This window comes from Mirounga angustirostris, unplaced genomic scaffold (assembly GCF_029215605.1).
Source record: "Mirounga angustirostris isolate CCGP_5_RB_7025 unplaced genomic scaffold, mMirAng1.0.hap1 SCAF_3, whole genome shotgun sequence".
Lineage (NCBI taxonomy): Eukaryota > Metazoa > Chordata > Mammalia > Carnivora > Phocidae > Mirounga > Mirounga angustirostris.
The window spans coordinates 114246955-115303946 of record NW_026991711.1 but is presented as its reverse complement, the minus strand read 5'-3'; the positions used below and the strand labels follow the sequence as shown (position 1 = coordinate 115303946).

Sequence of the window (1056992 nt, the reverse complement as noted above, 5' to 3'; positions counted from 1 at the left end):
ATTCGCATCCTCCAATTCGCACATCCCGGGGAGGTGCGAAAGGTCCATTCCGTTTGCCCACTCAGAGCGGCGCAGATTTGCCGGTCCCGCCCGCCCCGAAAACGGTCATGCAGCCCCAGCCCTCCACCCTGCATCCTCTCTCCAGCACCTGCCCCAAAGAGCTCTTCGCGGTAATGCATCTTCACTAATCGTCGCCTTCTCCGGGAAGACGCTTATGGCAGCAGTGAGGGTTAATGTTTGAGGCTGCCAGATGCAACAAGTGCCCTTGAACCTGTCACCCAAACTTCTTAGAGTTATTTAATGGATGCTAGATACTTCTCTGATTTCAAACACAGAGTTCTTAAACTTATAAAAGTTAACCAAGGCAGCACACATTTCCGAAGTGGCAGGTGTGTGTAAAATATTGGGTATTGTGGAAGAGGCAAAGAAGTTTGAAATTAAGTTCCTGCCCTCATGGAGCTTTCACGTTAATGGGATGACAGGATGGTTGTAAAGATGAGTAACAATAAGAGACGTGAGTAGTTGAAGAACTGGACAACAGGAAAGATAAATGATGGGAAAAAATTAAATACTCAAGGCGCCTGGCTAGCTCCATAGGTTGAGCATGGGACTCTTGATTTTGGCTGAGGTCATGGTCTGAGGATGGTGAGATCCAGCCCCATCTTGGGCTCCCCCCCCCCACACACCAAGCCCTCTTGGGATTTTCTCTCTCTCTCCCTCTCCCTGCTCCCCCACCCTGCTTGTACACACTCACTCTCCCTCTTTAAAAAAAAAAAAAAAGTGTAAATACTTTACACAGGAGATGTCACATGGCAGGAGAACATGATTAGTTACCAAATGAGCTGTACAGGCAATAACTGCCATAAGAGATCAGAGAAAAGAGACATTACCTTAGCTTGAACTGGTTAGAGAAAGTTCTAAAGAAGAGGAGAAATGAAGTAGACTCAAATTTAAAAAGTATCAAGACTATTGTTGACATCAGCTTTGGTTAGCCAAGAGTTTCTTGGTTAGTCTTTAAGCATTACAGCTTTTGTACAAAATCCCTAGGAAAAGTGTAACACATTTTACCATTTTCTTTTTTTTTTTTTCCAGGAAGTCTTTGTCTGTTACAAATAATTATTTTTGTGGTTATCCCAAATGATTTTATAAATTTCATAATTTTTATATGCCTGACTGGTATCCATGAACTATCAAAAGTACAATCCCCATTAAAAAAAAAAAATGGATGTACTGAAAGGCTCTGATTAAATTGTATATTTTCAGGGGCGCCTGGGTGGCTCAGTCGTTAAGTGTCTGCCTTCAGCTCAGGTCATGATCCCAGGGTCCTGGGTTCAAGCCCCACATTAGGCTCTCTGCTCAGTGGGAAGCCCGCTTCTCCCTTTCCCATTCCTCCTGTTCATGTTCCCTCTCTTGCTGTGTCTCTCTCTATCAAATAAGTAAATAAAATCTTAAGAAAAAAAGAAAGAAATTGATTATTTTCAGGAATAAAAGTAACTATATCCTCTTTCATTAATGGTGGTTTGGTTTGGTAAAATTTTTATATTTTTAATGATTTTTCGTTTTCCATGATGTTTTCTTAGGCAACATTCCACCAAATTACAGCTTTCCAAAAGTTGTAGTTTTGTGTATAATTCTTTAGTATGATATCATTTTAATTTTAAAACCAGAATCAGGCTGAATGTAGCTTTCTTTTTGAATCTAAAATTTATGCTAAATTCTAATCTAAAATTTAAGACACTGATACCCTAGTGTCCCATTACGTTTAATCAGAAGTAATAACACTCTTGTTGAAAAGTAAATTATCAAACAATGAAACTTAAGGTTGTAGTAAAAGTGAAAAAAAGGAAAGAAAAAAAACCCTTGTCTTTTTTATTAAGGCTTTATAGAATAGAATTTGTATTTAATCAGAATGACTAAAGACACTTTTTTGGCAATGAAAGCAAAAGATGCAAGTCAAATTGTTAGAGCTCTTGTTTTTTTGTCATCTACTTATATTGCAACCACAACTACGTATATTGCATTAATATGAAATACTTTTGAAATACATAATTCTTTTTTTAAATGGAACCTATACAAAAATCACATACTGTTGGATAGGATGTTGAAATGACTGGTGTGTAATATTTTTTAAAACCTTCATTTTTGGTCAGCACAAATTTCCTTTAATTATCATTTCCAGTAGGATTTCATTTTGAGGTTTAACATGTATGAAGCCAGTATAAAGTTTTACAGTGTAGTGATTCTGGATTCCAAGTCAATATTCTGTTTGGCTCAGAGAAAAACAGGTGATTAGCTGAATTCCAGAGTGGAAGAATTGATATCTACAGTCATTTCTATATGGCATCAAAACTCTATTTCTTCCTCCATTACCTCCCCCTCATTTCTTTGTTCCCCTCTCCCTTTTTCCTCTTCTTCTCCTCTCTTTTCTCCCCACCTCCCCCTTTGAAGGCAAAATGGTGGATATGGGCTTCATGACACTGTCTACATAGTCTAACACATTTGGTCCAGCAAGACTTTGAGCATTGTTTAGCAAAGCTTAAGTGTTTCCCATCCACTTTGTTGTTGGAAACAATGGAGGTGCTGTGACTCACTTCTTGTAGGCAATACCTTTCTCAAGCTAATGGGGATGTCCTGCTCTGAATACTACCCTCTGGAGCAGTTCTAGTTCTCTGCAAAGAACAAGATCTTGTTGGTAGAGGGTCAACACTGTATTCAAGCCTGAAAGGGGGCAAAGGGAGTCATCCAGAGCTTTTATCTGCGTGCCTAGCATTTCTCAAGTTCAGAAAGGATAACTGTTTTTTCTATGTATTTATTGTTACTCTCTCTCAAGAAAGGAAGCATTGAGTATCTATACCACGCACTTCAGTAGTACTCAATTAATTGCATTCCACTTAATTCTCATTATAACCCTATGAAGAAATGTTATAATTTTACTAATAAGGAAACAGGCTCAGACAGATAATTTGCCAAGTCTCAACACTAATAATTCACAAAACTGGGTTCAAAATCCAGGTCTAGCCTGACTCCAAAACTCTTGTTTTCTCATCAGTGCCACCCTGCTATCCAAGTTCATTCAACATTCTAAAGTTGCTCTTCCAGATTACTGAGACCTTCCAACCAGTGGCTTATAGAGTCATAACCCAGAGCCGAAAGATGAAGTAGCCTTAAGGAGGGCAGGAACAGGGTGCCTGGGTGGCTCTGTTGGTTAAGCGACTGCCTTCAGCTCAGGTCATGATCCTGGAGTCCCTGGATCCAGTCTCGCATCGGGCTCCCTGCTTAGCAGGGAGTCTGCTTCTCCCTCTGACTCTCCCCCCTCTCATGCTCTCTCTCTGTCTCATTCTTTCTCTCTCAAATAAATAAATAAAATCTTTTTTAAAAAAAGGAGGACAGGAACAACATCTGCCCTGTTAATCACTATATCCCCAGTTCTGTACCTCACATACAGCAGGCTCCTAACATATATATGTTGACTGCTTTTCCCTGAAGAAATTTAGTGATACTGACCCCATTCCAGTCCAGCTTGGAGTTCACATACCCTATTGGCCTGAAATGCGACCTAGCCATTGATGACAAGATTTGCTCTTATTGGGGCGCCTGGGTGGCTCAGTCAGTTAAGCGTCTGCCTTCGGCTCAGGTCATAAACCCAGGGTCCTGGGATTGAGCCCCACATCGGGCTCCCTGCTCAGCGGGGAGCCTGCTTCTCCCTCTCCCTCTGCCTCTCCCCTGGGCTTGTGCTTTCTCTCTCAAATAAATAAATAAAATCTTAAAAAAAAAAAAAAAAAGATTTGCTCTTATTATGGCCTACCCTGAGTTTTAGGACCAATTAAAACAGTTCAAAGAAACTTTTTTGAAACCTGAAATGCTATCACAGTAACAGATTTTTGGTCTAGTTGTCATTGTTTTATTGTTCTTTTTCTTTGACCATGTAATAGATTTCTTCCCCAAATCTCCACTCTCCTCTTGCCCTGTTGGCAATGATTATAGAGCTGGTAATAAAATAGTTTGAGGCAGATAACACAATATGCTTTTCAAGTGGGACATAGCTCATGTATTCTTGGCTTCCAATTCAGTGCCCCAAACAGAATGCCTCTGTTTCACATTTGGAAAATAGCTTTTATTTGTATACAAATACTATTTTTCATAAAGTTGATTTCTAATCTATTTGTTAAATACCCATATATTTGTTAGAGCTAGAAACAGAAAATACCTTTTCAACTTTTGAGGTAAATCCTGTTATAAAATGTTTTTATCAAAACCTGTTTCAAATGATTGTGCAGCCTAATGGCCTATTTTAATTTCCACATACAATGCACTGAGTACAGTTATCCTAAAATTGGTCCACTTATATATGCTCTGGACCAATTCTAAATGGCATACATTTAGCCAACCAAGTGTAATATATAAACCTCAAGAATTAGAAATAGTTTTAAAACTGCTTTCTAAATGTAGTCTATATTAGAATAAAGGTCAAATAATTGTAAGGATTGGGATTATATTCCAGTTTCCATTTCCCTGTACTACAGTCAGGGCAGGCAGCTTCCAAATAATGAACAAATTACTTTTTGAAAGAAACCTTAAAACTAGTAAACACAGTTGCTATTCAACTATTTCAGAGTTTTGTAAATGTCACGTTCTTTCTAATTGGCTCCCTATTTCAGCAAACCCAATTGAAAGTTAATTGGGTTGGTATGTGAACTGCATCCCTCCCCTCCCCTTATGTTCCCAGGAATGAGCCCAGTACCAATAAAGCTTCGTTGTTTTCCATATGTAATCTGAATGTGGGGTCTGCATTCATTACAATCAACCAGAATCAGCCCCCTGGTCCCAGTGCCCTTTACTGAGGCAACTCTGAATCTTTGAGACATAGAGACCGAGACTGCAACTCAGAGGTGACATGCCAAACATCTACTACCATCTTTATATTTGCCACAGCGAAAAAACAAGATGCTAAAAAAAAAAATTATGCCTGTAGCTCAGTCTCTTAGCAGCATCGCTCCTCTCAGACCTAGTTGGAATCACAGGGTGCCACCTTGTGTATAAGCTGACGATGTACTTCCCAGTTCCACAAAGGATCCAGATAGACTCAAAAATAATCAGCCCCAAAGCTCTATATTTTATTAATCGAGGAAAAATGAAACAGATGTAATTAAAGGAAACCGATTTGAAAACATACAGCTCCAGACGATCCATGACCCTCACTTTTGAATCACACCACAACCTGTCTCATTTGTTGCCCAACCCTGACCAATAAACACACCCAGTGTTCCACACATGGACTAGATTGCTGCTATTCCCTCAAGCTCTTCGATGGGGATACCAGAAATTCGTAAAGCTCTTGTGGCAAAGCTACTGAATTCAACTGGGACAACTATTTGTGTTCAAAGAGCAAGCAAGCTCTGTAGATTTAATTTCAAGACTTTTGATTTTTGAGAGGAACTGGGTTCCATCGATGTGATGAATATGATCCTACTTACCTTAATAAAGTGCTGGGTTTGAAACAGGGACACACAATTGATGGAGCTAGGCCATGGAAGGTCAAATAGGATCCTTTCCAATTCAGCTAGCTACCTTGCCCTCGAGAAACTGCACACTTCTCTAAATTCAGTACAGCTGCCATTCAGCTGAAGCCACCATTACATTCATGGCACTGACTGGACTTTTCATATCATTTTCAGGGAGCCGTTGAAGAGCCTGGGGTTGGGGGGCTATAGTACACCACTCGTGTCTGTGCGGGTCTCCTGTAACATCTCTTCTTCTCAGTTGCCTTCCCTGTCCTCTTCTATCATCTTTTTCTCCTCAATCGTCTCTGAAAGGTAACTTGGAAGGTGGTTTCTCTCTCCCTTTGAAGGCAGTTTAGTCTCACTGGTGTGCTGGCACATCTCAGACAACCGAAGCAGGTTCAGAACACCAAGCCAGCTGGGGTCCAAAGTGTTAGTTGAGAGAAGTTCATTTTTGAGAAATCTGGGGTTGCTAACGTACATGTGGCTCCCCTCGCCTATTTTTTTAATCTCTCCCACCACCGAAGGACTAGTGTTTATGAACTCAGATTTGTGAATGAAACATGCATTTGGAATCCTGAATTAAAGACAATTGGTGAATTGATTTAGTAATAGCCACGCCTTATTGATCTTATCTTTGTTGTTCCCAAGAACAAAATGGCCTTTTTCCTTAGGAAAGGTTCTGGTATTAGCATATTGAGAGCCCCTCAACAAAAGCTTCTGGTGGTATTAGCATACTGAGAGTCCCCTAAGCTCCAGAGTGACTTGCTAGGAGGCAGAAAGGAAAGCAATTTTATGTCTCCCAAGTTAAAAAACAGGTCGGCTTGTCTTTCATCAGCTATTAAAAGGTGATTTGGGCAGAGGAAGAAACAGAAACCATTGAAATAAAATACACTAATTACCTAGATATTTACTGGTTTACCCACAGGCCTCACCTTATTTCAGAAAGGATTTCAGATGGCTTTTGAAAGTAGCTAAAATGTACAAGGATAGCATTTGGGCTCTCAACTTCCTGGTCACATGAAATTTCCTAGTCATGTGAAAATAGGAAACCTTGTTGGCTTCACAGTTCACAATATCTATTAGATAAAATGATTGCTCCAGAGATTTACAATTGTTTCTGGTCCTAATCGGAATATCCAAGAGTTCATAAATAAAGCAACTAGGTGGCATGACAGACATCTCAACAGTATCCATACGAAAGACACAAAAGTGGCACCCCAGGGCTATTTCTTAGAGTGATTCTCCATATAAGCTGATGGCCTCATTTGCAATCCAACACAAACAATCCTGCAGGGGTTAGAATGTCTGATGCCACGAGCCCCACCCCGTGCAGATCTGGGAGTGTGAATGAACTCCAGGGCCTCCCAGCAATCCTCCCTGAAGAGTGTTTTTCTCTCAACTGTCTCCTGATAAACTGTGTGGATAAGAGCTCAAAATTGTGTTCTATTACAATTACCTAAAGTGTGGCTCTTCTAAATGCCCACTTAAGGGTAGACCCATATGCCTTAAATGACTGTGATGTACGGTATAGGGTTAATGTCCTTTTCTTTTTTTTTAAAGATTTTTTATTTATTTATTCATGAGAGACAGAGAGAGAGAGGCAGAGGGAGAAGCAGGCTCCCAAGGAGCAGAGAGCCCGATACGGGACTCGATCCCAGGACCCTGGGATCATGACCTGAGCCGAAAGGCAGACGCTTAATCATCTGAGCCACCCAGGCGCCCAATGTCCTTTTCTGGAAAGGAAGAGGCTTACCAAGGACAAGGGCCTGAAGAGAAAGTTGTGCCTCCTGCTCTTGCAGTGAGCTGAGGGTGCATCTATTCACTGGCAGGGCCGAGAGGTAATTTTGCCTTTGCATAAACAAGGTGTGCTTTGCTGTCTCAGGTTAGATGGTGTGCTGGGGTGGGGGTGGGGGCATGGAGTACGGGCGTTCTTGCACAGTATATCCACAGAGGGCTGTCCTCTAGTTGGTGGCAATAGCTGTTCTTTGCCAGTTTTCTTTTCTTTTTCTTTTTCTTTTTAAAGATTTTATTTATTTATTTGAGAGAGAGAATGAGAGAGAGAGAGCACATGAGAGGGGGGAGGGTCAGAAGGAGAAGCAGACTCCCCGCTGAGCAGGGAGCCCCATGCGGGACTCGATCCCGGGACTCGATCCCGGGACTCCGGGATCATGACCTGAGCCGAAGGCAGCCGCTTAACCGACTGAGCCACCCAGGCGCCCGCCGGTTTTATTTTCAAGCTCTGACTCTGCTTCCAGGGCTTATGTTGTTGTGCCTTTACTTTAGAGAGCAGCCCCACCTCGGCTACTCACCCCAGGCAGCTTTTGCAGCCCCGCGGCTGTGCCAAGGCTGGTTTTGAAGGAAACGGAGCCTCAGACTATCCTCTTTTAAAGGAAGACGTCAGCTCCTCAACTCACCGCCATACAGGGGACAATTATGTACTAAGTCCCTCATCTTCCACACTCACCCGCTCCGGCGATCCTTCACAGCACCAGCCCTCGTACTCAGGCCCGTGCCTACGGACGACCCAGACCTGCCATTTTAGGTTATCGTAGCGGGACTCCATGGACAGAGGGATTCTGGAAGTTAGATGTTGGTTTGAAGGCCGATTCTTCCCCCACGCTGATGTCTTTCACTAAGCTTGGGGCCAGCTGTAGCTCAGCTACTCGAAGGCGCTACTGATTTTCCTCATCCTTTCTCCTACTACTTCTCTATTTCATGGGGATAAAATGGCCTAAGTAGTATGTTTCAACCCATGTATGCAATAGCTGGAGCTATTTAAAATGTGCCAGAGTGGCTAACCAAAGAAAACAACATGTGAAACCTATTTTAAGCATAGAGATAATTCTGGAATATTCTACCAAAATATTCCCTCTAGTGAGGGAAATGAGATTGCAGGGAAAGGGGCGGTGATAAGGAGAAATCCTTACCTCTCACTTCGTAAAGCCCTTCTGTAGGGTTAAATAATAATAATTCTACATAGATAGTTGAAAAAAAATCATGAAAAAAATTAAGGCAGATAATGGAGCACACTTGGGGAGAGAGACAAAGCTTGTCTCTACGTATTTTATGACCCTTACTATATTGCTTAACCTCTGTGACTTTATTTGTAAAATGGAGATAATGTGCCTGTCTCATAGGCTCCTGATGAGAACAAATGAGATAACATGGTACAAATTGACTAACCCGGTGCCTACAAATAGTAGAGGCCCAATCAACATTACAGCTACAGTTTCTTTTCCCTTTGCTCTGCCTTTTTATTTACAAACTTGAGATGATTCAAAATAGAACTGTAGCACATGTAAGATGAAACCTTGAGTTTCTACTCTGGTTTACAGTTTATTTTGAACTCTTTAATTTAAAACTAAACTAAATGGAACATTCCTCCCACCCCCTACCCGCACCCCCAATAACACCTCATTCCGTGGCCCTATTTCAGTTTCAAGCATGGACTGGAACTATTATTCAAATCATCATGGTCATAGGGCCCTGCCAAAGAGGCAACGTTAGATCCTTCAAAAAGAGAAGGTCTTGTCTTTATTAAGGATGGACACGCTTATATCTAAATACCTAATCAGACTCTGAAAAGTCCAATTTATTTTTCATTTTCTAAAAGTTCTCTTCGATAACTATGATAAGATGAATCACATGACCTTAAAATCCAGATTTGAGGGGAAGGATCTGCTTTTCCTTCCTTATTTCTGTTCACCTCCTATCCTCCCTCCTTTTGTCCCTTGCTTCCATTCTCTTCTTATTTTAGGAAATTCTAAAGCTAATTTTTAGAAGTTAAAGTTTCTGTCTGAACAGCAACATGATTAGCTCCTGTTCAAAATCATAAAGAGATGGGCTACTTACCCGTGAAAAATCCCATCATAATCCATGAGCTAGCTTGTCTCTGAGTCTATGTTCATCTGTAAAATAATGCTATTATGTTCACAAGTGAGATCATAAAGGTTATTAGCAGGAATAATAATATAATATACTGGAGGGCCTTCCAAAAAAATTTATTAAGTGATGTTTGAAAATAATGTTTGATTGTTTCCAACAAATCTGTCAGAATGTATCCACCCTATGACACCTATGTCTGCCCTTCTACACATCTACTTTACTTTTGTGAAGAGCCAGATATCTCTCAGAGTCAAACTGGTTTCTAAAACATGAGCCATTTGAATTTGGGGGGTGGGAGGTCCACAGAGGAAGAAGGTAGTAATCCTGGTTTGCTTGCATGATTTGTAAACTATCTCTGTGGGCCTTTCCAAAAGAAGAGTTCCACAAATACGGTAAGCTTATCCAACTTTCCACTTTGGAGGATCACTCTGATTTGGATGTTTGTATGTTGGTGTGCATATTAACCCAAGCCCATCGCCCACTGCCCTTCTCTCCTCTTTACTATCCGTTGATATAATTCAATTTAGAGGAAAATATTGGAGCATAAGACTGGTAGCCTTGGTTTTACCAACCTTTCCTGACTCCCAAGATACAAGAAAATTCTCCAGATAAGAGCTTAACTAAAAAAGAACAAACATCCTTCTCAGCGCTGTGTTGCCTGGCAAGATATTTCTTCTTTATTAATTTTACAAACTTATGAACAGCTCTAAAGGCATTCTATTTGAAAAAGATAGAGTACGCCAGCTTGATTTTATTTGTTAATTTCTATATAGCCTTTAGTCTATACAAATTTTATCACTTTTAGAATCTTCTTGTCCTAATTTGAAATAATATGAAATAGCAAAAGAGGGAATAGCCCCCAAGACACTTAGAATGGAGAATGTCAACTTCATTTCCATCCACAAACTAAAGATTTGTTTCCCACCCTAGAAGGTGATGCTTACTCTCCGTAGTACAGCTAAAAGCCCAGAGCAGGCACAATTATTGACTTCTGTGCCCTGTTGCCTGATCTATAGCAATAAATTCCCAGGGTGGCTGCGCAATTACACACAATGTGATCACTATCACAGCTGGCCCAGCTACATAAGGATACACAACATGATCACTTACCCAGTAGGCACCGTTCAATATGGTTAGACAACATGATCACTCCACAGCAGGCCCCTTTCAATATGGATTCCTAACATGGCCATGACTAATACACCAGGCAATTTGACTGCATCCAGCATCCCCACAGAAACAGCTTGATGGGAACATGTCATATAATACCTAACTGCACATACACACTCAGGTATAGACACCCCGCACAAGATTGTTTAGCACAGCAATTTCTGCCATATGGAAATTTGACCATGGACACGGTGGAAATAGATGTGGCCATGCAGACAACATGTGATAGGACTTTCCAATAGGACTGCTAAGATGGCAGGCAATATTCTGGCTTTAGCCAGGTGTCAATAAGCAAAAGCCTAATGAACAAAAGATCTGTAATTTAGAAAAATGTCATGACAAACGGGCCCAAAGGAAAAGGCAAGGATTATGCTGTGGAGTGTGGATTTTCCTGCACCCACACCGTCAGGGTCTCTGGCAGAAGAGGATGCATTTGATATTATCCTGCTACTCTCATTAGAGTACATCCTTTTGATGGAAGGTGCTGTGTCTCTGAGCTGCTTGAATATATGTGAAAATACACCAACTTCTTTGTGTAAAGTAACGTTATCAACAGTTGTGTAGAACAAAAGAGGAAAGTTTTTAGGCAAATAAATGAAATACTTCTTTTTTTTGCCAGCTTTAAAGAAGCAAATGAATTTGCAAATTTGAAATCAAAATAACAAAATTTGAAATCAAATTAAGAAAAAGGAGAGTAATTATTTTATCAAAAAGCTTTTCACTTACTTTTAAATGATGCTATTCCCAAAGATTCCAATTTGGCTAATCTGGAATGTGGCCCAGAAATGTACATTTAACAGCTATGTCAGGTGATTCTGCATCAGAGTATTTTATATAGCTTCATCCCACTGCTTCTCTTTCCTTCTTCATCTTTTCTCTAATTTTCATCTTCCTTTTGCTCTCCCTGTGTTTCCTCTCCCATTCTCCTCTTTCTTTCCTTGGCTCTATCCTCTTCCCTTAATTTTTTCTTTTCTCTAGGTATGGGCAGGGTTGGAGAGGTTAGTTGGAGGGTCATGAGGAAAAGAGAAGAAAGTAAATCCTGCCAATTTCATAAGCCTCAAGCCATGTTCCAAAACAATATGAGATACTGCTCTATTTCCTGTACCCCTTTAATTATAGTACAAAGATCATGCCACCAAATTTGCTACAGTCATGCTTCCTAGAGGGAGGTCACCAGGAGCCAATAGAAGATAGGCAGAGATCTTGGATTGAGCCTGCAATTTTCCACGTTTTGTTCCACCAACTAGAAGATGCTGCATTTAAAATACTTACAGCAAACTGGGTTTGGAGCAACTATTGTCTGAATTTCCCAGTGGTCTCTGTGAATAATGAAGCTCCAGTCTTTCTGGTCATCCCTTTCCTCTGTCCTCCACCCCCATCCTCCACCTATTTACTTGTTGTCTTGTTTTGTTTGCTTCTGCCATGGACTATTTTATTGAACATACATGAAGCAATATAGTTTGAAGAGCCCCAGTTTAAGACACAGGAAGCTGGTACCCACATCTGGCCCTGGCATTAGCTACCCTGTGACCTTGGACAAGTCATGCACCCTCTCCAGTCTCATTGTCCTTGCTGTAAAGTGAGGGGTTATCAGCAATGCTCATTTGGTTCTAAAATTATACAGAATAAAAAGAAGTAAGATTCCTCTTCTATGATGCTTCAAGATAAATGAGGCTAGGTGTAAATTATAACAATGCTTTTAGCATCCAGAAGAAGTGATTGTTTTGTCCTTAAAAACAAAAACATTAAAACTAGCAGTATCTTATCTAGAGTCAAACTTAAATGGCTGCCAAATTTCCTACTGGTTTTATTAGGATATAATCAAAGGTAGTCTGAATGGTAAAATATAAACCTAAAAAGAGGTTAATGTTTTAAATTAAACTACTTGCTTGTTAAATTTCCTTATTATTCAGGATATATTTTTATTACAATATTTTTAAAGTAACTGCTAGAAATCTTTTTTAAAATTAAACAGTTTGAATGGATTAAGATAGTGGTGTTATTATTACCACACCCATATTTAGATGCCCCCTGAATAACATAAGGAAAAAATGATTTTGATTTTTTTCTCAACACTTATAAAAAGGATAAGAATATGATATAGAATTGGGCGCCTGGGTGGCTCAGTTGGTTAAGCGACTGCCTTCGGCTCAGGTCATGATCCTGGAGTCCCGGGATCGAGTCCCACATTGGGCTCCCTGCTCGGCAGGGAGTCTGCTTCTCCCTCTGACCCTCCTCCCTCTCATGCTCTCTGTCTCTCATTCTCTCTGTCTCAAATAAATAAATAAAAAAAATCTTTAAAAAAAAAAAGAATATGATATAGAATTAAGACAAATGGAGTTCTTAGGATAGAAAATCTTTCTTCTCGGACACAAGGTATCATCCTTTATAGTAATATTCCCCAGAAGAAGAGATGGGGAGCTGCAGGGAGGGAGGAGAGAGAGGGAGGACTAACGCTTACCAAACAATATCATTTACCAGGCACTATACTAGGCACTTTTAGTTCATTTAATACATAAATATTGAATCCCTTCCACGCCTAACCTAGGAGCTGAGCATGGAATGGTGAGCAAGAAAGACATCACCATTGCCCCCATTTAATTCCATAACAATCTTTATGGAATTGTTGGCTGGCTCAGTCGGTGAAGCATGCGATGCTTGATCTTGGGGTTGTGAGTTCGAGCCCCACGTTGGGTGTAGAGATTACTTAAAAATAAAATCTTTTTTAAAAAGTAAATGAAGTCCATATTATTGACTCATGTTTTTTTGCGCTGCTCACCTTGCATTTTATTCCAATTCACAAAGTTTAAAATGTTTCCTCCCATCCCTCACAGGACATAAATATACCTTTCCTTTTCTATCCTATACCTAGTATTGGTGATAAATTGTTATTGAGTAGAGAGCTATTCAGCATCTGTAAAGCACATATTACCTCCTTTTAGTCAATTAACTACATTAATAAGAATATTAGCATCCAACTTTTACCATCTATCCAGACAGAGAAGTCAATCAGAAAAATTAACAACAGCCTGAAATTTCCTTGGGTTTCATAGAGATCTGTATTTTTTGTTTTAATTTTTAATTTTTTTTAAAAGATTTTATTTACTTATTTGGCAGAGAGAGACATAGCGAGAGAGGGAACACAAGCAGGGGGAGCGGGAATGGGAGAAGCAGGCTTCCCGCGGAGCAGGGAGCCCCATGTGGGGCTCGAGCCCAGGACCCTGGGACCATGACTTCAGCTGAAGGCAGATGCTCAACGACTGAGCCACCCAGGTGCCCCATTAATTTTTAATTTTTAATTGTGGTAAAATACACATAAAATTAATCATCTTAACCATTTTTAATTGTTCACTATATTCACATTGCTGTGCAACTGGTCTCCAGAACTTTTTCATCTTATAAAACTGAAACCCTATACCAGTCAAGCAATTCCCCCTTCTCTTTCCCCATTAGCCTTGGGCAACCACATTCTACTTTGTTTCTAAGAATTTGACTGCTCTAGGTACCTCATATAAATGGAATCATGCAGTATTGTCTTCTTGTGACTGGCTTATTTCACTTAGCATGATGTCAAGGTTCATCCATGTTGTGGTGTGTGTCAGAATTTCCTTCCTTTTTAAGACTAATCGCCCATTATATGCATGTACCACACTTGTACATTCATTCATCTGGCAATAAACACTTGGGTTGCTTCCACTTCTTGGCAACCGTGAATAATGTTACCGTGAACATGAGTGTACAAATATTTCTTTGAGACCCTGATTTTAATTTTTTTGAGTACATACCCAGAAGTGGAATTGCTAGATCACATGGTAATTCTATATTTACTTTTCCGATGAACCTCCATACTCTTTTCCATAGCAGCTGCAACATTTTACATTCCTACTGATAGTGCACAAGGGTTTTAATTTCTCCATATCTTCGCTAACACTTTTTACTTTCTAGCTATTTTTTTTAATAGTAGCCATCTTGATGGGTGTAGGGTGATATCTCATTGTAGCTTTGATTTGCATTTCCCTAATGATTAGTGATGTTAAGCCTCTCTCATATGCTTGTTGGGCATTTGCATATCTTCTTTAGAGAAATGTCTATTCAAGTTCTGTGCCCATCTTTTAAAAAATATTTTATTTATTTATTTGACAGAGAGACAGCAAGAGAGGGAACACAAGTAGGGGGAGTGGGAGAGGAAGAAACAGACTCCCCACTGAGCAGGGAGCCCGATGCGGGGCTCAATCCCAGGACCCTGGGATCATGACCTGAGCCGAAGGCAGATGCTTAAGGACTGAGCCACCCAGGTGCCCCTTGGTGCCCATTTTTTAAGTGAATTATTTGATTAAAAATAAGTAACTTGATTGTATAGCTTTTTGAAGTTTATATAGCATTCACACATTTTGCTGTGTTTTTTTATTTACAATAACTCCATGGGGTTGGTGGGTAGATATTCTGTCATGTGCAACAATAAAAACTGAGAATGAGAGAAATAGTACTTTTACCAAATAACCATTAATAAGCAGGCCCAAGAGTTCTTGAGTTAAGTTCTATATTGTTTTCGCTTCAGCATTATAAAATACATATTGTCTACACCAATAGAAAAAACACAGAATGAATTTAGAGACCACCTATTAAAAATCATAGAGAATAAAATCAAGCTGTGAGTTGGAGATAAATTTTGCAATGTCTTGTGGAGCCAATCCCAAATTCCATGCCCCAGTACACTATGCACATTGTCTTTTTCCAGGTATCAGAGCTGGGAAGCCATTGTCAACGGGAATCTTTCTTTTCTTAAACTATGATACAGACTTCTCCTGGTGGCCTTCCACCTGTGTGCTGAGGAAGGTGGAACTAGAAAGCAGTGGGAAAGAACCCTGGGAAAATCAGTGGCCGACTTTCCCTATCATGGACTAGGATCATTGTTCTTAGAGATAAGTTAAAAGTCCAAGACACAGGGGCACCGGGGTGGCTCAGTCAGTTAAGTGTCCGACTCTTTTTTTTTTTTAAAGATTTTATTTATTTGACAGAGAGAGAGATAGCGAGAGCAGGAGCACAAGCGGGGGAGTGGGAGAGGGAGAAGCAGGCCCCCCGCAGAGCAGGGAGCCCGATGTGGGACTCGATCCCAGGACCCTGGGATCATGACCTGAGCCGAAGGCAGACGCTTAACGACTGAGCCACCCAGGCGCCCAAGTGTCCAACTCTTGATCTTAGCTCAGGTCTTGATCTTAGGGTGGAGAGTTCAAGGCTGAACATGGCCTGGGGCCTATTTAAAAAAGTCTAAGACTCGCAAACATTACACTAGTTTACCATATATCTTGACCTAAGTTTAATGCTCCATGCCTGATTAACTTTGTGTAAGTAATTGGGTGACCCCTCCATAAAAATTAAACAGAAGGTACACTGACTGAGAATCTTTGAAATTTTCTATAGTACGTTTCTGCTCTCAGCTCTGGAATAAAGAAGAGATATGGGGGAGGGAGGAAAGTACCAGAAACAGTTTCTTTTCCAAAGACCACATCCTTAGGACTTTCACCTTTCTCATTTCATTTATTCATTCAAATATTCAGTAATGCCGACTCTGCTTTCTACTTTCTTACTAAGTAAGGCTTTCTACTAAGTAGAAAAGCTATGATGATTAAAGATGAGACAGTATCTGCTCCAGGTGCCTATTGCCTGGTGGAGGAGACAAGACTTGTACGCAGTTAACTATGGTGCAACATAGAAAGTGATAGGTATCTTAGAGAAACCCACACAAAAAAGGCAATGGGAAGAGCAACCATGGAGAGATAACTTCTGGCTGATTGGCTTGGCTATATGTCAGAGAAAGCTTTAGGGGGAAATATTATCTGAGCTTTGAAAAATATGTGACCAGGTGAAAATGGGGCAAGAAGTACATTCTTGGCAGAAAAAACTGTGTGAACAAAGGAATGAAGGAGTAAAGGATAGGATGCATTCCAGGATCAGGAACCTGAAGTATGTTGAGTGGAAAGATCTAGGAAACATCAGCGCATCTTCCAGTCTTAGTCCTGACTATTAAAGGCTATTTGGTCAAGGTCCTCAGTTTCTCTCATCCTCAGTTTTTGTTGTTACAGATGGCAAACCTGCCAACCCTACAAAGTTACTGTAAATGTAAAATATAGCAAAATGTGTGAAAGTGATATATAAAGCACAAAAGCTGCACAAGTGTAAGGAGTTCTTACTGGTAGGTTGGGGCCCAATGAAGGAAGGCTTAGGGAAATGCATGAGCCCTGTGCATCACACCCAGAGGTTCTCCACTGAGAGTTCCCCTTGCTTCCCAGGGAAAGTCTCATTCTCTCTTTTACACAGTGAAACATAATCTGGTATACCAGCTCTCTATACACATTTCATAACTAGTATAGGTAACATACATGTAACTCTTGTTATTAAATTAACTTGCTACAGGATCAAAGTTTTAAGTACAGCCTTCGAGGTCTCCCTGTTTTCCTCTTCAATAGGCTGACAGGCTTGTCCTTTGGCCTGGACACTGGGGTCACCATTTTGGATTTTTTGTTCTCACAACCAAATCCTCTCAGGCACACACTAGGTCATTTTTCCCAACTCCACGGATTCCTAGACAATAAAACTCAATCCTGATCTGGGGCACAGAGTCCACTATTCACCCTACACTGAAAGGAATTCCTGCTTCACATAGCAGAAAACAATCTAAATTAATTAAGGGTGAGGATATTTGTATGCCATAATATTTCAAAGATCTGCAGAAGTTTAAATGTCACTGTCCCACTGGCTCTAAATTTCTGTTGGTTTTTATTTTATGCTTAACTTTTTTGTTGTCATTAACAATGTATTCTTTGCAAAAATAAAAACATTCAGGAGTGCCTGGGTGGCTCAGTCGGTTGAGCATCCTACTCTTGATTTCAGCTCAGGTCATGATCTAGGGGTCGTGAGATCAAGCCCCATATCTGGCTCCCTACTCAGGGGGAGTCTGCTTGAGATTCTCTCTCGCTTTCCCTCTGCCCCTCCCCCCGTCTCTAATAAAAAAATAAAAATCTTCTTAAAAAGACTATTTTCAAGTGGTTTAGAGTAAAAAAAAAAATCTTCAAATCCATCAGCTATATTTCACTCTCTTGCCTGAATCAAGTTTTTGGTTATACATACACTTCGGAAAGAAATGTTTTTTTTCATATTCATTTTTACCCCTGCCTTATAAAAGAGAATTTTACCCAACAGAAGTAAAGACAGAAAATTTTTAAAAAGAAGTGATATCCAAACCAGTTTAAACTGGAAATTTAGTTCAAAATTGAGCGCCTTCTCTGTGCCAAGCTAAGTGTGAGGTAGGTCTTTGCATATATTCTTCTCTCTGAGTGACATTTGTCTACTTCAGGTTTCTCAACACTGGTAAAATTGGCAGTTTGGGCCAAATAAGTCTTTCTTTTGAGAGCTTTCTGGTGCATCTTGGGATATTGAGCAGGCATCCCTTGCCTCTCTACCCACTAGGTGCCAGCAGTACCCCTACCCCAAAGTGATAACCAAAAATGTCTCCAGACATTGCCAGATGTCCCCTAGGGGGCAAAATGAGCCCTACTTGAGACTCACTAACATAACTGATTCCTGCTCATCCTTCACATTTTAGCTAATGTGTCTCTACCTCTAAGAAGCCTCTAAGAGGATTTATCTCAGAGTGGATCAAATGACCCATTGCATATTAAAACATTGTACACCGTGGGCGCCTGGGTGGCTCAGTCGTTAAGCATCTGCCTTCGGCTCAGGTCATGGTCCCAGGGTCCTGGGATCGAGTCCCACATCGGGCTCCCTGCTCGGCGGGAAGCCTGCTTCTCCCTCTCCCACTCCCCCTGCTTGTGTTCCTGCTCTCACTATCTCTCTCTCTGTCAAATAAATAAATAAAATCTTAAAAAAAAAAAAACAAAAAACATTGTACACCGTTCCTTCGTAGTGCATATCAAGATTTGCAAGTATGCATTTATCGGTATGCTTGCTTGCTTATTCTTTTCCTATTAAGCTATAAGATCCATGAAAACGGAAACTGGGCCTTTTTTGCTCACTGTTGTACTTTGCACAGTGCCCGGTGCATAGTAGGCACTCCAGCAGCAGATGGTTTGTAAAAAATAGAGAATGGGGATGCAGAGATTGAAGATGTAATCACTGTCCTCAATAACGAAATTCAAAAAAAATTCAGAGGAAATATAGGTGTGAACCATTAGCCAGAAGTATCTAAGAAACAATGCAATTCAAGTGGATGAAAGCTTTTAAATAATAGTCTTTCTGTATGGTTGAAAGACAGTGGAGAGTAGCTATGAAATGATGCGGCAGGAAAGTCTCTGCTGAGACACTATGGGGGATTGAAGGGATGGGCATGGACAGGTGTGGAGTCATCTGCAAGAATGGCACCATGGAGGGGCGCCTGGGTGGCTCAGTCGTTAAGCATCTGCCTTCGGCTCAGGTCATGAGCCCAGGGTCCTGGGATCGAGGCCCGCATCGGGCTCCCTGCTCAGCGGGGGGCCTGCTTCTCCCCTCCTTCTCCCCCTGCTTGTGTTCCCTCTCTCGCTATGTCTCTCTCTGTCAAATAAATAATAAATAGAATGTTAAAAAAAAAAAAAAAAAAGAAGGGTGCCACGGAGCTAATGTCCAGAAGGAGCCGAGGCTCATGCAGTGGACGGCAGGAGGGATTTCGCAGTCCCATGTTCAGATGGCAGGAATCCACCCGCATGAAAAGCAACAGCAACAGCTATCAGCCCTTTAAGGGAACCCAGGATAGGGAGAAGCTAGGGGAGAATGTGTGGAATCATCACTCCCCACTTCTGATACACTATGTATCCATGGCTAAATGTAAAACAAAATAAACATTTTTTCCCTTTCCTTTAATGAATGAATAACAGACCATTCTCCTTCATGAAGATGTAAGCAAGAGAAGAACTGAACTATATCCTCTTATCTATCTACTGTCAGCACCTTTTCTAAATGAGGGGTCTTAAACTGTTCTCATCTTTCTTTTGCTCTAAACTCTTCCCTTTGATTTGTTTGTTGTTTGTTTATTAGAGGGGTGTGAGAGGCAGGGTCTTGACAGGAAGAAGATGGACTTGATACAGGAATTGTTTACAGGATGTATTGGGAAATCAAAGGATAGTGAGTGCCGTGTCTGGATCTAACAGTGAGTCACTCTTGTCACCTTTAGGCCTGAAGATGTATAGGAGGGGAGAGTGGTTACAGGAAAGGAAAGAGAGAGCTCTACAGATAGAAAGAGCGGTCTGCAGGACGCCTGGGCGGCTCAGGCGGCTAAGCCTCTGATTCTTGGTTTTGGCTCATGATCTCAGGGTCCTGGGATTGAGCCCTGCGTCCAGCCCCGCCTGGAGCCCCAGTGGGCAGTTGGCTTGAGGATTTATCTCCCTCTCCCTCTGCCCCTCCCCCTGTTCTCACTCTCTCTAAAATAGGTGAATAAATCTTAAAAACAACAACAGCAACAACAACAAAAGAAGAAAAAGCCATCTGCCATGAACTGTGATCACAGAAGAGGATGCAGCCAACTTGCAGTGGCCAGGCAGGGAGGGAGCACAGAGAATGAATTACTACCTACCCTTGCTTTCTTTTTCCTTTCTATCTCTCTGTCTCTCTTCTCTCTGTCTCTGTCCCCCTCTCACTTTCTCTCTCTCTCTCAACTACTGTCATGCCTTATTGATAGCAATCAAGTAGGCAAGGTCACCGGCTGATTAAGTCCACAAAGGTGAGCCTCCTTGGTCCCAGACAGGGAGGAGAAGGGTGCAAAGAGGATGTTGAGGGGTAGCAGAAAATATCCAGCATGGTGTATCATTACACACCATTCCCAAAGAGGGGATGATAACATTATTTCAGACTTAATACCAATGATTTGTAAAATAGCATTGATTTTGTGACATAGTTTTTTTACTGGAAGATGGAATATATACACACTTGAAAGTAGATACAATGTAGAGAAATCCTACGTGACTTGATAATTTTCATAGTCATTGTATTGGCTCAGATTAAAAACTACGCTAACAATAGCTTCAAGCCCCCATTATACTCTTAAACATGGCTGTGTGAAAGAGATTGGGTAAAACTTAATCTACCTCTGCCTCTCTCTTTGAGGAGGGTGATAGGACCACACAATGGAGCCTTCTTACCTTTCCCAATGAGGGAAGTAGAAGTGGCCGAAGTGAGAAGACCCATCATGGCCCTTTGAGGAATGCTGGGGGTGGGGAGAGAGCAGCTTTTGGGATGGGGAGGGACAATAGGTGGATAAAAAGGAATGTTAGGATGTCTGCTGGTATGTCAAGCAATATTAGATCTCTCCCCTCGGAATTTTCTGAGAGACCTAAGTAAAGATTTAAATCACTTCCTAATTTTTTATTTGAGTAAGAAGCTGTTCAGATAAAGACCCCAAGTCATCGCAGCCTTCTGTAGGCTGCAGAAGCAAAGAACAGATGGCCATCTGGACAGGGGCCCTAGAGCCAGAAGGAAAATACAAAGAGCATGGGAACTCAGAGATGCCAGCCTCAACATGATGCCTGGGTGAGCTCTCCCCTACCCTCACCCACATTTTCCAGGAGGAGAGAGCATTTTCATCAAGGGCAATATGAAAAGTTCATGGATGAAGAAAGTGGAGCCTTGCTCAGCATACTAACAGGCACAAGTATCTAATAACTGTGATCTTATTAGATCCCCTTTCAGGGTAATGAAGCCTACTAGTGATGATTCTAGTTGCCGTCTGAGACCAAGCCTTGGCTTATGCCTGCCCCATCTCTTGAGTCCTGATCTGGGCTTGTCGCCCATGCTCCCATCTGTCCTGCTCACTGCTTGGCACGCTCTCCAGTTCATAACCCAGCCTCCACCTGTCTGTGCCTTTGATGAGCCCATTCTGTAAGCTGTAGCCCTAAGCATGCATGTGAATTAAGAGTTTTGATAACTGCTTTTCTCACCAATATATTTCTTCCAATCTTCTTTGGGATTCTTGATACTGGCCTGGCTCGAGATACACACCATTCCTATCTTATAACAAGGATCACCTGGGGCCTGATGCTAAACCAAGTCTATGATGTTGCCCTTAGGGCACTTCAGCCTGGCCTCGGCCAACTACCTCAGTTCCTACAAACCAGTATTACATCACTACTACTGTTTGATTTTTATTCCCCATGAGCTTAGCACTTTGCATGAATTATCTCATGAAATCCATAGGAAATGTTTGTCTGCAAGAGCACACCACTTTCCCATTTTATAGATGGAAATACCAAAACACAGAAAGGCTGTATGTCAATTATACATCAGTAGAACACCCTCCCCTTGCCCACAGGCTGAGTAAATTCTCTGTCAGATAGCCAGCTGGTAGTCGAGCTGGGATTGGAACCCCGGAAATCAGACTTCTGTTCCTATGCTCTCAGCCACTGTGCCACATGTGCCTGGACTGTTCCTAAGCCTCCAGAAAGTGGATGATCCAAGACCTTCCCAGAGCTGTGCCTTCCAGTCTGGAACACCCTCCCTTGTTCTGCACATGATGAGCTCTTTCTCAGCCTTCAGGTCTCAGTTGCCATCTTTCCTCCTCAGAGAGGCCTCCCTGCTCACCAGTCTAAAGATGGTCTCCCTTGCTTTTAGTCACCCATGCATCCTGTTTCTTCTCCCCTTTGGTGCATTTATCCCAATAAATATTCCTTTGCGTGTTTACTTGTCTAATGCATTGTGTTGCTCTGCAAGAGCTAGGACTGGGTCTGGGGGCTCAGCACCATACCCCCAACACTCAGCTCAGCAACTGACCCACAGCAGTCAATATCTTTTGAATAAGGGAATAAATGACTAGACTTCCTTCTGGTACTCTTTTCACCCTGGAACCTTCCAAAATTCCATCTATCCCCTATGTTGTTGAGCTTGTGACAAATGCTTTTTATTGTTTGTTTACTGCTGAGAGAGCAAACATTCATCCTTTGAAGGTAGATTTTATTTCCAGAGATAGATAATTCTTTTGAGGTCAAATTTGCAATGAGCAAGTTTTTCACAATTAGGTAACCTAATTTTTATTCAAAATGCCTTGTGATCGTAAAGTAGTAGGACTGTGTGTTCATGTCCTATAGAAGCTGCATAGGGGGCTTCTAACGGTTGCCCAATGACAGAGGTCCCAACCAGCATACAATCTATAGGCAACAGTTCAATTCGTTGCATAAATTCTAGCACATCTGTTCAAGATTAGCTTTAGTGCTCTCTAATTAGATTTCCAACATGCTAGTTTAGTCCAAGTATCCTCAAACTTTTTGGACTTAAGAACCTTTTATATTTTTAAAAAATATTGAGGATCTCTAAAGAGCTTTTGTAATGAGTTATATATCTAGCAATATTTACCATACTGAAAATTAAAACTAAGACCTGTCAAAGACATTAATTTATTACATCACTTAAAAATAGTATTTCTTTTGATACGTTATTTTGGTTTAAGTGTATGAAAAAAAAATCCAGCATCAGCCAGATATCTGGTTGAAAGAAGGAGAAGTATTTTAGTAGCCTTTTCAGATAATTATGGATATTCTTTGATATTATTCCAAAACTCAACAATTGGTAGTTTCTTTCTCTCCCTTTTTAAAAAAGATTTTTTTAATTTATTTGAGAGAGAGGGAGAGAGAGAGGATGAGCAGGGGGAGGGGCAAAGGGAGAGGGAGAGGAAGACTCCCCACTGAGCAGGGAGCCCGGACATGGGGCTCCATCCGAGGACCCTGAGAACATGATCTGAGCTGAAGTCAGACACTTAACCAACTGAGCCACCCAGGCACCCCAACGATCGGTAGTTTCTTAAAGATCAGTTCAGTGTGAAATATGAAACCATATCAATGAAATTTTTGTACCTTGGGTACATTCCCCTATCTTGCACTTTGGACCCCTGCATGATTTTGTAATATCAAATTATTTGGTTTCTTGAAAAGTAGTGGCTCACTGAATTATGCACATCTTCCACATGTTCATGAATTTTGTTATGTATTATCAAAAAAATAAATGTTCTTTAATATCACTATTGCTATTGTCAGAAAATTCTTTCAGTATTAGGAAGCTGTCAAGTTCACGGTGGCAGATGCAATTTTCCCAAAATTAGTTATTTTAGTAATTTTTGTTTGAAGGTTTGAGTTTTATTATTGACAACAATATTGTCAGTTATTTTCTTCTACAATGACGGGCCCCCTTTGTTCATTTTCAAGAAAAGTTCTACAAAATAACCATGTAAAAGTGGTAGCTTAGCTGGCAATTCAAATCCTCACACAAGTGCTTTTCTTTGAGCTACAGCGCACTTCAGCACACAGAGGTGCTTTATGCAGACGTCCCATTGTATCAGAATTTTAAAAAGACGTGAACTCAAGAATCAATAGTAAATGAAATTGATAATTTTTACAGCCCCACCAAGGAAATCCGTAACTGAAACTACCTTTCCTTTTTCTTTTATTTTCTTGTTCTTTTACTGTGAATGTCTTTTTTCTTTCCTTTTCCTTTCTTTCCTTTTTTCCTCCCTGGTGCTACTATCTTGGTTTGTGCAAAGACACCAGCAGGTTTGACTGCCATTGCTTTCGCATCATCAGGGCAAATGTCAACGTGGTCGCAAGGGCAAATAACATCTTAGTATTTTAATGAAAATAGTTTTGACCTTTGTAATCCCCCCAAAGGGGCTTGTGCACTCCCAGGAGTCTACAGGGCACTCGTCGAGAATGGCTGAATCAGTCTATCGGCTATAAAACTTTCCGCAGGCCTTCTGCAGAGCTGTGGCATTATCTTCCAGCATAATGTGACCAGACAGCATACCTGTAAAACAGTGTAAGCCTGAAACTGGAAAATGGCTCTCAAATCACAAGAGGAAAAAGAAGTGGGAAATCAGAGTCAGTTATAGACAAGATAAGCAATTTTTGTTACAGTGTGTTTGGATACAAATGCATTATAGTGGAGCTGATTCTAAATCTGCTTTTCTCTGTGTATAATGTGCTTTAAGAAGAATTTCAGTGGTCACTGTGTCTTGCAGGCTTCTTCTAATTCCTAATTCTCAGAGTACACAAAAACATGAGTTTGCTTTCGAGGGAAAAAGAACAGGAATTCAGGGAGGAGATGTCTTACTTTGTAATCAGAATTTGCCTTCAGCACAAATGCGTGGCTTCCCAGCAGTCTGATCTGAGTTCTCACCTGTGCCCGATTTCACTGCATCTTCTCTCTCTCTCTCTGCAGGGTGTTTCGTGGCTCATTGATAAATGCCTATGACATCTGGGAGAGGACAACTTTGTGAGTAAGACAATTATTTGTTTAGGGGAGTGAGCTTGACTCTTTAAATGCAGAGCTTAATCGTTCTTGTAAAGAATGTTGCCAATGTAGAGTTGAGTGGAGCAAATGGGTTGTGTTCACAATCAAGGAGAGTGAATGGGGAGACCATCGCTTACACCCTTTTGTGTAACACTGAAAAGCTGGGATCCTGTTTTGGCATAGCTGGCCATAGGGGAAGGGACCTTGGAGAGGGTAATCCAGGTGGAATCTGGATGAAATGCGAGAGAGAGGGGAAGAGAACAGGCCATATGTGTCACATCACTGCAGTTTGTAGTCAGGGAAAACAAAACTTTCTGTCCTCTTCGCGTCTTCCTGGCTCTGAGTGGTGCAGAGTCCTCCTGGACAGAACTCAGGCCCTCCCTGGAGATTAGCCTCCACCCAGACTCCACATCAGCACCAGGCCAGCGGGGCAGGAGCAGGCTGGAAGAGGGTGCTGACCAGCAGGGCTTACCTTGAGACTGTGGAGGTAGAGCCCTGGGACAGACATGGCAGCGAAATCCCAGAAATGTGACAACAGCAGGTTCATGTCCCTGCCCCTGTGGTGGAGGACCTGGACCCTGCTGGGAACCCTGACCCATGAACTGGAACCACGAGGATCTTCCAGCCTGCTAGGTCAGGAGGCAGGAGGGAAAACTTTACGAAATAAGAACCACTGGGAGAAGGGCAAGGGAGCCAGAATATTTTTCTTCTTACGAGGAAAGGCTCACTGACTGGAGAAAACTCAACCTGAGCCAAGGGTTTTGTTGAAACAAAAGCAGTGGTGCCTCACGTATCAAAAGCACTTTGCTGTGAGGGAACATTTTCACATTTCACACCGCCACACTTCCACCTCAGTACGACCCAAGGAGGTAGGCAGAGGGAAAAGTGAGTGTCGCCGCTCACAGAAAGCCTGGGGAGCTTTTCTATGGTAAGGAAATATACCAGTTCTAAGAGCTGCCCATACGTTCGAGCTGCAAGGCTGTTCCTCCATGTAAAGCTCCAGGTAGAAATGAACGCCAATGTGAGGTCGTTTAGAGAAATTTCTTTTTGATGTCATAAAAAACAAGAAGGACCTAACCTTTCTCTCAAATGTAGAACATGCACAATGAGAACAGAAGGTATTCTGTTTTGGATGTTTCTGATGAGATGGTTACATTTTTCTTGTTTTTCTTCAAAACAAGAATAAAGGCTTCCGGTGACTTTCACTTTGCCTTTGTCTTTACCACTCCAAGGGCACTAAGAGTTGACAGTGCACACAATTCTAGTAGTAAGTATTTATTTGGTATCAGGGTAAAATTGCCAGTGTCTGGAGCTTTCTCAGCCTTAAGTTCCCATGGGCCTCCTGTTGGGACCTATAGTCAGAAGAACTGGGAAAAGTCTCAACTTCTTCGAGGCCAAGCTTCCCATCTGTGAAATGTGATAATAATATCTACTTCACAGGGTATAAGTACTAGATTAAAGGTGAAATCAAACGGATAAAATTGTACAGCACAATAGCTTTTGGCACATTAGTATAGAGTAGATTCGTTTGGTGAAGTGCTAAAGATTTACATGAGCTCACAGGAGCTGGTTATTATATTTTTGGGAAATTGGCGAGTCAGTCGCCAGACCATTGGCAGCTGGAAACCGACCATTGTAAGAGTAGTCATATCATGGAAAGCAGCAAACTATAAATCATGGTTCCACCCCAGCCAGTGGCTAAAGATTTACAAGCACACCACTACTGCTCAAAACATAATAAATATGTTTTTCTCATGGTTTTCAATTTCCTATTCAATATTGTTCTAAAAAATAGGATGAACTAAATATTTTTTGTGTTATAAATGTCTTGAAAATGGAATAAATTTTCTTTCACTGGTATAAAGCCTCTGTCTGGTTAAAGCATCAGTGAGAAATAATGGGATCACAAGCATTAGCAAGATTAGTGGTCATGGTAGACACTGTTGGCGACCACCCCAACAACCCCTTTCCTTGCTCTAGCCCCTCTTCCTTCATCACAGAGCTAGATTCCTTGATTTCAGGCAAGGTAAGTCCTAGTGCTAATTTATAGCTCCAGAGATGGATCACCACTGCTCTAGTCAGTCATGGTAATGGGATTCTCCTTCACCAATGATTGGTTTAGCGGTGGGCATATAACTGAGTTTTGACTTCTCAGATTAAAAAAAAAACAAAACAGACCCTGATTAGAAGAAAGCCCTTGAGTCCCTTGTCCATTCAGTCTGGTATGGGGCTGTGACGCCTTGTGACTATAGGGCAACAGGCAAGCAGGAAAAAAGTCGACTCGCTGAAGATGTCTGAGGGGAAGAGTGGAGAGTGTCTATTTCTGCGTCAGCATCACTGAGCCACTGACTGAACCCCGGACCCGTCTCTCACAATAACAGTGGTGTCAACCACAATTATATGTTTCCATTACTTACAGCCAAAAGCATTCTAATCGAATATGGGGAGAGTAATACATTATAAAAGCAGCTGTCTTTTCAAAGTTCCCTAAATTACATTTTGTAGTTGGTATCTACCTATAAAGCCCATCCTGGCTCTAATCTCAAAGGGCACAGGGCTCAGAGTGAGGAGGGACCCTATTATGGTGAGGAGAAGACAGGGATGGAATGGGGAGGTCTAGGGCCTTTCCCTTGGACCCACGTAGATTTGTTCAGCTACTATAATTGAATCAAGCATGGACGGACATCACTTTGAGGTCTTTAAAGGGACTTGTGCATCTTGAGATCCTGCTCGTGAGGTATTCCTCTAGGCACACTATCATTCAGATCTTTTTAGAATTATTTTATCCTGAGTTATTTTAAATGCTTACCAGAAAGGAACTCTGGAAAATTAACTCACTCACAGCTGCCAAATAAAGGAAAGGTTTTAAGGGAGTGTTAGAGATGGGGGGTGCGGCTAAAAGCTGTACCTATTGCCCTTTCAAATTGAAAAGAACATGTCATTATACATGTGAGAAAATAAGAACCCCAAGAGGATGAGGCTTCTCTAGAAGAGGAAAGAGTGAGCTAGCACAGAGTATAGTGGCCAGGTGTCAGAACCTGCTTATGACCCCCCGAAAGACTGGGGATTCTTGCAGCCAAGTCCGTGGATGCGGAGGACATTCCAAAGAAGTAGGTGATTTAGGTCTTGTTCCTGGAAGCAGCCTGGAGGCGGAGTTAGAGAAATCTCTGCCTGTCCTGATGGTTTCCCTGCGTGCCCCCACAGCAGGGTTTTTTCCAGACTGGTTGTAGGAGCACTGGGCACAGGAGACAGGAAGTGTGATTCAGGACGGTATGAAAATAGCCCTATGTGCTTCATCTCCCCCAGCACCACAGTTCCGGCTCATCTCTTTCTCTACACGGGCTGTGATCGTGTCTGATGGCAACTTCTTCCCATACGGCAAAGGCAATAAGCTTCAGAATGCTCAGCTGCCAGGCTAGTGCCCAAGAGGGACAATGACGATAGTGAGAAGCCACACTCAGGGCCTTCAAGACTGGGAAATGGCAGAGAATGCTAGGAAGTCTATGAATGGCCTCCCAGGCTGCTTACAGCTTATAAAGTCCTCCTTTCTCCTTTGGCTGAAAACTCCCATGGAAGTGAAAGGAATCTCTGTCTGGTTTATTTCAAAGGGGGGTTTGTAGAAAAAAAAAATAGTCAACATTATCCAAGTAGCTCCTTACTGGCTAATTTTCAGAGCTAAATATCTCAGCTGCTCCCAAACATTTCTTTTTCATATTAGTAAAAGGATTGGTGATGGGATCTGACATCAGATGCATTTTCCATTTATACATTCTAGTTCTCTCTCTTTAGGGAGATAGCCAATACTTAAGCCTTCTCAGAAACGATTTTTAGGGAACAACTGCTCGCTGATAAGAGTTCATCAGAATAAAATCAACTTCAGGAAGCTGGGGAGTAACTGCATAGTGTTCTTGTTCTTTGGGGTCAGTGAACTTCAAACCTCTTAAAGCTGTCACAGACCCAGGAAAGTAACCTGTCCCTCTGTAGAAGAGCAAGCAAGAACGTGCCAGAGCCACTCGAGAGTCATGGCCTTTATTTGGAGGGTGTGAGTGGAATTCTAGAAGACATGTCGGAGTGAGTGAGAATACGGCCACCTCCCTTTCCTCACATCCAGGAAGCAGGTCCAAAAAAGCTCTGTGTGTGCGTGCTTAATAAGCTTCAATCATACAATTACATCATTCAAAATAAGACTATAAATAGTTTTAGTGACAGAGACGCACTCAAGTTACCTCAACATATGTGTGTTGGGAGCAGTGCTTCTGCTGCTGGTGGTGGGAACCCAGAAAAAGCCATATACTCTCGTGGTAGGAAGAGCGGGAATTGGAATAGTGAGAGGGAGAGGAGGGATTTCTCCAGCTGCACACAGGTGACCTGCTGTTCGTGGGCCATTCAGCTACTCATTATAGGTCTGAGCCACCATCTTCTTCTTTTTGCTTTCTCAGAGCTTTGGCTTCCTCCTCTTGCTCAGTTTCTGTTTCCCTCTAACTTCTCTGGTCGTGTATGGATCCAGCCGTACCTCTCCGTTTCTCTCAAGGCACCATTTCAGCCCCCTGCCTCAGTCACCAAGTGTTGCCTCATTCCAGGTTCTGGGAGAGAATTTGGTGGCCCCGTTAGTCTTTGCCTATGTTTCTGGATATCCTGAAGATTGTTTGCCCTTGGGCACAGGCTGTTGGTCCTCAGGATCACGTGGTTCAAAACATAGCAGTCTTGGCCGTCTCTTGCTTGGGGACAGGAGATGAGGCAGGTAATAGGACGTTGTTAGGGGATTGCCAATAGTCCTATTAACGATGGTGGATACCATGACTGATATGTCTAATATAAATGTGTGAGTATGCATTTAAAATGGCCTCTTAATTTAAACTTACATTTACTTTTCATTTGATTTGTCTGACAGGACCAAAGTTCGTACATGTGTATGTGTGTGTTTTATCCTGAATAAGAATTCTGAGGGAAAAAATACCATAGAACACGCACCTCAGTTAAAATGGTGCCTCCTCATAGACCCTTTCTTGACCACCCAGTCTGAAGGAACCAATAAACCACTTGCACCCCAACTCCCTATCACTTTGTTTCCTCCTTAGTTCTTATTATCTGAAATTACATTGTTTTTTAAAAAATAACTTATTGTTTTTCTTTCCCTTGCCGCCTGGCTAAAAGTTCCTTGAGGCAAGCACTTGCCTGATCTTATTTACCTCTTTATTCCCAGGACCTAGAATAGTGACTGACACAAATAAATATTTGTTAAATAAATGAATAAATGGAGTGCCTAAGAGAAAAAATACCATGTAGGTTTTAGATCTCCAGCTTTAGTGAACATAGGACTCACTTGTTTCTTCTTAAAAATGCAGATTCTTTGCGGGTATTCTGATTGAGTATTTCTGGAGTTGAGCCCAGGATTTGTCTTTGTAAACAACTGCTCTGAGTGATTCTGATATGACTGGTGCAAGGACCACATTTTGATAAACACTGTTGTTGTTGAACCTGCAAGACCTTCGATTTGAAATTCCCCACCCAACTAATATAAGGACAAACATGAGATTACAGGGGGCCTCAGAGCTTACTCCCTTGGTTATCAAGGGCTGTCATGACCTATGTTCTATCAACTAGCCTGTTGCCCCCATTTAGATCATGGGCTGCTTTTACCAGAAGAAAGAGAAATGGATGCTGAGCAAGTATAAACTGATAGACGTCCACTCAAATATCTTGGCAAGACAGCATCACTCCCAAACTCCCTTGTGTCGTGTTGAGGCATGTCATGACCTGATTCCTGATGACCCACTCAGCCATACCTGTCACAAGGAACCAATCTCATTAGTAACAGCAGACATGCCGTCCTTCTGGCAGTTTCCCCTAGACTACCTGGTCCATAGTGTTTGCCACTTTCTGTGGTGTAAATACTCCCACCACGACTGATTTCGGGCTGTCAACGTGATGTCACTGAACGTGGAACTGGGAAGAGAGGCACACAGTCCCCTCTTCCAATATGTAGAAGCAGGATCCGGCACACCATTTCTCTGGATCTTCACACATTCTGTTCTTTTTGTGGGTCCTCCTGCAAAAGGTTCCTTCACACCACGTCTCCGCAACACTTTTTAGGCCAAATCCTACAGAGCTTTCACCTGTGGCCCAGCTGTAGCCACCTTGCCTAGGAGCAGTGTTCCTCCGACCTGCTTCCAAGCCCCTGGATTTTTCTCCAGTACAGACGTTCGTGTGCGTTTCCATGAGACCACAAGCTCACGGCAACCACGTTTTGCACGGTACCTAGTTCACCGTAAGTACTTCAAAATGTTGATTGCCTGAATGAGTGAATGCACTCCTTGTGGCTTGTGGAATCTCCTCCCGTGGGCAGCTGTCAACTTGATCTGGTACCAGACCACACAGAATATTTTTATTAAAGATGTAGGCAAGGGACCTGGGGAATAACTTTCCAAGGATGGGGCTGGTTGCCGGCTCCCTCTCACTTCATTAAGATACTTGTGCCCAAAGGACCAGTAATTCCCTTCTTGGTCCCCAGTCCTGTGTTTACCCTCGCTCTCCGTGAAGCCTGAGGGAGGCATTCCTACTAAATGAGCACCTCATGCAAGGATGGAAGATGTCTATGTGAGCTGAGTGCCTTGCTTGTTTCTGTTTGTCAGAAATGCTCACCAGAGGGACAATGAAGCCATCAGGATGGGGTGTGTATGGTATGGCAGGGAATGCTGGGGCGACAGTGGGAGGGAGATGGGTGCAGGGGGGCGCTCAGAAGGGAAATTTGAGAGATACGGATTCATTCTCAACATATTTTCTGAGCTTGGACGGAGTGGAACATTCTATATTCAGAGGGATTTGAAGATTGGTTGAATATTGCGCATTTTCCTGGCAAATTAAAGATAATAGAGCCTTCTGACTCTCGGCAATCAAAATCAGAGTAGCACCTCAAAGAGGGTTGGTGTCTCCTTGGATAGCAGCTAGGACATAAAGCTTTCCAGCCTTCTGGGTACCCTGTGGGAGAGACGCACATGCTCATGTCCCTGTGCTCCCCTGGGCCACCACACCGAGGGACAGTCTGGCCGGAGCGCACACACGGCACGCTTGCTCAGTCACAGAGACTGCAGCAGCGATGCAGCCACGGGGTAGGCGACCAACAGCTGCGGCCTTGTGGGTGTGCTCTTGAAGGTACGTGGACTCTGTGAAAGGGAAGGCGAATCCCTTCTTGAGCCTTTACTCCATAGCATCATTGTTTTTGGAGAGGCTTTCTCCTCCTTCTCTGCCTCACTGACTCCTTACACAACCTCCAACAGTTTCTAACGCACTTTCACGGAAGAGCAAACGTTTCCGTGTCTCCACTGTGCACCTGCCCTGTAGTTAGATGGAAGGAAACGGGGGCCTCTATCTTTGTCTTTAAGAACTTTTCAGGCAAAAGAAGTGGTTCTTTATCTGGGTCCGTGATCCTCAAGGCAATCCAGGGATGGCCCTCAGAGGTCTGGCACATGCCTTGCCCTTGTATGCAAATTCCAGCTGTCTGGTGGGAGGATCCATAGCTTTCATCGTGTCTCAAAAAGTTTCCTGAAGCCCACACTGTGAAGAGATGGGCCTTAATAAAATAGATGTGGCTTAATAGAATAAGGCTGCAGTCAAGGTGTCAGGAAAACGCTGTGCTCTCTTGACAACACCATGTGGGGGTCAGAGCTCAAGGATGATGCTCTGAAGGAGAAAGCTGGTGGGCTTGGGCCTCAGCTACGTGAGCTTTAAATCCTGGTTCTGCCACTGAGCCAGAGGGAGAGTTCGGGCAAGTTGTATTACCTTCCTTACCTCAGGTCTTCACTTGCCTTGAGAATTCAAAGAACAATGTGCAAGGTGTTTGAAATGTTGGGCCACATAACACAGATTTTTTTTTTTTTTTTAGAAAGAGAGAGAGAGCACAGGGGAGGGGCAGAGGGAGAGGGAGAGAGAGAATCCTAAGCAAGCTCCACACCCAGCACGGAGCCCAACATGGGCCTTGAACTCACGACCCTGAGATCATGACCTGAGCCGAAATCAAGAGTCGGACACTTAACTGACTGATCCACCCAGGCACCCCAACACAGATTATTTTTAAACAGCATATCAATTATATTTTTCAATACTTTGCTCAATATGTTTTTCTTCAATCTCCAGACACCTTTACAGGTAAACAGCTTCTAAAGGTAAAACAACGAGGCCAATTGTTCACCTGGAAAATTGCAGTAAGTACTTATTTTAGCTGTATTTCCAGACTTTTTTGAATGCTCTGTGGCTGAAATTTAGAAGAATTTTTACCTGAAAAGGTGACCGAGGTTGAGGAAAAAATAAGCATATCATTTAAATGCAGTAGGTACCCTGTTTAAAAATAGGTTTATCCTATACGCCCAGACTCTTCAGACACCTTCTATATACAGGTTGTTGAGACACCATTTAATTATCTTTTTTTCTGTGGAAGAAGCAAAGGTATGTGAATCTCAGAGATGTTAGCTAGCAGCATAGCTAGGATCTCCTAACTCCTGGTCTACATCTTGTCATGGGCTCACTACCCACATTCGAGTGCGCCGCTGGCCACATGCGTCTGTCCTCTGTCCCTCCATCCAGCTCTCTCAACTCCGGGGGCCTGTGGTTGTCTGGCGGTCCTTCTCCATGCACTCATCCCTGACAGATGACCACCTGGGTCAGGCCTGAGGGGAAAGACTGCTGACGAGGGAGAGAGGAATTCAGTTGCATTTTTTCATATGAACATGGTTTTTTAAAAATGATGGTTAGAGAATAAGAAGCCCTTTAGAGCTTCTTATTAGAAGGAGTCTTTGTCACTCCTTCCTCAGGTTGGGTGCTCCTGTTTTGTGCTCCCAGAGAGCTCTGCACCTTCCGTCTCAGGATTGCCATTGCTGGTTTAGTGGTCTGTCTCCCCTCTGGCGAATGTCCGGAGCTCACCAGCTCATCGCTGAGCTTGCCACATAGCATGTGCTCAGCAAGTATTTTTCAAACATTTGCTTCTTAAAGAAACTCAATGTCCTCCGGAAAATGGAAGGGGTCGTACCTTGAGATTATGGAGTTATAGTTGGAGTGAAAACTTCCTCTAATAATAAATAAGTCTTGTTAGTCAAGCCAAACATTGGAGCTCCAATTCCCCAAGTTCTTTTCTCCCAGGCAGCTGTGTCATGAACGCAAGAAGATACAGAGGAAACCCAAGAGCACGTGAATGTGCTTGCAGAGTTTATTAATGAAGCAGAGAATGTTGTGGTGCCATCTCAGAGTCCTAGATCCGCTTCAAAGACGTTTTCTCTGTGAGGGTAGCACACCAAAGATAATTCGAGGTCTGGAAGCAGTGAAGGAAGTGGTTTTCAACCCCAGCAGGTCAAAGCATCACCTAGAAGTTTTTTGGAAAATACAGATTCCCAAATTATACTCCTGGAGATGGGGATTCAGGAGGCCCGGAGGAGGGCCGGGAACCCATTTTCAGCAAATGCTTCCTGTGATCCAGGTCATCAGTCAGGTTTGGGGACTGACTTCCTTGGGACCTGTAATGAGTAGCCCTTGGCAGGTGCTCTCTGACTCACATCTAGAGCTGTGGTTGAATATGTGTAAGAATCACCCACAGAGCTTATTAAAAATGCAGACTTGACATCCAGTAGAGAGTGGGTCAAATGACACACCCAGACAATAGCAAATATTAGTAAAAAGAAAGGGGGGGGGTGCTGCTGGAACTCTCACGACATTGCTGATGGGTGTGTAAAACTACAACTGTTTTTGAAGAGCTGCTTGGCATTTTCTTATAAGGTTAAATATCTGCCTGCACTGCAATCCAGCAATTCCCCTCCTAGGTATTTGCCCAAGAGAAGCAAAAGCATACGTCCACATAAAAACTTGTGCACTAATATTTGTAATAGCTAAAAACTAGAAACAACTTCAGTGAACATACTCTAAGTGGCCTCAATAATCCACAGCCTTGTATTAATCCCTTCTCCTCGAATCTGGGTGAAATTTGTGACTTGCTTCTAATATGGCAAAGGTGACAAGATGTCACTCCTTTGGTTTCTACATTATTTATTCTTATATTTTATAAGAGTCTGCATTAGCAGACTGAAGAGGAAGATTCTCCTGCTGGCCATGAAGGAGCAGACAGCCCTGCTGTAAACTGCCTACGGAGAGCGCCACATGGCAAAGAGTAGCAGCAGGGAGCCAGGCTCCAGCTGACAGCCAGTAAGAAGCTGGCATCCCCAGTCCTACAACCACAGGAATCAGAATTCTGCTAACAGCCATGTGAGTTGGGAAGAGGACTCCAAGCTCCAGAGAGTAATGCAGTTTGGCCAATACCATCGTTGCGGTTTCATGAGACTGAGCACAGGACCCAGCTAAGTAAGCAATGACAGGACACTGGAACCATGGATATTGAGATCATCAGTGTGTGTTGTTTTTAACTGCTGCATTTGTAGTAATCTGTTACACAGCATAGGAAATGAATACACAACTCAAATGTCCAGGTGAATGTATAAACAAATTATAACACATTCCTACAACGGAATATTACTTAGCAATAAAAAGGAACTAACTACTGATGCATGTAACAACATGAGTGAATCTCAAAAACGTGTTGAGGGAAGAAGCCTGACCCAAAAGAGGGTGGTAATCTTTTGAGTACATTGAAATGAGAATAGTGATTGCTTCTGGAGAGGGGGATTAATTAACTGAAAACGGGCCTAGGGAAACTTTCTGAGGTCATAGAAGTCTTGGTTGGGGTGGTATTTACATGGGGAGTATACATCTGTCAAATCCCATTGAAAAGTGTACTTAAAAGATAAGCACTTGATTGTATGTAAATTATACCTCCATTTTAGAAAATCATAAGTACCTCTATTTCTCAGATTCTTTTTTTTTTTTTTTTTAAGATTTTATTTATTTATTTGACAGAGAGAGACACAGCGAGAGAGGGAACACAAGCAGGGGGAGTTGGAGAGGGAGAAGCAGACTCCCTGCCGAGCAGGGAGCCAGATGCGGGGCTCGATCCCAGGACCCTGGGATCATGACCTGAGCCCAAGGCAGACGCTTAACGACTGAGCCACCCAGGCGCCCCTATTTCTCAGATTCTGACTCAGTGGGTCTTGGACAGTAGGATGTAGGATTCTTCATTTTTAACAAGTATCCCCAGACAACCCTAATACATCAATTCTCGGGCCATACTTGGAAAAACCCAGAGCAGTGGGTCATTTAAGAAGGAGGGAAGGAAGAATCAGGAACCCATGGTTTCTTCAGACTCAGTCTAGCTTTCTTCCAAGGACCTGTATTCTAATTAGAACAACAATGTCTTCATTTGTTATTCAGCCAGGCAACAGGCAATTTCATTCAGTTCAATAATTGACTATTTTTCAAGTATTTTCATTAATTGAGTACTATCCAAAGAAATAATAAGACACAACCATTCTTCCAAAAGAGCTAAAAATTTAATTGAGGAAAAATGCCCATATATGTATGAAACTGGAAACCATTCAATTGCAATACAAAGCAGACAGGACAATCATCCACTTTTTCTACTTATTGAATCTAGTTTTTCTTGGTGACTTTCAAAGTATTCCCAATAGCTCCACTTCTCTTATGTCAGTGTATCTTCAAAGTTACCTTTTAATGGAATAGTTAATCATTTTAATGATCATTTGGATGTTGTTCCCCCTACTAGTTTTCCTCTGTTTTTCAACTTCTAAGGGATTATTTTTCCTCTCATCTTATCCATTTTTTGTTCTTGTTGGCCATGAATCATGCATATGGGAGATAACAGGACCTCTCGGTTAAGAACCATAGCACGAATTGGTCCCATCTATCTTCCCCAGTGTCTTGGCAAAGCTCTTGGTACTGCCCCATGTTCCAAGAACCAAGGAAGGAAACTTTTTCCTTCTGATGCCCAGCTGGACAGATGAGATTCAACATTTTCATTCCCAGATGCTGCTGATTTTCATTGAGCTTATTTCACTTGCGGAAATTTCTGTTAACTACCTAAGCATGGAATTTTAATCCTAATTAAGTATCACAGTCTATTATGTTCATGCAGATTCATACTTCTGAAACCTTCCTGACAATTTTCTACTTCATTTTCCTCAATTCCAGGTCATTCTAAATGATGCTCTTCTATTATGGACAATAGAATGGTCAATGACCAGTGAAATCATGTTTATCTTTGGTAATAAAGATGGAAAATTTCTCCTTTATAATGGAAGAGTAAGATACTCCAAATCTGCAAAGGCTTTTCAAACAGATTGTTGTTACAGTAAATTTCCATTTGTCTAGAATGTAAATACAGGGACCTAAATTAAACACAATATATTTGAGAAAAGTAATGGGTGGAAAATAAACACAGAGAATCTTTGGTTCAAAGAAGGGAAGGCTCAGAAGGGCTGACTTCACATATAGGATGCACTATCTACATGGCTCCGAAATAAAATTAGGTCTAATGGTGGAAGAAACACAGTGACAGATCTTAGTGCAACAAATAAGGAAACATTTCCTTACAATGGGTGGTATTCAAAGACAGAGCAAGCTTCTCGGGAAGGCTTATTGAATTTCTACAGCTGCCATAAGAAATCACCACAAATTTAGCAGCTAAAAACAACACCCATTTATTACCTCACAGTTCTGTAAGTTTTGGAGTAATTTGTTACAAAGCAGTAGAGAACTATTACACAGAGCTTTTCCTTAATGCCTCTTAATTCTCACATTCCACACCTAAGCCATCATAAAATCTCATTGGCTCCACTTACGATACGTTCAGAATCTGACCATCTCTCACCATCTCCACTGCCACCTCCCTGAATCATCATCTTTCTGCTTCCACTCCTGCACTACTTCAGTCTCTTCTTTTTTTTTTTTTTTTAAAGATTTATTTATTTATTTGAGAGAGCGAGAAAGTACATGAGAGGGGGGAGGGTTAGAGGGAGAAGCAGGCTCCTCGCCGAGCAGGGAGCCCGATGCAGGGCTCGATCCCGGGACTCCAGGATCATGACCTGAGCCGAAGGCAGTCGCTCAACCAACTGAGCCACCCAGGCGCCCCTTCAGTCTCTTCTTAATGGCACATCCATGATCCTTATAAGACATTAGATAACATCACTCCTCTGCTCAGAGCCCTGCATTCATTCTCATTTTACTCATATAAAAGCCAAATTCTTAATGACTCTATATGATGTTCCCTCCCCACCCCCATCCTGTCGGATGTCATCAACTACTATTCTATGCCCATCCCATCCCTATCTCCCAGTCCTCCCCAAAGCTCCACACTCACCTCTTTGCCTCCATTTAAATTTATAACCCCTTGAACCCTCTACCCATCCCTACATCCTTAGCACTCATTATTATCTCGCACATTGTTTACAGCCCCACGTCATTTCTGCCTAGCCTGGGACTCTTCTGATGGGCAGTCTTGCCCAGAGTTCCCCAATGGGTTGGCAGAAGTGCCATCAGATCTGCATCACAGTCCAAAGGCTTTCCCTACCCAATCTTGCCTCCTTTTCCTTTTATCTTTTATGGGCATTATACCCAACAATCTTTTGCAATCCTAATTTCACCTCAGCGTCTGCTTCCCAGAGACCAAAACTAACACAAGTACTCTTAGAAGCACTTTACCTCTATTAACTCACTTAAATGCTTGGCTTTTCCCCTTTCTAGCTTCTACTCGTAGAGCTTCCAAAATTTCCTACGATATAAAATCCCAGCAGCATGGGAATTAAATAAACTTCCTAAATCCTTACTTTTATTAGCAAAATTCTCCTTGCTCTTAACCTGAAATCATGGCAAGATTCCCCCAGTTTTCTTTTTTTGGAAAGAAAAGAAACCTCTGTTAGATCCTTTTGCCCCCCCTCTAATTTTCTCTGTCTCTTTACGGCCGCACTTTCTAAATGAGCTGTCTCCTTTTTCTCCCTGCCCAGCAGCACCGTGTACCTGGCGGTCTGACATCCCACAGCCCAGCAAGCTGCTGTCCTGGACATCCGGCTGCGGCTGTCACCCTCAGTAGCCCCCGGCTTGCAACTCTTGCCTCCGTTGGCTAGTAACCCATGTCACTTCTCCCCCCTTCCCTGCCACTCATCTCTTTCCTCGGGATTTTCTTTGCTTTCTCATCTCCTCCCTCAGTCTCTGATTTAGATATTCCCGAAGGCCCAGGACTTGGCCCTCCTTCTGTCTGTCTCTGCACACTCTCTTCCGGAGAACTCATTCATTCTGAGGGCTTCAGTGATCACCTACAGATATCTCATGATGGTGATCTGTATCACCTCAATCTCCAGACACCTCTTCAGGTAAAGAACTTCTAAATGTAAAGCAACGAGGCCAGTTGTTCACCTGGAAAAATATAGTAAGAACTTACTTTTTCTGTATTTCCAGAATAGGCAAAGCCATAGAGACAGAAAGTAGAGTAGTGAATAGTGTGCTTGGACTTTGGAAATAAGACGTCTCTGCTAGGGACTGGGGCAAGGGGGATGGGAGTGACTGCTAATGGATATGGGGTTTCCTTTTGGGATGATAAAAATGTCTTGGAACTAGGTAGAGGTGGTTGTTGTATAGTCTTGTACATATACTAAAACCACTGAATTGTATACTTTAAAATGATGAATTTTATGGTATGTGAATTATATCTCAAAAAATGAAAAAAAAGCAAGTGGCTAATAAACATGGGAATAGATGATCAAACTCACAGCAATCTTGAATATGTGAATTAAAACAACACTCAGGATTCATTTTCCCATTTTGGATTGGCAAAAACTTAAAAATCTGTAACATGCATGGTGTTTCATGATCATAGAGATTTGGAGGAAATTTTACTTCCTATCATCATTATTTAAATTTTTAAAAATGAATATATTTGGATCTGCTATAATCAGAAAAATTAATCACTATTTATAAAAATTAGTGAAGATCTCAAAAACTCAAAATATAATATGTGTGCACTATGGCATATTTTTAAGGTATTTTAAAGAGACCGTTTTAGAGAAGAAAATAAAATTTCTTAGAATCTGCAATTTAGGATATCCTAGAATACTTTTTCTTTTGAATATTGCTTTATATATCCTTATCATCAGTTAATGTTTTTTTTTTTCTCTCCCACAGAGTTACTAAGAGTTTTTATCTTTTTCTATCTAAAGAGGAAAGAGGGGCACCTGGGTGGCTCAGTCATTAAGCATCTGCCTTCAGCTCAGGTCATGATCCCAGGGTCCTGGGATCGAGCCCCGCATCGGGCTCCCTGCTCAGTGTGAAGCCTGCTTCTCCCTCTCCCACTCCCCCTGCTTGTGTTCCCTCTCTCGTTGTGTCTCTCTCTGTCAAATAAATAAATAAAATCTTAAAATAAATAAAGAGCAAAGAGCTGGGGCTTTGCAAGCTAAGAGGTTTCTGCTCGTGGACCATAATCCTGCCACATAGAAGCCCCTATGCCTGCAAGGAATGATTAATGGCTAGCATTACCACAATTATCAATAACTTCATGACTAACAAAGAACTTCCGCACATCTCACCTCATTGCACTGGGGGCCTAATGCTATTCTCTGTACCTTAAGAGCAGGTTCCTAGTTAATTCAGCACTGTGTCCCCAGGATCTAGCTCAGGCAATGTGCACAATAGGTGTTGTCTAAACTGAACTGAAGCTGGAGAGAGAAAGAGGCCCAAGGATCGCAATTATCCACTCGCATTAGGGGAAAAACAGAAAGTGAGGAGAATGTTGAAAATAGGAATAACACTCTTAATGGGATTTCAAGTTTCTGCCTCCCACCTCCCTCATCCCACCCTTGAAATCTTGATAGGAAAGCAAGACGGGAAGGCCAGAGGAGAGTGACAAATGGACAACGGGACATGACAAAGGCAAGTTTCACCTACTCCTTATTTTCCAGAGCCAGTCAGGACCCTTGAACTGCAAGGTAAAGAGTGTGAAGCTAGCCTCGATTATTACCGGCCACTGGAGCTTTTGTCCTCCAATCACAGTGAACTGTTTTGCGTTTTTGTGTTTGTTTGTTTTTAAAGCCAAGGTCTGGTCCATTTCAGCATTTAGCTGAGTTATCCCAGGATATCACTATTTGATGTCATCACACTCTTCATACGCCTCAGTTGGTGACAAGCAGGAATGTAATGCCAGTGGTCCAGAGTCTCCTTTGAACCTGCCAAACTTGAGGTTTGGGGCTGTGGCTTGCAGTAGCTTTAAATTCTCTCTTTGCTCTGAATTCTGCTCCATTCAAATGAAATTCATGCTTCCTGCATCGAGAAAGACAGGAACCATCTGAAATTTCCTGAAACACCTGGTGCCAGGCAGGTTGAGGCAGGTGATCCTGTCATGCTGCCCTTGACAGGTTTGTGATAACATCTTTTTTTGGTCTTTATGTTATTTACTGGCAAATTCCAAGTAATGACAGTGCAGATGAATGCAAAACAGCCACCATGACTGTGCTATCACTACCCCCTAGAGCAGACTTTGATTGATCTCGAGCAGTTTTTCAGATCGGAGGTGGTATGACCCACTGGTGAGTTGGAAAAACAATTCAGTGGGAAACTTATGTGACACTGTATTATGTGTGTGTGTGTGTGTATGCATATATAAATGGTTTTAGATATATAAACAGTTCAGTGGATTGTGACAGCATTTAAAAATAAAACCAAGTAGGATAAAATGAAAAAAAAAATCAGTTTATAGTTCACAGAAAACATAAGAAATAAGAAACTGAAACTTGAGTTTTAATCACATATGTGTATGTAGGTTGACATATGTTGTAGGTTATAATATAATATTAAATGCCTTTCTTACGGGCATGGTCAAAAGAGGTTGAAAGCCATCAATCTAGCGCAGAAGTTAGCAAACTATGATTCCCAGGCCAAATCTAACTCACTGCCTGTTGTTCGTATCGACTGCAAGCTAAGTGTGGCTTTTACATTTTTAGATGTTTGGAAAAAAATCAGAAAAATATTTCATGACACATGAAAATCATGTGAAAATCAAATGTCCGCGTCCATAAGGTATTATTGGAACGAAGCCTGACCTGTTTCTGTATTGTCAGTGGTTGCTTTTGTAAGAGTTGAGCAGTTGCAACAGACATTTTATGGCCCATAAAGCCTAAAATATTTACTATCTTTATGGAAAAAATGTTACTGACCCTGACCTAGAGGAGTTATTTTTATGATGCCTTTTTTCAACTCTGTGTATCTGTTTAAGTTGGTTTATAGAAGAAATAGGGAAACTACCTGACAGGATTGGAGTATGGTAATTTGGGAGTTGTAGTGGACACTGTCACTGCTTCCCACGTCCCCTGGGATCCCCTGTCAGGTTTCGTGTGACCTCCTCTGGTATCTGCATGTTCCGTGGCCTGCACCTGCCCTTGTGCTCCTGGAGCAGTTTTGCCGACCTGCATGGGAACTGGAGGTGCCCAGGAATTTCAGCTCTCACAAGCAGGCCCTTGGCCAAAATGCAATGATCTTGCCTAGAGTCATGAGGACAAAACTGTGAAGGGTCACTACCACTCCACGGGTGCCCTGTGGGATCAGGCAGAAGTTCTCCTCCTTCAGACTTCGCCAGAATCACACTCTTGCTTGATTTCTCACCCTTCTCTGTCCTTCTTACTCCATTCCCTTTCAGGTTTCCTGGAGTACTGCTTAGCACTGGGGTCATATGAATCTCAGTCTCAGAGTCATCTTCTGGGGAACCCAGACTCAGAGACAGGGAGTAGGGGGAGAAGTTTATGAAAGGCAACTATTTGACAAAACTCTGGCTCAGTGGGTGTCACCAACCTCTCTTGCTGAATGTGGACTCTTTGCATGCTGTTGGTGTTTTCAGAAAGGGGAAGAAAGGTGGTTTTCTCACTGAAGATGAATTTGCAATGTGTTGTGCTTTCAAAGAGCTCTGGGATAAGGCAAGAGAATTGGATTCCAATTCCAACCGATCCACTGGGCAAACAGTAATCTCTATAAGACTCATTCTCCCCGACTTGAAAAAGAGTTGGACTAGCCAATTTTTTTAAGGTTTCCTCGAACTTTCTGAGTCTCCTTGTGAAGCAGGTGGTTAAAATCATCTTCTTGACGCTAATACTGATTGGGCCATCTAGCCCACAAACTGGGCTGGTCTCCAAAATTCAGACTTCAGCATATTACCCATATTACCCATGCAGTGGAGGTGTTAGACCTGTCATTCCCAAGTGGGCACCCACAGTACAGCAGAGCCCCCTGGGGGCCCAGGGCTCTGCCTATCGCAACCTAGACTTTGGCAGCCAGCCAGCAGCACTCAAGACTTTGCTTTTCCAACATGGAGCCACTGTGTGTGGTTTTTGGCTTTAAAACTATGAACTCTCAAAATAAAATAAAATAGAACATGGTAAGATGAAATGAAATGAAGTGAAACAAAACTAAACTATGAACTCTCTCCCATCCCCCAATCCCAGCCTGGACTCTGCTGTACTGGGCTTCCTACTAGGCACCAAATCTTTGGTCTGTTATTCTTTTCTGTTGCGGGTATGCTCCATAGTTGGCTGTTTTTGCATCAGTCCTATCAGGGTACCAAAGCTCCTACTTGTGAGACAAGAGCATCTCCAGTAGACACACAGGGGGAGGGAAAACCTTGAAAAAGAAATGGGGAGCATAGGGTGGGGTGCTGAGAAGGTAGATGACTATAAGATGGCACCACTTCATTTTTATCTTGCTCATTATAAAAACTCTAGACAACAGGGAAAAATATAAGGTATTTCTTCAATCAGGTCTAGAGACCCCTAGGGATTTTGGACATATTGTCTGAGGACTGTGAGTTCTTTACACAAAATTATTTGTAATTGTATCTATTCATTTGGATAGTCACCTTAGTGATTAAATATGAAAACACCGTCATCCAGATTCTAGAAGTTGACCGCATACCACTTAAAGCTACATCTCAATTTTATCATCTTTGTTTTCATTTGTGTTTATAATCTTCAGGAGCCAAGTGATAAAGTGACAGCATATTATCTTTCTAATTTTTTCCACAGTGAAATCACCTTTATCGTTTACTTTTAAGCTTAGGTAAAATAATCATAATCATTTAAAAACAGTCCAGTAACACATGAAAGGGGAAAAAAAAGTAAAAATCACTCAAAATCCTACTACTCATGTAATAAACATTTTGACCATCCTTTCCTGGTTTTTAACCTTTTATGAATTAGAAAATACATTTAACTGCCATAAAGTTGGCAGGTCCCAACTTCAAAATGGTAACTGTCACCTTTATGTTGAATTCTTTTCTACTTATCAAGACAAAACTTCCCTTTGGCTGTGATAATTTGCACTTGAGTGGCATTTTCATATACAAAGACTTAAGTTTTTAAAACTATTTAATAAATTGAGAATTCAAGTTGACATCCTGGAAATTAACATAAGTAAAATGAGTAATGTGCTAATTTTTAAAAAAGTTTGAATTTAAACTCCAGTTAGTTGGGGCACCTGGGTGGCTCAGTCAGTTAAGTGTCTGACTCTTGATTTCAGCTCAGGTTATGATCAGGGTCATGATCTCAGGGTCATGAGATCAAGCCCTGCAGGGGCTGTGCTCAGCGTGGAGTCTGCTTGAGATTCTCTATCCCTCTGCTCCTCCCCCCACTTGCAATTTCTCTCTCTCTCTCAAATAAATCTTAAAAAAAAATAAATTCCAGTTTGTTAACATACAGTGTAAAATTAGGTCAGATTTGCGATATAGTGATTTGACAATTCCGTACATCACCCAGTGCTCATCACAAGTGCAGTCCTTAATTCCCATCATCTATTTCACCCCAAATGAGTAATGTACTACTTTAATTAATAAAAAATAATGAGAAAAGACCAGAAGCAGACTTAATATGAAGATGGCATATTTGGGCTAGCTGAAAGCCATAGACATCATACTGGTAGTAATTTCAACATTTCACTTGCAGATAAATAGCAACAAGGATAAGAAATTTTGAATTGCAGTTGTTTTCTAAATGATGTAAATGACTTATTTTTGGTTTTTATCATTTTCTTTCCAAACTTTGTGAACTCTGTGTTGAAACTACATTTTAAAAAATATCTATAAAACACAGAGCAGATTTAGATATTATTTTCTTGTTCCCCCAAATATTTGATACTTTTAAAAAAGTTACAATAATAACCTTACTTTTAAGGGAATAAAATCAACTAAAAGTTGTCAAGTGTTGACAAGAAATAACAAATGTTAGTGAAGATGTGGAGAAAAAAGAACCTGGATGCACTGTTGGTAGGAATGCAAATTAGTGTAATCACTGTGGAAAACAGTACAGAGTTTCCTCAAAAAATTAAAAATAGAAATACCATATGGGGGGTGCCTGTGTAGCTCAATCATTTAAGCGTCTGGCTCTTGATTTCAGCTCAGGTCATGATCTTGGGGTTGTGAGATCGAGCCCCCGCATCAGGTTCTGCACTGGGCATGGGGCCTGCTTAAGATTCTCTCTATTCTCTCCCTCTCCCTCCACCCCTACCCCACCTCACTTATACAAGCTCTCTCTCAAAAACAAAAACAAAAACAAAAAAACCATGTGACCCAGTAATTCTACTACTGGGTATTTATTCAAACAAAGCGAAAACACTATGTTTATTTCAGCATTATTTACAATAGCGAAGATATGGAAGCAACCCAATTGTCTATCAATAGATGAATGGATAAAGATGTGGTGTATATATATACAATGGAATATTACTCAGCCATAAGAGAATGAAATCTTGCCATTTGCAATACCATGAACTGACCTAGAGGGTATTATGCTAAGTGAAATAAGTCAGTCAGAGAAAGACAAATACCATATGATTTCACTCATATGTAAAATATAAGAAATGAAAGAATGAACAAAAAATAAAGAGACAAATCAGAAAACAAACTTTTAAATACTGAACAAACTTGCAGTTGCCAGAAGGGAGGTGGGTTAGGGGATAGGTGAAATAGGGATTAAGAAGTACAAACCTCCAGTTACACAATAAGTAAGTCACAGAGATGAAAAGTACAGCATAGGGAATATCATAAATAAGATTGTGATAATGTTGTTTGGTGACAGATGGTGACTACACTTATTGTAGCGGACCCTGAATAATATATAGAATTGTTGAATCACTATGTTGTACATCTGAAACTAATATAACATTGCATATTAATTATATTTCAATAAAAAGTTTGACAAAGAAAAATAGTTATCAAGTGTCATATCATTAAAAATTGATCTATAGTTTGGTAAAATGTGGTCTGATAATCTTGAATTTCAAATACAGACATGAAGTTTTTAATATTTTTAAAACATAATAGCAATACACAGAGTATTACCAAAGTCAAATGCAAAAAGATTTAATATAGACTTGTACCTTTCTACAATTCTTTCTTTCTACAATGATATTTCATCAGAGATCTCATATCAGTATAACAACATCATCTCTCTGTTTTTTTAATTACATAGAATTTTTTGGCATTTAGTTTATAAATTGCCTTTGGGTTTATATTTTTACTAATGCTATAAGGTTCTGGGATCCTCTAGTTGATGCTAAAAGCACAAAAAGCATACTGATTTCCATACTTATACCTATTTTAAATAAAACTTAGGATTAAAAATTTTAAGCTAATAGTCAATAACCAAAGAGCTATTCCCTTTCAGGGATCCATATATTACTCGAATTTGAGAAATCCTGGCGTAAGGTTAAAACAATTTTTTGAGTATATACATATACACATATACATACATATATATGTATATATGAATTGGGTAGTATTCTCATGTAGACAAGAGCCCCAAGTAATTGCAGGCTTCCAAACATATTTTACTCTGAGCATTCTTTTTTGAAAGAAACAAGAAATTATGTATATACATAATTATATTATGTATATATACACATACATAAACATATATATACATACAAGTATATGATTTTGTTTTTCAAAAGAAATGTATATATATGCATATGTGTGTATACATATTTACATGGTCTTTTTATATCAATGAAATCCTTCCACATATGCTATTCTACAATTGAATTTTTTCTAAAGATTTATCCATTTGTTTGAGAGAGAGAGAGAGAGAGAGTGAGAGGAGGGCAGAGGGAATCTCAAGCAGACTCCCTGCTGAGCACAGAGCCTAATACATGGCTCAATCCCACGACTCATGAGATCATGACCTGAGCCAAAACCAACTGAGCCATTGAGGTGCCTCTGTAACTTGAATTTTTACTTAATGTCACAGACCTCATTCTTTTTAATGACTATAAAGTATTCCATTATGTGACTGGTTAGCCAGTTCCTCCTTAGGACAATTTTGTTCCCAGATTTCAAACTCTCCTAAGGAATGTTGGGAAGAACATCATTGTGCATTTTGTAATCTTGTGTAGGGTAATTTTATAGAAGTGGACTTGCTGAGTCAAAGTGAATGCATGTTTAAATTTTTGATAGATATTGCCCAATCACTTTCCAAAAAAGGTGATATTAATTTTCTATCCAACCCACAGGGTATGAAGTTTGGCCACACTTTCATCAACAGAGTGTCACAGAACTTTTAAGTCTTCAGAAAACTGATGCTTAAGAAGAATTGTGAGTAAACTGAGTCAATGGTATTTTAGGTTTCGAATGTATATAATGCTGCTATGATTGTTCAAATGCAAAATCATTGGAAAATGTTACTGCATTAACATATCATTGTGCATTTTCTCAGTAACAGCTACTTAAACCACTATCATGCAGGCGTTTATGATTTTGTTTCTTTCAAAAAAGAGTGCTCAGAGCAAAATATGTTTGGAAGCCTGCAATTACTTGGGGCTCTTGTCTACATGAGAATACTACCCAATATAATGCAGAGAAAATGGCAGAGCAAGGCCTGGGATGGGACAACAGTAGCAATTGTCCTTAACCTTTGTCCTGACACAAATACCACCTAGTTGTCCCTAGATTCAGAGGGGTCCCAAGGAAGGAGGGGGTTCTTCTCTAAAAAGCTTTTTTTTTTTAAATTATTTGAATTTTAGTTAACATACATGGCAATATTGGTTTCTGGAGTATAAAAGAAGTTTTTTCTTTTCTTTTTTTTTTACATTATTTATTTATTTATTTGACACAGAGAGAGAGAGCACGCACAAGCAGGGGGAGTGGCAGGCAGAGGGAGAGGGAGAAGCAGGCTTCCCACAGAGCAGGGGGAGCCTGATGTGGGACTTGATCCCAGGACCCTGGGATCATGACCTGAGCCGAAGGCAGTCGCTCAACCAACTGAGCCACCCAGGTGCCCTAAAGATATCCTTTGTCTTTTTTGTTTCAAAGTTCCAGAGTTTTGATTTCCACTCTTGTGGAATCACCGTAAGTAGACAATACCTTTAAAAAAAAAAATGCAACCCAGCTCATGCACCCAGATGATATAAAAGGCAGCTCAGTTTGTACCGATGCACTTGAAGTTCTTTGATGGTACGCTATGCCCACTCCATCCTTGTTCTTATGTTGAACATAAACAATTTCACAGAACCCTGGCAGAATTCCTGGCATGCAAACGAATGAATGAATATCATGATGAGCATCCTTGTCCATTCTGTAAACCTGGGCAAAGTGACATGCTTTCTAATACCTTTATCATTCTCACTCTTACTTGGGTTTTAGCTTTTAGAGAAAGCCTTTTAGAAACTACTAGAATGGGCGCCTGGGTGGCTCAGTTGGTTAAGCGACTGCCTTCAGCTCAGGTCATGATCCCAGGGTCCTGGGATCGAGTCCCGCATCGGGCTCCCTGCTCTGCGGGGAGCCTGCTTCTCCCTCTCCCACTCCCCCTGCTTGTGTTCCCTCTCTCGCTGTGTCTCTATCAAATAAATAAAATTAAATCTTTAAAAAAAAAAAAGAAAGAAACTACTGGAATGTGCTTTTGATTTAGGCTTGTCGCTGGAATTGGTGACAAAATATTTAAAAAGACAACTACAAATTCTCTCTGAAAACACAACTAACTGACTTCTTAAAAGTGAAGCTTCCTATTGCAAGTGCAGAATATAACCTCCTACCCTGGTTCAACTGACACCATTCGAAGAAAAAGTTTATACCCCTATAGTGTTATGGAGACTATGTTAACCACTGTTACCAATTTTACTAGTTACCTTCATTCAGAGAGGAAAGTTTTGATTACTAATAGCAACTCTGTTACTAAGTGAATTGATCATATCAAACATCAGATTTCTGCCTACCTTGAAAACTCCACAATTTAGGAGACAAAAAATAAAAAGCAAACCCAACCATAGCCAACTCTAAGAGAAGTCTCTCTGAAGTATTATCTGACTTCTCTTGCATTTTGGTTCCTTTAAAAAATTTTTAAATTGAAATATAATTCACATACCATAAAGTTTACCCTTTCAAGTGTAAAACTTAGTTGTTTTCAGTGTATTCACCCATAACTATCTTCTAATTCCAGAATATTTCATCACCCCACAAAGACATCCCCATCCTCCAGTCCCTGGCAACCACTAATCTACCTTGATCTTCTTTTATTTACCTCTAGTTGATAGTGTCTCTAGCCTGGGAGAGCCAGTGGCCGCTAGCATCAGAGGCCTTGGGAGAGTTCTGTTTCTCAAGATGCTTTTCTCTTTCTGCCACCATCAGTAAATACTATTGACCAAGCACAGACATCCCAGGGAATTCTCCATAGGGCAATTACTCTTTGTCATATATATAATAAAAAGTGTGGTGTGTGTGTGTGTGTGTGTGTTGACTGGGGAAAGATTAACTGATGAGCACATGCATTATTGCCTTTGCTGAAGTAGAGTATTGATTGTCATGGATGGTTGAAGATCACATTCTCTCAAAGAGATAAAATAGCAGGGCAATTTCTTTCAGAGTTAAACAAAGACATTTGCCATCACAGAGTCCAAGACTGGGTCTTAAATTTGTGAATGTAATACAAAACTCTTAACTTGCTAACAATTTGTGTCTGGCATTTTGTCTGGAAATGGAGCAAGGTGGCTCAGGAAAGAACTACATAGGAAGGTGTAAGAAGAAAAGCAACCTCGAGACCCAGGAGTTGATGTGGCACTCACAGCTAGGTCTTGTTCTTATGTTGAACATAAACAATTTCACAGAACCCTAACAGTGGACAAGGCCATTCTCTGACCATGATGGATCAAGACAAAGACCAGAATACTATGTGATTATGTCTGAACATGGACTAAACATGAATGCTGCCCAGACTACAAAGATGGCCAAACATCCTCCTACCCTGGCTAATAGGAGTGCTGCTTCCTTACCACTCCCCATTTTAGTTTACCTCCATTTGTCTCACCCTTGAGATAAGACTTATTAAAATGTCAAACCACAGAATTACTTTTGCTTTCTGACAGCATCCAATTTAGAGCAAGGCTCCACTTCTTTGACCCTCCTCAAAAATCATATAATGCAAGCCAAATCCTATCATAAGTCCTTTCCAGTATCTTTTGCTGAGATGCCCCCACAGTTCTCCCTCATTGAAATGAGTAACAGACCCAACTTTTCATCTACAGATGTCTTCCTGTTGGTCTTTAGCTGAAGGACATTGACAGGGGTAATAGGTCATCTTCTACAAGGGTGATTTTAGGGGACTGTACCAGGGTTCCTGCCTGAAACTATTTCACCTACTTACCTGCCACAGGTAATACCTCAAATTCCACCATGAAAATGTTATTCCTTTAGGTCAACACTTTAATGACTATTAAAGCAGAAATGCTCAGTCATAGATGTTTGACTTTGAGGAACCCACTTCCATATTTCATTTATTCTTTGAATTTCCTTACATTTTAGCCCCTTGAAATTAGGACATATCCTATGATTCATGGCATCTTAAATTCTCTAAAACATGGTGATACTTCTGATCTTCAGTTTCCTCAGTTGTGAGTTCTGGTAGTAGGTTAAACTCTACCTCCCAAACCACAGTTATTTGCATAAAACTCTCACAATTTTTTCTCTATGTCTGTGCTACAGTAATGATATTCATTTGTCTTTACAGCAACTCATTTGGAAAATTTAAGTAAATGTATCTTTCTCCTAATAGTATCTATGAAATCCTGGGCAAGATATGCTAGTTATAACTTTCCCTAAAACATACTAAAAACGTACAACTATAACAAATTATAAGATTGTTGTTTATGTTCCATATCTAAACCCATCCTACTTATTCCCCAGGGGTAGCTGCACCATGCTTGGACAACCCTGAACTAGCTGATTCCTAGGGGACTTCTTGGCTCCTTTGTTTGGTAGTTTTTATGGTTCTAAGAGGGCCACAGTCTACCCCTAATGTTTACAATCTAAGGGTCAAGACTGACATGAACAAATAGAAGGAAAACATACAATCATACATATTTTTATTTTTTTTATTCTTATGTTAATCATACATATTTTTAAACAAAAATAGGTCCTATTAACTATTTATATGGCTTTTAAGTAAGGACAATTGTGTTGGAGCCCTGGAGCTTTATACTGGCAAAAGCATCAGATCTCTTACTACCTGGAAACACACCTGACAAATTTCAGATATGATCTTTGTTTCAGATATTTTGGAGGAGGATATTGTTTGGAAAATAAAGAAAACAGCTTTGTTTTGGGTAGTCTGGGAAAGTCTCTTAAAGGAGAAAAGATTTTAGAAGTGATACAAACTCTTTCTTTTATTACCACCAGCCCAAGGTCCTCTAAGCCCTTCTGACTCCAGGTAATGTTTGGCAGACATTGGTATGGCCTGGGAGCTTGTTAGAAATGCAGGTTCTCAGGTTATAACTGCAGGCCTGTTGAACTGAAATCTGCATTTTTCCTGATCCAGGAAGATTCATGTGCATAGTAAGTTTGAGAAGCACTGCTCTAAACCACTCAAGACTACATTAGGCACTGCTTATCTGAAAATGGTCCTTCAGTGACATATCTCAAGTCAGGTAGCAAGGAGACCAGAGATGCCTGATAGATGAAATACATTACATTCATGTGTTTCCCCTCTACCATCTTTGAGGGACACCGCATTACACATTAGACTTAGGAAGTGAACATTTATTTTATTCAGGGAGAAAAATAAACATCAGTTAAACTAAAATCAAAACCCCAAGCCATAACTTGTGGTCCTTCAGCTAACTGAGGCTAAGAATAAGATTAAAATAGCCCTCATCTCCTTCCTTCTTCCGACCACTTCTACCATCTCACTCCCCTGCACTCACTGGCCCAGAGCCCATCTGTCCTCCATTGTAGACTTGCAAGCCTCCGTGTGAACACCTAAGGTGATAAAGATCCATATAAAGGAAAATATTTATGGGTAAATTTATTCACACGAGAAAGAAAATGCCATTTTTTACTTGGGGCCGTCCCAGGCATTTCTATGAAAAAACATTTTCCCTGGAAAGCATTACCCCAGAGGACTCCTTCATTGATCACAGGATCCCTATTCCTTCCTTCATTGGTTGAGACAATACTGAACAAGTATTTTTTGAATGAATGAATGAAATCATTTCCCCTCATGGGCAATGATTTAGAAGGCCTCCTTCCCCTCTCAGCCTCTCTGGAAATTGGATTTTTGCCAAAGGCCATGTGATAACATGTTTTCTGCCATCCCATCAACAGAATAAAATCAAAGGCATTTTAGAGGCACCTGGGTGGCTCAGTTGGTTAAGTGGCTGTCTTCGGCTCAGGTCATGATTCCGGGGTCCTGGGATTTGAGTCCCACATCGGGCTCCCTACTCAGGGGGGGAGTCTGCTTCTCCCTCTCCCGCTGAACCCCCCCCCACTCGTGCTCTCTCTCTCTCTCTCTCAGATAAATAAATAAAATCTTTTTGAAAAAAAAAGCGTTTTAAAAATTTTTAGTGACTAAGCAGAACTTGTTTATTAAGAAGGCCAAATGAAATGAGCCAATCAGAAAACAAACAGCCAATGGCTGCACAGATTCTTTTTAAATGAGCTACGTGCTAATATTTAGATATAAGAGAAAATTGTTTTATTTTTAGTGAATTCAAATTCTTTATTCCTAGGTTTCCATTCTGAACCCAAATATACCAGGCTCTAATACAGTCAATGTTAGGGCGCCTGGGTGGCTCAGTCCTTAAGCGTCTGCCTTCGGCTCAGGTCATGATCTCAGTGTCCTGGGATCGAGTCCCGCATCGGGCTCCCTGCTCCTTGGGAGCCTGCCTCTCCCTCTGCCTCTCTCTCTCTCTCTTTGTCTCTAATGAATAAATAAATAAAATCTTTAAAAAAAAAATACAGTCAATGTTACAGTTCTCTGCCATATTTTATCAGCATATTCAAAAGTTTTCCCAACGAGCCTGTTTTCTGTTGGGGGTGATAAAATTGGGGGTGGAATATTACCTCATGTAATTATATATGATAATGAACCTTGATATATCCATATGAATAAGAGGACAATCATTTATTTGAGCTTAAAGCTCCCTCGATATGAACATTTTGGCATGTACATTTCAAACCCTAAATATTCCTCTACTTTAGTTTTCTCCAGGTACTTTCTAGCAAGAAGGAAGAGTGAAAAGGAGTAGCCAATTACTGTGTCCCCATTCTGTGCCAGGCACTCTGCTGGGAGCCTGGTAAGAAATAAAGGTGAACAAAATATTAGAATGAAAGATATTGTTGGTGGTCTACTATGTGCCAGGCATTGTTTCAGACTTGAAGTGCCTAAGGCAGAAATTCTAATGTAATGGTTCTCAGTCCTGGCTGTATAGTAGAATCACCTGGAGGCTTTAAAAATATATAAGGATGCCTGGACCCCATTCCCAGAAATTCTGATGCAATTTGTTGGGGTGGGGCTGAGTACATCAGGGTTTTTTTTTTTTTTAAACTCCCTAGTTGATGTGCCTGTGGGCCAAGGATGCGAACCACTTCTTTGAAACATGTGTATTGTGATATTATATTAATATCATCCATATGTAAATCAGAGTGGTAAATTTATTGAGATTTCGGTGTAAATAATAGATACAACATTTTTAAAAATGATTCTTGGGAACATGGGCCAGGTCTTTTATCTCCAGTACCTATCACAGTGTATAAAAAATAAATGTGTTTTAAAGATCTTAACACTGGGGCACCTGGTTGCCTGCCTGTCTTTGGCTCAGGTCATGATCCCAGGGTCCTGGGATCGAGCCCTGCATCAGGCTCCCCTACTCAGCGGGGAGCCTGCTTCTCCCGCTCCCTCTACCCCTCCCTTCGTTTGTGTTCTCTCTCTCTCTCTCTCTCAAATAAATGAATAAATAAATAAAATCTTTAAAAAAAAAGTTCGTAACATTGATGATTGGAAAGCTTCTTGAAGTCATTCTCAGACTGCCTGGCCCAGCTCAAGCACTTAACATATGTTTATTAAATTAAAAAAAATGCTTCAATTAATGAAGGAATGATGATGAGATGACATGGTACCACATTACTTCCTGGAAATGAGGAAGACAGAAGTTCTGCTAGCTCCTGTTGCTAGCTCTGTGGAACTTTCACTACCCATGTCCTCAGCAGCAAATGGATAGCATGAGTTCTTTGCCACAGAGGGACTAGGGAGCCCTAGCCTGTCTCTTGGACCCTCCCTGCTTCATCTGAGGCTCCTCATTGCCAGAGTCAAGTTGTGGTCAGGCAGGGAGATCACGTAGGGTGTGTTTCTGTGGGGGGATTAGACAGGGGCATTAGCACCACAGACGAAGAAAGAGTTCCATTGACTTGGGTAGCTAGTAACTGAATTCTGCTGTGAGAGTATCTCTTTCACTTTCTTACTTGGAGTCAAACATTTGTCCTTTTACAAATTCTTCCCTCTTTGATATAACTAACTACAGTGGGACTGAGCTCTCAAGCACTGAATGAGATTCAGAAGATCAAGGGATATTATGCATGTACGTGGCCTCTAAGATAGGCTTAAGTGTCACCTCCTATGGAATGAGTCCTTTGAGCGATTAGTGATGCCAGAATCTAACATGTCTTGCTGCCTTAGTACATACCATGTAAGATGTATCATTGTGCTGTTCCCAGAGGAGCATCCCACTACATCATGATATTTTATTACAGTCTTGGGGATACATTGAGAATGAATTGTTTCATGAAGCCCATAATACTATAAAAGACATGTTCTAACGCCGTCAGCCTCTTTGGTGGATGCTAGTCTCTTTCCCCAATACGAGAACTGCCCACTATTTGACACTAATCTATGTATCTGGTGGGTGAGGCTCTAGGTAGGATATTCTAGGAGGAGGTCACTTGCTGCGGCACCAGCCATTGCAAATGTAATTAGAGCTTCCAATCGTCTCACCAGGGAAGATACTATCTCAAACGGAAGCATCCACTGCGGGCTGCAAAGAGCAACCACTGGGGATACACACAAGGGCAGCAAGAATTTCCTCAGGATTCTGGGAGTCCTGACTACACACATATCTGTTCCATGATACCATCTGGAAAGGAAGTGAGGACATGGGCACAGAGAGGATTCACTTCTGGATGGTACAACTGCAGGAGAAGGGTTCTATGAACAAATGAAACAGCATCTCTTTAGCTCTTGCCTCCTTGCTTGGTCCATTTCTCACAAATGCTCTTGCCCAAACCTTCACTGTGTGTTCTTGATTACATCTAGAAATACACCTGATTTCTAGAATGAGGAGGTAGAAAATGCGTATGTATCTATATTATACAACATATAAAAATACATAGATCCAAACATCTCATTCTTTGAAGATTACTTTTTATTATGATTCATGCCATTTCATGGCTGAATGCCTCTTTATCAACTTCTCTTCTATCACATTTCTTTACTCCTTCCTCTTGTCACTTTCCAATAGCCATTCTCTTACTGTTCCAGCATCTCTAAAACCTTCCACCACCCGTTTACCAAACCAACTCTTTCCATCTCCCCCACTAATATTTAACTGCTAGGGAATAGTTACGATGAAGACAATTAGATAAGGTGCCAGCCATATGGTTTTCATTTTCCTAACAAATCTTTCCTGGGATTTTGTTTATAAAAGACTAACCACATTGTCTATAGTCTGATCTTTTTTTTTTTTTCTTTTCATTTCACATTCCTTCAATTTCTCTGTTTCTTTACTAAAAGGAGATGATTGCAATCACCAAGGGAAATATGTCTGACAATTAGAGTTGGACACCAGAGGGGATATAATAGTTTGCTACAGCTAGTATAACAAAGTCCTGCAAACTGGGTAGCTTAAACAACAGAACTTTATTGTGTCATAGTCCTGGAGGCTAGAAATCCTAGATCAGGATGTTGGCAGGACTGGAGGCTTCTAAGGGCTGTGAGGAATCTGTTTCATGTCTCTCTCCAAGTTTCTGGTGCTCTGCTGGCAATCTTTGGGGTTCCTTTGGTTTATAGAAGCATCACCTCAGTCTCTGCTTTCACCCTCAGATGGCATCCTGTATGTGTGTCTATCTCTAAATTTCCTCTTTTTATAAGGACACAATCATGTAGAGCCCATCCTAATGGCCTCATTTTAACTGGATTACCTCTGTCAAACCCTATCACTAAATAAGGTTACATTCTAAGGTACTGGAAGTTAGGACTTCACATTTTGGGGGGATTGCAATTCAACCCTTAATAGGGGATTACTTTTTTTGTGTTGTGTATGGCTGGACTGGGCTATGTCTTGCTTCCTCAATAGCAGATTTGACAAGACAATGGGCAGTTACTCCCAGTTTCCTTCTGCCTTTTGACCACATGACATTGGTCTCACTTGGTATCATCCTTCAAAGGAAATAGTTTTCCTGGAGAGAGTGAAAATAGTGACTTGGTTTTAAAGAACCTACCCATCATCCCCATGGGAGAACAAAAACTCATTCATACTCTGCACCTCCTTGTTCCTGTCCCTCCTCATCCCTCCCCACTGCCCACTCCTTCTTCCAAGCTGTAACCCCACCTGACATTTTCTTCTGACCCCCCCTCAGAAGTCACTCTGGCTTAAGACACTACCTTGCCGTTGTGCAGAGAGCCAAAGCAGCAGCCTAGCTGGGTCTCTGTCTCAAATAGCAGAACTGCTGAGCCTTCCTGCTGGGAGCACTTTGTCCCTGTCAGCCATTACCACAGAGAAAGACCTTCTCTGACCCAGAGATCAGCAATAGGGCTCATCTGTGAGTAAAGAGTTCAGTGGGATGAGCTGAAAATGCCACACCTGGGGTTCAGTGGGCCTTATGCGTTTAAACGAAAATAATTGGAAGAGTCCACATAGCCATCCAGAAAATCCACCAAGTTTTGGATCATTTTCTCCCAGCCCCACGATGTTTCCTGTTGGCCTCCTCCTTCTTTCTGAAGAGAGCGTACCCCTTGGCCCTCTCTCAGGCCTAGGGGAAGGAAGCTGCAAAGCGGAGTAGTGGTTCAGATAGTTATGTTTTTGTTTTCCCAATAAAAAAGCTAGCACTTTGGTCACAACTAAACTATTTGCAATCTTTGTGTTCTTCTGATGCTTTGACATCAACTAAAATAAAAGGTACTGTTGCCTCAGGGACATTTGTAAGCTGAGTTACAGAGATTGGGAAAGCTTATTGAAAATCATCTCCCAGTACATCTGGGTATTAGACCTTCCAGAAAGGTGATTAGGAGGGGAGTCAGAGAGACTAGGGAGAGATGAAAGAGAGAAAGCACCTTTTGTTTGAGAAGGTTTTGACACAGGCCTTAACCTGGGTGTGGAGGAAAGGGTGACCGTTTTGGAGAAACGCTTCTTAACAACTCTGTGACTTAAACTCTCTGAACTTCACTGTGTACATTTAAACTCGCCAAATCAGGAAAATAGTCCTGCCTTACGGGTGAATATTGAGATGATGCAGAATTACAATGTTTTTGCCTCAACAGGCAAATTCTTCTGCGCATTTCACTAGAAATATCTCATTATAATTTGGATTCCAAGGCAGGAAAGGAACGGATAGGAAAGCAAGAGAAGGAAAGCAATGCGGATGCAGAAGCATGCCTCTATACAGGACTTGCCTATGCGCCCCTCTTTAGCCGACGCACCAGACTGGCCAGAGCCCAGCTGAGACACCGTGCATGCTCTCTGTCACTGCGCTGGCCTCAGGCTCCCCGTCCAGACTCGGTCTCTCCTAAAAGTGCGTTTCTGTGCACAGAAACCCATCCACCTGCAGGCACATGAATACGGACTGACAGGGAGACTGCATTATCGTTCTGGCGTGGGAGCGGAGGAGCAAGACGACTCTGGTGACTCCAGCTCGCTCTCGTGTCTCCCTCTCTCCCAGTGGTGTTCTCTTCCCGTAGCATGCTCCAACCGTTCCCTGTGTTGGCCCTTCTCCCCACCTGAGTGGAAGGCAGGGAACATGTCTTTTATTTCTCTTTTATGGACTGAAGCGCCACGAGGCCGAGCAGATAGTAGATATTTAATAAATGCTTTATTAACTGGATTTCCACTCGGGCTAAACAGTCAACTTGTATTAGGCCAACCCCGCTGAACACAACTAGCATAGCTGGATTTTTTAAAAAGATCCATCTGTTGGAAGTCATCAGAGTTACCAGTGCAGGCAGCAATTAGGACCAGGGTCCGGGAGAGAAAGGAAATGTACTGAGGGGAGAACCAGCATGGGGCTCCTTGTCCCCTCCAGGCATTTGCTGAAGCACAGGAGGGATGGGGCTGAGAACTGAGGATACAATCAGCTGGGAGGAACCCCCCACCCCTCAAATAAATGTTCCTAGAACTCTAAGAAACATTTTTTTTTTTAAAGGAGTTGGCTAAGAGAGAAGCTGAGCAGTCTCACAAGGTTTAAGAAATAAAAATTGGAGCTGTGAACTCATCAAGGAAAAGGGGCCTGGGTAGACACTTCAGGCTCACAGTTGTGATCGCTGAAGTGTTGCACCAGGGAGTAAGGAAGAATGAGAAATAGCTCTGCTGTCAGCAAGACTGCAGCCCTATTCAGTTCAGATCAGTCTGGGTCTGGGGTAAGGCGGACGGCCCTATTCTAACTGCCTTCCAGAAGCAGAAGTAAATCCGCTCTGAAGGAAGATAACATCATCTGGAACTGCTATACTTTCTCATATAGTCGTTCAATGATATTTACCTTTATATACCTGCTGTATACTTACCTTTCAAATCCTCCTGGTGAGGCATGGAAAAGGTATGGGGGGGCAGAAACCTTGGCCTCAGGTCTGTTTCCTTACTTACAGGGTGAGACAGGTTTATCCAGCTTTGAAGTTCTCTGTCTCTATGTGTGGAACTGGCCTCTGCCTCACCCTGCTCGTGCGGCCTCCTCTTTGAATCACTTCTTATTCACCTGGCTGCTGAAGGAGGATTCCTGCCTAGGGTCATGGGGATGACTGAATAGGGGATACCCAACACATATCCACCCAGAGCCACATGGACTCACCGTTCAGGGAAGAAAGATGCTGTGTGCCATGCAGGACCACACATGGGCTGCTCTTGGGAACAGAGTGAAAAACCAGGGCTGTGAGCCATTCTGTGGTATCGAGAGGGAGGAATGACCCTGGTTCCCACGGAAAGATGTGATTGGCTTGTTTGAAATGTTCTGTGGGCTGGTAGGGAACTGGAACCCACCTGTGAGGGATAAGCAGGAACTGTGCCTGGTCCCTTTGATAAGGAAGGCTGTTTGCCAAGAGAATCCTACCTGTGGGAGCAGAGTGCGGAGGGGAACTTGCAGTTGGGCCATTTGAGGCTCTCTCGATGTTACCAGTTGTCAAAGCAGCACATAACACTGAGTCTTCATTTCAGGCCTTACAGCATGCCTCCAAAGGAGACGGCCCTATACCCACACCCTGTGCCCGGCTTCTGCTCCTCTCCTTCACTGGCTGGACTTTTCACTTCTCCTTGCACCCCATACTCTTTCCTTGCACGCTGTGGCTCTCCCCAGACTTTGGGTCCTTGTTGTTTCCCATCTGTTGTGATAACATCATGTAATAGATTTCTCTGCCTCTGTTTTCCCCCTGATTGAATCTATTCTTGTCACAGCTGACACATTAATCTTCACAGAATACTACTTTAACCACGTTGGTTCCCAGTAGCTCCTCACAAACATTCGATCCCTCCCTACTGAAGCTGTGATTTCGCACCCCCGCTGTGTGAAAACATGAGTGGCGAGCACGACGGCAGGCCCGCTGAGCTAACTGCAATCCATGCGTGTCGGAGGCCAGTTCTCTGACTTTGGGTTGAAAAATTAGATACCTGCCTCTATGTTGTTACTTTCTAAACATGATCACATAATCAAACTTAAGAAGTTCAGTTAGTGCCAATTTTGTTATTGACATCGTTTTCAGTAAAATAGGTTATTCTGGTTATAGGAATATACTTTTTGCTTACCAGAGTCCAAAAGGAGCTATTTTCTTTAATTTTTTTTGGAGGAGGGAAGTGCTTTTTATTTTTCATTTAAGTAAACTCAACCCCCAACATGGGCCTCGAAGTCATGACCCTGAGATCCAGAGTCGCATGTTCAACTGACTGAGCCAGCCAGGTGCCCCAGAAGGAGCTACTTTCATTTTGAATGATTAAAAAAAGAAAAAGATGTGGCTATTAAAATTTTTAAATTTTAAAAATTTTTCCTGAGTTGATTCTTTGCAAGAAAAGATTAGGGAAGATAGGCCCATCATAAAGATTTTCATTTTCCCTGCTTACTCCCTGGATGCATTGCCTCTCACAGGGTCCACACAGGATCCTCATCACATAAATCCATCACTCATTCATCTGGCTGCCTTTTTTGAAAATAGAATTTATTTTTTTTAAGTAATATTAGGTTCACAGAAAAATCAAACAGAAAGCTCGGAGGGTTCCCATATCTGCCCTTCTTCCACACATGCACACCCTCCCCTGTATGTTCCTCCTGCCCCACTGTGGCACATTTGTTACAACAGATGAACCTACAGTGACACATCCTTATCACCCAGAGTCCACAGTTTACATTAGGGTGCATACTTGGTGTTGTAGGTTCTATGGATTAGGCAAAAATGCATAATGACCTATATCCACCAACCTAGTATCATACAAAATCATTTCACTGCCCTAAAAAATCCTCTGTGCTCTGCCTACCCACTCCTCCCTCTCCACTAACCCTTGGCAACCACAGATCTTTTTACCGTCTGCATAGTTTGGCCTTTTCCAGAATGTCAGATAGCTGGAATCCTACTGTATGTAGCCTTCTTGGTTTGGCTTCTTCTACTGCATTTAAGTTTCCTCCACGTCTTTTTTATGGCTTGATAGCTCATTTCTTTTTAGCACTAATAGTCCATTGTCTATTATTTACCCACAGTTTATTTATCCATTCACTTACTGAAGGACATCTTAGTTACTTCAAAGTTTGGCCAATTAAAAATAAAACTGCATCTAGCACACTTTTTGCTTTGTGAACAACCTACCTAGGTTGTCCAGGCCAAATAGGACTGAGATGGGAATCCCAATGAACAGCAGCTTCATTAAGTGCTGCTGTATAATGGGCTTGTGTTCGAATGAGATACCTGCTAACTACACCTGTGCACAGGGCTGCATCATAAAATTCAGGTCTGGGCATTTTTCAGGGATACTGTATTTCCCTAATAGAAATTATTCGGTTAACCTCCACAGACGTTTATACTCAATGTTTGGGGTGAGTGGGGGAGCATAATGAAATGACTTAGATGACTGTCTGCCCTCAGGATGGCTTGCAAGTAGTGTAGAGAGCCCATGATAACCATAATGTCCATAGCAATAAACATTTATAGGGCAGGTACTAGGTGCTGGGCTCTGTGTTTGGTATTTCATTTAATCCACATAGTGACCCAGCAAGGACACTTTATGTAACAGGGAGCTGATGAAAGGAAAGCCCCCTAGCTGAACTGCAGAAACTTGAAGAGCATTTAGGACAACCTGGATCTGCCCCTGTCCATTTGTTGATGTCCATAGGAAGCTGCTCCTTGGACCCTAAGGTCCAAGATTATATTTTCTATTACTTTCCTTCAAAGCCAAGGGCAGATTCAAGGATGCATTGGAAAAACTCCTTCCTTGGATTCCACACACACACCAAAATCACAAAAAGCACAATAGGCCTCTTATCCTAGGAAGGAAACTTGATGCCTTCCTGACAAACTGTTGGGTGTCCCTGAATTGGAGCAAGATGAGGACATCTAGCCAAGAATGACTACCCACCTCAGAAAGTGAAGGAAAGAAGGGAAGTCATTATGAGCCTTTGGGGCAGGTTTCTGCAGACTCTGCAGTTTTTGGCCAATACCAGACCCTAAATCTTTCTGTGATAAGCCATTCAAGGGATACACTGATTTTTTTGAAAACGATAGGTAGGGAAATTCAGAAAAAGAACCACCACCACAACAAAATAACACAGCACTAAAGCAAATCAAGAGAAGAAATTAATAAAAATATAAAGAGAAATTAATGAACTGAAAACAGTAAAACTAATATAAATAAATGCAAAAGCTGATTATTGAACAACAATAAAAAATACAATAGGTAATCTATACTTCTACTCACCAGGGCTGGTCTAGCTACTGCCACTCCTGAATGTCCAACTACCCCAAGAGGAACAAAACTAAGTCCCTAATAAAAGACCATCCCTCGATGGAGTCCAACCAACCAATTGGTGGTCAGCTGGTTACATTGGAGTCCTCCCACCCTGCAATGGTCAGTGATTCCTCTTGACTAAAATGGGTACATATTACAGATTTTGATTTGCCTTTACAGCATCACTATCCATCTACTGTCCTCTCAATGTTTTGTCCACTTACAGAATCTTGCATAGTATCACAAAGGATCAAGGGACTCACTTTACAGTCAGGGAGGCATGCCGTGGCCACATCATGGGATCCACTGATCCTATTACCCACCACTCCATCCAAAAGTTGTTAACCTGATTGAATAATGGGATGACTTAATGCTGAGGTGCCTCAGAAAGACCATTTTCTAGGATACAGCATACACCTTAAGATAATGACTGTTATGAAGGATTGTGTCCCCAGTAGGTAGAATTCATGGGTCCAGGAGTCAAGGGGCAGGGGGAGGGGTGGGTGAAGAGGGTTGTTCTCACCATCACTCCCAGTGATCCACTTGGGGATTTTATGCTTATAGCTCCTACAGCCCTCTGTCTGCATGTTTAGAGGTCCTGGCTGCCAGACAGAGAAACCCTTCCACTAAGAGTCACCAAAAAGTCCCACTCAACTTTAAGCTATGATGGCAGCTTGTTCACTTTGGGTTCCAGGAGCAGATAGACTAGACAGCTTTTACACAATGGGGCAGGGTGGATTATGTTTGGCACCCAGGTAACCCACTGGGCATCTCCTGATACTCCTCTGACCAATCATGATGGTAAATCAACAAGGTAGCCGCTCTGGCCAAAGGAGGACATGGCAACCAGGGACTCAGAAAACTTAGGGCTGAGGATCCTCATTCTCTCGCAAGAGGATAGCCACCTAGACTAGGAGAGGCGCTAGTGGAGGCTGCGAAAAATGGAGAGTAGACGGTAGGCAATGAGCACCAGTTATATCAAGATCAGCTATAGCAGTGGGGGTGTAATTTGTGCCACTAACCTTATTTTAAGTTTCCCCAGAGAACTGAGGAATCCTGGGGAGCAAGCTTCCAAAGAGATGCGTTTCTTATGCTGAAGAGTAGATCTTAATGCACAAGGGGTGGACTGTAGCACGCTGCCAAGAATCCCCGTGCAGGGCTGAGGCCCTCACTCCACCAGCTGCTCTGGGAGGGTCGTTTGCTGGAGGCTTGGCTCTCACTTGAGTCTCTCCCCAAGAATTGCCCTTGGCTGAAGGGACATATCTCACCCACAGTTATGCCTCTTGCTGGTCAGCCAGGATCTAACTGACATGAGGGCCTCAATTTGAGACATCTAGAGAGCCACCCCGGCTTCAGAGCCGAGGCCTTCGTGGTGACTGCATCACAATACAACTTCTCTCTCTGTCATCCTGTTTCCTCCATTCCCCTACAGTGTTATTCCTGAGAGCATATTCCAACCACCTACCTGCTCACAAAGCTCCACCTCGAGCCTGTTTCCTAGGAAACCCAACTCACAATACTGGTGACTGGGACATTTTAGAAGCTGATTCCACCTGCTCTTTGCGGATACCCACAAAAGGGAAGCTGAGGGTGGGGAGTGCAGAGAGGCGACAGAGAACTCTCGGAGATAGCCCCTTGCATCCACGGTTATTGGGTGGCTCCTGATGGCAACAGCAGCGGCCGGAGTGAAGCCAAGAGTTTCACAAGCTCGGACATTTCCCTTTCCTCTCATGGTTCTCACAGAGCCTGAAGCCAGGGGACCCGGCTCACTGCTCTTTTGCCCTTGTTATCCTGCCTTTCATGGCCTCCTTGAGAGGCCTCCTGTTAAGCAATCAGCAAAAGAGCCAACTACTGCCAGAAATGAAAATAAAAGTGCTCCTTCCATTCTGTTCTTAAATGTCTCTCCTAGAAGAGAAACTAAGGGATATTTCCTAAACAGGATGTGGCTTAACATCTTCCTTTTTAAAATACATTTTTAGCAGCCTACACTAAAAGGTAGTCTTATCCAAAAAGAAGCTTTATCAACCTCAAAACCATCTCTTCAACTTTTAAAAATGTGTCCTTAAAGGCTATTAGTCATCAAAAGGACATTTCGAGCAGACCAGAAACAAAGTTAGAGAGATAATGAATGATTCAGAAGATAGTCCTTGTGGTTTGGGGGCCCAGCACAAAGTGAGAATTTGGCTGCCTACGTGTTAACAGATTTTCCCCAGTCCCAATGTAGAAGTCTCCATGTTTGAAGCTCAGCGTTGGAGCGGGCACGAACGGCGAGCCGAAGAATGAAACAATGGTAAATAGAGGGGTGCTGTGCACAGAGGGGACACATAGGTTCGAAGACAGCCGGCTGCCGGCATGCTCTACCCCCTTCCCTGTTCCAGTGCCTTCTCTGATGCTCAGCCTCCAGGGCCAAGGAATCAAGGACAGGAGACTGTCCCTTGGTTTGGATTATAATTCTCTCCTCTCAGGCAGAAAGTAGGGGGTGTGAGGGGGCGCCTGGGTGGCTCAGTCATTGGGCATCTGCCTTGGGCTCGGGTCATGGTCCCGGGGTCCTGGGATCGAGCCCCACGTCGGGCTCACTGCTCAGCCAGGAGCCTGCTTCTCCCTCTCCCACTCCCCCTGCCTGTGTTCCCTCTCTCACTGTGTCTCTCTCTGTCAAATAAATACATAAAATCTTAAAAAAAAAAAAAAAAAAGGAAAGTAGGGGGTTGTGAATGCCAACTGGTAAGTGGAAGGGATGGTTGTAGGTATTTACTTCGGCCTCTCCCCGATGCCTGTCACACAGGGAAGGACGGATTTGTAGGACGGATGCTATCTGTGCCAGCTGAGATTAGTGACCAGTTCAGGTCACTAAAGGGCCAGTTTACCACAAGATGCATGGATGCAGCATTTCATTGGCTGCAGTCAATTTCCTAATAAGCTGACTCTCCTCCCCTCTCTTAACCAGCTGAGCCACCCAGGCGCCCTCTCCTCCCCTCTCTTACAAAGACTGAGCTACCAGGTGCTCTTTTCCTGCATCAGACGACTCTACATCTCAAGGCTGGAGTACGCAGTTACAGGACAAGCACCAGCAGAGTGGAGCCCTGCCCTGCCCCCTGCCTCTTGCTCTCCCTCTGTGGGGTCCCCAGCCTCGGCCCTCCTTTTTAGCCCCTGGTCTCATTCTCTGACTCTTGGCCGGAAGCTGGGGAGGGGATGTTTCCAGAAAGCCCAGGAGCCTTCTCTTATCAGGCCAGCCCCCTGGAAGAGTCCCTTTGTACCTATGAGCACTAACAAAGCCAGGATGTGGTGATGCTGAGAAACGCCACCATGCAGGGTGCTCTGGGTGGCTCGACCAGGCGGTGTGTTCACGGACGCCCACGCTGCTTCCACCAGCTCACTGGTCTGGGCCACGCTGGCCCCACAGGTGACGTTTGCTGCTGCCACCCAGAAAGCTTTTATTTTGCGTTCATTTAGAAACGGTTTTAATCCCGAGGGTGGTCACAGTCTGATACCATGCCCAGCCTTGGGCTCAGGAAGGTTTCTGGTTCAAAAGAAAAACAAAGAGGACTGTGATCCACTGTGGGCACAGATTTTTTTTCCGCGAACATTTTTTTCTGTGTTTTTACCTCATTTGCCACGTCCTTCCAGCAGAAGCCTTTCCTGTGGGTCCTGCAATCTCTTTCAGTCTTGTGGCTTCAGTCAGCTGGCCCACGAAAGAGACGGAACGAGACCATGGCTGGGGTGGAATGGCTTGGCAAGGATCACTGTAATTAGGCTGTTTCTAGAAAAATCTCTCCACCTTGACGAACTTCTCTGTGCCAGTTCAGAAGAAGAAGATGGCTGAGAAGGCATGGTTCTCAAGTCCTGCCACTGAGGCCTGGCACAGGCGACAATAAAAGTGTGTACAGAGACAGCACAGAGGAAGAACCGCACTACCCTTTCTCATGTTTTCTTTCTTCTTCTTGTTTTCCTTTGAAGGAGAGGTGGTCGGGAAGCCCCATAGAGGAGACAGCTGTGTGGGATGTTAAAGTAGAGCCCCCAGAACTGTTGCAGCACTCGTTGGAAGGAATATGACCGGCTGGGCCCCGGAGTCTCACATCGACGTCCAATTCTGGCTCTGCTGCTGGCTAGATGTGGGGCCTTGGGTAAGTGACTTAACTGCTCCTGTCGGAGTTACCTCAGCTGTAAAACTGGGGGAAACAGCAGTTCCTGACTCACAGGCTTCTTGTGAGGATGAGTTAACACATGTGAAGCTCCTGGCACAGTCCCTGGCGTGTATTTAAGTGCTCAACAAACAGTAGCTTGTAGACAATTTTAGGATATCTGCCTTCACCCTTCCTGTGACAAGAGTCTTTTCATCTGGCCAGGCAGATAATAGAAGTAGAGAAAAAACAGAACCCAAGAGATGGGGAGGGAAGAGGAGAGGAAAAAAGATGGGGCTGGGAGAGGGGTGGGAAGGGGAGAGGCAGCAGGCTCATCCTGGAGGTGGATGGCTGGGTCCCCCACGGGCCTCTATGGGCTGAGTGAGAGGCTTCTCCCCGGAGAGGGAGTGACTCATATGTTCCAAAGAAGATGCACTGCCCAAGCTCTCACAAGAACCCAAAGGAGATTTTTGAGAAAACTGAGAAGCTTTGAGACCACAACTGTAGAAGATACACACCCCACAATTTCACATGTCAGCCCAGGATCACGCAGTAACAACACAGGGAGAGAGGCGATCAGGTGCCCAGGGAAGTCAGTCCATGCACTTAACATTTGTTTTCACGTGTGTTGCTAAATGATATACAGAATTTTCTTTAAATTTCTTGATGTAGGGTTGCCTGGGTGGCTCAGTCGTTAAGCGTCTGCCTTCGGCTCAGGTCATGATCCCAGGGTCCTGGGATCGAGCGCCGCGTCGGGCTCCCTGCTTGGTGGGGAGCCTGCTTCTCCCTCCCCCACTCCCCCTGCTTGTGTTCCCTCTCTCACTGTGTCTCTCTGTCAAATAAATAAATAAATAAATAAATCTTAAAAAAAAAATTTCTTGGTGCAATTAATTATGACACAATGATCCAATAAATCATATATTCAGGAATGCTGGGGAGAAGGGCAGAAAGCACTGTCATTTGACTACATTCCATGCCATTGATGACCTGGTGGTAAGTGTATGTTTAAAAAAATGCCTTGAGGGAAGCTTGGGTGGCTCAGTCAGTTAAGTGTCTGCCTTCTGCTCGGGGTCATGATCCCAGGGTCCTGGGATCGAGTCCCTGCATCGGGTTCCTTGCTCAGCAGGGAGACCGCTTCTCCCTCTGCCGCTCCCCCTGCTTGTGCTCTCTCTCTCTGATAAATAAATAAAATCTTAAAACAAATTTAAAAAATTAAAAATAAAAAATGCCTTGAGGGGCCTCTGACTCTTGGTTTCAGCTAGGGTCATGATCTCAGAGTCCTGAGATTGAGCCCCACTGTCAGCTCTGCACTGAGCTTAGAGTCTGCTTGAGATTCTTTCTCCCTCTCCCTCTGTCCCTCTTCCTGCTTGAGCTCTCTAAATAAATAAATAAATAAATAAATAAATAAATAAATAAATAAATAAATAAATAAATAAAATCTTAAAAAAAAATTCCTTGATGTGGGTATCACGGGGGGAAGAAGAGGGGTTTCCAGGTAGATAAGCAGGAAAGGGACAGGCATACCAAGCAGGAGGAAGAATGTGTCTAAAAGTCCAAATATGAAGAACAGCTTGGAATGTACCAACATTAAAGTATTACCTGAGGATAAAGTGCAAGGAGAGGGAGATGAGGCTAAGAGCCGGGGCGAGGCAGGATATTGTGGGTCTTGCCTAGGCACTTGGACTTGATCTTTCTGAGCTGTGAGAAATCACTGAATGATGTTGAGCCTGGGAATATCAGCTTAGAACACAGTGAAGAATGGTTTCAAAGGGGCTGTGACTGGACAGTAGCAACAATATGAAGGGACCCCCGCAATAGTTCAAGCGGGACTGATGGACTGATGAAGGTCCGAGCTATTTATTTTTAAAGAGTAATAAAACCATAGATATGCTGAAAGTTATTACATACTAAATTTTAGCACATTGTGCTCACCAAAGGATTAACTTGTGCTGCCAAATTAAATGCTTTTGTGGAGACTTGGACTAAATCTTCCTGGCGTGGGGATTGTGAAGGAGAATGATTTAACATCACCTGCTATAAGGAGTATCCTACAATTTCCAGATAAGTAATTTTTTTTTTTTAAATGTAACCATTTCTTTTTTTTTTTTAATTTTTTTATGTTATGTTAGTCACCACACAATACATCATTAGTTTTTGATGTCGTGATCCACGATCCATTGTTTTCGTATAACACCCAGTGCTCCATGCAGAATGTGCCCTCCTCAATACCCACCACCAGGCTAACCCATCCCCCCACCCCCCTCCCCTCTAGAACCCTCAGTTTGTTTCTCAGAGTCCATCGTCTCTCATGGAAAATGTAACCATTTCTAATTATGTGTATGTACCAGAGTTTTCTCAATAAACTACAGAAATAAATTTGGAAGCCGAGGCTGACACGAGACAAGCTGTCATCCACAACACTCAACTTCATATTTTTGTATTTATCAAACAGCCCAAGCGATTGACTTTGAAAGTAAAGGTTAAGTTTGAACTTACAAATTGGAATTAATGAAATACTGAGCTCAGCTGGGGAAAGAAACCAAAAGGCCTGTGTACTAAAAAGAAATCTGGGAAGCACTGGTAGGGGGCATAGGATTCGTGGCCAGGCCCTCAGAGCACACGCCTCAGCCCAGCAGCAGCAGGCTCACCTAAGTAAAATGCAGAGTCTCAGGCCCCGCACCAAGCCCTCTGAATCGGAATCGCCATTTTCAGCAAGACTCTACACACATCGGAGTTTGAGAAGCGCTGGGCTGTAGGACTTCACAGAAAAGGAATCGAGTAGGGCTTAGGGTAGAAACAGACTGCAGACAAGGTGGGATTTCAGCAGGGCATGACTCCAGCTATGGAGACAGGGGAATGTGGGGAGGGCCTTCCAGGTGGGGGGAGGGGCAGGACGAGAGGCCCGGTAAGAGACCACCCTGGCCAGACGGAGGGTTCTGCGAACAGAACACTGAGGAACAGTTTGAAGAATTTGGGGGCAGAGGGGAACTTGGGGCTGGAGAAGGCAGGCAGCCAGCCAGCCGGCTCCCCTGCTCGGAGCTGCTTCTTCACGGGCTGCTTCGGCCCCCTTACCTTGTTGACAGAACAGCTCCGGTTGAATTCCGGGACAGGATCGCCAACCACTTCGCCACCATGAATCAATTAAACCCTCAATAGCCCCAAGAAGTTGGGGCTCATTATCTCCATTTTCTGGATGGGGAGCCAAGCACTTCCGAAGCTGTAATTACTGAAGGTCAAGAGGGCGCCTGAGGCAGGAAGTCTGGTCTGTAACAGCACATTCTTGGCCCTCCCAGGTTCTCCCTCTCGAGGGGCACGGAGGAGGGGCTGCTCGCAGCTGCGGGGAGCCCTTCCAGAGCTTAAGGGGCTTCAGGGAGCCCTGGCAAGGAGCAAAGGTGCTACTGACGTCTCCCCTCAGGCCCGGCTCTGGGGAAAGAACAAGACTAATCTCGGGTCAGGAAGGGGGAGGCTGCTGAGAGGGCTTGCTGGAAAGACGCTTGGACACGGCAGCCTTGGGGAGTGAGGGGGCTGCTGGGGAGGGCGGACGAGAGGCGGCCACAGGGGAGAGGCCTGCCGGAGGAGGCCTCTAGTGGGGCTATTCCTGAGAGGAGCTGGAACCCTAATAGCCCGCCAGGCCAGCAGCAAGGAAACTGCAGTTAAGAATCACTTATTTTTCTTAAGAATACAAATAGTCTTCACCGAAGCCTAGTGTGTCAGCTGAAGTCTTTACAGGACCATATATAAACCCTGGGAAATAGAGGGACCAGCTTGGCTGGTGGTCTGGAGTGTTGATTCTGACTGGGACCCCTCCCCCGCCACCAGCCCTGGTTTTGCTGGGAGTCCGCTTTCTCTTGACCTCTTGAGAACCCAGTGAGTTTTCTAAGCCAAAGCAACGGACTCGACACTCGTAGAAACACAAGTGCCCAAGGGTAAGGAGATATGTCAGGGCAAGCTAGCCCATCCCTGAGGGCCCCCTCAGCCACCCTGTCCTGAGCATGGAGAACCTGGGACGACGCCCCTCCGCCCTGCCGCACACTGCTGGGGGCCATTGGTGGACATCTAGCAGGGGCCCCTTAACTCTGCCTTGAGGCTGATTCATCAACTCCTGGAGGCTGAGTGTGTTGAGGCCCTGCCTCCCCCGATGCTGCCCTTTGATTCCTGCTTAATGACTCCCAGCTGTGCGGTCCTGAGTTTGTTCAGACCTTCTGGGAAGAAACCGCTCTGAAACCTGAGCTCTTCACTAGGTGACTGCGGACAGGTTTGGGGACAGAGCAAATGCTGCTGGTCCCTGGTGGAGGTTGCCCCGTGGCCTGGGGCGTCTCCATGAGGTGTGGGGAGACAGAGGCTGAGATTGCCTTGGGGGAGAGCAGAGAGGTCATCCCCACCTCCTGGCCTCTCAGGCCGACTGGACTGGCCTCAGGCACGAGGTGTGTCTAATCACAAGGAAGGGTCTTTGAGACAGGTCTCAGCCTAAAGAGCCTAGGACTTCACCAGAGCAGGGGGACATGGATTTCTTGCCTCTCCCCCAAATTCCTGCAACGGACTCTTCTGGGATATTAAGAAGCTTTCCTGATGGCTGCAAAAGCCCAGGGAGGGGGTGATCTTAAGCTGAGAGCACCTTACTAAAAGGAGCCTGTCTGGGACCTTCTGCAAGGTACACCTAGCAGAGAAGTTGGCAAGTGAGAGGAGAGTCTAAAGATAAATGGGGAGGCTCCAAGTTCATCATGCGTTCAGTTAAGGGTGACTTAGGAGGGGTGCTCCTCAATCGGGAGGCAGCGTGGGCACATGAGAATTCCAGGGGAGTACTTCAGGGTAAAACGGGGGCAGTAGAGAGAAAGGAAAAGAATAAAACCCGGGCACCTGGGTGGCTCAGTCGGTTGGGCATCTGCCTTCGGCTCAGGTCATGATCCCGGGGTCCTGGGATCGAGCCCCGAATCGGGCTCCCTGCTCAGTGGGGAGTCTGCTTCTCCCTCTCCCTCTGCTTGTGTTCCCGCTCTCGCTGTGTGTCTCTCTGTCAAATAAATAAAATCTTTAAAAAAAAAAAAAAAAGGAAAAGAATAAAACCCAAAGCTGAGCGGTGAGCCCAGTCCCAGGCCAGGTCCCAGTTCCTGCCTTGGAGAGGAAGATCGGCCTGGGGCTGGGCTGTATGATGGATGGGGTGACCAGACTCCGTCACTGCTGACAGCCTGACCTCTCCAGGGGCCAGGGCGGCAGCGGGGCCAGGTGATTGCAAGACCTGAAGCCCTAGGCAAGTGTAGGATAGCCAGATACCCTTCATATAGAATTACATATATTTATATGTATGTAAATTACATATGTATATCTATGCTAAGTAGCTACTACAAATCACAGTACTCTTGAAGAATATTTATATGGGGAAATTCTCATGAGACGTTTGTAAGTGAAAAGAAGCTAGTACTACAAATAGTACATACAGATTCCACTTTCTTTGCCGAATACACACGCAGACACACGTACACGCCGGAATTCCACCAACACATCCACACCGGTTATCTCTGTGTAGTAGCACTGTGAGGAGCGTTTTTTTTCTTCATGTTTTTCTATACTTCCCAAATTTTCTATAAGCAGCATGCCTTGCTTTTGCAAACAGAGAGGACAATAACTTTACTTCCACGAGAACGCTGGTTCTGTTTAAACTGGCAGGTCTATATAAAGTGTCAGAGAAAAAACAAAAAGGGCGCCTGGGTGGCTCAGATGGTTAAGCGTCTGCCTTCGGCCCCAGTCATGATCTCAGCATCTCGGGGTTGAGTCCCACGTCCCATTCTCTGCTCAGCAGGGAATCTGCCTCTGCCTCTGTGCTCGCGCGCGCTCTCTCTCTCTCAAATAAATAAATCAATAAAATATTTTAAAAAAATAATAAAGTGTCAAAGAGTCAGGGAACTGTGAGCCAACGTGACGGGGCCTTAGTGGACACTGTTCGTTGCCTAAAAGCACTATTTCCCCTCCGTCCCTTCTAACTCTGGCCAAATCAGAGGGAACCCAGGGGCTTCTCGGGCAGTTCCTTACTGCCGTGAGAGAGTCACGGGAAGAGATGGTCCTTCTGTCCCCCTCCTCCTCTGGTCTTGGGCCTGTCTGGGCACAATGCCTACAAGGGCTGGTGCTGTCAGCGAGTGAGCCGGTGACTCTGCCGGAAAGTGGTCCTGCTCTGGCCTTCCTGTCGTGTGAAATACCATATTTTTGTATGGCGTGTTGTGATTTAGGGCTATGTTATTAGTGGCTGGAAGCCTACTAAATGGTAGAGAATTAGATTGGTCATGTGTGACCTTCAGCAGGGTTGGTCTAATGGTTTAAGTGTCCCAGCACCTAATCAAAAAACTTTCAAAAGTTGAAAACTCTTGATAAAAAAAGTCATGATATATTCAATGTGCTTACACTTGGTTGTCAAATAGTAGGAAAGCAAAATGGGTAGAGATTTATAGTCAACCACCGTGTTAAACAGGGAGAGGGGCTGAAATAACAATAAGGTCAAACAAAAACAAATCTGTGTAACACAACTGGACAATGAATTCAGCAAACAACTATGGAACCAGCTATATGCTTGGAACTTAGCACGGGGGTATTAAATGGAATGAGACACTGGTCATTTTCCTTGCAGAGCTCATAGATTATTTAAAAAAAAAACACATTTTTTTTCTAGGTTATATTTTATCCAAATCATGGAAAAATAAATGCAGAACTGTCCCTCTAGCAATATTTGTACTACTCACCTCTACTGCTCTTGATTATATACTCAGTAAGAAATGGACTGTTACAGTAAAAACGAACACAATTCAGAGGCAGAAAAATAGGAAGGAATTTGATTCAGAAGGATCACATAAACAAAGTATGAGAACAACACCGATCTTTACCCCCAAATGCAAAAAAACTATGTTCTGCTGACAAAGTATTACTTGGAACTGTTACAGATATTTCCCAGGGCCCAGTTTGAAGAGAGCTGCTTGCGGCTTGGGGGGGCAATGATGGCGTGCCGGGCCGACCCACCACACTTCACAGAGTAACGCAGGGAGCCACGGAGCCCTGTCTCCACCAGCTGACACCCCTGCCCCCTAATTCCAGGCCCAGGAAATAGATGTCCCTCAGTAACATAGAGGGTTCCTCAATCAAAAACGCTCCCACAAATGTGATAGTTCAACAGAGAAACTTTCCTTTGGATCAAGTAGGATGGCTCCAGAAACCCTTTTCAAGATTCTAGTACTCTTAGGAGGGGTATTCAAATTAATTCACAACACTGGCTGATTCAGTTTTTCAACAGTGCTCTGAGCGAATGGGACACCGAGGATGAAGAAGAGAGAGATTAAGAGACTGTTGTTTGGGAAGTCTGGTACAGGTAGGACGTTCAGATGGGGGATCCCTGGCAGGCAGGAGGCTGAGCGAGGGGCCTGGAGACAAACCATCTGCTTGTTCCTCTCTCCAGGGTCCTATTTCTCCTCTCTGCTTAGCCTTCCTCTTTTGAGGAATGCTTAAATAGAAGCCATCCTCAACCAGTAAACTTTTTCAAGTTTCGCTCCATGGGACACTGGTTCTACCAGACACCCTTAGAAAATGCTGCGTGCTGAAAGTCCTCAGAGAGTTACAAATAGCTCAGCACATGGATGCCTCTGCCTCTGGTTCCTGAAGTGAGGAATCCTAATCTGTGAATATGTAATCCAGCACTTTCCAAACTTTTTTTTTGATCAAAGAAATCTTTAGTGCATGTGAATTACCATGATGTAGCAACATATTCTGAGAAATGCTTCTCTGATGCTCAGTGGCAGTGTTTGTCATCTGAGTTTTCAGATAATCTAGCCCTATACTTCCTTCTTTTGCCATTTCCCTAGCTCATTGCATTGTGAGCCGGAAAGAGAAGAGGACAAGTGCACACTGGACCCTCAGCTATTCCTTGTTTGCTTTCCTCGTAAACAATTTGGTTGGAATAGATTTAAACAATTCCTTACTTTAAAGTTAGCATATTAGCTACAGATTGCAATGATCTAAACTCTCAGTTCTTCATTAACCTGGAAGAATTAGAAGTTGGCTTTTACTTTTTCTTTAAAAGCAGTAGCCTCCCTTAGTAAGCATCTTTTCATTATTCTGTAATCTTTGGAAAGAGCCCAAACACCTCTCCTCCCCAAGGAGAGCTGGTTCAGGAAAAACTACTATTATTCCTGGACTGAACTATTTCAAATAGAATCATCACAGATATAACTGTGTATTCAGGGTGTGTGTTGCCTGGAAGCCACCAAACTACCAAGTATTTGGGACCATAAGAGACAGACCCAAGGGCTCACTCTAAGACTTTGCTCCTCAGAATGGTCTCTGAACTAAATGCTGAGAATCTGTTAGGAATACAGAATCTGGGGTCCCACCCCAGACCACAGAAGCAGATTCTGGTGGTTCAGATTCTGAACAGATCCCCAAGTGATTTGTATCACTTGTCCATCAGAGTCCAAGAAATATCAGGACTCATCCATTTATTTCTCATTTGCTCATTCATTCCACAAGGAATTACTGAGTACCCCACTATACAACAGGCTCTCTTCTAGGTATTGAGGATGTAGTGGTTTAAAAAAAAAAAGCCAAAAATTTCCCAGTTCTCATGCAGTTTACAGTCTAAGGGGGAGACAGACATAGACAAGATTAAAATGAAGGATTTCAGGAAGCAGTAAATGCTTGAAGAAATAAGCATCATGGATTAGAAATGGAGTGGGAGTTGGGGGTGAGATGAGTGGTCAGGGAGGGTCTGTCTGAACAGAGACCCGCACTGTGAGAGGGAGGGGCCTCCCCATGGTCTGGGGCAGGAACATTCTAGGCAGACGGCAAGTTAGAGCAAAGGCCCCTAGGAGAGTAGGAGCTTGGAAATAGAAAGAAAAAAGGCCAGTGTGGCTAACGCTTAGTCAATTTGGAAACTCAGAGGTCAGAGAGGTAGGGAAGGACCAGATGATCTGTACCAGTGATTGTCAAACTTAGTGTCTGAATCATCTGGAGGAGGGCTTGTTGGATACGGATTGCTGGGTCCCAGCCCCAGAACTTCTGACTCAGCACCTCTGGGGAAGGGCCCAAGAACTCACATTTCTAACAAGTTCCAGGTGATCCCAATGCTGCTGGTCCAGGGACCACACTTTGAGAACCACTGATGTAGAGCCCTGTGGGGCCTTGTAAGGAGCTCAGTTACATTCTAAGTATGATGGAATGCCACTGGAGGATTCTAAGCAAGGGAGTGATAAAATCTGCTTTTCATTTTCCCCCATCAGCAGAAGAGGAGCAGACCTGGCTTGTCATTCATTATCATCTGGACTTGCATCCCTTTCCTGCTTTGCTCATCACCTGATTTAGTGGTTTTTTTTTTTTTAAGTTTTTATTTAAATTCCACTCAGTTAACATACAGTGTAATATTAGTTTCAGGTATACAATATTATCATCACCTGATTTGACCCAATTTCCCACCCTTCCCCTCTATGTCCTCCCAAACATTTCCACTGTGTCTTCTGGAACCTCCCCGCCCCCTCATTTCCTGATCTACACAATTCTTGCACATGCTCAGCCTATAACTGCCTTCCCTGATATTCCCTGTCTTGGTCAGAGCCAGGCTGGTCCCAAGGCCCCTGTATTCCTGCAGTTCTTTCTGGCAGAGGCTGTTTGCTGTCTTAGAGTGCACAAGCTTCAAGGCCAGGAGGGAGAGTTGGTGCCTGCCTGTTCTCCATTGTTGTTCTCAGACATAACTCTTGTTCCCTCTTATAAAGCCCCTGTCTGTTAGAAGGTCCTCCTGCCTTACTCTACCACTAGGTCACATGTCCTTGTTCACTGAGGGCTACAGTCCCTGCTTCTCCACCTTCCTCTCCACACAGCTCCTTTTTGTCAACCTCAGTGAGGTTAACCAGGTTGATGCCCATTCCAGCACCCTGGCTTCTCAGTTTCCTTGACCTTTTCATCTCTAAAGGTCTTTTCTTCCTCCATTCCACCTCAAGGTTATAGTCTGAACCTCGTCCCCACCAGAAACTGTCAGTCCTCTGCAAGCCCACATGCTCACTGTCTTCCCCAGCTGCTTCTCCTTCAATGCACTGGCTCAATCCACTGCAACAGTTCTTCAGCTCTGTCGAGATCTCCTTTCCATTGGCTCCAACAATTTTTCCTCTCCATCAGCCACCTCTTCTGTTCAATCTTCTTTTCCAGCGTAAGGTTCATCATCGTGTAAACACTCCCATCAAAAACTCTCAACCGCACAATCCCCTCGTCTTCTAGTATAGAACCCTACAAAACGCCAAATGGATCCAACCATCTCTTGCTCCATACTTGCACTCAAGTAATTAAATGTTGCTATGGAAAACCATGTCTGCCCTGTAAGCAGACTGTTTTCACTTTAAGTTCATGATCACAGACCTCAAAGGAGTACTCAAAACTGCTAGGCGATATTACTGTTTTTCTGGTAAACCAGCATTCATATTTTGTAGAGCAACTTTTTCATACCTTTTCTTAATCTTTAAAACTCCTACATCCCTTCCTGCTTCTTACTCTCAGCTGATGAACCCTTCTCATATTTCATTGAAAAAAGAGAAGCTATCACATATGAACTCCCTCACTTCCCATTTTCCCTGAAATTGACACAAGTACCCTTGTTGGTCTCTTCTCGTTCCTTCTAGTCAGATATGTCTGCCCCATTAAAGGGCCACCAGTCCACTGGTGCTCAGAGTGGCCTCCCCTCATTCATGCGGTCACCCTCCGCAGTGCTTCCCCTTCCACTGGATCTTTCCCACTGGTGTACACACATGCGTTAGCATCTCCCATTTGTTTCTTCTGTGATTTATATCCATACTTCTAAATAATACAACTATTTTTAGCTTCTTCAATTTTAGACATTTTCAATTGCTTTCTTGCACCCCCCGGTACACATTTCTCCTCCTTCCCCCCTCCCAGTGTAGTTATATCACCGTTTTTAGCTAAGTCAATGTTCAGTATTTGCATTACTGTCACTTAAGTACTCACAGTTGAACCATTATAAGATGTTATTCTTATATGGGTCGACTTTGTTTTTCTCGGGGTTACTAATTACTTCATTTTCCATTGCTTAGTTTTTAAAGTACCTATTACTAAGTTTTTGTGCTAAACTTTCCAATCAAATTATAACACTCCTCTCATGAGTCACAGGTTACCAATCAAGATGGTTTCTTCAGTCTTGAGTCTGGAGCCTTGGTTGTTAGGGCTAAAGTACAGAAAGCTGGGACTGTCGACCCATGGGCTTACGTGTGGTCTCTCCAGCATGGTGGTCATAGAGTAGCTGGACTTCTCACATCGTAGCTCAGGACTTCAGGAGTGAGTATTCTGGCAAACAGGGTGGAAGCCATATAGGCTTTTAGGACCTTGGTTGGGAAGTCACATTGTATCGCCATATTGTATTGGTTGATATAGTCAAAGGTTCACCTAGAGTCGAAGGGAGGGGGCATAAACCTCACCTCTCAGTAGAAAGAATGGCAAAGAATATATGTGGCTATACTTTAAAACTGTCACAGAGACACAGACATGCATTTGAGTAGAATGTCTTTGGAGGGAAGCACAAGAAATTGGTAAGGGGAGAAACTGGTTGACTAGGGAAAGAAGCAGGAAAGAAACTAACTTTGTCCTATAAGCCATTTTGTATCTTTTGAATTTTGTGTCATGTGCCTGAACTACCTTTTCAAAAAATTAAAATATTGTTCACCATGTCACAGCTTTGCCTAGAGCCTCATCTGTCTCTAAAGGTCTGTCAGTTTCTAGGGTACTCTCGACCAGTGCTGTTCAATAGAACTTTCTGTGATGGAAATATTCTATGTTTGCGATGTCCAATATAGTAGCCACTAGCCACCTGTGGCTATTAAAATTAAAATTAAACTAAATTAAAATTTAATTCCTTACATGGTAGCCACGTTTCAAGTCCTAACCACATGTGGGCAGTGGCTGCATATTGGATGTCCAGCTCAGGAAAATGGGAGGAGCTTATACAAGTGGGATGAGGGTAGGGAGCATGAGATTCCTTGGGTCAGTGGTCTCACTTTCACACGTGTACTTCCTAAAACAACTTTAAGAATATTTGTAACCTCTTGCAGAAATTGAAGTTGACATCTACATGCTTTACCCTTAGTTGAAAAGTTTATTTTTGTTAGGAGTTACAAAATATTCAACATTTTGTAAGATGAGAACTAACTATAATTAGAATAAATATTTCATGAGATGGTTTGATAAGATAGGTTTAATTACTGAATAATGCAGACTGAATCCGAGAGAAATCGTGTAAAAAATTTAGCACCACTAACCTATCTGCTTTAGTTGTGCTAAATTTAGAGTATCTCAATGTGGGCCATGCTTCACCCTTAACGGAAATACATGCCAGACAGGGAAAGACAGGAAGTCCTAAGAGGCGAAGATGCCTTGATGAATCTTTAAAGAGGCTCTCCAGAAAGCAATATATCAATCTTCCCTTTCTTTGGCTTGAGGAAGTTTTTATACCCCAGAGCAAAGCTCTTCGGTGAGATTATCATGGGTGAGGGGGACATGGGAACTTTTGTGAGACAGTTTTAGAAATCTGTGCTTGGAAGTTAAGACTCTGGAAATGAAACCTCTTTGAATCAGTCACGAACACTTACCCCCTTGAAAGTAGACCCTCGGGTGTACTTGAACCCCGGCTTGCAGACAGCTGCCCTAGGAAGATGGAAGCTGGGCTTGGCACCCGGTTGCCTGTTGGTGTTGTGAAAGTTTCCATCGAAGCCCGCCGAGTAAAGATGATGACAGGTCCCTGGTGCCCCTGAAGCTGACATGGGTGGTCCTGTCGGCGTCACTGCCACAGCCCCCCTGCCTGCTCTCCAAGGCTTGCTTGTCACTAAGGCGGAACGAGTGCCTGGGTTTCTTCCACAGGAGCTCCCTTTTCTTGTCTGGAATCGTTAAGCCTGTTCCAAGTAGAAAGGGCCAAACTCACGGCTTGCCAGGCTTGGGAAGAATGGGCAAGGCCAGACTTAGTTTCTTTTTACCAGTCAATTCTGCTCCCACACCTCCCTCCTCACCACTGCCCCTCTTCCCCTCTCCCTCTAATTACTTCAGATGGAGTATAGCCTGGAGATGAATTTGGAGAATCAGAGTTCACTAGAATAAGGGGAACAGGAACGGGGGTGTGGGGGGGTACTGACCCATGCAACAATGTGGACGGTAGTCTGAGGGCTGATGAGAGCATCTTCCTCACAGTGCTGTTTATCTGACCTGGGGGTTGCTCATAAGATGAAAACCTCACGTAGTCAAAACTGCTCTAAAAAGTCTCTGAAATCAGCATCTAATAGAGCTCACACGGTGGTATTGACGTGCCATGCTGGAGATGAATACAGCCTCTCTCGAAACGTCCAGTATAGAAACCCCTTTTTTCTTCTGGCCAAGGAAGGAGAAATCAGGGTTTCTTTGTCAGTTACTAGATGTGTAACCGGCTTACACCTAAGAATTACATTGTGTGAAACATATATTTCCTTAAACCCAGGAATCACACCAAGTGTGTGGGGTGTGGACACCGTGAGAGGGTGGAGGGAGCCAAGACCCTGAGGGCAGCACGGAGCTCTGTTCTCACACCTCCCTCACCCCGGGGCAGATGAGCATTGCAGGAACTTGAGGGCAGAAGCACTGAAAGCACTTTTACGGCCATTTAAAAACCTCCCCCTGCCCCTCTTTCTTGACCCAGCAACCTGCAGTTTTGTAATTTTATAAGTCTGCATCTGTATATGGTAAGTCTCTACTGTATTCCCTCACTTCGGCACCATTTTTGGTCATCTCAGGAAGGTAGCAGGTACTTCTGGATTGTTGCTCCATGCCAGGCCCTGTGCTGAGCGGCCTGTGCCCATCTTTCAGACAGCGGCTAGGATGTGAGCCCCTCAAGCTCACCCCCCCACACACACTTAAGGGAGACCCTCCTCTATCTACCTGCAGAGCCATAAAAGGTATGGATGACTAGGAAGACAGACATGTTTGGCCCACTTCCTCACACACGAGGGCCCCGAGACTCCTGCAAGTGGCGGGAATGTCAGTGAGTAAATGCTGAATGCTCCAACGAGAGGAATGGAGCCTGCCCTGGGGGGTGGCAGAAGCTCCCAGACCCACAGCAGCTGAACAATTTGAGTTGAAAATGAAGACAGATAAGTGAAGTCTGGGAAAATGAAGGCCCTTCATTTGCCAACAGGAGTGACATCCAGACGATCTTCAGTGGAAGAAATTTAAGCCAGCAACACATTTCCTCTAGTTTTCTGCTTTGGGGTGATGTGTAAAACATCAATTAATAACTTCTACTGCATGCCATCAATGGACTTGTAAGTGTCATTATAAAGAAAAGCAACTGCCTACTGTGAGCATGCTTGGGTCAGTAGCTTGTAAGACTTGTCTCCGTTTATTCCATCATGTTAGTGTTGGTCGTGGATGCTCGTCTCCTCTTGGAAATTGATTCCACAGTAACGCGGCCACCACCAGTTTTCTCTTGCTGTTTTCTCTTGCTGGAGCGCATCCCCATCATGAAAATTACAATGTCCATTTCCCGAAGACCGTGTGGGAAGCTGTGCTGAGGCAAGCTCTCAGCAAGGGCCCCCTTGGTCAACTACCTAAATAGCCGTCTCACCCTGCAGATGCCAGGGAAGAAACAAGGACAAAGCAGCCAGAGAGCAAGTGACGGGAGCTCCTCAGGGGAATCGTATTTCTGGTCCAACACTACCAATGACTGCTTCCTTGTATTTTTAATAACTCGGCTCTATTTCCTCTGTCATTGTATTTTATCTGAAGTACTCATTACCAGACTATCAGATACTATGTATCCCAGTAGAAAATAGGCTGGTGTTTCCCTCTGTAACTCGGAGCCCCGCCCTTCTGCCTCTGGGTCAGCATCAGGGCACGAGAGTTCCTGAGTCGGAAGGCCCAAGCACCATCCATGTGGGCATGTCTGCCTTGGAATAATGAGCTGGCTTGTGCACTCTCTGCTCACATGTGGTCAGGACCCAACGATCTTTTAAACCTGTCCTCATGCCCAAATTCACAATTCTGCTCACACTGTGTCCCCGTGAGCGCCCTTCTGCTCCTCTTCTTCCTCCAAGGCCTGGTTCTAAGCAAGGGCATTCTTAGCTCTGACACCCACCGACTGTTCTCTCCCTCACCCATGCTGACACCTTCTTTCTCTGAGCTCCAGCAGCCCTTCCCAGCTGCCCAATTCCACAGCACCTTGTTCTGCCTTGGCGCTACTAATGCATTCCTATGGACGAGTCTTAGCTTCCTAACCAGGCAGGCTTTCACCTTCTTCAGAGCACAGACTTTGGTTCATTTCTCTTGGTATCCCCCTCATGCTCCTTACCAGCATGGCTGGCCCCGAGCCTCGCACAAGGAAGGGCTCTGGCCACTGGCGGAGCTGTGTTGCCTGGGCACCCCCGAGGGCCAGAGCTTGAGAGAGAAGAGACACTTCGGCCTCCAAGCATGCAACTTGTGGGGCTCCACAGCTCCTCCAGCCTTCAGCCTCCTGGTTCCATTCTGGAACCAAATAGATCCTCTGATTGTGCAGGCCAAGGTGACCCTTGGGGACCCCATGCCGGAGTGTGGAGTGGCAACCACCTGAGTGGGCTCTATTAGGTGGGATCACATAGAGAGTCCACACTGGGGAAGCCCTCAAGCAGCAGGGAACTTGAGATCACAAGATAGAAAACCAAGGTAGGCCCTGCCTTTGCTGTATCTCTTACTTGAATTCCTCAGATAAATGAAAAACAATCTGTTTATTCCCTGCCACCTGACCGCCGTATTCACTGTCCTAGCCCTGCCACCTTCCCTCCGTCCCCTGCAAAGGACCTTTAGCCCCTCCCTGTGGGCAGGGGTGGAAAGGTCTCGGTTCATTTCTTGATTCAACAAAGGTTTATAGAGTGCCTCCTTTGTGTCCGTGAAGAAAACAGACCCTGCCCTCATGGAGCTCCCCAACAAAGCACCTGGAATAAGGTAGGAAAACATATTTGGGCAGTGAGGGTCAACAAACCACCCCAGATTTCGTGTGTCACGGAGTTCCAACATCCGGACAATTCTTTCATTTACAGAAACATCACCCTTAGCAGCAATGAGGCAGAGATTTCCAGTTAGGAACTGGGAGCCTAGGAAAGCCCAGGGTCAGTGGTAGAAAAAGTGCACTCAGGAGTTCCTGGGGTCTTCCTGATGGTCTTTGTGCTAGTTTCCCAGGGATTCCAAAACAGAGTGCACGAGCTGGCCAGCTTAGAACAACAGAAATGTATTGTCTTATGATTCTGGAAGCTAGAAAGATGTGTTGGCTGGATGATGCTCCCTCTGAACATGTAGGGAACCCTTCCTTGCCTCCTCCTACTTTCTGGTGGGTCCTGGCCATCTGTGGGGTGACTCGGCTTGGAGCTGCATGACCCCAATCTCTGCCTTTGTTGTCACAGCGTGTTCTTCCTGTGTTTGTGTGTCTTTACATGGTTGTCTTCTTATAAGGACACCAGTCATTGTATTGGCTCCTTATAAGTAGGGCCCATCCTACTTCAGTACAATCGTATCTTAACTAATTACACCTGCAACAACTCTATTTCCAAATAACATTTCGAGGTACTGGGAATTAGGACTTCAACATATCTTTTTTAGGGGGACAGAATTCAACCATAACAGCAATGGACTGAGGAGAAATAGAGCCAAAGATAGATGTGCCCTCAGAGCTGGCAATCCGACAGGAGAAAGAGCTCCAGCAGCCCTTCCCAGCTGCCCAATTCTACAGCACCTTGTTCTGCTGACCACAGGACTCCCTTGAAAGGGGAAATATTTTCAGAACGCAGTCATGAACACAAGGGCATGGGTTAGGAAGAAAATAAGTCTTGCAGAGCAGAGTGAAGGGGAGAGAAAGTAAAGCAAGAATAAGGAGAGAGGAGGTTGCGAGAAGGAGGGGGCACCTGAGTCCAAAAAGACACATAGGCAGTGAGAGGCATAGGAAGCGAGGGCAGAAAGAACATTCTGAAGGACAGGAAACCACAGACGCAGTGTAAGAAATCTCATCTTTGCAAGTAATTATGCTGGAGGTCATTAAGCAACTTCCTGCACGAAGCTAGAAGGGCAGTAGGTATTGTGTCCGGCGAGCTGATAATCTTGCTTCATCTTGGTTTAAAAGGGGAGAAGCCCAGGATCATGGCCCTTTGAGCCAGTTCCCCTGAGCTGTGGACCCGAGACCAGGCTGACAGACACCCCAGCGAGGGGCCTGGCAGAAGTGCCTGGAGGAGCAGAGCCTGGCTGGATATTGCCTGCCCCGCCCCACAGCAGGGAGGCCCCGCCCCCAGGTCCTCCCACTTGGCTGTAGTTCGGCCTGAGAACGAATGAGTTGGGACGAGAGGAGCAGATTCCTCCATGTGGGGTTACAGGGAACCATATATCACCTCCTTCCAGACACGGGCTGTACAAAGCACAGATCTTTGTGGAACACTGATCTATTCTTCAGGGTCACCCCTCAGGTTTAGAAAGGAGGTGGCGGTTCCCCCACAGCCTCCAGCCACCCAGCATCCTGAGCTAACATACGGGACTTCCAGGTCCTCATGGTGGGCCCCCCCCCCCAGTGTCCCTCCAAATGTCCCTATCTTGCATTCTACTTTGTTTCCTAATGGTTGGCAAATATTTAATTTGATAAGGCAATGTTATGAAAGGCCTAACATGTTAATGGATTAATGTACTATTATCATCAACTGACTCTCTTAGAGATTTTGCTTGCCCAGACCAGGAAGTCACTCTAGACATATAGTAAACGTCACTTACAGAAAGGACAGGGAGAGCGTGGGCAGAAAGAATGGATTAGGTTGCTGTGGGAAGCATGGCTGAGCAGAGGTGACTCTTGGAAAGAGGTCTTCTTGGTTATCACCCTGGGGGCTCTGGATGCTTGGCGCTGTACTCTTGGACTTGACTTGGCTGTACTACCTGCGGATAATCTCCAACTGGCCTGGGCCTCTGGTCCTGGGCTGTAGCATTTGGTTGGAGGACCTTCCTAGGTCTCTCCAGCTCTCTGGAGGTAGGGAAAGACCATCCATAAATTCAGTTTCTGTGGTAGAAAGTAGTGCCCTTTTTCCTATTTGAGGATTCTTCCAAGATAGGAAGAGTGTTCTATGTGGGCAGCTCAAAAGAACAACCGTCCACTAAAATAATATGGTGAATATTCAGAAGGGTCTCCCAAGACAACACCCGAATCCAAAAGAGTGCCTCTCCTGGAGATTTCAGGCACTACCATGGTGGATGGGGAGACTTGTGTGAGTGATGGACAGAAGCCCTAGGAGTCAAAGTTCATTTCCTCTGATTATAGATCCAAGTGCTGGTGATGCACTGACCTCATTAAGTGCCTTGCACACAGCTGATGCTCAACCACTATTTGTTAAATGAATGAATGAATTGTTGGGTCTCTCAGTACGTAACCACCTGCCCCAAATACATCAAGAAATGAAGCAGGATAGAATTATCAATCAATAAAATAAAATCTGAGGGCCCTGGGGTAAGTTATTTCATTGCTCCCACACCTCACTCTCCTTATCTTGCAAGTTCAGAAGGTTAGCCGATCTCTTAAGAATTTACCTTGGAACAAACTGAAAAAAGAATCTTTGTCATCTATAAGACAATTAGGAATTTAAATACTGACCTGATAATTTGCTGATGTTAAGGAATGACTGTTAATTAATCATTGTTTAAGAAGAGAAATGATGATAATGGTTTGGTTTTTAAAAGGGCCCTTCAACATGGATGGACCAAGAGGGCATCATGCTAGGTGAAATAAGCCAGACAGAGGAAGACAAATCCCATATGATTTCACGTATATATGGATTCTAAAAAACAAAACAAATGAACAAACAATAACAACAACAAAGCAGAGAAACAGACTCATAAATATAGAAAACAAACTGGTGGTTGCCCAAGGGAAGGTGTTGGGGGGATGGGTGAAATGAGTGAAAAGGATTAAGAGGTACAAACTTCCTGTTATAAAATAAATAAATCACAGGGATAAAAAGTACAGCATAAGGAATATAGTCAATAATATTATAATACACTTATTATGGTGAGCATTTTGTAATGTATATAATTGTCAAATCACTGTTATATACCCGAAACTAATTTTTCATGCCAACAATACTGCAATTAAAACTAAAAACAAAATAAAAGAAAAGAAAAGGGTTCTTGTCTTTTAAAGATACATGCTGGAATAATTTTGGATGAAATGATACAATATTTGCTTGATACGGAATTTGCTTCATAATGAATTAGAGCAGGAAAGCAGGTCGGAAAATAGATGAAAAAGGCCCTGAGTTGATCATTGTCAAGACTTAGCAATGCGGATGTGGGGGTTGGCTGCACTGTTTTGTCTACTTTTTATACATTTGAAAATTTCCATACTGAAATGTTTTTTAAAAACTCACAATTCTCTTTTCCTGCAGCTCCTGTGGTGCCCATCTGAGCCAGAACTCGTGGTGGACCCTGGTCATTGCTGTCCCAACATCTCTGGCTCCCTGGCTCTTTCTTACAAGAACCTTCAATTCTATCCACGTGTCCACTCTTCCACACAGCCCCTGTGACTCAAGGCAAGATGACCCCATCCCCACCTCTAGCTCAATTTAGTCTCAACAGATCAGGGCAAGCCTGCTAAGTGAAATAAGCCACACAGAGGAAGCTATCTGACAACATTTTCACTAGTGAGTGCTTCTGGAAGGACAAGGGATGAAGGAGAGCTTTGCCGGGACTCCCAAGAGGTTCCTTCCTACTCCTTAAGGGCCACTGGAAGCATTTTTCTCCTGCTGGAAGGAAGCAGATGGCCCCAAATGCCCAGAAGCCATGCTGCATCCTAGAGGAAACCAGGCCCAGGAAGAAGCCAACATGCTGAACAGCAGAGCAGAGAGATGAAAAAAACCCAAGTCCCTGATGAGCGTCTTGAACTGCTGGATCAAACAAGCCTGAAGTCCACTCTCTCTCATGATTCCCTGTTACATGATATAAAAAATGTTCTTATTCTTTTTTTGATTTTTACAACCAAGAGTATTTATAACCAAGAGAATCTTAAGAACCAATGCCCAGGGAATACTCGTCTTGACAGTGGTGGAATGGGGACTGTGCTAAAGGAAGGGATGCCCCCCCGCCCCCGACCCCACAGTCACCACCATTGTTTGGGATGCAGGAAGCAGTCAGTGAAGGAGAAAAAAGAAGAGCGGTGGTTGGAGGGGTCTTTCAGAAGGTGGAGACATTGTCATACCCTCTACCATTTTCACCCCAGATAGACCGTTCTTCCTAATGTCAGGTCATCCTGCTTTGAATGATAGTCCCCTAAAGCTGCAGACACAGATCAAGGGTCACCTTTAGGAAAGTTATGCCCAGCCCATGCTGCTGTGGATAGCTTTTGGAGTATGATGGCGCCCATTCCTTGGCAGAACATTCATCACAGAAATTATGCAGATCTGCTTTTAATTGTCACGGGATGCAGAGAAGAGCCCCCTGTGGAAGGCTCTGCCTTCCCCCACATGTCAGAGATGGAATTGTGGGTCTTCTCCTCATCCAAGTGTTCTCTCTTCCTTCTCAAGTAGATTGAAATCCAGTGAATGGTGCCCTTGAATGGAGCCCGGCATGATTCATAAAGCAGAGAGTGTCTCCTCAGTTTCCAGTGGGAGCTGGTGTTGAACAGTTCCGCCCTGTTACTCCTTGCTCTGTCTCCTGTTGATTCATCCTCCCCTTTCCACCTTCTCTGCCACAGCCCCAGTGCAAATCAGCGCCACCTGTCACCTGAGCACCGACTGCAGTGGCACAACGTCTCCCTGAGTGGATTCCTGCCTCTTCCCGAATCCACTCTTCCCCCAACTGCTAGAGTGATCCTTTAAAAATGCAAATCTGATGGCATCTTTTCCTGTCCTAGAACCTGTCAATCTCATTCCACTGCCACCCGTGGTCTCCATGCCTCTGCCTCCCTCCCCTCTGCTCCCTTCCTTCTTTTCCACTCCAGAATCCTCGACATTCTCTTACCTCAGGGCTTTCCACGTAGGCTGATCGCCCCGGGTTGGAGCTGTCTGTACCCCATCCTTCCATCTCATTTGCACGTAAGCAACTCCTTTAGGTCTTATCTTAATGTCACCTTCTTGGGGAGAATGTTTCTTACTCTGTCTCTTACCTGCAGCCAAGTTACATCCTCTTTATTTGCACCCACAGTACCTTGCCCTCTCCCTCACAATATTCAATGTAATTGGAAACTTTGCTTAACATCTCTCTTCCCCATTAGATTTTAAGCATAAAGGGGGTAGAGATTTTGTCCACATTGCTCCACAGTCCATCCCAAGGACCTACCAAAGTATCTGGCAACATAATCAATGATTAGTAAATAAATATCGTTGGCTGCCTATCAGGTATAGCCACTGCTGAGGCCCCCCAAAAGTACGGTCCCAGTGACCCCTGTGGGCCTCGTTTGACCTCTTGTATCCATGGAACCTCACACCTACCAAGTTCCTGCTCTAGAGGACAGAGCACGGAAAGGGACAAATGTAGACAGACTAGAGTCCAATTTGGAACCTGAAAGCAATGTTGTTGCCTTACGGAGAAAATGGCTTATTAGAATTCAGGACATTCCCCTCCCAAGTACACTTGTTTCTTACTGTTTGTTCTAAAATGTTTTGTGTGACTTAGAGATACAGACTAAAAACTTGAAACAGAAAGTGAAGGCTGAGAGGAAGAAAAGTCAGAGCCATTTCCTGTTCATGGGCAGTACATACCACGGGGGAGGGTGTCCTTGTCCTCCTCCTGCCTTGGCAATAAGTAGAAGCCTTTAAAGTCTCCACATCACATCAGTGCTGTCTCCTGGACTGCAGGCAGAGGGCTGGCGGGAGAAGCCATAGGTATGATGTCCAGGGGGTGGGGACCACATGAAACACCATGGCTGGGAACTGCTTGTTCCTGTCCCTGGGACACTCGAGTAGTTCAACTTCCTGAAAGGAGATGTGATGGGGGTTGGGGGGATTCACTCTTCTTCCTCCACGCAAGGCTGTCAGGCTTCCCTTTTCTGGATTACATAAGCCTCATCTCCACCCTGGGCAGGAGAATACCCCATTTTTTTTCCGAGTCAGCCACAACCACTAGAAATTCATTGCAAAGTGTCCCTCTGGGAAAATCATGGAGTCATTTTATCCCAGAGTCAGATGAGGAATGGTTGAGACTGTTCTGTCAGGAAATGGGTTTAGTTGAGGGTCAAAAGAATCCAGTGGCAGTTTCCTGGACCCAGCCAGGTGCCTAAGGCATCATGGCTTCCTATAGGTGGGCTTGGCCTCAGGGACTCTGGAAGCCTGCCATATTGGAGATGGGGAAGGCCAGAAGGTGGGAAGCATGGGGATGGTTTTCAAAAGGTACAGTGGTGGTGAGATGCAGCAAGCCTAGGCTTGAATTCAGGCCATGCAACTGAGCGCTCTCCACCTCTTTGAGTCTCAGAGTCCTGTGATAGGTTAGGTCTTGCTGGAAACCTGAAGAGAAATGCAAGTGGATGCCGTAGCACACAGAAGGCTCTAGATTTGAGAGGCAACTTATATAATTATTACACAGGGGCTGAGCTCAAAAACCTAACCTCCATTCCCTCCACCTCACCATGCCTCCTTCAAAGTGGTTTTCCCAACACACAAGCTGACTGCCAATCCTCAGTGAGGGAGCTTTCAGGGCCTCCCTGGGGTCCACATCAGAATTCTCAAACTTTTCCACTAAAGTGTCCCTAACAAGAGTGGATGCATGCCTCAGAGCCGCACAGGTGAAATTTCCTTTAAGTCCCTCGTTCCATTTTAAAAATTCATGAGAATTAGGGGCAGCTGGCTGTAGAGCATGAGACTCTTGATCTTGGGTTGTGAGTTCAAGCCTCACATTGGGTGTAGAGATTACTTAAAATCTCTTTTAAAAAAGTCATGTAAATTTGTGTATCTTAATTTGTAATATAGTCAGGCTTGTTTAATATAAGTATATTATTTTCTTTAGCTATTCAATTAAAATGTACAGTTCTAGGAAGTTGCGGGGAGAAGGAGAATGGACAGTGAGGAAGTCAGGAGGACTTGACCCCTCACATCCGAACCCTTGTTTCATTCTCCCCATAATTTTATGAGGTAGAAACTTTAAAAAAAATCTTTATTCATTTATTTGTTTGAGAGAGAGAGAGAGAGAATGTGAGTGGGGGGAGGAGCAGACAGGGAGGGACAAGAAGGGGGAAAGAATCTCAAGCAAACTCCATGCTCAGCATGGAGCCCAACGTGGGCTCAATCCCATGACCTGAGTGGAAACCAAGAGTCCAACGCTTAACTGACTGAGCCACCCAGGCACCCTGAGGTAGAGACTTTTAAAAAAGAATTAAAACATTACAGCCAGTACAAAGCAGAATGTGAGCATTCCCCACAGGGTAACTCCCTAAAAGAAACCCTCTTGAACAGTGCCCGTGGCATCTCTTTCCACTGGCCTTGGGTGTTGTTGGACGTCCCTGCCCCCTGCAGTCCATGAGGTGTGTCTCGATCGTACAGTCACTCACAGATACTGTCCCTACCCTGTCAAAGGAGAGCAGCAGTGTCCTGCCCAGAACCCATTCTGTTAACTCAGTATAAGCTTTGGCCTCAAGTTAGCTCTGTCAGAGACCAAGAGAAGTGATAGGAGGGACACTAACTTCTTCAGGCTCCTGCCAGATCTTTATTTTAAAAGTAGCTGAACCCGATGGGAACATGCTGTCCGGTGGGTCGTGAGCTGGTAGCCAGCTACTCAGGGGTCAGTGTACATAAAGAGAGGTGGTGATGTGGACTTCAGTTCAGAGCCTGGTGGGGAGAGGGTGGAGGTCATGCAATCTGGGACCCCTGCCCTGTAGAGGAGGGGCTGGGATTGGAAAGAAGCTACGGGCAGGTCAATGACCTGCTTGCAATGGGGGCTTCCAAGACCCAGGTCCTAAGGACAAAATAAAGCACAGGGTTGGGATGAAGGTCTATCTCCCCATGTCTATAGTACATCTGGGGCTTTAAGAAGGAAGGCACTGCTCCCAGAGATCCTGGCCAAAATGGCCTCAAGTGGCTTCATGGGCAGCAGTCAACAGTGAGGGGCCAGGCAGGAGGGCCTGAGAGCAGGAACTGTTCTTTCACACAGAGAAGTCTCCATCAATACCCAGCAGGAGCTTTCCAGGGGATGCCAGGGCCCAGGCAATGGGCCAGTATAACTGAATGTTAATGCTTATGTGGCCTAATAAGTATTCACATCCAGGGAAGGCTTGAGGAAATTCAGTTTAGAGAAGAATTCTGTTGACCAAGCATTTAATCATGGGATCTTTTTTGCCTATATATGTTCTGAAAACATCACCAAAAAGAAACAAACTGGAACTTATATGTGGAATGAGTTTGCCCCTTCAAAGTGGTACCTCAGGAGGTTACACACACATTCTAAGATGCTCATGATGTTTGCAGAAATGATCTTTGGGAAGCGACTTCAGAGCCATCTTACGAGTGAGACCTCAGAGTCAGCTGGTTTGATCACTCAACTTATTCTTCAGGCTTGTCTTTGAATAATTTTTGATTCCAAAGATAAAATTGTTCATCAAATGATTACGCTTTTTTACCAAGTCTGTTTCTCTATAGACTGTAAATTTCTTAAACCAATAGAGTATGTCTAGTTCATCTTTGGCTACACAAGACCTGGACAGGCACTTGAGAAATGCTTGATCAATATTTAGCTCTGTGCTGGTTCACTCCACTCCATAGACCTATTTCTGCCACTGTTGTGTCTTGGACACATTGCAGACATCAAAACGTTTGACTTCTATTCTCAGGTGGCTTTTTGGTATTAAATAGTTAATATTTATCCCAGGAAAGGAAGGGTTGTTCTAAATCTGCACCCACCAAAACCCACAGTAGAAATGCCTTCTGGAATGAGCATCAACAGCATAGCTTATTCTGTTGGTTGCCGTCACAGAGAACAGTCTGTCAACATTTTTCCCTATGATGCTTTTCTTTTGGGGGGCATAGAATAAAGATGAAAAATCACAGCTCTGGGAGCACACACAACAGAGAGCTGGCACTTGAGGGATTGATTATGTATTCACTTATTTATTATAATTTTTAAAAAAATGGCCCAGCTGCTTCAGCTTACACAAGCTGGGCTGAAATATTTCACTCGATAGTATTCTCATCTGGTGGTTATAATACTGGGTGATTTAATGCGAAGGTTTTTTAACCCTAGAAGGAGAAAATCAAAATTAAGTAAAAAAATAATGTTAGTGCTTTGAACTGAGATTCAAACATTAAGTATTTGCAAGAAATGGCCACTACCTTGCTCTCCCTTCCCTGTGAGTTGATCCATAGTAGCCACACTCTCCAGTGGTACATGTGGAAACCAGCTCACCTGGGAGAATTTTCCAGTTGCTCACATGTGTCTATCACTTGTTCACTTGTACCTTGTAAAATACTCCCAGGTGATTCTGATGCAGACCTGTGGTTGAGAAGATGTGATCTATAGCCATCTGACCACTGCTGCCCTGTTATTTCTCTCCTGTGGTCACCATTATGCCTGATAAGTTATGTTTTGGTTAAATGATGGACTAGCTCAACTCTGTCTCAGATAAAAGGAGGAACTTACTGGCTTGTGTAACTGGAAAGCTCAGGGATGGTTTTGACACAAGACATTGCTTGATTCAGCTACCCAAATGGTGTCAAGATCAGGCTTCTCTCATCTCTTGGCTTGGCCCCCTCATGTTGGTGCTTTTCTCAGACAAGCTCTTTTGTGAAGGCAAGATGGCTGCTAGCTGCTCTGGCTTCGTAACTTCCAACTCTATTGGAAAATTAGCCTCTATTTATCAACTGTTGGAACGAAATTCTATGCTCTGACTCCCCTTGGTCCACTTGGGGTCGCAAGTATCCATCTCTTCTGTACAGGTAGGATTCATTTGTAGAATATAGAAGCCACCCTAGATATTTAAAGCAGAGAAGGATTTAATTCCAGTACTGAGTGCTTGCAAAATTGTTGGATGGTCTGAAGGAGTGAGTTTTGTTTTATTTATTTATTTATTTATTTATTTATTTATTTATTTATTTATTTATTATGGTAGCACTAGTGTTTGTCCTTCTGATGGTCATAGTTCTTCAAGCTGATCCGTCTTCAACCTCCACTGTCTGAAGAAGTGAGTTTTAGATTGAAGCTTTAGAAATGACTCCCAGAACACAGCAGAAATAACTTGCTGGGGAGAGCTATGACTCTTGAAACACTCAGGAAGGAAGGGGAATCAGGAGGCCACCATGAGAACAGTTGAATTCAAGACCACATGTCATATTTGCGATTTGGGGATCAGGAAGCCAGGAAGCTGGTGACATTGCCTCCAAACTGCTTCTGAAACCCAAGACACAGTTGACCAGATGTTGAACCACTGCTTCATGGGAAGTGTCCTTGAGCATGCGTGCCTACAGAAAATGTGAATGTCGTAGGGAAACTATCTCTTCTGCACTCTTGCCTTCCAAATCTAGTTTGAATGGAAAATTTTGGATAATAATTTGCATTTATATCATTGCCTGTACAAAAGTCTAGAACGGTGGTTTTTAGCTGTATAATCACTGCAATATGGATAGCACAATGGGGGGCAGTTGGAAAGGATTCTGAGGACCAGTCCACCACAGGAGGAGGCTGGGAGGGTGCAAGGCTCTCCTAGGGAAGGAGCCACACCCCCAGCTTCTGGGACTGTCCAGGGTCAAGTACACCTGTAGACCAGGGAGTAATCATGGGATCAAGTTAGTTGTCCAGAGAAAATTTAGGTTACAGGTTATGATTCAGGTTATAATATGTTGTTACTAGGAGAGGTAAAAGATGCTGGGTGACAAAACCCAAAGATGTCCCCTGCAAGGTATATGATGCTTTATCATTACAAGTACCTTCACCTACACTGTTCCATTTGATTCTCACAAAAACCCTATAACAGGAGGAAGGTGGCTGGGGGGTGGGTGGTTAGAGGGGTCCATCTTACAAAGGAGAAGTTCAGACTCAGAGGTTAAGAGCCTGCCCAAGCTAATCCCTTACAGCTGGTGAGAGGCAGTGCTTAGATTCAGACTCAGTCTCCTGACTCGAATCCCATTCCCTTGGGCTAGAGCAGAATGTGGAAGAAAATTCTTTCTGAAACAATGGTTCCAACCCCCCAGGCTTCTTATTCCAGGGGCCTTGAGGGAAAGCATTCCTCTGCTTTGGGGCAGCTATGGCCAGACTGGAGCACAGGGGCAGCTATGGCCAGACTGGAGCACAGACAATGGAACAAGAGAAGAGGTAGGAAACTTGCACAAGCGCTTGGATGCTCAGCACCTCCCTTCATTTGGTCTTTATCTGAAGAATGAAATGGGGAGTTTCATGTTTGTTTGTTTAATGCTGGGTGTTCCAAGATGCCACAGTATCATTTAAAATATCTGAATTTAGGACATAGATAGGCTCACGTTTCTCCCAAACAGCAATATTTTTAGCATTAGCCATTCCCACGTAAATGCAAAACCTTCTTTGATAATAGATCAAAGCAAATCCCTCCTCCTAGCCTTCCTTGTGGGCTGCAAAATGACTGGGTTTGCATAAACCAGATTAGAGCCACGCAGAGCTGCTACCAGTATTACAAATGCCTCCTGGTGTCAGCACCCAGGAAAACCCCTGTTGCCATATCAGCAAGAGCTTCCTCCCGTGAGTCTCGGAGATTCAGGCCCCCACCGTGACAGACATCTCCCACTGGACTGCACAACATCCTAGAGGCACCGCATTTCAAACAAGGGGACTTGCCTTGGGGCCAGTGGGTCACGAAGAATCCAGGGGCACGAAGAGCGAGCACCAGGGCCTACCCCCTGGAAGTTCTACGTCGAGGTCAGACCCCATGGGGCCTGCGTCGCTGTTACCTGCAGATAGTTCCGTCCCTCTGGGCAATGCAGCCCAAACTGTTTGTGATCAAGGAGGTTCTCCCTTTTCACATGTGTGGTTGGGTCATCACACTCCTAGAGTCCTCACCATCTGTCTTAGCTCAGGCTGCTGTAACAAGTGTCCATAGACTGGGTGGCTGAAGGAACAAATACTTACTTCTCACAGTTCTAGAAGCTGGAAGTCCAAGATCATAATGCTGGCAGTTTCTGTTCTGGTGAGAGCCCTCTTCCTGGTTTGCAGATGGCCTTCTCATGTCCTCACATGCTGGAGAACAGAGAGAGAGAGAGCAAGCTCTTGTGTCTTTTATATATATATATATATATACACACGAATCCCATTCACGAGGGCTCTACCCTCATGGCCAATCACCTCTCAAAGGCCCTACTTCCTAATACCATCACACTGGCGGTTGGGATTCCAACATATAAATTTGAGGGGAATACCGATATTCAGTCCATAGCATCATCTTGTTCTAGAGAAGGCTTTTGGTAGCAGCTGGTCTCTCCTGGGGTCCTGGCCCAAAGTGGCCCAGTTGGGTCAGTCTTCGCATCATTCATACCAGGTCTTGGTGAAGCCTTTATGACATTTCATACAGTGAGCTGGCTATTTCTTTTTTTCTCTCATTGCTTCATTTTTAACAAAGTTAAGAAAACACTTCTGTTATGGGCTGAAAAATTATGTCCTCTTCCAAATTACATATGTTAAAGTCCTAAGCCCCAGTACCATAAATATGACTACATTTGGAGATTGGGTCTCGAAAGAAGTAATCAAGTTAAAATGAGGACATTAGCGTGGGTCCTAATCCAGTATGACTGCTGTCCTTATAAGAAAAGATTAGGACACAGACATGTACAGAGGGAAGACCATGTGAGGACACAGGGAGAAGTCAGCAACCTGCAAGTCAAGGAGAGAGGCCTCCCAAGAAAGCAGCCTTGCCAACACCCTGATCCTGGACTTCTAGCCCCCAGGACTGTGAGACAATCAATTTCTGTTGTTTAAGCCACCCAGTCTGTGGTACTTTGTTGTAGCAGCCCTAGCGGACGAATACACCTTCCTCCAGACCAACTGGTAGTATGATCTCCTGCCTCTTCTCCAGGCCTTTTTCTCGATAGCACTGCTGATAATCTGTCCTCTGGATGCAGAGACGGCAATGAGGCCATCACCAGCAGGTGTGTGCTTGGAGTCCTTTCCCAAGTATGATCATGGAATCATCCACTCATGCTTTCTTTCTCTGGACCCTCTCTAGGGCCGAGGAAACAGCAAAGGCTTACCAGGTGCTCCTGGCTGGGGAACATTTCGTGGAGGGGAACTTCCAGGGGGAAAGGGCCCACATGTATTCAATGCACCTCCTCGGTCCCCACATTTACCCTTCTAGGCAACTGAAGCACCAAATATTTATACCTCCATTTCCTCTCAGCATCGGTGGTTTAATCCAGTTGGACCTTGCCTTCCTAAGTTTATTTCCAGCTACATTGGCACAACACACAGACACATGGATTTCCTGGGTTGGCTTATGTTTCCTAGACAGGTTTAGTGCCTTGTCTCATGCAGGCACGATGGGCTCACACATGGGGACTGATCAAAATGTTATCGATGATGGCAGTTGATACACTGTCTTGCTTTCAGCCCTTTACGGTATAGTTGTGTTCTTGCTACAGTATGTTTAATAAGCATTGTGAACTCATAGTTAGGAGAGTAAGAATTAACCATATCACTAATGGTTGCACAGGTCACGTTGCCTCTCCCCCTCAAAAGTCTCATAGGACCTAGTGTTTTAGCCATCCCCGTCATTCCATCTGCTCTCCAGACAATCGTATTTGTATCTCCCGTGTCCTTAGCAATCGCCCCTTTGTGCACAGGCTCTTGCTGAGACTATCGACAACCTCCCATTGTACCCAGCACAAGTCCTGACGTGCATTGGGGCTTAACTGATATTTCCTATAAGAATAAATTCTGCTTATGATTTAGATTAATTTGCACTTATTAGTCATTTTAATTTCAAAGTAGTTCTCTTTTTTCATCCTCACTGTACCCATTGTAATAGTTAAGGAATCAGAGACATGTCACCCGATGTGATTAGCAAAGGCTTAGGCCAGGGTGCATAGAAAATATTAGAACTCCTACTCCTCTGTATTTTTAATTTTATAATTTAATGTATGTTTCACCTACATTATTAATGTATTATATGGTAGAGTGTATAATATACACATACCAATAAACAAATACACATTGCAGTTGCCTGCTGGAGAAGTTTTCACTAAAGGAGTTGGTATTTTCAGGAATGTTTGGAGACTGAGCCAAGACTAAGAACCAGCCATTCCTGCCCCTCTGAGCCTCATTTCCTTCCTTGTGAACCAGGACATGAGGCAGGGCCTGGACCTGTGACCAGGGCACCCTCCCGGCTCTGCCAGTCACTCTGCACAGACTTTTCTAAGGGGCAGATTCCCCTGGAGAAAGAGAAGTTCCTGCCTCCTTGGATAGTTTGTGGACTCCCGCATGATGATGCATGTGATACATTAGCCCTGCTCCTGTCCCACAGAAACCCATGTGTGATCCCTGCCTGAGAGAGTATTATTCTGAGAGAGCCTCCGGAGCCTGCCTTATAGTCAGCACTAAATAAATGTTTGTTAAATGAACACGTGAGATGCTCTGAAGACCAAGTCCCTGCCCTGGTGCTCGGAAGGTGCATGTCCTCTGTACCCTGCTGCTTGGCAGTAGGACCAGGGGCGAGCAGGGCTGTGAAATCTCTAATTGGTGCATGTCTCCTTCTGCCTTTAGGGTCTGGGAAGGGCATGGGAGATTGAGAGTCTTTGACTTCATGAAAAGATGCAGAGAGAATTCTCCATTCTTCTTTTGCCTGATGAGTTGCTGATTTAGGGCATCCCCCTGGGATTTCTAAGGGTGGCACTGCTCTGCCTCGAGCCTGGCTGGCAGCAGGACCCCCGCCCCCTCCATCCCAGCCCCCAGTCCTGGTAGACAGAACCGAGGAATGAAAGTACTGCTGGGCTCTGGGGCCTGGAGGAAGCAGGGCCTGCTGTCTGGTACTCAGAGGTCCCTCAGGGTGGTGCTTGTTAGACCCCTTCAATCCATCTGGAGCTTGCTGGAAGGAGAACTCTTTTCTGAGAGCATCGGCAGCTAAAGAAACCTGGCTTGTAGTGACATCCAGAGGTCATGGAGAGAGGCAGCTGACTGGCAAGGGAATGCATGAGGGTGGCAATAGTTTAATCTTAACTTGGGTGCATCTACAGTTGCATTTTTAGCTGGATATCAACAAAAGCCTGGCGGCACAACCTTCCCTATGGGCACATTCCCAGAGTGCAGACAAATCCAGCTCGGGCTGCCGAAGAGAGGGGCGCCAAGGGGAAAGAGATCTGAAACCGAAGAGCAGAGACAGACAGACACACAGACACACACACAGTGGAACTAGAGAGTCTAGAGAGCTTCCTGCAGCTTTCAGACGTCAAAGTGCATCAGAATCGCTTGGGCTGGGCCGCTTGTTACAGACCTGGGTTTGGAAGCCCCGCCTCAAGGATTATAGCTCCGGGGTGCGTCTAGGAGATTCGCAGATGAGTTCCTCAGGTGACGCTGATGGGGTGATCTGTGACCCACGCTTTGGGAAAAGCTTTTTAAATGCCCGGTAATGAGAGTTTGGATTGCAAAGCTTGAGAACTAAATGATTTTGGAGGCTGGGTCACTTTTGTGGGGAGGCTGGTCTGTCCCCCACCCAATTGTTCTAGAACATTGGGTAAGGGAATGTGGTTAAGGAAACAGGGTGCCAGGAATGAATGAAGGTGGGGATCCCAGCTTAACAAGGGAGGCAAAGGATGTAAAGACTGGCCTTCCTGATCCTTCCATGTGTACTGCCCTTTTTTCCCCCTCCTCTGGATCCTGGACCACTGTTGGGGGCAGCAGGGCAAGGACCAATCAGCCAGTCAACTGACTCTTTATAGAGGCCAGGCTGGCCAGCCTCCGTGGGGCCCCCCTGTGGTGTTTCCTGCTGTCTCCCCTGGACCTGCCAGGCTCCTCTAGCACCCCCACACCTTCTCCCCTTTCCCCCCACCCCAGTCTACATGGGCCTGCCCTACATACCATCTTCTTCCCTAGGAGAGGCTTCAGTGAACACGTTTGGCCTGGCTCTCCTCTTGAGGACAAAGGCAGGTGGCCATCACTGGCTCCATCTCTACTAACTGCCCTAGGAGGTGATAGTAAATCGTTTTCAAACCCGCTTTGTAAAGCCCCACCTTGGTGGGCAAGATTCTAAAACTCGCTCCTCGCCTTCGGATCCCAGCAGCGGAGCTCACACGTACCTCCTTTGTTTCTGCTTGCCCGTAAGGCTTCTTTTGAAGACAGGCTTCTCGTGGTTTAAAGAAAAAAAATTTTTCAACCACAAATCTGGTGTGTCTGCCTCATTTTTCAGATAAGGAGGTCCAGAAAGTAAACTCTCACCTTCCTAGTTTGCAGTTTTGATTTGGACATTGGATATTTTCTTAAAGGGGGTCATATTTTTTTTAATCCAAGTTCCAAAGTGGAACCAAAAGAATAACAGGGAAACAGGTTTTTGGAGAGCCGAATTCAGGCCAGTGGCATTGGTGATGACCAGCAAACAAACAAGGAAGCGGCCGGAAACGAAGGAGGCACGAGTGTGAGCTGCTTCTCGTTGCCGTCCTTCCTCAAGTGCGTGCAGCTGGGAACACCAGGCTGGAAGCCGGTTTGCAAAGCAACCCAGGAGGCCCTGATTTCTCGTGTTAAATGTTTGCGTATCCAGAGTCTACATGTAGCCTCTAAACAGCACTCTGCCAGGCGTCCCCTGGCCACTCACCAGTCCCTCCGGCTTTGGACTGTGCGAGGCAGGACGGAGAAGAGGGAGAAACAGGAGGGCACACAGATGGGCTTTGCTTCCGGCGCCAGCCTCCTCAGCCCGTTGCTTGCCTGGTTGGCTAACCGCACCCCTGTCTCAGTCTGCTCGGGTGGCCGCAACAAAGCACCCCAGGCTGGGGGCCTTAACAAACACTAATTAATTTTCTCACAGTTCTGGAGGCTGGAAGTCCATGATCAAGGCGCCGGCCGGTTTGGTTTCACCTGAGGCCTCTCTTCTGGGCTTGCAGATGGCCACATTCCCGTCGTGTCCTCACATGGCCTTTGGTGCGGGCGGGCGTTCCTGCCCTTCTTCTCCTATGGACACCAGTACTATTGGATTAGGGTCCCACCCTTCTGACCTCATGAAAGGTGCTATGTGCCCGTCACACTGGGCAGTAGGGCTTCTGTGTATGAATTCTGGGGGACATGATCAGTCGTAACAGTCCCTCAGCTCCTGAAGTGAGAATGCTTTGGGCAGAGGCTTACCCTCTCACACACCTTGTCATGTGTCACTTGAATCGGGCCCGGTACACTCTCAGTAGCTCTTTCAACAGCCAGCTATGGGCTGGGAACACATGCCCCACAGAGAGCTGTTTCCCTTCTATTCTGCTCTTGGAGATTCTGAGATCCTCAAAATTCAGCCGGGTGCTAAGAAATGTGCTCTTGTCTAAGGTGACCCACGTGGGACCTCCCTGCCCTTTGGAGATTTAGGTTAAACTTGGCTCGAACTCTATGTGTGTGGCCTCCCTACAATTTCCTTGCCTCATTTTCTCCAGCTTCTCTCTGACCCCTCACTAAATTCCTCGGGCTTCTTGGCCTCAGACTGGATGCAGGAGTCTGCCCCTTTACAGTTCCCACACACATCCGGACTCATGCAGCATTTTCCATGGTCACTTACTTCCCTGATTCCAGGCAAGGACAGAGTGAGATTATACCTGTAGGGAACAACCTTCTGCAATCCCCTCCTGGCCCCTCTCAGCGCCCCCTCCTTTCCCAAAGTCCAGGCTCCCCTGCCCTACTTGACCCCTGAAAAGTGGGGTTCAGTTCTGGTGCCTAGGGGATGCTCTGATGTACTGCCCAGATCTTTCCTTTCAGGCCTGAGTCACACATCCCCCATCCGCAGGGGGCGTTGCTTCCTGAAACGCTCGGAGCTGAGCCTTTCACCGGGAACTGCCCTTGACTCAGGGAGCTGCCTCACCTAACAGGACATCCTAGGCCCGATGACTTCTCTGTGGGGTGGGGTACAAAGGCGCAGCCCCATGACTCCATTTGGGACAATTCTGAAGAGCTCAAGCTCCCCATGGAATTGGCTGCTGACTTTGCTGCGACTTCTCCCTTGGCTCCGTCAGCAGCACTCAGTCCTCACAGGTGTCGCTCCTGAGTGGACTCCCTGATACACTTCCTGAACCCACACCTCCATCTCAGAGGACGTCTCTGGGAAACCTGACCCAAGGTGCCAGGTCTGGCTGCCACAGAGTGATCTGCACCTTCCACGAAGTCCTGATAAGTCAAATTCTCTCCTTTTTTTTTTTTTTTTTAAATCATGGTTCCCTTCTTATTGACAGAGAAACCAAGGCCCAGAAAGGAGGAGGCATGCGAGCCCAACCTCACGCATTGTGTAAGTGGCTGAGCCCCCCAGAAAGGTACAGCCTGAATTATGTGTCAGTCTTGTTTGGTTAGTTAGCTGGCTGCCATATGGCACTGTGGGTGCCTGATGGTCAAACCAAGCCATATGGTCCTGGCTATGGGAGATGAAAAGTCTCTCCCTTGCCTGAATCCCATCCCTCTGTGCTCTCTTGTAGGTCTGCTACATTGACACTCCTTTTTTCTAACATCCCTAGGCTCTCTCGCTTGGAAAGCCTAGACCTCCCCATCTGGCTTGGTTTGGGTTATTTCGGTTGCCAGGAGCTGAAACTCATTCTGGAAGGCTTGGATGATCTCAGGAAATCCAATAAAATGAAAGTGCCTGAGCTTAGGAAGAGTTGGCCCACAGAGGCTACAGGGAGTGCCTCTCATCTCTCTTTTGAGGGGCAGTAATGCATGGTGGCTACAAGCAGGGAGTCAGCAGTCAGCCTACTTAGCTTTATATCATGGCTTTACTGTGAGTCATCTTGGGCACCACTTCTTGTGTCTTGGGTTCCTCATCTGTACAACGAGGATAATCATAGCACCCATCTCCTGGGATTGTTATGAGAAATAAATGAGGTAATATCAACATAAGGGACTTAGGATAGCGCTTGGCACATATGAAGCACCATAGTTTACGTACCGCTATCTCTTACTCATGGCTTCTCCACTTTTCTCCCTGTATCTGTTGTTCTCTTATTCTTTATTTCCCAACCACTTCCTATGGGCCTTCGTGACTTAGGTATGTTCACTACCTGATAGTAGCCTCTGTATTCTCCTCTACTTGATTTTCAGCTCAAGGAGCCATTCCCAAGGAGCATCTTTCATCTGTACCTCTTAGTTTGGGGCTCCTGAGATGGAATGTGATTGTCCCCAGTCATATTTTTGAGCCTGTCTATTCAATAATCAATTTATTTTTTTATTTTTTTAAGATTTTATTTATTTATTTGAGACAGAGAGAATGAGAGACAGAGGGCATGAGAGGGAGGAGGGCCAGAGGGAGAAGCAGACTCTCTGCGGAGCAGGGAGCCCGATGCAGGACTCGATCCCGGGACTCCAGGATCATGACCTGAGCCGAAGGCAGTCGCTTAACCGACTGAGCCACCCAGGCGCCCATTGAGCCTGTCTATTCAAATGCTATGTCATTGGCAACTTAGATTGGCTCTGCTCAAATCAGGTGCCCATCTCAGTCCAATCATCTGAGGCTGGGAGCATGGGGCTAACCAATTCCCTCTCCTTCAGCAGATCCATTGGGCGGGGGCAGGCTCTATGGGAAGGGAATGAAGGAAGGACAGAAACCCCAAATATGTTTGCTGCATTACCCTGTGAAACTGCTACAGTCTTTGATTTCCCGTGTGACCACAGTTCCTCTCACCACACGTGTTGGAAGAGTAATGTTTTATAATGGCTTTGCTTCCTCTCTACCTCCTCAACCCCTTGCATCTGACAGTCCCCTCACCCACTCACCCGGAAGCAATTCCCTGAAGACTCTGCTCAACCCTTTTTCTCCTTGCAGTGCCTGCATCATTGAGCCTCCCGATCACCCCTCCTTTGTGAAATTCTCCCCTCTTACTTTCCATGCTGCTAACCAACCTTATGGTCTTCCTGCCTCACTCATCAGCTTAGCCACTTCTGCTACTTTAACAGATACTGGGGCATCTAATCTTCTGTCTTGGACTGTAAGCTTCTAGAAGGCAGACACTGTGTCTTGTAAAACTCCATATTCCACAAAGGCTTCCATACAGTAGGCACGTAGCTTACTTTATGAGTGTTTCAGTCAGCTTTTGCTAGGTTATGCTGTAGTAACAACCCCCAAATCCTAGTGGCTTAAATCAAGAAAGGTTTATTTCTTGCTCATGTTTCATGACTCTTGCAGGTCATCTTCAGCTCCATTCTTAATGTCTCAACCACTGTGGGATTGAGAGTGAAGGAATACTCCTCATCTAACAACTACATTTGTGGATACAGAAAACTGCAAGAAACATGACAGAAACAGTGACTCTTGAGACTCTTGAGGCTCCTTCTTAGAACAGGCTCTGTCACTTCTACTCACAATCCATTGGCCAAAACTAGTCCACAGTCAAGTCTGATTATCAGCAGGGTGGAGAAGTAGGAAGACACCACAAGTATGTAACAATGAAGTCCTTTTATAGAAAGTGTGTTGTGAATAATTGGGGAAATGATACAGCATTCTACAAAGCAATGAAACAATACTGTTTAAGGGGACCTTGACAAGGAGAGACTTAAAAGTATTGCAAGGGAAGTGCCATGGTATCCACATTTCTATACAATGAGGGATCCATTTTAAGTTATGACTCCAATCAGAATATAACTAATCCCTTCCATGAGAAGGGGCATAAAGCCTTTGCTCTTATTGGTTGTTGCTATGAATGTTTATCTATCTCCACCGGGAAAACACAACAACCATCAGAGAGTACAGGTGCTAGGGACAGGAAGCTCCAGAACTCACAATACCACGGCCAGATTTTTCAGAGCTTGATGGAGAAAATGGAAGCATTCTGGAGGAAACAATTGACACTAAGTAGTCAATGACTCTGTTTTGTGCCAAGGCCGAGACTTACCACCAAGAATCTGTGGAAAGAGGCAGCAGATGACCGTGGACAAGAACAACACAGGAAACCCCAAACTGGCCTAGATCAGATGAGCTATGCCTTCAGCTAGGCAGGTTTAGAGTTATTGTCACTTCCCTAATGAAAGGGAACTAGAGACAATCCTTGAGGTTCTTTGATGTTAAGCACAAGGAATAACATTTATTTGGTTCTCACCACAGAGTGTTGGGTTAGTCTTAATGAGTACCTGGAGTTGGTTTCATAGACTTATTGCAGAATTGTTAGGTATCTGGCCCAAGTGAGACCTACCTTCCTAGTAGATTCCTGGTAACCAGAGTGGGCAAAACAAGGTGAACAACCCCTCAATCCAGAATTTAGTCTTACTGGGGTCTGTTCATATCTGGGTATGACAAGTGCTGTAGGCACTTGGTAAGCATATGCTCAGTAAAGAAATTCATTCTTCCTGGAACAGATTGGGCTTGATGCCAATTACTGGGAAGGATGAAGAGGCCCCTAGTGGGACTGAAACTAGTTAATGAATTCCATCACTCTGTCAAGGACATGAACTACTTGTTATAGGGCACAATTTAAAAACCCAGAGGTTAGTGCCCTCCTTTATTAGCATGGGCTAATTCTGAGCAATCCATGATACAAAGCTCAGCCTCTAAACTAGCTAAAACAATAAATCCAACTCCACCAAACCTACTGTGATTTTTTGCAATTTCACTGAAGATTTTCAGAGGCTTGGGGGTGGGGGGAGTTTAAATAAGTCTCTTCTCCTAAAATCTTCTGATTCTCTTGTGGGAAATGGGGTAGGTTGGAGGGTCATCCTGTTTCTTTAACCTTCTTCCACACCGTCAATACCTCTCCCTTCAACAAGCTCCCTTCTGCCCAGCAACCTGGCTAGGGAGGCTCCCTTTTGCCCCACAAAGGGGTTATCACAGCATCTTTCCCTCAAATCCAACCCCCTCCCTCCAAAAACCTTCACACAACAGTTATCAAGAAGATATTTTCTCCGTATCATTCGGAGCTGTACAAGTATATTTTCTTGTGTGAGTTTGGATACAGTTATACATTTACTTATTAACTTTGAGAAATTTATTTCATGTACCTGAAATTCATCTTCTATAGATAAAATAGAGACTGAGGAAAGGTTGACAGTTTGGCTTAAGGGACAATCTGTGCTGGGATTGCCACTTTCTACCTGGGTACCGTGGACAAATTACCTAGGATCTTCAAGTTTTAGATTCCAGAGTGATGAAATGGGGAAATAAGAGTACCTGTCCCACAGAAGAGAGGATGGTTTGTCATGTAACTCTTGCAACATGGAGAGGGCTTTGCATTCTTCCTGGCACATGACAAGTGCTCCAAAAACATTAGCAATTATTTTTTATCTTAGCAATACTTAACAGAGCAAGGAGAACATGTTCCAATCACGTATTTTGTCCCAAACTCATGTAGTGGTTTTAAATGTGTCTGCCAATTTTTGTCACTCTATCAAGAAAGGCAGTTAAATTTCGCTTTTCAAGAATATGGGCTGGCTTAAGGGCCTTTTTTCTAACCAGTTAAACTGGGCAGAAGCAATGACATGTGACTTTGGGGGCTACGTTAGAAAAGGCAATACAATTTCCACCTGGCTCTTTCTTTTGTGTCTTGAGACATTTGCTCTTGGAAGCCAGACACAACGCTGTGAAGAAGCCCAAAGCACACAGAGAAGTCATGTGTAAATGTTCTGGCCAGCAGCCCCAGTCCAGGTTCCAGCTGATGGCCAGCAGCAATCAGCCACTGGACCTGTGGAGGGGAAGCCTTCATCATGACTCCTCAGCACTGTTTGACTACAACCAAAATCTCAAATGATAGCCATCTAGCTGAGGTCGGGGTAGGCACACACAGGTGATGGGTACGTGGTGGTGGTGAGTCTTGAGAGGAGTTGCCATTTATGTTCTTTGTTCTTATCTCCTAGCTTAAAAACTGAGTGAGTTTCATAGATGTAGAACAACATATGAGTTTCATGTCATCATCTAAGTGGCATCATTTTTAGGCATGTTGACAAGTATACCACCATTTTGTTCCCTGAAATGACAGAATGTGACACTGGGATACTCCACCCCCATCTTTCCTGTCATCCTCGCGACAATTATCAGGCTGTCAGGTCATTTCTTTGATCTCACGGGGATGTTAATCTTGGCCATGGAAATTACAGACACTGAGGATGGGCTGGTAAGGGGTTTTGGTGCCCATCAAAGCTCATCCTATGTAGCTTGTTGTTCTGGTCCTGGAGAAAGCATTATCTTCCTGCCTCAGGAGTTGTGCTTCATATAATCTTTTGTAGTGAAAAAAGAGAAAGGCAAAATCCAGAGCTAATAGCCTGCTGTGAGGTATAAGGACAACATGTACACATCAGTTGGATTGTTCCTTGTAACCCCATCTTTTTGATTTAATTCCATCCAACAAGAAGGACAATGTGAAGTGCAGGACTGTGTTGGGGATGGGGGCAAGTTATATGGAGAAAGTGCTTCAAAATAAAAACTTAAATTAAAAAATAAAAATTATATATTAAAATTAAAATTAAAAAAAAAGAGAAAGTACTTCAAGAAATTGTCTCCTCATTGTCAGTCCATGGGTAGGTAGATCTGACAAAGATTAACACAGAAAGCCCTAGCCGAAGTCTCCTTTGTAAACATGAATTTGTAAACATGAATTAGCTAGAACATGGGGTTACCAGCCCTCTTCCATAGAGTCTTAGAACTTAATCTGAGAAGAACTCTATTATTCCCTTAAAATTATTAAGCCCAGTGACTGGTGTGACTCTTCACAGTTACATGGGCAAACAGGAACAGAGCTGAGAGCTATAGTACAAGCTTTTGATTCCAACCTTATGGCTCTGGGTTCTAAATGTAACCCTTCTAAGTTGCTGACCTTAACCTGGCCATTCCCCATGCCTTAATTCTGCGGGTCAATGATATCTTGATTGAGCTTCTCAGAGAGCAGCTGGGTTCTTACTTTGAGGTCAGTAGAGAAAACTTGAGCTCTTGGCATTTTCCAGGAGGATAGGAAAAATTATCTGACCTATGCTGTGGTCAGAGGGACCTTTCTAAAACAACATTATAGGGTGGCATAGAATCCTATGGCCATTTTAATACTCATTGCACTTTAATAATTTTTTGGTGTCTGTCTTTGACCCTGGGCTATCCACTCCATGAGGGTAGGAACATGGCAGTCATATTGACCCTGGTATCCTAGAGTAGTGCTGGCATATGCTAAGTGCACAATAAATATAAATATTTGTTGATATATGTATAGATAAATGGTTGTTGCTCATCTGATGTAAAATGTTTCAAATAGCTTTCCATGTTCTGCTGGCCTAGAAGATCTGCCAGCACCCCACTTCCACCATGAGCTGGCTTCTGCTTACTTTCTGGGCTTATTGTCTCACTCTCTCCTTCCTGGAAATTAAGTCAAGACTTACTGAGTGCCTCACAGCTCCCAGAAAATAAATCATGTTGTTCGCTACCCCTTTCCATCCTTCACCCAACCCCTGGCCTTCACTTCATTCCCTCTGTCTTAATGTCCTTTACCCCTGCTGGCAATGCCTGAATTTCTACTCTTCCATAAGTCACTTAACCTGATTCCCCAATATTTAAATCTCCCAGTATTCCAAAGCTCTTCCTAATTCACACCTTGCAGCGGCTCTTGTCAATGTGTTTACAGGCCTTCCTCATTCACTGGAACAGGAGCCTTTGAGGGAGGGGCCTTTTTAACTTTACCTCAGAGATAAGACACTCTATAAATACTTGATGAATGAACAAAAAAATGACATCTCTTTGAATCTTGGCATTATCTGGAAGTATGGAAATGTATCCACATTTTTAGAAGTCATCATTGTCCATTTGGTTCATTCTTTAGGCTTATAAAACCTCTACAGCTCTGAGTTCAGATGAGAAATCCACCATGAGCCAATTTCCCTCTGAGCTGGGCTCCTCAAGAGAAAGTTCCACAGGATAGTTCAGTCCAAGATTACTAGGAAAAGTTTGTCTTTATGCCTTGAAAAGACCTTAACACTTGGATCTGAATACCTTATGACTTCATTTGTGCAATGTTTTGCTATTCTCAAAATGCCTGCATAGGTATGTTCATGCAAACTTTGTGTTAACCCTGTGGGGCAGGTGGTGTGATACCAGCTCCCCTGGGGACAGATGAGAAAACTCAGGTTGAAAGAAGTTAAGGCACTTGCCCAAGGTCACACAGCAGAGCTGGGACTAGAACCCAGTTGAGCTCCTTTTCCACAATATCATAACCTTATGAACGGGCTGCCTAGAACTACACACCTTGGCTACTTGTCAAGAAAGCCCCAGAACATTCCCGAGCCTGGGAGTGCACGGAGTACATGTGCACGTGCACAGTGAGGGTGCCTGGCCCAGGTCTGTGAGCATGGGTGTGCCCTCCCATTCTACCCCGAGGGGTACAGGCAGCACTGGGCCTCCAGTCAGGCCCTTGCACACCGGGTCGGCAACTGTCCTGAGCCGGTGACAGAATCGGGCAGTGACTTGTCTCATCCAAACAGACATATTTAATAGACACTTTGAACTTATAGAAAGATGGAGGTTATTCACCTAACAAAAACATGGATTCCATGTTAGTTATCAGATACCCAGGAATGCTTTCTTTCCTTTACCAGTTAAGGAGGCTTGAGCACACAAAGTTAAAGAAGAGAAACTGGGTCCCCCTTCAGGAGCTCCCTGTGATGGTTCAGTTCCATCACTGTCTTTTGCTCACTGAAGCAACATATTCTGACTTCCCAGTATTTCGTCACTTAGGGTGATCTCTGAAGGTGGATGCTTACGCCCCAGGCATAGTGTCAGAAAATCTGCTGGGGTGAGAGAGGGGAAAAAGAAAGACTTCTATTTCTGTTCAGTTCATCTCAGTGTTTCTTAATTTCAATTTTGTGTGTTTTATAACACACATATGTAATTAATTCAGTAGTACACACAGAACACACAGACACACACACACATTTGTATATAGTATGTCCTCAAAGTTTGGAAACCACTGCTTCACAACAAGGAAATCTATGCCACACCTCTCTGGTATGTTGTTCTCCACTCAGAAAGCTATGAGCTCCCTGTGATGGCCGTCACCATGGCCTGATCTCTTCTGGCTGACCTGGTTGCCTTGTGAAGCATAGAAGCACAACGCACACACTTTCTCTCCTCCCAGGATGCCCCACCTGCTCTGTGATCGCTTCGGACATTTGGGAAGAGCTGGAAAGCAAAGCGAAAGGGGAGGGAAGGGTCTCTCTTGCCTTTGGTGGCTCTTGCTCAGACCGACAGCTTATCCAGAGCGAGCCAGTGCATTTCCCCACTCCAATTCTCGCATGCTTTCTTCTCCAGCTCCTGTGAATGTTTGCTTCCCACTCTTTGCCAAATAAACCAGAACAGTGAGACTCAGCCTGAAATCACAGCCTCCTGAACCTCCATGCTTGTTTTGAAATTTGAAGGAACTTATTCATTCTAGATAATCTCCATTTGATAGGAAAAGGGGGACAGAGCCTGGAAAAGGTCACAGAAGATCGCCTAAGGATATCTTCCCTAATCATTAAAGCTATTTAAGATTAACTTGGCAGGGAAAAACTATGTTCGGGGGGGAGTCAGTCACAGTCCAGGGACCAAAGCCCCTGGCAACTAGACCCCCTAGTCCCTTTCCCACATGCGTTGTTCTGCAGCGGCCCAGGATGCTGAACAGACCGGAAACCCTAAAGAGGCCCTGCCCCTGGGACCTAAGTATTTAGCTAAATCTACTCCATCCGTGTTTAACAAATTCTGCCCCTTCTTTTAGCAAGCGGTGACTAAGAATTCATAGTCCTGAAAAGTCTAGGTACAGTATTTAGACCTAAACTTCCAATTTAAAAATAAATAATAATTCTTTTTTTTTTTTTTTTTTATTTGAGAGAGAGAGAGAGAGAGAGTACATGAGAGGGGAGAGGGTCAGAGGGAGAAGCAGGCTCCTCGCTGAGCAGGGAGCCCTATGCGGGACTCGATCCCAGAACTCCGGGATCATGACCTGAGCCGAAGGCAGTCGCCTAACCAACTGAGCCACTCAGGCGCCCCTAAAAATAAATAATAATTCTTAATAGCACTTGAAAATACTACCACTTCAGACTATTTGTTCTTTCCTCTCCCCTTTTGAAAGCACACCTCAGTGTATTATTTCTTTTCATTTTCTTGTTAGTCCTCCGAGTACAGCTAACTCTAGGATAGTTACAAACACCTTCCTCCCACCCTGCATATTCTCAAATCTTTTAAGAACTTCCTGAGTCTTGCTTGGTTCAAAGTCTTGCTCCTCTCAAGAGCACCCATGTTTAAATCAGGGAAGACAAATAAATGGTTAAATGTGACTAGCAGGACCCTCGTAAGTGATCATCCCACAGAAGACTGGATCTTTAAGACAAGTAAGGGCTCAGTCATTCCCATCTGTGGATGAAGGAAGCCAGTGAGGCTCAGCCCATATTATTAGCAGTAATAATAATGACAATATCTAGACTTGCATAGAATTTACTCTATGCCGGACACTCTTCTAAGTGCTTCACAAAGATTGGTTTATTTAATCCTCAAGCACATTGATGATTCTATTATCCCTTAGTTTTCAGATGATGAAACTAAGGCACCAGGAGGGTAATTTGCCTGAGGTCACACAGCCCCTGAATAACTGGTTTAGCATCCTAGGAATCTGGCCCCAGGATCTTTTTAGTGATTTGTCTTAAATCATGGAGTCAGTGGTAAGAACTGGGACCCAAAATTTTAGTCTCTTAAGTTAAACATGCTCTTTCTGTACTAAGCTCTGCATTCCCAGATTTGATGGATTTTAAGTCATTTAAACGTTTCATACCTTGAGCTACTTATTTGAAGAGCCGGTCCTGACTTCACTCTGAGGCTGAGGGTTAGAAGTTCTCTTTCTGCTCTGATTGCCACAGTCAATGCAGTTCACTTCTCAGAGAAATCATTTTCCAGACCAGTTTATTAGAAAACCATTTTGTAGGTCCATGTCTGCATGTGGCGTTTTGGACAGTCGAATTCATCTAAGAAACACCCTGGGCAGAAGCTCCAGAAGCTCAGGGCTGGACCGGGAGAGCCAGAAAAGGCCCCCATGACAGTTTGCTTTGGGCCGAGCTGCCTCGGAGGTAAATACCACTCTCCTACCTTTAAGGGCTTCCTGGAGAGACACAGCAACTCTAGACACAACTCCTCCTTACGTGTGACACTTTTCATTGGCAGGAAGTTCCCTTTCCTGATCTAGATCTTTCCTGGGTCAGCTTAACAATGACCATTCTCTGAGGGCCTGCTCTGTGCCAGCACTAAGAACTTTGTCTGCATTATCTCATTCGATCCTCAACCCCATGAGGAAAGTGCTACTATCATCCCCTTTTGTAGATGAAGTTAAGCAGAGGTAGTTTAAATAACTTGCCCAAAGTTCAATGAGTTAGTGGCACAGTCTAGATTTGACTGTAGATGATCCCTCTCCAGGACCCAGTTTGTAAATGTTACAACGGGCTGCCCCCCTCTTGAGGGTCCATCTCCTGTGTGCAGGACCCCGTGCTCCTGGGAAGGGCTATTTGCTGGACTCTGGATCATAGGATCGAATGCCTGTTATTGCACTGCCTCTGTTGTGTGATTTTCTTTTTTTAACTGATAATTAGCTTTAAAAAGCCCTTATGTTCAATGTTCATTGAATGTAGGAGGTGATTAATGTGGTTGGGGATACTTTCAAGGGTATGTGCATAATAATGGGCTGGAATGGATGATGAAAGACCATTGTGGTCTCTCCTGCTGTGGGGCAAAGGTCCCCGTAGCCAGATGGCCTTGTCCCGGCCCCCAACTCCCTGTAGTCCACTTTCCGGTGCCTTTTCAACCCTCAGTGCTTCCCTGGCACGTGTGGCACCTCGTGGGCTCCCGTGCAGCTTCCTGTTTCCCGGCGGAGGTACGTAGGAGGCGGTTGGCCTGCCGAAGATCTATACCTGACCTACACTTACCTGTGCATTCTGGTTAGCAGGCCTTAGTTGCTAACACTTTAACACTTTTCAACACTTCAATGCTTGGGGATTTTAAACCTCTCCAGCCCCGGATCATCAAAGTAGAACCATTATTGGTCTGCCAATACAGCGCTAATTTGTGGGAAGGAAACAGGGAATTGATGCTGTTGGCAATAACTATAAGCATGCTGAATAGCACTAATTTAGGATTATTAAAGCGAATTTACACACACAGATGTATATACGTACCTCAAGACTGGGAGGGAACTTGCTCAACAAATGTAATATGAAGAATTATGGTGGGCCCAGAACACCAACACACTCCCTTACCCTTCTCCAGGACACACACTTCTCCTTTGCCTGAATCCTATTCATCTTTCCCGGGTCCTCACTAAGCTAGGTCAGGGGCCTGCCTTGTGCTTCCCAGCCCAGGCCTGGTCACGCTTTATCGTACTTACGTGGACCACTGGCCAGCATCTTGGGCTGCTCTGTGCGGGCAGAGAAGGGGGTCTGTCTTATTCACCACTGTATCCTTACTGCTGCACACCGGGTGTGGCATAGGGAGGAACTCAAGAATATTTATTACATGAATAAATAGATCAATGATATCTCCAAGATCTACTGAACTGCTTCCATCAAAACTTACAGGAGGATCATGCAAAAACTACTGCTTCCTGAACCAGCTGCTAGAGAGCTGTTAAAATATATACATAGCACGGTCCCCCCGCAGCCAAAGTCCTCATTTTGACCCAAGGCAGGCAACTGTACTATTGTTGAGAAGCCTTCCACTCACTGAAGCTCCCGACACACAACCAAAGTGGGTTATTAATCTTCTTGTAAACTGAACCAGGATATTTAGGTAACTTTCCTAAGCCCTACATGGGACTTCTCAAAACATGACTGTCTTGAGGCTTATGAAAGAGAGTATCAAATGTGCTCAAAATGAAGCTGAAGCTAACGGATTCACTTCCTTAATGATGGACTGAGAAGCGCTACTTTGGCGTGGGTTTTGTTTTGGATTTTGATCTAGGAATCAGTTTCCTGTTGATTACAGCATGCAAAACATGCCAGTATTTCACACAGACATATGTTCCCTAACTGATTCCGTTAAGGCAGTGTTTTTAAGTCTCACTTTGTCCCCTCCTCCCACCCTCCACTCCCCACACCCCACCCCCAGGAGACATTTGGCAATGTCTAGCATCATTTTTGATTGTCACAATTTGGAAGGGATGCTACTGGCATCTGGTGGGTAGAGACAAGGGAGACTGCCAAAGGTCCTACAATGCACAGGATAGCCCCCACAGCAGAGAATGATCTCACCCAAAATGTCAATAGTTCTAGGGTTGAGAAGCCCTGCATTGAGGTCACTCTGTAGACACCTTGGTGCACAAGAACTAGGCCCTGTTTATCTGTGTAGTGCTTTCCAAGATGTGTGGAAACAAAGCAGAAAAAAAAAAACAAGTTAAAAAGCAGTAAGAAGGCTGTGGCTCTTCCCCAGCCTATGATTTAGAAACTAAGATGCACAGCCTGTTTCTAAAGTAGAATAATTCCATTTGGGGAGGTTTCCTGGGTAGATCCCAGTCCTGGATGAAAGAATCTCCTATGGAAATATAATAAACGGCATTTAGATGGAATTGAACAGACCCCTGCGTGTGAAAAGTTTTGGTGAATTCAAAACCGTATTTGTTTTCCACACTGAATATGTTCAGGTCATTTTCTTTTCCTAATAAGATAACCATTTGGACAAAAATATCCACTTGAAATGCAGGTGAAATGTAAACTGCTACTCTTCTACACAGACAATCCAGTGTATTTATACTTAATCCATAAAGGCATGATGTTACAAAACACATTTGTATATTATGAAGCCATCTGGCATCAAATTTTCCAATTTATAGACAACTTTGTATTTACATAACAAATTATTAAATCAACCATTTTTCCGGTTTATAAAAGGTCGCTGAGGTACACACACAGTGTGTATAAAAGCAGATAAGGCTGATAATACATATTTACAGTAGATACAAATTAATCTTTCATATTTGAAGATAATGCTTTTTATATATTTTTTCTGTATCAGACTCCCCACTGTTAGCAGGATTCCCCATGCTTGAGTTGTTTATTGCTTTTTGGCTCACTGATTTAATATTCACTTCTGGGTTGTTTACACGTATGAATTACTAATGTTCTTATCTCTTTGGCTAATGCAAATGTGATAGAGTGAATGAAAGAAAAAGATAAATTAATTCAATATTACAGTTCTGGCTGGTTGATATCATTTTTTCATAGCCCCCAAATGAATCAAGTAATGCACAACTCATTTTATACACTACATTTGAAAAGTCTTGAGACTTGTGTTACACCATTTGGGCGTAAATGGGCAAAGTAAACAAGGTATCAGATTTTCAGTAAGGTCTAGAATCTTGGCTTTCTCGTCAGAAAGAGCAATGTCACCAGCATCTTAAGCATCTTAGATTTTTAAAATCTCAGTACAAAACCGCTTGTGACTTACAAGGACACATTGCAAACTGCAGAGAAGATTACCAAAGTTAACTAAAATGTGTTATCACTGTCTGAAATGAAAAAGGAGTCACCTCATGGTATAAGTCAGTTGGGAATCTTCATAAAACTTAGAAAACAAAATAACAGCCCTCTGCTGTTCCCACAATTGTGCAGTGTTATGTTAAAAAAAAAAGAAGAAGAAGAAGATTGTGTTTACTTGAAAAACAGACATTGCAAATAACTCAAAGTCAGGGTCCAAATACAAGACTAAAAGTGGCCCATGATCTCACAAGGGATGAATATTTTTAAAGCATTTACATTCACAATGAGACTGAAAACTACAAACCAAAAAATATTCCTTTAAATAAATAAAAACCCTGATAGCTTTTAATGCTACAAATGAGACAAATCAAACAAGAGCTGCTCGGTTAATTTTCATTCATTTGAAATAATCTTTAAAAACTACTTAAAGGTGTAGTTTATTCTCCTTGTGCTTCCAAAGACTGTTAAGGGACACAAAATAAAATCAGATTTTCTTTTCCAAGAGGGATATTATGTTCTTTAAAGGAGCAAAAATTTTTCATCATTTCCATTGTCAGATTTGTTGGGGAAAAAAAGAGTTTGTTTATTTTAGGGAATAAAAAATGTAATAATGTAGAAGGGCTAGCCTTCATTTTTAAAAAATGAATTGGCTTCAATACAAAGAGAAAGAAATGGCTCTATGGGCAAAATTCAAGTATGAGTGACCAATTTTTTAATTGTAAAGTAGGTGCAACATTTAAAAAAATGTTACAGCACTGCATGACCTGTAATGCTAACAATATTTACATTAACTGCTTACATGAAACCATAGAACTGTAAAAGAGAGGGGAAAAAAGCTCATGTGGACTGAAACAACACCACCTAGCATCCACATCAAAGCCGTAAGGAACCAGTGAAATCATGGGCACAAACATACTTTACATGGTCTACTGATGTAAAGCGCACATGGGTGGGGAAGCACACACCTAATTAGCTTGAACTATCTAAAAGAAGGCTTGGTGGACACAAACTCAGTCTAAAGACAGACAGCAAGGGCTAAAAGAACTTCTACATATCAACACACACACACACACACACATGCAGACACTGCAACACACAAACACACATATGCGTCTACCTGGGAGTAAAAACAACCATGTAGACGAAACAGTAGAAAAGCAGGTTGGTGGCAAAAAATTTTAAAAAAAGGACATCTATGGTTTAAACATACCGAACACACAAAGACATATCAACAAACTACACGAAAGATGACTCGGGGTGACTGCATGGGAAGGACCGGCAGGCTATCCCGCGGTTACATGAAAGACACAATGGACCTACCCCCAGAAGGAAGGGTTCCTGCCTCCAGGCCGAGAAGCCCAGGGTAGCCGGTTGCATTCCATCAGGCTTGGGGGTAGGGGTGAGGGTGGGAGTGGAAGGACAGCAGACACAGGAGACCGGGGGAAGAGCTGAGAGCTGTTGCTATCAAAAGTGAGCCCAGATGGAGTGCTCTGTGCTGTGGCCCCAAGAAACCAACTGGGAGAATGACCTTGGTCTCCTTTTTCCTGAGTTACTGGAACTCTGCTACATTGTGGGACTGGGGAGTATGGGGGGTGGATGAGAGAGGAGAGATAACAGAGGTGGTGGGCATTTGGGGGTCCGGAGCCTGCTATCGAAAGGCTCCCAGTAACTGGAGGTTTAAGCTGTTGAGTGAACCCCAGGCTAGGGGACAAGGCAGGGAGTGCTCTTGGGGGAGTTTAAGGGTTTGGGGGTGGGGGCTGGTGATTCTAAGAATAAAGGGATAATGGATCCCTTCTTTTGACAATCCATTAATGGAAGTCAGGCTGGAGGCCTGAAACTTCACTCAAGTGCATGGGAGATAGGGTTAGACCACCACCACAAAAACTGTGAAAAAAAGACGGAAGATTATGTTGTGCTACATTTCTTATTAATAACCTTGTACTTTACAATGGCTCACAGTTTTAGGTTTGTATACTTGTAATGTAGTATTTTCTCTCTACATTTGTTTCACATTTTTTTCTTACTTAATATAATATAAATAATTTGGTTAATAGATTTAACCTGCACATTTCAGCCACATTAATATATATAAGAATCTGTTAATGGTATAAATAATTCTTTAAATAAAATAAATCTGATATGTTACATAATACTGATAAAAAATTACCATTGCTAATAATTTTGTAAGCCACCTTCACTTCTGAGTAATACTGATGAATGGCTATGAAACCTGCTTTGATGATTCGTATTTCTTCTTGCCACTACAAAAAAACTGAATGAATGATAATCAACCTTACTTCTGATAATGGTTTCGAAGTGGGGCTTTTGCCTCCATGTATGGAAACAGAGAGTTTTATCTTGTCAGGTACTGTCTGCAAACAAACTCCACTCTGAGTGTCAATGGTGGTGCAGCATAAGCTAGCTAGATCAATAGGTGGCTATGAAACGTTAACTACAGAAATGACTGAGTAAAATATTCCATCTAAGATTTTTTTTTATAAAACCTATTCTACTTTAAAACTTAGGTAAAAAAAATATGCAACAAATGGTTGCAGTTTCTGAATTCTTAATTTAGACCTGTGAGCCCTCATCCCTTTAGAAATCTGCAAGGTTTTGATTTCCTAGGCACCCGAAATCGAGTCCAGTGCTGCCAGGCAAGGTTCATTCCAAACAGACAATATAAATGGACACTCGGTGGTGTGCAGTGTATGTCATCATTCAGGTACTACATCATCATGCCTTTTCTCTGCTGTTAAATACAAAAACAGCATCTGTTACATTATCATAGAAAAGCCTTTAGGTTGTATTTTTATTTATCACTTTACACTGGTAGTCTCTGGTAGGTGTACTCCATAGAAACCAAAGAATTTTGTACACTATTTCTTTGTACAATAAAAGATAAAGTGTGCATTAGGTACGCTTGTACATGACAATATTGTACAATATTTACACTTCTGATATCACCATGAAATTCTGTATTTTCTATATACAACATTGAAAAGTCTTCCGAAACATTTGGACATTTCTTATAATCACAATTTTAGCATTATAGAAAAAGTTTTTCAGTAATCTCTTGACCGTTTATCACTCTCATCAGTCAGGGGTTTTGATTGGTTTTCCAGCCTTCATTATCTTTCCTGTTCAAAAAAATATTGTATCACTGTTTCTTTTAGCACCCTGTGGTGGTGGTAGCGATCTGCCATAGCATAAATACTGATATAACAGTGGATATATCAATACCTATCTATAGATAGATTTATCTGTGCACGTTCCTTTAATAAACACTGCGCATTGGTGGAGTAGTCCCTGTTATCTGGAGATCTTCCTCCTCTTGGGTTTGGGGGGTCTCATTTGTCTGTCTCCCTGTGGGATTTGGTGAACCTGGAAATAAAGAGGTGGAAAAAAAAAAAAAAACAACAACAGAGGTTGAAAGTACAAACACCATACAGTTTCTGACAAAGAAACAGGGGAAAGAATAGAGTCCACCTTTCCTTTTCAATCACTGATATCATGGGGCATTTACGTTTTCTGTCAAGACCCCAGATCTCAGCATGCCCATGGTCACTACAGAGAAGGAGGAATCCTAGGAACTGATAAGCAGAACAACACTGTGGGAACCCCATAAATGGTGGGACTCCCAAGAGGAACCAGAGAAAATCAAGTGTGGGAAATGCAGTGTGCTTTTGCTACCCTTGCTGCCCATTTAAGACAGAAATAAAGCCTTTCCTGTTAGCGATCCCTAGATCACCAATTTCAGTAGAGTCTAGAAAAGTGGAAAAATACATACCAAACATGTTTTCTTCTTTCCTTCATCACCCGACTTATTTTACCACTACTAAGGAGGGTCAGAACCGTGGTAAGAACACGCACACAGCTTAGCCCAAGGAAGTTTATTCCCAAGAAGACTTGCGGAGTGAAAACGAGAAAACCACTATCATCTATTGGCAGATCTGAGCTTGTATAGTCTGGGACGAGCAAGTAGTACAACTCATCTGTAGATGCTAATGCAGAAACTGTAGTAATTAGGGCTGTGTGTCAGACTGAGCAGGGGTGGAGCGTGGCAGGACACGATCACCAGGTATCAGACAGCAAGTATGGTTCTGAGGGGCAGAGGACAGGTACTAGGGAGGTGATCAGGTGCCCCACATTGTATGTGGCTACTGACAGGAGAGGGCAAGATCAAGACCTGGGAAAGGCAGGCTAGTCCCAAGGCAGTGGTGTAGCTAATGCTTAACAACCAGCTCCCTATGGAGGGACAAAAGTCTATTGTAGCATTGCCAATTTCCATGGTGTAAATACTTCCACCATAGCCAATTTCAAAGCTACCAACATAATGTCACAGAACTCATAGTTAGGAGATGTGCCCAATCAGTTCTCAAGGTCCACTATAAGTTGGCTTAATTGTACATTTTAAAAATAATGTTTAGATAATAGCAGAGGCCAATGCTACTCAAAGTCAAATGTAAAAAGCTTTAAAATAATTAAATTTTGAAAGTAACGTTTATAAGTTTCTCAAACTGCCTCTTCCTCCTAACCTATCCATATACATTTTTGAAAACCACTAGTTTCTAATGAAAAGCCATAACTGAAAACTTGTTATAATTGAGGAAAGAAGACTTTATTCAAGACTGCAAGCAAATCTTGGTAATCTGTGGACCAAATGTGGCCCGAAAAGGTATTTTGTTTAGTTGTATGATGTTTTAATGCTTAAAAAATCGTTGTCAACAGTAAAAAAAAAAAAAGGGGAAATTTCAATTCCAGACTTTTAGCATCTTATGAAAAACTGGAAGAGCTTGCAACTCTGGCATAATTTCCCATACGTTGAGATCTGCTGGAGCGTGGAAGAAGGAGCTCCTTCTGGAGAGAGCATGGTCTCCAGGTTGCCACAATTCCCACCAGTCCTGACTGCCTGCTGGCCACAAAGGCCAAATGTCCTGCAGCAAAGACCAGCAAGATGCTCACCAAACCCATTTTCTCTTCTTCCTGAACAGGCATATCGTCTATTACATTTCCCAGTCCATTTGAGTTAAGAAACCCAGATGATGGGGTCAGACAAGGGAAATCAGCAGAAGTGATGAGCCTATCCTGGCAGCCCTCTGCATATACTCTTCTCCCACCTGCTGGATGGATGCATCGTGACATGAAGGAACACTCTGAGGCCCTAAGGAATGGTGCGCACTAGATGGAGGAAGAAGAACCAGAGTCTCTGAATGACTGTGTGCAGCAAGCCCTTCCCCAACCAGCACCACACTGAAGTGAGCAATAGCCTTTACTGTGTGGAGCCTCTAAGGCAGCCTACCCTGACTTCTTGGATGGCATTTCTCAATCCCCTTGAGTTGCTGTTTTTCTCACAGCTGACTCACTTTACTTATTGATAGTATTTGCCTGGCCTTAGAAGGTGTTTTAGACCTTTCCTAAATTCTATCAGGACATTTAACATCTTAGGGTCTTAATTCACCCATCTGCAAAAGGATGGGTTGGATCACAAAATCTCTAAAGCCCAAAGCAACCCCAACATTCTGTGAATCTATAAACTATATCTGTCAATCAGTAGCCACTGAATGGGTTGTTAGGATCCAGATAATCTTGTTAACACAAAGTGTTGAGTAAAAGTAAAAGAAATTAGCTTTCATTGCTGAATAGCCTTAGATAATTTACATTTTTTTAGAAATTACCAAAATTATATTTTGAGTGTTTACACTGGCCAATATGTGAATTAGAGGACAATGATTAAACTTCTCACATGCAATACTATTGTATGAACAGTTCAGTAAAAATGTAAAGAAAGAATAGACACAACCTCTCAAAAACCAGAGGTTACAGTGTTCAATAATTTAACAATAGGATTTTGTGCCAAATATTTTCCTTTTTAGCTAACAGTAGAAAGGAAACAAGAGGTCTGAGAGGTCCGTCCACTCTTGATCTTGACCCTATTGTTCAATTTCCCTGTTTTTGTTCTATGGACAAAGGAAGATTTGCATTATTGACAATTTAGGCAGCAGTTGTGACCACTGTTATTCAGAGTCAAACACAGAAACCTGTGGTTTGAACTCGAATATTGTGCTGCTCACATTTAGAAAGTATGTTATGTGGGAAAAATGAGTTATCTCAGAAAAAAAGACATAGTTAATACTACTAGGTTATTTTTTCTTAAATTACTTTGAATCTTTTCTGATATCAGTCTTTTTTTGAGCCTAGTAATTTAGTATTGCTACGTGAGTTGCTTGTCAATATTTAAGAGACTTTACCAAAAAGTGTAATACAATTTATTTTCAAAGAAACACAGTATAATGGAAAAATAAATTAACTTACAGTCCCAGACATTTTGTCCAGTTCACTCATGGCCTCATGAATAGCAGCTTCTAAATGGTTATTTAGCTTTCCACTTCTGGAATTAATGAAAACAACACACCAGATTAATAAATTAAGGAAACAAAGTCTCAATTTAATCCCCTAATCAGAAAACAGAAGTACCAATTCCACCAAAGAAAGTCAATTTATATTTACATATGAAAAAGTCAGATGACAAATGCTCTGGGATTCTCACCACTGAATATTAATAATAAAGTCACTGAACAAGGAAAAAGTGGAACACATGACAGGGGACAATGGATTCTTTCCCCTTCCACATGCTCCTTCCCCCGTCCGATGCTTTTGCAAGAAAACTGGGCCACGGGTCTCCTTTCCCGCAGATGCAGCTTGTGCTCCAGGATTCCGGCCTCCCTGCATTGCCTCTTGTTCGGGCTCGTCTCTTTTTCAGGCAGCCGGGCGGTGCAGCCGCGGGGAGGCTGGAGGGGCTGAACTGCACACTCTGGCCACTAGGGAGCCCCCTCTGCCCTCTCTGGCGCATCCTGGCTTCCAGAGCTGAGCAAGTGAAGGCTGAAATCTGGTGTGCCTAAGCACGCACGTTGCACGTTCTAGGTGGGAAACAGCTTCGCTCGTCATGCCCAAGGCTCCCTCCATGCCTGGGCCCACCACATTTCCCCCCAGACCGAAATGACTTAAGTATTTGAACAGATAAAGGATGACTATCTCAGAGTATCTATCACTCTGAATTTTTTTCTCTACTCAGCACGCGTGGCCCGAATAATACAAAAGGGTACCTCTGCCACTATTGAAACTATAGGAAGTTGTTGAACTACTTAAAATCGGGCAAATCCACACTATCCTATCCCCTTCCGTAGTTATGTACCCTTTGTCTACTCTAACTTACTTTTTCCATTTTTATGCATATAAATAATTACCCAGGTATTCTGAGTACTAAGGTGATTCATTTCATTTATCTTGTCACGACAATTACTAGAAAAGGTGCAGAGATAAACCTTTTCGTAACAGGCCGTCAGCGTAGTTTTCCAAGAGTTAAGTCCCACCTCAGCATCTCCACGGAGATTGGAAATTTGCAGTTGTGGAGGAATTTGGCTCATAGTCCCATTTAGTTTGGCTCACATCGTGTTTAAAAACATATTTGAACTTTAGTGGAATGCCTTTAGATGAGGCCTTTCGGTTTACCACAGCCCCCACCAGGTTTTACCCTCATACGCCGGGACTGGACAATTCACACATTTAGTTTCTGTGTACACCCTGAGGAGTATACTGCCAGGCACATCATGCATGCTCCACATATTTACTAACTAAAAACTTTGTCCAAAGCTAACACGACATCTCGATATTTTGGGAAACATACATGAATTTAAGTCAGTTTAACTGAAAAAAAAAAAGTTAATGTAATGCTTTTAACTAAATTACGTGGGCAATACAGCACTAACTCCTTCTTCCCACCTTTCGCTGGCCTGTAAGCCAGCCTCCAGCTTTTACATTCTTCCCATTTATTTTTAGAAATATACACAATGCAGAAAAGTGCATAGAATAAATTAACCCCTAACAAACCCACTTCGAAGAATAAACTGATAATAAATTACCTACTTTCTTTAAGTCTTTTTAATAAAAAAAAAAAAGCTGAAATTCCCATTTGTCATCAATTCCTAGTCCCATTCTCTCCTCCCCTCTTCCCCAAAGATACACAACTATGTTGTGTATCTTTCTAGTATGTTTTTATATTTTTAATTTTTAATTTTATTTATTTATTTGAGAGTGAGTGAGAGCACAAGTGGGGGGAGGGGCAGAAGGACAAGCAGACTCCCCACTGAGCAGGGAGCCCCAGCAGGGCTTGGTCCCAGGACCCTGAGATCATGACCTGAGCCAAAGGCAGACATTTAACTGACTGAGCCACCCAGGAGTCCCTGTTTCTATATTTTATATGTCCACGAACAATACCTGGTATTGTCTTTTGTGTGTGTGTGTGTGTTTTTTAATATACACACAAAGGTGTCCATCAGGTATGGTTTGGTATATATGCTATTCTGCAACTTGTCTCTTTCTCACTTATTACTGTCCAAGCACTGAGCACTGTCCAAGTTGATATTATAACCTATTCATACACTCTTTTATTTACCTACCCATTCCAGTTTTAAGGGACCATGAGCATCTTGTGGAGTCAGTCTGGGTTGCTTTCCCAGTGAGAAATTTGCTATGCCTGATGCTGAGTGACGTGAAGTGGGGGTGGGGAGCAGTCTGATCCCAGAACTCCGTAGGCCATGTAAGCTTGTCTGGGGTTGGGTTGGGGCCCCATTTATGGGCTGTTTGGCAAAGGTCTTGACAGTATCACACATCTCAATAGTTGCCTAACAATATTACACCTTGAGTAATGTGTTAAATAGATTTATCTTTACTATTTCTTTTGTATTTAAAACAACGCTGCTAAATTTCAAAAGATATTTATGTTATGGATATTTATTATAACATGGGTTTACAATCAACTACGTAAAGTTCTAAATGTCTAAAATGAAGGTAAAACATTTCAATGAAAAACCATTAAAGAATTTTGGTTTTCACACTTACCTTAATAGCAAAAATAGCTACTATTTATTGAAAATTGTCTATGTGCCAAGAATTGTGTTAAATCTTCATATATATTATCTCAGTCCTAACAGCAAGCCTATGAGGTAGGCATTATGACTACTGTTTATATGCAATACTTCATGACTTTTTAGGAGAACTGGTGAAACCAATCCTAACTTGATAATGAAGAAGATGGATATTTAACTACAAATAGTTTTTTAAAGTAATAAATTCAAAGAGGCATGAAAAAATTTTCCCTATTTATGAAAAATTGCAATAACATCACCATTAAAGTATAAAAATAATTTAATATTACTTGCTGAATAAAAAGATAGAATTTAGGACTTTGTGATCTCCTTCTTCAACAAGATGTTTAAAATGTTTGTAAACAGCTTGTATTAATTTAAGCTAAGTTAATACTGTTTTTCCTTTAACAAACTTAAGTAGTTAACAGAGGGAGAAGTGACTACTTGTGGAAGAGAGAATAGATACAGAGAGGTGGGGCATGAAATCGCTTGAATGCATCGGGAGATTCAAGAGGTAAAGGGAGATGCTCCCAGGTGTTAAAGCTGCAGACTAATTTTTACACTAGCTGGTCAGGTCAACAAAGAATGAACTTAAAAGAAGAAGAAAAATTTCCATGAGTTCATGAAATGAATAATTAGTCAAAATTCAGTCTTGCAGTACCAAGGGCCTCCCTGTGGAGTCTCTTCCACTATTTTCAATTCCCTGCTGACATTTAATAATAAACATTTTTACTAATGGACACTCTAAAACCTACTTGATTAAGCAATAGATGTTCACATAATCACATTTCTAGTTATTAATGGAGATAATTGCCACTTCTATTCTTCACTGCCTATATTGTCACACATTATCCTTATCTGCACTAATTGAGAAAAAAAGGCAGGTACACATCTGTGAATGGTATAAGAAATGAGGGAAATGAAAAATTGCATGTTGCTCTACACTTTCAATTTAGAATTTAAGCAACTCACTTCATGTAGAACAGAACAAATTTGGGTGACATCTAAATGTCAAGAATCTTAGATTCTGAAACCTAATTAATAGAGAAAGTATGAAGATTGAAGAAAATTTAACATGCTGGGGCAACTGGGTGGCTCAGTCGCTTAAGCGTCCGGCTCTTGGTCTTGGCTCAGGTCATGATCTCAGGGTTGTAGGATCAAGCCCCACTTTGGGCTCCATGCTCAGCGGAGAGTCTGCTTGGGATTCTCTCCCTCTCCTTCTGCCTCTCTCTTATGTGTGCTCGCACGTGTGTGCTCTCCCTCTCTCTCTCTAATAAAGAAATAAATCTTTTAAAAAAAAGAAAATTTGGGGCACCTGGGTGGCTCAGTTGGTTAAACGTCTGCCTTTGGCTCAGGTCATGATCCCAGAGTCCTGGGATCAAGCCCCACGTCAGGCTCCTTGCTCAACAGGGAGCCTGCTTCTCCCTCTCCTTCCTACTAGAGCTCTCTCGCTATCTCTGTATCTCTCTCAAAATAAACACATAAAATCTTAAAAAAAAAAGAAAAAAGAAAATTTAACACACTAAGAATAATTTCTTGCTTTTAAAGTGAAAGTATGATTTATTTTATCACTTTATCCCTTTCCAGCTTCACAAAAATCAGATTACCAAATTTTAAGTTTATATGTATGTATAGATAGAAGATTTGATCCTCATTTCAGTGAAAATCATAACAAATCTAAAAGCTATGGAATTTTTTTCTTTAATGGAGGCTCTCTTTAAATTATCTATAACAACGCTGCTAAGAGGTAGATATTAATATGCCCATTTTAGAAATGAAGAATTTAGGCTCAGAGATATCAAGCAACATGCGCAAGGGTACACAGCTCTACAGTGGTGGAAACAGGATTTGAACTCAGGCCCCAAACCAACCTCTTAACCATCTTATTCCAAATGCCGCCTTCCTTTTTCAGTTGCTTCTTCCTTCCTTTTCCTCTGTCTACAAAAGCAGTCAAATCTTTGTCATTTTCATGTTATTTTTCAGGAACTTTTCATATTAAGGATAGGAAGAAGCCTAATTAATTTATATCAGCTCTCTCTACTCCCTACTTATTTGCTCTTCAACCATGGACGCTTTGTTTTTACACCTTCCACTTTATTGGAAACTGTTTTCACTAAGGTTGCCAATAGCCTCTACATTGCCCAGTCCAAAGGAGATTTCTCAGTTCTTTTTTTAGTGGACTGCTGTTTATCATTCTATTATCCTGGAAGCTTTTGGTCTTTGGTTTCTAACACCTACTCTACTGCCCTCCCTGCCCCCCCATTCTCTTCCTCCTTTTTGATTTTTCTCATCTTCTTCATTATCTCTAGTAAATGTTCAAATGCCCAAATAGTTCAATCCTTAGCCCACTGTTCAAATGGGCCAAAGGATCTCTGTGTGATCACAGCCAGTTTTACACAGTCAAATACCACTTCTTCCCAGTGTTAGACACAGTCCATGGGCACCCCACAGGTATTCAACAGTCCCCCCCTGTATTCTCCACTTCAATCAGTGTTTCTACCACCCACAAGGTCACCCCAGCTAAAACCCTGAAAGTTGTCCTTGATTGCTTACTCTCCACATTCTAATCAATCACCATGACGTTCTGTGAATTTTACCTTCTAAATATTTCTCGACTGCATTCCTTGTCCTCCATTCTCATTGCTCCAATTCTGGTTTGAGTCCTCATCCTCCCTTGACTTCTGCCACATCCTCCTAAACAATGTCCCTGTCTCCAATATGGTTCCCCTAAAATTTATCCTCCATATAGCCATATCTAAAGTGAAAATCCAACCACCTGTTCCCCTCAAGCACTTCCAATAAGATAAAGGATCCTCTGGGCCCTCACTAAGCTCTTCATGATCTGATTGCTGCTTACACCTTTGGCTGCCATCTCTTACAATTTCCTGTCTGAGGGTTTATAGTGCCCCAAATCCAACTGCTGATCTCATCTAAACACTACCCCACCCCATGCCATCTTGGTCCTTATTTCCTTTGTCTGGCTATGTAGTGTGTAAGGCTTGGCTCAGATATCTCCTTTAGAAAGTCTTTCTTTTCCTGAGTTTAATGCCACTTCTCTATGATCCCCAAGTATACTATACATTTGCTGTCATTGCAATTTTAACATTTTAATTGTTTCTGGATCTGTCTCCTTTGTTCGACAGTGAGTTCCAGGGACTGCAGCACAGATTTTTGCTCAATTAGCCTCCTTAAATTAGGGAATAACGAAATGATTAAATAAATAAATACCTGATTGGGTTCAATACATCATTTGTCACTCATGTAACCTTCAACTAATTATTTAAGCTGTTTGGGTCTGAGTGTCCTCATCCATAAATGGGCTTAGTAATTCTGGCCCATTTTGTGATTGGGAGAATAAAATAATTGATTTTAAATAGTATATGCAAAATGTAAGGTATTCTACTGGGCATTTATAAGGCAAGTCAGTCTGCATAGACAGTAGCATGATAAATAAGGCTGTTTTTACTAAAGTTTGCTTCATAGTTCCTTCTTTTACATTGCCAATCCATATTCTGAGCTTATGGTTTCATGACAGTTCCTTTAGATAATGCCACTTAGGACCCATGTAAATTCACCATAACTAGTAAACTAGCTTTGAAGAAAAAAAATTTAAAATTGCTATGTATTACTTACTACCTTTCAGAAATTGATTAATACCAAATTTATGGGGGAAATACAGCTCATTTAAAGGCAGTATATTTAAATATTTGGAGGCATTATTTCATTTCTGTGTTATCAGTCGTTTTGGATATTTTGCACATCATTCAACTAACTGGAATGTCTCACTGGAGGAAAGATTTTAGGGATCTTTTACATCAAATAAACAAGTATTGTTGAATATTCCATAGCAAATGGCCCATTGCAAATTTGTGATGTAGGTAATTTTCAATTTCCCTCCTTTCATCCAAAACTAGTTTTGTGGGCCTTATCCTCCTACAAAGCTCTGCATGGTCAGAATAGAGGGGGCTGGCCTCGTCCGTATTCCTTATTGTATCTGTAGCAAATCTGGCAATTCACTCAGCCATCACGACAATCAGTGCCAACTTGCTATCTTCCAAAGAAGTCCCCAACATAGGGGCACAGGAGTTTGTCTCTTGTGGTTGGCATCTTTCTGCGAGGCAGTTTATTGAGATAAAGAGTCTCCCCCAAGAGTTGTTCAGTTCTGAAATTTTATCTCTGGCACAACTGTGAGAAAGAGTGCTCTTTAATAGGTATACTGGTATCACCATGTACACAAGATACACTACTAATCGTTCTGATCTCGTAATTCTTAGATGTTTGATAACATGAACATTTTAGTAACTGAACAGGCATGTCAGTTATATGTATTTTGAATAACTTTCCCTGTGCCTATGTAGACTTCAGCTACATTTTTATTTTTCTATTTTATTTATTTTTAAGTTTTATTTCTTTTTTTTAAATTTTTTTTTTTTAAGATTTTATTTATTTGCAAGAGAGACAATGAGAGACAGAGAGCATGAGAGGGAGGAGGGTCAGAGGGAGAAGCAGACTCCCTGCCGAGCAGGGAGCCCGATGCGGGACTCGATCCCGGGACTCCAGGATCATGCCCTGAGCTGAAGGCAGTCGCTTAACCAACTGAGCCACCCAGGTGCCCAAGTTTTATTTCTTTTAGTAATCTCTGCACCCAAGAGGGGGCTTGAACTCATGACTCTGAAATCAAGAGTCCCATGCTCTTCTGACTGAGCCAGCCAGGCATCGCTTGCTACACTTTTAGAGACTATTTAATTGCTATGAGAGTGTTTCTTTCCCAGTAAATAAGAGGGATGGAGATGGAGGGAGTGAGGAAAGAGCTCATGAAGAGGGAAATCCCACACAACAGTACAGATTGTTAAGAAAAGAAAATATTTTCTATAATAGCTGATTTGGCTTAACTATAATGGTCCTCTTGGGTGATAACTACTAAACTGTACTTAGGCAGGCCCTAAGGTGGACAAAATTAGTGAGATTTTCTTGTCCCTATGAACAAAAACCAGTACATTATATCCGTGGAAAACAAAATGGCAGAAAAAAGAATCAGTGCTTACTTTCTGTTCCTTTTCCGGGCTCGACTGTAGGCTTCTAAACCTTCTGTTAGTGTCTTCAACTTCTCGGGCTCCACCTGAGTGAAGGCATGAAGACCAAACCATATTACCCAGACCTGCAATTGTTAACATCATTTTTACTTTCCTGCTGGGGGAAGGGAGGCTTAATTTTCACTGCCCTGTCAAATGTCCTGTCCTTGCTCAAGCAGAGGTTGACTATCTGGCTCCAGGCTGTAACATCAATGGAAATGAAAGATCATTTGGCTTTCCTATTGTCAACATTTTGAAAATAACATTTTAAGAACAAAATTTGGACTTTAAATAACCTTCAATTCACAAAATCATATAAATCAGAGATCCCTGGTTTGCTTTCTCTACTGCCTGATACTCAGCAACTGCAAATCTATACTCCATCAGGGGAGGACAAGAGCAGTGGTGAGTGAAAGGGGTGGGCTGTGGAGCCAGCAGATGGAAGTTTGAATCTGACCTCCTCACTTTCTAGCATGAATAAAACACCCAGATGTTCTGGGTCTCAGTTTCCTCTTTAAAATGAGGACAATAATACCTACCCTCCTGCTAGAATTGCTGAGACAATCAAAATGCAACAAGTCAGGTTGAACACAACTAAGCATAGAACAGCTATTATTCCCTAGTAGTATTAGGCTCTGCAGAGGCCACAAAATGAGTGGGCAGTAGACCACCATAGTCCTTCCGGTCAAGGGAAGAGAGTCTGGCTACACCTTGTGTGAGTGTCCTCTCCCTTCTTGCTTTGTTACCGCCAAGGATCTTGCTACTTCATCACCCTGTGGCCACCAAATGGTGACCGGGGGACTTACGGAGGTAGGGAGGTGCAGCCTTTACCACTTTCCCCCAATAATCTCTATCATGGTTCTTGAAGGCATCCCTCCAAGATAAACAATTAATAAATAGAAAAACTTGTATGTGACTTGTGAATAAAAACACCTTTAGAAAAACATTGCTATTTTTATTGATCTTAAAAAAACAACACCACCAATTTAAGTAAAAACAGTGTTGCTTGCTATGTAAACACAGCTTCAAGGCAAGTGTCCCAGCCATCCCTTAACCCAGTTTTTTCCCCAACCCTATGCTACTTTTATATAAAAATTTGAGAGGTTGCCAAAATGCCTCAGGGGTAAGAAAATAAATACTAAGAAGCAAGGAAATTATTAACTTTTCTCTTGAAATCTTCCTGACTCATGAATATAATTTATAAATAATTTTTCTTTGACCCCTTCAAATTGAGTACTCAGTAATGAATAACAAAGGGTTTCCTTTTTCAAGTTTGAAAACAAGCATTTCTAAATATTCAATGAGAAAAACAGTCGAATAATGAAAACATTTTCCTTTTCACTATTTTTGTATCTTGTCCTAAAGGATGCAAATATCTAATTACACAAGTTCATTGGGGACACCCAATTTCTTGTGTGCTAGAACAAGGGACAATTTTGTTCTAGTAACACTTCACAGAAGCCATGAAGAAATGTGTCTTGCTGAAATAACTGGAAAAGCTTAAGATGAGTATATCCATGTGTTGTTTTTTTTAAAAAAAATGGTGCCTGTATACATTTTCACATTTTATGTTAGAAAAGAGGTTTCATCTTGTATTCACTCACATGAAGAGAAAATGAAAGATATTTCACACATTACATTTATGTAATCTATGGCTAATTCCACTTATATTTAAATGACCTCCCCCCCTTGGCAGTAGGAAGGAAGCTCTCCTGTAACATAAACTTATAGTAGACACAAATTGATGTAGTGAAAGATCTCAGAAGGGATTGATGCAAGCAACAGAAAGATTCACAGTGAAACAAAGCAAGACATCAATATGAAGACTTACCCCACTGGTCTTAATTCTTAAAAACTAAGTTAGGTAAAACTATTTTTTTAATCTTCAATTTTTATTTTTAATTAAATAAGGAATAAGGGGCAATAAAAACATTTCTTGTACATTTATTATAGAAAAGTCACTTTTATCATTTAATACGGTAATACTGCAAACTAGTATTATTTTTATTATTTTACAGATGAGACTCAGTGAATTTAAGTAACATGGCCAGCACTGAAACTCAGGTCTGACTCCAAAGTGCTCGCTCAAGCTCTCTTCACCACACCAACTACAATATACATTGAAGTATACATTTTACACACACACACACACACACACATATATATTAAAAAATTAGGTCAAATTATTTTAAAACAAATTAGATTTTTACAGAAATTTAGATAACACATGCCCCAAATTATCTTTAAAAACTTTTTATGCTTGGATAATTTCTGGTGATTTTTCTGAACTAATCCTCTACCGCAATTTTTTTTTCATTTAAATTGCCTCTAAGGCTGTAAGGTACTCTATAATGAACTATATTATTTATAAAGGATTCAATGACCTTGAAAGAGAAAGCAATGATGGTGCTTTCTGAAACTAAATACAAATAAGATACACATAACTGTTTATTTCTGATATGACAAGATCATACATATCCAGAGGTAAATGTTTAGCTTATTTTGTTTCAGAATTTTAGTACTCTATTGAATTGTGAAATACATGAAAAGCATATGTTGTTTATAGGGAATTATTCATGCACTTATGCAATATTCAAGAAACTCTTTAAAGATACCAGCACCCCCTAAGATGGTATCGGAGAAGAACAAAATAAATTCAATTTCTAGTCAAACAGAAATCATATTTAATGATTTAATGAATACTTCCTCATAAATTACTTAGCTAACTTGTAAATGAAGAAAGTACTGAGAAATCAAATACATAAATGTAACATTAAAAAGGATAAACACACAAATATTTCTATAAACCTTACACTGAAGGAGCAAGTAATTTAAAACACTTAATACTTTGATCTGTAATTATAACCTTATATTCCTGTACATTCATAAGCCAGGAGTTCCATAAATTATTTAATCCCTATCTTGGTGAGAAATCATGGGAGGACTTTATAATGTACCTTTACTCATAACTGTCCCATAGTCTCACTCTAATAATGATGATGCTAACAGTAATGACCAACATGATATAACTCCTTGCACCTATGTCATTTAAGAATTAGAAACAACTACCAGAATTTATATGTATTTATAGTTCACATATTATCTCATGTGCAAATATACACATATAATGAATATTTTTTTTACTCCTAAAACCCTCTTTCACTCATTCACATTCTTCAGGTATCACAATTCTTCAACACGCATAGTCCTATAGCCTGTTCAGTAGGGTTGGCAACATACCCAGAAACATACCCATATACTCTTGTAAGGTGGAAGTTTAAGACTTTTCTGAACAAGTCTGAATCTCTGGTTGTCTATTTTGTTCACAAGGCACATATTAAAATTCGGTAATTTTATTAAGTTTGATCTGGGGTCAACGCAGTAGCATGTAGTCTATCTTAGAAGTAACTTAAATCTACCACAAAGGGAGACGCAAACCTTTCAGAGAGCCAAACTGACCCTCTGAAAGTGAGGGAGAGTATGTATCAGAAGAGCCTGGATCAAAGATCCTAGATCACTGTTGAATAGAGCCCATTAAGTAAAGATGATGTCAAAATTTCCTGCAGGCATTAAACCTGGTAACGGGATTGAATTTCTGGGTGATTTACTTTGCCGCTACTTAGTTGTGAGGCAAAGCTGTCACACAAAGGTCAAAGGACTGAGTACAAGCCACATCCCAGGTTTCATAAGAGAGGCAGGACAGCTGAACTCAAGCCGCCTTTTCATTCTTCACGCCTTTTTTCATGTCGTCAGCTCCTGTTGTTGGGGGAATGGCACTGTGCAGAGTACTAAGCTTAGAGTTAGGAGACGAGGGGTAGGGCTTGGTTTAACTGCCTGTCAATGTGTCCTTAGGAACGCTACTTTGCTGAGCTTCAGCTCCCTCAGCTGTAGAATAGGGATGGTTGGGTGCTTTCTAAACACCAAAGCACCAAAGGGTCATTAGTGGCATGTGATACAAGGACAGACCTTTAAACATTTTTAATCTGTTTATAGTCACAATCAGTTTATATATACTCATATAAGTTTATATTAGAAAAATACAAAAAACATTACACCTATGATTTCACACGTATTATATCTTAGAATAAGACTGAAGGAGTTATTTGAAAGTGGCTTGAATGGTGCCTAGTTCATAGTATGAGTCCAAAAAGTCTTTGTTGAATGAATAAATAAATAAATAAGTAAATGAATCTGAATAAAATTTTTAACTAAGTAATAGTACAGGCAAGCACGCAACTTTATTTTTGGTTTTCATTGGGGGGAGGGGCAGAGGGAGAGGGAGAGGAAGAAGGAGAGGGAGAATCTTAAGCAGACTCCATGCCCAGTGCGGAACCTGATGCAGGGCTCAATCTCACGACCCTGAGATCATGACCTGAGCTGAAATCAAGAGTTGGACCCTTAACTGACTGAGTCACCCAGGAGCCCCTAAAGGAACATTGCATGCATTTTTTTCCTATTTTTTTTTACAGAGAGGCAGCAGGGGGTGGGGGGGTCGGGGGGTGTAGGGAGCAGGCAACTTCAGCTGAAGCCTGGGAAGTATAGCCCTGAAGCAATAAGCAAACATGAGGCATTTATTAGGTTCATTATTGTCAAACATTAATTAAACAGTAAATATTTAAAAAAATCTTCCACCTGAAAAGGTCCTGTTAACTTAAGGGCAATATTGCAATATTTTTTTAAAAGTGGGAATTAATGATAAATAAATCATTCAAAGACTTGACTCACCTGTGACAATAAAGGATGAACCTAATTTTCCATCAGTAGTACTCATGGAAAAATTCCTAAAGTGAATCCCATTTTTCTTTTCAAATGAACTAACCAAATACACATTAACGATTTTTGTCGGTGACATTATGTGAGGCTTTGTGTGCATGTGTATGTGTGTGTGTGTTTCCTTTCCTCTTTACTTTGGAAGCAGGGTTTTAAGTAGTAGAAAAGTATACTACAGGACTAGAATAAATCTATTCTAAATGTACAACAGATTTCATATTGATCCACCACTCATACATGCAATTAAATGTTTTGGGTAAGCTCCTACCTCTAAAGCAGCACTGCTTAAAAGTTCATGAAGCATGTACCTGCCTCAAACCAAACTCCAGTTGCTACTATCCTTTTGAAAACTGTACCGACGAGTTCAAGAACTCCGTGTGGGTCTCAGTTTATCTGTAAATGGAGATAGGCCTCCTTTTCCTCTTTATCTTTGTTCCAGGGAAAAAGGTTACAGTATTTCACAATTCACTTCAGGGACATTCACCGTCTTACCTAAGCTTTTATTCTGTTTAGTCATTTTGTTAATATTCACATTTTTGGTCTTACCCAGTTCTTCATTGTTATTATCTTCCAAATTTTGATCAGGCACTGACTTCGTCATCCTGGCTTTTATCTTGCACATTACTTTTCAAAAACTATTTTCCTCCCATTTCAAGGAGATCCTGTTGCTACAGAGCATCGATTGCCCCTGCCATCCCACCAGCCACAATGCAGCCCAAATACTGTGGTTAGTGATCAAATGTAGAGACAAGGATTCATTCCCAACAGTAGTTAAGGAGATACCAAAGGCAAGGGCAATACACAAAGCATACTTTCTTTTTTTTTTTTTAAAGATTTTATTTATTTATTTGCGAGAGAGAATGAGAGACAGAGAGCACGAGAAGGAGGAGGGTCAGAGGGAGAAGCAGACTCCCCGCTGAGCAGGGAGCCCGACGCGGGACTCGATCCCGGGACTCCAGGATCATGACCTGAGCCGAAGGCAGTTGCTTAACCGACTGAGCCACCCAGGCGCCCTACAAAGCATACTTTCAACAGAGAATTACAGTGCCAAAGAATACAAACAGCTAATGCTGATAATCAAGCACAGAAAGGATGTTCTTGAAAGTAGAATGTTTAAACATCACAAGAGAGCTCATACTTCAGTTATACATCCTTAAAATGCGACGGTCAGCTCTCTCTCGTTATGTTTCACACTGTCAAAACGTGTGTGTGTGTGTGTGTGTGTGAGAGAGAGAGAGAGAGAGAGAGAGGGAGAGATACTCACCTGACACATAGAAAGTGTACTGTCCCAAAATAAGTTTGGTTATGAGTTTTAATAATGATGAATTTTGTCTCATTTGAATGTCTGACTATTCAGAGAACTATTTTTATCTCTACCTATCAAATACAACCACACATAAAAAGGCAAAGTGTGATTCTAAAGAGAGAGTACCCTGCCCACTACTTTTAAAAACATGTCTTCATTTATTCATGTGGTGTTGCACTGAAATGTACAACTTTTCTGGGTAATCAGAGGTCTCTACCTGTCCAACAACAACTAGTGTTTCCCTGAAGAGAAACATGGTGGTGCCAGTCCAGAAATAAATCCTTTCCTAAATTTGGCTCAAGTCAGAATACACATTTAATATACAAGCAATGAAATATGAAGACCGGGGCACCTGGGTGGCTCAGTCATTAAGCATCTGCCTTCGGCTCAGGTCATGAAACCAGGGTCCTGGGATCGAGCCCCGCATCAGGCACCCTGCTCCGTGGGAAGCCTGCTTCTCCCTCTACCACTCCCCCTACTTGTGTTCCCTCTCTCGCTGTGTCTCTGTCAAATAAATAAGTAAATAAATAAAATCTCTAAAAAAAAAAAAGAAATATGAAGACCAATGGGAAATGTTCAAAAAGAGTAAAAATTATGTACTCAAAAAATTTTTTTTTGATTATCACTTGAGTGTCAATCAATACTCTTAGGCTAGTTAATATAAGATCAGAGAGAGCAGATGATAATTACAAAATATATTTTAGAAAACAGGGGCACTTTTCCTATATTTACGTAATTATTGAAACAAGTACATAAAGATAACCATTTTCCCCCACAGTTGCATCTGCTTAAAATGTTTGCACATTGGGATGCCTGGGTGGCTCAGTTGGTTAAGCGGCCAGTCTTGATTTCAGCTCAGGTCATGATCTCAGGGTCCTACATCGGGCTCTGTACTCAGCAGGGAGTTCGCTGGAGACTCTCTCTCTCTCTCCCTCTGCCCCTCCTCTCCACTCTCTCTCTCTCTAAAATAAATAATCTTAAAAAAAAATGTTTGCACTTTATGGTGGATAGGTGTAATGCCAGTGGAAGCCATTTCCCTTTCCAAGAATTCCCTAATACTGTGCCAAGATCTGTCAGTGCATTTCTCTGGCTGTGATGATGTACTGGAACTCAGCACTGAGGTCTTATTCTTGGCCACTGAACCTTAACTATAAAGGATTCATGGTTCAGAGAGAAACTTGCATCATTTATTTAGAAAAAGTATAAATACCTTTCAGACCATCCTTCATTAGAAACTGGTAACAAAAGAAAGGAATGTATTAGAGAGTAAGGAGATACTACTTTTGAAACGGTGTAGTACCAGACACATAATATTCTTTAGTGTTTCACAAAGCTTCAGTATTGGGACAGCATCCTATAGGGGTGATTCAGCCCAACTTTTCATGGACTGTTAAACATCTCTACTAATTATTATTGTTGTATGTGTGGGAGTGGTGTAGGAAAATAAAGGAAGAAAGTCTGAGTTGGTATTCTTTAGAAACGTTGTTGGGAGAGGGACTTTCAGGCTCACTGAACAAAGTGCTTGAAAATGCTTCCAAGTAGAACTCCTGCTTGAAATGAAAAGCTAATAATAATTTATAATCAGATATGCCAATTTGTATGTGATGTGCTGAACTTCATTAAAAAACGGTCATAAACTATTTCATTCATTAAATATATTCATTATAATCCTCTCGCCCTCAACCTGGTTGGTAAATCCTTTATTCATGGATAATGCATAGGTAAACAATAACTAAACTCAAATTACCACAATTCCAGAGTGGTGACATCCAAATTAATAAGGTTGTCTAACATAAAAAGAACAGGGGCAAGGAGGCTAATTTTTACTGAGCCTCTTTTGTGTGCTGGATAATCTATTTATGGTATCTCATTTAATTCTTAAAACATCTTCTGAGTAGGAACTGATATTCCATTCCCACCTGAGAGGTGAAGAGATTGCAACTCAGGGAGATTAATACACCTACCCAGGAGCATTTAGGGAATGGACAGAGCTGGGATTAAGCTCATGTGAGAATGTCCAAAGCCCATGCCTCTTTCTGCCACACTCTGTGTTCTCCCTAGTTTCTGTAGACTATGTTCATACAGTGTTTGATGTTTTGAAATAAAACCTCTTAGGAAGCAATCTCCAAAAATGTAGAACTATTCTAATGCATTATTAGTAATGCTGCTACACTTAATACCCCACCAAAGATTAACAATGCCTTCCTAAGATCATAAACTGACCAGGTCATTTACTATCATGACAGCTGGCTAAAGTATCAACTTAAGGACATAATGGACATCTCAGCCCCAGGCCGATATCAGTGCTCCAGTCAGTCACAGCATTGATCTGTCAGTCCAGAGACCACCCATACAACCTGAAATCAAGAGAGGTGCCCAGCTTACTTTGAATTAGAAACCTGCAATACTGCTAATACATTGCTTTTTTAAAAAAAATTTTTGCCTACTTCTGAAAAGAATTTGAAGTGGTTTGCTGATAACAAAGACTGCAACAGAAAAATAAATGATAGGTTTTTGCGATGTGGGGGGTGGGGAGAGATAAGATGATAAATCTATTCTAACACTTGAGTTACATGGATTTTATCTGGAGGGATCTGACAGAATCTTGGATTAATTTACTTTGTGGACATGGAAATAGTATGAAAAACGGAGAATCTAAGAAGGTTTAAAATGATAATGTGTAAGAAAATTGTTTACTAAACCTTTTCTTCTGAGATACTACAAAGACAAACACTAGGGGGATGTGGTCCCACATTCCACATTAGCAAGGTGGAATTAATTAGATTTTACGTATAACAAATTGTTTATGGAGTCAGTCTCTTTCTTTCTCTCTCGACTTTATTAAAATGTCAGCCATTGCCACAGTATATAAAAGAGACCCTAATGCACAGCTTACCTTTTTAAAAGCAGAAATCTGATTAGTAATGCACAGACTTTATTTATCCAGCATTGCTGAGGACTAAGGGGTTCTATGTAAATAAAATTTACATCATGACTAGTTTGTTCACCAGACTGAGAGTACAAATTTTAAAAATGTATTACTGGATATCTTTTAAAAAAGCCCATGCTTTGTCTTACACAGATACTGAATATAGTTTAACTTTTTCTTGATGAACCAGGATTACCAAGACATCAAGCAAAGGCCATCTGGCTTGAAGTCAGACAGACTTGTGTTTGAAATTTCACCTTTTCTGGTCTTCTAAATTGAGAAAACTGCTTGGCTTGCTGGGCATCATTAAATAAGGTATGAGGAAGCCCTTCCTTTGTTTTGTGAACTATAGAAGAAAAAAGAGTGCTTGTGAAATAGTACTTTGTTTTGTTTTTTTAATGTGCAAAAGTGAGGTAGGTCCTGGGAAGACCAGAGGTTTTTTAAAAATGTTAAGTGCCCTAGAGCTTTTAAGGCTGTTATACCTTCCTTTTTAATGACAGATAAATATTTCATGTGTTATCATTAATATTTTATTATATGTTTTCAGTTTTGCACCTCTAATTGTGTGCTTTAAATTATTTTTTTTGAATTACTAAAAATATTTTTAGTGTGTCATGATATCAAGGTTTTGATACTAAGGCTGTCAGAATGCAAAATTACAATGTCAGATGGTGGGGGGTGGTGAGGGGAATATTTGAGTTGATAGAAACAATTTTATGTTCCCTGTTAGAAATTCATCTATTGCCTCCAATAAGGAAGAAGAATCTGGATTTTTTAAAACACTTATTATTGTATAGTGAGTGAAAACCAGTTGCTTATTTAAATGAAGCAAAATAAATGTTTCTTGGACTCTCAGATAATGATTTTTTTTAACGTGTATCTCCCCAAACATCAGTGAGTAACTCAATCCCAGGAGTTTGCAAACACAGACTAATCAGAAGATTAGGACCATTGTTTAATGTGAAAGGTGTTAAAAGTACATGCCTTTATTCTCCTGAGGACATAAAAAGATATTTAGACAAGGCATTTAAGATAGGAAGAATGATTCCAGGAAAGGGAGGCCATAATCTTTTCTTTCGTTAAGCTTATTGTAAAATGGCACTTAAAAAAGACTTGGTTTCATTTGCACAAAAATTGTAAAATAGTTCGGTGTCTACATCTTATATTTAGAGCAGTCCATTTATATCATAAAAGCCCAATTTTGCTGTTTCTAATTACTTTTTGAATAAACTGTCAAAAATATTTAGGTTTATCAACCTAAAGAATGTTTTGTCTGGTCTCAGAGAGATTAGAGAATAAAATGTTTTGTGAATAGGGGTATGGAATTCATTTTCTTATCTAACGTAGAAACACTATGCCCAGAGCGTATCCTGACAAGTATATATTAGGCATTATAAGCAACGGTTTAAGGACCTCCTGGTCATTTGGAGAAAGACAATCTTTTTATTGTGCTGGCAAAAATGTTTTTGGTTTCCTGCCATTAAACCTAAGTGCCAGTGGAGGTATGAACAGAGTTAAAATAGCTTTATGTAATATACTCTTTAAGAGAATAATATATATTTGTAAGAGTAATTTTTATTTCCTAAGGAGATGAAAAATTGTTTCCTCATCATATGTGGAGAATGTGCATAATTATCTCGTCCTGGTCAGATATAAATTTTTCTATCTGCTTCAAACATTCTGCATATTTCTCGCCTAGTGAACCAATTCTACCAATTGTGGGGGAGGGGGGAAACCCAGAAGACCCCTACTAATTTCTTCTAAATTGAATGGTAGTCTCATGGAGAAGTTTTCATTTAATTTATATGATCAGATTGTGTTAAGTAGAACCAGACTGTGGGGTTAAACATTTCCATATGTTATAAAGGCCCAGAACTTTTCCTGAAAGCAGACACCATTCTGAACACAGACGTTACTGGCTGCTTCCAGAAATGGCTGCAGCTGCACTGGGTTTCACCCTCTCCTCAGTTCTATGTGTCCCGTGTGATGCCATCCCCCAGCACTTCCTGTTACCCTATCTCTGCCACCCTCCTGGACTCCAAAGGCCACCAGATTTTTTCCCAGTCCTTGCCACTTGCCTTCATCCTCTGTGTATGGAATGAAGAGTTAGGTACATGCAGGGAAGGAAGGCAGAATTAACAAAATTCGGGAAATCTGGTTCCTGGGTTAGAGGCCCTAGTGGGATCTACAAAGGCTTCACAACTCACCCCTTGATATGACATTTTGGTGACTATAACCATCCCCTCTTCATTTTATGCTCCAGAAGTTTGTGAGACTTCAATGAGTCATGAAGAATCCTAATTTCAAATCCAAAGAATCCAAAGTGATGACAACAAAAAATAACAATTGATATCTGAACAAAGGTTAGTATTTGACAATGGATAAAGATTGGTATACCTTCCCTTCCTCGGGGCTTTGTTGACATGAATTGTGAACGTCGTCTTCTCTTACTAATTTTCCAGGCCAAGAAGTAAGTCCTTTGATTTGGCCCCAGACCAAGTCGCCAACGTTGAACGTCCTTGGCCTATAATGTATCAACTCATTTGAAGAAGGGGAATCTGGATTCCTTAGGTCATCTTCACTACTAATGCTTTTAGCATCTGAAGGGCTAGGCACACACCCATTAATGCTTTTGGCATTAAAGTCTCCATTGTAATGGATGTAGTCTTTGACTAGAGAACTTTCCAAACTATTTGAGGAGCTTGGAGACTGTTCCTCTAGGACCAGGTCTTGCCTTGCGGTGCTCAGCAGCTCTCCAAAGCCCCGACTCTGTCGAGGTCTGTTCCCATTAATGTGTGCGCATCTTTCCACAGTGTTCTCTAGTCTCTCCTTAAAACTCATCATAGTTCTTTTGTAGTTATTATACCTGAAATTTTCTTCCAGAATTTTATCCCCTTGACAGTTTCTTGGTGGTAACAGTACTGGGTGCTGTTCCCCAGGCAGAAATGGCAGTGTAGAGACATTGTTGGACCTCTCGTGACAAGGACTACTGTGGATATGGCCTGGATGATCTAAAAATTCCTCACACTTCCACCTGTTCCGCTCCCCTCCAGGGCTTTGCTCCCCATCCCACTGTTTTTTGGATGTGTGGCAACTTGCTGACTTGAAATATTCAAACCCATCTCCTTCATTTGAGTTTTTCCCATGGTCCAGATTCCTGGGCAGCCGAGCCCCTCTTGCATTCCTCAGCCTACCATCATGATCGACACTGCCCATGTTTCGTCCATGAATGACCGCACTGACAGCACTGGGGAGACTTAATGGGTCACCAATCGAGGCAGTGAAGGCACTCATGGCACTCAGAGCTGGAATGGGGCTGATCTGAGTTGTACTGTTGACTGCAGTGGTGATGACAACCTGCATTCCTTTGCTGGCTGCATCCACAACTGCTTTGTAAATGGCATCTACAGAAGCATCACCTTGGCCACCCACAATGAGGCCATCCTTCACCTGCTGACCAAGAGATGGGTCAATCCTCGGCTGCAACTCACAAGATGTATCTTGGAAAGGTGGAAGTGTAGTGTTTGGATTCTCAGGAAGTGCCGTGAGCCCCGGCTGAGTGCTTATTCTTTTGTTTAGGAGAGCTGCATCTTCCTGCATTCTCACCTTTAAGAAACAGACAGGAAGCAGTGAGAGAGAGAGAAAAGTTTTTAAAGACCTCAAAAAGAAAGACCATAATTTTAAGATTTACCAAAAGGCAAACAAATGTAGCAAGGAGAGAAATATAAAGAAAGGACAAGGCTCAAAATGAAATAAAAAGTCACTCTGCATGGAAAAGTTTGTGTCTTGATTATATTTGGGTAGTTTCTTTGGTTGAAATCATTTCACAGATTTTTTTTAAAGAATTCATCATCGGGGCACCTGGGCAGCTCAGTCAGTTGAGTGTCGGATTCTTGGTTTTGGCTCAGGTGGTGATCTCGGGGTCTTGGGATCAAGCCCCTGGTCAGGGCTCTGCACTCAGTGGGGAGTCTGCTTCTCTCCTTCTCCTTCTGCCCCTCCCCCTGCTCATGCACTCTCTCCTTTCTCTCTAAAATAAATCTTTTTTAAAAAAACAAATAAACAATATATTTCTAAAATAGATAGATAAAAAATAAAGAACTCATCATTACCAAACATTTTCTAGAAAAGTTAAAGTTGAGGTGGTTGTACACAAACTGTTTTCAGGTAATGACTCCACATATTTTTAAAAAATATTTATTTATTTGAGAGAGAGAGCGAGAGAGCACACACACACACAGAGGGAGAGGGAGAAGCAGACTCCCCACTGAGCAGGGAGCCCAATGCAGGGCTCAATCTCAGGACCCTGAGATCATGACCTGAGTCAAAGGCGGCCACTTAACAGACTGAGCCACCCAGGTGCCCCATGACTCCACATATTTAAGTGTCATTGCAGGTTTTACAACATTGGAAATCAAAGAGAGAAACAAGTCAGTCACCAGCACTCCTCAAATTACAAAGGGAACCAAATTTTGAAAAGGAGTTCTAAGTCACTGATATTTCTACTGAAATACAACATAAGCCAAAAGAAAATTCTCTCTCTCTCTCTCTCTCTATATATATATATATATATACACTCTTAATGATAAAATATTTCTGATACAACACTGTATTTTTGAAGAGTTCAGACAGAATAGCGACACCTACTCTTTAACCTTACCAGGCTACTGACTGGGGGACACCCCCATGCTGTCAGCAGTGACAATGGGTCTCTATAGAAGTGATTCTTTTTTTTTTTTTAAAGATTATTTATTTATTTATTTATTTATTTTGAGAGAGAGAATGAGAGACAGAGAGCATGAGAGGGAGGAGGGTCAGAGGGAGAAGCAGACTCCCCGCCGAGCAGGGAGCCCGATGCGGGACTCGATCCCGGGACTCCAGGATCATGACCTGAGCCGAAGGCAGTCGCTTAACCAACTGAGCCACCCAGGCGCCCTATAGAAGTGATTCTTAACTGGGAAGAGAGGCAGGGAGAGAATGCCCAGCAGGTAAGAATATCAACGCTCAGGACAGGAAGGATGAGTGCAGTTTGAAAAAGTCCCTAAGGTTATTCTAATTGCACCAACCCCACCTAAGAATTGCTGCTCCAGATCATTGCTACTTTGGATTTTCTCCTCAGTGATTTCTCCCTTCTTGTCTTCGCATCCTTTCCCACTAAACCAGAACCTGGGATCCATCAGCACATCAACCACTCTCTTGTTATTCTCCCACTGTCCACACCTACCAGATAAAATCTCAATCTGGGATCAATTTAACTGCCTGCTATCTTTATCCACAGTGAGAATGCTGAGTATCTGTCTAGGAACTTAAGGCTTTCAACTACAGTAGGGGGCTTATTGTTTCCATCAATCTAATGATCCTCTAGTTAGGTAACATTCTCCTTCACAACTATTCAAATCTTTATCCACTTCTTCCAGCTGGCTGCTCCACCATCTCCAGCAGTATTCTTAGTGGATAACCTTACTTAACAGAGAAAATGGAGTTGATAGGTTAAGAATTCTCGTAGTTCTTATACTCTGCTACTTCCTACCCCCTCACAGCACATACTTCTCTGCAACTATACATGCCCCAAATCCTGCCCCGCTTCCCAGTGTAAGAGGGGCCTCTTCGGCTTTCTGAGGGTAAGTCCTCCATTTATGCTCTGGATCCCAAGGCACTCCTCAGGGATTTTGCCTCATCTGTCATCCCTTCTCTTCATTATGTTCAATCTTTTCCACTTTTTTTTTGGGGGGGGGGCCTCTTTCCTTTAGCATACAACCATGTGCATAGCTTCCATATTTTAAAAGTTTGCTTCAACCTACATCTGCCTTGGGGCACCACCCTTTTACTCTTATGTTCTTCATAGTTAAGTTTTTGAAAGAGTAATTCACACTCTTTAATTCCTAACCTTTTTATCCTTCCATCCATTGCAATCTGTCTTGTGCTCCTACTACTCCACAAAAACTGAATTCTACCTGTTAGTGGTGATGTCCCAAATCTAGGGGATTCTCTTCAGGCTTTATCTACTTGCTTGAAATTCTCAGTGACATGGCTGGGCACTTTCTCCTCCCTTCTAAATTATTTTATTACATAAGATGTATCTGAATAGTTTCTCATTGTCAAAAAAGATAAAAATGTTCTTTACCACTACTCCCCACCCAAACCTGACTTTCCCATCCCACTCCAATTCCATTTCCTTTCTCAGAAATAATCAGTGCTGGAGTGCATCCTTGCAGACACTTATGTTTGATATATTAAGGTGTGTAGGTATATATCTAGTTTTCTCTCCTTTCTTCTTTCACATAAATGGTATAGTATTTTAGTACTGTTCTGTAACATCACAGTATTAAAGTCTTGCATTCTTGTGGATCTTTCCATATCAGTTATGTAAATCTACCTAGACCTTTTAAACTACTAGACAGACAGATATATCATAATACATTTAACTATTTCCAGACTGATGGACACTTAAGAGGTTTCTAATTTTTGCTGCCACAAATCATGTTGTAATGAACATTCTAGCATGTGCCCTTTTGTTCACATTGGAAGATTTCTCTAAAAATAGATACAAAGAGGCTGGACTTCTGCATCAAAAGATATGTATTTTTAAAAACCTGATAAACTATCAAATTAACCTCCAAAAGAACTGTATCAGCATACAATCAGACCAACAATGTATCTAAAAGAATCCATTTCTCCACACTACTGTCAGTAAGGGATATCAATCAATCTGATGGACACATTAGTGTTGTAATCTGTATAACTCTGATTACTCTTTTCATATGTTCATTAATAATTTATTTTTCATTTTCTGTGAATTTTCTGTTCAGATCTATTGCTCATTTTTTAAATCAATTACCTTTTTTCCCCTGATTTGTAGGAGCTTTTTTTCTATAATGGATGTCAATTATTTGCCATTATTATGCAAGTATTTTTCTGCCAGGTGCCACTTGTCTTTAAGTTCATTTAGAATACCCTTATCATACAGAGATGTTAAAGTTTTAAATATTCAACCCTATTACTTCTTTTTGACTTCTTGATTTTGTGCCTTACTGAAAGAACCTTCTCTACCTCAAGATTATTTAAAAAATACTTCTATATTTTCTTTTTTTATTTATTAAGTGTTACTCTTTTCATCTCCTTAATCTATCAGGAATGTATTCAGCTTGTAGAATTAAAGAAAGACTAAGTAGTTGAAGCCAGGGTGGGTGGTAAGGGCTGGGGCTGGTGACTGAGACCGAGCCAGCAGGTGAGAGATACGGATTTCAATCAGGAGAGCAATGGAAACCACGAAAGGGTTTAAGAGGATCCTACGATCAGTTTTTACTATCAGCTCTGAAAGGACCACAGAGATACCTCAGACAAAATAAAATAACCTTCACGAAAAGACTAGAATGTTGAACAATATTCATTATCGGGAAATAATCGTAAATGGAGGTGAGAGGACACATGACCTCCTTCTCCCGTCTCTTCTCTTCTCCCCAGTTAAGTGTTTCAACAGACCTAGACATTATTTGCTATTCGAGGAACCCAGCGAAGGAGAGTACCTGAAAGTTCTGAAACAGACAAGCCATGGGGTTACTGTTAGCCGCACAAGGAATTGTGGGCTGTCCTTGAAATGCCTGCAGGTTCTGGTACCCCTGAAGAAGTTGCTGTTGCTGCTGCTGATTTGGAGGAAACATCTGATTGTTGTTTAACAGCGACTGCAGGTGAGTCAGTTGATGGTTATTCAAAGTATTGTTTATTGAGGACATGTCACCTATAGTTTGAAAGACATAAAATGTAAGTCAGTGTGACTTGTTGGAGATCCTATGCCTATCTTTGCACCTGAGGATTCCTGCAACAAAAACTGAAAACTAGACCTGACGTGGTCATTCTTTTCTCTTTTTCTCCTCAAGGTTTTCCTAAGTGGTAAATAAAGAGGAGTTTTATTACTTAATTTTATCTTTCATAATCAGTTTTTTTATTTTATATCCTGGAGACACTGCTTAGTCTTTGCTCTATCCATTAGCCAATCCCTATATGTTGAGCTTCAGTGTTACATAATTCCTTGAAATTATTTTTTCTAGAGCACTTGAAACTAAAGGTTGAAATTAGTCCTAAAATGTTTTAGTAATCATAAGTCTTTGAGCAAATTATTAAAATGAATGGGTCTGAATAGGCCTTATTTACAAAATTTAGTTCTCAAGCCACAGTCATCAATAAATACCACCAAATAAAATCAGATTTGGCCTAGAAATACATATTTTGTTTTTAAGTAAAAGGTTGGTCACCTAAAATTAAAATTGTAACGAAAGCTAACAATACAAAAGAATTCACTGTAATCATTAAAATAAATGTTATACAGACGGGATTAGTGAATGACTACGTTTATATTCAGAACTCACGTTTAACTTGTTTGGAAATTACACTGAAATGCTCTTGAAGACAATGTCATTGAAATTGTCTTGTAACTTGAAATATGTAAATCTGTAATGCTTTTTAAATTATTTAACTGTTGATTTCAATGCCAAATCGAGCTTATAAACTATAGCAACTAGTAAACCATAAAGTTAGTAAACTGTATTATAAAGGTGTCCATAAACTCAAGAAATATATTATTATTAATTTTTATGTACTGAAGATGCCCTTGTGGCAATATCATGTATATTTGCCTGTTTCCAGACTTTATGGACACCATCTCTGTACTTAATATCATAGTTGCCTGCATGAGTCAGTTGGACATACTTGACATTATTTTCTAACCTTTTGGTGATAGAATACTCTACGTGAAGGATTTTGCTTGTAAGCCACAAAGTTCTAAAGAATTACACTCTCTGAGGCAATCTATTGCCTCAATCTATTGCCTCTCTCAATCGCAGCTATTGAGACTGTCTGTTTCCTTGAACTTGGGCAGAGTTTATCTTTGAATGTTTTTATGCCTTGTTTCTTATTTTGCTGGATAAGCATTTCGTTTTATTTATTTAGGGATCACCTGGACAAAACACTTCCTCAAGCTGTTTCCATCCACAGTGCAGCTGCTCATACCAACCCTGTGATGCCACACCAACTAAAATTCAAATAAAAGTTATTTTTAAGATGGACCTGTGCTTTATTTTTTGAAAAATAAGACTCTACTTGGCTTAAGAGAATGATAGGTAGGTTAGGTTTAAGTGGCATCAGAATTAGAAGATCAGAGAAAGCAGATTAAGGTGATATTTAGTACTGCTAGAGTAGGGGAAAAGGAAAAAAGTCATTTTTGTGTTTGTATAACTATGGATGTGTGGGGGTGTTATTATATTTAGTTCCTTAAGCAAGCTGTGACATACCAAAAACATTTTTAAAAAATAGTGTGACAAAATGGAGTTTTTAAAGGAGGAGAAAATAGAATTAGAAAAACGTTTCTTTTGTAAACATTTGTGAAACAGTTTAACTTACCAAGCAGACCCGTCCCCAGTAGAGGGTTAAGTAGCTGTGGCACCACAGAGTTACTGTTGAGTTTAGCGGGACCAGGTGTACTCCCAGCATTATTAGATACATTCAGCAATGTTTCTGCCATTGACACCACTGCTGTCCCACCAAGTGTTGAGACAGTCAGTGCTGCCACTGCTGATGATGTAGTGGTTGTGGTAGTGGTTGCCTGGGAGGAAGTTGCTATGGAAACCTCTGGATGATTAGCGGTGTTGGCCGATGCTGAGTTCAGGACACCTCCCAACAGCTGGGGATTCAAGGCCATCAATCCTGAGGCCCCAGTGACAGCTGGGAGGAACAGGGGGTTAAAAGTAGTGTCACTGCCTGCAAGGCTTGGTAAAGGGTTCCCCAGGGGGCTGGCTAAAAGGGTCTCAGCTCGGCTGCTCTCGGACTGATTGCTTGGCAAACGGTCTGGTGGGGCTGTCATCTGTGTTAATGAGGGTAAAGGGGTATTTTGCTGTTGCAAGAGATCTGAGATGGTCAGATTGAAAGATGGCAGGGGAAGCATGGCAGCTGCTTGGGCTTGGTTCTGAAGCAGGGCCGCTAAGAGCTGAAAGTGAACGGGCTGCAATACCTGCCCATCCATGTCACCAGAGAGGAAAGCTAAAGCAGCGTTTACATTCGGGTTGAGAAAACCTAAAGGGTGGAGGTTGATCTCAGACTTGCCTTCTCCTGCTGAAGGCTGGAGGATATTTAATAGATTCTGGCTTAGGAGATGCTGTTGATTCACTGGCAAAGAGATAGGTAGAGGACTGAGGAGGCTGGGGTTCAAGGGGTGTGGAAGATGGTTGTTTGAAGTGCTGTTGGATGGAAAATGAAGTGCGTGCTCCTGGCCAACATAAGGAAAGTCACTCCCAATAGGCAGCTGACTCTGCAGTGGGTTTCCAGCTGCGGTGGTAACTATGACACCATCTTGAAGAACAGATGTTGTCTTGGTGATGGCAGGGTGGTTGGTGCCGGCTATGGCTATGGAGGACGACGATCCTGAACCGCCTGGAATGAAGAAGGAAAAAAACCAAACCACTTATTAATTGTGGGTGTTAAGGAAGATGACCCCATAAAAATACATTAAGATACATTTCAATTAACTCCTGACGTGTCATCTTTGAGGATTTACACCAGGTTAATTATAATCAGAGATGAGTCGGAATCTGTTAATAAAACTTAAGTCTAACATTATACTTCCTAATCAGCTTGGAAAATACGTATATTGAAGAAGTTTAGAAATATTAAAAAAATACAAAGAAATAACTGTTTCTAACTAACAAATAGCTTGTTCTTCACAAGCTGGACAAAGTGAGGATAGGGGAATCTGTGTTGTAGTTCATTCAATTGGCTAGATAAAGGTAACAAGGCTTTATTTTTCAAAATATATTTTTTATTTAAGAAAATGTTTTTGGTCTTGATTTATAATATTACCACTTGCTTTTAGTGAAAAAAAAATAACTGGAATATGCATGAGAGTACAAAACAGAAAATAAAAAATACCTATGGAGATAACTATTACTATGTTAGTGCGTAGTTCCTCAAGCTTTTCCCACCTGTATGTTTATACACATGCAGACTTATATACACATATTACACATTTTAACAAAAATGGAATCATGTTGTTTTGTAACTTTTTTCCTTTATCAATATGTTTTGAATATCTTTCCACGTTAACTTGTGTTAACTTCAGAGCCATTTTAACTATTATCATGTATCAATATACCAAAATTTAATCAATCCACAGTTGTGGATATTTGATTGTTTAAAATCAAATTACAATTACTATTGTAAGCAACACTACGATAAACATTCTTATTAACTCATCTTCGCCAATATGCTCAATTATTTTCTAAGGATAAATTCTTAAAAATGGAATTCCAGAGATAAAAGGGTTTTATATATTTTTAGAGCTTTGGATACATATTGTCAAACTGCCCTAGAGTGAAGCTGATCAATGCACATTCCACTTACATTTTTATAAACAGTGTATAGCAGTGCTCATTTCTCACCAACACTGTATTTTATCATTATTTCTTAATCTTCATCACTCTGATAGCATAAAGATACTCTGTACTTAGGATTCCTTAAATCAGACCAAATGCTACAATCCAAATAGCATTCTTAATCTTGAAAGTCTTACGCTAGAGATGAAAACTCAAGGAACTTAACATTTAAAAACATAAACTTTCAGTTGCTTAGGATTATGATCATTTTAGCTGTTCTCAATCCAAGCTGCACAATAGAATTACTACCTGGAGAACTTGAAACAAACAAAAACCATGCCTGGGCCCTATCCCAGACCAGCTGAAAACTCATCTCCTGGGGTACAGCCTGAGCAGTAGTATTCTTTGAAATCACCCCTGGTGATCCTTATGCACAAGGGATGGAGTGGGAGAATCACGTTCTGTTGAAAAGGAACCTACAATCATTTTTTCTAATAAAAGGTCTTTCCCTAAAGAGATGCATTATGTAATATATGCATTCAGCAAATACTGTTACAGGCTTATGCATTTAATTTTATATTAAACACATATATGATATAATGAACAGCATCAGTGTTATTGAAACTCTAAAGTAATTCAAACACTGTACTGCTGTGCTAAGCCCTAAGAAACTTTATATTTGACCATGTTATCATTGAGGCCTGTCCAAATACAAATATACAGAAATGTTTCCAGAGTCGTAGTAGTACCACAAATATAATTTTATATTCCTCTTGTTGTCTTCTAACAGAATAACACCAGAATTTTTCCGTTTTGATACACAGACATTTGTATTAATCTTTTTAACCTCGTATCATATGGATTGATCATACTTATTGAACCATTCTGATAAAGTTTGGCATTTATATTTTCACGTTTTCATCGTTATATATAACACAGGGATGAATATCTTCCTGCATATGATACTTTGCTACCTTTGAATTTTTCCTCAGGAAAAACTGGTATGATTGGCATGATTGCTGTGAGAATCAAAGATAGGTAAGTGAAAGGCTTGTAATGTGTAAAAGTCTATACAAATAAAAGAGCTATCATTGTCAGCACTATTATTTACATTAGTAGTTGTAGTTAGTAGTGGTGATGTAGTAATAGCAGTAAGTAGTATGTATATGCAACACACCTTCTAGAATATCTCTATATTGTACGACTTTGCAATTTTTCCCAGCTGTCATGTCTGTTTTTTAAGTTCTCAGTGTTTCATTTAAAGAATGAGATTAAAAAAAAAACCCTCTGTTTAAAAATATATAAATATTTATAAAATATTATCATGAAACAATGACTATGTTCACAGAGTAGAGTAAGAACACTTCGAAAGCTGAAGTAGGCATATGGTGTTACAATTCTTTAAATGTTAATTCACATTTGTAATAAAACAATCAACACCTTGAACATTTCATTGCTTCTGAAAGTTTGCTGCTATTTCCATAAATAGGCACTATGCTTTATTTGCATTTGGAAACCATCTTTTTAAACAAGCTAATAACAACTCTTATTTACTGGTAATCGCTGTCTGTGGCCTTTTTTCCTATCTGTTAACCAACAGTGACATATTTAAATGTATAGATCACCATTCCTCTAACCACAGTCAGAGCACAAATTTTCCCAAAATACTCTAGCAAGGCTTCATAGAGGTAGGGTTTCCTTAGAGGTCTCTGTTATTAATATTTTTGTCTTTTTTTGTAAGAGAGAAGCATCCATATTTAGGATGCAAGAAAGTAGACATTTGGGGACATTATTCTAAAAGCCCTCCATCTAAATATTCGTGAGGAATGACAATAAAGAAATATGGTTACTCTGTGTGTATTTTTGTATTACAAACAAGAAGATGGTGAACACCACAAGCTTCTTAAGGGTAATATGTAAATCAAGGCCTGTTTTTTATTTTCTCTAATTTTCAGCAACAAACATGAATGCTCTGCTGAACAAAAGGATAGAAACGGTGATACAAAACAACAACAACAAAAACAGCACGCTGCCCTTTTCTTGCAGGAAATCAGAGTTTAGGAAAAGTGATAAACGCACAAATCTCCCTGTCTTTCTTTTTCCTCTCTCAAATACACACCTTTTGAGAGCTTATATGAATCAGGAAATTTTAAAGCTCTGTTCATATAGCTAGTGTAACTATAATGCAATATGCTAAGAGATTTAACAGGTATATAACCGGAGGTGTTAAAGTAAACTAAACAAGTGGTAACATTTGATCCGGGATTTGAGAGTAGAAAAGGAGATAGAAAGGGCTTCCAAGTAGAAATAAGGTCATTAGGAAAAAAGACAAGGCGATAATAAAGTGCATGGAGGTTTTTATCCTGAAAACAAAGAAATGTGACTGAAAATATTGTAGGCTGCCTTTCCACACACCCCTACCTTCCCACCATGGTTAAACCTGCTGCCTTAAACAAGCAGCACAAAAATTTAAAATCATCTTCTAAACCATTAAAGGCAAGGATCACTTCTTATTTCCAAGACCTAACATGGTCTCTAACATTCAGTTGGCATTCCAAAAATGTTGGTTGAATGAATCTACTAAGATCGTAAAACCTGCATTCAAGTCCTAGAAATCAGAGCTTTTGGTGCTGTGTGTGTAGCATCTATGTATGGGAAGTAAGGAAGAGCACACCACCCATTTGTGGAGAAAGTGAAAACTGATTCTCCAGCATTGGTCCAAAGCCAGGAGATAAGGGACAGGAAAGGAGATGCTTAGAGGAGGACAAGTTACTTTAGACTCTCGTGTGTTCCAGAGAGTTAAAATCCCCTTACACAGGAAAAGGTCCATCTCCAAGTACTCTGAGTTCTTCAAGTCACTCAGTAATGCTTGGGGTCATCCAAAGAGGACCTTGAATTTTTATATCTGAAGCAAACTGGAGCTTGCTTATTTCTGAACCACTTAATCTTGAATAGGCACTCTCTGGCAAAACTACTTCATAGTTCTGCACAAAAACCATATGGTCTCTTGAAGCTTGTGGGGAAAAATGTTTTCTTAAAGCTGAATCTTTTTTTTTTTCCAGCCAAGATGTTTTGTGCTTAAACTAATGAAAGGGACAGTTGCTAAGTTTTTTTTTCTTTTTAAGCAAACTATTCACTAAACATTTAGTAGTTAAACAACTAAAAGGCAGCTGGAGCCTGGAACAAGTTAGTAAGCTGGAGAAGTCCTTTAACTGGAAAAAAAGAGATTATTTTACACCAGCCAGCAGCAACATGAACTGGCATAATTTCTCTTTCTCATTGTCTCTGTTGCTTTTAATGAAATCAGAGATAAGACTCGAAAGCCATCCAAATAAACTTTCGGTGTGAGATCACGTGCCTAGACACCCAATCAGAGATTGAGATAAACCAGGACAATCAGGAAACGACAGTGGTAGCTTGCCCAGTGGGGTAGATTCCTGGATATAAAGAGTACTCTTTGTCCACACATGTAATTTATGATGTGTGTGAGTGTATATGTGTCCGTACATACCAAAATAGTACCAGTAAATTTTTTTTTTAGGATTTTTAAAGGATATTTTCCTACGATTACTAGTTTCATTCTTAAGATTTTCTTCTGCCTCATTTTAAAAAAATTTGTTTTCTAAGACAAAGGTAATATCTACCCCTTTAGATTTATTTCTCTTCTTTGTCACTGATATTCTTTAAGAAAAGTCATTGTTTATATTATGCTAAACTCTTCTATGGTTGGTTCTTAAGTGTTAATATTGTTGTACACATCTTTGTATGTGCACAGAGATGACAAATGGACAAATAAGGTGTTTTAAAAATGTCATTATACCAGTTTGATCTATAATTTCCAATTTAGAATAAATACTACTTTATGTTAGAAAACTTTCTCTAAGTGAAAATACCCAAATTCTAAGTTAATATGCCCAAATACTGATTTTTATCCATAAAAAATTCAAGAACTAAGAAACGAGTCATATAAAAGATACACCTTCACCATTTGACCTTTATCATTTGCTTTGACAGTTGTACTTTAAATGCAAACAAGGTCAATGGTAATCCTTAATAAAAACGAATGCCTGTAGAAGCAAGAGAAAACATCATGCCCTAGTAAGTCTAATAAATATAATTCACTTTTCAATCCCATGGAAATAGTAAAATTTTCTCTATATTTAAAGGATTGATTTTAAAAAAATAAAAAGATAACTTGTATGAGAAGTCTAGATCTTCCAACAAGACATTATTTTAATGGCATGGTATATGTATTTACAAAAACACATCAATTTCTATCCTCATGCTTTGGATCCTGATGTAAATTCCTAGCATTCCCTTACCAGAAGTAGGCAGGAAGACCTAGGGACTAGTGGCTATTTGTTCCCTAAAAGGAAGGAGGGAGGGACCCCAAACCAAAGCACTCAGAGAAGGGGGAGAGGGGGAGGAGACTGAATGCAGCATCTAAGGAAATGTTCTCTACCCTTAACAGGACGAAGCTGCTGGGAAGGTGGAAAACCAGTGGAAGGGATGCAGCTTGAATACTGGAATATGTTTGAATCATCATCAATATCAGTCTTGTGGTGGTAATGGAGTCAGACAAAAAAAAAAAAAGAGAGCGATGTGAATTTTTTTTTTTTTTTTTTTGCTACTGATCATGTCTGTTTCCTCTCTTAACACATAGAATCACTCTGAAAACTGTTACTTGCAAAAATGCTTGAGATTTTCCATTGTTTACTCAAGTAACAAAGTTTTGGGTTTTCTTACAAATACTTTCTATCACATTTTAAAAAATATTGTAAGGAAACAAATATTGAGAAATTAGGTTAAATCCCCTTGCTTGGTGGGATTTCTGCTCTTTGAATATGGGGGTAGAGTCAGTTAAAATGCTTCAATATTCCATTCAGAACTTCTATCTCCTTATTTTGTTTAATGAGCAGAGCAAACTGAGTTTCTGAGTTATAAATACAGTTAAATTTGTATTCTTCCATTATATACTACTTTATCTATAGTGCTAAAATAGTGCTTAGCACATACTAGGTGCTCAATAAATATTTGCTGAGTTAATTACCTCAGGAATATTCTAAGACAGTTTAGGCCTATCTGGGGCTGCAAAACCAATTTAGTATGCCCCATTATATTTTGATAAATGAAATCAAAAAATAAAAATACATTGTATAACTAGGGTATTATTTTGTGCAAAATGTTATATATGGGTGCTGGGTCATGTTCCATTAGTGGGTGATAAAATCATTTCAGTGGGTCATGACTGTCTTAAAGAAAAAGAATAAGATAGGGTAAGACAGAATGGGATCAAAAAGCTCAGAGTATATCACATATGATAAGAGTTTTTTTAAAGAGACTTTTGTTATACATTAAAAACATATCTCTAGTGGATTATAATGCAACTTAATTTCTCACTGTAGGAAGAAGTACCAAAAGGTTGAAAAACACTGCCTTAAAACCAGGCCTCTGAGTTGCTCAACTTTGTGGGGAATGGTCTATGGAGTTGTGCTCCAGGAAGCATGTTTATTAGGCTCTCTAGTGTGAGAGGTATTCCTGTGGAGTTGCAGCACAAGAGTCCTGCTCTAGGGTCTCTATGATAAATATGCTCCCTTATACCTGTACCCATGGGTCTTGGACAGATAACTCTGAAATTTCCTGGAGCAGCTCTCCCCCAGGAGTATCTCAGCAACTCCTTCAGACTTCTGTGTTTAGTTCCATTTTTAATCTGTAAGAAGGTGAGTTGTTACTTTGAATTTTCAAGAAGTATAGTTCTTACAAAATAATTTTTACTCTACTCTTTGCTTGACTGGCATTAATGTTGTTTTGATATGAGTTCCTATAAAGGAAGAACTCTATGATTTATCTAGTACTATATGCATGTGGAAATTAAATCTCTTTTGATGATGCCATAGAAATATTTTTAAGCATAATTTTAATGAGTCAAATTCTTGTAGAGTTAACATTTACTGCCTAGAATTTGGGTACTTTTAAAGCTGCGTCAATGTTTTCAGACCACTTGATTTTAGTAAATAGTAGCTTAGGCATGTCCTAGAGAACTCAAGGATTTCTAGTGACTTCATAAGTGAGTTCAGTGTATTGCAATGGAATAAAATTCTCCCAATTTGCACACTGGGACAATTTATTTTTTGAAAGGTACAAAATAGATCATTGAATCAGCAAACATATCACACCACTCTGAGTTCTGTTTTCACCTTTGATTATACAGACTCAATGTCTAAAGTCAAACATATTTTAACTCCTTCTTTTGTACACAAGGAAACATTAAACCTGGAATATGTAAACAAAACAAGTGGTGTTACCCTGATAATCGGAAACCTTCTTAAACAGCAAGACATTGTTGTTAAAATATCTTACAGCAAAGAAGAAATGGCTCATTTTGCGAAAACTTAACTGAAAGAACAGACATAGATTTTTATCACACAATCAAGAATTTAATAGAGTTTTGGTATTTGGTTAAAAAACAGAGCAGAAGGCAACTTTGAACCTAGAAGCCTTGTGCATCAGATGAGGGATAAAATCTAAGCATTTAAAAATTTTGGGTGGAAATACTTTTAATAGCAACTATTATTAATTCAGTCACAACCTTAAAGGAGCCTTTGCCCTTCTTCCCTCTACATTAGTCTCTGTAAGACTAGAAAATTATTTCTACACAAACTTCCTGTATCCTGAGACGGCTAACTTATATAGTACAATCCATTCTTGAGCATTTTTATCCCACAATCTTTTTGCACCTGTAACTTCAAATGTAGGGCATGACAATGTCCCTTTATTTATTTATTTTTTTACTGGCATGTTCTGAGAATAAATAAACACATAGAACAAAAAACCAAGCTCATTACTTTGCAGTCTTTTACCCAAGGTGTTCTTTTGTGGTCTCTATTTCATTTTCTTATACCTACCATATCAATGGCTGTACTGAGTTTCAATCAAATGTATTTTGTGCTGAAAGAAAAACTCTTTCTTTTCCAGAGTTTTTAAAAAATATGTATAAATATCCATGAACATACATTTACTCATAGGTTTATTTATATTCTTGTTAGTCCATGTATCTCTAAGAGTTAAGGCAAATCAAGGTTTGAATTATTTTCTCTTCTGGTACAAACTCATACTCTGCCTCTTCAGAGGATTCTATTCGCATGTGTTTAGAAGAGTTGATTAAATATTTTTTTATTAGAAAAAATAAGAGAATATAGCAGGGCTTTTAAAGTGAAAAAGTTGTATTTCATGATTATCACAATGGAGAAGGTAAGGTTCAGTTATTAAATTGGTGAGCAGAGTAGTCTAAATCTTTTTTCTTCTTTGAAAATTGTAAAAAACCCCAGGCCACATGGACACTGACAAGACTAGGTCCTCTGCAGAGGCCGAGGTTCCTGGCATGTGTGGTTTTGTTCTCTGGCCAGCAGGCAGGCGGCACGGGCCTGATAAAATTTGCCAAGCAAGGGTACTTGCTCTTGGATTCCTCCCTAAACCAAACACCAACAGGACACGTGCTGGAACCACTTAAATGCTGAAACTTGGCTCTCTTCATAAAGGGAAAGTTGCTTTAAACGTACACTACTGTTGGATTTCAGAACATACCTGCATTCAGCAGTTTGAATGTTTGGACTGAGAATCAGGAACTTTGGGGTTTGGTTGCCAGATCCACCAGAGCTTTGCTTTACAACTTGAGGAATGTCAGCAAGTATCCTACTGGTCATTTTCTAAATCTGTTACATGGAAATATTAAACTTTACTTGTAATTTGATATCCAAAAAGTTAATAGAAACCTGTAAACGTTACAAGCAAAGTGCTCAGAGAGCTTTCATGGGAAGGCAATTTCAAAACACCAAACAGAATTAATAGTCTTGTATAGTCTTATATTTTAGAAATATTTTCTAAGCATTTTATATCTTTTATCTGATTTTTTTTTACTACCTCTGCCTCCCATTCCCACATTTGAGATGTAATACATTTTAGAATTCACATATAGGCCTAAAAAAAATCAGTATTTGGGTTGTTTACAATAGAAAAAAATTTTAAAAGAAGTGTCTGAAAATAAATTACCAATCAAATTAAGTGTTCTCAGAGCAAGTGATTTCTTCTCTTAATCAAGGTCTTACTGTAACATTTTTGAGCTGCTTAGGAGAGTGGAAAAGGCACTGGATTGAGCAGGTCACTTGAGTTCTGTCCAGGCTCCGTTACCATAGAGAAGAGTAGGACCATGTTCCTGTGGGGCTCTTCCCCCCCTGCACTGTGTGATCATGCTCGGAAGGGCAGAACTCATATCTACATAGTTGCCTCCTTCAAAGATCTACTGACACGTCACTCACTAGGAAAAACATTCTTATCTGATTAAGTGAGGTGATACAAATTCATTAAAATAAAGGTCACCAAATGTGATTCACAAACGAGGGGCAGTTCTCTTGATAAGTTTGGACATTTCATCTGTGTTGACATAAATATCCTAATCATTATATACTATGATATCAGAGTCCAGAGAGAAGGCAAAAATAACTGACTTTTGTCTAAAAGTGCATCAAAAGTTTACAAATGTGGCTTTTAACACTCACTGATGTGCTTTAATTCATGACCTGTTGGGCATTTTTAAAGATTTTGCAAGTGAAAATAGCATTTTTGACTACTAAATGTTTTAGATGAAGAACTTGTACAGCTGGGGAGAAAATGGATTTTAGGATCAGATGAACCTGAGTTCAAATCTTAATTCAGTTATGCATAATCTCGGACAGTTATTTAAGTTCTCTGATGCTCAGTTACTCATCTCTAAAATGGGGGCAATAATACCTTATATTTTGGGAAACTACACAAATTAGAAGTAATATAGGTAAATCATCTGGCACATAATAAGTACTCGATAGCTACAAGCAACATTTTAAGAGTAAAATGCATTTTTCTTCTGATGTCTTACTGGTATGCTAGGAATACCTAGCTGAACTTACAGGGATAGCTGTGATTGTCATCTGCTGGTTCACTCTGCATGCCTAGCCTTGGTACTTATTTGATGGATGAATAAATGTCAGTGTAAATAAATATTTAGGCTGAGCAATTATAATGACAGTACATTCAGTTGGCACAGTTTACTGTGTATCAAAAAGAAACATGGCATTAGAGACTTCTTCAATATTCAACTCATCAAAAGAGATACATTAATTAGTAAATCTACACATTTTCACAACCAGCTGCACATCAGATCTATGTACATTAATTAGTATTTAATTTTATTAGGTTTAATATTTTAAAAATTCTTACTGACCTAGATTTTCATCAAGTATATGCTTTCTGTTAGCTTACACATGATTGGTCACATCCATATCATTACTAGACATTTATTCTTGTCCCATTTAGCTATTTCTATGCTAACACTTTTCTCATATTAATAAATTTTTCAACCTGTGTGTTTGCCACTCCCAGCACTGTCAATCCAGATCTGACGCTTTACAGAGGTTCATGGAACAAGAAAATACATGTCCAAGACTATATAAAATAAGTCTATAAACTTAACATTCAGAAGAAACAAAAATATAAATAAGTGTTGGTCTTTTCCATTATGGATGAACTGCAATACATCATTAATAAAATATATACACTTTGCAATATGAACTCAGACCTGAAACAAAGTAAGTTGAGGTAAGGGGTATCAATTATGTAAAGATATATAATACAAGGAGACTAACAATGTCTCATCCAAATGACTGAAGGCATGCTTAATAAATACGGTATATCTTAAAATAGTTACGGATTTTATGTGGCTTTAATCTGCTAAAAGCATAAGATTAAATTTTCACTCGTGTAGAATTATTCAAAAAGGAATATGAGTCATTGAAAAGTTGGAAGCCCCTTTGGAAGAAGGATCCTGTTAAACACATACAAAATAGGTTCATGAGATTCTTTAGGTTAAGAATATCAAGAAGGCACTAATCATTTCGATTATCTTCTCCATCGTATATTCTTTTTCACAAAAGAGGGTCAATGAGTAGTTCTTCATTAAACACTGACATCCAGACATAGAACATAACACAAGTTGTGGAGGAGGGCAGGTAGTGACACCAGGAAGGAATACACTGGATTTTACTATCAGCAACACAGACATGTTGGTTCTAATGCTTTTGCAGCACGATGGTATATTACAGTCTACACATATCTACACAGTAGCTTATTAGTAAAAGCCTAGCAGTTTTCTCATCTCCAGTAGCAATCTGGTCTGCAGAGCCCACTGTTTTCGTATCTGAGTAATACTGTCTCTACAATTACCTTTTGTTTCCTCCCTGTCATTTCCTACAAACCTCTCAAATCATTAGTGCTGGGTTCTGGGTATTTTCACGGTCAGATTATCTGATGTCTCAATGAATTTACCTTTTTAGTGCTTCTTTCCTGATTTTTCTAACAATTTCTGATGACTCTATTGCACAAAACACAGTTCTTTCTAATGTGTCTACTTTTAAATAAATTTGTCTCCTTCATTATAGTGGACGAAGAGATATAATTAAATTTGGGTTCAAAACCTTAATGTCAATGGTAAAAATAATGGTTAACTTCTACAAGAAAATTGTAAAACAATTTCAAGATCAAAAATTCTGGAAATCAGGTTTTCAAGCCTTTTTTTATTAGAAAACTTAAATTATTACCTTTTTTTAAAAGGGAGGAGCCAATATCCATTTTTGAATTTTCTCAAACAAATAATAATAAAGGATAGCAAACTAGGTTAAGAGAACACATTAGAAGGCAGCTTTCTACTTCATACAACTTCTAGTTACCTTTTCCTATCCATTCACCTATTTCTGGTCAGCAGCAAGAACAAAAAAAAATCCATTTATTTTTTCTTTTTTGGGTTTTCCAAGATGAGCGTCATTTACCTGAATACAAACAAAAGCTAGGGGAAACGGCTTTTATGTTGGCATAGACCAAGTAAGTACATGTCTCACGAACCGGGAAACCCTGCCTTCTATGGCTTCTTTTGCAGTTTAGAGTCCAATGGTTATATAACCAACTGAAAGTCAAACAAAATTCAAAATGACACAGATTGACAACAAATAACGGAAACACACGGAATCCCCTTGGTTGTTCTTTTTTTCTAATAGACAAATCCCTAGCATTCTGTAAATAAAGTTATAAATACTAAAGAAATGATGACAATTTCACAACGGGGAAAGGATCATTTCTTATCATAATAAATATTTTGGTACAAATTTTAAAAAAACGTAGAAAAGTTTAGTACCTTGGGGTACTTTTCTCTAGTAAAACCATACCTGCTTCAGAACTTGTTTGATTATAGCTGCTAACAATGCTGTTTGGTATCACTGGAGTGGAGGACGTTGAGATTCTTGACTGAGGTGGATTGGGATGTAATGAGTTTCCTAAAGCCACGCCCGACTGACTGAGCATCCCACAGTTCCCGCTAGCCTGAATCTGATTTATTAAACCTGCAAGATGGTGGTTTGGGACTGGGCTGTTACTGTGGACAAAGTTAGTGTTTGCACTGTGGCAGTGCACGGCTTCCCCTCTCAAAGGTATGTTCTGTGTCAGTGAGTTCTGAAGAGCACTGGAGTTCATACTGGGCTCTGTAAAATGCAGCTGGTTAGCAGAGCAAGGCAAAGCAGTATTTGAGCCCCCACAACCCGGGGTACTATTGCTACTCAAGTGAGAGCTTTGACAACTCATAGACTGTAGTAACTGAGACATTGAACTGATGGGAAAGGAACCCTGACCCTGCTTTCTCAGCAAGTCGGGTCCAGGCTTAGGAACTGCAGAACTATCCATTTGAGACTGTCTGAGCAAACTCAACACTGTGGTAGGTGGCTGTTTTCTTTTCCGCAATGAGTCTTTTTGCTGAGACATCAGCTTATCTCTTAGTGCTGCTCGGCCACTTTGCCCTTCCCCTGTCGGGAGAAGCATGTTGGCAGTAGGAGGGAACATGGTGTTTAAAGTGCTATGTCCTTCAGTGTTGCTACTGCCAGCGACAGCTCCAGAATTGCTACTGCTGCTGCAGTTGTTACCAGCAAGTTTGTTTTGATTTGCTAGCTGTGCTTTGGCTGCTGCTGAGAGTAAACTACTTGCTGGAAAGGAGGCAGCATTGTGCTGGTTCAAGATCTGATTTAAAGGCATTCCCAGCAAACCAGGCTGACTCTTTACAGAACCACTTCCGGCAGATGCAGTAGGAAAACCTGCACTGCTTGGGGTACTTAGTACATTACTCATTCCAGCAATTAATGGGTTAGGGATATCCTTGTACTGATGATGTCCATCGGACTTGGTAGAAGGGCTTGATGGCATTGATGGCCTTGGGGACCCTATCGTTGACCTTGGTGACCTGGGTGGAACCTTAATACCACTACAAGTGGCCTGGGGTCCTAGAGGTGGCATCATGAAATTTCCGTGATCTGATGATGTGGAAGATGAGCGTGATCTTTGGGGCGATGCCTCAATCCTTCCAATTCCAGTCCCCATCATGTGCACTGGGGATGTCACTGGAGAAGGGGACAGGGAGGTTGAAGCTGAATGCTGAACTCTTTGTATGTGACTCCCATGATTCATATGACCAGGTTTTATGGTTGGCAAAGGGAGATTACTTGGCAAAGGAACAACAGCAGGAGGCATGCTTACATTCATCACAGGTACCTGAGAGTGGACATTTGAATGGAAACTAGTTGGATTAATGATAACAGGGTTCTGATTCACCGGTTTACTAGGAATAGGGTCAAGAATGCCAAGTGGATCTTTCTCGGATGTTAATGGCTTTTTCTGAAGAGCACAAGAAGGTGGAGGAGGGGGAGGTGGGCCTTGGGGTGGTTTGTGGTGGAACATTGCTCGTGGTATTTCCATATTAGTTGAAAAATTACACATTGGTTTTTTCATTACTGGACTCTTTGTAGTCAAGGTTGGGGAAAGAGGTATATTAGTCCTTCCAGCCATTGCACAGGATGACTGTACAGGAGAACCATGTAGCATTACTGAAGGTGGAGAAAGAGGAGTCCTATTCAAATGAATAGGACTAGAATTGGGAGCTCCATGAAAACCAGGATTACTTCTTGTGAAAACATCTGGGCTTCCGAGTGGGTCAGTCCTTGGAGAGATTGAGCCATCTCCATATATCTGGGAACTTGACGATGCTGGGCTGGGCAGGCCTCCATGGCTACCACGGAACGGAGATTTCTGTCCGTGTTCACTGCTGCCCAATCTCTGCCGGGGGTAGACAGGGTGGAGTTCTTGCTGCTGGCTTCCAGGCAATTCTTGTACATATAGCCTTCCCATGGCATTTGATGACCCAATCATTAACTTGAAAGGATTCTTACATTCAGGCATTACAGAATTTGTAATTCCTTCATGTGACTTATTTCTTACGGATCTTGGAGTTGCTGCCCGTGAAGGTACTACTGGAGTTGCATCTGATGTGAAAGACAAACAAAAATTCTGTTAGTACTCTCAATTCTTTTGTGTTGGCATGGGGGGGAGGGAAGGAAAGGAAGAACTGAGGAAGGGAAGGCATCTGGAAATAGAAGTTTGCAAAAAGAAGCTGTGACTCTATGCAATTAAAAAAAAAGTTCTGTACTCTACAGTAAACTTTGAAGGAAAAAATACACATTATTCTCCCTCAGTTGAACAAAGGTTCTCAGTAACTGCTCATTATGCTTGTTTACTTCTTATGGGTTGAGGAAGGATGGGGAGCTGAATCAGTATATACTCACATTAGCCATTCTAACAGTATTTATAATATGAAAAATCAAGATTGACAGCTTCTACGGAAATGGTGATGTTACTATCTTGTCAGATTTGAATTTTTTAAGAACAAGGGTTACAATAGCAAATTATAATCTATATGGCATATTTTCTTATAAATGCAATTTATATGCAATTATAATGCATTGCTATTTTTTAAAAATTTAAATTCAATAAGCCAACATACAGCACATCATTGGTTTTTGGTGTAATGTTTGATGATTTATTAGTTGTGTATTGCATTGCTATATTCTCCAGAAAATTTGTTACCCTATAAATGTTTCTGTTACCTTACTGAAACTTCCTCAGGACAGGAACGAAAACTCTTCCTTATCTCAACATTCTCACTAGGAGAGCAAAAGAGCCTTAACTTTAGTGAATTAAGTGAATGGGATTTTGATTCTTTTAAAATGGGAGTGATAACAATAGTAAGTGCTGTGATATCACAATCATGCTTAGCTTCATGAAGTCTGTAACAGTGTAACATTGCAATCTCTTTGCCCTTGATCAGCCATTATTGTAAAAACAGCCTTGGTCAACCAACTTAGGTAAAAGATTGTGACTCTTTTATTTGGATAGAATTCCTATGCAAAATTTACTCAGAAGGCTAAAATCTTCAGTACTGGGTTCCAATTGAGTATTCTCTTTTTACAGCAAGCATTGCTCCCTCCCTGGCTTTTTGGAATCCCTTCAGTTCTTTTGGAGATCAGACAGAATACAGGCAACAAAAGCAAGCTGGCTCATCATACAGAATTTTCATTCTATCATGTCAGAATTTTAGGTTTAAGTTTTTTAGCCCCTGAGGATGTTTAACAATTTATAAAGTTGTGCCTTCTAAAACAGAGATGGCAAATAAAATCAGCTTCATATGCCAATTCCCATCAACTGGTGGTGGCTGCTTAGAGAGCTACGTTGAAAGGATGTCGCACCCTGGCTGGGCTCTGTGAGAAAATGCCAATGAGTCTGCTACAGGCACAGGTGAGGAAAGTGGTACCATTTATACTATATATTGCCCACTGGCAATATATTAGCAAGTATACTTGGGTTCACTTGCAATCAGAGGTATATTTACTTAAATGGATAATCGCACACTTAAGGTAAATATACTTCTCCTACCTGCTAGATAGTATACAGGTAAAATTATATCATAACAATTTCTAAGACGGTAGTTCTCAACCTGAGATATATAGAAGTCTAGGTAGGCTGCATTAAAGAAATAAAAGAACGAAGTGAACATATATTTTTCTTGGAAAAGTGGGCTTTCTGTTTCTGGTATGGTAGAGATTATTTGATAGAGTGGTTTCTGCACATAATATATGAAAAGTTGAGAACCAATGATACAAGAGAATTGCAGAAGATAAACCCAAATGAACTTATTTTCTTATTAAAGACAGAATTTTAATATTTGGGGCATTGCACCTAGCATCTAGTGAGAGCACAGAACACATAATCATTAGCATTATTACATGATGAACTGTGTCCTTATTAGTAACAAAACCATGGAGTTGTGTTTTTTTTTTTTTTTGGTTATTTATATAATTATGTACAGTTCAATGCTTAAAAATACAGACACTGGCATTCTTATATTCAACAGAATTTAGAAAACAGCTGTGGTTTGGAAAGGATTTCTTCCATACATGGGGAAAAATTGTTACCATCTTTAAAATGACAGGAATACTGAATAAACAAACAAAAGTCATGCCGACATTGTGTTACATTTAGGAACTAAATTATTACAAGAGTTGGCAAATGTAAATGCTGGGCACTCATCAAGTGCTTTCATGTATACTCAAGTAGACCTTTCAAAAGAATAGACAGAAACTAAATATACCCGCATGTATGTAAATAAAGAGGGATGAAAACTACAACCTGAGTCTCCTTAACTTTTATTTAAATCCCAACCCTATAATATAGTTTAATATTAGGAAATTAAAATAAATGCTATGTCTGAAGCTAGTAAAAGGGTAGCAATTAATCCAATAAAGCATATCATTTTAAAAGGGGATGGAGATATACCTCTTATACCTATACTGGTTAAAGATTTACCTGTAATTTCAATAATGAAACTTGTACGTATAGAGTACAACAAAGGACCTAGATCAAGATTCTGTTAGGCTCATTAAAAAAGTGACAAGGCAGACTTTGCAGAAAGAGGTAAGTAAAATTGATACAATGTGATATGAGAATGACAGCAGATACATGCAAGGTAATATGCAAAATGAAAACGTAGTTATATCAAGGTGGCAAGATAATGGTAAATTTCAAATAATTTATTACTATTAAATGTGTCTTTAAATTGTTGCAATATCTTTTAATTTAAAAAAATGTAGCTCATTAAAAGAAAAAGAAAAATTCCCTAAATTTTTTTTTCTTACATACCTTAGTGGAGCAATTTTTTCTGATCATTCCTGTTAAAGTTCAAAGGTTAGAGGGTTATTGAAGAGGAGCTCTCTGAGACAGCTTTGTCTCTTCCTGCTCTCTTCACATGAGTTCTAAGTGTGACTCTTCAATTACCTGTATGATGTCACAACTGGTCCTTTTGTATCTAAAGCTGTTAGTGATTTGGCGCCAACTTACCTACGCAAATTTAATCTATTCACTCAAGTCAGGTTAGTGTCCACATCATTTCTTAGTTGTACTATACTCATACTGAATAAGAATTTTCTTATTTCCCTCATATGTCTAAATCTTACCATTTTCCAGGGCTGGTTCAAATCTGAGGTCTACCATAAAGCCTTCTCTGATCACTACAAGTTATACCCATTGTTCCTATTTTTTAGAACTCTGCAGAACAATATCACTTATTCTTCATAAACAAATGCTTTGGTGCTCAGCCATATTTTATCTTGAATTATTACTCAACCGTTAGTTGATCGTAATATTTTGAAGGGAGTTCACATCCTAGCTCATACAAAAAGAAGTTCCTGAGTCTCAAAGTATAGTTCCACAAATTACATATTAGTTATAAAGGGAAAAGTTACCTTAACAATGGAGAAATTGGATATACATAACTTTAACCAAGCACTTAAGCTTAATGTCATCAATATGGGATAAACTGACATTATGTGCCTCCTAATGAGGACATAACATCATCTATGCAGTATTCTATCAAACTGTGTTTAACCTGAGTGTAAAAAAAATATGAAGAAATAATCAGGCAAATCTAACTTGAAGAATATTTGTAAAACTGACCTGGACTCTTCAAAAATAGATTTTAAAAGATGGGGAAATTGGGCACCTGGGTGGCTCAGTTGGTTAAGTGACTGCCTTCGGCTCAGGTCATGATACTGGAGTCCCAGGATCGAGTCCCGCAGTCCGCTCCCTGCTCAGCAGGGAGTGTGCTTCTCCCTCTGACCCTCCCCCCTCTCATGTGCTCTCTCTCTCTCTCTCTCAAATAAATAAATAAAATTTTTAAAAAATAAAAATAAAAAAAATAAAAGATGGGGAAATTGGTGTAGGTTAAAGAAGTGTAACAATTTAGTGCAGTTGTACAATCTTTGATTGCCTCCTGGGTTTAAAAATCGAAGAAACTATTAGGACAACTGGAATAATTGGAAATTATTAGGACAACTATTTTTTAATTATATACACTGCATTTTAGATAATAAGTGTTAAATTTTTTGAATATGATAATTAGGTCATGGTTTATATAGGTGAACATCCATGTGTACTGAAATATTTAGGGATGAATTGTCATAATATTTGCAACTTTTGCCACAAAATGTTAATTGTCAAGTGAAGGGTACTTGGGTGCTCAGTGAACTGTTTATGTAATTTTTCTGCAGCTTTGAAATTAAAAAAAAATAAAAGCATGCATGCGTGTGTGTGGTTCTGTGTGTGGTGGAGGTATGAAAAGTTTCTGATAAGGTGATATCTCTTAGTAGGTGTTCAAGAAATAGCTATTAAGTGATTGAAAGAATAACACTGGGGGCACCTGTGTGGCTCAGTTGGTTAACTATCTTCCTTCAGCTCAGGTCATGATCCCGGGACCCTGGGAATGAGCCTTAGTCCCTGCTCAGCGGGGAGTCTGCTTTTCCCTCTGTCCCCCTCATTGCTCTCTCTCTCTCTCTCAAATAAATACATAAAATCTTAAAAACAAACAAACAAACAAACAAAAAACAACTAACACTGCTAACTCTGGACAATATTGCTGGTTCTCTTTGAGGACTTGATACCACACATCTAAACCAGCTCGGAGAAAGGTTACATTTGTTTCCTAAAAACCAATGGTACTTTCGCATTTGTTAGTTCAGCTCTGTGTACTTGCATAGCATTTGTATGTGTTAATTGGTGTTTATTCTGCTCAGTTAACTCAGTGACTTAAATAGGAAATTTGGGGAGACAACTTCATAGGAATTTTTCAGATTAATTTACTATTTGTAAAAAAATGATAAAACATATATAACTTTAAAAAGCATTCTGCATATTTAAAAAGGGGACTCAGAAAATGTTTAGCAAAGTGATTTCCAGTGACTCCTCTAGGAGAGAAGTTGGGGAGGAAAATTTCTAAACCTTTCACCACATTACATACTTGTTCCTCCCCCGGGACTGGTGAGCACCAGAGAAGGATGTGGGGCTTCCATGCTTTTGTGAAGTGTAGCCACTGCAATGATTTTTCTTTTATGTATGCATAGCTTTGTGACATCTTCATCTGCTTTAACATCTTCTGCAGTTCTCTGTTTCACAGCAGCTCCAGGATCAAAATTAAACACCTGGAAAAAAAATTCTGTTTAGAATGTCTATAAAAACATTAAATTAAAAAAAAAATCTCCTTGTTATAAGAAAAGTTTTGCATAGATTAAGCAATAAATTTGAGCAAAACTGTCTCAAGTTTTTAAATTTAAGAAAATAACTTTATATATAGTATAATAAATATTTCTGCTGAACTCTTGGTTTTTAGTGACAAAGTAAATAATGAAAATAAGACAACCAAGATAAATATATGGAAAGGTATAATACCTGATAATGTTTCCAATTTTAGATACTTCCTGATGTTACAACAGTACAAAAACAGATGAAGTACAGTTAAAAACCCGTAAGAGCTGACATTTCTACATGCTAACTTTGTCTTTGGCTTTATATATTATTATATTAATATTACTTTTTCATGGATTTAAAAAGTCTATTACTCTATTTTTAAAAGATCTGATTACTTATTGTGTATACACTTACAGACCGTTTCAAATGCTTTTTGGGGGGTGAATGAGGTGACACAAATAGAAGGAAAAACTATTTATTAAACTTTAGTTCTAAGATTAGCACGTAATATTCAGAGAACAATGACCTGTTCCTATTCTATTCTAAAATATTTAATTATTTAAAATAACTGTATTTTTTACCTAGCAAAGGACTAAAACAGCTTTACTTTTGGCTCGGAGGGTTCAGCTTTGTGATTTTAGAAATATTTGTGGCAAATTTATCAACACCAGTGCAAAAAAATCATATTGCAGATTGAGCAGTTATAGTAGGGGAAAAATACTATTAAACAGTGAGCATGGGTGTAGCTCAAATAAAAGGGTGCTAAAAAGATTCTGATGAAATATTTAATATGAATATAGTTTGTCACCTTTGAACATGACTGGGACTTAACTATTTCCTGCAATTTTAAGCATTCCAGAACGCATGCAAAAGATATCTAATTAGATAAAGACTTTAAAATGCATATATGATTGGAGAAGTAATATAAAAATGAAATGCCAAATGAGAAAAGCAAATATATGAAACACCTAAAAAAATACAAAACTGCCAATAGATCTATTGTTAAATGGTTACCTTGGGAAGAATAAGAGGACATTCCAAGCCACACTTGCATGTTCCGTCAGTAAGCAGGTATGTTTTAACCTGCTCCAAGCAAGATAACAAAGACCCACTGGGACTGTAAAAATAGTTTAAAAAAACATCAGGAAATAATTGCGACTGTACATATTAAATGAAAAAAGGCATAATTCATAGTCTTACTGTCCTTCACAAGATGACATTTTCCTACTAAGGAAAAACATTTGCTTTGTCAATATTACGTTATCTACTAAATTATAGCCTTTAACACTATCGCTCTTTCTTTTAACCAAACTATTTCTCAGAAAAATAGAGATTTTCATAGAAAACTAAATAAAAGTATTTTGAAAACCAAGAGTGGACTAAGGGGATGAGAAAAATGTTATTCTTAAAAAAGTACAGAAGCAGGCAGGAAAGGACCAAGAAAACTACATGAAAGTAGTTATTATTTTAAACTAGAAGATCTACCTTTAAAGCTGTTTGAGGAAAGACTGAAATTTAGGAACATGTTGGAAGTCAAACCAGAAAGTCACTAAGTCTATAAAAGTTGGAGCTAACACATTCTTGCCTTTAGTCTTGGAGTCTAGAACCAAATTACCACACATCTAAACCAGCTCGGAGAAAGGTTACATTTGTTTCCTAAAAACCGATTTCTCTTTTTTTCCCAATCCATGGGAAAAAGCAGATTTCTCTTTTTTTCCCAATCCATGTGTTTCTTTGAAGATAAACAAGTCTTGAGGCCCAACTCAAATTGTACTGAAGAACCATACCCTATTCGTAAGGAAAGAGGAGCCATGCAGAACTGACAAAGGATGGGGAACTCCTTAAGAAAATAGGGTTTTACATGGCAGAAAAGTGCCTTGCAGGTCTTCTGGTTGGTAATTGGGGTAGTTCTCTCAATGTTACTACTCTGTGGGTCAAAAAGTCGGTATAATACATGAATACTGATCAAGTTTAAGCTTACAGATTAGGTACTAATTCAGATGACAGGGTTAAGTCTTTGATTTTTATTTACAATGAGGGTTAGTTTAAAACGGGCTATCTGCACCTTAGGACTTTTACTATTAATATGTTGATTTTACAACTTAAATGCATATTATGCTTTGAAAATTATCATATATTTTTCATTCAAGAATATCTTTTATTTATGACTATTTACTGAAACCTTCACTTTAGCCTTCTGATTAAATTTATCCAGAAACTATACTCTCCATTTTGTATACAAAGCATGACTCTACTGGGGGCAGACTGCCTGTACAAAAACAGAGGTAATAGTTTTAGATCTATAAATAAACCAGCTTTAAAATGCAATTCATATTTATGGACAATCATATAAGTGACTTATGAATGTAGAAAGTCTCAATCAAAATCCTCAACATTGTTGACTCATTCTTTTGTTTAGACTAACAATTTTTTACAGATGATATGCAAAAAATAATTCCCATGTTACAGATTGAGTTCCACCCCAGTGGTAGGGGCAACCAGATGATTTTGAAGGTCTGGTAATTTTTATAAAACAAGATTACCAATCAGTTGTCATATGAAGAATTCATGAATTTTGTGAAAAGAAACTGCCTAGCATTTTATAGTTAAAGAAAGCATACGGACTGAATCCTAGAGGAGTTTAATTGTAAAATGAAACCTGAAGATAAGAATTCCTGAATTCTATTAGAGTACTCTACTCTAGATACTTTAAAAACATTTCCTCTCAATCAGTCAGTTGAGTTCTTCCCTTCAGTTGTAGCTCTTTAATTAACTTTTGGGAGTAATAATTAATATAAAAAATAGTTACAAGTCTTACGGCACAGATAAAGCTCAAAAGATTGGAAGCAGGTGGGAAATTTAATGTGCAGCCTCAATGCCACCCCCAGGCAGGAGCAGCTGGAGACTAACCTAAAAATTACAAGTAAACTGCACATTGAGAAGGGAGCTACAGAAGGAGGGCTAGCCTCCTATATATGTTTAAGTAGTAATTTTACCAGTTATATATACAAACAAATAAAAACCATGCTGGCTTAGTTTATTTGATGGTGCTTAATCTTATCTAGCAAAGTTTGTTTCCAAAATAATTCTTAGTGTATAGATCTGGATTTGGAGAACTCACAGTAACAGATAATGAAGTCTGCTTACACTTGGAAAATCATAAATGAACAAGATGAATGACAGATTTTTAGCCTTAACTTGGTTTAACTTAGTTCTCAGCAATCTGAAAAGCTGATATATCTTTTATAGGGATGGAGATGAAGTAAAAAAATTAAATTATTAAGATTTTAGACTCATTTGCTCTAAGTTGAATATATATTTGCTCCTTACAGACTAGACTAACCATAAATATAAACAGTAACACTGATATCTTGCTATATTATACTTAGAGCAAAGTATTTTTAGCAGTTTTTAAACAACATTGGCAATAGGAACACTTCAAAAAAGTTACGTGTCCTTGTCCATCTTATCTACTGTGAGATGAGCTCCATATTCCCTGCTTTCTTTTCTCTTCACTCCAATAATATAGAGCACATCTTTACTATTACAGAAATAAAATACTTATGTGCAAAACAATTTCAAAAGGTAATTAAGTTTCCCTCAAGAAACAACTTACACAAAGCAAACAGATCTGAGATAAAATCTGAACTGACTTTTGAGTTGTTAAGGTATGAAATCATTTGTATTTATACAATAGAAAAGATCTCATTTATATAAATACATCCTTGTACAAATAGAGAATTCCACTGAAGTGGGATACAAATAACCACACTGAAAGAAATAGCATTAATGTAATGTAATGTAACCATATTAATGATGCAATGTTATATCTTTTAAAATGTAATGATGTAATGTAATGTAATGATGCAATGTTATATCTTTTAAAAAGTCCTAAGTCTGTTTCTGATAGTATTTTTATTACATCACAAAGAAAGATTTATGTTATCATAACCTTTCATATACTCCCTGATAAGCTACAAAATAAGTAACTTAGGTGGCATTTGTTTAATAAGAAGACTAAAACTTGGTTAAGCATTCAAGATGAATAGTGTAGGAAAATCCTGAGCTCAACTCCTCCCATGGACATAATAAATCTACAACTACATATGGAATATTGCCCCTTAAAGACCTAAAACTAGATGAACAGAGAGCCTCCACAACAAGGGGCAGCACTGAGATGGGTGGAAGAGGCAGAGATACAGTCTCAATAAGGAAAAAACCACACCCGATGCATGAAGTTCCACAGTCAGGAAGAATCTCAAAGGTATGGAACTCTTCCCTAAAAAACAAGTGATTTAAGCTCCACATCAGGCAATCCAACCCTTAGATCTTGCACAGGAGGGACAAGCCCCCAAAATAGCTGGCTTTGAAAGCCAACAGAGAATATGTCCAGAAAAACTACATATTTATAGGAAAAAAAAAAAACTGCTCTAAAGGGCTCATGCATAGACTCAAAACTAGAGCAAAAACACTAGATTGAAAAGTGCATAGGCCACAGTGAAGAATACTTGGAGTGCCTGCTGGAGAGGCATGAGGCGGCAAGGCCTCTTCCCAAGGACTAAGACACTGGCGACAGTCATTTCTGCTACCTCATTCTGCCATGCTGATCCAGGCACTGGATCCATTTTGGAATCCTCCTACTAGACCACTAACGCCAAGGGTGTGCCTTGCTGAGAACTCTACACAACCTTGCACCTCCATCAGGCCTTGCAGCCAAGAAGACACTAATCTTGCCCACCAGCATGCCTGCAGCAGTTACCCCCGGGCCACAAGCCAACCAGGCCACGGGTCAGCCCTGCCCAGCAGTACAACCACAGCAATTGTGGCCCCACCACAATAGGAGGGTACACAATGCCCATACAAGGGATACCCTGTAGCAGCTGACTCCAGTGGTTAGGGAGGATTGCACTTTTGGCCCCATAGGACATCTTATATAGGCCACTCCTTCAAGACCGGAGTGGTAGCTGAACTGCCTAATACATAGAAACAAACACAGAGAGGTAGGTAAAATGAGGAGACAGAGGACTATGTTCAAAAGAACAAGATAAAACCTCAAAAAAAGAAAAAAAAAAGAACTAAACAAACAGAGATAAACAATTTATCTGTTAAAGAGATCAGTTATGGTCATAAACATGCTTACTGAACTTGTGAGAACAATGGCTGAACAACACATTTAGAATTTCAACAAAGAGATAGAAAATAAAAGAAACTACCAATCAGAGCTGAAGAATACCATAACAGAAGTGAAAAATACACTAGAGGGAATAAACAGCAGAGTAGATGATACAGAAAAATGGATCAGCAATCTGGAAGACAGGGTAATGGAAATAGCCTAAATTGAATGAGAAAAGATAAAAAATAATTTAAACAAATGAGGACAGTTTAAGAAACCCCTGAAACAACATCAAGCATACTAACATCCACATTATATTTAGGAGTCACATAAGTAGAAGAAAGAAAGTGTTGGAAACTTATTTGAAAAAATAATAGCTGAAAATGTCCCTGACCTGGGGAAGAAAAGAGACATCCGGGTTCAGGAAGCACAGAGAGTCCCAAACAAGATGAACCTACAGATCTACACCAAGACACATTACAATTAAATATCAAAAATTAAAGATAAAGAGAGAATACTTAAAAAAAAAAAAAAGAAAAAAGAAAAAAATTAGTTACTTATTAGGGAATGTCCATAAGACTATCAGCTGATTTTTCAGCAGAAACTTTGTAGGCCAGAAGAGAGTGGCATGATAAATTCAAAGTGATGAAAGGAAAAAGCTTACAACCAAGGATACTTTACCAGGCAAAGTTATCAATCAGAATTGAAGGAGCGATAAATAGTTTCCCAGACAAGCAAAAGCTAAAGGAGTTCATCATAACTAAATTGGCTTTATAAGAAATATTAAAGGGACTACTTTAAGTTGAAAAGAAAAGGCCATGACTAGAAATAAGAAAATATATGAAAGAAAAAAAAATCTCACTGGTAAAGGCAAATATACAGGAAAGGTAGTGATCAACCACTTATAATGCTAGTATGAAGGTTAAAAGACAAAAGTAGTAAAATCAATGATATCTGCAATAACTAAAAGATACACAAAATAAAAAGATGTAAAACTTAACATCAAAAACATAAAATGTGGGTAGAGGGAAAGCAAAAATGTAGTGCTTTTAGAATGCTTTCAAACTTAGGCAACCACCAACTTAAAATAGATTGCTATATGTATAAGTTGTTATATATGAACCTCATGGTAACCAAAAACTAAAAACTAAAATAGATACACAGAAAATAAAGGGAAAGGAATCCAAACATAAAACTAAAGAACATCATAAAATCACAAAGGAAGAGAGCAAGAGAAGAAAGGAACAGAGAAGAACTACAAAAACAACCAGAAAACAACAAAATGGCAATAAGTACACACTTACCAATAATTACTTTAAGTATAAATGGACTAAATGTTCCAATCAAAAGACACAGAGTGGCTGAATGGATTAAAAAAACAAAAACAAAAACAGAAAGAAGACCCATCTGTATGCTGCCTATAAGAGACTTACTTCAGATCTAAGGACACACACACAGACTGAAGTTGAAGAAATGAAAAAAGATACTCTATGCAAACGGAAACAAAATCAAAGCTGGGGTAGAAATACTTATATCAAAAATAGATTTTATAACGAAGACTGTAACAAGAAATAAAAAAAAGAAATCACAAAATGATAAAGGGATCAATTCAACAAGAAGATATAACATTTGCAAATATTTATGTACCCAACATAGTAGCACCCAAATATATAAAGCAAACATTAAGAGACACAAAGGGAGAAACTGACAGCAATACTATAATATTAGGGGGTTTTAACACCCCACTTACATCAATGGATAGATCATCCAGACAGAACATCAATAAGGAATATTGGCCTTAAATGACCCACTAGACCAGATGGACTTATTAGATATGTACAGAACATTCCATCTCAAGTGCAAATGGAGCATGATGTCAGGGTGCAGAATAAGTAAATTTAAGAGATTGAAATCATATAAACCATCTTTTCCAACCACAACAGTATAAAACAAATGTAAAATCAATTACAAGAAGACAAATTGAAAAAACACAAACACATGGAGACTAAACATCATGCTACTGAACAACTATTGGTCAATGAAGAAATCAAAGAAGAAATAAAAAAATATTTTGAGACAAATAAACACAACATTCTAAAATCTATGGGATGCAGCAAAAGCAGTGTTAGGAGGGACGTTTATAGTGACACAGGCCTGCTTCAAGAAACAAGAAAATCTCAAATAAATAATTTAATCCTACACCTAAAGGAACTAGGAAAAGAACAAATAAAACCCAAAGTTAGTAGAAAAAGGAAATAAACATTAGAATGGAAATAAATGAAATAGAGACTAAAAATAAAAAAAAATAGAAAAGATCGATGAAACTAAGAGCTGCTTCTTTGAAAAGATAAACAAAATTGAAGACATTTAGCTAGACTCATCAAGAAAAAAAAGAGAGGACCCAAATGAACAAAATAACAAATGAAAAAGGAGAAAAGACTCTGAATAGCCAAGCCAATCTTGAGAAAGAACAAAGCTGGAGTTAATCACAATCCCCATTTCAAACTATACTACAAAGCTATTGTAATCAAAACAATATGGTACTAGCATAAAAACAGATACACAGGTCAGTGGAACAGAATAGAGAGCCCAGAATAAACCTATGGTTATATGGTCAATTAATCTACAACAAAGGAGGCAAGAGCCTACAGTGGGGGAAAAGACAATCTCTTTGATAAGTGTTGCTAGGAAAACTGGACAGCTACATGCAAAACAGTGAAACTGGACCACTTTCTTGCACCACACAGAAAAAATAAGTTCAAAACTGAAGACTTGAATGTAAGATCTGAAACCATAAAACTCTTAAAAGAAAACATAAGCAGTAAGCTCTTCAACATCAGTCTTAGCAATATTTTTTTGGATCTGCCATGTCAGGCAAGGACAGCAAAAATAAAAATAAACAAAGGGACTATATCAAACTAAAAAGCTTTTTACACACTGAAATAAATCATCAACAAACAAAAAGACAAATATCCAATAAGGGGTTAACATCCAAAATATATAAAGAACTCATACAACTTAATATCAAAAAAACCAAACAATCAGATTTAAAAAATGTACAGATGACCTGAATGGACATTTTTCCAAAGAAGACATAGAGATGGCCGACAGGCACATGAAAAAATGCTCAACATCACTATCTATCAGGGAAATGCAAATCTAAGCCACAACGAGATATCTCCTCACAGGTGTCAAAGTGGCTGTCATTAAAAAGATAAGAAATAACGAGCAGGATGTAGAGAAAAAGGAACCCTGTGCACTGTTGGTATGAATGTAAATTGGAGCAGCAAGTTTGGAAAACAGTATGGAGCTTCCTCAAAAAATTAAAAATAGAAATACCATATGATCCAGTAATTCCACTTCTAGGTATTTAACCAAAGACAATGAAAACACTCATTCAAAAAGACATTTGCACTTCTATGTTCATCACAGCATTATTTGCAATAGCCAAGATATGGAAGCCCCCTAGATGTTCATAGATAGATGAATGCACAAAGGAGATATGGTACACACACAGAGACGCATACACAAACAAACACACTGGAATATTACTCAGTGATTAAAAAGTATGAGATCTGGCCATGTGTGACAACATGGATGAATGGAGTGGGTAGTACGCTAAGCAAAATACGTCAGACAGAGAAAGACAAATACTATATAACTTCATTTATATGTGGAACCTAAAGAACAAAACAAATGAATACACAAACAAAATAGAAACAGACCATAGATATAGAAAACAAACTGGTGGCTGATAGAGGGGAGACGGGTGGAGGGATGGACAAAATTCATGAAGGGGATAAGAAGTACAGTCTTCCAATTATAAAATAAGTAAGACACAGGGATGTAATGGACAGCATAGGGAATAGTCAGTCATTACTGAATAATTTGTATGATGATAGATGGTAACGAGACTTATTGAGATGACCATTTCATAATGTATACAAATACTGAATCGCTATGTTGTACTAATAAAACTAATACAATATTATAGGTCAGTTAAAAAAAACCCTGAAACTTCTTGTCAATAGTTGAGTTATTCCATTCAGCTTGTACACAAGATACATGTTACCAAAATTAAAAAGACCAGGCATTTGCATTTTATTTGTATGATTTTTCCTTGTGAGAGGAACAGCCATCTCCATCATGACTTTTTCTTTTTTACTATTATATGCAATGGAATAGATTAAAAACTGCACAGAAAAAAATAGGGAAATTATTTTTAATTAATATCAGGACTTAAGACTCATAACTGAAACTGCTTATAGATAAAAACACTCAACCTTACATCAGAAAAGCCATATGAAGCACTAGAAGGACAGGATAATATTGTCAAGAGATATCCGGTCTCTTTCCAGTATTTTACATTCTCCTGTGAATGTGGTAACGATGCTTATATGTTTCTTTTAGAAATCTTCATATTTTTCTTTATCCTTGTTACAGAGATAAGCGGAATGACATCTTATATAAACACAAGTAATGCATAAAAAATCTCTCTTGTAACCTAAGGCAATTCACATTGCAAAACAGTACAGAATGAAACACTCGAATATTTCTAGCACGAAGGCCATTTACTCAAATTTATGTGAAATGCTGTCAGTGATGGTATGTTGCTCCCTCAAAGGAACAGACTCTACCTTCCTAATTACAGGATTGCACACGTGGAGGTGACAAAGGTAATAAGGTGGCTCACCTGACATAAAGCACTCCATTTTGATCCACACGACGCTGCCAACCCACAGGAACTTGTATAGCTGGAAGACCTCCATCTTTGTCCCCTCCGTCACAGTCCTTGCCTCCATTCATTTTCTGTGTCTGCTTGGGACTCTCCAAAGATATCAGCAATAAGATGATATCCTTATATTACAGGGCATGATGGCCTTCAAAAACGGCCAATGCAGCACAGTTTTTCCCAGACTGTACAAAATGCATTGGGAAGCTTCGGCTCAGTTTGGAACCAAGTCCTTGAAATCTGCCATTGTGGAAAAAATCAGTTTCCCATTATAATCTACATTAAATAAACAATATTTAATTCCTAAGGATGGTCTACATGGGTAAAAATGAGTGCCTCTGACTAAGGAAAATCATATTCACCAATGCTGGTACCTGCCTGAATTGGGGGAGGGGAGGAGTGTAAAGTTTTTAGTTCAACATTTTGTCTTGAACCTTGATGTCAGACTAAAATAACCTCTATGGTCTAGAGAATGGTCTCATTTTTACAGTGTGAGTCGGTTAATATTTCCAGGTACTACCCGCCTTTAGAGGCCACATTCTTTAAATTTTCTCTTCATCTTCCAATCTGAATCCAAGATGTTGTAGGTTGGTTCATCTGATGTTTTCATGTCTTCAAAATTCCAATAATGTAGCCTGAAACATATATAAATGTGTAAACTTTATATTTAATATTGAAAACTGGGAAGCTGCACACATTTAAAAATAGAATAAACTGCTAAGTGCACCAAACCACTTTGATGTTCTCTGCCATCAAAATCACACGTCAAATTTGTCTTGTTTTCTTCTTCCAACTTGATCCACTTACTCCAGTTAACCAATTTGCCTGCTCTTCACCACGTGTAACCTTCTAATTATTAGAGATAGACATAATCGTGGCATTTCACACACACACACACACAACCTCCTTCTTACTCACAATAAAAATGCATCTATCACCTCTTATGTTCTGACAACTGGAAAGTTTTATACTAATCCAGTTACATTTTATCAGTCTTTAATTGTATATGCCCTTATGATTTACTTTGTTTTTCTAATCATCATATTGGCCTAAAGAAGAAAAGGTGTTTTTTTTTAAGAAAAAATTAAAAGAAAATATACAGTACATTTCTAAGTACAAGAGATTTTCCCCCACTGTTCTTGAATATAAGAGTGGGAGATGCTTTATAGATAAGATTTACAAATTCCTGTCTATTATGGGGTACTCTCTTAATTCCTTTATTAAGTCACAAGGTGCTGCTTGGGGAAAATATACTGGCTTGAGACAACAGCAATCAGTGCTACTGATTGAAAGAGGTCATCTTAATGGAATCGTTAAGTAAAAAAAGATAGCAAATAAAATTTTTAAAAGATTTAGTACTTAATCCTAATGGAGAATGTGATGTAACAGTTGCTAGCCTTATTTCTGGTGGTATACAAGCCTTTCTATAATCAATTTAATATGTAGTGTGTAATTACATTGTGGGACTCATGAAACTATACTAAAGGATGAATAAAAAAATCATTCTAGTGTTAAATGAGTGGGACATGTGGCTTGGGATAAAAATGTCCAGTGACAGCATTATCCACAGATTCAAAAATGCTATACTCAAACAACTTAACTAAAGGTGAAGATGATATGCTCTGGAAGACTGTGTTAAAGGACTTAAAATTCATATGAAAATATTAAAATCGTTTCAAAAGTTAAAAAAAGATTTATATTTTACTTGTTTAAAATATGTATGCATAACTTAACACATTAAACAGTGTAAATAGACACATAACTACTTTATCTACATTCCTAAAAGCCTACAATTTAAGTTAGCCCCAAACATTTTTGGGGCTGTCTTTATTGAGAAAACGGGAGAATGCCTTATATTAAAAGGCATCATATATTCGGGCATATGCTCTATTTGCAGCCTGGACTCTGAGACAGATAAAGGTCATTTAGCTGAAAGTACAAACCTTGTGAATGGGTGTTGTAAACATTCACAAGCAATGGGAAAAATAGCAAAAATTTATTGGGAAAAATGTGGGGTATAAAGAAAAGTGCCCAGGAGTATCATTCCCAATGCTGTCTCAAGCTGCTAACTTAACATTGTTGGGGCCACTCCATTGTATCTATGCTTCTCACAGAAATGACCCATTTGTCTCCCACTCACTGCAACTTAACCATGACCCCTGCTGATCATGTATGCGTTTATTCATGTTTTATTTGACAGTCAGCAGCTACTAGGTACAGGGTACTATGCTGTGGCTGGAGTACAAAGAAGGAGGCACCTCTTTATCATCCATAGCCCAGTGTAATGTTTGGCATTAAAGAGCTGTTCCGTGTGGAAGAATATAAAGAAAAGAGGGAGGAAGGATAAGAAAGGATGGAGAGCAAGGAAGGGTCAGTCCTGCCCAGTGGAGTTCCCAGTGCTAATGAAAGATGGAAAAGAGACATGAATTTCATACCATCCTGGACTCCCAGTTTTGTCAAATAGTAACAGACCCAGATTATTGAACCTGTTTTTTTTAAACAGTCCTTTTTCATGCTCATTTTATTACCGTGCTTTTCCCAATAAAATGCCTTCAGTGGCCTGTGATCATTAGATTGGACCAGCTCTCATTCTCCCTACTTTTGAGCTTTCTGACCATTTGATGCCTATTTTCTTTTTTCTTTCTTTTTTCCTTTCCTTTCCTTTCCTTTCCTTCCTTCTTCTTTTTTTTTTTTTCTGTTTGTTTGCCTGCTCTTGCATGTGACTCCAACTTCCCTGAGACAGGCTGGCTCGCTCCATTAAGTAATTTGTGGATCTGCCAGATAATAACATTGGATTGATTCCTGCCAAATACGTTTCTCTCATATTTCAGTAATGAAAAATACAAATATCTGATGGCTGGGTTTTGCTTAGACCAGCAGTTCTCAAAGCATGGTCCTGGGACAAACATCATTATTGTCAATAATGCCCAGGAACTTGTCAGAAATACAAATGCACAGGCCTGGCCCCAGACTTAATGAATTAGAAACTCTAGGGGTCACTCTGTTCTTTAAGAAACCTCCAGGTGATTCTGATGCATGCTCAAGTTTGAGACCCACTGGCTTAGACTATTGCCCCTGCCTCCTTTCCAGGACATGGCAGTTTTATATCTCCACACTATGTAGGCAGCCAGCCCTCTACTCCCTTTTGGCCCTGGGAGGGTCATCCTTTTTTTGCTGATACTTCATTCAGCCTTTTAGAAGTAGCTCAATTGCAAGGGCTTTAGGGACTCCTCACAGAGCAAGGTCCAGTAACTACACAGTCCTCATTTATTTATCTGCAAGTGGCCCTGATTTTCTCAACATTCATTTTGTGAATTTGGAAAATTCAGAGATGTTTGAAGGTGAAATTAAAATTGAACTGTAATCTCACTGTTGAATAATAACCACTGCAAACCTGAACATACTTTCTTTCAATCATTGTTTTTAGAAAATTTTAAAAGCACACTTTAAAAAAGAATTTATAATAACAAACAATAAACCACCACTCCAAATTCACAATGTAAGCATTTTATCAGTTTTGCTTATTTTTAAAAATAAAGCACTCTTGGGGCGCCTGGGTGGCTCAGATGGTTGGGCGTCTGCCTTCGGCTCAGGTCATGATCTCAGGGTCCTGGGATCGAGTCCCGCATCGGGCTTCCTGCTCCTTGGGAGCCTGCTTCTCCCTCTGCCTCTCTCTCTCTCTGTCTCTCATGAATAAACAAATAAAATCTTTAAAAAAAAAATAAAGCACTATTACAGATAGAGTTAAATACTATCTCCCTCCTCTACCCCATCTTCCTTTAGTCCTATTTCCTTCTCTTCACCTTAAAGGCAACCACCATTATGAATCTGGTCTTCATTCTTCCAGGCTATGCATTTATAGGTATACTCCCTATGTGTATATGTAAACAATATCTGGTATTGCTATATGCATTTTAAAATTTTTATATAAACACTATAACACATATATATCATTCTGCAACTTGCTTTTTAAAATCCAACACTGTTTGAGAGCTATCTCAGTTGAGAGACATAGATCTATCTCTGTTGCAGATATATAGATCAAATTTGTTAATTTTTAACATCTGAATGGTATTGTATCATATGATTATAGAACTACTCATCTATTGGTATATTTATCATATTAATGTGAGGTTGTGGGGTCTGTACATTCTCAAATTTTCAGATACTGCAAATTGCTCTCCAAAGTTGCACTGATTCCAAGTTTTTTCCATGTTATAAACGCATCTTTTTCCTTTTAATACTGAATCATTACCACTTTATACTTTATTTTCATCCTGAGCATTTTACTATGGCATTAAATATTTTTTCCAAAATATGACTTAATTGCTAGATAGAATTTTTGGGGCTATATCTATATATCTATAATTTATTTACTTCCCTTTTGTGAACATAGATTTTCTCCTGAATTTTTGCAACTACAAATAAATCTGAGATAAATATACCTATCTGTACATAAATCAATAGTCATTTTGCTAATTTACTGAGAATTATTTGCTAAAACAGAGTTGCATAATTTTAAGACCCTTGACAAATTTTTTAAAGTGACAAAAGGGTAGTTTTGGGAAAGCACTTCAGGCCATAGTTCTCAAACTTTTGAAACCCATGTATGTCCTCTTCTGCTAAATATGAAAATCTTCTCTTTGCCTCTAAGATTCTGATAATTTTATCACTTACATGGACCCATCATTCAAGATTTAGTCAAGCTTTATTTTTATAGTTGATATTATAAAAACAATAGTTTCTCCTCTTTTCTTAATTTAACATAGAAAACTACATATCCACAACATTTTTCCTTCATCTCCCCTGGAAATTCCATTATGACCTTGTTTATATGGCTTGGTTTAAGCCTAACAGACACAGGTTAAAACAGAAAAGATATTGTGATATGAAAGGTACCTCCATCTCACTAACACTCAGATCAAGGATCGATCTTACACTTAGGACAGGATTTAAATTTATTTCACAAACAATTCTGGCAGCAACAATAATATAACTCAAAAAGTGGTGTGTGTGTGTGTGTGTGTGTGCACGTTCTGAGGAGATTTACCACAATTTTACCAACATTTTTATTTTCCTACTTCCTTTCAATATGTAAATTAGTCTGAGAATTGGCTTTTGGTGAATTGAATTTAGTGGCCTGATTTACTTCTTTGCATTGGCTTCTTCTGACTGTTCGGAATTCAAATTAGATGTCACGTCCTGGAAGAGACTACACTATATACCATAGGTAATCTCTCAGACTTTAAGTCACTGATAACTCTTGTCATCCATTTGTTTGTCATCATTTATTTGTTTGTTTATTGGCTATCTCTTCCCAGCAGAATGTAAACTCCCTCACAGCAGGGACGTGTCTCTCTAGGTCCTTCCTATCTATATTTCTAGTTCCTGGTAGTACCTGGCCTGCAGTAGGTGCTTAAGTGCTTCCTGAAGACTATGCATATTCTAATTAGCCAACATAGTTTTATATTCTGATTTTTGCCATGTAGGCTTAGTAAGATTTTTTAGCAATACATGCATCTAAAATGAAAGAGATTTTTAAAAGAGGCTAGTAGAAGCCAATGAGTATTAATGTTGACAAAATATACAAAAGATTTTTCGCTCTAGATCTGTCCCTGATGATCTCATAAACTCCAAGTGATAATTTTTGTGTAGAAAGTATGATAGGGCTTTTAAGAAAATTAACAAACTGACTTTATGCTTTATTTGTAAAGTGCATCAGTTTTATTTATGAAGTAGTTTATATACACATTTTAATTGGATTAATGAAGAAACCATTAAATGAATCCAACAATATAACAATTAAACTTTTATTTCAATAGGATGCTAATTAATGCAACAGACCTTTTTTCTTCATCTGCTTTACTGACATTCTTGTCAACCTACAAATACACTCTCTACTTAATACAGTATTAAATGTATACCTTAGAAGTTTTCTCAAGACATCATGAAGACTATCAGATTATGACATCATGAAAACTAATAAGTAGCTATTCTTCATAAATCTTTCCGAATAACATCAAACATTATAAATCTTCTGAATTATATCACACAAACTTGACTAATGGTAAAAATAATAAATTGATTTTTCAGTCATGTGATATCATGAGTAAATTCTATTAAAATGTTTAAAATGACATCACACATTGCTCTTGTGCCCAGTGGAGTTCCTTGGATGTGTAGTAGGATAGAATGAATACCAGATGAACTGCTGATTTATCAAGGTAAGACTATGTAAATCAGGTAAAATACCAATGTTTCATATATTATATAATTCTAAGCCATCATTTATACTTTTTATGCTATGATTATCATCTTAGCCCTTGAAATATTTAAAGTTAAATAAGAAGTCTGTTCCATTCCAACATTTGCAAGTGAATGCTTCATGTTCTCCAACTGAGAACAAGTCTCACATAAAACCTACCTCTATACTTAAATTCCAAAATAATACGTATATACCACAATAGGTATGATTGGATTAAAAAATAACATCAGCATTAGCATTTTGGAAAGTAATGTCTGAGTGGCTACAACATTATTATCATTTGACTGGGTAATAAATGGATATACTCATAATCTTTCCATCATTATTAGTTAAATTGTGCTTGTTAGAGCAGCCCTAAATCATGTTTCTCCTTTCCAATTATCTTTCACCCTCATATCAATTATTCAAACAGCTCCTTCACAGCACTTAGCCAGCCCTCCCATCCAACCTTCCCATCTGTTTCACCTTTCACCTATTTATTCAAGCTATATGCATTTTTATTTATGAGCACACTTATCTTGCAGTTACATATTTTTATCATTTTTAAAAAACTTCCCTATAGATTATCCCTATATTCATTCTGGTTATTATTGTCATTTGGTTATCTTTACTGTACAGCCACTTCTTCTAAAACATACTTCTTAGATGCACCCGATGTAAGGCTCTATCAGGCTCTACTATCCTTCAGGCTCTACTTAGCCCAAACTACCTCAGCACATTTACATTTGTTTTATACAGTTGTGTCAGGGTACCATGAGCACATCTTTCCTGACCTGATGACTGAAGCTCTCTAGTTCCAAACGTCTTTGCACTTTTGGTGCAGAAAGGTATAAATGTTCACAACCTATACATGAGGGATCATATTTATGTAGGAAGGTTACATTTTTTCACACACTCAGTACGGGGTTAGGTTCCTCAGAATGAGGCCAGTTCTTAAAGTCAAGGTAACAGGCATCTTGGCCTATGCCCATCTATGGTTAGGGGAATTATTTATATCCATTTCTAGCTACCAATGTTAAGCAACTTATACATTCTAGCCTTCAGAGAGCTATATGTTGAGTATAGTAGACTGCAATTGGCCTGAAATACTTTGTAGCTCCTTTTATCAGGAGGTAGTATTTATTACTCCACACTTTGAATCTGGGCTGGCCTTGCGACTTGCTTTGACCAATGGAATGTGATGGAGGTACTACTGTTCAAGTGCTGAGTTTAAACCTTGAGAGGCCTTGCATCTTCCACTTGCTTCTTGGAATGCCATTGTCACAAGAACAACCTGAGCTAGCCCGCTTAAGAATGAGAATCCAGGTGGAGACCGACAAGTCCAGCTATTCTAGCCAGTCCAGCTAAAGGCTTAGACATGTGAGTACAGTCAACACCGTGTGGAACAGGGATGAGCTGGCCCAGCTGAACCTAACCTAGACTGCCAACCCACAAAATCATGACTATTTTTTCAAACAGCCCAAAATTATACAGAAAACAACTGGAAGGTCTAAAAACAGTGTTTTATGTAAATTACCGTATTGAGAAGCTATGTAGGTCTACCCTTTATTAGCTTGTGACCTGGGGCAAGTTTTAAAATTTCTTTCCTTTATAAAACAGATTATAGCCCTATAGAATTGTTCTGTGGATACAAGTTAAAAGTCTTAAACCAATGGCCGGCACACAGTAAGTATCCAAGTTGTTATTATTTATGCATGCTATTAAAATCATGTTATGGAAAATTTTATAGCACTGGAAAAGATCTGTGAATTTGTCAGGTGAAAAAACATACTACAAAGTTGCATGTATAATTATAAATCTTCATTTACAAAAATGCTGTTATATATGTAGATGGGGAATAGAGCAGCACTACCCTCTCAGTGGTTGTCTCTGGCTAGCAGGAATATGAATGATTTTTATTTTCTTCATTGCTTTTCTGTATTTTCAAAATTTTCCATAGTAAAAATGTATTGGCTTTTCAATCAGGAAAAATATTATTTCCAAAAAATGAAATATTATATCCATAGATCAGCCAATTAATGTTTTCCTAATCTTTAAAAGCATTAAGGAAACTTTTTATTGGAAATAGTCACAAGCTTTGTGCCTAGTATTATGCTATTATTTCTCCTTCTGTTTTAGCCAATTAGAGAAAAAGATATAAAATGCTACATTAACCTGGATGTTCTAAATGCTAGAAAAAAAATTAAGGTTATCCCTTTGATTGGTTCTAAAATGCTTCAGAGTGTCACTCTTAATTTTCTGCTTGGAATACATCTCCCATCCCCACATTCTTGTTCTTCATTAAACCAACTTCTGTTTATCTCGGTTTAAATGTCACTTCCTCAGAGAAGCCTTCCCTGGTTTCCCCAATCATTATTTGGTTTTCCAAGTCTAAACTGGGTACCCCTTGTAATTCCTCCTTATAATACCCAGTAATTCACATATATTACTATACATAACTGAGCTTTCTTTTCACCCTTGCCATTCTACATAACTGCAAAGAAAGAGCAATTGAGAGAGTTAATTTCAAGTTAAGGCTTCCCTTTGTGCCTTTAAAAATATTTAAGGAGGGGCACCTGGGTGGCTCAGTTAAATGACTGACTCTTGATTTTGGCTCAGGTAATGATCTCAGTGTTGTGAGATCGAGCCCTGCATTGGCCGTGGAGCCTGCTTAAGATTCTCTCTCTCCCTTTCCCTCTGCTCCCATGCTCATGCAGTCTCTCTCTCTCTAAAAAAATTTTAAAAAAAAAGTAAATAAATAAATAAAATAATTAAAATAAAAATATTTAAGGAAGTGGAAAGTGAGGGTCGGTGTACATATGTAGAAAATGCTTACTATGCATTATTTATTTGAGAGAGAGAGAGAGAGTGCGCACAAGCAGGGGGAGGGGCTGATGGAGAGGAGAGGCAGAGAATCTCAAGCAGACTGGTGCTTAGTGCAGAGCCCAAGGCGGGGCTCATCTCATGAACCTGAGATCATGACCTGAGCCAAAATCAAGAGTTAGAGGCTTAACTGGCTGAGCCAACCAGGTGCTCTCATTTTACTTTCTTAAAAGCTAAAAAGTATACAGTCACTAGCTCCCAAATATGTATTCTGTAAAAAAAAAAAAAAAAAAAAAAAAAAATTAGAGAACTGTTTTAAGTATAATAGTAAGTTATACCAGCACATCTATAAGCTAATTGATAAACTCACTATACTGCTGAGGGAAATATTATTTATGATTTCTTTCTGTATATTAGCCACCAGCAGAGTTTGCTATTTTTGTTTTTCTATAGTATAGTGAAGTTTCTCCTAGAGAATATTTATAAAAAATACTTGTCTGCATTTACATAATATATTTTAGAGTAAACTGAGCACGTTTAAGGAGTAACTTTCACATTTTATCTGTACATTAATGTATTGTGGCTACTCCAGGAACAGCTCAATATATACAGGTCAAATATTGCTGAGAAATGATGTATATCAATATTGTTTTTTTCCCAAAACTGTACTAATAATGAGACAATTATGAAAACACCAATTTGAAGAGATATATGCACCCCTATGTTCTTTGCAGCATTATTTAAATAGCCAAGATATGGAAGCAAGCTAAGTGTCCATTAATGGATGAATGAATAAAGAAGATGTTGTGTATATATATATATATATATATATATATATATACACACACACACACACACACACACACACACACACACACACACAGAATGGAATATACTCAGCCATAAAGAAGAATGAAACCTTGCCATTTGTGACAACATGAATGGACCTAGAGGGTATTATGCTAAGTGAAGTAAGTCAGAGAAAGACAAATACTATAGGATTTCACTTACTTATGGAATCTAAAAAAACATGAACAAAAACAAAACAGAAACAAACTCATAGATACAGGAAATAAACCTTTGGTTACCAGAAGGGGGAGGGATTGGAGGGTAGGCAAAATACATGAAGGAGATTAAGAGGTAAAATCTTCCAGTTATAAAATAAACAAGTCATGAGGATGTAATGTACAGCACAGGGAATATAGTCAATAATATTGTAATAACTTTGTATAGTGACAGATGGTAACTAGATTTATCACAGGGATCATTTTGTAAGGTATGAAAATATTTAATCGCTATGATGTACACCTGAAATTAATAGGATGTTGTATATCAGTTATACTTCAATTTAAAATTAAAGAAATCAGTGTTGGGAAAAAAAAAAGAATGAGACAATTACGAATTGTGCCCATTTGGGGTAGTATAACATATTTAAACAACTAATATTTATATGCTCTTTTACTTACAAGTGTTTAGCACTCCTCAATTCATCTGGCAATGGATACCCAGTTACTACTTGGAATAATCAGTTCTGTAGAGAGGTAATAGTGCCCCCTAGTAATGTTGAAAATCAGTTTACTCAAGGCGGAAATAGGAAGACTCCTCAGCCATTGTAGAAACCCACCCAAAGACACTGTCTCTAAATATTTATCAATATGTAGGAACACTCAGGCCCAATCAATGCCTCCAGCAATGTAAGTAAATGTAAAAGAGAACTAATCAGGTCTCTCAAGAAGGAAGAGGAGGAGTATCGTCTCTGTGTGGATTCTAAAAACAGAAGTCCAAAGCATACAATCTCTCAGTCCCATGAAATAAGTGAACTTTCACTGTGTTTATGTAGCTCACAGACCAGGAACAAAATGAATGAGTAGTAATATCTGCAGATGTTTTGTGGTGTCATATGAAAAGTGTCTCAAGGAAACTCCATTTAGCGTTGGACTGCCCCCTGGAATGCTGAGGGAGGCAGAGAAAATGGAGCAGCCAAAGAAAACTGAGGCACTAAGTATTCAGGTTGGAGAGGGAGGGAGTTTCAGTACCATAAAACCAGGCACAGAGTATATCTTAGAGAATGTGCTGAAGAAAAGCAAAACCTGTAGAAAATAAAGTCTCTAATTTAACAAATAGTTAAGTAAAGTACAAGACCAAGTTAGAAACAAGAGGACTCTGGGCCAAATCCCACCTGTGGCAGTGTTTGGCACGTACACAGTTTGAGAATAATAATAAAAGTGAATTAGTTGACAATATTTAAATTAAAAGATTTCACATGAACATTTGCATTTCCTGCTTTACCTGAGAACCTGGACAATGTGGTAACACTAGGTCAACATGCCCGCCTTGCAACAATTATCTGGAACGGAGCAATGGCTGCTCCTTCCGAAAGGACTTGGCTCTCCAGTTCAGTGCAGTAGCTTTCTGCTTCATTCCCACCAGCCTGGCCCCTGTAGGCACTTGGGTTTCCAACCTCTGGAATAGAAAGGACCTTGAGATAAGGCTTGAAGGACTCACTGTAGCCCTTGACAAGAAGTACAGCTTACTTTTTTTTTTTTTTTTTTTAACCACCACTTAACCTACACTTCATAGTTTCTTTGCAATGGTGGAGAATGAACTCTCGGTGGATCATCATGCATTATTAGTATGTGAAGGAGTGCTAGTAAAGCAGCTAAAACCAAGAGCAAACAGTTAATTTTCTTGATAAAATTGAGAGGACTGAAACCATGGTGATTTTTGAGTTAGAGGAGGTAGAGGGTACACAGAATTCTCACCCAACTTTAATCTTCTATCGCCTCTTCTTTTTTAGCCCCATCATCAGTAATACCACATTAGCATTATCTCAAGAACTCATCTTGGGATCAAAGAATTATGGAAGCAAATTGTACATTACCATTATTGAGTTATAAAATGCCACCCCTCGACTTTTAACATTGTTTACTTTCAGCAAATAAGAAAAAAAAATTATAAGGACTTTCAGAAGTGTACTTGAGACCTTATCACTCCTTACTCTATTTTCTCCTAGCCATCAAGGAGACATTGACAAGGTTCTTTCTCAGTCAGGGCAAAATAATCCTTGGGACAGTGTAGCTCATTTTGTTCTCTTTCCACAGGTAATGAACAACCTTCTGGTTTTTGTTGGATTTCATAGGTGCTTTGATATCATTAAGTTCATTATTTGGGTATCAGGTACAAGTACTTCAGTCAGCGAAAGCAAATAAACAGACAAATGGGTTATGTTTGGCTTATAAGTTAATTTCTTGTAAATACAGGTGATCTGTATCAGAACCTAGAGGCCCATCACCCATGAGAGCAATGGCAAATAAACTTTTTCTTTATTTTTTAAAGTAATCTCTATGTCCAACATGGGGCTTGAACTCATGACTCTGAGATCAAGAGTCGTATGTCTACTGACTGAGCCAGCCAGGTGCCCTCAACTTTTTCTTTTAATTGGAAGAGTAAGGACCACATCTGGGACCATAATTACTCCACAGGGTGCTCCCCCATCTTTGGGTATTTCCTGATAGCCAGCCTACTTGTTCTTTTTTCTTTTCAGTTTTAGGCCAGAGCAGGACAGGGGAATGTTTATAGCACATGGTGTACATATGCTTGAGCATCGCTTTTCCTCAGAAAGCAGCCAGGAGGGACAAAGGAGCAACTAAGGGATATGGAACCAAGATTAAATAACTATGTTCCTATAATCCTGATATATTAAAGGTATTCCAGACATTAGATTAAGTGTTTTAAGTATTTACTGGGCATCAACTACATGTGAAGCACAGTCCAAGGAACTGGACATAAAGAGCATATATGCCTAGGAGGTGGAGGGCAGGGAGTGGGGCAATCAGGGAAACAGGTAATTACAACATTGAATGACACTGGCTACAATAGGGCTAAATATGGAGTGCTAAAGGAGTACAAAGAAAGAGCTAGTTTAGGGGCGCTTGGGTGGCTCAGTCGTTAAACGTCTGCCTTCAGCTCAGGTCATGATCCCAGGGTCCTGGGATCGAGCCCCACATTGGGCTCCTGCTTGGTGGGGAGCCTGCTTCTCCTTCTCCCACTTCCCCTGCTTGTGTTCCCTCTCTCCCTGTCTCTCTCTGTCAAATAAATAAATAAAATCTTAAAAAGAAAAATCTTAAAAAGAGCTAGTCTAGTTTTCGGGGATCAGAGAAAGGGGGACACAGGATACATTTAAGGATGCACTGAAGTTAGACAAAGAAAGGTAGTAGGAGACCTGCAACTTCACCTCATCCATGCAAATGATCTTAGTTCCAAAAGATTAATATTAAAGATTTTACATTTCTGTCTGATAATAACAATTCCAATATTATATATATATTTTTTAAGCTGGTAAGCAAGCATAGAGGTCTCATTTTGTCAGACCTTTTAACCTTGAGATGGGATAAGTGATAAAGCATTAATGAACATTTTCCACAGGAAGATCTGGATGCCTGCCTCATGCCTGAAATAGAAAACGGTGACCTGACATCCAGATAAGCAAATACTGTTTTCTAGAAGAAATACTATCGAAGGACAATGATTCACTTCAATAAGAAAATATTATTAGATGTGAGTGCATTGGAAGCAGAAGCTAAAAGGAGCAAGATATGGATGAGGGGGTCTTAGCCTATATATAAAGTAGTTCAAAACCATTTGGAAGTATATCCTTCAATAAAAGAAGTTCGTAAGTGATGTAAATAAGATGACTACTCTTCTAAAGCTATTCTAGACAAATGTATGAATAATACTAGCTGACTTCCTACCATCTTCTGGGAACAGCATGGAGCATTTTATACATACATATGTTAACTCGTTTAATCCTTGTCACAACCCTATAAATAAGTACTATTATTTTTTCTTTTTGAGAATTAAGGAAATGGAGGCAAGAGAAATTAAATAACTTTACTTTCTCTTTTCCTCTCTGGTAATTTATATCCCCCTTTCCTATTTTATTGTTTTTCTCCTTAGTGTTTAACTTATTTTACATTTACCCTATTGTTATTTCCTCTACATTTTTAACATTTACCCTCTTGTTATTTCCTCTGACAAGAACATAAGCTCTGTGAGCACATGGCCATATAAGTCATCACAACAGACAAAATTCCCTATAATTTTTTGCTTTAGGTTCAATACTCCTTGAAAGCTGGCTGTCTCGCAACTTTTTTACTTCCCATAGCACAAAGTATAGAACCTCACACATGCTGGAGTCAAAAATAGTTGTTGAGTGAATGATGAGCATAATTGATCAGTAAGCATGTACTGAGTTCTTGTCATGCTCAGCACTGCACACATCACTGTCAGATCGGGAAGTACAAAATACCATTGGTATTCTCAGAGAACTTAACACCTAGGAACAGAAGTAGGTAGAAGCATGAGGAATACCCAGGGTACAAAATAAGAAGGCCTCACATTTCCTTACTTCCATTCTTCAATGTAATGATGTCTGAAAATGCTTATTCACCACTCCTCCCAAGACACCCTAGTAGTTTGCTGCATTAAACTTTCATGGAAATGCCAGGACTGTTCACAACTCCATGCCCATGCACATGTTGTTCCCTGGACATAAGATTTCTTTCTGCATTCTTCTTTTTTTTTAAAGATTTTATTTATTTATTTGACACACACACACACACACATACACACACATACAGAAAGAGAGAGAGAGAGCACAAGTAGACAGAGTGGTATGCAGAGCGAGAGGGAGCAGAGCAGGGAGTCCGATATGAGGCTTGATCCTAGAACCCTGGGGGCTTGATCCTAGAATCCTGGGGCTCGATCCTAGAACCCTGAGATCTGACCCGAGCCGAAGGCAGACAGACACTCAACCGACTGAGCCACTCAGGCGCCCCTTCCTTCTGCATTCTTTTTTTTTTTTTTTTTTTTAAGATTTTTATTTATTTAACAGTGAGAGAGAGAGAGAGAGAGAGCACAAGTAGGCAGAGCGGCAGGCAGAGGGAGAGGGAGAAGCAGGCTCCCCGCCGAGCAGGGAGCCTGATGCGGGGCTTGATCCTAGTACCCTGGGATCATGACCTGAGCCGAAGGCAGCCGCTTAACCGACTGAGCCACCCAGGCGCCCCTTCCTTCTGCATTCTTAAAGCAACCTTGTGCTCTTTAAACTCTAGGGTCAACTACTCCATGAAGAACCCTCTAGCCTCCTGCTCAGAGTTACTTATTCATTCCTTTCTCATTCTATAGTGCTGTTTACATGCTGACCACACTGTTTTATGTACACACATTCCTTGTTTCATATAGCTTTGTTTTTGTGGTTCCCAAACACATTACCAGGTACATGGTATGCAAATAATGTGCTTTGAGTTGAATTATTTGTTTTTCTCACCTTTCAAAATGCTAAAGAACTTTTTTACTCCCCTAAACTATAATCATAAAATAGCAAAGTTCTTGTTTAGTAATATGTTAAAACCACCCAGTGATATATAAAGGTGGCTAATTGCAGGTGTGTATTCAACCAAAATCAAATGGAGGCTGAATAGAATCTACTTTTCTCTTATTCTATTTTCAGTACAATTTCTAAATTCGGGGACTGTCTGCAGTGCCTACAAGAGTGCCTGGCACACAGAGAATAACTTGTTGAGTAAATAAAATGAATGCTTATATACAAACTAAATGTACTATAGAAACTCAGAGATGAGGTAACAAACGATAAAACAGTGAGCTAACGGTTAGGAAGTGTGGAATCTGAAACTTTCTAACTGTATATAACTTTGAGTAAGACACTTAACTGTATATAACTTTGAGTAAGACACTTAAATTAAAGCTTTAATTTTTCAATTTGTAAAATTAATGGCTTGGGCTAGATCAGTATTTTTCAAATTATTTTAGGTGTAGGTCTCTTTTATCTAATTTATCTAATGAAATCTAATGAAATCTCCATTATATAAAACAGAAAAAAGACTTACTGGTAATAATTCATTGTGTAAGACCAAATTATAATTTTACTTATTAAAATCCATCAATAAAAATAAGGCACTATTTTGATTAGTAAAAAGTATGAAGTCAAGAGATACAGGTGACAGTTGCCATTTTAAATCATCTTCAAAAGTGTCATTTTTGTACTTTGTTTTGGCTTTCTAATATTGATACAATTCTGATTACCACAGAAAAGTGATTGCCAAAGGCAACCTTTCTTTTTTTTTAAATAGTGAATTTGGGGGCGCCTAGGTGGCTCAGTCATTAAGCGTCTGCCTTCGGCTCAGGTCACGATCCCAGGGTCCTGGGATCGAGCCCCACATCGGGCTCCCTGCTCTGCAGCAAGTCTGCTTCTCCCTCTCCCACTCCCCCTGCTTGTGTTCGCTCTCTTGCTCTCTCTGTCAAATAAATAAATAAAATCTTAAAGAAATAAAATAAAATAAAATAGTGAATTTGGCTTTGGCAACATTAAGATCTCTGCAGTTAAAATGGTCTAGAAGCTTGAAGGAAGGAAGAGTAAAGAAAATCTTATTTCCAAGACCGAATGAATATATCTCATCATTACTCATGTTTCTGGGCATAAATGTGAAATATGGGCAAGAAATACTCAAAACTAAAATTAAGCAAGAAAACTTCCTTAATACAATATTATCATATTAATTTGCCATTGCAAAACTGTTAAGGAGTGATAAGGATACATGGAAGAGAGATGCCCCTATGTCGAGTCTGTATTTATTCAATGAGGCATACATGCTGCAGCAATGCTCTTGCTTAACCTAATTTGGACATATCATAATGAACTCAAGTTTTAAAAAGCTCAGCTAAAAGCTTAAAAATAAAAATGCATACTCATAAGAAGTTCAAATATGTATATGAATATTGGTATAAAACTTCAGTCAGCAGTCCATAAAAATATAAACTAATAGCATGGTTTATTTTTGTTTCATGATGTGTTTATGTGTTTGTTTCATGATGTGTTTACAACTTGGTATAACACACTTTGAATGCACATGCTACTTTTATTACAGTGTTAATATATTTTTAAAATTTAAATTTGCATCCAACATTTGGTAAACTTTGAAGAATCTCTTCTGAGCTGGATATTCTTCTGGTCCATCCAATTCTATCATTTCTACCTAAGCTAGAAAAGTGAGAGAGACTTCATAAAGATGACTTCAATTTTTTCAACTCAATCTCATATGTGTTTACTGAGGTAAGACACTCATGGAACAGGAAAAAGCCTGATTAGATTGAAGTGGAGAATTGTGTTAGGAAGTATCATGAATACAGCTTTTAAAAAATATGTCCATTTTCCTTGTATAGGGTGAATCTCTATGTACATAAGCTCAAAAAAGTTTTGGTATCATAAATCCATGACATTCTAACATAAGAATTGCTGGTCTATAGGTATCTATTTTTTTTTCAAGATTTTATTTATTTATTTGACACAGAGAGATACAGCGAGAGAGGGAACACAAGCAGCGGGAGTGGGAGAGAAAGAAGCAGGCCTCCCGCTGAGCAGGGAATCCGACGTGGGGCTCGATCCCAGGACCCTGGGATCATGACCCGAGCCAAAGGCAGACGCTTAACAACTGAATCACCCAGGCGCTCCATGGTCTATAGGTATCTTAACTTATAAATGCAATCTCATTCCTATGTAGTCATTTGCTGACAATGACATCTGTCAGATGGAGATTAACTTGTCAGTAATTTTGCCATTATTTACTTGAGGAACATATTCTGATTTGAACTACAGGGGAAACTCTCTTAACTGACCTCCACTTAAACAAATCAATCAATTAATCAAAACAGCATTTCTATTTGAAAACAGACAAATGTTTACCTCTCTTACCATTTGAGTTGTATACTTTCCAATATTAGTTGTGTTGTTTCCAAAGCTGTCTGAGTTAATAACACTTGCTGGTGTAATTTGGGAATTTAAAAAAATATTTTCTAAACTAATGGAATGTAAGCATAAAAGGAGAATGACTGTTTCTGTGAAAATTAAGTTGAAGGCATAATGTTTAATATCAGCCTCCTAAAAATGAGATCAAATAGGATGAGAGAGTGGAGAATCTTGGGTGGGGGGGGGCAACCCTAAAAATCTTGAGTAATTCTGTATTCAAATTACCTTGCAAGTGTCTTTGAATTCTCGTTCCTCTCCAAAGTTAAAAAAATAAAAACAAAAGCAAACCACATTGGTATAAAGACACTGCTGTACTCCAACAAGTAAACTCATAGGGAAAGGTTTTGATCTAAAAAGATTGCTGACTACTCTTTTAACTATAGAAACCAACTGATGGTTACCAGAGGGGATGGGGCGGGGGTGGGGGTGGGGGGATAGGTTAAATAGGTGATCAGATTAAGGAGCGCACTTCTGATGAGCACTGGGTGTTGTATATAAGTGCTGAATCATCAAACTGTATACCTGAAACTAATATTATGCTGTATATTAACTAACTAGAATTTAAATAAAAACTTAAAAAAATAAAGAGATTATTGACTGAATGTATATTTATAGATTACAGATTGAAATGTTTAATTGTAAGTATTTTTTAATGACTCTTTGCTTTAACACATCTTTTCAATTAATAAATCAACTACAGGTTCAGATTGTGATGGATAAGGGGCCTTCTCTATTACTGTTACAAAAGCAATATTTGTGACTGAGAGTATGAATTCATTTTGAAATGATGAAGCTGTTTGGGATTGAAGGTCTATTTTCTTTTGATTCTCATTATTTTAGAAACATACTGATAAAGAAGTTATTATATAATTATTGAATGAAGAATCTTTAGTGAGAAATAAACTCTGAAAACAGATATACTTAACAATATCCTAAAAATAATTAACACCAAAAAATGACAGAATTACAATCAGAAAGTAATCAATCCACAGTCAACATACATTTCTCAGAAACTGATAAATCAAATAGGCAAGAAATTAATAAAGATATAAATGATTAGAACTACACAAAATGCTCAATCTATTGATGGACATCTTGGCTCTTTCCATAGTTTGGCTATTGTGGACATTGCTGCTATAAACATTGGGGTGCCAACCCCTTCAGATCATTACATTTGTATCTTTGGGGTAAATTCCCGGTAGTGCAATTGCTGGGTCATAGGGTAGCTCTATTTTCAACTTTTTGAGGAACCTCCATACTGTTTTCCAGAGTGGCTGCACCAGCTTGCATTCCCACCAACAGTGTAGGAGGGTTCCCCTTTCTCCTAACTCATTGCATTAAATTTTCCTTTTCATTAAAAAAGAAAGATCCATATGTTATAGAAAATTAGGGAATATCTTAAGAAAGTACAAAGTTAAAATCACAACATCTAGAGAATATCATTATTAACATGCCAGTTTGTCTTTCCAGTCTAGATTTTCTAGAATAACTGTAAATTTGTCTTTATGTAACTGAGATTATGCTGTTATGTCCTAATTTTCCACTTTATATTATTATTATTATTATTTTTAAAGATTTTGTTTATTTATTTGAGAGAGAGAGAGAATGAGAGAGAGCACATAGAGAGTGGGCTGGGTCAGAGGGAGAAGCAGGCTCCCCGCCGAGCAGGGATCCCGATGCGGGACTCGATCCAGGGACTCCAGGATCATGACCTGAGCCGAAGGCAGTCACTTAACCGACTGAGCCACCCAGGCGCCCCCACTTTATATTATTTTTAATGTGGTATCAGGCCATTAAACATTTTTGTTTCTATGTAATAATTTTAATGAATATTATTATATTATTTATAACTTATTATAAATATGATATGATACGAGAATGATAAATTTATATTATTATATGTGTACATCATAATTCATTTCATTAATGTTAAACTTTTATACTGCTTCCAATTTATGCCAGGTGAATAATGCTAGAACGGACAATGCTGGGTCAATTTTCTAAATTTTTAGTGATTGGTTTTGCATAGATACCTAGAATTAAAATTATTTAATAAAGAAAAATAATTTTGACTAAGCAGTCTCCTATGGGTAGAACCAAAGGCTAGGGGATCAGCCTCATTTCTTCTCTGTTAGGTTTATCTTGTTAGATATATTGTGCATATCTGCTTTGAAATTATTTATTCACTAATTACAAATTTCTGTATAAACTCACAGATTAAACTCATAGCATTGTATCTAAGTGTCAAAAAAAGCACATTTCTATGAATTTATCCTTATAAAATTTCAACTTATATTTTGAGTTATAATATAGATGGATGGAGATTGATCACTGTTTCTATTTTGTTATAGATTTTTATTTTCATCAATTAAAACTTGCCTCATTTACCTCAATAAACACTTTTTCGCCATTAAAAAAAAAAGCTCAATCTAACGGAAATACACAGAAGATTATACAAATCAGTAAGAATTATAAATGCATATTTTAAAAAAGAGCACATGAGATGGAAAAAATTAGCATAGTATGGTGGTTGAGAACATAGATTCTGGACCCAGACTGGTGGAATTAAAATTTCAGCTCTCTTACTTGTGTAGACTTAGGGTATGTTACATTTCTGTCCCTCAGTTTCCTCATCTGTAAAATGAAGATAATAATCTTATCTACCACATAGTGTTGAGCAAATTGAATAAATAAAGATTTGTTAAGTACTTAATGCTTGGACCATAGTAAGTATTATGTAAATATTTGGTAAATAAATAAAAATAACTGGCCATAAAGACAATCTCAAAGATTCCAAATAACTGAAATCACATAGAATGTATCATCTGATTTTCATAAATATAGAAATTAATTTTTTATTAATTAATAGAAAATTTTAAGAAAATAATATCCCCAAATACCCCTGTGTTTGCAAATTTGAAAAACAGTGACTCATACATAGGCAGCCTTGAAAGTCAATATGAGGTCAGATCATAAATTTATAGCATAATCCAAAATGTGACCTTATTTGCCAGAACATGCCTTATTAGGCAAGACAGCAGTATGAACAGAGTTGGATTTCTGGGTTATTGAGTATAGGCATGGAAAAAGCAAAAACAGAAAATATCACATTTGCAATTTAATATCGAACTGTTCTTAAAAAATATACACAAATACCCACAAGGGGTGTGTGTGAGAGAGAATGATAAAGTAAATATGGCAAAATGTTAATTGTTGAATTTGTACATGTAGATAATAAATAGATACATAGATAAATAGATAATAGATTACCTAACAAATAATTTACATAAACTATAATAACTTCTTGGTAAGTCTGAAATCATTTCAAAATAAAAAGTTTTAAAAATATAGGGAAAACGGGCGCCTGGGTGACTAGGTCGGTTAAGCGTCTGCCTTCGGCTCAGGTCATGATCCCAGGGTCCTGGGATCGAGCCCAGCGTTGGGCTCCTTGCTCAGCGGGAAGCCTGCTTCTCCCGCTCCTCCCTGTTCTGTCACTATCTGTCTCTCTCTCTCTCAAATAAATAAATGAAATCTTAAAAAAAAATGTAGGGAAAACACAAACAAAAGTAAAATAGGACCAGAGTTGTGGAGATGGGTGAGCAAAAGAAAGAGGGGCAATAAAGTTTGAGATATGGCAAATGTGTTAATGAGGATATGGAAAACAGAATCTAAACTGGAATAAAGGTCTATATGAAGCTAAAGAACATGCAGTACAGGTATAAGGGAAGGAGGAAAGGAAATATAAGTAGATAAAAGGCAGGAGAAATAGTCTGACCTGAAGCAGTTAAAATGTTGGGGAGATAAAATATAGCCTCATGAAAATTATAAGGCAAAGTGATTAAATGCTTAAATAAAGGGCAAAGTAAAATTCTGCATAAGGTCAGAAAAGGTTAATATAAAGGGCTACTGTACTTTTGAATCTCTTCCTTACTTCGCCTAACTCCCTCAGCCTCATATATGGGTTGGAATAACTCAAATTTAAGGTAAAGAATATTTAGAAAGAAAGAAAGAAAAGAAGGGAGAAAGGAAGAAAGAAAGAAGGAAAAGAAAGATGTGGAGGCTATAGAAATTGAGAAAAATAACTCTAATCCATCTTGCACAATGGAGGAGGACAGAATTTGAGAGGGGGAACAGCTAGAGAAGGTAAAACCTTTTGGAGAAGTTGATAGAAATGGGCCCCTTTATAGGTATTTATGCAAAATGGGATTGGTCTTGAATATTGACTAAGGAATTGGTTTTGCATATTTAGCAAGACAAACAACTACTATATGAGATATAGTTAATAGAAATAAAGAAATAAAACTGTCAGTACTTGAAGTCAATGTGGTCATTTATTCAGAAAGCTCACACTGAAAAATTATTAGAACCAATGACAAAGATATTTAGAGGATAGTTGGGTATAAAACCAACATACAAAAACAAGAAATGGATAATTACCCTATCTAATAGTAAATTATATTAAAAAGCTGTAGTATTGGGGCACCTGGGTGGTTCTGTCAGTTAAATATCTGACTCTTGGTTTCAGCTCAGGTTGTGATCTCAGGGTTGTGAGATCGAGCCTGGTGTCAGGCTCCTTGCTCAGTGCAGAGTCTGCTTGAGATTCTTTCCCCCTCTTCCTGTCCCTCCCCCTCCCACCCCTCCCCCTGCTCTCACTCCCTCTCTCTAAAATAAATAAATAAAATCTTAAAAAAATTAAAAATAAATAAAAAGTTGTAGTATTGATGTGAGAATAGGTAAGTAGTGTAATAAACGGGAGTGGCCACCAATAAACCTATAGATAGGCAAATTTAGTTCATCATATAGATGTCACTTTAATTCTGTAGGAAAAGGATGGTCAATTCAATACATAGAGTTGGGACAATTGGATACCCACTTGGAAGAAAAATAAGTTACTTCCTTGACTCATGTAATTCACAAAACATATTCCAGATGATTCAAGACTTAAATAAAAAACACTAAATCAAACTAAAATATAAATGCATTAAGACAGTATAAAAGAATATGTTTATTTGTGCCATATTTATGGAGGCCTTCTAAAAGAGATGAAAACCAAATGCCGTAATGAAAAAGACTGCTCAATTTGACTATATCGAAATTTAAAACCTCCATTCAGCAAAAAAATCACCAAAAAACTTAAAAAATAATTGATAGACTGAGGAAAATATTCACAAGATATTTAACAGTCAAAGCCTTAATATCTGGAATGTATAAAGAGCTTCTAAAATCAGTAATAAAGAGATAAGAAGCCCAAAAGAAAAATGAACAGTAAATATGGATATGCTGAGAAGAGGTAAAGCAAAAGGCCAGTAAATTTAAGAAAGGATGCTCAATCTTAGTAGTAATCAGAAAATGCAAAATAAAGCAATAAGGAAGTATCACTTTTCACTCATAAGACATGTAAACATTTTTAAAATATTGCTAATATCAAGTTTGGTTGAGTATGGGAAAACTAGTGTCATAAACTGGTAGAGGGACAAACTGTTACCTCCTTTTAGAAGGGTAATGTATCAGTATCGATATGAATTTAAAACATGCATATCTTTTGACACAGCAATCCTTCTTCATCATGTATGGAAAAATAATCAAATTTGTGCACAAAGAATTATGTAAGATGATATTCACAGTAGCACTAATTCATTAGAATGAAAAACACAAAACAACCTGAATGCCTATTAATTAGAGAATAGGTAAATAAATAATGTAACATTTATAATATGGAAGATAATACAACACTTAAAAGAGGTAGTTCTATAAGTGATATGGAAAGATTTCTAAGACATACTGTCAAGTGAAGAAAAGCAAGTTGAAGAACATATTCTAAGTGTAAAAACATTTAGGTGACATTTAAATATCACACATAACGTTGTAGTACTTTTAGTATCTATAGATGCTGAAATTGGATTCCCTTTTACATAAAATACCATGAATTTCCAACCTTTCCTTCCTTGGGTGGTCTTAGTAAAAATAATCTTTGTATCTTAATCTTCAGAGACTAAAATTACATGTTAATTCAAACAAACATGTATTGAGTACCCACTATATAAGTTCTCAAAAACAAATAATACATGGTACAATTCCTCCAAACCTTTTTGGAAATCACTTGGGAGCTTCACTTAAGTGGCATGAAGCAATCAAGTACTTAGAAGAGAATTATGTTTATTTTCGGCAATGGACACAAAGTTCTACTTTCAAGAACTGACTTAGGCATAAATTTGAACACATAACAGAGGCGTATGAGGTTCAATTACTCATATTAAATACTGGTTTTCTATGTTCGTTACCATGGACTTTAATATTTTATAGCAAAAGGGCCTAAAATGCTAACATAAGCTTTTATAAAAGCATTTGACTTTGTTTTTATTATGTAGATTTCCTTAGCATTCTTTAGCTTATAATTCAAAGTTTTTCCTCGATGACTTAAAATGCTTAAAAGAATTTTTGGGGGACCAAGAATGAAAACAGGACAGTGACCTTAATACTAACAACGAACACATCAATGTATTATATTTGAGTTTTAAGAATACTCAGTATGGGAGAAACTTGGGCATCGGGACCAGCTGGGACTCTAAAACACTAAAGTTGGCTTAGGAGGCTTTAGGAACATGGGGAGATAAGATGATGCAAGCAATTTCATTTCTGGGCAAATCAATCTAATGTTAACGAAAAAATTTCCATGGCAACTTAAAACACAGGCAAAGGAACAGAATAAAAAAATAAAGCTGTTTTTAGTTCTATTTTTTTTTTTATTTTTTAAAGATTTTATTTTATTTATTTGACAGAGAGAGACACAGCGAGAGAGGGAACACAAGCAGGGGGAGTGGGAGAGGGAGAAGCAGGCTTCCCGCGGAGCAGGGAGCCCGATGTGGGGCTTGATCCCAGGACCCTGGGATCATGACCTGAGCCGAAGGCAGACGCTTAATGACTGAGCCACCCAGGCGCCCCAAGCTTTTTTTAGTTCTAACCATAGGTACCATTTGAAGATTTTACTCCTTACTGTAGCTTTTTGTTTTTAAACTTCCAATTAGAATATGCTTTAATATTTTTATTTTTATAGTTTTCAAGATGGATACTAATGACTCAGATTAACCAATCAGCTAATAAACTAATGACTCAGATTAACCTATCAGCTAATAAATTAGTCTCTACTGACTTACAAAGTATCTAAAAAAGGTAACATAGCTTCATGGAGCATATATTAATTTAGCTCACTAGCTGAGCAGTATTACTAGTTATTGATTCATTATATTGGTCAGAAAGATATCTAAATTAGAATCAGAAAGCAGAAGTTGACAAATAAATCATCTATTAAACACAGCAGACAACTACAAAATATAGCTATGAATTTTTACACTAAAAACAAGAGGGACAAATAAAAGGAGTTTGTCGTATTTGTAAGAAAATAATCCTGAAACCCTCAAGCAAACTTCAAATTTAGACTACCAGGTCATTTCCTACTAGTAATAAACAATTAATAGATAAATCTGAAGATATGACTGCGATGATAATTTTAATGCTTCAAGCATGAACACTTCAATAGACAACTGCGGTAATAATTTTTATATTTTAATCATGAACACTTCAACAGATGAAATCACTAAAAAAAATGCCAGGATATTATAATACAAGCACTATGATTTACCTGTATTATATGACTAATACTGAATAATAAAGAGATAAGATTCTATACCATTTCATATTTTCAATCATGGTTTTATATCAAACATTGCCAAACAGCTCACTACTACATAAGTTTTATTTTTTAAAGAAAATTCCTCAATCTACTTCATATATATAAAGATTCATATAAATACATTTTAATATATATACAAGAGCCACTGAAAATTTTCATTAATCTTACAAAATACAAAAGAAGATACCATAAAAAATTAAAAATGAAATTATATTTAGCAAAAATGCATGTTTTGAGATGATGTTGATGTTAATCTTTTTCATTGTTCATCAATAGATGCACAAGGGTAATTGGGTCACAGTGAATTAGTAATTTAGATAATGAGAATTTTACAATACCTGTCTTTTTTTCCCTCATTGGACTTTAATACTTTCGTATTAAAGAAAATCTTGGTCATAAAGTGAATTTTATTCTGAAACTTTATGATCTGCTTTCTAATATGTTTATTCATTCATTCACTCATCCAAAAACCTCAACCAGGTATGAACTCAAATGAAATTATTTAAATCCTTCCTTAGGGCCTACCACATATCAGACCTAGTTCTAGGCAATGGGGACATTGCATTTGGGAGGCTTACATTGTAGTGGTGGTGACACAACATAAACCAATAAGCAAATACATAAATAAAATAACTGCAGGTCATGTTAAGTGCTATGAAAGAAATAAACAAGGGCCTAAGAGAAAACAAGGATGGGGGGGCTGGGGTGGAAAGAGAGATCTCCTTCAGAGACAAGGGGAGTCCTCTCTGAGGAGGTGAAATTTGAGAGGCCTGAAGGATGAGAAAGAAACTGGCCATAAGAATCTGGGGCGGGGGACACAACTCCAGGCAAGGGAAACAGCATGCTGGACATGAGCTGGGTGTGTTCTAGAACGGAAGTTAAGATTGATGTCGCTGGAGTGTAATGAGGGAAAGGGGGAGTGGCACGAGATGAAGTTAGAGAAACAGGCAAGGAAGGAACAATGTAGGGCCACCTTATTCATAATCATGTTTTGCATTTTATTTTATTTTAACTGCAATGGGAAAGCAACAGAAGAGTTTAAGCAGAGGGGTGACAGACCCTAACTGCACTTGAGGAAGGTATTTCCTTTTAGCTGTGTTAAGAATGGACTGGTAGAAGCAATCTGCTAGAAGTTTTTGTGATAAAAGCTGACAAAATTTTGGATGCCTATTCACAGCGGCCTCTTAAAACTACTTCTTTGTATTTAACTGAATAATAATAGGCACAATTGGAATAATTGGAGAAATGGGTCATGTTATCTGGGGGACTCTAATAGTCTAGGACGTGCACATTGGGAGTGGTTACCTAGGTATTTTAGACTTTGGAAAGCATATTTCAAAGTATTCAAAGAGGTAAAAGTGCATTGTAAGCATCTATTATAAGGAAGGCAAAAAAGATTTTGAAGTTATTAAAAAAAAGAACATTCTGACCATAGCCATACAAACAGCCTAAGCCCAAAGATAAGAAACCAGAGAGAAATGTGTAGAAGCTCAAGGGGTTGTACAGGGAGCTTTCTATATTGCTTAGGTATAAAGAGGCTGTGTATAAAAGGCAAAAGGAAAGGCAGATAAACCTGATTCAGCCTTCAAGACCTTGTATGATTTGACCTCTGACTACCACATTTTGTGAGTGTCTTTCCCTGACCACATTTTATAAGTGTCTCTCCAGTCATGTCCTTTTTTCTGTTCCCTGAATATGTCAAACTTATTTTTTACTTTGGGCTTTTGAAGTTGCTGTTCTTTGTTCTAACTCTTCTAATATTTGAGCTCCAATATCACCTTAAAATGTCATCTTGTTTATTTTCTTCATAGCATATATTCATAACTTAAATAAAATTACTGTTTATGTGTTTATTGCCTTTCTCCCATCACTAGAATTTCAGTAAGAGAGCAAGGACTTTGTCTATCCTTTTCATGGCATTATCCTCAGTGCTTAGCATAGCATGTGGCACATTATAGGCCTTCAATAAATACTTATTGAATGGAAAGAAGGAAGAAATGTAGAAGGGAGGGAAAAATGAAAAGGCATCTGAGAAAAATATCAAAAAGTTTATCAAATCCAGAATGAAGTGGAGTTTAGAAAAATCCTAAAGATATAAAAGGTACTTTTAAAGTTATAATTGGAACATGAAGATTAAGGGATACTTGGGCAAACAACTGCAATAATAAAATGAAATTGAAAGAAAATTAAATTTCAATTTGTTTCTATTTTCTTGAAAAAAGAGAATAAATCTATGTCAAAATGAAAAAATTTATCTGATCAAGAATAAATCATAAAGTACTTTTGGCTTCCAGTCAAGATGGAATAATAGGGGTGAGACTTGCCCTCTTGCTTGAAAGAACGCCCACCCAGAAAAAAAACAGGCAAAATATATGAAACAATTTTTTTTTTTAAAGACACCAGACAGCAGGCAATCAAAGGAGACAACCGGGAAACAAAGGAGAGGAGCCCTAGAACTGCCTTAACTTATTGCCTTGAGTTGAGTTTCCAGTCTATGTGCAGAGAGGGTGAACCCAGTTGGAGCTCAAAGGGTCAGGGGAGACCAAGGCAGTGTGTATTTTTCAGGACAGAGTACTGGAGAAGAGCTGCAGAGAGAAAGAAATGCAGAGATCTGCAGAGGGTCCCCCCAACTTTTTAAATATAGGGCTTGACCTGTACTTTATTATTTTTTAAAGTAAGCTCTATGCCCAACATGGGGCTTGACCTCATGACCCTGAGATTAAGAGTCACATGCTCTACTAAATGAGCCAGCCAGGTGCCCCAGAGGGTTCCCTTTGAATATTTAGCATAGTACTGGGCAGTGAATGCAATGAGGAAACTAACTGAAGCTGAGGAAAGAATTCCCTGAAAGGATAAAGCAAATGCACTTGACACACTGGGCTGGGAACTAAAACACTTCATAACTCATGAGATGTAAGACAGAATACTCAGAAGGTCTTGCTTAGTAGTGGGGAATAGGTAGACTTAGATAAAATACTTTTTGGTATTGCCTAATGAGTTTTAAAAGCAAGACCTGAAAGGATCAAATTATTATTTCCAAGTAATTTAACTGCAATCCAGAGCAAACCTGAAAAATATTTAAATGCATACAAAAATACCCAGGACCCAACAGAGAAAATTCACAATGTCTAGCATCAAATAAAAATCATCACACATGGGGGCACCTGGGTGGCTTGGTCGGTTAAGCTCTGATTTTGGCTCAGGTCATGATCTCAGGGTCCTGGGATTGAGCCCCTTGTCAGGCTCCCTGTTCAGCAGGGAGTCTACTTGTGCCTCTCTCTCTGCACTTCCCCCTACTCATGCTCTCTCTCTCTCTCTCTCATTTTCTCTCTCAAATAAATAAATAAAATCTTAAAAAAATTATCACACATGGAAAGCAGCAGAAAAATAAAACACATAGTGAGGTGAAAAATCAGTCAGTCTTAGATGAACTTCCAGGGAACTATATTGAATGAAAAAAGCCAGTCCCCAAAGGTTATATATTATAGGAGACCATTTATTTAACATTTTTGAAATGACAAAATTATAACTGACTGAGCCACCCAGGAGCCCCTGAAATGACAAAATTTTAGAAATGGAGGACAGATTAGTTGTTGCAGGGGTAGGGCTGGGGGTAAGGTGGGGGCGAGATAGAAGGGGGCTTGGTTATAAAAAGACAAGAAGAGGGATTCTTGTGGTGATGGAACTGTACCTTGACTGTGGTGGTGGATGAAAGAACCTAAACATGGGATAGAATGATACAGATCTAAAAACACACAGGCACAAAAATGAATACAAGTAAAATTAGGGAAATCTGAGCAAGATCAGTGCTTTGTATCAACACATTCTGGCTACGATATTTTACTAGTTTTACAAGGTGTTACCATCAGGGAAAAGGGGGTAAAGGGCACAGGGGATTTCTCTGTTTGACTCCTCACAACTGCATATGAATCTACAATTAATAAAAATTTCAATTAAAAATATCAATTAAAACTGATCCAGATTGACAGATTTTAGAATTAACAGATAAGAACATTAACACAGGGCGCCTGGGTAGCTCAGTCGTTAAGCGTCTGCCTTCGGCTCAAGTCATGATCCCAGGCTCCTGGGATCGAGCCCTGCATCGGGCTCCCTGCTGTACGGGAAGCCTGCTTCTCCCTCTTGTGTTCCCTCTCTTGCTGTGACCCTCTCTGTCAAATAAATAAATAAAATCTTAAAAAAAAAAAAGAACATTAACACAGTTATAACTGTATTCCAAATGTTCAAAAATATAATGAAATATGCAAGATAGTAAAAAAAAGACTTAAACTTAACCTCCGGAGATGAAAATTATAATTTATGAGATGAAAAATACACTGGATGGGATTAACAGCAGGTTAGACATTGCAGATTAGTAAACTTGAAGACATAATAATAGAAACTATCCAAAATCAAACAAAGAAAAGAGACTGGAAAAAGAAAATAGAGTATCAGTGATATGTGGGGAATTCACATGGCCTACTATATGTGTAAGTGGAATCCCTAAAGGAGGGAAGAGAGTGGGGGACAAAAAACATTTGAAGAAATAAAGGATGAAATTTTCCCCAATTTGATTAAAAAAAAATTATAAACTCAGAGATTTAAGGAGCAAAAAAAATCCCAAGCACAAAAAGCATAAAGAAAACTACACTAAGGTACATCATAATCAAATTGTTCAAAATCAGAGAAAAGGAGGAAGTCTTAAAAACAGCTAGAGGGGGGAAAATATTATGTACATAGGAACAAAGATAAGGATGATAGTAGATTCTTCAGTGTAAACAATGCATGTGAGAAGACTGTGGACTCTCATCTTTAAAGTACAAAAAAATTCCCTCAAACCTGTCAACCTAGAATTCTATATACAGCAAAAATATCTTTCAAAAATGAAGGTAATATAAAGACTTTCAGATATACAAAAGCTGGATCACTAGCAGACCACCAGTACAAGTACGATAAAGAAGACTCTTCAGGAAGAAGCAAAATAATACCAGATTGAAATAAGGATCTAAGATAAAGTAATGAAGAGCATCAGAAATAGCAATTATATGACTAAACATACATCTCTCTCTCTTTCTTTTTCTTTTAAGTTAGCTCCATGCCCAGTGCAGAGCCCAGGGTGGGGTTTGAAATCATGACCCTGAGATCAAGACCTGAGCTAAGATTAAGAGTCAGACGCTAAACTGACTGAGCCACCCAGGCACCCTTAAACATACATTTCTTATATCTTACAAACATATTTTTATATTTAAAATTTTAAAAAGATATTGACAATTTAAATTTTTAAAATGTAGTGTAAGGTTTATAACACATGAAAAAGTAAAATATATGATAACTATACCACAAAAGCCAAAAGAGAAATGGCAGTACACTAATTATAAGGTTCTAATACTACAAGTGAAGTGATATAATATCACTTGAAGGTAGATGATGAGAAGTTAAAGATGTATATACTACAAACCCAAAACAAGCAATAAATAACAAAACAAAGAGTTGTATCTAAAGAGCCATTAAAGGAGATAAAAATGGAATCATAAAAAGTACTCAATCCAAACAGGACAGAAAGAGAGGGGGAAAAAGAACAAAGAACAGATAGGACAAATATAAAATGGGAAACATGGGACAAATAGCAAAATGATAGATTTAAACCTAACTATATCAATAACCATATTAAATGTAGATGGTCTGAGCACCAAATTAAAAGGCAGAGATTGTCAGATTGTAGGTCTACAATCAGACAGGAAAAAGAAAAAAAAAGGCCCCATCCAAATTGATGAGAAAGAAATAAAATTGTCACTATTTCTAGATGACATAATACCATATCTAGAAAACCCTAAAGACTCCACCAAAAAACTGTTAGAAGTAATAAATGAACCAGTAAAATTGCAGAATACAAAATTAATATACAGAAACTGGTTGCATTTCTACATACTAATAACAAAGTAGCAGAAAGAGAAATTAAGAAAAAAATTCCATTTATAATTGCAACAAAAAGAATAAAATACCTAGGAATAAACTTTACCAAGGAAGTGAAACACCTGTACTCTGAAAACTATAAAACATTCATTACTGAAGTTCAAGATGACACAAACAAATGGAACGATATTCCATGTTCATGGGTTGGAAGAATTAATATTTGTTAAAAAATGTCCAGTCTACTCAAAGCAATCTACATATTCTTTGTAATCCTTATCAAAATACCAACAGCATTTTTCACAAAACTAGAAAAAATAATATTAAATTTGTGTGGAATAACAAAAGACCCTGAATAACCAAAGCAATCTTGAAAAAGAACAAAGCCGGAGGTATCACAATCCCAGATTTCAAGATATATTATAAAGCTATAATATCCAAAACAGTATGGTACTGGCACAAAAACAGACACATAGATTATGGAACAAAATAGAGACCAGAAATAAACTCATTTTTGGTTGTTTTTAAGGATTTATTTGTTTATTTGAGAGAGAGAGAGAGAGCATGCATGAGTGGTTGGGGGGTAGAGGGAGAGAATCTTCAAGGAGACTGCCCATTGAGTGAGGATCCTAACTCGGGGCTCAGTCTCACAACCCATGAGATCATGACCTGAGCCAAAACCCAGAGTCAGATGTTTAACCAACTGAGCCATCCAGGCCATCCAGGCGCCCCATAAACTCATGTTTATATGGTGAATTAATCTACAACAAAGCAGGCAAGAAAAACAATGGGGAGGGGTAATACATATATATATATGTAATACATATATATATATATATATATATATATATATATATAGGATATGGAATATATGGAATACATATATATACATATACACAATGGAATATCAGTCAGCCATAAAAAGAAATGAGATCTTGCCATCTGCAACATATGGACCTAGAGGGTATTATGCTAAGTGAAATAAGTCAGACAGAGAAAGACAAATACCATATGATTTCACTTATATGTAGAATCTAAAAAACAAACAAATGAACAGACAATAAAAGCAGAAATACACTCATAAATACAGAGAACAAACTGGTGGTTACCAGAGGGGAGAAGGGTGGGCAGATGGGATAAAGGGAAGTGGGAGGTACAGGCTTTTAGTTATGGAATGAATAAGTCAGTAGGATTAAAGGTTCAGCATAAGAAATATAGTCAATGGTACTGTAATAGCTACATTTGTGGTGAGCAAAGCATAAGGTATAGAGTTTTAAAGTACTATGTTGTACCCAAAACTAATGTAACATTGTGTGTCAACTATACTTCAATAAGTAAAAAACAGATTGGGATAGATGTCCCAATAAAATAAAATGCAATAAAATACTGTGCATGATAATAAACAAATAAATAATAAATAAAAAAGCAAAGCCCAAATGTATATGGCCTATAAAAATCACAACTTAAATATAATGATATAATAGGTCAAAAATAAAATTATGGACAAAAATAAATTCTGTTAACACTAATACAAGAATGCTAGAAGGGGCATTTGTGATAGCCAAAACTAAAAACAACCCAAATATCCATCATAGGTGGACATATAAACTAATTTTCATATATGGAGAAGCAGAATATAACTCAGAAAAAAAAATTATTGACTTATGAAACAGCAAGAATAAATCTCAAAATAATTATCCTGAGTGAAAGAGGCCAAATGAAAAGAGAATGTATACTGTATTATTCCATTTATATAAAGTTCTAGAAAGTGCAAAATAATCTACGGTGACAGCAGTTGAGTGGTTGCCTGGGGACATCAAGGAGAGTGGGAAGAAAAGGGAGGTAGGACTGTTGAATCACAAACCTGTACCTCTGAAACAAATAATACATTATATGTTAAAAAAAAGAAGATAGTAGGAAGGGAAAAATTAAGGGGGGGAAATTGGAGGGGGAGACGAACCATGAGAGACTATGGACTCTGAGAAACAAACTGAGGGTTCTAGAGGGGAGGGGGGTGGGGGGATGGGTTAGCCTGGTGATGGGTATTAAAGAAGGCATGTACTGAATGGAGTACTGGGTGTTATACGCAAACAAAGAATCACGGAACACTACATCAAAAACTAATGATGTAATGTATGGTGATTAACGTAACATAAAAATAAAAAAGAATATAAGGAGGGGCCCCTGGGTAGCTCAGTCTTTAAGTGTCAGACTCTTGATTTCTGCTCAGGTCATGATCTCAAGCCTTGCATTCTGGCTCTGCACTAAGCGGGGAATCTGCTTGAGATTCTCTTTCTCTTCTCCCTCTGCCCCTCCCCCCACTCACAGGCTGGCACTCTCTCTCATTCTCTCTCTCAAAATAAATAAATCTTTTCAGGATGCCTGTGTGGCTCAGTTGGTTAAGCAGCTGCCTTCAGCTCAGGTCATGATCCCAGGGTCCTGGGATCGAGCCCCGCATTGGGCTCCTTGTTCAGCAGGGAGCCTGCTTCTCCCTCTGCCTGCCACTCCTCCTGCTTGTGCTCTCTCTCTCTCTCTCTCTCTGACAAATAAAAAAATAAAATCTTAAAACAAAAGATCTTTTTTAAAAAAAGAAATGAATATAAGGAAACTTTTGGTGGTTATGGACATGTTAATTTTTTTTATTGTGGTGATAGTTACATGTATGTTAAAACATCAAATTGTACTCCTTATATATGTGTTGTTTACTGTATGTCAACTATATCTCAATAAAACCATTAAAAATAAATAAATAAAAGAAGGAACAACTCTTCCTTACAGAAGTATTCCAATCAATAAATGCAGAAGGAATAAGGGAGGTAGAAAATTATTATTAGAATACCACACTAGAAATTGAGCCACACACAATGGAATATCACTCAGCCATAAAGAGGAATGAGATCTGGAATGATCCATCAGTAAATTCTAAAACAGTAGGTGAATGTTTAAGAAGAAAGAAGATAATTGCATGGTATCAAAGGATCTCCTTGCAAATATTTATTAATTACAAAGGGGGAAAATAGCAACTTCACAGTGGAGAAACCTGACACACACACCCTAAACCAAGTGATCAAGGTTAACATCATCAATAATAATATATATCAACATCATGTGCCACCCTCTATAATGCCCTGAGGAGGGTACATCACTTCCAATATTTGTTCCCCAAATGAATAATCTCAATTTAATCAGGACAAAATATCAGATAAACACAACTGAGGGACACAACAGAATGCCTGACTAGTAATCAAAATGTCAAGGTGATAAAAAGATAAGGAGAGACTAAGGAACTCTTACAGATTGGAGGAGACTAAGGAGACATGAAAACTAAATATAATGTGGGATCCTGGACTGCATCTTGGGGAGAAAAAGTACATTAATGGAAAAAGTGGTGATATCAGAATAAAGTCTATGGTTTGGTTAATAATATTGTAACAATATTAATTTCTTAGTTTTGGTAATAGGATGATGGCTATTCAGGGTGTTAACCTTAGGGGAGGGTAGGTAAAGGCTATATGGAAATACTCTGTACTATTTTTGCAATTCTTCTACAAGTCTAAAATTACTGTAAATAAAAAACTTTAAAGAATAAATCACAAGCTTGGACAAGTGAGAAAGTAGTAACAGATCTCTTACCTATTTTAGCAGATCTTTTATTTGTATCTTGACCTACATAATTGCCTGAAAAAAAATGAATGAGGGTGAATTGTGCAAGACTGTTGAATCTCAGATCTGTACCTCTGAAACAAATAATGCCATATATGTTAAGAAAAAAAAAAAGAAGAAGAAGGTAGCAGGAGGGGAAGAATGAAGCGGGGGAAATCGGAGGGGTGGACGAACCATGAGAGACGATGGACTCTGAAAAACAAACTGAGGGTTCTAGAGGGGAGGGGGGTGGGAGGATGGGTTAGCCTGGTGGTGGGTATTGAGGAGGGCACATTCTGCATGGAGCACTGGGTGTTATGCACAAACAATGAATCATGGAACACTTCATCTAGAACTAATGATGTAATGTATGGGGATTAACATAAGAATAAAAAAAATGCATTAAAAAAAATGAATGAGGGAAACCTGGAGATGAAATGACTAGATTGATGGTAATTTTGAAGAACTATAGAGAATAGAAGAGATGCTAGAAGACTAGATAATGAAACAGTTTCTAATTTTTTTAAAAAGGAAAACAATGTGGACATCTCAAATTATAAACCAATCAGGCTTTAAATCATGCTTTTTAGCCTTGTAAGATTTTAGAAGGAATTCATGAAAAGACAGGTTTACATGTATTTAGTAAGGAAGATAGTAGTAACTATGAGCTAGTTCAGCTTCACCAGGAACAAGTTATGTCAGACCAACCTTAATCACTTCTGAAAGGATTGCTTGCTTGGCAGATATAAAAAACAAAAAAGCTCTACTCTAGACCTAGTAACTTTGATTTCAAGAAGGTATTTAGCAAAATCACTAGAAATCTTGTGGACCAGATGGTAAAATAAGAGCTAGATAGTATTTTAAAAGTTGTATATACTTGTTATTCACTGAATGACTATTTACAGGTTTAGGACTCAATCTCTACACTCAATCTCCTATTAGAGTTCTCTACTGGCAGATCAAAAGGCTTTCTCTGCAGTCCTACCAGATAAACATTTTCCATTAACTAGGATGAAGATAAACTGAATTGGAAGAATGGCTGATGACTACAGAACAGAATTAGGATCCAAATATTCTTAAATGAATTTTGAAAAAAAAATCTTAAAAAAATAAGATTAAATGGAAGATAGAGGAGATATAATTTACAGTATATGATATAAATTTTTTTTTTTTGGCTAACTGCAAATTCACTAAGTCTTTCTGTACAATGCAGTTGGTAAAAGGGTTAAGAGGATCATACTTATCAGAGAGTAATATTCATCCTAAATCAGAATGTGAAATTCTTCTGATAAACTGGAAGCATTTTCATATTTCATTCATTAAATTTCTTTAATTCATAGAAAAAATGGGAATAAATAAATCTTTGTGAAACAAGAGCTATGAAAACAATGAGCTAGAGAAAATAAACAAGAAAAGACAAATCCTTTTAATCACTGGTAGATTGTGACGTCACATTCTTGTTATATCTTAAGTGCTAGCCTTACTTTAACTAGAACCAGTTCTACCTTTATTTTATATATTAGGATCCTATAAAATCAATCTTTTAAAATATAAGGATTAGAAGACAGAAGAATAGGGGCCATAGGATAGAGACCCATGAATTAACCAGAGAATAAAAAGCCAAATATAATCAAGTAGGCCATGTAATCAGCTTGCCAGGATTGTCAGTCTTTGCTAAATAGTTTGCTTCAGCATAAATCCTTTTCCATTTCATGCATTTATTTCACAGAGAGACACTAAGGGCCTGAACTAGAATTCTGAGAGTGAGAGAGGAGAGAAGGGATAAAATTGAGTAATATTTGGGATCTGAAATAAGCAAGTCTTAGTAAATATATGGATGTGTGGGGCCTGATAGTGATGTAGCAAAGGGATGACAAATGGGTTTTAATTCACATGCTATATCAGTTAGGGCCTGGCAGAAAAAAGACAGTACACTCAAATTGGGTAATCTGTGGAAAACTTTGCCTACAAAGATGTGGGAAAGATTTAGGGCAACTGACAAGGGATAGTGTATGATCCCAGGGCTAGCAATAGGAGACCTATTATCACCCCTAAGTCAGAAATGACCAGTTTCTGGAATTGAAGAGCTTGTTGATGGAAGTTGTGTCTTTCAGTAAAGAAATGCAGACAACCCGTGGCAACTCCTGTAAGAATAAATATCCCAACATCACTCTTGTCCCACTTTCCAATCTTCTGTGAATGCCTCTGAGCAAACCCAATTGGAAGAAAGAGGGCAAGAAATCTCTTGAAATAGTCTTGCACAAAGGTGATTGCACAAAGAGCAGGTTAGAGAATAAGCAGGTACCAATCTTGATTGATAGTAGTTGCCTGAAACACCGTGTAGAAAAGGATTCTGTGATATCATTCAACCTCATTAGAATACATAAGCATGAAAGGCATATGCCCATTATGAGAATGGGATGAGGCAGTGTTAGCATGTGTGCTCATGAGTCCTATGTTGGTAATAAGCATGGGATGGAGGAATGACATGTGTGTCATGTTTTCCAACCCTGGACTATGAAGACTTTCACACTTCTAGTTTGCCTGAATGGTAAATGGCCATACCAACAGTGAATAAAAAAAGTACAAGAGAACCAATTTGGGAGTGGGAATGATAAATTCAGTTTGGGTATGTTGACTTTGAAATGTGTTGACTCTGAGATGCTCAAAGATCATCTATAGATATATGAACCTGAAGTTCTACGGAGAGGTTTAGATTGGAAATAGGAGTTTTGGAATCAGTAGTTTATATGTGATAGTTGAAACCATGAAAGTGAAGAGAACACAGAGTAAAAAAAGTAGTAGTTATGTATGAAATCAGGGGAAAATCAACATTTTAAGCAAGGGGCATAGAAAAAGCCCATAAAAAGAAAAAGAGCAAGGAAAGTCAAAAGGTTACAAGCAGCACCAAAGAAAAGTAGATTCATAGAAACCAAGAAAGCAGAAAATTTATAGAAGAAAGTTGCCATGAATGTCAAATGTCAAAGAAAAGGCAGTGAAATATGGACTGAAAACTTTCCACTGGATATAACAATTAGAAGATTACTGGTGGCCATGGTTAGAGTAGTTCCAGGAATGTAGTAAGAAAGGAAGCCCAATTTCAAAGGGATGAGAAATTAATGAGAGATAAGAATGTGAATACAGCAAATAATAACCTTTTGAGCACAATGGATGAGGTGAAAGGGAAAATGAATTGATGATAGCTAGATGAAAACAGGATTAAAAGAGGAATTTTTTTTAGAGTGACAAACCAAATAAAATTAAACTACGAGGAGAAGAAACTAATGGAGTAAAACTGAATATATTAGAATGAGAGGAGTATAGTTTCTCACCCCTCAATACAGGTGATTGACTGAGGTAAGCACATTAGTTAGTTATCTATTATGAAAAGATGAGTTGAGCCAATTGGATTCTCTTTGTTAGGAGTATGAACTAAGAAATATGTAAATAATTGGCTGATCAGCAGTATAAAGACAGATTTAAGGGTGGTGATACAGAAAGAAAGGATACTGTACTCAATCAATACCAAAGAAAACCCCAAACAATCCAATTAAAAAATGGTCAGAGGACCTCAATAGACAATTTTCCTAAGAAGATCTATAGATGGCTAATAGACACATGAAAAGATGCTCAACATCACTAATCATCAGGGAAATGCAAATCAAAACCACAGTGAGATACTACCTTACACCTGTTAGAATGGCTAAAATCAAAATGACAAGAAATAACAAGTGTTGGTGAGGATGTGAAGAAAAAAGAACCCTTTGTGCACTGTTGATGGGAATGTAAATTGGTACAGCCAATGTGTTAAATGGCATGGAGTTTTCTCAAAACATTAAAAAGAGAAATACCATATGATCCAAAAATTCCACTACTGGGTATTTAACCAAAGAAAATGAAAACACTAGTTTGAAAAGTTATATGTACCCCTATGATTACTGCAGCATTATTTACAATAGCCAAGATATGAGAGCAACCTAAGTGTCTATCAATAGACGAATAGATAAGGAAAATGTGATGCATACACACACAAACACACACACAGGAATATTACACAGCTATAAAAAGAGTAAAATTGTGCCATTTGAGACAGGGATGGAGTAAAATAAATCAGACTGAGAAAGACAAATACCATATGATTCCATTCATAAGTGGAATCTAAAAAAATAATAATCAAACAAAAAGCAGAATTAGACCTATAAATATAGAGAACAAACTGATGGTTGCCAAGGGGAGGGGGCTGGGCAAAATGGGTGAAGGGGAGAGAGAGATACAGCCCTTCAGCTGTGGAAAAATAAGTCACAAGGATAAAAGGCACAGCATAGGGTTATAGTCAGTGATACTGTAATAGTGATGTAAAAAGTCAGATGACAGCTACATTTGTGGTGAGTATAGTATAATATATAAACATACCAAATCACTAAGCTGTACACCTAAAGTTAATGTGACGTTGTGTGTCAACCATACTAAAAAAAAAAAAAAAAAAAGATAATGTAGCAGTAATGAGCCATGTTAAAACTAAAGTTAGAAATAATAAAAACCATGAGTGGCTAAAGAAAGCATCTATAAGGTCTAGCTCTTAGAGAAACAGAAGAGGACAGAGATGTATGGAGAGAGGCAGAGTCTCCCTGAGAGATCATGACCCTCTAAAGGAGATTCAGAGAGAAAGAGAGCTTCCCTTATATCTTTCAAGTTATGGTTTATTGATGTCCTTATATTAGCTCCTCTTTTCTCTTAACATGAATGGGTTTCTGTTCCTTGCATCCTAAACTCCAGCCCTAAGACAAGGACTAAAGTAAGTCATGGAGGAGTCAAAATGCAAAGGGTTGTCTTAAACAAGAAAGGAAAATCCAACCCTCAGTGATCTTAAGAAAGAAAGTAAGAAAGAGTGTTAATGCAAGAGTCAGAAGGAAGTCCAAAGCTCAAATACATTTCTCAAAAAAAAATGAAAAAGATTAAAATTAAATGAGTTGGAAAATAACCACAAGGACTCATATTTAGGTCTTTAATCCATTTTGAAGTTATTTTTGTATATAATGTAAGAAAGCATTCTTTTGCATGTACCTGACCAGTTTTCCCAACATCATTTGTTGAAGGAACCGTCTTTTTCCCATTGGATAATCTTTCCTGCTTTGTTGAAGATTAACTGACCATATAATTGTGGGTTTATTTCTGGGTTTTCTATTCTGTTCTATTGATCTATGTGTCTATTTTTGTGCCAGTACCATAATGTTTTGATTACTACAATGAAGGAAATAACCAACAAAACTAAAAGGCATCCCATGGAATGGGAGAAGATATTTGCAAATGACAAATCAGATAAAGGGTTAGTATCTGAAATATATAAAGGACTTATACAACTCAACATCCAAAAAAAAAAAAATAATAATCCAATTGAAACATGGGCTGAAGATGGGAACAGAAATTTCTCCAAAGAACACATACAGATGGCCAACAGACACCTGAAAAGATGCTTAATAGCATTCATCATCAGGGGAATGCAAATCAAAACCACAAGAAGATATCACCTCACATCTGTTGAATGGCTAAAATCAAACACACAAGAAACAGCAAGTGTTTGTGACTATGTGGAGACAAAGGAACCCTTTTGTACTATTGGTGGGAATGCAAACTGGTGCAGCCACCATAGAAAACAGCATGGAGGTTCCTCAAAAAGTTAAAAATAGAACTATCCTACAATCCAGTAGTCACACTACTAGGTATCTACCCCCAAAATACAAAAACACAAATTCAAAAGATACATGCACCCCTATGTTTATTGTAAAATAGCTAAATTATGGAAGCAGCCCGAGTGTCCATTGATAGACGAATGGATAAAGAAGCTGTGATATATAGATATATCTCAAATGGAATATTATTCAGCCATAAAAAAGAATGAAATCTTGCCATTTGCAATGACATGGATGGAGCTAAAGAGCATAATGCTAAGTGTAATTAGTCAAAGAAACACAATACCATATGATTTCCCTCATCTGTGGAATTTAAGAAACAAAACAAATGAGCAAAAAACAAAAAACAGAGAGAGGGAGGCAAACCAAGAAACAGACTCTTACCTATAGAGAACAAACTGGTGGTTGCCACAGGGGAGGAGGGTAGGGAATACATAAAATAGGTGATGGGTATTAAAGAGTGTACTTGTGATGAGCATTGAGTAATGTATAGAATTGTTGAATCACTGTATTATAAGCCTGAAACTAATACAACACTGTATGTTAAATAAACTGGAATTAAAATAAAATAAAATAAGACATATTTGAAAAGAGATGAAATGAATAAATTCCCAGGAAAATGTGAAACATCACAATTATTACAAAAAGAAATGAAAAACTCAAATAAGTAATAAAGAACTCAAATAAGTAATAAAGAAATTTAGGGATGCCTGGGTGGCTCAGTCAATTAAGCGTCTGCCTTTGGCTCAGGTCATGATCCCAGGGTCCTGGGATCGAGCCCTGCATCTGGCTCTCCCAGCTTGGCAGGAGCCTGCTTCTCCCTCTCCCAGCCCCCCTGCTTATGCTCTCTCTGTCTGTCAAATAAATAAATAAAATCTTAAAAAAAAAAAAAAGAAATTGAAGTGGTAGTCAAAGATCACTTTTTTTTTTTTTTATCAAGTAAACACTACTCCCAACATGGGTAGAGATCAAATATCATGACCCTGAGATCAAAAGTCACTGACTCTACTGACTGAGCCAGTCAGGTACCCCAAAGACCACTTCTCTTAAGAAACCCCAGGACCAGGTTATGCTGGTAGGTTCTACCAAATTTTCAAGATATATATAATTCCTATTTCATGTAAGTTGTTTCAGAAAATATGAAAAGAGCAAAAGGTATCCAAGTTATTTATAAAAGCTAAGATAGCTATATGCACACAATGAATCATGGAACACTACATCAAAAACTAATGATGTAAGGTATGATGATTAACATAACAAAAAAAAAGCTAATATAATTCTGATCCTAATACAAGATAAAAATAATACTGCAAAAAAACAATCTAGCCATATGGTGAACTTAGTATGGCAGAAAATAAGAATAGGACCTCATATATTTGTTGATGCAAAAACGTATTTGCTATTTGCAAAATCTTAAATCAGATTTGTAACATAAAGCAGTAAAATGTATAAGTACTATACTAGACAGTAGTAATAACATTTCCTAAATTTCTACCTTAAAGTTATAAGCATGACCTTTTCCTTCCAATTCAGTGATCTTTAACAACTCCTCTTCTTACTCCCAATCTGTCAATTTCCCTTCCTTGATCCCTTAGGTGTGTTAGGGTTGAACATGAACATCATGAACATCAGCTCTGTCTCCAGCTTATTGGGGAGGAGGTTGGACTTTCCTTTCAAAGTTGGTGAACTTCAGGTTAGAAGATCAGATTTCCCAAACCAGGATAAAAGTGAGAAGAGATCAGTGTCCTGAACAAGAAAATGTCAGCTACTAGTGCCCCCCCACCCAATCTGGTATGTCTGGTTAACTTGAGTTAGAATAATTTAGAAGCACTGGTTTATAAATCATAGGAATGAATGAAATTAGCAATATGTTCTCTTCTTTTGATTTTTGGGGTGTACAATTTTTCCCATTATGGCTTCACCATCTATTTCCTGCTAATCTGTGAAGATGACATAAGGCTAGAGATGTCTTTGGAAAAGAGATGTCAATCACAAACCATGTTGCTTTTCTGTTTTGTTATTTTAACTAGTAGGAGAACCAGAAAAGTCTGGTTAATGTACTGTTTGCTTTCCTTAATTCTAGACTTTTGACTTGAGGTGATTTATTTCTTTACATTAGTATCCTCGGGGTTAAAGAGGAGATTCTGAAGCCTACTGAAAACAGTTTAGGTGGACATAAATTTAAAAGATTAGATAGGAATATTTTCCCATAGGATTGTCAAACTTCTCAGTTCCCTAAAACATGCAGGTAGTTTCTTTTTCCCTTTGTCTAGAAATTCTCACAGGAGTGAGAGCTGAATGATTTGTTAGAAGGCCTTTATATTTACCCTCTTTGGTCTCTATATAACCAAAAGGATATCAAAAGGTCTGTGGCTTATATTGTTTCTGGAACTAACGACATCCCAGTAATGCAAAACTAAAAGAAATATACCATAACTCCTAGTAGAGAATTACAGGATATATAAGAGGTGGAAGGGCAGTGAATTTTTTAAAAGATTTATTTATTTTTAGGGGGAGAGAGAAAGAGGGAAAGGGAGAGAGAGAGAGAAAGAGAGCTTGAGCAGGTGGAGGGGCAGAGGGAGAGGGGAAGAGAGAACCTGCAGCAGAGTCTCCACTGAGTGCAGAGCCCGAAGGAAGGCTTGATTCCATTACTCTGATATCAAGACCTGAGCCCAAACCAAGAATCAGATGCTCAACCGACTGAGCCGCCCAGGCGCCCTAGCAGTGAATTTTTTTAAACTTAGTTTTAAACTGCTTCAATTTGCAATTACATTGAATGAAGAAATGAAAATGAATCTCTCATTGTAAATATTATCCCATAAATGAATACCAGACTAAAATATTTCTTTAAATACATCAAGAGCTGATAATTCCTAAACTCATTGTAACAAGAAAGAATGGGACAGATTTTACAAATGCTATCTATACTCCAGGCCTGACACAGACAAACACAGGGCAGCCATCCTGTAAAGGATGAAGAGAAGTTCCTCAGGTAAACTAGTGTAGGGCAGACCATTTAGCACAGAGTCAGAGCTCAGGCTAGTTCTTTTTGCTTTAAGCTGTTTGATTTTTTTGATTTAGCCACAATATAGATATAATACTATTAAGAAGTAATTTGGAAAGATGCTCAATGTTATTAATCTTCATGGAAATGCAAATCAAAAACACAATGAGATATGACCTCATATTTGTTAAAATAGCTATCTAAAAGACAAGAAATAACAGGTGTTGACGATAATGTGGAGAAAAGAGAACCCTCGTGCACTCTTGGTGGGAATGTAAATTGTTGCAGCCATTATGGAAAACAGAATGGAGGTTCCTCAAAAAATAAAAAATAGAACTACCATATGATCCAGCAATTCCACTTCTGAGTATTTATCCAAAGAAAACAAAAATATTAACTTGAAAAGATGTATGTACCCCCATGTTCAATGCAATAATATTTACAATAGCCAAGATATGGAAATTACCTGAGTCCACTGATGGATGAATGAATAAAGAAAGTGTGGTATATACAAAATACTATTCAGGAATAAAAGAGAAAAAAATCTTGCCATTTGCAACAGCATGGATGGACCTAGAAAGCGTTATGCTAAGTGAAATCAGTCAAAGAAAGACAAATGCTATATGATTTTGCTTATATGTGGAATTAGAACAAAAATCAAGTTTATAGATACAGAGAACAGACTGATGGTTGCCAGTGAAGAGGTTGGGAAGAAGGCAAAATAGGTGAAGGGGGTCAAAAGGTACATATAAAAGAACAAATAAGTCATGGAGATAATAATGTACAGCATAGTGATTACATGGAATTGCATATTTAAAAGTTGCTAAGAGAGATCTCAGAAGTCCTCATCACAAGGAAAAAAATTTTTTGTTAACTATGTATGGTGATGAATGTTAATGAGAACTACTGTAGTGATCATTTCACAATATATACAAATATCAAATCATTATGATGTATACCTGAAATTAATATAACATTATATGTGAATTATACCTCAATAAACAAAAAGTAGTAATTTGGAGGATGAAACACAACTCAGAAGACAGGGAACAAAGCTCTTTCAGTACTCAGGCTATGGTGAACATCAGTGGTTCCTGAACTGTAGAGTGCTTAAGAATTACCACTGTCATTTGTTAAAATGCAGATGTCCAGGCCAGACTGATGGTATTCTGATTGAGAAGCTATAGCATAGCATCTAGGCATCTCTACTTTTAACAAGCACCTCCAGGTAATTTTGATAGAACAGAAAGTATGGATACAGTATATTGAAAAACACTGGTCGGACACCTGGGTGGCTCAGTCAGTTAAGCATCTGCCTTCGGCTCAGGTCATGATCCCAGAGTGCTGGGATCGAGTCCCCATCAGGCTCTTGCTCAGTGGGGAGCCTGCTTCTCCCTCTACCTGCTCTGCCTGCCACTCCCCCTGCTTGTGCTCTCTTCTCTGACAAATTAAAAAAATCTTCAAAAAAATAAAAAAAGAAAGAAAAACACTGGTCTATAACATAAAAAAGGAATAAAATATTTGGCAATTCTCCAGTTGATTTTGTCAATAAAAAACAATCGAACCCCATAACAAAGACTTGGAATTTGGATTTATGCTGTGTTACTGTGTATTGTTTACACTGCTATTATAGAAATAGCTATAGCAATAAAGAAATGCGATATCATGTCTTCCAGAAGGCCATTCTAATATGAACTTTGTCTACATTATTAGAAAAATAGATATTTTCAATAAATAGCACCATCTTTATATTCAGAAAAAAAAAGAATTTCTACTTTGTGAGAAAAAAGTAAAACAGAAATTTACATAATGTAGTATACCAGACTGAAGGAGGCTACAGAAAAAAATTATTAAATGTTCCATTTGTTTTTTAATAATTCAAGTCAGAGAGCAGAAAAAATACATATAAAGGTCAACAGAAATATTATTTTATAGAATACATGTATATTTATATTCCTTGAGGAACAAATGCAAAACCTAAGACATGAATATTAACTGTTTTCAGAACAATGACAGCTTTATCAATATGTCTATTAGCTTTCAGGCTATTAAGCTTTGACAAGATACAGACTAATTGAAGAAGTATGACTATTGGAAAAATATCTGGAAGCTTCCATTAATTCTTACTTACATGCTTACTAAAATCAGGCAGATGAACACATTAGACGGGAATGCTGTCTGCTGATAAGAAACTCGTTCTTTGTTTTGGTGACGCCCAAAGTACATTACTTATGATATATATGATGTCAAAAGAAAAGCATTCTAGAATCAAAAATTACTTTCAGGCTGGAAAAAGAGATTTAAATAGTATAAATTACATTAAATCATCTGGGTATTTGCTAAAATTCATTGCAGAGAAATATTAAGTCATTGAGTCATTCAGTCTGAGCAAAGCAAGAATATGTCAAAAATATAGCTGGGCTGCAAATGAAACCTGAACATTTTTGTTTGTTAGTGTGCTAAAATATAAACTCATGTGATTCAACTATTTTTAGATATGGCTTTTTTTTTTTTTCGCCTAATAAGTACTGCTCTTTAACATTGCTTTCTGAAACTTATTTAAAAAGTAATCAACATTTCTCTAAGCCCTTTATGGAAGATAAAAAACAACCTGAAACATACCTTGAGACTATCTAAGATTAAATAAAATATTCAGAGACCTCAAAACATTTTCTTCTCTGGTCTCTTCCATTATAAAAGAGTCCTGGGAGTTTCAATTTACTGATTTGAAATGTAGACTTTACAGACTTATGCAGACTGATTTATGAATATGCCTGTTAAGGGATATAACCATTCCTATCCTAATCAGGCTCTTTTATTTGCTTTTCTCAGAGAAATACTAAAAGGAATTCCCAAAGAGGTTAATATGAAGAACTTCTGAAAACCAAAAAGGATAACAGTGTGGGGTGCATGTTCTATTTAAATTTTTAATTAAAAATTATTGCTATGGACGGAGTTGAGTGCCCCTACAATTCTATGTCGAAGTCCTTAACCCACCCCACCCCCCAGTATGACAGTATTGGAGACAGGGCCTTTCAGGAGGTAATTAAGGTTAAATGAAGTCATAAGGGTGGGGTCCTCGTCCAATTGACTAGTGTCCTTATAAGAGGAGAAAGAGACATTAGGAGTGGGACAGCAGAGAAAAGTCCATATGAGGACATAGCAAGAAGGCAGCTCTCTGAGGCAAGCCAAGGAGAGAGACTCCAGGATAAAGCAGACCTGCAGCACCTTGGTCTTGGACTTTAGCCTCTAGAACTATGAGAAAATAAATATCTATTGTTTAAGTCATGCAGTCTGTGGTAGTTTGTACAGAAGCCTTTTAAAACTAATATAATTATATTATGTATATAACATATATGTCATATATGTGATAAAGCATAATAATAAATGCCCACGAACACATACCTAACCTCTAATCTCAAACTCACTGCCCCAGAAGGCATCATTACTTTAAATTTTGTATTCATTATTTCTTTTGCTTTTGAAAAAAAAGTTTTATCACATATTTAGCAATCTCAAAACAACATATTTTGTTCTGTTGGTCAAGTTGTCTATCCCTCTGCCAATACCACACTTTCTTAAATTCTCCACTTTATAACAAATCTTGTTATCTGACAGAACAAATTCATTTACCTTATTCTTTAGGAGTCTGTTGGCTATTCTAGGCTCTTTGCTTTCCCATGTAAAATTTAGACCCAAGTAGAGTTCTTCAAACACCCTGTTAGGATTTTTCACTGGAATCACATTGATCTATAAACCAATTTGGAAAAAACTGACATCTTGTCTATATTTAATCAAAAATATTAGTGCAACTCTCCACTTAAACTTAATGTTCCACAATGAAGTTTATAGTTTTTTCAAAAAGATCTTGCACACTTTTATTTCTTTGTATTTTACATCTTTGTGGATGTAGTAAATAGTATCTTTTCTAACTTTCTAAATGTTAGAAATATAATTTATTATTGTATATTGATTTTATAGTCAGTCTCCTTGCTAAACTCTCATTTTATTTCTAAAATGAGTTTACCTGTAAATTATTTTGAGTTTTCTATGTAAATAACATGCGATCTATAAATGAATGTAGTTTAATTTCTTCTTTTCCAAATGGTTATACTTGATACTTCTTTTCTGTTCTTGTTGTGAGGACTCTGACCTCCACTACAATGTTTAATTGTCTTCTTCTAATTTTAAAGAAAATGCCTCTAGTATTTTATTGGTAAAAATGGTATTTGCTGCATATTCTTGATAGATACCCTTTATCAAGTTAGGGAATCTTCCCTTCCTTTCCAGTTTAGCTAAGAGGTTTTTTTCTCCTCCATGAATGAGTCAACTAAAATTAAAAAAATTAAAAAAAAATCTTTAGATGCATTACTAGGTATTTATCCAAAAATGCTGAATTGAAGGGATACATGCATCCTGATGTTTATAGCAGCACTATCAACAATAGCCAAATTATGGAAAGAGCCTAAATATCCATTGACTGATGAATGGATAAAGAAGATGTATTGTGTGTGCTCATGTACATGCACACACACACACACACACTGTAATATTACTCAGCCATCAAAAAAGAATAAAATCTTGCTATTTGCAACAACATGGATGGAACTAAAGTGTATTATGTTAAATGAAGTAAGTCATTTATTAATTAAGACAACTATGATTGTATTGATTTCACTTGTATGTGGAATTTAAGAAACAAAACAGATGAACATAGGGGAAGGGAAAGAAAAATAAAATAATATAAAAAGAGAGGGAGGAAAACCATAAGAGACTCTTAGCAACAGATAACAAACTGAGGGTTGATGGAGGGGACGTGGAGGGGTGGGCTAAATGGGTGGTGATGGGTATTAAGGAGGGCACTTGTGATAAGCACAGGGTGTTATACATAAGTGAAGAACTCTAAATTCTACTCCTGAAGCCAATACAACACTATATGTTAACTAACTTTAATTTAAATTAAAAAAATCTATTGAGATGACCATGTTTTTCTCCTTTAATTTGCTATGCTAAATGACATGCATACATCCCACCCCTTTGCCAACAGTGTTAAACCATACTTGCATTCTTTTGATGCCCTTCTTGATCATGATGTATTTTCCTTTTTAAACATTGTTATATTATGTTTGCTAAAGTTTTGTGTAGGATTTGATACTAACATTGATAAATAAGAATGAATTGTACTTTTGCTTTCTCTTGCTGTTTTTCTTTGGTTTAAATATTAAGGTTTTGATATAGATGTATATAGCTGAGTTTGGGAATAATTCTTCCTTTTTCTCTTTTCCATTAAAATGAGTAAATTTGAAATATCAGGATATTTGAAAGACTGAAGGTCAGTTGTAACCATGTGAGACTTGTGTGTGTGTGTGTGTGTGTGTGTGTTTAATGAGAAGGCTTTAACAAAATATTTAATTCTTTAATGGTTATAGGAGTAACTTGGCTTTCAATTTTTTTCTTGAGTCATTTCTGGTAAGGTATAATTCTTAGGAGTTTGTGCATTTCACCTAAGTTTTCACAATTTATTGGTATAAAGTGTCCACAGAATCCTCTTCTCTTTTAAATATCTACTTGATTTGTAAATAGAGTATTTTTACTCATAATATTGTTTATTTCTGATTTTTCTCCTTAATTTTTAACTGATTAAACTTCCAGAGGTTTATCTCTTTTATATATCTTTTTTAAAAAAGCAATTTCAGGGTTTGTTGATCCCACGTGCTAAATGTACATTTTTCTTTTCACTAATACCTGCTCTTTGTTATCTCATTCTTACTTTTATTTTTTAAGGTGTTGTTCATTTTCTAACTCATTAAATTGGAAGTCTATGTCATTAAATTTCAGCCTCCCTCCTTTTTTAATATAAGCATTTAAGGTTATGTATCCTATAAATTCAATATGTTTAGCTTTTGTCTAGTTAAAAGTACATTTTTTTTTTGGTTCATAAGTTATTCTTTTTTAAAGAAAATTTCCAAATTTATAATCATTTACAAATTTATCTTTTTGCTATTGACTTTTATGTCAGAAGATGTGGTCTGTAAGACAATTCTTTGAAATTTATTGACCTTTTGGGCTAAAAATATAGTCAATTTTTATAAATGCTTAATCACTTAAGGATGCATATTCTCTAATTGTTGGGTACACAGTTCTATGTAGACAAATGTACATTAAACTTTATTAAGATATTGATAAATTTCTTCCTCTAATTTTATTGAATTTTAATATATTTTGAGGCTAAGTTATTATGTGTATGCAGGCTTAATATTGTTTTATTTTTCTAGTGAACTGAACCTTTTATTATTATTATGTAGGAAGGTCTCCTTATCTCTAGTCATGCTTGTTAAATTAAAATTGATACCCCAGCTTTTGTTCATTTGGTGTTTGCCCAGCATAGCTTTTTATTATTCTTTTATTTTCATCCTTTTCATGTCTTTATGTTTCTACAGTGTCACTAACTATATTTGCCCATGTATTTAGATTTGTTTTGAGTATCTTACCTTTGCATTTCATTTGTCCCACTTTTCCTACACTTAAAAAAGAAAAGCTCTCTGCTTGCCTTAAACAATGGACTAGTTAAGTTTTTATTTGTTTGAAACTTACTCCATTTTCTCCCTTCTATATGATTGGGCATCATATATTCCTTTTATACTCTTTTAGTGAGTGGACTACTTTAGAAATTTTACTATGCACTGATAATCCCTGCTGAATCCCTCCCTAGGTTTTTATGCTGTTATTGTCTAACATTATATTTCTGTCATTTTTCTCAACCCCTGAAACCTTTAATAATAATACCTATTATTAGTAGTAGCAATAATATTTATATACCTTTTATTGGGTTTACTCCCGTTTGCCCATTTTTTCGCTCATTATTCCTTCAAGTTATTATCAGTTACTCACTCTTTAAATATTGTCTGCCCTTCATTTCCTCTATTATCTTGGTGGGAGTGTTTGATTAGTCCCAGAATTTCACATTTTAGCCTATAAATCTCTACTTTTACTTCACGTTTTTCACGTATTTGTCTTTCTCTCTTGTATTCTGTCATTTAAAAATGTCTGTTCCAATCCACTAATTCTCTCTTCAGCTGTGACTATACTGATATATAACCCACTCAGTGGTCTACTTGTCTGTTGACTCTTACAGCCCTCATTCCCACTCTTCTCTGTTCTGCTTTGTATCACATGAGATGAGGAGTCTGCAAATGTCTGCCCCCTCTGACAAGTTTCCTAATTAAATTTTTCCAATAAGAGACACTGGTGGAAGATTATAAGGAATGAATTGCTAGTTGGACAGTAGGGATAAGGTGATTCTGGAACCCAGTAGTTGGAGAAGAGGCAGTAACTTTTTGGTAATTCCAGCTCTTATTGAGGTGATACCACTTTGGTGGATCCAAAAGTAATTACAACAGCATCTCAGTGGACTTAGGCTTGCAGGCTCCAACCAAGGAATGTTAGCAGCTTTTTTGAGCACTAAACATTACTTCTTTTTCCATTTTATTTGCTCTGCCAGTTATCCTCCCTTCATTTTTCTAGTTCTTTCTAATAACCTGTGTAGCCAATTCCCTGTATTAAATTGTCCCTTTAAGATAATTGGAATAATTTCTATTTTATTGACTAAATACTGACCAAGATATCTATTTATTAAAATTTTATTTGTCATTGGCAATTACATATTCTACTGCCAGCTTAATTTTTAAAACATTTCAAATTTGTTCTTATATATTTTATATGAGCTAATTGCAATACCTTCAGTCTTTGGTGGGGGTTTACATCTGAAATTTGTCTTTTCTGCTCTCACTCGTGGTGGCTTATTTCCATATGTGTTTGCTGGATTTTAATTATGAACTCATTTTTGGTTGACAAAATCTGTAAACAAAATAAAACAAGAGGATGAAACCCCTTACCTTAAGTGAGAATTATTTCTTCCAGCTTCTCTGTCTTGCTATTGGCCTATAGTTTTCTTCTGGAATAATTGTTGTTATTCACATTTACCATTAAGAAGACCCCACCTGTCATATGTTTATTGCTTATACTTTAGTTTTAGTCCAAGTTTTTTTCATCCTTGCTTAAGATTTTATTTCTACATGTGCAACTTAGCAATGAAGTAACATTAAATTTTATGCAGGATTTGATTATTTTGTATTAAGGCAGCTCTTCAGAGTAATCTGTTACACTGCTAAAAATAGATGTCTTCATACTGATTTTCTTATTATTCCACTTCTGTGCTATTTGAATATTTTCAAATTGGTGTTATTTTTATAATAAAAGCTCTAGTTCCTAAAAAATTTTAATATAACAATGCAGTCTTTAGCAAAAATGTATTATTTTTTCCAATTAAATATTTTCTTTAATCTTAACAATAACAATAAAGTATTAATATCATTTTCTTATGTTTAATATTTTTATATGTTTTACCTCAATTTCTCTAAGTCCTTTTCATTTGGTACAATAATACATAAAATTTAAATCTCACAAATATTAAAAATAGGAAGATGTAAGCCACAAAAAAATTTACTTTCCAAATAGGACAATAGATAGCCAATAATTATATGTTTGTAATTACCTAATCACAAATTTGTAAAAAAGTGTTTTTCCCATATATATATGAATTTCCTATATATGAAAATTTCCTATATATGAAACTATTTCCTATATATGAAAAAATATATATTATTAAAATATACCTAAGCTATATCAAATTCTAACTGAATTTTAATTAGATTAATGGACACTATGGAGATGCATTACAGTAAAGCTAGCCAAAATTAATAAATAAAAATGTATTGATTAGAATTAGTGAGTTATTTCAAGATAATATAAGATAAACATTTCTCTCTCTTTTTTTTTTAAGATTTTATTTATTTATTTGAGAGAGAGAATGAGATAGAGAGAGCATGAGAGGGGGGAAGGTCAGAGGGAGAAGCAGACTCCCTGCTGAGCAGGGAGCCCGATGCGGGACTCGATCCTGGGACTCCAGGATCATGACCTGAGCCGAAGGCAGTCGCTTAACCAACTGAGCCACCCAGGCGCCCCATTTCTCTCTTTTTTAATAACAGAAAAACCTTAAGTATTTCTGGTAAGGAAGAAAGTTCTAACACAGCTGAAGAGCTATTTATGATATAGTATAAACACTGAAACTATGCTGATAAAAAGTTGAATTATTTATTCTACTTAAAAGCAATATGAAAAGAAATTTAATCATGCCCTCATACTTGTAAAGCTATAACTTATTAAGCTGTAAAAGAAATGCTTAATGTAAGGAAATTAGATATTACTCTTCAATTTTGGAAAGGTATGCTCCTAAACTCTTAAAACAGGTTAGCAATTTTGGAGATTAACGTGAAAAAGTAGCAGCAATATGATTCAGGTCAACTTTGAAATTTATCAAGAAACCAAAGGTCATTAAACTGATTTTTTACTATTTTATCTTTGCTTAGAATAATTAAGGATTAATATATAAAACCATTTCACTTACATAAACTATCATTTTTTAAGGAATGAAAATATATATAAATTAATGAATACTGCAGAATGCATTAAAAGAAAAAGACAATTTATATGGCTTAGCTATAGTTCATTGAAATGCTCTGAATTTCAAAAGGAAATGCAGGAAGTTTTTTAAAAGAGGGTTTTCAGGCTCAATCCCAAATCCTGACTATATAATTGATAATTTCTATATTGTGGGAACATCTTTTCAAGTAAATTTAATGTAATGACAAAATGGATACTTTTAGTTCATTTGTTCCCACGATAACCTTAAGAAATATGTACTCAATTCACCAGATTTCTGAAGCACAAAGTTTAAATTCAAACTATGATCCAGCTTTGTTTTTCCTCCCTTCTTTCCTTCCTATAGGTACCCACTATCAAGACTATCCTTGGAGAAGGGAGAGGATACAGAATTTTATACTGACAGAAAGGGAAGAAGACAAACCAAAGGGAAGTACTAGAGGAAGCAAGTGAATTACTAGAGGCCTACACAGAAGAGCTAGTTTTTCAACCTCCTTTTTAGATTTATATAATTTCATACATTTTGAGAAAAGAATTTAGAGGAAGCAGTGAGAGACCTGTAATTACAACATCAATGGTCGGACTCTAAGAAGCAGAGAAAAAGTAGTCAAAGATGGCATCTATTTATTTCCATAAATTGTTCATAAGCAAAGACATACTTGCATTTTAGTGGCTTTCACCTGGCAATGATTTAGTATCCTAGGGAACATCTGTCAATGTCTGAAGACAATTCTGATTATCATTATGGGGGTGTGTGCGTGTGTGTATACGCGCTTGCAAGCATGCTACTGGCCTCTAGTGGGTAGAGGCCAGAGATGCTGCTAAACATGCACAGGACAGCCCCCAACAACAAAGAACTCTCCATTCCAAAACATCAATAATGCTGAGGGTGAGAAACCCTGCCTTATAATTGCAGATGTGCTCCTCTCTTGTAGCTCAAGCATGAATGACGGTTGAAAGAGCTAACATTTGGTAGAAGTGACTCACTAAGAAAATAATTTAGGTGCTTACTGAAGGCAAAAATTGGGATAAATTTCCCAGAGGAAGACAATGACCTGTACCTGAACTCTAGAAATTTTAAATGATGCAATGAAGATTTAAGATGAAAATTAATCTAGTATACTGTTATTTGTGGATACTGGTTACCTATGGTTTGGAACGTTTTCCTTATACAGGTAGATTTTGTCTTATTGTACTTTGTAGATACTGTGTTTTTTCAAATTGAAGGTTTGTGGCAACCCTACACTGAGCAAGTCTATCAGCACCATTTTTCCAATAGCATTTGCTGTTGTGTGTGCCCACTGTTCTAGTGATGGCTGTTTTTCTGTTTCTCTCCCTCTCCTCGGGCCTTCCTATTCCCTGAGATACAATAATATTAAAATTAGGCCAATTAATAATCCTACAATGGCCTGTAAGTGTTCAAATGCAAAAAGGAGTCAGTTGATGTGGAAACTTCATTGTTGTCTTGTTTTAAGAAATTGCCACCGCACCTCAACCTCAGCAACCACCACCCTGATCAGTCAGTAGCCATCAACATCCAGGCAAGACCTCCAGCAAAAAGATTACAACTTGCTGAAAGCTCATATGATGGATAGCATTTTTTAGACCTACAGTATTCTTAATTAAGTTGTGTATATTGTTTTTTTTGGACAGAATGCTATTGTACATCTAATAAATCATAGCATAGTATAAACATAACTTTTACATGCATTGGGAAACAAAGAAATTTATTTGACTTACCTTATATTGTACTATTTGTTTTATTGCAGTGGTCTAGAACTAAACCCGAAATATCTCTGAGGTATGTCTGTATTTTGTGAATTTTCTATAGTATGATTTCAGTTTTCTTAAGGCAGAAATCCAAAAACTAGCATTCTCAGACTGTCTTACAGCTAGGTAAATAAATACCTTAGGTTCCAGCAATCGAATTCACAGAGTATGATTTGCAACTGGAGGTAAGCAACCTGAGGATGCAACTCCTCTTGGAGAACTTGATTTGTTGGTGGAGACATCAGGTTCTTTGGGGATGATAGTGGCATTCAGACTGATGCATCTTAAGTGCTTGGTGCCAGTAGAAACAGTGTTTTGCTACAAGAGCTTCTGGAATATGCTTGTACAGTGTTACTTAATGGGTAACTTCAGAGCTGATCTCTGGTCCTGCTGGAGTCTATTAGCTACCTAATTAATAACTTTCAACATGTCTCCTTTATTGTTAAACTGACCAGAGAGGATTATATTATTTGTAATAAAGAATCTTGGCTGAACAAAAATGTATGATTTAAAAATATTTCTTCCTTAAACTCCTTAGCTGCAAATAAAATTACTAATGTATTAGCAGTAAGCCTAAGACATGCTATTCAACTATGGTATTTTGGATCTTGTGCTTATAGTATTTTCATTAATAACATGTATAATACTTTGGAAACGATGCTAAAATAAGAGAAAAGTCCAAGGCTGTGGCATTCAAGATCAATATTTAACATAATATTTATATACAGCAGGCATTAAATAATGTTAGCTAAGAGGTTACTTTGAATTCAAAATAAATTCACTATATTGGAATAGCGATCAAGTATTTAAAATAGTATTATTTTCTAGTACATCTGCATGAGAGATCATCTTTTTCAGTATCCCAGCATCCTGAGAGGATATACTCTGTCTTCCATACCTCAACCCCAGGGCAAGGGAACAGAACGGTCACCTTCAGGCTCTCCTACTATGGGAAAACACTGAAATGAAAGGTCAATAGGGGCTAAGCTTTCATTTACTTCTCTTTAACATCACTTTAAATTTTAGGTTCCACTTAGAAAGTGTTCAATAGGCACTTGCTAACTAATTGTAATTTATGGAGGTTAAAAAAATATATATAAAAAAACAGGACACCTTAGTAAGACCGGTAAAAAAGAAAATACAGAACCTGGTATCCTATTGCTTATTATGGCTCCAAGAGTTTTTTACATTGTAAATGATAAGATGATTGAGGGTTGTTAAATACCTACATATACATTCAGAATTATTCTGACTTTGTAATAAAAAAATACATGAGCACATGCAGGTTCATCTGTGTAAACACATTCACATATATAAAGATTCTTATTTCTTTGCAACAAGTAAACAGGCTGTGTGCTATGTACTAAGCTTTGCAACATTCTGGTGTGGCAAACTGGCATCTAATAAGGTTCTCCAACCCAATAAAATATTTCAGTATATTATGTCAGTAAGGTAAACAGCTAAGCCTAGATTCAACATTTAAAAGGAATCTGTGTACTGAAAAAGGAGAATGGAGGAAAGCCACAAAGCCAATAACAGTATTATGAATAATTCTAACTAGTAAGTATTAAAAAAAGAAAAAAAGGATTGAGTCACCTGATCACTACTGAGAGCATTTTACTTGGTTCATGTTTTCATTGAGTATCTTCCAATAAACGTAACTGGTTTCAGAGTCTCCAAAAAAAAGTGACTTGCATATATATACCACATCTTTACAATGGAATATTATGCAGCCATCAAAAGGAATGAAATCTTGCCATTTCCAACGACGTGGATGGAACTGGAGGGTATTATGCTGAGCGAAATAAGTCAATCAGAGAAAGACATGTATCATATGATCTCACTGATATGAGGACTTCCTAATCTCAGGAAACAAACTGAGGGTTGCTGGAGTGGTGGGGGATGGGAGGTGTGCGGTGGCTGGGTGCTAGACATTGGGGAGGGTATGTGCTATGTTGAGCGCTGTGAATTGTGTAAGACTGTTGAGTCACAGACCTGTACCTCTGAAACATAATACATTATATGTTAAAAAAAAAAGAAGAAGATAGTAGGAAGGGAAAAATGAAGGGGGGGAAATCGGAGAGGGAGACGAACCATGAGAGACTATGGACTCTGAGAAACAAACTGAGGGTTCTAGAGGGGAGGGGGTGGGGGGATGGGTTAGCCTGGTGATGGGTATTAAAGAGGGCATGTACTGAATGGAGCACTGGGTGTTATACGCAAACAATGAATCATGGAATACTAAAACCAACAACAACAACAAAAAACTAATGATGTAATGTATGGTGATTAACATAAAATAAAAAAAGTTCACTATAAATAAAAAATTTACTTGCATTTAGATGGAGACCTGTCCATCTACACTCAGGCATCATCAATATTTATATTTATATTTATATTTATATTTATATTTATATTTATATTTATATTTATATTATGTTTTTATATAATATTTATATCAATACTGTTTGTTTGAGATTTTCAAATCTTGAAGGTTCTAACACACTTTGATCCAGAAAGTCTTATGGTTTATCAGTTATTGGAAAGATAATGGATATAATGTATAATAAATGAAAGCAAAAATGGCATTCGTATAGCCTCTCCTTTCAATAACAAATACAGAAGAACATGTTTATTTATTTTCCCATATCAGAAACAAGTCAACAAGGATCATTACTACATTAAGTTATTATCTTGTTATTCAATATATACTTTTCACCATAATGAAATACTATCATTGAACAAGAGCTAATACAGCCTGAGTTGACTGAAATCTACCAAAGTCATGAGTAGAAATACAAAATAATAAACAAAAAATCTTATCAAAGATACTCTTTCGAAAGATTTAGTTGAAAGATGGTTTCTACACAGACTAGATTCTTTAAGTATATGCCCTTTCCTTATGCTTCCACACACTTTTGAAAACACTTCTTTTTCCATGAATAAAGATGTTAGTTGAAAAAAAAAGATACTATCTCTTTCTGCCTCTGAAAAATTTATATATCTGTATATTTTTTAGGAAGTATTTATTTATTATTATTATTACTTTTTAAGTAATCCAATGTGGGGCTTGAACTCATGACCTTGAGATCGAGTGTCGCAGGCTCTACTGACTAAGCCAGACAGGCGCCCCTGCTCCCTCAAAAATTTGAATAGGTAATCCTATTCAAAAATTAGGTCTGCTTGCTTTCTTGTGATATCATAGATCTAATTTTCAGTGTTTACTAAAGTCTGTTTTTACCAAAGTTAAAATTTAATTTTGTATCCATATCAACATATAATTCTTTTAAAAATTAGGTAAGGACTATATACAGCTAAACTATGTGTTTATTCCAGTATGCAACTACAGGAGGTCTTCATTACACTAGAGAGAACTAATTAGAACAACTGCTCAAAGGCTTAACTGCTGTTCCTCAGTTCCCCGGCTAGCAGAGTTGCTGGAAATCAGAGGCAGAATTGTAGGAAACAACAATGGCTGCCCAATCTCTCAACCTCAAGTACCAGTGACTTTCCACTAAGTCTTTTTGCATGATATTTAACCATCAAACTCCTCAAAATTCTTGAGCCCACTATATTTTATTACCTATTTCATTTGAGTTTTATGTTCTCTTTGCTAATTTTTCCCACCTTCTTACCTTTCATCTTAATTTCTGTGTTCCCACTTTTTCTTGTATTTAGAAATCTCTCTCTCTGTTCAAGGCTGTTTCTCTAAATTCATACTACTACTTTTCAGAAACACTGCAAAATAACGCTTTTCCTACTGGTGATGGCTGACAGTATACTAATGATTTACTGTCCTCCACACACAAGGATGAAGGTAATGATCCAACTATATTAGTAGGCCATGAGTTGATGTTGGCTTTTTAGTAGTAAAGGATAGATTTTCATTAATGAACCCATAATGTTCTTGGTTACCTCAGAATGCCAATGGTATGTATGAGTGGTATGACCTGAATTGGTGTATACCAGTTAACCAGAAAGAGCCTAACAATCAGAAGAAATAAGGCAAATATTTTCTTAGGAAAAAAAGTCCACTATTATTATTTTAGAAATTTAATACAAATGACAAGATCATATTTGTTCTAACATTTAGCATATCACAGACATTCAATAAATTGCTAGTGTTAATGAGACTAATGTTTATCTTGAAATATACTGATTTGGATCACAAAATTCAGCTCATATTTTTCTAATCCCATCTTTGGTAATCAAAATCACTGACTTCCCAAACTACCCAGTATAGGTTAGGAACTCTTACTACATATCTTGAAAGCACATCATACCACTCTTATCACATCTACTATACTGCATTGTTGTGGTTCAGTTTGCTTGTTGTGAGGAACTTGACAATGGGGATATATCTTCTATGCCTGCAACTTTAATCCAACCATAGTACTTAGCACGAATGTATGTGATTTATGCTGAATGAATGAATAAATGAATGAATGAATACAAGCCAAAGCAGCTTTTTTACCAGGGCATTCAATCACTAGTGAATTTAATACATTCTTTTTTTTTTTTTTTAATAGGAAAGTCACTAGATGAATGAGAGTCTTAATACTGGTATTATGGTGAAAAATCATTGGGAAAAAAATCACTTTTATATTCCCAATTGAGCTATTTCTTTGGAACCAAACCAGTTAGGAGATTAAAGAACCAAAAGTGGCCTTCATAGGAAGTGTAAGAAGATGATAAAATCATCTGAAGTGACACAGACCTTACCTTGAGATTCCGTGTCTTTCTTTCCCACTCTAAATTATGAATTTCTTACTAAAAGATCAGACAGTTTAGAGAAGCTTTAGCAAAATTTTGAAAATCTTTAAGTTCTGGAATAAACCTAGTATTTATAGCCTAGCTTCCTAGAGCACTCTTCCCTCCATCTGCTGGTTGTTAATATCATATAACCTTATATTCAGATTACAGAAACACAGCAAGAATGAGTTTCTCTTTTTTAATATATTGCAATAAAATTCTCGCTTCAAATCTTGATGTGAGACACTCACTAAAAAAATCTGAATAAAAAAAAGTAGGTCAATACTGGAGGTGAATCCTTTCTTATGTAAATAAGAGCTCTAAGATTTAATTTTATAAAATAATTTTACATGATGCCACATGACCATTTTCTCAGATAAATTATACAGTCATTATAAGGGCAAAAGTATTATTGACATGTTTTATATGATACATTTTGAATGTAGACTATAAAGTTCTTGGTGGAATTAAAAAAAAATAAAAACTTAGTTTATTTGCTGAAATGGCTTATATATTTACCTTTCCTTAGAAAGCGATTAAATTTTCCGTGAGGAAACAATCCTTCATCTCTTAATATTTATAACGCTAAGAGTAATAATATTCCTTCCTACACAGAAGCATCAAAACAATTTTATTTTATTTTTTTTTAAAGATTTTGTTTATTTATTTGAGACAGAGAGCACATGAGAGGGGGGAGGGTCAGAGGGAGAAGCAGACTCCCTGCCGAGCAGGGAGCCCAATGCGGGACTCGATCCAGGGACTCCAGGATCATGACCTGAGCCGAAGGCAGTCGCTTAACCAACTGAGCCACCCAGGCGCCCGCATCAAAACAATTTTAAAAGCCTGCTTCAGGGGCGCCTGGCTGGCTCAGTCGGGAGAGCAAGTGACTCTTGATCTTGGGGTTGTGAATTTGGACCCATGTTGGGTGCAGAGATTACTTAAATAAATAAAAAACTAAAAATAAAAAAACCTACTTCAAATATACTTACATGTTCACACATACATAGTCCTTCTCTCTTACTTACATTTTCACTTTTGGTTTAGACTCTTGTATTCAAAAATGAATCAGGTGATATCTGAATCTATGACAGTCTTTGCCTCTTGACTGTCTATTAAATGGTAAATAACTTCAAAAAGTTAAAGTATAATTTTGTCCTCTGGATTTTTCTTTGACTTGCCAACTCTCAATGTCAAACAACTAAAAAGTAGTATTTGACTTCTGACTAGAAAAAAATACTGATTTGTTTATAAAGACTATATATCTTATGAATACAAAGAAGGCAGAATTTGAGAAAGATAAAGGAAGTAAAATTATGTTTTATATGTATATATGTATAAATATATACATAATACATGTGAATAACATGCACACTATAAATATATAGTGCCTAGTGAAAAAATTGTGATGTACTCAAAATATTAAAAATTGAGGTTATTTTAGTAATTATCCCCCTTTCGAGATAAAATATACTATAGTAATTTGTGACACAAAGTATAAAAAAACTAGGCAATTTCTTAGTAGAAAGTCTTTTTAAAAAACATGTTTCTCAATTTAATACATAATCTATAACCTTTATAGGGTGGTGACAATGATTTATTATAAACTGTAGAAGGCAAAAAAGGTTCCTGGACAAAGCTTTTGTTACCCTTAAATTAGCCAGGTAAAGTGGGGCATGAAGAATAAGTAAATGTGTGGCAGGTGCGGTGGAGGTTGGGGAGAGAATAGATGTAGTAGTTTTATGTGTTTCTTGAAATAGCTGTCTATTGTACATCCTCTAAGTGCATTTACTTAAAATATTAATATCCTGAGTTCAAATGGTACATTTAACATAAAGAATTTAACATGCTTACAAATATACTATATATGACCTTTTCTTGAAGGAGGGGGATTATTAATTGTCATATTAATTTTGCTTCATAATTTTATCAATTTGGACAAAGAACAAGGGATACATTTCTACGGTCTGGCCTTTTCCCTTACATACTTAGAACAATTTGACCCATTATATTGAAGTAGGTTTTAACTCTCAGTGGGCATACTCAAACTCAAAGAAAGTATTACAACTTTTTATTTCAGTATAAATCAAACTTAGAGAAATGTTACAAGAATAGGATGAGGAACTCTCCAGAAACTTCATCCAGATTCCTTGATTGTTTACAATTTGCCCCATTTGCTTTGTCATCTAAGTATCTAATTTCTTCTTTCTAAAGTAAATTGGAACAATGTGCCAATTTACCTCTAAAGACTTCAATAAGCATTTCCTTAGGACATGGATATTCTTTTACATAACAACAATACAATTTTTGAAATCAAGAAATTTAATATATCCAATCCCAGTTCATATTCAATTTTCAATAACTGTCCTGTAATGCCTTTGTAGCATTTTATGCTTTTTTTTTAACCTATGGGCCACAATCCAATCCATTATCACACATTACATATAGCTGTTAAAATCTCCTTAGCTTCCTTAAAAATGGAACCTTTCTCTGCCTTTCTTTGTCTTTCTTGATCTTGACATTTTTCAAGAACACAGGCCAGTTATTTTGTTTAATATTCCTCATTTTGAGTTTGTCTGATGTTTCCTCTTGATTAGCTTTAGGTTATGCATCTTGATGGGAATACTATAGAGGCAATACTTTTTCCTTTTCAAGTACATCATATCAGGAAGCACATGAAATGTTAGTTTAATCCAATATTGGTGGTTTTGATTAGTTTCTTAATGTGACGTTCACTAGTTTCTCCACTGTCAAATTACTAAATTTCCTTTATAATTAATTTGTGGGAGTAAAGTAATTTGTATAAGTAATTTGTGGGAGAATATTTTGAAACTATTTTATATAAAATTTTACCCACTAATTTTAGCATCTGTTGATGATTTTTTAACTCCATTATCCCTTGTATTAGTTAGCATAAGGAAGAGCTTTCTCTTTTCTTTCTTTCTTTTCTTTCTTTCTTTCTTTCTTTCTTTCTTTCTTTCTTTCTTTCTTATATTAGTATGGGCTGATGGATTCTTATTTTATTAAAGGTGTTATAATTCATTATTATCATTATTTATTTTGATGTTCAAATTGTCCCAGATTTGGCCAGTGAGAATTTCTTCAAGCTGACTCCTACTCCAAATACTTATGGAAGTAAATTTTCCTTAAAAAACTCCCACATTTCACTCTATCCCTAAGGAAATAAAATACTCTTCCATCAGTTTTGGTTTTTCTTTCATAGCAGAAAGTTACTATAATGTCAAATTAAAAAATGTTCTAGAAGAACATGCTAAGGATATGATACTGATGATTACTAAATTAAGTGATGAAAACAACTGTATTCATATTTTGGAAAAAGCTCTTTCTTCTTTCTCTATTATTTCCTTAGAGTTGTAATGTGTGCAATTTTTAAAGTAAAAAATAGTATTTGCAGGATTTTAGAGTATTTTGTCTAGAAACTGTAATGACTAACACTATATAACTACCTTAAAAATCTTTAACACTCTACCCTAAATAAAAGATATACATATTATTTTTAATTAATTAAAAAGATCTAAATAAATGTGTAGTTGTTATAATGCTGCAACCTAAGACATTTTGCAAATAACACTGGTCCTTCACAAGCACACAGTTGGTTATAAATGTACATCTTTTTCTTTCCTTTTTTTAAAATATTTTATTTATTTATTGGACAGAGAGAGAGAGAGAGAGAGAGTGCACAAGCAAGGGGAGGGGCAGAGGGAGAGGGAGAAGCAGGCTCCCCTCTGAGCAGGGAGCCCAATGATGTGGGGTTAGATCCCAGGACCCTGTGATCAAGACCTGAGCTGAAGGCAGACGCTTAACTGACTGAGCCACCCAGGCACCCCTTCTTTTTCTTTTATGGGTTAAAAATGTAAATAGATAATTTGAAATCATTGAATATAACATCTCAGAATTACAAGGAAGCCTGAAATATATTCAGTCCTTTGTTTCCCAAACTATGCTCTGATAATCACTTAATACACATGGTATAGACATAGGGTAACACAGAAACCTTCAATACTATATCCATCTTTTGGAAATTCACAATACACATTGGGTATGAAAACTTGCTTAACTTTGTTTAATCCAGAATTACCCAAATTCCAGCGTGGAAGTTAGAATCTTTTTAGAAGTTCACCCTTAGTATCTAGCTGGGAAATGGTAATCTCATTTTTCAGAAAAGAACTATCTTTTATAATGTCTCCTATATAGCAGATCTAGAACAGAAAATGCAAATCTCCTGGTACCAGCAGTTTTGTTGTTGCAACATACTGCTTCCTATATTAACATAAGATCACTTCCAGATCTTTTCAGTTGGATTCCTTTACCAAGAATTAATAAGAGCAGAATACACTTATTATAAAACATGCTTTGAAGCTCTTATTAACATCTAGTCACTGCTGTCCAAAATACAGGATCAGTGGTTCTGTGTTGTGGAGTCTAGTTTCTATGACTTAACACACCGTGATCTTTAATAATAAGTAGCTATGGTATTTTTTAATTGTCTGACTATGTAAATAATGTGAGCCCTTCTTGTATCAAAGACTGGATCCCATGCAAGGGTGCAATAGCTATACTAGTAAATACTATACAAATTCATTCATTCACTCAAGCATATATTCTACCTTTCAAAAATGGTTTTGCAACCATTTGGCTTATTGAAACATTAACTAAACAGGACAGTTAGTTCCCAAACTGGTGTCATGAAGAACACAGCTCCAAATGATGGGATTTGATATGATGCAAAATAGTGTCAAAGTAAAACAAGTTTGGGAAATGTTGGGTTCACAGAATTTTTTCCCTCCAAGGTTTTATATGATTAAGGGCATTGTGAATTTTCAAGAGAGAAAAATATGAAGAATGTGTGTGTGCGCACATGATTTTAATTCCCCCAATTTATTTGACAACTGATATTTTCTCCCCACCTTCATGATAAAGCTTTTAGAAGATTGTTGTATGAAACACCAGTTTGGGAAACACTGATTTGATTAAAAAGGAAAAAAAAATAATCTAGGAACTGGAGACAAATCAGAGCTAGGTTTACTGTACAGTCATAGTAAATTTTTAGTCTTGATAAGTCTCTTATGCAAACTCCCCAAAAAAGGTATTAATATGCTCTGCCCACACTTTCTGTTCAGAGTCCTCTTCCTGGGCCACTCTCTTATACCTGTTTATGGTTTGTTTATTGCATCTCATTCTGCTCAGCTTCTGCCTCACTTAGTTGCAGCTCTTACTTATTCTTGTCTCTCCCTGTACTTTAGATTTGATTCTCAGCACTGGGTTTCCAGATTATGGCCTTAGACTCCTTAATAAGGAATCTGGCCATCTGCCCTGGTACTTTGTAGTTTTCCCTGGCTATATAAAAAAAACCTATGACGTAGTTTGGCAAGCAAATCTTTTTATCATTAAGAGGACACACAAAACTACATGGTAAATCCTTAGCACATCTTTGCTTTAATTTTATTAGCAGAGAATTGTGACGTAATCTGTTATTTTTCCTACTTTATAATATTTTTACTATGAGGAAAGAGAAAACAAATGAGATTCTTACAGTATATATCGGACTCTCTACTTGAAAGTCAGTCACCTGTGTACATGCTTTAACACATTCAGTGCTTTCCTTTCAGGGTTTTATGTTTTAAGCAGAAGTATTAAAGGGTGAACTAGCTTTCTACACTTGGAGAATATGGCTTCCTGAATGTAAAAGCTGACTTTTTGGAAGAGACGCTCTATACCAAATTGACAGATGATAAAATCAACTTCTCCTGATGAATATAATTTCATAAGGCAGACTCTAGATACTATTTTATTTTTTTAATAATTTAAAGAGTTTACCCAAAATTAGGAAATGAAAACTAATTGCACCTTATTGGGGTTAGATTTCAAAATTAGCAGATTACTATAGTGGGTAAATAATGGAGGGAAATCCATAAAGAGTCATATCTAACATGATTAACATTTAAAAATGAACAATGATTATGTGTGCATTTTTAACTGGAATATAAAAGCATTATGTTTTATTTGAATCTTTTTAAACAATATTTTAATGCCAGCTTAAAAAATAATTGTGCAGACTTTCAGATACTTTTTAAAATACCAGCAATATTAAGGAGTATGCATCCTATAATTTTAGCATGTAGAACCAGATGTTTCTGAGGTTTCACAGTAAATATCAGCAATGCAGCACACTCTACCTTGATTTTCAATATCTAGGTCACATGGACCACCCTGAATACTGTGAATAGGAAAAAAAACAAGCAGGAAGATTTCTGTAGAGCTACTAGGAAATCATAACAACATTCAAATTATGAAAAAAAAGCATAACATGGATTTTAAAATAATAATTCCTATATAAAATAGAAAATAGTGCCTTAAAATGAATTTCTGATCTATTATGTAAACTGAATAAATCCTTTGAGGAGTGCTTTTTACTTAATAAAATATGTTTTGTTTTTACTGCTTCCTCAGATGTGTGTGTGTGTGTGTGTGTGTGTGTGTGTGTGAATAGTCAGGAATGGAGAATAAGAAAATACTGATAATAAATTTGTTGTTAATCAAAAAGCATATGCAATTTAGGAAAAAATCCTGCAGTAGTTAGCAGTCATCAGAACCTATAACTTCCATTTACAATAAAGGCAAATAAGTATGATAATGGTATCTGAAATTACAATATTTATATGAAAGAGACATAGAAGGTTGACAATATATTTTAATTATGAAAAATGCACAGTGGCTTTGTAATTTTTCTTATCCATATACATATACTTGCATATATTTAGAGCCTAGAATTATCTTTACTGTAGTTTTTATTATTTTCCTTGAAATCTACTGAATTTATTAGGTTATGAATTTAAAATTCCCCTTGCCCCTTCCCCAAGTTATTATGTGAAAAACAGGAAGTAAATGTTTCTCAGTAAAACGAGAGACTCTAATAATCTATAATAAAGCTCTGCTACCATTTATAATTTTTATACACGTATAGTTCTTTTTAAGAGAGACAGAAATGAAAGCAACTTGACTGAGTGCATTTTTCTTAATCTATTCGATAACACCAGAGGGAAATCACATATGTGTCAGCACAACAATTAAGATGGGAAACATTGAAAAACTACATTTAAATGACTAGGATATATAGAGATAGAACTTTGATAAAGAGATTATTCATGTTGTAAAGACTTGGCTATAATCAATGTATATTATTTAACAACACTAAAGCTTACAAGTATCTTTTAATCAACCACACAAAGAAGCTGCTTAAGACTGCATGGAAGAAAGCAGGAAAAACACTTTTTACATATTGCATACCATTAGTTGGCAGCAGTTTTCTTTAAGGCACCAAAATTTTCATACAGATACAGGTTAGGGGATTTGGATTAGAAAATTTACTCTAGTTATGGAGCTATTTTAGAGGTGGTTTAAAAATGGGTCCATAGTCTTTATATGAAAAACCTACAGTGAACATCACACTCAATGGGGAAAAACTGAAAGCTTTTCCCCTAAAATCAAGAACAAGACAAGGACGTCCATTCTCACCACTTCTATTCAGCACCGTACTAGAAGTCCTAGTCTCAGGATCAGACAACAAAGAGAAATAAAAGGTATCCAAATTAGTAAGGAAGAAGTAAACTTTCACTATTTGCAAATGACATGATACTATGTAGAAGAAACCCTAAAGACTCCACCAAAAAACTACCAGAACTGATAAATGAATGCAGTAAATTCTCAGGATACAAAATCAATGTATACAAATCTATTGCATTTCTATATACTAATAATTGAACAGCAGAAAGAGAAATTAAGAAAACAATCCCTTTTACAGTTACACCAAAAATAATAAAGTACCTAGGAACAAATTTAACCAAGGGGGTGATAGACCTGTACTCTGAAAACTATAAAACATTGATGAAAGAAAGTGAAGAAGACACAAAGAAATGGAAAGACCTTCCATGCTCACCGATTGAAAGAAAAAAAAAAAAACATTATTAAAACGTGTACAATGCCCAAAGCAATCTACAGATTTAGTGCAATCCCTATCAAAATACCAATAGCATCTTTCACACACCTAGAACAAACAATCCCAAAATTTGTATGGAACCACAAAAAACCCTGAATAGCCAAAGCAATCTTGAAAAAGAAAAGCAAAGCTGGAGGTATCACAATCCCAGATTTCAAGTTATATTACAAAGCTCTAGTAATCAAACAGTATGATACTGGCACAAAAGTAGACACATAAATCAAGAGAACAGAATAGAAAATCCAGAAATAAACCCACAATTATATGGCCAATTAATCTTCAACAAAGCAGGAAAGACTATCCAATGGGAATAAGTCTCTTCAATAAATGGTGTTGGGAAAACTGGGCAGGTACATGCAAAATAATGAAACTGAACCACCTTTCTTACCCCATATGCAGAAATGAACTCAAAATGGATTAAAGACTTAACTGTGAGACCTGAAACCATAAAAATCCTAGAAGACAGTATAGGCAATAATCTCTCTGACATCAGCTGTAACAACATTTTTCTAGATCTATCTCCTGATGCAAGGGAAACGCAAGCAAAAATAAATTATTGAGATTACATCAAAATAAAAAGCTTCTGCACAGTGAAGGAAACAATCAACAAAACCAAAAGGTATCCTACTGAATGGGAGAAGATATTTGCAAATGACATATCCAAAAAAGGGTTAATAATCAAAATATATAAAGAACTTATACAGCTCAACACCAAAAAAACAAATAATCCAATTGAAAAATGGGCTGAAGACATGAACATTTCTCCAAAGAAGACATACAGATGGCCAACAGACACATGAAAAGATGCTCAACATCACTCATCATCAGAGAAATGCAAATCAAAACCAGAAGGAGATATCACCTCACACCTGTTGAATGGCTAAAATAAAAAATACAAACAACAAGCGTTGGCTAGGATGTGGAGAAGAAGGAACCTTCTTGCACTGTTGGTGGGAATGCAAACTGGTGCAGCCACTGTAGAAAACAGTATGGAGGTTCCTCAAAAAACTAAAAACAGAACTACCCTATGATCCAGTAATTGCACTACTGGGTATTTACCCACAAAATATAAAAACACTAATTCAGAGGGATACATGCACTCCTATGTTTATAGCAGCATTATTTACAATAGCCAGATTATGGTAGCAGCCCAAGTTTCCACTGATACATGAATGCATAAAGGAGATATGATACATATTTTTTCAGCCATAAAAAGAATGAAATCTTGCCATTTGCAACAACATGGGTGGAGCTAGAGAGCATAATGCTAAGTGCAATGTGTCTGTTAGAGAAAGACAAATACCATTCGATTTCTCTCATATGTGGAATTTAAGAAACAAAACAAGCAAAAGAAAAAAAAAGAGAGAGAGAGAGACAAACCAAGAAACAGACTCTTATCTAAAGAGAACAAACTGATGGTTACCAGAGGGGAGGTGGGGGGCAGTGATGGGTGAAATAGGTGATAGGGATTAATGAGTACACTTGTTGTGATGAGTACTGGGTGATGTATAAATTGTTGTACACCTGAAACTAATATAGCACTGTATGTTAGCTAAAGTGGAATTAAAGTATATTTTCATCTTCATAGCTGTCAATTTACTGAAAATAAAAGATTATAAGCTTCTAGAAGTTAAAGGTTGGTTTAAGACTAATTTAGTGCTATTCTATGCAAAATCACATTTACATTCAATGATAAAAGATGGGATGGTCTGAAGTGATAGATGGAAAGCACTGCTAGAGTAGAGATTTGATTATTTCTGAAGAAAGTCACTTCTGTTTTGGCCTGGGGAATAGTATATTATATAGATATATATACTTTGTTAATATATTTTATAATATAATAATACATATATTTTGCTTTTATAGAAGAAAGTATTTAACTTGTTTCTAGATGATTATATTCTATTAAATATTAACCCATTTATTTATATCTAAGAATGGACTATTTATATTAGTATTTTAATAAATAGTTTTATTACCTATATCTTTTGCTAAGTGTAATAAGAATCACTTATAATTAAATCAGGAAAACCTAGTCAGTTAGTTGATGCTGCTGTAATTTAAACTTCAGCTAGAGTGGATCTTTTTAAAATGACATTTGATCTGGTCATTTTTCTGATTAGAAATTTGCAAGGACTTCTAAAGATGGCAGGTAGACCATACATGTTTTTACTTCTTTTAAGACCTATGAAAATGGTAGTACAGGAATAAAAAATAACACCATAATGGATGGGCCATTAACAGATGAGAAATTCCAAAAAATTAATGTGAGCTAGAAAACAGAAAAACTGCAGCCTTGGACACAGGAAACCACAGCCTGTAGACATGGAGTGGCAAAAGCTAAGATAGGACCCATGGATCTGTAGAATCACAGGCAGATTCAGAGGGTGAATTTCACAGAGGCCTGGTGAGAGGACAGTGAGAGAAGGAGGGAGAGGTGGGGCTGAAAATGGAGATTAACTGAATGTTTGTATAAGGAACAGTTGGCATTCATATCCACTGAAGGAAGGCATTCCTTTTTTTTTTTTTTTTAAGATTTTTATTTATTTATTTGACAGAGAGAGAGGGTGCACACAAGCTGGGGGAGTGGCAGGCAGAGGGAGAGGGAGAAGCCGGTTCCCCACTGAATGGAGAGCCTGATGTGGGGGCTCGATCCCAGGACCCTGGGATCATGACCTGATCTGAAGGCAGACCCTTAACCCACTGAGCCACCCAGGTACTCCTGAAGGAAGACATTCCTAAAGCAACAATCAAAGGGTTCTTCTTGGAGGAAATCAATCCTAGAGCAAAGAATAGCTTTAGGGTCTGGCATTTAGGGGATGCCCCACTGCAAAGGCTAGTTCCCTGGCCTAATCACCCTAAACACCTGAAATCAGGAAAAGCTGTCTTTGTGTATAAAACACCTACTCAGCTGTTTATTGTCTGTTAAATATGAATCTCTAACCAATAATTGCCAGGTATTTAAAATAAGCTTCCTGTGTAAAGAGAAATAAAAATAAGCAAACATTAAAAGAAGCTGAACTGGAGGAAATGGGTAATTTAGTGAAAAAAGGGAACTTTTTTTTTAAGATTTTATTTATTTATTTGACAGAGAGAGACACAGCAAGAGAGGGAACACAAGCAGGGGGAGTAGAAGAGGGAAAAGCAGGCTTCCTGCAGAGCGGGGAGCCCGATGTGGGGCTCGATCCCAGGACCCTGGGATCATGCCCTGAGCGGAAGGCAGACGCTTAATGACTGAGCCACTCAGGTGCCCCCAAAAAAGGGAACTTTAAAAGGACTGATAGCTAGTATCCTCAGGGACAGTAAGCAGACATCATATCTGCAGAATAGTAATAATAACAATAACTATAATAGTAGTGATAATAGCAAATATGTATAATGCTTACTCTATTCCAGATTTTGTTCTCAGTGTTTTAGGTTTAGCAACTCATTTAATCCTCAGAACTCTGAGATAGGCATTCTATCATTATCTCCATTTCAGGTTAGGACAGAGACGCAGAACTTAAAATTGCTCAAGATCACAGAGGTAAGTGTGGGAGACTGGAATTCAGACTCAGTCTGGCTCCAGAATTTGTGTACTTAATTACCACCCTTTTCAACTTAAAATAAACAACACCCCAAGAGAATATGAAAGGCTCTTGGAAAATAAAAACAAAATTTTGTATTTCAACCCTCCTACGGATCTTTTTTAGGAAAAGAGAGCACTGCATGGAAGTAGATTTAAAAAGAAAGTATCATAGAAAAGATGAGACATTAGATGTTCAGCCATGTGGTCCTTTATAGAATAACAGTATCATATGTTCTCACTGATATGAGGAGTTCTTAATCTCAGGAAACAAACTGAGGGTTGCTGGAGTGGTGGGGGGTGGGAGGGATGGGGTGGCTGGGTGATAGACATTGGGGAGGGTATGTGCTATGGTGAGCGCTGTGAATTGTGTAAGACTGTTGAATTATAGACCTGTACCTCTGAAACAAATAATACATTATATGTTTAAAAAAGAAGAAGAAGATAGCAGGAAAGGAAAAATAAATGGGGGGAAATCGGAGGGGGAGACGAACCATGAGACTATGGACTCTGAGAAACAAACTGAGGGCTCTAGAAGGGAGGTGAGTGGGGGGATGGGTTAGCCCGGTGATGGGTATTAAAGAGGGCACGTATGAATGGAGCACTGGGTATTATATGCAAACAATGAATCATGGAACACTACATCAAAAACTAATGATGTAATGTATGGTGATTAACATAACATAATAAAATTTAAAAAAAGAAGAAGTTACAGAGGGAAAGAAGAAGAAAAAATAAAGAAGAAGAGGGTAGAAACTACTAAAGAAATAATACAAGATAATTTTCAAGGAATGAAACTCCTCAGATGAAAATGCTCACTGAATTCAACAGAAAAATATGAACAGAAAAAAGTTTACCCCAAGACACATCATCAAGAATTGAAAAGCACCAAGAAAAACAAAGACGGTGCCCAAAAGTTGCCAAGCAAAAAACAATGAGTTGCAGGCTCAGGCTGGTGTTGATGAATTTTAGAAGACTGTGGACCATCATTTTCCAAGTTCAGAGAGAAATTATCTGTGCTCTAGCATTTCAGAGAAACTAGAATTCAGATGGGAGCAGTTAAGTAGGCAGCAAGAGTTTCTCTTCAGCATATTCTTTAAAGGTGGTGCCTTTCTTACAAGTTTTAACACAATGATTGCTAAGACAAGGAATTAGTAGAAGTGGAACAAAATGTCAGTTTTTAGACAGTGTCTCGTGTGTAGAAGGCAGTCAAAACATGGCACCTCCCAATGTATTTTCTCCCTTTCCAATACTGATGCACACACACCCACCTCTCCCCTTTCCCCTCAGTGGGGCCCTCCCCCAGACCTGCACCTGGTGATGTTAGAACCTGGGTATATCTCTAGTGAGGACAAAATAAAAAACATTTTAAACATGTGAAAATTAAAAAAATTAGTCATTCAAATATTTTTTCATAGAAAATTGCTGAGGAACATGCTTTATTAAAAGAGGATGTACACTGAAAAAGAGAAAAATGTAGTTGTCTGTTGTAGTACCAATAAAAAGAGCAGGAAAAGCAAGCCCAAGAATGACAGCTGTGTGGCCAGAGGATGTAAGTCTCCAGAAGAGCAGTTCCCAGGGAAAAGGACAAAAAGAGAGAGAGATCACCAGAGTGTTTTATATAATGGAGATATGGAAAGAATTGGGAATATGATTAAAAAAATAATGAAAAAAAAACCAAAAAAGGAAATTAGAGATTTTAAGAAAACTGAAAAATTGCCTAAGTATGGACATAAACCAAAGAAGACCACTTGGGACTACAACCAGTCATTAACTGAAATGATTCTGTACCAGGTACTGTTTTAGCTGTCGAAAATATAGCGAGGGGGGAAAACAACAAACAGAAAAATCAAACAAATTAAAGTAGATGATAATCCTTGTCTTCTTGAAGCTATAGTCAAGAATGGGGAGAGAGACAGTAATTTCAAAAACTAAGTGAAATAAAAGATATAATTTGTATTAACAATAAGTGCTATGGAGAGAAACACAACAAGGAAAGTACAGTAAGAATCCCAGGTAGGGGAGTTGTTATTTCCAATAAGAGGGCCAGGAACGGCCCTATTGAGAAGCTGCCACTTGGGTTGAGTATTTATGGGAGGGAGGGATCAGGCAATGTAGTCATCTGGGTGAATGGAGTTTCCAGGTGGAGGAAGCAGCAAATGCAAAGGGCCTTTTCACACAATAACATACTTAATTATGATTATAAAATAGATGTGAATGGCATCAATTTTAGAGATACAAAAACGAAAGAAGTGAGGACAGAACCACGGAGAAGGTGGGTTCACTAATATCCTCATCTGACAAGAGGGGACAATCCCAAAGCAGCATCCGTTGTTAAAGGTCTTAGTTTATTATCCACAGTTACAACAGAGGAACCAAACATAAAAATGAAACTAACTGAAGAACGATAGAGAAAAGGTAGAGGTAGAGTGAGTGAGTGTATAATGTCTCTTTTACTTATGTGTATGTTAACATATGATGCCTAAAAGTGATAAATAAAAAATCTGAGGTGAAAGCAAATTACTTTTACCTGAATAAATGAAGATATCAGAAGGAAAAGTAGAAAGAGAAGTGAGGCTTAAGTGGGAGAAGTTGGATCACAGAACTGATTTTAACCATGTGCTCAATTTGATTTACACACACACACACACACACACACACCGTTTGGAGGTCTTCTATTACTCTTAGGATAAATATCAAAATCCTAAACAAGGCCTACAGGGTCCTTGCTGTCTCATCAGCCTCACCTCATGCTCCCTCCCCGGCATGCTCTGCTCTAGTCACAGCTCCATTCAGTTTCCTGAGCAAGCAAGGACCTCTAAGCTTCTGTCTATGCTATTCTTTCCATCTGAAATGTTTCTGGCCCAATATTCTGCACTTCTGGATTGACTTATGCATTAGGACCAGTAGTCACAAGTGTCTAGGGCCCACAATACTCTTAGGGGTCCATGAAAATGTTTTCTTTTAAAATAAAAAAAACAACCCTTTTAGGTCAAAGAAAATATTTAAATATACCATATTAACATATTTATCTCTATACCAGTATAATTGCAAAATACAATTTTTAATATTTTTTATGGAGGAAGGGGCCCACAAAAGCAAAAGTGTCTACTTAAGTTGTTGAAACATCATCCACAACTCTTTTAAACATGTTTACATAATAGATAATAAAAGGGAGGGAATTAACAAAACAAAATATTTACCTAATTTACCCAGGATATGGAATACTACTATACCATAGTATTAATACCAAGGTCATAGTGTGGCCCCTGAATCTCCCATTCCCCAATTCGACTGACCTTGTGACTCCTACTCATCTCTCAGATCTCAGCTAAGTTGACCCTTCTTCAGGTGAGTAAGGGACAGGTGTGGCTAGGCAGGAAGAGACAGGTAAGGGGGCTACGTGATCAGGCTCACAGAAATCCCAGAAATGCTGAGGCATAAGAAACCAGAGATAAGGGAACAAACCAGACCCCCTGCCCTGGGCATAAGAGATGGGGTCTTTCTATAGCAGTCACATTGTGACCACAAAGAATGACCAGACCCCACAGAAGAAGTAAGCCATTAAAGGTGTTATCACCAGTCCTTACTCAAACTAAGACATCACAAGAATGATGAGGCCACAAGCTCCCTGGTCAGTTCTAAATAAAAGACTGTCATTGGAGGTCCACATTGGCAACCCCATCGGGACCCCTCTCATTCCTGAGAGCTTTTTCTCTGTATTCTTGCTTAATAAACTTCTATCACTTTATTAACTCTCCTTTGTCCTCAAGATTCATTCTTCCACTCCATGAGACAAGAACCTCACTCTCCCGCTTCACAGGGACTCTACCTGATTCTAACAGACAATATGAGGTCCCTATATATGTTCTCCCATCACCTTGTAATACAGAAATGATATAAATAATTGCAAAATTTTGCCTTTAATGAAATCAGGAACTGTGTCTACCTCATTTACCATTATATCCCCAGCATAAAACCTTGTATTCAGTGACGTGAGACACTGAAGGACTCAGAATTTTCTACTGTGGCTCTCTCAAGTCCTTGTTCAGGTTTCCAATCCTAGATTTACTACTATTTAATCTCTTATTGACTGTTTCTTCATTTTAAAAATGGGAATAATAATGGGAGTTATGAGTTAGAATGAGTTAGAACAGTGCCTGACACATAGTAAAGCCTATGAAAGCCCAGCTATTAAAAAACAACAAAACAACAAAACCTAGTTATTCTTCATGTTATTAGATTATTAGTACTACACTACTATTTTTTATTACTATTATCATCATCATTATTATTCCATATGCTGGGTGAATTAGGTAAATATTTTAATTTCCTCCCTTTTACTACCTATTATGTAAATATGATTAAAAGAGTTGTGGATGGCATCTTAACAACTTAAGTCCCAAGTTTTTAGGAAAAAGTTAGAGCAAATAGCTATAAAGACAGAAGAGAACTAAAGTTTTAGTTACTAAAAATACATAATTATCCATGAATTCAAGACATCAGGGCTTTCAAAATATTCATACCCACCAATTCATAATTTTACATTATAAGATCAGGCTAGAAGAACATTTTTAGCAAAGAATAGTATATCTCAATTCTCTCAAACATAAATTTCCATGAAAATCTAATAAAAATGAGAGGTAGAATTTATTATCTTAAAAAAAAAACTTACCTATTTCCCTTAAATAGATGCTCTACAGAGTTGAACACAATTTTCAATAGTGATATTACTTTCTTGGAGTTATAATTTTTTATACATAATTCCTTCTGCAGGTAAATAAAAATACATACCCCAAAGCAGTAAAAATAAAATAAAGCAACAGTAACTGAAAAGCCTACCAAGGGTTTTCATTTTGGCAAACATTTATCGTACCATCTAAGCTTCAGACTCTTGAGATGACCCTTGGGATAAAATGACAGACTTAGGTTTGATTCCCACTGGTATTTCAAACAATACTGCACAACCTGAGGACCATTTTTTGAGGATAAATGACTGGCTAGGAGCACTACAGTCCTGAGGCTTTGCCTGGGGCCTATAATCTTACCTAATCATTATTCACAATCCCCCAGAAAAGCCTCCAGCTAAAATTGTGATTGCTATTTAGGACTAAACTTGCAAATTCAGTTTTGAAAATCCTTTCTTCTTTTATGATTTCATTTTTTTGTTTAATTCATGTGCACCTTTAGATATCAACTATAGCAAACATTAAAACCTAGAGCGATAGTCCGTTTTGAATGTTGCTTTCTTTACCAATTTACAAAAAAAAAAAGGTATTTTAATAGCAAAAATGCGGAAGGACTACATTGCATAATACATGCAACTAAAAATGTAAAGTCCTTACTTAAAGGGGGTATGAAAAGCAGTGGTAATGGAGAAGAGTTCTGTAAATTTAGAATTTTGTAATACAGTTCTCATAAGCCATTTTTTATTTAAAAAAACCAACATGGTTTTTATAAATGCAAAAATGAATTGAGGGATACAACAGTCTCTGAGAATCAGGGAATAAGCTAGAGTCAAATCATACCACAAATTTCTTTAGTTAGATCTTTCACTTTTTTTTTTGCTTAGGTTGTAAAAAAATATTTCTTGCTATCTGTCCTGCCAAAATGTTCCACTCTTGCTTTATTTCTAGAATTGACCATTGCAACCCTCTCTCTGTTCTTCCAGTAATTCTGTCTGCTTTAGTTGATAGCTACGTATAATTTCTTACTGATTATAACACTTAAGAGTCTCCTCTCCAAAGAACAGCAATTAAGAGTGAGGGCTATCTGTCTCAGACTGCTTGGACTAGAGTCAGATTCCTTATCTCTATAAAGGGGAAATAATTGTTACCTCAAAGTATACTGTGAGGATAAGTGAGACAAATGACTTAGGGTACTTAGTAGATTGTCTGGTACATAGTAAGTACTCAATAAATGTTATTGTTAATAATGAAACTTTTTAGAACCTTTTCTTTACTTCATAGAGGTCTTCTGAGAAAACTAAAAAAAACAAAACATTTGTGTGACTTTGGACAAAGTTGAGTTAAACTCTCTGTCCTTTTGTTTTCTTATTCATAAAATGAAATAATCTGACAATATTAATCCAAAGGTCTTTCTTAACTGTAAAAACTTACATAATTTTACTTAGCTATAGCTAAGGTTCCGACTTATTTTCCTTCTCTGTTTTTAATGTGTATTGACAATTCTGTTTCTTGTTGAGACTAACTTGCTTTTTGTATTCTTCTTCTTTGAATAAGAACAACATGTGATGATATTCTGTACTCCTACTGGCCTTAGTCGTCATGGGGTATTTTCCTAATTGCTTATGATGATTACTACATTCATTATCAAACCTCACAGAAGACCCGAGGAAGGTATTGCTTCCTTTTGAACTGATACCTTAAAAGTGAATCAGACATTAATTATATATAATATGTAAAAATTTGTGTTCTATCTAATCCAAGGATTTAAAAAAAACTTGTTATGTTTCTGGAGAGGCATAGGTAAAGTTTTACTTAAAACTGCTAATCCTATATGGCAAAAATGAAGCAGATAAAATAAAAGCAAAACATCATATTAAAACATTAAAAACTGAAAAAATAAGTAAACATAATTGTATCACATGTGATTTGTAGTGTTAAAATTCTTAATATGATTCTTGATTCTTATCAATAAAGAAAAAAACATCAAAGACACCCAAGAAAAGCTTGGAATGGGGCATAAGTGAGATAGGCATACAAGAAATATAAAGGACAAATAAAAATATACAAAGATATACATCTCAATAATCAAATAAATGAAAATTAGAATGCCATATATTTTTCTCCTTTCAGATTTATTTAACAACAAAGATAGTTAATACCAATGAAAAAACTATAAAGAAAGTGCCACTCTGATACACTGTTGGTGGAAATGCAAATTGGGAGAGCCTTTCCATATATTTCCCCTTTGATCTACCAATTCCATTTTTAAGAATATACCATAAGCTAGCATTTTCCAAAGTGTTCAGTGGGATGTTGACATGTTCTGATGTTATTTTTTTTGTGTATGTAGAAGTCTAAATTTAATTTTAAATGTAAATGTATACAATGGCATTTAAAAACTTTTCTTTTCCTTTTTTAATAAACTTTATTTTTCAGAGAAGTTTTAGCCGCCCAGCAAAATGGAGTAGAAAGTACAGCAATTTCCCATATTGCTTCCTGCTCCCATACATGTACAACTTCTCCAACTACCAACATCCTGCAGATAGATGCTATTTTAAGAAAGGATTCTACAGTCAAATACATTTGATTACTAAGGCCGTCGTATATGACTATACATTGGTATTCTCCAAGATGGAGATTAATAGATGGTGGTTCTTTATGTTATAGGCCATGGAACCCTTTTATCAGAGAGCATGCTTAGGGACTAAGGCTGTGCAACACTTACTTTTGGAAACTGTCCTAAAAAAATCACTAGACACAAGTACAAAGATGTATATAAGAGAATGTTCATTGAAATCATGCTTAACACAGGGAAAAAAAACTGAAAAGGTCCCATATACTAAATAATTGGAAAGTGGTTACATAATTTATGTTATATCCTTAAACTGGAATATTATATAACCATTAATAATGGAAATGCAGATAATATTTACGGACATGAAAAATACTGCAATAAACTGCTAAGGAAAAGAAGCAATCTAGCCAAAGAGCATTTATAATCTATTGTTCCTAATTCTAATCATAATAACTAGATAGATACATATATTATGCATTATACAGAAATATATCAATAAATTCAAAAAGACATACAACAAAATATAAAGAGTAGTTATCACAGGGTGGTAGGATTACTATACTTTTCTGTATTGTCTTATTTTTTTTTTAACAATGAACATCTATTAATTTTATAATAGAAATATTTTTTAAAGGCTATGTGTTTATAGGTCTTAACTGTCTGGGGACATCTGGCATTTTATTCTATAGGTTTCAGATGCTTTTCATATTTAATAAAAATTAAGTTCACAGTCAAGAAAACTATAACTATATAAAGAATTCATAGAGAGAAAACACAATTCCTACCTTCTGGAGAGAAACTGATAAAAACATAACAAGTGCTGTGAGAGCCAGCAGCGTAATGGAGGCAGTAAATCTCTAGATGCTCTATGCCTTTACGAGTCCCTATAAGGGAGTACCTCTTCTCTCTGTAACAGAAATAACATAAACACACACATTTATTTAAAGAAGCAGCTGAAGGAAAATCACCCTGAAGTATAGCTTGGAGCTATACAGGCTGCCTGTTTTCAAGGGACATCTCACATGTAAACAGTTGCAAATATTACCACCTACTTCTGTATGACCTTGGAGAAGTTACTTATTTTCTCCATGCCTCAGTTCCCTCATCTGTAAATGGGTATAATTATATTACCAACTATAAAGACTAATATTCATAAAGTGCTCAAAACAGTGCTGGATACAGTTGCTATATATGTGGTTTTTAAAAATAAAAAGTGGGATTGATTATATTAATAGACATCCTTTACAGAGCACCTTACTATCAGTGATATTTTACTTCTGTTACCATCTCAAGGAATTCTCACCTTGATCCTGTGAGGTATTATTATCAGCTGTGCATACCAGAAACAATTTTATCAGCTCCCTGAACTGATACAAACTCACAAAAAACTGATCAATTTAAAAGGGAATATATTTTTTGTGTTTCCAAAATGATATCCATTGGATAAAAAATACTATGTACTAATATCTGGTCTATTTAAGTACTGAACCACTTAGACATTACCTGATTAGTATAAAATTAAAGCAAGGAGAATTGAAAACTTGTATCAGACCTTAAGCCATAGTAGTGTGATATGTTTTTCTACTGTTACAAATTTCCTCTTACTCTTGATATGATACCTTGAGAAGGCACAGCATCACCAATGAAGTATTCTTGCCAAGAATATTTAATCTGAATCTAATAATAAAAAAAATTTCAGGAAAATCTAAAGTAAGGGCCATCTTGCAAACATGGGCTCGGACTTAAAAAATATCAATGACATGACACAAAGAGGCTGGTAATTTTTTCTAGATTAAATGATATTAAATGGATATGATAATGGAATACAATGAATAATGCTTAATTGGATCTGGGCTTAGAGAAAAAAAGACAGCCATAGTTACTGGACATTTGGGAAATCTAACATGCAGACTCCAGAAATCTCTATAAGTGAATAAATTTAAAATTAACTTAAGTGGTTTGTACCTACAGATAAAGTTATTAATTCATGCATTTATATTCATCACAATTTATTAAATACCTATTCATTGTGATAGGCCTGAAGATAACAAAAGTTCCTGGGAGTACTAAACACTAAAATATAGACATGGCTTAGCCAAAGATGTCAGGTGAAGGGTACTGAGGACCTTTTTATCTAAGTCTGGCAAGTTAGCAAAATAGCCAAACTGTATTTGTTATATTTGAGACTCAGGCCCTCTTCCTACTGAAGTATTTTTCCTTCTAAAGGAAGGGAAAAATTAAGAATGTTGGAGCAGGTTGCTAGTACTTCATGCAGCCTTCAGTAAAGTCCTAACAAGAAAGGGCGGCACATCTGGAAGCAGAGAAGGGAAAAAAAAAAGACAGCTTTGCCAAGAGACCTACTTTCTGTCTGTGGCTGAGAATCAGATAATCTGAAGCCTGGCAGGTTGATAAAGCCAAATTATAGGTGTTTTATAATTATCTTTTACTTATTTTTTAATAGGCTATTTTCATGATGCAGAATTTGAAAGATACGAAGGGGCAGTGAAAATTTCTCTTCCAGTCTTGTCTGTCCCCCAGACAAGACTGTTTTCCCTCCTCAGAGGTAACCTCTGCTAACAGATTTCATGTATTCTTCCAGAAATGTTTAATGCATTGCCATATCTACACTTGTGTTTACAGAAATGGAGCAGGTTATACACACTGTTCTACACCTTGCTTTCTTCATAGTATGTTTCATCAATGGGTCATTCCAGTACCATTGCCTTATTTTATATTATTATTATAAAGCTATATCATAAAAACTATAGACAAGAATACAGGAGGACATACAGATATTTTCTCAATGCAAAGGAAATAAAGTAATGGCCACCAAGAAGAAAAGAACACTGAGGTGTCTGAGTGTACAGTATTAAAGACAATCCTAAGGAGGATTTGTCTGAAGACATCTTTGGATTCTAAGCATGCTAGTGTATTGTGACAGAGCATCTCAAAAGCTGCTGAAGCCTCTGCCACGAGAGGGGTGCAAAAGTGGTTAAGACTGAGTGGGCAGACGTTAAGGGAGACCGGGGTTTGAAGAAACAGGGTGAAAAGTGCACGGTCCTTACAACTGAAGACCATGGCAAGAATCATGGCAGTAGATCCAGTATATGAAGTCCAGAGGCCAAGCAAGAGGAATTATGTGTTTGTGGATGCTGGCCAAAATGTCAAGGGTCAAGCAATAACTCAGTGGAGACAAGCAAGCAGAGAGAAGAGTATGGAAACCCACACTCATCCATTGATGCCAGGTATATAAGTCTCCCAGGAACTTGGAGAAGAGTACAAGGGATGGAGAGACTCCTTCTAAGCTAAGGGGAAGATCTTGGTTTAAAGCCTAAACTGACCCAATTTTACTTAAGAAGTAACCAAGCAACTACCCATTGGTAAGATTAATTTTTCCTTTATCTGTGGACATGGTGGTGGTGGGCGGTGCCAAGAAAAGGGGTTTGTGAGACAAGTCAATGTTTAGATACAGGCAAACTATATTTTACACATTTGAGATAAGGAACTGTAACATTTAAATCTACATAGCCAGCTTATGCAGCTGTTACAAAAATTAAATGAAATGGTTGTGTAAAAATGTACAAATAATAAAGGGGGTGATTTTCTGGTTATGATTTCTGATAGTAACTTTCCTGTAACTTCTTCCCAAGTTCTGGGAACCTTTAATGCAATCCCATAATGCCAGATTTTGTATACACATTCACTTCCAAAGAGTATTAGCTTTGAAGTAAATGAATCCTGGTTTCAAATTCTACCTTTGTGACCCACTAGCTGTATAAATATGAGGAAGTATCTTAACTTCTCTGAGTCTTGCATCTTTAGTTATAAAACAGTATGACAGCATAAAAGATATAGTCAATAACATTGTATGAGGAGTGCCCAGTAATGTACAGAACTGCCAAATCAATACATTGTATTGAAACTAATATAACATTGTATATTATACTTCAATAAAAAATATATCTCTTCTCAATATTCTCAATACAAACCCATCCAATAAATATGTATTTTCAAAAAAATGTGTGACAATCAAAAATTATTTCATACAGGTACGTGTTAAGTATAACACATTGTTTGGCTCATGGTTGGTGGACCTACTATTTTCTCTAAAGTTTAAACTGTGTTGCCCAGTTTTTGATTTGGAAAGTTTGATCATGTCGTACGTCCTTACTATACAAGATTGAGCTCTGTAAAATAAGGCTCCTCGTTATTGTTTTCAGGCTGATGGAATAATAAACATCCCCACTACCGTGAAGGAAGCAGGTCATAATAAAAGCATTTAAATATAAAATATAAACACAAACAGCAATCTTCTTAAATCTTACTCTGAGACTGAATATAGGGATTAGCTATAATTATTTCCCATTTCCTCTAAAGAGAAATTGTCTTTTTAAAAAAAGGTATTTATCTCAAATCTAACAAATGTTAAAAAGAAACTACTCAGTGGATAATAAAATCAACAATCAATACTGATTTCTGATTAAAGAGGTAGATTGGACATACACATTTAACTCCATTCCTTTTCATAACCATACTAAAATACAACATTAAAATTTTTGTTAAAAAGCATAAACCAAGGGGGGCGCCTGGTTGGCTCAGACGGTTGGGCGTCTGCCTTCGGCTCAGGTCATGATCCCAGGGTCCTGGGATCGAGCCCCGCATCGGGCTCCCTGCTCAGTGGAGAGCCTGCTTCTCCCTCTCCCTCTGCCTCTGCCTGCCACTGTGACTAACTGTGCTCTCTCTCTGTCAAACAAACAAACAAACAAACAAACAAACAAACAAAAGCATAAACCAAGGAAGAAAAGGAGAGTGAGTAATGAATGAGTGAATGATGGTAACCAAAATTTGGAAGCTAGAAGACAGAAGGATGATAGCTGACAGCAGATTCAAACAAGTTGAGTCCTAAGCCAGCAGTAGGTAAAGCCAGGAAGCAATTTTATTTGCACTAGTTCCAAAAACCTTGGGTATTGGTGGAATCTAAACTTCTGGAAGCAGGTTAAATAACAGCAAGCCTGGTTAGAAATTAATTTAAGAATTAATCTCTTGCGGGGCGCCTGGGTGGCTCAGTTGTTGGGCGTCTGCCTTCAGCTCAGGTCATGGTCCCAGGGTCCTGGGATCGAGCCCCGCGTCCAGCTCCCTGCTCAGCGGGAAGCCTGTTTCTCCCTCTCCCACTCCCCCTGCTTGTGTTCCCTCTCTCGCTGTCTCTCTCTCTGTCAAATAAATAAATAAAATCTTAAAAAAAAAAAAAGAATTAATCTCTTGCATTACCTCTCTACCATTCACAATTAGACAAGTACTCCTCCTTCTCTTGTCCTGGCAGAAGACTAAATGTTTATTCTTTGGAGTATGTAAAACAGAAGATTCCCAAACTGGGAAATTTTGAAGAATTCTGGAGGGCAGTTTCAGTAGTCTACTGAAAACAGAATTGAATGAAGTTTTACATGATAAATACTGAGACTCCCAAGTCCTCTACTACTGGGTTTGCAGAATGCTAGTAGCTCATCACAAAGCCTCTAGGCAGGAAAGTGGAAGATTCTCCTTTGGTGAATATAAGTGGAATAAAAAAAAAAAATGGGTGTTCAATGAAATGATACTGGGGGTTCCCGAACAAAACGGCATGTTCAGATCTAGGGAATTCACAGCCATTAAGCTCCAGTTATGTGTTATCCTGGCATCCCCCTTTCTTACTATCTGAAATATGAACTGACAGCCAATGACCGCTAGACATCTGGGGAAAGTCCCTAACAGGAAAGATGGAACCTAAAACAAACAAACAAACAAAAAAACCAAGCAAACAAACAGAAAACAGAACTGTTCAGGAAAAGAGAATTTCAAAAAAATTATCTTTTTTTAAAAAAAGATTTTATTTATTCATTTGAGAGAGAGAATGACAGCACAAGCAAGGGGAGAGGCAGAGGGAGAGGGAGAAGCAGACTCCCTGCTGAGCTGGGAGCCCGATGCAGGACTTGATCCCAGGACCTGGAGATCATGACCTGAGCTGAAGGCAGATGCTTAATGATCTGAGCCACCCAGGTGCCCCTCAAAAAACTTATCTTTAAAGAGAGAAAAGAAGAACTGAATCCATGAAACAAAAACAGACTGCTTAAGAAAAAAAGAAAAAAAAAATTCAGGAAACAAGAAAAGTGCTGCTGGGAAAAAAAATTATGATAGAAATGGAAGGTTGGAAGATCTCCCAGAAAGTGGAGAGATTGAGAGAAAGAACATAGGAGAGACCAATCTAGGAGATTCAACATCCAAATAAGAGAAAAAGAGAAAACAGAGAAAAAAAAATTACCTAAGAAATAACTCATGAAAGGGGCGCCTGGGTGGCTCAGTCGTTAAGCGTCTGCCTTCGGCTCAGGTCATGATCCCAGGCTCCTGGGATCGAGCCCCACATCGGGCTCCCTGCTCGGCAAGAAGCCTGCTTCTCCCTCTCCCACTCCCCCTGCTTGTGTTCCCTCTCTCGCTGTGTCTCTCTCTGTCAAGTAAATAAATAAAATCTTAAAAAAAAAAAAGAAATAACTCATGAAAATTTTCCTGAATTAAAGAACATGAATTTCTAGATTAAAAGGGCTCACTGGGTGCTTAGCCAAATTAATGAAAATAGATCCCCACAAAATTTCAGAACTCTGTGACAAATAGAAAAATATAAAAGCTTCCAGAAAGGAAAAATATATAAAACAGAAAGTAGAATATCTTTCAGCTTTTCAACACTGGAAACTAAAAGAAAATGGAGAAAGACCATAAAAACTTTGAAAGAAAATAAATTCCAAACCAGAGTTCTGTATTTAGCCACAATATCAATCAAATATCAGTAAAGCTGAAAGACATTTTCAGAGAGACAAGATTGAAGCTATTGGTAGATGTGCTCCATCTAAATGAGGGTAAATGAAGAAGGTAAAGACATTAAAAACAGGAGTTTCAACTCAAAACAGGAACAAAAGAAGCCCCAAGGTGATAATGAAAAGTAATCTGTGCTGTGTGGGACAGAGGTTACAGCTGAATCAGAAGCAAGTACATAGGACCAAGCAAATGAAAAACAAGACAATTATTAATTTTAGGGAAAACAGAGAATTAGAAATATGATGTGGTTCAGTCATAAATTAATTTTATATAGTTATAAAATGTGCTTAATTGAATGTTAAACATCAAAATCATGATACAACTATATTGAAAAGACAGTGTATTTGGATTTAACTCTATGGCTTCCATAGTAAGAAAATAATAGATTAGAGGCACCTGGGTGGCTCAGTTGGTTAAGCGTCTGCCTTCGGCTCAGGTCATGATCCCAGAGTCCCGGGATCAAGCCCCACATCGGGCTCCCTGCTTGGTGGGGAGTCTGCTTCTCCCTCTGCCCTTCACCCCACTTGTGCTCTCTCTCTCACTCTCATTCTCTCTCAAATAAATAAAAATCTTTAAAAAAAAAGAAATTAATAGATTATATGCAAAGCTGAAAAAATCAAGAAGTAGAAATAATCATATTATTTAGAGATATTCTTTTTAAAAAATATAAAAAGAAACAGCTAAAAATGAACTGAAAATGATTGCTTCTGGGAATTAGAAAAATGGTGGAAGGTTTGCAGAGCAGGGGACTGCTGCTGTTTTTTTTAAGTTTCATAGGGCTACTTCATTTTTTAAACCATGTCCATGTGTAATTTTGATAAATACAAAACCGACCAAAAACAGCATAAGATTGCCATTAACAATAATCTGTGGAAACTTAGTAGGCATTAATAAATTCTTAGGTGTCACTGTAGATGAATTGTTTTATTATAGAGCCTTATAGGGTAAGTTTCTGGAAAAAAAAATTGTTGAGGCAGACAAACATCTGCTTTGGCAGCCAGCCCATGGCAGGCATCTAGACATCACTACTTTAGTTGGTAACAAGGAAAAGCAAAAACAGGCATTGTACAGGGTCCTAGACTTTCTAGGTTCTACCTCTTTTTTAGTTATATAATCTTGGACAAGATATTAAACCTCTTTTTGCTTAAGATTTCTTAGATGTAAAATCTTTACTTCACAATAAAGTTGTGAGTGTTAACTGACATAGGAATAGTACTTAGCACAGTGCCTGAGACATAATGAACAGTTAATAAATGTTTGCTATTTTAATTTTAATCCCAAATTCCTAATTCTGGATTGTAAGGATCACATCCCCTGTACCTCCTTCCACTCCCTTCCAGGGACTTTGGGACAATTTATGCCCCATGTATGTCTTGTTCATCTACCCCACAGAGATCAGACTCAACTATTACCCTAAAATCAATCATGTCTGGTCTACTTTGAAACATAGACTAGAAATAAATGTCATACCTGGAACCACCTCTCTTTTCTTATCCAAACTGCGTTCCCTTTCTTTTATAGCAGCCAGGAGTAGGATTTGTAACCAGAAGACCTAAATTTGGGTAGGTCATTTAACCTTCCAGAGTATTGCTTCTCTCTCCTGTAAAGTGGACATGAAAATGCCTGCTGGAAAGGACATTTGACGTTTGCCTCCCTACCGTGCTTTCCTTTTACTTCTGGTAACTGTATTCTGATTTTCCTTTGGACAACTCACCCATTTCCCAGCTCTGGAGGAGGGTCTAAGTGGAGAAGCAAGTCAGCATATTACCCTATCCCCCGTCCACAGTTATGTGTTCAAGGATGAGCACTTAACCTAAAGGAGGACCAGTGACACTCAAAACTCTCAGTATCACCAAGTGTGGAGCCAACAATGCAGCCAGTTCAGCTCCAAATTAGCCTAGCTGAAGACCATTCCATGCTATGAACCAAAATATCCTGTTTTAGTCTAAGCCAGTGTATGTGTGTGTGTGTGTGTGTGGTCGGAGGCGGTGGGCAGAGAGGGAGAATGTTCTTCACTGCAATCAAATGAGTCTTAACTCCTACCTACCTTATAAGTATTATCTCCACTATTTCTAGGATCAACTGAGATGATAAATAAATTAAAAATTTGGTAAACATAAAGCAGTATGCAAATGTTAACTGTTATTACTACAGTTTTTAAGAACATAAGCCCAACTTCTTCACAAAGCAAACTATGTCATGGAATGGTCTTGCAAAAGATTTTTCACAAAAACCAAAGTATACTATTTAAAGTCTGGATGTGTTGGATATTATTTGTGAATGTATATATATATATATTTTTTAAAGATTTTATTTATTTACTTGACAGAGAGAGACACAGCGAGAGAGGAAACACAAGCAGGGGGAGTGGGAGAGGGAGAAGCAGGCTCCCCGCAGAGCAGGGATCCCGATGCGGGACTCGATCCCAGGACCGTGGGATCATGACCTGAGCTGAAGGCAGTCGCTTAACCAACTGAGCCACCCAGGCGCCCGAATGTATATTTTGTAGAAAAACGTAAGAATATGCAATTGTTCAAATCATTCCAGGTCATCCATGTGACAGCAGCTCAGATGGCTTCCTTATTCATCAAACTTAAAAGTTTAGGCTAGTAACCCCCAAATCTCTATTTTACCCTTTGATATTTATGGTTGTATGCTCCATAAACCTGTGTGAATCCCTTTGAAAATATGTATTCTGTAGTACTTTCTGAAAGCTGAATTTTATCAGATAATTAGTCAAGTATGGAGTACTTTTAATTGTTTTATTATTTATTAAAAAACACTAATTAAAGGGAAATTGAAAAATGGTACCTACTTCCTATAAAACCTGTAAAATAAAATACTTTTAAGTCAGAGCAGAAATTGGAAGTAAATGGGTATTTCAAATGAGCTCAAAGGCTTTAAAAAGGCATTTGTTTTCTTAAATAGATCTATCTCTTCATGTCTACAGGATTAATTTGACTGGCAATTCTTTTCTTTCTGGCTAAAGCAAAAGTAAACTTTAGCTCAATTCCTGTTTCCTTTCTCAGAAACTGAACAAGTGCAGTTGAAATAAATGCCGTTTTAAAGTATTTCTCCATCTGATGTGTCCTTGGTCTTATTTCCAGATTAGGTTCCCTTAGGTAAAGGATCAGCTAATCAGGTAATGAGGGTGATTTTTGGTCTCACCTTCCATTATCATTACCTGATGACAACAATGAATAGAATGATGAGAAAATCATGAGCACGAATGTACACATTTTCTTAGGAGGAAAAAGATCTAATAAAAAATGAAAAAAACTAAGCTATAATCGCATTTTTACAGAATTAAAATGATGAGGTAAGAATGATTTTCTCTAGTTAAAAATAAATTATAATGTCAGTATCGCTGGTAAAAGTTTCATACCAATTGAAAATAGTATTAGACTGATTATTAGTCAGAAAATAATAAAATGCTTAAATTCCAGTTCAGTTAAGACCAACAACTCTTCTTAATAAACCACAGTTACAGATTGGGCCTATGAAGAGTCTGGTATTTTAATAAATATACTTTAAATCAGTTGTGTCTTTCAAAATGGCTATTTTGGGAAGTTATAAGGCAAGCCCAGAAATTCTGGAATTGTTAGAAGTATTTTTGGAATTTCTGTTTTGTAATTGCCTTTACAATTTGCTTTTGTACCGCATAAGATCTCTTGTTTTTGACCCTAAAAGGCATCCATAACTTTTGACCCACTAAACTTAGTTGGAGGTGACATTTAGTTGGTTTCAGAATTCAGATGAAACTAGTGTGTGTATTCAAAATAGTGGTCACAGAACAAAAGCAATCCCATAAATATTTTGTGCAAAGGCAGTGCCCATGGAATAAGTTTATGGTTTCAAAAGTTCTACTGAGAAAGAGTCATATAATAATCTAGATTTAAAAATTTTGTGTTTGTCACCTTCCCTACAATCACATCTTAAATCAGGAATAAAACAGTCTGATTATGCAGGCATAATAAATTGTAGACCCTGCGGGCGCCTGGGTGGCTCAGTTGGTTGGGCGACTGCCTTCGGCTCAGGTCATGATCCTGGAGTCCCGGGATCGAGTCCCGCATCGGGCTCCCTGCTCGGCGGGGAGTCTGCTTCTCCCTCTGACCCTCCCCCCTCTCATGTGCTCTCTCTCAAATAAATAAATAAAATCTTGGGGGCGCCTGGGTGGCTCAGTTGGTTAAGCAACTGCCTTCGGCTCAGGTCATGATCCTGAAGTCCCTGGATCAAGTCCCGCATCAGGCTCCCTGCTCAGCAAGGAGTCTGCTTCTCTCTTTGACCCTCCTCCCTCTCGTGCTCTCTGTCTCTCATTCTCTCTCTCAAATAAATAAATAAAATCTTTAAAAAAAATAAAAAAAAATAAATTGTAGACCGTGCAATAAAGTTTTTTTTTAAAAATGAGCAACTCCTGGAAATTAATTCAATTTAACAAACATTTATTGAATGTATTTTATGTATCTGTAGTAGTGCCAGGTACAATAGGAGATAAATAAATAATACAAGGCCAAGTCCTCAGGGCACTTATAAGGTAATAGAAGAGGAAGTCATGTACAATAACCACTACAACATGTACTTCATTTAATTCTAGACTGGACTATTCTAAATGAAGTTAAAATCTTATTTGTATAGGTTAATTTACAAATGTAAATATTTTCTCATGTCAACCTTATTACCACTACCATTGTGTACCTTTATAAATACTTACCACAATAAATTGTATAAATTTGTTTATATATTTGCCCCGTCAGCTAGCCTATGGGCTCTGCCACAGTTAAGGACTAAAGGTCATTGGAATTCTAAGCTTTTGTGGTTGAATGACCGATGTATTAGAGGTATGAAGAGGATTAGTGGGAGAAACACCAAGACAAGTCAGTAGCGATCTGAGTGGGTTTGTTTTCCCATACCTGTACAACTTCGGGGCCAAAACAGGTGTCATGAAAATGGCCTTTGGGAACCTACCACATGGCTGGACACAATTCAGCTGTCTATACTGTTTTAGAACAATGTAGGGCACTGTTTACCAAATGGTATTTCATGGAATAATACACTCAGAGAAATGTAATGCATGCTTGCAGTGCCCAGTTCAATCTAGTGTATTTTCCCAAATAATCTGACCATGGAAATTCCATGGTCAAATTCCTATTAACATCTCAGTTTGGAAAATATTATTGTAATTACCCTATGTTTAATATGTATGGTATCATAATACTTTAACTCAAAATTTGAATCATCAGCTGGGTCTGTTTCAAGCCTTTTGATGCTATATTACTATTGGGAACAACTCCTAAATATCCACTAATTCTGTAGCAACAGAGGATATGAGATAGGATCATAATAAATAAGATTATCAACATAAGTTTACTTTTGTCTTATATATCCAAACCTACCTGAAATATTTAATAGTTCATGATAGATTGATCAAGACTACAGTGAAACAGTGAAATAAACATAAAGTTTGACTAGATATAATACCTTAAAAATATCAAGAAACTGGAAACAAACTGAATGTCCATAAACAGAGAAATAGTTGAATAAATTTTGGTACATCCATACTATACAATATATTACAGTCATTAAAAAAATTAGAGCCATTTCTATAAAGTATTGTAGAGTGAAAAATGCAAAGTGTGGGGCTCTGTGTGTGTGTTTGTGTGTGTGATCCCTTTTTTTAAAGTAATGAACAAAATTCCTGTCTATGTGTGTATCCATTGAATACAGAAAAGATATACAGTGGGTTAAGTTAAAAAAAGACTTCATAAAGACATGATCATAATTTTACGTAGATATAAAGATCTAAGAAAATGAAGAATATTAAAAACTCTAGAATTTACATCAAAGTTCATTATGACCAATATAATAAATTACCACCTGTTTGAATTCTTTGCTGGTTTCCCATTAATTACAGTGGGAGCTGGGGTGGGTGGGATGTCCATTCCTTAGCATGTATTATATAGCCCTTCATGATCTGGTCCCTACTTTTTTTTACATTACCAGTGTATATTCTACATTCTGGCTATTTGAAGCAACATTCTGGCTATTTGAAGCAACCTAGCATTTACTGAGATACCCTGTGCTATTTCATATTCCTGTGCCTGTGTCCTTTTTTTGCTTCTCTGCATGTTGAACTCTTACTTAAAAACTTTATGCATAACACCTAGTCATACAGATATAAAAAACACAACATATTATATAATAAGCACTAAGTAAGTGTTATAGGAATTCAGAGTCCTGAATGGGATAGTCAGGAAAAGCTATTTGAATTAGGTTTTGAAGGATAAGCACTTAAATAGAAATAAGGTGAGAAGGTATTCCAAGCAGGGAGAAAGGACAAGAGCCAAAATATATAGGTGGTATACAGTACAAGACATCTTTAGGAGGCGGAACCTGGTACATAGTGGGTATGTGGTAAATAACTGGATGATTAGGTGGATGGATTTACCAGAGGATTAACGCAGGGAAATAGCAAGTTATAAGATGGGAAGGTTGGGATGGGACCAGATAATTGGGTCTTAAGTATGTAGCAAAGACATCCAAAATCTGTTCTGTACACCCGCGCTCTTCAAACAGGAGTATGTATACTTCATGTGACACTAGAAAGACCACAGTACACATGAAGCATCTCTCTGACTCATCAATTTTCTTTGAAAATTTAGAATTAAGTTATTATATGATATCTAATTTTAAACATTATTTTTATATTAAAACAAACATGTATACGGATATAAAATTTGTGTGAATTTTTAAGATAAAACAAAAAACTTCAAAGAAACGTTGAGCTTGTGGTAAAGGGCTTTCAGTTTATGCTACCAGATCCTGGTGCATGCTTCTTTACATCCTTTCCTGGCAGTGGAAATATAGAGTCATGAAAGGGATGTGAGCAAGGTAGTGACACGATTAAAGTGATGATTTATTTCTCTTAATCTAGCAGTAGGGTGTCGGCTGGCCCAGAATGGGGAGAAGATTAGAAATCTGTATCCTAGCTAGAGAACTACTGCAACAGTCTGGAATGGCAGCTACTGGAATGGAAAGAAGCATGACAAGCTCCATTAAAGAATTTAGTATTTCAACCAATATTGCAACTCCTGCCAGTGTTAAAATTGATTCAGTGATATTAGACCTTCTTTATACTGAGAGGCAGTTTATTATTGGTTAAGTAGTGACTCTGGCGCCAGAATGCTTGGGTTTAAATTTTGGCTCAGGCATTTACTTATTGTGTGACTTCATACAAATTGTTTAATTGTTCTGTATATTTTCTCATTTGTATAATGGGGATAATGATACTTACTATTAGCTACTTCACGAGATTGCTGTGAGGTTTAAATGAGTTAATATATGCAAAGCACTTAAAATAGTGCCTGGCACAGTAAACACTATTTAAGTGTTATCTGCTATAATTACTATTATTATTTTAAAAAATTACTTATAGTGACCTCCATCTTTCCTGAGACTTTAAGTTTCTTGGAATTAGGGAGAGCTATAGTATAAGTATGTATTATCTAATTCTGTGATGGCTCTGGAAAATCCCTGAATTCTAGAATCTCAACCAAGAGGGCATTAAAAACATTATAGGCTGGGTCAATTCACTAGTATATTTGTACCATGTTGCATGTTGCCCCTCTTTACAATTAAAAAGTCTCTTTTCAATTTGATAACTTGTTTTTAAAATGGACATAGGAAGAGTTTCTGGTACCTAATAAGATTGCATTTATTTGAAAAAGTAGATATTTTCTGTTCAAATTAATTGTTGATAACAAAAAATGGAGAAAAAATGTATTCAAATCTATTCAGAATGAGCAAACTCAATGATATGCTGTATGTTGTGGTATGTCACAGTGCATTGATAGGTTTTATTAGGTTGAACCAAACGAAATTGCCCATATTCAATCATTTCTGACTAGCAGAAATGACAATTTCATATGGGTCAACCTAAGTTTCCTTAAATATACTTTGGACAAAGAATATATGCTTTTATTTTTCTTAATCAAATTCTACAATCTCCTTTGTTAGTTAAAATAACCAAGAAATAATGTGGACAAATAAGATTAACAAACCACTTATTACGGTAACAGTCTGGAATTTGGAAAGCTCTTGTCCTTGCCTTGGACCTCTGATTCCTGTCCTTGCCCCTCCTGTTGTTCTGCTGCAACACACATAGTTGGTCCCATGGGTGCCTTACAGTCTTGTTCCTACCAACTTTGCATATATTAGCCACCACATGCCTTGCCTTTGTTTGGGATATTGCTTTTTAAGTATGCTTAGAAAGATTCTCTGGAATTCAGAAATTAAAGGCCTTTGACTATACTAATGAACAAAAAACCAAATTGTCTGATTTACCACTGAATGCCTTTTGTAATGATTTGGGGGATTTACTAAAATTCAGAAGGTCATACTTACAAAAATCAGTAGCAGCTCTAATTATTTGGCTGGTCATCTGCAATCTGGCCATCTGCAATCATTATTTGACTCTCTGAGACCAAATAAAAATACAAATAGTATCTTCAAACTTAATTTTTGTTTTGAATAGCTCTTGAAAAAAGACATTAATATGTATATATATAATATATAAAATAATATAATATAAAGGCATTATTAGCATATGTTTTGGTGTGGTATATCCTTTTTTGGTTTTCAGTTTTAGTTTTAAAAGAATAAGATGAAAGCTACTCCAACTCTTCAAACAAACAAACAAACAAACAAACAAACAAACAAACAAACCCAGAACTGCTTAAATACCTGGATATCAAAAGAATCCAATGTGAGTTATAGATCTATGTGAAATTAAATGGACGTGATAAAAATTAGAGTCTCTTCATTAGCAACTGTTACTAATAACAGTAAGAAACATGGAAAAAATATTGCCCTAGCCTGTTCTGCATATCTTCAAAGATTAAAGGACTGAAAGGTGAGAGAGGAGAGGTCTTCACCTTGGAATCCCCCAACAGAAAAAATTTAGGATGAGTAGGAGGACATGGCCAGAACGCAGTGATCAGCTTGGAAAAATACAGACCTCTAAATATTATGAGCAAAACTCAAATCCAAGTAAAATCACCAGCATTTCCCCACCTCCAATTTATTATTCATGCCACAGAGGAGGTTTTTTCAAAATACAAATCTGAGCATAACATCTGCCATTTAAAATACCTCAATAGCTTTACACTGTTATTGAACTTACTAAAAATTAAAATGTCTTCATATGGTCTTGTAGAGCTACTGTGATCCAGTTATTTAATTCCTCTAACAGCTTTCTATTCATTGACACCTCTCACTAATTTTCTACAATCTTCTTTGTAGAAAATTTTATCTTTTAGGCAAAGGGTCCCTTTAGGTCTTGGTATTTTCTATGTTTCTTCCAGACACATGGCTTCCTGCTAGGCCTTCTGCCTAGAATGTTCTTTCCTTCCCTTTTGACAGTTAACCCATATTCTACTGGCAATTAACAATAAGACAGTATGATTTATTCCCATTTGGCCTGTGAATGAAGTGGTGTGGGGGCTATAGAAAGGTGATTTTTTTAGTAAGTGTCTCTGTATCTTAGTTACCAGTGATAGAAACCAACTTGATGTAATCTCAGCAGAAAATAAATTTATTAAAAGATAGGAAGGATCTCGCAGAATTCTCCAGGAAGCTGTAGAATCAGATTTGGAGGCTACCAGGCCAGGAAAAGGGGCCGCAGTGTATAATGCTTCTGCTTAGAAGCTGCAAGCTAGATGCTGCCACTAGAATAACTTCTATTGTATTCGGAAACTGGAAGTAGCTGCCCATTGCTACATGTTTACCTTCTCTAAAAATGCAGTCTAGGGCCTGTTTTCTCATGTCTCTAGTTCTTGCTTCAAAGACTGTGGTGTACATGTCTGAATTGGTGAAGTCTTGCTTAGACTCATGTGTGAGGGAGGCTGGAAAAGTAAGTAGTTGACATTTTGAGCCTCTAAAGTAGGAACTCTCTTTAATTCAGAAGCCAAGGGACCCCGTAAACACAGAAAGAGGGCTCTGATATTAATTTGTCAAGAACAACAACAAATATCCCCTAGATTAAAAATGGAGATAGAAATGAGGAAAATTTTTCGGGAAAGTAGTATTTTAGTTGGATCTCTCGCTCTCTCTCTCTTACTCTCTTTTTCCTCCTCTCTCTTTTTTGGTTTTTGTTGAGCAAGATTTTGTCAGACAAAGTGAAAGCAAGTGATAGGGAGGATACTGCAGGGAAAGAAAAGATTATAGCAATCGTTCTTAAGTAGCTTTAGAATCAACTGAGAAGCTTTTAAATAAATCATCACACATAAAAATTCTGATACAATAGGAGTTGACTGAGGCTCTGGTACCTGACATAATTATCAGAAGATTGTTGCAATCACTTGGTTAAGCATTTCTGATATCAAAAGCATGGACATGTGAAATAAATGGTATGTTTAGAGAAAGTAGTAAGTTGTTGGTCCAGTATGAGTGGAACACAGGCAGAAGATCAGAGGTGAGGCAAGAAAGGGAAGATTATGAGGTTTGTTTCACAGGCCATGAGACATTCAGACATTTTTGAAGATAGGAATGATACAATATAGAAACTTATTAATCCTGCATGTGGGAGAAATACAATATAACAAATACTTCAGTAAATAATAGGAAATGACTGCACATCAGTTAATAAACAGAAAAGAAAAATATCCCTAAGAAAATGGAATAAAAGTGGGATTTTATAGGGGCACCTGGGTGGCACAGTCAGTTGAGTGTCTGACTCTTGGTTTCGGCTCAGGTTGTGATCTCAGGGTCATGGGACTGAGCCCTGCAGCAGGCTCTGCACTCAGCATAGAGTCTGCTTGAGATTCTCTCCCCTGTTCAAGAATCTCAGGCTATTTCTATGTAACCTGGCCCTCCCCCAATGCTCTCTCTCTCTCTAAAATAAATAAATAAAAACTTTTTAAAAACCCTGAAATTTTTTTTTTTTATAAAAAACCCTGAAATTTTATATATCTTATATGTAGGTGTCTGAAAGTTTAGTCAAGCAATAGAACCAGAAGATGTTTTCTCCAGTTTTGGTGGGTGAACGAGAGTAGATGATTAGTCAATGGAGTTTGGAAGGGGATAAGTAAGAACTCCTAAAATTCTTTAACTTTCTGGAGTTAAGCTTTTAAATATTAGGACACTTAAAATTCTGAACCTTAGACAAAGTTCTTTAAACAGAGGACAAGCCAAGATCACCTTTTGCCAGGGACGCTCTGGGAAGAGCATGGTTGCTGTAGAAGGAAGGAGAACCCAGCCGGTATTAGTGTAGTTTGGTTTAACTGGGGGATAGTCTTCTATCAGAGAAAGAGAAAGTTTCCCTATCCTTGCTTTGTCACACTGGTATGGATGGAGGCAATAACATGATAAAAACTGAGACTGGCTATGACACAGAATTACTTATTCCCTTTCCTTGCAGATGACCCACAGAGTATCATCTATATAAACAGATGACCTTATGTTAGGTTGCACCTATTCCCACATGTTGATTTTAAGTCTAAAAATGTATTATTGACATTTAGGGATGCTATAATTCATTGCCCTGTAGTGTACAAAGTGGTTTGTGCCATGATGACGCTGATTTTTGGAGGTAAAACCAATAGATTTTTTTAAAAAGATTTTATTTATTTATTTATTTATTTATTTATTTATTTATTTATTTATTTATTTAACAGGGAGAGACACAGCGACAGAGGGAACACAAGCAGGAGGAGAGGCAGAGGGAGAAGCAGGCTTCCCGCAGAGCAGGGAGCCCGATGCGGGGTTTGATCCCAGGACCCTGGGATCCTGACCTGAGCAGGCAGATGCTTAACGACTGAGCCTCCGAGGCGCCCCACCAATAGATTGATAAATGATAAATCACACAGTAACAAAGATCCTTCTGAGATCAACAGAAACGTTGATGGGATACCATCCAAAAGTTAATGGCCCAGATCCACTTCTGGAATGGATGAGGAGTAAGGAGCTTACCAGAGAAACAATCAAAACCAGAAAAATTATAAAAGCACAATCATTTAAAATTTCTAGAAATCATCCTAAGGGCAAACGAACAACCTTTTGCAACTGTAATTAGTCCTTACTTATAGAGCAGAGGTTTTACTCCAGGTGAGGAGGGCTGAGAACAAGTGGCCCCAATCACCCTTGCCCCAGCTCAGTTTTAGGGTAGAAGTTCCACACCAGGAGGGGTAAGCCAAGAAGATCAGAGACTACTGTTCCACCAGTTGCCCTACTCATAAAACAGGGGTGTCACTCCAAAAAAAGTGGGCCACCGTCCCTGTCCTTAGCTTCAGAGCCAGTGGCTCAGAGATTTTGCCCAGGGATAGATGCAGGCCATGAAAACAGAGTTTTATTTTATTTTATTTTATTTTAAAGATTTTATTTATTTATTTGAGAGAGTGAATGAGAGACAGAGAGCATGAGAGGGAGGAGGGTCAGAGGGAGAAGCAGACTCCCTGCTGAGCAGGGAGCCCAATGCGGGACTCGATCCCGGGACTCCAGGATCATGACCTGAGCCGAAGGCAGTCGCTTAACCAACTGAGCCACCCAGGCGCCCCGAAAACAGAGTTTTAAAGCTCTCTCCAAAATAAGTAATTTTATTTAGAACACAGTATAGAAAAGTTCAAGATTAAGGGTGCTCTTGAAACAGGTAAGAAAGTAAGAGGAGGCTCATAACTCTCCACGAGAAACAAGATAAATGGCAGGCCACATCAGTAAAGAATTAGAAATGACTGGATTTATCAGTTATCAAACAAAACAAAACAAAACATACCCCAGGAAAATGGGATTTTTTACCAGAGAGAACCAAGGAAAGAGACAGCTAAGAAGAGTCCTTCTGGGGTAAGAACAAACTTCAAAGAATGGCCTCAAAAACCTACTGAAGCAAAGGGGTCAGAATTTAATTGGATCAGACTATGGAGTAATTTGTGTCCTTAAACCTTATCAAAAACAATAGAGCATTCCATTGGCAATTGGTGAAGCTCAACAGATGTGTGGTGTGAGACACCAACAGAGGCAGACAGCATAACAAAGATCAAGAAAGACAGTCAAAAAGAGCTCTGCTATAAATACTGTTACTACATGGTGACCATGTGCATGGACAAATCCAAACCCTTACAGGAGTATTATCAGACGCTTGATACAATGGGGGAAACAGACCTCACTAAAATAGTCTTGCTATATAATTAAACAAATAAACAAGCAAACAAAAACAAAAAGTCCTGGAAGAGAGGATCAGTACCTAGAGTTGATATGCTATTGAAAATGTCAAGTTTTCAACAACAAAAAAACTATAAGACATGCAAAAAACATTAAAGTATGACCCAAACACAGGGAAAAAAAAGTGAATAGAAACTAACTTGTGAGCGAGCCCAGATGTCATACCTAATAAAGACTTCAAAGGAGCAAGTAAAATATGTAATATGTTCAAAGAACCAAAGCAAAGTATGATGACAACATTTCAACAGATATAGAATATTAATAGATAGAAATTATTAAAAAAGAACCAAATGGAAATTCCAGAGTTGAAAACATAATGATTGAAATGAAAAATTCAGTACAGGGACTCAATAGACTTGAACCGGCAGAAGAAAAAAAATAAATCAATGTGAAGATAGATCAACAGAGATTTTGTACTCTCAAGAATAGAGAAAAAAATAAAGAGAAATTAATAGAGCCTCAGAGAAATGTGGGACACCACCAAACACACCAACATATGCCTAATTGGGAGTAACAGAAGGAGAAGGAAAAAGGACTTGAAAAAATATTCAAAGAAACAACAGCTGGAAACTTCCTGAAGTGTGCATGAAATAGTCTCCAGGATAGACCATATCTAGAGAATAAAAAATCTTCAATAAACTTAAAAGAACTGAAATTGTACAAAGTATGTTCTCTAATCATAATGGAATGAAATTAGAAATGAAAAACAGGAAAAATTGGTAAATTAAAAAACATGTAGATATTAAACAACACATTCCTCAATAACCAGTGGGTCAAAGTAGAAATCAAAAGGGATATTAGAAAATATTTTAGGATGAATTAAAATAAGATACAACATACCAAAACATATGAGATGAAGATAAAGCTATGCTTTGAGGGAAATTATAACTATAAGCATCAGTATTAAAAAAGAAGAAAGATCTCAAATCGATAACCTAAACTTCTACCTTAAGACAATGGAACAACAAAAGAAACTAGGGGTATCTGGGTGGCTCAGTCAGTTAAGCGTCTGCCTTCGGCTCAGGTCATGATCCCAAGGTCCCACTCAGTGGGGAGCTTGCTTCTCCCTCTTTCTCTGCAGCTCCCTCTGCATGTGCTTGCTCTCTCTCTCTCTGTCAAATAAATAAATAAAATCTTAAAAAAAAAGAAACTATACTAAAAAATAAAAATGAGAGTGGAAATAAATGAAATGGAGTATGGACAAAATAGAGAAAAATCAATGAAACTAAAATTTGGTTTTTTGAAAAGATCAGCAAAATTGTCAAGCCTTTAGCTAGAATAATCAACAAAATAGAGAGAAGACTCAAATTATCATGGTGGAAATGAAGGAGAAGACATTATTACTGACCTGCAGAAAAAAAGAGTATAAGGGAATACAAAGTCAAAAAATTAGATAACTTAGATGAAATGGACAAATTCTGAAGAGACATAAACTTATTTCAAGAAGAAATAAACTGACTCAAGAAGAAATAGAAAATCAGGGTGCCTGAGAGGCTCAGTCGTTAAGCGTCTGCCTTCGGCTCAGGTTATGGTCCCAGGGTCCCGGGATCGAGCTCCACATCAGGCTCCCTGTTTGCGGGAAGCCTGCTTCTCCCTCTCCTACTCCCCCTGCTTGTGTTCCCTCTCTTGCCGTGTCACTCTCTGTCAAATAAATAAATCTTAAAAAGAAAATTAGAAATAGAAAATCTGAATAGTTCTACAGCAAGTAGAGATTGAATTAGCAATTTAAAAACTTCCCACAGGGGTGCCCGGGTGGCTCAGTTGTTAAGCATCTGCCTTCGGCTCTGGTCATGATCCCAGGGTCCTGGGATTGAGCCCCACATTGGCTCGCTGCTCAGCGGGAAGCCTGTTTCTTCCTCTCCCACTCCCCCTGTGTGTGTTCCCTCTCTTGCTGTGTCTCTCTCTGTCAAATAAATAAATAAAATCTTTAAAAAAATAAAAACAAATAAAAACTTCCCATAATATATCAATGTAAGTTTATCAGTTATAACAAATGTACAATTCTGGTGGGGGACGTTGGTAATGGGGGAGCATATGCATATATAGGAGCAGGAGGTATTTGGGAAATTTCTGTATTTTCCCTTCAATTTGCTGTGATGTGAACCTAAAACTGCTCTAAAAAAATTAAATCTAAAACAAAACACTTCTCACAAGTAAAAGCCTAGGCCCAGATGGCTTCACTGGTGATTTCTGCCAAGCGTTTAAAGAAGAGTTTATACTAATTCTTTACAAACTCTTCTAAAAAGTAGAAGAGGAGAGAGCATTTCTCATCTCATTCTGAAGCCATTATTACTCTGATAAAAATTAGACAATGATATCACAAGAAATGAAAACTACAGATCAATCTCTCTTATGAATATAGACACAAACATCCTCAATTAAGTAGCAGGAAACCAAATCTAGCAACATATAGAAAGGATCATACACCATGACCATGTGGAATTTATCCCAGGAATGTAAGGTTGGTTCAACATCCAAAATCAATTAATTTAATATACTATATCAGTAGAATAAAGACAAAGCACATGTCATTATGTCAACAGACACAGAATAAGCATTTGACAAAATCCAACACCTCTTGATGATAAAAATACGCTACAAACTATGGGTGTCTGGGTGGCTTAGTTGGTTAAGTGTCTGCCTTCAGCTCAGGTCATGATCTTGGGGTCCTGGGATCAAGCCCTGTGTAGGGCTCTCTGCTCAGTGGGGAGCCTGCTTCTCCTTCTCCCTGCCCCCCCATACTCTCTCCTGCTATCTCCCTTTCAAATAAATAAATAAAATCTTTTAAAAAATACTCTACAAATTAGAATTAGAGAAGGGAGCTTCTGCAAACAATAAAAAGCATCTATTAATAACCCACAGCTCATATCATAATTAACAGTGTAACAATGAGTGCTTTCTTCCTGTATTAGGAAAAAGACAAAGGATATCCACTCTAACACTTCTATTCAACATTGTACTGGAGGTTCTAGCCAGGAAACTAGGTAAGAAAATGAAATATAAGGCATCTAGATTAGGCATAAGTAAAACTATCTCTATTTCAGATGATATGGTCTTATATGTAGAAAATCCAAAGGAATTCTCTAAGAAACTATAAAAATTTATAAATGAGTTCAGCAAAGTTGCAGGACAAGATCAATTTAAAAAATCAGTCACTTACTCTACATTAACAATGAACAATATGAAATGACATTAAGAAACAATTCCATTTAAAATTGTATCAGAGGAATAAAATATTTAGGAATATATTTAGCAAAAGAAGTATAAAATTACATTCTAAAAACTACAAAAGATTATTGAAGAGAATTAAGACTTAACTAAATGGAAATACATGTCATGTTCATGGATGAACATGAGCCTTAATACTGTTAAGAGGCAACATTCCCCAAATTGATCTTTAGAGTAAATTCAATCTCTATCAAAATCACAGCTGGCTTCTTTGTAGAAATTGACAAGCTGAACATAAAAGTTTTTTGGGGATTGAAGGGACCCAGAATAGCCAGGACAAACAACCTTGAAAAAGAAGGACAAAGTTGGAGAACTTAATTCCTTATAGTAATCATCACAAAACTGCAGTAATTAAGACAGTGTGGTACTGGCATAAAGATAGACATAGATCAATGGAATCCACTTGAAAATCCAAAAACAAACCCTCATATTTTATGGTCAATTGTTTTCAACAAGAATGCTAAGGAAATTCAAAGGTGGAAAATAAACTTTCCAAATGGAGCTATGACAAACAGATACTCATATACAACTGTATATTATTTTATAGGATTATTAGAGAATACAAGTGAAGTCTAAGAATGAAAACAGTTCTATCACTCAAACACAACTCACTGTTAAACTGTTGATTTCTGCATATCTTCTTCCAGAATTTTACCTATGCTTTTTCTTATAAAGCACTGATAATACTGTACCTAAATTTTATGCATTTTTAACAAAAAAGCCCATGTGTCAACAGTCTTTGCAAATATTATGTGTAATAATATCATAATATTGCCCTGTAATTTGCTGATTACCATTCACTACTCTTTATCATTTTGATTCTTTCCAAATTTAATTATTATAAAAAATCTTGCAAATTTCCTTGGGATAAGGCTTTTTCTACACTTCTTTGGAATGATTTTTAGAAATTGGGTCAAGGATAATAATATCTTCAGGCTTCTGGTATACATATATATCTTAACTACTTTCTAAGAGTTGTACCAATTTACATCTACCAGCAGTGTAAAAAAATACAGTTGACCCTTGAACAACATGAGGGTCAGGGGTACTGACTCCCTGCATAGTTGAATATCCATTTATAACTTCTGACTCCCAAAAAACTTTACTAATAGCTTATTGTTGACTTGAAGCCTTACAGATAACATAAAGTCAATTAATACATATTTTGTATTTCATGTATATTATATACTGAATTCTTACAATAAAGTAAGCTAGATAAAAGAGAATGTTACCAAGGAAATCATAAGGAAGAGAAAATACATTTACAGTACTGTACTATATCAGAAACAATCTGCATGTAAGTGGACCCATGCAGTTCAAATCCATTTGTTCAAGGTTCAATTGTTCCTGCTTCTACAGACCTTCACAAACATACCTCATTTTCATGAGCATTATCATCTTTAAAAGTATTTATTTATTTTTATTTTTTTAAAGATTTATTTATTTATTTATTTGACAGATAGCGAGAGCAGGAACACAAGCAGGGGGAGTGGGAGAGGGAGAAGCGGGCTTCCTGCCGAGCAGGGAGCCCGATGTGGGACTCGATCCCAAGACTCTGGGATCATGACCTGAGCCGAAGGCAGACGCTTAACGACTGAGCCACCCAGGCGCCCATCTTTAAAAGTATTTAGAGCATGAATCTCAAATACTACTTACAACCTATATTGGAAGAAGAACTCATTAGAAGTTTAGTGATGGGGGTAATATTAATATTTGCTATAAAGGTTTTACATAACAGCAAAGGAAACAATCAACAAAACTAAAGGCAACCTACAGAATGGGAGAAGTTATTTGTGAATGACATATCAGATATGGGTCTAGTATCCAAAATCTATAAAGAACTTATCAAACTCAACACCCCAAAATTAAATAATCCAGTTAAGAAATGGGCAGAAGACATGAACAGACATTTCTCCAAAGAAGACATACGAATGGCCAACAGACACATGAAAAAATTCTCAACATCACTCATCATCAGGGAAATACAAATCAAAACCACAATGAAGTACCACCTCACACCTGTCAGAATGGCTAAAATTAACAACTCAGGAAACAATGTTGGTGAGGATGCAGAGAAAGGGGAACACTTTTACACTGTTGGTGGGAATGCAAACTGGTGCAGCCACTCTGAAAAACAGTATGGAGGTTCCTCAAAAAGTTAAAAAGAGAGCTACCCTATGACCCAGCAATTGCACTAGTAGGTATTTATCCAAAGGATACAAAAATACTGATTTGAAGGGGCAGGCACATACAGTCCAGTGTTTATAGCAACCCTATTAACAATAGCCAAATTATGGAAAGAGTCCAAATATCCATCGACAGATGAATGGATAAAGAAGATGTGTTTATATTACTCAGCCATAAAAAAGAATGAAATCTTGCCATCTGCAACGACATGGATAGAACTAAAGAATATTATGCTAAGCGAAATAAGTCAGTGACAGAAAGATACCATATGATTTCACTCATGTGGAATTTAAGAAACAAAACAGATGAACACAGGGGAAGGGAAAGAAAAATAAAATAAGATAAAATGAGAAAGGGAGTCAAACCCTAAGAGTCTCTTAATTATAGAGAACAAACTGAGGGTTGATGGAGGGGTTGGGGGTGTGTGTGTCTAAATGGATGATAGGTATTAAGGAGGGCACTTGTTGGGATGATATATGTAAGTGATGAATCACTACATTCTACTCCTGAAACCAATACTGCACTATATGCTAACTAACTTGAATTTAAATTAAGTATTGGGAGAAAAACAAACAAACAAAAAACAAAAGAAAACAAAAACATAAAACAAACAAACAAAAAAAGGTTTTGCATAGTTTTATGAGATTAATGTACCATACCTTACATAAGAGTCAAGGTAATTTTTCTTATTCTGGAAAAGAATGTGTTTGTATCAGTCAGATCAAATAAATATTTTGGCCACGTCTACAAGGCACTGTAGTAGAAGTGGGAGAATGTGATGGAAAGATATAAGCACAAAAATAGTTCAATAACAATATGAGACTTAAATAAATTTCAGAAAATAGCATAAGGTCTCAAGGTTGGTACAAAATTATTTGTCAAAAAAGCAACATGTGGGTGTTTATGTAAGTGACTAACCACTAAATTCTACTCTAGAAACCAATATTGCACTATATGTTAACAAAATTTAAATCAAAACCAAAAGCAACATGGAAAACGAAGCTTCTAGAAGTTCAGAGGAGAGAGAAATCACTTCAAGTTAGGATGAGATTTATTTTCTAACCACAGAACTTAGTACATATATAGGAAACCTAGAAAAGTTTTTGTCTTAACATCATTCAAAAGTCTTTAAACAATAAATGTCAGAATTTTAAAAATTCTGATGTTTAATTAATGTTTCTAACATTTAACCATTAATATGCGCATTAATAGCTTTCATTTCTAGATTACTGTTTTTTCTCTTTTCATTATTTCTACTTCAAGACTCACTTCTAACAAATTAGCTTGTGATAGATGGTATTGAATTCACCCCTGCAGGGAGTGGTTAATTGTACCTGTGGTTCATCTAGTCCAGTCATCAGGGCTTTCTTTTCCTTGGTATGGATTTGTGCTTGGGGTATCTATTATAATGTAATAGTGAGTTGACTGGCACTGCATTCTTTAGTCTAATATCTAATACACAGAAAAATACCTTTCTTGGGAATTAGAATATTATTTATGTTAAATAAATATCACTATCAACACTGATGGCCCAGTTTAGTCAATGCTCTGGATGAATTTCCATCTTACTACTTTGAAGAAATCAATTCACTTTTATGCAATGTCTGATGTTTACACACACATGTGCACACACACAAAACACATTTTTATGGTACTTTTAAGAAACAGTTGATGAGTTTTTTTAAGATGGGGAAGCTTTTACATTAAACTTGAAAAGCTTCAGAATTTGCCACCCAGAATTTGCCCAGCCACTGTTCTATATCTGAATACAAAAGACAAAACAGAGAGTTCCCATTATCTGAATATTCATCATGCAAACAAAAGTTCTCATATCATAAAATACTGATTAATTTATACATCACTCATTAATTGTTCTTACTCAATTATTCTTCCCTCCTCAACACTAAAAAGCCTGTCTTTACCTATTATGATAAAAGTTTTATTAGTTGGTCTTTCCTTCATCATTGGATGTTGCAAATGTGTCTATTCTTTTAGGATTCTATTTATGGCTATAAATAATATAATGAAATTGACCATAATATAATATAAATTGACTCAAAGTAAATATCAAGGAAAAATGCAGGATTTCATAAGGCTAGCGAAAGTGGTATTTGAGTACTATTCAAATTGTACATAAAGCCAGTTGGAACAGTTAAGAAGTGAAATAGAGAAAATCAGCAAGGATTATGACTCAACAGGGGCTCCAAAGGAGAATAATTTGAATATCAAAGATTGGGGAGACTCTTGGGAATATTGAAAAAACAAACAAAAAAAGACCCTGAATATTTTTACAAAAAAGAATCCTCTTTAAAATCATCCTAGAAAGTTAAACATTAAGAGTTGGATGTTATATTGTGTTATCACCTGTGTTAGAAATAACAAAAAAGAAAATTAAAATGTCATTCATTCTTTATTGATTTTCATTATTCCTACAGTTAAAATTATAACCTGTATTTAAATAGCCTTTGGTTTAACACTTTTCATAATAAAGTCCCACTAAACCTTCCCTTTCTACTCCCATGCTCCTACTACTTACTACACATCTTTCGTTTCTACTTCATTTAGATTCCTTGTCCTGGTATTAATTATTCTTAGACAGCAACAATAATAATAGAGGACAGTCATAAAAAGAATTTTGATTCTTAAAAATGAACAAATAGATTATCCATAGTTCTAGTACCGTGTTAACAAAGAAAGTAATGATCATCCTCAATCTTTGTTTATACCATGAGAGATTTCAATGCAGAATATAGGGTACTGGATGAACAAAGTAACTAAAGCTCACCTAAATAAACAGAGGTCTGCAAAGTCTGGGAGATTAAAATCAATGAAAAGTTATATGGTAAGTCAGCTCATCAGCTTAGGGATCGAAATACAGAAGAAGTATGATCATAACTCTGATTAACCTTGCCATAATATTTCTCAGCAACTAAGTCTTTTTAAAGATATATATATGAAAAGTCAAATGACATGGATATGGAATAATCAAACTATCACATGAAAAGCAAGGATCATTTGGAAAGTGACAAAAATCAATGATAATTTTCCAAGATGATAGGAAAATATATTCATTTATTTAGAGGAGAAAAAAAACTATGTTAAATAGTCCCACTGTTAAATAAAATGTCAGATTTCATGTCTGTAAGAACAAATACTTTAATCATAATAACTACTTTTTTATTGAAATACTATTGGTACATACTATATGGAAACTTGAGAATATGGATAATAGAAATAAGTGTTGGCTGATGTTTAAACAATTAAAACTTTAACTGAAGTATATAGTATTCAGAAGAATAAGTGGGAAAAAAATGAGTGAAGTGGCCAGGTATAAAAATGTAGTGAATCAGATAGAGGACATATACCAATTAACAGTTGCCATACGATAATATGGGTGATTGTGGCCAGATATTCTGATTATACAAGCAATGTCAGATGTGAATTTTAATGTAAAATTCCCTAATTTTGAAAGATTATGTGACACAAATGACATAAGTCTGCTTGCTGAATCTGACTTGTAGGCCAGTGGTTTTGCAAATCTAGAATAAAGTAATGCTATTTTGGTTATGTATAGTTGATTTACATTTATAGTCAAGAAAATGTTTCAAATACTTTAGTCCAATTTTCTCATATCAATCCTATTAATATCATTCTTTCTTTTAGTAAGTTTACAAATGGAAATAGAAAATTTTAAGATCTTCTTAATCATGCTTTTATTTCCAAATGTCTTGGCATTGGATAGGAAGCAGAAAAGAGAAGTTAAGTATGCATTCAGACTTGTGAACATTTAGTGAAGAACAATTACAATCTCAAAGATACACAACTACAATCTAGGCTTCTTTTTTTTGTTTTCTTTCAGTTATCCCTTAGTTATTCAGAATGACAGAGTGCTGTAAACTGAGCTATTTGTTTCAGGAGCAGATGGGAAAAGTAGCTGCTTTAAAATGTGATTAAAATACGAGGCCTCTGTTTAGTATTTATTTTTCTTTTTAAGCTTCAGATTTTAGGCTTAAGCAACTTTAATCAAGGGAAGAAGGACCAGACAGCTGCTCTAGCCCTAGTCTAATGCTTATGTCTCTGCATGGGAAATGCTGTAACAACAAACAAACAATGAGAGCAAATAGACAATTGACTCTACCTTTTGCCAAAGCTGTGAGAAGAAGTCACTCATATACTGTTGGGGAGAGTCCAGTGTGGGTGTACAATCTTTATGGAGAGTAACTAGCCAATACTTATTAAAATTAAAAATGCATTTGCTATTTTATATTCTGGTATGGTGATGGTTATGCAAATCTATGAATGTGTTAAAATTTATAGACTGGTACATCAAAACAAAGAAGTCAGTTTTACTGTATAATAATTTTTTAAAAGAGCAAGTGAGCCTACTATACTAGTATAACCTAGTAACAGGGCTGTGGCCACTTTCAGGTTAATAATTACAGCACCTTAAAGGTGGGCAGTGCTGACAGTTCCCATCCACTATCTCATCTGATTTTATAATTACCCAATTAACATACACACTGGTCTCCAATATTTGCAGGAGAGTACACACCAAGGCCCCATGAGAGGGGAAGTGACTTGCCTAAAGCCACATGGCAATGGAATAATGAAGCCCAGGCCAAATCCAGGTCTGCCTGCACAATTTGAAACTGGCTCTATCCCTAGTGCCCCCACTCTCTGTTGCTCTGAGATGGTTGAAACAATAAAGATTTTTTTTTTTAACATATTAACTCTTTGACCCAGTAATCCTGCTTTGGAAATTTAACCTACAGATATCCTACACATGCACAAAACAATAATACTCAATTTTTTCACTGTAGCAGTGTTTATACCACCAAAGATTGAAAGTAACTCAAATGTTCCTTCACAAGGGGCTGATTAAATAAACTATGACATACTTCCAATGGAAAACCATGTGGCTCTAAACAGGAATAAAGAATATTAAACAAAAACAACAAACAAAAAGTCCCCTAGAACTCCAAGATAAGTTGTTCAGCAAAAAAAAAAAAAAAAAAAAAAAAAGCAAAGTACAAAACAAAATATATTGTATGCTACAATTTGTGTAAGAAAGGTGAGAATGTATCTGTATCTATCTGTGTTAGTATGTTGTGTGTACAAACAAACACAAAAGAGTACACAAGAAACTAGTTAATAGATTTGACCAGAATGGGCTGGTGGCAGGAGAAGATGGAGACAGGGTGGAAGCAAGATTCTCGGTGAGTTCTTTTTACTATTGATTTGAGTTTTGAACCATATGTGAAAAGTTAAGAAGACAGTTAAGAAAGAAAGGGATTATAGGCAGCTGAGTGGAGCTGTAAGTTTATGTGCTAACCTTTTGCTTTGCTCCCAGAAGCAGCAATTTTACTTTAACCTTTCTCCTGGCTCTAGCAAGAACAAAGCTTGTTCTACCTAGAGTAGTTTTTGCTACATGTGATCTGACGAAGGAAGGGGAAATCTGTATTGGGGACTTAGGTGGAGAACACATTTATTGTGACTTACAAAGAGCCATCAACTAAGGATAAGCAGCTTAGTTCCTAGATTTGTTCAGCACAGTCCGCTAAAGATACGTATTAATTTTATCTGAATAGGGAAGGAAAAACTTGCTCAACTGACTTCAGAACTAAAATTAGAATTCCTTTATTTCAGTTTCAAATTGCTAAGAACTAAATATTGTATGCTGTGTTTGAAAGAGCAAAGGATTCTAAAATCTTGGTCTCAGCAGTTAAACTGTCAAATACAAATTCTAGATAATCTATATCTACTTCACTGCCATCCCGGAAGAATCATTCTTCATAGAACCCTCACTGAGAATGTTTCCTTATTGTAGAAAGTACAGAATGATTTGTAAGTGATACAAACTTTCCAGGCTCAGGGTTACCTGCTTTCCATAGAAGCTCTGTAAAGCTGCTATAAATGGTGATAAGCAATCATAGCTTATATTTCTAGGGTGATTTGCAGTGTACAGACTGAATTCTCATATCTTATTTCATTTCATCTTTACACTCTGGTATGTGGGTATTATTAGCTCTGTTTTATAAATTAAGAAACTGAAGTTCAGAGAAGTGAGGCGATTGGATAAGATCCTACCTGCAGGGGCACCTGGGTGGTTCAGTTGGTTGAGCATCCGACTCAGGTCATGATCTCAGGGTTGTGGGATCCAGCCCCACATCTAGCTCTGCGCTCAGTGCAGAATCTCATTGTCCCTCTCCCTCTGCTCCTTCCCCGCCGCTCGTGCTCTCTTTCTATCTCTAGAATAAATAAATAAAATCTTAAAAAAAAAAAAAGATCCAACCTCCAGAGATTGGCAGAGGCTAGACTGGAACCCAGATCTGATTCTGAGATCAACTGTCTATTTTCACACAGTTTTATATATATATATATATTATATATATATAATATATATATAATTATCAATGCCTGCCATAAATACATACATGACTAGTTTAGAGATAACTAATGATAGTTATAGCTGTTGAGAAGGTTAAGTCTTAAAGTTGGTCTGTAAGGTAAAAATATCCAATAGTCAAAAATACCTTTGGAGATAATTTAAATCACCCATCAAATAAAAAACATATAGTGTGGGTAGCTTAAAAACCCTGGTTATATTAAATTTCAAAGTTCAAATTAATATATCACATACACTAGAGTATGTACCTAAATATAATATTACGTTACATGTATTTCACAAAAGAGAATGATAATAGGTGAATAGGTGAATTTCTACAACTAAATGTAAATATAATGCAACTCCATTGTACAAATAATAGCTAACATTCACCGAGAGCTTATTGTGAGTCACATATTACGCTAATGTTTTATATATTACCATATTTAATCCTTTACAGATGTGTACGACGTAGATCCAAACTCATAAATACAGATGAGGAAACAAAAGTCTTTGAAAGTTTGAGTCACACAGGAAGTAAATACCAATGCCATGATTTAAACCCATTCATCTTGAGTCTAGAAGTCAGACCCCTGGAATATGAATTGGTGTTCATATTCTTTTTTGGATGCACATAACTGTGCATTAAATAAGGCAACAGAAAGAATCATATATATCAAAGATAGTAAGTTTGACAAAGATTTATAACCTAATTTCCAAATTCTTTTTTTTTTTAGATTTTATTTATTAGAGAGAGAGAATGAGAGAGAGGGAGAGAGAGAGCATGAGAGGGGGGAGAGTCAGAGGGAGAAATAGACTCCCCACCGAGCAGGGAGCCCAATGCAGGACTCGATCCCAAGACTCCAGGATCATGACCTGAGTCGAAGGCAGTCGCTTAACCAACTGAGCCACCCAGGGGCCCCTAATTTCCAAATTCTTATGTGAAAACTATGGCAATAGGACTTCTGGTCAAGATGGCAGTGTGAGTATACATTTTAGAGACTTGTCTGTTTCAAATACTTAGTATCATAAAGTACAGAGAGAAAAAAATTAAAAGATATATGTGTACTAAAAATAAAAATCCCCATGTAACAGAACACAAAGCAGTAAGCAAGCTGACATGGGTTCCAGGTTTGGTATCAGTCAGAGGCACAGTGGCTGACAGTACACGGTAGTAGAGATTAAAAAGAACCACCTGGCAAAAGAGTTCAGCCAGTCTCACTGCATAAAATCTGCACTGAGGTATGATTCCCCCAACTCTGAAAAAGAAGTTGGAAAAAAGCTCAGTTAAAGCTTTTATAAACCCAGAGAGCCAGAGGATGTAGACAAAGCCTACCTCTTTTTTTTTTTTTTTGATGTGTGATAGTGCCCATTTATTTTTTTTATTAACATATAATGTACTATTTGTTTCAGAGGTACAGGTCTGTGATTCATCAGTCTTACACAATTCACAGCGCTCACCATAGCACAGCCTACCTCTTAAAACTCAGGTCAACCTCACCCTCATCCCCCCACCTCCCTGAGTCAGTGAAAAAAGATGAGATAAGAGAAAAAAATTTCCCCTCAAGATAAGCCTGCAAACTAATTTTCAAAGCACATGAGGAAAACTTAAAGCCAAGAAAGACAAAACCTCAACAATTAGTAGAGTGTGTAAACTTAAAAAAGAAAGAAATATGCAAAACAAATACATACACAGAACAATCCGAAAACATCTTAAAATTAAGGCTTTAAGATTCTCAAAAGAAATAGAAGAATAGCATCTATAAAAAGAACAAGAAACTATGAAAAAAATCAAAAGAAAAGAATAGATGTAGATGAAAATACACAACAAAAATTTTTGAAAAATATTTAATTAATATTAATAAATACTAAATATTTAATATATTTTGAAAAATATATTAACTGGAAAAGAAAACCCTATAAACACCAGAAATTCTAAACTGGATATAGTAGAAAAGACAGTAAACTGTAAAACAGGATTGAGAAATTCACAAAGAATAAGATAGTCAGAGGGTCACCTGGCTGGCTCAGTCAGTAGAGCTTGTGACTCTTGATCTTGGGGTTATGAGTTCGAATCCCATGTTGGGTGCAGAGATTACTTAAAAATAAAATCTTTAGGGGTGCCTGGGTGGCACCTTTGGTTAAATGTCTGACTCTTGGTTCTGGCTCAGGTTGTGATCTCAGCATCATGGAATTGAGCCCTGCATCGGGCTCTGCCGTCATCAAGCAGTCTGCCTCAGATTCTCTCTCCCTTGCTCTCTGGCTTCTCCCCCTTGTGCTCTCTCTCTCTCTCTCTAAAATAAATAAACAAAATAAAAAAAAATAAAAGTAAAATCTTTAAAAAAAGAATAAGATAGTGAGATACAAAGAGATGAAAACTGGGAAAAAGTAGTTAACAGTCATGGGGGATAGATGCTTTAACATATATCCAAACAAAAATTTCAGAAATAGGAGACAGAAGCATGGCAGTTAAGCAATGTTTGAATGTATAATGGTTGAGATATTTCCAGTACAAAAGGTCAATATGATATCTATGATAAAAAGCATCATAATCATTAAATCTATAGAAAGATACATGAAAATAAATCCACACCTCAAACTTTCGTAGAGCAAGTACAAAGGTCAAGGTTAGTAAGAAAATCTCAATACCATAAGAGAGAGAGAAAGAGAAAGAGAAAGAGAAAGAGAAAGAAAGATTACTTGTAAAGGAACAATAATTAAATGGCAGACTTCTCATCTATATCCAAAGATTCTGGAAGATATTAGAGTAATATCTCCAAAGTACTGATGGAAAAATAAGTGCAACCTAAACATTTAAAATGAGCTAAACTACCATTAAGTAGTGAGGCCAAAATAAAGATATTTTTAGGCCTATAAAAACTAAGTTATCACTGGACATGTTTGTTGAAATAACAAATTGGTTTTTTTTTTAAAGATTTTATTTATTTATTTGAGAGAGAGAGAGATAGCAACAGAGAACACGAGTGACAGAGATAGCTTGAGAGAGCATGAGTGGGGAGGAGAAGGAGAAGCAGGCTCCCTGCTATCAGGGAGCCCAATGTGGGGCTCAATCCCAGGACCCTGAGATCATGACCTAGCCTTAACCTAACTTAACCTAGTTGGTTAAGGCAGACCCTTAACCAACTGAGCCATCCAGGCAACCTGAAATAACTAATCGTTATAGCAAAAGAAATCTTGGACATTGTGGAAAGACATGGGACATAAGAGATAATTGTGAGCACGGAAATCAAACTAATGTCTCTTTAAAAATAAAATTAACAAAACACAAAGGTGGAATTACAATTCTAAACAAAATTGTTAAGAAAGGTGACAGATAAAATGTGGAGATTATTCAGGGACAGGATACTCTAAGTGTTTTTAAATTTCATGAGAAAATACTATAGTATTTATGTATATTAAAAATTTATGGGTAATAATTAAAAGAATCGAAATGTAAATTTGTAGCTTCCAAACCAGCAAAGTGAGGGAAAAAAAGGAGAAAAGGAAAGAAAAAATAAAACCAAAATAAAATGGTAAAAATAGGTCCAAATGTATCTGTGACTATAATAAGCATAAATGTATTAAATTAACTTCTTAAAAGAAATATACTAACAAAATGGGATTAGAAAAATGAACCCAGCTTTATTATGCTCAGGATGGGACACACCTAGAAACAAGTGGTTCAGTGGTATAAAAATAAAAAAGAATGGAAAAGATATTCCAAGCAAGTACTAGCGCAAAGAGAGTATGAGTGTAGAAAACTTTAACAAAACCATTAATAAGCTTTTCCAATAGTTGCATATAAAAAACCCAGCACCAGAAAACAGAGCATTCCTATGAAGCATATATATTACTGATGCAATTTCTTTGCTGTTTATTGGTCTGTTCAAGTTTTCTATTTCTTCCTGTTTCAGTTTTGGTAGTTTATCTAGGAATGTATCCATTTCTTTCAGGTTACCCAATTTGTTGGCATATAGTTTTTCATAATATTCTCTTATAATGTTTGTATTTCTGTAGTATTGGTTGTTATTTCTTCTCTTTCATTGTGATTTTATTTATTTGGGTCCTTTCTCTTTTCTTTTTGATAAGTCTGGCTAGAGGTTTATCAGTTTTATTAATTTTTTCAAAGAACCAGTTCCTGGTTTCATTGATCTGTTCTATTTTTTTTTAAGTTTCTGTGTTATTTATTTCTGCTCTAATCTTTATTATTTCCTTCCTTCTGTTGGCTTTAGGCTTCACTTGTTGTTCTTTTTCTAGATCCTTTAGGTGTAAAGTTAGGTTGTATATTTGATATTTTTCTTGCTTCTTGAGGTAGACCTATATTGCTATATACTCCCTTCTTAGGACTGCTTTTGCTGCATCCCAAAGGTTTTGAACAGCTGTGTTTTTATTTTCATTTGTTTCCATGTATTTTTTCATTTCCTTTTTGATTTCCTGGTTGACCCATTCATTGCTTTGTAGCATGTTGTTTCGCCTTCATATATTTGTGTTCTTTCCAGATTTTTCCTTGTAATTGATATCTATTTTCATACCACTGTGGTCAGAAAAGATGCTTGATAGGATTTCAATCTTCTTAAATTTATTGGGACTTGCTGGTCTAACATATGATCTTTCTTGTAGAATGTCTGAAGGGAACTTGAAAAGAATGTGTATTCTGCTGTTTTGGAATGGAATATATTTTTTAAAGATTTTCATTTATTTATTTGAGAAACAGAGAGAGCAAGAGTGGTGGGGGGGGCAAAAGGAGAGGGAAAGGGAGAAGCCCCAATGTGGGGCTCCATCCCAGAACCCTGAGATCATGACCTGAGCCAAAGTCAGACGCTTAACTGACTGAGCCACCCAGGTGCCCCTGGATGGAATATTCTGTATATATCTGCTAAGTCTATCTGGTCCAGTGTGTCATTCAAAGTCATTGTTTCCTTGTTGATTTTTTGTTCAGATGATCTTTCCATTGTTGTAGGTGAGATGTTAAAGTCCCCTACTATTATTGTGTTATTATCAATTAGTTCCTTTATGTTTGTTATTAATTGTTCTATATATTTGGATGCTCCCATGTTGGGTACATAAATATTTACAATTGTTATATCTTCTTGTTGGATTGTTCCCTTTATGATTATATAATGCCCTTCTTTGTCTTTTTTTATAGCCTTTATTTTATTTATTTATATTTAATTTTTTAAAGATTTTATTTATTCATTTGAGAGACAGAGAGAGTGAGAGGGAGTGTGAGAGAGCACAAGTAGGGGGAGGTGCAGAGGGAGAAGCAGACTCTCTGCTGAACAAGGAGCCCAACATGTGGCTCAACCCCAGGACCCTGGGATCATGACCTCAGCTGAAGGTAGATGCTTAACTGACTGAGCTACCCAGGTGCCCCAACAGTCTTTGTTTTAGAGTCTATTTGTCTTATATAAGTTGCTACTCTGGCTTTCTTTTGACATCCATTTGCATGATAAATGTTTCTCCATCCCCTCATTTTCAATCTGCAGGTATCTTTAGATCTAAAAAGAGTCTCTTGTAGGCAGCATATAGATGAGTCTTGTTTTTTTATCCATTCTGACACCCTATAACTTTTGATTGCAACATTTAATCTATTTACTTTAAAGTAATTATTATAGATATGTATTTATTGCCATTTTATTACTTGTTTTGTCATTACTTCTGGAGATATTCTCTGAGCCCTTCTTCTCTTTATCACTTTTAGTCTCCTTTGCTCTCAAAGAGTCCCCTTTAATATTTCTTGCAGGGCTGGTTTAGTGGTCATAAGCTCTGTTAGTTTTTGTCTGGGAAACTCTTTACTTCTTGTATTCTGAATTATAGCATTGCTGGATAGAGAATTCTTGGCCCAGATTTTCCCCATTCAGCACTTTGAGTATATCATGCCACTCCTTTCTCACTTGCCAATTTCTGTTGAGAAATCTCTAGTTAGCCTTATGGGTTTTCCCTTTTAATTTAAAGACTTCTGTTATGTTGCTGTTTTTAAGATTTTTCTTAAATTTTGCAAATTTAATTACAATATGTTTTGGTGTTGGCCTGCTTTTGTTGATTTTGATGGGAGTTCTCTGTGTCTCCTGGATCTGGAGTATCTATTTCCTGCCCCAGATTCGGAAAGTTTTCTTGAAATAAATTTTCAGCCCCCTTTTCTCTCTCTTCTTTTTCTGGGGCTCCAATAATATGAATGTTATTATGTTTGATGGAGCCACTGAGTTCCCCAAGTCTATTCTTGTGTTGCATAATTCTTCTTTCTCTCTTTTGCTTAGCTTCCTAATTTTCCATTATTTTGTCTTCTAGGTCACTAATTCATTCCTCTGCTTCTTCCAGCCTGTTGTTCATTGCATCAAGCCTATTTCCAATCTCATTTATAAGCATACATGAGACAATCATGAAAAATGATGACATCCTAAACTTCATAATAAGCCTCAGTGTCAAAGATTCAGAATTATTTGGAACAGACCTCTGATCATAATGAGTTAATGACTTACATAACAATATAGATGAATCTTGAATGTATTATATTAAGTGAAAGAAGACAAAATCAAAAGGCTATACATGGTATGATTATATTTAATCATCATTAATAATATGAACTACACTCTAGAAAAGGCAAAACTACAAAGACAAAAAACAAACCATTGCTTGCCAGGGACTAAAGAAGAGGGGTTGACTACAAAGGGCACAAGAAAATTTTTGTGGGTGATGGAGGTTCTATAAATTGACTAATGTGGTGGTTGAATGTACAGGTAAATTTGCCAAAACTCAAAACAGCACACTAAAAAGATGATTTTATGTTAACTATATCTTAATTAACTTGATTTCAAACACTCTGCTTAATACTTAAAAAAATGATAAAGACATTGCCTCAATGCATTTATTAAATTAGAAAAATGATTAAAAATTGATCAAATGTTTTAATCAAAGAAGTGAGAAAAAAACAGAGTAAATACAGGAAACAAGGAGAGAAATGATGAAGATAATAATGTAAACCAGTCTCTGGCCAGACTGATGAACAAAACAAACAAAAAAACATTATAGGTGAAAAGGGGACTTGATTAAAATACAGTGTATATATAAACCCAGTCTATTAATAACAACTTTAGAACATACTTGATACCTTGGATTAATTAAACAATTTATACATATATATGCATGGGTTATTACTGGTAGAATTCAAGTAAAGGAATGGGTTTTATAAAATGCTTCATAGTGTCATACTAAAACCAAATTTCAATGATCTATATTTGTCTTAAACTCTCAATTATTCAAATATTATCCATCTCTTCAGTCCTAAGGCTTTGAGCTTTTCATAAGCTTTTATCATTTCTCACAACTGGTCTCTAACTGGCTTACCTATATGATTATTGTACATTCAACCATAGCTTACATTTACTTTGTATTTATTCTCAACTGGATTTAACACAATGCTCTATAAATATTGTGAATGACAAATAAAAATTGTTTCTTAAGAGTGATATTGAAAAAAGGGAGACACAATTGTTTTTTGAAGTTTTACAGCTAAGAGTACTTCAGTTGAGTATATTAAAACTAGAGAAAAAACAAACTTTCCCTTTCCTCTTCTCTGGGTTTAAATTTTTAAAGGACCAATACAATCTTAACCAAAATTCTGAATTCCTGATACTGGGTACTTATATAACTGCTCTTTATGATGAGAAAACAAAGAAAAATCATATAAAGAAGGCGTTCCCTCTAAGGAATCATATCAAATATTTCCCTATGAAACAGATATATGTCAAGAAAGAGCAGACCACTTCAAAAAAATCTCTTACATGATAACTAAAGGCAGTGTATAATTCTTTAAAAAAAATTTTTTTTTTAAAGATTTTATTTATTTATTTGACAGAGAGAGAGAGATAGCGAGAGCAGGAACACAAGCAGGGGGAGTGGGAGAGGGAGAAGCAGGCTTCCCGCGGAGCAGGGAGCCCGATGTGGGACTAGATCCCAGGACCCTGGGATCATGACCTGAGCCGAAGGCAGACGCTTAATGACTGAGCCACCCAGGCGCCCAGGCAGTGTATAATTCTTGACTGGAACTTAGATTAGAGAAAACAAATTCTATAAAAGGATAGTATCAAAATAATTGGCAACATTTGACTAGAAGACTGCATATTAGATGATAGTATTGTATCAATGTTAAATTTTTTGAGTTCAATAACTAATTTATTGTTGCTTTCTATGCTGTAAAATATGTCATTTAAAATAAAAAAAAAAAAATCAGTTTGACACCAGACTTCTCTCATACAACCATATGTAATAGAAGACAATGGAGCATGCTCAATTAATTTTTAGAAGTAAAAAATTTCTACTCAAGAATTTAAAAGTAGCCTAGATCTATCATTCATTTATAAAGACACAAAAGTATTTCCTAGTCATGCAAGAACTCAGCAACTTTACTATTTATCCTGAAAAAAAAAAATAACCTTACAAAATGCAAAATATTTTAATTAGGAGGAAGCATCGGTAATAAAACAATTAAAACTTTAGGTTTTATGCCTAAGTTAATATGGTTCTAAGATAATACACATGTGAAAATAATCATCTAACAAAATTTAAATAATATAAAAAATAGCAATCTAAATCTAAAAGTCAAAATAGTGCATACATGTGTGCATGCATGTGGGGGGGCAATGCAAAGAATGGGAGGAAGTAAAATTATGGTGAGTCTCTTATTGTACATACAGGGAATTATTACATAATTTTATTCATGACACTGAAAGAAGAATGTAGTACTTGTAGAATAAAAATATAATATAAAACTTCCAAATGTGAGTGAGAATAAAGATCAAGAGAAACTTGGCAGGTGCAGCAAAATATAGGAAGAGAAAAAGAATAGGAAAGAACAAAGAAAGTATTAAAAACAAAGTCCAGCACTAAATACATATGATGAAAGTGAACTTCCCATATCCATAAGGAATATAGGCAAATTTAAGTACTTTCACTTTCCAGGGCATGTATGAGATGAGATAAAGAAAGATAAAAGAAATTTTTTCTAAAAAGAAGTATAAAAAATAGCATAATATAAGAACAAATATATTTTTTCCATACTAACAGTGAGATCATTCAGTTCTTGGTCTAAAAAATAAGACCCTTATTAAGCTTATCTAAAAAACAAAATCCAATTCTTTGCTGTTTTCTATAAGAAAGCAATTCTATGTTATATAAGCAATTCTATGCTATAAGACTCACATCTTAAAAATTTGTAAGTAAAGTTTAAAATTAAAGAACAGGGAAAGATAAATCAGATGATACAAACCAAAAAGCAAGAGTAGCAACATTAACTGCATACTTGTAGAAATCCAAGCCAAGTATATGATACGGGCAGAGTGAATTACTTTTTTAACTGATTAAAAAGTATAGATCTACAGTAAGAATATATATTTTATGAACTTTATACTACAAATAACATAGAATTGAAATATGAAACAAAGCCTATTTGAAATTCAAGAGGAACATGAAAATATGGAAAATAATTGTTTTGGGAAAATAACTTTTCTCACCCAGTCATTATTACTAATCAAGCATTGAGAAGTAAATTAAAGAATCAACCAACACAATGGATATGCATAATTTTGTATATTACAGAGAACATAATTTTCTTCAAATGTCCATGTAATGTTTATCAAAATTGATTATATTCGATGCCACAATGACAACTTCATACAACTTCATTCAACTTCAAAAATTAGAAAATTTATAGGCCAGCCAAAGGACAATAAAACTAGGAACTACTGACTAAAGATAAAAAGATAAATAACACTATCTAGAGACTAAAAATCATTCTCCAAAGAGGAAATAAAGCCATAAATTAGAGATTCCATATTTTAAAAATAACAGTAAAGGTAGTCAAAAGCTCTTGAGATAGGTTTCTGTTATGAAATGATAGGATGAACTCATATTTCTATCTCCTTTCTCTTGAGATCTCATTAAAATACTAGTAAAGAAATAATTTTTAAAGGGAAAAACATAAAATAAGGAAAAAGGATAAGAGGCCATCTATCAATGGAAAAGGGAGTTTAACAACTTCAGAGAGAAGGAAAGTAGAAGGAGTTCTAAGTGGTAAAGCAGAGCAGTAGAGCAGGGGGCCAACCCACTGGAGGAAGCCTGGAAAGGCAGAAAACACCAAGTATGATGGACTTTAGTAGAGAGAGACATAGGGCTGAAAGCAGGAAATAATTGAAAGTCAGAAGACAAAGCTGTGGATTTCCCAACCACTAGTGACCCTAGGATATTCAGCAGACAGTCAACTTCCACCTCTATTTCAATTAAAAAAAAAAAATGAGCTTTCTTCTCCAAAGAAATTTCACACACCATCTGGTATGAATCGGGGTGGCTAGAATGAGAGGCAATGCTCCCTATCAGAGACATCAGCATTTTACATCTAAGGTTTCTAACACACAACTATTTTCATGAATATTCAGCCAAAGTGAAGCCAGCCAATAAACCAGTCTACACAGAACTCAGAGTCCTTCTATTACTCTATTTAAAATGTAAAGAGGAACCAAAGATCACCAAATACTTGAGGTATATTAGCCACAATGAAGAGAAAAATAAAGACAACAAAAGCGGGGAAACAAAACATTATGAGAAAGTGGAGAATATTTACAGAACATAAAGTAACTTTGAAAAACTGCCAATACATCCATGAAACAAAAACAGGGTATCTTTAAGAAAGAATAAGAATGAACCCTCAGAAATTAAATATATGATTACCAAATTCAACAGAGAGTTTGGAAAATAGAATTAAGAAAAAATTTCAAAAAAGAGAATAAAAAGCACAAAAGAGGATATGAGAAAGAGTTAAGAGTTACAGAGGATTGATTCTAAAGGGTTAACATTCAACTAACAGAAGTCTCAGAATGGAAAAAATAGGGACATATACAGGTAAAATTAATCCTAGAAATAATAAAAGTAGCTCCAGAAATAAAAAAGGATATAGAACTTCAGATTAAAAGATCCTGGTATGCCAAGTACAACAGATTAAAAAAATCCATGACTAGACATATCTTTATGAAATTTTGGACCACTAGGCAAGGAGACCTTAAAGGCTTCCAGTAAGAAGAAACAAGTCACATATCAATCATCTGGTCAGCAATACTGGAAGAAACGGAGCAATGTCTTAAAAGTTGTGAGGAAATGATTTTAAATTTCAGTATCTAGCAAAAGCAGTTTTCAAAGATGGAAGTAGAATAAAGACAGATGTACTGGTATGCAAGGACTTAAAAAGTTAATCTCCTATATATCCTTTCTTGAATGATTACTTAAGCTTTCGCATCTAATCTGGCAAAAGAAGAAAGGAAACCAAGAAGGAGGATGACTTGGGGATCAAAGAAATAACTCTCACTCAGGACACTTGACTAGACGCATGTTTAACTATTAGACTAAAATTTAGCCTAGCAAATGCAAAAAAAAAAAAAAAAGTGACTGAAGGAAAGAAGAGTAATTCAAGGAAGAATATTAAGCAAACCACATGCAAATTATAGTTAAGTTGAATTGTTGATGTATGTTGTCAAAAGAAAATTTAGTAATAATCTATCATGGTTGTGGTTGTACAGAAATGTAAGAGAAAATTCAAGCACCTTAAGGTTTTTGTTTTGTTAGGATGTACTGATTACCTCTATATTTTATTAGAGAATAAAAGTTCATATATGTGGATGTAGACAAAAATTAAAACAGAAAGCAAAATTTCCAAACCATCAAAAGAAAACCACGATATAAAAGAAAATTAGATCAGTTCAACAGAAAGCAGGAAAAGAAATAAGATGAACAAACATGCAAGAAAGTAAGTAGAAAACTAAATAACTACAGGGCAGGAAATAGTGAAAATATATCAACAGTCATATTGCATCCTAGCAAATTTTATTCTTCCATTAAAAGACAAAGACTCTGACTAAAAAGAAAGAAGAAAAGGAAGGAAGGGAGGAATGTGGATGGAATGAAGGAAGGAAGGAAGGTAGAAAATCCAGTGACAAACTAGTTTAAAAAGGCACACTTAAACCAGTATGATGGAGAAATGTTGAAAATCAGAGGATAGGGGCGCCTGGGTGGCTCAGATGGTTAAGCGTCTGCCTTCGGCTCAGGTCATGATCCCAGGGTCCTGGGATCGAGTCCCGCATCGGGCTCTCTGCTTCTTGGGAGCCTGCTTCTCCCTCTGCCTCTCTCTCTCTGTCTCTCATGAATAAATAAATAAAAATCTTTAAAAAAAAAAAAAAAAAAAAAAAGAAAATCAGAGGATAAAAGAAAAAAGATAAGCCATAAAAATGCTAATAAAAGAAAGCAGGTATCGGAAAAAAACTTTTTTTTTTTTTTTTTTAAAGATTTTATTTATTTATTTGAGACAGAGAGAATGAGAGGGAGGAGGGTCAGAGGGAGAAGCAGACTCCCTGCCGAGCAGGGAGCCCGATGCGGGACTCGATCCCGGGACTCCAGGATCATGACCTGAGCCGAAGGCAGTCGCTTAACCAACTGAGCCACCCAGGCGCCCCAGAAAAAAACTTTTTAACTGAAGACAAAATCCATTAACTGGAACAAGGATATTAAATTGATAAAACTCAAATTCCAACAAAAACGTGTAAAAACCTAATAATCTTGACACCTTGGTCATATTTAGAAAAATATGTTCTATATATATACACACATATGTATACTATTAATATCTATATAAGCAGATACTATTAATATATGCTTCTGTTTATATAAAACTCATTCTTATTTGCTTATTCTTATTATGCTTCTGTTTATATAAAACTTCTTATTCTATATTCTTATTAAAAAATATTAATAGTATATATACTAATATATACATATAACATATTAATACATATAATACATATAATATTAATATATAATACTAGTATATAGTATATATACATAATAGTATACATTATATACTATTATATATAGTTTAGTATATATTATATAATATATGGTATATAATATATATTATGTAGTATATAGTATACATTAGTATATAATAGCATATGATATAATATATAATATATATACTAGTCATAGTATATATCTGTGTAGGTATACACACACAGAGATATTGCTTAATAATATAAGGAGAAATCGTCATGTACAACCACAGTAGAAAATTAGAGTTCTCTCATAAATTAACAGTCAAGTAGTCAAAAATAAATGACAGAAATACCAAGCTTCATCAACAGAAAATATGTATTGTTTTTAAATGCCCAAAGAGAATGATTATGTATTAGCTTATAAAGAAAATTTCAATAAATTTCCCAAGTAGAAATTATGAAGACCACATCATCTAAACGAAAAATTAACACTATAAATCCACAGTAAAGGAATAGTTAAACCCATATCCTCTTACAACTAAAAAAAAAAAGTATTTTCCTAAATAATGCCTGTATTAAAGAGGAAATAAAAAATACATTACAGACTATTTAGAAATAATTGATGTAAGAAGAAAACCTACAGCTTTAAGTCTATGTATTAAAAAAGACCTAGTTTGAAACATATGAACCAAGCATTTAATTCAAGGATCCAGAAAAGAAAAATAATATATACCTAAAGAAAAGAGAATAAAGAGGCAGCGATAAAACAGAAATAAAAGAAACAAAACCAGGATGGTAGACTTGGACAACCACAACAAAAGGTGGCCCTTTCTGCAGCCCAGTAAAACAGATAGTTCTGGTGCTATTTCAATATTTCAAATGATCTCAGAGAAAGAATAAAAGCCTTTAAATTCATTTTATGAAACTGATGTACTTTGCTATAAAAGATGACTTGACAAAGCAAAAATAAAAACTGAAAACTAATCTCTTATTCTTTCATTCAGTATATATTGACTGTCTATTCTACTACGGGTGTTGCACCAGGCAATATGGATAAAGCAGTAAATAAAAAGACAAATCCCTACTCCACCTCCATGGAGATTAGATTTTGAAAATAAGCAAATCAATACATGACCAAGTATAGTTTATAAGAGGAATATGAGATATGTATGTTGGGAAATTTAATAAAATATATTATTATATTAATAGGACAAAAAACCCTTATGATTATCATCATAAATGATTAAAGTTATTTGATAAAGTCCACTATCAACTTCTATTTAAAATGCTTTATGTAAATTAGAAAGTGTACAGGATACACTTATTTACATTATTCTCCAAGAATTAGCTAACATAACCGATAAAATTAGATGAGATGCAAACATTGGAAAGGATTTGGAATTATCATTTGCTAATGGTAAAATTATCTACATGAAAAAAACCCAAGTGTACTAATTAAATTAGCAAGATACTTCATGAAGTAAGATAGTTCATGGACTGTTAAAAAATAAATGTACAATAAAAAAATAAGAATAAGAAGAGTTTTATACAAACAGAAGTATAGTAGAACATGTAATAGAAAAAAAGAGTAATAGAAAAAAGAGATAGTTCAAAACAGCAACAAAAAGTATAATACTTAGTAATGTAATAAATCTCATAGAAGCTGCACTATTAAAATCAGTGGGAATAAGAAGAGCTTTTCTAGACAATATGTTATTTATATGGAAAAATAAAATTACATCCCTACCTCAAATTCATATCTAAGATAAATTCTGGGTGGATTAAAGACCGACACATGAACAGCAAATTTAAATACAAGATTATTAAAAATTAAAGAACATTATATATTATTTATTAATAATACATATATTTAGTAAAAATATTAAATTATCCATGCATATGAGCCCATTAATTTCACAACAATGGTTACCTTTGGAGACAGAGGGCAGGAGAAGGGCTAAAAGTGGGCTTCAGCTTTGTCAGTAATATATCATTATTTGAATATTTTTTTAAAGATTTATTTATTTTAGAGAGAGCGAGAGAGGGGGTTGCAGAGGGAAAGGGAGCTAGAGTCTCAAACTAACTCTCCACTGAGCATGGAGGCCTACATGAGGCTGGATCTCGAACCTGAGATCACAACCTGAGCAGAAACCAAGAGTCGGTTGTTAACCAACTGTGCCACCCAAGTGCCTGTATATATCATTACTTTTTTTAAGAAGTGGGAGTTATATCAGGATTAAGTGTTTAGGTTGATTTGAGTTATCAATTACTTTCTGTACTTTTTTAGTATGTTTGAAATATTTCATAATGAAGAATAGAAAATTTACAGCATCTATAATCCACTTACTCTTTATTTTGGTGAAAATTGTGAGATTAGTGGACTTACTCTAATTGTCACACTGTTGAATAATCCATGCTTTCCCTGTTTTAATTTGAAATGCCTGTATCATCCCTTTGCGGTCTTTTGGCTAAGATCAAGTGAAATGCCTGTATCATGCTGTAAATTTTTCTATATTTGGGCCTATTTGTCTTTTTTATCCTGTTCTTTTTTTATCTGTCTATTTTGGCCTCAGTACCACAATTTTAGTTATTAAAACTTTTACAATAAGTTTACAAATGAATAGATGGCCAAACCTGCATTACTTCTCTTCCCCACCCTTCTTTCTCTCCCAAATCAGTATTTCCCTGGTACCTCCTTAGTGTTTATTGTTCCTCAATAAATGTTAGGAATAGCTCCTGATGAAGCTTAGAATCCTTTATGTCAGCTCCATAAAGACAGGAATTTCTATTTTATTCTTTGCTGTATCCCAACAGCTTCCACAGAGTTTGACATACAGTAGTCTCTGAATATTTGTTCAGTGAATTCATTCATTAAAAAAACCAAACCAAACCAAACATAAAACCCCTGAAAATCTAGGATTATATTATATTTCTAGACTAATGTGGAGGAGAATTTGCATCTTTATTGTACTTAGTCAAACGAACATTTATCTATTTGTTTATGTGATTTTAAATATCTCTCAGTGAAGTTTTATAATTTTCTTAGCTAAATTGTACATGAAATTCCTTTTATGCTTATCCTTGATATGATTTTTGTTATGATTAATATCCTTTTCCTTTCTTTTTAAAATTGATTATTGGCTAATAGGGGAGTAACTGATCTTGTGAGTTTCTTATCCAGCAAACTTGCTATCTTCTTTTAATTCTATATAGATAATAGTAACATCTGCAAATAATGACATTTTGTGTTTTGCTAGCCAATCTGTATACTTCTCTTCTTTTCCCTTTCTTCTTGCTTTGGGTAGAACTTCTAGTATGTTGAGAAGCTGGAATGACAATAGGCACCTTTTTTTTTTTTCCAGATTTTCAATGGAATGCTTGCTATTTTATAAATTTTATTTTTAAGATTTTCATGGGTACTTTTTTATCAGATTAAGAAATTTTCCTTCTATTTCTAGTTTGTTAAGTATTTCATATAATTATTGTTGAATTTTATTGAATGTGTTTTATACATCTATTAAGATGAACACATGGTTTTTCTCCTTTAATATTCAAGGTACTAGATTACCTTGGTATTTTTTTTTTTTTTTAAATTGAACCATTCTTGAATTCCTTGGATAAAGCCTACATGGTCAGGAGATAACTTTTACACACATAAACATTATTCACTTCAATTTTCTAATGTTTTATTTACAGTTCTTGCATCAAAGTTTCCATGTGAAACTGGTTCATAAGTTTTCTTTTTTTATTGTCTTTGCCTGATTTTGATATTAAAATCAAAAGAGAGATGCTTTCCCACTTTTCCTGAAACATTTCTTTCCTTTTCCACCCTAGTCCAAGCTACCATCTGAATTATCCTCTAATTCTCCCTTCTTTTCAAATTTATATTTTCTCTTCCTTGACCCCATCTTTTTTTCTCGCCATCCTACCACCTCACACATGCTCTCAAATGTAAGTTCCAAGAGCAAGGAGCTTGCCTCTCCCCAGAAATTTGGTCTCTGTCAAGCCTATAACAAAATATCTGTTGAATAAATGAAAGAAATAAAATCCTATTTTTCATCTATCAGACTGGCAAAGACAAAAAACTTGAAATGTCCATATTGACACTTTGGGGAAAAATGAACACACATCTATATGCATATATTCTAAAGAGTAATTTGATGATATTAACCAAAAGCCTTTAAAACATGATATCTTTGACCAAGCAAATATATTGCTAGCAATTTATTTTTTTGATGTAATCTAACAATGTGAAAACATTTTTTATCAAAATGTTGTTCATCGGAAAAAATGGTAAACAACCTAATTGTTCAATGATATGTGATTTTTTAATAAATTAATAAATTATGACATCCATACAGTGGAACAGCATGTACTTCTAAAATTGTCACAGAAAGATGTTTTGGACAAATTGTAAACTTTAAAAAGATAGTAATATAATGTGTATTATCATACTATTTTGGTAAAAAAGTTTACTTCTATGCATTGAACAAAGCCTAGAAGTATATACACAAAAATGTTGCTGTTATTTACCATCAGTACTAGGATAAACAAAAGTTTTATTCTTTTCCTTTACCTATATTTTTCTACCTTTCTATCATGAACACTATGTTTTGGACACAAAGCATAAATTTAAAAAGAAAAGAGTTCTAATATCATGCTGTTACCAATTTAATGAAAAATCTCTGGCACTGGGAAGTAATATCAAATATTCAAGCGTGTGTGTGTGTGTGTGTAAATGACATCTGTTGAAGGCTGCCCAGTATTTGAACACACTTCTTTGGGGGATCTCGAAACTAATTACTAATGAGCAGTAATGTGACCTAGGTTTAGCCAAACTAACATTTCCACTCAGAGCTCTGAATTCGGTGAGAGCAATGCAGAGACACAGAAAATCATGAGATTACTCCTTACACCTGTGGCCAAACTGAGACACCAAACTCCAAGAGTGTCCAAGGGGAGCAGAGCACAGCAGCATGACAAAGAATGTCCAGTGGTACATTAGCAGCAACTTCTAAAGCAGAATTTTCTTATGGTATGATATTGGCTAGGCTTTGCCTTTTTTGGTTTCTACTATGTTCTTAAGCCTGTTTCTCCTGTGCCCTTATAGATTCTGTAGAGCTCTATTATGGTATTTTTTCAAAAAGGTCCTTTTCTGCTTCAGACAAGTTAGATTCTATTGTTTAGAATGAAGAATCCTGGTATAATTCTCAATTGGCACAATTGGTGACTGGTACAACAGCCTAGCAATTATCACCAATTATCCTCAATTAATGCTCTTGCATTTCAGAAATTGCCACTATTTTTCTAGTTAGGTCAAAAGGTTACTAGAGAGTGCATGGGTATAAATACAAGAAAGATCAGGTATGAATACCAGCCATGATATTTACTATTTGTCTGAACTCAGACAATAGATCTAATCTCTGTAGCCCATAATCTCTTCATTTGTAAATTATTTTGAGGATTCAATAAGATCATGTTAAAATTTCACATATCCAATATTTATCTTAAATTCTTAACTCTGCTTTCTTGTTTCATGGCTCACATTATACCTACACTTTTAATTCATGTATACTTCCACCATAAACACCACTTGCCAATATGATCAACTCTATTTCATCAGACTATGAAACCTATGCATAAATCTAAATGTCTGCTTTCTTCAATACTATGCATTGGTTACTGCAGTCTGGTAGAGAAATTAGAATGATCCATATAAAGTCAAACTGCCTTGTGGCCAGACTAACAATGCTATATTCAGATAAAAACAAACAAAACAGCAGCTCATATCCAAAAAAGCACTGAAAAGTGAGAAAAAGAATTTGAATCTTTACTGAACTCTCATGAAGAAGAACTAATGTAAGATTCCATTGCTAATGCATAGTAAAAAATCTTAAAATTCTCTTTTGTCATCTCCTTAAATTACAGGGTAGGGCAGTTGCCCCAGAATCTCATCTCAGACCCCTAAATCTTCCTCAAATTATCTCTCTAAACTCCATCCAATATAACTTTTTCCTTCAACACATCCCTTCCTCTAGTCTTTCTGGATTGACTATTTTCTCCCTCTAACTTGCTAATGTAAATCAATCAAGCTTTCTCAGCTTCTTTCAATTCTCCACCCTTCCCATATATATAAAACACAAAAAAATGGCCCTGAAGCTGAGCAAATAGGGAAAGATTTATTAACTTTTAAGTACTGATAATCTTTTATCCTCCCCCATGCCTTCCAACATTTCTCTTTTTTCTCTTCTTCTCTCTCCCTCTTCTCCTCTCTTTCTTTCCCTCCCTCCCTCCCCCTGCCACCACAACTGTATAGTTTTGAGCCATGATATATTTTGATCTGAAACCACAATTATGTCTTTACACGTGCTTGGCAATCCTACATTTTCCTGCTTGGACTTTTCCTCTATTTCTCAGCTCTGATCTTTTTCCTGAGCTCCAGATTCACAAATGTCTCTACCTTCTGGACATCTTCATTTGTGTGCCTTAAGGGCATGGGCATTTCAAACACAAAATTTAAAGTGAATGAAACATTCAGCACCTTTCTCCTTATATCTTTTTTTTCTCCTGTATTCTCCAACCCAACATCAACGTGCACTTGGTCAAACAAAAAGCCTCAGTGTGATTCCTACTTTTCTGCTTCCTTCCTACTCTATATTCATTAATCACCAAGTCCTGATCTCTCTAATTGTTTTAATCTCTTGCATTTGTACACTATTGTACACATTAGTTGCCACTTCCACATTTTCCTCTATCTGGTCTTCCTGTCTCCTGGTCTGTCTTATTTTAATTCATTGTTTTTACTATTGTTAAAACAGTCTTTCTAAGATGTCAATCTCATTCTGTCACTTAACTACATGGGTTCTGGAGTCTGACTGCTAAGTTTTGAACCAGATTTAATGATCAGCTAGGGAGGAGGGAAAGTGTATGCTACACAGACACTACACAGTTAAGCACACAGACACTACAATCTATTTGCCTTGGTTCAAATGTCAACGTTGTCTTTATTAATATATGACCTTGGAACAATTACTTAAATTTGTAGGACTTAGTTTTCTTAACTGTGAAACTGAAATAACAAAAGAATCTATATTACAGAGAAGTTACAAGGATTACGTTAAACAGAAAGCTCTAACAGAGCCATGTAAATATTTGCCATTATTATTATATGGCCTTACATAGATTATAAAGCCTCTCAGCACTTCAGTCGTCCTATCTATAAACAGGAATAATATGTTATGACATAGGTTTTTTGCTATTAGACGACATAATGGGACTCAATTAGATGTCACATCCTCTGTTAAAACATTCTCTGATCTCCCAATTCCCAAGGCAGGAATAAATGTAAATGACCCCACTGCACCAGTCTGTACTCTATACCATAGCATTTAACACAGGTAGTTACAACTGACTGCTTCTCTGTCTCCTTCCCCAAACTGGATGTTCTTGGATTGCAGGAGGTATGCATCCCCCAGTGGTTTTTCTATTATACATCAGAGCAAAATTTTACTGTACAAATGAATGAATGAATATATATGTCTTTCCCAATGTCTAGCAAATAACAGGTGGTCAATATATGTCAATTTTCTTTATCAATTTTCTCAGTCTGTGGTGGGGATGGTGGTAGGACAGTGTCCTACTAGAGCTCTCTTTCCTTTTAGTTTTAACCTCTACCAAAGTACCAGGCCATTTGGTGATGAGCCCTTTTATCTGGATCTAAGCCAACTGTCATTGCTGAGTTTCAGTATCCCAACCTCAATAATCTCATAAGAAATTAAGTCACTATTTCCATATCTGGGCCTTTTTCTGAAGGGCCAACAGTGAAGAAAAATGTCTCTAACAATGTTAGAGTCAGAGTACATTTTTTTTTTTTTTAAGATTTTTATTTATTTATTTGTCAGAGAGAGAGAGAGAGAGCACAAGCAGGGGGAGTGGCAGGCACAGGGAGAAGCGGACTCCCTGTGCAGAGCTCTATCCCAGGACCCTGGGATCAAGACCTGAGCCAAAGGCAGATGCTTAACCGACTGAGCCACCCAGGCATCCCAAGTCAGAGTACATTTTTCAAACACTACAGTGCCATGTGACATCGATAAACTTGATTTTTCTTTCCCATGAAACATCTTCACGGACTAGATGAGGTTTGTTAAGTTTAAAAATTTTGCCATGGAGATCCCTTAACTCTCAGAAATTTCTCATAAAGATACTTGGTATTTTATACATATTCATAGTTAGAATATGAATATGAATCATTATCCCTCAGGGTTTCTTAATGAGATACCTCTTATCATTTGATATTAAAAATCTTGGTTAGATGGAACTGTTCCATGCTCTGCAAGAAATGTGAGGCTCCTCGACCCTTCTAGTAGCACTCTCCAATGGCAGTAACTCTTTGCCATCGCTGTGACAGTCGACAATGCCTCTAGACATTTTGAAACTCCCTTTAGGGAGGGAAGTCGGAGGGAACAAAAATGATCACACTTAATTGAGAATCATTTTCAGTTAGACCATTCACCTGACCTTTAAAATATATCCATTTCTCTAATATACTTATTACTTTGCCCTGATATCTTACTGATGAAATCAAGGCAAAGGTAATGGTTACTTATTTTCTCTCTCAAGAAATGAATTGTACTTTTGACATACAGAAGTAAGATGTTAGGGGAAATCAACACTTGCATTAATTGCTGAATAGGTATACATTTGCTAAACATTATCTTTGAACTATTTTCATTTGTGCTCAGCTAAACCTACAGAACTTGGCACTCCCTCTGAAAACATGAAGGAATTCCTCTGAAAAATGACCACCACTCTTTAAGAACCATGACGAACAAATATTTTAAATTGAATGGAAATTATGTCAAATGTTTTATTTTTTAATTTTTTTAAAGATCCTATTTGTTTATTCATTTGAGAGAGAGAGAGTAAGCAGGAGGAGGAGCAGAGGGAGAGGGATAAGCAGACTCTACGCTAAGCGGGGAGCCTGATGTGGGGCTCGATCCCATGACCCCGAGTTCATGACCTGAGCCAAAACCAAGAGTGGAACACTTAACCAACTGAGCCACCCAGGCGGCCTTAAATGTATGTTTTAAATAAATTTATATGGACAGTTCTATCTAGCTTGTTAGGTATAGTATGCTACTGGGAAGTTTTTAAAAAATACTATGAATAGATATTGAATACTTTCAAGTACCTTTCTGTCATTTTCATCAAAATGGTTATACAAACTAAAAATATTATTAAAATGAAGACCAATCATTTTTTGAAGTTGGGACACCTGGTGGCTCAGTCGGTTAAGCGTCTGCCTTCAGCTCATGTCATGATCCCAGGGTCCTGGGATTGAGTCCCACATCGGGCTTCCAGCTCAGCGGGGAGTCTGCTTCTTCCTCTCCCGCTCCCCCTGTTTGTGTGCATGCTTGCTCGTGCTCTCTCCGTCTCTGTCAAATAAATAAAATCTTTTTTAAAAATAAAGAAGTACAAAATGCATGGGAGTTCTTGCTTTTCTTTTCTTTTTTTAAATCTTTATTGGGTTGTTAGGAATTGAAAGTGATTTTTTTAAAAAGATTTTATTTATTTATTTGACAGAGAGAGAGCATGAGCAGGGGTAGGAGCAAGGGGAGAGGGACAAACAGACTCCCTGCTGAGCAGGGAGCCTGAGGCAGACTGATCCCAGGACCCTGGGATCATGACCTGAGCTGAATGCTGACGCTTAACTGACTGAGCTACCCAGGCACCCAGTTCTTGCCTTTCTTTACCTAACGACATTTAACCTCACTGCAACAAGACATAAAATCAGTGAGATATATGATCCAAATACATCAATAAAGACTTCTGAAATACAATATTTCTTGAATCAAAAGGAAATATAAACAAAGTCCTAATTTATAATGCAAATCTAACCTTTTCTGCTTTGAAATAATTGCTCTGGCAGATTTCTTACATTGTTTTAAAGAAGTCAGACATTCCTACCTTTCCCCTTTGCACCCATCTCACCACTACTTTTTTTCTTTTTAAAGAATATTTATTAAGCATTTTTTTATACCCACAGCACTATATTAAGTACTCTGAATTATGTCAGGGTAAGAAATGAAGGAAAGGGGAAATGCAAATTAAAACAACAGTGAGATACCACTACACACCTATTAAAATGCCCAAAATCTGGGACACTAACAACACCAAATGCTGGCAAGGATGTGGAGGCAAAAGGAACTCTCATATATTGCTGGTGGGAGTGTAAAATGATACAGCCATTTTGGAAGACAGTTTACAAAACTAAACATACTCTTACCATATGATCAAGTAACTGTACTCCTTGGCATTTACCCAAAGGAGCTTAAAACTATGTCTATACAAAAACCTACACACGGATGTTTATAGCAGCCTTATTTATAATCACCAAAACTTGGAAGCAATCAAGATGTCCTTCAGTACATGAATAGATAGATAAACTATGGCACATCCAGACAATAGAATATTATTCACTACTAAAAAGCTATCAAGCCATGAAAGCATGCAGAAATCTTAAATGCATATTACTAAATGAAGGAAGCCAATCTGAAAAGGCTATATAGTCTAGGATTCCAATGATATGATATCTGGAAAAGGCATAATTATGGAGACAGTAAAAAGATCAGCAGTTTCCAGGGGTGGGATGGGAGTAGGGATGAATAGGCAGAGCAGAGGACTTCTAGGACAGTGAAAATACTCCGTTTGAAATTATACATTTGTTCAAACCCATAGAATGTACAATACCAGGTGTGAACCCTAAGCAAACTATGGACTTTGGGTGATTATAATATGTCAATGTAGGTTCATCCTTAATAACAAATGTACCTTTCTGGTAAGTGATGTTAATAATGGGGGAGGCTATGCATGTGTGGGACTAGGGGCTATATGGAAAATCTCTGTGTCTTCCTCTCAAGTTTGCTGTGAATGTAAAACTGCTCTAAAATAATAGTCTTTTTAAAAAAATTAAGGAAAGCAAGAAAAAAGGACACATTTTTAAAAACACTATTTTTCAAATAGCTTATTTTCTAGACAAAAAAATCTAAAGCCTTAAAAAGAACTACATGAAACAAGCATGCTGCAAGCAATAAAGTATAAACTGGCAGAGTGGAACAGTAGAAAGAACACTAAACTTGAGTTAGAAAACTCGGGATCAAATCAAATTTTTGTGTGAAACTGGGCAAGGCATTTACATTTACTTTTTCTAAGTCCCAGTTTTCTCTATTGTAAAGTAAGAATAATCACATTTCTTTTAGAATTGTTTTGAAAATTAATGACCTAAATCTCTGAAAGTACACTTAACTAGCCAACCATTAAATGTTTCTTTTCCATAAAGTCTAGGAATGAAAAACAAGATGGGATCATTACCTGGTGTGATTTTTTATAGTTTCGTTAATTTGCCTAAATGTCATAATCTACAGGGGAAAACACACTGTTATAATCTATAGAAGAACAGGAAAGCCCTAGCTGTCTTCATTCAAACCTATTTCTGTCAAGTCATTCTCCACTATCTGCACTATTCTATGGGACCCAATGAAGAAAAAGGTATATCATATGGATAGATGTTAGTTGTAGTAGCAGAATTCAGAACATACTGTTTTTTACATTGGGAAAATGGTCTACAAGGGCAAATAATGTCCAGAAGAGCCAAAAATAGAAAGTAGACAAGCATGATAGGAAAGTAGCTAGAAAGGCAGTTACAGAGCAAAATGGCACTGACTGCATTTTGGACCCCATAATTCTTTGTTGTGGGGGGCTGTTCTGTGCATTGTTAGATGCATAGGAGCATCCCTGGCTGTGTGTCATAGTCCACCAATAATGACAACCCCAAATGTCATCAGATATTGCTGAATGTTCCCTTTAAGGGGAAAAACTGCCCCTGACTGAGAATCACAGATTTAGATGGTAACAATGGAAGGGGAAAAAGAGTGAGATAACTAATAATACTGGCCAAAAGATTCACAGTTAAAACAGGCACAATTTTAAAATATTTATCAACACAAAAATGATATATGTTTATATGAATCATGTCTGGGGAGAATTATCAGCAGTAGCTCTCAAGTAGATAATGTAATGAACAGAAGAAGAATAAATGTAATATAATGACTGTGTCAAAGGTCAGAAGGTGAGAGAAGGAAATAATGAATTGATATGGCAGTGAATCAGGTTAGGGGTAACTTTTTCAGTGTGCCAATTTTAATTTTCTTCTTAATTTTTTTTCCAAAACTGTAACTGAGGAAAACATGGTAGTTGATTTTGCCCTTTTAGGTAAGTGGGCAAGTGGATAGACAGGTAAAAGGATTAGAAATAGGCATTTGACAAAATACAGCATCCTTTCTTGATAAAAACCCTCAAGAAAATAGGGATAGAAGGAACATACCTCAACATCATAAAGGTCATATATGAAAGACTCACAGCTAATATCATCCTCAATGGGGAAAAACTGAGAGCTTTTCCCCTAAGGTCAGGAACACAACAGGGATGTCTACTTTCACCACTGTTACTTAACATAGTACTGGAAGTCCTAGCCTCAGCAGTCAGACAACAAAAAGAAGGCAAAAAGAGGCATCCAAATTAGCAAGGAAGAAGTCAAATTTTCATTCTTCACAGACAACATGATACTTTATGCAGAAAACCTGGAAGACTCCATCAAAAAATTGTTAGAACTAATACATGCATTCTGCAAAGTTATAGGATATAAAATCAATGTACAGAAATCTGTTGCATTTCTATACACCAATAATGAAGCAGCAGAAAGAGAAATCAAGTAATCGATTCCATTTACAATTGCACCAAAAACCATAAGATACCTAGGAATCAACCTAACAAAGAGGTAAAAAATGCTCAACATCTGAAAACTATGGAACACTTATGAAAGAAATTGAAGAAGACACAAAGAAATGGAAAAAGAAAAAAAAAGACAGTGTCTTCAACAAATGGTGTTGGGAAAACTAGACAGCAACGTGCAGAAGAATGAAACTGGACCACTTTCTTACACCATACACAAGTATAAATTCAAAATGGATGAAAGACCTAAATGTGAGACAGGAAACCATGGATTGGAAGAAAAAATATTGTTAAAATGTCTACACTACCCAAAGCAATCTACACATTCAGTGCAATCCATATCAAAATAACATCAGCTCTTTTCACAGAGCTAGAACAAACAATTCTAAAATTTGTATGGAACGACAAAAACCCTGAATACCCAAAGTAATGTTGAAAAAGAAAACCAAAGCTGGAGGCATCACAATTTCGGACTTCAAGCTGTATTACAAAACTATAATCATCAAGACAGTATGGTACTGGCACAAAAACAGACATATAGATCAATGGAACAGACTAGAGAACCCAGAAATGAACCCACAACTGTATGATCAACTGATTTTCGACAGAGCAGGAAAGAATATCCAATGGAAAAAAGACAGTCTCTTTAACAAATGCTATTGGGAAAATTGGACAGCCACAAGCAGAAGAATGAAACTGGACCACTTTCTTACACCATACACAAAAATAAATTCAAAATGGATGAAAGACCTAAATGTGAGACAGGAAACCATCAAAATCCTAGAAGAGAACACAGGTAGCAACCTCTTTGACTTTGGCCACAGCAACTTCTTACTAGACACATCACCAGAAGCAAGAGAAACAAAAGCAAAAATGAACTACTGGGACCTCATCTAGATGAAAAGCTTCTGCACAGTGAAGAAAACAATCAACAAAACTAAAAGGCAACCAACGGAATGGGAGAAGATATTTGCAACTGACATATCAGATAAAGGGCTAGTATCCAAAATCTATAATGAACTTATCAAACTCAACACCCAAAAATTAAATAATCCAGTTAAGAAATGGGCAGAAGACATGAACAGACATTTCTCCAAAGAAGACATACAAATTGCTAACAGACGCATGAAAAAATGCTCAACATCTCTCATCATCAGGGAAATAGCAAGTCAAAACCACAATGAGATACCACCTCACACCGGTCCGAATGGCTAAAATTAACAACTCAGGAAACAAAAGATGTTGTCAAGGATGCAGAGAAAGGGGAACCCTCCTACACTACTGGTGGGAATGCAAACTGGTGCAGCCACTCTGAAAAACAGTATGGAGTTTCCTCAAAAAGTTAAAAATAGAACTACCCTATGACTTAGCAATTGCACTACTAGGTATTTATCCAAAAGCTACAAAAATACTGATTCAAGGGGCATATGCGCCCCAATGTTTATAGCAGCACTATTAACAATAGCCACACTATGGAAAGAGCCCAGATGTCCATATATTGATGAATAGATAAAGAAGATGTGAGATACACATGCATACACACACAATGGCATATTACTCAGCCCTCAGAAGGTACGAAATCTTGCCATTTGCAACAACGTAGTTGGAACTAGAGTGTATTATGCTAAATGAAGTAAGTCAGTGAGAGAATGACAAATACCATATGATTTCACTCATATGTGGAATTTAAGAAACAAATCAGATGAACATAGGGGAAGAGAAAGAAAAATAAAGTAAGATAAAATGAGAGAGGGAGTCAAACCATAAGAGACTCTTAATAGTAGAGAACGAACTGAGGGTTGATGGAGGGGAGGTCAGGTTGGGGGGATGGTCTAAATGGGTGATAGGTATTAAGGGGGGCACTTGCTGGGATGGGCACTGGGTGTTATATGTAAGTGATGAATCACTAAATTCTACTCCTGAAACCAATACTGCACTATATGTTACCTAACTTGAATTTAAATAAAATCTCCGAAGGAAAAAAAAGGATTAGGAATAGTTACCTGAAATTATAATCATATTAAATGTAAAAAGTCTTTTGTCCATTTTTCTTTTTTTTGAGGGGGTACTGATTTGCGATAATTCTTTTTCAATTATATGTGTTGAAATGTCTTCTCCAGTTTGTAACTTGTTTTTTCATTCTTTTAAGATGACTTTTGAGAGAAGAAACATCACAATTATAATGCAATAAAATTTAATAATCTTTTCTTTAATGACTTTTTAAATTTTGTATCTTAATTTTTTCCCTATTCTGAATAATCAATGAACCCAATACCATTTATTGAAAAGTCAACCCTTATCACAATACCAGCTCTGTTAAATAAGTTTCCAACCACAGAGATGTCTCTGGGCTGTGCTATTTCACTCCATTGGCCAATCCATCTATCTTTGCACCATTATAATATTGTATTAATTACTAAGGGTTTATATCAAATTTTCATATCTGGCAGTTCCAGTCTCCCCATCTTCTTCTTCTTCTTCAGGAGTATAATATCATTGCCTTAATTCCATCTTTTATTTATTAAACAGATTTGTTTTATATTGTTTAATAATTTTAGTATGTGAAATGTTTGAAATCTTATTCTTCTATTATTTCTGATACTCTTTCCTGATACCCTATATTGTAATTTTTTATTGTAATCTTGTTATTTATGTTTTTTTGAATTATACTTATGGGAATTTTTTGAGTCCTGTATTCAAAGTGGATTCCTTCGGAGAGAATTTGTGTTTTCTTCTACCAACTACTTGGAGGATTTTAAACTTGGGACCACATTAAATTCTTGGCTTTAATTTTCTTTTTCATATCATCTATGTAGTGTGAAGTTCAGTAGCAAACCCACAAGACCAGCTTGTGGTTACAAATGATCAGGGAGATATTTTATTTACGCTCAGCACCAAGATGTGAAGCAGTTAGTTATTCTTGAAGTGCTGTGGGAGGTGATAGGCTGATTTTATTATGCACTCTCACAATGAAGGTGCAGAGATTTGTAAGTCTGTGCTGAGGGGAACTTATGTTTATAAAGAACCTTGTGTTTTGACTCTTTCTTGTTCCTCTTTCAATGAAGAAAGAGTCTGTGAAAACCTTAGCCAGGGTTTACCAGGTTCAACAAATACTCTAAAGCTTCCTGCTCTGAATGGCACTTATATTACATTTGTTTATTGTTTTTTGTTTTGTTTTAATTTTTAAAGATTTTATTTATTTATTTGAGAGAGAGAGAGGGAGAGAGAATGAGAGCACAGAGGGAGAGTGAGAAGGAAAAGCAGACTTCCCGCTGAGCAGGGAGCCCTATGTGGGGCTCGATCCCAGGACCTTGGGATCACGACCTGAGCTGAAACCAGACACTTAACCAACTGAGCCACCCAGGCACCCCTGTTGTTTTGTCTTAGCCTTGTAGGATAAACAAATCATCACCATCTTTCACACCATCTTTCCAGTTCATAAATGCATGCAATACTATTTTTATATCTAGCATATCATTTTTAGTTGTTTACCATGAGATGTAGGGTATCTAGTTCACCATACTAACAAGACACAAAGGTTAAATTTTATTTTCCCCCTCATCTTTATCTTTTCTTTACCTTATTTCTTTTAAAATGTCTCTATTCTATTTTTTCCCTTGTTTTCAAAAAACCAGATACTCATTTTGAAAAAAACCTGAAGTGATATGAAGTAGAAAAGTAAAAAGTCACAGCCCCCTAATCCACCTCCCCATAACTCTAAGGAAAAGACACTGTTATAGTTTGCTCTTATATAATATATATTTTTATTTTTTTAAAAATAGTATTAATGCCTATAAATATTCCCCTATTGTTCCCTAACATGGCTTAAAAAAATAAATATATATCAGGTAGAATTTAACATGTCATTAATTATAGATCTACTTCATGAATATTTTCAAAAGAAAACACTGTCTTGCAAATATTGAATTTCTTTCTCTTTTCTTCAATTTAAAATCCTATTTTCTAAAAGACATTCTGAAAGTATATTTTAACTTGTTTTATTAAATATGCAATGTTTCATTATAGATCCACATTTCACTTATAACTATGTTATTTATCAATAAACAGATTCACCATGACATATTTTCAAAGTTTGATATTCTCATCTCTCTTTATAAAACTGTATGATCAGAAGTTATTAACCTCAATGGATTTAGAATTTTATAAGTCATTAGGAACAGTGGGCTTACAAAATATTCTCAACATGCTAAGCAAGTGTTATTTCAAATGACTCTAAGCAGATTTAAAGTAGTTGTTATACTCCTGAAAGGGACTCAATATTCTAACTGGCTTTGAGCTACCATCTTCTCTGGCTGTTCTCATATGCTATGACAAAATAGCTCTTCTGATGGATCAAATGAACAATTAGTGACATTTGCCATCTTCAATATTTTGAATGTCCACTATCCAAGAAAGGTAGATGTTACACGTATTTTTAAGATATGCTGAAAACCTATATTAATTTATTCAGAGAACTTACTGATTAAAATAAAACATTCCCCCTACTATACAAGTTATTTATTGTAGGAAAAAGATCAAAGATCTTTGTTTCAAATTTTGTCTATTTTATCAAAAGAGGTTTTAAACAAGGCTTTTGGGGGTGCCTGGGTGGCTCAGTCGTTAAGTGTCTGCCTTCGGCTCAGGTCATGATCCGGGGGTCCTAGGATCAAGCCTGCATCGGGCTCCCTGCTCAGCCAGAAGCCTGCTTCTCCCTCTCCCATTCCCTCGGCTTGTGTTCCCTCTCTCGCTGTGTCTTTCTCTGTCAAATAAAAAAATAAAATCTTTAAAAAAAATTAACAAGGCTTTTGGAAAACTTTTGGAAACAAAGGAAAAAGCTCTTTAAGAATTAAAAACTGATTTCTGGCAGGGATGGGTTGCAGAGGCTGCAACAAAACCTGCTACAAAGTTTAGCAAAGAAAACAATTGTATAGGGGCGCCTGGGTGGCTCAACTGGTTAAGTGTCTGCCTTCAGCTCAGGTCATGATGTCAGGGTCCTGGTATTGAGCCCCGTGTTAGGCTCCCTGATCAGTGGGGAGTCTGCTTCTCCCTTTCCTTCTGTGCACTCTTTCTCCCTCTCTCTCGTTCTCTCTCAAATAAATAAAATCTTACAAAAAAAAGAAAACAACTGGATAAAAATTAACATTTATACCAACCATGGTTTCAAAGAACAGTGGCAGAGATAGGAAAACAAATAGGTAGAAAGAAAAATTCTTTCTAATTATAAAAAGCTCATGACAGAATGAGAGAAAAACTCTAGACCATAAAAAGTGCTCTACAAGAAAGGAAATGTAATTATGGTATACTAGGTTTTGCAATGAACAATATTTACATAACATTAATAAGCTAAACATTTATTTTTTAAACTATATTGGCAAGATGGGGGGACAGAGAGCTACAAGTAAGCTAATTAAGTCATCATCTAATGATAATAGATTATGTTTATAACTTCTATAATTCCTATCTATAATTTCTATCTATGAACAATGTCTAAAAATGGTAAACCTAGATATAGCAGTAAAAAAACCCCACATTATTTACAAATAAGTAGCTTAATTACATTGGGAATTAAAAGGACGTAAAGATTAAAGCAGTTAAATATTAAAAGCAGTTATCTCTAGATCTAGGTGGACTCATAGGGAGGGGACACTCAATATTATTTGACTTAACATGGGCATATAATACATTTTTTTTTTAAAGGAAAAGAATAAGATCATAACAGGGACTTTAAGGCTGTATATATGTTCTCACTCCACTTCTGCATTTTAATATCCAATGGAGAGGCAACATGGTGTGACGGTGGTTGGATCTGGATCCACACAAATATGGGTTTGAATTCTGACTCTGCAACTGACTGATTCACATGTCTGTGGGGAAGTCAGTTAATATTTCTGAGACCATATTGGTTTTGTATACAATTAGGCAATAATGATTTCCAGCGTGCAGTGTAAGGACTACCAATAATCTATGTGAAGCATATGGCACATAGAAAATGTTTATTTAACAGTAGTTGCTATAATTAATCATTATTTCTTACTAATGAAAACTTACTAGCAAACTATCAGAGTTTATAATTTCTTTTTTTTTCAAGGATTTTTATTTATTTATTTGACACAGAGCGAGAGCGCACAAGCAGGGGTCGCAGCAGGCAGAGGGAGAGAGAGAAGCGGACTCTCCGCTGAGCAGGGAGCCCGATGCAGGGCTCGATCCCAGGACGCTGGGATCATGACCTGAGCCGAAGGCAGACGCTTAACTGACTGAGCCATCCAGGCACCCTGAAGTTTATAATTTCTAAAGCTACAATCTTATTTTAAAATCTGAATCATATAACTATCAGGTGAGTTTTATTATCTGTATTTTATAGTTGAGCAAAAAGGAAAAGCATACTTGCCCAAATCTATTAGTAGGAACTTAAACTTGAAACAAAACTGCAAATGCTCAATCTCTTTCAAAAATAATTCTCATTCAAACAATAAATAGGAAAGCAGAGAAGGCCTTTTCTGAGTAGAATGTTTTAATCAACAAAATTCTTTCATTATAGTTAGCAATAGGGTGATTAATGGTGGGGAAGATATAAGAAAAGTTGTAAAGAGAAAACAGCTGTGAATCTAGATATCAGTTCCAGGCCCAAGGTTTCCTAATACTCGAAAGATAGAGAGAAATTTAATTATTTTTACCTAAAGTAGCTACATAATAGAACTAACAGAACTCTAATAGTAGAGTTAGATTCAATTGTGATCATGTACTTCCTGACCTAACTTTGTTACTCATTTGTACCTAAGCCCTCATAATTTTGTAAAGCATGCTCAAAAATTTATCATTCCTTTAAAATGACAGACTTTCAGGAAGTAACTTTTCAGGTCTTATGCTGTCCTGCCTTGTTATAATTCACTGAATCAAAGAAAGAAACATGACATCTACTTCCTAGATGTAACTTTTCAGGTCTTATGCTGTCCTGCCTTGTTATAATTCACTGAATCAAATAAAGAAACATGACATCTACTTCCTAAATCTCAAGGACACTGTCAACCACCTGTGAACCACTTTTGAAGGGCTGGACTTGCAAATCCAGGTCTGTGCACAATGAACTAGAATTCCAACTAAATTTAAACTTTGATGACAGGGAAGTTGGTCAGCCTTATTCACCACTGTATCACCAGTGTTTACCACAATGCCGAGCAAGCAACAGGTGCTCAGTCAATATTTGTGAAATGGATAAAAAGTGTATGAAAGAGTTAATAATAATTACTAAGTGATTATTTGAGTTTTCATTCTGCAAAGATAAAAGGACCAAGTACAAAATTAATAATAAATTTATTTTATTCATAAATCATAAATTATTTTTCCTTAATTAAAAAATAAAATAATGTAGATTAAGTGAAGTGCCACTTTTTGGAGTAAAAATTCTGCCACTTGCATACACATAAAGTCAATATTATAGTTTCACTACTTCTGTTTCATAATGTACTTTTACCCATCCCTTAATAGCAAAAATAATGCCAACAGTCATAGTAAATGCAACAGGATTTTCTAATCTAAAATACTATGGTCACTGTACTATAGGCCTGACATACATTATCTCATTCACAGTTTACAACAAACTTATGAAACAGATATTGTCACCACATTTGACAGATGAAGTAAATGGAGTTTAAAGAGGTAATTTGTGCAAGGTCACAAAGATGGTAAAATCCAGATTTAAGAAAAAAAAAAGTCTAATTCTAAAATAACTGGTTTAGCCATAGGGACAGTTAACACACACACACAAAGTCACACCACATCTAGCCTGCTATCCAAACCCAACCATGAGAGAATATTTTATCTATTCTTTCAACATCTATTGTATACCAGTTATGCTCCTGGTGCTATGCTAGGCTCTCCTAATGATCACTTGTAATTCTGAAATACAATAAAAAATGGCACATACCAACACTGCTCCCCGGAACCATACTGTTGAGAGCCATACTCTGAAAGTTTACACACTCGGGCGCCTGGGTGGCTCAGTCGTTAAGCGTCTGCCTTCGGCTCAGGTCATGATCCCAGGGTCCTGGGATCGAGCCCTGCATCGGGCTCCCTGCTCAGCGGAAAGCCTGCTTCTCCCTCTCCCACTCCCCCTGCTTGTGTTCCTGCTCTCGCTATCTCTCTCTCTCTGTCAAATAAATAAATAAAAATCTTTAAAAAAAAAAAAGTTTACACACTCTGTTCATATGCATGTGTGACATGTGTGCTTTTGTTTGTCTTACTAAGCTACACACTTCTTTTAGGCAGGGTGGTACCAGGTTTATTTTTATATCCCCTAAAAATGCCTAGCACAGTGCTTTGCTCATAAAAAGTTTTTAATAAACACTGTTCAAAAATAACACTGTGTAAATTGAACTAAATTTCTTTGGCTGAGAGAAAATGTAAATGAAGATTTTATCTTCAAATCTTCTATGCAATTATCTTATACTTAAAAAAACCATAAATTCCAAAAACAAGACAGTTTTATTATTTTAAATATTTCATTGGTAAGCTTTAATAAAATTGTTAAATTTTCATGGAAACAAATATAAAATCTATTCTGATAAATCGCATTTAGTATGTAAATAGACTTTATTTGCTTTTCATATATTATAACCTAGGTAATGTTCTTTTTATAATGTGGTCTTCCCCTACAATCCAAGTTAGTACATATGATTGCACAAGGATAAAAAGATTCCATTTTAAAAAGGATAAATAATAATTTTTCTATTTTTTCTCAGAGCCATTATTATGATTACAGAACTATATGAATACTTGATTCTGTAAGAATTATATATAAAAAAAGAAACCACATCCTGGCAGGAATTATTTTATTTCCTTTTCTGACACTGCATTTTGCTTTAGTCTAGATAAAAATAAAATCAATTTGAAAGGACAGATTTTAATCTCAGATGATACTGAGCATTTATTTATTTATTTTTTTGGTGGAAAAAAAGATATGTGGCAATTCATACTATGCATTAGAGATCAGAATCTGGCTCTGAGTTTACATGATTGATGGGTTTCTATCCGAATAGGCATAAATGTGAATAGTAACTGTAATAATGCTTACCAAAGAGAGTGGATGTGACCTCAACCAGTTTCCCTTTTTATCTTTAGCATTAAATTGCTTCCTCTATAGTGAAATGTTTTTGAAAAGCACACACAAAATCCTATGCATTACTTGAAATATAACACATATTAACACATATACACATCCATAACTAGATTTCAGTAGACAAAACAAACAATGATGTTAACTATTCATAGAAAACCTCATTCAATAACCAATTACTGAAATTACATGCTTGCCCGGGGTACAAATCATTCATTTGTGAGTTACAAGTAAACCTAGAGGACGGAATAGTTCATTACCTAGTGGTATATTTTTTTACTATTTTCTTTAATTACCATATACACAAACGCTACTTATTTTACTAGGCCTGAGTATTCTCACTGAATATTCTGTCTGGCTCTAAAATTGAAAACTTACTTAGACTCATTCTTCTCTGATAGGGAAAAAAATACTACCATGGTTATCTTCTGGTTACCAGTTGGCTGGCTCCTAAGGGCTCATAGAAGAGAAAAGGACATCACTCAGCACACTGACCATGTAGCCTTATTGCTAGTAATCTTTGTTTTGTTGTTCCTCCTCATGGAAACAAATATAAAATCTATTCTGATAAATCTAATTTAATATGTAAATAGTTTATTTGCTTTTCATATATTATAACCTTGCAATTACAATCAGGCAGTTTCTGCTTCTTACATGGGATAATATTGAAACTGGAACTCCTGGGAGGCATAAACTTATTCTGAAGAACTGATTTAATTAATCTGTACTCCTATTATTTAGTAGTAAAATCTTAGGTAAGTCATCCACATTCCAACCTTATAGAATAATTATGGTAATAAAGGGTAGCAGCATTTACGAATGTCAATGAAGTTCTAAGCTCTGTGCCACATGTTTTACATATATTGTAAATATTTAATATTCAAAAGCCACTAACCTTATAAGGTAAATATGATCATTTCCATTTTATATATAAGGACACTAAAAACCAGAAATTTGAAGTAATGCCATAATAAATGGCAGAGCCGGGAATCAAACCTAAGTCTAAGTGACTAAAATGATCATGAAATGAAATAATATACATGAATATAAAATAATGAAGTAAATAGATAAATATAAAAGTAAAAAAATCCCAGAAACTGCAATTCCAATAATGGTGGAGTAACTTGAACCAGACTTGTTATCCCATGATAAGAATTTTAAACTGTGAAAAAATACTAAAACAAATAAATAAAAAACAACTATTTGGAGATCGACCAAAAGTAGGCAAAAACAGAAAGAGGCTCAGACCCTTGAAAGAAGAGAACATTGCTGGACAAGATCTGTATTTATATAGCTCTTCCTTTGAGGTAAAAAAGTTGTGGGAGTAGCCAGAACTGAAGCAGAAAGCCACATTCCTACTGGCTTGAGGTAATAAAGACCAGAGTTCAGGGCTGAAAGAATGGCTGATAACTGGGGGTTGGGGGAGGTAGATTTTGGAAAGTGGGGAAGTGCAGAGGGGGAGTTAAAAATTTGTATATACATTCCCACTCCTGAACTATATATACATGGGAAAGACTCCAAAGAGCCTACTGGAAAATAATAGCTGAAAGGCTGAAAGGGATTTTTGCTGTTGCCCATTGCATGAGACAGAGTTTGGAGTTTGAATTGATGCAGCTTGGTGAACAACTTAGGCTTTCCATAGAAATCCCCAAAGGGCCACATTTTAGGAGTATAGACTATTCCTGTATTAAAAGAGTCACCTGAGGATTTAAGGCAAAACCAAAAGAGACCCACTCTAACAAAACATAGAACCAAGCCTTTATTAGACAAAGATAAGCAGCCAGTAATTTAACTGTTAGATAAAAAAAAAGTCATATTCTTCAGAGGAAGGTAACAGAATCCAGAGTCTCAGAAGTATATAATATACCCAATATAGAATAAAAAATTTCTACAAATGAACAAACAGGAAAATTTGATCCAAGTTCCATAGAAAAAACAGCAATAGAACAGATTCTGTAATGACTCAGAAAGTACCTCCATGCAAGTACTTTATTATCAAGAATGTGGGGCACCTGCCTGGCTCAGTCAGTCAAGCATGTGACTCTTGATCTTGGGATTGTGAGTTCAAGCCTCATGTTGGGTGTAGAGATTACTTAAAAATAAAATCTTATAAATAAATAAATAAATAAATAAATAAATAAATAAATAAATATTATCAAGAACATTAAAAAATCATCATGATTGGGCACCTGGGTGGCTCAGATGGTTAAGCGTCTGCCTTCAGCTCAGGTCATGATCCCAGGGTCCTGGGATCGAGTCCCACATCAGGCTCCCTGCTCAGTGGGGAGCCTGCTTCTCCCTCTGCCTCTCTCTCTCTCTGTCTCTTATGAATAAATAAATAAAATCTTAAAAAAAAATCATCATGATGAATGCACAAAAAGAATCAAGAGAAATGGAAACAAAAAAGAATCAAGTACACTTAAAAATGGTTAAAATTATGAACTTTATTATGTATATTTTACTACAATAAAATTTTTCTAAAGATTTAAATTGAAATTATAGAACTGAAAATGCCATATCAAAATAAAAAATTCACTGGATGACTTAACAGCATATTGAAGATGACAGGGAAGCCAGCCAGAGAACTTGAAGACAGATAAATAGAAATTTCTGAAGAGTCTCAGTGACCCACATAGCCAAGAAACAATATCAAGTAATTTATTATACATATATATGGAGTCCCAGAAGAAAAAGAAAGAGAAAATGGGGCAGGAAAAAATATTTGATGAGGTAATGAGTAAAACTCCCCATGTTTGCTGAGAAAACATCAACCTACAGATCTAAGAAGCTCAGCAAAACTGAAGAAAGAAACACACGAAGAAACATAATCTAGGTACATCATGTCAGTTGCTGAAGAACACGGATAAAGGGTAAATCTCAGAGTAGCCATTGGGGGAAAAAAGACAATTCTGTCATCAGAGAATTGATTCTTATAATTCATATAACTCTAGAAATTCAACTGTTCATTCAGTTCTGTTTCACTTTTTAAAAGAATTTTTTGATTTGCAATTACCTATTTTTCCTTTCCTCAGAGTTATGAGAGCTGTAATAATATGTATTATATCTATGGTGGGAAAAGTATTTGTGAGCCCAAAAAAATGTTAAAACAATTATATTAATATTGTTCTGGATGCATTAGCTACTTATATAGGAGAAAGAGATATAAATATTAGAAAGGAAGAGACACTACTCTCAACAATGGACAGATCATCCAAACAGAGACTTAATAAGAAAATAGTGGATTTGAACAATACTATAGACCAAATGGACCTAACAGATGTGAAAGAACATCCCATCCAATAGTAGTAAAATATACATTCTTTCCAAGCACATATGGAACATTTCAAGGACAGATCAAGTATGAGGCCACAAAACAAATCTCAACAAATTTAAGAAGACAGAAATTATATAAGTATGTTTTCTATCACAGTGGTATGAAATTAGAAATTCTAACAGGAGGAAAGCTGAAAAATATACAAATACATGGAAATTAAAGTGTACACTACTCAACAACAAATGGATCAAAGAAGAAATCAAGAGAAATTTAAAAAATATCTTGAAACAAATGAAAATGGAAACACAACATACCAAAACATATGGGATACAGCAAAAGCAGTTCTGACAGGAAGGTTTGTAGTTATAAATGCATACATAAAGAAAAGAGATCTCAAATAAACAACTTAATATTACATCTCAAAGAATTAGAAAAAGAGCAAACTAAGCCCAAAGTTAGCATAAGGAAGGAAATAATAAAGATTAGAATAGAAATAAATGAAATAGAGAATAACAATAGAAAGGATTAATGAAACTAAGAATTGGTTCTTTGAAAAGATAGACAAAATTGACAAACCTTTAGCTAGACTAAGCAAAAGAAAGGACTCACAAATAAAGTTATAAATGAAACAGCAGGGGCGCCTGGGTGGCTCAGTCGGTTAAGTGTTTGCCTTTGGCTCAGGTCATGATCCAGGAGTCCCAGGACTGAGCCCACATCTGGCTCCCTGCTCAGCGGGGAGTCTGCTTCTCCCTCTGACCCTCCCCGGTCTCAACTCTTTCTCTCTCTCTTTCTCACTCTCTTTCAAATAAACAAAATCTTAAAAAAAAAGAAAGAGAAGACATTACAACAGAAACCACAGAAATACAAAGGAAAATAAGAGATTACAACAAATAATAATATGCCAATAAGTTGGACAATCTAGAAAAATGAATACATTCCTAGAAACATATAACCTACCAAGACTAAATCATGAAGAAACAGAAAACCCAAACAGACCAATGAGTAAGACGACTGAATTAATAATCAAAAACCTTGTAACAAACAAAAGCCCAGGATTAGATGGTTCCACTGGTGAATTCTACCAAACATTTAAAGAAGAATTAATACCAATCCTTCTCAAACATTTCAAAAAAATTGAGGAGGGAAGATTTCTAAATTCATTTTTACAAGGCCAGCATTACCCTACTACAAAGGCAGATAAGAATGCTATAAGAAAACAAAACTACAGGTTGATATACCAGCATTGTTTACAATAGCCAAGACATGGAAACGACCTGTGTCTATCAATGGATGAATGGATAAAGAAAACGTGGTGTGTGTGGATGTGTGTGTGCTTATAACATGAAATATTATTCATCCATAAAAAGAAGGAAATCCTGCCATTTGTGACTACGTGGATGAACCTTGAGGGCATTATGCTAAGTGAAATAAATCCAAGGGAGAAAAACAAATACTGTATTATCTCACTTATATGTGGAATCTAAAATAAAACTGAATGCATAGAAACAGAAAGTAGATTGGTGGTTGCTGAGGTGGGGTGGGAGATAAGGTGGGAGAAACGGGTGAAGGTGGTCAAAGGGTACAAACTTCCAGTCATAAGATGAGTAAGTCCTAGGGATTTAATGCACAGCATAGTGACTATAATTAACAGTACTATACTGTATACCTGAAAGTTGCTAAGAGAGCAGATCTTAAATGTTCTCACCACACACACACACACACACACACACACACACCCCTTCCCCAGGGTAACTATATGAGGAAGTGATGGATATGTTAACTAATCTTATTGTGGTAATCATTTGCAATATATACTTATATCAAATCATCACATTGTACACCTTAAACTTATGTTATGTGTCAATTATTACTCAATAAACTTGGTTGGGGGTGTAAGAGACAATTCTGTCCTTATTTCCATGATGATATGCATGTATACATGCATGAAACCCAAGAAAATCAATGGAAACTGCCCCCAGAAAAGAGTTTAGAAAGGTAGCTACTTACACAGTATATGAAAATAATGATTCTCCTATATATAAGCCATGCCCAATTAGAAAACAAAAACTAGAAACAAACCCATTTAATATGAAAAACACAACATAAATATATAACTCAGAATAAACAAATCCAGATATCTATAAGACATGTAGTCTGTTTTCAGGACAGATATAATCAATATTCAAAGACTCATAATTCCAACTAAATTAATCTGTTATTTTAATAGGATTCCTATTAAAATAGCAATAGGATTTTTTATTTTCAAAACTTGAGAGATGACACCAAAGTTCATCTGGTTAAAAACATGTCATTATCTACAAATATTTTGAAAAAGAAAAAAAAGAGGAGTACAGAGGAGACCAGTCCTTCCAGATAGTAAAAACACTGTAAAGATAACAGCAATTAAGGAGTTTTATACTAGAGAAGAAAATAGACAAATAGAAAATGTATACTGGAGAATCCTGAATATACTCCAATATACATAAGATTTTTATATATGATAAAGGTGACTAAAAAAAGGATTAATCAATGCCCCCCCAAAATTAAAATTAAAATTAAAAGATTCATCAGTAAAAGCTTCCAGTACACTAATAAGATGCCAGATGATTTAAAAATTTAAATATAAAATATTTTATTTAAAAAATTGGAGGATGAATAGGCACAGTAGAGAGGATTTTTAAGGCAGTGAAACTACTGTGTCGGATACTGTGATAGTGGGTACATGCCTTTAAATATTTGTCCAGATCCACAAAATGTACAACACCAATAGTGGACCCTAAGGTAAACTATAGACTTTAGGTGATAATGATGTGTCTATGTAGGTTTATCAATTGTAACAAATGTACCACTGTGGTGGGGAAATTGCTAATGGGGGAGACTAGGAATGTTTGGGGGGAGAGGGTCTATGGGAAATCTCTATATTTCTCTTACTTTTGCTGTAAGCCTAAAATTGCTATAATAAAGTCTCTTAACAAAAATTAATCCGTAAGGGTGGGAAAGAAGAAATGGTGTTATATATTTTATAATCTTGGACATAAACTACAGAAGCCCTAACAGGAAAGACTGATTATTTGACTAAATAATCAGCATGGGAAAAAAGAAACTTAAAATTTCAGCATGGGAAAAAAGAAACTACCATAAATCAAGTTGAAGTGCAAATTAAACAGCAGGAAAATGTTTGAAATACCTAAGAGAAGATACCTTTTATTAGTATACCAAGAGCTCTTAGAAATCAACAATAAAGAGACAAAGGAAAGGCCACTAGCAAAGAACAATGGATATGGTCCATTTATGTAAAAAAAAAAAGCATATACAGCATGTGCATGTGTATGTACATGTGCATGCTATATGTGTGTACACACATAAACTTGTATGTGGATAGAAGATTTCTGAAATGATACATAAAATAAGCTAATACAAGTTACTTGTGGAAAGTAGAAACAGGATGGTTTCAAATTTTACTTATTTTATACTTTTCCATATTATTTGTTTCTTATTTTAAAAATCATGAGTATGTATTGCTTCAATAATTCAAAAGCAAAACCTAACAAAACATAATCCTTCTGAAGAAACTCACCAGTAATATGCTGATTGTTTAAACAAATATATGTGGTCCCTCTCTTCACTTATTGACAGTATTACATATTGAATTCCGTTATGGAGTTAAAACATTTCAAAAAGGGAGTGACTTACTAAAATCCAGTAAAACAAAAAAAGAGTAAAACTCTGGAATAAGGAAAGTTATCTAAATATAGATGTAAACTCAATTTTACTTGTGGACTTTTTTCTTCTCAAATTGTTTTTGAAATATACGGCAGAAGAAAGGAAATAATTATTGCTGTTTTCATTTTGCTTCTTTCAAGTCAGAACTACAGAGTTTTCTCTAGAAATTCCTTTCCCTTCACTCCCGCTGGGGCTCTGGGATCAATTGAGTCCTGTCCTCCAAAGCCCATTCCACTCAGACCTTTATCTTATGGATGCTGTTTCTCTATCCTCAGCAGTTTTTATTCCAGGAAACTGGCCTCTCGCCCCAAGATTCTAGCTATTAACAAGCAATAGATGCATCAAAAACAACTTGATCGGTTGCATACTCAGTAAAGCAGCATGCAGGCAAGGAAAAATGACAGTAATTAACATTAGGATCTGAGTCTTAGCCTTTAGTAATTTGAGCGAGATACAGTATATTGCACATTGTATAGATTTTTCAAGAAGTTTCTCCTCAAACATCCTGGATCGAGATGACACTTTTCTAATCATCATAATGCAATTTCTTTCTGAACATTTAAGTATGTTGGGATTCCTAGCTCATGTATTTCAGTTAACTCCTATAACAGAAATAACCAACGCATGTATAAATGAAATACAATTATTTAAATGTTTCCATGATACTTTATCATAGTGATTATCAAACCTAGTATATTCTATTTTTTCATGTCCACAGATTTTATCTTTTGGCACAGTGTCTGGCACATAAAAGTTTTCAAAATGTATAGATAAATAAACACATGTAAAGAAAGAATAGTCGATTATTTACAAACATAGCATATTAGAGTTGTAAAGGGCCTAAGAGGTTTTCTAATCCATAAGAATTCCATAAACTGCCCCTACCCTATACCTACTCACCACCATAACTACCAATGTCATACTCCTAGCAAATATGCTCATTCATTCTCACTGCGAACATGCTATTGATGTTAAATACTCCATCTAAGAAATCAGTCCATTCCAGTTTCAGACATATCCTGGGCTTCGAATACAGACATGGAGGGCAAAAGTACAATATCCTCATATTCTCCCTAGGTATTTTTACCAGTAATACGGGGTATTTACTTTACTGTTACTGATGTCTATCAAACTATAAAGTCCTTATTTTTCAGTTCAAAGTTTTCTTAATTAGATCAGCACACCTCTAAGTAGATATTGTTTCCAATTTCTGTGAGGCACATTCTTATCCAAAAGTCCAGTACTTTTGTATCATCTCCACTTCTAGAGAATCCAATTTTATGGAATAAATAAATGCTCAGTAACACAAGTGGTAATTAGCAGAACTGAGATTAACCAGTAGAGATGGGGCAAAAACATTTACATTTTTAAAAAGCTTTCCAGGTTATGCTGGAGCATAGTCAGAGTGGAGAACCACTGCTTGATCCATAGTTTAGAAAATCAAACCTCACACTTTAGTCAACTAGTCGTTTAACCTTGCACTTTATGTTTTCTTTTCCCAAAGTTTCAAAATTCATTTGGAAAAGGAGATAAAAATATAAAACAAAACCATAAGTCCTTCAGTTTACTGAAGAATTCTAGGAAATAAAGAACACGTCTCCACTTTGCAGCATTTCAAACTCTCTAGTTCCAATGTGTGTTTATCTTTTATACCAAATTTAAAGAAAATATTTAACATGAAAGGTGTGTAACTGAGTTAGCTTCAGAGTTGCCTTACTTTCAATATCACTCCTGGATGCTGTCTATAAGCAGAGGGGCTAATTACAATGTCCTTCATTCACTTCATAAACATTTATTAAGTACCTATTATATGCAAAGAATAATTTGTAGCAGGTTTTACCTGCAAGAGAGTATGTTTTGGAAATTTTGTGTGTTTCATGCAACAGTGAAAAAACACAAGGGCCTGAAAACAGGATTTTTTTTCTTTTTCTGTTTTTTATCTTATTATTTTTTAAAAATATGAATTCCAGTATAATTACAATAAAGTATTATATTAGTTTCAGGTGTGCAATATAGGAATTAAAAAATTCTATGCATTACTCAGTGCTCATCATGATATATGTACTCTTAATTCCCTTCAGCTATTTCATCCATTCTCCCAACCACCTCCCCTCTGGTAACCATTAGTTTGTTCTTTATAGTTAAGAGTCTGTTTCATTGTCTCGTTTTTGTTTGATTTTGTATCTTATATTCCACATATGAGTGAAATCACACGGTATTTGTCTTTTTCTAACTGACTTACTTCACTTAGCATTATACACTCTAGCCCCATTCATGTTCTTGCAAATGGCAAGACTGCATTTTTTGTTATGGCCGAGTAGTATTTCATTGCATATCTATACCACATCTTCTTATCCACTCATCTATGCATGGACACTTGGGTTGCTTCAATAATTTGGCTATTGTAAATAATGCTGCAATAAACATAGGGGTGCATATATCTTTTCCATTTAGTGTTTTCATATAGTCTTTGGGTAAATACGTAGTGGAATTACTGGATCACATAAAGTTCTATTTTAATTTTTGAGGAACCTCCATTCTGATTTCCACTATGGCTGTACCATTTTGCATTCTAGCCAAGAGGGCATGAGGGTTCCTTTTTCTCCACATCCTCGTCAAAACTTGTTTTATTTTTTATCTTAGCCATTCTGACAGGTGTGAGGTAATATCTCCCTGTGGTTTTGATATGCGTTTCCCTCATGCTGAGTGATGTTGAGCATCTATTCAGATATTTGTTGGTCATCTGCATGTCTTCTTTGGAGAAATGTCTGTTCATGTCTTTGGCCCATTTTTCAATTAGATTATTTGGTTTTGGGGTGTTGAGTTGTATCAGTTCTTTACATATTTTGGATACTAACCTTTTATTGGATATGTCATATGCAAATACCTTCTCCCTTTCAATAGATTACCTTTTAGTTTTGTTGATTATTTCATTCGCTGTGCAGAAGCTTTTTATTTTGATAGAGTCCCAACAGTTTATTTTTTGTTTTGCTACCCTTACCATAAGAGACATATCTAGAAAAATGTTGCTATAGCTGATGTCAGAGAAATTACTGCCTATGCTCTCTTCTAGGATTTTATGGTTTCAGATATTACATTTAGGTCTTTAATCGATTTTGAGTTTATTTTTGTGTATGGTGTAGGAAAGTGGTCCAGTTTTTCCAACACCATTTGTTGAAGAGACTCTTTTTCCCATTGCATGTTCTTGCCTCCTTTGTCAAAGATTAATTAACCATATAATTCTGGGTTTATTACTGGGCTCTCTATTCTGTTCTGTCAATCTATGTGTATGCTTTTGTGCCAGAACCATGCTGTTTTGATTACTACAGCTCTGTGGTATATCTTAAAATCTGGGATTATGATACCTCCAGTTTTGTTTTTCTTTTTCAAGATTCCTTCGGCTATTCAGGGTCTTTTGTGGTTCCATACAAATTCTGATTATTTGTTCTAATTCTGTGAAAAATGCTTTTGGTATTATGATAGGGATTGCACTAAATCTGTAGATTGCATTGGGTAGTATGGACATTTTTGCAATATTTTTTTCTTCCAATCCATGAGCATGGAATGTCTTTCCACTTGTTTGTGTCATCTTCAATTTCTTTCCTCAATGTTTTTTTTTTTAAAGATATTACTTACTTATTTGTCAGAGAAAGAGTGCAACAGGCAGAGGGAGAAGCAGGCTCCCTGCTGAGCAAGGAACCTGATGTGGGACTCGATCCCAGGACCCTGGGATTATGACCTGACCCAGAGGCAAATGCTTAACCGACTGAGCCACACAGGCGTCCCTTCTCAGTGCTTTATAGTTTTCAGAGTACAGGTCTTTCACCTACTCCTATGTATTTTATTATTTTTGGTGCAATTGTAAATGGGATTGTTTTCTTAATTTCTCTTTCTCTACATTATTAGTGTACAGAAATAAAACAGATTTCTGTATGTTGATTTTGTATCCTGCAACCTTACTGAATTCATTTATCAGTTCTAGTAGGTTTTTGGTGGAGTCTTTAGGGTTTCTATATATCGTTTCATATCATTTGCAAAGAGTGAAATTTTTACTTCTTCCTTAGCAATTTGGATGCTTTTATTTATTTTTCTTCTCTGATTGCTGTGGCTAGGACTTACAGTATAATGTTGATTAAAATTGGTGAGAGTGGACATCCTTGTCTTGTTCCTGACCTTAGAGAAAAAATTCTCAGTTTTTCACCATTGAGTATGATGTTAGCTGTGGTTTTTTCATATATAGCCTTTATTATGAGGTATGTTCGTTCACTCTAAACCTCTTCTGTTGAGGGTTTTTATCATGAATAGATGTACTTTGTCAAATGCTTTTTCTGCATCTATTTAAATGATCATATGGTTTTCATCCATTCTCTTGTTGATGTGACATATGATGTTAATTGATTTGTGAATATTGAGCTAGCCCTTGTATCCCAGGAATAAATCCCACTTGTGGTGAATGATTTTTAAAAATGTATGTTGAATTTAGTTTGCTAATATTTTGTTGAGGATTTCTGCATCTATTCATCAGAGATATTAGCCTATAGTTTTCTTTTTTTGTAGTGTCTTTATATGTTTTTGATATCAGGGTAATGCTGGCTTCATAGAATGAATCTGGAAGCTTTCCTCCCTCTTCTATTTTTTGGAATAGTTTGAGAGGAACAGATATTAATTCTTTAAGTGCTCAGTAGAATTCACCCATGGAGCCATTTGGTCCTTAACTTTTGCTTGTAGGAAGATTTTTGATTACTGATTCAATTTCATGGTTGGTAATTAGTCTGTTCAAATTTTCTATTTCTTCCTGATTCAGTTTTGGGAGGTTATATGTTTCTAGGAATTTATCCATTTCTTCTAGGTTGTCCAATTTGTTGGCATATAATTTTTCATAATATTCTCTTATAATTCTTTGTAAATCTGTGGTGTTGTTATTTCTCCTTCTTCGTTTCTGATTTTGTTTGAGTCCTCTCCAGTTTTTGATGAGATTGACTAAAGGTTTATCAATTTGGTTAATTTTTCTAAAGAACCAGCTACGGGTTCTATTGTTTTGTTTTTTTTTTTTCAGTTTCTATTTTGTATATTTCTGCTCTAATCTTTATTATTTCCTTCCTTCTACTGATGTTGGGTATTGTTTGTTCTTTTTCTAATTCGTTTCGGTTTATTTGAGATTTTTCTTGCTTCTTAAGGTAGGCCTGTATGGCTATAAACTTCCCTCTGAGAACAGATTTTGCTGCATTTTGAAGATTTTGGACCATTGTGTTTTCATTTTCCTTTGTCTCTTTTTGATTTCCTCTTTGATTTCCTGGTTGACCCACTCATTGTTTAGTAGCATGTTATTTAACCTCTGTGTGTTTTTGGTCTTACCAGATTTTTTTCTTGTGGTTGATTTTTAGTTTCATAGTGTTGAGAATAAAAAAGATGCATGCCATATGACTCCAATCTTTTTGAATCTGTTGAGATTTACTTTGTGGCCTAACATGGGATCTATTCCAGAGAACGTTCCACGTGCACTTGAAAAGAATGTGTATTCCACTGTTTTAGAATGGAATGTTCTGAATATATCTGTTAGATCCATCTGGTCCAATGTGTCATTAAAAGCCACTGTCTCTTTTTTGATTTTGTGTTGGATGATCTATCCATTGACATAAGTAGGGTGTTAAAATCCCCTACTATTACTGTTTTACTATTCATTACTTTTATGTTTGTTATTAGCTGCTTTATGTATTTGGACACTCCCATGTTGGGTGCATATATATTTACAATTGTTATATCTTCTTGTTGGATTGTCCCCTTTATGATTATGTAGTGTTCTTTGCTTTTGTTATAGTCTTTTTTTTAAATTCTGTTTTGCCTGATATAAGTATTGCTACCCTGGCTTTCTTTTCACTTCCATTTGCATGATAAGTGCTTTTCCATCCTTTCACTTTCAATCTGCTTGTGTCTTTAGGTCTGAAATGAGTCTCTCGTGGGCAGGCAGCATATAGATGGGTTTTGCTTTTTTATCCATTCTGTTACCCTATGTCTTTTGATTGGAATGCTTAGTCCATTTACATTCAAAGTAATTATTGATAGGTATGTACTTATCGTCATTTTATTTCTTGTATTATGGTTGTTTTTGTAGTTTTCTCTGTTCCTTTCTTCTCTTACTCTCTTCTCTCATGGGGTGCTGGATTTCTTTAGTGATATACTTGGATTCCTTTTTTTGCATATTTATCACCCGTTTTTGATTTGTGGTTATCATGAGGTTTATATGTGACATCTTATGCATACAGTAGTCTATATTAAGTTGATGGTTGCTTATGCTTAAACCCATTCTAAAAGCACTAAATTTTAACTCCTCTCCCCCCATGTTTTAGGTATATGGTGTCATACTTAACATCCTTTTACTTTATGAATCCCTTGATTTTTATATATATAGTTAATACTACTGTTTTTGTGCTTTCTACTTTTCTTCCTCCTGCTTATGGTCTCTCTTTTCCACTCTAAGAGTCCCCTTGGGGCACCTGGGTGGCTCAGTCAGTTATGTATCCAACTCTTGATTTTAGCTCAGGTCATGATATCAGGGTTGTGAGATGAAGCCTTGCATCTGGCTCCATGCTCAGCCAGGAGTCTGCTTGGGGTTTTCTCTCTCCTTCTACCTCTGCCCCTTCCCCCGCTCTTGTGCTCTCTCTCTCTCTCAAATAAAAATCTTTAAAAAAAAGTCTCTTTAACATTTCTTGTAAGGGTAGTTTAGTCATGATGAATTCCTTTAGCTTTGTTTGTCTGGGAAACTCTTTGTCTCTCCTATTCTGAATGATGGCCTTGCTGGGTAGAGTATTTCTGGTTGCAGGTTTTTTTTCCTTTGAACACTTTGACTATATCACACCACTTTCTTCTGGCTTGCAAAGGTTTTGCTGAAAATCAGCTGATAGCCTTATGAGGTTTCCCTTGTATGTAACTGTTTTCTTTTCTCTTGCTGCTTATATAATTCTCTCTTTATCAGTACTTTCTGCCATTTTAATTACTATGTGTCATGGTGTGGTCCTCTTTGGGTTGATTTTGTTGGGGGCTCTCTGTGCCTCTTGGATCTGGATTTCTGTTTCCTTCTCCAGATTTGGGAAGTTTTCAGCTATTAGTTCTTCAAATAGATTTCCTGCCCACTCTTCTCCCTCTTCTTCTTCTAGGATCCCTATAATGTGAATGTTATTATGAATGATGGTGCCGTTGAGTTCCCTTAATCTATTTTCATTTTAAAAATATTTTTTCTCTTTCCTGTTCAGTTTGATTGCTTTCTATTACTCTGTCCTCAGGTCACATTGATCCATTCTTCTGCTTCCTCTAGTCTACTATTTATTCCCTCTAGTGATTTTTTAATTTTAGTTATTGAGTTCTTCATCTCCTATTGGTTCTTTTTTATGCTTTCTATTCTTTTTTAAGGGTCTCACTGAGGCCTTCCACTCTTTTCTCAAGTCTGGCGAGTATCTTATGATCATTATTTTAAATTCACTATTAGCTATATTACTTACCTAGATTTCATTTAGCTCTCTTGCTGTGATTTTGTCCTATTTTTTCATTTAGGACATATTCTTCTGTCTCATTTTGTCTACCTCTCTGTATGTGTTTCTTTGTGATAGGAAATGTCAGCTCTATCTCCTGCTCTTGAAAGTAGTGGCCTTACAAAGAAGAGATCTTGTAGTGCCCTGCAATGTAATGTTCCCTGTTCACCAGAACCTGGTGTTTCAGGGGTGTCTCCTGCGTGTGTTGCATGTGCCCTGCTGTTGGGGCTCAGCTGCATTTGTCTTCAGTTCACTTGTCAGCTATGGCTCTCTTTGCCTCTTAGGGCATGATTTGGTCCCTGTGTTGTTAGTGGTCAGTGTGCGGCCACCTCGGGCTTGAGCTGAATTAGAGCAGGCATTTGCCAGAGCTGTGTTAAGAGTGAACTGCAGTGTGCTCTCACTGTGTTGTTCCCTGAAAAGCTTTTATTGATGAGTGGGGCCTGCAGTCAGACCAGAAGTCTACCTCTAGCCCACTGGGGGTCATAGTGGGACTGGTGTGTATGGTTATCTTTCCCTCTCCTCTCAGGACAAGAGTCACTTTGAAGTGGTGCTCACCCCTGTTGTACGATGCCACACTTGTGGCACCACTTTGGATTGACTCCTCCTGAGGGCAGGTCTGCAGGAGAATGCAGGGGCAAGGCTTGTGGGGCCAGAAGGGTTTGCACTGGTGCGCCGTGGGAAAGGATCTGCTGCTGATTCAGAAAACTCCTGCCCCTGGGCTGGAGGGGATAAGTCTGTAGGAGAGCACGGGGTTTGGGGGGAAGGTGACATGCTATTAGCAAGGTCCATTGGAAGAGACCTGCAGCTGCCTGGGAAAACTCCTGCCGAAGCTAGGATAGAGGGGCTAAATCTGCAGAAAAGAGTGGGGATGGGATGTGCTATTAGCAAGACAGTGTTTATGTTGCACTGGTTCCTACAGGTGTCCATTTACCTAGGCTAGGGGTGGGGGAATGAAGTGGTGCCCACTAGCTCTTTTGTTACTGGAGAAGTCTCCAACAGATCCCTGCCCCTCCAGCACATACTCTGAGATTAGTAAACAAATCTCCCTCCCTTATACCCCACGCATTTTTTAATTGCTGCTTCTAAGCTATATTTCAGCAGGGCTGTTTGTTATTTTGTCTTTTTAAGGGTGGGGACTCAGCTTCCTCTCACCCTCCTGGCTCTCACAGAGCTGAGCTTGCTGATTTTTAAAGTTCTAGGTGTTAAGCCTCACTAATTATAAGAACTCAAAGAATTATGCTCCACTGGTTTTCAAAGCCAAATAATATGGAGACTTGTCTTCCCTGTGTGGGTTCCTGGGCTTGGGGTGCCTGGTGTGAGGATGTGTTTTTTTCCTCTATTCATGCCCTCAGCATCTTTCTCTCCTGCAGACAGTCCTGTGGGTTAACTTGGCTCCTGACCACATCTCCTACTCTCTACATTTATCTTTGGAGAGTCTGTTCTACCAGTCTTTGAGTCATTTTCTGGGTTATTTATACTGATGTGGATGTTACCTAGTTGTAGCCATAAGATAAGGTGAGCTCAGGCTCCTCCTACTCCATCTTTCTTCACTCCCAAAACAGGAGTTTATAATACTTTACATCCCTTCCTTGTCAGAAGCTCAAAGACAAGAAAACACACATAAAATACTCTCACTGAACTTCTGAAATAAGAGTGTACATCCTATGGAAGTTTTATTACATGGAAAATTTGTGACAATTATCTAAATATATGGGAGATGGTCATAAAGAAGATAAAAATGTACTGATGATCTATATACCACATACCAAATTATATATTAAAAAGACTTCACTAGAATTAGCTTTACTAAAATAAGCTGTAGAATTAATGTTAAAAATATATAGTGGCTATGTTCATTTTGAAAGATAAAGAATATTTTTAAATTTGAATTTAAAGTGAATTTCCTATTCATGAAAATAAAAAGTGGCTCTGGTTTGAATCAAAATTAGCAAAGGAAAAACTAACTCAGTTCATTTACAAAGTGTAACTATCATTAGAATTATAAATATAAATATAATACCACCTCTAAAGTCTTTAGAGAATCTTATTTGTTGATATATGTAATATGGATACAAGCCTTAATCATAAAACTGTAACTCTATTATTTGAACTCTGAGCCCAAGTAAACAAACAAAATGGTAGATATTGTTTTATAATTTAAAAAAATATAACTATAGAGTATACGGGCAAAAGTAATATCAAGAAATTATGTTCAAGAAATGGTATTGCCGGGGCACCTGGGTGGCTCAGTTGTTAAGTGTCTGCCTTTGGCTGAGGTCATGATCCCAGGGTCCTGGGATCGAGCCCTGCATCGGGCTCCCTGTTCGGCGGGAAACCTGCTTCTTCCTCTCCCACTCCCCCTGCTTGTGTTCCCTCTCTCGCTGTGTCTCTTTCTGTCAAATAAATAAATAAATCTTAAAAAAGAAAAAAAAGAAATGGTATTGCCAAATCATTATAAACAAAATATGTACATCTACTCATAGACCATATCTTGTCACAAGTGAAACAACTTCTTTCCCAGGAAAATTCTCTTGTTTTTAGAAACAATTTTTCTGCCCTAACTTTAGTCTCAGTTCAAAAACATATATTAGAGAGTGTTATTTGAAAATTGTGTCACCTCCCAAAAATGTGTTTAAATCCTAATTCTTGACACCTGAATGTGAACTTGTTTGCAAATAGGGTCTTTGTAGATGTAATCAAGTTAAGATGAGGTCATACTGAATTATGGTGGGCTCTAATCTAATATGACTGTGTCCTTATAAAGAAGAGCCGAAGAGACATAGAAACCTAGGGAGAAAACAGTGTGATGAGGGAGGCCGAGATTGAAGTAATGAGTTTATAAACCAAAGAATGCCAAGGATTGCCAGGCAACAACAGAAGCTAAGAGAAAGGCATCTAACAGATTCTTCCTTAGAGCCTTCAAAAGAGCATGGCCCTACAGACAACTTGATTTTGGACTGTTAGCTTCAAGAATTGTGAAAGAGTAATTCTTTAAAATTTGAGCCATCCAGTTCATGGTAATTTGTTACAGCACACCTAGTAAACTAAGACTTAAAGGTTAACAATAATTTTTTTTAACAACTACATTTTTAAACAGTGAACTTTTTTTAGGCTCTTTTTTTTTTTTATTTATTTAAATTTTGTTAGTTAACATATAGTGCAATATTGGTCTCTGGAGTAGAATTCAGTGATTCATCACTTACATATGACAAGTGCCCTCTTTAACCCCCATCCACCCATCTAGCCCATCCTCCATCTACCTCCCTCCAACAACCCTCCGTTTGTTCTCTGTCATTAAGAGTCATTTATGAAAAAAAAAAAAAGAGTCTCTTATGGCGTGGGGTGCCTGGGTGGCTCAGTCAGTTAAGCATCTGCCTTTGATTCAAGTCATGATCCCAGAGTCCTAGGATCAAGCCCCATGTCAGGCTCCCTGCTCAGTGAGGAGTCTGCTTCTTCTCTCCCTCTGGCCCTCCCCCCCATCTCAAATGAATAAATAAAGTCTTTTTTTTTTTAAAAAAAGGAAAGAAAACAGTGAACATATGGAAAGGAGTAGAGGAAAAAAAGAGAGAGGGAAACAAACCATAAGTGACCCTTTTTTTTTTTTTTAAGATTTTATTTATTTATTTGAGATAGAGAGAGCAGGAGCGAGGGGGAGGGGCAGAGGGAGAAGGAAAAGCAGACTCCCCGCTGAGCAGAGAGCCTGACATGCAGCTTGATCCTAGGACTCTGGGATCATGACCTGAATCAAAGGCAGATGCTTAACTGACTGAGCCAACCACATGCCCCCATCTGTTTTCTTTCTTAAACTCCACGTATGAGTGAGATCAGATGGTACTTGTCTTCTCTGATTGACTTATTCCACTTAGCATAATATATTCTAGTTCTATCACATTGGTGAAAATGGGAAGATTTCATTCTTTTTGATGGCTGAATAATATTCCATTGTGTATGTGTGTGTGTGTATACACACACACATATATATATATATATACACACATATACATATATATATACCACAACTTCTTTATCCATTCATCAGTCGATGGACATTTGGGCTCTCTCCATAGTTTGGCTACTGTTGATAATGCTGCTATCAACAGCAGGGTGCATGTATCCCTTTGAATCTAAATAGTGATTTTTTTTATAAATTGCATTTTCCCATGTTTCAACATAAACTGTTTGTCAGGAAAATTCAATGAATAAAATTTAGTAGCAGTATGACAACAAAATGATATAAAAGATATTTGGCATGAGTATAATGGACAAATTCATTATTTCTTTTGTAAGAGTTGAGCTGGCCATTAGGAAACCTGTTTTCAATCATTTTACAAAAAGTAGAATAACTATATCACCTATTTATTGAATTATGCTCTAGGCAAGTGCTAAATACCTAAGATATTTATTTAAAAGATGTACAAATTGGGAGTCAAAGAGAACCAGTAATTTGTCTAAGGTCACAAAGTTGGTAGGTGTGGCAGAGTTGTGGTTGATTAGTCTTTTTTTTTTTTTTTTTAAGATTTTATTTATTTAGGGATGCCTGGGTGGCTCAGTCGGTTAAGCGGCTGCCTTCGGCCCAGGTCATGATCCCAGGGTCCTGGGATGGAGTCCCACATCCGGCTCCTTGCTCAGCAAGGAGCCTGCTTCTCCCTCTCTCTCCCTCTGCTTGTGGTGCTCTCTGTCAAATAAATAAAAAATCTTAAAAAAAAAAAAAGATGTTATTTATTTATTTGACAGAGAGAGACAAAGCGAGAGGGAACACAAGTAGGGGGAGTGGGAGAGGGAAAGCAGACTCCCCGCTGAGCAGGGAGCCCGATGCGGGGCTCGATCCCAGGACCCTGGGACCATGACCTGAGCTGAAGGCAGACGCTAAACAACTGAGCCACCCAGGTGCCCCAACCACTGATTAGTCAGTCTTAATATGTTCTTTGAATTTGTGTTTTTATATAGCAGACTTGTAAGTCATACCTGGTATGTTTTAATTGCCTTTCTAAGTACTAAAAGTTTTTACAAACTTAGTATTCAAATAAGCCTTAAAATATGGGAAATAAATGAAATAGCACTTTTGATGAGAATTATAAGTATCTGTGGCTTATTAATGACCTGGTCATAAACAGAATGCAATTCAAAGAGAACAAAGGGCTGGTTCTTAATATAAGGTGGAAGAAATATAAATTAGAGCTATCTGACATAAGATACATTGCTGTGGTTAAAGAATAACTTAAGATCAAAATAGGATATGTGAATGAGTTAAAAAGGGAAATATTAGAGAAAAAATTTGACAAAATAGGTTGCTCATGGAGAAGCACTGTTTATAGAAACTATTTCTATTAATTTAGCAATGGTCAATTTTAAGTATTTCCTTTTTTAAAAAAATTATTTATTTATTTTAGAAAGAGAAAGCACACGAGTGGGAGGAGGGGCAGAGGGAGAGGGAGAGAGAGAATCTCCAGCAGACTGCCCGTTGAGCACAGAGCCCACCACGGGGCTCAATCCCACAATCCCGAGATCATGACCTGAGCATAAATCAAGAGCCGACACCCAACTGATTGAGCCACCCAGGCACCCCATTAAAATTTTTCTTAAAATAGTGAAGTTGATTATATCAAACTAAGAAAAGATTTAAATCGTGATTAAAGTATAAGAACACCTGTTTTAGAAACGATTACTACAACTGCGCAAAGGGTTACTAGAAAGAACTTCCTAATCCCGAGAGCTGTTATACTAGATTGGTTTGCTGAAGGAAGTAGTGGAAACTATTTCTTTAAAGATCCTTAGGAACAGAAGGCATACATTACCAGCAGCTCAGAAAGGGTTAGGTGTGTCTCTGCCAGAAGGCAGCCAGTGGATAACCACTCTTGGTTCTATAAAGACCAGTGACTGCATAATAATGCTATTCTTCTAACAGTGAGGCAAGGGCAACACAGCTGCTTTTTCCTTTCTTTGGTGATCAGGATTTGCTTTCCAAAAAGTTCCAGAATAATTTGAATGTAATTAGATGAAATTTTCCCCAACAGAAAAGCAAGAATTAATTTTGACTCTAGTTACTGAAAGAAAACTCAGAAGCTCTACACTGGGCTTTTTAAACATTTATGTTCTCCTTTACTTGGAAAAGTGTTCCTCTATGTACAACTTAAAAAGCAGACTCGTTTGCTAGATGACCTTAGGCCTATGAGTTGAAGTAATACTAAATAAAAAATTGTGAGCACATCTACAGTTTCTTTATTTGTATAAAATCCTTTGAAAAATTCAATTTTTGTGCATTCTACTTAAATTTTTATGAGTTTATTTTTATTTCATTTTATATTCATCTACTTAAGTCTTTATATTTCATGAAGGTGGAGAAGGCAGACTCCTTATATTTATAATTTTTTCTTTAAAATACAGCCAATTTCTTTCCAAGCAAACTTTCCTTTTAACTGGTAATGTAATTAATTTCAATTTTGAAGACGGCACTGTGGTCCACATCCTTGGCTGACTGTTCTTCCAAGAGTAATAAGAGCTGCTGGAAAAGGAACTAAAAGTTCCATGAGTTCTTTTGATGCAGAATTCTTACAAAATATAAAGCTGTGAGGAACGTAAAGGGATTACTTCCCAAGATTTTGGAGCACTTCAGAATAGTTGTTAAAAATAAGTGAGAAAAAAATGCTGGAATTAAACAAAAAAATTTCATAAACGGTGTGGATAATCCCAAAATAAATAGAAAATAATTCTAACTTCCCAAACTATTTAGTATTTGTATTTAGATAATTATGTGTCCAAGATGGATATAAACGGCACTGCTTTCAAACATGGGTACTTAATTTCTGTTATTTAAATTTTTATTTTGTATTTAAGGATTTAATGCAGCTCTATACTATGAAATACAATATGCAAAAAGAGCTTAATGTAGCTTTTGACATGTAATAATGCTCAAGAAAAAAGAAAAGGAAGAGAGAAATAGCTTAGCTATAGAGAAATAGCTATATTAGCTATGCTTAATATATAAAATTTCTATATTAAAGAACACTGTTTTTCTTCATTAAAATGCAAGATAATACTACCTGTTTCTACATACTTAACAACAGAAAACTCATAATATAAATATTTCATTGCTTGCCTCCAAAAAACTGTTGACATCCTCTGTGGCCATCTGCCAAGGTGGTCATTACTTTGTGTGTGATGGAATTAGAGAAGTATCAAGGTTCTATGGATTGATGAAAGAAAATATTCTGTGCTCTTGGCTTCTGGTATTTATTTCCTTGGTCCTGTTAAAAAGGAAAGAAGAGTGAACTTACCAAGTCTGAACAGATAGCCAGTTATTCTGTATTTCTTTAGATTCACATTTAAGGACATTTTGAGAGTTTTACGAGTTCTCATTAAGAATCATAGAATTTTAGCCTTACACAGAAGACTTGCTAAATTCAAGAATGCAGTAAGAAAGAGCTATGTCAATCAGATGATTCAATCCCCACACTTTTCACTATAGGAAACTGAAATCCAGAGAGATTAAACAACTCAACCAAAGTTACATTAGTGGCAGAGCTAGCATGAGAAAACAGTTCTTATTACTCCCAGTTCAAGGCTTTTTCATCTGGTTGTCTCTCAACAGGTACAAGAGAAGAATCTTTTTTTTTTTTTAAGATTTATATATTTTGAGAGAGAGAGAAAGAGAGCATGAGCAGAGGGAGAAAATCTTTCAAGCAGACCCTGCCAAACAAGGAGCCCGACATGGAGCTCAATCCCACAATCCATGAGATCATGACCTGAGCCAAAACCAAGAGTTGAACGTTTAACCAACTGAGCCACCCAAGTACCCCAAGAGAAGAATCTTTGGAAGAGGAAGGGAGACTGGGAAAAGCATTATCACGACCAAGCTAACTTCTCAGCCTTAATGCTTAGTGAAAATTCTAGAAACAACAAACAAAAAACACAATAGTTTAATGATATTTAGATTAATTCATAGCACAGGACTTGCTCAAATAAATATTTTATTAAAGCATGACTAAGATATTGTTTTGTTAATAAAATAAAATTTCACCATTAAATTTCTGAATTTCACCCACAGCCATGGTTATTTATTTTTCTAAATCCTTACTACTGTAACAATCTATCATCCACATAGCAAAAGAATGGTATTTTTATTAGAGTAACAGAGCGACATTTTTAAAAAGAAAATTGGACTTTAGACTGCCTTGCTCAAAACTCTCCAAAGATTTCCCATAGCAGTTAGGATAAAGTCTTACCCTATGTAACATGATTGGGTCTCTGTTTACCCGTCAGCCTATCTCACCACTTTTCCCTTGTTTGGTATTCTACAGCCTTAGTGGCCTTCTTGTTCTTCCTCAAATATGCTAGGCACACTTTTGGTTTATGTCTTTGGCCTTGGTCTTCCCTCAGACTGGAACACTTTTCCCCAGGTAGCCACATGTTTGTCCCAATAACTGAAACACTCTTTTCTTTTCCTCTGAGAGCTCCATTGCCTGTTTCAAGAATCTGCTCAAAAGTCACTTCCCAGAGAGGCCTTCTCTTACTATGTAGTCAAGCAACCTCCACTCTCAACCGCCATTCTTTATACCCATACCTGCTTCATTTTCATTCATGGTATTTATAATTTCTAAATGTTATATAGCCCAACACAATCCTTATAGTGACCAGATGTGTTTTGGAATTAAGTATTATTTGAGTTTTTAAAGGCAATATGGTACATGTACTGTAATTATGTAACATGCTCCTCTTCCCTCTGTATCTGAGAGGTCTAGTAGGTTAATACATCTACAGAAAAACATATATTCATTCTAAGTGGGATTTTTTAAAAAGGCAATAAATAGCCTCATATCACTTTTATTACTAAATGAGGTAAGATTAGGTCAGGTTTTACCACGATATGAATTACAAACACTTTCAATTTCAGAGCTTTTTGATTTTGGAATTGCACAAAAGATATTATGGAATATCCTACCTATTGTTTGTGGAATATTCTACATATTAATTTGTTTATTGCCTGTCTCTCCTGTATGTTTGTGTCCCATCACACACAAAGGAATGACCACTTGGTATGCTCACCAGACCAAGGATTATTTTTTTTTGCTGTATGCCCAGTGCCTAACAGATAAGTATTCAATCAGTATTTGCTTCTGTAAGGACTCGTTTTTGCATTTTACATTGTAAGTAAATCCTACCCTATAATATAGTTCTTCTCAATTGAAGGAATAGTAAGAAAGCATTTTAAAAGCTTCTTAAAATTATTTCTTCTTTTAAGGTTCGCTAAAAGAAAAAAAAAACATGATAAATGGCATTTCGATAAAACTATAGGAAACAACACCTGGGCTGTGTGATACAGTGAGCTAGAATTCCACAGATCTAGGTTTGCCCTTCTCTGCATTCTCGTTTTCTATTTAGTTCCTTATCTATCAGTCATCCATCCATCTTTATCCATCTAGCTCTTTCTCTTTCATTTGGATATCTCACCATTCTTGGCCCAATGCATTATCTGTAAAACAAGAGGACTGAACTCAGTGGTCTTTAGCAGTTCTATGATTCCACTTAACAGTTAAATAATTGAGGTAGTAATCACTCTGACTATCCCAGAAGTTGGCTTACCAATCTGAGAGACACATATTCTTGCTCATCTAATCATAGTAACAAAAATAGAGACTAGTTTTAAATTAAATTTAGCATGTGTGTTCAATGCCAAGGAAATGACACATGTCCCAAATATGTATTTTATGTAACATATATACAACACTGAACTTTTGTGTGAGTTTCTGCATAAGAGTATGCCCAATAATAATAAACATTTATCGAGCATTTACTCTGTGCCAGGCACTATTTTAAGGTCTTTACATATATTGAACTTATAATAATTGTATTAGATAAGTAGTAATTTTACCCACTGTGGTAAATTGGATCATGTTCTTTTTCCCTAGCACACCTCCATGGAAGGTATATGGGAGAGGTACTTATGTATATACCTCTGCTTTGTGACTTTGGGCCTAGATTTGCTTTGACCAACAGAGTAAGAAGACATCATGCAAACAGCCTTGAAATATGCTTGTGCAGTTGCACTTCTTCCCTTGTTATCTTGTTTTTTTTTTTAAGTAGGCTCCATGCCTTGTGCAGAGCCTAATGTTGGGCTTGAACTCACAACCCTGACATCAAGACCTGAGACCTGAGCTGAGATCAAGAGTCTGACGCTTAACTGAGTGAGCCACCCAGGTGCTCCTCTTGCTTTTTAATCTGAGGGAAAAAAATGCTTTAGTTAGCTCCAAGGAAAATGAGACATTTGGCTCAGACTTAGACCTATCCTCCACTTGGCACCATGTCCACTTGAGGCCAGCCTGGATCATACCTACTTCAACTTACCCACAGACTCCTGAGCAAAAACTAGAAGCTTATTGTGGTATGCCAGTGAGATTTTATGGTTTGTACTACAGTGAAAGCTCACTGATAAACTTATTTTTTACAGACAATAAAAACAAAGGGCAGAGACTGAGTGGTTTATCCAATCTTTCACAGTTAATTAAGTGATACGGGATATGAAGCCCTGCAAGCCTGGCTCAAGGGCCACTCTCTTAACATCTATGCCATAATGCTGTGACATTATACTGGCTGTATTATATGATATTAAGCCATTTATTAATATAGCACCAGGTGTTTTGGCACAGATTAAAATTCATAATTATAAAGGTAGTCTAGCTATCAATAGACAAAGTTGTCTTGCAGTGAAATGTTTCTTTTGGAAAAATTAGTAAGTATAAAATAAATGTACTATTTCCTAGAAGCAGATTGATAAGACTAGATAGCTCTCGAGGTGGCTTTCTAGCTCATCCTGCTAGCATACAGTAGCCCGTAGCGCTGATATCTCTACTGCACAATTCCACTATCTGACCCTGGCTAACTAATTCAGGCATGCATCTGTGATTCAAGCTGGGTCAGCTGGGTTTCTCTTCTGGTATTTTGAAATTTGGACTGATCACTGGGAGCCACCGTTAATGGCCCTATACTGGAGAAAGTTGAGTATATTCCTGTTACATTCTTTCCCACCTATCAATTCCTGTTACGTTCTTTCCCACCTGTCAATTCTATGATGGTATCTTTCCAGACAAATGTGCTTTTTGAGTAAGCTTACTAAAACCTATTTTTGTTGCAACCAAAAGAGATTTAGCAAAATAGATTTTTTTAAAAATCCATTGTTTTTATTATAATTTAGAAGTGCAAAGATTTCTTAAAGAAGAGACCTGGCAAAGCTTGCATTTGTTTTACATTCTATCAAAGTAATTTTGTAATTTATAGTTATGGATCGTGTGTTTCCTAATAACTAGTTAGAAATCCTTCCATATTTTAAGAGCCAGCACCATGGACTGTTTGTGACTAGAACTACATTTCAGTAAAGTTGAATAAAGTCAATTTTTCTTTGCAGTCCTATGTGTTTTATTCTATGCATTTAAAAACATTTTGTTTACAATGAGCTTTCTATATTCCTTTTGGTAACAAAAAGCAAGTAAACATATGGGATTATTTTCATCACTAATTCAACCCAGAAACTATACATGAGACCCAAATATATTCCAGACATTGTTTTGGGTCCTGTGGATACGGCAAGTACAAAATAGTTTCTGCTCTCACAGAATAGTATGTGGAATATAATTTGAAAATTTCATAGTACTACTAGTAATTAACCTGATAGATCTATACAATAAAAAGATAAAAGTAGCTTAAAAGTGTGAGAGTACGGAGGCAAAATGCGTGAAGAAAATTTATGTGCAATCTTTCATCTATCCCTAGACCGAAGAGGGATTTATCAGCATAGGGAGCTCTGTCCGAAATCATATGTAAGAGTAAATAAAAAGTGTAACCACCACCACAGTGGCATATTTATGTGACACTTTTTACTTTACCAGTGATTTTCATATCTCAGTGATTTCATGTATTACAACATGACCTCTTAATACTTCCTTGAGATGAGCAAGTGAGAAAATGGAGCCTCAGAAGTTTGAGAAACCTGACCACTTTGAGCAGTGGTAGAACGAGGGCTACTGTCTGGTTTCCAAGTCTCCCAGTTTTATTTCCATTACATCACATTACATCATCTTTACAAAAGACAATTCGTTTCACAGCAGGCAGGGATGAGGATTTTTTTACTTACTTCTATGAGATACTTGTGGAGTGGGACTGAGAAGCAACATTATTGGAGTCACACACAAGCTGCTGGTGACAAACTGAACATCTTTTGTCATCAGGCATATGCTCAAATTAGTAAGAACTCTGGGATGGTGTGATAGACTTGATAGTGGAGAAGCTTACGAGTTCATTACTTACAGCAGATTTTCTTAACTGGCGGATTTAACCATTTACAACAGAAGCTAGCAAACTTCAGCATGTAAAACAAATCTAGCCTGACACCTGTTTTTGTATGACCCATGAGCCAAGAATGGTATTTACATTTTTAAATGGTTCAAAGCATCAAAAGAAAAAAAATTCTATGACATCTGAAAATGACATAAAATTTAAATTTCAGTGCCCATTAATTACAGCTGGAGCACAGCCATACTCATTTGTTTATGTATTGCTCATGGCTACTTTCACACCTTAGTAACATAGCTGAGCAGAGCCAGAGACATGCTGGCCTGTGGAGCCTAAAATATTTACTACTGACCTTTTACAGAAAAAACTTATGACCCCCATCTAGAAGATCACAGTTTTCCGAGGAGTTCATAATGTTAACAGCAGTAATGACATCTATTTAAACTTGTAATTAAAAAAAATAATAACTGCATAGTTAACTATTTCTTCCCCTTAAGAGCATCCAAGGCATATGAGTGAATGACTATTATAGGGACCTTAGAAGCATGCTTCTTTCTAAGCCACTCATATATTCACATGGATGACCTCCTTGACATCATGGTGTTTGTGATTATTATAGAAGTTTAAATTGTTTAGCTCTCAGTCCTACCTTTTGAAACTTATTGTCACATAGATTGCTGGTTAAAGATAGCAAGCACAAAGAACTTTTGGTGGCATATAATTAATGAGAAGCATAAAATTACTATGAAGCTTATAAATTTGCATTAGGACAACCATCACCAAACCTGTAAACTGCACTTATCTAATCAAAAGGAACTCCTAAAAGTCTCAAATACTTTTAAAAAGTCATAACTAAAAAGAATATGGTCCTATCCTTAATTTTCTTGAGCAGCATTTTCTTATTTAGAAATTAAAACCAGCTGATTTCAAAAGCATAGAGGATGAAGAACTCTGAAAGATGAGATCATAAAATCAGTTTGGCACCTACTTTTGATGCTGTAACTTAGAGTTTTCAGTATACATTTAAATACTCATTTGGCCACAAAGTCAAGTATTATTTAAAATATTGTCATAATTTTAAATTTACTATTGTCAAATCATTTTCTCTCCACATAATTGAAGATAAATTAAATAGCACTTACGAGCAGTGAAACAACTTGAATGTCTTTATTATGTATAATAAATACTAATTTACAGGGGTATCTGGGTGGCTCAGTCCGTTAAGCGTCTGCCTTTGGCTCAGGTCATGATCCCAGGGTCCTAGATCGAGCCCGGCATTGGGCTCCCTGCTTAGCAGGAAGTCTGCTTCTCCTTCTCTCACTGACTCTCCCCCGCCCTCCCACTCATGCTCTCTTTCTCTCTCTCAAATAAAAAAATAAAATCTTTTTTTTTTTTTTTTTTTTTTTTTAGAGTCAGACGCTTAACCGACTGAGCCACCCAGGCACCTCTAAAATAAATTTTATGATATAATTTTTAACAATATAGTTTAAGTGATAATGTTTATTCACTCTACTCATTCATTCATTATTCCTTCAGCAAACAGATGAGCACAAACTCTTTGCCAGCTACTGTAGAAAAAAGTCAAGAAATAAATGACAGTTCTTGCTTTCAAGGAATTTGCAGGACAGTGGCTGGAAAATAGACAAGTCTACAGAAAGTTAAAATGTAGTTTGATTAAAATTCTCTAATTGATGTAAGGTAAGCTGCTGATAGATGTAAAGAAACTGCTATATTATAATCTAGAACAAAAATGAACTCGCTTCTCAACATGGCGCAGTTTACATCATTGAGCTGAACGTGCTGCAGCTAGAAATACTCAAGAACCAGCTGAACCAGGAAGTGAAGTTCTTGCCCACATCCATTGTCCAGCCCAGGGTGGTACAGACCAAGTATGTGGAAGCCAAGGAATGTCTGAACATGCTGAATAAGAACAAGGGGAAAGAATCACTCATCCCATGATGAGTTCTATGTATATCCCTGGGAAACTACATGATGTAGCACATGTACTCATGGAGTGGGAACAGACTACTATGTAGAAAAGACAGCTGAAGATGCCAAGGACTTTTTCAGGAAGAAGATAGACTTCCTCAACAGGCAAATGGAGAAAATCCAGCCAGTTATGCGCAGAAAGCATGCTGTGAAACAGGCTTGTATGGAGATAATGAGCCAGAAGATTCAGCAGCTCACGGCCCTGGGGGCAACTCAGGCTACTGCCAAGGCCTGAGAGCTTGTTTCAGAAATGGGGCAGAGGGACCCTGCTTCAGAAGCCTGTGACTTTGTGGGCGTGGCTTCTTGGGGTCAGGGAAGAGAAGGGTCTTGTGTTTAATGCTAATAAGTGTGCTAGCTAGGAGGAAAAAAATGAACTCAGTACCTAGAGGTAAGAACAGAAAAGAGAGAATGAAGTAAGAGGTATTAATAAGGTAGAATCAATGGGCATACTGACCAATTAGATGAGGAAAGTAAGACAAAGATTTAAAATTATTGCCAATAACAATGTCCTTTATTTAGAAATATATAAAGAAAGAAAGAAGGTCCAGTGAATGCTTACCTAGAAAAAAGGATAAATTGAAAAGTCTCTACAAATGACCAAATTCTCCTTCTCTCTTAATTTCCAGATACTACAGACAATCCCTCATCCAAAATTTCTGGAGCCAGATGCATTTTGGAATTAAGAAGTTTTTAGAATTTTGAAAGGCAAGCTTAAATCTCTTACAACTATCAAACAGACACGCAAAAGCCTTTTTTAAAACACCAATTTTTATTGTCTAAAACACATCAAAGACTGCTCAGTACCAAACTATAATTTCAGGCTTTTTGTCACTGAAGATTAATAACTGATTCAAAAAGAATGGACTCTCATGAACTGATGAATAGATACACAAAATGTAATATAATCCATACAATGGAATGTTATTTGGCCATAAAAAGGAATGACATTCTGACACATGCTACAAGATAGATGAACCTTGAAAACATTATTCCACGTGAAAGACAGACACAAAAACCCACATACTGTATGATTCTATGTATAAATGTCCAGAATCGGCAAATCCATAGTGACAAAAAGATTAGTGGTTGCCAGGGACTTGGAGTAGAGGGGAATGGAGAGTGACTGCTAAAGGGTGTAGGGTTTTTTCCTGGGGTGGTGAAAATGTTCTGAAAGTAGATAGTGGTGATTGATGTACAACACTGTAAATATACAGAAAAGAACCAAACAGTACAATTTAAAATTGTGAATTGTATAGCATATGAATCATATCTCAATAATGCTATCATTAAATTTTTTTCTTTAAAAAAAAGAATGAATTCATTTTTATCAGATAATCTTCTGCTTCTAAAGTATTTAAAATAAGCTGCCAAGATACTAGGGGAAATATTTCTGTTCATGACTGTGAATAACTACGTTGATCTTATAAGATATACCTAAAGGAAAATAGTTGTATATTTCTTCAGATATTTCACATTTAAAAATCTAAACATACATAAATAAGTCTAAACATGGAACACACATAATTAGTATAGATAAGAAAAGAAATTTAGGGAAAGAATCAAACAATAGAATAAGGCTGGGCTAGAGTATAGTATGTCCTTATCGCAATGCTGAAAATAGTTATAGAAAGTTAATCTGGCAATTTTCTCCTTAAATCTAAAGTCCAATTTCTTTTAATTCCAATATAAGTTAGAGAATGTTTATAAGATTCACCAATATAAGATTGGTGAACAATGGCTTTTGGAAACGAGAAAATTTAAAATTGAGTATTTAACCAGAAAAATGAAAGAATGAAGAAACTAGAATCTGTCTGCATTTGAACATTAAGTTTTAGCTTATAAAAGATGAATTATAGAAGAAAAAAGAAAAAGAAAGCAAAGAGAAGGCAAAATCCACCAAAATCTATGTTCATTTATTTGGGTTCCTGAACTTGATGATCATCTTGCACTGAAGATGTTACTCACTAGAACACATAAATTGGGCTTGATGACTAGGGTATTAAGATCTACTAAATGTTCCCTTCCAGTAGCATATCACAGTTAGTTAACAAAGAGTACAAAGAGAAATTTTCTTCAGTAGATTAGGAAAAGCTACACTGATCTTATACTGCATAGTTTTCTCTTGTATATATACATGTATACACATTTGTATACATGTATATATTTATACATATAAAAGGAAATAACTAAAAAATTTTTAGAATATAAATAATAAAACACAGGTACAACTGAAAATTTATTTAAAAACCCTGAATATATGTAGCAAGAAACCAACACACTTTCTTTGATATTCCTAGAAAATAAATTTTAACAGGATAAAATTCATACCCAATTACCAATGTTTATTTAGTCATCTAAATTATTTTTTATAACTTATGTGTTTTATTCACATTCAATAATATAAGTAGAATGGATAAGCTTCAATTTATAAATACAACATGATATCATGATTACTAGATTCTGTTATATAACCATGAGCTAAATTCAAGCTGCTCCCAATATTTATCCCAGTATGTGGTATTCACAATATTAAAATTTCTTTTTTGTTTTGTCCTTTTAAGATTACAATATAAGTTTAATGTTATGAAAATATTTAATAAGATAAAGTATAAAATATAATTGGATCTAGGTAATTTAGCAAAATGTGAGCTTCCCATTTTATAAAACCTGCTATTTCTTGAATAGTCTGTGTAAAATAATACGGCATGTTTGAAGTATTAGAAAAAAATAATTCAGGAGTCTTTCATAAATTGTATACTCTTAACATTGGAGGTAGAAAGAAATAATGGGAAGGGAACATATACGTTAAGATAATGTAGCAGTAGCAACTGATTTGTATAAAAATCAGTCTGTAGGTCTTATTTAGGATGAAGAAATTCAGCTAATGCTTGCAGTTGGAAATAAGTAGTTTCATGGCTTTACTTTTCTTTTTTGAAATGAAAATGATATTAATATCTATTATATAACATAAAGACACTGTGATCAAATAGTACTTATTAAGCTTCTTAAATAAAGTCCACACTAGAATTTTAGTTGGAACTGAAAAAGCAATAAAAAATTAATGCCTTCCATTAGAGTCAGTTGCTCAACCCACTGAGCCACCAGGAGCCTCTATATTTTTATTACTAAGTAATATGTGAAACTAAAAATCTCAAACAGCATAAGAATATATATAATTAAGTGGTCATGTGCAGCAAATTCAGCTATATGGACTACTATGTCACCACAATTAGTTTTAGAAGGTGATAGAAAAAAACTATGCATTCATGGTAAAATCAAATGAAGTTGCATTATATGAGGCTAATATCAATTAAAAGATAGAAGTAATAAGAAGGGTTAAAATCACATTTCGATTTGGAAAAATTTTGTATTAAATATAAAGATGTTTAATAAATCTCCATACAGAAACATAACTGGAGACACTTAATTAAAATTCAATTTGCCTCAAATAAACTCTTTTACTATAATTTATAGAATACAGGCACATGGTGACACTATTTCTATTAATTTTATAATTCATGGAAATATTTGCTTTTTTATTAAGAACTTAGTTTGAGAGTTTCAAAGAAAAATAAGAGAAAAGTTGGGGAATGAAGAGCTCATATAAGTGACAAACAGGCAAAAAGAATCTATAAAAATAATTGTAATAGTCAAATGATCTTTACGAGTAACTTAAAAAAAGATAACTAAAAATGTTGAGTAAGAATTAGGTATGTGGCAAGATCACAAAATTATTTCTAGTCACACATTTCACCTGGAAGAAATGAAGAGTCTTATAATTTAAGCCTATTAATGTAGCTATCAGGGTAAAGCAAAAACACAGTATACTGCCCTTATTTTATGTTTTCAAAATTGTATGACATGCAAGCTATATTAAAATCAATTGATTAATTAACTAATTAATGTGGAATAATGAAAGCAAAATTCTACCTTCTCCATTCTCCATTGCAGAATATTTTCAAGTCCTATACATACAAATATGAAGTATAACTGGGTATTATAAAGAAAAATTAACAGACCTGTACAACGGGAAAGAAGGCCAGACCAACCAAAGTATATACCATATGTATTTTTAGCTTATATCACCTTTCCTTCTGCTGTGCTTTTCCATTGCCTATCTCATTGTCATATTTTAAGACTTAACCCAAGCCCCAAATTTTCCATAAAGTCCATCCTAATCACTCCAGCTCATAGTTCTCTCCACTTTCTCTAGACTCTTGGTTAAGAGTACCACATACTTAAAAATCATGAGATAGAATGACAATTATTCCTATCATAGAGATATACCATAATTCATTTTAAAAATAACTTTTTAAATTAAAGAAATTTATGATTAATATAATTCAAAGTGCATAGAAGGATATGAAGTGAAAAAAAAAGGCCCCAATCTTCTTGCCACAGATAAACACCACCAATAATTTTTTACGTGTCTCATTTTACAAATTTTATATACCTCTTAGAAACCCTTGGGGACAAATTATTTAAGAATTTGTGGAGTTTTTCAGATTTAGAAAGGTAATCTGGTGCATTTACTGCATTTTACCTAACACCAGCCAATGGTATCTAGGCAGCATCTCACAATAAAATACATTAATATTTCTGGAGTGAATTTTCACACTTTGATTTAAATATAAAACATAAACAATTTCACATATTTGCAATAAAATAGCTTTTATTTTTTTTTCCTCAGAGGATGTCTTTTTTCCTCCAACTTCATTGAGGTATAACTGACATATAAGACTATTAACTTCGGGGGGCGGAGCAAGATGGCGGAGGAGTAGGAGACCTGGATTTCCTCTCCTCAGGAATTCAGCTGGATAGGGATCAAACCATTCTGAACACCTACAAACTCAATGGGAGATCGAAGAAAAGAACAGCAACAACTCTCTCACCAGAAAAGCGACCACCTTCTGGAAGGTAGGATGTGCGGAGAAGTGAATCCGAGGCAATATTTGGGATGATAGACGGTGGGGGAGGAGCCTCCGTCGGCCGCTTCTGGCAAGTGATAGAGCCGCGGAGCACAAAATCGGAACTTTTAAAAGTCTGCTCCGCTGAGGGACGTCACTCTGGTGGCTAAGTGGGGGGGTGGAACCCTCCGGGACAGTGTGGTCTCAGGACCCTCGGGGTCACAGAAAGACCAGGGGTGCCTGAGTGAGGCAGAGCTCCCAGGGATCGGAGCGGGGAAGCCGGCTGCAGAGGCGGAGCCCAGGCGCGGGCTCTCAGCTCGGGGTTGCCGTAAACTGTGATCCGCGGCACAGTCGGGCCCCTGCTCCTCCAGCAGGGACCCAACAAGTGGAAGATCCAGGGAGACTCACCTTCCTCCCCGGGGAGGAGCCGCGTGGGAGTGCACTGCAGGGATCTGCTGGGTTTGGAGACTCCACCTGGGGTCGGGTGCCAGAGATAGAAACGCGCGGTCACAGGCCAGGTGAGCACGGAGTGCAGCCAGAGACCGAGGAGTCGGGAGTGACTGATGGCTTTTCTCTGGGGGCTCACTGAGGAGTGGGGCCCCGAGTTCTCGGCTCCTCCGGGGTGGAGATTGGGAGGCCGCCATTTTCACTCTCCACCTCCAAAGCTGTACGGAAAGCTCGCAGGGAACAAAAGCCCCGGAGAGCAAACCCGAGCAGATTACTCAGCCGGGAGGGGGCAAGGGCGGGGCAATTCCGCCTCCGGCAGAGACATTTGGAAACCACGGCAACAGGCCCCTCCCCAGAAGATCAGCGAGAACAGCCAGCCAAGACCAAGTTTACCGATCAATGAAAACGGCAGAACTCCAGCGCTAGGGGACTACTGCACATAGAATTCATGGCTTTTTTACCATGATTCTTTAGTCTTTCAAAGTTAATTTTTTTAACTGTCTTTTTTTCTTTTCTTTTTTTTTTGAATTTTTCTTTTTCCCTTTTTCCCTTTTTTTAAAAAACATTTTTATTTTTCATTTTGAGAGTCATATTCGATCCCTTCATAGTAGTTACCCGTATTTTTGGCATATATATATATATAAGTTGTTCTCTCTTTAAAATTTTGAGATAGTTTCTTCTAACAGATCAAAATATACCCTAAATCACTAGTATATGGTTTTTTCTACTCCCCTGCCTGATCACATTCTCTCCCTTTTTTTTTAAAATCCTCTTCTTTCTTTTTTCAAACAACTTCTTATCAATTCCTTTTATAAAATTTTTTATAATTTCCATCTTTACAGTCATATTCCATCCCTTCATCATATCAACCCTTATTTTTGTACATATATAAGTTTTTCTTTCTTTAAAATTTTGGGAGGCACTTTCTTCTAAAAGACCAAAATACACCCCAAATCTAGTGTGTGGCACTGATCTATATACCAGCCTGATCATATTTGATCACATTCTGGTTTTTTTTGTTGTTGTTGTTGTTTTTTTGTTTGTTTTTATCTTTTTCTTTTTCTTTTTTTTCTTTTTCTTTTTTCTCTCTTTCCGTTTCTTTTTCCACTGCTTCAGGTCTTTTCTAATTTGTTTAGAGTATATTCTCTAGGGACGTTGTTATTCTGCTAGCTTTTTGTTCTCTCAATAATCTATTCTCCTCTGCACAAAATGACAAGACAGAAAAAATCACCTCAACAAAAAGAACAAGAGGTAGTACCGACTGCCAGGGACCTACTCAATACGGACATTAGTACGATGTCAGATCTAGAGTTCAGAATCATCACTTTAAAGATACTAGCTGTGCTTGAAAAAAATATGGAAGTTATTAGAGAAACCGTTTCTGGAGAAGTAAAAGAACTAAAATCTAACCAAGTAGAAATCAAAAAGGCTATTAATGAGGTGCAATCAAAAATGGGGGCGCTAACTGCTAGGATAAATGAGGCAGAAGAGAGAATCAGTAATATAGAAGACCAAATGATGGAAAATAAAGAAGCTGAGAAAAAGAGAGATAAACAACTACTGGATCACAAGGGCAGAATTCGAGAGATAAGTGATACCATAAGACGAAACAACATTAGAATAATTGGGATCCCAGAAGAAGAAGAAAGAGAGAGAGGGGCAGAAGGTATAATGGAGCAAATTATAGCAGAGAACTTCCCTAATTTGGGGAAGAAAACAGGCATCAAAATCCAGGAAGCACAGAGAACCCCTCTCAAAATCAATAAAAATAGGTCAACACCCCGACATCTAATAGTAAAACTGATGAGTCTCATAGACAAAGAGAAAATCCTGAGAGCAGCTTGGGAGAAGAGATATGTAACCTACAAGGGTAGAAACATTAGATTGGCAACAGACCTATCCACAGAGACCTGGCAGGCCAGAAAGGACTGGCAGGATATATTCAGAGCACTAAATGAGAAAAATATGCAGCCAAGAATACTATATCCAGCTAGGCTGTCATTGAAAATAGAAGGAGAGATCAAAAGCTTCCAGGACAAACAAAAACTAAAGGAATTTGCAAACACAAAACCAGCCCTACAAGAAATCTTGAAAGGGGTCCTCTAAGCAAAGAGAGACCCTAAAAGCAACATAGACCAGAAAGGAACACAGACAATATACGGTAACAGTCACCTTACAGGCAATACAATGGCACTAAATTCCTATCTTTCAATAGTTACCCTGAATGTAAATGGGCTAAATGCCCCAATCAAAAGACACAGGCTATCAGACTGGATTAAAAAACAAGACCCATCGATATGCTCTCTGCAAGAGACTCATTTTAGAACCAAAGACACCCCCAGATTGAAAGTGAAGGGGTGGAAAACCATTTACCATGCTAATGGACACCAAAAGAAAGCTGGGGTGGCAATCCTTATATCAGACAAATTAGATTTTAAACCAAAGACTGTAATAAGAGATGAGGAAGGACATTATATCCTACTTAAAGGGTCTATCCAACAAGAAGATCTAACAATTGTAAATATCTATGCCCCTAACATGGGAGCAGCCAATTATATAAGGCAATTAATAACAAAAGCAAAGAAACACATCAACAACAATACAATAATAGTGGGGGACTTTAACACCCCCCTCACTGAAATGGACAGATCGTCTAAGCAAAAGATCAACAAGGAAATAAAGACTTTAAATGACACACTGGACCAAATGGACTTCACAGACATATTCAGAACATTCCATCCCAAAGCAATGGAATACACATTCTTCTCTAGTCCCCATGGAACATTCTCCAGAATCGATCACATCCTAGGTCATAAATCAGGTCTCAACCAGTACCAAAAGATTGGGATCATTCCCTATTTTCAGACCACAATGCTTTGAAACTAGAACTCAATCACAAGAGGAAAGTCAGAAAGAACTCAAATACATGGAGGCTAAAGAGCATCCTACTGAAGAATGAATGGGTCAACCAGGAAATTAAAGAAGAATTAAAAAAATACATGGAAACCAATGAAAATGAAAACACAACTATTCAAAATCTTTGGGATGCAGCAAAGGCAGTCCCAAGAGGAAAGTATATAGCAATACAAGCCTTTCTCAAGAAACAAGAAAGGTCTCAAGTACACAATCTAATCCTACACCTAAAGGAGCTGGAGAAAGAACAGCAAATAAAGCCTAAACCCAGCAGGAGAAGAGAAATAATAAAGATCAGAGCAGAAATCAATGAAATAGAAACTAAAAGAACAGTAGAACAGATCAACGAAACTAGGAGCTGGTTTTTTGAAAGAATTAACAAGATTGATAAACCCCTGGCCAGACTTATCAAGAAGAAAAGAGAAATGACCCAAATCAACAAAATCATGAATGAAAGAGGAGAGATCACAACCAACACCAAAGAAATACAAACAATTATAAGAACATATTATGAACAACTCTATGCCAGCAAATTAGATAACCTGGAAGAAATGTATGCATTCCTAGAGATGTATCAACTACCAAAACTGAACCAGGATGAAATAGAAAACCTGAACAGACCTATAACCACTAAGGAAATTGAAGCAGTCATCAAAAATCTCCCAAAAAACAAAAGCCCAGGGCCAGATGGCTTCCCAGGGGAATTCTACCAAACATTTCAAGAAGAATTAATAGCTATTCTTCTGAAACTGTTCCAAAAAATAGAAATGGAAGGAAAACTTCCAAACTCATTTTATTAGGCCAGCATTACCTTGATCCCAAAACCAGACAAAGACCCCATCAAAAAGGAGAATTACAGACCAATATCCCTGATGAACATGGATGCAAAAATTCTCACCCAAAATACTAGCTAATAGGATCCAACAGTACATTAAAAGGATTATTCACCACGACCAAGTGGGATTTATCCCTGGGCTGCAAGGTTGGTTCAACATCCGCAAATCAATCAATGTGATACATTAACAAAAGAAAGAACAAGAATCATATGATCCTCTCAATAGATGCAGAAAAAGCTTTTGACAAAGTACAGCATCCTTTTTTGATCAAAACTCTTCAGAGTATAGGGATCGAGGGTACATACCTCAATATCATAAAAGCCATCTATGAAAAACCTACAGCGAATATCATTCTCAATGGGGAAAAACTGAGAGTTGTCCCCCTAAGGTCAGGAATGCGGCAGGGATGTCCACTATCACCACTGCTATTCAACAGAGTATTGGAAGTCCTAGCCACAGCAATCAGACAACAAAAAGAAATAAAAGGCATCCAAATCGGCAAAGAAGAAGTCAAACTCTCACTCTTTGCAGATGATATGATACTTTATGTGGAAAACCCCAAAGACTCCACCCCAATACTGCTAGAACTCATACAGGAATTCAGTAAAGTGGCAGGATATAAAATCAATGCACAGAAATCAGTGGCATTCCTATACACCAACAACAAGACAGAAGAAAGAGAAATTAAGGAGTTGATCCCATTTACAATTGCACCCAAAACCATAAGATACCTAGGAATAAATCTAACCAAAGAGGCAAAGGATCTGTACTCAGAAAACTATAAAATACTCATGAAAGAAATTGAGGAAGACACAAAGAAATGGAAAAATGTTCCATGCTCATGGATTGGAAGAACAAATATTGTGAAGATGTCAATGCTACCTAGAGCAATCTACACATTCGATGCAATCCCCATCAAAATACCATCCACTTTTTTCAAAGAAATGGAACAAATAATCCTAAAATTTGTATGGAACCAGAAAAGACCCCGCATAGCCAGAGGAATGTTGAAAAAGAAAAGCAAAGCCGGCGGCATCACAATTCCGGACTTCCAGCTCTATTACAAAGCTGTCATCATCAAGACAGCATGGTACCGGCACAAAAACAGACACATAGATCAATGGAACAGAATAGAGAGCCCAGAAATGGATCCTCAACTCTATGGTCAACTAATCTTTGACAAAGCAGGAAAGAATGTCCAATGGCAAAAAGACAGTCTCCTCAACAAATGGTGTTGGGAAAATTGGACAGCCACATGCAGAAGAATGAAACTGGACCATTTCCTTACACCACACACAAAAATAGGCTCCAAATGGTTGAAAGACCTCAATGTGAGACAGGAGTCCATCAAAATCCTAAAGGAGAACACAGGCAGCAACCTCTTTGACCTCAGTCACAGCAATTTCTTCCTAGAAACATTGCCAAAGGCAAGGGAAGCAAGAGCAAAAATGAACTATTGGGACTTCATCAAGATAAAAAGCTTTTGCAAAGCAAAGGAAACAGTCAACAAAACCAAAAGGCAACCGACAGAATGGGAGAAGATATTTGCAAATGACATATCAGATAAAGGGCTAGTATCCAAAATCTATAAAAACTCATCAAACTCAACACCCAAACAACAAAGAATCCAATCAAGAAATGGGCAGAAGACATGAACAGACATTTTTCCAAAGAAGACATCCAAATGGCCAACAGACACATGAAAAAGTGCTCAATATCGCTCGGCATCAGGGAAATCCAAATCAAAACCTCAATGAGATACCACCTCACACCAGTCAGAATGGCTAAAATGAACAAGTCAGGAAATGACAGATGTTGGCGGGGATGCGGAGAAAGGGGAACCCTCCTACATTGTTGGTGGGAATGCAAGCTGGTGCAGCCACTCTGGAAAACAGTATGGAGGTTCCTCAAAAAGTTGAAAATAGAGCTACCATATGATCCAGCAATTGCACTACTGGGTATTTACCCCAAAGATACAAAAGTAGGGATCCGAAAGGGTACGTGCACCCCGATGTTTATAGCAGCAATGTCCACAATAGCCAAACTGTGGAAAGAGCCAAGATGTCCATCAACAGATGAATGGATAAAGAAGATGTGGTATATATATACAATGGAATATTATGCAGCCATCAAAAGGAATGAGATCTTGCCATTTGCAACGACGTGGATGGAACTGGAGGGTATTATGTTGAGTGAAATAAGTCAAACAGAGAAAGACATGTATCATATGATCTCACTGATATGAGGAATTCTTAATCGCAGGAAACAAACCGAGGGTTGCTGGAGTGGGGGGTGGGGTGGGAGGGATGGGGTGACTGGGTGATAGACAGTGGGGAGGGTATGTGCTCTGGTAAGCGCTGTGAATTGTGCAAGACTGTTGAATCTCAGATCTGTACCTCTGAAACAAATAATGCAATATATGTTAAGAAAAAAAAAAGAAGAAGAAGAAGGTAGCAGGAGGGGAAGAATGAAGCGGGGGAAATCGGAGGGGTAGATGAACCATGAGAGATGATGGACTCTGAAAAACAAACAGAGGGTTCTCGAGGGGAGGGGGGTAGGAGGATGGGTTAGCCTGGTGATGGGTATTGAGGAGGGCACATTCTGCATGGAGCACTGGGTGTTATGCACAAACAATGAATCATGGAACACTACATCTAAAACTAATGATGTAATGTAGGGGATTAACATAAAAATAAAAAAAAAAGACTAGTAACTTCAAGGTATACAACATGATGGTTTGATACATGCTTATATTGCAAAATGATTACACAATAAGGTTAGTTAAAAATTTCATAAATTCACTTAATTACATTTGTGTGTGTGTGTGTGCGTGTGTGGTGAGAACATTTAAGATCTACTCTCTTAGCAACTTTCAACTATATAATACAGTTAACTACAGGTACCACGCTGAATATTAGATCCCAAGAACTTAATTCATTTTATAACTGGAAGTTTGTGCCCTTTGAACAAAATCACTTCCCCATTTCCTTCACTTGCCAACCCCTGGCAACAACCACCATTCTATTCTCTGTTTCTATGACTTGAAGCTTCCCCCCACCCAAGTTTTTATTTAAATTCCAATTAGTTAACATACAGTATAATATTAGTGTCAGGTATAGAATTGAGTGATTCAACATATATACAACACCTGGTGCTCATCACAATTTTTTTTCAAAAAATTCCACATATAAGTGTGATCATACATAAGTCTGGCTGACTTATTTCACTTAGCCATAATGCTCTCAAGGTCCATCCATGTTGTCACAAATGGTAGGATTTCCTTCTTTTTCTATGGCTGAATTTTATTTATCTATATTTTCTTTATCCATTCATTCATCCACTGATGGACACTTAGGTTGTTTCTACATCTTGGCTATTGTGAATAATATTACGAGAATAGGAGTGCAGATATCTCTTTGAGACAGTGATTTTTTTTTCCTTCATATATATATACCCAGAAGTGCAACCATATGGTAGGTCTATTTTTAATTTTTTGAGGGACCTCCGTACTCTTCTCTATAAGGGCTGTATCAGTTTACATTCCCACTAATAGTGCATAAGTTTCCTTCTTTCCACATCTTTACCAGTACTTGTATCTCTTCTCTTTGATAACAGCCATTCTTACAGGTGTGAGGTGATATCACATTACAGTTTTGATTTGCATTTTCCTGATGATTAATGATGCTAAGCATCTTTTTATGTACCTGTTGGCCCCATAAGTCTTCTTTGGGAAAATGTCTATTTGGGTCCTTTGGCCCATTTTTAATCAGATTATTTGTTTTTTGGCTATTGAGTTGTAAGAGTTCCTTGTGTTTTGAATATTAACTCCTTGTCCGTTATATGGTTATGTATAGCTTTTAAATTCATGATGAATTTAAGTAGACCTGTAATGTCCTCAGATCAGTTGGGTTTTGCCCAAATGTGCTGAGGGAAAAAGAAAACTTTTGGATTGCAGAGCTTTTTGCCTTTTAGAATTGTAATTATAAACCTGTACTAATACTACCCATAAAAACACAATATACTACATGTATAATGATAAATTATATTCTTTTGTTCATTCATTTGCTTCACTATGAATGACACACAACCTTGTTCTCAGTCACAGTGCTCAATGACTGAAATCTATAGAGAATGTTACATATTTGACTCTCACTAAATACGGGTAGTGAAATTTAGTAGCCACTAGAAGAAAGTCTTATTGCTCAATTGTTTCTGGATTTGTATATATTTCCTAGAAGGAGATCAGCAGAGAATTCAGATATTGGGTCAACTGAAGATGCTCTATCAGATGGCATTTGGTGTATTCATTGAATGTCTTTAACTACTGTCTCCAGTATCATCCCTTATATTGCTTCTGGATGTATCCCATATTCCCTTTTGCCAATGATTACAGCTTATTAATTATAGACATCTTTTATACATATTTAATTCATCCTTTGATATTTTCCTCCTTTCATCTTTAACTGTTGTGGTTTTCTTTTTATGATCTCCTACTAGCTATTATCAGTAGATGCTCATTCTGGTTGATAATCTATCTAACTCTTTCTGATATGCAGGTATGGATTTAATTTTTCTATCCAGATAGCCAACCCATTATCTGAACAACATGTATTAAATAGTACATCTTTTCCCACGGATACGTGATGCGATCCATATCATTTTCAATATTTCTTATCAAGTCTATTGCTAGAGTTTATAATCTTGTTTGTTCTGTCAATTCATATACCAATACCACTTTTTCCAACTAGGGTTCTGTGAGAGAATTAAGTTCTAAAAAGTGATATTGTTAATTATCCCACAGGTAGTACTTTTCTGATTCTCCCAAAGACGGTACATAGCTAGCACTATTTTACATTCCATAGAAAGGAAGTTAATTCATTATATACATAGGCTGAATAATGGCTACCCAAAGAAACCATGTCTTAATGCCTGGAACCAGTAAACATTACTTTACACGGAAAAAGGGTATTTTCAGATGTGATTAAAGGATTTTGAAATGAGCAGATGATCTGGATTATCCAGATGGGCCCTAAATGCAATCATAAAGGTCCTTATAAGAGAAAAGCAGATGTATACAGAAGACCAGGAAGCAATCTGGCCATAGAGCCTGATATTGAAGTGATGTGGCCATAACTCAAAGCATGCTGGTCACCACTAGAAGCTGGAAGAGGCAAGAAAAGGATTGCCCACCTAGAAACTTTAGAGAAAGAAGGCCCTGCCAACATCTTGATTTTGGCCCAGTGACACATATTTCAGATTTCTGGTATCTAGAAAAGTGAGAAAATCATTATCTGTTGCATTAAGCCACAAAGTTTATGGTAATTTGTCATAGCAGCCATAAGAAATTAATACACAAACAATGTACCTAAGCTTATTGTAAATACCCAAACAATATGCCGAGGCACAATATGGCACTAAGGCTTAAAGTTATTTTGGTATACAGGGAAGTTACCCATATGGATACATTATTAATCTTGTACCACAATGTATCTTATTATTTAAAGTAGTTACTCAGTTGATTTTATTTCAGGTGATAATTCCAGGTATATAATTATATCATCTGCATGCAGGGGTTTAACTTCACCTTACTGATTTTTAAAAAACTTCTAATATCTTTCCCATGGCTGGTTCCCTTCACTACAATGTTAAGTGATAGTCATGGCAGTGGGCATCTTTACAATATTCCTGACTTGTACAAATGCATTTGCAGTGTTTCCACTTTCCTCCTTTTCCTCCAACACCTGCTCAATCTGTCATGAACTGTGAGGAGAATGAGTAAGCTTCTCACGTCTAGTGTGTTTTTGACTATTTTCTTGTACCTGCACTGTTTTTGTTTTATAATTGTTGGTGTCATGTTATTTAGTTTTAGATATTCATAAATGATAAATCATCATTGAATTACACTCTTTACATTAAAAAATAACTTCGTTCATCTCATGGGATGTTAATGTGGACAGATTCCTCTGGTCTGAAATAAGTATTTTGTTTGCTTTTATTTGGCTTAATTTTTATCTTTAGTTTTCAACATTCCTAAAATTCTTTTATTTACTTGTGTTTCTTGCATATATCAGAGAGTAGAATTTTGCTCTGTGCTTTAGCTGGAAATCCACTTTTTAAAAAACTAACATGAATTAAGTCCATTTATATTAATTTTTCTCTTGGCTGATTCCCTTCAGTATAATGTTAAATGATTATTGTGACAAGGGGCATCTGGTAAATAGAAATGATCTTCATTCTATTATTATTTCAACTTGTTTTCTGGATTTCAAAAAAAGAATATATTTTATCATTGTTTACCTCATTTTTCTCCATGTTTAATTCCTCTCTCTGTTCCAGTAGTTACAACTTTATGCAACTTTTTATAACTTTGTTTTTCATTTCCTTATTCAAGATCTATTTGTTTACTCCCATAAGCAATTATGATATTAACATATTTTCCACTGCTGTGTCCTGCTTTTTCACTCATTCATAATATTTCAGTTAATATTTTTCAGTGTTTTTCTTTGTACTGTTCAACTCTGCTCATACTTTTATTATTTGCAGCTTTAATTGACCTAGCATTTCCACCAACAGTGAAGAGGGTTCCCCATTCTCTGCATCCTCACCAACATGTTCATTAACATACTTTCTATGATGCTTAGTTTCCCTTGTGGTCTTTCCAATTTTATCTTTGAAATAAGTACTTCTTTCATAAGTTTGGCCAACTCATAATTCATCTCTTACTATCTTTACAACATTTTCCCAGACTTCTGCTTTCTAGACCACGAGTTTCACTCTGAGGTAATTGCTTTATTCATTTTCTCTCTTCTCTCTCTGCCTCTTTGTCCATCCATCCATCTATCCCTCCCACCCTTCCTCCCCACTTTCCTCTTTCCTTTCCTTTTTTCATGGAGAAGCCCATACAATAGATTTTCATCAATATTAAGATTCAGATATAATCCTGAAACCCCAAAATAGGCAAAAGTAGCTGAGACTAGCAGAAACCACATAGAGTAGGTGAGGAGAAACAGTCTTGGAGAAATGTAGTGGTAAAGGACCCTTGTAATGTTAGGACTATAAAGGACCCCCCAAAAATGAGAGCCAAAATATGCCCTAAAGGTATATAACATACGTAAGTTGTCTTGTTTGCAATCAGGGTATGGAACAGAGGTGAGCTGAGTTGTCAGCAGAATCCACTAGACTCAGGTTTAAAGAAGCAGAGAGGGTAGGAGCTACACAAAGAATACACAGACAAGCCTACTCCTTTGTGAAGACTAGCAAACATGAACCCTCCTACCAACACACACACCCCTCTTAAAAATGCTTAGCCAGCTAAAACCATTATAATCAGCCAAATTCATTTAAAAAAGAACTACTACAGCACTGTTAATACTCTAAGAAAAGAAGATGAAAAGAATAGCAAAACATAGTAACAGGCAGCAATCACTAGAAAATGGTACTAAAGTGCAAGGGAGAGGTTGGACAATTGAATATTTTCATATGTATATTAACCATTTGCAATTCTTCTTTGATAAACTGTATGTTCATGTATTTTATACAAACAGGGTTTTTTTTCTATATTGAATTGTTAGCACTCTTCCCATATTAAGAAAATCAGCATCTTCCTTATTATACTTACCAAATATTAATTCTTAGGTTTTCAAGTAACTTCTAATTTAATTTTTGGATTTTTTCTAATTACTTAGAAATTTTTATAGTAAAAAAAATCAGCCTATTATTTTATGGCTTTTTAAGAGTTGCTTTTTAAGTAAAACCCTAAAGTTATCACTCAATATTTTGCAAATATGTCTTGATTTCCACAAATCCCATCAATCCCATACTTAAAACCCACAAATGGCTTCTTGTCATGGTTAAAATAAAACCTAAATTTAGTATTCCTTAACATGACCTCTAAGGTCCTTACATGTTTGGCCCCTTCAATCTCTTCATTCTCATTTCAAACCACTCTTTCTCTCACTTTCTCCATACCAGCACATGGGATTTCTTGCATGCCTCAGACATGTTAGTTCTTGCTGACCAACCAGCCTTTCCATTTGCTGTTCCATTCAGTTACTCTGGCGACTCTTCCCCCATTCATGGCTTCTACTTCCATCATCTGGGTGGTTTCTGCTTCAGTATCATTTCCTTAGAGTCTTTCCTGACTACCATATCTAAATTAAAATAGCACTCCTAACTCTTCATCATCTACTATCTATTTACCATATTTTATTTTTCTTTCTAAAACATGTCACTTTCTGAAATTACAGTATTTAACTAATTACTGGCTTATTGTCTATCTCCCAAAATAGGTAGTGAGCTCCATGAGGGCAGGGACTTTGTCTTCATCATTGTATATATGGGCTTCTACAATAATCCCCAGTAAATAGTTGGTGCACAAATATATTTTTTAAATGAATGAATGAATAAATAAATGATGTTTCTAATGCTTAATCTTAAAAAAATATTTTAAAGCAGCTTTAAAAAATTGCCTCTATTAGTTTAAAAAAGGCATATGAAGACAAACTGTTTAGATCAAAAGCACTTCTTTAGAAGTTCTTGTTTTTAAATTTTGCCTTTATGATGTTCTGTGTTTTTAAAACCCATCAGTACATGTATAACATATAATTCCTTCTGTGGTGAGACCAGATCATATGTGTATTTGAAAACAATTTAACTTTGATTTACATTTGCTTTACATGTTACATTTTTATAAAAACTGAGATTTTTTATCTATAACCTATTTGAGAAAGTAAGTGTAGTAAATTGCAAAATCCTTGCCTTAGTGTCATTTAGCTTCTAGTGTGGGCACACAATAAATATTACATTACATAATGCATTAGAAAATTTAAGTTTATAAAAAAAGAAAAACAAGGTAAGATGAAAAGGGTTGCAGTTTAAAGTAGAATGGTCTTACAAGAAAAAAACCAGAATATTCACAAATATGTGGAGATTAAACAACATGCTACTAAACAACCAATGAATCAAAGAAGAAATCAAAGGAGAAATTAAAAAGTATCTTGAGACAAATGAAACTGGAAATACAACAAATCAAAACTTATGAGAGGGGCGCCTGGGTGGCTCAGTCGTTAAGCGTCTGCCTTCGGCTCAGGTCATGATCCCAGGGTCCTGGGATTGAGCCCCGCATTGGGCTCCCTGCTCGGCGGAAGCCTGCTTCTCCCTCTCCCACTCCCCCTGCTTGTGTTCCCTCTCTTGCTGTGTCTCTCTCTGTCAAATGAATAAATAAAATCTTTAAAAAAAAAAAAACTTATGAGATATAACAAAAACAGTTCTAAGAGGGAAAGTTCATAGCAATAAAGCCCTGCATCAAGAAACAAGAAAAATTTCAAAGAAAGAGCCTAGCTTTACACCTCAAGGAAATAGAAAAAGAGTAACAAAGCCCAGAGTTAGTGGAAAAAAGGAAATATCAAAAATCAGAGCAGATATAAATGAAATAGAGACTAAAAATAGAATAGAGAAGAGAAATTGAACTAAGACCTGGTTCTTTGAAAAGATAAAATTGACAAGATAGATGGTTGTTAGACAGACTCACCAAACAAAGAGAAGACTCGAATAAATAAAATCAGAAATGAAAGGGGGCACATTACAACTGATACCACAGAAATGCAAAGAATCATAACTATGAAGAATTATATACCTATAAATTTGACAAAGTGGAAGAAATGCATAAATTCTTAGAACTATACAACCTACCAAGAGTGAATCATGAAGAAATACAAAATCTGAACAGGCTGATTCCTAGCAGAGAGAATGAATCAGTAATCAAAACCTACCAACAAACAAAATTCCAGGATCAGATGGCTTCACTGCAAACATTTAAAGACGAATTAATACCCAGTCCTTCTTAAACTCTTCCAAAAATTAGAGGAAGGAATGTTTCCCAACTCATTGTACGAGGTCAGCATTACCCTAATACCAAAACCAGACAAGGATGCCACAAGAAAATTATAGGCCAATATCTCTGATGAACATAGATGCAAAATCCTCAACAAAACAGCAAACCAAATTCAACAATACATTAAGAAGATCACACATAATGATCAAGTGGGATTTACTCCAAGGACACAAGAATGTTTCTACATCTACAAATCAATCAATGTGATACACCACATTAACAAGATAGAAGATAACATCATATTATCATCTCAACAGAATCAGAAAAAGCATTTGACAAAATTCAACATCTTTTCATGAGAAAAACTCTTTACAAACTGGGTGTAGAGGGAATGCACCTCAACATAATAAAGGCCATATATGACAAGCCTAAAGCTAATGACATACTCTATTGTAAAAAGCTGAGTACTTTCCTTTACAATCAGCAACAAGACAGGGGTGCCAACTCTCATCACTTTTATTCAGCATAGTATGTAAATGGGGTCCCTGTGTGAGCAATTAACCAAGAAAAAGAAATAAAGGCATCCAAATTGAAAAGGAAAGGTAAAATTGTTATTATTTGCAGATGACATATTATATATAAATACCCCTGTAGAATGTACCAAAAGACTGTTAGAACTAATTAAGTAAAGTTGCAGGATACAAAAGCAATACGCGGAAGTCTACTGTATTTCTATACATAAATAACAAACTATCAGAACGAGAAATTAAGAAAACAATCCCATTTGCAATTGCATCAAAAAGAATAAAAATACCTAGGAATAAATTTAACCAAGGAGGTGTAAGACCTGTACACAGAAAACTACAGGACATTAGTGAAAGAAACTGGAGAAGATACAAATAAATGGAAAGATATTCTGTGCTCGTAGATTGGAAGAATTAATATGGTTAAAATGGCCATACTACTAAAAGCCATTTATAGATCCAATGCAATCCCACAAAAATAGAAAAGGAATCCTAAAATTTATATGAAACCACCAAAGACCCTGAATAGCCAAAGAGATCTTGAGAAAGAACAGTCAGTGGCACCGTGCTCCCAAATTTCAAACTACATTACAAAGCTGTAGTAACCATAACAGCATGGTACTGGCATAAAAACATACACATAGATCAATGGACCAGAATAGGGATCCCAAAAATAAACCCACACATATATGGTCAATTAATTTATGACAAAGGGCCCAAGAATATATGATGAGGAAAGGACAATATCTTCAATAAATGGTGTTAGGAAAACTGGGCAGCCACATGCAAAAGAATGAAACTGGACCACCATCTTACACCATCTACAAAGATTAACTTAAAATGGATTAGACTTGAGTATAAGACCTGAAACCATAGAACTCTTAAAAAAAATAGGTGGAAAGCTCCTTGATATTGGTCTCAGTGATGATTTTTTGGATTTGACAACAAAAGCAAAGGCAACAAAAGAAAAAATAAATAAGTGGGACTACATCAAACTAAAAAGCTCTGCTCTGCCAAAATATCAAAATGAAAAGCAAACTACTGAATGAGAGAAAATATTTGCAAATCATATATTTAAGAAGTGGTTAATATCCAAAATGTACAAAGAACTTGTAAACTCAAAAGCAAAGCAAACAAACAAAAAATATGATTTAAAAGGGGGCAGAGGATCTGAATAGATATTTTTCCAAAGAAGACATACAGATGGCCAACAGGTACATGAAAAGATGCTCAACATCATTCATCATCAGGTAAGTCAAAACCACAATGAGATATCACCTCATACCTGTCAGAATGGCTATTCTCAAAAAAGACAAGTAACACATGTTGGTGATTATGTGGAGAAAATACATGCACTGTTGGTAAGAATGTAAATTGGTGCAGCCACTAGGGAAAACAATATGGAGGTTCCTCAAAAAAATTAAAAATAGAACTATTACATTATCCAGCAATTCCACTTCTGGGTAATTTTCCAAAGAAAATAAAAAACCCATTAATTTGAAAATATATCTGCACCCCCATGTTAATTGCAGCATTATTTACAACAGATAAGACATGGAAACAACTAAGCATCCACCAATGGATGAATGAATGAAGAAAATGTCCGTATTCCACTTGTATGTGGAATCTAAGAAATGAACGAACAAATGAATGAAAGAAAGAAAACAAAAACCAGACTCTTAAATATAGAGAAAAAAACTGATGGTTGCTAGAGGAGAGGTGGGTGGGTGAGGGATGGGTGAAATAGATAAAGAGGATTAAGAAGTACAAAGTTTCAGTTATAAAATAAATAAGTCATAGAAATAAAAGTTACACCATAGAGAATATAGGCAATAATACGGTAATAATGTTGTTTGGTGATAGATGGTGACTGTACTTGTTGTGATGAGCACTGAGTAATGTATAGAATTGTTGACTCAATATGTTGTATACCCGAAACTAATATAACATTGTATGTTAATTATACTTCAATAAAAAAGAACATGTTTAAAAGAAGAAAATGCATATATAATGGAATATTACAGAACCATAAAGAGGAAATGAGAAATGTGGTGTATATATAATGGAGTACTATTATTCAGCCATAAATAATAAAATCTTGCCATCTGAGACAACATGGATGGACACTGAGGGCATTACGCTAAATGAAATAAGTTGGACACAGAAAGACAAATACCAAATACCGTATGATCTCACATGTATATGGAATCAAACAACAAAAAACTCCCAAAATCATGAGCTCATAGATACAGACAACAGATTGATGGTTGCCAGAGGTGGGGGTGGGAGTGGGCAAAATGGGTGAAAGGGTCAAAAGGAACAAATTTCTAATTACAAGATAAATAAGTCATAGCACTGTAATATACAGCACAGTTACTATAGTTAATACCGTACTCCATTTTCAAAAGTTGCTAAAAGAATAGATCTGAAAAAAAAAAAAAAAAAAGAAACAGAATGGTGAGATAAGTCTTGTTGAGGAAGTGAAATTTAAGCAAATGTTTGAAGAAGATGAGGGGACTTAACAATGTAGTCAAAAGAATGCATTTCACGCTCAGAAAACAATTCTAGAAGAGCAGTTTCAAATTTTTAAGGAATGTTAGCATGAGATAAACATACAGTTTCTCAAGATGATTATTTTAGAGGACTTAACATTCATTTGCATGGTATGATATATTTGTTTAAAAGTCAAATCACTTTAGTCATATTTTAAATTATAGTATACTATATATGATATCTTTGTAGAGTTGACACTCATAGGAAATACAGAGAACTGTGTCAATAAAGAAATTCACAGACTCTATATTGATAACAAATGTTTTCCCCTTTAACACATTAGTGTATTTATTATTTGTTGTTTTTCTTTCAAATGCCATAGTTGAAAGTATGAATTAATACTGAAATGTTAAAATGTATTAATATTAAAATCACCATCAAAAGCCTGCCACACTATTTGCCTTTCTAATGGTTAGTTTTTTGCATCAGTTTGGATAAGCTAGAGTAGTTATTTAGTTAAACACTAATCTAGGTATTGCTGTGGAGATATTTTACATATTTTTTATAGATGTTAACATCTTCAATCCACATAATCTATGAAAACGTAGAATCATTACAAGTTCTCTGTATGAGAAAATCTAAGCTTATTAAGCATTCTTTGAGTGTTTAGAATAATATAATATTAAAAAACTAAGTCAAGTGCTTTATGTGAAGTATTTTATTTACTCCTTACAAGAACATGAGATAGGTATTATTCATATTCCCATTTTATGGATGAGGAAGCCAAAGCACAGACACTGAGAAACAAAACTAGGTATTCAGAAGCAGAGTTGTCATGAGACCATGAGAACCCAGGCAACTGTAGTGCTAAACAAAACAAAAAAGCATCTAAAAAGAGTTCAGTCTTGTTCGATCTTGGTACAAGTTAAAGAAATTCAAACTATAACAACTCTGCAGTACACCCTTACACTTTTAGCAGTTAAAAAGGATAATGTTAAAAACTATCAAGGCTTGGGAAAAAATAATGCAATCTATATTGATTTTGGTAATGTAAAATATTTTAACTTTTTTAGAAGTTAGTGTAGCCAGTCATTAAAAATTTCAGATGCTATGGCATGGTAATTCTACTACGAAGAATAAAGTCTCTGCAAATAAAAAGAAGGAAAAATATTTTTTTCCTGAATCACATGTTAACAGCAAAATGCTGTAAATAACCTAAATGTTCAAGCAAAGATAAATGAAGAAGCATGATGGTTTATCAATAGAATACATAGCCATTAAAATGATGACTATGGAGAAGCATTCTCCAATAATATATGAGACGCTTTATACAAAGTACTCTATGATCTTCTTGGAGAGCATCATACATATTAGCACATGAAGGCTTTCCTATAGAAAAGAAACTTCCTTTGATGTTCAATTAAGTATTTTCCAAACTTATCTGAAAACAGAATCCTTTGTGTACCAGTTACTTATTGTTGCAGAATAAACAATGGATATTGTTTACAAGTTTAGGCAGAGTTCAGCAATAATAGCTTGTTTCTGCTCAACTCAGTGCCAATGGGGCAGCTTGAAGACCTGGGAGTGGAATCATCTGAAATTTGCTTAATCACATGCCCAATATGACCTCTCATGTGACCAGGACTTCCTCACAATATGGGGGCTGGGGTCCAAAGGGTTAGCACCCCAAGAGAAACAGTCAGGCAGAGCTGTACTATCTATAATGACTAAGCTTCTGCAGCTACCTAGTGTCACTTCCACTACATCTACTCATCAAGGCAGCCAAATTTCACGGAAAAAGGAAATATTTCACCTCTTAAGGAAAGAGTGGAAAGGTTCTGGAAAAACATGTGGGATAAGAAATATTTCTGTTGTCAGTTTTGGCAAATACAATTTGCCACATATTTTTCAAGTAATAACTACTAATTTCCCAAGTTTGGTAAATGTTGATGGATGTACAACAAAGAAGCTATATAATGTTTATATCACATACATGTTATATATCTATATATTGGTATATATAGATATATATTCATATACATACTCATACATATATTCATACACACACACACACACACACAATTTGGCCTAGAGAAAAATTCCCCATGTTTGACACAGTAAGATAGTCCCAATCATTGTGAATGAATTAAGCAATTTCCCTTCAAATTTATATGAAATAACAATAGGAATTAGTTTTCCCATCGACCAGCTCAGTTTTCCCATTGACCACTTGGGTTATTGTATTGCGTACCTTCTTGTGTTTCACAAGAGACAAGTTTTCAAGATACTAAGTCTTACATTAGTGATGAAAAAAAAATCTTAAGTTATCTACACAAATGGACATGTATCTATTTTGGCAAACACAATTCTAAGTAAGGAAGTTTCTTGAAGGGAATTGATTCTTTTAATAGAAATGTCTTCTGGAATTTTCTTTTTTAACAGAGAGAGTTTTTCAGAGTACTTCCCTTCTGTAGTTACAGCCACTAAATAGAAACTATTTTTTAATGGTGGTGCAAAAACATTTTTAAACAGCTACTGTTAATTACCTTTACAAAACATGACAGGTTAAGGCGATATAAATGAAACCAAAGTGGAAAAATCTAATGTCTATGGAAATTTAAAACTTAGTGAGAATGTTGGGAATAAAAAGTACAGCATAGGGAATTGAGTCAATGATACTCTAACAACTCTGATAACAGATATGAACTACACTTATCATGGTGAGCACTTTGTAATGTACCTAATTGTTGAATCACTATGTTGTATACCTGAAACTAATGATATATGTCAACTATAATTTTTTTTTAAAATAATACAGGAGTAAAAAAAAAAAAACACACACACCAGAATTAAAATTACCTCCTATACATCCTTTCTCAAGAAACCTCTGGAAAATTCACTCCACAAAAATGAGAGAACAAAAGAAAAAAAGGTTTAAGAAACAGGAGTTTCAGGGCGCCTGAGTGGCTCAGTTGTTAAGCGTCTGCCTTCAGCTCAGGTCATGATCCCAGGGTCCTGGGTTCGAGCCCCACATCGGGCTCCCTGCTCTGCAGGATGCCTGCTTCTCCCTCTCCCACTCCCCCTGCTTGTGTTCCTGCTCTCACTGTCTATCTCTGTCAAATAAATAAAAAAAAAAAAATCTTCAAAAAAAAAAAAAAAAAGAAACAGGAGTTTCACATAGAAAAGAGAAAAAGGGAATCTCACAAACAAGGAAGAGATATCCCAGAATGATACCTGTGACATCAGGGATAGCAGCCAGACCAGAATGCAATGTGACTCAAGTTGAGGGCTTTCACCAAGATTCCCCACAGGCTATTTTAGTGGCTTTTCCTCTTTCTCTCTTTTATTTCTAGATCAGCCTAGCAAGAAGTTTATTAGTTTTATTGGTATTTCCAAAGAACCACCTCTTGCTTTCACTAATCTTTCTATTGTTTGGTATTTCCTAATTTACTGATTTCTTTTTTTTTTTTAAAGATTTTTATTTATTTATTCATGAGAGACAGAGAGAGAGAGAGAGAGGCAGAGGGAGAAGCAGGCTCCCAAGGAGCAGAGAGCCCGACGCAGGACTCGATCCTGGGACTCCAGGATCATGACCTGAGCCGAAGGCAGACGCTTAACCATCTGAGCCACCCAGGCGCCCCCTAATTTACTGATTTCTGATTTTATATTATTTCCTTGTTTCTAGTTACTTTGGGTTTAATTCACTTTGCTTTTTCTTAAAATTATAAATTTCTCTTTAAGCACTTAACTATATTCCACAAATTTTCTATGTGTTTTTATTATCATTCAGTTTAAAGCATTTCCTAACTTCCCTTAGGATGTCTTATTGATTCATAGGTTATTTAGAAGTATGATGCTTAATTTCCAAATATTTGGGAATTTTTCACACTTTTATGTTATTGGTTTGTAACTTAATCCTGTTTTTTCTTCCCCCGCAGAGAACATATTCTGGATGATTTTAAATCTTCTAAAATTACTGAGACTTGTCCTATGGTCCAGCATATAATCTATCATAATGAATGTTCCATGCAGAGTGCTAAAGAATTCATAGTCTGCTGTTTTTGGATATATGTTCTATAAATATCAATTAGGTCAGGTTGGGTTTTACTGTTGATCAAAGTCTCTATTTACTTACTGATTTGTCTACTTGTTCTAAGAACTGTTGAAAGAGGACAGTTGAAACACCCAACTATAACTGTGGATTTGTCTATTTCTCCTTTTAATACTTATCAGTTTTTGTTTCATGTATTTTTAAGATGTATTGTTAGGTATACACACATGACAGTATGTCCTCTTGATGTTGTGGTGTCTTTTATCAGTACAAAATTTCCCCTTTATCTATGGTAAAGGTGTCTTTCTTCTTGTCTAGATGTCTATTTTGTCTAATATTAATTTAGCCACTTCAACTTTTGATGATTTTTGTTAGCATGGTTCACTTTACTTTTAATCTACCTGTGTCTTTTATATTTAAAACGTACTTCCTCTATCCAGTATACTAAGGGTTGGCAAATTATGGCCCATGGGAGAACTATGTTTTTTGGTAAATAAAGTTTTATTGAAACACAGACACAACCACTTGTTTACATTTTGTCTATGGCTATTTTCTGGGGCTAAAACAGCAGAATTGGGTAGTTGTAACAGAAACTGTATGGTCCTCAAACCTAAAATATTTACTATCTATCCTTTGATGAAATGTTTGCCAACCCTTGTGAGTTTGTTTACTAGATTTTTATTAGTCTACCAAAATATACCAATTCACCAGAGTGTTTAGACAATTTACATTTAATATAATTATTATATAGTTGGATATAAACCTACCATCTTGCTATTTTCTATTTGACCCATCTCTTCTTTCATCTTCTGTTTCTGCCTTCTTCTGAATAAATTCAATTTTATTGTATCCCACTATACTCCTCTATTGACTTATTAGTCATCTCTCTGTATGTGGTTATTCTGGGATTTAGATATGCAACTTTAACTTATCACAGCATAGATTTAAATAATACCATATCACTTCCTAAATAACATAAAAATCTTGTGACATTTTACCTCCAATTCTCCCTCCCATTTTTCCCCCATTGTCGTACATTTTACCACTACATACATCAAAAACCTCACAATATTTCATATTTTTATTACTCTTTTGATTAAACAATTATTTTTTAATTAAAAATATTTTTATTTCAGTATAATTAACAGTGTTATATTCATTTCAGGTGTATAATATAATGATTCAACAATTCTATACATTACTCAGTGCTCATCACAAGAAATGTATTCTTAATTTCCTTTATCTATTTCACCCATCCCTCCACCCAACTCCCCTCAGTCAACCACCTGTTCTCTGTATTTAAGAGTCTTATTTTTTGTTTGTCTCTTTTTTTCTTTGTTCATTTGTTTTTCAATATGAGTGAAATCATATAGTATTTGGCTTTCTCTGTCTGACTCATTTCACTCAGCATTATACCCTCTAGGTCCATCCATTTTGTGGCAAATGGCAAGATCTCATTCTTTTTTATGACTGAGTAATATTGCAATATATATTTATGTCACGTCTTCTTTCTCCATTCATTTATGGATGCACATTTAGTGCATCTGTATCCTGGCTATTGTAAATAATGCTGCAATAAATACAGGGGTGCACATATTTTTTTCAAATTAATGTTTCCATTCACATTGGGTAAATACCTGTAGTAGAATTATTAGATCATATGGTATTTCAATTTTTGACTTTGAATTATCTTTTAAAAATTTTTAATGAGAAAAAACCAGTCTTTTATATTGACCTATGTATTTACTATTTCTGTGGCTTTTCATTCTTTTGTGTGAATTGTGTCTCATCTAATACCATTTTTCTTCTGCCTGAAGACTTCATTCAATATTTCTTGTAACAAACGTCTGCTGCCAATAAATTCCCTCAATTACTTTGTTGTTTTATCTGAAAATGCCATTATTTTGGATTATTTGCTGGATATATAATTTTAAGTTCATAGTTTTCTTTTGGTGCTAATCTCTTTCCAGTGTTTTCTGATTTTCATTGTTTCCGTAGAGAAGTCAGTAAATTTTTTATCTCTTGTGTTTTGTATGTAATGTGTCTTTTTTCTGGGCCTTTATGATTTTTCTTTTTATTACTGGCTTTCAGAAATGATGTCTTGGTGTGGTTTTCTTTCCTGTTTGAAATTAGTTGAACTTCTTGGTTTCATGAGTTTATGTTTTTCATGAAATGTGGAAAAAGTTTGGTCATTATTTCTCAAATATTTCTTCCTCCTGGAACTCCAATTACACATTTTTTTTTTTTAGATCACGTGGTATCAGGACACTGAAGTGTCATTCATTTATTTATTTTTTTCAGTTGTCTTACTCCCTGCTTCTGCTTGGAAAATTTCTTTAAAGTCCACTTATATTTTTACCTGCAGTGTCTAATGCATTGCTTAACCCATCCAGTGGATATTTCATTTCATCTGTGAGAATTTCTAGAGCTAAAGAACATATTTTCCATGACTGTCATCATTATTTTAATATTTTTCTTTAAATCTTGAATATGTAAACAATTAGCTGTGTTAAAGTCTTTGCTAATTACATCATCCCTGTCAATTCTTGGTCTGTTTTCCCCTGGATTCGCTACTGTATCTGGCATTACATATGGGGAGAGGCCAGCCCTCAGTCCATGCCATTTTCAGTGAGCTCAGAGGACATATGTGCCATATGTATGAGGATCCATGATCAAGTAGACACAATACCTTCTTCATAAGAATGTTAGAGTTAGAAATAGGAAGTAAAATAGTTTGAAAACATTTTAATACAAATATAAAATTAATGTTAAATATCCACAAATAAAGGCTATCTACGCAAGCCCACAAAGGTCAAATAAGCCTTCTAAATAAATAGTACAAGTCATCGTGATGTCCTCTGTTCTTTACACCTCTAAAAAAAAATGTCTGATTATTTGGATGAATTAGTTTCCTTATTTTGATAAAGCAATGAAAATTATATAAATTAATTGTTTTTTACTTCTTTCCCTCAATTTCAAACTTTCAGAAAAAAATCAAATGAACAAACAGAGAAGAAAAATGCAAACTAATGCTTGGCACATCCAACCCCCCACATTCCAGTTGATTGCTTCTGCTTTATTAAAATATAAGTATTTATTCAGTAATTTGGAGTACAAAAGCAACATATGATTATTATAGCAACTTAGGAAAGCATATAAAAGAAGAGCAAAAATAAATTCACCCATCATTTTATACTAAAAGGTAATCTCTGTTACATTTTGGAGCATGTGTATAGACATTCACTTTTGTAAAAAACAAAAATGAGTAGTGAAAAGTTAGTTATGTCAGAATAGTTTATTCTATCAATATATGTTGAACATTTTAGTTGGACATTTGTTGGCCATTTTAGTTGTTTTCAAACATCATGATAAAATAATTATTTTTTTTAAAGATGTATTTTCTTATTTTAGAGAAAGAGAGCCAGCAGGAGGAGGGGCAGAGGGAAAGCGAGAGAGAAAGAATCTCAAGCAGACAACCTGCTGAGTGTGGGGCTTGATCCCAGGACCCTGAGACCATGACCTGAGCCGAAACCAAGAGTCAGACATTTAACCGAATGAGTGACCCAGACACACCAAATAATCCTTGATAATACACTTAGGAAAAATTTTTAGAAATGTGATCCCTGGGTAAATCAGTACACACCTGTAAAGCTTTTGTTAGAGTTTCCTCCAGAGTTGTTTCTTTTGTTAGAGTTTCTTCCAGGAAGATAACACGAAGATGTTGGACTAGAACAACTGCTGAATCTCTCTCTAAGCATCAACTCCAGTAGGAATTATAGACAGAAAAAGCCAAGAATAAGAAAACTTGAAAATTCTTAGGGAAGGCAGGGTGGTATAGAGGACTGTTGTGAACTGGTGAATGTGCTTGGGCCTTGGAACCCAGGGTTCTAGGGCAGGAGGCAGCCTATCGACTGTGGAAGGACAAAACTGGAAGTGAACTGTTAGAGTTCTGTTTTTGATTCTTTTCTATCATTGCCTTGAAACAAAAATTGACTGCCCCCATATCTGCAGGGACTCAGACTACTATTCAAATGCCCGAGCACTGTGAATTGTGTAAGACTGTTGAATCACAGACCTGTACTTCTGAAACAAATAATACATTATATGTTAAAAAAAAAAAAAAAAGAAGATAGTAGGAAGGGAAAAATGAAGGGGGGGGGGAAATTGGAGGGGGAGATGAACCATGAGAGACTATGGACTCTGAGAAACAAATTGGGGGTTCTAGAGGGGAGGGGGTGGGGGGATGGGTTAGCTTGGTGATGGGTATTAAAGAAGGCATGTATCGAATGGGGCACTGGGTGTTATATGCAAACAATGAATCATGGAACACTACATCAAAAACTAATGATGTAATGTATGGTCATTAACATAATAAAAAAACTAAAAGGTAACCTATTGAATGGGAGAAGATATCTGCAAATGACACATCTAATGAAGGGTCAGAACCCAAAATATATAAAGAACTGATACAACCTAATACCCCCCCAAAATAATCAAATAATCCAATTAAAAACGGGTAGAAGACATGAACAGACATTTCCCAAAGAAGACATACAGATGGCCAACACCCACATGAAAAGATGTTCAACATCTTTAATCATCAGGGAAGTGCAAATCAAAACCACAACAAGGTATCAACTCATACCTCTCATAATGGCTAAAATAAAAAACACAAGAAACAACAAGTGTTGGCAAGGATGTGGAGAAAAAGGAACCCTCTTGCACTCTTGATGGGAATGCAAACTGGTGCAGTCACTGTGAAAACAGTATGCAGGTTCCCCCAAAAATTAAACATAGAATTGCCATGATCCAATAATTCCACTACTGGGTATTTATCTAAAGAATACAAAAACACTATTTTGAAAAGATATGTGCACCCCTCTGTTTATTACAGCATTATTTACAACAGCCAAGATATGGAAACAGCCCGTCTCCATCTATAGATGAATGGATAAGGAAGATATGGTATATATACACAATGGAATATTACTCAGCTATAAAAAGAATGAGATCTTGCCATTTGCAAAGACATAGAGAGATCTAGAGGGCATACTGCTAAGTGAAATATATCAGTCAGAGAAAGAAAAGTACCATAGAATTTCACTCATATGTATAATTTAAGAAACAAAACAAAGAAAAAAAGAGACAAACTGAAAAACACTCTTAACTATAGAGAAGAAACTGATGTTTACCAGAGGGGAGGTGGGTGGGGGGATAGGTAAAGTAGGTGAAGGGGATTAAAAGTATACTTATCGTGATGAGCACTGAAAATGTATAGAATTGCTGAATTACTATATTGTACACCTGAAATTAATATAACACTGTATGTTAACTGCACTGGAATTAAAATGATTTTTTTTTTAAGGAAAAAGAAAAAATACTACACTTATTTAAACAATGGTGTATAAAGTAATGCTGATAGAGTATCTTGGTAAAGTTTGCTGTCTTTAAAAATAGCTAGCAGCAAAGAAAAAGAAAAAGAAAAATTGACTGCAAGAGTTTTTTGTTTAGATAGTTGCAACATGATGGAATTGGGGAAGGTGAGAGAGACAATAGGATTTCAGAATGTATAAGAATCTCTTTAGGGAAGATATATAAATACTAAGCTGTTATTTTTAAGTAAGAAAAGATTAAAAAGAAGATACACAGGTGTGTGAAAAAAACTGAAATAAGATGGTAGAAACACTCAACTGTATCAAAAATTATAACCATTATATGTTTATTGACAATTTCTTGTTAGTGGGTCTATGAAATTCTTGCTTATAATCTCTACTCTTTTTTATTTTTGTAAGTGGAAATACCTTTAATTTTTCTTTTAATAATATGTGGTTACTATAAAGTTTCAAATTCTGGAGGTGAAGTGAAAATCTTCTAGGGTTAACTACAATTTGGTATATACTGTAAAGGACATTAGACCAGATGATTGCCTATCTTTTACCAATACTTACCTTCCCTGAACTTATATATTTTAGTTATTCTTTTGTCAAAATATTTACTTTTTACATAACCTTAACACATGTAACCAGAAGTACGGCAACAGTTTTAGAAGATGAAAGAAGTCAATACAGGGCATTCTTAACCAAAGTTTCTGTTTGTGGAATAGTAGCGAACTAATGGAGTACAGAATTAATTTAGGTATGTGGCAGTGGGAATTTAAGTGAAGCAACATCAGAGCCCATTGGTCAGGGTTAAAACACTGAATCCCTGGTTAGTTCAAAAGGCGGGGGGTGACCATTCCATGGCTCAGTTAGATGTGTACACTGAGACTGTCTAGGTTTTTCCCCAGTCAAAGGAAACTGGGTCTGGGCTATACATGCAGGTGAGGAGACCGTCAGGTGTCATCAGTACCTATGGGAGGAGACTGGAAGAAACAGAGGAAAAAATCTGAATAGATCAAAAACTGCTTAAAGACATCAATAGCATTCAAAAAATCTCGAAAAAATACTCAGAACTAGAGAGTTTAAAATGAGTTTTAACATACATTAAAGAAATAGCAAATTCATATCTTGTAAAGTTTTTTCAGAAAATAGATGAGTAAAAGCTGCCCATCTTATTTTATTAGGCTAGTGTAATCTTAATTGCAAAATAAGACAAGGAAAATGAAGAGAAAACAACTACAGCAGATTACACTTAAACAATGTAGATTCTAAAATCCTAAAATAAAATTTTTGCTAACCAAAAAATAACGTGTTAAAAATAATATGCCATGATCAAGTAGGATGTAAACTAGAAATGCAGGGATGGTTTCATATTAGAAATTCTATTCATATAATTGACAGCATTAATACACTACAGGATAAATGTCATGTGACTATTTCAAAGATGCATAAAAAACATTTTATAGGGTTCAATAGCTATTTATACATACCAAGCTAGAAATAGAAGAACTTTCTTAATTTAGTAAAGGTTATATATTAAAAACCTTCAGCAAGCATTATACTTAAGTGAGAAGTGAGATACTAGATGCATCCTTTTTAAGACTGGGCATAAGTTAGGGATGCCCACTGCCATTACTACTTGTTTAACATACTTCCAGAAGAATTGATCAAAGGTATTAGAGAGAAGAAAAAAGTAAAAGTATGAGGATGGGAGAGGTAGAAAGAAAACTTCCATTATTTGGAACTGATATATGATCATCTATCTAGAAAAAAGAACCTATTAAGAATTAGAGAGCTCAGCAATGTTGTTAAAACCAAGATAAAGTTTCAAAAAATCAGTACTATTTCTCTACACAAACAATAGACATCAAGAAAATATTTTAATTAAATATTTAAAATATTGATGTCTACTCAAAGAGCATCATGCACAAAATTAAAAAGTTGACATAATGGAAGCAGATAGTTTTTAATATCTAAAACTAACAGGAAATGAATATCTAGAATATACAACAAACTCTTAAAGAGCATTTATCGAAAGATAAGAACCCATACGAAAAATAAAGAGTACAAACAAGCAATTTCAGAAAAGGGAAGCCAAAAGGCCAATAAAAAGATGAAAATGTATTTAAACTCATTACTGATAAGAGGAATTAAAATTAAAACAATAAGCTATAAAATTATGCACATGAGATGGAAAATATTAGCAAGCTCAATAATGTCAAGGGTTGACAGGAATGAGAGGGTTACTGGGAGAGCAACTGGCAGGACTTTGTCAAATTAAGCATAAACATGTATCCTATTACCAGCAGTTGTGCTCCTGGATATATATCCCAAAGAAATCCTTGCAAAGTTCCATGATAAAACAAGTATGAGGCTATTTATCATAGCAGTGTTTGTTGTGACAAAAAATCTGGGTGGCAATCACTGGGAAATATAGGTAGTTAAAACATGGTAGCTACAAACTGTGGAATACTATGCAGCAGTTAGAAGCAATGTAAACATGACAACGTTAAGTAAATGATAAACACATAAGGTTAAATAAAATAAAATAGGGTACAAAACAAGATACACAGCATAATATCATATATGCATAATAAAATTTTATATATATAAAATGGGGGAGGGGACAGGGTGGAGATATAATTAACGCAAGCCCAACTGAGAGACCCATGAAGGGTCATAATATATTCTCTTTTTTTTTATTTATTTGAAATTTTCTGTTTAAAATATTTAAAAACATGTATATAAAACAATACTCATATTATGAAAATACATATAAACCAAAGAGAGCGTTTCAGTAGTTATTATAATGACTATCATATTAGAATGGTTCCCTATGGGTCAAGGTCAGGAGTATGGGACTAGAAACAAAAATAAAATGTATAAATAAATAATATCAGTACTTTGCATGGACCAATGATGACAATGTACAATGAACTACGGAGCATGTTTAGCTCTGTTTTTTTTTATGCAAAAGATCCTTTAAAAAAAAAAATCCCTTAATGGCTATTTTTTCTTAAATTGGAAGGATCTGGTTTTAGCTTGTGGAGATGAAGGAACTACAAAAATAATTGTCTAATTATTATAATTCAGAAAACAATTGAATAGCTGTTCCAAGTAACCAACTCACCATATGTAACTATAGAAATGAATTAGAAATAAGTAATGTCATTTATATTTTCAAGATAAGTCATTTCTGACAATATTCATCACAAAAAACTAGCAAATCAGTAAGCTGCTACCCACAAATTAAGAAGAAAAAATAGACTCTAAAGTACTTGCACTCTAAAAGAATAAAGAGAAATAGAACAAAGGGAAAAAATTTCCGCACCAGAGGCTGTAAACTGTTTTATTTGGTTCACACAGTTGGCAAAAGTAGGTTTTTTCACAGGCAAAATTTTGTGCTGACATTAAAAAATTAGGACTTTTCAAAATCCATATTTGTTTCTTCCGAAAAAATCTTAAAGTCAGATTTTACAGGTCTCTTATTTCCACCTAGAGAGGATTCTAGAGCTGAACAAAAGCGCCCCATTTACTGGTCACATACTCTCCAAGGTTACATTGTACCTGCCTGACATGCAACATTTTTTTAAAATACCTTTTTTGCATTTTGTACTCCTCATATCTCACTCAAAATTCTACCAAAATATATTCAAAAATTTACTTAGTAATGTAAGCATGTAAGCAGTCATGGGAGGCATGAGCAGAACATGCTAAATGAAAGGATATGATGGATCAAGACAAATCTTTGGGTACTCGAGAAATAGTGAAAAGAGGTTTGGTATTCAGAGGTAATACTGTGAGTATTTGAAACTATGACAGGGTTTTTTGGAGTGGTTAAAGAACAAGTTTCTAATGTAGTTAAGGAACTGATTAATGAATATAGTACATTAAGAAGAAAGTGCAATGGATAGTAGTTTCTGTTTAATTATTCTTTCAAATTAAACACTACCGAGTTCTGCTCACAGTTTTAATGGAAGCTACTTCATTTCTTCTCCATTCTTCTTAATTGGTTTATATACTTCCATAATAATATATCAATTTTATCAATTGCCTGTTATAAATGAAATATGATAATTCCTGTCAAGATAGTGTTAGGGCATACAAATTTGTGTCTGAATATGAATGAATGTGGTTTTGAGGTTGCTTAGGTAGGGCCAGTGATAAAGCCAGTTTTGCAACTCAAAGTACAGTCTGGAAATCCTAGTCATTTAAATGAGATTATTCATGATGTTGTATTTATTACTTACCTTGAGTATCTATGTTTTAAAGATCTTGTCTGTAAACCATATAACCTTCAATGTCTACTTGCCACATGTAGAAACTGATTTCCTCAAAAAGCATCTAAAAAAGAAACAAGAAAATATGAATTTGAAGATATATTGTTTCATTTATTTTAAATATAAAAGCAGATGTCAAAATTATTCTTTATGACTGTATTTGGTAAATTTGGATAAGGGGAAGTGTATCTCATAGGACATATTTTATATAAATAAACAGTAGTAATAATGAGATTTTTCTATTTAGAAGAATCAGAAATTTCTACGAATACATATTTTGATTCATGTCACAAAATTTTATACTTTCTACAGTACTAATTTTATCTGGCTACTTAGCTTCTATAAGCATTGTTAAGAAATATAATTTTAGGTATGCCTGGGTGACTTGGTTGGTTGAGCTTCCTACTCTTGATTTCAGCTCTGGTCGTGATCTCAGGGTTGTGGGATCAAGCTCCGAGTTTGGGATTCTCTCTCTCCATCTCCCTCTACCTCTCCCCCCAAGCCCCCATTTGTGCTTGCTCTCAATAAATAAATAAATAAATAAAACATTAAAAAAATATATAATTTTAAATACATTGATTCTGATGTCCTACATGAACACAGCCCTACCCTAGAAAATATTTCCTTATTCAAAATAGATTACAAAAATATATTCTTGATTACATCTGAGTTGCTTATAAATGCCAGTATCATGGAGATCAACTAGTTACTGTCCTCATAAAAAAAGGTCAATGTCACTTAAATTACCCAGTCAGTACTTTCCACCAACCTAGGGAAGCTTTGCAGAAGTCTTTTAAGAGAAATTGCCACTAAGAGAGAATTAGGATTATCCAGAGAAAATGTTCTTTGCTGAAAGATTTTGATTCTGACTCTCCTTGATTTTTTAAAGAAGCCTAAGACAAGCAGTTAGGGAAATAGGATTTGGAGGCTGAGTGCCATACCTTTAGTACGTGGTTTTGAGTACTATGGATTCCCAAGCCAAACATCAATAATTTTTGGATTAAACAACATGATTATTCCTTTTGGTCATTAGTGTAGATCTCTCATCTGTGTAGTTTCTCAGTCGCAGCTGCACATTAAAAACACTCGAGACACTTTTAACTATATTGAGACTCGGTATATTTCTTAGATATTGGGCCAGGGTGTAGATATATTTTTTTTAAAAGCCACTAAGGAAGGATATCTGTTCTTCAGGCAAAGAAACAATCTCCCTGCAATTATTTCATTTAATTTCTACAGATCAATAAGACTAACTTCAAAAAAATACTGTCTACAGATATCTATGAAAACTACTGAAAACTTGCTAATCTGACTACTAACAAGTATGACATAAATGGTGGTTGCAGTGAATTTCAAAGTACAATGCACTTAAGGAACGAAAGGTACTACTTTAAAATGTAGATTCCTGCCAGGTGTCATGCTGGAGATCTTGATTCAGAGAAACTAGGCTAAGGCCATGGATTGTCTATTTTTATAGACATCTCTGGTGATTATAATGCAAAAGGTCTATAGTTCCTATAAAATAGTGGTATAAGAATTTATGAACACTACTACTAGACTCATTATTAGCATTTATAAAAATACTTCTTGAGTTTTATTCTAAGGTAATATTTCTAATCTTAAAAGATAATCCTGAGATGCTCAGGATAAGAAATAACTTTAAATGTAAGACTTTAGCAATAAATCAATGCAGATAAACTAAAATAATGTTTATGGATAATATATTTTGTAAGTTGTGCTATTCTCCTAAGTAAACTGTATAGGTAATCAACAAAATACTGTGGCAAACAAGAAAAAACTAGATTATATTCTGTAATGAGAATTTAACCTAAAACTACACATATAACTACAAACATGCCCTTAATGTCTCAGAATTAAATATTTTTTGGCCCTAACTTAGCAGGGGGGAAAAGCTGTTCTAGTATCATTTGCTCTAAGAGCAAAGCTAAAATTTTTTTAAAGAAAAAGTCTTGAGTCATTTCCTTCAACATACACACTAACATAAGTTACTAAAAATAATATGAAATAGGCTGTTAACATTTTAGCTCTGAAACTTCTTATAAACAGGTCCAGAAATACTTTGGAATAAAAATAATATATTCATACGCACATATTCTTTAGATTCTTTCTGAAAAAGAAAAGTCTAATAAATAGGGGTAAATATCCAAGTCTCTGCTCTATATATGGATGGTGATCTCAATAACTACTAAACCTTTAAAGAAAACTATACTTATTTTCACTTACCTACCTAGTATGGAGGTGCTCCTAATAAAGTATTCTTTCTACATGCATGTGCTGCTAAAGACCAGGTTTTTCTATTAAGTTAACATCAATCTTTAGTTTATGACTAAAGTTGATTCTTTTCCCAGACCTAGTGCGGCTTAATAGCTAGTAAACAATCATGGACCTCCCAACTGCCTTCATGAACACAAATCTATTCCACCTCTCAAATCTGCAGGATCGGATGCAAGTCTGCCTCTGGTTTACAGCTATGCATTCAAGTCCCAATGTCTTTTGGCAAGATTCATGATCTTTTACTATTTGACCTCAGCGGCCTTTTGCTGTTTATCTCTCATCTCTTCATCAACCAAAACTTGGCTCAAATATTGCTTCCTCCTTGAAGGAAATTTCCATCAATCTGACACTAAAAGCTTTCTTTCTCTTCTGATTTCCAGCACTAATTATTGCAAATTACTTAGGTAATTAATCAGGTACTCCCTTATGGTCCCTTATTTCTATCTTTTATTATTAAGATTTGGCATGTTTGTTTTATTCCCTTAACTAAATTATAATTTCCCAACAAGCCCTAGCCTGAAAGCATTTAATAAATATGATGATGATTTTATTTGTTGGTCTTCCCAGTAACTGAGTATAGCATTTTACAATGATTCAGTGAGGCATCCAGCTTTTCTCTTTAGTATGCTTCACAACTATTAATGATTTAAAAATTATAATTTCCCTATGCTGCAAGAACTTTTTCATCTCTTTTGAGGCTACCACACCCAACTCTCTTAATGTCTCATAATCCAGGTAATTTTAGTTAACTGAGGGTAATGGTGCAATAATTGCTGTTAATAATAACAATGAATTAACAAGAATGCACATTTTAAAAAATAAATCAGACTCTATTTAAATATACTTAACACAAAAGTCGTAGGGAACAGGTTTAGTGTTTCCTTAGGGAAATTACACACTTTAATAAGAACCAATAACTCTGTAAATAACACAATATATCACAAAAGAATTCAAAGTATACATATTACACTTTAAAAATACAAACTTACAGATAATAGTGTCTGCAACATTTTTTTAAAATGCTGACACTTCTTCCTTGCTTTGAAATACAGTAATGAGAGCTAACATTTATTGATTTCTAAATCTAACTATCATTAATTAATTTTTACAACAGTCCTAAGAAGTACTATTATCATCTCCATTGTACAGATAAGGAAATTGAGGAATCGAGAGATTAACTCGTCCAAGGTGTTACAGTCAATAACTGTCAGAGCTAGATTTCAAACTCATGCAGTCTACAATTATCTACAGTATTTTTTGAAGTCACTGTCCATTAAACTAAATCTCCACTAGTTCTGGAAGCCTTACTTAATGTATCTTCATATAAATTTCTGCCTTACACCTTCCACCCTTTTGCAAGGTTTATCAGCTTTCCCACTCTAAGGAGAGTACCATGGGGGTCCACTTCCAACTCTTCTTACAAAGAGATGATTTCTAAGCCCTCATTTAGTGCTACATACATTCTATTATTTCTGTACAATTTAAAGAATAAAGTCCCTGTACAATTTACATAATAAAGCATAATAAATACTAAAGATTTATCCTAAAAACCTCAGTCTTGCTTCGAATGTGATGTTCTATAAGCCTAATGACATTAAGATTAAGTATGGCTCAATGCTGGGATTTTATATTTATGTTTTTTTTTTAAGATTTTATTTATTTATTTGACAGAGACACAGCAAGAGAGGGAATACAAGCAGGGGGAGTGGGAGAGGGAGAAGCAGGCTTCCTGCAGAGCAGGGAGCCCGATGCAGGGTTCGATCCCAGGACCCTGGGATCATGACCTGAGCCGAAGGCAGGCGCTTAAAGACTGAGCCACGCAGGCGCCCCTGTATTTATGGTTTTAACTCATTAAAAATTTTTTTATGAGAAACTATACCTTCTTAAAATAGGATAGCCCTCTCAATTTTGGCAGTTTTTACAGAAAGAAAACATGCTTTCTACTTCCCTGAGCTATGGGACTATATCAAAACCTAAACTTCCTTTTTTTTTTTTTTTTTTTAGAGAGGGAGAAAGTGTGAGTGTAGGGGGTAAGGGCAAAGGGAGGAGGAAGGAGAAAATCTCAAGCAGGTTCCACGTCCAGCTCCACGCAGGGTTCAATTCTATGACTCCGAGATCATGACCTGAGCCGAAATCAAGAGTTGGATGCTCAACCACCAAAACCTAAACTTCTATAGGTGATTGCTCTCATAGCATAAGCAGGATGTAATTTTGTAGACCTCAAGATCCCATTTATTCTAATAGGTGACTTTTTAAAAAAATCTAATGCACAAACTTCATATGTGGCTGAATGGCAACAGATCACAGCAAAACACTATGGAATAAAATAAAAGCTTTCAGTCTTTTATTTCAATAAAAATGAAACATTCAAAGAATTAAAAATGTATTTAACCCTTGTCTGCTTGCTTATTTGCCATGTCTGCTTTTTTAAAGTTTCCAAATTTCTTCAGTATGACAAGAGTTCTAATCATGCAATGAATGGAAGATTTTTTCTCTCAACTGTTTTTAGCACAGAGAATAATCTTAGCCTGAGTGTATTCAAGCCATTGCTTAGTATCAGTTAAGTCCGTTATTAGGTTTATTCCAGATCACTTATTTAGGGCACCTTCCATAACTTTTATTTATGGTTTTAATGCAACTGTTCTATTTAGTTGAACAGCATAGAATTCCCTCATTGGATACGCCCCTGTCATCGTAAACAACAAAGAACCATACGTAATTCTAAATCCTGTCCAACAAATTAGGCCTTGTCTTTAGCCCTCTTGTAACTTGTCCAGATGATCTGGCTTCAGTTAAGAAACTATATTTAAAGTCCAAAGAAACTAAAGTTCTTTCTATAAAGGTTGATAATAACCAGCCTATTTAAAGTGTAATAGTAAATGACATTTATTTTTCATTAGAGAAAGGAAAGCAGCAATCTTTGTTTCTTCTTATTTTCTTTCCCCACCAGCATTCTCTAAAACTACAGACCACCTTAATTACATCTGTTATTTGGGAAATACCAGTGAGTGATTTTTGGGCATAATAATATGCAAACACCTTGAGAGCTAACCTTTCTGGGCAGAAAGAATTATGTACAACATTTTGTCAAATATAGTACCAAGAACATGCATATTAATATTCTGGCAATAACAAATTCATTATGCTTGTTATCCTATTGGGCTGGCTGATAGATAATTAATGAACTAATAGGGTTGGGACCTAGTAAGTGAGTTGGCAGCTTATTTATTACTCTAATTCTATGTAGTGTCTCCCAACTTCAAAAATAAGGTTCTTGAAGACCACTATGGATTGAGAACTCAAGGTTGAGAAATGTTGTAGAGAAAAAAAAAGAAAAACAAAAACAGGATTTGGAGACTGAAATCATGTGAAAATGAAAGTCTAGGTTAATAGGTTTACTGTCAATAAAACAAAGACATTACAAAGAAATCATTTCCATTTATTCTTTCAAATGGAAACCAGAACTTTTCAAGGATTTCCTCTGTGGTAGTGTTATAGAAATAAACGATAAAACTATTCTATATAGCTTTATTATATATTTTAAAGCTATTTTACTTTTAGAAATGATAAATATACTAGTGACCTCGCTCTCTACGTTGCTCTCTGCCTTGCTCTAAGTGTTGGCAATGTTTTTTTTTTGATAGGATGACTAGAATGATACTGATACTCTCACCGTGTCTTCTCAGGTTCTGCCTCTTGCCTTTCTGACTCCTGACTCAGTAGTCTCTATTAGACATTCTAGCAATATATACCTGTTATCTTTCTCATGGTACCTTTAGAAATTGCTACCACTGACATCACCTCCATTTTCTTTTTAAAAACATCACGTTCCTCTTTTTCTCATTATCATCATTAACAGGAGTTGCCTACATTTCCAGAATGCTGGAAATAAAATATTTTTTCAATACTAAGAAGGTCTACAGAGGAAAAAAAAAACAGAGAGAGAGAAGAGAAGAGAAGAAAAGCAACAGTGATAATTACTGCTGATTTCATTGTTCAGGATTATGCTAAAAGCATACAGGCATACCTTGGAAATATTGTAGATTTGGTTCCAGATCACCACAATAAAGCAAATATTACAATAAAGTGAGTCAAATGAACTTTCCGGTTCCCCAGTGCATATAAATGTTATATATAGTCTATTCAGTGTGTACTAGAGTTATGTCTAAACAATGTACATACCTTAATTAAAAGACACTTTATTGCTAAAAAATGCTACCACCTGAGCTTTCCAACAAGTCATAGTCACTGATCACTATAACAAATGTAATAATAATGAAGAAGTTTGAAATATTGCAAATATTACCAAAATGTGACACAGAGACAGAAAGTGGGCAAATGCTATTGGAAAAATGGCACTGAGAGACTTGCCCAATGCAGGACTGCCACAAACCTTCAATGTGTGCAAAAAATGAAAAAAAGTAATATTTGTGAAGTGCAATAAAATGAGGTAAGGTGGTAGATGGAATTACTGGACAAAAGATAGGGGTATCAAAGAAGGAATTTCAACATCAGAAGGTATGCTTAAATTCCTTACGAAACATGGTAACCTTGAAGGTCCCTTCCAAATCCATGATTTTATGAATCTATGATTAAGAATCACAAGAAATTTTATGGGCAAACAAGAGGATGCTTTGGGGAAAAAAAAAAAAAAGGCATTCACACGTCAAATACCAAAGTTGTACTGCCCCCTTTTGGAGGCAGGTCACAGAAATTCATAAACATTTAATAGGATATCATTAATATTTTTAAGTTCTAAAGCAGGATGGTAAAATATAGGCATTCGCTGTACCAGTCAGCAATTTATTCTTTAACATATGTAACTAACCCCAGTGTTTAAATAAACAAAATAATATAAATTGATGGGGGCCCAACATGAATAAAACAAAAACCTTGGAAGTGATACTGAAATTCAGGCCACCAAATAAAAAATTCCAAAAGAACTGGAATTTAGCCCCCCCAAAATGATGTTTCTGTTGCTGTTGAAACAGAAAATGGGTCCATAACCTTGTGTGTGTGTGTGTGTGTTTATGTGTGTGTGTGTGTGTGAGACAGAGACAGAGACACTATTGCTTTTGTGCACAACAATTAGGAGTCTTTAAAGAAGTTTCACACATTTTCGAGTATTTTAATGGTGCTATGATGTAACATTTTGGGGCATTTGATACATAAGACACTATAATCCCAAATAAAAACACTACTATATAGATGGATTTCATGAAACGATCAAAAATCTACTTCAATACCTAAAAAGAAATCCATATCTGAATATAAACCATAATGCTTTATTTATATGGTGGTAATGAAGATAATAACAAGCCTAAAAGTGACTCCACTGTACTGAATAATCAAACTAGTAGAGTGTTGTAGGATCTTAAGTAGAAAATTCTGAATCAGAACTCAGAGAAAATGTTTTTAGAAAATGTTCTCTGTATAAAAACAAAAGAAAATCATGTTAGCTTAAAAAATTAATATAATATGGTAGACTTATTAATTAGTACTTGCTAATTAAGACTAATTTAAAAGAAAACGAATTAAAGGGAAGATATATTTAAATTAACTTACAAAAATTTTTAAATATAATTTTAAGTATGTGCATAGAAACTAAAACTGTTCTCATAAGATTTTTAATATAAGCAGCTTCAAAATGCAGCTATAGATTATTAACTGCTTACAGAAAACATCAAATTTATGCTATAAGACCTTTTAAATGTTCTATAATATGGAAATACCCTCCTTCTAGTATTTATGGCATTGATAATATAAAGCATAATCTTTTTATATAATGCATACTTCAGCCAAAGTGACTTCTCAAATTATCAACAAAACAAAATAAAACAGTCCTCCAAAATGCAGGGTCCTCATTAATGGAAATAAATCCTACAATATTATCCTAAGAGAAGAGATGCTAGCCAGAATAACTGACAAAAAAGCAGTAAGTAGTTGCACCTTGGGAAAATCAAATTTTCCAATAGAAACAAAAAGATATCAGGGAGAGATGTTAGAATCTCATGCAAGGAGTTGAAATCCTCACATGTCCACACGTTGAAATAATAAAATGATAAGCAGGAAAAATGCAAATAAATGCACAGAAGAATAGGAGTATCATCCTTAGTGATGTCTGAAAAGGAGGTTAATACGACTGGAATATCAAAGTCACCAGTGAGTGTTTGGGGGAAACATCAGGCTCTGACTTTCTGGGTTTTTTTGTTTTTGTTTTTGTTTTGGTGCAGGCACACATAAACAGCAAAAGAAACCATATTACATGAGAAATTTTATGAGCCAGTAGTAATGCCTGATTTTATGATGTCTGGAAACAGCTTTTACCAAAAGAGAACAATATTTCAAATCCTACCAAGATCATTTCAGTATTATGCCAACCTGCCAAATAATGAAGAGTTTTATTAAAGAAAATAACACATTGACACAAGAATAAAATCCTTATAAATGGAAAAAGATGTCTGGATTACACAAATTACCTCCAGGAGTAAACAATGATGGGGTTATTATTGACTGAGTGAGAGATAATTGAGAAATCAAAAAATGAAATCTAAATAGGAGCAAGTGCAACCCAAAAGAGCTTGAGTCACTCCTGTTTATCAGAGATTTTTCATGTTTAGAGGATTGCCTTGTCAAGTTTCTTTTTTGAGATATACAAAAGATAACTGGAATATCATTTTAGATCTTTCGAAGATAACAAATCAAAAACTATACATATAAAATGCGAAGAATTTCCAGAGATTTGCTCCATCTTCTCAGTTTATAATGAACTGAAATGACTATGCAGAAAAAGAAGTACTTAAACGTTTAAAACACAACATTACAGGTCATTGTGCTCTGTAAGTGATTTGAGTCTTAATACCATCTCTCTCATAAAGCTTCAAATGCTATTTAAAATGAATCAAATATTAAATGTTCCCTATATTGCTGGCATTTATAATGCTGTGATTTTTTTGATGATTCCTTCCTTAGCACTGAGAATATAGTTGTAGATACCAATGTCGATACAGATACAAAAAATACACCCTATGTAAATATATATAATATGGAATTTTAACTTGGTACAATGAACTGCAAATCAGTGCATGGAAGTAAAACTTAGTATGTTCAGTAAAAATTAAATATAAAACATTTAAAAATACCTACTGATGGGCTGGTTACAACAGAGAGCAATTGAAGCAAAAAATAAAATGAAATATTCAGTTGATTCAAATGGAAAATAATAAAAACAAATTATCTCAATATGTTGGGCTGCCTCTCTTTTGGATTGAACCAGGTGAAATTGTTTGTTTTATTGTTCAAAAAAGACTGAATATTGGAAATTTCATATGGTTTAAACTAAAAGCATTAGAGTTAACATATTTAATTCACTTAATTCTATGAAATATTGTAATACAAACCATGAAACAATGTCAATTCATTGACTAAAATGTATTTTCAAATAATTTTACTACTATACAAAAAAGGTGAAAAAGGAGTAAACACTGTAAGTGATTTCTGTTGCCCCTAGATTATTAAATTAAGAGATTAGGTCTTTAGCAAATCTGAGCATATTACTATGTAGATTCTTAGGTACAAAAAATCATCATCACTGTTTTATTCTTCTTAGATGTGGAAGATGTAATAAGAGGAAGGTTATAAATGAGAGCAAATTCACATTTAGAAGAGAAGGAAATCAACAAAGTCCTCCATATTTACAATAGCTTAATAAATTTTTTGGCCAAGTACTGTAAGGTGAGAACTTCTTCCACCATGTTATTGCAAGTTCATAATTAAAAAAAAAATGGTTTACTATAAATAAAGGCAATCTATGTTAACTGGTGATTGATCAATTAGTCAATTAATGTAACTGAAAAAGGATCATATATTTATGTAATAATAGTTTAGCATAAATTTCAAGGAATGAATTCTCAATTTTGCCCGATCCTAAAAATGTGTCCTAAAAAGATACCAACAAAAAAACCAAAAATTAATACAATATTTAAATTTTTATATACCTAATTATAACATTAGGTATATCAAAATTATGTATTTTGGTATACCTAATGTTCGGTCAGAACGAAGAGTGTGGCTGTACCAGTTGTTAAAATACCAAATAGTAAAAGGCTTTCATACTTGTTAGAAAATGGCCACTGCTCTCCATTTCTCTCCACATGGTCCTCTTCTCTAAAGACCTCATCCCCACCAAGAAGACTTTTCCACGTTCTAACCCCTAAGGAGATAACACCCAGAAGAACAGGGACCCACTCAAATTAGTTGGTGCCTCTGCTACACCAGTTGTTAAATGTTTCAAATCCCTCCTCTGTTAATAAAACAGGAATAGTTGCAGAAGCTTTGTATTTGGAGTCAGACAATGTTATAGTAGCTCTACTACCAGGGTAAGTCAATGGACCTTTCTGAAATTCCAACTTCCTTTTTTGAAATAGTTATTAATAACTACTTAGTAGAGCTGATTGTGGATTGTGTGAAATGACATGAAGTGCCTATGAGCAATGGTAGGCATACCACTTACTCTCTCCTCACCTTATTAGAAATATAGCACAGTTGATCCTTGAACAACAGGGGATTGGGTGTGCCAACCCTGCATGCAGTCAAAAATCCATATATAATACTTGACTCCCCCAAAACTTAACTACAAACAGCCTACTGTTGACCAGAAGCCTTACTGATACCATAAACAGTTGATTCACATATATTTTGCATGCTATATGACTTATATACTGTGTTCTTACAATAAAGTAAGCTAGAGAAAAGCAAATGTTATTAAGAAAGTCTTAAGGAAGAGAAAATGCATTTATAGTACTGTATTTATTGGGAAAAAACCCTGCATGTATGTAAGTGGACCCACACAGTTCAAACCTGGGTTGTTCCAAGGTCAACTGTAAATACTACATGGGAAAATAAGCAAAAACTGCAGTCCTTTCTTCACAAATGGGTTACGTTTCAAACATTCATTTTTGAAGTCGGTAGTCTAGTAATGTATTTTCCTCATAGTGATCATTATATAAAAGTAGTAATGTATCTCAACAATTTTATAAATTCCAATTTCATCTATAATATACTGTTTTCATACATGGAAAAAAGCTTATTGAGTATTCATATATGCTAGGCACTATTCTAAGAATTTTACATTTAAGTTATTTAATCCTCAAAACAAGCTTATGGAATAGTATGCTCTTATCATGCCCACTTAACAAATGAGGAAATCAAGACAGAGAGGTGCAATAATATAGTCTAGGTCGTATTAGCTAGTAAATGGCAGAGCCAGGATTCATCCTAAACAACCAGGCTCAAGAGCCTATGTTCCTAATCACTATATTATATTATCTTTGGAGTTATTTGAATCATAAAACACATAAACATTTATAAAAATCAAAACATTGAGAAAAATTACATGGTAGTTTCTCAAATTGTGATAGAAATCAAACTGAGCAAAAGAAGAAAAAAGTATACTGAATTTATCTTGCATACTGGTGGGCTTGAAGAAAAGCAGCCAGAGATAGATTAGATTTGTGGAGATAAAGTCTGTCTACTGTTAAAGGTTTAAATGCTATCATTGCTTCTTCATCACAGCCTAAACTCCTGAGTTATCTTTCCTTTCCTTTCCTTATTTGCATATCTATCTTTCAGAGTAAGTGTCTTTTTAAAATACAGTTTGCAAATAGGCCCAAGGCCAACCAGTATTGACCTGGGCTCCCAAGTCTGGATTATCAACAGTGACCAGGTTCTTGTCTGGCCCCTTTCCCAAAGATCAAGAGAATGGGAATATTTTTTCCAAGGAGATTAAGTTCAATTACTGCCTGACTCCCATCTTCTTCAGATATACCTAGGGACTTCCTTTTATCCTTGAGACTCTGAATTCTTCCTGTGACCATTTCTGGCTTTGAAAGCTTGTTCTTTAAATTCAGTTTTTGGTGTGCTAAAAATGGTTTCCATCTAATGCTCTTAGTACTACGTTTAGATTGTTCACAATATTTTCATTTGAGCTTTCTGCTACATTTTATTTTTAGGATCAAGGTGGCTGTTAAGTATTTTATTCGTTTATTTGGTATATTAAATGTTCTGAATACTACTTTCCAGTATCTTAGAACCTATTACTTTACTATTTCATTTTTAATTCTTTAGCATTTTAGGTATCCCTAAATATTTACATTTGAGCATTTTAAGGGTATTAAGATTTTAGTTTAGACTGTAGGTCTCACTAAATTTTTTATTAGAATTACATTCAATTTTTTTGGTTAAAATGCATTTTTTCCTATCTCCATTATTAAGACTTTTCTGTATACACTGACTTCAGTATTTTACAGTTATGTTTAGAATTTCAATAAAAGGGTGACTATGCAAGATCATTTTACTTATGTAATTTATTAAGTTTTATTCATATTTGATGGCTAACAAATCATTTTAACAGTGTGGGGTCACAAAAAGATGAAAAGGGATCTATCATACTATATATTTTCAGTCCCAAATTCAAATGGATCATCTTTATAACTGTCCATTTACTCTAAACAACATATCATAACAGTATAAAATAAATAATACCAGCCTAAATGGGAAGAATTCTTATCTTTGGGTTTGTTAAGTAGTTGTCTTAGTGGGGTTTCTAAGGAAACAGACTCTGGGACTAAGACTGAGTATACATAATTTATTTGGAAGGTTCAGAGAAACTAGCAGGGAAATGGGGAGGTGATAAGAGAAGGGCAGGCAGCTAATATAGGGTATATTATTAAGTTAGCTAAAACAGAAGCCAACTGAAACTTAGTCTCATGGGGGAAATGGGCAAATAGTGTAAGATACAGGTCTCAGAACTGTCTAAGCCAGGGCCAAGGAAGTTGAAACCTGTCAGTCATTGCTTATGGTCTAATCCCAGTGGCTTCTAGTAGCTCAAATGCAGTCTTACGGTTAAGAGGTAGGTGCTGTCCTTTGGAAGGCTAATATGCACAAAATGGTAAGGGGCTACAAGGGTGTATGGTTAGAGTACCACATTAACTATTACATTAGCAAAACTATTAGGCACCCCCCCCATCACCACAGTAATCTTTTTTTTTTTTTTTTTAAATGAGCATGGAGACCAACACAGAGCTTGAACTCATGGCCCTGAGATCAAGAACTGAGCTGAGATCAAGAGTCTGATGCTTAACCAACTGACCCACCTAGGCGCCCCAGTAATCATCTGACAAAGTAAATTTAGCCCTGAATGTTGGTGAAATTTTGGCAAATCAGTTTTACCTGGAAGCAGAAAGTATGCTAACAATATTTAAGTATTACGAATGATAAGATAGTGTGTAACTTCTCTACTCAAAATGCTAACAAAACAGAAGCCTGGTACTGAGACACTAGGAAACAAGCTCAAGGAATAATATCGGCCCACGATTTAACACTTTCAAGAAATAATATTCGTTTCCTCCCTGGCCCTTGAAGATTGGCTAACTATCATGAATGACACACCTGGACTAGGAAAGTTCAGACCAACAGACTACCTCAGTGAAAACAAATGGTCATTGATGTTCTTCACCCCAGAAAGGCAGCAGTACTGAAGACAAAAATTTGGGAAAAACTAGCCAAAATGTACAAGACCACACGAGATGTCATCTTTGTATTTGGATTCAGATCCCATTTTGGTGGTGGCAAGACAACTGGCTTTGGCATGATTTAAGATTCCTTGGATTATGCAAAGAAAAATGAACCCAAACGTTGAGTTGCAAGACACAGCCTGTATGAAAAGGAAAAGACTTCAAGAAAACAGCGAAAGGAACCCAAGAACAGAATGAATAAAGTCAGGGGAGCTGCAAAGCCAATGTTGGTGCTGGCAAAAAGTGAACTAGAGATTGAACAACAGAAGGACTAAAGATTCTACAGTGACTTTATCTGTGGTGATTATGCAGATTTTTCATGAGAGGATTAACAAACCAGGAATAAAGAAAAAAATGAAAGAAAGAATCCTTACAGATCCCTATAATGTATCAAACCATAGCAAGCAAAAACACCCACCAAAACAAGAGATGTGACGCATCATCTCAAAAAATCAATCTGTTTACCTAGTAAATGGGTCTGAAGGTACATGCTATAAAAGAAACGAACTATGGATTAAAGTCATTTGTAGAATCCACAAATTCTCTTAAGAATTGCTTCCCCAACCTGAGTATAATTTTTCTGATTTAATTCTTTCTCATCTTTGAAGTTTTTCTGGTTCCTCCCAGTATTTGTCTGACTTGAATCTTGGGGTCTTTTTTTTGGAGTGTGCCATAGCATTTATGTTTCTTGAGGTCCAGGTCCCGGCTTCACCATAATTCCAAAGCTCCTTTGGTCAGTGAAATGCCAAGTCTGATGGATTATTATTTCTGGATCTTTACTCTGTAAACTGGATTAGTGCTTGCAGCCACTGGACAAAACAGACTAGATGGCTAAGCCTTGAGTCCTATGGGCCATATAAGGGCACCTTTGGTCACATACTGCCCACTAAGGTGGGTTTATTCAAGAGTAATGATCTTCTGAAAGCTATACATAGTGAAAAATCTAAGTGTATGTAAACTATGTATCTGTACCCAAGACTAATATTTGTAGATGTGAGAGTGATTTGTTCATTATTTTTTACAGAGAATAGAGAAAAAAGGCGGAAAATGTGTGTGTGTGTGTATTTATGTGTGTGTAAGTGAAGAAATGCCATTTCGCCCTAAACTGTGCAAGGCTATAAATCATACTATTTGGGACAATTACGTATGCATTTACTTCCTCTGAATTATATTTTCACAACATAGTTGCCAAGCATTGGTCTATTTCTACTGCGGAGAGTAGTGCCTGGAATTTGTCAGGGTACCTCTGCTATTACTCTGGGTTGTGTGGTTGTCAGACTTAGTTTCAGTGTGTATGCATGGGGAAGGTGCCTGGGGTGGGTGGGAGGTGGGCAGCGGGGAGAGGTAACAGGAAATATGAAGAGTAAGAGATTCACCTACGAAGAATATTTCCTTTCTCAAAAAGAGTAAGTCTGGTAAAGAAATATAGTATAAAGCAGTAAACATTTAGGAAAAAAGAATAAAATCAAATTTTTATATATTTTAAAAGACCAATTTATAATATAAAATTATATACTATTAATAGCTCTTGAGTATAACAATTTTATGGACAGCATGACTAATTTCTTATATCAAAATTTAGTAACAATAACAGAAATTTACAGCTGGAAGGAACCTTAGCAATCTCCCAGACCTTGCCTTCATTTTCTTTTCTTTTTTTTTTTTAAAGATTTTATTTATTTATTTGAGAGAGAATGAGAGAGAGCACATGAGAGGGGTGAGGGTCAGAGGGAGAAGCAGACTCCCTGCCGAGCAGGGAGCCCGATGCGGGACTCGATCCAGGGACTCCAGGATCATGACTTGAGCCGAAGGCAATCACTTAACCAACTGAGCCACCCAGGCGCCCTTGCCTTCATTTTCAAGAAGAAGAAACAGAGCTAAAAGGTTGACTTGCCAAAGGTCATAGTCAGTGATAAAAGGGCTAGGACCCAGTTCTCCTCATTTCCTATCAGATGTCCTTTACACAAATAATTTTGAAATATTAACTTTTTTTTCAATTTGCAGAGCTTTTCATTTGAGCTCCACAGAACATTTTCACATAAATAATATTTGTAGGAAATATTATTAGCATTGCACCACATCCCAACATGAACATATTTCAAATCTGTACATCTCTACTTTTAATTCATTTTCTTACTAAGAGAACAGTCAAGAAAAGATGTTTGTATATGGGTATATATTAAGAACTATGCCTTAGACTATTCTTACCAATTTCATTAACATGAAATACATCTGAATTACTGTAATTTTTAAAATTTACAGTAACCATCAATCTCAAAGACAGAGCTATTTTCTAAGTCATACCTTCTAAAATCAAGCAAATTGTGGAAAAGAGGGGAAGTGAACATGAATCTTTTTAAAAATTACCCAGCAATCTAATTCAAAGTCTTTTCCCCTTCTACTGTTTTTATTGTTTTTCACCTTTCCCCAAAACTACATAAACTATAATATGAGAAAAGCTCTTCATCAATCCATACAAGGTTTTTAAGCAACAATGTAATACTACTTCATTAACAAGTCCACTGGGTACAGAATTTTTTGGTGTGGACATGGAACAGATTGAAGGAAGTTTCAGTCTTTAAAAAAAAGCTGGCTCAGAATAAAGGCCAACATGAGAGGATGATAAACTAGTCTAGATCCACTTGAGAAAAAGACTCATTTTCAATAAAAAATATAGTGAATACACTTGTATTCTTAAAAATGCACAACTGTTTATGTTAAGAATAAAATAGCTTTTTGGGGAAACCATAATAATAAATTAATCCAATCCATAGCACAGCTTTTATAAGAAAATATGTTTTAGTTCCTGCTTTGGAGGCTGGGAGACTGTCTTCCCTTTGCCATGGATGATGGCCACTGGCATGAAGGCAACATGGAGGCTCAAGGAATAAGCCTTCCTCTCCAGAGGAACATGGCATGAGCACGGTACAAAGACAGCATTAGCGATGTCTTCACAAGTCAGATGCTCAGAATCCATAATACCTAGACTCATATTCCTAGTGAATGGGACAATCTGTAATAATGCGATCATAGGAATTACAGGTTTGAAAGGGACAAATAAAATTTATTTTCCCAACCCTTAAAAATCTGACCTGGATCCCACTAACATCTAACTAAGTTTCTAGTTTATGTCATATACTTTCCCAAATATAATGTGATTTAATCATCACTAAAATCTTAGGGTATAAGTATTACCATCCTCATTTAGAAGATGAGAGAACTGAGAGACTAAGAGAAGAAAAAACTCCGGTCTGGATTGGAAAACTGTGCAACTAGAACCTGAACCCAAGTCTAATGCTTTCCTCCATCTTTCTACACTGCTGTTACACCTCTGTAAAATGATTATTTATTTGTCTCTGTTTATTACAAGGTGACTGAGGAAACTTATAAAATACCAGTGCCATATATTAAAGTGTAAATAAGTGAGGAAATTGAGACAAAGAAAAATTATGATTGGGCAAAGTTTAAGAAAGAGTTGTAGGAATGAATGTTTTAACATATCGTGATGATGGTACAATTAACATAACAATACATAAGACTTTTTTCAAAATATCATTACCAAAATAGAAACTGCATGGGAAGTTCAGCTCTGTTATAAGGTATAAATTCCCTCTGGAATTCTCTTTTCTATGAGTTTCTCTCATTTCCAGTGATGTAGCTTTCAACAATGATCCAAAATCAGGCAAGGCCTCCCTTTTCCAGGGACTAGGATAATGTAATCTCTGGGAACAATGTCCTAGGAACCTAGTTCTATATACTAGTTCCTTTTGAAGACAGAAATATATACCCAATTCCAAAACAGTAAATTACCAAAATAAAGTATAACTTGGGGTTTAGGGTTCAGTTATTGCCTATTTAATGAAGTAATCCCAAAAGTCTCTGGGGAACCTGTGCAATGACCAAGAACATCTACACAGTATTTCTACTTTCTAACATTCATTTCCAAAGAGATTTTAATTCAAATCAGAACAAATGCACTTCAATAGATTACATTAATATAATACCCAATTTTGATCATACTATGTATTTTGGGAATTGGAAGATATATTAGAGATGTTATATATGGAAAATGGAAGGAAGAAATCATGAAAAAGTCAAACTTCTAAGTGTCAGCACTTTCCAAAATAACACTTGTAAAATGCATTTCGAACACATCTTTTCAATTAAATATTTATTAATTAGAAATCAAACCACAATTTCTTCCTGGGAAAAAGCAGAGTGTATTCATTTAACATAGTATGAAAATGGTGTACAATATAACAAGGGTTACAAGGTTGGCTTTTATCCTATAAATGTTTTTGGCTCTTACGACATAACAAATTCTTCATTACTGTGGACAAAGCTAACACACTGGGCTAAAAGGTAGAGTATCAAGTGCATCTGTCAATATTTAAATTCATATGCTTCTGAAGTAACTGATATAGTGGGAAAAAGTGCAAAGGGAAAGAAGTTTAACCCCACCCCAGCTCAGTCCTACTTGCACGGTATTCTCCCAATCAGCCCATACTTTCGTTTTCTGAGTAGGCCTGGAGCTCTACTGAGAAACTGACATTCCCGGTCCTCTGCTTCCAAGCCTGCCACTGTAAGATCTTGTGAGCAGACAAAATTACACATGATATACATTTTAAATTCTCCTCTCTGCTCACCTACTTACCTATTTTTCGTTCTTTCTTTCCTCTTTCTTGCTTCAAGGATAGAGATTAGAAATGGTATTGCTTACTTCCCCAAATACACTATGGGAATAAATGGATACTACAAGTTTAACACTGAAATTTAAATAGTATGACTGAAATATAGCTCTGAAGAAGTAACAAATGCCCACTTACAAAAAGCATTTCCTGTTTTGTTAATAAAACCTGGCTCTTGAAGCTATAAATGATTTATTATTTCTAATAAATTCCACATATAATTGGATTTGATTGTAATTTAGACTTCCATATTGTTAGCATTATATATACATCATAGCTCCTCTATTAAACTAACATTAAAGAAGATAACTGGGTCTTCTCCCCTAATTCAATACAAAACATTTTGAAACCCTACTATGCCCAAGACAGGTTTTAGATGCTCCTGGATGTTTTAAGGAGAACAAGCAGTTGGGGATATAAAATATGCACAAATCACTTTAACAGCAGAGGTACAAATAAAAATGCCATGAAAGCCAAGAGGAGGGGGGCAATAATTCCTTCATCATTCTTAAAGAACTGTACAAAACAAATTATGGTAGACTGAGATTCAAAATCCAATCCTGAGGAGCTTAGACACAAGAGTATTCCTAATGATAACTTCTAAAATAAACTTTTCCTGCTTATCCTTCTCAAAGGTATCTCCTACAACATATCCTATTTTTTGGAATGATTCCACTCAACATCTTCCTGTCATATATCACACGACAAATGCCATCACCTCTAGGAGGCTCTCTCACCTGATCCCAAGAGCTGTGGTTGTTCTCTATAGCATGTAATGCCTACATGACCCATATTATTTACTGTAATATCAGTGTACATTTCCATAACTACCTGAAACTTTCGGGACTTACTATGTGTCAGGCACTGTGCTCTATCACCATACTTTTATTTATTCTCTTGATCCTCCCAACAACCCTATATGCTACTTAACAAAATGTACCCTATTTCATGCATCAAGAAACTAAAGTTTATACAGATTAGTCACATGCTCAAAGTAACAAAATTAATGAATTGCAGTCAGGAAGTTTAGCTCCGGAACCCACATTACCAATCAATAAGCAATACTACCTTGCTTAACGTTTTTATACATATTATATTAAAATCTCTTGGATATGAGAACTTGAGATACCATGACAATTTCCATTTACCTCATGCATACATGGGACAACTGTACACCAAAATCATCTGTGGAACATCTTACCACAGATATCCATAACCAAACCTATAAGGTATTTGTTCATTTTGTCCAATGTTGGATTAGGCCTCTGTAGGTCTAGAAAATCCCATAGATGTTTCTGATGTGTAGCCAGAGTCGAAAGTTATTAAGCATTACATGATTTTAGAACTCAGACAAATTTTAAATAGCAAACAACTTTCTCCTTAAGCATCAATTTGGGTTACTCAATGACTGCCTGGTATACCAAGTTAAGAAGGATATGAAGGCCAGTGCAAGCTCAGGTTTCTTGGATTCACATCTTGGCTTTGGTACTAACTACCTGTGTAAACTTGTGTGTATCAGTTTCTTTAGGTGAAAACAAGCATAATATTGATATTTACTAGGGTTGGTGAGATGATTAAAAGGGTTACTATATAAAGAATTTAGAATGGTGCCTGGCACAAGGAAAATTTTAAATAAATATTAGCAATTGTCATGGGAGCGGCCTTAGAAGTACTGAGTTATTTGCCAACTCAGATCCAAGAAACACTCTTAGGGGTTGGCTCTTAATAAGTTTAATGCTATACCTATGAGTAAAAACATTACATATGTATGTTTCTAATTTAGAACACAATTTATTTGCATACTGAGGACTGTTTATATTTGAGGCTTTGTGGTAGTGACGTCCAGCATGGCATCAAAAAATAAAAGCTACATTGTGTAGTAGTAGAAAAAGCATGGATCTGGAAGCAGGGAACTAGTGTTTGAGCCTTTATTTACTACCTCTGTAAACCAGAGCAAGTTACTGGATTTTTTGTTTTCCCCTCTATGAAGTGGGTATATAAACAGTTTTCATATATTTTTTAAAGATTTTATTTATTTATTTGTCAGAGAGAGAGAGAGAGCACAAGTAGGGATAGTGGCAGGCAGAGGGGGAGGGAGAAGCAGACTCCCCGCTGAGCAGGGAGCCTGATGTGGGGCTGGATCCCAGGACCCTGGGATCATGACCTGAGCCGAAGGCAGATGCTTAACTGACTGAGCCACCCAGGCATCCCCAGTTTTCACATTTTAATGCTTCTCTGAAGATTACATGGGATGATGGATGTGAATGTATCTAGCAGACAGTTGGACGCATGGTAAATATTCAATAAATATAAGGTTCCACATTAGCTCCCCCAAATCCTATTTAACCTATTTACAGCTAAAAGACAGTACAAACTGCCAAGTATACTCTCCCCATTCAGCATGTTAGTAATATTTTCTTCTGTCCTGGCTCTTTGTACCACAGTGGTTAAAGCTGTGGGTATAATGAACAGGCCACTGACAAAATCAGAGCCCTCACGGCTGAAGGTCTTAATACAGAGACAAATTCAAGAGACTTCAAATGAAACCTGCCATTTAAACTCTTTAGGACAGGGGCTTCATGTGCTCAAAGGAGCTTAAGGAACACTTAAAAAATTTTCTTCCGGGCCCCTGGGTGGCTCAGTTGGTTGAGCGACTGCCTTCGGCTCAGGTCATGATCCTGGAGTCCCGGGACCGAGTCCCGCGTCGGGCTCCCTACTCAGCAGGGAGTCTGCTTCTCTCTCTGCCCCTCCCCCCCCTCATGTGCTCTCTCTCATTCTCTCTCTCTCAAATAAATAAATAAAATCTTAAAAAAAAAATTTCTTCCAGTCTTATTCTATGTATGCTTACTTTACAAAACTGTCCAACTCTATAATTTTGCATTCAGTGTTCTTTATAGAACATATTCTCTTGAGCATTTCCCCACTTCATTAAAAATCTTTCACAAACATTATCTGCAATGGCTGCATAGTGGTCTAGCATATAGATGTATTATATATAATCATTCCCTTTCTATTAAATATTGATATTGTTTGTAAATTTTTGCTATTATAAATAATGCTGAACTGAACATCTCTATTCATTAACATTTGTATATTATTTCCTTAGGATGAATATTTAAAATAATAACTTACTGGAGTGAAATTCACATAACAAAATTAACCATTTTAAAATGAACAGTTCAGTGGCATTTAGTATACTCACAATGTTGTATAACTACCACCCAAACTTCTAAAATATTTCTCTCAGGATTAACATTTTGAGGTATTAATGAGTATGAACATTTCAAAGTTTTCAATACATAATGTTAAGCTTCAGAAAAAATTAGACCAATTTACACTTCTATCAGTAGTATTTGACAAAACCCATTTCACAGCACACTTATTTTCAAGTGTATAATCAGTATTAAAAAATAAACTTTGACAGTGAGGAAAGCATAAAAAAACCTCTCTCTCTTCATTTTCAAGGATTACTAGTAAGGTTTTAATTTTTAAGAATGTTACTTGCCATCTGGGTTTCTTCTTTTTAGAGCTGTCCACAGTAATAAGATAATTCTGAGATATCCTATGAAGTATCTGCAGTAGTTTTTATGATGGATGCTTTAAAGGTTTCTGTCTAAGGCATACCTGGGCTTAGGCTGGATGAGGATGAGCTTGAGACTATTCAAGGTTTCTGAAAATGCCAGGAAGACTGCTTTTGTGATTTGGGGCACTTAATACACATGTTGGTGAAATCATTCATTGCCTAGGATAAAACACTACACTCTTAAAAATATTAACCAGAAATAGAAAATTTTAAGATTATAGGAAAACAAAAATGAACAAATGTTTTGACTCAAATCTGTTAATGGAAGAAAAGATTTAAATATTTAATGGTGATCATATTGCTTGACTGAAGGAAAAATAATTTTAAAGATCATAAAACAATAATAATGCACAAAGTATGATAAGGAAGTTTTTGCAGAGTTTTGAAAATCAGAACTAAAGATACTGCTAATGCAGTGCCTTCAGGTTCTTTAAAAAGGCAGAATTCACATTCATAGATCAGACTGACTTGAGCAGGATAGTCTCTGAGAAAAGCCTGTCTTACACCATACACAAAAATAAACTCAAAATGGATGAAAGACCTAAATGTGAGAAAAATAAACTCAAAATGGATGAAAGACCTAAATGTGAGACAGGAATCCATCAAAATCCTAGAGGAGAACACAGGCAGCACCACAGCTGCTAGACATGTCTCCAAAGGCAAAGAAACAAAAAGGAACTACTGGGACTTCATCAAGATAAAAAGCTTTTGCACAGCAAAGGAAACAGTCAACAAAACTAAAAGGCAACCTATGGAATGGGAGAAGGTATTTGCAAATGACATATCAAATAAAGGGCTAGTATCTGATATCTATAAAGAACTTACCAAACTTAACACCCAACAAAAACATCCAGTCAAGAAATGGGCAGAATATATATTATATATATAATGGAATATCACTCAGCCATCAAAAAGAATGAAATCTTGCCATTTGCAATGACATGGATGGAACTAGAGTGTATTATACTAGGTGAAATAAGTCAGAGAAAGATGAATACCAGATGATTTCACTCATATGTGGAATTTAAGAAACAAAACAGATGAACATAGGGGAAGGGAAGGAAAAATAAAATAAGATGAAAATAGAGAGGGAGGCAAACCATAAGAGACGCTGAACTCTAGGAAACAAACTGAAGGTTGCTGGATGGGAGATGGGTGGGGGGAAAGGGTAATTGGGTGATGGGCATTAAGGACAGCATTTGATGTAATGAGCACTGGGTGTTATATGCAACTGATGAATCACTAAATTCTACTCCTGAAAGTAATAATACAGTATATGTTAACTAAATTGAATTTAAGAATTAAAAAAAGTCTGTGATTCCTTTGCTAAGATGTGCTGAGCCCTATCACAACTGTGGGACTTAAATGAGCTATAAATTAGTGTTAATTCTTTCCTATAAATAATACTCATTGTTCTTTAGTCTAAATTAACTGAGCCTTATTAAGTGGGGCTAACTGCCAGGCTAAAGATACACAGACAAAAGCAAAACCCAACCGACAGCTCCTCAAAAAGCTCAAACTAATGGAGAAGTTTATTATATAAACAAACTGTTACAGATTGAGACAACTGCAATGAAAAGATCACACATAAGTGGGGTGGTAGCAGGGAAGAGAAAAGGATTAACTTCATTTGAATTTTCTGGGGAAGATTCCTGTAGAAGATGATCTCTGAGGGGCACCTGGGTGGCAGAGTCAATTGAGTGCCCGACTCCTGGTTTCAGCTCAGATCATGATCTTGGGGTTGAGAGATGGAGCTCTGTGTCAGGCTCCGCGCTAAGCGAAAAGTCTGCTTGAGATTCTCTCTCCCTCTCTGTCTGCCCCTCCTGCTCGTGCTTGCTCATTCTAACTCAAATAAATAAATCTTAAAAAAAAAAAAAAAAAGGATGACCTCTGAGGTTGTTTTTGAAAGACAGAAATGAATTCATGAGGTTGGGAAGGGCCAGAGAGCATTCCAAGCATTTGGTAGGGCCTGGAGACTTCTCCCTTCTGGAGTGTAATTATAAGCTGTCCGGCACTGCTAGTGTATAAAGTTAAGAGTGGGGCCTGAGGGAGCTGATGCTGAAGAGGCAAAAGTCAGATTAAAGAACCTCACATGTACATGTTACAGAGTTTGAATTTAATATAAAGCCAATATGGGTTTTGGTTAGTGGGTTTTAGTTCTGAGAGATAAACTATGTATTATATTCAAGTTTGAAACTGATACTTTTGGTAACACATGGATTAATCAAATACCCTAAAAGGGCCTGAAGATATCATACATGATCTAGCTCCTTTGTACTTCTCCAGCTTGATTTTGAGTCACCCTCATCTGTCCTCTATCCGGCAACACTAAACCACATTCATTTCTATTTTCTGGGCATTTGCACAAGTGGTCCCTTTGCTTGGAAATGCTTTCTTTTCTTTTTGAAGGTCTAACTCCTCCACTTATCTTTTAGATCTTAACAGGAAGATAATTTCTGTTGGAAAGCTTGCACTAACCCTTGTAAGTTGGAGCTACCCATCCACCACGTGCTATTAAGGCTGCTTGTAATGCCCTTATCAAAGCACTTATTTCACTGTCATGTGACTAACTGCCTGTATGATGTTCTCTCCAGTTACTATGAACTTTCTAAGGGCAAGCTTGATGGCCTGTATATCCACAATACCTAGTGCAGGGCCTGCAATACAGACGTTGTTCAAAAAATAGCTCTTGAATGGGTGCTGAGTGAAAAGTGTGCAGCTAACACAGATCAGTTGGGTGACCAATGATAAAGGCCTGAACTGAGGCAAAGGCAGGAAGAATGAACAGGATAAACAGGAGAGTTGGAATTAATAAAACTTGGTGACTTACCAGCGTTAAAGAGGAAGAAAAAAAGGAAAATGATAGATTAAGTAGTGAAGAATGGTTACCAATTTTTCAGAAACTAGGTAGGCAGGGCAACACAATCATGGTTCCCTATAAACTCTCTGACTCTCTCCTATTGCTCCTACCTCAGTTTTCCCAAAATGCCAGACACACTCTTGCCTCACAATGTGCAGCTGCTGTTCCCTCATCTTGGAACAATTTCTCCCAAATGTCCCCATGGCTTGCTCCCTCACCTCATCAGGACTTTGCTGAAGAGGTACCTTTATAGTGATGACTTCCCTAAGCATCCTACTTAGAATTATAACCCTATCCACATCTTGGTTCTCCTTAGTTCTCTTCCCTGCTCGATTTTTCCCCACAGAATTTATATCAGACACACAACATATTTATTTGCTTTGTCTCTTTCACTATAATATGTTCCCTGAGGGTAAAGATTTGCTAATTTGTTTACTTCACTACTGTACCCTCAGGGTCTAGAACATAGGCATTCAATATATGTTTAATTAATGCGTGAACAAATGAATTAACACTATCACCAACATCAGTACAGAGTGGGGAAAAAAGTATTTTATGTTCACTTTTATTTATTTATTTATTTATTTATTAAAGATTTTATTTATTTGACAGAGAGAGACACAGTGAGAGAGGGAACACAAGCAGGGGGAGTGGGAGAGGGAGAAGCAGGCTTCCCGCTGAGCAGGGAGCCCAATGTGGGGCTCAATCCCAGGACCCTGGGACCATGACCTGAGCCGAAGGCAGACGCCCAACGAATGAGCCACCCAGGCGCCCCTTATGTTCACTTTTAAATATGCTCACTTAGAAGAGGTCTCTGAGAAGAAAGATAAAGTTGGCAGAGTAGTAGGGGGACCCTGGGCTTGCCTCATCCCTCAAACACAGATCAACATAAAATCATTTTGAACAACTAGGAAATTGATTTGAGGATTAAGAAAATAATCTGCACAACTGGAGGGAGAGAATGTGGCAGATGTGAGGTTCGGAGCGGTGAACTAGGGGAGAGAAAAGCTGAGGTGCTGGGAAGGGGAGGGAGCCATTTTTGCAGAGTGAAGCCAGGGAGAGAGGGAAAGCACAGGAGAAAGAACAGCGCATAGGGTTCCTGCAATATGCTGGGGTGAGGGGATTCCCTGAGTCGCACTGGGAGGAATCGCTCCCCCTCCTGGAGTACTTCTGGAAGAGGGTATTTTGCTTTTCTGAGGACAAAGGCCCCCCTGGGAGCCACTGAGTGACTGTTTAGCAGCAGGGGACAGAGGCGTGTGCAGAGGGCAGATATGCTGGTCACAGGTTTCCACTGTGGGTCACAACAGATTCCAGCCACCACGTGTGCACACTCTGTGCAACTGCTTTTCTGGGTCAGAATGGTGCTGGGCGTGCTGCAAGCCTCTCCTCCTAGGGAGAGAAGCAGGTCTACACCTTGCTAGGTCCTTCAAGATTTGGAGTTCTGAATACCAGCCAGGGTACAAAGATAAAACACAGGAGAACTGTGGCATGGCTGGGCACAGACAGGTTGAGGGGCAGTGATCTGACGAAAGCCCGGGACACAGGAGAAGAGGTTGTTCACTTTTCTATGAGGGCCTCCTGAACAGCAGCAGCTGTGAGTTCTCCCTGGGGATGAGAGGCTGGGGTGATGTGATCTTTCACACATCCCCTCCCCCCACCACGACCATGGTTGGACTTCAGAGAGAAACACAGCATCTCCAGGGGAGGCTGGAGTCCCTTACACCAAACCCCGCTCCCATGCACCCGGGGCAGGTCTGACTGTGAGCCAGCACAGGGGGTCTCTCCCTCAGAAGAACATAGGCTGACCCACATGTACCAGGTCTGCTAATCACAGAGTGCCCTAAAGCGTCAGCTTCAGTGCCGGTGGAAATAGGACCAGGTTTTCTTTTTTTTTATTCTTTTATTTCTTTATGCTTTATTTTCTTCTTTTCTTTGGCATCAGGCTTATAGTTTTTTGTTCATTTGTTGGTTTGCTTCCTTTTCTCATTTTTTGGATCAGCCTTTTTTTTCTTTCTTTTCTTTTTTCCTTCTTTCTTATTCTTTGGAATCAGGGTTATAGTTTTTTGTTTGTTTGCTTGCTTTTTTTCTTTCTTTTCTTTTTCTCTCTTCTTGGGTCAGCCCTTATGTTTTATTTATTTTATTTTTAGTTTTTTTTTTTTTTAATTAGGCTTATCTTAACAAACAAATCAAAGCACACCTAGTGAAAGGTCCAAACACTCCCCGCTGCAAGCAAGTAGGAACTCTGCAGAGGACTACCCGTGGAAAAGAGCAGCCAAAACACAACAGCAGAGTGCACACAGCATACACCAGAAACACTTCCTGAAGCATGAGGCCCTGGACAGTGTATGACCACTTCTTAACATAGTATTACTCTCAGGAGCAGGAAACATAACATACTTTCATAACATGCAAAAGACAGAAATCTAGACATAATGACAAGACAGAGGAATTCTCCCCTAAAGAAAGATCAAAAGGAAATCACAGCCAGGGATTTCTCAAAACAGATATAAGCAATAATCTGAACAAGAATTTAGAACGACAGTCATAATACTAGCTGGGCTTGAAAGGAGCATGGAAGACACCAGAGAAGTCCTCACTACAGAGATAAAAGACCTTAAAACTAATCAGGCTGCAATAAAAATGCTATAACTGAGATGCAAAACCAGGTGGATGTAATCACAATGAAGATGGAAGAAACAGAGGATCGAATAGGTGATACAGAGTTAAAATTATGGAAAATAATGAAGCTGAAAAGAAGAAGGGAAGAAAACTATTAGATCATGAATGTATACTTAGGGAACTTAGAGATTCAACAAAGTGCAATACTATCTGTATCATAGGAGTCCCAGAAGAAAAACAGTGTGAAAATGGGGCAGAAAGTTTATTTGAACAAATTATAGCTGACAATTTCCCTAATCTGGTGAAGGAAACAGGCATTCACGTCCAAGAGGCACAGAGAACTCCCCTCAAAAACTGACAAGAACAGGTCAACACCAAGACATATTAGAGTGAAACTCGCAAAATACAAAGGTAAAGTGAGAATTCTGAAAGTAGCTAGGGACAAATGGTCCTTAACCTACAAGGGTGAACACATAAGGTTAGCAGCAGACCTGTCCACAAAAACTTGGCAGGCCAGGAAGAAGTGGCATGATATATTCAATATGCTGAATGGAAAAATATACAGCCAAGAATACTTTATCCAGCAAGGCTGTCATTAAGAATAGAAGAACAGATAATTTCCAAGACAAGCAAAAACTAAAGGAGTTCATGAACACTAAACCAGCTCTGCAAGTAACACTAAAGGGAATCCTTTGAGCAGGAAATAAGAGACCAAAAGCAACAAGATTGGAAAGGAACAGAGACAATTTCCAGGAACAGCAACTTTACAAGTAATACAATTGCACTAAATTCATATCTATCAATAATTACTCTGAATGTAAATGGACTCAATGCTCCAATCAAAATACACAGGGCATCAGAATGGATAAAAAAAAAAGAAAACAACAACAAGATCCATCAAGATGCTGCTTACAAGAGACTCATTTTAGACCCAAAGACACCTCCAGATTGAAAGTGAGGGGGTGGAGAACCATCTATTATGCTAATGGACATCAAAAGAAAGCTGAAATAGCCATACTGAAATCTGACAAACTAGATTTTAAACCAAAGACTGTAATAAGAGATGAAGAAGGCCACTATACCATAATAAAGAGGTCTATCCAACAAGAAGATCTAACAATTATAAATATTTATACCCCCAACTTGGGAGCAGCCAAATATATAAATCAATTAATAACAAACTTAAAGAAACTCATTGATAATAATACAATAATAGTAGGGGACTTTGGTACCTCACTCACACCAATGGACAGATCATCTAAACAGAAGATCAACAAGGAAACAATGGCTTTGAATGACACACTGGACCAGATGGACTTAACAGCATATTCAGAGCATTTCATCCTAAAGCAGCAGAATACATATTCTTTTTGAGTGCACATGGAACATTCTCCAGAATAGATCACATACTGGGATCACAAATCAGGCCTCAACCAGTACAAAAAGACAGATTATAGCATACATATTTTCAGACCACAATGTTATGAAACTTGAAGTCAACCACAAGAAAAAATTTAGAAGGACCACAAATACATGGAGGTTAAAGAATATCCTACTAAAGAATGAATGGGTTAACCAGGAAATTAAAGAAAAAAAAATACATGGAAACAAATGAAAATGAAAACACAACAGTCCAAAACCCTTGGGATGCAGCAAAGGTGGTTATAAGAGGGAAGTTTATAGCAATACAGGCTTTCCTCAAGAAGAAAAGTCTCAAATACACAACCTTACCTTATATCTAAAGAAGCAGAAAAAAGAACAGCAAATAAAGCCTAAAATGAGCAGAAGGGAAATAACTATGATGAGAGCAGAAATAAATCATATACAAGTCAAAAAAAAAAAAAGTAGGACACATCAATGAAACTAGGAGCTAGTTCTTTGAAAGAATTAACAAAATTGATAAATCCCTAGGCCAAACTCATCAAAAAGACAAGAGAAAGGACACAAATAAATAAAAGCACAAATGAAACAGGAGAGATCACAACCAACAATGAAGAAATTCAAATAATTTAAGAGAATCTTATAAGCAATTACATGCCAACAAATTAGGCAATCTGGAAGAAATGGATAAATTCCTAGAAATGTATAAACTACCAAAACTGAAACAGGAAGAAATAGAAAATCTGAACAGACCCATAACCAGCAAAGAAATTGAATCAATAATCAAGAATATCCACAAAAAACAAGCATCCAGGGCTAGATGCCATCCCAGTGGAATTCTACCAAACATTTAAAGAAGAACTAATACCTATTCTTCTGAAGCTGTTTAAAAAAATAGAAATGGAAGGAAAACTTCCATACAGTCTATGAGGCCAGCATTACCTTAATTCCAAAACCAGACAAACACCCCACTAAAAAGAATTACAGACCAATATCACAGATGATCATGGATGCAAAAATTCTCAATAAGATTCTAGCTAATTGAATCCAACAGTAAATTAAAAGGATTATTCACCAAGATCAAATGGAATTTATTCCTGGGCTGCAGGGGTGGTTCAATATCATGGAGCACCACATTAATAAAAGGATACGAATCATATGATCCTCTCAATAGATGCAGAAAAAGCATTTGACAAAATACAGCAGCCTTCTTGGAAAAAACCCTCAAAAATGTAGGGATAGAAGGAACATACCTCAACATCATAAAGGCCATATACGAAAGACTGAGAGGTAATATCATCCTCAATGGGGAAAACTGACAGCTTTATCCCTAAGGTCAGGAACATGACGGGGGCATCCACTCTTACTGTTGTTGTTCAACATAGTACTGAAAGTCCTAACCTCAGCAATCAGACAACAAAAATAAATAAAAAGCATCCAAATCAGCAAGGAAGACATGTCTTTGTGGACAACATGATACTTTATGCAGAAAACATGAAAGACTCCACCAACAAATTGTTAGAACTGATATATGAATTCGGAAAAGATGCAGGATATAAAATAGACATATAGAAATCTGTTGCATTCCTATACACCAATAATAATAAAGCAGCAGAAAGAGATATCCCATTTACAATTGCACCAAAACCCACAAGATACCTAGGAATAAACCTAACCAAAGACGTAAAAGTTCTGTACTCTGAAAGCTACAGAACACTTATGACAGAAATTGAAGGCGACATAAAGAAATGGAAAAACATTCCATGTCATGGGTTGGAAGAAAAAGTACTGGTAAAAGATCTATTCTTCCCAAAGCAATCTACACATTCAATTGCAATCCCTATCAAAATAACACCACCATTTTTCATAGAGCTAGAACAAACAATTCTAAAATTTATATGGAACCAGAAAAAACCCTAAATAGCCAAAGTAATATAGAAAAAGAAAAGGAAAGCTGGAGGCATTACAATTCCGGACTTCAAGCTATACTACAAATCTGTTGTCATTAAGACAGTATGGTATTGGTACAAAAACAGACATATAGATCAATGGAACAGAATAGAGAAACCAGAAATGGACCCACAACTGTATGGTCAACTAATCTTTGACAAAGCAGGAAATAATATCCAATGGAAAAAAGACAATCTCTTCAACAAATGGTGCTGGGAAAACTGGACAGCGACATGCAGAATAAAACTGGACCACTTTCCTACCCCATACACAAAAATAAATTCAAAATGGATGGAAGACCTGAAACAGGAAACCATCAGTATTCTACAGAAGAACACAGTATTCTAGAGAAGACCCCAGCCATAGAAATTTCTTACTAGACACATCACCAGAGGCAAGGGAAACAAAAACAAAAATTAACTATCAGGACCTCATCAAAACAAAAAGCTTCTGCACAGTGAAGAAAATAATCAACAAAACTAAAAGGCAACCAATGGAATGGGAGAACATATTTGCAAATGACATATCAAATAAAGGGCTAGTATCCACAATCTATAAAAAACTTATCAAACTCAACACCCAAAAAACCAAGTAATCCAGTTAAGAAATGGGCAGAAGACTTGAATAGACCCTTTTCCAAAGAAGACATTCAGATGGCTAAAAGACACATGAAAAGATGCTCAACATCTCTCATCATCAGGGAAATAAAAATCAAAACCACAGTAAGATACCACCTCATACCTGTCAGAATGGCTAAAATTAACAACTCAGGAAGCAATAGGTGTTGATGAGGGTGCAGAGAAAGGGGAACCCTCTTGCACTGTTGCTGGGAAGGCAAATTGGTGCATCCACTCTGAAAAACAGTATGGAGTTTCCTCAAAAAGTTAAAAATAGAACTACCCTATGACCCATCAATTACACTACTAGTTATTTATCCAAAGGATACAAAAATGCTGATTTGAAAGGGCACATGCACCCCAATGTTTATAGCAGCACTATCAATAATAGCCAAATAATGAAAGAGCCAAGATGTCCATCGACTGATGAATGGATAAAGAAGATGTGGTATATATGTACAATGGAATATTACTTGGTGATCAGAAAGAATGAAATCTTGCCATATGCAATGACATGGATGTAACTAGGGTATATTATGTTAAATAAGTCAGTCAGAGAAAGACAAATACCATATGATTTCACTCATATGTGCAATTTAAGAAACAAAACAGATAAACATAGGGGAAGGGAAGGAAAAATAAAATAAGATCAAAACAGAGAGGGAGGCAAACCACAAGAGACTCTTAAATATAGAGAACAAGCTGAGGGTTGCTGAAGGGGAGGTAGGTAGGGGGATGGGCTAGATGGGTGACATTCAATTGCAATCCCTATCAAAATAACACCACCATTTTTCATAGAGCTAGAACAAACAATTCTAAAATTTATATGGAACCAGAAAAAACCCTAAATAGCCAAAGTAATATAGAAAAAGAAAAGGAAAGCTGGAGGCATTACAATTCTGCCACAAGGTGAAGCTGCCCATCATCGGAGTGGTAGAGAACATGAGCGTCTTCATCTGCCCAAAGTGCAAGAAAGAAACTCAGATATTCCCACCAACAACGGGGGGTGCAGAGGTCATGTGCCAGGATCTGAAGATCCCGCTCCTTGGAAAAGTGCCTCTGGATCCACACATAGGTAAAAGTTGTGACAAAGGACAGTCTTTTTTGATGGACGCACCGGATTCTCCAGCCACTTTTGCCTACAGAAGTATCATTCAAAGAATTCAGGAGTTCTGTGGTCACCATCCCCCGAAAGAAGAGCATTTCCTCAGTTCCTGAAACACACGAGAGCATTTGAGACACAAGCTGCACGTGCAACTCAGCCTGAGCAGCCTGGGGACAGTGTGGGGATCTTGGGCAGAAAGGGACCAGATTCTGGTAGGGTGTGAAGTCATTTCTGCAGAGACACTTTAATTGTAGTATTTACATTTTTCGACATATATAAAGGCATTCTTTACAAAAAAAAAAAAGGTGTATTTTTCTTCAAGCTATACTACAAATCTGTTGTCATTAAGACAGTATGGTATTGGTACAAAAACAGACATATAGATCAATGGAACAGAATAGAGAAACCAGAAATGGATCCACAACTGTATGGTCAACTAATCTTCGACAAAGCAGGAAATAATATCCAATGGAAAAAAGACAATATAGAGAACAAATTATGGAGGGCACTTGTTCGAATGTGAACTGGGTGCTGTATGTGGTTGATGAATAACTGGATTCTGCTTTTGAAACCAGGGCTGCACTCTATGTTAACTAACTTGAAATTTAAAAAAGAAAGGAGAAAGAAAGGGAGGGAGGAACAAAGGGAGGGAGGAAGAAAGGGAGGGAGGAAGGAAGGAAGGGAGAAAGGAAGGAAGGAAAGAAGGAACGAAGGGAGGGAGGAACGAAGGGAGGGAGGGAGGAAAGAAAGAAGCAAAGGAACAAAGGATATAAAGAAGTAGTGCACAGAAAAATAGGTAAATCGTTAAGAAACTTGCAAATGTGTTTAATTTTAAAGACATGCCCATCAAAGTTACATGTACCATTTTTCAACCAACAGATTGGTAGAGATTAAAAATTTGGAAATGACCCACCTAATTAATGTTTGCAGGTTAAAAACACAATACAAATGCATGCCCACATACCATATAAATATAAGGCTATAAATGAAGCAAACTCTTAAATAAAGTGCATTCCTTTCTCTTACCTTAAAAAAAAAAAAAAGAGAGAGGAAAAAAGAGGTCTCTGACATATATAACTGGTGCTCAGGGAAAAGGTTTCAGCTGGTGTAAGAAGCATATCATACCCAGAAACAATGTGCAGGGGAAAAAGAAAATTTAAAAAATCTATAGAAATTGGGAAACACCAATATTTAAGGACTGGGCAAAGGAAGAAGAGTAAGCAAAAAAATCTGGGAAAAAATCGGGCGCCTGGGTGGCTCAGTTGGTTGGGCGGCTGCCTTCGGCTCGGGTCATGGTCCTGGAGTCCCGGGATCGAGTCCCGCATCGGGCTCCCTGCTCGGCGGGGAGTCTGCTTCTCCCTCTGACCCTCCTCCCTCTCATGCTCTCTGTCTCGAATAAGTGAATAGAATCTTAAAAAAAAAACAAAAAAAAAACCTGGGAAAAAATCAGTAAAGGGTAAGAACACCAGAAAAGGAAAAAGGAGAGAATTTTAAGAGGTTCAGTAGTATCAAGTGTAACAGAAATTAAAATAAAGGAAGAGAAAGACCCATAGTATTTCATAATTAGGTCACTACTGACTTCAGTCAATGCAGTTTTAGAGGAGCACAAAATAATAATCAAGAATAACCACCACTTACAGGTTAGGCAAGCTGGTTGGTGCTTCAAATATACTGTCTCTAATCCTCCCAACCACATTACCAAGTAGCTCTTCTATTATCTAAATTTTATAGAAGAAAACTTAGGCTAAGTAAGGTGAAGTGGCTCATGGCTTACAGATGAACAAAATGTGGAGGAGCTAAGGTTTGAGTCATAATAAAAATATACCTTAAATATGTTTGTTCATTTGACACTCTTGATATAAATCCCACATGAATTAATTTTCCAGGTACAAAAACTTTGCCACTTTAAGCACCAACACTCACACATTTAAAAATCTTCAAAATAATTTTAAAAAACTTTATACTTGATAACTTATGAATGCCATTATGAATATCAATTGCTGTATTTATGCCTTTGGGAACAGTTGAGTTTAGATTTTTTGCTTTTATGACGAAAGTCACTATGATGTTTGTTTGTTTGTTTGTTTGTTTGTTTGTTTTGAGAATCTGCATCTTCATTTTATAATTTTTCTGCCTATCGGCTAGAACCATGCTAAGTGCTATACATATATCCTCTCAGGTAATCCTCACCACAACCTTATGATTTAAGTTCTATCATAAGGAAAAAGAGGCATAGAGAGGTTAAATAACTTATCCAATGTCACATATTCAGTCCTAGCAGAGGTTTTAGGTCTCTGAGCCTCCAACTCCAAAGCTTTCAATCTTAATTCTGACTCAGCTGTTTTCCAGGGTGATATGCCAATGAGGTCCTTAGTCACTTGGCAGATAGACCAGATTTCCAGGTAAGTATTGCCCTAAATGAACCCTGAGATATTCAACTTCCAAAAATTTTGCTGTTAATTGGACAAAAAAAAAGTTAACCTTTTAGATATTTGGACAAATTCTAACAATTTAAGAAAAAAGAAAAGAGGAAGCATCAGTATTTTTGAGTGCTCTGGCATAATTATTTAATAATTGCATTAATTTCCTACTTGTGACCAAAACAAATTACCACAAACTTATGGTTTCAAACAACACTTTTTATTACCTTGTTGTTCTATAGGGTCAGTAACCTTGTACAGGTCTCACTGGGCTAAGGTTGGGCACAGCTGCATTCCTGTCTATGGGCTCTCAGGGAGAACCAGTTGTCTTGCCTTTTCCAGATTCTTAAGATGGCCCATATTCCTTGGCTTATTATGGTTCCTTTCCTCCATTTTCAAAGTCCACAAGAGCAGAATGAGTCGTTCTCACATGAAATCTCTCTCACCTCCTCTCCTGCCCTCCTCTTCCTCCTTTAAGAACCATTATGATTCATTACACTGGGCCCACCTGGATAATCCGGGATACTCTCCCTCTTTTAAGGTTGGCTGATTAGCAACTTTGACCTCATCTGTAAACTTAATTCCCCTTTGCTGTGTAAAGTAACATATTCACAAGTTCTGGAGATCAAAACATGGGCATCTTTGGGGAACTAGTATTCTGCATACCACAGTAATTAAGAAAATTCTCAACTATAGCGTAGTTTGTTCCTATTTTTGAAGAATAGGATGGTGAACATGTGTTCTCCATTTCTTTTTATTTTTTTTTACCAATAGAAGGAGAGGGAAAAAGATACTAGGCTGATTGGGAAATACTAATTTGGATTATACTATCTTGAATTTTTAAAGTTTATCTTGTAGATCTTAAAAATAATCTTCAGATATCCTCAGTCTAGGCAATAAAACACAGGGGCATAAGCTATGGTCCTGAAAGGTGCTTACTTTCTATAAAAGTAAGTGTATCTTTTTGTTAGTCTTCATCCATTCCTTCATCCTTTGCCCTTGCAATTTACAAACACTTTGAACCTTCCTGGGAATGTCCTTTGGCCTCTAAATTTACATATATAACCAAAATTCAAGCTATATGATTGTAACACATCTTTGATATTAGTAATTCCTCTTACATGTGAGTGAAGCCTACAGTTTTCAGAGGTTTTACTATACTTTCGAAAAGCTAATTATTCCAAATAATTTTTCCAGCAGTAGAATCACATGAAGGAAACATTTTTAAGCCATGAGTGGAAAAAATTTTAGTAACATCTGCTTATCAAAGCTCACCTTCCTCTCTTCCAATTTCTGAGAGTAACCTAACATTATTCCTACTTCCATTGCAAGAAATTGAACAGGAAGACTTGCTAACCATAAATATTTAAAATAATAATTCACAAATTGCCAAATAAGGGCAGGGTGTCTCTGATATTAAATAATAATTATAAACTAATCTTTATTAAATGCAACAAAAAAGATAAATTGCATAGGAATAAATTTAAAACGTAAGTAGTATCAATACAAAGAAAACACTGAAACTCTACTAGAAAAATAGGACATAAATGGAACAACATACCTTGCTGTTAAAATGAATATTGGAAGGGTGACAACTATCTTAAAACTAATACAGTTTTACTTCACAATAGTAGGGTGCCCCAGACCAGCAGCATCAACATCACCCTTTGAATTTTTTTTAGATACGCAAATTCCAAGGCTCCAACTCAGACTCAGTGAATCAGAAACTCTAAAGGTGAGGCCCAGCAAACTATGTTTTAACAAGCTTTCCACATGATTCTGACTGATACATGCAAAAATCTGAGATTACTGTCTTAGTGTAATTTTTTTTTTTTTTTAGATTTTTGTATTCTTCCAGTTTATCTGGAAGATAAACTTCCAGAAAGAGACACAGCAAGAGAGGGAACACAAGCAGGGGGAGTGGAAGAGGGAGAAACAGGCTACCTATGGAGCAGGGAGCCCGATGTGGGGCTTGATCCCAGGACCCTGGGATCATGACCTGAGCCGAAGGCAGATGCTTAACAACTGAGCCACCCAGGCGCCCCTGTCTTAGTGTAATTTTAACAAAAGTAACAACAGAAATTTTTCCTCAAGAGGGAAGTAGAACTAGACAAGCTGATTCTAAAGGTCATATGGAAAAATACACTTTAAAATTTTGGCACCAGAGAAAGGACAAATTGGCAAAGAAATCAATGGAAAAGAATAAAGAGTCCAGAAGTATTCTCTCTCTATAAAGGAATTTAGCACCTAACAAGAGTGGCATTTTAAATCAGAGGGGAATGATGCAGAGACAACTGATTAGCACTCACAAACAACAAACCAGCCAAATAAATAAATAAATAGAACAATGAGTTCCTAGAAGAATAAGAGATGAATTTTTATAAACTGAGAAGAAGAAATGCCCTTCTAAGCAAGACATAAAGACAGGAAGAAGACTGGAAAATCTGACTACTTAAAAAAAATTAACAAAGAAAAAAGTACTACAAAGTATGCCAAATGACAAATAATCAGCTAAAGAAAAGAATATTTGTAATACATAAAACAGACCAAAAGTCCAACTACCCTAACTCACAAAGAGCTATTACAAATCAAAACTCAATAAAAAAATGAGAAAAGGATATGAAAAGAGGTGCTCTTAGGCATGGTGTATGTGGTGAGTGAAGGAAGACTTACAAATATATGAAAAGTTATTAGAGAGAAGAAAATTAAAACAATAAGGAGAATTTTTTCATCTTTGAAATTGGCAAAATATACTTGATAATCCAATGTGGCAAGAGTGAGGAGAAACAGCATTCTCCTTTTCCACAAACAGAAGTATAAACTGATGAAATGTCACTGGAGAGGCAATTTTCCAACATCCATCAAAATCTGAAAACAAACACACCTTACATTTCATAGTTAGGAACTTATTCTATAGTAATACAAGCACAGATGGTCAAAAAGATGTAAATGCAGCAGCGTTCATCCCATCATTGTTTGAAATAACAAAATAGTAGATCAATCCAAATATTTGTTACTAGAAAATGTGTAAATAATGGATTTTCCATCCATGGAATACCAAACAACTGCAACAACAAACTGAAATAGCTCCATGTATCAATAGCTTTGCCAATTTGTCCTTTCTCTTTTTTTTTTTTTCCAGTAAATCAGATGCCATATTAAGAAAACCTATAATGGCTTCTAGCATAACACATGCTTTACATTAGTTAGACTGTGGTAAAGCTGGAATTCAGTGTAAATCACCCTGAAAATACATGAAGCTAATTGAATCCCCATACTGAAAGACTGTAACTAACATTAATACTATAAACTTATTATATGGTAACTTACAGATAAGTTAACACTTACAGGTCTTATTCACTCCTCTCATTAATACTCTATTATTTACACAGAAATGTTTAATATTTTCCCAATGAATTAATCAGTTCTCAAGCTCACATGAATTATGCCTTGTTTAGTCTTTTAGTCCTATAGTCCTAAAAAAGAATGGTGAATAATAGAGTATACAGTATATTTCTATATGTATAAAAGGAAATACAGATCTTTTATCTATATGTATACATGCTTCTCTAGGCATGTATTTATGAAGGATACACAGTAACTGTTAACACTAGTTAATATTTGGGTTGGAATCCAGGGTCGAGGTGTTTAGGGTAGAAACCTTATTTACTATACTCTTTTGTTCTATTTCTATTTGAATTACTTTTTAATTTTTTTATTTCAGTATAGATGATACACATTACATTAGTTTCAGGTTTATAGCATAGTAATTCAACAACTCTATACATTATGCTTTCCATACCACAAGTGTAGCTACCACCTGTCCCTACATACTGCTATTACAATATCATAGATTATATTCCCTACACTGTACCTTTTGTTCCCATAACTTATTCATTTCATAACTAGAAGCCTATATTTCCCACGTTCCTTTACCCATTTGCTCATCCCCCCACAGCCCCTCCCTTCTGGCAATCATCATTGTTCTCTGTATTTATAGGTCTGATTCTGCTTTTTGTTTGTTTATTCATTTTGTTTTTTAAATTCTACATGTAAGTGAAATCATATGGTATCTGTCTTTTAAAAAGCATAGCTTAATATTTGGAATAGTGGAATAAAGGCAATGGTAACACTGGCAAAACTGTCAAAATCATTTTTTTCAAAATTCTGCAAATTAACTTCAGTTAATTATCTCATTTTTCTCTTAATTCCATTCCCCTCTCAGGTTCCGGAGTAGCTTTGAAAACCAAGAGCCTCACAACTCTGGTAACTAGATAAACTAGCAGCCTATCAACACATAAAGGATTAGGGTAGGTTTAGAATTCCCTGAAATGTCCATACCTAAAGAACTATCATAATTTTCATAGTCAAAATGTCAAAAGACAAGGACAAGAGATAATCTTGAAAACTGCAATAGAAAATATCATTCTCAATAAGAGTAAAGACTGACTTCTCACTAGAAACCATGGAAGCCAAATGGCATTGAGATGACATAATCCAAAGTGTTGAAAGAAAAAAAAAAACAACCACAACAGTTAACAAAGAATCTTACATCAGCAAAACCATTCCTTAAAAAAGGAAGGAGAAATCAAGATATTTCTAGAAAAACAAAACTAAGAAAATATGTTGCTAGTAGTTGTGCCCAAGAAATGAAGAGAATATTTCAGGCTAACACTAGACGTAACTGTTTTACATAGTGAAACAAAAAGCACCAGTAAAGTAACTGCATAGGTAAATATAAAAGTATAGATAGATTTTTTCATTGCAATTCTTTTCTTCTCCTATATGATTTAAAAGACAGCTATACAATTTTAAAACTGTGTTGATGGGTTTACAATGTATAAAAATGTAATATATATGACAATAATAGCACAAAGTAAAGGGAAGTGAATGGAACTATATTGGAGCAAAGTTTTTGTAATGAAATTAGGTTGGTATTAATCTAAACTAGATTGTCTTATGTTAACATGCTAATAATAATCACCAGGGTAACCATTAAGAAACCAATTCTAAAACATATAGTAAAAGAAACAAAGAAATTAAAATAGTATACTAACAAGAAATCTGTCAAATACAGAAGAAGGCAATAAATGAAGCAATGAGAAAAATGGGTGAAGACATAAGAAACACAGACAGCAAAAAGGAAAACAGCAGATGGAATTCTTACTTTAACAGTAATCACATTATATGTATATGGAATAAAGATTCCAATCAAAAGTCAGAGACTCGTAGAATGGATAAAAAAAACAAAAACACCATGATCCAATATACACAGTCTCTAAGATATATACTTTAGATTCAAAGACAGAAATTGGTTAAAAATGAAACTATGAAAAGATTACGCTATACAAACAATAATCAAAAGAAAGTTGGAGTGTGCATACTAATATCAGACAGAAGAAACTTTAAGACAAAAATTTTCCCTAGAGACAAAGAACATTTTATAATAATAAAAGAATCAACCCATCAGAAAGTAATAACGATTATAAACATATATGCATCTAACAAAAAAGCCCCGATATAATCGAAGCAAGAACTTACAGAACCGAAGGGAAAAATACACAATTAAACAATAATAGCTGGAGACCTCAGTATTCCATTTTCAATAATGGATAGAATAACTAGGCAGAAGGTCAACAGGGAAAGAGAAGACTGAAATAGTACTAAAAATCAACTAGACCTAACAGAGATCTATAGAATACTCCACCCAACAACAGTAGAATACAATTCTTCTCAAACACACGTGGAAATTCACAGATGTGTGGGAATTAAATGATACATTTCTAAATAATCAACAAACAAAATATCCCAAGAGAAATTAGAAAATATTTTAAAGAATAAAAACATAAACAAAATATACCCAAACTAACGGGATTCAATTAAACTAGTGCTTAGAGGGAAACTTAAAGCAATAAATGCCCATATTAAAAAAAGAAGAAAATCTCAAGTCAAATCAGGAACAAAAGAGGAATATCACTATCAACCACACAGATTATAAAGGCATACTAATAACAATATATTTCAAGAAATCAGAAAACCTAGATAAAATGCGCATTTATTAAAGTGTTTTTGTTGTTTTTAAATTTGTATCATAAGTTCTCCAAAGTGTCAAAGCAACACAGTTAACTCCTGCCTTCATAAAAGGTGAGATATTGTATTTTTAAAATTGATTTTATTTTTATCAAAGTAATACATGTATGTAGTTTATTAAGTAAAATTATATTAAAAGTCTTATAGTGAAAAACTGCATTCTTCTGCCACATCCCTCTCTATTCGGTCTCTGGAAGCAATTGTCCTCAACTCTTCTGGCTTTTTCCTCTGGGCTTTACATGGGCTTTACATATATATGTATATATGAAGCCATATATACATATATATACACATAGACACATACACACACATATATATACATATACACATACATACATATATATGTTCATAAATATACAGTGTTAAATTGGTTTCAGGTATACAATATAATGATTCAACAATTCCATACATCACTCAGTGCTCATCATGATAAGTGTACTCTTAAACCCCTTTATCTATTTCACCTATTCCCCCACCTACCACCCCTCTAGCAACCACCCATTTGTTCTCTGTATTTAAGAGCCTGGGTTTCTTTGTCTTTTTGTTTTGCTTCTTAAATTCCACATATGAGGAGAACCATATGGTATTTGTCTTTCTCTGACTTATTCCACTTAGCAGTATAACCTCTTAGTCCATCCATGTTGTCACAAATGGCAAGAATTCATTCTTTTTATAGTTGAGCAATATTCCATTATATATACCTATATATATAATATATATATATCACATCTTCTTTATCCATTAATCTATCAATGGACATTTGGGTTGCTTCCATATTTTGGCTATTGTAAGTAATGCTGCAATAAACACAGCATTATTTTCAAATTGGTGTTTTATTTTCTTTGGGTAAATACCCAGTAATGGAATCACTGGGTCATATGGTATTTCTATTTTTAATTTTTTGAAAAACCTCCATGCTGTTTTCTACAGTTGCTGCACCAATTTGCATTCCCACCAACAATGCACAAGGGTTCCTTTTTTAAAAGTCTATTTTTAGTTTTTTGAGAAACGTTTATACTATTTTCCACAATGGTTGTACAAATTTGCATTCCCACCAACAGTGCACAAGAGTTTCTTTTTCTCCATATCCTCTCCAACCCTTGTTATTTCTTGTCTTTTTGATTCTAGCCATTCTGACAGGTGTGAAGTGATATCTCATTGTGGTTTTGATCTGCATTTCCTTGTATAGTGATGTTGAGCATCTTTTCATGTGTCTGTTGGCCGTGAGCATGTTTTCTTTGGAAAAACGTCTATTCAGGTCCTCCGGCTTCTTAAAATCAGATTATTCCTTTTGTTTTGTTTTTTGGTATTGAGTTGTATAAATGCTTTATATATTTTGGATATTAATCCCTATTGGATACATCATTTGCAAATACCTTCTCCCATTCAGTAGGTTGCCTTTTTGTTTTGTTGATGGTTTCCTCTGCTGTGCAAAAGCTTTTTATTTTGGTGTAGTCCCAATATTTTATTTTTGCTTTTGTTTCCCTTGCCTCAGGAACGATGTATCTAGAAAAATGTTGTGATGGCTAATGTCAAAGAAATGACTGCCTATGTTTTCTTCTAGGAGTTTCATGCTTTCTGGTCTCCTATTTAGGTCTTTAGTCCATTTTGAGTTTATTATTGTGTATGGATGGTGTAAGAAAGTGGTCCAATTTCGTTCTTTTGCATGTAGCTGTCCAGTTTTCCAAGAACTATTTGTTGAAGACTTTTTCCCCATTGTATACTCTTGCCTCCTTTGTCACAGATTAATATAAGTGTGGGTCTAGATGATATTCCTTATACTTTATTCTTCATTTATCAATTTAAAACACTATTGGTTAACTCCCAATCATATATGAAGACTTCACCCTTCTGTATTCTTATTCCACATTTCTACCCATCTCTGATATCAGAATAACATTATAATGTGGGATTATATAAATAGCCAACATAAATATAAATAGCTAATGTCTACATTATTATGAGTTGTAAATATTGTAAGCAAAGAAGTGAACTAGGACCATGCCTATTATTTCTCCTGGAGTTAATAACTACCTGATTTTTTTCACCCATCTAGTTTTCTATGTACTTAATACAATTATTACATACTCTTCCAACATCACTGCTACATGCCTATTAATATTTTTTCTATATGCTCACACATGTCACTTTCCTTTGTTTCCTGGACAGCTCCTTCCTAAGGTTCTCTTTTAGGGAATACAATATGGAAATGATTGCCCTCTTGGTCTGTTGAATAGCAGCCATGCTGACACTTCTTTATCCCTCTCCTGAGTGGGATTCTTTTTTTTTTTTTTCCAGTCATTTATATCTTTCTCTTTCTTAATTTATTTAATCAACTGGACAAATCACATCCTCTAATAATTTCATAGGCATCAGTCCATGGAAAGTATTTTTTAGGGAAAGGAGGGACTACTCTTTCTTTTCTACCATCACACTTGATTTGGCTGAGTACAGAATTAACTAGTGAAATTGTTTCCCTTAGGTTTTCAAGAAATTGTTTCACAATTTCTAGTTGTGGAGAAGTCCAATGCCATTCTACTCTTTTGGATGTGAACTATCCCCATTCCTTGCATTTGGGAAGCTCTTACAACCTTTTCTTTATCCTTGGTATGCTGCAATTTTTTTTATTTTTTCCTTTGGTATGAGTATTTTTCATTTATTGTGCTGGATATTCAGTGGGCTTTTTCAATGTGGAGACTCATTTCCTTCAGTTCTGAGAAAAAATAAACATATTAATTCTTTCATAATTTCTTTTTCACCCTACTTTTTCTGTTCTTCCTTTATGGGAGTCTTACTTGCAATATGATGGGCCTCCTGGGGTAAGCCTTGAATCTCATGTTTTTTCTGCTTTCTGTTTCTTTTATTTTTTTTCAGGTTTTTATTTAAATTCTAGTTGGTTAACAGGGTAATATTGGTTTCAGGAATAGAATTTAGTGATTCATCACTTACATATAACACGCAATGCTAATTACAAGTACCCTCCTTAATACCCATCACCAATTTAGCCCATCCGCACCCACTTCTCCTCCAGCAACCCTCAGTTTGTTCTCTATAGTTAAGAGTCTTTTATGGTTTGCCTCCCCCCTCTCTTTTTTTCTTCCTTCCCCTTCTGTGTTTCTCTTAACCTCTTTGCTTCCTGTTTTATTTTCTAGGGGCTCTTCATAACTTTCTCTTCCAGTCTATTTAAGTTTATAATTAAATTTTATTTATCATATTTTTAATTTCAAATTTTTGCTTTTTCTACTTTGAAGAATTTAAATAGCACCTTATTCTTATTTAATGAACTCAACAGTTTCATTGATTCTTTGAAAATACAGTTTGTCTCTAACTTATATATATATTTTTCTTTTTGCTTTTGTATTTTAATCTTCTAGCTACCTTCATTGCCAGTTTCCTCTGGATCACATTATACTGTTTGATTCAGATTATCATGTTTTTCATGTTGGAAGCTTTCCTTAAATTAATGGACAATTGTTGGAGTGAACTGTTGGACATTCACTCATACTAAGAATGAAGCACCAAAAGGAAGTGTGTGGGTAGGACCTGTCAACTGGTGGCTTTCACTGCAAGTTAATCAGGTTAATAAGATAAAGTGTCCTATTTGTAGGAGAATCTCCAAATGTCAGGATCTGAAAATCTTTTGCTCTGGGGATATTAAAGTGCTATTCAACAGTAAAGTACTATTTCCTTACTCTGTTTTACTATACAGGTTGAAATTCTACTTTGAGCAGGCTTTCTAAAATCTACAGCAATCTCAAAGATATTTCAAAAATATATTCATCTAATCTGGCATTATAAAAATTATTTTATAATTAATTCTGAATACAATCTTAAGTAATTTATCAATTTAAAATGCTTTAGCTAAAATGAAGTTCAAATTATTTAAGACATCTTCACAGATTTTCACAATATGTTGGACATGTTTTATACATCCTTCTTACCTCTAAATGCATTAGGAAAAAAAGGATGACACAGCATTGTAAAATTTAAGTTTTAGATAACGGGACTTAGAGAAATATAGAACTGGAAAGGATTTAGAGCTATCATTCCAAATAAACTATCTTATTTTATAGAATAGGGAACAGCATTTGGATCCTTCCTTCAGGAGATTAACTAAAATGGAGAATCATGACTAGTTACCTATCTTTATATGAGATGCCAACATGTAAATAAACTTTCAAAAAAGTAGTCATACACTTAAAGTTATGTACAATGAAACATTCTCTTACCTGCTTTTGTCTAAAACAACATATATACTTACAGAATTTGGTCAATACCAAAATTTTTTAGTGGTGTTGAGTGCTTTTGATTTAGTTATGTAAAAAATGCATTCTTTTCTAAAAAATTTTTTTAAAGATTTTATTTATTTGAGAAAGAGGGAGAGAGAGCACACAAGGTGGCGGGGGGAGCAGAGGCAAAAGGAGAAACAGATTCCCCATCAAAGCAGGAAGCCCAACATGGGGCTCGATCTCAGGACCCCAAGATCATGACCCGAGCCAAAGACAGATGCTTAACTGAGCCACCCATGTGCCCTCTTTTTCTAAAATTTAAAGCAAAAATTTATTCTTGTTATACATGGAGAAATGAAATGTGTTTGGGATGATATTTAAATCACAAGTCCAGTATGATATGGTAAAAGACTACTGAAATGGGAATAAAGGAGTCTGGGTTCTAGTTCATTACTTGAATTTTCAACATGGACAAATCACTTAACCTCTCTGGGCTTCAGCTTCCTCCAGTATAAAAGTGTTAGACTAGGTAATCTCTCTTAGGGCCTCTCTTATCACTGAAAGTTTCATTACTTCAACGCAATTGTTTTCACAGCAACAAAATTATTTACTAATAGATAATGAGTGATAGACTTAGTTTTACTTGATGTTTAAGTTCTGTCTAATTATTCATTTTGCCATCACCATGGAATAGGAACTTGACCTTAAAGGCTGGTTAAAAACAAACAAACAAACAAACAAAAAAAAACCAGGTATGTTGGGGCCCAGCAAGTCAGGAAAGAGCAGGAACCAAAGTTCAGAGGTGAATATATCCGCACATGTCCAATGAACATATCAAGAGACAATGGGAGCAGAAGGGTCATAATAGTCTACTAGAGAAACAAGCCATCCTGAGGGGAAGGGCACAAGAATGACTGGGTCTGCACTTTAGGTTTTCTCAGGAGAGTGGACATAAAAAAGACATTATCTATGGTTATTTTCTCTGCATATAGCAAGGCCTAGATGTCACACTACCTTTTTCTAATATTCTCGCATAAGAAACTTAACAATCATGGCATCTACATATTGCCTTAAAAAAAAAGTTTGAAGTTGGCTCAGTTGGTTAGTTGTCTGACTCTTGGTTTCAGCTCAGGTCATGATGTCAGGGTTGTGGGATGGAGCCCCGTGTTGGGCTCTGCCCTCAGCACAGTCTGCTTGTCCCTCTCCCTCTGCTGCTCACCCCCCTCCCTCGCTCACATGTTCTCTTTCTCTTCAAAATAAATAAATGAAATCTTAAAAAAAAAGTTTAAAGAAAGCATTTTGGGACAAAATGCTCATGAAATCAAACATTTCCCCTGTACCAATGCATCCCCTAAGCTCAGTCTCTAATTTTATAAATTACAGATAATCCATGAGGAGTATGGCTAGTCTCAAACTTGCTAAAAATCATAACTCAAAAATGAAAAAGTTTCTCTAAAACAACATATAAAAGTATTTTTCAAATAATGTATTAATGAAGTTACAAAGTATTAGTTTAAAAAAAAACAAAACAAAACATTAGAAACTGCATTTGAACTGTTGCCTCAACCTGAAACCCAAATAAATTGTTTAATAATTCTTCCAAGGTAAATTTTTTTTTGAAATTTCAAACCCGATGCTATTTAGCAATTTTCCCTAAAAGGGTTTATTTTGTGGAGTTCAGCAGACAAAAATTTGAGGATTTGAATTAGGTACTCTCTCTTCCTTGCCCTTCACATCCATTCAAATATCAGGATATATGTAATCAACTTCTATATCTCCAACATTCAAATTCTCTTTTGCATTCCTACTGCCTCACCTAGTTCAAAGTCACAGTATTTTTTTTTTTTTTTGAGAGAGAGAGAGAGAGATAGAGAGTGAACATGGGCATGAGTGGGGGTGGGAAGGGGCAGGAGCAAAGGGAGAGAGAGAGAGAGAGAATCCCAAGCAGGCTCCAGGCTGAGGAAGGTGGGGCTCGACCCCATGACCCTGTAATCATGACCTGAGCTGAAATCAAGAATCTGGGGGCACCTGGGTGGCTCAGTTGGTTAAGCGACTGCCTTCAGCTCAGGTCATGATCCTGGAGTCCCAGGATCGAGTCCCGCATTGGGCTCCCTGCTCAGCAGGGAGTCTGCTTCTCCCTCTGACCCTCCCCCCTCTCATGCTGTGTCTCTCTCATTAAAAAAAAAAAAAAAGAATCTGATACTTAGCTGACTGAGCCACCCAGGTGCCCCAGAAATCTGATTTTTAAATTTAAAAATAAAATAATTGAAAAAAGGTGTGTTCCTGTTGAACCCAGAATTACTGGCTTATAAGGCCAAGTGGAAGAAATTTTGTCTGGTATTTTCATCGTAAGCATCTTTGCCATCGACTTTTTTGTTGCATAACTAATCAGCTGTAGGCTGTTTTGCCATAAAAGATAAAATGATGAAAAACAAAAGAGGGACATTCATTGACACAATGTAACATGAAAAATGAATAACAAAAAGGTTTTGTTGTGAAGTACAAAATATTTGAATACATTCAAAATGTATAATTTCATGGCAATACTGTGCAAATAACTGATTTTATTTTGTGGGTTATATCTAAGCACTTGTCTTCAATTTCTTTTGTTCATAGTATTATATGTTTTTGTTTTTGTTTTTTTTTTAGCTGGTTGATTCACCTGCTTGTTAGGCAGTGTTGTTTTTTTTTTTTTCCCACTAAAATCTCTTCCTTCATTAAGAGAGATATCAGTTTCCAAATACAAGGATGCATATTTGTAACTGAGCTTTTTATTGCATTATGAAAACCTTCTGAACTGTTTGTGTTTGGCATACTGCTACATGTCAGTTGATAGATATTCCAAAGTTCCATGGGTAAAGTGGGTTCAAAACTCTGCACCACTATATAGACCAGTATGAGGGCTTAGATTTATATAATATAAAAACGGGAGTACTGCATCAATGGAAGAAAAAACCCAACCTGTCAACCAGTTGATGAAACTAACCAACTGTCAAACCAAACTGTCAACCAATTATTTTTCTACCTTTTATGGCAAAATTGCCTTATGGCCAATTAGTTATGTAGCAAAAATGTTTGCAATGAAAATGCTTAAAGCAAAAATGCTTGTGGCAGGGGCGCCTGGGTGGCTCAGTCGTTAAGCGTCTGCCTTCGGCTCAGGTCATGATCCCGGAGTCCTGGGATTGAGCCCCGCATCGGGCTCCCTGCTCAGTGGGAAGCCTGCTTCTCCCTCTCCCACTCCTCCTGCTTGTGTTCCTTCTCTCACTGTGTCTCTCTCTATCAAATAAATAAAATCTTTAAAAAAAAAAAAACGCTTGTGGCAAAGATGCTTATGGTGAAACTACCTAGAACCAGATGAAACATCTCAAAATATGGAGCAAATATAGAAAGAGAGGGAAATCTTCAGGGAAAACAGACTTGGAAAATAACTCCAAGAGAAATTTCCGGTAACGAAGATAATAATCATAAAAGAAAATGAGAAAAATAACAGGAAGGTTGGGAATAAAGAAATGACAGAAGTAAAATTCCCTGGTTTGAAGAAGAATTGAGTTTGCAAATGAAAGGGCTAAGTTCTAGGTAGATTAATCAGAGTAAGGCATACAACTAGATATATATTGGTAAAATTCCTTTATTATAATTAAAAGGAAACATTACAAATTTCCAGAAAGAACAAGTTACTTAGCAAAGAAAAAACAATTAGATTGACATCTTTCTACCTGTAACACTTGAAGCTGGAAGATATTGCAATACTGAGGAGAGAGAGAAAAAACTGCCAACAAACAATTATATCCCCATTCAAGTTAGCATTCATCTTGCAGGCTAAAGGAAAGAATTCTGGATATGCAAAGATGAGCTCTTCACCCCATCTGATGAAAATACTCAAGAAAAACACCATACCAAATAACATAAGAACCAGAATAGAAATCTCAATAGGAAAGACGATGAATAGAAAACGGTGTAATAAGCCTTGCAAAATACATGTTAAAACTAAATGGATAATGATTGTCTGACTGGGAACTGACAATATAACTGCCAAGTAAGGATTCTTAAAATAGAAGAGACATATGGCAAGGGAAAAATCTAATAAATCTGCAACCAAATGTATTGAACTCTGTCAGGAAAATCGAGGAGTTGGTAAAGGAAAGTAAAAGCACCCTAAAGGCCAAGGGAAATGGAATGGAGAATGAAAACATTCTAAAGCGTTCATCTAGGAGAAGGGAATAAAGTGGATTGGTAGAGAGTTTATTTGGTTTTTGGTTTTCATATAATATTATATAATTGTGGAGAAATATGTGTTAGGTAATGAGCATCAGAAGTATCAGAATAAAAAAAGCACATTATTTCCGGATTAATAAGGCACAAAGAAAAATAATGCACTGAAAATGAAATTAATAATAACTTTAACAAATCAGTAAAAATAAAGGGAAAAGAGCAAAAAATAAAATAAATAATGAACACAAAATAACATGAAAGAACTATAATGAGGTATATAAGTTGTTACTGTACATAGTGATAAGAGGATCCCTCTTAAATAGGGAGTTTCAGACTGGGTTAAAAGCAAAATCCAGCTATATGGCATTTTACAAAAAAACACATTTAAAAGAAATTACTAAATATCTTTCTTATTTTAGTGCTAAGAATGTCAAAATATAAATGTAAACATATACATGTATATCTCTATATCTATCTATTAATCTAACTAAAAAAAGATAAAATAAGAGGTAGGCATGGTAAGTACTAAGTAAAATCAAATTCTGTATAAAGACAAATGACACCTGGACATTTAACAGAAACATATTTTTTTTAATATTCCAGAATACTCTAGAGGAATATTTTCTTTGTGATATTCATAGCAATTTGGATACCTACCTTCATTACCATTGCTCTGCAAATAAATTTTCCTTAGTGTAATGTGAATTTGGGAACAATTATTTTCTTTCAAAATAACTTAAAAATAGTATGTTTAACTTGCTTTTTTACCTGAAAATGGTATGGTTTTATTTAAACATGCTATTTTCTATATTTGACAACCAGAATGACAAGAAAAACAAAGAAGAAAACAAAATGAAAGCAGAACTGTCAGACAAGGAAAACTTATCCAAATGGAGATAAAAATTCGAGGGTAAACAAGGGCAAATTCATACCTCAATATTCTGAGAATAACTTATTTGGAATGGTATAATTTGTAAATCTAAGGTTTATAAGGTAAACAGCAATAACAAATATCTTGAAATATGAAAAAAGAAAATATACTCTACCCTAAGTGACATTTAATTACCCCAAGAAAAATGTATACAAAGATTATTCTAAAAATGTGATGGATATGCCCCTTTAAGAGATGAAGAAATAGAAATTAAGCTATTATTGGATCTCAGAAATGGTAGAAGTAAACTTTATGGTTTCCTTTATAAATGATTACATAATCCCTTCAAATTATGCATTCTGAGACACTGTCAATTTTTTTTCTTTAAAGTAACATTCTGGTATAGTACTATCCCAACTTTCCAATTAAAACTATGTTGTTAAGCATGGACCATCCAATTCTTGTTAGGTAGCAAGGACAGTATATGAATACATAAGATATGTTATATTACTAAGTTACCTTCAGATAAGGTTTCACTGCTTCATGCATTTTATGTAAATGAACAAATATTCTTATGTAAATATGTGCATGTCTCTGTAAAAAAATTCATCGCAGCTTTACCCTACAAACACAAGTTCTGGGTAAAAGGAAATCATACTAGATTTTAATATTCCAGTGAAATCCAAAATATCTTGGAAAATGCTGTATGACTAACTGAAGATTTAAAAAATTTACCAGTCCACCCTCACTGAACTAACCTAGATGAAGAGACTGATTACAGCTGAAATCTCACTTTCACTCCTGCATAACTTTCTCAAAGATTTGTTTGGAAACTGTCTCATGCTTAGTCACGCTCCAAATATGATTTTTATGAGCAAAAGCAGTTAGCTATTTTTGTGTTATGCAAGATGGGAAAAGATATATGAGTATTCTTTTTTAAGCAACATAATTTGATTTTTATGCTTATTCAATATTAAAAAAGCGGTTCATTTTTACATTTTAGAATTGCCATATGGATATATTTCACTGAAGATCCATTCCTATTGAAAGCCTGGAGAACTCTTGTTTACAACAAGAGGTAGAGCAACAGAGGATAATTTATACATTGTCTATGTATATTTTATTTCCATTCCAGTTTTTAAACAGTAGACTTTGAACAGCAGACTAAGTAGACTTAGTCTCTAGAAAAATAAAAACACGAAAGAGCAGATCCTAAAAAACCACAATGCACATAAAATTCTTTTTGTAATTCACTAATAATAGTTTTGACTATTTATTGAGAACTTTCCATGTGCCAGGCATTGTCCTGTAGAATATCTCATTTAATCCCCATAACAGATCTAGGTGGCAGGCATAATTATTCCCACTTTACTAAGTAAGGTAACAAAAACTGGAGAGATCACATGGGCAGAATCTTAGCTCAAGTCTGACTTCAAAGCTCTTTGATCTAAAATAATGTAAAGGTTATTATCAAAGACATTTACCTCTAAGATGACAATGTGCAAAGTAGTCATTAGTGAATAGTACCCAAAGACGAACGTGTGCACCCATGCGCACATGTGTGCGAGTACACACACACACACACACACACACCTCCTTAGGTGTAGAGGCCAGCATGCTGAAAAGATACAACAATACCTCATTCATCTAGAACCATCAAGGAATTAGAAACTTTAAGTAAAGGAGATTTTTCCAGATAATTAAAACATAGCACTCTTGATATTTAAGAAAATTTTTCTAAATACAAATAATATATTTTCCTATATTCTTAACAGAATGAACTTTGAAGAACAACATAACTTTTCTTGATAATGCAAGCTTATTCTTATGAAAATTGGGATCTCTTCTGGTTAACAAATTCAGTGAATGTGCTTTAATTACAGTGATGACCTTAGCTGTCAATGTGTGTAGTGCTATTTGCCCTTATTGTAATAGGACCTGGATTGCTTTTTGATTTTTTAAAATCTTTTCCAATATTTTCCTATTTTCTCTTATTAGTTGGCTACTATAAGCATGCCTACCTCTGCCCACTATGTTCCTCAGTCCATTAAAAAGAAAAAAAAATCCCAAAACAATTGCAGGTTGGGAAATAGAAAAACAAGTTAATCTTTCAACCCTCCTAACTTCTGTCCTCTTTCCTGTCTATTCATTCAACAAATAAAATGTTGCTGTTTTAGGTCCAAGGCACTGTGTTAGATGCTGGTTAAAATTAAATATTATAATAACCATGAAAATGACTGAGAAACAATTCCTCTATAATATTAACTCTTTTGCCTTTGGGACACATAGCTCAACAATATATAGAGTACCCTATACAGTGAGAAAGCAGCTACCAGGCAGGATAAGTCTATAAAGTCTCCACTTAGGCCTTACACTTCTGGAGTGTAAGACAGATGCTATCTTCTAGGTAGAAAGAATGACATTGTGATCATGTAAAAGGTGCATGTGAAGGCTTACAAGCAGAAGAGCCCCAAATAAGAGTGCAAGTAAGATAAAGGCATCTATGTAAACAAAAGCAAAGAGAGAGAGAGAGAGGGAAAAAGAGAAACCTTTGAGGCCTATGATTATGATTATATCTTATATAATCATATACTCCTAATATATTCTAGAGGTAAGTCAGAAGCCACGTGCACTAGTCTGTCAGATCACTGGACTAGAGGGCCCCATTCCACAGCTGTCTTAGATTCTGCATTGGAATGCTTTATTAAATCACTCAGCTGATGCTGTGCTGGTGGTCCAGCATCCACATTTTGTTCAATACCATACTATATGACACTGGGGTAAAAATAATATCAATATTATACCTGAAAAATAAATGTAAATAAAATAAATTTTCATTTATTTCAAATTTATTTTTCAAAATAAATTTGAAAAGAAAATGGCTGTGGTAGTTCTGGTATGACCTGGGCACAGGTTTGGGTGCAGTGTTTCTCAGTATGGTTCACTTACTATCTGTAAAATAATCACCTACAGTGCTTATTAATTAAACATGGATTCCTCAACCTTATCCCTCTAGTGAATTAGAGAAACTGGGGCCTAAGCCCAAGAATCTGAATTTTTAAGGAACTCAATTCTAAGTATTTAAAAATCATCTTTTATAATAAACAGCTGTAACTGGAAGCTACATTAGAAATAAAATACTCTTGCAAGAAGTTAAAATAGATTTTCTATCTTATCTACATACACAGGCCATTCTTTTGTTCATTCATTAATGATTTATGGAACACTCATTACATGTCACACAGTGTATCTAGATGTTGGTAACACAAAGAGAGAGTCCCTGAACTCAAAAACCTCCATCTAATGTTTGTAAGGATAGTAAAATCAACAGTCTTTTCACTGAATAAGTTCTATTATAGAATATGAACAAATGATAATTGCAATTAGTTAATATAACTTGACCTATAAATCCTCTTTAAGAAAACAGCAACAAAATAAGTCCTTTTGAATGACTTCTATACTGCATTTTAGGACAAAGAACTTCTCATTTATCTCTTATGAGATGTTATGGATGAATGCAGTTTTTAGGTAAGTGAAGTTCACTTAAAAAGTACCCAAACTATTTGGACTCTAATCGCTTTGGCGAGCTTTCTAAAATTTAATACGTATTACCTGGTCTCCACAACCTTGCCAGGCCAATCAATAACCAACATTAAGTGAGTAAATTCCTGCTGCTAGTCACCCTGCAGCATGCTACATGGGAAAGAGCGGGACAGCAAAAAGAAGTCTGCTATTTAGCAGGTCCATCCTTGGAACTTTTGATTGGAGATTCACATTTAACACCACTATTTTCTGTCTTAATATACATGCTTGTCTCTCTTGATCAGGAGTTTCCAGAGTAAATTTTGTTTATATTACATATCTCATGTTTTCAGTTAGACAGTCTCAAACAAGCATTTTAAATTTGTTGAAAATTTCTACATGCTTTTTCTAGATGTTTGTATGGTAACAAACATAAACAACCCTGTCATACTAAGCAATATATCAAAAACAATTTTGCATGGTTTAATTGACGTTGCTCATCACTTACTGTACCATTCTATAAAATAATGATACTCTAGAGGCATTTGAGGTATACAGGATCATTGCTATACTGTGTCAACATCAAGAAGTACAGTGCTTCTAATGTACTATATAGGAATTAAGAGCTGTCAGAAGAAACCAGAAGATAAAGTTTATGTAATCAATTTAGCTAAAACTTATATTAACATTTTACCAAAATTGTGTATTAACATTTTTTTAAATAGTAATAATGGTTATAGTCCTCTCTTTTAGGACAAAAAGTATGGACTTTGTCCAGCAATAAACCCACGCTTATATGGTCAATTAATCTACAAAAGAGGCAAGAATATACAATGGGGAGAAGATAGTTTCTTCAACAAACGGTGCTCAGAAAACCAGACATCTACTTGCAAAAGAATGAACTGGACCACTTTCTTACACCACACATACAATAATAAACTCAAAATGGACTGAAGACTTAAATGGGAGACCTGAAACCATAAAACTCATAGAAGAAGACATAGGCAGTCATTTCTTTGATATCAGCCATCACAACATTTTTCTAGATATGTCTCCTAAGGCAAGGGAAACAAAAGCAAAAATAAACTATTGGGATTACACCAAAATAAAAAGCTTTTGAACAGCAAAGGAAACCATCAAAAAACAAAAAGGCAACCTACTGAATGGGAGAAGGTTTTTGTAATATATCCAACAGGGATTAATATCCAAAATATATAAAAAACTTAAATAACTCAATACCAAAAAAACCAACCTGATTTTAAAAAGGGCAGAGGACCCGAACAGACATTTTTCCAAAAAAGACATACTCATGGCCAACAGACACATGAAAACATGCTCATCATCACTATACAAAGAAATACAAACTAAAACGAGATATCGCCTCACACTTGTCAGAATGGTTAGAATCAAAAAGACCAGAAATACAAGTGTTGGCAAAGATGTGGAGAAAAAGGAACCCTTGTGCATCATTGGTGGGAATGCAAATTGGGGCAGCAACTGTAGAAAACAGCAGGGAGATTTTTCAGAAAGTTAAAAATAGAAATACCATATGACTCAGTGATTCCACTACTGGGTATTTACCCAAAGAAAATGAAAACACTAATTTGAAAAGACATATGCATTCCTGTTTATTGCAGCATTGCTTATAATTGCCAAAATATGGAAGCAACCCAAGTGTCCATTGATAGATGAATGGATAAAGATGTGTGTATATATAAAATGGAGTATTAATCAGCCATAACAAGAATGAGATCTTGCCATTTGCGACAATAGGAGTGGACATAGAGGGTATAATGCTAAGTGAAATAAGTCAGACCAAGATAAATACCATATAATTTCATTTATATAGGAAATCTAAAAAACAAAACAAATAAATAAACAAAAAGCAGAGACAGACCCATAAGTACAGAGAACTGATGCTGCCAGAGGGATGGGGGTGGGGTATGGGCATTTTGGGTGAAGGAGAGTAGGAGATACAGGCTTCCAGGTATGGAATGAATAAGTCATGGAGATAAAAGATACAGCATAAGGAATAGTCAATGGTATTATAACAGTGTTGTATGGTCATAGTAGCCACACTTGTGCTTAGCATAGCATAATGTAGAGACTTGAATCATTATGTTGTATACCTGTAACTAATGTTACATTGTGTATTAGCTATACTTCAATAACAAAGAAATGGGGGGCATCTGGGTGGCTCAGTCGGTTAAGAGTCTGCCTTCGGCTCTTGATTTCAGCTCAGGTTAGGGGGCTTCATGCTTAGTGGGGAATCTGCTTCTCCCTCTCGCCTTGGCCCTCCCCTTAACCCCTGCTTGTGTGCTCTCTCTCTCAAATAAATAAATACATAAATAAAAATAAAAATAAAAAAATAAATGCATGAGATTTGAAACTATTTTTTCCCTATACGTTTAGAGACTTTGTTTCCAGATCCATGATTCTGTAACAAAGTTATTTCAAAGCCTATAGAAGCCACCAAAATGTCTGCAATGCCACAAAATTACTTAAATTTGAAAACTGTATTTGAATCACAAACATTTCAACAATGAAAAAAATCTTATTAATTTAAAATTTTTGGAAGTGTCAATTAGGAAGGTAGTCCAAATTTCAAAATGGTATTAAATAATACTTATTCTATAGACAGAAGTTAGTACAGAAAATAAAAAGAATTTAAATTCTTATATTATTTAACAATAAATTAAATATGGATACCATATTCTGCATTTACCTAATCAATTATCCAGTAAAATATATTCATAATGCCTGAGTTATCAATTTTTGTAGTATACAGCCACAAAAAAGTGGATTAGAACTAATGAGTTCTTCCCCCAAATTCAACATTTTTATCAATTGCCATATGCTAAAAACTTATTAACAATGAAATGTTCCTTTTTGCTAATGTAAAATTTTAAATACACTGATATATTAAATACACTGACAACCTTCTTTTTAAAAAATTTATTTATTTTAGAGAGAGGAGGGGGGAAGGTAGAGAGAGAGAGACAGAGAGAATCTCAAGCAGACTCCCCACTAAGCATGAAGCCCCCTGACCTGAACTGAAATCAAGAGCCGAACGCCCAACTGACTAAGCCACACAGGCGCCCCCTGACAACCTTCTTTATACAATGTATCAGCTGTATTTCCACCTAGGCTATCGTTTTAGACATAAGACTATGATTTGAGTCACTATTTTGATTAAGAAGTTCCTTAAGTTTCCCTCAGCCATAGTTTGTATTCCACTTTCTTGTTAAGGACGGTTAAAAGTTCTTTGCTGCTTTTAATTCTTCTGAAGTGGAAGGTCTTTAAAATTGGGGTTGGATGAGTACAGGCATTTTGGAAATCACTACAAAACTGACAAAAAGCAATATGAAATTGCTAGCTAAAGAAATAGAGCTAAAGATTCAACTTTAAGATCAAAACTTTGTGCTAAATCTTACAATTGTGCTGATAGGAAACATTCAGTCTCATGCTGGAACTTTTTTCTTAAAGAAATAGGAATTGTGCTGGTATAATAAATAAGTGCAAACATTTTACACACATGAAATCCATTAATTTTAAATAAGGTTTTTGTAAGACAGAGGTGGAAGTGTAGCTTCACATATTTGCTGCTGGTAGAGGAGTTTTTACATATTTAGAATGACTTGGCAATACATGCATATATGTACATAACTGTGTGTATGCATATGAAAAGTTAGGCATTACATTTTATGTTGATTGTCATTTTCAGTCCATTACATAGCAAGGTGGTATAAAGGAAAAAGGACAAATCCATGAAGCAAGAAACGGGATTTAGTTTCTGCTCCAAGCCTATGTAATGTGTAACCTAAGACAACTGTTTGTCATTGAACTTCAGGATACCAAGACTTTTTCTACCAAAAATACAAGGTTATTGTAAGGATTCATAATATAGGTATTGTATATATTATATTTATGTAAAGTAATATATATAGACATGCTTTTTAAAGTATGGTTTTTCAACTAAGATTTCAGAATAACTTTTTTTAATTTAATTTTATTATGTTATGTTAGTCACCATACAAGTACATCATTAGTTTTTGATGTAGTGTTCCATGATTCACTGTTTGCATATAACACCCAGTGCTCCATGCAGTACATGCCCTCCTTAATACCCATCACCCGGCTAACCCATCCCCCCACACCGCTCCCCTCTAAAACCCTCAGTTTGTTTCTTTTTACTAATAATTAGGTACCAAAGTTTGCAAAATAATTTTATTTATTCTTTTTTTTTTAAAGATTTTATTTATTTATTTGAAACAGAGAGAATGAGAGACAGAGAGCATGAGAGGGAGGAGGGTCAGAGGGAGAAGCAGACTCCCCGCCGAGCAGGGAGCCCGATATGGGACTCGATCCAGGGACTCCAGGATCATGACCTGAGCCGAAGGCAGTCGCTTAACCAACTGAGCCACCCAGGCGCCCCAATTTTATTTATTCTTAATATAAGAAGCATTCAATATACCCTTATACTATAAGTCATATTCTCTCTCACTCCCTTTCAAGTAAGTGCATTCTGACATGCTTTTTTGAGTAAGGAATGTGTTGTACATGTGACTGCCCATCCATCACACAGCCATGTTGGATAAGAGACTGTCAACTGCTATTTAAGTATAATCAGCTAGGGCGAAAAGATGGTATTATCATTGTCTATATTAAAACAGCCCAGGTTAGAGGTCTCCTCTTAAGGCTATAATTTATACAATTCATGTAATATAATTCATACATTCAGTGAAATGTAAGTACAAAGGACTGCTTTGTCTGTTTTTTTCCTTTTGGCATGTGTCGAGCATGGGAAGGAAACACCTGGGATAAAGCACTGACTATGTATAGTGAGAGATATCATAAACACTCTGGTTATCAATATGGAAAGTAATATTTAGCCATCTAATAACTAAAATTATATTTCTCCATTCAAAACCTTTAGTAATTGTTCCTTTCTAAGGTACCTACTTCTTGACCTATAATTCTCAATACCCAGGTTGAGTAGATAACAAATGCCTTGAACAAATTTTTATTTTAGTTACTGCTTCCTCTTAGGATGGCTAAAAACGGAAGAAAGCATGTACATGTAATGTCAACACATTTTTCATCTCCTTTTAAGCTAGTCATATAGCTTGCTAAATTTCTTTTTACTTTCTTTTTCAGCATAGCAAAAAATTTTTCATAGTCAATCTTTAAAAAATGTTTGGAAATATTTTAAAAAGATTTCATAGCATGATTCATTCTTTCAATATTTACTGACCTATTAAGTGGCAGACACTACTACTACCCACAGAGTCCCAGACCTTAAGGAAGCCTAATACAAGAGACAGAAAAATTAATAAGGCATCTATAGTAAAATATGATAGATGCTGAAAGGAGCTAAGCATAGGGGGCTATTGAGCTATGCTGGAGACATCTTGAGGTTGAAGAATGTCTTTCAAGATGACACCAGAGTTGAATCCTGAAGGCTGAGTGGGAAAGCGAAAATTCAGAAAGGGTATTTCAAGCAGAGGGAATATCATAAGAATTTACATCCTACATTACTTACTTGTCATGATCACATTTACCTTTTAGAAAGATGATTATAACTGCAATATACAGAATAGAATCAAAAAAAGCAAAAACAATATATTAACCATTATTCCATTTTCATAATGTATTCAAATTCACAATATAGCTTATAAGAACTTAGATAAAGTGAAATAAACAACATTTAAGGTACAAAATAATGTTCATTAAGCCATTTTTGGTAATAGTAAAAAGCTAAAAACAAAAAAAATTTCCCCCAAACCATAAAAAACAACAAAAAACCCTAGCATATAAATAAGAGAATGGTTAAAAAAGTATGAGATGCAACTAAGAGAAAGAATTAATTACTATATTTTCATAGAGTCTAAGATGCTAGAAATGGTCAAATGTAACCTGTATTCAGAGATGTCAAAATAAAAAAAGTACCTCTTATATTGATGAAACATACTAATTTTATATATATGTGTATATATATAAATTTTTGTATTTCAAAAGCATCTTGACTTTAAAAAAGCATGTTCTAACAGTATATATATACATCATATTACAAATTTGACCAGTTATAAACTATTCACATGCACGTGTATGTGTGTGCACACAAACACACACCATAAAACAAAATATGCAACACAGAAAAAGAAATTCTTACAGGTTATTTTTTACTGTAATTTAATGGAATTACATGCCAGAAATTTATATTTGTTTATACAAAGAGATACAGAGGTATATACATATGGAAAGAACATTATAGAACATGAAACTCATACAGGTGATATTCTTTTGCCACTTAGTTCCTCCAGTAATGTGATTAAGATGAAAATAATACGGGTGGAAGAAAATATGGTGAGGGTAGGTGAATGCAAAATGGAAAGATCTGGGGAAGTTATAGAGACAGCTGTGATGTGTGCAGTGTTTGAGGAATGCATATAAAAACTGATAATGGGAATTGTAATAAGTATTTCTAAAATATTGCTCATGGAGCCCAAGACAAGAAAATGTTGTTTTTAAAAATTTATTTAAGCATCATAGATTGCTCTTTGACTTTGATCATACTGCATGACTGAGTCTTGTGAGTTGTGATTTATAAGAATTGTATCTATCAATGGGAAGATTGGAATCAAGTGTTTTGGGAATTGTTAAATTTACTCACTTATTTAAAAAATCCATTAAATTTAACATATACATCAATTGTAAGACATCTTAATTTTAGATACATTAAAATGTGAAAACTTTTGCATTTGAGATGGTAGGAATACAGTAATACTTGCATATGCAAGAAAAATAATTAGAAAGATACAAAAGAAACTTAACATTTACTACTACAGGGAAGAATGCAGTTAGGAGAGGGACATTTATTTTTCACTTCCTACCTTTTAAAACTATTTTAGTAATTTTTAAAAGTAACATAATGCATTACTCATGAAATTCACTGGGGACATTTGTGTTAATTGCTATCACTGAAAGTTATCCGTCCTTTGTCTTACTGGATTCTTCATTCTTGAGTTCCTACTTTCCGGAGTTCTATCCAATTTCCTTCACTGGGTCCCCTTTTACTGCCCAATTTTATATGTTCCCCCACATTTCAGTTCTTAGCAGTCTTCTTCCTGCAGATACCTCCCTTGGAGACATTATCTATCTTAATGATGTCAGCTCATATCTATATGTTCCTTAGGCCTCACCTCTCACACATGAATAGTAGATAAATAAAATTGGAAATAGTCTATTACCAGTTGTCTGATGGATTTCTAAGTCAATATCCCATAGTCAACATACAATGAACATATTCAAGCACAACCCATTTTATTCATTCTCATTCCTACTTTGACAATTGCTTTACATCTTGGTTAATGAATCATAAACTTTCATGCTAGAAACTTCAGAATCACCTCTGACTCCTGTCCTTTTTACAAGGTCCCTATCTAGGTAGTCATCAGTCAACTAACAATGTTGAATTTATATCTACATTGTTTCTAACAGTCTCCCCCTTTCAAAGTCCTATAACTTGCACATATCTTTCATTTAGATTATAATAGCTTTCTGAGTTCTAAGAAAATCTCTCCATGTCAATTCATATTAAATCATTTTCCTAAAACATAGTAAACCTATTCAGTTGATATTCATAACTTAAAAATTTGAAAAAGCTTCCCACACTATAAAGCTCAATCTTTCCAGTTTTTAATATTTCCACAAAAATTTAATAAATACTTATTATGTGCCTGTGTATGTGACAAACAGGAGAAAGACTTCAAAAAAACATTGGGATTGAGGTAAAAGCTAAGGAGAAGAGCAGCACTTGGTAAGACCACAAAACTGCATATTCTTAGCTATTATTGCATCCTACCCCACCCTCCACTGCCCACCTCCATCTGTCTATTCTTAGTCCTCTCTGCCTTCGGCCAAATCATTTGGCTTATATATGGCCTCTTGTATTCACCTATCCTTCTTTAAGGGATATAGAAGAGTAAAACATAGCTTTAAAGGTGATGAAAATGGCTAAGAATAAACTCTATATAACACTTAACAATTTACAAAGGCTGCTTTCACACTCACTGCATTTAACATAATTATTGACCATTTACTTGACATTTAGAGTCTAACATAACATAGTTCATTAATTTCAGACAAAATACAGTCAGCCTAATGAGTAGGTGAGCATAAAGCTTATTTTCATCAAGTCATCCTAAGAAAAAGTTAATAAAATACCTAATTTATGCAGTTTTTAGGAAACAAAGCATTTGACATAACTAATTTTCTAAGTAACTGATATTTACCATTTCAAATGTCAAACTTTAAATAAATTTAACCACTTTCGAAGAGAAGTATTCTAAAATACAGGCATACCTCATTTTATTGCACTTTGCAGATATTGTGTTTTTTTTTTTTAAGATTTTATTTTATTTATTTGAGAGAGAGAATGAGAGACAGCATGAGAGGGAGGAGGGTCAGAGGGAGCAGCAGACTCCCTGCCGAGCAGGGAGCCTGATGTGGAACTCGATCCTGGGACTCCAGGATCATGACCTGAGCCGAAGGCAGTCGCTTAACCAACTGAGCCACCCAGGCGCCCGATATTGTGTTTCTTTACAAATTAAAGATTTGTGGTAACCTTTCATCAAGCAAGTCTATCAGTGTCATTTTTCCAACAGCATTTATCACTTCAAGTCTCTGTGTCACATTTTGGTAATTCTCACAATATTTCAAGTATTATTATTATTTTATTATTATCATATTTGTTATGGTGATTTGTGATCAGTGATCTTTGATGTTACTACTGTATTGTTTTGGGATGCGACAAGCTGTGCCCATACAACATGGCAACCTTAATCAACAGATGTGTTATGTTCTGACTGCTTCACTCACCAGCTGCTTCCCCATCCCTCTCCCTCTCCTCCGGTCTCCTTATTCCCTGAGATTCAACAATACTGACATTGGGCCAATTAATAACCCTACAATGGCATCTACGTGTTTGAGTGAAAGGAAGAGTCACATGTATGTCATTTTCAATCAAAAGCTAGAAATGATTAAGCTTAGTAAGGAAGGCATGTCAAAAGCCAAGACAGGCCAAAATCTAAGCCTTTTACACCAAACAGCCAAATTGTGAATGCAAAGGAAAAGCCCTGAAGGAAATTAAAAGTGCTACTCCAGTGAACACACAAATGATAAGTGAAACAGCCTTATAGCTGATATAAAGAAAGTTTTAGTAATCTGAACAGAAGAGTCTAACCCAGAGGAAGGCCCTAACACTCTAATTCTATGAAGGCTAAGAGAGGTGAGGAAGCTGTAGAAGAAAAGTCTGAAGCTAGCAGATATTGGTTCGTGAGATTTAAGGAAAGCCTTCCCCATAACATAAAAGTGCAAGGTGAAACAGCAAGTGTTGATACAGAAGTTGCAAGTTATCCAAAAGATCTAGTTAAGTAATGAAGGTAACTACACTGAATAATAGATTTTCAATGTAGACAAAACAGCCCTCCACTGAAAGAAGAAGCCATCTAGGATATTCATAGCTAGAGAGGAGATATCAGTGCCTGGCTTCAAAGATTCAAAGAATAGGCTGACTGTCTAGTTGGGGGCTAATGCAGCTGGTGACTTTAAGTTGAAGTCAAGGCTCACTGACCATTCAGAAAATCCTAGGGCCCTTAAGAATTATGCTAAATCCACTTTGCCTGTGCTCAAAAAATGAAACAAAGAAGCCTGAATAATAGCACATCTGTTTACAATACGGTTTATTGAATATTTTAAGCCCACAGTGGAGACCTATTGCTCAGAAAAAAAGATTCCTTTCAAAATACTACTGCTCATTGACAGTGCACCTGGTCACCAAGAGTTATGATGGAAATGTGCAATGAGATTAATGTTTTCATGCCTGCTAATGTAACAACAATTCTGCAGCCCATGGATCAAGGAGTAATTTTATTTTTAAGTCTTAAAAAAAGACTTTCAAGTCTTTGATTTTCAAGCATTTAAGAAATATACTTAATAAAGCTGTAGCTGCCACAGACAGTGATTCCTTTGATGGATCTGGGTAAAGTAAATTGAAAACCTTCTGGAAAGGATTCACCATCCTGAATGCCATTAAGAACATTCATGATTTATGCAAAGAGGTAAAAATATCAACATTAACAGGAGCTTGGAAAAAGTGATTCCAACCCTCATGGATGACTTTGAAGGGTTCAAGACTTCAGTGGAGGAAGTAACAGCAGATGTGGTGGAAACAGCAAGAGAACTAGAATTAGAAGTGGAACCCGAAGATGTGACTGAATTGCTGCAATCTCATGATAAAAATTTAACAGATGAGGAGTTGCTTCTTATGGATGAGGAAAGAAAATGGTTTCTTGAGATAGAAACTGCTCCTGCTGAAGATGCTGTTAAGATTGTTAAAATGACAACAAAGGATTTAGAATATTACATAAATTTAGTTGATTGCACAGTAGGGTTTGAGAAGATTGATTCCAATTTTGAAAAATGTTCTGTTGTGGGTAAATGTTATCAAACAGTATATCATGCTACAGAGAAATTGTTCATAAAAGGTAGAGTCAATCAATGTGGTAAACTTCATTATTGCCTTTTTAAAGAAAATGCCATAGCCATCCCAACTTGCAGCAACCACCATTCTGATCACTCAGCAGCCATTCAATCTTGAGGCAAGATCCTCCACCAGCAAAAAGATTACAACTCACGGAAAGTTCAGACAATGGTTAGCATTTTTCAGCAATAAAGTATTTTTTAATTAAGGTATCTACATTGGGGTTTTTTTTTTTTAGATATAATGTTATTGCACACTTCATAGACTACAGTATAAACATAACTTTTATATGTACCAGGAAACCAAAAACTCATTTGAATTACTTTATTGCAATATTCACTTTACTGTGGTGATCTGGAACTGAACCCATACTATCTCCAAAGTATGCCTGTATACCATATGCATTCCTGTCTTCCTAAGTAGAAAAGCAAAGAAAAATTTTAAATTTACTCAATAATTCCAGCACATCTAAAATAATACCCTATAATAGTATAACTCTGTGTCGCTATTTATTTTAGAATCCTCTTTAAATGGAGGTCATTTCTTTTCTATCCAAATACTTTCTCTCTATTCAAGTATTTCTTCTTAACTTTTTGTTCTAAAATACTAGAAAAGTATGTTAGGAGTCAATAAGGTTAGTGAAGGTCTAAGGAAAAAGGGAGTTGCTTTATTTTTATTTTATTTTTTAAAAAGATTTTATTTATTTAAGAGAGAGAGACAGAGATAGTGAGAGAGAGCATAAGCAGGGAGGAGAGTGGAGAAGCAGGCTCTTGCTGAGCAGGGAGCCTGAAGAAGCGGGCCTTGATCCCAGAACCCTGGGATCAGGACCTGAGCCATAGGCAGATGCTTAACTGATTGAGCCACCCAGGCACCTCAGGAGTTGCTTTAATACAAGAGCTTTGTGGTAAGTATTTTCAGTGCTCGGGGTCTTTATATTATGTTACCTCTGTATTAGGAGTTGTATTCAAATGGCTGCTTGTGCTAAAGTTTATTTCCTATAAAAAGTGGGAAGGTCAGTTAAATCTAGAATTTTCCAAGGTAGCTAAAAGAATGATTACAAAATGGGATTCAAACTTTATGATAGTAAATCATATACAATTGTTGTTCACAAGGAAATTAACATTGCTGAAACTGATGCTTTCATAGTTGACTCCAAAGAAATCCAAAGAATTTCATTTTGAAACTTCAGAGCTATATGTCTAACTCAACAACAGGAAATAAGAAAACATTGTATCTGTCTTCTTTCAATTTATGTCCAAAGGAATTTGTAGTCCCTCATGGCAAGATGTGTTGCTTTTCACAGCTATTCATTCATGTTCTCTAAAGAAGTAGCTTAGCTAAACTAAGTATCAAAACTGGGAAGATGCCTCTGAAGCTTTTTTACAGACATGGCACATGGCTTTTTAAAAGAAACATGATCTGAAGAACTGAAGTCACCTGTAATAATAGGCAAGTCACAAATACAAAACAAACTTACTTAAAAACTTTCCAAAAATTGAACAAGGGTTTCTGAATCTTATATTATCTAATTTTGTAGGTGCTAAGTATGTAGCCTTAGAAAAGTTTGCTTGAATAATCCTCTACCAAGAGGAATATGTGCATATCACTGTAAAAACAAAAAACAAAACACCAAAAAACTAAAGTAAAGCTTTGAATAAAATGTTTTTTTCTTAAAGAAATGCCTTCTACGTATGTTACACATGTGAAAAAACATATTGTGACTTTGTGCATAAATTATGCATATTCTTTTTTTAAAACAAGATTTTATTTTTTTATTTATTTGAGAGAATGAGAGAGAGAGCACACGATGGGGGAGGGTCAGAAGGAGAAGCAGACTCCCCACTGAGCAGGGAGCCCAATGCAGGACTCGATCCCAGGAGTCCAGGATCATGATCTGAGCCGAAGGCAGTCACTTAACCAACTGAGCCACCCAGGCGCCCCAAATTAAGCATATTCATAATAGCAGCAGATACATTAGTGCTTACAATGGGGCCAGCTATATTCTAAATGCTTTACTTGTAAATAGTTCAGTCTTTAAAAGGCCCTTTAAGTTAGGTACTATAATAGTCAAAACCAATTTTGCAGATGAGGAAACTCAGGTGCACAGAAGTTAAAGCTGCCCAAGATCCCACAACTAGAAAGTAGAGGCACTGTTTAATAGGTAACAGAAGAGCTATTAATATAACTTAAGGATATCTTAGTACAGTCTCTATATGGTGTGAATTCTGAAATACAAATATTGAATCCAGTGTAAAAATGGAATAATGGGCATTTTTAATTCAATAATTTAAACATCACATGAAACAAACTAGAAATAGAAGGGAAGTTCCTCAACCCGATAAAAGCTATCATCATACGTAATAGTGAGAGACTGCATGCTTTCCCCCTTAGGATGAGGAACAAAACTTTCACCACTTGTATTCAGGGCAATTAGGCAAGAAAAAGAAAGAAAAGACAGCCAGATTTGAAAGGAAAAAGTAAATTGATCTTTATTTACAGAGGACATGATCTTATATAGAGAGAATCCTAAAAAACTATTAGATTAGAAGATTTTAGTAAGGTAGCAGGAAAAAAGACCAATATACAGAAGTCAATTGTATGTCAATACACTAGCAATAAACAATCTGAAAATGAAATTAAGAAAACAATCCTATTTACAATAGCATGAAAAAATACTTAGAGATAAACTTTTTTAAAAGTATAAGACTTAAAATTTGATAACACTGTTGTGAGATATTAAAGAAAACCCAAATAAGTTGAAGGATATATTATATTTCTGAATCAAAAGGCTTAACACTGTTAAGATGATAATATTCCTGAAATTTATCTACAGATTCAACAATATCTGTATAAAATTCCAGCTGTTAATTTTATAGAACTGACATACTGATTAGGATTTCACATGGAAATGCAGGAATAACCAACACAATCTCACAAAAGAAGAACAAAGTTAGAGAATGCACACTTCACATAATCAAATAATGTGGTACTGGCATAAGGATAGACAGGCATGCAGATTAATAGAACAGAACTATGAGTCAGGAAATAAACCCTTACATTTAGGGCGCCTGGGTGGCTCAGACGGTTAGGCGTCTGCCTTCGGCTCAGGTCATGATCCCAGGGTCCTGGGATCGAGTCCCGCATCGGGCTCCCTGCTAGGTGGGGAGCCTGCTTCTCCCTCTGCCTCTGCCTCTCTGTCTCTCTGACTCTCATGAATAAATAAATAAAACATTAAAAAAAAAACCCTTACATTTATGGTCATTTGGTTTTTGACAAAGAAACTAAGACCATTCATGGGAATAGAATTTTCAATAAATCGTGATGGGTTCAATTGGAGATCCACATGAAAAATAATGAAACTGGACTCCTTCCTTATATCACATACAAACATTAACTCAAAACTGATCCTAGACTTTAATGTAAGAGCTAAAACTATAAAACTCTTAACAGAAAACATAGGAATAAAATCTTTGTGACCTTGGCTTAGGCAAAGCCTTCTTTAAATATGACACCAAAGCACAAACAAGAAAAGAAAAAAAAAATGGACTTCACCAAACTTAGGAACTTTTGTGCTGTAAAGGATACCATCAAGAAAACGAAAAGACAACCTATGGAATGGGAGAAATATTTTGTAAATCATGTAACTGATGAGGGACAACCCAATGTCTACCAATTGGTGAATGGATAAAAAAACCTGGTATATCTATATATTGGGATATTACTTGTCAATAAAAAGGAATGAAGTTAGGATACATACTATAACATGGACAAACTTGCAAACATTATGCTAAATGAAAGAAGCCAATCACAAAAGACCACATCTTGTATGATTCCATTTGTATGAAATGTCCGGGATAGGCAAATCTATAGAAAAAGACAGTAAATTTGTGATTTCTTAAAGTTTGGGAGGTAAGGGGGGGGGGGGGAATAGGGAATGACCACTAATGGGTATATGGACTTTTGGGAGGTTAATTAAGACATTCTAAAACTGATTGTTTTGTTACACAACTCTATAAATGTATTAAAAATCATTGAATTGTACACTTCAAATAGGTGAAATACATGGTATAGATTATATATCTCAATAAGCTGTTAAAATAACTTAAATATCATCTTTTTACCTTATATAAACTACTTGTGAATAAAATCTACCTTAGATGGTGACCTAGGGAAATGCTCCCTTTGTGAAAGAGAATAAAAAGTTTAAATCCTTTTTGTCATGTGCTCCCTACATTGACCAAAACCAAGCAAGAGCAATCCTAGTATTGAACTATTATCAGATAAAATGGTTTAATATTAATCAATGTGAAACTAAAATTATTAACTTTTAATACTTTTTCTTGGAAATATAATTGATTTATAGCAATAATTTAATACTGCAAATTAATTCATTTTTGCAATTTGGGGGCACACTTTAAAACTAACTTATTTGATAGAATGAGACTATGTCACCCATCTTTTTAGCAAGTCCATGGGAACATTATCACAGAGACTCACACATTCTCTGTGAACATTTACTGAGTACTGATTATGAGCTTGGTACTGTGATAAGTGGTAGGTATTTGATGGAGACCTTTTTTGAGGGCTATAGTGGAATAGTCATAATGCCTACTCTAATAGAAAGCAAAACAAGATGCTTCATGGTGTTTTATGGTGAAAATTTCCCAGGACTCAGTCAACATTTTCCTGTACGGTAGAGCAGATCCAAAACTCTTTTTTTTTTTTAATATTTTTACTTTTTACTGAAGATGCAGCATGCTATAAATATGAATTCTAATTCAGATTGCATGGCTTTATTTTTTCTCTGTGTCTTAATTTCCATATCCACAAAATGGGGATAATTGAATTTACCTTATTAGGTTCTTATGAGAATTAAATGAGATAATCCATTTAAAGCACATAGATTATTGCCTATGCACTTGAGTAAAGACTCAATAAATATAATGATAATGATGATGGTGGTGGCAGTGGCAATGGTGGTAATTTAAATATAGGTGAGGTGTTCCTTTATGTACAGAGGTGAATTCTATCTCCCTCCAGGCCTGTGTTCTGGTTCAGCTCTCTATTAATTTATAAAAGCATATAATTTCATCTTTATTCATCTGGCTTTCAAAAATATATGGGTATATCCTGAATTAGCAACTATGTACAACTGGTTTCACCCAGCCTCTAGGCAATGTCTAGCAACAAAAATTGATTAGTAGGAAATTACTTGAAGGTCATGTAATTTTTCCATTCTTCTCTGTACTGTAAATTCTATGATTGCATAAAACACAACTCCCAAAAGGCTACAAACTTGGACCACATATATCTTAGCCGTTTGCAGAGCAATCAACAGTAAAGCAGCAAAAAAAGTTATATAATCTACATATTCCCCTGGTATTGAAAGTTAGTATTTCTCCATATACTCAGGTGTTATTATTTAAACTCAGTTAATCAGATAGTCAACAGACTAAATCCATTGTTATTTTTATTTAAAATTCTTAAATGTTTAGCTTTCAGTTGTTCATTGTTGGCAGAAAGCAATGATAAGATTCAGAGGTCTAGAAGGGCATTTCAAAATCAAATAAGGAATTATTTATTGAGGGAAGAAGTCCTATACACTAAAGGAGTCTGGCAGACATCACTGGCTCCTGATCAGTGAATACTGGTAGTGCTTTCTCAGTCACGGGGAAAACCTAAAAAGGATCCTAACATTTCCAATATGTCCCTTGGGGGAGTAAAGGAAGAGAATACTGGACATATTTTTTTAAATGGAGCTAATATTTAAGAGTAGAAAAGAAAAATGATAAAAATCTCTAAAACAGAATATAGGAAGATAATTTTATAATCTTTCCATAGTGATTTCCTTTCTTACCATGACATAAAGACCAGAAATCATAAAAGACTAACACACTTGACTAAACAAAAATGTAAAACTTAAATGTAGCAAAATATATAAAACAAAGCAAAAGACATGATGAATTGGGAAAAATATTTATACTTACAAAAGAGACTAGTAAATATTCTTCATATTAAAAAATTCTCCCATAAAATCAATGAAAAGGAAACTATCCAAAAGAAAAATAAACAAAAGAAATGAATAGGAAATTCACTAAAGAAGGAAACTGAGAACGATAGAGAAATATTACTCTTACTATGTGCCAGTACAACAAGTACCTAGCAGCTACGTTACATGAATTTCCTCGTTAGGAGAGGATATAGAATTCTCAACAATTCTCTAAAGTAGTTTCTAGATTCATGTCCATTTTACAGTAAGGTCAATTAGCTTCTAACGTTACATAGCATGTTAGTGGTAGAGGCTGGGATTCAAGCTCTAATACCAGCCCAGAGTCTTATCATTGCTCTCGACCATTAAGACAATTTCATTGCTGCAGGTGTATTAATTTTATGGAATTAATAATAAAGCACATAGATATCTGTATGAAACAGTAGAGGCACTCTCTATTTGTAAATGAGAAGGAAAGGAAATAATCTAAATAGTTTTCAATAGAAAATTTACTTACTAAAATATAATATATTCATAACATGTAATATCATACAGAAATTAAAAAGAGTAAGGTAAATATATATGAAGCAATATAGGAAGATGTTAGCAATATGTCGGTAGATTTTTTAAAAAGCAACTTGCACAACAGAATTAGAGTATGCTCTCACTTGTATAATTTTAAAAATTAAATATATAATTGGAAATATTTATGCACGTGTATACATTATATATAAACTCAGAGATATCTCTAAGGAATATAATTCTAGATAGGGATTCTTACTTTCTGCTGTTTTATATTTGTATAGTTAGATTTTTTAAAATAACATACATACATTTTATTATTCATAATGGGGCAATAAAAACACCTCCATATTGGAAAAAAATAAGGGAAAACTACATTAACTAAATCATTTCCTATAGAAGCTTATAGCTTTTATATATTAGTAAAATGTCCAATGCTGTCACATAGGTATTAATTTTATTTTATCTTGGAAATTCCTAATATGTTATTCCTAATGATAGCAGGTAGTAACTTATTCTCACCTCCAGATCATTAACCAATCTGGTTAACCAGCTTGCTAAAGGTTATCTAAAGTTCTCAGACAGTATTTAAACCAGCCACCTTCCTTATTGATTTTGTCTAAAAAATATTAAGCTGTTTCAGTACAGAGTACTTTTAAAAAGTTAAAATGCTAAGGGTGAAGAAATGGCAAAAGCTCATGTTTAGACCTAAGTATCAAACAATAAAATTGGAAATAACGTGGGAAAAAAAAAGGTAGTTGAAAAAGTAGTTGAGCAATATGTACCAAAATTTTTAAATTTCAATCCTCTTTGATCTAGCTATTGCATTTTTTATTCAAAAGAAATTGTGGCCAAAGATTTATTTCATCAATGACATCAGAGCACTAGTATAATAAAAATTTTAAACCAACAGTGGGAAGCTGTTTAAAAGTCATGGTACAACTACACAGTATCATACAGCCATATAAAATAACAGTGCAGAAGAAAACTAAATAACAAGGATAGATGTTTGCTATATACATTAATGAAAAAATTCAAGTAACAAAATGGTATACACAATATGAACTCATTTAAAAAATAAAAATCCCCAAAGAGATCTGAGAGGATAAGAACCAAAATTATTATCTCTGTACAGTGTAATTACATGTGATCTTTATTTTCCTCTTCTATGTCTTCTAAAAGAAATAAATATTACTTTGTAATAACAAAATTAGCTTAAAAGTAGAAAAAATCAAAATCATGTGTTGTGATATGTTTACCATATGGTATACTGTCATCTTTAGATTATTCATAGAGAGAAGAAAAATGGAGCAAAGTGATGGGCAATCATTTATTAATCCAGTTTCACCATCCTGTCCTACTTTTCCTGGCAGCCTTTCCACGCTGAAAACTGGCTGTTCACAACAGAATAAGGTGTATTTAAGCTACTCACATTCTTCTGCAACAAGGGAAGGCAGTGAAATGATTCCATTTTAGGCTTCTCTAAACCTCTAACAAAACTGGTGATGTCAACAACATTTTCATTAGAGATCAGAAGCTGTTAACAGTAAATACAAAAAATATCAACAGTACAAGTTTGAGAGTAGGCATTACAAATAAAAAAGTTTAAAAAAAAATGTTTTACAAGGTAATATTCCCAGCAGATGAAATACAATGTACTTGCCATTATCTAAGAGTTAAACTTTATGTGCAAAAGCACCAATTACCAGATCACTGAATGAATTATTATAAAATGTAAGAAGCTGCAAGTCATATCCCCTATTGTTCAAGCCCAACTTCACCTCAAGCGTTAGAGTTGGAGAGGATTTGTGTAATAAAATGAACAAGTTTTTTAGGTAAGGTTTGAGAGTGAACAGCTGAAGACTCCACATAATAAGGGGGGCATGACTGACTCACTAAGTAGAAGTAACATCGGTGATTCTTACCTACAACTTGTCTAATGAAGTTTTCAGATTACCAAACAGACCCAGACATTTAGATGACCAAAGAGATGCCTGAGTTTTAGAGACAGTCAGTGGCAGAATTGGGCCTCCTAAGATTTGAGTCAGATTGAAAGATATTTTCTTCAAGTTCAGCCCTATAATAATAGACTAAATGAGACTGACAAGCCATAAACAGAGTATGATGGGAATGAGATTTAAATAAAAATGAGTATAATTGGGTGGAAAAGTAAATAAAGAGAAAATAGATAATGACTCAATGATACACATTTAAAAATCATAAATTTTTTAAGAAATAGCACTTTAGATTATTTTTAAATTAAGTACTGGGAACCATGAATTGCAAAGAGGCTCATGTGACAGTTTCTCATGCTGATTTTATTTTGCAATGTGTGAAAAATTCACAAAGACATATTCATTTTGCACCAAGTAGAAAGTATCTGGTACAAAGGCTTCTTAGGCCATTTTGGAAAACATTTCAAGAAAAGCTAATAAAAAGTATAGTTTTTTAAAAAGAAGGAAAGAATATTTTAGTTCAGGATATTTATGACAGAGTAAAACATCCAATAAAAAATAGACATGCTGAGGAGATTCCTTGGGGAATAGGATTTCAGTAGAGAGAGTAAAGGTTCTCACAAGTGCATATGTGCACATACACATGCACAATTTCTTTTTCTTGTAATAAAACTTTTTTTTTAAAGATTTTTATTTATTTGAGACAAAGAGAATGAGAGAGAGAGAGAGCATGAGAGGCGGGAGAGTCAGAGGGAGAAGCAGACTCCCTGCTGAGCAGGGAGCTCGATGCGGGCCTCCATCCTGGGACACCAGGATCATGACCTGAGTCAAAGGCAGTTGTTTAACCAACTGAGCCACCCAGGCGCCCACACATGCACAATTTCTTATGAAAAAACATGAACTAAAACAAATTGTTAGAGAAATTATTACTAAAGTGATATAGCTGTAGGTATAAGATAGCTAAATTTAAAATTTTTTGACATTATATACAAAAGTTACCAAAATATATTCTACTTTTCCAACTTTTTTGTAAAATTTCAAACTTAAGGAAAGTTCCAATAATAGTATCCCCACAGAACACTCAATTACCTTTCACCTAATTTAATGATTTTTAACCTCTTGCCACATTAGCACTTCCTCTGTCTTGAATATCTGCTTGTGTGTGCATATTTGTGTGTGTATATATATATGTGTGTGTGTGTGTGTGTGTATATATATACATACACTTTCTTTGCTGAAACATTTGAGAGTTAGTTGTATAAATATGGTATTCGACCCATATATACCGCAGTATATATCTCCTAAGCACAATGATATTCTCTACACAATTGTGATAATATAATTATGACATTCAGGACATTAAACAGTGATATTTAATATGATATAATTTACAATCCACATTTGTATTTTGCCATTTATCTCCAAAATATCCTAATCTTTTATTATTTTTGCATTTCTTTTTTTCCAAATTAGGTTTCAATCAATATTCATTCTGTTTTCACCTAGAGCAAATTCTCCAGTCTAGTGTAGTTTTTCACATTATTGAGATTTTGGAAGAGTCTAGGTCAATTGTTTTTTCAGACCTCTTCAATTTTAATGTGTCTGGTTAATTCCTCATGATTAGGTTTAGGTTAAACATAATTGGCAGGACTACAACAAAAGTGGCAGCTTTTCCTTCTTAAGTGTTTATAAGGAGACACCTGATGCCAGACCATCTTTTATTGGTGTTCTGAAGTTTAATTTAGTTAAGATGATATCTGCCAAATTTCTCTAATTTAAAGGTACCTATTCCTTTCTAATTTATAAGTAATCTGTGAGGTGACACCCTGAGACCATGTTTGCAAATAGTCTTTTACTCAATAATTTTAGCACCAATTGGTGACTGTTGCTCAAATCAGTTATTACAATGGTTGTAAATAAAGGTGATTTCCTGTTTCTATTATTCTTTCTACATTTATTAGATGGCATTTGTCTACAAGAAGCACTTTACATTCACCCTTCTTCTAATTTCTTTTAGGTGTCAGTGTGGACTCATTCATTGCTATCTTTAATTCACTGTGTCATAATCCATTTCTATCATTATTTATTTTGATAGTCCAATTGTCCCAAGTTTCTCCAGAGGGAGTCCCTTTAAAGCTGGCGTCTGTACCCTTTGGACATGTCTCCTCAGTTTTTGAGCCTGTCCTAAAAAACACTTTAAAAATAATGAGTTATTTCAAAACAGAAGTCAATATTATATCTAATAGTAGAACCCTACTAGAAGTATTCCCTCCAAACTAGAAAACTAGAAAATTCCTCTGAGGGATAAAATAAGGATATGAATTATTACCAATATTATTTAAAATGGTTTTGAATATTTTTACAAATGCAAAAAAGAAAAAGAAACATAATTAATATAACAGGAAAAGGCAAAATATTATTTTGATAAAATGACTGTATATAGAACTAATGAGTTTAATACATTTTCCAGATGTAAGTTAAATATACTAAAGTAATATCACCAAGTAATAACTAGCTAGAAAATACAAAGAAAAAAAGATTTCATTCCAAATAACAAGGAAAAACTGCATTATTTATAATGTAATTTAATGAGAGGTACATTTAATCTTTATGAAGACAACCATTAAATTTTTTTTTTAAAGATTTATTTATTTATTTGAGAGAGCGAGAATGAGAGAGAGTACATGAGAGGGGGGAGGGTCAGAGGGAGAAGCAGACTCCCTGCTGAGCAGGGAGCTGGATGCGGGACTCGATCCAGGGACTCCAGGATCATGACCTGAGCCGAAGGCAGTTGCTTAACCAACTGAGCCACCCAGGCGCCCCAACCATTAAATTTAATTAGGATATTTAAATTATGATTCTTAAATAAATGGAGAAAATGTCGTATTCTTGAATGGGTGGCCATAATATTATAAAATGAGTTTTTTAAACATAGTAGATTACACATGTGTTCATCTCCACTCCTTCCTGAAACACCATTTAAATAACAGTAAATATATTTTTAGAAAGAGTATAATACTACAAGAAAAAACAAGACAAAAACAGATAAAATATATCAGTACAATTTTAGAAACTGGAAATTGAACTAATTAAAGATAACCCAAGGGATAAGAAAGGTATGGAGGGGAAGGGAGAGACAGAAAGAGACAGGGAAGAAGGGATAAGGAAGGGAGAGAAAGCAATTCTATTGCAGAACCTCAGAAAAGCTTAGAAATTATCCTTCTGGATATAAGTATCTAATAGGGCAGGCTTTAAGTGTAAGGATCTGTTCACAATTTTTTAAAAGAGGATGCCAAATTAATCTCCTTCCCTAATCTGAAGCCAAGTGACTACTTGAGTAGATGACTGGAGTTTCAGTCTCTAGAAGGTTGAATCAGAGAGGTTTCATTGTGAGACACCCAGAAGAGCTTAGAGTGGAATAATGTGCCTTGTTTAATAAGTGGGTTTAGGTAAAGGTTTATTTTACCACCACTCCCTTTCCATTGATTGCCTCCCAGAATGCTGTCATCCAGTCTTTTACCCAGAGGCAAGGGACTAGAAAATTCCTGAGTATAATCTTAACTACCCAAGAATAAATACCTTGAGTTACTGACATTTGGTGATCTCCCAACAAAGAGAGCACTTCACTGCTCATTCAACTTTTAGGGAAGCTCTTCAGTTAACAAGCTCTGCTTATAGCCAGCAGAGATAGGATTCAAATCCAGAAAGAAAAACAGTGAAGTCAGAGAAATTGATACAATTCAGGAAACAGAAGAAACTTCAAAAAATACATTTAGAAACCTTGTATCCAGGAAACAATAATTAGAAGCTATAGGAAAGAAACTCTCAGAGAATAAAGAACAGGAATGAAAAAAAAAAAAAAACCATGAATGTATAAAAAGAAGGTTCAAAGATAAAACCCAAGACTGCTTCCACAAGGTAGAAGAATATAAGGGAAATGAACAATAGGAAACAAAAGATAAGACAATTAGCATCTAAGAGGTCCAATATCCAAATAAGAGGAGTTCCAGAAGGATGAAAAAACATTACCAACAGCAAAATTAAAAGACAAGAAACTATCAAAAAAATAACATATGAGAAATTTCACCCAGGTCAAAGGATGAAAATAGAACAAACAACAAGGTGAATCATTAAGGAATTATAAAACACTGAGGAAAAAGAAAAGATTCCAAAAGCTTCCAGAGAGTGTGAAGGGGATGCTCCTATGCACAAGATGAGAATCTGAAAGTTACTGGTCTTTTTAACAACACTGGAAACTAAAAGATAATGGTCTTAACAATTCTGAACTAGACATGGTATTCAGGAATTAATGCAAACCAATTTTCATTCCTGTTAATATTTCCTGTTAACAATTATAGAATAGTTTTAGAAATACTACCAGAAAAAGCTCAGACAAATCAGAAAAACAACCAGACAAACCTGAATTGAATTCTTGCTCAACCTTTCACTAGCTTTGTAATCAGTGAGTTACTTAGCTTCTTTAAACCTGTTTCATCCTTAATAAAAAATAATAATGCCTGGGCGCCTGGGTGGCTCAGTCGGTTGAGCGACTGCCTTCGGCTCAGGTCATGATCCCAGGGTCCTGGGATCGAGTCCCACATCGGGCTCCCTGCTCTGTGGGGAGCCTGTTTCTCCCTCTCCCACTCCCCTTGCTTGTGTTCCCTCTCTCGCTGTGTCTCTCTCTGTCAAATAAATAAATAAAATCTTTTAAAAAAAAAATAATAATGCCTAACCCAAAGAGTTGTCCTAAGAATTAAATATAACTTTTACAAAACAACAAAAAGTACTTAACAAATTACAGCTATTACTATTATCTTCAGAATAATCATTTTCATTATTTAGTTGATGTCCCAGCCATAAGAGAAATGCTCAAAAACTAAATATTTAAACAACTGGAGAAAATATATTAAATTTTAGTAATTAATGAAATATAGTATAACATGGTTATCAAATTGATAATTGCAAAGCCATGTAGAAACATGAAAAATTAGAAAATGCCAAAATCGTGAATGAAAGAGGGGAGATCACGACTAACATCAAAGAAATACAAACAATTATAAGAACATATTATGAGCAACTCTATGCCAGCAAATTGGATAATCTGGAAGAAATGGATGCATTCCTAGAGATGTATCAACTACCAAAACTGAACCAGGATGAAATAGAAAATCTGAACAGACCTATAACCACTAAGGAAATTGAAGCAGTCATCAAAAATCTCCCAAAAACAAGAGCCCAGGGCCAGATGGCTTCCCAGGGGAATTCTACCAAACATTTAAAGAAAAATTAATACCTACTCTTCTGAAACTGTTCCAAAAAATAGAAATGGAAGGAAAACTTCCAAACTCATTTTATTAGGCCAGCATTACCTTGATCCCAAAACCAAACAAAGACCCCATCAAAAAGGAGAATTACAGACCAATATCCTTGATGAACATGGATGCAAAAATTTTTACCAAAATACTAGCCAACAGGATCCAACAGGACATTAAGAGGATTATTCACCACGACCAAGTGGGATTTATTCCTGGACTACAAGGTTGGTTCAACATCCATCCATCAATCAATGTGATACAATACATCAATAAAAGAATGCAGAACAAGCATTTGACAAAGTACAGCATCCTTTCTTGATTAAAACTCTTCAGAGTACAGGGATAGAGGGTACATACCTCAATATCATAAAAGCCATCTATGAAAAAACCACAGCAAATATCATTCTCAATGGGGAAAAACTGAGAGCTTTCTCCCTAAGGTCAGGAACATGGCAGGGATGTCCACTATCACCACTGCTCTTCAAGATAGTACTAGAAGTCCTAGCCACAGCAATCAGACAACAAAAAGAAATAAAAGGCATCTGAATCGGCAAAGAAGAAATCAAACGCTCACTCTTTGCAGATGATATGATACTTTATGTGGAAAACCCAAAAGACTCCACCCCAAAACTGCTAGAACTCATACAGGAATTCAGTAAAGTGGCAGGATATAAAATCAATGCACACAAATCAGTTGCATTTCTATACACCAACAACAAGACAGAAGAAAGAGAAATTTAAGAGTCGATCAAATTTACAATTGCACCCAAAATCGTAAGATACCTAGGAATAAATCTAACCAAAGAGGCAAAGCATCTGTACTCAGAAAACTATAAAATACTCATGAAAGAAATTGAGGAAGACACAAAGAAATGGAAAAACGTTCCATGCTCATGGATTGCAAGAACAAATATTGTGAAGATGTCAATGCTACTTAGAGCAATCTACACATTTAATGCAATCCCTATCACAATACCAACCACTTTTTTCAAAGAAATGGAACAAATAATCCTAAAATTTGTATGGAACCAGAAAAGACCCTGAATAGCCAGAGGAATGTTGAAAAAGAAAAGCAAAGCTGGTGGCATCACAATTCCGGACTTCAAGCTCTATTACAAAGCTGTCATCATCAAGACAGTATGGTACTGGCACAAAAACAGACGCATAGATCAATGGAACAGAATAGAGAGCCCAGAAATGGACCCTCAACTCTATGGTCAACTAATCTTCAACAGAGCAGGAAAGAATGTCCAATGGAAAAAAGACAGTCTCCTCAAGAAATGGTGTTGGGAAAATTGGACAGCCACATGCAGAAGAATGAAACTGGACCATTTCCTTACACCACACACAAAAATAGACTCAAAATAGTTGAAAGAGCTAAATGTGAGACAGGAGTCCATCAAAATCCTAAAGGAGAACACAGGCAGCAACCTCTTTGACCTCAGCCGCAGCAACTTCTTCCTAGAAACATTGCCAAAGGCAAGGGGAAACAACAGCAAAAATGAACTATTGGGACTTCATCAAGAGAAAAAGCTTTTGCACGGCAAAGGAAACAGTTAACAAAACCAAAAGACAACCGACAGAATGGGAGAAGATATTTGCAAATGACATATCAGATAAAGGGCTAGCATCCAAAATCTATAAAGAACTTATCAAACTCAACACCTAAAGAACAAATAATCCAATTAAGAAATGGGCAGAAGACATGAACAGACATTTTTTCAAAGAAGACATCCAAATGGCCAACAGACACATGAAAAAGTGCGCAACATTGCTCAGCATCAGGGAAATCCAAATCAAAACCTCAATGAGATACCACCTCACACCAGTCAGAATGGCTAAAATGAACAAGTCAGGAAACGACAGATGTTGGTGAGGATGTGGAGAAAGGGGAACCCTCCTACACTGTTGGTGGGAATGCAAGCTGGTGCACTCTGGAAAACAGTATGGAGTTACCTAAAAAGTTGAAAATAGAGCTACCGTACGACCCAGCAATTGCACTACTGGGTATTTACCCCAAAGATACAAATGTAGTGATCCGAAGGCGTACGTGCACCCCAGTGTTTATAGCAGTGATGTCCACAATAGCCGTAAGTGAAATTTATGTGTCACAAATACAGAGCCAAGATGTCCATCAACAGATGAATGGATAAAGATGTGGTATATATATACAATGGAATATTATGCAGCCATCAAAAAACACGAAATCTTGCCATTTGCAACGACGTGGATGGAACTAGAGGGTATTATGCTAAGCGAAGTAAGTCAATTAGAGAAAGACATGTATCAGATGATCTCACTGATATGAGGAATTCTTAATCTCAGGAAACAAACGGAGGGTTGCTGGAGTGGTGGGGGTGGGAGGGCTGGGTTGGCTGGGTGATAGACATTGGGGAGGGGGAGGGTATATGCTATGGTGAGCGCTGTGAATTGTGTAAGACTGATGAATCACAGACATGTACCTCTGAAACAAATAACACATTATATGTTAAAAAAAGAAAAAAAGAAGTTAGTAGGAAGGGAAAAATGAAGGGGGGAAATTGGAGGGGGAGATGAACCATGAGAGACTATGGACTCTGAAAAACAAACTGAGGGTTCTAGAGTGGAGGCGGGTGGGGGGATGGGTTAGCTTGGTGATGGGTATTAAAGAGGGCACATATTGAATGGAGCACTGGGTGTTATATGCAAACAATGAATCATGGAACACTACATCAAAAACTAATGATGTAATGTATGGTGATTAACATAACATAATAAAATTAAATTAAAAAAAAATAGAAAATGCCAAAGAAAAAGGGAGAGCACAAAATATATGTACAGAATAGTTTTAACTACAGAAAAATGCAGTGCCTAAGCATTATAGAATTGAAAAGTCCACATGCAAAAATAGTTATATTAGAATACTGGCATTTTAAATTATGCTTATTTAAGAATTTATTTAATGGTGCATTATCTATTTTTAGTAATGTTTAGATCACTGTAAAAAATATAAATAAGTAAAAAGAAAATGTGTTAAAAATCATCCAAAACCTCATTCCCAAGAGCTATTACTTTTAAACTTTGATATTGATAATGCCTATATACACTCTATTGTTTAACAAAATTAGATTGTTTATCTCAGCTTGCAAACATCTCAGTTTCCTCTCAATAAATTATCATGAACTTCTTTTGATTGCATAAATATATTTCAAAGACATTTTTAAAAACTGCTATTTAGGATCTTATTATATGGATAACTTGCACCCAACTCAACCCATTCTCTTGTGAGGCAATTACCTATTTCCAATATTTTAATTTTCTATAAAGTGATGTAATGACCACCCTGTGGCTAAATCTCTGCACATAACTTTAATTATTTTTTATAAATTCTCATAAGTGAAATTTATGTGTCACAAATATAAATATTTTAACAACTTGGATATACACTGCCAAACTGCTCTGCATAGGAGCTGTAGCAATTCTTGCCAGTAAGATATAAAGGTATCTAGATTCTTGAACGCTTGTTAATTTGCAGTTTCAAATTGTTTCCTTCCTTCCTTCCTTCCTTCCTTTTCTTCTTTACTTTTCTAACTTGATAAGAAAAGTAGCATTGTATGGTTAGTTCCATCAGTATTTCTTGAATTACTAGTTATCATGAATATGTGAAACATTTGTCTGTTTATGTCCTTTGTTCAGTTATTTCCTGAAGCACATGCTCAGAATCAATTTTGGATTTTAGTCTTGGCTTTGCCATTTACAAGCTATATAATGGACTTCTATATATCCTGCAACCTGAGTACCACTTGAAAACAACTTAAACAACTAAAATAAAATAATATATAAAGTATTTCTCAAATATTCCCATGAGCTAACAAAAAAGTAAGGAATTCTGACAAGATTAAGTGAAGACTGATATTCAGAATGGTAAGGCAAGCACTTAAATTGTCTTTTACCTTGAGACTATTTGCTGAAGTAGCTGAACCTGAGTATTAATTTTTGTGGCTTCAAAAGGTAGGGCATTCAACAGCAGACCCACTATAGTGCTGCTACCATAAAGCACTACTCAGTATAAGAGTAAAATAGGATCACGATGATCATGATAAAAGTAACAAACACATATAGAACTTACTGGGTTCTAAGTGCTTCAAAGATATTAAATCATTTAATCCTCACAAAAACCATTATAACATTTTCTAAAAGGTCAAGACAGTGAAGCACAGGAAAGTTAAGGAATTTGTTCATGGTTACTAGTAGAGCCAAAACACATCAGACAGGCTGGGTCCAGAGACAATGCTCTTAAGCACTATGCCATACCAATCCCCCCAATCCCACCCAGAGGAAATGCAAGGGAAATAGTCTATACAGAGTTCTGGCACTGGGGAGATGAGAAAAATAAGTCATCTCTGAGAATTTCCAACCATAAGCTAACCCTCACTTAAGTCTGCAGTCTGAAGACTCACTACTCTTGCTTCATAAAAACTCAACCAAGATTTAAAGTGGTCCTATACTACTGGTATCATACTCATAGTGTTCTCAGGCATCTGATGGAAACAAAGGTAAACCTTGAAAAATCCACTTTCATCACAGGTATTCCAAGATTTTAAAAATAATCACTTATATGCATAAAAAACAAAGCACTATATTGTAAAACAAACAATATGTGCCAGAATCATTCCTAAAAAATTTCCAGGTATTAGAATTACTATACACACAATATAAATATGCTTAATATGTTTTGAGATAAAAAAAATTAACAATATAAGAATATGAACCCTGGGGGCGCCTGGGTGGCTCAGTTGGTTAAGCGACTGCCTTCAGCTCAGGTCATGATCCTGGAGTCCCGGGATCGAGTCCCGCATCGGGCTCCCTGCTCAGCAGGGGGTCTGCTTCTCCCTCTGACTCTCCCCCCTCTCATGCTCTCTCTATCTCATTGTCTCTCTCAAATAAATAAAATTAAAAAAAAAAAAAAAGAATATGAACCCTGAAAAAAAGAAAGCAGAATTTTTAAAAATGCAAAGCAAGGGGCGTGAGGGTAGCTCAGTTGGTAAAGCGTCCAACTCTCAGTTTTGGCTCAGGTCATGATCTCATGAGTCTTGAGATCGAGCCCCACATTGGGCTCCTCACTCAGTGGGGAGTCTACTTAAAGATTTTCTCCCTCTGTCCTTCCTCTCTCTCTCTCTCTCGAATAAATCTTTAAAAATAAAAATAAAAATGCAAAGTATGATAATCAAATCAAAGGAAAAAATCAATCAGTAAGTTAGACAATAATTTTAATATAGCTGAAATGAGAATTAGAAAAGTGGAATAGAGAAATGAGTATCATGTCAAATGTAGTCCTGAGAGGTAAAAGGTACGGGAAATACTGTGAAAAGATCTAACATGAATCTGAATTGGAGTTCTAACGAAAAGAGAAGGAAGTGGAGGCTATACTGGAAGAGCAAAGCTACAGAAAACACAAGAAAAAGAAAATATCTCAAAAGCAAAGAAAAAATAAATTACATTCAAAGGACTGACAAACCAATAATTAAATTTTGAAAATAATAGAAGTAGACAGTGAAATAATACCTTCTACAGGATAAAAGAAATTCTCTAGTAACCTAGAATTCTATCCTCAAAAATATTCTTCTAACAATGAGAATGAAATAAGGTTATTTAGAGACAAAGACTGAGAGGCTTTGTCACTCTCATATCCTGACTGAATATACTTTCAAGCAAAAGGAAAATAATACTAGATGGACGATCTGAAATGCCAGAAGAATGATGAGGGGGAAAAAGTGGTAAATATGAGCAACACTAACATCATAAAACAGTGATATTTATTTCTTACAGAATTAAAAATGGCATAACACATAAAATAAAAGTACATAAATTGGGAAAAGGTGAGCAGAGTTAAAATGTTCTCTCTCTCTCCTTTTAAGATTTATTTACTTTGAGAAAGAGAGAGTGGGTGTGTGTAGGGCGGAGGAGCAGAGGGAGAGAGAGAGAGAGGGAGAGAGAGAGAATTTCAAGCAGACTCCCACTAAGTGTGGAGCCTGATGCAGAACATGATCCCATGACCCTAAGATCATGACCTGAGCCAAAACCAAGAGTTGGATGCTTAACTGACTGAGCCACCCAGGCACCCTAAAATGTTCTCTTCTAAGATTTTTCTTTTTTGTTTGAGCAGAGAGTAAGGATGCATACATAATTTGAAATGATAGCTGATAACATTTTTGGGGTAACAAAGTAAAAGTAGAGAGTGTGACTTCCAAACTAGCAGAAAAACAACAACAACAACAAAATAATGAAGGGAAAAACATAATGAAGTATACAAAAAGGCAATAAAAGGAAAAAAATGAAACAAAGAAATGGTGGGAAAATAAAAACCCAAAATAAAATGGTAAAAATAAACCCAAATATATTAGTAATTACAATAAATGTAAATGGAGTGTATGTTCCAATTAAAAAATAAAATTGTCAGGTTTCATTAAGGGTTTTTTGTTTTTAGCTATATTGTTTTCTTTTTTAAAAGATATAGGACAGAAATACAAGTACAAAGTAGAAATATATAGTAACAGCAAATATTACCAAAAATTACATTAATATCAATCAAAATGTACTCCCAGTCAAAAAGCAATACTAGAAATAAAAAGGACAATGTTTAAATGATAAAAGGCTTAATTCTCCAGGACAACATAACAATATCCAACTTATATGTAACTAATAACATAACCTCAAAATACATCAAGCAAAACTTGACAAGGAGAACTAAATACTGCAAAATGGAAGCTTTTAAATATAGCTTAGTAACTGAAAGGTCAAGAAGACAATGTCATAAGAAGATAGAAGATTTGAATCAGAAAAAGACAATTATCATATGATACCACTTAAATGTAGAATTTAAGAAACAAAACAGAAGAGCATAGAGGAAGGGACGGAAAAATAAAAAAAGATGAAATCAGAGAGGGAGACAAACCAAAAGAGATTCTTAACCATAGGAAACAAACTGAGAGTTACTGGAGGGGAGGGAGGTGGGGGAATGAGGTAACTGGGTGATGGGCATTAAGTAGGGCACATCATGTAATGAGCACTGGGTGTTAAATACAACAGATGAATCACTGAACTCTACCTCTGAAACTAATAATATACTATATGTTAATTAACTGAATGTAAATAAAATAAAATTAAATTAAAAAAACTGAACAAAAACCAAAAAAATAACATAGAACATTTGAACAATTACCTGTATCTAATGGACATATATATAAATGGCACCAATAATTGTAGAATACACATTATTTTCAAATACATTTCCAAAATAGAACATGCCAAAAACCTGACCACACTAGGACACAAAAGCAAGGTTCAGAAACTTTTGAATAATTGACATTATACAAACCACATTCTCTAACAAAATAAGATTAAGATAGAATTTAATAAAAAGCATAGTTCTAAATAACTCAAAATGGAAATTAGTGCTAAATATTCAGAACTAAATAACAAAATCTAATATGAAATGTGTATATAGCAAAAACAATAATTGAAGAAAAAAATTGTTTTTAAAAGATGCTGTTTATTTGAGAGAGAGTGAAAGCGAGAGTGATCACAGAGGGAGAGAGAGAAGCAGACTCACTGCTGACCTGAGAGCCTGATGCAGGGCTCGACCCAGGACCCCAAGATCCTGACCTGAGCCAAAGGAAGACGTTTAATCTACTGAGCCATGCAGGAGCCCCCAGAAGAAAATTTTATAACCTTAAATGCCTACCATGGAAAAGAAGAATGAAAATTAGTGATAAGAGATTCCAATAAAATGGGTTTGATAAAAGAAACAAAATAAACTTTAAAAAAGCAGACGAGTCAATTATATCTCAAAAAAAATTAAAATGCAGAGGACAAGAAATAATTAAAAGAAACTGATTAAATAAAAAATAAAAATAAAATAGACCTGACAGCAAAGCTAAAAGTTGACTCTCTGAAAAGCCTAATAAAGCTGCAAACATCTGGAGAGATTTAGCAATAGTAAGAAAAGAAGGTAAAAAGGGAAGGAGAAAAAGAAAGGAAGAAAAGGAGGAAGGCACATGTAGAAATAGCTATTAACAGAAACTACAGAACTATAGATACTTATAACATTAAAATCATAAGAGGATATTAAAACAGCTTTGTGCCAATGCATTTGAAAACAGATGAAATGATCAGATTTCTAGGAAAATATACCTTTCTGACACCAATTCATGTTCAAATAAAAAAATCTGAATACTACTAAAGAAACTGAATCAGTAGTTAAAATCTTCCCACAAATTAAATTCCAGGCCCAGCTATATAATCCAAGGTGTTAATCTCTGAGTCTTAGTTTCTTTAATTATAAAATGGGATATTATAATATGCCATTATATTATTTCATAATTACTATACTATCTCACAAACATTTAATTTGAGGATTATATAAAAATGTACATGAAAGCAATCTCCAAACTCTGGAGTGTTATAAAAACTGTATTATTTATCTAACTTTGGATTTAAATCAGAAGACCTGTAACTTTAAAAATAGATACATTCCAAAGAACCCACCAAAAGTCGAGTTTTCACCATAAGGCAAATCTTATTTTGCTACTGTATCCACTAAACAACTAGAGGCATATTCTTTGGGAGGAAAACTGGCCACAAAATAATACAACTGCAAATTAAGAATGCTAAAAAAACTTTAAATTCATGTTTTCAGAAATTCACTATTGTGTCTTAAGATCTAAGTTATAAAATATAAATAACAGCAATTTTTTTTAGTGCAATAGGCTTAAGATCCAAAACACAAAAACAATATTGCAGGATGGGAAGAAACAGCATAAAAAGACACTAGTTCAATGTTTGGGTAATGAGTTAATGTTTTTTTCCCCGAAACACAATCTTCTATGAATGTGTGCTTCATAAAATACCTGTAAATCTATTCATATCCATTTTTTCATCTATGCATTCATTCATCAAACATGTTGGTGCTTACCAAGTAAGAGGCATAGGATTAGTTGATGAGGATAAAAAGATGAAAAACAGTGAGGCTTACAACCATTTTACAGTGCAGTGAGAGGGAGAGAGAGATAAAATACCTGAGTATGCACAGAGTACTGTAGATGTTCACAGAGGAGTACACTTACTGCAAAATGAAGCGTTCAGAAAATATTTCCTGAAGGGATGACTTCTAAGCCATATATTAAAGAAGAAATTAGAGTTAGCCATGGGAAAGGGAGGAGTCGGATGGCCATTCTAGAAGAAGGAAACTCAGGTCACTGCTGTCATTGCTCCTCATATTCCTTCCTACAACCTCATCATGCACATAAATGCTATACTACATTGGTCAAGCATGGTGCCTGCAACAAAAATTATTTCATAAAGAAGAGGGTTTTAAATTTACCACTGAAAAATGTTAACAACGGGTTTTAATGATATGAGTTATATAATGTATTTAAATTATTCTAACTCTGACAAGATACTTTAAACTTATTTTGAAATCAAACTTCAGGGCGCCTGGGTGGCTCAGTTGGTTAAGCAACTGCCTTCAGCTCAGGTCGTGATCCTGCAGTCCCAGGATCGAGTCCCACATCGGGCTCCCCGCTCAGTGGGGAGTCTGCTTCTCCCTCTGACCCTCTCCCCTCTCATGCTCTCTCTCACTCTCTCTCTCTCAAATAAATAAATAAAATCTTTAAAAAAAAAGAAATCAAACTTCAGGGATTTATGTTTGACCAAAATATGATGAAATTTTAAAAATAATGTTCATCTTGTTTCATTTTTCCATGCACTGGCATAGCTAGAAATTATAAGAAGGAAGTCAGGGGATCTCTGGTGGGATGGGAAAATGAGTCATATTTCTGGTCCAGAAACAAAGAAAGGGCACTTCACTGAATTGGGCTGATGTTCCAAACTAGTCCATCTACTAACTTGCCACTTTAGCATGTAGCATGTATCACAACATCAATAAGTTATATAGCTTCCTAAAAAGATTCTCTTAACTAAGGCCACTGTCCTGGCTCTTCTTCCAGCAGTGACTGGCTTTGGGGAGTGTTTTTTATATCACTATTTCTATGTTAACTTTTCTATGACTCAGTAATATTCACCCATGAGCCACTACATTAAATATTAAAATATTTCCAAGGCTGAAATGTTTTCAATTACATTAATTTTGATCTCTGTAAGAAATGCAACCCCACCGTTAGGGATATATGTTACTCTGAAGAGGAAAAAAGACACTGATGGAAAGCAAAAATAATAGAAAGAAAGCAATAAGTAGCAACACAGCTGGGGTTGTGTTTGGCTTTGGCACAATAAAGAAAAACATAATACATGTGGATAATGTACTTTTTATTTTCTTCATGCTGCCTACGTGGATATGTGAGGGATTTATTCTAAGGCAACAGTTTGATTTCTCACAGAATGTCGTATTTTCTTACAGTCAACTTTTTATGTTCTGATTAAATTTTTCCATCTATCTTTTCTTGGTGAGCTGGAATGTTGTGGTCCTGTTCAACATATTAAATTATGCTCTTCATAGTTTCTTTTGTATAGATTTTTGGTCATAAAAAAGACCTTAAAATTTTGATTTGCCAATGAACAGACTGAGCTCCTAGTAGGGCCAATGGTCTTGCTCTTCTAAGTCTTTTACTGCTCCTGCAAAAGCCCTATATAAATAATCCAGATTTATACACATATCTAGCTGAATAAAACAAGCAATATAATCCTGATCATTCACATAAATATTAAACCAAAATCAAAGTAGTACTCACCTGAGAAATGTAGAAAAACTAAAGGTACTGATACAAAATGAAAGAAGACAGTATTTGGACTTAGACCTGGCTTAGAATCTTACTGTCACCACTATGCCACAGCTATGTAACAGACAAGCTATTTCATTTCTTCCAGCCTTTTGCTTTCTTTACAGAGAAATAGAGAAAATAATACATACTATTTTGAGTCGTTTTGAGGATTAAATGAGGTAACTGTACTCATTACAGTACCCAGCAAAAATAGTGGACACCACAATTTTTCCACTCAACTTTTTATCAAAGTAGACTGGTCAGAAGGTATTTTTTATGTCAGAGGCTGTCTGAAATTTGGCTAAGTAAATGAAAGTGATATCTTGCTTAACTTCACACCCAGTTAAAACTTGTTCATCCAATATTTTTGATGCAGAAGAAGGGAGGATGGCATGGATTAGGAAAGCAAAATTGACATCAAGAATAGAGACACGATTTTTTAAACCTTTTCCTCCAATTTAATTCAGACCTTCTGGGAGCACATTATTTTATTTTAATTAATTAATTTATGTAGGCTCCCCACTGGACATGGAGCCCAATGTAGGGCTTGAACTCACAACCTTGAGATCAAGACCTGAGCTGAGATCAAGAGTTTGACGCTTAACCAACTCAATAACCCAGGTGCCCATTCCTGGATCATTTTATTGTATTGTATTTTTAAGATTTTATTTATTTATTTGAGAGAGAGAGAGAGCGGGGGTAGGGGGAGAGGGAGAGAGAGAATCTCAAGCAGACTGTGTTGAGCATGGAGCCAGAGGTGGGGCTCCATCTCACAACCCTGAGATCATGATCTGAGCCAAAATCAAGAGTCCAACGCTTAATTGACTTAGCCATGCAGGCACCCATCCTGGATCATTTATTTTTTTTTAAAGATTTTATTTATTTATTTGAGAGAGAGAGAGAGAACATGAGGGGGGAGGGCCAGAGGGAGAAGCAGACTCCCCGCTGAGCAGGGAGCCCGACTTGGGACTCGATCCTGGGACTCCAGGATCATGACCTGAGCTGAAGGCAGTCGCTTAACCAACTGAGCCACCCAGGCGCCCATCCTGGATCATTTAAATCAGAGGATGCAGTGGATGGTTAAGATAGGCAAGTGAAACAAGAAAAGGATAATTTGGGGGTTTACGGCTATTATGTATGTATATAGAGATTGTTCCACATATTTGTGGATATATACACACGTGTGCACACATGCAGGCACACACACACATCTTGCACAAACACATATAAAACACATGAGAAAATCAGGATCAACCAAAGAAAAACAAACCTAATGAGCTGTAGTTTTAACTTTTAACATCTATTTTTAGTGAAAGAACACAATTTTCTTTGAAGTTGACTATTTTTTTTTATTATACTGAGGCTAGTAAACAGAAAATGCAGTGAAATGAGGTTAAAAAAACAAACTTGGAACTGTCTTACCTAGCTAGCAGACTTATAAAAATGATAAAGTACTACTGAACTTCCATACTTATACCTAAAATTGTTTTAGGTTCTGAAAGGATGCTCATTTAAGTACATTTATTTATATATCGAAAGTGACAACACACAAGCAGTAGAGTTTTTTTTTTTTTAAGATTTTATTTATTTATTTGACAGAGAGAGATAGCGAGAGCAGGAACACAAGCAGGGGGAGTGGGAGAGGGAGAAGCAGGCCTCCCGCCGAGCAGGGAGCCTGATGTGGGGCTCTATCCCAGGACCCTGGGATCATGACCTGAGCCGAAGGCAGATGCTTAGCGACTGAACCACCCAGGCGCCCTGACAAGCAGTATAGTTTTATCAGTTTTAATTAAAAATTTTTATTTCCAATGGAATCATACAATTTTTCTTAGTACCACATCTAGCCTTCTTTCTGCTTTTGTACATAGTGGACAAGGTGGGGTTACTAACATTTATAAAATACCTCAAAAATAATGTCAAAGACATCACGGATGAATAACCAACATGTAAGCTATAAAGGGCACTTAGTGACTGTTACTAGAGCAGTGGAACATATATTCATTCTTATTTGTGAACATTTTTAAGTGAGGAGTGTGCGAGACTATACTTTCCAAAGATGCTACTCAATCAATCAATCTTTTCTCACATTCTCTTCTTACAATGAGACTGACACTCCTCTCGCTGAGAGGTAGCTTCTATGTCCCTTCCCTTGAACATGGGTAAGGGCTTATGACCGGCCACTGCAGCAGATACATTATGATAAAGATGATACTATGTAATTTCTGAGGCTAGGTCATAAAAAGGATAAAGCTTCTACCTAGTTTTCCTTCTTGAAATACTTGCTCCTGATCTTGTTCACCATGCTGTGAGGAAGCTCAAACTAGTCCATGAGGAGAGACCATATGGAGGGGTTCTTTTGGAGAAGAATTAAATCCCCCAGCCAATGACCAGGATCAACCATTAGGTTGATAACCTGAAGTTAGCAACTTTCCAAATGAGTCTTTCTAATTCAGGGCACCCAAAATATACCAAAGGCATCATGTGTGATGAATATCAGAGATAAAACAATCTCCATTCTGGTTCCAGAAAATTTTGCAAATCAGACACAGTTCTCCCTCTGTTCCTGTCTCTCCTGATACTCTTCTCACTTCCTCATGTTACCCTAGTCTGTAGATTCTTGATCACCTCCAGAAATCCAAAATCTCTTAAGTTATCTAGGTTTGTCATTATAAGTACTCCATACTTAGGATCACACACCTGGTAGGATTCAAGACAATACCGATTTCATTCATTTTTTTCTCTCCATTAAGTTAAACCTCAATCTACATGAAATAATATCATTATAAAAACTATCACATAAATGCATTCATGAGTCAACAAAAGTATAAGATGGATTCCAATTTTCTGGAAAGAAAATGAGGACATTTAACTAATGATTATAAAATTACTCTCTCCAATTCTTGTAAGTTTTTACTTCTACTCCTTAATACTGATTTAAACTAAGTATTGATTTCATTATAACAATTAACTCTAGAGTACAAATCACTTTATCCCTCCCGGGGGTTATCAACAGGAGATGAGGGACTTGTTTACCTAAATGAAACACCTACAATAGATGTGAATAATACTTTTGAGTTAGGAAGGTCTGTCAGTATTCATTGTCTACTCCTGGTATTCTATACAAAAAGTCTCTCAGGGAGTGCAAACCCATGCTTTTTTCAGGTTCCTGTATTTACCTCTCTTCCTTACTGTTACCCATTAGGTAACTTCCTCTTCAAAAACCCCTTTCACATTTTATTCTCTGGCACTTGGTTCAAATGTTTTCCTTCCTATCCAGATATTGCAATCAACCAGAATAATTTCAGTGTGCTACATGAATGACCCCATACTTATCTTCCATTTCTTGATTTTTCTCGGTGAGTCAATCAACCATTTCCACAGACATGCCCAGATGTCATACTGCTATACCCTCAAAATAATATATTCAGACATTTTACTCTGACCATGACCTCCCAACTGCCCAGTGTTCTCTTCTAATTACAATCCAATTTATAGATTCTCAAGGCAAGTACTCTCTAAGGTAGGATGTACAGGATGATATAAGCTTATATAAAGTATATTAGCACAGAGATAAATACATATAATTTATAATTACATATACACGCTGGTAGTGTGTGTTTTAAAAAACTGCTTACTTTCAGAGGCTTTCTCTATAACTACCTTTGTCCTTTTCAGTCCCTTTCCTACCCTGCTTTAACACACTTCATCACTTCAAGCACTTGCCTGTCAATATTTTCAATCCCCTGCCCTCTGTCCTTCCATTGTACCTGGGTCCTGAGTGCTTCAAGAGAACAATGACAAAATATAAAACTCTACAGTGGCCACCATAAATCCTTGGGTCAACATCCTCTGGGCCCCAATGATGCCAGATAATCCTGTTAGCTTTCTCTATTTAGCTCTCTATTCCTCTACTGTGATCATCTTAAATATTAATCACTTCTCAAAAACTCTGTCCTTACCATGTCTTCTTTCACTCCTAGCAGATGATATAAAGTGCTGGTTAACAGAAAAAAATAATTGCCTTTAGATGAGATGAGAATTCAACTCCCTCAATTTTCTACCACCATTGCTAAAAACTGACAGATTTCCAATTCTCTCCTCCTCTTAGAACAGAAAGGTGTTTCTCTTCCTGTGCTGTGCTTTTCTAGTCTCACTCCCTTTACCTATTTATCCTTTCTGATACTAATTTGTTCATCTCTACAGCCCTTAGCAGTTAAACTTGCTTAAGTTTCTCCCATTATAAAAAGAGGCCTCCTCCAACCTCAAATTCTCTCTAGGTACTATGCTTTTTTCCCCTTCTTCCCTTTCATAATCAAACTCCATGAAAGAAGGGAGACATCAAGTCTCCTTTTCTCTACCACTCACTTAACAAATTACAGCAATTATGCTTCCATGACCATTATTTCAAGTCATTAATTCATACTCATATTGGAAAATCCAATGATACTTTTTGATCATTATTTTTCAACACATCTCAGCAATTCTGATTCAGCTCATTCTTTAAAATTTTTCTTTCTTTGGCTTGGAGACAACGGATAGTTTTCATCCTATCTCACTGATTATTAGTCACCGTTGTGTTCTCTTCTCTCTCTGGCTAACCCTACATGCATGTTCTCAATCTTGGCTGAACATTAACATCACCAAGGAAGCTTTTGAAATAGGACACACTGAGACCAACTGAATCACAATCTCCAGACTGTGGAAACCAGGTACCATGTTTTCAGAAAGTTCATCATTTCAGATGCACTGTGAAAGTAAGAACCTCTGTCTTAAATCTTGTCTGTAGGGCTGTGCCACAGGCCCTCTTCCCTTTGTATAGTAGGCATTTCCTGTATACAAACTCACCTACTCTTGTGGCTTCAGTTATTATCTATATGCTGATAAATTCCAAATCTGTAACTTCAGCTCAGATTTCTCTTCTGATCACCAGACCTATGTATTCTTTTGTTTGGACATAAACACTTTGATGTCTTGTATGTCTCAAACTCAACATGTTCCAAACTGAACCAATCACTCCTCATCCCTCATATAACCCATTCCTCATTCCTGCCCACCCAACAAACACTATACTCCAATAATTATACCTCTTAAATATCACCCCCAATCTATTTCTTTCTCCCCCTTCCGTATGCAGGTCACCATCATTGCTTAACTGGACTGAGACTAGAGTTTCTCATTTGGCCTCCCACCTATAATTTTGCTTTCCTCCAATCCACACTCTTCCTTGCAACCAGAATGATCTTTCTAAAATGCAAAGTTTATTACTCTACTCACATTACTTAAACTTTGTCATGCTTTAAGCCTTGCAGTGGCTTCTTGTTGCCTTCAGAATAAAATACCTTAAAACAGCTTATAAAGTCCTTCATGACTGTGCCCCTGCTTGCCCTCTCCCCACATTCAATGTTCAAGCACTAAATTTCAAGTACTTAGAAGAGTCATCCTTCTTTCTCCTCTAGGCATTGGCACAAAATATGTCTACTTGAAATAACCTCTCTTTCCAGGTGTAACTAACTGCTTCTTAATTTTCAGGTCTCAATTTAGATGCCACAGCTTCTGGGAAAGCCTTTCCTGACTAGCCCAATTTGTGGTAAAGACCAGTGGCAAAGCTGGTGCTCAACAAATAGTCAAATGCATCACTTCTGCATTTTCTAACATTTCTAGTTAGGATGGAGGAATGAGGCTGATTTCTGGCCAGGAAGATGTGGAGGAAAAAGATATAAATCATTCAGGACTGGTCTTTAAAAATGTCCAGTGGGATTCTACAGCTCTCCCTTTCACTGTCATGACAACTGAAAAAGCCATGTTTCTGTTTTTTTGTTTTTTTTTTTTAATATTAGTTTCATGTTTATAATTTTGTGATTCAATGCTTCCATAGAACAGCTGGTGCTCATCACAAGTGCCCTCCTTAGTCCCCATTCCCTATTTAACCCATTCTCCTCACCCACCTCCCCTCTGGGAACCATCAGTTTGTTCTCTATACCTAAGAGTCTATTTCTTGGTTTGCCTCTCTCTCTCTCTCTCTCTCTCCTTTTTTCTCTAGGCTAGTTTGTTTTGCTTCTTAAATCCCACATGAGTGAAATCATATGGTATTTGACTTATTTCGCTTAGCATAATACTCTCTAGCTCCACCCACGTCATTGCAAATGACAAGATTTCATTCTTTTTTATGACCGAGTAATATTCTATTGTATACATATACCACATCTTCTTTATCCATTCATCAGTCAGTAGACATTTGGGCTGTTTCTGTACTTTGGCTATTGTAGATACCGCTGCTATAAACATCAGGGTACAGGTATCCCTTCAAATTAGTATTTTTTTATTCTTTGGGTAAATACCTAGTAATGCAATTATTGGATTATACGGTAGTTCTATTTTTAACTTTTGAGGAACCTCCAAACTGTTTTCCAGAGTGAAAAGCCACATGTTTCTCCAAGATAGTGGAGGGCTACCTGATACAAACTGGACATTACTTAAGTGGGAAAAAATTCTTTTTATGATAAATTATGGAGATTTCTGGTTTAATTTGTTAGCAAGTTTGGCCTAGCTTATCCTTACTATAACAATACAGGGCTTCAGCTATATACTCCCACTGGACCCCTTTACTACTTAACACAATTTGTTACTGCTTATCTGTTTTCCCTGATAAGACTATTAGCATTTTAAAGAAAAGTTTTGTGCTTTTCTTGCTTAATGCCTTGTCCCTAGAATTTGGCACAGCGTTTGAAACACAGAAGACATTGAGGAATTATCTGCTACATGAATAAATGGATCAGTATTATCTATTGCATTAAATAGAATGCTGTAGTACTTCTGCTCTGAATTTATAAATAATACTATACACCAGATATTTTATCTGCCAGTATTTTTCTATGCCTTTTCATTAAAAGCAGCTATATAAATTTTGCATCTTATATCTTCTATTTTGTATCTTTTATTTTTCTCACTTAAGGATCTACCTTTGTGATAACACATTCTTCAGAAACATCATTTATAATAAGCACATAATATTCCTTTATATATAAATACTGTCATATACCCAAACATTTCCTATTCTTGGACATTTAGGAGGTTTCCTGCAAACAAATTTAGATGCAAGACAGTTTCTATCCTTGTTCAACTTACATTTTTTTTAAAGATTTTATTTATTTATTTGACAGAGAGAGCCAGACAGCAAGAGAGGGAACACAAGCAGGGGGAGTGGGAAAGGGAGAAGCAGGCTTCCCGCTGAGCAGGGAGCCCGATGCAGGGCTTGATCCCAGGACCCTGGGATCCTGACCTGAGACAAAGGCAGACGCTTAACGACTGAGCCACCCAGGCGCCCCCAACTTACATTTTGAATAATTTCTCCCACATTTTAAAGGTCTCATTTTCTTTTATCCTGCAGTTTTCCTGAAAACTAGAATTTCATCTTTAAATTCTTAGGCCCTTTTGGTATGCCTTGCTAGATGCCTGGGACTGAACATACACAGATAATACATATTGTTTAACTTTTAATGGAGAAAAAACTGAAGCTACCAATTCCAAAACAAAAGGTACTTTAGGTATTTTATAAGACACCTGAACAAACAAAATATAAACCCAATTACACTACAGTTAAGAGAAATGGAAATGGAGACTCAGCTTTGACTGATAATTCTCTTGCTCCTTTTTGTTCTCCATAATTCTCCAAAATTAACGGAAGTTTTGAATCTAAGAACAATGAGAAACAAGAAAGCACAATAGCTTGGGGTCAGGAGGTCCAAGTTCAAGTTTTGGCTACTTCATTTAGTAGGTGTGTGTCCTTATGCATATCCCCCTGTATTTCTATTGTTTTTGAAATAAGAGGGGTCTGTCTCTTTTTAAGACAGGGTTTCTCACCCCAACACTATTGACATTTTAAACTGGAAAACTGTTGTTGGGAGCTGTCCTGTGCACTGTATGATGTTTAGTATCTTCCCTAACCTCTACCCACTAGCTGCCAGTAGTAACATCCTGATTCTCTCAGGTGAGGACAATCAAAAATATCTCCAAACACTGCCAAATATGCCCTGCGGGGACAAAAATCACCCGCAGTGGAGAACTATTGCTCTAAAATAAGAACAATACTTTTTAATTCTTTAGCTTTGTTATTTCAGCAACTTATCCCTCAAATTTTTTCAGAACTCCTAACAAATTACTAGGTTAAATGTTTATAGTCTGTCTGTAGTATTTCCTTTTCTTTCTCTGTAATTTCCTTTTCCTTCTCTGCTCTCTTGTAATTTGCTTTTAAATAGTCAAAACCGTATCAAAGAAAGAAAGAAAATGGAAAAGTGTAAATGTTAAACTGATTTGTCCTGGGGTAATTAAATATTGATAGTATTGCTCTTTTAACTCTTAGCAGTATTTCAATTACTTTTTTCTCTATTCTCTTTTAAGAATAAAAGAGTACCTCGATTTCCCCTCTCCCACACATAAGACCATTTAAGGTGGCATTAGAGCTCAGGGATTCCAATTAACATTTAACACTGCAAACACTGAACATCTAAAATTGCTTCTTCATTCAAAATTTTTTTTTCAAGTCTGTTCAAGGTAGCAAGAACACTCCAAAAAGAACATAACTCATAGTAATGGAATTAATTTAAAAATGAGTATTATGCATACAGACATGTATTACTCATAGTAATTTGTATTTATACTACACCACACACTCTCAAAACACTTTATAAATGTTAAGTCTATTAATTAAATGTTCCCACCTTTTATAAGAGGGGAATAAATTTTAAGCATCTGAAAATGAGTCTTCAAACAAAAGTCTCTCTTTAAAATACACACTATATTACTATAGCACTTTAATGGTAAGTAAATCAGGCACTTTTACTTAAATACAGATTATATATGTGTTAAAGGTATTATGCAACCAACAATATATAGTATGACAGGGAGTCAACTATACATGATTTCCCAGCAATTACATTTAATTTTATATTCCCTTCAAGATCTAATGTAGAAGTAACGTAACGAAGTACTATAGTTTTAATTTCTAAAGCAACAGAATAAGGGAAAATTTGTTCACTTTCAAATATTTATTTTATTTTATTTTATTTATTTTTAAAGATTGTATTTATTTACTTGACAGGGAGAGAGACACAGCGAGGGAACACAAGCAGGGGGAGCGGGAGAGGGAGAAGCAGGCTTCCCGCTGAGCAGGGAGCCCGATGTGGGGCTCGATCCCAGGACCCTGGGATCCTGACCTGAGCCAAAGGCAGATGCTTAACAACTGAGCCACCCAGGCGCCCCTCAAATATTTATTTTAAAGTGACATCTTAATATTCACCGTGGTCTTTTAGGGATTTGAAAATGAACATTTCTATGACAAACAACATTTTTCCACTTGTTAAAAAGAGTTGCTGAACCTGGATTTCTTAATTGTGATCCAACATTTTCAAGGCATTAGGCATATGCTGGAGTAATGTCAACCTTTTAACCACATTTAATGAGTAGAGAGCAATCACTTGCCATAATTTTATTTATTCATTTATTATTTATACCCTACTAGCTTCCAATAATGATTTAAGATGATTCACCTGGTTTTTTATATGCTGGAAGTTATAAGGCAGCACTGAATTTTAGAGAAAGCACTGCTTTGGAATCAGACACACCTAGGTTTGAATCCTGTTTCTGTGGCATAGTCCCCATAAACTTGAGTCAAATCACTTATCTTACTTTCTGAATAGCAGATTCTATAGCTACTAGAACTATTAGCTCTAATACCTGTATATAACTGTATATAATGTCTGTGGCCAGCATTCCGTAAGTTGTATTTCTTCTTCCTCAAAAATGTTTAATTAGAGTTTCAGAAAATTAAACATGCTAGTTTCCACAGTATTCTCTTCTAGATGAAAAAAGTTAAGGCTTTGGTACTGTGCCTGATAGGAAGAACATCAATACCTCAAAATATTAATGCAGCTGCCATTCTGGACTCATTCTTTTTGTGAACCACTTAATCATGTACTCATACCACTAAAGGTAGTTAAATACTACCTAAAGGGTAGATATGAAAATGACTGTACATTAGTATTTCAAGAGATAAAATATAAGCGGGATTTTGAAAATACTTTAAAGTCTCTGAGTAAACCTTCATTTTAGAGCAGTGGGTTTCAAATACAAGGCTCTGTATTGAATTTTCTTTCTAAAGATCTGTAAGAGATACTAGACTATACTAATCCTTAGAATGCCAATGTACATCTTTGATCAAGCTTTGTCTACAACTTACTAAAAATTTAATTAATTATTCTTTGTTGCAGTTGGTCTTAAAGCAGATTCAAAGAAATTCCAAACTTCTTTAGAAACTAGGAAAATTTAACTCAAAGAATACTTTTGGAAAAAAAATCTTATGATACTCAAGTAGACAAAATTATGTCCTCAATTCACTGAATCAGCTATATTGACTCTCACTAGGGTTGTATATTTTTGAAATTTCTGTATGTGTGAAAATTAAAAAATTTTAGTTTAATTTTAAATTTAAAATTTAATTTTTTAAATCTGGCTTAAGAACAAACAAAACAAAACTGATAATTCTGATAACTGATTGGTACAAAGAAATGTCTAATTCAATGGTTCTGCATCAGAATCAGTACCTGGAGAGATTAATATATGTGCTGCCGAAGCGAGCACAGTACCTGGAGAGATTAAAACAGACTGCAAGGTCCCACCTCTAGAGTTTCTGATTCAACAGGTCATGGTAAAGTTTTTGGAATTACATTTCTAACATATTCCCTGGTGATGTTGCTGCTGATGGCTTAACAAGCTTTGAGAACCACTATTCCAAATATCCCTAAACCTTTTTTATTCCTAGTCTTCTTTAATTTGAATAATCTATTATGCAAATTTCTCGACCCAATTTATTCATTTATTCCTACAGCAATTTCTTGGCCAGGTTGTTTCAAGGTTCTGCTGTCATGCAGCTTACACTCCCTTACACAGTAAGGGAGACAATAAACACGTAAACAGGAAAATACTGGATTGTAGTAGGTGCCATCAACAGAATTAACACAAGGTGATGTGACGTGAGTGATTTCTTAAGCTTTGGTGGTGGTTGGAGACTTCTCTGAATAGTTAACATTTAAGCTGAGACCTGACTAACAAGAGTCAGCCATGGAAAGACTGAAGGCAAGAACATTCTAGGCAGAAGAAACAACTTGTGTAAATGTCTTAAAGGAGGAATAAATTTGGTGTGTCAAGAGATAGGTTAATTTGGATTACACATGAGGGTGGAGAGATAGTCAGAAGTCAAATCAATCATGTAGGGTCATTTGGGCCAGGGTAAGAAATTTGGAGAGCTCCAATATACAATACTGAAAAAGTCTGCCATTAAAATACAAACAATGAATACTGCAATTAATCTCTTGGCACTGTAGCTGTATCATATAAATAATAGAATACACTTCTAATTGGTCAAAGGATCATGCCCATAGCAGTAGAGGCATGGTTTAAGTAATTTTGAGCAGTTTCAAAAAAAGTTAGAAGCTCAGAAGGCTTTGCTACTTAGCCATGTGATCAAAGGCATGGTAGTCTTCAGTTTTCTGGACCTTACTTTCCTCAATCTTTAAAAGAAAACATGTATCTCTTTTAAACAAGATATTTTTAAACTTTCTCTTTTAAACAATATTCATAACAATGATTGTTACAAATATTAAATAGGATAATGCATACCCAATAATTACCTGTTATTTTTTGGGTACTTCATAAACAGAACTTACAAAAATGTTATTCCAGATCAGTCTCTTCTGCTCTTCCAGATAGATTAATCAGCTCAAAACAATGAAAGAATGATTGAAACATGCTAGGTTTTGAAGAAAACTTTGTTTTGTTTTAAAGATTTTATTTATTTATTTGAGAGAGACAGATAGTGACAGAGATAGCGAGAGAGAGCACAAGTGGGGAGGAGAGAGAGAAGCAGGCTCCCACTGAGCAGGGAGCCCAACATAGGGCTCGATCCCAGGACTCTGAGATCATGACCTGAGCTGAAGGCAGATGCTTAACCGACTGAGCCACCTAGGTGCCCCTAGAAAACTTTCTTTTGTATCTGAATTCTTACAGCTTCAATTTCCCAATGATCCCATATATGTGTCTCTATCTGAATTTTACATACACTTGTACAATAAGCCTAAGAATAATGAGTATGTATTTTAAATCAACATTCAATAATCTATACACCAAATAAATGTTGCTCCATTCAAGTATAGGATTACAGAGCTACAACTGTTCCAAATAGCTTTGAACCTCTTGTTCTAGAACTAGTTTAAGAATCAATTTAAAAGACACCCCCAAAATCTGCTTTTTAGCTTTCACTTGTTTTTGACCAAGAATGAAACAAACAAAACACAAAACCTTCCTCATTAGACATTACTCAGAAAAACAGTTGTCTGTAAATTCTAAATTAATTCTCAAAAAGTGACTAATAATACAGATAATATTCAAAATAATGGCACAGACTGTAAAGACAACCTAAGGAGTTCCAAAAGTAGTTAAGCAAAGCAGCAGCACTGAAATAAGTACATAGGCTCCAATGTAATTACTTTCTAAGAAATTTGTTTGCATGGATGGTTTCTAGGATATTTGTTTAAAAGCAATCTACCAATGTGTGCATTATTTGTATGTGGGTAGCATAGAGTGAAATTGAAAGATCATTTACAGGAAATGTATCCCTTAGGAAACTGAATGTCCTATAAACTAATAATCTGCAAGAAAACAAAAGGTCATGATAGACAAGAAGTCATGCTTCCAGCTTTTCTAACTTCTTGGAAGTAGTACTCCAATATTCTTTCTACCCAGTCTCAGTCACTTAATAGCTCTAATCATCTATCATGTGTTTTTGAGTAAAAACTATTAGCCTTCCTTATGAAAGGAAAATTGAGAGACTTAGAGAAGAGTTAAGTGGATAATTCAAAATTAAAGATAAAGTGAAGGGGTAGATAAGAAAGAAGGGAACCTAGCCCCATTACTTCAAAAAAAAAAAAAGAATAATTATAGATGGTATAAATGAAAAAGGATTTAGGTAGGGCAGTTCTTAGAGTCTACAGAAGAAAAGAATGCAAACAATAGTGAAGCTATTATGAGAGGCAAAACAAAACAAAACAGACAAACAATTCATCCCAGCCTGCATCCTGTCAGTTAAAGGAGCCTTTAGCAATGGACTCAGCCTGTTGGAATTCTCACTCTCATTGTGTGATGGGATAAGTGAGTCTCAGAAGTCATGTGAATAATGCAGTAGGGCTGTTTTCATGTTTGAGGATGGGCCAGGCTAGGGTAAAGGAGATAGGTACATTCTGAAAATATTTTCATAGAAACATTGCCGTAAGATCCACAGAACTGTTAATATTATGTCTTAGATACATTATGGATTGGTTAAAGGGACATAATACCACCAAGCATAACTACCATGTAAAACAGCATTTCTGTGATAAATAGATTCTGAGAAAACTGATTAGAGACTACCTGTATTAGTTTCTTCAGGATGATGAGGCCTATCATAGTTAACAGTTACTAAATATGTGATTACAAGGTCACATGATTAAAACTACTAATGGTCACAATATCTGTCACTCAAAATCCCTGGGGCCAGTAAAATTTCAGAATTGATATACACATATATTTTTTTAATTTTAGAAATTTAAACTAAGAAATATATATACTATATATTTATACTATATATTATATAACATCCCCAGAGGGGGCTGGAGCAGCACTTGAGATTCAAACACATGTGAAATACAGAAATATTCACATAGGGGAAATACAAAGCCTATTAATAGCCTCACATAAATTCAGTTCTGAATTTGCCACCAAATAAGTTCAAGTCTGAATTTGCTGCCTGAACTAAAAATACTTTTACTTAATTTTTTCTTATTAAAAAAAGTGTGGGGTTTTCCCTCCAAATTTTTTGAAGCTCTGAATTACAGATAAGGGACTATGGACACTTACATCAGTATTTGTAAATTCTCTCAACATCCCTGCATGGATGATCCACTGTCACCTTTGAAAAAGAAAATTTGGGGGCTTCCTAACTAACTGAAGACTAATTGACAATAGACAAAAAGCTCTAAGAAAACCCTTGTAATTGTTCCAGTGCCCAAGGATTCTTGCAAAGGTTTCAAAAGGCCTCAGGTAATAGGAGAACAGTTTCTCTTGAACTGAATGTTAAAAATGCCATTATCCAAAATACGAGATTTAGATTAGCCTCCAGAGAGGACAATCAACAATAATTACTGTTAATAATGATGATAATAATGATGTGGGAAACCTTGCTCTATAGCGCCTGCCAACAAAACCTGCCATTCCTTGTTTCCTCACACTCAAGTGGATTGCCCTAAACCTAGGCAGGCAGTGTTGCTCAACCCTGCTCGTTTCAGTGGTCATGACCTGCTGTGTTGCTTACACAGACAAAATACATTTACATGGCACAGCGGATGCTATCCCTGGGTCAACCAGACCAGGGTTTCCTTCTCTTTCCTTCCTACTGACCCCGTTTGTGCCAATTTCTATTTCCATAGTTGGAATCTACTCATTTCTGCTGTCAGGAGCTTCTCTGACGTCAGATTAGACTCCACCTTCTATTGTTTAAGAATTTATATTCTCCTTTCTAGAGTAGCTCATGTTCTGACTGAAGCTCAGTGTTCGCTGAGACCCTCATTTTCTGTAACCTCTTATCAGCCTAAATCAACTTTAATCCTTTGTTTCTCTTGGCTTGCCTCATCCTATAACATGGGTAGTGATAAAAGTACTGTTAACTCTTCTGAAAGTATTGGTTTATAGTTATAAAATACGTCTTCCTCTGTATATTCTCTTCTTTATGGATGTCCCATCAATTTCCTTAATCAAATAAAATGGAAGCCAATATTTTGAAAAAAGACAAAAACATTATATTAGAAAAAAAAGTAACGGACAAATGTAAAGACAATAAAAAATATTTAATACAACTCTTTAAAAACCCATTGTCACTAACAGTATCAATTTCCAGCCAAATAAATAAGGAAAAATGATGGCAACAAGGAAATATTAGTTGGGGATGGGGGTAGGGGATAGGGGAGTGGATTGCTTAAGAATGGGAGAAAAAAGCCCCAGGAAGAAAAATCAGCCACCATTAAAAGAAATGGCAAAAATATTTTATAAATAGTAACAAGATACCCTGTATTTATATAATGGCTGTCTTCCAAAGAATTCATGGTGATGTATTTTTTAAAGTGAAGACAATTTTTTAAAAAAAAGATGAGCCAATATAGGATTAACTTGAATTGATCTTAAATTATATATTTGCATATCAAAGATTTAATTACTTGGTCCTAAAAAGAAAAGCAGAATCTATTAAAGATATTAAAGATCTGTTTTTCATCTGAGACAAAGATTTCGATAGGCCCAAGTTTCCAATGAAAGATCAATGTAGCAATGATGAAAAATATATACTGAAAAAATGACTTGGAAGTTAGCAAACATTGTACTGAAATATCTAAATATGTTTAAACTCTATTTTAAAAGGTAGAAAATAAGGGTAGGTATTACCTTAGATCTGTGTCAAAATTGTTTTATTTTTTCAATGGCTATTATAATACATTACATTTTTGTATTACATGTTCTTATCCTTGGAATTAAATTCTAGCTGGGTAAATTTTATAATCCAAACATAAAAGGTAAAGCTTCTAGTTAAGCATGTCACAGTGAGTTGGTGACATCCCATATGAGACCAAAACCATGCAAAAAATTAAGTAATTTGTCCAGTATTAATGGTAAAGCATGGCAGAGATCTTGTTTAATTTCTAGTCCAATGTTTTTAAATACTACATAAATCTATATTCTAAAACATAAAACTAAGTATTAAATTGCAAAGAAGCAAAATAAAAGAGACTTTATATAATATTTATATAATAATATATTTTTTTAAAGATTTTATTTATTTGCTAGAGACAGAGAGAGAGTGAGGGTACAAGCAGGGTGAGTGGCAGGCAGAGGGAGAAGCAGACTCCCCGCTGAGCAAGGAGCCCGATGTGGGACTCGATCCCAGCACCCTGGGATCATGACCTGAACCGAAGGCAGACGCTTAACCAACTGAACCAGGCGTCCCTATATAATAGTATTTCTATGCCAGGTTTTCCTTTGGCGGGGGGGTGGGGGGGGCGGGCAGCAATCTTTATCTAGAATCTTTATCTAGGAGGAAAAGTCTCCTGGTAGTGAAAATGTAAAGGACACAAAAATATTTTTTATAGATGATACAAACAATGGATAAAAAGGGAACCTGAAATTTCAGTAGGGGCACGGTGAAATATACAGCCTTTATTGAGATGCTCTATTTCTTATTTTTGGATGAAATATGTTAAGCAAATGTCTAAAAAGTGAAAAATATACATAATATAGTTCAGAGGAAATCATATATGGTGTTTTTTCATCTTCTCATTTTAAAAAATTTCATTTGTAACAAAGTTATGTTTGCTGACTCTCAATTAAGCAGAAGTTATGATTTAAAATCATATATACTAACATGCAACCTTTTCACAAAAACATTTTCACTTAATAGTAAATATTTCCCAGTATCCCAAAAGTCATACTCTCTTTCATAATCAAAACCAACCAACCCAAAAGTGGCTTTGTGCATATGGTTATTTCTTGATTTTTGAAACTAAGATTCCCTAACATTTTATAGAGCAGAAATATTGGATGGTTAATAAGTGAAAGGGGAACACAAATTTTACACATTTGACTTTTGATTAATTTCACTAGTGATGGAAACCAGCAAACAGGAGAGATAACAGAGCTCAGGTTTGGGGAACAAACAGACTTGGATTTGAAATCTCACTTTCTCACTTAGTATCTTAATAACTTTGGGCAAGTGACTTACCTTCTTTGTGCTGGTTTCCTCATATGTTTGTTATGAGGATCATACGAAATAATGCCAATAATGGGCAAGAAGCACAATGCCTCATAAATATTGGTTTTAATTATTAACAAGATTTTTATAGAGGATAACCGACTCATTTTGTTGGAAACATGCCAAATGGTCTTGAAATTGTGCCAAAGCTACCAGCAAAAAGGTAAGATTATTATATTCCTTTTTGGGTTGCAAATGTACAGATAATTTTGTAATAAAAACTTCCTTCCCCTGATTTCACATGCAAATTCAGTAATGGAAATGTAACAGTTGTAGATGGGTGAGATTAATGTTTTATGCTTCAACTGGATAGAAAATTCCACAAGGGTTTGGACCATGTTTGTTTACAATTTATCCTAACACCTAGAACAGCTCAGGTACATAGTAGTGACTCAAAAAATATCTGTTGAATGACTGAATAAATAAGTGAATGTGTTAATGTCCCTCAGAGAAGATATAAAAGGGTCCAAAAATAATGAGAAACATAACCATCTGAGATGAAGAAAAATCCAGAAGGAAATGCTGGTGATCCTGGGCAAATGGCAGAAACCTGCGGAGAATCCATCAGAACCAAAAGGAATAGACTTGAAAAAAGCATGACAGAGAGATGGATATATGCTCTAGAAGAAGGAAGATACCACAGGAGACACTGAATGACAAGATTTGGAAAACTCAGAACTCAAAGTAAGAGATGCTATTACATAAACATTCAAACAGATCTGGACAGAGCAGTTTTAACTTAAGACTACAGAGGTCATAGGGTCTCAGAGTCTAAAGGATCCATGAGAAATGCCTCTGATTTTGCATATGAAGTGTGAAATATTTTCTCAAAAGAGAAAGGACGGAAGGACACAGCAACCAAAAAGAATGAGGGTACAGAATAAATTAAACTAGGAAGATTCAAGAGTCTAAAAATCATTTAATAGAATCATGCTGAAGTGAATGAAAGGAAATAATGAGTATACTGGTAATGAACAAGTTTATATGATTTACCAATTAAATTAATGCAATCACATTCAAAATGAGCAGCTACTGATATTTTATATAGTGTTCTAAGATACCAGGAATTCACCCACAAAACTATGAGTTATACTGCAATAGGCACTATGTAGAAGAAACAAAAGGGTTAAAGTTATGATTCTGGGGTAGACCCAAGAGTAGGTTGCATCAGGTCATCTAAGCATGCACAGAACCTTTTGGGAAGCCTCGTGAATTGGGGCCACCTTGGACTGTGCTGCAATACAGGGTCCTTTTATGGAAAGCAGACTAGGATTATGGGATATACCTAATCACTTTTCTGCCCTACCTACTGTACCTCACTCCTCCTTAGAGTCACATATTTTCCTATGAGTGATGGCAATATATCTCCTTATCAAGGCTGATCTTGCTTGGCTCCAAGTTGCTCTATACTCTATAGTTCAAGACATCTTTAATCCTTGTCAGAGGTTTCATATTCTTCTGGTTTTACAGCTTAAACCAAGTGAGATGGTGAGGGAATGGAACATTAAGTAATTTACACTGGAACTTTCTGTACATAATTAATTAGGAGTTAATTGCATATCTCTCTCATCTGTTATTTATTTACTCATTCAACATACACTTATTAAGCTCCTACTATGTCCCAGAAATTATTCTAAATGCTAGGGATACAACAATTTGAAATGACAGACAAGAACTCCACCCTTGTAGTTTTTATTCAAGGTGTTTGGAGGAGTTGGGGGGGGTTGAAGGAGACAATAAATAAATTAACATTTATTTAACCCCTTTTACATTAAAACTTGTTTGATATTTTGAAAATTGCCTAGCACCCTGACATTGTGAGCCGCTTCTTACGCTGAAATATACTCTAAAGAAAGTGTAGTCTTTCGGGTACATCAATTATCCTTATAGTTAATATAAGTGCTTTTGAAACATCTGCCATAATTAGAAGCAGCAAATGCTTTTCTATATTTAATCTTAGCTTCCTTTATTGCATTTTATAAAAACATATTTATTCTTCTCATCATAAAAGTAACAAGCATATTACAGAAATACTGGAATCTAGAAGAAGGCCCTAATATTAGCACCTTAATATAGCATTTTGATACATTTTCTTCTAATATTTTTAATGTTTAAATAGTTGTATATCTACACAGTTGCAATCATATTATATAATTTTGATTTTTTGTTTTATTTTAAACATTTTTCATTACTTCATAATTTCTTACTTTTAAACTTAGTAGATCCACAAATTAGCAAAAGAACTGCATATATATTTATCATTCTTCCAGACCATATAAAAACTTTAAGAATGAAACTAAAAAGTCTATTTTAAGTCTTTAAATTGAGGCCCAATACTAAATTTTAAGCTTAAACAATGCTAGGTTCAAAATCTGATGCTACACATTTTTTAAAAAAGCATTATTATATATGGCAAAATGTTGCATTTACATTACCACAATTTCTACTTTAGGTTTGCTATTGAATAAAGTTAGTGAGAAAATTAATGAGATCATTTTTCAATAATAAAGTTATTTAGCAACTAGTGAAATATCAGGTTCCAAACATATAATTTGAAAGCTCAGAAAACTAAAGAATCACACTTTTTAAGAAAAGAATATTTATCCACATTAAATACTCTGCTTCTCTCATGACTCAACATTCCTGGATCATTTTTTGAAGTTATTTGTATAAGACGTCTTTAAAACTAAATAAAGAATACAATGAATTTCCATATACACTGATTTTACTGAAGAATTATGATTTCAATAAATCTCTTGTATTACATGATATAAATGCCTCAGCTGGACCACAACTTACTCATAAATTTAGTACAGACCCACCTCAGAGATATTGCAGGTTTGGTTGCAGACCAAGGAAATAAAGCAAATATCTCAATAAGGTGAGTCAAATGAATTTTTTGGTTTCTCAGTGCATATAAAAATTATGTTTACACTATATTGTAGTCTATTAAGTGTGCAATCCATTATGTCTAAAAAGCAATGTACATACCTTAATTAAAAAACACTTTATTGCTAAGAAATGCTAACCATCAACCAAGCTTTCAGTGAGCTGTAATCACTGATTACCATAACAAATACAATGACAAAGGTTGAAATACTGCGAGAATTACCAAAAAGTGATAAAGACGCAGAAAAGTGAGAAAATGCTATTGGAAAAATAGCACCAATAGAATTGTTCAACTCATGGTTGCCACACTTTAATTTGTAAAAAACTCAGTATCTGTAAAGTGCACGAAAGCACAGCACAATAAAAAGGGTATGCCTGCATATGATATCTGTCTGCTCTAATTGAGGGATAGATTAATCACGCCCCTAATTCCATACCTCCAGACTGAAGACTGCACCTTTACCTTGACTCTAAACTTCCTTTATGCAACGATATTTTTTCTATTTTGACTTTATTTTAATAATTCTAAAAGATCCACTAGACATAAAGTAGTATTTATTAACATGACAACATGACTAATTAAATTAACTACCTTCAGGATCTGGACACTAAGGAAAATAGGCAAAGACAAGTTTTTAATAGGGTAGAGAGTGGTCATAACTATAATTGAGATGGGGATGCAGTGAATGGAGAGGGACTGCCTCTCTGACTTGAGAATTTCAGGCACATAGAAGATGGTGTATTTTCTGTACTCACTCACTAACCAAGAAAAGTCTATGAAGCTTCACTTTCTCTAGTTTACACTAGCAAAACTGACTATGCTCCTCTAACTCCAACAATCTCCTGAGAGGCTGTTATTACTGCCAACACTACTGTTACCCTCTAAAACATCGGAAAATCTCTGATTTAAGACAGGCTGAATGAGGCTAGGCCAAACCCAATACCCAAAATGTTTGTGATACAAAGGCAGTGGTTTTGAGATTGGATGATACAGCCAAACCATTCACAATTCTGCTGAGATTCCAAGTCAGCATTTCATGAATTAGAAGTGGCATAAGTGGTAATGAATAACTTCAGACACATGATCATTTCAACTTTGTTTTAAAAACTTTAATGATGTTAACCTGGAAATATATTTCAGTGGATCACTCAAAATGAAGACAGAAAAGCTATACATCAAAAATAGATGAGAGAGATGAGTTAACAATATTAAACATTATTTTTCTATATACATATCCAAGAAGGTTAGCTATGGGGTCATTTGCTTCAGTCTACGTAGCACCCATTTCCATGAATAAAATATTTTGATGATAAAATAATTAACTTATTCTTTTATGGTATTAAATTTTCCAAAATAATGGCAGGATTACTGGCTAATTCCAAATTATAGCTATGATATCCAGTTATGTGAAAATTACATTTTTTATTAGCATTGACCAAAAGAAGTTCACAATTACCAACAAAAAAGCTAAACTTGTAGAAATCAGAGATCTGAAAGCGTCAAAGAATGTGTGTTAAAAGAAGTATCAATGGATAATACATACTTAAACTGGATTATTTTTAGCTACAGTACAAAGGGAAGTCAGTCATATAACCCTATTATATAATGATACATTTGCAATGGATAAGCTGTAGGGCAGTTCACCTTATGGAAATTAACAACAAAATGACTACATAAGGAAAAAGTGATTTTAAATGATAATCTCAGAATTATATATAGCAGCAGTCAACAACCATGAGAAATGGACCATACAAAATCTGTAGTAAACACTAGTGCATTCAGTGTATTTAATCTGCCTATCCTAAAATAAATAGAAAGCTGGTAAAATACTATGCCAACCTGACATATAAGTAAACAGCACTCAGTGGATACTACAGGCTACTCAGTATACAAGCCCAGAATCTGATTAGTTACTTGAATCCACAGATCTGAGCCACATCTGTCATCTAGTCATAATCAGTCATAACACTAGAAAGAACCCCAGGATGCCCTTGGAAAAATATGCTTGCCCATTGTTCAAAAATCATCTCCAGTGCTTGTAAAATAGTTGAGAGTAACATTTAAGGGTTCAAGCTCTGAAGCACCAGTTCTGAAGGAGGATTTTCCCCATATCTATAAAAATTCCTATAAACGACCCAACAGGAAAGAAGCTGACTTTGACCAAGATTAGAGTTCCACAGACTGTTGTTAGACAGGTGTTTGTGGCACTGACAATCTACATTCCACATATCAGAATACCTTAAGTGGATCCTAAAACTGGTGTGGAATCTGGTAAAGTCTGTATAATGCAAGAAAAAAAAAAGTGGGGATATAATGGAATTGAGCTCTAATGGTCAGTACAACACTGTATCAAGTATAAGCTTAAGGCACCTTTTCTCTCATGTTATAAAAGTTACATATTGTGGATGCTCTTCCTACAAAACTGTCTTAGAATAAACCAGATTTATTTTTATACAACCTTATTCCTCTCAAACTGAATCAGAATACCCTCTTCCTTCATTCCAAACTTGAGTATCTGGAGTGATTCTCACTTGTCCTAGTATCTCAGGTGCCTCATTCATAGCAGGGAATCTACATATAGTCTTTGAACTCTATATACTCTGAACCATACCCTCTTATTCAGTTTCAGAAATATCTAAAATTATATTCTGTAATACAGTAGTCCAGTCCATAGTACAGAAAATTTTAAAAATCAACTTTTATGTGTATTTCCATTTACTGATTTTGATTTTTAAAGTCCATAAAATTAAGGTCTTATTTCTCTGAAGACACAGAGATATTCATGATTGTTTTACTTCCTGTTCCTAACAAATCATTGCTTAATATCTGCATATACACATTTTAGGAGTCTGACCATTTTGTGGTCAACCATGCATCATTAAATGTCTCCAAAGCCCAGTAACAAGATCACTCAAGATACCAATAAAAATCACCATTCAAACAACACAGGAAAAGATTTATATTTCCATAGAAATGTAATATCAGGTCAGCAAGAGTGGTTCAATATTACAAATCAATCAATATGATACATCCCATCACTAAAAGAAAGAATAAAAATCATATGATCATTTCAGTAGATGCAGAAAAAACATTTGACAAAGTACAACCTCCATTCATGATTAAAAAAAAAAAAAAACCCTCAACAAGTAGGTTTAGAGGGAACATACCTCAACATAATAAAGGCCATATATGAAAAACTCACAGCTAACATCATCCTCAAGTGGGGAAAAACAGAGAGCTTTTCCCCTAAGGTCAGGAACAAGACATGGATTCTACTCTCATCACTTTTATTCAACACAGTACTGGCAGTCCTAGCCACAGCAATCAGAAAACAAAATAAAAGGCATCCAAATTAATAAGGAAGAAGTAAAACTTTCAGTATTTGCAGATGACATGATACTATATATAGAAAACTGTAAAGACTCCACCAAAAAACTACCAGAACTGATAAAGGAAGTCAGTGAAGTTGCAGGATACAAATCAATGTACAGAAATCTGTTCCATTTCTATACACTATCCTGAAGCAGCAGGATAAGAAAACAATCCCATTTACAATTGCAGCAAAAACAATAAAATACCTAGGAATAATCTTAACCAAAGAGGTGAAAGACCTGTACTCTGAAAACATTACAACATTAATGAAAGAAATTGAAGATGACACAAAGAAATGGAAAGACATTCCATGCTCATTGATTGGAAGAACAAATATTGTTAAAATGTCTATACTATCCAAAGGAATCTACAGATTTAATGCAATCCTTTTCAAAATACCAAGAAGAGGGGTGCCTGGGTAGCTCAGATGGTTAAGTGTCTGCTTTCAGCTCAGGTCATGATCTCCAGGTCTTGGGATTGAGCCCCATGTTGGGCTCCCAGCTCAGTGGGGAGTCTGCTTTTCCCTCTGCCTCTCCCCCTGCTTGTGCATGCTCTCTCTCTCTCTCTCAAATGAATAAATTAAAAAAAAAATACCAAGAGGATTTTCCACAGAACTAGAATAATCCTAAAATTTGTATGGAACCAAAAAGACCCCAAATAGTCAAAATAATCTTGAAAAGGAAAAAAAAGAACTGGAGGTATCACAATTCCAGACTTCAAGTTATATTACATAGCTGTAGTAATCAAAACATTATGGTACAGGCATAAATGGAACAGAATAGGAAGCCCAGAAATAAACCCACAATTACATGGTCAATTAATCTTTGACAAAGGAAGCAAGAATATGCAATGGGGAAAAGACGGTCTCTTCAAGAAATGGAGTTGGGCAAATTGGACAGTTACATGCAAAAGAATGAAACTGGACCACTTTCTTATACCACATTCAAAATTAAACTTGAAATCAATTAAAGACCTAAAAGTGAGACCTGAAGCCATAAAAATCCTAGAAGAAAGCACAAGCAGTAATTTCTGACATGGATCATTGCAATATCCTTCTAGAGATGTCTCCTGAGGCAAGGGAAACAAAAAGAAAAATAAACTATTGGGACTATTTCAATATAAATAGCTTCTGCACAGTGAAAGAAACAACCAACAAAACTACGAGGTAAACTACTGAATGGGAGAAGATATTTGCAAATGACATATCTGATAAATGTTTAGTATCCAAAATATATAAAGAACTTACACAACTCAACACCCAAAAACAAATAATCCAATTTAAAAATGGGCAGAAGACATGAACAGACATTTCCCAAAGAAGACATACATATGGGCACAGACACATGAAAAGATGCTCAACTTCACTCAATATCAGGGAAGTGGAAATCAAAACCACAATAAGGTACCACCTCACACTTGTCAGAATGGCTAAAATTAAAAACATAAGAAATAACAAGTGTTGGCAAGGACGTATAGAAGGAACCCTCTTACACTGTTGGTGGGAATGCAAATTGGTGCAGCCACTATGGAAAACAGTATGGAGATTCCTCAACAAATTAAAAATAGAACTACCCTGTGATCCAGTAATTGCACTATTGGGTATCTATCCCCAAAATACAAAAACACTAACTCACCCCTATATGCACCCCTATGTTTATTGCAGCACCCCTACGTTTATATGCTTACTGCAGCATTATTTGCAATAGCCAAATTATGGAAGCAGCCCTAGTGTCTACAGATCAATAAATGGATAAAGAAGATGTGGTATATATACACCATGGAATATTATTCAGTCATAAAAGAGAACAAAATCTTGTCATTTGCAACAACATGGATAAAGCTAGAGAGTATAAAGCTAAGTGAAATAAATCAATCAGAGAAAGACAGATACCATATGATTTCATTCATATGTGAAATTTAAGAAATAAAACAAATGAAGAAAGTAAAAAAAAGAAAAGAGACAAACTAAAGAACAGACTGTTAAGAGAACAAACTGATGGTTACTAGAGGGGTGGTGGGTGGGGGGATGGGTGAAAATAGGTGAAGGGGATTAAAAGTACACTTATCTTGATGAGCACTGAGTAATATATGGAACTCTTGAATCACTATATTGTACACTTGAATATAGCCCTGTATGTTAACTACACTGGAATTAAGGTAAAAATATAAATAGGGGGGAGCAAAAGAAATGCAGTATCAGATCAAACAAAAGGCACTCTGTTAAGAGATATCCAGAGCTTACAATATAATTGTGTGTTTTATCTGACAATGGGCTAGATAACAAGTAGTTTGAGGAGCTTCAAATTTAAATGCAGATGTTATGGAACAGATGTCAGACAGCTTTTTTACAGTAAAGGGTTTCACATAGCAAATATTTTAGGCTGTGTGGGCCACTTACAGTATCTGTTGCGTATTCTTTTCGTTTGGTTGCTTTTGCAACCCTTTAACAACGTAAAATATTTTTAGTTTAAGGGCCATATAAAAACAGGCTGCAGGCTAGATTTGGCCTGTGGGCATTAGTCTCTGATCCCATATATAGAATTACTTGCCTCTTTACTAGACCCTGAGATTCTGGAGAGGAGGGATGGAATGTATTTCATTCACTTTAATATTTCTACTGTCTAGTACATGACTTTCACATAGCAGCCATTCAATAAATACTTGATTATTGAACAAATAAATGAGTGAATAAATGAATAAATCTGTTAGCAATCCAGTAACAAAATTATTACTTATAGTGTTAAGTATCTGTACTGTACTGTTCACCAATGGCTCGTTTCTTCTCTCTGAGGCAGATAGACGACTAACTTTCCAGCCTCTCTGTGATTGGATTTGTGACTTCTGCGCTGGAACATTTAATTGTAGATGCGAGATCTTCCAGGACTCTTTTTTTCTCTTTTTTTTCCTTTTTTTCCAGTGTGATGATCGGCAATGATTGAATGGTGGCTGCTCCATAAGGTCCCTAAGTGACTATTATGAGCAGAGATACCTCTGACCATGATGGACATGCAAGGAGAATAACAAATAAACCTCTATTGTTTCAAACCACTGAGGTTTTGTGGTTGTTTCTCACTACCTCATAATATAGCCTATCCTGACTGATACACTACCAATCATACTCTCATGTTCAGGCTACATGCAACCTATTTTAAAACTCACACCTGTCTGTAATACACAGCAGAAGAACAAAAGCATTTTTTATCACTCTGCTAAAAAAAATCAAGTGCTCTGAATTTTCAAACTAGTTTCTAAGGGTGATCTGGGATAATCACCAATTATTTCATTTTTGTGACCTGTTTTCCTAACCAGGATAGTATAATGAGGATAATATTTATATTCTAAGAACACACTTAATAGGGCAAATTAAGAAAACAACTATATAGATATTATCTACAATTAAATAAGTTGGATAATTATTAGTGGCTCCTGATTTCTTGCAAACTACTTATTTTCACTGTTAAGACATTTATGTGAGGACTGTATAAAAACCTGAGTAAGTACTTCCTTATAAATTTAATTCTTACAATATAGATTCCTACTTTCTAAAATTTCCATGTTTAGAGAAATCGTACATATAAAAGTAAGTCTAATCAATTATTAATCCTGAGAGAGAAAATCTATAGATTCAGAAACACTTAAGAGATACCTCAAACAACTGTAATGTATGGATCTTATTTAGACCTTGATTCAAATGAATAGCTACAAAAAAGAAAAAAGAAAAAAATCACAAAAATACCAAATATATAATGCAATTGAAAAAATCTGAGGACTGATGTACAATGATAGTTAGGACTGTGTCCAATTTTTTAAAGTGTGGTAATGGTATTGTGGTTATTTTTAAATTGAGTTGTCTTTTAGATATACACATAAAAGTATCTATAGATGAAAAAAGTCCTATAGCAAATGTTATAACCCTTTCAGGACAATTATTCCCATTTCTCTTAGCTTAGTCTAGTGCTTTTGGAATCAAGTGCAATGGGACAGAGATCAGACAAGGAAAAGAGGTATAGTGGGCAGGGTTCTAGACTCCCATTCTGATTTCTAACAGAGTACATCAGTTTTTATTTTTGACTGTCATTACCAAACAAACAAACAACAACAAAAAACCAAAGAAACAAACCTGACTAAATCTAGTTTATCCCAGTATGCCTTATAGCCTGTCGTCTTTGGTTACCCCCTGAAATATAAACCCTTCTTCTAGAGTCATCTGTAGTCTTCCTTAGTGGCCTCATTCTACTCTGGGCTTCTTCCTTGAACCACCTTTTGAATAATTCCTTCCCATAATGCTTTTTCTATTGTACCTTTATTCCTGCTACTATAATTACTAATTAACAATTTACAATCCCCTATGCCTCATCTTCTTGACAAAATGCTCCCTCTAGAGACCTATTTGCCTTAGTAGAAACCCAGAGGACGCCTTTCTCTGGTGGACCTTTCTAAAGGAAGAAATCTTTATTCTCCCAATACCCTCGTATAATGCTGTAATAGAGTCTGGGGGAAGTAGGAGGTCAGCATTCCTTAATCACTCATGATCATTTTCAAATTGTTACTGCCATATCCTCACGTAAAAAGTTCTATTCCTTTGAGGTTTATTATTTTCCAGTTATACCCACTACTCTTTTTGAAAGGAAATAGCATACCTATAAATCTGTTTAATCAGAAAGCTCACATTAGTGTTTTTTTCTCATCTTCAATATTTATTAGAAGTCCAATAACACCAAGCTAAATTATACAGAGTTTTACAAAGGAAAGAGGAAGCAATAAGGAGTAAGGAAAGAGGAAAGAAATAAGATACACACAAATTACAAATATAAAAGTTCCTGGGGCGCCTGGGTGGCTCAGCAGTTAAGCGTCTGCCTTCGGCTCAGGTCATGATCCCAGGGTCCTGGGATCGAGCCCCGCGTCGGGCTCCCTGCTCAGCGGGAGGCCTGCTTCTCCCTCTCCCCCTGCTTGTGTTCCCTCTCTCACTGTGTCTCTCTCTGTCAAATAAATAAATAAAATCTTTAAAAAATAAAATAAAAGTTCCTTGTAACAATGACAGACTTGAAGGTAAGCAGACTAAGCAGACTAAGCAGTGCTTTGCAGAAGTTAAAGCACCAAGACTGATGGCGAAGGGAAGAAACACAAATGGGGAAATGGAAGAGAGGATACTTTGGGCAATGGTTTATTTATTTCTAAAACACAAAGCTTTATTTACTTTTTCTGATTAGAAAAATCATAAATACTAACCATAAAAAAATTAATAGAAGAAAAAAATTATCTGATATTTTATAAGCCAAAAATAACCAGGGTCAACAATTTTATGCAAATAGAACACTACATTTTGTATGTTATTTTTACCTGTTGCTTTATAAATAATGCACACTTCCATATTAGCAACAAAGATCTATATAATATAGTTAACAGCACTGGCTCTGGAATCAGACTTCTCCATCCATTACCTAGCTTTTCTTCTTAATAGCCAGGTGATCTTCGGCAAATTATTTTTGTCTAAGGTAAATCATCTTTAAAATAATGATAAAAATAGTACCTATCTCATGGGGTTCTGAGGATGAGATATATCTCATGCTAATTGCTTAGAATAGTATCTAGACATTAAGTATACATGCTCAATAACTACTAATTTTTATTTTTAAATGTCATTTTCATATTAATAATAATTACAATGATTTGATATATGTATACACTGCAAGTGATTGCCACAATAAGTTTAGTTAACATCCATCACCTCACAGAACTTTTAAGATCTACTTTCTTAGCAATGTGCGAACATGTAATACAGTATTATTAACTATAGTCATCATGCTGTATAGTACATCCCCAGAACTTACGTACCTTATAAGTTTGTCCCTTTTGATCACCTTCAACCATTTCACGGCCCCATCCCCACCCCCTGCATCTGGCAATCGTCAATCTGTTCTCTGTATCTAGGAGTTTGGGGTGTTTTTTTGGATTCTACATATAAGTGAGATCATATAGCATTTGGCTTTCTTTGTCTGAGTTATTTCACTTAGCATAATGCCCTCAGGGTCCATCCATGTTGTCACAAATGGCAGAATTTTCTTCTTCTTAACAGCTGAATAATATTTCATTTTTCTTGGTGTGTGTATATACATTTATATATTTTTTAGCATATATGTAGACACTACATATATATATATATATATATATATAATCACATTTTCTTTATCAATTCATCTGTCAATGGACACCTAAGTTGTTTCCATGTCTTGGTTATTGTAATATTAGTCTACATCTGTCATTTTAAATGGCTATACAGTATGCCATTATACGAATGTACCATATATATTCAAACTATCCTCTATTAATGGACATTGTTTTTAAAAATTTGTTTATTTGACAGAGACACAGCAAGAGAGGGAACACACGCAGGGGGAATGGGAGAGGGAGAAGCAGGCTTCCCGCGGAGCAGGGAGCCTGATGCGGGACTCGATCCAGGACCCTGGGATCATGACCTGAGCCAAAGGCAGATGCTTAATGACTGAGGCACCCAGGCACCCCTATTAATGGACATTTAAGTTGCTTCCACTGAAGCAATGTTTTTAAATGTAAGAGCAAGGAAGTAAGAGGGATAACAAAGTCATTTACACAGTTTTAATTTGATTCATGAAAAACAATTAGGACACTGAATTTTAACATTAACTTCAAATCCACCAATTTTAGCAATGTACCCTCCCCTTAACTCCTAAGAGTTTTATTTGTACATCAAGATACAAGGTTTAATGGGTAGTCTAACCTATCTATACCTTACCCACCTGCCCCCCAAACCCAGTAAATCTAAAATTAAGACAATGGTGACCTTTCTCTCTTCTAAACCGACTCCATCATCCCCATAGGGGTCTTAATCTTATATATCTTGTTGTCACACAGTAACAAAAAATCATCACTGTGAGAATCTCACACTTCTGAGGAGTGCAGGATATTTAGATTACATCAGGTACTAAGAAACTAAAATATTTCTTTGTGAGGATTCTTGGCCAGTTCTATGGGAGGGGCTTCAGGCCTTGGGTTTGCAAAGAAACCTAGAGGGAGTATTTACTCCACTTATCACTTCATTTCATCTCCTATGCCATTTTTGTTAAAAGGATATACTTTAGAGCTGCAAATGTGTACCCCAGAATATTAACAAAACAGAAATATGTATATCTCAATCAAATCACTGTTGTTTAGAAAGCTTAAAGAAAATGTACATAAACATTTACCACTGTGAAAGGAAATACTACCCCCAGTCAGATCCAACTGATCTAACTTTCATGGGATATGAAAATTTGGAATGTTAAAACTTTTGAGGTAATAAATAAATCTGATACATTCATAATTCAAGAGCCTGTCATGATAAGTAATGATCTATTGTCAGCAGTAATTGAATGCCATTTTATTCAGTTTTCAAACAACAACTAATTCATGTACCCCCTACAGAATTAAAGTGGTATGTTAAATCTAAAAGTATTCCACTTACCACTCAATCAAACCCTTGGTTGGTATGTATATAGGTTATGTCTCCAGAAAAATACAATGCTAAGCCTAAATAAATCACTTATTTTAATAGAAAGAGCTAGTATTTTTCTTTATGATGTATAAGACACACACACACACACACACACACACACACTTCAGAAGGTTTTTTTGGGGGGTGGGGGAGCAGAGAGGGAGAGAATCCTAAGCAGGCTCCATGTCCAGCACAGTCTCAGGTGGGGTCAATCTCAAAACCCTGACATCATGACCTGAGCCAAAATCAAGAGTGGGACACTGACTGAGCCACCCAGGATCCTGGAAAAGTTTTGTTTTGTTTTTTTTTTAATACAGAGCAAACCATGTTGATAATTTCTAAAATAAAATTTTTAGGGGTGCCTAGGTGGCTCAGTCGGTTGAGTATCTGACTCTTGGTTTCGGGTGAGGTCATGATCTCGGGGTTGTGAGACTGAGCCCAGCGATGGACTCCGCACTCAGCCCGGAGTCTGCTTGAGATTCTCTCCCTCTCCCTCTGCCCCTCCCCTGCTCGCACTCTCTCTTTCAAATAAATAAATAAATAAATCTTTAAAAAAAAAATAGAAATTTTACCCATAAAGATTAAAGTCTGAATTTTAGCCTATACATCTTTTAAATGTTTGATTTCTGGTAAAACAGAAATCTGAATATATATTCAGGCCTTGGGTTTGCAAAGAAACTAGATGGAGTATTTACTCCATCTATCACTTCATTTCATCTCCTATGCCATATAAAATATATTATCCTGAGGGATGACACTGTGTAAGATGGTATAATTTAGTAAACTTATTTTTAACTAAATGATGACTCATTTTCACTATGCAAACTTCAGGTAGCTATGTATGTTTACCTAGTCCCATTATTTAAAGGTGTTTGTTATTAGAATTTTCAGTAGGTCTCAAGACATTATATCTACTACAATAAATGCTATTATATTGGAGTTTATAAGTAAGGTAGAACCTATCTTCCAGTTAGCATAAATTCTCTAGGTGAATGTACATTGGCATACAATGATTAAAACATGGAGCACAGACATGTACACTTCACTATGATTTACTCCAGACGATAAGAACACCTGATCATGTGAGACATTTTGTAAAAATGCACTGTCCAATGAACTTTTAAAATTTTCTTCATATAATCTTTCAAATTTAGTATTAGAACTCACCATGTACATTATTTTAAAACTTAATGATTCTAAAATTCAGACTATGCTAATGTTTTATTCCATTTTCAACTAAAAAGACAGCCAACATAACATCTATACAAAATTTTTAGGAGAAAAACAATAAACTTTGTTCTTTAAAAATGTTTAAAACAAAAGGCATTTTAAAAACACAGGCCAGCCTGAGAAGGCTCAGAAGAGAAATGGGCAATGCTGAGAAAATATCTCAGATCATCTTTGATGAATAGATCCCCCAACAGGTATGAACATATTAAGCATATATGTATATGTTAGCTACAATACCAGAAAGCCCTGGGAGACCTGAGTTTGAGTCCCAAGGTCTATTATTTGATGACTGTGTAACCTTAGACAAGGTATTTCTCTCTACATATCAGTTTCCTTATCTCAAAAGAAAGGAGATAAAAACAGTGCCTATTTCATTGGATTATTAGGGGGATTAAATGAAAATATAAAGGGACTTAGCACAATGTCTGCCTCCCTAAACCAGTCCTCTGCTAACTATTCACATATTTACATGCACAAATACATAAATCCACACCTACATGTATATACACACAGAGAAAATATACATTATAAATAAATATCTATGTATGTTTACATATGTAAGACAGTTGGAGTTTGTCAGAGAGAGAAAAATCATAATATGCTAGGCTAATATTATTGATTTTGACTTTAAATGCAAATGCTTTTCAATATTTTAGCATGTATGTCTATTAATTTGTTAAATTACTACCTTACTCAGAATTATCATCAATTTATAGTAATATTAGAGTTTAATTTTACACTTATATTCTAAAAGGCTGTTATAAAGAAAATAGTATTAAGATCTTGATTAATTTATTTCTGTATTTCCAATTTTTATACTAGTGAAGTTGCCAGGCTTTTCTATAATTATAACAATCCAGAATTTGTTAGGTAGTATCAGAATGGCATGAAGTTCAATAATGAAATGGGCAAAAAATTTCCAAAATATACTTGTGAACAAAATGGTGAAATGTGAACTGGAGATATGGTCCTCAAACTTTCATATCTTGTATCCCACCAATTTCTCTCCATCAAAGAACCTTGGTCCCACCATGATAAAAAAGAATGACCATTTGCCTGAGGAATTTTTGTTGATGTTTTTCCAAGACATCTCTTAATGATGTAAGTTCTAACAGTTCCAGCGTTATTTTCAGATAGTGCTGTTGGGATTAAACAGTATATAGCAAATGCACTATCAATATCAAATTACTAGAATGGATATTACATATGTCATCATATAGAAGCACCACTGTCTTAATAATCTTACCCCTAAAGTAGAGTGCTATGTTAATGTAGAGAGAGGTCTTTAGGGAAGTGTCACATACTTTTGTCCTTTTATCTTACTCAGTATTTTTATTATTTAATTAATGAAGGCACTGAAAGAGGGAAAATCATTTAGTAATACTTTGTATAAATGGGAACTGACTGCTCTAGTTCCCCAGGAGCTCCTTATTTTCCAGCATTGCGACACAGCTGCTAAATACAAGAACATACTATAAGGTGACATTTATATAAATGCTAAATCTAGCAAAAAGCATTAGTTGGATGATCATTTACTGTGAGTTATTAAGAGAGATTCCTGTCACTAAGGAAAAAACATAAATGCCAACAATAGTGGATTGGTCAAGTAAATTATGGTTCTTCCATTTAGAAATCTATTCTGTATTTTAAAATTATGTTGATGAAAATGTATTGACATGGAAATATATTCATGATGTATCAAGTGAAAACAGGCTAACAGTATGCAATTTTAATCCCATTAAAATAGAAATAGATACATCTCTCTTTCTCTCTCTCACTTTATTCTTCCCTTCTTCCCTCTCTCCCCCTTCTCTCTCTATATAAAAGGTTTGGAGCAAGAAACATGTATGCTCACCAGTAGAGATCTCTGAACAATGGAATTATACATTTTGAAACTTTTCTCTTATTTATCCAGACATGGCAAATGTTCAAAAGAGAACATACAGTTTCCATACCATTAAAAAAATTAAATGAGTGAATCCTGCATTAGCTGAAAATTTGGGTTTTGGTCTAGTGTTTTCCAATTTCTAAAAATCTGTGATATTTTCCTTTACCTACTAGTAACAGCAAATCACTTAAAATTATAACCAAGGACTGAAAATCTTACAAATGACTTCAAAGATCAAATTTTAAGTAAAATAACTGAATAACCCTATTAGTAAAATTAGATGAAGAATCTATCAATATGGTACAGAGAGCAATGATATAGTGAAAAGTGAAATAAGGTACACACAAAGTGCTAATTAGTTACAATTATCACCCATCATCCTTCACCTCTTAAGATGGTCCCTGAAGTATAAAAACAACAAAAAAAGAACCTAACAATGCACTATCAGTAGGAATACTTGATAAACAAATATTGCAGTGTACAACTACATCAGACTTTCTCCAACTGAAGTTATTTGTTGTAAGTATTCTATAATCTACTGTGGAAAGAACTCTTAGATTCGGGAAGATACGTTTACTATGAGCACAAACTGACAGCATCACTGTGAAATAACTAACCCAAGATCTTTGCTTCTCTTCTTTCAGTACAATCTCTCCTTAGTGCAATTCTGGAAATAAAGTGTAGCCATTAAGAAGTCTTAGGTTCAAATGAAGATGCAGACTCAGGGTAACCATAGGCTACTCTGAACACCAGTCTATCCAGAATGTTACAGGATAAGCACTAGCACTTGCCAGCAGGGCAGAGTCAGCTGTTCTTCTTCTGCAGGGTCCTTGCAGCATCCACACAGTGGTTCATACAGCCATCTGGGAGCCTTTCCTGGCCTCCTAGATCACAACTTTGGTACAAGATGAGACCCGCATCCAACAGATGAGAAAGTCACACTGACTTAGAGGCCGCCTGCACCACCTGTAGTCAGTATCTCTTGTAACAACTTCATAGGCATAGCTTCCAGGATTCCTCCAAAGGACACATACATTTATAAGAGTCACCACATTCAAGGAAACCCAAAGATATGGCTTCCTGCCAAGTATTTATAGTGTAATAGTACAAATGTAGTTTATCAATTAGGGGGCATTTTTACCATAAATAATGTTGTCTACTGACACAGCTGATATACTGCCCTTATCATGTAACCAAGGAAACAGAGCTACAGACTTAACAGAAGGTCAAACTCTCATGCCTAAGGGGAAAATGTTTTTGTTAAACCTTTGCCATATAGGGCAAGATACTTTCTTGTAGCACTGGTGAGAGATGACAGTAAGAATGACCATTCAGTTACCATGAAATTTTAAAAGTCAGCTTTGGAGGATGAGGGGAATAGGGATGGGAAGAGTTAGAAGTAGGGAGTAGTGCAAGATAGGGGAAAAGAAGTGAATGAAATTATTTTGTAATCCTGAACACCATCTATTTCTATCTGTTTTAATTCTAGTTAGCGTTTTAATAAAAACAGAATCTAAATTCAATGTTTTTATTTTGTAGGAAAGCAGATAGAGTGAGATCCTAAACTATATTCACTTAAGTAACAAGTCATCTGGAATAACTCTACAAAATACAGATTCATCTCTTAAGTCTTAGAGGTACAGGAACTTAAGGAAAATTTATTTATATCTTGGCAAATGAAATAAGATGTTTACTGAATTATTGAAGATTGTATCTTCATCTATGTCTAATGATAATCTGTAAAGAAAATAAAATACAACAAAAATGCCTAACAATTACTGAGTAACAATTAATGGGGAGTACAAAATACTTCTTTGATGTTGATACATTTAAAGCTCCTAGACATATAATGTCCATCATAGTGCCTCCTTCAAAGTAAGTGCTCAATAACTGTACTGAATTAATGAATATTCAGAAAGTATATCTTTTGCATTCTATTTTACATAGTTACTATGAAGTCAAAACTTCTATCAATGTTAACTAGTGTTTTCTTAGCATTAACCAGAATAGGTACAAATATTCTTAAATGTACATTCAGTTCCACAAATACTCATCAAGCATCTCTATGTGCCATGATCTGTGCTAGCTGCTGGAAACACCATCTTTGTTCTCTATGTATTCCCAGAAAAATCTAGCATGACAGAAAATTACAAAATTGGATGATGCCATTAGGTCACTGAAGGACAAAAGAAAGCCTCACAGGTTAAGCCAAATCTTAAATATTAAGTAAGAAAGAAACAAGTACAGATAAGTGAAATGCATTCTTCATTGAAGGAATAGCTTCAGCAAAGGTCTGGAGGTGAGAAAAAATATAGTATATGTAGTAGATCTAAAAACAGCTTAGTTTTGCTGAAGGAAATATTAAATACTAAAGTGAGGAGGTAGTGAGAGATGAGGCTTCATCATGAGATGAACATAAAATATTTGCCTATTAACACATGGCATTTAAGACGAATGTCTATAAATGTACCCAATGAAAATAATGTTGCACATGTCTCTTGCCCCCTCCCCATCCCCAAAGTTTTAACAATAGCGCCTGATTAATTTTGGAACATACAAATAACTGATATGTTTTAGCAATCACTTATCAATTAAATGCCAAGTTCACATTTTTAGCTTTGCTTTGTATATATTCCAGGCAATTAGCATACATAGACAATCTTCCTACATTTAAGAAAACTCACACAAGATTAGCAGTGGGTGTTATATGCAAGTGATGAATCACTAAATTCTACACCTAAAACCCAATTTTACCATGTGTGTTAACTAACTAGAATTTAAACAAAAATGTGAAATTAAATTAGAATAAAAATAAATTCTAAAGAAAAAAGAAAACTCACACAAAGCTCAGTTTACAGTGTTTTCTACTGAAAAATCCACAAAAACTCTTATTTACATTTTATGACATTCCTATTCCCCACTTCCCATGTCATCTCTGGTTTATTTAACAGTCATTAACTTTAACACATTCAACTTTGAAAAAATTCATATTTTATTACATTACACTGTGATATTCCTATATTAATTTCCTTTCCTGAGATTGGTTTTTCCTACATCTTTTGTTGAATGATGATTTCAAATGATCATGATACTGCTTCAGAATTGTTACTGTTACAGAAACAGTCTGGTTTCAACCATGGGACACAGAATGCTCACAGGCTAGGAAAACACAGAAGCACCTCACAAACTCATAGGTTTGCCCTTCTCAGCTGATAGCTAGAACATCTGGCCCACACAGCCTACTGGTTCCAGCTCTCTCTAATCTTAAAGCTATTCTCATTTCACCTTATTCTCCCTCCTACTTTAATAATGCTGGGAAATACTAGGCTATCCAAAAATAGGAAAACCTCATCATGGAGTTCTATATGGCTGGAAAGAGGCCTTCTATGCCCTTCTTGGTGTATGTTCCAGAAGAGAGCAAAGATGTTTTAACCTTCCCCTATTCCTGCTCCAAGCAGGTGGGGCTTATACATGTAAAAAAAATTGGGGATGAGGTTGGGAGTTACCTAGCCCCAAAACTTACTTTTGGAAAGTGGTGATGCCTAAAATTTATTGTCTCAGATGATGGCTATGCAACTCTACCTTGGTTAGACTCCAAAACAGTGAAGAATCTCACCTGCCTACTCACAGGCCTACTGGGTTTTAGGGCCTGAAGACAGTAAGACAAGATGAACCATAATTTTAGGTATCAGGAAGTGATCGACCATAAGGTAGAATTTCAGCTCTCAAGTAGGTTATCAGAAATACATTAATATATATGGTAATATATATATGGTATATATGTGGTATAACGTATATATATGGTGTATAATGTAATATATATGGTATATTACTGTATTTCTGATTTAGGCATCACCACTTTCCAAAAGGAAGTTTTGGGGCTAGGTAACTATGGTGAGTGCTGTGAATTGTGTAAGACTGTTGAATCACAGACCTGTACCTCTGAAACAAATAATACATTATATGTTAAAAAAAAAAAGAAGATAGTAGGAAGGTAAAATGAAGGGGGGGGAAATGGGGGGGGAGACAAACCATGAGAGACTATGAACTCTGAGAGAGGGTTCTAGAGGGGAGGGGGGTGAGGAGATGGGTTAGCCTGGTGATGGGTATTAAAGAGGGCATGTATTGAATGGAGCACTGGATGTCATATGCAAACAATGAATCATGGAACAGTACATCAAAAACTAATGATGTAATGTATGGTGATTAACATAATGAAATTAAGAAAAAGAAATACTTTAATATAAAAGTAGTGGGCTACATATAAGTATGAATTGCTGTCAATATCTTAAGTATTCTGTTTTTCAAACATCAATTACCAAAGGAATAAAGGAATGAGGGGAAGAAAAAAGAAGGAAGCAAGAAGGGATGGAAAATTGGAAAAACTGGTTAATATAAATAGCCTCTAATTATTTGCAGTATTGCCTAAAAATTATAGCTCCTTTAATAGATTTGTCATTAGGTAAGAGAAGGAAGGTGAGTTCAGCCGGAAGACTTAATGAGCCCTATGCAAAATTGCTGGGATTTGATCCAGGGTAGTACCAATTTCTAAATGATCTTATCTGGTAGGAGGAGCAATATGAAAGGAATCTTTGTGTAGTGATGACATTTGAAGACAATTGGTAGCAGTAGTAAGTTTTCTCAAGATCTACTCTATATACAAGCAAAGCCAGAGGCATAAGGATTCTCTCCCTGCACATAAGGGGCTGCAGTCCCATCAGATCTCAAGAATAGGAAGTTTACTAGTACTAAATAAGTTATCAAGTCAGTCTGAGCAATCAGGGTGGCAATGGTGGGAGAAGGCTATATAGCCTGTTGACAGTAGAGCACTTACGGAATCAACCAGCACCTGGATACTGGGCTAAAACCAGAAAGATTAATGCCCATGAAAGAATGAGATAACAAATACCCTGGCTCAGGAATCTGGGCAGGGATGTAGGTAATAACCTGGATAGGGATGAGGGTAAAAAGTCTAAAATATTGATAAATGAGAAAGTAGCAATATTATAATTGGTATATTCATGGGTTTTTCAGGATGTCTAAACTGTACTGGTGGCAAAACCTGCCATTAGAGAGGCCCCTATCAAGATCTGCAATTTTTAAAAATAAGTGAGCCCTGGGCGCCTGGGTGGCTCAGTTGGTTAAGCGACTGCCTTCGGCTCGGGTCATGATCCTGGAGCCCTGGGATTGAGCCCCGCATCTGGCTCCCTGCTCAGCAGGGAGTCTGCTTCTCCCTCTGACCCTCCCCCCCTCATGTGCTCTCTCTCATTCTCTCTCTCAAATAAATAAATAAAATCTTTAAAAAAAAAATAAGTGAGCCCTTGTTTACACATAGGCAGTATCATCCAAAATGTACATTAGCACAGATGTCAGCAAATTAAGCACATCATCTATTTTTGTAAAACAAACACACACCAAAAAACCCCAAACACATTGTATTGGAACACAGGCATGGTCTCTTCATTTGCGTAGTATCAATGGCTGGTTTCACACTACAAAAGCAATGTTGAATCTGGCTCATAAAGCAGAAAGCAGAAAGGGCCTTACAGAAAAAGTGTGTTGAGTCGTGCATTAGGGTAATACTATCTAGAACAAATCCAAAGGATCTCCAACTTCCAACCCTGAAATTTATTTTACTATTTCTCAGGTAATTAAAACCTGGATGTTTTTTAAAGGCAAGATTTATACTAAAGCGAGACAAGTAATGTATAACGGTTCTAAAATTTCAGGAAAAACACAAATTCAAAACACTTGAATAACAAATTTTAAACAAATGAAAGCAACACTGGTACTCAATCCATCTGCAATCCCTACATTAAATTTTTAGATTAATATGTACCTCAAATTTCTTTAAAAATAGTTGTGGTTTTTCTCCCTATTAGTGACCAAGATAATTATTTTCAAAAATTGTATTAGAGGGGTGCCTGGGTGGCTCAGTTGTTAAGCGTCTGCCTTCGGCTCAGGTCATAATCCCAGGGTCCTGGGATCGAGCCCCACATCGGGCTCCCTGCTTGGTAGGGAACCTGCTTCTCCCTCTCCCACTCCCCCTGCTTGTGTTCCTGCTCTTGCTATCTCTCTCTCTGTCAAATAAATAAATAAAATCTTTAAAAAAAATTGTATTAGAATACTGAGACAGAGAGAGGCTAAGTGAACTGCTTCTCAAACTGGGTCATAGGTCCCAAGGAACCTGTGAATATATTCAGAGAAATTCTTGTGTTCTCCAAGACAATGTGTAACTTTTGTTTGTACTTTATTTTGTTAATGGGGGGTAGTTTACAGCTATGTAAGAGATAATAAACTGATTTCATACCTGCCCCCCATATATATATATATATATATATATATGAAATTTTCTATAAGAGTCTACAATAATTTTTTCCCTTTTAGAGTTGTATATATAATAGTAATATTTGAAAAATCCTTGTCAGAGTATATCAGTAGCGGAAGGAAAAATGACATTAAAAAATCATAACAACATAGTTAAAACTGGAATGATTTTATAATTTGAATACCATTAATTACTAAAAACTCTTAAACCAAAGCTGAAACTAGATTTCTTTGCCTGGAATAGTAATCACACATCTGTAAAACAACACATTATTTACATGAAATTAAAACAAAAAGACTTTAGCAAAAGTTTATATATTACTCTGAGCTAATAGAGACAGTTAAGTGTTAAATGTTTAAATTACTAAATACAACAAATAAAGTTATATACATTTTGAAAACATGTTGAGGATCTCACACTTTTCTATGGTTCGTGTAAGCTCTGAATAGTGTAAAATAGAGCTATCACACGATCCAGCAATTGCACTACTGCGTATTTACCCCAAAGATACAAATGTAGGGATCCGAAGGGGTACGTGCACCCCGATGTTTATAGCAGCAATGTCCACAATAGCCAAGCTGCAGAAAGAGCCAAGATGTCCATCGACAGATGAATTGATAAAGAAGATGTGGTATACACACACACACACACACACACACACACACACACACACTGGAATATTATGCAGCCATCAAAAGGAATGAAATCTTGCCATTTGCAACGACGTGGATGGAACTGGAGGGTATTATGCTGAGTGAAACAAGTCAATCAGAGAAAGACATGTATCATATGACCTCACTGATATGAGGAATTCTTAATCTCAAGAAACAAACTTGAGGGTTGCTGGAGAGGTGGGGGGTGGAGGGATGAGGTGGCTGGGTGATAGATATTGGGGAGGGTATGTGCTATGGTGAGTGCTGTGAACTGTGTAAGACTGTTGAATCACAGATCTGCACCTCTGAAACAAATAATACATTATATGTTAAAAAAAAAAAGAAGAAGATAGCAGGAGGGGAAGAATGAAGGGGGGAAATCAGAGGGAGAGACGAACCATGAGAGACTGTGGACTCTGAAAAACAAACTGAGGGTTCAGGAGGGGAGAGGGATGGGAGGATGGGTTAGCCTGGTGATGGGTATTAAAGAGGGGACATACTGCATGGAGCAGTGGGTGTTATATGCAAACAATGAATCATGGAACAGTACATCAAAAACTAATGATGTAATGTATGGTGATTAACATAACATAATAATAAAAAAATAAATAAAAATAAAAGAGAAATGATAAAAAAATAAAAGTACATACATTTTAAATAAAGACTATAAATGCTTTAAGAGCAGGAACCATGTAATTTACTTTTTACAAATTAAGATTATAGGAAATAATGTCAAATTTTAGCATTTTGCAAATTTCCCCTCTCCAAAAAAAAGCTAAAATGATATATATAAAATTAAATCTATCCATCTCAAGGTTAAGACTGCCAAAAGAAAGGGAATTTGTAGAACAATTATATGGTAATTCTGATTTCAATCTAACATATATTGACCCTTGAACATGGGTTTGAACTGCACAAGTCCACTCATATACAGTTTTAAAAGTACAGTACTGTTAATGTATTTTCCTTATGATTTTCTTAACATTTTCTTTTCTCTAGCTTACTTTATTATAATAATACTGTATGTAATACATATACAAAATATGTGTTTATCAACTGTTTATGTTATTGGTAAGGCTCTGGTAAATAGTACGCTATTAGTAGTTAAGCTTTTGGGGAGTCAAAAGTTATATGCAGATTTTCGACTATTTGGAGGACTGGCACCCTTCATATCTCCACATGTTCAAGGATCAGCCGTACAAACAAACTAGGAAAATATTTTCAGCCAACATGACAAAATGTTAATATACATACTATATAATACACTCTTCCAGATTCATAAATTAAAAAATTAAGGCCTCAATAGAATAAATGAAAAGAACAAAGTGGATTTCATGAATAAAGATGTTATTAAAACAAAATGAAGTACCAATGGTAAAGAACATTGAAAAAATACTTAACATCCTGAGAACCAATAAACAAAAATTGAAGATCTTAAGGGGAGAAAATCCAAAGCTCTCAATTGTACAGTAAGCCATTCTGATATATTACCAGATGGGATATATATATCAGTTTCATCGTTCTTAAGAAGTAAATTGACAACACGAGTCAACAGCTTTACAGTTTTTCATAGACTTTGACTCAGAAATTTCATTTTCAAGAATCTTAGTCTTTGGACATTGAGATGTTGACAGTCTTATGCAATAAAGCATTTACTCCTATGGAATAATAATGAAATATTAGAAACAATATAAGGTCTAACATTAAGGAAATGGCTAAGTAAATTATTATGTACACATAAGAAATACTACATTTAAAAGTTCTGAATAACATGAAATATATTTATGTGGGGTAGATTTCCCCATTCTTTGGGTAAGAAGTACTAGATGCACAATATGATCTCAATTATGAAAGGGAAATGGGTACAAAAAAGAAAAGAAACATGCTAAAGTCTTAACAGTTCTTTCTAACTGTATGTACTTCCTAGATTTACCAGAGTGAGCATGAAGTACACTTAAAAACAGAAAGGGAAACATAAGAAGAAAAAACAAATTTGCCACTGTGCCATTGATCATTTAAATACTATTACTAACTACTTATAATTACAATAATCTTATAATTACAGATCAGGCAGATCTACATCTCCAGTAGACAAGCAGAATTATTTATGATATAGGGAAGAGCATTTTGTAAAAGAGTAATATTCTAAATAAAAATTCTAAGGGATTGCAAATATGTCTAAAAATTGGAAAACTAGTATAAATTATTTATATTATTTTAATTTTTAAAAATCTTGACAAAATCAAACCTCAAAAACTATTTCAAAATTGAGATTTGGAAACTTTTTTGCAATGGAGAAGAAAATATGTAAAATACAATGAATACAGGGAGGGTTAAAGAATATCAGCATCAGAAACTAGTCCTATCTAACCTTTTTATAATCTTGGAAATATGCGGAGCCTCTTTGGTTAAGTAATGAACAAATAGTAAAATACCAAAGTAACAGGATAAGCAATAGCAGAATCATACCAAAGTATATGAAAGGAGGCAAAAAATGGTACATATGATTTGACTGAGTTTAGGGAGGTTATGTCATTAAGGGAGAAATGACAAAAATATATTTATTGAACAAATAATCATGTACTATCAGTCATAAGAAAAAGAAACCTGGAAGTACATTTTTCTATTTCTTCTGTGAAGTCTTCTATTTAACACGCTAACAAATTTCTAGGCATTATTAAGGATACTAACGACAAAATAAACATATTTTTAAAAAAGATTTTATTTATTTATTTGAGAGAGAGAGAGTGAGTGAGCATAAGCAGGGGGGAGGGGCAGAGGGAGAAACACGCTGAGCGTGGAGCCCATCACAGGGCTCTATCCCAGGACCCATAGCCCATTAGCTGACCCGAAGGCAGCTGCTTAACCGACTGAGCCAGCCAGCTGCTTCTAAAATAAACATTTTTAACTTAAACATTTTCAATGAATTTTGGAATATCTGAGAGCAGTCCATACCTTATTTAGGCCCTAGAATAATCAGTTTGTAAGTATATGCAACATAAAAACAGACTAGTTCAATTAACCCTCACTACTGTAGAAAGAAAACATAATGTGGAAATTTACAAAGTACCACAAGAATGAATGACAAAAATTGGTTTCGTATAAACCATATAATTAAAAGATTTATAAAGTGGACATTTTAAGGCATGGCTCCATGCATTTGAGGCCTCCAAATACCTTAAAGCATCTCACCAATCACCAAGAAGCAAGATTCCTCCTGGCCTTGTGCTAGAGAAATCCTTTAAGGAATTAGAAGAATTTCCTTTAATTATTTTTTTAATTGAAAAGTAATTTTAAATTTATTTAAATTCAGACTATTAAACATTTTAATTATATTAGTATATTTGCATAGCTCACTTAATATTAATTATGTTTCTACTAGTATCAAGTCAAACTCCTTCATCCAAACCTAATAGTATGCTGATAGCTCTAATGTATAGCATAATGACTACAGTTGATAACAATGTATTATATAACAGAAGCTTGCTAAGAGAGTAGAACTTAAATGTTGTCACCAAAAAGACAAATATATGAGGTGATGGGTATGCTAGTTAACTCAATGGAAGAAATCCTATCACAATGTATATGTATATCAAATCATCACATCATACACTTTAAACTTTATTTTCAATTATACCTCAATGAAGCTGGAAAGAAAAAAAGCCACGGTGATGCCAATAGAGTAAAAAAGTTGCTTACTGGGTATTCCATTACTAATGTGTAAATGCTGTAGCTTATTGTAAATATAGAAGGCAAATAATAAATTATACTTTTCTTCAGTTGTCAGAACCAGCTTTCATTCATGTACAAACATTTCATAATAAAAAAGGCATTGACAACTCTTCAGTTAAATATGTAGTTATAAATGATTCTAAGATGCAAATATGCAAACTACAGAAATAGATACATAACTTTTTATACAAGCAAATAATACCACCATCAGGGATTTGTAAGTTCTTGCCAGGGATCTTCATGCATAAGTCTTCCTTCTGTTGTGTCTATAACATTAGCAACATCACAAATGTACACATACAGGAGACTAGATACTACAAAAACTTACATGCAAATGTTTCATCTATTTACTCACTTATCCATCCATCCATCTACCCATCCATCCAATACACTCTATAAAACACTTCCATTGTGTTCCAATGACTTAATTTAAATATTGAAATAGCCAGAAGTTCTGACCAAGCTCACATAAGGCTACTATGTTCTTCTGCAATGCCATATTTAATGTACCAAAAAAAAAAGTGTTCTGGCGGGAAGTTTTTTAAGCTAATAACTCAGTCATACTTTTTGCCTAACAGATATTCTTTGAACGAAACTTTTAAAGTCAGACAGAAGTGATGAAACCTACCTGAGGAAAACTTCAGGCACTGTGTCTATCATATACAGATGTTAGAGATAAGTGGAAAAGTATGTAGGGAGACAAAATCAAATTTTGTGCTTACACTTTGCTCATTTTTTTTTAATGAAGTAATGAAACTAAAGATAAATGACAGTGGAGAATATTTAGTAGTAAACAAGTAAGAGCCTCTGAAAACTTTTTTTTAAGGCATTTGCAATGCAAATAAAAGCAATCTAGAAAGTCAAAATAAATATTCATATATGGGAACATGTTAAGCCATTCATAATTTAGAGTTGTTTCTTAATAAAATCACACATTACAAAAGATCTACAGAATAAAACTTATACAAACATAAAAGTTGACAATATTGGGGGTATATGGGTTTGAATTCTGGCTTTTCCCACTTACTGGCTAAGGGACATTGACAATTAATTTTAGTATTTCAGTCCGGTTTCATTATCTGGAATATATAGACACTACCTAATTTGTAGGATATCTGTGAGCATCCAAGAAATAGTTCAGGGAAAATGGTTCATGATACTGTTAAATGATAAATAAATGATGCATAAATGATATATATATATTATAAGACAGCAGTAGGGGGAAGAAAAGGAAAGAAATGCTGACTCAAACTCTGAGGTAAAAGGTAGGGAGATGAGAGTTATTCCCTCCCTTAAAACAGCACTCTAAGAACAATATTCACTGTGGAGTTTAAAGTATTTAAAGTAGAGGGTGAAAAATGTCATCATTGATATAATGTCTCTGGGAATGAACTATGAGTAACATTGAAGATTTTAATGTCTGTTCTTTCTTTCTTTTTTTTTTTTTTTTTTAAGATTTTATTTATTTATTTGAGAGAGAATGAGAGAGAGAGAGCACATGAGAGGGGGGAGGGTCAGAGGCAGAAGCAGGCTCCATGCCGAGCAGGGAGCCCGATGCGGGACTCGATCCTGGGACTCCAGGATCATGACCTGAGCCGAAGGCAGTCGCTTAACCAACTGAGCCACCCAGGCGCCCTGTTCTTTCTAATCAATAAATTTGAACCACATTTACACTAGTGCTTATTTCAGGGTCCAGAAAATAAAACAAACCAATTAAAAAATAAAACAACAGCAAAAGTCAATATAGTTTTTAGAATCCAATTTTTTTAAAGCATGGGAATAATTTTGTGGTCATTCCCTTCATGCTGCTGCTAATATCTAGGATCTAAGATTCTAGGAGAGAAACCCAAGTAATGATAGTACAACAAATGCATTTTGACTAAATTACAAACCCTAAAGCACACTGGATGTACATTTTTTTTTTTTACACACTGGATTTAAAATTCCAAAAAATCAATCCCAGTAGTACAGTATGGGATTCTAAGAATCACGATCTTTTTACTAAGTAACAAGGTCTTCATATTGTTCACATCCCATGACCACATGCCTTTAAAATATAGAGATCAGTAACAAAAAAAGATATTCTTAAACACTTGAGGCAAACAAGACAAAACACTTTTAAAGAACAAAGAAGTCACTGAAGAAATCACAATAGAAATCAAAATATATTTATAAGAAAAGAGTAACAAAATCCTACATTTCAAAATTTGTGAGATACAGTTAAAGCAGTATCTACTGGATATTTAATGGTGTAAAATGCTTATATTAAAAAAGATAAAAGCCTGAAAATTAAGGAAAAAGCATCTAAAATAAAAAAGTCAGCAGAATATGTAATGAATAAAGTAATTAAAAAGTAGAAGAAAAAATAATAAAAGATAGTTATAGAAATAAATTAAATAGAAAATAAGCACACAATAGTATCAGTAGTACCAAAAGCTAGTTCTTCAAGAAGATGAACAAAATTGATAATGCCATTACAGGGGTAATCATATACAGCAAAGAAACATAAATAAAAAATGTCATATATGAAAAGTGGAATATAACAAATAATGCATATACTAAACAGATAAGAGATTAGGAACACCTTTATGCCTATAAACAAGAAAACATAGATGAATTCCTAGAAAACTCTAACATTATCTAAAGAATAAAATAGACTAAATATTCTTTAACCACTAAAGTAATTATATCTAAAGTTAAACACCTCTCACATACACACAAAAACAATAGCTCTAATGGGTTACGGGCATTTTTCAGAATGCATTCAAATAAAATTCTAATCTTAAAAAAACACTTCCAGAGAATGAAAAAAAAAAAAAGAGTAAATATCAACTAATCAAAAACAAGGACAAATACAGAGCAGTCTTGCTTCCTGAACAAAGATGCGAAACACCCAAACTAAACATTTTAAAATCTAATCCAGCAATGTAAAAGAAAGGTGTTACAAAATGACTTAAGTTGGTTTATAACAGGAATGCCAAGTCAGTTTAATTTAGAAAATCACTTAAATGTAATTTAACATTAACAGATTAAAGAAGAAAAATCATTTAAACAACTCAATAATGCATTTAGTATGACTCAGTATTTGTGTATGATAAAAACTTTTAATACTAGTAACAGAAAAGGACTTTAAAAATCTAAAACCCATCCACAAAAAAAGTCATACTTAAAAGGTGACATGTGGAAAGCACTTTTTTAAAACAAGCAACATTACAAGGATGTCCATTATCATCAGCACTGGACATTCTAGTCCCCATATAAAAGCAAAGAGGAGAAATAATGGGTATAAGCCTTTGAAAGGAGCAAACAAAATTTTACTATTTGCTGAGAAAGATTATCTATTTTAAAAATATTCTGAGAATGTACAAATAAATTATTAGAATGAAAAAGAGTGCTTTGTAAGATTCCTGGATAAATAACAAATATACAAGAGAACTGCATTTCTGTATAAAAATAAGGTACAATGTATTTTAAAGTACCAAAACTATACAAAAAAAATTTATTGGGAAAATCTCAAAACTTTGTGAAACATTAAAGAGTAAAATATAAGAAGCATCCTATAGTCCTAAAGACTTGTTATAATGATGACATCAATTCTAATAAAAATCCACATGAGGTTTCTTATAGACTGTGACATATTGATCAAATTTCCATGGAAGCACTATGTGACAAGACTTACGCTATCAGCTACCAAGATTTATTTTAAAGGTGTAACAATTAAGGTAAGGGTTAGACAAACTGACCAATGAACACCAATAGTGAGTACAGAAGCTGACCCATACATATATTAAAACACAATTTAAAACCAATGGAGCATTGAAAATTAATGGTAAAGGAGAATCCATTCAATAAACAATGCTGGTACACTTAACCACTGAAGGAAATAATAAAATTAGATACTTATCTCAAAGTCTACACAGAAATCAAATTCAGGTGCAGTTAGGTATAAAAAGAATGTAGAAGACAATAGTTTAAAACTTAAAAAAATGTGGGGAGGGTATGTGCTCTGGTAAGCGCTATGAATTGTGCAAGACTGTTGAATCTCAGATCTGTACCTCTGAAACAAATAATGCAATATATGTTAAGAAAAAAAAAAAAGAAGAAGAAGGTAGCAGGAGGGGAAGAATGAAGCGGGGGAAATCGGAGGGGTAGATGAACCATGAGAGACGATGGACTCTGAAAAACAAACTGAGGGTTCTAGAGGGGAGGGGGGTGGGAGGATGGGTTAGCCTGGTGGTGGGTATTGAGGAGGGCACATTCTGCATGGAGCACTGGGTGTTATGCACAAACAATGAATCATGGAACACTTCATCTAAAACTAATGATGTAATGTATGGGGATTAACATAAGAATAAAAAAAAAACTTAAAAAAATGTTACAGGAAAATTTATTAAACACAAAACAAAAAAAGAACTTTTCATCGAAGCACCATAAAAACAAAACACAAAATGGGAGAAGATATTTGCTACATGCATAGAAAATTAGTATCCAGACATATAAAGAATTCCTAAAATGTGAAAATGGAATCACAAATGTACCATATACATATGAAAATATACTTAACCTCATTAGTAATTTAAGAAATGCAAATTAAAACTATAAGATGCCACTTCACACCTACCAGGAGGCAAAACTTTAAAAAAAAGGGGGTCAGGGGAGGAAATTCTCTGTCACAGAAACAGCAGAGCAATGGAAATTCTCATACGCTGGTGGTAGAATAAACTGATACAATGATTATGGAAAATAGAATGAACTGATCTTGTAAAGCTGAACATATGCATAGACTGTGACTCTGCAATTCTGTGTAAGCCCACCTTAGAGTAGTGCTCCTCAAACTATCCATTGTGTCAGGCGAATGTGATAACCACTACACTATGGAAACTTAACTATCCACTGTGAACAACCCACTGTATTTGTTAAAATTTCCAATCTGTTACAGATCAATACTCATGTAAAATATAATAAAAATGAATTGCTAGGTAACTAGTTATGTACTTGATGTGGCAGCTATTAAAGTTTCTAAACATTTTCAACTTTTGTACTTATTTTGTCACAAAACAGTGACAGTTTGAGGACCAGTACTGGTTCATGAAACACATTTTATTTATTTAACTATTTATTTATTTGAAGATTTAATTTATTTGACAGAGAGAGACCCAGCAAGAGAGGGAACACAAGCAGGGGGAGTGGGAGAGGGAGAAGCAGGCTTCCCGCAAAGCAGGGAGCCTGATGCAGGACCTGAGCTGAAGGCAGATGCTTAACAACTGAGCCACCCAGGCGCCCCAGTGAAACACATTTTAAAAAGCACTATGTTAGAGCAGTGCTATTCAAGAAAATCTCCGGTAACAGAAACGTTGTATATCTGAGCTTGAAAAACTGAAATCAAAGTGTATTTTCTGACCACACTGGAATGAAATTCAAGTCAACAGCAGAAAGAAATTTGAAAAATTCACAAATATGTGAAAATTAGATAACACACTTCTAAATAACCAATAAGTCAAAAAAGAAATCACAAGAAAAAATAGAAAATACTTTGAAACAAAAGGAAATGAAAGTACAACATATGAAAACATGATATACAGTGAAAGTGAACTAGGGAAGGTGAAGCATTTCCATTTTAGAAAGGCTCCATCTCTGCTGATTTTCCTGTCAGGCCCCATTTACTCATGTTCCACAGTTTGCTTGTGAATGAGCCAAAGAAGCTATGCTCCCACTTCAAGGGGAAAGAAAGAAAGTGAATCATTCTCTGAGTTTTGTCCTAGGCCCCAAACACCTGATAACACCAGAAGAGCCAGATCCCCAACATGTTCCAGGACATTAGCTTCAAGCAAACATCAGTTGTGGCTAGCATCAATACTTCCTACCTTCAGTAATTTATGGAATAACACCTATTGTTCACCTGACACTCATCTTTGACTGGACCCTACTCTGGATTCCTGAAGGAACACACACCCTAGACCCCTTCCCGACATAAACCCCTAGCCCTAAATGACAATGAGACTCATTCTGGTTTCCTTTCCGAGCCTCCCAGAGACTTTGTCTGCTATTCTCTACATTCTACTTAGACTATTCAATAAACTCTGTTTCCACATTCTCTGGCTCGTGTTTGATTTCCAGCCTGCTTAAGCCAACGACCCTCTTGGCTGGTCCTGTAAGATGCCTCTCTGGGTCCTCAGACCTAGCCAGCCTGCATCAAAAGCATTGTTAAAGGGGAAATTTATAGCTGTAAATGCTCACATTAAAAAAGAAGATCTCAAATCAGTAACATAATCTTCTACCTTAAGAAACTAGAAACAGAGCAAAGTAAACCCAAAGAAAGAAGATGAAAATAATAAAGATTGGAACAGTGATAAAGAATAGAGAATAGAAAACAAAAGAGAAAAATCAACAAAACCAAAAGCTGGTTCTCTGAAAAGATCAGTAAAATTGACAAACCTTTATCTGGATAGACCACATTAAAAAAAAAGAGAACATTATAATTACTAAAATCAAGAAGGAAAGCAGGGCCATTGCTATGGACTTTATACAAACAAAAAAGGATTATAAGAGTATACTATAAACAATTGCATGCCAACACATTAGACAACCTAGATGAAATAGACAAATTCCTAGAAACACACAGACTACCAAAACTGATTGAAGAAGAAATAGAAAATCTGAATGTACCTATGTCAAATTAAAAGATTTATGTCAATAATCAAAAAATTTCTAATATAAAAGTCCAGCACCAGATGGCTTCACTGGTGAATTCTACCAAATGTTTAAAGAAAAATTAACACCAATCTATCTCCAGCTCTTCCACAAAATAGAAGAGAAAAGAATACTCCCTATCTCATCCTATGAGACGATTATACCCTGATACCAAAGCCAAAAAAATAAATCACAAGAAAACTATAGACCAATACCTCTTATGAATATAAATGCAATAATCATCAACAAAATATAGAAAATCAAATCCAGCAGCATTTACATGCATTATACATGATAATTAAGTGGGATTTATTTTAGGAATACATGCTTGATTCAACATTTGAAACTCAATGCATGTAATACACCATATTAATAGAACAAAGTGAAAAACCACATGATCAACTCAATAGATGCAAAAAAGCCTATGACAAAATCCAACAACCTTTCGTGACCAAAAAGAAAACAAAACAAACCACTCAACAAACTAGGAATAGAAGAGAAATTTCCTCAACCTGAAGGAGCATTAAAAAACAACAACAACAACAACAACAAAAACACAGATAAGATCATACCTAATGTTGAGATAGTGAAAGCCTTCCCCCTAAGATCAGGAACAAGAAAAGGATCTCCGCTGGTACCTCTCCTATTTAACATGATACTGTAAGTTCTAGTGAGGGCAATCAGGTAAGAAAAAAAAAAGAAAGAAAGAAAAAGGCATCTACGCGAGAAAAGAAGAAGTAAAACAAAAAACAAAACTATTTCTATTTGCAGATAAAATAATTCTATCTATATAAAACCATGAATTTGTAAAAAACTTACTAGAGCTAATGAATTCAGCAAAGTTATAGAACATAAGCTCAATATAAAAAAGCAGTTGTATTTTTCAACACTAGCAATGAACAGACCAAAGAGGAAATTAAGAAAATAATTCCACCTACAATAGCATCAAAAGGAATTAAATATATAGGAATAAATTTAACCAAGAAGTTTAGGACTTGTACACTGAAAACTACAAAACTTTGCTTAAAGAAATTAAAGAAGACCGACATAAATGGAAAGACATCCCATGTTCATGGATTGGAAAGTAAATATTACTAAGACTGTAAAAATCTCCAAATTGATCTATACATTCAATGCCACTTCTATAAAAATTCCAACAGTCTTTTCTTTTTTTCTTTTTCAGAAATGGACAAGCTGATTTTAAAATTCATGTGGAAATATAAAGGATCTTGAATAACCAAAGCAGTCTCAGAAATAAAAAAAAAATATTCAAGGATTCACATTTCCTGATTTCAAAACTGATTTCAAATATTCAAGGATTCACATTTCCTGATTTCCTTACTACAAAACTACAGTACTCAAAACATTGTGGTAGTGACATAAGGATATATAAATCAATGGAAAAGAACTGAGAGTCTGAATATACCCATACGATTATGATCAATTGATTTTTGACAAGAGTGCCAACATCATTCAATGGGGAAAGAATAGTTTCTTCAACAAATGGTGTTGGGAGAATTGAATACACAAAAGAATGAATTTGAACCTTTACTTCATACCATACACAGAAGTTAACACAATGGATCAAAGACTTATATGCAAGAGCTAAAAATATATAACTCCTAGAAGCAGAGTTTTAAATTTTGGTTACCTTGGATTTGGATTAGACATTGTTTCTTTAAATAAGACACTAAAAGATCAAGTAACAACAACAAAATAATTAAATTGTATAATTAAAAACTTCTGTGCATTAAAGGATATGATCAAGAAAGTGAAAAGACAACACAGAGAATAGGAGAAATATTTGCAAATATATATATTTGATAAGAGTCTAGTGTCCAAAGTATATATAAAAAAATCCTCTTACAACTCAACAGTAAAAAGATAAATGACTCATTTTAAAAATGGGCAAAAGATTTGAATACACATCTCTACAAAAAAGATCTGTAAATGGCCATTAAAAACATGAAAAGATGTTGAATATCATTAGCCATCAGGAAAGTCAAATCAAAATCAAATGAGATACCACTTCACACCAACTAGGATAGCTATCATAAAAAAGATACATAATAAATGTTGGAAGCCTGTGCAGAAACTAGAACTCTCATATACTACTGGTGGGAATGTAAAATGGAGCAACCGCTTTATAAAACAGTCTGGAAGTCCCTCAAATGTTAAACATCAAGTTACCATATGCACTAGCAATTCCACTTCAAATATATATATCTAAGAATACTGAAAACATGTATTTACACAAAAACTTGTACATAAATGTTTACAGCAGCATTATCCATAATAACCTAAAAATGAAAGCAACCCAAATGTCTATCAACTGATAAACAATCAAAATGTGCTATATCCATAAATGAAAAATTATTCAACCATAAAAGGGGCTGAAGTATTGATACACACTACCACATGGACGAAACATTATGCTAAATAAAATAAGCCAGACAGAATGATATCATTCCATTTATATGAAATGTCCAGAATAAGCATATCAATAGAAACAGAAGGTAGATTAGAGGCTGCCAGGGGTGGTGAAGGGAAATTTTAAGTGACTATTAAGAGGTTTCTTTATGGAGTGAGAAATATTCTGGAATTAGATCGTGGTGATGGTTCCACAACATCATTTATATACCCCAAACTACTGAATACACTCTAAAACGGTTACAGTGGTGACATGCCCATTATGTAAATTTTATCTCAATTAAAAAAAGTAAAAATAAATCCTCCTCCACCCCCAGCCCACAAACCAACCAAGAAAGCAAGATAAATGCTCAACAAATTTCAGTTTTTTCTTCTTTGCTTTCTGGTTTAAAAGATATTGTCATAGGCCTCATAGTTTGGAAACAGTTGGCATATAAAACCATAGCATGATTATTCTATGACCATTGCATACCCAAAGATTTTCAGGGTATTCTAGTGCTATGAAAATTCCTCCCCTGATTCAAAAGAAAGGTAAAGAATAGCTGGCTCCCTGGGATATCCCACCACATCCACATGTCACATGATTTCTTGCTTCTAGAGAGCTAAAGGGCTCTCCAGTTTCTGGGTACAAATCACTGGGCTGCTGAGAACCAGTGAATATACAACCGTCCAGTCAAGCCACAGTCTAATCAGTCAATCTATCACCTCAGAAACTTTCAGCAACCACAGAAAAAGACTTCTTTCTTACCATCTCTCTACAACATGGTCAATTTTATTTCTGCTGCTGGCAACACCACTCAGAAAGTAGCATCACTAATGAAATCCTGTTCCTTTGCTCCTCCTTTGCTTCACCCATTGACTCTGCTCAATGCTCACTGTTTGGAGCACTGCCAGTGTTTTCTTAGACCCAGGCAAGACTCCATGCCTTATGAGTGGACCATGCCAGCATTCCCGGCTATGACAGGGCAATTTTTCAAAGAGGTTTCTCTTATACTCACCCTGAGGGATTTATCACTTCTCTTTTCTCAGGGGAGCAAAGCTGGAACTTCAGGCACTCTGGGGGACTTTTCAACCAGTGAATTCTACCTGAGAAGATTCAGTCCCCTGTATGTTTTCTACTCCCATCCTTCTCTTTTAGAGGTTTTCATATTGCTTGTTTTTCTCTGAACAAGTTATGCTACTTTAACCTTCCTTTTGAATATGCTCTCTCTTTTCCCTGGAAAGCCTCACTCCTCTCCATCCTCCAACTCCAAACCAGCAAACTGTTCTTCATTCTCCAAGTCACAGTCCTCTTGATGAAGACTTTTCTAATGCCCTCAAGCAGTTTCAGATGCTCCTTTTTCAGTTCTTACCTTCTTATAAACCCCATTAAAGCATGTGTCAGGTTATAACTTGATTCTCAATATATAGCAGAATATAGTACATATCCTTACTAAACTACAAATTCTTCAAGGGCAGAGGTTGTACCTTACTCATCTTTGTAATTCCACCACCTAATAAATAGTAAGCACTCAATAAATCATTTCTTAAATATGAGTTAAAAAAAAAAAAGCCTATCAGGAGTCCTACTGAGACCTTCTTATAGATCAGGCACTGTGCCAAAACTTTGTATGCATTCTCTCTCTGAATCTTCCTAAAAACATTGAGAGGTAAGTAGAGTTAATATCCCACTTTTTTTTTTTTTAAGATTTTATTCATTTGAGAGAGAGAGAGAGCACGAGCAGGGGGAAGGGCAGAGAGAGAAGGAGCAGCAGACTCTCTACTGTGCAGTGAGCCCCACAAGGGCTGGATCCCAGAACCCCAGGATCATGACCCGAGACCCGAGCTGAAGGCAGATGCCTAACCAACTGAGCCACTCAGCCCCACCCCCCTTTAAGATTTTATTTTTACGTAATCTCTACACCCAAGGTGGGGCTTGAATTTATAACCCGGAGATCAAGAGTCACATGCTCTACTGACTGAATCAGCCAGGGGCCCCAATATCCCCTTTTTTTGAATAGATAAAATGACGCTTAGAGAAACTGTTTTAGGATTTGAACTCAAAACCTGATCTCCAAAGTTCATGCTCCTATCCACTTTATACGCAAAGGGAAAGGAAAACAAATAAATTGATACAAAAGGATTTTTTTCAAGAGAGCATATTTAAACATTTAAGTTGGGAATTGTCTAAGGTATCTTTATGGAGGCTTCTTTGTGAGGCTTTCTAAAACAAATCACCATATGTATGAATGCTTGCAAACAATGGTTTCTCTGGTCTTGCTGCTTTTCTATTTCATACTTTAGTACATGCCATTCTTCGTCTACTAAGTCCTTACCATCTTATCCATCTGCAGAATTCCAATTCACACTTTAAAACTTTGTGAGGGCATCACTTTGGATTTGAAGTTTTACTGCCAAAGAATATATTCTCATCATAAGGGGTTTCTGTAACTCAGTTTATTAACATACATTTCTAGACATTATATTTATTTACCTATCCAATTTCCCTATTTACTCTGATTTTTTTTCAAATGTAGAGTCCATTTCTTACTCGTTTTTGTACCTGAGTGCTTGGTAACACAAAACGACACATACATTGAGATGCTTAGTAAAAATCTTGGCTAACTGCATTTCTATGTCTCCATTTGGTCCTTGGATAGATTACTTGCCCTTAACTCTGGCCAAGCAGGATGTGAAAAACATCTAGACTTGCCATTGCCCATGTTCCTTCCTTCTTAAAACTTCCCCTTTCTCCACACAAAATGTATTCCATTCTTTTTGGTTGCACAGCCCTTACTTCAGTACAGGTCTGTCTCTTTGCAAAGGCCATGGCCTTAATGACTACAATATACCTAGGACATGGGTGCATCTATTATGGCTTGGGCTAGATTTAAAAGCACAAATAAAAACAAAGCAAGCACTTCATAATCTTGGTGGTTGGTAGACATTAAAAGTAGAGAGAACTTTATCTGGTGATAAAAAGATAAATGTGTGTGCCCTTAACTAAGAAGAAGCAAATTAATTCTGCTTGAGGAGGGTTAGGATGATTTGATAGGATGTGACATCTGAATTGGGCCTTAGAGTAAAACATGTTCATTTGATGTGTGGGTGGGGGGCAGGAATGGGTAAGGCAAGAGGCATTGTATAGAAGACAGCACATGTGTAAAGGCAAGGAGACCTGAAGAACCACAACACAATCTTGAAGAGGAAGCAGTCTGGTGAGCTGCAACAAGACAAGGGGAAAAATAATAGGAGATGAGGCTGGAGGTCTAAGTGGAGTAAAATAAAGATAATAAATAAAAGTAAAATAAAGACTTATGTGCCAGACTGAAAATACGATTTTATATAAATGAGATGAAGGGACACCCCTGAAGGTCTTTAATCAGGGTAACGACATAACTAGATTTATGTTTGGGAACAACTAACTTCAGCAAAAGATAGAATATGAAGTAGAGGAGGGAAGGCCAGAGGCAGATTCATTAGCTAACAAGGCTACTTACTATCATTGTCTAGCAAAGGAATGAGCTAAAGCAACAGAAATAAGCATAATATGAGAAGGAACTGAATAGACTAGGGGTTATGAAGGAGACCAAGTTCTATAGGATTTGATAACTAGTTGACTATGGAGGTAAAGCAAGGCGTAGCAGAAGATTGTGACATTTTAACTTGGGAATGGGTGGGGGGGAACAGAATGACACCAACCAAGAGAGTAAATATAAGCAGAGGAGAAGTTTGTGAGAGATGTTAATGAGTTTAATTACATAAATGCTGATTTTGAAGGACTTTTGGGGCATAATATTAACCACTTAGTCTAGGACCTAATCATATGTTGTTGAATTAATTTGATGTGTTTATGTAGACTTCTCAACCAATGCTCAAATCTTTGAAGACCTTGTATTTTATTTCCTTTGCAACATCACTAGCATATAGAAAGGCTTCATTAAAACAACAACAACAAATCCCTGGTGAACTGATTTATCTTCTGTACACAAATCAAGACATAATTTTATTATCCATTATAGGATTAAGAAGCAAAAGTCATCAAAATTTCTAGATTGGTACGTACAAAGAACCCTAATGTATTTTTGTAGCATGAAGGCAAAGAAGAAAGAAAAATAACATTTCTTTACATTTACTAGTAGCCGAGGATATTTTCCTCTCTAGCTCCTGGTTTATCTGCTCTTTATCCTGGAATAATTAGTATCCAGTCTACTTGAGAAAATGACACGATCCAAGTTCAGTCTTTTTTTCACCAGTCACGAGGACTATTGGCTCTGCCAGATCATGTATGACCTTGAGCAAGTTAAAAAGTGGACCCTTAGTTTAAAACTGTAGAAGAGGATAACAAGGCCTATGTCATAAGTAAGGATTAAATGCTATATATAAAAGTGTCTATAACTATTCCTGGTATATAATAAGCAGGCAAGTTAATATTTTGCCTTAATTTGTTCTTCATGGGTGCAGAATGGAGAGAAGACTCTACATTTTTAAAATATTGTTTTTAATGTAAGACTTTGGATATTATATTTTAAAGTCATCTTCAAAGTTAGTAGAGCATACTGGTTAAGAAGTCAAAGACTGATATTAAACCTAGTTTAAAGTCTATTTTCATGCGAGCTTCATGGAATTAGTTCACTTACATATGCTTTCTCATCTATAAAATGGGAATAAAAATTATACCTACTTTGAAGGTGACTGTGTGGATTAAATGACATAATGTACATAAAGTATGTAATATTATGTAACAGTTAGTATGCTAATCCAAACATTAGCCATTATAACTATAACCACTGTAATTCAATTTGTCAAATATAAAAATATATATAATTCTTATTGCAGACATAAAATAACATATATACGTGTGTGTGTACATGCATGTATGTATGCCCTCATGCATGTGAGGAGGAAATCAAAGGGAACCAAGAAATTAAATTCAATACACCAAAAAATATATCATAAAAAGTTGTATATTGTAGGAAAACATAAATGAATTTTTAGTCAGAAGTAAGATGCAGTGATAAAATTATCAACTAAATTTTAATCTTTGTAGAATAACTATATAACTGCCATTTTTATGTAAATTTGGATGATCACAGGAGACATGAAAAAATTTTATAGGGCATTTTCATGTATTTTCCAGAAATAAGGACCATCGGAATAACAGATTTTACATTCATAATATGTACCCAACTAACTTTAATCTGCTTTTAAGAAATATGCAGATGAACATTTATAGGTCTTTTTATTTTACCAATAAATAATGTAACAATAGCACAAGTATTTTTCCCACACAGAAATGATATTTCTGACTTATCACTGATCACCTTATAGTTTTTTTTCCCTCCTAGCAATAAAGATCCTTCACTGAGCAATTTATATTATTTTACCTGGTCTCCCTTGACTCCAAACAACATGTTTGATGAGAAAGTTGACTAAAATACGTGTTATAATCCTTAACTAGGGAATTTTTTCTTCTGTGTTTAAACAAAAAGCCCTAAGAATACTGGACTCATAATCTGTCTCTCAGTGCCATGGTGCAAAAATGTTTATGCATTAATACTAAATAGTTCAGCAACATGGGCATACTAGCTCATTAATCCAGATTTAACCATTTGGAATGAGATAACGGTATGTCCCTATTAGTCTAAAGTTCAACCCTGAATTATCTATGAAGGAAACGAGCAAAAATAAATTAAGACCATAATAAGATTTAGAAGGAAATGTTGTCCAATTTTAAATACTGTTTTCAAGCAGTCTTTAAACTGTTTTAGCAGCATTAATTTACATACCACTACTTAATATGTGCATTACAAATAAGACTGATTCATTCAGATATAGACAAGATTCTTCTTGGAAAGTTATATCACTATATACATCTGAAGTAAAGCTGCACATATTTTTAACCAATTGCAAAAGTCACTGGAGCCAACCTCAATTATTCTGATTTAGCAGTACTCTCAAGTTGCTATCATTGGAAATCCTAGTCTGATGTCTATTAAACACTTGAGTAACCGCAGATATATTTTAAGAGCAAATATGTGTATTTTACTAAGACTAAAATAAGTCTTAAAGTCTTAATAAGAAATTTACATTAATTTGTGTATTATGTATACCTACAGACCCAGAGGCTAAAATTAAAATGTTTATTGCTCATAACTTATTTAATTAAAATGATCAACCCAGAACAAATAACTGCATTTCTTTACAATCCTGGTGCTCATTAATAGCACCAATTTGGTATTTTGTAGTTAAGTCAAGAATTTAGTAGGTAACGTATCGTAAGTCAAGTATCACTGAAAACCTTGTTCCTAGGCCAAGGGCAGAACTCGTATAAAACATAGAGCTGTGGAGCAGTGATTCTCAAGTTTAACAGTGAACAGAATTATCATGTGGGAATTCTTTTTTTTTTTTTTTAATTTTTTTATTCTTATGTTAATCCCCATACATTACATCATTAGTTTTACTTTTTTTTTTTTATTCTTATGTTAATCCCCATACATTACATCATTAGTTTTAGATGAAGTGTTCCATGATTCATTGTTTGTGCATAACACCCAGTGCTCCATGCAGAATGTGCCCTCCTCAATACCCACCACCAGGCTAACCCATCCTCCCACCCCCCTCCCCTCTAGAACCCTCAGTTTGTTTTTCAGAGTCCATCGTCTCTCATGGTTCATCTTATCATGTGGGAATTCTTAAAATGCAGATTCCAGAAGCCAAGTCATTGGAAATTCCAAAACAGTAGATTTGGGGTACAGTGTGCAGTTTAAATAGCAACTCAGGTGCTTCTGAAGCAAGTGGTCTAGGGGGTTAATAATTAGTCTTCAGCAGATTCATAAACTCCCTGATACATAAAGAAGGTCATACAGAGGACAACAGGGGAAGGGAGAGAAAACTGAATGGGAAGAAATCAGAGAAGGAGACAAACCATGAGAGACTCCTGACTCTGGGGAAAAAAACTGAGGGTTGCAGAAAGGGAAGTGGGTGGGGGAATGGGGTATCTGGGTGATGGGTATTAAGGAGGGCAAGTGATGTGATGAGCACTGGGTGTTATATTTAACTAATGAATCACTGAACATTACATCAAAAACTAATGATGTACTATATGTTGGCTAATTGAATTTAAATTTTTTAAAAAAAGGTCATACAGAGTTTTTCATTGACACCCTTCGAGAGTCCACTACTTTTATCAGATTTGCAAAGGAGCCAAGACCCACAAGAGGGTAAAAGCCACCTTGCCTGCAGAAGCCCTGAAGCCCCAGTAAAATAATCCTTGACCAGCAACGGGATTCCTACACCTTGTTAATAGTCTGGCCTCCTTTTCCTTTTTTATCTTTAAAGGCAGTCACCACTGTGCAATTTTTATAAAATTACCAAATGCTAGTATAGAAACTTTATCAAACACCACTGTTTTCTTTCCAAGAGATTTTGAGATCTGCAACTTCTCCCATTTGCAGGGTTTCAATTTCTTGTGTGTGTGGTCCTTCCTCATCTTCCCAGATTTGTTAAAATAAATTTCATTTTCCTCTAACATAGATTTTAAAGCAATTTTTTTTAAAATAATGTAATGTGTCTTGATAATGTAAAATTTTAAATATTGTCCTTGTTTTTGAGAGGCTAAATATCTTTAGGTATCCAACTGCATTATTAAAAAAAAGGGGGGGCTCTTTGGCTTTTTACTTGGAAGTTCCCTATAGCTTACTCATAGCTGTGAGAAATGTTTTATCTCTAAGTCATAAACCCCTTTTCTTCCTCATAGAGGCATATGCTTCTCATCAGTCATGTAAAGGAAGACTTAACTTTAAAGTGTTATTCCGGCACTAAAAATAAATGGTAGGAAAAATTGCCAAGAAAGGGTATAGAGAGATGTACAATCACTGAACTCTTAGAGTAGCAGTGCCTTGTTCATCAGGGTGTTTAGTTATTCTAATGACTATCATGTAGAAAAAAGGATGAAAATGTTTTTTCTGAGATATGGTAATATTCACCTAATAGCTCTTATTATAATGGTATTTACTATTTTTAATCCACATAGATTCTTATAAAAGAGAAATTCTGCATTAAGAAGAATACTATATGCTAATCACTTCTCTGCAACTTAACTGCTCACCTGAGGTTGAGAAGGCTAACAGTACTTTTGTACGTATCTTTTATGTATGTGTTCACAATGAAAGATAAGCAGCAAACCAGGAAGTGAGCCCTCTATCTCCTTTAGTGGCCAGAGCTTTTCTGTCCTCTTCCTCTGAGAGTAAAATACAGGAAAGGATAAAGGCACATTTAACTTGTTAAAAGACTACATTATCTTGGGAGAAGATGGCAATGTGTATGCTTCCTTCACCTCTGTTTAAGGAGAAAATCTGTTCCCCTTAAGTAATTTCAAGTACAAGCCAACAGGTATTAAAAGTTTTTTGTTTATGCTTTTAGAGAGTGGGAAAGCAGAAGAAAGGCAGTGGGGACAAGGAAGATTCTTCTTTTGCCTCAGTAATCAATTTCTGCATCAAAACATGTGTGACCTTACTTGATTTAGAATAACAGTGGCAGTGTGTATGATATATGTGAGTGTGCATGTGTGCGCTGGGATGAGGGGGAGCACTGTTAAAGAGGACAGTCTGTTAATACCCAGTTCTCATCTTTCTCCCTAAGAAAGACCATTCATTATGGCAGGGGGGTAGCTCTTTTGGAGGTCCATTTAAAGGTGCTTCAGGACATGAATGGCTACATAATTGGCTATTTTTAACTATTACTTTTCTGAACTTCTAAACTCACTTCAATTTCACCTAACCAGTCAGAAGGCCCCTCTCCTAATTCTTCCCTGGGCTAAGCCATGATAAGTGCTCTCAGCTACCCTGCCCTAGTCTAAGCAACTAGAGCCGAGGATCCAGAAGCCACCCTCACAGGAATTCCTCATCACATTCTAGTGTCAGTCCAAAAACAAGAGTCCAGATTCTGCAGTGCCATCAGCCCTCTAGCAACCTGTGAACTTAGTGTTTAAGGATCTCTCAAGTGCAAGGCATGAAAATGTTAACCCAGCAGACCTTAGCCCTAGAACAATAATTCTCAACACTGGCTGCACTTTAGCATCATCTAAGAAACTTTTAAAAATAACAATACCAGGATCCTCATTCTCAGAAATTCTGATTTAAATGTTAGGGGTTGGTCTTTAATGATTTTAATGTGCATCCATTAGAAACACTATCTTAGATCTAGGAGAAAGAAGTGTGTGCAAATCAAAAAGTATTGCTTTGAAGGTCAAACTGTTAAGAATGGGATAAGCAATTAATCAATAATGGATGGAGATATATTTATATGCCAAAGATTAAAATGTGTTATAAAAACTGATACTGGTGTTTGGACAAATAAAATAGAAAAAAAAAGCTGTATTAAAAAACACTATTATTGTCATTTAGAGCAATTATTTATTATATTTGCCTAATTATGAATTTCAACAATGATTATGAATACCATTAAATTTACAAATTAAGCATGTTAGTTTTAATTAATTAGATTACAAAAATATAGAAACAGAATCATAGGACTGGATATTTAACTGCGCATATACCATATGCTCATATTTAATGGACATGAACTTACTTATCATTTTAAAAAATTAAAGAAGTTATTACCTATCAGTAGAGTGCTAATTAAATATTGAACTGGACAACAGCTGAATATTATAGACCACTGGATTCCCTTTTATTAAATGAGGAGCAATAGCATATATCCAAACTACCAAACATACCCAAACTGAAACATAACAGCCCAGTGCTCTTCTGCTTACTTGATACTCACATAATGTCATTTTTACATATAAGACTCCTTTTTCCATATATTATTTTCATACAGACTGTACAAATTTCAAAAACAAAATTAAAGAATATACAGTAGTAACTCAATAAAATGAATATAATCAGAAGTTAGAGGCAAATGGAATCTGTATGCAGAATATTTTTTCATTAGTTTATTATTAAAATTTCAGAAATGTTTTACCCTCATTTCTGATTACTAGTTAAGCAGCAGTAGCTTCTGACATTTTAGCATTGAGTTTTCTTATATCTCTTTTAGTCCAGGGTAGGAAGTAATTTTAAAGACACTTAAGTATATCAGAAGAGCTTTCTATTTAAAGGAATTCTTCAGTGAAACCTTTTCATTATTTACAGCTTTCTAGGTTCAATTTTTCATGTAATCAATTCATTAAAATTTGGCAAAATAAAGTGACTACAGTATGTATTCCTAAGAGGCAAAAGCACAAACATATACCCCCCCCAAAATATAAAACATACAGGAAAGATTATAACCTAACTATAAATAACGTATAAATATGAAGTATATATTTTTAAAAAGTTTTCTTATAAATCAAAATATGTTCATATCATGATATCTGGATGAAAGATAGTATTATTATTTCTGAGATGACAGATCTAAGGTTGTAAAGCAGAATATGTGGTTTTTTTAAGTCTCAGCTATTTTGTCTGTAGTCTGTTGCACCATCTTTCTCCTTTACCATATGCACTGTAGGTGGGATGCTTCCTGTTGTTACTATGTCTAGCTTTGCAGACTCAACTTTCAAACACTTTTATTTACTTCTCAAATGTGATCCTATAATTGTGCTTTATTGTCCCCAAGTCAAAGTAAGTTACTAGGATGTGTACTTAGTTCTTCTATTTAATAACCTTAAGAAAAGGGGCGCCTGGGTGGCTCAGTCATTAAGCGGCTGCCTTCGGCTCAGGTTATGATCCCAGAGTCCTGGGATCGAGCCCCGCCATCGGGCTCCCTGCTCGGTGGGAGCTTGCTTCTCCCTCTCCCACTCCCCCTGCTTGTGTTCCCTCTGTCGCTGTGTCTCTCTCTGTCTAATAAATAAAATCTTTAAAAAAAAAAAAATAACCTTAAAAAAATTCAAACTTTTTGTTAACCTAAAGGAATTTAAACAGTAACACTGAAAAAGATACAAAAATTATAATGGAAACAAAGATGAAATCTTACAACTTTTTTTTACAAATCCTTGTAATTTATTTATTAGTTTAATCAAAACAATTGTAATTGGAATACCCTTGATAATTTATTATGAAGCCTTTCTTATCAGACATATCCAGGATTAGTCTATGGGAACAGGATTTCAAACCAGTGTTAGATCAAAGGCGTCCCAGGAAAAATTGTGTCTTTAATCTTACACCATCCTTTTCTTTTTTTCCAACCACAAGTATACTATAGCTTAGTAAATTCAAGATAATTAAAGTAAGCAACTTTCTTTACTGAGAAAAAAACCCAAATATACTCCCAAAAAGTTATAGTGGGCAAGAGCTTCAGGAACCATAGAACACACATAGTTTCCGGAGGCACAGAGTTCCATAGCAAAACCCTGAAAAACTAAAATCTTAAAGGAGAACGAAAAGAAATTTAAAGAAATTCAAATAAAGTACAAACAAGCACAAAGAAATAAATAAGTTTAAGAAGTATAATTTCTCATATATATTAACTATATTCAAGCCCAAAGTGGCTGGTCCAAATTTCTAGACACTTTGCCTTACTTTCTTCTCTTTCAGTTTCCTGTTTTAATCCAAGTGGCAAATATAAACAGACCAGGAGGCACCTCAGTCCTAGATATACCACTTGCTATATGATCTTGGATAAACTATTTACCTTTTCTGGCATGGATCTCTATTTCTTCATCAATAAAACCTCTTAAGAGGTTGAAAATTATATGATTTTATTATCATCTACAAGTATCTGTCACACAAGTCAAGTCATATATCCATTCTCTAAGTACCTGAAAGACCTGTTTACTCTTTGTAATGTTGATCACTCTTAAGTGCCATGGTCCCTGCCTGTCTTATTTATTGCTGAATAACTGATGTATAGCAAATATTATCTGTAGAAAAAGTAACTGAATGAATGAATATTTATGCTTCTCTATACCACTATGAAAATCCTAAGATTGTTTCTTGAGTCCTAGGTCTCTCTTTACCTAACTACATATATAATAAGTATAAGCACAACAATGTATGCTTTCTTTCAGAAAAATTCCTGCTTTTGAAAATATTACTGCTCCCTTGAGTCAGGATTTGATGTCCCTTAGCAGCTGATGTTAGCCTTAATAACCTAAAAGGTCCACAACAATCTCATTTAAAGAGAATAATTCTTTTCACAAGCCAGAACTTAAAAAAAGACTTTAAACAAAACTTGATATTTTTTTTTTAGCAGAAACTTAAAAGTGTCACATCAGGATTTACAAAATAATTTGAGTTTTCAGACTAGGTTATCAGGTGATAGGATCCCTGAGTCTATGCCCCCAATCAGCAGAATGAACATATCAAAATACTGGAGAGAGAGAGAGAGAATGAGAGAGAGAGAGAAACATTTTGTAGAACTTGTTTACAACATTTGAACATTATTTCATGTGGAAGGTAGCAAGGCCATTATGCCTCTGAGTTAATATCTTGCTATTTTAGACACATATGGAATTATCTTTGTTTAATTTTCTATAATGTAAGTGGCATTTAGGTAAAAATCCCCATAAATGTTTGCAAACTATTAGACTGGAATACTAAATTTTAAGTTTTGCTATTTTTAAAAAGAAAATTCATAATAAATTATTTTACATAATAATCCTATCTCCTAAGCAACTATGAACAGTAAGTACAAATTTGATATTCCTCTTCTATTACTTATTTGTCTACAAATTATTTATAATTCTCTCTCAAAGAGATAGTTCTGAGTCTTTTTGGTCATCATCAGTTATTTTTTGGATCCCAACCAAACTATTTATCACTTTCTTAAATTGATGAATTGTAGACACTACATAATATTTTAAACAAGAAAAAACTTTTTAATGTTCCTCTAATGTATCTTTATAGAAATATGCTGTTCTTATAATCCTAGTGCTTTTTAAAAGTTAACTGTAAAATAATAATTTATTCTCTGAAACTTGGAATTGTTTTTCATAGAAACTAAGTATGAACAATGATGGTTATGTTTCTAGGATGGCTTGGAAAAGCACATTGAACCTATAATATATAGTACGAGAACACTGATAATATGAGAAATAGGGAAGGAGTTCTTGAACTAGTTCATGGGGGTGGGGTGAGAAGCCACTGATAACTTAAAAAAAAAATACTCAATCCTTAAATATCCAAAGAGATAGCTTTAATTAATCTAATCCCATTTAAAACAATTTTTCAGTGAATAAAACTTAAGAGGACACATCCAAAGGAAACACAAGCCAATAAAATTTTTGAAAAACAGAATAACATAACTTTAACATTTATTTTATTCATTTTGCCAACTAATAGGTTTGTTGTTTGACTACTTAACAAGGAGCAGCATAGCTTGGCTGAACATACTGGCACATGAAATATTCTGAATTCTAATTTAGTCTTTATACTGACTTTTCTACTGCCATGCTTTAAAAGGTCTGATCTTTCTGTATTTCTGTTTCTTTATGGGAAAGAAAGGGGATTTTTTTCCCATATCTTTCAATAATAAGATCAAAAACCTAAAAGTAATGTAAAGAATTTGGAAAATACAAAATAAAAGTCTGACATAATTTTCAAGGAACCACAAATTAAACTGAATGTTTTATTCTGCCGAGAAACTACTAAATTAGACACCACAACATTTAAGACACCAATTTTTGAATATTACAACTAATTACAGACAATACATATAATCACTAGAACAGTTAATACTTTTGAAAGTATGTGTCAGGCAATCTTAATGGAGCATATACACATACATATGTACACACACACACAAATATATGTGTATATATCTCTCTCTTATCAAATAGCCCTGAGGTGAACACAATTATTACACCTATTTTACTAAGGGGGAAATTAATGTCATACAGATAGGCAATGGTAGAATAAGGATTTGAATCCAGACAGCCAGGCTCTACAGCCCAGGCTCTTAACTTTTTTTTAATACTGCCTATTTAATGTGGGGAAACTAGACAAAGAAAATTAACTTATTTACATTTTATTTCACTCAATAAGAATTACCAAAAGCACTGCTGTAAGGTAGGAGTAGAATATTTAAATTAACAAAGTGTGACCATTTATTCAAATTTCTCTAATATCTTGAGTTCCACAATATTTATAGGTGCCCATTTTATTAGCTAAATGCAGGAAAGCAAAAAGATAAGAGTAGATCAGGTCCATGTGTAAAATTTCAGAGAAAGTTTTAAAATATTTTTAGGAGTAATGGATAATTTTATTTTTTTAAAAAGGGGAAAAATTTAAATTTAATTCATACGAAGATTCTGAAACATGGTTATTACTAATAATAGAAGGAGAGAAAGGAAATTAAATTTTAGTGAATATCCACAACATGCTAGGAATTCATATGCACTCTTTAATAGTCTCAACTCTTTGAGAAATGAGTCACTACACAAATTTTACAGATAATCCCAAATTCAGAACCTTAACAGCTCATCAAAGGTTGCATACTATACACCCAGAGCCAGTATTCAAATTCAGGACTGTCTCTGAACCTCTAAAAGTTGTTCCCTATTAATAAAAAAAGTATGGTTATCATTGATCATCTGTGAATACGCTAGTTATACTACAGCTTTGTAGTATATCTTAAATTCTGGAATTGTGATACCTCCAGCTTTGTTTTTCTTTCTCAAGATTGCTTTCACTATTTAGGTGGTTTATTTTTGTGAAACCATATAAATTTTAGTAATATTTGTTCTAGTTCTGGAAAAATGCTGTTGGTATTTTGACAGAGATTGACCTGAATCTGTAAATTGCTTTGGGTAGTATGGACACTTTAACAATATTAATTCTTCCAATCCATGAGCATGGGTTATCTTTCCATTTGTTTGTGTCATCTTCAATTTCTTTCATCAGTGTTTTATAGTTCTCAGAGTACAGGTGTTTCACCTACTTGGTTAAGTGTATCCCTAGGTATTTTATTCTTTCTGGTGCAACTGTAAATGGAATTGTTTTCTTAATTTCTCTTTCTGCTACTTCATTATTAGTATACAGAAATCCAACCAATTTCCAGTTATGGAATGAGTAAGTCATGGGAATGACAGGTAAAGCAGAGGGAATATAGTCAATGGTATTGTAATAGCACTGCATGGTGACAGATGGTAGCTACACTTGCAGTGAGCATTAACATATAGAGTTGTTGAATCAATACATTACGTACCTGAAACTAACATAATGTGTGTCAACTACACTCAGGTAAAAAATTAAATAGTTCACTCCAAATATAAAAAATATATAGAAATATACTATTAAATTCAGTATTTAATTTTAAGCATAAATTTCATAATCTTTATTTTCCAACATTACAAGGTTATAACAGTTTAAAATGGCATTTGTCTCACTTCTGCGTTTTTAACAGAATTTTTTGCATTGGTGCTTATAAGCAGTGACATTATATGAAGAATATACTTCTGAATTTTTTTTTGGTTGTTAAGAGGATTAAATAAGATAATGTATGTAAAATGCTTAGCAAAGTGAGTGGCAAAAAGTAAGCACTCAATACATGTTAGTGATTACTACTGTAGTAAAAAATCCTATCTAGCATTCTTTAATCATAATTGTTATGTTCCAAACTTAATTTGATAAAGGAACTTTGGTGGGGTATGTCTCATACCTATTAGCTTATCACAGAACTAGGGATCTCTGGAATACACTTCGACAGAAAGACAAGTTAGGAAGGTGTAAAACAAGAACACATCAATCCCTAAACAATTCCTAAGTGATTTTTCATTTCTGTTTAAAAGGTATCCTGACCCCCTAGAGTTATTAAATAAATTTAGTAAACCATCTTTTCAACACTAACAAGCTTCCCAAACACTTACGTTTTATGAATGAAATCATAAGTGTTCTGCTAGACACTGTATGAAAAATAAACCAATGCTAGTGATACTGTTTCATTAAGAATGTTCTATAAATTAGTAAAAAAGCAAGTGAATAAAGAAGCACTAAACTCAATTCTGTAGTTTTTAATTTTAGATGTTAACCTCTTTAGAAGCATGGTCTGCCATTTCTGAGAATTCCAGAAAGTTCAATTCAAGATCAACTGATGGATGACGCACTGGCAGAATTCATCAACCAACAGTAATGTGATGCAATCTTGTCTATTCAATGAATGCTTGCATATATATTTACGTCATCCTTGGTTGTCTTTGCGACATTTTGGTCTTAATAAAATTCAAGTGACTTAATCCACTTTTTGTAATGCTCTTTGTATTTGGGGTGTTTCTTGAACTTTTGGTTATTTTTTTTTAAAGATTTTATTTATTCACTTGAGACACAGAGATAGAGAGAGAGCATGAGCAGGGAGAGAGGCAGAGGGAGAAGGAGAAGCAGGCTCCCTGCTGAGCCAGGAGCCCAATGTGGGGCTCAATCCCAGGACCCTGGAATCATGACCTGAGCCGAAGGCAGATGTTTAACCATCTGAGCCACCCAGGCGTCCCGAACTTTTGGTTATTAATTAGATTATTACTTAACAGAAACTAGTGTTCAAAGAGGCTTAAAACTTAGAAGACTAACATGAATATATTTTATCAACAATATAAGTTTAATGGAAAATAACAATTAAAAATTAAATTTCTTCAACTTTGTCTTTAAAACTACTATTCCAATTGAGATACATCATATTTTCAAGGCTAATATTGAGGGCTGAAATAGTTAATGCAATTTTTTTTTTTTTTTTTTTAAAGATTTTATTTATTTATTTGAGACAGAGAGAATGAGAGACAGAGAGCATGAGAGGGAGAAGCAGACTCCCCGCCGAGCAGGGAGCCCGATGTGGGACTCGATCCAGGGACTCCAGGATCATGACCCGAGCTGAAGGCAGTCGCCTAACCAACTGAGCCACCCAGGCGCCCCTAGTTAATGCAATTTAATAATTTATAATTAATTCTGACTACATAAATTAATCTAAAAATAACCAAAATAAAGTTGTCATTATATTGTGATTAGTTTGTAATTCTGCTTTTCTTAAAGGAATTAAAAAAAATTTATATTCTAATAACATCAACACAAATATGCTCTAGATTCAGAACATCCAATTTGTGAATATTGTCTTCTACTCTGTCTGTCTTGGTTTGCTCTAGATATCACAATGTGATATATCCAGGTGCCAGTTAAAGGTCTTTTCAAGTTGTCCCACTGAATGTATCCCTTAAGATCGTTTGCTATGATATCCTACACCAGCCTAGCACACTTGCAGGCTTTTTCTTTTTCTTTATTATTTACAACTCAATCACACCCAGGATATTCTCTTGAATACATACATTCATTTTAATTCCCTTTCTTGCTTTTCTTTCCTCACCTCTACCTACTTATGTTTAAGGCACAATGTTATGGTCAGTACTTTCCACTGTTTTCTGTGTTAAAATGGTTTTATATGACCTGACCACCATAACCATGATTCTATGGGATAAAGTACTATGAGTTTTAAAGTGAAATAAAAATGAACTCTTATAGCACAACCCTTTTATAAGTAGTAGTTTTTGCACTGAGTATAAAGAATATTAGTCTAGGGGCGCCTGGGTGGCTCAGTTGGTTAAGCGACTGCCTTCGGCTCAGGTCATGATCCCGGAGTCCTGGGATCGAGTCCCACATCGGGCTCCCGGCTCAGCGGGGAGCCTGCTTCTCCCTCAGACCCTTTCCCCTCTCATGCTGTTTCTGTCTCTCTCTTTCTCTCAAATAAATAAATAAATAAATAAAATCTTTTTAAAAAAAGAATATTAGTCTAAGTATAAATATTAATCATAAGGATAAAGAAAGCATTGGCCTACAACATCTTGTAGTTTGATTCCTACATAAATCTCTAGCATTACCTTTTACCATGCACTTTCTAGTTCTTAAAATTTCTGTCATTCTGTCATTTAATGTTAGGTACTATGCTCTCTCCTCCTTAGTACCTTTGTATATACTATTCCTTCCTTCTAGAAAACTTTTCTCCCTTTTGATTAAGTTAACTAATATCAAGATTTCAGCTAACTAAACACTCCCCCCCCCCCAAAAAACAAAAACAAACTTCCCTTGATCCCACTGATTGGTTATTATTCTTCTTAAAGCCCTTATAGTAAGTACCATGTACCTCTCTACAGCAATTGGAATAGTTCCAACTTTGCATGTATTTATATGATTATTTAATTAATATCCATATCTCTAGGATAAGTCCAGAACAGCAAGATCCATGTCTATTTTTGGTTACTATTCCAGTGAGCACATAATAGGTTTCATCACATATTTGTTGGAAAAAAGACATTGGCAATCCCACTGGTAAAAAAAAGAGAGAGAGAGCAAGAGATAATGAATATGGAGTCAATGACCCCTACATAAGAGAAAAATCACTGATTTTTCAAGTGGAAACAACACAGAGCCATATTTGATAAACTCTTTAAAATTGACATTTTTCAGGAAAAAAAAGTTCAATTTGTGATGGTAGGAATGGGAGAATGGTAATTGACATGATGGGGCCAGGTGGAAATAAATTATGCCAGATGCAAATAAAACTTGATAAGTAAATGGAGAAAACATAAGCTATTCCTTTGTTATTTTTAGAATTTCTATATAAGATTCATAGTTTTAATTGTATACTATTTCCTATTGATCCTAGGGACCAACTTGGGTATTAATTTTAATTATAAAAGGAAAAAGAACCTCAGTTAGTATCCTTGGATAAAATTTTCCCGTTTTAACTACATAGTGTTTCATTTCCAACTCATTCAGAATATACTTGCTTTAGACTCTTGACAATTTTCCAGTTATAATTGCAAAGAACTATTCACTTCCTTATGTTTTATGCAAGTTATTTTTTCCCTATTTCTTTTCTGACCTGCATTCTTGGAAATAAAGTGTTAAAAACATAAATGCAAGGTATATTTTTCCTAACCCCTTTCTTAATTTACCAGGTTATTTTGAATTTTAATCATAGCTTCAAACTATTAAAAATAAGCTCCCCCATCCTCTCTCTGCATTGGAAGCTTTGTCTTAACTTGAATTACTCTCTCCTGAGCCAACCTACGATTTCTCCTCTACCTAAACTCTGATTAACTCATGTCCTCCCAAGAAGCCCACTGTGATTAACTCTACAGAATTCTAATTGCTTCTTTACTCTGCATATTTTCATACTCAGTTTGATGTTATTTTACAAAAGCTCCTGAAGTGTTTTTCAAGTACATATTTCAGACAATTTTAAAAAAAGACTTAATCTTAAAAACTTGCTTTATCTTTGTCTTCTATTCAAACCACTACCTGAATACAGAAAAATTATAAAAATGTTAAATGACTATGCCATCTGTATTTTGAGTGAGCATATAATCTGGAACACTGATTAAAATAATAAAAGTCTATCTTAGGTCCTACATATATCTTATCTCAGACTAAAACTCTTTTTGTCACCACTTTATGACTGACATTCTTCACCACCAGTTCCCTAGTCAATATTTTCCCAGGTAAGTGACAAGTGCATTTTGCAATAAGAAGCCAAATATTTCAAAGTCAGGATAGATTATATCCATTGTTCCTCCCTCAACTGACTATGTTTTCACCCTGTTAGATAAGATTAGATCAGTCTAACAGACTTTATTCTGTATCAAGCTATGATGATTGTTAGCTAATACTCAATTCTCTTCAAGGTATTCAAGGGATATATTCATGTGACAATTAGGGGACAGGACTGCAATTTTCCTGGATCATTCGTTTTCTCATTCTTTTAATACATAAGTATATTTTTCCATTATAAAATTACTACATGAATATAAACTTATTGTTAAAAATAAATCCAAGTAATGCTAAAGCATAAAAACCATAAGAATTCTTAATCTTCCAGCATCCCACTTACACACTTTCTGTAAACCAAGGATATAATTTGCTACATATTTTCCAGACTTTTTCTTAATGTATATTTACATAAACATAAGGCATATATCTTATACAACTTTTTATTTTATAAATATATATGCACATGGTATAACATATGTATTATATGTACATAAGTATATATTCTTATATAGTACATGCATATTATTCTCTGTGTGCACTTTTTTACATAAATGGGATCATAGTGTACATATTTTTTGTGACATGTTTTCATTTTAGCTTATCTTAGAGATCTTTCCATGTTTTTTAACTTACAAATCCAAATTTTGCATGGTTATGATTAGTTCTTATTCTCAGAGACCATAGGTAGAATTCTCTTTCTTATAAAATTTCAAAATAAATGAATCATTTCTTTCAGTGTCCAGGAAAATGAGTAGTGTAGATTTTTCCATTATATTTTAATTAAAAGCATTTTAGCAAGTAATCATTGAATTTAATATGATTTTTCATCTTTCCTTAAATGTTTAAACCTCCTATAAACTTGTATTTTAATAAAAAGTATATGTATGTAAAGAATGTAAACACTTAGTAATCAAGGTCCAAAATTAGTAAAAAGTAAAATTTAGTTTTATAAAAAGAGAAAGCAATATAATATAGCAAATTTGCCTACTCATTAGAAAAATTAAACACCTACACATATAACTCATTTTCTAAATCAATGAGGTAGATTGCACAAAAACAGTGAAGCTGCTGAAGAAATGTTTTTAAAGAATTCTTAACAGCTACAAAAAGAAAAAAAACTTTTAAAATAGTTTACCAACATACTTAGAACACAGAAACCACAAACAGCAGGAGCAGAAGACCAGAAAAGCAACATAAGATTAAATTAAAATCTGTATTATGTTGGTCTAGTCTCCTCCCATACATATAACACGGGAGTAATGTGATTGTTACTTTTGTTTTCTAATAGGCAACGTATTGCTATGCTCTTCAAACTGGAAACTGGAGTTGAATCAATTAGCTAACAAACAAATCTACTATAGAATTTACTAATTAAAAAAAAAACTAAACTGGGTCATTTAAATAAGATATGTAATAATATAAGCTGTTAGGTTTTATTATCAAAAGAAACTGCTGAAGGAAATGCTATACTATTTCTGGTAGAAAACAAGCTTCATTTTTAGACTTCTATGAAAGAATTAATGTTAATACCACCTAAATGAAAAAAGTATTCATAAGGAATGGCATGATTTAGGAAAGCCTATGGCTACACAAAATCATTGCCATCATTACTGCTGATATTTGTAGCTGGTATAAAGCTTTCTGATATATAGTGAACTGAACACTGCAGCTTTAATTGAAGTTTGAATGTTATAAACAGTTAGATGTCTGGCTCTGGCTTGCATTCTAATACCATCAGCAGAACAGAGATGGGAAGTATAAACAAACCTTTTAACTAGATTACAGTCTCTAAAATGGCCAAGAAATCCTTCAGCACAAACTCCTGTGCGACAAATGTGGGAGAAGGAAAATGATTTTGGAATAATGCGAAAAAATAGCCTCTACATTTCTGTCATTACTGGAACATGTATTTGACTTTCTAAATATCGGCTTAATATTCGTTAATGATAAACTTTACATTTAACTTTCCAAATAAGTAAAAATCCTTTTGATCTTACACAGCAGCTGTTTTTTTATATCAGTATATCCCAAGTAAAGAAGCTATTTAAAAATCAATACTTTTCTTTTGTTGAATGTGGAATACTTGCCTCCCCCAACATTAGTGACTGTATGTATACAGCCAAGATTATTTTTAGATAGTAGTAATATTAAGAATGTATGTATGGATTAAGTTAATCATTGGCCAACAGATCAGTAGACATTTCTGGACTCAAGGTATATAGAAAACAATAGCTTTGGATATAATGATGAATCTTAATATAATTTAGTATTCAATCAACCTTAAGAAACATTTTAGTTTTAGGTTTACTTCCAACTTTCAAGATATAGACTTGAAATTTTAAAAAGGGGAGCACAATAATGTAAATTTTAACACTAGCACCATACAGAAATTTTTCCTCTAATTGCCTGAATCTTGGTTGGTTGGCAAAGAACTCAGTGAAGCATGGATGTGCAAAAATTTTCACCATTGCAAGGCGGGTGACTGATTTATAGAACTCATTTTCATCTTTTAAAACAATATGTTCTAATAAATTACTCAATAACACAGATTTTAATTACAAGTCCTCTAAGAAAAGGTTATATAGGTCAACTGAAACAGGACTCAAATTAGAATTAGTCACATACAACTCTGAATGAAGTATATGCTTTTCACCAGGTATGATATCATTAGTGATTTTCTTTTCCATCATGTATAGCTACATTAGAAGATATACCTTAATATATGTTAATCCTAGTTCTCACCTTGGCTCTCTGAAAAATTATACTGAGTCATTCCAACTTCTGAAATCTTACTTGATATTACAGAAATACTTCAAACAGAAACAATGATGAGTTAGAATCTTTACTTTCAGCCTTTATCTTTAGGTATTGCCTTTGCCTATTAGGAATTACCTTCAGGTTATCTAAGGAAGTTGTTTGAGACCATAGACTTATTCTATCCCACCGATTACTGAGATTATTCGTTAAAGCAATAAAACCAATTTGTTATAAAGTTTCCTCTCTGAAATATAATAATTACAGAGAATAGTTCTTTATATTTAAAAATATATCCAAATTCTACAGGTCATAATGCATCGTCACATTATTTATAGAATAACGTAGTCAATTTATGCATACAGGATGAATGTGTATTTACTTAGGATGCATATGAAAATTACTTAACAACACAGAATTTTAAAAAATTACTCTTTTCTCCTAGAAGCAAATAATGTAAAAGCAAATCTGGTTAGCTGGGTCAAAATGTATTTTAATTCAGTAGCTGCTTTAAAGAATAACTGTATAATAAATCAGTGCCCGGCTAGCTCAGTCGGTAGAGCATGAGACTCTTAACTACATAATAATTTAGGCATCTAGGGAATCCAACATGTTGTCCATTCTCATACTAAAAATATTTTTGACTTTAAGTAGTACTAAAAAGAGTACACTAAACCTAATTCTAGATGTGTAATGTAGTAATTGTGAAAATTTTGTAAGATACAGGGTCTAGAAGATATGTATATATACATACCCAACCACTAGGCAATATATGTCCCCTCTGTGTAAAGGTTTTCCATTAAAACATTTACATTAAAATGTTTACAGTAAATATTCATTGGGTTACAAATTGTTAGAACCTTCAAACTTCACCTAACAAAATGCTTAATGTAACCCATGCAAGAGAAAGGAAGTTCAATATGTAGAAAGCCTAAATGTAATTTTTGCCATACAGAGAGAAGACTGACTTTATGTATACAGCTGACCCTTGAACAATGAGAGTGCTGACCTCTGGGCAGTTGAAAATCCCATATAACTTTTGACTCGCCTAAAACTTCATTATTAAAAGCCTAGTGTTGGCCAGAAGCCTTACTGATAATGTAGTCAATTTACATGTATTTTGTATGTTACGTGTATTAAATATTGTATTCTTACAATAAGCTAGAGGAAAAAAAAGTGTTAAGAAAATCCTAAAGAAGAAAAAGTATACTTACAGTACTGTAACAATTCTGCATATAAGTGGACCTGCAGTTCAAACCTGTGTTGTTCAAGGGTCAAGTGCATTTTATTTCAAGTTGCACACTGGTCTGGATCTATGTTCCTTATAAAGAACTGGGTTTGTTGATTGTTTTTCTTTCCTTATAAACTTTTAGAAATTTTCCAACACTCTATTAATAAGCCACTAGTAAACCTGTTATATGAAATGTAAAAAGAAAAGTTACTTTTGAGAAAAAAAAAAAAAACAACAACTTTAAGTTTGGAGAGTTTGGGTTTGGTTTTTTGGGGGGAATAATTTAATGAGATACTTCAATGAACAATGTTGATAACCTTCAAATAAAAGTATATATCAATAAAATACTAGTGGCTTATTTTACTAATGTTTACGACTACTTACTGACTGGTAAAAGCTATAGTGACCATGTTTTAAATTTAAAAAGTGTTATGAATTTACTGTGATTATTTTGCTGCTATATGTAAAATGCTGTTTTGTCACTAGTAGGTTTCCCCATTTGTAACATGGGAACAATGTTCAAAGTTCACAGGACCAGTAAATAGATACATTTATCACAGTGTTAAGCACTTATAATAAATGGTAACTATAATTATTACTAGAATAAAAAGTTAAGAATGAGTTTGAAAGAGATCAGAATTGACCTTCAGAAGTCTATGTACCTTCACAAGATACTGTACCAGCAAGAGAGTCCCTCCTTTCAAATTGTGAATCAATATTATTCTAAAAAGTACAGTTTAAGGGGGACAAAGAAAATCCAGGAAATTTCTCTCTAATATTTTTAAATTATATATGAAGGCCATGATAGGAACCAAGATAATATCCTTTGGTTTTGAAACATCCATACCTAAGAAATTTCCAAATCATTTTACTGAAGTTGTATCACATAATCAAGATTAAAAATTGCAACTAACTAATTTAGAGCTAGAACTGGAAAGTTTCTAATGAGGATCTTGGAGGAATTTATCTAGTGCATACTGAAAATTCCAAAACTCCTAAGTAGTATATACTGTAATTATTCCATGATAATTAAATTATTCTGTTAACTTAAACTATAGAAATTAACTAAATGATCAAAATGATGTTCCATGTCTTCCAAAGAACCATGAAAGATAACCTGTTATATGAAATGTAAAAAGAAAAGTTACTTTTGAGAAAAAAAAAAAAACAACAACTTTAAGTTTGGAGAGTTTGGGTTTGGTTTTTTGGGGGGAATAATTTAATGAGATACTTCAATGAACAATGTTGATAACCTTCAAATAAAAGTATATATCAATAAAATACTAGCAATGATAGCCACATAGACTAATTTTATGGTCTAAAATTAATGAATTATATATAGAATAGAAATCCCCAGAATACAGTATTAAGTGGAAAATTTTTCTTTATATTTTTCTATTTTAATAAAATACAACAAAATCCTTCTTAAACATGCATTTTTCCACCTAACAGTATCCATTTAGTTAATATAAAATTTATTTAGGAAAAAACATCAAAATAAAGTTATAACCAATATACTTGTGGAATACAATTAAAATATCTCTTCACATTAAACTGTAGGGACCATCCTTGTTTCTCAGATGCCTAGCACAATGCCTGAAAGACAGTAGATGCTCAGTAGATGTTTAATGAATACCTAAGTACAATCTGTTTTGCACATACATTCAAAGTCCAGACAAGTCTGCAAAGGTACATAAGTTGGACATAGGCTTTCTGGCTGACTTCATGGGGTCCCAGTGATGACTAGGAGTAAATCTTCATATCCATAGAAAACTGGAAAGTTGGTAAGTGTCTGGGTAAGGACCAAAAAAACAAAGTCAGGGAAACATGTCACCTAAGTAAAGTTGCTTTATAGAGCTGGTAAAAGTGGCCTAATCATTCCAATAACCTATTGTACTAGTCACTCAATGAAATGAAATTTAAGTGTATCTTGAACATTTGCTAGTATATTTTAATTGGAATTTTTTTGAAATCTCTTATTAAAAATAAATTACTTTTGTTAAATTGCATCCTGTACAAGGATTAAAGGGAATATGTTTTTACTTTCTATAAGTACTATATTGTTAATGGGATTTAATTTGGCTAACAGAAAAAGTGAGAGCTACAGTCAAAATAAATTTAAAAATTCACAGTAGTGGAGAAATTGTAGCAGGGAGGAGAGGAAAGGAAAAAGGAAGAAAGGAAAAGAATCCTACATATGGGAGTAAAGAAATTCAAATATGCCTAACTCTATTATCAATTATGACAAGCAACCAGTAGGGCCTCCTATGCACCAGACACTGATATGAGGGACACTGACACTGCTATGAGGGATATAAATTGTTAACAAGACAAAAATCCTTAGTCTTAAGTGGTTCACAGAACAAGACTAATAGGTAAACATTTATAATACAATATGCATCATATATATATATCTTTAATCAAAGAGTAATAAGTGTATTTACTGATTAATTAGAAGTACAGAGAAAAAATAAGCATCCGGGAAAGCTGAAATAATTCTCAAAATAGTAACTATCCAGAATGAGAGAAATCAGTACCTCTTAAAATAACAACAAATAACTGAATTATAAATAGACAAAATTTTGGCTTAAAGCGATTTACCTAAATATTCTTAAAACAATATGCCTCCATATAAAATCCCTAAGTGCTATACACAAAACTGTGAATGACAGTTTCATTTCCGACAAAAGAAAATGAGGTGGTATAGCATAGAGAATGTTAAGAGAGCTAAGTTCTCTGGTCCACGCTCTGCTCACTTAGAGGCCTTGGAAACTAGGCAAGTTCCTCAAGCTCTCTGAAATTCAGCATTATGTTAAATGAAGAGCTGGATAAAGTGACCTCCAAGATATCACACAGATGAAAATTACAATCCTAAAATGTATTAATATTTAAAAAATAAGCCATAATAAAAAAGGTTTTCTAAATATAAATCATTATCCAACTTAGAAGAAGTCTGGAATTCTCAAACCATACAGAGTTACCCTAGGAATGGTGGGATAAAGGAATGTTTTCAAAAGAAAAGCAGACATAAATTAAGTAAAGGTATTATACTCAAGGCTGTAAATTTTCACTCAGCTGCCGACGGGCAACTACCATCCAATTATATACACAATTTGCTTTCCTTAAAATTGATTTCTTCACTAAGTTCTACTTTCTCCCTCTTATGTTAATGTTGCTGAGGAATTAGGGTGAGGACGAGAAATCCTAGGTAGACCTGAAATAGTAGTATTGATGTTGGGAGAAAAACTTGAACTTGACACAGATTTCTGCTGAAGTGCACCAATTACACCTCAGAGAAAGGTAAGGAACTGTTCAAACTGATGACAGAAAGGAGGGAAACAAGACCATATTGTTTACTGCTACACAGCTTTTTCCCCCTGTGTCTAAATGTCTACTTTTGCACACAGTAACGAAAATTTTACAGAACAAGTTTCTACATTTGCAGTGCGTTTCTGCCACTAAAATAGAAGCATATTATGTTTTGGCTTTACCATCAAGAAAATAAAAAATTAAAAGTATTACCATGTTTTAATATTTATGTCAATTATCCATCTAGATTTGTTTCTTCAATCCTTTCTATTTGATCAAATTGCTGTTTTCATACTACCAGTCTGATCATAAAATTGCTGCTGTAATTTACAGAAGAATATTTTTTGCTGACATAAATTATGGGATCAGAGATACCAATGCAGTTACAAAAAAGGGTGTGTGTGTGTGAGAGAGACAGAGAGAGAGAGAGAGAGAGAGAGAGTGGTGTGTGTGAGAGAGTGTATATATGAATGTGTGCATCCATCTTCAAGGAAAGAATAAAGAAATGTATGTATGAAACAAAATGCCACTCTCCAATGTAAGCCCTAGTAAAAGGCCTACATTGGAAACATACTTTCTAGCATTTGTGAAATAAAATACAGCACTGAATTTGAAAGCCATAGTGATTTTTATGAAGACTGTTATTCTATAAACCTAAACCTGGATTTATCTTTCAATTTATGTCTAACTACAATGAATATACTAACTACGACTTCATGATTTGACTCATGAAAATATATTTTAGAAATCTGTCTCCTTTTACGTACAGTGAGCAATTTGGTTCAGTACCCCAAGAGATGAAAAACTCATCTCAATTTACAACACTAAATAAATAATTCAGTTAAAACTGAAAGTGGTACCAATCCAGCAAACTATTGATGGAGAGGTTTGGCCTTCCATGAAGCCAGAACAACATAAAGTTTTCAATGGGGATTACTTGTTCAGACAAGTTACAAAGGTCAGAAAAATACCCAGATTAATTAGGAAATAGCTAATATTCTCGTCTTATGGAAAATAAACATCAAGAACGTATGTAGGAAGAGATAATACCGGTGGTATTTAAACTTTGAGCATTTTAAGCTTTGAACTTTACATGCTGATATATGAAACAAATTAACAAAACAAGCAGTAATACAAGTCAAAACCTAACCAAAGGCCTCTATCAACTAAAAATTTGAAATCTCTCATGCAAGTCAGACACAACAACAACAACAAAAAAGGATAATTAAACCCAGAAAGCAAAAACCAATCAAGTCTGTTCCAACACTGAAGTCAATTTCCAAATCACATACAGAACCAAAAAGGGGAAAAAACACTCAGGTCTACAAATGGATAAGCAGTTCCAATACAATCCAGATCCCGACATTTTCCCACTCAGAAACAAATGCAGTGGAGCTTTTCCTGGGGAAAAAGGAAAAAAGCTCTCCAAACGAATTTTTTCAAGTGACATCTAGAAAGTGTGCCTCTTTCTGTCTCTTTCCCTGGCGCCTCATTGGAGGAAGGAGGGGGTTGTTTTTGTGTTCTCCCCCACTGGAGCAAGACACAATCAGATGTTAGCTGGAGAAGAGAAACCACTTTTGACAACAGCAAATAAAAATAAAAGTGCCCTTCCTCCTCTGACAGGATGGGCACCCACCTCACACACCCCTCCCCACTCCAACCCCTCCTTCACTCCCCCCCCCCAGCACCACCCCCTCCTCACCCCGGAGCTCCACTGCGTATGTGGTTTGGTGCTACTGCTGCCCCGGAGTTAAAGTCAGAGCCAGAGGAAGGCAATGAAACCCCCACAGACACACTTACCTTTCCTGCCCCCCACTTTTGAGTGCCTTCCCTGGAGCTGTGGAGGATGACACAAAGGGTAATAAAGGGGGGGGAGTGGAGGAGGAGGAGGCGAAGGAGGAGGAGAGCTGGGGAAGTGGCTGCTCCTGGGTGTAGTGAGATGTCTCCAGCCAGGGCCAAGCAGCAGCAGCAGCAGTAGCAGCGGCAGCAGCAGCAGCAGAGAAGGGTCTGTGTTGCTAAGAGGCTTTTGGTCTCTTTCTCTCCTCCTCTCACGGCCAAAGAGGAGGAGGGTGGAGGGGGCTCGGGAGGGAGGCTAGTGGAGGGGTGAGGGGGTAGGAGTCGTGGATGGGGGTTTTCGAAGAAGAAGAAACTCCTTCTTCTTCTCTCTCAGGCTCAATCCCCCTCTCAGGTCTCAGGGCTGGAGGGTGGGGGAAGGAACTCAGCCGCCTTCCCCCCACCCCCCTCAATTCAAGGTTGAAGTGGGGTAAAATTAGTGTCCTGTCCCTTTAAAAATAGAAATAAAAGGTGCCCCCCCTCTGCCACTGCCTCTCTCTTCATCATCAGCTGCTGCTGCTGCTGGGGTCTCTCTGCTGGGGGGGGAGGGGGGTTCGGGTAGAAGAGACGGGAGGCACTCACTGCGCATGCCCCTCCCTGACGGGAGGCTGGTTGGTTGAAGGCAGGAGGAGGGGGAGGGGAGGAAATGATACGGTTTCCCAGAAGGCTCCGAGGCACTTGCGACCCGGAAGACATTGTAGCAGGGGGTAGAGGGGCGGGGGCGGGGAGTAGGAGGAAGTCGCTACTCTTTAACACCCCCTGCCCCCTCCTCTTTCCTAAGGGAAAGTGGATGAACGGAAGTGGGCGGGGACGGAGACGCAAGTAGGTCACGTGTTGGGGCGGGGTGGGAGACGCGGTGCGTGCGCGGGGAATGTCGGGAGTAGTGGTGTACCGTTGGCAGTAGCAGGTGAAGCTGAGCGGACTACGCGGCGAGCGGCGCCTGTGAAGCGGTTCCCGTGGTCGCCAAATTCCTGCTCTGCCCTGATAAGGGCAGACTTTTGTGTGAGAGGTAACATGGGGTAGGCTGGCCTCAGAACGAAGGCCAAGGTCGCCAGGGCGAAAGGCGAATCGAAAAGAATGAGGACGGAAGGTTGCGGAGACTGGGAATGCGGGAAGAGGGCAGGCTTGTCTAGGCCAGGCAGGCCCCTTCTGTCTCGTGGTCTTCCTGTGAGGCTGCCAACAAATCCCTGAAGTCTGCAGGGATTCCTCAAGAGAGTAGATCTCTGGTGGGGTGTTGACTGCACCCGGTGGTGGTGAGGAATTTGATGGTCCTGCTTCTAAAGAGAAATGGGATCAGAGATGACTCTGTTGACTGTTCAGCTCAGAGCAGGGGGAGAGAAAAGCTCCATGTGTGAATTTTGACAACTTCTGGCATGGGATGCCTTACTTGCATTGGGTATTATGACCATCATTCCTTAACTTTGCTATGCTCCCTGGAATTCTGGAGTGGTTTTGGGGAGGAGGGAGCAAGCTGAGAAGTCTTGAATGGAATTTGCCTCCCATATCTTGGCGTTGTTGATGCAACACAATGCCTAGGCTTGTTCTCAGAAAGGGATATGGGATTGTGTAGTCCTTGATGTTTATAGTCCTTGATGTTTATAGAGAAGGGACATAAAATTTTCCTTTTCTGTAGTGTAGATTAGAGATTTTTAAATGGATATTTTGTTTTAAATTTCTTTGGTTACTAGTCTCGGATTTAGAGCCTTTGGTTTCTCAATTAAATACCAACTATGTTTGCTGGAAATGTTTCCCTCATAAGATAATAATTCAAACTATTGAAGAATTCATGAATTTACATTAGTAAGGCTTTTTTAGTAAAATACCACCATTTCTTTTTCATATCCATTTCATACAATCTTAACTAGAACCATTGCGATCTTTCAGTTACCTTCTTTGGTAAAAGTACTTTGAAAGATTATCACCCTTTATGGTTTCTTTTAAGACCAATACTCTAAAATTCCTCATGTTTGTTGTATTGGTATTATTTAATTCTGTAATGAGTTCTTTAGGATACACTATCAAAGTTGCTACTTTTCTACATTTTACTTCTTATGTTTTGGCAATGGACCCTATTTATACATCATTGCCTAGTGCTTCTTTCTCTGTGTGTAATAGTCTTTTGTCAAACGGAATAAAAACTAGACTCCTGTGCCTTAAAATTTTGTTCGTATTGCAGCTAAACATTTACCACTTTATAAAAGAAAAAAAGTTATAGCAAAGCAATTTAAGTGCCTTCGGTAACAAATTTTTTTATGTTAAGATACTAAATATGTAAAAAATGCACAAATCATAGGTATGCAGTATAATGAATAATTACTAAGTGAACCCTCTGGTGATCGCTACCAAAGTCAAGAACTAAAACACTCTTGGCACTGGAGACCTACTCCTCCCCCCATCCATTCCTGAATATTCTCCTGCTCACCACTTCCAGAGGTTAACACTAACTGAATTTTTAGGTAATTATTTCCTATTTTTATTTCAAGTATTTTTTTTAACCACCAGTGTTGGCATTCCTATACGATGTAGATGAATTTTGCCTGTGTTTTACCTATATGAAAAGAATTACAGGGGCGCTTGGGTGGCTCAGTCGTTAAGCGTCTGCCTTCGGCTCAGGTCATGATCCCAGGGTCCTGGGATCGAGCCCCGCGTCCGGCTCCCTGCTCAGCGGGAAGCCTGCTTCTCCCTCTCCCACTCCCCCTGCTTGTGTTCCCTCTCTTGCTGTCTCTTTGTCAAATAAATAAAATCTTTAAAAAAAAATTAGAAAAGAATTACACATTATGTATTAGTTTCCTCTGTGGTCACAATATTTTTTTAACCCTGTTAGTAGATTTAGCTGTAGTACATGTTTTTTCATTTTTGTATAGTAATGTCTATAGTAAATGGTGTAGTAAGTTCTTTTATGAATAAACCACAATTAATTTAATTTACTCTAAGATTAATGGACATTTGGATTGTGCCCAGTTTTTAGCAGTTAAAAGCAATGCTACTATGAATGTTCTTATGCATGTATTTTATGCACATAGCATGCATTTTTGGAGAGTGTAGATTATGCCAAACTTTTCCAAAATAGATATATCAATTTATACTCCTACCAGCAGTGTATGATACATAACTTTTTTCTAATGTCTCACCAAAAACAATGATGTTTTTCAATTTTGCCAACGTGATGAATGTGGCTTTATGTTAATGTTTTAATTTACAGTGCTCTGGTTATTAATGACTTGGAGCATTTTGTAAAAAATTTATTGGCTATTGCAATTTCTTGTTTGAAATGTCTTTTCCTATTCACAGTGTTTCTATTGGGTTGTCTGTGTTTTACTTAAAGATTAGACCAGTGTGGCAAATATTTTCTCTGTGCTTGGAGCATTTCTTGCATCCTCAATGATTTTATCTTCATTTCATTCCTTACTGGCTTATATGCTATTAGTATTATTTTAAATCTATTTGTAATTTTAACTCAAAGGAAGAGGTTCTGTACTTGTGCTACCCACTACGTTAGCCTGCTTGTGGCTGGCCATGGACCACTTGAAATGTGCTTAGTGTTGCTGAGGAACTGAATTTTTAGTTTTATGTAGTGTTAATTTAAATTTGAAAATTGATACTTGATTCAGTTGTTGAAAAACCCTTAAGTATGTCTGGAACAACTTGGGTATGTAAATGTACTTTTCAGCTTGAAACTAAAAATAAAGATCAAGTATTTCTGATGACGATTTAGCATCTGAATTGTCATGTTCTGTAAATGTCAAATACCAGATTTCTAAGACTTAGTATGAAACCAATGTGAAATAATTCAGCTTTTTATTATGATTGCATGTTGAAATTATAATAAATTAATTTTACCTTTTTTTTAATGTGGGTACTAGAAAATTTTAAATTATATATATATGAGTGGTATTGTATTTCACTTGAACAGTACTGTTCTTACCATCAATGTTCAGTTACATATTCCTATATTTTTACCATTTTCAGTGTTCATTAATTTTTGCATCTCTGAATTTTCTTTAAAGATCTTTTTATAGAATTTTTTTAAAGATCTTTTAATATACTGTTTAGAATATCTTTAATACAGATGTACTGACGATCAGTTTTTAATTTTTTGCTTACCTTACAGTGTCTTGTTTCATCTTCAATCTTGAAGAATGTTTTGGGTCTTTTAAATTGTAGATTGTGATTGTTTTTCGGAATCTTGAAGATAATGTTCCACTGTGGGTTTTTTGCTTTTAGATTTTTTTGGCTTCCATTAGTGATTTTGAGAAGTCAGCTGTCAATCTAATACTTGCTGCTTTGAAAGAAATCTCTAAAAAAATGTTTTCTTTGTCTTAAGTTTTCTGCTACTTCTTTATGATGTTTTGTATAGAATTCTTTTTCCTGTTTTGGGTAAATTGAGATGCTTGAATCTCTGGATCAGTGTGTTTTTAAGTAAATTACCCAAATTCTTACTGTTTGTAGCTACTTGGTAAAAAATTACAGTTATGGCTTTTATTTTTATTATTCATAATTTGTTTGTGACTGATAATTTCAGTTTCTTAATTTTTTAAGGGTCTGTTTCTGCTGGTTCATGATTTTTTTCTTGTGTGCCTACGTGCTAGTTATTGGATTTGAAAAATTATAGGATTATTTAAGTCTTAGGATAATGGTATATTTTTCAAAAAGCCATGTTTTCCTTGGAAAGATGATTAACCATGCTACCAGTCCCAAGTCACTTAGTTCATGTTCAAGACTTCAGATTACTTGTTTTATATATATATAAATCTATAAAACATATATATTTATACTTATACACACACACACACACACACATATACATGACATTAAGCAGGGCTACAAGTCATGAGTTGTATGAGTTCTATTTTACATCCAGTTCTCCCTGACCTGATGATGTTGCCCTTAGGATCTCAACTTAATTTGGGTGATGATTTATTTGCATCCCACTTTTGGGGGATCCTGTGCTTTGATTTTTTCCCTCATAGTCCAAGAAATCTACCAGCAGCTCAGCCTTTCTTCTATTTTCTCAGCTTTTTCTTCTGGATAGGTAAAAGGCCTCAGGAAGAAGTGACTGAGTATGGGGTTTATTTTTCTGGTTTACTTTCTAGATTTTGGTGTGTAATTTCATACTGCTTTATTTATTTGATTTCTATTGTGAAGAATTTTTTGTTGGTTTCAGTGGGATTGATCTGATCTGCTATTACCATAAATAGAACCCTTATCCTCTTTTTTCTTTTTAAAAAATTTTTGAGAATTGATTTCAAGATCTTTCTGCTTCCAACCAAACTTGCGTGTTTTAACTTAAGTCATACATTAGTTTAAAAAAATTTAAATCACATAAGGCTCTATAGCATAATAATCCAAGTTAATTAGAATTTATTTTTTTGAAGATTTTTATATATTTATTTTAGAGGGAGAGTGCATGTGCATGCAAATGGGGGGAGGGGCAGAGGGAGAGAGAGAAATTCAAGCATACACCCTGCTTGTGGGGAGCCCTAGGCAGGGCTCGATATAACAACCCTGAGATCATGACCTGAGCTGAAATCAAGAGTCAGACACTTAACCAACTGAGCCATACAGGAGCCCCCCACCCCCACCCCAAGTTAGTTAAAATTTAGAAAATAGTTTCAAGCAGGTTTTGAGTTAATAGTCTAAAATGTAAAAGAATAATTTCTTGAAATATTAAGTACCTCTCCATGGCTTATTAAAAACAGCTTACGTTTATTTATCACAAGTTTAATTCTCCAGAATGTGGCCCACCAGAGTTGTACCATGGTGAACTGAAACGGTTGGGCCTTTATCCCCACATCTTGCTAAACCCCAGGAAGGGTGTGATGTTGGACAGGGTGGCTCTTAAAGCCCCCATTTCCCCATCTCCAGAGGTAAACTGATTGTTTTGGTATTTAACTCCGTATTTCCAAATAACATATGCTACCACTTGATTTTTCCATTTTAGGCATTATCTGTTGACGTCCTCTATGGGTGGTGTAAATTTAGGTTTTTCTCCCAAATACCCAAGCCCTCCCCCCATCATTCCAGTGATGCCTTAGTTTTTGGTAGATAGCGATTCTATGTTTGTATAGTTTCTCAATATTTATCATTAATTCAGTTCTAAAAAATCTGCGTGTTGTCAGCATCTTCTCTCCATAGGTTTAGAAGTGTATGTGTGTTATATATATATATATATATATTTTTTTTTTTTCTACTCAGTTTAACCATCTTTGAGAAAATTTTTCCTAGAACATTCTGATCTCCAGTTTATGGGCTGCTTGATATGGTTGCCCCTGCAACCTCTCTCTGTCTAATTATGGATCCTCTCCTATATCCCATGTAATTCTTTGCTTGTGTTAATGTTTGCATCTGAATTTTCTTTGGGGATCTTTTTTCTTTTGTTTGAGTACATGCTTTAGAATTTCTTTAATATAGGTTATCATCATTAAAGAGTTAATTGTTATGTATTAAGGTTAATGTTATCCTCATTTTGTTTGGTCACAATCTCCAGTAGCTACATGGGAAATGTTTTGAGGTGTTATGTACCTCTAAATGTTTTTAGATTACCCTAACTTAGTTTGAGTGTAGGATTCTAAGTTGGAAATGTTTTTCTTCAGAATTGTGAAGGAATCCTTAGTGTTTCATATAAAATCTGAAGCCATATTTTCAACAATTTGCATTTCACTTTTTTCTTCCCAGTGGAAGCTCCTACACCCTTTTTGTTTGAAGCTTATAGATCGTTCTCTTTGTTGTACCTAGTGTTCTGAAATGTCACAGTGATGTGAAGTGAGTTACGAGTCTATAGGCATCCACTTTGCTGTGCATTTCATGGATTATTTCTGTCTGGCAACTTGTAATCCTTAGCTCTGAGAAAGTTTCTGATACTTTTACTGTAATTTCCTTGCTTGTGTTTTTGGTTCTGAAATTGCAATTAGACATTGTATTTTTAGATTATTTCTTTTCTCCCATATTTGATCGTTTCCCAGTCTTTTTGCTTTACAGTTTCTTGAAAACTTACTTGATTTTTTAAACATTTGAAACTTTAATTTCTATTGTTATGGTTTTAATTTCCAATACTTTTTTTGATCTCTGCATTTTTTAAATGGCATCCTGATATTTTTTTCTTTATGAATTTAATTAAAGTTACATTTTGAAGTTTATTTCTCCCTGCTTACTCTCTTTTCTCCAAGTTATCCTTTCTGTTAGGATGTTTTAAAGGCTTTCATCTTAGAGGCTTTCCTCAGCTATCCTGTGATCCTTGGTTGTGTGTTCAAATTTATGTAAAGGGCATTAAGAAGCTATTTCACGCTCTGTGAATTTGGCTGAGGCTTGCTAGATATTAATGGATCTCCCTGTGGAAAGATTTAGCTGGAGCATATTTGGTGGGGGAACCCTGATATCCACTTTTTTGGTGTTATTTGGAAGCCTTTTCTCTTGGGCTAACAAGAGCCCAGTGAAAAGAATTTTCCAGTCTTTTTACGTCTTAAGTCAGTGGTTCTCAGCTGTGACACTATGACCCCCCACGAGACATTTGGCAATGTCCAGAGACATACATGATTATTAAGGGTGAATTGCTATTGAAAATTGGTGGATAGAGGCTGCAGTTGTTACTGAATATCCTGTAATGCATAGGACAGCCACCCACAACAAAGAATTAGTTCAAAATGTCATTAATGTCTGTTATGAGAAACCTTGTGCATGGCATAAGCCTGGTTGCCAGTGCTTTGAGAACCAGGTGAAAACAGCACAAGAATCACAACATTTGATTTTGTTTTAAAATATTTATTTATTTACTTTAGCGGTGGAGAGAGTGAGTGAGCGGGGCAGTGGGTGGGGAGAGAGGAGTAGAGGGAGAGGGACAAGCGGACTCCACGCACAGAGCCCTACATGGGGCTCCTTCCCACTGAGATCATGACCTGAGCTGTAATCCAGAATCAGCCACTTAACCAGCTGAGCCACCCGGGCACCCCTGATTTTTTTTTTTTTATGATACCCTCATTTTCTGCTGTGCACGGTATTCCCCAATGTAGAGTTCTGTGTTACTCTGTAGAACCTTGTCTTCTGATGGAGTGGGATAGAGGCCTCCATTTAATTTTAACTATTTTAGCGCTTCAGTTTTTTGAAGATGAATTTTAGCGCAAATTAAAATACTGGTTATTAAGTGACCTTGTTGTTACATGTTTATCCTATCTGAACAGGATTGGCCGATGAGACTACGTTTTATGAAATGCTTAAATTGGAAAATGAGATATAAGTTGAACATTATAAATTAGGAGGTAGATGAAACCTGGAATTGACAGTTTTTCCCCTTCTTCTATTTCAGTCTTATTCCCCCTCTTCACTCCAGATTCTTTCCTAGGTGCTTATCCTCAAAGAAGTATCTGTTGGGGTTGCTAGTTTTTCCTCTTTTTTTCCCCTTAATATCACATTCTTTTCTCAATGGCCCTTCTCATCTTCAGTAAAAACACAATAAAATCTAAGATATTTTACTGCTTCTTTTATTAACATGGCAATGAAATTCCTATGAAGTTTTGACCAAAAGATTGAGATCAGATTTGACAATATTAAAGGTCTAAGTGTGTTAGCTTTTCTTTTGGTGCGCATGTACATTTTCACTTTCTCCCATATGCTTTTATCTTGACACCATTATAAGAATATATATTTTTTATATAGATGACCTAGAAATGTCAACTTATATTGTTTTCTTAAAATAATCACTTCTAGGTTTGTGTATGTCTTAGTTACTTTACAATGAGTAAAAACCAAAAATATTTCCTCTAAAAGCTGTGTTGGAACTAATAGCCATTAGACCTCTGTTGTTATAATCATGTCTAATGTGATATATATAGCACCACTCTGATGGTGGGCATCATGTATTAAAAATTTATATTGAAACAAATTTTGTATGTGACATATGTTTAGAAGCTAAAATACAATGTTTAGTGTCACAGCACTGATAACTTTATATAGTCAAATTATATATTAGTTATGTTCCTGAATACTGCCATGATCAGTGTTGACAAGAATGAATAAAATACAAAAATTTTTCTTACTTTCATACATAAATATTCTTACTTTCATATGTAAATATTCTATTCTTTTGATTTCTTTAAGAACAAAAACAGATGAATTAGTTTTAAAATATTTTTAAAGTAGTTAATATTTTCTTTGAATTACCATTATTGTTTTGCAAACATTCTCATAGGGTCATATTCTCCCAAAGCAGATTTTGCCCATAAATTGTATTTTACAGAGATTTTTACTTCATTTTGTAGGTTGCTTGTTTTACTGACTTGAAAGTGACTGTCTTTTGTACTTAACATTTCATTTTCACAAATCTTCCATAAGTTTGTGTTCCCACCTGGATTTTTCACAAATTGTCATTAAAAACAGTAAAGAATTTTTGGGTCTGTAATTTCCCATGTGTTTTGGGATCACCATAGTTGACGGCAGAGAAAAGTGAAGATTGTGACTTCGCACTTTGCTCCATCCTTTTTTTTTTTTTCCTTTTTGGATTTTTAAGTTAATGGACTCATTTTTTAGAGCAGTTTTAGGTTTTACAGAAAAATTGATGTGATAATACAACAAATTCCCATATATTCCTACTGGCCTAGCTCCTCTACTATTAACCTAGTTTACCTTATTGTTAACATTTGCGTGGAGTGGTATATTTGTTGCAGTTGATAAACCAGTATTGATACATTATCATTAAGGACAATTCATAGTTCTTTGTATGTTTTGGATAGCAGTCTTTTATTATATATGTGTTTTGCAAATATTTTTTTCTGTCTGTGGCTTGTCTTCTCTTAACAGTGTCTTATGCAGGGCAAAATTTTTAATTTAAATAAAATTCAGTTTATCAATGTTTTCTTTCCTGGATTGTGCTTTTGTTGTATCTAAAAATTCATTGCCAGGGACACCTGGGTGGCTCAGTCAGTTAAGCTTCTGATTCAGTTTCAGCTCAGGTCTTGATCTCAAGGTCATGAGTTCAAGCCCCGCATTGGAGCCCAGCCTGGAGCCTACTTAAAAAAAGAATAAAAAAATCATTGCCAAACCCAAAGTAACATAGATTTTTTTTTCTATATTCCTTTTTAGAAGTTATACAGCTTTACACTTAATGTATAGGTCTATTATCCACTTAGTGTTAATTTTTGTGAAAGTTTTAAGTTCTTTGTCAACTCAGTTTTTTGCCCGCATATGTTCACTTGTTCCACTACCATTGGACTTTATTTGTTGAATTATCATTTCTTCTTTGTCAAAGATATTTATGTGAGTCTATATCTGGCTTTCTATTATGTTCCATTTATTTATTTTTCTATTCTTTCACCATTGCCACACTATGCAGTTGACCCTTGAACAAGCCAGGTTGCAACCCCCTGTACAGTTCAAAATGAGTGTATAACCTTTAATCCACCGCCCCCAGATTTAACTACTAATAGCCTGCTGTTGACTGGAAACCTTACCTATAACATAAGCGGTTGCTAACACATATTTTGTAATATATGCTGTATTCTTAAAGTAATCTAGAGAAAAGAAAGTGTTATTAAGAAAATCATAAGGAAGAAAAAATACATTTACAGTACTGTACTGTATTTATATATATATATAAAAAGTGTGTATAAATGGACCCACACAGTTCAAACTTTTTGTTCAAAGGTCAGTTGTATATATTAGCCCAGCTTTATAGTAAGTCTTGTAGTGGGATAGTTTCCAATCTCAAACTTTGTTCTGGTTCAATATTGTGTTGGCTGTTGAGTGTCTTTTTCCTTTCCATGTAAACCTTAAATCAGTTTATCATATCCACAGAATAACTTTAGGATTTTGATTTGGATTTCATTGAGTTTATAGATCAAGATTGGAAGAACTGACATAACAATACTGAGTCTTCTTATGCATGTACATGGAATATTTGTGCATTTATTTAGATCCTCTTTGATTTTCTTTTATCAGAGTTTTATAGTTTTCCTTATGTAGATCTTGTATGTTGTTAGATTTATATGTAAGTTTTTTGTGGGGTTTTCTTTTTTGGTACTAATATAAATGGTACTGTGTTTTTAATTTCAAATTCCAGTTCATTATTGGTGTGTAGGAAAGCAATTGACATTGGTATATTAACTTTGTATCTTGCAACTTTGCTTCAACAGTTTGTGTGTATGTATTCTTTGGGATTTTCTACATACATGATCTTGTCATCTGCAAACAGTTTTGTTTCTTTCTCCCTATCTATATACCTTTTATTTCCTTTTCTTGTTTTACTGCATTAGCTAAGGGTTCAGGTAACATTTTGAATACCAGTGGTGATCCTTGTTCTTGATCTGAGTGGGAAAGTAGTTTTTCACTATTAAAAGTGGTGTTAGCTGGAAAAAAAAAAAAAAGTGTTAGCTGTAGATTTTTTTTAGATGTTTTCTCCATTGAAGAAATTCCCTTCTATTCCTAGTGTTTTTTTGTTTTTGTTTTTTTTGTTTTTGAGAGAGAGAGACAGATACCGTGCACAAGTGTGCATGCCATGTGTGCACGAGCAGAGGGAGGGGCAGAGGAAGAGAGAGAGAGAGAATCTTCAGCAGGCTTCACTTCCAGCCTAAAGCCAGATGCTGGGCTCAATCTCGTAACTCTTGAGATCATGACCTGAGCTGAAATCAAGAGTTGGATGCTTACCTGACTGAGCCATCCAGGTGCCCCAATTCCTAGTGTAGTTTTGAATGGGTGTTGGATTTTGTGAAGTGTTTTTTCTGCATCTCTTGATAAAATATTTTTCTTCTTTTATCTTGTTGCTGTTACAGATTATATCACTTGCTTTAGGAATGGTCAATGAGCCTTGCATACCTGGAATGAATCCCACTTATTTTTTTGTGTATAATTATTTTTATATATTGTGTGATTGAATTTGTGAATTTTTTGTTGAGAATTCTTGCATCTGTATTTATGAAAGATATTGCTATATAGTTTTCCTTTCTTGTAATGTCATTGTTTGGTTTTCTTATTAGGGTAATGCTTAGCTCATGCAATGAATTAGAATGTATTCCTTCATCCTTATTTCCTGAAAGAGACTTGGTATCATTTGTAAAGAATCGATACCATATCTTCCTTAAATGTTTGGTAGAGTTTACCAGTGGACCTGTCTGGGCCTGATGATTTCTGTTTTGGAAGGTTATTTACTGATTCACTTTCTTTAATACTTATAAATGTATTCAGATTATCTATTTTTTTTCTTGTATATATTTTGTTAGATTGCATCTTTCAAAGAATAGGTCCATTTAATTGTGGTATCAAATTTGTGGGCATAGTTCATAATTTTCTCTTATCATCATCTTCATGTTTATAGGGTCAGTACTGATGGTGTTGCTTTCATTTCTGATATTAGTAATTTGTGTCTTTTTAAAATCTTTTGTTCTTAGCCTGGCAAGATGTTAATAAATTTTAAATTTAAACTGGGCCAGGTACATTGTTGATTTTCCTGATTGATTTCTACTCTTATTTGTATTATTTCATTTGCATAGTTTGGGTTGAATTTGCTTTTCTTTTTCTAGTTTCCTAAGGTAGAAACTTAGATTACTGATTTTTTTAGGTGTTTTTTCTTTTCTAATAACATGTGTTCAGTGCTATAAGATGTCCTCTAAGGACTGCTTTTGCTGCATCTCTTATATTTGGTTGAGTTCTGTATGCATTTTCATTTCCTTCCCAGTTTTTATTTTTCTTGATTTTTCTTCTTTGGCCCATGTGTTATTTAGAAGTGTGTTGTTTAGTCTCTGTGTTACGGGATTTTTTGGTATCTTTCTATTATTTGTTTCCAGTTTAATTTCATCATAATGTTAGAGCATACTTTATATGATTTCTATTCTTTCAAATGTGAGGTGTATTTTATGGTTCAGAATGTGGTCTTCATTGGTGAATGTGCCGTGTGAACTTGAGAGGAATGTATATTCTGTTCTTGTTGAATGCAATATTCTATAAATATCAATTAGATCCATTAGACTGATGGTCCTGTCCAATTCAGGTGTGTCTTTCCTGATTTTCTATCGATTACCAATAGAGGGAAATTGATCTTTCCAAGTATAAGAGTAATTCATCAATTTCTTCTTGCATTTCTATCACTTTTTTATTTCGTGTGTTTTAACCCTCTGTTAGGCATTAACACATTAAGTATTGTTATATCTTGTGGGAGAATTAACTCCTTTATCCTTTATCCTTTACCCTTTATTTTTGATATGTCTGCCTGCTTTGAAATTTGTTCTGTCCAAAATTAGTGTAGCTTCTTCAGGTTTCTTTTGATTAGTGTGTATCTTTATCTGTCTATGTATTTTCATCTGTTTTGTTATATTTAAAGTAGGTTTCTTGGAGACTACATATAATTGGGTCTTGTTTTTTTTTTTACCCACTCCGACAGTCTCTTTTTTGTTGTATTTACTTTGACCAGTGATATTTAAAGTCCTTACTGACATGGTTGGATTGATAGCTACCAGATTTATTGCTGTTTTCCCTTTGTTGCTCTTATTCTTTCTTTTTTTGTCCTCCACTCTTTTTCTGCCTTCTCTTGTTTTGAGCATTTTACATTATTCAGGGCTTTTCTCTCTCTCTCTCTCTCAGGCTAAAAATTATACTTTTTTATTTCTCTCAGTGGTTGTTCTAGAGTTTGCAGTGTACATGTATGAGCAATCCAAACCCATTTTCAAAAAACACTACACCATTTAATGGTTAGTACAAGTACCATGTAACAGGGTATTTGTAATTTCTTACTCCTATTCCTTATGACATTTTTTTCCTTAGTCATTTCTATACTGTTAAGCATATCAAAACATCTTTATTTCTCTTTTAGTGTTTTTTATTTTTGGTATTTCCTTTTGATTCATTCTTAGAAATTCTACTTTGCTTAAAATGTCCATCTATAATTGCAGGTTACCTGCTTCTTCCATTAAAGTCCTTAACAGATTAGTCATAGTTGTTTTATATTCCCAGTCGTTAATTCCAAAATCTTTGTCACATCTGAGTCTCATTCTGTCTCTTCAAACCATGTTTTTTTTTTTTTCCTTTTAGTATGTCTTGTAACATTATGTTGAAAGCCAGAAATGAGGTACTGTATATAAAGAACTGAGGTAAATGTGAGATTTTTGTGTTTATTCAGCTTAAAGGTAGGCTGTGTTTATTGTTTTCTGTACCCATAGGTGTCAGAAGCTAAAATTTCCTCTTGTGTTTTTGTTTTTGTCTCTATTGTTTTCTTTGGAATTCCCTAGAGATTTCATAAACAGGATCTGAGAATTGTTCTTTCACTTGTAAACTGCTGCTTTAATACAGGAGCCCTATTAATGTGGTAGTAAGATGTTGGGGGAAGGGAAGCATTATAAATTCCGATAATTATGTCTCAGTTTTGTTTTATGTGTTAGAGAGTCTGTGCCCCTGGACTATGACCTTTACAGTACTTCTCAGCTCCCCCCTCACCATAAATACATATTACCCCTTTTAGGTGAGTCAGGAAGGCAAGAAGGGGCTGGAGTTGGGTATTTCCCTTCCCCAGGTCAGTTTGGCTCTGGTAAAATAGCTTGCTTTGTGGGCAAGCCTTGTTAAGGAGAACAGAATGCTCTAGATATATTTCAGTATGACTGTTTTTCCCTTATCCCTGTTGAAACAGGAGGGAATTTTTTTTTTTATCCTTGTTGCAAACCTAGTAGGGTTCCTGGAGGTAAAACTCAGAAAAATGTGGAGTCTTCCCTGAGACTGGGCCCTCCTGGAGTTTGTAACTCTTGATCAACATTGAGCCTCCAGCAATTTGTCCGTTGCATTTTAAGTTTTCGTGCTTTGAAACTGCCTCCAGTGCAGTATCTGTTCCTGGGCTTCTGCTCCAATAGGCTGTGATTCTCTCTGTGTGCCTTTGTATGTCTAATATTGGAAGAAACAGTTTGCCCTATGACCTTATTCTTACAGATCTAAGAAGAGTTGTTTTTTCAGTTCATTCAGGTTTTTTCTTGCTGTGAGGACAGGAGGAGTTTCAACCTCCAAGCTCCTGAAATGCTGGACAGAAAGCCTTGATCCTTTTTGAACAAAAGTCCTGTTTTTGTTGTTGTTGTTGTTGTTGTTGTTATTTTAAAATCAAATTAGTCAAGATTATAGTTGAGGAGTAATTCTCTTTCATTGTGTGTGTATCGTATAGTTGGCCTCCTACCACTGGATATTTAATTTTCCTTTTTATAATCAAAGATACATTAAACATTTTTATAGCTAGATATTTGTGTATGTCTGTAACTATTTCTTTTGAGTAAATTCCTGGAAGTGGAATTGCAGGATTGAAGTCTGTATAAAATTGACCTTTCTTTCTTTTTTTTTTTTTTTTTAAAGATTTATTTATTTATTTATTTATTTGAGACAGAGAGAATGAGAGACAGAGAGCATGAGAGGGAGGAGGGTCAGAGGGAGAAGCAGACTCCCTGCCGAGCAGGGAGCCCGATGCGGGACTCGATCCCGGGATTCCAGGATCATGACCTGAGCCGAAGGCAGTCGCTTAACCAACTGAGCCACCCAGGCGCCCTAAAATTGACCTTTCTAATAGTATGTGTTTGTACTGTCATTCTGTGTTGCTTCCATTATCCACAACCTCACCAATACAGACTATTGTCTTAACTCAAACATTTTAATTTTCTATGCCAAAAATGATATCATTTGATCTTTTTAAATTTAGTTTGAATGAGAAAGAATTACATTTTAAAGATGAAATTTACTTTGTTCTCTTCCTAAGGTTTTTTTCAAGTATAATTAACATATAAGTTACTACTTTTAGGTGTGTCACATGATTCAGCACTGTACCTTTCTCATTGCTCATCAAGATAAGTATAGTCTTAATCTCCTTTATTTTACCTATCCCCCAACCCACTACTCTCTGGCAACCGCCAGTTTGTTCTCTGTACTTAAGAGTTTGGCTTTTTGTCTCTTTTTTTCTTTGTTTTGTTTCTTAAATTCCACATATGAGTGAGGTCTTAATGGTATTTGTCTTTTTCTGATTGACTTAATTTCACTTAGTGTTACATCTTCTAGGTTCATCCACGTTGTTGCAAATGACAAGATCTCACTTTTTCTTCATGGCTGAGTGATGTTCCATTATATATGTGTATATATTCCCATTTATATGTCCACCACATCTTCTCTATCCATTCATCTGTGGATGGACCATTGGATTGCTTCCATATGTCAGCAATTGTAAATAATGCTGCAGTAAACATAGGGATACATGTATGTTTTTAAATTAGTGGTTTTGTATTTGGGTCAATACCTAGTTGTGCAATTACTGGATCATTTGATAATTGTATTTTTAATTTTTTGAAGAATCTCCATACTGTTTCCACAGTGGCTGCTCCAGTTTGCATTCCCACCAGCAGTGCATGAGAGTTCCTTTTTCTCCATAACTTCTCCAATACTTGTTGTTTCTTGTGTTTTTGATTTAAGCCATTTTGACAGGTATAAAGTGAGAACGAATTGTGATTTTAATTTGCATTTCCCTGATGATTAGTGATACTGAGCATCTTTTCAGTGTGTGTTGGCCATTTGTATGCCTTTGGAAAAATGACTACTCAGGTCCTCTGCCTACTTTTTAATTGGATTGTGTTTTTTTGGTGTTGAGTTGTGTAAGTTCTTTATATATTTTGGATATTAATCCTTTATCAGATATATCATTTGTAAATATCTTTTCCCATTTAGTAGGTTGTTGTTTAATTTTGTTGATGGTTTTCTTTGCTGTGCAAAAGCTTTTTATTTTGGTGTAGTCCCACTAGTTTAATTTTGCTTTTGTTTCCCTTGCCAGAGGAGACATGTCTGAAAAAATGTTTCTATGGCCAATGTCAAAGAAATTACTGCTGCGTTTCCTCCTAGGAATTTTATGGTTTCAGGTCTCCCATTTAGATCTTTAATGCATTTTTATCTTATTTTTGTATATTGGTGTAAAAAGGTGATCCAGTTTCATTCTTTTGCATGTAGCTGTCCAGTTTTCCCAGCACTATTTGTTGAAGAGACTGTCTTTTCCCCATTGTATATTCTTGCTTCCTTTGTCATAGATTAATTCACTCTAAAAGCATAGGTTTATTTCTAGACTTTCTATTTTGTTCTGTTGATCTTTTGTCTATGTTTGTGCAGTATTGTTCTGGATTACTGCAGCTTTGTGTAGTATACCTTGAAATCTGGGAATGTAGTATCTCCAGCTTTGTTCTTCTTTCTCAAAATTGATTTGGCTATTCAGGATCTTTTTGTGATTCCATACAAATTTTAGTATTCTAGTTTTGTGAACAATGCTATTGGTATTTTGATAGGGATTTTCAGTCTGTAGAGTGCTTTGGGTAGTACGCACACTTTAACAATATTAGTTCTTCCAGTTTGTGGGCATGAAATATCTTTTAATTTGTGTTGTTTTCAATTTCTTTCATCAGTATGTTACGGTTTTCATCATAACACACTTTAACTTTATTCCCAGGTGTTTTATTTATCCTGGTGTTTGTAAATAGGATTGTTTTCCTAATTTGTCTTTCTGCTGCTTCATTATTAGTGTATAGAAATGCAACAGATTTTTGTATGTTGATTTTGTATTTTCTGACTTCACTGGATTCATTTATCAGTTCCAGTAGTTTGGTGGAGTCTTTAGGGTTTTCTATATGTAATATCATGTCATCTGCAAATAATGAAAGTTTTACTTCTTTAACAATTTGGATACCTTTTATTTATTTTCCTCATCTGAAATAGTGAAAGTTTTATTTCTTCTTCAACAGTTTGGATATCTTTTTATTTTCCTCATCTGATTACTGTGGCTAGGACTTCCAGCACTATGTTGGATAAGATTGGTGAGAGTGGACATCCTTGTCTTGTTCCTGACCTTAAAGGGAGGGCTCTCAGTTTTTCCCCATTGAGTATGTTAGGTGTGGGTTTTTCATATATGGCTTTTATTATGTTGAGATGGGTTTCATTAAAACCTATTTTGTTGAGAGTTTTTGTCATGACTAGATGTACTTTGTTAAGTGCTTTCTCTGCATCTGCTGAGATGATCATATGGTTTATATCCTTTCTCTTGTTAATACGAAGTATTATGTTGATTGATTTGCGAATACTGAACCACCTTTGCATCCCTGAAATAAATCCCACCTGGTCATAGTGAATGATTTTTTTTTAATGTATTGTTGGATTTGTTTTGCTATTATTTTGTTGTGGTTTTTTGTTACTGTGTCCATCAGAGAGATCAACTTGTAATTTTTTTTTGTAGTGTCTTTATTTGGTTATCCTTCTCCTTTTTGGAATAGTTTGAGAAAAATAGTATTAACTCTTCTTTAAATGTTTGGTATGATTCACCTCTGAAGTGGTCTCTTGGACTTTTTTTTTTCTTTAAGAATTTATTTACTTTAGAGAGAGAGAGCACATGCATGCGAGCAGGAGGAGGGGCAGAGGGAGAGAGAATCCCAAGCAACTCTGCCCTTGAGTGGGGAGCCTGACACGGGACTCCATCTCATGACCCTGAGATCATGACCTGAGTCAAAACCAAGAGTTTGATGCTCCACCGACTGAGCCATCCAGACGTGTGTCCCTGGGTTTGGACTTTTGCTTGTTGGGATTTTTTTGGTTACTAATTCAATTTCATTGCTGGTAATTGATCTGTTTAGATTGTCTTTCTTCCTCATTCAGTTTTGGTAGATTATATGTTTCTAGGAATTTATCCATTTCTTTCAGGTTTGTTGGCATATAATTTTCCATAATCTTTTATAATCCTTTGTATAGCTGTGATGTCAGTTACTACTTCTTCATTTCTGATTTTGAGTCCTCTCCCTTTTTTTTGATGAGTCTGGCTAAAGGTTTGTCAATATTATTGATCGTTTCAAAGAACCACCTCCTGGCTTCATTGATCTGTTGTGTTTTTAGTCTCTATTTCCATTATTTAACTCTAATCCTTATTATTTCTTTCCTTCTACTGACTTTGGGCTTTGTTCATTCTTCATCTAGCTCTTTTAGGTGTAAAGTTAGATTGCTTAAGATTTTTCTTGCTTTTTTTTTTTTTTTTAATTTTATTTATTTGACAGAGAGAGGCACAGCGAGAGAGGGAACACAAGCAGGGGGAGTGGGAGAGGGAGAAGCAGGCTCCCCGCAGAGCAGGGAGCCCGATGCGGGACTTGATCCCAGGACCCTGGGATCATGACCTGAGCCGAAGGCAGGCGCTTAACGACTGAGCCACCCAGGCACCCTTTTTCTTGCTTCTTGAGATAGGCCTTTATTGCCATAAACTTCCCTCTTAGAACAGTTTTTGCTGCATCCCAAAGGTATGGATGTTGTGTTTTCAATTTCATTTCTCTCCATGTATTATTTTTCTCTTTGATTTCTTGGTTTACCCATTCATTGTTTAGTAGCATGTTATTTTGCTTCCTTGTATTTGTATTCTCAAGATTTTTTCCTTCTGATTGATTTCTTTTTCATATTGTTGTGGTTGGAAAAGATGCATGATATGATTTTAATCTTTGAATTGAGACTTGTCTTTTAGCCTAACATGGGATCTGTTTTGGAGAAAAGTCCATATGCGCTTGAAAATAATGTGTATTCTGCTGGTTTTGATTGGAATGTTCTGTATATATCTGTGAGGTCCATCTAGTCTTAGTCCTGTTAATTTCTTCTTCATGTCTGTTATTAGTTTATGTACTTAGATTCTCCTGTATTGGGTGCATAAATATTCACAGTTATTATATCCTCCTGTTGGATTGTTCCTTTTATCATTATCTAAGTGATTTTGTATTAACTTTAGAATATCACTTAATAATTTTAACATTTATGGTAGTTAATAAGGCAGTGGGATGTTAAATAATGGAACTTTTTAGTTCACTATATTAATACAGATACGGGGTGCCACAGTCAGTCACTGAAATAAGAGCTCATTACAGATTCTTGACAAAATAATCTCTGATTAAGAAATATGTATATTTTCATCAATAAGCATTTGTAGTTTAACAAAGTGTAGGTAAACACATTGTTTCAATGGTTAAAATGGGGTACTAAATTTTATCATTTTGCAGATTGAAGGAATCTTGCAGTTTAACTTTTTTTGTGTTGAAGAAAAGTAAGAGTTTAAACTCCTTTAATATATAGGAACCACATAAAACTGTACTAGTGGGATTTTTGTTGTTGTTGTTACTTGATTTCTCTAGAATAATACTAGTTATTAGTAGTAATAGCAGATATATTGTTCATGGTTTTATTTGTAACACTATTTATGGTGGGTTTTTGAGACCTATCCTGTTACAAATTAAAGAACCAGATTTTTAGCTTTCTAAAAGATACTATATTTATTAGGCTTTTATCTAATAAATATTTGATCCAGAATCCTTGATTCTGTTTATGAATTCTGTGTGAACCATATATCTCTAATGATTTTTCCCCCCTTTGGTTTTATTAACAAAGGTTATATCAGGTACATAGAATAAAGTCCAAAGGCCTGTATTTATTTTTTATATATATTGGAATTGTTTATATCCCTTTCAACTTTTTTTTTTTTTAAAGATTTTATTTATTTATTTGATAGAGAGAGACACAGCGAGAGAGGGAATACAAGCAGGGGGAGTGAGAGAGGGAGAAGCAGGCTTCCCGCTGAGCAGGGAGCCCGATGCGGGGCTCGATCCCAGGACTCTGGGATCCTGACCTGAGCCGAAGGCAGATGCTTAACGACTGAGCCACCCGGGCACCCCCCTTTCAACTTCTTTTTTGAATGTTTGGTTAAAAATTAAATTTCAAAACTCCTTGGTGCTATGGTTATTTTTTGGTATATTTTTGAGCACACTTCCCATTTCTTTTGTGATCACTATTTTTTTTTTTAATGTTTTCTGCCTTTACTTTTCTTACTGTTTGTCTTATTAATAATTATTTTGTCATTTTTCTGCTTTTAGTTTTCATCATACACAATTTCATTTTAATTCTGTTTTTAGTTTTCTGTTACATGTTGCAAATTGCATATTTAATTTCTTTAATAATAAATTTGTAAGTCTGTTTAATACCAAGTAGTTCTGTACCCAATTCCAGCAAAAGTGTTGGAGGGAGTGTTCCCCACACCACCACCACCATGCAATTCTCAGACAGTAGCTGGATGTCCTACAGTTCACCTGAATCCTGACATTGTTTACCTGGAGATTGCATCAGATTCCATAGGTTAAGGGCTCAGTCATACAAAACTCCCCGCCCTCACCACTTCAGGTGCCAGTTCACAGGTCGGGGCTGTCACCTCTTCTTCTGACCAACCTGCTATAGATCAGAGGTTCCAACAATCCCCTCCTTTTGAGTGCCTCACAAAACGCAGAGAATCATTTTACTTATTAGATTACCACTTTATTATAAAAGGATGTATGTAACTCAGAAGCAGCCAGATGGAAGAGATGCACAGGGCAAGGAATGTTGGAAGGGGTATAGAATTTCATGTCTTCTCTGAGCATGCCACTCTCCCTAAATCTCCATGTATTCACCAATCCAGAAATTTTTTGAAATTTGTACTTTTGGGATTTTTGTGGAAGCTTTATCACATAGGCATGATCTATCATCATTTCCATTTCCAGTTCTTCTCCCTTCTCAAGAGAATGGGATTGGGGCTGAAAACTCCGAGCTTCTAATCATAGCTTACTCTTCTGGTAACCAGCCCTTACCCAGGACCTATCCAAGAGTCCACTAAGAGTTGCCTCATTAGAACAAAAGACACACTCCTATCAACCAGGAAATTACAAGGATTTCAGGAGCCCTATGTAGCAACCAGAGTCAGAGATCAAATATTTGAACAAAAAGTGCATCTGGTGCTCTTCACACTGAGGAAATTACAAGAGTTTCAGGAGTAATATGTGCCAGGAACCAGGGCTAGAGACTAATCTCACAAATATTCCTAGATTTTCCTCTAAATTTTACCTTGGTCCCATTCTCTAGATTTTGTGATTTTTTTTTCTTTATGGTAGAGAAAATTTACAATATTTATGATTAGTTCTCAACATTAATAATTGGATTATCGTACTATTAGTGGGTGTTTTTCTTTTTAATATAAATTTTAAAGCAGGATGTATTGGTTATCTCTTGCCATGTAGAAAACTATTCCAGAACAATTGCAACCAGTAGGGGTTTAAAACAACAAGCATTTATTTTCTCACAGGGTTTCTGTGGGTCATGAATTCAGGAGCAGCTTAGATGAGATGGTTGTGGTTCTTCGGCTCTCATGAGGTTATAGTCAAGATGTTAGTTGGATCCCAGTCATCTGAAAGCTTGACAGGAGCTGGAGAAGCTGCATCTAAAATAGTTCGCTCAGGTGGTTGGCAAGTTACTACTGACTCTTGGTAAGAGGCCTCGGTTCCTTACCACGTGAACCTCTTCATAGAGTTTCCTGACTGTCTTCATTACATGCAGGTGGCTTCCCTCAGAACAGGTGGTCTCCGTGAAATCAAGGCCTATCCTCAGAAGTCACACTCCATTACTTTCACAACATCCTCTTGTTTGCACTGGCCAGCTCTGTAACGTGGTAGGGGATTACTTAAAGATATAAATACTAGAAGGTAAGAACCACTGAGGCCCATTTTGGAAGCTAGTTAAAATAGGGATTACCAAGTTTTCTTTTAGGGTGTAAGGAAAACCTTGAATTTTGAGTATGAGACCTCCTCTTATTAGTGCCAGAAAGTTACCTGGGGTACCATTTCCCCTTCTCAAGCCTCAGTGCCTATTCCAGGTGTCTTCAGAAGAAGCTGTCCCTTTATGTAGAGAACTATAGTTGTGGCCTTCAGTTGGGATAAATGGAACTGTTGCTGAGTATCCAAAATTAGAGATTGGTAAACTCCTTTACCATTCATGTTCCTCATCTCTTTTATGATTGTTGTCCTGCTTTAGATCTTATGGTTATTCTGGAGTTCTGAGAAAACTTACGTGTTACAGAAGTCTTTTGCAAATACTGGGTTATAATATCCTTTGTGTAGTCAGTGTGCTTTATATCTTATAAAAGTTTTTCAACATTTTGGTCATCTCATCTTTTTATCTTTGCTGATGGCATAGATTTGTTCTTTTTATTGTTTTTTTCTGTAATGTCGGTGATGTTTTTGAAGGAAGTCAAGGTAAACTGATGTGCTTAGTCAGCTTTCTTTTTTTTTTTTTAAGATTATTTATTTATTTATTTATTTGAGAGAGAGAGAGAGAGACAGAGAGAGAGCATGAGAGGGGGGAGGGTCGGGAGGGTCAGAGGGAGAAGCAGACTCCCTGCCGAGCAGAGAGCCCGATGCGGGACTCGATCCAGGGACTTGATCCAGGGACTCCAGGATCATGACCTGAGCCGAAGGCAGTCGCTTAACCAACTGAGCCACTCAGGCGCCCCTACTTAGTCAGCTTTCTTAAACAGGAGCCTAATGGTTTGTCTCACAGTTATGCAGTGTGGTCTGCCTCCAAAAGGAGAAAAGACTAGTCCTCCATGTGCTTTCTTGTGTGTTTACTTAGAAAAGACCTTTTTTTTTTAATTAAATAGATTGCACCACAGATTTAGTTTTGGACATTCTGTGTTTGTTTACCTGCTGCCTTTTCAAGGAAATAATGTGGGTATATTGAGCTAGCTTTATTTTATTTAAGAATTAGGAAAGAAAGTGGCTGGATGTATTTGAACTTTTTTCATGTAGAAGAGTGAGTGAGTTCTCCTTTACCCAGTTAATTAGACTGGTGCTTTTGTTTATTGTTGGGAGTTTTGTTTCAGTGAGGGTGGTTTTTATTGTTGTTTTCCTTACCTCAGTGATTAAAGAACAGTTTTTTCAGAACAGAGAATGGTATTTACATAAGAGGTGTATAAAGAATGACATCAGTATAGAAACAGTATATTTGAACCTGTGTGTTCACAACTGATCATCAGTTAACCTTTGTTGGATGGGGGTGGGTTGCAGAGAAGGGTAGATATATTGCACCTGAGTGCTTAATCTGAATCTGACTGTAACTGGATCTCTGAGTAAATTTGTGTCTCAGTGTTTGCATATGTGAAAATGAGGGAGTTATGTTTGATGATCTTGCTAAAAATAAATGAGTCTATAACTTTTATGAAGACACTTTGGGTATTTTAGTGTCTTAAAGTCATCATGATGAACAGCTCTTCTGCAGTACAAGAAATAACGTAAGTTACTGAAAATTCTGGTTTGGAGTCTCAAAAAGATAGTTATCCTGTGTATTGTACAACACTGTGTAAGAAAAAATTCTAAGCTGTCTTTTTAAAGCAAAAAACGTTTTTGGTAATCTCTCCCTTTTAAAAAATCTTATTACAGTATAAATGTTTAAACTGAGATTTTTCAACTGTCATGACAAAGTTATGTAAGCATGTTGATGGAGAGGTAGGGAGTGTGTATGCATTAGTATTCATTAGTAGACACAATGGGAGAATATAATCTCGGCCCTAGTACTCAGATTGTAGGGATTTGGTCTCCTTATGTTTCCTGCATAAGCTGAAGAGTCTCATTAGAAATAACAAACTGTTCTTAAAGTTTCTAGGGTAAATTATAAGATTTCGGGTTTACACGGGATAATTTCTAGAAATTCTCAAGTGGTTTCTATCTAAGGCAGTATTTTCAGTTTTTTCTTCTAAAAGTAGTTTGTTTAATTAACATTTGCTAATTGATTCACTGGGGTTGTAGAATATAATATTTACATTTACATGGTTCAACTGTGAGCATGTCAAAAGGAAAAAACTAAATAGTGGGGAGGATTCTATTCATCATTCTTCTTAAATGAACATATGCCCTGGAGTAATTGCTCTTATAAGTACAATACTGTATAATATATTTTATGAGTACAAAGTATACTCATATATTTTTCAAAAACAAATCTCTATATATGTGCTCTCTTCTTACTCACTCACTTTAGTGCCCAGGTCTTAAATATTGGGTCCGACGTATGATACCTTCCTCCATCCAAAAAAATGATATTTTCATTGATTCAAATTTTTGTTGCCTTTATACTGTTTATCCACCCAAGTAAACACATTAGCTTTGAATCACAGCCTTCATTCCTCTTCCTGTTCAGCATATTTCTAGTCAAATACCATGTGCTCAGAGAATATAGAGTATTGTTGGCTAGTATGACATTTAAGATGTAGTTAAGAGATAAACCAGTGCCAGTAAAATGATGTGATACATTTCAAAAGCTGAAAGGATTTCTAGATTATTTGCAAATGTGTTGGCTCGTTCATTAGCCTATATAATTCATAAGTGAGTAAATTTTAATGTGTATTTTAAAGAAGTTCCAATTTTTTTATTGTTTTACACTAATACAAAATTGATAGTTAAGAGAAACATCATGGGATATTTCATGGTCAATAGTCATAAATATTGTAATAACTTATAAACAAGTGCCTTTTTTACCTAAAGATTTTGTGTCATTAAACTTAATGATTTTTTTTTAAGATTTTATTTATTTGAGAGAGAGCGAAAGCATAAGCAGGGAGAGCGGTAGGCAGAGGGAGAGGGAGAAGCAGGCTCCCCATTGAGCAGGGAGCCCGATGTGGGGCTTGATGTAGGGCTCAATCCCAGACCCTGGGTTCATGACCTGAGCTGAAGGCAGTTGCTTAAGTGACTGAGCCACCCAGGCGACCCGAACTTAACAATTTTCCCACTGAGATTGTTTACTTATTTTGTTGACTACTGATCCACCAGTGTTATTAAAAACAACTCTGGGTGCATATTCATTAATGTCAGGACTCTACTAGGTACTTTACAAAGTAAATACATTTACTAAAAGATACGTATGTGTATATATCTCTGCACATGTGTGTATGTGCATATACATGTGTATACACTTGTATATGTGTGGGTATGTCTCCATGTGTATATGTGGTTCCAGGCACATTGCTCTGTAGTATTGAAAACTAAGATGTAAGAGAGAACATGGCTCTTCTGGAGAATTACAAATTTTTCAGTGTGAATTATTTGGTCGGTTTTGAGTATTAGACATTATAAATTCTATAAAATATTAGAGATTTATAAAATAATAATGAAGAAAATAGCATGTCATTATATAAGTAAACTAAAGATGCTAAAACTTTGGATTCATTTGATCTAAGTTTCTAAGTAAATTGTGTTCCCTCTGTATTCCCTGGGAAGAAACAGAGGAGAAAAAAAGATTTTATAAAGTTGTCCGGAGTTACTAGTTATTCCACTGTGGACAAGTTTATCTAGAAGTCATTTTCTAGATGAAATCACAAAAAAGCAATTATTTGGGATTACTCTTCAGCTCTGGGGAGCTCAAGGAAACATCTCACCAGAGTCTCTGCCCCAAGTTGACTTAACTAAATCCACATAATTTTATAGACAACATTTCCACCTGATCTTTCTAGAAAGTACTAAGAATATGTTTGCTTGTCTATAAACCTGGAGTTTATACCTATTTTGTCCCTTATTTGTCCCCCTTCAGCCTTTCTTTTAATACTCTTTCCCTTGCTCTAAACACTCCAGCTGACAAGAAGTAAGTGTGGAAACTAATTCTAGCTGTCTGAAAAACAGCTTAAATATAGTCTTACCTCAGTTTCATCTCAAAGAACAATAACAAAACGTGGAAACCACCCACAGATTTCTCCTAAAATATCTTTCGTTTTACATTTTATTTGACTGTTTATCCAATCAAGATCATTTTTCTAACCGAAGAGAGGCAGAGTTCTAACATTTTGTCCATTCTTACTGTTCTTTGAAAAATATCAGCCATACTGAGTTAGACACTAAGTAAACAGTAGTAGAATTTGTATTATCACTTTTACCTAATTTAAACAAAGGTTGATAGTATATAGCATATATTCTTTTCTTTAATCATCATCAGAGGGAGTTTTTTATTTTTATTTTACCAGGAGTTCTTGTCACAAAGTCATACTCCTCTGTGCTGGAACTTTAGGGTTTTGTCCAAAAGAGGGCTGTTGAAAAAAATAAAGATAATTATATGTATGTTTTTCATTTTCAATCTCATCCACCAATTTTACACAGATTTTGTAGGAATTCTCTTACTAAATTTCATCTTTTCTCATGTAAATTGTTTTTCCAAAATGATTGGAAAAGTGTTTTTATATTTTTAACAAATGGACATAATAAAGCCTATTCATGCTCTTTGTAGGAATATATGTTAGAAAGTCCTCTTTATAAGTGGTTTTAAGTGCCTGTGGATGAGAATTTTTTTGTAGGTAATGCATCATTTTCAGCCACAAAATCAGAGATAAAAATGTTTTCAAAATGCTCTGTCCCTAGCACAAGTTTCTTTCAAAAATGTTTCTTTCATAACTCTTTTTTAAAGTTCTACATAAAGTATTTTTTTTTCTTTCTTTCTTTTTTTTTTTTTTTTTTTGTAAGCAGTATGCTTTGGACAGGCAGCCACTTTTCATTCCAGGAAAGATCCATAGGTTTTTTTGGAATGTCTAATTCTAATTTTTTAGGTAAATATTTTAAGGAAAAGTCTTTAAATACTTCTTTTACCTGAGAGGATTATTTTGCACCAGCTAGTTTGGAGCTTATTCATCTGCAGGATAGGAAAAATTCTTTGTGATATCTTTGACCTACTTGGACAACGTTCAAACTGAGTAAATAGGACATATTCTCACCTGTTTTCTCTTGTAAATGCTTTCTTTGGTTTACAGTGTTACAGTTTCTGTTCACGGTTACTAGTATAGGCTTCATTAATTTTTTTTCTCCTTACATTGTCACTTTGCAGACTCTATTCCCTTGAACTAAAAGTGTTGGCCCTTGAACAACACGAGGATTAGGGGCATACTTTTTTTTTTTTTTTTGGTATGTCTTGATATTTTCTATTTAAAAACTGTCATTTGAAACTAATAATTTAGTAGCTCTGAAAATCAGATTTCCCCATTATGCAGGGTTTGCTGCTTTTTTGTCTTTGTTTATTACTTTACTTTTTTAATTGTTGTAGTGAGTCGGTGCCAAAGATCAGCTTGAGGTATAAAATTAAGGTCTCTCAGGTGTCTGTGAGCCTGTACCTTCCCCTGGGCGTGCATCATGACTTTTTAGTTACCCTAATTTTATTCAGTTTCTTTTGAATATCCTAGTCTGTAATCTTTGGCTCCCAAAAAGAGGAAGAGTAGGGGCGCCTGGGTAGCTCAGTCGGTTAAGCGTCAGACTCTTGGTTTAGGCTCAGGTCATGATCTCAAGATTGTGAGATCAAGCCCCATGTAGGATTCAGCACTGGGCTCAGCACTAGGCATGGAACCTGCATAAGATTCTTCCTCCCTCTGACCTCTTTACAACCCAACCCCCTGCCCCTGCACACCCCAAAGCACTCTATCTCAAAAAAAAAAAAAAAAAGGGAAGACTGAAGGGAGGGAAAAGGGGCACTGGCCTTTTAAATCCCATGGAAGTTATGTCTCAGGAGGAAGAGGGACTTAGAACAGTAAGAGGAAATGGAATAACAATGGCAATCTGTCTATGTTTCTCAGAGATGAGAAGCCACCATCAGCACAAATCCCTGACATTTGGGCAACAGGATCCCTTTTATCCATTCTGTCACCACAGGCAATGTGCAAGATCCTCTAGTAACTGGTTCATAGCTGCCTCCCATTGGGCTCAGTTGTCGGGGATGGGTAGCTGCTACTGAACAAAGAGCTGAAATTAACCAAAATTAATGGCAGTTTGCTTTCCAAGCCTTCCTCTGGATATTACAAACCTTAAATAGACTCTAGAGTTCCAAAATGGTTATATCACATTCTGTCCTGTACAGTTGCTTTCTAGTGGAGATAGATTCCTGGTGCTTCCTACTTTCCATAATCCGTCTTCCCATAATCCCCCTAGAACATTTCTTTTTAATTATTTGATTTGTTAGATATTGCAAGGACAGGGATTCTCTGATTTCATTTTGCTTAATGATCGTTATCCACATGACTCCTTATCGGCTTTCCAGAGTTCATATGATAAACACATATTACTTTCTAATGTTAAAAAAAGTTTATTTTATTTGAGAGAGAGAATGAGATAGAGAGAGCATGAGAGGGGGGAGGGTCAGAGGGAGAAGCAGACTCCCTGCTGAGCAGGGAGCCCGATGCGGGACTCGATCCCGGGACTCCAGGATCGTGACCTGAGCCGAAAGCAGTCGCTTAACCAACTGAGCCACCCAGGCGCCCTAAAAAGTTTATTTTAAAAATACAGATATTAACGTAAATTGTACAGGTACACATTTGGAAAAAGACTGGATTGTCAGTCTTGAACATCTGGGATACCAACAATTTTCTTTCAGAATGCATTCTTCTGGTATGTTTATTCCTTTAAAGAAAAGCCCAGTGATGATTTTGATGGCTCTTTTTAATGTTTACAGAGTTTTGTTTTGTTTTGTTTTTTTCATGTCACTTCAGACTAACAGAACACTGCATTGGGTGTCCCTAGAGGTAACAGCTGCTGCTTATATGTAACTTGTATGATCTTGGCAGGTTTTAAAAAATCTTTCTGCCCAATTTCTCCTCTTATGAAAAGCAGCCTCTATGTTCTTTAAGGCCCCTTTCTTTACTAAATCCGTGAGTTTAGCTCTTGTTTTGTACTTTTACTGCCTTTTCCACTTTTATATTCATTTATCTTATTCCCAATCAGACTTAGCTTTTGAGGATAGAGATCAACTTTAATACTGATCTTTCCCATAGTGATTTTCCCAGGGCCTTGTAATAAGTACTGATTAGCTAAATATTTGTTTATTGAGTTGATTGAGAATCCTTGTTATCAGCTTTGTGCTCCTTGGTTTTCTCATTAACTATCATACAGGGAGGCATTTATACATTTATTTTATATAAATAAATATTTACTTAATCTTTCTTTAGATTGCATTTGTCTTCTGTTTTATTTGTTATGTCATTCCCAGTAACAATTTGTGTTTAATGGGGTGAAAATATTCCTTTAAGCAGTGTCTGAAACTGAAGCCATAAACTCACTTATATGTATACACAGACACACACATATATGTGTCACCCATACACATAGACATACAGAAATTCACACATATACACATGGAAATTGGAAAATATTCCAAATATATGTTGTATAGCTATCTTATTAATTTATTGGACCAAATTAGTCATGAAATGTTATCACCATATAATATCACCAAAAATTTATATTAAATTTTTATACAGCTGACAAATTGAGTGCCTAAAATTTGTGGCATGGAGGGACTTACAAGTGACTTAAAACAACAGTATTATTTTGGTAAAGCAGTATGTTTTTTACTCTAAAATATTTATTAAATTCATTAAATCAGTTCAGTAATTTATTGAGCAGCTTATTCTCAGACATAGCTGGTGGTTATCCACAGCAAATATCGGGGCACCTGGGTGGCTCAGTCAGTTAAGCATCTGCCTTCAGCTCAGGTCATGATCCCAGGGTCCTGGGATCGAGCCCCACGTTGGGCTCCCTGTTCAGTAGGGAGCCTGCTTCTCCCTCTCCCTCTGCCCCCCAGTCATGCTTACACGCTCTCTCTCTCTAGTGCTCTCTCTCTGAAATAAAATAAAAATCTTTTTAAAATTAAAAAAAAAAACAAAGCTAGTGTTATAATCTGTGCCTTTGTAAGATTTGATAATTCTAGGTTTTTTAAGGTTCTTTAAGACAGTGATATTCGAAGTCAGGTTTTATCTTATAATGCAGATGTTGTATGCTATTGCTAATAAGCAAGCTGAGAGTTATTTTGTCAATTGCTAGACTTAAAAAAATATCTTACTTTTTTGTTCAGATTAGTGGTATATATACAATGGAATATTACTTAGCCATAAAAACAAATGAGATCTTGTTATTTGCAACAAAATATATAGACCTATAGGGCATTATACTAAGTGAAATCCAAGAAAGACAAATACCGAATGATTTCCCTTATATGTAGAATCTAAAAAACAAAACAAATAAACCACCACAACAACAAAAACAGAAACAGACTGAGAAATATGGAAAACAAACGGATGGTTGCCAAAAGGGAAGGGTGTGGGAGGATGGACAAAATGGGTGAAGGGGTGTAGGAGGTATAGGCTTCCAGTTATGGAATGTATATGTCACGGAGGTGAAAGGTACAGCATAGAGAATATTATATAGTCAGTGGTTTTGAGGTAGGTTTTTTTTTTTTTTAAGATTTTATTTATTTGAGACAGAATGAGAGAGAGAGAGCACATGAGAGGGGGGAGGGTCAGAGGGAGAAGCAGGCTCCCTGCCGAGCAGGGAGCCCGATGCGGGACTCAGATCATGACCTGAGCCGAAGGCAGTCGCTTAACCAACTGAGCCACCCAGGCGCCCATTTGTAGTAGTTTTGTATGGTGACAGATGTTAACTACACTTGTGGTGAGCAAAGCATAATGTATAGACTTACTGAATCACTATATTTTACACTTGGAACTAATGTAACATAAGGTACCAACTATAGTTCAATTAAAAAAAAAAATCTGATTTGAGGGGCTGTCCCAGGAGTCTATTCATGTTGATTGTCCCTGGATATAGCTTCCAGTGAAAATAAAATATTTTGATAGTATAGCCAGGAAGCCTTGCAGTTTAGTGCCTTAGATCTGGACATTTAAGAACATCTAGAAGAAAGACCATTAATGAATAAAATTATATCCATTGTATATATATGTAAGTTTAAATACTCATTGAATGATGTGCTTTACTTGGCTGTTGTATGAATGAATATATTGGCTTGGGTAGTTTCATATTTATGCATGGGTAAAATGGCATTGTTTATTTTTAGTTATTTGGTTAAGAGTGAATGTCTCCAAATGTGAAGTTTTTTTGTTTTTTTTTTTAAGATTTATTTATTTATTTTAGAGCGTGCATATGAACGGGGTGGGGAGGGAAGGGCAGAAGGAGAGGGGGAACGAGTTAAAGAAGCCAGCTCCCCAGTGAGCACAGAGCCCAACTGAACACAGAGCCCAGCGTGGGGCTAGATCTCATGACCCTGAGATCATGACCTGAGCTGAGATCAAGAGTCAGATGCTCAATTGGCTGAGCCACCCAGGCACCCCAAATGTGAAGTTTTGTTTTGTTTTGTTTTTTAAATAAGTAGTCATTGCCATATTTGTATTCTGAACCATTTGGTTTGGTAATATATAGAGAAAAGATTATATAATTTGGAGTCAACTTTAACTCTCACATAAACATACACAATAAATAAAGGCAGGTAATTTACTAGGTTAAATATGTATTCACCAAGACCAACACATTGAAACATTAAGTAAATAAGAAGAAAAGGTATGGTTTTTGTTTTATTTTTTCCTACTTTAACTGCTCTTAACAGGATACCTATGAGTGTCTACCTGGATTTTGGGTGCAGTCATCTCATTCTGGGCAGTGTTTAAAGCCCTTGGCCTTTGGCAAAGAAAAGTATCTTCCTTCTGTGGATATTAGCAATCAATTTCTCTATAATATTTTCTCTACAGTTATGATAATCTCATATATGACACTTAACTGCTCAAGAGACCAATGTCCAGGGAAGTGGGCAAACTGACACAGACCTAAGTTGCTCAGGTTTTATAAAAAGAACCATTTTGTCATTTACCAGGAACTCTGTAGGCATGTTGTATGAGACTAATCCAATTTTTTTTCCAACTCTGCATATTAGAATAATAATTTGTAGCGGAGGGAGTTTCTACCCGTAAAGATTCAGGTCTGTTGCCCTGGGATTTATTTATTTATTTTTTAATGAGCATTAACCCATTTTGCTCATGTCTTCCTAAATACTACTTGTTCTTTGCCACTGACCACCCGCTTGGCATCACGGTAACTGACATAGCCTGTCCAACAGTGCCATACCATTAGTGCTTTTCTCTTATAATTGGAACTGTGAGACTGTAATCTTCGGTTAGCACTATTATTTAGCTGGCTTTACCAGAGCAAATGTTTGTCCTCATCTGTTGAATCAAACACATCTTTTTTGTTCTTTTTGTATTAGGCGCCCTTCGTGTTGTTTGATACCAGTCTGAGATAACTATTTTCTAAAGTTGATAACTATTTTCTAAAGTATTTTTTAAGTACTAATTTTTGCTTTTGCTTAATTTTTTTTTAGTTCGGGGATTTTAATTTTTCCTAAGAAAATATTGATGAATCAAAAACTATTTGTAAAAACAGTGTCTTTTATGCTGTTAAAACATATATGTCAAAACAATTTAATAATCTTGCAGGAAAGAAGGTTTTTTGGTTTTGTTTTGTTTTTGACCAGGGGATGACATATAAATATACAATATCCAGGCAAGTGTTTCTATATTTCACTCTTTTGTTTACAGAATTTTTTAAAATTTTTTTTTTGAAGATTTTATCAGAGCGAGAGACACAAGCAGGGAGAGCATCAGAGGGAGAGGGAGAAGCAGGCTCCCCGCTGAGCAGGGAGCCCCATGTGGGGCTCCAACCCCAGATTCAGGATCATGACCTGAGCCGAAGGCAGATGCTTACCAACTGAGTCAACCAGATGCCCCTGTTTAAAGTTTATGTGAATATCCTCTGAAGGCTCTCTGAATCATCAGATGATAGGACAAAACCTTTATTACTTTTCAATAACTGGAGGAAAGAAAAACTTTTCTGACTTTTTTATTCCACTTGTGGCTTATGCTCTGTGAACTGTTTTTCTATTAGGGAGCCTTCTAGCTTATTTTATTTACGATGATGAAAGTCCCTTGGCTTCCTGTTGTCTTTCCTATTCCAAATTCTCCTGTTTTGATGATCCTTAGATACTGTTTACCTCAGTATGATCCCTAGATACTGTTTACTTTTAGGCTTAATTTGGTTTGAAGAGATGCCATCTATACCCATGGATTTCTTTATCTTCTGTGGTATCTTACCAGTTTTATCAGGTTTGATGTGGGATGAAAAGAAATCCTCAATTTTCGCAGTAACTCCTGAAGTATGGTTCTGGGACTGGCAATAGGAGCATCATCTGGGAACTTATCAGAAATGCAAATTCTCAAGTGCTGCCCTAAGCCTACTAAATCAGAAACTCTGGGTATGCTGCCCAGCAGTCATCATCTCTTCCAGGTGTTGAATGGCTTCTTACCATTAGTGATTTGAGGTCTTTGAGATCCATGTGACTGTAGATTGATCCACCCATCATTTCTTTTTACTACCAGTATTCAAAACTGTATTTTTTTATATTGAGAAAAACTCAGTGAATGTATACCATTGAAGTATTCTCTCATAATTCTGAAGTACTTTAGTTGAACTTGCACTTGATATTTATTGCATTGTCAAAGAAGTACTGTCAAAGAAATAGTTTAGAACAAGATTCTGTGCTTTTGCTTCCCTCCCTTCCTCATCCTCCTCTTGGTTCTTCTCTCCAATGTAATGTGATAATTTAGAAAGGTTACTGTATTACTGTACATGGGATTTGACAGCATTGCATATCAGGTAAACCATTTAATTTAACCCCCCCAATTCCCTGTGAATTAGATAATAGTTTTTTCTCAAATTTTGCAGAGAAGAAAACTGGGGCTTAGGAAAGTTAATTTGTGAAGGTGACACCACAGAACAACCCAAATCTAGGCCTTGCTAGTAACAAAGCTCTTAAGGACATAGTATTACCATTAATCGCATTTCTCTAGTTGTGCTTTTCCTTACTCTTTAAGAATTTGCATTTATCTTAAATTTGATATACAAATATTTTTTTTTCTGGACTTCTCACGGTTCTGATTTGAATAATGTATTTTTTTTAAATTTCATCACTTGTGACTGTCTAAGAAACACTAAAAATTTCTAGAAAAAATTCGGTGTCTTCACCTTCACTTCCTTTGCTTTTACTTTTTTCTGGTTTAATTTTAAAAATGAAAACCTTTTCATATATTCAGTAGAAGATTTAGAGTCTATATTGCCAGATTTTTAGACATGCTAAAATGCATCTAGTAACTTCAAGTTTGAAATAAGTAGGAAGACTATTCCAATCATGGCAAAATTGTTAGAAGAAGTGAAAGTGTAGATATTGACTAGTAATTTTAATCTTCATTTGAAATATTCCTCTTAACCCCAAGTCTTAATTGAAGGCAGCAAGTAAAAGATAAATAGACCACCTTAATTCCGGAAAGGAGAATATATTACTAATCGTTTTTTTAATGTGGTCCTAGCAAGCTGTCAGTCGATTATAAAAAGATAAAAATGCTTGATGCTCTTTGTCTAGCAGTAATTGACTTTTTGTGAGTTCAGATGTTGATTTATAGACCTTTTTCACAGTTAGGAGTATTTTAAGCCACAGTGAAGATATCTTTTCGTGTTGATAAAAGGATTTCCCCGCCACATACAGTTCTTATTTAAGAGAAGAAATAATAAAATAAGTAGAATAAAGTAAAAATTGTTAATGTAAAGATTCTCAAAGTGCCTTGCGTAGACATAGGCTGCTAGAAGATGCCCTAGGGCAGCTGAGAAGACCGCTTTTCTCTTAAGAAAAAATATTCTTAAGGGATAAGACAATTGAGTACTCTGTTCTTGAGTTTCCAATTTGGGATCTAGGAGCCAGAAGCTCTTTGGACAGGCCCTGGCTACATGGCTTATACATAAGGGGGAGACAGATTTGCTTGCTATCAGTCTGTCAAAGCCTTGCCCAGATTATCCTGTTAGCATTTCCAGAGAAGAATAAAACAGCATTCCAAGGGTTGGCGTCTAATTGTCAGTATGTAAAATTAATAAATATGAGTTAATGAGTTATTAAGTGAGTTAAATACAAAGCGCTTGTAACAGTTCCTGGTATATAAGCAAACACTGCTTAAGTTCTTATTACCAGACTAGTAAAAGATTGCTATTGGAAAACAGTGCTAAGAAAATTAGATCTTTTAGCCAAAGGTATTTATCTGTGACTGTGTTGCCCTGAGGAAGAATTTTAAAAAAGTTCTCTTTTTTTTATTAGTATATATGTATTTTCCATTCGCATTATCACTGCCAATTGTATTTTGGATATTGTGCTAAAATGCTTGGAATTTTAAAACATGCTGTTTTGGGATACTGGCAGTTAAGTGGACAATCTTTTTAACTATAATTTAATTATGGATGAAGAGAAATAAAGGCAATTATCGATGTTCACAGAAGAGGCATTTTACCTACCCTCTAATGATTGTGTATGTATGATGAGTAGAGCAAGAAAGCGAAGGCATTCTGGAAGGTGATGATCCTGTGGGATGGATGGGGGAGGGAAACATTCTGTATAAAGGAATCATATAGATTAAAAAAGAAAAAAAGGTAAGGAAGGTAATGCGAACAGTAGATTCAAGGGAAAGGTACGAGTTAGTTGTCTGTAAGAACCATATACCGTGTGGTATGAGAATTGGAATAAGCCTGTAGTTAGACAAAGAACTGTTGAGATTTTTTTCAGTTTATTGAAAAATAATTGACATACATTAATGTGTATGAGTTGAAGGTATACCGACGATTTGGTTTACATATATTAAGAAATGAAACACAAGATTCAGCTGAGAGTTTTTAAAGTTTGAGAAATTGGGACATTTTCATGTTTTAAAACTTGTGTTTATTTTGATTCTGTAATAGTAAATTCTTAAAGAATCTCTTCAAGCCAGTAATGTTTTGTATTCATGCTTTTTTTGTTTTTAAGGATTTCAGTTTGTTAAAATGAGCAGTCGTAAATCAAAGAGTAACAACTTAATACATGCAGAGTACCTGTCACAGGTTAGTATATATTTTCATTAACCTCAAAGTCTGTTATCATGCAAAGCTGATCAGAGAAATAGTAATCTTCTTAATTTGAATTCTCCCCTTAACACTTACGAAGAATCACCCTTTCCATTCTCAAGGAGAGACTGTCTTACACTACTTTCATCCTTTGTAAGTCTTTAGATAGTTGGAATCCTAACTTTACTCCTGTCTTCCCAAATGTGTCCTAATTTCAGTTTAATTAAGAATTCTGTACTTCATTTGTTAAATTTATTCCTATTTTATTTCTTGTGACGCTGTTATAAATGGAATTGTTTTCTTAATTTTTTTATTTGTTCATTGCATGTGTATCTAAATGCAGTTGATTTTTATATGTAATCTTGTATCCTGCAGCCTTGCCACACTTACTAGTTCTAATAGTTTTTAGTTTATTCTTTAGTTTTTTAATAAGATAATGCCATCTACAAATACAGTTTAACTTCCTTTTCAATCTGGTTGACTTTATTTTTTTATTGTCTAATTTCCCTGGCTAGAATTTTCAGTACAATATTGAGTAAACAACAACAAAAACAGACATTCTTGTTTTGTTTTTGATTTTGAGGAAATACATTCAGTCTTTCACCATTGATGTGATGTTAGCTATAGGTTTTTATAGATGCCCTTTATCGGGTTGAGGATGTTGTCCTTTTTTCCTAGTATATTGAGTGTTTTTATCATGAACATTTAATATTATCTTAAGTACATACTGTATTCCAAGTGTTGAGCATATATCTGTGTGTCTGTCTCTTAAGAAATATAGTAGGGAATAGGTATAATAACTCTGTCCTGGCATTTCTGTTTATCTGACTTGACCAGAACTATAGTTTTTTCTAATCAAAACTAAATGTATGTTATTGGCATCCCTCATGTAAGACCTTAACTTTTTTTTGGAAGGAAGATGTTTAACTCTGTTTTATGAAAAATTTTTAGCTGAAGTATAATTTACATATCCTAGTAAAGTGCACAAATCTTCCACTTACAGCTTAATTTCTATACACGTGTACATCTGTTTAACCTTCATCTCAGATCACTTTCAGATTTTTGAACCTTTCACTGTTCACTACAGCTTCACTTCACTTTATCCCTTAGATTTTATACATAGTTGTTGCCTCTCATTAGACTTTAATGAAATTTGGAAAAGCAAAGGACTGAGGTTTATCTTTTGATTTCTAATGATCTTATCTAGGTAGAGGAATATACAATATGATTAGTATTATGATTATATATGCTCATTTAAGTGTTTTATAGGTACCAGCTATTACCTATACAATACTTATATTACAGACAAGACTACCTTATTTAATCTTGAGAACAGGCCTGCCAGAAAACTATTACTGTTCCATTTTATAGACTAAAAAAATTAAGATTTAGAAAAGTGTAACTTTAAAATCCACATAATTGGCTCTTTTGGCATCACTCCTCTTATTCTTTCCCCTTCTTATATAATGATAATTAGGATTATTTTATTACCACTGAGTAATTTGCTTTGCTTAGCCTCTGGTACATATAAACAGAACTCAGATTTTATCTTTTGGTACATGAAGAATCAGTCCCATGCTGTCAGTCTGAGAGAAGCAAATAATCTTGGAAGCTTCTTGTTTCTGATGATGGGACCAAATGTGAAATAGCCTCCTAAGCTTTTTGTCTTTGAAAGATTTCTGTATGAGCAGCAGATGCAGAAAAGGAATCCTTTAGTGGTCTGTCTTTTTAAAGAATGTGCTAGATTATCTGACATAATTTTTCACAACTCAGTCTAAGCCCTTTATTCTAAGGCAAACTGAAAATTTAGGTCCTTACAAGAATTTTTTTTCTTCATTCATTCTAGTGATTCCTCATTTTATAGGTATAGATAAATCTTAATTTCTTCCGTGTAATTGAGCATTTCCTTATATGCTGAATTACTACTTTTTTAAGTGTGTCATTTCTTTCCAGTTTATTTGCACTGTTTCTTTAGGCATGGATCATGCTCTTTTAGTAGTAGCATGCTCTGCTTCTAATAGGTCCTATAGGTCCAGTAACTATATGGACTTTTAAACTTCCTTTATTTTCTCAGAATCCTGACTTTTATGACTGGTGCAAATGGATAGGGCTTGGGTTAAGCCAGTTCAGATTTGTTTGGTCTCTAAAGATTGAGGTGTGGTTCATAAGCATTATTAGGTGAGATTACATTATTAGATTCTCTCCTGTCTTTTTTCCTTGGCTGATACGTTACATACAAAGTGAAGTATTCATTTATTCACACGCAATAAAACAGCCCTCAAATTGCTGATGTGGCTAAAGTAAGTAATTCTTTCTCTTGTTGAACCTCACAAGTAAATTCTCATCCTTCCTCTGGGACTTGAGATAGGTGAAAAGAACCGTTAATTTTACAACTCATGGAAATGGTACCGGAACTCTTGAAGACAAGTTCTTTGGGGAGGGTTGAATAGATTCATTAATACCTAATTCTGACTGCTGTAAATATATATTCTCATTCATTTTTTATTTTGTGTGTAACATTTTCATTTATATTTATTCACTTTGTTTTTATAAGGTACAAAGAATTTTACGGGAAAAATTTTGTCATCAGAGCCCACATAGTAACTTATTTGGAGTACAAGTACAATACAAGTAAGTTTAGCTATCCCTTTGTGTGCTATAAACCTACTTAAAGATGCCCTTAGGTTTTGCAAAAATTATCTTACACAGATTTTATCTTGAATAAGGCTGACAGATACTTTTGTAGAGATAAAAAAATTCTTCCTTTATAGAAACACTGAATATTATAAAGCAAGAGCAGATATAAGTATTTCCATAATGAGAAAGCTCCTTACCTTTCAATCTTGTGTTGCTTCTGTCATCTGGTATTACGGAGAGAATTCTGAGCGTTTTGCACCTAAATACTCGACAGCCAATTGTGGAGTGAAAGCTCCCAATTGCCACTGTCGTCTCTTGTCCCATACCATCAGAAAGCCAAGATATTTCAAACTTACTTGGTTTCCTCTTGAGGTTTCCAGAGAATCCATATTGACCTACCCTCTCTTCTGTGTTTTTCTTTGTAGGACTATATAGAGCATAAGTCCAGTGCCCAGAGAGAGAGAAAAAGGGAATGCTTATTTTCTGTGCATATTCAAATTCAACTTTTAAATAGTATTACCTAGCAAATTATTCCAGCTTCCTTTTTAAATTTTGGCTTATTTATGTCATTTCAGACACTTAATTGAGCTGCTGAAAAGAACTGCTATCCATGGAGAAAGTAACTCTGTTCTCATTATTGGACCCCGAGGATCAGGAAAGACCATGGTAAAACTATTGATTTCTGGTATTTTCTTGTTTGTGTAGGCATGTGATGATTCTTATAGACAGTACTGAAAATATTTTTTATTATTTTCATTATCTTATTTCCTTTTTTTTTTCCTTTAAATCATAGACACGCAAAGACATGCAAAGCCTTAAAAATTAGGGTGGTATATTTGAGTTGAGCATATTGTTTTTACCTTATTTTTCTCCACAGTAACAAATTTTCAGTTGATACTTTTTCCATCATGGCCTTTTGTCTGTGAAGAATTTGTGATTGCCAGTAGAAAAAACAAATTAGCATTTATTGAGCATGTTCCTTGTGCCTTTTATCTATGTTCTGTACCTTATCTTATACTTTTTATCTGTGTTATCATTTATTCTTTACACCAACCCTGCAAGGTAGGCATTGTTTCTGTTTATAAATTAGGTAACTGTCATAACATGCATTCTTTTTTTCCCTGTTGTTTAACCCTACCTCAAGTAATTTTTTTCATATGTACAGTCACGTCTTCTAGAATTCTTTTCTACTTTCCATCTTTATCTTATTTGCGTAGTTACCTCAAGAAGATTCTCTTGCTTTTTCGCCTCGTTTTTTCTTTTCACATTCTTTATTCAATATATGAGACAAATTATGACTGTTACATTGAATATATTACTATTAAGGTTCAGTACTTGGGCTCTATGAAAGCTCTTTTCTGCTATATTCCATGCAGTGAATTTAGATTTCTCAGTAACATGCTTTTTTTATTATGTATAGAAGTAAAATTATGTATTAAGTAAAGTTATATAAATTAGAAGTAAGATTGTTTTTAAAGCAATAAATGGTGACTGTATATTAGGTAAAGTGAGGAAGTGACTTTACAGTTTTACTGTAATCACCCATTTCCCGTGGGGATATAAATCTAGGTAATTTCTTTTTTAATCTTTGAAGAATTTTTCACGTTTATTATAATATTTACAATAATTTTTTAGTCTTGACTATAATTTGATTCAGTCCTATGCTCAGTCATTTTATACAACCATTATTTCTTTATTCTTGAGTTCTTCAGTATGATTTTCCTTTGTGTTTGACTTCAGTACTGTTTGGGTGGTTTTGACAGGAGACCCATGTGACTGGTATGCCTTTGAGCTATTAGAATATTTAAAATTTTTAACAATCATATTAGCAGTAGAAACACTGTGTAAAGGATATGCACAGAAAAGTCACAGAAAATTAAATATAAATTTGTCTTAAACTTATAAACTTACTTAATTTTACTTATAATTAAGTAAATTAACTAAAAATATTAGCAATTTTTTCTACCAGGTTGACAAACCTGTAAAATTGATAACACTAAAGTTGTGAACTTACAGGGAAATAGACAAGTGTTCCTGCTGGTAGTATAAATTGACATAACTAGAATAATAGACAGCATCTGAGCACATTACAAAGTCATATGCCCTTTGACTCCAACAATATTTGTAGGAATTTACGCTTGTGAAATGATGTATATACAGTTACTCATTGCAACACCATTTGTTAATAGTAAAAGATGAAAAACAACATAAATGTCCATCAACAGAGTACTGGTTAATAAATGCTAGTACGTCCATCCATATAATAGATTATTATGCATCAGTGAAAAGAAGCATTTGTCTGTGGTCCAGAAAAAAAGGGAAGAGAAAAAAAAAACATTTTTATTGGTTTGTACAGGCATGCTTCGTTTTGCTTTGCTTTGTTGCACTTTGCAGATAATTGCATTTTTTACAAATTAGAGGTTTTTGGCAACCCTTTATTGAGCAAGTATGCAGGCACTGTTTTTCCAACAGCATTTGCTTGTATTATCTCTTTGTCACATTTTGGTAATTCTCACAATATTTCAAACATTTTCATTATTATATTTGTCATGGTGATCTGTGATCAGTGATCTTTGATGTTACTATTATAATTGTTTTGGGGTGCCAGAAGCCATGCCTGTATAAGATGGCAAACTTAATGGATAAATGTGTTGGTTCTGACTGCTCCACTCACTGTCCACTCTCCCATCTCTCTCCCTCTCCTTGGGCCTACGTATTCCCTGAGTCACAACAATACTGACATTAGACCAATTAATAACACTATAATGGCCTCTACGTGTTCAAGTAAAAGGGAGAGTCATACATCTCTCACTTTAAATCAAAAGCTAGAAATGATTGAGTTTAGTGAGGAAGTCATGTCAAAAGCCAAGATAGGCTGAAAGCTAGGCCTCTTACACCAAATAGCCAAGCTGTGAATGTAAAGGAAAAGTTTTTGAAGGAAATTAAAAGTGCTACTCCAGTGAACCCACCAAAGATAAGAAAGTGAAACAACCTTATTGCTGATATGGAGAAAGTTTTAGTGGCTTACACATTCCCTTACACCAAAGCCTAATCCAGAGGAAGGCCCTAACTCTGTTCAATTCTGTGAAGACTGAGAGAGATGAGGAAGCTACAGAAGAAAAGTTTGAGCTAGCAGTAGTTGGTTCATGAGGTTTAAGGAAAGTAACCAATTCCAAAACATAAAATTGCAAGGTAAAGCAGCAAGTGGTAATGTAGGAAAAGGGAATGTGATGAATCAAGGACACACACTCTTTTTAGAGTTCCTACTCAGAGGTGATACAGAGCACATCTCCTCACAGTTAACTGGCCAAAGTGTCATGTGGTCGCACCTCATTTCAAGAGAGTAAAGAAGTACATTCCACCTAGGTGACTAGAAGGGAAGTTAACAGAAGTATTTGGTGAATATCACTGATGACCACGACAGCTTGTCTTGAGTTTGTGTGTATGTGTGATTTTTCCCTGTCTAGATACTTAACAGAATTTCTTTATCTTAGCAGTATGAAAATTTCAGACCAATATCTAAGCTTCGGTCATAAAAGCTGATACTCTGTAAACTCCCTTAATATGAATTTAGGTCTTTTTTCAGTACAGGATAATTTTTTTTTCAGTCTTCATTGTTTTATTGTATTTGGAAAATACATCATCATACAAATGTTTGAAAAACACTTTTAGATACTAGTACTTTAATTCTTCAAGAAGCTCATAGTGATACTCTGAGAAAATGAGATCTAAGGAGTCAGTACATTAGACCTATTATTCCATCCTAAACTATGCTTCTTGAAACAAAGTGGCATTACAACAGAGAAGTTGAATCTCAGTGATGTTTACATCGAAGTGTCAGGCCTAAAAATATAACTTGAGCAGCTAATGCCTGAATTTATTCTGAACTTGGAAGTTTGTCCCTAAAAGCATGGAGAAGTTTCAGAAAAAAAGGAAATAGAGTTAGTAAACACTTTTAAAGATGTTTAAATATAAATTAAAACTATACTCCATTTCATTAGTAAATTGGCTAAAATAGATATATTTTTTACCAGGAAAATTAAGCATAAAAGAGAGTTCCCCTATTATAACCACCTCCCCATGCACATACATACAACTTCCCCTATTATTATTATTTTTTATTTTTTATTTTTTTAAAGATTTTATTTATTTATTTGTGAGAGAGAATGAGAGACAGAGAGCACGAGAGGGAGGAGGGTCAGAGGGAGAAGCAGACTCCCTGCTGAGCAGGGAGCCCAATGCGGGACTCGATCCCAGGACTCCAGGATCATGACCTGAGCAGGGAGCCCGATGCGGGACTCGATCCCAGGACTCCAGGATCATGACCTGATCATGGCAGTCGCTTAACCGACTGAGCCACCCAGGCGCCCAACTTCCCCTATTATTAACATCTTCCCTTAGTATGGTACGTTTGTTGAATTTGATGAACCAATATTAATATGTTATTATTAACTTAAGTCCCATAGTTTTCATTAAGGTTCACTCTTTGTAATGAACAATTCTGTGGATTTTAATAAATCTATACTGTCACGTATCCACCATTACAGTGTCATACAAAATAATTCCACCACCCTAAAAATCCCCTGTGCATTACCTACTCATCCTCCCATCCCCAACCCTTGGCAATCCCTAATCTTTTTATTGCCCTCCATAGTTTTGCCTTCTCCAGAATGTCACATAGTTGGAATCATAAAATATATAGCCTTTTCAGATTCACTTCTTCCACTTACCAATATGAGTTTAAGATTCCTCCATGTCATTTCATGGCTTGACAGTCCATTTCTTTTATTTGCTTTATAATATTATATTGTTTGAATGTGCCACTATTTATCCATTCACCTATTAAAGGAAATCTTGGTTGGCTCCAATTTTTGGCAGTTCTGAATAAAGCTATTATAAACACTTGTATATGTAGACAAGAGTCTTCAACTTTATTGGGTAAATACTTAGGAACACCAATGGCTGGATTATATGCTAAGACCATGGATAGCTTCCTAAGAAGCTACTAAGCTGTCTTCCATAGTAACTGTACCGTTTTGCTTTTTTTCACCAGCGGTGAATAAGAGTTTCTGTTGTTATGCATCCTCATTAGCATTTGGTATTGTCAGTGTTTTTAATTTTAGCTATTCTAGTAGATAGGTAGTGGTATCTCAATGCTGTTTTTATTTGCAATCCTCTAATTATGTATGATGTTAAGTATCTTTTCATATGCTTATTTTTCATCTATCTTCGGCAAGGTATTTTATGACCATTTTTGAACTGGGTTGATTGGTTTCTTATTGATATGTTTTAAGAGTTATTTGTATATTTTGGATATGTGTTTTGCAAGTACTTTCTCCAAATCTGTGGTTTATCTTTTAATTCTATTATTAGGTGGCGCTTGGGTGGCTCAGTTGGTTAAGCATCTGCCTTCGGCTCAGGCCATGATCCCAGAGTCCTGGGATCAAGCCCCACGTCGGGCTCCCTGCTCAGCGGGAAGCCTGTTTCTCCCTCTCCCACTCCCCCTGCTTGTGTTTCCTCTCTCACTGTCAAATAAATAAACAAAGTCTTTAAAAAAAAAAAATTCTATTATTAGTTTCCTTGGCAAGCAGTTTTTTCATTTATTTTTAAGATTTTATTTATTTGAGAGAGCACACAAAAGCAGGGGGGAGGGGCCGAGGGAGAGGGAAAAACAGACTCCCCACTGAGCAGGAAGCCCTACGCAGGGCTCAGTCCCAGAACCCTGAGATCATGACCTGAGCCAAACACAGATGCTTACTGAATTGAGCACCCCCAGTTTTTTCATTTTAAAAAAAGTTCAATTTATCAGCTGTTTCTTTCATGAATTGTGACTTTGGTGTTATATCTAAACTTCATCACCGGGACACCTGGGTGGCTCAATTGGTTAAGCGTCTGCCTTCGGCTCAGGTCATGATCCCAGGTTCCTGGGATCGAGTCTCTCATCGGGCTCCCTGCTCAGCAGGGAGCCTGCTTCTCCCTCTGCCTCCACTTCCCCTACTTGTGCTCTCTCTCTTGCTCTCTTGCCCTCTCTGACAATTAAATAAAATCTTTAAAAATAAATAAATAAATAGACTTCATCACCAAACCCATGATCTTCTAGGTTTTCTCCTATGTTTCCTTCTAGAAGTTTTATAGTTCTTAGTGTTTTACATTTGGTTTGGTGATTCATTTTGAGTTAATTTCTTTGAAACCTGTAAGGTCTGTATCTAGATTCTTTTTCTTTCTTTTGGCATATAAATGTTTAAATTGTTTCAGCATTTGTTGATAAGGCTATCTTTTCCTCATTGAATTACCTTTGCTTCTTTTTCAAAGGTCAGTTAATTGTATTTGTGTCAGTCTATTTCTACCTGTCTTAATTACTGTAGCTTTAAAATAAGCCTTAAAGTTGGACAGTGTGTTTTCTAACTTTGTGTGTTTCTTCAATATTGTTTTGGCTATTCTGGGTACTTTGCCTTTTTATATTATATTAACTTTACAATTAATATTAATTTCCAACTAGGAATTTTAGAGTTCAGTTGTAGTTTCAACTATAGATCACATTAGAAAAATTGGTGTCTTAACTATATTGAATTTTCACATTTATGAACATGGAATATCTTTCCATTTATCTTTCTTGGGTCTTTCATTGAGTTTTGTGGTTTTCCTTATATAAGTCTTACATATAGGGCGCCTGGGTGGCTCAGTTGGTTGAGCGACTGCCTTCAGCTCAGGTCATGCATGATCCTGGAGTCCCTGGATCGAGTCCCACATCGGGTTCCCTGCTCAGCAGGGAGTCTGCTTCTCCCTCTGACCCTCCCCCCTCTCATGTGCTCTCTCTCTCATTCTGTCTCAAATAAATAAATAAAATCTTAAAAAAAAAACCTTTAAAAAAAATAAGTCTTACATATATTTCATTAGGTTTATACCTAAGTTTTTAAATATTTTTGATGCTAATGCGAATAGTATTATATTTTTAATTTCAGATTCCAAGTGTTCATTGCTGATATAGCGGAAAGCAAATGACCTTTGTGTGTTATCTTGTATCCTGCAATCTTGCTAGAATTGATCATTGGTTCCAAAAATTTGTCAGTTCTTGGGGATTTTCTACAGACAATTATGTCATCTGCAAATAGAAGAAAGCTTTATTTCTTCCATTCCTGTTTCTTTTTATACCTTTCATTTCCTTCTCTTGTCTTACTGCATTTGTTATTCACAAGCTATGTTTAAGCATTGATCATGAAATTAACTGATATTATACAAACCCTCTTAATATGAATTTAGGTCTGTTTTCTCTAAAGAATAATTTTATTTTGAGTATTTCCTCTCTTTCATTTCTTCCTGTCCTTTCTTAGGATTAAAGTATCCTGTTATTAAGCCTTTATTCTCATTTCTCTGTCTTATTTCTCCATGTTTCTTTCTTTTCTTCCTCTCCCTCAGCATTCTGCCATATCATCAGTGTGATTTTCTTCACCATTTGTTCTATCTTTTGCTTCTTCTAATGTGATATACTGCATTTTAGTTTCTAACAATCCTTCCTTCTTGTCTTCCTCCTTGTCATGCACCTTCTTAGTCTGTTGTTTTGTGTTTATCTAAGTCTGGCTTAAATGGCTCAAAGTATTTATTTTCTAAAATACACATTTTCAGTAGTAATTAATCTTTTTCATCAGTGTACTGTTTCCTTTCTTTCAGGTTACATCCTATGTCAGTTTTTCTGTTTCTTCAGGACTTAAGATGATAGCCATTAACAGAGTATTTATCAGTTAATAAAACAGATAGATTGTTCTTGGTATGCTGACAGTATGCTGCACTCCAATATTGGGAGGTCAAAGAGCTGAGGAGCACTATTTACTTTGGTCACTTTTGTAATTTGTTGTGTGTGGAGTATCTTGAGACATAAAATAGATTGTTTTAGACAAGAACTCTCATGTAAATTTTAATATAAGAAATAAGATTACAATATATTTATAACACTACCTTGTACAGGCTATTTGAAGTACAAAAATTTGGAATCCACAGTTAATTGATAAAGATAACAGTGTGGCTTATTGTATTTCAGACATTTTTATTAAAAAAAATAGATGCAGTTCCAAATGACAGATTGTACCCTGGAAATTGCTCTTCTATATAGAAATTATTGTAGACAAAGAAACAAGTATTTGGAAATCGTAAGAGTAGATAAACATAAAAATCCCTGATTGCTGGCAAGTCTAAATAAACTATGCCAGTATGTTTGTAAAATTCTTAGTTACAAAAACTGTGGAAATGGAGTAGTGATATTGGTTGTCTTGCTTGGTGTAACATCAAATAACCAACTAAATTTTTTTACTATATAATGTAATTTAAAATATTTGGAAAGATACTGTGTTTGTGAAAAATACTGAAATTATATAATTGATTACCTAGGTAGTTACACACAGAGTAAGTTTTAGCAATACCCACATTGGAACTAAAATTATTTGGAGACATATATGCTAATACATTTTAAGTTATCATTTCAGACCATACAAACACATCATGAAAAAGTTGTGAGCTGATCTAGGCAAATCATAATAACTTGTTTGAAATAAAGTCAATGGAAAGAGTGCTATAAACTTGTTTCAACTCTCTTTTAAGTTTTTATTTTAATCACCTGGTGCTCATCATAACAGTTGCACTGCTTAATCCCCATCACCTATTTCACCCGTTCCCCCCATCCACCTCCCCTCTGGTAACCATCAGTTTTTTCTCTGTAGTTAAGAGTCTGTTTCTTGGTTTGCCTCTCTCTCTCTCTTTCCCTTTGCTAGTTTGTTTTGTTTCCTAAATTCCCCATTAGAGTAAAATCATATGGTATTTGTCTTTCTCTGACTTATTTCGCTTAGCATTATACTCTCTACCTCCATCCATGTCATTGCAAATGGCAAGATTTCATTCTTTTTTATGGCTGAATAATATTCCTGTGTGTGTGTGTGTGTGTGTACACACATACATACTGTATCTTCTTTAACCATTCATCTATTGATGGATACTTGGGCTGCTTCCATAATTTGGCTATTGTAAGCATGTATCCCTTTGAATTAGTGCAAGATGGTTCCTTTTTTCTTCACATCCTTGTCAACACCTGTTGTTTCGTGTGTTTTTTATTTTAGCCATTCTGACAGGTGTAACATGGTATCTCATTGTGGTTTTAATTTGCATTTCCCTGATGATGAGTGATGTTGAATATCTTTTCATGTGTCTATTGGCCATCTGTATGTCTTCTTTGAGAAATGTCTGTTCCTGTCTTCAGCCCATTTTTAAATCAGATTATTTGTTTTTTGGGTGTTGAGTTGTGTCAGTTTTTTTTTTTTTTTTAGTTTTATTTTATTATGTTAAGTTAGTCACCATTCATTACATCATTAGCTTTTGATGTAGTATTCCATGATTCATTGTTTGCGTGTAACACCCAGTGCTCCATTCAAAACGTGCCCTCCTTAATACCCATCACTGGGCTAACCCATCCCCCCGCTCACCCCTCCCCTCTAAAACCCTTAGTTTGTTTCTTAGAGTCCATAGTCTCTCATAGTTCGTCTCCCCCTCCGATTCCCCCCCTACATTTTTCCTTTCCTACTATCTTTTTTTTTTTTTTTTTAACATATAATGTATTATTGTTTCAGAGGTACAGGTCTGTGATTCATCAGTCTTACACAATTCACAGCGCTCACCATAGCACATACCCTCCCCAGTGTCTATCACCCAGCCACCCCATCCCTCCCACCCCCCACCACTCCAGCAAACCTGTTTGTTTCCTGGGATTAAGAATTCCTCATATCAGTGAGATCATATGATACTTGTCTTTCTCTGATTGGAGTTGTGTCAGTTCTTTATATATTTTGCATACTAACCCTTTATTAGATATGTCATTTGCAAATAATCTTTTCCCATTCAGTAGGTTGCCTTTTAGTTTTGTTGGTTGTTTCCTTCACTGTGCAGAACTTTTTATTTTGGTGTAATCACAATAGTTTATTCTTGCTTTTGTTTCCCTCACTTCGGGGGCCTGTCTAAAATGAAGTTACTATGGCCTGTGTCTGAGAAATTACTGCCTATGTTCCATTGTAGGATATTTATGGTTTTAGGTCTCACATTTAGGTCTTTGATCAATTTTGAGTTTATTTTTCTGTATGGTGTAAAAAAGTGTCCCAGTTTCATTCTCTTGCATGTTGCTCTCCAGTTTTCCCAGCACCAGTTGTTTGTTTTCCTGTTGGATATTCTTTCCTGCTTTGTTGTGGGTTCGTTTCTGGGTTTTCTATTCTTTTCCATTGATCTAATGGTCTATTTTTTTTACCATTATCATAATGTTTTGATTAATACAGCTTTGTAATATAACTTGAAGTCTCAAATTGTGATGCTTCCAGCTTTCCTTTTCTTTTTCAAGATTGTTTTGGCTGTCTGGGGTCTTTTGTGGTTCCATAGAAATTTTGGGGTTGTTTGTTGTAGCTCTGTGAAAAATGCTGTTGGTATTGACAGGGATTACATTAAATTTGTAGATTGCTTTGGATAGTGTAGACATTTTAGCAATATTTGTTCTTCCAGTACATCAGCATGGAATTTCTTTCCATTTCTTTGTGTTGTCTTCAATTTCTTTCATTAGTTTTTTATAGTTTTCAAAGTATAGGTCTTTCACCTTCTTAGTTGTATTTATTCCTAGATATCTTATTATTTTTGGTGCAATTGTAAATTTTGGTACAAATTACAAAAAATTGTAAATTTTTCATGTATTGTTTTCTTAATTTCTCTTTCTACTGCTTCATTATTGGTGTTTAGAAATGTAACAGATTTCTCTACCTTGATTTTTGTATCCTGCAACTTTACTGACTTCATTTATTAGTTTTAGCAGTTTTTTGTTGCAGTCTTTTGGGTTTTCTATATATAGTATCATGTCATCTGCAAATAGTGAAAAGTTTTACAGCTTCCTCACCTATTTGGATGTCTTTTATTTCCATTTGTTTTCTAATTGCTGTGGCTAAGACTTCCCAGTAGTATGTTGAATAAAAGTGGTGAGAGTGAGGGGTGGCTGTGTTAATCAAGCATCTGCCTTTGGCTCGGGTCATGATCCCAGGGTCCTGGGTTCAAGCCCCACATGGGGCTCCTTGCTCAGCAGGGAGCCTGCTTCTCCCTCTGCCACTCACCTTGCTTATGCTCTCTCGCTCTCTCATATCCATAAGTAAATGGGTAAAATCTTAAAAAAAAAAAAAAATAGTGGTGAGAATGGACATCCTTATCTTTTTCCTCACTTTAGGGAAAAGGCTCTCAGTTTTTCCCCCATTGAGGATGGTGTTAGCTGTTGGTTTTTCATATATGGCTTTTTTTATATTCAGGTATATTCCCCCTAAACCTACTTTGTTGAGAGTTTTTATATTGAATGGATGTTGTACTTTGTCAAATGCTTTTTCTGCATCTACTGACATGATCATATAGTTCTTATCCTTTCTCTTACTATGTGTTGTATCACGTTGATTGATTTGCAAATATTGAACCACCCTTGCAACCCAGGAATAAATCCCACTTGATCATGGTGAATTTTTTTTTTTTTTTTTAATGTATTGTTGGATTCGGTTTGCTAGTATTTTGTTGAGGATTTTTGCATCTAGGTTCATCAGAAATCTTGGCCTGTAGTTCTTTTTCTGTGGTGTCCTTATCTGGTTTTGGTATCAGGGTAATGCTGCCCTCATAGAATGAATTTGAAGTTTTCTTTCCTTTTCTATTTTTTTTTAATACTTTGAGAAGCATAGGTATTAACTGTTCTTTAAGTGTTTGGTAGAATTTGCCCAAGAAGCCATCTGGCCCTGGACTTTTGTTTCTTGGGAGTTTTTTTTTTTTTTTAAAGATTTTATTTATTTATTTGCGAGAGAGAGAATGAGAGACAGAGAGCACAAGAGGGAGGAGGGTCAGAGGGAGAAGCAGACTCCCCGCTGAGCAGGGAGCCCGATGCGGGACTCGATCCCGGGACTCAAGGATCATGACCTGAGCCGAAGGCAGTCGCTTAACTGACTGAGCCACCCAGGCGCCCCTCTTGGGAGTTTTTTGATTACTGATTCAGTTTTCTTGCTGGCAATCGGACTTTTCTAATTTTCTATTTCTTCCTTTTTCAGTTTTGGTAGGTTATATGTTTCTAGGAATTTATCCATATTTTCTAGGTTGTCCAGTGTTGGCATATAGTTTTTTGTAATATTCTTCTATAATTGCTTGTAGTTTTTGGTGTTTGTTATTTCTCCTCTCTCATTTGTGATTTTTGTTTATTTGGGTCTTTTCGATGTTTTTCTTGAAAGTCTGGCTAGAGGTGTATCAGTTTTATTGATTTTTTTTTTTCTCCCCAAAGAACCAGCTCCCAGTGTCATTGATCTGTTCTATTGGGGTGTTTTTTTGTTTGTTTGTTTGTTTCTATTGCATTTATTTCTGCTCTAATCTTTATTATTTCCTTACTTCTGCTGGTTTTAGGGTTTTTTGTTCTTTTTCTAATTCCATTAGGTATAAGCTTATGTTTACTTGAGATTTTTCTTGCTTCTCGAGGTAGGCCGGTATTGCTATAGGCCCTCTTAAAACCGCTTTTACTGCATCCCAAAGGTTTTTAAACTCTTGTGTGTTTCATATTCGTTTCCATGTACTTTTTTCTGTCTTCTTTGATTTCCTGGTAGACCCACTCATTGTTTAGTAGCATGTTATTTAACCTCCATGTATTTGTGGTTTTTTGAGATTTTTCCTTGTGGTTGACTTCTAGTTTCATAGCATTGTCGTCATAAAAGTTGCATGGTATGACTCTGATTTTTTTTTTTAATTTGTTGAGGCTTGTTTTATGGCCTAATATGTGATCTACTCTGGAGAATGTTCGATGTGCACTTGAGAAGAATGTGTATTCTGTTGTTTTAGGATGGAATGTTCTGACTTAAATCCTTCTGGTCCAGTGTGTTATTCAAAGCCATTGTGTCCTTGTTGGTTTTCTGTTTAGATGATTTGTCCATTGATGTAAGTGGGGTGTTAAAGTCCGCTACTATTATATTATTATTGATTATTTCCTTTATATTTCTTAACTATTTTATGTATTGGCGTGCTCCCATGTGGGTGTATAAATATTTATTATTGTTATAACTTGCTGGATTGTCCCCTTTATTATTATATAGTGTCCTTCTTAGTCTCTTGTTACAACCTTTGTTTTAAAGTTTATTTTTTCTAATAAAAGTATTGCTACACTGGCTTTCTTTTGACATCTATTTGCATCATAAATGTTTCTCCACCCCCTCACTTTCAATCTGCAGGGATCTTTAGGTCTAAAGTGTAAGCTGCTCTTGTAAGCAGCATATGGATGGGTCTTGTTTTTCTGTCCATCTGTTACCGTACGTCTTTTGATTGGAGCATTTAGTCCATTTGCATTCGGAGTAGTTATTGATAGATATGTATTTAGTCCTATTTTATTACTTACTTTGTGCTTGTTTCTGAAGATTTTCTCTTATCCTTTCTTATCTTTCTCTCTTTCATGGTTTGCTGGTTTTCTTTAGTGATAGATTTGGATTTCTTTCTCTTTATTCTTTGCATATTTATTAGTGGTTTTGATTTGTGGTTACCATTACATTTGTGTATAACATCTTCTGCATATAGCAGTCTATATTAAGTTGATGGTTGTTCAAGTTTGAACCCATTCTTTATTCCTCTCCTCCCTGCATTTTAGGTTTATGGTGTCATATTTTACATCCTTTTATTTTGTGAATCCCTTGACTGATTTTTTACAGGAATATTCATTTTACTGGGTTTGTGATCCCTACCTTTGTCCTGTCACTTTTGGTCTCTTCTTTCCACTCAGAGACCTCTCTAATATCTCCTGCAGGGCTCTTTTAGTGGTCATGAGCTCCTTTAGTTTTTATTTGGGAAACTCTTTATTTCTTCTTCTATTGTGAATGATAGCCCTGCTGGAAAGAGTACTTTTGGCTGCATATTTTTCCCATTCAGCACTTTGCATCTAACATGACACTCCTTTCTGGCTTGGAAAGTTTCTGCTGAAAAATTCACTGATGGCTTTATGGTATTTCCTTTGTGTGTAACTGTCTTTTTGTTTGTTTGTCATGCTGCTTTAATATTTTTTCTTTATCATATTTTCCCATTTTAATTGTATGTGTCTTGGTGTGGATCTACTTTTGTTGATTTTTGTTGGGTTTTCTTTGTGCATCCTGGATCTGGATATTTATTTCCTTCTCCTAATTGGGAACTTTTCAGCTGTTTTTTGAAATAAATTCTTTGCCCCCTTTCCTCTACTCTTTTTCTGGTACTCCTATAATATGAATTTACTATGTTGCATGGGGATGCTGAAGTTCCCTAAGTATATTCTCATTTTGTATAATTCTTTTTTCTCTCTTTTGTTCAGTCTTTTTATTTCCCATTACTTTGTCCATTAGGCTGTTAGTTTGGGCTGTTAGTTTGTTCCTCTGCTTCTTCCAGCCTGCTGTTCATTCCATCAAGCATGTTTCTCATTTCATTTATTGAGCCCTTTATTTCTCCTATGTTATTCCTTATCTCTGTGTTAATGGTCTCATTGATGTGCTCCACTCTTTTCTCAAGTCCAGTGATTATACATATAATCATTGCTTTAAATTCTCCATCACATATGTTACTTATATCTGTTTCATTTCGATCTCTGGCCATGGCCTTGTCATGTTCTTTCATTTGGGACAGATTCCTCTGTCTTCTCATTTTGTCTAAGTCTCTGTATCTGTTTCTGTGTGTTAGGAAAGTCAACTACATCTCATGTTTTTGAGGGCAGTGGCTTTTATAAAAATTATTTCTTTAAATTCAATTTAACTAACATATACTGTATTATTAGTTTCAGAGGTAGAATTAAATAATTCATCAGTTGTATACAACACCCAGTGCTCATTACTTCAAGTGCCCTTCTTAATGCCCATCATGCAGTTACCCCATCCCACCACCCACTTACCCTCAGTTTGTTCCCTATATTAAGAGTCTCTTGTGGTTTGCTTCCCTGTTTTTTCTCTTATTTTATTTTCCCTTCGCTTTCCCTATGTTCATCTATTTAGTTTCTTAAATTCCACATATGAATGAACTCATATGGTATTTGTCTTTGTCTGACTGGCTTATTTCACATAGCATAATATCCTCCAATTCCATCCACGTCATTGGAAATGGCAAGATTTCATTCTTTTTGATGGCTGAATAATATTCTGTTGTCTATATATACTACATCTTCTTTATCCATTCATCTGTCGTTGGACATTTGGGCTCTTCCCATGCTTTGGCAACTGTAGACATTGCTGCTATAAACAGGGTACATGTACCCTTCGAATCAATATGTTTGTGTCCTTTGGATAAATACCTAGTAGTGCAGTTGCTGGGTTGTAGGGTAGCTCTCTTTTTAACTTTTTGAGGAAACTCCGTACTGTTTCCCAGAGTGGCTGTACCAGTTTGCATTCCCACGAACAGTGTAAGAGGGTTCCCCTTTCTGCACATCGTTGCCAATATCTGTTTCTGTTGTTTCCTGAGTTGTTAATTTTAACCATTCTGACTGGTGTGAGGTGGTATCTCATTGTGGTTTTGATTTGTATTTCCCTGATGGGGGGCAGTGGTTTTATGAATAAGAGATTCTGTAGTGCCCTGCAGTGTAGTGTCTCCTCTTCCCCAGGGCCTGGCACCTCCGGGAGTGTCTCCAGTTTGTGCTACATGTGCTCTGCTATTGTGTTGTCCTGGCTGCTTTATCCTTCATGGCAGTCATCTACTACAGATGCTCTTTGCCTCTTGTGGGCAGTGTTTGGGCCCTGACCTGAATGTGGTGCATTTTAACTAGATGTGGTGTGGTGTGCTTGTGAAATGATACCTTTCACCACCACCACCTGAACCAAGTGTGGGGAGACATCATATTGGCAGGGGGTTTGAGCCAGTATTGTGAGGGAGGGGGCCCATGTGCTGGGACTGAGGAATGAGTGACTGGAAAAGGCAATTCCACCACAGCACAGGGCATGGGGCAGGGCTTGGTATAAGCAAGTTTGGTAGCAAGTGTGGGTGCGAGGCTGTTTTCTTTGGGCAGCTCTATTTATACTGATGAGCATTAGAGCTAAATGGTACCTGCCAGTTCATTTTTTCCCCAGAGGTCTCTCTCTGTGAATACCCTCTCTCTGGGACACTCTTGGAGATGAGCAACTAACCTCCCCACTGTGTGTCCCAGGCACTTTTCAGATTGCTGTATGTCCACAGACTGTTTACCCTGCCTTCTCTCCAAGTACATCCCCAGTGTCCTTCAAGCTCTCCCAGAACCACGCATACTGACCTCTACAACTCCAGGCTTTAAGCCTCCTTGGTTGCAAGAACGCAAGAAATTGAGGCCCTCTAGCTTTCCAGACCAATCCTATGAGGATTCATTTCCTGTGTACTCCCCTGTACTTTAGTCTCCCTTTCCCACTTCTCTGGGACTGTGACTTCCTCCCCACTGCATTGGCTATGATCCATTTCTCTCCCAAGCCAAGACACTCCGCACTTCCTACTGTCTTTGATGTGTCCTCTGTCCTCTTCTCTACCCTTAATTGTGGAGCTTTTTCTGCCATTCTTCAGGTTGATTTCTGGGTTATTTAGCATGATTTAATAGGTATCTATTTGCATTAGTGGGAGCAGGTGAACCTAGGATCCTCCTACTCTGCTGCCTGCCATCTTCCTTCCTTATTATAAGTCTCTATATGTGTATGTAAAATGAAGGTATTATTTCCCCCATTTCATTATGTGAATAATTTAAAACAGTTTTCAACAATTTACCAAACATAAAATACTTTAAAACATATAATCAGAGCCAGGGAAATAGAAATATTATTTAAGTAAGATACCAGTTGGTGGGAGGAAGAACATTGCAGATTACTAAGAAGCTATTGCAAAGGCCACATTTTGAGATACCACATTTGTATCATCTGGGAACAAAGTCTTGTGATAGATTCATACTTGCTTAAAGGCCAAGAAGTACCACTTCATTTTTGGACAGTTCTCTGTAAAGAATGTCACTTCTTAGTTGGGCTTTATTTCATAGTATGACAATTGATATTTTGAGATTTCCCTTTTTAAGAGGACTTAGATTACCTATGATCTGAGGTAGAATTCCATTTTTTTAGGCTTATTTATTTTGAGAGAGAGTGCACATGCACGTGAGAGCACGCATCAGGGGAGGGGCAGAGGCAGAAGGAGAGAGAATCTTAAGCAGGCTCTGTGCTCAGCAAGAAGCCAGACGCAGGGCTGGATCTCACCACCCTGAGATCATGACGTGAGCTGAAATCTAGAGTAAGATGCTTAACCAGCTGAACCACCCAGGCGCCCCAAAATTCCATTTGTTTTAAAAACAATACAGATATACTGGAATAGTTAGTATGTTTGATACCCTATTGTGAAACATAGTATTTAAAATACTTGCTTCTTCCTGTTTCACAAAGATGTTGCAATGACAAATGGAAATATGATATTGCAAATACAAATAGTATTTTGTTTTTCAAAATGGTTTACCAGTTGTTCTAGTGCCTTTTTTGAATATCTTTTTTGTCCTTACTAAATTTTGATGCCATCTTTCCTAATTTTTTTTTTTTTTTGTATACACAGTCTATTTTGAGGGACCATTTATTTTCTAATGATAGGAGTGGTTTTAGTATTTGTAGTCCTTTATCATTGTTCTTCCTTTTAAAATCTTTTTGGCTTTTCTTAGTTCTACTCATTTTTAAGTTTTTAAAAATGTGTGTGCAGTACTAATGTGAAGAGATGTATATTATATTGCAATATAATTGTAATAAGATGTCACAAGTCAAAAAATAGAGAATAGGAAGTATTTGGCATGGGAATCTGTAGTTACAAAAATCTGAAACTTTATAATTCAACATTTTAAGGTGGTGTAACACCTTATTCAGTGTATTTTTAGTAGTAATTATATTATTATTAGTATTTTTTTTTCATTGCAAGCTCTGCATTTCTTTAATAAGGTCTTTCTCTATATACAGTAGCCCCCCCTCAGCCATGGGACATACATTCCAAGACCTCAGTGAATGCCTAAAACCATGGATAGTACCAAAACCTATATGTACTGTTTTTTCCATTCATATATACCTATGGTAAAGTTTAATGTACAAATTAGGCACAGTAAGAGATTAAAAATAATAACTAATAATAAAATAGAACAGTTATAACAAATATAATAAAAGTTATGTGAGTGTGGTGTCTCTGTCTCTCAAAATGTTATATTGTACTCTATTCACCCTTCTTGTGATGATGTGAAATGATAAGATGCCTACATGATGAGATGAAGTTAGGTGAATGATGTAGGCATTATTATGTAACATTAGGCTACTATCGACCTTCTGCCCATAATGTCAAAAGGAGGATTCATGGGGCTCCTGGGTGGCTCAGTCATTAAGTGTCTGCCTTTGGCTCAGGTCATGATTCCAGGTCCTGGGATCGAGCCCCGCATCGGGCTCCCTGCTCCGCAGGAGGTCTGCTTCTCCCTCTCCCACTCCCCCTGCTTGTGTTCCCTCTCTCGCTGTGTCTCTCTCTCTGTCAAATAAATAAATAAAATCTTTAAAAAAAAAAAAAAGGAGGATTCATCTGCTTCCACACCGCAGGTAATTGAAACTGCGGATAAGGAGTGGCTATTATACCTAGCAACTCATAGAGGAAACATCTCTTTTTCAACTTAACCCTTGGTATTTCTTACTTTTTCAATTTTTTATTTCATGATGACATACAGAGTAGTTAACAGTATTTCATAGAAATTGGTATATTGACTGGTGTAGACTTTTCACAATCATTTAACATTGTTGTAGTACATGTTTTTCAATAGCTTTTAAGTGATTTCAAAAATATTTAATAGAATAAATGTTAGAGATAAATAATGAACTGACTCAGACATTGAAGCTCTTAAGTGGCTATAGTTTTATGTGACTTATAGAGAAATTTGTCTTTGAAAACTTGAGGTTGTTTCTAAACATTTATTAGTTTGGGAAAATGATTGAGAGAGCATGACATCAGTCCTGGCTTTGGCATCTTGAGTCTGACATTAGATGTTCTACTTAAACCTTCCTGTTATCTGTGAATAATGTGCAAATTTATTTGTTAGTTTAAAATGGCAATCTTTTTATTATATTCTGTTCACATTATTCATAGTTTAAAAAAGAATATGGGCTTATATTTTTATCTATTATTAAATATTCCATAAACTTTTTAACACCATTTAGTTAATAAACCATGCTTTGAAAGAACTAATGGAAGTAGAAGAAGTGAGTGAAAATGTATTACAAGTTCACCTAAATGGTAAGTATGTCATCATTTTGCCATTGGAAATGATATAAGCCATAGAAGCTTTTTAAAATATAAAGTTTAATTTACTGGTATGTTTTAAAGGTGGGTAATAGTTGTAATTTAAGAACTTGATCCATGTTTAACAACTTTTACTTTAATATACACAATGTTTTTAGAAATTAAAAAAAAATAATAAATGAGGTATGTAACGACTCTTGGTTTTTTGTCTTTCTTTTCTTTTTTTAAAATAAAAGAACCCCAAGGAAGATAGTTCTTTGAGTCTACCAAATGTCTTCATTGCTGAGTTTCAAAAAAGAAATAATGTTATAACAGACTTTTGACTTTTTTCTTTCTAGTTAAATTTAAAAACCATTAGAAAGCTTACTTGACTGCAAAATAATCTTCACTGTATCAAGTATTTCATTTTAATTAAATACTTTTAAATGGGCTTTATTTCAGGACTACTGCAGATCAATGATAAAATTGCCCTAAAGGAAATCACAAGGCAGTTAAATCTGGAAAATGTAGTTGGAGATAAAGTTTTTGTAAGTAACATTTATGTTCTTCTATTAAACAGGGTTTAACGTTTGTATGCCATATTTTCCTAATTTTGGAAGGCTAGGGAGGGTTCAGAGATTCTAAATTGAAATGTGAAAGATTCTTATAAAAAAGTATAATGTACTAGGATGCATTTATTCATCATATCTTTATGTTAAGGCTTTTTTGAAGTAGATGATACTAACTATAAAATAGCCAAGAAATCCATGTTTATGTAGATATTATCTGAGTTTCTTTATCTGTGAGATAAATACTTTGGTTCCCTATCTTTGGAGAAGTTTAATATATTTTTTAAAGTACTACACTCACCCTATTTTTAGTCTTCTGAGACTTGGGTAGCTGGGAGTAATGGAAAATGTGCTGAATTTAAAGCTACAAAAGGTGGATTTGAGTCTTGTCTTAAAACCATTTCCTACTTGATAATCATGGCTAATGAGTATTTCAGAAGTTCAAATTTCTCATCTGTGTTAAATGTGCATTATCTTTATTATACTTCACAGATTTAGTCTAAAGACAAAAGGAAGCATTAAACATAATTTAAGTTTAAAAAATGCTGGATTGGTAATGTACTATACAAATGTCAGTTGTCTCTTATTAAATGTTTTCAGAAACTTAATTCATATCTCATTATTGTAACAGCTTGGAACCGTAGGGTAGTGAAATCAGTAATGTAAATGAAACTGATTAGAAATGTTCTGGAACTTTCATTAAACTTTTTACCCTATCACTTGATTTAAAGGGTTGAAAAGAAATATGGTTAATTTACAGCTACTTTATTTTTCATAATGAAATGACTTAACCTCATATTGCTTATTCAGTTGAAGTCAGAGTTGTGTACATCCCACGTTCATTTTCTGCTCACTAGTGGTCATATAGTGTTATCACTCTACAGTGTCTACTCCGTTCTGCAATGACACAGCCATTGTTGTGTAAGCCTCTTAGCATTTAGTAATTTCATTCTTTAGTAATTACCTATAAAAAGGTAAACCAGTCATGTGTTACCCTTCCACACTGTCTGCAGGTTCAAAATGACCCTTCTGTAAGTCTGACATTCTTCCTCCTCTTTAGAATGTAATGTTGAATACAGTGGCTTACTTGACCAAGGAGATTTACTATTATGTAGGCTCAATTTGGCTTTTGGTTTGCAACTGGTGTAGACTGGGGTTTCTAACTTTCCTAATTAGACCTATTCTTATTGGATTCATAGGAAATCATAAAAGGCACAATTGTTTATTATTCTAGTCATTACTGTTATCTTAATCATCACATATAGTGATTATTAGTTTAACTTCTACATTATATAGATAAGTCACCTGAGGCTCAGAGAGCATAATTAGTTTGCCTAATTTTCTTTGAAGGTCATAAAATGGATATTAGGATATTAAGAATCTAAGTCACTTAACCCAGAGCCTTTCTCTTTTGATATACTTATAGCAAATTTGTATATCCCTATACATATATACATATATGTATTTATATATAAATATACATGTATATTAATTAAGGATATTCTTCTAATACATGCATATGTATTTATATAATTATATACAGTAAAGGTCAGGTGTAACTGTCTTTAAAAAAAAAGCAAAAGACAAGCAACCTTTGAATAACTGACCACTGATTCACCCACAGATTGCCTCTGAGCTTTTGTTTATATTATGGTAAATGCCTCTTGCCCTAACTACCTTGAAAATAATGTTGATTTGACAACATACAGTTATTATAAAATATGTGGAAGTTCTTAAAAACCTATTAGACTATTTTATATCAGTTCTCTCAATTGGGAAACAAACAAGTGGGTTCTTTTGTCCTGTACATCTTCACAAATTTAAAGTTGGCTATTTCTTTAAATTAAAAAATGTAAATGAAGTAAAAATTAATGACTTAAATGAAAAAAATACTTTAACAGAGCCCTTATCCACAAGTTGGAACATCTGGATAATGCATCTGCTACTCTGTTAATTTCCATATAGAATATTTAAGTTGTATCCAAAAATGTTTTGGCTGTGTTCCAAGTAAACATAGCCAAATTTGATATGATATATACAAATTCTGTAGTATGCTCTTGAATAGGGAAAAACTATTGTAGTATGTAATAATTGAGGCAAATTTCTTCTCCCATTTCCTTTTGGATCTCACTTAAGTTCGTGCTCATTTTTTTTTAATAGTATGTTTTATTTTTTTGTTGTTGGTATTTAAATTTAGTTAACATATAGTGTAATACTGGTTTCAGGAGTAGAATTTAGTGATTCATCACTTATATATAACACCCAGTGCTCCTTAATACCCATCACCCATTTAGTCCATCCCCTGCCCACCCTCCCCTCCATTAACCCTCATGTTGTTCCCTGTTGTTAAGAGTCTCTTATGGTTTGCCTCCCCCTCTTTTTCCCCTTTCCCTGTGTTCATTTGTTTTATTTCTTAAATGTCACTTACGAGTGAAATCATATGGTCATTTTTTTAGTGGTACAAATTAATCTGAGACTTGAAAGAGCTTAATCTATTTGAAGATACAAAGTGCAATGATTTCTGGTTCTCTGTGTTTAGAATACAGCAAGTCTTAAAAACTACCTTTAAATTAAAGTTAACATCTTTACAGACTTTATCCAGAAAATAAAAAATTTTGAGCATGACAAGGTAATGCCATTTTCAATACTATGCCATCTCTCCTTTTATATTTAAGTTTTTAATGGTGCACATGGAAGTATCCAGCTCAGAATCTGGCCACTGACTAGGAAAAAGTAGATACATCGTGTCTATATAGTGTCTAAGAATCAGATAGTCCTCTTTTATTCTTTATTTCATTAAACTTTTAGCTATGGTGTCTTTTTTGTTATTCAGGGGAGTTTTGCTGAAAACCTTTCATTTCTTCTGGAAGCTTTAAAAAAAGGTAAATATTAACATAATTAATACCACCAAAAGGTATCTTTTAGCTTTATTTTTCCCCTGATTATAAAGGTGTTACATATTTTTACAAAAAACAAAAATGTAAAAAACCGTAATAAAGTGATCACTGTAATCCACAACTGTTACAGTGACTATCCCAATTATTATTATTTTTTAAGAAGTCTCCACGTCGAAAGTGGGGCTTGAACTCATGACCCTGAGATCAAGACTGAGCCGAGATCAAGAGTCGGACACGTGACTGAGCTGCTCACGCAGCCACCCCATGATGATCCCAGTTAACATTTGGTTTCATGTCTTTATTCACCTGCAGTGTATCACTGATGCAGATGGACATAATTTTTTATAAGAATAAAATGATTTTCTATATTGTATAATGTATATCTTGTTCACTTATGTAACAGGATGTAGTGAGCACCTATGTCAGTAAATAGTGAGCTACACCATCATTTTTATGGTTCTCATATATTCTGTTTTATAAATTAACTATACTTAAAATGTAATAAATTAGAAGTTACTAATCACCAGTTACGAATTTTGATTTCTAACTTTGTATAATTAGGAAGAAATGCTTAGGTGATTATTTAGATATTTCCTAGGGTAAATTTTAATGAGTAGAATTCTGGATTAAACAGTACCACATTTAAAAGAAAAATTATAGGGGTGCCTGGGGTGGCTTATTCTGTTAAGCTTCTGCCTTTGGCTCAAGTCATAATCCCAGGGTCCTGGATTCGAGCCCTACATTGGGCTCCCTACTCAGCAGGGAGCCTGCTTCTCCCTCTCCCTCTGCCTGCTGCTCCATCTGCTTGTGCTCTGTCAGATAAATAAAATCTTTAAATAAAAATAACTTAAAAAATAATACTTATAGGGGCACCTGGGTGGCTCAGTTGTTAAGCGTCTGCCTTCGGCTCAGGTTATGATCCCAAGAACCTGGGATTGAGTCCCGGGAAGGCTCCTTGCTCAGCAGAGAGTCTGCTTCTCCCTATCCCTCTGCCCCTCCCCTTGCTCATGCTCTCTCTGTCTCTCTCTCTCAAATAAATAAATAAATCTTAGGAAGGAAGGAAGGGGACAAAGGGGGAAAGAAAGAAAGGGGGAAAGGGAAAAAAGGAAGAATAGAACCAAACTACCCTAGAAGTTCAATTTCAAATCTAAACATATTTAAGAGTACCTTTTCCTTTTCAACTTTTATTCACAATTATTAATTTTCATGTCTGCCTAAGAGAAAAAAATACATCTCTTAGTTTGATATGCATTATTGTGCTATTTATGCTCATCACTTCATATTTTTATTAAACACTGATATTTCTTGGTTTATGTATTTCTTGTTGATTCTTTGCCTTATTTTGGTGGTGTTTATCCCATACTCATTTATGGGAATTCTTTTTGGACTTCTGTGCTGAAAAGAAATTTTAAATTTTTTGTATCATCAGTATTTTTCTCCAGATTTTGAAGGCATTGACTTCTGTTTTCATCTAATACATATATTTCATAATTTGGCGGGAGTTTATTTTGATAAGGTGTAAAGTGGAGAACTAATCTTGTATAAGCCACTTTTCCCCATTGATTTATAATGGTATATTTTATCAAATACTACATTTCTTTTTTTTTAAGATTTTATTTATTTGTCGGAGAAAGACTGCACAAGCAGGGTGAGCAGTGGGCAGAGGGAGAAGCAGGCTCCCCACTGAGCAAGGAGCCCATGCAGGACTCCAACCCTGGGCCCTGGGGTCATGACCTGAGCTGAAGGCAGACGCTTAACCAACTGAGCCACCCAGGCATCCCTCAAATGCTACATTTCTATATTATATAGTTCTGTTTATAGACTCTTTGAGTAGTCCTTGTGGTTTTCATGACATATAGGTTACTGTATGTTTTGTTATCTGTTAAGTGTCCCCTTATCAGATTTTCTTTTAACTTGTTTATGTGAATATAAAGCCTTAAACCTTAAGGTAATAGTGATTCTTTTGCCCTTATAGTTTCTCCCGTTGTAATGAGAAAAATGAATTCACAGAGTCATGTTGAACTTTCCCCTCTTGTTGAAATATTAAAACTTTGTTGGGGTGCCTTAAAAAAAAACTGTGGTTAGAAGGAGTTAAAAGTGGCTTTGGTTGAATTTCCTAGTTTAATGATTATTTATAAAAAATTACAAATACTTGGGAAGATAGTTTGCATTTCTGCTAACTAAACAAGTCTCTTTTGAAGCAAAAGTTTTTGTTCATAAGTTAGTGACTCCCTGTATTATTAATCCCAAAGTGTTTTGGTCTATTTAGGTGTTAAGAGATCCTTGTCAACTTTATGATGACAGAAGATTATATTTACATACTTTTAAAAACAACAGTCTTGTCATTTAAATAATGTTCTTAATTTTTCATCAGTAAACTACTAGAGTCACGTAATTAGACTGTGAACTACTTGAGGGCAGTAAAGGCTATCTTGTCCTGTGAATAATTTTTTTGTTGTTGAATAAATGTATAGGCATTGCTAAGTATCCTATGCAAAGTAGGTTTTCAATATATGTTTGTTGAATTGAGTTTTAACAACTAAAGTGTAGTAAATAATTTGGAAACTTAAGAAAGGTTGGTATAGTTGCTTCTTAATATATAAAACTCTTATTTTATCTTAGGTGACCGGTCTACTAGTTGCCCAGTGATCTTCATATTAGATGAATTTGATCTTTTTGCTCATCATAAAAACCAAACACTCCTCTATAATCTGTTTGACATTTCTCAGTCTGCACAGACTCCACTAGCAGTTATTGGTCTTACATGTAGATTGGTAAGTTTTTCTTTCTATTAAAAAATTGATTATTATATCAATTAAATTGATTAATTGATTAAAATTAAATTTATTTAATTAGAAAATTAAAGCTTAATTACTGATATCATCACTTATGTAGGTTATTATATCAGGCATTTTTTCAAATGTGTTTCACTAGTGCCTGTTGCATTTATCCTACTTTTTTTTTTTAAATTTTATTTTATTATGTTATGTTAATCACCATACATTACATTAGTTTTTGATGTAGTGTTCCATGATTCATTGTTTGCGTATAACACCCAGTGTTCCATGCAGTATGTGCCCTACTTAATATCCATCACTGGGCTAACCTATCCCCCCACCTCCCTCCCCTCTAAAACCTTCAGTTTGTTTCTCAGAGTCCATAGTCTCTCATGGTGCATCTCCCCCTCCAATTTCCCCCTCCTTCATTTTTCCTTCCTACTATCTTCTTTTTATTTGTTTCAGAGGTACAGGTCTTAGACAATTCACAGCCTGCACCATAGCACATACTCTCCCCAGTGTCCATCACCCAGCCACCCCATTTATCCCATCCCCCACCACTCCAGCAACCCTCCGTTTGTTTCCTGAGAGTAAGAATTCCTCATATCAGTGAGATCATACTTGTCCTTCTCTCTGATTGACTTATTTTCTTAGCGTAATACCCTCTAGTTCTGTCCATGTCATTGCAAATGGCAAGAGTTCATGTTTTTGATGGCTGCATAATATTCCATTGTATATATATACCACATCTTCTTTATCCATTCATCTATTGATGGACATCTTGGCTCTTTCCATAGTTTGGCTGTTGTGGACATTGCTGCTATAAACATTGGGGTGCACGTACCCCTTCAGATCTCTACATTTGTATCTTTGGGGTAAATACCCAGTAGTGCAATTGCTGGGTCGTACGGTAGCTCTATTTTCAACTTTTTGAGGAACCTCCATACTGTTTTCCAGAGTTGGCTGCACCAGCTTGCATTCCTACCAACAGTGTAGGAGGGTTCCCCTTTCTCCGCATCCTCGCCAACATCTGTCGTTTCCTGACTTGTTAATTTTAGCCATTCTGACTGGTGTGAGGTGGTATCTCATTGAGGTTTTGATTTGGATTTCCCTGATGCCGAGTGATGTTGAGCACATTTTCATGTGTCTGTTAGCCATTTGGATATCTTCTTTGGAAAAATGTCTGTTCATGTCCTCTGACCATTTCTTGATTGGATTATTTGTTCTTCAGGTGTTGAGTTTGATAAGTTATTTATAGATTTTGGATACTAGCCCTTTATCTGATATATCATTTGCAAATATCTTCTCCCATTCTGTCAGTTGTCTTGGTTTTGTTGACTGTTTCCTTTGCTGTGCAGGAGCTTTTTATTTTGATGAAGTCCCAATAGTTCATTTTTGCCCTTGCTTCCCTTGCCTTTGGCGATGTTTCTCGGAAGAAGTTGCTGCGGCTGAGGTTGAGAAGGTTGCTGCCTTTGTTCTCCTCTAGGATTTTGATGGGTTCCTGTCTCACATTTAGATCTTTCATCCATTTGGAGTCTATTTTTGTGTGTGGTGTAAGGAAATGGTCCAGTTTCATTCTTCTGCATGTGGCTGTCCAATTTTCCCAACACCATTTGTGAGGAGACTGTCTTTTTTCCATTGGACATTCTTTCCTGCTTTGTTGGAGATGAGTTGAGGGTCCATTTCTGGGCTCTCTATTCTGTTCCATTGATCTCTGTGTCTGTTTTTGTGCCAGTACCATACTGTCTTGATGATTACAGCTTTGTACTAGGGCTTGAAGTCCGGAATTGTGATGCCACCAGCTTTGCTTTTCTTTTTCAACATTGCTCTGGCTATTTAGGGTCTTTTCTGGTTCCATACAAATTTTAGGATTATTTGCTCCATTTCTTTGAAAAAAGTGGATGGTGTTTTGATAGGGATTGCATTAAATGTGTAGATTGCTCTAGGTAGCATTGACATCTTCACAATATTTGTTCTTGAATCCATGAGCATGGAACTTTTTTCCATTTCTTTGTGTCTTCCTCAATTTCTTCCATGAGTGTTTTATAGTTTTCTGAGTACAGATTCTTTGCCTCTTTGGTTAGATTTATTCCTAGGTATCTTAAGGTTTTGGGTGCAATTGTAAATGGGATCGACTCCTAAATTTCTCTTCTGTCTTATTGTTGGTGTATAGAAATGCAACTGATTTCTGTACTTGATGTTATATCCTGCCACTTTACTGAATTCCTATATGAGTTCTAGCAGTTTTGGGGTGGAGTCTTTTGGGTTTTCCACATAAAGTATCATATCATCTGCAAGGAGTGAGAGTTTGACTTCTTTGCCAATTCGGATGCCTTTTATTTCTTTTTGTTGTCTAACTGCTGTGGCTAGGAATTCTAGTACTATGTTGAAGAGCAGTGGTGATAGTGGACATCCTTGCCGTGTTCCTGACCTTGGGGGAAAAGCTCTCAGTTTTTCCCTATTAAGAATGATATTCGCTATGGGTTTTTCATATATGGCTTTTATGATATTGAGGTATGTACCCTCTGTCCCTACAATCTGGAGTTTTAATCAAGAAAGGATGCTCTACTTTGTCAGATGCTTTTTCTGCATCTATTGAGAGGATCATATCGTTCTTGTTCTTTCTTTTATTAATGTATTGTATCACATTGATTGATTTGCGGATGTTGAACCAACCTTGCAGCCCAGGAATGAATCCCGCTTGGTCGTGGTGAATAATTCTTTTAATGTACTGTTGGATCCTATTGACTAGTATTTTGGTGAGAATTTTTGCATCCATGTTCATCGGGGATATTGGTCTGTAATTCTCCTTTTTGATGGGGTCTTTATCTGATTTTGGGATCAAGGTAATGCTGGCCTCATAAAATGAGTTTGGAAGTTTTCCTTCCATTTCTATTTTTTGGAACAGTTTCAGAAGAATAGGGATGAATTCTTCTTTAAATGTTTGGTAGAATTCCCCTTGGAAACCATCTGGCCCTGAGCTCTTGTTTGTTGGGAGATTTTTGATTACTACTTCAATTTCCTTAGTGGTTATTGGTCTGTTCAGGTTTTCTATTTCTTCCTGGTTCAGTTTTGGTGGTTTATACATCTCTAGGAATGCATCCATTTCTTCCAGGTTATCTAATTTGCTGGCCTATAGTTGCTCATAATATGTTCTTGTAATTGTTTTCATTTCTTTGGTGTTGGTTGTGATCTGTCCTCTTTCATTCATGATTTTATTTGGGTCTTTTTTTTCCTTTTTGATAAGTCTGGCCAGGGGTCTATCAGTCTTATTAATTCTTTCAAAGAACCAGCTCCTAGTTCCGTAGATCTGTTCTCCTGTTCTTTTGGTTTCTGTTTCATTGATTTCTGCTCTGATCTTTATTATTGCTCTTCTCCTGCTGTGTTTCGGCTTTATTTGCTGTTCTTTCTCCAGCTCCTTTAGGTGTAGGGTTAGGTTGTGTATTTGAGACCTTTCTTGTTTCTTGAAGGACCGCCTTGCTGCATCCCAAAGATTTTGAACAGTTGTTTTCATTTTCATTTGTTTCCATGAATTTTTTAAATTCTTTAATTTCCTGGTTGACCCATTCATTCTTTAGTAGGATGCTCTTTAGACTCCATCTATTTGAGTTCTTTCCGACTTTCCTCTTGTAATTGAGTTCTAGTTTCAAAGCATTGTGGTCCAAACATAGGCAGGGAATGACCCCAGTCTTTTGGTGCCAGTTGAGACCTGATTCGTGACCTAGGATGTGATCTATTCTGGAGAATGTTCCATGGGCACTAGAGAAAAATGTGTATTCTGTTGCTTTGGGATGGAATGTTCTGAATATATCTGTGAAGTCCATTTATTCTAGTGTGTCATTTAAAGTCTTTATTTCCTTGTTGATCTTTTGCTTAGATGATCTGTCCATTTCAGTGAGGGGGGTGATAAAGTCCTATACTATTATTGTATCGTTGTCGATGTGTTTCTTTGATTTTGTTATTAATTGGCTTACATAATTGTCTGCTCCCTTGTTAGGGGCATAGATATTTACAATTGTTAGATCTTCTTTTTGGATAAACCCCTTAAGTAGGATATAGTATCCTTCCTCATCTCTTATTATAGTCTTTGGTTTAAAATCTAATTTTCAGGGGCGCCTGGGTGGCTCAGTTGTTAAGCGTCTGCCTTCTGCTCAGGTCATGGTCCCAGGGTCCTGGAATTGAGCCCCACATCGGGCTCCCTGCTTGCGCAGAAAGCCTGCTTCTCTCCCTCTGTCCCTGCTTGTGTTCCCTCTTGTGCTGTGTCTCTCTCTGTCAAATAAGTAAAATCTTTAAAAAATAATAATAAAATAAAATCTAATTTGTCTAATATAAGGATTGCCACCCCAGCTTTCTTTTGATGTCTGTTAACATGGTAAATGGTTTTCCACCCCCTCACTTTCAATCTGGAGGTGTCTTTGGGTCTAAAATGAGTCTCTTGCAGACAGCATATTGAAGGGTCTTGTTTTTTTATCCAGTCTGATACCCTTTGTCTTTCGATTGGGGCATTTAGCCCATTTACATTCAGGGTAACTATTGAAAGATAGGAATTTAGTGCCATTGTATTGCCTGTTAGGTGACTGTTACTGTATATTGTCTCTATTCTTTCTGGTCTGTGTTACTTTTAGGCTCTCTCTCTTTGCTTAGAGGACCCCTTTCAATATTTCTTGTAGGGGTGGTTTGGTGTTTGCAAATTCTTTTAGTTTTTGTTTGTCCTGAAAGCTTTTTATCTCTCCTTCTACTTTCAATGACAGCCTAGCTGGATATAGTATTCTTGGCTGCATATTTTACTTGTTTAGTGCTCTGAATATATCATGCTAGTCCTTTCTGGCCTGCCAGGTCTCTGTGGCTAGGTCTGCTGTCAATCTAATATTTCTACCATTGTAGGTTACAGACCTCTTGTCCCCAGCTGCTTTCATGATTTTCTCTTTTATTGTGAGACTTGTAAGTTTTACTATTAGATATTGAGGTGTTGACCAATTTTTATTGATTTTGAGGGGGTTCTCTGTGTCTCCTGGATTTTGATGCCTGTTTCCTTCCCCAAATTAGGGAATTTCTCTGCTATAATTTCCTCCAATATACCTTCTGCCCCTCTCTCTCTTTCTTCTTCTTCTGGGATCCCAATTATTCTAATATTGTTTCGTCTTGTGGTATCACTTCTCTCTCGAATTCTGCCCTCGTGATCCCATAATTGTTCCTCTCTCTCTTTCTCAGCTTCTTTATGCTCCATCATTGGTCTATATCACTAATTCTCTCTTCTGCCTCATTTATCCTAGCAGTTAGAGCCTCCCATTTTTGATTGCACCTCATTAATAGCCTTTTCGATTTTGACTTGGTTAGATTTTAGTTCTTTCATTTCTCCAGAAAGGGATTCTGTAGTATCTTCCATGCTTTTTTCAAGCCCAGCTAGTATCTTTATAATCATCACTCTCAACTCTAGTTCTGACATCTTACTAATGTCCGTATTGATTAGGTCCCTGGCAGTTGGTACTGCTTCTTGTTCTTTTTTTTTGAGATGAGTTTTTCCATCTTGTCATTTTGTCCAGAGGAGAATAGATGAATGATAGAACCAAATGCTAACAGGGTAACAACAACCCCAGAAAAATATACACTAAACCAATCAGAAGAGACCCAAACCCGGGGGGAAAAGAGTGGGGGGGAAATGTGATCAGACTGGTGAATAGATCAGAGCCACACACTAGATTTTGGGCATATTTTGGTCTGTTAGAAGAAACTTCCTCCCAAAAGTTTAAAGAAAGAAAAACATATATGTACAAAAAGAAGGGTAAATACGATGAAGGGATGGAATATGACTGTAAAGATGAAAATTATAAAAGATTTTATAAAATGAATTGATAAGTTGGTTGAAAAAAAAAAGAAGAGAAATTTTTTAAAAAATTAAAAAAAAAGAGGGAATGTGTTGGGCACCTGGGTGGCTCAGTTGGTTAAGTGACTGCCTTTGGCTCAGGTCATGATCCTGGAGTCCCGGGATCGAGTCCTGCATCAGGCTCCCTGCTCAGCAGGGAGTCTGCTTCTCCCTCTGACCCTCCCCCCTCTTATATGCTCTCTCTTTCTCTCTCAAATAAATAAATGAAATCTTTAAAAAAAAAAAAAAAAGAGGGAATGTGATCAGGCAGGAGACCAGAACAAAGCCATCCACTAGAGATTTGGGGTATATTTTGGTCTGTTAGAAGAAACTGTATCCCAAAATTTTAAAGGGAGAACAACTTCTATGTATACAAAAAATAAGGTTAACTGCAGTGAAGGGTTAGAAATCTATGATTATAAAAAGGAAAATTAAAAAAGATTTTTATAAAAGGGATTGATAAGATGTTGGTTGAAAAAGGGAAAAAAATGTGAAAACAATAGAAAAAGAAAAAAATAAAGATAATTTTAAAAATTAACTTTGAAAGACTAAAGAATCATGGGGAAAAAAGCCATGAATTCTATGTTCTGTACTCCCCTAGTGCTGGAGTTCTGCTGTTCTCATTGATCAGTAAACTTGGTCTTGGCTGGCTGTTCTTGCTGATCTTCTGGGGGAGGGGCCTGTTGCAGTGATTCTCAAATGTCTTTGCCTGAAGTGGAATTGCCCTGTCCTTGCCAGGGGCAGGCCAAGTAATCTGCTCTGGTTTGCTCTCGGTAGCTTTTGTTCCCTGCAAGCTTTCCTACAGCTCTGAAGGACAAGAGTGAAAATGGCGGCCTCCCAATCTCTGCCCAGGAGGAGCCAAGAGCTCGGGGCCCCACTCCTCAGTGAGCCCCCAGAGAAAAGCAGTCAATCACTCCTGTCTCCCCAGTCTCTGGCCACCTCCATGCTCACCCGGCCTGTGACCCAGCGCCTCTGTCTCTGGCACATGACCCCGTTTGGAGTCTCCAAACCCAACAGATTCCTGCAGTGCGCTCCCATGCCGCTCCTCCTGGGGGAGGAAGGGGACTCTCCCCAGATCTGCCGCTTGTCGGGTCCCTGCTGAAGGAGTAGTGGCCCGACTGTGCCGTGGGTCATGGTTAATTGTAGCCCCTAGCTGAGAGCCCACTCCTAGGCCCCGTCTCTGCAGCTGGCTTCCTGCTCCGATACCTGGGAGCTCTGCCGTGCTCAGGCACCCCCGGTCTTTCTGTGACCCTGAGGGTCCTGGGACCACACTGTCCCAACGAAGGTTCCCCCCCCCCTGCTTAGCCACTGGAGTGACGTCCCTTGGCGGAGCTGACTTCTAAAATTTCTGATTTTGTGCTCCGCTGCTCTATCACTTGCCGGCAGCTGGCTGGCGGAGGCTCCCTCCCCACCCCAAGTCTGTCTTCCTGAATATCGCCTGGGATTCACTTCTCCGCACAGTCTCCCTTCCAGAAAGTGGTTGCTTTTCTGTTCGGAGAGTTGCTGCTATTCTTTTCTTCAATCTTCTGTTGAGTTTGTAGGTGTTCAGAATGGTTGGATCCCTGTTTAGCTGAATTCCTGGGACCAGATGAAATTTAGGTCTCCTACTCCTTTGCCATCTTGCTTCACCTCTCCGCATTTATCCCACTTTTCAACTCAGATTGAAGAAAATAAGAAAACATTTATCATACATGCTCATAAACTAATAGCTCCCTCCCTCCAGTGGAATCCACTGAATAAAAAAAATGTGATGTCAGATTATGCTAGTATAATATCTACATTAGCAAGTAAAGAGAAAATTAATTGCACCACTATTTTATTAAAATTGTTAATAGTTTCTACTTTTATATTTAAGACTGTTTCTTTTTTTTTGAAAATGCTTAGAATTGAGTAAAAATGATAGTATCCCATCTTTGTAAGTATTCATCTCCAGAAATGGAAGGGATTACTTCTATCAAGCTGTCACAGTAGATAGTGGCTTCTTTGCTTCTTGGGGGTGATTTTAGAATGATTTTAACCATAGTCTCAATGTCACTATCACATTACTTTATGAAGACTCTCTACATGTTGAACCTTATATACTTCAGATGGCTACATAGGCCTTTTTTTGTTTATATTCTTTTACATCATAAACTTTCTTACTGAATTCAGGTAAAACTGGTATTTAAGAGTCCTCTCTTCTCATACTGTGCCTGCCATGGGTCTGTTGTTTTCATTCTTCTTTTTCCTATTTCATTCTTGGCAGATTTGTGGTCAGACCCATTTACTTCTGTTCCTTTCCTACAGCTGTTTCCTTCTTAGAAAAGTGAAATGCTTTACTGAGTCATCTTTCAACAGTCTTCCTTCCAGTGTTGTTTTCCTGTGGAGTGTCTTTCTCTGTCCTCTTTCCCCAGTGCTTTAGAGTTTATGATATATGCCTTCATAATAAGTCTCCCTCATAGAACCTCTGCCTGGTTCTTCACATATCTTTATTCCTCTTTGTCAAAAGCAGCAGTCATACCACAGGAGTTCAGGAAGCATCTTCCTTCTTGCTAAAAAAAAATCTTTCTTTGGGTAGAAGTAGCAGTGGCAGATGTTACTGACCCATTGAAGGACCAGATAAAGAATCAGCTGCTCTTTAGCAGTGTTATCATAGGCCTTTAAAAATTCTATATGTATAATTCTCCCAACTATACTGTTCAAGTCTATTGTATGTCTGTGTTTATAGGAGAAAAGCAAAAGGATAGATGGATTAGTGACTTTACTAGCAAACAGCCTCTTCTCTGTGGAAGTAGTTCTTTTTTTTTATTATTATTCCTTTTATTCCCACATTGCCAACTTCAGTCATTTCTGTCCACTAAAATATCTTTTACTTCCACCTTTCTTTCCATTCCCAAGTTCAAGCTCTTAATTACTGCTGGCATAGAGTGTTGTTTGCACTACCTTTCCGCCACCTACCTACATGGGTGTTCTAGAACTGCTCATTAATAGAAAATTTATAATATTGCTGTCTCTAAACATAACTTCATTCTCTTTTCATTGTGCTTGCACTGTATTTTTCTTTGAGCTATAAAAACATCCCAGGTTTTTCATTCACTTTCTCCCTACTAACCCCAAGCTATTAATCTTTCCTGTCTTCTTTTCCAGACTACCCATGATCCCATTTTGATCACTTGAATTCTTTCCTCTGTATGATTGGTTTCTTAACCTAGCTATTATGACAATCATCTGGGTAGATTTAAAAATCCATATTTTAGGTCCTCACCACAGCTTTTTTTTTTTAAGTTCTTTTATAGAAAAATGACAATCAACTTGATTCCTAACTTCTGAAGGAAAAATAGCACAAATGCAAGTACTTTCTAAAATATCAGTGTAAAAAAGCCAAAAGACAGACTAACTTACCAGTGTCATGCTGTTTTCCTGCAAGTTTCCTCTCCTATAGTTTGTTCCTTCATTTCACCATGGCTTCAGCTTGAATTTATAGGTAGTTTAGTGAACTGAATTTTTCTCCATTACATATGCTACTTCTTGAGTCGTCGTTACATAAAACAATGAAGATGTTTAAATTTTCAGGAATGTAGTAAGTCTTACTATATTTTGCTGTTTTTTTAAATCTGAATTCTTCACGTATCTTTATTCCTCTTTGTCAATGTATGAAATTCCTTATTGAAATTCTTGGTGTTATTGTGGCAGAGAACTATTCAATAATAGAATTTTTTTGCAATTGTTGGTCTTGGAATGTTAAAGATTAACTGAGAATAGCATAGTAGGAAAAAGGCATGACATCACCAGTCCTACACATGCTTAGAAGGGGATTATTAAAAGTGGCTTGTATAACTGTAAGGATATCAAGGGAATGATTTGAGTTTTCGGAGGCTTGCATAAAATGCTTAATTGTATTTTATAGGGTAAGCATTGTTAATTAATAGTGATAGTTCAGATATGTATACCTCTAATATTGGTATGTTTTTTTCTTTTTAAACATGCATCTTATATGGATTTTTGTTTGTTTTTAAGGATATTTTGGAACTCTTAGAAAAAAGAGTGAAGTCACGATTTTCTCACCGGCAGATACATTTAATGAATTCATTTGGTTTTCCACAGTATCTTAAAATATTTAAAGAACAATTATCTCTACCTGCAGAATTTCCAGACAAGATCTTCACTGAGAAGTGGAATGAGAATGTTCAGGTAACTTGGAACGGAGGCAATAATCTTTAAATAATTTTTGTGCCTTGCTATACCACTGAAAGCTTATAAAAACCTACAAATTTAAACAAATTTGTAAATTAGCACAAAGATTCTAGTGTTATTATAGCATAAAACTGCATTAATACGAATTACACACTTTTTTGTGTTATTTTCTTTTAAAAGACATTTGAAATGTCATATCCTAAATTTTTTCTCTCAAAAGAACTTTAATGAGATTTTTGTTCTGTTTCAATCTGGCTTATATTTTAGGTTATTCTGTTAATATTTAGAATATTATAAAAATATTATTTTCATTATTTACAAGTTTAGCAATATTTTAGCTTGGTGGTTCGTACCTAACAATCCAGTATGGATTTTTTCCCCCTCTAATTCTCCTACAATTTCAGCTTTTATCTCATTGGGTCTATTAAGTCAAACTAGGTTTGGCACCTCTGGTTGTATGTCTAAATTGGTGAATCTCATCTTGTAGTCTCTGGAGCCCTCAGGGTCTTCTACCCCGGCACACTCGCATGTTGATTTAAAGGTTTACTAAAACCTTGTGGACTCTGTAAATTTATCTATGCTTAAATTGAATAGCCTAACATATATAGGCTATTGTCATACCAACTCAACATACTAGCATCAGTTTATCTTATGCTGTCAAGAATTTTCAGTTGGCAGGGAGAAGGGAGAGAGTATATGTGTGGGAGTGTGTTTAATAGCACAATTGAAAAACAGTGTTGTTGAATAAATCCCACATGGTAGAATCTTTCAGAAATATGGGTCTTCTGAAAGTAGAAAATAATTTAGAGTCCTTGGTTTTGAAAGAATTGGGAAAAACTGGTCTATGATATTAAATACTGATGAGGATGATTAGATCTTTGGATAATTAAAGTTGCAAAGTCTGTATTCACTGGCTCTAAGAATATTGTTTTATGTCAAAGCAGTAATTATTAATTTTTTTTGTAGTTTCAAGTTTTTATTTAAATTCTAGTTGGTTAATACACAATGTAATATTAATTTTAGGTGTCGTATCCAGCAGTTTATCACTAACATACAACTCACGGTGCTCATCACAAGTGCCTTCCTTAATATCCACCACCCATTTAACCCAACCCCTTCCTACCTCCCCTCCAGCAACCCTCAGTTTGTTCTCTATAGTTAAGAGTCTGGAGGCACCTGGGTGCCTCAGTTGGTTAAGTGTCCAACTTGGTTTTGGCGTAGGTCATAATCTTGCAGTCATGAGATCGATTCCTGCATCAGGTTCTGTGCTCAGCACAGAGTCTGTTTCATATTCTCTCTGCCTCTCCTCCCTCCCTCCCACTCACTCTCTCTTTTTCTCAAATAAATAAAATCTTAAAAAAAAAAAGAGTCTTTCCTGGTTTGCCTCTCTTTTTTTACCCCATGTTCATCTGTTTCATTTAAATTTCACTTAGTGAAATAGTATGGTATTTGTCTTTCTCTGACTGCCTTATTTCGCTTAGCATAATACTCTCTAGTTCCATCCACGTCGTTGCAAATGGCAGTATTTCATTCTTTTTTATGGCTAATTAATATTCTGTTGTATATACATACCATGACTTCTTTATCCATTTATCTATTGATGGACATTTGGGCTCTTTCCGTTATTTGGCTTATGTTAATAATGAATTCAAAAAATGGATAAAAGACCTGTGAGACAGGAAATCATCAGAATCCTAGAGGAGAACATGGGCAGCAACCTCTTTGACCTTGGCCATAGCAACTTCTTACTAGATAAATCTCCTGAGGCAAGGGAAACAAAAGCAGAAATGAACTATTGGGACTTCATCAAGATAAAAAGCTTCAGGTGCCTGGGTGGCTCAGTTGGTTAAGCGACTGCCTTCGGCTCAGGTCATGATCCTGGAGTACCAGGATCGAGTCCTGCATCGGGCTCCCTGCTCAGCAGGGAGTCTCCTTCTCCCTCTGACCCTCCCCCCTCTCATGCTCTCTATCTCATTCTCTCTCTCAAATAAATAAATAAAATCTTAAAAGAAAAAAATTTGTTAAAATAAAAAGCTTCTGCACAGCAAGGGGAACAGTCAAGAAAACTAAAAGGCAACCTTCAGAATAGAAGAAGATATTTGCAAATGACATATCTGATAAAGGGTTAGTATCCAAAATATATTAAGAACTAATCAAACTCAACACCCAAGAAACAAATAATGCAGTTAAAAAATGGGCAGAAGACATGAATAGACATTTTTCCAAAGAAGATATACAGATGGCTAATGGACACATGAAAAGATGCTCAACATCACTTATCAGGGAAATACAAATCACAACTACAATGAGATATCACATCACACCTGTCAGAATGGCTAAAATTAACACAGGAAACAACAGATGTTGGTGAGGATGTGGAGAAAGGGGAACCCTCCTACACTATTGCTGGGAATTGAAACTGGTACAGCCACTGTGGAAAACAGTAAGGAGGTTACTCACAAAGTTAAAAATAGAACTACCCTACGATCCAGCAACTGTACTAGTAGGTATTTACCCAAAAGATATACAAATACTGATTTGAAAAGCAGTCATGATTTTAATCTTAAATATCAATACCAAATTAAAAGTGAGAACTTTGCATTTATTTTGTTCTTAAACAATTTTTTATTTTTTCCCAGCTTTGTTGAGGTATAATTGACAAAAGTTATATATGTTTCAGGGTACAACTTGATGTTTTGATATACATGTATATCATGAAATACCACAATGAAGCTATTCAACTCATCCATCACCTCAGTAGTTACCGTTTTCTTTCTTGTTTTTCTTTTTTCTTTTGTGGGAAGAGGTGAGATCTCTTGTTTTTCTTTTTTTCTTTTGTGGGAAGAGGTGAGAATACTTATGAGCTGTCTTCTGAGCAAATTTCAAGTGTACAATACTGTATTGTTAACCATAGTCACATTTTTACTGTTGTTATACTCCAAAATTTACTCATCTTGCATAACTAAAACTTGATTCGTTTTGATTATAAAATATAGTCTGCTCATCTAAGCATTACTAATTTTGTCACTTTTCATTTTTTTAAATTAAAAGTTCACTGAACAAGGGAACACCTGGCTGGCTTAGTCGGAAGAGCATGCAACTCTTGATCTTGGCATTGTGGTTTCAAGCCTCACATTGAGTGTAGAGATTACTGAAAGTTCACTGATCAAAATTTAATCAGTATAAGAATACATGGTAAAACGTACAAGTTTCCCTTATATCCATGCCCATTCTACTTCCTTATACTACACTACAGAGTAATTATTTGATTTATAGCGTTTCAAACATATATATACTGAAGTTGTTTTTACAAAGAGAGTTCAAACTTTGCATATTGTTCTGATTGACAGTTTTGTATTATTTTGTAGTGTAACTATACAGAATTGAATGGAAAAATGGTTATCCTTAAAATTCAGAGATTGTGCTGTGATACAATTAGGTGTGGGTTTTTCCTTTTCCCCTTCTCCCCAGATTAATCCTGTCTGGGACTCAGATATTTGTTAGCCCAGGGAAGTTTTTTTGATACTCCATCTTATTATAAGATTCTGTTCTTTAAGAAACCTTTATATTTGGTACCCCCACATTGTCCCTTTCCTTACCTAGGTCTGGAGTGGAACAAGCTCTGCATCTTTGGCCTCTGAATCCACTTTTCAGTGCTTTACAGACTTTTACCTTCTTCAGTTCCTGAACTGATTATCTTGTTAACAACAGTATTTTTTTCTGACTTCTTTAGAGATCCAAGTTCAGTCTTTCATAGTATTTAAATGTCTTTGCTTTGCCAGGACTCTTTATTTCTGTCCCTGCTCCCTTTCTTTTCCTAAGATGACTACATAGCCCAGGTTATACAGTGCTGGTACCAATCTTTCTGTCCTTCACAGAATATTGCATTCTCTGCAACCAAGTGGGTATATAAAGGAGTTAGATGAAAGGGATAACTGGTGAAGCATAATTCTGGATGACTTGGAAAATGGTAACCATTCAGCAGGAGGGTGGCTAGCCCTTAGGTTTTTGGTCCTTTTTTGCTGATCCTGTATCACTGAATTTAGGGGCAGATGGTAGAAATGAATGTGAGCGCTATCCTTTTGTTTTTTGGGGTTTTTTGTTTGTTTCTTTCTTTGTTTTACAATATTGCAGTTCTTTTATAATGTAGAAGTAATACCACTGGACTTTGTGTCTTAGTTCTAGTATTTTGTTCCCTGTATCATCATCCTCATTTGCCACTTCCCTTTGGTATGCTAATGGATGTGCTTCACTTGGAATATATGTCAGCACCATGGCCAGAAGCCTTGCCCAGGAAAGTGGGGGTTGCTTTGAGGGAGCTATCCTTTCTCTCAGTACTGACTACCCAGCAAGTTTTTCTGATCCCAGGTTTAAAAAAACAACAAACAAAAAACAATGGTATAGATAACAGGTCGCCTATGGAATCTCATCCAAGAAGTATCTTCAGGATATGGTTGAACCTGGACATCCTGTCTAACTTGAATGTTTTAGCCATACCTCAAATGAGTCAAGTAAGTTAAGCAGAGTAAACACCATCCCAGCATGGCAGTATAAGGAGAAATCCCTGAATGAAAGAGCATTTTAAAGGATCATAACTAATTCTCCTCAAAGGAAATTCTCCCAAAGTACTATAGCTAAGTTCAAGGAACATTTACCTACTGTCATAACCTTCCCTTTAGTTAACAGAAGGTGGGAAGATTGAGCAGGAACTGACTAGGAGATTTAGTACATATACTGCTGCCACTAAGTTATCCCTGGAGCATCATGAGTTCTGAGGTACCAGTGAAACTCTGTTACATTCTGCTTAGAATCTGCCTGTGAAGAGGGCACCAGCCAAGCAAACTGTACAATTAGTACAATAAGACCTTGTTTCTGCAGCTGCTACTCATGTGTTCATCAGTGAAAAGTTAATGTTTCAGCTTCCTTGAATAACAGGGGAGGTCTGCTTTGTTTCTGGGAATTTCCCCATGTTCCTATAAGGGGTGATGTCAGTCAGTGATTCTGTGTCTTTATTTCCCTTGCATCATTTCCTGAGCCAACTATAAGGGAGCTTTCAATACAGAGAAATAAGAAATTCATTAGTGTTTCAAAACCCAAGATCTAATATCTTCAATGACTATCATAGTTAAATATAATAGACATCCAAAGAGTTGTGGGTTTTTTTTATAATAGCCTTATATCTCCAAGTAGTTTATAGTGTTGGAATCAAGGTGAAAGTGTATTAAGAGATTTTTTTTTTGTTAGAGATTTTTATTTATTTATTTGAGAGAGCGAGAATGAGAGAGAGCACATGAGAGGGGGGAGGGTCGGAGGGAGAAGCAGACTCTCCGCTGAGCAGGGAGCCCGATGCGGGACTCGATCCCGGGACTCCAGGATCATGACCTGAGCCGAAGGCAGTTGCTTAACCAACTGAGCCACCCAGGCGCCCAAGAGATTTTTTTTAATGGCTCACATACAGATCTTCTAGACTTCTTTTTAAAGCACATTAAGTAATTATGGAAGCAAGAAGGTGATAGCTTTCAGAAATACGGGGAGTTGGATTCAGACCTCTAAAAATACAAGAAAAAAGACAGAGAGAGTATAGGTTAGCCCTTTGAAGCATCGTGTAGAAGAAAAGCAATTAACTAACTGTTCTTAAAAATAATTGAATTCTTAGGGAGAAAATTTCTTTTATCAATATTTTTGTTCCAGGTGATTTTTTTTTTATAGTTTTAGTTTTAACAGGACTACAGTTAATTCCCAGAAGTTTTTTATGTGTATTACTTTGCTTTATTATTTTGTGTTCATTTTGTGTACTCTCAATAGTAACAGCAAGCAAATTGTTACAGTCAAAGAGAATACTGAAAAGAATGACAAGGGAATAGGGACTATAACTAGGAAAATGTATTTATTGAGAGCATAAAACTTTATTCCATTATACTGAACTTATTCTTGAATCTGGATCTACTTACAGTAGAGGTATGAGATATAACAGTTTTACTCTAGAAAATAAGGTTTCCTGGGTTTTTTGTTTGTTTTAAAAAAAGAATCCTTATTCCTTACAGATGATTTTTGAAAATTTATGTCAATCTTGCCCAGGCTGTTTTTGGCTCTGCCAGCTGTGAGTTTACTCTCCTTACATCAAATTTTTTCTTTAATGCCAAATGTACCTTACTTTTCATTAATTCTAATGCACTACAATCACAATTGCTTTTTCAAAGGACCTTATTGATCTCCACATTTCCAAAGTGATTAGTTTCTTCTCAAAATATATTTTAGTTTAATTATACTAAGTAATTTACATTGTTGATCACTACTTCCTTCTTAAAGTTTTCTTCCCTTGGTTTAATTGCTCTCTCTTGGATTATTTTCCAGTCTTCAGTATCTTTCTCAGTCTCTTTGCTCTTTTTCCATTTAGTTCTTAAATATTGATAACCAAGTTTCACTTTTTGACCACATTTCACTCTTCATTCATCCTGGGATGTTCTGTCCCCAAAATATCATTTCTGATTTTTTTCTTCGCTCTCTCAAGCCCTTGCTTCTCCACACATCACCATTTGACTCTCCATCAGACCATGTCTTCTATAAATGTCTTAATTCTCTATTCACACTATTAATTCAGACCCTTTTTGTCTCTTATATGGACAATTGCAATGGCCCACAATTAGGTTTTTCTGTCCTTGTCCTTCCATGAAATCGCTTTGCCAATAACTGAAACTCAGGGTTACATGACTACTCATTTTCTGTCAGTATGCCACGATCTTCCTTCATTGCTCCTGCTGTTCCCTATAACTGGAATACTCTTTCTTTTTACCTTATTGACTCATATAGTTTAAGCATTCTTTGTATTGCTTTACCTTGTGTTCCCCGATATAGTAACTCTTATTCTCTCTTATGTTTTGTGCTGAGTTTTGATCATCCCACTGGTATGACTGTATAGTTTCCCTTTTTAGATCAGAAAGTTTGGGGTAGCAGGTATTATGTTTTGTTTTTGTGTATTTTAATTAACATAAAGGGATAAGAAGAAAATTAATAGACTGGAAATTTCATTTTGATTTTTGTATTCTACAGAATAAAACCAACACCTATTTAATAATGAATGAATATCAGAGTTAATGAGGTACACCAATAGTGAGGCACATTGTAGTTTTTAAACTGCCTTGTTCCTTATCTGTTTTGATTTTTTTTTTCTCTAGTGTCTCACAGAAGATAGAAGTGTGCGAGAAGTACTACAAAAGCATTTCAATGTCAGCAAAAACCTACGGTCATTACACATGCTATTGGTTTGTATTCATTTTATTTTTACACTCATTTTATTTCACCAGGTAATTGTATTTTGATGGGAATTGATTAAACTTACAGATAAATTTTGGGAGAATTAACATGATTACTACATCAAATCTTCCAATCTGGAATAAGGTACATTTCTCCTTTTATTTAGTTTTTCTTTGATTTGTTTAATCATCATTTTATAATTTTTACCACACAGATTTTGTGTATGTTTAAAGTGTATATCTAAGTATTTAATTTTCTTTGGAACTGATATTTTGTAAATACCATATTTAAATGATATCTTGTTTTTAATTATGTTTTCAACATTCTCATTGTTAGTATATAGAAATTTGTTTATTTCTAATGGTAAGTTTATGTCTAATGGTATAGTAAATGTCTGCGACTATTAAAATTTATGGCTGCTAATAGTGTAAATATGTCTAGGTACTGTGGCAAATTAGATTTCTAGAGAAACTCAGATGCACAAGAAGACATGTACAAGATTATTTGCAGCAGCCTTGTTTATAATTGCCAAAAAAGGGAAATGACAGATATCGATCAGTAAGGGAAAGAATAATTAAGTTGTGAGTATACATAAAGGAATATAATACAATAGAAAAAATGAATGAACTAGAAGTGATACCTCAATATGATAAATTCTCAGAATACATGTTCAGTGAAGAGAGAGTTGTAGAAGTACAATATGGTATTTATATAAAATTTGGAAATTACTCTCTGTTGTCTAGGAATATATACATACGTAGTAGAAGTGTAACAACATGGCTTTTTGTATGAAGAAGAGTAGAGAATCCAACTAGGGGAAGAAATAGATCCTATAAGATTATATTTTGTAAGCTGAGGAAGTAGTTGTAGATATCCAGTACAGTATTATCTTGCCTTTTTATGTAAGAAGCATTTTACAGTAAAAGGAAAGAGTAAGAGAAGGAGTTACTGTGTATCAGGTCTCTCCCAGTAGGGGAATGAAGGAAAAGGATTTCCAAACTCTTCTGTTCAACTCAGGACCCTGGGCCCTGGTTTGCCTGGGAGATTTATACTTAGTATAAATATTTCTTCAATTTTACATGGTACTTAATTACACCTAAGAAATTACTCATTTTTTAGCTGGAATTCAAATTTAACCAAATATCATACATTTTCATCTGCTAACTCTGCTTACCCTATTTAATGACTAAATTTGAGTGTTACGAAAATTACACTTAAAGAAATCTTCAAATGGTTGGAAAGGCAACTAGCTACATGAGGTATAATTTGGTTTTTAATTTTTTTCTATTATGTACAGTTGAATATAAAGTAGGTAACTTCTATCACTTAACACTAACCTGAACTGGTTAATTGTTCAGTAACAATTAGTAAAAAAGCTTATACAAGTCACAGGTCTGCCTTTTTGGTTTGGTCTAGGGCTTTGAATAATAGTGTTTTTGTTTTATTAATTGAAGTACAGTTGACACACAATATATGTTAGTTTCAGTCATACTGGCATAGTGACTTGACATTTTTATACATTACAAAATGATCACCACGGTAAGTATAGTCACCATATGTCACCTTACAAAGTTATTTCAGTGTAATTGACTATATTCTCTCTGCTATACTTTACATCCCTGAGACTGACTTATTTTAAAACTCGAAGTTTGTATTTCTTGATCCCTTTCACCTATTTCACCCATCTCTTTACCCCTCTCCCCTCTGGCAACCATGAGTTTGTTCTCTGTGTTTACAAATCTGTTTTTGTTTTATTTTTAGATTCCACATGTAAGTAAAATCATATGGTATTTGTCATTTTCTGTCAGACTTATTTCACTTAGCATGATACCCTCTCGGTCCATCCATGTTGTCATGGATGGAAAGATTTTCTTTTTTTTATGTCTGAGTAATACTCCATTGTGTATGTATGTGTGTATTATCTTCTTTATCCATTCACCTGTTGATGGACAAGTAGATTGCTTCCATATCTTGGCTGTTGTAAATTTTATGCTGTAATGAACATAAAGGTACAAATATCTTTTCGAGTTAGTGTTTTTGTTTTCTACGAGTAAATACCCAGAAATGGAATTGCTGGGTTGTACAGTAGTTCCATTTTTAGCTTTTTGAGTAATCTCCCTACTATTTTCCATACTGGCTGTACCAATTTATATTCCCAAAACAGCAGGAGGATTTCTTTTTCTCCACATCCTCGTAACACTTGTTGTGTTTACCTTTTTTAATACTAGCCATTCTGACAGGTGTGAGGTAATCTAATTATGATTTTGATTTGCCTTACCCTGATGATGAGTGATGTTGAACATGTTTTCATGTGTCTCTTGGCCATCTGTATGTCTTTGGAAGTGCCCGTTCAGCTCCTTGCCCATTTTTTAATCCAACTGTTTCAGGTTTTGATAATGAGTTCTATGAGTTCTTTATATATTTTGGATATTAATCTCAATCAGATATATTTGCAAATATGGGAGAAGTCATTAGATTGACTTTTTGTTTTGTTGATGGTTCCCTGTACCGTGCAAAAGTATTTTAGTATTTGTAGTCTCAATTGTTTATTTTTTGTTGTCCTCACTTGTAGAGACAGTTACAAAAAAATATTGCTGAGACAGATATCCAAGAGTTTACTGACCAGTGTTTTGTTTTTGCTTAAAGAGTTTTATGGTTTCAGGCCTTAATTTAGGTCTTTAATCCATTTGGGGTTTGTTTTTATATATGGTATAAGAAAGTGGTCCAGTGTCATTCTTCAGCATATAGCTGTCCAGTTTTCCCAACACCATTTATTGAAGACCATCTTTTCCCCATTATATATTCTTGCCTTTTTTGTCATAGATTAATTGACCATAAATGTGTGGCTTTATTTTTGGTTTTACTCTTCTATTCCATTGATCTATGTGTCTATTTCCATGCCATAACATACTGTTTTGATTGCTATAGCTTTGTAGTATAGATAATCTGGGAATGTGCTACTTCCAGCTTCGTTCTTCTTTCTGAAGATCACTTTGGCTTTTCCAGGGTCCTTTGTGGTTTCATACAAATTTTAGGATTATTTGTTCTAGTTCTGTGGAAAATGCTGCATTTAATTTATAGATTACGTGGGTAGAACAGACATAAACAATGTTAGTTCTTCCAGTCCATAAGCATGGTATATTTTTCCATTTATTTGTGTCACCCTCAATTTCTTTAATCAGTGTTTTAATAGGTTTTAGAAGAAAGGTTTTTCACCTCATTGGTTGGTTAAATTTATTTCTAGGGATTTTATTCTTTTTGATGCAGTTGTAAATAGGATTGTTTTCTTAATTTCTCTTTCTGCTAGTTTATTAATATACACAGCAGGTTTCTATGTATTAACTTTGTGTCCTGCAACTTTACCTGAAGTATTTGTTAGTTCTAATGATTTTTTGGTGACGTCTTTAGAATTTCCTATCCTAATATTATGTCATCTGCAAATAGTGACAGTTTTACCTCTCCTTAACCACTTTGGGTGCCTTTTATTTCTTGTCTGATTGCTGCAGTTAGGACTTCCAGTAGCATGCTGATTAAAAGTGTGAGAGTCAGCATCCTTGTCTTGTTCCTGATCTTTAAGGAAAAGTTTTCAGCTTTTATGATGTTGGCTGTGGGTTTTCATGTATGGATGGCCTTTATTGTATTGAGGTATGTTCCCTCTATATAACTTTGTTAAGTGCTTTTATCATGAGTGGATATTGAATTTTGCCAAGCTTTTCTGCATCTGTTGTGATGATTATATGATTTTTATGCTTCAATTTGTTAATGTGGTGCATCATATTGATTGATTTGTGGATCTTGAACCATCGTTGCATCCCTGGAATAAATCCTGCTTGATCATGATGAATGATCCTTTTAATGTATTGTATTCAGTTTGATTGGGAATATTGGCCTGTAATTTTCTGTTTTTGTAGTGGTTTTGGTATCAGGCTAATGCTGGCCTCGTAGCCATTCCTTCCTCTTCAGTTTTTTGGAATTGTTTGAGAAGTATAGGTATTAACTCTTTGAATGTTTGGGAGAATTCACCTGTGAAGCCATCTGGTTCTAGAATTTTATTTCTTGGGAGTTTTTATTTTTATTATTTTTTAAAGATTTATTTGTTTGAGAGAGAGAGGGTACCAAGCACGAATGGGAGGGGCAGAGGGAGAGAGGATCTCAAGTGGACTCCGTGTGGGTGGGGAGCATGACACGGGGCTTGATCTCAGGACCTTAAGATGACAACCGGAGTGGAAACCAAGAGTAGGACAGACGCTTAATCCACTACACCACCCAGGCACCCTGTGGGAGTTTTTAAGTTATTGTTTTAATTTTGTTACTAGTATCCGGATTTTCTGTTTCTTCCTGATTCAGTTTTGGAAGATTGTATATTTCTAGGAATTTATCCATTTCTTCTAGGTTGTCCAATTTGTTGGTATATAAATTTTCATAGTAGTCTCTTATATCTTATAATCCTTTGTATTTCTGTTGTGTCAGTTGTAACTTCTCTTTTATTTCTGATTTTGAGTCCTGTTTTTATCTTGATGAATCTGTCTAAAGGTTTGTCAGGTTTGTTTATCCTTTCAAACAATCAGCTCTTAGTTTCACTGATGTTTTTTCTGATTTTGTTTTTTTTTTTAAATCTCTCTTTCATCTGTTTTCACTCTGATCTTTACTACTTCCTCCCTTGTACTGGCTTTAGGCTTTGTTCTTCTTTTTCTAGTTCTTCTGAATGTAACATTAGATTCTTACCTTGAGATTTTTCTTGTGTCTTGAGGTAAGCCTGTATTACTATAAACTTCCCTCTTCAAACTGCTTTTGCTCTATCCCAGAGATTTTGGAACACTGTATTAACATTCTCATTTGCCTCCATGTAGTTTTCTATTATCTCTTTGATTTCTTTGTTGACTCATTATGTTGTTTAGTCTCCATGTGTTTGGGTTTTTTTCCAGTTTTCTTTTCTTGTGAATAATTTCCTGTTTCATACTATTGTGCTCAAAAAAGATGCTTGATACAATTTCAGTCTTACTAAATTTATTGAGACTTGTTTTCTGGCGTAACATGTAACCTGTCCTGGAGAATGTTCCACATACACTTGACAAGAATGTGTTTGGTGCTGTTTTTGGATGGAATGATCTGTATATATCTGCTGAATCCATTTGGCTAGTCTGTTAAGGCCAGTGTTTCCTTATTGATTTTCTGACTGGATGATCTGTCCATTGATGTAAGAGTTGTTAAATTATAACATGTAATTATAATTATAAAACTATGGTATTACGGTCAATTTCTCCCTTTGTGTCTGTTAATATTTGCTTTATATATTTAGGTGCTTCTGTGTTGGGTGGATTATATTTACAGTTGTTATATTCTCTTATTGGATTGATCCCCTTATCATTGTATGATCTTCTTGTGTCTTATCACAGTCCTTATCTTTTTTTTCTTTTCATTTTTTAAAATTTTATTATGTTATGTTAATCACCACACATTACATCATTAGTTTTTGATGTAGTGTTCCATGATTCATTGTTTGCATATAACACCCAGTGCCCCATTCAATACATGCCCTCTTTAATACCCATCACCAGGCTAACCCATCCCCCCCAGCCCCCTCCCCTCTAGAACCCTCAGTCCTTGTGTTTTTTAAGGTGTGTTTTGTCTATATACATTGCTACCCTGGCCTTCCCCGCGCCTCCCCCATTTGCATGGAATATCTTTTTCCATCCCTTCACTTTCAGTGTGTATATATACTTAGGTCTGAAGTGAGTCTTGTGTAGGCAGCATATAGATGGGTCTTGTTTTTTTAATCTTTTCAGTAACCCTATGCCTTTTGATTGGAGCACTTAGTCCATTGACATTGAAAGTGGTTTTTGTTAGGTATGTACTTACTGCACTTTCATTGTTTTCTGGTTGTTTTTATAGTTCTTTTCTGTTCCTTTCTTCTCTTGCTCTCTTCCCTTGTGACTTTATTTAGTATTATGTTTGGATTCCTTTCTCTTTATTTTTTGTGTATCTATTTTAAGTTGTTGGTTTGTGATTACCGTGAGGTTTATATATATAACACTGTATGTTAGCAGTCTATTTTAAGTTGGTAGTTGCTTAAATTCAAAAGCATTTTAGGGGTGCCTGGGTGGCTCAGTCCAGGGTCCAACTCTTGATCTTGTCTCAGGTCTCAGTCTCTGGGTTGTGACTTCAGACCCCATGCTAGGTATGGATCCTACATAAGAAACAAACAAAAAAAGCATTTTAAAAGCACTAATGTTTACTCTCCTCCCACTCTCACATTTTATGTATTAGATTGCATGTTTTACATATTTTTATTTAGTATATGCCTTAACTAATCATAGATACAGTTGATTTTATTACTCTTTAATCTTCCTACAAGCTTTATAATTGATTGCTCTCCTCCCTTTACTATATGTTTGCTTTTACCGGTGAAACTGTTTCTTTCATAATTTTTAAATTTCCTCTTAGGGCCTTTTCTTTTTTGCTTAAAGAGTTCTTTTAACATTTCTTGTAAGGCTGGTTCAGTGGTAATGAATTCCTTTATCTTAGAAACTTTTTCTCTCTCCTTCAATTCTGAATGATAATTTTGCTTTGTAGAATATTCTTGGTTGTAGGTTTTTTCCTTTCAGCACTTTGAATATTCTGTCTTGTTGTAGACCTCTTTGGATTCATCTTCTTTGGGGTTTTCTGTACTTCCTTTCTTGGACCTCGATGTCTGTTTCCTTCCCCAGGTTAGGGAAATTTTCAGCTATCATTTCTTCAAATAAGTTTCCTGCCCCTTACTCTCTTTCTTCTTCTTCTGGGACCCCTTATATAATGTGAATGTCAGTATGCTTGATGTTGTCCTAGTGGTCCCTTAACATATCCTCATTTTTTAAAATTCTTTTTCCTATTTGCTATACAGCTTGGGTCCTTTCCATTACCTTGTCTTCCAGATTGCTGATCATTCTTCTGCATCTTTTAATCTGTTGTTCATTTCAGTTATTGTATTCTTCAGCTATGATTGATTCTTTTTTCTATTTCTTGTCTCTTTTTTGAAGTTCTCACTAAGTTCATCCACACGTCTCCGAAGTGGTGATTTGATGATTATCTTTATGACAGTTATTTTGACATCTTTATCAGACAGATTGTTTAAATAACTCCATTGTTTAGTTCTTTTTCTGAAGTTTTGTCTTTTTTCATTTGGAACATACTCTTCTGTCTCCTTATTTTGTCTGACTCTGTGTTTGTTTATATTAGGTAGCTCCGTCTCCCGGTCTTGAAAGTAGCGGCTTTATATAGAGGGCATCCTCTGGAGCCCAGAAGTACAATCTTTCAGGTCACTAGAACCTGGAGCTTCAGGGCTGTTTCATGTGGGCTGCTTGCACCTCTCTTTTGTCACTGGGCCACTACTGCTGAAGTTACACTTGTCAGGGCTGGTTCCTGGCCCAAATGGTGGCAATGCCTCACCACAACTACTGCAGACACACCAGTATGTGGAGCTGGCCCAGCCCAGGTGGCTGAGAAGCCCAGCTGCAGCCACTGAGGGCAGGTGGGTGGGGCAGTCCCTCTGGCTCATTGTGAGATCCCACCATGACTCTTGTGTGCTTGCTGGTGGGTGGGGTTGGCCCCCCTTTCCTTGGGTAGGACTTATTTGGAAGGGGTACCTACCAGGTGGGTGATTCGTATGGTGCAGTTCCACAGGGGAATGCCCCTGGTGTGGATAGTGGTGCTAACAAGGTAGATGGATAGTGTCACAACTGGCTCTTCCAAGCATCTAACTAGCTTGGCTGAAGGAAAACGAGAATATTGCTGCCAGTACTTCCATTCCCAAAGAAAGCTCCTACAGATCCCTGTCCCTCCAGCACTATGTATACCTTAAATTAGTATACTTTATGTATGGCCCAGGTGTTTTTGAAACTTAAGCCTCTGAGCAATTGAAATTTTTTTTTTTTTTAAGATTTTATTTATTTATTTGAGAGAGAGAATGAGAAAGAGAGAGCATGAGAGGGGGGAGGGTCAGAGGGAGAAACAGACTCCCCGCTGAGCAGGGAGCCCGATGTGGGACTCAATCCCGGGACTCCAGGATCATGACCTGAGCTGAAGGCAGTCGCTTAACCAACTGAGCCACCCAGGCGCCCTGAGCAATTGAAATTTTGTGTGGGCCCATAAGAATGGAGTCTCCATTTCCTGTAGTCCCTCTGGCTCTCCCAGATTTAAGCCCCACTGATTTTCAAAGCCAGACATTATGGGGGCTCGTCTTCCTGGTGCAGATACCCAAGGCAGAGGGTTCCCAATGTAGGGTGTGAACCCCTCACTCCTCAGGAAGAACTGCCACACCTCCTGCTGCGGGTCGCTGCACTGGGTTTTTGGTTCCTACCCCAGCCACACATCTCTGGCTCTTTTTACCCTTCTCAGTGTAGCTTTTTAAAATATATTCCAGCTGTGCGTTCGTGCACGAGCAAACACACACACACACACACACACACACACACACACTCCTCAGCTGCTGGTTTTCAGAGCGTTCTCAGAGTTGCTTTATATGTAGTTTCAATCTTGTGTCCATGGGAGGAAGTGAGCTCAGGTACTTCCCTACTCCATTTTCCCATGAAATCAAAATAACTTTTGAATAGCATTCTTACCTATTTTGGATCTCTTCTTGCTCTACTCCTTTTTAAGTGTTTTTCTTTTGAGAAATTGAAAATAAGATGTGCAAGTGGGAAGAGGTAGAGAGAACAGCAAGAACTTTTTTTTTTATGCTTTACATTTATAGAGTTACATAGCATATGTATTGAAATACTATATTTTAATAGAGCCAAGTATGAGAATACCTTTCCCAAGTATTAATATTAACTCTTCCATAAGAATAGACTCCAAATGAAGAAATTTTGTTCAGTAATATCTCCAGAATGCCTAAGTAAACATGTAAATGTTTTTCTAATCCACATTTCCCTAGATGCTTGCTTTAAATCGTGTAACAACATCACACCCATTTATGACTGCAGCAGATGTGATGGAGGCAAACCAGTTGTGTAGCATGGACTCTAAAGCAAATATTGTACATGGTGAGAAGCCTGCTTAATTAGTTTTTTATAAGTTTAAGTTAATATAATGGAATTCTTTCAAAATTATACTTAACATTGGGTATAACACAAAATACTTTTATATCCATACATCCTTTAACTAAGCCCTGCAAAAGGTATTATCACTCCCATTTAAAGTGAAAGAATCTCGATGCTCTCCCTCCCTTGCTACATTGGAAATCCAGCTAAGACTTATATTGTAGGCATTCACATTGCATCAAGTGCTTCTAAAGAGCCTTGGCATTGAAGGTTCACTATCCCTTTTAAGAATTTAATGAATTTTCTTCTCTCCAGAAAAAAAAGAAAAAGATACAATTTCCAGGTGTTTAGGGTTTCTCTGAATAATCAAGGACCCTACGTGATTTAAAGTACATAATTGCAGGGGCGCCTGGGTGGCTCAGTCTAAACGTCTGCTTTTGGCTCAGGTCATGATCTCAGGGTCCTGGGATCGAGCCCTGGGTCAGGCTCCCTGCTCAGTGGGGGGTCTGCACCTCTCCTCCCCTCAAATAAATAAAATTTTAATAAATAAATACACAATTGCAGTGTCAGTTTATGTTTATTATGGGCCATGTGATAAGTGCTTGATAGTATTCTCTCTAATCCTTATAACATCTCTGTAAGCTTAAGAAGATTCTTAGTTTGCTTATATGAAAGCTAAGCCCAGGAAGGTGGAGCAGTTTGCTTAGGACTGTATAAGTAATAGTGACTGAAACACGTTTGAACCTGGGGGAGGCCTTGATCTCCTGCCACCCCTCAAAACCATGGTCTTTCACTTTATTATTCTATTTGGAGGACAGTTACTTCAATCTTATGGATCAGTAAGTTAACATACAACTCATAATTCGTTTTCCTTTTACTATAGGTCTGTCAGTCTTGGAAATCTGTCTTATAATAGCAATGAAACATTTAAATGACATCTATGAAGAGGAGCCCTTTAACTTTCAAATGGTCTATAATGGTGAGATGAGACTTTGGTTTCTTTCTGACTCTACCTCACTGCTTATTTGAGGGTGTTAATGTTGTTATTGCTTTCTGTCCAGAGTTTCAGAAGTTTGTTCAAAGGAAGGCCCATTCTGTTTATAATTTTGAGAAACCTGTTGTCATGAAGGTAAGATTTAAGTTCACTGTTATTTTTCTGCATACAGGTATGTTTTTACATCCAGTTTGATTGTATATATCATAGTTGAACTCTAATTTTGATACATTAGGTATTTATCATAGAAATTTTTTTTGCATAACAAATTATCTCAAAATGAAACGTTTGAATAATTCTAAAGCAGTCAGGTATTTCCCAGTTTGTGGAAGTATACTGCCCTCTACTGTCTGTTTCTAGCACTGCATTGTGCAAAGAACTATACATTACAGTTCATCAATAAAATTCTGTCCCTGTATAACCCAAAGGTTGGCTTTATAATCTTAGCAGTAAAAAGATAAAAATGACAATATTAGCCATTAATAGAAACTAAAGGATAAAATATGGGCTAGTGAGGACATACAAAGTTTTATTAGGGATTGGTTAAGTCATGAGTTTTAAAACTTGAGGAACTTCATTAGCGTGTACCATTGTCCTTTAGAAATATGTGAGCCACATAGTGTAATACTGGATTTCCTAGTAGCAACAAAAAGTTAAAAAGGTGAAATTAACTTTAATGACAAATTTTATTTAACCTAATATACCAAAAACATTTTAGTCTATAATCAATACAGAAAATTATTGTGTTATACTTTATTTTGTTTTGTATTAAGTTTTTGAAATTTCATGTGTGTTTACACTTAAAGCGATCTTAATTCACTAAATATTCATTGGAAATACTTGTTCTTTAGATTTCATAAAATTTGTAGCTGAAGTAGATTTACATTCTGAATTATTCCAAACGAACTTAAAATTTTCTAATTGACTTGAGTATCAAATTTTACATTAAATTTAATAATTAATAAACAAATAAAATTAAAAATCAAGTTCCACGAATAGCAGTAGCCCTCTGTGGTCACCTTACTGGACAGTGCAGTTCTAGAGGACTTTATGGGGAAAAGCATCTCCTTCCCTCCCTCCTTCCTTCCTTTCTTTCCCTCCCTCCCTCCTTTCTTTCCTTCCCATCCTTCCTTCCCTCCTTTCTTTCCTTCCCTTCTTTATTTTTTTCCTGCCCTCCTTCCTTTCCTTCTTTTTCTTTCTTTCTCTCTTCCTTTCTTTCTTTCTAGCAATGGATCCATAAGTCCTTTATCACCCTTTATAGGCCTTAATGGTCAGAATTCTGTTTCTTGTACCAAATTAAAAAATGTGAGTACAGAGCATCACCATTTCTTTAAAAGAACAGGGAATGTATTCAGCCTACTGGAGGTTGGTTTTTTCCCCTTCCTCATGTCCATGTCTGTCTGACAGTCATAGTTTGTGGAGGTTGTGAGTACGAAGGGTTACATGAACATTTAAATTCTTGTGAGTGATTTGTATTTTGTACCTGCTTGTTTCCGCATTTTAAATAAAGTATTTTGCTGCCTAGAAATATTTTAAATCTCAATTTTATTCAGCCCCAATAATACCTGCAGCCTCTGGTATTTTCTCATTTTCAGAAATGAATGGTGGTGGTGTTATTTCTCTTTTCATCAGAAGACTTTTTATGATACATAAAGATTATATTCCAATGATATTTTTTACAGTGTGGTTGTAAGAACAGAAAGCTCCAGAATGTGTTTCACTGGGTCAATATTTAATAGTTACCATGTCATGATTTAATGGCTTCTTTTTTTTTCATACGCCAATAAAATACCTAAAACAACAATCAGGGTTAGAAAAGACATAATACGTGAATATTAGAGGTGAGAGGAAACAGATCATAACCCTTTTAAGGGGGGGAAGATGGAGGAAAGGGACTTTGTGACAGGCGGTGGCATGCTCTTCAGAGGGAAAAAGGAGGCTGTCTTCTTTCCTTCATGCCCATACCACTCTGCTGAATCATTTATTTATAGGGTCAGCTGAATAGGCTTGGGTGTACTCCTAGGGGTCTTTCCTGCCTCTGGCTTTTTTTGCAGCTGTATTAAACTTCTACGTAGCAGAGTCTTACAAAACTAGAAAGAGAATGTAAATGCAAATTTGAATAACCTAGGTAATTAAAGTACTGGTCTTATCAGATGTTAGATTTTTATAGAGAGAACTGGAAGCCCTTAAGTACTAGCAGGTGATAATGGTACAGAATGAGGTTTGGAAGCAAAACCATATTGTGCAGACTGAATTAGAGTTTGCCCTGTTCGCATTCAACAATTCAGGGACAGATAACTATATATTGACACTGCCTCACCTGATAGATGAAGTTTTATGAGGTTGATGAGAGTTGTTTTTGATCCCTACTGATTCCTGTTAAGTTTTGTTTCCTGGCACTCTGTTCTACAGTTAAACACAACCCTAATTGTTCTCTGGATTAACGTTATTATTTTACTTCCCCTATTCAACCTAAACTATTTCTTTCATCTTCCAGGCTTTTGAACACTTACAACAGTTAGAATTAATAAGGCCCATGGAAAGGACTTCGGTAAATACACAGAGAGAGTACCAGCTGATGAAACTACTTTTGGATAATACTCAAATTATGAATGCTTTGCAGAAATACCCCAACTGTCCTACAGATGTTAGGCAGTGGGCAACATCCTCACTCAGCTGGTTATGAATATAACCAGTGGCTTCAGTTATGGAGTTTCAGGCATTCTTCTGTAAGGAACTCAAAGCTATTGTCCTTTAGCAAGATATGTTATTACATTTTCTTATATTTATAAATCTGTATTTTTGTATTTATGGGAGACTGTTATACATGTAGTGTCTTGACTGTGTCTTGCCTTTGAATCATGAGCAGTTACATGATTTATAATTCCAGTGATTTAGATTATGTTGTAAGTAGCAGTGCAAAGAAATAAATGTGACTGTTTTAGGGAGTGAACCATATGCTTATTTAACACTTGTCAAGTATTTATGCGGTATATTTGAAGAGTTCATTTCAACCCAGCAGCCAAGTATTTTTACAAATCCTAAAAGCAGTAAAGAAACAATGGTAAGAGTTGATGTGTACTGAGGAATCTTTTGGTCCACTGGAAGGTGCCGCATTTTCTTTTCTCTATCCATGGAAATTTTGGATTCTACCCCAGACCCAGGTCTTCTAGTTCAGGAGACTGACCAGTTTGGCAGAAGATAGTTCACGTGGAAGAAAAAAGTGAGAAGTTTGAACATGAATTTCTTCCAGGTTTCTCAAAAGGTGGTTATCATCTACAGAAGAATCCCTTGTAGAATTTTTTAAAAGGCAAATTCTTCCCAGTTTCATTAAAGATTTCATGAAATGTTTAAAAAAAAAAAAAAAATTCTTGGGCCTCTCCTAGGCCCCAAAGGATCAGAATTTGTCTTTTTAACGGGGACTTCAGGAAATGCCTGGAAAACCATTCCCACAATTAATGGGAAGTGTTTGGCACTGTTGACTAAATTTATTTGTATCAAAAAGTAAATCCCTAAAGGGAATGTAGAAATGCTAACCTTATAAAATTCAGGAGTCCAAGAACTAATTCCAGGTATCTGTTTAGAATGAAATTTAATAAGCATTTGCCAAGTGTTAGTGACTTCATTTATTCAAGAATATTTGATTGCATATTGTTTTCAAAAGGCAGTCTCCATCCTTGTGTTCATAATCCTTTTAACTATCAAACGCCCTGTGATATTCAGGGACTGTTATTTACAGTTGAGAAAACTAACATCATAGTGGCAGTTTTCAAAATCACACAGGTAGAGAATGATTGACAGACCCTGGAATTCAACTCAGGTTTGACTGACACCAAAGCCCCACTATGAAGAACTAAAATTCATTAACTGGTTCTTGCCACGGATTTTTTAAAGTATGCTCTAAAAAGTGATTTATCTGGTTTTCAAGAAGTATCAGGTATAGATTGGACTATAATATTTCTGTGCGTAAAAAAGTAGCTCTCCAGTTCAACCTATTTTTTTGCAGACGTAGCTGTTCCTTCCCTGCCTTCTAAGTCTTCAGATCACTGTCATTTACTTTTCAGCAGTGTCTTAGTAAAGGTAAGGCTTACATACTGGTTCTATGCAATAGTCTACAGATTTTTAGGGGATATTTTGCCAAAATAGTTAGCATTGGTAGCATCACTGCTACTGGAAGCAAGGATTTTACACTTGAGCTAGGAGTTTTCCCTTTAAGAAAATTTTCTGAACTATTTTAGGGAAGTATTATCTGCCTTAATGGCACTCACTGTGAAAGCATTTAAACGACTTTATTTCAAGACTGCAAATTATTAGCTTAAGATGCCACTACAAGGCTGAAAGCTCTCATGTGCCTTCCTGGTTACGAAGACCTGCAGAAGATCCACCAACACCCAGTATACAGATTAGAAAACTGTAAGTCACAGGGTGGGTTTTCATTTTCAGTGAAACAATTCTTAACGCAAATTGGAAAAAAGGTTAGCAAAACAGGTGAGGAAGAGTGTTAGAGGTTTCAGTGCAGTTTTGACTCACGTGACCCTTCCATGTACCCTATCCAAAACAGGATCTTCTTCAAAACAAAACACACCACCTCCAGTTCATGTGGTGAATGGCTCTGAGGAATTAAAACTTGCTGGTCCAAACGTACCATATCCTAATGCTATGTATGTTGAGTATATACTATGTATTAACTTCCCAAAAAATCAGTTTAGCAGAACATGCTGTGGAAAACAATTTCAGTCTTTCGGTAGCGATTCAGTGCATATTCCATCCTAGTTTGTGTTTTCACTTGGTTTAGAAAGCAGTGCGGGTTGAGAATCCATTGGTGTGAACTATGACACAGTGCTCCTGTGGGGCTTTCCATCCCTTCTTTTGAAAGCCACGCGATAAACAAAAGCCTCGGCAACATTAAAAATGTAAATGAAAGCTAGCTTCCTTGACGATTACTCTTACTGATTACCCTAAGTGAAAATACCAGAGTTCTTCCATTCCGTCAGTAAACTAGTTAATATCCTTGAGGAAGAGTGGCTTGTATATTTGATGACAATTTCCTAAGCCACATTTTTCTGTTGCCATATGAAAAGACAAGGTAACTAATGCCTGCTAGCCTCTGGTTTCCTAAAACTGGCAGGACTAATATACATACCTTGCAGGGAATACAATCTGCTTAGACGGTAAAGGGGGGAAACGCCACCCTTGACAAACTTCCTTTTCACCACTATCCCCATTCTTGCCTATCTCAAGGTGTGAGCCTCGCCATAGATGGCAAAGCTGCTGTTCCCCTTTTTAAGAAAAATGTATAGCTAAAGAAAAACTGCGTAAGCAAATCATACCATATTCATTTTTTTTATTTAACTCGGGGATGGAATGGGGATAGCATACATTTTATTGTACAATATTTAACAATCACTTATCCAAGGTGGGGTTTTATGGGGCTTTTTTTTTTTTTAACTTTTTGTTAAATACTTGCAGAAAAAAATAGCAAGTACAATTTGACAGTAGTACAACAACCTGTGCCCAAAACACTGACAAGAAATACAGAGTAAAGCTAAAATAATTGCTTACCAATATTTTGAGAGGTAACAAATAGGATATGGATTGAGACTGCATAAAAAATGTACTGCTGGTTGAATATCTGAGGTAAATGATGTTCAATCAAGATGCTACTTGTATCATTTTGCCCATAAATCAGTAAATAATTTTATGCACATTATACCAAATGTTTCTAAAAAGTAATTTTTTAAAAAGGTAAAAAAGAGAAACTGGAAAATATTTGTGGAGAAGCATTTTTTTTTTTTTAATAGTTAAGTTTAATTCCACTTAAACTTATCATCATCTGGCCAGGGTTTTTTTTCCCCTACCCGCCTGCATTTTACTTAAATGTAGCTGTTACTTAGGATTGAGGAAAGGAGGAAGAAGAGGTTCTTTTTCAATTTCATGATAGATGATTCTATTTTTAAATTCCAAACTTCTTGGGGTTTTTTCCTGATTGCATTTTCAAAACATCACCATGAAAGGTAGTGCAAATTCATGGGACCAACAATTTTGAGGCACAGTCTCTGTTCTGGAATTCACAAGGTACCTGGAATAAACATTCAAACAAGAGTCACACTTCACATGCTAAAAACGTCCTAGCATCTAAGATACATACAAGAGCTGTGCAGGGCATAGACTTTGAATAAAGCCAAACACTGGTTAATCCATCAGTCCTATGGCAGTTGATCATAAAGCATTCCTTACATGGAGATTTGGGCAAGGTAAAGAGTGGAAGTTAGAGCAGCAGTTCTGATGGGTATCAGAAAGGCAAAATACAAGACGAATCGTAAGGAGCACCATACACATGAGGAAAAAATTATTGGGGTCTCAGTTCACCCCAAAACAAAGAAGTCATTGTTTTTCTCATTCTTTGATCTTTCTTTTTTTCAGTATCCCAGCTCAAACTTTTTGTAAGCTTGCCCACTCTGCGCTGACTGTAAACCAAACCTGAAAATGCCCTGCAAATGAAAAGCTTTAACAAGACTAGGTATCAGGACAGGTAGTCACTGGAACATTCTTATTTTACTGCTTATAAAAAGTGTTTTTCTATTAATATAGTTTTCAAAAGGATACAAGTCTTAAAGTTGGTTAGCTAGAGTTAAGTACAATACCCAGGATTTCTAAAAATTTTTTCTAACATGAAGAGAAAACTATCTTTTGAATAACCGATCTTATAAAATTTATCACTAGTGCTCACAGAAGCCAAACATTCATCATAATATTCCTTGTTTTTGTTTTGATTTGATTTTTTCTTACTTTTAAAATTAAATGTTTAGAACAGGTAGAACTTAGTCTTCAGGAGATGGACAATTTCTATGTGTGAACATTGTCACTTTCCCATCTTGATTAGTTTCAAAGTGGAAGTTAAACCAAATCAGTTGAGATGTCAAGTACTTTTTGAAATAAAGAGGTGAACTCAACATTGAAAAGGGAATTCTTTAGGAATACAATGAAAACTTGGGTACATATGTGACCCAAGAGCACAAAGTTCTGCATGGTGTGTGGCACGCAGACAACAATGCTATTACTCTTCTTTCCCTCCCTGCTTTAGAGTCTGTTGACCTATGCATTATTTATAAATAATATAATTTATTATTCCCAGAGATTAAGTGCACATTATATGTAAAATGTAGTGTACTGTGTGGTTAAATAGCCATATGAAGGTAATACATTCACAGTGAGCTCCTGATAGTGACATGTAAAAAATTCTTTTATAAAATCAATGTATGGATTGTAAAATGACCTGACGAAAGTACGTAGCATAATACTGGCTATTTGTTGGTCAGTAATTTAGAAATTCAGGAAATTACTGTTTTACTTTGGCCTCTATAAATTTGAGGAACAATCCAATTATATTCTAATCCAGTATTGTTTTGAAAAGCACTTTGGCACCTACCTACCATCAATTCCATTTTCTTATCAAGGATAAGGCATCAATCAACTATCCTAAAAGTCATAGTGTGAAAGCAATTTGCAGGAGGAGGCGAGGCTCTATTACCTATATCAACATCGGTTACCTCTAAATGTCATTGCATATTTTAAGTTTATAAGTATAACTTGTTATCCCTGATTTGTTTTAAAGCAGTAACATTTGAAATCTGTGCTTAAACTTTAAAACCTCTATCCTAGGATAATTCTTTACATATCACAGACATCAAAGTATTACTCCGACAAGATGGCACCAAGCAGAAATATAGTGATAAAGTTACAAGTCTCAAAGCAGAGAGTGAGGAATTCTGGGTAATGACACTTCCTGAGGTGATCCTTAAACAGTGATAAAGAATGTCCCACACACTGTTCGGTGAAAAGAAATACACTACAATTTTACATACATAAATAGGAAAAAAATCTATTTTAAAAGAATAAAAATGAAGAGCTTTCCAGTGTCACAGCTCACTTTAAAAAATTTAAATCATGCTTTAAATTTTCAAATATTCCCCAAACACAGCACACCTAAAAAAATACTTAGGTAAATATGCAAGAATTTGGGAACTGGATAGAAGGTGAAGCTTTAAAACACGGGAAAAAGGGGGAAATGACATCATTTTTTCATTTCAAAAAACACTTTTTTCCCTTAAATTACAAGCTAGCACAAGAAAAGCTAAAACACTGCTTAATGAATGGCCACTTAGTGTTGGCACCGACCACAGCTTACCCTTTTTTCTTAAATAACACCGTGAATTTGTAATACCTTGTTGCAAAACATGGATCGATTTATTATTCCAATTGTGTTAGTGTTCTCAGTTTTACAATTTAGCAACCGTGGAGCTGAGGTATACCTTGTTGAGGGAGGTTAAAGTAATGCTTGGAAGCCTCTCTCCTGCACCCCCCTCTGATGCCTCTGCTTATGCACACGGAACAGCAGCACACCAAGCATTCACAGGCCGCGTCGTGCTGCCATTGCGACAGTCGTTCGCACAAACACAACCGCAAGCGCAACGCAAACAGGTTACCCTTTTTCAAATCTGAAATGAAAAGTTTTTGATCTGGAAAAGAAAGCAGTAGTTCATTTAAGGAGTTAGTGTCTTCTGACAGACATTACGAAATGCGATGTCAGTGTTCAAACGCTTGATTAGCCAGGGCCAAGAGATCCTTGATTCGGAGAGGGCTGCGTTCTTCATGTACACTTTTTCAAAAGGTTCTTTACAGAGTCTGCAACTTCTCTTAGTCTCATGTCCTTCACGTCTCTGCTGCAGGCAATGCTGTAAGTCTCCCAGGGCCACAGTCTTCTTCCTGACATGTCCAGGAGACCTCCTACTCATTTCTCACAGAAAATAAACTGTGAGCAGTTTCATCGGCTTAGCAGCTCCACTTCAGAGTCCTGTTTCTCACTGTGGACACACGGTGCAACCATCATAGACTAGATTCTTTGGGAGGAAAGTCAACATTTGTCACCATCGTGACCACTGTTACAATGTCCTCTGTGGTAATGATATTTGTTAGTCTTTGCATCTGAGTGATTCTTTCACCGACACATCCAGCTGATAACCTGGCTTCTGCATCGTGATCCCAACATTCTTCTATCGTTTCACAGAGCATTGCCATTCCCTAAAAATGAAAAACATATTCAAACATTGTAGCAGATTTTGTTTTCTATTAGGAAACGATAAAATGTCCATAAAGAAATTATTTTTGTGAGTCAAAGTTTCAAGATTAGCCAAGTTTGTTATGTGTCAACATTCACTTATGAGTATCTCTTGTATGCAGGAAATGGACGAAAAGCACTAAGAAAAATCAAACTTCTTATAGCATCCGAGACTATCACAGGAGGTAAATTAGGTTTTTTTAATTCCAAAAATCCCTAGCCATTGCATATAAACCAGGTCAGTTCAATGCTAACCCCTGATCTAGACTCAAAACCAGGGCTAGTTTTCTTAGTTAATACCGGCATTTCTGTCTTGCAGTTAAATAGAAAAAAAGGTTAGAAAAGCATCCTTGAGATTCTCTACCTGGTTTTTAATCCATGTTTCCAGTTATATTGGGACCACAATAACCAGGGCAATAGTGTTCCATTCTTCACCTACCTAAGTCTCTAGTTTTAGAGCATTCTTAAGGACCTGAACAAAGTCCAGTCCCAAATCAAAAACAGAGAGAGCAGAAACTGCTTTATTTTAAAAATACCATCTTAAGGGAAGCCGGTGATCATCAAGGTTACCCACCTTTCCACATGCTCAGAGTCAGGTACTCCTTTCCCTGGGAAGCTCTCCAAACAAGAGACAAACACAGGACCATAGCAATGCAAGCCCCTTAGGTTTAATGACTTCATCTTCCCTCATAGCCCTAAAATTCTGTAGTTTGTAGACTTTTGACAATATCCCGTATGAAGATAACCTCCCCAGAAAATCGTCCCAGAAGTGTGCAGAGATAGAAATCATTCCTCTGAAAAGCATTTTATTGGAATTTCAAATGAAAAGCTAACTTACAGCATGTTTCTGCCAATAATCTCTTAAAACAGGCCTCTTTTTTTTATGCACCACAACTTCCTGCATGTCTTCAAGAGATGGATGCTGGCCAATTTCCTCCTCAAATGGCAACATGTATTCATCTACAGGTCCTAAAATGAAAAAAAAAAAAAATTTTTTTTAATTCAAATCTTCCTGACTTCCAAACTGGAACAACCTTTCTGAAACATACTCTGTATCACCTTTTCCCAACTGTTAAATGCTATAATGACAGGAGATAAAAAGATTCTCAACTACTTCTACCACATTATGACCCAAATGCTAGTTTAGGAGAAATCAAAAACTGTACAATTTGGCATAAGCCTGCTAAATTTGCATAAGGAGCTTTCTCATCTACTGTATGAGGAATATGCCTATCTCCATACACAGATAGGACCACAGGGAACCAACAATATTTGCAAATCGAGGCTATAATATCCCTTTAAGTACTTCTCACAATTCAAATCAGACCGTAAACAGTGGTGCTTCCATCTGACAATTTGGGGGTCAGTCTCTTATAACCATCTTTATTCTGTGACACATCCTAACCCCCTACACGTTCTGCATGAGGAATTAGGTACCTCAGAGTCGCACGCCCTCCTCACAAAAGCTGCCAAAAATCGTTTTTAAAAAAAATCACCAGCATACTCCAAATAGGGTTCCCAACTAGCCTTCAGAATGTGCCTTCACAGACAAAATGTATTCAACAAAATAAATTGTTCCTTTTTTCTTAGGCATACTCAAATAGGATAATGTAGTTACAAGCTAATACTAATATTTAATAAGCACTTACCCTGACTAGGAACTTCCTATGTTATTTCCTTCCGTTTTACACCTCCACAGAGTGAAGGTGACATTACCTCTATCTTACAGATAGGAAAGCAGCTCAGAAAAGTTCCATAATTTGCACAAGGGCATACAGCTGTTAGGTGGTAGAGTGGAACTTGAATCCATCTCTGCCACTGACGTCTGTGCTTTCAATCACTGTGCTGTCTCCCCTTGACAGAAACCGTTCAGTTCACTAAAGAGCAATTGCATGTAAAGGGTCTGTATATGGACCTAAACCTTGTACAGATACTCCTACTCCTGGATAGGACGTAAGTTATAAACAATGAATCATAAAGGAGGACATCTAACTCCAGCCTCTCCAAATGGAAGAATCCTTGATGCCTGGATAGTCCGTCTCCGCTTAAGCACTTCCAGTGACTCAAGAGTACTGACATTCTAAAATGTCTGTTTAACTCTTGCTATTCAAAATATGGTCCGCAGCTCAGCAGCACTGGCACTGACTTGTAGCCTGCAAGAAATAGAAGCATCAGGCCCCAACCCAGACCTACTGAGTCAACGGGAACTTGATTAGGAGTTTAGTACACATCAAAGTCTGAGAGTCACTGAACTGAACCATCAACAATTAGCCATCAACCAATTTTAAAGTACTCACTTGAGCAATGTTCACACTGTCCCCTCCTGCCCCAATTTCTGACTTAAGGGTCAGAAATCCCTGACTCTGCAATTACTTCATAGCACATGCAAAGCATTTTAGAAATATCAGCACCGGGTCTCCTGGGTGGCTCGGCTGTTAAGCATCTGCCTTCGGCTCAGGTCATGATCCCAGGGTCCTGGGATCGAGCCCCGTATCGGGCTCCCTGCTCGGCGGGAAGCCTGCTTCTCCCTCTCCCACTCCCCCTGCTTGTGTTCCTGCTTTCGCTCTCTGTCAAATAAATAAATAAAATCTTTAAAAAAAAGCGGGGGGCGCCTGGGTGGCTCAGTCGGTTAAGCGACTGCCTTCGGCTCAGGTCAGGATCCCAGGGTCCTGGGATTGAGCCCCACATCGGGCTCCCCGCTCCGCGGGAAGCCTGCTTCTCCCTCTCCCACTCCCACTCCCCCTGCTTGTGTTCCCTCTCTCGCTGTGTTTTTCTCTCTCAAATAAATAAATAAAATCTTTAAAATATATATATATATATCTGTCCTCATTTTTCATAAAATCTTCCCTGATAACCGTTCTACCCCAAAACAAAGCATTTTTCACTCCTCTAAACTCCCATTAACACTCTCTTAACATTCCTCAGGTATTACATTCGTCCAAAATAACTTACTGAATATCTATGTACTGAGCACGAAGCTAGGCAATTCACACTTACTCTAGAGTCAATTGTCCAGGATATATTTTATCCCCTTATTTAAACTATACATTGCTTAAGGGCAGGGCCTTGTATATCCCCTACACCACCATATCCAATGGTTGGCTTTGGAGAGTTCATATTATTAAAGTTCTTATAAAATACATTTTCCTATAACATCTGCCATCCAACCTATTTCTGCTTCCATAAATGCACATAATAAATGTACTTCCTCTTCCACTTTGAGCCAAACTACACTGAACAGCTTACTCTTCCTCTAGACTTCTAAGCGAGAATTATATCCAAACTGCTTCAAACTTTCTTAGGTCTGGATCCACCCCCATGCCAAACCCCCAATCTTAGAAGAATGAATGGCTATCCATTCCTGAGCACTCTACCAAGTTCCCTTTAAAAGCACGGTACCCCAAATCAAATTTCATATACCAGAGGTAGTCTGTCCTACACTGAGAGACCATTACAGTACTCAGAAAACATAGTATTCTCATGAATATACGTTAAGTTGGTCTAAATACTCTGCACAACTTTCTTCTATGGTCTTTTCACAATCTGTAGAAAGTTTTTACGTAATTATAAATTAAAAGAAAACGATCAAGCTAATTGACATTTGTCAAGATGTCTGCTTTATATTTTCACGTCCAAAAAAAAGTACTGTAACACAAGTGAAGAGAATGGAGAACTTCTGAGAAGCACTAAAGATAGTATCTAGCACACTATAATTTTGTCACGCCAGGAAAATAGTATGCAAGCTTATTATCAATCGATCAGTGCAAATATTTATAGGACTTGAACAAGGACTTACATAACAAAAACAGTAATTCTTTAGAACCAAGGTGTGCAAGAGAATATAACTAGTGTTCATAATAACGTCTACATCAGCTCAGACTTTCAAGGCCGTAAGGAGACAGAATTTAACCTGTGGTATATCCAAAGGCATGCTCAATTTTGTGCCCTGGAGGATGGACTGTAAATTCAATCTGGTTAAGTGTATACTGACATCATGGGAGTGATGAATAGATTCAGCCTTGAGTGTCCTGAAGGGAAAATCCCCCAACTCTTCCTTTATCTTCTCTTGCCAAAAGAGTTGACTTTGCCACCTGGGGGCAGGCAGGACCTGCAGGACCTACCAAAGTGGCAGCCCTATCCCTACATTTGGATCAGAGTTTCAAATCTAGGTTTCACCATTTACCACCTTGAAGCTAAAACTGGCAATCTGCTTAATTTCTACTTAAAATTTGAGCCTCAAATTGCTCATGTATAAAACTAAGATAGTAACTACCTCCAAAGGAGTTTTAGGAAATTAGCTAAAGGTATGTGAAGGGCCTAGTGCAAGATACATGGCAATGGTAAAGGATCAATACATGCCCATACCTTCCCTCTCCAGCCTGCCCCCATCCCCTGCCTCCTGAATTCCGTTTAAGCCACTACCTCTTGGAGTCTACTTAAAAAAAGTTTTTTGTACTTTGAAATATTACCTTTTGAGTATAATCATCCCTTTTCATATATGTGTAGTAGACAATAGGCATATCTTTAAAAAAATATATTTTTTTTTTCCCTTACCATCTGCGGCAGTACAGCGAGAAGCCAGTTCCCACAGGACTAATCCCATGGCGTACATATCTATCCTCAAAAATGCATCCCTTTGGAAGTTTATAGCACCCTCTAATACCTCTGGAGCCATATACCTCCGGGTACCAACCTGAAAAAGATGTTGAAAGCAAACAGTACTCATTCATTAACTTTATGAACTAACATTTTATGGTTTTGTAAAAAGAATCAAAACCAAATGTGGTCTGCTATCGTATCAGGTAAGGTAACCAAATTATGACCACCGGACTACAGAGTCAAGGAGCACTGTATTCCATTTCAAGTCATAACAGCCAAGACACTAGAAATGGGAAGTTTCCATCAGCAGGGATTTCTTAAACAGAGTACTATGCAGCTCTGAAAAAACATGAAATGAATCTGGACTGATAACAGAAAAGTTTCCAAAAACACTGTACAGCAAGGAACAAAGCAGTATATATACTGAGATCCTTTCTGGATACACTTAATAAATATATCAGCAAACATTATGCTGGCGCTGGCTTAGAATTTTTTCCCCCTTCTGGAAGTTATCACAAAAACAATGGTGGTTCTGTTGGAGACAAGGACAAGAAAACTATACTTCTCAATTGTACCTTTGCATCCTGTTTGAAATGTGTATCTTAAAAAAAAAAAAGAATACTCATTTTTGAGGGTTTCTCTTTCTTTATTAACAAAAAGTAGTAATATAAAACTTAAAAAGAATTAGCCAAGTAAAGAATGGATAAACTTTTAAAAGTTCTATTTCTACAACATGTACATATTTATTCATTCATGAATTCTGCCTTGGAATTCTTTATATCTGTCCCTAACAATTTGGTATTTCTTAGTATTGGAACTATGGTTACTAAGCTACTATAGCTAGCCTTGGTTGGTGCTTGACAATATTCACATATGAATGCTTAAAAAATTCTTACAGGATAGCTGGGTGGATCACACTCTAATTGAGTTTTTGGAGATCTAGGGCATGGCCAGATAATGGTATTCCAAAAAGCTCTATCCTCAGGTGACTGATCTCTAGATTACAACTTAGACAATTATCTGTGAACGCACATACAATAGAAATGTCTAAAAAAGGGAATAGATCACTAAGACTCCAAAGCTCAAGTTTTTAATTCATTTAATAACAACACTTTAAAGAAAGAAAAAAACAGTAGCTCTGCTTTTTTTGCATCTTTAACTGTACTATAAGCAAGCATTTCTCAAAAGTTTACTTTTCTCCTAAAGATAAATGTATTAAGGAAGGCATATGTGGTGATGACCACTGGGTGTTATATGCAACTAATGAATCGTTGAACACAACAAAAACTAATGATGTATTATTATGTGTTAGCTAATTGAATATAAGAAAAAAAAGTTCTTAGCAGGGAAAAAAAAAAAAAAAATGCCATCCAAAGTACTTTTCTTATAAAGTGACAACTACCTTCTTAGTGTAAAATGTCCTCTCTTTTGTAAATTAATAAGATAAAAATCTTATTTTTATATATGTAAAATGTACAATAACATGAATTTTGAAATTTTCTGGTCCAAGAAGTCTAAAGTCAAGTAACCAGTGATGTAATAAGTAATTATTTTTACCTCCTCATGTAAACCAATTGAGAGGACAGTAAAAGATAGGAATAAGTCTCAAATTTTTTTCTTAAGAAAAGGGGGGAAGAGGGTTATGAAGTGCCAGAGGATTAAATGGTTCCCCACATTTAGTTTTATGATAATCACACAAGTCAGCTCCCTGGGCCTCCTGCACAATCTCCCTCCTCCGCAATATACTCCATAGGACTGCCTTCATTCCCAAACACATGTGGTATCAACTCTTCTAGAACTCTGACTGCTGACCATTGCTGTAAACTAAATTCTTGTATCATCAGTCAGTATTGCCAAAATTTGTTATGCTGTGATTCTTTAATAACTATTCTTGGAGGTCAATAGGATATACTGGGAAAAATGAAAGCTGACAATTAGATAACCAAGTAATTTCCATGATTTGAAAGATGAAGAAATAATCATGCCAACTTTGTAAGGAAATGTCACCTTTCAGGTCAAACTGGTTTTCTTAATAAAAAGGTGATCCTGTAGGCGTGAAAGCACCTTTCCTCGCCTCACAGTTTCTGAGAATAAAATATATGGATAATTTTTTTTAAAAGATTCCCATTGTTCAGAGCTCTTTGTACAAATCTTAACTAGAGAGAGTTAATTAGGCTCTTTGCTCAGGGCTTTGCAAGTGCTCTGAACTCTGGAGAGAATTCAAAGAAAAGCTGTAAAATTGGCTAAAGAGTTAATGAAGCACTAAAGACCAAGAAGCAAGAAACTGTAATTGTTGTGTGGAAAAATCAGGCAATAGATATTAATACATAGTAGCATGAACAGTAACTGATTGTTCTGCCATTCCTCTTAGGATGATGAAAGAATTAACAAATTAAAACTACTGTGTTATTACTAAGAACTCCCTAAGAATGAGGTCTACTTAAGTGTGCTGGAGTCTAACTTGATTAGTTTTAAAAATAGAATCCCATGACATGTGTCTAAGTTGTTTTATGAATTGATTGATCTAATCCACTTGAGTTCCTAACAGTCCTTCACCACATGAAAATGTCTTCCTCAGTAAATTTAACATATTAAGAGAGTCATTTTATATTAGATGCTGACTTAATAACCATCACGGTAATTTTAGATCAATTCAATCTAGATGTGCCATTCTAAGAAAATACAGGACAAGATTATTTTTTCTTACAGTTTATAGTTACCATCCTTACCTGTCCATGGGTATCACCTGCAGACTTGCCAGCCTCGAATTTCAATGCCAACCCGAAGTCAGCAATGCAAGCGGTCAGATTGTTTTTCAACAGCACATTTTTACTCTTGATGTCCCTTGCAAATAGAAAGATAAAGTATTCAAATTAATTTTAAACAAGTTATCTTTTAAAATTTTTCATTGAAAGTGGGAAAGAAGGAGACTAAACTACAGAAGTATGACAAACAGGAAAAAGGAGGGAGAAAAAGCTTGAAGCACAAGAGCAGAGTAACAAACTCCTGTTCATAACATGGACAATAAGAAGGAACTCTGTCCATAAAGCAGTTTTATTAAAGAGCTGCTATTCCAAAACTATTGTCTAGCCTACATGTTATCTATGTTATTCCTACCTACCGATCATAAAATTGCTGGGTTTTTGAGGTAAAATGAATATTTCAGAGTTTATAGTTGGAAACACCCATTGCAACTGAAATTTTAAGAAACCAAACTGAGGACATTAGGAGAAGGAAGGGAAAAATGAAGGGGGCGGGGAATCGGAGGGAGAGATGAACCATGAGAGACTGTGGACTCTGAGAAACAAACTGAGGGTTCTAGAGGGGAGGGGGGTGGGGGGGTGGGTTAGCCCGGTGATGGGTATTAAGGAGGGCACGTACTGCATGGAGCACTGGGTGTTATACGAAAACAGCGGATCGTGGATCACTACATCCAAAACTAAAAAAAAAAAAGAAACCAAACTGAAAGAATATTCAAATAATTGGGGCCTTTGGCCTACTGGTACACGCCTACATATTAGAATGGACCCTTATTTTAGTGGTTCTTCGATTCATCAGCCTTGTAGAAAAGCATCTCTAGGAATGTATACCAGAAAATCTTCACCATAAACAAACTGCTCCAGCTAGATCCTGGTGTTCTGAAAAGAGTAACCCTTTTAAAGCAATCAGATAACTTCTTTCACACACTAGCTTCAACTGATTCATCCTAGAGATTACTATACTCTAGTTACATACATCTATGCCATGAGCAGTGGTTAAATTTATGTGCACAGACACAGAGACCAAGAGTGGGACAGAGGAGACACAGGTAGTCACCCACAAATGCTCCAAAACCAATCAATTTTAGCCTCAAAAGATTTTTAGGAATCCTACTCCTAATAACCTTTGGGGGTGCCAAAGGATTAGTTCCCTATAGGACCAGGTGAGACGAGCAAAAATCCAGGAAGAAACAGACTGTATGCAGGAAAGTGAGAAAAAAGGGGAGCTATTTCTGAGGTAGAAATCATTCAAGGTTTGCAAAATCAATCTATTTTATTAGAGTTGGATTAAAAGTAATGCCTCCAAGCAACCTAAAACACCAACTGGTGGCACTCAATTATCCGCTAAAGGAATTGGTTCACACCAACTTTTAAAGCAACCATGTTTTTTTAATTAAGTGTATAATGGACACACAATGTTACATTAGTTTCAAGTGTACAACATTGTGATTCAACAAGTCTATATATCATGCTATGCTCACTCAAGTGTAGTTACTATCTGTTACCATACAATACCATTGATTATATTCCCTAATGTTGTACCTTTTATCCCCATGACTTACTTATTCCATAAATGGAATCTTGTATCCTACTCCTCTTCACCCATTTTGTCCATACTCCCATTCCCACCCCCACCCTCTCCTCTGCCAACCATCAGTTTGTTCTCTGTATTTACAGGTCTGTTTCTAAAGCAACTATCTTTAAATTGAATACACAATGGCAAACTGATCCCATGTTTAAAGGAACTAACATTTTCCCTTTTGAGGGTATGACAACTACTGGCTTCAAGCCCATTTATTCAAATGATGCCTCCCTCCACCTCAGCTCAGGTAATGATCACATGGTCATTACAAACAAGAAAAAAAGATACTCAGTCTCTCCTTAATTACATCTTATTATATCACTGAAGTAAATCATGTTTTAAAGCAAAACAAATTTCTTTTTCCTTTGAGATAGACAAAATACACTTTCACTCTTAACCATACTTTCAGGAATAAGATAAATTAAAACACAGGTCAGTAATTAAACTTTGCTAATGATACTAAATATATACATTACCCAAAATACTTCCTGGCCATTCTCAAAGCTAATTTGAAAATCAATACATAGTATTGTATGCCTCCTCTAGCATGATTAGGTAGTTAGGGGGAAAACAAATTTTGTACAGTAGATTAAAAGTTTAAATAATAAATACTGAATTATTTGGGAAAATAATATAAATTTAGCTCTACCTGTGAGATATGGCAGGTTTATGGCCATCTTTTAGGCCAGGTATATCCTCATGCAAATATGCCAATCCTCTAGCCATGGTTTCTGCAATATGACACAATTCATTCCAAGAGACCACATTAGCCTTAAGAAAGTCTGACAGTGAACCCTAAAGAAAAGGGGGGAAAAAAACAACTTATGCTCTGGACAAAAGCCATTTGACATGGAGAACTTTCCTTTTTACTTTTAAGAGATTATGGAAGGCAATGTATCTTTACTTTTAGTGAATAATAATATCCAAAAAAACAAAAACAAAAACAATCTTTCTGGAAGGGTTCAAGTTTCACACTAGTAAACATTTGACTAGAATGGAATACGTCTAATCTTTAAAGTTTTGCTACAAGGCACAGTCAATTTCCTCCTATTTTGAAGGCAGAAGTTAAAAACAAACAAAAATACTATTTGAAAATCTAGAGTTCAGGAAAATATTTAAAAAGTTAAAATACACTGACTACAAGGATGTTAGTTATATCATAGGACTAGGAAAACATAAAATTAAGACATATAAGCAACTATGTCAGAATCTTCCTCTAGAGATTACCACTATCCTTCTGGTCAAGAATTTAGAGACGTTTAAGAGCCACCTAGATCTGACAATGATGAAACTAATTGCCAAGTCAACACAATTTCCTATTTCATTAACATGTACTTTCATACTAACTATGAAAGTAGAAAAACTGAGGGGAAAACAGCAACTGCGTTTTGGTGATAATTACAAATTAGTGACAGATCAAAGATCAGATAAATCTCCTGGCTCTAGTTTTGTCACTAGGCTACACAAAATTCAAGCTAAAAAATGGTCCACATAATCAAGATGGATCATGAATGGTAAATGAAAATGACTAAGCACCGGCTACAATGAAATAATTATTTGTAAGAGAGGTAACTGCAGCACAAGAAATAAGGGACAAAAGACTGGTTTTATATAAGTAGAGGGTTAGGTGAAAAAGTTGCCATCTTTGCTCTTTTATTAAAATAAGTTAGTTTTTAAAGGATTTTTATTTATAAATATTAACCAACTATAACAACATACTGTTCCCAGAAAAACAAGTCTGAGGGATTTGTAGCCAACATTAAGGAGGTAAACTTTCCTGAGTTAAAACGGAAAGTAGTTTTACCTTTTCATGAAATGCTGTGATTAGCCAAAGATCCACATCAACACTGGTGCCTCGTTTTTCTGCACCAATGAACTGTAATATGTTCTCATGCTTCATTCCAGGTAAACTATAAACTTCATATTCATTTTGCCATGATTGTTTGTCCTAGAGTTAAAAAGAACAGTAAGAGTGCAAAGAACACAGGCAAATAAGCTGTATCTAAGAGATTACTCAAGTAGACTGTAAGGCAAAATTTAAAAATAAAGCTTAGTATGAAAAGATTCTTTGATTTTGTCTTATTTTTTCCGAAAAGAAATCTAAGAATAAGGTAACAACTCTATGACAAATGCCTGCCCTGCCCCACTCCCTGAAACATACTTTTCTGTGTTTCTAGTTTGTAAATACAGGAGTTATCATCAGAAATGGTGCACATCTGTATCTAACAATGGCAACACATTCTGCTGACAATTTCATAATACAGTGTCATTTCATCATGGTGTGAAGTTACTTGTGTTTATTCAGAATAATCTCCCTGAAGTACGAATTTCAGGTAGAATGACTTCATCTCAATAGAAAACAATTTTTTTGTTCAAAGATTAACATTATATCAAACGTTTTTAAAATGTTGAGAATACCCTGCAAAGTCAATGAGAGCACAATAGGGTATAAATAGGCAATACAATAATTTAAAACACTATATACTCACTTGTGACTGCAAGCAACCCATGCCTACTCCTTGCCTACATGTCTGCTTATAAAGAATTAGTTTCTCTTCACAGTGGAAGAATAATGAAAGTCGGAGGCACCATAGCGTAATGGTTAGGAACCCTCTGGATCCAAACTATCTTAAGAACCTTTGCCAAGTGACAATCATTCGGTTTCCTCATTAGCAAATGGGGACCACAGTGTCTGCCCCATAGGGTTGTTGTATTATGTATATGTGTGTTGTTTTCTATATATGGGTAATATATGGACACCTATTACTGAGTACTCCTATATAAAGCACCTCTTCCTGACAGTAAGAAGCATTCAATAAAATATTAGCTACTGTTACTCTTGCTATTGTTACCCTTGTGTTAATATCCAAAGGCCTTTCTCTAACTTTTAAGCTTCTTCCCACAATGAAAGAACAACCCTGAATTTGTCAATCTTAGCAGAACAGACTAGACTCTTCCATTAAGAACTATAGTTTTAAAGTATCTGCACTGCTACCACAAAAGGCTTTAGAGGAGGCAACAAAGATAAAAGCTAGGTATATTAAGACAAAAGAAAAAACGGATTCTGTAACTCTGGAATGAGGACGATCCACTGTGCAGATACAGTGGCGGAGCCTGAATCACCAAACCCAACCCGGACCAGAGCAGCACACGAGGCATTAGCTAGAGGGGTGTGAAGCAAGAGACAGGGATGAAGAAAACAGCATAGATCTATACCACCAGTGGACTCCAACAAAACATAAGAACAGCTCAGAGGTGCATTAGACCCAGGGTTCTATGAGGTCAGCTCCCTTTAAAAGAGAAACAAGTCAACAGTAAACCAATTATTTGAAATCTTGATTCGCTGCCTCTGAAAATTCACCAAACAAAATCTGAAATGATTACATGGGCACTCAAAGTAAGACAAAAATGAATCAGTCTGGTAATATACCTCTAAACAAGTCTAAAACCAGTATGCGCTATTCCTTCATTCTTCTCTTTGTTTTCTGATAATGTCAATGGGATATTAAAAGGGAACCAACGAAATTCTATGACTGGAATCCTCCACTAATACTACATTTCTGTAGTCTCTTTATTGGCAAAAGATCTCCTTTATGTTCATTCACTGGAATTCCACCCCTCCGAACAGACAGAAGGACTGCTGTACCATGAGTCCCACTCCTCAGATGAGAAGGCAGACAAAGGGACTAATCGCTTTCCTCAGTATCACGAAGAACCACCCAGAAACGTGGTTTGTGTTTTCGGACTATTTCTGAATTACAATAATCGAGCCAGTTGCACCTTTTACAAAATATACGCAGATGAGAAAGACGCAGTAACACACCTGTATTGGAAATATTTTCACAGCCACGTACTCATTGAGCAGCTGGGCTTTCCACACACAGCCAAATCTTCCCCTTGCTTTCACTTCTAGTAACTGCAGTGGCTTCAAACCTAGTAACGGAGAAGGTGGGGGTGGTCCTGGGTCCTAGAGATAGACAATAACAGTAGTTATCAGAAAGCAGCACATGATACAGATCAATGCTAAATATGAGGGGAAAAAAGTGAGTATACTGAGGAATCAACTGACAGAAACAGGAAACACATACAAATGACACTAACGTCAATCTTACTAAAACTGAGTTCTCAAGCATTACTAGTTATTTACAGTGATCGTAAGGCAGTAAGGCAAGCCACTTGAATTGAGAATTTTTGTAATGATATTCGGCACTATTGCTATATAAGGACAGCAGTAGAAATGACCTCAAATCATTTTGAGTCCGTCTCACTAATTTTCTGGACTAAGATCTTCTGTAACCTTTAGGGTATTATTAACAGTATTTCAACAGTTTCATCACGTTGGTACTTCATTAGAAGATGAGGATTTTAAAAGTGCCAGCAACAGCAAATTACAGCTATTTCTCAAAGGAAGACAATCCTCAAAATCCACTACTTTCTCCAATGACTGTTTATCTTTAAATCTTTTCTTCATTAATCTCAGAAATGCACAGTCATTCTCAAATGCATTGCAGATTAAGTGTATAAAATACAAAGCACATAAATATGTTAATAGCCAAACTTTTCTGTTCATTCTAATTTTTCAACCTACTAACAATCCCTTTGCTTATAATTACCTCCCCAAATTGACCTGAGATAAAAATTATTAGTCTGATTGGCAAAGAAAGCAGAAATTATAATCCAGAAAATGAGTGTTCATCGTAATAGATGGCAAGATAAATGAAAGAAAAGTGTACTGCTATAGTTAATTTTGAAAATGGAGCAAATATAGTCTATAAATAGGGGTACAACATTTACAAAACACAAGAGCATCCTTCCTATACAAAGCAGAATGGCAACCCTCACTGGAAGCATTGTTATCATTTCAGTATCTGCAACTAAAACAAGATGTAGGAAGCCTTTTGAAAAGCTTCCAGAGAAAAGTAATAAAAATGTATGAAGGGCTGCATAATGAGTATTACAAAGAACTAAAATTTCTGTGGCAACAGCAACAGACACTGTGACACTGGGTGGCATCTAAGTCGCTTGGAAATAGTATGTCCTCCTGTATCACGGCATCTCTCTCTTCCTTTCCTCCCCTTTTTTTTTTAAAGATTTTATTTATTTATTTGTCAGAGAGAGACAGAGCACAAGCAGGGAGAGTGGCAGGCAGAGGAAGAAGCAGGCTCCCCGATGGGCAGGGAGCCCGATGTGGGACTCGATCCCAGGACCCTGGGATCATGACCTGAGCCGAAGGCAGCCGCTTAACCGACTGAACCACCCAGGCACCCCCTTTCCTCCCCTTTTAAGAAAAAATCCCCTCTTCTAATGCCCCAAGACTGTCAGTGCTCCCTTTGGGTGCTGTTCAGCCCACTGGTGTCACTCAAGATTTTATACAGTTGACACCTGCATTAGAAAGACCCTCAAAAATAGAAATACTGCAAGGTATTGAAGAGGACAAAGGTGCAATTTCTTTGTAGGCAATCCTTTACAAAATGGCTTGAGAATTCCTACTTCAAAATAGTATGATAAACTAGAAAACTTCCTGTGACTCATTTCAACCTCAGATATTTATTTTTAAAATGTCTACAAAAAGTTGCTTTGCCTTCACACATTCAAAAGACAAAAGGTTATAGTAGAGCTAAAGAGTGTTGTAGTTCAACAGAGTGACGAGTCCAGAAAGTCAGATACAAATCTTAAAGAAGTATGGCCCCTAAAGTTATGATTCTCACTGGAAAGGGACACAAGACTCTAGGCAGAGGTTTTATCAAACCTAAACCCACCCTACCTCATTGCTCGACCGGTCATTTATAACTGTAATAAGAGATGCTACTGACAGGAGCAGGCTGCGGATGTGGATGTGGAGACGGGAGGGAAAAAGGTGGGAAACTAGTCTTGTAGAGGCAGAGGAAAGCACTCATGCTCAAAGTCCAAGAATTATTACATAACTGCATAAAATAATTATGCTAACAGAAAAAAGTTCAATCTGAAAAAATTTAAATAACTACGAAGTTAAGAATCAATGATTCCCCTTCTTTAGAACTAAGTCAGAAATGTCGAGTTTTCAAAGCAGGGATACCAAAAATTTAAGTATGCAGATAAGAGCTGAAAGCTCAAGAGGCAAAATAACCACGTAAAGAAGAAAATGGCTCTTGACTTAAACATTAAGATGTTTAATAACTTTTAATATAAACTGATAATGCCTCTCGATAACATATGACATTACCCATTCTCTGTTCTAAGGCATACCAACCGCATGGGTATGATTCAGTCTATAAAACAGGATTCAGAGGACTTAATCCACATCTCAAATTAAGACTATGTCACCAGTTCAAAATACAATTTTAATATAATACTAACCTTAATTTTAGGAAACATACAATAACTTTCAATGTCTATATTTAGAGGGAAAAAGATCACCGAATATTTTCCAAAAGCACAAATAAACTCCAAGGTTCCCATAAGTTTCCAAGTCTTTGTTGGGCAAGTTTCTAAGCTACCGTTATCAGTAAAAAATCTTAGCTCACTCTCCTAATGATACTACCATTCTATTCAGCCTTCTATCATAACAGCCTGAAACAGACTGTTGTTAAAAGTAAGAAGAATACTGGCGAATTTTTAAAGGGTGAGGAAAATGTCTACAAAGGCACACTCCTACAGAATGTCAAACTTTTAGAAATGGTATGTGGTTTTAAGTAATATTCTATAATACTTAAAAGATGAGACTCAAAAACAAGTAACTAAAATACAGACCATAACTCTACAAAATACATAATGCCAATATGGCTTTTTGCTTTTTTAATGAAAAATTACTAGAATATCCTCTTCCATACTTTTCAGCTCTTCATTAAATTTATAGGAAGCTTTAACTGCATCTCTAATATCTGGCTTTTACTTATCCTATCATCTGAGACTATCAAATTATTTGTAGTTTATGAGCATCATTATACTAATTTACCCACAAAAAACTCAATGCAGTTTACCCTTGAACAACATGGGTTTGAACTTTAGGGGTCCACTTCTATGTGGATTTTTTTCTAATAAATACAGTACAGTCAGTACAGTAAACGTATGTTCTCTTCGTTAAGATTTTAATAACATTTTCTTCTCTCTCGTTTACTTTATTGTAAGAATATACTACATCATACATATAACATACAGAATATATGTTAATCAGCCATTTGTGTTATTAGTCACAAAACTCAGTAGTTAAGTTTTGGGGGAGTAAAAAGTTATACACAGGTTTGTGCACGGCATTGGCACCCCTAAGCCCTGCATTGTTCAAGGGTCAACTGTACCTGATTCTAGGAATAAAGATTTATACCTTTAAAATATATCAACACCTGGCGAGACAAATTTGGGCTTGAACTTCATAATGACAGCAACATTCTGATATTATCATAAAACATGACTTTGCCCCGCTACACAGAAAACCAGCTTTGGGGGATCAACTGCGAGGACTGGGGAATTCCTGAAAACTTTTCCTAAGTCTCCAGTTCTCTTGCAATCCCCACGCTATTTTGCACAGTTAAGAAGACATGCAGTAGAACGTGCCTCCACTTAGATCTCTTCTTTACCCATTTGTGTATGAAAATTACGGCATCAGGAGACATCATGTTGAAAAACAACAAATGGCAATCACTGAAAATCGTGCCCCCATCCCAACACTGCTACCCAGTAGGATTACTATACTCAAGACTGGAATAAATTAGCAGAAGTGAAGAGCTGCTAAGTAGTCTATGATCATTGTACTTCTTCTGAGTTCTCAAGTGAGAAGGGTAAATTCTAATCTAAAAGCCTTCAAACTCTAGAGAGCAAAAGATCAACTTATACTTCTCTAGCCAGCCCATTTGCTAAGGAGGCTAAAGATGAAAGAAACTATCTGAAAATATAGATTTCACATTAAAGGATAATGGGTTTCACCAGAAAGTCAGCTCCTGGTAAAAATGAGCATATGCTGACATTAAGCTAGTGACATACTAGCCATTAGGTGTTAACATCTAATCAACTAAGTTTCTACATTCCAACTCAGATAAGTATAAATGTGGTTAACAACTCTTTGAAAACCAAAAACTATTACTGTGGCAAATCAATCATGTTTTTAATACTAAAAGTGGTAAAAAAAAAAAAAAAGAAAAAGAAAAATTCATAACACAAATTTATAAAGGATGCACAATAAAGCAACAACAACAAAAATCTAAGAAAAAAATGTTTAATATGCATCCACAAAAAGTTCCACAACCATAAAACAAACATCAATGCATCTTACCTCTATCATTATATGAAAGGCGTGCTTGTGAAGAAAAAACACAGGCAAAAGAAATTACGATTTATATCCAGAATGAAATGAAAAATGACACATCAGTTACAAAAGTGAAGGAAGGAGAATAATGATTTAGCTTTTTAAAAGTTGGCAATGATCCAATGTATCATATTTTTAAAATAAGAACTGGGAACACTTTCCTTATAAAGGGAGGAAAGTAGTATCAAACAAACAAAAAACTTGGATATCACCTTTCAGATGAGGGGCATTATCGTATAGACAACTCTAGTATGACCCCAAATTACCTGATCCAATGAACTTCAAGCTAGCAAACTACACCGAGTCTTAAATAATTGTTACTTGTTTGTCTAAGAAGTTCTAGAGTCTAAACTGGATGAGTAAAACAAGTAATTTAATTGAGAAAATACGCGCTGGAATTGGCTTCTGGACACGAGAGGGCAGTATTGCCTTTAACAAAAACTAGAAGCAGCACAGAAGAAATTTTTACGTAACCAGAATAAGTTCCTCAGCCCACACTTTGGCAGTTGTTTTAAGAGTCCCTAAAATCTCCCATTTCCTGAACTGCTTCACTCCCTTTTCATGGACGATATCATAATCAATTAGAAAAATGTTTCTAGTGTCTTTGTGTGTGCAACATAAACAATATACTAGGGTAAGAAAATAAAGACAGGGGAAGAATTAAAAAATGAGAATTAAGTAGAAACATAGTGACAGGCCAGGCCCATTGTTGACTTACTAGCCACATCGAGAGTGAAGAAGTCAAGCAGTGGTGGCCCTGGGAACAAGTATCCATACATATTTTTCAGTCTGAGGACACTCAGATACTGATAGAGAACAAGATTTTCATTTTTCCAGTCATCCTAAAATAGTTAGGGGCCTAAATTTAAAATTAAGAGAAATACTGTCACCAGTGTAAAAGAAGGCTTCAAGTCCCTCCAATCACTGAGTATATCTGCCGTTTCCAATATTTCTACAGTATTTATACAGAGAATAGCACTGACAAAAAAAGATTTGATAACTCATTTATCTGTACCCGTAGTTTAACTAGTTTTGCTTCCTTCTTGATTTTCTCCTGTGATAATGATTCAGGATTATTTATAATTCATCGAAAAGGCTTAGCTAATCCTACTATCAAAACATCTTATCAGTACTCCAGAGTAAAATTCATCCCTTGAAAGAAATACATGCCAAATGAATAGCTAGACTTTAGCTTCCCAAGGCCTAGGTATCTCTCAGGTTTTGTTTTCATTACAGGTACTACAGAGATAACCCTGCCACTATAATGACACTATGCAAGTAGGTTCATGTATCTTCCCAAAAAGGTATCTTTGCTCAATATACTTCTCAATAAATGAACATTAGAGTAAGTCAGAGAATGATCAAGCTAAACAAGGGACACCAAGAACAGGCCTCAATGCGTAAACTATGTTATAAAACAAAAGGGTCAAAACAGAATCCAAAAATTTAAATCACTGAAATACATGGATAACAAGTAACCAAATAAAACCATCTGAATTCACAACATGGAAAATGAAACTTGAGTATCATGCACTATAACTGGAGAGAACACTGAAAACCAAATCAGCACATTAATGTCAAGTAATTAGGCTGCTGGATGAGAAAGAGACTTGCTGCTTATTCCTTAAGGGCTAAAGAAATTTAACTGTGTTGCCAAACATCAGAAAAGAATGAATAGGACTTCTCCATTCACTCAACAAATCCTTACTGAGTGCCTAGTTGTGCTAGGCACTGACTACCCAGGTTCTCATAGTGCTTACTATAGTGTGGGGGAAGGAAGACTAGTCAAAGACACCACACTGATGGATGCATAATTATAAAATAAGAGCAGTGAAAAGGAATTCAGTATCCTGAGCACCTGTAAGGTGAAAGCGGACTTCCAAGGGCATGTTAAGTAAGAGAAGATCTTCCTGAGGAGAGGATCCTTGAAAAATGGAGTAAGTACTCGAGGGAGACAGATTAGGTGGGAAAATGGTACTGGGATGCATCCTAAATTTCTGACTTGTGCCACCGAATGGTTACTGGTTCTATTTACTGAGAACCAGGTTTGGAGAGATCATTACCACGGAATGTTAAGTGCCTGGAGACATCTAAGTGCTGATGGTTAGTAGGCAGTTAGATGTACAGAACAGGAACACAAAGAAATCTTTCTAGAAATATGGATTTTGGTTCATTTATATACTATAAACACACATAGATGACATATACTATAAATTCTCTCTTATTTACTATTTAAACCATTCTAAAATTTATATATACATATATATTTTTCGATAACTCACTAAATATCTTCTTAGGACTACCAAGATTTAAGGACCCCCACCCCAAAGTATTTGAAAACTGACAAACTCTGAATTTGTTTCATCTTAGTCATCTAATTATCTCATGCTCTAAGAAATTTTACAATTGCTAATTTTAAAAAAGACTATTGCCAAGCAGACTGAAATAGAATCTATAAAGAAATAATATAGTGTGTATATCAGAACAAATGCTTCTGAGCTAGGGAAAGCATGATATTATACATTAACATATGCAATAATATTGATACTGCCAAATGCACAGCCATCATTCTATCCAATTAGATCTTCAAAATTCCATTGTGATATATCAACTCCTACTTCCTCCGTTTTCCTCATCTAACTCCTGAAAGCAAGGCAAAGACAGACCGAGGTGGAGGAAACAGGATTCTGAATAAGTTCCCTAAGAAGAAAGTAGCTCCTCAAGGTAGCTAGCAATGGGGTTTAAAAGTCTGAACAAGATGTAAGGGATATCCATTCTCCTTCTGGCCACATCAGGTTTATTAGTGAGGACAGAAGAAATTTTATTTATTTTAGCATTTGTATTCTGCAAGTAAAACTGAAAAAAAAGGAAAAGGATCATGTTATACATTATAGAAATTGATGTGATAAAATGATTACGTTTATCTACAAGGCTTTATGTACTTACAATAAAAACTATTTTAAATTTACATACTCTGATTCCTCCCTTTATCCTACTTTAGGTTTTTATGCCCCCCCCCCAATTATTTACTGAAATAAGCCATTCTATTGAAATTACTTCAATGAATAATAATCCTTGGGTCTAAATGGCCAGACTTCACCACTCAGCAGACTGACACTAGGCCGACACTTCACCTATCTGTGCCATGATTTTCTTATCTATGAAATGGACTTAATAAAACAGAACCTATATCATGGGGTGTTGAAAGATTAATCAGTGTAAAGTGCCCTGTGTAGTCCTTGACAGAGTACTCAAAAAGAAATCTTTCACTGCACTAATTTCAAAGTATTGACATATAAATATATATTTACAATGGCTTTAATAAATAGGATACCTTTTGAGTACAATTTTGAAGTTGCAACTCTGTTAGCAATAACAGCTAACATGTTTTGAGCACTTAACATTAGATAGGCACCCCCGGTGGGGCTCCCAGTCACCGCAGAACTGGAGTCAGACCTTTCTCCTCTTCTCCTCCACCTTTGACCAAAATTGCTGATGCAATTCATTTCCAAGCTGCACAAACGCCCAACCAACCTATTTTTTGTTCACCCACATATTTATTAACTGTGGGCTTCAAAAGGGCCAGCCAGAACTGTCCCTCTGGGGCTCGCCAATACCCAGCAGCATGATGCCTGGCACACAGCACGAACTCAGGCATCAGGTGAGTGGGTCAGCTGAAACCAAACCGACAAACGCCAACACCCGCCAGCCTACGGGATACAAGCAGCTTTCACTAACAAATGAGCTCAGAAGACGTGACGGTGATGAAGTAGCTAGGAATGAAGGAAGAAATCTACAGTGAGGTCCAGGAAATAAAGAACTGAGAGAAAAGGACACTTTTTCCTATCGTCCATCTCCTCGCCAGACAAGAAAAAGGAGAAATTATGTATTCTGTTCTATATGCATCAGTCCCATTTGTAAACTGGAAGATGGGGCCATCCACAGTCCAAAGGAAAAGTGAACTCAAGATTTTAAAAATTAAATGGAAGTCATCTTTAGAAATAAAGTGCTTTCATTATTAACTTTAATATATAGCTTTAACTTGTTTTAAGCTTTGGATAAAGCTTTTAATTTTTTTTTTTTCCCCTCCTCCCCTTCCTTTCCTTTTTGCTTTTGGACACGGAATTTCAGCAAATCTCCAAGTGGGCCTGTCCATGCATTTGCTAAGTAAAACAGCTCATATACGCCTAAGAGAGTAATTTTTTGTCAAGCTGCAAGTCTGCAAATAATTTATGACACTTCTCCCCACAATTAGTTTAGAAATATACATAAAACTAAGTCGTAATTTAAGCTGTAACAAAAATAATCACACACAAAGGTGGAACACAGAAGTAAAGAGACTTTTGTAGGAGCCCTGCACTATTTCTTAGGCATATACAAAAAAACAAAAACAAAAACAAAACAGAAGGATGCTCAACTGCAAAACAAGAGCATTATATCACCATACTTTAAACATGCTAAAATAAAGTAAGACAGTAAAAAATATTTGTGAAATGTAGGTTCCAGGTCTTAGCAGAAACCTAACACCAACTCTAAGCTGATAAAACATAAAGTTCTGATATTTCATGAGCATACATTAAAGCTCCACTAAATTTCACTTAAGAACACATCATTTAATCAGAATGAGATTGAAAAGTATTGAGCTGAAAAGCTGTCCTCAGTATACTGTTAAATTAAAAGAAAGCAATTGTGAAATAACATTCTGTAGTTTATAAAAGGGGGGGAAAAAGCATATACTCAAACAAATGAGATTAGAAAGAGGTGCCAAAGGATACATACCAACCTGTTAAAATTGATTATCTCAGGAAAGTGATAAAGGAAAAAAAAGAAAGAACAAATGGTTCTCTCTCCTTTTTTTGCACACACTTCCTTCTGTATAATTTGTCTTATTTTAACAGGCAAGTATTTGAAATTAATTCTTAAAAAGAAAAAAATTTAAAAGGAAAGAAAAAGCGAGTCAACCTATTTCAAGATGTGCTTCGGTAGATGTGATACTCATTTTGCAAGTATAACTTAATATTAGCATATTAATACTCATTTAATTTTAGTAGATTTCTCCTGCATCCTCCACAAATAGGTAAGCAGTACCTTTTCCTAAACTGACTTGGCTGAATGATGCTATGCTACCCTTTCAGTATCTTATTAATTTTAAATGGGTACATATATAGACTCATGTTCAACAGGAAATCCTACACAGCATTTTCACAGATGGCTCGGTTTCTCAGTGGATAATTTGACATAGCATGAAATGACAACCTATTATTACTTTAATATTAAGATCAGCAGGATTATTTTGTGTGCCCAAATAAGCATCCCAAACATCTGAAAGTCTTCACTCTTCCTCAGACCAAAATCAAGACAAAATGTCATGATGCAGAGAACTGAGGAGACTGATGTCATTTAAGTAGGCATTACTGTTGCAATACTACAGTGCTACTTAAACAGCCTTTAAAAATGAACAAGAAGTTAACTTTATACCTTGTTAAAGGTAGGTAATTTCTAGCCCCTAAAATCTGCTTTCTTATCAAGTGTTTTTTATCAGCATAAACACAGATCTTATTAACAGGAAACTTCAGCTCACATATGGCTTTGAGAGCGATGCACACACTTTTATTGAAACCACATTAACTCTAACCACAGTAAGACTTCTGAATCACAGAGTCAATGCATCCATTCCCTCCTATTCTTGACTCACCAGCACTAGAAACACCAGTTTGTGTTCAGTTTACTCACTGCAGGTTACAAGAGCAAATTCCTGTATGTGGAAAAACAATTTCAGCACAGGTAAAAGAAAAGGACCTAGGGGATGCAAATTAAAAAGATGCTTCAAGCTTGTGATTCCAAAAAGAACTGAATACTGGCACTGTCTTACGAAAGCCTGGAATACTTCAACTTATTTTACCCTAAAGAAATATGGCCTCTAGACTTAAAACTAAGCTCTAAAGCTCTTTATTAAATGAATGCCTGGGCATGCTGCATTATCATCTCAGTATAACTCTAAATGCAACAAAGTCAAATTTGGCAATTCATCACTTACAGAATGGTCATATGCACAAACACTGTGTGAATACAGCAGTGATTTACAACACACAGCTGGTCTTCAAGGAGCTTACAGTCAAGTGGGAGATTGGAACATGTACACAAATGACTAGAGCCTCTCTCAACTGTTATTCGTCTGAATCACACAAGACAGAAACTGACTTCAACACTATTTTCTCAATTCTTTTAAGGACAGTACATAACTAATACCATTCTAGATGCATACGATGGATGGCTTAGGGTGTAACGGGAGGAAAGAATAAAAAGGTAAATGTATGGAGGTATGGAAGCCCCCGTGTCATACTCCCGACTTTGTATTCTTTGCTGTGGATCACTGAGAGCCCTCAAACAGTTTTAAAAACAGAAGCAACATAATCAGACATGTAAAATGCCCTTCGACAGCAATAGTATAGATGGAGAGAGAGAGAAGACCAGCTATGAGATTACAGAAATAATCTCAGCCTCAGATGTAATAATGTCCTGAACTACAACAGGATCAAGAAGGATGAAAAGGTGGGGCGCCTGGGTGGCTCAGTCGTTAAGCGTCTGCCTTCAGCTCAGGTCATGATCCCAGGGTCCTGGGATCGAGCCCCACATCGGGCTCCATGCTCCGCAGGAAGCCTGCTTCTCCCTCTCTCACTCCTACTGCTTGTGTTGCCTCTCTCACTGTGTCTGTCTCTGTCAAATAAATAAATAAAATCTTAAAAAAAAAAAAAAAAAAAAAGAAGGATGAAAAGGTGAATGAATAGGACTTGGTAAACGACAGGGCCAAAAAAAGTAGTAGTTGTCTCCCAGGCTTTCATCCAGGGTGACGGGGAAGACAATGTTAGAAACATAACAGTTATAGGTTATAATGTTAGAAATGTTAACAGAAACATATGCTAGAAACATAATAGTTATAGGTTATAAAGAAAGAAGAATGGCTTCAATCAAAAAAAAAAAACAGCAAAATTACTTTTTCCATTCCTCTTACTATGCTAGATTTGAGAATTAATATTTTTTACTGGTTACTAAGAGCCGTAAGACCAGATTTTAAAGCATGTATATCCTTAGATCATTTCTTCACAATAAAATACTAACACCAGAAGAAATTCTAACTTGGTGTCTTAGAAATAAAGAACCCCATAATTTTGCTGTCAGAACCAGCTTAGTAAGAAGATATATGTGGGTATCTCTTGTCTTCCAGGATGCCACAGACTGATCTTTTACCCCCCAATGAGAATAAAAGACTGAGATCAGACCAACGAATGGTCACAGTATACATAACTTTAGCTTGTTCTGCGAGATCCACTATAAATTCTCTTCAAGTATAGCGCTTATTGTAGGAATGACTTGTCAATAAGATATTACCACATGGTAAGACTAATGTCATAAAACAGACCAGTTAATTCACAAACCAGCCTTTAGCCAAAGCTTTAAGGAAAAGTTTCCCTAAGAAAAGGAATGAAAAATTTCATGTCACTGTCTAAGTGTTTGAAGATATGGAGGGAAAATGTTTCAGAAATCCGTAAGAACATAAGATCTTTTCCTAACTAGTCTTGGGAATTAATGGGGACATGAACATGGCGTGAAATACAGAAATCACCTCAAGACTTCAAATGTATGTCTCCCTTACTTATGACTCCTGTCCCTCATCAAAGTCTTGAATAACGAGTAAGCATTGGCACTATCAACTCAGCAGCACAGGACTCCTTACCTACAACCCAATCATGCCGATAAACCTTATTCTAAAATGTGCCAAAAAATTTTGTTAATGGAAAACACATGAATATGCCCTTGGATATATCCATGACTTTTCTCTTTTGTCCTATGGGAGAGACAATGTGATATTACTGCTCATTTTAGTAGTCAAACTTTTCAACATCCAAAGTAGAAAAATAAATCAGCCTACAGAATGATTTTGAAATGGCAGGAATGTTTACTGAATTATCTAAAACACCAGAGACATCGGCTTTCTGGGGGGGGGGGGGGGGAGGGGAAGAGGCAGAACAGGATAAGCAGCAAGAAAAGCAAAGCTTTAGTTCAGATTCCAGCTCTGACACTTGCAAGCTTTGCTATGTCTCAATTTCTTTATCTATAAAATGGAAATTAAAATTACATAAACAACCCTGTGAGGTAAAGTGAAATCAGTGCTTTTCACACCTGGCTGGTCACCACAATCACCCTGAAAACTTATTAGAAACACAGTACCTCAGGCCCCACTCCATACTTACAGGGCTGTGGCCCACGAGTTCGTATTATTTAATAAATTCCAAAGATGAGTCTTATATACTGGTCACAATTTAGAAATCATGGGAAAAAAATTATGTATTTTATGTTTTTTACATATTCTTATATAAAACTTATGTATCTATACATATGTGCAACCTACCAGTACCCTAGTACACTGTAAGTGTTCAAATAAATGCTTGCTGTTATTATCAATTATTTTGAAATTGGAGATAAAACTGGGCATTTTGTAATAAGATGGGCACTAAGCAGTTGCAGAACTACTTTGTATAAACCTCTCACCAAAAATGAGACTTAAAGCATGACACTATACTGTTTGAGACACAGTGAGAGATGACATAAATAAAGTTCCAAATTGATGACAACCCCTCTTCTACAACACAGTTCATGACAGGAAAAAAACCATAGTTAGGCATGTTTTATATTTTTCCTAACAAAGCTTGACGATTCCAGATCATTCCATCACAAAACCTTAAATCTAGTTCTCATTTTTTCAGTAATTCATACAATGTATGCAAATTTACCACAGAGCAATTCAAGTGCTAAATAAATGTGTACAATAACTTTAACATGGCAACAAATATCTAAAATCCACAGAAATGGACTGTATCTTTCCATTTTAAAAGTCTAAATGCTTGAATTAATTAGCATTTCTAAATAAAGTAGCCTCATATATAGGATACTGAGCCCTCTAAAAAAAAGTCCAACCATACCTTTGTGCCAATATTCTATGAATATCAAAATTATCTATAAGAATACATTATTTTTAAAGTTCTATTAAAAAAACAACAAATTTGTTTTTAAATTTAGTTTCCAGTTTTTTTCTTTCGTAACACAAATCTAGGGTAAATCCAGACACTACTCTAAGTACTAAACATTCTCTCTTCTAAATATAGAAATAAAATAAAAACTAGTTACCACCTAAAGAAGACAAAGTAGATCCTATGGCCATTTGGAATAAGCTACATATATTTATTAGGCGCTAAAATTTTTATTTTTATAATACTTTCAGAGATAATTTTTAATAAATCCACAACTTAGTTACTAATGTTTAAAAGTTAAAATATTTCAGCTGCACAAAACAGTGTTTACCTAATTTACCAAATAAGGTATTTTACCTTTGGGTTTATTTCTCCATAAACACATCTTACAAAGATTATGTGGATCAATTATCTAATGCTAACAGATTGCTGCAAGTACTGAGAAAGAAGTATGTTATGTAAATAAAGCTTACAGGGAAGAAGTTGTTTTGGTCATTAAATTATAGGACTTTACCATTCTTCTATCACGTTTTAACCATTAATCCTAGTGGTATTAGAGAAACAAAGTTAAACCAAGAGATCCAGAAGGCCAAGGTAATCTGATCTTAAGAGTTAAAAGAAACACAGGAAAAACTAGAGTTTAAAGATGTCTCACACAACTATAGTTTTCACCTTTCCACAGCCTGCAATATATTAACTACTTATATTAAAAGAGCTTGTAAACCACTATACCAGTGCCAACTGTCTACATGATAGAGAATGAGGAAAATTTCATTAATTTAACCTGATTACCTACCATATCTACATTTTCAGGTAGATTCAGGGTCAGGAGAGGGAGAATCAAGGGCATTAAAAAAGTTTTTGGTCTTAAAAAAAAAAAGCTTTTAGTCTTCAGTACACACTTGATATGCTGCAAAAAAAACCCAAAACAAAACAAAACAAAAAACCCAAACTAACAAAACAAAAACAACACTTGGAACTACCAATACTAACTGAAGAGAAGCACTGCTCATCTGCTCCTCTTCCCAAAAACATTTTTTTGGATATACCTTCCTGATGCCTTTGTGAAACCTCTCTTTTCCACACTTTCCTGATTACCTTACTAAATCCCTCCCTATGGTTAAAAGGAAAAAGGCACAAAAATTTAGGAATGGGAGAAAGAACAGGAGGGAAAGAATGGGTTATGGTATCACTTCTCCACCATCAATTACTTCTCAAGAAACAAAGCAGGGTGAATCTCACACTTGAAAGCCCTACAATGACAGTAAAACTGTCCAAAGAACAGAATACCCCTTGTTCTACTTTATCTTAACTCCTAAGTGAGAAAAGTTTAGGACACAGCAAGTCAATAAGTTCGGAAAATTAGCCATGGCTGCCATAACAATAAACATTCAAAAAGTTAACACCAAAAGATAATGATTTACAGCAACCCAGTGGGTTTCACCACAGTAATATTTCTTTAAAATATACAACTTAAAACAGCACAAAGTACAAGACAATAACTTACTTGAGTTGGAACAAGTACAGGAGGGTAGGCCATCTTATGATGCCTATACACCCAAAATGCACAAATAACAATCCCCGCAATCAACATAAGTGGCACCAAGGAATAGAGCAATATGTTGTAATAGGGTGGCTTAGGTGTAACTGGGTTCGAAGTTGCTGTGGAAAACGGAAGGAAAAAAACAATTCAGATTTGATCTACAAAATTCCACGATAAATATTTATTATAGTATCAAATTTTAGGAGAAAAATAAGAGTAGGAGAAAGTAGGAGTAAATTATTCCATCAACACAAATATGCTTTGTTTTCAGGGTACTAGTCAAACAGACCTATGTATTTTCCCTGTGAACTTACGCTGTGTGACTTCCATCTCCGGAAAATAAGAAAACCTTTCGTTACACATATTGCCCTCACAGCAACAAAAATACACTTCAGGGCTGTCTTTTTTTTCTATACAATCAGTCCTATAAACAAACAAAGGAGAAATAATTAAAATCAACATTAAACTGAATCTACGATGGGTGTTTTTCTAAAATTCTCAGAGATAAAATAATGAAAAAGTCATTCATAGTCAGCTTCAAGATTCTTATTAATATCCAATGATCAATTCTTAAAAGCCAAAAACATTCCAGTAATCCTGCTACTAAATCTCATCAAAACAAAAACAAAACAGCTGCTTTTATAGTAATCACACTAGCTCCATGAGAACATTGCTTAAATTTGGTTTTTAATGATAGATAAATTTTTTTTTTTTTTAATTATTAGAAAAGCTTGAAAAGGAACATAGAGCCAATGAAGAAATTTGGTTTAGGAGTGCTTTCTCTTACAGGAAATACAACTTTCCCATTGCATAAGTACAAAACTGAACACTATAAATAAAACTAGGTGTGTGTGTACACACCAATACATCCATATATACATATATATATATATACACACACATATAAATACACATACACAAAATAATGCAAGTTCCTCTCATGGCAGAACCTATCTCAACATCAGAGACCCAAGCTTAATCCCCAAGCTAGGTTTGGGAATTAAGAGTGTCATTTTTTGGAGTAGATTTAAATTCCCTAAACAAAATGAACAGGGTTGGAATAACCAACAAATGGAGAACAATATGTAACAACGTACAGAACCTAGTAACTCAAAAACTGATACGAGTTAGGTTGACTGAGGAGGTGAGGAGACAGGGATTTAGCTGCTAGAACAAACCCTAATCAGCTGCTAAGAAACTGCTATACCCTTTTTAAAAAAAAAAGAAAAAGAAAAACCAAAACTGCAAATATTGCTAATAAACATGAGGTGAATTTAAAGACATATCTTAGAAAATAAACTGCAAACTTTTGTGATGGCTGTTAGAATAATCAGGTTGAATTTAAAATGGAAAGCTTAAGGGCGCCTGGGTGCCTCAATTGTTTGGGCGACTGCCTTTGGCTCAGGTTATGATCCTGGAGTCCCAGGATCATCCCTGCTACTCCCTCTGACCCTCCCCCCTCTCATGCTCTCTCTCTCTCAAATAAATAAATAAATCTTAAAAAATAAATAAATAAACTGGAAAGCTTAAGAAATTGCAGGAAGAAAGCTGTTTTAACAAAATCAAACATTAAAATTAAATCTACACCAATACCTATTTAGTAGAAAGTAAAAGACAACTGAAAGCTAAATTTTAACAAGTTAATAAAAATATATGAATTTAAAATTTTAATATTTAGAATCATGTCTCAAATTATAGGAGGTGAAAATGACTAAGTATCTAGCCTAATTAACTCAAAAAAGTACTTTTCATTATCCAATTTCATTCTTCTTTTTATCATTGTCTTTTCCTCCATAACTTTGACATTTCTTGAATCCTTTTTTTTTTCTCTTAACTATCCTTCAGGTGAGACTGTTAAACAGTAGTTGTTACCACAAAAAGAACAAGAATCTCTGGTTTCAACTAACTAATAAAAGATAATTTGAGTAAAGATTTTCCCCCAAAATTCTTCCTGTGTTGTTGTTGTTGTTGTTTTTAAATAAAACTGACATAACACTACATTAGTTTCAGGTATACAACATAATATGTTCATATCTGTACATACTGTGAAATGACCACAATAATCTAGTTAATGTCCAACATCACACATAGTTACAAATTTTTTTTCTTGTGATGAGGACTGTTAAGATCTACTTTCTTATCAGGGCACCTGGGTGGCTCAGTCAGTTAAGCATATAACTCTGGATTTCAGCTTAGGTCATGATCTTAGGGTCATGAGATCAAGCCCCACTCTCTCCCTCTCTCTGCCCCTCCCCAACCCCCTTTCTTAAAAAAAAAAAAAGAAGAAGAAAAAATCTCTCTTATCAAAACTTTCAAATATACGATAGAGCTTTATTAACTATAGTTGCCATGCTATACATTACAACCCCAGGACTTGTTTTATAACAGGAAGTTTGTACCTTTTGACCACCTTCAACCATTTCACCTTACCCCCCCCAACCCCCAGCCTCTAATCTAGGAGTTCATTTTATTTTTTGTTTTTGTTTTTTAAGACTACACATACAAGTAAAATCACATGGTATTTGTCTTTCTCTATATGACTAATTTCACTTAGCATAATACCCTCAAGGTCCATCTATGTTGTCTCAAATGGCAAGATTTCTTTCTTTAAATGGCTGAGTAATATTCCTGTGTGTGTGTGTGTGTGTGTGTGTAAAAACACCACATTTTCTTTATCCATCAATGGACACACAGGTTGCTTCCATATCTTGGCTATTGTAAATAATGCTGCAATAAACATAGGGGTGCATGTATCTTTTTACAAGTTAGCATTTTCATTTCCTCAATAAATACCCTGAAGTAGAATTGCTGGATCATAGGGTAGTTTTATTTTTAATTTTTTGAGTAACCTCCATCCTGTTTTCCTAGTGGCCCTACTTACCTTTCATAATAGCAGATATCACTTGATGATCACCTCTATTTATAGAGAGGCTAAGAATCGGAAATGCAGCTACAATGTGTAATTACAGAGAAATAATCTTTGGAAAATTCAGAGATTTAGAAGTAAACCTTAAATACTAAATATATACCTAAGATTTTAATTTCTCATGAAAAATTGAGATAATTCAATTTTCATGGATTTATTCAACACATTTTGCTATTAATTACATATGGCTAATCAACCACAGGTTCATGGTAATCAATTGAGGCTCCTGAAAGGGATAGGCAAGTATCCAGTGTTCCATGAGTGTATCAGTATTTTCTGGCTCCAAAATGTCTATTTATCTAGGACTTTGCAGCCTCTGCCAGCCATCAGCACCCACCCACAGTGGATATCCTGTGGCCCAGGCAGTTTATAAGTAATCAACCAAACATCTATGGCTCTCCTTACAGAAAGATCACAGGCAGTCAATAACATGTCTACTGTATTTTATTTCCAATACAGAATAAAACAATCGAAGCAAAATCTTTTAAATAAAATGTAGCTTTCTATGAGGACTCTTTTAGTACTGTTGTAATTCTGAACATCAAGTTAAAATGTCTCTCAGGGGTAAAGAACAAAGGCCTACTTTGCAAGAAAAAAAAAATGCAGTAAGATCAATTTCTTCCAGATACATAAATAGGGAAACTAAAAGGAAATTAAATACTATGATTAAGCTTTACTTTCTTTGAGGATACAGGATAGATTTTCAACAGATATACTGTCTTTTAAAGCAATTTAAAAAATCCCTTTTCCTTAAAATTGACCTTAAAAAAAGTTTATCATACTAATAACATATGGGGAAAAAAAGGTTCTTATCTATAGTTCTCACTACATGGTAGATTATTCAAAGTGTACCAAAGATAAAACATAAACATGCCATATTTATCTTACTACTTTAAAACATGTATATTGTCATTAAAGCATGTTATAATTGTATTCATAATCCCATCTTAAAAAAGAAACATTTAAGTGAAAATACATGCACTGAGCTTTCCCCCTGTAAAAATGAGTGTGGAGAAAATGTTTCCTTACCTGTCATAACAGTTGATATCATCCAGCCAACAACCTTGCTTCACTATTTCAATGGAACCAGAAATATTCTTCCAGGTAGCAAAACAATGTCGCCTTTTATCTTTGTCACCATAACAGGGTTCAACACCAGTTCGATTGGTTCTATCTCTTTCCCAATTAGCATTATAGAAAATACACTCCTGAGTTTCTGATCTACCAAGTATAGCACCTATAAGATAATAAAACAACAACTTAATATAACTGTATTAGCTCTTAAGAGATTGTCTCACCATATACCAAACTCAAACTCAGATGTGCCTAAAACGTCAGTAACTTACTGTCTTCCTAGTGTTGTAACACTGAGTTTAAGTTTCCACATCAATCTCCATACTTGAAGTATAATAAACATAGTAATAGAAAGTGACCAAATATATCTCAAGATTTCTCTGAAAAAGGACAGTTTCACTTCATTTAAGAATGTCCCGGATGAAAAGCAGTAAAATTGTTAATTTAATTAAATCTTGATCCTGGATAGATTTCGTTTCAATATCCTGTGTGATAAAATGGGAACTAAGCAAAAGCAGTTCTGCTGCATAATGAAGTACAACGGTTTGCCTCAAGATAAAGCCTTTGCATGACTGAGTGGGGAATTAAACCAACCATGGTTATTCAGACTTGGGTATCTGACAGACATGTTCTCAAAAATGAACCAACTAAACCTATTACTTCAAGAAAAACAAGTGACAGTATGCAATGCCAATGATAAAATTTGATCTTTCAAGCAAAAAAGAAGGATTTTGGAAAATTTGTATCACCACCATTAGCCTGACACTTTCCCAACACTTAAAGAATTCTCTCATGAGGGGACCCCTGGTGGCTCAGTCAGTTAAGCATCTGACTCTTGATTTCGGGTCTGGTCATGATCTCAGGGTCATGAGATCAAGCCCTGCTTCGGGCTCTGCCCAGGGCATGGAGTCTGCTTAAGATTCTTTCTCCCCCTGTCCCTCTGCCCCTCCCCATCCCACTCCCACTGGCACGTGCCTGCATGAGCAGCACTCTCTCTCTTAAAAAAGAAAAAAAAAGAATTCTCTCAGGAGATCAGTGGAGATATTAATACATGTAACTTTTAAATATTGAATAATGAAATGTGCCAATAATTAGTAGGTCTATATAATTCAGAGAACCAATATTCTCTAAATGAATTACATGTGATGTTATAAAAGCATTCGTGGGTTAAAAAAATCCATTTAATGTTCAAGATAGTCCCATAGATTTTAATGTTACAGAGGACAAAAAGTTCATTAATGGTTTTAGATTCTGCACTGTAAAACTAACTTTTAAAAAACTACCTCTTGTCTTATGCGGAAAAACAAAGTGCTGGAATACCCAAAATAATTCTGAAAAAGATATACAAAGGAGAATTCATACTACCTGTTTTTAAGACTCACTATAAAGCTTCAGCAATCAAGCTAGTGTGGTCTCAGTGAGAAGACAGACACACACTTCAATGGGACAGAACAGAGAATCTGGAAATAGACCCACATAATGTTCAGTTGACACACAGCAAAGGTGCCAACACATTTCAGTAGAGAAAACACAGTCTTTTCAACAACTATGCTGGAACAATTGGACATCTTATGAACAAACAACAACAAGACAAACTTCAACTTGTATCTTAAACCATTTACAAAAATTAACTCTAAACATACCAAAGACCTAAAAAAATCTAAAAGTATAAAACTTGTATAAGAAAACATGAAAAATCTTTGTGACCCTAAATTATGAAAGACTTCTTAGAACATGAAAGACATGAACTACAAAAGAAAGAACTGGTAAGTTATGTTTCATTAAAATTAAAACTTCTCTTTGAAAGTTCAAGGGGAAAAAAGTCACAGACTCGGAGAAAATACCTGCAAATTATGTTATCTAAAAAAAATGCTGACATTCAATATATAGACAAACCTGTCACAACTCAATAATAGTAATTTTTTAAAGCCACCAAATTTCTAAAAAAAATGGACAAAAGATTCAAAATAACATGCTTTGCTGAAGATATATGAATGGAAAACACTAACATGAAATGATTCTCAGTATCATTAATCATCAGAGAAATGCAAACTGAAATTCTAATATCGATTAAAATGGCTAAACAAAAACAATCTCAAATGTTGATAAATATGTAGAGCAACTGGGACTTTCACACATTGGTGGCTGTAATGCAAAATGGTCCACCCACTTTGGAAAGCCAGTTTGACAGCTTCTTATAGTAAACATACACCTACCATACTACCTACCCAGCAATACCATGCCTAGGCATTTACCTAAGAAATCAAAACATATGTTCATGCAAAAATCTGTACATGAATGCTTGGAATGGTTTTATTTATAATCAACCCAAAACTGGAAACAACTCAATATCCAGTACTGCTAAATGGATAAACAAACATCCATACAATAAGAAGAAATGAACTAGTGATAACTATAACAACATGGATAAATCGCAAACATATTATGCTATATGTGATTCCATTTATACGATATTCTGGAAAAGGTGAAACTATGGGGACAAAAATGAGATCAGACGTTGCCAGAAGCTGGGAGTGAGAGGAGAGGGCTGATTACAAAAGGGCTTGAGAAAATTTTTCAGTGACCAAAATATTCTACATTGTAACTGTGGTCGAAGGTTTTATGTCTTATGGGTTAATCACAAAGAATTGTTTTATCAAAAAAATATATTTTATTCTATGGAAATCATACTTCAATAAACCTGACTTAAAAAAAAAAAGCAAAATATCTACCATGTGTTGAGTTTTGGTATAATATCAGAGAAAAACACCCACAATTATCTAAAAATACTCATTTTTTTCTAAAACTATATCTGTGTATGACCACATTTCCTTCATATCAAAAGAACGTATCACAGCAGACTTAATGGAGGAAGAGATACAAGAATCCAGTTGTCTTCCATGAAAACAATCATTAAAGAGATCTGCAAAAATTTCATTAATTTTTTTTGTTTTGGAAAACATTTTTCATAAAAATGTTCTTTTGTGAACATGTATTGGATTACTGTTACTGTTAAATAAATATTTTAAAATTTTGTCAATTTCTAATGTGATAAGAATGATAGATAAAATCCCTATTTAAAAAAAAAAAAACTTTCTGGGGTTCTACACTTTTAAAAGTCTTAAAGTTGAAACCAAAAAGCATGAGAACTTGCTGCAGCTCTGCAGTGTCTCAGGACACAAATGGGATTATAAGCTGCTAAAATCTGTGGCAGTATGAGTGCTCTGGACTTCCTCTCAACGACGGAAGAAATAATAGGAGCAGACCTATTATAAACTAAGGCTGGTAACTCCATGTTCTTTGTAGTCTAAAAAAAAAAAAAAAAAAAAAAAGGGTTGCTTCTACTATTTACCTGTGTAAAAAAATACCTATTTTCTAAGTTATTCCTTTTCAGAAACTTGTTACTGAACATAATAAAAAAAATTTAAAAAAGAAGAAACCTGTTGAAAATACCAGCAAAATAAGTTTCCTCCTTTACTAAATAACCCAAAAACAATCATGCACTGTCACATTATTATCTGAAAACAAGGTATGGCAAACTTTTTCTGTAAAGGGCCAGACAGTAAATATTTTCGGCTTTGCAGACCACGTGGTCTCTATCACAACTACTCCATTCTGCCATTACAGCACAAAAGCATCCACAGGACAGTATATGAATGAGCATGGTTATGTTCCAATAAAACTTTATTTATAGACACTAAAAATGAAATTTCAGGTAATTGTTACACGTCACAAAATACTGTTCCATTTTCAACCATTTAAAAATGTAAAAATCATTCTTAGTTTACAGGCTATAAATTTGGCTCACGGGATGTGTGGTCAGCTATCTCTTAAAACAATGTCCTAATTTCAACAGTCTAGCTAACCTGCCTTTTGTTTGTTTTGTTGGGGACGGGTCCTCTGTAAATTACCATTCATGTAATTTATGTTAAAAGCCACTATTTATTATTTTTAATTTCCAAAGAAAATACCACTGAAGCACAGGAACACTATAACACCATTTAAACTAAACAAAACTGACAAAAATAAAATAAAATACTGCCTAGAGCAGAAATGCCAAATAGGTTTCATCTTCGTGTCAATTCCAATAAATTAACAGTAGCAGCCTAGAGTAGCATATTGAGAAGGATTTTGAAGTAAAAGAGTCTTGAAATTAGTATTTGCCACGTCTGTTCTAGAGAAAAGATGAACAAATGACCATTTCTTCATTTAAAAAATACTTTCTTCACTTAAAATTTAAAGGCAAACAAGATTTCAGCATGGCTTTCCAGATCTAGACTATCACTTGATTGATATTTTCCAGAGACAGAAAGAATCCTGCTTATATGGAAAATTGTGACAATCTCATCACCCCCTCCTCAAGCTGATCCTGTAATCAGTCTCTATCCCATCATATCTCTTAACTGAACACGAAATAACATAATTATAAAAATAAAATCAAATTACACATTTTATGTTCTTAAGCTTGCATTGCGACTTTAAAGATGCAATTAAAAAAAATTGGCAAAAGTTGCTTATATGTATGAATTTTTAACAGCAACTTCCAATTTAAAATTTTCTGAAACTTAAAACTTCTACCAAAGTAATTCCAAACAGTTCATACTATTTTCAAAAGAAATAAACAGACATAAAAGGTATGTGTTCATGGTTTAGTATAGTGGTTCTTAACTAATTATGTACAACAGAATCCCCTATGTTTTCTCAAATTCCTGTCTGAGTGCCATTTGGAGCCCTGGGGGATGAGTAACTGAAAAGTCTATGATGTAAGGTATATATCCAGAGAAAGTGTGTGTGTGTGCGTGCACGCACATGTGTGTATGTGTGTTCTTTCCCTTTCTGACAAAGACCCACTGGTGATCTAATGTTCCTCTCTAGTTAAGTACCACTGGCTTAACAGATTGTGACCTGAATTTGGAATTTAGTTCACAAACTGTGGCCTTGAATAAATTACCAAAACTTTCATTACCCTGTTTCCACAACTGATTCAATTTCCATAATAATTTTGTAATTATTATGGATAAATCCATCATTTCGTAATTCACATTTAGCCTAGTTATAATAAATCAATAAGTCTAATCACAGAATCCAGTATCAGAGTTAATTTAGATAATAGTTCTATTTCCAAAGTACTACTTATTTTAATGACTAGTACCATTTTTCCTACCATTAAAAAAAAAAAAAAAAGCAACACACTTGATCTGAAATTTGGTAGAACATCTGACCATAAAATAGCCCTGCAAAAGTCATATTTAAATCTAAAATACCCCTCCTATGATGAAAAAGCAAATTTCACCTAGAGTGACTACATCTGAGGACAATCAGGCTTTTATTTTTTAAAAGCAGTAAATATGAATATAATACACCCACACTAATTTTACACAAACTCTTCCAGAAACAGAAAAGAAGGGACTACCTTCAACTGATTTTATGAGGCCACTATTACCTTGATAACAAAAACAAAAACAGCACAAAAAGAGAAATACAGACCGATATCTCTTATTAACTTAGATGTTAAAGTCCTCAGCAAAATTTTGGCAAACAGGGGGCGCCTGGGTGGCTCAGTCGTTAAGCGTCTGCCTTTGGCTCAGGTCATGAAACCAGGGTCCTGGGATCGAGCCCCGCATCAGGCTCCCTGCTCCGCGGGAGGCCTGCTTCTCCCTCTCCCACTCCCCCTGCTTGTGTTCCCTCTCTCGTGGTCTCTCTCGGTTAAATAAATAAAATCTTCAAAAAAAAAAAAATCTGGCAAACAGAATCCAACAGTATATTTAAAAAAAAATAATCCACACCAAGTAGGATTTATTTCAGGTATGTAAGGTTAGTTCAATATTCAAAACTCAATCAATGCAATCTGCCAAATCAAGAAACTAAAAGACAAAAATCACACAATCTATCAGTACACCAGGAATAGAGGGGAACTTCCTCAAACTCACAAACAGCACCTACAAAAACACCAACAACTAACCTCATACTTAATGGCAAAAAACTAAATGCTTCCCCTCTAAGATCAAAAACGAGATAATGAGGTCTACTCCCATTACTCTTAACACTGTACTGAAAATTCTAGCTATCGCAATAAGGCAAGAAAAAGGAATTAAAGGCATGCCAATTGGAAAAGAATATATAACTATTTCTATTCGCAGATGAGATGACTGTCTTTGGAGAGAATCCCAAGGAATCTTCAAACAAAACGTTAGAATGAGTTCAATAAGGTCAAAGGATATAAGATCAATACATAAAAACTGCATTTCTGTATACTAACAATGAAGTGGTAGAAGTGAAATTTAAAATGTAATACCAGTGTGGTGCCTGGGTGGCTCAGTCAGTCAAGCATCCAGCTCTTGATTTTGGCTCAGGTCGTGGTCTTGGGCTCCCGAGATTGAGCCCAGCATTGGACTCCCCAATCAGCACAGAATCTGCTTGGGATTCTTTCCCTTTATTTCCCCTTCCCCCTCTGCCCCTCCCTCCTCTTGCGCACATCTGTGTACACTCACGTGCACTCTCTCTCTCAAATAAATAAAACCTTTTTAAAAATTTTTTTTAAAAAATTGTAACTATAAAACCAGTTACAATTGCTCCTGAGTATTAAAATACCTAAGATATAATCTGACAAAATGTATAAATCTATGTGATAAAAATTATAAAATGTTGATAAAAAATAAAAAGAAGACTTGAACACTTGGAGAGACATACCATGATAATGTATAGGTTTAATCTAATTCATATCAAAATCACATCAAATTTCCTTGTGGACATAAATGAACTTATTCCAAACATTTTTGAAAAGAATAAAGTGGGAGAATTCATGCTTACTGATTGATGTTAAAGCTTACCAAACTATGACCATGTGGTAATACAGGCAGGACAGACACAGGTCAATGGAACACAGAGAACACCCAGGAAGAGATCTACACAAATATGCCTGATTAATTTCGGACATATAAACAAAAGCAATTCTACAGAGGAGGGAAAGCCTTTTCAATAAATAGCGCTAGAGCAATGGGGACATGGTTCAAGCAAATATTTCTTAAATGCCCTCCCGTTTGCTATCTATCATCATTTTAATAGTTCCTGAAAGCCGGGCACCTGGGTGGCTCAGTTGTTAAGCGTCTGCCTTCAGCTCAGGTCATGATCTCAGGATCCTGGGATCAAGCCCCACATAGGGCTCCCTGCTCCGCGGGAGGCCTGCTTCTCCCTCTCCCACTCCCCCTGCTTGTGTTTCCTCTCTCGTTGTGTCTCTCTCTGTCAAATAAATAAATAAAATCTTTAAAAAAAAAAAAAAGTTCCTGAAAGCCGAGCTCTTGCAAAAAAACCCTCCTAGGCTAAATCCCACATGTGACAATTTTCATGTTTTTTCAAGGTAGATAAACAAAATCCTAGAAGTCCTTTAATCAGAATTACTCCTTCCCCCAAAATGTACACCACTTGCAGTCCAACATAAAATGTATTCTTTTACATTTATTTAGTGTTTTTGATCAATTGCCTATATACATTCATTTACATGTCAGAATGCCAGTGAGTCTAAAACTATCCATCTTACTTGCCCTCCAAATACAAACAGTATTTAATGGATGATAAAATGTAAAAAGCAATGTAACAACTGAATAAAAAACCCACCAACTACTACTGCTTCCCAGCTTCAAACAGGTAGCTGGAATTGAAATATCTTTAACAATTACATTAATTTCTTTTCTGATTAAGATGACAATGTTTTTCACAGTCCTGTGACCTGCATCACCCTATCACAATTCTCCTATGTACGCATCCAACGTTAAACAGAAAGGAAAGAATTGTTTTGACACCTTACAAATATGAGGCTCACTTCCTTTTTTTAAAAAAAAGATTTATTTGAAAGAGAGAGAGCACGAGAGGGTGAGGGTCAGAGGGAGAAGCAGACTCCCCGCTGAGCAGGGAACCCTGCAGGGGCTCCATCCTGGAACTCCGGGATCATGATCTGAGCCTCCTGAGCTGAAGGCAGACACTTAACCAATTGAGCCACCCACATGCCCTGGGGCTCACTTCTGAAAAAGTTTTCTAATGGTGTCTGAAACTATCAATAAGTCATTGAGAATACAGTATAAACGGCATGCAACTGAACGCCTTCCCCCAACCTGTTCCTCCTATAGGCAAATTAGTCCTCTAGGAGGGGTTAATGAAGTTTCAAAAATAATAAACAAAACTTGATAAGCAATTCTTGTTTCCCTTTCACATATTATTGCTTCCTGCCACTCTAAGGGTAGAACACGGGTCCAAAGAGAATCAGCAACAGCAGGCAGATTAAACTGAATGATGCTTTTAATCCAAAACATTTTGTAGTATAAATTAAAAAGACAGAATAGTATCAAAAACATTATACAAAAGAATTTTAGATAAGTAATTGGGAAATTCTAGTATAGTACAACCCTTTATGGCACCAAGAAACCCTAAAATAAATAAATATATGCAGCATTTTATTAGTTCAACAGGGATTATTTAACAGTTTTTCACTAGGCTAAGTAATCATCCACCTACCCAGAAACTTGCAACTTGAATGAATATCATAAAATCCTCAATTTGAAGGAATTCCCAATTTCCCCCATAAGGTATTTTTTAAATTTTGACCAACCTGAAATACACAAACCTTTGTATATTTATATGAAACAGTCCAATGTATACTTATTTTAATGAATTTAGTTTACAAATATTTTAAAATCATACAGCACAAAAATTTTACAAAATAATTTTGTTCAAATTTCACATGCATCTCCCAACAAGTGTCCTCTCATTCTTTTTGAGTCATTGAAAACTATCAAAACATGGATCATCTTCACTTCCATTTAAGTTGCTTGAGAAGCAATACACTTTAAAGTCATATAGAATACTGTCACTGGAAATGTTTTTCCAAACCAATATCTGTTCATATAATACTAAGTGATTTTTTTCACTGTTCTATAGGTGTATTTTGTGATCTTCATAAAGTAACTACATACAATATTGCTTTTTAAAACGAGCTTTTAAAGTTTTTTTTTTTTACAGCCTCTGTAAATAGTTTACAACAAATGATAGTAACACTATCAACACTACGACCACCCCCAAGAATAATTTATTTGTTTAAACTCTTTATCCCCTTCTACCAAGTCCCTTAGGAAACTGACATAAACATTCACTCTAGCACTGACTGGCATCATTTCAAGCTTGTCTGCCTTTTCCAAACATATTTTCATTCAAAATAAAATTGAGAGAGCCTCAAAATACAAAAAATTCTGTAAGGATTCAAATATAAAACTACTCTTCTTCTGAGGAATAATCCTTTAGAGAAAACTAGGCTTTATATTGAGTAGTTACAGATGAAAAAAAAATTGACCATATGCTTGTACTATAAATTAACACACCAAGATAAGGGCTACAGATAAAAGATGTAGGAATTAGGGATGATAACCTAGGACCTCCATTAGACTATGAGCTTTCTAGAATAAGCCCTGTTACCCCTTCTGTATCACCAGTGCCCAACACAATACAGGAACTCAATAAATGTACTCAAAATCAATTCACACAGAAAAGAAAAAAGCAAGCCTTTACGGAGGAAGTGGGACTAAAGCAAACTATTAAGGAGAGACAAAACTATGAAAAACAAAGGCAGGGAAGATAATGACCAAATAAGCGGGGATGTGAATAATCACAGTGTTTGACAAGACTGCTCTTAATAGACATGTGCATTCCATATTGTTTAGTATTGGGTACAATCAAGGCAGGTTTGCAAGACATCAGAAGTTAAGAAAAAGAACAGAAGTGATATTTCTAAGATTAATCTGAACACAGTGAGTATTAAAGTGTGTTGGAATGGAAAGAAACTCAGTAAGCCACACTAACTACCCAATAAAAACCAAGGATTTACAGTATCACATGCTGACCGGACAGCCACAAGTATCAAAAGGAATGGCAAATGAGAAGACATAGATAAGTTTTTGCTTTCCAGAGTCCCTTATTTGGTCCCTCTCAGTGTAAGAAAGTAAGGGATAAAAGTGATTTGGTTTATAAAAGTGATTTGGGTTTAGATGGTTGGCTGTTTCTAAATGCTTATCTTGTATCATCTGACAAAACAAAGCTGGCTTCCATACTATCTATCCTTTGTTTCTCTTTGTTGCTAACTCTCATCCTGATACTTATTCCTACTGTCATGAAAGATACATATTTTCAGGGATAAGATATCTTCAAAGATGAAGCACAATAGCAAAGTGTTTTTGCCTACAGCCACAAAATGTGTGGGATATCTATAAATGCACAGGATGCAAGATTAAAATAGTTCTACCCAGTTCTCTGGCACTCATTCGAAATATGAATTACATCAAAACAAATACAAGTAGATACAAGTATTACCTAGACTGTGTAAAATAGATTTCTGTTATTAGATGTTCATCTTGTGAGGGCAGGGGAGATCATGGTGACTGCAGCTAGAGGCCAGTACGCCCATCAGAATTAATGTGCCATTTTAGAAATTGTACAAAAGCCAAAACTGGGCATAAATTTAGAATAGTAAGAGATAAAAGGTAAATTCTCAAAATCAGAACAGAGCTCTTAATATAGATTAAGGAAACACACACAGAGTAGTTCCTACTAAAAACAATCTACACGTCTCAATTACAGTGAGAAGACATTATGTATATTAAGGTTTTTGTAGTGCTTTATTTACTTGGAAGATGCAGCCTTTTTTTTAGTAAATCATCAAACTCTGTCTGATGCAAAAAGACTAAAAATGGATCATTTCAGCCGCTATGAAAGTAATGTGAAATATCACCCTTGAGGAGCCAGTAGTACCAAGAGTGAGAAACTGAAAAAACAAAACAAAACAAAACAAAAAACACCTCATCACAAAAGTTTTCATCAAAGTAATTGGCAGTTTAAAACCAGCAACTGAAGAAAATTAGCAATACTTACTAGTTTTAACTAGCAATACAATTCTATTAAAGGAAAAGAAGGAAGACTGAAAACGAACTATGACATTAAATAACAATGGATATAGAATCAACCTAACTAGCCTTAAATCACCAACAGTTTTTTTTCATATTTATAACCAAGATTCCTAGTATTAGAAAAGAAAAAAATCTAAAATTCTTATTTATTACTTTGTGTTATGTAATTTCTGTCCCACTTCAAAACTCATTTTAATAATATTTCTATGCAACTATAAACACATTATAGGTCTTCCAGCATCCTTTCTTTTCTATATTAACACACATCATAGAAGACAAGTCACCTTCCCTATTGGGTTGCCCTGGGCTGTTTTTAAGTATTAGGAAGAAAAATCCACAATGTGCCAAAAGCTTTCTGATAAACATGTTAGAAATATGAGGAAGGAGAATAAATTTTCAAATAAAATTTCTGCATGATAATAAAAACATTTTAGGCCTTGTCAATCTTTTTTTTTTTTTTTTAAACTAAGCACCTCCTTACTACCAATCACCTCTAAAGGAAAACACACTTTCCGACATTCTTCCCAGATTTTTTTTTTTTTGCCTTACCTGTTATACTCTGTACTTAGTACTTTCAGTCTGACAAAATATTACAAGATTCTGTCCATCTAGCTCAAGTAATATAAACTAGAAACACAACTACTATGGAATAAACTAAAAATCCAAATGTTGTAATGTTGTGATACCAGACACAGTGTGCGCACGTGTGTGTAATAAGGAGTAAAAGTACTTATAAGTCAACATTTAACCACTGGTTATTTAAGGACTCCTAATGTTAATTCCTGACAAATTACTAAGATAACCACCTAAAATGTATTACAACATTGTTAACTCATAAGTGACTAATTTTTCCCATATAGATAGTTCCAAAATAAGTATATATCTACTGTATAAGGACCAAGATTTTCTTATTTTTTTTTATGTTATGTTAATCACCATACATTACATCATTAGTTTTTGATGTAGTGTTCCATGATTCATTGTTTGCGTATAACACCCAATGCTCCATGCAGAACGTGCCCTCTTTAATACCCATCACCAGGCTAACCCATCCCCCCAACCCCCTCTCCTCTAGAACCCGGTTTGTTTTTCAGATTCCATTGTCTCTCATGGTTCATCTCCCCCTCCGATTTCCCCCCCTTCATTCTTCCCCTCCTGCTATCTTCTTCTTTTTCTTCTTTTTTTAACATATAATGTATTATTTGTTTCAGGGGTACAGATTTTAATTCCATACAATTAACAGTGTTATATTAGTTTCAGGTGTACCATGTAGTGATTCAACAATTTCATACATCACTTGCTGCTCACCACAAGTGCATTCCTTAAACCCCATCATCTATTTGACTCATGACCCCACCCACCTCCCCTCTGGTAACCATCAGTTTTTTCTCCAGATTTAATAAAGACCAAGGAGCACCTGAGTGGCTCAGTCAGTTAAGCATCCGACTCTTTATTTTGGCTCAGGTTGTGATCTTAGGGTCCTGAGACTGAGCCCCGGGTCAGGCTCCACGGTGAGCATGGAGCCTGCTTAAGATTCTCTCTCTCCCTCTTCCTCTGCCCCTGCCCCTGCTTGCACGTATGTGCACGCACGCGCGCACTCTCTCTAAATATTTTTTTAAAGAAGACCAAGATTTGAAGAAAAACATTAATTTATCAATTTCTCAAACCTCTTTCTTAAAAAGCCTCTACATAAATAAAGTTTTAGAGGCCCAAAGAGATCACCAAATTTGTAACAGTAGAATTTCCTTTTATGAAAGAGGCAAACAGCTCTCTTTAATTCCTAACAATTTCTCATTTTTCGATTCACTTAATTATACAAAAAGGTGCATTTCTTTATTAGCAAAACTTTTAGAGGAACTCATTTCTTAAACTCTTCTCTAAATACAGAAGATACGCTACAAAGGGATTGTTCAATAAAAGACACTAACCTGCACTCGATTACTAAACTAACTAAAGCCACCCATTATAATGTTTTCTCCCAAAAGAAAAATACTTCGCATTGGTATATTTGGTTGGTCGCCAAGAATAAAACATTGATTTTATCATTCACTACCAAAGAACTTCACTTTCCTGAACACATAAAGTATATAGAGAGTAACAGGAACCAAGAAAAGAGCAAATCACAAAACTCCAAATTTCTGATTCAACTGACCAGCACTTGGGACCACATTTAAGACTACTTTTCTAAAACACTCCAAGAAAACCTGGCAAACTTCCAAACCTCAACCTCCTAATTAAAAGGGGAGGAGGGGTAATGGTTATAAGAAAAGACCTGCTTTCTTCTCATTTTAAACAATATAAGTAGGTTTCTTATTACATTCTTGGGAAGAGAGTTCCATCAAAAAAGAACAGGAAAGGGTGGCTGGGTGACAGACACTGGGGAGGGTATGTGCTATGGTGAGAGCTGTGAATTCTGTAAGACTGTTGAATCACAGACCTGTACCTCTGAAACAAATAATACATTATATGTTAGCAAAAAAAAAAAAAGAAGAAGATAGCAGAAGGGGAAGAATGAAGAGGGGGAAATCGGAGGGGGAGACGAACCATGAGAGACGATGGACTCTGAAAAACAAACTGAGGGTTCTAGAGGGGTGCGGGTAGGAGGATGGGTTAGTCTGGTGATGGGTATTAAGGAGGGCACGTTCTGCATGGAGCACTGGGAGTTATACGCAAACAATGAATCATGGAACACTACATCAAAAACTAATGTAATGTATGGTGATTAACATAACATTAAAAAAAAAAAACCAGGAAAATTAAGAGCCCAATGTTTTCTGCTTCACCAATGAGAAAATTCTACCCTTCTACCCCTTCTGTCCCTGGCAGGACACTGTAAAGTCTATTTTGGTGGCATGCTACATGAAATATTAGAGGATATTATGTCTTTCGCAGAGGTAGAGTATCTTCTACATCCAACAAATATATATAGTGCGGGCATACTATGTGCCAGGCACTTTGACATTTGGGTACTAAGCAGAAATAGTGAAAAATAAAGTATTTTCAAAATTTGAGAAATCTTTAACCTCAATCTGGGAAGAAGAGAAAAAAATGAGAGGCTGAATTTTCAAAACAAGACACTACAGTAGAAAGAAAGAAAGAAACACACATCACCTTTAGATATTTCTGAACTTCAATTGAAGCTTATTCTAATTTCTCCAGTAAGGTTAAGTGGAAAGGCAGCATAGATTAATAATCAGAAGATCACAAAGACTAGGGAATTTCAAGTATGCTTCTTTATCAATGTATTTTATTTAAAGGAAAAATATCATGTTAATGCCTCTAAAAATGTAGACTTTGTCTTGAAACTGAATTTACAAAACAAAATGATGAATAAAGAAATGTAAGGGTACCTGGGTGGCTCAGTAGGTTAAGCCTCCAACTCTTGATTTTGCCTCAGGTCATGATCTCAGGGTTCTGAGATCTAGCCCTGTGTTGGGCTCCCTGCTCAGTGGCGAGTCTGCTTCTTTCCCTCTCGCCCTGCCCCTCTCCACCTCTCTCTCTAAAATAAATAAATAAATCTTTAAAAAAGAAAAAAAAAGGAAATATAAAAATCAAGTGAGATATCCTGACTTGCATAGAAAAGTGCTCCCTACTAATCACTGCTTGATATTAAAGCAGCCACATCAACTCCTTATTGCGTAGTAAGGACATTTTAAACCCCCTACAAACGCATTCATACTAACTATAAAGAAACCATCCATTCATATTAGCACCCCTAATTGAATAAAACAATAAAATAATGTCACCCAGCTTGTTAAAAGAATATTTATACGTAACGAAAATTTTAAAAGAAAAGAACAAAATCAGGTCAGAGATTTAAGTTATAAGCAATAGAATTTGAGAAAACCTAAGCTAGCTTTTGAAGGAGGTGTCAGTGGAATAAGAAGGTTATTACTTCAAGTTACCAATATATCTTCCTAGGCTAGAGCAATGGCTTCCCTAACTGATCTCCCAGCTTCCACTTCTACCTCATTTAAGCAGTTCATCCAGATGTTAGATCCTTTTTTAAAGCAAACAAAATCAAGTCACTCCCCCAACTTAACGCCATTCAATGGTCTCCCACTGCCCTGGGCCTTAAAATAAAACTTGAACAAATCTTCTAAGGCCTTCCACAATCTGGCTCCTCTTCAGCCTCAATTCACACCAGACAAAGAACAAACTTTCGGACCTTGAAACATTCCTTCTACCACTCCCTCCCTATTTCAGACCCCTTTTAATGTTTTAGCTAATGGAGTGGAGTAAAACATTAAGAAAATGCTTGAAAAAGTTGAAGAAAAGTTACCAGATCAGAGCAAAATATCAACTCTAATTTGGAGAAGTTCTCAAACCCTGAGAACACAGTTTGATTACATTTAGTATGTTTTTAAAATATATATATTTACCATCACATTTTCCATTCCCAAGAAACTACTGATCTCTAAGCTCTCAAAAATAATCAATTATTTTTCTATATTTCTAACAGCCATTTTCCATCCCTCTAAAAAACAAAACTTCTTGCTACTTGATTCGTAAGAGACAAAGGAAAGCCCTTAAATCTAATAACCTTTCTCTAAAAATCCCTAGTCACAATAATACAAAGTATGCACTCTTCCTCCTAAACCCAGAGAAAGCTAAGCAAAAATTTCAGATAAACATTCCAAATCAAGTAAGTATCTGAATCTAGTTTAGTTACTGGCCTCTTGCTTATTAGTAAAAATATAAAAGTTCTATTTATAAAAGTCACATTTGTCCCCTTTAAAGATAAACACACCTATCCAGTATCTTTCAATAATTATCAAAGTTGTTTTAAGATACTGGCTTGTCTGATGCTATAAAAGAGTAGCAGGAGTAATAAAATTAGATTAACAAACACATTTTTATTTAATATTACAAAATATATTTAATCTAAATCCTTCAAGTTTACAGTTTTAAAACATTTCTTCCAAATGTAGCTTAAATCTTTACCTTCTAAACCGAAAGAAAAATCTTTTTCTTCAACATTTTAATAGTCTTGCTATATTAATACTGCTCAAAATACAATTTTGTTCTGTTAATTACCACAAAAGAATTATTTTAATAGTATCTCAATAGAGTTTTCCCTCCATAACTTAATGCAATAAAATACATATACTACAGGCATCAATTTTTACTGTAAGTATTCATATTTCTCTGTATAACAAGAAATAGGGTTTTCAAAGAATAAAAAAAGGAACATGATAAATGTAACACCAACAGTTTTAATCAAGGATCAAAGTTACAGCAAAACAGTCTACAATGAGCCTCCTTCAGAAAGCTCTCACATAAACATCTGTAAAGCCTATTACTTACATTTAGTACACAAATTTTATCACCCTCACTAATGTTCACTTGAAATGTCATGTTTACACTGAAAATAAGCCATGATTACTTCAACAATAATCCGTAATCGGTTTTGCTATGTGCATGATTATTTTCTAATATGCCACCACCTATATCTCATTAATGAAACCAGAAAAACTGCTGTTCCCTTAAGCTAAGAGTAAAAGGAACTTTTTGTGTTCAGGAGTATGACAGACAACCTTGGAAAAGTAAAACTGAAGAACACTAAATAAACTATTTACTTTTAAATCCAATAGTGGAAGAGAGTTAACACCTTGATGTATCTGTGCTTATGTCCTAATAAGTATCTTGAAAAGAATTATGTTAGCCCACCTTGAACTTGAATGGTGTTTCACTACTTCTTCAACGTCCTCCCTCCTAGAGATGTTTATACCCATCGTAAGCATGTTAAAGAACAAAGATCTACAGAAGCCTAACAATTATTGGGGCTGTTTGCAGTCCTCTATTTGTGAAACATTTAAACATAAGGCAAAAATTCTTACTAATGAGCGACTGAACGATACCTATAAAGTAAGATTCAAAGACATTCAAATATAGGGCACTTTTCTCCCAAGTCAAAAGCTACTTTCCCAGTGCCAGAAACTAAGGTCACAGCTGGCCAGTATTTAGGTTCAGATCAACCTTTCGGAATTGAAGTCTGGGATCAAGATGTGTAGCAGAAAGCAAAGGAATCCAGAGACACAGAAACTTTAATAATAATGCTACTATTGTTACCCCTTTTCATACTCAGTGATGTATTTGTGCACTGAGAAGACTGAGAAAGGGACAGGAGCAACCGGACAGAAGAAAAGGATGGAGACAAGAAGCAGTTGAAAGGACATGGGCAACAACTGCACCCATCAGAGTTGTTCTCAGTTAAGCAGCTGGCCGGCTGCTGACTCAGGGGCCAACAGTTCTTCCACTAAGTCTGAAGACCAATTCCTGGTGGAATTCACACACCCTCCTCCCGTTTAGCACTTAAACCCACCTGCCCCAATTTTCAGTGAAGAACAATTTTGCTTTTTAAAAACAAATTAAGAATGGGAACAACTGCAATGAAACTTTGAACCCAACAGGAACTTACATATGTTTAGGTATTAAAAGCCTCATAAGTCTAACGAAGAGAACGACAGTGACAGGCTAATGAGAATTATGTCCTAGGTGCCACATAATCCAAGATACATCTTTAATATCAGCATTTTCAAATATAAGTAAACATTTATGGCATATTCCTAACACCTGAGGAAACATCTGGATTAAATACCTAAGAGACATAGCAGTAGCACCGGTGTAAGGAAAGAAAATTTCAAATTTTAGTTTTTTGCTTACTTTGGTACTTAGAAATTTTAAATTTTTTATAAACTGTTTCACTCATTTTTATCATTATTTCATTCAGTAAAAAGGGAAACCAGTAAAGGAGAAGACAGACAAAAAATGACACAAGAAAAACAGAAACAACAATGAGTGAGCAGACTGCTCAAATGAAAAATAGGGGAAAAAAGACCAAAACCAGGATTGTTTATGGGAGGGAAGGTATTTAACCCTTTCAAGAGGTGAGACCTAGTGTTGCAGATGATGCTTGCAGGAGCAACCAGAACTAGACATACAATAACACTCAATCATTTTTCTTAATAGAAGTATCAGACACCGCCTATCTTATTTTCTGCTTTCCTATTTATTTTGCCACATAATCTTAACAGTTTTTACCAGTGGACTGTAACACTTTTGGATCCCTGAAACTAACTTAAAAAGGAAGGCTGAGAAATACAGACTCGTTTTAGATTTTCTTTTTTAAAAAATGCTTTCTGTGATACTAATGTTTTCTGTGCCTTAACCAGCAGGTAATGGGTTTGTCCCCTAATTTGACATCTATGTTAGTATCATTTTGAGTCTCTAGGGAACACACACACACACACACACACACACACACACACACACAGAGGCAGTTCTGATGCGCAACATTTTTATGTTCATTTTCAAGCTGGAAACATACTATTCCTAATTTATGCCATGCACCCAGTGCCTACAATTTATGCCTCTGGAGGCAACCAAAAACTCAGCAGTGTTTCTAAAGTGTGGGCCCTGTACCAAAATGCTGATTTTTGGACCCCAATCCAGACCCACTAAATCAAATTAAAAGTGTGTTGTCTTATCTGTTATGCTGCATTTTTAATAAGCATTTCTATATGTGTAGGGACGAGATACAAAAATAACAATTTTTAAAGCCTGAAACATTGTATCTAACACAGAATAGATGTTCAATAATAATGTGCTCCCTCTGGAAATGGAGAAAATGTGGAATTATATTTTATTATCCCCAGAGGGTACCCTAGCAGTAGGGGTGGACTTTTTGTTCTAGGTTGGTATTTTTTGTTTGTTGATGGTAAAGAGTATTAAAGGTAGACTTCAAATAATCCCTAAACAAGATTTCTATCTAAACAATTGTCACAGAAATTACTTCTTAGTAATTACTATTCCTAATATTAATATTCCTAACATTAAACAATTTAAGCCTCTATATTTAAAATTTAGAATGGACATTAGTCTTTCTTTTGAATTATATATTCACTTGGTTTGAGTATCTGTAATCCTGCTTAGCCTCTATGCAATTTATAAAAGCAAAAAATTAAATGAAAATGGGGGAGATTAAAAAACCTCATTATTTCATACATTAAGAAATCTGGTATCAAATACTTAATAAGACCTCTGATCCACCAAGACTCACCTAAAACAGAAATCATGATTGATTTACAGCTAAGAGTCACTGTCTATATACACATATAAGATACACGTTATATATTATAATGTATTCATAGGTACTGTGTATTATATGTTATGACCTACAGAGGTCTAAAATGTAATTATCTTTTTACTTAAACTGATTTTTACAAGGATATCTTACTTGATCCTCACAACAATCCTACCAACTCCTACTGTAGACTTATAATACAATCGGAAGATTCATACTTGAACCAAAGCAGATCTTAGAATCATCCAGTACATCATTTCCAGTGCTTCTCAAACTGGATGTGGTGTGGATCAATATACTTGAGTGCTACATAAAACTTCCTTAGCTCTACCCTCAGAGATTGATTCAGTGGGTCTACGGTAGAGCTCAAGAATTTGCATTTTTATCCAAGTACTCAAGGTGATTCTAATGCTGGAAGTCCCAAAGAGATGAAGTGATTAGGTCATTGGTGGAGTTGGTACTCAATCCCAGACATCTATTCTCATTTTCACTATGTACACCATTCACAAAACAAGACTTAGAAAGTCTTTCTTCACTTAATAGGAATTCTGCGTAAAGAAATTTTCACCAACTATTTCTTTTTTTAAAGATTTTATTTATTTATTTGAGAGAGAGAATGAGATAGAGAGCATGAGAGGGGGGAGGGTCAGAAAGAGAGGCAGACTCCCTGCTGAGCAGGGAGCCCGACATGGGACTCAATCCCGGGACTCCAGGATCATGACCTGAGCCAAAGGCAGTCGCTTAACCAACTGAGCCACCCAGGCACCCTGAAATTTTCACCAACTATTAATCAAGGCGTTTCACCAAGCTGAACTCTGAAAACTGCTTTAAGGAGTCACAGTTTAGAAGATGTGGTATGAACATGTAGTCCAAGAAAACACTATGGTAACTCTTCTTCCTCCATATGGATATTCCAAACTAAGAGAAATAACAGAAAGATCATACCAGTCAAGATCACTACATGCATACTCATTTAACCCATATATGTCAATGAAATAGATACTATTTCTGCCCATCCTGTGGATGAAGAAACTGACACTTGGGTGGTTTGTAATTTGCCAAGGAATATAAAATTCAGTGGTCAGGCCAGGACTGACTAAAGTTAAAAGTATGAGCCCTTAACATCACTTATATACTGTGACCAATGTCCTTATCACTAGGTCCTCTTAATTCACTGCCTAAGCAATAAATTTTGATCTAGTATTTTGCATAATCTTTCACTTGCTCTTAAGTCACCAAGAACTTTGTCCAGTTATTTCATTAAAATCAATCATTTACCTCAGACCCTTCCTCTCTACTCTATTAGTGTAAATCATCTTCCCCTGCCTCACAGCTACCCACATTATTTCTCTGCAATCAATTTTACCTGCTGATCTCAATGGTTTCTCTTGGATGTGATTATGAATAACTATTGCTCTCCAGTAGTGACACAGCCTAGGCTAAAAAGTCCCTGGTTGGAAAAGATGTTTTCCTTAAAATGATAATTATTTTATTCTTCTTATAGAATACTGTCCACTGTCAAGTCCTGCCATTTCCTATTTTCATCTTCTTTTGAATCTTTTTTTTTCTCATCTCGTAGATGTTTTCCCCACCATCTACCAAAAAGTTCTGTTTCACACTAGTTTCTCAATATTTCTCCTGAAATTACACACCATTTCATACAGAATTCCCTGCACGAAGTCTGTCTTAAAAGATTCATGTTCGTTCATCTTCTGCCTTCACCAATTTCCTGGCATTACCATAATTTCACCAAACACTCTAGACCTGAGCTATCTGATACAGTAGCCACTAGCTATGTGTGGTTACTGAGCACTAGAAATATGGCTAATCTGAACTGACATGTGCCATAACTATAAAACATACACCAGATTTCAAAGACTTAGTACTGGGTTAAATAAAGTATTTTATTAAAATTAATTTCATTTGGGGGGTTTTGCTTTGTTTTTGTACCTTTTTTAATGTGGCCACTAGAAAATCTAAAATTATATTTTGTGGTTCACAGCTCTGTCTTGCATTATATTTTCTTTGCAGTACTGCTTTATACACTCCACAATCCTGAGCCTGACTGGCCCAATGCCCTCATTATAACACATCATATGAGACCTTTTTAAAATATACCCACTCTCTATGTTCAACCATCTCCTCAAAGATATTATCAATTAGTTCATCCCATTAAAAAAAATCCAGAACAATATTTCATCACAAATTGTATACATGTGCATTTCAAGGAACACCATCTAGAAATGAAGCTACCATGAATGTCTTCAAAGTGGGAACTACAAGTTAGGTGTCAAGTAAACGAGCTATTCAAAGGCAAATAAACTACCCTGCCTATTCTAAAAACTGTCCTCTCCTGTACTTGGAACTTGTCTTATCGCCTTCTCTCCTGTGTACTTAAAACCTACCCCAAGAAGGTAAGGCAATGCTACCTCTAACAAACGAGCAAGGAAAACCCTAGAAACTATAGAAAGACAAGTATAACTTCTATCACTAAGATATCCATATGTAAAACAAAATGTATGTAAAATTATAAGAGTTAGAAGATATGTTATTAGGAAAGAAAATCACTGTAACTTTCAGAAGAGATGCACAAATCCCGCTCAACCAGATAACCTGGAGACAAAGGCAGGTGACTAAGACTCCTACCACGGTCGTCGTCTAGTAGCATTTCTGCCAAAGGAAGAAGTCACACTAATATTCCTCTAATGTATGAGCGAGGAAATGCATCAATGACAACTTCCCTGAATTTGCAGAAGTGGCAGTGATAAACCAAAACATCATATAAAAACCATGGCAATCTGTTGATGTCAGACTGGAAAAGGAGCAAAAGAGGTTTCTGTTGAGAAATACTCTGCAAATATAAAGTACAACAAAATGAAAGCCATTGATGCTTTAAATCAACTACTCAATGTGTTGATTATCCATGGAACCCAACTTTCCATAAGACAGAAGAAGAAGCTCTTTTGCATCAAGGCACATTTTATTTTTAATTGGGCTTTACATATTATGTTCTACGTGGAAAAAATAACGTATGACTCCTTTTTGGATAAAACATAGGTGAGATACGTTTAAGAAGTGAGCTATTTATTAATCCTTAAAATACTGTGGTGCAGTACAGACATACGAAAACATGGGCTTCATGTTTTCAATGTGAATTCAGAAGAGTTGGAATGGAAAATATGCGATCGTGTTTGCCACTATATGGGGTAAAAAAAACCTTGCATCAGAGAACAAGCAAGCTCCACCAATAAGAACCCCTAATACAGTAGGCGCTCAACAAATTGTTTTTCTCCTACTTATGCCAAAGACCAACAAACAAAATCAAGTCACAAGATATGTAAACAGGAGGAAGTGACAAGAGAAAGAGCAGAAAAATTAACAAGATGTGAACTTGAAGAAGAACAAGGCAATGTGAGCAGCAATCTAAGATGTCCCAAAAAGCAGGAGGCAAGTTTTTCTTTAAAATGAAATCTTAACAGATGGTTAAGTAGGGGACTTAGTCCTCAGAATATTTATGAGTTCTTCAGTATATATCTGCTCAATTCCACTGACACTAAAGGCTTAAAAGCAGCTATTCCACGCTTTTGCTTGTTAGGACTTACCTGAAGCAGACACCACAGCTTTTTACTTTTTATTTCCTCCACAAAATATTGATACATTATCTGTCAAAATTTATTTATAATTAGATATATCATATATACTTAAACACACAAGCACCTAGGCTAGATATTTGCAAATTTTCCTATGAGGGATAACATACAAAATTTTTATTTAAATAAAACCCTGATTTAAAAAGCTGACCAAATTAAATTATTTATTGATGTTCCTTAAGGTCCTTAGAATTTAAGTATTAGAATTCAAAAGTGATTAGCAGAAGATAAGTGTAAGAAAAAGCTTATTTATTAACTTAATTTAATTAGTAATAATGTATTGAACTTGGCATTTACTCAATATTGACCAAAAGCAAGGAAAAAATGTCTTCTTAACAAATTTTTATTATCATAAAAAAACCACAAGTATAAGAACCAGAACTTGTGACATAGTAGGGGAAACACCTTCCAACACATGGGCTTTGGGCACTAGAGAGGAGTACCAACCATCAGACAATAACCATATCTAAGTACTCAGAACACTCAAAACATTAGAGAAATACACAATTTTTTTTTTTTTTGCCCTTGGGGAATCTGCAATCCATTCTGCATTATCAAACATATCAAAAATTTAGAAATTATTTAAAGTAATTTGTGTGCTTATTTGCAAGCCAAGCACATGAGAAATGTGAGGATTTCATGACGAATGTGAAGATTTAAAGGGTTACATAGAATATAAAAGATTAATTAGAAAAGGTTTCATAGAAAAAGTTTATGGAAAAGATTCTTGCTATACCTGGAAAAGTAAAGATACCTGATCATCTAAAGAAAGAAGAGGGTAGTCAGGGAAAAGAAGGGCCTATATGCAGAAAGCAGTCTGTACCGAGAAGTAATGAAAAAGGAAGCTCGTTCTTTAAAAGGGAAGAAGGAAGAAGGGAGTCAGTGGAGAAAGAAATGAGAAAAATCAGGGTAAACAGTTCTTGCAACTAAAAGACTTACAATTACCTATGATATTCAGAGTCACTGCATATTGACTTTATAAATTAGGCCGGAGGGTGTAAAGGGTAAAAACTCCATCCTAGGTAGCCTATAAGGTACTAGAAAGGCCAAAGAACTGAATAGACCGTGCCACCTCTCAAGTTGCAAACAAGAAAAATCAGATGTGGCTTATTAAATTCGGCATTCTGGCAAGGTATAGAGACATTCAGAAGAAGCACAGATAGAGTTATTTGAAATGAAAGGTACGTTTTTGATTAAAGAAGTAGCAGACATGACCAAGTAGAATATTAAAGAGAGGAAGAAACAGGCCAACACTGAATTTGATGCTACGCTATATAAGAGTACCACAATGACTAACAGACATGTCTAAATATTAAAGGTTTGCTTATACCTGAGACATTTTTCACTCTACAACTTTTTTTTTGCCTTGAAGAGTACACTCTTATATCCTCCACCCACACCCTCACCCTCCCACACATACCCCAACCCAACCTTTTCTCACAGAGCCCACAATACCCTCAACACCCCTTCAAATACCTTCCTCTTACAGACCCCTACACACCTTCATAACTCATACACCCTCACATCCCCTCCTCTCACACAAACCCACAACCTCCACACCCCCACAGAGCTCTCACATCCCCCACACTCACCCTCTCTTACACCCCCAAGCACATTCATACCTCATTCAACACAAATTATGTCCAATATCTGTATCTTAGTTCATATCCCTACACTCACCTCTCAACCGCCCCCCACCAACACACACACCCCCCACTTTCCCAACTATCTAAATTTTAATTCATCTTTCAAGGTCCACTGAAGTCCCATTTCCTTTATGAAGCTTTCCAGGCTATTTTGCCTCCTGATGAGTTTTCTTGGTCCTGAATTTCTTAGTTACTCAGCTAGTATTCAGCTGGTTTCTCAAGCAATTCAGCATTTAAATATAAACTACATTGTAACATTTACTGTTGATTTATATATAGAATTCTCTCCAACTAGAGCATAAGCATAGACCACAGCTTTCTGTTTTCTCTACAGAAACACAATACAGGGCACACACACGCACACACACAACCCCTGTTTGAATGGCTGTTACTCTATGCTATTCCCCATTTTGATCTAATAGTGTCTAATAGTTCCCCAAATACATTCAATCCCTGGATTTCCTTCTGCAATCTCCCAATATCATATTTAAACAGGTAACTAAGAGGGTCGTGCAGTCATAAATTGGACATCGGCTTAGGGAATACACAAAAGGCAAGAAAGAATAGTCAGTCTCCCTTATGAATGAAGCAAAATCAATTTTAACATTTTTACAAATAATCTGGAAAAGTATGTGTACTGCAGAACCTTCAGACTTAGAGATTTCAACAAGCAATTCTAGGAAGCAAGTTACTATACCAAAAGGGAGCAATTTTACAAAATTCTTTAAAGGGTATAAAAATGTAATATTAGAATATTTTCTAATATTAAGAGAAGAATACAAGCTATCCTTTTAATTTACCCATTTAATAACAGATTATCCCTGAGAGAAAAAAATCTAGAAGTCATCAAGAATTGCTTTTAAAAGGTATTAAAAGACAATGACAGAAAGTACTGATCTAAGTACAAAGGGCAATATAATCTTTAGGAAAGGAATTAAAAAAATAAAAACAAAAAAACAAAAAACAGAAATCACTAAAACCTTGAACAAAAAATACAGGTTCTCTACATCTAATATTTCAAGAAGATAAGTCTTTCCTCAAAATTCAAGAGTTGGTGTTACTTCCCAGTTTAACAATCCAGAAGGGTTGCTACAGGGGAAAAAATAAAATAAAATCTTAAAGCAAAGACCCAAGACTTGATTTCATCTGTACCCAACTTATTTTTCTAACCCTATCTCCCACTACATTTTCTACCTCTTCTCTCCTGTCTAAAAGGGGTATTCAGCATATCTATAAGTATTATCATATTTACTGCCTCAATGCTCTTGCATATGCTGGCCACTCTGTATAGAATCTTTTTCCCCATCAAAGGCCAATGGGATTACACTTGGTGGAAATCCTACCATTCTTCCCAGGTCAGGTCAAATGCCACTACTTATACATGTAATTCTTTTTATGTCTAATCATTGAGCATGAGCTGAGCAACTACCTACCTACTCCAGCAGCACTGAGCTAGGCACCAAGAATTCAGAGATGAATTAGACAAACCCCTCACAGATCTAATGTGAAAAGAGAAAATACCATTAATATAGGAAGTATAACAATCACTAAATCAATAAGATGGTATGGAAACACAGAAAGGAGTACCTAACAACTTCCTAGGGGAGGTCCCACAGGAACTGCAGGAAGTACAAAATGAGTGGAGTTTGGAGGCAAAATCAAAGTATATGGGGGGGAAGGGACAGATTAGAAGTTTTTTAGTGTCACAGGATCAAAGTAGGAGACAGTAAGTGGCAGGAAATGAAGTTGGAAAGAAACAGTCCCAGGGGGTACTGTATGTCATGTTAAAAAGCTTGGCCTTCATCCTGTGTAGGTGATAAGTCAGTGCAGGGGATTTAAGCAGGTGAGTGTCAGGGTCAGATCTGCACATTCATGACAGATCTCTTAGTTTCTGTAGTCTCCATGGTTTCCAGCAAATTGTGTGGAAGACAGGTTTTCTTTTTCCCTGGTGCTTTTTTGTTTGCTTTGTTTGGTGGGGGGCAGTCCATTTAAGAGTCCAGGGAAGGGATGGTAAGGGTAGAACACTCCAGTAATGGGAATGGGCAAGCAAGAATAGATTCAAGAAATATTCAGAAAGTAAAATTTACAGGATTTAGTAATTTCATGGATTTGGCAAAACACTAAGAAGTGTTGAAGATGGCACCCAAGTTTCTGGTTCCAAAAGGTTTAAATTTTAGTCTTCCCCTTTCTATAATCTCTCTCCTGAACCAACTCCTTAAGCACATATACATCTCAATTTTAGCTTTCTTTCCATCTCTTTCCATCGCTTCTCAGCTTACATTTCTTAAGAAGTTATGGACCACAGCTGAACCCACTTCCTCATCTACATTTCACTCCTCATTTTCTTCAATGGTTCTTGTCCTCACCATTACACTAAAATGTCTCTTGCTAAAGTTACAAATAATCTCCAAACTGACAAATCTACTATTGACTTCTCAGGTTCTACCTTATTTGGTCTCTCTGGCACTGCTGAATATTCCCTCCATCTAGATTTCTTACAAGGACACTGTATTTATTTCCTTCTACCTTCCTGACCACATCTTGGTCTCCTCTATAAGCTCTTCCTTATCTTCTCTTCCTACCCAGAAAATGTTAGTGTTCCCCAGTTTGATCTTTAGAACTCTTTATTCTTCTTTCTGCTAGCTGATTTCATGCCTATACGTCTATTAGCTGATGACTCAAATCTCTCTCCAGCTAAGATCTATACCACCCAACTACTTATTTGCTATCCCTATCAGGATAAGCTACAAGTACTTTTTGACCTCAACTTGATGAAAACTTAACAGATCTTTTTATGCTAAAGTTCTAATCTGATAAAGCACTCTCCAGCTCAAAATGGCCCTCACAGCCTTCAGCATGAAGTTAACTTTCCGGCACAAAACAAGCCCTTCATGATCTGATCCCTGTCCATCTCTGCAGACTCATCACTGAGCCCATCACTGCTTCATGCCCCATGTCTCATGATCTAGGTCTCATGAACTAATTCCAGTTCCTCAAAGATGTAATAATGATCTATGTCCGTGTATAAGTTGTTTCCTCTGCAGGTCTCTGGCCACTCTTGGCTCTTTTTGTCCCTTTCTACTCCAAGTACAGGGACAGACAGCATAGATTCACTAGGAATTTGTTAGAAATGTAGAACCTCAGGCCCCATTCCAAACATATTGAATCAAAAATCTGCATTTTTTAACATTAATATGCATATTAAAGCCTGAGAAATACTGCTTTATCAAAACCGCTACTACAATATATAACAGGTAACACAGAAAAGGATAAATCTAACACGTTACTTCCACAGTCTTAATCGAAATTATTCCTTTACACACACTGCTTTTGACTGAGTACTAATGGACTTTGTTATTAACTCTCCACTTCTTATCGTCTCTTCTCTCCCTCTGGATTTAGTGCTTGATACCATTTTGCTGGCCATGACATTGACTCCCTAAAGATGCTCACTCTCTGCCCTGAGGCTGTTTGTTCTTGGAGACTTCCATAATGGGATGTCTCAACACCAGGAGGCATACCCACCAGACCTGACAAAGACAACATAAAATATTCTTCCCACTCTGTTCTCCTGGTGAACTCCTAATCATCCTTCAAAAACACTGTAAGCATCATTGAGGGAAAACATTACCTGACTCCCTCCAAACTGAATTTAGGCCTCCTTTTTCGGTAGTCCCAAGGCACTCTAATATAGATACAATGTGCTGCATAATTGCTACTTTACTAATTATTCCCCAACAAAACTGTGAGTCCTCTAGAGTAAAGGCTGTGTCTTATTCATCCCCATATTCCCAGTTCTGACATATACTTAATGTTTACTGGATGACTAATAAGTAAGTCTGGAACTCAAGAAGGAGATCAAAGTGAGAGATATAATTCTGGACATCTACATTTAGTTAAAAATGAGAAATGGGATTACTTCAGCAGGGAAGGATATGTAGATTAAGAATTCCATAAGGACTTAACTCTTAAGAAACACAACACTAAAAGGATGGGCAGACTGAGTATTGAGGTACTGAGGGGGCTATCATCAGAAAAACTGGGAGAATAAAAAAACAAAAGAATTTCAAGAACAGGTAAGACAACAGCATCAAAGTTATAGGAAAGTCAACTAGTAACCGACTATAGGTAAGAATCCTTTAGATTAGGCAATTAGAAAATCATTAATCTTTAAGGGAATTATTTCACTTACTTCAGGATGACAACGGGTTAAAGAGAAAACAAAAGGTACAGATATGAAGCCAAAGTAGGACAGAAACCTTTCAAAAGCTCCGACAGTGAGAGGAAAAAGGGAGACCCTTTCACATTTATTTATTCAAAAAATACTGAGCATTGGACAGTAGGAATGCAACGATAAACACGAAGGCCATAATCCCTATCCTCATGGTGCTTTTACTGAAGCAGCACTAAATTCTGGAAGAAACAGAGCAAAGAAGGACTCAAAGAAGATTAGACCAAGGAGAATCTGAAAGGCATCCCTTACCTAGTAAAGTCCTAAAAGATAGCCAAAGCCTTCAAAAAAAAAGAGAGAGAGAGAAAGAGAAATGCCCCTTCGTGCCTAAACATCATTAATTTTAGTAACTGTCAAATGTTTTTGTACTACATGTTAAGTTTCAAAATGTGTATTATGTTTTAGAGTATAAGGTTTATCATTCCAAAGTGACTATTTCTTAAACAAAGACTTCATATTCCTTTTGCAACCTCCATAGTACCTGGCATACTGAGAAGCACAGAGCAGGTACCCTCTAAGTGTTGGCCAATTTCAATTATAGCAAAATAGATAAAGGATAGGGGCGCCTGGGTGACTCAGTCGTTAAGCGTCTGCCTTCGGCTCAGGTCATGATCCCAGGGTCCTGGGATTGAGCCCCGCATCCGGCTCCCTGCTCAGCGGGAAGCCTGCTCCTCCCTCTCCCACTCCCCCTGCTTGTGTTCCCTCTCTCGCTGTGTCTCTCTCTGTCAAATAAATAAAATCTTTAAAAAAATAGATAAAAGATAGGACAATATTCATTTTTCTATAAATTCAGTCACCAAATTCAAACCAAATCCCTATGGATTTATTAGTTTTGACTACTCATTTGTCACCTTTTACTCATTCTTCCTAATCTAAGAAACCCAGAATAAATAAGGGATTTCCTTTTCTTCCTATTCTCTTCATCATTATTCAGTTTTCTGCAGGCTAAACTATAATTTAAAAGTTATAGTAACAGAAAAATTAAGTCCTTGGATTTTGCAAAACAAAGTATGTGTTTTATCTTTTTATCAATCTGTCTTAATATGAATGCGGGCAAGGGAACCACAAATCCAAATGCCAGAACCATTCATACTTATCTAGTATGTTCTTTCCCACTCTCCCAGCATAGGTAACAGGCACCAAGAGAGCAATTAACTGCTACTACCATTAAATTATTTTCCAAATATCAGTCAAAAAGAATCTGGATTTTTCTTCTACAGAAGCAAATTTCAATTAATTCATCCTCTCTGAATCAAAATATAATCATTTTTAAAAGATGCATTTACTTTGATCCTTTCATTCACTAATTACACAAGTGGTGATCAGAGCAAATGAATTCTGACCTTGTTCTGATTCTGGCTCATTGTATAGCCAAAAAGAACAACTTCTGTTCCTCACTCTTTAAACAGCTGTGGACTTTTACTGACGAGGTGGAGAAAGCTCTGCTTTATCAGCTACAGGAACCATGGTAGACTATCAAAAACTCAATCTGATAACTCGGCCCTGTTTACGACACCGGAGGTTGTAAGGGGTAACAGCAACAGCAGCTATGTCAGGGTGGGAACATGGGGCAGGAACCCTGGCAGAACAGGTCCAAAGAAAATCACACTGCCCCGGAATTGGTAACTTCTGTTTTAACATACATTTCAAAATATTTTTTGATTCAATAGAAGGAACAGATTTAAGTCCTGCAGACCAATCTAACATACCCTGGATCTGCAATCTGTTTAGTTATGTAGCCTTAGGCAAGTCTCAGTCTCGGGTTCTTCATCTATAAAATGGGAATAATATCTATCTTATAAGGTGAGTCACACACATTATCACTAAAACTTAAAAGCACTTAGCCCAGGGCATATAGTAAGTGGTGGCTATTAATAATGGCAGATTTAACAAATGTTAATCATTAATAACATTATCGTTTTACATAATGACTGAGCTGTGACATAACTTGCCAGTTCCAATTTGACCAAAGAATGTAATACTGCAAAATTCTGGCATATGTGTAATGGGACTCATCTATTAATGACCCACTAGGAACAAAATTCCTCCTCAAAAGCAAAAGTGATTGAGAAAAGCACATCTGCAGCAATCAAAGGCAGCATTTACCCACAGCAACAATTAACATGTGTGCATTTGTGGTTGCCATCTAGCAAGCTATCAAGCAAAGAGTCAAACCACCTCAGCCCTGGAATTAGCTCACTTTGCTGTTTCTTACTGCTGTATTGCTACTTCTGGCTCCCCACTTCCCCACCAAGCAGGGGTTTCTCAAAGGGTAGTACAAGGATTATTTACAAAACAACTACCTCTATAAAGGACTATAAAGATTTCCCCCCAGTAAGGGTGGGAAATGGCAGAGGAGGATGAGAAAAAATTTAGTAAGCATTCTTTGCTTTTACAAAAGAACACTGAAATTAAAAATGAGGGTTTAAGCTCTAGCTCCACTGATTAGTGAATTCAAGCAAATTCTGTTATCTCAGGGTCTGACTTAAACTAAAAAACAAAACAAAACATGAAGCATATCTCAAACAGGTTCAAATAGGATCAAAGAGGAACATACAAGAAATTACTTAGAAAATTAGAAAACTTTTAAGTAGAAGTTATCTTCTCAGAAATGTTGATACTCAAATACTGAAAAAAATCAAGTAAGATACACTTTTGGAAATTTCATTTATTTCCCCTACCACACTAACTTCCCTTTTGTCTTCATCTCATTTTGGAAAGATTCTCAGGTGCTCCCCTTGGAGAATGTACTACTGAATGACACACTACTCCATTCTATAGTTTTCTGAAAAGATCCCCCCAAATCTCTAAATAAAATACCACCAAATTATATAATTGAAAATGTTAGTGCTCTTCCCTGAAAACCAAATTATCTTCTAGAATTAAACCAGAGTCCAATAAATATATAACTATTATAAGTAAAACAAACACTATTGTATCCTGAACAGTATGGCCATCTGCAAAAGTAGTTTCTCACTAAATATACTGGAATTTCCTCAATTTTAGATTTACTACACTGTACTTGTTCATGTTCAATAAATAGTTCAAGCTAGACACTATGCTAGACAAAAACAATAAGCAGCAGGACTTTTTGAGACTTAATTTTATAGCAGTTTTAGGTTCACAACAAAATGAAAGTAGAGAGATCTCTCATATACTCCCTGACCCCACACATGAATAGCTTCCTGCATTATCAACATCGCTCACTAGAATGCTATATTTGTTACAAAGGATGAACCTTGACACATCAGAATCACCCAAGCCCATAGTTTACCTTAGGGGTTCACTCCTGGTGCTGCATATTCTTTGGGTTTGGACACATGAATAACACATATCCATCATTAGAATATCATACAGAGTATTTTCACCACCCCCAAAATCCTCTGTGCTTTGCCTATTCATCCCTTCCACCCTGTGGCAACCACTGATCTTTTTACTAGTCTCCAGAATTTTGCCTTTTCCAAATGTCATATAGTTGGAATCATACAGTATGCAGCCTTTCTAGATGGGCCTCTTACACTTAGTAACATGCATTTAAGCTTCTTGTGTGTCTTTTCATGACTTGATGGCTCATTTCTTTTTAGTGCTGAATAATATTCCATTGTTTAGATGTATCACAGTTTATGTATCCATTCACCTACTAAAGGACATCTTGGTTGTTTTTGTTTGGACTTAAGTTTTCAATTCCTTGGGTAAATACCAAGCAGCATGATTGCTGAATCCTATGGTAAGAGTATGTAAGAAGCGACCAAATTATCTTCCAAAGTAGCTATGCCACTTTACATTCCCAATAAATGAGAGTTCATATTGCTCTACCTCCCTCCCAGAATTTGGTGTCAGTGTTCCAGAATTTGACCTTTGCAATAGGTATGTAGTATTGTCTCACTGTTTTAATTTGTATTTGCCTGATGACTTATGATGTAAAAGCACCATTTCACATGCTTCTTTACCATCTGTACATCTTTGCTGAGGTGTCTATAAAGGTCTTTGGCCCATTTCTAAATCTGGTTGTTTTCTTCTTATTGAGTTCTAAGAGTTCTTTGTTTATTTTGGACAATAGTCCTTCATCAGATATTATTAAATATTGCAAATATTTTCTCCCCATCTTATCTTTTTTTTATATAGATTTTATTTATTTATTTGGCAGAGAGAGAGACAGCAAGAGAGGGAACACAAGCAGGGGGAGTGGGAGATGGAGGAGCAGGCCCCCCACCGAGCAGGGAGCCCAATACAGGGCTCAATCGCAGGACCCCGGAGACCATGACCCACGCCGAAGGCAGTCACTTACCTGACTAAGTCATCCAGGCGCCCCTCCAATCTTGTCTTTCAACTAAGGTTTCTGAGTTATTTAGAACGCTTACTACGTGCCAGATAATCATTCAAAGCACTCATCTACACTTTATAACAACTGTATAAAGTACTATTATTATCTCCATTTTCCAGAGGAGAAAAATAACTTGATCACAGAGCTAGAAAATAATGGAACCAAGATACAAAACCAGGAGCTCTGGCTCCAGTGCTCTTAAACCTACACGGAATACCAAGCACTACACTGAAATAATCTAAAAGAACTCAGGGTCAGGTGATATAGATGGGCACATTAACAAGCAATTCTAATACAGAATATGGTAAGCAGTACCATAGGGTAACCAAGAGGGCTAAAAATATGAAGTCCAAGTTTTCAGATATTACCAGTTGAAACTAATTCTATATAAATTAGTAATTCCCATTGTAAAATCAAGACCCCCAACTCAGCCTGAGAAAGATTAACATGTTTTACAAGGGTTTGTCATCTTTCCATTCAATTAACCAGGTATCTATCTATCTGCTAGGTTTCATTACTTTTCTAGTTAAGAACGATAGCCTTCCTATCAATCTTTTTCTTCCCAAGACAATTCCAAATCAGGTTAGACATCAGAATTAGCATAAATTAGTTTTCACCATACTTGCTAAAAAATATATATAAGAGAAACAGAGATGTCTTAAACATTTAATATAATTTTAAAGTATGTAAAATGGGTAACTAAATCTGGACTGAGTATTGTTTAAGAAAAGCTTCTCCTTAATAACTAGAAAAGAACTACTTTCAATTAGCATATCAAAACTACTAGTCTCCAATGCCAAGACTTCTGCTTGTAACATGATTAACAGCAGTCTCTGTTTTACCTATACCCACTTATAAATCGCCACCTGGGAATAGCCAACCCATTCAGGTGGCCAGGTGGCCCTGCTACTTGAGTTTCCCTCCTTATTCTCCTTTCAACTAAAGACAAGATTATATTACTCTTCCTCATTAAACCTCATCCTCAAGCCCTTGTTGTTTCTGGTATGAGTTAAGAGCCCACACTGGTGGTGAGGTATGAAGGAGCAGGGCAGGCAGTACAGAGGGGGAAGAAGAAAAAAATAAATGCAAAATGACAGAGCCTCCTCCTTTCTTACACATCGTATCATTCTTCACACAGAGTTCCTAACCATTTTCTTCCAGTGGCCCTGTCCTAATACTTAAGCCAATGCCTTGTCTCAAGAAATCTGGTGAGTTGCCACCTATTAAGATGTTTTTTGTCCTCTGAAACGCAATGGAAGTCCTACATAGCTTCTTTCCCTACAGTAAAAACAACATAGTATAATGGAAGAAGTGCATATTCTAAAATAAGGTAAGTGTCTGTATGAATCTCACTTGTGAGGCTATTTAGTTTAAGACCCTGTCTTCTCATCTATAAAACAGATAACTACCTCATAAAGTAACCTGGTACCCAAAACACACTATAGCAAGCAGTAAAGACTTCCTTTCAATTTTCCATTTTGGGTCTCATATATATATATATATAATAAGGGCGGGGGAGATCTCAGGATCAGCACCTCAAACCCTTAAAGTACAGGCTTTCAAACTTTCTGACCACAAACCACAGTAAGAAATACATTTTTCGGGGCGCCTGGGTGGCTCAGTCGTTAAGCGTCTGCCTTTGACTCGGGTCATGGTCCCAGGGTCCTGGGATCGAGCCCCGCATCCGGCTCCCTGCTCAGCGGGAAGCCTGCTTTTCCCTCTGCCACTCCCCCTGCTTGTGTTCCCTCTCCTGCTGTCTCTTTCTCTGTCAAATAAATAAATAAAATCTTTTAAAAAAATACATTTTTCATTGTGATCCAGTACATATATACATATAATCACACACATAACTGAAGTTTCACAAAATACTACCCTTACTATGTATGATCACTCTAATATTTTCTATTATCTTTCTTCTCTCTGCTCCCCCTCTAACCCCTTTCCCTCCATGCCCTCCTCCCTAATCACTGAAAGAATCTAAAAGAATCTCAGTCTTGTCATCATACCACCCTACTGGAGCCCCAGAAAGCCAGATTCTTTCCAGGATGCAAAGCCCAGCAGGTAGAAAAAGAGGGACCCTGGAAGAAGGAAATTCTGATAGGTGCTGAGGAGAGTCTGTCTTTCTTCTGGTCCAAAAAAGAATACGGTATCCATTTTCTCTCAGAGACAGTATTATTGCTGGGGGGCAAAGTTGTACTGCTGGAATAAAGAACACTGGAGGTAAAAAAAAAAAAAAAAAAAAGTCTGCGAACTTACCCAACATATATGACAATGATCCTATAAGAAAATTCTTCCTAGGTTCCAAAGTTTTTAAAACATAAAATAGTTCTATGTCGGGAAGAGGGGTGCTATTTATACCATGTCTTCTGTTCGAGGCCGCTAAACCACTGCCTCTGGGTCAAATCCAGCCTGCAGCCACCAAACAATAGTTTTTACATTTTTAAATTGTTGAAAAAAAGTCAAAAGAATATTTTATGGCACATGAAAAGTACATAAAATTCAAATTCCAGTATCTATAAAGTTTTATTAGAACACAGTCACACTAATTCATTTATGTACTGTTTATAATGCTTTTGTGTTAAAACTGGCAGAGCTGATACTTGCAAAAGAGATTGCCTAAAATATTTACTATCTGGTCCTCTACAAAAAAACTTTGTGAACTCCTTAGTATTTGAAAGCATTCAACATTCATTCACAAATATTGGTTAAACACCTTTTATGTGTCAGATGCTGGGGAAACTACAGTGAGTAAGTCAGATATGGTTCCCAACTCGTAAGTATTCACAGAAGGCAAGTGAAAACAAAAGCTCCTAGGAATAAAAAGCATTTGGTTTGTTGTAGGAACCAATATGGCAAAAGATGAGACTGGAGAAAGGCTATATCAAGCAATGCCTTTAAGGTCACTGTAAGGGTCAGACATTCTTCTAATATTTTACTGTATATTCAGTTGTTTATAGAATTAACCCCTTTTTCACAATGTAGAGATAAATGTCTACTGATGAAGAATCACAAAGTCTGAATTAGAACTATTATTACAGTTCACCTGAACCTAGCATTCTACTGCTCTCCTTAAAAAAAAATCACTGCATTGATTAAAAATATATGGAATAATAATTCAAAGTTTAAAAAGTTTTGAGTGAATATGTGAATGGGCTTGTGTTTATGTATGTAGCCTTTGATCCTCACTGTACTTTTGTCAGGTAGATATTATAAACTCCACTTTACAGATGAAGAAATTAAGGTTATGGAATTTTCCCAAGTTCAAATGGTTTATCACACCATGGTTAAAAAAAAAAAGGCCCAACACCCAAGTTTTCTCCCTACAGAATGTCTGCTCTTTCTACTATACCAGTCCAAGAGCTGCATAATTAATTACTTTCACTGAATTTGAGATGAAGCACTTTCTTACCACTATTTGTTGGTTTTTGAGAAAATCATTCTTTCTAACCAACAGCTACATTTATTTTTTTTAAGATGTTGTATTCAAAGTTTTCAGGTACACAATAAGCCTATCCATTTCTTTTTAAGAAATAATAAGTTAGATAAATATGGGGTGACTAAGAAAATCTGAGGGAAGACTGGTTAAGTGTAGGCAAGCTTTAGAATACTGAGAATGTTCAAAGCTAGAAGGGGTCTTGGAGAGTCTCTCTAGTTTAGGTTGATGTAACAGCCTCCTCCTCTCACCTCTTCACTCCTACATACCTCCAATATATTCTCCAGATAGCTGCCCAAGTGATTTTAACATATAACCCAGATTTAGCTCCTCCTTAAAACTCTTTGCTTTCCCACTGCCCTTTGGATTTTATTCTAACTCCTTCCCACATTAGATCAAAGCCCTGCATGATCTGGTCCCTGTCTATCTCTCCAGTCCCAGGTCTGCATTCACTTCTTCAAGCAGGCAGGCATTTATTGAGCTTCTACTTTGTGCCAGAAACTGCTATCCCCAGAGGATACTGGGATAAAGGTGACACACCCCTCTTAGAGCTTACACTCCCATAGTGGAAAGTGCACACAATAAATAGGTAGATAAGCTAAGTAACTAGAGATTTGTGGTATGGATGTGAAGCCAATAGCTATCCTGCGAGTACCCTGTGAGTTTGCTTCTGTCAGAACTCATATGACGATCTGTAATTATTTTATTCACTTGGCTACTGACTTTAAGACTGTAAGCTCCATAAGCGCATAATCATATCTGTCTTGTTCACTGCTGCATCCCAAGCACTTAGCAGTGTCTAGCATGTAGTTCAACATTTGTTAATAAATGAATACTTATTTCATCCTCTGTAATTTAAAGATGAGTAAAGTGAGGTCTTAGTGATTGCCGAGGTCAAAGAAGAGTAAATAGCAAAGTAGGATTCTGAATGAGACTCTTAAGTTTTAGTCCAAGACATTATTATATCACATTTAAAATACTGATCACAAAACTTGAATGATTATGTTTTCAAAGCTTTTAGCTGTTAACCAAAAACAGACCTGAGAATCTTTCAAGACTTTACTTTTACATGAACAATTTATTTTTATTTTTTTAAAGATTTTATTTATTTATTTGACAGAGAGAAACACAGCGAGAGAGGGAACACAAGCAGGGGGAGTGGGAGAGGGAGGAGCAGGCTCCCCACTGAGTAAGGAGCCCCATGCAGGACTCGACCCCAGGACCCTGGGATCATGACCTGACCCGAAGGCAGACGCTTAACAACTGAGCCACCCAGGCGCCCCTACATGAAAAATTTCAAAACACTTAAGTTTTAAGTGAAATTGTCTAAGAAAACATTTTAAATTCCAATAAATAGAAATGAAAATTTACTCCAATGTTTCCTTTTAATGCATGCTACAACAATGAGACCTTAAAGAACTCTGTAAAAAAAAAAAAAAAAGAAATCTTATCTGAATGTTCTAGATATTTCCTGGCTCCTTTTTGGCACTCTATATTGATATTTTCTTTGGCTAAATCATTTAGTCAGAATATTATTTCACATAAACTGATACGTAATTTACCAGCAAATTTAAAAATATCTCCCAAGAACTGAATCTATATTTTTAAATGTTTTATACACTACATTCTTAATAACGAGACTTAAAGATAGGTTACAAATGAGTATGTGTATGCAATATCTACTATGAACCAGCTACTGTGTTATATGGCATATTACTTCATTAAATACATCTTGGTTTACAAATCTAAAAAATTAATCTAAGAGTTTTAGAAACTTGCCAAGATCTCATAATTTACCCATGCCCCCTCCTCTTAAAATAATGCTTTGGAAGAAGCTTGATATATCACGTATAATCATAAAGAAGTGAAGATCGTGTATAAAGATGAGAAGATCATGTATAATCATAAAAATGTGAAGGCCAACAGATTTTTCCTAATAAAGGTTTCTTTCTGTAAAATATATATTGTAAAGTTACTAGTCATAAGTAGGAAAGCTCCTTCTTCAAAGTTTTATATATGGATAGGCTTACTTTTATTACAATATGTAAAGATGGTTCATTTTTTTAAATGTTTTAAAAAGCAACCACTCCCTAATGGGAACGTCTAATAATTATCTGATTGCTTTACATTTATTTCCTTCAGCAAATTCGAGAATAAAATGATGCCCAATGTGACTATAGCTACTAAGAAAATAGTCAACCAAAGAAAAAAGTGCTTATATCTAGTCCAAAAGAACGGTATTGAAAAGGTTTAGGATTCAGACATGAATAACATCTACCAAGTCAAAAAAGTTTCTAAATCTACTTCTATACAACAGTATAATTAATTTACTGTGAGGAAAATGCCTTATGTAGATTTCAGAGAACGTAATCTGGATGGCCAGTATGAGCAATAATTGCGATTACTGTAATCTGACCATTATTTAAACACAAACAACATAATGAGCCACAAGTGCTCAGAATTCTTTAACTTCACAATGAAGTCATATTCATCATAGTGTCTCTGCCCTCATAAAAGAATACTACATGTGCTCATCTTTTCTATGTACTCTTATTTTTCCAAATCTGTGTCTTTATTTTCATTCATGCTTATAGCCTACATCTATATCTGTCTGTAGAATTTTAGTTATGAAAATGCTTCCTATTTTCTTCTGGTTTGATATTTCTTTACCAATTTTATTTAGTAGTGCTACCATCCTACTTTAATCTTCAAACTGCTCTTCTATCCTATATTCTACATATATATACATTTGGGACATCCACCAATATCTGCATCTCTCTTAGTTTTAATTACTTTTCCTCTGATTTAACTCCCTCAAATGAGATTGTTTTACTTCTTCAAGCAATTATAAACATCTTCTCATCACATAAACCTCTTCCCCAGATTTAGTCAAAATTCCTTCATCTCCACTTGCCTTCCATCCATGGTCAAGTTTACTGGCGAATGCTCTCTGTGTTCCTGGATCCTATTTTGTGCCTTTTCTTTATTAAGATGAAAATCCCTCTCAACCACTGCCAAGACATTTTTTCCCCTATTATTAGGATCTATGTCCTCCAGCAAGCCTTTCCTAAATCATGAAAAATCTGAACTCTTCAAAATTACAATCTAATTTTCTTTAGCACCTTTGTGTATACTTAATTTATCCACAGAATCCAGAAGAGAGAAGAGCTCAGCCAGGGCAGGTCCATGTTCTTTTAGGACCAGGTTTCCTTGTATTCTGTACCTAAGTACACATTCTCTATTATAGATTAAATAATGAGCACATTTTTCAGTACACGTATTTTTCACTGCACAGGTTTACTTTGCAGCTTCCATCTCAGAGAACTGGGTAGAGAGAATAAGGGATTGCTGAACTAGGCCACTATTTCTTAGGAGTTTAGAACCCATCAGTTGATCACTGAATTAATTAATGGATCACAATAAAAAATTCTTTTAGTGAAACAGCATATAAAAATAAAAGTCTTACACACAGTAAGAGTTCACAAAACTTCTATTTCTGATATATATACATATTTATGTATATGGGAACTGAGTTATGATGCAATGTGTATTTCTTACTATGGGTTACGATCAAAAACGCTGAAAGCCACAGAACTTAAAGATCCCTAAAATGCCTTCTAAACCTGTGTGATTCAGGTTATATTAAAAGATTTAATCTAAGGATCAGAAACACAGCATTTAAAAAAAAATGAACAGAACTTAAGGATACACTAAACTCTAACCTTAAGATTATAAAATCAAAAAGCTTTTAGAGGAGAAAAAAAGTTCAGAAATAATCTAATCCAAGTTTATTGCTTTAATACATAAAAGAAAAACCCACAGTCCAGAAATGAAAAAAATTCGCTTCATTCATTCACTAAACAATTCCTCAGCCCCTATTGTGTGCCAGGTTCTATGACTGGGTCTGTAGATGAAGAGAAGATGTCTTCTAAGAGCTCATAGTCTAACATGTACACAGGTAAATAAACATTTGCAGTAATTACTAGAATCAAGGTCATTTAGAAGAATAGAAAGCAACTAACTCAATCTGGGTTGGGTGGCAGAAAAACTGTTTCTAAAAAGGTGATACTTCTCAGTCTTAAAAATAAGGAGTGAGCCACGTAAAGGAGGAAGAACTAACCTATACAAAGGTACCATATTGATATACAATAAAGGACAACACATTAAAAAAACTGCAAGTCAGGTTTGTATAGCTGGAATATAGGACTCACACTAAGGAGAAGCCCAGCAGAATACCTAGTATTTATGTGATATTTAATCTTCAAAGCACTCTCTGAGGTAGTCACTATTAATATCCCCATTTTATAGATGATAAAACTGAAGCACAAAAGGTGAAGTGATTTGCCCAAGGTTAAACCATGAAGCCAGGATGTAAACCAGGGAAGTCTAACTCCAGAGCCCATCTTCTTAGCCACTATACCAAGAGGTTAGAGAACACCAGCAGGAACCAAATGATAAAGCACCATTCTAAGGACATGCCTTTCTAAGACTTTAGATTTTATGCTCTAAAGGTGACTCACAGTGAAATGTTTAAAGCAGAAGTGACATGTTTAGATTTATTTTTTAATGAGGTCAATCTGGAAGTCATAATGTGGACAGACTGGAAGAGGAAGTAGTGTCAGGGACCTAGTCTTAACTAGAAAAGTACTGTAATAATTCAGGTAAGAAAAATGATAGATGAGCTGGACAGTGGCAGTGATGACACCAGAACCAAAGTCTACTGACCACTGTGATCACATTCTTGTCCAGTATCCGTAAGAACCTCCAAATTTTTTCCTTTAAGTCCCCCATTCTAACAGTTTTTAAAAATCCAACCTCAGAAACAATGCATTCCCTTTAGACCCTTCGTTAAACAAAATGTGACTACTAGATGCATTTGGGTATATGAAAGTGACTAACAGAAATCCAGTTGGAGGACAGAAAGTCAATTGCTATCTATTTTCTTACCTTCTTGACTTCTCCTTCTTCTTTCTCTATACATTATTCCTGGAACTTTCATGTTCAGTAGTCAATTTGAAATCAGTGTTCTGCCTAGATGTGACTATTATAACCTAACAAAATTAAATCTACCACAGAGGAAGTCTGATATGGTCCCAGCTGTGTGGCAATAAATATATTCCCTGGTCTGGTCAAATTTTGGCTTAAACAGAGATGACGAATGAATAATAACAAAAGATAGACTTTTTGAAAACAGCAAAGAGTTCAAGAAAACTAGAATATTAAAAAGGGAGTAAGAGTGGGGTGCCTGGGTGGCTCAGTGGGTTAAGTGATAGAGTCTTGATTTCGGCTCAGGTCATGAGATGGAGCCCAGTGTTGGGCGCCACATAAGATTCTCTTTCTCCCCTCCCTCTGCCCCTCCCCGCATCAAAAAAAAGTTGGGGGGGGGGGTAGTGCAAGAGCAATCTACAGTTGAAGCCATTTGATTCCAAAAGAATAACGCTACTCCTAAGTGTATGTGTGGTATTCCAGAAACCAACAAATGAAAGAACAATGGAAAAGACTATCTGGTCAATTCTCAAACGTTCTAAATTGAATCTGTTTTCATTTAAACCATGTGTGAGCCCTCTTGAGCTACCTCTGATGCTAAGCAACAAGTGGGTTCCACAAGCAAGCTACAATACAGGGAAGTACAAAAGGAAAAAAGAATAAACAAAGAAGGCATAAAGTGGAAAGGGAAACATAATTAAAGGCAATGGAAGAAATTATAAGTTATAGAATATGGAATAAAAAGTGAAAGAGTACTAGTGACTCTAGTATCATTCACTGCTAACCTTACCTAACTTACTATCTAAGAGGAACCATGCAGGTCATGCAGGTTAAGTGGCAACATAAGAGAGCATGAAAAGACAAATATAACCACAGATTTTTGAGACACAGAAGATGAGAAATAAGAGTACACTACTTAACAAAAGTAAAAGAGCAACAAAATAGTTTTAGAATCTAAAGAACTTTAGAGATTATTAAAATCTCATTTGGTTTAGTTATGCTTTATTTCTCATGAAACAGTAGAACCCAAAAGGTGAAGATGTCAGTAGTACCAGAGATGTGTATGTATGGAGAGGTGTGTTACAAAGACAGTATGAGGCTGATTTGCATACTTTCTGTGGGAGTGATTTCAGAATTTTTCCTTTCAATGGTGTAATGCTACTTACACTTTTTCACTTTAATTCTTATCCTGGCTGAGTTCACTTCCTTAAAACCAGAGTTCAAAACAAGGTAAGCACTTATTAATTATGGTCAAATTTTAACCTTAAAAAGGACAAGGGTCTGTGATAGATCACAGAGTATTAATTAGTATAGCCTAAACGAGTCTAATGATAACCAAAAACCAGCCAATGATTCTCCAGAAAATTATGTAATTAGGAAATCACTTTAAAACTTTCTTCAAATTAAAAATTATCTAAAAGAAAAGAAAAAGAAATAATATCCTTTTAAAAAACCTGATTTTATACTTTGAAACCTTTCAGGGACATGTAAGAGTGCACATAGTTCTTCCACATGAAACTTAGAAAACTTTCCTGCACCACGTTAATCTGTCTCTCCCTTTTCTCTCTCTCACACACACAACCCTGCTGCCACCACACAGTCCAGACAATGATTTTAATAAGGATAAAGGGAAATGTCCTTAAAGATGATTATCATAGCAAAGAGACTACTGGATCAAAAGCAAATATAATTAAACCTGATACTTTGACCAATTATTCATCCTATTCAGGAATATACAGTCTTCATGGGCTCTCCATCATAGCAAAGCAATGGGTTTGGAGAGTTTATTCATAACTCAGCAAAACATTTTTATTAAAGTACAATAAGATGAAATAACGTGTACACCTACAGTCTGTTTTTCTAATATAATCATTCGAATTTTAAAAGATAATGAAAAGATGAAAGCTCTCAATACAAAGTCACCTGAAGATCAATAGCATATCCTTGTAAAATTTGGATGACTGACTGTGGGAGTGGGAAGCAGGACCTTTTTACTAATATACTAATACTTTTAAAAATGAAGAGTTTAAAATAAGGCCTCTCAACCTCAACACTATTGACCTTTTGAGCCAGATAACTCTTTACTGTGTAAGGCTGTCCTGTGCATTACGGGATGATTAGCAGCAGCCATACCGTCCTCCAGAGTTGTGAAAACCAAAAATGTTCCCTGGGGGAGAGGTGCAGGGCAAGGAGCAAAAGACTTTTTTCTTATAAATAGAAAAAAATTCAACAAGAATTGGTGGGGGAGAAGTTTGATGTTCCAATATATTGTATTTGAAATTGCTCACGGACTACATTTAAGAAATTCCTGGGGGGAGAGGTGCAGGGGCAGGGAGCAAAAGACTTTTTTCTTATAAACAGAAAAAAATTCAACAAGAATTGGTGGGGGAGAAGTTTGATGTTCCAATATATTGTATTTGAATTTGCTCCGGACTACATTTAAGAAATTCTGCCTGTAGAAAACAAAGCATTTAATAACTATCACTTATTAGCCAAAGTTCAACCGAGTCCCAGAAGATTCACTGCACTGCCAATTCTCCCTCCAACCGCACATATACTCAATAACAGAAACATACACAGGAGCACATGAACACGCACACGCACACGCACACACACACACACACACCACTATTGCCTAGCTGAAGTAAAGGAAATGCACATAATTACTTTATTTCCATTTCTTATTTCATCAAATATATGGACCAAACTGCTCCAGTTCCCACAGAAATCCAAACAAATTCTCAACTTATTCAGTGCAACTCAAATACCACAATAGCTGCATCATTCTAGGTAGGATAAACCTAAGTACTAGAGCAAGTATCAAACTCACAGTTTAACAAATGGTGAAGAAAGATACAAATTAGCCACAGTGCTTTAAAAACAAACAAAAATAATCTAAGAAATACATTTGTGTTTTGAAACAAAATTTGAGGAAGGATAAGAAGAATGAAAAAATTCAAATACAAAAGAAATCTGTAGGCATTTGAGGATGAGGGCAAAACTCAAAAATGTTTCCCCTGGAATTACATTAAGAAATTACATACTTGGCCATATCCTACAGGAATAGTCTGCAAAAAGAGTCTCCAGTATACATACCATGGGATGGAAACTGAAAAATCAAAGTCTGCAAAATACTAAAGAAAACAGTAAACATCCATCCTAAAAACCTGAAATACAACAGCTCTTTACTACCATTTTTCATTCGCTTAAAAAAAAAGAAATCAAATATCCAGGAACAAAAACTGACAACTTGAGAAATTTTTAAATTCTCATAAAAATAGCCATGCTCATGCTTCCAGCATGCCAGATTACATATTACATAGAAAAATCAATTAGGAAAAGAAATATAATAATCTTTTAGAGTGCATTTGATTCATAACAAAAGCCTTTTAAAAAATCAGATACTTTAAGTACTAAAAATCTTCATACATAAATATGGATTAAAGTCTTTAAGATGATTTCAATTATCTTCAATAGAATTATATTTTAGTTCAACTAGGATTTGAAAAAAAAACTATGCAACAATATTTATTATCAGTTTTATGTAATTCTGCGTGCTACATATGTATATGCTCTATAGCAAGAAAATTACTGTATTTCAAAATTTTAGCCATTAATCTCCCGGCCCACGGAAAATAATCCTACAAAAAACTAATGCTCGATTCTCTTTACTTCTAAACCAAGCAGAGGAAGCTGTAAGATCTGTAGCGACAGCCTGCTTTTCCAGAAGTAATACCTTGAGACTGCTCAAGAATAACCTCCTTCACCAATTAGTGTGACTCAGGTGGGTTTGGGAGGGAATAATGTCCACAATTCCTTGGTCAGTAGCCATGATGCCCCTCCTCCTCAAGGGCAGGAGATCAGAGAAAGGGATATGAAAAGAGGAGTTCACCAACCAGAACATACAGGAACACAGGAGAGAGAGTACTACCGGAAAAATAAAAACTACACAGTTAAGTCATGTCACAAAAGCAAGAGGTTTAATGTTATCAAGGTATTCATTCATTTCACAGACACCATTGTTTATCTTCCTCCCCAAACCGTGCACAAAAAGAACTGTCAGCATGCCTTAAGCATGTTCCTTCTTCCATTTAAACAGACATGATTCTTTGGTTAATCTCTGGCAATGATCGCCATTTCACAACACATTTAGCCCACCCGGAACTGATCAATACCACCACAGACATAAGACTAGACTTTATCCATTTATTAACCACAAGGAAATGTACCATTCAGCAAAATTCTATACATTACAAAAGATTCTATTAAAAGAGGGGGTTGGGAGGATGGACACACACACACACACATACACCACAGAGGTACACAAAGAAAAGACTAACACCCTCTAATTTCCCTGTAGCAAACAAGATAAAGACATGGCCATGAAACCTGTCAATTCGTTCCCCCCCCCCCCATAATTCTCTCTCTCAACCTAGTAATTGAATATTTAATTTTATGATAAACAGACCCATTGCGACTTTAAAATTGTTTCATCTATCATACTAACTCTCCTGTTATGTACCTTTGCACACCTTTGAGCTAGGTTGTATTCATTTACAGAATTTCAAATACAAAAGACTAGACAGTTTTCCAACCACTGGTTGCAAGCATAGAACGTTCTCACAAAAATCAAAATTTCCAATATAAAAGGACCAAATTATTCTTCCAACGTTGGGCCAAAACCTATTTTATGACTATAATGTATTTGACAGTATGAACAATCTCAAATGGCTGCTCTAAACCAAAAACAATGCTTCAATACAACGCGTTTAAAATAAGTATTCCGTAGGTAAGCAAAATCTATGCCAGAAAAGAGCACATAAATGGTGGTTGAAAGCCAGCACATTACAAACACACAGCGGCATACCTCTTCTGCACTGGGTTATTGTTAATACTCCAACAACAACAACTACAACTATTTTTAACACTGCTGGACAGTAAAGTTGAAGAAAACGTAAGGGGAGACCCAGATGAAATTGCTTATATGATGCATTGTTTCTCACGGTCAAAATTAAGTAATAACTGGCTAGGTCTCTGTCGTGATAGTCACTGGTGAAGCACTAATTAAAAGACGATTAAAATAAAACACCCTAATTTTGGAGAATGCTACACTAAATGACATTTTGGAAAACGCCTTTCGGGTCTCAAACCTTTGTACAGATTGTCACTTGTGGTATTTGTGGCTTAACTGCAACCCGACCAGCGCTGTCATCCACAAACCATGACTTTCTCCCTTCCACAACCGAGCAGTCACTCTTATCAGTTCGCCAACCTAACTCAAAACGAGAAAAATTCATGGAGATTTCCAGATCACAATCAGACCTGGGGGGTCGCGGCCGAGGGGCTCCGGGTCGGGGAAAACGTCCCCCGGCTCCACTGGAGCTCGCCGACCCAACAACAACCGCGGCCGCCAGCAGCAGCGGCGGCTGCAGCAGCGGCAAGCAGCAGCCCCGCCGCGCCGCTCTCCATGCACCTACCTGAAGAACAAGAGATAAGAAAGACGGCAAACGCCAACTTTGCAGCAGCTCCCATTTTCCCGAGGCGCCGGGGAATCCGTAGGAAGTTCTCGCTAGATATCCAGTTCCCTGGGTCTTCCTCGGAGACAAACCTCCTGGTGTAAAATCAACCGTCATAAAACATATTCGGAAGCCCCGACCAAAAAAACGTTCACGGGGTTAAGAAAAAGAAAAAAAAGGGGGGGGGGGGCGGAAAGAGAGCACAACAATTAAAAAAAAAAAAAAAAAGGCACCACGGGGGAAAAACCGCCACACACACGCACAACACACAAAACCAAACAACGAAAAGCCAACAACAACAAAAGCGGGTTTAAATCACTGTCAAAATCACTGTCAGCTCCGCTCGCCTCTCGGGTCTCTCGGAACAAAACGCCAGGCTGAGGCGACGAGGAGGCGGCGGCGGTGGCGTCCGCTGCCGCCCGGACAGTCCGGGAACCGAGCTGGGTCCGACGTCCGGACCGACCTTCAACCCGGACACCCAAAGTCCACGGACCAGTGGCGGCTGAGCTCGGGGCCGTGCCGGCCGAGGCAGCTGTGGCGCAGGGAAGGAGCAGCGGGCGGCGGCGGCGGCAGCGGTGCGAGCGGCGGCCAAGTTCTGGTCCAGGCTCTGGCTCCGGCTCCGGGCTCCGGGCTCGGCCGCGTTTTCGGTCCCCTGGCCTCCGCCGGCCCCGCCCCCCAGACTTCCGGTTCCGGCCCGAAGCTGGAAGCCAGGCACCGCGGAGAAACGCTCCGCCGCGGCGGCGCGGCGGCGGCGGCGGCGGCGGCGGCGGCGGCGGCGGCGGCGGCAGCGGCGGCCGGGCGCAGCGCGCGTGCCGGGCCGGGAGCGCGAGGAGCTTGCCGGGGAAGTGAGGCGGGAGCGGGGGAGGGGTGAGTGCGAGGGCGGGGCCGGCTGGAGGGCGAGGAGGCGGGGCGGACGGAGGCTCGTTACCGCGAGGCCTCGGCGTCCGGCCTGCTTGGCCTGCTGGGCTGTGGGGTGGAGTGGGTGGGTGACTAGATGCGGTCGGGGACGTGGAGCGCTTGGTTTTCTAATCGCGCCCCACTGGCCTCTCTGGAACGCACACCCGCCAGATCAATGGGAACCCAAGAGGGACAGGAGCCTGAGGCGGGGCGGGTGGCCGGTGACTCCGAGGGGCGTCTGCGGCGCCCTGTCTTTCCTCTGGGGGGACGCCTCGTCCGCACGGAGACTCCGGGCGCCGGGAAGCCGGGGGTGTGAGCCGCTCCGCCGCTCCCACGGAGCTGCCCTAGCGACCTCGGTGCGCGCGAGCTGGTGTCTGCGCCCCCAGTCTAAGCTCCGCGTCCCACCCCTGTAGCTACAGCTTAAGGGTTTTGTCTTTCGACTAAAAGAGAAAAGAAGGGAAAAAACTCGCGGAGGATGGGCTGTCAACCCGGTCAGGAGGATGTCCATGGCAATTACCACGGTGTGCAATTTGAGTCCATTGCTACCATCCCTTTTATACACAAAGCATTGTGTTGAGAACTGTTCTGCACGTAATAGGTTCGCAAACATTACGTGCCAAAGAGATTTGATGGTCAGACAAGCGTTTATTTTTTCAAATTTTAGTTTTTGGGGGGCTTATTTTTACCCCTTAATCCAAGTTGATTGTTTACAAGATGCTGTGCTAGGCACGGAATGGGATCCCAAATGTCAAAATAGGACCCCTACCTCAAGGAACTCACAGTATTTGCTGTACTTGAAGTTGGCTACAGAATACAAACTAAAGACAGTATTAAAGGTACTCGCTTTCTCATTTACCACACTTTAGCGAGCTCCGTGAAGGTAGGGATCCTATGTGTTCTCCATTTTATGCCAGCACTCAAAGTGTCTAGCATGTGATAGGTGGTTACTAAATAATTGTATAGATGACTAGGGGATTACCGCCTTTTTCTTAGATACAATAATTCTTGCATGTACTCTACAAATATTTTAATTTTATTAATAAAAAATAATAAAGCAACTGTACCGTATGGCTAACTCGTGTTTTACTGGTGGTTTACTGAATCCCACATTTTTCCCACAAAGCCAAGCCTTCTCCCTTGTATTTATAGTGTTTTATTTTTCTCTTCTCTAAATTACTCTATATTTCTGTCTATTAAGTTCATCCTGTAATTATCTGCCCATTTCTACAACTTGTCAAGGTTTAGTAATTACTATGACTCTTTAAACTCTCTCCAAGATTTCCAGTTCTCAAGTTGTGGTGCTTAGAATTTGACTGCTATTGTGCAACAGTTAAGAAAAGTCCCAAGTTGGTCTTCAAGGTGTCTAAATGATCTCATATTATGTAATTCTCTGGACTTTATGAGCTGGTTAGAGGAATAGATATAAACCCTCTTTCCATTCTCTACTTGCACTAGGAGTTGCCACTAATGTTTCTGGAATGGAAGAGTGTATTGAGTTCATTCAGGAATTTGATGTCGATTATACCCTGGATCAGGCGTCACTGTTGTCTTTTCTCTGCATCACTTCCATATTTCTTGAATTGTGAAACCATAGCAAGTGGAATAACTGGAATAACCAGTAGTAGGACTAAAACTTGAAAATGTGTTCCTTATTTACCACCAAAATTTGCCAGTAAAAGAATGTAAGAGAAGAAGGAAATCATTTTTCTGTAGTATGAAAAGGGAGCAACAAGTTGAAGTCCTCACTATTCTTATAAAGGGTTTAACTCCATGGGAGAAGTTATTAATATCCAGTAACAGTAGTTACCTATTTTGTTCCTAAAATCCCCCATCCTCTGTGTATTTTTAAAAATTCAAAAATAATTTAACCTCATAAGACATGAGAGTATGTGACTAATTCCCACTGGAATTCCAAAGCTTAAAAAGAAGACAGAGGTAGCTGCAGGTAACCCTACTGCCCCTCTTTCTTTCCTATTTCTAGAATCACTTTCTCTTAATCTACAAATCCAACATCTCTCTAACAGCGCAAGCTGTACAAGCTGAGTTTAGGAAGGAAGGAGAAGAAAGGGAAAGGAAATGTGAAAGGAACTCTGGTCTGCCAGAGCATTAGACAATTATGTGTCAAACATCTTTAGCTAACATCGCTCAATCCCCATACCTGAAACCCAGTCTTATAGCCACTCAAATGCTAGAATTTCAGGTCCAGAGTTCTGACAAGAAATTCAATTGAACTGCAAGTCTTTCCCAGCTGGAAGAATCTTGAGAGGCCAATTTAATCTAGAAATTCAAGTGTGTGTTGGCTAGATGAGGAGACCGAGGTAAACAAGTGTTATAGACTGCTTCCAAAATAAAGGATGATTTATTTTGCTAGGAACTTGTATGGCTCAAAAAGGTATAGATTAAATCTTCAGCTCTGAAATAGGGCTGGAATTGAATTAGGCCAGATTTGAACTTGCCTTTGAGATTGGATGGTATGCCATATATTGTGAAGAAATTCACTGTAAGGTATTCACCTGCCTTTGGACATACCAACAGCCACATATAAGCATAGACATGCCAAATCTCTCTTCCTTCATCTTCAGAAAGATGACTAAATTCCTTTGGAGTATGAAGGATGTTGGATTTCCCTTAGATGAAGGATTTAAAAGTATTTCTGTTGCTTTCTATACACTATAAAAGTATACATTTGTATAAGTATATAAAAGTATACTATAAAGGTACTATAAAAGTCTACTCCTGTGTTCAAATTTCAAATAACATTTCCTGAAGTGGCATAAGTAATGAATTTCTCATATACCGATGCTGTAAGGCATCATACATGGGGAAAAACTTGGTAACGTGGTAAGTCAAAGGAAGGCAAATAATAGCATATCTCCCATGAACATTCTCCTCTCCCTAAATGCTCAAGGTGGGAATTAAATTCCCTATATCCTAGCTTTTGCTACTGTTATTCCTCCCTTTTTACTTAGGTCTAGTCATAGCATCGCACTATGCCAGTGGTGGAGTGGGAGGGGAGACAGGTAATGAGAAGAATAAGGATGTGGGAATGGATGAGGGACAAAATATTAAGGCAGAATATTTTAGGGCAGGAAAATGAGAAGAGTTAGGAGAAACTAATTGTGGTAGAAATAATGTGCCTATCACTTTGATAAAAAGGCTGTATTAATCCAAATTAGTAATAGAAATAACAACCAATTGTTTCCTGTGGAACATCCCAAGGGTAATATTTGACTTTTCTCCCACTCTCACCTCCTTCAAACTCCAGTCAAGGTTTCTGAGGAAGGTATTTTCCCACCCTGAAATTTACATTCATGACCACAGAGACTTAGTTTTCTGTTTAATTTCTACAATATTGGAACTTTAATTTCTAATAATTTTCTATTTTACTTCTAAATTCTTCAACTGTTTTATAAATTTTATAACTTATTTCTTAGCTTTGTTTTATTTTTAATACTTTTCAACTCTTCTTTCTATAACAGAGGATAGACAGCTTTGAGATACAGTGCATAAATCAATCCCAATGACCTCAGTCATTCATTCAAGTTGGTGTAAAACAACACTACTCAAAAGTGCAGTTCTCAAACCAACGTTGGTCTCAAACTTTGTTAATGATCTTTAATGAGATTAGCATAGACATTGACAACTGATTAAAAAGTTCTATAGAGGGGCACCTGGGTGGCTCAGCTGGTTAAGTGGCTGACTCTTGATTTTGGCTCAGGTCAGGATCTCAGGGTCATGATCTCAGGGTCAGGAGGTAGAGCCCAGGATCGGACTCCACACTGGGCATGGAGCCTGCTTAAGATTCTCTCTCTTCATCTCCCCTTCCCCTCTCTCCCTTCCTCTCTTAAAAAAAAAAAAAATATTGTAGAAACTTAACAGAATAATGTTAAAGTTAATAAAAACAATTGGGCTTATATTTTGTTTTTGTTTTTATTTCATGTTTTTGATAATTCAGTTTTATTGCATTTTATAGAAGTCTCATAGATTGGGAATTCACCATAGATAACTTGAGAGGCACTGGAGTAGAAAATGGACTATATACCTAAGACTCTCCCTCAAAAATAGTGCTTTCCATCCATTTTGACAAATGCTTGAAATCTTGAATAAAACTTTAATGCTATAGTCCTAAAATTTTCTATGATGCAAGACTGCATAAGAATCAGTCATTTTTGGGTGCATGGGTGGCTCAGTCGTTAAGCGTCTGCCTTTGGCTCAGGTCATGATCCCGGGGTCCTGGGATAGAGCCCCTCATCAGGCTCCGTGCTTGGCGGGAAGCCTTCTTCTCCCTCTGCCACTCCCCCTGCTTGTGTTCCCTCTCTCGCTGTGTCTCTCTCTGTCAAACAAATAAATAAAATCTTTAAAAAAAAAAAAGAATCAGTCATTTTCATCACATTATCCATCTTTATCTGTGGTATTCATTTATTCAACAAGTTTATTTATTCAACTAGCTACAGGATTGTCCTAGGTATTGGTTGTGTAGTGATAAAGGAAATGGATATCGTCTCTGCCGTCATTGAGCTTATAGTATCATAAGGAAGACAGAAAAATAGCAATTAAACAAGTAATTATGAAACGGGAAGGATTATTTATAAAAGCAGACAGGGTGCTGAGATAAAGAAGAGTGGTGGAATTGGTGAGGAAAAGGACACTATTTAGAGAGAATGACTCAGGAAGGACTTACTAAGGAAGTGGCATTAAGCTGAACCCACAAGATGAAAAGGAGATAGCCATGAATGGAGCTAGTTAAGGAGGAACAGTATGTACAAAGCCTATGATGTGTTCCAGAAATTGAAAGGAAATTCTCATGGCTATGAGTACAATGGTATGAATGAGGAGAGAGAGGAATACAAGCCCCAGACAACAATATCTTATAGGCCAAAGTAAGGTTGTTGGATTTTATTCAAAGTGAAGCATCAAGCCATTGGAGGTTTTTAAGTAAGGAAGTTATGTGTTCTAACTTAGGTCCTTAAAGATTATTATTGTTCTTATATTGAGAACAGGTTGCAGGAAATTACCAAAGAAAGCAGAGAAACTAGTGAGAACGGTGTTGTAGTAAGTCAGGCAAGAGATTATGGTACCGTGAACTAATATGGAAAGAAGTGGACAGACTCAAGATATATTTTGGAAGAAGAATTTCCTGATGAATTGGATGACTCCTACTTTTTTCTTAAGCAAATATGCAGAGGTAGTGTCATTTGTTCAGATGGGGAAGATTTGGAGGGAATATAGAGAAGGGAGTAGAGAGACAAATAATGAAAAAACTCTATTTTGAAAACGTTAAATTTCAGATGCCTGCAAGACATCTAAATGGAGATATAAGGTAAGCAATTGGATGTGACCGAAGTTTGGAGGAATAGGCAATGCTGTGGATATAAATTATCAGCACATAAATGGGATTTAAGGCCATGAAAATGAATGAAAGCATCCAAATAGAGAGTGGACAGAGAGAAGAAATTTAGCAAGTGGAGGAATAAGAGCCAGGAAAGGGGATAAAAAAGTAGCAGCCAGAGAGATGAGATAAAAACTGAGAAAGATGTCATACATGAGAGTGTCCTACAAAAGGGAGATAGGAACAATAGTGAGTCCTATGGAGACATCAATAAATTGAAGAGCAAAAAATTAAGGAGCTATTGGATGTGGCATCATGGAGAGAGAATCCATCTCCTTAATAGTCATTTTAGCAGAGGCCAGACTGAGGCAGGCAGGAGGAAGAAAGTGCAAGCAGAAGCAGGTGAGTTTATAGAACTAGACACTGGAGGGTGATGGTATTTCCAGTGAGAGCTCTAATTTCCACAAATTATAAAGCAAGTTTTTAGCTTAAAGTGGAAGAGGCGTGATGAAAAGTTGTGAAATAGTCCCAATTGAGGTTGGGGAGCAAAGCATTATAGTAGAATTCTCAGGGTTGATTACCTATTTGAGGTTGGAGATCATGTTTGTCATTACTCCAGTCTATCCAGCTGTGTGCGTGGTTATTTCCTGAAATGCACAGGGGGCTTTCAGGCACAGAGTTGTCAGGCAGATGATTGAGTTCTACCATGGTTGGGTTTATTAAGTAAGTGATTTTGAGGAAAAGAAAAACAAGAAAGGTATGGGAATTGAACTGAAACACTGAATAATGGAATTTGAGTTGGGCAGGATGAAAGTGTAGTCTAGAAGAGGCTGTTGTGGGTAAAGGAGTGATACGAGCAATGGATTAGAAGGCTGGCTGGCACAATTAAGAGGATTTGTTACTTCCTGGTCAATATTTAAGCAACTTGAAGGATAGGAGCTAAGATCTAAGAATAAGAATTCAAGATTTTGGAGGGGAGTTGTGTCTGTCCAGGGAGTTACCATTGCTGTGATAGAAGAAAATGGTCACTGGCAATGAGGAGATCCAAAAATGGGATGTCAAAGCATCCAGTGATCAGGAGGTTGAAACTACCTAGAATGGTGACAAATATTTACAAGTGAGTAAAAACATTAAGACTTCAAAAACACGGAGATGTTTCTTGGAGTCTGTTGGATGACAGTATTCCTCAATGTTATCTTCAACAAGACAAATGGTTTTCAAAGTTTTGTTATGCATACGTAATTGATTTTCATTACAACTTTGTTAAATAAGTAGCTTTGATAATATAATTCGCATTTTGTAGATTTAAAAAAATGAGTCTCAGAGAAACTGCAAGTGTACTAGAAGTAGTTATAAGGAGGGGTGCTGGGGTGGCTCAGTAAGTTAAGTGTTTGCCTTTGGCTCAGGTCATGATCCCAGGGTTCTAAGATCGAACACCGCATCGGGCTCCCTGCTCAATGGAGAGCATGTTTCTCCCTCTCCCTCTGCCCTACTCCCTCCGTCCCCCCAGCTCATGCTCTCTCTCTCTCTGGCTTGCTCTCTATCTCAAATAAATAATATCTTTAAAAAAATAGTTATAAGGAGATACATGGTAAAGAGAGTCAATTTATTGTCCTCTATTTTAAATTAAACTTAAATTTATGAAATAAATTGAGAATGATTTATTATATTTTTAAAGGCATTCTTTTTAAGGCTTCCTTTCAATGGAAACTTTCCTAAGTGCAAGCATATTTTAAATTTCTCTGTATTAAAAAAAGTCAATCTTTACATTTTTCAGAAGCATGTATTATGCAAAGTACCAGGCAAAGGAATTATCTGAATATATGCTCTCTTTTATGATATGGTGAGGGCATTTAAAAAAAAATCTGTGTTGAGATAAAATTATAAAATTTAACAATAGCTATTATTACAACTCCATTTCTAAAGAATTATAAATAAGGAAAGAGTAGATGTGAGTTTATTGTTATTATTGTGTGTAAATGTGAATTTTTGCACTTTGACAATAGAGAATAATACATGTGTATAACATATAATACTTTTTATAATTAAAAAACAATGGGGAAAGAATAATTATTTTTCTCTTTATTTCTAAAAAATTTTTGTTTTCTCTGGCTAAACTACACTAGATTTTCCCATCTGTTTAAGCATGCAAATTAAAACACTTAACTGCACTTTATTGTGCTTCATTTTAACTTAGATCAGAAGAATTTTAATCAAAGCCATACTGAGGCTTTAGGGCAAACTGAATTGTAGGAATGTTTGTAGTAATTTTAACTAGTCACAATATATTGTATGCATTTCTTTATATTCAAGATCAGTTATTACTTGCTCCTCGTGCAAATAAGTGATAATTTTATCCCATTTTTTAGGTGAAAAATGCAAAGGTTAAATGGTTTGCCCAGGGACATAAATTGAATCAGTAGCAGAAGTAGGATTATAACTCGAAATTACTGACTCAAAGCTTAGTCCAATGAGCCATGCTGTTTCTCAAGTAGTAAGCATATTCATTGCCCCTCCAAGCAGGAAACAGAGCTCTAAATGGAGCATGTCCCATCCAGAAGACCTGCACAACATAGTAAGGAGACCTATTTCTTTCACTTAAAAAAAACTTACATGCCAAACTGTCAAACTTATCTTTCTATAAAGAGGCAATATATGTTAGAAATTCAAAAAGTAATACAAAATATATGCTACAGAAAGGTACTAAATTTTATACTTATAAAACCAAAAGGGTGTTTTAATTTTGTTGTTCAATACTGACATTAGACCTGGGATATACAGAATGTGAATTTGCAGTATTAGACTAATACCTACATAATTTAGGAATCCATTTCCCTTTGTTATTTAGGCTAACCATAGATAAACAGCAATTATATAAATTTTATTTAATATTTGAATAAATGCTTTCCTGACTCATTTTTCTTATTCCAAGTTCATCCAGGTACATATTTTTCTGACTCAGTTTTAACTCTCCAGTTTTAAAACCACAAATGAAAGACTATATTGAAAGTAGAGATTACGGAAATTGCAAATTAAAAGTGAATGATTCCACTTCCACTTCTAGCTATGATAGAAAAGCTTGTAATATTTTAACTCCTGTTGAGAACAACTATTTAAAAATAATATATACAACTATTTGAAGTCACTAGAGAAGAACTAAGGAAGCCAGTACTGGAGGATCCAAGATCCCAGAGAAGAGAAAACTGTAATGAGTTGAGCCCTACATTCACTTCAGCTTTTCACTTGTATTGGCAGATTCCTGGCATGGGTAATAGAAGCCAATAAGAAAGTGTCAGCCCGGGCTTATGGCAGTCTCACTGGGTTAGGGAGAAAGATGCTATAATTTGAGGCTACCGAGGTGATTGGGACTTGAGAGACTAATATCCAGGAGTTGAGAAAACCACAGAGGAGTGAGCTCAAACTTATGAATAATGTCCCCCTAACGCATGTGCTGACTCCTAAACTGTGCAGGGTGAAATGCAGAGAAACTAAGTGTAAAGGAATAGCTTGGATGTTAAATAGCTAAGCAGAGATTTTGGCAGCCTCATAGAACTTGGGAGACAGAGATGAAAATTTAGAAACCACCAAGGTGCTAGAGCCTAAGTAAACAATTCAGGATTTTAGAGGAGAATCTAAGAATGCTACTCCTTAATAATTAAAGGCTATATTTTAAGAGTTAGAACAAACTGGAAATCAATAAGACTAACAAAGTCTGAAACCCAGCATTGACTTGAGTAATGTGATCAATCCATACATTGTATAACTGGAGCATATTAAATCCTTTCTGGAAAAAAGGATAACTTCATGTAGTGTCTTTGCAAATTTTCACACATGACATTTAGCATCCAATTTAAAAATTACCAAGTGTGTAAAAAACAGGACCAAATGGAAATGCTAGAAGGAAAAGTTACAAGAACTAAAACAAATTATGAGAATGGGTTGATAATAGATTAGGCACATCAGAGAGAAGAATAGTGAACTAAGGGAGAAGTAGAAAATATTCAAATTTAAGTATAAAGATTAAAAGGGATGAAAAATACAGAAGAGAAAATAAGAGCTATGTGGAACAGCATTTAAAAGTTTGATACACCAATAATTGGAGTCCTAGAAGAACAGGAAAGCATGAATTGAAAAAAAAGCAACATTTCAAATCTATTGGCAACTAATTTACAAAACTGATGAAAGACAGCAAGTCATGAATTCAAAAAGCTCCACAAACCACATGCAGGATAAATACAAGGAAGCTACATCCAGAGTATCATAGTCAAACATCTAAAAAACAATGATGAAAGAAAAAAAAAAAAAAAAAATATATATATATATATATAACTTTCAAAGGAGCAAAGACTTCAGCTGACTTTTTAATGGAAACCATGGAATACAGAAGACAATGGAATGACATTTTAAAGTTCTGAAAGACCAAAACTGCCAACCAAGAATTCTATGCCTACAAACATATTTATCAGAAAGGAATGTGAAATACATTTTCAGACAAACAAAAGCAGAGAAAATTTGTTTCTAGTAGACGTACACTACAAAAGTCTAAAGGGATTTCTTTTTTTCAGATTTAAACATGAAACTGCAGGAAAAATATTAACACAAGGAATGGTAAATGAGTAAATCTAAATACAAATAATATAAGTAATGCACTGTGGGGTTTAAAATAGCTATGGGGTTAACATACATAACACACAAAAATATTATCCAAGAAATTGTAAATGTACAAACTTAAAGTAGACTGCAGTGAACAAAGAATGAATCTTGGAGTCTCTTATTTTAGGGTAACCAATAAAATAATAAATATATCACTAAAATATAATGGACAGGGCAAGTGGAATAAAAAACACTTGATTAATCTAAAAGAAGATGGTACAATATGAAATATATAGTAGGAAGTTACATTTAAGTACAAATATATCAATAATTACACTTAAGTAGTTGGATTAATACTCCAATTAAATGACAAAGATGGTCAAAGTAGACAGACAATAACCAATCATATGCTGCTCATAAAAGATATACCTTAAATATAAGAACTATTAAAGGTTGAAAGTAATAGTATGAAAAATATAACAGGAAATGATAACCAAAGGAAAATGGTGTAGCTACACTGGTATCAGGCAAAGCGAACTCTAAGGCAAAAGGTATTACTACAAAAAAACATAGTGTTTCATAATAATAAAGGAATCAATAAGAATATAAACTTAAATTTAAATGTACCTAATAACATAGTCTTAAAATATGTAAATTAGTATAAGATATATTCTAATTTTCCCTGTGATTTTTTTTTTGACCCTTTGGTATTCAGAAGTGCTTTGCTTAATTTCCACACATTTGTAAATTCCTTAAATATTTTTCCAGTTTTTGATTTTTTGGTATTTATTTATTGAAGTACTTGACATACAATGTTACCTTTTATTATTGATTTTTTTAAAATATGTGTTTATTTATTTTAGAGAGAGAATCCTAGAGCAGACTCCCTGCTGAGTGCAGAGTCTGGTATGGGGCTAGACCCAAAACCTGAGATCATGACCTGAACTGAAATCAAGAGTCAGCTGCTTAACCAACTGAGCCACCCGGGTGCCCCTGTTATTGATTTTTAATATCAATCCATTGATTATATTGTATGACTTCAGTTATTTTACATTCATTGTAGTTTTATGGCCTAACATATGGTCAAATCCTGGAGAATTATTCCATGTGCACTTGAGAAGAATGTGAATTCTTCTGTTTTGGGGTAGAGTGTTCTATAGATGTTTGTTAGGTCTGGTTGGCTTGCAGTGTTAGTTACACTTTTCTATTTTCTTCTTGGTCTTCTCTCTTTTTGTTATATCCATTATTAAAAGTGGGGTATGGGGGTCTCAAACTATTATTTTTTAATTGTCCATTTCTTCAATTCTGTAAGTTTTTACTTTGCCTACTTTGGAGTCTGCTGCTAGGTGCATATTTATTTATAATTGATATGCCATCCTGATGAATTGACTCACTTTTTATTATAAATGTGATAGGTATTTTCTAGTGTACTATTTTAATTCCCTTGTTGGTTCTTCTATTATATTATTGGGATTAATTTTCTTAGTGATTTGCATGAGAATTACAATTAGCATGCTAACTTAAAACAATCTACTTCAGGGCGCCTGGGTGGCTCAGTCGTTAAGCATCTGCCTTCTGCTCGGGTCGTGGTCCCAGGGTCCTGGGATCAAGTCCCACCCACATCAAGCTTCCTGCTCGGCAGGAAGCCTGCTTCTCCCTCTCCCACTCCCCCTGCTTGTGTTCCCTCTCTCGCTGTGTCTCTGTCAAATAAATAAAATCTTTAAAAATTAAAAAAAAAAAACCTACTTCAGATTAATACCAACTTAATTACAATAATGTACAAAATTATTAGTTCCTTTACTCTACAATAATGTACAAAATTATTTATTTAGTTAGTTCCTTTCTGCTCCCCATTTTTGGTGCTATTATTGTCAAACAAGTTATATATATTTTATTTATTTATTTATTTATTCGACAGAGAGAGAGTGAGAGCACAAGCCAGGAGACAGAGGGAGAAGCAGGCTCCTCGCTGAGCGGGGAGCCCAACATGGGACTCGATCCCAGGACCCTGGGATCATGACCCAAGCCGAAGGCAGCCGCCCAACCAACTGAGCCACTCAGGTGCCCCAAACAAGTTATATTTTTATATATTAAAACCCATTAACAAAGTTTCATCACTTATGCACATATCTTTTAATTCATATAAAAGAGAAAATGTTATAAGCAAAACTGCATTTTTACTCTTTGTCTTTTGACAGTGTGACTATCATTTATCCACGTGACAGAATAGATCTCAGGGTCCCTGGGTGGCTCAGTCGGTTAAGTGACCAACTCTTGATTTCAGCTCAGGTCATGATCTCAGGGTTGTGAGGTTGAGCCCTAGGTCAGGCTCTGTGCTCAGTGCAGAGTCTGCTTGTCCCTCTCCCTCTGCTCCTCTCTGCCCCCAACTCACACTCTCTCTCTCAAATAAATAAATAAAATCTTTAAAAAAAAAAAAAGAAGAGATCACTTTATGTTCACCATACTTTGGGTTTGTTGAGCTTCCTGGATCTATAGATGAATGTTTTACATCAAATTTGGGAAATGTCTGTCCGTTGTTTCTCCAAATATTCTTTCTGTCTTCTCTTGCTTTCCTTCTGAGATTCCCATCATGCATATATTGGTACTTTTCATGGTGTTCTGTGGATCTCTGAGGCTGTGTTTATTGTTTTTTTCTTTTTTTAATTTTTCATTTAAAAATATTTCTGTTTCTCAGACTGGACAGTCTATATTGGCCTATCTTCATGTTTGCCAATTCTACTTTGCAAGCTCAAAAATGGTCTTGAGCTCCTCTAGTGAATTTTTTTTTTGGTTACTGTACTTTTCAATTCCAAATTTATATTGGATATCTATATCTATATAGATATAGATATATCCCCCAATCTTTTGTTGATATTCTCTATTTGATGAATTATCTTGCTCTTTAATTCCTTAGCTATGATTTCCTTTAATCATTTAAATATGTTTATAGTAGATGATTTTAATTCTTTGTCTAGTAAGTTTAACATCTAAGAGTCCTCAGGGGTAGGACCTATTAACGGCTGTTTACTCCTGTGTAGGGGCCATACTTCCTGTGTCTTAGAAAATCTTGTAATTATTTTTGTTGTCAAAAACTAGAATTTTATGCAATACAATGTGTACCTTCATACCCCAGGATTTATTATAGTTGCTATTTGTTTTTGCTATTTTTTTTTGTTTAGTGACTTTCCTGGACTAATTCTATAAAATTTGTATTTTTTTGTTATATATAGCTATTGAAGTCTCTGCTTGGTGAACTTAGTGGTCAGCTAATAATTGCAGGATGATTTTTTTTAAAAAGCCTTGAAACAGTGAGTGTCCAAGATTTTGCCAAGAGATTCTCTCTGTGTTTGTGTTGGGGTATGCCTTCAGTGCTCTGGCATTTTATAAGTCTGCCTTAACCTTCACTTCCTGTTTGCACAGGGCCTCAGGTTGTGTTAGAGGTGAGAAAATAGGGCCTTGTGCCTTTTGTGAGATATGCACACAACCCTCCACAAGCATGTGTCCTTCTAGATCCCCAGAAATATTTTGAAGCTTTTCAAAACCCACTATGCACATCTCATTTCCAGATTTCCCTTTTAACTTTTGGCAAGCCTCTTAATTTTTGTCAAGCGGTATTTCTTTCTTTCTTTCTATCTTTCTTTCTTTCTTTCTTTTTCTTTCCTTTGTCAAGTGATATTTCTGTTTTAGGTAACTGCGATGTTAAAAAATTGCAACTGAATGTTTTTGACAATGCCTTGGGGATAGAAACCTCTTCTTTGAACAAACTCTGGTTCAGGTAAGATAAAGGCAAGTCTTATGAATGGGGCTCTTCCAGGGAGTTGCTGGATTGGTCAAATAGTGACAATTGGCTGGGGATTTGGGGGGATCTCCAAACTCATTCTGCCCCCTTCAGTGTCTACTGGGTGGTTTTCATAGCTACTATAGTGTTAGGCTACTGATTTTCAGGGCTACCATCAATCTGAGGAGAGGGTAACCAGATAGGGCAAGTTAAAATGCCACAAAGCTCACTGTTTTTACCAAAATTCAGTAGTTTTTCTTGAATAAATGCTCTTTAGATTGCTGCAAGTCTTGGGTTTATTTCTAGAGGTCTGAAAAAGTTAATTTTGACAATTTTTATGAGTGTTCTCATTGCTTTTATAGAAGAGAATCAGAGGTCCTTCCTCTGCCATTCCAGAAGTGCTTTGGTTTTGAGATTTTGTTGAAGTGCAGTAGTTATATAGAAATAAAAATAATGAATAATGTTTCATGTAACCACATCGATGAATGTCCCAGAAATGACATTGAGCCAAAGAAAACAGGCACAAAGAGTACATATTGTTTGATTTTACTTATGTGGCATTCCAAAAGAAGTTAAAACGAGTCTGTAGTGATGAAAGTGAGAATATTAGTTATCTTTGGGATGGTTAACTGGAATAGGACATGAAAGAACATTGTAGGATGTTGGTAATGTTCTATATCTTGACCTGGGTAGTGGTTACACAGGTGTATTCATTTACTAAAATTCTTTGAGCAATACATGATGTGAATTTTATTGTATGAATGTATTCCCTTGTAAAAAAGAAACTTTAAAAGCAAGTAAAAGTAAATGGTTAACCTCAGGCCCTTCTTTAATTCTTGGATAGAGATTCCCTTTCAGAGTGTTATGCAAAGAGTGAAAGTTCTCATATTTGTGGTTAAGAGAGTTGTATATGTACCACTGAAACATAGGAATGATTTGTTTCTAATATTGTTGTTAGTGCTAATTACAGAAGCATATATATCTGCACAGCTCTGATTCTTAAATTGCTTTCACATACATTAGCTTGTCATCTGTACAGCTATTGAAGTTTGGAGGTCAAGTGCTATATTTTCCAAATGAGGAGACTCAGATGTAGAATCAGAATTTGTGAATAATAGAGTCAGGATTGATACTTTATGTGTCTAACTCCTAGATTATTATGCTTCTTTATGACACAGTCTTCAGAATATTGCTAGCCACCAACTTACCAAAATTAGACGTGTGCCCATGGTTTTAGAATTCTCTAAAATTCTCTTGAAGCATTCTTAAGGGATGATATTAATTCTTGAATCTATAGGTAATCCCAAAATTCTAAAAATAGACAGAATTTTGAACTTCCTCTTTTAAGTTTCTCTGTGAGATACAAGAGTATTTATTATACAACTTAAACATATTTTTTAAAAGATTTATTTATTTGAGGGCGCCTGGGTGGCTCAGTTGGTTAAGCAACTGCCTTCGGCTCAGGTCATGATCCTGGAGTCCTGGGATCGAGTCCCGCATCGGGCTCCCTGCTCAGCTGGGAGTCTGCTTCTCCCTCTGACCCTCTTCCCTCTCATGCTCTCTCTGTCTCATTCTTTCTCTCTCAAATAAATAAATAAAATCTTTAAAAAAAAATAAAAGATTTATTTATTTGAGAGAGAGAGAGAGCAAGTGGTGGGGAGGAGGGACAGAGGGAGAGAATCTTCAAGCAGACTCCCTGCTGAGTGCAGAGCCTGATGTGAGGCTCGATCCCATGATCCATGCGATCACCACCTGAGCCAAAACCAAGAGTCTGACACTCAACTGACTGAGCCACCCAGGCACCCCAAACATATTTTTTGATGAGATTTCACAATGCTCACTTATTATATATCACATACTTTTTATGATAAGGATCTCATCCCATTGTTATACTAAGTTTCTGTTTCTGCAGCCTGCTTTTTCCCTGACTTCTACTCAAATACAGAATAATTGATCACAATCTATGATTCCTTTCTAAATATCTGAGGAATATTAAAAGCTATCCTCATATTAGCAATCTTTTTCTTACTTCATTTAGGCTTTCCTCCTCTCATTTACTAAACACTTGCCTATTGGTTGAATATTTCCCTATCAGGAAAGATCCTTATCTTGTCATTTCCTCTATGCTATGAAGCCTTATCCTAGAAAATGGTACTCTGATTAAGTCCTGGTCAATGTTAATGTAAAGGTTTTGTTGTTTTTATTGTTTCTGAAATATCATGATTACTATATAATATTCTGCCATGTTTATGTAAATTTCTAACATCTATTTCTTTTATTTAGGTGTTTTAATCTGCATTTTTTCCTTGAATTAAAGGTCATTAGATCTGTGAAGATGACTTTGAATTCAATTGTTTTTTTAAGAAATAGGCATGACAGCTAACTTTGCATCTTTCATTAGTTTAATAAGTATATTCTCAACGTAAATCCTGGGATCACAAATGAGAATAATAAATAAAACAGGACCCACAAAGCTGCTATGTATTTGTGAATAGCTATTAGAAGGCTTTAATTTGCTTTTCAGGAAAATGAAGAATAGCATACACGTGAGAAAGTGCTATTTATAAAGAGAATAAGGGGCTTGGAGAATTTATTTATGCTTTTGCAATTAAGTTCTAAATGGCTGATGAAATGCCACTCCAGATCCCAAACAGAAAATGACTGGCTGGATTTTCTCCGTCCCACATCTTGAGCAAAAAACTTAACTTCTCAACCACTTAAAGACTTAAGGGGGTGGTGGCAATTTTTCCTACAAATATCTCTCTGCAGCAGTACCCTTCCCCCCCTCCTCCCACTGGAGCACACCTTTCCCATGATATCCACCAAAATACAGTACAAAGTCTGTTTGGTCCCACAGCTAATACTACTATCCCTTTGGGCAATTTTAGGAAAAGCTATGGATAGATGAGGTGAGTTACTGGCGTACATTGCTTCATCAGCTCAGTATAGCCTGAAAACAGTAACCCTTCTCTCCCAAGCTAGCTCACTTCTTTCGTTTGCTGCTCTCTCCTTGAGTCCAAACCCTTAAAGTCACTGCCTTTCTTCCTAGTTCAGTCTGCTTCCATTCTCAAACTGAGGACAGATAAATCTTTCTTTTTTTCTTTTTTCTTCCTTCCTTTCTTTCTTTCTTTCTTTTTTTTTAAGAAAACTTTATCCTTGAAGGCAGGGTTCTTTTCTGCCTGGATCAGTTTAGGTTTAAAGCTGCTGTTCTTCGGGGCGCCTGGGTGGCTCAGTCATTAAGTGTCCTGGGATCAAGCTCCGCATCGGGCTCCCTGCTCCGTAGGAAGCCTGCTTCTCCCTGTCCCACTCCCCCTGCTTGTGTTCCCTCTCTTGCTGTCTCTCTGCCAAATAAGATCTTTAAAAAAAAAAACAAAACCTGCTGTTCTTGTAGGCATTGAGTATTCAACCTGTGCGGGGACATTAGGATTGAACCCACAGAAATCCCATGATCAATCTTCTTCCCTTTATTCTGGACATGTGATAATATGCAGAGATTGCCTGAGTTCAGCTTTTCATTATCAGTCCTTCCTGGGTTTGTTTTTTTCCCTTCTTTTCTCATGTTCTTTACCATCTGGACCCAGAGTTTCTTTAAAACCTTATTTTTTTGTAGCACCCATGTGCAGTCCATACCCTGTTTCTCTTCCCCTCCTCTATACATATAAACAAGATCATTGACATACCTCAGTAGCCCCCAGTTTCCAGCATTCAGGGATACCGCCACTTTGCTAATATCTCTCTACTTTTCTGATCATATTATTAAGTACAGAAAAATAATAACACATTTTACTTCAATTATGCTTTCATCTCTGTCTCTGGACATAGATCTCATTTGGGCGATGAAGCCAAGGATAATTTAGAGGTTATCTGAAAAGATGCACCACAGCAAAAGAGATTGAGAATATACTTTAATGTTTACTTATTTCAATTTTTTGTTGTGGAAAATGTTAAAAATATATCCAAGTAGAGGCATTTTATATTGAACACAGTAAAAAAATAAAATAATAAATAAAATAATAAAATAAAGGGTTAGAAAAAGGAACAAATTGAATACAGTTCTTTTAATTCCAGGAGTACCTCTTCCATATTATCTTTACAATATAAGACAAGTTGCAACATAAAATGTCTTATAAATTCTCAGTGGCTGAAGGGAATTCTAGCTTATTGGAGTTACTTTGCTTTCACCACACTAGTGTTGTCATGGGTACCCTACCTTGTATTCTTCAGTGAAACCTCTGGACAAAGAATGAATCAGTTTCAATCTAGGCAGGTTATATCTAGGCTGGGGATATCTGCAGCGTCTGCAGGAAGAGAAGAAGCCTTTGAAGAACTAAAGTAATGAGGTCTAGTTTATACCACTTCCAGGCAACTGAACAATTTGACAAAGTTACAACAAAGAGTAGTTAGCCATGCTTGTGTTTCTAGATGAGGTGAATCAAATCGCAATTAGTAGAAACATGCTATCAGGATAGTTTTCTTTGTATCTTTATTGATATTATGGATAAAAGATTCAGAGCATATTGTGAGACTCACGGGAACTGAATTAGGTGGTTCACTCATATCCTAGAACAGAGAGAGAAATGACTTGAAAGTTGATAAAATGTTAGTCTGAAAACAAAGTGTGAAATCAGAGGTGACAAATATAAGGTGAAGTTAAACTTCAAAGAAACTCCCATGAATTCAAGTTGAAAGATAATCCTTCCACTGTACTTTTCATCTGACAGACTTGTACTAAAACAATGCATACATCTGGATCAGAAAACTTTAAGATTTTGCAGACAAAATAAAGAAGTTTCAAAGATCAGTGGCAAAGTCAACAAAAGTTGAGAAAAATTTGGCTTACAAGATAAAATTTAAAATGCATAAAGTACATAATGACGAATGCTATGGTCTGAATGTGTGTATCCCCCCCAAATTCATGTGTTGAAATCCTACCCCCCAACAAGGTGGGGGTATTAGGAGGCGGGGCCTTTGGGAGGTGATTAGGTCATGAGGGTGGAGCCCTCGTGAATGAAATTATTGCCCTTATAAAAGGCCCCAGAGATATCCCTAGTTTCTTCCACCATGTGAGGATACAATGAAAAGTCTGAGACCTGGAAGAGGGTCCTCACCCAACCATCTTGGCACTCTGATCGCAGACTTCCAGTCTCCAGAACTGTGAGAAATAAATAAGCCAGTCTGTAGTATTTTGCTAAAGCAGCCGAATGTACTAAGACAAGTAAAAGACTGAATGGTTTATGTGTGTGTGTGTGTGTGCACTTAAAAAGGATTAAAAAGAAGAGACATAGAGGACACGCTGTATTGGGGCCTAATTCCCTTTATCTTTCAATAAAGCAGCAAAAATAAGTGAAAAATGTGTTTTCCTGGTTCTCCTTCCAAAGTGTGGTTTTCATGGTGTACTTTTTTTTTTTTTAAAGATTTTTATTTATTTATTTGACAGAGAGAGAGATAGCGAGAGCAGGAACACAAGCAGGGGGAGTGGGAGAGGGAGAAGCAGGCTTCCTGCCGAGCAGGGAGCCCGATGTGGGACTCGATCCCAGGACCCTGGGATCATGACCTGAGCCGAAGGCAGATGCTTAACGACTGAGCCACCCAGGTGCCCATCATGGTGTACTTTTTAATAGAAAGAATCCTCTGGTAATGAAAGAGTCCTAATTGACTTCCCACTCTCCCCAGCAGCAAATGATTTGCTGGTGACTAGGGCTGTAGAGTAGCTCCTCCAGGGAAGCACCAGCTTCCCACCTCCCTCACCCTAAAATGGCATATATTCACATAGAGCAAACTTTTCAAAAATGTAAAAAGACTACAGTGAAAAGTTGTGTTCTCATCCTGTCCACTGTTTACACAGCTCTCTTTTACATGTGCACGTGCACACACACACACACACACAGAGCCATAATTAATTCTTACATATTCTTGGCAGATTTCTTTATGCATTGACCAGAAAATATGAATATATAGTCTTCTTCTTCTTCTCTTTATAAAAAGTAGCACACAATATGCACTGTTTTATACATTATTTTATTTTTTTTTGCATTAACAATACATCTTGATGATCAATACTGGTGAGCTTCCTCATTTTTTTAAAACCACTGTGTAGTACTTCACTCTGTAACTGTTCAATGACTTTTTAACTAGTCTCCTAATGATGAGTGTGTGAGTTGTTTCCAGTTCTTTAGGTAATACTGGCCTAGATAACATTACACATAATGTCATTTCACACGTGGGCAAGTATATCTGCAGGATATATTCCTAAAAGTGCAATGTATATGCAGTTTTGATAAACCTTGCAAAATGTCTTCCCATCAGAGCTGTACCAATTTCAATTCTCCCTAATGTATGAGAAAGCCTGTCTTCCTACAAACAATAAAATGTGTTGTCAGGCTCTTAGACCATTACCAAACTGGAAAGTGATAGATTGGTGTAGCTTTAACAATGTATTCCTCTTATTACAAGTGGACTTGATCATCTATTTATATTTGCAAGCCATTTCAATTTTTTCCTATGACTTCAATATATATATATATTTCTGCCTATTTTTCTAGTATGTGGTTAGTCTTTTATTGGTTTCTAGTAGCTTTTCATATGTTAGGGAGGTTAGTTTTGTCTATGACATAAATTTCTCAGTTTGCCATTTATCTTTTGACTTTGTTTATAGTTTTATATGTTAAATTTTTTTAATTTTATGGATTCTAGATTTTGAGTTATAAAGACCTTCTTCACTGAGATGTTAAAAAGGAACTTCCTGTGCTTTCTTCTAATACTTATATACTCTCATTATTTTGTATGAACATCTTAGATTCAAATGAAATTTATCCTAGTTTTACTAGATCACTAGAATATGATATGGGGTACGAGTCCAACATCTTTTACCCACACATTCTATCACCATTTATTGAAGTGTTTGTATTTTCCCCATTGATTTAAAATGCTATCTTTTTCATCTGGTGAATTGCAGTATGAATTTGGAATTATTTCTGGACTTTGTATAATATTCTATTGGTCAGTCTGTCTAATGATGAGCCAGTCCCATGCTGTTTGAAGTGTTCAGGTTTTTATGTTTATGCTTTTATAAGACATATAGTGAAAATTCCCCCTCATTGCCCTTCCCCTCTCCCAGTTTTCCTTTCCATTTTTGATAATTTTTCCATAAAAACTTTACGATCACTTTGCTTAGCTTCAAAAACCCACCATCAACATTTTTCTTTTAGGGCTCCTGTTGAAATTATAAATTAACTCAGAAAGAATTGACATCTTTTTGTTGTTAACTCTACCAACTAGATACATCTTCACTTGGTACAAAATTTCTGTGTGTCCTCCACTAGGGTTTTAAGACTTCTTAGTAAGTTGATTCCCCTGCCTTTTATCTTCTTTTCTTTCTTAGATGAGTATTTTTTCCATTATATATTCATACGGTTTGTTGTGTTTCTTTTGTATATTAATTTTGTGCCCCACTACTTTGCTAAATAGCTTTTCAGTTGAGTCTCTTGAGTTTTCCAGGTATATAATTATAATACCTGGTAGGAAGTTTCCTAATGGATGCTGTGGAGGAGAAGAAATTGTGCTTTTCAGTTTAGTGGATGGAAGTTCCTTCTGATAAATCTCAGGAGAGACAAATATAGATACATTCTGGACTCTTGGGTGTTCTAGACCAGACCAGGTAATGTATACCCAGTGTTCAAAAACTGTAGTGTCATTTTACAAGGGATATACTGGAATGAGGATTGCTTTAAAACAATTCATTATTTTAATCTTAGTCATCATAATTGCCATCACATCTTAAATTTATAGAGAGCAGTTTATTTTTAAAAATCACTAATACAAAGCTACCTATTTGTTATCACTTTTGTTATTACAAAGTATTTCAAAAATACTTTTAAGATATCCATGTATAGCTCATGGAGTTTAATACAGTATGGTAAAGAAAAAAATCCAGGGGTATGCAAGCAACCACCCATCAGTCTTGAAGTGGGATTTGTATTTGAGTAGCTTAAATGAGTTGATTTGTGTTTATGATGGGCACAGCAAATCCTCCTTGCTGATTGCTAAACCCTCCTCAACTAACAATGATCTTCTTTGTTGATCTTCAGGGCATGGTGTCTCATCTGTTTAGTTTGGCCTTCTATTTGACTTTCATTGACTTTGCGGCCAAGCCTGTTTTCTTTGTTTGATATGTTAGCTCAAATATGTAGGTGAACTCAGCCGTTTAGTGATAGGCATATAATTTAAAAAAATAACACGTACTGGATTTGATGAGAGAATATAATTTTCCCATGCAAACGGAGAAGCAAATGTTTGACTTTTGAGCAATATCTTGTTGTCTTTTAGAGGAGTTGTCCAGCTGTCTTTTGCTAGGAGACATAGACTTCTGATTGCTGAATTTCAGCCAGCCTTTTTTCTATATGCAGTGCTCAACCTTAGATTAGGTAGAGACACTTTTAAATCTTCTTTAAGTGCTTCCTAAGACATTAGCACCTTTCAGCGCTGGTTTCTGAAGTGCTGCAGCTGTCACCCAAGTCTTAGTATAGAGCTAGCCACTAGAACAGGAAATTTGGTGTGTTGAAATATCTTCTCATCTGAGGCACATCACAGGCCGTGCCATGTTTCTAACTATTAGAAAAAATGTAAATACACATACTGGGCTGTATGTCAATGAACATAAAAGATGTACAATAGAGAAAGCAAAGATTGTGAATATGTACCTTTGCACCTGTTGGTACCGAAACCCTGATTTTGCTTAGTAAATTCAACTTTATTGCTTTCCCTCTGCTGTGGTTGAATCACAGTATTTTGCTTCTTTTCTACTAAATTCTCTTTTAAAAAGCCAAGATACAAAATGCTTTTAAAATCCTAAAGTTTTATATAAATTTCAGTTTTCTCTGAGGTGTTAATTCTGATATAAAACCAGTGAAACTTCAGACCGAATAACACGAGGTATTGAAATCTTAAGGGACTTAATTCTGTGTGTGTTGAGAGATACTGGCAAATGGAATAGTCTCATCAATAGGAGGTTTCTGTTGGTTCCAAACGTGAATTACTTATGTAAAGGTCCCTATAGAACATCTGTTTATATGATAGAGATCTTAGGGGATATTAGAAAGAATGTTGTCTTGTCTTACAGACTTTCTGATTTGCTAACACACTTGAAGTTTCAATATTCGAAAGTCATTCACTTAAACTTTTTTTTTTTTAATTGATGTTGTTTTGAAAAGTTTCAGATACTTACTTACATTTCCCAAGAACATTTCCTTGTGTTTGGGGTATAGTATGACATTTACCCTCTTTCTTTTTCTTTTCTGGAATATTTTTTGAACATAGTGCATCTTTCAAAGAAAGAAGACAAAGAAGAAGAGATAAAACCAATCCCCTGGCCAGCAGAAGAGCAAAGGAAAGCCCCCTCTACTATTTTCTAGTTGACCAAGATAGAAGAATTCTTTAATAAAAAGGGCCCTAATTTTACTTCTGGAATTATTTGATTATCTTGGTTTTCTGATGCAAATTGATATCAAATCAACTAGCAAGAATTTGGAACCATCTCCCATCCTTTTGTGCAGTGGGAGTACGGGGCAGCTGGTAGATCACAGGGATAGGGTTGGGGAGAGGGTTTTGTTTTTTTTTTTTTTCATTTTAGCAATCTGTATAATGAAGGTTGTATATAAGATTACTTTATTCCTGCATCTTCTCAGTTGTTGCTTCTTTATATTTGCACTTTTCCATTTCCACCTGACAAGATTTGGCTTTACATTCAAAGATCTTCTTGCTGTGTTTGTCCAGTTTTAGCCTAGTGATAACCACCTTGCAGGGCCGAGCGCCCACATGCACAGTCGTGTCATTGGCTTCTCCTGTCGCACGTGTTCAATGTAGATGACACATTTCTTTCTGTAAGCTTGGACTACTTTGCCAATTTGCTGACCTTTGTAGTGTCCTCATACAACCTGAACTTTATCATCCTTTCATATGAACACGGATGGAACATTGTACTTCTGTCTCAGCTCTTTGGAAAGAGGGAAAGACACAATCTTCCTGCAAATGTGGGAAGGTTCATTGAAATTGCCTTTTGTGGTTCTTGCCCTGGTCAGAAGTCACAAACGGACTGAACCTCATTTCAGCTACTGCTGCTTCAGCAATGGCCATAAAAGAAAAAAAACAAAAAACAAAAAACAAAAGATGGGGTTTCCAGAGCAGTTCTTTAACTACAATCTCATGGTCTGCTTGAGTGTGCGATTCTGCCTTTCTAATCTCCGTTCAGCATTTTGCCTGGCCTATTCAGTGTTTTTTCTTCTAAAGCTAGGATTTATAATTTTCATACACTTGGAATCCTAGTCAGGCACTTAGTTGCCCCCCTCTTTTTTCTTAAGATTTTATTTATTTGAGACATAGAGACATAGCAAGAGAGGGAACACAAGCAGGGGGAGTAGGAGAGGGAGAAGCAGGCTTCCTGCGGAGCAGGGAGCCCAACGTGGGGCTCAGTCCCAGGACCCCGGGATCATGACCCGAGCCAAAGGCAGACGCTTAACAACTGAGCCACCCAGGTGCCCCTAGTTGCCCCCCTTTTAAATGAAGTTTTGATTTCATCTTTTTTTATTGCTGTTGTTGATATTTTTAAGTTTAAAGAGGCATGTTTTAGTCATATCAGAAAGAAAATGGACTCTGCCATCAGACATGTCAGTATCTGAATCCATATTCCCCATGTTCTGACTTTTTCACTTCTTAAACTAGTTATATAACATTTTGTCTGCAAGTTGCTTATAATAAGACCAACCATGTAAGATCTGCTATGAAAATTCCTTGAGCTCATGCTTGTAAAGTGTTACCCAGAACTTAACACACGGTTAGCTCTATACATATGGGTTTCTTTTAAATTTATTTGAGGTATTCTAATGCCTATTTATTTTTTGTGAAAGGCTTTATGTTTAAAAAAATAAGAGAATATATACTTTCATTCATTTATCAAATATTTGTTGTGTACTTTTTAAATGCCGGGCATAGATTTAAGAGCTGGGAATATGTAGTGAGTAAAACAGAATATTTAAGAAATACTAAGTTTATACAAGACTTACATTCTTATGGGGAGGACAGATAATGAACAAAATAAACATGTGAAATATATAATATGTTGAATGATGATAATTACTATGGTTGTACCCTGAGCAGGTAATGCTTGAGCAGAGACTTGAAGGAGGTGAGAGAGTGAGCCATGAGGATACCTAAGGCAAGAGTGGATGGCAGGTATGTTATCCTGAGACAAGGAGTCCAGTGTGTCTGCAAGGAGTAGGACATGTGCCCAGACAGACAGCAGAGGCTGTCCTTTAGGACCTTATAGGCCATGTATCATGTATCATGTAGGACCTTGTAGGCTATGTGTAAGAAATTTGTGTGTCCCTCTGAATGAAAGTGGAGCTAGGAGAAGAGTTTGAACAGAGAAATGACATCATCTGACTAAGATTTAAAAAGGAAGCACTCAGCCTGCTCTATTAAGAAAAGGAGCACTGGATGTTATACGCAAACAATGAATCATGGAACGCTACATCAAAAAAAAATTAATTAAATAATTTAAAAAAGAAAGAAAAGAAAAGACTATCAGAAGGATGAGGGCAGAGGCGGGGAGACCAATGAGGAGGCTACCGTAGTGAACTGTAGTGGCCTGGACTAGAACAGTAGGTAGCAGAGGAAGTGGTGAGAAGTGATTGGAATCTGGATATATTTAGTATATAGGGCTGACATGACTTTTTGAAGGATTTTTGTAGAGTGTGGGAAAAAAAGAGGTGAGTAAAAGATGTCTCCAAAGTTTTGGGCCCAAGAAACTGGAGCTTCTGAGAGAGCATGACTGGAACATGAACATATTTGGAGTGGGGGTGAAGAGGGAGATCCAAAGTTTGGATTTGGTTATGTTAATTTTGAGATTAAAATGTCTATTATACTTAAAAGTAGAAAGGTTTCCTTAGGCCTATACAGTCACGAGACTGGGGTGCCTGGGTGTCTCAGTTGGTTAAACATCTGCCTTGGGCTCTCATCATGATCTCAGGTCCTGGGATTGAGCCCCGCATCCACCCAGCTCCATGGGGAGTCTGCTTCTTCCTCTCCCTCTGCCCCTTCCCCCTCTCGTGCTCTCTCTCTTTCTCTCTCTCTCTCCCCTCAAATAAATAAATAAATTAATTAATTTTTAAGAAAGTCATGAAACTAGATGAGAACTACCAGGGAAAGAGTATACATAGACAAGAGACTAAGTCCTGGGTCCCACTTGCATCAAGAGATGCTGGAGATGAGAGGAACTATCTGATTTGTTTCTCACAGTGTAAGTATAGAGGAATACATTTTGAGGAAATTTATCTATATTCACTTTACACTTGTTTCCATAAAAAAGTTTATAATAAGGTTTTGTGAAAAGTCAAAGTATTGTGACAATTTCAGCACCAGAAGACCTTTGAACAATTGTAAATTGAATAGTATACTCCCAATCTCCAATGCTAATTCTTTAAAAAAAAAAAAATCATTCACCTTTTTTTTTTTTCTTTCTTTTTTTTTTTTGGCCTTATTTTTTGTTCGTTTGTTTTGTTTTGGCAAAGTTCTGCCCAAATTTGTTGTTCAACATTTATAAAGACCTTGACTTGCCTCTTCCCATTTAAAAAGAATCTGCTAAACTGGGTACCAGGTCTTAAGCAATACCAAGTCTTGGTTGGCTGCAGCACTGTGCACATAGTTATGTCCTCAATATTGATACTCTAGCTTAACTTTTCTTCCTGTTAGTTGTAATTGGATAACTTGTCACGAGAGATAGGGAGTTAAAAGTCTCATGGTAGCAAAATAGTCATTCTCCAAATTATAATTTCTCCCCTTCCATACACTGTTTCTTGTTGACTCCAATATCTGCAACTATTCTCCTTATGACTCTAAAACCTTCTTACCATAGACATCTAATGAACATATTCAGGCCAACTTTGTAAGTAGAATTAGTAAGATGGCTAAAGAAAACATATCACAAAATTACAACATTAAGGATGTGTAAAGTTATCCTGAAAATTATCTTAGAACAAACTTCTTAATCTATTAAGAATATGCAAATCAGGGCGCCTGGGTGGCTCAGTTGGTTAAGCGACTGCCTTCAGCTCAGGTCATGATCCCAGGGTCCTGGGATCGAGTCCCGCATCGGGCTCCCTGCTCTGCGGGGAGCCTGCTTCTCCCTCTCCCACTCCCCCTGCTTGTGTTCCCTCTCTCACTATGTCTCTCTCTGTCAAATAAATAAATAAAATCTTTAAAAAAAAAAAGAATATGCAAATCATTTGCAAAGATCCATTATTTTCTCCTGTGTGCATGGAGGGACTGCTTAAGGATGGTTAAGGACTGCTAACTCTCCCCTAATACTGATTCACTCCTTGTTTCTTTAGTATTAGAACCCTCAACATTTAGCTGAGCATCTGGCCACCCAGATAAAGACTACATTTCCAGGCTACTCTTGCTGCCATGTTTGGCCATATATTTTAGGATCTGGCCAATGGTATGTGAGTAGAATCCAGCCACACTGGTGAGAGCTGCAAAAGCCATCTTAGCCCAGGGGATGAAAGCCATATCTTGAGAATGGTAGAACAACAAAGTAGAAAGTGCCTAAGTCCTCAAGACTGAGGAGCTGCCGTACAACCCCTGGACTATTTGTGCTCCAGCTCTTATGTGAGAAAGAGATCAATGTCTATTTGTTTGAGCTCTTATTTTTTTGGCCTTTGTGACAACAGGCAGACTTGTATTCTAGTTTACTCATGGCCCTTCTACTAGAGGCCAGTATGCTGAAGCACAATAGTGGTTGTCCTTTATTATCTGTTGATAGAGAATAGACATAATGACAAAGAGCTATTATCAATACAGGAAGACTTTAAATGGATTTTTATTTCATTAATCCCAGCTATGTACATTTGAAAAACAGTAGTCCTTACCTAGGTGAAATATATTGCTTAGTCACTCTCTTGATAATGCTTGGACTGGTACGTGGATTTAAGGACTCTTTGTCAGGCCCCTTCCCCAAACTACTTTTTGAAGTCCATGGACTTATGCATTTGAGTTAAAAATGAGGTTAGACAGAATAGGATCCAGCTCAGAAGATGTGAAGACAATCTGAAATGCCAGGTCAACTGTTCAACCGTTGCCTAGAACAGGTAAAAAGAGAGCTGAGGACTAGAGGGTCCAGCATCTGGTGGACATTATGGGAACTTCCCCAACATCACTTTGCCACTTTCCCATCACATAGCAGTCATCCCCGTTGGAGGGGTATACTGTGTTGAAAATGTCCCTCCCAAATTCATGTTCACTTGGAACCTGTGAATATGACCTTATTCGGAAATAGGGTCTTTGTAAATAAAATCAAGTTAAGATGAGGTCGTGCTGGATTAAGGTGGGGCTTAATCCAGTGACTGCTGTCCTTATAAGAAGAGGGAAATTTAGGCATGAACACATAGACAATCATCGTGTGACGATAGAGGCCAAGACTGGAGTCATGTTACTATAAACCAAATAATACCAAGGACTGCCGGCAACTACCGGGAGCTAGAAGAGGGAAAGAGAGATTCTTCCCTCCAGCCTCTGGAGGGAACATGGCTCAGCCAACACCTGGATTCTGAATTTCTCCAGAATTATAAGAGAATAAATTGTTGTTGTTTTAAGCCACCCAGTTTGTGGTACTTTGTTATGGCAGCCCTAGGAAACTAATACAGAGGGGTTGGCAATGCCCTCAGGCGTAGGCTGAGATTATATTCAATATGTTTCACAACCAGGATATGATCCATGCAAACAGGAGAAATGCCTGCTGCGTTGCCGGAGCAGGGACCAAATGGATCCTCGGTTTGCAGATGTTAACTTTGTCTTTGCTGGATAGAGGTAAGTCAGGAGGACTCCAGAATGGATTGCTGATGCAGTGAGGAACATGTAGGGGGTCACAGAACCTTGGCTACTTATCATCTGGTTTAGAAGCATTTCAGTATTTAAAAAAACCTATGGAATTATGTCAGTGTGTGCCAAGCACATGCCTTGGTTGGTCTAAGCCAATACATCTTTCCTTCTTGCCATTACAGATGATTCAAGAGGGGTCCAAGTTGGGTCAGTCAGAATGAAGGTCAGGACGTTCTTTCTCTGGGTGGGTAAGAACATGCCCTATCTTGGGAAATGTGAATGGGAAAGAAGGTGATCCTGGTTGCTGTGAGCTAAACTTTTATAATCTGCCCTTGTAAGCCCATGACACAACCCATAACCAAAGGAGGGAAGAACTGAGACAACTGCAGTCAAATCATCTGGAACTCTGGTCATTTGCACCTGAGTCTCTCCCATGCTCTGGACTATTAGTTACATGAGCCAACAGATGCTCTTTATCGTTCATGCAAGTTTGGGTAGGGTTTCTGTTGCTTATAGCTAGAAGCATCCTAACTGATATGGTCCCTGTGACTTTCTTAGCAGATATTTAAGTCTCTTCCTCTGAAACATTTTATTTTGATATCTCCTAGTGTAATTATTTTGTAATTACCTTTTACGTTTGTGTTCTGTTAGTAAATGGAACACCAGCCAAGTTTCAAGGAAATAGGATTTTGCTGAAAGACTATTATCACCAATTTTATACTGAATCCTTATTTTAGAATACAACCTAAAATCAAACAGACACACAAGCACATGCATGTGTGTCTGTGCGCACACATGTGCACACACACACTCATCTGCAATTTCCCTCACTGCATTGCTTGCCATACATAATAAAAACTAACTTGTACTACAGATGCTATTGATGGGTGAAATGGTACAAGCAAACGGGAGAGGATCTTCAATCTGTGGGGGATAGTGGAAAAATAAAGGAAAGTATTAACTCAAAGAAATATGGCTTTGTGAATGAAATTCTCCTCTATAAGAATAACTCCATAATAAATCCAATGGTAGTGCAAGGGCCAATTTAAATACAGAGGCTAGCAAAGGAATGGAGCTGGAGAGAGATGAATAGATGCAGCCAGGGAAAAATCATGAAGTTTAAACTCCTTTTTCTCTGTCTCAGCCTTCAAAATAAATCTTTCTTTTGCAGTTATGGGGCCATTTCAAACACAGGGCTAAGGAGGGGCAGAAACAAAGCACCAGTGTCCTCAGTGGCCCCCTGAAAATGAAAAATTTGAGGTGACTCAATTGATTTGGGTTACCTCGGATTATTGTTCGTCTGTTTGCATGCTGAATTTGACGCCTCTGCTTTATACTCCCCATGGCGGTTGTTGTCTATACATCATTAACAATAAATATTAGAAAATGCAATTCCAGATTTAGCCAACATTTCAGTTACCTTTGATTGATTTTGAAATTAGGATATTGCTTTCAATAATAAGGGGGAAAAAGTTTAGAAAGGAGACTGTAAAAATGCTAAAGTAGCTTTTCTTAGTATGCAATTCATGTTAAATCGCTGGTGTCTGAAGAATACAGAACTGAGATTTTATCAATACATGCAGTACCACACATTTCCTATTTTAGTTGCTAATTAGTATTCAGGTGTGCAGTGGAATATATGAAATTAAATGTTAATGCTGTTTCATTTGTGATTTAACATGTACAAGTTGTTACTATGTGCACATTACCCTGTCAATGCACATGTATAATTGTTGCTTTTTTCTTTTTTCTTTGTAATCATCACATCTTCATGTATTCATTTGATTCAATCTTCTAAGGGCATGATATGAATAAATCTTGTTACAAATAAATGATTACTTTCTGTAGTTTAGAAATGAAAATAAGAGATACCTGATAGTTGTTTTGTTGAGGCCTTACTTTAATTGACCGACCAGTAGAGAAATTGTAGTTTTTCCCTTTATTTTGTTTCACTTCGTTTGTGATTAACAGCTGCATAAAATTGTGAACCATCTAATGGAAGTAGTTTTATAAATATTGCATGCTTTTTATGTTCTTCAATTTGTACTTCCCTTATCAAGTATTTTTATGTTAAAAAATTTCAAAGTTAATGTATGAGGAAGTAACTAGCTACTTTAGTTAGTTAGATTTCTCTTCCTTGAAGAAAATTACTATAATGGTTACTTTTGCTAAAATGCAATTACTGTCACTGTAAAAATCAATCATATTTTTATATAAGAAACTTTAACAACTTTTGAATGCATTAAGAAAAGTAAATGAAAAAGACTCAGTGTGAAATAAGACTAGACACCCAAACCCCCCACCCCTGACATCTGATGTGAAAAAAAACTCAGCTACCTTTCTTGTAATTCATGTTCATGCCTTAGCTAAAATCACTGTAAAATTTTTATAATACAGTAGTAAGCAAGTTTCTCAGAACATCATTGAAAAATGCAATGTATATGCAACAACTAGTAGCTATTATTGTTTCTGGCAAATAGTTTACTCCTAATCTGTCAGAATTTGTAGTCTTGGAGTCTCGTGAATCAAACCAAAAGACATAATTTGTAAAGGTTTAGCATTGTTATACTCCTGGAGCTGAAAATACCTCCACATGAAAAGGGAAGGTTAGGTAGTATGAACTGTATCAGTTCTTGGCTTTGAGGAGATCACTTGTTGAGGTTAGGAAAATGTTTTTTTGTCTCAAAATATTACGCAGTCACATGGAGACAGTATTTTTCACCCCAAAGCATCTATAATATACTCATAAACTGGAATACTAAACATAACATGAGATTTCTGTCCTGCTACTCAGAATATTATACCCCTCGTGCAATGTTAGAAATATAGAAACAGATGACGTGGTCCGTACTGTTACTTAATAACATATGTTTTGACAGGATGAATACATTTAAAGGGAGGCATTAATCAAAACCTATTAAATAATAACATGGTATGCGTAAAACAGATTATTTGATATAGCTATGTACTAAGACACCCAATTAATGTCTGGGCATATCGGCAATCACAGCTCCGTTCTCTCTCCTACTCCATCCCAGACCTGCTCATGTCTGTTTTTGTTTTTGTTTTTTTTTCTGTTTTCCCTACTATCTTTAATGGTCTCTCCATCCAGCTAATCTCCTAAACTGGATACAGGAGAGGTATTTTGATTCCTCCCTCTTCCTTAGCCCCTTCATTCTCTCCATTGCTAGTCATCTCGTCTCACTTCTGGCCCCATCTCAGCCTTCCTAGTACCCTCCTAAGGCCCCAGCGTAATCAGTTTCTCTCCTTTGTCACTCACCTTCTTCCCTGCTTCCAGAGCTACCTTTTCAAACTCCATGGCATGACATACAATTCCTGTCCCATTTTGTCTTGTCTCACCCTGTTAGTTTCCTGGGCATTCCTTCCCACTGTGCCCTGTCCGGTCAGGGACACGATTAATCCACAGAGTCCAGTAACAGTGGGTGCTGCGTTTGCTTCCTGGATTATCATTTTCTAGGGCCTTTGATTAGAAAATTACTATTTCTCCATCAAGACCTGGATCTAAAAGACCTTCTCTGACAACCCCAGGCAAAATTTCCTCGCTTGCTCCTTTGTGCTGTTATGCCGTCCGGACATAAGAGGTTTGTAGCACTGTCTGGGTTTCTTGAGCTTTTCTCTGCTACACCAGAAGCTTTGCTAGGGCAAGGACATGTCTTACTCTTTTTGGTATCCTTAGTGCTTAGCTCAGTGCATGACAATACAGTGGCTGTCAATACAGAGTGAAGGAATGAGGGAATGAACACATCCTTTAATACTTTTTAGTTGTGAACCGATTTCAGTTTATTACTCATGGATTCACATTTTGTCTGAAACAAAGCCATTAAGAAAAATAATAATTTTAAGTCATGCTATAAAAATTAGCTTTTAGCAAATTTACCTGAAAGGAACATCCATTATAGTGAGAGGTCATTCTTCATTATTAGAAAGCCTCTTCATTCTTAGGGATTCTTTTCTTTTCTTTCTTTTTTCTTTTTTGTTTTTTGTATTAAAAAATGTGAGGTGTGAATGACCAATGAGTAACAGCTACACGCACGCTGATTTGTTAAAAAAAAATCCCCAGCAAAGGCAGACCATTACAGGATATCTGTTGGACATCTGATTTTTTTTTATTTCCGTCAAAGCTAAAGCTGGTCATAAAGTTCATCTAGTGGCAATTCTTTCAATGTATTTTAAATTGAGATAGCAGCAGCCCAGTGCTATCTATAGAAAACTGCATTTGGTTCTATTGCCAATACGTGCTGCTTTTTTTTTTTCTACACTCCGTCTGTTGTCAGGTGCTTCTTTATGTCACTGTCATGCTTTCTAGAAAAGAGAAAAGGTCAATAGCATAAACTTCAACATCTTCCTTAACGAACACCCTGCAATTATTTGATTTGAGGTACATTTGCCTTAAACATCAGTCATTTTAATCGGGCCAGAACCGCTGTGTTATTTGAGGAGTGGCTTCTCCCTCTTCCTACGGGTTTTGGTGGAAAGGACAGTCTCAGTGTCTTGTCAGCTTCTGCTGCAGGAGTGGGTAGCAGGCCCAAGCCTGTCCAATCACGGTATCTCATCCTACTGCCTTACAGTGTTTGATGCAAGTGGTGGGCCTATGACCCAGACAAGGCAACTTGGAAAGTGTGTATATATGTGTGTGTGTGTGTGTGTGTGTGTGTGTGTGGTGAAATAAAGGGCTTATTTATTTTTTGCATCTCAAGATTTTAAGATGCACACTTGGAAATCCTGGCCCTTATGTTTTCTGACATGTGAAGATAGTCTGTTCAGAGTAGGAAAACATGTATCTTACATACCAAGGGAAGCAGAGACTAGCAGGGTTGAGAGATGTTAAGTAAACCTTAATGATACTATTTACATCCTTGTACCTAGCCATTCCTGAAGTGAGAGTCATCTTTAAATTTCCAGGTATATGAACCAACAAATTCCTTCTTTTCTGCTTAAGCTGGTTTGAATTCTTCCAACCAAAATAGTATATATCAGAGTGACATTATGCTGAGAAAAACTAAGTGTTATGGCTCCTTAAGTATGAAATGTCAGGGTTAAATAAATACAAAGTGCTCACGATCTGTCACTGCATGGGAAGAAGCTTCTGGACATGAATTCCCTGACATCTCCCAGGATTTTCCACTCTAGACATTTGGAAGTTCTAGAAAATCATTTTATTTCAAATGCAAGTTCTAGAAAATCATTTTATTTCAAATGCAAGTTCTAGAAAATCGTTTTATTTCAAATACTGAGACTGTCCTTTCCACCAAAACCCATAGGAAGAGGGAGAAGCCACTCCTCAAATAACACAGCGGTTCTGGCCAGATTAAAATGACTGACGTTTAATGCAAATGTACCTTAAATCAAATAATTACAGGGTGTTCATTAAGGAAGTTGTTGAAGTTTATGCTATTGACCTTTTCTCTTTTCTAGAAAGCATGACAGTGACATAAAGAAGCACCTGATAACAGACTTTTAGTTAACTCACAGCAAAAGAACTAACATGGTGTGATGGCTTTGTACCATGTCAATTTCCCCAAATTCTCTTCCCATAATGGTTCCAGGTTAGGATTTGCCATGACAGAAATTTGTGCAGGATTTGGCACTGAAGGGCACCCATTTCTAGGTTCTGAAGATTGCTGTAGGGCAGGCACTGTTGGGGTTTGTGCACGTTGTCATGGATCTGTTGTTGGCAAGGGGCAGCTGCTGGGCCCATAGCTCCTCTAGCCTCTATCAAACTCTTTCAGTCTCTGAGAATCCTGGGCTAGGGGCATGTATAGTTCTGTGGTAAAAGATGCTGGCCTGTCCCACAAGTTGCCCAAATTGTCATGACAGAAGGCAGTGGTTAGGTGATCTTTCAGTTTTTCCTGATGGGTTCTGGTTTGTCCTTGGTTGCACCTACTTTGCGCCCACCTTCTCTTTCTGACTACTGATGCTCAGGCTTGGTACCAGACCTATAGGCAGCAGACATCTATGACTGCATATGGGTTAATGCTTGTGAGAGTGAATTCCTTGTTTTCTATCACTCATTGGTTCTGCCTGCCTGGTTGAACTCTAACTGATGGGTGGTCTATTTTTGTTATTTACTTCTGAAGCATTATGAGAGTTTATTTATTATTGGGAATCAATTTTGGTGAGGTTGAAAGAATTTAGGCTTTATACTCACTCTTCACATTCTGCCTTTGCCACTTGGTATCTGTATGACTTTGACCAAGTTGTTTGATCTTTTAATGCCTTAGTTTCTTTAGCTATCAAATGGGGAAGAATGTATCTACTAGTGGGATTGCTGTTAAGATTTATAAGGAAATAACATTGGTTTTGACACAGGACTATTGTTCATTATTGCAATCCCAGCATCTAGCTAAAAAATCAGTATATTGTACCTATTTCACAATCTTTTCTAAATTGATGGATAAAGAGGTTTGTGCTTAATACATGTTAATTTCTTCTCTTCATTCTTTATTTGAGGAGTTATGGTAGAGTAAATTATTTCTCAGATAATATTTAGTTTCTTCTCCCAAAAAAACCTCCATGGGAGAAGTAGATTTCCTTATCTCATTAATGTTGATCTTGGCCATGTGACTTACGTTGGCCAATAAGTTGTTAGAATATACAGCAGGTAGCCACTGCTCCTTCAGACTGGGCTTCTGAATGAGACCAGTAAAGCAGAGCATTTCTGGTCTAGTCTGAAGCAAAGACACTCCAACTGACCCACAGACGCGTGACTAAGAATCAAAGCTTATTATTCTATGACTTGAGTATTGGGGTAGTTTGTTATGGAACAATTGCTGACTGCTGCAGAGGGGCTTAATTATAAAGATAGAATCAATATTTATAGATTTAGCATGTAAACAAACTTTACAACTCAGTTGGGTTTATGTGCCTATTATAAATTAGATAAACAGATCTGAACAAAAGTTTAGAATAGTCTTTGGCCAGATTAATCCATCCACTAACATAATCCATGAGTACAATTCGGGTGATAGTTCTGGCACGGCTGTAACATGTATTTGAAGAGCACAAGAATTGGTAGCCATCCTCAAAGAGTACATGAATATGTCCTCAAGAAAAGTGGGAATCTTTTTTTCTCATCTCAGAGCTCTGCAACTGGCTCAGTATAGGGTCATTGTGTTACTTATCATTTGAACATGTAGAAAGAATTCTGCACTACTTAGAGGCTGTGACCTTGGAGAAGAAGAAACTCAACTTCATTTCCTCATGTTAAAAAGGTGGATAATAATAGTTGCCACCCAATGGAATTGTGAGACCTAAATGAAAGCATGCGTACAAAGCTCTTAGCACACTGTCTGGCACATAACAAGCCGTCAATAGGAGTTAGCCCTTGTTACAGTTGTTATGATTGTGAGTGACAGAATGCTTAGGCAAGTTGCCAGGCTAATTCTGCCACTCTAAGCCACTCACACAGCGAAGTGATAGAGCATTCCAGCTTGGCTCCATGATTGGACAGGGAGTCTCATAGCAAGAAGAATTTATTAAGGGGACAATCTAGGAGAGCAGCATTTAGTCCTTATGAAAGAGAAAATAATGTAGGTCATAATTTTTTTATAAGTATTCTAATGGAGTCTTTTGGATCAGATTTCAGATTTCCTTTCCTTGGGCTAAGGAATTCAAATACACTTGTTAACTTTGTTGCTCACCTATGAATTGCCTATTGATTTTTCATATTTCTCATTTTATTTTGTGAAGACTACGGACCAAGGAAGGTCTGATTTGAGCCAACTAGGGCGGAACAATAATAGGTGGGTATAGAGTACATACTTTACTACTTAATTTTATTATTTTGTTTTATTTTATCTTGCAGTATTCATTACCATTCATTGTATCTTCTCTATTCTTAGTCAATGATTTGATAGATGGCAATGACCCTATTCTTAGCCCTAGACTGGGTCTTGTTTGGCTTATCAGTATCTCATTGCTGTGGCCCTTGTGATTGGTTCAGAGTTAGGCATATGGTCCAATCTGGGCCAAGGAAATCCTGAAACAAAAATTTGTGTTTGATTGTTGGAGTCTTTCTTTTCTTGGCTGGAGTGATATGAAGATACCACATTTGCAGTTGCTATAAATGGGCACACTAGGGGCAAATATGTGGAACTGGAGAATAAAATCAACAGTGAGGAAGATAAAGCATGGGAGATAGAGACAAATCAGCTCATTGGTAAAATCAATGAAGCTGCTAAATTCAGCCTTACCAGAAGTCAGAACTGCCCCTGGATTTCAGCTCCTTAAGCACTGTTCAAGGCAGTTTGAATTTGGTTTTCTGTTGTCTGCAGCATAAAGATTAATGTACCTACATGCCACACCCTTATTCATATGCCCTATGAAGAGCTCAAGTGATCAATAATAATGATGAAGTTAACAAATTTTTATAAATAAAAGTCCTGCTTAGCATTGTGGCACATTCAGCTGGCTGCCCACCCCCCTTTTTTTTTTACTATCCTTTTTCCTTCCTTTTGACTTGGGGTGTATAGCAGAATAAGGATCCTTTAATTACCTTTCAAAATGCTTTCTTAAGAAATAGAATGTAAGCTGGAGTGGTGGGGGGTGGGAGGGATGGGGTGGCTGGGCGATAGACATTGGGGAGGGTATGTGCTACGGTGAGCGCTGTGAATTGTGTAAGACTGTTGAATCACAGACCTGTACCTCTGAAACAAATAATACATTATATGTTAAAGAAAAAAATGAAGAAGAAGATAGCAGGAGGGAAAGAATGAAGGGGGGAAAATCGGAGGGGGAGACGAACCATGAGAGACTATGGACTCTGAGAAACAAACTGAGGGCTCTAGAGGGGAGGGGGGTGGGGGGATGGGTTAGCCCGGTGGTGGGTATTGAGGAGGGCACATTCTGCATGGAGCGCTGGGTGTTATACGCAAACAATGAATCATGGAACACTGCGTCAAAAACTAATGATGTAATGTATGGTGATTAACATAACATAATAATAAAAAAAAAAATCTCAAAAAAAAAAGAAATAGAATGTAAGATGTAATGTTAGATAAAAAAGCAGGGCAAAAATATTCTATTTATATACATATATACATATACATATATAATACATGTATAATTCTATATATAGTATAATCTCAACTAAGTGGACATACATAGGAAAATACTACTTTCATAATAAAAAATACTAATTATTAAAAATACTCTTTCCTACTATGGCACTATTAATATAGGTTGTTGTCTTCTTAGGCATGAAACACCCCTTCACTACCTAGATGGTCCTTGTGACACTTATGTTATGCTCATTTGTCACACAATCATTTCCCTTAACAACTAGATTGTGATCAAACATTACAGCACATTAATTCCCTAGTGAGACAAGTTAGAATATAGTGTGCCCTGCTGTTTTGTCACATTTTCCTCTTTTTATTGTAACTTTCTTTTAATATCACCAAATTTGGCGCTTTTATCAAAATGATTGACTCTTAAATTGGAAGACTTGTTTGATGGTTAGGCTCCATATCTTGAGTTAGAGAGTTTTACTTAAGATTTATAAGAGTCTGAGAATGGCGTTATCTTCACTGGCCTTACATAACACACATATCAGATACTAGATTTCTCATTCTTGAAGTTGTGAGTTCAAAAACAAGGAGAAAGTGAAGGAAAACTTTCCACTCGAAGGTAAGTGTAAAATATCTTAGTGATTTTCTATACACTCTCTAATCATTATGAAATTTTATTGTTCCTACCTTGACATATACCTTTAAAAGAGTTGCCTTTTTGACAAAGCAAAGGAAATGAGTTATTCCAAGTCAAGGGCTAATAAAGCTGACATTAATTTAATAAGAATTTTGAAATATCATTGACATGGGTTGATTTGTAAGCTCCATGACTAATTTTGTTGTTTTTAACTGCCAGGAGAGTATGTTTACACTTCCAGGAGTCCAGATGAAGTGATGGAATTGTTACCAGGAGCGAAGAAAGTAACAAAAAGGTATAAGGCATACATACATCTTCCTAGTGAGTGATAGAATCGCTAGGGTGCTTTTAAAACTGTGAGTTATTTTCTAATGTCTTTGACCATACGTGGCTTCTTAGGACTGCATTTTGAGGGGATGAGGTGGTGGGAGAGGGGGAGGGAATGTGGTAAGAGGACAGCCGGAGAAGGAGAAGGGAGCCTTGGGGATTTGCTCTGTATTGGTTCAACAGGGAGAATTCTGTAGCTTTCTCAACACTGGACTTTTAAAGCACTGATGATACAACAGAGCCACTGTTATAACATTGGTGACAGGGATAAAATTTACATTCATCATTTAGGGTTTTTTCTGCATTTTAATGAAAAAGATCCTCAAGGTCCTTATTTGAACTAAAGTATAAATCTGATCCACAGTAAAATGAAATTATTGCAGGATGATATTATACGTTGATTCTGCCTAGATGTTAAGTCATGTATCTTGGCACATTAAATTATGGTAAATGAGCATTTTCTTTTCTATCAAGATATTTGTAGTAATATACTCAATTATAGATAAGATGACAGGCAAAATTTTAAACAATTTTCTTCTTCTGGCCAAAGATTCATAACAGAAATTCAATAGATGCTGTGTGCATGGAAAAGGCTTACCACTGAATTTACTAGGAAATTTGAAACCATAAGTGTTGACCAAGGTTAGTTAGATTTCATTCTTTCCTGATGTGAGTATTCTATTCCACTTGTTCTTAGCTTATACTATATAACACATACACACACAAATCTTTAGGTTACTTTGCATATCTAAAGAAAAAATTTTACATATGGCATTTTTTCCCACTCAGTGTTAGGTTTAACAGTTGTTTTAGAAGTTATTAACAAATTGACACATTAAAAATTCAAAAAATTAACTGTGATTAGTATCAGAGAATATTTTTAATATATGTGCATTTAAAATAATTATTGAGCATTAAAATCCATCTTGGAAATATGAAATCTATCATTTTCCCAAATCTGAAATGGTGCCAGAACTTTAGCTCATTTTCCATATTCATAATTAAGTATGTTTAAGACTTTGAAGAGGCATGAACAGATTGTATCCTAATAACTGTCCACGGACCTTTAACCTACAATCTTTTTAAAAAAATAATTTACTCTCAGTTGTGACTTTAATGGTATACGATAGAATTTAAGAACAAGAAGTCTGGAACCAGGCTGCCTGGCTGAGCTCCCTACTAGCTATCTAACTGAGTTCATATTATTTAACCTCCTTTCTCTCAGTTTCCTCATCTGTGATATGGACATAATTGTATACTTCATTATAGGGCTGTTGCCAGGATTAAATGAGCTGATAAATGTAAACCACTTAGAATTGTGCCTGGCATAGAGGAGGTTCAATAAATATTAGCAATTTTGATGATTTTTTACCCTCTCTCAAGGGTTGATTTAAAATAATCCAATTAATATTACTTTAGTATGCTTTCAAATCACAGTATGTCACACCAAATATACATTGAGTCTCAAGCTCTATATTATTCTATTTAAATGAAATTAAAGGATATCTAATCAATACTTTCAATAACACTTTCTATTGCATTATGGAAAGAGGATAATCAATTAGTGAAAATGGTATTTTCTTCATCTGTGTCACTAATATTCTGAGGAACTAAAAAACAAAGCATTTAAATACACATGTTACAGGAAGCACATAAGTCTAATGTAATAACTTTCTCATTCCCAGGGTGCTTGTGATGTTTAGTTAACATTTGAAAAGTGCTTTGTGGATTAAAAGTGCTACATAAGTGCTAAATCTTTATTGCTAGTAACAAAAGACCGAGTTTGAAAGAACACATCAAGCATATTTAACAAAGGAATTGTATTTTATTGTAATTTTTGCTTTTCAACTTTGTACAAAACTGCCATTAAAGTTTATTCTTGTAAGAGTTAAAAGCAGAGCACTCCCACTGAAAAGCTCAGCTCAGTTAACCCAGTGATAATGGTGGGACTTTGACTAAGTCACCCCAAACCAATGTCTTTTACTTTCATTATTACTGAAGTGAAGATATCACTTAACCCCTACCTACTTAACGCAGACATGAAAATAAAGACTCCTGGAAGTATTAGTTAACATTAGCTTTGAGTTCTTTGCAGGACAGTGCAATTTGTAATTGTTCTGATTAGTGCTCAGTGACAGCGTGCTCACGAAGTTGAAGCAGCTAAAGCGTCTTTGCCTACAGCACCGATTGCAGAACCAGGCAGTCTCCTGTCCATTACCTTCCATCACCTCATAAAGAGAGTAAGTGGGATGGCACAGCAAGATGGAGAATCCCTGAGCTGCATATGCCTTGAGACCACCTAATCCAATGCTTTCATTCCCCATTCCCCAGACACAGGTAAAACCCACTTAGAAAAGAAAACAGTAATTGTACACTTTAAATGCGCCTGGGTGGCTCAATTTGTTAAGCGTCTGCTTTCAGCTCAGGTCATGATCCCGGAGTCCTGGGATCGAGCCCCGTGTCTCGGGCTCCCTGCTCAGTGGGGAGACTGCTTCTCCCTCTTCCTCTCTTCCCCACCCCCACTTGTTCTCTCTCTCTCGCTTACTCTCTCTCAGGTATATAAATAAAGTCTTTAAAAAAAAATAAATGGGTGAACTATATGGTATATGGATGATACAGCAATAGAACTGTTTTTTAAAAAACACTTGCATGAGCAAATATGTTTGTGTGGTGTGTATAAATGTCTGCTTCTCTGGCCATTCTCTAAACTGCATGGCAAACCTACTTCACTCACCTTGTTCTCATTCCTTTGTGCTCTCTGATGTATTCTGGAATGCAGTGATGTTGGTCAGACAAGAACCCTAGATGATTGCTTCTTTCTTAAGAGCTAAAGGCAAGCAACGAAGAAAAGTTATTTAGGCTTTTCTCTTTACCAGACAGCATTGACTTTTCAGGGGTTCTGGGGAGGTCTTGCTAACCTATCAAACTTTCCTTTTTACACTCTTTCCCAACTCAGTTTCTTACCCAGTCCCTAGCTGTTGGTTTCTGACATTTCACCTGTGAGTTCTATTCCTTTAGTTCAATTATTCTCAACCAGGAGTTTCTTATGAGCATCTGGTATAGAGAGGAGACCTTTTGGATTACTACAATCAATTGGAGCAGGGAACAGGGAGGAAGATAAATGTCTCTCATGAGCAGGCAGTCATGAAGATCAAAGAATTATCCTACCCAAATGCTAAGAGTGCATGTAGTGGAAGATAATGACAGAGTCTAGCTTAAAATTTTGGTTCTTTTTAACTTGTAAATATAATAATCTCCCCTTATTCACAGTTTCACTTTCCATGGTTTTGGTTATCTGTGGCCACCTGTGATCTGGAAGCAGATGATCCTCCTTTTGACGAATCATCAGAAGGTCAATCAGTAGCCTAACACCATGTCAAGGCGCCTACGTCTTTCACCTCACGTCATCTCATCACGCAGGCATTTTATCATCTCCCATCATCACAAGAAGAAAGGTGAATACCGTACAGTAAGAAATTTTGAGAGAGACCACAGTCACATAACTTTTATTATAGTTCTGTATATTGTTATAATTGATCTATTTTATTATTAGTTATTGTTGTTAATCTCTTACTATACCTAATGTATAAACTATCTTCGGTACGTACATATAGGAAAAACATCGTATACATAGGGTTCAGTGCCATCTGCACTTTCAGGCATCCACTAGGGGTCTTAGAACATATCCCCTATGGATAAGGGGGGACAACTGTACTGGACTTGTCACTCAGAACTTATTGTAAAGTCCATATTCTTTCCTTGGAACTGGTTTTGATGAACAGACTGGTAAGAGCTGGTGGGAAGAGCACATGTAAATGAATTTCTTGGAAGTAATGCTCTCATGGGAGCAAAGATGAGCTGGGAAGAATCTCTGTGTGGCAGGTACTGTTGGTTGACTCACAGCAATTTCCAACCCCCTTCCTTCTTGTTTCCTTTCACTAACGAGGCTGGAAAAAAACTGACTTCCTCAGCTTTTCTTGTAGACGAGTGTCCATGTGACAAAATGCTAACCCATAAGATATAAGTGAAAGTCTGCCCTGGATGGGAGGAGGGGCTTCTGGTAAAGTATTGCTTTACTGGTAAAAGTCATGGTGCTGCCCCGTCCCCTTTTCCCTGCCCTGAGTATAGATGTGATGTTCAGAGCCATCCTTCAACATAAGATGAAAATCATGCCAAAGAAAGGCCAGTACATTGAGTATGGTGAAGAATAATAGAATGAGTCTGAACCACAGTTCATCCTGGAGCAGCCAAACTAATCCTGGCAACTGCTACCCTTGATCTTGTTATGTGAGAAAAAGAAACTCCTTACTGATTTGAGACGGTTGGGTTTTCTATTATTTCTAGCTGGACACATTGCTAACAATATAGAATCAGAGGAAAATTTCCTCTGTAGGCATAATTTTGCCTATGTCTATGTCTATGCTGTCATCTTCCCAGAATATTCTGTTAATCAGGATCACCCCACTCTGTGCCCTAAAGAGTAGCCAAACTTGACAAGGCCCTCATTGAACTAATTTCAACCTTTATTGAGAGTCTACTACTTGAAAGGCAGTATAGCCAAAATAAAAATGAATAAGAGATAGTCCCTACCTCAGTGAGCTTGAATTTTGAGACAAATAAGGGAAACAAATGATTTTACTGAATCATTCCGATTCAGTCTATATTAGAATCCTTAATATCATGGATTTGGAAAGCTGTGGTCTGGAGGTGGAGAGTTTGGAGGCAGAGAGGCCAGGGAGGAACTCGCGGCTATCATTTAGACAAGGGCAGTGTCTACACTACAATCTCGTTCAAGAGATGTCATTGTGCAGTGGCCAAATATGATATAAAGCAGAGCTTCTGAGTTATCAAAGATACTCCCCTTTTTACTCGAACAATTGGCCTTTCAACTGCTTTCCCATATTTTCATGAACCTGTTCACTGAAATCATCTATTCTCATATCAAAGTTTGATTAAACACCCACGGTATGCTTAGTGGAAGTGTTGCTTAGTGGTCAGGAGTATATACTCTGGCTTTGAATTCTAGCTTACTGCTTACAAATGTGGATTTGTACTTAGGCCAGTTACTGAATATCTCTGTGCCTTAGTTCTATCCTCCGTAAAGTGGGGATAAAATTAACACTACTTCATACCACTGTTGAAATGATTAAATGTGATAATGTATGTTAAATGTGTAGAATATGGCCTGGCATATAGTAAGTGCTTAACAAATATTAGTTATTATGTATATGGCATTGGATGAAGTGACTGGGAATACAAAGGGGGATACAAAGAATTTTAGGGCCATTAGCCTGCCACTTAGGGATTTAGCGCTATAGGGGAAGGGATATGAAGTGGGCGGTTCAGTTTGTTGAAGTTACCTGGAGGAAGGGGCAGAACTGAGGTAAGTCTTAACTGTAGCAATATAATATATACTATCTGGTTCTGTATGTACTTCAAGCCACGTTTTGTGTATGTACCTCAAGCTTGGTGATTTTTTTTTAGATTTTAATTCCAGTATAGTTAACATACAGTGTTGTATTAGTTTTAGTTGTACAATATAGTGATTCAAAAATTCTAGACATTACTCAGTGCTCATCGCAGTAAGTGTAGCCTTTAATTCCCATCACCTATTTCACCATCTCCCCTCCCACCTCTCCTCTGGTGACCATCAGTCAGAGTCTGTTTCTTGATTTCTCTCTCTCTCTTTTTTCCCATTTGCTCATTTGCTTCTTAAATTTCACATATGGATGAAATCATATGACATTTGTCTTTCTCTGACTGACTTATTTTGCTTAGCATTATACTCTCTAGCTCCATCCATGTTGTTGTAAATGGCAAGATTTTATTCCTTTTATGGCTGAATAATATTCCATTGTGTGTGTGTATATATATGTGTGTATATATATATATATATATATATATATATATATATATATATATACCACATCTTCTTTATCCATTCATCAATCAATGGACACTGGGCTACTTCCATAATTTAGCTATTGTAAATAATGCTGCAATAAACATAGGGGTGCATATATCCTTTTGAATTAGCATTTTTGTATTCTTTGGGTAAATATCCAGTAGTGCAATTGCTAGGTTGTAAATTAGTTCTATTTTTAGTTTTTTGAGGAAACTCCATACTCTTTTCCAAAGTGACTGCACCAGTTTATATTCCCACCATCAGTGCACGAAGGTTCCTTTTTCTCCACATCCTCACCAGCACTTGTTTCTTGTGTGTTTGATTTTAGCCATTCTGACAGATATGAGGTGATATCTCATGGTAGTTTTGATTTGTGTTTCCTGATGATGAGTGATGTTGAGCATCTTTTCCTGTGTCTGTTAGCCATTTGTTAGTCTTCTTTAAAGAAATGTCTATTCATATCTTCTGCCCATTTTTTAATTGGATTATTTGTTTTTTGGGTGTTGAGTTGTGTAAAGTTCTTTATGTATTTTGGATACTAACCCTTTATCGGATATGTCATTTACAAATATCTTCTCCCATTCAGTAGGTTGTCTTTTAGGTTTTTTTTAAATTTAATTTTAATTCCAATATAGTTAACATATAGTATTATATTAGTTTCAGGTGTACAACATAGCAATTCAACAATTCCATACATCGCCCAGTGCTCATCATGACAAGTGCACTCCTTAATCCCTATCACCTATTTCACTCATCACTCTACCCATCTCCCCTATGGTAACCATCAGTTTGTTCTCAATAGTTTAGAGTCTATATCTTGGCTTATTTCTCTCTCTCTCTCTCTCAGTTGTCTTTTAGTTTTATTGATTGTTTCCTTTGCTGTGCAGAAGCTTTTTATTTTAATGTAGTCTCAATAGTTTATTTTTACTTTTATTTCTCTTGCCTTAGGAAACATATCTAGAAAAATGTTGCTATGGCCAATGTCAGAGAAATTACTGCCTGTGTTCTCTTTTAGGATTTTTATGGTTTCAGGTTAATCAGTTTTGAGTTTATTTTTCTGTATGGTGTAAGAAAGTGGTCCAGTTTCTTTCTTTTGCAGGTAGCTGTCCAATTTTCCCAACACCATTTGTTGAAGAGACTATCTTTTTCCCATTGCATATTCTTACTTCTTTTGTCATGATTAATTGATCATATAATTTGCAGGTTTATTTCTGGACTACATATCTTTTGCATTGCTCTGTGTGTCTATTTTTTGTGCCAGTACCATACTGTTTTGATTACTACAGCTTTGCAGTATAACTTGAAATCTGGATTTGTGATACCTCCGGCTTTGTTTTTTTTTTTTCAAGATTTTTTTAAGCCTGGTGATTTTTGATACTCATACACACATATACCACCCCAAAATCCTTTGCTGCAAATGTGAAGCTAAATGTGCTGACATGGGACTGAGTAATTTTCTTAAGGCAGCTGGGTGGTAAGCTTTGGACATAGACCCTCTGAACAAGGTAGAGTCAAGTCCACCTGTTTGTTAGGACTGGGGAAAGAGATGTGATTGGGTATACTTTCCTCATTGTTCAAAAAGGATTTGCAATGGCTTATACACAACACAATAGGATAAAAAGCAGAGGAAATTTTAGAGTAAAATAAAAGAAATCAGAATAGAAAAACAAGATTTGGCCTGGATTAGTAAGGCCTGGAGAGAATTTGTTGGACTCTCTTAAACTGGAAAGAGAAAAAGGAGTAATTCAATTTTCATCTAACAGAGAATTGATCAAAATACTTTACATGAATGGCTGTCTTTGTCATTTTTTTCAAAAAGGTGGCAATATTTTTATTTATAAACAATGCATATAGTTTTATATAAATAAATGTATGGTTAATCTTAGTGCTCTGGAATGCACATATCCCAACATCATCTTGTAAATATATGAGTTTTCTGAGATTGAATTACATCATTACGCCCACATAGATATGTAAACTTCATGCTGCATTTACTTAACACAACAAGACCCAGTTACTAAAACATCCTTTGTGTCTTTCGTTTCCACCACATGATATTGTTTAGAGTAGTGTTTTGATTCAAGTACATAAGCCATTTTTTAAATAAATGAGAATTTATTTTCCTTGTGAGGATGTGGGTTGTCTATTTGAAGCATTAACAAAGCCCCTCTTTGGGGCTTAATGTTTTCATTTACATAGAGACCTGTAGAAATGTACAGCAAGTAAATAGTCAAAGGTGAGTATAAGGCAACTCTAAGTGTTCAAATAACCAGGACTGGAGATATCCCTTCTTTGCATTTCTTTCTCCTGCCCTCATACACATGAATGGAGCCATAAACAGATCCATTTACTCAGCCATGGGTAGGTGTGGATGATCCTGTGACAGCCCCCTACCTGTTTTTACCACCTCCATTTGTGGACATACACAGAGCTGAGGGGAAAATACAAGGAAGGCAAAACTAATCCCCCATTCAGAGATGGAGCCCCAGAACTTCATTCCCCTGTCCCAAAAGGCACAGAGGGGTGCTTCTTTGGGATTTTGCATCTTTTAGCATATTTTGCTTGAGAGTTAGCCATTAGATAATGGGCAGATGATGGTTAAGCTCTACCTTCGGCTCAGGTCGTGATCTCCAGGTCCTGGGATTGAGCCCCATGTCTGGCTCCCAGCTCAGGGGGAGTCTGCTTCTCTCTCTCCCTCTTTCTCTCCCCTTGCTTGTGCTCTCTCTGTCTCTCTCTCTCTGTCTGAAATGAATAAATAAAATCTTAAAAAAGAGAATCGGATGCTTAGATAATGGACAGATGAAAGTGCTGATGAGAAATTGTGCAAAAGCATTGCCATTGGTGTATCAGAGAAGTTTTATTGCAATGAATTGGAAAGAGATCATTGAAACAAGTTTTTTTTAAAATATTTTTTGTCATTTATAATAAGATTTGAGATTGCCTTTTTTATAACACAGCAAAGTTGAGGTAAAGAATTTCTAACAAAAAGGTATTAAGCAGACTTTTTTTTTTTTAAGCAGACTACAAGGTTTTGCTTGTTTCTAAGATTCACAAATGTTGATATTAATCAGTTGGTGGTAAAGTTCTTAAATTGGAAAACAAAAGGAATGATAGAAACCAAAAGAATAGTTTTCTCCATTTTTGTGTGATAGAAGAAAATAGAGCTAAAAAACTTTGCAGGTAATCAGTGTGAGCTTTAGTTCTGTATTTAACAAACTACCCTCTGATGTGCTTTGAAATAACCTATAAATGGGTAAGCATGTTCCATAAATAAATAAATAGGCTAACTCTACTTTTTCATCTTGATGTTTAATCATATTCCATAATGAGGACACATAAATTATTTTATTTAAAAATAAATAAAAATTTGTGAAGCTTGGTTTACTTTATATTTATAGTAAATTATTATACTATGGGAAAGAGAGAGGGAGAGAATGCTGCTAGTATTTGTCCTTTTCCTCTTTCTTTGAGTTGGCCTCATCCCTAATGAAAGTTGGTGATTACAATGCATAAGCTAATGCCTCTAAATGCCTTTATATCTGTATTTGTATTTAAAAGGGAGGAATGAATGATTAATTCCCTTTATTTTCAGGAATAAGAAATCATTGAGATGTATGTCATTGTATTCACATCCATGGCCAGTTTTATGATTATTCCCAATGATTCTCCAGGTACTTTGTTCCATATCACCGAGTGATTGGGTTTCCTATAATTGGCATAATAAAATATTTCATGATGGAGTGGGGGAAGGCTTCTCAGCTTCTGGGCTGTAAGTGGCAATGGGAACATATGAGTTTTGGTGAAGTTTTGTCTTCTATTCCTGAGGCTCATGAACAAATATTGAAGGGTTTCTGATATCAGTATTGAAGGACATTTGAGTATCAAAAATGCACATGGTACTTTCAAGAGTGTGCCAAGAAAATCAACAAGAAATGATCTCCAGTTACCTGAGGCTCATAATAAAAAAGTACAACCTGCCCATTTCCAGTTCTCTCTCAGAAGTGGTCAGAGCCTGCCTAGATTACTTCTAGGGTTTGGACCACTATGTTTGTGGCCCTGCCAGCCAGCAGACTTGCAGAGAAGGTAGATGCTTTTCATGCTTAAATCTATTCATTACTTTTTTACTAGACTCATTTCCTGTTGAACAGAAAGTTATCCTCCAAAGCATTGCTTGTTGTTGTTTTTCTTATTAAATACTAACTCAGAAAATAGTTTTCTTTTGTTGTTGTTGTTGTTGTTGCAAGAATGAACTTTTTATATCAAGCAGCTGGCCAGCTTCTATATAATTATGCTGTATAACCATAAAAAGCACAAAAACCAAAAGATTAAAACCAAAAAAATTATGAAAAACTACAATAGGAATACAAGACCTCAAAACTAAAACTATTTCTATAGATTGCATGCTTTATGATGTTTTACTACTCAAATCAATATTAAGCAGGATTTTCCCCCCTAACATTGGTGATATTCTATTGGACCACAGAATTTTGCTTATACACATCTAGTTTCATCATTTGAAGGACATCAAAAGTTCTTTACATCCTGCCTCCTTCCTTCTAGTGTTACTTCACTGACTACAGTTTGCACAAACAGCCCTGTAGGTCATAAAATTGCAACCATGAAACTGCTGTGTTTAGCATATGTATCTTTTTTTTTTTTTAAGATTTTGTTTATTTATTTTAGAGAGAGAGTGGGCATGGGGGGGAGGAGCAGAGAGGAGAGAGAGGGAGGGGAAAAGAATCTCAAGCAGACTCTGCACTGAGTGTGGAACCTGACACAGGGTTCGATCTCACGACCCTGAGATCATGACCTGAGCCAAAACCAAGAGTCAGTTGCTTAACCAACTGAGCCACCCAGGCACCCCTCAACATATGTATCTTATTATAAATTTCTCTGATTAAATTTGGACACCTGGAAATGGGAGAAAGGACAGGTACATTTTGTTGGGAAAGAGATGAGGAAAAATGAGAATATCTGTGGGCACAGTTGTTCTCTTATGGGGCCAAGGAAGCCCTGCTACCCTGATAATGGGAGGAAGATACTATAAGGTTCATTAAAAAAAAAAAGGCAAAAAATGCAGAAAAAGAGATTTGAAAGGGTATACAAGGTTATCTATTTCACATTTTTGACCAGAGAAGGCCATATCTAGACACCACACTGAAAAAAGATCTGCCAACTTATGACTTTGTAAGAAGTAAATGAGCAGATGATTCATGCAAATTTATTCTAACCACAAAATGAATTTTGAAAACCCCAGAAGTTTAGAAATATAAATATATGCTTTATTCTAAGTCCATTGAGCATAAAACAAAGTTATATAAGGTAAGTCTAAGGATGGTATGCCAAAATAATATAAATAGTGAGATCAGATAGTGGAGGCTTGAGGTAGGCTGAAATATGCAGGGGAAGTTATGAGGAGGCCAGAGAAGAGATCTGAGGAATTGGTAGGATTTAAATAGATCAGCAGAGAGGAAAGGAGCTGATATTCCAGAAGGCAAGAAAAGCATGAGCAGACACAAGAGGACGGGTTTTCCATAGCATGTTTTGTGGACAGAATGGTGAACACAGCAGTCTTCGCAGTTGGGCAGCTCAGGTGGGGATGAGCCAATGTGTGGTAGTCACATGTGATCACACAGCTGGGGAGTCTGCATTCGGCGGTGGTGCCACAGACAGGTGATACATGTATCGTTAGAGGCATTTAAAATAATCATGCTTCTCATAATGCACCTTTCACTTACGGTTTTAATATACTTGATTACCCTGTGTAATCTATGAAAACTACACTGGGTATAAAAGCGAAGGGTGGAGTGAGATGACTAGCATTTATTATATGCCTGCCAGGCACTATCTATATATTAAAAGATACTATTACTTACTAACTGTATGACTTATGTAAGTCAAACTTTCTGTGACTCTATTTACTTGTATATAAAGTAAGGATAATAATATCCCTACAACTATGTACCTGCCTGTCCATTCATGCATCTAATGGATGGGGAAATTGTAAGGGAGAGTCTCCTTTGTGGTTAGCATGTATAATGAACTCAACAAATATTTGTTCAGTGGATACTTGAATGGGCTATTTTGAGGAATAAGTGCCTTGAGTACTGACTGAGAAAAGTGTTTTATAAATAGCGGAGTAATACATAAATGAAGGAAAAATCTCTTCCTTCTGCTTCTGTCCCAGGTCTCTGCAGAAATTTTTACTAATTCCTGGTCTGAGCAGAGAGTCATTTCCACCTCAAATTCAGGCCACTCAACTTGAGCTAGTCCACCATGACAAGGACACTTTCATGGGCTCACCAAACTCTTTTCATTTTATTCCTGGCAAACAGCTAAACAGCATTTTCTGAACTTTCCTGCAGTAAAGTGAGGCCATGTGGACTGAGTTATAGCTAATGTTATGTGGGTGGATATCATATACAGCTGTAGCCCCTCAAATCTCCAGGAATTTACCCTGAAGTCTCCCGCAAGATTCTCTACATTCTCTCTTTCCTCATCTGCTGGCTGGATGACACCTGGGGACTAAGAAGGCATATTAGTTTGCTAGGATGGCCATAACAAAGTCTCATGGACTGAGTGGCTCAAACAGATTTTATTTTCTCACAGTTTGGAGGCTAGAAATCTAAGACCAAGGTAGGGTTGGTTCCTTCTGAAGGATGTAAGAGAAGAATCTGTTCCAGGACTTTCTCCTTGGCTTGTACTGTGCATAGATGACTATCTTCACCCTGTATCTTCACATCTTTCCTCTGTATGTGTCTGTGTCTGCGTTTCCTCCTCTTCTAAGGACGCCAGTCATATTGGATGAAGGCCCACCCTCATAATGTCATTTTCACTTAATTGCCTCCACAGCTACCCTGTCTCCAAATATGGTCACATTCTGAGATAACTGGAAGCAAGTGGTCAAATATATGAACTTTGGGGGAGATACAAGTAAGGCCATAACAGTGTTAAAGTTAGGGGGGAGCCTAGATACCCCTTGTCCCTAACATGCACTGACTGTGATATGAGCTAGAAGAGTTTATTATTTAACTCACTGAGATTTGGTTTATTGTAGCAGCTAGGACATCTTGACTAATACAGATATTGGGTGATATATAATAAAAACCTAAAATATATCACATTGGCTTACCAGTGGGCGTGGTGGGGTGCAGGTAGCAAGGACACTTAATATTAAAGACTGAAAAAATGTCAATCCATGTAATATAGTGGCAAATTGTTTAGTGACGTGAATTGTCACCTCTTATATTTTGGGCAGCAGATATGTCTACACTGAGAAATGGCTCTAAAGGAAATAGCAGAAAGAATCAAACTATCAATGGGTATAGATTACTGTTAGCTAATTTTTGAAAAAAATTTCAAAAATAGATAAGGTCAGGAAAAAACTGGCCGCTTAGTGAGCAGAAATGAAATAAATGTCATCTAGAAATTTGGGGCCTTAAAGGGTGGACAAAGTGACCATTTCTAAGCTCCAATCAGTAGAAAATAAGATTGAAAAAATTAAAAACCCATTAATAGCCAAGCATTTGGCAAAGATCAGATTAAGAATGTGGTTTTTCAACTGAGCTTGATGGCATTGAGGAAACTGCCATTAAATTGAGACAACAGGTGCAGAGTGAGGAAAAAAAAACATATTTGAGAACTATGTCTAGAAGATAATTTTGGGATGCTTACTTAGCTAATGGGTTGAGTAAACTAGATTAGAAACATTCTATACTTTTGAGTGAACTGCATTATCAAAGAAACTGCAGACTTCAAGCTTGGATTAAAAACAAAAATATCTTGACTGTTAAAGGAGTAAGGCCACTCTTGGGCTCCCAAGTTGTTCTAACAGGAAGCAGCCTATAAAAACTGTGCAGTCTGTAAGAAGAGAATATCTCAAGTACCCATTTTAGACATGGCCAAACAAGCTGCATAAGGAAGAAACTCCTAGATGATCAAAGGAGTCCTCCCAAAGAGGAGAGTTAGGGCCTTTATGAGAAAATCTTCCTCTACCCCCCACTCTATGATAGAAGACCCTCATAGTGTCTGACCAGCAGGATTTTAGAATTGTTTTAATTTAAGTCAGCTTCTGTTTCCCAAATGGGAGTGGTTTTGGTGGTAATTCTGTGCCCATTCCACCACTGAGTTTTGGGAGTATGTGAGTTGAGAGGCAGATGACTTGTGCCTTCTTTTTAGTTCATAGTTTAAAAGAACTTGAGAAATCCCACCTGGAATTGATGGAGAGCTTGATCATTATTGGGAGATCCTGGCCTTTGGGCTGGATGCATTGATTGAATGGTAATTTGGGCTGCCTCTTATGGGGACGTGGTGGTTTTGTTCCGTGTTTGAGAGGAGAGGATGAAATAAATATGCGATGACCAGGAGGGCAGAGTGTGACAGAAACATTTTCATGTGCTCACCAAATCTATTCATTTTTTTGTCCAACTGGCCTGCAACAAAATCATTTTTCCCAGCATTTTCTGCAGTTTGATGAAGCCATACAACTGAGGTCTGATCAGTAAAACGTGTGTAGAAGCAATATCTACCCTTTCTGGGCTGACTTCTAAAATGTCTTATAAATTCTCCACAATCTCTCTTTCCTCATCCTTTTGTTGGATGATACTAGAGTGGTCTTGACACCACAGTTGAAGAATGAAGAAATTGGAGCCCCTGAATGGGTACATGGAGCAGAGTCAAGCCCCTCACCTACCCTAACCCTTTGTTCCCTCTGAACCTTATTAACTCTCATTGAACTGTGACCTCAGCAAGAGATGCACTGTTATTGTGTTAAGCCACTGGGATTTGGGGGCTGTTTGTTACAGCAGTTGATATAGTCTGACTGATAAAGCCACTGATGTTGCTATGATCCTTTTACTCCTTCCCAGTGTATTCCTTCTCAGGTTCCCCACAGTGACCTCTTCACACAGCTCATACATTCAAAGGAGGGGCAGAAAATTCAGCTAGCCTACCCTCACATTTAAGGGCCCAACAGATCTCAACCCCCCACTCTCTACACATCCAAATTCCCTGAGAAATAGTCTCATGTACTATTTTAAGTAGTACCTCTGTATAGATGACCCCACACCTACCTCTCCAATTTTGATTTCTCTCCTGAATTCTAGACCTAAATTTCCTTCTGACGAATGAGCATCTTTCTAAATCAAGTTGAATCTGATTTCCAAGTAAGAAATATATCACTGGAGTCATTGTCTTTCTCTCAAAATCTGGGCCTCCTTTTCAGTCAATGATCACAAGTCTTCCTGAAATACAGCTTGAGGCTTGTGAGTCATTTTCAACCCCTCCTTCCATCCGACCCTCCATCTCTACTCTGACGCTGGAGAGTTTTCTTTTGCTGTCCCATACATCTTTTCCTTCTTTCCCCTCCTTCAGTAATCAGGACCTCCCCATCTTATCTCTGGTCCATTAATGGCTTTACCTGACTCTAGTCTCTTCCCCATCAATGCCATCTTTCTAATGCTTTCAGAATTATATTTTTAAAATCGTGACACTCCTTTTCTAAGAAGCTCTGGTAGCATTTCATTACTTACAAAATAAGTCCACATTCTTTAACTTACCATTTGAAAGTCTTTATTCATTTATCCCAACCTAACATTTTAGTCCCTACCTATATTCTCCAACCACACCGGTCTTCTCTGCATTACTCTGCATGCCTGTCTTTCTTGTAGCATAGCTAATAAAGATTCTCAATTACTCTCAATGATAGTCTACCTTGGAATCACTAGGGAACTTAAAAAAATTATATTCCTAGATGACACCCTTATAGATATTGTGGTCCTCTTAATCTGTTTTACATTGACTGTGCAATGCAAACAATCTCTTTTTGGAGATGGGAATAAGAATAAGAAAAAATTGTAGCAACTTTAAAAACAATACAGTTTTTTTCGGTGTTCCAGGGACTACTGAATCAGAATCTGCAGGGATAGTATTTTCCCAAGCATTTCTGATATGCAGGCTTAAGAACCCCTGATAGGAAAACTGGAAGTAAGAAAGAACAGAATAAAGCATTAAATATGTACTCCAAATAATATGGGACAAAAAAAGAAAATATTACGAAATCAGGGAAGATTTATTTGAGTCATCATGTTTACAAAAAACTAGATACACTGGGATATGGAGTTTGAAGAAGAGGGGTCCCCTTACTCTTGTAGGATCTTCATCATTGGGAAGAATAGGAATAAAGGGAAAGTGACTTCCTTAAAGTAGGCAAATTGTGAAAATATACATTAAACTCAAACTGCATTTTGATAAATGCCATAGCTAGCAACAAAGAAGGCATATATACTCAAAAAGCCTACCCTCTCAACAGACAAGAAACAAAAGCACTCGGGTGCCTGGGTGGCTCAGTTGGTTAAGCAACTGCCTTCAGCTCAGGTCATGATCCCAGGGTCCTGGGATCAAGCCCCACATCGGGCTCCCGGCTCAGCAGGAAGCCTGCTTCTCCCTCTCCCACTCCCCCTGCTTGTGTTCCTGCTCTCGCTGTCTCTGTCTCTGTCAAATAAATAAATAAAATCTTTAAAAAAACAAAAAGAAAAAAGAAACAAAAGCACTCTGACAAGTGGGTAAAGTGGGAGGGCATGAGGCAGCGAGATGACAACATTATTTGTGTCTAACTGGCTATCCTGTCAAGAGAGGAAGTGAGAGAGAAAGAGCCATTAAGGACTCTGCTCTTGCTGGCCTAGACCCTATGTTTCCGCCCTGAATGAAGAAAGAAAAACAGCAGTTGAATAGCTCATAATAACAAATGAACAAACGGGTGGCAGAAAGGACTGTGACTTGCTAAGTAAGGACTCTATGATGAGTCAGCCTCTATTTTGACCTCGACATATGAATAGGAGAATTATATCCATTTTGCTTTTGTTCTTGGCTTCAGCGATCTGTAAGCCATTGGATGCCGTATAGTAAGTAATTTAAGGTAGAACGCCACCACCACTGCGTGAATGTCTTATGTTGAGATACTAGCAAATATTTGGATACAAAATGATTTTCTGTGATATTTTTTCTCTTTAACTTTGAGGATAATCATTTCAAGGAATTCCGCAACTTGAAAAGGATTAACGATACAGTGTTTTGAAACCAGATCTGATCTGTTTTTCAAGCTGTGCTGTATTTAGTTAGAGATGTATTTAGTTGTGTGAATGTCTTAAGTCTATCATCAGAACTGGACTTTCCCATCAAAACCAGGCACTGTTTCTTAAGGAGCCAGAATAGGGTGCTCAGTGCTATTTGGTGGGATCATTTTCATGTTGCCTTCCACTGTGTGAAGCAGTGTAGCAATGGAAGAGCTAATGCCGTTCTTCTCTTTCTGTCTGGCCTGGAGAAGCTACCTCCAATTGTCAAGCAATGCAGGTTACCGAGTTTTGTTTGGGGATTGCCCTGACTTAGAAAATTCTTGAGGAGGAGCCGTGTAATTTAATCACTTTCAAAGTTTTTAAAAAGTGCAGAAATGGGAATTAAAAAGCATTATTTGGAGTTTGATTTATATTCTTTCCAGAGAAGAGCTGTTGACAATGGTTGGGGATGAGAGGGATGTGATGAAGAAAAGTACTGAAGATTCTGGTGGTTCAAGATTCTATAATGAGCCTCCAACTTGTCAAGAGGTGGGGACCCAAGATCTCAGGAGCTCAAGATTTTTTTTTTTTAAAGATTTTATTTATTTTTATTTGAGAGAGAGAGAATGAGAGAGAGGGGGTACATGAGAGGGGGGAGGGTCAGAGGGAGAAGCAGACTCCCCACCGAGCAGGGAGCCCGATGCGGGACTCGATCCCGGGACTCTAGGATCATGACCTGAGCCAAAGGCAGTCGCCTAACCAACTGAGCCACCCAGGCGCCCCAGGAGCTCAAGATTTTATCTGGGGTTGGAATAGACAAAAGCAAGAATCATTCTTTTTTCAGTTTGGCACTGAATTTTTAAATGGAATCATTGAGTATGGCAAAAGCCTGGTGTATATCTCATCTGACTGAATAGACAAAAAAAAAAAAAAATCATTCAGGGTAAAATGGTTTTCTATTGCTATTGTGTTATTTTGTCCAATTTTTTCCCCCAAAGGTGTGATTTACATAACAAAGTTAGCAAAAAATTTCTAGGCCTAATTATCACTTTCAAAATAGAACCTGGAAATCAGCCATTGGTAACTGAAGATTACAGATTGTTTTTTAAAAAGCAAATCTTGAGTTCAGCTCAAACGTTACCCTTAAAACTGGATTGTATTATTTTGCCACATCAAATCAAATGCCTTTCTGGCATCAAAGAAAGCAGCTCCAAGCTAATTCATAACTCAAGTGCTGTCAGTTTAGGCTATATTAAAGCTTTAGCTTTTTTAAAGTTAAAGAAAAAAAAAAGACAATTGTGCCTATATTGTTTATAATGACAGTTTGCCTGTGTGGCGTTAGACATTAGTTGGAAATCAAAAATATGTTCTTTTTCTTCAGTCTATGCTCTACTACAGACAGGAGAGCAAGCACTTATGAGCATAGGCTCTAAGTTAGATTTCCTGAATTCATATTCTGGCTCTCTCACTCCCCAGCTCTAAGTCCTTGGGCAGGTTTTGCAACCTCTCTGTGTCTCAGTTCTTTCATCTGTAAAAGGGAAGAGTAATGACACTTATTTCATGGGGTTTGTTGAAGGGAGTAGATGAGTCAATACATGCAAAGCACTTAGCTCAGTGCCTACAAATAGAAAGCATTCGATATTTATTATACTCTGATATGTTCTCTACATTGAATTCAGGAAGATTCAGACTTCTGTGCATAAAAAGCCATACACATACTAAACTAGCTGGGAATTTTTTTAAATGTAGAAATCCTAGAAATTAATACAAAAATATTTTTTTCAATGTGGATATGATTTAAGCAATTTGTTTACAAGGTTAACTCATTTAAATGATACTACCAAATATAGGCTTTTATGCCCAATTTTTCTTTAATAAGAGTTTTTCCCCCTAAAACATTTGGATAAAAGCCTAACTTGTGTAGTTCAATTAATAAATGATAAGTAATTTTTCAATTCTTATGGAAAGCAAAGAGGTAGCGGTAATTAAGGAAGTCACACATCTAAATAAATATACAACACTGATCCTGCTCTACAGGAACTTATTCATTTTTGGTAATTTTATTCCTATCACAAACTATTGAGAATCCAAAATGCTTTAGATTGTACCATGAGTAAGAAATAAACTCTTTGTGTTGAACTACTGAGGTTTGGGGCTTTCCTGTTATAGCAAATATAGTTATTTACTTTAACAAATAAAGTTGGGTTTTGAACTAGTAGGAGTAAGGATATAAGATTTGGAATTGCTGTTAAGTCCAGTGTTGTTGTTGGGTCCCCAGAAATCCTGCCTCAAGAGCACAGCCGATAAAACTCCTTTGTTCACATTTTGAAGTTTTGTTATGTACCTACTGCATAAGCAGATGCTATGCAAGATGTTGGGGATAAAAAAAGAAGAAGAAGGGGTGCCTGGCAGGCTCAGTCAGAAGAGCATGCGACTGCTGACCTTGGGGTCATGACTTTGAGCCTTATGTTGAGAGTAGAGATTACTAAAAATAAATAAATAAATAAAAACTTAAAAAAAAAAAAAAGGACAGAATTGCTGTCCTCAAGGAGTCCAGGAACTAAGAGCAGCAGCAGTGAAAAATATAACATTTATTGAGTGACTACTGCATGCCTTGCATTCCTTCTTTTCTTTATTCCTCATAAAAACTCTATTAGGCACTTATTCCTAGGCCCATTTTGAAGAGGAGGAATATGGGGCCTAAAGAAGTTAAGGAGCTTGAAAGTATTTCAAATTCTACTATAGAAAAAATATGCAAATAAAAGACAATGGGATTAAAGCTAATTGAGTGCCTACAATGCCTATGGTATGCTGGACATTATGCTCTATAATTTATAAGTATTGCATTTAACATATATAGTATTTCCCCAAATGTATGTATTATTATCCTTCAGGTACATGGAAGGAGTATAAGACTCAGAAAGGTTAAACAAATTCCTCTAGATCACTCAGTTTGTAGTAGTGTAGTAAGAAATTTAAATCTGCATCTTTCTGGCTTCAAAACCCAAGTTTTCTTCACCACATCAAATGGTCTGTGCGAGGTTAGTGGAGTGAAGGAGAACTGCAAGAGACAAGGTCAGATCATGATGAACCTTGTGGGTGGTGAGAAACCATTGAAAGATTTTGGCAGAGGAAGATCAGATTTGTTTTTCAGAAAGAGCAGACTGGTAGCAGTTAAGAAGAATGATTATACCTTAAAAAGTTGTATAAATTACAACTACTTTCTTTCTTGACTCACAAGCATCACCAAGATGAAGGTCATGGACAAGATGCTTCATCATTCCTCTCTCTTTTTGGGACTTAGATTCTGTACTTTCCCTTTTTTCCAGGGGTAGCTGACTCATGCCCTGGTTCTACCCAGTCTTGAGTCAAGGTTCCCAGCTTTTATGAGAGTGCCCACTACAGAACTACACCCTTTGCTGTGTGCACTTATTCCATTTCATATCTTCTTTCCACATTCAGTATATATATTATCATCTAGATTTGACTATGGATGATATTCTCAAATCAATGTTGTAAGAGAGGTATCTCCTGTGTGTTATACTCATGTAATAAGGTGGACTATGTGGTTGTTTGTTGAAATTATCAATGCTATATGATTTACCTAACAGTGTATTATATTGATTAAGAACTAGGGCTCTATTCAAGAACTGCCTGGGAGTAAGAACTCTGCCAAGCCGCTCACTAGCTGTTAGGCACTTTGCTCAAAGTCATTTGGTTTATGAAATAATTGGAACACAGTACAAAGAATATCCTGGACACTATGCTGCATGCTTCACACATCACATTGCATTTAATAAGAACCTAGCAGACCTTGGTAGATACATGCTTTATGTATATACTCTTCACTTCATGAGAATATGGTGAACCTGGAAGTGGATATTATTTCCCAAGGTTGACCTCTTTGTGCATTACTTTCCTTATCTTTATAAGGATAGTAATAGTAAGTATCTCTTAGGGTTATTATAAAGATTAAGTGAATTAATCCATTACTGTGTGCCTAGCACATAGTAAGTTTTCAGTCAATATTAACTATTACCTGATGAGTCAAGGAATGATTCAAAATAAAAGCTCATGGCCTTTGAGACACAATGATAAGGTATGAAAGGGGGATATTCATACACAAATAAAAAGAAAGAAAAAAATTTCAGCAGAGAGAAAACAGAACCATTTTTTCCCCCAGCTGGTTTATTAGATTAAAGTAGAGCAAGCTGACTAGCTGCAAAAATTGTGCTGTGTATCTATGACCGCAAATACAGAAATAGCACCAGTTTTTAGATTTAAACATCCTTGATAATTTATTGAAAAATCTTATAAAATGAATACTTTAAGCAATTACATGTTCACTGATTAAACCACAGAAACTAAACTTTAATGAAAGAAAATCAGCTTAACTCTTAAGTGTACCAATCTAATGGAATCCAAGTCAGAAAATGCTAAATTTAAATTCTCTGAAACTGAAAAATAAGCAGATGAAATTGCCTGTAAATATCAATTGGATGTCATTTTGATTTTTTAACCAGTTTTATGTATGTAAATAACATTAATTTGCATAAAGAGAATATTAGTTAGATGAAAATGCAACCTTATCAAGAAAAACTTATAAGAAAACAATCTGTAGAAAGAAAAAGGGACAGTGCTCATCAAATCAGACGGAGCTGAATATATGAGTGCCCTGAGCTCTCAGACATGGTATTCCTCTCATTAAATGTCAGAATAATTTTCTTTTTTTTTTTTTTAAAGATTTTATTTATTTATTTGACAGAGAGAGAGAGAGCGAGAGCAGGAACACAAGCAGGGGGAGTGGGAGAGGGAGAAGCAGGCTTCCCGCCGAGCAGGGAGCCCGATGTGGGACTCGATCCCAGGACCCTGGGACCATGACCTGAGCCGAAGGCAGACGCTTAACGACTGAGCCACCCAGGCACCCACAAATGTCAGAATAATTTTCAAATTTTCCTCTACTAAACATTAAAATGATTCTTGACAAATGTGAGTGGCCACGCTGATCAGTTTTCCCATGCTGAGGCATGGTCCAGTGAGAGTTCTGTTTAAACTGGCCTTTTTTTTCTCTGTAATAGATTATTGGGTCAAAAATACCAAATCATTCTGCCTTCACTCTTCTGAGTATTCAAGAGCTATTCAACTCCTGATATATGGGTAACTTTAATTTCTTTATTCATTGGGTGTCCATTCAAAGAAGGAATTTCAGAGTTAAGTTTCAAACTGTATTTTCTAACTAAGGAAAATTTGGTTAATTTTCTTATTTTAAATTATTTTCTTCATGTGTCTGGATTTCTATGCTGCTTTTGTGCTTGGAGTTTTTTCTCAAATATACATAGTCAGTTTGGGGAAGGATGAACCTCCAGAGTTTTAAAAAACTAAATGACTGGTTATGGGTTGGAGACAGTATAAATAAGGAGATGGTTCTATCTGTTAATATTTAAAAATAAAGAAATAAAAAAGGATTCAGAAGAGCCATTAGTGAGGAATTAACCCCTCTATCCCCAGCCAGGTAATATTTGGGAGTCAATAAAAAACTAGAGACGGTTGGTTTCTATTGTTTTGCCTTTTTCTCTAGCACCAACAGACATCTGTTTGGAGTTGGTGGTGGAAGGAAGGTGTGTGAGTCTGTGAGTGTGTGTGTGTGTGTGTATGAGTGTGTATGCACACATGCACGCACCCACGCATATGCATGCGTAAGAACCAAGGTAGGAGCTGAAGAAAGAGTTCTAAGGGGACCTTTCTTTGTGAAGGTTTAATTCTTGAGATGTTGTTTATGAGGTGCACTGGACACTCAAGGAGGAAGTCTTAAGTTTGCTGGAATTTAACTTAATGTAATTAATTTATTTACTTTTTAAAAGATTTTATTTATTTATTTGGGATAGAGAGAGCACAAACCAGCAGATAGAGGGAGAGGGAGAAGTAGGCTTCCCACTGAGCAGGGGCTCTATCCCAGGACCCTGGGATCATGACCTGAGCTGAAGGCAGATGCTTAACCAACTGAACCACCCAGGCACCCCAGTTTGCTGGAATTTTAATATTGGTTCTGCCTCTGTTTTTATTCCCTTCTGAAATTCCACTAATTCTTAGGGAAATTTGCTGGAGTCTATGGAGCCTGATTACTTATTTTTGTGGATACAGAAAGGCCAGTGTGGCAAAAGGAAGGGAGATCCATTGTATCTCTTCTCCCAGGAATACTCTGCATTGCAGATGGAGGTCTAGCACTGAAGGGCATCCCACAGAGAAGCCATCACGGAAGGAGCAGCTCCTGAGGAGGACATGGTAGTAAGAACAGGCTGAGATTGCAGCCACAGGACAGATACCACCATTTTCCTGAAGGAGGAGGTAGCAACCCCAGGGAACTCCTTGGGTTCCTTATAAATACTTTAGTTCTTGACCTGCTGCTGGTTGCTGGGCAATACATCTCCTCCCCCATTTCCTCATATGCTTCTCAAGAAGCATCTTACCTCTATGTGACATCTCTTCCTCTTCTTTTATCTTTCTAGATTGTCCTCAATGTTCATTTAGAGATAACATAAATTTTCATGTTAAAAAAATGTTATTTGCAAACATCACCTTCTCAGTGAGACCTTCCCTGGAAAACTTATTTATAATTGCAACCTCTCCTCTACCCTTCTCTGATAAATTTGTTCCATTGCATTTGTCACCATTCTTATGTATTATATATTTTACTTACTGATCTATTTCTCCATATAAAAAGAAAGCTCCACGACAGCAGAGAGTTTATCTTTTTTGCTCACTACTGTATATCTCCAATGTCTAGAACAATGTCCTGTTCTAGTGGTCATGCAATGAACATCTGAGGAATGTTGATGCAGATGACATATGAAAGTCCCTTGTTCCCTTCTGTTTATGCACAAAGCATTTAGGTGAGTCCCAGTCTTACATGGATAACTCCTTGAAAGTTAGTTTGAGCCATCTAATCCAATGATGACAGTCATATTGTTCACAGGGTCAGTTTTTGCACCATTGTTTCCTTTAGCAAACTCTGCTTTCTGTGTTACTGTGGCTCCTTTGGTCTTTCAGCAGCCTCTCACCTGCTCAAATACCTGCTCTTACTTGCTGAAGGTAATGTGTTAGCACAACCATTCGAGTTATTCTGGCTTCCCCTTCGTGGTCTCAGTCAGAGGTGTTGCTCCTGGAGCCGCTGAGAGGTCTTCCTTTTTGTTTACCTCCTGGGGCTTTCTCTGCTTGCCTTCACCGATGTTCCCTACACCATCATCTTTGCCACCTCCCTCATCAATGCTCTTCCTTCTTCCCAGAGCTAATGGGCGCTTCTCTGATTCAGATGTTTGGAAGCAAACAAAAACTCCAAGCAAAAAACTGTTCCTAGAAGGACATGCGCCTGGATTCTGTATGCCCCCACTCTCATTCTGAAATCCTTGGGAACTAAGAAAGTCCAAACTGCCAGGGCCATCAACAGCTCCTCACCTGCCGGTGGGTTTGTCTATGGCACGGCAGCATGGACTTCCTTCCCTGGCTTCGCAGGGCTCTCTCTGACCCCTCTGGCCCTCTGCCTTCTATTGCAAATCTTGTGCTTGGAACTGTTTCTGGTTCTATGCTTGATCCCTGGGCTAGATGCTTCGGGCTCTCTGGTCTGGAATTAGGGCCTCTGAGTCCCCTCTGGCCACAGCCTCAAGCTAGCCCTGACTATTATTCTCCTAGATGCTACTACTCTTGGAGCTGGGGAGGTTGAAGCCAAAGGGTGTCTGTCCCAGCCTTTCATTCCTTGTTGAGAATGGCTAGTTTCAGCTAGGGTGGAATAGAGATGGACAATGAGAAATCAAACCCCGTAATCCATGTGTCCTGGAGCACTGGGTCTGCTGAAACATGGTGGACCCTGAGAAAATTTAGACAACCCTTCTACAGACTTAACGACATTCACCACCAGCATTGCCCTAGACCAACTCTCAGCTGCTGAGAAATCTGCCCTGCTCCAGTTGACCTGGGCTATGGGACGATCTTAAAGCACATGCACGTTGTCTAACAAACCCTGCCTTTTCCTGTCCAGGGCAACAGTGGACTCCCTCACAGATTAGAGGCCTGGGGGCTTTCTTTGGGACTTTGAATGTCCTTGGAATAAGACACTGCTCACAGCTCAGCTCTCCCCACAGGGGCTCTCAGCCTTGGAGCACGTGGCCCGTATCTGGTATCAAGAGCAGACTTAGGGGCAAGGAGGAATGTTACATCATTCAATCACAGAGCAGCTCTCAGTCCAGGTTGGGGGCAAGGGGGGAGTGGGCAAGGGATTACTCATATATCATATGCCCACTTGGGAATCTTGATGTCATCAGGTCTGTGATGGCCATGATCCTTTATCTTTGTATATATGGAAACAAATGCAGTCTCTTGCACAATTATTAAATTTTAAAATAGTTGTGGGGAAACATTTATTGAGCACCTAGTATGTATATGTACATCATTGGGCTGGGCGATGGAAGTGCTGAAGTTTATAATGAACAAAATTGATTTCCTGCTTTCCAAAGAGTTTCCTGCTTTGTGGGGGAGACAGATAAGCACAGAAATAATACAAAAGGGTAAAAAAGGGGCATGACAAGTGATGAGTGTGGAGGCTGAGAATGGAAGTAGCCAGCAAAAGTTTCTAATTTTGAGCATTAGTGTTACAGTGCATGTGGCTTTTATTTCTTTTGCAAAAGGAAGAATAAAAATTCTGTGATCTTTTTTTATAAGACTATTAAGCTAAACTACTTCCAACAACTTAGAGAAATTTGGTTATTCATGAGAATAACACCTTTTCTAAAAGAAATAAAGTTAATTTTCTACTCTTCTGCAAAGGAGGTCATTAATTATACATTTTAGATTTCATCAATTTCAGTTAGATGAGACTAACATTTTAACTAGATGTCAAGGAAGACATAAGATATTAAGTTTAAATACACTGGATGACAATAAATGGTTATTAAGGAACATAATTCTGTTACTCTCATAATTTTCTCACTTGGGTATCTAATTGAAGGCCTGAGTTTCACATTTAGTCAGATAAGTCAATGTATAGCAATCCTGTGAGCTTTAAACAAAAGCTTCTAAACCATTGAGTCATTTCCAAATTAAGGACAGATGGATGGCATTTTTTTTTTAAGCACTTAAAAAAACAAAATCAACAAAACACTGGCATCCACAGTAGTAACCATCTATCTGCAAAAGAATCAACATACCTCTTTTCCTGCTCCCACTAGGAATTTACTATTTTTGAGATAGGAACTTTATCTTGAAAAATTTTAATGCATGTGATTCTGTGTTTTGGTGACTCTCACTGCCAACAAATGTAGAAAAAGAAGGAAGGAAAAGCTAAGAGCACTAGCTGTTTGGCATGCTTGGTGATTTTCCCAGGTTGCTCTTCTGTGTTCATCTTCTACTGTTTTTTAAAAAATTGCCCTGTTTGGACAGCCCCCTATCAGGAGAAACAGGAGAAGTAACACCATGATGCTGCCTGGGGGACCCAGAGCCATCCTTCTGTTTTTCACCTTGTCTTCTGCTTGGTTGGCCCAGATTCACAAATGGAGAGTGGTTTCTTTTTAAAATTCTTTTTTCTTAAGGAATCCAATGAGACATATTAATGAATTTTGTTTTTATTAAACCGGCGGGGGGAGGGGTGGGGGGCAATCACATTCCAGTGAAGATTTGAATTAATTTCCAGAGTATAGTTTGGGGATTAAAAAGTTCCTTTAAACCCTTTGAATTCACACATCTGTAGTGACATTTGAATAGTTCAGACAACTGTGTGATGTAAGATTGATCCATGTGGGTTGCATCTGTTTGACCCTGCTTTCTTGCCCCATGATGTGTTCTGTAAGTACAGGAAAACATGAAGACTCACAGAAGTGAGAAGCTGGGTGAGCCGTGCCACCTAGAAGTTAGGATGGTAAATCATGCTCATCTTTGATTTTGGTCCTGCATGGATACTCAGGCTGGCCATCCATATTTTCCCTATATTTTTGCATGTCACTGTTTTTATATTTGTTCAGTCTCCATTGGGTTTGGTCTGTCCCTGTTAGATTTTGAGTTCCTCAAGAGGTATGGTTCTTATCTTCAGCTTCCTGTTTCCTCATGCAGAATCTATCCCAGTACTTCACACATCATGTCTATTTAATAGGTAATTATTAACAGACTGGTCTTTTCCTTCTCAGTAACAGATTGAAATTGGGTTCTTTTTCCTTTTTTTTTCTTTTTTTCTTGTTTGCTTCATGTTGCTCTATGCAAAATCAGTGACCTTAATCTGCAGTGTGGTACGTAAAGAAAAGAGATCACTAGAGTTGACACGAATTTGGAACAGCAAAGAAATGGGTCATCCAAACTGAAGTCAACAATGTGGAGACTTTATGCATAAAAAGAAGCCTCTGGGGCGCCTGGGTGGCTCAGTCGTTAAGCGTCTGCCTTCGGCTCAGGTCATGATCCTGGAGTCCCAGGATCGAGTCCCGCATCAGGCTCCCTGCTCCGCGGGAAGCCTGCTTCTCCCTCTCCCACTCCCCCTGCTTGTGTTCCCTCTCTCGCTGTGTCTCTGTCAAATAAATAAATAAAATCTTAAAAAAAAAAAAAAAAAAAAGAAGCCTCTGCTTTGTAAGTGACCACTTACTATTAGTAAATGTCACTTATTTTTTCTTTCCAAATATTATGGACTTGATTTTCTTCAGAGTGGCTTTGAAAGACCTGTAAGAGCAAACTCATCATTTAACAATGCTTATTTATTCACAGTTTTGCCCTTTTTTCCAATGTGATGTACAGGCATTAAACTGGAAGATTCCTGTTAAATGTTGTTGGAGCCGAGGAGATAAATTCCCAGTGCAATGAAGGGGTTAAAAAAAAAAAGACTCTTTAATATTCTTTAAGAGGAAGAAACAATTCCAATTTTGTAGGTTTGGGAGAGTTTCCTTTCTTTTCCTTTTTCATTCTGTCATCGTTTTTTGCTTTAATAGAAAACAAGTACCATCTGTTTTTTACATGAAAACGTTTCTTAATTGTATTTATATGCAAGCCAGTAATTCCAAGCAACATGATTAATATAAAGCAATGAATGACTTCAAGAAAATACTTGTAAAGGCTACTACTCTTGAAGTTTCCAGTGTTTCTCACATCTTCAAGTTACTTGGGCAAAATCCTTCTTGATTTCCCAATTGTTACAAATTTTTATTGCAATTATTATTGAAAAAGGAAGGTCAGTAGGAGAAAATTTAATCACTGCACAAAAGAGAAAATTTGTAGCAGCTACCTGAGCTATGGCTTATCTTTGTGAGGGCAATTGGATAAAGCTAGAGCCAAAGAAACTAGTATTTAAAAACTCTTTTTTAGTCATGTCCTCACAGGAAAAGCCTGTCTAGACAGCATGGCCTATTAGGTCAGGAAAAAGTCAGACTTTTCAGTTTGATAGAGATTTTCCCACATAATTATATTGTAATATGGAATCTAGAAATACTTATTCCAATACATAAAATAGTTAAGATAATCCCACTGACTCTCACTGGCTAAATGTTTTAGTTCAACTCTTTGTTAGATGGTCCCTGTTGATTACTTCATTTGAAGAAGCTTTTCCTAGTGCATATAGTTGCTTATATAAGCAGAGCCATAAAATTTTCAAAAAAAAAAATTCAGTTAAGGCAACTGTGGAATGAACATGAATTTTTTTCTCATCTTCTTTGTTCTAAAGTAAATAATAAAAATGGACTTCAGAAGGAAAAATATCTAGTTATTCAGAACATTTTGCTATTTGGACCACCTCAAACACTTTGGAAATTTGAAATTTAGTTATAATGCATTTTTACATACAGCGGATAAATTGATCAGTGATAATCCACTATGAAAACATCATTTAATGTATAGTGCCTGTGCACCCTATAGATACCAAGGGCTCTGTTAACCTCTAGAGACACAATGTTTTTTTCCTTATAGAGGTTATAGGCTAGAGGTTCTGAAAGTAGAGAAATAAAATGGCACTTGAATTGTATGTGAGTATTCTGGGAATTAATCTTCTGTTAATAGTTGTTCTTCCAATATTAACAGATGCCTTGAACAGGATATGAGGTGCACTTCCAGGTACAAGTGGGATTATTTTAGTCTTGGTGAAGACAAATAGAAAAGAAACTTTAGATATCTTTGAACTGGGACTAAAGAAGGGCAGAACAGATATTTCACTATCTAGTTGAGGAAGTAGAAAGGAGACCTGAGAGAAGTGGTCATCATGTGTATAAGGTGGGGAAAGAAAATGGAATTAGAAAAAAAGGAGAATGGAATATATATTCAGCCTCATGTGTCCATATTTTATACCTAGCAATCTTGAAGAAAGCTTTTCTACCTTCAGTTGGTGTTCCAGTAAGAAAAGCCAATAACAAAGACAAGATTGATTCTGAAATCTTAGTCTCTTTTAGTTTATTAATGTGGCCTTGGAAACCCAGTAAAATACGTAGAGTTATTGGTGGTGAATGCTGTAGCTGAGACCAATATGTAATTTTGCTATTTATATAATATTAATATAATATTACATGTATTGCTAATATATATGTAATTTAGCAATATATATATATTATTTTATTGTGGATTAATAGTTGTATATGAATTCTTAATTTGTGTGTTCAAGCATATGTATACTTAAATCTCCTCTAGATTATGTCCTCTAGACATAATGATGGCTAGTATTAATAAGGATTAAAAAACACCAAATTAGCAAATTCACACATTTTCTCCAAAACACATGGTTAATTACACAACTGAGAGATCAAAGTCCTGTGCTATGAAAGTATGTTTGCTTTTCACACCAGGGAGCCAACTTTAGCAGCACTTGAGGAATTCAAACAGAACCTGCGTTTACTAGCCAGAGGTATGTAAAGGGAAAATCAGACAAATGCCTAGGGTATAGAAGGATAAACATAGGCAACATCTCTCTCTGTTTGCTTCTATTCTTTTTCCTCAGTGTCATTTACATGCATCCCCACCTTTCCTCTATAAATTGTTCAGAGTTTCTGGTTGCATGCCACAGAATCCACTCTGGCTAGTTTAAAGAGGAAGATTTATTAAAGTATTTCAGGTAGTTCAAAGAATGTTTGCAAGGGCCAGCGGATCAGGTTTGAATGCAGCACATTCTCCAACAATGCAGCTTGGAGGTCTGCTTGGTTGCTACAGGATTATTACTACCAAGATGCCACTGCCACCTCCCTTCAGTGATTGTTCTGGGTGCCACATACTAGCACCTCCTGAAGGGTCAGATGCTTCCCCTCCCATGTTTGCCTGAAGGCTAATCTCCCCACATATGGCCATTGGTTCACGTTGCTACTGTCCACATTTTACTTCCAGCGTCTTATAATAGGTATATTTGCTTGACACCAGCTAGGTCTGATGCTTGCACTGTGGCTACAAGTGAGACTGGAAGAAGTAATGGGTTTTTGTTTTTGTTTTTGTTTTTTTAATTTTACTTCAGCAAGACTGGATTCCTGATCTGAGAATCTATCAAAATATTGAGAATGTTAGAAAGATATCAGACGCTACAAATGACAAAGTTCCAAAGGCTATGACTAAAGAACCTCAGTGAGGACACATTTATTTCAGGATGAGCTAGAAATTAAAATTAGGTGGCACATTAACAGGATGTGCTGACTGAAAGTTGGAGGCTAAAATCTTTTTTGAATCTTGATGTGTAGGATTGGGACAAATTATAATTTCTAAATTGCAAACATCCAAAATACCTAGGGATAAACTTAACATGAAATATGCATGACCTATGAAGAAAGTGATAAAATGTGCTGAGGAGCATAAAAGATGACAAAAAATTTAAAGACACCTTCTTTTGGCTAGAAACACTCTCACTAATGATATCAATGATCTCAAAGTCAATCAATGCATGAATGGTAATCCTAATCAAAACTCCAAATGGGTTTTTTGGAGGGAACTTGACTCAATGATTCTAAAGATTATATCAGATCATAAATATAGCCAACAATATTCTGAAAAATATAATAGTCAATGAATGTAATAGCCAACAAAATCCTGAAAAAGAAAAGTGTTGGGGGTAATTGTCTCTGGGGTCAAGGCATTAACAAGGAAGGCAGTGTGGTCCTGCCGACACAGCAATACCTAGAAAGAGGAGATAAGCAGTGAATCTAGAAGACTCAAGTTATAGGGGAATAAAATATGATAAAGGTGGCAGTACCAAAAGGATAGATTATTTAATAAATCCTGTAAAAGTGACTAGTCATTCAGGAAAAAAAAAAAGCTCACTACTGACTTCAATCACTGTGTTAATAGAGAATCCAAATGGATCAAAGATTTAGTTCAAAAACTGAACCATAAAATTAGAAAAACAGAACAAAACAAGATAAAAACAAGGGTTGCTACTATTATTATACTCTTGTGGTGAGAAAAGTCTTTTTTTTTTTTTTTAAAGATTTTATTTATTCACTCGAGACACAGGGATACAGAGAGAGAGAGAGAGAGAACACGAGCAGGGGGAGAGGCAGAGAAAGAAGCAGGCTCCCCGCTGAGCCAGGAGCCGGATGTGGGGCTCAATCCCAGGACCCTGGCATCATGACCCGAGCCTGAAGGCAGATGCTTAACCATCTGAGCCACCCAGGCGCCCCATGGTGAGAAAAGTCTTTAACCATCACATAGACACACACACACACACACACACACACACACACACACACCCCTCATATGCACTAAAGGAAGCTATTGAAGTATTTAAGTATATAAAAAAATTCAGTATAGCAAAAGGCACCATGAAAAACAGAAAGACAATGAAACAAAATGAGAAAAATATTTGAAACAAAGTTTTGAGAATGTGTATGAAAATAAAATCAGGTGACAGTGCAGTCCTGTGTTTAAGGAGTTCTCAGTCTTTTCACATATAAATTTATATATATATATATCGATATATATAGATATATGTGTATATATATATATATATTACATGTATTACATGTGTCTCTTCCATAATTTAGTCCCTTTATAGAATTGCCATTGGCTGTATGTTTTATAGTACCTAATAAAGCAGCTATGCTGAAAAATTTTTAAAGATTTGGTTAATTCATCTGACAACTTTTTTAAGTTCAAGGAACACATTTCTTTAAAAAAAAAAGAGTTGTGGTTCATTGTATTAAATCAAATTTTATATATTGAATATGTTTCCCTTAACAAAAAATCTTCGGATGAGTTATGTTTCTGTAAAAAAGTAATGAAAAGTCTTCTGGGGTTATGTAGACTCTTCTAGCTTCTTTTGCTTTCCTGGATCCAAGGAAGAGAAGCAGGATTTTTAAAAGGGGGATTGCATTCCCTTCAGATTGTTATTCTAAATCTGACTTGATGGCAGAATCCAAAGTACATCATCTCCCAAATAAAGCTAGCTGCTTGCCAGACTGCTCTGTTACAATTGAACTGTAAATGGCTCACATCAGCACATTCTGTCAACTTTATATAAACCCTACTTTATGTAATATGATTATAGATCCCCTGAACACTGTTCTGTACCTGCAACTTGCAGACTGATGCTCTTGATATTCTCGATCAGATATAATCACCAAGAAAAGCAGCTTGGGCTGATGTTCAGGACACAGGCAGAGATACCAAGTGGCTAGTGCCTGGTAGTTCATTTTTCTAGAAGCCTGTTACCTCATATGCAAAAGACAGGTAATTGTGTTCTTTCTCCTTTTCCCCTCAAGCCTTTACTCCTTGCTCCCAGTTTTTATCACATGTAGAGATGTCTGACTTTCTTTGACCAAAGGCCCTGAACACTCCACAAGAACACAGAATTCATGTGGTCAGCATGCCCTTCTGTGCAATGTGATTTATCCAGGAAAGCTTCACTCTCCGTTTCTCTTTGACAATATGATTCTCATTGGACCATAATCAGGCTGACCTGCCAGCATGAAGAGTTCTTAGGAGATTTGGTTCAGATCGACAAGCATTTATTGAGCCTCTGCTGTGCTTAAGCACTGAATGAGGCACTGGGGATACCAAGACATATAATGCAAGATCGCTCTTTGGTGGAGGTGACAGCCTAGTGGGAAAACAGACAAAACCAGAGTTTCAGTGCAATGTGATTAACGCCAAGGTAAGACTCCTGGATGCTGAACACAGGCAAGGTACTTAGTCTAACCTGGGATCCAGAAAAGGTTTCCCAGAGAGATGATGCCTGAGCTGAGTCTGGAAGATTGAGAAAGAATTGTATAGGTGAGAAAAGAAATCTATGCAAAAAGTAAAGCCTAAAAAATATCACAAGGTTGTGAAATGGCTTGGGGATATGGGCAAGGAAACTCCCAGAATTCAGCTATTGAAGGGAAATGTATCAGGTGTGGAATGGTGGGAGATGAAGCTGAAGAAGGAAGCAGGTATCAGGTAAGGAAGGACTTGGATACTGTGCTATAAACTTAGGCCTTATTTTACAGGCAATGCCAAGTCCTTCATTTCCTGCTCTCTCTCATACCTATTTTCAATCCTTCAGCAGACTGTCTTGACCCACCACCATAACCAACTAGTCCAAGCTACCGTGGATCATAGCAGTAGCTCTCCAATGACAGTGGGAATCAGTCTCCTTTCATTTCTGCCCTTCTGAGGTCTAACCTCTTCACAGAAGTGAGAACAGTCTCTCCAAAATATAAATGAGATAATGACATTCCCCAGTGAACACTCAAGCCTCGAAAGACTTCTGCACGTTTATAATAAAATCCACATTCTTACCAAGGTGTAAAAGGCCAGTGCTTATTTGAATTGGCCCCTGCCTTGCTCCTCACTTCACCTTCAACCTCCTTACACATTGCATTCCAACCATGCAGGCCTCCTTGGTGTGCCTTGGACCTGCTGGCGTAGCTCTGACTTAGGGCCTTGCACTTGCTAATCCCTCTGCCTGGAGTGCTCTTCCTTCCTTCCTTCTCATGGCTGACCCTCTCCCCTCGTTCCCCTCTGCTGAGAAAGGGCCCTCCTTCATTGACTACCTTCCATAAAGCTTATCCTCCACCTCCGTTACCCTCTGTCTCTTTTTTTCTGCTGTATATATATCTGTCATTGTATAGTTGATTTCTATCGCCTTTCTTACAGGGATATAAGCTTCAAGAAGGCAGAGATGTGTGTGTTTTGTTTACTGTGGTTTTGTCGGTGCTGGAGCACTGGGGATTTGTTGAATAAATGGATGAATGAATTCAGAGCCATTCAGAACTTGGGAGTGCAAGGATCAGGTGTGTGTTTTAGGCAGGTCACCCTGGCTGCAATGTGGAAGATGTATGTAGGGGGGTAGATTTTGGTTGAGGGAGGTGGGTAGATAAGAGTTAGAGAGACCCATTTGGAAGTTCTTGTGTTATTCCAGGTCAGTGGAATGAAGGACTGAACTAAGGCAGTGGTATTTTGCACAAAGGAAGAGGAGATAGATTTGAGAAGTGTTTTGGAGATAAAATTGGCCAAACATGATCAAATTACATCTGGGCCTCCCTTCAGACTCTTGACTACATGAGGGATTATAAAGGATGCTGGAGTTGGATGTGGTCCAGAATCAGAGGGAGCAGGATGATGCTGCCTGCGTGCCTACTGGGACTAGTGCTTTTCCATTTCAGTATTTCCCTGGGTTAAAATTTTCAAGGCATTCATGTGTCCCTTGTGAAGCACAGAAGCATTGTCTTGCTGCAGATCTGAATGACTACAATGAGTTGGATGTATTTTTGGCACCAGATAGATGTTCAATAATAGTTTTAATGATAGTTTCTACAGCAATTGGGTTTACCCTGGAGGCTGTCCATCTCTCTAATGACTAGGGCCAAGCCTGCTTAGTTTATAAAATCTGGCAAAATTACAGTGTGAACTGGTAATGCCGTGGGCTGTTATACAAATTATACCAGGTCTGTCTTTGGGAAACTTCTCCCAGCCCAGTGCCTCCAGATACTTCAAGAATACTGACTTCAAAGGAAGTACCGTGTTGTTATGAACACCACAAACCGTGTACCTAGCAAAACAAGAAAGGGACCCATGGTGCCTAACTTGTAGAAGTATTTGATCAGCTTGAAATTTTTTAAAAAGTATTTGAGCTGTTGAAATTGACAGAGCATTACAATTTTGTTTTCAACATGGTTTGGGAAAGTTCCTTTTAGCATGGGAAAATTTATTATCTTAGCCAAGGAAAGAATTATGTATAGGCCTCAAATCTATAAACTCTCAATCCAAGAGAGATTATGAAATTATTTTGGATGATTGAGACGAAGTGTTTCCAAAGAAAAGGTTTATCACATGGGTGATTTAAAACACTACTAAAATTGCCTCTCCAAACGATGACCTAGAAATCTGACAATGCGATAATGAATTCTCAAACAAATAAAACAAACAATCACAAGAATCACATTGGAACATTTCACAATTGGCACGGTGAAAACTGGCAACAATGACTTCTGGGAAAGTGAGTTGGATCTTATAGTGTTAAGATGAATTTTGGGACTATAACATCAAGTCAACACTTTTGTGAGAATTTTGGAATGCTCAATTTCCCACAATCTCATCATTTCTCTGCCTGACAATTGTAATTATTCTTCATCAACCTGACAGTCAAATTTGCTTCCTGTAGTGAAAATATACCTGCTACCATCCTGACCATACTGGAGAAATAGCTTTTTCTTTCATAGGTTTGTTCATTTCGAAGCTAACTTTCTGTTATTCTAACCACTTTCTTACATTATTCTTTAACTAATCACCATTCATGTTTCTGACAGTAGTTTGTAACTTTGGAAAAAAATGAGGACATACACAAGTGTCAGCCTGATTATGAAGAAACGAATACTTTACTTACTTCACAAATTGAAATTAATGAATTACTTGGCCAAAGTATGCCATACGACTTCAGAAAATATTGGACATTAGTGTATGTTTCCAAAACATCCAAGGTCATTAAGTAATTGTGGATTTAATGTATGAAACATTATAAAGGAATCTCATTTTGTACAGGTTGAGAAAAGATGCATGGGACATTAAGACCTGGTCACATGTTTTAAAAAGAACAATGATAGGGAAAAGAGAATAATTATAAAGTAAAAGTGCTGGCTGGTTATGAAAGATATTGATTTGAAATCTCTTCACTTAATTATTTATTCAGTAAGTTTCTACTCCTTTCTGAGAAGGTGACATTTGGGTAAAACTTAAAGGAGGTGACGAAGTGCACCCTGCAGTTACCTGCAGAAACCACTTTCCAAACAGAGGGAACTGCAAAGGCCTTGTGGTGGGGGTAGGATTGGGCCTGGGGTTTCGGAGGTGAAGCAGGGAAGAGGGCAGAGGCTGTGGGCTGGAGCAGAGCTGTGTGTGTTTGTGTGTGTGTTGGGAGGGCAGACGGGAGGTCAGGTGGCAACTGGGGTCTGTACAAGCCAACGTGGGGATATTGGCTTCTAGTCTGTGTGAAATGGGGAGCACTTGCAGTGTTTTCAAGTAAGTTTTAAAAGATTCAGTCTGCCTGGTGCATTGGGAGTAGATTACAGAGGATCACAGAGACTCTAAGGGGCTGATATAGGACAATGGCTTCACCCAGGCAGAGAAGTGGAAGTGCTAAGAGGTGGACAGCCTCGTGGTATATGTTAAACATAGTGTTGTTGGATGAATTGGCAGTATGAAAAAAAGAAACAAGTCTGGGACTCAGGGGGTTTTGGTGAGCAACTGGAAGGGAAGAGTTGTCATTTGTATTAGATTTGGGGGGATGCTGTAAAAAAATTAACACAAACTGGGTGACTTACAACGACAGAAATGTAGTCTGGAGGTCCCACATCCAGGTGTTGGCAAGCCTGCACTCCCTCTGAAGACTCTATGGGAGAATCCATTCTTTGTGTCTTCCAGTTTGGGTGGTTGTTGGCTTCCACTGGCATTCCTTGGCTGCATGACTCTAGTCTCTGCCTCTGTGGTCAAGTTGCCTCTTGCTCTTCTGTCTCTTAGGACCCACATGGAGAAATCTAAGATGATCATATCACAGGATCCTTAACTTGATTATGCCTGCAAAGTCCCCTTTACCAAATAAGGTAACATTCATAGGTTCCAAGGATTTGGATTTGGATCTGTTTGGCGGGGGGCATCGTTCAAAATAGTACATCATTCACTGAAATAGAGGAGATTGTGGGTAAAGCAGGGGGCGGGTGAGAGGGAAGAATGTATATAATTTTTCTCTTACCTGACTGAAGACCTGATTACAGCCTGAGTTGTTGAGTTAAATAACCAGGTATTATTATTAAAGATATTCATTATATTGGTCATGTAAAAGAATAGATTATTAAATCTCTATAAAAATCCAATATTCTGCTCAAAGTTTGCCATTGTCCTCATTCTTTATGAGGTATGTTACCTCAAACTGTTAAAACAAGTCAATTGTTCATGTTTGAATTTTATTTCCTCTCCCTTTCACCAATCTATGGAAAAAATGTATTTATTCAACAGATATTTATTTAGTGTCTAGAGTGTGTAGTTTACTGTGCTAGGCAATTCAGAGATACAGAGATTATTAAGAAATAGTTTCCATCATTAAAGAACTTAAATATAATAATTTGGCTCAAACTAGTGCCCCCATCCTTCCTAATGTGGCTTATTAAGCATATAGCTTACTTACAGTAGGTGTTTTGTGAGCAAGAACACAGGTATTAAGTCTCCTTTGCTAGTCAAGGTTGAGAGTGGTCACAAAATCTTTCTCTTGCTTTTTGTTTCCCAACTGCTTTCTCTCTTTACATTGAGAAAGTTTAGGTGATCATGGACACTGAGCTGCGAGTCCCAGAAATGCTTCAAAATGCAGAAATAAGACTCCAGAATGAGTACATAGCGAGGGGAAATCAGTTTACTTGGAGGAGCTTTTCCTAGAAATAACCTCCACTGCTGATCTGGAGGAGAGAGAGTTTGCTGAAGAGATGGAAGTGGGGGAGAAAGGATCACCGTAAAATGTAAAGAATGTAAAAGGAACTGTAATCTTGGAGGTGGAAGGGTGTTTGGGGCAAAGAGCCCTTATGAAGTTTAGGAAAGGGAAAGATGGGGAGTGAGTATGTTTATCTGTGACCACTGAACAGGAGGAAGAGACTCTATTTGATGTCACTAGTAATCTGAACGCTTGAAAAGTGATGAATTCTCTGATCTCTCAGATAGCCTGATTTAAATAGTTCCCAGAACTATCCAACCTCCTCTGCAGCGAATCTGGGCTCAGCAGACACTAGATTATTATTGTAAAGAGCTTAAGGGGCAGCACCTGACACATCATACAAGTTCCACAAAGATTAGCTATTATCATAAGTTATTATTTTATTTTCCTTGCTACTTGATCATTTCTTGTGGTGTAATCACACTGTTGGCAGTGTAGCTGATGAAACTGAATGTATAAACCTTCTTGGCCATGTCTAAACTATGATGATTCTCGTCAAGATGTGATCGATTATTTAACTAGCCACCCTGGAACAGTCTACTAGTTCTCTCCTAATATTGCAACTGGAATATTTCTCCACATTGAGATTATATTTGCCCATAATTGACATGTATCATCACCTAATTATTGTCTCCTTTTGTAATCACACTGAAGCACTGTTTGCCCATGCCCTTCTTCCTCAAACACCTTTCAATAGATCACTGGTATCTACCACACTGTCTAAACTCCTTAAAATAGCATTCAAGACCTGCTTATTACCATTTGATTCCAACCTGGTTCCAACTGACTTTTCCCACCACTCCACCATATTATTTCTAGGTTACCACCCCAAAAGATTATTGTCTCTTTTACAAGACGTATGCTCTCCCACCTCTGGGTCTCCTGCCTCCTGGAATGACCCAACTTCTTATAGTTACTCAGCTCCTCTTAGACTCCTTGTCATCGCTCAGGGGCCAGCTCAAAGGCCATCTCCTCCCCCAAACACTTCCAGTTCCCTCTGGCTGCAAATGACTGCCATAACAACCTGCAGTTCACGGGTCTGTTTTTAGGAAGTTTTCCCTGTAACAAAAGTTTGTGTATTGTGGGAGATGCAGTGTGATATCACAGAGGGGAGCTAATGCTCCTTGGGGTCAAACCAACAAGCCCTATTTTACTAGTTTTATAGCCCTGAACCACTTATTTAAACTCTCTGAGCTTGGTTTCCTTATCTGTAAAATAAGCATAATAATACCTACCTTGTAGTGTTACTATGAGGATTAAATGAAATCCTTCTGTGTGCAGTAAAGCTCTTGGCCTGACACTTACGTGACCCAACATGTGTTTGAAATCATTATTTTATTGCTATTATTATGTCCTTTCCTACTTAAAGATTATAGTCATTTTGAGGTCAAGGACATGGAGTCCCATTCCTCTTTATTCTGCTTGGCGTAATGTCTTGCGCAAAGGCCCCCGTTTGCTAAGTTTGTGTGTGTTTGTCTATCAGCTTTGCCTCTGCAACTACATCGTATGTTTCTAGAAGTCAGGGACAATGCCATGTATGCTCTAGTATTCATGTTTAGTCCCAGTTAAAGGCTGGCATCGTATGTATTTACCTGGGTAGGACCCGTTCAAGCACCCTCTGCTAGCAGTGACACTTATTTTTTGTTTAAAGACTTAATTAATTAATTTATTTGAGAGAGAGAGAGGGAGAGAAAAAGAGAACAAAAGCCGGGGTGGGGGGGCACAGAAGGAGAGGGACAAACAGACGCCATGTTGAGCATGGAGCCTGACCAGGGGCTCGATCCCATGACCCTGAGATCATGACCTGAGCTGAACTCAAGAGTCAGATGCTTGACCAACTGAGCCACCCAGGAGCCCCTGGGCAACTGAATCTTGACTGTGGTTGTTAGGTGGGGTCTTGGGAATCACCTCTTCTAGACAACCTTCTTTAATAAGGTTTGAAAGAATTGTGTATAGCTGAGAATATAAATCCATGGTATGAAATCAGTACTACTATACTTAAAATTAAGTTGTGCTTAAATACATATACAACAAATAACAATGAATATTGAACGTCATTCTGACAGTGACATTCATCTCTTCCCATGAAGAAATCGTGGAATCTTAGGTAAGTGTGGATCAGAGAAGTATCTCCGACCTAGTGTGGGTCCCTTTGCATGGCTCCATTTCTGGGTCCTATACTCTATATGTTCTACAACTGCCTGCCTCGGAATGGGCGTGTATTGCCTCAGACTCAAGATTACTACTGTGAGAGAATGTTTGTTTGCTGCATTTAAAGTTGCATAGGAAAGTGTTTAAGTAGAGTTTTCATAAGCCATTTCTTTAGGTAATCATGTCAGATGTAATTTGCATCAAATTCACTATCTACCAAATTTAAAGGGGATTCCTGTGCTTCCCCTATATTTTACAAAGTCCTTGGAGTGGGATTGTTCTTTGCAAGCATTGCTGCAACTTTCTTTCTCCGAGAGTTTTTTGATTTGCCCTATATTGAGGGACTGGAAAAAATTATATTTTCATGGATTTGTGACAAAATGGAGCAGCTAGTGGTTGGACTCAACCTGAAAAAGAATTCTCTGCTGTATAGAAATAATTTCTATGGCTTCCTGGGTGTCATAGTCAAACATCTTCTATGCCTACCTCTAATTTAAAAAAAAAAAATTAAGCATTGCTTGAGTTACATGACACTATCAAACTTTCAATACTTATTGCATAACTTCAGAGTTTATGTTATTATTCTTAGTTTATAAGATATCTGAACCCTAAGTATAATAAAATTGCTACATATTTACTATGTAAATTCACAGAATCTGAAAAGTGTCTTATAACAGCCATGTAAACTATATGTTACCCTTACAGATGAGGTGAAGGCAATTATGTATCATTATGACAGTGGAAAGATCATTAACTAATTGTATAAGTCTGGTGGTGATAACATTATCATAGTATGAAGGAGTAAATTCAGAGGTGAAGGTGAGATGATGAAAGGAAATTAATAAGAAACCTGAAATCATTTAAACTTTTTCTCTGATGGATTGTTCCCCAATGTCTCTCTTTCATCAATCATGTGATATACATTATACATGGTTTTGCAACATGAAAACCATCTCTCCTATATGTACTGGAATTTATTTATTTCTGGCAACAAAACTGGATTTTTGTTTGGAAAAGATAATTTTTGAAAGGGAAGGGGAGTTATAATTCAATCATCTCTTCATAGCGGGATAGAAATTAATTTTGCTGGCATCTGAAAAATTAAGTGCTATAACATTCTTTTTGCTTTGACTAAATGGAACATTAATTCTGATGGTGAGTCTGTAGTCTACCTGTCTCATTTTAACACATGCAAGAGACAGATATTCAAAGACACACAATGAGTTGTAATACAACTCAAATCTCTTGACTTCTAATCCAGGGCATTTTTCACTACTTTTCATTCTCTATAATTCTTTTAATAGTACAATTACATCAGAAATGACCAGTGTTATGGACTGAATGTTTATATCTCCCCCAAATTTATATGTTGAGGCCTTAAACTCCAGTGTGACTATATTTGGAGATGGAGACTTTATGGAAGCAATTCGGGTTACATGAGGTCATGAGTATGGGGCCCTCATGATGGGATTAGTGCCCTTATAAAAAGAGATACCAGGAAATTTGCTGGCTCTCTGTCATGTAAGAACACAGGGAGATGAAAGTGGCTGTCTGCAAGACAAAAAGAGAGCCAGCATTAAAAAGCGACCAGGCCAGGACATTGATCTTGGACTTCTCAGCCTCCGGAACTCTGAAAGAATAAACTTCTGTTGTTTAAGCCACCCAGTCAATGCTATTTTGTTATGGCAGCCCAAGCAGACTTGTACAACGAATAAAAGAAAAAATGCTTTTTTTATATGGCCAAATTTAGCTACTTTCCCATTGGTGTAGTATTGTTGCAAGTACTGATGTTGCCCTGATGAAGTACAATCAGGTGAGAAAGAAAACAGAAGTCTTTATCTTTATTTTTACCCCTGCAATGCTAAGTTTCTGTAACTCATAAATTCACATTCGTAGATAGAGATGTGTTGCGTGATTCATGTGCAAATTCTATCTTGGACCTGCCCTGGAGATGGAGCTGCTTATGCAAACACAGATTAATTTGATTAAAAAGAATATTTATTATGTCTTAAAATTTCTCTTTCAAGTGGGAATATATTATTCACTACTGAATGTTCAGGGCTAAATTAGGTGCTTCCTAATTATCTTGGTCAAAGGGGTTAGTAGCAAAGGGAGTTTTACATTTTTTATTCTGCAGGGCATCTATTCATACTATTGCCCCAGCTTCCAATGAGATAGGAACTAGCTGGCAAGGTAAAATTAGCTCTACAACTTCTACTCAGCATTTAGGAAGTCTAAACATTTAGGAAGGAACTAAAATCAAAATTGTTTCTTTCCAACTTTTTATATGGGTTTTCTTCATAACAGAAAAAGTGCTCTTGATTTTTCTCATTGTAAGTCAAATCTTGATGGCTAATGTGTTTGGAGGGGACAGTGTAGCTAATGTTTTAGTTTTGGATTGAGAAGTGTCAGGGGGGTCAATTCCTGAATAAATGTGTATAAGGATATTGATTCTAATAGAGAACTATCTGAAAGGATTTAAAAAACATGCTAGTTAATAGTGGTTTTCTCTGGGAAATGAGATACTACAATATTTTCTTTTTTATGATATATGTATATTTGTATTATCAAACTAATGCTAAAGCAAAGATAACCAATAGGATTTTTTCACTTTTTCTTTTTAAAGCTATAGCTTCAAAAATCAATGAGTTTTACCGATATGAGGAATTCTTAATTGCAGGAAACAAACTGAGTGTTGCTGGAGTGGGGGGTGGGTGGGACGGATGGGGTGACTGGGTGATAGACACTGGGGAGGGTATGTGCTCTGGTAAGCGCTGTGAATTGTGCAAGACTGTTGAATCTCAGATCTGTACCTCTGAAACAAATAATGCAATATATGTTAAGAAAAAAAAAAAGAAGAAGAAGAAGGTAGCGGGAGGGGAAGAATGAAGCGGGGGAAATCGGAGGGGTAGATGAACCATGAGAGACGATGGACTCTGAAAAACAAACAGGGTTCTAGAGGGGAGGGAGGTGGGAGGATGGGTTAGCCTGGTGGTGGGTATTGAGGAGGGCACATTCTGCATGGAGCACTGGGTGTTATGCACAAACAATGAATCATGGAACACTTCATCTAAAACTAATGATGTAATGTATGGGGATTAACATAAGAATAAAAAAAAATCAATGAGTTTTAAGTCAGAAATAAAATATATTTTATTTGGAAAAGAGAGGCATTTGAGAAAGCAGCAATATCACAAAGTAGACACATCTAGAATGTAAATAGATTACATTATAAAAATGGACTGGTGGAGCAAACACTGAATCTCAAACTTTCCAAAATATTTCCCTTAGGATTTTTTTCTTCCCCTGCAGTACAAGGTAGTGATAACAATAACAATAATGTTACGTCTTCCCTAATTGGGTTTCATAGCTTACCAACTAAAGAGCATTCTCTTATTTGAGCCAACAACAATACTCTCCAGGAGGCAGGGCAAATGTAACTTTCTTCATCTTAGTAATTACGTAACTGGGACTCACAGAAATTAAGTGACTTGTTCAGGTTGAAAAGGTAAGAAATGGTTGGGTCAGAAGTAGAGATAATGTCATGTTCTTTCCAGCATAGAACCCTATATTCATGATCACCACTTAACTTACCTCCCACTCACTTAAATCTCACTGGGTTTTCATCCATACCACTCCACTCTCCCTTACAAAGATCACCAAGGAACTCCATCTTGCCTTTTGATTTTCAATCCTCATTTTACTTGACCTCTTGGCAACACCCCTTCCTCAAATTTTTAAAAATACTTAAAAAATAGATAACACATGTAAATGTTATAAAATTCAAAGCGTATGAAAGAATATAAACCAAGAGTAAGTCTCTCTTCCACCTCACACAGTTCTCATGCCCAGAGACAACCTTGTCATAAGATTATTGCATATCCTTACACAGATATTCTAGGCATATACGAAGATATATATATATATATTCTTTTATTTACTTACACAAGAGATAGGTAATATACCAAAGATACTAATCTAAACTGTGATTTGTTTCACTTAATCATATATCTTCAGGAACCTTCCATATGGTACCTGTAGAGTTGCTTCATTTTTTTTTTTTTGCCTCATTTTCTTAAATAGCTGAATAATATTCCAGAATGAGCCATAATTTATTTAACCAGTTCCCATAATTTTAATATTTATTGCAGGATGAGTCATTATTTATTTAGCCAGTTCCCTGATGATCTATACAAGTTGTTTCTAACCTTTTACCGTTGAATATAGTTTTTCAATGTATGTCCTTGTACATGTATCATTTTGTACAAGTCTAAATATTACAAGATCAATTCCCAGAAGTGTAGAATTGCTTGGTCAAAGGGTATATTCACACTTAAAATTTTGATATTGCCAAGTTGCTCTCCAAAGAGAATGTGCCAGTTTGTAGTCCCATCTACAATATATGAGACTGCTTCTCTACAATCTTACCAATGTGGTGTGTTATTAAATTTTTTGATCTTTGCTAATCAAATGGGTGAACAATGATCTTGCAATGGTGTTTAAATTTTATTTTCTTTGAGCATCTTTTCTTTCCTAGGATCCATTTGTACTTCATTTTGCATGCACTGTATTTCCATATCGTTTACTCATTTGTTTTTTTCTGGATACTCTATGATTCTTGATTTCTCACCCTCCTGGTTTTCATGCTGCTAAACTGGTTCTTCCTTCTTAGTCTCTTGAGCTGGGTTTTCCTCTTTTATAGATCTCTAAATGGTAGAATGTCCCAGAGCTCAGTCTTCAGCCCTCTTTTATTTTCTACTCATTATCTACCCATCTCCTCCTATTCCATCTAAGAGCTGATACTTTCTAAACTTACACCTCCACCTCCGGTCTCTTCCCCAGCATTTTGTCTAACTGCTTGTCCTCGTGGTTGTCCACTAGGCATCTCACATTTAACATGTCAAGAGTATAACTCTTGGTTAGCCCCTTTTCTCTCCAAGTCCTCATTTCAGTGAAGAGAACTGCCACTCCACCAGTTGAGCAAGCTAAAACACAACTTATCCTTGATTTCTCTCTGTCTCATTCCCAACAGCCAATTCATCAGTAGGTCTACCATCTCTAATGTTAGAATTTATCCTGAAACCTACCAATTATGAATACTACTCCTGTTACCATTTCTTCTACTACTGCTGTGGCCTCCACTACACTAGTCCAGTCCAACCACACTCTTGCAGCTTTTTCCATGTGTGGAGATACAGTGTGTGTGTTCTCACATGGATCAAAGAAATCACTGACCACATGCTCCAGTTTCATTGTGGAACATCAGAAGGAAGCTGAAATAACACATGGAGAAGAGTGCTTGATCTACAGATTCCTGGTTGCCAAAAGATTCCCACTGCCTTTTAGATTGGGAGCATTTTGAGAGCCATACAAGACTAGCTTAATCATCTCTGTACCCACAGCACTCAGAATAGGGGCCAGTATGTAGTTCAATTAATGTTGGTAGAATAAATAAATGACCTGACTATTGGTAGGAGGTGACAGGCATCATGCTAGAGAGCTTAATGATTCATTGGCCACAAACCATTCATTCAACAGATATTTAGTAAGTGTCTAGAGCATAAGCTCACCTCACAGTCTGCATTCTAGGTCATTTAATGTTAGCAGAAAGCACAGGCAATCAGAGCAAAGCACTCTGATTTCTTGACTCCATAGTTCCTTTGATTGTCCCAGATTGAACCACCGCAGTAAGTCTGCCATCATGAGCCTGTTTTTATTAGGGTCATTTTTGTTAAGGGATTGATTCAGGAACTCACATGTTCAGCTTGCTGGTCCACCTTTTACCTTTTGTGGTGGGGCTAATAACCAGGCTCTTGTTTTGCTTCAGTACCCAATTTCAGTAACCAAGTCCTTGCCATGTGGTACCTTGATAGTTTGTCTGATATAGCAATTGCTCTGGGATAGTTCTTACTTTAGAACCGTTTCCAGGTTTCTGGAGTCCTTTGGTCTCCATGCCTGTGGCTGAATACTTCATACTAGGTAGCAGACCTAATCATCTCTTTTCCTAGACCCATGGTTATTGCCTGTTGCCTGACTCCTTAAAACTTGCCCATCATCCCAGGCTTCCTTCTTTCCTTCTTGGCCATGTCTGTTTCTCCAAGTCCTGCCACCTCTGGTTTGGCTTTTCAGTCAGCCTCCCCTGACTTCCTCTTTGCCTCCCTATACTGAGGTACAATGAATAAAAAAATCAGCTTGGGGGCGCCTGGGTGGCTCAGTTGGTTAAGCGACTGTCTTCGGCTCAGGTCATGATCCTGGAGTCCCTGGATCGAGTCCCGCATCAGGCTCCCTGCTCGGCAGGGAGTCTGCTTCTCCCTCTGACCCTCCCCCCTCTCATGTGCTCTCTCTCATTCTCTCTCTCTCAAATAAATAAATAAAATCTTAAAAAAAAAAAGTCAGCTTGGATCTCTTTTTAGCCTGGGCATGATCCTGGAAGAAAAAAATCATGGAGATGAAGGAAAGAAGCTCTTTCTCCTTCATCCAAGTTCACAAGTGCTATGAACATTAACTGCTTTGAACTCTGGATTGCTTTCTGCCTTTGTTGAACTCCTACAACACATTCTGGATGTCCCAAAGTGTACTATCATCACTTAGATGTTCCATGTGAGTTAGTGGTCTCTTCCCAACAAGATGGTAAGGTTCTTCCAAGTATATATCTCAAGCCTTCTTATTCCAACATCACTTCCAACATCAGTATCAAGCACCATTTTTGAGCACTTACTGTATGCTAGACACTGTGCTAAGTGCTTTATTTACAATAACTTATTTAGTCTTTGGAATGATCTTATAAGGAAGGTGTGAATATAAGGGAAGTTGTCATTTAGTGGGTATAGACTTTCAGTTTTGCAAGATGAAAAGTTCTGCAGACCTGTTGTCCAACAATGTGAAAATACTTAATACTTAACTGTATACTTAAAAATTGTTAAGATGGTAAATTTCATGTTATGTGTATCTTACCACAATTTAAAAAATTCTTACACATAGAAGGTAGACTGAAATACTATACAGTATTGTGCTATGCCCAACTATACATACACAATGTAATTTTGTTATTAAAGATGGTAGTTCTCATGATGACAGTGGTCAAATCCTTACACAATACAATTGTTCTAAATTCTGGACTTAAAATTTACTATATTAAAAATGCGTATCGGCAATTTTTATAAATATCATCATGGTGTTGAGTAACTGTTAAGAAAAAATAGTGAAAGCTCAAGACATCATTGTCTCACATCTCTAAAACTTGGTTAGCGGTGGTTTTTTGGGGCGCACATAAATACATACATCATGTGCATGCAGACACATAGCTATACCACACATATTCTGACCCTTTAACTTACTCTGCAAATGTGTATTATTTAGTGAGTCAGTACCTTCCCTGTGTGGCAAATGTGCTTGTTTACACTTTCTTTTCTTATATCTGGAAAAATTACACGTCTGGTGCCAAATATCATGGTTAGACTTATATATTTCATTACATTTGAAAAGAATATCTTCTCAAGCTTATATAATACATTAAAACATAGAAAAAAACCCATATTTTTAGTGAGAAAATGCCCTTTATTTCATAGTTTTTAGTATATTGAATAGGTATTCCCATTGTCTGTTATTTTCCATTAATGAAAGTTCCTATTGCTTTGGTTTTTATAATATCAAAATGTATTATTTCTGATTCTTAAAATGCCAAAAAGTTTGAAGTGTTTCACTTCATGTAGTGGAAATAGATGTCTGTGGATTTGACAGGAAGCTGGGAAGTTTCCCTGCTCAACGATATAGGCCTACTGTGGATATTTGAAATGCCACCAATAATGACTCATTGCTTTCTGTTAAGCTTTTCCCTCATATAGTGGTTCTTTTCTAAATTGCAAATACTCCAGGAGGGAGTAATATACTGGGCAACTCACACCCTATTATGAAATAATTCATCATATCTCTTCTATGATGGGAGGAACTATGTGGGAAGTACCGACACAGGACCTGTGAAAGAAGAGTAGCTAAGGATGGTCCTGATCAGGTAAAGTAGAGCCTGCAGAGGACTTCTACTTCCACCTGAACAGAAGCTGAGTTCCTGATCCTGTTTTTTAAAATGAGTTTCTCCACTGCAAGTTTAAGTTTTGTGGGTACAAGCAAAGTGCAATGGAAATCTGGGACAATTACCTAAATTATTTCATTTTTAAAAACCTTCATTAAATCTAAACAGGGATTTTTGGCTTAAATTATTCAACAGGACTAACTGCATTAAAATTATCTAAAATTGCCTTGCTCTCTATTTCACCTTATCTGTTTAGAGAGACAGACCTTAGGCTGTGTCTGCTTCACCCTGTATGGATTGATTTGGGGCCAAAAAATTCAATTAATTCTATTCACAGAGGACCATCGTGGTACTGAGCAAATGGCAAAATTAATGCTTCTGATTTCTTGCTGCCCCATTCCACTGTCAAGTCTGGGAGGGACTGAGCTTGACATATTTAATGATCCCAGTTCACTCGGTTCACTGTGTGTCTGTGTGGGTTTCCACTTGGCATCTTATTTTAAAGATATTGGCTTCAAAAACTGTTTTGCTTTGGGATAATCAGCAGAGCCAGTTCCTTGTTTGGGAAGCAAAGAAAGCAAATTGAGGCAGTGTGTTGCTAGCTAACCTCTACTGTGTGCTTATCATGTGCTAGGTATTTATTAACTCATTAATCTGAGGTTTATTGTAAGTGGTGCCGCAACTTCAGTGCTAGGTGGTTTAACCCTGTAACCCGTGTACTTAAGTGCAGCTCTATGCTGAAAGTCAGTGGAGCGTGCTGGTCAAGAATGTGGGCTCCAGATTCAGGTTGCTGAGTTATATAACCTCATGCCTCAATTTCCCTTATTGTAAAATGAGGGTAGTCACACTTCCTATCTCATTGGGTTGTGGGGAGGATAGTTAATACATGTAAATCACTTAAAAGAGTGCTTAGTGCATAGTAAATTACTTAATAGATATTACCTATTATTCTTAATGGCATTATTACGATAGTGTCTATAGTCAATGAAACAATGCTCTGAAAGAGAACGTGTGGAAATCCCTCTCTCTTGCTGCTGAATTTACCCCTCCCCTAACATTTTACTCTTTCCTCCACCACTCCCACCCATCCACCATTACATATTCTTCAGAATTAAGGTTGGATTTAGGACTGTAAATTTAGGCAGAGTTATAAATGAAGACCAAATGAGCTATTTTGGTTTGTGTGACAGTCATATGCTTATTATCTTCTTACTTAAAAAATGATCATAAACGTCATCATGATGATGGGATTTGTGTAGCACTTTATGGTGTTAGTATATTTTTATATTCATCTCGTCTGATGTAGCAGTGCTCTGCAAAAGATTGTGCAGATGTGACTTCCATCAATAGAAATTGTAACACAGAGAAGTCGAATCATTTGCAGGAGAAGGGGAGGGGATGCAGGGACTTCCCAAGGGTCTGGGGCAGGAGAAGTTGAGGGAGGGAGCATGAGAAAAGTTTGGAATTAGTCTGTGAGTTTGGAGTTATTGGGATTGTCCATGTCAGGCCTATGGCTAAGGACAGGGGTGTGGGAATCTTCAGAAAGGAAAAAAAGAGAGTAGACAAGAGAGGCCAGAAAGGGAAAGAAAAAGCAAACAGGGAAAAGAGGTGGACAGTCTGGGAATAATAGAGTGCTAACAGCAGTTTCTTCCAAGATGCTGACTATTCACATCTAAAAATGGAGGTTCCTCAATGGCAGGGTCTTTATCTAGGCCCTTAATTTCTTCTCCTGGCATTTAGTGTAGTATTGTTGAGTGCCTAATGAATTGTCCTCTCTTGTGCAAAGGACTTCTACTGCAGCAGCAACTCTGAGCTTAAATGATGGGAAATGGTTCATTTGTCCCATTGAGGAGAAAGAAGACCTCCTATGAAGTCAAGGAATTGGATGAAAATGATGGGTATTCTCTGGGGTGGTTGAAATTAGAGCTCTGTGGTCCGGAAAATAAACTGTGCTTCAGTACAGATACATTTATGGAAACACCAATAAACACTGTGATTAAACTGCAGATAGGATTCCATCAGAGAGAACAATTCAAATGGTATACAAAGTTATTTTAAACCTCTATTCATATTTGCAGGTAAAAATTCCATTTTAATTTACTAGATGGGTTACTTAGATGGTTTTGTTAAATTCAAATTAGGTTAAAGTAAAAACCTTGTGCTGCAGGGTATGGAAAGTTTACTTGTTCCCCTTTTGCTTTGGTGTGCACTCTTTGCAAAAAATAGCTTCCTAACACTGAAAGTTTTGATGGGAGCTTGGATTCTTTCCTACCACATGCAATCACTAAGTAGCTATTGTGTGGTGAGCTTTAGGTTTATGTTGAGGAAATCCTGACAGAGTTCTCGCTCCTGAGGAGATTAAAATCTTTTGGAGATTAAGAAAACAGTGTAACAATGACAAGGAGTCCTCTAGAGAGAAAGGCTCAAAGGATGATGGGACCTCAGGGGAGGGGCAATCAGGAGAATGTTCCTGATCTGTGCCCTAGCTCTGTGTCTGGGAGGATGAGTTGGTGAGGGTGACAAGCCATTCTTTGCAGAGAGCCGTGCATGTGCAAAGTTACAGAGATGAGAACATTCGGGAGCTGGGGATGCTGGCTGGAGGGGAGATAGGGGCTGGAAAGAGAACCGGGAGGAAAGATGAAGCTGGTATTGTAGGTGGGGTCCAGTCTTAGACTGTCTTGTCCGTCATTCTAAAAGTTTGAAGTTTACTCAGAATGCCGTAGGGGTGCCTCGGAAGGCATTGGGGCAACATGTCAGCACTGGCGGCGGGAGGAGGGGGCAAAAAGATGGGAGTAAGAAAGAGTGGGTGTAGATGCACTTAGGTGATAAAGGTTGCGTTTTAAATAAAAGCCCTCTGGGCTGGTGGGTGAAGAATGGATTGGATGAGGGTGTGAGCGAGGGCAGTGGGAGGTGGTGGGAGGAGTCTGCGTGAGAGGTGATGGCAGTAACTGAGAGAAGGGAACAGGTTTGAGCAACAGTGAAGTGAAAGAGTTACTGGAACTTGGTGATTGACTCAACGCCAGTGAGTGAGAGAGAGGAGTCTAGAAGACTCACAGATTTAAGGCTTGAGAATCCAGTGGTTTCTTGAATTGAGAGAGGTATACTGGGGGAGGAGAGGGAGTGAGGTAGAAGATGATTTAAGATGACTGCGTTGGGGGAAGAACTGTTGAAATTAGCAGCGTCTGGAATGGTAAGCATCAGCGTTTCCTGATTTCTGCTTTCTGGTACCTGTTCCTGAAACTTTGGTTGTGGTTGTCCTGCCCTGTCTTCCTTTTCTCCCCAGCAACCCCCTTCCTCTCACCTTACACCACTGCTGTTTTCTTTCATCCTTACCTGGCTCTGCTAATGCTTCTTTCTCGGTTCTCTCCAGCCACTCCCCCCGCCCCTCCAGCCCACCCCCCACTGAGACTCAGCAAACCCACACACTTATAACAGATAGAACAAATACTGAACCAACATTTTTGTTAAATAGCTTGACTGCTTTGTGGACAGGGATTTGTCAACACATCTGTTCTAAAGGATTTTCTTTTAATAGATTTTTTGTGTGTGTGTGAAAACCAGATCAGCAAAGCACTGTTACCATGGTCTATCCTTAGAGACCTGGAAATTGCTATACTAAGCAGAACTGATTAAATGGTATTTTACCTGTTTGGAATGAAACTCAATCTGTTCCCGAAAATTGTTGCCATTACTTGGCTAAAGGTAATTGAGGAGAGGAATATACTATTTGTTGTATTCTGAGATTGAGATCTGTGATCTATGTCTACGGACAATGGGCTCCCTCCTTAACTGGGTAAATGCAAACTGTGAACGTTGAAGGGGACCCGTTCAGAACAGAGGGAACCCTGCCAGAGGGGGCACCAAAGCTGACTATCAGTGGAACTAGGAACACCACCAGGTACAGATCTGGGGCGCAGGTTTAGCACAAGACAACCTGGACCCAGCATGGATGATCTAGTGCTTCTTAGACATACCATTCATGTGATGCTGTGTAGGGGCCTTGATTACAAACGCAAGAAGAAGTGAAAGATGGATCACCTGGATGTGGAAGTTCTGAAGATGTTTGACCCACAGGGTAAAGGTTATCCTGCCTCGGGAAAGCAGAGGGATAAGGAGAGGCGGCCAGCTCTAACACTCTTACTGCGGGAAAGCCTCAGCCGAGTCCAGTCTTCACCCAAACACGGACATATCCCCTAGAGGTGGTGGGGTAGGAATTGAGCTTGATCTGTCCAGGCAGCCTGACACAAGCAGATTTAAGAGCAAGGACTCTAGCAGACAGGGTCCAGCTTGGCCCTGCCTCCCTCCCTCGCTTCCCAGCAGTGTAACTTTGAGTAAGTTACTTAACCTCTCCAAGCCTCACTTTCCTCTCCGTATAAGGAGAAGAACGTTGCTCATCGCACGGGGTTGTGGTGAAGAGGAACAGCCTCGGTGCTTACCGTGCTTAGCACGTTGCCTGGCATGTAATGAGAGAGAGCTTAATACATGCTAGCTGGTATTCTTAGTGGCTATCTGATGGGGAGATGAAGTTGGAACTAGAGAACTGTAATGAAGGGCTTTGTAAAACAAAGATGTTTTCCTGTCATGGCATTAAGAAATGGGCCTTTGGGGATTTGGTTACAGTGAATTTGCTACAAGGAATAAGCTTATACTACAAAAGCATTCTTGGGGTTTGTAAAAGTCTTGTTGTTTCCCCTCTGCTCGCGGCTCACTGTGTTCACCAGTGTTCTGTAAACTGCTGTCATTTAAAGTCCGTTTCTGTCTCGATCTCTGATCACCCTTCACCCACAACCAATTACCAACTTGCACAGGGAGTTTCTACAGGACATGTGAAGGGTCTGCCATGGAAGCCAGAATCCTGACTCTGGTTTTGCCCATCTCTGGCCTCTCTTTTTTCCTTTCTTTCTTAACCTGCATTGCCAGGGAAATTAAGCATCTTCTGGAAGAGAATAGAGCCATGGTCCTCAATTCTGGCTGCATCCCGAGCACCTAGAGAGCTGTTAATAAACCGTAGATGCCCAGGTGCCTGTCGCTGAACGCACAGAGGGCAGCTTACCTAATTCACTTTAGAACCCCACTGTGATGTCCTTGTCAAATCAGAAGCAGCCAAGGACCACCTACAGTTGTATTAAGCAATCAAGGAAAGTTGTAAGCACCCGCTGTAGTTATTAGACTCTACACGTGCCTCTCGGAGCTAGCGCACCCATATACGAATCCGTCCTGTTTGGATGGTACCTCTCCAGGACAATACTTCCTGCTTCATCCATGACCTCTCTTTGTCAATTGCATTCGTCTTTGACTCAAACTTTTCCCTTTGTTCTTGTGCAAATGTATCGAATGGGAGGAATGTAAGATATGTGTTTTCCCTCTAATGTGGATAACTCTTTGAAACAGGCTTACACCAAAACTTTCTTCCATATCTGAAATAAACCTGTGAGGAGTTAACTGGGCAGAGAGGAGATGATCTCCTGTCTGCATTTCTCCTGGAAGATTTCCCCTTATTGGTCAGAAGCCTTTTTCTCTGTGGCAGTTTACTGTTTCAAGCTATCAAAGGCATGCCCCTCCTCCACCCCCAAACTGTAACAGCCTAGGTTACAGCCTGTTCCCTTGGGAGGAAAGCATGCCTCACTGGGGCCCTGCCTTTTAACACTTAATGCCAACATCTATTAAAGCTAGAGCTGCTTCCTCCCTGTGAAGTTTATTCACAGGTAAATTTTAAGGTTACAATGTTTTTATCAGTACTAATTTGAAGGTTGTCATTTTTTTCATAGATTATGTTGCATTTCCTTCTTTGGTCCAAATTAAAACAGACTTGTGAGCATTTCTCAAAAAAATGTTCCTTCATTCCAGGGTGTTTATAAGTGTTACCGAAAAAGGAAAATGCTTCCTGGTGAACAAAACTTGGGGAAATACTAGAAGTACAAGTTGGTTTCTCCTCTATAGAAGCATTTAACATGGTAATATTCATTGTGTACGCAGTATTTTCCCATAAAACTGTTTTTATTCACAAGGCATCTCTCAGGACTAGGTTTTGGGGAAAATGCTTTGGGCAATGGTGTCCTAAATTTCTTAAACAAGAACCGTGGAGCAGAGAAGAGAGAAGAGACATATCTTCAAACAAAAACTGATACACATGATCTGACATGTCCTCAGATAATAAGACAGTTTGAAATTAGATCTGCCTCAAATAATTCAGAACTTTGGATCAATGTGTACCTCATGCCAAGAGGGTGATGGGGTTTAGCACAGCCTTTCCCAGGCAGCCTCCAGAAGACAAGGGTCTTCGATGTTGTCCTCGGTTGGTGACATCATCAGAAAAAGTAGGTGCACAGTACTGAAAATGGGGTGATCCAGACCAATCCCCTAATCCTAGCACCATTGCCTAGGGAGTGGAGATTTGGAACAGAAACCATGGGGCCTTTCAAAAATAGGCATGCCGCTCAATTGCATCAGAGATAAGTGGGCAAGATGTCAAATGTGGGACAGCTGTTGTGGTTGGTGCTGCTCAGTAGACGGGCAGAATTATTGGGTCATCTCCTTGGTTAGTATCAGTGTAGCCAGCTATTAAGAAGGAATTACATTCCTGTTGTTCCTGTTCAAAGCATCCACTGATTCATTCCATAGATACTTATTGGATGCCTGCAAAGTAGTAGGTGCTCTTCTAGTCACGTGGGCTAGAGGACTGACAAAATAGATCAAGTCCCTGAACTAATAGGTTTACTGTCTAATTTAATCTTTATAATGCCCCCACTTAATAGGTGAGAAAACTATTCTAAGAGATTTTAAGAGATGGAGACTGTAGATTTTCAAGTCTGGAAGGTACTTTAGAAAACATTTTGAGTCAAACTCGGCATTTGACTCATGAAGAAATATGTTTAAAGGGTGACTCTTTTTGATTGAAAGTGGTGAAGTGACAGCTAGGACCGAAAGCCAGGTCTTCTACCTTGCAGCTCTGGCCTCCGCCTGTTGTCATATGCTGCTTAGAAAATTGATGTGGCTGTGTATGAGGCAGGCATTCAGCTGAGGTGTGACTCTCAGAGAGTGGGCACATTCTCTGCCCCAACACAGTCGGAATTTGACACTGTCCGCTCAAGCTGCTAACTGAAAATCCAAAAGCAGCGGTGGCTTAAGGACCATGCCAAACAGTATTTCTCAGGGTAAAGAGGGAGAGGGACCCCCATTAACTGAGAAAGATGAGATAAATGGTCCCAGAACTCTTACTTGCATCTTGCTGGATTATGAAAGCACAGCGGATGTGCTCCGATTTAACCTTGGCCAGACGCTGGGGGATGAAGTTTCATGACACGGGAGGTTGGTATTGTAATCCCTGTAGGTTCTCCGTGAGAAGATGGAACTCTTATATGTCATTACATGTAAGGAAGCGATTTAAGGACCATATTTCTGTTACAAACCGTATTAGAAATAATTATTTCATTTCCCTTTGATTGCAGCACTAAATCTAGGAATGTCGAGGGAGAGAATGTACTTCACGGAAAGCAGTAAACTTTGTCAAAAAAACCCCTTAATTGGTAAAAATATATCAAAGAAAGCATATAAAACAAACAGCACACATTTCTTATTTCAATTTTTTATTTGAGTTATCTAAATGGATGTTAGATCGACTGATTGATTTCATGCATGAAAGGGTGATTAGATGACTATTAATCAACAGACATGTATTAAGCATCTACTGTGCAAAGCATCATTAGATAGTAAGAAATACAAAGATGAATAAATCCTGACCCCTGAGAGATGATAAATGCTGTAGTACAAGGATGAAAACTGTCATGTTCATTAGAGAAGTATGACATGTTAAGGAGAACAAAACTATTTCTCACTATGGGAATTATAATCAGAAAATAGTGAGCAAACATTTGTTGCCTATGAGAATGTTTGGCCTTAAGAACCTGGTGAGGAATATGCCACCAAAATTACGGAATTTTGTGATTTACCTTTTGGAAACTGAATTTGGTATGGATGATATGATTCAAACTACTCTTTGCAGTATGATCTATAATAATGGCTGTTATTTTTTGAGATGATGTTATATTGGCCCGGATCCTTCCGAAGTCGGTTCTGACATTTATAAGGGGAGAAGTTAGCTCCTTTGCAGACAGCAAGCTCACCATCCTTGCATACTTGTATCTAAAATAGTCCTAAAATTCTCTTTATTGCCACTACACTGTTTCCCAAAATGAAGCATGAGATCATGGTAGTATTTAGTTATTGGTTCAGTTTCCTGTCTTCTTAGATCTTTTTAAAGCTCCTACGTCCTTACAGAATGACCTCCTAGCTTAATGTCTGATCACGTGATCAGCTATTTACAAAGTACTGCTGTTCTAATTTGATTCCTTTTGATAACATAAGAGAACATTTAGTTGTATGGTCTGTGGTGAGTATAATTTATTTCATACTCTCAGAGTCTTCTGAGACTGCAATGGCAGAAAGCAGACCAACTAAATAGTAACATTCTATGAGAAATTAAATCAGCCTTTCTGTAAAGGAATTTCTTCCATTTCCCCTTATTGATTATATAGTTCTAAATGAAATAGATAAAAAAATTCAGCCAGTGAATGCCAAGCCATGCTTTGTCAACTTTATTATAAAAAGATGTTAAATGTCTATGGATCACAGACATCACATCTTATTTGCATAGGAATACATACACTTTAAGACAAATTTTAAAAATTTTTCACTGAGAGTATTTGTAGTCTTAGTTACTAAAATTCTTATCCTAGAACTCATGGCTGAAGGTTCCTTTAAGGCGAGCTTGTTAAATACCAGTCCCCAACTTTATTGCAAACCTATTATGCATACATAATGCATTCCACACTCCTGCAAGATGCAAGTCACTACTCCCCAGTAACATTCTTACACACAACCTTCCTTTTTTGTTTTTTCTTTGTAGGAATGAAATATCCTCCTGAGTTTGCATTATCTTGTTTCGTGAAAATTTGTGAATTTTACCTATGACCTTAGAGAACTGGTTGTGATTTTATTGAGAAAAATGTAGCACATTATTCTTATGCAAGCCTCCATGAGTGGCTATTTTTGTTCTCCGTTCTCAACAGGAACAAGTAAATATTGCAGTATGAGTTATTTTTAAAGGCTTTTAAATAGTGTTTGTTATTTCAAGGCATTAACAAGTGAAACTTCTTAGAAAATACTGGTCAGTTGTGTTTATTGCCTTATGTCAACACACTTGTCATTTTGAGAAAGTGTCATAATCCTAGAAGAAGATGGTTCGCACTCCTTAAGTCTGACTCTAATCTGAGAAGTGTTCTGTGTATCCCTGCATATCTCTCAACAGATCTGTGGCTGCACATCTGTAAACATCTTGCTTCTCAGAGCAGAGCACACGCATGTTGGGAAGACTCAGATTCTTTTCTTTGGCAGTGTATTTGCTAATTGAGTAGTGAATATGAAAGAATGGAAGGGTCCACATCCATCTATTTTTTTTCCTCTCTGTAGTTTTCATATTGTTCACCTATTTAGGGTAAGCCAGTTTTACTGAGTGGGATGGACTGAACACAAAGATCTGGATTCCAGGCCTGGACTTGCCCACAAGCAGTTATCGGACCTTGACTGTAAACTTCTTGAGCCCCAGTGTCCTCAGGGTGTGGAGGGAGAGATTTGCAAACTGCTGGTTCATGGCTTAAAGCTAACATGCACAGGTATTTTGCATGGGCCACTTACTGCTATAAAAGTCAGGAGATTTTACATATGATTTCTAGCATAAAATGGGAAGATCTGGCAACATGGGGCCTGCATTCTCAAACAGCACCAGTTTTCTGGGCCCTGTATGTTCCTCAGTTTGCTATCCTTGCACTTGATCAGGTTTTGTTCCCTTGATCCTCTAAAACGGTGTGATTCTTTAGGCTTTGTTTCAAGAAACATTGTGGGAAAAATTTAGTTCCTTTTAAAATTCATTAGACACATTCCCTTCTTTTCTACCTTATGAAAACTTAGTTTTCCTCTGGTTCCTTTCTGACCCAATGCTGACAAAGGAAACAGTATGCCACCTGTGTGTGTTCTGTTCTGCCTGGATATGGCTTGTCCTTCTCTGCCTCCTCTTTAAGGACAATGGTTGGGGAGTAACCTCGGCTTTCTTTTTTTCATACCATTTAACTTTTCTCCTTCCGTAATTTTACTTCCAGATGTATAATGTAAAATAATTTATCATTGCTTCTGTGGAAATTAGAGAAACAATGCCTTTCTACTCATGAAATGCAGAAAGTATGTGGAACTGAGAATGGAATAGTAAATCTCACTTTCTGAAGTTGTGCTTGTTCACATTTTTTTGGTTACCACACTGTATCTAATAAGATTCTTGCAAAGCAATGCTATGCATGCAACAATTCTCCCATAACTCTCTTTGGAGATGGAGTCCAGCTGCTGTGGTAAGGGTTAGTTGCTTCTTATGGCTTGGGATCATCTTTCATTAACGATCACAGATGGTCATATATCCATCTTAGTACAAGAACTAATATAAGCTTTGGTCAGCAAAGGAGGACTGCATGACCACAAAGAGCTTCTTTAAGCGCAACATCCCTGAATCATGTCCAGTGGTCATGTATCCCCATGACCAGATTCTTGAATCCCCATCCCAGATTCTTGGAGAGAATCAATATAGTCAGTACAAATCTAGGGTAATAAGATAACTTTGGATCTATAGGGGGGCGGGTGGAGAGTGATCAATGAAATACATTTATTTTTAATTGTTTTATTAAGAGTGGAATTTATACAGAAAAAGCAGTTAATATTAGAGAGATGGTTTAGAGAAAGACAATGCTTATTTGTTAAAATAAAGCCTTGGTTTCTTATTCGGTTCTTACAACGTGGCCACTCTTCAATAGTTTTAGAGCAAAACTAATGTTGCTTATTGTCAAATGTGATCCTTGAGCTTGGTTATTGACAGCTAAGGACCATCTAAAGATAATACACATTTTGCAAGATGATTCTCTTTCACCTGCTGATTAAATTGTGAAAAATCTGAGCCCAAATGCAAATTTCCCTTCTCCTGTTTTACTAAATAGGCTCCCAGGACTAGACTAGAGGTAATACAAACTAGAGAATTTCCACCAGTTGACTCAGGAAAATAGCTAGCTTGAAAAATAAACCTCTCAGCGGTGAGGTTCTGCAGAAAAATACAAAAGTAGGAGCTTTGATTCAGTTAAGGAGCACTGGGGGCAGAAAGATTCCTTTTCTGGAATTGGGTAGAGTTATTATAACTCAATGTATGGAGCAGATTGACCAGATTCTCAATTTGTGAGCTTATTATCTTGTTTTCCTCCTCATCTCATTTGGCTTCCCTTTGCTCAGTGTTGACTGCTGAAAGTGAGAACACCTTAGGGTAGACCCTCCACCTCTGCTTTTACAGAATGCATTTCCCTGAGTCCCTCACTGGGAAATGCATTCCAAAATAATGTTGGAAGCATAAGGGCGTGCATTTTGTGAGGCACACAGGCAGTAAATAACTTGGGTAGAAAAGGCTGGTGATCTCTGCTTCATTTCTGACTAAACCTTTTAAGAACTCCATGGAAAGTGGGTAGAATATTTTGAGTATCTTGTTATGAACACTCAGACATGAGTCCACAGAAGATGAAGATGTCTGGAAGAAGGCATTTTTGTGGATGTTAATCTCAAGCTTTTTCATATCCAGTCATGATTTGACTCTGGAAGTTCCTTAATAACATAAAGAATTTGGTAAAATTTTATAGCAAGTTGCTCCCTGTTGTCTTTGGAGACCTCATGATCTGCTGTAGGATTATCATCTGCCAAACTGTTCAGGGAGGGTAACAATCAGTCCTGGGCAAACACTTAAAAATGCTTTATTAATTAGCAATTTAAAAAATTGAAGGGGGGCTGAATACTATTTTATAAGCTTCATTTGTATTTCAGTTTGAAAGGGGACTTGGGGGCAGATGGACTAACACCTTTATTTTACAGATGAGAAAACTGAGGACCAAGGAATATAAATGCCATAATTTAGGTTACATAACTTCTTAGCTGCAGAACCAGAATGAATTCTTTTTTTTTTTTTTTTTTTTTTTAAGATTTTATTTATTTGCGAGAGAGAGAATGAGAGACAGAGAGCATGAGAGGGAGGAGGGTCAGAGGGAGAAGCAGACTCCCTGCCGAGCAGGGAGCCCGATGCGGGACTCGATCCCGGGACTCCAGGATCATGACCTGAGCCGAAGGCAGTTGCTTAACCAACTGAGCCACCCAGGCGCCCCAGAATGAATTCTTGATTCCCAGCCCAAGGCTTTGTTATTAGGGCATGCTGCCTTAGATTTTCCCACCAGATCAAGCTGCTGGCTTGGGTAGAATTCTAATAATTGATATTTCATTTTTGATAAAAGTTTGTTTTGTGAAGCCTGCATCACATTATGTCCTTTCAGCACTGTAAAAAGGAGCTTAATTTGAATGTCCTTGTAGCATACTGCACCGATGAAGCGTACAAGCTTAGCCAACACAGTATTATCACCAGGCTCCAAGAACACTGTGTAACTTTTCCCACCTGATGCTAGCCCCTATCTGTCATGTTCAGCTTCAGTTTTGAAAAGCTGCCCAATTCCTCCTGTATCTGACTAATCTCACAGAAAGATACTGCCTTTAGTGTATGGTGATTTTCAAGGAATCCTCCCCACCAAACCTGCTTCAGATTAATGCACATAAGTAGATGGAGTTATTTGTTCCATAGAAAACATCGGCATAAATAACAAATTAGTTGACCATTATGTTGAGACATCTAAGTTTACATAAAAATTGCTATTGTGCTAAATCATGGAGCCAAAGCCAAGTATGTATATGAGACCTAGCCTCTGGATTTCTTAAGCTGTCTGTTGAATGTTAGGCATCTTGAAATTGTCACAATTGTCATTTTGGATGTCCAACTTATCTCTCTCTCTCTTTTTTTTTTCTAGTATTTATAAAGTCAGACTGCTCAGTGGGAAAAAAGAAATCTTTCTTAAGAAAGGAAGGGCGGAGATCTGAACATGGAGAAAGTCCATCTGAAAATATCTGTGACTCAAAGACTATCTTTGAGTATTATTTCTGGGCCTGAGTGAGCTTCATGGGTTTTGGGTGCCACAAAAGTCATGCATGGTCTGGTTGAAGGAAAAGGTAGTGATGGAGGATTAAAACAACAAACAAACAAACAAAAAAACAAAGGAGAGAGTAAAAAGAGAATGGGAGTGGCAGAGTAGTCCCAGAAATGGTTCTAAATATGTATGTATGTGCTGTGTTCTCTTATTCTTGGGTTTTTTTTTTTTTAACAGCTTTATTGAGTTATAATTTATTTGTCTCAAACTTCATCTGTTGCACTTGCACAATTCAATAATTTTAAGTACTTTGTCATTTAAATCTCTCACTTGGCCTCCATTGTGTCTAATGAGAGGTGAGTCATTAATTGCATTGTTCTCTTTTCCTCTCTGTTCTTCAGATTGGATAATTTCTATGGATCTATTGTCAAATTCCCACATTTTTCTTCCATATTACATTTTCAGGTGAAACCTGTTTGTGAAGTTTTCATTTCAGTTATTGTACTTTTCAACTCTAGAATTTCCATCTAGTTCTTTTTATAATTTGTGTCTCTTTATTGAGATTCTCTATTTGCTGAAACATTGTCATCATATTTTCCTTTAATTCTTGTTTCTTTTCATTCTTTAAATATATTTATACCACTTGTGAGTCTTTGTCTGCTAAGTCCAAAACATCTGGATTCCCTCAGATGTAATTTCTATGGACTACTTCCCCCTTCCCCTCCCTGCTGCAAGTATGGGTCATAATTTCTTATTTCTTTGCACATCTCATAATTTCTTTGTTGACTATTGGACATTTTAGATAATCTCTTTTAGCAACTCTGGATTCTGACTTTTTTCCCCTGATGGACTTGTTTTTTGTTGACTAACTTGCCTGGTCTACATCTATGAAGTTTCTCTCTTCTGCAGGGTGTGGCCCTTGGTGCCTCTACTCTTTCTTTCCTCCTCTCCTTCTCCTCTTCCTCTTCTTCCTCCTCCTCCTCTTCCTTCTTCTTCTCCTCCCTGTTTTTATTTTTTCAGTCTGACTTTCTAGGGTTCATCTTTATCAGGAGGAAAGAGAGTTCAAGTCTGGCATATGCCTACGAAGCTTAGGGTTAGCCAGCAATTCGTCAGAGGCTGTGCTCAAACACCTGGAATCAGTATGGCTTCCATCATCCACTGATGGATCTGGGTAGGCCCGGGAGTGTATTCAAACTTCAGGTCACTTTCAAGTCTGCATCATCTTTTGCTTTCTGCTGACCTCTTTTGAATCTCCTTTTCATGCGCTCAGACTCCGCTCTGTCCACTAGGAACAGTGTGGGCAGCCGTGTATGTGCACAGCCTCTGGTCAATTCAGAATATTTGAAGAGTTTAGCACATCCCCTATGGAAGTCTCATTTCCCCATAACTATCTGTTTATTTTATTTTTATTTTATTTTATTTATTTATTTTTTTAAGATTTTATTTATTTATCTGAGACAGAGAGAATGAGAGAGACAGAGAGCACATGAGAGGGGGGAGGGTCAGAGGGAGAAGCAGGCTCCCCGCTGAGCAGGGAGCCCGATGCGGGACTCGATCCCGGGACTCCAGGATCATGACCCGAGCCGAAGGCAGTCGCTTAACCGACTGAGCCACCCAGGCGCCCATAACTATCTGTTTAAACTCTGGCTAGTCCCCCAGTTCAGTGCTTGCCCCAAACAGGCCAGCAACCTGAGGCTAATGGAGCCCTGGCCCTCCCTTGCCACCAGATCTCCTCTTTAACTGATGATGCTGAACCCCCTCCAGCAGCAGCAGCAGCGACAGCTTATAATTCTCACGGCCTGCCCCACTCAGGCTGAGAACTGAGGAGAGATGATTGCAGCCTTGGGCAAAATGCCGCGGACTTGTGCTGTTCTTACCCAAAGTTTAGTAGTTGTCATGAATAAATGCTTCTCAGTTTGTTCTATGTCTTTGGTCAAATTCCAGGGTGCTGAGATGATTGGTTTTGATGATTTTGTCCAGCTTTATAGTTGCTTTTGGAAGAGAGGATTTTTTTGACTTTTTAAAAAATTCTTGACTTATTTTCTTCTGTCATGGTGGAAGTTGGAAGTCTCTTAAACTTTATTCCAATGACAATATCTTCATTGAAGATAAGTGGCCCATACCCTTTGCATGTGGATATAAAAGCTCAGCACATGTTCCAAAGGACATGTGCTATATTTGATAGTATGTCCCAAACCAGGAAATACTCCATCCATTGCCCATCTTTTAAGAAGCAGACAGGTTTGAGGCTCCACCCACACCTCTGCCTCTATTTCCTTGTGAATGAACACTGAGCCTTTTCATTTCTGAGTGCTGATAACGAAGGTGCAGAGGATGATTCTTCTCCTTGGCAATAATAGCAGTCACTTAGCTTGCAGGTTGGGAGAGTGACAATGGGAGAGCTTTATCTTTCTGCCTTCTTAGTGATAAATATTTAAAGAGTAATAAGAATGTCTACCATTTAGTGAGAGCTTACTATGTGCCGGATACTTTGTTAAGCATTTCACAATTTTGTGTATCTTTATCTCCATTGTAAGACTTAGAAAAGTTAAGTAACTTGCCTGAGGCCACTCAGCCTGCACGTTGTGGAGAAAGGATTCAAATCCAGGTCAGCTGGATACCTAATTCCATGTTACTAATGACCAGGCTATAATACTCCTTTGAGGCATCACTACTCCCAGACATCAAGCCAACAAATTAGGTTCACACTTGTTTGGGGAGACTGGCTTTCAATAAGGCGGCGTTGCTGATGATCTGCCCGTGGTGATTCTTGTCTGTTTCAGCTGAAATCTTCCTTCTCCAGCCCTTCTTTACTGGCTCACTAAATTTAGTTATAAGTTGGGTAGTGGAGGAGGGGGTTCAAGGAATTGTGCTTAACAATGTATTATTTTTCTAAATCTTTAATTTTCTCAACTGAAGGGTACATCTTGTCTCAGGCTGGATCCCCTGGGAAGTGGCATCTAAAATGGAGATAAGTATACAAGAGATTTATTAAGGAGTGCTCTTGGGATCAACACATTAAAAGGGAATGGAAGGAGGCAGAACTGGGCGGAGGAAAGAAATGGAGCCATGGAGGAATTTCAACAGAGTTCTCACACAGCCCTGGTTCTGAAGCTAGGATCACCTTTTTAGAGTTCATGGGTAGTGGCTGGGCCTTTTATACCCACAAAGATCTCTCACTGGGTATGGGCCACCCTGGGAGGACAGGGTGCGGCTTGGGGTGAGGCAGCACTCGCAAAGCGGGGACTGACCCCTGAGAGTTATCAGCCGACAGCACCTGCTCCCAGCTGGGGAAAATACATTTTTTGTTCCCTAAGGAAGATCTGGGCAGTTTATTGGAGTGCCCAGCACAACTGTTCCTATGCATACATTTTTTTTTCTGTAATTATTATTATTTCTTTAATTTGGCAAAATTGTTTATTGGGAAAAGGATTTTTTCTTTTTGTTGTGATATAACTGACATAATATTGTATTCATTTTATGTGTACATTAGAATGATTTGATATATGTATCATAGTTCTTTATTCTTTCACTTCAAGCAACATAATTTTAAGTGTGAACGTTTTACATGGGCACTGTATGAGAGGCTGAAGATATGACAATGAAAAATATCTACAAAGTTCCTGTTATAATGTTTATAGCTTGGGGGAGGCTATTTGTATTTAATTTTCTTCCTTGAAGTCTCTTGTTTAATCAGAAATTGGTTCTAGGTCAGTAACTCAGTGTGGCCTAATTTAAGCCAATTTTAATCTCTCATCCAAGCCTTAAGCACTTAGTTGTTATTTCCCAAATCTTTTTAAATTAGAGGATATCTTTCTTAGAATTATAGGAGACAATGTTTAGAAGTTTTTACCATTCGTAAAGTTACAATTCCCAGTTTAATGGACTGTAAGCTGAGGGAAAGGAGCCTCTGTTTTTTTTTTTTTAAAGGCATTAAAAATTAATTATAATTTTTGACAGAAAGTGGTGATAGCAGCAGTTGAATTTGTTGCTCAAGATTACCCTAGCTTCTTAGTGTTATCCTATTATCCTTAAAAGAGAAATAGTGTGTTTTAATTGTAATTACTTTTGATAATTTTTTTTTTACCCTAGGAGGTAAATTATTAATTAGGGTGTGCATTATAAATTACTTTTTTATTAGGTGATTTCTGTCTGACAATAGTTTCTAGTTTTTTTTTTAATTAAACTATGTCTCTAGGATTTATTATTAATAGCTTTGGGTTCTATTAAGAGGGAGGCTAATCCGATTTCTACCTTATGACTCCACATACAACTGGAAAAATGATTCTGCCCAGCTGAGATAACTGGTGAATTACATGTGGCCAATACGAATGGCTCTGCATGAGGATTCCTTTTTATTTTTTAATTTTATTTATTATTGTTTTTTAAGAGATTTTATTTGCTTATTTGTCAGAGAGAGAGAGCACAAGCAGAGGGAGATCCCAGTACCCTGGGATCATGACCTGAGCCAGAGGCAGATTCTTAACTGACTGAGCCACCCAGGCGTCCCGAGGAATCATTTCTAAATTAATATTTCCTTTCACTTTTTTTCTCCATGGTATTTCACTATAGATTTAGTTAATTTGCCTCACCATTACACGTGTCAGGAGAAATAGCTCTTTAAAGAACTAATCCAGGTGTAAAAAGAAATCAGGGAGAGAACAAGAAAACTCAATGTAGAATCAAATCTAAGTGATAAAACAAATAAATGAATAGGCCACTAATAATGTTACCATTTGTGTATAAATGGGGTACCTTGCCTAAACTGAATACTAAGACTTTTTTTTTCCTGAAATTTCATAGGTGTAAGTGGAAAAACACAAAACAAGACAAGCCACGAACAGTAAAAACCTCCAACAACAAAACTGCTCTTAAAATAGGACTATTTAAAAGTATAAATTAGCTTTTTCTTCAGTTTACCTTTTGAGCAACCAATCTTTTGTTTTGAGAAAACTCTTTGAACAAATGGGGTCTTAGAGGAATATATATTTCATATAGGTCTGGGACAGCACCTCATAACCAAACTATTATTTCTACACCTAAGTAGATAAATAAAGACCCTATGCAGCTGCAGTCTGTTCAGGTCAGATTTGCTACCTAATGAGTCAGCCCCAAACTTAGGAAAACAACATTTGGTTTTTAGAGATCTTTGGATTTCAGAATCGGGTAAGAGATTATGCACCTGTTCTAATGAGGTGCCTTTCTATCACTAGAAACCTCACGTCATTCACTCCCAGGGAAATATTCTGAGACCTCATCACTTAAATAATTGAACTAACCTAGGACGAAAGTGAAGGCTTTTGACATGGGTGCAGGTGCTCTTCTTCTTTGTTTGGGCGGTAGGTAGGGATAGGGTCTCAAGCCTCGGAGTTGGCTTTTACCCTCACTCCCTAAACGAAGCCTGCGTGTTTCCGTTTCAGTCCTCTATTAGGTTTCCTACTCAGAGAAGAACTCTCCCAAGAAGTAGATTGGCTTGTGCTGCAACAGTGGGACCCTCAGCAACCTTTTAATCCTTTTTTCTTTAGTGTGATAGGACAGCCAAGGAACACAGAAATCTAGCAGCATGAAAAAGAAAGACCAAGATAAACAAAAAGTGAAACCTGAAGGAAACCTCGATCATTTAGGAAACAGAATAAAACTTTAAAAGAAAAATACTCATAGTCAAGAAAATATTACATAAAATAAGATCAATCAGGGAAGTAAGAGCTCTTAAAGAATACAAATATTATTGACAATATGAAAAGGATGTAATGCAAGAGCTGGAAAATGAAGTAGAGGAAATCTACTGGAATGTGAAGCAGTAATACAAAGAAATGGAACAGATAAAAATGCGTGAGATAAGGGGCCAAACCAGGAGGTCCAGCATCTTCGGAGAAAAAGAACAGGGAAAGTGAAGGGGAGGAAACAATCAAAGCAGTAAGAGAGAATAGTTTTCCAGAGTCACCTTGAAAGGGCCTACTCAGTGAATGAAGAAAGTCTATGTCTGGAGTACTTTAGGAGGACAAAGAGGAAGAGTGAGGCCTGGAGTCTTGTCTTTGAAGAGCCCAGTAGTAGGCGGTAGTTAAACCTGGCCCTTTTGGTGGATTGTTCTGAATCTAGAGTGAATTACGATTTCTTTCTCTCTATCATTCTGACCAAGTGGTGGTGGTGGTGGTGGTGGTGGTGGTGGTGGGGTGAGAGAGAGAGAGTCTAGGAAAGCACAAAATGTTAGATTCAGACCCTGCTAGCATTTATTAAGGCATTTAAAAGAAAGCTTTGAGTGCCCTTATTAATTCAAGAGTACAGGGAAAAAACAGATTACTACATAGAATGTACTCATGGTCTCATTTGCTTGTATAGGCATGCAAGCTTAGAAAGTAATCTAGAAGGCTATATATATCCCATCTCTGGATGGTGGGATGATGGGTGATTTTTATTTTCTTCTTTATAATTTCCTATATTTTATGAAATAAGTTTGTATTTGTTTTGCAAATAAAAATACTAAACTTGCTTCCATGTGTGGAGGGTAGGGTGGGGAACTTTATGTAAATTGCAAATTCTCTTGGGAGAAGAAGGTGAAAACATGAGGAGAGTAGCCTGTGAAGGTAGGAGTAGGAGATATCCCTCTGGGTGCTGAGAAGGAAGGCCTGGAGCAGGAGAAACTGTGCAGAAGGGGAAGGTTGTAAACCCCCAAAGGTTAAGCTAAAGATAAGCTTCATCTACCTTGCGGTTCATGCAAGACCCGTCTTAACAAATTTCTGAACTGAGATAAATAATTTTCTTACACTGACGACTCGTTGCTTGAGGGCGGATGCTATCCAAGATTATCTACAAGGGGCAGAAGAAACAGAACCAGATCTGGAAAGAGTCTGGCCAGGGCTCAGCCGTGAGGGGGAAGAGAAGGAGCCCAGAGTTTACGGTGAGGTGGTTGGGGCTTGGCTCACATAAGGCATTCTGTGAGCACAGGAAATCTTTCAACTTCTCTTAAATTTATTTGAAAATAGATACAGAATGCCTTGCTGACCATTCCAGCATCCTCAAAGACTATTTCTGTAGCCATTGTCCCTACTGTCATCATGCAGATACATTTATTCTCAACTGATGCATGGGGAAGGCTATTTTGGGCACTTTGAAAAGCAGGTTAATAAAGTAGAAATGGTTTCTTTTTTTTTTCCCCTAAGAACTTGCAGATTGTGAAAGAGAACAGTTTAAAACTTACTTTATGTAAACAGAAATGATAAAATGTAGCTTCTCACAGGGAAGCCCTGCCTGAACGACCGTGTGATGATCCAATTGGTTAAAAATATCCCTTAATTGAGTTTAGGTCACTAACTTTGGCCTTGCCCCGCCCCCCCCATGGTAGCCCAAATTTCCAGAATATTCAATACTAAATGCATCTGGATTAATTTGATAATCCAGTTAAGATAAAAATGATGGAGAATTGTCATAAAATTTTCCATCCAGGTTAAATTTTTTTCTCCAGAAAAGCATTACGTTTATAAGATTAAAAACAAATAATTCAAGCTCTAAAAGTTACTTTTCCCTACAAAAATACTATTGTGGAATTCTATTTTTTTTTTCAAAGCAGAGATTAACAAAAGCAGGAGAAAGGTAGGAAAGGAACAGAAAAGTGGGTTTAAAAGATAATGTATTGCATTTAAAGAACTCGAATCCCATTACTTTTCATCACTTAACTTTTCAAAGAACACTTTCAGCTTCCTTATTTGCATGTTTCATTGTTTTCCAGCCTTTACACTCTATGCTTAAAATGCAAATGGAATAATATAAGAATAATGAGAAGTAATACTTGGAAATGTTCTGAGAAAATGTTGAAAAAGGGCCTGGTTTCCATCTGATTGAAAGGAGGTGAGACTTGAGAGAGCAGGCAGACTAGATATAATTTTATCTGAAGCTCTAACTAGCAGCACCATTGCTAGCCTTCTTTCTCCTGTGTACTGTTGAAAATTAGTTCATATTTCTCTTTCATGACTCCCTTATTCTTTGTCCACTTCTCTTTTTCTTCACATTTGGTGTCTGTTAATCGGTTAACCTCAATTCAATGGACATTTATTGAGCACTTATTAACTAGTCATAGCCATATCTGGAATGTAGAATAAATAGCTCTTTAATAAGAAAAGCAGGGTTTGGGGCACCTGGGTGGCTTCGTCAGTTAAGCCTTCGACTCTTGATTTCAGCTCAGGTCATGACCTCAGGGTTGTGGATTGAACCCTGCATTGGGCTCTGTGCTCAGGGTGGAATCTGCTTGAGATTCTCTCTCTCCCTCTGCTTCTGCCCCTCCCCCCACTTGTGCACCCCCATGCTCTATCTCTCAAATAAGTAAATAATATCGTAAAAAAAAAAAAAAAGAAAAGGAGCGTTTGGCTAAGGGACACAACATGGGGAAACATTTGTCAGCCTCCTCCTCCAACTCCTTTTGATATCTGACTCTCCATTGGATGGGCTAGAAAATCAGATATCTTGGCTTCCAGTCCCACTCTGCCATTTCCCAAACACGCTACTTACCTTCTCTGAGCCTCACTTTCTTCATCTGTAGAAGGGACTACTAATGCCTTTCTCACTGGAGGCTGTGATAATTGAGATAATACAAATAAGGTGTTTATAGAAATAGCTCAAATGATCTCTGTCCTTTGGTTTGTGATACAACAAAGGAAGTGTAGGATGGCCAGCCACCATAGTTTGCCTGAGACTGATGGGTTTCCTGGGACAGGGTTCTGTCAGTTTTAAAATGGAATGGTGCCAGACAAACCTGGATGAAGTGGTCACCCTAAAGATAGAAGAACATATATTCAGTTAGTCTTTTTTTTTTTTTTTTAATTTGGTTATTTATTAGAGAGAGAGCACACAAGCAGCGAGGAGAGGTATGGGGAGGGGAAAAGAATCTCAAGCAGACTCCGAACTGAGTTCAGAGCCCTACAAGGAGCTCCATCTCACAACCCTGAAATCACGACCTGAGCTGAAATTAAGAGTGGGCTGCTTAACCAACTGAGCCACCCAAGCGCCCCTATATTCAGTTAGTCTTAATCCCAAATTGAATGAATCAAATTACATTCTAGAAGCACAAAGTTATACTGGGGCATAGGGCAAAGCATGGCGAATTCCTTCATAGAGAAGAAGAAAGAGCATTCAATACAGAGGAAACTGAAGAAGCAAAGGCATGGAAGTGAGAAACTGCAGGGCTTGCTTGTGGAAGCCTTACGCAGTCTGGTGGGGGAAGCATAAGAGCATATGAGAGGGTGTAGTGAGTTAAAGGTTCAAAAGTGTATGGGACGGCCAGACTATCCAAGGCCTTGAGTGTTAGGCCGAGGACTATGGATTTGTTCAGAGGTAATGGGAAGATGGCCCTGAAGGGGGATAGAACAGAGGTATGACATATACTTCTCAGACCTTAGTTTAACCCTGCAAGAGAAAGAGCTCATGTGGCCACTTCGAATAGGTTAAAATGAACAATTTGTCTATAGCTCTCACTTTGTTATTAAGTAATCACAAATTTTGCATTACATCAAGTATTTAAGATGGCTCTCCTGTGTACTGTTGGCAGACAAAGGGTGCAAAGTCATTTTTGCTACTTTCCACATTCAAACTTTGGGGCATCTTGATTCTCCTTTTCCCATTATCCTCCTTATCTAATCAGTGGCACAATATGTTGGTTTTTGTCTTCACTGCCAAATTTTCTTCCTCTGCATTCACTAGCTCAGGTCCTAATCATGTTCCTCTAGATTCAGGAAACAATCATATGTGGCCCATGTTCCCAGCCTCTCTCTAGATGTAAATATTCATCCTGAATACTGTGCCCAATTAATCTTGTTAAACAACATTTTTGTCATGTCACTCTCTTATTCAAGAACCTATCTTGGCTTCCTATTAACACCTGGATCTAGGCCACTTTTGTTAGCCTGCCTTTAAAATTTCTTCATCAATGGGCCTTTCCCTACAACTAAATACTCAGGTTCCCAAGAAACCATTTATGCTATCCACATCCACCTTCTCTTTGTCCTTCTTGTTTTGTTTGTTTTTGTTTTTAAATTTTTAATTGTGGTAAAATACACATAACACAAAATTTGCCATCTTCAACATTTTTAAGTGTACAGTTCAGTAATGTTAAATATATTCACATTGTTGTGCAACCACAAATCTCCAGAAAATTTTCATCTCTTTTTGTCTTTAACACCAGGCCTTCCTCACAAATCCAGCCCCTCCATCTGTTTCAAACCGCTTGCCACACATGGAATTGAGTTTCTTTTCTTTCTCTCTTCCTGTTTTTTTTTTTTAAAGATTTTATTTATTTATTTGAGAGAGAGAATGAGAGAGAGAGAGCATGAGAGGGGGGAGGGTCAGAGGGAGAAGCAGGCTCCCTGCTGAGCAGGGAGCCCAATGTGGGACTCGATCCCAGGACTCCAGGATCATGACCTGAGCCGAAGGCAGTCGCTTAACCAACTGAGCCACCCAGGCGCCCTCTCTCTTCCTGTTTAAATCCACAGCCAAACTCCAAGAAGAGAAATCCTATGTAAAGTCTATAAAAGAGTAGGTGCTCAATAAATGGTTCAAGTTCAAGTACTATTGTTCTGTTTTGTCTTGGTCTGTAGTTATAGCTTGTATATAGAGAACACGTTGTCATTCACAGGTCTCAGGCACAGAGGTCATCTCAGCTGGTCCTCACCACTGCCCTGTATGGTAGATAAAGTAGATGTTCTTACATGTGGTTTTCAGATGAGGAATCCAAGAATGACTAAGGTACTTGTCCAAGGTGATACAGTTAGTAAGTGACAAACCTGGTAGTTGAATCCAAGTATTCTGGCTCCTAACACAGAGCTATTTCTACTGTGTCTAGCTGCCTCGTTCCTTTGAAGCATATCTTGTCTCCCCAACAAGAGTGAAAGTTCTCCAAGAGAAGGAACTACAAGAATTATCTTCAGCAACCCTAACATATGGCTGAGTCTTGGGCACAAAGATTCTATTTCCTAAGGTATGTATCAGCTTATTGATAATTCACCTCACCGTTGTCTATGGTTTCTAAAATACTTAAATCATTTTATATACAGTTCATGTGTTTCCTCCACATAACTCAGCAGAAGAGACTTTCAGTTCTCACCTAATTCTTCTAGGTACATGGGAAAACTGTACCTTCCTTGCCTCCCCGTCACCCTTGGGAGAGGTCAGATGATGAGTTCTGGCCAACAGGCTGTGAGACGTGGTGCCATGGATCTCTCCAATCTCTTCCTCCTGCCACCCCCATCATAGAGGGGTACTTGTGTAGCGATAGTAGAATCCCAGGATCTGAGCATCAGGGATGCTATGTTGAGACTTGCAGAATAGCTACCCTGGAGAGTGGCCCAGGTCTGTCATGGACTTTGTGAGATAATCAACTTGTATCATGTTAAAACCCAAAGATTTTAGTTTAGTTTTCTCTTTTGACCTCAGCATAATCTACCCTATTCTGACAGTACAACATGGAAATGTTTAATGACCAGCCTATTAACATCTCAAACTCTCAGAGTTGCCCTGAAAAAATCATAAGGAATTGTTCTTCTTAATTTATGTTTGGAAAAAAACAAGGGCACAGAGAGGTCGAAGGAATGACCTTGAGCCACTCCTCAGGTCAGTCTCTTAATCCAAGTTGGATCTTTCCCCACATACTTAAGGACTACTATATAAGAAATATAAATCGGGTGCAGAAAAATGCAGACTAATACTCCAACGCTCTCTGCTTATAGAATAACCTCCTCCAGCCTCAGCTTTCCATCCTGCTTCACAGCTATCTTCCCTTTTCTGTCTGGTTTCCTACTTAACTGCCAGTTGAAGCCTTTACCAGGGCAGGCTACATTGAAAGAGGCATTATTATTTATCACTGTGTTGCCAGAGAAACACCAGCCTGCACAAAGATGCAGTTGAAGAACTGGCATGTGTACAAAAGATAGTTCTGCTGGTCTTGTGTAGACTTCTCGGTCCCCATAGCCTACCCTTGGCCTGTGTGAGGAAAAGAGAGGGATCAAGCTTACTGTCTTTCTGAAGAGGAGCATATCTCTAAGAAAGGAGAGAGAGAGAGCTTACATAATCTCATAGTAAGTTTCAGTTCAGTGATGGTCGTTACAGTTTTCCCATTGTTTCCACATAAATCCTTTCCTAATCAGATCAGTTCTTATTCATAACTCCAAGTAAAATCCAATTACCAGAGTTTAGGGTCTTCTTTTCATCTTTTTCCCAATTTTGGTTGAAATTTAGACTTTTGTATAACCTTATTTCCCTAAAGTTTTACACACACTCACACACATACACATCCCTCTTACATAATATATAAAACTTTATGCACACAAAGTCTATAATATTTTTTCAAATTTCCTTTTTTTTGAGACTGTTTTTTGGGGGTGTTGGAGGGACAATGATTGAGACATTAAGCCTTGGACCCAGACTAATTTTTCTGTATAAATTTGCACGGCCTACTGGGAAGTTACTAATGTTTCTTTGCAGCGTTATAAAGTTGAACAGATTATTCAATTCATATTTTAACCTCACAATTTACAACTATTAGGAAAAAGCTGAGAGGGAGGCTGAAAAGATGTTCCTTGGGGGAATTTTCATTGCTGAAATAAAAGATACCAATAGACTCACAAAAAGTTCCATAAAACAAATGGGAAAAAAATGTTACACTGAAGATACAGATAATTTGGGAAGCTGCAGCCATCTGGTTATGGTCAAAATAGCTGCTTCTGATGTCCTTAGATGGTACAAATTACTGGCAGACCTCAAAAACCAAAACAGGAATCCATTTTGAGATCAGATTCCTTTTGCCTTCAAGACATGTTTATAAAGAAATCAAGATTAGAGGAAACAGAGGAAGAACTGAAGTGTGGAGAAAACATATCACCAAAGGGCTACTTAATTTGGCCAGTGATTAACATGAGCTGCACTTGGATGAGAGGGCAGGTGGCTGTTGAACTCCAGGTCGTTCATTTGGCTTTTTCATCTATGATAGCCATCAGTGCCCCCAGGTCCCCAACGCGGGAGCTGTTTGGTGATCTCGTAAGAGCTCTGTTACCAGTGGCAACCAAGAGGCTTCTTGGGATAGGGTAGTGGACATTAACCAGAGAGGACATCCACTGGTGACTAGCGGACAGTTGCTTCTAAGCACATAGGACTCACTCCTTTGGGGGATCCACCAAAAATGTGGGGGGAGCACTTTGCAGGTTTTGGGCAGAGAACTTCATTTGTAGGAAGTACTAACGTGATTTGAGCATTTAAAGTAAACGTACTCTAAAAAAAATTAAAAGTAAGTGAATTTATAATTCCCAGGTCAACAAAATCTTAGTATACTGGTCTCATTACTGAATTGCCTCCAGCAGCCTATGAGGGGATTGTCCACGGACTCGTCCTCCCTTCAGTCACTGCACAACTAGCTGGGGCACATCCTCATATCCCCCTTCCAACCCTGTGTTCCCTGGTTGTGTGAGCATGGCACTTTCTTCCCCTTGTTTTTAAGCTTAGATAACCTTTCCTTCCCCTCACATCTTCTCTTCTATCTTCCTCCTTATCTCCCTCCCCAATTTCTAGGACTGTTCTCTGCTCAGGCCCCTATTCTGATTTCCTGTTCCAACAATCTGTGAGGTCAGAAACTAAGAAATCAAATAACTTCCTCAAAATACTTGTTTTTCAGTAATGGGGAGGGAAGAATGAGGAAGAGGGGGGTTGATATTCTTGTATGTAAAAAAAGCAATTTGCATACTTTAACTGATAATCTAAGCATGCTATTTATGCAGATTTTAAAAATCATATGAAAACTTTTTTTGAAACCATTTAAAAAATACTTCAGAGTAATTGCATGGAATGTTGAAGAAAACAGCATCTACCTTACGCTGGTTATATGCACATTGTTTTCGACTTGGTCTCTACACTGTTCAAAACACTGAATATCCTTTTTATGTCTTAGGTTGCGATGGGAATTGATGCATAATGCGTGTAAATAAAACAATCTTACTCAAACAGTAACTATATGGCATCACAGAAATTCACTTGTGAGGTTCCTGGAGGCCACTTCAAAGACATAGGTATTCATTCTCCAGATAGGCTACGACGGAGCCGAGCCAGAGCCCCATCATTAGAAAACTCCTGGCCTGTGAATTAAGAAGAGTACTTTGCATGTGTCAAGGTTCCCTGAGAGAAAACCAACAGTTGTTTCCAAATGAGTCTTACGTGAAAAATCTCAAGGGCACGCGTTCTGATTTATAGATGTTGATTCAGAGTCAAGCTACTCTGTGTAGCTGGGCTTCTAGGTAAATAACAGAACTTATCTATAGGTGGTTAATGCTTCTGCTGAGTAATACCCAAGAGGTCAGTCAAAACTGAAATGATTCTTAAACAAATTTGGAGCTGATTTTTGCCTGAAAAATGTGTCTGTATTAGGTAGGATAGGCGAATTGCCGTAAGAATAGCCCCGAAAATATATTACGGCTAAGACACCATAGAAGTATATTTCCTGCTTGTATGATGATACTGGGCAAGCGAACGAGCCAGAAGGGGGGCTGTCTTCCATGAAGTCATGTAGGGCCTGGGCCAACGGAGGCTGTGCCATCTTCAGGTGCCTCCAAGTACACAGCTGGTAAAGGCCAGACTCCGAGGAACACGCATGGAAGGCTCTCGTGGTGGGCCGGGCCTCGAAGTGGCACGCATCACTTCTGCCCACGTTTCACGGCTCCACAGCCACACCTAACTGCAGAGGAGGGTGGGAAATAGGGTTGACCTGTGCTCCCAGGGAGAAGTGGAGAACCTGGGTGTGCGTAGCGGACGGTGGTCTCTACCAGTGTCTGTTTATCCATGGGTGGCTGTTGGGACCTCCAGGAATAGACATACTTCATTCAAGAGAGGGAAATTTGTCAAAAGGTGTAAAAGGAAGCTGTCTTTTCCAAAGCATTCAGCTAAGTGAGACGTCCTCCAAGGAGAAATGTTTATTTAATATACGAAGTTACAAAACGTCAGCTCTCCGGGGTGCCTGGGTGGCTCAGTCGTTAAGCGTCTGCCTTCAGCTCAGGTCATGACCCCAGGGTCCTGGGATCGAGTCCCGCATTGGGCTCCCTGCCCAGTGGGAAGCCTGCTTCTTCCTCTCCCACTCTCCCTGCTTGTGTTCCCTCTCTCGCTGTGTCTCTCTCTGTCAAATAAATAATAAAATATTTAAAAAAACAAAAAACAAAAAAACATCAGCACTCCATGCTACCCCAGCTCTGTGTGCCCAGCCCCAAACCCAGCAGGAACTGCATGCTGCCTTCCTTCCCCAGGGCAGCCATTTAATATCCTGAGACTAATACCCAGTTCTTTTTTTTTAACAAAGTCCTTAACAAAGCTTTACTTAATTCAGTATAGTATCATTGAAAACATTTGTTTATGTATTTTTTTTGTGTGTGTGTGTATTTTCTGTCGTTGAGACTAGGGTTTAGACCCAGGGAATGACATAACTCTGAACCCAAGTCACTTGTACTGAAGCTACTCCATTTACAGTCCAGTCATTATTAAGATGAACATAATATCCTCCTTTGGACTTTTCTGGCATTTGAAAATGAATAAGCACACCCTGGTTGGATAGGCAGTGGGAGTAAGAGACCTTAAAATAACTTAATGACCTTGTTCATTACTGGCCTTAAATTGTATTTAATCTAAGGGTGGGCCCTTGCTGCTGTGTGACTTGCAGAACCAGTTATGTTTCATATAGAATGACTTTGTTCATCTAAAACCAGAGGTGAAGTCTTTGTCTAGACTAATTAGGTGGGTAAAAGGGCAAAGCAAACAAAACTGCTTTGGAGGCAACTTGATTATGCAGGTTTATGAAGAACGGTGAATACTTTTGATAACTGAAACATTCAGATAAACCCTAAATCTCAGTCTACCCATTGGTTTTAATTACTTCCTCCATGGGTTTGGTATCAGGTGCCTCAAGTCAATCACTTTGTTTTTCCTATTTCCCTGCCCTTGGCACCCTTTCCCCTGCCCGCTTCCCCCCCCAACCCCCCCAACAACTGTGGGCTTGCTCTTCTAAGGGAGGGTCTAACAATGGGTGCTGGGAAGAAATGGTAAGGCTGGGTAGTCCATAAACTGTGTGAGAGGCCCTGGGCAACTGAGGATTGCCAGCAATTGATCTTTTATCACTGGGTTTATGGCACAAGCCAAGAGAGAGAAATGGGGTATGGGCTCTGAACCCAGACACACCTTGGTGCAAATCTCACCGACACTACTTATCAGCTATGTGATTTCAACGAATTATTTGATTTCTCTGAGCCCTAGCTTCCCCATCAACAAAAGGAGACTGAAATTGTCCCTTTCTCAAAGAGTTGTGGTAAGGATTAAATGAGATCATGTGTGTTACGTTCCTAGTCTGGTGCCTGGCATGCAGTAAGCACTTAATCAGTGTTAGTTACAATTATTATCTAAGAAAAATTCGGATGTCCCTTTCTTCCCTTCATGTTCCACGCTGGTCTCTATTCCTGATAAGAATCAGAGGGGCGCATATTGTTGAAATTCCTCACCCGGGTGCTGTTTTAGTAGTTAATGCAATAGCCCCCAATGCCCTTTATGACCTTAGGGATGAAACAGCTTGGTGGTTCAGAGCAGCTCTTTCTTCTCGGCTCTATTTTGTTCTTGATATAGCTGTTCTATTCACACACCTTGCAATCTGTGAAGTTAAAATTAACCTATTTGCCAACCTGCGTCTCAGTGAGAAACTGAAAAATTACACCTTCTCTACGCACTAGACAGTGTTTTCTAGTGCATCTTTGATGAAGAATATGTTAAAGGAAGAGAAGGCTTAAAGGGAAAAGACTGAGTTCTATCTGCGCTTAGTTTATTCCCTTGGAAGAGTACTCTGCAAATGTCAAAAGCTGGATGGAGAGAACAGGATGTGACATGGAAGTCGCTCAGTTGTGTCTCCACACACGTTTTTGAAATGGGGAATCAAAGTGTGCCAGTGTAACTGTCAGATTTGGGCATATGGAACAATCTAAGGAATCTGACTCTTTCCAGTAACAAGTTTAGCAACTTCCTTTTAAGAGAGAGAGAAAGAAAAACACTCACTGCAGTCACAACCAATGGTTATCTTCAGTCAACAGTTCAAAGGAGTCTACTTTTCCTTTCTGTATCTGAGCTGACATTTCCCTGGCTCTGGGTAGGAGCAGAGCAGCTGACCTGGATGTTGCCGCTCTTTGATTTTAGGGGCCCCGGAGTAACCTGGTAGTCTTCTGCCTCCCTATTATTTCAGAGCCATGATAGGTAGCCAAGGATGGATCTGTTTGCCTTGACCTTGTCCTGGAGGGCAGTTGGGTAATATTATTTGTCTCCGAGATGGCCTGGACCACGGCACCATGCTGTGCAGATGTATGCTCTTATATTTCCTGTCTCTTTCAGGGAGCCATTGTGAGTTATGCCTCAGTCCTTTCCATACTTATTTCCCCGTCTTCCCCCACCTCTCTCCAATAATTCTTAGAGACTCTGAAGTTTCAGGTTCTAGAGACTAAAATCAGTGGGGGTGGGGCACAAACTTTGAGGGAGTGGTGTTCAAGGCCCGGGCCCAAGAATTCCTAAGCCATCAGGAAGCTACTTGAGACTAGACCCTTAGAGATATGATAAGAGGAGAGGAAGGGTTAGAAATACCTGCTTCTTGCCTGGCATGGGGAATCCAAAATCAGGGTGAGCAGGTGTCTGTATAGTGGGTAGACTGAGGTATTAGGCATAGCTCTCTGCCCTGAAATATTCTGTTAATATCTATAATTTTACTCCTGGAGACTTATTCTTTGGATCTGGAGATGTTTTAGTTTCTAAAAGGTCTTCGTCTACATCTGTTTGGGAAATAAAATTTTAAGAGTGCTTTCACATATATTAATCGAATCCTTAAAACAACTATGTGAGTTAAGTACTATTATTATTCCCATTTTACAGATGAGAAACCTGAGGCACAGAGGCACTAGCCACTTTCCCAAGAACCCACAGCTGGGAAGTGGTGGGGCAAGAACTTGAACCCAGGCAGTGTAGCTCCAGAGCCCCAGCTCTTTGCCCCCGTGTTCTACACTGTTCTGTTCTACACTGACAGCATTAATTCTTACTTTGCTAGCTCTAACATCTAACTGCTATCACAGAAACTCCAGTCTCCAGCAAAGCTCCCACTGCTCCTACCCTCAATTATTTCTGGGAATTCCCAGAGACTAGTAAGTGTGGATCAGTGGATATCCGTATAACGTACAGTACCTACCAAAACCCTTTCTCCTATTTGCGCGTCACCTGGATGGTATCTTGCTGCTGCCTCTGTATTGCAACAGTTTAACCTAAGAAGGTTATGTTCTTTATAGTCCCCAGTGAGCTCAAACCAGGTGGTGTTCCATATTGAAGGAGTGAGGATTTTCTGCCAATGTGAGACATTGGGGCTTTGAGCAGCCCTGCGCTGTGCCCAGCTGTAGAGGACTTCTGGCATGTGGGATTGTCTGCCAGGATCCCTTTACTAAAATTGCCCCCATCCCCACCACTTCCCGCCATCCTAGTTAACATAGGAATAAACACCTTAGTATCCTTTCATGTTCCCAGGCCCCCTGGCAGGTCCACCATGGAAAGGGGGCCAATCCCAGCAGTCCTCCTTCTGGACCCAGATAATGGCCCAAGGCTGATTCAAACTGGGTTAATGAATCCTTTCCTTGGGGGGACCAGTGTCCAGAGAGAGCGTGAAGGCCTCTTTCTAGGGATTAAATCTATAAGATGTAAAACTTAACAACTCTCAAAGGCCATGGATCCTCACATTCAAAGAAAATCATTCTGCAGGGGGAAAGGATACAGTGGATGGGCAGAGAGGCAGGAATGAGGAACAGAGTAAAAGCTCAGTGTGCACTCGAGTCCCTGATTCCAGTAATTTCGGAGGTTCAGCAGTATCCCTGCTCTCGCCATGTCTTACTGTTCTTCCTTTCTCGAATTACCATGAACCAGCAAAGTCCCATATTTACTCAAGCTGATTTGAATTGTGTTTTTGTCACTTGCAACTAAAACAAATATAAAAGTCCAGCAGGTGACAGTTTCTGGCTTAAGTATCTTGATATTTATTTGCAACTCTCCCTTGAGCTTTGACAGCCGGAGTGGGCCAAATGAGAATTTTCCACCAAAACACTTTCCTAAATTCCATTCTACTCCCCCCTCCATATTATAATTAGTTCCTTAGACCTAAGGCTGATGATTTTAAAGCTTTCACTTATATATGCAAATACACCTGGGAAAAGAAACACCTTAAACCAATATCAGCTAAAAGCCATTATCTGGAGAGAGACTAGCTGACAGCTAAGAATAAGACTTCTGGGAAATGAAAACTAGTCGGAGAGAGGCAGAAATTTGATGTGTAAGTCAGGGAAGTGGAAGAGAATTTGTCAAGGGCAAGCCTTGCTTTCTGGAAGTCCTTACTTTAGCAGGGTAAACCCAGGCATTTGTATGTTTGTTGTACTTCTTTTCCTACTGAGAATGTGATTAAATTAAGACAAAATATGTATTTTTTGCTGTACTTGAATAGAGAAAGGGGATTGTTGTTTATTTTATTGTACATACTTTAAGTTTGGGCCTTTTAAAACTTAATATTTAGACACTCCAAATGGGATGCAAATTGGTAATATGTTCTTTTTGAACCAAAGCCTCTGGAACTTTAAAAGAATCAGATTACAATGCTGCAAATCTACCTTCCTCATCACAATTTCACATTCACTGAACTGGGAAAATGGCTGGGGCTAGGAATCCTGTAAAAAGTACCTTTGATTTTCTCCTGGGTTACTAATCAGCCTGCCTAAAACCAAATCTTTGTCTCTTTCTCTTGAAGACAAATGGAAAAACCAAAGAGAATGTAGCTATCCTGAGTTTTGCTTGCTTAATGCCTCCTCGAAGGCTCCCCCAGTTTCTTGTGTTGTTTAAGGAACATTTATTACTAGAGAGTTTATACACCTGTGTTTCCTGACCCACTCATTTTATCCACCTGTGGAATTTTAGATCTGAAAGGGACTTCAGGGACTTCAGGGACTGAGTGGTCCAAATCTTTTCATCGTAGACCTTAGATGAAAATCAAGCTAGTTTGATCAGGGTCCCAGCCATTTAGAGGTCTTTAACTCCTAGGACAGTGCTCTTTCCAGGTAAAACACAGGATTTTCCAAATTAGATCTGGTGATCATATATCAATGCCAAATTTATGTTCAGTCTCCATTTGTTTCCTTTGCTTACCTTTCATGGCAGAGCTGACAGAACTCATTTTTGCTAATTTTTGATCCCCCTCTAGGTTCAAGGAGCTTGACCTGGGCTCGTAGGACTGGGGGAGGTGGGGAGCCCTGGGTAGGTGGGATTGGCTCACTGATTGCCTGAAGTAGAGCCAAGGGAGCTCCAAAAGCCTGTCCAGATGAGGAGCTGATGTTCAGTCCAAACCGAACTTTCCATTTCTAGGAACTGAGTGGAGATGGAGATCAAAGGCCATATGATGCAGGCTAGAAACCAGTGAGGAGCAGGAAGTTGGGAAGGGAGTTCTGGAAGGCAGAGCTGGAGGAAGTGCCTGAAGCCTTAGAGCTGGGGAGCTTCCTTCCCACGTCCTCCTGCCTGCACCCCTCCTTGAGGATGTGGGGGAGCTGATCTGTACCCACAAGACCTCAGTGATTAAATAAAACAGAAACCTCCTTTATCAGAAAAACTGTGATTCTGAATGGTATTTTTGCATGAATATTTGTCAGTCTTGTTTATCCTGGTTGGAAAGCCCAGTGTGGGATGACATGGTCATGCCTAAGAAGCCTTCTTAAGTCCATGGGTCTATTACAAGCCTAAGAGATATCACTGATATATAATCAAAGAGCTAGAAAGTGTGAAAAGCAATATTTTATATGTTTTAAGAAATGTATTTTTTCTTGGCAAATTCTTGATGTGCTTCCACGTAAATAATTTATGATTAAAATTCTCCCACCTTTCAGTTTGACAGTTTGGTGTTGAAATGAACACAAGGAGTCCCTTGAGAAAAGCACTGGAAAAGAATGATAGGGATTTTCGTGCTGGTGCAAGAATAACTTCTCTGTTCCCTCCCTGAATAGGGAAGGGTGTGGAATGAGGAGATCTGTAGGGAGAACTCTAGTTAGAAAACTTGTTTATTTTTCTTCTTTTCATCTTCTCACTCTGCCTTATACTCCTCCTCCTCTTCTTCCTTATCCTCCTTCATTTGAATTCAGATTTAAAAATTTCAGAAGCCATGAATCATACGTGTATTTCTTGGAATAATGTAATACACATATAAATGAAAGTGTTTCAAACTTGCCTGACAGATGATCAAAGTGCACCGTGGAGGTGTAATGTGTTGTTTCTGTGTAATTGGTTAGAAGGTAGGTATGGTCATGTTCTGAGGAAAGTGAGCGCGCTGCTCCTGTGCGCTTGCTAAGTCCCTCTTTGCTGCTGGTACAGCACCAAGCATGTGCCTGCCCTGCCAGCTCCTGTCATTTCATTACTGACACTTTCAGTTCCTCTTTCCAAGCATGCTCTTGAAGTTCTGTGCTTTGCCTGTACTTCATAAAACTGTGGTCACAAAGAGTAGGAGATTTGAAAGGAGTTTAGAGAAAGGGAGTGAAGGGAGGTACCCCAAAGAATGGTTTGCTGCCAGGGTCGGGGTAGGTGGGTGATATTGAACCAGTGCTGGTGGTCTTGGTTGGGCCACTTCTTTTTACTTCATAGATTTGTGCAGACAAAATCTGGTTAAAATGATTATCATGGGAATCACAAGGAGAAACACTTGCCTCTTCGCCCCATCCATGATCTCCCCGAGCTCCAACTCCTTTCTTCACAGCAGAGAAGCATTCCTCCCAATACTCTGTGTGCCCCCTCCATACAACACGGGAAGTGCAGAGGCATCTCTGAGAGTGCCTCCCTTATGCACCTCAAACTGCGCAGGATGAGCCAAAGCTCTAGGAAAACCTGCCTTTGTGGGTGCTTTTCTGGCTGCCTTTGACATGCTATTTCCCAAGCCAATATTTCCCTCCCTTTTTTTTCTTGAGGGGTGGGGGTTAGGGGATTCAGCTCTAACAGTATCTGGAGTCTTGTTTTCTGTATTCTGGGAGGTTCAGCCTGATGTGAATAGGTGTTACATAAAGAGTGTTCAGAGGATGAACCCCCAGGGTAGATACTGTGGCTCATTGATGACATCCATAAGCCAAGCTCTTTCAGTTTTCTGCTCAGTCATTCTCAATGTGTTGGTGTTTGGCTCTTGTGCTGGTTATCTTGGGGCCATAAGATGGCTGTCACAACTCCTGGCAACATGGCACGTTCAAAGACAGAAAGGAGGAGTGGGGATTGGGGTAGGTGGAAGAAGAAATAGCTTAAGGTAATTCCCTCTCTGTCTCTTAACCAACTGAGCCACCCAGGCGCCCTCCCTCTCTGTCTCTATTTCTCTTTCTCTGTATATAGATAGACAGATATATATAAAGATAGATAGACATAGATATATGGCTATATTAAAAGGCCCCACAAGATGTTCACTCATATCTCATTGACCAGAACCGTGTCCTGTACCACTCACAGTACAAGTCTGGGAAAGCTGGTATTGGGCAAAAATGAATGGGGTTGCTAGCAATGGCTTAACTAATCATGATTCAAATGATAGGGGTAGAACACATCACTTTTCTGCACAAAATGGTGGTTCTGTTGGTATGGAAGAAGGGGTGGACAGCTGTTGAGGGGCCAGACAACAGTTCTGCCACAGAAACATGGTTTTGTTTTATCCTCCTCCACACTGTTATGGGAGTGTGACTCATTCATTCTGGGGGGCTTCCTTCCCAGTTCTAGAGAATGAATCATGATCATGAGGGATTTAAGCCAATCATGATGGCCCAATTCCCCTTGCCAGTGGTTGGAGTAAGCATGGAAGTGTGGCACAATTTTGGCTAATGAGATGTAAGAGGAATTGGACAGGGGGCTTCTGGGAAAGATTTGCCTCTTTGACTAAAAATGACACATGGGGGAAAAGAATATTTGATTTTTCCAGAGGATGTTGGCATATATGGCGTGATGGCTGGTGCTGCTGCAGTCATGAGGAGAGCCACACGACATGCTGAGAAAGGCAAAAGGGAGAGACAAAAGTTCATGGGGCCTGATGACAACTCTGATCTGCTGAATTAACTATCTCTACAGACCCCTAATGAAGAACTTATAATATGAATAATAATTCTTATTGTTTAAGCCACTCTGAATCATTTTTTTCTGTTACTTTCAGTCCAAAGAATCTCAAGACAAGAGGCAAGAGTTATTAATTAGGTGAGCTTTGCAAAATGTATAACTCAAAATATTACTCCCTAGATATGCTCTCCAACCCAAAGTAATCCATGATCAAATGAATGTGGGAAATTTGCAAACTATATGTTTGTGGAAGTTAATGATCAAATTAACATATCAAAGCCTAGGAGCAAAATTATTCTTAAAGAGAATCTTTGCCTCTGCTTATAATCCTGTAGCTCCTGTTTATAAGAGGAGTCAAATAAATAGTATGTAGGTAAGTGAAAATGCTTTTGAATAGAAAATATATTTGATGTAGTAATCCCCCTCTCCTAATAAAAAATCTGTAAAAACCCCTGCTCTTCTCCACCCCTTGGACTTGAATCTATCCTTGACACTGGGAAATCACTACCAGGACTCTTGTGCTTTGCAAGTATCTTGAGATGGTCCATTGTTTCCATTTGAAGACCAGCTCTCAGTTATGGCTGCCCGGATCAGCTGCCCTGACTTTTACAATCATCATAAAGTGTCTTCCTGTTAGTCAATAAGCATTGATTATTGATTACCAGCCATAAACCCCAAACTCTGTGAAATCTGAAGAAATACAAGATATGGTCTATGTATTAGTTTCCTAGAGCTGCTATAACAAATTAAATTTTTTTTATTTAAATTCAGTTTAGTTAATATATAGTGTATTATTAGTTGCAGAGGTAGAATTTAGTGATTTAGGGATTTGCATATGACACCCAGTGCTCATCACATCCCGTGCCCTCCTTAATGCCCATCACCCAGTTGCCCCATCCCCCCACCCACCTCCCCTCTAGCAACCTTCGGTTTGTTTCCTAGAGTTGAGTCTCTTATGGTTTGTCTCCCTCTCTGTTTTTGTCTTATTTTTCCTTCCCTCCCCCTATGCTCATCCGTTTTGTTGCTTAAATTCCACACATGAGTGAAATCATATGATCTTTATCTTTCTCTGACTTATTTCACTTAGTATAATACCCTCTAATTGCATCCACATCATTGTAAATGGCAAGATTTCATTCTTTTGATGGCTGAGTAATATTCCATTTTACATATATACCACATCTTTTTTATCCGTTCATCTGTCGATGGACATTTGGGCTCTTTCCATATTTGGCTATTATGGACACTGCTGCTATAAACATTGGGGTGCATGTGCCCCTTTGAATCACTATGTATCCTTTGGATAAATACCTACTAGTGCAATTGCTGGGTCGTAGGGTAGCTCTCTTTTTAACTTTTTGAGGAACCTCCATACTGTTTTCCAGAGTGGCTGCACCAGTTTGCATTCCCACCAACAGTGCAAGAAGGTTCTCCTCTCTCTGCATCCTCACCAATATCTGTTGTTTCCTGAGTTGTTAATTTTAGCCATTCTGACCAGTGTGAGGTGATTTGGGGAAAAATCTATTCTTGCCTCTTCTAACTTCTGATGGTTGCTGGCAACCCTTGTCTTTCTTTGCTTGTGGCAGCATAACTCTGCCTCTATTTTTTTGTGCTGTCTTTCCTCTGAGTTTCTGTGTCTCTCTCAATGACACCAGTCATTGGAATAGGGCCCACCCTAATCCAGTACGATCTCATCTTAACTAATTATACCTGGAAAACCCTATTTCTAAATAAAGTCATACTCTGAGGTACTGGATGGACACTATCAAACCCAGCATAGTCTGTGGTTGAGGAGCATTCACTCTGGTTGGGTTTGCCTCAAATTCTGTTATTGACAGTGTTGTCCTTACTGTGAGAGCTATGTGGCTCAGAGAGAAGAAAGTGTTTAAGTTGTTTGGATGGATCAGGGAAAATGTGTGGATGAAGTGGAACTTGAATGGAACCTTGAAATAGGGCTGGAGTTTTACCTGATGGAGGGGACAGAGTAGAATGTTTTGGATCTTGGAGATGGGAAAAATTCATGATCAAGGACTGTGAATTAACAACTCTATTCTGAAGAAATGAATTACTTGACCCCTTACTCACTTGGACTGTGATTCCTGAGGATGTATATGGTCAGGGTAGTGCAAAAGGCCCCGTTCCCAAGGCCTACCTCTTCTTCATGGATGGGGAGGCTTGTTGTAGGGAAAGGAGATGTGTGTGTATGGAGGAGTGGGGCACTGAGGAATTTCCTTTATGTAATGAAAATGGCCTGTTTCTCCCCTTGCAAGAAAGAAGTTAGGGATAGTAGTGAAAAAAGATTATATACTTTAAGTAATCATATAAGCTTAACGGAGAAGATGGATGATGCCCACTTAAAATAGATAGGTGAAGTGGTGCCTGGGTGGCTCAGTCGTTAAGCGTCTGCCTTCGGCTCAGGTCATGGTCCCAGGGTCCTGGGATCGAGCCCCGCATCGGGCTCCCTGCTCTGTGGGAAGCCTGCTTCTCCCTCTCCCACTCCCCCTGCTTGTGTTCCCTCTCTTGCTGTGTCTCTCCCTGTCAAATAAATCTTAAAAAAAAAAAAAATAAATAAAATAAAATAAAATAGATAGGTGAAGACCACAGTTGTAGGTCAAATTTAGATGTGGATTTTTTTTTTTTTTTTGGCTTAAATCCAGAGGAAGATTTAAAATCTGTATTATTATCTACAGGGTTTTTTTTTTTTCCTGCCAGAATTTTTTTTTTTAAGTTATCATTAAGATTTGTACACCTGTCTAAATTTATTTCCCAAACGTCCTATTAACTGTTTACTTATAGCCATCTAAATTCTTGTAGTATTATTTGGATGCTCCAACTATTAACCTTAGTCATTTTAAAGTAACTATAGCATAGCTCCACATGCAAAAAACTACTAGAAAAGACTTTGCTTGGCTTCACATAGAACCAGTGGAGTATTTTACTTCCTTTTCCTTTATATAGCTTCTTTTCCCTATATATAGATCAAACAGTTTTTAAAAGTATCTCTAATTCCTGGTCTTCAAAGTCTGCTAGAGCAGCCCTGAAAATTGTCTCCAGAAATAAGTTTCTATGCAGCCTACTAATTTAATTCAGCCGTCCCCAAATTTACGAATGGCGTTTGCTCCAAAATGACATCCTTTTCCTTTGCTACAACCACAACTTCGGTTCAATGCCCTTTCGACCATTATTGCCATCCACAGTGCAAGTTTTCCCTGTAACTTGCAGATCCTATGAACATGAGTCTCCTGCTTGTCACTGGCTTCTTTAATAAATCTCATCATATTTTGATGGCAAACTTTGGGTTTCAGTGGCAAAATTGTCCCTTTTTCCCCATCTCCTGCAGGATGGGATCAAGGTGCACTCTCCATGGCTAAATTGATGCGGCTGAACAAAATAGAAAAAATATTTCATGATATGAGTAGAAATGGAAAGAATCTATATGACAATTAAAGAGAAATGACTAAAAGGGGCGTATCCAGGGGCAAGGTACAGATGCTGACAATCAGAATGGAGGTGGGGTGTAAATATCTGGAGCAATTATTCTCGTGCTTATGGATACTGGTTGCTTTTTCCAGACTGTTGGTATTGCTCGGGGTCTCTTAAGCTCTGGGTCAGTTGGTCTCACACTCATTTCTGTGATGGGCTGCTGGAACGTGGGGTGTCTCACTTTCTAATGTACTGAACGACTTTCTTTTTTGAATAAAGCTGCTACTTTTACCTCAAGGATCATTTTAACATAGAAACTATTCAAGGAGTCTTCCCAGTTTGTAAATCCGAAGCTGACCCGGAGGCATTTTAGAGAAAAGCTTTGGAACACTTCTGGCAGATCATCTTTTTAGTCTTAGAGGCTGGAGAGAAATGAAAGACTTGACAGATCAGAACCAGGTAATGCTTTTTAGCTAAAATTGTGATGGAAACTTATGGGAATTTGGGGGTCTCCACAGAAGTAAAGGGTATTTGAAGTGTGTTGGCTAATGTGCTCAATCAGGGTTCAGTGTTCTTCTGTGAACCAAGATCCAGAGAATTGTGTATTTTAAATTCTGTGAGGTCAGGAACTACGTCTGCCATATTAGAACATTTCTAGCACCTTGCTCTGTAACTGGCACATAGTAAGCTCTCAATATTTGGTGACTGACTGAATAAAGAATAAAAAAATGAATCTCTGAGATCTGCGCAGAGTTGGATCTTATTGGTAGATGGAAAAGAGTTGAAATTCCATTAGAAACTCATTACTTTGTTTTAAATATTGCCCTTTCCTCCCCATACTTTCTTTGAAACACAAATACACCTGAGCAAGGTGACATGGTAGTCCTTGGATGTTTTACCACAAATGAGTTATTTGAGAAAGAGAGAGAGAGAGAGAGAGAGACTACTAGTGGGGAGGAAGGGCAAAGGGAGAGGGAGAAGCAGACTCCCCGCTGAGCAGAGAGCCTGATTCTGGGCTCAATCCCAGGACCCTGAGATCACGGCCTGAGCTGAAGGCAGATACTTAACGACCTGAGCCACCCAGGTGTCCCACCACGAATGAGTTTATAGATCACGATGCCACGTGACATTCATGAAAGTGGGGAGAGGCTAAACAGAGGTAAATTGTTGCAGAAAGGGAGGCCAGAACACAGGAGACCAATTTGACCAATCCAAGTAAAGACAACTGGTGTTGTAAAGACAACTCTGTTCCAGCTGCTACAGTCATTCCTGGGAGCACCTGCAGCTTTTAGAAAGTAGCACAAATTAGGGGAAAGAGAAGAAAGGTAGTTGGAGAGTGGACTTTTTTTTTTATTCTGACCTAGTTTTCTATTAATAAAATGTATTTATTACTTAGGCAACATTTTTCCCAGCAGGCAAATTATAACTAACAACATACAATTTTAAGCTAACATTCTTTTTGCTAAAGGCCTCAGTCATAACAGGTGTTATTAAGGGCAATAAGTACTTGAGGAGGAAGAAAGAACAATTCTTTTATTGGAACATTTGTGGAAGGTCCAGTCAATGCATTTAAGAATTATGTCAAGTACCTTATTTTTCAGCTCTCAGGGAAGACCACGATCTGTGAATGATTTTATAGTGCTTGGGTAATGATGAATTCTAGTAGATACAACTGAAACAGTCATGTGGATGATTATGCCCTTGAAGGTAATGACACTGGGTTTAAGGAAAATGGATATTTACATGTAGGAATTGAAACAAACACTGAGTGTTCAATCTGCAGTGCTGTATGCTATTAAGTTACTGGAAAGAGAGAGAAACCCTGTATGTTCTCAGCTTTTAGAATAGGGTATAAGGAAGAGGAGAGCTGGGAGATGGAGCCCGACGGTCACCCTTCCAATGAGCAGTAGTGGTGCTTTGGAAGTGCCTTGGAAGAGCATCAGCTGCTGTGAGTGTGTTCCTTGGGCCACTGTTGTTTTGCTTTCTTCCTGCGTCTGGGTGTCTGGGGTGTGTGAAGTTGGAAGAGGGGTAGGTATGGAGTGCTGGTCAGGGCCGCCACGTCTAGCACTTGTAGCCTAGAGAATATAGGATGGTTGTAACAGTCATTTATTGTAGGGGCACTTTATTGGTTTTAAAAATAGACACCCACTGTTTTAATCAGTTATAAAAAAACTCCCTTTAGACCCAAGGGCCATATGGCCTTACTGGCAAACAATTTAAGTTCACATTGGTACTAGCTTGGTATCACTCATTTGTTTAGCATGCTGAGTCCCTACTATGTGCCCTATTCTGGGGCTTTGTATGCTGTTGTGAAAAAGACCCACAGAGTTTCTGGATTCTCAGAGCTTATATTTTAGCGGGGATGATACACCATAAACAGGACATACAAATGCAGAGGTTACTTTTAAGAAACAGCCTCTACCTTGGAGGAACTCTTGATGTAATTGGAGAGACCAGTCCATCAGCATCTACTTAACAGATAAGATAGAAATACAGTATCAGCAACTTAGAGGACCTTTGTGGATCTCTACTTGATAGCCAGTGTACCCTGTTGTGGGGCATTTTACAATGGAGTCCTTACACTTCTAGTTGACTCAGTGTCTCTGGAAACATTTTCTTGTTATTGCCCTGCCCCTTTCTGATGATGTGATTACTTACGTTTCTGAAGAAAATAGTATTCTGATGACATGGGTCACCGTCACATAGTGACTGATGACTACAGAGAGTGTGAGTATTGGACCGGTCCTCACTGTGGCTAACTATGCCTACTTTTCAATTCTTACTCAGATAACACCTTAAAGAGTGGCCTCTGGCCCCCCAACTCCCTCCCCCTCCCCGAGTTGTTCTTTGTCTCCTTGGTTTATCCCAAGGTGTTTACAAACAAGAAGAGGAGGTAAGAAAAATATGTGAAGAACCAGGAAAAGAAGGCAGAAGGTGTAAAATGCTACAAATAATTATAAACAGTGTTATGTAGATTCAGTGAAAAAGAAGTCACTTATCTTTTTTTATTTCATATTTTAAAAATTGAATCCTTGGAGAAGATGAGGCCTTTTATATATATGTATCTATATCTTTGAGTCATTGGACAAGAAAATAAAGGTCCTGAAATGTTAACAAGATTTATGAACACAGGAACAAGGTCTTACAGAGGCGATTGAAATATGTGACAAGCATTAGCGATTCAGAGTAGTGATGAGCTATTTGTATAGATTGATGTGGCTAAAAATTAGACAAGGCATATTAAAAGCTGAGATCATTCAGGCTTAGGAGCAGCTGAATATGAGCAATTATGAAGCAGTTAAGCCATTAAATAAAACTGAATATCTTGTGAACTGCCAGAGCAAAAAGGCACCTCCGTGTGACCGAGGGCTTTATCACCAACACTCTCCTCTCAAAAACATAAACATTAGGAAATGTTGGTGCCAAGGGCGATGGAGAGGCTTTTTAAAGGCAAATCATGTCACATGTTGCTCAGGACAGCAATCTCACGCAGAGAAAGCCATCTCTAACTGGGCATAGCGATTGTGTGAGCAGAATGTGGGGATAAAGGGATGAAGGCCAGCATTTTGGTATGGGGGCTGATATGGGGTCTGAATAACACAGGGTCCTGTGGAGAATGGCTCACCTGGTCTTCGTCATACTCCTATAATTGTACATTCAGACTGGCTGCCTTCATCAGCTGATCCCTCATCTGTGAAGGATTGTAAACACGGGTAATGCTGTCTACGTGAAGACAGTTATTCTAGTCCCATTCTGCTCGGGTGTTAGGCGCTCCAGCATGAGACAGTTTCAAGAACACACTATGTGAGGGGAAATAATCTTTAAAACATCTGTTCTTTCCCCCATCACTGTGACTTGGCTACATCATTTGATAGTAAATAAGATTATTCCGTGAAGAAAAAAGCTGAGGCAGTTTCAGAGTGGATCTGCCCCCATGCAGTAATGTTGTGTCTATATGCACAAGTCGTTTGAATGGCTTAATTGGTTGTCAATAGAAACATCTAATATTTATTAAGAGTCTGCCGTGTGCTAGGCATGGGGTAGGCATGTTCACATATTTATCAGGAGAAACAGGGTGTCAGAGTAGAAAGAGCACAACCATTAGAGCTTAAGTCTTGGCATAGCCTCTAAATAGCTGGGAAAACTAAACAAGTCATTTAAAACAGTCAACAAATGTAAGAAAGAAAAGCAAAGTCTCTGGATCTGTATTTATTTTACTGTTTAAAAGTGTGTGTGTGCGTGTGCGTGTGCGTGCGTGTGTGTGCGTGTGCGCGTGTACATGCGTGTGTGCGCCTCTGTGTCTGGAAGAGATTATCTTTCATATTCCCTGCAGCTCTAAAGCTCTATGGGCTGTACATGTATCCAGCTTTATTTATATTTTTGACCCTTCTGCTATTTCATGGACAATATACTTTCCATTTGCTGTATTTTCTTTCTTCTATGTCCAAGTCAGTCATCAAATTCCACTTTGAGGGCGCCTGGGTGGCTCAGTCAGTTAAGCGACTGCCTTCGGCTCAGGTCATGATCCTGGAGTCCCGGGATCGAGTCCCGCATCGGGCTCCCTGCTCAGCGGGGAGTCTGCTTCTCCCTCTGACCTTCCTCCTTCTCATGCTCTCTGTCTCTCATTCTCTCTCTCTCAAATAAATAAATAAAATCTTTAAAAAAAACATTAAAAAAAATTTCACTTTGATTCTTCTTTGAATTATCTCTCAAATGCCTTTCTTTCAATCAGTCATTCTGTATCAGGAAGCCTAGTGGTTAGAAGGTCAGGGCTCTAGAGTAGAATCGATTTAGGTTCAAATTCCTCCTTTACCATTAGTACCTGTGTGGTCCTATGATCTTGTGATCTTTACTATTTATTTAAAGTATTTGAAATTCAACTTCCTTCCCTGTAAAAAGAGATGGTACTTCTTACCTCTCAGGATCGCTGTGAATATTAAATGAAAAATGCATATAAAGTACTTATCAAAGTGTCTGGTACAGAAAACTCAGTGTTAGCTAGTCCTTATACTGCTCCATTATTATCAGTGTGAGTGGTTGTTGTACTCGTTTCCTACCATTGCCACGGTTCTTTTCACCCTACCATCCTTCTTCATAAGACTGCTTGGCTACAACAGCCCTGTGGCTGATATGCTAACTCCAACCATGGCACATCTACAGTGGTAAATATACTCCATGGTAGACTCTCTCTGTCTCATTTTGGAGAGTTTCTATTGTTTTAGATTCAGGTTTACTAAGTTTTTTCCTCTAATCTGCTGTTTATTTCATTCATTCATCTCATTGTATTTTTCATCGACAGAAATTTTAATTTAGGGGAGGGGGTATTATCCATGTCTCTCCTTAACTTGCTCATGTTTTCCTGTATCTTAGTGGTTCTCAACCAGAGGTAGTTTTGCCCCCAGGGGGACACATGACAATGTCTGAAGATATTTTTTACTTGTCACAATAGAGGTTGGGGAATGCTACTGGAATCTAGTGGGGGGAGGCCAGGGATGCTGCTCAATATCCTGTAATGCAGAGGACAGGTCTCTCAACAAAGAGTTACCTGGCTCCCAAAGTCAGTTAGTAGAGCCAAAGCTGAGAGACCCTGCCCTACCTTGATATATGGAATACAGTTATAGTATCTGTTTTAATATTTTTGTCCACTTGTCCCATCATCTGTGTCATTTCTGAATATGTTTCTATTCACTGTTTTTCTCCTCATTATGCTTCTTTACATGCTTGGTGAGTTTTCATTGGATGCCAGTTACTGTGGATTTTATCTCCTTGGGAGCTGATTCTTTTAAATATGCTTATACTTTGTTCTGGACACATTTAAGTGACTTGTAAACAATTTGATCCTGTAGGCTTGTTTTAAAAATTTGCTAAGTGGAGTAACCTTTAGGGTTAATTTTTTCTCACTACTGAGTCGTTAGCCTTATGAGTGTTCCGCCCGATGCCCTGCTTATTCTGTGTATCATAAGTTTTTCTACTCTGGTGGGGGCAGGGGAAAAATGGAATAATTTTCAGATGTGTGTGAGCTCTGTGGATTGCTTCTTGTCAGCAGGCTTTACCTGGCCTCAGTAATTTCCTCACACACATGGCCTGGTCAGCTGTCAGCGGAAGACACAGAAAAACCATCTGTAGATCTCCCAGACACAGAGGCTGGGCAGCGATCCCCTCTCTGCTACAGTGTGCTGTGAATTCTAGCCACCGTGGCCTGCCCTCTTACCCAGCTCTATCTTCTCAACTCTGGGGGGAAAGCTAGGCTCTGTTTGGGTCTCCTCTCTTCCTTATGGCCTAGAAACCCTCTCGAGGCAGTAAAAGTGAGCAATCGAGGTGGAACTCACCTGGTTTGTTTTCCTTCACTCCAGCGTCATTGACCTGTGCTTCCTGTTGTCCAATGTCTGGAAACTACTCTTTCATATGTTTAGTCTGTTTTTTATAGTTAGTTAATGTGAGAGGGTAAATCTGGTCCCCGATACTCCATCAGGATCAGAAGGGGAAGCTCACGGTAGACTTTGAAGAAAGGTACATAGACAGTACTATATATTACATTTCAAACAGAATCCCATTTTGTTTCTATAGCTGCGCTTCTAGAAGCATAGTCCATCTTCAGAATCAAACTGGCATCAGTGCTGAGATCTAAACCACAAGGTATGCATTTAGCAGAATAACCTCTGAACTCTTCCACTTGCTTCTCTCTGCTCCGGCTCTCCACGTGGCCCTCTTCTCTTGAGACTGTACTTCAGTGCTTCAGCTGTTCCATTTTTAAACCTTTTACCCTCCTGGATCCTATTACTTGCTCAATTAATTTGGACCTTTTGGTTGCTTTTGGCCTTTTCTGCAGTTAGGTCCTTAAGTTTATGTATGGCTCAGTAATTCATATGTCTGTTTGTTGGTTACAATGCAATTTAATGGCGCATTTATATTGCTGTATTTATTAGCTTTGAAATTCCCTAAAAGAGGTATCCATTTTCTGCCCTCAGGGCATGCTCACATTTTAATTACCACTTATGTATTAAAGAATATTTCTTTACATGTTTTCTAGTAACTTTTTTTTCTTAAAGGCTTTCATTAAGGTATGTTTATTGAAGAGGATGGGGGCTGGAAACATAATGAGAACCGGGGAATGAAAGCAAAATAAAATATGAGTGAGTCCCAAGTTTCAGCTGTGCCATTACTAGTTCTCTTGGTGGCAGGATATTTTCAGATTTTTCCAAAACTAGGGAAATCTTAGCTCTTCGTGGCTTGTGGTCACTAGCCTGGAAGTTACTAATCCTGATGCTGTTATGCTGTAGCTTGAGTGAACTTGATCTGGTTAGGGGTTTGTTATGCTGCCCCATGTTGTATGATGCTTGACAATAAAGCCCAGGATTTAGGTTGAGTGGCTCATAAGATTAGAGATGGGAAATGTGGAGTCTTTCATCTTTTGGTTCTTAATTCAGAGCCAATCAAGAAGTCATTGGCTTTAATGACCTCCAGTTAGAGGATCCTGTGAAATAAGCTGTTGCTGTCAATCCTGTTTTTAATGGACAAGAATCCCCATAATTGAGGGCCACATGGTATCCTTTGTTCTATAGGGTTGATAAATGGGCTGTGAATTGACAGTTTCTGGAAACAATTTCTCCCTCCCTCCTCAGAGCTTTGGCAATTTGATAGGATAAACTATACAAGTGTAACCAAACTTTATTACTGATCCAAATAATGTTATTTGGAGCTGTTCCAGGAGTTGGGGCTCATGTGGAGCATTGGGCCATGGTAGAAAGTGAATACCGTGAAAGTTAAAGGAAACTGGGATCCACCATTGACCTCATAGCACAGGGAGCACTGTGGAAAGAGGTCAGCAGTTTCCAAGCCAGGGAACCCACTCCTCATTCTGGGGATCAGCAGCTGTTTGAGTTGCCAGAGTTAAGGCCAGGAGCTCAAGGCCAAGAAGATAGTAAAACACTGAGTACGAACTTGAATAGCAGTCTGAAGATATTAGTAATAGAGAGGTTAAAACTGAGGCTCCCCCTCTTGACAGAAAGTCTCTTACATTTTTCCTTGCAGTGGGTGTTGATGAGTCAATTTAAGAAAATAGTGTGTAGACTGAGCAGGATAATGCAAAATAACAACAGATTACGGCAAATGGCAAGAGGTCCCTACATACTTGAATTTAAATCACTTGAATTCAGCTCTATCTATTTGGGGAAGAAAAAGAGAGGGAAAAAATAATTTAAGTGGGGTGGATGGATTCTGCTTGCCATTTCATCTAATAAACGAGAAAGCGATAGGAGATGTGAACCCAGGTTGTTTCCTGGGTTGGTCTCAGTCCCTCTATGCTTCTCACACTGAATATTTCTCTGCACAAAAGGTGATTCAAATGTTTAATGAGACTGAATTTTCGTAACAACAAGCCACTAAAAGCAAGCTAACAACAACAACAACAACAAATTACAATAAATAAATAAATAAAATAAAAAAATAAAAGCAAGCTAACAACTTTATCTGGTGCTCAATCAGAGAAGAAACTGGGAGAAAATAGGGTTATAAACCTTCTTAGTAGATTTTTTTTCCCGATGGTAAGTTTGATTCTATGAGTTTGTCTCTAGTTCTGATCCTTCTATAAAAGATGCAGCCACAATGAATGGCATAATACCTGGCACATGGTTGGCACTTAACAAATATTAGTTAAATGAATGAATGTATGAATACTAGATACAGTAGAGGAGCAGAGTGACAGGGGATGCGTTTCTAGAATATTCAATAGCTCTGCTAGAAACATCTCTATGAATTGCCCTAGCCACCATATATGTATGTGTATCATCTCTATATTTATTGACCGACTGATAGATCAGTTTATCTAGAATATAGTTGTAGCTGCCACCCACTCTGGGTACTACAGAATGACCTTGGTAAAATTTTAGTAAAATTCGAGTTATAATACTGAGTGGTACATCTGTGACTTGCTCATCTTTGAGTTTAAAAATAAATCTGTCATTAAAACAAATAAAGAACAATTTTTTGAAAGTGTACATTGTGGAAATAATCCATGTAGATAGAAATTCACCTTGGGAAGTAGAATGCATATTGGAACAAGTACCGAGCGGTTAATTGTAAGCCTTCCGTTGGCCTTTCTAGCTGACTGACCATGGGTAAGCTGTGACCTTTCTATTCTCACTTTCTTCTGTAAAGTGAGTGGGTTGGATCAGAACAAACTCTGAGCTCTTTAGAGCTTAAACATTCCATAGTGTGTTAGAAAAAATCAACTTAGTACTTTAGCAGACAAAAAGTTTAAGGGATTTTTATTAGATCACTTCCTTTTTCAGAGATCTTTAGCATCGTGATTTGGTATTGACAGAAGGGGCCAATCTTTGGAGCTAAGATTTCCACCTGGTTACCTAATTTGCACCTCTTTAGAAACATTCAGAAATACTGTTTGGAAGTCTCTTCTTAATTCAGTAGTGGTTCTTAAATTTTAGGATGCATAAATATCAGCTAGGGGTTTTGCTACAGATGTGCATTCTGGGGTGAGGCCTAGGAATCTTAATATTTATGAACATCCTAATTCTGAAGTGATGATCCCTGAGCTCATTTTGAGAAACACTGATTTAAGGTATAAATAAAATTGTCTTTGGATAGGAAGGAGCTCAAGAAATAATCAAATCCATTCTATCCTCAAAGACAGAATGAGTTTATTCTCAAGGTCCACCATAGAAAGGTACTATACAAAGTCCAATTTTTAATTTATTCAAATCCTTAGGAATTCCTTCTTTGTGTTAAACCTAAGACAACCCAGTTTCACTTTTATAGTTGCTTTTATTTGTTGGTCCCAATACTTCTAATAAAAATTTTTATGGGATCATGAGATCTTGGAATTGAAAGTGACACCGAGGGATGGTTTTATTTAATACTCTGCTTTTTGGCTGGACCAGAGTGAAATAAATTAAAAAACAAACAAACAAAAAACAGTGAAATGATTAGAAGGCTAATATAAAAAGATTTGTTTGGTAAAAGGCCTTAAAGGCATTTTGGAGTACACAAAAAACTAGATAAAAATGAGGAAGCAATTAGAGACATTTCAAGGCACAGGGTTTTCCTGGTCAGCTATCTTTAGGGAGTCATCTTTAAAAATAAACAACTGCCTGGAAGGTTGGTAGGTAAAAGGTGGGTAAATAAAATCTGTCCTTGGAGATTTCTGGAGGTGTAGATGGGCCACAGTTTGAGTAGGAGAAGGCAAGTAAAGAAAATCAATCTTCAAGCTCTTACCCACTGGTACTTGGCACCACTAAGCTTCCAGTTAGCCAGTGCCTAGGCTTCGGTGTACAGAGGGTGCCTAATGACCTGAGAATTGTTTTCAAGGTCAGGCATGGCTCACAACTCTGCCTTAGGGTACAGTGGAGGGTGGGAGGTGATGGTAGAGAAGATGAGTTTGTCAATACCTTTTGTCATAAGCAGGCGTGGGCTTGAGCCTAAAAGTTGTGTTGTTTATTTTGGCTTCCTTGCCACCTTCCTGTAGTGAGAATGCTCTCCAGAATTGCATCATCTCTCAGTGGTTACACGAATGGCTGTTCTTTGTAGTATCAGAGGGCAGAGTATTACAGGCAATGAAGTTCTGGCTTTCACTCCTCTGCCCTTCTGACCCCTGCAAATGTGTGCCAGGGACAAGTTCATTTTTACTCTCTAGTCTGAACTTCATCTTTGATTTTGATTTGAACAACATAACATAATAGAAGAAGATGGAGTTGGAATTGAGAGCTGTGCTTAGGGAAAATAACAGAAATTGTTCAGATAAGATTGGCCCAGGATGTCGAAAGTAAACTTTGGTGTTTCCAGAGTCTCAGGCTGGTGTTTTCAGAAAACATTTACCACCTCCCTTATTCTTTTTTTTTCCTAATGAAGCAAAATCACATTAATTTTTTTTTATTGAAGTACAATTAAGAGAGCTCTAAAAAGAAACATTTTGCTGGTTTGTTAAATACTATATGTGAAGTCATTCAGTTTATTCTTTGTTCTGTAGCTCTGCACTTATTCAGAATTTATTCTCTTGATAAGTTGTTCTAATAATTTTAAAGTTTGGGTTGAAGTCAAACAAATAACTTGAATAAATAATTTCCAATGTGGACGGCTTTCCCCAAATTCCCTTTTTTGAATGAAACGAAAATTTTCTCAATCCTAATATTAACGTTATGAAAAATAAATAGTATTTAATTCAAATTTATTTTATAATCAATACTAGGGAAAAGAGCCTCTCCAACAACAACAAAAAAATCAATGGCCTCAAACTCAAGACATATTTTTCCAGAAATTTCTGAAGCCCCAGCTAGGTCATGTGTTCTTTATTTCTACTCCCACAGCTTCCCATAGTTACCTTTACCACAAATTTTACTGAAGTATTCTAAGAAAGTAGCACAGCAGGAGGGGCAAGTATATAAGCTAAAACCTAAAACCTAACGTGTAAATTTATATGTTAACATTCATGTTTATTCCTCAAGTTCCTGGCATATATTCGATACTCCATAAATGTTGAGTGAAAAAAATGCTTTCCTCTTGGTGACAGTGTGGAATCCAGTTTGCAAAAGAAATTAAGCAAACACAAGCAAAGCCTCAAAGCTGATATTATGGAGTGTCCACACAAAGAAGCAACAGATACTTTGCCCCCAACATTACATTGTGTGTGGTGGGGAAAACAATGGAGCTTTCACAAGAAATCTTCAACTCCTGTTCTCTACCTTCTCCAGTTCATGCTAAATATATACTAACTTTTAACACTTAGGAGAAGACTTGCAATTCTCCAAGTTGACAGCAGACTGCAAAAAGATCATAGAATTTTGGTGCTAAGAGGGCTTCAGTGCTCTCATTTCATTCATGTGACTTTGTCCTTAGTGGTCCCTGTGGTTGACACAAAGTCATATAACCAGTCATTGGAAAGTCTGGAACCAATACCCAGGACACTTGATTTCTTGGCAAAGACTTTTGTGAACAAACCTGCATAATTGAGGATAGTGTGAGAATTTACTGGGTAATCTTACTGGACCAAAAAAAAAAAAAAAAAAGGAGGTGGGGTTATAAAAGGTCTGCTAGAAAAATCACTGACTATACATCCCAAGCAGCAAACTACAATTAACACCATCAAGGTGCTGGATTCCAAACACAAAAAAGTTTTTTTTCTGAGGTAGAGGGATAATGCTGCTTACTGGTTTGGAGCCTTGACTGTGGAGTCAGAAAAACCGGGTTCTGACCCCAGCTCTGTCATTGACTGGTTCTGGATCCCTGGAACCTTAAATTCTCTTTGTTTCCTCAATTTTAAAATGCAGGTAGTAATACCTACTTTGTAGAATTATTATGAGGATTCTATGAGAAAATTTATATATTTAGTACACAATATTCAATAAGTGGTAGATGTAGCCTTTGAAATGTCATTAGATTCTCTGAGCCTCAGTTTTCATATCTGTAAATTGGCATAATAATCTGTAATTTGCAAGGCAATTGTAAGAACTAAACTTCCAATAAATGTTCTTTTGAAAATACCTACAATCTGGATGCATTGGCTTCTTTCCTATATTCCTTTACTTCTCTTCTGCCTGTGTGCCCTCTTTCTTCTCTTCCACTATCCAAGGATCACGGACCTTAGATTATCTGCTGGTGGTCTAATCCTCCTCATTGATCTGCAAGTCCAAACCTGACTTTCTTGTTAGTGCCCTGTGGTTCTGTTTTGATTCTTCTGGTCAAAAACTCACAGTTCTTTTAGTGTTCATCTTACATGAGTATCAGCAAGGAAAGCAATCTGATTAAAACAATTCACAATCTTAGATGTTGATAACTGGTGGATCAACTCAGAGATACGTGTATTTTACAACTCATGCTCGGAGAAATATTCTTACCTAAAAAAAAAAAAAATCCATAGAATTTGTTAAATCAAAGAAATCAGCAATATCTATGTGGAATATAAAGAGAAGAAGAAATATTTTGTGGAAGAAATATTTTGGGACCGTATACTTTCCTCCTCTGGCAACGTTTCCCTTAATACATACAAAAGAAGGAAATGGGTCAGCATCCCCACTCTGGAATGGTTGCTGCTAGCAAGGAGTCTTTTTAAGGTGAGAGTGGATGTAGGTATTTGGATTTGGGTCTCTCGTAGGCCTATGTGTCTCCTGTTCCTACGCCTTCTATAGAGATATACTCTGTGAGATCTCATTTTTTGAGACAGCCCCAAGTACCAAAAACATAGACTTTTTTTTTCCTTGAGAGCACAATGGAACCCTCTATTTTTATCTTGGCTGGAAATGAAAGGGAATGCTTCCAAATGTTTCAAATCTTCAGATGTCTTTAGTTTGGATGGAATAATATGAAAGATGAAGGCTGGCGGGGATGTGATTGAAGTCTATAAAGTCACGAAGGGTCTGAGCAGGGTGAATATAGATTTGCTCACCAAATCTCTGAAAGCTAAAGCCAAGGGCAATGCCTTAAAGCTTAAAGGGCCAAGTTACTGCACTTAATTGCACCTTAACAAACATTCCTTTAGTTATAAAGAAAATACAGTAGAATTTGAAGAGGCTGATTGGGAGTTTACCTCAAGGGGTGCTAACTGGACATAGGAATAAACTGTGGAAGACTTAAGGTTTGTTTATGTTCCACACTGAATCTGCAACTGAAAGACTTGGGTTAGAGAATACTTCAAGAGTCTCTGACATTCTCTGGATTTGTATGTAATTAGTGAAAAAATTATGGGATGCTTCTGAGTGCGTCTCTACCTTTCAGAGGCTGGATATAAGTTCCTCAGTGTCAAAAATTGGAGACTCCCTATTGGGTCCAAAGGGTCTCAACTTTGCAGGTCTTCACTTCTCTTGAGGTGAGTTTTATCCTTGGGGAAAGTAATTTCCTGAAGTCTTAAACTAATTGTTGAATTCTTAATTGCCCACATTGTTATGTGAAAAAGCAGAACAAGGGAATGTCTAAATCCTGAGATTTATCAGATTCTCCTTTTGAAATCACATTAGTGTTAGCAACAAAAATATACACATTTAGTTAAGTTCCAACATATTTGTTTTTTGACCTACAGTGATTCTATTAGTTTCAAAAAAACAGAGTGCTCAACTCAAAATGGATTGTGTGCTTGTTATAGCAAATGTATATTGATTTGATTAAAAATGCATTAATTTCTTTAAATTTCAATAACAGTGGATTTGTTTTCAGAAAGGGCTGGAAAATGTATAGTCATGCAACCTGATAATCTCAGATAAGTGGTATTTAATATTGCTCAACAGGAAATTTCTTTCCCTTATACTTTTAAAGCAAAAATCTCCAATATTAAGTAAGGTATGTAGTGTATATGAAACATTTAGAAGAAAAGATAGCTCTCTAATTTAACTCAAGGTCATATGCACATTGTCAGAGCAAAGAGGGAGCTGTGAAATTATCCAGGGAACTTGAAACAGTCTAGACAGTCAATCCAGATCATTTAAAAAGATATGTTAAAGATGCTCATAAGAATGAGAGGGTTATCTGCTCATATGAAGACACAGTTTTGGGACAAATCAAGTTTGGAGTTGTTTAAGAGCTTGCGGTCTTGTTTGAAATCCATTTTATTAGAAATATATACAGTTAAAATAATCCCATAGGTAGGAAGTTATTTAATAAACTAATATGTTTTATTCATTTATCACACCACACATCCAGCCATAGAAATATCTTTAAAACTAACCTAATGCATGTGAATTTTTGTTTAATTTTTTTTTTTTTTTCATGTCAGTTGGATGGCATTGAGCAAAGCCTATAAAGCTGGGTGCATTAGGTAAAAATCCAAGCAAACTCCAGCAAGGGCACATGCCTGGAAAGAGGAAGAGACCAGGGTTCTCTCATTAAATCTTCTGTTGACTATGTTTAGGCAAGCCCTTTATTCTTTAAAAATTTTTTTTTCATTTGTAAAGTGAAGAAATGAGAGCTGAAAGGACACAGAATGGATAATCTTGAAGTATGGCTTAACATAAAATCGAATAAAATATATCTATAAACCTTTATATCATACAGACATACCACAATATAAGTCTGTAGCAGTTAGCTAATTATATAACTGGGAGAATAAATAGCAAATTAATAAATTATGCTTTTGTTTACTCTTCTGCAAAGGATAATTGCTCAGCAGCTCAGGCTTCCAATTAGTGGCAACTCATTCAACGATTGTAGAATTGAATTGATTGTGACCCATAGTACATAAAAATGGGCTTGAATTCTACCAAGTATGCTTGAATTTCACAAATCTTGCATTCCATACTAGGGAAATCAGCCTCCAAAAAGTATTTTCACTATTTTCATGGCTTGGATAAAGGTGGTAGGTTTCACTCACAAATAGCTATCTTTGAGAACGGAAATATAAACAAAATCACAGCTTGTATGTGAACTGATTCTCCTTTCCAATGCACACTGAAGGCCAAATGTGTAAATACACGTTAGCAGCGCGAAGGCTCTCTCTCAGACAAACTGACATGCTAATTCTGCCAGGGGAATGTCACACACTTGTGTTCCTCTCCATTCTCAACACTGTCATCATGCGCAGCGCTCTCATCACCCTGGGGTCCTCCTGGATGCCTCTTGGCTCCCACCTGAACCGTTCCATACAGGAGTCGCTAGTCGCGGTGGCTCTGGAGCCCTTGAAATGTAGCTCGTTCACATGGGCTTGTGCTTCACATGTAAAATCCAAGATGTGATATGAGAAAAAGAGAGCAAATGAACTCCTTACTATTTTTTGTGTGGATTACACATGGAAATGATAGGATATTGGTTACGTTGGGTTCAATAACATATGTGAGCAAAGTAAATTCACCTGCCTATTTTTACATTTTAAATTCTCAAAATTTGAGATGTCAAATTACCTAAGTGGGCCCACATTTGCGGCTCACATTTCACTTCTGTTGGTTGGCGCTGTTCTTGAGGATCTGAGGAAAATGCATCTTCCCCACACACTCTTTCTCAGAAATTGTCAGTGGTACTTTGATCCCATCCACATAACCTACGCGTCCTTTTTAGCTTTCGAGGCCATCTCTAAATTTGCACCATTCCCATTTAACTGTTTTAGGAGGAAGTTACCCCTTCCCTCCTTGATGGTGTTGTTGTTTACTGTCCTTTTTCGCTCCTTCCCCGTTTGTGCCAAGGCTCTGAGCAGTTTCCTTCATCTCACATTTATTGGTTTTACTGCTGGGCTCTGGGACTACAGCCCCTCCCCTCTTGGAATAGACAGTCTAGAGGAAGAAAGAGACAAGGAAATAGTAAATGACAATACAGGTTATTAGTGCCACTGGGAGTGAGAACAGGGTGCAAAAGGGGGCACAGATGGGTCCAAACTCAGGTTCAAGAGTTTAAAAAAGCCTTAGCAGAGGACTTGAAGCCTGACTTGAGACCTGAGGAATGAGTAGGAGTTTCCGGGGGCAAACGTCAGGTGAGATGGGGAAGAAATGGCCTTCCAGGCAGAGAGAAATTGGGCTAAGGCCAGGGAGTGAGAGAACACTAGGTCTCTTAGTGAGATGAAGAAAGTGATATGGGTGGGAAAGGAGACAGGAAATTGAAGCTCTAGGTCAGAGCTGGCCAGGTCGGGAAAGCCATGTTATGGAGCTTGGTCGTATATACACTTTTGCATTTCTCTCTTAGCTCTCTGCTGCAGATTGATTGTATTCATGGAGCCACTGCTCAGCCTTTTCTGTTTCCTTGCCCCTTTGCCATGTGACATTGCAGTACCTCTCATTAAATAGGCAAGGTCGATGTTCTGCCCTCGAATCTGGATTTGGACATGTGACTTGCCTTGGCTATTAAGATATCACCAGATCACTTTATGTGCTTGTGCATTTTGCCTGTGTTTTTGCACTCTGCTGTTGTCATGAACGGGACATGCCCAGGCTAGCCAGCTGGTCCCAGAAGGAGCATGAAACACATGTGAGCAGAGCTGAATCACTCCAGTCAACCTAGCTAAGGCCATACTTGAGCAGCCTACAGTCAGCCAACCCCCAGACATGTGAGAACACCCACCTGAGATAAGCAAATTCACCTAACAACCTCAGCTATATGAGCACTAAATGCTTGTTTTGTTACTCAGTATTATTGTGAGAATGTGTAACTGATACACTAGCCAACTCAATCGTGTGCTCCTTGAGGGCAGGACCATGCCTTTTCTACCTTTTTCCCAGTGCTCAATAAACAAGTAGCAATTGATGGATTTAAACTTTTCTTGGGTTGGTCAAAGATTTTAATGCCATAGTTGTAATGAAAAAATGGAAGCTTTCTCAAGATAATGTGGATGACCTTGCTATAACTTTCCATCAAGGAAAAAGACAGCACCCAGTCCTCCTCCTTTACTCTGTTAAAGACCCCAGTGGTGGCCCCTGAGGGAGGAAAGATGTGGAGGCCGAGTGTGATTGCTTAGTGGTTTTTCTGTACCAAGGAGAAACCCCTGCTCCCACCCAGGGTGCTAGTAGGATTTAGGAGACCTTACAGGGTGGCACACACAGTCTTTAAAAAGCAGCTGACAGAGGAGAAATGTCCAGTACAACTTCTGGAATGTAAATCTTATTTGACAGTTTTTCTAGAATGCCTGTCCTTCCCAGTAAAGTTTGGCTCTGATGGATGCTAAGTAGACTGCCAGAGAAAATTGCTGAGCTTCATGGACTTTGGTCAGGTGGGTCAGAGTTGATGGCATTGTGTCATAGTCATTTTCCATCACCAAAGGAGAAAGGGAGGCTGCTCAAAAGATCCAGCTCCACTCTATTTTGTGTAGCTATCCTTCAGAATGCCACTAGACGTCTAAGAAGTGATGTTAGTCTCTGCTCCAGATCTCGTGGAAAACTTTCCTAGATCATCAAGAGTTACTGAACATCTAAAGTCCTTTCTTAAGTCAGTAGGCCAGGGTGATATATACATGCTGAGAAAGGCACACACAGGCAGATGTGAGGAATATTGGCCCACTTTGTGGAGTCGGTGCAGTGCTGTGGTCTGAAGAATGAAATCACATGCCCAAGCCTACGTGAGGAAATCCCTGCCCCTATGATGACAGTCTTCCTTCTGAATCAGAGAAGAAAAGTGGCTTTGGAGTCATATTGTCTGGGTTTGAATCCAGCTCTGTTACTTATCTGCCACATGATCTTGAGCAGGAAAACTTAGAGACAATCTCTAAGTAAATTACCAGTCTCTTGGTAAATTTCCTCTCTTGGAAAATGGAAATGTGAATAGTTCCAACCTCAGTGAGTTGAGGCAAGGCCAAAATGAGATAAAGCATGAGAAGTTGTTGACATGGTGTGTGGCATAACTTCTCAGTAAATGGTGGCTGTTACTATTAGTGATTTCTGCACTCTGTGTTGACCTTGAGAGCTGGAGAGTAAGGAATACTGTCCTTATATTGTCCTATAAGAGAATGACAGGCATAACTCTGGGTCAGCAAGAGTTGAATCTTCAGGGGAAGCTGATGTTTAGCTTAAAAGTGAGTTGCTTATTCCATTACGGGGCTTGGGCTGGCTATAGATGATGCTGTCGTGCCCCCATTGCTGTCATCCTTATGTGGGTGGTAACCAAATGGTTCTGAGAGTGGTTGATGCTCACCTATGCCTACTCTCCCAAAGTTGGACCACAGTCTACTAGAAAAGGAATTTGCTCAACTATGGAAGCTCAACATTCATGCTCTTGGCCAACTCTTCACTCCTACTGGCTAGAGTCTGGCATGATGGTAACTTTGGATGACGTAGAGGCTGTATATTTCAACAGGCCTTTGGCCACAGATGGCTAGTATCACAGTTTTAATCAGTGCAAGGTATGCCTCTGTGTATGTATGTGTGTGCCAAAAGGGCATCTGGCTTTTACTTCTTTAGTTGTTTAGTCTTTCAACAAATATTTACTAAATGTCAATTATATGCTAGGCACTCTGCTATAAGTAAAGTAGGTATGTCCCACTGCTGAGATATTTGCAAGCAGATTCATTTCCTGCAAACTCTATTTTCCAGGTTCCCTTGGCAAGTGGCTTCTTGCTGGATTCAGCCAATGGGAGGTATAAAAAGAAGATAGTTGAGCAGGAATAAAAGGAGAAGCAATGGTATTTCTCACTGTGTCTTCCATCTCCCACTTTGGGAAGTGACTACATCTCTGTGTCCCACCTCTTGCCAGGTACGTTCTGTCATGAGTTCTGCTCCCACTAGGCAGCCCAGATGTTGGGATCAAGTAACACGCCTTCCTTTCTTTATCCTTCAAGCCCTAGGGGTGGTAGGGGTTTCCTGCTCTTGCTTAATTTGGGGCTGTTCAATTTTTTCAACAACTTTGCATCTAGTTTCCTAAATTAAATGCCTTCTGTTAAACTACCTGATGTGGTCTCTGTTTTCCTGACTAGATTTTGAGTGATGTGATCTCAATACTTTTTATTTTTTGCGGGGGGTGGGGGCAGATATTATTCAATCAGTCCTATAAATGTAAAATGCCATTCTGTGATATGCTATGAAGTACAGGTACAAGGAGGGCATGTAACTTGGTGGGGAGCTGTGTTGATGTAGTTTAAGGTCTTGCTACTCCAAGTGAGCATTGCCATCCCCTGAGGGCTTGTTAGAAATGAAGATTCTCAGACCCTAGCCCAGTTACAACTGGTTCAGAATCAGCATTGTAACAAGCTGCCCAACTCAGGGGAGTAATGGCATCTACTTTCAATCTGATTACTATGATGCAGTCCTCCCAGCTCAAGTCTATTGGGATTGCACAGAATCAATGGTGGCCCTGAATCTCAGCTCCATTCAAATGAGGAAACTTGGCAATGCCTGCTTCTTGATCCTGCCTGAGCAAACACTGCAGGACGGACTATAGGGCCAATGCGAAACAGAGGGTGGAGATTAGGGTAATTCAGGTATGAGAGCCAGAACACTGCCTTTCTGCTGGATATTTTGGGATAGCTGGGAGTTGAGCCCTAGAGGACTGGGTCTTTGAAATGAATTGAAGAATGTTGTGGGAAAGTAAATATCTCTCCCAAAGTGACCATATCTTATATCAGCCAATGTAGAACATTTGATCACTATAACCTTTCCACATCAGTAAACTTCAGATGAGATTCACGTGCATTGTTTTTTTTAAACCACAGTGGAAGAAGCTGTCAGAGGGGCAGAAATTGTACAAATGTTATAGCCAGGTTTTCACCCATGATCTCTTTATGTTTTTAATAGTTCTGCCCATTCCCCAGACCTAGTCATTGATTTTGGATGTGCTATTCCCTTTGCCGTGACCATTAATTAGAAGTGAGAGTAGTGTAGAATCTGGCAGCAGAAGACCACGTCAGGTCCCACCTGTGCCGTTCTGTGAGCTGTGCTCACTTGGGCCAGTGCCTTAGTATTTCTGACACTCAGTTATTTCACACGCCACATAAGACTGAAAACTCCTTACTCATTGGTTTGTGGTGTGGTCCAGATGGTGTAGGAATGCTCTATAAAGTGAAAGGCAGTAACTGGCATTTAAAAACTACACTTAAAGCAAAATAAACTGGCAAAACTGAAGGGAGAAAGTGAAAGGTGTCAACAGTGTGATTAAAATGCAGTGCTCTACAGCTTCTATGCTTGGGTCGAAAGGACTAAAGACTGCACAGTGTCGCCTTGTAAATACTTGTGTGTGTGTGTGTGTCTGTGTGTGTGTTTTAATGCTAGTCTATACATCTTTCAACCACCCCTGCCTCTTGTTTTGAATTTGTGGTTGCTAATACTCACTTCTTTCTTACTTATGGCCATGCATGTTGAGATTCATTCCATGAATATTTACTGAGCATTGACTCTATACCAGACTTCAATCTTGGTATTTGGGATGCTCAGTGAATGGAGAAGACCCCAAGCTCCTGTTTTCATGGAGTTTAAATTTTAGTAAGCTCAAGTGACCCTCCTGAGTGTATCAAAAATCCATCAGTTCTGCCTTTGGATGTGAAACCTAGCTGGTCCTAAATGGGATAGGTATGAAGATCCCTATTTCAGTTGCTTGCTGGCTGTAATGTTGTTTGTATAGCTCTGATCTTGCAGTAAGTAAAAGTAGTCCATATTTACCCCATTTCTGAGTGTGTCCTTCATTCTACCCTCTCTAGTGATTGAGTCTTCTCTCATGACTATGTCAAATCTACTTCTGATCTCCTGGGACAAGACCTTCTGCTTGCATGGGATTTTTTTTTTCCTTTACTTATTCATCCAATCACTCATTTCTTCAACTAGTATATATTAAGACCATTATGCTAGCCACTCTGCTAGGAAATGAGGCTATAGATATGAACAAAATAGAGAATGATCCTGTCTTCATGGATCATCTTTTCCAGCAGGGGAGCCCGTAGATACAATGAAATATTCAATTATAATTATGAAGAGGACTATAGGGGTGCCTGAGTGGCTCAGTCATTAAGCGTCTGCCTTTGGCTCAGGTTATGATCCCAGGGTCCTGGGATTGAGCCCCACATCGGGCTCCCTACTCAGCAGGACGCCTGCTTCTCCCTCTCCCCCACTTGTGTTCCCTCTCTTGCTGTGTCTCTCTCTGTCAAATAAATAAATAAAATCTTCAAAAAAAGAGGACTATAGAGGGAGAGTGTGCCATATTAGTAGAGTCTCTAATAGGGTATTTAGACTAGTCTGACTAGTTCACTTTTTTGAGGAAGACATTTGAACTGAGTTCTGGATAATAAGGGGGTAGAGGGGGAATTAGTCAGTGGTGGGGGCAAATGAGAACATTCTATACAGAGGAGCACCATGTGTAAAGTCTCAAAGGCAGGAAAGAAATTGGCATATTTGAAGAACAGGAAAAGATTGGTATTCCTGAATCACAGAGAGTGAGTGGAATCAGGGAACAGGATGAGCTGGAAATGTATGTAATCTTGTAGGCCATGTAAAGGATTTGATATTTATTATAAAAGTAATAGAAAATTGTTGAATTTTTTTTTATGCTCAGATATGGTATGATCTCATTTATGTTTCTAAGCTTCAGTGTAGACAATGGGTTGAACATATGGCAAGAATTGATGTGGAGAGACCAGTTGGGAAGCTATTACAGCTGTCCAGAACAAGAGATGGAGTTAGTTTAGATTAGGGTAGTGGCCTGATAGAGAGAAGTGGATGGATTTAATAGGTACTGGGGAGTAAAGATTGGCAGGATGTGGTGACTGAGTGGATATTGGTCATCCAGGATGACACCCAGAATTCTGGCTTGAGCATCTGGGTAAAAGGTGGTATTGTTCACTGAGATGAGACATACTGGAGAAGGAATGGGTTTTGGGGACAAAATGACTTTCATTTTGGACATGTTGGATTTATGCTGCCTTTAAAACATCCAGAAGGAGATGCTGAGTAGGTAACCGGATGGATAGGTCAGGAGGTAAAGTTTGGGCTGCAAATTGCTGCTACTAACTACCTCAATCATTGTTGGCTAAACACTTCAGATATTGGAACAATACTTCAGATCTTGACTGATGGCAAAAGCATCTTATCAGCCCTCCCCATGAAATGAGTGTTCCAATTATCATTATTTTCAATGCCTCTTGACAGACTATTAGACATTTACAATGCTTCCATATTAAACCTCAGGCTTTTAGATGTAGGATGCCAAATTGGTCTGCACTGCCAACAACAAGATACCCAGTTATGATGATAACGAAAGGTGTCTATTGCAGATATTGCTAGCTGCCTCCCAATGCCCATTCACCCTTCCTCCTTAGTAACAGAATCTGAGCTACCCTGCCTAGCCTCCTTTGGAGCAATATGTGGCCCCATGAGTGAAGTACTTGCCAGTGAGATGTGGAGAATAGTACTGGGTTGACAGAGACATTAATGAGTGGGAGGTGGGGATGGGGAGAAAGTCATCTTGTCCTGCAAGCTGCTTAGAATCCAGATGGAAAAATGGAAAAAAAATGCCATGTTGGATTATGAAATTCTTATATGGTAGAACAAAAAGATAGAAGGAGCCTGTGTCCTTGATGACTTTGTGGAGCCCCAAATATTAACCTTGGGTTGACTAAAATATGTCTTCTTTTACCTAAAAAGAGGTGCATTTACTCTAAATTTGGCAATTATCTGGATATTTTACCATAATGTGACCTCTCGCAACATGAAATTTGTTGTGAAGAGAATAGATTTGGATCTCATTCAAAGAAGTTTATTACTGAAGTGCTAATGGCATCTTGTTTTCACACTTTTATTTCTTGCCCAAGGCCTGATCAAGATCAGTGTAAAGACAGGGATCAGGAAGATCAGAAACTGAGAGGGAATAGTAAATAGGAATACCAACAGAAAAGAAAGAAATGATTTAGTAAGTGATTAAAAAAAAAAAAAAGAATGTACAGATTGTATCAGTGAGTTTTTGCTGCTTAACAAACTTACCCCAAATATAGCGACTTAAAACAATAGCCATTTATTTAGCTTATGCTTTCTCAGATTGGAAATTTGGGTTGGGCTCAGCTGGGCTGCTCTGATGATCTGGGCCAGGCTTGGCTGCTCTTGGCTGGAGCCCATTCAGGCATCTGTGATCAGTGCCAGATCAGCTGGGGCTGCCTGACTTTTGGCTGGGGTGCTTTGGTTCTCCTCTCTACAGTCTCTTATTCTCCAGAACTTGTTCACATGCTGATGGTGGCAGGGGTCTCAAAGGAGTGAGTGAAAGTGTGTGACGCTTCTTGAGGCCCAGGCCTAGAACTAGCACAGAGTTGCATCTGCATCCATCGATTGGCCAAAGCAAGTCACTAGGCCAGCCTAGATTTAAGGGGTGAAAAAATAAATTTTATTTCTTGATGGAAATTGCAGGAGAATTTGTAGCTGTTTTTGCAATGTACCACACGGACATCTAAAGATCTCATTTAAAGTAGTGGAAATGAGGTAAGGTATCTGAACCCCCTCTGTAGGGAATGTAACCCAGAGGTTAGAAGTGTGGCTATGCAATTAGGCAGAACTGGATTAAAATCCTGACTGTGTTGTTGACCAGCTGGGTTTCTTATTTATAATGACTATGTGATGGTTTTGCAAGGATGGCATGTATGCGAAACTCTTAGTTACCATGCCTGGCATGTGCTAAGCAATAATAAAAGGCAGCTGTTGTAGTTGTTATTAGTATAGGATACAGCTGTGGCATAGGACCTGGGTTGGAGACTGGATTTACCAGGTGGACGGTTGGGCAAGAGAAAGGTTGGCTCAGGTTGGCAGAGAGAAAAGAGAGCTGCCACAGGATTGCAACTCAGGATCAGACAGACTAGGGACTCATCGAAGCAATAGGTATATACATTGGCACAGGTCTCCTACCAACAACAGTGATAGTTGACATTTATGGAGCACTTAGAATGTGCCAAGCACTGTTCTTAAGTGCTTTTTAAGTATTAACTCATTTAATCCTCATAATACACTTATCTAGGAGTTTTTGTTATTCACGTTTTATACTTGGGGAAGTTGAGGCTCAAAGAGATTTTAGCACATTGCTCTAGGCCGCGCAGCCCATGAGTGGTAAGCTGGGATACAAGCCAGATTTGTCTCACTCCTGACTCCAAACTTCTGGCACCTTCACTACACTGTGGGATGGTCCCAGGCAGTGGCCAATGGCAGGCAAGTGAGGTTCAGAAGTTTCCAGAGAGGTAAGGAAGATTCAAGCAACCACTCATGGCAGGCAAAGAACCATAGCTGAGGAACTGCTAGGGGCAGGAGGAAGACTGTCTTAATAATTGAGACCTCTATAGCTCAACACTCCCATTTGCACCATCTCTGGCATTGAAATTTTTAGTACTTAAAATGAGGAAGGTGAGAATTGCTTTCCCTTCACAACTCAGCTACTTGAAAAGATCGTCTCAATTTGTTGACTGCTTCCTCCTACTCCTACTGCATTAGACCCCTGCAGCCTGACTTCTAACCCCTCCCATGGTCAAGGTCACTAGTAACCTGGATGGTCACATCCAGTGGACTCTATTCAGTCCTCATTGCTTTGTGCTGAAGAGCTGTGGTTATTCATTTATTGAAATGCTTTCCTCCCTGCTCCATAATCTTGGCCTAGGGAAGGTGAACCACCTTTTCCAAATACGGCCTCGGGCAACCTACTCACGCAGGCCAACTAGCCTCCTTTCCTCAACTATCTTCTGCATTTACAGCAGCATATTCAGATTCTTATGGCCAATTTCAGGCATCTCTACTGTTCCACATTTTTTTTTTCCTATTCCTTTGAATGATAAGAACGTTAAGTACTTGTACAGTCTCTGACTTGTAGTCTAGAGTATGGGAGACTGAAGTGGGAGCCATTACTATCAGGTATTGAGCCCACATGGTAGTACTTCTTTATACACAATGTAATAAATTTTCACACAACAAGTCTGTGAGGTAAGTACTTCTATTTTTATTTTACATATAAAGAAACTGAGGCTTAGAGGGAAAATCAACATACAGCTGGTAGAGAAGTCTAGACTCAAAGACACCCAGACTGTTTTGACACCCAAGCTCGTGTTTTCCTGCTGCCCCACGTTGCTTCTCATAATTCACAAATTGTATACCATGGCATCAGTGGCATTGTCTGCAATCACACAAGTATCTAATTTGCATTTATTTATTTGTTTATTATTTATCTACTCCCCTTGCCTTTGGGACACAGCAGAACCTGGCAAATTTGAGGAGAGTTTAAGCACAGACCTGCTGCTCATTTGTCCAGGGTGTGAACAGCCAAAGGTCTGAATTCTGTTCGGATACCTGGTTGCCTCCTTTTTTGTAATTTGTGGCCAGACTCTGTCCTTAATTAGAATGTCCCTGGGATTTTACAAGGCCGGGAAAATGCACTGGTGAGATTACAGATCACTAGCTCTTCCACAAGACACAGATATAGAGCAAGTAAGAGATTAGAAATTGCAATCCAGGCATGAAGGCACCTTGGAAAAACACATATTTTAGCCCACCCCCCTTTGGGACCATTGAGTGTCACTGAAGCCAATAAGTTAAAACTTAATATGTGAAGCTGAATGAGCAAAGCAGCATATTAACGGAGGAAAACGAGAGGCATTTCTTGACCCAGTAATTTGGAAGGAGAGTAGGTGAAGTGTGTAAATTAGAGAAAATTCAAAGGTGAGTCATTTTGGAAATGGATAGTAGGCATATATCACCCTAACTGCAGCTTGGGATTGTGGATCTCACTTCTGGAATCCATTAGAGCAGGGCTTCCTAGCATTTTCACCATTTTAATCCTTGCATCCTTGTTTGCTTGATTTTGTCATATGTGGTCTATGTTTATTTAAAACTTCAAATGAATTAAAATGATTCTTTCTCTGAAGTTTTAATGATGTTCCCCTGAGGTAATTAGAGGCACTCTGTGGTGGGAGGTGTCCCAGGGCTGGGAATTATGGCATTATGGAAATACACCCCACGTCCTACCTCCTTCCCTTTTTAATTTAGAAGGAACAGCTGGACATAGTGCTTAAGTGTTGAGGATAAAAAAGGAAGGAAACTGGGTGATTGAAAGGACTGGTCTGAAAAGAGCAATAGAAAGAATGATGATCTTTGAGGTTCTTGCCCAAATGGAAGTAGGAATTAAAGTTGTGATCGCGGAAAGAAGGAGTCTGTGGCATCTTATTCTGTCAGGAATTCATCCCTGCGCCAGTCTTAGGATGCTATCTCTAGGAGAATGTTCATTCAACAGATGTTTATTATGTGTTAGGCTCTGGGGTATGCAGTGGGCATTCAGCTGGGAATCAGATAGGGTCCCTGTCCTCAAGAAACTGACGTTCTGTTGGGATAGATTAACAACCAACAAATAGAGTATTATGTCAGCTGGTGCTGTGCGCTACTCAAAAAAAAGAGGAGAGAAACAGGCGAAGACAGACTTTGAGGGAAGAGGTACTGCTTTACACAGAGTGATTAGAGAAGGGCTCTCTGAGATGAACTATTTTTTTTTTTAAGATTTATTTATTTATTAGAAAGACAGAGAGAACACGAGTGAGGGGAGGGTTCAAGGGAGAGAATCTCAAGCGGATTCCCCGCTGAGCTCGGAGCCCAACCCCAGGGGCTGAATCTCACAACCCACCAGATCATGACCTGAGCCAAAACCAAGAGTCAGATGCTCAACTGGCTGAGCCACCCAAGTCCTCCAGGATGGTACTATTTGAATAAAGGACGGGTCTGTACCAAAATTCAGTGGAGTGTGCTGTGTGCTTATGGACCCAGGCCATAGGATGGCTAAGGGAGAGAGTTCATTGGAATTCATGTGAACACCAACAGGACTTTTGGCTACAGTATTAATTGGATATTCAGAAAAGACCCTTGAGTTGTCACAGGGTCTCATTGGCAGAAAGCTACCATACCCTGGCCTTGAAATACTGCAGAGTTCTATAGCCTTGCTAATAATATGAATCTGTGATGGTAAGGACCACTGGACAATCCCAGCTTGGACACTGATTGCACCTGGTCCTCAGTAATAGCAGGAACAAGCAAGGCAATTACCCAACTCCAGGGAAAAACAAATCAAGATGCTTGGACCACACAATATACCACAGTTATTCTTTTTGACAGGTTGTCATAGTGTGTTAAATAAAATTTCTCATCTACACATCTGAGGGTGAGAAGTGACGTGGTATAGAAGCTTCTGCAGGAATAGAATGGCTATTTGGGCGAAGTTTTACCTTCAAGACCAAAATCACTTGTTTACTTAAGCAAGCCATTATCCATCTGCTTTCTTATGTCTGTCTGAATCTTTTCTGGTATATTTCAGGTTTTGACTTAGTTTGCAATTTTTTTGTCTGTTAGAAACAGACCCCATTCAAACAACCTGAAGACAGACTTGAGAGATTTATTAGGGACCTACAAAGCAATAGGATGGAACCCAAGGGAAGGAAGTCAGGCAGGGCTCACAAGATGCTGGAATCCCAATTGGAAAATCATCAAGAACGGGAGTTACTTTTTCTAGGTCTCTGGAATCTCATAGTCTCTTGTCTTTGCCTCTTTTTGCTCATCTGCTTCATTTGTGTCTCTCTCTGAAGGGTGGCTTTCTAGGTTTCTCTGAGCACATGGCCGCTCTAGCTTCTGTCTGTGCATTACTTCCTTGTTCATTCTTAAAAAGAGACACACTAGAACTAGTCCTATCCAATGAATAATTACATGTAAAAAGCAAGTTATAAATAAATATACATGGTGTAATCCTATTCTATAAACAGTTTTAGTACGTGTATGTATGCTTAGAAGAAAGGAAAGAAACGCACTAAAGTGTTTTTAATGGTTATCTTTATGTGATAGGATTATGTGTGATTTAAATTTTTTTCTTTGAGTATGTCTGTACTTTTCCATCATTACCATGCAGTATTTTTGTCATTGTGAAAAATTATTGAATAAAAAGATGAGGTGAAATACATGCAGGAAATCCAAGTGGTCTAGGACTAAACCCAAGCGTGGGTTGGGCATCTGCCAGATCTAGGGTGCAGGGAGGGAGGGCTTACCAAGGGCGGTGGCCAACCACACTGGGGAAGGTAGGAGGAAAGACTTCACACACAAAGAGGGGCTAGCTCTTTATTTCTCCATTTATTCAATGGTTTTCAAGAAAATATCCTCGGATAGTTTCTCTACCATCATAGGAACAGAAGCTGCAAATAATAAGGACATGCTCCCCCGGTCTCTAGATTTTCTTTTTCCCTTTGCTTTACCTGTGCAGCTCTATGTTGGCTAAGATTCAGTCAGTCCTGTGGCATCCCATGTTGTAGGACTGACCACTCAGTGACATCCAGGTGATTAAGCTGAGATTCTGAGTTCCATCTATTCTCTAACTTGCCCCCTTCTAGGAAAACTTCAGTGATCTGGTACTCTTTTCCTCCCTCTACAAGACACCATCTGAACAAGCTGGGTCTCAGAGCCTTTCTCGCGCTCCCACCATGCATAGGGTCAAGTCCACGCAGCTTAGCCTAGCACAGAAAGCCCTTAGTGCCCTGGCTCCTGCCTACTTGCCACACCCTTCCCTGCGGTTCCCCTCCCGCCTTCACTTCACCTACAGCGACACTGAATTGCTTGCGGTTCTTTTAACGCACCACAACATTTCACGCTTACTTGCTTTTGTATATGCTATGCCTTTCTTCTGGACTGTTTCTCTCCTCCTTTGTCTGCTTGGAAACCTTCTCTTCCTTCCTTCTGCTCAGACGTTACATTTTTGGATGGGTTTCACAAATGGAAACTGTTCTCTGTGTACCTTCATGCCTTCCTGTGCCCCCTGGTATTGCTTCTACACAGCTACAGAACAATTTGTTTTATGCCCATTTCTCCTCCTAGTGGGTACCAACTATTTCGTTGTTTCTGAATCCTCAGTCTTGTTACCTAATAGGTTCTCAATAATAGTTTCTTAAACGAATAAATAAATAATTCTGATTTGGGACTCCTGCAAATACTGTGCATTGGAAGATACAGTGGACCGCAGGGAAAGCGAGGCTTTACAGACATTACCTCCTTTAATCCTCAGAGTAGCCATGCGAGATTTTTATGATCCATCCCATTTTACAGATTAGGAAACTGTAGCTCAGAGAGATTCAAAAACCTGCCCTAAGCCCTGCTTCTAGAAAGTGGCAGAAGCAGGATTTAAACCTGGCTCAGCAGCCTGTGCTCTTTCTTTCAACTATGGAATCTGTGAATCTGAACTTTTGTCTGCTACTAATAAGCTACATGATCTAAAGCAGTTCGTTTCCTGTTCATTACGGTCAGATTTTCACATCTGCCAAGCAAACTAAACTCTAAGGAACTGGTTTTCAAACCCTGGTGGCACATTAGAATCCCCTGAAAAGCCTATATAAAATACAAATGTGTAGCTCTCCCACTGAGAGATGCTGATATCATTGGTGTGGGGGTGGTGCCAGGACATCAGTGTTTTTTCAAAGCTCCCCCGGTGATTCTAATGTGCAGCCAGAATTAAGAAGCATTGCTCTAGCCCAGTACTTCTTAAACTTTAATATGCATATAACTCATTTGGAGATCTTGTTAAATGAAGTATTCTGATTCAGTAGTTTGGAGGTGGGACTCTAGGTTCTGCAATCCTAACAGGTTTTCTGACTACACTTAGGGTAGGGAGCCTGCATCCTATCTGACCAAATCTAAATTACCCAAACAAAGATACTTGTTGCCATCACCAGCTCTACATTGCCAAATGCAGCTTCCTTTCTCCATGCAACTCATCTTCTATGGGCCTATGGTCTTTGACCCTGAGTGGCCCTGACCACCATCATCTTTCCGGCTTGCTACGGCAGTTGGGTGTGGTTCGTCTCCTAATAGGTCTTTAGAGATTAGGAAGCAAAGTAAGAAAAGACCTAGTTTGGGGCACAGTTGAAAAAGGACCTTGGCTAACAATCAGGGCAGCAGATTGTATCAACCAAAACACCAGGAAATCCAGAGTAAGCCGCAACGGAGGGTATGGCAAGGCTGGTTGGCGTCTAGAAGCTAGTACAGTAATGGGTGTGTTAAGAGGGCAGAGGAAGGTGAGGGCAAGAGATTAGAGAACTGTTAAAGTTTAACCAAGGGTTTAGAAAGAGACAAGATGGCGTCTCATGAGGTCAAGCTGTCAACAATCATTAATCAATCAATATTCAGCTGTTCACTATTTACTACCTACCAGTCCTGAGCTGGATGTATGTTCTGTGGGAGGGTGTGCGTGGGATAAATGATTCGTTTAAATGTTTGCGAGTCAGAGAAGAAATCTGGCTTGCAAAGACCCTGCTTCCATCAGAGAGTGGACCCCCGGTTCCCAATCAATCCATAAACCACTTCATAGTGTAGACCCACGGGTGATTTATTATTGACAACTGTTACATCTTGGTGGAGCAATCTCCTGGTACTCCATATTCACATCCCTGCACGAATGTGGATGCAGTTCAGAATGTTTGGTGTTCATATTACCAGTGAGAGAGACAGCTGTCCCTTTATAGGGAAAAAGCAGAAAGCAAAATTTAAAGTGAATTAGACATTAGGGAGAATTTCCTCCCGCAGAGTTTGAGGAACCACTGATGGGCCACGAGGAAGGAACTGTAGAGCCTTACTCTGCAAATTTCCAAGTATTCTTTCGGGTTCAAATTCTGCTTGGCCTGGAGGCAGGGCAGGGCTCGGATGGCCCCTCAGGATGATCTTCCAGCTCCAAGTTTTGTTCTGTGTTTATGGCTTGGAAAACCCAACACCTTAACTGCTCAGATATCCTAGACACTGAATGTTTTTCACAGATTTGGTAGAAGGAACACCCTGCCTCTTTGTTTAGTCACTTGAAAAGGAGGATTAAAGACAAAAAAAAAAAAAAAAATCAGAGCCTTGCCACGAATAGACGGAATGGAGCTTGTTGTGTAAAACAGTGCCTCAAACTGTGCCCATATTCCTTGTGGAAACTGAAGATAAAGCCAAGTCTGCTTTGTGCAAATTCAGCAGCACCAGGACCCCTTGGCAGAATGCCATATCACCGCTTGCTTGAGCGATGTTTGTGCAAAATTTTACTTGGTGAGGCCTTGCTTTCTTCAGAGGAACAAACAGGGTGGAAATTCCTGATCTACCTCCATATCACCGGTAATCTGACCTGTAGGCTTGTACCTGAATACTGAAACCTTGGGGTTCACTGCTCAAATATAATACTTGGGAAAAGAAGAAAAGGAGTAAAGAGACTCTTCTTAACCTTTGCAAATGTCACATACTATTTATATAACATTTACCACTTTTATTTTCTGCAGCCCAGGATTTTGTGAGGAGAAAGGCCCAGGCACCTTAAGCTAAACTGCATTCCTACAGGTTTTACATTGCAGCTTCTCAAACTCTCTGAGGGCTAAGCTAATTATATGGACATCATTCTTCAGGGTCTGTTTGCCTCATAAACAACTTGAATTCTACTTTTTGGGTAATTCCTGAAACTGACTTTCTAATAGCTTCAGGTGAGAACAATTTTTTTTCTCTTAAGTAAATTACCAGTCCTGAAAGACAAGTTGCTATCTGTTGGAAAGAAGTTTTGGAATTCTTTCAGTCTGTGTCATAATAAATGCAACAAGTTTTCATTTCAAATCCAATCTTTTTTTTTTTTAATTTTTTTATTCTTATGTTAATTCAAATCCAATCTTATTAAATAGAAATTGTACTTTTACAAACGCTGAGCTCAAATGAAGTTTCTCTTGTCTTGCTTGGGTAACCACTAGAGGCCTGAACTTGACTGAATGAGTTGCTGTGTGAAAGTCCGTAAGTATTTTACAAATTCTAGAAAGGAAGAAGCCACAGTCTCATTTTGACAACGTTACTAACTGTAGGTAGATAAGAAAAGCAAACAGAGGTTAATGCCATCCAGGGTTAAAGAGAACACGAGCCTCCGGGAAATAAGATAGACAAGTATATAAATGCTGAGCACTCACCGAAGGCACTTGTTTCAACTAAAATGCAGCTTTCACATATTTGCTCTTTTAATAAAAGTAGACATTTTTAGACCAAGAGCTTCTAAATAGCTGAAGTGTTAAGAGTGTTTTAGAACGAATACACTGTACCTTATCTTAAAATGGCTACGGTGACTAAAGTCAGAGGTTGTCAAGTGGCAGAGCTCAGGTTTGGGCCATCTCTGACCCGAAAGTTGTACTTTGGCCCTCACTGTGTTTAGAAGTGAATTTGTTGCAACATCTTAAAATGAGGCTATTTCATATAAAAATACAGATTTCTGGATTCTCTTGAAAAATGGGTAGGTTCTAAAAGAATTGGCCACATTCCCATTTGGTGTTGATGGGCTGGAAGTGGGTAGTGCTTGCCCCTTACATGGCGCACATACTTTCCAGTTTGGCACAGGTGGGCTGAGAGCCACTTTGCTCCCATACGTTGCCTCCTTGACCCCTATAGGTGTTTTGTTTTTTGACCAAAGCCGAAGCCTGGATGCCTCCCTCTAGCACAGGGATGGCGGCCTACGGCAGGAAGACCCTTAGGAACTACCTGAGACAAGTTGAGTCTTTTCTTTCACTCGCTGGTGAACACAGTTGTTTCCTTTTTCTTCCTCTTGAGAAGGCATTATAGCATAGAGGAAGGAGTCCTGGACTGAGGTAGGGGGCTTGGCTCTAGTGATAATCTCTTTTATCTAGCTGAGTGAATTCAGGAAAGCCACAATCTTTTTTTTTTTTTTTTTTTTAAGATTTTGTTTATTTATTTGACAGAGAGAGGACAGTGAGAGAGGGAACACAAGCAGGGGGAGTGGGAGAGGGAGAAGCAGGCTTCTCGCCTAGCAGGGAGCCCGATGCGGGGCTCGATCCCAGGACCCCGGGACCACGACCCAAGCCGAAGGCAGACGCTTAACGACTGAGCCACCCGGGCGCCCTGGAAAGCCACAATCTTTTGGAGTCTCAGTTTCTTCATCTGTAAAATGAAAAGCTCATTGATTCATTTATCCATTCAACTGACAGTTTAAGGCACCCGTATTCTGCTCCACAAATTTGCAGATGCACCAGAGAACTCAATTATAAAAAGAAAGAAACTGATGTGCAGCCACGCTCTGTGTTGATGTCCAACACCTCTTTTAAAGGATGAATTCGAATGCCTGTGGACATCTCCCACAGTCCCAACCACTCCCAGGCGAGCAGGCTCTCCATTACCTCTCTAGCCTGGCAGTCATTTGACTTAACGTATGTCCCCTGACTCCAGGCCCCCTTCCTGCTAGAATGTCCTGTGTTTTTTCTCTCTTATGCAACGTTTGCCTCTTCTGCTACTTTGCCTCTTTCTTTTGTTCTCTTCCTGTCTCCATCTCCCCCAGCCTAAGGCTTGCCAGGGGCTTTGCTTTTAAAGTCTGCCATAGAATTTCTGGAGACCGAATTCTTTTGGTTTCGTCCCTTTGTTGCTTTTCATCCTCACCTTGACAATAAGGACAGGATTCTCAGTTTTACTCTGTAGTTTGGTTTACTGTTAACCACAGATCTACCCCCCCACCCCCCCACTTCTTTGCAGCAGCTGTTCTCATTCTTCTAACCAGTTTTTAAAAGGCTTGAATTTGGAAATACGGTCGCTCTGCGCCTCTTCAGAGATTCATCCATAACTGTCAGAGCCTTTTCATTCCCTGTCTTTTGTATAGGTTTCTTTTATGAGCAGAGTAATTTGCATTTGTCTTTAATTCTTAATTTGTCTTTGCATTTACTGTGGATGTAACATGCAGCTGAATTTGCATTTTCTTTTCACTTCCATTCTCACGGACTGGGGCTGTCTGAGGTGTAAACTGTGGAGACATTCAGGAGCATGCTTGCTAAGTGGCAAACTTGGCTGCACTGGTTTTATCCTATTCTCCCTTCCCCTTATTCCGAGTTGTCTTATTATATTTAGATGATCTAAACTGTAATCAAACATAGCCTATGTTTTCCAATCCATTGGTCACTTAATCCCACTAACCTTTATATAGCAGTTGTACTCACTCATCAGAAGAAACCTTATGTATGAGGATCCTATTAGGTTCTGGAGTATAGAAAGCTGAGGATTTAATTCTGTGCTTACTACTAACCATTTGGACACATATCATGTAGCTTTCTGGTCCTTGGTTTCTTTGCCTGTTGAAAAAGGACTAATACTATATTTCTGGCTATTTCAGAGTTATTCCAAGGCACAAATGGTAGGATGGGTATGGAACCCTTTGAGGAGTATCATATTCTGGACCGATATCAAGTACGGTGCCCCGAGGACCCCAGGCAGTACTGCCCTTGAGCACTCCATTCAGCTTCTGTTTGCTTGATGATAGAGCTTTGGTCCCGTGGAGTTTCAACAACAATGGCCACTGTATTTCAAGTCATATCAAAGTTTCCCATTAGCAGAGGTAAAAAAGACCAGGTTAAAATCCACCTACAGCCTCACACTAGGGGCTTCTCTCCAGTGCTGTGAAATAACATTTAAACAGAAGGTTAATGCGTTACACTAAGCCTGTAGTCCTGATGTGCCTACAAAAAGTATTAGTTCTAATTACTCTTCATAGAAAAGTAGAGACTAGAAGTGGCCCTATACATTCCAACATTCAATTAAAAGGTTGTTCTTGAGAAATAGATTAAAAAAAAAAAGTGCTGTAGAATGTTGAGAAAATTGTTACTTGCTTCTATAGCCCATTCTGTAAAGATACGTAATTTTTTTGCCTCACTGAGAGAGAGAGGAGAATTTTAAGCCAGTGTGAACTAATTGTAGCGCATACAGAGGTAGTTTTTAATGAAGTCCAGTGACTCCTCCTCACCACTTCCCTTCATCAGAGCTTAATTACCAGAAGGTCCTGCAGACATTGGGGGTGTCTGGATTTCCTATAAAATGTACCAAGTCCCAGAGAAAGGGCCATCCCCTTAAACCATGAACCTCTTCCCTCCCTGCCACCCACTTCTGCCCCAGGATTAGATCTTTCTCTGTTTCAAATGTTTGAGACCTATGGAATTAATGCATTCATCTGAATCAGAGAGTCAGTTGCACAGGTTAGAGAGTGGGACAGTGTATTCCCTGGCTAAGGATCCATTCTCTCTCAATTCTCTTTGTTGCTCCTTTACTACTCCAGGAACCCTTGTTTTGGGTTTAGGAAGAGGAAAGATCTCTGGTTACTTTGCAGAGATCTCTGCTCCTGATGGTTCAAGTGTGGATGATAAGGACTTTGATGGGAATCTAAGCCCACTGCTCTTGAGACATACCCCAAAACCCAGAGACCAGAGAATAAAGAGAAAAAGAACTCAAGTTGAGAGGTCAGAAAGGCACAGAGGACATCACAAGGGAAAAAGAAAACAAAAAAACACAGTCATTTTAGATAGAACTGAGAAAATCATTGTTTTCCTTGAAATTTTAGAATGAAGAGTTGGGTTCAGAGGGTTTTGTTTTATTTTATAACCTATGAGCAATATTTCACTGCAGGACGAAGGTTCTTCACTATAATCTTTGTAGTTGCAAAAGACACTACTATTTTCAGGGCGCCTGGGTAGCTCAGTCCGTTAAGCGTCCGCCTTCGGCTCAGGTCATGATCTCAGGATCCTGGGATCGAGCCTGCGTCACGCTCCCTACTCAGCGGGGAGCCTGCTTCTTCCTCTCCCTCTGCCGCTCCCCCTGCTTGTGCGCGCTCTCTCACAAATAAATAAATAAATGAAATCTTAAAAAAAAGACACTACTGTTTTCTTGGAGTTTACAAGAACTTTTTGACACTATTTAGCTTTTAACTATGAATCAGAGCTTAGGAAATGGATTTATTGTCCTATTTACCCTTGTTCAAGTAGATGAAATGCAAACTTCATTTCAATTGAGTTCTTTGGAAGCCGTTTCCCAATTTCTCTGGTCAGGAGGACAGGCCATTTGTTCTTTAAAACTTGATGGGCTTCAATGGGGCAACTATGAATTCTCTTCTGACCTAATACCTCACTTAGGGGAGGGTTATTTTCTTTCCAGTTTGCTGACTGACTTCCTTCCTGTAGTGCTGGAAAGCCTTGTTCAAAGATCTCAAAGACTGGCTGCATCTCTTTCCTAATGAAGCACCCTTAGCTTGAAGCTGGGGGAGAAGGTCCATCTGGCTTCTGCCATATGTGTGTATGCTGTCAAACCAGTAAACACAGCAGAGTTTGCTGACAGTGAGGAGTTTCAGTTAGTCAGTCATAAATTAGAGATGAGATATGCTGTGTTCCTGCTGCTGCGAGCTTTCACACTCCGGAAAGGAATCTTTACTTACCTATCCCGAAGAAGAAGAAGAAAATGTGGATCGAGGAACCCTCTGATGGGATGCCACGGCAAGTCAAATGCACATATACTATTCAGGGACCCACAGGATTAGGAAACCGAAATCATTTCCTTAAGCACCTGATTTGTATCTGTTTGCTTACAGTTGGTACATTGACTCTTTTGTTTTAACACATATATATCTAATTACAGGTTTTTTTCTGCACTCAGGATGGGTATTGGGGAACAGTTCCTTGAAGAGTCTTTAAAAACACTCCTGTGCTGGGTGAACATATGTGTACTTTCCCCCCCCACCAAATGTGCTTTATTCTTGTCTGATAATCAGATAGGGAGACAATAATTAAATTTTAATGCAGCTAGCTGTCTTTTTAAAGAGAAAAGTGCTTTCTGACTCTTAATGGCAAAATTTCATTATTATGATTTTAATGCTTTTAGACTACTGGAGAGTTTACATTGAGGCTGCAAAGAAGCACAGCTAAACTATTCCTCTAAGACATATTTGTTTCATTTATGGGCTTGTGTTGAGGTGTGTTTTAATGTATTGCATTTAAAACAGACCATGATATATTAGACTATTTCAACATTTAAACCAGAATAGCTTCAGATAACATTGCTATCTGTATCTGGAGGTATTACCACAAGACGGTCATAATTTCTAAAACAGATTATCATACTTTTTATTCTGAACATCCTTCTTACTGAAGAGTTTCTGTGACCCCCACACATCTTCAAACCTTCTCGCTCTAAAAAAAAAAAAAAGTAAGATGTTAAGATAGTTTCACGGATATGAGAAGTGGAAAACTCATGGCAATCTATTTTGTTTGATTAGTTTAGGAATGGTTAGCCCCTGACCTCAGCTATGTTTTGTTCCTTTGAGGTTGGAATTTAGGGCCGGGGAAGAAAGGTGATGACAGATGGGGTGAGCAGAATAAGGAAGTTTCTAATTCACACAAAAAAAGCTGTTTGGGAAAAAGGAAGGGAGGGGGCCAAGATTGTGGTTGGCAAGAAAAGAGGACTGCTGGTCTTATTCTAGTCCCAGAAATAAACACTATAGACTCTTTGAAATTCCCTGTTTGATACCTAGGGTGAGTAGGATTGACGTGTTTTTAGAAAAACTTCAGAACTTGCATATGTAATTGATTGTGGCCATTATTCAATAATAACAAAAATTGGTATATGGCTACAGTTGAACAGTGCCCCTCCAAAGTTCTTGACCACTTGGCATCTCAAAATGTTACTTTATTTGGACATTGGTTTTTTTTTAATATAATTAGTTGAGGACCAAGATGAAATCATTATGGATTAGGGTGGGCCCTAAATCCAGTGGTTGGTGTCCTTATAAGAAGAGGAGAGGATACAGAGACCCAGGGAAAAATGTAATGTGAACACAGAAGCACAGATTGGAGTCTGCTATCTGCAAAGCCAAGAACATCAAGGGTTGCTGGCAACCACCAGAACCTGGGAGACAAACATGGATCAGACTTTCCCCCAGAGCCTCTAGAAGAAACCAACCCTGCTGATACCTTGATTTTGGACTTTTGGCCTCTAGAACTGTGAGAAAATAAATTTTTGTTGTTTGTAGTAATTTGTTATGGCAGCCCTAGGAAACTAGTATAGTTGCTCAACAATTTTATTCTAATTGTTAATAACCTTAGCTTTAGGGGCTTTACCCAAACAAACACAATTATTTTCCCGAGCTTCGTCTTTCAAGCCACTGCCTGTTTTTCAGCCGGGACAGCAACAGCATCTCCTGCACACTCAGACTGGAGCTGCACTGTTGGCTCACCTGGGTCTCCAGCTTACAGACTGTGGGATTTCTCAGCCTCCATAATCATGTGAGCCATTTCCCTATAATTATCTTCTAAATATCATCTATCTATCATCTATCATCTATCTGTCATCTATCTATCTACCTATCATCTGTCTATCTATCATCTCCTGTTGGTTCTAATTCTCTGGAGAATTCGAAGGCACTTTGCTTACGTGATCTGGGCACTTCAGCCTCATCTCTTGTCAATCTCTCACCTTCATCAAATGTTCTGAATTTCTTTCCATACTGTGAATAAAAAGTCCTGTCTCTGGACCAGTGGTTCTCCTCCTTGGCTGCACATTGGAATAACCTGGGGAGATTTAAGAATTATTGATGTCTGGGTTCCACCCCTAGAAATTATTATTCAACTTGTGGGGCTACAGTGGGGAGTTTAAAAATCTCCCTAGGTGATTTTAATGTCCAATTTAGGCTGAGAACCACGGAGGCTTTGCACATGATTTTGGACTCTCATCCCCTATTCTATTTATCAGGCTAATACTCACTTATCCTTCTGGTCTCCATTTAATGAACACCTGCTCCATAAACCGTCTTTGATTACCCTTAGACAGGTTAGTTCCCTCATTATGTATTCCTTAGCATCCTATACTTGTGAATCTTACCACTTGTCACCTTTAATTGTAATTAATTAATTATTTATTTATTAAATAGGCTCCATGTCCAATGTGGGGCTTGAATTCATGACCCTGAGATCAAGAGTCACACGCCCTACTGACTGAGCCAGCCAGGCGCTCCTGTAATTACTTCTTTAATTCTTTGCCTTCCCCACTAGAATATACGCTCCATGGGGTCAGGTATCATATCTAGTTTTGCTCCATATTTTACCCCCAACACCCAACTTGGTGCCTGGTATTTTGTAGTTAATAAATATTAAACTGAATGCATAAACAAGTATAAATACATATGACAGTATACACTGAGAAAGGTTCTTATTTGTTTCAGGCAGTCCATCTGGGGGGACTGTCCTCAGTGTGGTCTGGAATTCTCAGCCTCTTTCCAGAGTGAATACCTTTCAAAGACGGTTCTCACCTCAGATCAGAGACTTGCCCTGGGGTGTAGTCTTTGGGACCCATTCTTCTCAGCTGCCATGTTTCCTAGTCACCAGGTCTTCAGGATACATCTTTCCCAACCCCAACCTTGACCTACATCCCATTCTATCTCCAGCAGTTTTAAGGTGGGAGCTTGCATCAGAATGTCTATGGCAGCATTTTTAAAACATGCTTGTCCAAACCTCTACTACTTTCTAAATTCTGATTTGGTAAGTTTGGGGTGGATCCTAGGCATTTATATTTTATAAAAGTTCCATAAATTCTGGTATACAACCTAGTCTTCCATCGTTTCTAAATGTGTGAAGTGACTACTTGCAATCCAAAGAGAGTGAGACTCAAGTAGGAGAGGGCCAGAAGGAGAAAGATGTTGTTTATAACTTTTGGCCACAACAAAGTGCCCTTAGTTGTACCTATGGCACATTTAGGCAAGCCTAAGTGTCCTTCCAGGAATTATGACTCTTCTTTTATCGCCTAGTCCAGAGGAGTAACCTTGTGGTGACTGTCAGAGGATTGTCAAGGCTACTGTAGACCAGGGCAGGAGATAGTTGCGGTTGGTGGAACACCAAACCATAGACAGAGCTGACCTCTTTTGGATTTCCTAGGCTGGGAAAGTTTTCCTCCCAGCTGCCTAATTGATGCTGGCTTCTGTCAGTCTGCAAGAAAGGGGACCTGGCACATTGCTGTGGTGTCACTAAGTATTCCACTTTATGTAACACAGCCTTTAGAACATTGCTCTTAAATATACGTTAGGGTTGGGCTATTTAAAGCTCAAGACTTATGCTGCTCAGACATGAAACACAACACTCCAACATAGCTTTAAGTTATGCAAATTGTTTCTTCTCAGTTGCTGCAAGAAGCTTTGTTTTGTGATATTGGCCTGGGGCCAAACAGGTAGCGTGATATGAGTAGGCAGCCCTCCTACTAACTCTTAAATTGAAGGCTTCAGCCAGTGCTATTCTCAAACATCCAAACAGGGCAGAAATGAGCCTGAGGGAAGATACAATGAGAGGTGGCATGGACTGGTTATGTACAGCCAACAGCAGACCAGAGTGCGGGAGACCTGGGATCGAGGTTGGCCATGGCACTGGGAGGATGTCCACTCACTTCTCTGCCTGCCGTTCTCCACTTGGTCCAAGCTGAACAGGGCCATCTTTTGAAACCTAAAGTTTTTCTTCTTAAGAGCTTTCTTTAAACATTGGTATACATGCATAAATAACCAGCATCAATAGACATCACATATCTATATCCTCACGTCAGCCGACTCTCCTTTTTCCCTCAGAGATGTAGTCTAATTAACTTGGATCCTAGTCAGTCCCAAGGCTTTGAAAGTCCACAGTTCTTCCATGATTTCTATCATTTCCCAGGCTCATCACCTCATCTCTGTTTCATTACCTCCATCTCCCTGGCTATAAACTCAGCCCAGTTTATATAAGAAAACCACTTACTCCTAGGATTTTGCAAGCTTTGGTGGAATTTATTCATAACTGGGGAGAGGGTATAGGAGAGAGGTCACTTCCTGCTAGGAAGTGGCCTCCTGCTATCCTCCTGGCTCCGTTCCCTTCCCCTTGTCTCTGCTCCCCCTCTTCTCTCTTTCTGCACTCCCTGTATTCCACCCCCAACCCTAAGTCATGAATGTTATGCAGAGCAGTTTGTTTCTGGGGTCAGTGGAAGGAGGTGGGGTTTAGCCTCTATCTCTGAACCTGCAAGCCCAACCTCAAACCACCTACTACTTTTGTGAGTCACCCTTCTTAAGAAGCAGTCTTGGTTATGGATGATTTTTTTCTTCCCTGGTATATATTTGTTTGATATCTTACCATGAGTTAAGCTTTATCATGCATATGTATACAGTGGAAACTGTAGAAATTTTAGAAAGTACAGGTGGGTCCTCCTGCAGGCAAGCTGTGTGATGTTATTAGCCCTAAGCTATATAAAACCAGCAAGACTTTAAAGCTTGAAACTGCACTATTTTGGTGCAAAAGAGAAAGTGATGTTGAGGAAGAGTGAGAGAAGAATCGGAGTCTTTAGGTATAGATGTGCAACTTCCAAAGTGAAAGGTGGAAAAATATATAAACCACCCTATGAATATTAATAAGAATACTTTGCAAAGCACTCTGAGTTCTCAGAAGAAAGACGCTACATAAGCACAAACTTGAGCTCATTAATCCTAACAGCATCCATGTGAGAGGAGAGCCAAGGCAGATTATTCCACTTTAAAGATGAGGAAATGGAGAAAGGAGGGGATATAACTTGTCCCCAACATCATCATTATCTCTTGCTGAGATCCCGCAAATCTCTCCTTTAGAAAGTTTCCTCACACAGGTCAGCCTCACTGCCGCATGCAATAAATCCTTTACTCCTGGACACTGTTCACCATTTCACCTGTAAGGGGAGAGACTGGGGCCTCCTTCCCTTGCATCTTTCCCTCTTATTACATCCAACAGAACATCAGGGTCTTAGTAAGTACTCAATAAATGCTTGTGGACTGATGAATAGTCATCGTAGTGTGGAAGTGACCAAGGTTTCACTAGCTGTATTTTCACTTTCCAGTTATTTCTCTTGTTCTTACTAAGTTTTAAATAATTACAAGTAATATAAACGTCTTATTTGTGCAAAAGAAAAAAAAAACTAAAGCATTCTAGAAGTTTTCTTTGTCTATCACCCTCTTCCTGGATTTAATAGGTGATGTATCATAGGATGAAGAACAGTTTTAGTAATATATTTTGGAAAAGTAACTTCATGTGCATAGTACAAAATTTTAAAGGTTTTATAAGAGGATATTCTGTGAAAAATAACTATCCTTCTACCCCTTTCCCAGGGCTATCTGCTCCTCACTTCCCAGAGGCAATTGTCATTACCAGTCTTGTGTCTTTCTAGGCATGTTCTATGCTTATACAAGAATGTGTATGCATACAATTTTTTAACCCATATAGTAGAATATCACAGACATTGCTCTCTACTGTGCTCTTTTTGCTTAATAACATATCTTGGAGATTGTTTCACGCCAGGATTTATAGTTGCCCCATTCACAGTATTTCTTCATGTGGACATACCATCATTTCACTACTCTCCTACTAATGAACAATAGGTTATTTCCCATCTTTTGCTATTATAAACAATGTTACAATAAACGTTCTTCTACATATGTCATATTGCATATGTGCAATGTCCTATGTGCAAATTCCTAGAAGTAGAATTGCTGGTTTGAAGAATTTGTGCATTTACAATTTTGATAGCTATTGCTAATTGCTCCCCATAGGAAAAAGACCTGATATACACTCCCAACTACAATGGAAGAGAGCACAGCACATTTCAGAAAAGCCATCTATAAGAGGTGAAAACATGGGGAAGGTACAAAAGTTAGACTATAGCCAAGTAGCGTGTTGTGGTGAAGACATGAATGGCTGACATTCATGTATGGGTACCAGGCTCTGTTATGGGCTCTCAGATTCATTGACTCAAAACAGTTCTGTAACTATTAGACGATTTTATTTGAATGGACTTTAAATTAGTACCTTGCCTAATAGTTAAAGTGGCTGTTAGAAAAGAACATATATTGAATATCTCCTAAGTGTCGGGAATAGAGATAAACACTTCTGATTCTCTGTTATTTAATCCTATGAGGTAAGCATTATTATCCCCATTTTTTTGATGAGGAAACTGAAATTCAGGTTAAGTAATTTGCCTGAGGTGTGCTGTGAAATTAAAGAAGGCCTCTCTAACTCTTTCTACTATGCCACATTGGCCTGTGTGATTTGGAATACTCAATTAAGAATCGAAATGGCATTTTCCTAAGGAAGAAGGTTATGAGTCCCCTGGTATTGCAGTGGGGAAGGATGTCCAAATATATGTACTTTGAACTTGTCCGCAGAAATAGAAACCACCTGGTAACCAAAGGATATTTTCTGATGTAAAAATCTCGACAATACCACTCTTTTCTCTCCTTTAGTGATCTGTCATCACACGCAATGACCCCGCTCAAGAAGGAACAGATTTTAATCTCAGCATCATTTTAGAAATTGGCAATGTAAGGAAAGGGAACATAAGGGAGTGGAACACAAGCTTCATTTTCACATTAGGGTACACAGCTGAGCTGAGATACTATTAATGACCAAAATTTGAGTCCTGCGGTTACTGCTGTGATGAAATCCTGTGGAAGGGGGAGTTTCACTTTCAGACACAGATTGACCACTGACAGGACCAAGAAAACCCATGCAGTCATCTGCTGGTTTTCCTCTACCAAAGAAAACTGGCTGTGGACCTTTTGCCAGAAGCCAGGGATGGAAATGTATGTCTTCTGTGTGTGTATTCAAAAGATGGTAATGCTGGGACTGTGAGAGTACCTTTATAATAGGGGTATTTTGCGCATTGCACCTCAATGAGTGGTGTTAATACTATTAATTAGCTTAGTTCAACAGTTATGTACTGTGTTCTTGCCAATATGAGGGTATCTCCGTGATGCATCAGCTGGAAGATACATGAGATAGAAATTCTTGTCTTTGTGTACTATATGCAGAGGAATATCTAGTCTAATTGTGCCGCTAAACACACATACACATGACAAACTAGAAGATACCCCTGCAACAAATGTTTGCTCAGAATCTTCTATGTGAAAGGCACTGAGCCAGTTTCTCAGAATACTAGGTTCAGAGGAAATGAGATACGGGTCCCTGCCCTCCCCGTATTTACAGTGTAGATGGGGAGACAGATGACTGAACAGTTACATCAAGTGAGAATTACAGAAATAACTGCTAGAAGTGTTCAGAGAGGTTATGTTATTCTGGATTGGTGGAAGAAAGCTTTAAGTAGAGGGTAGACATGAAAGTCAAAAGTGCGCATTACCGAATATTTTTATTATCTTTCTTCTGGGTGGGAGAAATTTTCTAGTAGAAGGTGGGTGTGGAACATAAGTGCTGCTGACCCAATATTTCCATCTCACTTCCTTCTGGGCACACGGGGGATTATCCTATCCCGCTCTCTTTGAAGTTAAGCCTGGCTATTACGACTTGTTTTGGCCCAAGCAAGCAAGATTGATATGTGTCACTTCTTTAATTAAAATGTTTTTATTTTTATTTTAATTCCAGTATAGTTAACAAACAGTGTTATGTTAATTTCAAGTGTACAATATAGTGATTTGACAACTCTATACATTATTCAGTGCTCATCAGAATAAGTGTACTCTTAATCCCATCACCTATATCGCTCATCCCCCCATAACCATTCGTTTGTTCTATTTTAAGAGTCTGTTTTTTGTTTGTCTGTTTTTTCTTTGTTCATTTGTTTCTTAAATTCCACATATAAGTAAAATCATATGGTATTTGTCTTTCTGTGACTGACATATTTCATTTAGCTTTATACCCTCTAGATCCATCCATGTTGTTACAAATGGCAAGATTTCATTCCTTTTATGGCTGAGTAATATTTCATTGTATATATGCCACTTCTTCTTTATCCATTCATTTTTCAATGGACACTTGGGCTGCTCCCATAGCTTGGCAATTGTAAATAATGCTGCAATAAACATAGGGGTGCACATATCTTTTTGAATTAGTGTTTTCATATTCTTTGGGCAAATACTCAGTAGTGGAATTGCTGGATCATATGATAATTCTATTTTTAATTTTTTGAGGAACCTCCATACTGTTTTTCACAGTGGCTGCAATATGTATCACTTCTTGTCCTCATGCTGTTAACCACACCTTGTCCACTGGTGTGCTGATCCTCATAGACACATGTGTTGAGAGGAAGCCTCTGTTAGTCATGCGCCCCATAGGACCATGATGAACACAGCCATCTAGACTTTGTAAGGTATATATTGGTATTGGTTTTAGCTCACTGAGATTTTGGAATTGTGTGTTTCTGTAGCCCATTCTGACTATTCCATTCATTTACATTTTTTGGTGAAGATTTATTGAGGAATTCTGAGCATTATGCTCAGGTGCTAGGGATAAATCATAGAAAAATACATATAAGTTTCTTCCTTTAGAGCTTATATTTCTAGTTGCGTGGAGGCTAGGAGATGAAGCTGGAGGCAAAAAATAAACAAGTAAACACATAATTAGTAAGATTTTGATTATGATAACTTTTACTGTTGGCAAGATAGAGAATGCCTTTTAATAGGGATAGTTTTAGACAGGGTGGTTAAAAAATACCTCTCTGAGAAGGTGAAATTAGTAGCTAAAATCTCAAGGATAAGGAAGAAGCAACCATGTGAAAACCCAGCAGAGCATGTTCCTGAAGGAGAAAACAGCAAAACCCTGAGGTCAAGAAAGAAGATGGCTTATAAGGGCAATAAAAGAGGACCAGTCTGGCCTAAACAAGGTGCTTATAGGGAGGCGAATGTGGTCCCAGTTGAGATCAGAGAGTCTAGAGCCCAGTGTTCTAGGCTGCGGTGAGAAGTTTTGAATTTTTAGTTTAGGTAAAAATGGAAGGTTGTTGCAATATTTTAAGCAGGAGAGTGACGTCATTTATGTGTTAAAAAGACCACTCTGTTTGCTATGGAAGAAGACCAAGCATGGATGCAGGAAGGCCTATTACAACATTTCAGAAAATTGATTTTGGGTGCTGGGTCTAGGATGGCAGCAGTGGAGATGGGGAGAATTGGGCATATTTGAGATATATTTTACTGGTATAACACACAGGATTTGCTGATGGATTGAATGTGGGCAGATATTAAGAATGACGTCTAGGGCGCCTGGGTGGCTCAGTTGGTTAAGCGACTGCCTTCGGCTCAGGTCATGATCCTGGAGTCCTGGGATCGAGTCCCGCATCGGGCTCCCTGCTCGGCAGGGAGTCTGCTTCTCCCTCTGACCCTAACCCCTCTCATGTGCTCTCTCTCATTCTCTCTCTCTCAAATAAATAAATAAAATCTTAAAAAAAAAAAAGAATGATGTCTAAATTTTTGGTTTGAGTTAAATAGGTAGTTCCATTTGCTAAGAGAGCGAGGTTTGGAGTAGAAACAAGAAGGAGATGGGAGAGGTGAACTAAGAGTTCTGTTTAGATAAATATAATGTGCATACTAGATATCCAAGTTAAGATACCAAGATAGAGTCTGGGGCCTAAAGTAGATGTTAAGCCTGGAGGGAAAATGAGGAGTCCCCAGCAAACAGATAGCATCTAAAGTCGTGTGAGTAGATGAGATCATCTAGGGAACGTTTATAGACAGCAAGAGAAGAGCCTAGGACTGAGCCCCTGGGCACTCTCAAATTTAGAGGCTGAGTAGAAGAGTCATGACAGAAGACTGGGAGTGAGTGACCCATGGGGTAAGAAAAAAAAGTCAAAGTGTGAAGTGCTGGACACGAAGAGAAGAGTTAAGAAGGGAGGAATGGTTAGATGTGTAGACTGCTACCGAGAGGTAGGTAAGATGAGGAGACAGATCTTTTCTTTGATTTTGGCGCTGACCTGGTACTTAGTAAATTGAAAGGAGCAAATTCAGTGGAGCTGGATGCTAAATGGCAAGGGTTGAAGAAGGAATGAATGCGAAGTGAAAAAAGTAGAGAAGCTATGCAGAGAAGTTGTAAAAGCCAGGAAATGATCTGACTGATAGACGGTGGGTAGATAATGGTGCATATGGGTCAATGGAGGTTTTTTTTGTTTGTTTGTTTTTTAATGGATAGGAGGTTCTAAAGCACATTGTATGGTAATGGGAATGATTCAGGGGAGAGAAGGAAAGAGGAGTGGGGGTAGGAAGGAGAAGAGGAAGGAGGAGAAGGAGGGGAAGAAGACAAAGACTGTAAGTACAAAGTGCTTAGAGCATATGGATTTATGAATGCCAGTAGAAAGGAAGGCATTGACTTTGACCTTAGTGGATGATTAGAATTTGTGTGGGCAGAGAGAAGTGGGAACATCATCAGCAAAGGTGTATTTGTGGTATTTAAGATGGAATTTTGGTGAAACACAATTAGTAGGATTGGTTGACTAAAGACATGGCTTTATTAGGGAAAGAGTACAACTAAGATTGGAAATACCTAATACAGTTGGAGAGTGCAGGAGTCCGTGCTACCACTGCCCTGACAGGCATCTATCTGGCCTCTGCTCAAAGGTGAGGGCAGATTGCAAAGAACCTTACATCTGAATTAGCTTTGGGAATTTGTTATTTAAGCCATGAGAAGTTGGAGTGCATTTTACAGCAGGGGGACTTGATAAAAAATGGTATTTTAAGCAGCTTCCCAAGGAGGGAGCATTTAGGAGGACTGGAGCAAGGAGGTTGTGGAGGTGGAGAGGCCAGGTGGGAGGTCCATGGACAGAGGCCAACAGGGTGGTGGCACTGGGATTTCCGAGGAAGGGAGGCAACGTGGCAGCTGACATTAAAGGCTATAAGAGGAAGCATTTAAGACTGTTGATATCTGGGAGGAAGTGTTAGGAAGGGCTGAGGGCCTATATTTTTAAGCTTGGAGAAGTTGTGAACAGAGCAGGGTAAGTTAGAGATATGGAACTGAGCTTTGGGGGTGATTTTCTTATAAGTGATTTTTGAGTCAGTAGTACTAGGTGAATTTGTAGAGAGAAAGTACGGAGCGAGAAAAGCAGGGCATAGAGGAGAAAGAAGAATGAGGGAAGGAGACAAAAAAGAGCAGTGGAATAGAGAACGGAGTTTCAAGAACTAAGTATTCCTTGGGATCAAATGCAACCAAGAGGCAATTCAGTGGATGTTGATGACCACTAATGCTGTATCTCTTTGCTTACGAAGTGCTTTCACAGTGTCTCATTTAATTTGCAAGTTTAAGGTCTTCTTAGTAATTCTCTGAGGTAGGGAGAGGGTTGGTGTTTTCACTTTCAGAAAAAGTGACACATGACAGCTTCCACAGAGTTGTGGTTCTCAAAGTGAGGTGCCTGGCTCAGCAGCCGCAGCCTCGCCTGGGCCCTTGGAAATGCAAATTGTTGGACCGCATTCCAGACCTACTGAGTCAGACACACTGGGGCTAGGGCCCAGCAAGCAGTGCTCTAGCAGGCTTTTCAGGTAATTCTGATGCACACTAAATTTGGGAACCACCAGCTTCCATATAATGAGCATATGGCAGAAGGAAGACAGATGCTAGAGGGTTAAGGAGTGAATGGGAAGTAAGAAATAAAGGCAGCTGGAGTGGTTACTTTCCCGAGCTGGGTCTGACCTCATTTCCTGGGGTTGCGGTTGGAGGGTGCTCATTCAGGACCTGGGGATTCTGCTTTTTCAGGACTATCTTGAGTTCCATTTGACTATAAATTGCTTTGTTAATGAATTTGTTCAGTGCTATTATATTTGTGGGAGTGGGGATTTTTTAATTAAAAATCAAATTTTATTAGTTCAGGGAAGGACCATATATATATAACATTCTCACAGCACTTAACATGGTGATCCACACTCCATGGTTTCTTAGTAGAGACTCATTAACATCTTTGTGCATCTAGAAATGACAATGTGTCAGCCTGATCCTGGTATGGCTACTCAGGAGACACATGAAAACAGAACGACAGAGCAGTCTGAAGCCAAAAGGGTCTAAACTAGAATGCTATCTGGTCTTGGGGATATGTGGTGGTCCTGAGAATCTTTGGGGAAAGCTGAGAAGTAGGACCAACAAGGGTTGATTGATGAGAGAGGTCTGGTGATTTGGCACAGGTAAGTGAATGAGCATAGTGCTAGTTCAAGGAGAGGAATTAAGAAAACTTTTCACTTTAACAACCTAGTGTTCTCTAAAGAAGAGGACAAGCATGTTTAACGTGAATGTTTTCTATCTCCGCCCCTGTTTATCAGTAACACTTTCCCTTGCCCCAGTGTCAAAATTGTGAGTTTATTTTTGACTTTGATGGCTGGCTACTGAGCCATTGAACCCCAAGTCCCTGGCCTCAATCTTTCCTCCTTGGCATCAGTGTAATTTCTCTTCTAAATTTCTTGGCTCGAGGTTCTGGCTGGGAAGCTCCTTACCTTGTTAGGATCTAAGATGTCTGCGGTCCTCTCTCTCCTTATGGCCATGACTCTTCATCACTTAGGCTTAATGTCTTTGAGTGTTGTGTGTGGCTCAAGGAAGGAAGGAAGCAGATTCTGAAGGTGCCGTGTCTGTGTATCAGCTGTTTTTCCTTCTATTTTGGTCAGGTGTGTCTTCTGTAGGGGTCAGTCAGGGTAGGAAACACCACATTTCCTAGTCCTCAAATAACTTCTGCCTGAGAGAATTTTTGATTGACTTTATATATATATATATATAAAAAAAAAAAACCCTCAAAAAATGCTTTTGGCAATCTTCAATAGGACAGATGGAAATGTGCCTGGCAGGGTTTGATGCTCTAGGATGAAGTTTCCATCATCTTTTGTCTAGTCACAGAAGGTACTTTGGAGTAAGGAAAGTAAAACTGAGCTTGATGTGGGCTCATTTGGCTAGATATATGCTAGTCGGACATGCATTTTTGGCAGGGGTGTCTAGCGTTTTCTGCAGTGAATGGGGAGCTGAGTGAGCATTTGATGAAGAAAACATAAGACCTCAACAATCGCAGCAATGGAAAGAAAACATTAAAATAGGAAATTAAAATCCACACATGTGTCTGTAAGTATCTGTAAGTGTAGACAAAAACATATTTATGGGCCAGACCAGACCAAACTTAAGGAAAGATCTAGGTTAGATCAGCTAAACAATGAATACTGTTGGCAGGTTTACTGAGCTTAGAGGCTGAGCAAAGTATTCTGCAGTTTGTATTTTTGATGTGTGTTGTTAATTAATGAAATGCGTGCAGTCTTCCTGTGAAGTGAGTCAGTGTTCCTCATTTCACGTGTGAGGAAACAAGGGCAGAGAGGATAAATGACTTGCCATTTTGCCAACCAGGAGCATCATCCTATCCATATTGCTAGAATTTCCAGTGGGGCTTGAAAGGATGACTTTAATTTCAGATTTAGTCTGGGTTCACGTAAGGCCACTTCGGTGAAATTTTCCTGTCTGTGAGGTCGCTCACTAGATCCTGCCTGGGAGGTAGATAATGGTCAGTAAGAGTCTACTTGGAAGGTATGGGGGTTTTAAGTGCTTCTCATGTTGACTTAAATTAGCACTTGTCTTGCTTTCTTAGTATAAACTTGCCATCCCTGAGTGCCACTTATGTGCTATACAGAACAAAGAGCAAGCTTGCTGGAAAATTAATTAATTCAATAATTAGTGGCAAAGGAACTTGAAAGCTTGCCAGCCCAGCAAGCCTAGTGTGATTTGTAGCAACAGAACAGAAAAATACCTGAGGAATGAGTTTCGTGTTTATTTTTGGGGGGACAGGAACAATCAGCAATAAGGGAAAGGGGCCAATGAGAGTAAACATCATGGATTCAGTTTTTCTCTTGCATGATGGGACCTCTCTCCTTGTGGAGGGACTCCCTACACAAGATGGAGCGCTCAGTGTGCTGGTAGAGAAGCAAAATAAACAGATTGTTACAGGACAGCTAACCGTGATTTGGAAGCCTGAATCAGTCCACCTAGATGAGTGAGGTCAGTGTGACTCCTTAAGCAAACTGTGCAGAGAAGGCACAGAAATTGTAGAGTCTTCAGAGGGAAACAGGGTTCAGGAAACACCCAGGATCTTGAAGGATCAGATGTTACCTGTGGGCAGTGAGGTTGGGGTGGCAGGGAAGGAGGATAATGAAAGTCCAGTATTAGGTTAGAGAGAGGCACTCCTGGAAGATGGGAATGAATTAGGCTAGTGGGCAGTGGAAGATTCCAGCTGTGTGCTTTATTCCACAATCTGTAAATAGATTATTACTCTTGCATTTTGCCAGTAGGAAAGGGAACTAATTAATTAGAGGAACAGAGGATCTCACAGTATTGGGACACTTTGAATTTCAACGGAGAAGTCGTCAGTGTTTCAGAATGAGTCAGAAGGAGCTCAATGTTTAAGGGTGCATGGTTCGTGAGTGTATGATTCATAAGGGGAATTTTATGTGCTATAAATGTCATTGAGTAAGTGGGCTTTCCTTTTTTGGGGGGGAGTTCAAATTTGCCTTATTAGTAGCAAAACTATAATATGATGTGATTATATTTAGGGAACCATGTTTCAAAAATCCGAAACTCAATTAATTTTGTAGATAAATTTTAACATGGTAATTTCTTATAATGACCTTTCTTAAATGAACTTCGGTAAAAATACCAGCAGGTGTTGAATGTCTGCATAAAGAACATCATGTCAAGTTCTGAAGAGGGTTCAGAAAGAAATAAGTAAAGATATGTCTATAATCTAAAGCCCTACTTTCAAGGTCTATCAAAATACCCAAAGATTGTTGTATTCTTACTTTCTCTACACTCTTTCTGGGGTGGGGGTGGTGTCTATCTTATGGGAATAATCTAAATATGGAAAAAGTCAATGTACAAAGATATTGATTAACATATTATTTACCATTGTGAAATAGGAAAAAATTTTGAAAGTACAACAATACCCGTTTGATAAAGCACGCTATTTATGTTCTATTAAACATTAACCAAATGATGATAATACAGGCTATATAAGGAACATGGAAAAAGCATATAAACTTATGTTACATGGAAAGATTAAAATAATAATAACTGACATTTACTTAGCATCTATTAGGTGGTATTTCTGTTTTAAGTCCTTTAAATGTTTTAACTCATTTAATTATCACAACAGTCAAGTGGGGGGTATTGTTATCACCCTTATTTTGCAAACAGAAGAACTGAGACATAAAGGTTATGTAATTTTCCAAGGTTACACAGCTAGAAAGAAGTAGAGCCAACTGGCCCCAGAGTTAGGCATAAAACTGATCTACTATATGATTAAAACTATTTATACAGCATATTTGAGGAGAGGATGTGTTGATTTTAAAGAGTGAAATCATGTCTTGTATATGACCATATTTCTGCAGGGCGGTTATCTTCTGTGGTCATCTATTTAACTAGCCAAGTGAAGGAACATGGTCTTATTAAGACTCAAGGTGCCAAAGGGGTTGTGTGGCTCCTTTTGGGAACACATGCAATCACTTTCCTGGCACTGTATGAGTAATCTGCAATAGTAGTATTAGCTATAGGTCCCCACTTGTTTTCTCTCTTGTCAATTTGGTTACATACAATTGGAGATCAGAAGTGGTGGCTGATATCTGTGTGGATAGAGCCAAATACAACTCTGCAAGGTGATACTACCCTTGGAGTACTCAGTGGAGCCTAAACTTCAGACTCATAGGATACTATCTTATAATAATATTATTATGTGGCATTTGATTGCTATTTGCAGCTCACATGCCATTTTCATCATCTCATTTGATCTTTGCAAAAAGATGTCCTTTATTTTGCAGAGGAAGAAAGTGAGGTTCAAAGAGCACTCAAACTGCAAAGCCTGAATCCAAACCCTGCTACTCTCTTCTTTTACACAAAGATGTGAACATAGTGTGCATGTGTATATACCTAGCACTTTGTATGTATATATGTGTGTATGTATGTATCTGTCATCTTTCTAATTTCTCTGCAGCTTGCTCTTCTCACTTAATATTGTATCATATACATCTCCAAGCTAAAATGTGAATCTGACTTGTTCTTTTAGTAGTTGCACGATAACCTGCACCATGGGGATGCATCTTAGTCTATTCAACCATTCTATTCTTTTTTTTTTTCTTCAGATTTATTTATTTATTTTAGAGCGAGCGAGCGAGCGAGAGAGCACACGAGCGGGAGGGCCAGAGGGAGAAGGAGAGAGGATCTCGGGCAGATTCTGTGCTGAGCGTGGAGCCTGACGTGGGGCTCAATCCCAGGACCCTGAGATCACGACCTGAGTCAAAACCCGGAGTCTGACGCCTAACTGACTGCACCACCCAGGCACCCCTCAACTATTCTATTCTTGTGGACATGAAGGTTGTTTCAAGTTTTTGCTATCACAAGCACAACTGCAATAAGCATCCTTGTATGTACGTCCTCATGTACTGGTACTTTAATTTTTACAGGGTTGATTCCCAGAAGTAAAACTGCTGAGTCAAAGGATATGTGCTTTTAAAATTTTAATATATAGTGTCAGGTTCCTCTCCAAAAGGCTGGGTCAAACACTTTTCCACTATGATGTCTGGAAGTGCCTGCTTGTCTGCACCCCCATCAGCACTGGGAGTTGTCACTCTGGTCTCTTACAGAAGAAACTCCGGCATTCTGACTGTAAAGCCAGACCTCTGTCTTTTCAATTAAGATGTCTCCAATAGCAGGGACTTTGGGCAGATTTTTAAGAAGTAGTTATCTTTAGGAGATTATTCATAATCTAATAGGCTTGGGTTCTGTTGGGAGGCTGCTTTTGGCCTCCACCTTTGCTTTGTAAACACACATGTCAATAAATAATAACCATTACGGTTGAACATTAGAGTGGACAGCGTAGTAACTTATAAACCAATCTCCTCATTAGCAGCACTATTATTTTGGTGTTTGCAGCAATCTAGTAGTCACAGCTAAGTTGAAACAAGAGCCATTATGTATGTAAGACATTTTTAGCTCACTTACTCCGAACTCACTTTGCATACAAGAGCACTTGGCCCGCGCCATATGGTGTAATGTCAGAACGAGATGCAATCTGAAGTGAAGAGGAATAGGACCTCTTTGATAGGAGAGTGCATTATCATGTACTTGGATTGCTTGTGGCTTTAGAACTGAGTTAACAATTGTTTCTGAATAGATTCAGATTTTAATTCCATCTGATTGACCCACATATTTTCTTGCTGTTGAAACAGAGGGGCTACTGTCCTAATATATTTACTTATTCATGTCTGTGTTTGTTGACCACTCAAGAGTTGGAATTGCGACATTGTGTCACTGGACTCAATTTCCCTTTTTAAAAATTCTTGTCAATATCTCAGAAGCTGAGGTTGGGGAGTTAATTAATTTGAGTGCTGGATTAGTTGTCTGGCAACCATTTCATTTTTTCTACTAAAGGCACCTTGATTTTACTCTGGGGAACCTCCTTCCCCAAAACCTCCCTCCTTTATTCCAAGGATGGGGTTCACATGCAGCACCTCCCTCTACCCCAGATCTAGTATATTATGCTCCTACTCTGCAGTGATTGCTAGCTCTAGGTTGAGGAAGGCCTGAGCTATAAATCTCCAAGAGGATAGGGTCTACCTGAGAATGAAGCCAACCCAGAGGTTTGCAGAACCAAGAGGTAGAAAGAACTTGAGTCCTGAGGATGTATTTGAGCTTCTGGTTCAGGGTCTATGGACTTTACCATTGTGTGAGCCAATAGTTTCCTTTATTTTCCTTATTTTTAACTTTACCCATTTGGAGATGAATGACTTCTTTTACTTGTATCCAGTTGAATCCTAACTGATTTAGGTTTTTAAATTGTTCTGATTTTTCTACTGCATTATTTGTATGATTTTTCAGTGGTTTTACTGTTTCACTGCATAACCAAAGATGCTTTCAAGCGACTTCTAATGCAAAGTATTAATTAGATTAAACAAAGAAACAGAGCTGCTGAGAGATGAGCTTCTCTTTGGCAGTTCCACAAATATAAAAAGTTAGTCTCTCTTGTTTTCCTCATGACTTTGTTTAGTATGCTTTCAGGTCAGATGTTGGCATCTGAGGTTCCTTCCTCCCTGGTCAAAGTTAACAACTCCATGGGATTTTTTTTTTTTTTAATGTTTTCGGTTCTTCGGATAATAGCATACAGAAGCTTATTATCCCGGCACATTAAATATTGCCTTGGGGGCTGAAAACAAAGCAAAAGCTACCGATAGTGCGAACTGAAGCCAGGTTCCTCCTTTGGGGAACCATTATGTGAATCACAAATGATTTCTTAGCTTGTGTTTCATTGGGAGTCTTGTTCCAGGCACCTAAAGCAGTTTTGGAAATTAATATTATTTCCTCTAAGCTGAAATAGATCATATGTTAACTGTCCTCTAAGAGCCAGTAACAATGTTTAATTACTTTAGAAATAGAGTGTAAGGGCGGGGCGGGGGGGGAAAGACAGTATATTTTCCCCTAAAAAGAGCTAGGGGAGGGCAAGTCATCCTCTGTTTAAACCCCAATCTGAACAATATTTTTCTCAATGAAAGAACCTGCAAAACAAAACAAACATTTCTCTAAATAGTCTCAGAGTGGCCAAACATGGGGGCAAGACTGGGAGTCCCCCGAAGCAGGGACAGGCAGACAAAAACAGCACTGTAGGACCAGGCACACAGAAAGAGGAGTCTTTCCTGAGTTGAAACCCTAAAAAATACTGGAGGAAGCAAACATTCTCAGAGATACCATTGCTATAAATTCCACACTTAAGTTATGTCCCATGCAAGGCAAAAAGAAAGACTAAAACTCATCTGGAATTAATCATAAGGGAACTTACATGAGGAAATGACACTCCAAAGCATGGGACACAGGCATGACAAGGAGAGTGTGGAGTACCCAGAATATGATGGGCAGTGTAAGGAGAGACCTAGATAGGAACTTTAGAGCAGAGACATTTCTCTCATCCCTTCCTGGCTGAGTCTTTACCAATTCTTAATGAGTGGAGTTGATGAAGAAAGAATATTTGTAGAGTGAGTACTATTGGCCATATACTGTTAGGCAGTCCAAAGTCAGATGGATTTTATATTTCCTTTGTATGATTTTTGCTTACATCAAATGCATAGAACACTGCTCATGGTTCTTATTCCACAGAAAGAAGTCTTTCATTGCAGATAATCATTTGTAGTTTCTATGAAATCTTTAGCCTGGTGTACCTCTCCTAGGTGGTACAGTTAAGACCCTGATGCCCAGTGTGGGTGAATAAGAGTACATTCTTGGTGGAATCATGCTTTTATTGGGGTGAATTCCATGTGATTTTACTATCTGGGCCATTTTCACAAGCAGCTTCTTCAAGGAGGGTTTAGCCTCCCAGTCACACTTTGTGTCTTCAAAGCCACAGACCTGGGCATATACAATGCCAACCCCATGGATACTCTTTTTAAATAGCTTAACTGATTGGTGCAAGGAAGTCTCCCCAGTGGAATCTCTGCATCTCACCTTCTCAGCTGGCTCTCTTTTTTTTTCCCTTCATTTTTTTTTTTTATTGTGGTAAAATACACATTAACATAAAATTTACCATGTTAACCATTTTTTAAAATTTTTAAATTTTTAAAAAGATTTTATTTATTTATTTGAGAGAGAGAGGGAGAGAGAGAGGAGGAGAGGGGGATGAGGCAGAGGGAGAGGGAGAAGCAGACTCCCTCCTGAGCTGGGAGCCCAATGCAGGACTCGATCCCAGGACCCTGGGATCATGACGGAGCCAAAGGCAGACACTTAACCAACTGAGCCACCCAGGCACCCCCCATGTTAACCATTTTTAAGTGTTCAGTTCAGTGATATTAAATATAATCATAGTGTAAGGCAATCATCACCACTATCTGTAAATACCTCTTTTTATCTTGTAAAACTGAAACTGCATACTCATTAAACAATAAGTCCCCATTTCTCTCTCCCTCCATCCCCTGGCGATTACCATTCTATTTTCTGTCTCTATGATTTTTTTGTTTTGCTCTCCTCCTGATAACATTTTTTTTTTTTAAAGATTTTATTTATTTATTTATTTGAGAGAGAGAGAGCACATGAGAGGGGGGAGGGTCAGAGGCAGAAGCAGGCTCCCTGCCGAGCAGGGAGCCCGATGCGGGACTCGATCCAGGGACTCCAGGATCATGACCTGAGCCAAAGGCAGTCGCTTAACCAACTGAGCCACCCAGGCGCCCCACCTCCTGATAACATTTTAGCTGGTCAGGGAAACCAGGCGGTGGGAGGAGGTGGTCAAAATATGGAGCTGTTGGAGATGCAACAAGGAAAGATGGGACCTGTACTTTGTTAAGCATCTGACACAGTTAATTATATGACCTTGCACAAGTTCCTTAACCATGCTGTCCTCAGTTTCCTCATTTGTAAAATGGGGGTAATAACAATACTTACCACATATGATTTTTGTGATGCATAAAGAATTATACATGTAAAATATACAGAGCGGTAGCTGGCACGTACTAAGTAAGCACTAAATGAATTTTAGTGATGGTGATGATGATGGTCTCTCATTAGGATAATTAACCTTGGTTGACTTAGCCAATTTGAGCAGAATACGAAGTTATAGCTGACACAACACCTTCCCCCCGCACCCCGGGTTGTGTGGGGTTAGAAATTCATCTGTAAGGGTGGTTTGCTTGTTCAGATGGTCTGTATACTATTTCATGTTTGTGCCAGTTTATTCACATTATGTAGATTTACAATGTTTATTTTCTGTTGAAAACACCCTGTGACAATGTGAAGGTTACAAATAAACCAACACTTCTCATGTGGGAGGAAGCCCATACGGATATCACTGAGGTTAATGATCATGTTAGCGACCATACCATTACCTGGAAAATTTTGGCAATTACCAGAGCAAGTATCCAAGGAGCTATAATAACATTGCTGTTAGAGAAATTGACATTTTCTTTACATAGGGCATCACTGCTTACAATTTGGGCTTTAAGTGGCTCAAGAGATGATATGGCTTGAGATTGAAAGGCCAAACTAAGCATGTACTTACAAATGCTCTACTTGTGCTTTGCAGACAGTAACTAGAGCATTTTTTAATTCCACTCCTACCTTGATGCTGTTATTTGTTTCCATGACACTGGTTCTGGGAATGGCACCAGGCATATTCAGCATCTGCAAGTGACGGATTAGATAGTAATTGATGTGTGTTATGAAACTCACATCTGGGCCTTCCACCAACTGACAGTCAGTTTGATTTGACCTGGCAAAAGGAGTTTCAAAGCATTTGGTCTTTAAATTATAGTGATTTATAGAAAAGTGCCTCTTAAGATGACTATCAGCTGGTAGCAGGTTGAAAAAGTGTGCTTTCATTGTCCTGATTTCTCCAAATGGCAAACCCACTAGGACATTCCTCTTCAAGATGGCCTCCTGGGGCTATCTCTTCCTTTTGTTGAATATGCTGCCTACAGATAGGATTGCAGATGCTAAAATTGTAGTTCACTGTGCTGTAAGTTTATTTTATTTACGGGATAGTACTTGGATTATCAAAACTGTGGGAATAAAGTATTTTGATGATAAAGTTGGAATTTAAAAAATCTTCATAAATTTATGTGAAGTTTTTTTTTTAATTCAAAGTAGTGTTTGCCCAACAAAAATTTTCATGCCTTAAATTCTCTTTTCCTACATTTCCCTCTTTCTTTCATGTTATCTCCCTAGTATACAGCCTACAAGCATTGAATATCTTCCTTCTCTCTCAAGTCCTTCTTCCCTAACAAAATCTGCAGATCTGCTATCAGTGTTTTATTCGTGTTTTTGGATTTCACCTTAGTATGATTAAGTTTCTGTCTATATTTTACCTTTTCCGGGTATTTGCACTTTAGGTTTTTTATTTCTGGTTGGGAAATGAAAGGCTCTTCTCCTCTGTTAAAGGAATTTCAAGTGTCATTAAGCAGCAAGAGAATCTTTCTGGAACTGGGTAAGACAGTTTTCTGATACCATTCTAGATCTTGTAAGACAGGCACTGGAGGTAAACCTGATTTAATCACACTGGGGGTTTCCCAAGGAGAATCATCAGGAATCACCTTCCATTCTGCTATGGCTGCTGGAAGCCACCAGGTAAGGAAGGACATGTTTTGGTCACTAAATATAGGTCTCCTTTGTAGGTTCCCAAGATAGTGCTTCTCCAGCTTTAATGTACATATGAATCACCTGGTACCTTGTTAAAACATTGATTCTGAATTAGTAGATTGGGCATGGGATTTGAGTTTCTGCATTCCTGGATTCATCTCATGTGATGCTAATGTGGTTGGTCTCTAGACCACGCCATTAGAGTAGCAAGGGTGTGGAGGGTTCCACTTTTGCAAATCTTCATTGTCTCTTCTTGACTTTATTCTCCTTTTCCTGAGATTAAGTTTATATAGGTATACATTATGGCACATTTAATGTTATTGTTACTAGTGATTGTGACATTCCATAAGATAATTCCTTTAAAATAATCAAATGTCATCATTCATTCAAAAAATATTTATCAAGCACTCACAATGTACTAGGTATTTTTCTACATACTAGTCATACAGGAGTGAATAAGACAAAACCCTATCCTCATGGAGCTTTCACTCTGTTGGGAGAAGCAAACTACCAAATGGTAAATACATATACAAAAGCATGCCAGATGGAGATAGTGCTATGCAGAAAAATAGGTGAGGATGATAGGATAGAGAATGATGGGGTAAGGGTGGGGGAAGAAGTAGGTCTATGGTAGGGTTGTTTCCCTCCTCTTCAAACTATAACAAAAGTTAAATTATTATGTTAATGATTAAACAAGCTAGTATTTAATTCAAACACTAGAAACCCAAGGAAAGATTTACTGAATGAAAACAGTAAGTTGTATTTTTTCAAAGCCAAAAATTCTGAGTTTGTAAATGTAGTGTACATCAAATTACATGGCTCTCCCTAGGAGTAAACCTCTCACCACCTGACATGTATGAACTCCTCCAGGCTACTAGGGCACCACTTATATTACCCATCAGTACTTCCAAGTAGCCTAGAACATTAATGACTTCTGAAAAACAACAACAACAACAAAAACACAACAAACCTTTTTTTAAAAGGCTTTTTATCAAGAATTTATTTAGAATAGAACCATGAATATAGTCAACTGATCTTTGAAAAAGGAAGAGTGGAGTAAAGATAGTCTTTTACAAATGGTACTGGAACAATTGGACAATCACATGACATCCACATGCAAAAAAGTAAATTGAGACACAGACCTTATACTCCTTCACAAAAATTAATTCAAAATGTTTCATAGATCTAAATGTAAGATGCAAATTTGTAACACTCCTAAAAGGTAACATAGAAGACAACCTAGATGAGTCTGGGTATGGTGATAAATTTATATATAACCCCAAAGGTGTGATCTATGAAATATATAATTGATAAGCTGGACTTCATTAAAGTGAAAAACTTATGCTCTGCAAAAGACAATGTTAATAGAATGGGAAGACAATCCACAGACGAGAAAATACTGCAAAAGACACATCTGATAAAGGACTGTTATCCAAAATATACAAAGAACTCTTAAAACTCAACAATAAGAAAACAAGCAAACTGATTTAAAAAAATGGGCCAAACACCTTAACAGACACTTCACCAAAGGAGATATACAGATGGTAAATAAACATATGAAAAAATGCTTCACATCATATGCAAATTAAAACAATAAGGTACCACTATGTACTTATCAGAATGGCTAAAATCCAGATCACTGACAATACCAAATGCTGGTGAGGATATAGAACAAAAGGAACTCTCATTCATTGCTGATGGGATTGCAAAATGGTACAGCTACTTTGGAAGACAGATTGGTGGTTTCTTACAAAATGAAACATACTCCTCCTGTAGAATCCAGTCATCATGCTCCTTGCTACTTACCCAAAGGATTTGAAAACATGTCCACACAAAAACCTACACATTGATGTTTATAGTAGCTTTATTTATAATTTCCCAAACTTGGAAGCAACCAAGATGTCCTTCAGTAGGTGAATGGATAAACAACTGTTTCACATCCAGACAATGGAATATTAGTCACTGCTATAAAGAAATGAGCTATTAAGCCATGAAAGGACATGGAGGAATCTTACATGCATATTACTAAGTGAAAAAAAAAAACACTCCTAGGGGCGCCTCGGTCCTCAGTTGGTTGAGTATCTGACTCTTGGTTTCGGCTCAGGTCATGATTTTAGGGTCGTGAGACTGAGCCCCATGTCAGTGCAGAGTCTGCTTGAGATTCTCTCCCTCTCTCTGCCCCTCCCCCCACTTGTGCACGTACACTCTCTCAAATAAAAAAAAAATAATAAAATATTTAAGAAAAGAAAAAAAGAAAAAAAAAACAATCTGAAAAGGCTACACACTATGTGATTCCAACTATGTGACATTCTGGAAAAGGCAAAACCACAGACACAGTAAGATCAGTAGTTGACTGGTGTGGGGGGAGGCAGTGAGGGATGAGTAGGCAGACCACAGAGGATTTTTAGGGTGGTGAAAATACTCTGTATGATTCTATAATGATGGGTACCTGTCATTATCCATCTTTCCAAACACAAAGAATGGACACTAAGAGTGAACCCTAAGATAAACTATGGACTTTGAGTGACTGTGATGTGTCTATGTAGGTCCATCAGTTGTAACGGATGTATCACTCTGGTGGGGATGTTGGTAACGGAGGAGGCTAGGCAAGTGTGGGGCCAGGGGATTCATGGGTTATCTCTGTACCCTCTTCTCAGTTTTGCTGTGAACCCAAAACTGCTCTAAAAAAATTAAGTCTTAAAAAAAAAGAACCTATTTAGTCATTTTCCTCAGTTCACTGATCAGAGGCCCTGCTAGTCTGATATTTCTTCTTCCGTATTTGCAACATGCCAAACCTCCTCATTTTATAGATGAAGATCCTGAGGTGAAAAGGGTGGGAGCTTAACGGCCAAAACCGCATTGGCAGTCAGGAGGAGCTGGGACCCTGAATGCTGGTCTCTAAATTAGCAGCTTCCTGGTCTCTTCACTTTGCCTCTGGCAATGAGTGCTTCAATAGAGAGAATTACACAGAGTTTTAAACACAATGGTCTCAAGATTTTTCAAGGAAAGATCAAACAAGTATGCTAATCGAGACCTCTCTTTTGTCCCCCTCCATGAATATGTGGATCTATGTGATCAAATCGTGTGGATGTCTGTACAGGGTCTGTGCCAGAGTATCTGTATTTGGTTGGTGCAGAACTCAGGAAATATCAACAACAATAATAAAATCGGCATCTTTTAAATGAACTAATATCTTTTTTAAATAATAGAATTGGATGCTGTGTGATCTGGCCAGTATGTCTGGTCAAAACACAAGTGTTCTTTCAGAGAAAAGCAGTTGGTGCTTATAAAATGCACTTTTTTTCCCCCTAGATTTTATTTATTTATTCATGAGAGACAGAGAGAGAGACAGAGGCAGAGGGAGAAGCAGGCTCCCCGCGGAGCAGGGAGCCTGATGCGGGACTCGATCCCAGGACCCTGGGGTCATGACCTGAGCCGAAGGCAGACGCTTAACGACTGAGCCACCCAGGCATCCCAAAATGCACTTTTGAGAAAGAAAAAAAGAATGAAGTAACTTCCAAGCAAGTTTTCCATTGCAAGAATACTAAATTTGTGTCATTACTCTAAAAATGAGCCAATAAAGATTGTTTGTTTACATTTAAAAACCAGAATTGCGGATAGCTACATTCAATAAGCACTTTGGGGGCAGGTGGTTGAATGGGCAGCTTGCTGGGGCACTAGCAATCTCAACTGGAGCTTTCCTAGCCCTTGGGCTGTCCACCAACACTTGCAAACAAGATAGGTAAGAAGAAAGCAAAAACCATCTGGACAGCACGTCTTCTTAATTTAAGGTTGGTTTTTGTTTGTTTTGTAATTCTAAACTAGTTTTACGTCTATTTGATCCTTCGCTAGGGAACTTGAATTGGTTTGGGTTTGCTCTTGTTTGAAGTCTATGTACCTACAACAAAGAAAATTACTGTAGAAAGATTATTTCCTGTTGCTGGAGGCTTTTCCCTCTTTCTTTCTTTCTTTCTTCTTTCTTTTTTTCCTTCCTTCCTTCCTTCCTTCCTTCCTTCCTTCCTTCCTTCCTTCCTTCCTTCCTCCCTCCCTCCCTCCCTCCCTCCCTCCCTCTCTTCCCTCCTTCCTTCTTTCCATCCCTCCCTCCCTCCCTCCTTCCTCTCTCTCTCTTTCTTTCTTTCAACAGCAAATCTCTATTGTTACTATTCACTGATCATTTTGGAACCATCGCGTGAGTTGCGTGAGTCATACCAATGGTAATTCCTTTAGAAAGATAAAATTTTTAGGTTTTTGCCAGTTGAAGTATTCAGTGTAAAAACAGATTTCTCCAAGTGTAGCAAATTGTTGGTTCATTTACTAACCATGTTTGTTTCATGTATTTGCATTTGCCAGACAAACACTGAGAATATATATTTTAATTTTATTGCAAAACTACCATTTCAAGGCATACCGTGAAATTATAATTTATGTTCCTGAGATTTTTGTAGTTTTAGAATGATCATTTCAATTTAGCCCTGGGTACCTTATACCATTATGCTAGGAACACTTCCAGTTTAAACATATATAATTTATTTTTAACAGATTTTGCTTGGAGTACACAAATGAAATGTAACAGTCATTACAGAGATTGTCTTAGTTCATTTACTAAACATGAATCCATGTCCTCCATTTCCCTTATTCTGTGCATGACTCCCTGGCTGGGCTTCTGTTCTCCGCTTTGATGCAAATTCTAGGTTGAAGGAGGCTCTGAACATAAAGTCCCTTTTAGGGGACAATCCTGGCAAATGGGAGTGTGGGTTATTCAGATATTCTGGATTTTTAAATAGTTCATTCTGAAAAATCAAATTTATAAATTGATCTTTCCTCCATTTCTAGCCATTTTACACATGGAACCCCTCTTTGCTTCAAACCCCCCAAACAAACAGCCTTGATCTTGAGACTTTTTCTTTTTGGAAGTGACGATTTCATTTTTTGAAGTTATTTTACCTTTATTTGGAAAAAGTTATTCAAACTCAAATTCTTTTTTTTTTTTTTTAAAGATTTTATTTATGTATTTGACAGAGAGCAGAGAGAGAGAGCCAGAGAGCACAAGCAGGGGGGAATGACAGAGGGAGAGGGAGAAGCAGGCTTCCCACTGAGCAGGGAGCCTCACGCGGGGCTCGATCCCAGAACCCTAGGATCATGACCCGAGCCAAAGGCAGACGCTTAACCAATCTGAGCCACCGGGGCACCCCTCAAACTCAAATTCTAATGAGAGTCTTCATTCTCTCTCAAGTGGCACAGATCAAACAAAGGTGGAGATTGGGCCTATCACAGCTCCATGAGTTTTTAGCCGGAATTACACACAGCATTGAGTATAGAAATTCAAATAGTGTAAAAATATTTTGTGATAGGCTCTGTATTGAACCTATGCCCAGCAAGTTTTGGCCTCCAAATATTTACACTGGGTTTTTATTACCTTTGCCCACCAAATCTTTGTGGCTTATTATGTATTGTCAAGCTCAGTACAGATGGTGTACAAAATATTGTCTTTTTTTCTCTACGTAGAAGAATGTTTGAGGAAGGTCTCACAGTATCAAGCTGTTTGTTATGTGGACAGATTTGATGCCATTTGAAACTGGAATTGTGTAGAGCAGTTATCAAGAGGGTGACGAGTTTTTGGATTCCGCAAATAGGCGGGGCTCACAAATGCAGTTTTCATCAGTAGTGAATAAATGTTCCTAAGGGATTAAGGTAGCAGAGCAAGCTTTTGCAGACTTGTATGCACTGTGTACGGGGCTTTTCAGAAGTTCTATAGAACTTCCCTGGCAGAAGCTGAAAAATAAAGATGGATTCTGTGAGTGTTAGGGGTTCTTAGGTGATTTTACTTCAGGCTATCAAATAAAAGTGGCACATGCCATTAGCCTTATGGAGAGAGGGTTTTAAATATCTTTTTTCAAAATTATGCTCTCTTTTGATTTATTCTGTGGTCGCTTTTATTTGTCTCATATTTCTGAAAGAGGCCCGTGACGGGGGGCCCAAGGGATCATCCCTTTTACAATCTGACATGTTGAATTTTGTGTAATCCACACTTTTTTTTTTTATATTGGATACTTTCCAAGCGCTGAATTAATTCTGCTGTTTTAAAAAAACAAATCAAAACAAGAGACTTCTTAAGAGAGCCAAACCCTCAAAATATGGCCAGGTGTCTTCACAAAGCGGAAGCTAATTGTCATATTTGAATAACTACAAATATCCAGCACAAGATGAGATGCTCTGGCCTCTTCATGGATGACATCTTGATGGTGCTTCCAGCTTTTGTTCACGTCCATGCCCTCTCTAATCTCAGATATTCCGTCTACAGAGGGGAAAGATGAAGTAAATCTTCAGCAGGGAGGCACGGGCAGAATAAGAAGGTGGAAGTGACTTCAGTGCATAAAGATCTGCCAAGCACTGGCCCGCAGGCTCTCATTACATCGAGGTTGGAGGAGAACAATAAAAAGATCAAATTCAGCAGAGATAAGCGGCACGCATCATCTTAACTGATCGATAAGCAGCTTCTTAGAGTAACGTATGTGAGCTGAGCTGGCTCAGTCTCTCCTAGACTCACCCAGGGGTGAAGATGACATCCCTTCCAGGCTGGGAGGCCTTTAAAGCCAGAAAACCTATAAGGATACGGGCATGCGGCAATGATTTCTCTATAACATTTTGAAGGTCTGCTTTATTGATGGAAATAGAATAATTTCACCAATGCAAGCAGTGTGAATTAAAAAAAAACAAGATAAATTATGCCATTATTGCCACATTTTTCACAGCCGCCCTACTAAACACTGACATTTTAAGAGGAGTTTATATAAAGAGGAACATTATTTTTGATACAATACTGAACTTGCGGGTTACTAAAGCGAATACTTGAGAACAGTCTGAGCATGTTCTGACTAGAACAAAGTCTTAGAGGTGGCTTCCAGTCAGGCATAGCTACATATTTCATTTAGACATTTCTAGAATGAAAACGAGAGAGTTTTAAGAGGCCTTAAACCCTATCTCCGCACCCGCGCCTTCAAGTATAAATTTAGATAAGTGTAATGTACAGAAAATAAGCATCCAAATAGACTCATTTGATTATATGGCTTTTCTGTCTAGGAATTATGGAAACAGGATGCTTTATTTGATCTTGGGTTATAATATTACTGAAAGTTTTTGCTAAGGTTAATAAAAAGGAAATTCAATAGATACATTAAAATGTCTGAAACAGGCTCGTGAGTTAGGACACTGAGCTCACTGCACTTAAAGCTTGGAAGTCAGAATTCTGACGCCACTCAGCAGTGAGTCTGTGTGTGTGTGTGTGTGTGTGTGTGTGTGTGAGAGAGAGAGAGAGAGAGAGAGAGAGAGAGAAGTGGGAGGTTGCTCTCGGAAAAGAAATCTCTCTGGCTCAGTATTTTAGAGAAAGTTGCTTCAGAGAAGCACCTTTTAATTGGCATTTAAACTCGTCTATTATTGCAAGTTGGTATAAAAATGACAATTTTCATTTCTGGAGACTCTTTACTACCATTCCCATCCATATTTAAACATTGGGAAGCAAGGAAGGCCATTAGTTCATCTCAAGGATTGTTTAAAAATCTGTGATAATTTGAATCAAAATGTCATCTGAGAAAACTTGGAAAACCTGTCTGGCTAGAAAGCTTTTCTTCTCTTCTTCTTCCTCCCCCCCATCCCTTCCTAAAGTTCTTCTGATTTGTGAGCCCAGGGCAAGTTTAATTATAATTAGTTAATGTTAGTTAATTAGGTAATGTTCATATAATGCTTTGAAGATGAAAAGTGTTTTAGAAATGGTAAGTGCTATCATTATTAGTATCAGCAAAGGGGGAAAAGTAAGCGTGAGGACCACTTTTGGAAGCTGCAGAATGGGAACATGAAATGCTCAGTGCCACGTAACTCTCCAGTTCCACCATCTCACTTGTGGAATGAGAAGTAGCCTTTTGTCTTCATTGTTTGGGTGTCCAGAGCTCCTTTCCTTCCTCCTTCCCTGTGCTATGCTGTCACTGTTCAAAGAAGTGAAGCACGAGTCAGTCTTAGGCTAAACCCTAAGCCCTAACACCCCCCCCAATATGTACACTTGAGAACATACTCATATACAAACATGTTCACACACATAGCTCAGCCTTCAGTGTGAGGTCATGCTCAGGTATATTTCTGAACTCTGAGAGGTTCCACAGGTTCCAATGCTTCGTATTTTCTTTAATCTTTCTTGTTCCGTATTTCAAAAAAAAAAAAAAGAAGATAGTAGGAAGGGAAAAATGAAGGGGGGCAGAATCGGAGGAGAGCTGAACCATGAGAGACTATGGACTCTGAGAAACAAATTGAGGGTTTTAGAGGGGAGGGGGGTGGGGGGATGGGTTAGCCTGGTGATGGGTATTAAAGAGGGCACGTTCTGCATGGAGCACTGGGTATTATACGCAAACAATGAATCATGGAACACTACATCAAAAACTAATGATGTATTGTATGGTGACTAACATAACATAATAAAATTAAATAAAAAAAAAGAACACAGTAGAAAATGAACAAGAACACAAAGAACCACTGTTCTTTGGATTAGGTTATTTATTGAAGGAAATGATCCCGTCAAGTAAACAGTAGCATCTCTTGCAAACACAGGGAATTCTCTTGATTGTAACTGAGACGCAAACTTTGGAGGCACATGGCTCCTGAGCTTTAGAAAATGCAAGGCTGTACCATGCAACTTACAGAGCAGAACGCATTTGCAGGCCGGGTTGTATCTGGATGGCACAACTTTTTATTAGCTATGCTGAGCAAAGCAGGTCAATGTAATTTCTGATGTACAGGTGGAGGAAAGCAGGTGCTGGCCAGAGCTAAGTCCAGGTGAGGATGGAGGTTGCTATTTGGACAGTAGTGCTAATTGGAGGCAGTGTCTTTCTCCAATCTGTCCTCCAAACAGAAATCACATTTCTTGTAGATTTAATTTTGAAGAGGCTTATAATAAATAAGACAATAAGACTTGGGATCTTGGAATGAAATAAATCAGTGTGTGGCCATAAAGACTCTAAAGGGCAGAAAGAGGATTCAGGGCCAACATTGCCATCTTACGTTGGGCTTCTACAGAGGAAGTATAGATGATGTTTGAGTGATCCAAGTTCGAGGAAAGTCATAGAGGAATCTCTCACCTCAGGATTCCTCACTTCTTTGTTTAGCACATTGATTGCTTTCTCTCTTTCCTTAATATAAATTGTTTAGGTGGCAGTAATACCAGGGAAATGGCATAGATGTGTCTTGGACTTGAGTTAAATTATTCCCAAGAGTCCAAATTGGTTTCTTACTGTTTGGTGGAGTAATTTGTGTATCTCACTAAAGGGCTAATGAACACTTCACTTTGGCACTTGGAAATAGACACATTCAGATCATGTTAATCAAACACAATTAACTTTCAAGGAAGGAGGCTGGAAGAGCGGGCCAAAACAAATATGCTGAAACAGAACAGAGATGAATACAAAGTCCTGCAGTTAAAAAAAAATCAACTGCACATACATAGAACAACTATGTGGTTTATTAAAACAGAGCAAGACAAAACAGCACGCACCCAGCTCTAAAGGCTTTAGTTGACTAAGAGCTCCATATGCGCGCAGCGATGTGACCTGAATGCGAAAGTGCCAGGGTGTCTCAGCGTCACACGGAAAGGACCCACCACCGAGCTTGAAGGAGGGCCACATCCCCAACACCAAGTTTTCCTGGTCTTTGAGCTTTTAGAATGCGTGAGTGTCTTTAGAGGAATGGCTGAACTGGGAGAGATTCGGCCCAGAAAAGTACAGATTCTAGAGATAGGTAGGGTGCCATTTTAATATAAAAAAAAAATTTTTTTTAAATATTAAAATGTCCAACACCTGGAGCAGAGATGAGGCCCAGAATGACTATGGCCAAGGAAGAAAGGATTAGTCAAGCTATGTTTCTGGACTTTAAATCCTTCCATACATCAACCCAGACCTTCTCCCTCATGCTATTCCTCACTGTTCCTTTGTCAGACTCCTTTGCCATCTGCCCTGGCTTGCCTCACAGTTCCCCAAATTCACCTTCCCAGTCACCTGTGGGGCTTTCCCTCACCTTTATGTTGTCCCTACTGCTTTTCTGTCCAGCTGATTCCTTCAAAGTCTTGCCCAGTGTTTCTCAACCTTGGCTGCATATTAGAATTCCCTAGAGAGCTTTTAAAAATGCTATGCCCGGGCTCTATGTCCAGAGGTTCTAATGTAATGGTTTGAGGTGGGGCCCAGGCATCAGTATTATTTTAAAGCTTTCCAGGTGATCTTAATGGAAACCTGGCATTAAGGACCACCAGTTTGGTCCCAGTGGGACTATGGTGATGCATTGCTCTATTTCACTTATTCCTCTGACCTCCTGCTGAGAAACTCATTTATAATTAATATTATGTCTGATTTCATTCATTCAGCAAGAAAGAACTACCTGCTTTATATTGTTAATCATCTTTCCGGGTGCATACATCTACTTCTTCAGTTGAACCCTCAGTCCCGTGGATGTGTTTTATTTATTTATTTATTTATTTATTTATTTATTTATTTATTTATTTATTTATTTATTTATTAAAGAGTTTATTTATTTATTCATGAGAGACAGAGAGAGAGAGAGAGAAGCAGGCTCCCAAGCAGCAGGGAGCCCGATGCGGGACTCGATCCCAGGATCCTGGGATCATGACCTGAGCCGAAGGCAGACGCTTAACCATCTGAGCCACCCAGGCGCCCCCGTGGATGTGTTTTATAGTCCATATTCCCTTCTGTTCCGGCACAATACACAGCACAATACCCTACCCATGGAAGTGTGCATGGGGGTGGGGGGGTGGGGGGGGAGAGTTTTCCTTTCAGTTACTATAGAAAATCCATAGATATTCCTTACTTAATTGGCAAATAAAATACGACGTTTGATAGTTGATACTGAAGTCACAAAAATCATTACATCCAGAAATGTCCGTAAGACAAGGGTGGGCCGTGAAAGTTTAGCTAAGCTATTGGGTGAGAACACCAGTTAGGAAATAAAGAGTCTTGGGGCTGCATTCATTGTTGTAGTAGATACAAAGGAGAGCAACCGTGACGGCTCGCCAAACTTAGCCCCGGAGAGGCACGGAGTAAGTGGTCGGGGCTCAGCGAGCCCGGACTTAAGGCGCAGTGGTTGGGTCAAGAGGCCGCAATAGCACCCGAGGTTCGTTATGTCTAATGTCTAATATCTTTGCTTTCTTTGTTATTCGAGGGGGGGTGACTTTGGAATCGTGGTACTGAATTTTGTTTTATGCCTACAGGTGGGTTTGTGTAAGCCGAAACAAAAACTAATGCCAAGAGACCGAGGGAGTACCCCAACTGCTAATAAATTCCAGTGCCGCCTAATAATAATACTTTGTATTTATATAGCGTCTTTCTCCGAGGCGCTCAAAGCACTTTACGGGCTCTGAAAGTTAATCAAGTTGGGAATGTTTCAATCATTGTGGGAGTGAGATCCAGGGCTACAAACCCCCAAGCTGTGAGGCTTGCTCTCCTTATTTATACACGTGGACCCTGTTAGTGTGGGGAACTTCAAAAAGTCTGAGGCTCTTTGGCCTTAGAGACATTGTAACATGAAGTGAACTGAAATTCATTTCTAGCCCGCTAGCATGAGGATCCAAACAGCGTTTAAACTATTTTAACAAATAAAAACATTAAAAGACAGCATATGCAGCTGTCTGGCATTACTTTGTCACCCTGGCAATTGCTGAAATACAATGATCCTGGTGTTTGTGTTTCTAGCTATTATAGGAATAATTGTGAGGAGGAAGAGTGAGTTTTACTTTAAGTTTTGTTTATTGGAATTTTCTCGTTTCTCTTTATTCAAATATGTATCATCTCTGAGTAATAAAAAGGACTGGGGAAGGAGAATAAGAGAAGTAAGTTCTTCCCTGGGCTAAGCTATAAAATGATTTTATTTCAGAATTTTGGCTAATAATGAGATTCATGGAAATAATCCATGTCATCAAAGACTAGTTATATGAACTTAATCTTCAAATTTGACCTGTGCAGCCCTTGCTTTGGAACCCCTTCCTTAGCACTTGGACTTAGAAGTTTTATTGTGGAGCTGGATTTTGTTTAGGCAACTACTTTTTTTTTTTTCCTGGGGTCTTCGAAACTTGAAACGAGTTACATGTAGCAAGGTTTTATGTATCTTCTAAAGAGCCAGATGGAGTTGACTTTGAGCATCTGCCATATTGTAGTGGAGTAGGTCTTCCAAAATTAGAATATCGGCTCTTTATCCAAAGAGACTTTGTAATTCCAAGTACAGTGCAATGAAAAATCACTGGGCTCAGTAAGTATTTGTTGATTGATTTTCTTAATACACGATTTTCCAGAGTAAGTTGAGTACCATGGCGATGGTCAAAATGATTTTAGATGGGACTGGAGCCCTACATTTCATGAAACGGAATCACATAGAAAATCTTTCTTTTTTCAATTCTCCTTCCATTTTTTTCTGATTATGTAAAGGAGACAGGCTTAGCTGGGTACTAGTATGTCTTTAACACTACTACCTTTGAAGCAAAAAGAGGAAGCCTCAGCCTTTGACTGTAATAGCATAGAGAGATACTTTGATATAACATTGTTTAATATAACATTGTTTGGCTTTTGGTATAAATGAGACTGCTTTTCCATTTTTGGTAATGATATAAGGTATCTTTTAAATATATTTAGGTAGAAAAAATGAAGATATTTAAAGAAAATATTAAATAAACAACAGCACAGGTGGTATGTGTATGTCATAAGAATTAGTCAATGAGAATGACCGGATTCTTTACTATTTGGGTTTATTACTAAATCTAACACTTGTTTTCATTTTCTCATTTCTTTATCGGAGTTGCTTGCTGCTCTTTAAATGTGAATTTGACTTCTCACTACCTCTAAATTATATGTATATAAATGGCAAAAACCGTTAGTTTCCACTAATTTCTTACTAACTGTCTAGGTAAAAGTGTATCCTTATCTGAGTAAAGGTTAAGCGTCCACTGTGTGTAATGAATAAACTTTTCACTTATGGCTTTAGAATAATACTATCTATGTACAATTTTGGGGAGACTTGAAAACAGTCATTCTGTGTTCTGTGATTTATTTATTTTAGAGAGAGAGAGCGAGCGAATGAGAGAGTATGTGAGCAGGGCCAGGAGCAGAGAGAGAGGGACAAGCAGACTTGGCGCTGAGCATGGAGCCCAACGCAGGTCTCGATCTCAGGCCCCTGAGATCATAACCTGAGCTGAAATCAAGAGTCAGATACTTAACCAACTGAGCCACTCAGGCACCCCTGGGTTCTGTGATTCAGATGAGGAATCATGGTTGAGAAAGGCTTTTGAAGTTGTTCGTCAAGTCAAACTTATTAGCTTAATTAGCGCTGCTTTGAGGACATTCAGTGATGTAAAGAAAGGGAAGAAACATCAGAAAGAGGTAAGAAAGAAGAGGGCAGACAAAGGGAGTGGGTGCACTGAAATGGCAGGGGAGGTTAAAAGTAAAAGAGGAATCCCACAGGATCAGAGGAGGGAAACAGAGAACAATGTAAAAACACATGGTGAATCAATAGGTTTGTTTATGGAATACTGGGTACTAACAAAACTATTTTTAAGTATACAGATACTTTACATCCTGATAATGTTTGCTCTCAGGGGTTTGGTGATTTCAAAAGGGAAGGCAGATTTGGGCTCAAATACTGTTACCTGCAATGAGCTCTGTGACCTTGGGAGAGTCATGGAACTGTTCCTGTGAAATGCAGTTCTAGCATCTACCCTTACAGGATGGGTGCATGGGTTAAATGAGAGCTGGTTAGGAAGGGCAAGTAGGAACTCACTGCAACACAATGAACAAGTGCATTGTAGAGCTGGGATCACCAACCCCCAAAACAAAGGAGGAAGAGTGGTGTTTTTGTTTTTTTGCTTTTGTTTTGTTTTGTTTTTTGTTTTTTTTTTTACAAGACCAACAGATAGTCTGAAAGAACGTGTTTCTTTGCTCTTTTCCTTGGCAGCCCTCAGTATTTCTTGTTGACGATGCTCTCTCCCTGGCTGCAGGATCACCATGAGCTTGTGGCACCCGGCTCTGGAATCTGCTTCTGGCCACCCTCCAGAGACTGACTTTTAGGCTTACGTTCAGTTGGGGTGGGGTCATTTAGACGGTTGCTGTGATATATCTACAGCCTGTCAGTGAACATCAAAGTCAGCAAGAGAAGTTCTTCGCTGGGCCAAACTATGGCATAAGGGAATTTTATTTCAGACATCCTTTTTGACTTATGTTCTTCCTCCGCAGGACAACTCCTTTTCAGGTACACAGGATCCTTGTCTTATATCTCCTCCTTGTTATCACTCACCCTGCATCCTCACATCAAAACCACTCTCAAGAAAGCAGCTATTTAGACTTTGTGTGAAATCAAGTTAACAGTTTTACCTTTCCCAGGTGTGTTTGCAACTTGAGGTTTTATTGCAAGTTGTGGAACTCTGCTCTTGTTAAAGGGATTACAGACAATTCCAGAATTTTCTGGAAAAGAGCCCAAGGGAGCAGGGTCTTATAGGCAGAATCCTGGAAATGAGCCATGTCCTCATGCCTCATGGGCTAGCTCTCTGGGCCTGTCCTTACAGTCCTCGAGACCAATGTTTACCAGAGCAGTCCTCATTTCAAACACTCTACTCTTGTATGAAACCATTTTCTTGGTTTGCTGGATTTCGTTTGGGAAACATAATTATGTTTGGTGTATAGCAGGCACTGAATTCTCATTTCAATGGATTTGTTATATGGCAGTGTATATAGGCAGTGTCCCCAGATGCCTCTATCTCTTGGTGCTATGTTGACCCTCTATCCTTCTTGGGGTATCAAAAGTTCCCGACCCTGTTTAGGTGCCCATGATTAGGGCATTGTACCTTGCTAAGCATATTCACAGCAGGCTCAACCCCATGCAGCCATTTTATCTATCTTTTGATCAATCTACCTTTTTTGTTTGTTTGTTTTTTAAGAGAGGGAGAGAGAGTGTGCATGCATGTGCACAGGTGTGGGAAGGAGAGGTGGGGAGAGGCAGAGGGAGAGAGAGAGAATCTTAAGCAGCCTCCACACCCAGTGCAGAGACCCACGCAGGGCTTGATCTCATGACCCTGAGATCGTGACCTAAGCTGAAATCAAGAGTTGGACACTTAACTGACAGCCACACAGGTGCCTCTATCTATCTATCTATCATCTATCTATCTATCTATCTATCTATCTATCATCTATCTATCAGCTATCCATCTATCATCTACCCAACTATCCATTATAAAGAAAATAGAGGGAGAGAGTGGAAGGCTTTCAGACATTTTCTTTAGACAGGTCAAGATTTTTGATAGCTCTTCTTTCCACGCCCCTTCAAGAGGCTGGGCTTGATAACATTTAGGATCAAGCATGAAACGCTGCCTCTTTCCACAATGCTGCATGGTGGAAGGGTCTCCAGAGATTTGCTGTGCAGGCTGCTAGCATTTCGTTTTGATGTTATTGTTGCTGTTCTGGGTTTTAAATATTTTAATGAAAATTTTTATTGTGTTTGTGGACTGGCTTTTTAGCAAAGACTGCAGTTTAAGAAATTCTAATAAATGAATGAGAGATGTGTATAGAGAGAATTAAAACTGAAACCTAGTTAACCCACAGCTACAGAGAATTTCATAAAATGCGATAGAATTTGATGTTGTTTTAGAAGGTGAAGTGCATGACTAGGTACTGGAGAAATAGATTATGCCTCTCTTCTAGAATTATTACAAACCGCAAAAGTCTGCACATTCTGGGTTGGTTTGGTGAGTATTCGATTGTCTCCTTTCAAGTGGATCATTATTGTTGTTGTAATGGGGTCTGCATGTTTCAGAGCACTGCCTGATTATACAAAGAACAAAGACAATGAAGAAAGTGATGTCCTGCCTGGAAAACCTAGCCTTGTGTCACTATCTCCTTCCTCTTGCAAATAAGTGATGAAACCTTATCCACAAGAGCTCTCTGTTTATACATTTTATGAATAGGCCTAAATATCTAAGCCTATCTATAAAATATTTCCAATGAGCAATACAGCTTATTTTGTGAACTGCACTCCTTCCTCCCACTTCTGGTTTTGATGCCTTAGGGCCTTTCTGTAAAAAATGATCTTATGCAATCCAGCTTGGTGGTTTTCACATGCTTTAAAAATGCATTCTCTTTTGGTGTGATGGTGCCAGGAGTGCCGTAGGATTGTGTGGGCTTATCCCTCCCTTCCTATGCTTCCAAATGTCCAAAGATAAAATGGAAAATAATTATGAGAAGTGATGGTGCTGGTCATTTGCTTGTTTGCCTCAGACCTATTTCTTGCCCGTCTCAGGCTCTGCTCTGTATCGTCAGGGTCAGCCAAAGGGAGGCAGAGGCAGGGAATGGGAGAATGGGAGGAAGGGAGAGACCTGGGTATTGTGCTTTCTTTCTGTCTCAGGTAGCAACTCTAGCAGTGTTTCTAGTTCCCAAACAGCTCCACTTGGTGACCCCAGCTGCCCCCCCACCGCCCGAGGCAGGCTTGTCTAAATCCAGCTGTCTCCAGGCTGTCCCAGCCTCTGAGATCTGGCAATACCATCTCCTGCCTCCCTCCTCCCCTTTGTAGTGAAAAACCCCGTTATTTTCTGATTATACATATTGCATGGCCATTGTAAAAAAAACAAAACAAAACAACACACACACACACAAACAAAACTATAAAAAGAAAAATGCTGAATTACCTGAAATCCCACTATCTAGCAATAACCGTAATCAACATATTAGTATGTTTCCTTCCTGTGTTTTTCTGCTATAAATACGTATAAACTGGGAATGCTTTTGGAAGCGTCGACTAGATGTTATTTGTGGCTTCTTGGGGCTATAATCTGTGGATGAGCTTCTGTGATAAAAGCTTTGCTATCAGAACATCAGTCCCATTCTCAGGATGATGGGCACAAATGCCAAGATATGGCAAGTTGTGGATAGGGCCCCCTGCCCCTCTACCGAAATACGCACATGCACACACACACGTGCACATGTACACACCACCAGTGCCCATCACTACCAAACCCAGTTGTCCTGAAGCCACCTCCGGGGTGAATGTCTTTGGAAGAAGTCCCACCTGCATATTGTCCACTGCAGATGGATACCGACAGGCTCCGAAGATTTCTTTCCAAAGGGAAGCAGGCTTGTGCAGCAACTCTAGGAGGCCTACAAACAAATGTGTTCCTTGAGCAGAGTAACAGCAATAACAAACCTTGTATGTTTGTGGTGCTTTTCTTCTGATGAGCTCAAGGTGTCCGGCATTATCGGACTTCTTGTTTGTTCTTCCCTGTGAGGAAGCGGGGAGCCCGTTTTCATTCCTTCGTTGTACATGGGGCATCTGGGACCTGCAAGGTAACCACATGACCAACATCCCCTGATGATTTCTAACTCTGAGAAGTTTATGATTTCTCAACTGCAGCCCCGAGCCCTGCTCCCAGAGATTCTAGTTTTGTAGGTTCTGGAGTGGGGCCAAATAATCTGCATTTTCCCAAAGCTCCTCAGGTGCTGATATGTAACTGGGTTTGGGAACTGTTGTGGTAGGAACCTTGTTATGTTCACACTACCTGGTCTTTTTTTTTTTTTTTTTTTTAAGATTTTATTTATTTGAGAGAGAGAGAATGAGAGAGGGGAGGGTCAGAGGGAGAAGCAGACTCCCTGCTGAGTGGGGAGCCCGATGCGGGACTCGATCCCGGGACCCCAGGATCATGACCTGAGCCGAAGGCAGTCGCTTAACCGACTGAGCCACCCAGGCGCCCTACCTGGTCTTGTTTAAACTCATGTGGTGCATGCTAAGTGCTAGCATTTGTGAAATTTCTGTGTTCTTTACAGTGTCAGTCCTTTAATCTTAAGGTGGCTTAAATGGGGGATATTCAGGCCTTTTTTGGTCATGATTGGTCCTCTTCCTGCTTCTGGTTGTCTGTAGAGATGGTTTTCTGTGCTTGTCGCCTGGCCTCATTGGGTGCAGGGAAGCCTCATGTTTTGGAAGCATAATGTGGGGTCATACCTGTGATGACCACGAGGTGAGTTCTAGGCAACACTGGAAAAAGGTCAAAGCTCCTCTCTGGATCCCTCCTGTGTCTCCCTTTGGTCGCTGCTGGCTTTGCTGTCATAAAATTTCCCACTGTGCTCCTCCCTGGCTCTGAGAGTATGAATTGGCTCTAAGAGATCAAAGGAGACAAATGATCTGACTTTGCCCTCTCTTTGAAATTCTTTAGTCCCAGGCCTGATTTCCTGAGTGGCTAGGTGGTTAGCCAATCTGAATTAAGCTGTTGGTGGAGCAAAAGTGGATGTATGAGATCTCTATTGCTGCAAAACAAACTAACCAAATACTGAGTGGGTCCGGCATTTGGGAAGAGTTTAGTTGGATGGCTCCTGCTTGGGTTTTTAATGACATTGCTGTCAATTATCATCTCAAGGCTTGATGGCGGCTAGAGGACCAGCATCCTGGTTGACTCACTCACATGGCTTTGGCTGAAGCCTCAGCTCCTCTCTTTTTCCACAGTGCTGCTTGATACAAAAGAGGGTAATACAGTCAATGATACTGTTACAGTGATGTAACCGGACAGGTGGTAGCTACACTTGTGGGAACACAGTGTAATGTATGAACTTGTCAAATCGCTAAGTTGTACACCCGAAACTGTTACATTGTGTGTCAACTCTACTCCAATATTAATAGTAATAATAATGATAAAACAAAAAAAGAGAGTGGGGAAGAAGCCACACCTCCTTTAATGTCCTAATCTCAGAAGCCACACAGTGTCACTGACCTCTCTACCCATTCTTTTAGCTAGACATGGCACTAAAATCAGTTTGCACTTAAGCAAAGGGGGATTAGGCTCCACCTTTTGAAGGGAGGAGTATCAAAGAATTCATGGAGTATTTTAAAATTATCATGGTGGATAACCCTGTAATATGCTAACCCTTCCAGACAGCATATTTGCATATTAATAAGGCCTCAAGCTGTTCAATGCTTAACAAATGCTAGAGCTCCCTTCTCTGACCTATTGACTTTAGAGAGGGAATAATGGGGGCATTTCAGTCTCTGGTTGATTTTTTAATACCCTCCCCTGATTGTGATGTGTACCCCCCCCCCACACACACATATGTAATCACCCTTGCTAGTTCTGGATCTGGACCACATCTGGTGAGTCACCCAACCGCTATTGCAAGCAAAACTTTCTCTCCCACAGGACCTTCCCCACCCCCATTCCCAGTCAGGCGCTGGTCTCTCTGGTTTCTGACTTTTATTTTGAATACTTCATCCCGGTAATCCTATTCTTTGTCCTCGGTTTGGACTTGAAGAAAAGCAGAGCAAGAACTGGAATGACATTTGTAAGGAGGAGGAAAATCTTTTCCTTCCGCCTATGTATTCAGGAGTTGTGATATCCCTATATCCTAGCAACAGTCTTGGAGGTGAGGCAATGCTTTGTGAGAATCAAAGCAAGTCTGACTGTAGCAGCGTGAGTATTGAAAAGGCCTTTGAAAGATGAAAAAACTGCCAATTATATGTCTTTGAATTGGATTCCATCCAAGCCCTCCCTGAAGGAATCCCATTTACCTGGTGTCGGAGCAGGACCAGGAAGGGAGGAAGGAAGCCTGGAACTAGGCATGGAGTGCCCAAGTGCATGAAGCAATTCCTTTTGACAAAGAATGATACCTCTTTCCCAAGTTAGGTTGGTGAAATGTGAAGGGTGGATAAACCAAAAATTATGGATTTGTCACGCTTCACCCAGGACATCACGAGTTAAAGACTTGTAAATCACCTGCAAATATGCCATTAATCAATGGTAAAGAGGAATAAGAATGCTTCTCTGTGTAGGTCAAATATGCAAAGGAAATTGCCCTGGGAGTAGACTCATCTTCCAAACCCTCCTCTCTGTATCTAGCCTAAGGAAGACCTGCTTTTGTATGCCTTTTGGAAAAAAAGACCTCATTATTATAAAAGATATAGGAACAGTGTTGCTGATTATAAAGTGGCATGTTTTTATGTCTTTCTAGGGACATGGATGGAATCTTACTTGGTTTGTTATTTCATTTGGGTGTGTTTATGAGGGATGTTAATTAGGAGGAGCAGGTGGTACTGTGTAGATTTGATATAAAGCATCCTTTTCTGAGTGGTTACTGAGTGCCAGGCATCAAAGCAAGGCTTGTTACTTGCATTATTTCATTTAACCATTATAACAACCCAGAGAGATTGCTTATTATTAGCTCCATTTTTTTTTACAGATGGAAAATTGGGAGTTTCTGGAGGGTTAGGTAACTCGCCCATGGTCACACAGCCAGTTAGCAGCCAAACCAAACCTAAATTCAGATCTGACGGCTTTCGGCACAGTGTGAACTCTGCTTTGCCTTATAGATATAAACGTTGCTTGAAGTGGGAGGTTACCAAAATCTCCCACTTCCCATGTAGCACGGTTTTAGACTTTTCTGGAAAGCAGTGAAAAGATTTTGTGCCTTTTCTCAGCATCTTAATCTGTAAAATGGGCTAATGGCTAGATTAATGTGGGGATCAAATGAGATAGGTTAAAGCTTTTCTTAAACTGGAAAGTTCAATTTAAATACAAGACATTATGCTCTCATTTCATTTAGAACCTGCTTCAAGAGTGGTCAGATTAGCTAAAGGGCATGTAGTGGCTTCCAGCTGTGTCCAAAGCCTTCTATTAAGACTGTTTGCAGAGTTTGGGCGATGATGGGATTTCCACCCAGTGCTCTTGTGTTATTTCTTGAGAATTGGAGCATAATGAGTATTAGGGTTGGCTGAAATTTTCATAGTGCAAAGGGTAACATTGTTTGCATGAGTTCTATGCACTAACACTTTGAAGTTGAGCTATGTGAGTAGTAAATCACCACCTTTGTAGAAGATAAGCACTTGCCCATTTTCAAATATTAAAATCTAAAAAAGGCAAAGGAAAACATGTTAAAATTACTATTTAGTGCAAAATGCAGGAATGACCCTGAGTTTCAAGTACAAAAGAAAAACAACCTGAGCTGTTCTCCCATATAAATTCCGGTGGGAAAGAGCAGTATACGATGAAGTAATTGAATAAATAACATGAGATATTTATAAGATGAAATTTCTCTTCCTAGACGGAAGGTCCTGAATGCAAAATGTAAAATATTTATCTTCTTGCTACTCACCATTGTCTATTTTAAATAAGGTTGTCTAGTTCATTAATAATGAAGAAGACAGCAGAACACCATCATTCCTGAGATGATTATACAAATTTATAATAATTTATCATTTCTAGGTGCTGACTTTCATATATTAGTTTTCTGTGCATCAATATCTGCAAAATGGAGGCTATCAAATTGTTCTTACTTAATGGATTCAGAAATCCTGATGTGCATAGAAGTGAGCTTCCTATGATGGAATACTTTGAAGAAAGGGTGGATGAAAAAACTTGAATTTAGGTTTATCTTGGTGTCCAACATGCCAGAGTTCCTAGTCCACTGCCTCCTACCACATCATTTTTCAAAGGAGACAACTGAAGCCTTAATGAACAAACTCAGAGGTGAAGGAACTATGGGTAGAACCCCAGTACTGTTTCTTTCTTTAAAAAAACAAAACAAAACCTATTTATTAGTCAGAGAGAGAGATCGAACACAAGCAGAGGGAGCAGCAGGCAGAGGGATAAGCAGGCTCCCCGCTGAGCAGGGAGCCTGATGCAGGACTCGATCCCAGGCCCCCGGGATCATGACCTGAGCCAGAGGCAGATGCATAACCGACTAAGCCACCCAGGGGTCCCTGGCACTTTGTTTCTTAAACCGCACTTTTGTTCAATCTTAGTGTGCCTCCCACTGAGCCACCCCAAGCTCTGCTTGATGATGTAGGGAGGCTGCTCTCCCAGCCTCTGCTTTGCTTTCTGGTTGGAGCTGGGGTATGTAAGGGATAGTGGGTGTGCAGAAGTCAGGACACAATGGGAGTCAGCCTTGTAAAAGATTTCAAAACTCCTTAAGCATTTTTCCAGCCCACAACATTTGCATTGGCTTCACTCCCTGCCCACCTAATCATCTTATTCCCCATCAGACAGCACGTACAAATGCCGGCAGCCATAGCCTCAATTTTCCCATTCCACCAGTTCCTGTAAAGCCAAGAGAAAGCAGAAAGGAGGGCTGAGTACTCTCAGCTTACTTTCTTCTTGGAATCGGCCCAAGTTTCTTCCCTTTTCTCCAGATTGCTTGTAGTCTCTCTAGTCACCTGAGTTTATTTTCGAGGCTGGTGCGGATGGTGGAACGCAGATACGCAGAGCTGTGTGCCCACGTATAACTGCAGGGGCCAAGATGGTGATGTAAGATTGCTGGATGTTCCCAGAACCAGACAGATGGTTGTAAACAAAGTGCAAAGTGAGGCTGAGAGTGGCTCCCAGCAGGGAAAAGAAAGGTGCAGGTAAAGCACAAGACCAGCTGATTCTCTAATCTCATCTCAAATGCCCCTATTTTAATTCAATGCCATATTGTTTGCCCCTAGATAGGACTGGTTGCTTTGGGCTCAGAGCAGCAAACATATTCCAGACATTGTGCTAGGTGCTGGAAAAAACAGCCAAGGAGAAGACCTGTTCCCCTGTCCTCCAAAGGTCATCACCTTCATCAGCATCACCTGGAGACCTGATAAAAGTCCAGACACCTGAGCTTCACTCTGAACCTCTGAACTTGCTGAATGAGAGCATCTGGGGGTTAGGTCCAGGGATCTGGTATTAAAACAAATCTCCCAGGTTAATTTCCGTAAAATTTGAGAGAAGGCAAAATTTGAATGGCTCCTGGTTAGAGGTGGAGGGGGGGGGAGACACTTGTGTGTCCCAGCTGGGAACAAACCGTTTAATTTCCATTAACTTAAGTACTGGAAAAAAAAAAAAAATCAAGTTAAAGTCAGGTCAAGAAAAATTTACTGATACCTACTCTGGTCATGGTGATTTGGGGGATGAAGATGTCTAAGGCAGGCTCTTGCCTTCCGTTTAGCAGCAGACATAAGACTTACTGATGTAAGCCCAAGGATGAAAAATAAGTAAAAATTTAGGGAGGATGGAGTATGGGGAACATCATCTTGTATGGGGGGAGGGGCATTTAAATAAGCACCTGAGAATCCTGGGCAGTGACGTCAGCATCAGCAAAAGTCGCTCCTTTTTGCCCCCCTTTTAACACCCAATTAGGCATCCATCCATGAACAGAAGTGTTTCTGTGAGAGTTGTGGGATCCAGCACCAGATATGTGGGGACCTTGGAGGAGTGTGGCCCACCTGTGCATCTGGCGATAGGCAGACAGACCTTGGTTTGGGCTGTGGAACCAGCAGGAGCCTGCGAACCGGCCCCAGCCTCTCTCTGCTGCAGCTGGGGAAAACCTGCTGCATGCCCATGGGTGGAGAGAGACTTTGTAGAAATCCAGCCTTTCAAAGGGGAGATTCCAGCACTCCCCTGGAGAATCCTGGGAGAGAAGGTAAGGGGGTTGAGATGGATGAGGATAGTCACTGATGGGACATGGCTTTTCTTTTCTTTTTTTTTTTTTGACGGTTCATGCAGTAAAATGAATGTTCCTTTCTACTAGTTAAAAATTAACACCTATTAAGCACTTTTCATAGGCTTATACGTATTAACCTTTTATCCTCACAGCAACACAGTGAGTTAGATATTATTGCTCTTCCCACTTTCCAGATGAGAAAATTGAGGCCCAGAGAAGTCAGTTGCCCAATGTTACACAGCAAAGAAGCAGTAGATCCAGGATTTGAGCTCAGCAGTCTGTCTTGGGGGCTTTGGCACTAGGTACGTAGTCTGTCCCTCCGTTCAGGGAGCTGGTTGGAAAGACGTGCACTGTGCACATGGCTGGGCTTTCTCTTCCCCCTGGGCTTCTGCAGAAAAAGTTCACGATGGTATTCCCCTGGAGAAGAAGGGAGAGCTGTGACCCTTAGGAAAGTCTACCGTATGAAGGAGAGGATGAGAGAAGCTATGGGAGCTAGAATAAGTCTCAACTTTTACAGAGTCAGCAAAGCTAACACAACATTTCAGGGCATTTCTTCTCTATCCAGAGGTGAAAGGCAACCTGTGTGACCTGTCTCAACACTCAGGTGTGCATTTGGACAGGAGCCAGTTAGCTCTCCTTCGGCTGCTAGTTCTTCTGCTGGTGTGAGCAGCTCAGGGCAGGAACACAGAGGCAGGGTCAATTTTACTCAGGATCCAGGGTTGGCAACATGGGTTACGTAGGTGGAAAAGTAAACACTTTGAGGAATCCTAGGGTTCTGGCAAGAATATACTTGTAATGCCTGATCTTGATGTTGGATGTGGGGAGAAAAGTGAAGCTGATAGACTATAGAGTTTTGGGAGATCTGCGTGGTTGGTGTCCGATGGAGGACCGGCAGCACCAGCATGGTGAGTTTGGAAGCTGGGAGGTGTTGGCCACAGCAAGGCTTGGCCCAAGCGAGTGGTTGGAGCTTATCAGTGAGGAACTGAGAGATGAGGGTGTTGAAGGAATCATTATGTGAATGCTGATGTCACCGAGTATGTTGGTGCTGCCAGAGGAACCCGGTATAGAGGACTTCTGGAAGTGTCCTCGAGTGGGTGGAAGGCAATATGATCTGAATGAGATGTTCGAAATTATACCAGCTCTTGCACAACGCAAGCTGTGACTTGTGGGCAGTTATTAAATGATGGTAGTAAGAGGCAGGGGATGACACTGATTAGGGAAGGGTTTATCAAAGAGGTGGTCCTTGAGCTGAGCCTGAAAGCAGGAGAGATTCTTGATGGGCTGGCCTGAGAGGAGGATTGTAGAGTGGTGAGAGCAGAGGAATTAATGAGGCAAAGCATGAGACAAGCCATGGAGGGCTGCTTAGAATATACTTCACTATATAATAGTGATTGTAATTATCAATTGTGCAAATGTGCGTATTACTCATTAATATAAATTGCACTAGGGGCTTGTTTTAATGGTATAGCTTCTTGGCCCCATCAACCTTTAAAGGACGGTGCATTATGTCAAACAAATACTGTAGCTGCAAAAAGAGGCCAGTTTTTTTTAGGAAATTTATCTCTGAATTTCTGAGATAAGCAAATGTATTACTACATGGCAATAAGGAGGCGTTTACAGATCTTTGTCTCGCTCTTTATCTTATTGCCAAGATAGTCATCTATTATTTTTTTCCAGAGAGAGAGAGAGAGAGAGATTTTTAAATTAAGTGATCCAGAAAATTAACTTTCTGCCCTGATCAATAACTTGGGACAAGCACCTTTATCCCAGAACCTACTGGGGGCATTCTGGCATATCTTGGGTTTGGGCATATGAAGGAGCCTTTATGAGTCTTCAGGCATTTCTAGTGAATTTTTAGTAGCTTCTATTTGCTAATATTTTGGGGGTTTGGTGAAAATAGAGCTGTATTTAAATGGAGCCTGAGAGAGTGTGCTTGTGAGAGCATGCACGCCTGAACACAACACTCCCACCCTTTTTCCTCGAGTTGGCGCTGGCCCTGCTCAAAGCTACTGTTCCTTGAGATGCTGATGGGTGAAATAATTACACCAGATATTATACCAGTTACTGCATCCAGAAAAACTGGGCCCTGGTGTTCTGTGATGTGTGGGTTAGAAAGTTGGCTTAGAGAACTTGCTTTAAAAGAGTCTTTTAAAACAGAATGAAAAGGCTTTAATGTTTTGGAGAGAAAAGAAAAGGTGACTTTTGTATGCTTCTTAATGCATATGTGCAGCTTCGAATGGATTTATTATAGAACTCAAGAACAGAATATTAAGAAATTAAGGATCATGATGCTTAAAATAGATACCACAATTTTTTTTTTCTCTTCTCACTTTAAGCAAAGCAATCTGCTAGGCAGGTGAGATTTCTGAAATGAAAACAATAAAATATCCAGAAGCCTGGGTGGCTATTCTTCTACCAGTAATATTTCCAAATGGACTTTTGATGAATATTTTAAATTTTATCCCAGCTACTACATAGTGATAAGCAGAACTAGGGAAAACAAGCTTTGATTGCCCTTCAGGCTGGCCAAAGTAGACTAAGTGGAAAGAGCTGCGATGCATTTAAAAATGTTCTTAATCTCCTACAAAATCAAATCAGTGCTCAATTCTCTGCTTTCTTTATCAGATTACAGATTTGTCTTTTGTTTTTGAAATCGGTGACAGCTAGGAAGGAAAAAAAATAATCATCCTGGGTCTTTTTATAAGCTGTATAATTGTGTTTCTTCTCTCATCAGATAACTTTCTTCTTCCATTTGCTATTACTGCCATTAAACCATCAACAGAGATGGGGGTTAAGCCTCGCTAGGGTTCCAGTGAGACCAGCATGCATAGTTGAAAAAATGTAACCACGACTGTATGTATATTGTGCCTGAAATTGAGCCTGAATATATGCAGATATTCTGTTTCTCAGGAGGAGGTAGTGTGTTACCTTTCCCTGGGAATAGGGCCTCGAGGGTGTGGGATGCAGGTGGATGCATTCTGGATGGGAGAGGCCAGTGAGTAGGATGGGAAGTGGGAGCGCTATTGGCAGAGAGTCCGACGCAAGGGGCACCTGGGGGAAGATGCTGCTAAGAGACAGTATCAAAAGATTTTTTTTGCGTCTTTTCTAAGATTCCCAGCATAAGAGATGGAGATTTTTAAAACACTGGGCAATTAGAAAGTCTTGCCTGTGAGGTTTTGCAATGCAATCTGAGGCCTACATGCAGAATGGCTACCCCCCAGCGTAGACCCCTAAATGTATGCACCCACATCTGCGTGCCACCCCTATGACTACTCTCAGCAGAACTATAGACACCTGTTGTCAGGCCAGGTGAGTTACCACCCGTGAGGACATTCCTCCTTTCCAGATCAGCAAGAGTTGGTTCTGTACATAGGAGGAATTTCTAAAAAGCATTCACTTCCTTAAAAATCCTCCAAAAGACTTCGGCAGGATGTAAACCCAGAGAGTGATCCTGAGGGACCATAACAATCCTAGAACTTTCCAAGAGGAAGGAAACTCTGGCAACAGTCACAGGCAGTGTGTCCCAAGACACCTCCCTCTGCATCCTTCACGACCCCCTTCTGTTGCTTCTCCCTTGCCTTTTTTCAGAGCCCGTTATACAGTTAGCAAGGGACTCACACAGAAAGGGTTGGCGGTTATTGCTGCTGTGTTTGCACTTTGGAATCTCTAACTGGGAATGTCTGGGGTCACACAAAGGAGATGTTGTTGGATAGCACCTTCTGGGACAGACAGGTCCATCAAAGATACTGTAACTTTTGGCAAATAAGTAATATTTTTATGAGTTTCTCTGATACAAGGTAGGGTTTTCTTTGAGTACAGAAATCAGAAGCTAGTCAAAAAATAGCTCTATTTCCTTTTGGTAGTAGAAATGGGAGTAGCAATCGAGAAGGTGGTTGAGAGAGAGAGAGAGAGAGACAGAGAGAGAGGGGCAGGCCCTGGGTACCAGGCTGTATTTCAGGGCCTGTCAGCATTTCCATTCCTGAGACCTCAGGTGACTAACTTAATGCAACCATAAACATTTACTCTCTGGATTGAAAGTTATCAGCTTGAAACTTATTTTGATGATACTTTGCTTTTTTTTTGAAGAGGGAGAAGGATGTATTCCCCTCCTGGGCCATGTTAAAATTAGAAAATAAACATAAAATGCCTACTTCATTTGGCTATTTTTGAGAGACCACTGATATAAGATAATGTAATGTGGGCTTGGAATTAAAACTTTTTCTATTTTCACAGTTCCCTTTTATTTTTAAATACTATCTTAACTTACATCTTCTTCTTTGCCTTCCAGAATGTGTGTGTGCTTGTGTGTATAAAATATATTATTCTTTATATCAATCCTCTCTCCACCTCCTCTCAGACCAAACATTTGTTCTTATCTTCGAGGCAGTGTGCTTTAGGCTCAGAAAAACAAAGAATGATAAAATAGTCTCTGTCCTTAATAGCAAATTTCTTTTCTCTTGGAGAAACATTTTTTTTAATTGAGGCAAAATTGATACATAACATTATCTAAGTTTTAGCTGGGCTTGTCATTGGACATCTGTATGTGCTACAAAGTGACCACCAAAAGTCTAGTTACCATTCATCACCACACAATTGACCCTCTTCCTCTCTGGTAACTATCAATCTGTTCTCTGTATCTATGAGTTTATTTTTGTATTATTTTCTTTGTTCATTTCTTATATATTTTTTAGATCCACATATGAGTAAAATCAAATGATATAGGTCTTCTTCCAGCTAACTTAGTTCACTTTGCATCATACCCTCAATTTCCATCCATGTTGTCACAAATAACAAGATTTCATTCTTCTTTATGGCTGAGTAGCCATCTGTTGTATACATAAAGCACATCCTCTTTATCCACTCATCTCTTGATGGACACTTAGGTTTTTTTCATATCTTGGCTATTGTAAATAATACTGTAATAAACATACGGGTGCATATATCTTTTTTAATTAGTGTTTTGTATTCTTTAGATAAATACCCAGGAGTGGAAGAGTTGGATCATATGGTAGATCTATTCTTAATACTTTGGGGAAACTCCATATTGTATTCCATAGTGGTTGCACCAATTTACACTCCTACAATGGTGTATGAATTTAAATTCCCTCCAACAGTATGTTCCCTTTGCTACACATCCTCTTCAACACTTGTTATTTCTTGCTTTTTGATACTGCCATTCTAACAGGGGTGAGGTGATATCTCATTTTAGTTTTGACTTGCATTTCCCTAATAATTAGTGATGTTGAACATCTTTTCATGTACCTGTTGGCCATATGTATATGACATTGGAAAAACATAGAGATCCTCTGCCCATTTAGAGCTTCTAATTTTCTGTCCATATATAACATTTATAATTGTTGTTCATTTTCTTATTGCTGAGTTGTATGAGTTTTTTTTTTTTTAAATATATTTTGGACGTTAACCCTTTATTGGATATGTGGTTGGGAAATACCTTTTCTTATTCAGTAAGTTACCTTTTCATTTTGATGATGGTTTCCTTTGCTCTGTGAAGTTTTTTAGTTTCGATTTAGTTCCATTTGTTTATTTTTGCTTTTCCCTGGTCTTTGGAGATATATCCACAAACACATTGCTAAGACTGATGTCAAAGACCTTACTACCTAAATTTTCTTCTAGGAATTTTATAGTTTCAGGCCTTACATGCAAATCTTTTATCCATTTTGAGTTAATTTTTGTGTATGCTGTAAGAGAGTGGTCTAGTTTTATTCTGTTGCATGAGGCTCTTCAGTTTTCCCAGCACTATTCTGAAGAGTCTGTCCTTTCTCTACTATATGTTCTTGGCTCATTTGTTGCAAATTAATTGGTTGTACTTAATTCTTTTTTTTATTATTATTTTATTTTATTATGTTATGTTAGTCACAATACAATAATACATCATTAGTTTTTGATATAGTGTTCCATGATTCATTGTTTTCATATAATACCCAGTTCTCCATGCAGTATGTGCCCTCCTTAATACCCATCACCAGGCTAACCCATCCCCTCATCCCCCTCCCCTCTAACACCCTCAGTTTGTTTCTCAGAGTCCATAGTCTCTCATGGTTCATCTCTCCCTCTGATTCCCCCCCTTCATTTTTCCTTTCCTTCTCCTAATGTCCTCCATGCTATTCCTTATGTTCCACAAATAAGTGAAACCATATGATAATTGACTTTCTCTGCTTGACTTATTTCACTTAGCATAATCTCCTCTAGTCCCATCCATGTTGATGTAAAAGTTGGGTGTTCATCCTTTCTGATGGCTGAGTAATATTCCATTGTATATATGGACCACATCTTCTTTATCCATTCATCTGTTGAAGGGCATCTCAGCTCTTTCCACGGTTTGGCTATTGCGGACATTGCCGCTATGAACATTGGGGTGCATATGGCCTTTCTTTTCACTACATCTGTGTCTTTGGGGTAAATACCCAGTAGTGCAATTGCTGGGTCATAGGGTAGCTCTATTTTTAATTTTTTGAGGCACCTCCACACTGTTTTCCAAAGTGGCTGTACCAACTTGCATTCCCACCAACAGTGTAAGAGGGTTCCCCTTTCCCCACAACCTCTCCAACATTTGTTGTTTCTTGCCTTGTCAATTTTTGCCATTCTAACTGGTATAAGGTGGTATCTCAATGTGGTTTTGATTTGAATTTCCCTGATGGCTAATGATGATGAACATTTTTTCATGTGTCTGTTAGCCATTTGTATGTCCTCTTTGGAGTAGTGTCTGTTCATGTCTTCTGCCCATTTTTTGACTTGATTATTTGTTTTTTGGGTGTTGAGTTTGAGAAGTTCTTTATAGATCTTGGATACCAGTCCTTTATCTGTAGTGTCATTTGCAAATATCTTCTCCCATTCTGTGGGTTGCCTCTTTGTTTTATTGACTGTTTCCTTTGCTGTGCTGAAGTCTTTTATATTGATGAAGTCCCAAAAGTTCATTTTTGCTTTTGTTTCACTAGCCTTTGGAGATGAATCTTGAAAGAAGTTGCTGTGACTGATGTCTCCTCTATGTTCTCCTCTAGGATTTTGATGGATTCCTGTCTCACATTGAGGTCTTTCATGCATTTTGAGTTTATCTCTTTGTATGGTGTTAGAGAATAGTTGAGTTTCATTCTTCTGCATGTGGCCGTCCAGTTTTCCCAGCACCATTTGTTGAAGAGACTGTCTTTTTTCCATTGCATATTTTTTCCTGCTTTGTCGAAGATTATTTGACCATAGAGTTGAGGGTCCATGTCTGGGCTCTCTATTCTGTTCCATTAGTCTATATGTCTGTTTTTGTGCCAGTACCATGCTGTCTTGGTGATCACTGCTTTGTAATATAGCTTGAAATCGGGCAACTTGATGCCCCCAGCTTTGTTTTTCTTTTTCAACATTTCCTTGGTGATTAGGGTCTTTTCTGATTCCATACAAATTCTAGGATTGTTTGTTCCAGCACTTTGAAAAATGTCATTGGAATTTTGATCAGGATGGCATTGAAGGTATAGATTGCTCTGGGTAGCATAGACGTTTTAACAATGTTTATTCTTCCAATCCATGAGCTTGGAATGTTTTTCCATCTTTTTGTGTCTTCTTCAATTTCTTTCATGAGTGTTCTGTAGTTCCTAGAGTATAGATCCTTTACCTCTTTGGTTAGGTTTATTCCGAGGTATCTTATGGTTTTTGGTGCTATTGTAAATGGAATCATTTCTCTAATTTCTCTTTCTCCAGTTGCATTGTAGTGTATAAGAAAGCAACTGATTTCTGTGCATTGATTTTGTGTCCTGCCACATTACTGAATTGCTGTATGAGTTCTAGTAATTTGGGGGTGGAGTCTTTTGGATATTCCACATAAAGTATCATGTCATCTGTGAAGAGAGAGAGTTTGACTTCTTCTTTGTCAATTTGAATACCTTTTTTTCTTTTTGTTGTCTGATTGCTGTTGCTAGGACTTTTAGTACTATGTTGAACAATAGTGGTGAGAGTGGGCATCCTTGTCCTGTTCCTGATCTTAAAGGAAAGGCTCTCATCTTTTTCCCATTGAGGATGATACCCACTGTGGGTTTTTCATAGATGGATTTATGAACTTGAGGAATGTTCCCTCTATCCCTATACTCTGGAGAGTTTTAATCAGGAAAGGATGCTGTATTTTGTCAAATGCTTTTTCTGCATCAATTGAGAGGACCATATGGTTCTTCTCTCTCCTCTTATTAATGTGTTCTATCACACTGATTGATTTGTGAATGTTGAACCACCCTTGCATCGTGGGGATAAATATCACTTGGTCATGGTGGATGATCCTTTTAAAGTATTGTTGGATCCTATTAGCTAGGATTTTGTTGAGGATTTTGGAATCCATGTTTTTTTTAAGATTTTATTTATTTATTTGTCAGAGAGAGAGACAGAACACAAGCAGGGGGAGAGGCAGGCAGAGGGAGAAGCAGGCTCCCTGCCGAGCAAGGAGCCCGATGTGGGACTCGATCCCAGGACCCTGGGATCATGACCTGAGCCAAAGGCAGCGGCTCAACCGACTGAGCCACCCCGGCGTCCCTTTGGAATCCATGTTAATCAGGGATATCGGTCTGAAATTCTCCTTACTGATGGGGTCTTTGCCTGGTTTGGGGATTAAGGTAATGCTGGCCTCATAGAATGAGTCTAGAAGCTTTCCTTATGTTTCTATTTTTTGAAACAGCTTCAGGAGAATAGGTATCATTTTTTTCTTTGAATGTTTGGTAGAATTCCCCAGGGAATTCATCAGGACCTGGATTCTTGTTTTTTGGGAGGTTTTTGATCACTGCTTCAATTTCGTTACTGGTTATTGGCCTATTCAGGTTGTTGATTTCTTCCTGTTTCAGTTTTGGCAGTTTGTACGTTTCTAAGAAGGCATCCATTTCATCCAGGTTGCTCAATTTATTGGCATATAGTTGTTTTTTTTTTTTTTGGCATATAGTTGTTGATAATAATTTCTAATAATTTTTTCTATTTCCTTGGTGTTAGTCATGATCTCTCACCTTTCATTCATAATTTTATTAATTTGTGTCCTTTCTCTTTTCTTTTGGATAAGTCTGGCCAGTGATTTATTGATCTTATTGATTCTTTCAAAGAACCAGCTTCTAGTTTCGTTGATCTGATCTACTGTGTTTCTGTTTTCTAATTCATTGATCTCTGCTCTAATCTTAATTATTTCTCTTCTAATGCGTGACTTAGGCGTCGTTTGTTGCTTTTTCTCTAGTTCTTTAAGGGGTAGAGTTAGTTGGCGTATTCCGGATTTTTCTATTTTTTTTGAGTGAGGCTTGGTTGGCTATGTATTTCCCCCTTAGGATCACCTTTGCAGTATCCCATAGGTTTTGAACCGATGTGTTTTCATTCCCATTGGTTTCTATGAATGTTTAAGTTCTTCTTTGATTTCCTGTTTGACCCAAACATTCTTGAGCAGAGTGGTCTTTAGCTTTCAAGTGTTTGAATTTCTTCCAAATTTTTTCTTGTGATTAAGTACCAGTTTTAAAGCATTGTGGTCTGAGAATATGCAGCGAATAATATCAATCTTTTGGTATCAGTTGAGACCTGATTTGTGACCCAGCATGTGGTCTATTCTGGAGAAAGTTCCATGTGCACTCGAGAAGAATGAGTGTTCTGTTGTTTTAGGGTGGAATGTTCTGTATATATCTATGAGGTTCATCTGGTCCAGTGTGTCATTCAAAGCTCTTGTTTCTTTGTTGATTTTCTGCTTAGATGATCTGTCTATTGCTGAGAGTGGAGTATTGAGGTCTCCTACAATTAACGTATTGTTATCAATATGACTCTTGATTTTGGTTAACAGTTGGCTTATGTAGATGGCTGCTCCCATGTTGGAGGCATAGATATTTACAATTGTTAGATCTTCTTGTTGGATAGACCCTTTAAGAATGATATAGTGTCCTTCTGTGTCTCTAACTACAGTCTTTAGTTTAAAATCTAATTTTTCTGATATAAGAATTGCTACCCCAGCTTTCTTCTGAGGTCCGTTGGCATGGAAGATGGATCTCCATCCCTTCGCTTTCAGTCTGGATGTATCTTTAGGTTCAAAATGAGTCTTTTGTAGACAACATATGGATGGGTCCTGTCTTTTTATCCAATCTGCAACCCTGTGCCGTTTTATGGGAGCATTTAGGCCATTCACATTGAGAGTGATTATTGAAAGATATGAATTTATTGTCATCATGTTGCCTGTGAAGACCTTGTTTTTATAGATTGTCCCTGTAAATTTCTGTCCTTTATCACTCTTAGGGTCCTTCTCATTTTATAGAACCCCCCCTTAATTGTTTGTAATTTTTCTGGGCTCTCATTTCCATTCTATTGATCTGTGTAATATGTTTTTATGCCAATGCCATAATGTTTTGATTACTATAGCTTTGTAGTATATTTTGAAACAAGGGAGTGTAAATACCTCCAGTTTTGTTTTTCTTAAGATTGCTTTGGCTATTCAAGATCTTTTGTGGTTTCATGTAAATTTTAGAATTATTCTAGTTCTGTGAAAAATGCCATTGGAAATTTGATAGGGATTGCATTGAATCTGTAGAGTGGGTGCTTTGTGTAGTATAGACATTTTAACAATGTTCATTCTTCTAGTCCTTGAGCATGGAATATCTTTCCATTTATTTGTGTCATCTTCAATTTTTTTCATTTGTGTCTCATAGTTTTCAGTTTATAGGTCTTTCATCTTTTTGGTTAAATTTATTCCTAGGTATTTTGTTCTTTTTAATGCAGTTATAAATGGGATTGCTTTCTTAATTTCTCTGATAGTTTGTTGTTAGTATACAGAAATGCCACAGATTTCTGTATACTGATTTTGTATACTGTAACTTTACTGAATTTATTACAACTAACAGTTTTTTTTTTGGTAGAGATGTTAGGGTTTTATACATATAATATCATGCCGTCTGCAAATAGTGACAGTTTTACTTCTTCCTTTTCAATTTGGAATAATTTTATTTATTTTTGTTATTGCTGTGGCTAGGCCTTTCACTAATATGTTGACTAACAGAGGCAAGAGTTGACATCCTTGCTTTGTTCTTGGTCTTAGAGGAAAATCTTTCAGCTTTTCACCATTAAGTATGATATTAGCTGTGGTTTTGTTGTATATGGCCTTTATCATGTTGAGGAACATTCTATTTATACCCACTTTGTTGAGATTTTTTATCATAAAAATGATGTTGAATTTTGTCAAATGATTTTTCTGAATCAGTTGATCATATGATTTTTATTTTTCATTTTGTTAATGTGTTGTATCATGTTGATTGACTTGTGGATGGTGAGCCATCCTTTCATACCTGAAATAAGTCTCACTTTCCCACTTGCTTATGCTGTATGATCCTTTTAATATATTGTTGAATTCACTAGCTAATTATTGAAGATTTTTTACATCTATATTCATTAAGCATATTGCCCTGTAATTTTCTTTTCTTGTGGTAACCTTGTCTGGTTTTGGTATCCGGGTAATGCCAGCCTTGTAACATGAGTTTGGGAGCATTCCCTCTTCTTCAGTTTTTTGGAAGTTTGAGGATAGGTATTAAATCTGAATGTTTGGTAGAATTCACCAGTGAAATGGTCTGGTCCTGGGCTTTCATTTTTGGGAGATTTTTGATTACTGATTCAGTATCCTTATTAGAAATTGGTCTATTCAGATTTTCTGCCTCTTCATGACTCAGTCTTGGAGGGTTGTGTATTTCTAGGAATTTATCTATTTCTTCTAGGTTGTCCAATTTGTTGGTGTATACTTGTTTGTAGTAGTTTCTTATGATGCATTGTATTTCTGTGGTATCAGTTGTAACCTTTCCTCTTTCATTTCAGATTTTATTTGAGCCCTCTCTCCTTTTTTCTTGGTTAATCTAGCTAAAGATTCATCAGTTTGGTTTATCTTTTTAAAGAACAAGTTCTGAGTTGCATTGATCTTTTCTATTGTCTTTTCAGTCTCTATTTTGTTTATTTCTGTTCTGATCTTTTTTATTTCCTTCCATCTACTAACTTCAAGTTTCATTTGTTATTCTCTTTCTAGTTCCTTTAGGCATAAAGTTTGATTGCTTATTTGAGATTTTTCTTGTTTCTTGAGGTAGGCCTATATTGCTATGGACTCCGCAATTAGAACTGCTTTTGCTGAATTTCATAGATTTGGTATGCCATTTTTGTTTTCGTCTCTAGGTATTTTTCTTAAAAATCTTTCCTTTGATTTTTTTCAATGACTTATTGATTGTTTAGTAGCATGTTGTTTAATCTTTGCATTTTTGTGGTTTTTCCAGTTTTCTTCTTAAAATTGATTTCTAGTTTCATACTATTGTGGTCAGAAAAGATGCTTGATATGATTTCAGTCTTCTTGAGACTTGTTTTTTTGGCATGATGTGATCTGTCCTGGATAATATTCCATGTGCACTTGAGAAGAATGTGTATTCTGTTGCTTTTAGATGGAATGTTCTGTGTATATCTATTAAATCCACCTGGTCTATAGTGTCATTCAAGGCCAATATTTTCTTATTGATTCTCTGTCTATCCATTGATGTAAATGTGCTGTTAAAAAGACCTACTATTATTGCATTGCTGTCAATTTTTAGTTCTGTTAATATTTGCTCTATATATTTTGGTACTCCTATGTTGGGTGCATAGATATTTATAAATTTTATATCTTCTTTCTGGATTGACCCCTTTATCATTAGGCAGTGCCCTTCTTTGTATTTTATTACAGTCTTTGTTTTAAAGTCTATTTTGTTGGATATGAGTATAGCTATACCAGCTTTCTTTTTGTTTCCATTTGCATGGAATATTTTTCTCTATTCCTTCACTTTTGGTCTGTGTATTGTTACTTCTGAAGTGAGTCTTGAAGGCAGTATATGGATGTCTTGTTTTTCTTTGTTTTGTTTTGTTTTTTAATCCATTCAGCCACTCTATGTCTTTTGATTGGAGAATTTAGTCCATTTACATTTAAAGTAATTATTGATAGGTATGTACTAATTGCAATTTTGTTATTTGTTTTCTGGCTGTTTTTGTAGTTTCTCTCTATTCCTTTCTTTTCTTTCTTTCTTCCCTTGTAACTTAATGGCTTTCTTTGGTGTTGTGTTTAGAATTTCTCATTTTCTTTTGTGTATTTACTATATGTTTTTGCTTTGTGGTAACTGTGCAGTTCATGTATAATATTTTAAGTATATAACAGTCAGTTTTAAGTTGATAGGAACTTACATTTAAATACACTCCAAACTTTGACATTTTTATCCTCCACTAGCTCACATTTTACATTTTTTATGTCAGATTCTACATCTTATTTTCTGTATTCCTTACCAAATTATTGTAGTTTTAGTTCATTTTACTGCTATTATTTTTTAACCTTTATACTTGCTTTATAAGTGATTGATCCACTATCTTTTTTATATATTTACCTTTTACAGTGAGATTTTTACTTCCATATGTTTTCTTGTTATTACTTACTTACTTAATTTTTTTTCAGCTTGAAAAAGTCAATTTACAATTTCTTGTAAGGCTGGTTTAATGGTGCTGAACTCCTTTAGTTTTTGCAAAATTGGGAAACTATCTCTTTTTTAATTCTGAATGATAATCTTGCCATGTAGAATTGGTTGGCATTTTTTTCCTTTTAGTATGTTAACCTTAAAAATAAAAATGCCAGTTATTTTTCCAACAAAAATGGGCTTAATAGGGAATAGCAGAGAATTACAATCTGGGACAAGGAAGCTACTGTAAAAGCAGGAAGTCTGGAGAACAAAAGAGAGGTATTTTTTTTTTTAAGAGAGCAAAGAAGGAAGTTAGGAGGGCTGTTACAAACTAAATGTCTATTGGAGTAAACTGGGAGTTTGAAGTATAATGGCTTCTTTTTTAAAGTTTTTATTTTAATTTCAGTTAGTTAACATACAGTGTTATATTAGTTTCAGGTGTACAATATAGTGATTCAACAATTTTCATACATTACCCAGTGTTTATCACCACAAGTGTACTCCTTAATCCCCATCACATATTTAACCCAACCCCCCACTTCCCTACCCTCTGGTAACCATCCGTTTGTTCTCTATAATTAAGAGTTTGTTTCTTGGTTTGTCTCTTGGCTGAGTTGTGACACTTTCTCATTGGCTGAGCTGTTCTTCCTACTGTGATAGTACAGTAGTAACTAAAGTAGTATGGACTTGAAAGGTATGTCTCTAACTGTTGTGTTTGCAATTGAGGAGATGTCCCATGGGGCTCAGAAGTACTATCCCTCCCTACCTGGGCCAGGTGTTCAAGAGGTGTTGCCTATGTAAGCTGTGTGTGCCTGCCTGCTGTGGCGGGGTCACAACTGTGGTATGAGGGTGGGCGAAGCTTTCATTTGATCTGGCCACAGTGTACAGCTGTGGCACTGGGTGAACAAGACCCTCAGCAAGGGGGTCCTCCCACAACAACAACCTAGAGGAAGAGTTCCAAAATGGTGCCCACCAACACTGGCACCAGCTGATTAGAACGAGATTACAAAAATGGCCCCCGTTAGTGTCTCTATCCCTGGAAGGAGTCTCAACAAGTTTCTGCCTCTCTGGCAGACACTTCAAGATTAGTGTGGGTCCTTCACACATGGTCTAGGCATTTTTCAATCTGCTGTTTTTGTGCTGGGTCCTGAGGTTGTGTGAGTCTGTGTGTGAGCCCCTTAAGAGGAGGTTCTTGGTCCCTACAGTTCTGTGGTTTTCCTGGACATAATCCTTACTGGGTTTCAAGGGCAGGTGCTTTGGGGTCTTGACTCCTATGTAGGATGTAGATATTAGGATGCTTGATGTGGAGCACAGACCCCTCACTTTTCAGGAAAATAATGCCATATTTTTGAGATCCCTCCCAGTTGTGGATCACAGAACATGGTGTGTGTGTCTGTTTGTGTGTGTGTGTGTGTTGTTTGTTTTTGTGAGACTGTGTGTCTGCCTCTCCTACCTGTTGTGATGCTGAGCTTTTATCCTTTCTTGTGGAGGCTGTGTTCGTAGATTTTCAGGTCTTTTTCAGAGGAAATTGTTCCATATGTAGTTGTGAATTTGTTGTGTCTGTGGGAGGAGGTGAGTTCAGGATCTTCCTACGCCACCATCTTGAACAACCCCTCTGACTGTTTTATTTTTCTATGTTAAATTTTAACCTCCTTGAAAGTAAAAGCTGGCATTATAGTCATAAATGTACTTAACAAAAACAAAACACAACACAGTCTCCTAAAAAGCTTATGTCTTAAAAAATGGTGACTTTCTTTGATATCATTATTTTTTTTTCTTCAACATTCCTTCCTTTAAGCCTGACTGAGTGAGCTCCAGAAGACATCCTACACTAAGGTGTGATAGGCAATATAATGGTCCTTCAAAGATGTCCACATTCTAATCCCTGGAACCTGTAAATATGCTACCTTATTTGGCAAAGGGGAATTGACGTTAATCAGCTGACCTTATAATAGGGAGGTTATCCTGTTTACTGGGTAGATCCATTGTAATCACAAGGATCCTTAAGAGCAAAAGAATGATTAAGAAAGGAAGGTCAGAGAGATATGACATGAGGACATAACCCTCCATTGCTGGCTTTGAAGGAATTATGAGTGGCCTCCAAAAGCTAGAAAGGGCAAGGAAATGGATTCTCCCTTACAGCCTGCAGGGAGGAATGTGGCCCTGTCAATATGTTGATTTTAGTGCAGGGAGACCCATTTTGGACTTCAGACTTTCAGAATAGTAAGATCATAATTTTTTGTTGTTTTCAGTCCATGACTTTATGGTAATACATTGCAGCGATAGAAAACCATTACACAAGGTGAACACAAAATAGGTCACCCTAATAGATTATTAGTTAATTCCCCTCCTGGTTGATTGGATCCCTCAAATGCCTGAATTTCCTGAGGGCATTTTCATTAGCCCTCATTCATATCCTCCCCATTTTAAACATTATGCCCTGGACTTTTAATTTCTCTGTATCTTCTATTTTCTTTCCTAAAATCACCTGAGTTTCATTGTTTAGGGTTTTTTTTCTACAGATTAGAACATCTTTGATAGTAACTATCAAAGGTGATGTTTTAGGGGCACCTGGGTGGCTCAGTTGTTAAGCATCTGCCTTTGGCTCAGGTCATGATCCCAGGGTCTTGGGATCGAGCCCCGCATCAGGCTCTCTGCTGCGTGGAAGCCTGCTTCTCCCTCTCCCACTCCCCCTGCTTGTGTTCCCTCTCTCACTGTGTGTGTCTCTCTGTCAAATAAATAAATAAAATCTTAAAAAAAAAAAGATGATGTTTTAGAAATGGGAAAATTAAGTTATGTTCTATATGGTCTATATCAGTCAGGATCCAATATGAAGGTATAAACCATGTAAAGTTGCATATAAAGAATTATTAGCTATAGCAAGAGGATTGGAGTTGTGAGGAATTAGAAAAACTAAAGAATGCTAGAGAGTATAGAAAAAGCACATATGAGGAGCATGAACTACCCCCAGAGCACCCAAGGAAAAGTCCCCCCAGGGCTGAGATCCAGATCTTGCTAGAGGGCATGGTTGTGGCTCATTGGATAACATTTGTTGCATGGTGCCTTGCTGGTGGAGCTTGCTGAAAATCTGTCCTCTGGAATTTTCCAGAAGTCCACCCTCTAGAATGTCGAGGAAAGCATCACAGGAAGGTATCTTGCTGGAGATGTTCTGCTGTGAAAGGAGAGTGCTGGGGTAAGCTGTTGGCCACTGACTGATGCTGCAGGGGCTGGGTGTTGGAGAAGCCATGCATGCTGGATCTGAAATCAGGAAGAAAGTTCCCTTCTTCATGTAGTGTCTCTCCTTCCCATTCTATTGACAAAAGTTAACATCATGCCTGCTGACAGAGGAAAATATTTCAGGGCTCATTTCTATTCACAGAGCAGGCAATGAAGGGTGAATTTGGAATTGAGAGGCAGTAAATTGATAACTGGCAAGTGGTCCTAAAGGGCATATAACATAGGACAGTGGTTCTCAAAGTGTGATTTGTGGATCCCTGGGTTCCCGGAGATCCTTTCAGGGCATCTGTGAGGTCAAAACTATTTTCATAATAATATTAAAATATTATTTGCCTATTTACTGTGTTGGTACTCGTGGTACAAAAACAATGGTAGTAAAACTGCTGGAACCTTAGCAAAAAATATAGTGGTACCAAACTGTACTAATGGTCATTGGAGTCTTTACTACCATACATGAGACATAGAAATAAATAACTTCTTTTAAAGATCTCCTTGGTGAAACAGTAGGAATGATTAATTTTATGAAATGTCAAACCTTGAATACACATCTTTTTAATATTCTGTGTGACGGAATGGGAAGAATGCATAAAGTAAGTCTTCTGTATATCCGATTATAATGATTGCTCTGAGGAAAAGCAAGTGTGCAGTTGTTTTAGTTGCAAGCTGAACTGGCTACTTTTTACCATGAGATGGTATTTTAAATTAAAAGAATGCCTGATAAACTATGGTTATGCAGACTTGGGTATTTGGTATACATTTTCTTAAAAATGAACAAAATGAGCTTATCAATCCAAAGAAACCTGAGCATGTGTTGCCAATGATAAAAATTCAAGCTTTCAAGTGGAAATTAGAATTTTGGAAAACCTCTATCTCCCATCAGGAACTTGACAGCTTCCTAATCCTTAAAGACTTCTCTGATGAGATTAACAGCAATATCACTAGTATGACTTTTTGATATTATATAATGAAATGTGTCAACATGTAGAAGATCTGATAACCCAGTGAATTAGTATTTTCTAGATGACCAATGCATGCTGTCACAAAATCCTTCATGGATCCAAGATCCATTTAACGTGTAAGATAGATCAAAGATAGATTTTAATGCAACAGAAGACAAAATGGTCATTGATATGGTTTCAGATTCCATATTGCAGCTAACCTGTAAGACACTATGATGAATTGAGTTTTGGGTAGTATCAAAGAATTTCCAGTTATCTGAAAAAGCTATCAAAATTCTTTTCCCTTTTCCAACTACTGTGTAAGGCTGGATTTTCTTTATATACTCCAATCACCATATCACAACAGATTGAGTACAGAAGCAGGTATGAGAATCCAGCTGTCTTCTATTAAGTCAGAAACATTAAAGTTATTTTCCAAGATGCAAAATAATGTCACTCTGCTCACTTAATATTTTGTTTTGGAAAATATGGTTATTTTTAGTAAAATATTTTATTTATGTTAATATATAATTGGTTTATAATTTTTATATTTATTACTAAATATTTAAATAATTTGCCATAAAAATATAGTAAATATTAATAGATAGAACTCACATGCACAAAAGCTCTTTGGAGTACCCGATAATTTTTAAAGATCATAAAGGGGTTCTAAGAACAAAAGGTTGAGAATTACTGACATAGGAAATGGTGTAAGTTGTAGGTTTTAGTTTAAGGTAAGAAGTACTAGCTGAAAATTAGAGCTATTACAATCCCACTAGTAATAAAAAAAAAAAAAGAAAGTCCCAGATAGAAATGACTTCTTATCCCTCACATTGGCAACGATTAAAAAAATCTGATAGTATCAAGTTTGGTGAGAGTGTGTGAAAGTAAGAATTCTCATTTATTGCTGGTGGAAGTTTGAGCAGTATAATCACTGGGGACAGCAAATTGACACTCTCTTGTTTAATTGAAAATGCATTTTGTAATCGAGCAGTTCTACTTTTTATTATATATTCTTTATTTTATTTTATTTTATTTTTTTTTAAAGATTTTATTTATTTATTTGAGACAGAGAGAATGAGAGAGACAGAGCACATGAGAGGGGGGAGGGTCAGAGGGAGGAGCAGACTCCCTGCAGAGCAGGGAGCCCGATGAGGGACTCCATCCCGGGACTCCAGGATCATGACCTGAGCCGAAGGCAGTCGCTTAACCAACTGAGCCACCCAGGCGCCCCTTTATTATATATTCTTGAGAATCTGTCACTGTTGTATTCAAGGATGGAACGAGCACAGATGCCCATTGTTAGCCTTTTTCTTTTTTGTAATGGCAAACAGTACAAAGCAGCACCAATATATAGCAGGATCCCATATAACTGTTAAAGTGAATGCACTAACTCTCCAAATGTAGATAGAGACATTTAAAACATACTATTGAGTGAAAACAGCAAATTACAGAGTTATATGGTACAGTATCATTTATGTACATTTTAAAAGCCACACTCACAAAACGATGTGAAATTGCATTCTCTGGGTCAAAAACAGTTGAAGATTAACAAATCCATATTATTCAAACTAATTATGTAGAAGTTTAAAAAACTTCTATATATTTATGAATGTATCACACTAAATTCTTTGGGGAAGGAGGTATAGACTGACAATGGGAAGGGACTTCAACTTTATCTGTAATATTTCATTTCTTTTATAATAAAAAAGATAAAATATCAAAATGTAAATTTTAAATGTAGGAATTTGAGTGTCTGTTTTACTATATCTCAATTAATTATTTTCTTTAACTGAAAATATCCCGAAGAGGATGAAAGGAGTCAAGACGCAACCTGTTTCCCTTTATTGCAGTGGTTCTGGATATTGTAGGGGACATTCAAACACCCAATGCAGGGGCTTCTGGGAAACCCACTGCCTCTATTCAAAAGGAATACATGTGGATAGAGCAGCTTCTAGTTCCATGGCAGCTTTTTGTGGTAGGGAAGATACATGAGAACTGTAAATTTCTTCAGAGCTCCTATAAATCTCAATACCTAATTAGGTTCATAAAAGGCTAACTTCTGGTGCTTAGTGAAGGAAGATTTTTATCTAGAAGAATATTCACTTTAGCAGACCTGAAAATACTGACTTCATCCAGCCCCTCTAAGAGGGTCCATTTAGATATTTTTCACCAGCACGATGAAAGTTAGAATGGTCAATTAGACATGGACAAAATGGGCTTAAGATGTATAAATTGTAGTTAATAGGCAGCATGTAACCTAATGTATACCAAACATCTTCTTCGGACTGTACTTTTTTCTTTGTTTCTGAATTGCTTTCAATATAGAATTTTTAATGGGAGTCTCACAAGATTGAAAACAAATGACACTATAAATTAGTATTTAAATCTTTTAAGCAGTTATTACTTGCAGAGCTCTGGATGGAGAGGAAAAGGGAAGATCTGACCAGGATCTTAAGAAAATCCCAGCCTAACTAGATAGCCAGAGCCCATACAAATGAAGTTCCTACCAAACAAGCTATAGGAAGTGATAAAATTGGGTCTTGGCAGCCAGGGCTAGAGAGAGCACTGGAGCTATTGTGGAAAGATTGTGATAGGAGCTGGCTAGCCATGTGTTTGGGAACAGCTTCCCAGGGGAGATGCGATGCCAGAGGAATGAAAAGGGAGATGATCCAATTTACCTGTGTGAGGGACCACTTACTTTGGGACTTGCGATTTTCTGCTGAGTTTGGAAGTTAATTCTGGAAGAATAGATTAAGCCAGCAACACAGTTGTGATTCATGGCAGAAGGAGTCGGGAAATATGAGGAGTGTGAAATATAGCAAGCAATGGCTAAATAGTTCAGTGGTGGTTATTGTTATTAGAATGTGTGAGGCAGTCTTCTATTTATAGCTCGCTGTTCTGAGCGTCTGTTCAGCTCCCACCTCCACCCAAAGAATGTGACATCAGGCTGGAGAGCCGCTCATCTAGGTGAAATTACTTAGGGGATTCCAGTGGAGCTTCAGATTATTCACATTTCAATGGCATTTTCTCATGAAAGATATAGGACGGTTTATAGTCAGCTGTCAGACAGCGACACTGAAATACACTCTGAGATGGGCCCTGGATGCTACAGAGTTTATTTCTCTAGCTTACGGCCACACCGAGTTAGAATCTTAAGCAACTCTGACTTTTTTCACACCTCTTAAGTCAAAGTGGTCCAAATGAATCACCTTTTGTAGTATATCTGTAGGACCTCTTCTTATTCTTAATGAATCTCTGTCTTCTAGGCTTAGCATCCTGATAGTTTATTCAGTCATTCATTTACTTAATATGTGTTGAGTAGTCTGCTAGGTGCAATTAAAAATAAATAAGAAGTTTTTAATCTAATGAAGGAGGTAAGGAACATCCTCAAATAGTCTTAAAACAAAATGGAATGAGAAGTGCCATATCAACCAAGAGCAAAAAGAATTCAGAAAATGGCCGTGTTTAGATGGTGTTGGGTGGGAGAGGTAAGGAGGTGATGATAGAGCAGGAAGGAGCTGAGAGCCTTACAGGAGAAGCTGGACAAAGGTGTAAGCCCCATGACCGGGCTTATGGCTTGGTAGTCCTTCTAACTGGTGGTTTAAAAATATCTGTTCAACATTGTGTAGTGGAGAGGGTAAGACCGACAGAAGCCTCTTCTATACTGCCCCAAGTCATTTAGCTCTGGTCCCCAGCTTGTACCTTATTTGTTTAGCAGAGTAAAAACCCTATGGTTACCTGGATCCACTCCCCCTGGAAGGCAGTCTAGCCACCTGCCATCTGTGGTTATTCACAGTTACCCCTGCCAATCCTCCCCAAGCCCAAGTGGCTTTATTAAATTATTCCTTCCTAACACCTACAGTGCTGTTTCTGAATGGAGTCCTAGTAAACACAGTTTGCTCCATTTCACTACATTCTTGAACACTGCTGGAGTAGTTGCCATCTGGCCCTCTCCCTAATCCAGCTCTGAAAAGAAGCAACAATCTGAGCAAAAGTTCAGAGACTAGAGAGCCTGGGGGTGATATACCATGAAGTATCATCTGGAAGGAAGCAGTGGGAGAAACTGCTGCAAAGGAGGGGCCTCCAGTGTGTAGAGGCCTTTGAAGGCTAGTCTAGTGCAAGAGAATTGACCTCTGTTCACTAAGTCATAGTAAGGCACTGAAGGATGATGAGCCAGTGTTATGATTCGCAAAATCAGATTCGTAGTTTGGGAATTCTTTTTTGGTCAATAAAAGGAAATAGTGGACCTAAAGATGTATAAAAGTTGCACATTCTCATTATTCTTTGTAAGTTTCTACATTTAAAAAATGTCTATGGGGCGCCTGGGTGGCTCAGATGGTTAAGCGTCTGCCTTCGACTCAGGTCATGATCCCAGGGTCCTGGGATCAAGCCCCACATTGGGCTCCTGGCTCAGCGGGGAGCCTGCTTCTCCCTCTCCCTCTGCCTCTCTCCCTGCTCATGCTCTCTCTCTCTCTGTATCTCTGTGTCTCAAATGAATAAATAAAATCTTTAAAAATAAAATAAAATAAAATAAAAAATGTCTATGGTCAGTCACTAAGAGTCATACTCATGGTTAATATTTTGCTGTTTCTGTCCAGTTCTATTTCTTTGTGTGTGTTTATATGGTTGAGATAACAATGTGTATGCAATTTATTTTCAGTTTTTGTACTTCACATAACAACACTAATGCCCCTATGGTTAAAAACTCTTCATGAACATAGTTTTTTTTTTTTTTTAGTTGTACCATATTTTGTAGGAATACTTTTTTCCTCAACCATTTGCTTATTGTGAACATTTGAGTTATTATCTATTTATTATTAAATACTGTTATAATTAGGGGCGCCTGGGTGGCTCAGTCGGTTAAGTGTCTGCCTTCGGCTCAGGTCGTGATCCCAGGGTCCTGGGATCGAGCCCCACATTGGGCTCCCTGCTCCGCAGGAGGCCTGCTTCTCCCTCTCCCACTCCCCCTGCTTGTGTTCCCTTTCTCGCTGTGTCTCTCTCTGTCAAATAAATAAATAAAATCTTTAAAAAATAAAAATAAAAATAAAATAAATACTGTTATAATTATTAAGATTCATTTGGCAGCAACATGATTTAGAGAAGAAAGTTGTTACACAAATAACACACAACTGAGATGGGAGCCAGTGACAAGAAGAAGTTTCATTGATTCCATGTCTAATTTGGGTAGCAGCAAAGGAAGGAATGGAGGGAATAAGATGGGATTATTGTTAGCTTTTCAAGCTTTGATTTCCTAAAGCCCTGAAGTAAGTTTTCTTTCTCTTTCATACCCAGTGAGCCCTCATTACATGTTTGTTGAATGAATGAATGAATGAATGAATGAACACTAGGCTTGGGTGATGCTGCTGTCACCAAGAACCAACACATACGTGGATTATAAATAACATTTTACTCCTATGGCTTCCCCAAAGAGAACATTATCTGTCCTTGGCAACTATTATCTAAACAATCCCAATGCATCAATTCCCTCTGACTTGTCTGATGTATTTACTTACTTTTTTTTAGAAACAAAACACCCGTGAAAACAAAGAGTGGTCAGCAAAGAAGTTAATATATTTGCTCCTGTCTTTTTCAATATTTCCCGTTTCCTCTAGTCAATAGGCAAGCATTTATAAAAATTTCTATAATGTGCCCAGAGCTGAGCTGTGCTCAGTGCTTTGGCAAGTAAGTGTGTATTCTGCCTTATACATGACTTATAATTTAGTTGTGTAGCAAATACTAACATGCAGAGGTAAAAAGAGAGAATGATTTAGAGATAGTGTTTAGTGAAGAATGCATTTATTATCTACTGAAACGTAGAGACAAGAATAGCAGAATAGAATAAGAGTATTAGTAAACATAAAGAATTAGAAAACACAAAGAAAGCAATGTGAATTTCATGAGCCAAGTTGAATTTCTCAGCATTGTGGTTTTGTCTAACTCCATAACATGGAGGTAGGCAACAGCTGGTCCCCACTTCCTGTGTAGGGGATCTTTCTTTACTTCCCTATGATAAATGGAGACCCCTAAACTCATTTAATCAGTGCTTCACCATGACATTCTCAGCTGAGATGTTGGCCTGTGTATACAACCCCAGAGACAGACTTTCACCTAAGACCTGCTATAATCCATGTGAATAATCAATATTTGCTGGTGCAATGATCTCACTCTGGGAAATAATGCTTCTGAGCTAATTGAGCTAATGAGAATATATTGGCTCTTGGTCTAGTGAAAGTGATGGCAGAGTAATCTAATTCCTACTGGCTCCTGGATAACCTTCAATTTAAAGGTAATGACATTAAGAAATGTTAAACTGAGTACGCTCAAGTGTACATGATATGTACTCATTAGGCAGTGCAAATGGCCATCAGTAAGTCATAATGATTCTTCAGAGCAAGGATTCTTCACCTGGGGTCCATGGATAGAATTCAGACATTCTGTGGACTTGGATTGAAAAGAAAGAACACCTTGATTTTTCCCTAATTTCTAATGAAATCTAGCATTTTCTTTCATTATGAATATAGGCACCTACTTACAATGGTATTTAAGTTACCTGTGACTTAGTTATTAATAGAAACTACAGATATTTTTGTATCACATTACGTTTGTTTCCTATATCCTAAGATATTGTTTACATTCAACACTACTTTGAAAATATAATTAGATCCATAAATAGACCTTGTATTTCATACATTAATATAGAGTATATTGTTATATCAGTAATTAGTTTTTTTAACATTTTGATACTGGTATTTAAATATAACTGGTTTCCTTTGTATTCTTTTTAGGGTTTTTTTATGCCTTAAGAAACATTATTGTGAGAAAGCATTATAGATGTTACCTGACTGCAAAGGGGTTTATGCACAAAATGATTAGGGACCCTTACTTAGAAAGAGGAACCTTTTGTTCCTGGTGAAAACTTTGCTATTTGCAATACAAATTCTTTCTGTTTTTCTGACACGGGGGATCCTACCAGTCCCTTTCTATGGGGGAGAACTTGGAGTGGTTCTGCTGTCAGTTTACACAGTGAGATCTTACACCATATGTAACTCTAGAGGCTAGAGAGATGACACTCTGCCAAAATGGTTGGGAAACATGGAGAAACAGAGAGCTGGTGGCTGGACCATCTTACAAGGAGAAGTGACTTCTGTAAAATTGTATCATGTTGCAGACTGCTGCCTTTCCTCCGTGGCTATTCTGCTTCTCAACTCATGTCACGTTAACACAAGTTTTAGACAAATAAGCTAGCAAAATATAGGGCTGCATGAGCCAGCCTTTCTTCTAGCTGGCCGGTTTGGTTGAGGGATGGCAGTAGAGGAGGAAAGGAAAAAGAGATGGTCGGGGTCAAACTGTCGTTTCATCTCCTAGTATAAGCCCTCCTTGGTGGTATGACATTGGTTAAGTAACACATCCCTTCTAGACTGTGATTTCATCATGTTTAAATGAGAGGCCAGTTCTGATTCTGACTGGGTCCTGGGTGCTGGTCAAGATGGAGCAGTTCTTTTAGGAATCACGATTTTGCTTCTGTTGGCCTCGACTCCCTGACAGCCCAGACATATGCCAAGAGTAATGGAGAGAATGGCTGGAACTCAGCTTCCCAGGAGCCTCTTGTAAGCTGATCCAGAATGCTGCAGGGCCTGCCGGGTGAGGAGAGAGCACACGGAGGCTCTTTGGCATTAGCTTCCTCGGGTCTTCAAAGGTGAAAAGTTGAACGATGTCACCAGTGAGACAGTGCAGATTCCATTTCACAAAGACCTTTGGAAAGCAGAGTCCTCCCCGACCGTGCTCTCGGATAGCTGGTCTGTGTCTGTCAGAGTGTAGGAGTAGGTTATTTGGGCCTAAGAGTAAGCCCAGTTCAAATGGTCATGATTTTCCCTATTGCTTACTTTACTTTCCATAGCCTGTCTCCTTTTTAATTTATTTTTATTTTTTTGCATTACTTCTGCTGATTTTAAAAATTGCTCATTCTCATGCGCTCAGCTCTGAGGATGAAAATAAGCCTTTCAGATCAGGTTTTTGTGGCCTAAGCTGGGAAAGTAGATAGGGTACAAAGGAAAAATGTACAACGGTTGAAGTGTAATGTCCTGGTTTATTTGGGTTTAATTGTGAAAATGTGTGGTTTCTCAAGCTGCATATCAATTTATGACAATATTAAAATGCTTACAGTATAATACTTCATGGAGACACCTTGATTCAGGAAGCAGAGATCATAGTGGTCTGAGCAAATATGTTCAGTTGCTTTCTGAATCTGAAGCCCACTCCTCTTTCTAACAACTGCATCTCTGTTATTGAATTCCAGGGGAAGAAACTGCTGGTGAGCTCTTGGACTGGTTTTAATGCAGCAAAAGATTACTGTATTAGAAGTTCCCTAGCTCTATAGGATTTCACCTAGGAACATTTTGTTTGTTCTTAAAGCTTTATACAAAAGCCTTAATTTAGCAGAACTTCTAGTTGATTGCAATTTTCGTATAATCTATCTTTAGGAGGAAAAAAATGCCAATGAATTACCTATTGGTGCTTTGTTCAAGAAACCATCTTTCAGATCATGATTTGAGATTAGTGGAAAATATGTTTAATCTCCTGTACCTGCTATCTTCTCACTATACTTTATGACTATGATTAACATTCAAAAATGACCGAAGGCAAAGCAAAACCTCAAATCATTAAAGGTCCAGAAAGGTTTAAGAGTACCGAAGATTGAAGCTCAATTTTTCTTGCTTAACAACCCTCATTATCAAATCTTATATTGAATATGCTGATTGATATAAGTTTTATTACCCTTTAGAAAAAAGCCAAAACCTGCTAAGCTAGGTGCTTGAATGGAATGGTATCTGACTTCCCATTTAGCAGGAAAGACAGTGTATTTAAGGTATATTTTGAAGACTATAATATAAAATTAGATTTAGTCACCAGCGTAGCAAAGGAATTAATATCCACTTCATTCTTAATTTATTTGGTTTGAGTATTCTGCAGAACAGAAGAAAATTATGCTTAGGAAATACCCAACAGGCTAAAGTTTTTCAGCTTCAGAATGAGAAAGTATCTGGAAGTGAAACAAACTTGTTATGATTTTTAGGTCCTGACCTTTATTCTTTGGGGGGAAGCAATGGTGGGTTGAAGACTCTTTTGATTACTGGTTCATGTAATTCCCATGATCATTGATAGGATTTCTGGAATATAACATTTTAATCGCTAGATCTGGACTGGCCCAAGAGTGGTATGAAATTTGTTTATTATTTCATTTTACTGGAGAGTCTACAAGAATATTATTCACAGCTCTAGACTTTTTCTTTTCCCCGTCCATCTAGCATCTCTTTCAGCCTCATTATTTTATGTCTGTAACAAGATGAGTCATAAAATCAAAAGCAAAATGTTCTTGTTTGCACTCTTGGACAGAGGAACCAGTGTATAGCTCAGTGAAATGAGGCAGTAAACCTAATACTTTTATGCCAAATGTACGAAAGTACATACTTTTATAAATGCACTTAAAGCTTTCAGTCTGGTGGTTTAATAGAATCTTTAAGTTCATGAACAATAGGAAGAGAGGCATGAGAGCAGAAATTAAAATGAATAGTTGCAACTCCATCTAATAGAATGTGTAACTTTAATCAGCTCTAATCTCCATTCTGACCCCTTCTCTCTATGCCAGTCATTCAGAGAACAGAGCTGGGGTTTTATTCCATAGTATCTTGGCCATGTCCCCTGCTCTGTGTGTTGTCCTTCTGTGTCTCAATGGTGTGTAGTCAATTTTGTCTTCTTTGGACATCAGCAATTTCCTACCCTCCTAAATCAGATGAGGACAGCCAAACACAGCTTTAAAAAAATGCTCATTTCCCATCCATTGACAAATGTTTATCAGCACTGAGAACATAGCAGTGGACAAAATGGACACAGTTCTGTGCTTGTAGAACTTATGATCTACTTGAGAAACAGACTATGTAAAATTATGTAATTTCAAATTGATGTAAGAACTGCAGTGGAAAATTGGGAAGTACAATCTTCAAAGATTATAATTGATGTTAGTTTGGGAAGTCAGGAAAAACCTTTCTGAGAATGACACAAAGATGATTTGAAGGATGAGTAGCAATTAGCTGAGGAATGACTTGGAGAGAAGATTGTTCCAGGCAGATAGAAGCACAAGTATGAAGGCCCTGGGGAGGAGAAGAACTGGGAGCATTTGAGGAAGGAAAAGGTGACCAGTGTGGCTGGAGTGTGGTGTGTGTGTGGGAGTGAGGGTGATGGGATAAGGTTAGAGCTATGGGAAGGGGCCAGATCATGCAAGGTGTGTGGTCTGTTTTAAGGACTTTGGATTTTATCTTAACAAAAATGACAGGCCATTGCAAGCTTTTAAGCAAGGGAACTACACAATTGGATTTAAGTAGCCAAGACCACTTTGGCTACTGTGTGGAAAATCAACTGGAGGAGACAAGAATGGGTAATGTAGTATTACTGCTTTAGCCCAAGACAAGATCATAGCAGCTTGGATTCCAGGGATAGCATGAAGATGGACAGGAGTTAGTTGATTCAGGTATATTTTGTCAGTAAGGTAGACAGGACTTGGAAATGCCTTGGAGGAGGGGATGAGAAAGAAGGAAGTGACAAGTGTGACTCCCAGATTTTTGGCTAGTGCAATTAGGAGGGTGGAAAAGATGCCATTTGCTGAAATAAGGAAGGCTGGAGTTAGAACAACTGAGGGGGAAATCAAAATTTAATATATTATGGTTGAAATGTATTTGAGACATTACAGTAGTAATGTTAAAGATTTAGTTAGTTAAAAGGGTCTCTGTTTAGAGATATAAGTTGAAAATTGATCAGTATACATAGATGCCACTTAAAACATCTATATAAGTGTATAAGTGTATGAGTGTATATTACTAATAAATATCATATAGTAAATAGAGAAAGGAAGAAGCCCCAGAACTGAGCCCTGAACCTCTAAAATCTAAAGGCCACATAGAAGAGGTTCTATTGTTTAATGAGCCTAATAAGGTACAAGTAGAATTAAGAAGACATTCAGGAGAATATGGTGTCATAGGAGGGCTTGAAGAGAGGATTTAAATAAGAAGAGAGAGGTCAATTTGGTTGGATGTGGTTGGTAGTTTAGTAAGATGAGAACTTAATGATTTTGAGGTCGTTGGTGGCTTTAGTAGGAATAACCTTAGAAATAGAGGCAGGATTTAGGTTATGGTAAATGGGCAGTGAGGTAGTGGATATGAATACGTAGAAAACCTTTTAGGGAAAGATTGGCTATGAAGGGAAGCAGAGAGAAGATGGTCTCTAGTGAGGATTGCAGGTCAAGGGAGGACTTTTTTAAAAGATGGGGGATATTAGAGTATGTTTGAGTACTGACAGGAATGAAAAAGAAAGAGGAGGTGTTTGAGGATGCAGGAGAGAGGAATTAATGATGGGGCAGCCTCTCTGAGAAGGTGGGAAGGGGTAGGTAGATCAAGAATGAGCCCTGCCAAAATTCCATAGTTAACAGGGTTGGGATTTTGCTAGGCAGGGGTTATAGAAGGGGCAGGGGGTTTGTACATATTTGCCCAGGAGTAATTTTAGTGATAGAGCAATGATTTTGATCTGATAAGGAAGGATTTGAGGACATGAGGGCTTAATGAGTAGAGAGAAATGGAGAAGTCTACAGATTTGAAGACTTGATGAAGACAGGGCATTGGACAAGACTTCTTACACAGGACGTTGGTTTCATCCATGCATATAGGGTCTTCCTTTTTCAAGTGCCGTATATCCTTATTTGCGTTATGTATTACAAAGTATCTTTAGAACTCCTCCACAAAAATTCTTATGCTTCCAAACTAAAGTAGAAGAGTAAAACAAGTAAGCTTATCTTAAATTTCACTTACTCTTGCCTCCTGTCTTAACATACTTCTTTGTGGCCTGAGGAGCACTGATCGTGTGTTTGTTGGAGAAAAACGTTTATTGGAATGTAAGGATCTGTTCACTTAATTCTGCTTCCAGTTAGGTGCCTGAATTTATGTGGTTCCCCCATCAGCAAATTGTGTGTAAAAAAAAAAAAAAAATCACACTTTTTTGCTGTTCCTTTATAGACCCTCTAGACACAAATGTATTTCCTGACGAGGACCAAACTAAGCCTTAATTATTAGATTTTTTTTTTGTTGGTTTCTTTTCAAACTAGATTCTTGCACTTCATATTTACACTTACTTATTTGTTGAATACCCATCAACTGACTGGCAATGTGCTAGATTCTAGGAATAAGAAAATTTAAAAACTAATGTACTCTGGGGCAGGCGTGCAAATCACAATTTCCTGTGGTAAATACTTACATTAGGCACTTAACAGAGGACTAGGGGAATATCAAGGAAGGGAGCAATTGATTCTACCTTGGTAAAGGAGTTAGAGAAGGCTGCACCAGGGAAGGTATTTTTGAGAAGGGCCCTTAAGGGTGAGTGGGAGTAGGTAGTAAAGGCATGAATGTGAATGATAATATTTGCAACCTGGAGAGGAGTCTGTTGTGGTTTGAGACTAAGTTGTATGGATCTAGCCCCAGGATTTCAGTTTAGAAAGTTTCAGTTGACCAAATTCTGAGGAGATTTATGGTCAAGCTAATTGCCTATTATTCTATAGGATAGAAAGCTTTTAAAGGTTTTAAAATAGAGGACTGATTTGATCAGTTCTGTTTTTCTTGCTCTGTTGCTGTTTTCCTTCTAGTCTTAATATATTTCTGTTAAGCAACTACTTTTCACCTCAGCCAAAATTATGTCTCAGAACTAACACCACTAAACTCCAGATGTCTCAACTTGCGCTGCTGTTGTTGACAACTCTAATGTACCCATTGACCCTTTTGTCTCTGCTGCCTGAAAAAGTGGGCCTTCCTGTCAGATTTGTGCCACCTAGTCCTGGAATGATTCTCTACCAGCCCTGCTTCTTTGAGTCAAAGTCCTGAGGGGGTGAGTCTGATTAGCTAGGTTTAATCATGTGACTGCGCCCTAGCTGCAAGGTAGCCTGGCATGATGAATGTCCGTCCCACCTTTCCAGTTTCCATACTGGGAAGCCGTCTCTGCCTTGTATCAAGATTCCTGGGGCGCCTGGGTGGCTCAGTCAGTTAAGCGACTGCCTTCGGCTCAGGTCATGATCCCAGGGTCCTGGGACCGAGCCCCGCATCGGGCTCCCTGCTCGGCGGGAAGCCTGCTTCTTCCTCTCCCACTCCCCTGCTTGTGTTCCCTCTCTCGCTGTGTCTCTCTCTGTCAAATAAATAAAATCTTTAAAAAAAAAAAGATTCCTAAATGTAGAGGTTCTCCAGATATAAGTAAAGTTACAAATAATGATTAGCTTTTTTTTTTTTAAAGATTTTATTTATTTATTTGAGAGCGAGAATGAGAGAGAGAGAGAGAGAGCATGAGAGGGGGAGGGTCAGAGGGAGAAGCAGACTCCCTGCGAAGCAGGGAGCCCGATGCGGGACTCGATCCCGGGACTCCAGGATCATGACCTGAGCCGAAGGCAGTTGCTTAACCAACTGAGCCACCCAGGCGCCCCAATGATTAGCTTTTAATCAGCTAAAAAAGGGGGGAAAAAAAGAAAACTGTTTGTAGATCATCCTTTGTGGGTGAAGAAAGTAACTTGTCCAAGGCCACAGTGGTATAAAGTAGTAAAGGCAGGACCTGAACAGAAGTCTGACTCCACAACTCATACTCTGAGCCACTATGTCTTATAATTCAGCTGTAGAGTGTGCACAGGGGGATAGTGATGTACTGAAGAGAGTAAGGAGGTCTTTGGTTGTGAAACAGAGTAAAGTAAGGGCCTGTACAGGATTTGGGCACACTGGTTTTGTTAGCACCATAACATCACTAGGGTGGGGGGCAGGTTGTTATAGCCACAGTCAGGAACGAAACAGGGATAGTGCTTGATCAGTTCAGAGCCTGTCGTTTGGCCAACTTAACCAAGCAGCATGGCCGATGTCCCTGAGACTGACTGTTTATATCCGTGGTCTTTGTTGATCTATTTCTCCTAGATCTTTGCCCTTTCCAGCCTCACTTATGGGACCCTAACTCCCTGCTCCCCCTGTGATGTTCTTCCTTGTCACTGAGCACTGAAATTCAAGTGGATATTTAGAGGGCCTTTTCTGAGAGGAAAATCATCAGTGTCCATCAGATATACATACACCAGATGCAAAAACAAGAATAATAGAAGTGTGTAATTTTAGCTAAAGCCAAATCTGGTCAGAAGATGCTTCCAAGAAGTTATTCCACTTTCAAGAAAATTTTGAATTTTTTTGGATCCTTCAATGAAAGCAAGTAAATTGAAAGGTTTCTTGTAAACACCAGTCAAAATGTTGCAATAAATCATCTTCTAAACTACATAAACATTTAGGCCCAATTACATAATTTCTATTTTTTTTAAGTCTTAAAAAACCAAACCGAACCAAAAGGAGATTCTTGTGATTAGTCCTTGTACTCCATCCACTTACCAAGTGTTGGCTTCTCAGTGACTTTAAGTTTGTAGAATGTGGTGTTGCTTTCTCTGGGAATGAGCATTTCCAAAGCATCTTTCTTTTCTTGTTTTTGCCTTGTGGCATTATCTAGCTACCAATAGAGAGATTTCATAGAGTGTTCTTTATCTACCTAGAAGTCCTTAGATTCTTAGTAGGACTTCCAGTTAAATTTTGTAAATGCAAGGCTATTGTTGAATACTCTGCAATAATAAATACTTTATATTCCTTTCATATGCAGTTGTCCTTGTGGAAATCAGAAGGCTCCTGGCACTTGAGGGAAATACGTACCTAGACATCAAATACTCATGAAATCCCTTGTTTTTTTCCATCATGCCACTTATTACTGTTGTTCACGAATCTGAATACAGCCTTTTCCTTTTCTTTCAGCCACTGCCAATATTTATCTTTCATTTCTTCTGTTTCCCACAATTATCTACCTCTAAACATTATCAAAACTATCCCCAGGCATCTAAACTTTAAATGAGATTGTAACTTTTCCATTTGGGCCTTGTTTCATTAAACAAATATGTGGGTGCTACAAGATTTTGCAGCAGATACTGTTTATGTGGGAGTTGGATTTGTACTGTTTATAGTTAAAGAGAAAAAATTCAACACTTTATTGGACATGTACTAGCATGTGGGTGAGGTTGAAGAAAATAATTGAGCGTTGAAATCAAACACATGCCTGGGAAAATATTCCTTTCTGATGGGGCAGGCACGAAAGGCCAACAGCTGACACACATGGAGAAATTTAGGGGTTAGACCTTCTTTTTTAGAATATTCCTTCAGGACACTCAGCCTCCTAACTGGAGCTGATTGCCCCAGAAGAATTCAAGGCAAACTTCTATTTCAGAAGAAAGACATTTCACCACAGAACAAAAACCATGTATCTTTATTTCATTGTGTATGATCTCTCCCAGGCTACTAAAAGCCACTCATCCATCTGTCTGTCTGTCTACCTATCTGTCTATCATCTATGATCAATTCTCATCATACATGGTAGTTACGTTCTGTATAGCTGCTGTGAACACTGAATTAGTGAATGCTGAACCATTGCTCCTAGAGGAAATGCAGGGTTGGGTTTCATGTTCACCAACTCATTATTACATACCTTGTTTCAGTGTGTGTTTCTTTTTAAAGACACCTCATTTAATACGTATTGTTGATTCACTGACATTGAACTCACAGCCAGCAGCGCTATAACTCATGCCTGGATGAAGCTTTTTTCATACATGTATTTTCTTCATAAGGCACATCACAACCTTGCACTTAGGAATGATAGACGGCACTTAACCACTATGCTTGGGGGCTTCAATGAAAAGCACAAAAATGTGAAAAATATGCTGCAAAGTAGAATCCAAAAACGATCTGTCTACAGTACAAGAACTAAAACAAGAAGGCAGAGCACTGCCTTCTTCAACTGCAGCTGGGGACATATATGTTGGGTGACTCAATATTTTTGCTGCTTTCAGCATGTCCATGAATAACTGTGAAAGTACCTCAAGTATTGATTTTGGGGTAACAAATAAATTTTAGTGAGCAGGCAAATTTGGAAATACAGAAGCTGCATATAATTAGGATTGATTGTATCCATCCCATCGATCTATCATCCATCCATTCATCCCTTTATGTATTTTCAGGACATAAAACACTGAGAATTCCTAGTCACTTTATTTGGGGGTAATCTATATGGCAAATGTGACTGTGTTATCCTGGCCTTAAGACTATTTAAAATATTCCATCCTGATATCAAGGACTTGCAGGTCTTGTTCACTGCTATATTCCCAGCCATAAAAGAGAGCATGGGACAGAGTAGATGCTCAAAAAAATATTTGTTGAGAGAATCAGAGTGTATTGCAAATGGTACTTGTTGCGTAGAATAGCATGTTTTTCTTTCTCTCGTATTGACCTCAGGTAGAAACATCTCAGAAATCCAAAAATATCTCCACTGTGTAGGTTATTTTTTGCACACAATCTTCAAAGAAGAGGATTAAAGTAGAATAATCAAATAAATATGATCTCTGGAATCAATGGACTTCAGTTCAGCCACTTTCACCAACTTAGGCAGATGAAAATCTGTCTCCAAATTTTCTACTATCTCCCACTTCTCCAAAATAAGAAGATTCCACAACTTTCCCAAGTTTTTCTGTCAGCATTTAAAGAGCTCTGTCACCTGAAAAATTTTATTATTTTTTCTTTTTTGATGAGAGCTTTTTATCTTATTATACATTAAATTTTCCCTCTTTGTCTCTCTCTGTGTCTCTTTGTTTCTCTTCCTTTTCTCCTCCAATTCCTCCTCTACCCCCCCATCTTGTGCCAGAGTAAACAATAATTCTGTATATCAAAACCTCTTAAGCTAACAGGTGAAACAGTGTGTGTCAGAGGTTTTTGGGTTTTTTTTTTTTGCTGAATATTTATTTACAACTGTATTGTCTTTAGTCTTTATATGCACATTTCTTTTTTGCAGTGAACCAGTAGGTTGGATATATTACTGGGACTCTGTGTGTTGATCAAATTGTTTAACTCAACATATGTCCAGAAATACGTAAAGAGCAAATAAATGTCCAAAAAATAAAGATGAAGGAGATTACATTTTTAGCATGGAGGTCAAGTTATGGCATATGAATGTAATCTTACAGAATATGGGAGTATAGGACATTATGCAATTCAACAAAAGAGTTAGATTTGTAAGTACAGTCATTCCTGCACTCCTTCTTCAGTTTCAGTTACCTGTGTTCAACTGTGGTCCAAGGACAGATGATCCTCCTGATGTATTGTCAGAAGGTAGGTAGCAGCCTAGTGCTAGGTCATAATGTCTGTCATTCAGCACAGTTCATCTCATCATATAGATATCCCATCCTTACAATGAGGAGGGTGACTACAATTCAGTAAGAAATTTTTTTTTTAAGATTTTATTTATTTATTTGACGGAGAGAGACACAGCAAGAGAGAGAGAGAGGGAACACAAGCAGGGGGAGTGGGAGAGGGAGAAACAGGCTTCCTGCAGAGCAGGGATCCCGATGCGGGGCTCTATTCCAGGACCCTGGGATCATGACCTGAGCTGAAGGCAGGCGCTTAACGACTGAACCACCCAGGCGACCCAGTAAGAAATTTCAAGAGAGAAAGAGAGAAACGATAATGACATGACTTTTATTACAGTATATTTTTATAATTCTATTTTATTATTTATTGTTGTTAATCTCTTACTGTGCCTAATTTAAATTAAAGTCTGTCATAGGTGTGTGTGTACCTATGGGTACGTAGATACATAGGAAAAAAACATAGTATATATAGATTTGGTACTATCCACAGTTTCAGGCATTCTCTGGGGGTCTTGGAACATATTCCTTGTGGATAAGGGGGGATTGCTGTAGCAGTGAACTTAAATCTCCTCAGATATTGGGGGCACCTGGGTGGCTTAGTCGGTTAAGCATCTGCCTTCCACTCAGGTTGTGATCCCAGGATCCCAGGATAGAGCCCCATGTCTGGCTCCCTGCTCAGTGGAGAATCTGTTTCTCGCTCTCCCTCTGTCCCCACTGCTTGTGTGCTTTCTCTTTCTCTTTCTCTCTCTCTCTCATAAAGAAATAAAATCTTAAACAAAAACAACCTCCTCAGATATGGAAGAAGGTAATCATGGGGCTGGAATGAATTGCCAGGGAAATTGCTGGGACTTAGTTGTATATAGAATGTTCTAAATAGTTTTCTTTTCTCACCCTAGAGTCAGGTCCCTTATAACTCTGGAGGTAATATACTGTCTGGGATAGGGTGCTACTTGAATATCATTATTTTTTTTAAAGATTTTTATTTATCTGAGAGAGAAAGAGAGAGAGAGAGCATGCACGAATGGGAGGGGGGAGGGGCAGAGGGAGAGGGAGAAACAGACTCCCTGCTGAGCAGAGAACCTGATGCGGGGCTCAATCTCAGGACCCTGGGACCATGATCTGAGCCCAAGACAGGCGCTTAATTGACTGAGCCACCCAGGTATCACTGAACATCATTATAAACCTGGATGAATACTTTTGAAAAGTATATGTGGTAGAATGGTAGAGTTGTGGGGGCAAGGTTACTGAGAATAATATTATAATAGCTGCCATTTATTGAATCTATAAACCATTTTCAGGTATCATGATAGATGTTATATTTTTCTGTTCTTATTTAATCTTCAAAACTCTTTGAGGTGATATTATCTCTCTTTTACTTATGAGGCAAATTTATCTCAGAGAAGATCAATAATCTGCCCAAGATCATAGAGCTGGTATAAGGGACAAAATAGGACTTTAGTACAAAGCTACATGGCTCCAAGGTATGTCTTTCATCTAAAATGAGAAACAGACCAATATAAAGGAACAACTTACTATATGTTTATGACTGTGAAAAGCAATATATAAAAAGGCTCATTGTAGGAAACTTTGTTCAAAGTAAACAAAATAAACATCACCCAAAGTACGATGTTTTAAAACAAATAAGCAAAGGAAAAAAAAAGAGAGAGAGAGGCAAACCAAGAAACAGACTCTTAACTATAGGGAACAAACTGGTGGTTACCAGAGGGGAGGTGTGTTGGGGGATAGGTAAAACAGGTGATGGGGACTAAGGAGGGCACTTGTGATGAGCACCAGGTGTTGCACGGAAGTGTTGAATCACTATATTGTACACCTGAAACAAATCTTAAACTGTATGTTAACTAACTGGAATTTAAATAAAAACTTTTTTTTTAAAGTGCTATGTTTTGATGAAGTTCTGTTCAATTTCCTTTTAGTCTTTTGCTGTGTCTTATATAAATATATTTTTTCATCTATATCTGTTTTATATCTATGTATATAAATATCTATGTATATGTATATGAAATATATATGACCAAAAGCATAGGGACGCATTTCTTTGTACACATACACAAACATGATTGGGATCATGTGCCGTATAATAATTTTATGGTCTGTATTGACAAACAGTATGGTTTTAAAATTCTTCAAAATCAACACGCTTAATGATTACTTAATGCTTTATGGAATATATGTACTGTAATTCACCTATTTTTGGATATGTAGGCAATTCCAACTTTCTTCAGTATTATAAGTAATAGTGTGATGAAACTTGTAGTTTTAAGAGTATCTGAATCCCAGATTATTTCTTCATGAGGGATACTTAAAAGTAGAATCACTAGGTAAAAACACAACTTTTAAGGCTCTGTATACTTACAGTCAAGTTGTATTCCTAATACATGCACTTAATTTTCAAATAGGAGAGTACCAGAATCAATCTCTGCATATAGTAGTATTATTAAAAGTCCCTTACAATTTTTGGTTAAAATGCATATTGATATTTCACGCTAGCAAGACTGAGTTTAAACTTTTTTTTCATGTTTTTCCACTTCATGCCATCTTCCATAGCACCATGTCCATCATTTTGCTTCTTTTAGTTAGCTTCTATAATGTGACTAAATTTTTACTGTAATCTTAGTATCTCTACCTTTGGCTGATTATTATGTAGCCTTGAAATTACCAAGCCAACATTTATGTCTATTTTTGTGACATGGGGACATTGGATGCCATGTATTTTATGGAAGCAGTTCTGGGTGAGTGGTCTTTGCCTGTCCCAGCCCCACCAAGCTGACCCCAGCAGGCTCAGTCCTTCCAGAGCCATGGAACCAGTGGGCACTGAATGGATATGGTGTCTGTAGGCACATTTCTATTAGAGGTAGGGTCTGGGAATAATGGTAGGCTGTCCAAGTGTCTGGAGGCTGTTGTAGTCTTGGTCTAGGTCATACTGAAGGCCTCAGTATGAGCCCTTCCCATCCATATGGGGTCAGGCAATCCCAACTGATATTCTGAATAGAGTCCTGGCCTCTGTTCTCTCTGCTGCATTTCCTCCATGTGGAAGGTGAATGCACTCAGTGTTCTGGGGTTTACTCTGGACCTGTCTCCAGTAGGCCAGGAGTCTCTTCTTGACTTGGCTTCTACCTATCTAATCTCTAGTGTATAACCCTGCTCCCTAATAGGAACTACCACCTTGTAGAAGTCTTGAAGTCCTCTCTTTCTTGCCTGGAACCCATTCCTGCTTGGGATGGACTTGAGTTTGGCTCCCATCCTTTGGACTTGTCATTTTGGACTCTGCATGCTCCCATTCACCCCACTGTACAATCCCATATATTTCCATTCTCTTTCCTTGTCTCCTTCCCTATAGCTCTTTCCTCTCTTCCCTTTGCAAGATTGGGTGTGTCTACACCTGAGCTGTCTGCATGGTGTGGAGCTGCGCTGCTGCTGGGGACTCAGATCTGGGCTTCAAGCTCTAGCTTCTAAAAGTGTAATGTGGACAAGGTATTTAAATTTTCTGCATCACAACTTGTTAGTCTGTAAAGTGGAGATTCATTATTTAAATTAACATCTATTCATTACTTAAGGCAACATTTACTGAGTACATACATGTGGGGTAAGTGACCTTTGGCCTTTGACTTCAAGAATCACACCTCTTGAAGTCAGCCAATTCTTTCTACATAATGACAGTACATCTCCCATTTGACTTATTTTATCTTACTTATAATTTGCCCCATATGTTCAAGAATATTCCAACATTCCTTTAGAATTATATCCTATTTTACTAATAGCAGTGAAATTTCAATTCAGTGGAGAATATCTATAATTCATTATCGCAATGTAACATCCTACTCCTCCTCACAATACCAGGCTGAGAGGACCTAAATGTTTCCAGAAATGTGGCTGGCTTATTAAGCTGACTTTTAAAAAATCAAATACAACTGTTAGAATATAAACGTTCTTTTGGCTGGAAATTCTAAACGTCTCCTATAAGAATATAACATTATAAAATAAGTTAAATTCTTCTTGATTCAAGCAATGAAGAAAATAATCTCTGGCCTCCATGTAGCTTAAGCTCAAGGGTGCGTGCACGTGTGTGTGTGTGTGTGTGTGTTTTAATAGAGTTCTAGCTGTATTTAGCATTATTCCCACATTGCTGACAGAGTATTTGTGCTATATTATTTGTAGGGAAAAACATAATATATCTAGTGGGCTGAAATGGGAAATAATAGGCAGTAAAACCATGCTGAATAGAGTCTAGAATTCAAGTTGGATCTTTCTGAATATTGGCTTAAAAAAAAAAAAAGAATGTGGATAAAATGTAGGCACATTTTTTCCCTAATAAATATATGTGTATATATGTCTCTATGTAAGCATGTGTAAATAACAATGTGTGTATGTACTGTTTTTTGTTTTTGTTTTTTCTGGATCAGCCTACCTCTGCAAAGACTAGAGGCTCAAATCTTATATATATTTTTTGAAATGATTAAATAAAAACGAGGCTGATTTATAAACCTACCAATATCATGGCATCCCAGAATGTGATGTTTTTCTAATCTGGAGATTGATGACCCTTCAAAGTGATTCAATACACCATGCCTAGTTCAATTTTTGTTTCAGAAAATAAAGTAAGAACCTAGTTGTTCTTTTTTTTCTTTTTTATTTTTTTTCACTGATACTGCTTTTCAATCTTTTTATGGGATTCCTATATTGATTTACATTTTAAAATGTTTTCCCCATCTGAATCTCCTGCCATTCTGAATTATTCCAAAGGTCTTATTGATTAAGATGGAAACCTTGGTGAAGTTTAAAGAAATATTTTTTATTTACAAATTTCAAACAAAGCGTTATTTACCATAATGAACAGTCAGGTCTGAATAGTGCATTTGTGCCATTAATCTTTGATGCTTTTATAGGTGACTTAGAGCTAAAAGTCCCAAGCCTCGAGACCTCCTTCATCTAGATACCCAGCCCTGACCCACCTTCCTCTCTGTTCCTTGCCTGCTCTTTCTTCCTGGGTTTAGCATCCAGTGATATTAGAGGAAGAGAGGCAAGGATGGGGTGACTGGGGGCAGGAGGGGAAGAGATGGTTAGTTGGCCAGCAATCATTTATTGAATGCCTGTTATGTGCCAGACACTACTCTGGATCCTAGAGATGGAGCAGTGAATAAAAGAGGCAGTCTCTGTTCTCCAGCAGCTGACTTCTGCACTACTTAACCAGAAAAATGGGGGCAAGATGCAGGACATCTGTAGCATGAGAGCTTTGCTGCTCCTATTCTTATTTTAATTTTGAATGGAAGACGATACGTAGCATTTACTGTATGTCTCTATTGTGTCTGAGGCAGTGTGCTAGAGGCTTTCCCTATATGTGATAACTGAACACATTCAACATAAAAATTATAACTGAGGTGAAAAACCAGCCCCTCTATTTGAGGGACTCTATTCTCTCCAGTAATAGTGATGGCAATGTGCTCACATTACCTTAAAATTTTCTCCTGTCTTCTTGTTCATTCTGGAAAAACCAAGCTCATACATTAGCCTTGTATCTTCTAAGAAATTCATGGAATCTACTCCTTTCCTCATACAACATGTCTTCCAAAAATATGAATGAGTGAATATGTGTTTAATATTTAGTGTCACCATGAAAGTTAGTGAGGTTTGGTTTGCTAATGTCAAGAATATAAAATTCAAGGCTTTAATAAAAGTTCCATGAATATATAAGTTACTTATTTTTTCCGGCATGTAATTGAATGCCATTTATATATGAGGTATGGTAGTGGAGACTTCTGATAACAAATTTAGTCTGAGTGGATTATTTCAAATAGCTTAAATACACAAAAATAATTTTCTACTAATCATATGTATAGTAGTTACTTTTATTTTATTATGTTATGTTAATCACCATACATTACATCATTAGTTTTTGATGTAGTGTTCCATGATTCATTGTTTGCATATAACACCCAGTGCTCCATTCAATACGTGCCCTCTTTAATACCCATCACCAGGCTAACCCATCCCCCCACCCCCCTCCCCTCTAGAACCCTCAGTTTGTCTCTTAGAGTCCATAGTCTCTCATGGTTCGTCTCCCCCTCCGATTCCCCCCCCTTCATTCTTCCCCTCCTACTATCTTCTTCTATTTTTTTTTTTTTTTTTAACATATAATGTATTATTTGCTTCAGAGGTACAGGTCTGTGATTCATCAGTCTTACACAATTCACAGCGCTCACCATAGCACATACCCTCCCCAATGTCTATCACCCAGTCACCCCATCCCTCCCACTCCCCACCACTTTTACAAAGAACAGCATGATGGCTTTTATTAACAGTCTCTATCCATGAAAGAATATCTACATATCTTACCACTAGACAGATCATCACATTTATTGTGGATCTTTCAACTTAAGACACTTTGGGCCAAAGAAAGAAATATAATTTATTAAAATAGAATTGAAATCAGAACATGTTTTCTTTCTGAATTTCTAGAAATTATATTTGGTAATTGACAGCTGTCTTAGTCCGTTCAGGCTGCTACAACAAAATACAGCAGACTGGGTAGCTTATAAACAACAAGCATTTATTTCTCACAGTTCTAAAGGCTGAGAAGTCTAATATCAAGCACCAGTATGGTTGTCTTCTGGTGAGGACCCTCTTCTTGGTTCATAGCTTGTACCTTCTCTTGGCATCCTCACGTGGTGGAAAGGGGCAAGGGATCTCTGTGGTGTCTCTTTTACAGGGCACTAATTCCATTCATGAGAGCTCTACCCTCAGGTGCTAGTGACCTAGGCATCTCCCAAAGACCCTACCTCTTAATACTATCACGTTGGGTATTAGGCTTTCAACGTAAGAACTGGGGAGGAGGGATGCAACATTCAGAGCATACCAACAACTATATTGCCTAACAAATAGACAAACATTTCTTTGGAGCAGACAAGGTGGGGCCCTGCATGGAATCTGAGAATGGGCTAAGGTTACAGCCTACCATCTCCTCTGACCAGATGATTGTCTATGCTCCCAGCCATGAGCTTGATGTGGGAGTAATAGGAAAGTAATCTAAGGATAATGGCAGCATAAGGGTCTCTCCTGGCTTCTGCTGAAATAACTTCACCATTATAATCTTACAACAGAATCATCAGATGATAAAACAGATGTTGGGCAATAATGTCATTTTTGTAACGCTTTAAATTGGATGCTAACGTGAGGTTCACTTCGATGGAGAATTCATGTCATGTTGCAAATCTTTTGAAAAAAAGCATTATAACTCAATTCCTACAGATGCTCATTAAAAGTATTTTGAAATTATAGCATGATATGGCTGTGAGATCCTTGGGCTCCCTGCAGACTTGCATCTAAATTGTGATATCTTTATTACTCTGTGTTTATTGTACATGAATGTTTTCTAGCAGAGTTTGATCTTCCTGCTCACATTGAGATGTTTACATTTAAACAGGAAGAGTTGCTGGCAGTGTAAAACTACACCAAAAGGAGTGGCCCCATTGTTTTAAACATGAGACTTCTACAAAATAAGGACCAAAATGTGAAAAGTTACCTTTACCCAAGGTAAACTTTTGGAGGCCTATGAACCATCTTGATATATTTATATGTAGACAACAAGCTCTCAGTAAAGCTTGCTGAGTGATTGACAATGTGTGGAGGACTTTGTACCTAATAGTGTTCCAGAAGTGATCTTCTCCTCCAATAATTCTCCAGCAGAAGAGGATATGATATGGTCCTTTTCCTAAAAGCATTTATAATCCATGTGAGAAGTTCAAACAAGCAGTAATTTAAGAATATATTAGAAGTTAACAGACCATCAGAAGGAGGATAACATAGGACAGATGGATTTCACCCATGAGACATGTGTAGAGGGTATATTCATTTAGTCTTGGGTAAGTGGCCATCACTGAACAAAATGGAGCAGATAAAATTAAATACAAAGCTGATGAAAAAACAGCCTTATTTTTTGGCTTATTTTGTGTCAAGTCCTAAGATAGCTACTTCACAAACATTTTATTAAATCTTTACCAGAATCTCAATAAGCACAGTCATCCTATTTTACAGATGATGACACTGAGGATTGGAGAAGTAATTGTTGCATATCAAAAGCTAGAGGGTGGCAGAAGTGCAATTTGATTTGATGTCTGTTTTAGATTAATATGCTCTGCTGTTTTCCTAGGGTCTAGTGAGATTTTTGTTTACTGAAACTTAAAATGTTTACAGTGGGGACAAACAAACTGATGGGGAATTAGGGATTCTTGCCAATCAGTGAACACCCTATGAATTAGAATAATAAGACATGTTTGTAAGCTCCCTGAGGCCCAGAACTATAACTATTTTTTGAGGGGTATTATTATTATTATTATTATTATTTTGGCAGATCTTTGAACACTCTGACAAGTAGTTGATTGACTAAGGAGTTGTGAGGATTGAAAAGAAGGAATAGAGGTAATAATAGAGACATTTCCTGCCTTTCTATTATATAATGATTTTGGCAAGGAAAGTTTTTAAAAAACATGTTTGATGGAATACTATTCATTAAGGCCAAATCATGCTGGTCCAAGGCATCTTTGGAATCCAAAGATCCAATGTAAAGGAATCCAATGTATCTTTAAATTTTCCTTGTATAAAGTATGAGGTTGGGAGGCAAGGAAAGTAGAAAGAGAATTTTAAATGCATTTATGACAATTCTGGAAAAGTAAGTACTACTTTGACCGTGCATTTATCTTTTGTTATGACTGGATGAGTCAGTAAAATTCTCAAAAAAATTAGTGATTGTCGAAGTGTAGTTTCGAAATTTTAAAAGAAGGGGTGTGGAAGAAGGCCTAAAGTACACTTATATTTGGCACAAAATGCTTCCAGATGGTTGGTGTTGTTGATTGCAATGGAGTTCCCATCTTCTAAGTCCCAATAATGGGTTTCCTAGGGGAAGACAAAGGCTAGGATTCCATTCTCTTAGACACTTGAGCTCTGGTGGTGGCTGAGGAAAGTGGTCATTATTCTTTGCATGATTGTGGTTACTGAGAATCAAAGTTCATTCCAAGCTAGTAGTCTGTCCCAAGTTGACATACTGAACTTGGAAGGGTATAGTGAAAAAAGAAAGAAGATGGGAAAATGCTGGAGGCATTTCAGCTTTTATTGAATGATATACTAATCACATGCAAATTTGTATTTTTTTTTTTAAATCACAAACTTGAGGACCCGTCATAATAAGATAGCAGTCCTATTCCTTTTGAATGATGTAACTATATTTCCACTTGAAATAATAATAATCTGTTCCCAACAGCCTCTTTCATATATTAACCTCTATCAATGTTACCTTTGAATAGTTCTGCAACTCCCGTGGTGCAAATGTCTCTGTTTAACTAACACTCTTTATTTTATTACATTCAAAATGTACTTGTGAAAATGAAAGTGCTTTGTATTGCTGTTATAACTCCAACAATGTGATTATTTAGCACTTTTCAGAGACCGATTTCCTCATTAGTATTTATACAGCCCCATGTACCTGCTACGAGCATTAGAAAGGTGCAAACAGCTTTGGAAAGTTGGAATTTTTTAGCATGTTTTAGAGCAAGAATGACAAGGACTAATAGTAAGAGAAGAACAAAAAGGAAGTTTTCTAAAAAGTGACATTTTTAGGCTCTTGTTGACGAACCCTCTGAACATATGTGGAACATAATCAAAATAATCACCCACTACATCTGAAAACCACATTCTGGTTGAAGAAGAAATCAAGGCCAATCCATTCTGAAGGCTCAGTGTCATCTGATGTTTTAGCAGATGACAAAAACTTTGTTCACAATATCCAAATGCTCATAGAACACCAAACAGAAGTGTGTTTAGATGAGGACATATTTCCTAGGTAGCACCCATGGATCCATCCTTAAAAATTTCCAGCTCCAAAGCTTGTGAGTTTATTTCACATAATATTTCACATAAATACTTCCTAAAAGAAGAAATTACTTACCAACTGAGTTACCCCTACAGAAATTTCTGACTTAGATTTTCCTGGAAGGCAGAATCAAAGGTAACCAAGAATGACTTGGCTATAGTAGTGTCTACAACCTGGGATCCTTGATCAAAACCTGATGAAACTTTGCAGGTTCACATTTCCAATTTTCTCTGTATTTAGAGGCCAAGGTAGGCTGAGAAGTCCCTCTATGGTATGCATTTTGCACTCCATTTACCATATATATTTTCTAGCCTTGAGAACATTAAGTGAGGCCCGCTAATCCTTGACTCAGTGATAATGTGAGACAAGCAGAGACAAGCAAAGTATTTTGGTGGTTCAGAGATAGGTCTTCATAAGCAGAACTACAACCTCTGGCATTATGATTCTGCTTGATCTCTGACTGAAATACAGTCAGGGAATGGTTAACAAACTATAATGCATCAACACAATGGAATATTCCATAGTCTTTACCAATCATAACCAGAAAGAAAATGTAGAAACTTAACACTCTTTACAAAATAATTGAAAATCATATTGCAAATTGATATGGACACCATGGTAATAGCTTTGTAAAGTATACATAGGAACTGGAAGGTAATAGGCAAAATTAAGAATAGAGGTAAAGTTGGTTTATTTGGGGATTAATTTTTGCTTTTTTTGCAAAAGTTATGATAGTTCCATTATTTCTTCAATATGTAATTTTTATACAAACAACCTGATGCTTGGTATAATTTGAGTAACTACAAAGAAGATGAGTTTCTAAAATGTGTATGTTTGGGAACAGCATTATAGCTGAAAGAGTTGAATTGGGTCAAACTCAAAAAGTTAACTGGGTTTAAAGTGATTACATCTTACGTCCATGGCTGTAATAAGCCATTTTTAAGGAAGAGAACTGAATTAAGTAATACCTTGCTTCCAGAACTGTCATGATTATCTTTCTTTTCTGAAAGAAGTAGCCAGCTATCTTTACTATGGGAATTTAAGCATAACAAGGGAGGGAGCCCTGGAAAATACTATTAATATTTGCTCAGCAGCTGGCAAATGAATAAATTGGCTATATTTGGGGGCCTTTTTGATAGTATTTTCTCCAAAGAAAAGTTAGATGGACTACAATTAAGTTAGAACCTTAGTATAGGATTTCATGATTGGAAGTGACCTTAGATATCACCTGTTCAAGTAGTTTTACAAATTCTAGAACTCCAGTGGAACCCCAATATAGGAACCAGCTCTAAGAAGAGCTACTTTTGTTGAAGCATGGGAGCTATGCCAACTCTCTTCCACCAGGGTGACCACTGAGACTGTCTCTTACCTCCTAGATAATCCTGGTCCTTCTGGTTCCTGACATGGGATGACAATGGCCTGAGATCCATTTCTAGATGAAAATTTGAGTCTCCTGACACCCACCCAATGGTCTTTCTACAAAACCAATGGTTTTCAGACCTCTTGTAGATCTGTAGGACGCAGTGGATTGGTCTCTCTGGCTGACAGAGGAAAGCAGTACTGGAAGGGGGAGATGGAGCAAGGATCAGGCTCCTTTATCCCATCTGACCAGAGCATCCCCGCTTTTACCTTTGTATATAGTGTGGTTAATTTTATATTCTTCTGGGGAAAAGCATTCCATTGCCAAAAAGGAAAAGAGGAAGGAAGGGAGGAAAGTAGGAAGGAAGACTACCACAGGACTATCTTTCTTCACTTTATTTTCTTTTTTCTAAATAGATTAATTTTAAAGTGCCTGTATCTTTTTATCTCCGATTTCAGAGGTGAAAATGGAGAGAGATACACACATACACAAACAAAAGCATTTTAGAAAAAAATCACAAAGTAATGGAAGCTGGATGGTGAAGCAAAATTCCTGACTAGAAAGTGGATGCTTAGCAACCAGCACCACAATATTTCTGCCCTGGCCACATGGATTGATTTTCTTTTTTAAAACTCTGATAACAGCTGGAGACTATCCTGTGGCCTGGATCAGTGATTCCCTGTGTGTCTTTGTGAGGTTATTTTGTTTGACAGGCAGCAGTCAACTTGCCTTTACTTCGCCTCTATGTAGGGAGGACACTTTGGATCACTTGTCAAGTCTTTTTGGACCAGCACAGAATGGTAGACCACAAGTTGTGAATAGCTGTTCTGGAAAGCAGAAGTCCATAACCAACAGCTTTCTTAAATGGAGAAGGATGGGCTGCTGATGGGCAGAAAAGACTGATTACATAGTTCAAAGATACAGGCAAAAGAATTAGATGTTGAAGTGGTTTATCGGAAGAGGGGGAAGAGTGAGGTGTTGAGCTATGAGATGCAGAGGAAGGCATGCCCTCACCACTCTGATGGGAAAACAATGTTTTATGTGTTTAGACTCCACTCTAAATAAAATCACTGGTAATTTTCCTATGTAAAGAATGGAGAGCCTGACATCTTTACTGTACTTGGAAAACCGACATCATGAAAACAACAGTGATACCACAGCACACATATGTGGGTTATTCCCATTGACCTCTAATAACTATGATGAAAGTTTTTTTCAAATCTATAAGTTTGGAAAATCTAGTCGAGTAGAAGAATTTTAAAAGTGTTATAGTAAACACTAGCAAACTAAAAAGGTTTCGTTAGATTTGCAGATAGTATATCATGCCAATGAAAGTTCCTCGTGTATTTGTGACTATCTTGCATGCTTGTTTATATGTTTGATAACTTGACTGTTCATCTGATTTAGCAGAGGAAGTCTTGCACCCTTTTAGAGCTCATAACAGTTTAAACATACTAAATAACCCCAAGAAATGGTCATTCTATCATTCAAAGCCATCCAGAAAGTAGCCTTTATTTTGACCAGGTTTTGAGTGCTTGGAGACAGCATGGAAGATGGTTATGAAAATCAAATTTCTCCATTTCCTATCTTCCTGTATCCCTTTTTGCCAGGCAGTCTTCTTGAGCCCCACATTCATCAGAACCTATACTCTTTCCCTCTCCTGGGGTGTTCTGGGGGGCATTCCCCCAGGATTGTGAGCAGTTCTGCTTCCCAAGGTGCCTGGGGATCTCCACTTCCTTCTGCATTGTGCAAAGTTGTTGCCCTTCAATCATTTGGCTTCTTGGCTTGCTCTGTGTGTGGGGGTGTGTTTTTCCTGTTTTCTAACTTGCATTTTGTTTGGTAGGGTGGGAGTATCTTTGTCCAGATGGTCCCCATCCCAGGACATTTTGCAGAGTATCTGTGAGCCAGAAACCACCGGGGATTTTTTTTCTTTTGACTCAAGAAGGTCCCTCAGTTCGCTTCATGTTGCCAATTCTTCTTGTAAATCTCAAGGCATGTTCCTTTTGCAAAACAACTCTCTGAAAACACACACACACATACACACGCACACACATAGTTTTACTGGTTAAAAAATTAGTCTGTGGCAAATTCTTGCTAAAAAGGGATAAGTTTTCTCTCTTCAAAGAGACTGGCAAACTTTTCCCTTTCATGATTTTGCTTTTAAGCAAAACCATTAACCCCCCAAAATGCTCTTAGAGCACATGTCCTGTGTGGACACCCTACAGAAGCTGATCCTCAAGACACAATGTCAGCCTAACCACCTCCCACCTTCCCCTCCCAGAACAAACGTGAATCCTTTTGAAACAAATCACGTGGAATAAGCCAGATTGCAAATGAAAGCCGTACGGTCCATTGGAGGCAGCATAATTTGTGTTTATTATGCTCTTTCAAGTGATGCTGTATTCCCCTTTGTCTTATTTTCTTATTCACGGTAGACATCTGCTCATGACTGAAATGCCTTAGAAGAACTTGATCCCTTTGGGTTTGGAGAGGTAAGGGTGGAACAGGGGCCACTTCGTCTAAATAGTGCCTAAAACCCTCAATCTGATAACCTTTTGCGGAACAATCTTTCTTCTCCCCCTTTTTTAGCATAGCACACTGTCCGCCCACTTGTCTTCCAGTGTACAGGATCCATCTATGTAAAGGGTGTTGTGTTGGATGACTACTCCTGATGAGGGTTTTTAAACACTTTAACATGTGGCATCATTGTTATAGCTGTCATTGCTGTCTTGGAATTTATTTCGGCTCTGGGAAAGGCTTTTAGCCATGTGTCAGGCAGCACGTCAGCAGAAGTTGCCAACAAGCACAATTTATATTCAGCCTTTTGGGGCTGAGAGAGTACTGCCTCAGGCTGCTTGAGATCTGAAAGAGACTAGAACCACCGCTGGCAGTCTAGGACCTATGTCTGCCCTTGGTCGGGCAAATAATTTTATTTGTAGGATTACATACATTTTCAGGGGCATATTCCTAAACTGTTTACCCTGATGGAGGATAAGAAAGTAGCCTGGCTCTCTCACCCATTGCCCTATTCCTCCCCATATTTGCACTTACCTTCCCTCCCAGAGTACAGTGGCATTAAGGAAAAAGTCAATCCCATTCAAGTTGCCCAACTCTAAATTAAAGTGAGACAGAATTGCTAAGGTTTGTCTATTGGGATGTTTATTGCAAGATAGTTTGTAAACAGGGAATTGGATTAAAAAACATGGCGCATCTCATTCAATACCTTGGTTCTTCTTCAATGGAATACTCCATAGGCATGAAACAGGGTCTTAATTCCATGTTAAGAAAAACTTGATAATCAAAAAAGCAAGTTATCAATCTAAATGTTCATCAACTGATGAGAGGATAAATAAAATGTGGTATGTCCATACAACAGAATATTATTTGGCCTAAAAATGGAATGAAGTACTGATACCGTTACATGCTACAACATGGATAAAACTTGGAGACATGTTAAGTGTAGGAAGACAGCCACAAAAGGCCATATACTATACTATTCCATTGATATGAAATGTCCATAACAGACAAATACAAAGAGACAGAAAGTAGTGATTTCCAGGGCCTAGCCAAAGGAGGGAATTGGGAGGGACTACTAATGGATATTAAGTTTTGTTTTGGAGTGGTGAAAATTTTCTGCAATTAGATGGCTGCAAACTCTAAATATACTAAAAAACCCCTATATTGTACACTTTAAAACTATATTGTATGCTATGTAAATTATATCTCAATAAAGGTATTATTTTTAAAAAAGACTAAAAGCAAAAAAAGCAAGTTACCTAACTCCATGCATTTATGATCTTGTTTTTGTAAAAACAAGATATAGTGTATGTTAATATATTTATTTAAATGTATATATTAAATATTAAAAGGAATTAAATATATTAACTATGTATGTATATATACTTATATATTTAATGTATATTTTTATATTATATAATATATATAATATTTATATATATGTAAATATATATATTTAAAAACCAGAATGATACAGTTACCACTATGGATGAAATTATAAGAATTTTGCGTTTTCCAATTCTTTGTACTTACTGTATTTTTTCTAATTACAAAAATTATGCTGGTTAGTTTTATAAAACTTTGAAGATGAATGTCATTTATAAATGTGAGAAAGAGGAGATAAATGATGGCTGCTTTAGACATATTTTAAAAAGTTTCACTTTTGCTTAAAGAGACACTGTGGGCCTAGAAATGGAGCACCAAATGGGAATCTTAAAATATGGTACTATGTACCAGAAAGGTTAATTTCTCGTTCCTCTACTTCCATTTCCTTCCACTCAGAAAATAGTATCATATTAAGCATATTTTTTTAACTTTTTTTTTGTGTGTAAGAGAGAGAGAGAGAGAGAGAGAGATCTCGAGTGGGGGGAGGGGCAGAGGGAGAAGAAGAGAGAATCTTAAGCAGGCTCCATACCCAACTTGGGGCTCGAATCTCACGACCCTGAGATCATGACCTGAGCTGAAATCAAGAGTCAGATGCTTGACTGACTGAGCCACGCAGGCACCCCTAGTATCACATTAAGCATATTGTTCTGAGTTTATGACAGAGATAACATGGGGTAGGGAGTAATTTAACATTTATTGAGTGCACCTGGTTGCCAGGAATTCTGAAAGAGCACTACACTGTCAATTACATGAACAAATGTCCTCTATGGCTGGAGTTGGTTATATTCAAGACTTTCATTTCATTCTACCAGAGAGAACTTAGTCAAATAGTCATACCTAGCTGCAAGAGAGGCTGCAAAACAGTTTCTAGCTGGTTCGTCTTGGGCCTTTTAAGAGCTATGATACTTTAGAAGAAAGAAAGAATGGATTTGGGGAGAAACTAGCAGATTTCCATACCAGTTGTTCAGAGAATATTTTTCAAATGTAGTGAAACTATATACATGAAGAAAACTATCTTGAGCCAAAGAACAATTCTGAATTACTATGGGAGGTAATATAATTGTTGGAGCTCTTTGAAATTATGTAAACCACCCTTTGATTTGATGGTTGATGGATATTCATCTGCCCATAGGCAGGTGACTAAAGTAAATGACCCATAGAAATCATTTTGAGCCACATAATCATTAGTATGCTTGCTCTTTGCTCTTTTTTATTTTTAAACAGACAAGATTCCTTGTAAGCAACTCAAATTCTTGTTTACCTTTGAATCTAATTTTTGCCAAGTGGTGTCAGGGTGGCTTTTCTATAAAAAGAACTCATCATGTTAACTGAAGTCCTGTTATAATTCCTGTATTAGTTAATATAATTCCTGCATTAGTTAATGCTAGTTGTTATAATGAATAAATTCTCAAATATCAGTATCTTAATAGAATAGAATTTATTTCTTGTTCAAGCAGTAGTGTAATATGAATGTTCAAATAGGCAACTTTCAATGTGGTGAGCCAGGGACCCATGCTCCTTTCTTCTTTTGACTCTACCAACTTTTAGATTTCTGTAGTCCTTAACTTCTAACTAGTGGATGGGGAGAAAAAGAACCTGGAGGATAGAATGGGAGGTTTTTATGTCCCAGGCCTGGAAGTGGACTATAAAACTTTCACCCACAGCCCATTGGCCAGACAATAGCCACATGACCACATCTAACCAAAGGGAAGCTGAGATATGTAGTTCAGTTGCAGTCTCTTAGGAGGAAGGAAAAGAGAGTTGGGGAACAATTAACCAGTTTCTGTCACAACTCTTTATCTCAGAGGAGATGAAGTCTAAACTCTTTATCAAGGACTACAAGGTCATTTATGGTTTGTTCTGTTTACTTCTAGAGCTGCATCTTGTCTCTTGAACTCTATTCCATTTCAAGTCACTAAATCATAGAGATCCTGAGGTGTTGATAGTTCAGGTAATAATATTGTTTGCCAGTAGAACAGTAACTAGCAATTATTCAAATCTTTTAATCTTATTTAGTCTCATGAGACCAACCAGCTTTTATCAACACTTTTCCCACCAAAAAAAAAAAAAAAAAAAAGAAAGAAAGAAAAAGAAAAGTGCTGTGGGCATTATTGCTTAACCCCTACTTGATGTTCTGTATCAAGTAGATCCCATGATGTTTGGGAGTTTTTTGTTTGTTTTTATTTTTGTTTTTGTTTTTGCATCTAGTAAATCTTAAAGACTAGGAGAGAAGGAGCTTCCATTACACACCTGGGAGAATTTGTTAGTTTCCAGAAGGGCTTTCTGGTCTTTGCCCTCTCATTTTTCCAGGTGCAGAATGGTTTAACTGGAGTTTCCTAAGATAGTGGTTCCCAAACATTGATGTGTTTAAGAATCACTTGGGCAGTTTCTGAAAAAGATGGTTTCTGCGTCCCATCAGAGAATCTGATTCAATAAGACTGGTATGGCATCAAAGAATGCATATATTTATGGTTCTAATGTAATGGTCCATGGACTGTGATCTGAGAAATATTAAACTAGCAGGATAGAGAGTATATAGTAGTGGATAAGAACACTACTCAGATTTATTCAGCTCTGTTACTGAATAGTTTTGCAATCTGGGGCAAGTTTCTTAAACTCTGTGAGTGGGTGGAGACCAGTGAAATGCTACTAGAAGCTCCTCTTAATGCTCCACTTGCTTTGCTTCTAGAGGCCCCTTCCTGCGCCTTTAGTAGCCTTACCCTGCACTGTAGCTGGATTCCCATTCTAGCCAGCTACAGTATGTTTCTCAAGAAGGGCTAATGCCTTCATACATAAAGCCTCAGAAATTGGCTTTTAGAACCAGGAAAGAGTTTAAGCTCAGAGAAGGAAGGAGTCAGGAGCCTAGTCATTTTCTTAAATCTCCCCTTTTAAACCCAAGTCCTTAGCTACCTGCAGATAGGGAGCCATCAGTGTCATATAGCTGCTAAAAATTCAACACACTCATGGACTGCACAAAGAGATGTTAGAATTCATATAAACAAAGGGGCAGCTCACGCTCCACCTAAACAAGAGCTTTGACAATGTGAGCACATCCAAAGGCAAGTGAAAAAAATGGTATGAGGTCTGGAGCCATGTCCCATGAGAAGGCATTCAGTCAAATTGGGAAGTTTAATTTTTCTGAAGAGAAGACTTGGTGGCAGTTCAGGGTGATGGTTCAAGAAGGGCACAGTGATTAATTTAAAATGCTCCAGGAGACAAAAAAATGTAAGAAGATCTAGATTTATTATTTGATGCCTTTTAGAGTAGAATGAGGACAAGGGTAGGAAACAGATCAGGGTGAAAATGTTTCCAAGCCCAGACATGTCCAGTTGTGGGAAAAGTAGAGGCTGGTGACCAGTTCCAGAGGTGGTTGTGAGCAGTCTTTCTCTTTCAGGATGTATAGGGATTCCACCCACTGAACCATGACTCCACCACTGCCAGCTAGGACCTTGACCAGAGGAATGAGAATGCTGCAGTTCAGTGGATAGAAGAGGAGGAAAAGCATCAAGAAAACCAGTTCCCAAGTAGATCTTGGCCCGTTCAGTAAAACCCACCTCATGGGGAGAGTGGCAAAGCATAACATGGGTCTAAGGTAGATTCTGACTTACTTACCTGGCCATTTAGCCACATGGAAAAACAAGACGACAGACAGCAAGATGGCCAGGTTCCTGGAGAGATCTGGCTCAGCTCACTAGGCTGGCCATATGACATGGTAATGGCAGAGGCCAGAGCAAGGTGACCAAATCAGCTCAGGTCCAAACTACCCAAAGGCGTAGAAGCTGGAAGTAGAAAAAAGTGATTATACAATAGCCCTATCCAGTGTGGTTTTGTCAGCAACCTGAAATTTACCCAATAATATTAGCAACACTTTCTCTTGGTTTGTGAGTGGGGGTAGGTAGGGAGGGCTTAGGATCTTTCCATTCCCCACTAAAATATTCATTCTACACGGAATGGGGTAATTTCTAAAGCACATACATGATGACCTGGTCTGGTCTTTGGGCCTGAGAGAACTTGTAGTTTTTTCAACAGCATTGTCTGAACTGGGGGAGGGGGAATGCTGAACTGTGGGTGATCTTGCTGTCACACGGAGCTACAGCCAGAAGGAAAGAAGGGAGGGAGACAGGCTGCAGCTGGTTCTAGGTACATGCCTTTGTCTTGAGGGGGTTTGTCCTGGAGTATCTCTAGGGTCTGTGATAAACTTTCTGTCTCTTATTTCTTGTGACTACACTTGAGGTTATCCATTCTGAATTCCAGAAACAAACAGGCTCAATTCTAGGAATTCTGGCATTTAGAATCACAGAATGTTACAGTTTTCAGAAATTATAGATCATCTTCTTTAGTCTCTGCAGTTTACTCACAAAACTGAGTCCCAGGAAGGTCAAGTGACTTGTCAAAGGTCAGAGAGCTAGTTACTGGAATAACTCAGACTGTAGTGTATGTTGTATAACACAGAGGTTAAGATTGGTTAAGAACAGAGTTTCTGGAGACAGCCAGCCTGTATTCAAGCTACCAGGAACAACTCTTCCCCAAATAAGAAACTTCAGACAGTTAATTAAGTCCTCCATTCCTCGGTTTCCTCATATGTGACAGAGGCTAATAGTGGTATCCGCTTCATAGGTTGTCATGAGGCTTAAATCAGGTTAAATCATATACAAGACTTTTAGAACAATACCTGACATATAGTGGAACACTTAATAATGTAACCTATTACCATTAATTTTAGATCATAGTACTTTCACTCTGGGCATAAGATTTTAGGCCATCGTAAATAGTAATTCCTTCTGTGTAAAAACACGTTCTGACTCGAATAGTTTTTAGCCTCTCACTGACAACAATCTAGACTCGGCTCCTTATCATTCACCTAGATTATTGCAGGAGCTCCCTCATTGGTCCTTCTGCCTCCTTTCTCATTCTTTGTTCTAGTTGTTAATTGTTACCTAGCAAACTACACTAAAATATTTGCTCACAATTTTTTGAGTCAGGAATTCAGAATTGCTCAGCCTGATGGCTTGTCTCTACTCCCTTGCATTGTCACCTAGGCAGCTTGACTGAAGCCAGAGGATCTGCTTTCAAGATAGTTCACTCATATAGCTGGTAAGTTGGTGCTGGCTCTTGGCTATGAACTTATCCAGGGCTCTCATCTGGGGGCCTCACTTCCTCTCCAAAAGGGCCTTTCCTTGAGGCTGTCAACAGCATGGTGGCTGGATTACATGAACGAGTGTTCCAAAACACCAGACGTAGAAGCTGCCAGCTTCTGAATGCCTTGGTCCTGACAACTGGCAAAGCATCACTTTCATTACATTCTATTAGTCCAAACAATTACAGAGCCAGCCCAGTTTCAAGGAGAGGAAAACTGGATCCTACCCTTCAATGAGAGGAGTGTCAAAAATTTGTAACTGTCCTTAATATTCCATGTCCTTCTATAATCAGTTATTTTCAGTGTATCACAAGCCAACATTAAAAAATGTAATCAAATCATGTCACTCCCTATTGCTTTACAACTCTTATAGGTCTACCCATCACGCTCAGATTGTATGTAGCAGAACCCTTAGATGACTTTCTAACCTCATTTCCCTTGTCACCTTTTCAAATTGTATTCTCTGACACGCTATCTAAAACAGTACCATGTTACTTTCTACAGCCTTGCCCCCATGATTTTTCCTTATGCACTTATCATTACCTGACTTATTTTGTTTTTATTGATTTGTCTAACTCAGCCCCTAGAGTGTGAGTCCCTGAGGGCAGGGGCTTGAGGCACTCGGTTATCTCCATTGCCTGGAACAGTGTCTGTCAATGGCACTGCTCCATAAATATTTGCTGAATTAATGAATGGTACATTTTGCACTGTTTTCTTTGATGGAAAAAAAGGAACAGCTACTTGACTTTCTGCCATACTTTCCGTCTTTCCCTAGAGAGGGAGTAGCCTTGGTGTCAGTCAAGTTTATTTACCTATGCAACATAAGGAAGGAAAGCAAGATGAAAGATACAATGCTTTTGGCAGGGGAAAGGATTGAAAATCAGCTGGCTAATATTAATGACAAGTCTCACTATTGACTTAGGTATTTAGGCCATGTGTATGTAATAAGAAAGAAATGATACAATCTGTGCTCTCAAAGAGTTTAGAATTAGGGCAATGTCAACGTGATGATGACTCAAGGGTGGCAGAAAGTCTAAATGAAATTATCAATGGCACTGAAATTAGACAAACTTGGACACCTTTCTCTCGGCATGTGACCTAATAATACACTGGCTTAACTTCTTTGAACCTTGGTTTTTTTCATCTGTGAAGTGTGAAGACTAATATTCTCTATAAACATTTCTCTGAGAATTAATTGTGTCACTCTATCTGTGGTGAGATTAAAATACATCTGAAAATTCTTTGTTACTCCTATTGAGATGTGGGGGGTCTATGTACCCTCCCCTTGAATTTGGATGGACTGTGTTTGCTTGGGCCAAAAGAGTATAACAGAAGTGATACTATGTGACCTCCAAAGTGAGGTCATCAATGGCCAGAGTTCCCATATAAGAAGTCTGACTACTATCCTGAGGCCATCATACTAGAGTGGCCACATGTAGGCCTTCTGACTGAATCCTGCTTGTTTTTCACCATCTCAACTTGGGCAACCATTATGGGAGTGAAGAAGCCATCTTGGGTGTGGATCCTTAAGCTATTCCAGTCCTCAGTTATTGAGTCATCCCCAACCTGAAAGTCACTTTGATCAAGGCCCCAAACAAGATGAACAGAGAAGAACTGTCCCTACTGTGTGCTTTCCCAATCCCTGACACACAGCATTCATGAGCCTAATAAATTATGGCAGTTGTTTCAGGTCACTATGCTTAGGGGATGGTTTGTTACACAGTGAGAGATAACTGGAACAGAATGGAGACCATCCAACACAGTCATTTGTATAAGGTAGGTGATCTGACTATGTCCATCTCCTTCCTTCTAAATTCAATAGGATGTTAGAAAAGAGGAACATGCCTGTGGACTTTGTGGAGTGATGGGTTTTGAATTGGGTTTTATAGGTAGGGCAAGATTTCAATACGGAGATGAAAGGGTGTCATAGAAAGACATTCCAGGCAGGGAATGTAGGTGGGAGGAAGAGTGACTATGGCCAGAGACTTAGAGTAAGTCTTCAGATGACTCACTGTTAGAAATATGCAGTGGTCAGCCCCAGCTTCTCAGACATGAGATAAAACTGCTCAGAAGGAGGCTTCCTCAGTGGCCACCTCCCTTATGCCAAGAAGTGAAATGCAGGGATGAGACCTTCCCACCAGGACTGCCCTCCAGGCCTAGTCCTCACCAGAAGTTAAGTCACAGAGATCGGAGGAATGCTGGGGTCCTTGGTCCTTACACTGTCCCTTTGCTTCTGGCTTGGTGAATTCTCTGTGCCTGCTTCTCTCTGCTCTCTTCTCTGGTCTAAATCTCAGGCTTTCTTCTTAGGCCATTTGCTTCATACTTATTTGCTTTGCTTACTACTTGAGAGTCCTCCATCTCTCCAATGGCCCTACATGTCTTCTAACTATTTTCTCTGTAGGAATAGAAATAAAAATGCAATTTTGCCATGTCTCATACTTCAATGAAACATAGACATCTTTTAATAAGGGGGTGTCTCTGAGTGTGTGTTTGTACTTACCACTCATGCTCATCTTCCTTTCAGGAGGGAAATTTATATTAAAAACAGTTTATTATTGGGGTACCTGGGTGGCTCAGATGGTTAAGTGTCTGCCTTCAGCTCAGGTCATGATCTCAGGGTCCTGGGATCGAGTTCCGCATGGGGCTCCCTGCTCGGTGGGGAGCCTGCTTCTCCCTCTCTCTCTACTGCTCCCCCTGCTTCTGTTCTCTCTCTCTCTGTCAAATAAATAAATAAAATCTTAAAAAAAAATAAAAACAGTTTATTAGACAATAGTCTTTTCAGAAGTGAGGACCATGACTTTTAGGTAAATTATGGATCCTATTTGGACAGCTCTCAAGTGTACCTACACTGAATAAATGATGATATACTATGGAAGAATTTTCAATTCTTAGTGTACAATAATTCCTTTTCATTTCAGTGGGGAAGCAGAATTGCTAGGAGAACTGTCACCACCATGTTATGCTTGAATCTGAGAGTGATACTGAGTACCCCAACCTTCTTCTCTTTCCCCAATAGGGTGGAATCCGGAGTCTGAGATCCCCATTGGAACAGAATTCAGCACAACCTAATGGCAGAATTTTTGATCATGGCCTGATTAGTATTATTCATCATAATACTAGATCAATTTCAAGGCTCTCCTCAGTTCACATAGACAAAATTTTCTTCATTTTCCCAACCTGATGATTGATTGATTGATTGATTGATTGATTTAAAGATTTTATTTATTTATTTGACAGAGAGAGACACAGCGAGAGAGGGAACACAAGCAGGGGGAGTGGGAGAGGGAGAAGCAGGCTCCCCGCAGAGCAGGGAGCCCCATGCGGAACTCGATCCCAGGACCCTGGGATCATGACCTGAGCTGAAGGCAGTCGCTTAACCAACTGAGCCACCCAGGTGCCCCCAACCTGATGATTTCTATCTAGAAACAGAACAGAAAGATTTTTCTTGGTGTGTCGAATCATTAAAATCTCAGTAACTCTTTTTTTTTTTTTTTTTAAGATTTTATTGTTACGTAAACTCTACACCCAATGTTGGGCTCAAACTTACAACCCTGAGATCAAGAGCTGCATGCTTTACCAACTGAGCCAATCAGGTGCCCCCAAATCTCAGTAACTCTTATGTCCCAAGAACAGACTAGCATAGTGCCACTGTAGAGCCAACTTTTTTTTAAAAATGATGCTTCTGTAAACTCAGTTGGTCCTTCCTCTACCCTTTGATAAAATCTTGGCTAAGCTCAGAATTTATCTTCTTATTTTTAGATAATAAAATGTTCTGTGGTCACTTTCGTTAGAAAAAAAAAAAAACAACAAACAAACCAAAAAGCTAGATTCAGTTCTTTTTCTAGTCCTAGTTTAGAGTAACCATCAAATGTAAGAACCTCACTCAAAGGTAAAACTTTAGGCCTATGCAAGTAGAAAGCTAGTAGTGGGCAAGTGGGCTCAGTAGGTACCAGAATGGCTTCTTCTATATTTCTCTGTGTTGCATTCTTTCCCCTTTTCCCCCAGCTTGCTAACCATGGTTTCTGACCCTCATTCCCACGATGTCAGCTTGAAGTTGGGGAATGACTATGACAGAAAAGGGTCATAGAGGGAGAGGAGAGGTCTTGCATGACTAGAATACTATCAGCTGGTGCTGGAAACCTGTGGGGTACATTGTTGATCTCCCTCAACAATGAATGTATCACTGAGGATATTTTGCCTGCTGTGGTCCCTCCCAAGTGAAGTACATTCTGACTGGTTGCCTATATTACCTTCCTCAGCTCTAGGCATCTGGTGATCTATCTCCAGCACATTTTTGTTGAGGTTTCCTTGCTCCTCTGGAAGGTCCTCATATTAATTTTCTATTGCCATGAAGTAAATTACTAAAAACCTAGTGGCTTAAAACGATGTAAATTTACTCTCTCATAGTTTCTGTTGATCAGAAGTCTAGGCACAGCCTAATTGAGTCCACTGCTCAGGCTCTCACTAGGCTGAAGTCGAGGTGTTGGCTAGAGTGGTGATCTCAAATGCTGTTAGGGCTCCTCTTCCAATTTCACCTGGTTATTGGTAACATTTATTTCCTTGCATCTCTAGAACTCATGGAGGCTGCATCTTCCAGGCCTGCAGGAGACTGTCTCTTTGATACTTTGTCATCTTTTAAAGGCTCATCTAATTAGGTCAGGATGAATCAGGAACTCTCTCCTTTGATTAACTCAGAGGATTAGTAGCCTAATCATGGTAGTGATATCTTATCATATTCCTGGGTCTTACTCAATGGAGGTGATTATACAAGGAGAGGGGATCATACAGGAGTGGACACAAGGGACTGGAATCTTGAAGGTTTAGAATTCTGCCCATGATCTCTCTCTTGGGAAGGGCCTATAGTTCCTCCACCCCCTCCATCATCTCTCTGACCCACATCTGCAATTCTCTTTCTGTCGGAATACAGTTACTTTCCATTTATAGCTCTCTACTCTTCTTCAACAGGCTACTCTAGCCAGCTATGGCCCTTTATATTTCTCATGTATGGCCCAGTTTCCATTCACTATGTCACTCACTGTCCAGGAGACCTCTAACAAGCTCACCAGGTCTTGAGGTCGCTCTCATTGGTACTGAGGTGAGGGTAGAAATTTCCAGCCTTCCATTTTCCCAGCCTTATCAGATGATTTCTTTATATGCCATGAGTGGCTGAGGGGACAAGGTCACAAAAACAATTTGAGAACTCCTTTGTAAATCCTGCTTAGATTGTTTGGTATCTCATTTTGAAATTTAGGAATAATTGGTACCCCTCTAGTAAGCTCAGTTAAAACTAAGATCGAAAGAGTTCCATAACATTCTGGTATTTGGAGCTTATTATAACTTACTTTTATTGGGTTCTTAATATGTGTCATCTTCCACTGAGTACATAAAAAAAGTGAAAACTGAGGCTTAGAGGATAAATTACTTGTTTAGGACCACACAGTTGATAAGTAGAGTTGCAGTTTGAAGCTGATCTGACCTTGGAGCCCATATCTTAACCACTGTCTTTACAGACTTCCTAATATTTTTCTTCCCAACTTCTAATCCCTGAATAAAAACACATGGGTACACTGGATCAAATTGCCTAATGATAATTAGACTGCTGAACTTATTATCATGTTGGTTCTATCGCTACCTATTTGTGTTATATGTTTATGGACATATCTCTTGATAACTGTTGATACAGTTAGGGTTGTTTCTTTCCTTCTGCTCTGGGAAGAACATCCCCAGTGTTCTGATCAATTCATTTCAAACAACTGCAGATTTGGCCCTTTGTCAACTACCAGGGCAAAGAAGGCTTACCAAATTCAGAGTCTGGGAATACATTGGGCCAATGGGCATAGGCAACCAAAGGAGTACCTTGTTTACATCTCAGACAATATCTTTCAAGTGTCTGGATTTATGTGGCAGTCTTAGAGTGGGTCACAAGTGGAAATTTTGAGAAATTCCATTCCATGCATGAAGAACTAATAGTGTGCTATTGATTTGTTTGTGTTCCCTCTGTCACAACTAAAGAGACCACAATTGGATGTGGATATTTATTGGATATATTTCATAACTGCCTTTTTTTAAGTGTCTGGTTGCCTTATGTTGATACTGAACCAACTCATCACCTTGCTACTCAGCTGTTTTTTGGTCACAGGCAGAGTCAACCACCAAATAGAGCCAAACCTCAGGACTCCAGGAGACTCAGCCATTCTCTGTACTGAAAATGTGTTTTAGTAACAATAAGCCACCTTCAGGCATTTTAAGTGGGCCAGCTCTCCTTGGCTGGGGCCAGGGTGGCGGAGAGCAGAATGATTGCATTTCGTGTGGAAGGATTTCTGAAGTAACTTTAGCCCAGTGGGGATGGAAGGTTTGGGAATGATACCAGAATGAGAATAAAGACCCAATGTGCAGGCAGGAAGGCAGACATTCGTGGATTGTTGGTTGTTCAGCAGGACACTGAGTGTTGTTTCTCAGAGTTTTGAAATCTTTACGTCTATCTCAAAGATGTGTTGTTATTGTTTAGCCACACAAACTATTTCTTCTGTAGCTTCTTCATAGTGAAAATTTAATCTCGGGCTGCCTGCCATTGTTATCAAATGGAATATGCTCAGAGAATGGAAATTAATTTCAATAGTTGACTAAATAAAACCCAATTAAGAAGATAAATTTGCTCTTAGGAAAACATGTGCCATACATTCCAGAACAATGGAGAAATTACTTACTTTGGATGGTTTGGCTTTATTCCTATGTTGCCTTCTCCATATTTCTGTTCCCTAATTAGGGAAACAGCCAGAGGAGACTAAAGGGAGAATGGTTTTCCTTTTGTTAAGCTTTAAAAGGTCATTGTAGGCCCATGAATTTAAGTCCATGGAGAGAGGAAAGTGGTGGAGAAGCTCTGGGCTTGGATGGGGTTTTGTGGTTAGGTGTGATGCAACCAGGAATGAGTGTTGGAAGTTATGTTCTCCAGATGGCTTCGTGTCTCAGACCAGGCCAGAGATATCATGCAATTCCCTTGAGCTGCTGGTGTTAAATATGTCTGGGATAGAAAACACAACTAAGTAAGAGACTGTGGAGGAGGAGCCAAGTTCTGGGAAATTCCTTTTCATGCAGCTGGTCTCAGTCATTTGTGGAGGATTTCACTGGGCTCCCTGAAACAGGATTCCTGGGGGAGGGAATGATCACCCTTATTAAATAGAAGTCCTTATTGGGATACTATTGACAAAAGGAAGAGAAGAAATCTCACCTTTGTTGGGAATCAACAATGTATTCAGAATTTAGTTCACAGATGATTGAATGAGATAAATTATAGAGTAGTTTTTATCCCCATTTTACATAATGAGGAAATTGAGTCAAGGAGCGGTAAAAGCAAATTATCCAGGAACTGAGTGGAAAAATTTGAATTGAAGCAAATCTTTCAAATTTTTTGGTTTCTCTAATATTGTATCATTGCAATAACATCATTATAAAAATAATAGTTAAATATATATTTAGTACTTACAACCTTAACCTTCAAAACGTTTCATCTTTACTTCCACCATAAATAAGGTAGGTATAAATGACATAAGGAGAAGTTGAGTGATTTCCCTAAAATCATACAGAAATTTGAGATCAGAATCAGAACCAGAGCTGAGGGGCCCAGTGATTATTTCAGGGAATTGTACTTCAGTTCCTACTTTACTTGGAAAATCTGAAGATTAGCTACCTAAGTTATTAGAGTCCTGTGTGGCAATTTCTTATCTCAACTCTTACTTAAGCTAATGCAATACTGTCTTTGAAGGAGTAGCATGGTGAGCATTTACTGGACTATCTTGTCCCTTTTTTTACAGAAGAGTCATGTTTTTCTGGAGTGTCTCTGCCCATTGTAGAGCTTCATTTTGGTCATCATGTTAACTGGACAGAGGACAGATTTCTGGTCAGAACTGTTGTATACTTCTGTGTAGACTATAGACTGCATGCATAGACTCTGATGTATATAGTGACTTTGGAGTTGTACAGAATGGTGGCTGTGCCCAGTAGCTGACCCCTCATATTCTGAAAGTGAGCTGCCAAAAAAGGCCAGTAATTGGGGTGTTGGGAACACATTTTCCTTTTTAGGTCTCAGTACCATAGATTGATCCAATATCTAATACATCTGTTAATCCCTTAAATCCCCTAGGCTCTCCTCAGATTCAGAGTTGTTCTGGGCCCTATGGCAATGGACAGAGGTGCTTTACCTTGTTGAAAACATTAAGACACTCTAGTCCCTTGAATAGGAAAGGGACCTTCCGGCACAACATCTCACATTGGCCTAGTAACAATAATGATCATCTGTGCCTGTCTGTCTATTCATCTACCTACAAAGATAGGGAATTAATTTATCCTTAGGACCACCTGATTGTAAGAGTACTTAGCCCTTCCCCTTCACTAATCTTGTTTCAGTCTGCAACAACATTTGTTTATATTCAACTCTCTTGGATAAACATTGGCAAAACTTTTACGGGCTTGCTCACACTGATTTGTTGATGTAAAATGGTGTAAAATCGTGAGGGACCTTTGAAATTCTTAAAGGCCAACATTTGCATTTTCAGGAAATTTGAAAATAGGTAGGGCAAAAGAAAAGGATTTTGTGCCCAAATTTCTCCTCTGTACTTTTCTTTCATTTAATTTCTAAGCAATAACAGCAAGGATGGCTGGTGATTTTGTGTGTCTAATCTAAACACTATCACTATGCTAATAATCACTGTTGGTTGATGCAGCAGATTAAGCTGTATTATCATTAAGAATTAATCTTTGTAGGCTTTAAAGTTTATGAAATAGAGAATTTCCTCTTCTAGAAAATATTAGAATAAAATACCCCGGTTCTCTAAGCTTAAAAATATTAGCCTGGTCAGAAATGACAATTTATCTGTGATCAAAAGGCAAAAATTGTACCATGAGTCAGTGGCCACATTTGTGTTTCTGTGAATAAGAAACAGAGAGAATTAATTTATTAAGGACTGAATGTAAGTAAATGTGCTTTTAGGATAGCTCTTCTAGGGCTTTCTGCTGCCCAGGGTTCCGAAAGATGAACACATTACTATTTATTTGTAGGAGATGTAAGAATTGATCTTAATTGAATCTTAAACGTAAACTGCTGGAGAGAGAGACAGACAGACAGACTACACCATTAGTGCCTGTGCTTGTCTGGTTTCTCTTCCTTTGTGAGGTGTGTTCAGTTTACATTGAAAAATGGGCTATCGACAAACCACGTTTGGGGTTTTGTTGATCAAAGTGTGACCCAGAGCTTCCACATCCCTTTTCTGGAATTCCATCTCTTATCTTGGAAGAGGCTCTTTCTCTGTGGGTCCCTTCATGTTTTGCTATCACCCAGAAGGACAATTTCTCTTTTTTTTTTAAGATTTTATTTATTTATTTGAGAGAGAGAGAGAGAGAGAGCATGAGAGGGGGAGGGTCAGAGAGAGAAGCAGACTCCCTGCCGAGCAGGGAGCCCGATGCGGGACTCGATCCTGGGACTCCAGGATCATGACCTGAGCCGAAGGCAGTCGCTTAACCAACTGAGCCACCCAGGCGCCCAGAAGGACAATTTGTGTAGTGTCTGGTTAGGGCAGCAGGGCCAGACCTAATCAGTCCCCTCCAGGCTATGATTCCTGATGTCTTTTGGAATTGCAAACACCAGATCTTTTGACTTCACAGCACTCCCCCACTCCTCTTAAAAGTGCTGTGTGGCACTTTAAAAATTAAAGTGGATCAACATGGTTTGTTTTCAGAATTTGGGACAATATAAAACTGGGGCTGGAATTCATTGCTCCGAACACCATGGGTTGGTAATAGCAGCTTACAATGACTGAGTTCTTGCCTATGTGCTTGGCACCGGGCAAAGCGATTTATATCCTCTTATCTCCTACAACCCTGTGAAGTACATGAGCGCTATTGTAGAGAAGGAGATAGACTCCAGGCAGAAAGAAGTGAGGTCCATTGACAAGGTCACCCAGCAGGTAGTGGTTGTAGATGTCGAATCTGGCGTGGGAAGGATGAATTGGTCCTGCTTCGGGCTTCAGGCAGGGAAAGGATTTGCTGTGTTTGAGGTCTGCAAAAGAGGTAATCTCATGGTCTCTTGTGGTGGCTCTTTGGGAGGTCATCAGGTACTATGCTTCCGGTGGTAGTTCTGTTTTCCTAATGACATCAAGGCTGCTGGGACCAAGCACAGCTACTAAAATACACTTTTGGAAGGTATGGAAAGCATTGGGCTCTTCGAGAAAGTGTTCATCATTTTGTAGTTATGCTCGACACAAGGATACAACCAAATGATAGGCCAATTCTCAAAAGGCTTCTGGGTAGATTATAACATGCCAATGGTCTGTTGTGTCTGACAGTGTATTATAAGACTAGAACTTCCCCCAAGCAGCAGCTCCTGTTGGAAATTCACATTATTTGCTGTAATCACTTAGGCTTCCAGCCTGATCACATCCCTGAAATGTGGCTGAATTTCCCAGAAGGATGCTGTGTAGGTTCTTGTCCTGGCGTGGAGCAGGATGCATGGAGACAGTTCTGAGATCAAATATCCCAGAATTTTTCAACCCACTGCAGTAAGAATTTCCTGAGTGCCTACCCTGAACAAAGATGCAGAACAGGTTTCAAAAACAAGGACAACTTCATCTTTGCCCTGAGAGGGGGTAATAATCTAGCTTGGGTTTGGGACACACGTTCCAATAACTCTTTTGCAAAAACAGAAACATCATATTTTGATTATCAGGCTTGTCTAGCATCTAAGTCCTCCTTCTCCGAATGTTGAATTTACAGTTGATGATTCATTAGCCGTGGAGAAAGAGATGGTGCTTATGTGGATACATTCATTTTTAATCCAGTCATTTGTTTATTTAATCGATGATGGCTCTTCCCCTCAGAGGTTTGTAGCAGATAAAAATATTAGTGTTGTCAGATAATCACCTGTCTTGTGTTCACTTCACTGCTGTCGCAATTTGAGGCATTTGTTTTTCCAACCCTTTGGATCCTGTCACGCTCCTGTTTAACACATTCAAGGTCTGCCACTGTTCTTAGGATAAAGTCCAAGAATGACGATGTAACCACAACCACCTTGTCTGTGTGCTCAGTATACTCACCTTCTTTTATTCATCAAATGTCTATACGCTGCTGACTGGGTGCCAGGACTGTTCGAAGTGTTTTCATCCTAGTAAACTCTTCAGCCTCAGAACATTCCTGTAGGACTGTTAGTGTGTTCCTCGTTCCCCTTTTACCAATGGGGAAGCGGTAGCACAGATTGGGTAACTTGCTTAAGGTCAGGCAGCAAGTAGGGGCCAGAACCTCAGAGGCTGTGTAGCATGATCCAGCAGCCTGACTCCAGAGACTGCCCCCCCCAGCCCCCCCCACTGCATGTCTCTGCTGTTTTCAGGGCTTTGCCATCCTCTTACTCATTTCAGGGACTTCACAGATAAGTTCCTTCTGCCAGGAATCCAAGGGCCTGCTTACTCCCATCCCCACCAGCACCACCTCCTTCTCTTCCCAGTCTGCCTGCCTCTTGCAATCACCCTTTTAGCTGTCCGTTTAAATAGCACTTTTCCCTAACCATTACCCCAAACTGAGTTACTGACTGTATTACTCACTCTGAAAGCACCCTGTATTTTTCTCTTATTGCACAAAGCACATTGGTGATTAAATGATTGTTTGAATAATGAAGACATTTTTCTTTTTCACTAGATTGCTGTGTAACTTGAGGGTAGGGACCGTGTCTGTCTGTGCCTTCAGCACCTGGCAGAGTAGCTAGGCCACCACAGGCACTAAATTTATATATGCCACATTTAAGAAGTTAAATTAATCATCAGAACTGGGGACAGACAAGCAGGGAGACATTGTGAGGTTGTGGAATGAACACAGATGCCTGGAAGGCAGGTCTGGCTGCTGGTCCTGGTCCTGCCTCCCTCACCAACTGGCTGAGCAGTGTTGGGAAAACCCCTTACTCTCCTCACCTCCCTTTCCTCATTTGTAAATAGGGACATAAACAGCTGCATATCCATCCTAAAAGGTATTGGGAGGACCAATGAAAGGAGAGAGAAGGGCTCAAGAGGCCACTCTGTCTTACCCTTTTATTGGTTGTCATAATTTTTTCATGTTTATTGAAATGGCATATTGTTCTCCATTTGCTTTCTAAAGCCTGGTCCGATGAAAGTTGCATAAGAAAAATAAAGAAGTCTGATCAAGGCTCTAATTTGTAGGAAATACCTCGGACAGAGAAACATGTTGAACTGCACCAGGAGTGTGCAGTGAGAAAGATGCAAACTGGGAAATTCTCTGGCTCAGATGCCTCAACAGGCAAACTGTAAGGAAACAAAGAGGTGGTGGTGGCAGTGGTTGTGACTATAGATTAAAATAACTCAAAAGGGGGCACCTGGGTGGCTCAGTCAGTTAAGTATCTGCCTTTGGCTGCGGTCACAATCCTGGAGTCCCTGGGTTGAGCCCTGCCTCCCTCCTCAGCGGGGAGTCTGCTTCTCCCTCTCCGTCTGCCGCTCCCCCTGCTCATGGTCTCTCTCTCACTTGCTCACTCTCTGTCTCCCAAATAAATAAATAAAATCTTTAAAAAAAATAATTAAAATAACTTAAAAGCCATATCAATTTTTTAAATGAGCCAGATATGAAATTAGTGCCCAGGGATGCACATTTGGGTTGATAAACCTAAAAAAAAATACAAGGAAAGAATTACCATAAAAGTTAGGTTATTGGTTATGCATGTGGGGAGAGGACACATGGAAGGGCATCTGGGGTGGCTGGCAATATTCTATTTCTGGACCTGAGTGGTGGTACAAGAGTTTTCATCTTATAACAAGGCATCACACTATATATTTGTTTGTGTACTTTTCCGAATCTCTTCTTTAGTTTTCGACAAAATGCTTTAAACATAACAAACTAAAACAATACAAATGAAATAACCCAGCCAACCAGCAGATAATAACTACGTAGAGCTATAAATACAAAATTAAAGAGATGGTTGGAAACTCACAAACATCAGTTAAGTATATACACTGGTGGTGATCTCAATCGGGAGTGGGCAAACTTTGGAAAAGGGCCAGATAATACATATTTTAGGCTTTGTGGGCCAGAAGGTCTCTGTCTCAACTATTCAACTCTGCCATTGTAGGCAAAAGCAGCCAGAGATAATATGTAAACAAATGGGCAGGGCTGTGTTCCAATAAAAGTTAATTTATAAAAACAGGCTGAGGATGATTTGGCCTAAGGGTGCTGGTTTCCTGACCCCTAATTAAAAATTTTAAAACTGAATGTTGCCTGGCATGTCTTCCCAGGGTCTACTAGAAGAAGTCAGCCCAGCCTATAATCCAAAACTTCCTTCAAAGTAGTTACTAGAGGGGGCTACCTACTATTTCTAATGCTGCTTTATCTTTCAAAATGCTTTGAAAGTTTGATCCTTTGGAATTCCCTTCAGAGATGAAGTGGCAGTGGGGCTGTGTCTGTGCCTTTTAAGTTGAATGTGAACTTTGGAAATACCTGTACCAGTCATTCAGAGCCAAAGCTGATGAATAAGATGGGTGATCAAGCCAGGTCATGGTGTTTTCCCTCAAAAACACTTCCAGGGAAAGCTCATTGCAAACGAGAGCCCCATATTAGACCGCTGTTCACTCTCTTGTGTGGAGCACACTTTCAAATCTTTCAGATGGTTTCATGTTAAATTCAATACTCCATCTGCCTTTAAAGATGGGTTCTCCTTCAAATAATGCCACTGATAATCAGAGAAACAAATTCAACATCATGTGTATTTGTGATTTGGGTATATATTGTTGTTGTAGTCATTTTATTTTGAAGGGTTCTTAGGGCTTTCTACTGGAATCTTTTGTGGTTTATTTTCTGGTCATGCTGGAAAGTCCATGTTTCATCACATTACAGTTCTTAAAAACAGGGTGTTGTTACTAATTTTCCCTGATTGATAAAAACACATGCTGCCATCTCTGAGCGGTACAGTCTTTACAACAAATGGACTCATTTTTTCCCTACAGTGAACCTACTGCTTTATTTACTATAACCTAGTGAGCCCAAATTCTCATGTTCGGCTCCTTATTTGAAGACCCCAAATCTCTTACCTTTTAGCCATTTTTCATAAGTCCTATGTACAGGTAACAAATCAATACCATGTATATCTTCTCTGTGAAAATCTCTTTCTCTTGATATTACTTTATCCTCATGACATTTTGGGGGATGATTTCTACTGGTTCACTTGAAGATTTATTAAATTTCACCTAGTATTTGACATTATTAGTTTCCATTTAAAAATCTACAACATGCAAGCATATGTATCAGAGCTGTTCTGCCAGGCAGCTATGTATTACTTTGAGACTGTACCTCTAAGCTGAAACAAGTTGCAACATATCCTTGCCATAATTTCTCCCTCTCTGCTTTCAGAAGCCTTATGAAATAAACATTCTCACTACTTCAGAGTCCCATCTTACTACTGCATCATGACAGTTGGAAGGAACTTGACATAATTAGCCTTTCATGTGGAAAGTGATTAGATTTGTTCTATAAACCAGAATTTATGGTTGGAAATTATAGTAACTAAGTTCTTGAGTTCTGATAGGACAGGGGCAATAATTGTCGGACTCATCATTTACAGTAGATTGATTATAAAAGTGATCCCAGTTGTTCATGCCTTTTTGCTCCCACACCCTTTGCAATGTGACTCTTTAGCTCCTCCCATCAAGACGTGGATTCTGTCATCTCATCTTTTGTTTTTGAGCTGGATGTGTCCTTGCTTTGGCTAATAGAAGGCAGTGGTAGGGATGGTGTATAACTTCAGGGACTAGATCTTTGCAAGCATTGCCTGCTTCTGTTTGCTCTCTTGGTGCCCTGTGACTACTGGCTGGGGGAAAAAAGGTATGTATTTAGTCACAGCTGCCCTAGCCAACAGCCAGTCAACTGCCAGACATGTGAATTAGTCTGTCTCACACTAACCTAGCCAACCAAACTACCAGCTGTCCAGATGAATGAGTGAGGCTCAAATCAGTAGATCAGCCCAGCTGACCTATGGATTTGTGAATAGTAACAAACGCTTATTGCTTTAAGTCACTGAGTTTTGAGGTAGTTTGTTATACAGCAATAGCTAACTGATACACCATTGTGATTCTAGGACCTAGCATGAATGCCTGGATATCACAGAGTAAGCACATACTACATATTTTTTGAGTAAAGGCATACAGTAAAGAATGACTGTAGATCACTAACTGATAATCAGAGCTCTTGAAGGATGGATGGATCTCTTTAAGAGCGTATGTTTTCAACATGCTATATGTCCTGGCCTCTCAGGATCTTTTTTTGGATCATAATTCTATCGTCCATCTTTCAGTGATTGTGTCCTTGCCTCATGCCAAATGTGGTTTTCATGTGCAAGGGTCCTATTTAGAAAAATCATTTAACACTATTCAGGCTCATCTCACTAATATTTTCCCAGGGCCCTGTGATGGCGGTGAACATGACAGCCACAAGCAGCTGGACTGGTCTGGTGGAGAGATCAGTGAATGAGAGTTAGGAGACCAGGAATCCTGTCCCAGCTCTTATAATAACTGTCTGTGTAATATTGTGCAGGTATTTTTATTTTAACATTATTACACATTTCAAATTTTTCTTCTAGACTCTTATAACTCTTATTTGTAAAATTGAAAAAGGTAACATTTGCCTAACATATAACATGAGAAATTTTATAAAAATATGAAGAAATAGCAGATGAGATATATTTTTATCAAAGGCAGTGAGCATCCATAACATTTATTTTATTTAAATACCAGCTATTATTAGCCTCAGACCAATGTTGTCATGTTGTCAAGCATATTGTCAATTTTAATTATAATTCCTCCTTGTGTGGAATACATTTCCTCAGGACCTTGTGTAACTTTTTTTGGGGGGGGATCATAAGCTCTCACTAAATAAAACCACTTTATATCTCTATGTAAATTTCTGTTGCTTTCTGTTTAACATCAATGAAGTATTAGTGACAAAAGTAAAATCTGTTCTAGAGTTAACAAAAATATTTCTTTATATCCTACTCTAGATATATATTTTCTTAAAATGCTTTTTAATATCGTTAGGCCCACCTGCTTTAGTAAACAGTTTTATTTTGATAAGAGGTATTAATTAGAGAATTGATTAGCTGAGTCTTAGGCTTCATCATCAAACCACAACTTCTTTAACAAAGGTACCACCCCTCAGAGGAGGAGGGACATTACTTTGGGTCTGGCAATGTGACCTCTCCCCAAATAACTGTTTGAGTGTCAGACTCAAGAACCTTGATCTATAAAGTGGAAATTGTGGATCTCATAGAACCTATGATTCTGAATACCTCTGATATAAACAGTTTCCCTGACTGTACAGTTTAGGTTGTGCAAATTGCCATGTAGATTTATTTTGCCACAGTGTATAGAGACTCTCAGAAGAAGGGGAAGTTCCTTTATCCCATTTGTGAGCTAATTATTTTTTTTACTGCTATTCTTGAAACTCTGAGTTTTGGATTGGGTGATGGGAGTGGGGAGGGCTGGCTTCAGGGCAGCTGATGTTGGTTAACTAATCTAATCATGTGCAAAAATAAACCTGGCTCACACACTGAACTCTAACTGCTTTTCTAAATAATTCCATGCCAGCACCAGGCCTCAAATTAACACCTCTCTCCATATCTCACATTTCTTTCATGTGCATTCTGAGCTTTCAGTCCTAATGAACCACCTTGGTCCTCAGTGTGATTCTAAGAGACACATCTTGGAAGGATTTTTCACAGAAGTTTAGACCCTAGTCCTAGAGGAAAGAGGTGAGGTAAGGTTTCTTTGAATGTGCCATGATAATCCTTGCATGGCAACTGACTGCCATGGACAAGAGACCCGGAAGCAGCTCTTCTCTTACTTGACATCATCCTTCTGGAGGCTCCCAAGATACGAAGCTCCCCTCCCCTTCCAGAAGGATCATGCTTTCATTTCTTCCCAGGTCTGGAGTCAGGGAGGAGAGAAATGGATGGCAAAGGGCAGAACCTACATTTCCTCTTCTGAGTTCCTAAGAAAGCCATGATTTCAGTGATATTATAAGAAAGGATTAAAATATAGATCAGTCATTTTTTGCTAAGTGGGTCAAAAAATGTATATAGGATTATTTATTCATGGGTACAAAGAAATCATCTAAATATTTTAAACACAAATTAAAATTTTAAAAATGCATGAAAAGAGATTACAGTGTTTAAACTAACCTTAACTCATATGTAGTCACAGGTATAAGCCTGCTTTTGAGGATAAATGGTGCCATTATCTTTCTATAAGTTTGCCCTTCCTGATGAAATCATAAATACAAAGGCAGTTTTGTGGATATATGAGGGGTTCTATTTTACCTTACTATGAATTTCCATATAATTTTGCTTTTGATTGCACATGCTGAACAATTTTAAGAGACTCAGAACAGTGATTATTAGAGACCGTGGTGCCCGCCTGATGTAACTGGAGGAGGTGTAGCAAGATGCTTAGGTCCCAAATTCTCCCATCTGCCAACCCTACTATGGTACCTGGCATGGCTTTGCTGGGCTCTTTTTTGGGGTAAGGAACCAGAGGTACCAGTGTAAATCTCACTGAGAGAAAGAGAAACATTAAGGCTACCTTAGCATGAATAGCTCATTATAATGAAAGGAGCTCAGTCCTTGGAATCAAGAAGAGTCTAAGGTTCATCATCGTAAAATGACCATATTCTTCTGTACCAGAAGGTGTTTGGAGATTAAATCAGATGTACGTGGCACGTAGAAGGTGCTCAACAAATGTTCCATTTCCCTTCAGAGAACAGGGCCCATGGGAAATGAGCTGGACATGTAAGTTTTTTTATGAGCAGGGAGGTCAGGAGATCAGGAAGCTGGTAGTACAGAAAACACTTTCTCTGTCAGTGAAACACCAGTTGGGGCAGCTTTGACTATGGGGTGACCATCTGTCTCCCCCCCGATCCAACCAGCTCACTGGGTGAGGGGAATGAATGCAGCCAGAGGGTGCTGGTGGCTCTGAACAGGGACGTTGCTTATCTCTCAGTGATGTTGCAGGTTGACTCTGGTGATGGCTTATGTTTCTTACAGCTCCTCATTCCCTACAAAATGGGAATAATGCCAAAGGGCGTATCACTAGATATCTTCTCAAAGTCCAGTAACAAAATAATAATGCAATTTGCATATTGTTACTTTGTACTTCTCCATCCCTGTGGTTCTCCAAGGTTTATCTTTTTTTAAAAAATGCCTAACTTCTTTCCCCTTCTTTGCCTGCAACATCTTTAAGTGCCAGAATATTCTATTCCTTTGGCTTCTTTCCAGTCTTTAGAGCGAGAACTCAGTCAACACTGGCAATTTCCTGCCTGCCTACCAGCTAGCTCTGGGAGGCAAAGATTCCGGACCCAGGTGCTTTTTCCTTTTACATTTCTTTCTATTATCTTTCTCTACATATATATGTGTGTGGATACGCACATGCACAGATACCCCGAGTATGTGCGAGCCACTGAAACGGACATTAGAAATACAGACACTAGAAATACTAGCTGCTAAATTACACACTTTAGCAGCTAGTGTAATTGATGAGATATATTTTAAAAATGCTGACAATTTCAGAACACCGAGTGTACAGGAAGCTTTGGGAGCCTGTGAAGAGGCATTCAAGTCAGTCTGGGTTTTTCCTAGAAAAGCTTCCTGAGTGGGATGATGCTTAAGTTGAATCCTCAAGGACCAGTGGGTTTTATCCAAGAGAGAAAGGAAACAGGCTGTGTAAAGACACACAAGTGAGAACATTATTTTGTCTCTCAGAACTATTAATTCTCAGAAAGTGTTGGCTGATCGTAAGGGAGGCAGGAAATGAGACTTATGGGGTATTAAGCAGCTCCCTGCGACAGACCTCCCCAAGCCTTACTTGTTGAGGACTCTACCCTGACTGATATGGAATTGGTATGTGATGGGGATGTGAGATGCAGGACAGATTAATGATGATGTTGAACAGGAAATGACACAATCAGATGTGGGCCGTTGCACAGATCAGGGTTTGAACTATGTCAGTGGTGCTACAGGTTGAAACAGGAAAACAATTACTGGGCTTGGAAAAGGTGTTTCCCTAACAGAGAAGAAGACCCTCAAACATAATATGTATCTAGAAACACCTCAGTGTAAGTATGTTAGCCCTCCTAGAGTAACATTGTCACTGTTCTTAACAAGTAGGTAGGAGGATCATCAGGAGGCTGAAGAGAGATATTCCGCCACACTTGCAGTTCATTTATTCATTCATTTATTCATTCAAAAAATATTCATTGGGGAACCGTAGTGTTTAGGTTCTACATTAGGTCCTTCAAAGTTTTTAAAAATGTTGCATAGTTATGGTGTTATTCTTCAGCTCAATTCTTTAAACTCTAGGTTCATTTGTTGATGCCCTTACTTGCCTGCAATATTAATTCTTGTATCTAGCACCTAGGTACAGTCTGGCATGAAGTAGCTTTGTGACTACTGTTTGCTGAATGAATTGGCTATTAAACCTAAGCCTGCTCTGCAACGGGAAAAGCAAAGGAGGATGACTGAGGTAGTATCTAAGCGGGGAGCATCCGTGCCACCTGGTTACCATTTCCCCTCTCAGAAGCACACAGTGGCCTCCTCCTCCCTCCCTCTAGGAACCCCTGAGGAAAGGCGTAGCAGGTGGAAATCAGCAGGGCTTCCAGAGCACCTTTGACTACAGATGTGTCTAACTGAGTAAACCTAAAGGAAAGAATCATTAACAGTTAAACAATAACCAAGAAGTGGTCTGGGAAAGTGGCAGTGAGCTATACATGTATCTGGAGAACTGCCTTTGTTGAGTGGAGAACTAAGTTGAGACATTTCTCTTGGAGAGATAGAAGAAATACAGTTTTTAAATCTTAAATATTTCCTTCCCTCCCTTCCTCCCTCCCTCTTTTCTTTCCTTCCTTCCTTCCTTCTTGCTACGTCTTAATGTCTAGATAGCTTATCCCAGAGGATTAACTGGAAAAGTGATATTCTCATTCTCGGGCATGATAAATTACATTAGCTCTTTATATCTCTGTGGGTTCAGGGGATGGACATTCTTGTGCTCTTGATGCATGTCCATACCCTGCTCAAATGTAAGACTGAACACCAGGAAGAAAGCTGCTCTGAAACCTGGCTGCTTGGAAGGGCTTAAGCAACCTTTCTGGACAGGCAGGAAGTTATATCCAGGGAGGAGCCCAGAAAGAAAAAAAAAAATACTAAAGGATGTAGGAGGCAATGAAAAGTATTCAATATGTTGGTGATTAGAAGAACACGATATGGAGAAGAAAGATGAATAATATTCAACTCTTCATCCCTGGGTTTCTGGGAAAAGGCTGAGCTTATCCCTCTCAGGGGGGTAAAGTGGAATCCTCTATAAGAACTGGCACTTTCTGCTTACAGAGCAATGGAGAGGATTAACAGCAAGTAGCAAGTTTTAAGATTCCCATTACTGGTCCAAAAGGGATATGAGATGATGCATGAAGGACCTAAAATGGTTTAATGGAAAACTGCACTATCTCCGTTGACTTGCACTAAACAGGTCAATGAATGAAAGTATTTAAAGCTGTGCTGGGTCTTCAATAAGTGTGAATTCTTTTCGCTATTATCATTCTTCCTTCATAGGCTTTGGGATGTGAGGTAGGGCCTTAAATACTCCACGAACCCATTCTCTCTCTGTTAGTGGGCTCCACCAGCAATCCTCCCTTGTACTTTTCCATCCCCCAAATTCCTCCATTACCTGTCAAAATCAGGGTCAGGAATCTCAAGAATTCCTGAACATGGATGCCATTTTCATTTCTCCTTCTAAGGTAATGGCCATAATTTTGAAAGAGAAAAGAAAATCTGAAAAGGTATCATCTAGCCCCAGAGACACTGTCAAAGACTGAGTTATCTCAACTGCGGCTCATGAAAGCAAAATGACAAGAAGCTGAGCACACATCAAAACATCAGGAAGAGTAAAGAATAAAGTAGAAGGGCAAGAAGGCTTACTGGTCTAATTAAGAAGACTTGCACGTGAAATTTGAGGGGAAGGAGGAAAAAGGCCTATAAACTAGGTATTAGGAAGACTGTCAGCACAGCTCAGGATGCACAGTGACGAGGAAGGTGCTCAGTAATTTACCAAAGAAAATAACGGGAGATGTTGGAGAACTATATTCATGAGCTCAGATTATATACAGATTATAAGGAATAAATTAAGTCAACCTGGAGTTTTAACACTGGAACCATATCCAGTGCCACAGAGAAGACTGGGATGTTATGGGCTAGAATCTAGAATGACATGCAAAGGTTTGCTTGTTCAAAGGAAACCAGTGAAATAGAAATGATGGACATGCCCCAGAGCCTTGGTTATTTCTGGACATCTACACAACTGAAGCATAAATGCACAGTGCAGAACATTACTAAACATAAAAGGAGAGCGAATACAAGTGATTTGGGGTGAGGGGGTGAGGGCATGTTGTAAGTCCCTGGCCAGGTGAAAACAGGCAAATGCTCATGTGGACAGCTGTAAGAGTCCAAGCATGGCAGCGCCATGGGCACATTCTACAGTCCAGGTGTCTGTTGACCTTTCCTTCTGCTAAAAGCTGAGAAGTTGATAAACTGCTTTGGGGACAATGTCTTTTATTAGAAGTCATAAATTATAGGACTATGAATCTGATGTTGATCCTCTGGGAAAAAATTGAGAAACTTTAGTTCAAAAAAAAAAATTAAGTACCTAATAAAATGAGCCAGACGTTAGATGTGTATACAAAGATGAGTAAAATAGGTGTGAAGCTTGCCTTCTAGTGGAGGTTACAGATGTTAATGACCAGTTCCATGTCTGATTATTTCAATTGCAGTTGTGAGACCCATTACAAAAGAGAAGAAAGGGTAAAGTGAGACAAAGTAGGAGAACCCTCTGAGGTTGAGGGGTAGGGAGGCTTAGGGAAGACCTCCTGTGGGAAATAACATTTATGTTGCTACTGGAAGAATTTATTTGACAAGTCCCTGAGATGGGATGTGGCCGGGCCCCGGGGTGGGTCTGTGTGAAGGGCAGGGACTGAGGAGGAGACTGTGGTTGATAAGGCTCCATCATGCGTTTCTAAACTTATGTTATTCCCATCAATCTCTTTAAAGGAGTGAGGTTTACACGGTCATGTGAAGTATAGACAATAACTTGCGGCGGGGGGGCATTCCACGGGCCTCTGTCCTTACGGTGGGTACTGCCATGTGGAAAAAAGATAGGGCAAGAATTATTTTGAGTGGCTGCAGAGAGCAGAGCTAGGACTCAAGTGTGCATGTTTCAGGGATGCGGAGGCTATGAGAGGTCCTTCTCACAGCTAGCGCTGTCCCGTGAGGGAGAGGCCTGCCTGCCTGGGAGAGGAGAGCTGCTTTACCTGAATTCGTGCAAGAGGGTCAAGTGCAGGCCTATGAGCACCTTTCAGGACTATCTTGGCAGAAGGGAGTTGTTACATTTGAGGAGTTGGACGGTGTGTAGAAATACCCATGTATGGAGCACCAACACTGTGGTAGGCATTGTTTAGGCTCTAGGAGCACAGAGCTGATAAAGATGACCCCATCATGTCAAGAGGCAGGGAAAAATAGGATGCTCTGGGGAAAATGTTCTTGCACGTGCTGTGCTTTCAACTTTAGTCTCTTGCCCACCCCACCCCCAACGTCCTGTCTGACTCCACCAAGAATATCTTTACTCAGGCCTGCGGCTGACATCGCCTGCACTGGGCCTCACCTGCACAGCCTGGTTACAGGACCTCGTAGTCTCTCAGCTCTGCTTCCCTCTCTGTCCCCACTGGATGTTCTTTTCTGCCTTTTATGGTTCTCCATTGACCTGACCCTTGAGCTCTGATTGCAACTCTGTTCTTAATCCTGTGCCAGCCCCTTGGACTGAGGTAGTTTTGCTTTTTCACTCTGGACACCCCTCGGGGCACAATGCATTCTGCTTCTTCTACTCCCTCTAACTGCTCCTACTCACACAGCCCCCAGCTTCCCCACAGGCTCCCCATCATCATTCCCTGGGGAGAGATGACCCCTCAGCCTTGGAAGGGTCATTTGAGAGCTGTGGGAGCATTTGGGGTGCCTCAGGAGATCAAGCATCAGGGTTGAGCAGGAGTTCTTCAGGAGGAGAAGGACTGGGAGGGACTTTCAGTCAGGAGAGCAAAGGTACTCTAATATATCCTGTCCACCCAGGGATAGATTGCTCGCTCTTCGGGTGGCAAAGGGGAAAGCATTACTAAGCTGAGTGTTACATCAAGACTTGTGACACCCCTAGTTGCTTGATCCTCCCCATATCTCATACCCAAGTTTACTACCTGAGCATAAATATATCTGCCATCCTGACCCCGACAGGACAGAATTCTGAAAATGAGGTAAGGCAGGACTGGGATTTTGCCTCTCCGAAGAGAACCGTAGAGATAGATATTTTTATCTAAATTAATCTATTGAGTGACCATTAACTAGAGTTCCGTGGTGTTGTACACTAGAGCTTTTCATTATTGATTTATTCAACCAAGCCCTTGGTGGAAAGGCCACTTGGGAAAAAGAATGATCCATAAAGCTGGACAATGAAATTGCTCCAGGCTGCACCCTGCTTTTTATGGACAGTCTTGGAGAAAGCAAACTTCTCTTCCCGGCTGCCCTAGCCTGGGAAATCTCAGAGTATGAGAGTCACTGAGGATCTCTGCCACTCAGCCACCTGATCAGACACTGCCAACAGGGCCTAAATGAAGAGAATCATATTCTCCAAGGTGAACCCCTGTAGTTTTTCTCTTTGGAGTCTTTTACTTTACACTTATCTTTGGCAAATGTTTCCATATCTGAATTGTCAAACTGAAAGGAATGAAGAAAGGAAGTGCTGTTGAGGTGTCATTTATAGAGGAGAATTCTAGAGTGAAAGTAGGCTCCTGGGACTGAGAGCAAAACCCTGCACTTGGAACTTTCGAGCTACCCAGACTGATGTTGTGCAGCTTCGCCAGTCAGATGAGATATTTCAGAAAACACGCGACGTAGACCGCTTGTCCTGAACATGTTGTGCCCCTGGGCGGATATACCCATCTCTTTGGGGTTCCAAAAATGGTGCACAGTACCAGGAACACCTCTGAGCACACCTGGAACAGACAGAAGGCCAGCAGCCCTATGAGTTCTGCAAAGAGGCTTGGGCTGGAGGCCAGTCAACCTGCATTCTCCTCCTCCTGCTGCTGCCCAATTAGCCACGTGACTTCACACAGGTCATAGGCTCTATGCCTCATGTTAATCGCCTACCAAATATTGTGGGTGGACCCACCAGAACCTTTGGGATGTTCTAGAAAGTCTATATAGGACTTGCTTCTAGATATCTTACAGTAGCTTTGGGCTAAGTCTGCTTTAGAAAGTTAACTAGATGCAAAAGGAAGCTCAGGACTCTATAGATAACTTATTTTCGAATAATCACTACCAGAATCAGGGGTTTGGATACCACTGCCCTGGATCAGAGAGGTTACATATATATTACATACATACATACAAATACAATACATATATATTTTTTGAAAATTGTTTAGTTGCTGGTGTAGATGATGGGGTGTGATCTCATGTTTGTTAAATAAAAAGGAATATGCAAAGAGTACAAAATATCTCCTTGAAAGGGTTTGATGGGAGATATTTTCCAAAATTGAGATTATGGGAAGCCCATGGTGTAGTGGTTATGTTAGGGGCTGAATTGTGTCCCATTAAACAAGGTGTATTGAAGTTCTAACCCTCAGTACCTATACATGTGATCTTATTTGGAAATAGGGTCTTTGCAGATTCAGTCAGCTTAAGATGAACTCATTAGGGTGGGCCTTACTCCAATATGACTAGTGTCCTTGTAAGAAAAGGGGAATTTGAACACAGATGCACTGAGAGAATACAATGTGAAGACAGAGCCAGAGACTGGAGTAACCTATCTAGAAGCCAAGAAACACCAAAGGTGGTCTGCTGTACCAGAAGCTCCAAGAGAGGCACAGAACAGATTCTCCCACAGAGCCCTTAGAGAGGCTGCCACCTTGATTTTGAACTAGCCTTTGGAACTTGAAAAAATAGATTTCGACTGTTTTAAGCCACCTGGTTTTTGGTACTTGTTATGGCAGCTCTAGGAAGCTAACCCAGGTGAGGAGCACAGGCTCCAAAGCCAGACATTTTACGTTAAAACATTGTCTCTTGACCTACTAGTTATGTGGAGGCAAGTTCCTTAATCTCCCTGAGACTCAGTCCTCTCATCTGCTGGTAATGCTGTGAAGATGAAGGGAGGTAACCCTTGAAAAGAGGCCAGCAGTAGATTGTGATCAACAGGAAATGTAATCATCTCCTTGGATTTGCCTCCGAACTGGAGGCTGTTTCTTAGGGGCCTTTGGAGAAGATAGGGGACCATATTACCTACCGTCTCACCTAGGATTGAGTGTTGCATGTGGTAGCTGCTCGGTAAATATTGGCTTCAGGGGCGCCTGGGTGGCTCATACGTTAAGCGTCTGTCTTCTGCTCAGGTCATGATCCCAGCGTCCTGGGATCGAGCCCCACATCGGGCTGGCTCCCTGCTCCGAGGGAAGCCTGATTCTCCGTCTCCCGCTTCCCCTGCTTGTGTTCCCTCTCTAGCTGTCTCTCTCTCTGTGTCAAATAAATAAATAAAATCTTAAAAAAAAAAAGTAAAAAAAAATATTGGCTTCCATTGATAACACAGACACAAATTAATTTTGTCAAAGCCCAACTGAGTATGAGTGAAAGTGGACGTGTCCTCTTAGGCTCTCCTCTCAGCTCCTCTTGTTTTTTTCTGGCTAATACTCAGACATCTTGCTGAGGAAAGTAAGAGGGAGCGCAGGTGGGGTCAAATCCTGCTTGTTGCATGCTGCTTAGGCGTCCTTGGAGAAGTTATCCCCCTCTACCCTCCCTACCCCCTTCCGTGCTTTAGACTCCTCTGTAAAACGGAGAAGGGGGTGGATTTGCCTTGCTCAGTGCACTCCCTCGGGGGCGGGGGGCGACCATGCCTGGTTCTTCCCTCTCAAGTTCTGCTTCCCACCCTCTCAAACCCCACCCCTCTCCTTTCTAAAGAGCCCCATTGTTTTCAACACTAGCTGCGTGAAGAATACACCTTAAGGAGAGTTATAACTAACAGTCTTAAAAATTTATACACACGCACCATGTGCACAAAATAATCAGCTCAATAAAAGCAACATCAAGGGCCTGGCTTACCCTCGATAATTTCAACTAATGTGGAAACTGTGGCCTTGGCAGCTCATGACTTTATTGATGTGGGAATCACTGGATTTGGGGGCACATCTTATAAAACACGTGCTTTGGCTGAGGAGACCCCTTGGCAGTAGATGGCGTGGGGGAGGCCAGTTTCCAAGTCCAGGCTTCACTGTCAGTTGGCAGACACTTAAAGTGTGTTAGCTGCACGTGGAGAACTGCAGAGGGAAAGCCTCTCCTGGGGAGAGTGGAGCTGGGGAGAGTGATAGATGAGGTGTGTTTAGTGAGGATCTCACGAATTGTTTCCTTTTAACAAGACATAAACCTTACTGAAAACATCATCTGTTTTGGGCTTGCTAATTACGCTTTTGCCTTTCCTCACTCAGCTGAGGTTTCGACGGCCCTAAATTTCCTAAAGGCCTTGTTAAGAAAAATAAAATTAGGGTTTAATTAGATGACAATACGACATATGTATTATTTTTTAGGCTCTCTAAGGGGTGCGTCATATTTGCATGCATTCATTTATTCATTCACTTGCCTGCGTTTGCTGGGCCCTACCCTGCCCAGGCCCGCTGCTAGGTACCATGTGTTAGTTACACAGGGGCTGCAACTAATTAAGATTTTCAGTGGTCATTTTATAATGTCACTGTGTCTCCATTCTAGCTCCAGAGCTGGCATAGAGCCTAGATGGAGACCAGTCTTGCCCTCATGAGCTTGCCATCTAGTTGGGGGAAGAAGAAAGATGGTTTTGCTGCCTTCCCAAGGGCTGAATTAGTAACAGCCAGTACAGTCACCAGAACAGTAAGAGTCATAGAAATAACACTAAGGATCATAGCTAACATTGATCATTTACTCTGCGCCATTTGAGATGGAAAAGAGATCTTTTATTTTTCCTTGTATACCTTTCTGTCTTTTTTTAAATAAAAAGGCTAACATTGATCATTTACTTAAATCATAGGTGATTTAAGCAGATTATATTATTTAATCCTCACATAAACCTCATGAAAAAGTTGCTGATACTCTATAGATGAATAGTTGAGTCCATTCTATAGATGAGAAGGCATAAAGTTAAAAGCTTACCGGGGCATGTAGACAGAGGTGGTGGCAATACTGGGATTCCAGCCCAGGTGGTCAGGCCCCAGAACCTGCCCTCAAAATCAATTCTCTATGCTGCACACAGAACTCCATTTTAACAGTGGTACCAACTGCAGCTTTATATACATAAAGGTAGATTATTCACTTTTATAGGAGGATTTCATGAAATGTTTCTGTAAATAGCAAATGCCCTTGGCACATTGAAAACAAGGTTCAGTTGGCAAAAGGTTGATTTATGCATTTGTCTTCAGGAACATATCTATTCTGTAATAGGAAGTTCACCTGATGTAAAGTTGTAGTCAGCTTACATACATAGAAGAGGGAGATACAGGTGGGATGGTGGACAGCCCTGTCCCTCTACTCTACCCATGAAAACATTTTTATTGATAGTTTATTAATACAGAAAAATATAATGAAGAAAACTGAAATGTAAATTATCTGTAAATGCACAGATAACCCCTTCTGACTTTCAACTTTACTCTTATGCATCTATTACTTTTATTTAAAAAAAAATACAGACAGGTATACAAGGAAAAATAAAAGATCTTCTTTCCATCTTAAGCCCCCACCATCAAGAATTGTTTCTTGCTTATCCTTGAGGAAACTGTGTGGAGTTGAATGTCTCTTGAGGAGGCTAGAAGGAGTGAGAGGTCACATTCTCCTGTGTGCTGAGTTCCCTCTAAAGGGGATGAAGTCACAGGAACAAATCACTTTATTATGGGTGTTAAGTCTAGGGCATAGGAAGAAAGAAAGCTTGTCAAGACCCAACCGTTAAGTCTCCTGTTCTTTCCCAAGTGTTTCCACCTGAATCTCATGGTGATTTGAACCCTTTAGTCTCTCACTAGCCTTCCATGTTCCAGTCATACTCGCTCACCACCATCCAGTTGAAACACCATTCATAGGCCTCTACTAGTTGCCCTACCCTATTTCCTCATTTGTAGCCTTACAACTCTGAGGGGAAGATTTACACTAAAATCCAAGGCACATTCTCCTTCCTACGAATACTCCGTCCTGTTTTCTCTACTTTCCTCTCTCTCTCCTTGTTCTTCCTTTTCACTCTCTCTCTCTCTTTCTTAACTGCCTCTGTGCATTTCCATTAAATTTTAGGTCCTTGCCATTTTGTCTGCACACAAACGGGTATACTTGACAGGATATAACGGTGGAGTTTGTGTGCATGTGTCTTTCTAACAATAGTCTATTGCTCGCATGATTCTGTTTAAGTCCTTAACAGCATGTACAAATCCTTTGTGGGAGATACCTAGAGTCAAAAGAGTCCTCACTCCCATCCTAAAGGCCATCACTGAGTGCTTCTTTCATCAATACACCATTGCTAGGCGTGAAATGGGCTATTTAGGATTTTAAGAGCCAAATGTAAATGTGCTTAATGAGCCTCGAGGGAGCTGTGGCATGGCCAGGGAAAAAAGGCTTTTAGCAGCAGATGCAGACAAAAGTATTGGATTTCATTCTCCGGGTCTCCTGAAAAGTTAAAGACAAAGAAAATGGAGATCCTGGCCCCTGATGGGGTAGGAATTAGTCAAAACCTAAAACCCAAGCAACTGGAGTCTCTTGACATTTTTCTCTTTGGTAAAGAATTCAACAAATGGTGAGGGGCCGATGGAGTGTAAGGATTTGTTCTAGTACTGTGAAGCCCCTGGTCCTGTCAGGGACACCCTAAAGGAGCTCAGGGAAACCAGCGATGGAGAAGAAACCTTTGCAATAGTTTTAAGATTCTGAAGAGTGATTTTAAAAATTTTTAGATTTTTAGATGAGTTTAGAAAAACTCATCTGAGTGAGTATTCCAAATCTGCCTGAAATCTCTTTTTGGCTCTGTCAAAACAACATTCTTTGTCTCTTTACTAGTAAATATGAAGGCTAGTTCAGGCATCTCAGTGCATTAGAAATCTGTTGAATGTCTCAAATTTACTCTGCTGTAGCTTGGGGCTGGAGTCTGGGAGACTTCCTGCCTCTGACAACTGTTTTATGCCTACCCGGGTTGGGCCAGCTCTTCTTTAGTGTGTTAAAAGTGGTGTGTTTCTGAATATAACAATGCTGATACTTGATCCTGGCAGAAAAAGAAGTGAAAAATAACTCATAAAATTTTTTTTTTTTTTTTTTTTTTATGGCTTTAGGCAAGTCAGTAACTCTGGGCAATCGGATGGTTTACATTCTGCAACAGCTGAGCTTCCAGCATTCTCATCCTCTGGGAGGAGGAGAAGGGCGGGGTCACCCATACCCTTTGCCTTGATACCCACGCTCCTCCACTCTGGTCTGGAAACTTGAAGCTGGTGGTGTCCACACTCAGCCTACACTGTGCCACTCTCAGCATTCCTCCTGCCTAGCTTCATTCACTTCCCTGATCTATTTGTATACCTCTGTGTCTGCCATTGCTGATAAGCTCTGGGAAGACAGGGGTGGTGTCTCTCTCTTATCTCTCAGAGCCCCGAACGCAGAGTTTTGCCCACGGAAACCACTAGGTAGACATTTGGCAAATAGTCATAATTTATTTATTTTATTTATTTATTTTTTTAAACATTTTTTTTTTTAAAGATTTTATTTATTTATTTGCGAGAGAGAGAATGAGAGAGAGCACATGAGAGGGAGGAGGGTCAGAGGGAGAAGCAGACTCCCTGCTGAGCAGGGAGCCCGATGCGGGACTCGATCCCGGGACTCCAGGATCATGACCCGAGCCGAAGGCAGTCGCTTAACCAACTGAGCCACCCAGGCGCCCCAATAATTTTTTTTTTTTTTCAAGTCATGCATTTTGGTCCTTTTGGTAAGTCCATATTCTCTTGACAAGTCTGGCCACGTTTAAATTCTTACCACTACTATGACGATGTCTCACTTAAATTTTATGTGCTTATGAGCTTAAATCCTATGATTTTTTAAAAAAATGTTTAACTAGAGGAACATGGGATTGTGTGCCCCCAAATAAACCACCTAAACTCTTGGTGTCTTAACTCTTCTGTCTCTTTTTTTTTTTTTTTTTTTAAAGATTTTATTTATTCATCTGACAGAGAGAGACACAGCGAGAGAGGGAACACAAGCAGGGGGAGTGGGAGAGGGAGAAGCAGGCTTCCCGCCGAGCAGGGAGCCCGATGCGGGACTCGATCCCAGGACCCTGGGATCATGACCTGAGCCGAAGGCAGATGCTTAACAACTGAGCCACCCAGGCGCCCCAACTCTTCTGTCTCTTTAAAAGAATGAGAAGAGTTGTTAGCAGGTACAGAACTGTAAGGTTAAGAGTAATGGGGGATCACTATTGCAGTGCTGGCTCACAGGCTGTGTGATCTCTGACAAGTTACCTGAACTTTCTGAGCTTTAGTTTCCTTACCTGTATATTAGGGATAAGGCCTAATTTACAGAGTTGCGGTGAAGAATGAATGAAATTTGATGAGATGATACACGCATGGCTTTGAAACTGTGCTTTTACTTAGCAAGCGTCAAGGGAACCCCACTGAGGAGGACTGACTGCTTTGGGGGAAACACGTAGAGATCTGAGACTCCAAAGGGATAACCCCTGGGGTTACAGAGGGAGAGCAGATCTCTGGAGCCTGGGACAAAGGGCCATATATCTTGCTGCCCGTCTGTATCTTGTGAAAACACAGTCTCAGAGGAAAAGGTCAGAGGCTTCCAAAGGGACAGGTTGTGGGCCTGGAGTGCTGGCCTGGCTCAGTATTTCCAGGCCCAAGTGTACTCAGAAGCATGGAGCAGTGGCTCTAGAGAGACTGTGTAGGCTGGGACAGAGGGTGTCTCAGCACCAACAAGTCTGCCCAGATGGCCAGTAGTCCCCAAGGGACTTCATAATGCCTTGGAACTCTGAAAGACCTTGTGACTTGGCCCAACACTGGGGACTCAGAATGACTGAAGTCGTATTTCCCATCCCCCAGAGGGAAGGGGAACTTGAAATTAAATTGTTGGCTCTATTTCACACTGTTTAAGAGCTTTGAGGAAAGATGAATTTTTAAGATAGTATAACATTAGGTCCATTTATATTATATATTTGGCAGCTTTATAAAGTAGTCTCTTTGATTTTTAAATATTTTTAATAGCCTGGTTCTTTGTAAATTATGACTTTTACCCTCTGACATGACATGGCCACCTCAAATCTTATGTAAAGTCAGACAGATTAAAATATGTACTAATATAAATAAATAGGCAGTGGATCATTGATGTAATAACACCTAATATAGTGCCCTGCATAATTACAGATCTTCAATAAATATTTGGGAAATGAATGAATTAATGGGTAGATTCTGACAAATCCTTGGAATTACTGACAAAAATGTAAATTTTATCTTAGCTTTAGTGCTAGTAAACTTTATTATATTCTAATCCTTGTAAGATTAGTCATTGGTGGCAGTACTCTATTAACCAGAATATATTATTAATCAAAATAGATATACCATTTCCTGGCTTTACTGAATAATAGAGAATTTATAGAATTAGGTGACACTGTTGGTTGGTATCTCATACCTCACAAGCTGAGGGCAATCTTGCCCTTAGATGAAATTGAGAAGAGAGCAGGGATTGTTCCTCTTACTCATATTTCTTCTTTCCCGTGTAGCTCTCTGCCTCTTGGTGAGGGCTTTACCTTTCATATTGCCCTTGGGTGGCAAGGGCCCTTTGCTATAGCAGCCTATATCTTGCTTTTTTTTCTCTGTTCTACTCTCTAATTTTTTTAAATTATTATTATTATTTTTTTTTTAAGAGAGAGAGTGAACATCGGTGGGGAGTGGCAGAGGGAAAGAGAACATCTTAAGCAGGGTCCACACCCAGCCTGGAGCTCGAAGTGAGGCTCCATCTTACAACACTGAGATCATGACCTGAGAGGAAATCAAGAGTCAGATGTTTAACTGACTGAGCCCCCCAGGCACCCCTCTAATTGTCTTGACAAAAGATTTGTGTGCAAAGATGTTCTTTGCTGTTTTCGTTATAATGATGGAAAAATGGAACGAAGCTAAATATCCAAATAAATTATGAGATATTCTCAAATGGCTAACATGCAGCTATTATGGATGATGTTTTCAAAAATTATTTAATCCTGAGAAAATGTCAATGTCACCAAGTCAAGTGAGAAAATAGGATATGTGGTTCTGTGGGTACATTCGAGTGGATTTGGGACTATAAAGGGGAATTACTGGATTACAGTTGCCTCAGAGCATCCTTGGTCAAGAATTTTTCTCTAAGTAGAGATTTTGAAAATCTAGGGGTAGGGGGTACACTCTCTTTCACAGATATCTGGACTGTAGTCTTTCTATGGTGCTGGTTAGGGTAAAGCTGAGGTGGGGTTGGTTGATATCCTTGTTTGAAAACTGAGGAGGCCTACTAGAATGGAGGATGAAATAAAAGACTCTCTCACTCTGGCTTAGAGGTGAATCAAAGGAATATCTATGGGTGGGGTAAAGAATTTTTGTGGAAAATAGTTTTGGATTTCTTTTAACCCAGAGTAAATGACTGATCAAGAAAGTAGATTATAAACCTGTGCAGCAGTAAGTATGGGTATCTGTCGGTAGAGCTGTGGGTTGTTTTAATTTTCTTTTTGAAAAACTTTATTTTCCAATTTCTCAGCAATGAGCATGCATAAGTTTTAGAAACGAAAAAAATAACAAAAATTTTCTAAATTGCTTGAATAAATTGTCTAATTTGCTTGTATGCCTCGCCCTTATTGGCCTGTGTGTCTAGACCTAGATCATATTTTATTCATATGCAAATTATAATGACTTTGCCCCACCCATGCCCTCTGAACTTAGGCTCCTCAGATGCTCTCCAGGTATTTAAGAAGCCTTCAAGTACTTTCTTCCTTCCTGACTTCCCTGTCAATCTATAGTATACAGGCAGGTACTCTTACAGTGCAGGGTAACTGGCCTTTCCTAGTGACATTGCTGACCTGCACCATGGCCCTGGGCAGGGAAGAGGAGTGCTGTTCCTTCCTTTTCCCCTTTCCTCAGCATGTTTTAGGATCATTCTTCAAATTCCCCAGAAGCATAGCTGAGAATAAGTTGGAAAATTTCACAAGGCTTTACTAAAGCCATGGAACAATGAGAGGGAAATACATTTTAGATGCTAGCATATAGCTGTGACTACATGGGATTGCCCTCAAAGTCCACAGACCAGGATTACCCTCAAAATCCCCTACCCACTGCTTTACTGCCCACCCGCCTAGGCTCTCACCACTCATACCTCCTGGAATGCTCAGAGCTATCTAGGTCTTGGAGTTCACATCTGTAGGTATCCCAAAGAGACCAAAGTGCTTCTCCTTCTTTCCAGACTAAGATTCACCTCCTCAGGCCTTATTTCCCGTCTCAGATTGTATCTTCCGGGATGATTGACAGAGGATAGCTGCTCTCTTGGGAAGAAACTCAAGCCCCACCCCTCAGGTGAGTGTGACCAGGTCCTTGAATTCCAACAGAAAAACAACTATAAATTAAGTTTAAAAATCTATGTGTTACATTAGTTCTTTCTGCTGGTTTCAGTCAAACAATTCTACATAAAAGGCCTCAAAGATCCAGTCCAAGTTGCTCTGAGATTTCCCAGTCCAGTTCTTCTCACGGTCTCTCATCCATCATGAGATCAAGACCGGGCTGGTGTGAGCTTTCTCTCACTCTGTCCAACTTGTCTCCTTCGAGTGGTCAAGAAAACACACACACACACACACACACACACTCACACACACACTCACACATACATGCGCATACTCACATCTCCACAAGAACAAGCGGCAGGTTGTCTGCATCGAACAGTACAGTAAAAGAAACAAGTATGAAGAATCTGGCTATAAACCTGTACCCCATGGTTTATATTACCAAACAGAACACTTATTTTCTCAGTTGAAAACACCTGCACTCAGTTTACTTCACAGTTTTCCCCAAGGACAATGATGGGTGGGGACTTCCTTTATATTCTTGTCACTGAAGGGGCCACTTGAAGCAATTATCCCAAATCAAAGGAACAGTCTATCCTAAAGGTGAATTCAGTCCTTTTACTTTGAAAGAAAATTGCTTTGTTTTGAAATGGCAGTTTTCCAGCCTCTACATAACCAAGTTTTTTTTAAAAGAAGAGAGCGAATGATCCGAGGGTACACTTTTAATTGCATCTGGACAGGCTTTTGTGTGCTAATTATTTATGCCTGAAAGTCGACTTTTCATGTGTCATGTTTCTTTTTCTTTAAATTTTTTTAAAGATTTTATTTATTTATTTGACAGAGAGAGACACAGCGAGAGAGGGAACATAAGCAGGGGGAGTGGGAGAGGGAGAAGCAGGCTTCCCGCGGAGCAGGGAGCCCGATGCGGGGCTCGATCCCAGGACGTGGAATCATGACCTGAGCCAAAGGTAGACACTTACCGACTGAGCCACCCAGGTGCCCCTCATGTGCCATGTTTCTACAGGGCTTGCTTTCTGCTGCATCTAGCCCAAAAAATGAGTGATCAGGAATGCAAGAATAATTGATGATGGCTTACTCTCTTTCTCTTCTCTGGTATCATTAGCAGTTTGGAAGCTGCCTTTAGAGCTTTAATCCAGTAGAGTGACTGGCGTGGAGATTTCCAGGACCAAGACAGCTTTCCAGGCACTGAGGTGGAAGTGGGGTTTGGCGGGGGCTCCATTCACAGCGTTAGTCTTTGCCACACATACTACAGTCAACCATGTGCCTGGAAATTTAGCATCTGAGTCAGCATTCCTCAGCTCTGCTCAAATCTCTATAGGTCTTACATGTTTTAGGAGCCGGAACAAACAGTAGAAAGAACAGAGGACAGAAGGCCCTATGAAGAGATATTATATGTGTGGTGATAAGTTTTGAGAAAGGAAAGTGAAGATAACTTTAAATGAGTTTCCATTATTATAAAGTTGATTACAGAGAGAGTTTATGACTGCAAGTAGGTACATAAAGGCAGAACCAGAAAGAATGAATATATACTGCTGCAAGAACGATGTTAAGAAACTAGCAACAACTCCTGATAATAACTGTGATTTGGTACCCAGGAGGGTGTGGCATGCCACCCACAGTCCTGTATCCTACCACAGGCAAGCCAAGTTTCCTCTGAAGTGTGATACCTATCCCCTCCTTTCTTGTGTCCTTTATTCAACTTTACCTCTTATTTCTCTTTAAAAAATACTGCCCACCCTAATCAGGATGGTCACCTTATTACCTACAGCATATAATTGCCTATCTTCCCTCCCCCTCTGGCTTCCTTGCAGGTAGGTAATGCCACCTACCCTTCCTTGTCTATTGAGGGTACATCCTTCACGGCCCAACTCACATTTCCATTTCCTGCACAAGGTTGCCCTTGAATGTCTACTCTGAAGGCCATACTACATGCATTTTAGCAATTAACTATGCACAGCAAATGCTCCTTCCTTGGGGTGCTTATAGCCCCTTTAATGTGTATCAGTCATTTGTCATCTGCAGTTTCGCATTATTAGTTTCTGTTTAACATCCATTTAGTCATTTAATAAATATTCACTGAATGTTTGCTTTAATCCAGGCACTCTGCCTGGCACTGGTAACAAGAAGAAGAGTAAGGTGTTGTGTGTGATCTCAATGAATTCTTGTGTTAGTGGAGAAAACAGAGGCTAGTAACACTCTCTGATCTAGTATGCACCTTAAGTGAATTATGGAATGATTGCTGTAGGTTCTTAGAAGAAGAAATATCTAGCTCCAACAGAAAAGGCTTCATGGAGACTAGGCTGGATCTTAAAGAATGGATTCAAATTTTCTAGGCAGAGAAGGAGGAAGGAAATTTCAGGCAGAGGGAGCAAGATGTGCAGCGGCAGAGTTAGAAGAGGGCGTGATGTTGTTGGTGACTGGTGGACTGAGTGGTGGGAGCTTAAGCATATGTTGTGTGCATGTGGTTTGGAGGGTGGGAAAGAAGATGAAAGTGATAGCTGGGGGCGGGCTTGTCAGGGTCCTTATCTGCTGTGTGGAGCTAAGCAGTTTGTGCATTTAGTTTTCAGAGTGCTGAAATGTATAAGAAAAGTACTGACATATTCAGATTTATTTCATGGGAAGAGAATTTTGGCACATATATGGATTATGGACACAGTGGAAAGAGACAGGTGGCAGGGAGGCCAGTTATGAGACTAAACTGTAGTTGTGAGATGCAGAAGAAAGGCTGGATTCTGGGAAACAGAGAAAAAAAAGAGAAGAACCTTCTGGAGATATGATAATAAATTCAGTTCAGTTGTACATGCCAGGAGGAGATGTCCAATGGGCAAGTACAAATAAGGACTTGATCTTAGGAAAGAAGTCTCTGCCTTGGATGGAGAACTGGGCACCCCTGGCTTAGACGTCATGGCAGCAGAGGGTAGATAAGATCACACTAGGGAGACTAACTAGCCAGAAGACAAGGAGGCAGGGAGGACATCTGAACAATACAGGAAAGTGAGGGACAATTGGTAGAACAAGATCTCAGAATAGGCAGGAGGGCATCCAATCCAGCACCTGAGATAAAAGGGATTCTCCCCAAAAAGGTGTATGTACTATATTTGAAGAAAGATGAGAACTGATGGGCTAGAGTACTGGACTTAAGCTGTTTGAGAGTAGAGACTATTTCTTTTTTTTAAAGATTTTATTTATTCATTTAAGAGAGAGAGAGAGAGCACAAGCAGGGGGAAAAGGCAGAGGGAGAGGGAGAAGCAGGCTCCCCACTGAGCTGGGAGCCCGACGCGGGGCTCGATCTCAGGACCTGGAGATCATGACCTGAGCCGAAGGCAGACGCTTAACCATGTGAGCCACCAAGGTGCCCCTAGAGACTATTTCTTTACTTATATTTTAATCCTTTATTTCTCATACAACATTGCCTTACACAAAATAAATCCATAATGAGTATGTGTTGATTTATAATAATTTACTCTTTTTGTGTGAAACTCACCTGTTTACCTTTCTTACACTTCCTCTGTTTCCTTGCAATGTTTATGAGGTCTAATCCATAGTGATAATTTAATAAATAATTGCTGTTAAATAGTTTTCTGTTTTGAATTTCTTGATTCCTGGACGATGGGCTACTAGACACTTGCCACTCAAGATGGGGTCCATAGAGTTGTAGCATCAGCATAGTGCAGAATTGTGCCTCCATCCCAGATCTACAGAACCAGAATCTGCATTATAATAAGATTCCCATGGGTTCTGAGTGTCCGTTACAGCCTGAGAAGCACTGGACCCTAGGCACCTTTTGGAATCCTTTCCTGTTCAGAACTCTGCATTTTCTTGTTCTTTGCTTCTTCATTAGACCCTCACTATGGCTCCTACAAGATCATTTTGGTGTTTCTAGGAACTGTTGCCCCATGATGAAGTTTGATATATCAAATTTTATGAAATTATAGATGAGCCTGTACTCATTCAACCGAGGTTCTTCCTGTCATTATGAAAAAGTAAAAGACCTACAATATATTCATTTTATAACCACATAAAGAAAACCAACACTGATATAAAAATATTATGTTGCACAGGACCCCAAGGGTTTGTGTTAGGTATAACTTAGAGATTCTCAGTTGTGCATCTGCTTCGTTGCCATTTTCTCTCCCACTGACGTAATTTCAAGATCACCAATTCCATCTTCTATGGTGTGAGAAGTAAATCAAAAGCAGGAGAGAAGGGCAAACTTCCCCTGAAGAGTTGGAATTCCAAATAAAAAAGGAAGCAAAAATATCCGAAGGCATAAACCCAGGACTGCATGCACTTTCTGTTCTCCTTGCTCTCTATACAAGAGCGTTTGGCTCAGTTTCCGCTGAGCACTGTGACTGCAAGGTTTTTGCTTGTTCCTTTGACTTACTGCTTTGCTTCACACTTTTAAAATATTTGCAACCCCAGAATACCTTGTGTAATCCTGGGTATGAATGCATGAGTGTAAAGATCTTCTGAAAACAGTTTGTTAGAAATAATAGATTAAGTGCCTTACTCTCATTTTAGTATTTCAACTGGTACTTTGCTTTATGTTATCACGACATAAACAGTAGTGTTTAGACTCGCTTATCAGAAAACGGAAAAAATTGTCTTTTGTCAAAATTGTTGCTTATGTGTCTAGAGTCTCGACAGAAACCAAGTTGTAGATGTATCTTGACAATGACCAATATGGCTGGCCTTTCTATTTTATTGATGCCTCTTGTTTTCAACAAAGGACAAGAATTTCCTCTGATTGGATTAAAATATGTCTTGAAAAGTAAAAGAAAATTATGCTGAGTGTGGAATTTCAAACCTGAGTGCAAAACATCTGAACACTGGGTGTTCATCTTTCTAACAAGCTTAGCAGATGGATGGGAAGTGATGTTTGCTGTTTATTTCCTCAACATATCAATATGTGAGGATGTGGTGCAAAATATGGTTTTCCTGCAAATGAGCAAAACCATGCCAGAAGAGTACAAGCGACATAGTTTGTACTCTGGAAGAACTTTAAAAACTGGAGGGCCACTATTGACTTAAAATCTGTCCAATTCTTTTTACTCATCAAAATCTTAGAACTGTTGTGACCAGGGTTGAAAAGATGCAATTGTTTCTGCTACTCATCTAACCATTTCAAGGGCGCTTAAAGGGTTCTTTCAGGCAAGAAACACAAGGACAACTGAAATCTGTCTGCCTTTGAATTTTTTAAAAAAAGAAACAACGGTAAATGTAAGCCGCTAAAAGATGCAGTGCATGTCAAGTGATTTTTCCAGGATTTTAGTGGGTATTTTTGTGACCAATGACCTTTCTTTGGCTGTCAATCAGTTAAGAATTAGGTCACAGTCATGGTTTAATAGTCAACTGGCATTATTTGAGAATAGTTATGGAATTAGTCATAGCAGTAATGATTTTTGCAGGAGTATCACACTGAAAAATGGGGAGCTATCAGGAAGGGAGAAGTAGCTAAGTAGCATATAAAACCTTAAGAATTGTCTACTTATTTTTTAGGATAAATAAAACTTTCTTAGCTTTTTTGTTACATTCTTGGTGCTAGTCCAGAACCTTGTTTTCTTCCTTTGTTAATTATTGCTTCTCAATGGCTTTTGTTTTTATGATATTGATCATGGGTTGCCTACATTTCCTGAAAAATAATAAAAATTCCTCCAAGCCAGGTTATCTTATCATCTCAAGGAGAATAATGAAGTAGATTAAATGTTGAAAGATTCACATTCCTGTAGCTTGAGGTTAGACATTTATAGTCATCATCTTGCTACTAGTGACCTATAAAAATTTAATCTGTGCCTGGGGCTGGGAAAACCAGATGCCTTAGATGCCCATTGTATAGCTTATTCTTGGTTATAGGTTTCCATCATCTTGGTGCCTCTGGGGTAGGAGAGGGATATTCTAAGCAACTTACACTAGGAGAAATAGTTTCATCTCAGTTCTTGAGTTGAGAGCAACACATTTGAACTGAGAGGTAGCACTATAAAACTTTGCCCTAAGAACTAGTGTTGGGCTTAAGCTGATTCCCAGGGAAGCCTGACCCTGGGGCTGGAGAGAGGACCCAGAGCTTTCAGGCCCGTTGTGATCCCTTCTTGCTAAAAAGCGGACAGAGGATTCTTTGTTTCTCAGAGAGTTCATAGGATTATGTTATGTTATTACAGTGGATGAAGCAGAGGTATCTGGTCTCTGTAAAGGTTTGAATATCTCCCCAAATTTTCTTTTGTGGCTTCCACTCTCTCTACTCTGTTTTACTAGTCTATGTGAAAGCACTGCATTTTACAAAGATATTGTGTGAAGTGAATGTGAAGATGTGTCCTGTAATGGATAGAAGACTATAATGGGTAGAGGACTGCATTACTTGTTAGGAAATCTGGGTTCTAGTCCCAAATCTTTCTCCTTGGTAGTTGTTCACTTGGCCAAGTCACTCAATTTCTCGACACTTCATTTTTGACATTTGCAATAAAGGAAGTTCAACTAGCCGCTCTACCTATGGGCCTGCCCCTTATTGTTTAAATATTGTGGCTTCTCCAACATGTGAAACCCAGAATCATTTTTCTCAGACCAGAGATCAACTTAACTCTTGGTAGAACTTGTTTTCAATGAAGCCAGCAGAATAGAGGCAAAAGCCATGGACGCTCAACAAATACGGAAAGCTGTGAAATTTACAAGATGAGAAAACAAACCAGGGAACTGGGAATACGTACAGCCATCCAAGCTGGAGAACTAGCAAGGCCAGCCAATCCTCTGGAATTCCTTTCCAGAGGTTACTAGAGGCACACCTTACAAGGCAGAGAGGAAGAGGCTGGGGCTTACATTATACAGATTTTGCCCAGGACCTTCTAACTCCCTCATCCCATAGCTCCCTGATGTGTCTCTTTCAGTGCTGACCACATTTTGAAGTGTAAAATGCAAATAATAAAATCAGGCCATATGGTAACAAGAGAACGTAGGCAAGAGTTTCTCAGTATTTCATGACCTTAAAAAAATAAACCATTGAACTTTTTGCTGAAAAACATTAACAAGAAGTTAATGCAACAGAGACCCTTATCTCTGATCCTTAGAGAAAAGTTATGCAATGGTTTGGCATTTTCTGCTTGTGACCCAGAGCCATGTCTAGGCAAATCAATCTTAGTTTTCAATACCCTACTCTCAAAAGGGAAAGAGTAAAGGAAAGCATAAGGGCCAAGGTAGGGAGGTGAGCACTGGAGACTGGGTGGAGGGTCTATTTAAGTCTTAATTATATTCCTTTCGCTCTGCATTTCACTGTGTCCCTGAAGTCAAAAGGGCCAGCTTCACTGTTGCCATCATCCTGGCCCACTGTCCTAGTTTCTGATTCCTGCTGGGAGATACTACTTGGTTGGGTGACTCATCTGTATTTCCTTTTCTAGCATTCTGGTCTGCTCACTTCTTGGTTTTGGATGTGTTCTTAATTTCACCGAGGCCTTGCTCTAGCCCCATGTAACCCTCAGTGATTGGCCCTGACCTGCCTCTCAGGAAAGAGGGATTTGGACACTATGTTGTCAAATGATTGATGAGATGGCATATGAAGAAGTCCCATTGCGGCTGAATGGGTGAGGGTCCTCACAGAAGAAACGGCAGGGGCAGCAACTGCAATCCTTTAGCAATCCAAAGTCCTCCTCAGTCAACGGCTGCTTCCGAACGGCACGACTGGCCAGCTGCGCTAAAACAACCACGACAGGAACAATAACAGAAAAACGTCCTTAAATTAAAACCTTAATAATCTCCCTTGCACACTGGGATTCATGAAGACTAAATCAGGTTGACACATATTAGGAAATGAAAAAATGTGAGTTTCCTTCTCTAAAAGGAAAACACTTTAAAAATGCTTTTAAGCCTCTCAAAACATGACTGTCACATATGGAATTTAAATTCAGAAAGCAAGCCCTTCAGTGGCATTTACTTGACTTATGGTGGAAAGGGCTTTTTCTTTTGTTGTCAGAGGAGGAGAAAACCTGATGGTGGATGCTCTGAAGTCCTAAAGTAATCCCGTCAACAGTAGTCTTACCTATGGCTTGTGGTACTCCTATCAAATTTCTGTCAAGTATTTACACTTACTGTTGGCACTGTTCCTATGAATTCATTAACGATAACCTTTAATCCCACGTCACAGCTAAAAAGTAATGTTGGATGCTTGATTACTTCTCCAGAAGGGGAGATTGCTCCAAGTCCTTGGACAAGTGTTCAGGATAAGGTTGAGGATTCCTGGCTCTGCCAAAAGTTACCTCTGGGATGGATCTAGTCAGAAGACTTCAGATGCCGGTTTTCACATCTAACGCATGGCAAGCTCTGAGTAACATTTGGAGTTTAGTGAGGATCAAGAGAGAAAGTAGAAGTAAACTTGATAGAGAAGGAAGAGAGCCTGTTGGAGGAAATCTGCTGACTTTTTAATGGTCTTTCATTACAGATTTCATGTTTTAAATCATTTGGTCCTTCAAACTGACTTCTCTATTTAAAGTGTTAATTAATCCCTTTGTTCTTTTTGGCCATCAAAGACCTATATAATTGATGTTCTGAACACCCTGAGATGTAAATCATACGTTTTCTTTCTCTAAAGCAGAGCAGTAAACCAAGCATTTACTCACAAGTATCCTTTTTTTTAAAAGTTAGCTCATTATGCCAAAATTGACTGTTAGTGTTTTTTAATATTGAAAAGTTTCCCAAACTTTATCACAGGTTTGCAGATCTTTCAGCATGTGAGGACCTCAGCCTCAGGGCTAAGGCTGGTTGTTTTCAATATCTCTCTATATCTATATCTGTCTATATCTATTCACGTATCTATTCATATATGTATGTGCTTATACAGTACAAAGCTCTTTCTTAAAAGGAATCATAATATGAAACCTCCGTATGTAAAGTAGTTAAAAATATTGCTGAAATGGCTGAAGAGCACTCTAATTTTGCCTGCTACAGTTGCTTCTTAATAGCTCTGAAGGTACCTCAACAAAACTCTTGGAGTCTAAGGAACATAATTTGAGCTCCATTGGACTAAGAGACAAAAAGTGAAGAAGGGAATTTTAACAACTCCTTGATGTGGTATCCTCATCCTCCTCTCACATATAGATAGTAGGTAACTGGGCCAGTTGTAAATGGGTCAAAAGATAAAGAGAGTTTCCCTTTGCGGATCCACTTGTGAATCATTCATATGTTACTCATGAATGAAGAGAATTTGACTCCCTCTTCCCCATCCTATTTGTAGAGGACTCTAGTCTGTGATCATGTTGACAGACCTGTGCCAGATCATCATGTGAAGAAAACCAGAATATACTTGTTCTCAGAGTTCTGTATTTCATGAACTGGAATGAAAAAGAAATATGAAAGACTAACATGGACTTCCCAATGTCTTATTTTGCCAAGAAAGGATACTTCTAAGAGCAGCCACTAACGGATACTCAAGAAGCTTCACACTTCATTAAAGAAGGGACTCTTTTATTTTTCTTCCAAGTTTTTATTTAAATTCAAGTTAGTTAACATAGAGTGTTAACATTGCTTTCAGGAGTAGAATTTAGGGATTCATCACTTATATATTACATCCAGTGCTCATCACAACAAGCACCCTCCTTAATGAAGAAGGGACATTTTAACAACAAAATATTAGGAAGACCACAATCTCAGAATTATTCAAGAGTCAGGGCGCCTGGGTGGCTCAGTCATTAAGCATCTGCCTTTGGCTCGGGTCATGATCCCGGGGTCCTGGGATCGGGCCCCGCATCATGCTCCCTGCTCATCAGGAAGCCTGCTTCTCCCTCTCCCACTCCCCCTGCGTGTGTTCCCTCTCTTGTTGTGTCTCTGTCAAATAAATAAATAAAAAATCTTAAAAAAAAAAGGAATTATTCAAGAGTCAATATTGACAAGTAATTGAATAGAGGAAAGAACACTTTTCTTTTTGGAATAAGACTTGGGAGTGAATTATTACTTATATGACAGTGGCTGAGATAATTAATATTTCTGAGCCTCATCTGTAAAATGTTAATGAAAACATGTAGCCCATGTGATTTTCAGAATGCAACCAATGAGTAGATTTTTTTACATTCTTATTCTGTTTGGTACATAGTAGGTGCTCAATAAATAGCCATTCCCTCCCTCCTGTACCCCCTTCTCCCCTACTCCTTTTACTTCCCTCAGAGGCTTGTTCCGATGATCAAGTAAGAAAATTACAAGAAAATGTTTGGTGAACCATAAGGCACCATTTAAAGGTAAGGTTCTGAGACATAAGGTGCTTTGCTTTAAGCACATGCATTTTCCCTTTTCTAAGATGTATAATAAATAGTGCAGTAACCCTCAGGAAATAAGCCAAAGTGCCTTTGTCTGACTCCTTGAGGACCCACATGGCCTTCTAGATGAAACTGTATATAAAATATAGATGTTATTTTAATAAATACTGTCCGTATAGTGAACATAGTGTTTCTTTTGCCTGTTTTTTAAACAAAGAACATTAACCAGTCAACTCACAGATTTCCCTGCATGGTAAACTCTGTAAGGTGTAGTTATAAAGTCCAATGGAGTTGTAAAGCATTTGGAGTTATATTGCATTAAGCACTATTGCATTCAATCTCACCAAGCTATTAAGGTGTTTTATAATGGGATGTAAATATTTATGACCTGTTTGAGAATAACCAAAGAAAAGTGCTTTTCATTATTTTACTTCGTATCCTATTAGCCAGACATATCTTTTAGTGTTTCAACGGTTTCATGGCTTGGGAAAGTGATGCCAACTTTTGTGCAATATGTGGTTGGGAAGGAATTTGGCTACTTTTGTTACTGTGTCAAATTGCCCAGGAGCCGCTTCACCTGACAGCATGCCTGGTGAGCTAGAGCCGGAAGAATTCTTCTGTAGGTGCATCATGAATAATAATGGACCACGGCTAACAAAACACTCTAACTTTTGCAGGGAAACCTGGGAGCATCACGTTCTAAACCTGGTTTGCATATCTCTCAGATATAGTTTTAAGTAGAGAAAAATTATTTCTACTTTTAATTCTTTTCCCTTAAAGAAAACTTGAAAAACGATTGCACATGTTTCTTCCAGAATGAAATTCTGTTTTTAGGAATCAATCTTGGTTCTGAAGTTTTCGTACACATCACTATTGTAATGATTGGAAGTAGTTAATTTAAATGAATTGAAGCTATTGCTCATCGTGGAAGGTATAGGAAAGTCTGGGAGATGCACTTTTTATTAAGGAAATAAAAAAAGCTGATGCTGTTTTCATGATTACATACTGTACTTGAAAACATCTAGTTATAGGAAACAGGAAAGGTTAAATATTCAAAAATGACAATTTAAAACCACTTTGTTCTCAAATCTGTCACTGCAGTTTTTGTCAGATAAGTTTAAATCCTGGTAATTGGTTTATGCCAAAGGACAGAGGACAGTCATTTCAAAGCTTTCCTGTTCACGGACTGTTAAATTGCCAGAAATAACAATCACAACAAAGTGACACATAATTTAGAAAGAATGCAATGCATGCTCTCAATCAGAACAACAATAACAACAAGAAAACCTACTAAGTAAGAACAAGTATGGAAATGCTAGTATAGTGTTGAATCTAGCAATGGTCACAAATAAAAAGCAACTGTTTGACAACAACAGCTGTGAATGATCTATGTGCCCCACATCCTCCTCCCCTCCCCCCAATAAAAAAGATATTCTCATTGGAAATATGGTTACAAATATAAATCACTGATTTTTTGCAAGACCGTGACGGCTCTGTAATAAATACCAAATCGGTCCATTTTAGATCTGTAAAAGGATTCTTTCAGATCTGACGACTCCAGAGCAACTGTGAAGCTGTCTTTATTCAAATCCTTTGAAATTTAAAGCGGTGATCTTAGACCACCAAGAACTGTAAGACATGACAAGTGATGTTTATAACAACTTAGCCTTCCTGTTCTTCATATCTGATTTCATTAAATGTCTGTCAAAGAGTGTATTTAACTTTCATGTTTCCAACAGGAATTCATTGTCTTTAACTTTTATTCTGTGTTTTAACAGGCAGATAGTGAAAAGAATTATTTGCATGTTGAATTTATACCTCGGGCTATCTCTACAATGAAAAGAGGTCTGAAGTTATTGTTGTGGTGTGATTTCCCTTCTTAATAATAAATTCTATCAGAAAAGGTGGAGATGTCATAAAAATGAGGTTGAAAAGGAATTTTCAACATGATACTGATGGACAGATAAAAGCATCTACTGTTATTTATAAACGAGGAGCTATTTAAAATGGACCCCTTCTCAATGTAAGGCAGTTAAGAACTTAAAAGGAAAATAGGGCTACTTTTATGTAATTGAGATGTTAGAGACTGTATGAAGAAATCCCTTCATCTGCAACTCAGCAGACAAGACCTGGCACACCCCAAAGAAAATTTTAATGGAAATTAGGAGGCGGTAAGGCTGATTAAAACCAGATAACACTTTATATGCTTAGAAATGCAAACTACAAAAATTATGTCAATAAAGGTTCATTACAAAAATTTATTGTTTTTTAATTTACTTGTCAATACATTTTCTAGAGTTAAATTAATTTGAACTCAATTCATTAATCCAATAAAACAAAAGCTGTTGTTTTTCAAACCATGTATGTACCCACCTTTGAAACTGGGTGGGTCCCTTCTGCCAATTTGGAAATAGGCCAGTTTCAGCATGTGACCTCTGACACTCTCGTTAAATATTTTTAATGTGAAGTTCCTAGCAACGTCTTGTCCTGGGTGAAAAGCAATTTCACCAACAAACAAAAAAACTCAATGAGGAATTTCCATAATTACTTCTTTCACTTTTCATGTCCCACCATTTTCTACTTCTGAAATGTTCCCACTTTGGACCATTCTGTAATGTAAACACTTTATTTTCTCTTCATTAAAAAAAAAAATAGCTCTAATGGGGTACAATTTGCATACTAAAATTCCCCAGTGCAATTCAATATCTTTTAGTCAATTTACAAAGTTGTGCAAGCATCACTATAATCTAATTTTAGAACTCCATTCATGTTTGCGTTGTTTTAACATTTCTGGTTTTTTTAGTTATGTCCATACCTGCTTATTTATGAGATAAGGTTTTCAATAACTGGATAAAGGAAGAGGGAAAGGATGTTATAGGAAAAGAGGGTTAGGATTCATTCATTTAAGAGTTATTGAGTCCTTAGTATGAGCCAGACATGGCAATGAATCCTCGTAATAGATTTTTTCAGTCATAATTTGGTAGGTGGGCAAAAAAAAATTAGCCATATTATCACCATAAACATGATGGGTACTATCATAGGTGTATGCAAAGAAGCCTAAAAGCAAATAGATCATGGAGGGCTTCCTGGAGGAAGGGCATTTTGAAAGATAGGTCGGTAGAGCCAGGCAAAGAAGAGCAACAGGACTAGAGTCTGAGGTGAAGCTGGAGAAAAAAACAGATCCTAATGGAGCTGTGAGAGGCTCACAATATATCTTTGTTTGTAAACAAAGAAAGATTACTTTTTGATTTCCATGGTTGCAAGGATTTAAGAAACATTGTACATTGTGACATTTAGCTTTCTGCAGGGTCACTGGATGGAAATATCTGAACATTAGTGGGATTTTATGTGAGAAGCTAGGGTTCTCATTTTATCTTTTGAGGTCAACATATGATTATCTATTACACTAACTTCCATATAATTTACGTGTAGGTCAAAGTCTCTGTGGAGGGAGGGTGGAGAAAGAGAGAACACAAATAGCAATTGCTAATAAGTTTAATATGGAGAGAATTTCTAGCCATGTTTTTCAATTTCAGTATTTAAGTTAGCCCTGGACATTATTTCAGGATTTGCTTCCAAAGTCAAGGTTTTACGGAGGCAAAGGGAGGAGACGCAGCATGGACTCCAGGACTACTAGACTAACATCCTGCTAAGTGTGGGGCTATGTACTACTTGGGTGTTGACGTTGTAGATCTAACATCTGCTCGGACACTTTTGTGTGCTTTTCTGTATCTCTTATAGCCAAGAAGCCAATGGAAAAAGTCCCAGTATGTGTGGTTTCAGCTGGCTGTGGGTAATTAGGATGTCTGCTTCATGCTCTGACGCCCTGGGAAGAGAGCTGGCTCAATCCATTGGTATGGATTGTTCTGCTAGTGTAACATGATGGTCAATTACTGCCCATCCTGTCAAGCAGACTGTTGTCTCAAGATAATAGCAACACACCTGGAATCTTTGACTGAGCCCTTCCTCCGCCCGAAATGTGAATGCCATGCTGGTCAGGTGAACCTCTTTTATCAGGAAATAGATTTTATTTCACATAGCTGGCTACCCTCTTGGTTGAATAAAATCAGTATTTCCAATTAAGATCCAAAAATGCTTTCACGAAAATTTTTCTTCAGAGAAAGCAAATTTTAAAAGCACTTGGTCTTTTTCGTCACCCGAATCTACACACCAGGAAACGCTGTGGATGAAGGTGGAAAGGCCAATCCCTCTTATCTAGTCTGACACTAATAAAGCTGTTAACAAGGTCCAACTGGAGCAACAATGGATAAAGAAAGAAGAGCTGAATTCCTTAAGATCGGTCCTATTAAGTTGGACAGATGTTAAGTTTAATCAATCTTCAGACCTTAAGGACTTTGGCAAATGTCCTCATATATCTTACTGCTGTTTTCAGTTGATGCATCACACTGTTTGCATAGATATAATTATCCTTCATAGATATTATGTAATAAGGGAAGTTTTTATTTTTCTATTAGTTTTATTTGTACAGTATAATAGAAAAGCTTCCTGGTGCATTAAATTTTTTTAAATTTAAGAACAAATGTGCAACACAAAGTTCTTTTTTAAAAAAAGTACACAACAATTTATATTTAAGATACCCAAGTATAGTTGGGGACTATATTTATTTATGGTTTGAGGAAAGTGATTTAATGCATGCATCTGTTAATAGGTAGACCTGTTATGCCCCTTATTAACAAAGTAGGATACTTTCAACTATCATTTAATGGATTTATTGACAGCTGACTCTTTCTAGCTATTTCCTTCTTCAGTGGCTGATACCTGGGAAGCTAATGTTTCACAATTAGAGATTTATTTCTTTGACTTGAACCTCAAATGATAGTAATCTTTTAAAAAGTCATACATGAGCACTTACAAGTTTAATATATCCTTTCCTTATAGTACTTTCTTATGATCTGAGGACAGAGTGTGTGGATAATGGGCACTAGCAAGGGTTGAGGTAGTAAAATAGAATTCATGGAAAGAGATGAGCAGGGAAAGGAGAAGGGAGGCTGTGGGCTTTGAAAACTGACTTCATAATCCTGCGTGGGCTCCTAGCAAGGCTCTGAAGTCATTAGTTCTACCAGGGAATATTTATTAAATACCTACTCTAAATTCAGTAATGTGTTCAAAATTACCTGCCGTTTTCCTCTCAGTTGGGCCAAACAGATTGTTGACAAAGTAATTAGGTAGGAGTCTAGAGATTGTGGATTAAAGGGATAAAGATAATCCTTTGGGAAACTCTCTTGCCCTTAGATCCTTGAAGTGGACCTCACAGCATTAGGCCTCTATTTTGTCTTTATAGAAATAAGAAGATAAACCCCTTTATGCTTACTGCTAGCCAAAACTAACAATTTTTATAAGCTAAAAGTCTACATTAAACCTGAGGTTGGATAAGTAAATATAGGTTCTACTTCAGATCCTAGAGCACAAGAGACTTCCAAACTTTAGGCAGGCTAGTTAAGCCTCACCTTCCTCATCTGAATGATGAGGATTCTCATTATACCTTCCTCATGTTGTGAAGATTTTATATAAGACAAAGACGTATTTAAAGGTTTTTGTATATAGTGCCTGGGACAAATGAGAAAGGACTCAGTAAATGATGGATGTTATTGTTGCCTAGATTGGCAGGAGGAGAAACACAATGAGGGAAAAAATATTAGGGAGTGAGCACCTGATCTAGCTGAGGGGTGAAGAGGTCCTAGTTAAGGTAAAGACTGTGGAAATGGGACTGGTGTTATTTTTTTAAGAAGAATTACTTATTGTACCAACAATATTACAATAATACAGAAAATCAAATCAGAGCAAAAATTACCCCAACACAATTTTTACCTCAGGTTCAGGCAGTCCTTTAAAATTTGTTCATGTTACTCACTCCTTGTTTACATGCACAGATTAAAACATAACCATAATACAGATCTGATTTTGCAATCTCTGGTTTTTCCCTTATGTAATTAAATTACATAATCTGATATTATACACTAAGTTGTTTCTAGATCTTTTCATTAAAACGAATCTCATGGCAATGAAAATCTTTGTGCTTGTAGTTCTGCATTTTTCAGGCTGTTTCCTCAGAAGGAATTTCTGGGATAGAAGTACAGGTCAAAGAATATGAGTATTTTAGGTTTTTAAGGGTTTTGCCAAATGGCTTTCCAGAAGGCTTTCCCAGCTTGTGCTGCCACAAGTAGAGAATGAATGAATGAATGCATAGTCCCCCTGACAACCCCACTGACAATGTTAACGCAGTATCATTATTTTTAATTTATCCTCTGTGAAAAATGTAAAGTATCTTTCTTTTTTTTTTTTTTTTAAAGATTTTGTTTATTTATTTGAGAGAGAGAATGAGATAGAGAGAGCATGAGAGGGGGGAGGGTCAGAGGGAGAAGCAGACTCCCTGCTGAGCAGAGAGCCTGATGTGGGACTAGATCCCAGGACTCCAGGATCATGACCTGAGCCGAAAGCAATCGCCTAACCAACTGAGCCACCCAGGCGTCCTGTAAAGTATCTTTCAATCTGTATTTCTTGGGTAGCTAGTAAGGTTGGATATTTTCTCATTTTCTCCCCCTAACTGTATTCCCTCCAATATAAAAGTATTTCCCCCCTTTGATGCTGGAGCACTCGAAGGGTAAAGAAAGGAACCTACTATGCACGTGCTTCGTTCTTGGCATTTTAAATGCATTATCTCGTTAATCTAAACACGACTTCAGCAAGGTTGGTGTTCCTTACTGCATTTCATAGATGAGAAGACTGAGTCTTGAAGAAATTAAATTTTAGGCCCAAAGTTGAATTGCTGATAAGTGGCAGTCGTTAGATATTTTTTCTCATCACTTTATATGAGATTTTATGTAATATAAATATTAACTCTTTGGGGAAAATATTTTCAACAAATATGGATGACAATCTGTTGTTTTCTTTTTTCTGAAATTATGTTATTTTTGCTCTGCAGAAGCTTAAAATTTTTTCATGAAGTGATCGATTGGAGAGATACTGGGATGGTAGATTGGGCCTCAGCTTCTGTTTTATTTTGGTACCACGATCAGTTCAGTGAGGATTAGAAGCAGCCAAGAGACAGAACTGTATGTGGATCATTTGCTAATGATTCTATGATAGAAAGTGTCTCCCAGCCTCTCCCATGATCGCTCACAGGATGGGAGAATATCCCGCAAGCTTGTGAGAGGCCATCTGTGGATGAGCGGTGCTCCTCAGCTACTTGCTGGGTGGTCTCCGAGAGATTGCTGTGTGGTCACTATATTGTTGCCTTCTCCACTTCTGCCAAGAATGTAAAGGGCCCCATGACAGTCCACATATAAGACTTGGCTTTCCCAGTAAGACCAACAAGGATATATGGCTGGTATCCAGGACAGAAGAGGTCATTAGCTATGGAGTTTAGTATTATTTCTGTTCAGAGGAAGGACAGAATCTCACTGACATGGGTGGAGATGCTAAGAGAATGGAGCTATGTTGTCAGGAGCATCATCTGGAAGTTTGTCAATGACCTGGCCTGGAAATGAATGGTTTGGATCAGGGTGGGGACAGCAGTGCCTGAGGATGTTTTGGAACAAAGGAATGTTAAAGGTCTCCTTCTAAGGCAGAAGGACTATATGTTACATGGCCATTTGGAACATTCCAACATATCTCTCAGTGTGGTCTGCCTCATCACGCAACTGATTCCAATCCAGCTGTCAGTCAGAGGGCATGATGTCATCCCCCAGGCCTGGGCCTGGTGGGGTGGGAAGACCCCGCAGCCTCCCCATCTAGGAGGTTCTATCAGCAAAACTAAGAGAAAGAAGCCTTTTTAGCAGGCAAAAAGTGAACTCTGTAATGGCAAGCCTACAGCTGACATTGCTTGGGCTATTAAGATCTGCCCAGCTCAGCTGTGCAGACATTGTGGCAAAGTGAAAAAGTGAACACTGAAAAAAATGCTTTGGCTAACATCACAACTCAAGAATTTTTTCTGACCAGTGAGAAAAGGCAGAGCTTCTTTACCTTTCCCTGAGAGAGCGATTACTGCTCTGCGAGTACAGCACAGAATTCCCAGCAACCTGACCACTCCTTTTCTCAGGTACTTCAAGGACCAGGGACTTTTGAACAAATGGCAAATGAGTAGAAATGTGTTTTAGAAATAAATGTCTTTCTCCCTGGTGTCTGTGTTACCTACCATGACTACTCTGATTGAGCAGTCCCGGTGGGCTCTGATTACAGGAAAGGAAAGGAGAGGAGAGGAGAGGGGAGGGGAGGGGAGCGGAGGGGAGGGGAGGGAAGACCAGAGGAGAGGGGAGAGGAGATGAGGGGAGAGGGGAGGAGAGAGAGGAGACTGGAGGGGAAGGGAGGGGAGGTGAGGAGAGGAAAGGAGGGAAGGAAGGAGAAGAAAGAAAAGAAAGAAAGAAAACTTGAGCTTATAGAAGAGTAAGCTAATAGGAAGCTGAATTGGCTGGAATGAATTCAGCAGTGATAGCCAGGACACCCAGAAATCTGACACAGCTACTGAGATGAGCTGGCCTGTGAATCCTTTGGGTTAATTGTTGGGTGGCTGGCAGTTATGACACTCTCTGGAGCCACCCCCCAACAACACTGCTTAATCATGTACAAATTATAACTTTGTCTTCACATTCTGCTTCACAAAATGAATGGTCTCCATCATTTGCCCATAATATATAGTTATTATTTCAATTAGCCAATGTGTTCTCAACTGCTTTTTTTTTTTTTTTAATATGTATGTCAAAGTTGATGTTTTCTCTCTGAGTTCTTAGTTTCTCCACACTACAAGCCTCTTTTGTTTAAAACACTTTTTCTTAAGCAAAGTGCATGTGACTTGCACTCAGGGGCTTTCTAACTACCCCTGATGATAATGACGGTGACTGCTGGCCAGCTGTCCCAGTACTGAAAGCCAGAACCCTCCATATTCTGCGGGGTAAACATCTTAAGGCCTGCACATCATACCAGAGGCTGATTGTAACCTTGGGGCTGGTTAATCCCTAGCACTGTCCAGTGCAAACTCCTCTCCTGTTACTAAGATGTCCCTTTCATCTCCCCACTTCCTGCTTCCTGCATTCCTGTTATTTATAGTATCCCAGGAACAAACCACTCCCAAATTTCTCAAGAGGATTTACAGTTGCTACTCGCAATTCCTCACCCAGCTCACGCCTCCATCCCTTGCAGCCTGTGTTCTGCTATAACCCATCTGTCCTCCCAAAGGTGAACAGTGACAACTTTGTTCAGTTCAAAGACCTGTTTCTCAGTCCTCGGTTTTGACCAGTCTTTCCCTGTTGGTCCCCTTTCCTCTGACTCCTGCCTTCCGGGACAGTTTACTTTTCTCTCCTTCCTTCTCTAGCTGCTCCTTCTTGGTTCTCTTTCCGCTTGCGGCACTAACCATGAGTGATCCTCAAGCACTTACTGCTCTTTGAACATGCTTTCTCCGTGATCTGAAGCAGAACAGTGTGAATGACCATCACCTCCCTTTGGATAATGCCCACGTCTCTACTTCACCCTCAAATCCTTCAAGCTTCAGATTCACATGTTCAGTCTTTGGCTTGCTCTTCACCTGCACAATCTGCCTGATGCTTCAGATTCTACATGCCTGTCACTGAAATCACCTCTGCCCATGACTGTGCCCCCTCCTGACTCCCCCACTTCTGTTGATTCTGCCCCAGCTCCCAGATATTTCAGAATGGACTTTCTAAGTCCTGTTTGGGCAAAGTCTCTTAACGCCCGTGTTTATTTCCACTCTTACCACCATATTTCACCTCCTTACATCTTCCCTGGCTGAATCAACTTTTATTCCCCATCCCAGCACTACTGAGGCATACAGCATGCTGCAAAGATGGCTTGCAAAGGCACTGATCTTCAGTTATCAGTAGTGAATGGAGCATGGGGGGTGCCCTCCAATAGGAGCCATATCAAAATCTTTAGGATAAGAGTATGCAGTTTGAAAAAGCCCTTGGTGTCGTTGATTTGTATATGCCCCAGAGGAGAGGCATCCATCTCTCCCTCTCTGCCTCTCCTACCTTGCACATCATTTTTTAGAAGATTTTATGTTCACTTTCTGTTCTTTTTTATATGCTCTGGCAGATTAATTTTCTTGATACTCAATAAAGATTAAGGTACAATTCTTTCCCTGCTCAAAAGCCTTCAATGGCTCTCTGTTGTCTACTAAAAATTCCAAACTTCTTAACCTTGCATCCTTGACTAAAACTTATCATTATGGCTCCTCGGTTCTCTTCTATGCCTGTCCTGTATTACAGCCAAACTGAGGAACTTCTCTGAACACTGCCAGGCTGTTTCAACCACCTCTGTTTGGACCATAACCACCGTGCCCCCCCACTCACCCCGCCCCGCACTGCCCCTTTTGGAACGCTTACTTCCTTTATCTTCATCTGGTGAGGTCCCACCTGGAACCATTATCACGTCTATAGGATGTCTTTTTGCTCCCTGGGTGTGAAGGACCAGAGGAGGCCTCGTGACCCCTCACAGGACATTCTTTGCAGCTCTCTCTCAGCCCCTGTGTTATACTGATTTGTAGAGGGATCTCTCTCCTATAAGAGTATATATTTCTGGAAAGCAAAGATCCCATTCAAAATCTTCAGTATCCAGGACTTTAGTGGATTACATCTTGGCTGTGTATAAGATAGAGTTTCTGAAGTTTGTTTCATTATTTATAATTTACTCCTCTTCTCCTCCAGTGAAATATTTCAAAGTGGCTACTATATTAAACATAAACATCTCAGAACATTAAAATAAAAATTAAAAACCAATACTAGAAACCAACTTAGATCAGGGCTTAGCAAGCTACAGCCCATGGCCCCATTCAGCCCACAACATGTTTTTGTAAGTGAAGTTGTATTGCAGCACAACCGTGTTCATTTGTTTTATGTATTGTCTATGGCTACTTCCATGCTACTGCGGAGGTGAGTAGCTGTTACAGAGACTGTATGACCCGCAAAGCCATAAGAATTTACTCTTTGGCCCTTTACAGTAAGTTTGCCAACTCCCGATTGAGAGCAATGATTCCTAACTGCGGTGAGGTGAGAGAGAGAACAAAGGAATAGAAAGGAATGTGTGGGCTCAGGAGGGCAAGAATCTGGTGAGAATCCTCAATTTTATAACCAGTTAATAATGAGAATCTGCTAGTTAGAGAAATTCAATAATAAATTTAGTTCTTTGATTCCTAGCTGCTAAAGCAAAAAGCAAACATGGCAAGTTAGGTAGTCCTCCTTGGCTAACACAGAGAAGTATACCCATTTACTAAAAAGGACAAATT

General features: G+C 37.5%; 3 protein-coding genes and 1 pseudogene across 26 annotated transcripts; 2 read left to right on the top strand and 2 right to left on the bottom strand.

Annotated features, from left to right (window-relative positions):
• Nucleotides 1-116789: 116789 nt before the first annotated feature.
• Nucleotides 116790-557559, bottom strand: MBD5 (methyl-CpG binding domain protein 5). Of its 12 annotated transcripts, none has more exons than XM_064586492.1 (16): nucleotides 557420-557559; nucleotides 386148-386241; nucleotides 343342-343489; nucleotides 255946-256067; nucleotides 228033-228152; nucleotides 187831-188004; nucleotides 176436-177109; nucleotides 167644-167746; nucleotides 166403-166583; nucleotides 159405-161540; nucleotides 146192-147217; nucleotides 144322-144533; nucleotides 139196-140404; nucleotides 127767-127879; nucleotides 120110-120185; nucleotides 116790-117178 (listed from the first exon to the last, which is right to left on the bottom strand). In XM_064586492.1, the coding sequence occupies exons 7-16, from the start codon at nucleotides 176546-176548 to the stop codon at nucleotides 117107-117109; spliced, it is 5241 nt and encodes a 1746-aa protein (XP_064442562.1). In that variant the 5' UTR covers nucleotides 176549-177109; nucleotides 187831-188004; nucleotides 228033-228152; nucleotides 255946-256067; nucleotides 343342-343489; nucleotides 386148-386241; nucleotides 557420-557559; the 3' UTR covers nucleotides 116790-117106. The 12 variants fall into 12 exon arrangements, with proteins under 12 accessions (XP_064442562.1, XP_064442561.1, XP_064442568.1 ...); XM_064586491.1 differs by lacking the exon at nucleotides 228033-228152 and adding an exon at nucleotides 211593-211637; XM_064586498.1 differs by lacking the exon at nucleotides 228033-228152 and having other exon boundaries at nucleotides 146192-146512; nucleotides 146891-147217.
• On the top strand, nucleotides 249350-350751 carry LOC123839132 (prefoldin subunit 5-like; annotated as a pseudogene).
• ORC4 (origin recognition complex subunit 4) lies at nucleotides 557441-652382 on the top strand. Of its 13 annotated transcripts, XM_064586500.1 has the most exons (16): nucleotides 558309-558461; nucleotides 559746-559908; nucleotides 593933-594006; nucleotides 596564-596640; nucleotides 597222-597312; nucleotides 615834-615909; nucleotides 616357-616442; nucleotides 619297-619345; nucleotides 621983-622134; nucleotides 631997-632170; nucleotides 639349-639435; nucleotides 639515-639571; nucleotides 648339-648447; nucleotides 649328-649423; nucleotides 649506-649573; nucleotides 651936-652382. In XM_064586500.1, exons 3-16 carry the CDS (start codon nucleotides 593950-593952, stop codon nucleotides 652122-652124), a joined length of 1368 nt encoding a protein of 455 aa, XP_064442570.1. In that variant the 5' UTR covers nucleotides 558309-558461; nucleotides 559746-559908; nucleotides 593933-593949; the 3' UTR covers nucleotides 652125-652382. The 13 variants fall into 13 exon arrangements, with proteins under 13 accessions (XP_064442571.1, XP_064442575.1, XP_064442572.1 ...); XM_064586501.1 differs by lacking the exons at nucleotides 558309-558461; nucleotides 559746-559908 and adding an exon at nucleotides 557441-557624; XM_064586502.1 differs by lacking the exons at nucleotides 558309-558461; nucleotides 559746-559908 and adding an exon at nucleotides 558251-558274.
• Nucleotides 652383-657663: 5281 nt separating this feature from the next.
• ACVR2A (activin A receptor type 2A) lies at nucleotides 657664-737889 on the bottom strand. Its single transcript, XM_045868907.3, has 11 exons — nucleotides 737126-737889; nucleotides 690302-690509; nucleotides 686661-686770; nucleotides 686311-686465; nucleotides 671320-671463; nucleotides 669301-669444; nucleotides 668146-668291; nucleotides 665885-665999; nucleotides 663111-663249; nucleotides 659395-659525; nucleotides 657664-658519 (listed from the first exon to the last, which is right to left on the bottom strand). The coding sequence occupies exons 1-11, from the start codon at nucleotides 737178-737180 to the stop codon at nucleotides 658325-658327; spliced, it is 1542 nt and encodes a 513-aa protein (XP_045724863.1). The 5' UTR covers nucleotides 737181-737889; the 3' UTR covers nucleotides 657664-658324.
• Nucleotides 737890-1056992: the final 319103 nt, after the last annotated feature.

What these genes read in the sequence shown, in the direction of transcription:
- ACVR2A (XM_045868907.3), bottom strand. Translation starts at nt 737,180, where the DNA reads ATGGGAGCTGCTGCAAAGTTGGCGTTTGCCGTCTTTCTTATCTCTTGT. An exon ending in GGAGATGGAAGTCACACAGC is followed by an intron (nt 686,466 to 686,660) that starts GTAAGTTCACAG and finishes CGTTTTCCACAG; the next exon opens with CAACTTCGAACCCAGTTACA. An exon ending in ATTATTGGCAGAAACATGCT is followed by an intron (nt 658,520 to 659,394) that starts GTAAGTTAGCTT and finishes TTTCATTTTTAG; the next exon opens with GGAATGGCAATGCTCTGTGA.
- MBD5 (XM_064586492.1), bottom strand. Translation starts at nt 176,548, where the DNA reads ATGAATGGAGGCAAGGACTGTGACGGAGGGGACAAAGATGGAGGTCTT. An exon ending in CAGTCCCGGGGGAGGAACAA is followed by an intron (nt 161,541 to 166,402) that starts GTATGTAATGTG and finishes CTTTCACATCAG; the next exon opens with ATGCAACTCCAGTAGTACCT. An exon ending in TGGACAAAATGTCTGGGACT is followed by an intron (nt 117,179 to 120,109) that starts GTAAGTTAATTT and finishes CTTTATTTCCAG; the next exon opens with GTTCACCAAATCCCACAGGG.
- ORC4 (XM_064586501.1), top strand. Translation starts at nt 593,950, where the DNA reads ATGAGCAGTCGTAAATCAAAGAGTAACAACTTAATACATGCAGAGTAC. An exon ending in ATTACAAGTTCACCTAAATG is followed by an intron (nt 615,910 to 616,356) that starts GTAAGTATGTCA and finishes GCTTTATTTCAG; the next exon opens with GACTACTGCAGATCAATGAT. An exon ending in AGTGGAATGAGAATGTTCAG is followed by an intron (nt 632,171 to 639,348) that starts GTAACTTGGAAC and finishes TTTTTTCTCTAG; the next exon opens with TGTCTCACAGAAGATAGAAG.